Source organism: Rattus rattus, chromosome 3, assembly GCF_011064425.1.
Source record: "Rattus rattus isolate New Zealand chromosome 3, Rrattus_CSIRO_v1, whole genome shotgun sequence".
Lineage (NCBI taxonomy): Eukaryota > Metazoa > Chordata > Mammalia > Rodentia > Muridae > Rattus > Rattus rattus.
The window spans coordinates 128,008,307-129,042,421 of record NC_046156.1 but is presented as its reverse complement, the minus strand read 5'-3'; the positions used below and the strand labels follow the sequence as shown (position 1 = coordinate 129,042,421).

General features: G+C 37.6%; 1 protein-coding gene, 2 non-coding genes and 2 pseudogenes across 16 annotated transcripts; 4 read left to right on the top strand and 1 right to left on the bottom strand.

Moving 5' to 3' along the window:
* Positions 1-63,370: 63,370 nt before the first annotated feature.
* Positions 63,371-922,040, bottom strand: Nlgn1 (neuroligin 1). 14 transcript variants are annotated; one of them, XM_032898593.1, is made up of 8 exons: positions 921,248-922,040; positions 883,014-883,089; positions 719,968-720,771; positions 521,564-521,623; positions 514,271-514,423; positions 69,395-69,607; positions 65,765-66,554; positions 63,371-64,560 (listed from the first exon to the last, which is right to left on the bottom strand). In XM_032898593.1, exons 3-8 carry the CDS (start codon positions 720,458-720,460, stop codon positions 63,738-63,740), a joined length of 2,532 nt encoding a protein of 843 aa, XP_032754484.1. In that variant the 5' UTR covers positions 720,461-720,771; positions 883,014-883,089; positions 921,248-922,040; the 3' UTR covers positions 63,371-63,737. The 14 variants fall into 14 exon arrangements, with proteins under 14 accessions (XP_032754484.1, XP_032754481.1, XP_032754482.1 ...); XM_032898590.1 differs by lacking the exon at positions 921,248-922,040 and adding an exon at positions 919,529-920,378; XM_032898591.1 differs by lacking the exon at positions 883,014-883,089.
* On the top strand, positions 676,090-676,230 carry LOC116897509. The gene has a single exon (XR_004387529.1). It is a non-coding gene; the product is annotated as a small nucleolar RNA SNORA42/SNORA80 family (small nucleolar RNA).
* LOC116896995 lies at positions 815,714-816,696 on the top strand (annotated as a pseudogene).
* A 47,725-nt stretch (positions 922,041-969,765) lies between the features above and the next one.
* Positions 969,766-972,893, top strand: LOC116895936 (annotated as a pseudogene).
* Positions 972,894-1,030,198: 57,305 nt separating this feature from the next.
* Positions 1,030,199-1,030,342, top strand: LOC116897531. Its single transcript, XR_004387546.1, has one exon. It is a non-coding gene; the product is annotated as a small nucleolar RNA SNORA48 (small nucleolar RNA).
* Positions 1,030,343-1,034,115: the final 3,773 nt, after the last annotated feature.

Genomic DNA, 1,034,115 nt, shown 5'->3' with positions numbered 1-1,034,115 from the left:
CTAATAAGAGCACCAGTGGAAGGGGAAGCCCTGGGTCCTGCTAAGACTGAACCCCTAGTGAACTAGACTGTTGGGGAGAGGGCAGCAATGGGGGGAGGGTTGGGAGGGGAACACCCATAAGGAAGGGGAGGGGGGAGGGGGATGTTTGCCCGGAAACCGGGAAAGGGAATAACATTCGAAATGTATATAAGAATTACTCAAGTTAATAATAAAAAAAAAAAAAAAGAGGAACAGAGTAGAAAATCACAATGCGAGTGAAGGCTTGATTTCTGTGGCCAGCTTACAATGTGACTTTGGGAAGGCACCACCTTTCTTGATCTCTGTTCTATAATACATCGAATGAAACCTGAGAGGAGATGGGTAGGGATGGGGATTCTGAGAAGGGAGGGATGAAAGAGGGAAGGATCTACATAAGGGGGTACTGGGGAGAAGGGGGCTGATATCGCCTTGTAAAGTGAATAAATAAACACATATACTAAAAAAAAATATGGGTGTCTTGATCACTATAGAAGTAGGCAATTCTTGTTTACAAAACTGAGTCTGAGGAGCTGATGTCTGTATACGGTTATTCAATATGTCCAGCTAACACGCTCAGCAAGACATTTTAATAGGTTTTATGTCATAGAAATGGAGAATTGGATTAAAGAAACTCCAGATACCCCTTCAAATATAAATACATTTTATTTAGTTTAAAACTGTTTAATATGTAGTTCTAAGTTGGACTTGAACTTGCTATGTAACTGATAATAATCTTGAAACCTTTTAACTCCATGCCCTTGAGATCTAGGATTGGCATTTTTTATCATTATGTCTGGATACTCTTTTAACTTTGATAAAGGTAAATAAAACTATAATCTTCAGAACATATATCTACAAACATGTGTCTTGCTTTGACCATCTGGGTGCAAGAGACTTAAATATAACTTCAGATTTGGGGCAGAATTTTTATTTATTTACAAAAATATTTAAACATTCTTATTATGAGCGAAAAAGTTCTAGATGTTATATGAGGAAGAAAGATGCTTTGAATGGATTTGCATCCTTCAGGGAATGCACAAACTATTGAAAGACTGGATATCCGTCTTTGAAATGTTGGAACTATAAAAGCAAAGACACAGAAGACAATAAACATTCCAGGATGGAGTAGAGCAGCGTAGATAATCTTTGTTCCCAGGCTGTTTGTTAATTGCCTGAGACATTTGCTGTTAATTGGCCAGGACATTTTCCAGTTCAGTTCATGTGATATGCCTCTAGTTCCCTCTTGTCTACTAAATTGTTGCTGTGGTAGCCTGGAGAGATTCTAAAAGTAGTCTAGAAGACTGCAGAAATGGTACATTCCTGCAGAGGGAATTGGTTTGGGTATGAACCCGTGAGCAGTTTGATGCCATTTAGCTTATGTTGCATGTGATCCATGAGCTAACTAAACTCTTGCCATCAGAGCTGAGGCTGCTGTATAGGGTAAAGGAACTGAGGAATCAGAGAAAAATATTCTATTAGAATAAACATTAACTCATAATTAGCATCTCTTAAATCCAGTGGAATTCAAAAATCCTTCCGTCTCTCCTCTTTCCTCTGTTTTCCCCTGTGCTTCTCTTTATTTGCTCATCTCGTCTATAAATGTTATTCCAATTTTGTTGCATCCTGTGATGGATGATAATGATGTAAAGATAAATGTCTCACGAATTTTTCACAGAATTTGTCATCATGGGAAGGATATTTAAATAATCAGGAATAATAGATGATAGTAACTCTTTAGTTTTTACTCAATGAAGAGGCAAAAGAGTTTAGCATATGGAAGCATTAATTATATGTTTGGTTCATAAAAGGTAATGTATTAGCTCATATATTCTCTCTCTCTCTCTCTCTCTCTCTCTCTCTCTCTTTCCTTTTCTCTCTACATATGCATACATTTACTTGCTAGGGAGAAGTTTCTGCACATGTAGAGTTTTAAGGCAATAAAAGGACTACACATGATGAAACATGAAGATCTGAATATATCATCTCTACTCTACATGGTAAGGGGTATTGAGCCTTTGTCCTACCTCTGTTATTTACTTATTGAACATGAATTATTCCTCTTCTCTCATGTGCAGTCCTTTTGCTTTCTTCAAATAACAGTTTTATCAAGGAGAAAATGACTCCATAAATCCAGAGACGCTTCTCAGATTTTTGTCTTAATCTGCCTGAGTTATGAACAGGAAAAATAATTGAAATAATTGAAACTTTCTTCCATAGAAGGGTGTGTGTGTGTGTGTGTGTGTGTGTGTGTGTGTGTGTGTGTGTGTGTGTGTGGTGTGTGTGTGTGTGTGTGTGTGTGTGTGTGTCTGTGTGTGTGTGTACAATCTTTCACTTTACTAATCAGGCTGCTGCTGATGTCAGGAGGCGTCATTAGGGGAAGTGACAGTGGTTTTAAAGTAGTGGACAGTACAAAACAGAGTGAAAGCTATGATCTAGTCACAGTGCAGTCAGGAACAGTCTTGAGGTTCACAGTATGGTATTCTGAAAAGAACGAAAGCCAATTAGAGCATTTAAAGAAGAGAGAGGAACTTATTGATACCCATTATCTGCCTTATCATGATTTATTATATTTCATGATGTCAATAAAAATTTGATTCTATCTTTCATCAGATCTATTATCTATTTATTTATTTTTGTTTGTTTTTGTTTTTGTTTTTTTGCAAGGAAACAGTTCACTAGATCATAAAGGGAATTACTAGCCCATGTGAATAAGTTCAGGTATAGGTGACATTAGAGAATATGTTTTCTTAAACTATATATCAATCAATCGGTTTAATCAATGAAACTAAAATGTTTATCAAAATACCTATTCATGGAGCTAAAATCTAAAGGACATGCATGCTGAATGCTTGGGTTCCTATAGAAGGTATATTCCATGCACAATCTATCACTCATCAATGTCAGAAAAACCATGAATCCTGGATCTGGAAAAGACCATGAGAAATCATATTTGAAACTTTTGTAAAACTCTGCCCCAGTGTATATTCTCTCTGGCTGGTTTTAATTTGTAATCATTCTCTTTTCTAATCATGAGTAAAATTGATTCCAAAATACTCCATATAACTTTTCTGTGTGTGTGTGTGTGTGTGTGTGTGTGTGTTACTGAACCTAAACAAGTTTTGTGGTGCCTCTTCTCAATATATGGTTGGTGTAGTGAATACATTGGGGAATCTGTGTCTGCTAAGCTTCAGATTTGGAACTTTGTATATGTTTGAAAGCATGTCTGTGGGGTTGGGGATTTAGCTCAGTGGTAGAGCGCTTGCCTAGCAAGCAGAAGGCCCTGGGTTCGGTCCCCAGCTCCGAAAAAAAAAAAAAAGAAAGAAAGAAAGAAAGCATGTCTGTGATGGTTTGCACATACTTGGATCATGGAATGGCACTATTAGGGGCTGTTGCTTTACTAGGGTGGATATGTCACTGTGACTGTGGGCTTTAATGCATTCATCATAACTGGAGGCTAGTCTTTTGCTGCAATAGAGGAGTGTTCCTCTTTCTCCACATCCTTGCTAGCATCTGCTGTTGCCTGAGTTTTGATCTTAGCCATTCTGACTGTTGTGAGGTGGAACCTCAGGGTTGTTTTGATTTGCATTTCCCTGATGACTAAGAATGTTGAACATTTCTTTAGGTACTTCTCAGCCATTCGATAATCCTCAGCTGAGAATGTTTTTTTTTTTTTTCCGGATCTGGGGACCAAACCCAGGGCCTTGGCCCTTGCCCCAAACAGCCTACCACTAGGCCGTCCCCAACTTGTGAGGTGCTTTGTTTAGCTCTTGCCTCATTTTTTTAAAGTATGGTTTATTGGCTCTCTGGAGTCCCCTAACTTCTTATGTTCTTTTCATATTTTGGATATTATTCCCTCTGTCAGATGTGCGTTGGTGAAGATCTTTTTCCCAAACTGTTGATAGTTGTTTTGTCCTAATGACAGTGTCCTTTGCCATACAAGCTTTTCAGTTTATGAGGTCCCATTGTCCATTTTAATCTTAGATCATAAACCATTGTTGTTTTGTTCAGGAAATTTTCCCCAGGTCCCATATGCATGAAGCTCTTCTACTTTCTTCCTATTAGTTGGTGTGTCTGATTTGATGTGCAGGTCCTTGATCCGCGGACTTAAGCTTTGCTGTACAGTGTTGATAAGAATGTATACGATTTGCATTCTTCTACATACTGACCTCCAGTTTGAACCAGTGCCATGTATTGAAAATGCTATCTTTTTTTTCCACTGGATGGTTTTGCTCTTTGTCAAAGAATCAAATGACCATAGATGTGTACGGTTCATTTTATGGGTCTTCCATTCTATTCATTGATCTGCCTGTCTCCTCAATGAGCTGGGGCTTTTCCTACCTCATTCTCATTAACCAAAATCACAGCACTAACTACCTGAATTCCCAGGAATTCGATTTTCAAATGTTGATATATTAACCATCACAGGCCTCAAATGCATTATTACTGACATCTGTGTGGGAAAAGGAAAATGGAATATACACACAACCAAGTCACTGCTTAGGAAGAGATTTGAGGAATGATGACAACTATGAGAAGTTAGGAACAAGAAAAGAAAACTCTATCTAGAGTGCTCACAGACACCATGACTTTGTTGACATACTGACCTAGGGTTTATGTGGTAAGCTGCCCTTTTGTATGGTTTTGTTATGGTGGAATCAGGAAACTAACAAGGCTAAGTTCAAAAAACAAGAGAAGAGGAAGCGCTTAGGGTTTACTGTCTTGTGAGAGGAGAGTATATTATGGAAAGAAGATACTGTAAGGTGGTCAATACTCGCTCAGAGAGAGGCCCAGAGATTTGTTTCAATGGTGATTCTAAATCCCATCAAGTTGGCAATACAGACTGTCACAGGACTAAATGTCACTTTCTAGGCAGTGGTGAGAATAGAAATAAGGATAAAGGAATAAAATCCATAAGTGACAATAATGAATAATTCATTACTCTTCTCTAAGAAGTTTAGGAGGTTCATGGGGATAATTAGTATAATACTTTAAAAGAGGGAATGCTTATGCATATGTAAATTGATTGCTGAGTGGACTTACTAATTCACTCAACCTTCTTCTCTAGTTCTTCTTTCAAGTGGGTAATATGTATGAGCAATTTTGATGGACTTTCTTGACTCCTGGCTTCTGGTGTCAGCGGTAGAGTCCAGAAGATGAAGAATCATTGATAACTTAGGTAGAGAAAGTTACTTGCATCTTTTATGCTGGGGTAGTGAATCTTCCACAGTTGTAGGTTAGCTTTGCCTAAGTTCTTCTCCATAGGATTTACCTGGTAAATGTAAAGCAATAGCTGTCATTATGGGTTCTTATATTGACCCTTCATTATTTCCCTTTCAGACTTATGGGTAGATATAAGAAGTACCATCTACTTTTGTTTGTTTCTCTTTGCTTTGTTTATATTCCAATATATAATTTTTTATTAATTATTCTTGAGTTACTACATCTACATGTGCCACCAATTATAAAGACCTCAATATAAAAGGCAGCTTCTATAGTTGGTATGGGTAAATTGAACCTGTGTTGTTGATAGTACATTATTTCAAATACATTTTAATTTATAGGTAGACATATCACAAAATGGCCACAGTAATTTTCAAGAGCATCAGTCAGGATCCCATTTTTATTTCCCCAAATTCTCCAGAACTTACTGTTGCAGGAATCAGTTGGCCTCTCCGAAGGTATTCCTTGGGAGCTCTCTGTCCTCGGTTCCTGTGTATTCTCTATAGTCATGGAGGCAGACCTTGTCTTGGGCTTCTTAACTGTTTCCCCTGCTACATCTATGTTTAGATTTACTGGAAAACTCTTCTACAGATGTCATACTGAAATGCCTTCTCTTTCCTTACAGTCTCTGATCATTTACCATAGATCACTGTGATGACTACGTCTCTTTAAAGTAGCATATTTGCCCCACAATTATCTGTCTTCATGTCAACTTTATTCTTATGCATAGTCTAATGCTATAAAAATCTTATACTTGAATATAGTCTCTTTGACAGATACTCTTGATCTCTTTCATTTCCTGTTCCAACAGAATGCCAAGAGTAGAAAAGATCATGCAGTATGTCACCAGCAATACTTTTGAGTGAATAAACAGAACATTTATTTTGAATTAATTTTCTGTTGAAATAAGTTCTTGTAACATTGATAAAGCAATGTTTTAATCATGCATCAATTATTCCATCTATCATTGTCAATCTAGCTATTTATCATATATATCTATATATCATATATATATATACACATGCTTATACATATGTAACATGATTTACATGTATATGATATAATAGCATATATTCATATATATGTATGTACATCATATACACATGTATATACCATATATGTGTGTATGTGTGTATATATTTCTATCATAAACACACACACACACACACACATGCAGACTGTATAAACCAGGTAGAATTGATGGCTCCTGTTATTTGTGAAATGATGCTATTCATTTTATTCTAAAATGCCAATTTGGACACTTACATTTGACGTTTACATGAACATGCTTCAACCCGACACATAGCTTCAGCTGCTTTGCTCATGATGATGCAAACATGCTGTCTCAGCTGATAAAAAGAATAGCAGAAATACATGGCAGCACCATTTCTGAGGGATGCAAACCTTATCCAATGGGAAACAATTTGGGATTAAACTTTTCAAAGTACAGTCTAGCCTTTGACTTTCCTCTCTCTATATTTTCATCCTATGCCTTCATAACTGAAATTTGTCTTGGGAAATACCTTGGCTTTCCGCTCCAAAAGTCCACCCCACGTATGTTTAACTCCATCCAAACTTCTGGTTCCTCAAGGGAAGCCTTTTTCTTCCATAAATTCCAATATTAAAACTCCAGTTTCTAAATTAGTGCAGATTCAGAAAAGAATATCTTCCATTTTTCAATAACATATACACATTCACAGTAATGTATAAGATTGTTCATGCTATACATATTGATCTTTTCTCTTCATATAGTTGTTCCTTAGATGAAAGAAAACAAAATATCCATCATAAATAAAGAGATGAAAATATACCATCTCTTCATTTGGTATAATACACCAAACAACCACCAAGGTATTAGTAGAAGGTCTGCCTAAGACTCCATCCAAATCATCACTCAGTGTGTATGTGTGTGTTTGTGTGTGCAAGACGGTGAGAGTACAATGATGTGTTGCTATTCTGGGTTTAGTAACAATGCGTATTGCTTGTATTTGATGTGCATGCAGTGTCATGTTTTTAGTTAGGGTTTAATCTGCTAATGAACAGCATATGATTGTAGATCATTTCCAGTTTTGAATTGCTCCCCCCCCCCACTCTTCTGCATTTTGATTTGCTTTATCTTTTCTTCCTCAGAGTCTCATTTAAAAAAATTCTCTCTCTATTTTAGAAATTGCATCTACTCCTCTCTGAAGTGGAAATTTCTGGTTTCTGTGAAGACTCAGTTGTGTCAAGTGATGTTTTTCTGGAAACCGTCTTGGGCCAAGATGTTTATGCTGAAGCAGACACATGGAAGGATGTTTTGCTGAGAAGAGACATGTGGTGTTTCCCTCAAAGCAGCCTGGAAAAAAAGGCATGTGATGTTTTGCTAAAGCAAATACTTGAGAGAACACATGATATTTGGCACTGGTATAAATATAACCCAGCAGACAGTGGATGGTGCTCTGTGGTATTGGTATGCCTTACCATGCTTTGCTGATAATCATTTGTCATGACTTCATAAAGAAAATGTGCCAAAGAACTCCCAGTGGTATTCAACAGCTTCTTGCGCTTTCTGTAGACTCAGGTCTGTTGACAGTCTCATGGTTTTATTCTAGATTCAACTGCCTTTGCTGATTCATGAATGGTGTTTTGTGGATCAGTTGGGCTACTGATGATTTGTGTGAACTTAAGCTGATAATATCCTGACAATAAGATTGCATTAACTCAAAGAAACTATTTCTTTACAGTTCCATCTTCTTTTGCCTATTAACTTTCCTTTCCACTACCTCTGGTGTGTGGTGGACTAGAAGGGAGGTTAAAGCATTTAAGTACTCTAATTAAAAACAGGTTTTGAAAATCAAAGCCTACATCTCTCTTATGGATTTCATTATAAAACTTAATTTCTGATCAACTATATTCTATGTTAATAAGTAAACAAACAAAGATAAAAACATATATCTCTATGTGCATGAATTCAATTAATGTGAAAACAGATTGATACTATTACATACAACTAGGAATTTTGACTGTAGGATTTAAAATATACGATATTCTAGTGTTTTACTTGGCACTGAGTTGTGTAAAGAAACAACTAACAATGAGTGGATAAATAACTTGATAAATGGATAACTGAAGTGAGGTACAGCATACCTTCTGAAATACAATTTTTGTCTCAAAATTATATATAATAAAGATATGTCATATTAAATTTATCTTTTTGTTATTTATGGAGTTTATATTATATTGACATGATTCCTTCCTTTCTTTTTCTCCCTCTAAGTTCTCCCATAGACACTTATTTATTTATTCCCTTATCTTCTCCCAAGACTTTCCATATACCCTTCCTTGAACTCTTTCAAATGTATGACGTCTTTATATGGGATTGTTATTAGATATATGTATACATAAATAAATATATTTATATATAAATATCATGATTATACAGATATATGTCTAAAATCTGTATATTAGTACATGGAACAATATACACTTATATTCTGAAATACAAATATCTCAATCACCATGTATAATGTTATTACGTGTATGTTTTCCAGAACTGGTCATAATGTAATCAACAAGTTGGTATGTCCTTCCCTGGGGAAGGCCACCTCTCCTGGTCCCACCTTTACTCCTTTGTCTATAGTTCTTTGTTCAGGGTTGAAGCTTCATGGGCTTTTCCTACATTTGGACATTTTGATTGGTGCAGTCTTTTTTCGGCCTAGATTGGTCAGTCTAGTCATGTGGTTAAGACTTTGCTCATATAAGTTTTGACATTAGGGGATACAATCTCACAGAATTCTCACTGTATACAGATGAACTAATTTGAGTCCATGATCATTCTGCCTCTGTCTTTCTAATATCAAGAAATTACATGTATGTATAATGTCACTCTCTGACCTGTAGACATTGTTTGCTGAGTTTAATATGTGTGCATTACACACATAAGAGCATGACGCCTGACTTGGCATCTAAAGATTCCCTTTATATCGCTCTTTTAGTTAATATAAACTTAAATGCATCTAATTACATTTTATCAAACTCATTCTGTTCTTTTGCATATAAAGGTTTTACTAGGTCATTTTATGGCCATATCCTATCTATATTATTATATCATGTCTAAACATCGGATCTACTGTTGGTAGTACTGTTGGTGTTGTACTGGCTGGTTTTGTATGTCAACTTGACACAAGCCAGAATTATCACAGAGAAAGGAGCCTCTCTTGAACAAATGCCTCTACGAGATCCAACCATAAGGCATTTTCTCAATTAGTGATTAAAGATGGGAGATCTCATTGTGGGTGGTGATATCCCCCAGCTGGTAGTCCTAGGTTCTATAAGAAAGCAAGCTGAGCCCTTGCTCTCTTGCCTTCTTGTTCCTGCTCTGTCCTCTAGCCTCTCCCCTTCTCTCATTCTCCTCCCCCCCCTCTCTCTCTCCATGCCAGCCTCTCCCCCCCACACTGTTCTCTCTCTCTCTCTCTCTCTCTCTCTCTCTCTCTCTCTCTCTCTCTCTCCTCTGTCTCTCTCTGCCTCCAACTTCTCTCCCCATGCCTGGGTCAACTCTATTCTGTCACGAGGGGAGCAGGGGGTTGAGCTCAGCCACAGGGGAAGCAGTGGCTGGGTGGTGCCATCCCTGGGCTGGTGGTCCTTGCTGTAAAAAGGAAGCTGAGCAAGGCAGGGTAAATAAGCCAGTAAGCCTCCATGGCTGCTGTGTCAACTCCTGCCTCCAGGTTCCTGCCCTGTGTGAGTTCCTGTCCTAACTACCTTTGGTGATGAATAGCAATGTGGAAGTATAAGGTGAATAAACCCTTTCTTCCCCAACTTGCTTCTTGGTCATGGTGTTTCCTGCCGGAATACAAACCCTGACTAAGACAGGTGTTATCTTCACATTGTTTCGCCAGCTGGTGTACTTTAAAATATTTAAAACATGTTTTAATAGTAGAAACATCACAGAGTGATAGCTTCACTGATCATAACAGTAGAACTAGATCTCCTTGGCTGCAATGTATCACCAGGCATCTGTGTAGGTTTTCCTAGATTAGGTTAATTAAGCAATAAAGACACACCTTAGTGTGTGGAACCTCATCCCATGGGCTACGGTCTTAGATTCTGTAAAAAGCAAAGCAAGCTGAGCATTATCATTAAACTCTCTGCTTCCTGACTATGGGCACAACATGAGCAGCTATTTGATACTCCTTCTACCATGAATTTTGTGCCATGGTGGACTGCATTCTTCAAACTGTGAAAGGAAACAAACCATTTCTTTAAGTTTCTTTTGTCTTTAATCACTAATTGAGAAAATGCCTTATGGTTGGATCTCGTAGAGGCATTTGTTCAAGAGAGGCTCCTTTCTCTGTGATAATTCTGGCTTATGTCAAGTTGACATACAAAACCAGCCAGTACAACACCAACAGTACTACCAACAGTAGATCCGATGTTTAGACATGATATAATAATATAGATAGGATATGGCCATAAAATGACCTAGTAAAACCTTTATATGCAAAAGAACAGAATGAGTTTGATAAAATGTAATTAGATGCATTTAAGTTTATATTAACTAAAAGACGATATAAAGGAATCTTTAGATGCCAAGTCCCAGCGTCATGCTCTTATGTGTGTAATTGCCTACACATATTTAAACTTCAGTAAACAATGTCTCACAGGTCAGGAGTGACATTATACACATGTAATTTCTTGAGTATTAGAAAGACAGAGGCAGAATGATCATGGACTCAAATTAGTTCATCTGTATACAGTGAGAATTCTGTGAGATTGTATCCCCTAATGTCAAAACTTATATGAGCAAAGTCTTAACCACATGACTATATGGGCATGTCTGCTTGGGGAGGAGGAATGCAGGGAGTTTGACTAAGTTTATCCCATGCTGGCAACTGGGGCGGGTTCTGGGCTGTAGGGAAGTGCCTAGGCACTGCTCTGGGGGTGGGAAAGCTTAGTCTGAGATGTGAGAGAGCCAGAGATGGTTCAGCAGTCCCAAGGCCTGTAATGAGGCCAAGGTCATGGGGTTCTCAGACTCTTGGGCATCTGGGCACCACTGGGATCCATGGAAGAACAGAGAACAGAGTCAAGGGCTGAGGGCTAGGGACAGCTTTTAGCCCCGTGCAGAAGTGGTTGGGTGCAGCAGTAGGCGGGGAGGAGGTGGTATCACAGTTCTGGCTTTTCCCATCATGTATAATTGTCCTTGACTTGGCTAAGGCAGGCTTGGTGGCAGTTGTGGATGGGATTACAGAGAGGCCTTCTATTGGAGTTCTGTAAGTGAAGGCTTTCTTCATGGATCTCCACTGTGGATCTTGATGAAAAGGGACAGTCTATGGTTATAAAACAGTTTATTGTCATGGCATAAAATGGATGCATAAAACCTCAGAGTGGGTCTGAGATTAAATATCTTTTACAGAGTAATGTCTGCGAAGAAAAAAGTTTATTGGCTAAGCCCTCCAGGCCTCTAAGTCACTAGCATGGAGAACTCTGCTTTGAACCTATGTGACTATAGGGCACATTTCTCTTATGTGAGAAGCATGGCACATGCACACTCACACACACACTTACATACACATGCACACACACTTGTCCTTAGATTATCTTTAAGAGTGTTTCTGTGGGATCAAGGAATTGTTTTAAGGCTGTTTATTACATAGCTTGCAAACATTCCAAAAATAGAGGTATATGGATAGGAAGTAAAACATATTAAACCAAAGGGAAACTATTACAAGATACATAAAATCTAAAGAATTTCAGAAGGTAGAAAATATAAAAGGCAAACATAAACATTCAGAAAATTCCATATGAGGGGCATAAGAAACCTATCTTCAGCAATAGATTCTGAAGCATTTTTAATTTTATATCTCAGAGGGATGCTTCTGTGAGGAGCCACTAAATCATCAGAAGGAAATTTAATTACTAAAAGTGTATAAAATATTTTAGGAAAAAATTAGATTTAAATATTAAAATTGGATCTTAATGAGAAAAATATTGGCTTCTTATCTACTTTACCATCTTTTCTAAGCAATATAAATAAAAATATGATAGAGAAATATTTTGTTAGAACTTTATGTTATAAATAAATATTATTGAATTTTATTGCTATGTTTAAATTTTTAATTTTATGTAATTTAAAGATATATTTAACCAGAACTTAAAACTAGAAATAATGTAAAACATATTTAGGAATTATATTGGTAAGCTGTTTACACTACACATATTACAAGGTATGGACAGAGCTTCCATTGCATTGGCCTTTATTCCCGAGGACCCGGAGTCCATTTCTAGCATTCAAAGGTGACTCATAACCATTTATATCTCTAGTTTCAGGGGATCTCTTATTCTCTTCTGGCCATGTTAGGTACTGTATGCATGTGGTACAAAAGTATATACAGGCCAAGCACAGAAAAGAAAATAAAAATAGTTAAAATATTTGTACTATGTTGTAAATAGATATTTAGCACATATCAGACAGTATTATGCTAAGTGCATATCAGATACTATGTTTATTTTACATTCATCCACTTACATCTTCACAGGTGTTTTTAAGTTTCTTATTTTTAAGATGACAATTTGATTACAATATCTTTTTCTTTCATTTTCTCCCTCAATTCCTTTCTACTTTTCTTCATACTCAGGACCTTTTTTTTCCTTTTTAAATATTTTTTAGTGCATGCATATAACCACATACCTATAAATTCCTAATTATAATTCAATCCATAGAGTTCTACCTGTAAACATTTTTTTCCATGGCTGTCTCTTTGGTATTAGACAACAGTTGGTACATTCTTCCTTGGGGAAGGGCACCTCTGCCACTCCCAGCTCTCCTTGGTTATCTACAGTTCTTTGTCATCAGTGGTTTTTATTGGGTTCTTATTTCTCTAGTAAACACGGAGGTAAAGGTAGTCCGATGTATGTAATAATATCTTACCACACTGTTAGGGAGGAACTGTTTCTTTAGATAGGGGCTTACATAGGTCATGGAGTGCTTTGTTATTCGAACCTCACTGTAATGTGTCATGAACTGAATGAGAGAGAGCAGGAATATTGTATTATTAGATAAGGAGACCTGTCCCTTGGATACTTCAAAAGAACATTGTAAAAGTTAATGAGATTATATCATTGGAATACCTTTCTAAAAAAAAAACTAAAAGAAAAATTGAACTATGTAAATCACTGTAACATTAAAATGACCACCAAAGGTATACTTTGGGAATGTGATTGTATTCCACTAAAAAATTATTAACTCAGTAAATTAGCTTTATAATGCCACTTTTACTCAATTCAAAAAGTTGAGTTTCTAATTAATTTAATGTCTGTGAGAGAGATCATTTTTTAAAAAGGCAGAATTTTTTTAAGTTGCAAGTTAAAAAGATCTAGCCCAAAGGAGCTGTACCGTCTAAGGGAATTGACTGGTGTAAGGAATTGAAATAGTTAGCGTGGCTTACCACAGATAAACCCAGCCTGTTGGGCCTAACAAATGGTCTCATTCCTCCCTCATGCCGTTTGCTGCCATTGTCACATAAGTTTTCTTATGTAAGACAAAATTTAATAAATATCAGCCTCACAAATATTTCAGCCCATGGGGAAGACTAGAGGCAAAACATTATTTTTCCTGACAGAATTATGGAAGACCTAGGTTATGATCTATTTTCCGGTGACAGTGTACCCCACATTGTAAAATGAGATTCATCATCTACTCGCCGAGAGTGTGTACTGAAAAAAAAATGATTTTGTTTTCTGAAGCGTGTGAGTGTGTGTGAGTGTGTGTGTGTGTGTGTGTGTGTGTGTGTGTGTGTGTGTGTGTAGAGGAATGGTCTTTCAATACACTAAGTGGAAAAGGAAGAGCTTCCCAAAGAAAGATCAAGTTTTCTATCAGTGACCAAATCTAGCAGCAAAGTCAGCCTTGGGGCTGTCATGGCTAATTTTAAGAGATATCTTCAATTGACTGTGGGATTAAACCACACTTCTAGTTGTATCCTGAATTAAATCATGTGCTCTCTGATCTGTCAAATAATTAATTAATCCCTTGGTGGATTCATAATATAATGGCGATTGGGAGGTAGTAAAAGATAGGAGATGGAACCTTGTTGGAGGCTATACATCATGGGGTACACATACTTGGTGCTGTATCTTTTCCTCACTTTCCCCCCATATTCCTCGGCTTCTACCTGTGGCTTATCATGCAAGAAGGAAGGAGAAGCAGCCTCAGTTGCATTATTGAACCATGATGTTCTGCCCAAAGGCATGGATCCAACACTCAAGAGTTCATCACTCTGAAGCTTAAAGACAAGAACATCCTATATTTACCCATCAGGTTGATTCTACAAAGAATTTTGGTGACAGCAATGAAGAGTAACAAATACAGCAAATATAGGATTCTTTCTCTGTTTTTCTACCTTGGTATTCACAAGTCACTGAAGAAAAAGGGTGCACCAAAACCCAATTTTGTTTTTTAATAGATATGAATGGTTTAGAAGGTTGGGAGCCTTGTGGTGTAAATTCCCTCCCAGATCCAGCAAAACTAATTTTCATTGATTTTGCTGACTCCTTGGTTAGGCTCATTGGCACTTTTCTCAGTGAGAACATTAATGTATCGTTGTCCATCAGAATACCTTGGACCCATAATTGAGCACTTAATGAATATCCAAGCTAAGGGTACATGACCCTGTCATATGTTAATATGTTAATTAGGAGTGGGTGAGGTGTCAGAGTGACATTTAAGAGTTCCAATAGGCAATAAGTAATCCATCAACCTGTTTTAATCTCTAGAAAAATATATCTGACAAATGAATAATTTTTAGAAATTTAAAGATGAGAACAAATTAAACATCTTATTAGATGCTCAGAAAAAGTAGCAAGGACAAAGAAAGCCAAATTACCACAGATGTAGGTTTTGGTGGGCCATTTGGATTTTACTGGTGGATTAACCTCAGCAGGAGAGGGATTTTCACATCATTTAACAAAGGCAACTAGGAGCATGAGGATTTCTAATCACTGTATTACAATTCCAAAGCCATTAAGGGTGGCAGGGGCATGTGGAACTATTACTAGAAATATCCAAGAAAATGTACGTGTGCTCATAAGGAATAATGGAGTGTAGATGCTTATGAACACATTAAGAGAAAAAAATAGAAAGACTGGTCATTGAATAAATGCAATCATGAAACTCTCTTTGGAGAAAAAAAGAACAATTACCCTGAGAAAGTGTGCTTGTGCTGTCAGATTCAAGGCACCGTCCAGAAGCACTGACTGCAAGTATGTGCTTAGGTCTCTTTGGAATGGTGATTAAGACTTTAATCTACTTCATGCATGTAGCTTCTGACTTTAATGGAGATACAATGTTGCAGCAAACTTCTTGATCTTCTGTGTCTTCCACTTTTTCTGCCACCTCTTCCACAGTGTTTCCAGGGCCTTAGGTAGAGGAGTGTTTGGTAGATGTATAAATGGATACTAGTCCCCACAGCTCTGCATTTGGATTGGCTGTGGTTTGCTGTATCGGTCTCTGTTGCACAGTATAATTTCCTTGATGAGAGATAGACTACATAGAATATAATGGCATCATTTTCTCTACTCCCTCTCCTCCCTCTAACCCTTCCCATGCCTTACCTCCTGCTCCCTTTCAGATTAATTATTTCATATATATGAAGCAATATAGTATATATTCATATATCTATGTGAAATAATACATATAGGCTATGTTTATTTAGCATTGCACGTATGTGTGTGCAAATACATATATATTTATGATATTTTAAGGCTGATCAAATACTCCATAAAACTCAATTTTTTTCTCTCTCTTAACAAACTTAAATGCCTGTAATTCTTCATGTAGTCATGGGTCCCTATACACTTTCAACACTAACATTTCCATGTCAAATGGTATGACAATTTTCTAGGCCTGATATATGGATCTATATTTGAGATTTCAAGTGTACAGCAACTTCCATATCATATCTAGAATTCAGTCATTCGGCAAAGTTCTCCATCTTCTGGCTGTTCCGATATTTCCAAGCTACTCTTCGAGCATTAGCAGTAAAGGTTGTGATGTAGACATATCAATTGGCCATAGTGATATTGTGGTCAGTTGTTTGTATAATTTGACTACTATGGGTTTTTCTGTAATGCTCTGTAGTCTATTGTGTAAAGAAACTTCTTTGATAACGATATCTGTGGGTATGAGGGTAAGTATCCAGAATGCAGTTAGGAATTGTACTGTTCTAGAGAAGTGGCAGGATATGTTCTTCTTTGAGCTCTGTGACCTTCTGGGCACTTGTGGTTGATTAGATTCTGTTAACCAGCAATGTTTTTTATCTCTTAAGTGAATCTTGACTACAGTTAATTATATAGGTTTTGGTTAGTATCAAGATACAGTTGTCACTGTCACACCTTTAAGAAGACCTTGGCCTATGTTGGGATACACAGGAATTACTGCTGGGTTGAGTGCTTTCCTTACTTTCTAACTAATATGAAGGCGAATCCTCAGAAGCTTTTGGGTCATATCTAGCTTGACTCTTCTTCTTCCTGAGTATGGGAAGTCTTTCCTTTTTGGGTGTCTCTTCCTATGTTTTTCTGGGGGGGTGATACAAACTTTTCATGATAGAGTGCTTTTATGTTATTTTGGTTAGTTTTATTTCCAGATATTTTATTTTCCTCTTGCAAATGGGGTTGTGCCAATTATCTTTTTCTTCAGAATACTGTTGAAGAAACACAGTGGCTTCAGAATGTATCTACTGACTGAGTCAGCCTTGTGCAATGACAGAAGTTTCCTGGCCTTGCGATCATAGTGTTAATTTTTCAAATAGAGAAAGATAAGCCTGAAAATATATAAAAACTAAATTTGTGATATATATTTTATCTCATCTTTGAAAATAGCAAATTGTTTCAAAGTAAAGCAACTTAGGATATGAAACATAAGCCAGCAAAATAAAAGAGACAAACAGTGCAGATGAATTACTATTCTCAAAGAGTTTAAATGTGTTTCTTTTGAGTGCCATCATTAAAAACGACATCTTTTTTATCTCTGCTGTATTTTGTTAGATGTACATTTGGCATTCTTCACTGTGAGATGTGTTATTAATATTTACCACATTTTGCTTTTATTCCTACATAATGATGATCACACATATATACAGACACACAGAAAAAAGAACATGAAAGACTTCTGTAGACTTAGAACTCATGATGAAATGCATATTGTACCCTGGTATGTCATATGCAGTCAACACAGAACTAAAAAGTTAGGATCATGAAGAGAATTGAGAAAAAAGACTATTTTTTATTTAAGCAAACCATTAAGAGAGGATTTGGACTAAGAAAAGTAGAGTTCAATGGTTCAATGAGTTGTTTAAACATTATATTAAACCATTTTTACAAAAATTAATACTATATATATATATATATGATTTGTTCTAAACAATTAATTCTAGACGATTCTCTGGCTACTATTGTGGACCATTGTATTTCATGTTTATGTTTACAGTTTTCACATGTATTAATGTTCTACATTAACCTTCTTTCCTTTTATTTTTGAGTCAGAATCTTACTATGACTCATCCAGACTGGCTTCTCAACTTTGATTTTCTGGTCTTGGTCCCTGAAATGCTGGAAAATAGTAGCATGTCTCTATGCCTGGGTATATTGTCACCTTTTCGTAGGAGTTTTCCCAGAAAGTAAATTCCATCCTCACATTCAAGAATATATGAGCAGCATTAAATGTTCTTGAAGAGAAAAGGATAAAGAAATACCAAGTTGGCTATAAAGGGGAAGGTAAGGGTTGTTGGATTTTGAAAAAGTTAGGAGTGGAGAAATAAATATGATTTAAAATATTGTGTTTGAAATTCTGAAAGTACTAATAAAAACATTGTTGGAAATGTGTCCTCTAGCATGAGCTGAAAGATTTGCTTCTCCTCACATCTATTTTAAATCGTTCTATAATACTGTCTTTTAATGTCTGATATCCCCTTTCTTTGTTTTAAGTCTTCTAAGTCCTTACATTTTACTGAGTGTGCATAACCATGGGAACTGAAGTTTTTAATAACATTTTCTAGGTGCGATTGTCCCTCAGGATATATGCATGGAAACAATCTCTGTCATATTTCTGTTGAGAGATGGGGGTCTTTCCTGAAGTATCCATGAAAAGGGACCATGAACAGGAACAGACTAGGGCCTTGTAAGAGAGCTGGAGAGAACTGACTAGTTGAAATATTTTCCTTCGTCTCTCATATAGTTTCAACAGTGTGAGAACACAGTGCTTCTTGGCCCCTCTTTGCTTTTGTTCCATTTGCGATATGAGAACATCCAGATGGCACCATCTGCAAGGATTGGGTTTTCCCTACATCTTTTCTTGTGTGAATATTGGATTTTCAAGTGTCCAAATTTATAAGAAAATAATTTTTTTTTGGTTCTTTTTTTTTTTTCGGAGCTGGGGACCGAACCCAGGGCCTTGCGCTTCCTAGGCAAGCGCTCTACCACTGAGCTAAATCCCCAACCCCAAGAAAATAAGTTTTAATTCTTTAGAATCTACCAAGTCTACACTATTTCATTATAGATATACAGTTACAGACTATTTTTATATAAAATATATACCATACATTATTTACATCAATATATTATTAGTCTAAATATTTCATACTATGTATAATAGTAGTATAGTATATTATATTGCACATTATTATGTTTTGCACTTAATTTTTAAATTTTTTCTAATCTTTTTTCTTTTTTATTGTTTTTTTAAATTAACATTTCAAATGTTATCTCCTTTCCCGATTTCCCCTCCAGAAACTCCCTATCTTCATCACCTTCCTCATCAACTGAGACTTGACTTTGGGCTTCCTCCTAGTTTTACAAGGGAAATCCAAACACTCTTTTATAAATCCCCTCTGATACTCTCTCTGAAGTTCAAAGTATATTTGTATGAGTCTCAGAGTTCAACCATAAGCTCAGGTTCAGACACTGGACCCCAACTCTGGTCCTATTTTGATGACTATGGAGATGTCAGCAAATAGAGTCAAACCAATGCAAGTATATCAGGCTGGCTAAGCCTTTCAATGTTACGTCTCCTCCTGGATCCCACTATACTGTCTGCTGCCTTATAAGCATGGTATAAACACCCTACACCATGAGAAACTAAAATTGCTCCGCGATGCAAGTTGCAATGACCTTCTTCTCCGGTGGGTTAGATTTTACTCTATATTTTGGTCAGGCTAACACTACAGTAACTAATGCAACAATATACCCTGCTTTCTAAAAACAAGACTACTTGTTATCAATATATTAATCTTATTAATTAATTTGCTAATACTGGAATGGTCAATATCCCAGACTACCATGATTGTTCTGTAAGCATCCCATGGAACTTTCTCATAAATTAAACATATTAAGACATGAAGAAAGTCAGTAAAATCAGGAAAATTGAAATCACATATTCATTCTACCTGGGATGGAAAAAGTTCCACTTGTTCACAATGGAATAAAGTTGAATATCATACAATAGAAACTACAGAAAGTATACAACCTGACAATAAGTAAATAACACAATACTGAATGATAGTTATGTCAAGAAGAAATCAAGAAGGAAATTAAAAATTATTAGAAATGAACAAAAATAACAACATCAAATGTCAAAATCTATGGGACATGATGAAGGAAAGTTCTGTGACAGTGTATGTATACATCACAAGCTTGAGACATCTCAAATTAAAAACTCAATAACACATCTAATATCCTTAGAGAAACAAGAACAACCCAAAAATAGAAAGAGAAAGAAATCAAAATCAGGACAAAGTAAAGGAAATTAAAACAAACAAACAAACAAACAAACAAAGCACCAACAACAAAAATAATGAGTCAGAGGGATGGGTGCGGGGAGAAGAATCAATGAAACAAAGCATAAGTCCACTAAGTGAAAACAAAAACCCAGGGCCAAATGGATTCACTGTAAAATTCTATTTGGCTTTAAAGATTAACTAATTAACTAAGCAATATTGTTCAACTTATGATTTAAAGTAAAAAGTGAAAGGGGAAGCCCTGGGTCCTGCTAAGACTGAACCCCAGTGAACTAGACAGTTGGGGGAGGCGGCAGTGGGGGAGGGTGGGGAGGAACACCCATAAGGAAGGGAGGGGAGGGGATGTTTGCCCGAAACCGGAAAGGAATAACACTAAAAATGTATATAAAAATATTCAAGTTAATAAAAAAAAAAAAGTAAAAAGTGAAAGAATGCTTCCAAATTATTGTTTTTGTTTTTGTAATTAATTTTTCTCAGCTCATAAAGTTAATTTTCAATATTTTTAGAGAATTTTTATTGGATATTTCATATATTTATATTTCAAATATTACCCTATTTTCTAGCTCATATCCGGAATCCCCATCTCCCATTTTTCTTCCTCCTGCTTCTGTGAGGGTGCTGTTCCCCCTCCCACCTAACTACACCCACCTCACCTCCCTGGCATTCCCTTATACCAGGGAAATCAAGCTTTCACAGGACCAAGGGCTTCTTCTCCTACTGATATCACACAATACCATCCTCTGCCACATATGCGGCTGGAGCCATAGGTCTCTCCATGTGTACTCTTTGGTTGGTGGTTTAGTCCCTGGGAGAACTAGGGGTTCTGGTTAGTGGATGCTGTTCTTCAGATGGGATTGCAACCCCCTTCAGCTCCTTCAATCCTCTCCCCAACTCCTCAGATCAATGTTTGACTGTGAGCATCTGCATCTGTATTTGTAAGGCTCTGGCAGAGCCTGTCAGAAGACAACTATATCAGGCTCCTGTCAACAAGCAGTTCTTGACTCCAGCAATGGTGTCTGGGTTTAGAGTCTGTGTATGGGAAGATTCCCAGGTGGAGCAGCATCTGGATAACCTCTTCTTCAGTCTCTGCTCCATAATTTGTCCCCATATTTCCTTTAGACAGGAGCAATTCTGGGTTAAAAAATTTAGAGATGAATGTGTGTCCCATCCCTCAATTGGGAGACATGCCTAACCTCTTTATATTTTCTCTACAGGTTCTCCTTCCCCATTGTTGGGTATTTTAGCTAAACTCATCCTTGTTGGGTTCTGGAGCCTCTTCCTTTCCTGACATCTGGGACTTCCTGGTGGTTACCCAGAGTTCCCCATTTCCCATTGTTATACAATAGGAAAGCATCAATATTTTGTCTTCCTTAATCTTAGGCTTCATATGATCTGTGAATTTTTCTTAAGTATTCCAAGCTTTTAGTCTAATATCCACTTATTAGTGAGTACATACCATGTGTCTTCTTTTATGACTAGGTTACTTCACTCAGGATGATATTTTCTAGTTCCATCCATTTGTCTAAGAATTCCATGAAGTCATTGTTTTTAATATATGAGTAGTACGCCATAGTGTAAATAAATGTACCACATTTTCTGTACCCATTTCTCTGTTGAAGAGCATCTGGGTTCTTTCCAGCTTCTGGCTATTATAAATAAGGCTGCTATGAATACAGTGGAGTATGTGTCCTTGTTATATGTTGGAGCATCATTTGGATATATGCCCAGGAGTGGTATAGCTGGGTCCTCAGGTAGTACAATGTCTAATTTTCTGAGCAACCACCAGACTGATTTCCAGAGTGGTTGTACTACCTTTCAATCCTACCAGCAATGGAAGAGTGTTCCTCTTTCTCCACATCCTCGCCAGCATCTGTTGTCACCTGAGTTTTTGATCTTAGCAATTCTAACTGGTGCAAGGTAGAAGCTCAAGGTTGTTTTGATTTGCATCTCCCTGGTGACTAAGGATGTTGAACATTTCTTTAGGTGCATCTCAGACATTTGATATTACTCAGTTGCAAATTCTTTGTTTAGCTCTGTACCATATTTTTAAATAGGAATATTTGATTGTCTGGAGTCTAGCCTCTTGAATTCTTTGTATATATTGGATATAAGCCAGCTAGTGGATGTAGGATTGGTAAAGATATTTTTCCAATCTGGCTGCTGCTATTTCGTGCTATTGAAAGTGTTCTTTGCCTTACAGAAGATTTTCAGTTTTATGAGGTCCTAAAATTTGTCAAATTTTTATCTTCGAGAATAAGCCATTGGTGTTCTTTTCAGAAATTTTTTCCCTGTGCCCATGTGTTCCAGGCTCTACCTCACTTCCTTTTCTATTAGTTTAAGTGTATCTGGTTTGAAGAGGAGGTCCTTGGTCCACTTGGACTTGAGTTTTGCACAAGGAAATAAGTATGGATCCATGTGCTTTTCTCTACATGCTGACCTCGAGTTAAACCAGCACCATTTATTGAAAATGCTATTTTTTTTCCACTGGATGGTTTTAATTCCTTTCTCAAAGATCAAGTGACCATAGGCATGTGGGTACATTTCTGGGTCTTCCATTCTATTCTACTGATCTACCTGCCTGTCTCTGTACCAATACCATACAGTTTTTCTCATTATTGGTCTCTAGTACAGCTTGAGGTCAGAGATAGTGATTCCAGCAGAAGTTCTTTTATTGTTGATATTAGTTTTGCTATCCTGGGTTTTCTGCTATTCCAAATGAATCTGCAAATTTCTCTTTCTAACTCTATGAAGAATTGAGCAGAAATTTTGATGGGGATTGCATTAAATCTGTAGATTGCTTTTGGCAAGATGGCCATTTTTACTATATTCATTCTGCCAATCAATGAGCATGGGAGATGTTTCCATCTTCTGACATCTTCTTAGATTTCTTTCTTTAGAAACTTGAAGTTCTCGCCATACACATCTTTCTTGGTTAGTGTCACACCAACGTATTTTATATTATTTGTGACTATTCTGAAGGGTGATGTTTCCCTAATTTCTATCTCAGAATGTTTATTTTTTGAGTAGTGGAAGTCTATTGATTTGTTTGAGTTAATTTTATATCCTACCACTTTGCTGAAATTTTTTCTAAGATATATTTATGAGTTCTCTGGTGGAATTTTTGGGGACACTTAAGTATACTGTCATATCATCTGCAAATATTGCTATTTTGACTTCTTCCTTTCCAATTTGTATCCCTTTGACTTCCTTTTGTTATCTGATTTTTCTGACTAGAATTTTAAATTGTATATTGAATACAAGGGGAGAGAGTGGGCAGCCATGTTTAGTTCTTGATTTTAGTGGAATTGCTCAAAGTTTCTCTCCATTTAGTTTGATGTTGGCTACTGGTTTGTGGTACATTGCTTTTTAATATTTTTATGTGTGGACGTTGAATTCCTGATCTTTCCAAAACTTTTACCATGAAGGGTTGTTGAATTTTGTCAAATGCTTTCTCAGCATCTACACTTGATCTTAGCCAAAAGGCCGAGAAGCGATCTTTCTGAGCACCTAACGATGGTCATATGTGTTTTTTTTTCTTTGAGTTTGATTAAATAATGTAATGCCTTGATGGATTTCCATATATTGAGCCATCCTGAATCCCTGGGATGAAGCCTCCTTGGTCACGGTGAATGATTATTTTGGTATATTCTTGGGTTCTGTTTGTAAGAATTTCACTGAGTATTTTTACATCGATATTCACAAGGGAAATTGGTCTGAAGGTCTCTTTCTTTGTAGGACTTTTGTGTGGTTTAGGTAAAAGGAGATTTGTAGCTTCATAGAAAAAATTGGCTAGTGTTCCTTCTGTTTGTATTTTATGGAATAGTTTGAAGAGTATTGTTATTAGGTATTCTTTGAAGGTCTGATAGAATTCTGAACTAAACCATCTGGTCCTGGCCTTACTTTGTTTGGGAGACTTTTGATTACTATTTCTTTTCTTTTAGGGATTATGGGACTGTTTAGATGGTTTATCTGATCCTGATTTAACTTTGGAAAATTTCTGTCTAGAAAATTGTTTATTTCATCTATATTTTTCAGTATTGTTGAGTTTAGGCTTTTGTAGTAGGATTGATGATATTTTCAATTTCCTTGCTTCTGTTGTTATGTCTCCCTTTTCATTTCTGATTTCACTAATTTGAATACTGTCTCTGTGCCCTCTGGTTAGTCTTTCTAATGATTAATTGATTTTCTCAAACAACCAGCTCATGCTTTTGCTGATTCTTTGTATAGATCTTTTTGTTTCTACTTGGTTGATTTTAGCCCTCAGTTTGATTGTTTCCTGCAGTCTACTCCTCTTGGGTGTATTTGCATCTTTATGTTCTAGAGCCTTCAGAGATACTGTCAAGCTGTTAATTATGCTCTCTTTTTTGGAGGCACTCAGCTATGAGTTTTCCTCTTAGCTTTGCTTTCATTGTGTCCCATAGGTTTGTGTATGTTGTGCCTTCATTTTCATTAAATTCTAAAAAGTCTCTAATTTCTTCCTGGACCAAGTTATCACTGAGTAAAGCATTGTTCAGTTTCCATGTGTATGTGAACTTTCTGTTGTTTTTGTTGTTATTGAAGAGCAGCCTTGGGGTTGGGGATTTAGCTCAGTGGTAGAGCGCTTGCCTAGGTAGTGCAAGGCCCAGGGTTCGGTCCCCAGCTTCGAAAAAAAGAACCAAAAAAAAAAAAAAAAAAAGAGCAGCCTTAGTCTGTGGTGATCTGATAGGATGCATAGCATTATTTCAATCTTTTTGTATCTATTGAGTCCTGTTTTGTGACCAATTATATGGTCAATTTTCTGTGAAGGAACCATAATGTGCTGAAAAGAAGATATATTCTTTTGTTTTTGATGAAAAGCTTTCTAGATACCTGTTAAATCCATTTGTTTCATAACTTCCGTATGTTTCACTGTGTCTCTCTTTAGCTTCTGTTTCCAAGACCTGCCCATTGATGAGAATGGGGTGTTGAGACTCCCACTATTATTTTGTGAGGTGCAATATGTGCTTTGAGTTTCAGTAATGTTTCTTTAATGAATGTGGTGACCCTTGCATTTGGAACATAGATGTTCAGATTTGAGAATTTGTCTTGGTAGATTTTCCTTTGATGTGTATGAAGTGCCCTTCCCTTTTTTATTTGATAACTTTTGGTTGAAATTAAATTTTAATTGATATTACCATGGCCACTCCAGCCTTTGTCTTGGGACCATTTCCTTGGAAAATTTTCCAGACTTTCACTCTGAGGAAGTGTCTGTCTTTGTACTGAGGTGTGTTTCCTATATGCAGCAAAATGCTGGGTCTTTTAAGTATCAATTTGCTAGTCTATATCTTTTTATTGGGGACTTGGGTCCATTGATGTTAAGAGATAATAAGAAAACATGATTGTTGCTTCCTGTTATTTTTGTTGTTAGATTTGGAGGGTTTTTTTGTGGGTATCTTCTTTTGGGTTTCTTTAAAGAACATTACTTTCTTGCTTTTTCTAGTGTGTAGTTTCCCTCATTGTGTTGGAGTTTTTAAAGAACTAATGACACAGCTAGGATCCCAGGATCACAGGCCCAGTAGAAGGACAAACTCCAGTCAGAGACAGCAAGACCAAATAACAACTTGAGATAACCAGAGTGAAAGAGACAAGCAAAAGAATCTAAGCAACAGAAATCCTTAGTTGCTACTTGGCATCATCAGAACCCAGTTCTACCACCACAGAAAAACCTGGATACCCCAACACAGTGAAAACGCAAGATGTTTCTTATGTTTTTTATGGTATCTTCTGCACTTAGGATCCTCTCTTTTATGCCTTGTATTCTCTTGGTGATGCTTTCATCTCTGACCCCTAATCATAAATGTATTGTACTTTACATCAAACTCTATATCAAAACATATGTTAAGAGTAAGTAGATTTACAAGAAACTATAATTAATTTCAAAATATAACATCTACTAATAAAATTCTTTTTTTTGAAGTTATCAAAGAGGAAAATCATATAATCAACTCCTATAGATTCCAAAGCATGCATAACTGGTAAAATCCCAAGAATGTTTCCTCATTGTTTCCAGACATCACATGTTGATATAATTGCTGCTACCTATGCTTGAAATGAGATAATTTTAGCATCAAATTCTATTACTTTATCCTATATTAGTATAGTTTTGCTTTTAATTCAGTAAAATTTTCAACATGGAATCTTAATGTGACAAAAGCTTATTTCTTACTCGCTATCCACATTCAATGAGAGCCAAATGTAGTCTACTGCCCTACGGTTATTGCAGAAGCTACCACAATGGTGTCATCAACGTCTTGTACCTATATACCTGGTCTACATGGTTCCCTCTGATGACTTGGTTAGGGAAGAGAAAGAGTAGAGATTCACTTATCAATTTTATTGTTTCAGCCTAAAATAATTAATGTGAACTCAGTTATATTTCATTGAATAGAAACTGTTCCAACTTATTTCAACAGTGATGAAATATTTGTATAGCATTGCTGTCCATTACAAGCATAACTATATTGCAGAGGTGTATGGGTGTGTGCACGTGACAACACAAGTATGGAACTATTAAGACAACTTACAGCACTCAGTTCTTTTGTTCTATCATGTGTGTCTTGGAGATATTTCAACATTGCTGGACTGAAAAATAATTGAGTAAGCTATGATGATGAAATTTAGGAAAGAAGTGACTTAGTTCAGCAATATTCCTTTGAGATTTTGTACCATATCAAGTAGTACAATAAATTAATTGCAAAAGAAGTACGAAACAATATTAACTATGTTGACTTGACCAGCATCCTCTGCCATTGGAAATGTTTGTAAGACGCTCACTTCACCTGAGACAATCCTAGAGTAAGAGGCAGGAGGAATGAAGTGACAGGATTTTAATTGTAGCAATACTGACACTGTCGCAATCATAGCAGCTACTTATCTGTTTATTATTTTCTTCGAAGTTGTGCATATCACAACAATAAGTTTAAAAAGCACATATTTTTATTAATGGTCCCTATGGATGTCTACATGCAGGTTTTACTTACTCTGGTACTCTGCTCAGGGATTCATCAGAATGGTATTTTTGTGCTATTATCAGGGCTATCATCCTGTCTCTGATTTGAAGTCCTTTCCTAAAATGACTGATTCTTGGAAGGATTAATTTTACACAGCTGTGTGACATCCTTGTTGTCTTTCTGGATGTCATCTTTAAGTTCTTGCTTATGGACAGAAGCTCCACCTTACCTCAGCCTCCCCATCTCTCTCTGTATTGTATTATTAATTTATTAGTAAATCCCACCACGGATTGCTTCCTACCTCAGTGCTTTTGTTCCCAAATGAAAAATACGTACACTAAACCTCTATATTTAAATATGCCCTGAGCAGCACAGTAGCTGGGTGACTGTCTAACCTCCATGCTGTTAGACTCTACATTCCACTGATAAGTCTGAGTTACTATTTACTAATTTCTATGTCCCATGTTCGTTGCTCCTGACCCACTTGAGCAGCTTCTGAGCTCTGCTCCCCTGGACCCTTTACGTGGCAACTCTGCCTTTCTCTCTTTTCCACAGCTCAGGCATGGTTTCTCTCCTCTCCCTTCTCTGCTTCTCTCCTTCACACTCTCTAAAGGCATGGTGGCTCCCTTGTGGTGTCAAACCCAGGACCCCTAAATCCCATGTTTTTCCTCCACAGCTATTGGCCGATGGCATCTTTGTTTACCAATGAGAATTAACTGGGGGCAGGTTCCCAGAAGCTTTGAGCAGACCTTTTGTGAAAACTAAATTGGAGAACACAAATTAGCATTAGAATACAAGCAGCTACAGTGTGTGTGTGTGTGTGTGTCTGTGTGTGTGTGTGTGTGTGTGTCTGTGTGTATGTCTGTGTGTCTGGGTGTTTGTATTTTTGTAGAAAAATATGTAACTCTGAGATATAGGAGTGTTGCCTAATCACATTCACTGGTTCCTGACAAATTTAAAATACAGTGGTAATAGTGTACACATAGAAACAAACATCAAAGTTTATCTAGTGTCTAGTTTATATTAGACCTTATGAATAGGAATTTTTACATACTTGATTCTTTCATTTAATACAATTTTAATAAATGCTGAAAGACCTCTGTGAGTGTGTGTGTGTGTGTGTGTGTGTGTGTGTGTGTGTGTGTGTGTAGGGCAGAGGTTGTTATCAGGTCACTTTTCTATCTCTCTTTGCCGTAGCATCTGATACAAGTTTCTAACTCGATGTGGAGCTTGTCAATGGGCCAAACTGTCTGCCCAGTGAATATTAATGTTCTGCTTATCTCCGCATATTGACACTGTAATCATAGATAGAAGCCACTGTACTTGACCATGGATAGTAGATATTGAACTCAGAGCCTTATATTTTACACAGCAATAACTCATAACTAATGATTGAGCCATCTCTCCAGCTACTATAATTTTGGTTTTAGTAATAAATTTGAATATTTATGTGACTACCTTAGTGTGCTACATGTAATATTTGCAAAACTTAGTTTTAAAGTTAAGCTTGAAAGACCAAGAAACAATAGGTTTGGCCTATATACCGTATACTTTCCTTATAACGTCCCTTACTTGATAGTGAAACTGCAGCCTGGGTTATTATTACGAGTTTGGGAGTTTCTTACACTGATACTTAGTATTCTATGTATTAATTATGACCATATCTTCTTTAGACAATACATTACATAACTTTTAAAATTACCATCATGTGCTATGAGCCTTAAAGATATTTTGTTCTCTTAAGAGAGATTTTGATATTGCTGATTTGGACTATTGATTTTCAATGACAGAATATAACTTCTGAAAGTCATTTTTATATCATTATAATCCAAGTATCTCAGATATGTATGCTGTACATGGGGATAAAAAGGAAGAGGTAAATATTAAAGAATCCACATTAGAAATTTCACAATTTCTTCTTACATGAGAGAACTATTTTAGATATCATTATTTGATAGACAATATTGCCTTCTTGGAGAGTGTTTTTGTTTTTGTTGTAGTCTTGATCTAGTCCTAGGAAATATTAGTTTTACAATTTTATCTTCTTTGAACGTAAGTTTTCTGAGTGTTTTAAAATTTGTCTATAGTAATCTTTCAAAGATTGACAAGAAATGCCTGACAGCCTATGAAATTTTGACCTTCAAAGCCTTCCTATCTTTTTCTACTTATCTGTTTATTACCCTTTTCAAGTGAACATTAATTCTCAAAAGCAGTATTAAGAATGATATTTTCAGGGATATTTTAAACAGGGAAAAATTGTTTTTCAAAGTACAAATTCCTTTCATGATCACCCATCCTGACAAATTTCTTTTATTCCACTATCAGCTCTGATCTTCGTACCCTAACCTCTGATCTTCAAACGTTAGTTATAGAAACCAGTCTCCTGATGCAACAGCATTCTTCTTCTAGATATGTTGTTGAGTCTTGTTTAATAACCATTGGCCAACAAATTATGAATACATTGGGATTTGTGACAATATTTGACTAAAAAGAGCTATGCTGTACAGACAAATATCCCATTGAAATATTTCAGTTAATACTTGTCAATTAGTCTAAAAAATCAAAGTGGATGGCTATTAAATTGTCACTTTTTTAAATTTGATATGTTTTGGACATTTATAAAGATGGTGTCAGGGATTCTTAGAACTTTCACTTTGGAAATTTAGGATTGATAAATTCGTTGAAGGTGAATAAAATACAGTTTCAGAGCTCGGCACAGACATGCAAGCTACACAGGTAGAGTGAGACACACAGATTCCAACCTGGGGCTCCCTTAGTAATGCTACACAGACAATGAGAAAGTGGTAGAGTGGATTGCTTATGGATTTTATCCATTTGAATATATACATTAAGCTGTGCGAATGACTTGAATATTTCATGAGATTGTAAAGTTTACATTTATTATTCTTATGAAAGAAATATTGAACAAATTCTTATTGTAATATTTAGATTTACAGGATACTGCATTGGAACAAGGAAAAAGGAGAAAACACTTTCATTTGAAGGCAGAATCATGACTCCTGTTCCCACATTTGTTAGATAATTAAACTGAAACAAGCTACTTAACCTTTGTGTTTTCTAATCTATAAAATGAGAATGACAGCATCTACTTAATAGGCCTATGTAAGGATCAAATAGATTAATGTCCATCAAAATGTTCAATATAGTGCCTGGCATGCAGTAAATAATCATTGTTAACTATAAACATATAGCTATTTGGAGTAGAAGTAAAAAAGAGTTACTCACATTTGTGAATTAGGAATAGTTGGGGGTGGAGGGGATGGTGTTAGACTAGCCATATAAGCTTAGATAAGGTCATCTGAAATATTTCAAGGGACACCTTGTAATCATCAAACATCATTTTGAATTGGTATTGAAACCATAAGGAAATAAATTTGAAACTGTTTGTATTTAGTATAAGTTTCAAGGGTTATTTGTGATAGATAGATAGATAGATAGATAGATAGATAGATAGATAGCTACCTAGACAGACAGACAGACACATAAATAGATAATAGATACATAGACTGAAGAACAGAGGATGAAAAGAGAAGAGAAGAGAAGAGAAGAGAAGAGAAGAGAAGAGAAGAGAAGAGAAGAGAAGACAGAAGAATACAGAAAAGAAAGTGTACCCCAATATGCATTCGGTTCTCTCAAGGAGACAAGCCTGATTAGAACTGATTGGGAAAAGAATGGTTTCTACTGGCTAGCTGGCTTCCTTCCTAAAGCAGAGATTAGATAGGGTCCAAATATAAAATGGAGTTCTTAGTTATATCAATTAAACAACTGGCCATGGACTCAAGTAACAATCAGAACGATAAACACAATATTAGTAAAACTGAATCCACAGTGAAGATAGAAACATTGAGAAAGAAACTGAATTATGTATTAAATATAGAAAATTAAATTGGCTCACTTGATTTTCCTGATAGATGTTAAATCAATTCTCAAGCCTTCCTTTGCTCTTCTGCTACAGTGATTTCTTTCACTAGAATTTGTGATATTAGACTAGACCTGGGCAACCTGGGAAGTCTAGCCAAGAAGCAACAAGAGACAACTATCTGAGTTTCTCTAAGTTAAGCACAGAAAGCATAAATGTTATTGCCTAGTAAAGTGCTGTTTGTAGGAATGGATTTCATGGAGGAATGAAATCCTATTCACCAGCTTAAAACAAAGGAACTGTGTATACAAAACAAATGAAGTTTCTTAATAATTGGTGGGTTTAATTTTTTTATACATTCTCTAAAAGTTTCATAAAATCTGTTTTGATCATATTCACACACACTCTCAATTGTTCTGAGATCCATACTCCTAATATTCTATCCACTTTTTGGTTTGTTTTTAATACTTCGAGGTCAAATAGGCTGTTCAAAAATTCTTTGATGAACAATCTTGTACTAGAGCAGAATCAATTTGCTATGAACCAAACTCTTAGAGAAAACTGTCTTTTCTTCTTCCAATTGCCAGCCTTTTCTTTAAGGCTAAGGATAGTATGGCATGGACAATGGCCCTCTCCATGGGGGAATATGGTATAAGTGGATTACACCAAATTTTGGTCGTGCTGTCCCAACCACTACGAGTTAATATATACAGCTGCTCATATGTACCAGATGGCTTATATCTGTCTTTCCATAAGTTTTTAGCTCAATGATAACCCTAGGTATGGCTTTCATCTTGTGTGATGGGATGGATGTAAATATAATTAGAAAGAAGTTGATTACTTCCGTGTTGTTCTTGCCACCATTGTGCCAGTAGAGACATCTTGACAGGCTAATAATTACTGCACCTCACAGAGCTAACAGGTTGGTATATTTGATGGTTACTTTTCTCTTCCAGTAACTTTCACAGCACCTTCTAATATTATGTAGTCTTGTCAGTAATGATCAAGCTTCCAATATAATACTAGCTTGATTTCATCATGGTCTATTACTCAAATATGTAAAGTCTTAAGCAATAGAGCCTTACCATCAAATTCTGCAGGGTAGCCAAGAGCAATGGTATTTGTCTATGGTTTCTGAAGAAGGGTCTATGGGACCACTTTGACCAAGAAATCCAGAAGAAAGATGCCTTTCTGATACCAATATCTTTATATGTTAGCCTGATGTGTCTAGTAAGAAGATTGTTGGGTTTTAAGCCTTCTATGCCTTTCTTTCTTTCTGTTACATTATTCTACCCCTGCAATTGTAATTTTTGCAAAACTTTTCTAGGATATTACTTGTGTACTGATAATGGAAATTACTTCCTCAAACCCCATCTCTAGCCTCTTCTCTGCAAACAAAGGTCCTTGAAAGGTCTCTTTTTGTGTAACAAAGAATAATAATTTCCTGAAGAAATCTCATGAGTCCTCCTATTACGTAGTTTGTTCCTTGCTGGGAACATACCTATAATGCAACTATCACAGCACAATGTTGGGAGCTAAAGAACTAAAATTTATCTGACATACAGTTGGCAAAATTAAATAAGTTAACTCAGGGAGACATAGTATGTAGAGAGTAGGAGGAAGTTGTGAGAGACTCAGAGATAACTAGGGCATGGTGCCTATGTGAAAGGGGGCTTGGAAAAATATGTTAAGCCATTTAGAGTTTATACTGTCCCATGCAGTTTAGTACTATCCTGTGCTAATGCTCAGCACATATTTGCATTTCATTTTACTAATTTCCCATAACAGATAAAAATGCAGCAATATATATATATTTCTTTTCTCTATCCTGCTTCTTTCTTTGTATGACATTTTTGGGATAATCTTTGAGGTCAATTTAAAATATTAGCAAACTCTCAATAAATGTTTGCACTTCAATTTATGGCTATTGTTAATTAAATTGTTGCATTACCGAATTGTATGGACATTCACATTAGGTACTTTTTTATGATATAAGTATCACATTTGCTCATAGAAAACAAAATACAACCAAAAGAGGACAAAACAATGCATCTTAGACCTTTTGTAGACAAATATATGACACTTATTTTAATGTGGCTTTCTGTCACAGGTCACGTTAGGAAATTCATATTTCTTCACATTGGAGAAGAAAACACCACCTGGGCTAAGGAATTTACTTGAGGGATCTTATAGAAGACAGACTGGAAGACTTAGCTAGAAAACATGAAGGCATAGTATGAGAGTATCACTGGATTGTCTGCACTAACTATCTCCCAATAACACGGAGACCTTTTTCTTATTGATGAAGCTTAGGCCTTACAGTTTAGGCTGGTTCCCGAATTGCTCATATAACTTAATAACCCATTTATACTCATTCATCTTTTCTATGTGGCCCATTATCTCTAATTCAGTCCCCACATATCCATTGTGTCTGGATGGTGAATCTCCCGCACTGGACACTTTCCTAGCTTCCCTATCTCTCCTAGAAGTCTCACTTTCTCTTTCTACCCTAGCTCTAGGCCATCAAATTTTTTTTGTTTTTTATTTATTAATCTTTTTTAAAATCTATTTGTTATCCCCCATTCTCTGCCCAGTCTCTGACTCTTCCTCATCCCATTCCTTCTCCTCCTGTCTCCCAGAGGATGTCTGCCACCTCCACCCCACCAGACCCTTTTATTGAAGCCTATCAAAGAGCTCCAACTGAGAAAGGACAGAGACCCACTTTACACAGTCTACAAAAAGATCATTCCAACATGAGAGAATAAAGCTGAGAAAAAAGATTCAAAACATTTGGTCAGTTTTAACTTGGATAGAGTTGATAGGTTTTTTTCATCGTATCCAGATGTTCACAATGCTTCCTGAAGTATGCCGTACTCATTGGAGAGATGAAATGTGTATAAAAATGTGTGCATGACATTTATATGCAGCAGCATTTTCAGCAGTGGGAAGGCACATGTTGGAAATCTCAGTTGCCTTTTGCCTTATGAAAGTTTAAGACACAGTTTCTGAACCAGATGCAATCATAGTCTCTTCAACGCTTGCTCTATTTAAATTCAGAAAAGAACTAAGCTTAAAAATGATCTAAAATGCTTTTTTAGGGCAGTTTTAGGTTTATAAAAAATTGAAAGGAATATGGAAAGATTATACATTTTGGAATATTTAAAAATATACATCCCAATGTTATAAAACATAAAAATATAGCATAATGAGTCATATATATATATGTGTGTGTAACATATATATTTACATATATAATATATATTTATATATATATATATATATAAAACCACTTCTCAGTTTAACAAAGGTAGTTCCAGTCTGCCAGAGATAATGCCTTTGCTTTATTTCATGGATTTATTTAAACTTCGATCGTGTTTTACCCCAAAGGCCTTACTACCTGTCTACTCAACTTCATGTTTCTCTCTTTCCTCCCCTCTCCCCTCCCCTCCCTCCCTCCTTCCCCTCTCTCTCTCTCTCTCTCCCCTCTCTCTCTCTCTCTCTCTCTCTCTCTCTCTCTCTCTCTCTCTCTCTCTCTCTCTCTCTCCTGCCCTGCATCCATCCTTCTCCCCACCAGGAACCAAAACAAATAAACAAAAAGAAGATAAAATAAATGACTCACAAAAGCCTAAGCAATCGTAATGACAAAACGAAACAATATAATAAAGCAAGCAAACAAAAGCATCAACAGAACATGGAGTTCGTTCTGTGTTGGCCAAACTCCTGGGCATAGACACTGCATTAGAGAAAAGGGATTTTTTCCCTTTCTCAGCAGGTGTCAGTTATAAATAGATTTTTGATTAGGAGTAAGACTTTGTCTCTGTTCTCCTTACCTCTCCTTCAGTGCTGGGATTTTGCTTTGAACCTATACATATCTTGTGTTTGCTTTTAATCTCTATGAGTTCATATGTGATTCAGTTTATTATATATGAAAGATAGTGTTTCCCTGGAGTTGTCAACCACTTCTGCCTCTCAAAATTTTCAGGCATTTTTCATAGCCTTGAGGGGAGAATTTCATGATTGCATCCCATTTAGTACTCTGTGCTTCAATGTCACTCGTATTCTGTTCAATACGATCTGGATTAATTACCACCTACAGCAAAAGGACACTTTTCTAAAAAGGGTTGAACAATGCTCGATTCCATGGCTGTAATATTAAATCATTGGGAGTCATTTTATTGCTAAGTTCCTTTAGCAGAATAATAGTAGGTTTTCCCCAAGCCCCATAACCTATCTAGTCTCGAGTTCTTGGCCACTTATCAATATTATGTATGGGTTGCATATTATGGAGTGGGCTTTAAGTCTAATTTTTAAAAGGGGGTTAGTTATTTCCATATTTGTGCCACCATTGCACCAATATGTCATCGATCTTGCAGACATGTCTCTTTTGTAGGTCACAGGGTTTGTAGCTGGATTATATTAACCCTTGACTTTCCTCATCCTATAACATGCAGAATACTTTCTAACTCCATCAAAAATCAAAGAAAACATTTCCCAATGAATATAATTCAGTTTTTGCTGCTTATGGCAACAACCTGTATTTGTCAAGGAAAGAAGTGACACCTGGAAAAGCCCAGATTATTACCATTCAGTGTGGTTATTTCCAGACATGTATTTTCCCAAACAGCCTTCTTAACAAGAAGTTAATCAGTTTTAAAATACTATTTTTTTCTGTTTCAAGGTAATTACTTCTTGATTCCTATAGTTATTTTCCAGGCTCTTTATAAAGAAATCATTGAAAGTATTAGTGGTACAATAATAGTCCCTTTCCTTAAAGTCTTGAGATCTTTCTGTATCATCGTGGCTATATAATGTGGAAGCTATGACTTTGATTAAGCTAATTGCTGTCCTTATTTTCTGCTCAGAAGTGTGATTGGCAGAAGCTTGAAGGTATTGATTAATTTGGTCTGGCTGTTGTGTGTAAATGCAGTTGAGCTTTTGGAAGAAAGTTGTGGCTTGCATTCATTTAGAAGCTTTCTGCCATTTCCTGTGTAGACCAGTCTATTGATCTCATAAACCCTATAGATGTACTTCAAATTGTTTTACTTGTACAAACCAATCTAAGAAGAGTTTAGCCCTTTAAAAAGCAGCTGCCGGGCTTATAAAGGCTAGGAGTTCAATACCTAAGAGTATTTGGGGCTAGCACAAAAAATGAAGTTATTTTTCTTCAGATCAAAAAAGACTAAAGGGACAAAGACTCCAACACATTAATAAATGAGACATGACCCGTTCCACTGATCCCAGATATTAAAGTTGCTTTTCTAAAGTAAGAGTTTTATTTTTCAAGAGAGACAGGGTCATGTGAAAAAGAAAATGATCAGAAACTGAAAGGTGTTTTCACGTCACAATAGTTATAATTAATATGTGCTATTGAGAAGGCTGTGAGAAATGTCAAGAAGATAAAAATAACACTTTAAAAAGGATTGCATTTTGTAGCTATTTTATACTGTATTTTATTTTTAAAAGAAAGAAAAACACTTTCAAATAAATGTGTTTAACTTATAATTCCTAGTTTAGTCAAATTTAAATGAACTATTAGATATAAAGGATTTCAGAAATTAAATGATTAATATGTTCTGCTTTGGATCACATGAAAAACTTAAGCTACTTATATCCAATGTATTAGAAATGTTATGTAAGAACATGTTAAGATATATTTTGTTATTAGAATTGAAAACGAATAAAAATAGAATGATACAGTTATTCTATGTTTCTGTGACCTGGTTTCATTTATTTGTAATATTTAACATTAATCATTTATGATTATTCTTATCCTTCTTTCTCAGTCTGTGAGTGTGCGTTTATGTGCAGGGTGTGTGCATGTGTGTGTGTAGGGGGGGAGTGGGTGTGTGAATGAAGATGAGTTGTGGGTAACAATGGAGGACAGAAGGGGGAATCAGATTCTCCAGAGATGGAGTTATAGGCAGTTGTTAGCCACTCTAAGTTTGCTGGAAACTCAACTGTGGTCCTCTTCAAGACCATCATGTGCTATTAAGCATTGAGCCATCTACCGTGCCCACGATTATCTTCCTTAGTTGTGTCTTTAAAGCCTTGCTTTAATGTCACACTTTGATAAAATAAACATTGACTTGAAAATAAGAAAAAATAAATCCCAATAAGATATTTCAGAAAAGTGAAATTGGCAGATTTTTTATGGAATTAGAATATACATTGGTAACATGCTGAAGATTTATCAATATGTATAAAGATGTTCATGTTTAAATGAAGAGAAACCTTTAAGAGTGTGGCTACATTTCCCATAGCCTTCCAGTTTAATCTTTCTAATTTTTTTATATTAAAATATTTTTAAATATTTCATACATGAAATTATATCATTTCTATCATTCAACTTCTGGATTCTTTTTTGTTATTTATTTACACTTCAAATGTAATTTTTTGTAGTTTTCCCTCCATAAATTCCCCATCTTATCCCCCTCCCCTTTGCCTCTATGAGGGTGCTGCTCCACCCACCTTTCACATTCTGGCCTTATCACTTTAGAGTCCCTTTGATGCTGGGGTGTCAAGGTCCTCTGCCGCCATTGAAGGCATGGTTACCTCCATGTGTGAACTTTGGTTGGTGGTTTATTCCCTGGGAACTCTTGATGGTCAGGTTAATTGTACTTCCTATGGGTTTGTAATCCTCTTCAGTCTCTTCAGTCCTTCCCCTAACTCTTCCTTCGGGGTCCCCAGTCTCAGTCAGATGGTTGGCTGTATCTGTATCTTTGTTGGTCAGGTTCTGGCAGAGCCTCCCAGGGGACAGCTATACCAGTTTCCTGTCAGCAAGTACTCATTGGCATCAATAATGTTTTCAGGGTTTGGTATCTACAGGTGGGATGGATCCCTAGGAGGGGCAGTCTCTGGATGGCCTTTCCTTCAGTCTCTGCTCCATTTTTTGTCTCTGTATTTACTTTAGATAGAAATAATTCTGGGTTAAAATATTTGTGATGAGTGTGTGGCCCTATCCCTCAACTGGGGGGCTGTGCCTATCTACCGGAGATGGTCTCTACACTTTCTTTTTCCTCCTTGTTGGTTATTTTGGCTAAAGTCACTCCATTGCATCCTGGGAACCCTTGCTTCTCTGACATCTGGCACTTTCTAGTGGCTACCCCAAGTTTCCCATCCCCCAGTGCTGTACACCTCTGTTCAATGTACTTCTCTACTTTCTCTTCCCATATCAACTTCTGTGTTCTTACTTCTGTGTTCTTAAACCCCTCTCAAGTTCATGATCTCCTTTTACAATTACTATTTATATATACATCCTAACATGTAAATATGTACATATACTTGTACATACAAGTACATACATATCTATGTGTGCACATACACAACTGACAATGTAGAATTGGATAACCAATCAGGAAGCTTGTCTTTGGATAAAACTGACTCTTCCTCTCTCAATTGCCATTGTTTGACTGTAGTTCTTCATCTATGCATAGACTTAGTGAAATGTGCTCCATTCATGTTCACATATCAATTAGTGCCAACTGTGTACTTTTATGGCCTTTTTAAGCAGTCATATTGTTAATATTTAATATGTGCAACTTCCATGATATCTTTGTCCACAAGAAACTGTTTAGCAGCATGGCTCTCTGGCTCTTTATTTTCTTTATTTTAAATCATTATTTTCTCTCTGTCTCCTGTGATGTTTCCTGAGCCTTCAGTATAGAGGTTACGTTATGCAAGTATCAGTTCATACTGTAACTCTGGTTACTTTGCTCTTCATTTGACAGTCTGAGCACATCTAGAATACTTGCTATTTGTTGCAAAAAGAAGCTTCTGTGGTGATAGTGACACTTCACTGAGAATATAAGGATAAGTATTTACAAACATCAAATAATTATGTAGATATAAGAAGATAGTATTAGCAGATTTTCCTCTGGAATCTATGATTTTCCCAGGCACTTTAATAGCTTATATTATTTTGGGAGCTCCTGTGATTGCCTGGAACTGAGATTTTTATTAGTTAGTCTATGGCTCTTAAATGGAAAGTATTATTATCACCCCATATAATATATTTTGATTAAAATACACACACACACACACACACACACACACACACACAGAGAGTGAGACAGACAGAGAGAGAGAGAGACAGAGACAGAGACAGAGAGAAACAGAGAGAGACAGAGAGACAGAGAGACAGAAAGAGAGAGAATATGTTTATAAAAAATGTTTATAACATTTCTGTTTCTTCCTCTTCCTGAATCCATTCAGCCAATTTTTAAAAATTTCTTTCTCTGTTTGATCTATCTTTACAACCACCAGCTCTAGAATTTCCTGCCACTCATTTCCCCACAATCCATTTTTCTTATGATATAATCAAAATAATTTATCCTTCAAGAAATACATAATATTGGAATTAAAGGCTAAATGCCATCATTAAATGCTCTGACTAATTTGTCACACCTCTACAATCATTAAGTACTCCTAAGATTCTGGATAGCTTGTCAGGTCCTATAAATTTGATTTGCTCAATACTGATTTTAGAATATGAGTTCCTAAATCAACAGCATCAAAACCAAGAGATCATCATGAGCAGTGAATCAAACTTCACCATGTGATTTTGATGCTAGGTAGAGCAACATTCTGGTGCTTCCATTTTCATTTTGTCCTTGTAAAAATACTAGAGACTTTGAAAGTGTGTCCTCGTATTCTATGACAGGAGTCTGATATTTGTATTTAGAGATGCCGCAGCAGGATTAAGCTAGGAGGGCACATGTTGCACTCATCTACCTCAGATAAATCAGAGACTGTGACTCACACCAGACATCATGTAGTTGGGGCAAAAGCTAGACTGTGTTGGACTGTTGAACACTTGCTGAATTTTATGAAGCCATCCTCAGATAATCATTTAAACTACATTTAATTTTTTATCCCCCCCCCAAACTACATGTAATTTGAAGGAATTGAATGGTCTTCAACTCCACAGTGAATTAATAAAATACATTAGAGACTTTGAATACATTAACGAACTAAGGAATCTGAATTCTAAACTAAGTACATAGATTACCAATGAATGTAGAATGGTTTGGCCAACTGGGCAGTTGGCAGGAAAAAAGAAGTAGAGGAATCCAGAGGTTATAATTGTACTCTGCCTTTTATTCTTAGACCAGCGTGACAGGATAATGGCTATAGCATATTTTGCAACATCACATAATATTCAGTTTTCTACTGTCATCCTAGAAACCTGAATCATTACAGGGTTCTGCAACTCTGTGTTTTTACTGTGAACCTTAACTATAAGGAGAGTATTGAGAATCCATGATCCAGAGTTGGATGGGTAATGTGGGCCTCTAGAAGTAAAGGGGGAAAGATGAGAGATTGTGCCATTTGATTGATGAAGCTGTCTGGAGAAGACTCTTGGTAAAATGGAACCCTGTGGAAGGAAGCCATCTTTCGAGGAATGATGACATTTGAGCTATTAGGAGATGTATGTTCACATTTTCTACCACATAAACCATGTTTTTGCTTCTTGATTCTGAATAGGCATACTCAAGAAATGTCTCATGGACGCAAGTTTCCTCCTACTGGCTCACAGGAAGAGTGCGGGTATAGACTGTTCTTATAAAGAAATGTATTCACCTCCTCTTCAATATCTAGACCCGAGGCTTACTAACACAGGAAGCTTACTGGTAAAACACCTAGGGTACAGAAAAAGCTGTTTTCCTATGGTTAGCTCTCTTTTTCCATCAAGATGTTTTGCCATCCACAGAAGGTAAACCCCATGTGCTGATTCTGATCCATTTTCAGGTCAAGGAACTGTGCTGTGCAAAGAATTGGGACAGCTTCGATTTACCTTCTGAGATGCAATAGTTATGTTGGCACAGAAATTTCAGAGTAATTAATGTAATAGAACATTTCTATATTTTTTTCCTGAATCACAGTGACATGTGATTTAAAGGTAGATGCAATTAGAATTTCCTTACTAATAAATAACATTTTATTTATCAGCTTAACTCTTTACATTGTTCTTGTTTGTTGTTCTGGATCTGTTTGTTTTAAACTCATGGATTAGCACAGTCTGAGCATCTATTCTAACACTAATATTAGTCCTCAGACCTCCTTTTACATTTTATTTTGAGATGGTCTCAACAGTTTACAGATGCTGGCCAGGAACCTGTGGTCTTCATGGGTGATCTTCATGACCAGCTGAGATTACAAGTCAGCATCACCAGGCCTAGCGATAAAACTATTTGTCATCAGTACTAACAGACTTAATTAGTCCTCATTCACATGTTAGATTTCCAAACCAGTGTTTTCACAGAATTGTTAAGTAGATGCTCACCAGCTAATTTAAGTCATTTCATCATGTTTGATGCAGGTATTCTAGGGTGATTTAATCATATTTTGTCATGGATTTTGTATGCATATATGTTACCATGAACCAATGATGCTACAGTGATATCTTCTCAACATTTGAATGATGTAAGGGCCTGAATTTTCTACTCATAAGGAGTTCAGTAGGCATACTGCAATGTGAAAGAAAAAGCCAAATAGTAAAAACATAGGTAAAGTTAAATGGCCTGAACTTAAATTTGTTTGAAGCTTCAGGAGAGAAGATATAAATTGCCAGGGAGGAACTTTAAAGATCGGACTGAAAAGCCCTCTATTTCTTTACAGCAGGCTTCATTTCATGCATTTTTAGATTTAACCACAGTGTGTGTATTGGAGTGGCATCGTTGTTCCTGGGCTGTTTGTGCAATTCCACTCAGGCAAACTGGGTCAAGCAAGAAGACATGATTGAAATCACAAGTGTCTCTAGTCCTCTTTCAATTCTCACTCCACTCTCTAGCTTTGTCTCTACCCTATCATTTAAGGCAAAGGCAGATCTCACATTTTTCTGGCTCACCTTTCTGTGCTTGGAAACTAGCTGCCGTTTCTAACTTCTGGTTTTACTGTTGGCAGCCACAGTGGAAAGCAACTGGATATTTATTCAGCCTTTTGCCCCACTGTATATCCTATAATAATTTTTTCCTTCTCCTATCACTTTCTTTATGTTGGCAAAATCCAGGAGGGTAAAATATGCATGTTAGGGAAAAGAATGTCAATATGAAATACGATTTTAAAAATGGTGTGTGTGTGTGGTATTTATTCGTAAAGTAGATTGTGTACAGAAATCATAAAGTAGATTTCTCACAATCTATTCTATGACAATTTCCCACAGACTTTCAATATCAATATACATATAGGAGAGGTTGAGAAATTTTGTATTTGAAGTTCATTAAAAATGTTCATTAAATAATAGAGACAGACATATGTTTGTGGAGAGTAAGGTAGCCAAATGCAACCTAAAAATTTATGTGTCCTAATTTTACCCTTGTTGGGGTATGAAAAAAAATGAGACCTTTGCTGAAAGATCAGGTCATTTTATGGTCTGATGCCTTTATGTACAAGGGTGTGGCTTATGAAGGTCCCCTTCCACCTGGAGTTCTTAAAGTTCATCTCCTTTACTTGTCATCAACTCCTTCATTTAAGACTGGGACTAAGTGTCATGTATTCTAACCTTCCCTTGGCTTGCTGTGTGGTAGAGGATCATCTTGAATTCCTACTCATCCTGCCTCCAAGGTTGAGGTCAAAACTGTGTACCGTCACTCCTGGTTTGTAAGGTATAAGAAATTGAGCCCAAGGTTTTGTGCATGGTAGCCAAACACCCTACCAACTGAGCTGTTACAACAGCCCTCATTCTTCATTGCAGAACACCTAAATGTACTATCTATGAGGTCCTGTAGGCACTGGATCTAGTAGTAGTAGCTTAGGCTAGATTTCTAGTCTTCAGAGCTATAAGTAAAGACCTTCTTATTCTTTATAAATCACCTGACCCAAAGCACTGAATTATAGTAACACCAAGAAGACTCTGACAACTAATTTTGTTTTATTTAAATTATTTTATATAAACCCATTCCTACCAATTCCACAGGACCTAATACTAGGAGGATGCATTGCTTATTAGTTTAGTGGTTACAAAAATCTGTGGGCTTGGGAAGTACATAAACGTGTTTAATTTTTTCCCTCAACCTTCTGCTGAGTGTAAGATATCAGTAAACTTTAAGAATACCCCCCTCCGGTTTTAGAAGAAACTATCCCTCAGTAGATACTCTGGTCCTCTGACCTTTACATTTTCTCCCATTCCTCCATGATGTTGGTGTTCCCTGAACCTTAAGTGGAGGGACTGTGTTGTAAAGTCATTCATTGGGGGTGGACACTTTATGGCCAGTTGATCTTTGCATTTTGACCTCCTGTGGTTTTTTGTAATGAACTTTGTTTGCTTAAGAAAACCTTATGTGATGAAGGATGAGAGCTATACTTATCAGTTGACATAAAGATTAATGTTTAGACTGCAGTTGGAAAAGGAAAGTGGTAGTAGTCCATTCCATGGCCCTGTTAACCAAGGTAGTTGGCTAAATTTATAGTGTCGGGTGTAAGTTCAAAGAATTAATAAAGCTTATTAAATATAAAGAAGTGGCATCTTATGCAGCAATTGAACTGTGTTTCATGAGCAAATGCCTGGTGACAAGTTCCATTCAACTGAAATTGGTTAAAGGGATAGATTAAAATGATTGATTACCCATGAGATTGGAACCAAAAAGAAGAGACTAAGCTGTGAAATACAACACAGATTTCAACTCATCTTTCTTCCCTTTAACTTTATTATTGCTTTTTCCTTAGTAGGATTCATGTGCATTTAAATACAGTGAAATAAAGTTAGAAGAAAGGAACTGTGGGATCTTAAAGTCAAGCAAGATGCCCTGATCACTAATCACTTTGATGCAGTGTAAGTTGCCAGAGAACCATTATGCTTGGCCATTTATGTTGATGGGAACTGAGCAGAAGTGGAGGCAGATTAGAAAACTTGTAGGAAGGTGGAGCTTTGCTTATTTTAAAGAGTATCTGCCAAGATGACTTTGAGGAGGGACAATGAAAAGGAATCTATCAAATTCCTGAATTTCAGAACACAGGTTTCTACCTTGTAACAAGAGTACAATCTCTTAGGTCTCCCAAACTTTGAACATCCCCAAGTAACAGGAATATTTGCATTTTGAAAAAATACACTGCCAACAGTCAGAACACTCAAAATAATTATCAGGTACAATGAGAGCACATGTTCGAACACAAGGTACAAGACTCCTATATGTTCTCATTTGATAACAATATTATTTACTATCTCTGCACATCTCAGGATTTGCAGCTCATTGAGGAACAGAAGTATTTTGACCAGATAAATTCCATAAATTCTTTTATTTTCTCTTGATTTTCCTTTGATAAATGATCTCTCACAATCAGAGGACAGGGATTTGACTAAACAGCTTGTTATACTTCTTACTAAATGTCAATAACATTATAACCCTCTAGATGACACGATTGGTTTTATGATGATATAAAAATTAGCTTCTGATTATGCTTTGCCTTATCTGGTTCACATCTCTATGAGGAGGTGGGAAGAGGGTACAGCCATTAAGAGGGCTGGTTCCTGAAGAGGACTCATTTTCTGGCTTCCTAAGACATCTATGCGTGTTGTATGCACCCACGTAGTACACACACACAGACACAGACACACACACACACACACACACACACATTATACACATAAAAATAAATATTAGAAAAGATTTTTATTAGAACTAAATAAGATAGAATCTCTGAAAGAGATATGTGACATTTGAAAGTTTTTTTTTTACTGTCTTCTTTTTTGTCTTCTACCAATATACTGTACAAGAGCCACCAGATTAATGTTAAGTTTTCGCTGTGATGACACTATTTTACAGCTCAAATATCTTCAGTGCCCAATGCAGCCTCTTTCAGAGACTCAGGTTTGACTTCCATTGACATTTAGGAAGAATCTCACTGCCTTATTGGTCTTGTCTATCTTGATATTTTATTCACATTTTTTCAAAGTTATATTGTAGAAGTGCTAGGTATTTGAGACCAGTTTTTTATTGTTTCTTGTACACATTTCTCTGGTTTTTCCACACAGACTCTAACACCAAACATGCCCAACTTAGAAGCATAAGCTTTATTTACATATTTTTATTGCCCATCCCTATGACATTTTTTCCTTTGTCACAGCCTTACACTCAATTAGAGCATCAGTTTTTGTTACCTGCCTTTCTCACTTAGATACATTCTCAGTTGTGTCCTACATTCATTTATCCTGTCACATATTTCATATACCTCATATTCAGTGATTCTTATATTGAATGGATATTTTGGAGTACCTTCTCTTGCTATATACAGTACTGCTGTGACCTTGGGGTAGTTTAAAATACTATATTTCCTTCCTTACATTTCTGAATGTCAGAAGTGAAAAATGGATTTGACCAGACTGATTTGTCTGTATTGCAGAACCATGTTGGTTCTGAAGTGTACATTAGAATTTATTTACATACCTTTTCTATTTCCTAGGGACTGTGAGGTGGCAGAATGGCTCATAGGTTTGAATACCTAGGGAATAGAATAATCTGAAGTGATTTGGAGGTACGGCCTTGAGGGAATAAGTACGGCTTTGTTGGAGGATGTATGTCACTGGGGTGCAGTTTGCTGTTTTAAAAGCTCAAACCAGGTTCACTGTCTCTTTCTCCCTGCTGCCCGAATACCTGGATGTTGAACTCTCAAGCTCCTTCTCCAGTACCACGTCTGCCTGCCTGTCTCCTTGCTTCCTGACATGTTTATAATGGCAGGGAAAAGCTTCAAAACTGTAATAAATCCCCAATGAAATGTTTTTCTTTATAAGAGTTTCCTTAGACACGGTGTCTCCTCACAGCAGTAGAAGACTAGAAGAAAGGCTGTTCACATTCCTTGATGTAGGGTTGCCTTTCACTGTTCAAGGCTAACAATAGGATAATTTCAGCCTCTACTTCTGTTGTCATATTTCCTTTTTGACTCTGTTGCTTCTTTCTTTATTTCATTCATAAGGATCATTACTTTATACTTATGGTCCATTTGGATAATGCAGAACAGTAGCCCTATGTTGACATTTTAACTCAGTCACATCTGCTGTTACTTTTTCCATATTGGATAAAATATGTGTAACTGCTGACAACGAAAATGGGAACATCATTTGTGGGGAACATTCTTTTCCCCACCATACCTGCCATTTTTCATGGTGTAAGTAAAATATCATAAAATGGTTCTCCTAGTTATAGTTTCTATTGCTCGTGATAAAACACTACAGTCAAAAGCAACGTAGGGAGAAAATGGTTTATTTGACTTATACTTCCACATTACTGCTCATCATTGAAGGAAGTCAGAGCAGGAGTCTGGAGACAGGAGCTGGTGACAAGGCCATGGAGGTGTGTCGCTTACTGGCTTGTTCCCCATGGCTTGAGCATCCTGCTTTCTTATAAAACCCAGCACTACCAGCCCAAGAGTGGTCACATCTACATAGCTGGGCATTCCTACATCAGTAACTAAGAAACTGCCCCATTGGCTTGTTTACAGCTTGGTCTTTTCTCAATTGAGGCTCCTTCTCCTTAAACTAAATTGGCATAAAACTAGCAAATACAATGTTACAACTCCTACTCCTTTTTTCTTTCATTAATTAACCTCTTTATTTCCTTTACATCTCAGCCTCAGTTCCCCTCCCCCATCTCCTCCCAGTCCCTCCTTCTCACCTCCCCTCTTCCCATCACCATTCCTTTCTTCTCAGAGCACAGGAGGCCTCCCATGGCTATCACTCCACCTTGCCAAATCAAGTTGCAATAGGACTAGGTTCATCTTCTTCTATTCAGACTAGACAGGACAACCCAGTTAGGGGAAGGGGATTTCAAAGGCAAAAAACAGAGTTGGGACAACCACTGCTCCTACAGCTCCTACTCTTAAAAGGGATATGAATTTCTCAAAGCATTAGAATTTACCTCACCTGCAATTACTGCTGGATGCTATAAGAGACCTCTTTGGGTAAGAGAAGGCAGGAAAAGTGATATTTTAGGCAAGTGGTTAGGATTTTGTTTGAGAACATAAATTTACGAAGTGGTAGTATACTCAAATGGTATATGTGAGACTACAGGTCCAATCGTTAGCCTCATCATAAACATATTTGAAAAAAAAATGACACTCATCTGAATTGGTATATTGTTACCCATTCCAATGAACCAATAGATATGATTGCTCTTACAATGCTAGGCAGACTGGCTTAGTATAGTTACTAGTTTGACTCAAATGATAAGTTATGATTCTGTATTATCATATAAGTACACTATTTATGTATATATTAGACGACCACTCAGCAGGTACACAATTACAGAACCACAAAGTTATGTTGTGCTGACAGCATTCTATCATAAGAAGAAACAAGGCAATTAGGCATATAGCGATTTTTCTGGAAGATGGTATGATAAATTAGTCTTCAGAAATGCACAAGAATGAGTTTGAGTTTGCTAAGCAAAGAGGAAAACCAGGGAACCTGTAGTGAATCCAGAACACAGGAACCAAGGGCAAAATTAATGTGAAGAACTTGGGAAACTTTGCACTACAGTAGAAGATCAGGCTCCACTGGAAAAGGCTAAGTATGTACTCTGTTGATACATGAGCTGGGTCACCCAAAATTTGGAGAGCTAGATAAAGTAGATTTTGTTTGTTTGTTTGTTTGTTTGTTTGTTTCTTCTAACATCCAAATCAGATCACTTGAGGTTTGAAACTTTGACAAAATAGTGGTAACTAATAGAAGAATAGAACAATAAAAGGGAGACCCATGGGGAGAAACTCCCCCCACCAAATATGATCTCATTAGACAGGATTGTAGGTTAGTGCTAGGAGAAATTACTGCTAAAGCGAACAGTGATTAAAATATATCAGAAAGAAAAACCTGTTCCTTGCACTGGACTGGTTACTCATTAGCCTGTGGAGTCTAGTAAGGGCATGGTTGCCCCATTATAGGGTAAGGTCATGGAAGTTCTCTTTCTAGATGTATATACCGATGTATTTGGAAGTTTCAACAGTATATTTTAGAAAAGCTTCCATGTACTGCTGAGTATAATGTATACTCCTTGGCATATAGAATAGTCTACAGATATCTAGTAAGTCTATTTGAAGAATGATGTCATTAATTCTGATATTCCTCTGCTTATTTTGGTTTTGTCCAGTGACCTGTCTATTTGAGAACATGGGGTACTGAAATCACCTACTATTAACAGATTGATGTTAATTTGTGTCTTCAATTCCAGTAATAGACTTTTTTTTTATGAAATTGGGCACACAGGAGTTTGATGCATATTTGATTAGGATAGTCTTGACTTTTTCCTTAACTGTTTCTTTGGTTAGAATGAAGTGTCTTTTTTAATCTCTTCTGATGAGTTAGCTTGAGCCTATTTCATAAGATAATAAAATAAGGACACCCAGTCCCATTTGATTGGATATTTTGTCCATCATTTCTCTATAAAGAGGTGCTTATTTTTCAAGCTAAGATATTATTTTTGTAAACAACAATAGATAAGATAGATTTTACTTCCTAATCTATTCAGCTAGTTTCTATCTTTGGGCTAGAGAACTGAAGAAATTAATATTTAAATTTATTGAAAGGTATGCATTGATTGCAATCGTTGATTTGGTGAATTTCTGTGATTCAGTAATTAGAGCTTTTTTTTTTTTTTCCTGTCTAGTCTCTTGCCTTCAGTCATTCCTCTCTTCAGCCAGAAATACTGCATTTGAATTTTTCTTAGTGTTGGTCAGTTAGCTACACTTCTTTTCAGTTGTCGATATCATGGGAAAGTTGTTTTTCTCCTTCAAATGTTGCAGACAGTTTCCTTGTGTACATTAGTCCAGTTGGCTATTGTGCTCTTTAAAACTTGGAATACATTGCTTGGGGCTCTTCTGACTTTCTGATTTCTACTAAGAAATCATCTGTTACTTTGGTGTCTTTTCCTTCACTTTTTCTGTTTTCTCTTGAAGTTTCAATAGAGTCTTTGTTGTGTATACTTTATGTTTTAACTCTCATGTGCCAGGAGCAGTTCATTTTCTCTTCTGCCAATTTGGTGTTCTGGATGCTTCTCTTATCTGTATGATATGTCTTTCCTTAGTTTGTGGAAGCTTTCTTCTATGATCATATTAAAGATTTATTCTATGCTATTGGTCTGGGATTCTTCGTCTTTGTTGTTACTATAATTCAAATGCTAAGTCTTTTAATGGTACCCACATTTCCTGAATGTTTTTTCCAATCATTATTTCAATTTAAATTTTATATTCTTTATTGCCAGTTGTGCCATGGCCTTGGTGGGACAAAATGACATGGTTCCTCACCCCTGGGACAGGTCCAGCAGATGTGGGCCTCCATGAGTGTCAATGGCTGCCATCAACATAAGGCTTGTTTGTATAATAATGTACAGATTTTACACTATTCAAACTGTCTTCCTGTTAATGTTAATGACTCCATGATAATCAGAGACAGCACGAGTCCAGAAGGCAAAAGTGTGGCTAATATCTCAGCAGAATGGTAAACGCTGAGACCTTCAGGATAACCCTTAAGGCTGTGGAAAATAAATAAAAACATGGGTTTAAAAATATCTAATTTCTCAAAGAAAAATAAGGATCTAACATGAATTGTATGAGGGACTTCATGAATCTAAAGGAACAAAGGAAGCTAATACTGTGAGCCTACTTGTCAGAAGGACATTAAGGAAGGAGATACAGAGATTTAGAGAGTGGTAATCACAGGAGAACCCACCCAGCTACATTTTTCTGTTTGTGCTTACAAGAGCAGATAGATTCCTGAGTCAAGGTCAGCCTAGGACAGAACTCATTTATGTCCAGGTGTGGTAGAAATAGTAATTTCAGGATGGGTCCCACCCTGCTAACTTATTTTCTGTGCTTAACAGAGGGAGGCAGATCTCTGGATTCTTTTGCAATGTTAAAAGCAAACGTGTGCTTGCTGTCTCCTACCAATTAAGGGACTGGAATCATGGGATTCTGATTCATAGGCTAATCAAAATGAAACCTTGAAGTAAATGCCTAGATTGATACATAACATAAAAGACCATGCTTATAGTCTGCAGAAGAGGAGCTATCCAGAGAAATCTTTGGAATAACAAGAAAGAACTGCTTAGGGAACTATCTCGAGCCGGACATAGAGAAAGAGAGCTATCAGGAAAGCTATTTTGAGCAAAGGATAGGCCGCCATCTTCAAGCCTCGACAGACTTTGAGTTGTTTGTTTTCACTGCTCTCAGACACTCCTTCCTGTGAACCCTTGGCAAAGCTGATGCCAGCCCTTGGTACTTTGTTATGTCGAGACCGTCTAATTTCAAGTTCTGCTATCTTATCTTTTGCTTGATTCATTCACCTTGCAAGGTTTCCCCTTGAGTTTTATATTTGTGCTGTTGAGGCTTTCAATTTCGTCTTCATTTCAACTTGAGTTGATTTTAATGTTTCGATCTCCTGATTAAATTCTGTTTCCAAATCCTGTTACCAAATTCTGTTTCCTGGATTGTCTTCATTAATTCTTTATAATTGTATTTTCTTGGGCATCCCACAGATATTTGTTCTGTCTATGTTCTAAGTTTATTCTCTTTAAGTTCATTAAAACTGTTTCTTTGTGTCTTTAAACTTCTTGATATTTTTGGTGAAGTTTATGGCTTTTTTTTTCTAAATTCTTCAATACAGTTCATCTGGATAATTCACATTGGAGGACATTTTTATGGTCTTATGGGTTTGGGGTGGGGAGTTACTGGGTCTGTTAAGGGCACCGCAAGTTTAAGCTACATACAGAATATGTGGGCAGGTTGAGACTAAAAGTCAGATTTTGCTTAGACACAATGAAGTCAGGTAGACAGAAAGCTTGGCTGGTGTGGATGATGTGTTCCTCTTCAAGAACTGGAATTTCAGTGTAGATCTGGGGATTGGGAAGAATCTGTGGAGGGATGGTTTAGTCATAATCACTAAGCTAGACTCTAAAGAAAGTCTTGATGTGGCCTGGGGGTTCTTTTTGGTGCATTAATTTTCTTGTGATTACAGGACTCTCCATTCATTTCTTTGTGATTACAGAAAACCTTGGAAATAAGTGATAAGTAATATACTCATGAAAATAAAGGGCAAAATAATGGTTATCAGAGGCAGGGAGAAATACAATAGAGTAGTGTCAAATGCAGTGTACAGCTGAAAAGTTGCAAAGAAGGATAATGCTCTTTGGCAAAGTATCCTAATTGTAGTAGGTAACAATTTTATTGTCTGTTTCAAAATGGCTAATTGAGGGTTCTTATGTTCTTAGTATCAAGGAATTAAAAATATTTAAATGTATTAATTGTCCTTAGATTTAAGTGTTATATGCATGTATTGAAATGCCACACAATGTATAACTTGTATATATGTTAAATATTAAAAAAACCAAAATTTGTAAATATGAATATACCTCAGTGTCTAAAGCTACTTTAACTGTTAATACTGTCAAATTGCAGGATTAGGAATCACCTAGGAGACAAGCTTGAAGATACACCTTGGAGAGACTAATTTGGTTCTATTAGCAGCCTTTATGAGAGATTATGAAAATTAGATTTATTAAGATGTGAAGACCCTCCATTAAGGAGGGTGGTACCACTTGCTAGGTTTAGGGCCTGGACTAAATTATAAGGTGAACCTGAGTGGATCCCAAGCCTTCCTGACTTTCTTCAGGCATTTTTATGACCAGTTGGTGCAGAATCCTACCACTTGATTCCCTCACAGGGATGTGGTATAGCCTCAAACTAGGAATGAAATAATCTTGGCTCACACAATTCTTTGTAAGCAAGAAACAAAATCCAAGAAACATGAAAGACATACAAATACAGTTCAATCATAAAATGCAAGCAGTGCTCGCTATCAAAAAAGAAAAAAATCAACTATACAGAATGTAAAAAATGCTGGAATAAAATATGTACAATACGCATGACAAAAACCACTGACTTTATTTATCGACAGAGTGCGTCTAATTCCTAAGAAGAGAAGTATAAACAAATAGAAAACATATACAAAATAAAGAAGTACACTAAATGTAAAAAAATAAATGCAAGGGCTTATCACCACGAAGATGCAGGACTTTCATTTAAAAATGCAAATTAATACAATAACTAAGTTCTATTTTTATTATAATGAGAAAGATAGAAATTGATTATCACATTTTCAGCGAGAGAAAAGAGAAACAGGCTCCCTAAAATGTGGGAATGGAAACTGGAAGCACATTCTTGAAAGTTAACCAGAAAACAGTGTCCTAGTGAAAGCGTCTGGCTGTCACCCAGTGATGGACGTTAACCTGTAAGTGCTCTGTCCTTCACGTGCAGAAACAAGACTACACTCCATTTGTTAAAGTGTGTTTGTTTTATTCTCTTCATTGATAATTATCATTTGGTTATAGTGTTATAACCTCTTATAGGAAAAAAGCCTATGAATATGATATATTTTCACTTGTTGGAACATCAGCTAGCTCAGATAGGTTACTAGTTTAATGTCTTGGCTTGCCATCCCCACACCTGAGCTCTCCTAGCCCTTGAACTTTGGTCTTGTTTTTCGTTCGGTGTGTTTGTTTCAATAATCTTTCCTGTGTTCATCCTTCATGGTCTGATACCCTTCAAGCATGTTTTGATATATATGAAATTCTGAGTTAGTCATAATTTTCTTCTCAGATCCATGAATGCATTTCTGTGATGTCTTTCCTCTTGGACTTACCTGGGGAGCTAGCGATGTTGCTCCATTTATGTTGTCCTGATTGGATACTTTTTTCTCATAGTTGGTGCACTCCTCTTCATAAACTGGCTTTTAGTTAAAATATTTTCATGTGATATTTTTTACTCTAGTTGCAATACTTTATTGAAAAATATAATATAAGTATAGAAGAACTCTATGAAATAAGGGTTTTGGTGCAACGTAGCATTTTGAAAAGGAGGTACTTTGAGAGGTTAGAGGAGACGCAGATTAACAAGCATTGTTTTGCAATACCTGCTTCACTTCAGTCAAAACTCTTTTCCTTTTTGACGCATAGACACTTCTTTGGAGCTGACTAGCCATTTTGATTTTCTTTACAGTTTAATGAGTAAAAAGTAGTTTCTGCAAAGCTGATAATGCTGTATGGTTTTGTTGTTGTTGTTTTGGTAACTGAATTATAAGGAAATTACAGCAAGATATTTTTAGATTAAAAGACACAATAGTTGCCAATGAAAATATAATTATTGCAAGGAACTAAACCATTTGCTTTCTCTACTGTATTCTGTGTAAATTATGACTTCCATATTGTATTCGTATTTCTAATCTCTAGGCTGAATCTAAATATTTAACTTCTATAATCACAGACTATGTACACATGACATTCCAATGCTCATTTGGGCTTTGCTCTCTGATGGACATTTTCTGTCCAGTGTCTCAGGAAATGCACATGGAAATACCATTTCTAAATTCCTGACTCTTGACAGGGAACTGTTGAATGCTGTCCTACTTATGAAGCGAGTTTATGGCTCAATCTAAAAACCACCTTCTTACACTCACATTTCTTCTTGGAATTTGTTATTCAATTTCTCCTGGCTTAAAGTCTTTCTTCTGAAGTCTGATGCTTCAGTATCTAGTACTCTTAATCCAATGGTGTTTTTATTAGTGTAATTCCCTTCTACCACTACAGGATTCTGTCTGAGGATTTTTTTTCCATCTGTATTAAATTGGGTATTTCTTATTTACATTTCAAATGTTATTCCATTTCCCGGATTCCAATCCAACATCTCCCTAACCCCTACCCTTCCCCTTCTGTATGGGTGTTCCCCTCCCCATCCTCTTCCAATTACCACCCTCCCTGCAAGAATTCGTTCACTGGGTCCAGCCTTGGCAGGACCAAGAGCTTCCCCTTCCACTGGTGCCCTTATTAGGCTATTCATTGCTACCTATGCAGGTGGAGCCCAGGAGATTTTACTGCCATATGTTCATTCTTTTAAGGTTTTCCCACATGTTTCAATTTCCTTTCCTTCCTTCTCTTCTTCCTTCTCCTCCTTTCTCATTCTTCCATTATGTCCTTCCTTGTTCCCTGCCTCCCTTCCTTCGTTCCTTCCTATTTTTTGAAATTTCTTCCTTTAAATCTTGTGTTTTGATTACTCAGACAAATTCTACCACCATGAAACGATTCTTTCCTTTCTTGAAATTTAATCTGCATTGAAATAATTGTTTTTTTATTTGAATAATGTTGAACAGCTCCTAATTTTTCTGCTTTAAATTAAATAGTATTCTTAGTAATTTTGGTGTATTAAACTTCTGTCTATAAAAACCACTGACTTTTGCAATGTGCCATTTGACATTTTGTAACCATTACCTAATATATAGAGATTTTAATTTTGACTTATTTTTTATTGTGTCATCTATTTTGTGTACTGTTTACTAATTATGAGTCTTTTTTAATAACAGGACAATATTTTCATATGTATTGTAAAGCCTTTCACGTTAATTTTTCAAGTTTGGATTTTCAATTTATCTAGGACTAAATCTTTTTGTATCCAGTACAACAGTAGTAGATTTTTGCATGTGGATAAATCCAATTTAAAGGGTCTCTTTATTGGCAGAAAATCTAGGACACACATATAAAGTTCTCCAGTCTTCTGAGTGTGGCTTTGATGTCAATGCTAGTCTCCATTTGTCACTCCCTCTTTGGCACTATGCTGCTTTCAATGGCTTTAGAGCATTTTCTGTCATGGCAGATGAGATGCTGAACATTGTATTATGGAGCTTGGTGGTCTTGGCTGTCATTGCAGTGTAACTATGTCATATCTGTACAGAAGCAAGTTTTTGCCATTGCCATTAGAATGTCATGAAGAGTATTCATTTTCCTCTTCTAAAAACAGTGTGTTACTATGAAAATCATAACCTCTTCTTGAGTGATAGAATTAAAGATGTGAACAACTACATTTTGGTTAAGGATAAATTTAAGAGTCATTTTAGATACTGTCTTTCTTACAAACTTGTTTTATAGGTACCTTCTTAGAGAGGTATTTAACTCTCATGTTCTCTCTCTCTCTCTCTCTCTCTCTCTCTCTCTCTCTCTCTCTCTCTCTCTTGGTTTAGATTTGAACTCAAGGCTTCCTTGCCTACTATTTATGTTGTGCCACTTAGCTACACTCTCAGCCTCTTCATCATGTATTAAACGATCCTATTTCAACAATATGTTGCACTGGCATTCAGGGGGCCAAGGGAGAGACAGACGAGTTTCAGGCTAGGCAGGGCAGCAGATTGAGGTGCCTTCTAAGCATGAAACATACACTGAACTAGTTGAAGTCAATTCTTTAATTATTACTGGTGATTAGTGTTAAACTTCTATATTATGATCTATGATTTTAATGCTTGCAACATAGAAATCTCAAAGTGAAAAATCTAGAAAAAGTATCCCAAGTCTCTTTTCATGGACAACATTGATATAAAATAAGTATTTTAAATGAAAGTAAATAGTTCATGGAATGAATCTGATAATATCTCCTGGGCTATTTGTATAGACACAAAGACAATAAGTTGGGTGCTGGGCACATGAGAACAGGGCCTATGGTTGGCTCAATCACCCATCATGGACACATGCATTTGCTTGTAGATCAGGACCTCAGTAACTGTCTAAGGAATGGGTTAGTGGTAAACACATGAATAAAGAGATTCAGTACTGAGAGTGAACAACCCAATGTGATACTTCACAGCTTCCCCCGGAACGGCACTTCTAATGTATACAAGTTCCTTAAGTTGTAGTCTTTGGGTCTAGTTAATTTTGGTATATAATTTTCTTATTTGCAAGGCATTAGAGTAACATTTATCAAAAAATATAAGGACTGAGAAAATAAGCACATCATAAAATATTTTGAAGGAGCTGAGCACAACTTTGCTCCAAGTGTGACACAGAACTGGAAACTATTAACTGATTAATTAATGATGAGTCCTGAATATTGTATTATCATCACCATGGCTGCTCCCTTCCAGGTCTTTGTTTTCAGCATGCTTCTACATAATAGTTTTTGTATTTTGGTTTATTTTGTGTTAGTTTAGTTAGGTGTGTGTGTGTATGTGTGTGTGTGTGTGTGTGTGTGTGTGTGTGTGTGTGTGTGTGTGTGGATTTGTTGTTTTCTAATGTGTAGGTAAAAAACATTTATCACTATATTACTCTGAGATCTGAGTTCTAAATATCCTGAAAATTTCAAATGATCAAGTGTATTATTTTGACTATCAACATATGGTAGAATTTGATTAGCAGCACAAATGTAAAAATTTTAAGGAGCAAGTCTCCATCTCAATTACAGATGTTATAAGTTTATTCCAACAGGCACACTATCAACGATTACTAAATGGGCAGTTGAGAAAGTGGCAGTGGATACACTGAACTGAGATAAACTATACAAAAGCATGTTTATTTATGCACAACCCTATACTCTAGACTGCTTAACACACAAGGATTGAGAATGCATTTGAAGAACAGTGATTGAAGTGGTAAAATGATAAAGGATTTAGGTGTTTGGGTTTTTTTTGGTTTGTTTGTTTGGTTGGTTGGTTGGTTTTTTTTTGTTTTTGTTTTTTTGTTTTTGTTTTTAATGAATGAGGATTTTTATTCTGAAGAATGATTCATGGAAGATTAGACATCTGTTTTCTAATTTACAAACAAGTTGGGTCATGGTGTTTTTATAGCTGTGAGAAGAACAAATATCGTACATACATATAAGAGCAAAGTTGAAAAAAGTGGTCACTGGTTTAGAATTCTAAACTCATGGTATATGGCTAATGGCAAGAGTTCACAACTACAAGCTAGGACCAAGGCTGAGGAAAAGGTTCTGGCAGGAGTAAATGAGGTAAAGTTTAACCGGGACACGCCATTTTCCTCAGTCTTAGAGTATGGTTCCAGAATTGGCCTAAATAGTAAGATGGAAAAATTTACCATCATCCACCTTGATTGACAGACTTTTGCAGAAAAAATTAGTGGGTGATGTAGTGAAACCCGGAAGTACTACTCTACTATTTTGATACATACAAAATGGAGAAAACAGGCGATACTTTAATATACTGAATAGCACAAAAAAATGATCTCAATCAGTCCTAGTGCTTAAATTTATTCTAAGCTCAATAATAACGGTATGTTAGTAGACCCCAGAACTGGAGCCAGAATACAGAACCTCGCTGGTTGTCTAACATGGTAAACATGATTTGCTGAAGAAATAAGGGAAGATGGAGATTGTTTACTGAAGAAGTGAATGGTTTATACTTGTCATTGTTGAGTGGTATTCACTGGCTTCTAAGTGCGCTGAGAAAAGAGGAAGCTAATATCCATTAAATCTAATTTTAAGGCTTTCTTCCCCTAAATTCAACACCATTGGAGAAGGAGGTGTAAAGAGTAACTAGAGAAGTGACAGAAACAGAAGGTCTAATAGCTGTTAAGGAAACCTGTCATTGTGGAGAGGAAGGCTGCTCTTACAAGGAAATACAGTTTTTTTTCAGGACAGAAATGGTTTAGCCTGAAGATCATCAAGGCAGCTCTCCAGAACTAGGGCAGAAGGAAGCACTTAAAATAACACCATTTCACTGGAATATGCTGTTTCTACATGAAAATTTATGGAATGTATTTAGGACTTTATGAATCTCAGAAAAAAGCATTCAGTTAAGTATAAGAAAATGTAAAAATGTAGATTAAAATATAATCATATCCAATACATCAAACCCTGTAACCATCACTTTTGTTTAAAAAGTGACACTCTTAGATGTGTATTAGATAGCCCTAGAAACCTCCAGACAAGGTCAGTATTTTTGGATGACAATTTGGAAATATTGAAAGTTAAACCTCACCTTAGTGGGATTCTGTGATTTCTAGCTTGAGTTTTTACCCTTGTCTTGGTTCATACAGATGAAACACAATTGTCTCATGAATCTCCACTTCCAAAATCCAATCTGAGTAGATAATGAAAAATTACAAATATTTTATATCCTCATTTTTGCTTGGTGCTCAAAACATTTGAGGACATGTATCAAGGATTGAGCTTACTTGGTGCTGGAGAGATGGCTCCGTGCTTACAAGCACTGTCTGCTCTTCCAGAGGACCTGGGTTCAAATCCCAGTACACAAGTGGGATACTCATAATTGTTTGTATCTCTAGTTCCTGTGAATCGGACGCCCACACACTGATATGCATTCAGGCAGGCACATTAAATAAAAGATTATTTGGAAAAATCATTACTTTAAAATTTGAAGACTGTTCCTTCTTCTTACTTTCTGGTCTTTCTTGGAAATCTTTGCTTTTACTTGTCTATTTTCCTATCAGGCAAACTCTACTATTCAATCTCTTTCTCTGAACTCACCAAGTACTAAATAGACCATAAACATCCTTGTTTCCAAGAAGTTAAAATGTTTCTTGCATCCGTGAATAACAGGATGATGTTGCAAAGGTACATTTTTGAAAGCGTGTGCCAAACAAAGACAAAATATCCTGTTTTTTAAAACAGCCAATAACTTAGAATCCATGGACTTATTTATTCATAACTACAAATACATTTTTAATGAGAGATGTGGGTGTTCAAACACAGGTCAAGTGGTGTCAACCTGATGAAATGGCACATTCCCATTGATTTGCTGACCAATGTGACCTCAGGGAAGGAATGATTAAAAAACAAAACAAAACAAAACAAAACAAACCACTAATTTTTTTTAATTATACCACATAACAACCATAAGTTCTGGAAATGCCATTGAGAGAAGATTTCTTTGTTTGAAATTCAGCGGCTGATTTTTTTGTACTTGGAAACTTACAACTTTCTTTAAATCATCAATAGTTATCAATAGCTATCAATTTAAATTAGAAAACAAGAGCTTTGGCTTGCTGTTTTGCAGAGGACTAAGTCCTGCCTCATTGGTACATATTTAGAGGATAGGCATCTGAAAGGGCCATGCTATGTATATTATAAGACACATTATATAAAGAGTATGTATACCATATAGGATACAATTGATAACTAGATAAAAATTATGCTTTGTTTCAAATGTGTGTTCATTCATAGTAATTACCTCCTTCTATTATAATTGTGCTCAGCTGAAATGTTTTTGAGAGACAAGGTATTACCATGTAACACTAGCTGGCCATGTAGACTTGAGTTGGCCTTGTACTCATGGACATATGCCTACCTTTGCATCCAACTACTGGGATGAAAGGTACGCACCACCACCTCTGGTTCTGGAAAAAGATTAAAGTCTCTTAGAATTGTAAGGTTTCCATCTTAAGCACCATTAAAATCAGATGCCAAAATAATTAACATTTATTCAAAAAAAAACTCATACTTTTCTGGGGGAATCTTTGAACTTCTTTGAAAAATCACATTCAGGGTTGGGGATTTAGCTCAGTGGTAGAGCGCTTGCCTAGCAAGCGCAAGGCCCTGGGTTCGGTCCCCAGCTCCGGAAAAAAAAAATCAAATTCAACCCAGGACTTCCCAATAAACCTCCATTATTGACAATTAATACCTTAGCCACTCTATTTAATCTTCTAAATGACAATATCGGCAGCTATAAATTTTAAATCAAAATGATGCTTTCTAAACGAAATACCAAAAAGAGAAAGCACTTAAGAACTGCAGATGGATTTTTCAGTCTGTGTTTTCTGTAGCGCTAAACAAATTGAATTGATTTCTGGCCTAAGTGAAAATGCAACTAACTGCTAGAATAAACCCAATTCATAATTTATATGAATGAATCAAGTTAGCCCAATCTATCACATGAATAGTGAGCTTAGAATTTTGATGAAAATCTGAAGTTTGTGTTGTTGGCATGTCAGGTAATGGAGAAGTAGAAGGCTATTGGAGTCATTCCATTACTATATTGACTAAAAGACTATGACAACTGCTCCAACAGTAAGCTTGGCAAGATAATTATCTTAATAATAACAAATCTCACTAGGAAGTCCCCATTAATTAGATTTATTTTGAAGCAAGGATAACAAAATTATCAAATATTCACTCACATTAAAGAGTGATAGTGTATAACAACTAATTACTTGAAATAAAAGGCCAGAAGCTTGAACCAATCACTAAGAAGTAAACAAAATTACAAGAGGACTGCCATGGTTTTTGACAGCTTCCTAGGGATCCCATTCATTATTTGTTCTTGTGAAAATACTTCAAGGAGACCTGCCAAAGAAAAGACTGCATTGTTTCTGAAACTCTGATGCCTGTAAAGCCAAGAACACCTGCACCACTCTCTCTTTCCTGGAGGTTCATATGCATTTCCATCAACTGTACCAGAAGGTAAAACCACTGGTGTTATAAGTACAGATATAAAAATTGAGATCTGGCATTACACTTCTGTAACAGAGGTACTGCTGTGTACTGTGGATTTTGGCTACTTAATATCACATGTGTTTGGGAATTTTTCTTAATGTTTACATTGTATGCCTTTAATATGTACCTGAAGGTGTGCATTAAAGTATGTTCCAGATCAACTCTTAAACTTAAAATGAATGAAATAATTTCTGCTTTCAGCTAAAAATTTTCACCAAATGGGAAACTTGGGTAATTCAAAAATTATAGTTTATATTACACAAAAGTTAGTGATCAAATTTATTATTTTGTCTTTTTTTTTCCTTTTTTATTTTTTCAGAGCTGAGAATCGAACCCTGGTGCTTGATCACATTTATTAAACATCTATAGTAAATTAGATTTGATCCATATTCAACATTTCAATAGCATTTAAAAGCATTAAATCTGTCATTTCAATATTCCCAAGTTCATGTAGAAGTCATCATAAATCTTTGATAAATGTTGGCAGAATTATGTAAAATTAAAACAGCAAAATTTTATTTTAGCTTGACTCAGTATGAATTCTAAGAATCTTATCTTTGTTGCTGTTTAATTTCAATCAAGATATTCTTTACTAATAAATACTGTTACAATATTTATTAACTTTAGTATTACCCTTTTCCCCTAACAGGATATTATCTTCTAGATAAACACAATCCAAAAACATTAGATAAAACCAAATCAAAATGCCAAATTTTTGCTTTCATTTGAAAATTATATTTCAGTTTATAAACAGTTGTTAGTTCTGATTGTGCAAGACATGATTTCATGTTTAGGAAGGCAGAGTCCTTAAAGCAAACTAGACTAGCTACTCACATTGACTCAAACACCTATGCCATAACCCCAAGAGGGCAGCCCTAAAATCTGACTGCTTTGTCTTCCTTCTCTCTCAGAAAATAATCAGGTTAAACATTATTTTCTTAAATATTTCCCTAAATTAATATGAAGCAGGAATTGTACTGTCAAAAAGTAGATGTTAGAAAGGCATAGCAAGTTTTCATGCTTAGATAGAAACAGAGCAACCACTATAACCTAATAGAATGATTTTTCCAAGTGAAGTAATTGGTGAGTATGAAAGCATTCACTCACAGTGCATTTTGTTGTCACCTTTATTTCTTGTCTTGTTGTCTTCTTAATATAGTAAAAGACAGTTTGGCATAAAACAGTGTTTCAGAGGCTACATAGTTCTCTATGTTCATTGTCAGTTGTAGCACACTCTCTAAGGTATGAGCATCTCACTCATCAATGGCAAGTAGACTACTCTGGATTTTGAAAACTTTGCTTATGTATGTAAAAATGCAGAGAATTGTATTTTTAAATGGTGCAATACTTAAATTTATTGATGTTTAGTACTTTGGAGTAGAAGGTAAAATCAAATAAATTTCTTGAAGTAGTTTTCTTTTTGTCTTTTAATACTAACTCAGCATCTTTTTTAGCTCTTGAAGAATTTTTTTAATATATGTTAGGCTAACCACTCCTATATTTTGAACAGATTTTTTGATGAAATAATGTCCCTTCTTTTCTACATTTCCAATAGAGGTTTCCCCTGGTGAGCAACATCAGAACTTGTGTTTTTAAGTGAAAACAGTGATCGCCATGTTTGTAAGAAGTCTTGGGGGAAAGAGTACTTAAAATTACATAGGTACCATTTTCTATGAATTCCTGGTTCTAAGTTAGTACTAAAGTTCCAGGAGTCTCCATGCTCAGTTTTATTCTCTGAAGTTGCCTATATGCCTTCTGAAACCCAACTCTTCTAGAAAAATGACTGCAAGACAATCTTGTTTCTTTTATTTTAAATTTCTTTCTTTCTTTTCATTTCATTTCTTTGTTGTAAAAGCAAAATAAAAGACAAAACAGCAATAAACATTTTTAGCTCTTTAATGAGCAAAGATCAGGTCTCTTAGCATTTGACTAATTGCCATTATCCATATTATCTTTATTTCACCCAAAGACCACAGATGTGGTCGAGATACACAACGTCCTTCCCACCAAGTAGTATACAAGTGTTTTCTTTTGTATAATAAGCTTTCAATTCTTGAAAAAGGGTAGCTGGAAAGAAAGGTTTCAGTTACTGCAGTTAGTCAGAGAAAGTCCTTTGCGTTATCTTACAAACTATCAAAATTGCTAGTCATCTGAAAAAAGGTAAAAAAAAATCACATAACTTTAGTCTAATAGAAATATAGTACAGATAAGAGAGAAACCATTGATCAGGATGTGCTCTTTAAGTCCATCTCATTGATTTTTTAATATAAATGTACATCTGATTACATATACAAACATTTGGAAAGGTCTGTGATATACTGATGTTACTGGTAAACAACAGGGGATTCAGAGATTCCTGCGGTCTTTGAGAATTCATTTGAAACTGCACATATGTGAAAGACAAACCCTCCAGCTGTTGACTCTCCCAGGTTCTGCACCTACGTTATTCCTCTACTGAGATCTCATGAGTAAATTCAAGTGACCCTCAGCGAGAAAGAAGCAATGTGAAGAGGGACTGAGCTTTCTGTTGAATTCTTAGTAGTAAACATTTTGTCATGCAACATGAGTAAATCAATCGACTGAGAACTGTAATCAGAGTGGTACTATTGGGGCGTCCTTACACCTTGTAAGACTGTTACCGAAAGGAACAAACTTCAGAGTAACAAACCCACAGCAATTTATAACTCCGCAGCTAACACATGTCCAATTAGAGTTGTAGTTCTATAAACTACGTATAAGGGAATGAAAAGAATATTAAACTCATAGAAATTTTTTTTCTGGGATTCATATCAGCGAGTATTCACCACTATACCTCTAGTTTCTCCCAAGACTTTAATAACTATTCCCTCTATGATCGAAACTACTGCAAATTATTTTATTGTAATTACTTTTGCCCCTTATAAGATCTTCTTTAGTTTCTGCCAATTGATGGAGGAAGCTCCTATTAAAAACTCCAATGGGATGAGAAGAATTTTAATTACGGCTTAATCAGCAGCACAGCCACCAAGCATATAAATTATCATGCACATCGTGCTAAAAATATCCAGTCTCCTTGATCCCCACGACTTAGTACTGACAGCACTTATGTGATAATGTTGTACCTGCCAGTCTTTAAACTTCTGTGTTTTACTGGCAATTTTCAGCATGAGCTTCTGCTATGCCATTAACAGCATAGGTGTTCTGTGTACTTAAGCAAATATGGTCTACACAATTAAAGGGCTCCAAATGAAAACTGACGAAATTATCTGACATTCCATTGGTGTGTCCCTTGTGCATATTCATAGTAGATTTTATTTTTGTTTTCATTTGTTGTTATTGTTGTTGTTGTTGTTGTTGTTGTTTTTTAAAGTATTGAGACACAGTACTTTCCTGTTTGGTGTTCCACATGCCTAACTCCATTATGTAACTTAAATCTTCAACAAATTAATTCTTGAAAGTGAATGAAAAAGTATCATTCAGAACCATTGCTTCTAGCAATTGGAATTTGCTTTTTTTAAAGTTGATTTGTGTGTATATCTATATACAATTCATTTTTTTCAAAACCCCCAAAGTTCTTGATATGTATATTCACACAATATTCCTCCTTATTTAAATAGTGAGAGTCTTCCAAGTTGAAAGCCAAGGAATCTTCCAATAATCTTTTACTGCACTCCATCAAAAAAAAAAAATCAGTTTGTCTCTCTCATCTGGCTATACCCTGGTTGTTGAATGTGAATGGGGGTGAGGGTGGGGGTGGGGCAGTGTATTATTCTGTCCTCCAGTAAATGTGTTGAATGTATGTAAGGGCTGAATCCCTGGTATAGTGTTGGGAATCATTGTGATGGTGTTAGGTGTCATTAAAGGAACATCATCCGGTGACCTCCTCATAGCAAGAGTATAATCTGGGGGGCAGGCGGTCCGAAGAACCACCTCATGTGGATGAATGGACTCACACTCGTGATCCAAGTCAGTGTGCTTCATTTGGAGAGACATAATTTCCTCTTCTGGAGCATGGGTCAGGTCATTGGTCGTGGTGCGCTGAGGGCTGCACCTCCGGTGGACATCATGTCTCCTCTTGTCTTTCTTGTAGTACAGGGCTGCAAAAGCCAAGATGTTCAGAAACAGCAGAGAGGCTCCCACTGCGATTGTGACACTTAGCTCTGTGGAGTAGTCCCTCTGATCTACCGAGAAGGGACTTGGTTGTTGTTTGGGATCTTCCTGTTTGGCAGTGGGAAAGGCTGATGTGACTGGAGTGGAATTTTTCCTTGTAGGTCTGAGAGTGATGTCTGTTGATGGCACTTTAGTTGTGGTCGAGGTATACTGAGAAATGTCATTGAGATTATGCAGATGAGGTACCAGCTCCAACCAGAGATTTACCTTATTGGCTCTGTAATGCTCTTTAACTCTCGGTTTTAATCCAATATGGAGATAAAGTTGGTCTTTCTGGGAATATCGGGTCCATGCTACTTCTTCAAAGCGGTTGGGTTTGGTATGAATGAATTTTGTGTCTTGAGGAACTGGTTGATTTGGGTCACTAGGAAAAAGAGTAGAAAAACAAGAAAGAATCGATGAGGATACATTATATTTTATGCATTCTTTTTCTTAGTCAAAATACTGTGTTTAGTGCCTAATCAAAGAGTTGATGAAGGAAAACATTAAATTATGTTTTAACATTAACTTGACCCTACTTAGAAATTTAAGTTAAACAAAATCATCTCAGTGATAATATGAATCTGATTAGTTTCACTTTCTTGTTCCCTGATCATTTAGAGAAGAAGTAGCATTTACTCAAAGTGCTTTTAATTATTTTAGGTCCAGAAAAATGGCTCAGCAGTGGATGTGTTTGCTGGACAAGCCTGCCAGTATGAGTTTAATCTCTAGAATCAATATCAGTGTAAAAGGAAAGCACCAACTCTACCAAAGTTGTCCTCGAACTTCTGCAAGTACACATAGTTCATATTCCCATCAATGCATCATAAGTGCATAAGTGTGTACACATGCACACCTACACACACACACACACACACACACAAACAACAACATACACAAATACACTGATCATAGTGAAAAAAGTTTAAAAATTTAATATTTGCTTCATAAATTTGACTGATCTCAGTGGCAGTGCAAGAGAAATGGCATCAAAATATAAATTCATGACTTGGGATCAGCACCTGAAAAGGTACATCATCACAGTGCTTACCTACCCTACATAGAAGTGTTTGTATGAAGCTTCTGGAACCTCGGGTCCCTTCGGTGTACAGTAAGATTCATGGATTCCAAGAGGAATGTTAAAATGTGTATAGTATTATGAACTAGAAAGCTTTAGGACACGAAGTTTGTCATTGAAAACAACGATGCTATGGCCTATGCATCTCAGAAGCCAAAATAATAGTCATGGATCAGTGCAATAGGAATACTAGTCCATCTTAATAAACTTGGACAAGGTAGAACTTGTAATGTAATAACTGTCTAAAACAGTAAAATACAGAATGAATGTTTACTATAAGAGGTTAATATGCTACTGTGTTTTGATCTATTACTTTGGACTAGAAACGTAGCATAGTGATGGAGTATGTGTTCAAGAATGTTCAGCGCACTTGTTTCAATCCCCGGTATCACAAAACAAATAACAAACAATAATACATTCAACTATTTAAGAATATGTATATGCTATTCAAAAATACTTAAAGAAGTATTTTTATTACAATTAGGACATAGTACTTCCCTTAGGTACATACCCAGTTTTAGCAAAATTCGTCCAGTATGTCATTACTACAGCACTCAACATCACATCATTCTTGGAGAAATTGCAAGGAAATAACTCTGTAGGGCCAATCATGGGGATTCCCAACACATAGGGAACCTCATCCCCATGAGCTGCATCAGCCCAAGCTGGAACTTGGTCTGTTTGGCAATGATGATAAAAGGCATAGAAGTATGTAGGTGAGCCAAAGTTCGAGTGAAGGTCTGCTGTAGCCACAGCGGGTGCTACCCACTGATGGTCCGTAAACAAAGCCAACAATGTCTTCCTTCTAGTTTCAGGGTTATGGCGATCAGCCCAGTCAGTATACATGAATTTAATGGTTTCTCTCAAAACATCTTTGCCTTCAGGATATCCATATAAATTATCAACAAAATTAGAGACAGCAAAGTCAAAATCACTGGCTGATACACCATCATCACTATCTACTATATTTTCCACAAACTTCAACCCTTCCCCTTGGTTAACTCCTAACATGATATCATAATTGAGGAACTCTCCTTGTTCCATCAGTATCTGAGGGTCATCTGGTATTACATCACCATCGATCACAGGTCCAAAGGCTATGTGGTATCGGGCTGGTTGAACATCTTGATCAACAAGTTCTTTGTAAGGCTTCTTCTGCAGGCATTCTACTAACTCTACTGTATCTGACACATTGCAGCCAACCTTTGTGGCCAGAATTCTAGCGTATTTTGCAGGCTGGAAACTAACAGCCCAGCTGGAAAGGGCTGTTCCACTCTGAGCTATTGCTCGTTGAAAAAGTCCTATGGGAAAATCAACAGAGAGTTTCAGATGATCATTGAAAAGTGTTATTGTCCCAATTTAACATCCGATATTTTAGACATGTATATAAAATCCCAAGTACAATTGAAGAAATAGATACATATTGTCTAAGAGAAGGTACATAAAGTCATCCCCAGGGTATAAAATACCAGAGAAATCTGTGAAGGTCTTATAATTTAAGTGTAATTTGACTTAAAATTCTAAATTTTGTGGTCTGAAAGATGCAGTAAAGAGAAAAAGTAAAGTTAGAAAGCATACGTATTTAAAGGTCTCAAATATTTATTTAATGTGTATTATACTTGAAAATTAACATTATCAGAATGGAATTGATTCTCTCCTTTGCCTCTCAACAGATTCTGTATTGTCTATTTCCAATATTTCTTCAATTTGGCCAAATATCTGTCTTCAGTATAAATGAATGTGTAATGTTTGCTTTAACCTAATTTTATTTGAAAATATGCTTGTTTGGGCCTCATACAGATACCAGGACTGGGACTTGTCAATACCCTGGGGATGACCTTGACATCACACAAAACAGAATATAACTTAAGACATACTGCTTTCAGATTTCTATACCGAATATTATATGATGAATACTCTGAAGAAGACATAACCAAAAGAAGTGTCTTCATTAAGTTAGAGAGAAAACATCATCAGGAAGACTGTGCAGGATGTAATTACATCGTTTCTACTGTTGAATGTGTGCTGCTGTATTTTATCATAAAACATGACACATATGTGGGCCAGTGCCCTTGACTTGACTCTTTTAAGGGCTATTAATTATAGCTCCATATATATGTTCAGTTTGATAACAGATGCATGCTGTTCAAGTTTACAAATACAGTTGAATCACTAGAGTACTTTCTTACAACAGTGTTTTTAAAATATAGGTTATCAATATTATTTAAGAATTTGTTTTTAGTATCCACTTCCAGATTTGGGTAAGTGCTTCTTCATTTTAAAAACATGTTAAATCATTTATATGCTTTAAGGGCAAAGTAGTGCTTTACACAAATGTTCAGAAATCATGTATGAATTGGTTCCAGAGTTCTCTCCAAAATGCATATGTATTTATGTGTATTAATTATATGTTCTAGATAAGTATAGAAACACTCAAAGGTCAAATAATGTTGACATTTTCTGTTGTTTCCTGAATAGACTTGGCTTTGGTAAGACAATATATATATATATATATATATATATATATATATATATATTTCCTTAAAGTGTGTAATAGAATGTGACACTCTCGGCTGTTTGCTGAACCATTTGCCACTGCTTACTTACTGTCTTCTCAAGTGGTGAACATGTGACAAACTGATTGCTCCCTTTATTCTGTACTCTTACACTTCCGGTTGATGCTGGCATTGGGTCTATGCTTGTTCAAATGACTCCAAGAGTTCTGTAGAGTTTGCCAAAGCTAACTTCTTAACTAAACATTAGCACTTATCTTATACTAAGATTGGGAGAATCTCATCTGCTTAATTAAGAAACTTAATCACTTCAAAGTAGGCAATTTTATTGCAGACCAACATGTCTACTTAATTTAAAATGTTTCATTTCTGTCATGTTACTCAAAATAAGAATCTTTCTACCGTTAAGTGAGATGCTACATAAGCCATACCAATAAGTTGCATCTATATAAAATGTAATGTGCTGAAAAATGATTGAATGTTCTCTTGGAATCCCAAACATATTTTTGATAACTAAAAATGTGTTAAGAGCACAGAGTGTCCACTATTATAGAGGACAGAGCTCAGTTCCCAGCACCCTTGACAAAATGACTTTCAAACACCCGTATCTCTTATTTCCAGAGCCTATGCTGATGCTAACTTCTTCATACAGTGGCATTCACATACATAAGCCACCACTTCACTCATATACTTATAAATCCAAACTACAAAAATAAATATTTTATTTCTGGAAACTTAGATTCTCTATTAATTCCATTTAACAGTGAATAACTTGTGTTCCTCACACATACAATGACAATTAGGAGGCAGAAAATCGCAGATGATCTCTGTTGATGAATATTTTGTTTTCTTCTTTATTACATATAGATAATAGAAAATATTCGCTCTGAAGTTCTTCAAATAGCTCTCCAGTTAATAATGGAACTGCAATCCTGTTCGTAATGTAATTGTAATGAGTGACTGAATGTCTGGACACAAAGATGACAAGCACTTAAGGCAAAGTACTTAAAGCCAGAAAATGGGGAAAAAAGAAAAAATATTTTGTGTAGTAAAGCAGGCTAGTGCTCCATACTGCTTTGCCAAGCTTTAGGAGAAAACAAAGCAAACCAAAACGAACCAAAGCAAAACAACAAACTTGAGCTAAAAATAGAAAACCACAAAATCAAACATATTTTTCTGTGTAATCAAAGGCTCTGCCAGTGACCTCAACGCTTTGACAATTTTGGATCATGCATGCAAACTACTGAAAAGCTTCAAGTGTCTATGTTCCTACGTTTACACAACTTAATTTTGCCTACGGAATAAGCAGAAAGGACAGAGTGTTGAGAGTCTTTGTCTGATTTTTCCCTCAAATCAAACCTTTGAAAGTGAAAAAAAAAATGACTACAACGTTCAGCATTCTGAAGTGAACTTGAAAAAGCATCTTACCCAGCTCCAGGGAAAACAGAGAAAAGAGTCTGACAGAAACTTACACATGCACAGAAAGGCTAAAGAAACAGCTCTAAACAGTTATCAAGCCCAACCTAACACTCAGTTGGAACAGAGAAGAAGATACAGAGCATCACGTAGTACTGATGGTGGTGGCATGCAGACACCAAAATTGTCAAAATTTGCAACCTGCATAATACCTTTGGTTGAATTGCTCCAACGGTTACCTTCAGAATAATGGGATAAAGTCAGCAGATTGACACATGAACCCCCAGCGCCTGATCCAAACACGGTGATTCGTAAGGGGTCACCACCAAAGAACCCAATGTTCTCGCTGGTCCATCTGAGGGCCTGGATGAGGTCAAGGAGCCCGTAGTTTCCTTTGGCAGCCTGATCCCCTGTGCTCAAGAAGCCTGGAAGAAAAAGATAGGTTAATTGTTAAAGTTAATATGAATTAATCATACGTTACATTTAAGGTTGTATGAGGCTTGTCCTGCTCTTCATGACCACCAAGGGCTTTAGTGAAAGTTATTTCCATTCGGATAAAATCAGTAATCTCAGAAAGTATAGTGATAACTGAAACCGGAAAGAAGATGTTTATTCCCTAAATGCTTACCATTTATACAGAAAACAAGTCATATAGATGAGCAAAGGGAATGATAATGTCTGAAAGAACCCAAAACACCTATTCCAAGAGGCTACATTCCTTGGTGGTGACAGGAGACCATACAGAGAAACTTATGAGTGTATATTTTATACACAATGATACATTTGCATTCAAGTTGCTTATGGTCTAACTTGGTCGAATTCCTCTGTGGAACATTTTGTGCAATGAATGTAGACCTGGAGTAATGGTTCAGACTTTATGTGAGAAGAGTTTTAGCAGTTTCATGAAATTCTAATGCAATTTCTAGCAGTGTGTGTACCTACCCATGTTTAGTATGATTAACCACAGTTAAGGAATGACTGTGATAGAGGTGATATGGAAGCATGTTTTACAAACTTTGGCCAATATACAAAAACAAGGGCTTTGGCAAAGTTTAGACTCTGATCATTGTTAAAATGCACACAATTCTGCAAGACATCAGAACCGATATGTAGGGCAGACAGTGAATTTTGAAAATAGATATAATTGAAGTAGAAGAAAAATTTAAGGACCTTAACTGACATCATGTCAAAGGTTACTAGAATAGGCTATGCTTGAATTAAGTGTGGTGGACACAGCTATAATCTCAGAACTCATAGTTTCAAGGCCAGTTTAATCTACGTAAGAAATTCATGGAATGCTAGGAATTCCCATAGCAGTAAGATCTGCTCAGTTTTGTTGTTTTGTTTTCTTTTGCTTTGTTTTTTATTTTGAATCTCTAGAAAGTTTAAAGGGAATAGTCAAGGAACTATTTTAGAACTGTTAAGGCATATTTTCCCTCTTTGGCTAATATGGTAGGTTTTATAATGTGTTTATTATACACTATAAGACAGAAAGTAGAAAATACTTCATAAATGATATATCTTCTAACTTATTCATATACTTACAAATTATCACTGAAGCTGGAAACTATGGGACATATTTATGATTTTGTTATATTTAAATTAATTGGTAATACTCAAAGACTCAGCACGTTTATGGAAAAGAATTGTTTTCCTCCATCTTTATTAACTTGGGTATTCCTTATTTACATTTCAATTGTTATTCCCTTTCCCGGTTTCTGGGCCAACATCCCCCTAACCCCTCCCACTCCCCTTGTATATGGGTGTTCCCCCCCCCATCCTTCCCCCATTACCGCCCTCCCCCCAACACTCACATTCACTGGGGGTTCAGCCTTGGCAGGACCAAGGGCTTTATGGAAAAGAAATTTAAACTTCAGTTTTCTAAGTTAATGCAAGCAAAAAAGACTCAATCTGATGAGTCAGTATGTTAATCAAAACATTTGATTTGTTTTGAAATATACTTATATGCTTTAAAAGCAGCTAGGAATTCAGTTTTATTCATGAGAAACAAACTGTGAGATCACTACTTACCAAGGAGTAAATAAATATGTCATAAAAATTAAAATATGGGGCAAAAAACCTTTAAAAATTATATTGTATATATGTGTTAAGGCCAGCACATAGGTGGCATAGGATGGATGCGGACGTAAGGGTAACTTGTGGGGGTATTGGTACTTCTTGAGCTTTTGACAGAGGATGTCCTGTGTATCTGGTGTCATGCCCCATATGCTCAAAAGCATAGCCCATGAGATTGAAGCTGATTTTTCTGTCTCCACCATCCAGCCCTCTGTTTTGCCTCTCTTGTAATCCTGGCATTACAAATGCACATCACTGAACTTGATATTTTATATGAATTCATGGCATCACCCCACGCCCCTTGCACAAGCTTGCTCATTTTATTCGCTGTGCAATCCTCAGGCCCAACAAGAAATTCTTCCCTGTCATTATAAAAAGAAATAGGTGAAGTCAAACACATCTGAATGTCTTTGAAATGAAAGTTGGTTAAGCCTTTTAATACAATAATTTAAAAATTTTAGATATTCTAGTATAATCTCAAGTTGGGTGTAATTTAAGTGTGGAAGGTTTCTGCTGATCAGCTTGTACATAGGAAAACAAGGCAAGATAGTCATCAATGTGAAACCAGGGCAGGATATACAAAGAGCTATTGTGAAAACATGCAAGCTCTAGTTCTATGTGTCTGCAAGCGTGCATGCAGGGGCATGTGTGCATGCCTGTGGCATGTGCATTGTTTTTCACATATTACCTTCGAAATATAATCAATGAATTTCAGGTAAACTTTTAACAGACATACTTTTGAACAAATATCTTTCTGGTCATACCCAATAGTCTTTATTGATATCATAGAATAATTTGAGAAAATTTCTCACAGGCATTTTCATAGAAAAATTCAAATTCTCAATTAGAGAATAGTATATATAGAGAAAAAGTCCTTACAGTGAACTCTTCTAACTACATTTTCTTTCTGTGAGCTTTGACATAAGATAAAGTCATTAACTTAAATTTTTGAAAAATTTGTTAATCTATTAGTATAGACTGGACTGACAGCATGAAATTTGAAAACAACATCATCAAAAGATTTCCAGTAATTAGCTAGTAAGTTCTGGAAGGATAAAGAAATCATATGTGTATGCATATGGGCATGCACAACACTGTACGTTTGTGAGTAACAGAATGAATGAAAGAATAAGATTGTGGCAGTCTAAGGAGTTTATTACCTATAATTTTATATTACAATTCTACTCAAGTAGAAAAATGAATTTTGCATAAACCTTTAGCCACTCATACAAAACAAGGATTTCTATTGATTACCTTATGAATCAATATTGAAAAGCTTCAGTTACATTCAAATGAGTCTCGGTGTCCACACAGAGTTGATTTAAAAATAGCATTACTATTCAATGTGTATCATGTAATGAAAAACTGGCTTCACTTTAAGTAAATAGTGTCCCATCTCGAATCTGCTTTTAGTGATCATGTTTACCACATTGTTGATGGGTCAGTTCCCTATTGTTTTTACCACATAACACTGCAAAAGCATATTATATCTCTGAGTTGTCACTTCTTATTTTTTACACACAGTTAAATTGTTGAAACTAAATCACATGTAAAGTTTTACTAAACTCTAATGATGAAGGAGCCAGATGTAATGTAAAAGTCTAGCTCTATTCTCAAAATGTTCAGGATTACTCAAAACCTCCATTGTTACTCAGTTCTGTTTCATGTACTCTATAGTATATTTGAGGTCATCTCTCTAATTGTTTATCACTTACCCATTATTCCAGCTACATATTCTTATCTATACATTATTTATCTACCTATCATCTACCCATTGTATCATCACTAACTACATAAAATTTATATACTCATTGACTGTGTATATAACTATAATTTACTTATCATCGACCTATCATCGACCTACTTAGCCATCAACTATTTATTTATTGTTTGCGATTTATCTATGACTATAGATCAACTGATTGATATATTTTCCTTTCGTCCAACGATTTTTCTTTCATCTTCCATTTCATCATGATCATCATCTTTCATATCTATTAATCTGTTGACTGATTTATTTTATGATCACTTTAATATTTAATCTTTTAAAACCAAATAGTGTCAATGTATATTTGACAGTTGCACTTCATGCTTTATACTAGAAAAAAATTATGTTCCCTGCCATTATCAACTGCAACTAACCAATCACTTGTGTCTATTTGGACTCAGTCAAATGGCACATGATTGTATGTGTTCTTTAATTTCTGTTTCAATCTTCAAACACAACCTTAAGATTCACCCAAGAGCACAAAATAAGTAAAGTTAAAGCAACTGCTGCCTTGAACAAGGCATGGTTTGCTCATTACCTAGTGAAAAGCCTTGGTAGCATTTTGTTTATTTGTTTGGTTTTGATTTTGTTTTGTTTTGTATCCTGTTATCCATTGACACATTCATTTCAGTTTTTGATTTGGTTTGGTTTAGTTTAGTTTGAGTTCCTTTGGTTGTTTTTGCATTACTTGAACTGATACATTCTTACCACAGGCTAATTCTGACAACTCTGGCTAGCACTGCACATTGAACTATGAGAACGTTCAGGGGACTCCAGCTTGCAGCATTCAGAATTCTTGATTAGATTTTCTTATGGGGTCACTAAATAACTCTTAATCAATCATCACAAACCTTATCTGCCCTTTTCTAGTCTTCATTGTCAAGTTCAAGAACATGTGACTAATGTATGTCCTCATACAATGACATATTACTGTTTTGTGAGATAGAACAGGAAGGACAAAAACCAAAACGAAAACAAACACAGATGCCACCGAAAAGGGAGAGATGGAGAAAGCTAGGAATTCTGCACTTTAGAGGTATTTTTTCATTTCAGACATGGAAGCTATATTTGAATATCAGCGTTTGATTTCCTAGAAATATTAAATATAATGAGATCATTATGTATATACAGGTAGCAAAATTGGAGTAAGTATTTTGTAGTATTTATCATTTTATTTGTTTATATAAAGAAGTCCATGTTGTGTTCTTCTGATTGAGGAATACTTCACAATGGAGATACCAGAAATGAGAAATATAGTGTTTATGTGTGTACGTTGGAGAGATTTACTGGACAGCCATGTAGACAGGAGATTCCTCAAGATAGTGAGACATTCTTGTAGGAACATAGGAACATAGACCAGAAGAATAACTCATTGATGATTTTTAAATTTTATTTTAAAAAAAATAAAAAAGTTACAATTATTGGATTGAAATCCCAGGTCCTATTAGCAATTTGAATTTCCAGTCAGACCCAATCACTTCTTTCTCTGCACTGTCTCTGGATTCTACATCAATCATCACATGACTGACTTTTGGGACCTTTTTGATGAGAGACTGTTTTCTTGATCCTTCTACTGAATTTTAAAAACATCACAATAAAATAGCTATATTAGCAGGCTTAGTTTTGCAAAAGATCCCATATGCACACACACATACACTCACTCACACACACACACACACACATACAAACATTCACACACATGCAAACAAAATATATTAATACGTGATAACATAATTTACTTCCATTTTGCTTAATAAAATTCCAAATTTTTAGTTTACTTGGAAATATGCTGCTTTATACTTTATCAAGATGTATATGTAAATATTCCCCCAGAAGCTCTTGTGTTTAAATACTTGGTTGCTTGATTGTGGTGCTGTGTTGAAAGTTGTGGAACTTTTCGGAAGTATAACCTTGTTGGATGAAATGAATGGCAGCAGATCTGGAGGTTTCACAGCATTCTTGAACTTTTAGTCTGCCTTCAACTTCCCTACTGCTGATACATTTGGCCAGCACTCTTATGGTCCAGTTATCATTTCTTCTACATTATTATAAACTTTAATCTCAAAATGTAAGTGAAACTAAGCTTATTCAGTTCCTTAATTTTTTGTAAAAGAAATGAATATAGACATGTAAAAACAAATGGGGAAAATGGGATCAAAACTCCCCAAAATGAGGAGTTTTTAGCATGCAATGTTCAAAAAACTGGATGTACCCAGCAAATAACAATCTTTATTCTTACATTATACTACCATATGAAAAAAGAATGTGAATGTAAAATGTAAGGCTACTGAACTCTTGAAATAAGCCAAAAGAAAAAACATTTAGAACACTGAATTTGGCACTAGAAAGAGGATTCAAGGTTCAAGAACACTTACTTACTGCTCTTGTAAAGAACTGAGTTTGGTAATAAGCACCCACATGGTGGCTAACAACTGCTACTAAGCCTCTTCTTGGGGATCTGACATCCTCTGCTAACCTTTATTCAAACATGGACACATTTGGTTCACATATAGGTGTGCAGGCAAAACACTGGTGCACAAAAATATAAATATTTAAATCAGAAATGCAGGGTGATTTCAACATTTCTCTGTTATGTCAAAGTGCAAGGCACAAAATAGAATAGAGGTTCACAAATGGATTCAAAACAGACTTAAAATTCTGTACACCAAGAGAAAACAATTGTAAAAAATGTTATTCCTAAGGTATTAATATCCATCTTAGATAATAAAATTCTATTACTAAAAAAGGAAATAAAAACTATCAGATATTGTAATTTACCAAGAAAAGATAGGCAAAGTCCACCTGCTTCCCTAGTTTCATTCAGGTGCTGTGATAACACAGTCACCACAATCAACATCAGAGGAAAAAGTTTGTTTCTATTTCCAAATCCAGGTCATAGTCCATCGTTGTGGGAAGTAAAGGGAGGAATTTCCAACCGCTGGTCACCTTATATCCACAATCAAGAGTAGAAAGAAATGAATGCAGTTGTGGGTATTTCTCTCCTGCTATGCCTAGCTGTGTTTCTCCTCTTAAATTGTTCACAACTGTCTGCCCAAATAGTGTCATAAAGTGTTGCTGACTCTTGTTCCAACCATTTACTTAATAAAGATAATAATAAATATTAATAAATAATAAAGATAATAAAGATAATTCTTCCCAGATTTGCCCTAAGCCAACTGATACAATTCCCCATTGAGATATGCTTCCCGTGTGATTCTAGATTATGCCAAGTTGACAAAACTAACCATCGCACATACTTCCAAATAAGTTACAAAATCTAACATGTTATCATCGTTAATCATTAAATAAAGGAAAGACCACAGTGGGATGCTACTCTCTCTCTCTCTCTCTCTCTCTCTCTCTCTCTCTCTCTCTCTCTTTATATATATATATATATATATATATATATATATATGTGTGTGTGTGTGTGTGTGTGTGTGTGTGTGTGTGTGTGTGTGTGTGTACTGACTATGCTAAAAAGTACAGAAAATATTTTCTTTGGGTAAGGATGTCAATAATTTGAAGTCATTGTATTAGTGAGAATAGGTGATTCATTATAGAAAAGAGGGTAGATATGCCTCAAAATTTTATAAAACAAATACTACATGATTAACAATGTCTCCTCTGGTCATATGATACAAAATAGAATCCCAAAGATAGGGAAAGCCATTACTATCACAGAATTTACACAATAATCAATAGCTAATAGTGCCCACAATGATTTCATAATTACAAATAGATGTAGGAAATGTGGACAATACAAATCAATATAGCAAAACATTGTGCAGCCTTAAGAACACCCTTATAAAAGAAGGGGATGGAGATGGGATAGAGGGCCTATGTCTGGGAAACTAGAATAGGGAATAACATTTGAAATGTAAATAAAAAATATCCAATTTAAAAAAAGAAAGAGAAATCTTGGGTATTCTGAGCTTTTGGATACCCACTTATCAGTGAGTACATACTGTGTGTGTTCTTTTGTGACTGGATTACCACACTCAGGATGATATTTTCTAGCTCCATCCATTTGCCTAAGAATTTCATGTAGTCATTGTTTTTAATAGCTGAGTAGCACTCCATTGTGTAAATGTACCACATTTTCTGTATCCATTCCACTGTTGAAGGACATCTGGGTTCTTTCTATCATCTGGCTATTATAAATAAGGCTGCTATGAACACAGTGGATCATGTGTCCTTATTATATGTTGGAGCATCTTTTAGGTATATGCCCAGGAGTGGTATAGCTGGACCTTCAGGTAGTACTATGTCCAATTTTCTGAGGAACCACCAGATAGATTTCCAGAGTGGTTGTACTAGCTAGCTTGCGATCCAAGCAATAATGACGGAGTGTTCGTAACAACTCACAGGCCATATGAATCTCAAGACAAAGGAAAACCAAAATGTGGGTGCTTCAGTCCTTCTTAGAAGCAGGAATAAAATACTCATGGGAGGAAATACAAGGACAAAGACTGGAACAGGGACTGAAGGAAAGGTCATCCAGAGACTGCTCCACCTTGGGATCCATCTGATATGCAGCCACCAAACCTAGTCACTACTGCTGATGCCAAGAAGTGCTTGCTGACAGGAGCCTGATATGGATGTCTCCTGAGAGGCTCTGCCAGAGCCTTATAGATACAGATGAGGATGTTTGCAGATAACCATCAGACTGAGCATGAGGAACCCAAAGGAGGAGTTAGAGAAAGGATTGAAGGAACTGATGGGGTTTGCAACCCCATAAAAAGAACAACAATATCAATCAACCAGACCCCCAGAACTCCCTGAACTAAACCAGTAACCAAAGAGTACACATGGAGGAACCCATGGTTCTAGCTGCATATGTAGCAGAGAATGGCATTGACTAGCATCAATAGGAGGAAGGCCTTAGTCCTGTGAAGGCACATTTCCCAGGGAAATGCCAGGGTGTTGAGGTAGGAGTGGGTGGGTAGGACTGGGAGCATCTTCGTAGAAATAAGGGGAGAGGAAGCAAGATGGGAGATGGGGGTAAAGAGGATAACATTTGAAATGTAAATGCATAAAATATCCATAAAAATAGGAGAAATCCTGTCCTGTAACACTGATGGACTTCAAAAGTATTATTTTTAATGGTGAAAACCATAGAAAGTAGGAAGGAATTGACAAATGTCTAAGTGAAGAGAGGGAATTTAGTGTCAAATGGGTATAGAATTTCATGGGCATAAGATAAACTGGAAAAATTTAAATCCTAATCATCTCAATGTTGTGTGAACAAACATACCTTGAAGGGGTTATCATGATGGATTTTGATGCCTTTGAGACATAATAAAAATGACAGATCTTTGTAGAGAAGTACACACCCAGATGACACACAGAACATCATTTAGCTGCCCACCATGTATTAGTACCCACCATAGTCTAGGTAGACCATGTATACATAGTTTCCTTGCTGTTGCGTTCTCTTGTAAGTTATTTAAATTTTTCTAAGACTATAACAAATGGCAGAGTCACAGGACTGTAATTTCTGAGTCTTTGTTCTTGAAAAAACATCTTGTATGAAAATAGAGCTGAATAGCACTAACATTACTAAGCCTTGGATTTCCAATGGAAACATCTTTTACAAGTGACAATAAATGCATAGCTTTAATTTTAAATTACAAAATATTCCATGCCCTAAAACCACAATAACATATTCTTGTGAGATGGTAATCATTTGCTGAAAGCAGGCAATAGTTTGAATGTAACCTTAAAATAAAGAATCCATAAATGTTGGAATCAACATGTGGATTTTAACTGACAGCATCTGTTTGTGACTTTGAGAAGTGTTCTAAGTCAATTGAGGTCAGTAAAATAATGTTTTCCCTTGTAACAGTTCTGTTACTGGCTCTGTAAAAAAAATGTCCTTCATTTCTTCCCCACACCATGGTTTCTATGCTGTTCAGTAAATACAGAGAAATTATCATCCCATTGTTAGTGACAGGCACAGATTCAGACATATACTTAGGCACAAGTGACAGACACAGACACAAGACACAGGCAACAGTATACATCAGACATACACAAGAGAAAGATTACAGACAGTCCAATAACTACAGACTCCAGGCAGATGGGAGACACAGAGTAATTGAGTTCAATCTTCACCAAACTAAAATAGCTGAAGTTTCTGTCTTCATTCTGACTTATTTTGGTACTTTTTAAATTTAATATTTTTAGGACATTGAAACTTCCAGTTATACTATTATTATGTAACAAAATGGGGCTGATGTCATTGCAAATCCTCTTGGCTTATTGCTATATTCATAGATGAATACATCTCTTAGCCCTCATATGGGAAACTTCTATTTGCAATAGGTAGAAATAAAAAAATGATAATTGATCAAAGTTTTGACCAGAATAGATGCAGCCTTCAAAAGAACTATCCATACCACATACTATCTCTCAAGGATTATAGATAATTGCAAAAGAGGAGGAAGAAAATGCTATAACAGTCAGAAGTGATAGATGAGTAGAAGAAAGAATCTTCTGGATACAACAGGGAAGATGCATACATGAACTCACAGAGTTTGTAAGAGCAAGCACAAACCAGTGCATGTACAAATAAGAACAAAGGGAGAGGGGGGTTGAAGATACACTTCTTGAGCTATGGGCAATTGTTTGAGCTGAGTGAGATCGAGGCAGTTTCCTCTAACAGTATAGACCATGGTAAGTTGAGCACCCAAATTGAAGAATACACATTCAAGAATATTTGACAGGACAAATTACTCATGAGGAGAATTTGAGAACACAAAGTTGGGTGGCTAGAGATACTAAAAGAGAGTTGAGCCTGAAAGAGTTGGGGATTGGAGATTATTATAATCCAAAATGTTTGAAACCCTTAAAAAAATCTAATAGGCATTTTCTTAAGTTAAATATTTTTCATACAGATATGAGGACAGAATTGATCCCTGAAGTCACACGGGTTTTCAAATGATTTCCTTGCTCCTTGACAAATTGAGAATGATTTCATGTAGCCCAGGTCTTTCTTGCTTCCACAGCTGCTGTCGTCTACATCACACTTATTGGAGTAAAGAGTGTTTGTTCTCCTCCACCCATTTTAAGTGGTTGATTGAATATGACTGTGACATCTACAGTTTTCCCTTCCCACTCCTTCCCTCCCCTACCTCTACTTCTTTAACATCCAGGGTATGTTACAGTTGTTGAACTTGAACCGTTTGGTGGTCTTCATTGTTTCATTGAACTGGTATTTCTGAAGATGTTTCTGAGTACAGCTATGTTTCTTAATTTAGAGTTGAACAGAAATTTCTTTGCAATTATATTCTGTTTATAATTTTTGTCAAAATCCCAGATAAATAAGATGGTGTTGTCTTAATAGTTCTTTATGCGCCCATTGACTATTTGGTTATGGTGATAACTTTCCATGTGTTGCAATTTCACCATTGTAATTTTTTCCTATATGGGAAATACGAATGAAATAGGAGTTTCTAAAGTTTCTCTTTTCAGGACCTGGACATACTCTTATTCATAGCAGTCGATGGTTTTTATCTGAAATGAGTACTGACTATATATTTCATTTTGTTTGGAGCTGGAGTTGACTGCATGGTTGCTTCTTGGTTTCCTGTATGCATTTACTCAGCTGTTTGTTCATTCATTCATACCACGATGGATTCGTGGATTCATTTTTCATTTGGGTTTATTATAACTGTTCTTTGAATAGACTCTTCTGTGGGTATAAAAACGTGGTAGTGAGAGTCCGCCAGCCTTGGCAATGGGAACTTTGGTGAACCCTTTGCTTTAGCAGAATATTCATGAAATCTTCTCTACAGAAAACCTGGAGTCTTTGACTGGATCATGTGGTTACTTCAAGACATTTCAGGAGAATTTCAGACAGGTCACCTTCTTCTCAACATTGTTAATACTTGGTTTAAGGTTGACTTAGAGTTGTTTTTTATTCTTTTTATTTTCACCTCACCAACAGAGTGAGTTGACTTCTAAGTACTTTTGAGTATAGGAAAATTTAGTCATATGCATTATGTCAGTGAATTAGACATACACGTTTTTCATGCCTGGCTTACCTATAAATTTAACAGGACTGTCCTGTATTTATATATAAAAGGGAATCTGCCACCCTCCTTGACACTCTCAGATATATCTACAACTATAATTAAATATACCAAAGATAAACAGTCTGAAATTCATACGTTTATTTTCACCTAATACAGTTGTGGTAAAATTATGCTGTATTTCTCCTTGGCTCATACATTTGTCATTACTTTTTGTTTTTTGGATTGGACTTGGTCTTCAGGCAGGTTTTTGCTCCTATTTCTGATAGTTATAGACCCTCTCAGAGATGGAGTTTCACTGAAGGAAGTGGTTGATTGGGAACAGGACTGAAGTTTATAGCCTGGGTATATTTACTTCCTGTCTGTTATCTACAGATAACATAGAGTTGCAATATGACTAGCTGCCTCAAGGTCCTGTTATCCTGAGATTTCTGCTTTATAATCCTGTAAGTTGTGAGCCCAAACAAACTCTTCTTCTCTTAAGTAGCTTCTTTTCAGGAACTTAGTCTCAGAAAATACCCAGATATCTAGAATAATTATCCATCTTAATGGGCATATTAGACTCAAAGGTGAGAGACAAAAATGGTGTATATATTCCACAACAAACATCACAAACCGACATGGAAACAGGAAAATCCCTTCAGCTCCTTCAATCCTTTCTCTAATCCTATAAGGACAACAATATCAACCAACCAGAGCTTCCAGGGACTAAACCACCATCCAAAGAGTACACATGGGCAGACCCATGGCTCCAGCTGCATATGTAGCAGAGGATGGTCTTCTTGGGCACAGAAGGGAGGATAAGTCCTTATTCTTGCCAAGGCTGGAACCCCCAGTGTAGGGGAATGCCAGGGCGGGTAGGCGGGAAGGGGTGGGTGGTTGGGTGGGGGAAAGGGGATAGCATTTGAAATGTAAATAAAAAATCCAATAAAAAATAACCACAAAAAAAACCCCAGGAAAATCAATGTCAGATTACAAAAGCAATGCAATAATGCAAACAAAATCACCCAAGTCTTCAACAATCTGGTTACTGACAAGACTGTGCTAATTTAACTTTCTTATTTTCTAAATTTTGAATTACAAAGTTATTTTTTTAAAGAAAAAAAAGATTGTCAAATAGTTTCAGTTAGTAGTTCCTACAAGATAAGTGTGTAAACCGTGTAATAAGACCATATGTTCTGCATTCCAGTGCAGACATGAAGACACCAGAATGGGATTCTAACCTATCCTGAGGCCATCACTATATATCCAGTGTCAGTAGCTCCAGTCATCAGCTTTGGGAAATCTTTCTTACCAATGCCAAAAACATATCTATGATATCTCTGAATTCACTATGAACAATTAATCAATCTTTTACTAAAAGCTGGTATACATATTTGCTTTCTGATTGTACTTAAGCTCTGGTGCTGTTGGCCCATACGATGTGCTAGCAATATTTCCAAAAGCCTATCATCTCTTTTGCACTCAACAGGAAGAATCACCTGAGAAAAAGTCATCAACGTATTTTGCTATTATGCTAGGAGTAATTTTCAAAAGTTTTAGTGGCCCTACAATTCCCGTGGTATCTAATGTGAATCTTCAGTTCAATGGGCCACAGAATGTCATTCAGTGACAAAGGAAATATCGAAACAAGTAGAAGATCAATTTAGAATATCTGAATATCCCCCAGGACACCTCACGTTAAGCTCAGATTTATAATTGAAAATAAATCTTTCATGTCTGGGTGACAAGTCTGAGGTCCTGTCCTGGGTGTAGTTTTAGCTAAACATCATATTTTCTAGTTTGAAGTCACTGTCTTTTCGGCAAATTTAACCTGCATGCCATCAGTGGCTGTTTCTTGACAGTGATTAGCTATTCAAGAAAGAAGTGAAACTAATCTCTCTATTAATATACATGAGGTGAAATGAGGAGGAATCTGAGTCTCCAAGGCATGGAGACTGATGTTGCAAGCCATGCAGCAAGGCACACTCCCCCAGATTCATTCACGGAATCAAACCCTAGAGAGGAAGTATGACATTTGGCAAAGCTGGTACAAGAGACAGCTGCTGTGGGCTGAAATGACAATGTATCTCGCAGCATTTTAATGTACAGAGTTGGTGACTGTTTTTTTTTTTCAAAATAAAGGAAACATTCTGTTATTATGACAGTTATTAATGTGCATGAAATACATACTTTATGTTTATTTTGTTATGAGTGTTGAAGATGAACAACAATGAAGAGAAAGTATTGACTTTAACATGCATTGTACAACTTCTCAGTCACTTGATGCCTCACAGAAACATTGTCTGTCAACCTTCTTTGAAATGTATAGAAAACTGGGTAACAGATGCAAGTCGATAAATATAATGTGGTTGATATAATACATTTTCTCTGTGCCTCTGTGTGCGTCTCTGAGTATTTTTCTCTCTGTAATATGTGTGTGTGTGTGTGTGTGTGTGTGTTGCATACACATGGGTGTGAAGGTTCTGACAGCTACGCCTGCTATGCCTGCTATGCCTGCATATATGGAGGTCATAGGAGGATATTTAGTGTCTTTCTCTATGGCTTCTGCCTTATTGCCTGGATAGAGGGTTTTTCACAAGTCTGGCTAGACAAAGAGCTCTTGGGATCCTTCTGTCTCTCCCAATAAACTGAATGTCATGCACACAAAGCTCTGCTGGGCTTTTTACGTAGCTTTGGGGATTTGAATTCAAGTCTCACTTACTGAGTCCCATTTGTCAATTCTTGATTTTAGAGAATAAGCCATTGGTCTTTTGTTCAGGAAATTTTGCCCAGAGCCCATGTGTTCAAGGCTCTTCCTCACTTTCTCTTCTATTAATTTGAGTGTATCTGGTTTTTTGTGGAGGTCCTTGATCCACTCAGACTTAAGCTTCATAGGGGGTGATAAGAATGGATCAATTTGCATTCTTCTACATGCTAACTTCCTGTTGTACTGGCACCATTTGCTGAAAAGGCTATCCTTTTTACACTGGATGGTTTTAGCTCCTTTGTCAGAGGTGTGTGCGTTCATTTCTGGGTTCAATTCTATTCTTGATCTACCTGGCTGTCTCTGTACCAATACCATACAGTTTTTTATCACTATTGCTCTATAATACAACTTAAGGTCAGGGATGGTGATTTCCCAAGAAGTTTTTATTGTTGAGGATAGTTTTAGCTATCTCGGTTTTATTTTTTTATGTTGTTGTCCTAAATGAATTTGCAGATTGCTCTTTTTAACTCTATGAAGAACTGAGTTGGAATTTTGATGGGGATTGCACCGAATCTGTAGTTTGCTTTTGGCAAAATGGCCCTTTGTACTATATTAATCCTGTCAATATCCATGAGCATTGTAGGTCTTTCCATATTCTGAGATCTTTCAATTTCTTTCTTCAGAAATGTGAAGATTTTGTCATACAGATCTTTCATTTGCTTGGTTAGAGTCACATTGAAGTATTTTGTTATTTTTGAGAATTGTGAAGGGTGTTATTTTCCTAATTTCTTTCTTAGCCACTTTATCCTTTCAGTAAAGAATGGCTACTGATTTGTATGAATTAATTTTATATCCAGCCACTTTACTGAAGTTGTTTATCAGGCTTAGTAGTACCCTGGTGAAATTTTTGGGGTCATTTAAGTATACTATTATAGCATTTGCAAATAGTAATATTTTTACTTCTTCCTTTCCAATGTGCATCCCTTAGACCTCCTTTTGTTGTCTGATTGCTCTGGCTAGCACTTTGAGTACTATCCTGAATAACTAGGGAGAAAAAGATAAACCCTTAGCCAGACTAACCAGAGGGCACAGAGCATGTATTCAAATTAACAAAATCAGAAAAGAAAAGGGAGACATAACAGCAGAATCTGAGGAAATTAAAAAAAAATCATCAGATCCTACTATAAAAGCCTATATTCAGCAAAACTGTAAAATCTGGGTGACATGGACAATTTTCTAGATATATACCAGTTACCAAAGTTAATCCTGAATCAGATAAATCATCTAAACAGTCCCATTACTCCAAAAGAAATAGAAGCAGTTATTAAAAGTCTTCCAGAAAAAAAAAAGCCCAGGAACAAATGGGTTTAGTACAGAATTCTATCAGACCTTCATAGAAGACCTAATACCAATACTGTCCAAACTATCCCACAAAATAGAAACAGAAGGAACACTACCCAATTCCTTCTATGAAGGCACAATTATGCTTATACCAAAACCACACAAAGACTCGACAAAGAAAGAGAACTTCAGACCAATTTCCCTCATCAATATTGACCCAAAAATACCCAATAAAATTATCATAAGCTAATCCAAGAACATATCAACATTATCATGATCACGTAGGCTTCATCCTATGGATGCCAGGTTGGTTCAATATACAGAAATCCATCAACATAATCCACTATAAACAAACTCAAAGAAAAATGCATGATCATCTCATTAGATGCTGAGAAAGCATTTGACAAAATTCAACACCCCTTCATGATAAAAGTCTTGGAAAGTTCAGGAATTTCAGACCCATACCTAAACATAGTAAAAGCAATATACAGTATACGGCATACCAGTAACCAACAACAAAGTAAATGGAGAAAACTTTAAAACATGGCTCTGATTCTATTCTCAGATCTGTACAAGAACAAGCCAAGCTAAACCCTACCAGGCATGAGGAAGGGGCTTACGTGGTCCTATCTGTAGCTGAAGAACCACCAGCAATTATAGCTAGGGAAGGGAGATTCTATTTTCTTCAGGAATATGATTCCTGAAGATGCCTGGGCTCTAATGGATGGCACTACACCATACACATATATTCCTTCCTAACTAAATAGGCTAAGAGAGTTTTAAAAGAAGTATGTGAAGATGGAAGAGAAAATGGTGGGGGATATTGGAAAAGTTTAGGGGGAAAGGATAGTGGTGTATCATATAAAATTTTCAAGCAGTGAATTTAAACATTTTTTAAAGAAAAAGACACTAAGTTGTACATATGCAACCTCTCCCTTTTGGTTTCTGGACGAGCTGATTCTATGCTATGCTATTCTGTGTAACAGCATCAAGATGTCACTCAACCTGTCTTTCAATCAACATTAATTATTCTAGACCAGCTAAGATATTTTTCTGAGTAAAAATCACTACAAATCAGAAACATACACAGCCAATATTACATGGTTTTATTGACTTGAAGTGAATATGCTGGTTTTATCTACAAATTCTCTTTCTAGTTTTCAGGAAAGAAAATATTTGAAAATGTGGACCAATAAAATCCTTCATTTTACCTTTATGGTTCTTTCTACCTTGAAAAGAATCCTTTACAAATGAGCTTTATTATTCTTACTGCTAGGAAATTTTTTCCAGAACTAAAATATCTGTACAGTTTAAGGCTGTTTCCCATTTTCACTGTGCTCAGAGAAGATAGAAAACATCTGGCAGGCTCCCCTGGCAGGATACTTAAGGTGTATTCTTTCTTACTCTCAGGCAAAGTAATCTCATTCTTTTTGTCTGCACTATGTGGAACTCTTCGAAACCCTTATATAAGTGTATGTATAAATAATGGGAGTAGAATATTTGTTGATCAGAGCCAAATTACAGTAGGTTAATTTGCAATTTGTTCGAATGAAATTAATGTAACAAAGGCAAGGCTATCTATTCTATAGAAAATGCTCTGCTTCGAGGTTTATCCATGCCAAAAGAAATATTATGTAGCCTGTTAAACATTCTGACCAGGCAAAACAAACAAAGAAACAAATCACAGTAGAGCTGATGGAAGCACTACTGGATATTGATGACTACTGGGTCTATTGTGATTTATAAGCTTAAAATGGATGCTGTAGGGCAGACTATGGGACGTTGTGAAAGGAAGCATGTTTATTAGAGATGACATTAAAAAGTGTTGTACTCTTGATGATGGGTTAGGATATTTAACCAAGAATTCTACAGTAAGCGTTGGCCAAAGGCTAAGCATTAGTTGTGTGTGAACAGATTCACTTATGCCTGTAAGTACTAAAGGAATGTCATCTACCCTTTCTTACAAAGAAAATAAATATTACTAATGCTGCTTATAAGAATCCATACCCATCTATTATTGCAATGAGCATGATGTGAAAGATTTTCACTTCTGAGTATTTTTGTGAACAGCCATCATAAATACTGCACTTTTCTATTAGTATAGGATTCTATAAAAATTAGATTTGATTGGACTTTCCATGGTTGAAGTCAAAGTATTCCAAAGCAGGGTAAAATGGCCCATCCCAGGAACAAATTGACAATCAGAGCAAACCTGGGGTTCTTTACTAGGATGAGTTGGTACTGTAATCTGTCAATGTGTCAGCTACTACACAATCACCATCAAAATAAAGCCCTTTCTCTACTACAGACAGTATGTCTCAATCAGTTTTTTGATAACCTGTAAATACTAGGTCAGGGTTCTCCAGAGTTCTTCTGACATGGGCCATGGTTCTTCTTACATCGTTAATGATCAGAAGTAAAAATAAACCAAACAGGAAACTTCTTCAACTGTTCTGAGTCCCAGCATTGAGTAAGCTGCACTAATATAATCCCCGCCGTTGTCTTTTATCCTCTACCTCTTTGGTTTTGGCAGTGTAGACTTGGCAACTTATTATTCTTGTTCTTTTATTTTTTATCCAGAACTCAATGTCTATTTCTAGGTATTATGCTAGCATCCATTTTCTTCTGTAATCTTAATTTGTTTACCCAGCAAACAATAAAACCTCTTCAATTTAATAAAGAGTTAAGCAAGTCAATTTTCCAACACATTTTCCTAGGTGATCAGCTTCATCTGCACTTGGCCTATCAGAGTAGTTTACTGGTAACACTGTAAAGAATTTAATTCGTGGAAAATGTTATAATGCTCACGGCCTGACTGAATCACCAGTGATAGTTTTCTCAACATTTTTTCAACTTAAGCAACCTATGAATATATTTTACTGCTCATTCCTGAATAAAGCCTGCTTAACATGTCTTTTTTTTTCTTTTAGTGATATCTATTTCACGGTAATTAAAAAATTGGAGGGCTAGGGAAGAGGCTCAGTGGATGAAGCATCTGCTGTGTGACCAGGAGGATCACAATTCAGATCATCAGAACTTATAAAGCCAGTGCTGTATTCCATGTAACTCATATAAAGCACAGAACTCTAATCTCAGTGTCAGAAGAGAAGGGAGGCAGAAACAGGGGAAGCCCTATACGCTTGTGGGCCAGATCACTGGTATGTACAGTGTTGAACAAGACATACTGCTTCAAACAAGGGGAAGGTCAATAAAGACAAGTGATATAGACACACACACACACACACACACACACACAATGCATACATATGCACACTACACATATACACACTAATAGATACATGTATATACACTCATCACACACTTCCATATACAGTCAGCACAGCGCACACATACATACATATCCCACTGAACCCATACACACACATACACACAAATGCTACACAACATATACCATATACACAACACATGCAGACATATAAATCCATAATTAGAATGGTGAGCAGCCAGAAAAAATTGAAGCTAGAACATATTGAGAAGCTGACTGTATGCTAGGGACTGGCTAAGCATTTAGTGCATGTGTTTAATTCAGTCTAAATAACAGCTTTCATAAACAGATACGTATGTGGTATCACCTAGGAAGTTCATGACAAAGAGAATCTTAAAGCTTGGTTCTGACCCTCCCCCCCCAAAAAATAAATGATGCTTACCACTTTACTATGAAACATGGCTTTGCGCGCAGTATTTTTTTTTAACAAAACACTGTATTTCTGTAACAAGTTAGAGAATTTTTTCCCCTGTGCATCTAAGCATCTCTCTTCTGAACACTTAAAGTTTTTCTCTCTTAACAAATACCCAGCATGCATTGAGGATAATCTTCTCTTTTCTACAGGTCACACACTGGAGCAAATGTATGACCCAGCTGTGACAATGGATCACAGCTTCCTCATTCTTCTAACACAATGGAACAATCAGGGAAGAAGAAAAATAACTAAGCAGAAAAGGGAAAGAAATATTCCCTGGTTCTAAACATTATTCCACAGAAAATTTGTCTTTTTCCAAACTAATGATCCCTGGTTTCTTCAGACTTCCTTTAGGTAGAATAGGTCTCACTTTCCATAAAGTGGATAAGTGGTTAAAGGACTCATTCGATTCTTCAGTAATTTTAAAAGGACTATGATGTAGCTGCAGTTGACATGGGTTCGTATGGTAAAGAAGCCAACTGTCCATTAAAGCTCCTGGGGAGAGCACTGTCTAGTCTTGAGTGAGGAAAGAGACAATCCCTGAACATGCAGCCTACTGAGACTAGCGCTGGAACTTTTCTCTGACTGTACCATTCTCCATACACTATGTCTATTGTTATATAGCTGTGAGGGAGTATGGGGTGGAGAAGCACTGTCCCTTACATTCAGAACACATCTATCCTACTGTTCTCGTCAAAGAAAATTACACTGGTAACAAGAGTCAAGTGCTATTTATCTAAGGCCCTATGTTTAAAGGCATAGGAGATAAATAACACATGTAAGTTCAGTTTTTTCAAATGCCTATTTTTAATGATGGTTCTTAAATGCTTTACCCTCCCTTGTAGCCTACACCCATCAAAAGTACTGGAAAAGAAAGGATATGAGAGGAAGCAGACCTGTTTAGAAAGATTCTTTGGAACAACTCCCTTCTGTGTTGTCTGGAAATTGGCAGTTCAGTTCACAGGTTAGCAGTGGCAGCCCATTGATCCATTAGCAACAGCAGTGACATGACCTAGCAAAGGCAGCCAGGGCTCAAGAAGCAGGGCCAACAGAAAATCCAGGAGAAGTTCTCAACTTCTCTCAGAGAAATGAGGATCACTCAGACTAGAGACCCACAGCATTGCACAGCTAGTTCTATGATGAAGCCTCGCTCAGGCTCCATCACTGTCCTATCTATACCCTCCAAACATCACATGTCCTCCACAGGTCTTGTCACAGCACATACATCTGTCTTGGCTGACATCACTCTAAATCAACCCATGTTTGAGTGGCGAGAAGCTGAGGCACACCGCTAGAAGGTTTTGCTGTGTTTGTCTCTATGGAGTCCTGACAAATGCAGCTCAACTACTCAGTGTAAGATGGACCAATACATGTGTGACATTAGCGACAAATCCTTTATCACATGTGCTTTCATGTGTTTGTTATAGCACAACATCCTCTTTCCTGTATCTGCTTCAGCTAAACTTTTCTTCACGAGTCTGCCTTAGCCTTTCACCTGTGTCCACTTCAGGAAAACACTCCTTCAGGTGTTTGCCCCAATAAAACACCATCAAAACAACCTTCCAAAGAACCCTTAAGCTTCCACTTCAAATAGGTGCATTGAAGGAATTAAAAGGCAATGTGAAAACTGCAGTTCTGTTTACAGCTGATCATAGATGAACTAGTGATAGGATATAAAATGAGGGAAAGGCATAAAAATTACAAGTGTTCTCTCTCTCTTCTCTCTCTCTCTCTCTCTCTCTCTCTCTCTATATATATATATATATATATATATATATATGACTGGGGGTATACTTCATTTTATTTAGTTATACTACTAAAATAGAAATAGTTGTGGACTTATTTCCTAAATTCTCTTTAGGATAACGTTTAGTTCTTAAGTAAACATTCCCTACATATGTAGGGGCATGCTAAGTTTGCATATAAACAACATACAAAGTAGGGAGAAAAAAGCAGACATTGAAAGGATAACAGTGCAGAATTATTATAAGATTGTAGATTATATTATATCATATCATACCACATCATTCTGGCAACCCACACTGATAGACTTTCAGCTTTTCTTGTCACACAGAACATTCCTAGTATACTTTGTAAGGATAGTGTGTGCTCAAGAAATGCTTGTTGAATTGGCCACAAAGGGTGTATTTAGAATTTCTATAAACAGTTTTCACTTACTCTCTGACTCTATTGCTTATGACTCTTTATGGTGATTTGTGGAGAGAGAAAATAAATATATTTATATAGTCTAGAAGCCTCTAGCACTGAATATCTATTTCTGAAAATTCGAGGAAGTTGAAAACACATGAATTAACCTGGGTTTCTTTCTCATTAGCCAAGTAGAAGCTTGTCTTTGTTGTCTACCCACCACGGGTCCCTGTTTAGCTGATCTGGTTGACCTCCACTTGCAGGTCTGAAGATAGATCCCAAGTGGAGCATCTACTGCACTGAAGTTGAGCCAATGGTGTGGCTACTTATTCAGTTGCTTACAGAGGCCAAAGGAAAGTGATATTCATGCCAGTTCTGCTGACTTAAGAGCAGACACAGGTTAAAAACATACATCATGGGATTTTCATTCAATAACACATTTTTACAGTACTTCACACTTGTGAAAAACTTCAAGCCAGTTTACAGACACTATCATTCGGTGTTCGGATGATGGCAAATGCTGAGGTAAAGTGGAACATTAGCTGGCACTGATGAACCTGAGGATCTCTACTGGTTCACAGACAGTGGTTTCCAGCTGAGAAGGCTGTGGGTTATTTCCAGAGATAGCTGTGATGAGATGTGTTCTTGGTCTATCTAGCTCATCTCTGAGCCCAGTCTGCTAGATTAGTGACTGATGACTGCAGGGTGGCCTAGCTGACAGCTGACAGGCACTGAAGGTCTATAGATAACTCAGAGTCAAGTTAAAAGATGGTGGAGTTCTCAGCAGTACTGATAGTATCATTTAGATGAAAAGTGAGAGGAAGAGATAGTGTGGGAACAAGCAAGGCCTGTCACCATGTCCTCTGTTCGATCTGAGAGACCGAGTCTTACCTGAAAAAAAGCAAGGTTGGTTTTTTTCTCTAGGATGTTCAGAGAGACCTCCTACTAGACAGGCAGAGGAAATCTGTGCTCAACGGAAGTAAGCTCACTGAACACTGAGCCTACTGATATCAGGAACTTTTTGACTTTACTGGTGATATATATCACCAAGGAATAACACGTAGAGTCATTTATTACATAAGTGTTGTGATTTTAACTGAAAGTGGACACTTGTGTCCAGAGGCAGAGATCAATCTTTGAAGCTGGCTTCTTATACCTCCAAGCATAAAGACATTCAAAGTACTGTCTAATTTTCCCCAATTTTATGACTGTTTCACAGTGATTCCAATCATGGTAAAAATCCATCAGCATTCATATAAGCAGATGTTTTGCTTATGTAGTTTCCTGTGCTATTGATTTCTAGGAATTATTCTTTCATATGTTTATCCAGGCCTGAACATATGGAGGTGATGGATAGACAGACGTGCTTGTCAGTCATTTTCCTCAAGTAGGTTAGCTTGTTCCCTCCGTTCTTTCTGGGATGACCCTCAGTGAGGCCATCTGCTGATTCTTTGTGGCTGCTTTTAGTTGTGGTCTCTCACATACTAATACAATACACAGTCTTTATAGTTCTTGTACAGTATGTGCTAATTATACCTTCTGAGAATAATAATGGCTCAATAAATGTTTTCTGACTTTGTGACATTTCTTTCACACCCTTTAATTACAGAAAAAATTATCAAGAAGAAGGTATCTTAAGACTGCTATATTAGTTTGCAGCTGCTAATGTCTGTATGTCCCTTCAACAATTATTAGAACTGGATGAATGGCTTGCATAATATTGGGTTCACTCCTGTCTTGCTTTCTCTGGCCTGCACATGTCCAGGTTGTATGTAGCATATGAACAGCAGCAGATCTGTAGAGAAATTCCTTTCAGAAATCGCAGGGGTGGTTGCTTTTTGAATTAAAAATCACAAAGGCTCTAAATGGCACTTTGGGAAAAAAAAATGAGTGCCATTAATCTCCACTTCCCAAATGGAATCCAGGGAGATTAAGCCACTGCTGGCTACACATCTGTTACAAAAAAAACAGCTGCATAAAATTGGTCTAGATTAACATGGAAATAGATTTCGTAGCTGCTTGTTCAGCTCCAGAACATCCTTATGAAACACCTAGTCACACAGAGCCTCTCTAATTTTCTAGCAACAATTTAAATAAATACAAGATGTCAGACAATAGTCCCAGTTCAGGGAGAAAAGGGCTTCAATTTTACCCGAGTTAATTGAGGCTAGAATCATTCCTGCGACATCCATGGCAATTTCAGATTGGTTCACTTCAATTAAGGAATAATAAGAGTGCAAAGTAATTTATACTCATAGATTAGATGTCGTCCGTGAAAAATTACTGATTAACTCAAAGGCAGCCTCTGGAGTGCTCACCAAGCATTTTAATAGGGAATCCCTCTGTCACCTATCATCCTAATATCTGGTCTGAATCTAGCAACAATCTAAAATTGCCTTTTTCAAAAAAAATCCTCAATACTCTTATTTTACACATCCATTGCTTTCCTGTTTCAAAACTGCAACTGTTTTGCAGCAATAATAGATTTCAGTCATCTGTTATTTTTTAGTAATACTTTTATTAATGTGTACGGAATTTGTGTGTGTGTGTGTGTGTGTGTGTGTGTGTGTGTGCATGTCCATTTATGTGCATGGATTTATATGTCAGGGGATTTGTGTGCACATGTATGTTGATGCCAGATGTAGATATTGTTTTTTATTTGTTTTGTTTTTTTGTAATATATTTAATAAAATAATAAATACATTCAAGTTAATATATTCAGAGAGCATCCTATGGTTCTCTACACAGATTTAAGATGCTACTTTCAATATTTGCTCACATGCTTTTACTGTTATTGGATATTTTATTTATTTACATTTCAAATGTTATCCCTTTTCCCAATTCCCATTCTTCCTCCTCCTGCTGCTATGAGGGTGCTGTCCAAGCCATCCACCCGCTCCTGCCTCCCCACCTATGTATTTCCCTACACTGGGGCATTGAGCCTTCCAGGGACCAAAGGCCTCTCCTCCCATTGATGTCTGAGAAGACCATCCTCTATAGATATTGTTTTATTTCTGTTGTATTCCACATTGTTTTTTGAGACAGGGTCTCTCCTGAAACCTGAAGCTCAATAATTTGGCTACAGTGCTTAGCCAGTGAGTGGCTTCGTTACCTGGGATCCTCTTGTACTTGCACTGGGCTTATAAGCATTTCCTACAATACTTTGCTATTAGGTGGGTTCTGAGGATCCAAGCCAAATCCTTATGCATGCAGACTAAAATCATTACTAACTACACCATTCCCTTACCCCAATATTTAAACTTATTTACCAACTTTTTTCTTTTTATTTCTATTCTTTTACTCAGCACTAAAGTGTGTTTTCTTGATAAAGAAATAGCTTATTTTAGATAATATTGCTATCCAAATACTCTGCATTTTATTTATATACCAGTTAACATTTATCCATGAGAACAATAGGTCTTTTTGGTATACAGAGCCAAGATTTGTAATTACTGTTTTAACTAAATTAAATCATAATTCTTGGTAACTGGTAAACATCATGTGAAAACGAGGTGTGTGTAACTTTTCCCAGCTTTATACATGAGGCAGGTGGCTTGGCACTCACGTTGTATTCTCCAGTTAATACTGTCTTCGAGTATATAAAACATGGCTAGGAAACACTAGATTAAAAAACTGAAATAGTTTTATTGAAGCTATTAGTCTATGTCTTTTCGTTAGTTATTAGTTTCAGGAAAACAAAGTGGAGCATAAAGAATCCCATATTCTCTTATTGGAAGGAAACTTGGTCTATTTCCAGTGATTTTCATCCCTTAGGGACAGAAGACCAAGTATAACAAGTGAACTTGCTTCATCCTTTCACCTGTCTCTTTTGTAGCATCAGAGAGCTGGACCTACAAAAGTTGTAAGATCTAAGTAAAATGGTATGTTGTGCTTCTTAGTAGTGCTTTGAATTTTTTACAAACTCTGTTACTTCTATGGATCTGTGGTCTGGAAAAACATGGTCCTTAGTAGATGGTATGTGTTGACTGTATGTTTTGTGGAGCACTGTGCAAAGAGGATATCTGAGGACATCTAAATTATTTTCTCTCTCCTTTACCAATACTATTTGGCATTAAAGAATAAAGCATACAGCTTGCAATTACATCATGCATTCTGAGATAGGCACCATGAAACAGGTACTTCATCATGGTGACACACTAAGTGGACGTCCACACACTAAGAGGCAATCATGATAGTGAAAGGGTCTTGTGAGTACCTTTTTCATCTGTAAATATGATCAACTTTCTTGGGTTTGGCTCTCAAAGAATATAGAAGGAATCTTTAAAGAGAAGTTAGTATAGAAAAGGAATCATAGAAGAAGACTTTAAAAATTGTTTAAGAAAAAAAAAAGAAAGTAAAATCCTAGTGAGTTAAACGTCCCCATACATGCATAAGACACACCCATACATATACAACCAGCACACAGAACACTCAATAGACAGGACAAAAAAAATAAAATTTCTGTGGCATAGCATAGTTAAAACATTAAGTAAAAATAACAAAATTTATTGAAGCTGAAAGTGAGAAAAGGCAAGTAACATGTAGAGTCAGGGAATAATAGCTGGTTTTCCAAAGAAAACTTAGAGACCCTGAAGATTCTGGAACAATGTATTATCCCAAGGCATAAAAGACCATGATGGGGACTCTAGACTAATATCCCCAGCAAAACTATCTGTCTTAAGTGAATGAGGAAAAGAAAACTTTCCCTGACCACCAACAAACCAAACCTAACAAATGCATACAGTAATATTACTACTGAAGAGAGGAATGTGCATAGCGGGGAGACTATGACAATAAATACCAAGGCATAATTATTAATGTGCAAAGTGTCACTGAGAATTAATATAACATCAAAAATTTAAAAAAAACTATGATGAACACAATTAACACACACGTTTCAATCATGACTTTTTTTTTTCTTTTTTTTTTTTTTCGGAGCTGGGGCCTGAACCCAGGGCCTTGCGCTTGCTGGGCAAGCGCTCTTCCACTGAGCTAAATCCCAAACATGACTTTCAATATCAATGGATTCATTTCTCTAATCAAAAGACACAGGCTGACTGAATGGATCAGGAAACAAAATTCCTATATCTTAACTTCAAGAAGCACATCTTAGCTTTAAAGATACACATTTTCTTAGAGATGAGGGATAGAGAAAAGTATTTCACTCAAATGGGAGCAGGAGAAAGGTGGCAGAATTATCTTTGTATCTGTACAAATTGACTTCAAACTAAAACTAATTAGAAGAGATAAAGAGACACCTATTATCCCAATCATGGAAATGGGAGACCAAGAAGATATCACAGTTCTAATCATATATACACCAAATCTAGGGATCCAACTTCCTAAAAGTTGTAGTACTGGATTCAAAGGCAGAGGTTAACATCAACATTTTAATAGGAGGTAAATTTAATACCTTTATTCAATAGGTAAGCTATCTGTAAAATATTATCTAAATTAATTAATGCTATATATCAAATGGAACTAATAGTTTCATAAGTAATTTAGAAATGAATTTTCGTAGATAATTTTTAACTTCAGAACATGGGCTGTTCATGCTCTCCACCCATGTCTATGACAAAATTTAGAAATTCAGTCCAGACATTCCCTATGTCAGTTTGTTGTTGTACTGGTACTCAAACTATCTTAAAGTCATAGTGATAAAGATTCCCTTATTTTACAAAGCTTACAAGGTTGAGATTGAAAAACATGTCTACAGAGGAAATATTCTTCTTTCCTAAAGTTTACAAAAACGTCAATATAGAAGGCAGAAAAAGTAATGTTCTTATAGTGTACATTTTTATTGTACTTCTTTTAAATCTATATTATAAACTATACAATTTGGTTTTACATTACTTTGGAGCAAAAAGACAGAATAGAGTAAATAAATTGCATATTGCTTTATTCATACAGAACTTAAAGTAGGTTACTGAAAAGAACTATAGATAAAGTTGGAAACCCTACATAAAGAACTATAAATTTATGTGTCTTAGCCATAACCAAATGAGATAGAAATTAGCATATAGAGCATACTAAATTTACATTGTTATTCAATATTTAAATGGCCAGAATGGCACTACTGAGGGGTACTCTCCATAGATGCCATATCTTCTGAGTAAGTTAGGTGCCATCCTAAGTAAACCCTACCTACAGCAATTCCCATGTTGTCAAATCAATCCTTTGTCTTAAACAATGCTAATTTCAATGCCTGTTTCCCTCTCATGAAATTAATGGATACGCAACTTCAAAATTATGTCCTGTAGACTTAGAATAGGAAAAGCAATTCTTTCAAATCAATCTCCCAAAAAAGAAACACTCAGATTGAATGCACACCAGCACTGGTTATTCAAACCATGTCTGGGGCTAGGATTCTATTTTGACAGTATGGCCCAGAGCTGTGAAATTCAGGGATCATGAGCATAGAGATATGTGGGTTTGGAAGACAACTGCTATACAGAGGGATGAAAGATCTATTTAATTTGGAAAAATTTGGTGGGAGAGAAGGGCATGGAATAAACCATGTAATTATATTTTAATTTGAAAAGTCCTACCACTTCAATGCCCCCAAGTCATCACATACATATGCCTTGCACCGTTTCAAATTCAAAGCCTCTTTTCCTTTAACTGATACTATTAAATATAAATATATATGCATGAATGGGAAAACACATCAGGAGTCTGTATAATTTCAGTTGTTTTTATATGACTTTAGAGCTGACAACTTTGTGTTGGATAACTAATCAAAAGACTCTTAGCTGTGGAAGACTAATATTCTCTTTCAAAACATTCCCTAGTCACCTATAGTTCTGAGATAGTCATTTATATTTCAGATTCCTAATTCCTTCATTTTTACCCATTCTCCCTTGGAAACAATTTGATTATGATTAGCAACTGGAAAGATGAAAACACCATCCCAGCATCCATGCAAATTTATCTAAATTCACATTTTAAGTACTTGTGGTTTGTCTACCCTGTTCTTAGGGACTCACTGTGTGAAGAAGGGTCTTATGTGCCACATCAGAAAATTGTCCTCTGTACACACAACTTTACGTTTTCAAACTGGGCTTTCATATGCAGAAGATATCTGATGATGTCTGCCTATATCATCAATTTAGCCATTACATCAAAGATAATGTAGAAAGGTATATGACTATAATCAATGTTTTTACTACACTAGCCATCTAACTCCATAGCATTGTATGGACACAGAAAGCATCAGTTGAAGAATGTTTTCCTACCATAATGTCTGTGAAAGTTATAGAAAAGTGGACTGTTGCTAAAATGGCAGAGCGTGAAGGGACTCTCCTGAAATTTTGAGCAGTAGCAGAGTCAAATTGTTTTGAGTGCTGCTTTTGAACAGCAAGTGGGCATTCTAGTGAAAAGAGTATCAGAAGACAAGGTACAACAAGCAAGATACTTTCTCTCCTTTGAACCTAGAAAATGTCTACCTGTGTGGCTCACTAATAAGATTGATGCTCATAATCCAATCACATGCCAATAATTTAGAGAATTCCTCTGCTTCATAATGGCTTATATAGTTATATTTCCATGAGTTTAAAAGGCATTTGTACTATTATAATACCAACGCGTGCTATTGTGAACAATTACAATAAAATGTAACCATAAAGTTAAAATAATCACTACTTAAAATGTCTATAGTCAATTACACACTGTTAAGTGCTAAGTAAATTTCTTACATGGTGTTCACATGACGTAGAACAATCATTTGGGTTTTTACATCAAATTTCCTTAGTAACAGTTTCCCACATTTTTAAAATCATTTTAACAAACAATATGGAAGAGCAGGTTCATATTTTGTCTTAAAAATTACTATAATTTGCTGGTTATTTCTCTATTTTGAACATAAAATTGATAATATTTCACTAAAACAAACACATTTCTACATGAATAATCTGTATATCTGATTTTAGGATTCTTTAATAATGGTAACACTCAATAAAATACTATGTGACTTTAAGGTAGTATATAGTATACATTTTCATCCACAAAAGTCTGTTACGTTATATATTAAAGAAAGTGAATGTGGAATCTTTCATTGTGTTGCACTGAGCACTGTGCACTGAACATTTGTAATTTCTGATAATTTTGTACATGAGATTGATGTTTTGTTTGACCCTGATTTTTATTGCTCTGATTTCTTAGCGAACATGTTTATTTTCTCATGTTGGTTGTGAATATATTTAGACTTTATTAAAATTTCATCAAGAAAGTACAAATCTTCATTTATCTTTGAAATTTGAATGTTTTGCTTTCCAAATGTTGTACTTGATCATCAAGTGCAGGATCTCCCAAGGCACATGGTAAGAAGAGATTGACTAGGGAAGGGAGTGTCAGGTACATATTTGTAAGAGAACCTTCACTACACCGAACACATTACCTTGTATGGACTGTAAAGTCTCACTTGTCCATGTTTGCCAGAAAACAGAAATCTCTCCAAAACAGTAGTGAAATAACAAAAATATTTGTTGTGAAAGGTTAAGAATTTTCCTCATTATGGAATTAACCGAATTGAGCTAAGTATTTTGTGAAATTTTTAATCACTGAAAGATTTCAACATCAAGTGTATTCTGTTCACACAGAAACAGACAGAATCTTTTTCAGCCAATGAAAAGGACATTCCCCTCGAAATAAAAGAAATCCTTTCAGAGGAGCATCACTAGGCACCGATCTATTAAGAATGTTTTGTATTTGCTTAACTTCTGTTTATGGCAAATCTCCTTAATTAAATTAAAATAATTGTAATTATATTTTTAAATGATTAAAAATATTAATATTTGCCTTCCAGATATTAATTACTGTCTTTATTTCTGTTTAGGATTCATTGGCAGCAGACATTTTCCTAAACTCTGTATATGAAGAGTTTTTCTTTAAGCTCTCCAATCAAACCATTTTTAACTTTTCAAATCTAAAACAACCATATTCTAATAACGTATTAAGTTTTGGATTACATGGTTAGAGATTGATATAAATAGTAATGTTAGAAACTAGTTTGAGAGGATGATTGGAGGTTAGTCTAGATGCACCTTATGAGGTAGGTTTGAGGTGAGTCTCAGTCCTGTTTTCACCCGAGGAAGCAATATTTATTAACTTAAAATGAAAACTCAGCAAGTAGACTTTAAAATGAAATTTATTTCTACTACATCTCTCAGGGACTAAAATCCATGTTTTAGAATTTATTTTCTATATATTAGATTCTAATTTAAATGACTAAGAATGGTACCTAACTTAGCTCTAAGTCTGAGGTTGAGAGTATAATCATTACTTTTTTATAACAAAGATAGTAAAATATTGAGAGGCAATAACCTTGCTTGAAGTCAGACACAGAGCTAGGAAATGGCAGATCAGGAACAAAGTCCAGGGAACCTTGGGCTAATCCTTTTCATAAATGACAGCACCATGCTACCACTTATGTGTATTAAAAATGAAACAGATAGAATCATTTCTCAATTCTCTAGCACCAGACTGACACTATAACCTATTTCTATAAGTTAACAGTCTATAGTAAATTACCATCAAATGATTTAAAACCTATTTCAGTAGTCTAGTCACAAAAAAGAGTATTTGTATACTTTTTAGTTCCCACAGAAAGCTGATAAATACCATTTCATTGTCACTAGAGTTTTATAAAAATGTACATTTGAGGGCAGGACGTACTCTAAGAACTCTGAAAATTAAGGGCATATTTCATGTGGTTTGAAATGAAAATATTTTTCATCTGATATGAACAAAGGGAGAATGGAATTTTACTTGCAGGAATGTTTTAAGGAGAAGTTAAATTGTACCTAAAATTGTCACTCAGTGATGAACAGTGTCTATAACATTTTCCAAAACTACATTATGCTGTCTTCTCCTTATATTCACAGTAGAGAAGCACACAAATATCTTTAGTTTTGTTTCCTCAGCCCCTAACAGCCCGTGGCTGTCTTGAAAACCTGTGCCTCGAGGGATGAATTTATCTAAGCTAACAAAACAATGACTGAACTCAAAACCGAGCCAGAGTCCTTATATATAAAACAGTGTGCTCTGGTTAATAAAGCTGGGTCTCATGACTTTACAAGAAGACACACTTACACTCCATACCTGTGATCACTTTCATGGCCACTCCATAGAAACAAGTATCAATGACAATGTTGAACACAGGGGTGTTCCTCCAAAATTTATTATCTTAATACATTTCTATGTAATTAACTGAATTCTCCTTGGAAGAATCAATTACAGGATAATTTCAATACAAGGAAATAAAGAAAAAGAGACAGGAATCTTAAGCTAATAATTATTTCTTTTCATTAACTATACAATATTTTAAATATGTGTACAAATATAACCAGAATAAAAATATGTAAGAAGTTGTGTGTGGGGGGGTATGTGTAAAACATATTACACATGTTACTTATGCTTAGAGTAAATGCAGAAAAAAATGAAAGTTAATATGTGCTAAGGAAGGGTACACTAGAAAGTAGAGTAGCAGTGTACACTTGTCATTGAGGTAGGAATGGGGAAAAGAAGGGAGGCTTTAAGGAGGGGAGAGAGGTCGCCATAGGAGGAGGAGGAGGAGGAGGAAGAGGAGGAGGAGGAGGAGGAGGAGGAAGAGGAAGAAGAGGAGGAGGAGGAGGGAGAGGAGGAGGAGGAGGGAGAGGAGGAGGAGGAGGAGGGCTTTAAGGAGAGGAGGAAAGCAAAATAGGAGGAGGAGGACGAGAGCTTTAAGGAGGGGAGGGAGGGCAACATAGGAGAGAGAAAGAGGAGGAAACATATACCTAGGGATATTTTTTACACTTGATCTTAGCCAAAAGGCTGAGAAGCGATTAGGGATATTTTTTAAAGCCTTACAGAATCATATTGTTTTAATTTTGCTTGCCTAAAATTACATATAATATATAATGCAGATGTATAGATATGCACCCAACCATAAAGTTATTTTAGTTGCTACTGCATAGATGTAACTTTATATTGCTATGAACTACATTGTAAATACCTGATATCATTGTAAATATGCATGATATCTGACATGCAATCCTGTGAAAAGATCCTTCAGAACCCAGAGAGGACATGACCCACAGATTGAGAATCATTGCCATAGACTAAAAACAACACTACTGCTGGACATGGGAAACATCCTTTCAAGTTACTGGTCAGGGTGGTCCAACCCATTCCCACAAACAGTGTAATCTATTGCAATTGCTTTTCATGGCTGCACAGAGGTGAAAGTTAAGTCCTTATCGCTGAAGATCCCATGTACTCTAGACACAGGACTCAGAGGATCTGAGTAACTTCTTCCCTGACGATACCTTCATATAATTACTAAGCAAGTGAGGGCAGTAACCAATAGTCCCACTTAGCTGTGACAGGTAGGAACCAAAGTAATGACCAGCTTGGCAAATTAACCTGAAGGACGCAATGGTGGCATTCAAATGCTGGGGGCAAACAACTGCTTTTTAATTCATTTAAGGCTTGCTCAACAGGAGGAAAATTATGAGTAAAACTGGAAGCCTACCTAATTATCCAAATCCAGTGATGGTTATGTTTCGTGAAGGAGAGTTTTTACATTTATATTTACAAGTACATCTGTACAATAGCCAAATTCTGTATAGTTCAGAAAATTACTAATTTATTTCACTTGTTCTCCTCTTTAGAAATGTCCTTTTGGACCTTTTCACATTTTTCTCGTGTGACTTGCAAGAGATGAAATTCTGAATTCAGAGTTCTTTATAAAACCATGAACTTAGTTCATTATAAGAACTGTATTCTCCTATAACTACAATTGCCCTGATGAACTGTGAAATAGCAAAGAATGCAAACAAAACAATTCTAGCAAGTGGTGTAACCAGTATGTGATATCGAAAGCCCCAAGAAAACCTAAGGAATTGGAGAAACATTTGCTTGAACCTCTACTGTAATTCTAATGACCTCTCTGACCTTCATCTTTTATGCCGTGAGTTATTTACCTGTAAAATGGAGTTTGACAGAGGATTAGTTTATTAGCCCTCACTAAGTAACACCTGTGATAATTTGGCTGGAATTTGGATTAATATTGTAAACTAGTTGTACTTAAAACCACCTTAAATGTGCCCTCAGCCAACTGTGTAGGATCAAAACAAAGCAAAAACAACAGACGGCATTTTGACTTCCCTCACATAAATGTTTGGGAACCTGAGGAAAGTAAAATGTTGCTCCTTCCCACTGGTAAACTTAAGGAAAGTTTACACAATGGCTCATTGTAAAGGATATCTGATAAGCCTTGTCAGAAGAGGCTTACAGTTATTTTTAACATTATAAGCACAAAATCGGAGAGGCTACTTGCTTTCACTTTTGTATGCTAATAATAAATAACCAGGTTTTTAAACTCATCTGAAATAAGATACATATTCCTTGTAGGTGAGGCAATATGTTCCTTGAGGTAACCCAATATTACCTGCAGGATGCCGTAATTCCCTGAACTACCAATTTGGCTCGACTTGCCAAAATCAGGCATATCCAGAAAGGAAAATAATATCAACAGAGGAGCATTTTGGTGAGTTATTTTTTCCTTTTAGTATTGTTTTAAATTTAAGTGGATAGTTTATGGCTCTTTTCAAGTAAGTAACAGGTATATAGCACCTTGGTCTTGCACGACGGTTAAAAAAATACAGGAAACGATAAAATTCATTGTATCAAAGCTCTTATAAAAGCTGAGCTTGACAAGAAGAAACCCAGAGCCAACCTATATATTGTCTTTGAACAATATCCCAGGGTGGTAGTGACATGGAAATTCAGATATAATACACCATGTAAAGTATCACGTGCATTCTATTAAGGGAGAAAAATAATAAATAAAACCTTATTTAAAATCCCTCAAACAAGTCTGGAAAGGATGCCCCTTAGTTAGTAGCTATTTAGATTTACACACCAAGTTAGAGGAAGCACTTATATGTTCTGAAAGACAGGATGTCACGTGCATCCTTAGACAACCAAGATGGAGTCGCTCATGGTTAATTTAATCTCCTTAAGTCATAGAACGTGCTTTTAATAACAAGCCATGAACTTCACTGAAAAGAATAACTGCTTCATAGCTTCAGTGCTTTCTTTGCAAGTAAGTCTATCCGAGCCATCTGTCTCATAACTATTTCTTGAATAGATTTTGATAACCCAAAGCACCTTAGTGTCCATTAGCAGTGCAGATTTTAAGCCACACACAAACATAACATTCAGTTAAAAAAAGAAAACCCTGCAAGTATTCCATCTAAATGACTGCCAAAAAAGCAATATTTTCTGCTCTTTTACTTGGTGTCTTTTTGGTATTTCTGATTTGGCAGTCTTTTTCTGGGTTTAATACATTTTACTGTTGCCATTCAATTTTAAAGATGCAAGCTAAAGGAAAACTCCTCTATCCTCACCCACACCAATACTCAAGGACCCAAGGATGCTCACGTTCTTATTGTAGACCATGAGTTCTGCACCTTTCTCGTGGCAGGAAAGTTACGCAGTGGAGGCATGATATCTGCCTCTGCACATGCAGCCTGCGTGCTGGCCAAGCTGGCTACAGAATTTTCTCTTCTCTTTATTTACCATTAAATCAAAGGCTGTCAGGCCTAAGAATTCTTACATCAGACCCCTAACATGGTTTTGAGATCCGGGATAGCTTCAAGAACTCATTTCTTTGTTTGCTTGCTTGCTTGCTTGCCTTTGTTTGTTTTGTTTTGTGTTTGTTTTTACTGTCTGAAGAAAGTGGATCTTTTTCATTAAAATTTCAAACAAGATAAGACTTTCCACTTAGGATTTTTCTTTATTATTACACTGCAAGTAAACCCGCAGACTTCACAATGAAGCCGTTAGCAACTAAAGTCTACAGGTATTGAGACGCTTGAAAGAGCTGTCTATTTTCTCTGCTAGAGAAGGCCAAAGAGAAAAGCCTGCATGAAACTCCATAAAAAAGCATGGGTTATCCAGAGGGTTTAAAATTTCTGTTTGACATAATTATTAACAAACTTCTTAAGGTTGTACCACAAATTTCTCCTTCTCCATCCAACCAGTCCACATCCTTCTTTTGTAATTATATATATATTGGATTATTTAACCATTAAGACATTGCTAATTAAAATACCTGGAGAGTCCACGGATTATTTTGTTGATACTGCCAAAATGAAAGGAAAAAAAAGTCCTTGCAGATAGATGCAGTAAATGTCAGGGAAGTGAATATTAACTTCTCAAAGCAAGTTATATGTTATACAAGAGTGTTTTTTCTTTTTGGATTCATTTGCAAACCATTTATCAAGGTGTCAATTTTTTTTAATCTCCATGTTCTATATGTCTAGTCATATTGGTTTAGAGTTCTTCTACTTCTAAGAGATGGTAACTGAGGAGACATCTTATTTTTCAACAGTCTCTAAAATATCCAAAACTTTGCCTTTTAAGTAGGTGTAGGACTGGACACTTGTATTGATGCATGTAGGAAGTTAAGAGGACAACTCTTAATGGTCAGTTTTCTCTTTCCAGTATGCTGATCCCTTGGAATGAATTAAACTCTCTTGGGATTGGCAGGAAATGTTGCTACCTGTTAAGCCTTCATTCCACCCTACCACCACCTCTAGAATTTATAAAGCCCTGAAGAGGTTGGAAAGATAAATAAAGAAAGATGATAAAAAATATAAATGAGGAAACACTGGAGATAGAGAATACTTGAGATAAATTATCAACAAATGGAAGAATAAAGATTATTGTGTAATTATGAACTTAACTTTTGCAGTTTGATGAACAGCTGGAGTTACAATTGGAAGTTATGAGGAAATGAGATGCTTAAACCTTTGCGACTTCTCTCATAGAAATATGAGAGACTGTAGCCCAAATTAACATTGAAGCTTTTTGTACAAAAATGTTACAGAGGGAGCAATTTGGGAGTAACAGTTGTTTCAGGGGATATCAGGCATATCCGCTCTGGTGCTTCTGGGTAGACATGGCAATTAGAGATGCAAAAGTGCCTTTCGATCTGCAGCAGCAGCTAAAAATATTCAAGTACATTTGTTTCTTAAGGATGTTTATATAACATTACACAGACTGAAAAAGTTGCACATAGAAAAAATATACGTGAAAAAAGAGACCATGACTCTGAAGTGGATCAGAGAAAGTTGTATGAAGAGTTGGGAGGGAAAAAAAGAAAGGAAGGACTATTGTAATTATGATCTCAAAAACTTGAAAGATATCTATATACGACATGCAAATTCAGTTGCCAGCTGAACATGTTTCTGGGCCTAGGCTGTACATTCTTAAAGTCCAAAAAGTAAACTGTGCTGAATATGTTTGCTTGAGGGTGGCTGGCAGGCAGCTGTGCCGGGGAGTAAATTCAGGCAAGAGAAAGTGAGGAGGAAAGAAATTCCAGAGAATACAAACCTAGGCACCAGAGACAGCAAGCAAGGCTTCAAAAGCAGAGCACAAGCTCAGAATAGCAAAACAATGAAGAAAATGTATTTTGAAGGAAATACTTCAGAGTCTGACAATTCAGCTCTAAACACAGGGTGGTCAGATGATCACCTGAGAAGAAACAGGCCAGAGAAAGTCCTACTACTCAGAAGAACATACACGGATGTTTTCATGGAGTTAGTCAATGCAGTGGGTTACAAATGTCAAGAAGGAAAGATGACTGACCCTTGCTCCTATGTCCTGCCACACAGAATGCAGAGGGTTGGTGGAGGTCCCCAAACCGAACTTAGGACACTTGTTTTGCAAAAATGAACTATCCCACGAGCAAATACTGGCTGTGAAGGAGGATCTTAAAAATTTAACAAACATCATACGTCTCAAAATTCTCCTGATTCTTCAGGCAATTATTACATTTACAAACAACACTTAAAATGTGCTTCTTGTGGAAGTCATGTGTCATGGAGAGGGATCAAGTTTTAGATTCTTAAACTTTAATTACTTTTTAGACTTTATTTTATCTTAGGCTTATAGGTGGTTTTGCCTACATGTATGTATATATATTACATGTGTGCTTGGCAGCAGATCCCTTGGAACCAAAGCATGGTTGAGGCCAGTAACCATGTGTGTCATGGGAAGCAGCTCCTCCACAAGAGCTGTAAGTGTTGTCGACCTCTGAGTTATTTCTACAGCCTATGAATTGAGTTTTGTTCGTCTCTCCTTATCAACTGTAACAAGATGAACTTCACTTTAGAATTCTTTTGTTAGATTACATAGCTTAGAAAACAAACTGCAATGGATAATTACACAGTCTGTTTCTGATACAATTATGAAAGGGATTTGCTACATAATTTAACATGCTAAAAAATCAAACTGAGTGTATAATATGGATATATAATCACTAATGAATAGAATGAAAGACTTATAATTTAAATTGTTTTAATATTAAATTATCTCCAAACATTCAAAATTAGAACACAACTTAATTGAGTTTCTCACTGAAGCGTATTGTCTGCCGCTTCGCCATCCATGTTTATAGAGAACCTCATAATGACAGATTATTTAGAAATATGATCTTTCTGAAAACAATTAATATAGAAGAAAGTTGAACTTCATCAGAGTTGTTTCTATATGCACTGGTGTGTTATTAAAGTGAGCAAACTTCAGATTCAGAGGGAATCAACTCACAATTCCTGAGACCAAGATGCACAGGAGGCGTGTGTTAGCTCAAGGGCACCAAGGTTGCCTCCAGAAGCCAGGAAACCTCACAGTAGGCCAAGGAGATTGTCCCCTTGTATACCACAAGGATGTGACCCTACCAAAACCTGACCTAGATGTCAACCTCCAGAAGTTTAAAAGAAACACATGATTTTTTGTTTTAAGATAAATTTATGAGAATTTGTTGGCACTCCTGTCATACAAAATATGAGCACTGTTTTCATAAAAGGGAATGTTTAAATGTACTGTTATAGGGTGTAAGGTTTATCTATTGCACCAAGAAGGTACCTGACTCAAGGCCCCTTAGGAGGACTCTGTTTTCATCGATACTGGAACACAAGGCTTACAGTAGTTTATAGTCTTTTCCATAGACACTGTATCCCAATGCCACCTGAGCTTATGAGAATAACTCTATAGGGGAAGTGGTCCTACTAACTTCTGCTATCAGTCAAAAGGGACACATAAACTGTGCATAGATGGCTTCCTTGACTGGCAACCAGGATGGTCATCCTCCACCCCGCCAGGGAAAGCAAGCCTAAGTGCTAGCCCCTTCCTCTCATCATTCTAAAATGGTACTTACCTCAAAGCCACAAAAGCATCGTGGTGCCAAAGCCATAAAAACATTAAACAACCCTTCCTGGATCTTTTCAAGGTGGGCTGACAAAAAAAATGGACTTCAGACAGAAAAAAAAATGGAGTAATAAAGTTTAAGTAGTAGGTAATAATATTAATCTGCTGCACTGTGGAAGCGATTAAGAGATTGAACAACTCCCTGCAGTTCTAATTGGATTTCTCTGTGTTTTCTACAAACCCTGGGGCCCAGTCCTGATAAATCCTGTTTTTTTCTGGCCATTTATTCTCTATGAATGACTCTCTGTAATGGACTTATCTGTAGAAAGACACAAAAGCCTTGCGTTGCACAGAAGTGCTTCTGTGGTTCGCTTTGTAGCCTGTTGGTCTGTAGCTTTTGAAAGAAGTAGTTAACGGAGTGTGTCGCTGGGCTAATTTCTGTCTACGTATTTCACAAGCACAATAGTCATATACAAGATTATAATGCAGGTACTATGGAAGCACTACTCGGTGCAAAGTGGTGCATTGGACAACTGCACATGTTTTAGCTGAGACGATGGACCCATGCATTGTTATAGATGTTATCTGAGGTGATCAAATGTGAAATGAAAGAAGAATGCCACCTCATAGCAGCACATAGCTATGTCCATTTCTGACAGATACGGTTGTGATCGCACAGGCAGTTCACTTTGCAGAAAACACCGTCGTGTCCACTCTTTGACTTCAAGAGTGCTTTTGTCTGGGAATTCTATCTTGGGTATTCCGAGCTTTTGGGCTAATATCTACTTATCAGTGAGTAGGACAAAATACTCAAGGGTAGAAATACGGAGACAAAATATGGAGCAGAGACGAAGGAATGACCATCCAGAGACTGCCCCACCTGCAGATCCATCTCATATACAGACACCAATTCAGACATTATGGTGGATGCCAGGAAGTGCATGCTGTTAGGAGCCTGGTATAGCTGTCTCCTGAGAGGCTCTGCTAGAGTCTGACAAATACAGGTGGATACTCACAGCCAACCATTGAATTGAGAATGAGGTCCCAATGGAGGAGTTAGAAGAGAGGACTGAAGGAGCTGATAGGAAGATCAACAATATCAAACAACCAGATGCCCCAGAGCTCCCAGGGACTAAATCGCCAATCAAAGATTACACATTGTAGAGGATGGCATTGTCTGGTATCAACGGGAAGAGAGGCCCTTGGTCCTGTGAAGGCTTGATGCACCAGTGTAGGGGAATGCCAGGAAAGGGAGGTAGAGTGGGTAGGTGAGTGGGAGAATACCCTCATAGAAGGAAAGGGATGAAGGATGGGATTGGGGGTTCTGGAGGGGAAACTGGGAAAATGGATAACATTTTAAATGCAAATAAATAGCATATCCAATAAAAAATAGAGAGAAGAGGAACAGAAAAAAGCTTAACATCAACATAATAATTCCACTTTAAATCAATTTGTGTATATAATCTGTAATCTTTCATTTTTTAATTGTTATTTAGTAGAATTGGTTTCAAAGGGGAGAGATAATATAAAGGAATTAAAGATAGATTAACCTTTGTGTATCTTTTAAAATTCACATAGAATATTGATGACATCAAAATAAAATTGCTTATCTAAAAAAAGAAAGCTTTTGTCCGTATATGGTGCAGAGAATGATGTTATCACTTGTAATGATTCCAACTGAGGGCAGGAAGAAAGCGTATAATCTGGTCTTGTGGGTATATAAAGAAGCAGGAAAAACTGGGTTTCGTAGGTACAACTCATTGGATACCTTCCTTCTGATTTAGAACTGTCAGTCTGCCTTGTCCCTTCTGTTCAGTCTGAATGTATCACAGTCCAGGTGAAACTTGTATTTTCCCCTGCTATGATTGCCACAGAGTGGAGATTCTCATACCAAAATCTGCTCATTCAATCCCAGGCAGAGACAAGTGACCAATGTTCTATCTCAGGCTCTAAGAGTAAGGACTCTGGTCTACTTCTGATGTGCTTTCCCAACTCGGGTGATGCCGCTGTTCTCCTAGGCAATGAAGTTATGCTTCTTCAAGCTGTGCCCCATTCTCAGTAAAGCATTTGATGAGCTTTTCACTCCTTTACTCTTCTCCATCCACACTGCTTTCATGGCTCATACCTACTGCCTACCTTCTACGCTTATTGATATTTGGCAAACAAAACACTCAGCAAACATATTCATTGTTGATTTATTTTACTTCAGTTCCATGCCTCACCTAAACCAGATGTTATGATTCTCTGCTCTGGGTCAGGTCTGATAGGAAATTCCAATAATTCACATTAGAGAGAATTTAATGTCTCATTTGTGTTCAAGATACAAGAATAGCCATAAATGAGCTGAAGACATGGCTCTGCAGTTAACAGTGCTTACTACCCCTGTAGAGGACTCGAGTTCGATTCTCAGCACACACATTAGGACAGTTACAACGGCCTCTAACTCCAGTTCCACAAAATCCCATATCTCTATTGTCCACAACCACCCAGAATTATATGCACACACCCACACACAGGTATACATTGATTAAAACAAAATAAATCTTAAAATATTAAATAAAAATTATGGCCTGCACTATTCCTGTTTTCAAGGACATGATTTATTTTAGTGGTGGGTACGATTTATTTAACCCTCACAGTGGTGGTTCTCCGTGCTTGGCAGGCTCCATGGCCATGCAGGATTTCTGTTGAAGTGTTAGGGTTCCACAACCCATTCCAGATTTGCTGAACTTGCACCTTCACAGTTATGGTTGCCTCAACGAGCACCAGCTGTGATTGGGTGGCAGCTCTTAGTAGGACATTGCCTTGAAGAATAGCATTCTTGGCACTGTTTTGCTAATTGTCATTTACAGGTGGGGATGGTGAGGATAGGGAAAACGTGAAACTTTCCTAGCCATAATAGAGTAGAACAGGGAAGACCTAAGGTCACTTTATAAGGTTTTTGGTCTTTGTCAAATACTTTCAGACCTGTCACACAAATCCTATGTAGTCTCTCAGACCATCATATTTATTTAATCAATAGAACTGTCTGGTAATTTTGAACATATTAGAAAGCCAAATATATATATATAATATTATATATAAATAAATTATATATATGTATATATAATTTAAGGAAGGAATACTGCCAATTAGCAAATATGGTAGAGAGTTATCTGGGTCAGTATGAATCAGCATCTGATCCCAAACCAGGTTTTTTCTATTAGAGTGAGAGCACTCTCCCAGTCTCAATAAAACCCCAGAGGCAATCCTCCCACACTTCGGAAGAACCCACAGAATATAGCCAGAGAGTATGCAATAAGGCACTGTCAAATACATAATAAAAGAGAGTGGGAAACTTGGATGATGTCAGGAATGAAAAAGCACATTGTAGCTCAAAAGGAGGAAGCTTCCTAAGAAACACTGGCTAAATCTGGTATGAGACATTCAGGGCTATGCCTCAGTGATGTCTCCTTTTCAGAAAGGTCTCACTTGGTAATACTGGCTCTCATCCAACATTTCTTCAACACTGATAATGCTTCAGAGTAAAGGAGATTCCTAATGTGGATCTTGCTATGGCCATAAGAAGAACAGGATGCATGATATATGATATCGACCTAGGACAACACAACAGATCTTGGTTTTTTTGCATTGCTGAGTACTAAAATCTGATGTCCAGACAGACCAAAATATGAGACTGTTGGCAGAGAGACCAAAGCGACAGTTAATGTGGCTGATACTTGTTCTCCTACCTAGAGTTCTGGTTCCCAGATACTCTTCTCCATTTCAGGAAGAGGCAGCTCTGTCTACCATTAGGGTAAGCACTACTGGGAAAGGAAAAAACAACATGCACAACTTCAAAACCCTGTACTTCTCAGTACTTTGACAGAAATGGCTCACTGCATCTTTGCCACCAAACTCTTGACCTGGGGTTTGATCACCAGAACACAAACATGAAAAAAGGAGAGAATTAACTTATATAAGCTATTGTATGATTAAACACACAAACATACACACACACACACACACACACACACACACACACACCCACTAAATAAATTTAATAATAGATATAAAATGAAAAGAATGAATGACATGATCAATGTTCAGAGTCTGAACTGGCATTTGCTTATGAAAAGGTTTATGACCTATGACCTCGTGGGTACTCTGTCAGGAACTTGCTAGGCCCAAATATTGATCATTTTCCCTGAGTCTGTGAAAACTTCTTTTTTTTTTCATTGAAAATCCATTTGCTGATGACATGATGTGTAGAAGGATGTGTTTGGCAGTCAATGGAAGGAATCTAGATTCTGGCTGTAGCTTCACAAAATATCCCAACACCAAACCTGGGAAGAGCACACTTTAACAGGAATTATTAAAAGACACAGTAGTGCAATTGAAAGTGAATGAGAAATCCAGTAAAATTGGATTTCCAATCTTGGTGCTGCCAAAACCTTCCCCATTGGAGTTGTCATGAATTTCCTCTGGGCTACATTTTCCTCCTCTGAATATGATGGGGATTTGGCTGTTTAAGAAGGAGCGAGCAAAAAGACATTTGATTCTGTGAGGTGAGCAAGTTTAGGTAGAATAAATGGAAAGAAAAAGGTTGTGGGCTGCCAAGCTGCAGTGAAAACCCAGGGAAAGTATCCTCCCCACACCCCATAGAGCAAGGGATGGGTAGAGCAAGACATTGCTTCCACTGTCCTTAAGCATAGTGATGGGCACCAGAGCTGTGCTGTTAGATTTCTTTTTGTTTTCTGGGATGCTTTAATGAGTTTGTGTTAGTGACGTGTTAAATGTGTCACTAAAGCTTTTGAGCCATCTATCACAGTTACAGGCATATGAAAGAGGTAATAATCACTGAAAACCTGTCTCACTGCCTGAAAATAATTTCTCACTACAAAATGCTTTTCATCCTGGTAGATTGGGAAAGGATGTCCCCAAAAGTTCAGAGATAAAGAGAAAAATACAACCTCTTAAGTTCAATAAAAGACCGTTGATACCATTTTGGGTGGGTATTTCTGCTTCGATGTTTATCCATAACTTTCTGGAAGGTCACACTCTTAATACAGAGAGAGAGAGGGAGAGAGAGAGAGAGAGAGAGAGAGAGAGAGAGAGAGAGAGAGAGAGAGAGAGAGAGCCTCATCAAACATTCCTCCAAAAGGTTCTCAATTACTGTCCTACACACACCATAAACTTATATAAAAACAATTAAACCTAACATAGATTAAGAAGCAATGTTTCAAAATCACCTGAATATAAATTAGAGTATAAGGTCATTAACTTTATAAACTGGTAGAAAGTCAAGAGATAGTGACTATGAAATTAAACATTATGATATGAGGCTCAATGGAAATACAGCCAGGGGAAAAAATTTAGTCAATAACATGAGTGGTGGAATTCAGAAGTATTGACTTCAGTTTAAATCATCTGTCAATTAATTCCATGTCAGTTCTTAATTATTTAAATGCTTAATATGAGTATCCAATCTTCTGTTATAGTCTAAATTTTATTCTGAGTAGCAATAATGCATTAAACATACATTACATTTTCCATGTAAACTTTAGATATTTAAGAATCTAAGATGATCTTGAAGCTCTCAGTTCTCATCAAAGAAACTTTTCTACAACAAACACGACTATTACAGAAAACCACAACTAGGTTAAATGCAAATGAAAACTGACTGTAGGGTGCCCAGTTCCAGTTACTCCATCCGTAAAATGACCACCTCATCCAAAGCTCTGGGAAAATCACAGAAAAGTAGGATGAAACATTGTAAGAGCCAGGACCCAGAATGCCTAATATTGGATAGTATCTTCTAGAAAGAACAGGGAAATTGGACATACATAATAAACAATATAAAAGCCTGCTAAATGGCAACATTGGCATGCCATGGTGGGTGGGAGAAATTCCACAAGGCCTCTTTAATAGATGGTTACTGAGAGAGGGTACACCAGTGTTTTCCCAGAGATGAGTTCTTGATAGGTTATCCAATCCTAAGAGGTCATCTCTAAACAAATCTACATACGAGCCACACTGAATGGACTCAGTAGTATATGTGTTTGTCTGCATATGTGTAAAAGTGATGTTAAAGGAGAAATGTACCAAGGAGTGGGGAAATGGAAGCAGTTGGGAGTAGACAATGATGGAAAGATATTGAGTATTCTTATATGAAACTCTTCAAAAAGTGAAAGAACAAAAACAAAACAAAAAAAGAAAGAGAAAAACACCAAAAATCCCATGATGGTAGATGATTCCCTGTCTGTATCCTAGATGAACTAGAAGGACAATCACCAGGGCTCTGTCATCCCAAGGGATGTGGAGGAGGAGGCATCATGATGCCTGTTGACTCGAAGACATATTGCTGCTACTGAAGACGGAAGGAGGGATGGAAGTGAAGGACCATGGCTGCTCTTGTGAGACAGAATGCAAACGTGGGTGCTCTTCTCTACAGTCTCTAAACAGAGCTCTGCTGAATTCTTTAGCTCATTACGACCTGCTTAATCTCTAACAAACATAGTTATGAGACAATGGTGTTGCAGTAGAATAGTACACTGTATGTGTAGTAATCGATTGAAATTGATAAGCGTCACTATCAGAAAATGCTACTTATCACAATACTAGTAGGAGGGCACAGGTTAGAATCCTGGATCCTAAACTTGAAGTTGGGTAGTGGGAACGAAAGAAGCAGAATCAACCTGATTCTCCCAGTTACGAACAGATATTGGATGTTTTATTTCCTCAGGGTCTAAACTCTGTGCAGCTGCTAAATTCTGTGACCTTTCAAGATCTTAGTAAATCCAATTCTTAAAAATGTGCCAAGATTCTCTCTTTCTGTTCTCCCATACTCTTGCTTACACCAGTTGTGTATATGACAGCCTGAAGGGTACACAGATTATAACACCAATACTCACTACATACCTACTTAGGTAGTCATACTCAGAAAGCAGAGAATGGACAGCACAGATGCCAGGCTATGAAACCCCAAGATCCATGGCCAACACTGCATAAGCCAGGATCCACCTCCTAGAGGATCTGAGACCTTCTCAAATACCAGTACCAGCTGGGGCCCAGGCAAGGGAGCTAAAGGAGGGTGTTTCACATTAAAAACCACGGTTTATGTATAAACTAATAGGCTTCATCTCTAAGTTCACAACTTTAATGAGACTATCTGCATGAACTTTCTTGCTCATTCGTGATAGAGAAATCTCTTTGAAAATGCAAGATGAATATTTTTTAAGGTGAATGTATTGAAACACAAGTTTTGTGATGCTTGTCCATAAAGCACAAAACTGAATATTACAATAATGAAAAACATGTAGTCAGAGGAATCACAGTAGAAAACTAAAATAGTCATCAAGAAAATGAGTAGTAGATCCATACTAGTACGTGCTTTTGTTACATGCACTGATTTTTCCATATATGAATTAACACAAACATGCACACACGCACACACACACACATGCACACACTCACACACACACATACACACACACACACTCACATACACACCATACACACACACGCACACGCACACACACACATACGCTCTGTTTTAGGTCTACTGTTGATTTCCTTTAGGTCTTTGCTGATTAAATCAGGGCTCTCTGTATTGTGCTTAATTTCTGAGATCTCAGGGCTGACAGATTATCATTCTGCATTTTTCCTGCAATGACATTATCTTGCAGGGATGGTGCACCTTTGAAGGCAACGTATGAATAGGCTGCCAGCTTTATAAATGAAAGCTACTTAAGAACAGCTATTTGACAGTGATATGAGGAGCAAGGGTTAAGGGACTTAAAGTGAAAGCCTACACAGTATCTGATATCAGACCTAGCTCTCTAAGGCAAGGCTTGATCTGATTTGTTTGAGTGTTTGAAATAGGAGCCATGTCAGCTAAAGCTACTTGGTGAATCATTTACCCACGCCTATCTTTTGGATGCCAACTCTTGTACTCTTCTGTCTAAATAGACTCGCTGTTTAGCTGGGATAGCAAGTCAGCTCACTTTCCAACCTCTGCTTTTAACTTTACCAATTTGCTGCACAAATCATGCTCAAAGAGTGCTTTTGACCTGATCTAATTCAACCGTATCTCCTCTCCTTTCACAGACTTTATTTTGTTGTAAATGAGACTGCAAGTTCATGCTGTTCCTTTTCTTTGGGTAGTCATACCAAAAACATAGATTTAAAGAAATAAAGCTTTCGTGAACTGGATACTGGGGGAGGAAAAGATGCCCTCTGTATATCATTCATTCATGTCACCAAGGTTTTCTTAAGAGTTCTCTGTTCAAATAAAGTGATTTGCCATTCGCCAAAGCTTTGTTCTACAAGGTATCAAGGGGTTTGAAAGATATAGGCAGCGTTCAAAGAAAGCGAAGAATATATATGCAGTGTTTGTATTATTTACCAGTGGAAATTTGGCAAGCAGCTCTGGTTTGCATATATTTGAGTTACGGAAAATTCATTTGTACAAGAAATTCTCTAACAAGAATATTAATTCAGTTTTGCTGTTGGCCTGGAATGTGAAATTTTCTGTGCTTGGTGTCACGAGGGATTCCAAGAAGAGTAGGGAGTTTCATTAGGCTATATGGCATGTACAGAAATAAGGATGAATACATATGAAACAGTACAAGCAAGTGTCTTTGGAGACAATAGCTCTGGTTGAGTCACATAAAGAGTAGAATATGAAACCATCTCTGAAGAATAAAATATCATTGCAGAAGAACTCCCTTATCTGCTTTGAAATAGAGGGACCATATGTATTTAGACGCTCACATATCTGTTTTGTTTATACCTGTGTTTGGCAAGACAATAATGGTTTTGAATGGTTAACTATTATTGCTAGTCTGATTGGAATAACCAATGAAAGAAACCTCTTGGCATGCCCATGAGGATGATTCTAGAGTGAGTGAGAAGTTTCCCATGTTCTCTGTGGGTGACTCCATAGTCTGAGGACACAGATTAAATGACACAAAAGAAGTAAAGCAGAGCATGAGTAGCCATCTCTCTGCTTTCTGACTGTAGCTCTAATGTGACCTTCTCACCTCAGGCTCCAGTCACCATATATAGCCTTCTTCTTGCTGTTACATCTGCCCTAATATGGTAAATGGCACATCCAAATTAAGAGCAGAAATAAAACCTTCTAAAGTTGCTTTTGTAGGTATTGTGCCAATGCACCAAGTAACCAATACAACTCACATATTTAAAACTAAACAAGAACCAAATAAAGCACACACTTGTTTTCCTGTTGAGTATTACAGCTCTGCCGTCTGTGCAGATCCTAACAAAAGTGCATTCATTTCACAGACATATCATAGGTACCTGCTCTCTATATACCAATTATATGTCAGCCATGGTCCTAAGGCTGAAGGATCTGGTAGTTTCTTCTCCCCATGAAGAGTCTAGAAAGTTTAATTGGACATAGAAATAAATTATCCAAATATGTATTATTACATGTTATAGGAAAATGTTTCTTATCTTCATAGATGAGCTAAACTAAATGTTGCAAACTTTTCTTATCTTCATAGATGAGCTAAACTATATGTTGCAATGTCTTTATTTATTTTCTCAAATTCTTCTACTTGTGAAGTCCACACACTAGCCCATGAAGCTTGTGCATCCGTATATCTAGTGTTCATCCTCGGAATCCAACTAGGTTTTCAGGTATACTCAATGAGAAACCTAAACACATTGGGTTTCAAAGTCTCAAAACTGTGAAAAAAGAGAAAAGGACAAAAGAAAAAGGACTTCTAAATCTTTTTAATTCTTTTCACAAAACGTACCAACTACCAGTCTGGCTAGATGAGGTTGTTGTGCCCATTAGAGAGGTGTGACATATTTAGTCAGTGAACTAGATGCAGGGCAATTTGGGAAGAGAAAGGTGGAAGAGAGTAGGGGTATAAAACACCATAGTAAAAGCTCAAAATCAGCAACAGTTTAAGTAATCTAGGAGGCTCCTGTTGATCAAGAAAATACTGTGTGACAATCCTTGTCAAAGGAGTGATTGGCTAAAGGAACTCAAGCCCTGCCTTCCAGAGTTGTTCAACTTCACAGTGCCAGCTAGTGGTGGCTCTCCCATTCCACACATCTTCATAAGGTGGTCCAAAGGGACACATAGCAAGCTGCCATCAGCAAGGAACTTGACAGAGATTGTTTTTCTAAGAGTTGAAGAAAAGACTACAGAGACCCTCAGAAGCCCTGTGTGTGGAAGGCTGATGGTTCACACAGGGTTGAAAGGAAGATCAATGAGGGGGATGGGTAGGCACTCACTCCTCCTTCGTCTTGGAACGCATTCTTAGTGGGTTCTTCAAATATTTTGAAGGAGAAAAGTGGGTGATGAGACCAGGAGCTCTTTTAACCACAGTGGAAAGTGTTGTATAGCCAAGGGTTTTTCCAAGGGGGCCCAATGTTCTCTCCTTGATTTCACTGTCTGGAAGCTTAAAACGCCTTAATCCAGTATCTCACTTACCTCTTTCTATTGCAAGTTCAAGGAAAATTTAACCACCAAAGCAAAAACTCTCTACAGGACCCTCAATATACCTGTTTAAGAAATTATTTGTGAGCACTTTAACATCTTACCTTTTATTTTCTTGAGTTGAAATCAAATCTTGGATATGCATTTTTTTTAATTTGAAAGGCATGTTATTGTCACATTTGGAGAACTTAACCAAAAGCATTGAATTACTTCTTTGGATGCATGTATTTTGAATAAATATTTAACAAAAATCACCATGGCCTTTACCATTGGGTAGCACTGCCAGGCACTAAGCAGAGAAGCATTTTTCATGCAAATATTTCATCATCTCTCAAACTTTATTACTATTAATTTTTAAATGTCTGTTTGTATTCTAATGAGAGAAAAAGAAACGGCATGGATTTGCTTAGGGTAGGGAATGTGGGAAGAGTCAGGGAAGGGAAAACAATAATCAAAATACGTACCATGAAAAATATCAAATTTCAATTAAACAATCCCTAATAATAAGTTTTGTGGACTGCGTATTCTAGGACAACACAACAATTAAAAAACTGAAAATTCATTTTTATAAAGAAAAACAACAACAGAACAAAAATAAAAACAGATTGACTTGAGGATGTATGTGTCTTGTGTTTGTGTGTATAAACCTGTGCGTGTGCGTGTGCGTGTGTGTGTGTGTGTGTGTGTGTCTGCCTATCTGTCTGTCTGCCTGTTTGTGTGTATGTGTGGTGGGTGATAAATACATATGGTTGTGAAATGCACATATGCATGGAAGACAGAGAAAGATGGTGTGTTCTCCCATCCCTGTCTACCTTATTCCCTAAGGACCGTCTTTCCCTGAAACTGGAGCAAGTCTGGCCACTGGCAGCCACAAGCCATCATCCTGCCTGTCTTCAAAATTCAGGGTTAACTAGTACCCATGGCTGTTTACATGGATAGATTTTTTTCCTCAGGTCTTCATGATTTTGAGGGAAACATTCTTTCCTCCTAGGCAATTTCCATAGCACCTGGACACACTCTTGAGAGATTGTTTCTCTAGAACATGTTGGAAAGGCATATTTAAATTGAAATGTTAGGTATCCATGTTTTAGAATCAGAACTTACATGGCATTGTATCTCTGATATGATAATATGAAGATTCAACCATCTACCTCAGTGATTTCTTTAGGGTGGCAAAAAAATCAATAATTAGGAAGATAGTCTTATATAAATATTGTTAATTCATTGCTTTGCCATTGAAAAAAATTAATTTTTGCATGAACTAATAGGTATAAAAATAACTACAAAAGAACCACAGATGCACATGAATTTACTATGAACAGATAAACTCCAAAAGAGTTGAAGATGTTACAAAGAAGCACCATGAAATATTCAATTCAGTAATAAAATCACAGGTACTTGAATTTTTAAATGTTTAATGAAATTTAAATTTTCATTTTGTATTAAATTTAAAAGATGTGCGGATCTATGAAAGATGCACTGAGGTTCTAACAAGTAATGGGATTCTAAACATCTCTATTTCTTTAGAGATTGTACTGTTTTAATATTTAGCTTTAACCTCAGGCTAATTGTATTCTGAGAAGCGAATATGACAGAATCAATGTTAAATCTTCAAGGGCTTTGTTTTGAATATTTCAGTTTTCTTAAGAGGGAAATTCAGCGGGCTCCTAAGGGTAAAATTACCACAATTATGTTTTATGTCACTTGAGTTATTTGTTGAGCATATAATTTTTGTATTTTGAATCTTATCCAAATTGATTTTCAAAAAATACCACAATAGTTTGCTAACTGCTTTGTCTTAAGCACAATTGTGTAATTTCTGAATCTAGAGCCTTCATAATCCCACAGTCACATGACTCGCTTTCTGGTTCCATTTCTGCCAATTCACTGCGGCTATCATAGTTAAATCCTCCTTTAATAAACTCATGCAGACTAGGATCGGGTATCTGAAAATAAGTAATTCTGAAGGATTTGCAGGTGGCCCCTAATTTAAAAAAAAAAAAACCTGTTTGAAGTCTAAATGCTGTGCATTTTAATGTTTTACTTGCCTGGAATCTCAAAGGGATTGAAAGTTGTGGCAAGGGATACCCCAGTCCTTCTAGGAGATGAGAGACAAGCCATAGGAAAATGCAAAGGTTTTCATCCTTGAAGCTTTTCTGGGGTGTTAGTCATGGAAAAACCCAATCTTCTGAAGTTTACCATGCATATCTACAAATCGTGTTAATCAGATTACATTTTTGATTCTTCATGAGCTTATGCTGTCTCAGTGCTTTTACCAGAAACTTTATTATTAAGAAAATAGATAAATAAAAATTTAAAAAACGGAAACCTCTGTGATTAGTGAAGCAAAAGGCAGCACAATGAGCCGCACTCCAGTGCAAATGCACAGGACCACGGCGCCGTCCGTGGACGGGTTTATCTTCTGCACTACTCCAGTGACTGCTCAGCTAGTCCGCTCAATAAAGATTTTACATCAGTGGAACCGCAATTAATCCATGGGCTTGCTTAATTAAATTTTTAGTCTTTTTTAAATATGCAAAAAAAATCCTCTGGAAACAAGTCTAGAGGGTTGTAGCATATTAAAATATATTCTAATTCATCGTCCACAAAGGTTAACAAAACTGTTCTGCTTTAGAAATTATCATACAAAGACTTGGGATAATGTGAGCTTAATTCTATTTTTAAAAAATTCTCCACAACAATAAATTCTAATATCCTTTCAAAATGGAAACATTAAGAACATAGAGGAATAACTGGTATTTCGCTAATCATCATTCTCTATTTTGATTTTATCTGCCATAAATAGTAGCCTGCTAGCTTTTATATTTAATATATAGATATACACACTCAATGTGAGACATTAATCCTTTTGTAAATCTATTAATATTAATGCTTTGAGAAAATTATTTTCAACCATTTTAAAACAATGACTTGAAAAGAATTTCTATATTATCTGAATCAAATTATAATATGGGCTCAGAATATTGTTTTGTGGGTCTATGTTGCTATGGAAATCTTTTTTCCCATAAAAATGATAAGATGAAGTCTCTAATAACAAAATTACCATAGCTATATCATTCACATCTAGAAATTCAACAGACAATATCTTATGAAATGTCTGTGCATTCAAACAGATCCTGTTTCAAGATTGACACTACCTCTGCTCCTAGCCAATACCCACTTGTAACAGTGTTCTGGTAGGTAATGAAGAATTGGGATAGAAGGGTGTTCACTGACCTTTCTTCAATCACCTCATCCATTTGCGGAGTCTTGAGTAAACTATAGGTGTCTTTCTTCAACTGTAAAAGTAGCATGGCTGAAGATTGAGCAGCAGTGCTTCGGGCAATGGGAGAAAGTTCTGAGCTAGAATAACTCAGGATGGCATGGCTTCAATGGCTTCCCCTTCTCTTAGTGAAATACAACTCCTTACAGTTAGGAACAAATATCCAACCACCTAACCTGCCTTTACTACAAAGAAGCAATGGATATACCTTCTATTCTTTGCCACCTCAAAGCAAGCACTTCAACAAAAAAGTACTTAGTGTCTGAGAGTGAATTAACTTCTCAGTGACAAATGGAATAACAACCTTTCAAAAGTGCAGACATTGAAAATTTATCCTGTCTTTGTTATTACCCCTCAGGGGCTACATGCTATAGCATCTAGGATCTAAGATAATGGTGAAACATAACCAAAACTGTGGTTATCATAGGCGATATCTTAATTGAGTCCTCAGTAAACAGGAATGATACATGACATACTTGTTCTGCCTGGGTATAGCTCAGTGTCCAACGTGTTAGGTTTTTGTTGTTGACATTTGCCAAAGCAAGTGATTCTTTGGTATGGAAAAAGTACACAACATCTAAGAGAAAAATAAAAACAATTTGCAGAACAAATTTTTTCCCTCCCTAAGGGCCCCTAGCATGCTATGCCTGTGTCCAATTTTATTGTCTTCTGTTAGCAGAAGTATCCTGGCCTTCTGCATTCCTGCTGCAGATGTTTCTTCTCGAATAACAGATTTTTGTCTGAGTCACACACATCCTTCTCTTCTCCCTTACAGGGACACCAGAATCTTATCCTCCTCTCTGTTGCCATGGGGAAGTGAACATTTAGAAAATGCAGGCAGGATTGTGTGTTGAAGGTAAAAATGTGATAAGAGATTCAGAAACCCCAGGTTGTTAATATCCACACGCCATAGCTACCGTCACAAAAAAAATGTCAACTTAAAGAGAAAAATATAAGAGCCACTAAATCTTTGATCTTCCGGGTAAAATGTTCGGAGCTTCAAAACTGTTTTTCAGGGGTACCCTTGCTTGGTAAAATTAAATACACCTCATGCTTAGGGATAAAGTAGACAGGCTATTTTCACCACCTGGTATAGGGTTGGCAAACACAAATGCCATTGTGCACCAAACAGCAAACAGTTGGATCACTTATACGCTGGGAAATTTCAAGGTCATTAACAGACTTTTCATTTAGAAATAGAGACGGATTTAATAGACAGGGAACAAGAGTGAAAGACCAATCTTCCTGTACTTAGCCTAGTTGGCCAAGGGGTTGTCCTGTGATGACATTGACCTATTTGAATTGTAAGTTAGTACTTAAGCCTTAAACTTCGAGGAGTCAGCATGAGTCCCTAGTAGGTGCTACTAAGCACTCACTGTCTATTAAGTGCTATGAGCTTTGGAGCACCCCAATCCTTGCTCCAGTAACAACAGCCCCTGTGTGTGCCTGTTTCCCAGCTGAGGAACAAGAGACTGTTCAAAGTGAAAAAAAATGAAGAAACACATGAGCAAGGGGGTCAAGTTCAAACTTGTCATTAACTGTAAGCCTGTAGCTTCCTTGCTGTTCATAGCAAGATGTACAAAATGAGGCTCCGTGGGAAATTAGGCATGGATTCTTGACAGGTAGATGTCCAGAAAATGTCACTGGCAAGGAAAATTGACAGATGATGGACTACGATTAAATTCTTTCCTCAAATGCAGTTATTTCCCCTTGCAAATGCGACCATATGACTCAGAAATACCTCTTTACATTATACACACACACACACATATATACATATAGATAGATAGATACATACATACATACATACATACATACATACATACCATATACAGATACATAATATGAATGAAATAATGTGCTTAAGAATCTGTCAAATGATTCTTGTACACCAAGGGTGATTAATAAATGCCATTTAAACTTGAATTTATGTAGATGTAATATGTTAGAAATTGTGATTTCTTAATAAAAGCAGACAATACATTGGAAAGCATGTGCTTGAGGAGACCCCATCTCTAATTCCACCACCAAGGCACACATTATCCAATGGATGTATTTACTTATTAATTAAGAAATATGCCAAGAAAACCTATCATCTTGACAGAGATACTTGAACCTTTTTATGTCTTATGACATCTATTACACTATGCCCAGAATTCCTTCCTTAAGTTAGTCCATATCTTCAGGATTAGAAATAACAAAAGTTAATACTGCTTACAAACCCATTCACAATCTTATAACATTAGCAGCACTGATATCCGTGATCGATTTTTATCAAGTTCAATGAGTTAAACGTTATCATCAGTCCTTTAGGCTTTCTTAGATTCACTCTCAGACTAAACCTACAAAGCCTGTGCTACTGCTGTTCCTAGGGTTTTACAAACAAGGAAAACAAGTCTTCCTTCCTTTGTATTCTCTCACTGTGCCAAGATTAAATCAACTCCTGCAAAATTGCTACTTGAAGTGAGTTTGAGAAAATGTGGTTGGGAATGGGGACAAATCGATTGGACATGTGTTACCACTGCTATTAACCAAAACTCCTGGGAACAGAACTATGGACATATGGGAGAATTTTGGTGAATGACAAACATTGTGACGAAAAATGGTTAATAAAACCTCTGGAGTCTCATCAATTGAGAGGAGAAATAAAAATTAAAACCAATTTTTAAAAATTTTCAAACTTGAACATTTAAATAACAATATCCCAGGTTCAGAACAGTTAAAAGATAAATATTTCAAAATTCTGCTGCGAGTGTAAAACTCACATGTTTGTTAAGATAAAATGTAGCCAGGGCTTTGCAAATTTTCATGTACCTTGCTTCAACAATCCCCTACTGAGTTATTTATCTCAAGGAACTAAGCTGTGGAAAAATATTTGTGTGTAACGATGCTCTCTACATGTAATAATAATAATACGGAGTTACAGAGAGGAACTGAGCTCACATCTCAGAAGAGCATGTGGGCTCAGATCCAAGCCTTTGCTCATTAGCTCCTGGCCTTAGAAAAGTCCAACATTTTTCTTTTACCTCTTGGAAATAAAGTTTCAGGTACAGCACTCCATGGAGTGTCTGGTACACAATGTGTTCACAACAATTATTACCTATTTCATGTTATTCCCCAACTGCAGATATTCATGACTGACCTTAATGTAGAGCAGTGCGAATGATCACATTCTACATGACCACCTATTTCATAGACCAAAGGCTAAGTACTAATTGTGAATATAAATGATAAATAAACAAAAGCAAATATACAGTACACACAAGGATTATCTCAAATTTCATGGCTGAATGAGGAGTTCCATGATGAAATATAACTATTTATAGAAAGGAAAAAAATCAGAATCTAAAGCTAGGCATTTGAAGGATTATGAATTTTTATATTTCTTTCACAATTCCCACAATAAAATTACACAATTTCATAATTAGAAAACATTAAAATATTATTTTAAGCAGCTTTTGACTTTTTAAAATATTTTTATACTCTAGTGCAAAAATAACTTGAAAATAAATCAAAACTCGCACACCAAAATTAACCAGACCCAAAGTCTATCCAATGCAATGGACATCTACATAGTGAAATAGGCATTCAGAACAGAAGTTCTGCTGGCTAGGGCGGCAAGTGGGGGGGAGTATGGGGAGGGGAACACCCATAAAGAAGAGGAGGGGGGAGGGGGATGTTTACCCCGAAACCGGGAAAGGGAATAACACTCGAAAATGTATATAAGAAATACTCAAGTTAATAATAATAAAAAAGAAATACTCAAGTTAATAAAAAAATTAATTAAAAAATTTTAAAAATTAGTTTTAATCTGAGTCTGGCCTTTAGGGTTCTGAAGCAGGGTGATTACCATAAGTTCGAGCCTATCTACTCAAAACGAAAAAGATTCTATTTCAAAAAAATAAATAAATTACAAAACTCTAAAGTGTAAAAAAAAAAATTTGACACAAGCTAGAATTGTCGGAATGGAGGGGACCTCAACTGAAAACATGCTTCCATAAAATCTGACAGTTGGCAAAACTGAAGGTTCTGAGGGGGTGATCACCCCATAGTAGGACAAACAGGATGAACTAACCTGGACCTCTGGGAGCTCTAAGAGACTGATTCACCAATCAAAGAACGTATGCAGGCTGGGATGAGACCTCAGGCTCATATGTAGCAGAAGTGCAGTTCAGTCTCCATGTGGTCCCCCAACAACTGGAGCAAAGGCTCTCCCTAAAGCAATAGCTGACTGTAGTATCTGTTCCTCAACAGGCCCTTCTTGGCTGCTCTCAGTGGGAGAGGACAAAGAGGCCCTATCCTGCTAATCAGGCAGAAACTTCATTTACAAAGAGGGGATACCCAGGGATAGGCATACCCTCTCAGAGGAGAAGGGGAGGGAGGATGAGAGGAAAAAAATCTGTGAAGGGGAAGTAGGAGAGAGACAGCATTTGGATGTAAAAAAATAAATATAACTAGATAGATGAGTGCATACTTACAAAGAGAGTGAGGGAGGAGAAAGAGGGAGAGATGAGATGATGATGATGATAGATAGATAGATAGATAGATAGATAGATAGATAGATAGATAGATAGATAGATAGATAGATAGATAAAGAAAAAACTCCCTACAGACTTGCCTTGCCTACTTACAAAGCTAGAGAGGTGTCTCAGTGGTTTAAGGCTAGGCTTATAACCAAAAATTAAGCAGCTTTAGTAATCACTTATGAATGTATGCTTATAGTAATAGGAACTCTCCCTCATGGACATTTTGAGGGTTTTGACCATGTATTTCTTCATGCTTCTTAGTAGCAACTCTAGTTACATTTATGAAGAGTGTGTTATCCCCAGTAAGTAGAGGGTGGTGACACTGGATTCCAGAACCTTCCCCTTCTAGGCAAGGAAAGGTCTCTGTCAATAGATTCACCTTTAATTTATAATTCAAATCTCTTTGCTTGTTTGTTTCTCTTGAGAAAAGTGTCTTATTATGTAGTCCTGGCATTTGCTATATTAGATCAGACTGGCCTCGAACCAACAGATCTGCCTGCCCTCTGCATCTCAAATGATGAAATTAAAAGAGTGCACAACATTTCCACCTTTTAAGACCTGAACATTGATATAAACAGAGAGAGAAAAAAAAAAAACGAGCCTGTACCGTTCTGAGCTGTTCTACTTCACCATACTACTAGGTTTCAAACTTGGTTCTCTAAGCTGATTATATAATTCTGTGGCTTTGCATGATTATTTCAATATATTTCCTTTTGTTTAGTGGAATCAGCTCTCTTGTAACTTATCAATAGTTACTCAACATGCATTACTCACTAGAAGACAGCTAACACATGGAATGTTAATGTTTATCCTTGTATTTTTCAACCATATGTTCTAGTAGTTTAAAATGAAATAATTCATAGCTGAAAGAGGTATAAAATGTAAATTAAAATGATACTTGTGATGTTTAACCTTTCTGTCAACCACATTGAGTTGAGAATCAATCTGGATATTAGTGAGAAACACCTCTTAGTGTGAATTTGAGGACATTTCTAGATAGGGTTAAATAAAGACCTTTTCTGATAGCATCATTCTTGGGGACAGGGCACCAGAGAGAATAAAAGGTAAAAATGACATTTCCCTCTCAGCCATGATGTAAAGAATTGTCCTCTGTTATACACTTCTACTAATCACCATGACACTCTCTCTGTCCATAGACAGGGAATCAAATAGCGATGGACTGAAGTCTGAAAGCATGGGCCCAATTCATTCTCTCTCTTCTTGAATTATTTTTGCATGGCATTTTGATCATACAAACACTTTGCTCATAGAAACATGAAATCAAGTAATTCTGATGAGTTGTCTTTGCTACCCATGCATCCTCAGTAATAGTGTTGGAAAACGCCAAAATGAAACCTTCATTAAGGGGATGCTATTTCTACCTCTATCAATAGCTGGGTAGTTCTGGAAAGTTAGTACAACATAAACATCACACTGATGTTTAGGCAGATAATGTCAACACATATAGAGCATATAAGACTGAACCCATACATAGGAAGTTCTTGATCTGGTGCTATACAGCATGTGTTATCAATGGGTATTTGAAAATTTTACTGATGTATTTTTCATAGAGTCAAGTGTCCATGAGACTTTATAGACAATATAAAAATATTGTGGCATGATTTTGTGTTCAATAATTACGGAGAATGTTATTTCAGAAGACTTGTTCTAAAAGAGCTCTCCAAATTCTTAATCAGAGAGTATTTTGAGATGACAGTTAAGATGATTAGTGACAGTAGAAAGTTATAATAATTTTATGAACATATCCTTATTGTAATTGATGGTATTACATGCACAGTGTATACAAAATGAATAAAGTTAAACCCAGGGACTTTTTTAAAAGTGGATTTTCAGGAAAACAGAGATAGAATTCCAAATAAGCATAATTTCACATAAAATTTGGAATACTTGGAAATTTTGTCTATACCTTGAGAGCATTACAAAAGTGATTGAATGTGCATTGGAGCAAAATTTGATTCACAGTAATGTTTACTAATTTATTCATTTCTATAAAGTTGGGTTCTGTGGGTAAAGAAGACAAAATTCTAGATTATAGAAAATTAAAGCACATTTCCAGGTTTATGCATGGTTTATTGAGCTAAACAATTTTCTTTAACTGAATGTATCAGACCAAAGGGAATCATTTTAAAATTCAGTTTTAAGTTTGGAGTAGCCATTCCTTTTCTTAAGGAAAATACAGTCTATCTAGAGAGCAGCCAAATTCCACCTATGAAGTTATTTCTGAGTCCAGGACAAAAATGCTCTGACCCAGGCTGTAATAGAGGAGCCTGTTTAGCTCTCCACAGGCAGAGACCTGGTCAACCTACAATGAATCCACTCACTGCAACAGTGCACGTCTAATCCATGTTAGCGTCTATGTCTGTAAAGCTCAAACTTGGGCCAATGAAGACTAACCAGATACAAATATTCTTTGAAAGTATATCATCAGTAGAGCTCAATCATCTATGTGGAATTTTAGAACAGAAAGATAGTGTGAAAGAAATTACTTAAGGTATGGACTCAAATGACTCTGAAAAAAGGAAAGGTCTTTTTAATAAGAGAGAATTGGAAGCTACCACAGCCAGAATGATTCTGTCTGTGATTCTATCTATAAATTCTAAAATGTTCCCAAAACTTTTAACTACAAATTATCATGTTATTTGTCCCCTTATGCAAACTGTTGAATGTCACATGCATGTTCATTTGAGGAAGAATTTGATATTAAAACTGTGTCAAACAAGGAATCACCTAGTTGTCAACAGAAATCTCTTTTCCTATTTCATAGCTAATAATTTTAATATCCACATAACCTCAACTCTGTGGGTAAAAACCAAAGATCTTATATTTACACCTATTTATAAAAAAACTTGTAAACGAGGCAGCTTTGAGAAACATATGTGCAACCTTGGTACCTTTGAGTCTGAGGCAGAAGTATTGGTACATTCAAGTTGAGCCAGGACTACACTGTGAGACTCTGTCACAAAACCAAGCAATAAACAAGAATAGACAAATGTCAAAATTCATAATAGTAATGAAAAGAAAGAAGTCAAGATGTATACTCATTATGCTGCTCTAGATTGAGGTAAAATGTATATGGAAATATAACTTCTCAGATTCCCATCATAGCCACCTGCTACTATGCAACCTTCACAATTACGGTTGCTTCCTCTGGAGCTAAAAGACTGAATAGATTCTTCCTTCCATAAATTGTTTTTGTTCATGATGTTTTTGGTCTAAGAGTAAGGTTGTTGTTGAAAGAAACTTGTCTATGTTGCTTTTATTTTATGAAGAAATATGGAAAACTATGAAAGTTCAGAGCAGAATAGTCACTGAAGTTGTTAGCAGAGCTTAACACTCTGTTCTAGTAGTAGTCAAAAGACTGTACTACTGAGAGTGGTACAGAGTGTGCAGGATTGGTTTACTTGTTTTCAGAAAGAATCAAGTGGGCTTAAACCATTTGTATGACACTGTAGCAGAGACTAGATGCCTTCCACCCATGTCCTAAGGATTTACCTGAGGCAAATGCAAAAGTAATGGGCTAAGGTCTTTTGTGGAGGAAATTTCAAAGTACTATAAATTGAGTCTGTGGTATTATTATGATTTTTGACTCTTATATGGATCTACAAAATAACAAATTGGAGCAAAAAAAGAGAAAAACATGTATAGTTAGAAGGAAAAGCATTAGCAAATTCACTGTTATAAACAGAGCATGTACTGAAGAGGAGGTTGAAATTGTTATGATTAGAACCTCTAAAGCAACGGTTATTCTGCATTGTAAGGAAAAGGGAAAGACCCCACTTCTGGAACTAATTTCTGCCCTAAATTACTTCTCTGTTGCTGCAATAAAATACTGACTACAGGCAACTTCTGTGGGAAATTATTTATTTTATTTTACAGATTATTTCATTATCAAGGCAAGCCAAGGTAGAAACTCAAGTCAATAGTTTGAAGCAGTAACCATGGGAAAAGGTTGCTTACTGGTTTGTTCTCCTTAATAATGAATTGTAATCTTTGTAATTAAGAACCCCCCTTCGCCCACAAAATGCCTTGGGTATTTTATCTCAAAAACAAAGACGTAAAGAAGAATACCTTGTCTTCAAAATCTTATATATCACAGTTGATGCCAAACAGATATTCAACAAATGTTCTTTTTTAAATGTACTATCTGTGTTTGTATATTATGTGCATTTCATCAACAAGTTTGACCTGAACAAATGGTTGCTCAGTATCTCTCAGGTACTGTGCACTTTCAATTTTAAGCATACTGTGCCCTAGGTAGCATAATGAGAGGAATTACCACTTAAAAGAAAGTATTACCAGTACAACATTTAGCATATCACTACATTGACCTAGCCTAGATGAAACAGGTAAAATTCTGGACAAAATTACATGAGATACTTGTGTAACTAGGAGCTTTGTACTAACAAAGTCTCATAATATAAAACATTCTGTGGAATAAAGAATAATTCAATATGGGTAGAGTAGAAGGTTATGTGGGACAAATGATGGCCAGAAATAAATGAAACCTAGAGGTCATATCATATGTTTCCAGTTGACAAATAAGCAAAGTTTATGGATTGGCCCACCATGGGTAGTATTTGAGTACATGACATTAATTCAGATCTTGTAGACTTTAGAGAAGACATGATAAACCACACACAAGGTAGCTGACAGTAAATCAGGCAGAAACTCAATTGCTTATATTATTCTTGTTTCTCTGCAAGCCTTGTTCAGTGCCAAACCCAGAGCAGACACTGAATAAATGGATATTGGGTACATACATAAGTAACTGCATTTGCTCTTTTAACTTGTTAGAAGAAAAATACACACATTAAAATATTTGTACAGAATCTATGATTTCTACAAATTTATCTTCTCTGGAAATTTATTTTAGACAGAACACTGAGAGAATTAGTTGGACATATAATGTTTGTTCAAAACAGAGAATAAGAATCATGATTAGTAGATAAATTAATTCACCCCTCAGTTAGTTTAATGCCTAAGTATCCTAACATTTTTATTTTATTTATATTTACATGTGTTTATGTGAATGTGTGCACACATATGTGTGTGAGTGTCCATAGAGGCCAAAGAGGCCGAAGTGGGTTTTAGATGCCCTGGAGTTCGAGTAGTAGACATTGCTGTTACCTGCCCAGTCTGGGTACTGTGAATTAAACGCCTTTCTTCTGCAAGAGCAATACTCTTAAACATCAAGCCATTTTTCCAAGCCTTAGGTTATTCCTTTTTTCTTTATATTTTTCAAGATTTCATATCTCCATTTGTCAAAAAATATTCTATTACAAATAATCTCATGAACTTTCCACAAGTAATCAATAACTCTTACATTTCTATTGTTACGCAGACTAGAATATGCATCTACTCTGCACATTCTTCAGCTTACAGTGTGGCTTCAGGAATTCATAACTAATGACCTAGTTGCAGCCTCATCTTTATTAGTTTTGAGTAAGTCATAGTGTGCTGGCTACATTTATGTCAACTTGACACAAATTAAAGTTACATGAGAAGAGGGAACCTCAATTAAGAAAATGCTTCCAGTGTCAGGGAGATGGGAAAGTGGGGTGGGTAGTTATACGGAAGAGTTTGGAGGGAGGAAAGCAAAGGGAAAATGTTCTAACTATATTCTAATCGCCAAAATAAAAAATGGAAAAAGAAAAGAAAGTGCTTCCATAGGATAAGGGTGTATGTGAGCCTTTAGGGCATTTTCTCAATTAGTTTAAAGATGGGGAAGGGTCCAGCAAATTGTGGGCAGCACCATACCTGGCCTATTAGTCCTGAGTTCTATAAGATAGCAGGCTGAGCAAGCCATGAGGAGCAAGCCTGTGAGCAGCACCCCTCCATCGCCTCTGAGTCAGCTCCTATCTTCAGGTCCCTGCCCTGTTTAAGTTCCTGTCCTGACTTCCTTCAATGATGAAGAGGAATATAGAAGCATAATCTGAATAAAACCCTTCTGCCTCAGTGTGCCTAGTTAAGACATTTAGTAATATTTGTTCATTCAGTGTCCAGTCTTCTACTAAGCAGTATATACTAGAACTTCAACAGAACTCATTGGCAGGATGACAAAGGGCTTTACTAGGACAAAGGCTAAAAGAATGGCAAGCACTTAGAATATCTTATGTAGAGACAGTCCTTTGAAATAAAACAACAGCCCTCAACTCTGCATATCTTTAAATCCCAATGTCTAGGATGATCTGAGTATATTTAATGATCCAACCTCCTTTTTTTGGTACAATTGTAATTTTTCAGAGCAAACAACACCTGTCAAAACTTTCTTCATAGCTTGAACAACTTGGCCTGTTCAAACAAGTACGCGAGCACGATCAAACAAAGTGTGATTTGTAGTTTCATTTTAGCGAGACACATACTTTTCACAGAATGACAGGTCATAGATTTGCAAGCCAGCCTCACTCTTTGATCTCTGTCAAGTGCAAAACTAGGGAGCAAAAAATAGCTTTGCTCATTTGTCATTGGCTTATTAGCTGTATAATTTGACAAACAGCTTAAAGGGAAGCAGTTACACCACTGCACTGTGTGCACATAAACAACTAACCACTGTATTTTAATTACCTTTCGCAAGCATAAGTGAGCAGTGGGGGCAGGGGCTTGGCTTAGTTAATAAAGTGCTTGCGAATAAAGCATGAAGAGCTGAGTTCAAGCCATTGAACCCATGGAAAGAGCACAGTGTGCTGTTGTCATCACTTGTAAGACCAGTACTGGGAATTGAGAAAGAGATGGATAATTGGGATATACTGGTCAGTCAGTTGAGCCTATTTGGCAAGTTCTAAGCATGTGAAAAACACTATCTAAAGCAATCATAGTGGATGGCTCCAGAGAAAATACATATGAGCTTGTCACTGGCCTCCATAGACAGAGACGTGCACATGTACCTATACACACAAATGGGTACACGCACACACAAACGTATACCAATGCACACACACACACGAATACACATGCATACTCATATGCAGGAAATGTAAGGGTTATAACATTGACTACTGCTTCTTAGTAGCAAATGCTACTTTGAATGCATAAAAAAAATCTGTTATGGTGACCACAGAAGAGGTTTAATTGGAATGTTGGCAGCCTTGGCAGACACATGCCATTCATGCTGTGTGTGAAGGCTAATGGTAACCAAAATAAATATTGGTATAGTGTAGAAAATAAGAGTTACTTACACGTTTACATAAATATTACTATTAATTGAAAGAAGAGGAAACAGAACAACAATACAGATATTAAAGATCACTAACCAAACAAACTAATATTTGCCCACTGTAGGACAAGTGTTTGCTAAGTCAGCTGATATTTTGTCTCCATGCAGTTTCCAACATGACATTTTCTATACTTTGTGTATAAGAACAAAGGAAATAGATAAGAAAGAGTTAAAAAAAGTATAAAGAGCTACTATGAAAAATTATTTAGGATATATATTTATATATGATATATATTATACTAGATTAAAATATATAGATATATTCAAAACAGCAATTATTGGTAACTCTATAGGGTAATGTAAGAGCACTTGTCTAGCATGTGGGAGGTTCAGCCTCAGCCCCCAATATCACAAAACAAAAGAGAAGCAATGGACAAGCCTCAACCTTGGAAAACCTTCTCTCCTACTAGGTAAGTTTAAACTCCTATGGGTAACCCCAACATCATGTACTGGTTCGCCAAGTTGGAAAGAGCAAAACAAAGTCAGGACAAACAGTAATCCACCACCTGTCCAATAGGTGTATGAAGAAGCATTCAACATTCCTAAGCATCATGGAATGTAAACCCAAATCCATAGTGAGATGATCACCTCCCTGCTAGAACAGTGGTTGGGATCCAGAAGATGCAATGTTAGTGAAGGCATGGAGAGAAAGAACCCTATCATCTGTTGTTACAATTTTACATTAGCATAGCCATTATAGAAAATAGCATGGAGTGTAGAAATCAAACACACAAACCAAAACTACAGCTAGCATATGAGCTGGCACTTCTGCTATTGGACATGTAACCAGAAGAAATAACATTGGTTTATGAAGTGACATCTGTACCCCATGTGTATTACAGCCAAAAAATAGAAATAACTGACCTGCCACCAGCTGAGGAATGGATAAATAAAAATGTGGCATGTGTATATAATATTGTTCTATGTAATACCACTCAGACTTTAAAAGGGATGAAAAGCTGTTGTTTCTATGGAACCAGGCCATTGTGCTAAGTCGAATTAGTGAGGCACAGACAAATATTGTAGGCTCTCTGTAGCTCTTTAGTGTGAGTAATCTGAAGGCTTGGTCTCAGAGAAGTGAAAAGAGTTGGAGTGGTAAGCAAGGGCCATGGAGTAAGGGGAGGGAGAGATGGGGACTATTGCATGGCGGTATTTGCAGTTTTTTAAGAGTAAGAGATTCTGCTCCTCTATTACACATTGAGGTAGATTACAATTAAAGATGGTAACTTTTCAATGTTTTTTGCCATGGAGAAATTATAAATGATAACTTAGCTAAATTATAATAATGTTACGTTTTGCCCTTTATTTGAATCTTGAAGAACATATATGTGTGTCACAAAACATCCTGGTATTTTCAAATTATGTGTAATTCTTAAGTGCCAGATACAAATTTTTTTCATATTTTTATTGATTATTTGTGAATTTAACATTAGGAACCTGCCTCATGACCTCCCTCTGTTTAAAAAAAAAAGATGTTCAATTTTTATTGCCCATACACTCACTAGATCATGGTTAAATTCCCAATGGCCAGTGCCTTAGAGAAGACTGAGTCCTTCCCCACCCGCACTCTCTCCAGAAGCCATAGATTGTGGAGAACAGCACATCAGCATCCTTATAATTTGTAAGAGTCCTCTTTGATGGCTTTCTGCTGAGGTTGTTACTTTTCATGTTGGTGGGGTGGGAGCAGGGATAGAGATTATCACGGAAGTCTTCTTTGTCCCTCTTTCTCAATCGTGAGTCCGGAGACATCTATAACATGGCCAAATCCAAGTATCTTTATTTTCATTTTAAGCAAATTTTATAGATGTGCCTCAAAGGACAAACTTACTTTTGCTAGTAATTGGGATTCTGCGTGTTTTTATTTATTTCTCATAAAATGCTGAAAAATTTATGATGACATAGGTGTTAGCTGATTGGCAGATATATGCCCCTGTACTCTATAAATTATCTAAGACATAAGTAGGTGGTGTTTCTGCACTCAGAATATACCTTCCTTTAAAAAATATGGGTGAAATACTGTCTTTTAAACCACAAAGTGCATACAAGTCTTATTCACTGTATTGCTTAAATACAACTCAATAAAGTCAGAAGGATGCTTTCTAGGTTACAACTTACATTAAAAAAAATTGGACAGCAATGGGGGGAGGGGTGGGAGGGGAACACCCATAAGGAAGGGGAGGGGGGAGGGGGATGTTTGCCCGGAAACCGGGAAAGGGAATAACATTCGAAATGTATATAAGCAATACTCAAGTCAATAATAAAAAAAAAAAATTGGAGCACATTCCCACCCTCCTGTCCCAAGAAACCTCATGTTCTCAACTACTGAATGCCCCTGATATTCCAGTCACCTCGTTATAAATTGGTTTCCCTCCCAGCCGGAAAACTTGGACACTTTTTAAAAACAATCTTAATATTAAAATTCAGGCAAATGACCCAAAAAATGGCCCTAGAGGGCAGGCCTGCAATTCCCCGATTCATACTTTTCTTAGTCCCTCATTTGTTAAGTTTCACAACATCAATTTTTATATAGTTGCTGTTTTATCCTGGCCAAATGGTTCTTGAATTTTAATGAACTGTCTTCCTTTGACAAATGAGTTATTGTTTGATATATTACATTAGGGACATGAAGAATAAACTACTTATGGATACTAGATATTTGGATAAAAGACATTTACATAATACTAGGCTATTAGTGTAATGAGATTTATTAGTTATAAAAATATGATACACAGCAGATTTTAAAACATGCTGAAGACTGATGGGAATATACATAATTTAAGTCCTGGTACCTGAGATGAAATAGTATTTTCACATCAGATAATCCAACTGTTTTATCAGGTTAAAGTGCTAGGGAAATTTTCATTGTTATGAAAAGGGTAATGTTTCTGATTACAATCAATCAAATAAGACCATGTCGAAATGCAACAGGTATTCATTAGCAGCTGAAGATGCTGGAGACAGGGAAATTATGACACCCTCTCTACTCACACACCCCAACTCAGGAAATGTAGTTTTTTTTTCTCTTGAATGTAACAGGGTAGGACTAAGTGACTGTTTTGTTCTATTCATTCAAGTATGACTGCATATCAAAATAATTTACCTGGGCAGAGCTACAGTGAAGGAACCAACTTCTGGACACTCAGAAGATGAGTGGCTCAAATATTTAAATGCCCACACTGTTGAAATATTATCTTTGCATGCATGGCGATGAGATGAGGCACTCCACAGTCCTCAAGGGCCTTTCTAATCACTGTGAAAAGAAGACATTGTACTTCCTCTGGCTTTAATATTAAGTACATGTATACTCTTTTATTCTAACTGTAGTTAAAACTTACAAACTCAAAAATATAGTGATGTCCTCCTACCAGAATATTTAATTATATGTTATGTAATGTAGTGATTAAAAACCTCAGGTACATTTGAGCCATTCCCATCACATCACCTCACACTGGTAAGAATTAAAGATGGCTTAAGGCTCAGTGTTCTTACTGCCCAATTGGAAAACAGACCAGTATTTTTCTCCTATTGTTTGGGGGATAAATGCTATAGTCTGGAAAATCTCAGTTCTGCAGTACAGGAAGACTTTCTAAATAGTTTCAGTTGTGATTTTAGAGTGAGAAGGTAAAAGAATGGATTTCAGGGGACAGCCAGATCTGGGTTCCTGTTATGGACTAACTCTTCTCCTGAATTATGATTGATGACAGTGAGTTTTCTCTATTGCCGGGAATGTACAGTCAGTGGCAGAAATCAAGTAGCCAAGGATTTAGTAAGTTCATGCCTATGGAATGATCATGGTCAGTACTGGAACACAGCCAACAACTAATGAATGATACATCGTTGTGTTGATATTCCACTCTTACTAGGGATTATTTCATACCTTGTTTTTCAAACCTTCTGAGCAAAAAGGTCGTGGGCAGAAGCATGTTAAGGTGTGGATGTGTTTGCCTTCTCTTGGTTTCCACAAGGAGGTATGAACTTTTACAGATTATAGCTCAATACACATGTGCACACGCACACACACACACACACACACACACACACACACACACACACACACACGCACAGGCACGTTATGATTTGGAATGAAGAAAGTGAGTAGAGTTCAGATTAATATGACCCAGCTCTTAATACAGTATTTTCCTTTTCCCACTGCTGTGACCAAATGTCCAAACGGTGGCAGTGTAGAAGAGAAAGGGCTTTATTTTGACTCACAGTGTGAAGGTAGCAACATCACGGAGGCAGGGGCATGAGGCAGCTCCTCACAGTGAATCCGCAGTTAGAAAGCAGAGTGTTGAAGCAGACAGGGTTGTTCTTTCTTTGCTAGCCGTCTCCTTGTGTGTAGTTCAGGACCCTACTCCAGGAAATGGTGCCACCCAATTAAAGATCAGACAAAGTGCTCCATCACAGTCATGCACAGAGTCATGTCCCCATTGAAATTGTCCCGGCTTGTGTGCCTGTAAGCGTATTTAAGTTGTTCCGAATCTTGTCGACTTGACAATCCACACAATTCTTACCATGTACAGCAGGCAAGAAATATATTCTTGTGAGTTCTAAACCTTTGTGCTCTTTGTAGCAATTGGTGATTATGCCTATTTTTTTTTTTGCTTTGCTTATACTAACATGTATGTATCTTTCAGAATACACTGTCTCTCAGAGTACTTCAAATAGGGCCATGCTTGATTAATATTCAACAAATATCTTTTGGACAATTAATATAATTTAGATATCAGCAGGCTAATCAATATTTTTTCTTATCAATCCTGGAACTACTTGAGGAAAGGAGAAGAAAATGAATATGGTCTCTGGATCAGGTATCTCTTAGCAGAAAACTAAAACCTAGACTTTCGGGAGTTGCAGGGGATGGTAAATAGGACCCAGGCTTTGCGAACGATCAGAGATGATTAATTGGATATGCTAGTCAGCATGGGATATCTGAAGCAGAGGCATTAGACAAAACTCATTCAATTTGTTTTGATTAGTCTCTGGTGACATTTTTATACTTGCATACTGCTAACCACCTACCACAATGAAGTAAAGAAAACTCCATCCCACTGCTTTAAGATAATGAAATATTAAAGGGAAGGAATAAAACAGCCTGAGGCTAAAACAGTTTTGAGGAAAAGCACTGTAACTTTACAGCGTGGGCAGGGGTGCGGTGGGGTGGGGGAGTAGAGGTGAGGAAGAGAGACAATGAAGCCATTATTTTACCCTAAGAAAAATGTATTTGAAATAAAGGTTTCTCATGCACAAGTCTAAGGGCACACACACAAAGAAATAGATGCTGCTGAATGTGTCAAGGTTGACAGTCACCGAGACCTTTGTGAAATCTGTCTTCCTTTTTGAGAATGTCATTTGTTCAAGGAAAACCAAAGTACATTTTCCTGGTTTATTCTTTCTTTTCTCTGATCATCACTTATTGGTTGCTTCTATGTCCTGATCTTTTGGTCAGAGGAACTGGCAGTGCAGTGGAAATAAATGTCCCTGTCCTTAAGTAGAGCATGTCCTAGATCGTGAAGACGTAGATATAAAGAAGGTGGCCTACTATACAGGCCTGGGACAGATACAGGATGAATAGAGAGCAGTAACATTGGGAGTAGTTTTAGGGTAATTCCAGTCTAGGTAAGCACTAGTGACATGCTTTGAAAATGACATCCAGTATGCCATGTTATCTTCCTGTTATTTTTTCCAACATTTATGGTTTTGTCTTAGCTTTAGCTAAACTCATATTTCTGTTTCAGAAATTATATGCACAGTATGTTCTATTGTTTCCCTGTCGACTTTGCCCTGTTGCCCCAACATTTTCCCTCCAGCTTCATATACTTTTTAAAAATATATAATTAATTTTTCAAACCCATGGAATCCACTAATTGCTGCCACAGATTGGAGCATCTCTCAGGCCTCACCAGAGAAGTATCTTGTTGCAGTAGATGTCGATGAGAACAGAAATCACCAACCGCTCAATGTACATAAACTAAGAAACTGTGGAGGACTAGGGCCTAATAGAAAGTCTGCAGTACATCCTCCCCCATCCCCCCAAGGACAGTGTTCAGTGCAGAAGAGGAGGAGACAGAAAGAATTCAATAACCAGAGCTAGTACAGGCTCACAGCAGAACAGTGGTCCAGACATGGCAGAACAAGGAATTTTCAGTGACTGGGAGTATAAACATGAGATCAAGTCAGACAACCAGACAACATGCTAAGGAGAATGGAGGACAGGGTCATGAATGCCATACCCAGTGCAGGAGCTATTGAGAATTGATAACTAAGAGAGTGAGAGAGATCATCTCTTTCATCAGAGGTGGGACACCTCAGAAGCTTTCCCCTCTCTCACAGATGATCTTGTATATTAGTATTTAAGGTTCATTCTAGTGCTTTATTTTCAGCTGTTTAAGTCCTCAGTGTTATTCAAAAAATTTTGGAGCTCTCAGTCCTAAAAGGAATGTCTCCATCATACTCTCCTCAGGACTCATAGGCTGATGGAGAAGAGGCAGAAATGTTAGAAGAATCAGAGGTGATGGATTCCGAGGAAAATGTTCTCTAAACACAATGGAACCAGTACATATACGAACTCGAATAGCCTATGGAAGTTATGGACCGGACACACACAGAATCAGGCCAGATGGGGCCCCAGAGCTTACAGTAGAAGTAGAACCAGGCTGCCACCATTACCAAGAAGCTATCTGCAATTGCTACCTTCTGGCAAAGGAGAAATTAGTTTTCTCCAGAGGAGTTTAAATGCGTATTTGAGCCACATTTCAAAGTAGGCCCCATGCTCAAGAGTAGGTGACGTCACAGACACTCTGGGGATGTTTCTGGAGACTTTTGTCTCCTGCTGCTTAGCTTCCACGTTATTGGCCTTACTTTTATTTTATTCTTGTTTATTTAGGTTTCCATTTTTCTGGGTTTGTATGTATTTTAGAATTTTGAGTTTCCTGGTTTTTTTAAATTTTGTCTGTTATAGAGAGAGAGATAGAGAGAGAGAGGGACGGAAGGAGGAAGGGAGAGAGAGAGGGAAGGAGAGAGAGAAGGAGGAAGGAGGAAAAGAAAGGAGTAGAGAGGGATGGACTGAGGATCTAAGATGGTAGGGAAAATTGATGAGAATATATTGCATGACAATTTTTAAAGGCAAAATAACAATGGTATCATAAAAGCATATTCTAATTTTTGCAATCTAGAAACATATAAATAGAGAAATAAGTATTTGTTGGTTCAACATATCCTTAATGAATTCATCCAGTCATTCACTTTGTTCAAAAACATGAATGGCATTACACACTTTTATTCTCAATAATTTATTTATTCTCAATAAATTCAGTGTCTGTGCTGTTGCCTGAGGCCATGTCAATGACCATAGATCATGCTGCCCCAAGAGTATCATGGTGCCCTTGGCATGTGCTGCTGCACAAGCTATGATGGTGTACATAGCACATACTTTGGCAGAGAGCTATGTTGATGCCATGGCCCATGCTGCTGCCAGAAGACAGGTGGGGGTCCTTGTTGCCTGCTGATTCTGGATACCATGTGGATACTCATGGTCTGTGTTATTGCCAGAAACCATGTAGAAGACCAGCATCTGTGCTCCCTATGAGTGTCAAAAGCAAGGAATTTACATTTGTAATAATATCAATGACTGAAGACACACAGTTGATAAGGAGGGACATAGAACATTTCTGTGAGAATCCCTACACACACACCCTAAAAAGGTAGGCTAAAAAAAAAGAAGCCATCCAGAGAACTCTCATTTGTGATAAGAATCCTAAAGGGTAGCTCTCTACATGGCAGCTTCTGGCAGGGGCGTGGGTAGAGAAGAACTCAATTTTCTTCAGAGGGTTGGCCACTGAGAGTTTGACCATGCTCCAGTGAAAATATTGATAAATTAAAATGTTTCTCTTTTCTTCTGTTTTTATTTCTTCCTTTTTTGGGGGGTCGGGAGAGGTCAAACTTGGCTGTGCATGCAAGAGCTAGGGAGTATGATCAAGATACATGAAGAGAAATTTTCAATTAATCAATAAAACATTATGATAGGAATAAGGAGGAAGAGGAAGAGGAGGAAGGAAGAAGAAAAAGAAAAAGCCAGCAGCTGCTGCTCAGTGTCCAATTGTGTCACCCAACACAGTAGCCAATAGCCACATATCCTCTTGTAAATGTGCTACAATTAGATCTAATGAAAGTCTAGATAAAACATTATCCCCACTCCAAGGTAGTGAGAAAGTCTTGTATTTATAGAGCCCTGGCATCATACAACATTCCACTCCAGAATACAAACTTGGCATTCAAGTAGAGCAAGTGGCTGAAAATTGGTAGAATGAACAGCATAACTCTGAAGGTACATGGATGATAGTTCATAAATGCATTGTGAGATATGCAGGGAGGTTGGGAATAGAGAAACTTTCATGCTTGGATCTCAATGCAGGATGCAGAGTAAGTTTAAAATGTTTAAAACAGCACTTTGGGGATCAATAGATGGCTTGGTGGTTTTGAATGCTTTCTGCTCTTTTAACACCTGAGTTCAGTTCCTAGCATGAGTCTCATGGGGCTTATAACATCCTGTACCACCAGTTCCAAGGAACCCAATGCCTTTTACTGTTTTCTTCAGACACCTGCATTCACATGCACATATACAAACACACACACACATATACACAAAAAACTCACACACACATGCACATACACACATATATTTTTACACATGCACACACATGTATATATGCATATCCGTGTATACATAGATACACAGGTATATGAAAAGCAACTTTAAAACAAAGCTAGTACAGCTCGTTCAGAGCCGACTACCTCAGGGCTTTTGAATACATGCGTCAGGTTGCACATGCTAAAGTTCTGAAGGCTTTCATTCAGTCCTTATTTTCAAACAAGGCTTGCCTCTGGCTCTGCTGCCTTGTCCTTCTGAAGGGCCACATGCTTTGGGAAAACCTTTCACACTAGATTTCATGGCACATCTAGTTTGGCATATCTTTTGATTTCTCTCTTCCCAACCCTGGCACTGCATTACTTTGAATCCTTCTAGCAACTTTCCCAGGAATAACACACTACCTTGTGTAAATCTGCCCTTTTTTGACTACACATTATGGTTCATGATGGTGGGCAGGCCCTTTTCTGTGGAAGGAGCATTCAACAAATAAGCAGGGCTCCTCATCTCTGTTTAATATTACCTGTCATTTCATATGTGATCTCGCAATCACTCTGAAGTTGTGAAGACAAAATAAGAAACCCAAAGAAGAACATAAAAAGCATTGTAATTTTTCAGGAGTTTAAATTCTATATATTTAATTTCTATGGATTAATTATTTGAAGTAATCTTAGAGTTAATTCTATTTACTTTGACACTAGTATGGTATGGATAAATTTCAATCATATTTCTCTTTGAATTATTATTTAACGTTAGTCATTTTTACTTGGGGTTAGATACATTGAATAATTTTAATAACATATTCATTGCTAAATTATTTTTATATTAATTATGGGAAATTTCTGTGTAGCAGCAATTGTAATGATCTAATTTAGTCACTAAAGGACAGGTAACCTTCTAAGAATTTCATCTACTTGCTTATAATTTTGCTCAATATATTTGATCTCACTCCCAACTACTGATCCTGTTCATGTAATGTTCACATGACTTGTACGTATCGTGAACTTGAAGAAACACTTACTTTATTCCCATCACTGAAAGGCAAAGGCAGGAGGGTTTCTGTGAACTCAAGATCAGCTTGATCTATGTAGAAAGTTCCAGGATAACCAGAAATGCAAAGTGAGACCCCGTTTCACTAATCAACTAGCTATAAAGAAAAACCTTCCTTTATTATCACATCTTGGTACCTTGTTGCTATGGTGAGAGTCCCTGTGTATGGTTCCCCAGACTCCCCTGCAACATATAATAAAGTTAGGAGCATATAACCAGTCCACACTTGTACTTGATGGTTGATTTATTTTCAAAATAAATGGTGTTACTTCAAGCAACTTGACCATTTCAATTTAATAGGCATTTATTGCAACTGGGAGACCAGTTAAAAGATTATTGCAATGTTGTCCAGGTGAAAAATGAAGTCCTACATCAAGGCAATGACAATGCAGATTAAAAAGAGTTTGAAAAGGAATTGAAGAAAAGTTTAGAAGGCAAGATTGTTGGCTCCTTTATTTAAGGATATGAATGGCAAGAGGAAGAGATGGTCAGTCCAGGGTATGTAAGACACATAATGTCCCCCACACCAACTGCATGGTCAGTGAAAGATTGGCTGAAAATTCCAACTGTATCCAGAGACATTGTTCCAAATGCTATCTTCTCTTCTTAGCCAGGACCTTCTACAAAGCAGACTCTCTTACAGGATATTTTATATCTATTGTCTTTGTCCTTGGAGGATTATAGCCTAAAGGATGATACAGAAAATAAACCATGGATAGTCTTCAATAAAGAGAGTCATGGATAGTACAACTCTGAGGAACAGGATGTTAGCTGTATTGGAGATGGATAGCATTAGACAGGGCTTCTTGGAGCACCTTCAAGATGTAACAAGGCAGGATAATTAGTATGGAAGTTTGTATCTATGTATTAGCATGAGCAGTTCTGTGACTACAAGGGCACTATCGAAGTTGATCTGAGGCCACAATGGAGATTACAGATAGAAAGTCTGTTTGGTGATTAGAATTGCCACCTTACCAGTACTTACCGTCACCTAGGAAGCAAGACTTAGGTTATTATTTAGATTAGGAGAATGAAAGTGGAGAAATCTACTCTGAATGGGAGTGGGCTGCGGCCCTGAAATGCATACAAAGACAAAGGTTAGCAGAGCACCCCATTCATATTTTTCTGCTTCCAGGCTTCAGACACAAAGTGGTCAGCTGCCCCATGCATCTACTGTCATCACGTTCCCTTGAAGACAGACTGTGAGTCCAAACAAAGATGGCTTCCCTTATCACAGAAACTAGGCACAGGACTGATGCAGACTGAATGAATGGGATTCCATTGGTGAATTCCCTCTTGTTTCACAGGAAGCAAGCAATGTGCAGTGCCACAGGAAGTTTGGCATACTGGAAATGTTTGAAATATGGTTTCAATCACATGCAGGTTATTGGTCCATGTACATGAGAATTTCTTTAAGAAACAGGATGAGTTGGCCACACAAGAACACATCAATTCAGTGCGTCTCTAAAACCTCCCTGGATACTTAAGAATCAAATGAGGGCAATAACTGGTAGAAGCAAGATTTCTTATATTATTTTTTTCCTCACAATTATTAATCTTTTTACATGCAGGGGTGAGAAAGCATGCCGCAGCACACGTTTGGAAGCCAGGGGACAACTTGTGGGAGTTGGTTTTCTTCTTCTACCCTGTGGGTCCCGGGGATCAGACTCTGGTAATCAGCTTGGGTACAAATGTCTTTATTCGCTGAGCCATCTCACCAAACCTGAGAATTCTAACTTTTAAGAGTCAATTGAAAAAAAAACTGAGCTATTCGCTAGATTTGATCCATATGAATGAGGCAGTAGCAACTGGAAATGACCTGTAGAAAGAAAATGACAAGACAATTGTCTACTCATTAAAGCCCCCTGTAACCGGTAAAATACTTCTGGAGTCCACATTACTTTTTACAGTCATGATAAGACATTCCTCAATGAAAAGAAGTGCACTTGTCTCCACGCTCTTTATTAGCCAAATCACTCAGCAAGATTCTTCCCACAGTAAATTGGACAACACACTATCTTCCACACAACCGAGAAGGAAAGCCCTGAAGAACAGGCCTCATCTATATTCCACAGCCTAGCTTCCTTCTGCAAGGGAAGGTACAATTGCACAGGATGTCACTGGCCTCAGTGTTTTTTCTCATCCCTGTAACATATGCTGATGGGCATGTCTAGTTTTTCACTGTTTAAGGTTTTTGTTGTTGTCGTTGTTGTTGTTGCTGTTGTTATTGTTGTTTTGGTGTTGTTGGTATTTTTATGTGTTTGCTTTTGGTTATTTATTTATTTATTTATTTATTGTCTTTTGTAATGCTTCTGTGACTCCTCTGCTCTCTCACTAAACTGAAAAGAACAGACTGTTCTTTTTCTACAGAAGTGGCAGCAGTAAGCACAAACAACACCTGACTGCTCTTTTATTTTACTAAAGAAAAAGAAATGGCCTCACTGCATCAGTTTGGGATTGTGCCGCTATCATTCTGTCACTGTTTTAGAAAGACAGTTCATCTTAATCCAGAGTACCACTGAGCAGAGACCAACAATTACTACTGGATGTGGTTCTATAGGAAGATGTCCCAGGCAAAAGGAATTCACCAGGATATGGCCTTGTGGAAACCTGTAAAACCAGAGTCTAGAAAGAGACAGGAAGAATCCTGAGGTTTCCTGTCCAGCCATGCTGGCTGCACTGGTGAGCTCAAGGTTCAGGGAGAGACCCTGCCTCAATATGTAAGGCAGAGAGCAATTGAGGAAGTTATTAAGCACTGGCTTGTGGCTTCAAGATGCATGTAAAATACATCTTACACACACACACACGCACACACACACACACACACACACACACACACACACACACGTATACAGATGTGCCCCCACACAGGGGCATCCTCATCCCTATACACAAATACTCATCTGTCTCACAGAGCTTATTTCCATCTTGTTTTGCCACAGATTACACATTGCTGTTTTTCCCTAGGGAAAATAATAATTGTTAAATATCTGGAAAACAACGAAGTCAAGTTTACATATATTTATAACGTCATAAAAGTCCTTTTGCTAATATCTCAAGAACAATATTAATGGGTTAGCCATTTCAGCCTCAGAAACTAAAGAACTCTACCTCGTGACTGACTTCAGCAGAGCCGTGCCTGACCTGCCTGATCACAGAGGTTTTGCATTAGTCTACTGCAAAGCCACACTAGAGCATCTTCTCCCACTGTACCCCCACCACTTTCTCAAACTCACAGTGAATTACAAGTGTCTTCTCATGGTTTTTGGCTAATTTTTGTGTTCATAAATATTCTTCAAGGTACACAGGGACCTTGGAATTTTGTTATGCCTCCTACATAAGGAATACAACAAGTTACCTTGCAATGTAGCCAAGAACACGATTTAATCTTAACTCAGCTTTAACTTGCTAGTTCAAAATAGCAAACAACTCATTTTAAAGTGAAGGTGGTGTTTCTTATGTAATAATCCTGGCCCTACATTGATGGATATTTACGGAACCAAAGGACAACATTTGGTTTATAACTATGATTATCACGATCCCTGCTGGCAATAACCTTCTGCCTTAAAAAATAATCTGAGAAATGAGGACATGGTAGTTACATTGAGTTAAATTCCATATTTTTGGCCCCGTCCCCATGTCTACCACAGAATGCAGCCATGACCTTGGGAAAGCTACAGAGGTGTGTTTTCTCTCATCTCTTTAAAGATAATAACTTCTCCTTATTATCTCCTCCAGTGATAAGTGTGGAAATGAATAACCATGAAGAACTCATTGTACTTTCTGGAAACCAGACACAGCCTGAATGCAGAGTGTTTATGAAAGAAAGCACATTTTAAGCTTGTACAAAGACAAAGTCTTCATAAAGTGCTTTGGATAAAGAAAACACAGAAAACTCATAAATTATGTTTCAATAATCATTTTTCTATGGTCCTCTCATGTCCTCCATATCCCTATGCTATTCGTCTGAATAAAAGAGCTGAGCAAATGTGATGTTCCTGATCTTAGCATTCTGCTGTGGCTTCCCGTGAAATACTTATCTTCTACTTTAAGCACTGGATTTACTGCTCCTAATGGGGGATTTGCATTTGTTCTAAGATTACAAATAACAATTATGCCAAAGCAATTACTCTTAACCTCAATTTGTAGCTCTCTTGCAGCAGGACATTTCATCTGTTCCATTTATTTTCACTCTCATTTGGCCTGGAGGTATTTCTAAATAAATCAATCACAGTAGATGTTGGAACGGCTCTATTGAATAACACCTAGGCTGACTAACAGACTGTGTGGAGAAGAGAGAACATTATACTTATAATGCAAGAAAAAAAGAAGGCACACTTCTAGGGTCAGGTGTCTAAGTAAATCAAGAGAAAAACAGGTTTTTCCCTGGAGTACGTAGGTGGTGGTGGGGGCTCTGTCCTTCCACTCATTGTTATAAGTACAGAGATAGCATTTTAAACAGATAATACAAAGAAGGCATTGCTTATTCTATAAAGGGCATATACTGCCCTTGCAAAGAACCTAAGTAGAATTTTAGTAAAATGCATTGTGTATTCTATAAAGGTCACATATTGCCCTTGCAAAGAACCTAAGTTGTATTCCTAATATCAGTGCCAGGCATCTCACAACTCCAATTCTAGGATGATCTGATACCTTCTTCTAGCCACCATTGACATTGTATTTATGTTATGTGCTCAAACAGGAGTACACACACACATACACACACACGAGACGAGAGAGAGAGAGAGAGAGAGAGAGAGAGAGAGAGAGAGAACATTAAACAACCAAAAAGTTATAGCCTGAGACGGTTCATTGATTGGGAGGGCTTGCTGCTCTGCTCTTACAGAGGACTGGGGCTTGATTCCAGCACCCACATGGCAGCTTACATCTGCTGTTGCATGAGTTTCACAAGATCCAATGTTCCTTTCTAGCTTCTACTGGCACCAGGCATGCATATAGTCCACATGTGCACTCTCTGCCCAGCATAGTGACCCACACCTTTAAACCCAGAACTTATGATGCAGAGGCAGGCAGATCTCTAGACCAGCCTCGTCTATAAAGTGGTTCCAAGGCAGCCAGAGTAACATAGGTAAGCCTTGTTTCCCCCACAAATGGCAATAAAGAAATACTACACCCCACACTAAAAATTCCACCTTGCCTAAATCCACCAAACAAGTGAAGAACATCACTCTTGGCTTGCCTCTGGAATTGGTGATCATGTCCTCATCCTAACATCCCATCATGAGCTGAACACATCTCTACAGACGTATCAAGGCTATCTTCACATCCTAGCTAAAAAACAATTCTTCAAGAACAAATTAAATGTTCATTATGGCTCTGCTCGCAGTTCAGATTTCTGCCATTGTCAAGACAATTCCTGTTTTAAAGGAAACTCTAACAAAAAGACTATGAGGAAATGGTCATATTTTGGCCAAGTGAAATTTCCATTGAATATAAAAGTCTCACAATTTTCTGTGTATTGATACCTGTTTACCAAGAAGCAAGTACTTTTTTTATTTTTAGTTTAACATTAAATTATTATTCTCTCACTATAAAACAGAATTGAATCTATTGCGTATGGATTCTTAATATTGCATATAAAGATTTTTCCATGCTGAAGATATTGACACAATTATCTATTCATATTCATGACATGATATGTATTTAAGTGTAAACAGTAACGAAGGTTATGCACAAAGAACTCAGGCAGAAATCATTACCAATCAAAGCAATCACTATTCTGATAAGAATACTAATGTTTTTTTAAAGAAGTATAAAAATTGTGCATTCCATTTTCTTATTTTCTGAAGTTGATTTCATAGATTGATAAATTGTGTGCACAATATAAACATTTTGGAAAATAAAATGCAAGGAAAGAACATTTGGCCTCGTTGGAATTGGAAGCTTTCTTCAAATGCTTTTCAGCACTGTTTTATGATTTATTTATTTGTTATTGTGTGTGTGGCCCCAGTGGGAAAGAAAGTGCTTGGCCTTATGAAGGAATGATGCTGCAGAGAAAGAAGATTGCTAGAGGGGTCAGGTGGGGGTAGGTGGGTAGGACGGAGAGCACCCTCTTAGAGGAGAAGGGGAAGGGGATGGAGTTGGGGGGTTTGTGGAGTGGGGACTTGGAAGGGGGACAACATTCACAATGTAAATTAAACAAAAAACAATATAACAAGCAGAAAACCATATCTTTAGATATTTATATGGCAAGCCCAGGTAGGAAATAGTGACAGTATATTTAATCTCAATGATCTATCTAATAGAATTTGCTCATATAATAATAATATAAAAGACGGAAAATGATATGTTGAAGAAGCATGTGTACATGTCTAAAATCTCTGAAATATTTTTCCAAGTTTTGAACACAGAGCACAGACAGAAATGTAGGTTACATGTATGAGTGTATTTCCTTCTTATAAATGATTAATTGTGTTTTTCGGTAGATTAATTCATCATCAATGTTTAATTTACCATAATGTGAGCCGCCTGCTTTGAGCCTGCCCAAGGTACACATTGCTGTACTCAAGCCCCACCCACATACAAACTCAGGCAGCCCAATGCTCCATACTTCCTTTTGGGGCAAGGCATTCTCATTCCTAGAAACTATCTTGTTTGTCCACAAGTGATGTATAACAACCATATCTGAAACATGTGAACATTCATGTCTATACAGCTGCATGTACACACTTGAAAATGTGTGCTTTTTAGTTTTTAGGTCCAATATGAATGATTTGAATAGCCTGCTTTGCGATAACGGTCTCTAGGCAAGAGTTGCTATTGTGCCTTCAATGTTCTTCCCTGGAACAAACAGTACATTTGTAACCTTGCTGAGAGAAAAGGACAGAGGGAGCAGAAGGGTACCCTACTTCCCAGAAGGAAACAAATGCTGTGGAGAAGGGAAGATCCCACCTGTATGAATACTGCTCTCTAAAAGAACACAAATGCCCCAGTTTATTCCTACACATCCTAGAGTAGTGGTTTTAATGTCACTGCTAAGTTACTTTATTATACCTACATAAAAATGAAGTGAATCATTAGCAGCAGTAATGAGAAATCATTAGTAACGTAGAGTTTAAACACTGAAGATATTTATTTTAAAATTCCCAAGTGTTGGTATAAGCCACAGGATTAGGGAGACTTCTATGTGAACTGTTTTTTCTACAATTTGTATGATTGAATTGGATAAAGCCCCATCCACATGGGAAATTAGACTGAAAAAAATGATCTGATTATAGACTATAATATCTCTACATGTCTTGCAAATAGTTTAGAAAAACACTATATTAAAAATATTTGATTTTACTAACCAAAAACATGGTTGAAAATTAATATTAAGTACAGAATTCCTCTTTCCAAAGTGTCATAACCTGAGCAGGACAGTAGCTGACCACTCTGACATGGTTCTATCTAAAGACATCACAATGCATTTAAACCAACCCTGTCATGATTACTGGATTCATTATTTCAATTGATATTGTCCTGTGCTATTTCCCTCCTATGTTTGCGGCAAAAAATAGATAAACCCCATGTCCGACATTCTCTTCACTAAGCACATGACTTTTCCAGTAACTCCCTGTGTATGCTTATGGAGAGCTGAAGCAGTAGTGGTTTCTTATGGAGGTCTTTTATCTTGCTGTGAATCTGAGCTTATGTTGTTCTTGTTGTTCAGAAAAACGTCTTGTAGACTTTATAAAGTAATTTTATTTTAATAAGTTAGTACTGAATTTTTTATAAATTCCAAAATCAACTCTAAGAGTTAATAAGTGCCACTAGATTTTAGAAATAGAAATTTATTGATAATTTCCAGTGTTATATGCATGCCACTAAATTAGACAGTGGATAAAATGTCAGTAGAGAATTCCATGGAAGATATATTTTTCAGTGAATAATACAAAACCTGTATTATTCAAAGTTTCAGAGCTATAAATTTAAATTCTTTTTTAAGAATTATATCAGAACCTGTAACAGGTATATATACATAAGGATTATATATCAAAAAAGTGATTTTGTAAGACAGGAATAAAGTCACTGCATGGTCTGTACAGATATAACTGACAAGTCCAGGATATTCTTGGGCTGAGGTCAGAGACTGGAGTGAGCAAAGGGTTCTAGGCTATTGGAGAGGAGACATTTGAGGAAACAGGAATGGTCTGGTTTGGATGTGATGAAATATTGCAAGCCTGGATCCCCAAAATGGTATGATTTATACTGCTGGCATTTTGAGAGCTTGGAAACAAATGATTGCAAAATTCATTTTACCCAATTTTATTAGCAGTCTCAGAAGGGAATTAAAGGTTTTAATTTTTACATTTTCAGCCATGAGGACCTTTAACGGTACACCATTAGTTTTTAGACAATGTTAAACAAGTTTTCAGGCTCCCGTTCAAGACAGCCTTTCTCTTGGCCAGTACCATAAAGTGTGCAACTATTTTAATAAGCAGAGTCTGTCATGGAAAATTGATGCATAGGATGCAAAATTGGGACAGAAGACATAACAGGCATTCTCCTAAAACTCACTTTATTATGATTCCATTTAATTTCAAGATAAAGCAGATGGAATTTGGCAAATGAAAACATGTATCTAAATCTATCTAAGCCCACGTTTTTCATTCAATTCAATTAAACTATTAGCTTTAGCAATGTGGACAGGTGAGTGCATGCAAAAACGACCTGACTAATTCATTGCTCTCAGAACTGTGATACTGCTGTACAATTTAAACTAATTTTTAAAGAAGTGAGAACTTGAATTTAAAGATTCAGTCAATATTTTTATTCGACCTCTACTTTCATCGATGTACAAGAATTCTACTGGACATCAAAGTTAAGTGTGGCTGGCAAGATTCTTGTTTAGTTTCCCTTGATAGAGATGAAAAGTTTCATGTCATGTTTTACTTAGAAAAATATGTATACCTATATATTTTAGTTCAGTGATGATCCTGCTACCCAAACAGGATAACCAAACAGGTGGTTAATTAAGCATTTGGGCTAGGAAAACAATAGTCCACATTACAGGCAGCAAAAGCACATAAAAGCACATAATACAATGTGAACACTTTCCTTCACTTAGATTGCCCTGGATCACCACTGTGAACTATAGGGGTTGGAATCCCTGTGACACACAACACTTACATGATATTTTTACAAGGAAAGAATTTCTATGAGCAAGCACATTCAGGTGGCCTGCCCTCATGTGTATGTAATCCAAGAAAGAATCAAAGGGTATATGGACTTCCCTTTCTCATCTATTTTTTCTGAAACCATTTTTTTCCTTTTCACTGGGACTAAAACAATTTATGACCAAGGCCTGTTAGAAGTACTCTCTTTCCTGTCAGTCTATGGACTGGTGTTGTAATACAGCAATCCACCCTGGAGTCAGGGCGACCTGTGATGGATCTCAGCAGTGAATCATCCCTGTACTGCCATGCCCTGGAAGGAACTATCCCAGAGACATAAAACAAAACGGTGTGTATGAATTAAACAGTGCAGGAATAAGTCCGTCTGGAATATATCTTAGAGATCTGATCAAGCAGCACTGAGGGAAAAAATGTTAATGAACTCATTGACCAAAACCTAAAGATGTTAAGGAGGGGTACCAAGTAGACTAGGTTCTGATTCATGGGTAAATGTTTTTTTATGTCTTACAGATGCAGTCTGTGGATGGTGAGAAAGATTAGGTTTAGAAATGTCCATCAATGGTAAATGAAGCTTTTATAAGATTAGTTTTATTTCCTTATTTAGTCACAAGCAGGAGTCAAACTGATCAAGTACTGAGACACGTGATTAGAGAGTGTGTAAAATTCTAACCTTCACAAGGTTGATCCTCTCAACTTTTTCTGATAAATATCCTAGCCGAGTACACAGCACTCCCTTGTAGTTGGTAACAAGCTTAATGCTAGATGTTATTAAGTACTTACCAAGTACCCCTGCAGTTTATTCTCATCCAGTCCCTACTTACAGTGAGGACACATAGACTCTGTGAATGCCTTGCTAATAAATGGTGAATAAAGTAAGCCTTTGACCCGAACTTTAAATCTAGCCTGGTGACAGCAGATCTGTACCTATCTTTACCTTGAGGTTGAATGTCAATGAAATGTGATAATACACACACTCAAATCTGAGTCTGACAGAGAACAACTGTAGATCAATAAAATTGGCAATCAGCTGAATAAAGCGTATTTGCATTTCCTTTGTCTTCAGTTTCTTTGACCAGATGACTCTTCCTTGACTCAGTAATTTTCATAGATTGCCAAAGGTTAACCCACGGAAGGCTCACGTACTCACAAAGGTGAATCTGTCATAAAAATATTTAGAACTGTCTGATTTTCCAGTGTACACGCATGCTCAGAGTCTACAGACACTATCTGACAGCAATCCAATAACCTCTTCAGAAAATGCCAACATTGAATTTAGAAGAAGGAATAAAAAAAAAAATCCCTTGATTAAATTTAATCGCACAATACAGAATTGGACATGATTTAAGCTATAGCAGTTGGTATTCGAAAGCAGAACAAAGGATGATGGCTTTATTGATCATTCTCTTAATGAATGAAAAACTATGAAACAACTGTTGTTTGGATGAAACCGATTGAAATACTGTCTGACTGGTGAGAATTTCTACTGCTGAACTCACTCCATACTCGCAAAACTCTGTTTACTTTTGGATATACCACTCTGACAGATTCAGAAATGATACAGCCTGAGCAGCCTGCCATCCCAGGGGGACCTCCAGTCTCCCTCATCTCTCCTATGACCTTCATCAGACCTGTTGAGCCTGAACCATACAGACAGGAGTCTAGCATGGCTGTCCTCTGAGAGGCTTCATCCACCAGCTGAATCAGACCGATGCAGACACCAACAATAGTAGATGGGGACTCTTATAGAAAAATAGGAGGAATGATTGAGAGCCTGATTGGGATAGGAACTCTGCAGGAAGACCAACAGAAGCAATTAATCTGGACCTGTATGGCTCTCAGAGAATCACCAACCAAAACCACACACAGGTTGGACCTATGCATCCTCCCAACGTAGCAGATGTATAGCTGGGTCTTCATGTGGGTCCCCCCAAAAAATGGAGTAGAGGCTATCACAAAAGCTTGTTGCCTGTAAGTTGGATATTTCTTCTCTCTCAGCTGCCTTGTCTGGCTTCAGTGGGAGAGAAAGTGCCTAGCCTCAGAGAGACTTGAAATACCAAGGTGAGAGGATACCCATGGGTATCCCCACCCTCTCAGAAGAGAAGGGGAGTGAGGATGGGAAAAGTATTATGAGAGGAGCTGACCTGGGTGGGAGGGCAGTGAGAGAAATGTGAAGAGAATAAGTAAAAGGTAATAAAATAAATAAATAAATAAATAAATAAATAAATAAATAAATAAATAAATGATATTGTAGTTTTGTAAAGATCTAAGATTTATAAGGAATAAAGGATTAATTATAGCCTAGTGAAGAAGGGAAAATCATAAGAGGAACTTGAATATCTGTATTTTTACTTGTGGGGGAGGAATGACCATACTCCTATCTATAACTACTCAGAAACATAAGTCTGGGACATAAAGGCACATGCTTCTAAGGGGTCAAGCCATTGCTTGGTTTAGAATCTAAATTTCCCAAATTTATGCTTATCTTTACATATATATACCCATATCAAAGGCCAACTGTTACTATCTGCTGAACTAAATGGAGGAGAGTCCTGGTTTAAGAGATTTGGAGAAGCCATTGAAGCTCACTGGACTCAAGAATCCCTGCTTGTGTGGAAACAGATAGAATGGTGAGGTACATAAAGATGAAAACCATGATTTGTGTTGGATCACCTTTTTTATAACAGCACATATAAAGCCACACATTCATTGATCACATACCGGATACTTCGTTAGGTCTACACAGAGTCTGCATAAAATACTATTCCTTTGGAAAATTCTGCAATATGCATGGAGTCTTCCCCAGTGAGTTTGGCTTTGAGGTAAATAGTTTCTGTTGACATATTTCTAAACTTGTGAAGCTAAATATTAACTTCATAGTTATCTGTTACAGAGTTGGACTTAATATCATAGTGCTTTATTTAGAATTGAAAAGAGGAAAAACAATGGCTACTGGGGACAGATGTTATTTTCTCTAGTGGTATGGCTACAGGTAAGTTGCCTCTGCTCAGGTATGTAACTGCTTGCCCACGCTCACTCAAACGTAATTCAACTCAGTGGTACACTTGCATGAGCATCCACATACACATACATATGTGAAAACACACACACGCACACACACACACACACACACACACACACAGCAATACAGAAACAGAGAGGAAAGACAGAGACAGACACAGACACAGGCGATGTGTAAAGCATAGGAAGAATCTCTGGGAAGAAGTGTTTCAGTGGGAGAGAGTGGGTGATGAGAGATGATAACCAAGAGAAGAGGGAAAATTACCAAAATTCACTATAAATATGTAAAAAAACAAAGTCAATAATAATATGAAATGTGAAGTTGTTTAAGAGTTGCTCATATTTTCTTCACAAACAGATTGTGTTTGGGGTAGTGAAATGTTACAAAAACTGACACTGCGTTAAGTTTTGTTCTGAAAGACATCAATTTTAAATGCTGTCACACCGATTTGATAATAACACTATAGAGAACACTGATGAGAATCTTTCTCCTAATAACCGAATAACGTGAGTTAAATATAACCCAGAATGTACCTCATGAAAAGCCTTACATATTACAAAATATTGGTGTGAATATTCTCATCTGATGGATAGGCTCAGTAAAAGAGGGGGCATATGTATTAATGTGGAGGACTACTTCCTGCGCAGATGCTGAGCTAGGTAGGGTGCTGTTGTGTCAGTCGGTGTGAGGAGAAAGTGAGCTCCATTGTGGTCTGCTTAGGAAGATTAAATAATTCAAGAAAGCACAGCAGCTGGCTGGAGCTAAGTACAGAAATGGGGTGAAGCAGCTTGATCTCGGCGGTGGCAGAAACGCCAGGAACAGGCCCGATTAAAACACAATCAAGGTGCAAGAAGATGCTTCAGTTTTCAACCCGTCCTCTGCACAGGCATGACGAGCCAAATCCGAGGCCCAGAACCAACCTAAAATAATTCTAGACACAGCAGCATAGGACTAGAATCGGGGCACTAGATAGGCAACACTGGTGCCTGCTGGCCAGCTTGGGTAGCCTCACTGGTGAGCTGTGAAATCAGCAAGAGAGCTTGCCTCACAAAATAACGCAGGAAGCTATGAGGAAGAAGCCTCATCAAGCTCCACCCTTCATGTGCATCAGCACATGCACATATAGATAATCCCCATACATGTGCACATGCGCATACACTCCAATATAAATACGAAAGAAAAATTGAGGTGTGTCCGCTTATGGGTCAGGTAGCCAGGAACAAGTCAAGATGGTGGTCACTTTTGAGAATGGGATGTTACCGTGACGACTGGTGGAAAAGGACAGGAAGGAAAGATGATCACTGAGAACTGTTTTGTGTGAGTTTAATAATACCTGCTCCACTCATCTGAGGCTGCGCGCTGTTCCTCAAGGTGCTGTATATTTGTTAGTGCCATTGACCCTCACAAAGCCTTTTCGTAATAGATGCTCGTCAGAAGGTCTGGCTCAAATTTGAATGCTAACCTGTTCAGGAATTGGACACCTAGGGGACCAAATTAACCAACTTTGATGCTACTACTGTCTGTTGTATCGGTCGTGAGGAAGGAGATGGGGGTGAACATTTAGTAAGGAGACAGACTGCTCCCCCACAGAGGACCACATACCTCCAGAATATTTCTCAGAAAAAAATAAAAAGACAGATGAAGAATGAGACAGCAGAAATCCAGGAGAGTCTGGAGCAAGGATATTTAGCAAATGAAAAAAGTGTCCGTCAGGCTCTGGCTTTAACACAAGAAACTGTGTCAAAACAACAGAGTGGTCACTTCCATGAAATAAACACATGTTTTGTTGTTACTGCTATTCGTCTGTTTGGTTTCGGTGGGGTTTTGAGGAAGAGGAATACCGATGTACTTCAGAGACAGGGAGCCTCTAGGCTGACATGTGCACTTCTTCACATAAGGCTGATGGGGAAAAGGCAGAATACCAACATGAAATACTAACATTAGAAAAATCGCCAAGTTCTCTGCATAATTTATAACTCCTCTGCAAGTGTGAAAGTGTCCGAAACTACAAGAGACAAGTAAGGAGTTCTGTTCTGGAGCAGCAGGCAAGAATGTGAATTTTGGAGGCTGGTGCCAGGCAAAGAAAAAATTATCCATGCTAAAAACTCAACAAGCGTGCTGAATGTAGGCTCTTGGTGAAATAGAAAAACCCCACACAAAATTGATTTCATGTTGCCGACGACAATAACTCATGGAACCGTGCCCCTGTGGCTGTAATCTAAGAGAGTGTAACCAGTTTCCCTGGGGGATGTCAAGGTGCTTGTTAAATACCACCAAAGGTTAGCATCAGAAGAGCAGTTAGAGAGCAGCGGTTATTGGATCTTAGCTGCTGGAAACCGCACTGGAATTTCACAGCATGGGGTTGGGGGAAGGGCTGACTCACTTTGAGGACTCCCACAAATGAGCTGGGGGATCAGAGCCTCTGCCTAACCTGATGAACACATCGGCCCCATAGCCCGGGGGCTCCCCTCTTGCTGTCTCTCTGCATTTTTTTCTACCTAAGTTCCTCTTTATAGATCTTTCTTTCCCTCCTCACCCACTTAACAAACGAAAAAAAAAATCCTTTTTATTTCTTTTTCTGTCTCCTATATATGGACCTTTCATATAACTATTCTCCTATTCCTTGATTTTTATTAATCAGAAATGAAGTTGTTGTATTTAGTGACTGCACAGCCAACAACATGATATTATACTTAAGGCTACTGTGTGTGTGTGTGTGTGTGTGTGTGTGTGTGTGTGTGTGTGTGTGTGTCCCACTGAGTACACTCGTGAGTCAAAGAACAGTCTTCAGGGCATCCTCTCTTTCTACCTCATAGACCAGGTCTCTGTTGTTGTTTCTGTTGCTTGCCCTGCACTTTCCAACCTGTGGAAGGAACGCTGGGATCACAAATGCATGTTACTGCCCTTGGCTTTTTTGATGTAGACACTGGGTCACCAGGCTTATTGGGAGAGCACTGTAACCCACTGGCCCATATACCAAAACCTAGAGTTGAATGTCTAAACTGATCCCAGCAATTAAAAATGGACTTTGAATGTCAGTTTTCTGGTACTTGGCCATTTTAGAAAACTGTTTGCAATTGAGTGACTCATAGCAGTCTAAACCAGATCAAAATTTAACGGCAGGCACCTAAGTAATGGAAGACAGCAAAGTGAAGATTTTCATGAATATCTCTCTCCTGCCTGGTTTTTGGAGTGCCTGGAACTCAGACACCTATGCACAAAGAACAAGTTATTTCACTCAGATGGCAGTGGGCATTCTCCGGGGAGCAAGTGAGGAGATTTTACAGTAGGCGCTGTGCGATCCAGGGCATGAAGATGAAGAGCAGATGGGCTCTTTCTGCCTTGACCCAGTTGTTATTCAGGGAAAATCTCTTCTTTATTTTGCACAGAGGAAATTTTTATATCTCTTCACATGCTCTCTGAAGACTTCAGACATATAATTTTAGGCAAGAAACTAAAAATAAATGAGATTCCCTCCAATAGATATGAGGAGGCCTGAACTAACATAGAAAGTCTGGAGAGAGTTGAACTCTGAGATGGTGTGGCTTTGTGAGGTAACCACTTCAGTGTGTATATCCTGACCTGTCTGTCTTGGCCATAGGCACACAGCTTTGCTTATAACACACACACACACACACACACACACACACACACACACACAGAGAGAGAGAGAGAGAGAGACAGAGAGACAGAGAGACAGAGAGAGACAGAGATAAGACAGAGACAGAGAGACAGAGAGAAACAGAGATAGAGTTGGAGATAGACACAGAGAGCAAAACAGATACAAAAAATAGAAACACAGAGACACAAAGATATATTATAAATCTAATTATATATAGTATATATAATTTGGTTTGTCTAAAAACCAAATTCTACTCTATATTATTTTAGGTAATGTTTGAACATTTAAACAGGCACTTTCTTACTCAACATAGGAGAAAGTCATTTGCAAATTTTGCTGGTTTATACCTCAAAATAAAAGCAGAGAAAGATTATTTGTGGAGAGAAAACACACTTAGGAATGCAAGCACATGGCGAAGATAAGTTTGAGCTTCTGCCCTCTGGATGCCAGTTGGACATCATACTTCATCTGTAAAGATCATCTTCCCCATGTGGAACCCACCAGCACCCATAGAGGACATGGGACTGTTGGGATGAACAATGTGCTTTCTACTTCAAAGCAAAGAGCAGCTTTTGTAAGTTTTATAATATTTGATTATATATTCAAAGACCAGCGAAGAACTGTGACGCAACAAGAAGATGCTCTCAGAGGCAAGGAAAAGAAAGAAACAGTCTTGTAGATATTGCTTGAGGTTTCTTCTAGAACCTCATATGTTAGTTAGGGTTTTATTGCTATGATAAAAGCAACATGATTTAACCCCCTCCAAGGAGGGAAGGATTAATTTCAGTTTATACTTGGTGTTAGCAATCCATCACTGCAGAAATCAGAACAGACACTCAAAGCAGAGAACTGGAAGTCTAAACTGAATCAGAGGCCAATGAGGAGTGGTACTCACTGGCTTGCTCCTCCTAGATTCCGCAGCCTGCTTTACAACATGCCCAGGTCCACCAGCCCAGAGCTAGCACCATACTTAGTAGACTGGGCTGTACCACCATAATTTTAATTAAGAGAATGCCCCACAGGAATTCACAGAGGTCAGTCTACTGGTGACATTTCCCATTTGAGGTTTCCTCTCTCAAATGACTCTAGTTTGTGTCACATTAACAAGAGCCTCACGGGACACCTGGTGCAGCTGCACTGTTTCTATTCTGTGTTAGTTACCTTGCTTCTTTCCTATGCTTGGGAAACATTAGCTGGAAGTTATCACAAGGGCCAGATATTTATAGGCAGCAAAAGGGTTCAGGATGCAAATAAAAGTTTCTCGAAATATTCAAAATTTAGAGACATTCGTAACTATACTGCCAAAACCTTTCTAGCCCCAAATACACATACATCTACTGAGTGTACTAGTTATTTTATCTCATTATTTTAGCTTTCATGAGATGAGAATAAGGTTACAAGAACAGTAATTACCTGTGAGAAAGTTTCAAGCACACTTAAACATGGATATTCAAATATTCCTTTATATAATAGAGAAGGTAGGATTAATACCAATTAAAATGTTATATTAAGGGATCTGAATTGAAATATATATTAACTGAAGTATAAAATTTATTTTCATGATATATACTCTTTTTCCTTAGTGAATTTATTGTGCACACTGTAAAAGAAAAGAAGTACTTTAAAGATTCTAATTATACTGGCATTTATACCCTTTTTCTCGATTAGATAAGCAATTGTTATGAAACATCTGCGGATATAAATTCTCTCATAATCTTATTCACAGCACTTTGGTCGAATTGGTTTTTCAGTGAAATGCCCATGCTCTCTGCCACACATCATATATCCTCAGGCGAACCATTGACCAAGAGCTTTGGAAATTATTAAACTGATTCAATATGGAATAAATGTATAAATGTTCAGAGTTCTTAACTTGAAACGCCCATCCCAGTACATAGTATATGAAGGCAGAAGGACCAGGAGTTCAAGGTCAGCCTTCACCACTTAGCTAGTTTGAGGCCAGCCTGGGTGATACCTTGTCAAAACAGAGAGAGGGAGGGGGTATAGGGAAGAGAGGGAGAGAGAGAGAGAGAGAGAGAGAGAGAGAGAGAGAGAGAGAGAGAGAGAGAGAGGCAGAGAGACACAAAATACAGTATATTTTTATTTATATCAGAAATACATATAACTTAAACTGAATTTATGTGATATAAATCTCTATATATTCTTTCATTAAGTACAGCTGTATATTTAAGTTGGAGGATAGAAAGGTGGTTCAGGAGTAAAGAAGGCTTGCTACTCTTTCAAAGGACCTGACTACAGTTCCCAGCATCCTTAGCAGGTGGCTCCTACCAGCTTTCTACCAGTGCTGATCTACCAGTTCCCAGTTTCTGAAGGCTGGGGTTGTTCTTTTCACAGCCTGTGTACTATGGTACTTAAAATATCAAAGGCAGGCCTCAAATTTGGTCTCCTCCCAGTTCTTGTTCTTATGGAAAGGTGCCGCTTTTAAAATGCTGTAAGGAAGTTACAAATTAAGATAAAGAACTGGGCTGATGGACTCTGAGATGAAGAGAAGCCTAGTTTCCCTGCTGTGAGGCTTGGAAAGGGATTTCTCTTAAGGCCTACTTTGATCTCCGAAAACATCGCAGACTTTCTTTGCATTTAAAGAGTGAACACAAACGTCACCTTCCTTATTTCTTTATTCACTCAATGCTCCTTTAGTGACTTCGCAGACACTTTCTTATTTCCATGGCAATGTATGCTGCATACAACTTATAAGGCAACTCTAGTTAGGGAGAGGATTCTTTTGTATGAAAATGAGTGCTAAGCAGAAAAAAGAAAATCCATCGCACCCTTAGTAGCTGTGTGAGTTGACATGTCACTGAAACACTCCTCCCAAAAGAACCCACACCAGTGTGATTTCCCCTGTATTGTCTAATGAAAAGTTTGCTTGCATATCTTAACTCAGTATTGTTCACAAATGCTTCATCATCCCCTGACAAATGGTCTGTAGAAAATCTCTAAAATCTTCTCTCGCCGTACTACAGCTTAAAAGATTCATGCCATCAAATACTGCACCTCAAAGGCTAATGTCTGCTCTCCAAATTTCAAATACTGTAGCCTAATAAAAATTTAAAGAGCGAGAGCTCCTCCCCAGGGAGCAGCTGTCAAGACTTTCTTAAAAGACAGAAACATAAACAGCCTCTACCTAGTCATCTCTGAGAACAGACAAAGCGGGGGTAAGTATTTTTAACAGAGAAAAAAATATTCAAGTTGTGCTAGCTGAAGTTAAAATGGGAGACTTTTAATCTCATAATACCTGTATATCAAAAATATTCCAAAGGACTTAGGTGCATTTATGAAGGGAAACTTAAAATCTGTATACATGCAATGCATACATATAATATGCAAACATCTGCATGTATGTGTAAGCATGTAAGACAAAGCATGTGTGCACAAGCATATAACCTCTTCTAGGCATGGGGCAGTTTCTCTTTAACCACTGTCTCCATCAGTGTTCTCTGTGGACTCTTGATTTATGATGTTCGTGGCTGCACTACATTAAGTCATGCCCACCCTGGAGACAAAACATAGTTCGTTTTAGCTCTGCAGCATCAAGCATTCTCCTCTCCTTATATTTCACCAATGATCTTTCATTTGTACTTTCTGCTCCAGCAAAATCCCTCATAGTGATTTCCCTTCCAAGGCTGTGATCGGGGAAATCTTAGAGAGAAAAGACCGAGCCCCCTTATCTTATGTCGTCTTCGGACAAAGACTTTGGATTAAATAGCTGAGGTCACCACTTTCCTCCAAGGAAATGCAATCTCATTGTTGTTCATCACAGCTTCTTAAAGTATAATTATACTATCACTTCATAATATAAGTTATTTGAAATCAATTTAGTATTGATTTAATAAAAAAAAAAGCATCCTCTCTCCTTTGGAAAGCACCGCCCTGTTCAGGATACCTTTCGCTGACATGTGCTTTAAGAAGGGAAACATTCAAGAATGAATGTTCTGAACTCCCTTTTGTCTTCTAGAAATTATTTTAGAAGTGTAATCTAGTAATATGACTCTGTGAAGACATGTTTCTTTCAAAACTTTGTTTTGTTCTTTCATTGATCATGTGTGAAATGAACCACATGTGGCTATTCTATTGTGGCTCATTCTTGTGAATATCAAAACTATACAAATGAGAAAGCCACCATTGCAATGTCTAAGAAGAAAGGGTTCAATTAAATGGAATGGCCTCATTTGCCTTTATAAATCTATGTATTATTTTTTCCACATTATTTTGATGATTTAACTGCATTCAAAGACAATAAGCTATTTATACTATGTACATTTAAGGAATCTTCAGAGTTAATATTTGAAAATTCAAATGTGCTATAACACAATTTTTATTAAAAGTTTTAAAATTCTGGATTTCAAGTTGCAACTTAATAAAATCGAAAAAAATTATATAGGCCTGGTAAAAAGGTTTCATTGCTCAAACTCCATGCAAACAGGAGTTGTGAGGATCTTGAATTTCCAGAACCCACATAAATGTCAGGCAGTCATGGTGGGTGCTGCACCCACTTGGGAAGGCAACTACTGGGAATGGCTGGAGTGGTCACGTGAGTTACACTAGCTTTGCTTAGCTTGGTGTCTAATTGACAGACTATCTTGTTTTGTTTCCTTATTACTACAATAAAGCAATTTAAGGGGAAATTATTTTAGATGCCTCCTAATTTTAGGTTCTAGTCTGTCATGGTGGAGATCACAAAGTCTTGTGGCAGAAACTCAAAGCAGCTGAAAACAGAAAGAGAACCCATGCTATCCCAGACCTCCCCTCCATCTTCTTCAAGCCTTCCTAGGTCATAAATTGTGCTGCCAACAATCAGGATATGCCTTTTCACATCAGTAAACCCCAATTAGAAAATCTTCACATTTGTGTCCATCACATATATGTGCATCTTTGTCCATTACATGTATATCTTCAGGCCAATTGAAACTACTACTTAAGTGATTCAATATTGTGTCAAATTCACAGTCAAAACTAACAATTACAGATACCATGCTTCAAAAAATGTGGTAGAGAGTGATCAGGAAAATACCCTACTTCAGCTTTTACCTCCACACATGAGTACACAAGCATACATGGCCACCAAAAACACATACACAGAAAAACTCATGTAACATGTTTTAGTCTGTTGTTTTTACGACAGTTTTTAATTCAATTCAAACTTAGTGCAATTTTACAAATGTTTCCTATTAAAACTCTCTTAGAAAGTCAAGAGTAAATATGAAGGTCATCATTAGAGTTAATATTGAAGAGAAAATAATAAGACCTCAAGTAAGAGTCTACAATATTTCCAGTACTATTTACCCTCTGTGTCCTAAATTAAGTGATTTTATAAACTTAAGAAAAATCATACTAGCTTGGACTCAGACAATTACACTCAGAAGTGGATGGTTTTGTGTTATCCTATTAAAGGTTTTGTGTTCTTAATTGCAGATGACGTGAAAGATTCCTGAAATGCAACAAAACTCACTTGAAGCTTCATAAGTGTTATTTGTGGGCATACATGATAAGTCCCTTTTAAATCTAAAGCACTGGGGACTTCGGAAATGATTCACAGGTTAAAATGCTTGCTTTGTCAGGATAAAAATCTGATAAACGTCCAGCACTAGCATGAAAATATGAGTATGATCCCATGTCCCTAATGCAGAAAGGTTGGGACTGCCAAATCCCTACCCAGAGATGGTTCTGTAGACATTCTAGACAACCAGTAAGAAATCTTGTCTTAAACTAAAGGGTACTTCAAGAATGACTGAGGAAAATACCGAATATCAACATCTCTCTCCTACTTTCTATGTCTGTCTCTTTTACACACACACACACACACACACACACACACACACACACACACACACACACACACACAGTATTCACACCTGTGCATGTGCACCCCTACAAGGCATAGGAAAGTAAGAAACTTCAGTATTTAATAGGCCAACAAATATTCACCTGTACATACTTCATGGTCTATGGAACGCAAACACACTGTTATTCTCGTAAAGAATCTCACGTTCAGAAGTCAAAATATCACTATTTACAGATGATATGATAGTATAATTAGGTGATCCCAAAAGTGTCACCATAGAACTCCTAAACCAGATAAATAAGTTCAGCAAAGTGGGTGGATGTAAAATTAACTCAAACAAATCATTATCCTTCCTCTACCCAAAGGATAAACAGGGTGAGAAAAAAAATTAGGGAAATGACACCCTTCATGATAGTCAGAAATAATATAAAATACCTTGGAGTGACTCTAACCAAGCAAGTTAAAGATCTGTATAACAAGAACTTCAAGTCTCTAAAGAAAGAAATTGAAGAAGATCTCAGAAGATGGAAAGATCTCCCATGCTCATGGATTGTCAGGGTTCATATAGAAAAAAATGGGTATCCTGTAGAAAGAAATCTACAGATTCAATGCATCCCCATCAAAATTCCCCTCAATTCTTCATAGAGTTAAAAAGAACAGTTTGCAAATTCATTTGGAAAAACAAAAAACCCAGGATAGTGAAAATTATTCTCAACAATAAAAGAACTTTTGGGGTAATCACCATCCCTGACCTCAAGCTGTATTACAGAGCAACAGTGATAGAAATTGCATGGCATTGGTAAAGGGACAGGCAAGTAGATCAATGGAATAGAATTAAAGACCCAGAAATGAACCCACATAAAGATGGTCACTTGATCTTTGACAAAGGAGCCAAAACCATCCAATGAAAAAAAGACAGCAGTTTCAACAAATGGTGCTGGTTCAACTGAAGGTCAGCAGGTAGAAGAATGCAAACAACCCATTCTTATCTTCTTATACAAAGCTCAAGCCCAAGTGGATCAAGGACCTCCACATAGAATCAGATACACTGAAATTAATTAAAGAGAAAGTGGGGAAGAGCCTTGAACATATGGGCACAGGGGAAATTGGGTATCCTTCAGACTAAATGGACACATGTTGTTGAATACACAGATACAAGCCCAGCCATATCATATACTCTGCAAAGCTGTGGGAAAAGCTACACATAACAATTTTAGATGAGAAATTGTCTCCAAATTGTGTAAAGTTTAACTTAAGTAGTTTTACTTCTCTTCATTGTATTAATCAATTCAGAAAAGTTGAAAAGGAAAACTCTCAGTTGTTCACTTTTTCGGGTTGTCAGGAAAGCAAAATTTAAACAAGCTTTTGTTTCAGGTGTCCTTTCTCTAGCATTCATTTTCTGTCCTATTCACATTATAAAAGTCTAAAAAGTGAAATGAATGGTCATGATATGATTTTCTCACCTAAGCTTTAATACAGCTTTATGGCTTTGAAACCACCATCCTGTCCACATATACTGTGGAAGCTCTTTATGGAGAAGAGGACCTCTGACTGCTCTGAGAACTCTATGTCTCCAGTTCTCGACTGCAGTTTGGTCTAAATCAACCCTGCAGCTCTCAGGGTCAGATACCTTTGTAGTACAAAGCCTACATGAATGTCCATTAACATAACACAACGGTACAAACATGTCTGCATGACACAATGGATGTTACCTGAAGGCTCGTAATGGATGACAAAGAAGCATTATTTTAGAGTCATGGAATTTAGCTAGTCTGTGATAAGAGCATACATAATTCATCTGGAAATCTAATTGTACTCGAACTTAGACATAGGGCAAATCAATAGTCCAGAGAAACACAAACTGAGACTAGAGCAGACAGGTTAAGAAAAGTTTTTACAACTGTGAGCATGGTCAGGAGGTTTGACACAAAAATAGCCATGTCCAAATCCACAGAAGTAAGCAGGATGGGAAGAAGAAGAAGAAGGGACGATTTTTTTTAATTGAACAGAACCATGTAATATGTTTAGATCATGGTTCCTCCTTCCCTAACTTCTCCCAAATCTTATCTACTGACCAACCCCAAACCCTCTCCCTCTTTGTTAGAATAGAAACAACTCAGCTTGCTGTCTTCATCAAACTCTACTCCCAAGGGCTCCAGGGAGCCAAGCAGAAGAGAAGGTAGAATGAGTATGAGAGCCAGAGGTAGGGCTGGTAGCATGAAGAGTATCTCCTCAGACACTACAGCAGGATGCACCTATGAGTACCCAGAAACACACATGGCCTGCACAGCTTCCAGCCAGATTGGGCTGTTTCACAGAGAGGAAGAATGGGCATGAGCTCCCACTCCTACCAATAAGCAATCTCCAACTGACCTCACTGCAAAGGAAAAATTAGTGTTTTCAATGGACTCTCACTAGGTATATTAACTACCGTAATCATAGGCCCCATGGCTAACAGTAGGTGGCTAATGCAAAATAAACTCAGTTGTGATTTTGTAGAGGGTACAGTTTAAGAATAAAAAAAAAATACAAATCTACTGATGGTTTCAAGAAAGCCACCTCATTATTACTTTTCTTATTGTAGTAGGGAATCGATTTTAAAATGTTATCTTTTTTATATGTGTTTTATGTGTGCGTTTTATATATGTGTTTATATGTGTATGCATATGTATTTATGTGTGTGTACAGTCATATGTGTGGATATGAATGTGCCTTTACCATGGAATACATATAAAAGTCCAAGACCAACACTGGCTGCCAGTGTATACCTTTCACCTGGCTTGAGATTAGGTCCCCTTGGTGCTTGTCCTTTGCCTACTCCAGGGTCTACAAACTTCCAGGGATAATCCTGTCTCCATCCTCCTCTCATCTCATGGTAGAAGTGATGGATTGCAGATGCATATGGTACCATGCTTGTCTTTTTATTTTTGGGTTCTGAGCACCTGGATTCACATTTGTATGACTAGGACTTTTAATCACTGAGACGTCTCTCCCAGGCTAAAATCTAAAGATATAAAGGCCTGTGTAAATCAAAACAAATTACAACTCAACTTCTTTGGCAGAAGACAGTACTTCTTTTTAAATATGTATTTCATCTATCATTATTATTGGGGTGGGGTTGTGATGTCACAGCATGTGGTGGTCAGAGAACAACAGCTCTGGAAGGTCAGTCCTCTCCTTCGACTTTGTGTGGACTCTGGGAATGAGCACAGACTGTCAGGCTTCTTTGGACTGTGTGATAATGCCGCAGGGATTCTCTCTGAGAAGTTTCAAGTGTATAAAAGGCAGAGAGACATATATGTGAGCTGCTACTGGATGGGTGAGAAGTATCTAGGTTTCTAAGGCATTCTGTGCGTACAACAGGAAACCATGCTATTGAGCCTTTTGTACTTTACCCAAATCTTACTATTTGAGATAAGTAGTGTGGTAAACATTTCTGATCTCCCAGTGAACTCAGAAGTGGACTCAGCCTTGTGTAGGACTTAGATAAGAGAGTTTTATATCAAGTGCACAGAGTGTACTAGAGTTAGCTCTCTGCTTGAAAATTTGTGGTAGCAAGGATTTAATCACTAATTTGTACTTATGTCTCTACTTTTACCAACATTAGGACTTCTGATTCTTCCCTGTATTGTTAATATAAAGCTAATCATGTACTTCTGTCACTTATGTGAGTGATGTATAGATGTAAATATGTTTGTGTTTATCCACATGTATGGAGAGGAATCCACAGATGTGTGAGCCTCCACATATAGAAACCATAGGTCAGTGCTGAGTGTTTTCTTCGGTTACAAATCATCTTATTTTCTGAGGCAAGCTCTTTCTCTCACTGAACCTGGAGCTCACCAAGTTGGCAAGACAGAATGGCCAGCAAACCCCCGAGTGCCCCTGTCTGCTGCTATTATACATGTGAATACACTGCCAACTCTTTCTTTTCACATGATTACTGAGGATCCCGATACAGGTCCTAATATCACTTGGCAAGTACTTTACCAACGAAGCCATGCCTCCTACCTCTTGCCTCTTCTTTCTTGCACTTCTTGAATCACTGCTAGATTTTGGTCACCTCTTTCCTATTAATCCGCATCAGTGGTAAAGGACCTCATTATTAATATAGGGTCATAGACTGATGCTGTGTGGTTTACCCAGTGCTGGTTCACTTAGCAACTGTGCTCTCAACCAAGCAAGCCCCAGAAACAGAACTGATAGGTAAATACTGGTATTCAATGAGGGAAGTTTTATTTTGTAGGACACATTTGTCAATGTCCCAAGACACATTTGTTTATTGTATCACAAAAGTTGTGGAGGTCAGCAAAACTGTCAGACACTATCCAGTCCACAAGACAGCCCAGGAGAAACCATGGAATCTCCTAAGTACTGAGACAGAGCGTCCATAGATGACAGGCATTTGTTTCCAATCAACTTCTCTGGAACTCATTAACCTCAATGGAAAGCCTCAATATAAGAGGTCAGGATTCATTTTACAAGTGTCACTGCATAGTTATACTTAACAGAACAATGGTGTTTACTCTGAAATGTTGATTTCTCATGTTTTGAATAAATCACTTTTATTTTTTATGACTTTTCAAATGTCTGTATGATTCATTTGACTCAGTTGGTTCTTTCTACAGAAGTGATTCCATACTGACTATTTTGATAATTTTAAATATAGGGTATAAATATACCAGGACAATGCTTATAAGTGTTTTTTTCTGAAATAGAAGATAAAGAAATAGTAACTATACATCGAGTGTCTGAAAAGTAATCTCTTCAATGAAGAATCAGATCTTGAGAATGTGTAGAGTAAAAAAGATGAATTAGTAAGTCATCTCTAAAAACATGCAATCCTTTTGTAGTTAAGTATTAACTTCTTCCTGCCTATATATATGCAAAGGCTCTCAAATAAATGTAATATTACAATTTAATAATCAACCTCAGTCGTATAGTTATCTGTATTTCTTATGACAACCGATTTCCTTAGTTCTATTCTAATTATCTATTGTATGTTGTCTTAACTTTTTACTTCTAAGTCGCTTCAAATTTTCGTAGAGATGGCTGACTTATTTGAAATTGTTTTTAGTTTGTTAAGATTTGTTCAGGGACTATATCATTTTTTACATAGTGGCGAGAGGCTGAAAGACCATAAAGTATAAACTTAACTGACCTTGCATGTGAAGATAGCTGCTGCTCGACATGGAAATCGATAAAAGCATGCTAAGCAATGCTAAACAAAGCGGAGCAATTACAAAGGACGGGAACATAAAAAGAATCCAAGTATGGAGCCTCTTACTGCAGCAGAGACTCATGAAGGGTCTGGGGTACAGTTGGCTACTAGGTTCTTAATGACTAGGAAAATCAGAAGACGGAGATATCCCAGAGGATCAGAGTGAAGGAAGAGAAGAATTGGCCAGCAGTAGCTAAAATCAGGTTATACTTTGTGTTTGAGGTCAGCCATTACTGGCATCTTGTTTAACATTTCAGGCTAGGTCAAGAGCTGTGCGATTCAACTCTGATTAGTAAGATGCTGGGAATGTTGGAACTGCTTTACTACAACTCGGAAGGTTTTGTCTCCTTATTAAGTGGGAAAATGATAAGCAGATGAGATCACACCTGATAAATGACACTATAGTAACAATCTTACTTTCCTGCTAAGCATTTACTCCTTCATCGTATCCTTATACAAACAAACAAACAAACAGTAGAAAAGAAATGCATTTTACTGACAAGACAGTTAGGTCTAAATGTGGAGTTAATATGCACACAAGTATGGAATTGTGTTTAAAGGAGATAATTTTCTCTTGCAAGGGGTTCAACATGGCAATATTCTGTAGCTTTCCCTGTGTTTTATATTAGTATGATGTGATTGGACAAGGTTGCAGCTATATAGCATAAAAAATAATATTTCCTTTTGCTGTTGTGCCCTCCACCCGTACACTGCAGCAAGGTACATAGTAAGAGCTAGGTGAAGATTTCCTGAAAATATAGAGGAATGAAATGACCCATTGTTGTGAATGCCATACAGTTTATAACCCCCAACTCAACCATCCCTTAGCTTTATGGAAATTATAGGTCTTCTTTTTGCTGTTTCTGATTGTGTATGGTCCAAACACTTTTGTATATTTACATGGAAGTAAATTCAGCTATTGAAACGGTAGTTAATTCAGTGGTGACGCTCAGGTACTAATCATATGTCATGAAAAGTGGATTTAAAGGAAGCCAGACAAGAGAGCTAGAAGGAGAGAATGCTGTTAAGTACAGCTGTGGGATGGTGTTGATTGGTCACACATTGCCAAATGAGCAGATTAGACAATGTTGCAATTTATACTTATGGATGCGCCTGTAGTAACAGAGAAGCATCTACTGCTTAGATATGGGATGTGAACTCCACCTCATCCATATCTAAATTAGACTTCCGTAAGATTGCCCTGGACATACCGTGCGTGCTTCTGAACATAATCTAACATGCTAACACTGAACGGAAAACTAAGGCATCCAAAAGTGACACATTTTTCTAAGACTTTTCTTGAAACAGTGCGAAATCTGCAAATAGGCAAACATCTATACTTCCGATCAAATGGAAGGATGGCTAATGCTTGTCACTGACGGAATTTAAAGTTCCTTGTTCAGTTTAGTGACTGGAAGCCGTGTCCTGTCACGCACGTTCTTCATTGAATGGCACGCACGTTCTTTTTTGCACACACAGACTTTTGTCAAAGCATGTTTTTTGCTAACTGCACACCAGAATGTTGGTAATTGGGGCATGCAAATTTGTTCTGCAACTAAGAACAAGAGGAGGATTTAGAAGTTATTTTAGTGTGGCAGTACATTTATGTTTAAAGTACAATAATATACATGTCATTATCATGTATTATTCATACGCAGTGTTTGAAGTGGAGGCCTTTCCAAATATATTAAGAAACTCCGATTCACAATAACCCAATTAATTCTCACACCCTCCCTTCTCCGCTTAGAGCAACTGGGAAGCTTTGAGTGCATGAAACCTCGGGTTCTCAACAAGCATCTCTTGGACCAGTTCCAGCCAGTGATGCATTTTGTTTGGCCCACACAATGTTTAATTTAAAAAAGTATTTTTCAGAATTTGAAAATAGACAGCTAGTGCTAAAAAACAATCAAGATTTTCAGTCTTTTTTTTTCCCCAGAAGAGCTGGCAACTCTGAACCTGAGAGTACAGCTGATAACTGGCTTTAGCCAGCCTGACCTGCAGGGGGCGCAGGTGACCCCTGATTTCACCCAGTCCTCACCACAATGACGGTTCCACTGGTCTAAAGGAGAATTCTAGGTTCATCTGGGAATATTCACTGGCGCTACCCATGACATTCTGACACAAATCCCAGTGCGACTTGATAACGTCAGACTTAGTGTGTTTGGCATGACTAAAATGTACTAGCTGGATCAGGAACGATACTTTTTAAAGATGAACCGGAGGTTAACCTGAGCGACTAGGTAGGTGTACTAGGTATCCTGTACATGACCCATTGATGCACAAGGTCCCAATTCAGCTTTAACCCCACCCCTTACCCCGTTTAATGTTTTCCTCTCATAGACTTGCTTTACAAAAACATTTCAAAGGAAAAAATACTATATTAGGGATTATTTACAGTTGTAATTTGGGTTGAAATTAGCTATCCTATTTTATAAGCATGTGGATGAGTTTGATGTATTAAAAGTACCTGCTATTACTTTAAAACTACTGTTTTTCCTTTACAGGTTGTTATAACACACACACACACACACACACTATATGTGTATATATATATATATACATTATATTATATATATATTAATTATATACCTTACAAGAATCAATATACTAATAAGCAGTTTATATGCAGTTATTACTGAGTATAAAATTATGCTGACTGGTTTTTATAATAGTCCCTTCTGTTTTAATGAATTAATGACTAGTGAGAGCACAATATATTTTGTCTTCCTACACATTCACATAATATGGTCACTATGTTCTGATCTGCCAGCATCAGAACTAGTATAATTTGAGATAAATATAAAGTAAAATAAAGATTATTTGAATATAAGCAATATAGACCATTGATGTAAAAATGCTGACAGCTACTGTTAGGGTTTGTAAACTAGTTTTCTTGTTGCTGGGACAAAATGCCTGGCAGGGGCAGCTTCAGACAAGAAGGGTTTATTTTTGTCTCACACCATGGAGAAGGAACCGCAGCAGGAAGAGGCGGCTGGTAACTGGGTGCACAGTCATGGCGCTGGGAACCACGGGCACTCGCGCTCAGCTTGCTTTCCCTTTTATCTAGACCCTGTTGCCAGCCTATGAAATAGCACTGTCTGTGGTTAAAGGTAAGGCTCTCCCACCTTCACTAACTTAATCTAGACAATCACCCACACTCACATGCAGATGTTTGTGTCATTTATGGTTCTAGATTCTATCAAGGTGGCAGTCAGTGTCAGACACCATTGTTAAGTCTGTCCAAAGGTTATGTGTTATGTTGAAGGCATGGCATCCTGTGCTGTAGAGTTCCTTTGTGGGATCCTTGGGAGAAGCCTGCATTGGGATGGCTCATTTACATATTCATAACCGTAGCTGAGGAGGGGTTGAAACTTTTGGAGGTGGAGCCTAGCTGGAGGAAGTAGAGGTTGTTTATATTTAAAGCATATAATTTGTCCTCAGCTCATTCCGTCTCTCCCTTTGCTTCCTGGCTACCATGATATGGGCAGGTTTTATTTGCCATATGTCACTCAAAATGGATTCTGGATTATGCCTAGCCTAAATGCAATGACACAACCATAGACTGATATCTCTGATCCGGGAGACAAAGTAAATATTTCTTTCTCAATGTTATGTCACCCAGGGTCAGGTTCAACAACAAAGATATACCAGACAAGGGGATGAATCGCATCTCCTTCAGGAGAGAGAAGAATTGCAACCAAAAGAGGCCGCACTCGAAAACAATTTATTTTTCTGGAAATTTCTATATCAGGTAAAGCAATCAGTGGAAAGTAGCATGGCAGATAAAAGGAGATTACTATCTATTCTGTCTCCTCTAAGCTCGGAGACCATGTGAATTCTGCACTGCTGCTTTCCCAAGTCTATTTATAGAGATTAAATGTCATGATCATGCAGGTTGCTTTCTAAATGCTTTAAAGGTTTACTTGATGATAATTGCATATCTGTTAGCTATATAATGTGATTTATTCTGAGAAAGTACGCTTCAGAGTCATGATCCTTTATCACTTCAGCACTGTAGACAGAATAAAAGTGTGGGAGGGTGGTAGGTCAAAGGATAACAGGGCAGAATCTACTAACGGCAGATTATATTCAGTCACATTCATATGTTAATGGTAAATTTTGATTCTTTGCCCTTTTGAAAGGATTCATTTGGGTTTCTTTTTTTTTAATACTGTATGCGTGTATTGGTTAGCTTTTCTCAACTAATACAAATCTTAAAAAAAATAAGAACAAGATCTCAATTGAGGAATCACCTCTCAGAATATCAGAAGGCATATCTGTGCGGCATTTCCTTGATTGCAAACCCACTTGTAAGAGCTGAGATCACTGCACCATCCCTAGGCAAATGGGCCTGGGTTGCTTAAGTAAGGTGTATACACCACAGTGCTCAATAAGTCAGGAAGCAGCTACCCTCCCTGGCCACTGCTTCACGTTCTGTTTCCTTCTTGCTCTGCCTTAGGCTCCTGCACTGGCTTCATTTGATGAACAACTATAATCTGTAAATTGAAGTGCGTATTATCCACATCAGGTTGCTTTTGGTGAGAGTGGTTAATCACAGCAATAAAAACCAAACTAGGATACTATAGATGCGTCTGTGTGGAATGTGTGCACATCAATGCAGATACCCATGGATGCTACAAGAGGAAACTGGATAGCCTTGGGCTGTAGTTACAGGAAGTTATGATTCACCCAGACATGGTTGATGGGAATGAACTAGGGACATCTGGAATAGCAGTACATGGGCTTCACTACTGAGCCATCCACATGTGTAGATAAATACATGTGTGGGTATATATATATATATATGTGTGTGTGTGTGTGTGTGTGTGTGTGTGTGTAAGCATAAACAGGTGTGTTGTCTTTGTTTGTTTGTTTCTTTTCTCTCTCTCTCTCTCTCTCTCTCTCTCTTTCTTTCTTTCTAACTGTTCTCAAGACAGAGATTTTGTGTGTCCCCCTCTCTGTGCTGGAACTTACTTCGTGGACCAAGGTGGTCTCTAATTCAGAGATCTTCATGCCTCTGCTTCATGAGTGCTGAGATCCAAGGCATGCATCGTCATGCCTGGCTCAAAGTGGTTTTCTCATTAAATTTGCTCAGAGTTTAAGACACTTGTGCCATGTATGTTATGTTGTTTCTTTTTGCTAGAGTTTATAATACTTAATGAAATTCTATGAATATTTTAAGAAATGAATTTCAAATTTAACCATCCTTTTAAGTCCATCATTTTTGGGAGCCTTACAAGGCAAAAACATTTACAAAAAGGAATTACAACTTTTCAAATCAAGAGTAATGCCCCATCTTAGACATTTAGGACACTGTGAAGTTGTCTCGGAAAGATTCTTTTATTGGAATATTGTCAAATCTGGAGGAAAGTGGAGGAACCATGTCAGGGCCAAGACTGGTGACTTTCTTACAAAGTTGATATGCAGCATAGGTTCCTTTAATGTATTTGAACTCTTTCCTCAACTTTACCTTAGCACTTTATTTCTTTCAATGCATATGAAGTAGTAACCCTAAGGAATCCACTACCATCGCTTTACTGGGCTTTATACAAGATGTCTAGTCAGTAGTTAATTTCAGCCAGCAAGAATTTCTTAATACATTCTACACTTAGGTCTGATTTAGGGTGAACAAATGCATCAGCAGTTGGAATGAGTGGCTGCGGTTTCATAGTAAGATTGCATTTCAGTGTGTGTGATGACTGTGGTAGTCTGAGGGGCGGGCTTCATGCCTATCCAATCCAAAGGGCACCTCAGAAAGCCAGGCCTCAGCCTGAAGCGGTTGCGTTTCAGTGTAAAGAGGCCTTCAGCTGATGGAGGCTTGGCTTGCTGACATCCAAATTCCCCTTCACACAGAAATATTGTCTGAAGCACTAAAATAAATGAAGATTCATCGACACAGATGAACGTCAGAAACAAAGGCAAACAAGTCGCCCCTATGAAACCAGTTAAAGTTGTTAGTGGTTATATGGTTAAAAATCATTTAACTGAATTCGGTTTCTATAGAAAATAGAAAACAAAGTTGTATGTTTAGGAGCAAATGCATGCTGTAAGATCATTGGGGATACCAAGCAAAGGATGAACACATGATTAAAAATTATGGTAATGTCCAAAGAGGGGTAAGAAAGAAGGGCCCAGAGGACTCTGTATAGTTTTGCTTCTTAAACTAGTTTTGTAGAACCTGTGTGTTTCGGTTGGGTGTGTGTGTTCTTTTCACATGCTAAAAGCAACATAAATGATAGTAGTAAGTCCCACATTTTCGTGTGCTTCATGTTTAATTTATAAAACTAAAGCAAAGGACTGGTCCTTGTGTCTTGGTCTTTGGTTTACTTTTATGCAGCGTATGATCTAAAATCTCAATATTCCCTTTCAGCTGGACATTTACTGCTCATCTCCCCCTGCTCCCAACCAGTTTCATCAAGCTGGAAAGTAATCCCTTGGCTCTGTGCTCAGGACCAGTGTCTGCCTGCCTATCACAGAGTAGGTACCTAGTATATTTATTAGCTGGCTTAGTAAATCATATAAGATATGTCAACATAGTAGTATGAGGTGGTTGTACAGTATAAGCATATTTCTATTAAGGATCACAGTTTTGAGGTATATTTGCTTGGGTTGAAATTTTCAGAGAATTAATCAATTTTCTCATTAGCATTATCTGTATGTGAACCCGCAACTTCCTCTCATACAACCAACCACTGACTTCTGGAGTTCCATTTCTTCACGGGAGGCAATTTGAGTTTTAAGAGTTACTGAGTCTTCTTCACATGACAGGATAAAAGATTAGAAAACACGCAAGTTACTTCTCTCATCCACTCTTGTCACTGAATAGGAAAATTACTCACGCTTCCTGGATATAATCTTATCCCTGTTAACTGCCTGAAAAATAATTTGCTTGTATTAAAAGAATCACTTTTCCTTGTTAATTTCTTAATGAAAAACAGTGTAAAAACTATTACTTAAATGGCATGCAAAATCTGAAAGTACTTAATCTACAGGAAGGCTAGAAAAATGAAATGAACTGGAACAACAATTATAAAATGAGCTAAGACACTATTAAACAACACTTAACAGTCATATTTTAAAATTTTGTTTTTACTCAAGTTTATCTCATTTTAATTACTTTAAGAATAACAAACAACGAGGCTTGAGTGCAGATATATATATATATACATATATATATACATACATATATATACATATATATACATATATATATACAAAATCAATTAACAGTATTTAGCTTCTAAATGAACAACTAGGAAGAAGAGAAAAAGTTAATTCAAAGGTTATTCCTTTCTTCAATCTATTTCTCTAATGTATTTTTTGTAATGAAATTGCTCATTTTAAAAGCCAGGAATGGGGGTGGGGGGGTCTGAAGGACAAGTTGTCAAGAATAATTCAAGAGCATTGATATCTGAGAAAAGAGAGACATGGCTTTCAGTAATTTGCTGTCACAGGCAGCCCCCGACCCACCCTGTGGGAAATGACCTCCAGCCCATGGTGTAAATTTAATAACTTAATTTTCCTTTGTCTCATTTCTTCATCGTTAAAATGGGTAGAACAATTATATTCATAATCTGACATGAAACTAAAAAGCAACAAATCAGTATCTATAAAATGCTTAGACATGTACCCAGGTTATAACATATTACCTAATACAATTTCCTTTTATTTGCCTAAAATATGAAGTTTTCCATAGTAAATATTTTAGCTGTACTTGTGACAAGTGATGACTGAGCCAGGCAAGCATTGGATATGTTTGAATACCCTGAGACACTCTTGGGGCTTTACATAAGCTCACCGTGTAATCCATCGCTTACCACTACAGTTCATTCACCGGCATGAACTGTGTAGTCTGCACACATACATGCTTCCCTCCACGAAGCTGAACAACCTCAGAGCTCCTTAGAACCCAACATCTATCCAGCTGCATGCACTGCCATGTCTGAATACAAAAAAAAAAAAAGTTTTTCTTTTCCCACTAAAGTGAAATTTAAGTAGTTGCTAATCACGTCTACTCTCACTATTACCAGACATCAACAAGAGAAGACACATTTGGCCTGTACTAGTTCTAGGTGCATGTGCAGTAAGGCAAAATTGTATCCTCTACATTGTTAGGGAAACCCACTATTTACCGCCTTATACCTATGCATAATGGAGTTGGTATACATGTTTACAGTCAGTTGGATCATGGGAAGGAATGTATGAAGTAGGAAAAAATAAATACCTGAACTAATATGTCAGTCGAAATAGAGAACTAAATGCTTTAATAACCAAGTTTCTCTTCCTTTTAAATCTCATGAAAAAGAGTCTGTGAGCCATGAGCTCATGTATGGGTCGAGGCAGGGGGCTGGGTGAGTACATTTTCTGTTTTGTCCCTGGTCAATCTTGACATTCGTCTCCCTCTTTATAATTTATAATACTGCTTTGCTCTAAGCAAAGTTACCTTCCTACTTTTGGAAACCTGTGTTGCCATTTTTTTCAGAGGAGAAACCCCTGGGAATGCCTGGTGTAGGTCCTCATCACATCAGCAAGATGATACTAGAAATATGCATTAAAGCTTTTCTTTAAGCATTAGTATGTGTAGACAATTTAGAAATGCACTTGAAATAATAGCTCAAATGTGCATATGAAGGCACCTGTCAAAAGTTCTGGTACTAAGTACATCAACAAAGGTATGATAAAATTTCACCTGTCAAAAATCAAACAGGTCTTTAAACATGTTCAAAGTATATAACATACAATATGGTATCTTGTGGGTATCTCTAATTCTAACAGGAAAAATAGTATTTATGAGAAGGAAAAGCAAACCAGAGATGGGGAGAGAGTAATAGCAAATGCCTTATCTGAATGAGGAATGTTATCTCATTTGAAAGCAGAACTCAAGTTTCATCAATAAAGCAAATTGTTTATAAGCAGAAAAAAGAGCTGATAAGTTTGTATGAAAGGGAGACCTGTAGTGGGTTAGTAAGCATGTAAAGAGTCAGAAAGTAAGTTTGGGACACCATTAGGATGTTCAAAAATCCATCACAGTAACATCACTAAGTTTTGCCCAGCATAGGAAAAAACATTTCAGCGCTGGTGGGAATGTCAAATAGTTCAGCCGATTTCCAAGACATTTTGGTGGTTTATTATCAAACCAAAAGTACTCTTGCAGTATGACCTGCCAATCACATCCACGGTACATACCCGAGGAGATTGAGACTGGGGTTAGTTCAATGCCGAAATTCTGCACACGCCTATTTACTTTATTTTATTCATAACTGCCGATACTTGGAGGCAATCAAGATGTCCTTCAGTCAGTGAAAGGATGCGCCGGCACCTCCAGACAAGAGAGCGTTAGTTTGTTCACAATAAAAAAAGATCTCTGAAACCGTGAAAAACCACAGGGGAAGGTTAAGCACTTTTTGATAAGGGAAAGAGTCTGCCCTAAAAATGCTACACACTGTAGATTCCTGAAGAGTCAGACTAAAGACCAAAGTAAAACAGCCAAGGCGAGTCAGGGGCAAGGGGAAGGAACAGGCAAAAGCCATGAATGCTTAGGGCACTGATACTGTCATAGGTTGCACGACCTTGGCTACTGTATGATTATACATTTGTTGAAATTGATGAATTGGGTACCAAATGGAAACCCTAAGAATCCTTGACTTCGCAGACGATGATGAGTCCATGGCCACTCACTGTAAAAGTCCATGGCCAGTTTGTCAGGATGTAGGCTGAAGGGCTGTAAGAAACTCACTTACTTTATGCTCCTCTTTTACGAACAGAACTTCCCCGAAAACGGTTTATTTCATTTACTTTTTATTTTTATTTTTGAGATAGAGTCCCACTATGTGGCCCCAGCTGGCCCGGAACTGACTATATAGATGTGATTAGCCTCAAACACACACAGATCTCTCTGCTTCTTCTTCCCACATGCTCTGAGTAAAGGCCTGACTCACCGTGCCTGCCTCATTACTGGTTTTAAAAGGCTCTTGGAATGAAGCTATTGGCAGTCAATGACTGCTGAGAGTCAGGGACTAAGTTTTCTCCTGGGACAAATTGCCAATAATCAGCCCTAAAAATGTGTAGAATGTATAATTAAATAATAAAAAATTAATTTATTACTATAAATAATAATCACACAGAGTGAGGCGCACACACATACTCAAACACACAAACACACACATACACACACAGAGACACAGATATACATACATTTAAAACATTTTTAAAAGTAAATGGAAACCCTTAGGAGCCTCAACTGCATAAGGTAAATTCTAGATTGAAAGACTTGTACACTAAAGAATGATAGAGTAAATTGTGATTTGTCATTTACGTTTTCATTAATGTAAAATTATGATGGTAAGAGGAAATTATTTATGACATTTATATGGCTTTTTTGCTGGTATATTTCATATTCTATTAGATAAAACAGTATATAAAATAATCCCTGAAGTATTATTCGAGGGCAGAAACTATGGCAGAGCTTGACAAACTGTACGCCATACAAACATGATTTGTGAAAAATAAATGAATAAGTATTTTAGAACAACAACAAAGACTCCACAGTCAAATTTGTGTGGCAAAGTAGCCACTAGTCTGAACAACCTTTGCCAGAAATGAATTAAATGATAAAATAGTGGCTTTGTCTCACAGCTGTGGGGTCTCAGTCCATGATCCCTTGGCTTAAGAGTTTTGGAGACAACAGTAAGGTAGAACATTGTGGTAAGTAGGACATAGTAAAACAAAACAAAGCAAACAAAACAACAAAAACCCAACTACCTGATTTACCTCACATTGGAAATAAGGAGTGGATGATCAAGGCACCACAGACAGGACACAGCCGTCAAAGATAAGACCTCCCAAGTAGGAGTCACTTTGTAATGGCCCATTCAGTTCTGTACATGTAAATGGCTTTATTTTTCAATGAGTTTACCATATAAAACTGACATTGAAACACCAGTGACAGGGTTAGAGAGATAACTTGGAGCATAAGGGCTTTCATACACTGCTCTTGTCAGGGACAGAGTTCAGTTCTTGTTACCATATCAAGTGGGGCACAACCATCGGGGACTCCAACTCAGGAGGTACGATGCCCTCTTGTGGCCTCAGAGGATATCTGCACTCATGTGCATACATTCTAACACACCTACATGTGCTTTAAATTAAAATATGACATCCTGGAATACCAGATGCTTTTTGAAAATAACATTTGAACTTAAATTGAGAATTTTATATGAGTACTGTTTTTAGAGCATGGTTATCCCTCTCAGCTCCCCAACTACTTCCTTTTCTCCCACTCCTTTCCAATTCATGGATTCTTCCTTAGGAATTATTTATCATTTATTTAATTATACACCTTCTCCCTAATAAGTCCAATCACCACCCCATAGTGTTGCTGACTACAGAGCTTTCAATATTTGAGAATTTGGAGAGACTTTTTAATGCCTACCACACTATTTCCATTTTATAGCTTTGAATGGCCCTTTCCTAAGCCCTGCAGTGAGTCTCGTGCACTCTGCCACACAGTCCTCTCTCTTATCTGCTCTGTATCATGCAAAGAGTTTGTATATAATTAACCCTGGAATGGTTTGAATTACATTGAAAAAACTGCAGTAAGATTTAAATTACTATAGTTTAAGTGATATCGTTTTCATATAAAGTTCAACTTTTCTAATTTTGATAGCTATATTGTCATCATTTGCATACATGGAGGGCAGAGACTATGCTTTACCCATTCTTTTATCTCTTGATAACTAAGGATTGCTGGGCACTTAAAGCCAGTTTTAGATGCTCACAGCTACATTCCGTTGCCGTGAGGGAATCACTGTTTTTGTTGAGGATAAAAACAACGCATGACCAGTTTATGGCAATTTTCTTTGACCAAGTCAATAAATGGTGAAGCAAAAACATTAGAGCCCAGACTGTGAGTTCATTCTCTCAGAAGAGAAGGGAAATCCATCCTGCTCTTTGAGAGAATGGGAGGCACTGCTCCACAATCCCCAGTCACTTCCCTTTACCAGACACAGAGAAATTTTTTCCACCACATACACACACACACCTTCTCTAAGACTAAAACAATGCATAGGAACAGAGAACGATGCAAAGACCGAAGAACACTGTTGGGATACATTGTGCATGATCATTAAGCATTGGGACTAGTGGTCCAAGATCTTTAGTAGGATTTAAGGCTGGAGGAGAATGAATGCCTATGAAGTCAGAAACTGAAATTCCTACGCCAAACAGTGCCTAAAACTTGACCAACAACTGAATCTTGGAACATTTATAGAAAAATTGAAAGAATGGATGAATGAATGAATGAATGAATGAATGAATGAATGAATGTACAGCTGATCCTTCCCCTGTTGAGTGTGGTGCCATAGCATCATGGTCCAAGTATAGATGTTAAAGTTGGAAATACTGAGATGCATGAGTTTAGAAGAAGTGTTTATGAGGAAAAACTGGAGGATGTACTTGGAACTGACTCATTCCTGCAGTTTCTGGATGAGATGTAACAAAACTCACAAATATAGTATATATGTATCTTACTTTCTGCTTTGTGTAGCAATGTGGAAACCCCTAACATCCCAATGGCATATATGTTTGGAGCATGTAGACATCTGCAGTGTCCTCAGAGTGCAGACTGTTCAGTTACTGAGATGACTTCAATCTTGCAGTTTTAAAATGATTTCCTGAAGAAGCAAAGATCAAAGGCTTCCCCACATGTGCACATCTTTAGACACACCAGAATAGAAAGGCAGCCAGGTTTCAGAAAAAAATGGAGGGACAGAGTTTGAAAATGGAAAAAAATGGTTTTGCACATATCAGAAGCTTTCTGTGTTTCTGAATTGTGACTTGTGATGATACATTTATAATTTCCAACTCTGCATCTTCCCAGATCCAGGTCTGAATCTCAAAAATGGCTTTCCGATGAGCTACTCCACTAAAATAATTAGAAATTACTCAGTCAAAACATTTCTAATTTCTAAAGTTTATGCTCCATACTCAGTGTTGTGGCTTGAATAGGAGATCTTTTGGATTGAGGCTGATATTCCCCAGCTGATGGTGCTACTTTAGGAGGAGGAGGGAGGATGCTGCTTCCTTTGAAGGGTGTCAGGACACTGGTCCTCTGTCTCTCAGCTTCCTATCAAGTTAGGCATGGCTGCCTTGTTCTTCCACACACTTCCCCCCACCCCCACCCCCTCCACCTGCTAAAGGATCCAGCCTCATTTCCCCCTCTCAGAGATGGAGCCAGGTTACCTCAGAAAGTTTGAGCTAAAATAAATCTTTCCTCCCTGAAGCTGCTCCTTTGTGTTACTGATCCCAGCCATAAAAAGTTTTCCCCACACACAGCGATTGTTGTATGCAGAGCTATTGTTGTGCTGTATTAAGCACAGTGAGTATTACAACATCTAGCTCTGGACTCCACACAGACCATAGTCAACTCTTTGTCTGTTCTAGCAGCTGAGGGGGCAGCTGGTGGTAGCACTTTTCCCCAGGATGGGAAAGGCCTGGTTAGATCCTAACATTGAAAAGAATGTGACTAGATTACTATCTGCCCCACAAAGGTGTGTATACTCATCTCTCTCTCTCTCTCTCTCTCTCTCTCTCTCTCTCTCTCTCTCTCTCTCTCTCTCACACACACACACACACACACACATACACACACACACACACACACACACACACACAGAGAGAGAGAGAGAGATTTATACACATCCCATACTATACCACCCCACAATAACAACATATATCACAACACACACACACACACACATGTATGGACACCCACATCACATATTACACCACCCAATAACAACACATACACACAACACACATACACTCACACACATATAGACACTCACAGGCATTACATACTATACCACCCCACAATAACCACACATATCACAACACACACACAAACACACATCAATACCATCAATACACCATAATGTACACACACAAAACAACACAGATATCACCCACTATACACCACAGACACACCAAAGCCTATACCATGTAGCACACAAATATACACTCACACTACATCACACATTACACACACACCATATACCACACCACACCACTCACATATACATACCACACCATGCACATATACAAACTCACTCATCGAACATCATACCTCCTCACACATCACACAGACAAACCATACTACACACACATAACAATACCATTCCACAGTCAGCACACCACAATCACACACACAAACGCACACACATACTCACATTGACATACATCACATACATAAAGCATACTACAAATATACACCACATCACAATATCATATATATCATATATATCCCTCAAAAGACACACACACACACACACTCACACAAATACACACAAACACAACTCTTTAAAAACTTCAGGCAGTTGGAGAAATATTTGACTGAATGTGCATCTTTTTCTCTACATGGAAGGAGCCTCGTGTCCTCTGCCTGCCTGCCATTAGCATCTACTAAGCTGAATTCTGTCATAGGCTCCATTAACTCGTAATTTTATTTAAAAAATAGAAACAGTTTTACTTCTTGCAGTTTGCAGTGTTTTCAGACATTTACCTAATAAACTCTTTTAAAATAAACATTCAGAGAAACATTGCCTTTGTGAGGTCTCCTCAGGAACTTAGTTGGCTTAGGGAACCAAATGTCTGATTAAGATGTATTAGAGATCTTAAGAAACAATAATGCTACGTGTGGGATGATCAAAATGATAGCTATTATAATAAAGGCATTAGGGAAATGGTTTTAATAATCTCAAACTTTGGTAGAACATTAAATTGCCTTTTCTAGAACAGAAGTAGCTTCAATTATTTCTGCAAAGAAAGCTGAAGCATGGGAAGAGCCTCTCCCTCCGTGGGACATTCGGAGGGGCATGACCCTTGCTCTCATGACCCTTGCTCTCATTTACACGGTTTGACAAGTTGCTTTGCATGCCTGAAGACTGGAGGCCACATCACATGGGTCTTCAAGTTGACTCAGCCCCTCCCTGGAGTTGCCCTGATTATGATGCATTTCACTGCTTTTCACATGAGTCAGTGTCCTCATCATTTCTGGAGAATTGCCACCGTCCCCACCATCCAGCTTCATGCCATTTATTTTGAAGCTGCAGGGCTCTTTTTTCAGCTATGTGGGAATATTCAGAGGAATCAAACGTCCTTTACTACTTTACATACCTCTATCTCTTGTGTGTTATCATATTGGATGTCCATTAGAGGGATAGTTTCTCAGCCTTGAAATCAAATGAGGTCAGAGACTGGACTATATGTATTCATCAGGCTCATAAAGGAATACAGGCATCATTGTCAAGCCTTTAATTCCATTGTAACTATGTAGCTTGCCAGAATATGTTTTACTTTTTATTTCTTAGCTATCCTACTTCGGATACATAAAAATACTGACTGGATCCCATGGATAAAGCCATATTGCTTTTCCATTTTCTTCCCACTTCACCTGAGTATTTCATTAAATATGACTGAGTACTGCGCCACTAATTACAGATTACCTGTTCATTCGTTGTTTTCCACATTGACTTCCACTTTCACATTTTTCTAGAATTATCCTCTCAGTGCTTTTTGATATGGATTCTTAGCCAAAGCCCCTGTTTCTGACCATGTGTCATCACTGCCTTTTGTTCTTTTGGCTACAATAATGCATAATTCATTCTCATCCTTTATCTTCAAGATCAAAACTGTGGAGGAGGAAGTCCCTGCCTGAAAACTTAACAGCAGATGATCTTATTAGATGAGCTGCAGAGTTTGGTCTTGTAGTAGAGTTAATAATACAGTTAACTTTACTTCTTCAAGAAGTTCCTCTCAAAAATGTGTTTGGGAATTCTGGTGCGGAAAACCACATCGCTGGTTTCTGTCACAAGAGAAAATAAGTTTTTCTTTCAATTCCTGTGGAAGGTTTAGTAATAGACTCTCATGGATACAACATCTACCAATACCCAAGCCATTATGTGAAGTATCATCATACTTACATATAAACTATGCAAAGGGTTCTGCATACTTTTGAGCATTTCTATATTACCTATAATATAACTGCTATATGAGTCATTGACATATTGAATTATTTAGTGTACAATAACAACTTTAATTTTTAGGTGTATTTATTAAAGTATAATTTTTTGGAATATTTTCAGAATTCAGTCACATAAGCATATGGATGGAGGGCTTATGGAAAACTAGAATTAACTTCATACACTTTAATGTTAAGAAAACCTTCCTGCAAATTATGTAGGCTGTACAGAGATGTTTCCTCTTGTGCAATAGTGGACAGTCTATGCCCTACTACACATTCACACCATACTACACTTACACTGACAGTAGAGTGTCAGAGATCACAAAGTGATTTTATGTGGGAAGTGTGTGGGTTTGTTCTCACCATCAGAGAAAAAATTAAGATCTACCACTCACATCTGAAAGAAAACCTTGACACACACTAGATTATGTATCTTGTCTACTACTGGTGACTGTGCCTGTTTTGAGAATGAAAACCAATTCAGCCATTGTTCATCACTCGCAGATGGAAACACATTTCCAACTCTCTTTCTAAGATAAGCCAAGTCTGTGCCTGCTGAAATGCAAAGAACCTTAAATTACTGTTCAAATAGCCTGTGCATTAGTTAATACTAATTCTCATATACACAAGACTTACACTGTTAGGAAAGGGAGTTGGAGCCAGGCCTGGTGCTGCAGATCTGTAATCCAAGCTTGAATGGAGGTTGAAGCAGGATCGAAGGTATGGGGCCTGCCCAAGGAACAAAGTGAGTTCAGAGCACACCTGAGCAACCTGACTGAGATTTTATCTCAAATAAGTACAGAGAGAAAAGAAGACTGGGGACCTGGCTCAGTAGAAGAGGCCTTGCTCACAGTATGCAACACCCTAGACCTGGTTCTCAGTACCAACAAAAATAAACAGGAGAACAAAAACAGAAGCAAAACCAACAATAATGAAATAAAACAAAAGGGATGGACTCTGAAAGGGAGGTTAAATGGCTGAAAAGCCAACGCTTCCAAAGGAATGTTTTTCAAGAGAAGCTTAACTGGAGAGAAGAAAGCTTGGTAGAGTCCATAAATCAATAACCTGTGCAGATTTTAATTTTCCCATGGCTTTGGTTTTACATTTCTCTCCTTCATACATTTCTTACTGTTACTGGCCATAAGATCCCTTGAAAATAATGAACAGGCAAGCGTTCTCTGTCTTCATGTGAAGATCAAGGGAACAGACAAGCCTTACACAAACAAGTCAAGAACAAAGTCACCAGGTAGACACAGAGCCAATGCTGTTAATATATGGTTGCGTGAGAAGAGTATGAGGTGACAGTGAGAATCTATGACACCCAGAAACTGCAGCACAATGAAGGATGGTAATGGCATTCGCCCCATAGCATCAGGGACAGGAGTTGAGTCTGGTTAATCCATGGCTAAAGAGTAGAGTGATCCGATCAGGTCCTTTAGCAAGTACTCCCGTGGCACTCCCACCTCAGAGACTGACTGCAGCTCTCACTCCGTTTTAGCAGAACAGCCTTGTACCTGGGATGTATTCAATCACTCCTTGGATTGAATTTCCTTGTTGAGATCACATAAAATAATCTCATTACTGGATAAAGAACAGAATCACTTTGCTGACACCCCAGGCAGTAGCTGAGTCCTCCCCTGAACACTGTTAAGCCCACTGTGACTGCTGGAGCACCTTGAACTCTGGAAAGTGCTTAGTAAATGTTTATTGATGATTAATCCAAAAGGTTCCTGAAGCTTTACAGGAGGTTATAAACAGACTGAAAAAAAAATCCATAAATCCCTCAAGACAAGGGCCGACTTACAAGAGTAGTTAAACTGTTTGTCTGAAGCAGTTTTAAAAGAAAAGAGCCATGAAGAGGAAACTCTGGATACCCTGTCATTATGATGGGAGCTGACTGATGCAGTCAGAATGCTGAGCAGTCACAGAAAAACCTGCCTGTTTGGGATTTAACTTCACATTTCTTTCTTTTACTCAGAAACAATCTCAAGTAAGAAAAAAAGCTAGAAAATAGTAAAAACCAGAACTCAGAGTCATTCCTACTAAATTCAAGAATAACTCATGATTCCCCATCATAGTTTGATCTTCTAGTGCTATGATGGAACACCATGACCAAAGTAAGTGGAGGAGGAAAAGGTTTACCTGACTTACACTTTTATATTGCTGTTCATAATCAAAGGAAATCAGGACAGGAACTCAAGCAGTGCAGAATCATAGAGAACAGAAGTGATACAGAGGGACGCTGCATGAATGCTTGCTTGCTTGCTTGCTTGCTTGCTTGCTTGCTTGCTTGCTTGCTCGCTCGCTTGCTTGCTTTAAATGACTTGCTCAGCCTGCTTTCTTATAAAACCCAGGATCACCTGCCTAGGGATGGAACCACCCACAATGGGCTGGGGTATCCTTCATCAATCCCTAATTAAGAAAATTCCCTTCAAGCTTATCTGTAGCCTGCTCTTATGGTAGGATTTTATCACTTGAGATTTATTCATCTTGGATGGCTTTCACTTGTGTCAAGCTAACATTAAACGATCAAGCACACAATTCCATTCTGAATGGTGTATTTGAAAATAATTGATTGTTGACCTTGTTCGGTTCACGTTTATGCAGTCTTGTGGATGAGAGTCTATGGTCGTAGCTTCTAACTTTATTAGGATCACACTTTCTGATCTCTGGCTAGACATGCCAAAGAGAACAAGGAGAACATGAGGCCTTCATCTGATACAAGGAGCAACAGACAACTAAGAAAGGCAGAGAGTTGCAGGAACATACTGATTTGCTTTCTGATGCCAAATGGTCAATGTGGAAACATACATATAAAGTAATTTAGAAATATATATGTGTGTGTGTTATTGTAATTATAATTGATGTAAAAAGAGACCATTAATGTGAAAGAAACACAAGCAGATATATATGAGTTGGTTTGAAGGGAAAGATGGAAAGACATGTAATCACACTACAATCTCAAAAATTAAAAAATCAGAAAGAAGTAAGTTTTCATAATTTTACAAATAGTACTTTGATACTTATCTCCTAAGTATAAACACCATGTTCTGTGTTACAATATAATACTATTATCACACTAATAAACTAGCTAGCAGTTATCTGGACATGGGCAGATTGGAGGGTGTGGTACTGGGGGCTCGATATAGAAATCCTTCCAAAGCATAATTGTCTTAGTAGTTATAAAAAAAGATTATCTAAGAACAAGTATCTAATTCATGTTCAAATATTCTCAACTGTCCATAAAATATGTTTGTAGTTATTTTCTCATGCTAAAATGGAGTTTCCATGTGACTTTTTCTATTGGTTCAAAAGCCCTCACAGGTCACCCATATTACCTGGATCATCAGGGAAATGCAAATCAAAACAACCCTGAAATTCCACCTTGCACCAGTCAGAAAAGCTAAAATCAAAAACTCAGGTAAGAGCAGATGCGGACAAGGATCTGGAGAAAGAAGAACATTCCTCCATTGTTGTGGGATTGCATGCTGGTATAACGACTCTGAAAATCAGTCTAGTGGTTCCTCAGAAAATTGGACATTGAACTACCTGAGAACCCAGCTATACCCCTCCTATGCATATATCCAAAAGATGCTCCAAAATATAAGGACACATGCTCCACTATGTTCATAGCAGCCTTATTTATAATAGCCAAAAGCTGGAAAGAACCCAGATGTCCTTCAACAGAGGAATGGATACAGAAAATGTGAGACATTTACACAATGGAGTACTACTCATCTTTTAAAAACAGTGGCTTCATGAATTTCTTAGGCAAATGGATGGAACTAGAAAATATCATCTTGAGTGAGGTAACCAATCGCAAAGGAACACACATGGTATGCACTCACAGATAAGTGAATGTTAGCTCAAAAGCTCGGAATACCCAGGATATAATCTACAGACGATGTTAAGTCCAGGAAGAAGGAAAACCAAAGCATGGATGCTTCAGTTCTTCTTAGAAGGGGGAACAAAATACTCAAAGGAAGAAATATGTAGACAAAATGTGAAACAGATACTGAAGAAAAGGCCGTCCAGAGACTGCCCTACATGGAGAACCATCCTATATACAGCCACAAAACCCAAACACTATTGTGGATGCTTGCTGACAGGAGCCTAATATAGCTGTCTCATGTGAGGCTCTGCCAGAGTCTGACTTATACAGAGGCAGATGCTCACAGCCAACCAATGGCCCGAGCATGAGGTCCCCAATGCTCATGAGATCTCCCATGAGGAGTTAGAGAAAGGACTGAGGGGGCTGAAAAAGTTTGCAACCCATAGGAAGAACAACAATATCAACCAACCAGAACTCCCAGGGACTAAACCAACAAAGATTACACATGGAGGGACCCATGGCTCCAGGTGCATATGTAGCAGAGGATGGCTTGTAGGATATCCATGGGAAGAGAGGTCCTTGGTCCTGGGAAGGCTCAATGCCTCACTGTAGAGAAATGCCAGGGAGGGGAGGCAGGAGTGAGTGGTCGGTGAGGGAGCACCCTCATAGAACAGGGGAAGGAGAATAGGGTATGTGTTTTCCAGAAGGGAAACCAGGAAACATCTAAAATATGCATAAATAAAATATTCAATAAAAAAGACTTTCTAAGAGTCACATACATGAATAAATGGATTTCATAGTTCATTCGATGTTCTTCATTTATTGTTATCTATAGTACAAAGAATCTAGCACAATGTTTAAACAATTTATAATGTATCTCATATCTTTGAAAGGCCAAATCTTTTAAGTTCAGACTCCAATTTAGCGAACCTGACCTAAGTTTGAACCCAGGTTCCCTAACAGGCTGGTACCTACCATTAGTTTCCAAGTTAACCCCAACAAAAACCTGAGCCTAGCTAGGTCCAGTCTCTAGACTAATCCCCAACAAGACTGGTATCTCCATATTACACCCTCAACAAGACCAGCATCTCCAGGTGATTTCCCAACAAGCCTGGACTCCCAGGTAACAAGCCCATCCCTTGTCTAATGACCACCAATGCAGAAGGAAACAGAAATTAAGTTTATGATATGACTCACAGCATGGGCCAATCATGTTAAAAGCCACAGTAGCTTTTCAATTAGGTGCTTGCACACTAACCCCCCATCTCTTGCTGCTTACTATAAAGTCTTGCCCAGATAGATATTCGGAGCTCTCCCACCACCACCAAAACTGCCCTGCCTCATGGTGGTGCATTGGTGGGGACCAAGCTAGCTCAAATAGAATAAAGGCCCTGCTGTAAGTTATGTCAGATCCGTTCCGGTTGCTTTTTGGGATTGCTAACATTTCCCTAGCACTACGGCTTCACATTTGGTTTGGTAAATCATAGACTTCTGGCTGCTCTGGAGAGCCATATAATGTGGTCACACTTCTGCAGTCTGTCGTTCTCCCTTCAAAGCTCTCTCACAGGTGCCCAGAATCTGTCTCCTCCTTTCCCAGATGTGCTATTTTTCCAAACCAACATAAATGAAGAAGGGTTGTAGACAGTACCTCTCACTGTGTACTAACTAGTCCTCTTCCAGGGTCCCTTCAGCTAGAAATACCCTTGGTATCCCTTGAACACATGTATCATCCAGAAGTCCAAGAAACATTGTCCCTCATTCTAGTCTGGTGAGATCAGCAATCTTGTAGTGTCTTTCTCATGCATGGGTCTGGCCCCTTCCTTTAGCCGACTGCTTAGTCTGACTTCACAAAAAACCCATTGCCCGAAGATCAATTCATCTTTAACACTCTGACCTTTTCTCAAATCCAGTTCCTCCTGATAATATGAAAAAGATTAACCCATCAAAATACGTGGGATTAATATGAACAGTTAACTCCAGTGATTTTTGAGTAAGAATATCCTAGAAGTATCCCTTAAACATCATGTCAGTTAGAAAGAACAAAATTTGCCTCAAAAATTGGAAGGCGTGGCTTCATTTCTCTAGTGCGAGGCATTTCCACACTTCTTCCCACAGTGAGACACGGAAGCTAAGAAAATAAAAAGGAATTGCTTGGTCATTAAAGCACAACTCATTTGAAAATAGCGACATATGACTTGGTCTCTCAAGTGAGTTTTTCAGCTTGAGCATCTGAAAGCTTATTTTCCAGTTATATGATGTGAAGTAGAAATAGATTTTTGTCTCATTTTCCTGAGAGTTAAAGCTACGTAGGACATTAGCTAAAGCATGTAAAGTTTCATGGAAACCTAAGAACCTACTCAACATAATCCTCTAGAGATGATCTTTGAGAGTTTCCTATGTCTACATACGTTAACATAAACACAATCATATTCTACTGCTGCCTTTTTCATGTTAGATGACTGTTAATGTTTCCATGTGAAAAGGACAGGTCTGTAAAATTCTTCTCATGATGGGGAGGAACAGGGAGCTGGACTCCCCTTCAAGATGGCTTATTTAATTTTGCACAATTTAAACTTTAGAATATGTCCTCACTTACATTATTTGTTTAGCCTCCATGAAATGACCAACAAAGGCCTCTACATCCTCACAAACATACACTCATTATCCAATCTGCAGCATTGTATGTTACTCGGTCCTCTAAGGTTTTCTAGAGTTCCTGGGATCTAGGGAAGTAGAAATTGTTTCGGCAACTGGAAGAGGCATTAGAGTCATGCAAGAAAGTCTGCAAGGCAATGATCCCATCTAAGAATGACACTGATCACATTCTACTGTGACATTGTCTCTGCTCTTATGCAAATGGCACCAGCATTCTGCAGTTTGGAAGTAGACTAACTTCTGTGGAAGGCAGCGGTCCTAAGAGAGGTGTGAACCCAGGGAAGAACATTATCCAGACAGAAATTTACCTAAGGACATTACTTGAAACTTATACTTACTAATGTCTTCAACAGAGAGGGAAACCAAAGCGGTAGGTATTCACAATCGTTTTGTTTATGTTCTGCACCTTATCTCACAATACGCCCCAACAGCTTCCAGTTTGCCTGCCTTTACAAAGCTATTATGGTATACAATGGCATGGAATTAAATCCAAGTTCTGAGTTTAAATTAAAGCTATGTAATTTGTTAGCTGGGATATCCTACTCAGCAACCTAGCTGAAGCTGGCTCAATGAAATTCTGAATCAGTACTAAAGGTCTCACAAGCTTGACTCAAATGTCTTGTCGCCACAGATAGCTTTGGTATTGTCACAAAATTGTCAGATTTTCCTAAAAGTTCAATGCAGATGGAGGACACAGCATGTTCAGCCCTTCTTGGTACTACATTCAACAGAATAAATGAGTGAGTTTGTTCATGAGTATATGCATGGTGTGTTGTGTGTGTGTGTGTGTGTGTGTGTGTCTATCTGTATCTCTGGGTGTGCATAGTTGTGTTATATATTTGGTGAGGATTGAAACAGAGTTAATATGAAACACACTTATTCGTTGGTTCTAGTCAGGTACTTAGCATTCTAGTAATGGACACTCTGGAGCAAATGGTAGACAGTGAGAGCCACAGCACTTCCAAACCTTCACAGTAGAGGATAGAAAAACCCCACTGGATGGCAGAGGCTCCCAAAACCAGATTAAATTGCAGTCAAAACAGGCAATACATCCATGTTTGCATGACCCTTTCCTACTGGTCTAGGTCACTCATCTCCCCAACTGAACAGTAGTCTAAGCACATATATTCAGAAATACTCTAATAAGGCCCAGGTCATCTAGGAAATGGAGAGAAACAAGAGCACACTGTCAGCTGGAGTTTCTCTCCTGTTGTCGCCGACCCAATCTCCTAGCCATTTCTGTTTTGATTTTCAGGGCTGCTGTATTCGGCCTGCAGACACTCCTATGTAGTTCAGATGGAGGGATATGCTTTACGGTGTCTTTTCAGTATGCCTCAGACAGCACTCTATCGATAGAGCCGTTTTCAACAGTGTTCAGACAGGTGGCTCTTTTATGAAAGCCCCTGAAATAGCTTGTCCCAAAATGGACAAGTTACAAGCCACAAGCCGAGCAGGCAAAAGCACTGCACAGTGGGTTCTCTGAGGTCAGTTGGGTTGACTGAATGTACGAAGAAGAGAGTCGCATGTTTTAGAGCTGCCTTTTAAGGAGGTCAATAACTAAGAGACATTCAGTCAGACCTGCAGGGGAGGCTAGACTATCCCAGAAGCAGTGAGACAGGGTAAGAGCAGCCTTCCGTAAGAGTCTTTTAAGGACGAAGTGGGAGTATGAACTAACCATGTACTGTAATTCCTACCGGCCTTGAACTTTATGGCTCCTGGTATCGGTTTACCATTTCCCATATCTCTAACCAGAATGAATCTGAAAATAAGATTTATTGTCATTTGCAAATATTAGAAATTGAAGTTAATTGACTATTGGAAGAATGAACATAAAATGAATAGAAAGTGGAGGGCACCCAGGCCAGACGTCTTGCTGACGTGAATGAAATATCAAATTTAAAACTCATAGTACTTTTACCAACGTTTTTTTTCCTTATTAGACATAAGTATGCTTGGTAGTAATGGTGTCTCAGCTGGCATTAATTAATTAATTCAAAAATATAATGCAAGGAGTTTTATAAAGAATGTGAGAAGAAAATACAGAAAAAAAATTAGCTTTAAAAAATGGGCTGCTTCTTAACAGGGGTTGCAGTCTAGCTTATCAGAGTCCCCACCATTTCTACATCACATCTGACTGCATAGTCCACCCTTTTTTCTTTCCTTACTCACTTTCCTTTAGACGAGGTTAAAGCTATGTAGCTCAGGCTGCCCTTGAACTCATGATCTCTAATCCCTTGCCCCAGTCTCCCCACTGCTAGGATTGCATGCTTGAGCCACCATTCCCAGCTCTTACTCCTTCCACTTACCTGTCACGTACATATAAACAATGACGTCCTGGAAAATATTTCTAGCTTTCACATATTATCTCAGGGTCTAGATAGATATTTCAAACACAGTCAATTTGTTACAATACAGTATGTGAACCACGAAGTGGGCGCATAGAATCACGGCTTGCTCTCATAGTCGAATCTGCTGAGTATCTCACTCTGTGTCTTTTCTGGTGGTATGGTCCTGACCCTGACGAGTGAGATTTCCACAGAGTCATATATGGAGCATGTGACATATCAGAAAGGAAATAAAATTGCCATGTTTGAGAACGGTGAAAGTATTGGTTTATCAAGAACACAGGAAAGCACAGGAAAGGGGAATATATAATCATTTCTAATCCCTGTGCTTGACACAAAAGGAGGTCCCATGATATTCTGTCCAAATATTAGCTACTGAGGTAAAGTCATCCTCCAGAACAGAGGAATAGGGTTAAGTGCTTTTAAACTTACAGTGGTTCTATAATGTATAAATAAAATTAAAACAATTATACACTTAGACTGTACAATTGGCAAGCTTTGAAAATGGCAGGATGGACAGTTTGAAAGTTTTTAAATGTATTATTTGATTTCATCACATTTTCACATATTTGATATGGGCTAGACTATTTAGATAATTTGGACAGAATTTTTACATACTAAGTTTGGTGAGTCATGATGATAAAAATATTAAGGTTTAGTTTCCTTATTGGAACTATTTTTGCTTCTTGTGTCAAACATAATTTTTCCTATCATCTTGTTCCCAAAACATTTTTGGAAACGATGTTAAGGAATAGCTGTTTAGCATTGTACTGGTCGGTTTTATGTGTCAACTTGACACAAGCTACAGTCATCAGAGAGAAAGGATCCCTAATTGAGGAAATGCTCGTGAGATTCAGCTGAAGGGAATGTTCTCAGTTTGTTATTAATGGGGGAGGGCCCAGCCCATTGTGGGTGGTGCCATTTCTGGGATAGTGGTCCTGGGTTCTATAAGAAAGCAGACTGAGCAAGCGATGAGGAGCAAGCCAGTAAGCAGCACCCCTGCATGACCTCTGCATCAGCTCAAACCTCCAAGCTCCTGCCATGATTTTAGTTCCTGTCCTGTCTCCCATTGATGATGAAAAACAGTGGGGGAAGTGTAAGCCAAATAAACCATTTACTCCTCTAACTTGGCTTTTAGTCTTCTTTTCTCACAGCAATAGAAACCCTAACTAGAGCAAGCAGGCATGTAACTTCCTCTCACTAGATGAGGTACACATGCAGTTGAAAGTAGGAGTCACGAGGTTAGCATCCAGTGGGGGGTGCACATGACATTTTGTAGTTTTGGAAAGAAAACTTTTTAAGTCTTTGGAGACCAAGAAATCTCCTCCTCATCAACATCGAATTTATTTATTTTATTTTCATAAGCACTGTGTAAATACCAAGGCTGGTGCTAGATTAGGAACAATGCAAAACGCAGCTTAGAGAAATCCCAGCACTTCTCCTCCAGGGCTTCATGATTTTCAGGGGTCTTGCTTTTGAGTGTGGCATTTGCACAGGGTTAGAGCCTCTAATTTTCTCGTCACAGTCCCAAGGCAAAGTTAAGACTGTATTGTATGCTGTAGGGTGACTGCAAAACTATATTAGTAATTATCATAAGAACAATTGGCTCATGAAGAACATATCATCGCTTATAGTATCTAAAGAATTAAGGCCTATATTAGTTATTTGATATTATTTTCTGTACTGTAATGGACAGAAAGCGATGAACAGAAGAGTATAATCTCCATCCGCTAAACACTTGGTACACACATACATGCCACTCTGCTCAACACTTAGGGACTTACTGGTTTCCATCTATCATTTGTAGAGTCTGCTTTTTTTCACAATATTCTGATGCCTACCCTTGCTAAACTCACAAATATAACAGAGTGATGGGTTACATGACAACAAACAATATTTAGTTCTGTGGCCTTGATCTTTTTAACATGCAAACAAATGAAAGAGAAAAATAGAAGCATCTATAAGATCAATTCAAGGGAAGGAAAAATCATGTGGATATAAACAGCAAAGAATAAAATCCAGGGCTCTGTGCAGAGCATGGTACATGGGTGTGAACCCAGGATTATCTCGCCTCTTCATAAGGAGTGACTTTAACTCTTAAGCTCTCTTTGGAAACTGGTCCATGAGCTTCCAGGATTTTTCCTATGACTCTCTTCTATTTTTATCATAGGGGAACTGGGAATACAGACACCTGCTTTAGTATCCAGCTTTCCATGGTTTCTGGGGATTCAGACTTAAGGCATCAGGCTCTCATAACAAGTCCCTTATTCAGGAAGCCTCGCTCCATACCTCTGCTACACTATAATTGAAGTTTATGTTTCTTGCTAATTTCTTGTCAAGGATGATCTGTGGCATTGAGTATCACCAGCTAGTAGCCTGTTCCCATTTTAAAGCCTCCTGTCCTCTTTCCTGATTAGGTCCTGCTAGTGCTATATTGTCCAGTCCTAATCAAACTTCAGTTGGATTTAAATTCCCTCTGAGAATTTGTGTTTTTACAACTTAGCAGTTAGCACAATTATAGTTACGACTTAACAGACACGTGTGTGGACATGCACACATAGACACAGACACATACACACAGAGAGACAGAGAGATAGAGATTGTTTATTTTTCCTACTATTTATAAAGTGCTTAATATTTTTATAATATTATTTATCAGGTTTATTTATAAACAAGAATCTGTTGGATATAGCGCTCTCTTTGACTAACGTTATGTACCTCCTCATGATCCTGTTTCCAGGGATAGTAACTTAGAACTATAGTTTCCAATTAGACACCCTATTCTTTCCAAGTACACAGTGTTTGGAAACGGAGAGTTGATAGGAATGGAGCACAGGGCAAGGTGGGAGAGGTGCTGATGGACACAGGAGCTATTAGTTGAATGTTCTAGAAGATGAAGAGAAGCTTGGTTTGTTGCACTGAGAGACTTAGGAAGTCAATGCAGACTTTTGATTCGTGAGCCAGTCACTTCTCACAGGGAAGCTCTTGCAGCGGCTGTAGACAGATTGCGTCAGACAAGTCTCAGCCATATTTGCCTACATGTGAGGCACAGAAGCAAGAGATTCAGGATAGCAGTGTGAGCGCATAAGTCAGAGCCATTCTAGGAGAAATCTACAGCTAAAAACTAATGCGTGGTTAAGAATACATAAAGGAAGGAAAGGAGTACCTATGAGTTTATAGAGAAAATTGTAAAACATGGAAAGAACAAGAAAGCTATAGAGGTAACTGCATTTAAACTGCTAGAGAATTTCCAAGGCAAGACTGTAGACATATAAAAGGCAAAATGAAACAAACAAACAAACAAACAACAACAACAAAAAGCCCTAGACATTTGGGGAAAACCTTAGCTTTAATCAACTCTCAGGAAAAACCTTTGACTCCTCCACAGGTCATATTATCAATGGCAATGAGACAATCAAAGCAGGTCTTTAATATTTTGCCTACTCAAGTGACCATTTGCTTCTCTGTCATTAAACACTGGTTTTCGTCTCCTCTCTTGGCTTTGGAATTCACATCTTAACACCTTCCAAGTTGGAGTATATTTCAGAGCGCCTCCTCTTAGGAAAATTTACATTAAATTAAGCAATGAACATTTCATTTGCCTTTTACCTAAAAGCACAGCTGGTGGCATTTTGGTACTGCCATTCTGGATGGTTCCAAATCACGCCCAAATATCAGTGCATTTTTCATATATGCTCACCATCTGTGAGAGCTTTCATGGATTGGAAGTAAAGTGTAGGTGACTGACAAGAGTGCTCACCTAAAATATACTGGTGATCTGGCTTTGAAGGCACATTCTATTTTAAAAATGTAAACAAGTTAAAAATACACACACACACACACACACACACACACACACAATCACTCACATTAGCAAATTGAAACAAAGTGTATATACTGAGTTACTATAAAACATACTGAGTTATACAGGCAAGGAAAAAAACAAACAAGCATTTCTATTCCCTCTGATGTTTACAAGCTCTGCAAGTGACTGATTCCAGGAATAATTTTCCATGTTGGAGCACTTGGTGAAAATGGTCTTTGCTTTGGGAGGTCCACTATGAGTCCATGGCTTTGGCTTAAAGAACAATGTCATTGTCAAATCTGAAGGGCAAGTTTGCCTTCTGATGGTCATGGGGATGGCACAAATTGCATTCAGTCCCGCTCTCTGAAGAGCTTATTATGGAATGAGAATTATTTTGAAAATGTCATCAGAGAGGTGGGACAAAAGGCTCTCCCCCTCTGGGAAGAAGATAATAAAGGACTAACGGATTCTGGGAGGCTTTCAGCTCGCCCAGGGTATAACCTGCCTTTCAGTCAAAGCAAGAAAGGACATGGTAAGGTCCCCTTCTGTGTGCATGGCTCTATTATTTTTTATGCTGTGCTTAGAAAGCTTCTTGGAGAACATTCAGTCTTTAAAATGGGTTACAGCTTTAAGTGTGAAAATACTTTTCCCATAGGAAGGCTACCTCCTAAAAGGTAAAAAATAATTAGGTACAAGTAGCATTAAACAATCTGCAGTGTTCTTATAGACATTGAGTTTCTTGAGAAACTTGGTTAATTGAATTTTACCCTTTCCTATATTTCCTTAATTCTCCCATACATTTCAAGGCAGCACAAGGCAGTCCGAGGATTCCAAAGCAGAGGCAGAGAAGTCTTTACAATTGAAAGATGGGACACTTACCCCCACACACATATAAAGTAGGGTAAAAGAATAGATGTAGGAGCGTGTGGGTGAAAATTTGCAGCAGAGGTGTCTGCTGGATGTAAGGCAGACAATGACAGGTACAGGAAGAGTGAGTTCAGCTTCTCATTTTTATATGCTCATGTAGGCTCAGCCCTACGGAGTTAAAGAGACGAGGAACATATGTTCTGTAATGTTCTAGTTTGTAAGTTGGTCCCTATAAAATCCTTAAAGTTAACCCTAAATAATGATGCTTTAATACATGGAAAGATAGCTCGCACTGGGAGACACTGAGAGCTATAGGGATCTGAGGGTGAAAACAGTTGTTCATGTTTGATGAATTGATGAATATTCAGCGTTAAAGAACTGCATGTTTGCATATATAGGGTGAACATTTTCATAACTATACTTTATGTTTAGAAAGCAATATTTCTTTTTTCTTTTCTTGTGCTGGTTGTCCACCTGAGAAATACTTTCTCTGGCCATTTGAAGCTCAAGCCCCAAATCAGTGAATGCATTAGCTAATTTCACACCCTTGCCAACTTGTCTAGAATACAAATGTGGAGCGGTGGAGCAGAGCTGCCCTGTTCTCTACACACAGCCCTCTCACACAAAGCATAGGTCACCCCACTGGTTGGCAATGCGTCTTCTCGGTGATCTCAAAATAAAACAGAGCTGCCAACAATGGAACTCTCAGGCAAATCCATTTCATTTAGGACCTCTGGACAGAGTGCGGGTCAAGTAGAGTTGAAAGGGTCAAGTGGCTCTCAGTCAGAACTCACAGCTTTTGTTCTTTCCAATGCTGTCACTAGTCATTGTGCCAATGCAGCAGAAATAATGACCATGTGGGTTTGACTTGAACTCTTGATGTTTTACCAAATGTAGGTCACATGCAAGGCTACTCAGTTGACTTACAAGGTATCATTCAAGTTGAACTTGAAGTTCTCTAGCTCCAAGGTAATTCTCAGTGCATAAATTGGAGTGGATTGAAAGCTACAGACTAGACTGTTAGTTTACTGAAACCAGTAAAATAACAGGGCTTCTTACTGTGCAGATTCAGATATATTGAAACTCATATGGACTTTGGGACTTAAATTGCTAAAAGTCAAGAACAGATCCTACAAAGCTAGAGACTGAAGTGTCAGGGTCATGGTCAAATATTTTTGAACCTTGGATCTAATGGCTTCACTTACAATATTTTGGTCCCCAATGTTATCTATTCCAAATGTAACTCAACCTTTTGATGGTTAAATTTTCTTATATAATCCAACCTACACACTTCTTAAAGAGAGAAAAACATTTTATATAACAACCACTACCATGTCATTTACTGCTTTAAATTATGTGTTTTGTACAGTTATCCAGATAAAGTACAAACTCTTCAGAAAGGTGAGCATGTCACAGAGAAGTCGTTCTTTAAAAAGTGAAATGCAAACGTGTCCTAGAAATAATCAAGCCTGTGGAGGCAGAGAAGGGCAGTGTTTGCTGAGCACTTGTTATATTCTGTCTGTCATTACAACCTATTGTCGTCTCATAGACTCCATAAGATAATCTCTCACTTAGGCATGATATTATTGGCTCAGCTATTTCATAGTACCTGGCTTGAGTGGTCAGTATTATTTTAATAGTAATGGACAGTTCATTAAGTAAGCACTTACATTAGTGGTTTTCACACTATAAAAAGTGACAGTCCAGGCATAAATCTACTACTGTCATTACTGTTTGGTTTTTACCTTTACAGTACATAGCCAATTTTAAACAGTAAATAGTGGCATTCCAGGCAGAAAAGCTACTGTTTTCACAATTAAAATGTTTCATCACTATTGGGATTGACTTGATGGGACTAGGAATTACCACACAAACGAGTCTCTGCATATATTTTTAAAAGACTACCTAGATTAGGTTAATTAAGGTGGGAGACAAACCCAACCATAGGTGACCATTCTATAGGCTGGAATTTCAGACAGAAAGACAAAAGGAAAGTGAGCTGAATGGCCTCATTCATCTCTCTCTGCTTCCTGACAGAGGATGAAATGAGACCAGAGGCTTCACACTCCCACTACCATAATTTCTGCACCATGCAGGATGGTACCCTCAAGCTATTATCCAGAAAAAAATTCTCCTTCCTGAAGCTGTTTTTATCAAACCAATAAGAGAACTAACTAACTCCCCTCCTGGGTTGCTTAGGACGAGTAGTAGGAAATGCTATGAAACTGAAGGCTCATATACTTGTTTACTATAGAAACTCACTTTTACCCCAATGAACCATGAGTAGCCAAAAGGAAAATGAGGAAGATCTATACTATTTGATAAAGTAATTGCTTTGAGTCAAACACCTCCTGATGTTCATTAGTATTCCATACAACACAGACTGGGATCTCTGATCTAGAAAATTCTAGAGTGCATCCATATCAAATATTCCCAGAATACTCACTGGCAAAAAATATCTCACTACTATGATCCAGAGTAAATTATGAGTAAATTATCCCATAATTCTGCAATCATTCTGGGAATAAACCCAGGATCTGAAGCTGCTTCACTTTCTCTAAGGAACACTCAGGAGAGAACACAGCACCATCACCAGAGTCGTAGGAATCATTAGAAATGTTATAGAACTTTCAAAAGTTTATGTAAACCAAGAGCATTAAACCAATTTTAACAGGCTTCCATGATTTTTGTTTTACATTAGTGGGATTTGAAAATAAACCATAGGAACCCTAATACTCAGTGTACTCTTAAGTAGTTAAAGCAGGAGGAAAGCAAGTATGATGAAAGGGACATCGTCCATGACTTTATATTAAGGTTAAATAAAAACAGGATGCAGAAAATGCACTATATTCAGATTCATTTATCATGAAACCCTTTCTCTTAGAAATACATATAGAAAAGTACTGTAGGCAAAGTTGCAGAGAATAATAGTCGGGGGACTACTTAGCACTAAACTACACACATATACAACGATCTCTTTTTCCAAGGCCCAGGAACCTTTGTGGAAGAGGGGACAGAAAGATGAATACAACGAAAAGACGCAGTAAACATGAAATGCAAGAACCAGGCAAGGTGGTTCATCATACAGAAATAAGGCTTTCAAGAAACAGAGGACCAGTTACACTTACATATGAATCCAAAGCAGTTGGGAGAGCATGGGTAAATCCTGTGCAAACTCAAGCCAGTCAAAGTCCTAGTGTGCAGGGTGGAGATGGGCTTAACAGCCAACCCCCAGCTGAGGAGCTATTGGAACATAGTAGAGGGAGGGAGCATCAGCTTTCTTTAAAGATGCAATCCGTGATGAGTCGACCAATGCCAGCATGTAGTCACACATTAAAAAGTGTATGGACAGCGCAAACCATACTTCATGGCTTTAGAAGGGAGAACATAAAGTAGGGCAAAGAAAGGTCATTTGGTGGGCCTGATGACAGTAAGGAAAAGGTGAATTGGATCAAAGTACATTGTAGGAAGTTCTCAAAGCATTAAAAAAGAGAGACCAAACATCTTAATGTGTATTACTTCTCTATTCATAAAGTAGGTTTGGATTTAATCGACTATACCTACCACTTCCTGAGTCTTCAGCAACAGAACCCATTATTTTTATAATGCAATCATTAATGGCTGCTATGTGATAAGAGAATTGCATGGCCTGATGTCATCTTTGTGTGGTCATTAGAAAGTGTCCTAGTGTCTCAGCACACAGCTCGCTACTCACTATGTCCTTAGATGTGGTGGAAAGACACAGCAAACATGAGATGTGTGTGACTTCTGGAATCATCACAAAAATGTATTGTTTTATAATAAGCTTTCCTTTATAGAAGGAGTAGCTCTAAAATAATGGTAATATGATAAAGAAACGTGCCAATAAAACAGTAGATCACTATTATCAAACATCATGCATTGCACGTAAGGCTATATCTTTATATAATTTATACAGCAAAAAATGTGTTCACAACAGCAACACACAAATACATAACTAATAGATTTGATGGCTACAGAGTTAAGTAGGCAATAAGAATTTCTCACCATCTGGAAAAGTTTTAGAACTCATTAATGACAGGAATATTGCTGTGTGCTACTTGGGTATTTAAATGAGCCATAGATATGCTAGTATATGTTACAAAATAAAACAAACAAGAAAAAAAATCTACCCTTACAATTTTTCCCCTATTTCCTGTGGCCAGACTCTGGGTGCACTAGCAGATATTGTGTTTTAACACCATTACAATGGAGAATAAAGGGAGAATGTAGGACAATTTGCCACATCATGAGGGGAATGGCAGACAGTTCTTACATGAAATGTGTAATCTACATAAGTCAGGAGTGCAAAGAGAAAACCCATACCACTGCTTATCATGGGAGTAACAAAGCTCTCCAGCCTCTACTTCAAAACCTACTTGTAAGTAACACCTCTGTTTCAGAATGCCCACAAATGATCAGAATTTCTTAGACCTTTTAGATATTCAGGCAGACAAACAGGAGAATACTCCTTCTTGTCCCTCAACTCCGCCCAGATGTACATGCTGAGAAGTTAAGACACCTTGAAGAGAGACAAGCAAAGGAGAAAGGTTCCTTTCTGAAATGTCTTTTTTTCTCTACAAGTGAATAAATAGTGATTTAAAAAATTAAACCTGGGGTAATGGATATTTTGTGTGTGTGTGTGTGTGTGTGTGTGTGTGTGTGTCCTACACACACGTAAGAAGTTGTAAAATAATGAATTAAAAGCATTTAAAAATTAAAACTTAGTAATGAAATCAGACTACAGCATTAACCCCTATTGGAAAGTTATATACTTCTCAAAAATATCTATTTTAGGGCTAGAGAGAGATGGCTCAAAATTACAAATGCCTAATGTTCTTCTACAAGACTTAAGTTCAAATCCTAGTACTTGTACTGGGAAGCGTGCCCCCTGACTACACATAAAAGGAGATCAGATGCTTTTGGCCTCTGTTTATACCTGTAAACCTATGCATATCACCTCACTTTATAAACAAAACACAGTTAAGTTTCATCTATCTACCCATCATCTTTGTATGTGTGTGTGTGTGTGTGTGTATCTATCTATCTATCATCTATCTTCTATCCATTTATATATCATTTCTTTCTCTATTATTCATCCATGCATCTATCTATCTAATTTAAAATTTTAACAGAGTTTGAAGGTAACAGATTTCTTAGCTATAGAATAATTCAGTGTTTTGAAAATAGACAGTGCACTTTGGTCTAGGATGCTACAAGCAAAATTGTGAGTGCATCTAGAAACAAAGTAGGAGTGGCTATCTGAACTAGCAAAAAGGATAGACTGCATCAGACAAGTACTCTACCATACAGAAAGGTATTGGGTTTGTAAGAAGAATTCAGAGGAAATTCTTGCTCCCATCCTCTTTATAAAGATAAATTTGCTCTGGGGTAAATAACCACAGTTTTAATAAATCACATACCTGATTCCAAACTACAAATGGTAAAATAATGCTAGGAGTAGGTGGAGGCAAGGAGATGCTGCTCCAATAGTGAAGAGCACACCTATCATCTCCAGAGCTCCGAGACTCAAGCCAAGACCTGACTAAAACAAGACACATGCACAAACCGGAAATCACAGCACTCAGGAGGAGGAAGGATAAGAAGAAAGTTCAAGGTCATCACTGGCTTCATAGGGAGTCTCAGGCCAGTCTAGGAAATTTGAAACTTTCTCTCACAATCCAATGGATTAATTAAATAGAAGCTAAAGACGGATTAAAAATGAGCACAAATGAGTATTTGTGACATGACTTTTATTAATAGAGAAAAATAAAAACTCATTACAAAGCCAATTTATTACCAGCATATATGATTTTCTTCTCTTTGAAGACAGGTTAGCTCAAATCCTAAAGTAGAGAATTGGAGTTGAATGTCTGTTCAAATTTTATGTTAATTAAGGGAGAGAAATAATGGGCAATATAAAAATAAAACAATCTATGAAATGAAAGCCATAGAACTTCAATGTGATCTTGGCTTAAATCAATCAAATCTTTTCATGGGTTTCAGAGCCTCCTAGATGCTGGTCCAAATCAGGATGTGGTGTTGCTATAGTTACAGGTGTTGGATTGCTCACCCTATGACATCTGCCACGTCCGATCCACAGCAGCATTAAGTAGCTATGTGTGCGATGATATAAAAGATTGAGAAACCATGATAGATTATTGTTTGAAATTCCCATTCATTCCTGTGAATCAACTTCTAAAAAATGTGTAATGTGTTGAATGTATATGTGTGCATATGTATGTATAGACTGTCATGCATGTGCACATGAAGAACATAGGTCAGCACTGAGTGTCTTCTTCCATTGCTCTTCACCTTAGTTTTTGAGAAAGGGTCTCTCACTGAACTTGGAGCTCCCAGAGTGGTGACACTGGCTGGTCAGTGAGTCCTGAGATTTTTACCTCCTGCTCCCAAGCACTAGAATTACAAGTATGCACTGCCACATCCAGGTTTTTTTTTTTCTACAATGGTGCCATGTCACAAACTCATGTCATTCATTATGCTTGCCCAACCAGCAATTTACACCCCCTCTAGCCACTAGGATAGTTTTTGCCAAAGCTTATTACAGATAGTAGAACAATAGAAAGGAATGCCAAGACCAAATAGCATCCAAATCTACCAAAAGCCATTAAAAGTTCAAAAGGACCAATATCCTTGAAGAACAATTTAATTGTGCTTGTTCTTACATTGCTAGTCTATCAGAGAGACAAAGGAATATCCATCAAACCCACTTTCATGACTGTTATAAATATAAAATAAAATAATGCATGTGAAAAGGCTTTGAGACTTATATTATTAAATTATAAGATGTCAATGCCAGTGTATACTTTCCCTCCATAGAATAGAAATCATTTTACATACTTTACTTATTAATTCTTCTAAGAAGTGAAATGATAGGATAAATAGAAGTCATTTAGCGTTAAAATCAAATTTAACTGAAATATTACTCATGTGGCTTCTATATCAATTGCCATCAGCTAAGAATATTTGAATTCTACATTTGCATTGAGTTAATACTAAAGTCCAAAGTCAGTGCTGGCAGTGTAGCTCAGCAGGAGAACATTAGCTTGTGCAAGGCTCTCGTTTGAACTCTAGCATGGGAATTCCACAGCCTAAACTCATCAATTAAAAACAGAAAAGGGTCCCCATCATATATGGATCCTTACAATACAACTATGCTTCCACAGGCAGAGCTCATACACTCTCTCCCTCCCAGGCCCCACGCTCTCCTTAGGATATGTGCAGAGTACCTTGCTTATGTCAAAGGTAAAGACCATCATGCCCTTGCTCTCTGGTACTCTCATGTAACCACCTCTCATTAAGTGTAGAGCAAGCAACCTGTTTGCACAGGGAAATGCTGGAGAGTTATGTGCCCTGCCATGCCAGTGCTTAGAAAGCAGCAAGTGTACCCAAAGCAAGATAGCTCGCTAGAGTAGACATACATGTAACCTCTGGGTTCAATTGAGAGATTGTACCTCAATTAATATGGTAGCAATTAATATGAGCAAGCAAGGGAGACTCAACAATGGCCTTAGGTCTCTAAATGCACACATATACATGTGTATATGCACTCAAACACACATTTACATGCTCCCCCACATGTAACAATACAAACACATATGCCAAACACAGATGGGATAAAGACAAAATAATCACCGTGAAATCAACAAAATGGCAGTAATTACCACACATCTTTCGACAACATTGAATGTTAATGGTCTCAAATTTCTAATCAAAAAACTCATGTTATCACACATTGGATTTGAAAACATGTTCCAGATCTATGGTTGTGTTTTCTACAAAAAAAATTAAATAGCTTCCAGTGAAAAGGGGAAGCAATGTACTCCAAGCAAATGGAAGCAGAAATAAGCAAGTATCTCTGTTCTGATATCACAAAATTAATATTAAATTGATCATACTGATCAAGACAATAATCCATTAAGAGAACATTATTATTCTAGGCATAATATATGCCAAAAGTTGGATATATCTAATTTCATGACAAAAGTCCTCAAATCCTTGAAACATTTCCTTCCTTCCTTCCTTTCTTCCTTCCATCCTTCCCTCCCTCCTTCCTTCTTTCTTTCTCTCTCTTTCTCCCTCCCTCCCTCTCCCTCCCTCTGTCCTTCTCTCTTTCTCTCTTTCTTTCTTTCTTTTTTCCTATATTGTATGTAAGATGAATGTCCCTAAGTGCTTATTCAGAAGACAAGGAAAACAATATCTAGAGGCAAAATTGGGAAGGGGTCATGCTGCTGTGGTTCATATGGGGTACCCAGTCACATGAGTCACATAGTGCCTGAAAAACAATCTCATCTTTTTATTTAATTTTATATCAATTCAGACAAGTGAGGTCCATCACTGTACTTAAGCCATGCTGTTAGCCCATTCATTGCTCTCACTGATAAACTCTGAGTGACTGAATCTCCATCCAAGATCACAAAGCTATCAAACATCCATACAGAATTTGGCTATGACTAACTTCAAAATACCGCTGTGGTCACATTACTGTTTTTGACTTCCAATATACAATTTTCAAGTGTAACAATCAAAATTTAGTTAATTTTAGAAAAGAGAGGTGACAATGACAGGCACAGTGTACCTACAGTATATGTCCATGAAGTCAAAATTTATTTTTTAGCCAGCATGCAAAGCTATTCCTACACAGACTTAAAAGCCATCTTCATCAGATGTATAACCTTAAGTCAATCACTCTCAAATTCAGTGTGTGATAGGAAAAATGTGATGTGTACTTGTCTGTAGACCAGTTATGAGATGGGGGTGTTTGAAGAGTCAGAGATTCTTGAGTCTTGGAGATCCTAGACTTTTGAGAAGAGACCTTGCTAGGAACAAACAAGTTTAGGTAGAAACACACAATAAGAAGGAAGCTGTGTTACCTGAGGGTGGGTATATATCAGGAAGAAAATTTTTGAAAACATCTTGTGAAGTTCAACTGCATGCAAGTAATATAGCTTTAATAAGGCATGGCTGACCGTGGTGGTTTGAATGACAAGAGACCCCACAGGCTTCCAGTTTTGAAGGCCTGGTTGGTTACCAGGGAACAGTACTATTTGAAAGGATGAGGAAGTGTTGTAGAAAATAACATCATTGCTGTGGGCTTCGAGGTTTCTGAAGCCCATCCCAGAGTCTCTCTCTTCCTCCTCTCTGCAGATCTGGATGTAGAACTCTCACCTTCTCTAGCACTATGTCTACCATATGCTGATGTGCTTCGTATTATAATAACGGCTCTGAAACTGTAGGCAAGCACTAATGAAATATTTTCCTCTAAAAGAGTTGCTGTGGTCATGTCTTTTCACAGCAGTACAACACTAAGACACAGATGTAACTAGAATCTGTAGGTAAAATCTCAATGCCCAAAACTTGTTATCTAAGAGCAAAGAGACCTGAGAGGAAAGAAGACATTTTGTAGTTGCTGCTTTTGACAAACTATTTTGACTTTGTCTATTTTAAAGTCTCATTGAGTAAGAGATAGAAGATAAATTAATAAATTATTTACTTTATAATATAATATAAAATTGTTTATATGTTATTTGAAAACTGGGAATTACTCATATCATTTTTACAACTTCAATCAACTTAGTAGGGCCTTTAAGTTTATATCCATAGATTGATATTTTAATGAATTGCATAAACTCTTCCCTTTAACTTATATAATGCATTTGTTCCTGCAAGCTGTCTTTCTAAGTACTTTGAGAGGTGTACATTTCTAACTAATATTCCTTTGGTGTTTAGAACTGTGTCAAATCCTTACTAAAAATAGATTAAGAAATGAACACCGAAGTCCAACATCATAGCATACTGTTTTTGAGTATGTTCTTCACCCTTTCATCACTAATGCTTATTTATAACATTTTGAAATAAGAATATAGAAATGATACAGGGTACTTTGGATGTGTGAGAATAGGTGTTTATATACAGGTTTCTCTAACATTTCGGCACTTGCACAGTTGTTCCTGATTAGCCTAAAGTTTTGTGGTTTGAATCAATTTATAAAGATCAATTAGAGGCCAAATCGAAATACATAAATTCATTTGTCCCCTGACTTCTACATACTAAGTGCCTACTATGCACTACCCACTGCAATTAATTAATCCAAGATTAATGAATAACAGCCACATCAGAAAAATAAATCATATTTGCATTTTATTATTACAGGTCCTTTAAAAGGTGATTGGATTGGCTCATAAATCAGGATTTCTAAATCAATTCATTCTGTTCTACTGTTCAAATCCATTATTTTAAAGGAGACATGAAAGTAATGAGTGACATTTTCAAATGACTTTTCAATACAACCGAAGATAGAAAGTACATTCTGTGTCCAACCTGAGCAGTTAATCTGTGCCATGGATCTATTGAACACTGAGCAGAATAGAGTGATATCAGCAAATATCACTGAAATGGCACTGACTCAAAAATGAAGAGGCAAAAATTGAGCGATTTGCTCAGAGCAATAACAATAATAATGGTGAACTTTCTTATAATTATTTGAATGGTTATATTCATTATATTCTCTGAATTCTATGTTATGAATTAGTCCTTATGTCTACAATACTTTGAAAGAGACTGGTGTTTTATTTTTAATTTGTAGATATGGTGATAGGGAAATAGGACTGTATTTATTTCCTTCAATGTATATCTACCAGTGAACTTTTAATAATAATAAAATAAAATAGCAACCAGGCCCTCTATCTGCATGCAGGCAGAGACTTACTGATAAGCTATATTTAACAGCTCATTCCTTACAACCACCCATATAATTACTACACTGTATCTTTTGTGTTTGTTGATCCTTTGCCTTTAGGGGGTGGGTTATACGCATTTATCAAAAGTAAATTTTATGACTTTAACTTAACAAAAATAGCACACCGATAATGAGGCCTCTTATTTTTCTACTCAACACTTGTTCCTTTAGAAAATAAATTGCCGCTCTGCATCTGAGCTTAGCACAGTTTTGTACTCATTTGTTGAGTTCACAATGGACTTAAAAGCCTGTGAAATGATCACTAACATGTGAGAACAGAGAGAGCAGGGAACACACAGATTCAGCGGCCAATCTATCTTCATCAACTGTAAGATATGGAGCTAAAGCTATTGTCTGTCATCTTGTATGTGACAGGACTTAAGTAAAAGGGCCTCTGTTTGCCCTGGGATTTTAGTAGCATAAGGCTTCCTGTAGTCTACTCCCAGACAAATGAGCACCTTGTCACTGCATTACAGACTAGAAATTGAACTTTTTCCCTTGACCTGGATGGTGAGTTAGCAGAATGTAAAGTCTCATAGTGAAGGAAATTGCAGAATCTCAACTCCTGAAAAGCCTTTTTAAAAATAAATGTTAATTTGTTTATGGCTGTTTGCTGAGAACAGAGTTTAAGGTTGGGTGACAGATACTCAATCAAGCATGTGTGAGAAGGACTTAGTGCACAGAGGACTGACGATTGCTTCTGAAGGTGACATTTAAAAGTCACCACTCACTATACTCCAAAATACATAAAAGAATTCTCTCAGGGACAATTTCTTGTTCAGTATTTTAAATTTGTTCAAATGGTCTGCATTTTATCCTGAGTATTCCTGGATTTAAAAAAAAATTGTTCTAAGCTTTATGTTGTTAGTTAAAGTATACTGAAAACTTAAGGCATTTATCTAGATAATTTAGGCAAGCTCCAGTATGTTAGGAAAACAATACCTTGGACAGGATCATGTATCCTGATGATTTACATCAATTTTATTCTTTACTCTTACTTTTAATTACTGCTCATGTTCTAGAATGTTCACTGAGTAGTTACAATATCTGGTCCTCTGCTTCTTAAGTTCTTGCCTATAGAACCACTAATGCTCAAAAAACATATAATTTTTCTTAATTGTTTTTGCTGTTGTTTGTTTGATTTTCAGTTTTGTTTCTCTCTCTCTCTCTCTCTCTCTCTCTCTCTCTTTTGTAAAGGTTGATAGAAATGGAAAAACTTCAAGTTGGGTGGGAAGGGTTTCGGTGAAGTTGAGGAATATACATTTTTAATTTCATGATTTATATACAAAACATGCACAGGCTGTTTCTGTTTTGTTTCAGAAACAATCCAGTACACTAAATATCTACACTGTGTTTACAGTATATTAACTTCTTGTTGCATCAAAAGATAACCTCTATACTATTAAGCGGGATGCACTTTGGTTTTGGAGAACTTAACGTAAAGACAAAGGCAACTAAAGAGTAGGTAGCGTCGGGGTTCCTATAACAAATCCATATGGATAAAAAGGGGCTTGTCTACAATGCTGGAACAGTCTTTTTCATATCAATGTCATAATCGAAAAAAATTTAGATAATAGGCATTAATTCCTTACTATATATTTACAATATGGCATAGTTAATAAATAACACAACTATTTATTTCTTTTAATTGGCTCCAGGTTTTTTCAATACTGAAGTCTAGCAACAGCACTAACAATAACTAATCTTATCTGAAGAAATAAAGGTAGAAGTAAGTAACTGTCCATTTGAAACAACTAAATAAATTCTAGATATAGCAACAAAGCAAGCAAGCAAAGCGAGCATAGAGAATACTCTGATAGCTCGTGTGGAACGGGGAGCACAGGAAAGGCGAGTCCAAATCTACAGGGAAATGTTCTACAGCACCCAGTGGAATTGGGGATTAAATAACTACAAACGAGGGAATTGTTCGCTGAGAAGCCACAAAAGTGAGCATTTGTAGTCGCAAGCCATAACAAGTCAAAAGAAGTACACACCGGCAGAACGCTCACTTTGAAACATGACAGACCATGTTATACATTGGAGAAAACCAAACCCAGGAAGAGGACCAAAGGAAGGTAGGTAGGAAGGATGGATAGACAGACACACATAGAAATTCACACAGAAGTCAAGGAAGACAGCATTTAGGTTTCTGCAGTTTTAAAAAAAAAATGTCTTTCATTTACTGACAGAGTCAGACACAGCTTACGAATGTGTGTACTTTGCTTTACGTAAGTGTCCCACAGCCACAATGCCCAATGCCTCCAAATTTACATTTCAAAGGATTTGTTTTTATGGAGTAACATTAAAGGCTGGAAGGGATCCTCAGATGTTTGAAATATCCACAATTCTATGCTCACCATAAATCTTCCAGTAATGTATACTCCATTATAGCCAATACTTTTCCTTCCCTGGATACAAATTCAATTCAACCAAAATATAGAAAGTCGAGAGCACATTTTGATATGTTAATATCCTAATGGAGCCATAAGGTCAGATAGGAAAGAAACAAGTCATTATGGGAAAAGAGAGAGAATTTTGTAGTTGAAATAAAATGTTTATAAGCATTACATGAATAAATACAATAGTACACAAGATAAACAGGGGGGAAGGGTCCTGATAAATCAGACATAGAAAACATAAACTCCCCCAAAATTATAACAATCATATGGTTGTGTGTAATAGCGAATTTTCAAAAGTATTTCAGCTCAAGTCTGAAAGTGGAACACCCAGCCAGCCTCAAGTCATTAGTGAAGGAAAAACACATTTGGAAAATGTAGATGAGGGAGCTTATAATTTTTTAATTCCTTCTGAAAAAAATATCATCACTAAATGTAATAATGTTATTTTTTAAATTATCAGATTGCACTTATCTTTATAGATTGCACAATTAATTCGTCTTATTTCTTGCTTTTTAAATAAGCCAGATAATTCTACAGGCTAGATGAAAGAATAAGAAAAGCTACGAGAACAATTTAAAACATGTATATGAAATATTCAGCATGTGACAGGATGGGATTTGATACTGTTTGTGATTGCTTTTTAATTTAAAGGGCATTCTGCCAAAAATACTTCTAGTAAGTGTGTTTGCAAAAATCAAACAAAAGTGCTCAATATGAGAACTGCTGCTTACCTTGTGATACGTGAGAAATATGGAACATGGCAAGAAAACCATCAATCCAGGGAAAGGCCTCACAACTAAGACATGGACTGCAGTGAAAAACACTCCATCAGAGGGCCAACTCCACGGCTTCTCTGAACCCTACTCCCCTATGTCCTCATTCGGGCCATTTTAGTTAGAACTCCTTTTATCTTGATTATTACTACCTTGCTCATTACTAAGAGAGACAATTTCACAACATATTTCCTGAAGTTTTGGTTCTTAAAAACAAAACAAACAAACAATCCCCTCACACACACACATGCATGCTTGCACGCACGTACACACACACAAGAAAACACAAGCAGAAAAAAGGATACTGGTTCTCATCGTGTGTGTAATGACCCTTTCGGGGGTCAAATGACTTTTTTCACAGGGGTCATCTATCATATATCCCACATATCAGACATTTGTATTAGGATTTATAACAGTAACAAATTAGCTATGAAGTAGTCATGAAAATAATTTATGGTTGAGGGTCACTGCAAGATGAGGAACTGTACTAACAGGTCACAGCATTAGGAAGGTTGAGAGCCGCTGCTCTACAGTAAACTGCAGTCAATCAAAATGCAGTTTTGGAACACAGTGCCGTAGGATACATCTACAAAGTACACCTACACCTAAGGCAAAGGGAACATTGCAGACAGAGAGTAGAAATTTTCTCGTTTTTATCCAGAGCAACTGTCTTCTTCTGACTTTACACGTTGGAGTAGCTGCTTGTTAGGACAGCAGAAATGAACTGTATTACTCATGGCTCAGAAGGACCTCACGTTTCTAGATAATATGTTTTAGTCTGTTTTGGTCTCCATAATCAAACATGCTAATTCCCACAGCAACATATCATTATCTATTTCTCTATCTGTATCTCTCTCTCTCTCTCTCTCTATATATATATATATATATATATATATATATATATGTGTGTGTGTGTGTGTGTAACATATATGTATGTAATACATATGTGTATATATGTATACCTATATATGTATATATTTATTTGTATATGTGTATATACTATATATATATATATATATATATATCCATCTACCTTAGATCTAGATCTATCCATCCATCCTATCGGCTGTTTTCTTGCAGAACTTCAGGAAATATAGCATCTTTCTGTACCATATATTGCAACTTCATATATATCTATAATTACTCCAGAATGTTCCATTAAAATATGACATATAGAAGTTTCTAACTTTTATACCCTTTTCATAAAATGGAATAAAATAATTTCAAAGTCATGGAGACAAAGAGACTATTTGCTGGTGGAGCGTTAGAACAGATGGCTGGAAAACATTGGTTTATTTATTTCTAGACACAGAGACAAAGAGAAGATCAGATGGAAAACCCCAGATTGAGCTTTTATAATGCGAGTGAGACTGACCCTGACTTTAAGAGAGAATATTTTACACAAAGTATGATGTTAGCTTTGTAGATACTCAAGCATACAGCAAATGGTTCCCTAAACTCGAAAATTAATAACACGGTTCATAAACATCATACCAGATCTGGATTTCAACAGAAGTTCAATTATTTTCGTCATTAGCCTAATTGAGCATTTGAATAAATAATTTATCTTTTAAATTTTTATTTTACATATCAGTAAAAGAAATGTTACAGTTTCTACTACAGAATGAGAAATGTGTTTGGATAAAGACATTTTTATCGAATTGGGTAAAAACACAGGTTCTCCATAAACAGTTTTCACTGAATCACTTTCAGATACTCGGGCATGTCAGAAAAAAGCAAATTCCGCCACCTCCCTGAGTAGTGCAGCCATGAGAGCCTAAGTGAATTCAATGCTATAGGACACCGTTACTGTTCATTCAATGGCTTCAAAGGCAACACTGTATGTGCCAGATAGTGTCTGCGTTAACTTTACAGGAACTCGAGTCAGTCATCTGAGATGAGAGATCATCAGTTGAAAAATTGCCTCCATAATAGAGGGCTGTAGGCAAGCCTGTGGGGCATTTTCTTAATTTGTGATTGAGGTGTGCCTGTAGACAGGAGGTATCATTGTGGGTGGCACTACCCCTGTAGTATGGTACAGAACTCTTTAAGAAAGCAGACTGCACAATGTGTGAGGTACTAGCCAGTAAGCAGCACACATCCCTGGTATCTGCATCACTGTCTGTCTCAGGTTCCTGCCCAGCTTGAATTCCTGCCTTGGCTTCCCTAAACGGATTGTGACTTAGGATAAGTAAGGTAAATAAAGCCCTTCCTTTCCATGTTGTTTTGGTTATAATGTTTTATCACATGACGAAGACACTGCTGCTAACATATTCTGCTGTGGGTCCTTAAGCATTTTATTAGTATATGGTAATAGTGAATGTGATAAAATATATTAGGTGAAAATTTTTTTTATTTTTTATTTTTTTATTTTTATTTTTTTTTAACTTGAGTATTTCTTATTTACATTTCTAGTGTTATCTATGTATCCAAGGGAAGAGTAATCCTTCCATAGAGTGATGAGACTTGCCTAACTGAAAATGATCTGACATCATCAAGGTGAAGTAGAAAACTTTTGATCCAGCTCTTAAAGCTAGAAAATTAGTCCAATTCTTTCCCTTCTTATACTCTACGGTCACATTTTACCTCCTATCCCCTTTCCAACCTGCCTCTTGCACTCTTTTGCTTTAGCTCTTTCCAGCTAGCAGAAAAACAATAATTTTTTTAGCTATTTTTATGCAATAGCCTTTGTCCTAAACTCAGGGATGACTAGCTAGCATTTTTCCACTCTGCTGCCACACGAGAACACAATTTATGGTGCTTATTCCTTTCTGTTCTTAAGAACTCCAGTCATAACTACCTGACCAGAAGGAATCTACATGGGCTTCTCACTGATGACAGAATAGTTTCTTAACATTCCGCCTGGCACATTACTCCCTGGGGTTCTGCCAAAAGCGACTACTGACCCAACTCTGATGACTCACACACCTCAACGACCAGGAGCATCTATCTTTCTCTCTTCAACTTAAATAAAATTCTACTCATTTTCCAGGCTGTTCTCAAGCACTGAGTCCTTTCACCAGCCTCTTTTTATACATGACTTACAGCAAAAGCAACCCTCAGTTTCTGTAGTAAGAAGTTACCAACCAAAGGTTTATTATAATTCTCTTATTGCTTCAAAGATAGTCCAGTTTCACTTGTACTAAATCTGGTCTATATGTTAATTTTTATATAAATACAATATACTTATGGGGTAAATATATTCCAGAATGCTGCAGGCCACAAGTCACATACAGATCCCTTGAGTATTAACAACTTATAGATCCATTTTGAATAAGCAAATAGAAGAATTCACTTATCTGTATAAGGATATCCCATAGTAATGTATTAAACAATGTTTCCTACAGGGAATTTGAGCAAGATAAATTTAGGAGAAATATTACTATAACATTTATGAAGCTTTATAATGTAACCATACTATTTCCTAAACTTAAATAACCAAGGCATCCAAATCAGACAGAAGAAAAAATAACAAAATAACTCCAGAAGAAATGTGGAAATAACAAGGCCTTAAAGGAGAATGACTTTCAGTATAAAAGAAGAAATGAGAAACCACCAGGAAAAGTCTAGTGAATAGAGAATTGTATGAACTATGTAAGTGTAAAAATAATCAAATATCATTACCGTGTGTGATGAAAAAAATCTAAGTGTTTTATGTTTCTGTCTATACTCAAAGACCAACTAGTAAATATTATCAATGGTCAAAGAGAAACATTTAGAATCTGTTGCATGAACTATGTATTGTTAAGTATTACTAATAAACAAATACTAAGGATGTGCTTTATAAACGTAACAAAGAAACATACAGTATAAACTCTATTCAAGAGTAAATAGTAAGGGTCCTGGAAAGATAGCTCGGTGCTTCAGAATGCTTGTTGTTCAATTAATTGGGATTCAATTAAACCAGACCATCTAGCTCATGCCTATAACTCAGTTAGCATCAGGAGAAAGACAGGAAGGTCCTTGGACTGTAGGCTTAGATGTTTTCAAAACCTACTTTAATATGTATATTAAACACTCCAATTCCCCCTGTCCAATGATTTGGGATAAAGGGTGGTAAATAGAAAAAGGGGATGGACCAGTTTAAAAGTAGTCCTGTGTGTGTGTGTGTGTGTGTGTGTGTGTGTGTGTGTGTGTTTCCAGTTGTCAGGATACCAGCAGTCCAGTTCAGCTGTGTCAGGATACCAAGAGTCCAGTTCATTAAACATGAATGAGGACTAGGAGCAGAACCCATCAGAAAGAGCACAGCTCTACCAAATCCACGTGAGTCAGCAGGAACTACCAGAACCAGCAGGAACACTAGGAAAAGTTCTCTGCTGTACCGCTCTCAACTCAGTGAAGATCAGCAAAAGAGGAAGACCAACAAACGGTCGCACAGCCAGCACCGCAAGCACCTCCCCAACCCCATCCGCTGAGTCCCACTTATACTTTCTCCCAACATCACCTGTTCTTTCACAGGTTTTGCTTCAGAAAAAAAAACATCATATGAGTCTGCTCCAGGAAAATATGGTGAGTCCGCATCACGTGACAAAATCATACATTTCCACTTCACCCTGTCCAGCTGGCTTCTAACCTAAATGGAATTATATAAGCTCTACATTCAGAGAGTCATTCAGCTTATAAATAGGCAGGGAGAGAGTGGGGAAAAGCTGACTCTCTCTGCCTCTAAGTACAGTCACCTGGACCTTCACACTTATGTTTTTGTACACCAGCACAGACACACACATAAGTAAATAAATTCTCAATAAAAAGTATTTTGGTGGGGTTGGGGATTTAGCTCAGTGGTAGAGCGCTTGCCTAGCAAGCGCAAGGCCCTGGGTTCGATCCCCAGCTCTGAAAAAAAAAAAAAAAAGAAAAGAAAAAAGTATTTTGGTGGGGAGACATATGGCGTGATTCTTATAGGTAATTCCATATTCTGTATAGTGCACTAATCCAGTAGAACACTGCGTCAGGACCAAAGGTCTTTTACTCAAAGATATAATTTTTGATAAAATATAATTATGTTGCTTCCTTACAATATGATGGTATATCTAAGACATTTAATAATGTTCCACTCAGCAGTAGAGTCCATTGCCAATAGTCCAGTTCTCCCATTGGTGTGTTTAAAATAAATCCTATCCCATACAGGAAAAGTTCAGATGGGAGGCTTCCTGGCTCTGTCTTTTATGCTAGAGAAAAAGTTGACATTTGCAAAGGCAAGAATGAGCCTTTATCTATAAAATTAACTGCTTAAAGATTAAAGGGTTTTTTTTGAAATTCAAACAGCAATTATTACTCATTAGAATACCCCCTCTTTCCAGTCCAAAATTTTTGGGAGGAAATTGCTTTTTATCTTTAATCAGTTTTATGCTTAATCAAAAGCTTTCTTGAAACATTTCAGTGACTATGACACACCAGAAACTTCTCTGTGGAAAAATGAAACTGAAATGATCCTCGGGATGACTAATGTCTGATGCAAATAAACTCAAATGTCAAAACAATGCAGAAGTTATAAGCCCAACCGTGAGCTGAGGAAGCGATTTACAGTGCTTCCCAGGCCTGCATTTATTTTATAGCTGCCATATGAGATGTTATTTCTGGATGAAAGCTGCATTGATAAAGAGGTTTAATTGTCTGTCAGTATGCCTTATGGTGAAGTTGTTTCACTTACTCCAAGTCTGAATCTCATTACTGGCTCAATTCTCCAGGCTCTCTTTGTCTTAAGGCGGTGCTTAATTAGTGAAACCAAGTGATGAAGGCACACCAGTCATGGCTTTAGTCCCTCCTGCTTTCCTGATGGATCTAATAGACTATTGATTCCTCATCCTCAAACAGATCAGACACCACTCAATCATGATATTAGTTGTCCATGAACTCCAATTCCCCACTTTCAAGAGCTGTCAGCACAATCTAGGCCATTCAGTCTACCAACCAACAGCCAGGTAGCTGTTAGAAATGTCTTTGAAAATGATGGAATGCCTAATTCTTTGTGTTTTTTTCCTCCAAAAAAGATTCTATTCCTATCATCATTTTTTCTTATTTAGCATATGAATAAAGCTTTCATTTCCTAACAACTATACTTGGAAAGAGTTGCTTGCATTTGAAAGGTTGATTGTGTTATCTGCAGACAAGCCATAATTTTACTCAAAACTAATTCTACCCTTTTTCCACGTCTGTAATATTTTGAAAATAATCCGACACCATAAACAGTTAGAACTTGTCAAAGCAAATAGATCCTTCTAATTTTAGCCAAAAGATCTTTATTAATTTCAACTGCAGTCTCAAGAGATGATTATTATATTAAAAAGTAAAGCAGAAAAATGAACAACTTACACCTTTCTATTATATACATGCCTGTGCAGACACACACACACACACACACACACACACACACACACACACACACACGAGTCTTTTATGTGAGGAATATTTGGGGGGGTTATGGGAACTCTTAGATGCTATTTCTTTTACTTGCATTGCAATTCATGAGCCTGTGCCTCAATGATGCTTTTATCATGAAGAAGAATGGCAGCCACAAGGGCTTCTTCTCTTCAGAGAATGAAAAAATGAACTTTAACATGTAATTTTAGAAAATGAACATTCACTACACAACACACACGCAATATGTGTGTTTTCTGGCTGGAGTGTCTTCCTCTCTTCTCATGAACTTCTTCCTGTTGAGTATGTCTACAGACACATTTGCTCTCTTGTGAGTTCCTGATCTTCCCATAAGAAACCAGGGCAGTTTCTCCATGCCCCTCTCTTTTTTTATCAATAACAACACTTTTAATTCATAAAATGCCTACATACAATATTATCCTCCATTGAAGATAATCTGATACATTTTCATTCATTTCTCAGTCAGTAATTCTAGTCATACATGTGTTTGTTAATCGTACGTTATAGGTCTGTAATGTGAGAAATACCATACCAGGGACCAAAACATAAAGAAAGGCAAACACAAGCCTTCGCATTTAAGAAGTAAACTGGCCAATGAAGAGAGTAACTGATAATTATAACACAGGGCCTTCATTCAAGTAAAGAAGAGTCACTACATGACTGAGGGATGATCAGTTAGATGGCCATGAGTGCATCGGTGGGACATGATTCCAGCAATACATGTTTTGACATAAGAAAATCAAAACCTAGCTTAGTGCAGATGGTGAAATATAAGAAAGATAGCTAATCACTAACCAACTAACCTAAACAAGGACTGGAAGACTATGAGAACCAATTGAATGCTTTATTTGTCTTTTTTATTGGATATATTTTATTTATTTATTTATTTATTTATTTATTTATTTTTATACTCCAGATATTTTTCCCCTCTTGGTCCACACCCAACTGTTCCACATCCTATTACCCACCACCATCTCCACAAGGATGTTTCCACTCCACCAGACCTCTAAACTTCCTGTGGCCTCCAGTCTCTTGAGACATACGTGCATCTTCTCTGACTGAGCCCAGACCTGGGAGTCCTCTATGTTGAAGGCCTCATTTCATCTAGTGTATGCTGCCTGGTTGGTGATCCAGTATCTAAGAGATCTTATTCCCTTGAATGTCATATTAAACTTTTTCTTTGGCGTGCTTCAGTTGGAACCTCAAACACGTGGCTTTTCACTGTGCAACACATGTGGCACTGCCTGTTAAAACACTTTAAAATTTTACTGTGTCTAAAACTATTAACTGAATCTATGATGCCCTGATTTGCATACATGATTGGATTAAAGAATGCAAACTAAAAAGATATTGAAATCATCTCACAGTTCTACAGCTGAGTAAAATGTAGCCTACAGCATTCGTCAACATGTTCAGGTTCGCTAGCTCAGTCACATAAGTAGTTGTCAATCCTGACCACCTGCATAGTCAGGACCTGAATGTTCAAGAGAGAGAACAACTGCAGCAAGTCATCTTGTAAGCTCTACTGACATACGCTCATGGGTTATTTCTAAATAACTTAAAATGAAAGAAAGATTATCCGACTTAAAGTTCACTGGCATCTGTGTTTATATCACATAGTTGTTAGAAAGTATGGAAGGGTTTCTAAGAAGACCTGGCTGATGATGAAACAGACACACCCCTGCATTCTTGCTTGCTGCATGGATGGATGCTGCACAGAGCACTGAGAAATAATCTCTCTGTGAAAACAGAAATCAATGTGCTAGGTTGGCAGAACAAATTAATACCAACCAAATTGAATGCTGAGAAGTGGGCACGTTGGCATTGTCCTTGGGAAGTGAGGAAATGTGCCATTCTGTCTACAATGAGGAGTTCAGGTACCAAGTGATGACCTTTTATGTGATATCTAGGAAATAGAAAGAAAGAAGTTAACTGTTATTTTGACCCAATCACAACATAAAGATAGATTTGGACTAGGGGAGACAACAGCTCAATGCAGAGAACAACTCCTATAGTTTAATACAGTGAAAGCTAGGAGGGTAATATGCTGGGGAAGTGGAATAAACTATGGCATTGATTAAGTAGAAAGAACCAGGTCACAGGGAGTCTCGTGAGCCATGGTGAGGAAGTTCAATCTTATTCAGAAGACATAAGGAAGAGAGTGATTATAGAGGAGAATAATATCTGGAGTGTAAAAATAAATAAATAAATAAATAAATAAATAAATAAATAAATAAATAATATGTATCCATTAAAAAAAGACAAATAAAGCATTCAATTGGTTAGCGCAGTCTTCCAGTCCTTCTTTAGGTTAGTTAGTGATTAGTTATCCTTGCTATATTTCACCATCTGTACTGTTGGGTTTTGGTTTTCTTATGTCAAAACTCATATTTAGAAATATGAGATGAACCAGTCCTTTACTTTTCAAAGATGCTAAAAGAGATAGGCCAGTGCAATATGGACATCACAGACAAGGTTTGCTACCATCTTGAGGTGAGTCGGAGCCCACTTGCTTTTTGAAGCACATTTACAACAGCTTTGGTTTCTTATTGCCTCTTAGAAGTAGAACATTCCTATGCCTTGTCCTTTACACAAGTTGGAAGCTTTGCTGCGGCGTGAAGTGGTGCCCTGAGGTCACACCTCTTGATTATATTGCAGATCAAACGTGTTTTTAATGTCCTTGTCTCTTTCAAACATTGAGTCCAAGATTAAATTTCCTGGTGGTCTTTTCCCTTCAGACTGTTTGTGTTTATATATATATATAAACACACATATATATATTTATATATATATGTGTGTGTGTGTGTGTGTGTGTGTGTTTCCTTGTTTTTCTCCTTTTTATTATACTCCTACATAAGAATGTTTTATAACCAGCTGGCATAGCCACTATTAGGCTGTGTTGAAAGACCAGTCAATGAAATACATATATTATTTCTTTAATTTTATATTAAGTAGGTTGGTTCTTAAGTTTAGGTCAGAATACAGTCAAATTATTTGCCAAAATATTACAAGAACAGTCTCTAGCTCTTTGGTAATACTGTTCTTTTCAGAACCTTTTGGAGTTTGCATTTTCTAGTCTGCATAGCTCTCACTGTCTTCCAAGATCTTACTAGGATGGCCCATTAATATCTGATTCCACCATTCAAATGATTTTCTCGACTAAGGTATGTATGGATCCCCTTGCCTGTACCTAAGCTTTTCTCTACTTGGAACTTGCTCTGTACAAGGCTGGCTTTGAACTCAGGGATCTACTTGTCTCTGTCTCCTGAAAAGAAAGGTGTGTACTACCATGCCTAGAGCTGTGCTTTCCATGGTCACCATTGCCAAGATCCAGCCTCAAGATCAGAATCACGAGTGGGCCATCCATTTCTGGATTATAATTCATTGTAAACTAAAAATCCAAATGAAAACAATAACCAGGTTATAGTGACTAACATGATATAACTATTCCTTGTATTTAGTTAGGTAGGATCTTGTCCCAAAATCACCACTCTCTTAATCAATTTATCTCCTTAAACATATTCTACTTCCTGGTGCCCCTTTATACTTTGAACTATACATTTTGTACTTTTCCTTTTAAAGCTTGCTCCATTATATAAAAAGGTTCTCCATGAGAGTGAACTTTAGAAACCACACAACAGAATGTATACCAAGCTGTTTTGAGACTTCCTTTATCAAAGCAATTAATCTCAATCTCTTCACCTTAGCCTCAGGGAGGCTCTTTGGACAATAGCAAAAAGCAGCCATATTCTTCACCACAACATCATAAAAACACTCAGTCACAAATTAAAATTCTTCTCCTCTGAAACCTCTAGACTTGGGCTTCTCCTGTTTAAATCACTCTCAGTAACATAGTCGTCCATATTCCTACTAGGATAGCCCATTAAGCCCCACTTGTAGTATTCCACTGCTTTCCAAATCCAACATCCCAAAATCTGCATTCTTTGAAACAAAAGCACAGTCAGGCCTATCCCAGCAATACTCCACTCTTGTTAACAACTTCTTTCATAGTTAGTTTCCATTGCTGTGAAGAGACCAAGCTACCTCTTATAAAAATCAATCAATTAATTAATTAATTAATTAATTAATCAATTAATTGTTGCTCGGTTCCAGTCCATTTCAGTCCATTGTTGTCATGGCAGGAAGCTTGGCAGCATCCAGGTAGGCATGGCACGGGAGGAGCTGAGAGTTCTACATCTTGTTCCAAAGACAAACAGTAGAAGACAAGCATCCAGGTGGCCAGGAGAAGGGTCTCATAGTCCAGCCCCACAGTGACACACTTACCCAAAATGGCCATGCTTCTTAAAAGTGTCACTTCCTGGGCCAAGCATATTCAAACCACGGCAGTTACTTTAACTATTGCTGTGATAAAACACAATGACCAAGATAATGTGTAAAACATGTGTAGTTTATGGTTGGAGTCTATGATGTTGGAGCAAAGGCAAAGCAGCAAATGTCTGGAGTAGTTAAGAGCTCACATCTCTAAGCACAATTAACAAGCCAAGAATCCACTGGGGATGGCCAGACACTTGACACTTCAAAGTCAACTTCCATGGTGCTCATCCTCCAACAAGGCTATACCTCTTCAAACTTCCAAAACAATTCCACTAAAAAGGTACTAAGTAGTCACTACTCTGATCTATCAAACTGATATTTGCCACAAGAAATCCGTACTTAGCAAAAAGATGAGAATTTCAGGCCTTCCATGAGTCCTCAGTGCAAAAGAATTGACTTACTTCTGATCACTATGCTTTGAAATATGTGAATCTGAAAAAGGTGAAGAAATAGTCTTCTTTCCTCTATAGCATGTTTTGTTCCAGCAATTTTTCAAATTTTTACCTTTGAAAATGTCTTAGATTTGTAAATGTCTCAATCTATTTCTCAACTTATTTCCTTTTCTTTTTCTCTTCTCCTCTCTCTGTCTCTCTCTATTTCTCTGTCTCTCTCTGTCTCTGTCTCTGTCTCTGTCTCTCTCTCTCTCTGTCTCTCTCTCTGTCTCTCTCTCTGTCTCTCTCTGTCTCTGTCTCTGTCTCTCTCTCTCTCTCTCTCTCTCTCTCTCTGTCCTTCCTTTCAAAGGCTTTTGCTATATTTCTAAAGCCAAGAAGAACCTCTAGGATCATGGAATCCTCACATCCTCTCAGTTCAATTACCCGTGTTGCTAGCTAGATCTCTAGGTCAGCTGTACCTTAATACAGACCCATCTTAATTTCTTTACAGTGCTGTTTCAAGATAATTTCAGACATCTGTCCTTGACTTTTAGCCACTGTAACTCTGAAGTGTGGAATTGTAATCTTTACTTGAAAAATTGCAGAATCCACAGGACAACTTACAGTAAAAGACATTTAAATGGATTCAGTGCAGAGGAATCTCTACAGACACTTTTAAAAATCTACCAACTGAAAGCAACCTTCCTCTCATAGCATATTGTAAAGCTAAGCAGAGAAAACAAACCTAAGTATTGGGATTCAGCTCATGAACTTCAGTACGTGAACATCTCTGGTCTAGGTGTCTGTTGCTCTGATCTACTGATGACCCAAACCGGCTTGGAGAGAAACAGTTAACTTCAGCTTATAAGATAGTTATCGTTGACTTTTTGGCAGTGTTAGAACTGAGTCTTCCATAACTCCAACTCTTACGCACCAAACATCACTTTTTGATTTATACATTTAGTTTTAAAATCAGTTTTGGATTTTAATAGAAATGTCCAGTTTTAATAAAGTCATTTATCTTTGAAATGATTCACATCAGAATTTCACAGCAGGGAGACCTACTTACTAGATACCTTCATTCAGGGATACATTTTTTCATTTAATGAAATCTTATTTAAGTTAATAAAACTAAGTTTTTCCCAAAATACACAAGTTTCCTAATAAATTTGATTTTTAATGTAATGTGTATGTATAAGATATTACCCCATTCTTTGGCCTTCAGTTTAGTATACATACACTCAATTATTTAAATTAGATGCACTTCTGCTTCTGTACCGTTTTTATAGGCATGCTAACTAGTATGATTATTAGACAGGCCAGGAGTCTTTATGGGAAATGTTTGAAATTCAAAGACAACTTCTTTCTGGATTTATCCAAGGAGAACTTGAATTGAGAATATTCTAAGGTGATTGGGTATGGGTAAGTTTGGTAAGCAGCGCTCACCTTAGCCAACTCCAAGGTTAGAGGTATGAAACCCTACTTGAAATGAAAAAAAAAAATCTGTCATTAACTAGTTTTGAGGCAGTTAAGCCTCAAAATTTAGTTATAATCATTGCGAATGGAAATGCTTAATCAAACACAAATAGCAAATCAGTATAAGTTTTGTAAATGCTTGTTCCTAAATAGAGTGGAAGATACCTGAGAACCGTTAAAGAAAGTCAGTTGCTGCCCCCTACACAACTTACTGAAGAAAACAGGTGCTCAGCAGACAGAGTGCAGCACTCCCTTCCCCGCAGCTTCAGTTACAACTGACTTCACTGTGCTAGCTTCAGTCGAGACATCATTGCAGTGGCCCCTCATTCCCATAGCTAGTTTTATGTCATTGCACTCAATGTCACAGTTTCTTATGTGCTCATATTTTTCTCAACATGCTCATTGTTTGTTCCAAAACATTTTAATTTAAATATCTTTTCAATTTTTATTATTTGAGATTATAATATGATTGCAATGTTTCTTCTGTCACTTTCTTCCCCTCAAAACCTACCATAGACCTCTTCCCACCCACTCACTTTCAAATTCAGGACCTTGTTTCTCACTTATTGTTATTACATTCATTCCTAAATATAACCTGCTCCATCCATATAACGTTTCTTATATACGTATGCTTTTAGGAATGGCTATTTGGCATTGGTCACCAAATTGTTCTGTTGTTCCCTAGGCTATACCACCTCTGCCAACCTTAACTTTCCTTGGGTGCCCATCTTTCCTTGTGATCATGGGCTTTCCCTGTCTACTTTGCCTTGTTCCGTGGTGTCAACCTAGTTAAGCTCATGTTAGGCAGCCATGTCAGTAAAACTTTGTAGGTGTAGCATCTGACATTAGCAGAAGACATAGCCTCACATCAACCGCCCTATGCCTCTGGCTCTTATAATTTTCCTGTCCTCTCTCCTGCAATGTTCCCTAGGCCTTTCATGGCAGCAAATGATAAATTGTGTATATTTTATGCATTGGTGACATAATTTTCTCTTGTTTTGATATGTCCATGATACAAAGTCTTTCTACAAGTGCTCTTTTTTCCAAATCATTTCAATTTTTAAGAGGAAAAATTTAAACATCCTCACTTACACGAACCCTTGCAAGCCAAAGCTGTGTCATTCAAGGGCTGTCTGTATCATTCCACATTCTGCTTAGCAGATCCTTCCTCAGGAAGACTACAGAAAGATGGCACTAAGAGACATATGTGATTTATGTATTTTCTCACCACTCAAGAATTTTCTACACTTTCAAAAGCATTTGAACTGCCAGATTTCCTGAATTTTATAAGAAAATGTCTCTACTGGCCCTCTTTTTATTTTTATTAACCATGTATTAGATCTCTCTCTCTCTCTCTCTCTCTCTCTCTCTCTCTCTCTCTCAGACACACACACACATACACATGCACACATGTAAGCATGCACATACAAACATGCATATTACATAATACAGCAGTCAAACTTTTGATTGCATACATAAGTACTTCAAATTTCTGTTTCATTTTGGCCTACAACTTCACAAAGCTACAAAAACTATGAATTACAACATGCGAAATACAAATAATGAGTCTAATAAGTACACAGGCACAAATGAAGGAAAAATATTTGGGAAGGCAAATCAAACTCTCAGTGGAAACAGGGCTGATCTTGGCTAATCTTATTAAGAGCTTTACTGCAAGTCGCAGCAAATTAGCAACATTATGAAGGAGATTTGTATGCAAATTTCCCTTTTACTTTCTCTGGGAATGTGTTTGCCTTGGTCCAGCACTTATGGGGAAAGGCTTTGATTTTATCAGATGAATGCTAATGCCAGCTCAGTGATAGAAACAGAAAGGATAACCTGGGGGAATTGACTGAGGATTGCTTGGGGGAATAGCAAATCCAGATTTAATGTTTAGAGCCAGGCAGGACTCACTCACTGTAGGCAGTGACACTTGTAACTTACCAGGACTAACCCCTGACCAGCAATCCCCACTTATTAGAAAGCCAACTGGACCTGTGGTAATGGGTGTCCTCATCTCTTTTTAGAGTCTGCACCATACCCTTGGAGGTAGGATAGAAAAGCAGGGGAAATTATAGGAACATGGAAAGGGAAAGGGACACTCCACCATGATTCTGGTCGAAGGCTTTTGCCCCAGCCAATCAAAATTTCAACATTTGCTTAATTTCTATTTCCTTACCCAGCTGTAAATTGGTAGTTTGATAAGAGTCTAACCAGAAACCCACTTTACAGGGAAATGAATTGTCCTAGCATTTTGTGCAATCATAACGGCATTAGGATTTTCTTGAGGAGACTGATGTCCCATCTGAGGCCAGCCTAGGGGTGGCCTTTAACCCCATGTTTTGAGAAGAAAAAAAAAGGAGATGGGGCAGAGTTTGAGCTGTAGATAGATAGATAGATAGATAGATAGATAGATAGATAGATAGATAGATAGATAGATAGATAGATAGATAGATAGATGATAGGTAGATGGAACTTCAGTCATCCTTTGAAGTGAACGTGAAACCTAATGGTTACTGTTAAGACATTAAGTATAATTCCCACTTCTTGTGACACACTTGCCCATGCTCTCTGGCATAACCTCTCTTTTGCTTAGCATATAAATTGAACCTCTGCTTTATACTGTCTCAGCCTGAAATTCTCTTCTGCACTGAAGTGAAGGATCTAGTTTTAACAGAGTTGATCTCTCTGAAAGATTACAGGGTGTTGCCAGGCTGCTGCAGAAGGCAGAGCAGAACTGTACTTCTCTTCCTGCTTCTGTGCCACTCTGTTCATGTCTACCTAAGTGTATTCTTTCTCTATATTCCTATGGGTTGGTTCAGTAGCCCTTCATAATTACTCTCCCAGAAAACCATAGAGAGATGTTTCCACTGTCTCATATTTTCCTTTATAGCTGGATACATTGGCCCTAAACACTACATAATCTTACTCAATATTCATATCAGTTGAAATTGTTTTGAATTAAATGATTGTCTACTTAAAATTTGAATAACTACTAGAGTTACATTTTTATCACACACTTAATGGAAATGACTTGCATATATTAAACTAATACATAAAAAACATCAGTTCTTTTGTACATCTAAATTCAACTAACTTGAAAAGCTCCCTCTTTCAAGGGACATGAATACTCTAATGACAATCTCTACAGATCAGAGATACATTGAATAACTGCCAAAATTTTCAGTTTGCAATTTGATGTGTAGACAGTTCAAAGTTTTTCACATCCATTCATTAATTTTTATCTGAAAGAATAAATGTGAATGGTATCTAAAGATGATTTGAGTTGTAAGCTGAGCTATACTTAAAATTTTGAATAATGACAGAAATGAAGTGATTACGTATTTGAAATCCATTGACATGAATGAAAATTCCCCATCTGTGTATTAAGAAAACATTTATAAAATTGGATAATTACAGTCATTTACATGCAGCTAGCATCTCTCTACAGTGGCATTTATAACCAATGGCCATTATTCCAAAAGTGTTCCAAGTGTGGACAAATAGAAACCCTTCAACTATTCTGTTGTGCCAAAAGTTTTAGACCACAGATACACACACACACACACACACACACACACACACACACACACACACACACACACACGATCTCCCTTTTCCCAGTGCACTTGGCTTATTTAATGAATCTTCATTTTCAGGTGTTAATTCAAGAAGATTGAATTAGTCTCTTGCATTTGAGGCCATTTGTGAAAATCTAAGAGTTTTTAAAATGACTGCCCTACTGTCTACATATTCAATCACATTTAAAAGTAAATTCTGGTAGATATTCCTAAGAAAAATTTAAAAATGGGAATATCTATGCTGAGTGTCTGTTTTAAAGTGGGCCTCTTGGAAATTATTACACCTATAAAAAGCGTGAAGAACATAAAGTGAACAGGGACTTAGCCATCTAAACATTTATTTTACATTTCCATATTTAAAACACACTCAGTGTCAAGGAGATCTTCCACCTACTTTTGAATATATTGGTATTATTTTATTGTCACTGATGTAGGATTACCCTTAATCAAGCCAATGCTTGGAGAAATAAAGTCATTTAAAATGAAAATATTTCCTGCAAGAATGAAGAAGACAGAGAATGTAAACAACTCTTTTAATATCAAAGCCAATTTATTAATGATTGTGTCATTAGTTTACCAAATGATCTATAACTTAACATCTAATTTGTAAAAGAAAAATGAATGGGGTACGTGACAGTGATGGCAGAAGTTCCAAGAACTAAGTCACTCTACTCCCCGCCTACCCTCCCTCTGTTCCTTTCTCCTCTCCTTCTTCCTCATCCTTCTTTCCTCCGTCTTCCTTTCCTTCTCCTTTTTTTCTCTTTTCTTTCTCCTTTTTCTTTCTTTCTCTCTTCTTTCTTTTCTTTTTTTTTCTTTCTTTTCTTTCTTTTTTTTCTTTCTTTCTTTCTTTCTTTCTTTCTTCCTCCTTTTCTGTCTGTCTGTCTGTCTGTCTTTTTCTTTCTTTTTTTTTTTCCTTCCTTCTTTCTTCATTCCTTTCGTCCTTTGCTTTCCCCTCCCTCCTCTTCCTTCCTTCCCTCCTTCTCTTCCTTTCTTCCTGTCATTTTCATTTTCCCCCAACTCAGAGATTGAAACAAATGTGTTTGAAGCAAGTGCTCTACTATTCTTGAGCTATATCCAGATATCCATACTCTAAGAACTAGCTTTCTTAACAATAGTTATTGTGGAATTGTGGGATATCTCTTCACCCTGCTCTCCTAGCTTTTTGGTATAATTTAATTAAGACCACATATATAGAGACCTTGTTCCAACTTATTCCTTAAGGAGTATATTTGCGTTCTTAATTACAGGAATGTTGATTGTTGCCATAACCTGAATTTAACCATTCAAAAAATTAAAGTTTCTTTATAAAGTGAGAGAGCCCTTTGGGCCAAAGGCAGTATTAGATGCTGAGCAGACAATGGTAGTATGCATGGTCTCTGCATTTAAGTCGTCTGCAGTTACTTGGGGAGACTACAAACACTTACACTGGCTCTTTAATGTCTTAAACCATTTTTTGATCCTCATTTAAGTGCCAGCAACACAGACAAGAGAAGGGTGAGCACTTCATTCTAGAGACAAGCTGAGATCAGAAGTGTAATCATTCTGAGGAAAAGTCAAGATAGGGTGGGGCAATGAAAAGAAGAAAGAGAAAATATAATCCATTCAGGCCATTTTTAGAAGAGATTTGATTATACATTTTATTGTTTCATAAGAATTATTCTATGTAAGAAAGCCATTATAAATGCATGTATTTTTGAAACCTCTCATTTGTAATATTTGTTTAGGATGATCATTAATTATATTTTTAATTCATTGTAGGGTACTGAATAAGGCAGAAGTTAGTTTTATGGGCATTCATATATTTAAAATTATTTATTTTCAAAAATCTCTACAAAAGCCTGGATTCAGAGAGCAGTCTTCAGACAGTGACTCTCAAGAACGTGCTAAGCATAGTAACTAAGAAACAAATGAGGGCCAATCTCAGTCAACCTCCTCTTGTCTCCATGAGGCTTCCAAGCCATGTGCATCTCTGAGAGAAGAGATGTATCCACACTAGCCCATCTGCCTTGCTTACTCCATTTCCAAATACGTTCCACTATGAGGTCCCATGGTAATATTTGAATCCTCTCAATCTTTCAGGAGAAAGCTGGGGAGAACTGGAGATTGCACTTAGCCGGTGTAGAAGATTTTATCTGGATTATTGCATGGATTTCTAAGACAAATGGATAGGCAACTGGACATAGAAAAGATGTTGGTCAGTATGGGAACTGTGATAACAAGAATCAGTAATTCTCTCTTGAGTTCAGAGTATATGCACAGCTACAGAACTGAAATGTTTGAATGTCAATCCAAGCCAGTTTAGGAAGCACCCTTTTGTAGGTATGAATTACTTTAATATAGCTAATTATATCTAATAGCTTAAGATAAAAAGTGTTCCGGTTTAGACTTCTGCGGCCATGTTATTTTAGACTATTTGACCTGAGCTTTATCTAAACCTAGAATTCTTATGAGAATTCATACCAAATAGATGAAGACCTGGTCCAGAAAAATGAAAGCCAGTCATGACATCTGTAGAAGCTACTTGATTTTTACTCCCGATGCCCTAGAGAAACCTATACTAACAGTCAATCGCCATGACAGTCAGAAAAATTCGATGTATCTGAGTAAGTTATCTCATAAGTCTCAGCAAACCTTATCTTTTTGACTCACTGCTTGACGAAAAAACCCAAGGCTTGTTACTTTATATAGAGAAGTACTTCTGTACGAAATAATTTTCCTCTAACTATAGATCACTTAACTGTATTTCAACAATTTTACATTATTGCAGTGTATGCATTATATTTGAACTTAAAGAATTTAGTCCATGGCTTATGGACTAAATAACCTTATGGCTTATGGACTTAACAATCTCTTTGTTGTCCCTGTGTGATAAAGCTTAGAGGGAAATACATAGGTTTGTAGGGCTCCCACTCCTTTCTCCATTTTGACTACCACATCTATTCTCATACTAAATTTGTACAATGTGTGTGCACTGTACATATGTATGTATGCATATCACAATATTTTAATAATAATAAGGTCATTTAACTTAGTTTACTTATTGTAGTCATTAAAATGTATAAAAATCCTTCTGCTTTTAAAAATGTGTATTAAATCATTGTATAATCTTTAGTGACGAGTATTACATTTTAAAATAGGTATATAAATATATGCACATATAGAGATATATGTAAGTGTCTCCAAAAGAATACAGGAAAGCAAGTCCCTTACCAGCTCTGTGAAATCTGATTTAGCATGCTTCATTCCCATTGCTAGTGACTTTCTGGAAAAGTAATCTACAAGATGTGTGAGGAGTGCCCTTAATTTGATTTTTATTGGCTACCTATCTGTGACTAAAATTAGATTGTTTATTCTTCTTGAACTAAATCCAACTGCAGGCCAATGTAATTTATTTTCACAAAGAACCTTTATAACTTATGTTTTGAAACTTCAACATATTCCAAATCTATTTGTTTGTTTGTTGATTTCTTTATTTTGACTTTATTAAGCAATCTTTAAAATGATTTTATGTCAACTTGATGACTGTGAAGAAATACCATGGAAAGATATGAAAGAGTTCATCTAATCCTAAATATCTCATTTTTCCTCTACACATTCCTCCAAAGAAGGTACCTAGATCATCATATATGGTGTATGCAAGCTTGAGAAATTCACTCTGGCTCTTTGAAAGACAGGAAAGGAAGGCCGCATGTTGTATTGTCTCTGATCAGAGTGAACAGCAATCCTCCTTTTACTCTGACTATGTCTGCTTCAAAAGTGAGGACCCAAAGTCTTCCAGTGAAAATATTGATAAACTAGTAAAAAGAAGCGTTATTGCTGACTGTCTCTTTTCCATGGTTTTCTTTGAAAATCTGTGATTAAAAAATTAGCAATGCTGATCATGAAATAATTTATATTTCCTAGAAATGCAGAAAGAAAATGTGTATCAAGGTGTACTATAATATACCAAGATACCCCTGAAGAATACGAATAGATACTAGTGTTTCTACCCTTAGGGGAGAGCAGAGAAGAAAGGGAATGTAGGCTTTGTGTTTTTGTTATGACAATACTTGAATGATTTCCAAATGGGGCTAAGATGTAGCATGAGTGGGTGCATATATTTTTTCAAAGCAACACCATGAGTGTGCCATCATTTTTCCTATTATAACTTGCATCTCAATATACCTACAGAAATCCCAACTCATGTGATAAGTCAAGGAGTACTGGTCCTCAGAAGAAAGCATTTTACCAGTAGAAACTTGGAACATTAAACAGACCCCACCCTTACAAGTTTTGAAGTTTAATAGAGGACACAAGCATATGGATAAAAAATGGACAAAAACTCTGATTATATGGGGACCAGTAAGGAGTTAATATACATTTTTCAGGCAACAAATATATGCATATAAGGAACAAATTCATAGGATGCTTTTGGATGTGGAAATGTATTTGTATAAGCATAGTGAGGTTGATGAATAGCCTACATGTGACACCCAAGACAAATCCTACACTCAGAGGTAGAGGAAGTCTTTAGAACAGATGTGTAATATAAAATATGGAGCAGGCTTTGTGATGAGAACAGGGAGAAGAGGGATAACAGAAAATTAGCTAATGACATGTGGAACTTAGAACACGGCAGAACATAGAGGAGTGAATATCACACTACACAATTCTCTGAAATAGCTACTCTATGTTTACATAGAACCAAGGAATACCAAGCAGAAGACCACTTGGGTTTTCAAAAAAGCCTTTAAAATATATTTACCTATGTACACTACCTGTTGTTTCATTTACTTATCCAGGTTTTATTAATTCCCATCTCTGTACTAGACACTCTGGAAGGATATTAAAAATGCAGGCATGGCAGCCGGAGATCTCATAGAGCAGGATGTTCTGGAAGATTCAACATTCACCATTAGATAAGCAAACAAGAAGTTAAAATGTTAGATTAATGTAAAGAAAGGGTTGAAATAGGGAGATGTATTTTGTATTTGGAAGGGACATACTCCTTACTAAGGTGACACGTTACCTGAGTCTCAAAAGATGAAAAGATTAGACACAAGGAGGTCACTTTAGGCTAAAAGAGGAGCAGGCAGGAAGACAAGGGCACCCATAGGAACTTGTCACCTTTAGGAATATAAGAACAGAAAATGTATAATACATCTCACGATGTGGTATGCTGGAGAAAAGAAGTGAACAAAATCTTTAGTGTGAGATAATAAATATTAACTAAATTTACTTACTTGACTGAAAAGATTCTCTAAATGTCAGTTGCATATGAACTATCAGAAATAAATATATTAGAAGCATGAATAATTTAAACTGAAAAGCCAGATTAAGGCGAAAGGCAATCCTGCCGTCGAGTTCAGTCAAAGAATGGCTCTCCATGCTTTCCCTCCCCACGTCCTTAACCTCTAGCTAGACATTAGCTTTATTGACGGGACTGGGTAATTATTAATCAGTTTACTTCACAGAGACGAACTTTCCTTCTACCTTGTTTTTCTAAACATGACGAGATCTATCTGTTCTTTTGTTCTTCTTAGATAACCCGCCAGCTTTTGTACCACAGCTTTCTAGCTGGGGGCTGTATTCTTTCTAAAAACATGGTCCCTTCTAACAGGCTGTTTGATCTTATTATGAAAAGCATACTTCTGAGAGCATGCAGTGCTGTTGCTTATACTTATTTAGCCCTACTAGATTCTTGTGTTTGGATAAATATACTTCAGACGCATATCTCCCGCTTTCCTTACCCTTCTCTCCTACAACATTGTTTGCTGAAAGTCAGACACCATGTTGGCACGATGCCTTTCCAGCTAATGAAAATAAATGGGGGACTGTCTTTCTTTAGAGCATTGACGTGCCAGGCAAGGTTAAAGCTCTACTCTCTGATGGAAGCTAAGCATTTTCAAGAGCTTCTAGAGTTTGATTTATGCTGTGTGTTCACTGGTTTTAGGTCTGGCTCTCGGGAGTGTCTAGTCCCAGAGAATAGCAATGAGCTCAGAGGCTACTCTTCTCCACAGACCTGGTGGGAATCCAGTTCATCTTGATAATGGCTTAGAAAATGTAAAGGGTGAATGGACTGAAGACAGGTAGGAGGAGAACACAGAGGACACATTTGGAAGTTAGAGTCCATGGCCTGCATTAGAATTGCCAATCACCCACAACTTCTCCATGCCAATTAAACTGAAGATTCATGTTGTTTTTAGGGACAATAGAAAGGAATTAACTATATAGCCTCAGAAGGTTGCCCGTGGTGCATTGCGTGGAAATGCTCATGTGGCAACAGATGAAAGTTTTGAGACCTTCCTTCCCCTCTGAAGTAAAGAAAAATTAAGGCAATATTATGAAGATTACCCCTTTTTCATTGTCTTTAAAACGTGTTTTTACAGGTATGACTTTGATGTTTTCTTTCTAAATTACAAAATGTGAACTAATCGTGTCACAGTTCTGAATTGGAGGTCAAGCATAATGGGAGAAGAGAATCTACTGGTAAGCTCATGGATCCCCCACTGCTTCCTACACAATTTTATACACATGAGTAGTTTATATGATAGAAACTCCCTCCTTCCTGCCCCTCTCTCCTTTCTTTTCTATTCTATTGTTTGTCATGTCATATGGTGAGAGGAAAGCAAAGAGATAAATACCATGCTACAGAAGAGTCTCAGTAGAGTAGTCTTTAAGTGGAGTCAAAGCATCTACTTTCTCTTTACCTGGGGGCTTGCCTCTTCTGGGGGGGCTTACGTCAGCTGTGACATCATCCACATGTACTTGGCAGATAGAGGAGAGGAACTATGCATTATTAATTACTGAGATGCAAATTATCTTCTAAACGATGCAGAAATCTATATTTGATTTGATTATAATATTTTATAACATCTAAATTGACAAAACAAATTGCTTATTGTGCTTTGATGAAAATCAAAGTCAGTGGCTAACATATCATTCCCCAAGGGAGGGAAGTAAGGGGTTCAGCAAGCAACGTTAAGGGCTGATTTTCCAGATCAAACATTGGAGTTCTGCAGCAGCAGCATCTTTACCAGAAAGCACAGGAACACGCTCCATTCTATGCCGATTCTGTGGCTGTCCACAAATATACTTTCGTTGTTTTTCTTTTATCCTTTTTAATGGTCATTGTTGGCTTTCTGTTTGTTTGTTTCCTTGTTTATTCTTTTGTTTTGGGGGAAGTACTGTGAATTAGACCTAGGATTACCACATTCATTCTGATAAGTACTGTATTGCTAAACCACAGCCTTAGTTCTTAATGGTTTATTTTGAAAACATACGTAGTTTGCTATTTCTAACACTCTGCTGTGCATTTTCTATTGTTTGAACCTTGTGACTAAGCATGAACACAGAAAGGGCTTCTGAGACACTGGGGAATAGAGCACAATAGTTTCAGTTGCTAATTTTAACAGAATCTTTGTGGCCTCCCTTGACTTGGTTCACTGTCCAAACAATCTGAAACAAGATTTATACTTCATCATTACCCTTACCCAACTTCTAAAATGGAGGCGGTGGGACCAACTTCATAGTGTTGTCAGAATTAAATGAGATAGCTCACAGGTGATATGAGCACAAAATAAATGGTCATTATTTTTCCATGTTTCATCTTCAGAGGTGTTCTACAATTACTTGACCATGCTGACCCAATAGTGATGCTCAAGGTAATATTGGTAGAAAAGTATAAAGCTCAGTGAAATAAAAATATAAAATTAGAGTAAGAAAAACAGGAGAGACAAACAAGAATCAGCATTTACACACGCCTGGCCAATAGCGACGAACCTGAATCTCGTTGTCAATTCTAATGAAAGAGTGAGAATTTATCCTTCCCCGGATTTTCAGCTGTTACTTTTCTGATTAGTATTGATTAATTACATCAAAATTAAGTGTTATGTAATTGAGCACATAAAAAGCTTCCATGATCAACAAGCTCAGGTGTACTTTCTAGTAACTGGAATGATGCTACTCCGGGTGAATAACAGGCTAAACTTCTGATACACATATTTACCTCCAGAGTCACCTAAGAACGGAATCAACCGAAATTGAATCCTAGGTACCAGATATCACAAAAGTATGGGCAGCTTCGTTTTCCTCATGGGGTTCTCAGAAATTGAAACTAGGGCTATACTTCAGCTAAGATTCGGTGTATAGTGGTTATAGTTCCACCAACCCCAATACCATATTGAATATCCACAAGAAAAGTAGTGAGAGCACAAGGAAGACCTAACAATGGCCCCTCCAACTATTCAACTATTTTGGATCAAAATGGTTTAGAGGTTATCTTCTAAGATTGAATATATATATATATATATATATATATATTCATATAACAGGTGAAGTTTGAAGGCAAACTCATTAATTTGGCATTTCCCCTTTTAAACAAGAGAAAATTATATGTGAACATCAGGTGACAGCATAACCATTTAAATGATCTTAAAAATAATCTTCACTGGAGATTGTATTCTAAGACCATTGAATGTACAAAGAAGCCACATGCTGATCAAAACGGCCATTTTCAATGAGTGTAGTAGCAATGCTTAATATTCAAGTCAGATGGACTGGCAATCACTTATAATTTCATCTCACTAGTCCACCTCCACATTCAGTTCCACGAGATCAGTCACCAGCCCAACAAGTTAGCAGAACAGACAGGCAGAGAAACACAGTACCTCCTGACTTCAGCGGTACGTTTCTGTGGGTTGCAAGACAGGATCCTCCAGCTGTGTGTCAATGTCTCAGTGCTACTTAGAGTTGTGGAATGCCAGCAGGGGTGGGAGATACTGCTCAAGGCTAAACGTTATTTGTCTAACTTGAGATTCAATAAAGATCCAGCGGGATGTGCCAGGATGAAGATTGAGTTTGCGTTGCTGTCCAACTCCCTAGTGATTCCTATGGTAACTGTCTAAGGACCGGGATTTGAATAGGAAGGTTTCCATGTTTCTAGGAAAACTATTATAAGACCCTAGATAAAAACAAGAATAACAACAAAACATTTGTTCTTTTATATTTTACTATGTCTCCTATAAGAAATGTTGCCATTTCTTTTTACTTTTAATCCTTCTCGTTCTTAAGTTCTGCTGGTATGATCATAGAGAATTTTATTTCCTAATAACTTTTTTAAAATTATTTTAGTTAATTTAGTTTTTGATAGTGTCATAATGTATATGATACATTCTGGTAACACTCATTCCTTTACTGTTTTTTTTTTTTAATCTTATTCCAAGCTCAACTTTCCCTCCTCCTAAGGGAAAGATCCTGTTCCATTTTCATGTCTTTTTGTTCAGCAATTTTGTTTGTTTTGCTTTTGCTTTGTGACTCACTCAATTCAATCATGGACTTTCTCCTGTGAATGGATTGGCAGGCATCTATCTACTGGAGCATGAGTATCTTCCCAATGGCTACTAAATGGACATTAAAAAGAAAATGTCTCCTGCCATTGGCTCCCCTGAGATCAGCCCCGGGAATGAGGAAGAGAGTAAGGAGGTAGACAATGAGAACTGACTATTCAAAGATATCTTAAGGGTACAGCACAGTGACATGACACAAAAGCTTCAACTGCCTACATAGGTCTTAAAGAATACTGAGCTAACTCATTTCTCATTTTTACTAACTAGTAATCTTTTTCTCTGAAGTATTTTGTAGCTTTTCTAGAGAAAGAAACAAAATGGACAGTTCCTTCTTAATTTTCTCCTTCTTTCCTTTCCTCCCTCCCTCCCTCCCTCCCTCCCTCCCTTCCTTCCTTCTTTCTTCCTTTGCACTTGAAATTTGAACACATGTGTTTTGATTTACAGAAATAGAATGTTTTCTAGTTTACCTACACACAGCCAAGAGATTGCCTATATGATCATGTGATCATTTTTTTGAAGTAGTTACTCTCTACCATTGAAGTTCTGTCTGACACATGTGAAAAATTTCTCTATTCCTTGCCTGAAAATTTGATGTTATAAACTGAACCCTTGATTATGGACAAATAATATCGGATTATTTTATAGAAGGCCCATCCTTTCAGTGGGCTGCCCTTTGACTGGTAATTATATAATGAGTTAAAGAACATTGATAGTCTAGACAAATGAATGTATCAACACTAAACCTGGGGCATCTACATATCACTTTTTAGAAACAATCAATATAGGGCCGGAGAGATGGCTCCATGATTATGAGCACTGACTATTTTTCCAGAGGTCCTAAGTTCAATTCCCAGCAACCACATGGTGGCTCATAACCATCTGTAATGGGTTGCAGTGCCCTCTTCTGGTGTGTCTGAAGATAACAACAGTATATATATATATATATATATTTTTTTTTTAAAAGAGTCATTATTTTCAGAGTCCAAGGAAAATAATTGGAGCTTTTGAAGAACTGAGCTTGCTGTAGAAATTCTGAGTGTTTATTAGTGAATTACTATTTGAATTTAATTGAACTAAATGGATCTCATCTGACTCCATATAAATATTGAATACTCTTGAATCAATTATTGGTGATGATACCTTTCTTAAGGAGAAAAGGCTACTAAAAGAAGTTTGCATTCAAATATACTATTTACTTTATGATTTATCTTTATAAAATAAAGATCTATTTTACTACAAAAGTTTAAGAACACAAATGATAAAATAAAATGCATTCAGATACTTGGGAATGTCTGTGTGTGCATAAAATTTTGTGCTTTTAAACTTATGAAATTAGAATGTAGAATTTTAAAATGCTCTTATTTTCAAACAACACCACAATTTTCTGAACTCTAAAATACATGCTTTAAACTCAAGGAGCTGGTGGTTTTCTGATATTTGGTTCAGGTTCTAGCTGAGAGAAACAAAATAGTCATGAGCAAAAGACTCAAGGAGGAGCAACACAGACTACTGGAGAAGTATCTAGGGGAAATATTTTAAGCAAATGGTACCCAGGAAAGGGCACATGTTTATTTATAGGGAAAACCTCTGCATCTTCTGTTATGCTCTGGAACAAGTGACTCTGATTATGTCCCCATCCTTGGAACTATATGCATTTAAATTAAAAATATAGAAAGTACAGTATACACAGAGGTGCGAGCTATTGGCTGTGTCAGGAATAGCAGCATTTTCATTTTTCCTTTGTAATAGAAGTCATTGTGTGCACTCAGGATGGATTCTTGCTCTTTATTAATCTCAGCGGTGAGAGCATTTGGGATTGTAAAGGCTATTGATTTTTAAAAAGACATTGTAACCCTTTTGTATCGTATTCTTAACTTCTATTTTAAAGTTGTCACCAAATCAGAGCTTTGTGCAAATAACACTTGTATTTAAAGCATCTTCTTTAGATTTTTTGAGATGCATGAACACCTGGTTATAAGAAATTTTAAAGATTTTTTGATTAATGTTTGTAATGTTTTTCTTTCCTCTTTGTTGTGAAAATTTAATAATCAAAGTCCATTACAGTAGTAATAAATGTTGCAAGATAGGATCTTATACTGTGTCCTTCATCAATATATCACATCAAGGCCTTTCCCTCATCTGATTTCTCTTCTTAATCTTTTAATTCCTCCTGTCCAAGCATCATGTTACCTTCCCTTCTGAAGTATCAGGATCTTCCTGTCCCTGAAATGAACTGCCTACTCTTCTTCAATTAACCATTCACCTATGTTGTTTTTGTCAATATAAAATGAATCTTCAAACATTTGGTTGCTTTCCCATTGTGTGGATATTACTCAATATTATACCTTAGCATTTGTGATGAATGCAATATATATCACTGAGAAAATCTATTAAATATTTCTTTCATTCATAGTGTTTTAAATGTTTTTTCCCCAGCAGCAAAGTGTACCATACAGCAGGATTACAAAGAAAAAACTGACAGTAAAAATTTTTCATAAATGAGTAGTCACTTCTTAATGTCCTTTCATATGGATGTACGACTGTGTATAGCACACAATTCCCAGTCATACCTAAGTATCAAAATTGATTTCATAGGCTCTGTTCTAATCTAGTAGAAAAAAATGGACTCTTACAAATCCTTTAATGTTGATCTATTCAACTCTTTAAATTAGTATCACTTTTAGCATTTTAAGAATTTTAGAGTTCCTAGAAGAAAGACAGAAAGGTCATATATATGAACACTAATGTACAAATGTCATAAAAACACTTTCAGTTTCCTTTTTAGTCATCCCAGGTAAGTATGGTTTATTTAGTTATTTATGCAATTTAAATTATTTTTACAATCATTATCGTTATTGTGATTCACCTTTGCATATTTTTACCAAGATTTAATAGGATCATTTACAGTCTCTAATGACTATTTTTACACAGGTGATTTTTCCTGAGGGCTGTATCTTCATGCTATAAATAATTGAGGTAAATAAAATCCTTTAGTGATAACCAGATAACAGTAACAACACAGTCACGATGATAATAGGAGTTTAAAGATTGTTCTAATCCTTCCTTCCTTCCTTTCTACATGGTTTGAGCTCAAATAGCAGACAATAATTTGCGAATGATAAGCCTACCTTTATAGCTGAATTCATAGTCCCCATTCTCTACCATTACATGGAAGGAGTATTTCACTTCCAAAGTAGTTTAGTAGTAGTTATGATACTTATTTTTAGAACTTCAATCATAAAATTTACCTCTTCATATATGTTGTGATCTTTAGCTTGGGGTATTTCTGGGACTCATAAGAGTGGGACTTTTTTACATGTTTTTGGGACCCTGTTCCCCTACTGGGTTACCTTGATGTGAGGGTAAATGACTAGTCCTATTGCGTCTGTGTTATATCACGTTCTGTTAATGTCACTGCAAGGCCTGCTCTCTTCTGAAGGGAAATGGAGAAGCAGTGGATCTGGTGGATAATCGAGATGTGGTGAGACTTGGAGGAGTGGAGAGAGAGGAGGCTACAGTTGGTATGTATTGCATGAAAGATGAATAAATAAAAATAAAACATAAATGAACAACAAAAAGTATTTTCACTCATGGAACTAAGACACATTCTTTTTCTTCCCAAACAACTCTCTCTCACTCTACAAAAATTTGGCATCTTCGATAAAATGTGGCGGATCTTCTCACAGTGTACCTAGGAGTCAGAAACAGCACAGGCATAACGTGAAAGGGGACTTCCCGGGAAGAAGTTCACAGAGTGAAAATTGTAGTCACTCAGTGTGAGTACCAGGGTGCGAGGTAATTCGAGCAAGGCTGATAGGTAAGAGGGGAACCACTTAAAGGAAGGATGCTCGGTGGGAATTGATGAGAACTCTCATCTCTCCAGGTTCAATTTCAAGATAACACATTTATAAATAGTTGCTAACAGATAATTCATGGAAAAAAATGCAATGTTTAATAAATATAATTTGTCTTAATTTAAGTAAGGAAATTTTAATTGCTTTGCTATAGGAAACACATTTGTCTGGAAACTCTTCACATACACCTCAAAGTGAAGATCGTTCTTAAGTGTTCCTAAAGACAGCGTGTTCCTGAGCAGCTCCTTCTCACACTGCCAACTCTCTTTCCAGGCATGCGGCTACGCCTAGAAGCAAAATACAATAATTTTTATATATGTACTACTGCATTTTTGTGAAATTGAATCTTATTTTAAGCAAAATATGTTTAATAAGATCTTCATTTTTTGGTCAAAGACTGTGTCTAGTTTGTGGGCGAGCATTAAGATTAAATGTGGAATCTTCCTAGTTGAAGAAATTGTCTCAATTTGGATAGAATGATGAAGCAAGATTCAGTCTTACTCTAAATTTCACTTTTAAGTGGTTGATGTTGTTGCTGTTGTTGTTTTGGGTTTTTTAAACAGGGTTTCTGCCAACCTGGCTCTCCTGGAACTCACTTTGTAAACCAGGCTGGCTTCAAACTCACAGAGATCTGCCTGCCTCTGCCTACAGGACAGCATGAAAGGCACGCACCACCACCGCACAGCTCAAGGTTTCTAACGAGACTCTTCACATTGTTCAAATATTTAGAATTAACTCCGCCAAGTTCTTAGGACTGAAGTTCGCTGATGTTCATTGCAATAGTGTAAAACATGAATCATGATTGAATTATAGGAAAGTTGACTTTTACAACCTATAAAAAAAACTCTAGTAAAGATTACGGGGAGCACTTGGAACGCTCGTTTTAGAACAGCATATTCTCAAAAAAACTCTGAGCAAGTTGACATCTCTGTATCTTCAGGACAAAATAGTTTTCTCTTTGTCTACCTGTGATTTTTGAAAACCAAGGACTATAACTATATTATCACCCTTAATTTTCACTTCTGGGCTCATTGCATTTTGCAGTTTTGATAAACAAAGGAAATATACATGTTCAACATGTTCAATCTATGTTGGTGTTCCCTCCTTGGAATTTGTCATCTCTTCCCCAAGATTAGAAAGGTGTAGATAATGAAGAATTTCCTATGAAAAAATGTCAATTTCATTTCCATCTGCCCACCAATGAGTTTTTCTTATTTCTCAAAACTACTGCGAAGCTAATTGACCATAGCTGTACTTTGTCTGTACAGTAGCAGAAAAATGTATCAGAAACTCCAAAGGGAAGTTTGAAAAGAAAACCCAGGAAGTCCCACACCCTCGGATCCTGGCCCGCAGCAGCTCTCTGCTCCCAGAACCCGTGGGAGAGATACCTTACCGCCTGGTCAGGTGGGCACTCCTGAGGCTGCAGAGCAGAAGAGACCACCAACACTGCCCACCCCTGCCCACATCCCTGGCCCAAGAGGAAACTGTATAAGGCCTCTGGGCTCCCGTGGGAGAGGGCCCAGGTGAGGCAGGAGCCCTGCCTGAGACACCGCCGGAACCTGAAGGAAACAGACCAGATAAACAGTTCTCTGCACCCAAATCCCGTGGGAAGGAGAGCTAAACCTTCAGAGAGGCAGACACGCCTGCAAAACCAGAAGAGACTGCTCTCTACACACATTGTTGATTCAGGGAAAACACGAGGCCATCTGGAACCCCTGGTGCACGAGGCTCCCCGGAAGAGGCAGCGGGATCTTCCCGGTTGCTGCCACCTCAGAGAGCCGTGGGCAGCACCCCTGAAACGAACTTGAGCCTCGGGACCACAGGTAAGACCAACTTTTCTGCTGCAAGTGACCTGCCTGGTGAACTCAAGACACAGGCCCACAGGAACAGCTGAAGACCTGTAGAGGGGAAAAACTACACGCACGAAAGCAGAACACTCTGTCCCCAATACTGGCAGAAAGAAAACAGTAAAACAGGTCTACAGCACTCCTGACACACAGGCTTATAGGACAGTCTAGCCACTGTCAGAAATAGCAGAACAAAGTAACACTAGAGATAATCTGAAGGCGAGAGGCAAGCGCAGGAACACAAGCAACAGAAACCAAGACTACATGGCATCATCGGAGCCCAATTCTCCCACCAAAACAAACATGGAATATCCAAACACACCAGAAAAGCAAGATCTAGTTTCAAAATCAGATTTGATCATGATGCTGGAGGACTTCAAGAAAGACGTGAAGAACTCCCTTAGAGAACAAGTAGAAGCCTACAGAGAGGAATCGAAAAAATCCCTGAAAGAATTCCAGGAAAACACAAACAAACAGTTGAAGGAATTAAAAATGGAAATAGAAGCAATCAAGAAAGAACACATGGAAATAACCCTGGATATAGAAAACCAAAAGAAGAGACAAGGAGCTGTAGATACAAGCTTGACCAACAGAATACAAGAGATGGAAGAGAGAATCTCAGGAGCAGAAGATTCCATAGAAATCATTGACTCAACTGTCAAAGATAATGTAAAGCTGAAAAGCTACTGGTCCAAAAACATACAGGAAATCCAGGACTCAATGAGAAGATCAAACCTAAGGATAATAGGTATAGAAGAGAGTGAAGACTCCCAGCTCAAAGGACCAGTAAATATCTTCAACAAAAATCATAGAAGAAAACTTCCTAACCTAAAAAAGAGATACCCATAGGCATACAAGAAGCCTACAGAACTCCAGATAGATTGGACCAGAAAAGAAACACCTCCCGTCACATAATAGTCAAAACACTAAACGCTCAAAATAAAGAAAGAATATTAAAAACAGTAAGGGAAAAAGGTCAAGTAACATATAAAGGCAGACCTATCAGAATCACACCAGACTTCTCGCAGAAACTATGAAGGCCAGAAGATCCTGGACTGATGTCATACAGACCCTAAGAGAACACAAATGCCAGCCCAGGCTACTGTATCCTGCAAAACTCTCCAATTAACATAGATGGAGAAACCAAGATATTCCATGACAAAACCAAATTTACACAATATCTTTCTACAAATCCAGCACTACAAAAGGATAATAAATGGTAAGCCCAACACAAGGAGGCAAGCTATACCCAAGAAGAGGCAAGAAACTAATCGTCTTGGCAACAAAACAAAGAGAAGAAAAGCACACAAACACAACCTCACATCCAAATATGAATATAACAGGAAGCAATAATCACTATTCCTTAATATCTCTCAACATCAATGGCCTCAACTCCCCAATAAAAAGACATAGACTAACAAACTGGATGCATAGCAGGACCCATTCTGCTGCCTACAGGAAACACACCTCAGAGACAAAGACAGACACTACCTCAGAGTGAAAGGCTGAGGAAACAACTTTCAAGCAAATGGTCTGAAGAAACAAGCTGGAAAGCCATTCTAATATCAAATAAAATCAATTTCCAACTAAAAGTCATCAAAAAAGATAAGGAAGGACACTTTATATTCATCAAAGGAAAAATCCACCAAGATGAACTCTCAATCCTAAATATCTATGCCCCAAATACAAGGGCACCTACATACGTAAAAGAAACCTTACTAAAGCTCAAAACACACATTGCACCTCACACAATAATAGTAGGAGATTTCAACACCCCACTCTCATCAATGGACAGATCATGAAAACAGAAATTAAACAGAGACGTAGACAGACTAAGAGAAGTCATGAGCCAAATGGACTTAACGGATATTTATAGAACGTTCTACCCTAAAGCAAAAGGATATACCTTCTTCTCAGCTCCTCATGGTACTTTCTCCAAAATTGACCATATAATTGGTCAAAAAACAGGCCTCAACAGATACAGAAAGATAGAAATAATCCCATGCGTGCTATCGGACCACCACGGCCTAAAGCTGGTCTTCAATAACAATAAGGGAAGAATGCCCACATATACGTGGAAACTGAACAATGCTCTACTCAATGATAACCTGGTCAAGGAAGAAATAAAAAAAGAAATTAAAAAACTTTTAGAATTTAATGAAAATGAAGGTACAACATACCCAAACTTATGGGACACAATGAAAGCTGTGCTAAGAGGAAAACTCATAGCGCTGAGTGCCTGCAGAAAGAAACAGGAAAGAGCATATGTCAGCAGCTTGACAGCACACCTAAAAGCTCTAGAACAAAAAGAAGCAAATACACCCAGGAGGAGTAGAAGGCAGGAAATAATCAAACTCAGAGCTGAAATCAACCAAGTAGAAACAAAAAGGACCATAGAAAGAATCAACAGAACCAAAAGTTGGTTCTTTGAGAAAATCAACAAGATAGATAAACCCCTAGCCAGACTAACTAGAGGACACAGAGAGTGTGTCCAAATTAACAAAATCAGAAATGAAAAGGGAGACATAACTACAGATTCAGAGGAAATTCAAAAAATCATTAGATCTTACTATAAAAGCCTATATTCAACAAAACTTGAAAATCTACAGGAAATGGACAATTTCCTAGACAGATACCAGGTACCGAAGTTAAATCAGGAACAGATAAACCAGTTAAACAACCCCATAACTCCTAAGGAAATAGAAGCAGTCATTAAGGTCTCCCAACCAAAAAGAGCCCAGGTCCAGACGGGTTTAGTGCAGAATTCTATCAGACCTTCATAGAAGACCTCATACCAATATTATCCAAACTATTCCACAAAATTGAAACAGATGGAGCACTACTGAATTCCTTCTATGAAGCCACAATTACTCTTATACCTAAACCACACAAAGACCCAACAAAGAAAGAGAACTTCAGACCAATTTCCCTTATGAATATCGACGCAAAAATACTCAACAAAATTCTGGCAAACCGAATCCAAGAACACATCAAAACAATCATCCACCATGATCAAGTAGGCTTCATCCCAGGCATGCAGGGATGGTTTAATATACGGAAAAACATCAACGTGATCCATTATATAAACAAACTGAAAGAACAAAACCACATGATCATTTCATTAGATGCTGAGAAAGCATTTGACAAAATTCAACACCCCTTCATGATAAAAGTCCTGGAAAGAATAGGAATCCAAGGCCCATACCTAAACATAGTAAAAGCCATATACAGCAAACCAGTTGCTAACATTAAACTAAATGGAGAGAAACTTGAAGCAATCCCACTAAAATCAGGGACTAGACAAGGCTGCCCACTCTCTCCCTACTTATTCAATATAGTTCTTGAAGTTCTAGCCAGAGCAATCAGACAACAAAAGGAGGTCAAGGGGATACAGATCGGAAAAGAAGAAGTCAAAATATCACTATTTGCAGATGATATGATAGTATATTTAAGTGACGCCAAAAGTTCCACCAGAGAACTACTAAAGCTGATAAACAACTTCAGCAAAGTGGCTGGGTATAAAATGAACTCAAATAAATCAATAGCCTTCTTCTACACAAAAGAGAAACAAGCCGAGAAAGAAATTAGGGAAACGACACCCTTCATAATAGACCCAAATAATATAAAATACCTCGGTGTGACTTTAACCAAGCAAGTAAAAGATTTGTACAACAAGAACTTCAAGACTCTGAAGAAAGAAATTGAAGAAGACCTCAGAAGATGGAAAGATCTCCCATGCTCATGGATTGGCAGGATTAATATAGTAAAAATGGCCATTTTACCAAAAGCGATCTACAGATTCAATGCAATCCCCATCAAAATACCAATCCAATTCTTCAAAGAGTTAGACAGAACAATTTGCAAATTCATCTGGAATAACAAAAACCCAGGATAGCTAAAACTATCCTCAACAATAAAAAGGACTTCAGGGGAATCGCTATCCCTGAACTCAAGCAGTATTACAGAGCAATAGTGATAAAAACTGCATGGTATTGGTACAGAGACAGACAGATAGACCAATGGAACAGAATTGAAGACCCAGAAATGAATCCACACACCTATGGTCACTTGATTTTTGACAAAGGAGCCAAATCCATCCAATGGAAAAAAGATAGCATTTTCAGCAAATGGTGCTGGTTCAACTGGAGGTCAACATGTAGAAGAATGCAGATCGATCCATGCTTATCACCCTGTACAAAGCTTAAGTCCAAGTGGATCAAGGACCTCCACATCAAACCAGACACACTCAAACTAATAGAAGAAAAACTAGGGAAGCATCTGGAACACATGGGCACTGGAAAAAATTTCCTGAACAAAACACCAATGGCTTATGCTCTAAGATCAAGAATCGACAAATGGGATCTCATAAAACTGCAAAGCTTCTGTAAGGCAAAGGACACTGTGGTCAGGACAAAGCGGCAACCAACAGATTGGGAAAAGATCTTTACCAATCCTACAACAGATAGAGGCCTTATATCCAAAATATACAAAGAACTGAAGAAGTTAGACAGCAAGGAGACAAATAACCCTATTAAAAAATGGGGTTCAGAGCTAAACAGAGAATTCACAGCTGAGGAATGCCGAATGGCTGAGAAACACCTAAAGAAATGTTCAACATCGTTAGTCATAAGGGAAATGCAAATCAAAACAACCCTGAGATTTCACCTCACACCAGTGAGAATGGCTAAGATCAAAAAATCAGGTGACAGCAAATGCTGGCGAGGATGCGGAGAAAGAGGAACACTCCTCCATTGTTGGTGGGATTGCAGACTGGTACAACCATTCTGGAAATCAGTCTGGAGGTTCCTCAGAAAATTGGACATTGAACTGCCTGAGGATCCAGCTATACCTCTCCTGGGCATATACCCAAAAGATGCCCCAACATATAAAAAAAGACACGTGCTCCACACTATGTTCATCGCAGCCTTATTTATAATAGCCAGAAGCTGGAAAGAACCCAGATGCCCTTCAACAGAGGAATGGATACAGAAAATGTGGTACATCTACACAATGGAATATTACTCAGCTATCAAAAACAATGACTTTATGAAATTAAGAGGCAAATGGTTGGAACTGGAAAATATCATCCTGAGTGAGCTAACCCAATCACAGAAAGACATACATGGTATGTACTCATTGATAAGTGGCTATTAGCCCAAATGCTTGAGTTACCCTAGATGCCTAGAACAAATGAAACTCAAGACGGATGATCAAAATGTGAGTGCAGATCGCTCATGAGAGACACAGCCAGAATACAGCAAATACAGAGGCGTATGCCAGCAGGAAAACACTGAACTGAGAACGGGACCCCTGTTGAAGGAATCAGAGAAAGAACTGGAAGAGCTTGAAGGAGCTCGAGACCCCATATGTAAGCAATGCCAACCAACCAGAGCTTCCAGGGACTAAGCCACTACCCAAAAGACTATACATGACTGACCCTGGACTCTGACCTCATAGGTAGCAATGAATATCCTAGTAAGAGCACCAGTGGAAGGGAAGCCCTGGGTCCTGCTAAGACTGAACCCCTAGTGAACTAGACTGTTGGGAGAGGGCAGCAATGGGGGAGGGGTTGGGAGGGGAACCCATAAGGAAGGGGGGGGGGGGGGGGATGTTTGCCCGGAAACCGGGAAAGGGAATAACACTCGAAATGTATATAAGAAATACTCAAGTTAATAATAATAAAAAAAAAATAAAGAAAGAAAAAAAGGAAAAAAAAAAAAAAAGAAAAAAGAAAGCAAAAAGGACCACGAAGGCCGATGGGGATATAGAGAAACCTTGATTCACCCGTGGGATGTGAGCTGGTGCAGCCACTATGGAAACGGGACTGGAGGTTCTCAGAGACTAACAATAGGACCATCCTACGACCTAACTATTCTATTCCTGGTCATGTATTAGAATCTAGGTCAGCATATCACAGACATATTTAGGTATCACCTTTATTGTTGAACTGTTCATAGCTCAGTCACCCATTCACAAAAGAACAAAGAGAATGCGGTATATGTACACAAGAGAGTTTTATTCAGCCATAAAGAAGAATAAAATCACTGGTCCAGGGAGATGATTCAGTGGATAAAGGTCAACAAAGCTAACAAGCTGAATTCAATGCCCGGGACCCACACAGTGGAAAGAGAGAACCAACTGCATCATCATGACTTCCAAACATGCACTATAGTGTGTGTGTGTGTGTGTGTGTGTGTGTGTGTGTGTGTGTGTGTGTGTATATGTGTGTGTGTGTATGTATGTGCACATACAAAACACAAATAGTAAAAAATCATGGGTGGGAATAAGCAGTTGGCTTATCTGAAGGAGCTTTTGACCCCATATAGAACAACAATGCCAACCAACCAGAGCTTCAGGGACTAAACCACTACCCAAAGTCTATACATGGACTGACCCTGGGCTCCAACCGCATATATAGCAGTGAATAGCCTTGTTGGGCACCAGTGGAAGGGGAAGCCCTTGGTCCTGCCAAGGGTAGACCCCTAGCGTAGGGGATTTTGGGGAGCGATAATGGGGAGTGGATGGGGAGGGGAACACCCATAAAGAAGAGGAGGGAGAGGGATTAGGGGGCTGATGGACAGGAAACTGGCTAAGGGAATAACATTTGAAATGTAAATAAGAAATAACCAACTTAATAAAAATGGAAAAAAAAAAAAAGAAAAGAAAACCCAATGTGGAATTTTTGCATTGGCACTCAATTATCTGAGGTTGTTAAGGAAATCAGCGACTTCATGCAATTATATCTTCCCACCATCATCCTACACATAAGTACTAAATTAAAAAAAATCTAAAATGTGTGAAAAATGTTCTTTCTTTCTGAAATAGAGAGTTCTAATTATAATAATGTTAATAATTCTGCAGAGGCATCACCTTTTGTAACCACTGTGTTGAGAGCAATTAGTCTCTCTGCAAAATGAATGGTCCTTGGGCTTGTCTTGTTTCCTCATAATGCACAATTGGTCTGTGTCCTGACGAGTTGGACCCCAGCTTTTTGTCATTCCTCCCATCAGAGGCAGTGTCTAGTTGGTATTGTCTTTTCAACTGTTCCCCATTGTTGTCCTTAATGTATGAGAGCCCTTTTAACAGAAGGATAGCTTTGGGGAGATTAATAGGCTACTTGAGGGAGAACCTGAGACTTTATAAAAATGACCCATGTCAATCCATGTACTTTCTGAGAGTTTCTTTATAAATACTCAAATTTAAAATCTACATTCTTGACTGTAAGCAGTTGAGTGTTTTATGCAAATGTTCTCAGCACATGAAGTAATTGTGTATCACAAATTAAATTACATGCTTTGGGTCTGGCTTTATTTTATTTTGTAGTACTGTTTGGTGAGTTGTTCATTTATTTTTTTTTATTGAGACATGTCCCCTCCTGTAACTCAGAATGGCCTTGAAATAACTATTTTGAGTGGGCTGTCTTGTAAACTCTCTATCCCATGGGATTACAGACATGTATGCCATACTCTGCTAATCCGTTTCCTCAAATCACTGAATATTTGGGTATCTTCCCTGAAAAATACGGTATCGGTGATATACTTAATCAGTATAACATATATAGCCTACCTACTGGATATATTTTAATTGCTTTACATGACTATCTGTTCTTTACAACAAATTAAGACACTACTGTTTCCATCTGGTGCATAAAGAATTTCACTACAGAAATTTGAGACAACTCCGTGAGAGAAAGTGTCATTGACATTCAGTCTTAGTACAAAATCTATATTAGTTAGTAGTGTGCTATCTTATAAAACATTACAAAAACATAAAAACAACTAACAATATTGTAAATTATGATATGCTCTATGTGTATATATCATTGTTGCCAGTGTTAATATCTAAAATATATTTCTTTTATGTTTATGTTCAGTAAAGATTACAGACAGCAAATGCTACCAAAAGTGACCAGAAATCCTGACACATATTTTATTAATATTTTATTAAAAGCTAGTGCTTTTGAACATTTTTACAGATTACATATTTCCTGTGCAAACTTCATACATGTATTTTTGTTTCTGTTATAGTCCCTTTCATTTTATTCTCTTCCATCCATGGCCTCCCCACATAATTGCCACTTTCTGACTACTTTTTTCTTTTTCTATTATTTTTTAAGACCCACTGTTTAATTATTGTTGTTGATGATGTTTTGTTTTGTTTTAAGCTACATTATTTTCAAGCAAAGCTGTGGTCTTACTTGCTATATTATATATTCATTTATGCTGTTTACTATTTTATCTCCAACAACCAATTTAATATGTCCTGGTTAGACTATTATTTTTCAATGGATGGATAACACATTCAAACAGTTTATACTTAAGCTGCTCCCATTTACACCAAAAGTGACAACAGTGGAAGACAGTATAAAGAACTATACTAGATATCTGCCATTGTTTTCTAAATGACTTCTTTAGTCTCTCCGAGATCAGCTCTCATAAGTCACAGGCTTCCTGGAATCTGGAATTTAATGTGGTAACCAGGCTAAAACTCCTTGTCTCTTAGTGGTTGGATCCCAGGGTGTGTCACAACACCTGGCTTTGTTACTTGGTTTTGTACTTGTGCGTGTGCGTGTGCGTGTGCGTGTGTGCGTGTGTGCGTGTGTGCGTGTGTGTGTGTGTGTGTGTGTGTTTGTGGCTCATGCATGTGCCTACATGCCATGGCAGGCATGTGAGGATCAGACAATTTATGAGAGCATGTTTTCTTCTATATTGGCTCAACCAAAATCAGGTTTTGAACCTTGGCCAGAAGTACCTTTTATGTGTTGTGATTTCCCAGCCTGGTTACCTCTTTTAAAATGAACTGTTCCCCAGTCCAATGATCTAAGTAAGGTCTTAAATAAAATACCAGCATGTAGCCAAGCATCATGGTACATGCCTGCAGTTCTAGCCAGAGACAGCATTTCCATGAGTTCAAGGCTATACTACATAGTGAGTTGGAGGTCAGTCTGTACAGCATAAGACTTCCTTTCAACAAAGAGAACACAAACCCAGTTTGCAAGCATGCACTTCAAATGATCCGAAAGGATGGCTCAGCAGGGAAATGAACCACCACTGTACCTGAATGCTGGAATTTGACTTCCGGGACCCACATAGTGGGAGGAGAAAAATAACTTCAGTAAATTGTCTTCTGACATCCATACATGTACTGGGCAATAAGCACACATATATCTATATACAGTAAATAAATAAGTATATAAATAAATAACTTTATTACAAAAGAAAAAATCTTCTCTAAACTACTTATGGTAGGAAGGATTCCAACAATGTATTGGAATATACTCTCCCTGTAAAAATCTGCATCTTGTCATGTCAGATGTGTGGCTTCAAATGGAAAATTTTGTTACTAATTAAGCTCACTTTTTTCACATACAGAAGCATGAATAAAGGTGTAATTTTAACCACTACATTATTTCCTGTATTTTCAACTTCGAGTGCCACCTTGCCAGAAACATTTCTATTGTGGCCACTAAACAGTTTGTAGCCTAAGTGGTCTAAAAGCCTATCTTTCATCGCTAAATTGTGTGATGTAAATACTCTTAAATTTGATTAAATGTATTTTTGAATGTGTGACCCACTCCCTTCATATGTTTGAAATGTTCTGTGATACAGAATGTGGGCATTTAGAAGATGATCATTCATGAGTGGAGTATCCTTAGGAGGGGAATTTAAGAGCTGCCTTGGCTTTTGGACTCTGTGTTGCTCACCTAGCAAAGCAAATACTCAGAGAACTACAATGACCACTGATGTGTTTAGGCTGCTCTCGGTGTGATGACCCTCTCCCACTCACCGGCTATTATTTTGCAATGTTGTTATATATAAAGCAATTAGAAGAATGATCTGTCTTATGGATATTGATCTCCTCTTTAAAAACCATCCAATTTCACCTATTTTCTAAATATATAGTAGGTTATTATAAAATATGATTTTTAAATTATTTCAGTTATGTTTACTAATTTCTACTTTTTACATTTTTATTAAACTTATTTATTTTGTTCATATGTCTGTGTCCATGGCTAAACTTTGGTGTGTATGGGGATGTCAGAAACAACCAGATGGCATTGGCTCTCTTGTCCACTATATCCACATGGGGATTAAACTCAGGTCATCAAGCTTGGAAGAGGGTGATTTTATTGACTGACCATTCTCACCAGCCCATGAATGTTTGGTAACACTGATATTTTCACCTCCATGTTCAAAGACTAGATACTATATAGAGATAAATGTTAATTGCTTGGTTTTGTTTCTCCTACCTTAAACTCCCACGGATCAATTGAAAAGACTGGCATGTGCTCCTAGATGTTAATTGCACATGTAAGAGGTCCCCCCCCCTTTCTGGTTTTGAATCCCTCTAGGCATCCATTTTTTGTAGTTTTAACTCCACAAAGATGTGCCTTTCCTGTTTGTCTATTATTAATAGTCAAATTGAGCAATCGAGATAAGGTTTTAATACGTACTTTTTCCCCTTGTCTGAGGTTTTTATTTTTATTTTTGGCTGTGTTCATCCTTTCCTATTACAGATACAATTTTACCTCCTCTATTCTTGTAACCCTAGTGAGTAAAGTGCTTCCCTTCAGTAAGACAAGTTTAATTTAAAAATCAAGAATGTGGAGCTATTTCACAGATTTCAATGTTTTAGTGGTGCATTAAACTCCTGTAAAATTAGTCCAGCTATCTAGGCTGACACATTTGGATCCTAATGGAGCCTCCCATTCTAAGTGGGATAATGCTCCATTTCCTCCTACAACAGTCATGTGTCTCCTCACATTTAAAGGAGAAGTAGCCATATTTTTCTAGAAAAAGTTTCTCTAGAATTTGTGACTTCTGGAACAGAATATTGATTTAGATGCAAAATATACATGTACAAACCACAATACTTAGGTGTGAGGGGCCAGCAAAATGGTTCTGAAAGACTCTATCAAGAGTAAATCTGATCCCAGAGACTCCATTATGGCTAGGAAGAACTTTTTACCATAAGTTGTCCTCTGGTTTCCATGCATACATGTGTCATGCATGTGAGCTCCCACACAAATTCTTTGAAGAGGTCATGAGAAACAGTCTCTCTCATGAGTTCATCTTCCCTGGTATGTCCAGAGGGCATCATTCTGCTCTACCTGTCCACATCCCCTCACCTGTGTGTGGTGTGTGTGTGTGTGTGTGTGTGTGTGTGTGTGTGTGTGTGTGTGTGTGTGTGTGTGTGTGCTTTTTCTCTGTGATGTTCCTTGAACCTTGATGGTGGTCAAAGAGATTGTCATGTCATTTCTTTAGTGCCATAGCAATTGATCAGCTGTCTGAGCTCCAGTAAATAACCTCCCATACACATTTGTACAATCTAGTAAAAATCAGTGGTTCCCACACAAAACTAAATGACAGTACAATGGGCCTTGTAGGAAAGAAGTGTTTCAGAAGGAGAGAGAAAGGCTACGAGAAGCAAAGGAGTTAAAATGACTCAAATTCATTGTATGTTTGTAACTGTCAAAAATTTAAAAAATATCAAAAAATAGCCTATTACTTCCACTACTGAAACGAATAAGCAATTAGTAATAGTTGTGCCATATGTTGTATGTGAGTTGCTTCTTAACTTGAATTATTGTTTTAATGTAGTAAAGTACTCTCTGAGACTCTTGGTATTTATCTTTATTATAAGGACAGAATTAGACTGAGCATCATGTTTAGAAATGGAACTGGACAGATGACAGAATCAGATAATGTCATCAGAATGGAGACTGTAATATCACATGCTTCGTATTAAAAGAGATAAAGGAACATGCACACAAACACGCATACACCCATGTGTACATGCACAGACACACAAACACACACATACACTCTCCTGTGCTAGCCCAGTACTCTTCCACTAGAAGTCATCACCAGATGAAACATCCTAATCTTGGACCAATATCACATGGGAACATGAATTGCTTTTCTGAATATACAGTCTGATGTTGAATTATAAGAGACAGAAAATAGATTTACACAGCTATATCTACAGGAACAAAAGAAATTTGACTTACATAAAGAGCATTGTCAGTATTTGCTAAGGGTCCCAAAAATCTCAACTGCATGAAGTCATTGTGAAAGGCAACAGATAGCACAAATAAAATATATTATCTTTTGCCTCTAGCCCAACTGTGTGCTCACCTAAGAAACTTCAAAACTATGTGCACACTTGTGTCTGTGTTTGTGCATGTGAGCGCATGTGCCCGTAATATAATAATATAACAAAACAATTTGAAATATATCCAGCTCTGTCAGGTCGATATAATAGTTTTAATTGAACACATATGGTTTTCTCTACTTTGGATCAAAAAATAAAACATATATTTGAGGCTGAATTACAGTTTTAGAGGTTTATTCCATTATCATCATTATGGGAATCATGGCAGTATACAGGCAGGTATGTTGCTTGAGTAGCTGAGAGTTGTATGTCGATCTGGAGGAGACATTCTCCACACTGGGCAGAGCTTATGTATAGGACCTGAAGTCCAATCACACAATCACCCAATGACACATCTCATCCAAAAAGGTCACACCTCCTCCAACAAGGCCACACCTCCTAATTGTGCCACTTCCTGCGCCAAGCATATTGAAACTACCACACACACTTCTCCTACTTTATAGTCTCAGAAGTAAGTTCATATTTTTTATACCTGAAATTTATATACATTAGACTATCCTCTTCATGAAAATACAGACAAGGTTGTCCCAAAGCATTTTTTAGTGTAACAAAATAAAGCATGACAAATATTAAAATATCAGAGATTTAATAACCAGTCTTCTGAGATCTCCTTAGCCATTTTACCAGAGATACTTAAAAGGCAATGAGTGAGCCTGTAGCTTCCATAATCTGAGAACACCATACATCATCCAATAATTCAATAGCTTACAGCACTCACAGACATTAATGGAAACAAAGATGCTGTAGATTTCCTCTTAAGCATTACGTCCATTGCCTTTGAGTTTTGAATACTCATATATACCTCAGTAACATAATAACTTTTTTCTGGTAATGAACTGTAGGGCTGTCATTTTTAAAGCCACAACTACTACAGGTAGCTTTAGCAACACACTAACGCATGTGAAATTGAGTATACACACTGAGATTTTATTATTCCAGAGAAGAGTAACTCTGAAAAGCTGAGGAAAAGTTTCATACACAATATTAATGGAATGGGGTCATGAAAGATGTGTCGTTTGCTAGGAATGGAATATAAAAAAACATTTCCATTTGTGGCAAAAGCTTGAGAGCACTGACTGTGCACAGAGGATCACAGTTGGGGTCCTGTAAGAACAGAAGTCTCTAGAATCCTGTGCTCCTGGTGATGCCTACGAGCTGCATAAAAGGCTGAACAGAGTGACAAGCAGAAGATAACAGCTAAGACCTTTCTCCATATGTCTGCCCAATAGCTAAGCCAGCAAGAGAGATTTGTGTCTAATATTTAGAGATTATAGATGAGGAGCATATTTTTAAAATCTAGAATTGTGATTTTTTTAGATTATTCCTAGTAAGAACAATTTTCATTTGGAAATAAATCACTATTAAAATGGTAAAACATATTACTTTATAATCATTGGCATGATGTTATTCACAACATAAAAATAACTATGAAATATTATTTATAGATTAGCAATTCTATACTAACTGAATGAAGACACAGGGGCAGACACATGTAAAATCACATACTCATACTTAATTTCCTTGCAGATTAAATTATATCCACAATGATCCACTTCACCACAATGGAAGACTAGATGGTTGGCACTAAATTAGCTTCTTCTGTGCATGAGTTGATACCACACAATTTAATCAAGACAGTTATAGATATTTAAGTTCTACTGAAATTTATGTCTAGATAATATTATTATTCCTAAGAAATAATAGTCATATGTAGATTATTTTATGTCCTTTTTGTTTACCTTGTTATTTTTTGTGGTTAAGTTATATATGTGAAAGTGAATCTTACTGTCACCTAGCAGTCTACGATTGGAAACTGAAGGAGGGGCCATAATAATGTGCTGAAGTACTTACTGCGTGTGACTCTATTAGGGCCCTATTTCCAGTGTGTATGTTCCAGGGATGTCACCCTGTCAGCTCGAGTAGTAGAAGCAAAATTTGATTCATTTGATAACATTTTAAATCTTGTCCAGAATTTAGTTTAGCGATCATATAATCAGTAATATTTTCAGATCCACGGCTGTGATTACCATTTAAATTCATTTATTATGTATTGATTCAGGTTCACAATCAGCCGATAGTATGAGTTTTAGAGTTATTATCTTCAGCTGCTGGAAAGGTGGCTGGGTGGTTAAGAAGACAGCGTGCTTTAGCAGAAGACACAAGTTTGGTTCCCAGCCTCCACATTGAGTGGGTTAAGACTGCCTCTAATTCTAGCTCCAGGGAATTCACCACCATCTTCTTCCACGCAAAGGCATCTGCACACATGTGTCACATGTGAATTATAAATACCTCCCGCAACACACAAATTTAGTCCTAAATGGAATTACATCTTCATAATTTTGATTAAAGCAAATTCCGTAGAGATCTCTTAGAAAAATAAAATTGTCAGTCTATTAGCAGCCCAATACCTGCTCACACACTACAGCCTGTGTGCCTCCCAGGAACTCCAAAGTAACCAAAGACACAGGTGAGAATCTTGCCCCAATACCCATGCCAGCTGGGACACCCAAGCCTGCTGGGACATGCACAAATCTCCCTCTTTCCCTAGCTCTACTTTCCTTCCAGTCTGCTTCTCCACCTGTGGCCAGATCAGTGGACCAATAGCTTCCCAAACCCTATAGCATGTCTGCTTCCCAGGAGGTCTACAGTAACCAGGAGGCTTGCTCTCACCAGAGATGCATGAGGCCAACCCTAACCAGAGAAAGCACTGCCTGCCTCCAAGGAGATCAGCTCTAACAAATTTCACAGAGCTCGATCTACCTCCAAGACGGCCAGCTCCAGTCAGAGATACCCAGTCAGGCTCGTTAACACCAGAGATAACCAGATGCCAAAGGCAAGGGCAAGATCATAAGTAACAGAACCCAGTGCAATTTGATAATTCCAGAACCCAGTTCTCCTACCACAGCAATCCCTAGATACCCCAACATGCCTGAAAAGCAAGATAATGACTTAAAATCCCAGCTCATGAAGATAATAGAGGCCTTTAAGGAGGATATAAAGAATTCCCTTAAAGAAACACACGGAAACACAGGCAAACAGGTGGCAGCCCAGGATAACATACCCAGCAAAACTCTCAATCACAATAGATGGAGAAGCCAAGCTATTCCATGACAAATCCAACTGTAAGCAATATCTTTCTGCTAATCCAGTCCTACAGATGATACTGGAATGAAATCTCCAACACAAGGAGGGTAACTACACCAATTAATTAATTAAAATAAAGAAAGAAACAAAGAAATTAATCATCTTACAACTCCAAAAGAGAGAACCACCCACAAATAATTTCACCTCCAACAACAAATATAATAGGAAGTATCAATCATCTGTCTTTAGTATCTTTCAACATCAATGGTCTCAATTCTCCCATAAAAAGACACAGGCTAAAAAACTGGATAGGTTAACAGGATCCAGCATTTTGCTGCATACAAGAAATACACATCAGTGACAAAGACACATACTACCTCAGATTAAAAGGCTAGAAAACAGTTTTTCAAGCAAATGGTCCCAAGAAACAAGCTGGTGGCATCATTCTAGTATCCAATAAAATAGACTTTCAACCAAAAGTTTTCAAACGAAATTGGGGAGGGACACTTCATATTTAGCAAAGGAAAAATCCATCAAGAAAAAGTCTCAATTCTGCATATCTATGCCTCAAATGCAAGAACACCCACATTCATCAAAGGAACTTTACTAAAGGTCAAGATACACATTGAAACTTACACAATAATAGTGGGTGTCTTAAGGGTTTTACTGTGGTGAATGGACACAATGACCAGGCCAACTCTTAAAGGAATATTTAGTTGGGGCTGGCTTACAGGGTCAGAAGTTCAACCCATTGTCATCAAGTCAGGTAGATGGTGGCATCCAGGCTGGCATGGTGGGGAAGAAGCTGAGAGTTCTACATCTTCATCTGAAGGCTGTTAGCGGAATACTCATTTCCAGGCAGCTAGCATAAGGATCTTTTTTTTAAAAAAAAAAAAAAAATCTATTTTTCTTTATTTTATTGTATATTTTATGTATTTACAACTCAAATCTTATCCATTTTCCTGATTCCCCCCTGTACCATGCCCTCTCCCCATGCTTCTATGAGAATGCTCCCACTCCCACCCAGCCACTCCCACCTCACCGCCCTAGCATTACCCTACATTGGGAAAATGAGTCTTCACAGGACCAAGTGCTTTTCCTCCTATTGATGCTGGATCATGCCATTCTTTGTTACATATGTACTTATTTGTTGGTAGTTTAGGTCCTGGGAGCTCTGGTAGGGTCTGGTTGATAAATGTTGTTGTTTTTCCTATGGTTTACAAACCCCTTCAGATGCTTCAGTCTTATCTCTAACTCCTCTATTGGGGTCCCCTTGTTCAGTCCAATGGTTAGCTGGAACCATCCACATCTGCATCAGTAGGGCTCTGGCAGAGCCTCTCAGGAAACACCCATATTTGGCTCCTGTCAACAAGCACTTCTTGGCATTGGCAATAGTTACTGGGAATGATGACTGCATATGGGATGGATCTCCATGTAGAGCAGGCAGTCTTTGGATGGCCTTTCCTTCAGTTTCTGCTCCACTCTCCGTCCCTGTATTTCCTCCCATGGGAATTTTGTTCCCCCTTCTAAGAAGGACTGAAGCATCCACCTTTTGGTCTTCCCTCTTCTTGAACTTCATATGGTCAGTGAATTGTATCTTGTATAGTGACACACCTACTCTAAACAGGCCACACCTATTCGGAGGGGGGCACACCTTCTAATAGTGCTATCCCCTGCACCTAGCATATACAAACCATCATAATGGGAGACTTCAACATTCTACTCTCACCATTGGACTGGTCATTGAAACAGAAACTAAACAGAGACATAATGAAACAAACAGCAGTGATGAACCAAATGTGTTTAACAGATATTACAGACTATTTAACCCCAAAACAGGAGAAAATAACTTCTCAGCACCTCATGGAAACTTCTCCAAAATTGACCATATAATTGGACACAAAACAAGCCTCAACAGATAAAAAGATTAAAATATTCCCATGCATTCTATCAGATCATCATACAGACTAAGGCTAGACTTTAATTACAACAAAAACAACAGAAAGCTCATATATTCATGGAAATCAACTCTCTGCTCAATTGATAACTTGGTCAGGGAAGAAATAAAAAAAAAAGAAATCAAAGACTTGTATAAAATTCAATGAAAATGAAGACACATCACAGCCAAACTTATGGGGCACAATAAAAGCAGTGTTAAAAGGAAAATGCATAGCATTAAGTGCCTTCATAAATACGTTGGAAAGAGATGTCCTATACAGGCAACTTTAGAACATACCTGAAATCTCTACAACAGAAGGAAGCAAGCACACCCAAGAGGAGTAGAGGGCAGGAAATAATCAAACTAAGGCCTGAAAACAACCAGTTAGAAACAAAGAGAAAGAGTCAACAAAACCAAGAGCTGGTTTGAAGTGGGTTTGACCTAAAGCTGCTTGTGTTATAATGTTAATTTTGGTCCCCCAAACTGCTTACCAGAGTGTAGTGGTAAGACACTGAGGGTCCCTGTCCCCAGTTGGTTCTGATTGATAAATAAAGATTCCAGCAGCTAATGGCTGGGCAGGAGAGACAGAAGTAGGAATTTTAGAATTTTAGGAAGGAAGGAGAAAGGGAGAATCTCCATGACTCTGAAGGAGAACGGTGAGATGTAACAGCTGCAGGAAAGAAAGCAACCAGCCATTTAGGAATTTAGGAAAATGGCCCTAGTGGCCACTCCCCAATTGCACCCGGGGTAGCAGAAATGAAATGTTGATTTAGCAAGTTGACTCAGGACAGTTGGAGAGGAAAATGTATGCTAGCCTCTCGGGGAAAATTAGAAATGCCCAGCAATTGAGCTAATCAAAAAATATTAAAATTAGCTGGCATATGTGTGTCTTTCATTTGAGAATTTAGAGAGCACTTTCGAGAGTACTCTGTGCAACCTTCCAGGAGTTCAGAGCAGGTTAAATAATTCCTTCAACACTGGGTCTTTGAGAAAATCAACAAGATAGATAAACCCTTAGCCAAACTAACTAAAGAGACAACTTTCAAATTTAAAAAAAATCAGAAATGAAAAGAAGGACATAACAACAGAAACTGAGGAAATTAAAAAAAAAATCAGAACCTACAAAAGCCTATACTCTACAAAACTGGCAAATCTACGTGAAGTGGATGATTTTTATAGACAAATACCATGTACCAAAGTAAAATCAAAATTAGATAAGTTAAGTAGTCCCATAACCCCTATGGAAATAGAAATAGATACCATAAACCTCTGAACCAAAATAAAAAAAAAAAGGAAAGAAAGAAAAAACCAAGGGCCAGATGGTTTTAGTGTGAAATGCAACCAGACCTTCATTCAATAAAAGCTAATACCAGTACTCCTCAAACAATTCCATGGAATAAAAACAGAAGGAACACTACCCATTACTTCATTCATTCTATGAAGCCATAGTTACCCTGATTAAACCACACAAAGACCCAACAAAATAAGAGAACTTCAAAATAATATTGCAATGCAAAAATACTCAATAAAATTCTCACAAACCAAGTCCAAGAATACATCAAAACCATCATTCATCACAATCAAGTAGACTTCATTCCAGAAAAGACAGTTCAGTATATGAACATCCATCAACATAATACACTATAGAAACAAACTCAAGGAAAAAAGGTACATGATCATCTCATTAGATGTTCAAAAACCTTTGACAAATACAGCACCCTTCATGTTAAAAGTCTTGAATAGATCAAGAATTCAAGGCCCATACCTAAACTTAATAAAAGCAATATATACCAAACCAACAGCCAAACTCAAATTAAATGGAGAGAAACTAGAAGGAATCCCACTAAAATCCTGGACAAAACAAGGTTGTCCACTCTTTCCCTATCTATTCAATATAGTACTTGAAGTTCAAGCTAGAGCAATTAGCCAACAAAAGGAGCTCAAGGGGGAAAAATGGAAAGGATGTAGTCACAATATCATTATTTGCAAATGTTATGATAGTATACATAAGCAACCCCCAAAATTCCACCAGAGAACTCATAACTGATAAACAACTTCAGCACAGGAACATGATATAAAATTAATTCAAATAAATTAATAGCCTTCCTTTATACAAATGATAAACAGGCTCAGAAAGAAATTTGAGAAACAACATCCTTCATAATAGCCACAAATAGTATAAAATAGCTTGGTGTAACTATTGCCAAGAAAGTGAAAGACCTGTACAAGAAATTCAAATCCCTGAAAGAAAGAAATATAGAAGACCTCAGAAGATGAAAAGATCTCCCATTCTCATGGATTGGTAGTATTAGCATAGTGAAAATGTCTATTGTACCAGAAGCAATCTACAGATTCAATGCAATCCACATCAAAATGACAGCACAATTCTTCACAAACATGGAAAGAACAATTCTCAACTTCATATGGAAAGACAAAAAGCCCAGGATCACTAAAACAATTCTCAACCATAAGAGAACCTTCAATGGCTGAGAAACACTTAAAGAAATGTTCAAATTCCTTAGTCATCAAAGAAATGCAAATCAAAACAACCCTGAGATTCTATCTCACACTACACAGAATGGCTAAGATCAAAAACTTGATGCCAGCACATGCTGGCAAGGATGTGGAGAAAGAGAAACACTCCTCCATTGCTAGCAAACTGGTATAACCACTCTGGAAATGAATCTGGTGCTTCTTCAGAAAAGTAAAAACAGTTCTACCTGAAGAGCCAACTATGCCAACACCTCTTAGGCATATACCCAAAAGATGCCCTACCATACCACAAGAACACATGTTCACCCTGTTCATAGCCAGAAGCTGGAAACAACCCAGATATCCCTCAACTGAAGAACAGGTAAAGAAAATGTGGTACATTTACCCAATGGAACATGATTCAGCTATTAAAAACAAAGACATCATGAATTTTGCAGGCAAATGGATAGAACCAGAAAATATTCCAGTTACAAAAAGTTAGACCCAAAAGAACATGCATGTTATATAGTCACTGATAAGTGGATATTAGCCAGAAAGTGCAGAATACCTAGGATACAATCCACAGATCATAAGAAGTGTAACAAGCAGAAAAGCCCATGTGAAGTTGCTTCAATCCCACTTAGAAGGGGGAAGGAAATAATCAAGAGAGTCAGAGCAAGGAGGAACCAGGGTAGGAGAGGAGTAGGAGAAAGTAAAAGGGGAACAGGATCAGGTATGGGTGGGGGGCGGCAGGAGAGAAGGCCAGAGGGCCACCAATATGAATGGATAAGCAGCCTAATGTGTTGGGAGGTAGGGGGCTCTCTAAAAAGTGCCAGAGGCCTTGGAAGTCAAAGACTCTAAGGATTCAATGGGGATGACCTTAGCCAAAATTTCCAGCATTGAGGAGAGGGAACTCAGAGTCCACTTCCAGTAGATAGGGTCTCAAGTGGAAGGACAGAGTTACTAAACCACAGTCAAATTTCTAACCCAGAATTGTTCCCATCTAAAATAACTTCAGAGACACAAATGGAGAAAAGACTTAAGGGAAAGAGGTCCAATGACCAGTCTAACTTTGCATCTATCTCATGTGGGTGGTGGCACCAAGGAAGGCCTGACACTAATATTAATGCTATGATATGTTTACAGAGGGAGCCTGGCATGGCTGTTCTCTTAGAAGATCTACCAGTAGCTGCCTGAGACAGACACAGATACTTACACCCAACTATTGGACTGAATTCAGGACAATGAATACTTGAATTGAGGGAAGGACTGAAGAAACTGAAGAGGACAGACCCCATAGTAAGACAAGCAGTCTCAATTAACCCAGACCCTAGGGAGTTCTCAGAGACTGAGTCACCAACCAGGAGTATACATGGGCTGGGCCAAGGCCCTTGGTACTTACATAGTAGAGGTCTGCCTGCTCTGGCATCAGTGGGAGAAGATGTGCTTAATCCTTGAGAGACTTGAAGCCCCAGGGAAGGGGGTGGCCTGGTGAGGGGGAGCACCCTCTTGGAGACATGGGGAAGGAAGATGAGGATGAGGAACTGAGGGAAGGGAGACCAAGAAGGGAGGGCAAAGACTCTATTGTAAAATAAATAAAATAAAATACAAGTCATAAAAAAGAAAGTTATACAATTTACTATCACCCATTCCTGATCCTAATGTGTTATTATGATGTGTATTTTTTATGATATTTTTAGCATTTTTAAGAAAATTATACATTTTCTTCATCATTGAGCTATTTTTAAAGCTATGAAGAATCAGTTATTTATATTTATGCTTACTATCCCTTCAACTACTATAAAATATATTTACAAAGAATTAATAAACTATGGAAATTAATCTATAATATTGATTTACCATCATCTTTGCCAAAAGAAAATGAATAGCAGTTGTGACTTAGGTGATCTGTTTGATGAGTTTTCTTAGTAATCTATTGAGCCAGTTTACACAGAAGCATGAGGTAGTGGCCAATTAAAAGTTTCTGTTTGGAATGCCTTTCTAGTAGTATTTTTGACAAATCCACCATTTTCATTAGCTGACATTAACACTAGATTCATTGTCTCATTCTAAGTACTATGTATATGAAAGTGAAAACATATTACTTTACTTAAAATATTCTGTCTTTATTGAAAAGGACTGTGTTGTTTTTTAACCCTGCAGATTTTACGAATTGAACCAATTTGACTATTATGCTGTGTTTCTTACTTAAGTAGGCACTACAGTGACTAAGCAAGGAAAGCAGTTAGGTGTATCTGATCTACCAATCAAGTCTCAGGTAACTGAGTGATGTCATAACAGTAGTCTGAATTTATGGTTAAATGAAAATGAGAACCATCAAATGTGAAGAAGTAAATTAAGGTGTTTACTCGGATTTCCAAAGCAATCTTGTGGACTTCAGTGCTACCCAGGAACAGAAATAGAGCAGAGAATGGGGGCTTTAGTCCAAAGAAGTGATTTCAAGCTTTAGAAATTTTCTGTCATTGAAGGAAAGAGTTTTAGATTAACCTTGCCATCTGTATGCACAAAAAAAAATATGCTCTTAACTTTTCCTGTTGAAATTGTTTAGAGTTGAAAAGAAACTCTTACTCTAAGAATTCTAAAGCTCTATTTTTAAAATATGGAAAACATAGCATATATAGCAAATGAGGTTAATATTAAATACAATGCTAAAATATCCAACATTTATGTATATACCCAAAAGTAGAATAAGATCATGTGACATATTGAAGGAACATCTCTGCGCTCGTAATACAAAATGATTCTGTTTTCTATTTCCAGTCTCCAACCATAAAGTTAAATTAAAACATTCTATGTCCACCTTTGGCAATATATGGGATTATTAGAGGCATGAAATCTAAATAAATAAATAAATAAATAAATAAATAAATAAGTAAATAAACAAAATTTTGTTGATTTGCAATTAGATGGCTCCTAAAGAAGCATTCAGGCAATGATGCCAGTTTCCACCTTCAAGAAATCTTGTTCAGGATGGAGTATATTCCACTGTTATTACATCTTGCCTATTGCCTTCAACCCTTGGGGGGCACTTCTCTATCTTTCTGGACTGAATCCTCAGTGAGCTTTTGAAACATTCTGCAAAGTTATAGAATAACAAAAACCCAAAATGTGTCCCAACTACCCCTACTCGCCAAGGAGCTACCAAATAGATTTAATACTTTATTGTACACTTTTAATTGATTTAAAATTTATCCTTAACTTTTTAATGAGTTCAAATCCATAGTGATTTATTACTATGTATAAATTGCATACTGACAGTTTAATGAAATAGTTATAAAACTGAAGATCTGAGATTTAACATATGCATTTTATAGTAAATATCAGGAAATAAAAATCACATCCTACAAATTATCTGATAAGCATTAACCAAACTAATACACACAGTTATGCACCTACATCCTCAAAAGAAAAGAAAGATTTTTGGTAACAACTCTCAATCCAGGTTCACTTGAGTTTATCCTATTATTTCCTTAACTTTTCTTGAGAAATATAATAACAAAAATGTCAGACTAATAATATTGCTTCAGCCTACTTTATGACTCTATGCTGATCTTGTCCAGTTTATGACTCAACATCATGCTAACTGCAGTGACTACTGGCTTATTAGTCATCTCTCTCTGTCCCTGTCTCAGGTATTTACATGAGCTGAGTCATTTACTGCTTATCACGCCTTTACAGAGTAAGTTCTGCCATTTTCACCTTACTGATAAGGATGCTGAGATGCTAAATCCTTCAACGTGTGTTACAAAATTGACATGTTTCAGAGCTGGAAATCGAATCTCGATGTTTTCAACCCCAATACACAGCCTTTCTAGAACTCTCATCAAATTCAGGAATCAATTCTTTTCATGGTAGGAGGCTCCCATACTGAGATAGTTTTCAAGTCCTATGTTGACCTCTAGCCCATAAGCTGCCCAGACAGCTGAACAACCAATGACATCTACCTATGGCCATTGACTGCTCTAATGTCACATTCTCATGTTTAACTGTCCAAAGCTCAGTCTGCTTTGTTCCTATTCCTTCAACTTCATACTGACCACTTCTCTTGAAAAAAAAATAGTTATAGAACAAGGCTTCTTTTCAGAAGAAGATTTCACACACCACACCACACACACACACACACACACACACACACACACACACACACAGAATTCTCATGTATTGTATTTTCCCAAATTTGAAGCCTCATCAATCAAACTGTCTCCCAAACAACTCTTTTGCATCCCCCTAGATCATCTGTCTGTTCATGGCATGCCCTTTTCACCAGTGTTTCTCATATAACATGTATTCTGTGTTCATGGATTAGGTTCAGATAGCAGGGTAAGTTATTCCAAACAGTTGTTCACGTCATGCCCAAACTTTGGAATCCAAATCAGTTGAGTCCTTACTATGCATTTAACTATATAGCCACGACTTTTGGTTTAGGTTCTGTGTTTTCCTTCATTATTGATGGTGGAGTTATACACATGTATAGTGATACATGTGACATATGTACCTGTACATGCACATGTATATGCAAGTGCATACATGCCTGTAACACAGACTAATATCAAACATTTGTCTCTGTTTAGTTTTGAAGACAGGGTCTTTTCCTGAACCTGGAGTCCATTTATTCTACTAGGCTGCCTAACCAATGAGCTCCAAGGATCTTGCTGTCTCTGGTCCCCATGGTGTCCTTTGAAAGCTTGGGCTAAGATACATGATCTTGATGGTAGCATTCAAACTTAGGTCCTCTCCTCATTGTTTTGCAGCAGGCACTTCATCAACCGAGTAACCTCGCTAATCTCATTCATTAAGACTTTGCTCTAGAAAATATAATATGTATTCTTCATCTCGGGCAGTGCCATGCTTACTCCACACCTCATCTCCAGTCACACTAAAAAACAACGTTCCCTGGTCTCCATGGAGGTTCAAGGCCTCCTTTATAGTTTCGGGACTATTCTGCTCTAGAATGACTCATTTTCTTTGAAACCCTGATGCCCGTCTTGATTTCACCCCCCAGACTAGCAGAGAATCACTCTGCTGTGTGCTCAGTGACTCTTCCCTCTCACTGATCCTCTTCATCTGAGCATGAAATCGATGCTTAGAACACCCCTCCCCAATCACCCTACACACGTTAATGTGGAAGACATTTGCTATTCACATTTTCAGTTTAAAATTTGTATTAAAAATTTAAAAATCTATTCTCCTTGATCTATTGTTTCAGATAAATATCATGGTAAATGTGCAACAGTGAGACAGAATGTGAATAAGATTCACCGACGTACAATTATGCCTCAGACTATTTTTCTATTAAATTTAACTTCTTTTTCAGGCACATAGATAATTTTGAAATCCATAATATTTGAAGACAAATTCTCAAACCTTGAATATAAGGTCTTAAGGTAAACATTCATGTGAATAGAATAATGGTTTGCTAATTCTGAATGCAGAGGGTTCTTTCAGGTCCAGGTCAAATGAATATTTATGTGGCTTAGAAGGGACCTGAAAGAGTAACACCAGCCTGCTACTACAGGAGGGGAAAGAACAAGTTGGAAACTTAATCCTAAGTGACTCCGTGCTGTACACACTGTCCATATTTTATAAAGGACCATGAGTTCACTGCCTAACTCATCTTGAAGCTAGCTGGGCCCTCTTGTGTGACCCAACAGAGCTTGTGGCTTTTGAGACTCTTCTTTGTCATTCATGCTCTTGTTGTTTGAAATGCCCATCAGGAGTTAATGCACAAAGGCCCGGTTAAAATGCAAATGAGTTTTCATTGCTAAAAGGAATGGTTGCCTGGGGAGGAAGAAACCTCCTCAAACCTTAGCTGTGTGCATCCCAGTCTGCCTCAGGCCACAGTGCTAGGGGGAAATCCAATGCTTTTAAGTGAAAACCTTGGGTGTATTCATTGCAGAACAAACACTTCTATGCCCTATTCCCCCCGGATAATTCTCTGCTTAAGCACTTCTACTTTTATATCTGCGTTTATATCCTTTTGAAGTTCCCCAAACTGTTTTCTTCAAATAAATGCACTTGATTATCCCTTTTTTAAAGGGGTGTCTAAGTTTAGTGATCTGGAGGTCCCAGACATAACATATAACAGATGACTTAAGCTAGAAAATGGAGCTGATCTGCACAGATTCCTAACAACCCTGCCAAATGAAATTTCCTCTAGTAAAACACAGCCTGCCTGTCAAAGTAGAGCAGACCTGGGGATGGGGATGATTACTTCCACCAAGTCTGTTCGGAGCTGCCTACCTTAGCAGCAATTAAAACCTCATCTAATGCTGTCCAACCAATGGGGAAAAAGACACTGACTTCCTTTGTGGGATTTTCAGCCACATTTCAAAAGAAATGATGTCATAAATCTCTTCTTTAATTTAAAACACAAGAAAATCAATTCTGGACATTGAATTTGCAATTATTGATCTACTGTTTCTAAATGCAAAGGAAAAAACAGTTACCACAGCTCACAATGCCTCTACAATCGGTGTCACACCCCTCTAAAGTAGATTGTAGTTTTAAATTTTTGTCACATTGCCTTTATTGTTTTCTTTAAGGGAGAAGTGGGGAATTGGGAAGGCAGATCTATCAAGTTGATTTCAGTTTCATACAACTTGAAAAAATCAGGACCTGCCATTCCTGACAATTTCAAATATAACATTATTTGCTTATTTTCCTCTGTGAATTTCCTTAACTACAAGAATTATTTAAGGCAACTTCATGGTGAAAAACTTACAATGCTTATTAAGCAAGGAACTCAGCAATACAAGACAGTAGAGCTTAAGACACAGCTAGTCACAGATGTTCATTGTGACTCGATTTCATCACCAAAAACCTCAGACTGCAGAAAATACATTCTTTTAGGGAAAACATTTAATCTCTTGCTATAGAACCCTAGCATAAACATTTAATAGATTATTGGTTCTGATATTCTGTGGATAACTTATGATATCCAACAAGATCCAGTCATTTATATGAAGTTCTGTGGAACTCTTGCTTTCAACAGAACTCTACATGACAATGTAGAGAAGAGATATATCATAGACATGTGATGTCAGTCCAAACCTGTGTGATGTCAATAAGCCAAATATTCATTTTATTTAGAGGAACTGCCCATTTATTCTCAAAGTTAGACATACACATATACTCACTGCCCTCAAGAGTTCTAGAATCTACCCCCAAATTGCATTCAGATAGAATGAGTATATGAGTTGTACGTGAAAGGTATATAAGATTTAAAAATAAAATAAAATAAAACCATATAGGAAGCCTTGGAGTAGGATGACAGATTACTTATGAACATTTTAATTTACCTGAGCAAATGTCAGATTCTCATGATGTAACTTCAGTGTTTACTTTCTTCTAGACGATTATTTATTCCTTCTGAAAAACTATCAATTTTTAAATTATTTAACCTTACTGAATTGATCATTTGGTAAGCAAAAGGAGAAACATACAGAGAATTAATTTCTTCTGAGAATTTGCATTCATGAAAATATGGATATTAAGTTTGGCAATCACTTCTCAAGTAGGGCATTTGGCATTAGGTCTATTAAATTTGTTACGATGACTCTTTAATATCTAAAAGAAAAGGTATCTGAAAGTACAGCCTATTGGTAGAACAGTTCTATAGCATATATGAGGTCCTGGGTTCTATTCCTAACACCAGAATGAGAGAATCTCTAAAAGGGTTGTTTTTGTTTGAATTTAAACACTGTCACTCACCATTTGCAGCACTTGGGAGAACCATCCCTGCACCTTACCTGGATAGCACAGTAGAGCTGGCCCTGGTGGGAAAGATATGATTGAACCCACCAAGGACTTAAGAGCAGGAGAGCTGGCCTAGCTCCTTGCCAGTTGTGGCACTGGGAGAGGTTGACAGCCAGTTCTAGAGAGCTAGAACAGATAGTACTCATGCTAGAGAGCTAAAGAGCTGACCAACTTAGATACTCCCCAGGCCCAGTTCAAGTCTTAGAGTTGACCCACCCCAATAGGAACATGTGATGGACCAGTTCTGCAGATCCAAAGGTACAGGATACCGATGATATGGGGCAACAGTGGGATAGCCAAGAAGTCTCATCATAAGGATCCAGTATAGATAGTATAGCCAGGGGTCTTGAGCCAGACCATGAACATACAAGTTGAGTGGACAAAAGGGTATATACTTTGTGACACACTCTGACATACTACAGCTTCCATGACAAGATTCTTTATTCTATCTTATTTGGTGGGGAAGCTTGCAGGGGGAAAAGGGTGAAAATAGAGATGAGTGAGCAGGGTGGGTGACGTGAAATTCACAAAGAAACAATAAAACATTAGAAAATATTGTATAAAAAAAGCAACTGCATTAGATATACCATGTAGCCCATTTGCTAAAATTTCTTCCAATTAGTTTTGTTTCTAGCTTCATGAGAATTTACCATTTTGAACATATTCAGCTCCCACATTTTCTCCCATTTTTTTCTCTCTGCCCTGTTGCCTACCCACTCTATCCCATTTGTTTCTTCATAACGGACTTAGTTCAGTAATGATGCCCACTTGCTCTTGGATGTGTACCCTTGCAGAAGACTGTGGTCTATCTGCTAGCAGACACGTCTTTAATGATGAATGATTCTCGCCGTGCTGTTCATTCTTATCTATTGTCACTAACTTCTCAGCTAGCGATAGGCATACTGTCCTCTTCCCTTCCATGCTGGGGTTATGTGAAACCAGTCAAGATTTCAGGGCTTTGAACAGTATTTAGTCTCATGGTGATTTGGAGAAACAAAATTTTAGTCCATTTGTTTTAAACCTTGTTTATTATAGTTTTACTTTCCTCTGCTGAGATTTATTAATTCAAACATCTTTTAATTCTTTGAATATGTTGATAATAGCAGCCTGAATGTTCTCACATTGTAAAGTATGAATAGGAAAATCATGAACTCCCAGGAAGAGAGTTACTACAGTGGAAAAGCTTGTCATCTTAACGCCATCACAACTGTTAGGTATACGCATGCACACTATTTCTCTTCGTTGACATTTTACAGCACACAGCAATGTTCTAGGGGTCACACCCTGAAACACAAGTGATTCTCCATCTCCCATTTTTAGCAGTTTCATTCATTGACGTTTTTGTATCATGCAGGCACTGTTTCTTCTCAGGCATGGCATATTTTAAATTTTTCTGTTAAATTTAGAAATGATATGTTATTATTATTTTGTTTGACATTTTTATTTAAAAATATGTACTGATAGCTATTTCACATTTTGTATGATCATCCATTTTGTGGGTGAATAGTATTTCATTTTGTGAATGAATTATTATGCCGACATTATTTCCAAGAATGGTTTTCATGTGTCCAGTCATGTTACCATCTGCGGCCTCTTCGCAGGGATCTTGTAGAAGCAGCCTAACAACCTAATTCTTTCTGTCTGTAAATGCTTTATTGTACCTCACTTTAACTTTATTCTCTCTCCTGCTTTTCAACCTTTCATTATTGTATTTCATGATAGACAGTGGGTTAATTTATTATCAATTCCAACTCTCAATATACTAATTCATATCATTTTCTTTACTACCTTTCCCTTTTATTAGTATTGCATCCTAATTACCTTTATTTTCGTTTATTTCAGTTTATTTTCTAATTGGTAAATTTATTTCTGTTATTTTTCCTTATTTATATCTGATTTAATGAGAATTTCTTTGATTAGCTCTATATATCATGTAAATTTTGTTGTTGTGTTGACTTTTTTATGGAAATTATGAATGTAGGATTTGCATTTTTCATTTTCCTTAAGACACACTTCTAGAGTGGTACTACATAGCACACTGACTGTACTGACTATGTACATTGATAAAATGGCATTTATTTCAAAAGTTTGGAATATGATGTTCTCTACAAATAGTGATGAAGTTTTAAGAAAAGAAATACATTGACTCTGCTTTAAACTGTTCACGATGGGCTGGAAATGCAGGGTACGACTATGTTTAATATGTGTGTGTGTGTGTGTGTGTGTGTGTGTACATGTGTCTGAATCTCTGTGTGTATATTTGTGTATATCTGTATCTGAATATCTCTCTCTCTCTCTCTCTCTGTCTCTGTGTGTGTGTGTGTGTGTGTGTGTGTGTGTGTACATGTGTCTGAATCTCTGTGTGTATATTTGTGTATATCTGTATCTGGATCTCTCTCTCTCTCTCTCTCTCTCTCTCTCTCTCTCTCTCTCTCTCTCTGTTTTGTTGCTGTGGAAAGACACCCCATGGCAACTCATATGAAAGGAAATGTTTATTTGTGGACTTGTTTACAGTTTCAGATAGTTCTTTATCATCATGCTGCCAGGGAGTGTGGCAGCACAAAGGCAGACGTGGCACTGGAGCAGAATCAGAGAGCTTTACTTCCTGATCCACATTCATCAGGTAGAGAGGCAGAGAAAAATAATACTTAGCCTAGCATTTGAAACCTCAAATTTCACCCTTAGGGACTCACCTCCTCTAACAAGAACATACCTCCTAATCTTTCCAAGTTTTCACCAACTGGGGACTCAGGATGCAAATACGTTAGCCTGAGGAGGCCATTTTTATTTAAACCCCTGCACCCTACCACTGTAAGTCTGTAAAACATAGAACTGAAATGAAAAAGTTATATCTTTAAGAAGAGTTAGCATGTTAAAATTTGAAAAAAAATTGAGATAATCTAACCTTTCCCTGTCTTTCTTAACTCATCCTGGGACATCTTAGAGAATACATTTTTGTATTATTTTGAAAATATCTTTTAGTTTTGAATTTTTTCAGGCTAATTAAGTGTGGTGGTTTGACAAGGTATGACCCCATAGACTCAAGTGTTTGTATGCGTGACCTGTCCAGAGTGACACTATTCAGGGGTATGGCCTTGCTGGAGGAAGTGTGTCACTGTGGAGGTGGGCATTGGAGTGTTGCATTTACTCGCTATGCTCAGTTTTACACTCACTCTCCTACTGCATGTGGATCAAGATGTAGAACTCTCAGCTCATTCTACAGCACCACTCCTACCATGATGATAATGGACTAAACCTCTGTAACTGTAAGCCTGTCCCAATTGTGTGTGTGTGTGTGTGTGTGTGTGTGTGTGTGTGTGTGTGTGTGTGTGTAGCCAAAATCCTGATTTAATGTGACACATCTATTAGCTTTTTTGATCTTTTTGTATATGAATTTCACATCATGCACCCCAATCCCATACATCTCCTCCACCCACAACGAAAACAAAAAGTACACATGAATAAATAAATTATCTCACCGTGAAAGCTCGTATGTGTCACTCTGTGTCAAATAGTATACTCTTTATCTGTACACTCTGTACTATACAGTTTTGCTTGTAAATGTTTATTGCTATGAAACATTGGTCAAATTTGGCTTCTCCTAAGCTATCAATACTGGATCCTCACTGGAATTCTACTCAGATATCCTGTTGTTGCCCTGTTGTCATGGAGATCTTGCAGCTTTGGATCTGAAGGACCAGCTCCTTACCATACTCCAGCAGTTCATAGATGGGGTGCATGCAGGGCAGGCCAAATCAAAGCCTTGGACCTGAGCCTGGGTTGAAGCTAAGCTGGTCAGCTCACTGTCTCCTCTGTATCTGCACCACCAGGATTTGCTCCCCAGCACTGGACTGGCTAACCTCACCCATGCAGCAACCGGCACGGGGCAGAGTGAGCTGTCCAGTTCTCACACTCTTGGGACCTCTCTGGCATATCCACATCACAAGACCAAGTTCTATCATGCTGCCCAGGGGAAGGGTGGTGCCCACTCTCCTGAGTTCTGCAGCTGATGATGGGTGGAGTGGGCTTTGTTTCACCATTATGACATCAACATAGCCCCAGGCCAAAGACCAGATCAGGGACATCAGCAAGTCCTTTGGTGGTAAAATAGGCAAAGGACATTGACTTTTATATACTTTTGCCAGAGAAGGTCCTTGGCAACTGTAAGGCATGGGGGGGAGAGGTTCCGGGGGATGAGGGTGGGGGCTGGATAAACACAGGCATCTCACTCACATCAGGCTCTTTGTCACCTCCATCCACACCTCTAGTTCCTCTTCTTTTCGTTGTGTTCTTCTCTCTTTCCCATCTCTCCACCACTTCTTTCCTCATGTTATTAGTACCACAGTCTCTGAGTGTTATGACTCATCTTAATGATAGTTTATCCTTTTCTAGGACAAGTTCACTTCTTCTCTTAACATCCAGGGAACACGTCATGCTAGCCTAATGGAATAACTATGATTTCTATTTACTCTTAGGCAAATTTCAGAGACTTGACTTTTGTCAGCAGGTGTTTTGTGATTCATCTACAGGAGAGACCACAGCACTCTGTACGTAAGAGATGACGCAATGGCTGTTCTGGTGATCCAATTTCTAGGATCTCATTTTCTAGGAAATATTTTTGGTGATTCATCAAAATCTGAAATTTTATTTTTCTCTTGTAGAGCAATCATACCAGTGTTTGCTTAATGATTTTTTAATGTGAACTGGCTAGAAGATGCTAGTATTTTGAAGTTATTTCTATCTCAAATCCTATAATTTTGTCAGTAGCAACTTTAAGTATTTTAATTACTTGGACTTTTACCTATTGACCATTGAATTGAAGCTAATACCAGACTTTTATAACCTTTATAGATTCAAAGCAAGTACTTATGCAAAGTTATTCTGCGGTAATAATTTCATATTACATGACAATACTTCTCACACCGCACTGTGCTTTATCCTCTAGCTCTGTTCTTTTGGTGCCTAGACCATCCAGAGTGCATTTACCAATCTACTGGCTTTCCTCTGAGTGTAATGACTTTCCTTGTACTCTGTTAAAAATATATCCCCACAAATCAAGGAGGAGCAGATTCCAGCTAAGTGGCTGAGAAGATTTACATCTATTGCTAACCCAGTTATTACTCTGCTGAAAACCCCATAGCATCCATATAATGAATCCCTCAACTTCCGCAGCCAGCACAATTTTTCTTCCCAATCTCATTGGCTCCCAGCTTTCTGCTTGACCTTTTACAATCTGCGTGCAGCGGAACTTCATTACAACCTTTTAATGATGTACAAATGGCACACAACACCAAGGTCACTGAGGACCCCGAGTGAAAGCTTTTCAAACACTTCCCAAACAGAAGAGACCATGTTTACAAGGGACAATAAGCTGATGGAGGAATCAGACCTTAGGATTCCATACATCTCCCAAGAGCTGATAACACAAAACATTGACAATGTGGTAAGTTGAAGAACTATTCACAGTGAGCCTTTCCTTAGAGGAAAAGAACCTGATTTCCCAGACTATACATGGCTAAGGGATTCTAAATGGCTCTTTCTGTCTTCCATCAGTGCTAGAAGGATAATAGTATTTTTTTTTAGTTCAACACAGGCTTCATTATGTAACTCACAGTGCTGATGAAAACTCAAGGAGCCAACACTCATATATTTTTCTTTATCGGCTTGTGCTAGCAGAAAGCACCTCAGAGTCATTGTAACCCAAGTTACAATGTGAAAAGTACCAAATTACAGCCTGGGTCTTTCCATGATTGAGTGACTGGACGTTGAAGAAAGAATCCAAAGGCATAGGAATTAGGAAGCTGAGTTTTAGGGCAGCTGGGGAGAGAGAAAGAAGAAAGAAAGTAGGACTTGATTTTGATCAGCAATCTCCTTCACTATAATGAGTATTTACTTGGGAAAGAAGAGAGTAAAGATACATATTGGTTCCCTTTGCTCTAAATTCTATTCAAGGATAAAAAAAGAGGACCATAAGATCGTGTTTTTTTCTCTGCAGTACAAAGTCTTCAGATGTTTCCTATTTTCTCTCTTCCTGCCCCTGTTCTTCACATTAACTTGAAAGGTTGAAATTACGTAGCTTAAACAGTCAGTCACATTAGCTATGGGGAGGAACCAAATGACCAATGGCGTGTCCTTTGGTAAAATTAACCACTCCAGTTCACTCATCTCCTACCATCTCTAACCACTCTATCAAGTATTAAAATGTACGTTCACTACACAACTGCCGCAGCCTCAGCTAAATAAGGGTGGTGACAACAGATGTGTTAAAATGACAGTGGGAACTTCACAAGGCCTGAACAGTATACAAACAACTACAGAAACACTGAGAGGAGGGGAAATCATCTTCCCTGGGGAAGAACACAATTAGCTTTTCCATACCAAATCGTCAGCTCTGAAACTACATATAAGTGATATATACAGACTGAGCAGGTTGTATTAATGTACTTAGATGTGTGTGTGTATGTGTATACATATGTGTATGTATGTGTATGTATGTATATGTCTATGTATATGAACATATGTGTGTACACATATATGAATGAAATAATAATGAAAAGAGAGGCCATTAATGTAAAAGAGAGCAAAGAGAAGCATATAAGAGAATTTGGAGGAAGTAAATGACAGAAGCAAATGATATAATTATATTATAATCTTTAAAATTAAAAAAATTAAGGTTTACTACCACCATCATTTCTTATTGTGGTAATATATAGAGTATGTAAAATTTTATTGGGTTTAGTTGTGTGTGTGTGTGTGTGTGTGTGTGTGTGTGTGTATTTGTGTGTTATCATGTGTGTGTCCATATACCCGAGGTCAGAGTTTAAACAAAAGATGTTATGCTTTAGGAGCCACCAATTGTGGGTTTTGCTTTGATTTTGAGATCGTGTCTTTCTCTGGGATGTTGGATTTTTATGTTTCACTGGCCTATTCATCAATGAATCACGAGGATCCTCCTGTTTCTGCCTTCTTAAGCTTTGGAATCACAAGTTCCTGCCACCTTACACTCACCTCTTATCTGATTACTGCAGACCAAATTCGTGTCCCTCACTTGTGTGGGAAGCACTTTGTTGACTGAACTCTAGTTCCATAGCTTTGGTTGTGTATTTGCTTTAATGTCTAAGAATTGAAGATCTATACAGAGTATTGCCGATTCTATTTCAACTGCCTTTAGGTAAATGGTTTCTGTGATGTCCTTCCTCCAACTCATTTGTGCTTCTGTATTTGTGCAAATTCAGGAAATAGGGTGCTTTCTAAATTAGTTCCACATCTAGGATACCCTTGATCCCTGGGTACACATGGTGGAGTAAGGATGTTGGCCATGTTACCCATTTTCAATGATATCTTACAAACCTACCAGACATCAGAATTTAGTACACTTTTTTCTTCTTAAGGTTCTCAGTTCCTATCTGTTACTAATAGCTTTTAATATGTGATATAATTAGAAAAATTTGATATCATAATCTCTTGCTCCAAACGAGCCACTTCATAGATCTCAGTCCAATATAATTATGATCATCAAAAAGCTTCTGAATTGGTTGAGACATTAAGAAGGACAGATGTCCCTTTTGCCAAGGAAATTCCACATAACACTGGGAGATTTCTCTTAACTTAGAGAGTGTGTGGGTTTTTCCAAAGGCTTGGCAGAAAGGCCACTTGGTTGGACTATAATTTAGTAGAGTATAAAACTGAGACCAAAGACAAAACATTTAATATCCTATTCACAAATTTGATCAGTTACTGCATTACCCCCACAAGCCTTTCATTTATAGTGGCTTCACTCTTAAGCCATTCCATCCTATTGGCATTAATGCATTGTTAAATGGAGATCTGATGGCTATCTTTCTGGTGAAAAGTTGCCTTCGAGGCTGTGGCAACCATAGCTTTATGTTATGGTCTAAGCCAATACCAGGGATAGAGTGATCTGTTTACTAGATTAACTACCTGGGAAGAAATGCTAGATTGTACCATTTACAGTGTTGGGCTCTCTGCCATCAGCCTCAGGGCCCAAGCCATAGGAAGACTGGCAGCTCTGGTAGAGAGCACAGATGGAGAATAATTGAAGTGCCCAGTTAGTACCAGGCACACTATGAAGGCTCAACAACGTATTAAACACTGGCGGGATCAGTTCCTTTTCTGCCCCCATACAGCTGTTCTGCTCCCTCAGGAATGTATTTGTGGGATGGATTACTGACACTTCATCCTTGAGCCTGCAGGGTTGAATTTAAAAGAACTGGCATTTATTGTCAGAGTTCTCAGTATTTGCCCAAGGAGATGCTGAACTGGGGACAATAGAAATTAAATATAGACAGGGAGATACTGACAAATTTACTGCCTTATATATTTAACCATAGAAATTTGCCTCCAAAGCCAAATAAACAGCACTGGAATAGAGTACTCTAAAGAATATTTTGTGCAATTACATAAAAAATGAATCCAAATAAAGCTGTCTTTGCATACTAAGAAAAAATGCCATCTAATATTAATAATAGTACTATCAAGATCATTGTTTATTTAAATATATAGTCAAAGTTTATGGTAACCCCACCTAAGCGGTTTTGATAGGCACTGGAATATAACAAGGAGGAAAAGATGAAAGGCTCATTTCATGAATCACTCATTTATGTAACAATGGAGCACTCTCAATGTTCTCTTCCAAGCTCTCTGAAAGCTAGATTCTTCTCTGACAAAAAGGGAAGTGTGTCCAATTCTTGCAGCTCCATCTAACTCAACTGACGCAGGTATTCTCCGGGGTACACGCTTCACCTCGCCATAAAATCTCATTACACTATGTGTCACAACAACGGAAAAGCTAATGGAGCTAAACAAGTTAAGTTTTTTGTAATTCCAAAAAGTCAAGTGTGAAAACACACACCGGCTCTTGAGCTAATTCCACAGGCACAGAATGCTTATGTATGAGCAACGCTATAAGCGGCTCCACACTCATTCCCCTGACAGAGGAAGCGTAGAGAACAGCGGAGCACAGATTCTTACCTGTCTACTTAGCGTGTGCCATCTGTATCGTGACTGCATTTCCAGTCACTTCACAGCAGAGGCGAAATACCATCTGAGCTACAACTGTCTCGTCACTGGAAATCACAGAAGTGCCCTGGAATAGTGCCAGGTCTACACCTTATACCTCTTCTCACTATGTACCTCTAGGAGGACTTCTCCTTAGCCTCTAAAACTACTTCTTTGTCACAATAAAGAGTGCAGGGTTCAGAAAACGCAAGCATACATGTTTCGAGAGGAGCTAGCTTGATGAAATTATTCTCATGAAACTCACTAGTTTCAATCCCTTGACTATGTAACTTTCTTTTTCTGAAAGGTCATCTCTCCTCATGCAGTTTCGGGATAGGCTGGAGGGTAGAGAGAGAAAGGAACATTGTCAAATGAGTCAGATTTAACCCTAGGGAATCATGAACTGAGCGATCGAGTCATCAATGCCCACAACAAACCTTTTCCAGGCTCGTTTGCTTTGGTGCATAGCCGCATTTGCTATAGCAAAATCCAGGAGGAAGACTTGAAGGCTTCACGGAGGGGGTGCTCCTTGAAGGTTTGTGCATATGTGACAGCAGTCTTACCTGTCTGTCTGGCTACCAGAGACTTGGAGCTGCACAAGTGCTATAGCATTTCTCGACTGATCAGCTCAGACTCACAAGCATTTCCTACATGCTGCTTTCTTTATCTACTCAGTATGGCAGAAGTATTCGCACACATCTAATTACCCAGAAGTTTTCTCCTCCTCTAACAAAAACAGTATTCTGATGGATCCGCAACTCTAAATTCTGTTGTGATAAAAATACTCATGTTATGACTTACTTCTCTTCTCCTCTAATTACAATTTAAGGCCAATTTAAAACCAATTAAGTTCTGGAGATTCCTCACACCTTGGTCTGCCATTAATAGGTCCTAAATTACGAGACTATCAGAAGCCTCAGAACATTCATTTCCAGTCACAATACTTACGGTCTGAGTTGTCATGAAATTACAGAAGGATAACGAAATGATTGGATGTAATTAGGTAGGAGGAAAATACAACCTAACTCAAAATGTCAATCAGCAAGTAATTAATCATAATGTAGAAAATGAAAATATATAGATATATATTGCTTAAAGTTAGAATATGAAATTATTAAGCTGTGTCCCTAAGAGAATTGAAGTAGCAAAGATGAATTAAGCATTAGTATTCCTTTTAGTAATCTGATTGAGTTCCTGTTTACCACAGCAAGTGACAAGGTTTCTCAATTTATTAAAATTGCCTGAAAAGAAGCTGGTTTTTCTTAAGTTTGAAATACAGTACTTGAGCTATTTTCAAATACATCCAGAAATTTAATGTTTTTTTAAATAATTCATTGCAGAGAAAATAACAGAAATAGCCATTGATCTCTGAGAAGTCCTATAAAAGTCCCATTATATGAGTCAGAAGGAAAGATAACTCTATAGTCAGAATGTTGCATTAGCCATGTCCCCAATGAGAGAATCAAAGTTCCACTATTGTATAAGGACATTACGATCCTGAGCTAATACAAACTAATAAATAGGCATGTTTGCCAGAATGATAGGAGGACATAATAATTGTATTCTGTACAATTCCAGAAACAGAGATGTTATATTTAAATTTTGTTTACACAGAGACAATTAGCTGTACCCTAATCCTAAACCTAATAAACAAAACAGTATTTATCTTTATTGTATATACATACCTGACATTAAAATGTTGTTAATTTAAAGGCAGGGAAGATGGATGGGTTGTTTAGCAACCGTGAATACCTTCCTGGGTTCCAATTCCCGATACCCATGTAAAAGCCTTGAATGGTCACGTTTGCCTATAACTGCAGTGCTGTCATGTGGAGACAGACAGATCCCTAAAGGTCACTTCTTTGTCACCTCGGTGTAATAATAAGCCTTAGGTGCACTGGATCTCTATTGAGGAATTAGGTGGGAATTAGGGATGAGGTCCTATCTGCTCCAAGCATGAACACACACATGCCCACACTCACACACAGAATGAGTAAATATTTTAACAACACTGAGGAATAAGAAGTTAGTATGGTAGTGACTGTTGACAACAATGAATGAGCGCTTACACTGCGTCCATAATTGCCGGGTGTGTTAACTCGTTAGATGGGATAGTTTTGTAATCTTGTTCAGATTCTCATTTGGGAAAAAATCAACAAAAATTCAGAGAGTTACAATGAGTTAGGCTTTAATAATAGTAAAAAGAAGCCATGTTTTAAAAGGAGCCAATTGTATTTTCCTCTCTAATAAATAGACTTCCAATAATGAGCTGGAAAACTAAAATAAAGGAAGGATTGAAGATGAAAGTGGGGAGAACAATGAGGAGGTTAATGAATAGCAATAGAACTGTAGAGGGGCTGCTTATGGAGAAGTGAGTAGTTAAGAACAACAGAAAAGCAATCGTCACATCTTCGTCGCCAAATGTAGTCATTCATGGAATTCCTCTGACTTAATTCACAATGTTTTAAATTATCAGAAACAAAATGAGCAAAAATTAAAATGGTATCCGAATGATATAAATACAGCCATTACAAAAGGAATGGTGTCATTACAGTCACCTTTTGTGTGATATAGTCATAGTATATAAAACGCTATGCTCAAGACAATCATCCACAGCTATTTCAAAGACACAGAGAGGATCAGCTGTCCCTATTCACAATTTGGAGTCTGTTTGCCTTTTCCCATTCATGTCATTATCGTAACAGTCATGAGATGAGTAAAGCATAGCAGATTACTTCCGGTTTGTTAATGCACATCTGTTGACTCAATGGACTGACCTCAAGTCTTATGAAGATAATGAGACTTAAACGTCGCAGATTGTTGTTTCCTTTAGCTTCTAGAGTTTCTTCTTCCAGGTAGCACTATCATCCTAGAATAATATCATTGCTCTGACAAAGAATGATTTCCTAAACATGAATGAAAACTATCCATGTCTTGGACAAAGAGAAGCAAGTCGACAAATACTGCTATATGTGCTAGTCCTCACTCCATAACTTAGAAATTAGCTGTCAAACATTCTCTGCCACATCTACTTTGTTAGAAGGATTCTTGATAGAAAGATCACTGCTACCATTTGCAAGAAGTGGTTGGCATTGCTGATTAAGCCAAATTGAGCAGCCTCTTACAAGGCTATTGACTGTGAATTTTGCTGTCAAATTTCTAGTAATGAAAATTCACACACATCCCTGCCTTGACATTCCCTGGCAAAAAGTGCTGATGTGGCAAATTCTGAGAGAACTACCATGAGCCTCACCTTTGTATTAAAGATGAATGAGACGATAAGGTAAATAAATGCCACAGTAAAATATTTTCCACAGACTCCTATCACATAAATGTTGCTGGTTCCATTGATTTTATTGCCATACTTAAATACACCTTTATATCACCACCCCATTAGAAGCACTGAGATATATCCTACCCTAAGAAATGACTACTGACTGAAACATATTCCCATTATAAAATGAGCAGATTGGAGTCACCTTTGACTCAAGCATTTTTAAGTTGGTGTTTTCATTATCCCAAACTATTTGCTTGCAGCATATTTCCTGCGTAATTAAAATAATCTCATTAATTGTCTCAACAGATCTCAAATGATGTCTTCAGAGTAAACTATTGACAATTTTGTTTTACTTTGTTTTCTTAGAAAAAGAATATTGCATCCAAAAAACAAAGAAAAAAAACTACTACTACAAAAAAAAAAAAAAAAAACAAAAACCAGAAAATCACTGAGCATGTCCAGTCAGCATCTCAGAGTGACCCTCAAGCAACTGTCCCTACTAAACTCATGCCCTGGTGTGCTTCTCAAAGCAAGGGGACAGCCCCGTTTTCTTCTCTCTGCTTGTTTCAGTTAGATGACAGAAAGAAACAGTGACAGAGAGCTGCAAGTGAAGCAGGAAATCAACATTTGACTGAGGAGCTGCTTGGGAGTTTGTAAGCGGAGCGAAGTTGAAACTGATTAGGCCAGCAGAAAACTAAGTGCTCTGGGATGTTTCTGATAGCTGTTACTGCCACACATCCAGATCTGTTTCCCTTCTCACTTTTCTCTCATTGTGTCTGTGTTCAGACAAACAGAAATGAAAATGGAGCAAAAGCACAGAATCCTTCTGCCTGCCAGGTGTAGACTTTGCATTTCTGGGTGGATCAGCTTAAAAGTTTTAACAGCACAGAACTAATTTATCTTTTTGAGGCTTCTTTACAAGTTAACATTACCTGCTGCCAGGAAGCGTCTCCTTTAATCAGTTTGATCTAATTTGTTTCCTCTACAGCCCTGAGTATCATAATCATCCCCTTTGTTAACTTGCTGGCACTTTCTGTAGTGGGAGGATGAATTGGGGATTCTGTGGAAAGGAGATATCATTTGAGATGTGGATGAATGAGATGATTAATAAAAATAAGAAAAAAATAAAAAATAATCCCATTAACGTCCTTTAATCCTGGGATCATTCACACCATTCATGTACAGCTGACCAACATATAAGTGAGGTTACTAAAATCTGGGATGCCCCGGAAACCTGACTGGCAATATGTTTATACTACAGAAGAAGACACAAGACTAGGGGTAGATACTCAGCTAACCAAGACATACAACTAAGACAGGAACCGCATCATCAATGAATACCAGTAATTAACAATTCTCAGTTGAAATCAAATTCTTCACCTAACCTGTCTCTGGCTATGCGAATGGAACATCTTTGAGGGACTTTTCATGCATCAGCCTCATTCAATGGCAGGCTACACCCTGGAATAGGAAGGAGCAAGTGGATGTCAGTGAGTCCCTGTTTCTTACTGAATCCCAGTGACTTTATCTGAGAAGAGGCTTCATACATGTTGAATGAGGAGCCTGATGAATAACATCTAGGACATCACTGCGTTATGTACATGGGACGGTACATGTCTGTAATCCTGACATTCAAGAGGCTGAGACAGATCGTAGGTTTAAATGGAGATCAATGTGGGTTATATAGTGAGATCAATTTCAATAAACAAAGAAACAAATGAAAATAAAATTAAATAAACACTGGGCTAATGTGGTAGAATGACATTCGGGATGTCAGCCGGCCTGCTTGATCTCACTCAAGTAGAATGCAGGATGAAGGCATCCACTGTGATGCTTTGCAGCTTGTAGGATTCCAATGAGCTGAGCATAATTTTAATGTCTCACCTGTAAGCCTCGCTCTCTCCTACTTCTGTGTCTGGAGTTATCCCACTCATCTGATAGGACAAACACCACAGACACCATTAGCCTTCAACAGCTTGAAAAAATCTATTGCTCACCACTAGAGTTCCTTCCTATGATTCTAAGATGTCATAGAACATTAATGAATTTGCTTTAACTATATGTGTGTGTGTGTGTGTGTGTGTGTGTGTGTGTGTGTGTGTGTGTGTGTGTGTGTGTGTGTATTCCATAGGTAAAAATCTTGTAGGATATCTGGTAGGTCCTAAGTACAAAGGAAGTCACATTAATAGTCTGGCCAGGCTCTGATATAAGAAGAGGGAAGGTCTAAAAGTCCAACATAAGTAACTAACCTGACCCTAGCTGGGTGTAGCACTCCATGCTGTAATCCCAGGTCTATGGAAGTTGAGGCAGAGAGACTGCCCCTAAGTTTGAGTTTCAGCTTAGGTTACTTTCTCAGTTTAGAGCTACAGAATGGGACTGCCTTAAAAATGTATAATTAACAAGCAAAACCAACTCTTTTGTCTGCCCTAGGTCACGGCACCGGTTGTCAAATGGTGACAGAGCATATTTTGTACTCAGTGATTTCTCATCACAGTTTACAAGAGACTTCTCTTATGATAAATACCAGGTCAATTTAACCATTAATTCTGAACTCAAGGAAGCGAAAGGTATTGTCTGAAAACCAAGTCTCTCTGCTAGAATTTTTTCTTTACATGGTTTAAAATATGGATGCCAGACAAAAGCATGATGGTTATCTGACAATGACAATCTCATATCCTATAGCTGGCCCATTCTTCAATTAGAGGGAGAAGGAAGACCAAAATAATTAAATTATAATCCTAATCAAAAGTCAGTTCTTCTAGATAAATGTACTTCCCAGATAAAGTCACTAAATTTTAGTGATGTTAATTCCACAACTATAGGGGCCATATGGTGTATATATATCACAGGTGCTATTTCAATATAAAGTATTATGTAATGCTTAAATCTGGTAAAATATATATTACTCAAACTCTTATTTCTTTCTGTATGGAAAAAATGCACAGCACTGTTGATCTAACATTTTGAAGTATATAAGACTTTATCAATACCTACAGTCATCATGCTGTGATTGAATCGCAAATCTTCTATTTCTATCTAAGCAAATCTTGATTTGCATTGTTCAACCTTTGCCCACTATGTCCTCTCCCACGTTCTCCAGCCTTCGGACTTGCTTTCCAAAATGATGTGTTATTCTATAAAACTGTATATGTGTTGATTACTCATAATTTAAAACTCAGATTGTACACCTACATAATTAGCTGTTTTTATATCTCTTTTCAAAAATCTAACAAATGACCTTAAATTTTAATTTAAAGCATTTTCTTATTACTCCTTGATATTGAATAGTGAAGTTAAAGTACATTTTCTCTTGGAAATTTTTACATATAGAAACCACATATTTATCATTCATTGAACAGTCTTAACTCCTGAATAAATGTGTTCTTCTCTTTCATCTATTTCCCTTTGACTCAGCATCCATTTGTCTGCGGCTTTACTGGTCTACATGAAACACCCAGTGGATTGCCCAGCTTCTTCTCATCTAAATATCCTTGTTGGCCGAGCACATCCAACATTTCTTATATCTCTATTATACCTAATGAATAATTGTATTTGCATAGCATCCATCTCCGAAGAATTAAAGCAAGATGACTTTACTTGTAATCCATTCTAACAGCATGCCTGGGACAAGTAGAAGGAAAACACTATAAACTATTTTACTAAGCAAGTAAGATGGCACCAGGATAAGGAATTAGCCTGAGGGCACACTGCCATTTTTCTGCAAGTTATAAGCTAACAATTCATGGTTGTCCGGTCTTTGGCTTCTCCATCTTCTTTCCCTTTCCCTTCCCCACTCCTGGTCACCCACACTACTGATGTTCTCCCTACAAATAACTCTCAGCTTGCTCCGTCGACGCTGCAATCCTGCTTTCCTTGTCTTACATCAGTGCACGGTGTCTGAAGAACCTCTACCAGCTTTCAGACATCACTCATATTAAATAAATCCTTTCTCTGAATGAAACACTTGAACAGTGTGAATAGCCACTGCCTTACCTATAGTCTATTCAGCTCACACAGTTCCTAGCTGTTCCTGAAGACCCAGGACCAAACTCTTCTCATGTGCTTCACAGTTACCAGTTTCATCCTTGGGGAATAATTTTAAGTGTTGTTTCTTCTCTTAAATACCAGCCGATAAACATATTTAAAGCCATAGAATATTTTAAACCTTGTAATTATTCACCTTCATTAAACTCACTAAATAATTTAATATGCATTTAATGTAAATTTATTTTAATAACTCACAATTTAAAAATTCTCCAACTCATTATAAACGTGTCCTTTCTTATCAGTATGGGTCTCTGTAAGGAATGAATGATACAATGCTATATATAATTAGTAACATTCATTGGCAGAAACTACCCACGAATATTTGACAAGTATACATGCCTTTACATCACCACATGAATTCTTGACATTAAATAGAACTATGATGGGGCAGGTAGTTTCAATAGAGGCAGAATTATAGTGGAAAGTCTTTAGGAAACACAGATAACATATGCTGAGATTCTGCTTTCTCTCTGTTTTTATTAGTTCTTAGTACAGTGTATAAAACTCACTATATTTTGATCATATTCGTCTCCTCCCTCAACTCCTTCAAGATGTCCCACTTGATACCCAAACAACTTTGTGTTCTTTTGCTATGTCTTTTCAAAAGCATCAGCGTGAGGTTAGACTACTTTTCTGCATCCATCTTCCCTGACGACTGGGTATCCTGAGGCACGGCCAGCTGCCCTGAGACATCTACTATCCCTGGGGGAACTCCATCATCCTGCCACCTCTCCATCTACCTTCATCAGATCTGTGGACATGGAAGCATACAGTTTAGACTCCTTTCCTGCTCCCATCTTTTCTGCCCAGTGAGTCCTCTAGAGCACCCCCAGTTGCACTGAGCCGCAGCTATCCCTGTTGGATCTCCATTATCCCTGTGCCTACATTCATCAGATACGAGGATCTGGAAGCACACAGGCTAGCATCCCTTCACGCACCGGTTTCCTGACTGCTGAGTCCTCTTGGACACCCCAGCTGCCTTGAGGACATCCATTCTCCTACAACCTCTCAAGAGCACAATCAACAAAAGCCAAAGGCCCGACATACTAGGATCATTTCAGACACAGATACCCTACTACAGGAACATCCCTATCCAGGGTATCCTAACACAAAAAGCACAAGAAAATGTCCTTAAATCCAATCTTATAAAAATGATAGAGACCTAGAAAGAGGAAATGAATAAATCCCTTAAAGAAATACAGGAAAATACAATTAAACGGGTGAAGGAAATAAATAAACCTGAAGCAATAAAGAAAACACAAAGGGAGGGAATCCTGGAGATTGAAAACCTAGGGAAGAGAACAGGAAGGACAGATGCAAGCATCAGCAACAGAATATGGAGGTAGAAGGGAGAATCTCAGGCGTAGAAGGGCGAGGGGAAAAGGCCAGGTAACAGACAGAGACAGAGCTATCAGAATTACACCTGACTGCAGAGACTCTAAAGCTAGAAGAGCCTGGACCTGCAACCTCTAAAACCCACAGATGCCAGCCTAGACTACTATACCCAGCAAAACTCTGAACCATCATAGATACAGAAAGCAGGATATTTCAAGACAAACCCAAATTTAAACAATATCTAGCCACAAGTCCAGCCCTACAGAAATTACTAGCATGAAAATTCCAATCCAAGGAGGATAACTACATCCAAGCAAACACAGGAAATATGTAATTCCATACCAGCAAAAACAAAGGAAGTGCATACACGTGTGTGAGCACACACATACACATACACACACACACACACACCACCACCACCACCACCACCACCACCACCACCACCACCACCACCACCACCACCACCACCAAAATAACAGGAACTAACAATTACTGGTCATTAGTGTCTCTCAGCATCAATGGACTCAATTCCCCAAGGCTAACAGAATGCATGTGAAAGCAGGATCCATTCTGCTGCATGCAAGAAACACACCTCAGAAATGAAGATAGATGGTACCTCAGAGGAAAGCACTGTGAAAAAAGGTCCAAACAAACGGACCCAAGAAGCAAGTTGGAGTAGCCATTCTAATATCTAGTAAAATAGACTTCTGACCAAAATCAATCAAAAGAGACAAGCGAAGGACACTTCATGCTCATCAAAGGAAAATCCCACCAAGATGATATCTCAATTCTAAAGATCTATGCCCCAATCACAAAGGCACCAACATTTGTAAGAGAAACATTGCTCACTGCTGAAGTTTAAATCACACATTAATAGTGGGAGATTTCAAAACTCCACTCTCACCAATTGACAGGTTATCCAGACAAAAACTAAAAAGAGAAATAATGAAGCTAACAGACATTATGAATCAAATGGACCTAACAGACATCTACAGAACATTTCACCCAAACACACACACACACACACACACACACACACATACCCGCACACACACACACGCACACACACACACACAAAATACCTTCTTCTTAGCACCTCCTGGACCTTCCCCAAACTTGACCATCTAGTTGGTCACAAAGAAAGCCTCAACAGATACACGAAAACTGAAATCATGCCTTGTATCTTATCAGGTCAATATGGATTAAAGCTGGACTTCGAGAACAACAGAAACATCAGAAAGCCTACACACTCATAAAAATAAAACAGCTCTCTACTCAATGATCTCTGGGTTAGAAGAGAAATAAAAAAAAAAGAATTTTAAAACTTTCTAAATTGAAAATGAAAATGAAGGCACGACATACCCAAATTTATGGGACGCAATGAAAACAGTGCTAACAGGAAAGTTCATAGCACTGAGTGCCGCCATAAAGAAATTAGAAAGTTCTGACACCAGCAATTTAAAAGTGTACCCAAAAGTTCTAGAAGGAGAGGAGGAGGAGGAGGAGGAGGAGGAGGAGGAAGAGGAGGAGGAAAAAGAAAACAAGCAAGCATATTGAAGAGTAGTAGAAGGCAGAAAATAATCAAAATCAGGGCTGGGTTCTTTGAGAAAATCAGAAAGCTAGACAAACCCTTTGCCAAATTAACCAAAAGACATAGAAACAGTATCTAAACAAACAAAATCAGAAATGAAAAGGGAGACCTAACAACAGACACTGAGGAAATTCAAAGAATCGTGTTTTATCTGTACTCCACAAAATTGGAGAATCTTAACAAAATGAATGATTTTCTACAAGTGAAATCCACTGGGAAGAGTCATTTGCACTCTCCAGGGAAGGCCACGTATCCAAGAACAAGAAGGCCGCCAAGATCCTTCTCTTTATATACTATGGAAGTCCAGATGTATATTTCTGTGTGCAGTGTAGCCCCCTAGGATCATCATATTGAAGGAACTATGCTCAGGAAATTAACAGTGGTTCCCAGAATTCAGCACAGTGCCCTCTCCTAAGCACCAATGCAGAGCTGCAGACAGCAAAACAAAGTTTTTTTAAAATGTCCATTTGCTTGTATGGAGACAGCAGTGGTGCCTCCTTTTAATAAAAAGAGGGGAACTAAGTTGTTCTGTTCCTGCTCAGTTTTCTATTTTAATGTCTAGAACACATCCTTGCATACAAAGTCCATTTGAGAAAGCACTACTGTCACCTCTTTGTATATGGAAGCAATTTCAGGTTACTGCTAAATTACATTAAAGAAAATATAGCACGAAGCCTACATTTTTCATACGCCTTCGCCAAATATCAGGTGCCGTTCCGCTTACTGATATGGCTGCAGTAAATCTCGTACACATCAAGATAGCGCCTCTCTCTTTAGGTCATTGTGGAAATGCTAAGAGTATAATGACCAAATATTTCCAAACAACAGGCACGTAGTTCTCGCCCTAGCAGAACTAAAAGGTGCAAAGCCTTTCTCAGACTTCGTTAAACGGAGATAATCTGACTTGAAATCGGAACTCTGACTGAAATTATGCAGTGCTCTGAATGCCTGCCTTGTTTCCACTGATAAGGAGAGGGGAGTCTTAAAAGCTCAGTCTTCTACACTTACTCCCAGTCACATTTGCAAGCAGATTTATTCAAATGTTGTCAGTCAATTGTGAAAGATAAAAAAAAAAAGTCACTAAAGACATCGAGTTGCCACTTGAAAGAAGAATAACTTGAAATTCCAACGCTTTCAAGGTTGTTTGTAGGTCCCAATATTCCCATTCCGTACACGGTAAAAGCAATTTTAACTAAAACCTTTCGTCGCATTGATTTTCATTGTCGAGCAATAAAGTGCCCTGGTGGAGAGAGAGCAGTTTTCCAGATTCAGAGAGACCTAGGGTCAGGCTCTGTTTTAGTGACGCCTGAGCGAGGTAACCTTCACAGGCTTCCCCTCATCACTTTCCTCACAGCACTGTGGACATCTTAAAAATGTTTACAGAAGAGAATTGTTTTGTAAATAAAGGAAAGCATCTGTGCGAGGGCATTTAACACTGTGGCTTGTACCTTCATAACTTATTAGGGATCACATACAGAATTGTTCAATAAATTGCATAATAACACAAACTGGACTTTTTTGTCAAATGAGAATTTTACATTTTGTCCCTGTAGATACAAACAATGGAACCTTTAATAAATCTTTAAATTTTCTTCATTTCTTTCCTTTTATTTATGGGATGATATCCCACCGTAGAGCAGTGACTAGCCTTCAAGTTTTATCCCCCTGTCCCAGCCTCGATATGTGGTATTTTCTAGACATTTCCTTAATATATAGACACTTGAATATTTTTACTTTTGAAATTATACTATATTTAAATTATTTCTCCCCTCTCTATCCAAATCAGCCTATGTACCCCTCACTTCTTCAAATCAATGATTCCATTTTTCACATGCACACACATGAAAACCACACACACACACACAGCGTGCATGCACAAGGATATACATATACAGCAATACACATATACACACAGTTAAATATTCAGGGAAAATTGTTTGACACTGAAGACACAATTTTGGTTTGTTATTCCCTGGGGTAGATTGCCTCTCCCAAGCCTATCTCTCCTCAGGCACCATACCATTAGCCTTTGTGTAGGGTTGAGGCCTATTGGATTTTTCCCACATTGGCCCTTCCATTGGTAAATTAGTTCAGTTGATTTTGGGGCACCGCTGGAATTTTAAGACCATGCCACCATACCCAGTATTTCTTTTTTTTTTTTTTTTTTTTGAACAGTGCTAAGGGTTGAACCCTCTGAGAGGCCCAACGAACAGCTGAAGAACAGCTGAAAGAGTCAGATGCTGATATTTGCACCCAACCAATGGACAGAAGCCAGGGACTCCTGTGGTTGAACCAGGGAAAAGCTGGAAGAAGCTGAGGAGGAGGGAGGCCCCATGGGAAGACCAGCAGTCTCAACTAACCTGGACCCTCGGGATCTCTCAGACACTAAGCCACCAACCAGGCAGCATACACCAGTTGGTATGAGGGCTCCACATACATACAGCAAAGAACTGCAAAGAACTGCCGGGTCTGTCTGACATCAGTGAGAGAAGAAGCACTTAACACTAGAGAGACTTGAGGAACCAGGGAGTAGGGAGGCCTGGTGGGGTGAGGGGGGTGGGATGGGGTAATCCTCTTGGAGACAGCGGTGATTATGGGATGGGGAGTGGTCGAGGGAAGGGGGGAGCAGAAGGGGTATGAAATCTAACAAAGATTTAAATAATAAAAAATAAATTAATTAAAAAAAAAAAACCCAGATTCTTGTGCTTTGGAAGTGAACGTTTACACTTTAATGACTGAGCTAACACCACAGCCCCACCTTTGTTTTTAAATTTTAATGCATTTAAACCAGTGGTTTCTAAATATTCCTAATGCTGTGACCCTTAATACAGTCCCTCATGTTGTGTTGACCCTTAACAGTAAAATCATTTTATTTGTAATTTCGTTACTGTTTTGAATCATAGTGATAATATCTGACATGCCACCCCCGAAGGGGTTGTGACTCGCAGGTGATAACTGCTGATTTAAAGTGATTTCCTCAGTCTTTAAGACAACTTGTTTTGATTCCCAGAATCCATTTGGAAACTCACAACCATCTGCACCTCTAGTCTCAGAGGATCTACTGCTCTCTTCTGGCCCAAGTGGGCACTGCATGGACATGGTGCCCAGACATGCAAGCAAATTCCCATACACATAAAATAAAAACAAAGGTTAAAATTCTTTTTAAAAAATAAATTATACTGGGAGGGGAGCAACGGCTGGATTGCAAATAAAGAAAACAATAACGACAACAACAACAACAACAACAACAATAATAATAATAATAATAATAATAATAATAATAATAATAAATGTTACAAAACATGGACTGAGATAACTAACCAAACAAAAAAAGTAAACTATAATTTCCTTTCCTTTACCTATAAATGAAATGAGATGTTGAAGACAAAGTTTTTCTTTACTGTCAGCTGTTTTATCCCTTGCTTTACCCATAGAATTTCTCCCAGAATATTCTGAAATCATCCAGGTCTCTCATCTTTGAATACTTCCTCCTCCTGTATACGGTCACTTTGATTTCTCAGAAACAGACCTATCTCCTTTCCTCAGCTAACACACAAAACAACAAACCTGAAGTGGATTTCTAGCAAACATTTAGCTTTTCTTAGCCCCTACCCTGTCTCTGAGGAGAAACATGCAAAAGCTAAAGAGAAGAGAAGAAATTACCTCTCAAAATGTAAAATTAGAGCCAATCTTGAGTGGTGTCATAGAACTGTTGTAAAGCACTATGACAAGTCACAGAGTGATTGGACAAAGAAGAATGCCTGTGAATGGCAAGAACTCTCAGTATTGATCTCAGAAGGAAACTTTATGGAAAGTCGTCAGGACATCAGAGAATTGGCCTCGTTTCTATTCTGGACTTATCAGTAGCTCAACGCTCAACTTGACAAGCTCTTCGGCTCTTGTTGAAGTTGAAGGCCCTACTTATTTTACTTCAGTTTTCTCCCATTTGCAGGCGGAAAATTGTTACCTTTCCACATTTCTTATCTCCCTAAATGCAGGCAGTCTCGGGCCTACAAAGGCATGCTGGACAGAGATGATTGCAACAAGAAGCCACCGCAGCCTCTCTGCAGGAGCCAGCCAGGACTGTACCTGGAAGCCACTCTTTCCCTTTTCAAGTGTAGGTATTTTGTCCTCTGTGTGGAATGAGATCTGGTTGCTTTACAAACTCCCTAAGTCTTATCTTCCTTACCTGATGCCTTTAAATGTCTCATCCTCACAGTAGAGGGGACACCACTGAAAACTAAGGAAAAACCTTTGAAGATACAAAATTCAAGGAAGGAGTCTTGGGCAGACCTTCCCATTGATCCGTTTGCTTAGTGTAAGGAACTATTTTACAGAGATGAGAACAAAGCATCATGGGACCTGGATGGATGTTTCTTTATAAACGACTCCTAAGCAAATCTCTCACATTCTAATACATGAGGAGTCTCGGAATATGAGTATTTTACTTATTCTGTATGGGTATCTATGCATTTTGCACCTATGTCATCATGTGCATGCATGTCTGTATGTGTGGAATCAGTTCAACGCCAAGTTTCTATCCTACCACTCTCTGTCTTATTCTTTGAAAAGAGTCTCTCACAGAACGTGCATCTCAGAGATTAGCTAGGCTGTCTAGGCAGTTTAGTTAGTTTCATCGGATCCTCCTGTCTCTAACTCCATGGCACAGAGGTCACAGGCACAGCCTAGAGTATTTGGGTTTTTTATGTGTGAGTTACAAATCCAATATCAGTTCCTCACTGTGGCACACTAAGTACCTTACTAAGGGATCTATCTCCCAAGCACCCTAGGAAACACCAACTAAAATGAGAGGGAGCTGATATTTTTATATCCAATAAATTTTTGATGTTCAAATCTCTAGTGGGTCTTCAAAGGGATGCTCAGAGGGAAATGCCACAAGATCTTTTCCACAAGAATTATGCATATGACAAAATTAAGGAACAATTCAAGACACAAAAGAAGCAGGCGTTGCTGGTTCTTTTAAGAACAGAAGAATAAGAAGACTGAAAGATATTTCCTCAGGTCTTCAAACTTTCTTTTCTTTCTTTTTTATTCTTAAAGCTTTTGCTTTGAGACACCATGGAAAACTTAGAGGTACACATGGAGAAGACACGGTAACAGAAGGGAAACAGCACAGCAGCATCAATGCCTGCAGCTAGTGCTGGAGCTGGAGTTTCGAGTGTGACAATGATACAGGAGGAGTGAACTAGTACTCCTCTCCTTCTTCCTCACTCTCACCTTCAGCAGAATCCACACCAACTTTCTATGAAGGAGAACACAGACTGTTTCCAGGAATGCGTGTTGTCTCTTGAACATCCAGGAGGTAAAATATTTAAGACAGCTATAGGCCTATAACATGTTTTCTCCAAATTTAACTTTTTGTTGCCACTGCTCAGTATATTTTGGAAGAGGAGTTTCCATTGGTTAACCAATGACTAACTCAAGTTGTACCCACAATAGAAAACGTTCTGTAAGACTAGAAGATGCAGAAGCCCTCTGGATTGGAGTCTTTCTTTACACTAAAGATGTGGAGAAGCTTCTCACTATGTCTCTTCCTTCTTTAGGATAAACTGCATGCAGGGCTCACTCCTAAGAATCTTCGTTTTGATTTTGGCTCACGAAGATGTATAGTGTGTTTGTATGTGTCTCCCTGATTGCGGGGGTGAGTAGGCATGGACGTTTATAGCTTTTGCGTTAGGAAGCCAGAGGTTCACAACAGGTGTCATCAAACATTTTCTACCTCTTCTATCGAGACAAGGACTCTCAAATTAATCCAGAGCTGACCAGTATAGCTAGTGGAGAAAGACAGCTTGCTCCAGGGGCTCTGTCATCGCCTACATAACGGACTAAGATTACCATTGGGCTGCTACCCAGCATTGTCAAAGGTTTGGGGGATTCAAACTCTGGTTCTCAGACTTGGAGTGCAAGCCCTTTACTGACAGAAATACTTCTGGGAGCATCTATGTCCTAGTCACAAAAACAGCCAAGTATGAATGTGATCCGCTGTTGATGTGGTGGAAAGAGCTATATGAACAGAGCGAGATGGAATGGTAGACAGCTCAAATAGACTGCTGACATACTGAGTTAAAACACGCCTGCCCGCTGGCTGCATGCAGAGCCAAGAGATCTGACAGGAAAGTGCTTTAGTTTTGAACCAACAGTGGGCTTTCATGGCTTGATCACAGGAGCCAGCCGAGATTTACACTTTTCAAAGCCCAGCAGCTCCGCATTGTTACGATCCACACTGGTGTCCCGTTCTTGCTCTTTATTACCTTATTAGTTACTATTCTCCCGTCAGCTTCATGCCTCATAACACCCTTTGAGCAAAAAGTGAAAATTTTCCATATTTGTAAATGTGTTTATGTCCTAATATGCACTCGATGTATTTTTATCGTCACTAGAGCTATGAGGACTGCACACCAGCTCTACCCTTAGTGTTGTTACTCAACACTCTCTTCCTCAGCCCATTAGACTGCGGGACTCAGGACGCCCATCCTCAACATTCTGCCTTATCCCACTGCCCATTGTGTTTTATGGCTGAAAATTAGCATCCAACTTCAGTGCTCCGAACAACTTTGTTGGTCTTCATTCATGACTATTTCCTCTCCTATGGCTACTGCGTAGAAAGCAAAAGGAGCAAGCCAGGCAGATCTGTTAGAGATGTGTTTAGCCTCCGTTGATTTAGACATTGCACAACCAAGACTGTGCTTAGCTACAAACCTTTGTTAAGGTTGAAGTCGCTTTCCTTTTTCTTCAAAGAAATTACTAGTGGTAAGTTATATGATGCCACTTCCCCCAATGTTGGTGATCTGTGGAGCATACAATGTTACCAAGACTTCCAGATGCACTCTGGGCCGCAGAGAAGGTTCAATGGAGTACATGCTGCTCTCACAGAAAACTGGAGTCTGGTTCCCACATGAGCAGGATAAAAATTTCCTAACATTTCAGCTCTAGGGTATCTTATGCCAATCCCTGACCCCTCAGTGACATACAAGTACATATGAATTTGTACACACACACACACACACACACACACACACACACACACACACCACAAAATGAAATAAAATAAATATTAAAAAGCAATGACTTGCTCTGATGCACCATCATTAAAATGACTCCTAATGATACTCATACATCAGAGCATCCTTCAAGTATTACTTGTTGGTAATAAATGCAGAAACCCCTAACTGGTCCATGTGCAGACAACTGTAGAGTGCCCAGCCCTAAGTCGCACATTCGTATCTCACCAGAAGGCTCAAGAATACATTTAAAAGAGGCAACGCAGAGATTGTAAGAGGCAGAGAAGATGCACATATCAATTCACAGTGAGCGTAACAGCGTGCATAAGACTTGTGCAAGCAGAGCCAGTCAAAATCCTGGCGTTAGCGAAGGGAAGGTGAATGCTTAATCCAACCACTGGCTGAGGAGATATTAGGATTTAATAGCTGCTGGGAGAAAAAGAGGCACTTTTGTTTTAATTATGTGCTAACTGGCAGGCTGATCACAAACCAGAAAAAGACCTGATCCCAAGGTTAGTTGGGAACCAAACTCCAGCCCTCCACAAAAGCAGCAGGTACTGCATTTCTCTCTTGCTACTAAGTGTGAGTGTAAATGGATTAGATATAAGGTCTATGGTTCAGAGGTTCACCTAACTATGAGTGAGGTCGGTAGCCTTAAATGCTCATGTACAGAGCTGGGATAATGGATGTGTACTCACTAGCATATGGCATTCTTAGGCTGTTTCAGCACTAATATCATCAGCCCCTTTTATTGTTAAATGGAATTGCAGATCATTGGCAACAAGACCCTGGATTCTAGCCAGCCTAGCAACGCAGAAGCCGTGTTCCTTGCCAACTCTACTCTGCAGGATGTGATGTTTGTGGTTGATAAATGGTAGCAAGAAACCAAGACTGGAGTTGCAGTAAGAAGAACAAAGCTAAACTTGTCAGGTAAATCAAATGGACCAAACCAAGTATCAATTCGTGTAGCCAAGTTATCAAACACTGGCAAGCAGTAGAAATTATCAGAAGCATTAAGTGATGGACCCATGCCATCATTATCCCACCAAAGAACACAATTACAAGCCACACAGAATAAAAACCTGGTGTGCAGGAGTCTTCTAACCATATATGTTCCTGGATCTCCTGCCTACCTGGGCATGATCATAATGTCGGCTGTTTGGATAGGTCTCTTTATGACAATAACTAAGGTAATACAATATTAACCAGGAAAATGGTTTATGAAGAAAGTTAATTTTAAAGTTTTTAAATATAGATTTGTTTCATTGTTTTATTTTTAGTATAATTTCTATAACGGTGACCAATGTACAATGCCATTATCACAAATAATAATTGCCTTATTTTCATATTGAGAACAAATGCCACTCAGTGGTTGGTGGTTCATAAGGAATGAATAAGATATGACAATGAAAAAATGCTAGGTATTACACACGCAGCAGGTGCTTCATATAAAATATCCTTCTCCAATCCTGACAAATATTTCTTCTCAAGTTGTATTCCTCTGAAATTAAAATAGAACTCCATTTATTTTTTTTGTTATAATTAGCCCAGCAGATCTTTTCCTATCCCATAATTTACATCCACATTTTTTATATTTAAATTGAATTTAGTCCCCTTTAACAACTTACATAATATATCATATAACTGGTATATTAAGGCCATTCACAAGTTGGTCATTTATATAATCAAAAAATAGCTATCTATGTTCTAAATCTTTAACATTTGCATGTTGTCTGCCTGTCCTTATATGTAATACATTTTTCACATCTAGATTTAAATAAGTATTTTATGTGATTGTATTGTATCCTGTCGTGATTTATCAGTTATATTTCCTCAAATACATTTATTTGTCACACTAAAATTAATAAAATATACTTTATTATTTTTGTATGTTTGGTTGTTTAACACTTTTTTTGAGAATTTCATACATGAGTACAAAATGTACACCATTTCCTTCCAAGAACCACACACACTTTCCTCTTCCAATCTTCGTCTTTTTCCCTCTGAACACTCCGCAGAGTTCACGTAGCATTGTACATATGTATATTTTTATTAGTGACTGGGACCTGGGATTGCATAAACTATCATATATATATATATAATATATATATATAATATATATATAAAATATATATATAGCAGAAAATTAATCAACAAATATTGAATAATTTCAATACCCCAAGCACTGTTTTGCATTCTTTATTATTTTGCTGATGATCATAGCATGTATCCCTATGTTATAAAGGCATAATTGCCATTAGTGTTTTCAGCAGCACGTGTTCTGAAAATTCAGAATGGGAAAAATAGTGGTTTCTCTTATATTGTTATTTTCCTTGGCTTTAAATTATTTGCTTATTGTTTTGATTGGCAGAGCTTTCTAGTTATTAATTTCTAAAAGGCTATAGAAGTTATTTTAATGTTAGTTAAAGAACACATATGTTAAATGTGAATTCTGTTTAATCTTTCTGAGAATATCCCTAGTTATCTTTAATGCTACGACAAAAATTTATTTTGCAGATATAAAAGCCTTGATTGGTGGCATGCTCTGCCTTCCATTTTTCTTCTTTCAAACTTCAAGTGCTGTGATTCTGATAATTCTACTTTCTCAGGGATTTTAATGGCTATTTCTTTGTGTCCAGAGACTGCATTCTTTGAGCAATTCTAATAATTTCAGTGTGGTTTTAGGAACATCATATTTTTTCCTGGGTATGAATATAATATCAATAGATCTATTCAGTTTACTTTTTTAAAAATTTTCTACTGAAAATTTGATTTCAGTTTTCATCTTCTCTTTTTGTTACAGGTTTGATAGGAACATTTGCAAGACCTTAGCTTTACAACAGTGACAGAGTCTAAATGTTGATAGGAGACTCCAAAGATGTTAGCCAAGAATGGAATTCTCTTCTGCCTCTTGCGCTACAGTTGCTTACATACTTCCAATATGGATATTTTACCATTCTTTCTAGAGAGTCACAACTTGAATCACAGTATCAGGCAACACAAGCAAACGTAATGTCAATGGTGTCCCTGTCAAGGGTGTCACTGGTCTACAAGGGAGCCTTTCCTTAATCTTGATCAGCAAGCACCTTCATTCTGTCTTCAAAGGAGAAAAGTATCTAAGGAATTGAAATGTAGGGAACCTATTTTTTGTTTTGTTTTGCTTTTACCAAATTGCCCTTCTATAATCTAAGTTTCTGCCTCATTTCTTGATACTTCAAAGTTAATAATTTGCTAATTCTTTGGGGGTTCTGCAGTGTAACTTGAGTCTATTCTCCTTTCTTGCCCTGTGATTTAGGATCCTTGGTTCTGCTTTCCAGCTTCCATTATGTTAGAGTTACTGTGCCTCTACCATGTGTAAATTAAGAATTTTTATTGTCCTTTTAGAGAATGATGACAGATGATGAAGATAGACAGATACAGAGATTCAGAGGGGGGGGGAGAGAGAGAGAGAGAGAGAGAGAGAGAGAGAGAGAGAGAGAGAGAGAGAGAGAGAGAAACAGACAGACACAGGAATATTTAATCTGATACCTTTATCAGAGGCTAATTTCCTGAGGTATCAAGCAGCCACTGACTAATAGAAAAAGTGTAACAGACTGCCAGCATGCAAAAGTCCTGCACAGCTTCACATCAGACAAAAGCACGAAAACAGGAAGTGAACACAAAGCCCACTGTCGAGCTTTGGGATTGGTCCCCTATTTGAATGCTTTGTTCAGAGTTGGTAAAACTGTTTAGGAAGAACGAGGAGGGGTGGGCATGCTGGAGGTAGTGTGTCCTTGGGGTTCGACTTGGAGGTTTCTAAAACCCATATCAGTTCCACTTTTCTTTCTGTATTCTACTTGCAAAAATCATGTCATGGTATTTTGTCAGAGCAATTGAAAAGTATTCAAGATACCTATAGTTAACTAAAACGCTGTTTGCAACTGATACCTGCTGGAAAAAAAATCCATTTCCTCTAATGGATGTCACGGGTTTATCAATCAAACTCCAGGGTGAGCCCCTTGCTTAGAAGTAATTGGACAATGCAAAATGTATTCCACTTTTTCTTTGTTTGTTTGCATTTTATTTATTTATTTATTTATTATTTATTTATTTATTTATTTATTTATTTGTGGGGTGCTTTTGTTTTCTTTGTTTTACTTAGGTTTTTTTTATTTACTTGTTTTGTTTTAAACTTTATCCTTTTTGTTTGGACTTTTTTGAGAAAGTGATAGATGGTGTGTGTATGGGAGAGAGAGAGAGAGAGAGAGAGAGAGAGAGAGAGAGAGAGAGAGAGAGAGAGAGAGAGAGAGACTTTAGAAGACTTTGAAAGCAAGATGTGTTCAGGTTAAATTTTTGTATAGGGTATGTCTGAATTTGAACATTGTATTTTTAAATTTAAGTTTCTATCATTGAGTATATTGTAATCATATCTTTCCCATCCTCCAAATACTCTCACTCCAGTGTGGACTCTCTGGGAGTCTTTTGCATGATGTACCAATTCTCATGCCCTCCTCATAGAATATATAAAGATATGTAAAGATAATTGTTAAAAAGTCTGAATGAGATAATTCATGATTTAGCCAGTGCTGTGAGAGTATGTTATTGAAAATGATGGTATTTGTGTATTATTTCTCTCATGACTATTTACTAATGTATGAATGGGATGAAAGCCTAGGCATTCATATGATTCTTAAACTTTAACATACATAACATTCTGTTATTTTTATTTCCAGGATCGAAAGAGTTATAAAAACTTTAAAGATCCAATTTCCTAGAAAGACTTAGTTCAATCTGACCTTATTTGCAGAAAAAACTTAACCTGAAAATATGTTTCCATACCTAGTGTGTATATTAATTCCTGGTGTAGAAATAATGCTTTTTTTCTGCATTTAGGCTGCCTAGGTCTTTCAGATATGTGTTAAATAGCAAAATTTCTATAAACCTTGAAAGTTTGGAATTTTGCAATAAACTTGACCCAAAAACTGTGACCCTGTATATGTATTTATAATTTCTCTGCTAAGCAGTATTTACTAAGTTATCTCTTATTTTTTTCTTAAGATAAATGTAATGGAAAGAGGTCCAGAGCTCTAATTGAGAAATAGAGATAGTCATAGTAGAGTTAGTCCTATTACTTTACATATTCATGTCTAGAGGAATGAGTGTGAGGAAGAGACCATGAGCCTCTAGGTGAAGCAGACACGTGAGAATCCAAGCGAAGAACGCAAAGGGACAGCAGAGGAAGAGGAAATTTGTACAGAGGATTTGCCAGGATGACAAAACAAATCTAAATCAAGAACACAATTTACAATTTACAATTATTCTTTTTAATTCTTTTCAAAGTTTATTTATTTGGAGTGTGTGTGTGAGTGAGTGTGTGTGTGTGTGTGTGTGTGTGTGTGTGTTTCTGTATATATGTCTTTGTCCTTGTGTGTTAAGGCACCTATATGGAAGTCAGAGTACTGTTAGAGAGTTGTTTTGCCTTTCACCCTATAAATGTGGTGTCTCTCATTTTTGCTGCTGTGTGGAGTGATCCAGGTTGTATGCAGAGTATCTTCTGCACGGTTCTCCTTTGCCTCTCATCTCTCTGATGTATGACTACAGATTATAAGTTTGCACCTACTTCTGCCTTTTACTTGGATACTGGAGATTGAATGTGTATGCTCAGACTTACAACTTAAGTGATTTTACCCATTGAGCCTCCTCAGCCTTCCCGTCTGTCTGTTCCTGACTGACTCTTCCATCAGCTTCACCCACCATATGTCCTGAGTTTTACTTGTAAAATATGGAGCACAATTGACTGCTTATTTTTGTGTAGATAACTGTATGTGTACTATATACTTCGCTCAAACTGGAAATTTTATTCTCTCTCTCTCTCTCTCTCTCTCTCTCTTCTCTCTCTCTCTCTCTGTCTCTCTGTGTGTGTGTGTATGTATATTATATGATTATTTATTCCATTTTCATATATGAGTTTATATATTCTGATATGTATATTTATATAGTCACATATTCAATCAGTTTGGATACAGGGTTTCTAATAATATCCTTATTATTTTTTTATTCACTTATTTATCTCAAACAACTTTTTAGTATCATAGGCATTCAATAGAAAACAATGAGTCTTTGCCTTCTCAGATTAAAAACATAAGAAAGAGACTTTGTCCAGCCAATGACTGCCCTAAATTGAGATCCATCCCATAGGAATGAACCAATTCTTGGCACTATTAATGATATCTCTTTATTCTTGCAGACAGAAACTTAGCATAATTGTCCTCTGAGAGGCTCCACCCAGAAGCCAATGGAAAGAGATGCAGAGACTCACACTTAAAGATTAGATGGAGCTGGAGGTGTCTTAAGGAAGAGTTGGGAGAAAGATTGAGAAGCCTGAAGAGGACAGGAACTCCACTGGAAAACGAACAGAGTCAACTAACGAGGACTACTGGAGGCTCCCAGAGACTGAGTCACCAACCAGGGAGTAAGCACAGACTGTACCTAGTGCCCCTGCGTATATGTAGCATATGTGCAGCTTGGTCTTCATGCATATCCTCCAATAGCTGGAGCAGGGGTTGTCCCTGAGTCTGTGGCTTGTCCGCCTCTGTATCCAGCATCCCTAAATTGACAATGTTGTCTCAGTGGGAGAGGATGTCCCTATCTAGTCCCACAACTACTCAGTGTTCTGAAGGAGGGAAGTGACCCACAGAGGGGGCTTCTCCTTATCAAAAGAGAGGGGGAAACTGAAATGAGAGGGACCTGTGTGAGGGAATATTGGGAGGAAAGAAAGGGCTGACAATGGCTTATAAAGAGAAAAAATAAATATAATAAAATAGAAATAGAAAATCATGGAGGGAAATATCACTACTGTCAAATTATAATAAAAGATTCTGAAAGTATCAATTATGCAGATTGGTTTCACTTCTGGATTATCAATAATATTCCTAAAAAATATAAATGTTGTCTCTTGTGGTTGTTTGTTGGTGTTATTGTAGTTGTCATTGGTTTGTTTTTACTTTTTGAGGTAGGGTTCCATTACATGTCCTTTACTGACCTGGAAATTTCTATGCAGTCTATGTTGGCTTTGAACTCGCAGAGATCTTCCTATTTCTGTCTCCAATTCTCTAGAACTAAAATCATTAACAATCACATCTAACTTATGTTTTTATTTTTAATGTAAGGATTTACATAGCTATGTTGATGAGTAATGAGTTTGTCACTTTGCAAGCGTTCCTAAGCTACATACTGTGGCCCACAACTGTGATTACTACACAAAGAAAGCTGAAGGAGGAGGATTGTCGCAAGTGTAAGGCCAACCTAAGGTACATAGTGAGTTCCGATAGCCTGGGAAAGGGCAAGATCTTGTCTATAATTCTTAAGCATCTCTTCATTGACAAACTTTTCTCCAGAACAGCTAACCTGGACACACCCTTAACAATGAATGGCTCGTAAGTACTCAACAGTCCAGTGCAGACAAAATTTTCCAGTTCGTTCAATGCGTTGATACAGAGTGTCACAGCACTGTGATCCTGTTACTGTAAGCTCTAAACACACCTATGCTTGCGTGCTTTGACTTTCCAGTCATGCTTTTAACTTCAGTTTTCTTTTCGTGAGTTCGTGACATGACAGCTACAGATTTCAAACTCTCTCAGCTGGGATATGTTAACTCCAAATGGCAGGTATGACTTCCAATCAGTTTTCCTCCTCCTGTTAAGTTTGTGGGTATTTGTTCATTTTTGCTTGTGAGTTTTGATATACACCTAAGCCATTGTTTTGTAAACCTTCTCCATAAGGATCATGCTATATGATACTTACTTTCCATTCTCAGAGTTAGTAACTTCAATTGGGGAATGCAGGTTTGTTTTACAGTGCTTGTTGACCCCATGGTTAAAGCTGCATTTCTAACAAGGAGGGGGAAATGGGAAGGGGAAGAAGAATTGATGTGACTATAATATCACCTCAAAAATAAAAGAAAAATTAAGAAAAAGAGGTCATAAATTTAAGAGGGAGAAGAGGAAAAAGAAAGGAGTTGGGGGCTGAGAGAGTAGTGTGGCAATGATGTCAATATACTACTCATGCATGGCAGTCACACGCGAAAAATCCTCTTAAATTAATTTTTAGTTTCATTTTTAAATAATTCAGCATGGATATATACTTAATTAGAATGAAAAATATAACTACATGGAATGATCTGGGGAAAGCATTTCTAATTCCTGGTCCAGAGTATCACATGCTAAGTAATGAGTATTATTATTGCTAGCCTAGTTAGTGACACAGCTTAAAAAAGAATAGTATGGGCCTGTGGAGAAGGATAGACATGAATTAAAGTCGGAAACTGAGGTTTTATTTGTTTATCTCATACAATTAAATATTGATTTGACTGAATTTGTTTTTAAAAAATATTTTGAAGTATATGATGCCACAGAAAATAAATTCCGTCAGTGTAGAACCAACCGCCTACTGACAGTGTGTTGACAGTGCCCTGATGATTTGATATAATCAATATTCAGTAAAAAAAAGTTTCAGAGTCCTCAGGGTTTATGTAAGAGTGATGCTTCGTTTCACAATAAGACTTTTCCTCGGCCTGTGCAATGCTTCTAGTATATGACTCTGCAATCGTCAAGAACCATGAATCATGGCATATTAAAAATTTTTATTTTAGTTTTTCCAGAAGTGTTCTTGGGAAAGTTTGGGAGGAACACTTTCTCAGGAGGATATGTATAGTTTACTCTGAGTGGTTATAGACAAACTGGAAGCCTAAAACGTCCCCAGCTACATTTACATTTCCTGAAATAGACTCCTCTGCTGAGCAGAGGTCCTGCACTTCTATATTCTGTATGGCACATGTCTTTCCTTGGGCAGGGTAAATTTCACTGCATTCAATCCTTTATCATTTCTTGATTGTCATTTTCTCCTAAACAAATGGGCACACTTCTTATTGGCAGGAATCCTAAAATTCTTCTCGCTTTCTCTTCATCTCCAAACCCTATAAAACATTTTACTGACTTCTGCTTAAGCAATGGCATAGGCCATCCAGTTTGCTGATGGGCTCCCCCATGCTAAGCTCATAGGTGCCTTTGTAACTTCAGGAAGCCGTGAGATAAATGTTCTGGACATGGTTCTTGTGTTGGTTGGGATTCTTCCCATGCAATCCCTCTTTCTCTTCTCCAAACTAGCATCCACCTGTCTCTACTTATACCCTGTGATTTCACAAGTGTGCTTCATTTCCTCAGCTTTTGCCTGTGATGGGAGATATGCAAGAAATGGAAAGATGTGTTGAACAATGCCCCCCTGAAGTGTGGCTGGCAGTCAGCTCTTCCCATTTTCCAGATCAGCCCGCCCTTCCCATAAAACCCACAGCTGCTGACTGCAGGCTCTGCTACTGCTACCAGTTCTGCCTCTTCATCACGCAGTCAGCATGACTTTTTTTGCTCAATCAAACTTACCCCAACTCAGATTGTTCCATTGGAGTGGTCTAGCTGCTGCTGCTGTGATTTCGCAGCTATTAACACAGACATTACAGCTCTCTAACCACTCAAAGGCTGCAGCAACACAGCCGCCCTGGATGGCAGCCACTTCAGGGAGATCTCAGACAGATGGCTGTTTGCAGAGGGCAGAGGAATTAACAGCAGTGACTCTCCACGCAGTGATGATGGATTTCCACCTCCAAGGAAGGGATGGGCATTAATCCCTTTGAGAATTCCTGATACTCATTCTATGCCATGCTATACACATCCCGTGCAAATAGCAAGAGGTGCTTGCAGATATTTGGGTCTCTGAGAAGAAGGAAATCATAAAAACATGAAAAAAAATCATCATATATATCATGTAAGGAGAAGCCTGTCTCCACACAGAAACTATGTGAGAAAACTTCATAAACCTTGCTGAACTCTTAGATTTTTTTTTTGTCATAAGCAGAATGGAGAGGATACACTTTACCTTGTAGGTTTATGTGAGAGCTAAGGAGTGCTGTTTATATAGACTTTCCATATTCCTGGTGCTCAAGGGACGGTTGTGATAGTTAATATTTATTTCTAGCTTAACTCGAACAAAATTAATAATTTCTTAAAGCCTGCTAAAAGTATCTGCAATGATGTTTACACAGATGATTTGAACATGAGAGCCATGACTTAATGAATTAATTGATTGATCCCAAAATTACCTCCTGTGGGAAGCAGTTTAAGATGGAGATGGGGCTCAGTTAAAGGAAATGTGTCATTGTGAGCATGATCTCTGGGCTACATCTTGCTCAGACCCTATTTGTATTTCTCTCTTTTTGCTTCTTCACTCCCTTAAATGAGCTGCCCTGCTCTGCCACTCCCTCTTAACAACGATTGACTGACACCTTAGAAACTGTGAGCCAAGAAAATTCTTTCTTCCTTTATATGGTTTGGGTCACAGCTACAACAAAAGTGATTAGCACAGTGAATTATAATGTGCAGAGCAGACAACACACAGTGACAATCATAAGCTTCCTCTCCTGCCTCCATTTTCTTACTGTTTTCTTTGTCGCCCCAGAACACCCTCTTTCACTCATTTATAAACACTATTGAAGATATTTTTCTATATTATTGAGACCTTTCCATTAAATAAAATTGCATTTAAATATACTGACAGTAAAAGCATACAAATGTTAAGATTCTTTATTAACTGGCCAAATAACTCCTATGATTAGTGTTACTAACACTACATCAAAAAAAGACTCTTGCCAGCATGACCAACACTTCCCCTAATGTAACTTGCCACATTCTCAAAGATTTCAGAGGCAATTACTGTGGAAATTCAGATGAGAAGATGAAATTTTGTACTAAAGATGAAAGAAATACTTTATATCAAATGAATATTCTTGCAGAGACAAGATCTTGAAGCATTATTTTCATAGTTCCTGGCTTGCTCTTTTTTGTTGCTTATCAACAGCAATGCTGTAACTACTGATCCGAGGATAGCCCCTTCGGTGATTCCATCTCTCATTTCTCTAACTTAGTATTCTTACACACAGGCTGGACCATTAACATGAAAGAAGAATCACCACCATTGGCTAAAGAGTAGACATAAATTCTAATATGAGTGTTCTTAACAATTAAAAAGATCTCTGACCATAATAATTTATTTGTAAAATTCTTAAGATTTTTATGATGCATATCCTCGTATGAGCTGACACAACTCTCAGTGTTAGGGTTAATCTGAAGTACAATCAGTGACAGTAACTGAAACCTTTACATTTTAATGATCACTAAAGGACATACATGACTAGCAATTTATAGTCGAGTCGAGCTAGTTCAAAGGATGTTTTAATGTTCTAAAACTAATATACCAATTGTTTGTGTGGGTGTGCGGGTTAAGACACCTTAAAATTTTGTTTCCCCTTAATAATTATCTTGCAAGTTTTTTTAAAAAAATATGATTCCCCTTTATCAATTAACGTGTATGAATTTATAGTTAATTTTTACATGACTTACTACCAATTTTATAGGTCTTGAATGTGAACTAAGTAGGACTTATTCTTTAATTGATCTTAACATGATAAGTATATGAATAGTTATATCTTCAGAAGAAAGAAAGAAAATAGAAAATGAAAATAAATACTAGGTGCATTTTAATTAAGGAATTCCCAGGATATTATCCTATTCTGTCCAATATATGAAAGAATGTTAAAATTGTACACAGCTATCTTATTATTCTAAATACTGTTTTTTTTTCCTGAGGGTGTCTATTTATTTTTTACCTTGTAGTTTTGGCATCCTGAAGAATGTTTATGTTACAGCAACAAACATATGCTGAATTTCAGCTGCATTCCAGAGCAAACCACTCACATACACTCCATAAAGGAAAAGAGCTCCTTGATTCCTGCTGAGGAGACCCAGGGGCTGTCCACATGCTGGCGGGGAGTGTTGAACATTAAAAAGAGATTTATTCTAAGTGGAAATTGGCTACGCATACTTGAAGAAGCATAGAGAGATAATGGAGCATCAGAAATTTAGGAAGGTGGCAAAGAAATTCCCCATTAGAGGCCATCTGCAGAACCCCAGGCAACAGCATCTGAAAGGCACAGGAAAGCCAGAATCCAGCCCCTCTCAGCCATGTACTGCCTTCAACCTGGTTCCCATGCAGAAATGCCACTCTGTGTTTTCCTAGGAGATGGGCAATGTGAATGAATATCATCAAGGATCTTTCAGGGGGTATGGGAAGTGTCATTTCAAGAGACTTCTTGGCTGAAAGCAAGAAAATCCAATCAATAGACCTGTGTGAAGTTTGGAAAACACTTCTCTGCCGTGTCTTCTCTTTCATCTCATCCTTTCCTATTCGAGTTGCTCTCTATATCTCTCCCTTAGTCTCCCTCCCTATCATCCTCATTTCCATCCCCATCACTATCATGTTCTCCATCCCCAGCTCTGACCCCATTCCCATCTACCTCCATCTGCATCATCTCCATCCCAATCAATGCCAATCTGTATCATCTCCATCCCCATCCCATCCATCTCCACTTTCACATGTCCATCCTTGTCTCCTGAGTCTCCTTTCTCAGTTTTCTTCTCAGAAGTTTGCTCTATGGGCCACTTCCTGTGTCAGGACTACTGGCCAATCTGAACATAATGAGGAACTCTTTATCTTTTCTAGTTTCTAGTTTCTTTTCCAGGATTATTTCTTATAAGTAAATTAAAACAAAAAAGTATAGTTAGGAGCCCAGAGCAGAGTTTTTCTGATGCAGTCCCAAAAGTAATATTTCAAAATAAAAATAGACATAGAAAAAAACAGGTATCTTCTATCAACACCATGAGTTCATTACAATAATAAAATATTTTAAACTGGAAAGGGGGAAAATTCCTTAACACAAGCATGACATTTCTTTGACTTTAATTTAATAATATTTATGAAAAATTGATTATTTTATTATTTTTTTCTTAGTCCACACTGACCATACAGTCTTTCCTCTTACCATCCAGCTGCCTTTGATGATAAATATTGAGTATCAACCTGTTGGGATTTAGAATTGTAGAACCAAAATTCAGATACACATGAGAGGGAATTTCTGGATTAAATTGAGGTTGAAAGACACATCTTGGTTGATGGTAACACCATTCCCTAAGCTGAGGTCTTGAGGTAAATAAAGGAGAATATGAGCTAAGCTGTGGGGGTGGTAGACCTTGAGAGGAAGCCTGGGAAGGTAAACCTAAAGAATAGAAGCCCCGGAGACCCTGAAAGGATGGTAGGAGCTTCACCTGCTCCTGACACCGGGCCCCTGTTGTATAGCCACAGATCAGACTTTTGGTCATCAGCCCGAGAAGGGAAACTCCTGAAGACCTTCCCCATGTAGATAAGGTTCCCTAACATCTCAGACCATGACGTTAGGAAAAGAGGCATCACCACAGTCAAGCAGGCTCAAAACCGAGTTCTCCATGCTAATGAGGTACCTATAGGCACGGAGGGCATGCCAATAACTTCCCTTGCCAGACATTCCTCCCTGGAAAAGGGATTTAATCTCAGGCCCACCCTGAGAAGTGGAGTATGGTTTCATACACCCATTTTCCCCCATGACAACAAACTGTTTGGAACCAGAGACTGTTTTCTTTTCACCAACATCTGCCATGGAGAATCATGGAGAAGGCCTTTGTCTACAGAGGTGCAGCCTAATCTCCCAGCCAGAATCTACCAAGACTGGATCCACCAAGTTAAGGACAATCATCATACACACTGGGACAATCCAGGGCTCCCCTTTGCCGCACCCCAACCCCTACCCCCAACCAACAGGCCACCATCTAGATTCTTATCTATAGTCTCTGCTTTTCTTCCACTCCCAGTGGTGCCTGAACTCCAAGAGTCTGAGAACCCCATGGTTCTGGCTTCATCGATGGCCCAGAGACCCCAGTGGCTTTGGTGTAGGATAAACGCAGTCAAACTCCCCGTTCCGCTTCCTCAAGCGGCTGAGCCCAGTGGCAGAATGGACAAGGGCCTACAACCCCAGCCTCAATATTCATCCCTCTCTGCCTCCTCTTGGGATGCCTGGATGAAAAGTGACCAGCTATCTCACACTCCTACCATTATAACTTCCCAACATGATGGATGGCACTCTTAAATTATGAAGAGAAATAAACAATGGTTCCTCCTTAACTTAAATTCCTATTGTCAAGAATGTTTTTGTGGTAAGAAAATATGTAATTGATATTTTATCTTATTAGGTTACTAGCCTACCAGACAGCAAGTCCAAGATAGGTCTATCTAAGGGCAAAATGCAATAGACAAAATAAAGGGGGGAGCTATAATGTTGTAAAGGGATGTGCTCAGTACCAAAAGAACTCCAGCAAAGAAATGGTTCCTGCACTATGCATCTCTTCTCTGGACTATGTAAATCTAACTTTTCTCTTTCATTTGAACCTACTCTATAATATAATATAAAGCTTTAGATCAACTGGAGGACAGAAAGTTACGTTTAGATTCTAAATGTTCATTTAAAAATATACATATTAATTTCTGGGAATTGTTTCCTAATTGCTTTTTGCCTATTCTTCTCGTATATTCAAAAATACAATGAGCTCATTAAATTGAAAGCTTTTCTCAACCATTAGAGGGCATAATACAAACTGCCTCAATGAAGTATATTCAGTCACTCAACAACAAGCCAAGCTTTCAAATTAGCATTTGCATTAGTGAATGACTTGGATATAATATAAAATTAATTCGTTACGAATTTATAATGGCTTTCACAAAATGTTACTGTCATAGCTTCTCTCTCTCTTTTGAGAACACAATTACATCATTTAAGAAGAATGGAACATCAAGACCTAGACATCAGTCCCTTTAAAATTAGGTAAAAATTACATTTCTAATGAGAAAAAAATGAACTTTAAAATAATACCAAAATCATGTATATAATTTTCAATTTCACAGAAAGCTGACACCAATTTCCATCAATCACTTGGTAACATTTTTGGCAAGAGAAACATTTGTCCTTCCAAGGCAATGCAGTCTTGGCTCGTTCAAAGCTTGCTATAAAAATATTTGACCAAAAAAAAAAAGTCAGATATTATTCATTCCACTTTCTCAAGTGCCTACTACACACATAATCAATTAATGGCGAAGATAATTGCAAACTATAAAATGGCTAATTGAGACAAATTACTCATGATGACATGGTAATTAGGGTAAATGATAAGGTCAGATAGATATGTGGCCTAAAAACAAGTTATTTAAGATATTTATTTTTTAAGGGACATGTCAGAATTCAAGGAGAGAATAAAATGAACTACAATATATTGTAGTTCAAAACGGCAGCAAGAGGCAACACTTTATCTAGAGTCGTTACCAAGGCACATTGTCAAAGTGGGTCATGCCACACCCCTCATCTTCTCAATATCATCTCGGGTTACAGTGAGTTTCAAGTTCCATCATTCATACAGTGGCTTCTAGCATGCTTGTCATTTCCAAACACTATTATAGCTATAATCATTTGTCCCAGTACATATCTATACCAGCAATTTAAACAAAATCTTTAGAAATAAAGGTTTGCCTGGTATTTTCTCATTATAAAAATCATGTCTTCCGTCATCATTGTACAACAGCTGGTACTATGTATTCTCTTTGGAAAACCCAGAACTCAAGAACAAAAACAAAAGCACAGGTAACTATGCCATCTACTAATACTTAGGCCTTTTGAGTTTTGCTGCTGCACTGATGCTTCATACATGCATAAATTTATATAGTGCATTTTAGCCATTTTTCACACTATATCCCCTCCCTTGTCTTCCTCTCTTTCTCAACAAGTCCTCTACCTTTTGTCCTGTCCATTAGAGTGTGGTCCACTGACTTTTAACAAACTTACTTGCTTAAGCATGGGTGGGAGATTATTTAGTATATCAAGAGCAACATAGTTACAGCCACACCACTGAAGAAATGACACCACCTCCTTCAATACTCTATCCCTAGCTATACTCGAATATTAAAAAGTGTTTTACTTGCCACACATACAGCACATAAAATTTTATAATCTAATTATGTTACATATACTGTGAATATATTTCCTCATCTAAACAAAGTAATATATACTTTATTATACTTTATAATTTGTGGCTTTCAGTACATCATTAATTAGTGCTACACTTTTGGGCATGTTTGGAAATGTCTTTCCTTATAAAAAATATTGTCGTTATCCTATGAGCACATTCTTGATAACAGTAGGAGCCATTCTCATTTTTTCACTTATATTACTGACAACATATTAGGAGTTAGGGAGTAGGGACAAAAACATGGAGATTCTCCTTTCTTAGTTTGGTTCTGTTTATTAAGATAGGATTAAATTTAAAATATATACAGACCTCACGACATAACAATTTAACAGAAGTATTTGTCTGTTTTTCTCCAACTGTGCACTCTCTAGCCTGGAAATGAGACTGTAGTGCCAGCAGCATGTCTTAGCAGGGAAAGGTGCTTGCTGTCAATCCTAGGACCAGCACTTACACAGAAGAAGGAGAGAAAAACTCCACCAAGTTTTCCTCTCAGCTCCATTCTTGATACAGAAAATAAGCATGTGTACACATACACGCATTTGTACACACACATACACACACACACATACACACACACACACGTAATTAAGATGCAATTTTAAAATGAAAACAAAGTGAGGTTGCAGAGGACAGTGAAAACACAAGGAGACAAATGAGTATCACTGGGCTGCCTTATAGACTCTTACATGAAACAACTTGTGGACAGACCTTCAGAGGCAGTGCTCATTATGCTCGAAGAATGTTTCCGTGTGCACTGATGGACTATCACTGCTTAGACGGCAGACACGACCTCCTCAAGAAAGGCATTGTGTAAAAACCCAAGCTCTGTCAAAGCCTGTCATTCTGCTATAATATAAACCATATGAGAACCTCTGAATTCATTATGAAAAATAGCCAGACTGTTTGAGAAATCATTTATCAGACAAGCCTTAGCAATGAAGAAACACAGGCTTGCATATACCTAATTTTCAATAAAAGTACTCATAAGTAACAACAGATTCTTTTAATTGAAGTCCTCAAAATTTGTGAAGAATGAATAGCCAATAGATCAGCCTCGAGCAGTTCACTAGCATCATAAACTCATGATGTAACTCCCAGTGTTCCACAGTCCAGCAGGATGGTTGAGACATTACTCAGATCTTTTGAAAATGGCTAGGGAAAAGAGTTTGAAAGCACACAATGGGAAGAAATGATAAATGCTTAAAGAGAAGGAAATGTTAATTATCCCATTTTGATTATTGTCCATTGTGTACAGGTGTCTGATTGTCACATACATCTACAAACACAACTGTGTGCTAATTATAAAGAGAAATAATGGAAAAATGATCTGATCTTTTCATCTGCTCAACAGCATCGTCCTTGAAAATATGCGCAAGTATGTTTGCAAAATCTGTTAACAATGAGCTTTGTAGAAGTTAATTGCCTATTGATCAGATTTTGTCTAATGTTTATAGAGTTTCTCTGGTGTTAACATAGGATTATATATTTTTGTCAAGAGCTAAATCTTTTCTATTAGCATTCCCCTGCTCTTCACCCTAAAACCAACCATACAGTTTTAATATTCACCCATTCTACTTCCTCTTCCCACTCTTATTTGTCTGTCTTTCTGTCAGTAAGGGTCTTTAGTAACTCAGGAAGAGCTAAGTAGCCGTCTGCGGCTCCCTGCCCATCTTGTTGAAAGTGCCATCATATCTGGTGTATGCAGTGTTAAGAAGTAATCTGAGACCATGCATATGCTAGGGAAGCAGACCTGCTCCCCCTTGCTCTTCTTCTCTTCTGTGTTTTCCCTTTCCAATCAAACCCAATATGGAGAAAGAATAGCAGTAAGATGTGAGGCTTGCTACTTCCTGATGTGAGGAACTCATTTGGCTGCTAGATGGCTTCAGCTATTTTCTCCCCCTGTTGCCAAGGACTTTAATGAAGGTATTCTTTGTCGTTTTGAATGCCACAATTAATGGCTCAATTACAAGTCCCCGTGGAGTGCTTCTGATTCTTCTAGAAAGCTCCATCTTGCCAGGTTCTGGGTGTTCCTTTGTAAGCTAAGCAATCCACCTCCCCGTCATGGATGCTGACCGCAGCAATGCTGATGTTGCTCGATCTCGGTGTCTTATGGTCACTTGAATAGGACAGCTCTTTGGGGATTTAATTACTTTTACTGCAGTGAGACGCAGGCAGGCAAGACTCCGCAGGGAGCTGCTCGGAAGACAGTCTAAACAATGGTTGCTACACTGCCTTTGGCGTTCACCCATGGGATAGGATCTGTCTGGCTCATGCTCATCCAACTTCTTGTACTTCATCAAAAGTTACAATCCGAAAGTTTCTTTCAATAGCACTCTGCCCATGTCCTCTAGTAAATCAAAAACCGCAGGCTTCAAATTACTCTGAATTATCTCAGGGCAAAAAATGTTTAAACTCCAATTAGATCCTAATGGGGACATAGTATAACAACCCAAGGGTATCTATTCTAATTCCTAGGGTATTTGAGATGCAACTGCTTTTAACAGAATCCGGTGCCATCTGCTGCGTTTTTCAGACTGTTTTTGTCTTCCAGACACGATTCTCTTTTCAAGATGTCACTAACAGACTCATTTTCACCCATCTTTCTCTCTCTTCCAAACATTTCTGTTCTGTTTTTTTTTTTCTTTCCTTTTTAATCTTCTGTGAATGACTTCTCAGGGGTGTGTGCATGAGTGAGACTTTGCCTGATATTTACGCAGGGGAGAAAATGAAAGGAAATTATCAGAGAACTTTAATACTTCCCTAATATTTTTTTGATTTTTGTGATGATGATACTAGGAAAATCATATAAACCCTTCCATACTCAGCTTTCTTGCTCATAAAGTGAAAGTGAAAACCAAGTCTTCTTAAAAATCTACCATTACATTGTGTCTTGATTAAATATCTAATTCTTTTTATTCAAATTCTATATACTAAACTACACTATGTAAATTTATATATTGAAATACAGCCCTCTGAATATATCTGCAGATGGGGATGTTAGAAAATAATTATATTTAACTGCTGCCTTTATTACTTTCCTGTCTTTGTCATAATATACACCAACTAAAGTATCTTCTATAAGGAAAGGTTTCTTTTGTTCACAATTCTGGGTCCAGTCCATCATGGCAGAAGCCATGGTGGCAGCAATGTGAAACAGCTGGTTGCTTTATGCCACCATCAGGAGGTAGATAGAGACGCATGCTAGTATTCAGCTTTTCTCCCTTCATTCAGTCTGAAACCCAAAAATATGGAATGCGTACACGAACAATTAAGATGCACCATCTTACCTTAACTTAATCTAGACAACTTGTCATAGGTGCTCCTAACTCTGAAACTTTCAGTCAGTATTAACCACCACAGAGGAGTTCCTGAGGACAGGACTCCCATGGTAGGATTAGAATCTTTTTAACCAGAGATGACAGGAGACTGTTCTATCACTTTGAGAAAGTACAGTATGCTTACTGCATCTTGTAATGGGACCCTCACCAGAAACCAACTACACTACATTCTGATCTCTAATTTTATGCCTCAAGAATTGTAAGAAATACATTTCTACTATTGAAGTCCACCCCAGCAGTGGCATTCTGCTGTGATGGCTCAAGCTAAGAAATGTATCATGTAACTTACCAGCACACTCAACAAAATATAATGTAGGATTTATAAACCGATAGTCACAACAGGAAAGCAATGACATATATGTTATCATAAACATTGGAAAAATAAATACTTAAAATTTATAAAGATAAAAACCACAGGAGTTGATGTGACCTTGAGCGTATTCATTTTTTGAATGGATACACAGCTTTCTGTGCTTGGGAGAGGGTTGGACATCGATGTTTCCATTTATGAATGAATGTATAACTTTCTCTGATGGAGGGCATTTTTACATGAGTGTGTGTATTTTGAAAGAATGCAGAGCTTTCTGTGTTATGGAGTGTTGTACGTGGGTGTGTCCATTTATGAATGAATGCATGAATGCATAGATGTCTGGCTGGTGGCTTTTAAATGCATATGTTCGTTTATGAATGAATGCGTAGCTTTCTGTGCTAGGGGGGAGTTTCTGAATGGATAAGTCCATTTATAAATGCACACTTAAGAATCTATGCTCCAGGGGGAACAGGGGTACAGATGAATAGTTTATTTTTACCCCTGACCTTATTTTCTGTTTTTTCTTGCACGCTCACTCTGATGAACTGATGTGATGTGGCTTTCTCTACCTCTTCCTACAGAGTAATGCTCACTGTTTGAAACTCGTACTTGGAATAATATTTGGGCCAACTTGTTAAGTATTGTATGATGATTCTCACTAAATTTCCACAAAAAGAACCAAAGCTAGGCTACTGCCTTCCTTTTACAGATAAACAGAAGGAAGATCAAGGAGATGCCAGGAGATTTACTCTAGAATATAGTATTTCTGAGCTAAGATTAAAATCCTACCTTGTTTGGCTATAAAGCCTCCCTCTTTTGTATGTTCTTAAGGTTTGAAAAGCAAGTGAGATGGTGGTTTCTTTCTCTGGAAAATAATAATATCATGAATGACAAACATATAGAGTCCATTGTATTTAAGTGAAATGATAATGCATAATTAATACAGGTTCAGTGGAGGAACAGAGTGAGGACAATTGATCATTTCTTCTGAAAGTTATGAATTGAAATGAAGGCTTGAAGGTAGAATGTAAATTGATGATAGCAGAGATAAAATGATCGGCACAGTCTCAAGGGCAGGCAACTGCCCTATGTGGTTGAAGATCAAATAAAATCAGAATAATTTGAGACGGAGTTTGGGTGATAAGTATAAAAAATAAAGTGTTATTTTCAGTAGCCTGATGTTTACTATGTAAGGAACAAGAAAGGAGACAATTAGCATACAACAATGTAGTTTAGCTTTTCCTAAAATACTTGGAATATTTTGTTCTACATTTCTTCAATTGGACTTGGGTTGCTTCCAACATTGAAAATGTCTGCTAAATGTTTGTTCATTTTTCAGGACTTGCAACATCATGGATCAGGTCCAATTGACTTAAATCTTTAGGTGGTACCTCTTAGTACTCAGTGGCTTCTTTAGAAAATACCAAAGTTTTGTAGGTTTCCCATGTAGGTGGGGCTGTGATACACGTGAACATATAAAAGAATTAATTTGACTTTAGTGAGGATAGCAGAAGGAAAGAGGAGGAAGAGATAAGTTGGAAGAAAGCCATGTGGAGGTATAAACAGATAGTCAGGGAGATAGGTAGGGTAGATATTATCATATTTCCTTGTGCATGTGTATGAAATTCTTAAGAATACAGAAAAATATTTTGAAAACAAAATACTACCATATTCAAGCTACCAATAAATGAGATAGAGAGATGGCTCAGCAGTTAATAGCACTAACTGCTCTTCCAGAGGTCCTGGGTTCAATTCCCAGTATCCATATGATAGCTCACAATGCTCTGTGACTCTAAGATCTGACACCTTCACACAGACATGCATGCAGGAAAAACACCAATATACTTAAAATAAATTACTTTAAAAAAGATACCAATAAAATGTTGAAGATTTGTCTGATATTCTCCCTGGCTTAAAATATATATCGAGGTACTTTGTATGCTTGGATTTTATTCATCAGCTTGACATTTTAAGTTCTATTTCATCATGACAAATTTTGAATAATTGTTAGGTGACCTAACATTCATTTTTAAATAGATAGCACTGTAAAAATTTGATATTTATGAAGATACACTCTCACTTACTGACTAATATAATTGCCTATAAGTAACTAGAATACACTTTAGCAGAGAATATTATTTTATGGTTCATTTTTTAAAATTTCCACTAATTGCTTAAATATCAGTCTCAATAGCAACATTATTGTTTGGTTGAAAACATGAAGAGTTCTTTGCAAGCCATACGACATTAGCTTTATTCTAGCATTTTAGAATGAAACATTAGCAGGATGCAGACTGACAGAATAAAGTCTGTTCAAGAATACAGAACATTCAGAGAGGGTATTGTCTTGCAAATAAATATTGGTCTAAGAACTGGACCGTCTCAAAAGGTAAGAAATTTTGTGAAAGCTGAAGGAGCTACTAAAAGACCTCAGATGTCATAGGAGTCACATTTTAAAGTCTTGTTACTTGTGAAATTCTTATCCACTCAGAATTTTTGCAAGGGTTGCTCTTTGTGCTTGGAATGACAGTTTCGATACTGGTTTTGTTCATCTGTCAGTCAATACTTGAGTAGCTTTTCCCTACTCTAGTTTATCCATGTTAGCTGCTCTAAGCTTTATTCTCTTCTAGGCAACTTAACATCAGACCAAAAGTCTGCAAAGGAAGGAATAACTTGTGGCCAACTCACTGCTAAATCTCAAATCTCCAGTATGTCCCTTTAAACTAGTTTCTACAAGATTGATTCTACTCCAGAGAACATTGTCCAGCATGGTAATAGAGCAAAGGGATGTTCTTGACTAGATCAGTCTAAGCTTGTAGTCCAGTATTATCCAAACTCGTGACACTGGAACCTATCATGTCATATACAAAGGTGTTGATCCATATTCACACCTATTCTGGGATGCATGCAGCCTGATGGCTACAGGTTAGACATGCCTGGTACAGGTCATCTACCACTCAATTCAAGGCAGGCTAGGACCAAAACTGGAACCCAATTTTCTTAATACAGAAATCGTGAGGGTTAATTGCAAATATACAAGAACTTTGCCTGAAAAAGACTAAGGAATTGAGGTAAAGATGTCACAAAGGGTGTATATGACATCTCTCTTCCACTAGGAGGGGAAAAAGAGGGTGTGTATGAACAATAGGTCTTCCTTACACATTGTTACTAAAGTGCCCATGATACTGGACAGGCTGCTATGTGTTGCTGATGTTTCTGCCAGAATCTGTGAGGAAGGACATTTTTTCTGATAGGGAGATGGTGTTTCCTCTGAAGCTGAGGCCTCGTAGACAAGAGGAGGGCACAAATGGCAAAGGACAGCTGCAACTGCATCTGAGCAGCTGTGTCTTCTGTCCATCAGGGAGTTAAGAGTTTGTAAATGCAATGCCCTGGTGACACATTATCAGTGGACGAAAGACTCCACAGATGCACTGGAGCCTGTCCTTTGAGCTATTGCTTTCTTCACAGTTGCAAGGTGAAGGTGTTTAACAGGAATGCAAATATCTAGAAGCTGATGTCTTTAGTAAAGATACAGAAAATTTGCCTTCTCTACTTATCAGAGTGGATTTGTGTTTTCTTTTTCCCATAAAGTATGCACTGCAAATAGTATCTTGGTTAAAGGTGGGACATTGCACCCATTTACTCTTCTCTGTACTGGAATTTTGTCTGGTTCAACCCTTTGAAGGTCGTGTTCATGCTGCCACAGTCTCTATGACCTTGTGTGTTCATTAGTATTTATGAGTTGAGAAGATGCTGATACCTTGAAATCAAACACCAAGGTTCTGCTTCTCACCATCTCTTGCTTCTTCTTCCACAAAGATCCCTGAACTTTGAGGGAATTATCTTTGATAAAAATATCCATTTAGGGGATAGTTGTCAAGAGTATCTGTCTCTGTTTCTGTCTGTCTCTGTCTCTGCGTCTCTGTCTCTGTGTCTCTGTGCCTCTCTCTCTCTCTCTCTCTGTGTGTGTGTGTGTGTGTGTGTGTGTGTGTGTGTGTGTGTGTGTCTGCAGATTATCCAGTTCTTGGTCTCCCTTTGTCACCATATTGAGTGATACACTAATCTATAGGTATATAAATACGCCACTAAGTGACACTTTCCTGCTGTGTTCTGTAGGTGAATACTAGTAGCATGATTTGGCCTAGGTTGATGCCTGTCCAGTATAAAGTATCAGTGAGTACAGAACACACAGTCCAGGTCAGGCCCTGAGTCCAGGAAGAGTTGGTCAACCCAATATCACCTCCATGCTTCATGCCCTCTTTTTATTTTAGTTTGGTAATTTTGTCTTAGAGGGTTTAGCTTGTTTTCATTTTTGTTTTCTTATTTTTGCTGTTGAGGAAAGGGCATGAAGCTGGGTGAGAAGGGAGGATATGAGAACATATATAAGTCTTACAATCGTATATTATATACGTCAAGGAAAGTAGAAATATAATAATGACTCCCTTTTGAGGATGCAAATACCATGTCCACGAGGAAGAAAACTTCATGATTCCTTCCCCAAACACTTTAAAACAGCAGTGACTTGACCAAAAGAGTAGACAGATGAGAACTGAGTAGGAGTGGCAGGGCTCTGGGTCCATCAGGGCACAGCTCTTTCTTTCTGATAAAAGTGGATATTTGTACTGATTTCTTTTTTCCTTAATTTTTAATGTATTCTATTAGATGAGCTTTACTCAAAATAGTGGAACTTGTTATGTTTGTGTCCTCAATTAGCGATAAGATTTAGTGAACTGCCATGAAGATTGTAAGATAACTATTTAAGATTACTCTTTAGCTTTCTAATAATGAAGTTCTTACCACTGTCCTTCAGATAAAGAGTCAACTCAACTGGGCCTGTTCATCAACATGACCAGGACAGTCTTATGTACCTGGGAAAGCTGTATTTTATATGTTAGAAAATCTCTTAAGCCCACATAAGCAAATAGCTAAGCCCAATGCTTCCTTTGCCACTCCTACACCATGAAAATCTGTTTTCCACAACTGTCTCCCTGGCCATTGTTCACGCTGATCCTGTAAAAATGCCTTGAATTGTCACAATGGTCCCTTTCATTGTCCATTGTGATGCTGTGAGAAGGTTGTGTTCCTCAATAGCCTCTTTGGCCACTGCCTACTCTCATGCCATGGCAGTGGTTTCCTCTGCAAGGACCTTGGTTCGTATACACCTCATCTTTTGAGTGTATTTTATTTCACTCTGTAAGAAATTCTATCTTCCACACTACCTTGTATAAGTCTCATATACATTCTTCAGTGGAGATCACATGGACCAAAAAGCTGAGGACAAATTCATATTCCTGTTACTTTGCTTTAATCCTGAACTTTGGCTATGTATTGTAGTCAAATTCTTTCATTTAAGGAGACAAGAACTGATTATTCCAGCCCCATTTCAAATCTGTATAAATATTTGACACTAATTTAGTAAGCAAGATCGTCACATGCATACAGAAAGAATGAATCAAACTTAGACAGAGAAAATAAGAACGAGAGGCCTGGACCTTATCCAGTTCGACAGGAATTCCTTTTCTATTTTATCTACTGGTTTACGGGCATTTGGACTGGCATTTGCTTGGGCTGGGTCTAGCACAGCTGATGGGTGGTACATATCCTTTGAGTGTTACTGCAGGGCTGCTTAAGCAAAGTTCTAAAGTAAGGAGTCATGGCCACATGGCTTCCAGAAGACAAGAAAAGAAAGAACTTCGACAAGCTCACTCAGCTTACACTGGCCTGCCCTTTAGTCATCACAAGTACCGAAGGAGCTTTCCAGAAAAGCTGTAGATCAACCTCAACTAAAATTTGGGATTTAAAAAATGTCAGGGGATGGGGCGATGGTTCATTCTGTGAAGTGATTGCCATGCAAGTATGAGGACCTGAGTTAAGAGTCTTAGAAATAACATGAAAAGTCCATTGCCAAAGCATACCCCTGAAATCCCAGGACTGGGTGGTGGACGATGCAAACAGGAACAGGCTGTGGGTTCACTGGCCAGAGAATTTAGTTGATAAGCTCAAGGGCCAGTGACAGCCCTCGTCTTCAAAGGAATAAAAAGTAGAGAGGAATAAAGACAGGAAGTGGGCTTGCAGCCCCCACATCCATGTGTTCTCCTCCACATGCACACGAACTTCTCCATATAGCACATGCAGATGCAAAGAAGCATCACTTAAATGCATAGTCAGCCTGCAGATGGAGGGAACAGTGAACTCCTAGTCTATGCCACAGGGGTGTATTTTATGGTCTTTCATGAAATTAAAAACTCCTAGAAAGGGAATTTTTGTTGGTGTGATTTATTTCTTTCTCCCCAGATTTTGTTTGTTGATATAATATTTGCATCAGCCGGTACCTGGGGCTGCCTGCGTCTCAGTGAACGCTACTGAAGACTGAGATGCAACGTTACTGTAGTTCTAAGAGTCGTTAGTGACTAGTATTCTTTTATAAATAAAGAGATAAGACTTTGAGAAGGTAAAAGAGCTGACCAAACCCACAGAATCAGACCATAAATGATGAGTCTTCCAAAACACAAGTCTTGTTTTTTCATGTCTATACAGAGAGGAACACTACAGTACTCAAAGCTGATCTTTAACCGTAATTGGAATTTTGGTTATTTTGTTGTTTCTTATTCTGTTTTGTTTTGTTTTTCCAAAGCAAGTTTTAATTTTGTGTTTATAGTTACAGTTCTGAATTAAAACCTTGACTGTAATCATAGTTTTCTGGCTTTCCTTCATTAAGTTTACCTCTAGTCAGGCATACTAAACAGTATAGCAAAGCAGGATGACGAGAAGGAGGGAAAAGCAAGCAAACACGAAAGATGACTCATTACTCCAATAAATGTCAATGCAGTGATTCTGTGGGAGGTAAGTGAATATTGAAATGAATAGATGGGTGTCATTTTAAAAATATAAATATAAATGACTTTGACTATAGAGTTAATGGAGGTATGTTGTCACAGTGACTGGTAATTGATGGAAGTAGGTACCATTACTTTGTCTGCCATGGCCGAAACAAAGCACCCAAGCAGACTTATTCACACGTAAATTGTGTTTAATGGTTTCCTGTTAATGTGTTCTATTTCTAAAGAGAGAGTCCAGCCAAATTATCAGAGAAATGCTCTTAAGAAGTCCTATACTGCTAATTGAATCAGGCAAGAACTCCCTTTCTGACCTTGAAGGCTAAAACATAGATTTTAGCTTTCCTTCCCATACCAGACATGATAGAGACACAGTATTAATTTTTTAGCCCTTTGGTAGTCCATATAATAACCTCATGGCACAAAGTAAAATATTTCCACATGGAAAATAAAATAAACCATCAATACACTCACCAACTTTCCTTCAGTCAAAAGAGATTTTGATAAACTCCAAGCTGAATTCAACAATTCAACTTTTTCACTTGCTATGAAACATTTAGAAAAGAGCAAACCATATGCTATGTCAAATATATCATAACAAGAAGGGTGAGTACATATTAGGCAAATATATATATATGAGTATGTGTGTGCATGTTTGTGTATTCATACATATATACATATATAGTGTATGTATATATTACAATCAGAGAAGGTGCATTGTGAGAAACAAGAATTGTGAATTAATGCTAAGACAGAATGATTCCAAAAACATGTCGATAAGTGGTAACTTAGCTGAAAGAAGTTTTACAGTGACATGTTATGATGTGGTAAACTCTAAAAATCAAAACAAAGTATTTTGGCTAAGTGACATTAATACTAGTGACCAGCATTTTGGAGGGACTATCCATTTATGTAACTAGAATGGTCTTCAGGTGAATTTGACTTACATGCAATTGAAAAGTAGAAGGGACATTGGACAGAACCACTTTCATTTCAGGGAAGCAAATGACTAATTTCACTCATGTCCCTTTAAACCTCCGAGTGACTCAGGCTAAAGCATAATCAGATTTGTCTTCAGAGGAATTATGCTTTGAATAAAACATTACTTTTAAAGTACTGTTTCTAAGTCTCCTTTGGTCTTTCAATCAACACTTCCTAGAATGCACATAAAATCTGATCGGAATCAAAAGGGAATAAGTCTCCCTTGGTGCCAAATGTGCCTGATTCACTAGCAGTGACTAGGATCTTTGTAGTCTCAACTTTCTCTCTTAACCCAGACTTGCTTTCTTCTCCTAGGTAGGGCTATGTCAGCCTTACTTTGAGCAACTGTGAAAGCTTTTTAGCTCTTCACATGTACTGTTCACATGAGCTGTGGTCTTCTCAGTGAAAGCGTCCCAAGTCCCCTTTCTGTCCCCAGTGGAATCAGTCAGTCCTATGTTTCTCATTTCTATAACAGAACTGAGATTATGAATCTAGTGCTTTATATTTCACTTTTATTTAACCTTATACTCTGGAGCATTGCGACCCTTATATTCTGGAGCCTAAGGGTGTTGGGAGGTTATAACATTATCTATAGGACTCGATCCAAAATTCCCAAAAGCCCAGTCTGATGCCCCTTCACCATAGATTTCTGTCTCAGTCTGTGACAGTTATGTGGTTTCTCCAAGTCATATTTTTGCTACTGTAAAAAAATACTATTTACTTCCCAAAGGTTTGAAAGATGGAATAATGCATAGAAAAATGTATTAGTGTTAGTTCTTTATTAAGTACCATTACATAGATGCTGGGATTCCATGACCGGCTCTTTACATGTGCTGAAATCTGATGTCCTGACATGATGATATTAGGAAGGAAGGTGTTTGGGATGTGAGTAGAACACTTTGTGATTAGCAGTCTTATTTGGTCAGGAATCTGGAGGCAGCCATGCTTCCTGTCTCTACCAAACAATAACACTCTGCTCTAGGAATCAGCCCTGTTTCGACTTTGAATCACGAGAAAAAAAAACAGTGTCTTAGTCTTAGACCTTTAGAGTCTAGAATTGTCAGAAGTAAAAGTTTATTCTATAAATAATCAAACATAGTGTTTCTTGTTATAGCAACCTGAGCTGACTAAGAGAACCATTCCTCAGTGTCATTCATAGTCACAGAGGAGATGCTCAATCTTGTAAACCGAGGGATTTAATAATTTAATGAAATTGGACCAATACAAAAGTAAGACTGTAATGTTGAGGATTTTCATCTCGAACAAAAAAGGAGAAGATGGTTCATTAGGTAAAGTATTTGTTGTATAAACATGAGAATCAGTTTTTAGTCTCTATCTTTCACAGAAAAGTCTGAGGTGAATAGTTGTAACTTCAGCTCTGAGAGGTGGGGACAGGAGAATCTCAGGGCTCTGTGACTCAGCCGGCGAGCTCTAAGTTCAGTGAAAGACCCTATGAAAAGAAACAACAACAACAACAAAAAATATATAGAATCTGATTAAGAAGGATACTCAACATTGAGCTCTGAGCTAGGCATGGAGACAAATATATGCATATGCACACGGACATGCAAATAAACACACACACGCACACATATACACGTGCACACACACACACACACACACACACACACACACAAAACAGACATGCACGTATGTGGGCTAGTGGACCATGAGAGGAAGCCTGGTAAGATGAAGCTAGGGCTTGAGGTCCTGGAGACCAAAAGGAACAATAGGAGCTTCAACCAACCCCAACTCCAGGCCCCATGTCATGAAGTCACAACTTCCCATTGAAAGAACTGTGGCCATCAATCATGTAGGGGCATTGCCCATTAGTCCCTCCTCATGTAGATGAGGAATCTCAGGCCAAGCCAATGGGAAGCACATTTTGTCAAAGCAAATCCACTGCAAAACTGTAAGTTTCTATCCAGAAGGAATAAAGATGTGTGAGAAGTATTCTGTCCTCTGAGAGCACCTGTCACACCGCCTGGGAAGACAATGCTCTCTTGAAGCTTTCGCCACCAGATGCTTCCCTGCACTTTGTCTGCTGGCTAGCCTACCCTCTGGGACTCAACTCAGCGCAGCTTTGCTGAATCCAGCCAATGCACCCTCTCAGACCACATGACAGCAGCCGATGGAGGTACTTCTCCCTCCCCTCCCGACTCATGCCCTTTCCCCTTTGCTTGCACCTCCTACCAGGCCAGTCCAGAGATCTCCACAGATAGTCTCCAGTACACAGACCGACATACACACACGCACATGCACACGCACATCACTCAAATGCTCTCTCATACACACCACAAAACAGATTAAATTAAAAAAAAACCTGTTTAATAATTAGATTGAAGGTTGAAATGACTGTCAGCATTCTGAATCATTTGTTCTCTTCTCATTGAGGACTGTTTAGAAAACTGTCTCTTGGGTTTTGGTTTTCCCACAAGATATTATCCAATGTTTCTTCATAAGGGCATAGAGCAAGACCTGTAGCCCCAGTGAAGACCAGTATTTGCACACGTACACACACACACACACACACACACACACACACACACACACACACACACACACACACAGGTCATGCTTTGCTCTAGAAAGCTCCTTATAAAGGCAAGGAGTAACACTGGCCTGAAGAGCTCGGCATGAAGTGCTCGGGAGCAGGGTGGGGACAAGGGTCGTGGAGATGGGCAGGCATGGAGAAGATGTGGAGAGAAAGGAGGTGTGAGAACACACACTGAAACTCAGGAAATTTCACCTCTCAGTCGTCATTCACTTTCTTCACAGTAAGTCCCTGTTGGTGATCATTCCTAAGAGTGGGCAGAATGTCATTGTCATCTCTCTGACACCAGACTTTGAACCGTGATGATCTATGGCTAACCAAGAGTTTGGGAGTAGTGAAACATACCCCTCAGAGCAGAGTCATGTCTTTGTTTGTTTTTTGGTTTGTTTGTTTGTTTGTTTTTTGAGTCATGGCCTCACAAGTTAACTTGGAATTCACTTTTGAGTTGAAATTGGCCTCAAACTCATGACAACTCCCCACTCCATGGTCCCAAGTGCTTGAATTGCAGTTATGAGCCACTAAGCACATTTCTGGGGAGAGTTTGAAGAGCTACTATAAGCTCCCATCATTTTGTAGTCCTTCTTCCTGGCATTTGCCACACAGAGATGGAAGAGACAGAGTTAGCATACAGCTGACAGAAGCAGAGATGGGAACAAGTGCGGGTATTGATACAGAGAGCTCCTGTGTGCCAAATGAACACTCATTCAAAATCTGTAACACAACCCTGAGAATTCTTTCATCACAACACACACACACACACACACACACACACACCACATAAAATACATACATACATACCAGATACAAAAGTACAATCACACACAAAAACACACGGATATCCCATATACAACACACATCCCACAAACAATACACATACACACAGCCCCAGATACAAAATACCACACACCACATACAAAATACACACTTACCACATACATATCCCACACAAACACTCAAAAAATACACATAGATACTAAATACATAAAACACCATATATATGCCACATAAAATGCCACAGATATAAGCCCTCTACATATATCATACAACCCACATACAACACACAAACATACCACACACACATGCACATACATGACTAATCTGAGCTAGAAGATTAATGAACTCCCCACAAATCAATAATTATCAAACATGTAGCTGAGTTCATTTTGTGTGCACACAAATCCACAAGTTACAAATGCATATGTAACTATGTATTTTATATACATATGCACAGATATACAATAAAATATCATACATACTACATTTAGTATATCATACATATTTTAAATTTGTTATACTATTGTTACTTCAAGTCTGGGTGAGCACTATGAGACAACATGACTACCTTGCTCTAGAGTTTATGATATGGATGAAACTTCATACAGGAGACTAAGAACATGAAAATTGTTGCATGGTATTGAACACATACTTGTTCTCTATAGTCTGCCAATGACAGTGGATAGTACAGTCATATTTTGTTAGATGTGTTTCCTTTTGTAAAAGGCAGATATATTTTTCTTCTGTGAGAAAAAGTACTTCCATGAGGGAAGAGTCTGGCAGTGTCCCTAAAATGTTCTTATGAGAAGACCTCCAGTGAGGGAAGAGAATCACAGTATCCGAGGTAAGGAAATGGAAGAATCCCAATTTCAGTGTGGCAGACTGGCACCCTAGGAGTTCAGTGTTTGGATGGAAGGGACAGGTAGAGTATTAAAAGTTCAAATTCAGCTTGTTTTATATAGCAAATTTCATGCTAACTAGGACTACACAGAGATACTCTGTTTCAAACGCCCCAAACCAATAAGTAAAAAGTGAAGAATGTTAACTAGCTGCATTGATTTTTATTAAAACAAGCGACTATAAGGAACAAAGAGTTACAAAGCACTGTAGCACACACAGGATGGTTTAAGCAGACATTAATGTTTTTAAAGTTCTGGAAGCAGATCAAGGTCCCAGCAGGCTTGTTTCCCTCTGGTGTCTGGTTTTGGCTTGAGATTGCCATCTACTTGCTACGTAGAGGTATCACCCAGATTTACATGCATCACACATACAGAGAGCTGTGTCTAGTGACCTGGCCTCCTTTTCTCAAAGAATATATTCAGGATGAACTAAGACCCACTAGAGCAGCCTTATTTTAACTCAATTATTCTCTGAAAGGCCCTCACATTCTGTAGTGACCTTCTCATGTGCTGAAGGTTAGACTTTGCAGTGTGGCCCATAATAAGGCAAATAGATAGAACCAAATAGTAACTTTTCACTATTGAAAATCTGTGATAAAAGAGGAAGACAACTGTTCATGTTTAAGTGAGTATACGATTAGGAATGAGAACACACCCACCTTGTAGGCACTAATAACTGAGGAGTGTCCGTGTTCAGGGAAATGTGGGATAGAGGCAGAGACAATGTGAAAGATAGTGAAGGGCTCTTTCAGGGGTAAAGAATTAAGAAGAATTATTTTCTAATAAACGGATATATCCAGATGTATTCAAATTCTTCTTGAAAAACAGACAAACACAAAAGAAGCCCAGAAAAATATGAATAGAACTATAAATGTTGTCAGAAATTATAGGGGGCAGTTTTACATTAAAATGAAGAATGAGTCTCTTATAACTGTTGACGGATCAAAGATGAGCCTGGAAAGTGATCACTGGATGTGTGGAAAGTACTGTTACCCTTACCAAGTACTCAAAGAGGAGACAGGGGGAAGGTTTGTGTGAGCAGACCCAAGAGACAGCATGGCTGCTTATTGGCATAGCACAGAGAAGTATCTAAATGAGGCTTTAAATATATCAGAAGACATAATAATGAAGTCATCTATGAAGATTTATTTTGATAATCAATCAACTTAATCATTTAGTTTTAATGATAATCTGTGGGCTTACTTTTATCATAGTTTCTAAGTTTCAAACATACTACATAGTTTTTTGAGACAATGTCTCTAACTACCTTGAGGTGAGTTCAAACTTGCTATGCAATTGAGCATGACTGAAATTCTGATTTTTTTCCTGCAATTTCTATTCTCTGAGTTCTAGGATTACAGGTGTGTGTCAACACAGCTGATTTATGCAGAGCTAGGGACTGAACTCAGGGGTTTTGCATGCTGGGAAATCATTCTACCGCAAACAGGAACACTCCTTTTTTTCTGTTGTTATGTAACAGAGAAGTTTGACCTCATTCCATCATTTAGGAATCAGTATATTTAACTGTCATTCTTTTGTATCTCTACAAAATTTTAGTTGTGAAACAAAAAATAAAAATAAAAATTCCTTAAGATGGAACAAGAATCCTAAAAAAAAAATTGTGAAGGAGGACAGTGTATTTTGGTGTGCGAACAATTTGGGGCTATGTAGCCATAAAGAAACAGTATTGAAAACAGAAGATACATCACACTGAAACACTCGATTAGGTAAATAGGATTTAATTTTGGACATAGCAATCAGAAGTGTCTCCTAAGTGAGAGAGGGAAGCATGTTACTTTCTTTATACATTCAATAAGCTAGTAGGTTTTTATCATTTACTCAGTGCTAGAAATAACCCTGGAATTATGATACTGAAGAGAGAGAACACAGTTGTAGGCCCAGGACTTACAGACTTTCGACTCACTAATACATGGGAAGATATCGAACAATCTGATAATAATAGACATAATTATCCAACTTAACAATTAATGGGATCTGCAATGCCTGCACACACATTCATCAGATCCCAAATCTTTAATCAGGGAAATTAAATAAAGGGAACTTTAACTATTAAATTTGACAAAGGTAGACTTGTTATTTGAAATGCAGTGAATAATTCATAGGTGTCTGAAAGCAATGAAGACATAATTTGTAAAACAAGAAACTAATTAAATAAACTCAAAATAAAGTGATGTTTGAATTGAGATTTGACATCAATATACTTTCTAATATTGCTCTGACTTCGTTAACAACTGTACCTGTCTGGACATCCTCTTCTCTCACCAGACAACATTTTACTCTAATTAGAAAACAAAAGTGAATGTATTGACTGAGTTGATTTCAGACGGAACATATCAGTGTAATTCTGCATGTTTTAAGTCTTGGTAATTTGTATTCTAAAGGTTAAGAAGAACTACTATTTTCCTACTGTTTATTGAATTAAAAGTTTCACATTTACAAAAGAAGAATCCTAATAATGACCAAGATGGTATAAATTTAAACAAGATGCTTCCAACTATATCAAGTGTATTTTAATTTTAGCAGAAAATCTCTTGATTTGAAGATTTAGGTAATCATTTAAATAAACAGCAAAGACAAACTGGATGTAAAAATGTCTCAATGCATGGAAAAAGAGGTGACAGGAGAATCGAAAGGTGCAAGGCTTACGTTTGTCTTGATAAATGCTACCTAACTGGTCTCAAAATGCAACCAGTGGCACAAACCTCACGAAAAACTCATATAGAAGTATTTTGATAGTTTGACTAAGATAGGTCTACATAATCTTAGGAGCAACATATTAACTCCAAGGTTAATATGAATCTAGAGCATACAAATCAAAACACAAGTTCCACATAATGAGAAAAGATCAATCCTTGAGGATCTGAAAACATACTCATTTAAATAACTCGGGTTATTTAAGGGTGATATTAAAAAGTAGATCAACACGCAGCTCACATAGCTAAAATAATTGCAAATTTATGTGAATTATTTCACTTTGCCAAGAAAGGTTATTCCAGCATTAAGATTCTGACTCTATGCAAAATATGACCATCAGACTAGTATGCTTATAATAGACAAATCCCATTAACAACAACGATTGATCTCTGATCCTACACAATCTGTTCTTCTGACAGTACTCCTGACATCTGAATTTTGGATTGAAATTATTTTTATTTTGATATCTTCAATTGCAAACTAATATCAGTTCTGAGCATATAAACTCAGGAATCTAATCATTTTCATTACAAATGAGATAGAAAAACAGCCTCATTCATTCACCCAGTTTAAAAAACAAAATAATAATCTCACATATATAGGTTATAATCTAAAACCATTTTGAAAGAAGATATGTCTTCAGAAAAATGTTTATTTTTTACAGTCATTTAACTTGAAATAAAGGGTTTCACAAAACATTTTTTTTCCACAAAAATCTGGACCCTACAATTTAGAAAAGTGACTTTCAAATTCTGATGTATACATAACACATAGGCAGATCTGTAGTTGGTCACAAATTACTCAGTTCCAGAAAGTTCTGAGGTAACAATCATGTTATTGGGCATGGACCACTCAATGAGTAGCCAAGGTCTGAACAGGTCAACTTAAACTGTTGATGATAACAAAGCAACCTCATATAAATTATTATAGCAGTCTCCTGAGAGGCTCAGCTAGAGCATGAGAGATACAAAGGTGAATGCTGGCAGGAAACCATTGAACTGAGAACAGGGTCACCATTGGAGGAGTTAGAGAAAGGATTGAAGGAGCTGAAAGAGTTTGCAACCCTTAAGAATAACAATACCAACCAACCAGAGCTCCCAGGGACTGTTGCATATGTAGCAGAGGATGGCCTTGTTGGTGACCAATGGGAGGAGAAGCCCTTGGTCCTGCCAAGGCTGCCCCCCCACCCAGTTGTAGGGGAATGTCAGAGTGGATAGGTGGGAAGGAGTGGGTGGTTGAGGAGGGGAAACACCCTCATAGAAGAAGGGGGAGGGGAATGTGATAAGGAGTTTATGGACGAGAAACTGATAAAGGGAATAACATTTGAAATGTAAATTCAAAATATCTAATAAAAATGTAAAAAAAAACTAGGGAACATTTTAGAAGTTATTTTTAAAACAGAAAAATAACTTTGCCACATTTGTGGTCTTGCAGTTTCTTACTACCTTAGGCACTTATCAACTAAGTGATTAGCAATCTTTAGCAAAGGAGAGGTTACTCCTGCCACTGCTCATGGCAGCGTGTCTGGATACCCTCTCTGGATGAGAGCTAATGAGCTTTCATCTCATTGACTCGCTGCTCCTCAATCTCATCCCTTCTCAACTGTCCTCCTTCTGCTTTTATTATCTACTCATCTCTACAGGTCATCAAGGTCGTGAGGGTTAATCTTCCTCGCCAACTTGACTGGACCGAGAGTCACCTAGGAGACATATCGCTAAACATCTTCGAGGACATTTTAGAGGGGTTTACCCAAAGATGCAAGATCTCTCTAGATGTGTGTGCTGCCATTCCATGCTCTTGTCCTCCACTGAACACAAAGGAAATGGAAGGAAGCTGAGTACCAGCATAGCCTTACCACCACAGATCCAGTACTCCTCCCTCTGTTATTTCCCTTCACGATAGACCAAAGCACCTGAATCAGGAACCACAACAAACCAGTCTTCCCTTAGTTTTCTCATGTCAGGTATTTTGCCACAGCAATGAGGAAAGTAAACCAATACAAAATCTTTGATACAATTCTCTAATTTATTCTTACAAAAGACGCTAACCCTATACAATAATTTACACTTGATACAACAGACGGCAAGTGGAAGACACAAACAAATGAAAGACAGACTCCATTTCTTTCACAGCACCAACGGGTCCACACTTGATTACATCTGTCTATGTCTCCCCCAAGGTCCTTCCAGTGGGTGGTAAAAAATAACTTCTGTGTGCAAAGAATGTGACTGAAAATTCACTCTAGGCCTTAACAATTTGTTGTTTCCAGAGAATCAAATTTCAAAGGAAAGTTTCGCATGCTGTCTCATGGATCAGTTATTTCTTCTCTGCCAGGGGTTTTCAAAATGTGATAAAATTAGAATCACATGGAAAAAATTTTAAATTACTGATTCCTAAAAGCATTGAACACACACAACTGAGTAATTAGTGATCAGTTTTCATTATATATTAGTGACTCACTTTTCATTAATCAATATTGAGTCCAAGACACCCTTAAACCCACGGTCAAGATTCTTATTCTGCGAGATGTTGACTAAGCATTGACCTTAAAAAAAAAAAACACCAACACAAATATATTTTCTTTGTAATAACTTATTTTGACTCATGATTATCTTACCTTCACTTTTATAAGTACGTGTCACAGCATCTCTTCTACATAAATATTTCCCCGCAAGAAAAAAACAATGCAGCATGTAAATGGTTTGCAGTACAAGTCTAATGACCTGATTTCCGATGCTCAGAACACATACAAACACCTGAAATATGATACAGGGTGCTTACACTAGGAGAGGAGAGGCAGAGACTGGGGAATTGCCAGAAGCTCAGTTTCCCAAATGCCTGATGCAAGCAGCAGTGAATAGCACCAAGTGGCCCTGCCTGCTGCAAGGTGAAAGGTGAAAATCAACAAGGAAGGTAGTTCTCAGACCTCCACAAACATGAAAGTGCTGTGGCATGTGTGTCCCTACAGTCATACACATGAACACACAGACATACATGTACAACTCTAACAGCATCACCCAGAATATCTTCACTGCAGCTTCATGGACAGTAATGTTGGATAGTCAAGTTGTATTGGAGATGAATACAATAACCTCCTATGTAAACTCAATAGAACTGCATGTGTGGGTGGGTGGCTGATGCTTAAGCTGTAGTACAACACCTAGAGAGTCTGGACTTCTAGCATGTCTGGGGTACCAAAGAGGACAAGGGAAAACTAATCTTTAGTCATTCCCATACTCAGCATACTGCTGCCATCTTGCCCACACCTGATCAAACCTGGCCTGCCTATTTGTGGACTGCTGCTGCCATCTCAGGATCCCGAGGGCAAGGTTTCCACTCCTCCTCTGCACTGCATGCTTGCCCTTAAATCACTGAGCTCCTGGCTCCTATTCTGCAGAGTTCCTCACCTCATCCCCCATCTTTCTTTTGTCCTTGTGTCCTGTGAATGACATTCACACTAAGTAATTAGCATATTTTCTTACTAAATTTTATATTAATTTCTTATGTGAAATTATGGGAGTTTTCTTTGTTCGTGTGTGTGTGTGTGTGTGTCTGTCTGTCTGTCTATCCATATACTTCAGGACACTCATGCAAACACCACACACACACACACACACACACACACACACACACACACACACACACGAGTGCATGTGCATGTGTCTATGGGTTCCTGTAGAGGCCCAAGGTTAACATCCATATTTTTCCTCTATCTTTTCTAGTTTAGTCTACTACTTTATCATTAAGTCTCTTGATCAAACTCAGTGGCATATACAGGTAATCTCCTTAGTCAGCTTGCTCCACAGTTCCCTTGTCTTAGTCTTAGAAGCTGCAACCGCAGGCAGGCCACGTCCACACTCAGTTGTGTGAGTTAAGGATGTGAACTCTGTCCCATTTGCACAGCCAGTGCTTTAACCTCTGACTCATTTCCTCAGCCCCAGGGTTTTCTTAATTAACCTTGATTGAATAAGAGTAGATTAACTGAGGCTGTCAATCCTTTGCCAGCTTTCCAACATCTACAGTATTGAAGAAGAGTAGGAACTTGTTTTCTGGTTCCGTCTGTTCACTTTTGTTTTAACAAGTGCAGGTAACTACCTCCCAATATTGCTTGTGACACTGTCTGTACAGTTGAACTTGGGGATGTATGTCAGTTAATTATTATTCCTTAGGAAAATAAATAGGACTGAATAGAGTCTCTGGTCCGCAAGCCAAGTTGACTGTGGGGAAATACACACTGTTATGAACTAGATGGTTGTGGTACAGAAGTGGAAATAGTAACGAGTGGCCAGGGAACATGTATCTCTAAGATTATAATCTAGCTTAAAGAAACGAGCATGTGAGGCTTGTGGTGCAAGCACTAGAGATGAGAAGAGTTCCAAAGAGTTTCCTGGAAGAAGCCAAGCCATGGAAAGGTCATTGACCACTTCTAAATTTTGTACTAGAAAGGTGCAGTATAAAGGGACAATACACGTGGAAAGACACATTCAATTCCATTTAGATATTTCACCCTAGTGAACTCTCAAAGATCTAACCACAGCCAAAGAAGGAAAAAATGCTGTAGTCTTCAAATTAACAACTGTAAGAGTTGAGGGATTATTACTTTGTTTAAAATGCATTTTGGCTTCTCTTTTGGAAACTTTTTTGGTAGTTTGAAGTGCTTGTGAACAAAGTGTTTCCATCCTTCAGCATGGCTTCCCTTGTCTGGAATCAGTTAAATGTCAATGGAAGCTACTTCTCTGAATAGACTAGTGATAGAGCTGGGTAATCAGCTTTCAGCAAAAAGAAGTAACTAGAAAGAACATTGATCTCCTTCCTTGTCTTTTAAATTGACTCTGAAGGCAAACCAAGAGGTAACTTTCCCGCTATTATAAGGAATTCAGAAGTGGGAGGAGAATAAAGATAACCTTCAACTATAACTCATGCAAAGATTACATTCATTCTATTAATCACATTTATTTTTATTTTTTAGGTATATCCTATAAAACATCTATTTTGTGCCCTCTTTCTCTGTGCAGTTTTCCATTATTCTAAGATAGACAGCTGCAATTACATTTCTAGCTCTTTTTAAAATACTGACTCAGAGATTTCAAAGGTAAAATCATCTTGAACTCCTCTGATGTTATTTATGACAAAGTAATTCAAATAAAATTTGGTCCCAGCAGTTTAAAAACCTTGTTGGATGGATGTTAGGAGGGAGAAAACATTAATCTAAAAGCTTTCTTGAGAACTCCTTGAAAACCCCTTTTGGGGAAGATTGTTCTCATGTTCCAGGAAATCCACCAGTGAGTCCTACCATTAGGCAACGTCCCCTTTTCCAAAGCGGAACATGACCAGTAAATTTTAGCCTGAAGGAACTCAATTATTCTGTGAAGTCATGAAGAAGATATTTGTCAGGAGAAATTCAGAATTGCAAGGTATTTCTGGAGGCACGTGTTGGTAGGAAAGCCTGATGTGATCATGGAGACCATATTTGACACTTTGTTGTGACATGGATTACTAAGAATTTGGGTCCTAAAAGTCAGTAGCTGAAGAAACTGCTGGCACAGAACATTTGCCAGTCTGTGTAATGGGTAGTGATAAATGCCAGCTCACAGCACATACATGTGGAAGTGAACTACATTCCTTCTATCATCATTCAGAGTCCAGGGGAACGTAAACATCACAGAGGCTGATAAATTCCAATGATCTGGGATTGGTATTACCACTTAATGGGACCATAACAGAACAGTTGGGCAGGAACTCACTACCAAGAACAAAAAACAAACAAAAAACAAAAACAAAAAAACAGACTTAAATTTCAGACATGCCAATATTCTAGGGATTAATCAAATATCCAAACAATTCAACTATTTCTTGTCCTAATTTTCCACTCATGTCAGATTGTCTGCTGCATGTAATTTGCTCACCTCATAGCCATTTGAACACAGGGAGCAGAATGAATCTCTGTCCTTTGGACCTAGGGTCTGGAGAGATTCATTACATCTCCCTTAACGTGTTTATACATAAAACACCACTTGGCAGTAAATGAGTGGATGTTTCTTTCTTTTGCCAATGAAGTGAGAAAATAGTCTATAGTTAGAGAAAGACAGTGACAGAGACAGAGAGTGAGAAAGACAGAGAGATAGATGGCTAGTATTTATGTGAGCTTGACATTCTAGTTCTATCCATTTTTCCTCAGGAAAAAATTTTATTTGTTCTTTAGAGACCGAGACTTCTCATTATATTAATACAGGGTCCTCTTAGCTTGAGCCAGCTTTGTTTTTTTTTTTTCCTCCTATCTGATTAGACACTGCACAGAGTAGTTTGTTGCTCAATACTTTTTACAGAAGCCAGTAGTGGGAACCACATATTGTTTGGTTCAGAAAAATTCACAGAAGTGTGTGTAGAACAGGCATGAACAAATTCACAAAATTTGATTGAAGAAAGAAATCAGACCTTTCATTGAGAGATAATTCTTTTAACTTAATACCTTTTAAAGACTTGATGTCTCTTTCCCCTTAGGCTTCTTTGTGGGCTGTAGTTTCAGACACTTCTAGAAGCTGTCCGTGCTGTCCTAGCCTTATATTCTGCAATATTGTAATTATCTGACTGTTATTCTGCATTGGAGTTCCAGAATCTGCTCTGAATGTTAAAAACAAACATCCTCTTTTGACAAAACAAATGTACCCAGTTCTAACTTAAGATCAAGGAAACGCACGTTAGTAGAGAGGGATACAGGACAAACACTGTCATTAATTTTACCTAGAGATTTCGTAAGCAAAAATGTTTCAGCGTGAGAGGTGCGGACCACACAGGAGTCAAAAAGTGTTGGCATCAGGGATAAGATAAAGAGCTAAGTTTTAATGCAGTTTTAAACTAGAGCTAATATTTTACTAATGGGCCTTTTTGTTTTGTCATAGTTACAAATTTTAATTTTCACCAAAAGAAATCTCAGAGACTATATATATATATGTGTGTGTATTTATATTTATGGTATATGTATGTGTATATGTATAGTGATATCTCAACAATAAAGTTCATAATTATTCATAATTTACTATGCACATTCATGTATATATGTATACTGTATTTCACCAATAAATTTCATAATTACAAGTGAAAGATAAAACCCCAATTTTTCATTTCTATTATTCTTTTTCCATATAAACTTTATCTTTTCTGGGTCTTTCATGGAAATGCCCTGACTATGACTTTTGAAATATTCATCTATATTAGTTTGAGGCAAAATATGTTTTATCATGCTTATATATTTGACAATATATACTTATACCCAAGGGTGTATGTGTTCATGTGGATAAACACATTTGTATACCTACCTATGTACTTCCTGGTTAAATTACTGAATGGTGAAAAAGCTGAGTTACTTTGTTTGGGCCTCTGGACTAACTATATAGTCATCAGCTGTTTGCTGCCCTTCTGCTTTGAACATAAGCAAAATTAGTCAAAGGGTATTAACGCATTGGAAACTTGCAACCCCATCTCCTAATTACAGTTTCAACAGCATTCTTAACATCTGACATAACCATTGATGCTTTAATTATTTCATGCTCTGATCATCTATCTTGCCTCTAGAGTAAGACTTATCTGTCTAAAGTCAATCAGATATTCTGCACAAGGTCAGCTAGCATGGGACCGTTTAGTATATACATGCAGTGCCTCTTAAAAACTAGAAGTAGCAAAAAAATTAAATAAATGGGTGACTCACCTTGGCCAAATACAAATAAATGCTTGAAGGATTAATCTTCAGGATTATACATGCTCTTATGACATATTTAAAATATTTCTATAAAATTATATCCCTTAGTATGGAATTATAATTGCATATAGGTTGGCCATTATGAGGACATTAAACTATGTCTCTGAAACATCAAAAATAATGGAAATGCCTGTAAGATGTACCTCTTCTATTTATTTTCACATTTTAACAAGAATCATGAGAATAATAAATGATAATGGAGAAGTATTTATCCCCTGAGGACTAGAATGCCTCTTGTTCTGCTGTATCACACTACCATTAATTTTAATTGCATTTTTTTTGTAACCAACATGGATAAAATCATAGTCCATTGTAATAACAGTGAAAAGAAACCATACGATTTGAATAAACCAAAATCTCTCTCAGGCTATTTTTCAACAGATAAGCATAAACATTGCTGTATTACATGGCATAAATATCTATATTAAATATTTAGGTCCCTACAGTGAAAAAACTGGAGACTATGTGTATACTTTTAATGTTGTCTCATTTTTCCAGGCCCATAAAACCTGGAATACAATCAAAGCATAACATACCATACCATGAAAGTGTGTTAAAGCAACTCATTTACTGTTCAGCATAGAAAGTTACCATGCTTTCAATATTGGTACAAATTCAACACAGTGCTTAGGAGAGATAAGCCTATTTCACTGATAAAAATAATTCTTTCATGGGACATTTATGTTTGATTTTTATGGCAGTTAGACCATAAACATGCAGTTTATTCTTCAGTCACATAAAAGGAAAAATAAAAGATCCAATGCATTTGTTAAATTGGAAATTTCCAAGGTAGAGTCCACAAGATTTTGTCACACATTCTCTCTACTTCTGCCCCCTCGGAGCCACACGTGCAGTGGCTGGACCCGAAACAACATGTCACAACATTTATTCACTTGAGTCTTACTTTTTTTCAGTCAGGGGTCAATTTAGTGGATCACCACCAGATATTTAAAAAAAAATAGATCAGAGGATAGCTTGTAAGATCAGAGTTCACATAAAATATAGTTATATGTTTTAGTAGTTTACATATAAATATGTGTATGTGCATATGCATGAGTGATAGCAATAAATTTGCTTTATTTTGTGAAGGTGAACAGACCATGAATAGATGTGTGTCACTATTCTGGTGAAACACTACCATTTGCAACAGAAAATCAGCATATGATAGAAGATATTTCTCAAATGGCTCCTTTCACACAACTTCAGCCACAATAAACTGATCCTGGTATTTATCAAAAATAACTGACAGTTTAACTGCGGTTTAAGATTATCAGAGAAAGTTGGTTTTCCAGGTACCTTTGTTGTGTCCTAAAGTTGAGGACTATTGTACTTGAGGTTATCTCACACTCTGGGTGGGGGTGCCTAGGACCATCACTAAGCTTACAGAAGAAGAAATACTCTTTGTCTTAGTTTTTACTTATTTTCTGTGCATAGACCTGTGCATGTGTGGGGGTGGGCACACGAACTCGGATGAATGTGAGAATCAGAGGGTAACTTGTAGAAGTCAGCTCTCTCCTCCCACCACATGGCTCCTAGGGATTGAGCTAAGGTGCTCAGGCTTGGAAGCAGGTGCTTCTACTTGCTGACACTTCCCACTGGGCTTCCCTCCTCCTATTTTGAACATTTTTGTAAAACTATGATTTCCCACATGGTTGCATTTGCCAGATGTGGCTATTTAAATGTAAATTAATTAGTTTAATGAAAGTATTCCCCGTTTAAAATAACCACATACCAAGTACTTAAGAGACACATGTGCCAAGTATCATTATATTCAAGAGGTGAACATTTCTATCATCACAGAATGTGTTATTAGAAACCTCCGTTCTGGAGGCTTTCTGTGACTACAAAGCCACCAAAATGGAATGCGGGGTACTGGATAGCACATAGTATATATATATATATATAAGTAATATATACAATATGGAATGTATAATAAGTTATATCAATTATTAAGAGATGTAACATTTCGAAAACATCAATTTTTCCAAGGGAGATGGCTCAGATAATAATGTATTTGTTTGCAAGCATAAGAACTTGGTTGTCAGCCTAAGAACCTATGTCACAAAGGCCAGGCAAGATAACACAAATTCCCTCCAAATCCTAGTGTTAAGTTGATGGAGACAGACAAATTCTTGGAATTTCTGGTCACCCAGCCTAGCTTATTTGGCAAGCTTCCAGCTAGTGAGAGACCCTGTCTCAAAAACTAAGTTCGAAGGATGGGGAGGTGCCACAGTGGGCAGTAAAACTTTCTATACATCTGAGTATAAGTACCTGAGTTCATATCCTTAGAACTCACATGAAAAGGCAATCATTTATCTGCTTCCTGACACTCAGATAGAAGCCTCCCTGGCTGCAAGACTAACGCAGAATATTGCCACGTTCTCAGCTCAGTGTGAGACTTTGTCTCAGGAAAAAGTAAGAGGGATGATGCCTGAGAAATGACATGTGATATTTCCATCTGGCCTCTCCGTACATGCACATATATTTGCATGTACACGGGTAAGAGAGAAGGAAAGAGAGAAGGTGAAATTCTGCAGAATACCACAAGGCAGAATCCATGTTACTAAGTATGTGTCCCAGTCAAGATGAACAGTGATCTCTGGAGTAAATTGCTGACTTTCCATGATAACAATATGGCAGTATCTTGACCCTCAAATTGAGCAGCTCTAATAGGGAGTACTGATAAAAAATGAAGTCTCTCTGTGTATAAAGGAATTCTTAGGTGCAGACTGCTTTAAAATTCTCTTCATGGTTGAGTTTAGCACAAACAGATATGAGTATTCAGAATACAATTTAGTAACATATTTAGCAGAACATATGTAATTCTTCCTTATGGTCTATAAATTCTTCAGCAATGGTTCTCAACATAACCAGAAATGAGAAACTCATCTCATTGAACCACATACACAGAAGGAAATGAACATAGGAGAGGTCTTGTTCAGTTCCAGTGGGAAAAGGAGGAAGATGAGAGAGAGGAAATGGACATGAAAACAACTAAAATCCATTATAAAAAAACCTATGAAAAGTGCCAGTAAATTAATTTTAAAACCCTATTCAAATAAATATATGCAATATTTTAAAAAGCAATTAGAATACAGAATCAAAAGATCAAGTGTTTATATTTTAATACAACCAGCATTTTCAAAGTAAAATTAATATATTTCATGAATATAAAATATTTATGAATATTCATAACTACCAATGCACATTTCATACGAAACATCTGTGAGCTGTTTATGAATTCCCTGTCTAAAGTATGACATTATCTCAAAAATGCACACATTGCTTGATCTACCATTACAAAGTGGAATAACAAAGTTGCAAATAGAGTACCTCTGTTTTAGGAGACGAGCACCACCACACAGTACTTCAAACAGACTATAAGCTCGTGAACATGAAACGTTAAGGAGATAAAATTGAGGCAGTCATAAAAAATGTACCTATCTACCTATTTCTAAAAGTCTTATACTGGATACAGTTTCTGGATGTTTGGGTACAATAAAAGACATTCTTTTTGTAATGATGCTGTTGACATAGTCTGGTTTTAATTGACACTACCTATGTAATATAGAGTAATACAACAGTCAACAGAGCTACAGAAAGATAAATTGAATATATACCTCTGCTTTCTAGGAATGCATCTGCATAACCACATCAAGGGTGCAGGATGACTGTACTGCCGGTTACCTATAGAGAGGCTATTATGGTTTGTTAGCAGACACTTATCCTCTCCCTTTATTCAGGGTAGGTACCACGATGCCTCTTACTCACATATGTTTATCTTGTTTTTTTATACCCCTTATTTGTTCACAAATAAAATCGTAATCCAGATATATTCACAGGTAAATTAGTGGGGGTAGCAAGTTTCTCAGGGTAGGTTATGGGATTGGCTTTTAGTTAAGATTCCTTTCAAATTGTTCTTTTCTTCTTCACATTCCTTTCAAATCATGAGACTAAAGTATGAAAATCTTAGATCCAAACCAAAACGTTGAAGCAGAGGAACCGAGAAAGCTTTTGTGACATAATTGAGCTCTATGTACTAGGTCTGAGGTTACAATCTCTGGGGTCTCCTTTCAAATTTCCTTATCACTTGAGCCATTCTAAATGGAATTTTTGTTCAGTTTACCCAAAAACATTGAATGATTAAAATGCATGAGATCAGATATATGTAAAGTCATTTTACTGTTGAAGAAACATAAATAAGACTATATTTTAACTCAGTCTACCACTATAATTAAAATATGGTTGTTGAGACATGGAAGTATAAACAGAAGAAAAAATAGAAAATTGAAACCTGGTTTTTCCATTCAAATACTGTTCAGAATTTGGCACTAGGGCAGTGTATCTGAGGCCTTATGATCTTATTAAAATCACCTCAGAGGAAGAGACTTGGGTTGGCATGACTACTGGAAAGGTGATTGCTACTGGGCAAGAAGAACTGCTTTTATTCAGAGTATGTTTGACCACGCTCCAGTGGATGGCCCTCTGCCCATGCAGTCAATGGATTCTACAGAACCAAAACAGAGGGTATGAGGTTAGGAGGAGCGGCTGCAGGAGGAGCGGCTGCAGGATCCCAATTTTGTTGAAGGGTGTTAGGAGGCTGAAGAGGATCAAAATATATTAGATGCTCGCATGAACTTCTCAAAGGATACATTTTAAAATGTAAAAGTGTTGGTAGATTACAGCGAGATGCTCCCACCTCTCTACTCAGCCAACTTCGTGATCTTTTAATCTCTCGTAAACACATGTGCGCGCGCGCACACACACACACACACACACACCTGAAATAAAAGCAAACCAAAAACCAACCAACCAACCAAAAATATAATGAGATAATAAATACCAAAGCAAAAAAGGACACAAAGAGAAACGGTTTGCTTTATGCTGGCCAACTACTCCTGGCCAAGGATCTGGCGCTGGAGTGTGAGTGAACCCCTGTGACACTCCATTGGGAAAAGACGCCTTTTCATTTCCCAGTAGACAACAAGTGCAAATAGCCTCTTTGATGTGGTGCACGGAACTTTATGCCAATTTCTTTTCTGTGTGCATTATATTTTATGTAAAACAATCTCTTATATATTTAGGAATAATGCAAGAAATGTACTTCAGTAACTACAGCTACATTTAAACAGTGGACCCACCATTAGTTATCTTTATTTTGCAATACACAAAAATACATTTTCCGCTATGTCTTTTATGTTTAGGTCACATGACCAGAGTGGAAATTAAACTACTTTTTAAGATATAAAGAGTGACTGAGAAAGACCTTAGTTGCATTTGACTAGAAATAAAGCCATAATCATAGTTGACAGTTTTCCTAGTTCAAAATGCAAGTGAGAGTTTAGGAAGTAATGGCTTCTGATTTGGAAAGGAAAACAAAATAAGCAGTGAGATCTAAGTCACTTAGTAAGTCCCGCTGAATCATAGTAATAAGAAGGAGCTAGTAGGCAGCTCTGGATCTGCACATTTCCCGTTGCAGAGCCCCCAGAGGTCAAGACCTTGATGCCTGTCAGACTGTGGAAGTGAAGGTTGAGATAATGTGTGGTACATATGATAGTGTTTTCCTAGGCAAGCTGAGTTAACAGATACAGAAAGGAACTTTAAACTGAGGAAGCAAAAATAAGACAAAAAAAAAATGAACCTCATTTTCACAGTTGTGTTTCAAGCCCTCAAACTGGGCATGCCATAACTATCCTGTGCATTTGAGCTCTGCTTTGTGCTAAGCAGAAAGAGAATGTAGATTCTAAATTCCTTTTCCGGGGCACTATTTAAAGGGTGATCTAATTTTCCCGATTGGGAACATTCACACAGTTGATTCCCTCAGCTTTGAATTTCTTGATTCAATAAGGGCACCAAAGTCAATTTGAAGTAACATCTGAACTAATTATTGACAAGAGCAATTTGACTTCTCTTTCTGTCGCGAGTGCCATTTTAAAACTGCGACCTCTCATGAGGCTGAAGCAGTACAAATTGTGTTAGGCCTACCCTCAAAGAAGAGATGTAATGGTAGGAGTAATTTTAGGAAGATTCATTTCAATTTTCTATATTATCTGTTTTGAAAATCCACTTTAAAAATCTAGGCAGTTTTACTCAAAATGTTGTTTGGCCAATCTTACAGGATCTTAAAATTGTGCTTCAAAGTAATTTCCTTGACTTTTATCTTTCCAAATATTTGTAATTTCTTCCCATCTTTGCTTATTATGGTTGAAGTAAAATATACTGGAACAGTAACAGAAGGAGTGCCACAATGTTCTTCAAGGCTATGCTGCAAGACTCGAGCTAAATCTGCTTTCAGCAGTCACAAGAACCTGAGGAAGACATCTGAGGGACACTATACACTGACTCTCATACTCAACAATGCTCAGACATATGCAAATCTGAAAGAAAAACTTGTCTGAAAAATGGGGAGGGGCCTACAGAGCATCCAGAGGCCTCCTTCCACACTTAGACTTTAAAGAAGTTCACTGGAGTCATTTAAACCAAAGACCACAGACTGAGAGCTCCAAAACTTACTTTCTTGAATTGTGAGAATGGGCCACACAACATAGTTCAATGTATCTGCAGGACTGCTGTCCCTGGGAAGCTATAGTCCCCAGTTTCTCACCAGCCACATCTATCCTGGATTTCCTCACATCACCTTACACATGCATCTTTGGATTAACATCTAAACTTTGCCCTTCTAATAATGGCACCAATGTTATTGGATTGGGCAACCACTTGAATCTTATAAAACAGTATGCTAAGCCAGTTAGTTCCCGCTAGTGTGGCCTCATTTCCAGAGAAGATAACAGAGAAAAAGGCTTTTTAGCTTGTGAGTCTCAGGGAATAGTGGTCTGCTTACCTTAGACCCTGATGGTTTCTTTTTTAAATTCACGGCCTTGCACAATTCCTGACTTTAGGAGCTTCATTAATTTTTTGAGCATAATTATTTGAGTACTTTATTATATCGTTATATAATGGTAGTAAGGACAGACGGTTTTTAAACTTCTCATTCTGTTTTTCTAAGGCATATTATTTATAGACAAAAACAGAACGCTCTTTGTTAAACTTCTGCCTGGTACTAGAATAAGTCCCTGACACTAGCAATTTGCTCTTGAACCCCTACATCACTTCAGAGTTTCTAAGGATAAAGATTGTTCAAGGCACAGGTAATTGCTTTAACAGCATGGAGTCTGATCTTAGCTAAGGGAGTTCTCGGCCTTGTTGTTGTTAATAGGGAGAGATATTGGTGAGGAAAATGTTAAGGATGAAACAACCACTGTCCTTTATTTTCTAAATATTCCTCTGGGGCATTGTCCATTTCTAGAATGAATGTTATAACCAGAAAATATCATTAATTTTGTCTAGAACAGTATGTCTCATGCTCTACATCGTCTTTGTAGTTGTTTTCAATTTGTGTTTATAGTTGTTGTGGTTTGAATGGGAAATGACCTTCAGAGGTTCAGATTCAAATACTTGGTTCCCAGATGATGGCCCTTTCGGAGGAATTATGTCACTGGGGATAGGATGTAAGAATGTTCGACCTTGGTTATTTTCCAGCATGTTCACTCTTGCTCATGTTTATATTCGAAGATGCGCTCTCTCAGAGCATGCTCTGTAGCCTGATGCCACGCCTGGGTAAGACTAGGTAGTATACTGCTGATCTTAGTGTTTTACTGTTCTGAACAGATAGCATGACCAAGGCAAGTCTTAGAAAAGACAACATTTAATTGGGGCTGGCTTACAGGTTCAGAGGTTTAGTCCATTATCATCAAGACAGCAACATGGCAGCATCCAGGCAAGCATGGTGCAGTAGGAGCTGAGAGCTATAAGTCTTCATCTGAAGGCTGCTAATGGAAGACTGACTTCCAGGCAGCTACAAAGAGAAACTTATAGCTCACACACACAGTGACATACCTACTCCAACAGGGCCACACCTTCTAATCCTGCCACTCTCTGGGCAGAGCATATACAAACCATCACACTGCCCTTCAACTACAATAAAAAGTGGAAAGTTAACAGTTCTTGTGAGAAATATGCTAGTGAGCTTATTGAGAATAATAAAAATAGTAGAATTTGCTAATTTATTTTTCTAAGTGGAATAATTTTTCTTGAAAATATGATAAAGTGGAACAAGGCTTTAATGGAAAAAAATCATCACACTTCATGCTGTGATACTATTACATGAAACTGAAATAAATAAAAATATATAAAAAGGCTATATGCTATCACTATATTATATCTCCATGAACAGTTAATTTGATATTTGGGTTTCTATGACAAAAATATGCATCTTATATTCATTCTGTCTTGATGTATACCTAATAAATAGTTACATTATGAAAGTATATGTTAGCATGTGGCAGAATATAACGATGCTACTTTGTTTCCATTAAACAAACAATTTTGAGTAAACAAAAATAAACATTGTATGGTATATTCAATATACCAAAGATAGTGTAGAACTTCAATGGCCTTTTGCTTATCGTCATTCCTGCCATTATCTGCAGATGACTATCAATTCTCCTTTCCTTTGTTTTGATGATCAATCCTTTTATAAGATGGATGCCTCAGTACAAGGCTACATCACGTTGCCAAGCAACAACAAAAAATGTGTTTGGCAACAAGGAATGTAATGTATGACTCAAACTTTGGGTTCTGTTGATTTAAAGTAGAAGACAATAAAAATTATAACTACAGAAAAGGACTCTGATTATTGATAAGGTACTTAAATGCTCCTGTACATGTCAGCAATCCTCTCACGGAAACAGCAGCAATAGAAATGTAAAGTGGATCACGCCATTAGACCAACAGACAGCAGTCTGGCCCAGAAATTGATTCAAGTAGGTCTGTCTATGAATGTCAACTAGTTCCCACATTTTGTCATTATTCAGAAGGACTGCTAGTTCTGCACATGACTGTGTGAGCTGCCCTAGTTCCGCATTAGCCATGCCCAGGCATCCTTTCAGTCCTTGTGTGCATGTTCTTACCTGCTATGGTAGAGTCAGAATAGGATGGAGTACTGGAACTCCATACTTGCTCTTCCAAGGATAAAATTTTTATTGCATTATTTACTTATTTACTTATTGTGTAGAAATTACAGGACAGCTTTCAGGAGTCAGGCATCTCTTTGAACCATAAAGGTCCCAGGGATCAAATTCAGATTGTAAATCTCTGATGTGATGACTTACACACATCTCGCTGATCCACTATTAAAAACAACATTTGTTGTTTCCATCAAAAAGTCATTCTTTCTTTCCTTACTTAAAGAAAAAGAAAACTAGCAACAATAGAGTAATTGAATATTAAAAATATAAATCAGTTTACTACTTTATTTTTATAATTTGTTATTTTATTTGTTTACATTCCAAATGTTGTCTCTCTTCTCAATCTCTCCTCCACAAACCATGCATCCCATTCCCCCTCCCCTGTGCCTCTAAGAGGGTGCCCTCCCACTTACCTAGCCACTCCCATCTCACTCCTCTAGCATCCCCCTTTGCTGAGGCATCAAGACTCCTTGCTCTTCCTATGGGATTGAGGGAGGAAGGGGGCACAGGATCAGGTATGGTAAGAGACAGGACAGAAGTCCATGGGGTCAGGAAAATGAAATATCTAGCAGTGGGGGGAAGCGGGAGCAGGTGGAACCACCAGAAAGTCCAAGAGCTAAAGGAGAATGCAACCCCGTAGATATTTACTACTTCTATATCTATATTATTTTAAGTGTGTGTGTGTGTGTGTGTGTGTGTGTGTGTGTGTGTGTGCATCAGTGCATGTGCTCTAGGAGGTCTGACATATCTGATTCCCTGCGACTGAAGTTGAAGGTAGTTGGGAGCTGCCTGACACAAGCCATGGTAACTAAACTTGGATCATCTTGCAAGAGCAGTTGTGGCCTTAACTGTAGAGAGCCTTCTCTAGCCCCTATCTTTCACTGTTTCATATAAATGATCTTTGCATGTTTATTGGCAGAATTATTTGTTTTGTTTTGTTTTAATTTAATTTTAGAAACCAGTTCTCGCCTCTGTCTTGGCATGCATACAAACCCAATGTTTAGTAAGCTTGGGTGCTTAGACCAGAGCTGAGAGCTGGTCAAGAGGATTCTAGACTTAGATTTTTACCTTACATTGAGGTGGTCATATGGCATGGCATTAAAACCCTGAGATCTCAGGTTTCTGATTTGTAATTAACAATATTCATGTCTTTCCCCACGAGGAGTTTGAGTTGACTATCAAAAAAGGTTCTTTTTCAAAATGTGAGAGTGGAGACACCTAAAAAAGCATAGCTATGGTAAAAAGTGGCAGCTATTAAAATCACTTTATGCTGAGGATAAAGAAGGCAGCATGACAGTTGATCACTGTTATGACATCCCTACATGTACACGCAATGTTCATTAGCCAAAGAGAAATGAATGCTTGTTATGTTGCTTTTGAGAACCGTGAAGTGCTATGTGAATGGATGACAACATTGGAATATAATTATATGTAAGAAATATGCTTCGTACCATGACGAATCAAATAAAATGGATTTTTCTATATAGTAAGAAGTTGCTTTTGTACACACATATGTATATATTTAAGAGACTGCTCCAATAATATTCAAAAAGCAGAAGATTAAAACATGTCCATAGAGATCCAGGTAGGAAGCAGAGATCACAGTCACTAAATTCCAGTGGGAACCAGCTGAAGTGCCTGCATAAAGTAAACTATTTGTATTAAGATAATATAGAGGTATTTGGAGTTATGTGCAATCAGTGATATTTGTGAACAACAACCTTGGTCTTTACAATTTTGAGCTAAAACAAGTTTATGTATATTTGGTTAGTATTCTTATTGAAGACTTTACTATGCTACATTTTATTCTTACAATGAAACTACCCACATGCTAACAACCTCAAAACTTTATGAGTCTCTAAGTGAATAATATCAGAAAAATAGGTTATGTATCTCTGCTATACATTAAAAAGTAAATTAATTTACCCTGACTTGGTTGATTAATTAACTTAGCAAATAACTGGACTATGTTAGTCTTAGTGCTAATGTACTTTGTATTTAATGCTCAGGAAATTGTCACACAATTGTTCATTTCCCCAGATAATAAGACACAAAAGTTAAGGTTATCAACAGAACAAGTAGAGAGCAGTGTTGGCTTTTGCATGTGTTTTGTGACTGTAGTGTCCAAATTCATGGCCTTCAGTGTATTTTAAATTCAACAGGAAGTAAATCTTTGCTTTACATTCTACATAATAAAACATTTTATGTAGAGCATTGTATAATGAAACCCAAATTTCTTTAAAAATCGAGAATGTCTAGGCTAGAAAAAGATTAAAAGTAATACGCTGATTTCTTTACAAAAAATAGCTTAAGTTGGTAACATACAACTGATATCTTTGAAAATACAAATGAGCTAATCCAAGCATTGAAATCTTGGAATATTATTGTTATTAATTGAAAATTAATTTATTTAGGCAAATTTAAACACTTGCCAATTTCTATATATTTCCATATATCTTGTGTATGGAAAAATGTATGCCCAGTGATGGAAAAGATGAAACTATTCTGAAACACAGATATTATGATGTTTAACAACTTTATCTAAATAATATGAAGATGCCTGTAAGTATCTTTAGCTTTTGACCTAGGAATGATCATCATAGGTGTATATCTTAAGGGCAAATCCTACATAGATAACTGTATTCCCAAAGATGTTCTTTAACCATTTTAACCACTAAAATGAGGTTTAAAAAATGTTGAATTAAACTAAATGTCAAACAAAAGGTGAGTGGTGGAGAAAGTTATCATTTATCCATTTAATGATACTTTGCGAGAACACTAAAAGTGTTAAAGAATGTATTGTAACATGGAATCATTTTATGATATAATGAAATGATGTTAGGAACACTTTCTGTAATATAAAGTATGTGTGAATATTTGACATAACATGAAGTAAGCCAACAATGTATTTTATAAAAGTTACATATTTTCAATATATTCCTTTTATTCTCATTTAATAGATGACATTTTAAATAAAAGGCTTATATGTTACTTTTATAGGTCAATATTTCAAACCTGTTCCTCCTTGATTTGAATGTGTTCAAGATGTCTAACTAGTTGGTATTAAATGTTGGTATGGCCAGGAGGCAGCATCATACTACTTTATATCCTTTAGGTGCCATGCCACAAACCTCAAGACGGAATTATAGTAAATGTATATTATTGATCTGTTGAGAACCTGAAGATTATTAGCTCAGAGACTAATGGAGTAATCATTAGGTAAACAAATGAAAATTTTTAGCCCACTCCATTGGAAAAAGAAGAAAAGAGAAAAAAGAAAGCAAAGTGAAAAAAAAAGAAAAAAATATACTCCAAAACTGTTCTTTCCTTATATTATTTTCATAATGAATAAGCCCAATACAGAATCAGTTGCATGCATTTTAATCTGTAATCTAACTTCAATATTTGCTTACTATGAATTCACCAGAGATGAACAGAAGGTGGAATTTAAGGAAAGCAGAAGAGAAGACACATTGTCTTGGATCACAATGTAACTGTGACTTCATATGATGCAAATGCAAGTACTATTTATTGTTACTTGTTCCAATTCCCAGAACAAACAAATACTATTAATAGCTTTATAGAGCAATAGTCATGACCTGTTACATTTCACATTGTCATAAAGTTTGTCGTTGCCGATATTTTTCTCCCTTTGCCTTCATGAGAGTTTCCTCCTGATTTTCCTTTTCTGTCTCCCTCACCATGTAATTACCAACTTGCTCGTTTCCTTTCAAGTCTATGCTTGTCCTTCATTCTCTGTCCTTTCCTCACTTGATCCCATTTCTCCAGGTCATCTCCTCCAGACCCATCTGTTCAATCATGATAGCATGACAGTGGGTTCATAATCTGATATAGCTAGGCTATAACGTTCTTCAGAGTTCAATATTTGTATAAACAACTATCTACCTTACATCGCCTCCTGAGGATCTCAAATTTCTCAGATTCAGTCTCTCATTGTCCCAGAGTCTGCATTCAGTATATTGTTTCCTATCTCTCAGGAGGCTCAGCCAGGACTGCAACCCTGACAGTTGATCTCATTCATGACTTCTAAGTCATCTTCCTCTTTCCATACAAAATGTAAAGGTTTTATTTAAACATTCAGTCAGTTCTCTTTGAATTGCGAAATCCCTTAATATAAATGAATTTATCAGCTACCTTGTCAAACCAGAGAAGTTGTTTCATTCCTTTGCTGTGTTTACATTGTGACATGATTCTGCTGGATTTCACTTGAATGTGCCTTCCGTTATGAATTCCCTTCTTTTTTATTGATTTTTTTTATTTATTTACATTTCTAATGTCATCCTTCTTCCCAGTTTCCCCTCCACAAACACCCTATCCCCTCCCCCTCCCCCTTCTTCTAATGAGGGTGCTCACCCACCCACCCACTCTTGCCTCACCACCCCAGCATTCCCCTATGGTGTGGCATCAAGCCTTCACAGGACTATGGGCTTCCTCTCTCATTGATGCCAAATAAGGCCATCTTGGGCTATATATGCAGCTGGAGCCACAAGTCCCTCCATGTGTACTCTTCGGTTGGTGATTTAGTCCCTGGGAACTCTGGAGGGTCTGGTTGGTTGATATTCTTGTTCTTCCTATTGGGTTGCAAACTAACTCCTCCATTGGAGTCCCCGTGCTCAGTCTGATGGTTAACTGCAAGCATCCACATCTGCTATCAGTAAGACTATGTATGGCAGAACCTCTCAGGAGACAGCTATATCAGGCTCCTGTCAGCAAGCACTTCTGGCATCAGATACAGTGATTGGGTTTGGCGGCTGCATATAGTATGAATATGGGGCAGTCTCTGGATGGCTTTTTCTTCAATCTCTGCTCCACTCTTTGTCCCTGTATTTGCTTTAGACCGAAGCAATTCTAGGTTAAAATTTTTGAGAAGGGTTGCTGGCCCCATCCCTCATTAGGGGGTGGGGGAGGTTGTTCCTATCCTCTCCATATGGTCTCTACAGGTGCTCTCTCCCCTTTACTGGGCATTTGAGCTAATGTCACCCCTACAGGGTCCTAGAGCCTCTCACTTCCTTTCCTTTCAAATTCACTCTTACTCTATCCTCTCTTATGAAGTGACAATGGGAGATGAGAGAAGTAGTTAGGCAAATGAGGGTGGTCATTTGCCTAATTACTTCTCTGGTCTCAGAAACTATTTTCCCAAGCTGCTTTGCAAACTGAAGAATCTTAACCTAACAGAGGGTAAATACTTTTTCTACTATAGCCTTTATCAGCATTGGCTACAAACACACACACTCTCTCTCTATTTCTCTCTCTCTCTATTTCTCTCTCTCTCTATTTCTCTCTCTCTATTTCTCTCTCTATTTCTCTCTCATTCTCTCTCTCTCTCTCTCTCTCTCTCTCTCTTTCTCTCTATCTCTCACTCTGTATGTGTAGAGGTAGACACACGTGGACACATAGACTTTCATGTGTATTTCTTCTACTCCACTGGTCCAGAAACTTCATAAAGGAAGTTTTCTGATCACAACATGATATGTGCAGAACTAGGTATGTAGAAATCTTTCAAATATGGATTATTTAAATTAAATACTAATGAATGGGTATAATTTTATTTTTCTTAAAAGTGCTTGTGACACTGGATAAGACCATGGACATAAGCCAAGGAATTGGATGTGTATCAACTAAAATAAGAAATATTAAGAGATTGGCCCATACATACACAGCCACCAAACTAGACAAGATGGATGAAGCAAAGAAGTGCAGGCTGACAGGAACCGGATGTAGATGTCTCCTGAGAGACACAGCCAGAATACCGCAAATACATAGGCAAATGCCATCATTAAACCACTGAACTGAGAACGGGACCCCCATTGAAGGAATCAGAGAAAGGACTGAAAGAGCTTGAAGGGGCTTGAGACCCCATAGGAACAAAAATGCCAACCAACCAGAGCTTCTAGGGACTAAGCCACTACCTAAAGACTATACATGGACTGACCCTGGACTCTGACCTCATAGGTAGCAATGAATATCCTAGTAAGAGCACCAGTGGAAGAGGAAGCCCTTGGTCTAACAAGACTGAACCCCCAGTGAACATGAGGGGAGGGAGGTAATGGCGGGAGGATGGGGAGGGGAACACCCATATAGAAGAGGAGGGGGAGGGGTTAGGGGGATGTTGGCCTGGAAACCGGGAAAGGGAATAACAATTGAAATGTAAATAAGAAATACCCAATTTAATAAAGATGGAGGAAAAAAAAAGAGGTTGAAAACTATCAATTTGGAAAGATAAAAAGGTTCTTATGTGTATTGTTGAAATAAATTTGTAACTATTGAATTTTGATATTACAAAACTTAAGGAGAGCTTAAATAAATAGCTTATTGACGTGTGTCCAAGTTTTATTAAAATAAACCAAACTAATCTAAGACCAGTAAAGAGAAATAATGAATATACTTGAAAATAATAAAATAAAGACTGAACAGTCAATAAAAGAGATAACTGAAATAAAGAATTGTTTCTTTGAAAAGATTAAACAGATTGACAAAACCTTCATTAAATTAATCCAAAGAAGAGAAGATTCAAGTTTATTATTAGACCTATAAAAAGAATATTACAACAGATACAGCTGAAATATAGAATGACATTAATAGTATTTTAAAAATCTTACATCCAATAAAATGGAACATCTAGAATAAATGCGTAAATGTATAGATACATACATACTAAAGCTAACCCTCAAAAGAGGTAAACAATCTAGAGCCAGCAATAAGCAATGAAATTGATACAATAACGAGGTCTCTAAACAAAGCAATGCCTAACACTAGAACTTTTATTGCTAAAGTTTATCAGAGTTTAAAAAAAATCATCAAATAATTTTCACTATAATAATTCCATAAATTTGAAAGGTAAGAAATGTCTCCTAAATGTGTAAGAAACCAGTATCACCTTTAAACAAAAACAACGTGGAAGGACAACGTGGAAGAAAAAACAGTAGACAAATATCCTTGGTGCACAGTGATAAAAAAGTCCTCAAAAAATATTAGGAAGAAAAATTCAAAACACATAAAAATATTCACATATTGTGACAAAGTTGGTTTTATCACAGAGTTGCAAGGATAGCTTAAGATATGCAAATTAATAAATGTAATATTGAATATAAATTGTATTAAGGACAAAAATTATGACTGTTTCAATCAGTCCATCAATCTCTCATGTTTATGAGTACTAAAGAGCTAGAAGAACAAAATTCACATTCTAATATATTAAAGGCTATGGATAGGAAACCCATAGAAAACTTAATCTCTGTAAAGCAGCACATATTTTCTTTATAATCAAAACAACAAGGATACCAAACTGACTTTTGTGATGCACAATTTGAAAGATTATCCAAAATAATATGAAAAACAATAAAAGCAATACCAACTAAAGAGGAAGAAATCAACTGAACCCTATTTGCAGATAATATAATCCTCTGTTGAGGATACTGACACACTACCAAATATTGCTAAAATAAATTATTAATGTAGGAGGATATAACATCAACATGAAAATGAGTAAAAATTAATAACAAGCCTGCCGTGAAAGAAATAATGGAGAGAATACCCTTTGTAATTACCTCAAGAAGAATGAAGATACCAAGGGCTAAAACTGACAAGGATCTGTTCAACCTCTAAAAACTACAAAATATCACAGAAATTGAAGCCAGCACTAGAAGACCTAAAGACTCCCTAGCAATGGAACAGCATTATCAATATTAAGTAAATTCACATACTACCAAAAATGATATGTAGAATCAAATCCATATAAAATTCCAGTGTCATTTCTCACTGAATTTGACAAGAAAACAGAATTCATAAAGAAAAAAATAATCCAGATAGAAAGGTGCAATGCTGGAAGGATTTAAAGTACCCAACTTCAAGCTATGCTAAAGAGCCACAGTAACACACAGGTATAGCACTGACACACAATCACAGTAACACACAGGTATAGTACTGACACACAATCTGACAGGTAAATCAAGAGAAGGGAACACAGTACCCAGAAATAAATTCATGCAGTGATAGAAATCTGATTCCTTACCACATTATCAAAACACTCATTGGATAAATGACAGTTCTTCTTTAAAAGGGAACAAGAATACCCTTGGCAGGGAAGAGAGAGGCAAAGATTAAAACAGAGACTGAAGGAACACCCATTCAGAGCCTGCCCCACATGTGGCCCATACATATACAGCCACCCAATTAGACAAGATGGATGAAGCAAAGAAGTGCAGACCGACAGGAGCCGGATGTAGATCGCTCCTGAGAGACACAGCCAGAATACAGCAAATACATAGGCGAATGCCAGCAGCAAACCACTGAACAGAGACTAGGACCCCCGTTGAAGGAATCAGAGAAAGAACTGGAAGAGCTTGAATGGGCTCGAGACCCCATATGAACAACAATGCCAACCAACCAGAGCTTCCAGGGACTAAGCCACTACCTGAAGACTATATACATGGACTGACCCTGGACTCTGACCTCATAGGTAGCAGTGAATATCCTAGTAAGAGCACCAGTGGAAGGGGAAGCCCTGGGTCCTGCTAAGACTGAACCCCCAGTGAACTAGACTATTGGGGGGAGGGCGGCAATGGGGGGAGGGTTGGGAGGGGAACACCCATAAGGAAGGGGAGGGGGGAGGGGGATGTTTGCCCGGAAACCGGGAAAGGGAATAACACTCGAAATGTATATAAGAAATACTCAAGTTAATAATAATAATAATAATAATAATAATAATAATAATAATAATAATAATAATAATAAAAGAAAAAAAAAAAGAAATGGTGCTGGGAAGTCTTGTTATCCAGGTCTAGAAGACTGAAGTTAGACCTCTATATCTCACAGTACACAAAGACCAACTCAAAATGAATCAAACACTTAGTAATGTAAGATCTGAAAGTTAAAGTTCTAGAGGGAAATACAGGAAAACACCTCAAGGTATGGCTCTAGATAAGGATTTTCTGCATAGAATCCAAATAGGATTGATAAATGATATCACATAAAATGAAAAAGCTTTTGAACTGCAAAGAGAAGAACAATTACCAGAGTGAAGAAACAGCTAAATGGAAAAAAAAAAAAAAAAAAAAAAGCAAGCTTTTCCCTCTAAGCATCCTGAAGGATGTTAGGAAGAAATAATGTAATGGCTCAGTCATCATGTGGGTCCCCACAACTAGAGCTCTCCCTAAAGCTGTAGCCTGACTGTGGAATCCCTTCCCAAGCAGGACTGTCTTGTCTGGCCTCAGTGGGAAAGGATGCACTTAATTCTGCAGAGATTTAATGCTCCAGGGTTGGAGGATACCCAGGGGATGATACTCAGAGGAGAAGGGAAGTGGGACGGTGGGAGGGTCTCTGTGACTGGGGGAAGGCAGGGACTGGGAGAGCAGGCTGCATTGGCCTGTAAGTAAGTAAATAAGTAAGTAAGTAAGTAAGTAAGTAAGTAAGTAAGTAAGTAACTAACTAATTAACTAACTCAAACATTTAAACACCAGAGGCGTAAATAGTCCTATAAATATGTGAACAAATCAGCTAAAAACTTCAAAAGAAAAAACACAAATGTTTGACAAACAGATGCAAAATGTCAAAAAATCCTTAGAAAAACAAGAAGCAAAAATACATTGAGGTGGGAGGTAGACTTATATAGTCATTATAAAATGTATGGAATGTAGGAAAAAATAACAATATACTTTAAGCCAATAAGGCCAATAAATACATATATTATCTGTCTATCTGAGTTTCATATGCGTTACGGATAGGGTAGAAAATCAACTATTTGTGTATTATAGTTATATTTCTTTGAGTGTTAGAGTATTTACATTACCTCGATAACTTTTATTGCATCAGTGCATTTCAGCCAGTTAGATTTTTCTTTTTGATTATCAAAAACAGCAAGAAATAGAATTAATTTGATTTATTATCATTAAACATATTCATATATCAGTGCCAATTTCAGCTATCATCATAGAAGCTTCCCCTGAAGTAGATGGGATAAAATAGAGACTCACAGACACTAGGCAGAGAGAGACAGAGAGACCTTAATGTCTCCATCAGTTCTCTCCATTCAGAGCTCAGGGAACCTCACAGAAGAGGCAGCAAAAGTGTATAAGAACAGGAGGGGATTAAGGACACTAGCAAAAACAAGACCCCCGGAATCAAGTGGGCAAAGCACATATGAACTCAGAGACTGAAGCTGCATGCATGGAGACCTACACAGGAGTCTGCACCAGGCGTTCTGCATATGAACTGTAGCTTTCAGTTTAGTATTTGTTTATGTGACTCCTAGGTGAGTTTACAAGGGGTCTCTGATTCTTGTGTCGTCTTCTGAGCTCTATTCCTTCTGTTTGTTTGTTTCCTTCTGTTGGTTGCTATGTGACCAAGTTTAATGTGATCTTTTTGGTTTTTATCTTATTTTATTATGTTATTCTTTGTTATATCTTAGAAGTCCATCCTTTTCTCATAAGAGACAGAAAGGAGTGGATCTAGACAGGGGGGAAAGTGGAAAGGAACTGTGAAGAATGGAGTAAGGGACACTGTAACCAGAATGTATGAGAAAAGAATCCATTGTTAACCAAAGAGGGGAGGCACACTTCAAATAGTAAATGAATTGTGGGTTACTAAATGTCCATTTTGAAACTAGGACACTAGGTTATGCCATAGTAAACAGATGAGGAAGGTCAGCAAAACAGAACATGTTCCTGGCCTCCAACAGAGAGAACCAGTGAAGCAAAAAACCAGCAGGAGAGCATCTGCAGCCCAAGGAGCAGAACCTGAAACTACTACAACAGAGATGGTTCTTTAAAGAAGGGTAGGTGCCAAGAGTGGGAGGAGTTGGTGGAGTGGGCAAGAAAAGCTGGGCACGGGATTCAGAGAAACAGTGAAGTGCTACCTGAGGCTAGAGCTATGTCAAACTCATGAGGACTGCGCCATCTTGGGGAGACATTTTCTACATCTGAATCATCCATCACTCATCTGTTGACACAAAAAACCTACTCTTCACATTTCAGAGACTGTTTCAGCGTCAAGTTCTTTAACTTTCCTTGATAAGTTGGTGCTCTCATTGGTGCTCTCCAACCATTATTATCCTTTGGTGTGTGCACACCACCAGCACACTCTTCCACCTACTCTTACTGTGTTCTTTCTAGCATGGTCTATCTCTTTCATACATAGTCTGCTTCCATAGCCACTTACTGTTCACGGTGGCAGAAAGCAGTGGACAGAAAGTAAGGGAGAAGTTTCTGACAAATGCCCATTGATAAGCCCCCGTTACCAAATGTCTAGGTAAACACTACTTCTTATATTCCTTAACGCTTTAGATGGGTGAAACACAAACACACCCACTTTCAAGGTGTGACTATTATCCATTTTGTGGCGCTGAAACCATCTTGAATTCAGTCCTGAAAACAGATGAAGCCATTAGTCAAGCTGCATTGTATTCTAAAGAAGTGTATGAATGCATTAAATATAACAGTAAATGTTCTGTGTAAAAGTTGAGAATAGGATTATTGCCCTCTGGATCAAAATAAGAGTTCAAAAGTCAATGTGTATAGTTACAGCTCATGGTTTTACTTCCAACTTAATTATCTAGGAAAGGAGACAATGGGGCAAAAGAAACAAATACACACTTTCATTTATGAAGACTAGGGTTGAGCACCGGAAATGTCACAAAACAGAACACTTCCAGCTTTGAACACACCCAAGGAATTCTTCAAATTTATAAAATTTGGGGAGTAACAATATCTCTGAATGCTCAAAAAGTACTCCTTCCTTTAAATTTTGCTACTCTATTTTTAAATCATTTCTTTTATTTTAATATTAATATAGTTACATCATTTCAGTTTTCCTTTTCTCTCAATTTCTAGTCAAAGTTACATAATCTAATTTTCCACGGGAGAGCCATCTCAAAGACCAAATTCTGTGATTCATTGTCAGCAATATTTTATCAGTTTAAGTGAACATTGTAAAATAAAAATAACCAACAAGTCATGAAGATCCCTAAAATAAATATTGCTCAAGCAATGCCATAAAAGCAGACTTGAAATCATCTTCGTCCCAGAATGCAATCATTACTCCAGAAGGCCAAATAGAGTTTAGTGGAATGCAGTTTTTCATCAAATGTCTTTTTTAGACTTTACAATTTTATCTTTCAGCCTGTCTTAATCCTAATCGCACAATAAGACTTTTATTAAGTCTAATTGCTCTTTGATCAGACTTTTGATTATTTACCCTGAAGCTACGTTGTAGATTTCAAGTTGTTCTGCACAGCTGTAATTACCATATGTTTTCATTAATCTAATTCTGTTAGCTGGCTGTTTACCGAGTCGTCTTAGTGTCTATCAATTATCCTGCTAACTCATGCATCAAAGCAATTAGAATAGGGTTTAGTTCTCAAGGTGCAGTCATTAGGGTATTTTATTACACATTACAGACTATTAGAGAGAGTAGCCAGAAAAGAACAAATAGAGGATTTTAATTTTTTTTTTCAGTAGCACTAAACAGTGAGCTGCTGGGAACTCATCTATGTGGTTAATATCACTTTCAAAGTATCTGAGCCATAGAAAATATTATAAAACTACTTGACAGAATGAAGCTATGTAGAATTAACAAAATTCAACAAGAATAAATGTAAGTTGAATTTTCTTTTAGATGCACAGGAGACTACATTTTTTTAAAGGGGATGCAGAGAATGTCTTTACCTGACAATTAGATTTCCTTGTGCTTTTGAGTGATATTTAAGTTATTTTCTGAAATAAATAAGGATGAGGTATTCTTTCCTCAAAAATTAGTTAACACATATTTCCTCAAAATTGATATAGACTTTGTCCAGTTCTTTATGCCGTTTTGTGCAAATTCTTCTTCTCCTTCATCTGTTTCACTTTTTCATTTCTTCCAGCAGCACTGAGCATTTAACTCACACTGTTGTAAAGGAGGGAGGGTGTATAGGACTCCTGATTGTAGAGTCTCTCTGGTAAGGATCTAAAAGAAAGGTTCCTTGTCACCGAGGTTAATTATCATAAGGTCACAATGCACCACACATGAAGGTAATCAGAACTCCTGACTATTACGTACTGTTTTAAAATGTATTCCTCCTTCTCTCAACAACAATAGTAACAGCCTGTGAGCAAGTCTTGAGTCATACAGACTTTCTAAGGACAGAGAATACGAGCACTATTGTGTATCGTCACTTAGCAGATGCGGAAACAGACAGGGAAAGGATAAATTATCAGCGAAAGAACATTTGCAATTGTGTTCTGTAATGGATAAACCCACGGGGTGAGCCTTTAAGCGACTCAGCTCTTACTCTGGGCTCAGATTCCAGGGCACGTGCAAGCAAGAATCACCGGAAAGCTTTCTTCAAAGGCTGAGCTGACGGGCTCATTCTGAGTTTCTAGCTCCGTGAGATGAGTTGGGACATGGAGATGCATATGGCTAATGACTTGACCAGTCATTGTCAGCAGTGAGCTGACAGTGGCAGAGCAGGGTCCAGCCTTGCGAGTCATTTCCTTTGCTCTAAGCTGTACTGCCACTGTCCTCTCTTCTCCTCTAAATTCTGCCCGCTGCTCCCTGGAACTTTCTTGAGGGAAGTTCATCTGTTTCCTTAGACACAGCTCTCAGGAAATCATCATTCTCCTGTTCTATCTTTACTCTTCCTCCTGTCTTTCAACTAAATTCTGTCATCATTGTCATTTATTCTTAAACCTTCCTCTCCTCAGTTTGTCAGTCTCATTGCAAGACTGCTTCTGAAAAGTTGACTTTTTTTTAATACTGTTTTTTTACCCCCATGGCATTTTATAATAGACATGGACATGTGTCCTGAATCTGCACCCTTGTGGGATACTCTGAGAAACCAGTTTGCCTGCTGCCCTGACTTTCATGTGGTGTAGAGTCCCTCTCCACCAGAACAAAACTTAAACAGGACAGCTCTGCATTCTCATCTTGTATTTTCTTACTAGGACTGTGAAGACACACTTCGTTAGTTGATGTGTCTTAACATGCTTTATTCCTTACATTTGTGTTATATCCTTGAGTGACACCCTTAAGGACTTCTCATACTGTAGGGTGTGGCCAATGAATTGTTGCTTTTCCCTTGCTGCTGCCCCCAGAGCACTCTTGATTCTCTTGCTCTCTCGAGGAATATGTTTGAGCAAGAGTCAAAATGACTGGATGATGGTCCAAATGGAGTTTAGCAATATTTCCCAAGCATCCAGAGCCTGAACAATTCTGGGAAGTCACACTCTTTCCATGCCCAGAAGAAGGTGTGTGCCTACTCTGAGGACTGCCAGTGACTTCCTACTTGCTGATCCTTCTAGAGGCTTCACAGTCTCAGCAACACTGACTTCTCATTGGCAGCCGCAATTATAAATTACTGTCATTCTGACACACGTGCATGCACTGTGTGTGTGTGTGTGTGTGTGTGTGTGTGTGTGTGCGCGCGCGCACACGTGTGTGCATGTGTAGACCAGAAGACAACATTTTGAAACCCCTTTACTCCATTCAGGATTCAACTCAGATTGTCAGAGAGATTGTCAGAGTTCCATTGTCAGGTATCATATGTCTTCACTGGGTAAAACATCTCACTTCTCTTATCTTCTTAATTTTATTACTATATTTTCTCATGCTTTTGTATGGTTCCCTTTTCTCACTCAGTGGCTTCATGTTTTTTCAAAGCAATGCTTTCCCTCACACATTAGAGTGTGTAGCACATGGCTACCTTTGACTGGCTGCTGCGTATACCATTTCCCTTTTATTGGATATATTTATCCATTCAAGAAAACAGGATGGGTCTCACACCAAGTGATCTGGATATGCTTGGTCTCTCCTTGTCATGCAGAGCATACTGTGTCTAAAACACAGAACTCCCACACACCCTTCATGCTCTACCAAGACAGTCAATTTTCCATGTACAGTTCACCCTGCCATTTTCTATGACATCCAGGTTTCAATTCCACTGCTTAAGAGACCGAAGAAGCAGCCAAGCAGTATAAAAAAATCCATTTATTGCAGAGTAACATTGCGCCAGACAAGTATTTTGTAGATAAAGACACTCAGGTTTAGAGGTTAAATAACTCACCCAACCCATAACTCTTGGTTGGCAAGCCTAGGATTTAAACCGAGTCTAGGCAGGTCTTCTTAGCCACTGTGCTGTATATACTGTGTATTCTCATAGCTCTGGGGGTTACCCTTGCCATAAATCCTGCAGTGTTAGTTCACATCTTATCATTTTGGATAGAATCCAGCTTCCTACCCATTGATATCAAAGCCCTTCATTATCCAGTTCCTAAGTCCCTTCCTACTTAATCTCCTCCTTTACTCATAAACCATCTGGACACTCAGCACACTGAACGTCCTATCCTTGTTGCCACTGTTCTTAAAGGGCACCTCTTCTAGCCAGCCTGCCCTTCTCCTGACTGGCAACTAAGTGTCCTTCAGGACCCAAGTGGCAACACGGTCATCCTCCGTTGTCCCAAATGTCATAGAGCTTTTCTCTCTCATCATTCGCTGAAAGCTCCTTTTCTCTAAACTCAGATCACTTCACTGCATCCTCCACAAGAAAGAGTTCTTTGCAGTCTTTATCAGCAACACAACTGTGCATATTAGATCAGAGATGCTCTGTTTGCTACAATGCACTTACAGTTGGACTATATCAGAACAGTATCTATCTTGATTACTCTTATGATTTATATTTCTGTTATTATCCTGGAGGGACACCCATAAGGTTTATTGTGGGCTCCTTGGCTGGATAATTACAGCAGCAGAACTCTCAGAGTGTGGCTTATGTCATCTCCCGAGGTAGTTCCCTAACATTGTACACATTTGCTCACAAGAAGGCAAGCTGGGCCTCTCACCAACTGATCTGAATCAACTTGATCTCTACTTCTCATGTAAAGCATAGCATGCCTAAAACACAGAACTCCCACAACTTCCTCCAGCCCTAGTCAGTTTTCCATACACAGTTTATCCTGTCGCTTCCATGCACGACCAAGGTAGCAAACTTGGTATACACACTGATGTTTGAGAAAAAGTACAGTTCTCAAAAGAAGTGAAACCACTATGTGAGACAAGGGAATGTAGAATAACTATGAGAAGATGAAATCATAACACTGAAAAGACAAAGACAGTGAGATGCTTTAGCCAATGAAGGTGTTTGACTCCTGACAATGTATGTGTCTTTTACAAAAGAAATTGAACATAGAAACAGGAACTATCAGAAATATACTTATATACATCAATTAGATATTGTAAGAAGAGAGCACACATTTTCCTTACAATGTGATGCATAAGAAAACAAAATCAAAATAAAACATGCCTCAACAATACATACCAAAATGTTAAAATTAATAATTTGAAATCTTTTCCTTTTAAAACTTTCTTATACATTTTTGCTTAATCTAGCTAGTAATTGGAAATGTATGACATAATTTTAATTGATTTTGTAATGTTAGAAAAAGTCAACACATGTTAAAGTTTATTCTGTAATGTGTTTCCATAAACTCTGTTTAAAAAGTATTCATATATATTTTTCTGCTTTTTTTTTTTTTTTATTTTTTTTATTAACTTGTGTTTTCTTATGTACATTTGGCAAACATCCCTTCCTCCCCCCTTCCTTATGGTTTACCCCTCCCCCATTGCCGCCCTCCCCCAAGTCTAGTTCACTGGGGGTTCATTCAGTATATATTCATTTTACCTATGCTCCAGGGTCAGTCCATGTATAAGAAAATACAATTTTTGCAATTCCAGGAGTATTTCCTAAAGGAAGATTTGTCTTACCTGCTTCTCGAAATTTCTGAATTAAGTCTATGGAGGAAAATGCTTGGAAGATAGATAAAAAATAAATATAGTTACATCTCTTAATCATTTATTAAGAGAAATTATGTTTCATTGTATCTAATTACCCAGATGCTAATAAACATATAGCTTGTATGAAAAGTAAAATGGTAATTTAAAAGTTGGGTCACTGTTTAAACTATCCACTTCTATATAGGAAAATGTACTTCATTTCAATAACTAAGCTATACCAGATATTTGGATTTGAACATTGTAAATACAGTCTAAATTTCTCATTTGAAAACAAAACTAAAAATTTTTAAGATGTTTTTCAGACCTATATAATTTGAATTCTCAAATTTTAAATACATACTTTGCATGAATTAAGGAAAACCAAACCTACAATTTTAAAGAAACAAGGTAATAGTTAAAACCCCTGCAAGTTACAGTGTTATATTTTAATTGTTTATTCCTTGAGGCAGTTGTGTTCATATCAAAGGTGGAACATTATCTTGAATGTGCACTCATTCCTTTGGCTGGAACAGAGGGTAAGCCCCCCACCCCCAAACCCTCATCTTCTTCCTCCTCCTTTCTTTTGTTTTTCAAAACAGAGTTTCTCTGTGTAGCCTTGGCTGTCCTGTAACTTGCTCTGTAGACTAGGCTAGCCTTGAACTCAAGTAGATCAGTTTAACTCTGCCTCCTGGTGCTGGGACTAAAGCAAGTACCATGGCACCAGACAGATATCGAATTTCTGAGGAGGAAAAGAGAGCATTTTTATGAAGCAGCAATGGGATGAATTTCGATTTGCTAGACCTTGACTTTACTTCCTCGCTCCTGGGAGAAGTTTTCATGTTACTGACAAGTTCACAGAAGAAGAGAGAGGTGATGGGAGGAAATGCATTTCAGAACAATTGAGAATAACAAAAGACCTTAAAAGCAAGGAGTGCACATTTTAACTAACATGCTGAAGGACACAGAAAGTGTTTAAACATTTCTGAGTAGCTGAATCACGCAGTAACATGGAACCGTAAAAGAAAGTTTGAACTAGAGGGCAGCCCAGGATACCATGGGAGTGAACAAAGCACCCTGTAAGAACGCCACAAACATTCTAGCAAGAACTATTTTTAGTGCAGACATTATTTATGTTCAAATCAGTGCAATAAAGACCTTTGTGCATGTAATTCGACAGGAAGAATGCTGTTACGCATCTCTGAGACACTTTGCCACAGTTCAGGGAAGGATCCCAGGGTGTGTATCACGCAGCCACGGAAAGGAAAGATGCACAAATTCTGATTACCGTGCAGCAGCAGGGTCTGCTCATGCTATCAAGGTCCAGCAGGCAGAAGTTATGCCACATTGCTCAGAGGCCTTAGAGTACTTCTTTTGCCTACTGTGCTCACAATCACTCCATTTCGGCTGGTCTGTCAGCTCCTTCCCACCCTGCTGTTACCTATCTTCCACATTGGTCCAGCCCAGTGACTTTGAATTTCAGTGAGCTTGACTCCCATGCTGATGTCCTAGGATCCTGCTGTGGTTGACCTTGTCCTGCTCTGAAACTGTAAATATGACTTGTGGGCAAACTTGATGAAACAGGTCTAGACACACACAAGTGCCTTTTTGTTGTTTTGTTTTCAATTTCTTTTCTTTTCATCATTGTCTTCTGTCTCCAAGTGATTTACTAGAGAAATCTGAGCATCCCATCACTTTGTTCTAGACTTTTCACTTAATGAGCTTGGCTCATCTCTCATTGGTTCAACTACTTATCTTAAAAGTAGAAAAAATTAAAACCAACCAAACACTAATACCCTTTAAAATATTTTCCTTGATGTCAATATCAATAGAATTTATATTATAGGAAATACATGTTGATTTTTATTGTTCTTGTTTTGTTGTTTTGTTTTATTGTTTTTGTTGACCTTTGTACCGCTAGTTAGTATGTTTCCTTTAATAAAGTATAATTATCTCTTTTGTAGGAGGTAGACCAATACCTCTGAGCATTTCCAGAAACTATTTGGCACATTGAGAACGAACCAGTTCTTTTTAACCACTCATATTGTCTATGCTTTCTCCAGGAATGGCCTTGCTTATTGTGTAGAAGGACAACTATAGAATCCAACATCTCAAAATTTTGTTCCACCACAATTCCAGGTCTATTTTAGCTTTTTACATGGTAATGGGATTTATTGTTGTTGTTGTTGTTAGTTTTCCATTAATCTTTGTACACAATTACAAAAATATATGACAACCCTTTGAATACAAAAATCAGAAATGATGAGATTATCATACAAAATCAAACTGCCCTACATCTGCCCTACTGGCTTTTTATGGTCCTTCATGAACTAGAATCTCAAAGTTAAATTCATTCATCTTTCAGAAGTGTAATGAGTTAGGGATACATGTTTGAGGCTCCAGGCCACTCACAGGGAATCCAGTAGTGAGAGTATGGTCAGATGCCTTGGCATTCCATCATCTCAGCCTTTGTTATCATTTTAGATTGGAATAAGAAAGAGATCTTGGGCTTTTCTCTATCTCTATCTCACAGGTATCTAAACCTATATAAGTCTAATATCCTCCTTGCAGAAGGTAGGAAAGGACTATACATTTCTTTCATTTCAAAATTTGAAGATGGTAACAATTTGAATCAGATACTGTCTTTCAACATTTAGGAGATAGTAAACAGCGTGGGAACTTCATGCTAAAGTTTGGGCTGTTATTAGCAATTTTTGGAAGCTTGGGAAAAAACACCTGTTTGAAAAGATGAATTGCAAGCAGCGAACTTTCTAAAGAATTGAGATAGTAAAAACCTTCCCTTTGGAAGGACCAAACCCTTCTGAGCTGATCTGGTACAGCAAACGGCTCAGGTGAGGCTTGAACAATCCACATGTTGGAGAACCATCTCTTGACGCCATCCTTTGATGCCCCATTGTAATCTTATCAACAGAATTCCTGTGTCTAAGGAAAGACTAGTGTTGTCCTCATTTCTAATTAAAAGCGTTTCCCTTAGCAGCCAATAACGTAAAAATTCATGGCTGCTCAAGGAAGAGGGAGAAAGCGGCTGCTGAGTGCTCAGCATCTAATGAGACACTTGGGTCACTTCTCCATGGCTCAGCGAATGGTAGAATACGTGGCAGGGAAAATGTAACAGCCAAACAGTAGAGAGGAGGACAACAAATTGACTTACAGGTAGGAAATGACTATGCGCCCCCCAAAAAAATCCACAACTCTTTTGATACCTCCTGCTTAAAGCTTGAATAAGAATGACCCAGTAAAAGGTACTGACACAAGGGACCTTATTTCAAATGAGGACTGCAAGAGAACTCCCTGTCTTCAGTGATGTCCAATGGATAGTGTCACACTAATGGCTGTGATAATGGCCCCAGTCACCAAGCTAAAGCAGTGCAGGAATAATGATAGGGAAAAGACGAGTGTACAAAGGGGCTTGGGGAGGGTTTGGGAGAAAAGCAAGGGGCTGTTGAGAGAAGGAGGGAGGGTAAGAGAGGGTTGGGGAGAAGATGTGACAGGCAGGTATAATGGTCATTCATAAAATTGTCAAAGAATACTTTAACAATAAAGAAGAAACACATTGTCTGAAATTTTACTTTTGTAGAAGCATATAGTCAAATGCTTTCTCAGTGACTAACGAGATAATCATGTATGTTTTTTTTCTTTGAGTTTGTTTATAGAGTGGATTAGGTTGATGGTTTTACATATATTGAACCATCCCTTCATCCCTGAGATAAAGCCTACTTGATCATGATGGATGATCCTTTTGATGTGTTCTTGGATTTGGTTTGCGAGAATTTTGAGTATTTTGCATCGATATTCATAAGGGAAATTGGTCTGAAGTTCTCTTTCTTTGTTGGGTCTTTGTGTGATTTAGATATAAGTGTCATTGTGACTTCCTAGAACGAATTGGGTGATGTTCCCACTGTTTTTCCTTTGTGGAATAGTTTGAAGAGTATTAGGTCTTCTTTGAAGGTCTGATAGAATTCTACACTAAACCCATCTGGTCCTGGGATTTTATATATTCATTAATAAAATGGATTTGCCTTATAATGGGTCAGTAATGTTAGCTTCTAGAATGTTAGGAACAGCATTATTGCCCTATTAGAGAGCAGATCTCTCTTTGACCTCTTTATAAGTATGTTTAATACCTTCCCTAAAGAATACTCTTCCCTAAAGAGACATATATATGTCTCTCTCTCTCTCTCTCTCTCTCTCTATATATATATATATATATATATATATATATATATATATGTGTGTGTGTGTGTGTGTGTGTGTTTGTGTGTCTGTATACATGTATATAAGTGTATATCTGAATAAATGTATGTGTATGTATGTACATGTGTGTATTACTTTCATGTGTAAAACTGTCAAAGAATACATTAACAATAAGACATTTACTACCTTTCTATTACACCTTTCTATTCCTACATCAACTCTTTCCAGACCTACTATCCTTCCTCATCCACCTAACTTCATGTTTTTATTTTTTTCCTATCAGTACCAATCTGTGTTGGCCAAATGTTAGTGGTTATTTGGCCTTTCACAGGAGGTTGCCAGGGATTAACTCTTAGAAACACACACACAAACACATACACACACACACACACACACACATATATATATATATATATATTAGAGAGAGAGAGAGAGAGAGAGAGAGAGAGAGAGAGAGAGAGAGAGAGAGAGAGAGAGAGAGATAGCAAATTTTTCAAGCTACAGTAATGACTGACGTGGAAAGATATATCCAATGGTGCAATTGTAGCATGAACATCCTGGGAATGACAAGCCAATTTCTGATTAGATTTAACTCCTATTCCTCAATATGAAACCCATATCTATCACCATTATCAGGCTAAGAACCTTAGATTAAACAGGTCACAGGCCTTATGGGAGAAGATACTCTGTTAGTATTTTACTAAATAGACATAGTTTTAAACTTACTCCTAATGATTTATCATTGTACCCAAAGATTAATGCAGCTCCCAGTGTTTCTCAGAGGAACTCTATTGGCATTAAATGGTGATTAACACAGTGACCCACAGCAGACCAACCTATAAAATAAAAACAGGAGACTGAAGAATACAGCCTATATACTACACTGCCTCTTCCCAGGGCACTGGGAATATAATAGAAGAAAAGCCTAGAAGAATTTAAGAACCATAGACTATGGGTGACAATGAAAAAAAGTGTCTTCCAGTCACTATGGGGCAGTTGCACACATGAACTCATAGAAGTGTGTCAGCATGGCACAAGGCTTGTGCAAGCCTTAGCCAGAAAAAGATCAGCACTGAGCAGGGGTTGTATACAAAATCCCAACCATAGCCATGGAGCTCTCTCCAAGTATTAGCTGCTAGGAGAGGAAGACTCACTTTTTTCTAAGACTTTAGTTCCTGGAAATCTCCTGTGGAAGTACATACTTCCAATAATATTTGGGCAACACAGCTTGGTATTGACAGGAAGAAATGGAAGCATGCAGTTAGATGGACGAGGAGAGTAGATCTGGGAAGAGTTGATGTAGGAAAAGTAGTAAACATTGTTAAAACACACATGAACTTCTCAAGGAAAAATTATTTATTTTAATAAGGAAAAAAGCAACACAGGATTCCCTTGTCTTCTAGGTTCCCTAAGTCATAGAATTCTCTCTCTCCACAGACGATGTGTTTGCAACTCTAATAATTTTTCACTTGTGTTCTTGTACCAACCTACTCTCTTCCTCCTTGAGTTTTAAGTTCCCATGCATTTCTTTACTTACACATCTCCATTCACTCTTGGGTACAGGAAAACACGGCCTTTCAAACTTGACATCAGCACCTGGTCACCAGGAATATGTATATCCATTTCTATGGATTAGTAAACCAACTCGAATCCTTCCCACTCTAAGGTATGACTCTAAAGTTCATACTTTTTTAGAATTGTTTTTGAACAAATCTCCATTGAATTAGTTCTGGCAATAACATCCTCTTCTAATTCCCCATATCAACTATAATTATCATTGTTTGAAAATGCCAGTGTTCTCTAAGTTCTATCATTTCTACATCTATACACCTTGGTCTAAAGAAAACAGATTGCAACAAATTGTCACTCCTATTAAGCATAACCCCTATGATATGGAACTGGTCATTTTATTTTCTTCTGTGTTTTCATGTATATTTCCATATTTTCTAAGGCACATGTGTACTATGACATCAATGTAGAAAAACACCGTATTATTCCTAATATAATATTTCAAGATCTTTGATGCTCCTGTATTCTAACTGCTTATTTCACCCAAATGTCCAGCACTGTGACTTTTGGACTTTCCATAGCTAAATTATTTTTTCCTTAAGCTTCTTCAACTGCAGAATTGGAATGATAACTCTCTCACACAGTAGTAGCATGAGTGAGATTAGATAGTGCATTTAACTGGCCTAGAACACAGCAGGGGTATAATAAATGGTAGAATATTATTATTGTTGGAATTATTTTTATTACTGCTAAGATATGAGGTTCTATAAATTGCAACTGGACCATAACTACCACTAACTTTCTATGCTATGGTAATAATAGCTGAGTATTGAACTTGATCTGATTTGCTAAATTGGCATTTTTAACTGCAATGTAGCTGTAAAAGGAGAAGTTAATTCAACACAAGAGATCTAAGTTTAGCCTAGAATTGCATAGATAAGGTATACTGAATATCAACTTTAAAATATTTAATGAGAATGAACCCTTAGGTTTTTCCTATATCTTAAAGATGACTTTGTATTCACTGAATCAAATTCAGGAATACATCTGTTAGCTAATGGAACATAATACTACATTCTTTAATCTCTGATATTAACTTCTATTTAAAATAATAAATGCCTATTTAGAAAATATTTGAGACACTGTACCCTTGCTTTAAAATTCTTAACTGGATTCAAATAATAAAACATCCACATTGAAAGCTTGGGCTAAAATGTCAGGCCTTGGTAGTGTTTTCACCAAGCACACATTCTGTGTGGCTAAGCCCAGCTTGAAAAGGATGTTTGACCTAAGACATGGTGCTATAAAAGAGAGGGTAAAGTTCTGTCTTCATGTGGTTCCCAATTTAAGATGGTGCAGAGTTATGAAGCATCTTGCCTGACCTCTCTCCACAATGACTTCTGAAATGCTTTTGAAGACAGAAAATAATAAAACTCTCACCAATACCCAGACTAAGGCTAATACACAAATTGCCTGACTATGGGAGGGAATTCTGCCAACTTTTGATGGAAGCAGATCAGAAAAAAATCTGCTCTGAACTTCACCTTGTTGTAAACCCTCTGCCTTGTGTTTGATTTTCAAAGTCTAAATTCATTTTTACAGCTCTCTTCTGAGTAAAACCTGTTCATGAAGTGAGAATAAAGAGTCAAGACTTCTAAAAACAGTCCTTAGTGATTTTCTTTCTCGCTTTCCTTTTTTACTAAGAGACCAACAGAAAGTTAAGGATCAGGAGGCAAAAAGGATAGCATGAGAGATATGTGCAGGCCTAGCATGTGGTACTCCAATGAGTCAAGCAGCCATTAGGATCCTTGGTCACAGTGTAAGGCATACATGGTTAATGAAGCATTTCTGACTTAGAATAGCCTGTGTAGTGATGTACTCCTAATTCATTGGCTTCAAAGGACTGAAAGAATTATTAGAAGCTTGAATCACCACCCCATCCATTCACCCAGGACCAGCTTTCTCCATTTTCTACCTATATGTCCATAGGTACCATGACCAATTCTGAGAGCTTTACATCTTCTGCCTTGAGCATTTCATTTTCTCTCTAAGCTTCTAGAAAACTATAGCTACCATATACATATATGTGTGTATATGTGTTATTGGGTATAACTATTGATACAGGCTTTATGTATTTATAATGACTACATTCAATAGTTTTTCATCTTTATTATCAACAATCTTCAGTAGTTGCCAAAGCAAACTCCAAGATTATATATGAATATATTCCAATAAAATTTTTACACAATACTTTCAAAGTACTCATAAATCAACTCTGGGATGGAAGATGAATTCAATTATACATTGTAGTTAGCAAAATTGAGAAAACATTGGAAACCCAATGGTGCATGAGCATCCAGTAAATGTTCTAAATAGTAGTTTCCACTTCTTCAATTGTTTCTGCCACAGTGTCCTCTACACTTACTCAAAATCAGTATGTCTAAAGGGAAAAAAGCACCAAGTAAGTCAGTAGATAGAGAATCTGTGACACAAACAGTGATATAGCTACATGCAACTATATAGATGACAAAAGAAGAGCTTACATAAGAAATGGCAAAGATCATCAGGAAAGAAGTAGGTTAGCAGACTGGTTCACCCACATCAACAAAAATGCTATTCATAAGGTCAGATCTAAAACTGTTGTAAGAAGATCAAAAATAAAACAGAAATAAGTGAGAATGATGTCATCCAAGTTCAGTGGGGATCACAATGGTCTGTACACATGTACACCCAACTGTTCAGACCAGGTGTAATAATATGTTATAATTCCTACTACTCAGGAGGCTAAAGCAGAATAATAGATTGGAAGCTAATAAGGAGTACTCCTTTAAGACAAGGGGTCTTTTTTAATTCCTTCTGCCATAATATCTTCCTGCTTTCATACATAGAAAAAATAGATCCAAAATGAAAAAGACAAAAGCAATATGAAGTTTAGGCAATCAAGATTGGCGTGTGTCAATAATGTGTGTGTGTGTGTGTGTGTGTGTGTGTGTGTGTGTGTGTGTGTGTGTGTGTGTACATTTTATATCAAATGATAGATCTGAGAAAAGAGGTGGATATCTACCTCACTGGTAGACCACTTCACTGTCTAATGTGGAACTCTGTACAATTCTTAGCAATACATGAGAGAAAGTCCAATCAAAACTTAAAACTGAACTCATGTTTGAAAATATTTTTATGCTTAAGCAAGAAAAGCACAAATAAATGAAACAATCAATGAACTGGAGAAAAGAATGGAGACAACAGAAAGGAAAAAAGTAGAAGGATCACAGAAGTTGCCAATTAGCTCATCAATCAACCAGAAACCAGAAGAGCATTGTAGGTAAGGTGACAAGACAGACAAACAGACTTCAGGTTTTTGTAACAGCAGGAGAAAAAAAAGGAAAACACAAACAGAGCTTTATTATGTATTGAGTGTGAGAAAGAAGATCTAACTGCTAAGAAAATATTTTGTAATATACAAATATGTGTAATAAAGAAAAAACTCAGTGACAATTTTCTGAAATTATGTGGTTGAAAAAATTGGTGAGAATAGAATTAGGAAGACTTCAAATATCAAAAACTACAGACGAAATAAGAAATGTAGAAAAAATATTCAAATCAATGTGATTTTAATTCAGTTTTCTTTAAACTTTCAGTAATCAGTGTTTCCTTGACATACAGATTTTATAGGGAAGTGAAGGAAGGGCAAGTGTTTGATAACTATTATATGAATGCTATATAGATATGATGTCAACATGTTTAGTGCAAGTAACTTTTCTGTATTTACATAAACTACCTAAACAAAGTAGCAACATTTGTGTTTACTTTCAAGTTGACCTTATTTCAATAATTAAGGATGTTCTTTCATTAAATTGCAATGTTTAATATACATGTAGTTCTTCATATTGTGATATAAAGAATACCGTATATAAATATGAATAAATAGGAAAGTGTTTGAGTGAGGAAATAAAAACCAAGTATTTGTTTCTTACTTCTGTTCTAGCTTATCTGTTGAAAGTATGGGCTCCTGGTATTTTTGTTTTGGCTTTTGCTTTGGTTTATACTCTTGTTTGTTTCTGATCGGATGAGTGTGACTCAATTCCACAACAAAGGCTCATAGAAGGAAAGCAGAAATGATACTGTGGGCTCATCCCCTCTTTTAAGAGCCTAGTTAGTTAAGAGGGAAAGCCATACTACTATATATTGCAACAAAAAAGATCTGTGCATACACTGTATTTCAAGGATTGGTCACCTGTCTAAAGACAGTGATCTATTTCTAAAGAAACAAAAAATGTTATTCTCAGGTAAATAGCCAAGGATCACAAATTAAAGCAAGAAGTAACGACAGAATATAAACAGTAAGGGAACAATACATATTGAAAAGAAGCAATTTTAGGAAAAAATGTAGTTGATTTACATGTTGGTATTTAATTCTAACATGGAGCAACACAGCCAGAATCAAAGAAGAGAATCTCAGAAATGCGCAAGGAATATTGGTTTCTAAAATGTATTAAGCCTTCATATTTATTTTTGTGTGAAGACCTGCAGAGTTTGGGCATCTGTTTTGTGCACAGATATTGATAATATTGCCCATTTTTGCATTAATGTAGACCATACTAAATTACTGTTGATTTAACCTAACCAACTCACCCAAACAAATGAATGTCACATTTCTTTTGCTAAGAAATGTTAAATATGTGGTTCTTGTTAGATCATGTCACTTCTTCAACAGTTAATTTGTTCATAATTTTAGAGTATGTATGTTATTCATAGCTTCTTACTACAATGCCTGAAGCCACCATTTTATGATGCTCACCATCTTATTAACTCATTAACAACATGCAGTCTTGAAGGAAACTGTATTCTTTAAAGAAAAGAAAAGCTACCATGTGCTCCCATCAGTGTAAAAGACTGATTTTCCTGTCCTTATCAAAATCCATACAGTGTTTTCTATGTGGTATTTATTTTCTTTGAAAAACTCATGGGCAGAAGGATTAATTTTAATATATTTACCAATAGTTTTTTTTTGACCATGAATAACACATTTTTGCTCTTCTCAGAAGGTTTACAATGTCAACTTATTACATAGAATTTTCATATTCTGATATATAAATCATGACTTTGACTTTATAATGTAAGAAATATTCAAATATATCATCACGACTACCATGTGGTAGTTAGTATCTCATGAAATAAAATTTAAATGTGGTTATGCAAAGAAGTTTTCAAGCTAGTAATAACTACTAAAAGATACTCAAAGAAGCTTATGAGTGGCTTAATAAGGAGGAAGCAGAAGTATAGTGGATGAGAAATAGATGAAAGAAAAGATGAGAAAAATTACAATAACTTAAGACATTATGGCCCATGTAGAACTTTAGGATTGGTTTGCTTTCTATAGTTCTAAAATTCAAACCCTGTTTGCTTTTTATAGTTCTGTATATCAACCCAGACAATACCACTCTGAAATGCTACATGTCTGCAAACTGCTATTATATGCCTCCTTTAGTTAAACAATGGGTTTCTCTTGCTTCTTCTGGTTGTACCAATAGTGTAGTTTTGAAAAGTAAATTCTCATTTTAATTTACAACTTTGCCATGAAAGTATTCTCTCTATATATATTTCTACTTAATTTCACATCTTAAATGAAGGGGTTAGGCAGACTATGGGTTGCAGTAAAATTTTTCATTTCATTTGGGTAATTTTTTTCTTAATATTATTCAATATCTATGAAAGAACTTTAAAAACTTTTTACTTAGTCTTCTGTTTAAACATTTATTTAGGAAAGCTAAGGACACAAAATGGGACTAGATTTGATTCTAGTTAAGACGCACACATGTTAAAGGATTTATCAAAACTTACTGTGGTCTCAGTGTGGAAGCCTAGAATCCACAGTGCGAACCAAATCTTACTCATGACTATTCTGCTTCAGACTTGGTCAGACAGGTTTATTCTTGTCGTGGATGGTAGTCAAGGTCAATGTCACATAACTGGACAAGGGACTTTGAAAAGACTGAGTGCCTAGTTTCAAAGGGAACATCTTAATTAAACTCTACAAAATCAGGCAAAGCTTGGGGAACAGCACAGTAAAGGAAATGGAAAGAATGTAAAAGCCAGGGAAATAGGAAAAAGTATTGTGAAATGGTATCTTCTGAACAAGATTTGTTGTAGCCCTCGTGAACTAACACTGGTGGCAGTTACCAGCACAAGTCCTGCTTAAGGTCAAGCTTGCCCAAATTCTAGCATTGACAGGGAAGATGGTTTCTAGGTCCCACCTTTACTGAGGATATCCTGATAATTGACAGCTTCTGGGGGAGGAAGAACCATTCTTAAATGGTGTGGACACTGGTAATTTTCCTTACTCCACTAGGTGGCCCACAATAGACTATCCATCAAAGAGGAAAAGGAAGAATAAAAAATACAAAACTGGGAGAAGAAGTAGTAGAGGGATACAGACACAGTGGGGGGAGGGGACTGAGTGTGGGTGGGCATGATCTTGTCCATATATATATATATATATATATATATATATATATATATATTCAATTTTCAAAAGACCAAGATGCAAATTGTTTATTAAAGATGGGGTTAAATAAAAATTAAAACAAAAACAAAAATGAATTCATTTTATTAAAAAAATGGCATGAATTCTCTTTTGCTAATAGATGGAATAATTTTATGATTCACATTTTCATATGATAGAGCATATTTATTATTCAGTTCTCTCAAGGGTGTCCAATTATATTCTGTGTATAAATGATGTATTCAGAATGAACTATTCAGACAAAAATAAATTGAATGACATGAGACATTTCCGAGGTATTTTGTTTTAGGGCAGCTATAGAAGGGATAATTTTTAAAAAATCCTAGAATAATTCGTAATGCATCTATATTTTAGTTTTATTACTCTATGTCACCTACTTCGCTCCAAAATTTAAATGAGGAAATTATTCCCTGTTTTTCTGTTCATGTCCCATGCTCAAACCTATCTGTTAAGACCGAGACTACACCTTGATACCCTGTGATTTGGCAAGGAAGCTGGTTGGTTACATATGAAGCTGAAATCAGATCTCTTCATAATAAAGCATTTTCTGATAAGATGTTTGTCATGGATTTTATATATAAACATCAATTAGAAATGCTACAGATTTGACACAGTGCCATAATAATTTCACTTTTCTAACAGAATGAACACATTGCCTTTCCCCAGACCTATTACAGACTCACTTTGTAGTGAGCTTGGGTAAATTAGCGGAAATACAGACATACGCCTTAGTTATGGTTTCTTCCCGCCTGGGCATAGTACACTTCATGACAGGCTCAGCCAACTAAGGCCTGCAGGCTAACATGAGGCCAGTGCTTGTGTTTGGACAGTCTGTAAGCTATGGACGGTTTCTTTATTTTACATGACTAAAACAGTTCAAAGAGAGTTTTATTTCACAAGTTGTGATAATTAAATGAAAATTGAACTTTGATAATCACAATTAACCTTTCATAGAACATTAACACATGAACCCAAACCCATGGTACTTCTGCCCACATGCTAGCATGACAGAATTAAATAGGTGTGCAGCAGTTCAAACATTCACTGTTTCTGGAAAAGCTTTCTGGTACTTTCCTCTATGATCCATAGATAAGTAAAGGGGATTTCACTGATCTTATACGTGATACAAAAAGGATTACAGAATCAATGAAAACTGTCATATTTGTAGGTGAACCTATTAATCTTATACGTGTGCACACTACCTGATATTAGACAGGTAATCCAAGTGAAGTGACAAAATTATATAAAGAAGCCTGGACTTGGTCTTGCTTTTTTCCCTAGGGTCTGAACATTACTTCCATGACGCACACTACATCATCAGGCATCGTTTCTCTTATTGCCTCATAAGGAAATTCTTTACACTGAAAGAACGTGGAAGGCAGAGCAAGACAATACACAAATCTGGAAGTGACATTTGGAATGACTGTCAGATGTAGGCAAATGCCAACTCCATTTCTACTAGGAAGTTAAAAAGTAAAAAAATCAAATGCACCTTACAAGGCAAATTTCTCATATTGTCTAACTTAAGTTTCTCGTGACAATGGGTAAGCTTTTATGGATTTTAACAATAATCGTGACAACAATAACATGTTCCCTTTCTCTTAAAGCCAAGTGTAAAACAATGTTAGTATTAATTTAGATGGTTAGTAAACAATGCTTCAATTAACATGTTCTCTGCCACAGGAGCTAGTAAACATGAACAACGACCATTCCCAGGTCAGACTTGATTCCCATTGCAGAAGAAGAGGTTTAGGAATAGACAAATCTCATCAATGCATATATACATTTTTGTCATTTTCTACGACTTGTAGAAATGTACATTTTTTTGCATTTCACAATATGTTTTGCAAATCATTTCTATTCATACTTTTTATGATTATATTATGTTATTCAAGGAACCTCCAGTTAGAAAAGGATTAGTTGGTCATCCTTAAGCCCTCTTTCTTTACAACTTGGCTTTAGGATAGTGTGTCTAGACATAGCCATAGTTGTTCCTAATAACAACAGGGAAATTCACAGAAAATAAAAGGATATGAAGTAATTCATCACTTCTTTACTGTTTTACTCTGCTCATCCTAGAGTGTCTATTATGTAACAAATAACTCTAAACCTTAATTCTCTTATCATTTGAAAAAACAGCAGTATTTTCAAATGAGTTTTTACTTATTCATCTATTTTTGGGACAGGACCTTGGTGTGTAGGCTTAGTTGACCTAGTGCTCATGGTACAGGTTGGGCTGCTCTTGTGTTTATTACCCTGCCTCTGCCTCCTAAATGTTGGGATTACAGGTGTGTACCATAACACACATCTGCATTTCTCCTTCTAAATTAGTGAATTGTGAAACAAGTATTTTTAAGTAGTTTACATATAAATGAATAAAGCGAACATTGTTAATATGGTAGAGCATTTGCGTGGCTCGTCACAGGATTTGATTCCCAATGTTAAAAGAAAAGGAAAACAGAAAAGCAATAGATATTAATGCCTTGTTCCCGAGGTTAAAGAAATATATGGACTCTGAAATGATCAGTTAAACATGTAGGTTGGTGTTTCAAGGAAACACTATAGAATATCTTTTAATTCCAATCCCTTGGTTGTAGATGAAGTGACCACAGTGCAAATTATTTTATTAACCAAGTTTCTTTGGTTTCAAGGGGTATAATATCAATTCATGTTATCGTAAGTAAATAAAAAATAAGTGGGGAAAAAGGAAAAATCTAGACTACGATGAAATAAGGAACTTACTATTTCTCAGCATGTGAAGGCTATCTCAAACACACTCCCTTGTTCCATGTTTTATACTATTCTAAGACAGGATGTCTCCTCTCGGGGCCATGCAGCTACCAGTACCTCAGGGCTTACATTCCCCATCTTATCCATTCAGTGACACCACATTACTGCATGTCATTAACCTGAAGCTCCTCTGCCTGACTCTGGACTGTGCCCATCCTTTATGCTGTTTGACGGGATGAGCGTTTGGCAGGCAGTGCTATGCGCTTACATGTGGAGTCAGGAATGAAATCCGCCATGTCTGATTCATGCAAACTGTAGTTGTGAAGAAAGACCCCGTTCATACTCCACAGTAAAAACACTGTTATAACAAAAGCATATTGTATCAGGTTCAAGGGTAAATGTCAGCCTAATGTGTTGTTTCTCAAGAGTTCTCCACTTCAATTTCTCCAAGATCAGATCTCCCACAGCAACCTGAATTCCCTATCCTCCTAAGTGTCTCACAGTAAGCCCCAGGGATTCAACTGTGTGGACTCCCCTAATTTGGGGTTGTAAGTGCTTGTTACTGTGCCTGGCTTTTCACATGAGTCTAGGGTTGAAACTCCACATTGCACACACTGCAAAGACCAAGCCATCTCCCTAGGACTAACTGTATATTCACGTCAACAAACATGTGGTCTTAATAAAGACAAAAGAAAGTTGGATAAAATTTGTATAGAGAGAAGTGTTAACGTATTTAGAAAAGGTTCCATTTGCTCAGTAGTACCTAGAATTCACTAAGGCTGTACTTTTCTATTAATTGAATCACTTGTTGATAATAAAAAATAATAACTATGAATTTAGCCTATTTTCCCTGAGATACAAAGGGATGCTATCTCTTCTCTAAAGGGATCACGTCTCTAGCACAGAATTAAATAAGGTACAAAGCCCTACAATTTCTCTAACTTTCAAATGCTAACACTCCAAAAACATCCCTTGAAGCGTTTTCCAGATATAAACAGACATTTCTCCACAAGCAGATGGATGGTTACGCATCAAATCGAAAGACAGAACTCATCAGAAGCTACAAAAACAATTGATTTATAATTGCAGGCTAAATGGTTTCTGTCTCTGACATTCCTAACCAACCAATATGGTCAAACTCTTTGTAATAGATACTTACAGAAATTCAAATTCACTTCATTTTCATGGTGGAATTATTACAGCATCGTGCTTCATTTTTTAATGTAATTTCATGCAGATAATTTTGGGTATTTTCAGACTGAATGCTCATAGATGCCTTCATCTGTAAGCTCATGGGTATTAACTGAAGATTGTTTGAAATTCCATCATATTCAAAAACTGATGAAGTATCAAAAGTACAATGCAGGTGCCTCTTTTACCTCTATGTCTAAAATGACGTTTATAAAATTGGTTATTTGGGAACTATTTTGGAAAATATAAACAAAGGTTGATGACCTACAAATCCCTCAGGTCCCATGGGAAGCTTAATTCTTTCAATTACATTGATTTACTCTTTCTTTCTTTCCCTGTAGAATAAAAAGTTTTGTATTTCTTAAATACATTATTCCTGCATAGACAAACATGACTAATGGGTTTATTATGCATAAACCTATTTTTGTATTAATTTCCAATTAGTGGCATAATTAAAAATGCTCTTTTCATAAACCTTTATATCTGTTCTTTTTTGTAAAAAGCATATAATACTCTGCCCTTTCATAGAGGTCTTTGTGTCTTCTGAGAAACTGCCAGAAGATGCTTCTCCAAACACTTATTTAGATTGATTATTATTTGATTTCTTTTTTATAAATGGCTACATTTTCATAGATAAAATATGTTTAAAGTGGTGTGAATAAAGCTACTTATATTATGAAGGTACCTGTGAGGATATAAAAACAAAACTTCAAAAAATATTTAAAATATTACCTTCTTAAAAAAAAGTTCCAAAAACATCTTTTAAATGTACTGTTTTAAGATCTCCAGGAGAACCCCGTGGGCCAATAACTCAGAGAAATGCAACACAGTCCCTCTACTGATAGCCTGACATGACTGCAAAAAATAGCTAGCTTATACCCTGTATTCTCCGTGAGAAGTTCTCACTAGGGTCAGCCTCATAGATTCTAGGAAGTTTCCAGTGCTCTAGGGTCCCACAGCATTCCTCTAAATGACCCCAGTTCCAGTTTATTTCTGCATTCTCTCCCGCAGCGCCCCGCCCTGATCCCCTCTGCTCCCTTCCTCATCTGCCCCCAGTTCAACCACATAATTTATTCTATTTCCCCTTTCTAGGTGGATCTGTGCTGCTCTCCCCCCACAACCCATCTACTTTAGCCTTACTCTTTTCCTAACTTCTCTGGGTCTGTAGATTGTACCTTGTTCATCATTTAGGCTTCCTTTGGTGCAGACTGGAGTTGGTACAGAGACCCACAGCCAGACTCTGTGCAAAGACTCTCAAATGAAGAGGCTTCTCCCCTGGGAGCTGAGGGGTGCTCCTCAGAAGAGGTGGGTAGATTGTAGGAGTCAGAGGGATGGGAGATAACAGGAGAATGTGGCCCGCTGGATCAACCAACCAGCGCTTATATGGGCTCACAGAGACTGAAGTGGCAAACATGGGGCTGCCATGGGGCTGCACCAGTTCCTTATGCTATTGTCTTTGTTTGGTGGTTTTGCGGGCCTCTTACAGTGGAGTGGGTGTGTCTCTGCCTCTTTTTCTTGCTCTTGGGCTCCTTTTCTGCTACTGCATTTGTTCTCAACCTTCTTAACATTCTCAGCCTTTAATACAGTTCTCAAATTGTAGTAAGCCCCCAAGCATAAAATTATATTGTTGATGCTTCATATCTATAATTCTGCTACTGTTATGAATTATAGTGTAAGCATCTGATATTGCAGGATATCTGATATACAAGCCCCACAGATTAAGAGCTACTGTCCTAGTCGGTTGCCTTATCCAGCCTCTATATGAGGGCTATTGCCTGGGCCTATTGTACCTTGGTTCACCCTGTTTTCTTGTTGTCTCCAGAGCCCTGCTCTTTTATGAAAAGAAATGGAGGAATGAGTCTGTGGGAGAAGGGAGCTGGGGAAAGTAGGCAGGGGTGGAGGGAAGAGAAATTAGGCTTGGGATGTATTGCATGAGAAACATCTATTTTCAATATTTAAAAATGTATTGTTTCACAGTTCCCCAATTTCCTTTACTCCAGCTTAAGTCTTTCTGAAGGTCACTAAATTTGAGTTTATTGTAATTAACTAAAACTTCCAGTCATAGGACTATTTGGAAATAAAGTTGTAGAAGTAATGAGAGTGGAAGACATTCGTGTTAAACATTTGTAAGCACAGGTAGATGTTAGAGTTTCAGAGCAGCAGACAAATACTTTAGAAATATTCGTGCTTCTCTCAGAAGCCCTCTGTTTAATTCTTTTCTGTTGCCATGGCATTGATATTTTTTCTTTATAGGACACCCTCTTTCTGTATTATTCCCTATCACTTTCACTTTTATAGAGGTTCTGTCACCTATAATTTCCATTTCTGTATAGTTGCTTGTTCATAATAGAATATCAAATGAAACATTTCTCAAAATTTGGACTTTGTTTAGAGTTTTAGGTAAGCAATCTGTTTTCTGGTCATCTCTCTCTCTCTCTCTCTCTCTCTCTCTCTCTCTCTCTCTCTTTGTGTGTGTGTGTGTGTGTGTGTGTGTGTGTGTGTGTGTGTGTGTGTTTAATTGGAAGATGTTACAGAACAAAATCTCAACAAAAGGCAAATTGGATGATTGTGGTTGTCTATGATATGACTATAAAATCAGTAGCTAAAGCATTTCGACTTTTGTTGTTTCTTTGCTAGGTGACATATATTTCTCTCTCATTTGTTATCAATCTCTAGTTATACACTTTCCTTTTATAATTAAGAAATTATGCTTGAAAACTTTAGGTCCAAATCTCAGGATCATCCAACTCATTTGATCAGATCAGATGCTTGGAGAAAGGTTGCTTTGCCATTAGATGTTGTCATCAAACAACTCTTGGTTGTCTCACAGAGCCCTGTGTGTTGCTCCTGTCTTTAGACGGCAGCCACCCACTTCTACTCAAAGCCAAATACAATATCATATGGGGGAGATTGAACAGAATTAACTATTTCCATTTTCAGTTGTTCCATTTTCTGTATCAGGGAATATAATGATTGAGGAAAGTACAGAAGACATTGGTTCTTTACTACCAGATTGGTTTTTATCTCTATTGGTTCAGAAGTCTGCATGTTTGTATTATTCTGCATCTTGTTTAATTTATATATTTATTTATATTCTGACAGAATTAGTAGTATGAAGATTGATATCGATACAATATAACTCAGAATTTTGCCTTATATTAATACAAAAGTGTTTTAATTTTTTTCTTAAAAGATGAAATGTGTGTGCTAGATTTTTAAAGGAATTGTGCTGATTTTAAGATATTGTTAAAGTTTATTTGGCCCGGAATGTTAGTCACATGTGTAGAAGTAGAAGTATCTTCAGTTCACCTCATCTAAGTGTCCCTGGTGCTTACTGCCTCCATCCACTAATCTGGGCCTAGTCCTGGAAGCTTCTAGCCTCTTTATGATCGTAACTGGGCCTAAAATGTTTTCAGCCTCAGTGTATTGCTGAATAAGTTCATTCTTTCTGGTTCTTTCTGAAGTCTGGCTAGCTGTCTGGCTCAACTCCTCTCTAAGCTGACTGATTCAAACTGTCTTCTCACTCCCTGCCTCTGACTCTTTGTTCTGCTTGACTCATACTAATGTCAGCAATCTGCTCTGATCTCTGGCTCCTTCTCATTGTCTGCATCGTTATCTCTTCAGCCCTGTCATGTATGTTTTCTCTACAACTTGTCTCTCTGCAATTCCCTTGGCAACACTGTCTTCCACACCCTTCCATGCCCCTAAGTAGCCTCCCTTTCCCCTCTCTTATGATGGTTGGGCATGTCAAATCTGATTCATCACTTTGTCTGTCACAGAAATAGATATCACTTTCAAACATGGAGCCTTCCTCCTACAAACTAATTTTACCTTCATTGTTTGAGATTAAAGATGTATACCAAGGATGTGTCTATTTTCCAGACACAGGGTTTAAAGGTGGTGCTAAAGTGGAGTCACACTGCAACTAGAAATAAATTTTTCCAGTACACAGTACAATATCAGGATTCACAGTATAATAAAAAATCCTGCAACATACATGTTCTTTTAAAAACACATAATCCTTAATGTATAATAATATTATAAATGTTATTAATAAATATTATAGTAAGTTTATTGAAGGTTAATTACCAAAACGCTTATGTTTGCTTGAACTTTATACTAAGAACTTTATGGACATCTACATATATCAGGAAGAACACAACGTACTAAGAGAAGTGGCTGGTCCTATTTCAGTATCATGGAGACACTTACACTACTGGTATCATCATTATTACATGCTTCTTTTAAAAAAATTGTATGTCCACACATGTGTTTTCAAGTGCTAGTTTGTTGTATGTATTACAGTGTATGACTATGTGGGTACACATGTTCGTGCATAAATGCAAAGGCCAAATGGGTACCTTGGGTGTTTTATTCTATCAAATTTCCCTCATTAATTTGACACAGGATCTTTCACTGAACCTATAGAGAGGGTGGTGACCTCTAAGACCCAGGAAGCCTCCTTTCTGTACTCCTTCTCCACCACAAGTGCATGCAGCCACACCCAGTCTTTTACATGGGTTTTGAGGATTTGAGTGCTTATCTTAATGCTTGTTCACCAAGCATCCTTACTATATGAATCATGCCTGCAGCCTTCTTACCATTATTTTCTGAATGAAATACAGATATATGAATACTATCAATCATTACATGTATTCTAACAACTCTCAAACCATGGACAAAGTTTGTACTAGTGACTACATCCTGTAGCTAAGAACATTTCTAGCCCACACAACCTGGTTGAAACCTGGTAGGAGACCAGGTCCTCTGTCTCAGGGGAATCCCTCTTAAACGTGTGTTCAAGATGTTAAATCAGTTAAAATTTCCATTTTATGGGAAGGTGACTATTTAAGCATTTATTTCAAAGTAAGGGGATATACATTTTTTTCTGTAAAGAAAAAATAAATAACTCTGTGCAGATACACAACCATGCACCTTATACAAGACTTGTATAAAACTCAAAGGAAAATCAATGAAATATTATGCATTAACAGGTGATTCTGGTTTACCGGGCAACATTTTAATCACTTATATGAATTGAAGTATATGAATTAAATTATTACGAAAAGGAAGAAGTAAAAATACCTTTTAATTAATAGTGTCAAAGACAGAAAAATAAGTAGGGTCTCCCCTGTTGTATCAAGGGGGATCAGTATATAAATATAGAAAGGTCCAAAAGCCAACTGCATCTCTAATGAAAAGAGAGACAGATAAGAATGCAGAAATATAAGCTAAGCATGTGTGTGTGTGACACTAGGCAGAAACCATTTTGTGTTTGACTCAAAGTGGTAGTGCTAAGGGTCACCCTGACAGCCGGGAGATGCCTTCTTTAAGAAGCCCAGAATGCTGGCACAGGGTGACTGCAACCATCATGGCCCCTTCTTCACAAATGCAACACAGAGGGTAGGAGACTGACAGCTTGTTAAAAGCTAATTAGGAAGAGTAGGACAGAGGCAAGCCTTGTGCAGGCAAGTAGGCACATTTTTGTCCTCAATTATGCTGAAGAATAATCTGCTCCTAAAAGCAAGAGGGAGAAAGAGTGCTTTTTATATACTGAACATCTCCTGTTAATATTTGTTAAGAGTAGAAGATTTGCATTCAGGAAAAAATAATGTATGTGTAAAGTAAACAATGTTGCGCTGGCATTGAAAATATGTGCATATTTTTTAACAGGGGGAAAATGGCATTCCAGCTCATTAAATTATGTCAAGAATCATAGCTGAAACTCAACACAGACTGTCACCAAGCATCACACAAATAATATGGCATGGGTTGGCAGGTGAATACTACAGACTGTGCAAATAATCACAAGAAAAGCCTTTATTCCGAACCACTTAGTGCGGATTCCAGCCAGCTCTGCACGCTCTGGAGGCAGGAGCATTATGCACAGGGAAATTAGGTTTACACCCACATCAAAAAAAATGCATTTGTTAGTAGAAGATGTGGGAGGAAATGCCAGTCGCTGTACAGATGCAACCGAGGACACCAGGGAGCACAGTTTCTGGTTCCTGTCCCCCACCTGTCCTCCAAAGGGAGCCCTAGACATAATGGCAAATGCCCCCTTCTTTTCTGCATTTCCAAAGATTTGTGAAATCAAGCAGAAGAGGCATGGATTAGAGCCTTCTATCAGACTCTGTTATTGACTTTCAAATCAGGTCAAATGAAGCCCAGATTGGATGAAAGCAATCCAATCAAATTTCCATTTAAGACCAGGTAAAGGGGGCTTAAGGACCTAAATTATTCAGAAAGTGGCCTCGTCTCATTTTGCTCTACATCATCAAAGTTTGTCAGATATAAAGTTATCCAAAGTACTCTAGCCAGAAAGAACAACTAAAAATCTTTGATTAAAATAAAAACATTGATTAAAGTTCATCTTTTTATTATGAACCATTTATCCAAATAAATCATTTCGGGACACTAACTCAATATAATTCATATGAATTGGTACAAACACATCTAATGGTTGAGCAAGGGCAAAAAGAAATAAGATAAATAGTTCAAATACAGATTTAAAATGGACAGACCAGACATGCTTGAAGGGAGATGTTGCCCAATGCTAAGTAGTTCACTAAAAAGCGAGGAGGTTTCCACAGAGCCCTACCTTTCCCAGCAGAATCTAATGTGAGAGTTGAAAAGGACTCTGAGAGACATAATCAGGAGTTCCACTTTCCCACTTAGCCTGCTACACAGTCTCTACCCTTGATCATGAACCTACTCAACTTCAGAGGGTGAGGATTGCAAAGCTGTCCCCTCTCAGAGTCTTCCAGAATCCCCAACATAGAGCAATGGTTCTGTACCGCAGCGGAGGTTACTATTGACTTCCTGGCAACTGTATACAAAACAGTTTCAGACAGAAGTTAAATGGCTATTCTCTGTGACATTGTGTTCTCCTCCATATGTTCATTCATGATTCATTTGAAACTGACTCAATTTGGGAATATAATAAACTATGAAATGATATTTTAAATCTGCCCATTTCTAAAAAGGTAGTATAACGTTTACTTCCTGGATCCATTTTAACTCGCCTTGCATGGGGACAAAATTCCACTGGATATTGAAAATGAAGTTTCTAAAATAGTAAATAATGAAATGTTTTCTCTTTCTTTTTCTTTTGTGCTTTCTCTAATGCTAGCTGGCACAAGAGTATATGCCTGTCAAATATTCACTCATTATGTGCTTTCCCTGTCACCTCTCTTGGAAAACATAAGCAAACATATTTATTAGTAATGATGTGGGGAAGAGGCTGAGTCTCCTCTGTTTTACCACTTAGTGAATAATTCCTTAGCAGCTGCAAAACATTAAATGTTAAGTAGAAATACAACATTGCTTTCAGTGGCGGTTCCTGAATAACAAAATGTCACAGCTTCACACTTGAGATGCGTTGCTGGGCTCCCGAAATGCTGTTCTCACGGTTATAAGCAAGATCCCGGGAACTGTGGAAATCAGCGGGAAGGAGCTCTGTCTATTTTTACAGCGGCATATATCATCTTCCAAACCGAAGCACCTGAATTCTTCCGATGTTTCCTTCAGTCGCAGTCTCATAGTAAAGCCTCAAACCCTGACAGTGTGGGCAGAGTTACACAGTCACCGAAGGAGAGAAGTGCCATCACAACATGGAGCTGGAGAACAAAATCAAATCGTGTGTGTGTGTGTGTGTGTGTGTGTGTGTGTGTGTGTGTGTGTGTGTGTGTGAGCTCTGTGTCCTCAGTAAACTGGCCTAACTGCAGGCTTGAGCCTGTTCTGGAGATGGGAGACCTGCTTCAATCAGAAAGCCAAGTCCTTTCCTATAAAGCCCTTGTCACTACAAAGATTGTTTGGAGACAGCAAGCTTTGGAAACGTGCTCAGTATCCCTCATAAGACTGTGATAAGGAGGGTTTCCAATAGGGGAAAAGGCAAGAAGACTTAATAAGTTGTATTTTTCTTCTAGGACCACTATCATGCTACATTGTCATTTCAGAAAGACAATAAAGAAGAGTAACTGCATTATCACAGAATTAGAATAGGAAAATTGAGGTAGGTGTAAATTAAGTCCAACTGCAAGATGATATTTAAAGTGATAAATAAAACAAATGGAAAACAAGTTTGAGAATATTCTCCAATGTTCATAGGAAACTTGCACTTCAATTCCTTCTCACGGAATATAATGGTTTTCCCCTACAAATCAGAACACCAACTAAGCCATAATGTTCACACTATCCTTCAGGGAAGTTCTGGTGGTATGCTAAAACCAGAATATTATGGATCCAGCCAAACCAGAGCCATGCCACAGTGATCTGAACCAACCAATAGCAGTACATGTCCACAGCGTTATGGTTACTGGGCTCGTCTCCACAACTGCTCATTTAAGGTTCTGATCTTACACCAACCCAATACCACCAGAGGAGATCTATACTTCGGAAGCTATTTAATGAGATAATTAAGGAGATGTGATTCTAAAAGGGAGTGGTATAGCTACTGTCTGTGAAACAGTAGATGGTAGAATCAACTCTTACCATGTAGATATCTCTTCATTAATATTGTGTCTGCAAAGCCATGATCTTTTCTCATTAAAATGCTATAAATTTAAGGGTACACTAATCAGTTGATGGACAGGAAGAATCCAAATCCTGTATGGAAGGACAAAGTATGGAAGGACAAATGAACCTCTCTTTTCTTTTTTGAAGATTAGCCTTCTAATTGGGAACATCTAGCACCCCACAACATCTGTGCATGTCATGTATTCATAAATAGGAAGGTTTAGCAATGGGTAGTGTCCATGTATCCACGGGGTGCTGTTAAGTGGCCTAAATGGGGAGAGTCCATTATCACAGGTCCTTTTAAATATCAATCTGGTTTATCTTGAAAGAAAATAAAACTACAAAGGGCGGATACAGGAATAAAATTTCTCAAAAGTTTATTATTCATCATCTACTTATCTTTCACTTCTCTATTCATCCCCACAGTCATCTCCAAATACTTGCCTCAACAAATCCTGAGCTGCTTTTGGGCTCCTGGTTTATTAGAACACCCAGCCTAATAATATGTTTTGATAAACTTAAGGTAGTGCACAGAAGGGAAGTCATGTGCAGTCAACCTCTTAAGCCAGGTATTTTTGTTTGTTTATATTAAACTTCAAACCATTGAAGGATCCAATAGGATGATCTGAGCTGTCAGTCTAAAACATTTAGAGATGCCTAATTCTAATTAAGCATACCAGCTCTGATGGCTGACTTCAATGAGACAAGGGGTGCCATCAATTTGATAAGACTCTGCTAAACAGGGTTTAAAATTAATTCATAATTTCTTTTATGTTTGTCATGTGTTGTGAAAATGAACTGCCATTCAATTTTTCATAAGCCATGCACAAGCAGAAGATTTAATTTCAGGCAGTGTTCTGGAAGGCCTGAGTAGTTTAGGGAGCACATTATGATTCCATACTGTGATCTTTGGATAATTGGAGCGGCAAGCGCACTGTCTGGCATGCAGACACTGACATCCGCTGCCAGTCAGCCACACACACTTATAAAATTAGACAACTTCCACCTGTTTCTCCCTTATACTTAACTTCTGGGAGCTACCCCAAAGCTTATTTACTTCATTTAAAATGCAAAAGCTTCTAAATTCTTAAAAATGTGTAAGAATCACAAAGGTTTAGAATGAGTGAGAATAAATGTTGACTAGTTCCTAGTTACTACTCACATAATAGAATTAAGTTATTATTTATCATCATCTATAGCAAGAAACACATGACTGGGATTCATGAGATTCATGCCACTACCAAATGACTCCTGGGGAGAAATTATACTGTAACCTTATGAAATACAAAAATAATGATCAAATTAATGGGCAGGGCCCAGAGTCTTTGGAGAGCTATTCTGTCCCCCTGTTGAGGTGTTCTCTGATTGGTTAGGAGACTGAAAACTAACTTCATTCTGTTGTTTAGTTTGTTCAGACTTGTGAAGAGAGGTATCACATCGGCCCATTTATATAAAAACCAAAGTATTGGAGGCAAATTTGAAGAAAAATCATTTCATGTTCACTGATTGAATGAACTCTAGTTTCTCCAATAGAAAGCCGACTTACCATGGACTTTACGATAGGAAGCTACAAGATTAGCCAGTGTCAGACAATAACACTTATAGATGGGATTCAAATAGTGTACGTCTTTATAATCTATCCCTACATAAGGTTTGATGTATTTTTAACTTATTATAAGCAAAAGTGCTTTGTTTACCAAAAAAAATTTCTCTTAAAGTGAAGGTATCCTGAATCACCCTTGTAAAATCCTAAGTTAACTATCAGTCAGAGTAATTTTGTTTCGTTGTTTTAATGTCAGAAATGGACGGTTGGCAGGATGCCTCAAACAATAGAGAGGTAAATAACAAATAGTAGTAGTTTAAATACGACAAGAAAAAGATACTTCATGACGATTCGGGCAAAAATGAATTTTCTATTAAAAGAAATTTCGATTGGTTTTCATTTTTAATATCATTATGGCAATACAAGAAAGGTTAATATGAATCTCAAATATTTAAAATGTTTTCCTGTCAAATAGAAACCCTCATATCTGTTTGACCATCCCAGTACACATGTACAGACTGTCACAAAGGGAAAATCTTTTCGTTTCCTCTCAGGAAGATCGTTCTGAGACTTCTCAACGATTGCTTCCCGTGGCATGTATAATCTACCCCCCTGGTTTCCTGCTAACCAGGGAACTTGTTGTATGTAAACAACCACAGGTGATTGGCGATCAATAGATGATTTTAACCCGAGAGATCACGGCAATGAGACAGAGCCCTTCATAGACAGACTGTTTGACTTTCATTCCCTACAGATTTAAATGGACTTCTCCCTCCAATGGAAGGGCGAGCAACATGGAAAATCAATGGTGCTCTGTGAGACAGACACATCTAACTAAGCTCTGCTGTGTTGCTCTGGTAGGTGGGCATTTTCACTCGAAATCTCAGTCTATGCTGTAGTCATTTTATTCTGCTAATGCATCGTTTGTATTTTGGGGTATACTCATAATTAATCCCCATAAGCCCATTTGGTGTAACTATGCTTCTTGAGCTTAAGCAAAATAGAAGAAACATCATCGCTGTAGTTAATTATTTATCCAGATTAAGTATATGGTTGTCCTATAGAGAAATGTCAGTATCATTGTTTACTGAGCAACTTCTTAGAATCACAACCTTCTAGACTATTTAGTAACTTGCTACAGTAGTGTCCAATAAGACAATCATCGTAATTATCTGAACAACTTAGATACAAAACTTTCTGGGGCTTTCCTTTAATTATTCTTAGATTTATGAGAGTTATATAACACAGTTTTTAAAAAGACTGCATCATATTAAATTGAAAAAATATTATATATGCAACAATATCACAAATAGTTCCATTTTTACAAACAGAATACATAATAAATATAAGATATGTGAATAGATCAATAGATAGATAGATAGATAGATAGATAGATAGATAGATAGATAGATAGACAGACAGATAGATAGATAAATGAAGAGATAGTCAGATGCTAGGTAGATAGATATATAATAAAATCAAATGGTACCTAGCTACTTATTCATCCATATCCTTCTAAACCCCTAAAATACTAATTTATATTGCTTCTTTCTAGGTGTCAGTCTTTAGTTCATCGAAAAATGAAATATTACTTTTTTTCATGTTTAGGTGAGACTTGTGCTACATCTATTTAATATTTTATATTTATTATACTAGGAGAATTTTGCTGACCATGTAAGACTGAGAACTACTTACTGATAGACCAGCAGAAAATAGTTGTGCTGGAGTTATGAGGTAGAATGTTGTCTTGGGTGCTTCCTTTCGTGTAGAAGCTATTATTAATCCTTGTCAAATAGTAGGTCAGGGAAACCAAATGTATAGTGAATTTCTCATCTGATCATCGTTCCTAAGCTGTCACTGTGAGCCCCGAACATTCCCTATGAACTCCTAGACAACGTTTTCAACAGCAGTGATTAGCCGGTGCAGACTAGTTCTGCTACAGTAGAAAGATATCCCCAAATTTACGGCCTAGGACAAGTGGGCATCTCCGGGTCATTATGTATGCCCAGCACAGCTCACCACAGCCCACGCCACCACAATCCACCACAACGCTCCACAACCCACCGCAGCACTCCACAGCCCACCACAGTGCTCCACAGCCCACCGCAGCACTCCATAGCCCACCGCAGTGCTCCACAACCCCCACAGCCCACTACAGCCACCACAGTCCACCACAGTCTACCACAGCCCAAGGTTGTTATGTTCACTTAACCTCTGAGGCAGACTCACAGGACCACTAACCCTTACCACTTGGAAACTGGATAGTGTTATGTTGACTCATAAATTAGTTCTTAGATTTTTCTGCTCTAAGGTGACATGTTTGCTCACCTCGAAGCAGCTAAACAAGTCCAATGGCCACTTCTAACTTCAAGAGATGGGGATGTGATTCTACAAAGACTTGGAGAGCAGAGAACTAGACTTCTTTGAATAGTCCTGCGTACTACTTGACCACATGCAAAGGAGACTCCGTCTGTGGTTATTGATTTCTGTATTACAAAGAGTGTTTGGAGACAATCATCATCTTTGAAACATCTTTGTATTTAGTGTTTGATGACTACAAAATGCTCCCTGTCTGATAACTGAGCAACCTCGCATTATTTGTTAGGCTTATAAAAGTGTTATTATGGTGAGGATATATGTGTGTTTGTGTGTGTTCATACGCATGTATCTGTGAGCCAGAGGACAATTATCAGGGGTCAGATGTGTCTAGCGATAAAAATTGAGTCATCAAGCATGTATGGCAGGTGCTTTTAACTACTAAGCCATAGTGACTGTCCAAGTCTCAGGATTTGCACTCTTTTTCTATTTATCAAGGAAGTATTATCTTGAACAGTAGGAAGGCTATATTATTGGAACACATGCACAAATACTATAATTTTTCAATACAAACAGTTTAGTTTTTCTTCTGTTGATAATGGACTTTTTTCATTAAGTGTTTTCTGATTACGGTTTCTTCCCAATTCAAAAATTTTAAATGTTAACAGGGCATCCAATATTTCTAAAATGTAATCACTAACATGTATCTTCTTGCATAACTGACCAGAACAATTAATTTACTTTTCTTTTATATTTGCTTTTAAAATATTTATTTATGATTGTTGAATCGTATGTTTATATGCATGTTCACTCATGAGTTTAAGTATATTATGTTAATGCAGGAGCACAGAGAGGCCAGAAAAGTAGTTACATGAGGTTTTAAGACACCTCAAACGTGAGTCTTTTCTAAGAGCAGTAAGTGTTTTTAACAGCTAATCCATATCTCCGGCACATACTTTCCTTTGCTTGCTTGCCTGTCTTCCTGCCTTCTTTAGATCCTTCCCTCCTTCTCTTACTTTATTTCTCCCCCTTTCCCTCCCTCCCTCCTTCCTTCCTTTTTTTCTTTCATTCATTCTTTCTTCTCTTTTTTTGATAGTAGATATTTGTCATACTACCCAACCTTAGACTAACCCCATTTTGACAATACTGCAATATTTCACAGAAACCTAAACAAAGACTGAATGGATGACTCAATATCATTTGTCTGGTTATTATTGGCTATTAGAGTTTCACATCTAATAATTGTTTCCCAAGGAGAACAGGGCAAATAAGTCACATTTTATTTACTTTCTCCTGCTTACTATTCCTGTTTCTTTTTTTCCAGTTTAATTAATTTTTTTAAAAGATTAATAACGTAGGCATTTGTCTCACTGGTAATGAGTTGCTTGTAATATAAAGATTTGATCAAATTACACCTGCTATTCATAGTATCATTTTTTTCTAGACACAAAGATGAATCATGTCTCCTAAATACCACCATTACTGAAGTTAATAAAATGTATTGATTATATTCTTTGAGTCATATTATTTCTTTCAGTTTTATATCTTAACATCACTCACTGATGTTTGAGGAACCTTATAAACTCTGGAATCTGAGGGCCAGTTTATAATTAAAAAGCAAACAGAACATGTCTCTAAGCAACTGATGCAGCATCTAAGCCCATTAAAGAAACGCACCCAGAGACAATGGAGCCAGTATTTCCTACGTCTGCTCACAGTCCTCACAATTAGTTTTGTTTTGTTGCTCACCAAATGGCCTGAAAGCTGCAGGATGCAACATAGGAAACAGATGGGAATTAAGGAAAGTTATTTTTTTCCAGTATTAGAAAATTTGCATTGCATGTAATTTCAGAAGTTCTTCAGTGTATTCGTATGTACACGCATGTCCTTACATTCTCATGAGGTTCTTTCACATGACTTAAGATTTACTCCTACCTAGAAGAAAATACTATTTTATCTTATGTTTGTAAACAATAGACAGAATGTTAGTCTAAGATATAAAATTATCAGAGTGACTTGAAGTTCCTACAGTCTGACAATGTGCACAGCGTCTAACATGCTGACAAAGAAAGATGATCTGTGACGTTAGGATGAGAAGGGAAGGAGGGCCTCCTGTGTGGGCTACGGTGTTAGAACAGCATGCTAGAGCAAAATGAGGCACATCTTTGGAAGAGCAGAAAATAGAATCAATATAGTAATTGATGAAAGCTTACACAGTTATTTCATTTTTAAAGGTCTTTTCTTCAATCTTGCCTTAGCTTTTCAGCTGAGAGTTTCAATTTAGGAACTCGTGAAAATGTTGCAATAAAGTGCAAGAATCATGTCTGTGGGATCCTGCCTGCCACTGAAACCCTATCCACACAGATGCTCTGTGGTGTCACTTGCCCGGACACAACCCTTCTCATTCTAGACTGCGGTAGAAGATTCATATTGTATTAGTAAGGTAAAATTTTAAACTTAAAGTATAGCAAACAAGCTAATGCAAACCAGAGAGCAAATTTGAAATGTGTGATACTTAATAGAAGGAGGTGTAGACAATACAGGTATCTATATGGCCATGCTTACATTAAGCGAGGGCCCTTCAGGAGAAGGCAGATGTAGAGATTGGATTTATTAGCTGCAAATGCCATGTAAATGTTTCAAACTATATAAAATAATTACTAAAACAGCAAATGACTTTTGGGATATTTTATGAGAAGCGTTCCATGGAATTATACAATGCATGTGATTTTAGCCTTACAACATCTGTAACTCCAACCAGCTCTGGAGCATAAACAACAGAAGAATACAATGTATTGGCTATTAGGAGATAGAATAATATATGTATGACTTGACTCATTATTTCATTCATACTTCACAACACGACCACGTTCTGCATAATTATTTCCATTCAATATATAAAACCAATAGGACACAGGCATTAGAATAAAACTTCATATTCTTTTGAGGAAAATATTTTCCTTTAAAAAGTATATGTCAAAGATTTTTCTTTCCAACAGTGGCTTCTGATTAAAAACTATACTCAAGAAAATGACTCTTGTATTTATGTCTTTAAAATCCTTGATAGCTGAAGTCACCATCATTACTACTATCAGAGGATGCTCAGTCTTCAGTAAGATCTGGGAAAAATAAATCAAATGAAATTTGCATCCCGAAAAAGGTAGACACAAAACTAAGTTGAAAGTCATTCTGAATTAAAATTATTGTCCAAGACCCTTTTCTCCCACCAAACCCTCCCATGTACCCCTACTTGTTCTTTCAAATTCATGGCCTCAGTTTTATTCACTGTTGCTACACATATAGTTGTGTATGTGTGTACATACATAGTTCTAAATATATGATACAGCCTGCTCAGTCTGCATAATATTATTTCTATTATGGACTCACAGCTGACTGGTATTAGATAAGCAAGCGGTGCTTTCTTCCTTGGGGAAGACTATGCCCCTTGCTCTCGTCATTCCTTAGTTGGTTGTAGTTCTATGTGCAGGTATGAGGCATAAAGTGCTTCCCTCCACCACTTTGGTGTGTATGTGTTCTTTCATGCTTAGGCAGTCGTTTTAATGAGACAAAATCTAGGAGACAAAATCTCATAGCAGTATACATGATTTTCCGGCTATGATAAATTTTCTGTCCCCTTTTCCATAAACATTAGGTATGAGGATGAACATTTATCTTTCTCAGAACCACTCCTTTGTATATTTTATATTGCTCAAATTACTGATATTTTTAAAGTCTTTAAATCTGTAAGAGGACCTAATTTTATCTGGCTATCACCCAATATTTCCCGTTAGCTTAAAATTCTAATCATATTTATGCCTTACATATTTAAAATATTGATTATTTTATTATAATTCGATTAAATAAACTTAAGGTTATATACAAGATAAATGAAATAAACAGTTAATCAAAGCAGCTATTTTTTTCCAAAATTTGAATTCTCATTTCAATATATTTTTTCTAAATCATTTAAATCATAGATGTTTCTGTTGTATGTTTCTGTGCTGTGATATAATCTGGCAAAAACAGCTTATAAGGGACAAGTTTCCTTTGGACCTACGTCCATTTTAGCAGGGAAATCAAGGCAGCTGAACCTGAAGAAGCTTGTCACATTACACCCACAGGTAAGCAACAGAGACTGAAGAATGTTGGAACCTCTCAATTTTATACAGTCTCTTGGCAGCCATAGTTTCAATCACAGTTAACAAGGGTCTTCCCTTATTAATTAATATAATAAGATAATCCTCACATACATTCCCTAAAGCTAACATTTATCTAGATAATCTTTCCCAGGTGTGCCCAGAGACCTGTCTTCACGATGATTTTAGATTCTTTGAAGTTAGCAATTAACACAAACCATTACGACATGTATGAATGTGGCCATACAGGTATCCAGATGCTATGGGCATTTCATATTCTCCTAACACATGGAACCAGCTACTAAGAACTTCAAGGTACCACAACTGGCTAACTTGGTATAGAACAGTATTATTGAATTTTCTGTTTCTATTGGGTTCGAGGAAACCAGCATCTATTGACCTTAAATGAACTACATTTTTATATTGGACAAAAGAAAATTTGTAGATTAAGCTGTAACTATTGATTCGTGTTTGAAGATTTTTACCTAAAGATTACACCTTTTATTTCCCAAGTTATAGTTAAATCCGATTTGAATTTTTGAACCTTCCTCCCCCCAATTTTTGACAAGTTTCTGAAAGTCTATGACCCTCAGAAGATTTTACTACACTCTAGTTCAAACAGAACTAGTTACAATCATGACAGGCTGTGCTCACTGAAGAACTAATGTGACTATGACAGGAAGAAATGGGGATCTGAGATAAAGCAGTAGGAATAAAAGGGAACGATTGCAGGGATCTCAGGAGGAGAGTAATACGCACAGAGACCAGACTTATGGCTGGTCTGGAAGGCTTGATTTCCTCGTGCATTGTGTGGGAGGCTTAGGAAAGATGTAGCCTTCTGAGTTATGAAAGTAATGGAACTTACCTCCCAGAGTTATTAAGGGCATACAGTGTAAAGCTATAATATAATTTCTAGGAAAATTACATTTGCCTTGGGGAATCTACACAGACAAGCATATTATCTGTTGTCTTTAACAAGATATTAGAATATTTTTTCAATCAACCTTATCAGATACTAATGTAGTGTCCTGTTAGTGTCAGGGCCACTGCTTCATCCTACAGTTGTTCAGTCCTTAAGTAAAGGGTCATATTTTGATTGAGAAGATCTAAGGAGATTTCTGTGGAAATACTTAGAAAAAATGATCAAATGAAAGTGATAAAGAATTAAAAAGCAAGCTAATCTCAGTTCTACAATGTTCTATTTCAGTACATGAAAGACCAAGAAAAGGGCAGGGAAGATGACTCAGTAGGGTAAGTGCCTTCTGCACAATGATTAGGACCAAGTATAGGCCCTTAGCACCCATATAAAACATGTTGTTGTGGTACCCATCTCTAATGCCAGCAAAGGGGCAGGGGGTGTGGCAAAGAAGTGATTTCTGAAGCTCACTGAGCACCCAGGGTCTCTAAAAGGATGATGTCCAAGTTAAATGAGAAATCGTGTTTCAAAATAGAGGGTGGAGAGTGGTCAACGAAGATACCCAGAATCAACTTTTGGCCTCCATATGCATGCACATGCACAGTCAAATAAACACATACACAATCCCCATAAGAACATGTACATACATCTCTGTCTCTCTGCCTATCTGTCCCACCCACGCCTCTCTCTCTTGTCACACACAACACACACACACACACACACACAATCACACACACACACACAAATTACCAAAATCTTGTTATGAGAAATAGTTATATTATACAACATAATCTTAATATCAAGAAAATAATAGAAAGGTGTGAAATCCAAAAAGAATAGTTACCAAAAATAACTTTTATTGCCATTTAAAAAACACAATTTTAGTTTTCTTAAAATCACAGTAACACTGTGACTGTCAGGCAACCAAAGCATATATTTGCTTATAACTGAAATGAAAAATTTAAACTCTTCATTTCTCTGTCTCTTCATAGAACATCAAAGAAAGAGCAATTTAGGTGTCAGGATTTTGTTTGTTTGTTTAATCTATGTGACACACAGTATAACTGTTATAACTCTTGTTTAAAATTTCTCAGAAAATACATGAAATGTTTTTATCTTTGTTATGACAAAATACTGGAAGAGGAGTAATTTATAGTGGAAAGATGAGTTTGAGCTCATATCAGAAATACAAACTGCCTTAGTGGAAAGGTGTGGCAATGCAAATGCAAGTTTCTGATCTCACATCTGCAGTAAAGGAGAGAGGAGAGAGGGAGAGGGGAGAGAGGAGAGGAGAGAGAGAGAGAGAGAGAGAGAGAGAGAGAGAGAGAGAGAGAGAGAGAGAGAGACAGAGAGACAGAGAGAGACAGAGACAGAGAGACAGACAGACAGACAGAGAAGAATGTTGGTGTTCTATTTACTTTGTACTTTTTATTCAGTCCAAGAACCCAAGCAATGGTGCTCATATTTAAAGTGTGCCTTACTCCCCAGATACTTTATTTGGGAATATCCTCAATGAATTATCCTGAAAGACATCTCAGTGGTGATTCTAATTCCAATGTGGTTGACAAGGAAGATTAGTATCTTAGTTACTTTTCCTGTCTTGGTGACAAAATATTCTGAAAGCAACATATATGAGAGAGTTCACTCTGAGTCACAGTCAACATTCCATTTGACCTCATTGAGAAGTCAAGGTGGAAGTGTCTGGAGCATCTTCTTACACTACATTTACAGTCAACAAGAAGGGAAGAGGAATACAGCAAGCACTTAGCTGGCTTTCTCCATGTTATATAGCCCAGGATCCCTGCCCACCTTTAGAATGGGTTATCTCATATCAATTAGCCTTATCAAGACAGGTCCTTCCAGGCATGACTCAAGGCCAAGTAATCCTTCACAGGGATGCCTGAAGATGCAATTCCCAGTGATTCTAGAGCTCATCAACACATTTATAATTGAAACTAACCTTCAAGATTAGTGTCACGAATAGTTTTAATAATTAATCACAGTTACTTTGCTTGTATACAAGTTTCCTCTTGGTGCTCTCATGAAGCCAACATTATCTTTTTGGACCTTCTTCAGTACAGGACAGTGTGGGATACAATGTTCAGGACATTTATTTTCATTTCAATACATCAGGTATACTAAACAGATATGTTTTAAAACCTCAATAAAATGTTATTGTAGGAATCTATCAAACATAAATTGAACATCAGCTTTAAGAGGCAGGAGAGATTACAACTCAAGCATTGTGCTGGCAAGTGGGCTGATGCTACTCAGAATCAGGAAGAAAAGTTATTGTTCAATAGGACTCATCTCTAACTAGGGGGAAGTAAATAAACACCATTAAGAAGGCTCCATTGATTTCTCTCACAGTCGCTATCATCTTCACATATGTTTCTGAGAGAAAGCAGAACACGTCAGAAAGAATACTAAGTGCCTCCAATATGACCTCACCTATTGCTTCACTTCCTCTCAAACATTTCTCCCTCAGGGTCACTCAGGACTCTGCGACAAGGTAAACAAATCATTTGGTATCTATGTATCACTCAAGACAAGACACACCTTTGGTCTTTTACCTTTCTTGAATGCCCTTTGGTAATCAACAGACTTCCTCAGCCCTCTGGGTTTCTAGCTCATTGGTAAAATGGGGCCACTGTGAACAATGGCAAAGGTATATGATTACTGATGTTGGCTACATGTGCCCACAGGTACACCCTGATATGATCCTAGGAACCCCTAATAATGTTGGCTACATGTGCTCATAGGTATACCCTGACATAAACAAGAAAAGTAACAAATTCAGACAAAATCCAAGGAATAGAACCAGGTTTCCATGTGGCCTGTTGAAATACCAGGGGCCACCTGACTCTGACTCTTGTCCTTGCTGCCATGCTGTCCCTGCTGTCATCCGAGGGCTGAGAGGATACCTTTGGCTCAATTCATTCTGCAAGACAGCTTTGAATCTCACTATTCAGATGAGTTGGGCTCCTCCCACCAGACAACTTAGATGCTCAGAACTCCTTGTCACTTTCAGCTCTTAGACCCTTCCTAAACCCCTCCTCACTTGGATAATTACAATCATCTGAACAGGGGTCACATAACTTGTTCACACAGAAAACAGCATGAAGTTGCTAAAAAAAACATGTTAAATCTTGTAACATTTTTCTCTTCACAGTGTGTAGAGCTTCCCTTGTTTCTATTCATACAGTAGAAAATTGTAAAATTCTCCCACAATCTCTAACTCTCAGAAGTACCTGACCTCCTATTTTCTAAATCTATTTATACAATTTTTTTTCTTTTACTCCCTTTATCTGAGTCTCATTGATATTCTACAAACATCCAGGGATTATTCCTGTCATATGACTTTTACAATTGCTATTCCTCCACCTGGATGGAAACTTCTAGATATCCACAGGACTTGTTTCCTCACTGATTTCAAAGTCCATCTTCAAATGGTGTTTTCTTATCGAGATTCCCTTGTGCCCAATCTATCTTGAAAATATTGTATTCATGCCCTCACTCCTTCCTATGCTCTCATATCTTCCTTATTTCACACTTGGACTTTATTATTCTCCATGTATTAACCATTTCTTATTGTAACCTACTGTCACTTTAATTCTCATGTAATTATGTTAGTTTCTTGTTGACTTCCCTTTATGGGCACATGACTCCACAGAGGTGAGATAGTATGTTCTGTTTATCAATTTATCTTTAGAGCCCGTAACTATGATTGGAATGTCATGGATTCAGGAGAAGCCTGTCCCAGAGAAAATCCCCATAGAAGATGGAAGGTAATCACACTTCCAGAAAATGACCATTGGAGAAGTCAAGGTGATCTGCTCCTCTAAATTTGCAAAGCCTTCAGGAAATCACTTAAGTAAAAAGAAAAACAAAAAACAAACCCCTACCCTTTCCTCCCTTGTTTGAGCACATTAAGGAATGCATGTCTATTTGTATGTTCTCGCCCAGACCATTTGGAAAGTTCTCATTGAATATTCCTTAGTTGAAAAGGTGATGAATGTAAAAATTTCAGTTGGAAGTAAACAGTTGTAGAAACATCAGGCCTTCTAAGTATATTGAAATTAATAGTAGGACCTTGTAACAATAGATACTTTTGTGGTGTTTGTGATAGTTATTTTTAATTGTAAACCTGAAGAGATTTACAGTCACCCTAGAGAAAAGCATCTGGTCATGCTTGTGGGATTGTTTTAATTACATTAACCGAGGCAAGTGGATACACCTATGAAGGGTGTCATGGTAGCATGGAATGGGACCCAAGACTGTGTAAAATAGAGAAAACAAGCAGAGTAACAGCTCTCAGCACTCTCCAGCTTTGACTGTGGAGGTGGCCTCTACTGTTGTGAGTCCAGGATGGACTCACACCTCAAACTGAGTACCAACAGAAGTCCTTTCCTCCTTTAGTTGCTTTAGTCAGAGTGTTTTAGAAAAAGAAATTGTTCAGGAAATATTTCTACACACAGACATGCATTCCTGAACATGCCCAAACAAAGAAGGAAAGGCCGCTTTTTTAATTCAGCAATTTCCTGAAGGCCATGCAAAAGTATACTGACCAGGTCACCTTGACTTCTCTAATGGTCCTCCTCAGGAAGTGATATTCCCTTACATCTTCTATGGGAATTTTCTCTGTTACAGGTATTTCCTGAATTATAATATTTCTAAACATTATTTCCTCTTCTCATATGAAGATTAGGCTTGGGAAACACTGGTGTTTCATGACAGTTGGATTAACACTACACTTGATTAACTCTGATCTGGGGTATTGAAAGGCATTCTCCAGTCTATTCCTTTTTCTCAGATGACCTCATTCTCTCCTGCTTCCTTAGAGATGGTGAAATAGCTTCTTACCTCCTTGTGCTGCATTACCTTAAGTACTTAAATTTCATTTTCAATGAAACCCTGCTTAATGAATATTTATGAGCATGTCCCTGCAGTGTTCATTCAATGTGTAGCCGTCCCTTCACAGCAGGCTGCAGTGCTACATTTTGCTGTTTATTTCTAAAATGTTAGCCATACAAATCGATGCCACTTAGGAAATACAAAAATAACAGTCCCTAGTAGAACATAGACATTTTCACGAGGGTCACCACCACTGATAGTGATGAGATATAATAAATAATAATAATTAGAATAATGGGCCCCACCTGGAGCAATGTGAAATTTGCACTTTTTGATCGATGAAATTAAGTATACCTCTCAGTGGGAAGAGGGCAACTGAACCAAAACATTCATCATTCTCAAAGTGTCAAGGGCAGATGCTTCGGGACATGGTACACTCTTTTCACTAAAGGTGCTACCTGTCACTTCTTCAAGCATCATCTAGAGCAGCTCTAGGGAGAAACGCAATGGAGAAACTTACTGGCTAGGCATACATTATACCACAAAGATCTGTTTCTTTGTAAAAGAGGGATTTGGAGTTGCTCTTTTTTTTTTCTTTCTCTTTTCTTTCTAAATGACAGTGATCATCTGCAAAATGTTCCATTCCAACCGCGGAATCAAAAGTCAGATCCCACTTATCCACTCAACAAAAAGTAACTTCAATTAAATCTTTCAGTGGGTGGCCTGATTTATGATATTGTGTGGGCAATTCTGACAACCTGCCTTATTCTTTGAATTCCTTTAAGGTGAATATACAACTTAGCTGGCAATTTGCAGGAAAGAAAGAATGTGCAAGAATGCAAAGTAAATGACACGAGCCATATGGCGCCAATGGGAAAGCTCTGCTGACGAGCAGACAGTTGCTCATCCTGCAACTGCTACTCTCTCTTTCTGTCGTCTGATGCTCTCACGAGAAGGCACTGAACTACGCAAGTCACACGTTGCCGCTTTCCAGAGAGAACTTACGAAGATTTTGCACAGGAAACGCATTGAATGCGGTATTTCTAATTATCAGCTTGTTATAGGAATCCGGATTCAATTTATAAACGCATATCCATCTCCAGAAAACTTGGCAGCTTTTAAGAACGGAATTGTATAACAATAAAATTGTTCCTAATTGGACATTCCTTTTCTACATTCATTTCCTAAGAAGCTAGCTATGGACCGGTCTATTTTATGGTCACCTCCCAATTCTAATTCACTAATTGTAAGAGAAGAAAAACTAAGAGAGCTGTTTCACTTTCACCATATGAAAAAGAGCTGTAACAGTGAAAATGATCTCTGAGAAAGCTTTCTCCTCCTGGGTTCACTTGGCTGGACCAAGATCCTTCTAACGCACCTGTCTGCAGGACAAGCTTCAAGGTTTCTCCTTTCCTTCCCGCCAGGATAACAGTGCTGCTGGAATACCTAAAGGGCGGAAGCAGAGCCGGGAGGGCGCACAGGTTCTGTTTTTCAGGTTTGGTAGGAGTTGAGCAAGAAAACATCTTAACAACGTTATTTACAACTTTAATCCACTGCTGGCAAAGCCTGAGGTAACACAGGGCCACATTCGGGATGTTCTTGACAGGGCGTGAGCTGAAGCCAGCAGCATCCTTCTTAACGCTGTTTTTAAAAGTAGCTTTGACAAGCAGCCGTCTTTTTTTCTCCCCCAACACATGATTAAAAATCCTCTTACAGTCTTTCTAGGCATTTTTAAATTAATGAATCATCTCACTTTTTAGTATTTAGAAGCGTAGGATAGGAGTTTGGGCATTTACCAGCATCTGGGGCTCTTGCACAGGACCAGGGGGGGTTTGCTTCCTAGAACCCAAGGGTGGCTCAAAACTGCCTGGGGATACAGTTGAAGGAAATCTGATGCCCTCTTCTGGCCTCTGTGAGTACCTGTATATATGTTACACACACATACACATAAAATTAAATAAATAAATATTGTCTAAGATCTCATGCAGTTTACCAGCACAGTTGACAATAATTATCCGTCTAACTTCTCCGCTGTCCTAGCTCAGCCCTGGCGTAGACCCAGAGACTTGGGCTGGAACTCCTTGCACCTCTCCTGGTCCTCCTTGTGGCTGGTCCTTGTTTTCATCCACAGTGCTTCTGTGGCAGCTTTCCAAGTAGAGAGAAGTATAGAAGGGATGGGAAAAATAGGAGAATACTCCTGGTACTGTCGACATGTGAACATCATTTAAGAATGGGTCCATTTTAGGGCCAGGAGTGGGTTTGAGTAGTACATTGCCAAGCATGTCCACAGTCCTAGATAAACCATCCAGGACTATAAACCAATTTAAAGAAAAAGACTTGTCTAATCTTAGCATTGTGGAGCCGGTGTGATGACAGTTCTCTTCTTCGGAGTGGCCATATAAGCTATGAGAGCAGGTAGGAGAATATACATTATTGGCTGGGGCTGCTTTATGTGCAAGGTACTGGGAATGCTATATTTGCAAGAAGAGGGGTCCCAGGTGCTTAAACCTGAAACTTGGCCAAGAGAATATGGCTTCCTCAAGAAGGACAAGGTGAGTTTGGGCGGCTATATGCCCCAGGGCATGCCAGACTGTACAATCCTTACTCCTGCTGGTCTCAGGATGAGATTTGGGGCTAAAGACAGGATTTTCAGGGTTTGTACGTTTATCAACCTAACAGTTGTTTCAGGCTATTTTTTCCCAGTCATAGGTGCCCCATAAGAACCAAAAAATAATTCAGAATTTCTGATATGGATGTATTTCCCATGTTCCAAAAGAATGCAGAAACAGGCAAGAATATATATGTGTTACAGATAATATATTATATATAAAATAGATAATAGATAAGGATATTATATAATATACAATATATAATATATATAGATAGATACCTATACCCATTCCTATGTGGGAATATAAACGAGCATTTGAAGATGTATCATAGGTATGAGAAGTAAAAATCCTCTCATGATCCAGAAACCAACACTCACATTGTAGATATTGAGGTGCCATAAGGTTGACAGAGGGTAGAACAATGTGGAGAACAATAAATGTGCATGTGGCTACAGCAGGTGGGTTTGTCTAAAGCAGATTTCTTTCCGGATTAATGGGAACCATGAGTTGGGTCAGACTATTCAAATTCCAGTAAGTTATATTCATGTGAAATTAATATAGATTCAGTGTAGCGCGAGACACTTGCTCCTGCATTCAATAGCTGCCCAATTCAGAATGGGGAAGGAAGTTACAAATTATATTTTTACTGTTAGGTTTAGAAAGAGCAAATGGCTAAACAAAACACTACGATGTAGAGAACTAGCATTGAAGATGAATGGGAGCTGATGTGGGAGGTGGTTTAACTTAACAATATCCTGCAGTGACAATGAATACAATTAGATTGTGTGTCCCAGACAGCATAGAGAAAGCCTTTGTAGTTACGAGTAGCAGTGGTAACCCTATTTACGATACAGATGTTTTTGTTCATAAATAACATAAAAATAGACAGTTTTAATTAATATGATTCTATTCTTTTGCACTTTTAAATTTCTGGAATCACTTAGAAAGTTTTCAACTAAACTAGATAAGAGTAAGATCTTTGGATTTTTCAGCACACTCTGGGTGCAATGAAAATGACAGCAATAAAATTAAGCGAGTAACAGTTAAAGAAGTATTGAATAACACATAATTTCTAAGAAATCCATGCATTCTAACAAAAGTGAGAGAAATCAAAACAAGAGAATGAGCACCATTTTAAAAGAGAAACTTTTAAACATAGCACAATGTATCTTCTAATCTGTTGCTTTATAATTCAAGTTATGCACATGAATATATTTTAAAAGTTCTCATTCCACCTATGCTATATACTGAAGTAGTGTGAGGAGAGACACATTGTCAATTAACGTTGCCAGATTCATTTACAAACCAGATCATTTTATCAAGGAAAGTATGGTATCATTCCCTCCTTATCCTCTGATATGTGGCCTCGCCTAACCTCTGACAGGGAGTTCCTCCTACCTGTGATCTGTTCTACACCCCAAATGTCAGAAATGGCACAGTCCAGGGACTATCCAAGACACTGTTCACAGTAGATACCTAAGCAGGTAGAAGAAACACCTTGGCAATAAAATTTGTTGCTGTTCAATGTTGACTCCATGTGGCTGTCTTTAAATTAATAATGCAAACGAGTGAACTCTAAGCTGTTAGAGATTGCTTAATGGGTAGCTGCTTTCTATGAAAGCAGGAGGACAATATTAGACTCCCAGTATTCATGCATTAAAATCCAGACGTTCTCTGGGGCTTGCCAGCCAGACAACTCAAGAAGATGGCAAGCTCTAACCCCAGAGACAGAGGCTACCTAAAAATAAAATAAGGTGGAAAGCGACTGGGAAGGAACTGACAGAGTTTTGCCACTCATGAACTCCCACACCACCAAACAAACCACCAAACAAACAGAACAGAATATAGCCGCTCCAGTCATGAACTATCTCCATCACTCTCGCCATTTTAGGGGGCTGGTTTGCAAGAGACAAAATTTCTACGATCTGAAACTATTAATGAACTATTTTTATATAAAAGTATTTTAATGCGAAAGTTCATATCAAAATATGAACATCCTCAAAGAACATCAGTGACTTATGTTCATTATCCAAGTACAACTTCCTAAAATGTCACATTTTAATTAAGTACTTAAAATGGATTACACCATTAACATTTACAAAAGGGAATTTTCTAATGAAGTAAACAGTGTCTTTACTTGTGCGTTCCCTTTCCACTCTCTTTCCCATCAAAAGACAAAAATTTTATTCCATTCCAGATGCCTGTGTATTTCTGTTATAATTTTTTTAAAAAATTATATGGCCAAAGGAAAGAAACTGAATATCATATACTTAATATTTTAAAAATCAATTCTGCATACTAATTCAATAAAATATGATTGTAATGAACATGTATTATTCAATTACAGTAAAGTAACCAACTTTGATTCCATGGACGCTTACAGACGTCACTGGTTTTTAAACAGTTTGCCCGCACAGATTCTGAAAGAGTATTTCTTTAAAGTATGTAGTCCTATATTTTCATTATGTGAAAGGTTTTATTTCATATTTGAAACATTATTATTTACCACACACAATGCTTAGGCATAGTGAAGTAAGTTTTTTTTTAAAAGTCTCATTATTTGAGTTAACAGATTCTAACGATTTATATTAATTGAATACCCAGGTGCCTACAGTACAAAATTAAATGTATCTATAGGCTTGTGCCTCTAAAAGATTTATACATTGACCTTTAGTTAACTTTAATTTTTTATTTCTTTCATGGTATTTTATTTTAGGAAAATAAATAATTTTTTGTTTAAAATAGATCTACAAATTATCTCTTTATAATATTTATATTATATATATATATATCAATTAAGAGATTCCTAAGAACATGAGACTCTAAATGTTACTATACATACTACACCTGCTTTATTAAGGTTTCAGTTTAGTTATTATGGATAAATTCTTCCTCCAAAATTTGGTACATTTGTTAATTCTTAAACATAAAACAGTATTGAAAATAATGTATTGATGAGATGGATATTTTGCTTTTTTCTTCAGCATTTGTACTCATATTGAAACTTTAATTTTTATAATAAAATACTGTTAAGCATAAACTATAACAATAGTTTTTATTTTTATAGATATCAGGCTTCAGAAATGAATTCACCTAACCAAATGAGAAAATGCACTGTTATGTGGATATCACTTGATTCTTTTAGCTCCTTCCTCATGTGCCTAAGTCACTGGGGAGAGAGCACTCCTAAATCACACATACCTGTCCCTCAAGTTTGTCATCTGATACCTCAACTCATGTTGCCTTCTGTTTTGAGGAAAACTAAGAGCTAGAAGTTAACTGAATTCAGTGGGACTTATTTTTTCTCTTTCATTCTCTCTTCAACATGAAAACCATTATTTTAAGCTTCCTCACTATTAGTTTACTGATGATTGTTTATTTTAGTTTATTTGTCAGAATTATTTCAAAGAAGTCATGTGAACTGACACAGAGATTACTCAAATGCTTCTGAAAAAATGATGGGTAATCAGTTTCTGACTGAGGAGCCTGGGCTATTCTGCTGAGGTCGTCTGACCTGAGGGAAGGACTTATGCTAGCTGTTAAACCCAGTGCAGACTGCACAGGAGCTGAACCTCATACTTCCTATAGTACAACCATATCACTGAAGGCAGGACATCAAACTGAACCCTCTCAGCAATAAAACCAGAAGACACTGCCAGAACTCATCATTATTTTTTTTAAGTTTCTACCTTCAATTCATTTGCCAATCCATTAGCAGACCTATTAATGTGTTCTTGTGAATAGTAGGTCTGTTTGCCTCACAATTATGACGTCTGTATCACCAGGATCTGATACGAATTAATTTGCCAGTTTGATTACCAAAGTTTACTTATTATCTAGAAATATACATCAAAACACAATGGACCTTACACAGAAACAGGAAGTTTTAAAAGTCATGAGTGCAGAAGGGGAGCGATGGGGGAGTAAAGTGAGCAGCCGGTGTGGGAAGGAAGAGTGAGAGGAGAATGGGGAGGAGGGATAAGAAAGGCGAGTGGGAGGAAGGGTGAGAGAGGAGAGTGGGAGGAAGGGTGAGGGAGGAGACTTAGCTAGTAATATTACAAAGACTTGCTGTGTACAAGTGTAGAATTATAATGAAAACCATTAGACTGAAATTTTAATATATGCTAGTAAAAGTTTCATAAAGCTCTGTAATATTGCTGGAGTATTTTAAACTGCTTTATTATAACGATGACACTGTCTGAAATAGGATCTCTGGCACCATTGTAATTTTTCCACATTGAGCTTTTGTTAATATGCTGGAACATCTGAGTGCACTAATATTTTTAAAGTTGCTTTACATTGTTGACCTCTTCAGAGACAATTGTTGTGCATATTAACAATCTACAGTTTCATTGTTTCTTCTCTTCCATTATCCTCTTGCCTTTATGTTTGTGGTAAAAACTGCAGTGAAGCAGTGGGCTCACCTTTGAGCCATTGTTTTAATCTCTTCCCCAAATATCTGTCTCTTAAACTATCAATACATCCCTGAATTTCTAATTCCTAAAAACAATTTCTAAAATTATTACATACTTTTGTGACATAAGTCATGGATGCTTTTTCTTTGTGCCTTAAATTATTCATTTGGAGGCTTCCCCCCCAAATCCATTAGTATATAATTCACTTCAGTTGCCTTTTGAGTAAATGTACTTCTGGAAATTTGTTTTTCTGAATTATCTTCACAATGGTTTTCTCAATTATCAATGTAATATAATTTGTCTTTCTGTTTCTTTTTATTTGTTTGTCAATAGTTTACTAATGAAAACTGAAGAAATATATATCCAAATTTCTATATAGATATGATTGTAGGTGTGATTGGTTTCTCATGCCTACAGTGGGGAGGCTGGGTATCGAAGATTAGGAGAAACTATTAGGGCTACAAAGTGAGACACCATCTCAAGCAAACAAGTCATGATGATGATATTATATTTCTAATGCACTAGGCTGGATCAATGTATCTACTTTTTACAAAGAAGATCTGAAAGTGATAAAGTCAGTGACTGGAGAGTACCATTGAAACCATGCAGATCCATTGAAAGACACTAACCAATGGTCATCCTTAAAAAAGTGCATGCAAGTAATATGCAGGCTGAACATATTGGATGTATGCATTTACGAACATATATATGTGTACATAAATATCCACATACATAAATATGTAGATATATATGTACACAACAACAGTTAAGGAGAAAAGAGGCCATGACTTTGAAGAAGAGTGAGTAGGGTAAAGGTGAGGAGGGTTTGGAGGAAGAAAGGGAAGAGAGAAATGACATAATTATAATCTTAATAAATAAAAAAGTAAAAATAAAATATTAAAGAAACTCTGTAAGGCAGTTTGGCCCTGATGTAGCCAGTGAAATATTCAAAATGATATAGGAAAAAATTCTACTGTAGTAACTATTGTACTAGAAATTAATTTAATTCTAAGAGTGTACATTAAAGTAACAAAAATCCTCAAGCTCCCATACTGACACAATAGAAGGTGATTGGCCGCTACATTAGAGGGTCTGACAGGACTGTGGAAACCTGCAAACACTGCCATCTCCTCTACTCTGCTAACTGTTGTCTCAGGTGATTCGCCTTTGGTCCTGACCCTCACCAAGGGCAGCGTTTTCTCAGGCCATGAGGTCAGCTGAATTTACCGATAAATGAGAACACTCTTCTAAGTTCTAGTATGACCAAATTCAAATGCTCTAATGAGCACACACCCCATCTACTTTTTCCACACGTATTTGGGACAATCTTCACTAGCATATGCATTTTTAGATTTATGGTAAATACATTAACAATGAAAATCCCTTTCTTTGACAGGCAGTAAGGATTAACTGGGCATCACAGTGAATGCTTTCACAACCCTTCCTGTAATTATAACATTTTCTCCAAGGAAGTTTTACATGCATCCAAATGCTTTATCATAAATATTATTATAAGGCTCTATTGCAACTGTAAGCCATGACCACATGTCTCCTTAAATAAGACATTTATTTTTGTTCTATAATGCCAAGACAGCATTCAGGAGCTGAAGACACTAAGATCAGAAGTTTAACTTCATCTTTTCCAAAGTATCACATTATAGGTAGTCTTGTGTACATATGATCCTGTCTTGTGGTAGACAACTACCACAAGAATATAATAACCTGTGTTTTAATATTGACTCAAGTTGGAAAGCACATTAACCGCATCAACAGTGACTAAAGGTAAGCAGAGTCAAAAATTCCAGAATCCTATGGCAGTAGTAAAGGCCAGCAGCTGGTTTTCACTGTGTGCTACCCACGAACACTCCAGCATTTATGTGATGCACTCCTCTGATATTACTCTCATAAGAACTCTAAATGAAAATGCAAGTTACTACTCAAGCTTAGAGATAAAAATGCTGAGAAGAGGAAAGCCTATTTGGAATTGCTCCTTGATAAGGAAAATGGTCTGGATGGAACCTTCTGCCCAAGGCTATCTAGAATGGGGTGCCTTGCTCTCACAGTATTGACTCCCTAGATAGAGCGATTACAGTACACAAGAAGAAATCAGAGAAAAGCAGGAAAGTCTGGTATTCGCTTCAAATGTGAGCATTAACCTGACAGTAGACCTGCATAGCCCACACACTACACAGCCTATAAAGGGGTAGAATATGAGACCTTGGAGTCACAGATCGTGACAAAGCCTGTCAAGCTGGACCCTTTAACCTTGCAAGGTTTCTTATTGCCAGCAAGTTTACAATAGCTCACAGCACGTATTCACATGGTAAAATTAAGAATTCAGTGCTTTCTCTTAATTATAGTTAATAGTTAGTATCAACAGCCAGAAATGACTCCAGAGTTGCCTGATTAGTTAGAAGGAGGATACAATCTGCCTTCTTCCTAGAATGTTCCCAAAACAATGTTGAAAAGTTTGATTAGATTGTACTCAAGATCAGTACATTTCTTCTTGCTGATATAGACTTCACTCCTCTGACCTGTCAAGTGTAAACAATGTTTTTATTGTGGATTTGTTCTACTCTGACATTCCTGTAGACAGGTACATTGGAATATGAATGAATTGATTATGTCTTCCATATACAAAGGTGCTACTTACTCATGAAATGGAAGCTAGGAAATTTGAGTTTTTTTCTGATAGGAAATCTATTTCCATTGATTTATTCACAGGCTGTTACAATATACCTCTTGAGATCAAATGACAGCCTGAGGTTAAAAATGCAATCTGCTATTGTGCAATAGAATCCAATTAATGATATCCTGTGAAATTTGTATGCCCGATCTTAACTTTGTTGATATGGCATCCAAATCAGCTAATCTAGTGGGTGAAGGTCAAACTGAAAGGATGTGTTGTGTCTCTGTGTGTATGTGCGTGTGCGTGTGCGTGTGTGTGTGAGAGAGAGAGAGAGAGAGTCTTTTCAATTACACTAATAATTTTAGGTTACACAAGGACTGAAGAGAGGACTCAGCACTTCAGAGTACTTATTACTCTCCCAGGGAACAGGGCTTGCTTTCTATCACTCGCTAGACTGCTAAAACCATCGGTAACTCTACTTTCAGGGAATGCAATGCTTTCTTCTGCCCTCTGTGGGCACAATATGCAAGTGATGCAGACTTCCATGCAGGCAAAACAACCACATACATAAAATAAAATACACCTCAAGTAATTTAAAAGTCACGATGAATTTATGTCACTCATACCACGTTCTGAAGCTGGTTTATCATATGATCAATAACCTCACACAAAGTATGGTCCTCGTTGCTTCAAGACAAAACCAATGGAATAGTAGCAGTTATCGACTTAGTGAACAGTGATCGCTAGAACTGACCTAGCATTAGTGAGAGGAGCTGTTATGAGAGCATTAAAGTTATTACAGTAACACAGTAGTTTATGAATACTATCGTCAGTAGTTCCGTGGGTATTGACGCATGCTGCTGGAGTCTCTCACTGTTTGTCTTTGCAGCCCTGTGCTGTCCCTTTTACGTAGCACAGCCATCGTTTCCTTAGACAAACACAGATAGGTTCCTTGCAAATTCTCTATTTTATACCTTGTGGGATAAGAAGGTATTTGTGGAATCTGAAGTCTGTTTCAGCACCGCCTTAATTCTTTCCAGAAGAGGCAAAGGGAATCTAGAGGTTGTAGAGGAATGGAGGATTCTTTGAGATTCAAAAATTATTTCTTCAAGCATTTGTTAAAGGGTTTGTGTCTGTTGCTAAAACAGCCATCGTAATTAAGCCACACACTGCAGATCAACGAGACATCCAAGAAAATTGTCTTTTGAGTCGCCCAGAGAGGCAGAGCAAAAGTCCACAGCCCACAAAGTCCTAAATTCCATGTGGCCTTTTAAGTTTTTAGTGAGGGTGAATACAGGAGCCATGTTGGAGATTTGATACTATTTTTGTTGTTGTTGTTGTTGTTGTTGTTGTTGTTGCAAGTCTCTGACATAAGACCGAATTTCTACTACACTCTTAAAGGTACATCAGTTTGTATTTTCAGTCCTTCTCAGTGTATGTATATAAAGCAATGACAGAAATTTAACAGTCTTTCCAGTTACATTGAACATTGCCTCACGGTTAGAAGCAGATAGGCAGAGAGGATGCGGATAATAAGGAATCAGACGTTTCCCTTTGGCTCTTGAGATCATTTGCCTGACATAAATGTGATCATGAAGTGAAATGTGGCTACCCTTTGCCAATGTAGATAAGATCACCTGGACTCTCACCCACTGAGCTAGGATTTTGAGGGCAGAGTATGTCAGCCATCATGAGAGACCTGCCCTGCATCCTTCATATCTTTTTCAGTTCTTGAAAGTAGTTGGTTGCCACTGGTCTTTGCACTCAATGATATGTCACATAAAAGGACTCAGGAGGTGAATCACAGGTTTTCTAGTCGATGCGGTCATTAGGGCCCAGCTTACAGTGAGTTTCTGCCACATTAAAAATACTGTACCACAAATGTAGCTCCTCTCTGTATAGGTAAAGGCATGAAGCTCAGAAACCTGACATTCAAATGTGATTAATGCAAAGAGCTGATCGTATCTTTTGGTCACTGAAAATCATGTTCACTTTCACACTCTACTTACTCTCCTTGGTGCACAAACAGTATTTCTTCTATACATAGATCACATCCTTTTGAGTCCTCTTATGTGCCACATGCTCACAAGACATAAAAGGAATGCACAAAAATGCCAGCTAAGCTGTACTTCAACTTAACTTTGCCTCTGAAATCAATCCCCTTTGATAAATGTGTTTTCTTATTTATTTCTCTGCTTTTCCTTCTCCTTTCTCTCTCGTTCCTCCGCCATCCCTTTTTATGAAGTACTGTCTCACACATCTTAGACTGGAATGGAGTTCAGTAAGAGTTAAATGTGACCTTGACCTTCTGACCTTCTTGGTATTACAAGCGTGGCCTACACAACATGGTTTACATGGTCCTGGGAAAGGAACCAATGCCCGCCCAGGCACTTTTGTTCAACTGAGCTCTATCTCCTGACCCTGAATTTGTGCACTTAAGAAACACCAACCAACCAACCAACCAACCAACCAACCAAACAAACAAACAAACAAACAGCAGACTTTTAACAGCTTTACTCATTCTAGTAGCTGATTATAAGTGAAAATCACTCAAAGAAGAAGTCCTTCACAGTCAACCATCTCTTCTTTTATTACATTTTTAGTGGAAAAGATCATAGATCTTATTAGAGAGATATTGTATTTTAGCATAAAACTACGGGATTATATTATTTATTTTATCAAATTATAACATCCATGAACATCTTCTATAGTGGTTGTGTCATAATCTGTGGTGTGTGTATGCATATATATATATATATATATATATATATATATATACACATACACACATATAGTCATATTCTGAATCAGAAATTTAAATGGTTGCATCAGACTGAATTCTGTAGGAACATTTCATTTACAAGCACGAGTTTACAGCTCCTATGCTTGGTTTTAGTATGTACCTTCTTCCAAGGTAGATTATAGATGTGGTTCTGAGAAGTGCCATACTGAGCTCTCTGTTGGATGCATGGGTCCTATATGCCAGCATTCAGCACACATGATTTATCACAGTCCAATCCACTTGCAGCACAGATCATCTTGGGTCTCATTTACAACTGTGGAAACTAGAAATCCATAGATATATAAATACTTCCCTAAGGGCACTCAGCAAGCTAAGTGGCAGACACAAGATGTGAAATTCATACACCTGACTCCATAGCTCACGCTTTCCTGTATCACAGAACTGCTTCTTTCTTGAAAACTCTGTGAGATAGATCCCAAGTGGAGAACTGTTGAATCTGAGAGTGTGAGTTATCTCTGTGGCCCTTGTTACTTACCCATCAATGAAAACAACAACGAAAAGGAGACAACAGGAAGAAATATGGTGAAAGCAATTATCTAACTTCCCTAAAGATATCTCCATCTTTATTATCTGAGGGAGCACTGTCAGCCTCCGTCTGTTATGTTTGTAAAAAATTAGAGGCAAGAAAAATTAGTTACAGGCTCAAGTTTTATCCAGCTAGATCTCTTGTGCTCTCAGGAAAAATATTAAGAAAAATAAGCTGCACAAAATTTAGCAATTTGTACATAAATATTACGATGATAAAAGATTTAAATATTTGTTCACTATTCCATCAGCAAGGATAGAATCCTTAGTAAATAGAGGAGCACATATTTAATCTGTGAATAAATAAGGGGCCTTTGTGTAACAAAAAATTGGAGGGATCCCTTTAGCCAGAATAAAAATAAATGTCAAGGAGACAAAGGGCTGCTTTCATAGCTTGAGATAGACTATTATTATTATGCCTTTTCAACAAGTATCAATGCTCCTTCTTCCTTTTCACGGGAAACAGTGCAACCTTTGCTGAACTGACAGTCAGTTAGAGCCAGTCAACAGAAACTGCTTTGGGTCATGTGACATGCAGAGCCCTTGTTGCCATGGCAACTGCACTGTGATAAATTAGCCTGTCTACACTAAGTACTTGGTTTGCCTACATGCCCTATAAGGTGCCGTTTTGATAGTCTCCTTGACAGTTTTGAGCTAATCTCTCACTCAGCCTTTCATCAGGCTTGCTAACATTTACATATATTGAAGGCAAGGAAAAGAAAATTAATATTTTGATGCCTTAGCAATGTATGTCAGTCTTTCAGGATGATTATCATATGTAGCCTTACAATCTCATGAAGTTAGATCATTGTTTAGAGTACATTCTGTTTAAAATTAATCTGATTCATTTCTCATTTTGGCTACTTACATAATATCACTTAATAATTGAGACAAATTACTAGGTTTTCCAAACTGGAGGAAAATGTTAGCTATAAAAGCACTGGAGCTTGTAATAGCTTAAATAATTACTTCAAAATTATTATATTTTATTGTTAGGGAGTTTTTTCTTAAGTGAGATTATATCTGATGATTGTTACAAAGTGTTTCCTTTTAGAGGTATAGTTAACTTAAAATTCAGTTTTTCTAAGTATTTTCATATATTCACACTTAATGAGACACATATATTGGCACGTGGTATGGAGTAAAATGTTGTGGTTTCAGGCAATGTCTATAGATTGTTTATGGATAATTAATATTAACAATTTTTAAACATAGCGCCCAATTATAAAAAATGTGTTATGAATTATTCCTTGAATTCTTAATATCCCTCATTTCTTGTCATACCCATTTTACAAACAAAGAAGCTCATGTTGGATCAACAGCAAAAAACTGTCAAATTGGCAAGGGAACTAAAATGGCCTAAGTTAGAAACCTAATTGCTCACTATTCTAGATAGTTTCTTTATGGTTCATCATTGTCAATCTTATTTCCTTTTCCACAAAACAAGAACATAAGTATCTACATAATGTGCATGTTTGCTAGGAGAAACATATACTATTTATCAAAACTGAAGAATTCTGTTCTGTACAACATACATGCTGAAGTTGTTGGTGACTCTGCATAATCATAGAGAATCTTGAAAAGGTATGATTCTATGACTTGGTTCCTGAATGTAGCTTAGAAAGACCACGTGATCAGGCTCAACCGCCACTTTCTGGCACTATTGGGAGGGAAAGGGAGAAAGCATAGGAGTTAAAATGTTGTGGATGGACAAGTGTCATTGATGACACCTTCTCAAAATTGGTGTGAGGAGTAGTCTCTAATTCCACCATGAGGGAATGTTGTCATTTGCCAATGCTTTCATTAAAAGATTCCCACTTGCCACAGGAACAAGTGACAGAGCCAATGGATTTTCTGTTGAAATCTCAGAGTTCTTGAAAAAAGTAAAAACAAACAAACAAACACAAACACACACACACACCAAAAACAAAAAATGCAGAAAATGAAAATGAAACAAAAATAATCTTTCCCTGTATAAGTTGATTTTTGTCAGAGCAATGGAAAACAGACTTCTGTGGGCAATAAAACTAAAAGTTATAGTATAGAACTATACAATTTATTCTTTTATTTTAGCTTGTGTGGGAAGAAGTAAAAAGACATTCATTTTAGTACAGAGTAAAATGGCAGAAATATCAAAAATTGAAAATTCAGATTTGCAATAATACGGCTATTAGAGTGGGCAGCGAAGACTGTCAACTAGTTACTAAAGTGGGCAGTGGAGACTGTTAACTAGTTACTAAAGTGGGCAGTGGAGACTGTTAACTAGTTACTAAAGTGGGCAGTGGAGACTGTTAACTAGTTACTAAAGTGGGCAGTGGAGACTGTTAACTAGTTACTAAAGTGGGCAGTGGAGACTGTTAACTAATTACTAGAACAGACAATGAAGATTGTTACTTACTAGAACAGGCAATAAAGATTGTTAACTAGTTACTAGAATGGACAATAAAGATTGTTAACTAATTTATTCTTAGAACAGAGTGTCTGTTTCTTCCCTGTTCTAGGTTTAACAGTTTTCTAGTCCTTTCTACTCAAGCACTGTCCATTACTATGCAAAAAAACCAGCAGCACAGAGGGCATGGTGAAGTCTTGCCCTACCTGTGGTGAAACAAAAATTGCATGTGGGCAAGATCGCAGTCCAGGGGATAAGTTGCAGCAGGTGATAAGGTGTGACTGCTTTAGCCCCCAGCCCCTGGAGCTTCTGCCAACTGTTTCAGAAGCATCCAGAGAGCTACGTAGTCCAGCATATAAAAAGCCGGAAGGAAAGCAAGACACAGCTTAAGTGTTTTACACTGCAGGTCCAGTTCCATGAGTAACATCCATAAAGTGATTCTGAGACATGCAGGATGGAGAAGGTATTTGGAAGGTCTGCCTCAAATATCAATGTGGAAAAAAAATCACACAATGAAACAATGTCCAGCAACTGTTAGTGTTCTGGAGTACACTGATTGCTTAATTATAAAGACCACAAAAGACTTTGCGACAGGAAGTTGCAGGACACCAAAGCCTTTACTTGGAAATAGTTCTCTCCTTTTCTCTTTCTTCTGGGAAAGGTCCTCAGCGTGAGATACTTCTGTTTCAGATAAACCTCTGATTAGGGACAGGGTGCAAATGTCCCCAGGTACAACTTGTCACTGAAGAAGAAAGTCCAGAGCTCCTACTTTACTTGCCAAGTGCAGGCTTTTTTTTTTTTTTTTTTTTAAGATTCATTTATTTATACTATGCATACGCATACACTGTAGCTATCTTCAGGCAATCCAGAAGAGGGCATTGGATCTCATTACAGATAGTTGTGAGCCACCATGTCATTGCTGGGATTCAAAGTCAGGACCTCTGGAAGAGAAGTCAGTGCCCTTAACCGCTGAGCCATCTCCCCAGGCCCCAAGTGCAGGGTTAAATTGAACTTCTCTCAGCTGTTCTTTTCTGGATGACAAATGTCATTATCTTGGACTTTTTTCTTTCTTTATTTGTTTGTATTAACTATGCTGCCTCTCATGCCCAATCTAACCCTACTTTCCTTGTATCATTTCCTGAGACTTCCTGACCTTGTGACTAACTAAAATAACACAAAATACCTGCTAGTCATTTCCCAAAGGTGGGTAATACTAACCATGGGAGATGAGAAAGGAAGGCACATCTGACTATTTTACTGGTGGAAGAAAGTACTTTGTGAATATGGAGGCAAACACTGACTAATAAGGCTCTGAGTGTAGGCTACTTGGGGCTGGCCTGTCTTACTATTACATTTTTTTTCTTTAGATAAATTAATAAACCTAGAAACAACCATTCGGTTTGCCAAAGATTCTCACTAAAATGATTGTATGGACATTAAAAATGTGTTAGCAGAATGCAAAATGAAACATTTATTATTTCACAATCATACCTTGTTAACAAAGCAAATCATTTTCATTTCTTTCCTTTTCCTTCTGGTCACTTTCAAGCAGTTATTTCATTACAAATATAATTTCAATGATGACATCAATACTAATGACCCTTGGCTTTGCCAAGCCCACAAAGACTCAAAGATATCTCTGCTAATTGGCTTTTGCCTTGCTTATGGCCAACTCTGCATAGACAGCTATGAAACCAGCATAAACAGGTGGTGTTATATTAGTGGGTATAAAACAACGTGCAGAACTCACCACATTTTCTTTTAGGTATTTAGTCTGTTTAAAATATAAAATGTAGTAAATTGCCCAGAGCTCTTCTTATATGTCTTTTTCCTATTTTTAATTTTTCCCTAATATGATTTACTAAAAGTAAATTTATGAGGCTTAGAAAAGCAAAATTTTGTGTTGCTTTTTAAATCTATTAAACCAATTACTTTCAAGGCACATATCTTTTGCTCCATTATCAAGGGTTTGGGTGGATAAGAGGTACATTGCAAAAACATTTTGCATCCTGATATTCTAATGCATATTTCTGAATTTGTAATCAATAAATAAGCATAATATTCTCTCATTGTAATCAAACCAGCTTTAGCATGGGAATTTAAATAGTCTTCACTTATTACTACATATAATGATTCCCTTTCATACACTTTTCTATATAGCTTTGACTAAAATTCATTTGTCAATATTTACTATAGAAGTCCTCCATTGTTTTTGATCTCTAGTAGGCCATCATGCCAAAGCAAAACAACACATGACTGACGTACACATTCTCTACGACACTACCTCTTTTTGCTGTCACACTACCTCTCCAGGTGCATGAGGCCGAATACAAGTCCACTTGAAGACTGAAAATGAAGGAAAGGGAAAGCAGTGTTCTGTCTTTGACACTAAACTGTAACTCCTGGATGCTGTGGACACCATGAATAAACTAAAGGGGTTGCCAATATTTTAAGAGGTGTCTCAGAGCAGGGCAACTTCCATAGCATTTTTGTCTCCGTCACAAGGCCAGTGACTCTTACTCTAATACACACTCTCAGGGAGGAGTGGACCGAATGCTCTTGGTGGCATTTTGTTCTAATGAAGGAGAACCTCAGGACTCCTGAGTTTTGCAGCATTCCTGAATGCTAAGTTTGGCCAGAGGCAATAACACGTAGATATTTCATGGACCAATTCTACCTCTTCAGGTTTTAATGATGTCTATACTCAGAAGATGGTCAAGACCTTCAACTCTTCCTAGGGGAGAAATGCCAGGAGCTGTAGGAGAAGATGGTTTACAGTTTTCTTAGTATTTGAAGGTTTCAAAGACCTTTTCAAGAAGTTATTAATTAATCAAAGACATTCTTAGCGGGGTGGACATTCTTAATATTTAATAAAGAAGAGCAGGAAAGAAATACTGTGGTGTGAAAAAAGGAAAATTTGAAACGGCCTTAAAAACGAGCTGCTATTTGCCCTGTGGTAGAAATCATAAAACGGTTACAATACATCAAAATGTGTTTGTTAAAAATAGTATGTTAGTTAGCTGCATGGCAGCCATGCAATGGTTTGAATTTTAAGAATCATAGGTGATACCCCTTTGATATCTATATATCTACTTATGAAGTATGTACACAATAAGGATGGAAGCTTGTCAACTATTAATGTATCATAAAACACTTTATCAAATCCATATAGCATCTAAAGTAGCTGAGATGTGCTTGCCGTTTAATACCAAAGGAACAAACACCTGCTAATTGCCTATAGACACTGAAAATGCTCTATCCATTTTTTTTGGCTATAATTTAAACTCTTTGAATTTAAAGCTTCATCCTGATTAGACTGCAAGGCTGAGAGATGTTTTGGCAAGTCAAGGTTTTGGCCAACAAATCTGAAGATCTGAGGTCCAATCCTGGTATGAAGGCACACCAACTACATCCCTCACACACACACACACACACACACACACACACACACACAGACACACACACACACACACACACACACGTGAAAAAGAAATTAAATATTTTCTAAAGACTGTCAGAAAAAGGAACACCAACACCTTCACATTGATATTGTACCAGAGACCAAGCTTTAGTGGAATATGAAATTCAGTGGGTTAACTGGGTAGAGAAAGACACTTCAAAGTTAGTTTTAAAGAACAACACGATTTCGAACAAAGAACAGTGACGGATTCGAGTTGTGACTCTCTCCTAACCTCACTGAATGATTGTGATGTCAAACACATTACTTAACCTCTTTCCTTTTCAGTATCTTAGTCTGTTAAATGATTTCTACTAAGAACCAAACCACTAACCTTCATTTGCATTGGAAATGAATGGACTTGGCTGATTAAGGTGACTCACCTCACTTAGCTAGAAACCAACAGTATTGGAATTGATGGCCCAGTGCTTGCTTTTATGCCACGGAGGCTTTAATTCTATACTCTATTTATGGAGCAAAAGTTAATTTCCTGAGTAGACATCAGAGAAAGAGTCCCCATGATTAAACTGAGAAGACAACCCACCAGCTAATGGAGATTTTCATTTCACTGGGGATAAACGTTATCCAAATCCTAAGAGTCTATAACCCGAGCCCATGGTGCTGCCCTCAGTCCTGCTCCAAGGAAAGGTTACACCCGAGGTGCTCTTTGCTAATTGTAGGTTCTACCATAGGCAAACGTGATCAAGTGCGACTGTGCTCACATCTAGTGTTGTTCCCAAACATGTCTGTGTTTCCCTGAAATACCTCACATGATGTATTTCTTACCAGTTCCATCAACACAGGCCGAGCAGGTAATGTAACCCTGGAGTGCAAGCGGCCAATGCAAGACTAGGGTAGGGCCAAAAGGAGATCTTCTCACCTTCTGTCTTAAAGATTGAGCCTAATGTCAGAACAGGAGTGGGCAACATCGAAGTTCTGAGTGGGTCCTTCCCTCAGAAAGGCAATAGGACCAGCGGTATCAGGTTCACCATGGACATGAGAAAGCCAGGGCAGCATGGTCCTGCCCCTGTGAAGATCCACAGAGCATGTCCAGCTCCACATTCAAGCCACTGAGAGCCCCAGGGAGTGTGCCCCTGTCTTACCTTTCAGGGGCTCATGGTGGTGCTGTGTTGTCAGATACTCTCTGTCAAATTTCACCAATGTGTTGGCACACTCTGAGGCAGAGCCATAAAGCAAATGCCTCTTGGTAGCTCAAGAAGTGGAGCATCCCAGAGGAAGACATGAGAGTAGAAAGAGATTCCACATTATTTCAGCCACATGTCCCAGAAGAAAACATCAACGGGAGTGGATGTCATTTGTTTGTGCTTGTCTCTATGACACTAAATGGGGACAAATATTCCCACATTAACAGCAGAGCATTGTCCATTTGGGAAAGAAAGTGCCAATAAGAGTCAACCGAGCAGGAAGCCTGTGTTACAATGGGAAACAGGAGGGAAAAGGAATCTAATCTTGATGGCAGAGAGATTCTCTTCTTCATTTTCTCTGTTTTGAAATGGCTGTCCAATCACTATGAGTGGAACAGAACCCAGTGAGAAGAAAAGAGAGTTACATGAAAGGAGACATAAAAAAAACTGAGGGAGATTTTTACTCCTCTCTCTCTCTTTTATTTTTAAAAGGCCATGTGTTGGTGAAACGACACATGGTGTCTAAAGACATTCACAGGCCTTAGATTTCTGAAAAATAAAATTGACAGCCTGAAGTCACATAAGTTGAATATATTACAAAGTTCTTAAAAGTTTAAATTGTACTGTTAGATAGAATTCCTCCAAATTTCTCAAAAAAGTAAATCCCTACTTCCATACTTCAAAAATAATCTTTGTACCTGCTTAGGAATAAAAAAAAATGTTCTTAGTCTTCTGAGTTGGTGCTGTGGGAAAAAAGGCTACAAGCAGTTTAAAGCCAACTTCTAGAGAGCAGGTAGGATCTGAAAGGATGTAATGAAAGATCCCCTCGAAGCTCCCTGAAATATTTGACAGTATTTCAAGGAATTTGGCTGAGACTGACACAGAGTCTCATTTGAGACTTTAAAATAGAAGACAAACTGTCCCAGCCTTCAGCAGTCACTTCGCTGTTCTAAGAGACCCTCCGTCACTCCTGGCCCAGAGGCATGCCTCCCCACCTCCCTTCTGTATCCCACATCCTAGATGACAGCAGTGCCGGGAAGAAAGGCTCCCTCACTTTTTAAGCCTCCTAATCAGGCACTGCCACTGACCCCTCCAGCAAGCAAGCAGAAATCTCACAGGACATCTTCACTGGGTGAGGAAAGCAAGGAGCCTCTGCCTATGGACCATTATGAATATGTACTATATGTCAGGTAATACAGAGTATCAAAGAACAATGACCAAATCTTTACAGTCCCAAAGTTCCTTCCTGTGAGCACATGTGGGCTGAGGTCAGGCTTCTAGTGTCTTTACCACTGTAACATTGACTACTCTGTACTCATAACTGCATTCAGTCAGTAGCCAAGATCAGTGATCACTGTCTACACCCTTGCCTCTTGCTCATCCCAGCTTCTCTTTCTGAGATCCTATCAAAATTATACCAAATTACTGTAGAACTGGATTTTCTGACTGGTGCTTACTTCTGGAAGCCCAGTTGGAGTTTCTTGAGCCTAGTATGAACTACTAGTAGAATGTACAATACCATTCTTGTCTTGGTCAATTTGGACCTTTAAGTAATTTCTTTATACAAAACTTGTAGAGATCTTTGTACGTACAGTGTACACAAGCCATAATTTGCTAAGCAGCAGAGGAAAAGTGAGATTAGCAAAGGCTAAACTCAAAGCTCCCTACAGCTCTACCACACCATGGACCATTCCAAGTCTGTTCCTGCTGTCCCCTAAACATCTTTTTGAAGTACTGAACCTCATTCCACTTTCCCGCTCAACCATTTAGCACTGTCTGGCTTATAGTCAGAAAAAGATGCCTTTGCTAAACTGATGCTCTGATATAATCCTTTGACTTAATGATATAGACTCACAAAATGGTTATACTTTCATATAATTACAATTATGTCTTCTCTTGGCCCGGACACAAGCCAAAGTGCACTGTCCCTGGCCTGTTCTAAGGTTATGCCCAAGTAATATAAATGAGTAAGGTTAATTGTCTGTTGAAGGGATTTAAGGATCTAACATTAAAATATAATTGACAGAGGCTTGCCAACTTAAAAACTAGGTTAAGTTGTTCAAAATTCATCCGTAGTAACAAACATATTCTTAAATTATGCCATTGTGTGGAGAGCAAGTGTGCATTTAAGAACATTATGAGGTGTCACTACAAAATTAGACTGACCTGGAACCTTGACCTGTCACATTTTTCTTTAACCTCAAATACGTTCTCATGAACAATCTTTACAATCCCCAAGGCATCTGTTTTCACATCAATGCTTCAGTGTTCCAGACAAGTGAAGGCAATGCCCACCTATGCACGCATCTCTTCCTGTGGGAAAGGATCAACTGAGGAGGGGCTGAAGCAGTGACCTATGTGGACTTAGTCGTTCTTGGGTCTTATCCAAAAGGATCAGGTCAATGCTGAGATTTAGAAAGGCACGAAACTAATTTAAGTGAATGGGATTAGGGGAAAGCATGGAAATGAAAGATTTTTTGAAATAGTGTAGATGCTGTTTAATACCCCTGAGCCATATTCTCCCAAGGGCTTTGTGTGTAAGGAAGAATATTTTGTTGGCAGGCTGAGAACATATTTGTTAGAATATATCACATATCAGGAGATCTGATCATTACTTTTATACCAGATTGCCATTAAAATATTCTAAGTACAAAACGAATTGTAGACAAGCAAGACGTATCTGAAATCCCAATATAAACTGTGTAATGTTCTGAGACAAATGGCTTCGATTCTGGGGAAAGCAACCGCAGTGCGTCCTTTCAATTCAGATGTCTTGAAGGGCAGTGCAGTGATTCTCAGAGTAAATCAATAGAATTCCACAGCATTTCAGCACCAATTTACACGCAAAAAATTAAGCCCTCTGTGTAAATTCAGTTCATTTACCAATAAAGTTTCTAAAATAAAATGACCAAATCAGAATATGTAGAGAACTTGGGAGAGGGACACAAGTATTTCACAGTCCATTTGCACACAACAGAATGGTTTGTTACTTACACAATATCTGGAGATGAGGATAATAGGCATCTAAGTTTTACACACAGAATACAAATACCAAGCAAGCAAAATAAGAAGTGCTTTTTAGGAAACAGTGAATAGATAGGATAAAGTCCTAAACAAGACTACAAACAGATTGAGCAAGATTCTCCTATTATTCAAATCTAATTCAAAATAGACACACATGCCAAGCCACTGAGAGAAAAGATACTTTTAAAATTTCACAAAAAAATGACCAGAGAGAAGTATGTTCATCGAAACATTCTCTTTATATAGCTTTCTATGCTATTTAGGTATGGGTTTTTAGAAAAGTTCTATATGTTGACCACACGGACCACATGTGTGCACTAGTAAGAGCAAAGGTATGTGCTCTACTATATCTATATCTTTATATCTCTATATCTCCCTATATCTCTATATCTCCCTATATATCTATATCTCTATCTCTATCCATCTATCCATCTATATATCTATACTTCTATATATCTATGTATCTAAATATCTATATATCTATACCTCTACCTATACCTATCAATCTTTCAATCTCTCTCTCTCTCTCTCTCTCTCTCTCTCTCTCTACATATATATAATATGGAGATAGAAAAAGAGAAGGGGAAGGAGAGAGAGAGACAGGGAGTGTTGAATCAATTTGCATTGCATAAGCATTCTTTAAATTAGAGTTTAAATTCTTATAATTCCTAAGAAAATTGTATGTAATTTTTCTTGAGATTGGTGCTGTTTCTTGAAGATTTCTCTCTAGTAATCTGATTTCAGAGTCAACATCTGGCTGAGTTAGTTACTTGCTTAGTCCTTGAAAAAAAAATCATTTCTTATTCACCAAGGTTTCGCTGCAGCCACCACAGAAATGTTACCCACCCTCCACTAGACTCCTATATGGTTAAAATGTCAAAGGATTGTCAACTGTGCAGTTCCCTGATGTTCTAGAATTATCCTACTGGTAAGAGTGGATACAGCCCATCTGATCAGTGAGTATAGTCCCCTTTCCAAGTTTTTTTTAGGAAATCCCCCAAGATACTTAGGAAGTTATACACTATTCTATTAAATCTTGTGTTTGGGAACTGGGAAGTTAGATGCCCTCTTTCTGAGTCCTCATGGCTAAGAAATCTGCATAGAATACTCAAAGGCTCTGTGAGTATGCCTAATGCAATTGTCATTAGTGAGACTTCATCGAGAATCTGATAGAAACAGAAACAGAGAGTCACAGCCAAACACTGTGCATGCAGAGTTCAGAGAATCCTGATGATGGGGAGGAACGAATGTAGGAGCCAACGGGATCAAGGATACCACAAGAAAACCCAACACAATTAACAAACTGGGACTCATAGGGGTTCACTAAGAATGAAGAAACAGTCAGGGAGCATGTGTGGGTCTAACTTTGTCTCTGCATGCATATATATATATATATATATATATACACACACATATATATATGTGTGTGTGTGTGTAAATATGCATATATATATTTACACACACACATGCAGTTGTGTAGCTTGGTGTTTTTCTGGCACACCTAATGAGAGAGTGGGGGCTATTCTGACACCTTTCCCTGCTTTGGGGATCCTTGTAGATGACTAACTAGATTGATTCTTAAGGGAACAAAACGAAAGTACGTCAGGCATAGCAGACAGTGACATCCTCAGGGCCTCTTCTCAGGTCTTCACACAGCCTGAGAACTGGAACAGCTGACCTGTGGAAGAACCGGAAAAGCTCTGGTTCTACCAAGCTTCCTTCTGAAAACCTGAATTTGCCAACATTCTAAAAGACGCCAAAATACTCAACTTGCACAATCACTTAAAATATTTTTAAAAATTATGTAGGGACATACAAATCAGTGCTAGCTATATTTGTTCTGTGGGAAATAATTTTCTATCTTGGTTTGGCCTAGATAATCCAGTTTAAGTAGACAGATAGCTCCAAAACATAATCAAAGCTAAAAAGTACTTCAAATTGAATTGTTTTCAACCATAGAATTTTATAAAATAGAAAATGCTTTAAGATTTATTTCACTTCTTAATCACATTAATTTAATGTGCTTGCGTTAGTCATTCTATCATCTTTGAAAATAATGGGCTGAAAATATTAAATGTATGTATTTTAGTTGTGATCAGTAAAGATGGTGTTCAGACTCTATACTAAAGTTGCCAGGATTTCTAGTATCTGAAAACTTATGTATATTATTTAAAGGTGTGTATCCCAATCTGCTAAAGATGACTGTTTCATGATTGACAAACTGAATTTAAGTTTGAAAGAGGCAAGACAAAAGCTGCTGAGGAAATGCAGAAGAATGAAACAACTGTTAAACGTATAAAACATTCAGAGATGTGTATATAAAACCTTATAATGTCTTAATCTTCTTTGAAATAACCCCCGATATGCCTTTGATTAAACCTGATTTTATGATGACTGTTACTTTCAATGCTCTATTTAAACTCTACCTGAGTCCCATAGGACAATTTCTTTTTTCACTGAAAGTTTTATCTGTTTAAAGCCATAGGAGCAAGTTTGCTTTGGTGTGGTTTATTTTGCTCCTTGAGGCTGTTGATTCTGAATCAGATAGTTCACTTATTATAATGAATGCCTGTGGTTAGAGCTTTGTCAAAGCAGTCCTCAACCTACCACTAAAAAAGACCACACTTCACAGTGGCAGGTTTATTGCAGAATTTGTTAGACACTAATTAACTGTAAAGCATACACAAGTGTCTAACAGGAACAGCAGGAGTCAAAACAAGGCACCTCCTAGATTCCCCAAAGCTAGAACCAACTGCATTCTTCCAGAAGGAATTTGTGCAGGACCAACTAGAGTCTTCCAGGAAGAGTAAATTGAGTCATTACTGGGGAAACGATGACACACATTCCTAACACAAGATGCAGGGAAACGCACTGCAGTGATCTCGTGATTAGAGGGGCATAAGTTCTCTCCCTAGGACTCTTCGCAGTTACAAATGTGATGTCTCTAAATATAGACGAGTAAAGGAGAAGGCATATGTTCGGGATTCTCTTACGATGTATGAATTGGTTTCAGAATCCCATTGCCCTATACAAGATAGAGAAATTGTTGATTTTTCTGCTGATACCTAGAAGACAAAATAACAATCAAAATTCCTTCTGGTTTAATTTCTTCAACAGTTATATATTTCTGAAATAGGATAATCTAACCTAAGTAATAAAAACATTGCAAAGCACTAAACTTAAATCCATATTTAAGGATATCTATACCTGTGTATTGTGAATTCAGCAAAAAGTAGAAATGTTTCATGCAATGAAGGTAATGACTAGAAAAAAAAATCACTTCTCAGTGTCAGTGAAAACTGATTTTTAAGACACTGTCTTTTACTGGCTATTTTATTTTCCTGCTCAATCATAGCAATTCAAATTACATTTTGAAATTCATTTTCTTTATGTGTGGCTTTTAATTTTTTCTGACCATTAACTTTTACATTCTGCCATGGCTTTTATAAATGCAAATCCAATTGATTGCAATGATTCACATACCCCAAAGTGGGTAAGAACACCCTGCTATTCTATTAGCATTGATTTACTAAAGGAGCGTGGTGTGTTCATGGCCAGGAAATTAGAAATCCGTGTGCTCACTTGCAGAACTACATCCCTAAAGTTCATTTGACTTCAGTGAACATGGACTTATACTTATATCTATTTTTACTTCACTGCTTAGAAAAGAGAAACACTTTGTTTTATGTTCAAAATACCATGTCATCGAATCTTACCTGGCTATAGTAAAACCGGTATACACTTATCCAGTGAATTGGAGACACAGACTGTTAAAATAAAGTTTCTTAGTATGAACCCTGCCTGAATGGCTTATGTATGAAAGCTTAACAACTCAAACAATTAGAAGTAAGCTTATTTGTAGCTCTATTCTTGCAATTCCCGAATCTAGAAACTTCTAAAGGTCTCTTGAGTGTATGAGTGCAGGAACGCACCCGATTTTCAGGAGTAACAAAGGGCAGTGACAATATGGAAGTAATTAAGGAAGATATCAAGTTTCACTACCTCATATAAATGGGGTGGTCATCTAGGAAGGCAGTGGGTGTTCATGATATCATTGCAAAGGCATCAATCTAGGCAAAGATAATGACTAGAACTTCCCAGAAAGGAAAAACAAAAGTTAGAATTGATCTTGAAGAATTTGTAAATCATAGAGTAAAAGTAAAACAAAGAAGCAAAACTCACTGAATTGTTTAAAACTATGTAGAAAGCAGAGTGTCAAATTTCATGAGGTTTTAAGGAAATCACCAAATGTGAAAAGGAATTAAGATAATTCTGGATAAAGGTTAATTGTGTTTGACAAAAAAGATCTCTGGGAACCTTCAAGGTAGATTGAGTCGGAAATAAGGGTAGCTTATGGTAAGGAGTTGATGGGATGCATTATTAATACACTTGAGAAAATGTGTCACTTTGGAGTTACTAATGGACAGATGACAAGTTCAATGGCAGCAACCAGGAAGTTGGTCAAAGAAAGACCTTGCGCTGAATGAAATATAGGCAACAACAATGACCTCTAGTTGAATATGAAAGTTATGGGGTGAGGAAAAGGAAGGAAAGGGATGCTGCATAAGACAAAGGGTAAGGGCTTGGATTTCACGGCTTGATGATGTATCACTATGAAGCACATTAATGTCCATAGGATAGGTATGAGGCCAGGACAAGATGGAACAGAAATCAAAAGACTGAATGAAGTCAAGTCAGGGAACATATGCAAAAGAGGCATATTTCCAACTCTGCCTTAGATGTTTATGTTTAATAATAGATAGTGTTTACCTTTAAAGTAACAAAATGACAAACAGTACTGTAAGTATGATAGAGGTTAAAGTGTTATCTTACAACATGACACCTCACAGTATAAGCAAACAAACTTTAAGTAACTAGTTACATAGGGACTATTTCTAAACCCTTAAGGTATGTGACAGCAAGGTATTCAAGGACTGGATCTAAAAGTATCACTTCCAGAATCAGCAGATTCCTATCACATATCAGGAGCCTACCTATTCCAGTCACTCAGTAACAATTTGCTTTTTATGTTAGACAAGGTGATTCCTCCTTAAAGGAGCATGACATTATTTTGTACGTTTATGAATATGTGAGCTTATGTGGCTAGAGAGACTTTGCAAATGTGATGGGTACAGCCCATGCAACCAGTTGAGTTCTTAAAGGACTATGGTTAAAATGATGTATGAGAAAGGAGAACAGGATCCATTCAGAGGAAACAATCTAGATACTGGGAAGAGCCCATAGTCTAACACTGGGAAGGGACTGAATATGATAAACCTTTCTCCAAAATGGTGGAACAGATTCCCTTCAGAGCCTTTAAGTCAGTGCTACAGACTGCAATGATGTCTCAGTCATAACTTGGTAAGACCTGGGGTCAGGGTTTCATCACTTCACTTTATAAGGACAAGTATGTGCTATCTTAAGTTATACATTCAGCATTAAAATTCATGACAATAGAAAACTCACTCATTGTAAGATCGCTAAGCAGACATGGGAGAGTATATATATAACAAATATAAACGGCAAAATCCTGGTTTGTAATCTATTTTGTTCTTAGCGAGTTGAATGCCTGAAGATCGAATATACTTGGTGATTACTTAATGCACCTCCCTTTTAATTCTTGGCTCATTGATTCTTCTGAGGCTGCCACATTTAGTTATTCAGTAGGATTAAGCTAGATATATAATATTAATAAGGATGATGACGATTGTGATAGTAACAGCAATATTCTGGACTAAATACTTACCAAGTCTTTAACAAATCTAACAATGGATAATAGCAAAAGCAACCAGGTAACCCAAAAGGACAGAAGGAAATAGATGGCAGAAATGGATTTGGGGATTTGAAATGGTGACAAAGAATTTAACAATTGAAAAGGCTTTTCAGAAAGATGTGAGGACACAAAGGCATGAAGCTGTGAAAAGACTGGGATTTTCTCACATCTCCAAATGGCAGGTGATGCAGCAAGGGGTTCATGACATCCATGGGTAATAATTGGGGGTCTGCATCAAGCGAGTGTGATGCAGCATTAAAGGATTTGTAAACAATATGCATGGTGCTTTAGAATTTTTAGCAGAGGAAAAAACCTTCTTCAACACCATGAAGGACGAATGGAGGAAGGCTGAGCAGAGGTGAAGAAACAGGCTTCAAGCCCACACAGTAATAATTATGCAGAAATTAATTAAAGCCTTAGGCAACATGTTAGACATAAGGTAAAGATCCAAAGTAGTTAGAAAGAATGCATTGAATGGATGACCTTTTAGGTGAAGGATGGCGGAGGAAAAGGTCAGGGGTCATCATCAACAGTCTTGGTCATCTCCATCTTTGGTTTGTGCTGAACCTTAGTAATGAGGTAGAGCTGAGGAAAGCAAGATAACTGCTTTTGATTATACCCTGTGACCACACAATGAAACGATGAGGAAAATGAGATTGCTATAGTTATGACATTGGTGAAGTATGCTTGAACTGAAATTTCAAAAATCAAAGTAGTCTGTATGTCACTGAGTTGAACCTAAGCTCAAAATGACCATACAACCCACTTAATTCTAAAGATAGGGTCTTAGCACACTGTTCCTGTTCTCGCCAAGCTTAAACCAAGGTTTCTGACTCGGTTGCTTAAGTAAGTAAAGCAATTCTAATTAGAAAATTCTAAAAAGAGAGATGAATGGCCAGAGGGTGAAAAGCTTTAATGCGAGGAACTAAGGGACCTATGGGACATCTCAGTAGCCCAAAGCTCTGGGTTTGGGGTCTAATTTTGAATGGTAAGAGATGCTACCATTTTTCTCATGCTGAGCTAAAAGTTTCTGTAACTAGACAGCATACAAGAGACAGGGAGCAGGCAAATCATAGCTATTATACCGATTCATTTCTGAGACTCTAGAGGGAAAATTATCCCCCAGTCTTCAAGGTAATACAATATGGTCACCTACTGTGATTGTTGCCAAGAACAATCCATCTTCCAGGACATCTTAAAACCTAACTGGGGGACTGTGGTATATGTGTGTGTTCCTGTCTTCTCCTTTCTCTCTACCTGCTACAGAACATGACCTCTTTCCTCATGCTTTCCTTCTGAGCCATTGCTGGGATCCACAGCTGGGTAGAAACGTTACCTCTGTCTGTAAACGGGAAATTAGATATGTTAATCTTAGTTTCTTACCTGTGATTGCATCTTCCGGTTTGGTTTTCTCTGGTTCTGAATACAAGGTTGGTACTTACTGAACTATGAGAAGTAACAAGCTCTGGCTGGAGACTCAGATTTTCATGTATAAACCGGAGTGACTGATGTTTATATTATTATTCCACCATTCCATATATATAGATATAATGTGTATATATGTAGATATAAAGCTTATATAAGGGAATCTAAAATGTTTTCCTCATCACAGCTAACATCTAAGAAAGATATAGCATACCTGAATAAGAAGATATATAGCACGAAGCTGAAGATGTTTGGTTAGCTATCTTGAGTGGCATACATGAAAATCTGTGTTCGTTTTTAGCACTGCATACACAAGATGTGCTGCCTTAATTCTAGCTTTTGGATAGTGGAGGCATGAGAATCAGAAGTTCGAGATAATCATCAGCTACATAGTGAGTTTCAGACCACTTCTAGCTACATGTGAAGCTGCAGAAAATAAAACCATCAGAAAACAGAGCAGGCAAGATGGCACGGAGAACAACTGAGAGTTATAAAGGAACAGTTTCAGAGAACAGCCTTCCATCCTAGCCTCAGCCTGGGGTGTTTAGGGATCTCAAAGGGACTTCCTTAGGCAACAACTCAACCAAATGTAATTCAGTTTAACCACCAGAAGTCTTGCTGGCTACAAAAGACAGCCAGTTCAGACTCCTTATCCCCCATTAGCAGGTGTCCTCACCAGGGTTACCCACATGGATTCCAGGGAGTTTCTGTTGCACTAGGTTTCCACACTGTTCCCAAATGCCCCTCAATTTCAGCTGCCTCTACCTGTATTCTCTCCTTCTATCTCTCCCATCCCACTTGTTTCTGTCCACCACCTCCCCTAGGTCTCCTACGGGATCTATTTTATTTTTCCTTCCCAGGGAAATTTATACTCCCCATGCCTGCTAGTTGTGTGGGGCAGTAGTGACACAGACCTTGTAGACATGGTCAAGTCAATGTTTCGTTTAACTTGAGGCCCATGTCATGAGAAGGAGCCCATGCCTTATACTGCCTGGATGGATAAGAACCAGAGCCTGGCTAGCCCGGAGATCTATCGTACAATCAAACACCATTGGCAGAAAAAAAATTATCAAATTATTTTTAATGATATTCTGCTATACTCATGGATCTGTGCCTTGTCCCGTCATCATCAGAGAGGCTTCCTGTGATAGCAAACTGGAGCGGGTGCAGAGACTCACAGCCTGACATTATGCAGAGAGAGTCTAAACTGGAGAGCGCCATCAGGTTCCTCACCTTGAGTTCAAGAAACTTGATGGAAGTAGGGATGAAAGATTGTAAGAGTCAAAGGGAACGAAGCACATCATGAGAACATGGCCCACTGAGTCAACTAAGCAGGGTTCACTTGTGTTCATAGAGATGGGAACAGAAAGGCTGCAAGTCTGAACCAGGGATCTATGTTATAGCTAATAATTTGGTGGTTTTGTGGGACTCCTAGGAGTGGCAGTAGTTGTGTCTGACTCTTTTTCCTTCCCTTGAGACTCTTTTCCTCTTATGCTACTTTGTCCAGCCTTGATATGAGGGCTTTCACCTTGTCTTAGTGTATCCTGTTTTGTTCTGTTTGGTTGTTGTCTCTAGGAGGCCTGTTCTTTTCTGAACGGAAGTGGAAGGGGAATGGATCTGGGGGAGAGGGAAGGTGGGCAAGCCAGGAAGAGTGGAGGGAAGGGAAAATGTGGTTGAGATGAATTGTATGGGAGAAGAATATATTTTCAATAAAAAGGTAAAAGAAAATGAAAAGAAAATAATACAGAAATACCAAAAATAAGATAATAAAATATACTTGAACACATATAGCAAAGTTTCAAAGTTCTGACATTAAATATACCTTAGAGAAGTAAATGCTAGAAAGACAGGCACTTGCTTATCAATGTGAAGTTTCTCTCATAAACACCACTAAGGTAGCCAAGTCGAAGAAATAACTTAGAAACTTGGGCCTTCACTTGGCTACTCACACACCCTTCTTTGAATCATACCAGCAAAATGTTAGGAATGTGGGACACGCCCCACATACATACATTCAGATGCACAAATGCCCTTGACTATGAACAATGGATGGGGTATGTTTAGGTAGCAGAGTAGAAAATGCATTCCTGCCAAGACAAGTTTTAGATGCATTCCCAATAAATAAGGCAAAATTATGTTGCCGATTGACGTTTAAGGGAGAATCTCAGATTTACTACCCCGTGCCTATGTAAATGTTCAATGTCTGATGCATTATGGGAAGTGATAATCACTGCAGAAAATAAGGCTTTATAGTTTGATCTCTCAATCATGATAGAGAATGATGCACCTTAGTAAATAAACTCCTCTTTCTCTTGAATGCCATGAGAGGAAGCTGGGAAAGACCCTGGCCCTTGACTCACTGATGTGGGTGCTGCCAGTCTTAATACGGTATTTCTGACTGGAGCTTGGCTTTGCTTTGAATGAAGTCACATCTTACACTTGCAAACCTGTGTAGGCTTTTATATTTTAGCCCTTTGGATGAAAAGGACAAGGACCTAGGAATCGAACCCCAGATCACCAGTAATGCAAAGATCATATTCATTTATGGCATAAACAGAACAGTGAGGCAGGTGTTGGATCGTCTTTCAGAAGCATAATTACTGTGACCTTGTCTGCGCATGACCTTCCTGTCCTGTAGGGCACTTTGTGGGATATTCATTCATCAAGTATTTATTCCTCACAGCAAGGTGTGAGGAACTGTGCTAGAAGCAATTTTGTCTTTTCTGAATGACGGGCATTATTACGACTTGATGAGGCCGGAGCTGCAGGGTGTATTTACGGGTGGTATAATTAGATTTCCTTTGAGCCACATGGTGAACAAGACTCAGCCTTTCTAAATCTGATTAAACTTCGAGAAGAGGACCAAGGAGGTTCCCACACACCGAATGTCCTGGTTATTCTGAGACTAGAGTTGGCAAATGGCTCTAGTCATGGCAGCAATTGTATCTGTATGGTACAGCATTCATGGGCATCTATGGTAAGGAAATGGATTTAGGAATTACAGAAAGACACAGGTTGAATTCAGCAAAAGGGGAGAATAGTGTCCTGAAAACAGGCATTACATATGGGGAAAAGTAGAACTATTTTAGGATTGTAATTTAACTAAATTAAATTCTCTAGAGATTTGAAAGCCCTCAGCTTTAGGAATATCGAAATGAATTTTTTTAACTATGAAGATAACTTTAAATTTAACCCAAACACCATATCAAATTAAGGAGACTCTGAAGAGATACTATTACCAAAGCCACGATGCTTCCAACTGGGAAGACACAGTAATTTTTGATTATTCAGGCAACTTCACAGAAGTAAGAATTCGAATAATGATAGGACGCATTGCTGTTATGAGTGATGCTACAATTGTCTTAGCAGTTGGTACTGGAATCCTGCTATTCCCACCAACCTCCAGAGTGTCTCTCTACAGAGTGTGGAGGATGTAGCCTTGCATTTTTCTATTTCACCACAGGATTTATTCTGGACAGGGAATTGCCTTGACTGGAAGAGGGGTGCATTCCTGCAAAGAATAAACACAGCAAGGTCATGTCTCCTTGACTGCTGCTATTGCCTCCTCTAACCTATACATTATTCCTTTCAAGACAAGCACTCAGCGAAGGATCCACTATTTAATTTCCTTTGCGCTTTTTTCCCCAAGATCACTTCATTGAACTCTAATTACAGGTTCAAACAACTCTTTCTTAATTTGTAGTTGAAAATCGCCTCAGCACAGAGATTCCAACCATATTTTAATGAGGTATTTTATTAGAGCAATGGATTCTATTTCTTCGTGTGAGGGAGTGCTCAGGTTTTCCATTACAGGCCAGAGTTTGGATGGGTTTATAACGTGGAAGTAAACCTTTTCATCGGGTTGAAGTAGGGCAAAAAAAGGTTTTAGCTTTAAGAGTACTTTGTTATTTCATAATAATAAATCCATTTTCCCTCAAGATCAGAGTGCAATAACAATTTTCTTCCACTGCTATCTCCTTGTATTTCTCCAAGTTTATATAAATGACCACCTTTCACACATTTATATCTCAGAAAATCATTTGCTTGGGGTCAGGGGAAAAGGTTCAAGAGTAAGGCAGCTGAACATTTTGTGCACGATGCTAATGCAATATCTATATAGGACAGTTAGGCAAGGGGGAGAATCCGTGTGTCCAAGGCATGGGCCGGCTCCTAGTCAACCAGCCTTCTCACGTACTCCATTTGCCACAAGGGTACCGAACAGGTGTGAGGGATGACTCCTGCCAATCATCTCATGAGAAAATGAAAACCAATGATGGGCAGGTCAGAGAAATGACCATTAGTACAAAGGTCTGAGCAGAAGAGCAGTGGTCTCCTGAGAAGTGGAGAAGTGGGCATTTTAGAGAGGAAGTTCTCCATAAAGCTAGTGCACGGAGAAGCTTGGACGCCCTCCGGTTTCAGATTCCTACTCTACATCCCTCACACATACATGGGGTAACCGAAGTGATTACTAAGTCTTCAGAAAATCCTGGAAGGCCTAAATGAACACATGCATGCATTCATGAGGTCATGTGCACACACACGCCCACAGGCAGGCACGCATGCGTGCACGCATGCATACACCTTATTTTTGGTGAAATCCTACCTATACCTACAAGCTGTCACCTATAAACTTGAAGAATTTAAATGCCTTCTCTCTCTTTTGAGTGGATGATACTGATTTTTAAATTTATTTATTTGTGTGTCTGTGCCTATGCGGTCACAAGCATCTCAGTGAGTATGGCTATGGACGCCTCGCAGGAATAGGTCCTCCCATTACCTCACGGGTGGTGGCGATGGATGTCAACATCAGGCTTAGCAGCTGGCACTTGTGCTTGCTGAGCTACCTCACAGGTGATGGTGCTTTTTCAAGTAAGACTGCATGCACCGTATTTCCTTTGCAGGATGCATGTTTTATTGGATGAGTCGGAACTGAACAGCTTCTTACCCAGTACAAGTAGTTCTTACCGCTGCTGCTAGAAGCCAAACAGCACTGTGCCGCTGCCAGGACTTCTGTGTGCTTTGTTCCTTTCTACCTTCCGAGGACCACTGCCTTTCAGTCGCCTCCATTCTAAGTGGCTTCTTTAACATAAATTGGAGTCGTTTTTTCTTTTTTTTTTTTTTTTTCAAACATCACTTAACAGCCACAGTAGAAACCATTTTTACTTGTTGACAACCCAGAGAAATGAATTCTTCTCAAAGAAAACAGACTGCTTTAAAAACTGCACGTCAAGACAAAATAGGTTGCAGAGCTTCCTAAGGAAACGTATTAACCCCTTGGGATGCTGTTCCTGACCTCCGGTCTGCTCTCTTTGTCAAGGCTCCCAGTGTAGCAGTGGCAAGAACTAACTGGGCTGCTACTGTTAAGCAGGACAGGTCAGACAGGCAAGATGCCTGCAAAGAGCAGCTAATTCTGCTCCCCTTGCTGCGCTCCATCACTGACTCAGCAATGGTCTTGTGAGACTGCCGATAAGCAGGGCTCTGCCTGCGTATAAGAAGCTCGGGAAATTATGCTTATTACTGCTATGATCTCAAAAGGGAAAATTATTATTATTATTCCTTCCCATGGCCTACTTTCATACGGAACAATTATGACTTCAGATGAGAAATAACAGTTTCATGTCAAAATGCTCATACATTTATGGAAATACATAGCTGTCATTCAGCACAAAATTAGAAGCCTTCAATTTTCATCTCAAAATCATTCTTCATGCAAATACTGAATACAAACACCAAAATTGTATAGCTGGTTTGAAATGCAGCCTTCTATCCTGATAGCAGAGAGTTTCCAGGCAGAGCAGTTAATTACCAGCTACAGCATGACAGCCCTCCCTTTGCACATGTCTTATAAACTGTGAACTGCCAATAGTTCACAGTCAAGTGGCAAAGAGGTTAACAAAATGGAGACCTCTAAGCCTTGATTTTAATTGGGACATTGCATCCCTGAGATACTCCTAAAACAAAATCTATTCAGTAGTTAAAATCCACGTGGACACATAATTCAAGGGTGAACATTTTCCCCAATGTATTTCTCAGATAAAAGGTTTTCAGGTAAAGGTGCTGAGCAGTGCGAGTGTGAACCTTTGAACATACATGATGGGAGGAAAGAACCGACTCAAGCAGGCCATCCCAAGAATTCCACATGAGTACTAAGGCACATCCCCTTCTCTTGATGAACAGAAATGCACAAAGACATTATAGAAAAATGTAATTTTTAAAAGCTTACATAAGATTCAGTTATTCATATTAATAACGTAATTTGAAATCAAGGTTTTTTTGAATAAGATATTTGTATTTGTATTGTTTAAATGCAATAATATAATCAAAAGAGCACAAGATAAAAACATGATCACTGTTTTTAACTGATTGGGCTCTGGAAGCACACCAACACCTTATTGTGCTTTAGGTTATCTATTTTTAAATCACTTATTTTTATCTAGAAAATTCTGCTCTGCCTAAAATTAAGAGTCCTGGGAACCGGATAAAGAAGACTATTTCAATTGACAAAGAAGTTTCTATCTGTTCTCGAGAGTGGGTATCATGCCCTTCTGTCATAGGCAACGAGTCTTTCTTAATGATGAACCTGTATTATTTCAAGATTACATGTGATTAGAAAATCTGCTAACAGTGATTTAGACAATTCCAGCCAATATAAACGTGTTACTAGCCAATGATTTCTGTTTGAATTAGGCTAGAAGTGGTCAGAATGGTTTTCCTTAATGCTGTGTCTTTAGTTAACTCTTCTGACTGAAGTCTTCTAAGTAGAACAAGATTGTTTTTTTTTTTTTTTTTTTTTTTTGTTTTTTTTTGTTTGTTTTTAAGTAAAATAATAGAAAAACTTAGAGATATTCCCAGGAGTGGGCCACACTCAAAAGCAAAGATGTTTCACTAGTATCTATAAAGACCAATTGTATTTGAAACTAACCACAGAAAATTAGTGTTCAAAGTATTGTTCATTGTATAGCAAAACAATGCACTGATAAAACCTAGCAAATGGTCCACGGTACTGGAATGTTCTTTTAGAATTTTGCCTTGTAATTAGTGGAGGCTTCTTGTGTATCAGCGAAACACATCTTTAAGATGTAAATGAAACAAAAAGTAATAGTTCGTATTTTTAAACTGTTCCAATTGTAAACTTTAAAACATATTTGATATTTCTGGAAATAATTTACCAAATATTCTCTTTCCAATGATTGTTTAAAATAGTGAGTTCATATTTTAGTCAGATTTCATCTTTTCACTTCAACATCTAGCTATAATGATAAAAGAAATCAAAGAAACTAAGAAGACTGAGAAGAATGAGGAAGAAGAGGAGGAGGATAAGGAGGGGAAGAAGAAGAGGAAGGAGGAGAGGGAGGGGGAGGAGGAGGGGGAGGAGGAGGGGGAGGAAGAGGAGGAAGAGGAGGCTATGAGGGGAGGGGAGGAGAAGGAGGAGGGAGAGGAGGGTAGAGTTGTTCTGAATTTTTTAACGATTTGGACTTCTAGATCCAGTGTGACACAAATCAGGAGCTACAACCTAAAAAGAAATATTTTAAGGAGAGTAACTAATCAAGCCTTGAAATAGAGAGCGCTCATTCTACTCTCAAATAGTGTCTCTAAGGTTCCCAAAAGAATAGAAATTAAAGATATCGGAGGTCAAGCAAGACACACACTGTACCTCGAGAGAAATGAATGTGCTACAAAGTGAATTAATTCCTTAATGACTGCGGTAAACAGAATATCCAACTTTTACTTGCATACCACAAGGTAGACATCTCAACTGATAGTCACGGAACATAGGCACATTCTGCTGCTGACGATGCACTGTGAGATGCTGCCAATGAGAGGCATTTTTTTCATTTGAACTCCTTATGTAGCCTTATGTAGTACAAGACAAATCATTATGTAGAGTGACCATGGAGGCCAGTGGTGAACTATTTTTATTGCCTTTGGTAGTCTCTGGTCATGCACATTTTATATTCCTATTGAATCAGAAGACAACATGTTCAAAGCCTAGAATTGTCTGAGCAAGAACGCCAGAATGATAGTTATAAAACTGAAATATTTGTCAGAAATACCGATGTGTTCTTCTAAACTGTAGTTTAAATTTATTAAATTTAATTTATTACCAAGACGCATGTTCTAATTATTTTCCTCAAAATACTCAAATTTATATACAGCATTGATGCTGTTTATAACAAAAGAGCTATGGAAGTTCAATCAACCTTACTCTTGCTATCTGAATAACCTGCCTTTCTAGGAGACACAAACAAAATAAAATGGAACAAAAACCAATAACCAATTCCTAAACAAATATACAATGCGGAGTATTCTATGTTTTTTAAAACTTTATTTTTTTTTTTTTTTTTTTTTTCTTTTTTTTTTTTTTTTTTTTCGAGCTGGGGACCAAACTTGAGCAGGGCCTTGCACCTAGGCTGGTTTTTGATGGGTCAAGCTTTGTACACCACTGAGCATTTGCTGAAAATCCCCAACCCTACTCCTTTTTAATAATACATCAACGTCTGAAGGATTTAGAAGTAGAACCTGAAGTAGATTTGAGAAAAAAAATTAAAAAGAAATTATTGATCAAATTTCAGGATTCGAATCATCTTAAATTTTCCAAATATTAACTTTTCATTTTAATTTTGCACATTTTCTTAAACAGTGACAGAGAGTGTTTCTCATGTTTTAAGTTGGGATTTTTCATTTATTAGTGTATAGGGAATGACTTCCTGAGACGATTTGTGCAGAGTGCCATTACGTCATTCTATATGTATGAGAGTCTGCATATACGTAACATAATGATCTAAGTATCGAGGCTGTATAAATATGCCTGCTTTAAAAAGCTGACACAAATAACATATGATCTCTTTTTTTCATGTTTTGAATTTTTTATTAAAATGTAAAAGAAATAGACCTGGCATAATTTTATCAAGGGCTTGCTTTCTAATATGCATTTATAATTACTTTCAATTTTTACCAATCGAAAGGCATTTAATAATAATAAGTTATTATTACTTAGTATATATTTCAGGATTAGACACAGGTATTTAACATCACTTCAATTTATATTTTGTAATTCCAGAGCATTTAAATACTGCCCATTTTTGTTTGTTAAAAGTATTTTTCTCATTAAAATCACTTCATGTCATATCTGTTTCTGTTTGCTTTTTATTATTTAGTATTTACAAATTCCTTTTTAAAACTTTTATTTTTTTTTACATTCCAGATTTTATTTTCCTCCTGACCTATTCTCTGACTGTTCCCCATCCCATACCTCCTCCCCACACCGTGTCTCCGTGAGGATGTACCTATACCCCAATACCCTCTTCCCCACCAGACCTCTAAACTCTCAGGGGCCTCCAGTCTCTTGAGGGGTAGCTGCATCTTCTCTGAATGAACCCAGATCCTGGAGTCCTCTGCTGCATATGTGTTGGAGGCCTCATATCAGCTGGTGGATGCTGCCTGGTTGGTGGCCTAGTGTCTGAGAGATCTCAGGGGTCCAGGTTAATTGAGACTGCTGGTCCTCCTACAGGGTCGCCCTCCTCCTCAGCTTCTTCCAGTTTTTCCCTAATTTAATCACAGGTGTCAGCAGCCTCTGTCCATTGGTTGGGTGCACATATCTGCATCTGACTCTTTCAGCTGCTTGCTGGGTCTTTCGGGGGGACAGTCATGATAGGTTCCTCTTAGTGAATGCTCCATATTCTGTAGGCTATGCAATATCTTATTTTCAATTGCTTAATGTAATGACAAATAAAATTTTCTGTTACTTTCTATTGAGCTGTTTAGTACTCCAAAATATTCTTATGGTTAACTGAACACATAGCAAAAGTTAATGTTAACAACTAAATTTTGTTTCCTTTAGATACTTATTGTCTACCTATTGAATAACATTCTGTTTGTGAATGATTAATAATTTTGCTTTACCTTGTGCTTAATGTAATGTAAATCAATTTTATATCCCAATATTCATCTCTAGCCTATCTAGCTCACCCTTACTTTTTAAGTATTTTCATTTTACAACATCTCGATGCACTTTTCCTGCCTTTATGCAACACTTATGCCGGTAAATGACTCAAAAGCAGTTCTTTCTACTCTTCAGTCATCAATGCCATGAAGCACGTGCATCTGAAGTTTAAATGAAACAAAGTGCTTTGGCCGAGCTGCACGGATGCGATGTGTGAAAAAGCAACAGGGCACAGCATGTAGCTTGTGCTCTAAATTATGAACATCGTATTATAAAAATGTGAACGGCCACAGATGCAGGAATAGGGTTGCAGTACACAGTGTCTTTTCACACTTAGGCGGTCATATTGGATTGAAACCCCAGGAAATAACATATAGGTCTAGGGGAATCATGGTACTCAGTCTACTTCGTTTCTGCCTTAGAATATTTTCCTCCCTTATAAACATGACGGTCAAGCAAACCAGTGTGAGGAAATTAGTAGGGGCTGCTTTGGGTATGACTAAGTTACTCCTTTAAAAATGTCCTTTTATCCACCTCTCTTTTCTCCATTGAGGTCACAACTGTGTTCCTGCCAGAAGATGGCAGTTTTCGTTGAAGCCATTTTGGAATGGCCTCATCAGGTTACACATGTTTGACCTTTGAAGTTAAAGAAATACATTTCTAGTGTTCATTAGGCATCTAGTCTGTGGTATATTCCTGGAGTTGATATGGACTATGTTCATGGTGGTTATACATGTCAGTGTAAAAGTTTTACCTGCTCCCCAAGTCTATAGACCATTAGGAAGAATCAAAATCAACACGTTTCATCACTCGCTGTTGAAAGTGTATTATCGGACTACAGAAGAAATTATATTTATTCTTTTCTTAATGATCACTAAGAGCATGAGTATAGCACCTCATGAATCTGAAACCACCCAAATGTTTATGGTGACTTACTAGAAGTATCACCAATGAATAACGTTTAAGCACCAGGATAAGATGTATTTTCTTTTCTTTTCTTTTATTAAATTGGGTATTTCTTATTTACATTTCGATTGTTATTCCCTTTCCCGGTTTCCATGCCAACATCCCCTAACCCATTCCCCTCCCCTTCTATATGAGTGTTCCCCTCCCCATCATCCCCCCATTACCGCCCTCCCCCCTAACAATCACGTTCACTGGGGGGGTTCAATCTTGTCAGGACCAAGGGCTTCCCCTTCCACTGGTGCTCTTACTAGGCTATTCATTGCAACCTATGCAGTTGGAGCCCAGGGTCAGTCCATGTATAGTCTTTGGGTAGTAGCTTAGTCCCTGGAAGCTCTGGTTGCTTGGCATTGTTGTTCATATGGGGTCTCAAGCCCCTTCAGCTCTTTCAGTCCTTTCTCTGAATCCTTCAACGGGGGTCCTGTTCTCAGTTCAGTGTTTGCTGCTGGCTTTCGCCTCTGTATTTGCCATACTCTGGCTGTGTCTCTCAGGAGAGATCTACATCCAGTTCTGTCAGCCTGCACTTCTTTGCTTCATCCATCTTATCTAGTTTGGTGGCTGTATATGTCTGGGCCACATGTGGGGCAGGCTCTGAATGGGTGTTCCTTCTGCCTCTGTTCTAAACTTTGCCTCTCTTATCCCTCCCAAGTGTATTCTTGTTTCCCTTTTAAAGAAGGAGTGAAGTATCTACATTTTGGTCATCCTTCTTGAGTTTAGGATAAGATGTTTTTTAAAGTGGTCCCAAAACAGAAATGAGAGGCCAGGGAATACAGGGAGGAATTGTTAGTTATCCCTTCTGTCTGAAATTTCTGTCTTACTGTAAAATGTTTAAACATCCATTTGTAGCTTCAATTCCCCAAGAGAATTCCTGTCAATTAACAGCACAGAACTCTCTCCAAAAAGCCATAGGAGTTAGTGAGGCATCGCCAGTTGGGGTTAGGATTCTGAAGGGCCAGTGACACTGAGATGATTGAGTAGCTAATGATTCTACTGATTAAGAGAAAATGTTAATAAGAAATGCTAAGTTTTCTCCACCCTAAGTGCAAAGGGGAAATGGCTTACTTTATTGGATGTTGTCATCCAAAGAAAGAGGCTCCTTCAAACATTTTTCCTCATTATAAATTTTCAATGTGCTTGTGTGTACGTTACCTTTTCTCTAAGAAACGACTTTTCTTCTAAGTGTAATAGATTTCTATTTTAATTCCTTTTAGCCAAAATCAAGGAAAGACTTATTATGACAATATTATTATCTTTATTATAAATGTGAGCAATTTTAAGTCAATACACAAGGAGTAAAAATTGAATCCAGAATCAGGATGACAAATAGACATGTATTTTAAAAATACATCCTGCATACGAACATTATATACAATTTAAGCTTATCAAAGAAAATCTAAGGAATTGAAAATGATTGTGTTTACACTTGAGTTTTCAGACATTGAGGAGTCTGAGGGCCTGGCCCAGAGTTAGAGCACTTGCCTAGCATTAGAAGCAAGAGATGTCAAATTTACAGGATTGATTTAAAAAATTACAAAATCAGTGTATAATCTACGGATTTCTTCAGATATGTTCCTCTTAATTAGACATTTCTGTTATTCAGTTTGATATATATATATATATGTACATATATATATATATATATATATTAATTTTTGACTTTCACAAGGAAGACAATATTTGGGTTGTTATATGTACACTGATAGCTTTACAAATGAGAAAAATTTTCCTGTTCAAGGGGAGGCTCCAAGACTATTACTGATGCTATGGTGTGCTTACAGACAGGAGCCTAGGATGGCGGCCACAAGAGGCCCAACAAGCAGCTGGAAGAGTCAGATGCAGGTATTCACACCCAACCAATGGACAGAAGCTGCTGACACCAAAAGTTCATAATGCTGCTAGGGTTACATGGGAAGGGGAATGGGGGGGACTGAGGGAAGGGAGTCGTTTGTGGATTTTATCAAAGCGCAATATTTGCATCTATGAAATTCTTAAGCAATGAAAAGGGACCAAAGTTAGAGAGAGAACTTCTAATACATAAAGATGAGCATGTTCATATAAGAAAAGGACCGAGAAGGCAGGAGAGAGGACTCCTTCCATGATAACACCTTCAGTTTTTATTTCTAACTATGCACTGCCTTGATGTTGAATGTTTTTTAACAATGAAATTCTCAAAGGACTAACCTTTGATAACACTCGAGATAATAAAAGATACATACAGCCTGCTTACACGTAATTTCCCAAGGTATTTAAATAAAATGTATTAATGGCATCAATACAAAGACTGTATTTTCAGGGAGCCATTCAGTGATCCTGAGAAGTTTGAGTAGTGGATAAGAACACATATTCTACAGCAGAGAGTGAACCCCAGCCCTCAGGGATCAGGTAACTCTATAGATGAAGAAGGGAAACAGGGTAAGGGCTGGAGGAGATGGAGTTTGCCAAAGCAAACAAAACTAAACAAAACAAGGCCCTCTGAATCAACGTGACGGAAGCTCATCAGTTTCACAGAGATTGACACAGCATGCACAGGGCCTGCCTGGGTCTGGTGGGGCACCAGGTCCTCTGTGTACATAGTATGGCTTTCAGTTTAGTGTTCTTATAGGATTTCTGGGTTATAAGAAGAAGAAGGTCTCTGAGTCTTCTGTCTTATCTTGGGCCCCTTTCCTTCTATTTGTTTGTCCTGTCCAACCCAGGGTAATGGTTTTGTTTCATCTTGTTATATTTTATTTTCTATACTTTCTTATTATCCCTTAGAAGACTATCTCATGATCTTATGAGAAACAGAAAGGGAATGGACACAGATGGGGGGGGGAATGAGGAGGAACTGGGAGGGGTAGAGGGAGTGGAAACCAGATTTAAGGTATATTTCGTGAGAAAAATATCTGTTTTTAATAAATGGGAAAAAGAACACAATTATAGATTTAACATCATACAGTAATGCTCCAGCACCACAACTAACTGGCTGTGACCCCAGGGTAAACACACCTATCCTCCTACTAGGGTTTTAATCCACAAAATGGCAACACTATTTGGAACTACAAGAACTTTTAAGTACTAATTTGTAAAACTTTTATATTTAAGTAAATACAAAACATTTAAAAATACTAACCCAAAGCCTCCTGGCACACAATGCTATTTAAATGTCAGCCGCTATCTTGCAGATAAGTATATTTTATTATGAAAATTGTTAATTTTAACTTTTTTCTTCATTTCAGATTTAATGGATGAAATGTAAACTAATCATCCAGTGTTCCTTTGTGTGATCAGTTTCTAGAACCACTTATCAAAACAAAGAAATCCAATAGTCCAGTGTTAGTGGGCACAGGACAGAACTGGACAGGATTCTAGAAGCTTGTTTTTATCCGTGCACCAAGTTGCCTTTAATTTTCATTGTTCTTACCTTCTTCAATTTCTGACACTTTTTCAGTTTCCTCTGCTTACTATACCCTGGCCCATTGAGATTAGAGTTGGAGGAGTTACTACTTTGTTATTTCATAAAATTTCTTAATGCAATCAGCTGTAACGATATCTGTAAGGATACTCTCACTTTAGCCTCATATATATATATATATATATATATATATATATATATATATATCCATACACACACACGCGCGCGCGCACACAAACACACACACACACAGTCTTAGTTAGGGTTTTACTGCTGTGAACAGACACCATGACCAAGACAACTCTTATAAGGACAACATTTAATTGGGGCTAATTTACAGGTTCAGAGGTTCAGTGCATTATCATCAAAGCAAGAGCATGGCAGCATCCAGGCATGGCACAGGCAAAGCTGAGAGTTCTATGTCTTCACCTGAAGGCTACTAATGGAAGACTGGCTTCCAGGAAGCTAGGATGTGGATCTTATAACTCTCACTCACAGTGACACACCTACTCCAAAAAAGCCATACCTATTCCAACAGGGTCACACCTTCTAATAGTGCCACTCCCTAGGCCAAGCCAATATATATATTCTATACTTGTGTTAAGATGTATTCATAGACATATGTTTATAGACATAATTAAATATATTTTATGCTTATTTGTATATTCTTGACATTTTCTTTATACAGTTATTAAACATGTGGCCATTGAGAATCTTAAACCTTTTCAATATGCCCCACTCCTTAAATAGTCCTTCCTTTCCTAATAAAACATGAAGCTCCAGGCTCATCTTCCACTCTTCTGTCCCAGTCCTTGAATAATAAAACCAGTTTCCAAAATCATGCTGTTTTAAAAGTGTTCTGTTTTTCTCACAGCAACATAAATGAGCAACACCCATTTAAAAACATCTCATCACCGAAGAACTTCTCCTTCCCTAATGATTTGGATTGCAAGGGTTTGATTTAATTTAATGAAGGCAAGAAAACAAATCCCTGATCATTATTTTAATTAATTAGGATTAATGAATCCTAACTAAAATTTTAAGATTAAATAAGACATAACCAAATTTTGAAGCTATAGTTATATAAATATTCAGTGGTTAAATTCATCCAGAGGTGAAAGAACACGTTATTAAAGCTAAGTGACCTTTTTGGACTGATGGCCACAGCAAAATCACTGTCCAATTACCACGTCTCAGTATTTATAACCACCGCAAGAATTCTACGCCCTCCTTCTCCAGGAACTCCAAACAACTGTACATTTCATAGTATGTTCCTGCATTCCAGAGGAAATCAATTTGATATTTTCCTTGGTTATCAGCATGGCTATACTTAGAATTTTATCACCTTCATCAATCACTATCTTCAGTTTTAAATTTTTTTCAAGGATTTCTGTTGAGAAGCTTTTAATGTATATGTTAAGCTTTTAAAACTCTTATCTATCTCAGTTGGGCCTGCAAGGACAACTTTGTAGGTATTTCCTGCGTTCTTAACTGTGTACTTGGATTTTACTCCCTAACTCATTTTCAAGGCTTCACTTCCTAATCACAGAAAGATAGAAATATGTCACTAGATTAGATCTCATACTCATCTGAAGTACTAAATTCTTAGAACTTACATGAAGATGCCTCCCAGGGTCTTTATCCTCTGAATATGATTTAAAAAAGTGAAAAAAATAACTCTCTATAAAATTATGATAGTATTCAGAATGCTATAACTAAGGGTTTAAAATTGGGATACATTCTCATTACCAAAAAATAGGAGTTGCTTTTGTTTAAAACTTTTTTGAATAAATAGCATGACTTGGAAACATTAATTTCCATTGAAGGGTACAAGGCCCAGTGTTTAATTATACTATTGTACCACTAACATTATATTAAGTTTTAGTGCTTGAATTTAATAACTTTTGTACATTTGATGCTTGAGAAGGCTTTTTCAGTAAGCAAAACAGAACTGGGAAGATCACTTAGGATTTAAGCACGAGGACCTGAGTTTGAAAGGAATAAATTATTCCATATTCAGTAGCCTGCTCTGTAGACCCAGTGTTTCTAAAGCAAGATGGTAAGCAGAGAATTCTTGAAGGCCTTGGAGGCCAGTGTACAGTATGCAGAGGTGCCCTGTCTCAAACAATGTGGAAACCAAGGACTGACACCAGAAGTTGTCCTCTGGTTCTTATTCACACATAGAAGGATGAGTGAGAATAACACATACACATGCACTCTCACATGCACTCACACAATTACAATTACAGAAACTCTCACACAAACATTCACACACACACACACTCACACACACCCTCACACACACACACATTCACACACATTCACACACACTCTTACACTCTCACACATACACTCACACAATATTCTCATACGCACACATTCACACACATTCACACACAGTCTCACACACACACACTTTATCACACACCTCACACACACACTCACACACTATATTCTCACACAAACTCACACATACTCTCACATACACTCTCACCCACATTCACACACCATATTTTTTCACACACACTCACTCATATACATTCACACACACATACTCTCTCACACTCACACAATTACATACACTCTCACACACACTCTTATACAAACTATCACACACACCCACTCTCACATACTTATACGCCCTCTCACACACACTCTCTTACATACACACACTCACACACACATAGAATATTCTCATACTTACACACTCATACACACTCACACACAATATTCTCTCACACACACTCATATCCTCACACACACTTTTACACACATACTCTCTCATACCCACTCACACACACTCTTTCTCACACAATATTCTCACACACATACTCACTCACACACTCATACACACACTCACACACAATTTTAAAAGCAAAAGAGCTATTTCCATAATGTTCATTTAATAAATGAATAGAGTAAGACCGAAAGAAATTCACCATGAAACAGCAGTATCAAAAGAATTAAGGGTCCAGACACAGGTTTTGCTTGACCAGTGGGGCTGCAAGGGCAGGAAGAGGAAGCTGCCAAGTGACATCATGTGTAAAGCTAGCAAATGCCATGACTTCATCAATTTCTACACCGACTGAGCAAAGTACATCCTGTGAGAGCAGCACTTGGCACCCTTTTATGCTGCTCTTTGCAGTGGCCGTGCACTGGATGGCAAGATTTGTCAGGTCAGGAATCAAGAGAGTCATCTGGGGGTGAGGGAGGGAGAAAACAACCAAAGGAGTCTCAGTCTGCTACAGGAGGAACAGAGCACGTACTTCACAGTTCTGACGGCCACCTTGCTTCTTAAAATTATAAGACTTTTAAAAAGTCACTCTAACTAAGTATAGTTGAATACCCAAAGCATACATTCCTTACATGATATTTAGAAAACCAAACTTGTTCTAATGAGCAGTGGGGCTTCAGTTTAGGCTTCCTCTTTTTGACTGGTTATGAACTCCCCTGAGCACTGTACTGGCTGGTTTTATGTGTCAGCTTGACACAAGCTGGAGTCATCAGAGGGGAAGCAGCCTCAGTGAAGGAAATGCCACCATGAGAAAATACTACCAGCTGTAAGACATTTTCTTAATCAGTGATCAATGGTGAGGGCCTAGTACATTATAGGTGGTATCACCTTGGGCTGGTGGTCCTGGGTTCTAGAAGAAAGCAGGCTGAGCAAGCTATGCCAAGCCACTAAGTGGCACCCCTCCTTGGGCTCTGCATCAGCAGTCTCCAGAATCCGGTCCCTTCTTGAGATTCTGTCCTGATTTCTTCCAATAAAGGACTATGGTCTGAAAGTATAAGCTGAATAAACATTTTCCTACCCAACTTGCCATTTAGTCATGATGTTTTGTTGCAGAAAGATAGGAAGGAAGGAAGGAAGGAAGGAAGGAAGGAAGGAAGGAAGGAAGGAAGGAAGGAAGGAAGGAAGGAAGAAAATCTTAATTGAGGCTACTGCCATTCAAAAAATATTGTGTTCAGAAAAGGGAAGTGCTTGAGAGATAAGTCATTCTGTGTCCCCAATGGCACAGACAGGTCTTAAATCTTAGGCACCTTATACCATGGAAACCATTCACTATCATAATTTTACTTGAAGACTAGGATTCTGAATTTTTGGACTTAAGCTTGGATGAGGAAAACTTCTAAGTACCTTGTCTTGGGTAGTTTTATGTCAACTTGATACAAGCTAAAATCATCTGAAAGAATGGAATCTCAATTGAGGAAATGCCTCCATAAGATCCAGCTGTAAGGCATTTTCTTTAATTTTTTGTCCAAATAGGTTTTCTCTTTTTAATTAAAAACGTGCTCAGATAGCAAAGCCATTGGCTAAGATGAAGAGGAAGTTTATCAGGAGTGCAAGGTACATAAAATATTGGGAACTCATATCATTAAAACATACTCATTATATAAATATCATAGAACAAGCATAAAAGTAAAACTGTATTGTATATTTAATAACAAATAATTAATTTTTCTTACGTTCTTTTTGTAATTTTATTTTTCTTGAATATCTTACGCATTTACATTTCAAATGTTATTCCCTCCCTCCCATATCCTTCCCCACTCCCCATGCTTCTATGAGGATGCTCCCACTCCCACCCACCCACTCAAACCTCAGTGCCCTGGCATTCCCCTACATTGGGGAAACAAGCCTTCATAGGACCAAGGGCTTTTCCTGCTATTATGTTGGACAATGTCATCCTCTGCTACATGTGTGGCTGGAGTCACGGGTCTCTCTATGTGTACTCACTCATTGGTTGATGATTTAGTCCTTGGGAGCTCTGGTGGGGTCTGGTTGGATGATCTTTTTGTTTTTCCTATGGGGTTACAAACACCTTCAGCTCCTTCAGTCTTTAACTCCTCCACTGGGGTCCCCTTGTTCAGTCCAATGGTTGGCTGCAAGCATTCATCTGTATCATTAGGGTTCTGGCAGAGGCTCTCAGGAGATACCCATATCTGGCTCCTGTTAACAAACACTCCTTGGCAACAGCAATAGTGACTGGGTTTGGTGGCTGCATATGGGATGGATCCTCAGGTGGGGCAGTCTCTGGATGAGGTAAGGTCGTTTCTTTTATAGTTATTATGGGAGAGATCCAAACCCTTCATGGGTATTGCCATTCCTGAGCTGATGGTCATGAGTTTTACAAGAAAAGCAGACAAAGTAAGCTATGTGAACAAGCAAGTGTGAAGCATCCCACTATGGCCTATGCCTCCTGCCTCCAGGTTCCTGCCCTCTTTTACTTCCTGTCCTGCCTTCCTCTACAAATGAACTATGATGTGAAAGTATAAGCCAAATAAACCCTCGCCATGTTGTTTTTAGTCAAATGTCTCATAGTAGCAATAGCAATGCTAACTGAGATATTCATCAACATCAACCCTTATGGGAATTTTGTATTTTCCTTGAGATGTCATTCTTAAAAAGAGATGTGACGAGTTCATCAACAAGGATGAGGGTGTCTATCCACACAGTTCACTAAGAATTTCATTAAAAGAGAAGGTCTGCCAGTGGTGTCAAGCATGGGAAGAATGTAATTTTGATTATTTAATGACAAGATGCTCATTGTATTGGTTTACCAGGGCCCTGTCTACTGGCTTAGAGAGAACAGCAAATCCTCATAGAGTTTTGGGTATTACTGAGACTGAAACACAGTGTTCCCAGGACTGGTTGCATGTGACCCTTGCCCATGGTGTTTAACTGATACATTTACCTGAAGACAGGAGATGACAAGGAAGACACAAACTTTAGTACATGACAAAACCCTTCTTACTGGAATAAAATCCTCCTCTGAAAATTACTGCAAACTATCTTACCCATCACAAATAATACATTATACATATTAACAATTTCAATAAAATTCTTGTACTAAAATTGCAAAATTCTAGTTTCAAATAATCTATTAAATATCTATTATATGTATGCTCCATCAGATCGAGTTAGCTGTTTTTCTCTTTATAAAGTACTAAGCTATTTTATCTTCTCCTTTTTGTTCTCTCTCTCTCTCTCTCTCTCTCTCTCTCTCTCTCTCTCTGTGTGTGTGTGTGTGTGTGTGTGTGTGTGTGTGTGTGTGTGTAGGCACACATGTGTCAGGGATGTTGCAGGATGTTCAGGAGTGGGTTTTGTCCTTCTCCCTTGCTGTACTTATTGTAGCATGATTTCCCCTTGCTAGTCTTTGTCACTGGTCATTATGATGTGTAGTCCAAGCTAATCATAGAGAAGCTAATTCTCCCTGCCCCAATCCCCATGTTCCTTTAGGACCTTGGGATAAAGATATATGCTACTGTACTCACATTCAGCACTGTGTGTGTGTTTCAGAGTTTGTACTAAGGTTGTATTTCTTTCAACGTAAGAACTTTTAACAATTGATTCATCGCATTAATATCCAAACTATCTTTATTTTATTTAAATAGCATATTCAGAGTGTAAAAGTGAAATATCTTAAAATGCCCTTGCATTTAACAAGAAGTTCTTCAGTTGTTTTATATGCCAACTTGTGTAGGCTGAGATGTTGTGGACACTTTACACTAAAGGCAATATGCTTATACCAGGTTATCAAACACAAAGGTCTCTGGCTCTCTTTTACCCACTTTTTAAACATCCATTCAAAGTCTCCCATGTGATGGTCAGACAGCATAAATTAAAGGTAGCCAAGAAGAATGGGGCCAGGGCTGTGGACATTATTCAAATTCAAATAAAATGGGTTGGGGACTATGGGAATTAGGTCAAGAAATAAACTATAGAGTCTTAGTGAGATTAAAAGATTTAAAACTCATTTCAAACTTTACATTTTGCTAAACCAAAATGAAACTGACTTCAAATTGTTTGAGGCAAGCTTTAGGACCTCAGTGGCAAAAGACTTCCATTTTATTGCAATAGCTTTGGGGCTACTGTAGCACATCTTGCACTGAGGAATTCCAAGAAACGGAGCCTCTGGTTAGCCACTAGGCACAGCATGTGGAGGGAGGCATGCACAGGCAACATGCACTCTTTTCTCTACTACAGTTCCCCACTACACCCTTTACCTGCTTCTTAACTCCCAAAGTTTCTTCTTTCTCTTTCATCTCTCATATGATATTTTTCCACACTTATTCCAAATTTGCCATCTCTCTCTAACCATTTCTGATCTCCTTTCTGATTCTTAGGAAGATTTTTAAATGTAAAAACAACAGAAATGCAAATTTCCTTAAAACTAGAAAGATGTTGGAAGCCTTTTAATGAATCCCATGTGAAGTATTACCCTGACAGCTCGTGCTATCAAAAGGGTTGTCTGCGAAGCCGTGGGTGATTGTAGTCTTCTTCTGTTTTAGTTCAGAAAAGAATAGACTGCATTCTCTGTCTCAAAGCTCAATGGATTATAGCCCTAGAGGTACACTAGAAGCACCCCAAATGCCTACATACTCAATGTAGACTAAATACATATTCAGTTAGCAAGAGTGGGGTCAAATTGTCCTCTCTCCAGGACAGCCAAAGACCAAAGACCAAAGAGTAGGGCATGATATTGGTCACACAGCTCATTCTGTGAAAACTTCCTGTCATCTTACCCACCTACCTGGACCATATTGAGTAACAATGGATCCTCTAGCCTCCCACTGTCATTTATTTGAGTTATAAATCAAAATGCCATTCAATAATTTATTTCTCATGAATTCTTTGTTTGAAATGGGAGGACTATGGATAATACATATTTTATATTGTATTTGAATGTCACCCAAGTATTCACATGCTAGACAACTTTCTAAATGGTCCTGAAGTATGAGACCAATGGTCAGACAATTTCAATATTACCTAAAACAACAGTGCATCCTTGGTTCCTGAGGTCCTGCAAGATAACATAACAGAAACAGGGCTGCAGAACTATAGTCCCCAACAAGTGGGAGCTTATATCCATAGTTCTAGGCAACATTCGCTGTCTGTATTTCATGCTCCACTTCTGGCTTGGGGGATTATATTGACTTTTAGTCACCGAGAGAACGATCCTATCTTCGGAGAACTGTCTGCCACTCAAATTTTCATTTCTTTCATTTTATTGATTATTTGGGAATCTCACATCATGTAACCCAATTGTACTTATCTCCCTTACTGTCCTTCTGTCTTTCCCCTCCCCTTTGACCTCCCCCCCCCAAAAAAAAGAAAAGAAAGGAAAAAATCCATTTTGTGTTGCCCATATACTCGCTGGAGCATGGTCAAACTTCTATTGGTCAGCCCCTCAAGGAAAGATGAGTTTTCCTCCACCTACAACCTTCCAGAAGCAATTCATTATGGAGAACCTGGAGACAGCAGGAAAGGGGCAGGGCCATCTCAGCATGACCAAGAGATATCAACATAGCCACAGTTGGCAGCCTGGACCATGGACCTTATCATGGATGGCCTTTGTGGCGACATGGGCCAAAGACAGCAACACACTCCCTGGCTGCATCAGAATCCATTAGATCCATGTGAATTTCATAATTCTTTCCGGCCTGGGGCAGCAGCATGAGCCACAGACAACATGACCTCTGGTGGCATCATGAACTACTGTGGTCCCTGAGGAGGTCCAATCTGGAAAGTGAACCTTGGGCTGCCGTCATCACCCAGAGCCAGGACGATCCTGCAGCCTGGCGGTATATTGGGCAGCTGTGAGTGGGACCGGGGGCTTCCAAGGGACAATTCTGTGTCTGCACAAGCTCTAGGTTGCTGCTGGTCAGCCTGTTGCCGCTATGCCTTGTTTTGCTATTTTCCCCTTCTGTAGTGGTGCCTGTGTAGGTAGGGTGGCCTCTGCAATGTGTTTTTGAATTGAAATATCTTAGTTGAATTTCCATGGAACATTAGCTGAGCTGCCCTTGAATGCCAGATATTTTGTAGACTCTGGGAGAGCAAAGGTAAACTCTTTAGCTTCTTTGGGATTGTTAATGGAAAAATTCTCCTGGATGAACCTTTGGTTTCATACATTTTCTTACTGAAGGCTAACACAAGAAGAATGGGGATTGTTTATTTGACTTTTTTTTTAGAAATTCTCATGTTCTCAGATCTATTTCTATTTGATACATCCCTGAATACATACCACATTGATCTCTCATCTTCGGTTCTATTTTCTTGAGAGAAAATTATATGAAGCCAATATTTTCCATCTTGTTGGGATGTCAGAAAACTCCAAGCTAAAACCATTGCTGAAGCTTTTAGCTGAATCCAGATTTTAACTCATCTACAATGTACTACTTTCTTCTCCTTGTTAAGTCAATCTAGGAAGCTCCTCGTCTTCTTCTACCTTCTACAGATTCCATTTTGTTGTGTCTATAAAGATGTGTCCTTACATTCACATATTTTATAGTTTTAAATTTTTGGCAGTCTGTCTTGCAGTCTCAGGATGGTCCACACTTCTGGGTGTTCAGCTCTCTTCCCTACAGGATTTTTAGTTTTAAATTTTTGAAGTAGGAGTCAAATACACAAAGTGAATCAAATTAGATATAAAACTTAAAATAACGTAAAATTCTGGCAAAATATAATCATGTAACTTAATCAGTGTTTAAAGAGATAATTGTAATGTGACCTTTAATTACTAAGTACTGTTTATCAAAAATCAGAATCAGTGCTGAGACCAAAGACACATTCCCTGACTATTCCTTTTGATAACCTGTCCCATCCCACATACCAGGCTTTATTTATCCCAGTCATATTTTCTTCTCCAGATTCTAGCTTGACTAAGGACTATCACAGCTAGTAAGAAAATCAGCCATGTCTAGAATAAAGAATTTCTTTCAAATGTATGTGTAATTTACCTGAACTTGATGTTTCTTGTCGCTGGGCTTCTTGATGCTGCCTGAAATTGTAATGTGTCCTTTGTTAAACATAAAAATATAACAGAAAGACAAACCAATGAGATGAGTAATCAAAAGCCTTGCTTGGGTGCTCATTTCTGATATATTCATATTATATATTTAAGTATGTCAATACACACATATAACAATTCCAGTAAAAGTCAATAAGTCCTGAAACATTCTCTTGCTCTCATTCATTCTATGTTTCTCCTTTGAGAATTTCTTTACCCAAGTCCTAACTCCATCCTTAAATCTGTTGCATTAAACTGTACATGTGGCCTATAATAAATAGATGTTTTCATCTTTTCCTATTTAAAAATAGAAAAGTTACTTCTTATATGTTAATTCTAGGGTTCCCATTTCAAAAGAAAATTTATTCCAAGAAAAAATAATTTTCCTGGCACTGAGACTAAAAAGTTCCCTCCCATAGACCCTTAGACAGCCACATACATAACCCCATGTATTAATATATCACAATGCTAAAGAGAATTGTGTTCATTGTACTTATGGATTTTCTCATATTTTACCTGTAAGGCTTATCATAAAGGAATTGTTGATTTCTACATTGAGTAAATACTTAAATTGTTCATAAATATATCAACTACTAATTTGAAAGAATTACTTTTATTGTCCCTAAGTCTGATAGCTATCTCCATAGAAGAGAATGATTCTGTCATCTAAACTAAACAGTTCAGATTTAACACCATTCACCATTTATCTGCACTTTCGACCAATAACTCTGTAGCTGAATATGACCTGCTGCTATTAGAATTAACTTTCAACAACCTATTGCTGTGCTCCCCAAAAGTCTGAAAATATCACTTAGTAAAAATTTACTCAGATTATGGAAAGTGAAATTTAAGTTGAGAAGAGCGGTGCTTTGTGCTCCTTGTAATCTAGTGACAGTTCTTGACTTTCCACATAAGGATGCTTCAAGACTCTGTGTTTCCCGTGGTTTCTACCTGTTTTCCCTTCCCTTGCCCTTCTTCCTGTATGTCTTTCCTTTGTCCAACCACTCACTCGCTCCTCCTTTCCCTTCCACTTGGCCTTCCTCTTCTCTCTTTCTTTACCTCCACAATCCCAGGACTTCAGAAAGAGAGGAGCAGGCGAAAGAGAAATAAATAGAGGCAGAATAAATTAATAAAAGTAAAAAGAATAATAATAGAAAATAATTGAAGCTGCCAATATGTCTCAGTGGTAAATGACAAGGTGAAGCCTGAAACTTTAACCTTGATCCCTAGGACCCTTATGATAGAAGGAGACAAACTTCTACAAATTGTCCTCTGTCCTCCACATGCATGCTATAAGAAACATAAATGTGTATGCACATGAGCAGGTTCACAAAGAAATACATAAAATAAATAAACTTAATTAAAATTATAAATAAAAATAAAAGGATGTTTAATTAGCTAGAGAAATTAATCCCAATGTACTGCTGAGAATTTGGTAGCAATGGAAACTGGTTTTATTATGTCAATTGTAACATAAATATAGAAAAGCACATATACTATCTTTTGAAATTATCAGTTATGTGGAGGAGTCAATATGGCAGTGGGCACTGGTACCCCTAGGACTGCAGGTTAACCTGAGGAATCAGAGACTCACAGATATGTAGCTGAGCAGACAATATCTCTAGGACAACTAAAGAAGCAGGTCTTATGGGAAGTGATTTCAGGAAACTGGGAAGAAGAAGAAGAAGAAGAAGAAGAAGAAGAAGAAGAAGAAGAAGAAGAAGAAGAAGAAGAAGAAGAAGAAGAAGAAGAAGAAGAAAAGAAGCAGCAGCAGCAGTAGCAGCAGCAGAAGAAGAAGAAGAAGAAGAAGAAGAAGAAGAAGAAGAAGAAAAAAAAGAAAAAGAAGAAGAAGAAGAAGAAGAAGAAGAAGCAGAAGCAGCAGAGGAAGAGGAAGAGGAAGAGGAAGAGGAAGAAAAAAGAAAAAGAAGAAGAAATGATGGAACAGATTGAACAAAACTAGAAAAAGACCTGCCAGTTGCAACATGTGCTGGAGCAAGGACTTAGAGGACAAAGGACATGTTCTTGCTAAGTAGAGCCAGTCCTAGGAGGGTAGGTCATACTGCCCAGATGAACAATCACCAGCACTCTGAGTCACAGCAAGATATCTGAGACAAAAAATGATTTTGTTGTTGTTACTGGTTTGGTTTGGTTTTGGTTTTGGTTTGATTTTGACTAAGCTTTCTCAAAAGACTGCTGAGGTCCATGATGCTGTAGGAGGTCATGGTAATGTCCATGATCCCTGCTGCCTACAAAGTCCATGTTCGTGTCTATGATCCAGAGTTGCTGCTGCCAATGATGGCTGCTATGGGCAGGAAAGTTTCTCTTGCAATGGTACAGATTATTGTAGGCTCATGACAGAATGAGAGACATTGTATGCTTCTGGGACAGGCCCCTCTGTCCAATAAACAGTCCAGACAGGAAACTATTGAAGAAAGTTCTTAAAATTGTGAGGAAGTTGCTGAAGCTGTTTATAGTTGATGGCTTCTGGTGATGGGGTGGGGAAGGACTCATTTTTCTTCAAGGGGATGGCTTCTGGGCTGGACCTTGTTCCAATAAAATATGGGTATGAAATTAGACCTGGTGTTAATTTTTGCATTTCGACCAGGGATGGGGGCTGGGAGATGGAGGAGTATTAATTGCCTTCCCTGTTTTTATCATTTGTTCCTACAAATCCATGTGAAAGAGCCTTATTTGTGAACTAATTTAATATCACATATTAATGAACTAATATAAGCATAGAAATAAGACAGCAGCAATCCCCTAAAACTTTGGGATAAAATTATCACTTCAAGAAAATGTATAAATCAGAATGTTCAATCAGAAAACACAAATGTATTGAAAAACAGCCTCTCCAGCAGGTGTATGTTATAGATACTATATCTGCACGATCCTGTCTTCTCTAAAACCAAATAATCAATTATGTGCTATTGGTGTTCACGTTTGATATCGACTGAAACGTAGCTCAAAATATAAAATCAACTATATAAAATTCAGCTGTCAATAATTCAATTTTAAAGTAGTTTTATTCATAATAGATTACACTAAGATTACATAATAACTACATGGACAATTATTCATCAAGATGCTATTATTTTTTTTCTGCTTTCAGCATCCACATATTCACAGAGAAGTATACCACCCAATAAAGGAAAGCAGAAATAGCCACCTGCTCTTTAAGTACTTACATTATTGTTTTCAATACTTGCCTCCCACAATCAGGAAATTTCAAGGTAATATCTGCCTTGATCCCTTTTTGTATGGTCCTCTACAAAGATATTCTCAAAACTAGCTACTCTCAAACTACGAAAGTTATGATGAATAGCTTCTGTACCCAGAGGAATAAAAAAGCAGACATGGGCACACGTGTTTGGTTTGAGAAGTCCCTCAGCTTTGCACACATGTTCCTCTTGAATAAGATGCAGGTAGAGTGAATGCAAGCTACCCCCAAAGGTTCAGATTCCAGGACCACATGGCTAACAGACGAGACAGCTCTTGTGTATTTTTTTAAATGAAAATTACAATGCAAGACTCTTCTATACAATCAGGTCCCAAAGGCTTCAGCTGGAACTACTTATGTGCAAGACCTAAGCAAAAATCACAGAGCATGTTGGGAGTGAGGAAATTTTTTCTTAAAATCTAATGTTTGGTAATAGCTACATGATTACATAACGTAAGTCAATTTTAAAATAGAGAAAAATTAAAAGTAAAATTGAGTTCAAAATTAAGAAGCTGTTAAGCAAATGGGCTAAAGACAAGAACACAAGGAATAAAAGTGAAGAGACAGCCATGTAAGGTTAGTTCCGGCAATCCGAATCCTTGAAACCATTCTGAATCGTCACACAATAGAGGGTGACATTCCTTCCTGATGAGCATTGTTCCAAATTCATAATCTGGCCCTAAAATTAGTATATCTCACATTATGCTTCAGTTGAGTCTAGTCAGAAATAATTCACACAACTTCATCTGGTAGGCAGTGAGACTTTCACTGACCCCTCTGCTACTCCCTGTCTCAAAAATAAAATTTCCCAGAATTTCTTCTACAGATACTGCTGTTTTCTCAGAAGCATTTGCTTGAGCTCTGTCAAGAGAACTACATGCGTCTATAGGGAGGACTAAGAGAAAGACTTATCTCAACTCTGCACTCAGGGGCCAAGGGTATAAGAAAATAAATCCTTCCAAGCTTTACATGATGTGGCTATAGACTTCATGTCCAAATGATCTGATATTTAAGATAAAAGAAATTTAAGAGTGTTTGGGAAACTAAATGTGAAAATATCAGCCACTTAAATATATTTTTATTAATTTCCTACAGCATGTCAAGTATACTCAGAGTCGAGAAGTTAAATGAATCTAATTATGGTCTCCTCCTTCTTTAGACAACAGTTTTGATAAAAATTACTTTATTATAAATAAAGATTTTGTTTAAGGGTAAGAAATTTGTCATTCATGATTTAAACAGATTGAAAAAGTAGATGATCAAATTCTAATTAAAATAATGTCAGTAAATGATAATCTACTAAGCAAAGTGCCAATATCTACCATCTATTAACTGTCATATCCATGGACCGGGATAATTCAGAGCTGTTACTTGTATTTCATTTCTAAGTAGGGAAATAGGTCGATTTTTCTTGTCATATTATGCTGGTGAAACTAAGGGGTTTGTTGTCATATTTCATGAATTATGTACTTAATTCTTGCATTTAAAAATGCCACTTAACGATTCTTGAATTGGCTATTTTAATTACCATAATAGAACATATTATTTTTACTTTTATCATAAATATTCTATTAGAGCCTGGTTTACTTTTCCAATCTTGCTCTTCCCAACATCATTCGATATTGGTCACTACTGTATCAAGAGGCATGGTGGACCCTCCATTCTATGTTCCCATTATTGCATTTGTGTACAGTGTGCAGCAGTGTGGACATATATGACACAGCACATAGGTGAAACTCAGAAGGAAAACATTGAGGCATTGTTTCTCTTTATGTGGGTTCTAGGGAATCACATTCAGGACACAAGGCTTTAAGAATGAGCTTTCCCCGGCAAGTTATCAAGCTGATGCCATGCAATGGCTTTCTAAAGGTGAGTTGGCTGTGATGGTAGAAAAAAACTCCTTTGCAGGAATGGAAAATGAAAGACTACTGACTGCACACCAAGCTCTTTCCTCCTGCAATTCTTCTGAACCCATCTCAATGGATTCCAGCCACCATCACTGTGCATAAAGCTAGTCCTACCTACACCATCATTGATTGACAGAAGAGGGGAGGAACATTAGCATCTGTAATCTTCTTTTGGCTTCAGTATGTATTCACTGATAAGTGGTTATTAGCCCCAAAGCTCAGAATACACATGATACAGTTCACAGACCACATGAAGCTTAACAAGAAGGAAGGCCAAAGTGTGGCAGCTTTGATCCTTCTTAGAAGGGTGAACAAAATAACCGTGGGAGGCAGATGGAGGCAGGGACCTGGATGTAGGAGGGGTGGTAGAGTGGAAAGGGGGAGCAGGATCAGATATGGAAAAAGATAGAAGAGTGGTCCAGGGGTCCAGGAGAATGAAGAGAAAAAATGCAGCAGGGGTGAGGGAACAGGAGAACCACTAGAAATTCCCAGACACCAGCGATGCAAGAGGATTCCAGAACCCAATGGGGATGACATTAGCCGAAATACCCAACAGCGGGGAGATAGAACCTGAAGAGACCACCTCCAGCAGATAGATATAGTTCCAAATTGAGGGATGGGGCCATCTCAACATCTTTAACCTAGAATTGCTCCTGTCTAAAGGAAACTCAGAGATAAAAAAAAATGGAGCAGTGACTGAAGGAAAGGCCATTCAGAGACCATCCCACTTTGGGATACCTTTCATCCACACACACCAAAACCAAACATTATTGCTGATGCCATGAAGTGCTTGCAGAAAGAAGCATAGTATAGTTGTTCTGAGACTCTAGTCAAGCATCTAAGTAAGACAGATGTAGATATTCACCGCCAACCATTGGACTGAGCCTGGGTACACTAATGGAAGAGTTAGGGGAAGGACTGAAGAAGCTGAAGGGCATTGCAATCTCACAGGAAGAACAGCAAGATCAATTAACCAGATACCTCAGAAATTCCAGGTACTAAACCAACAACCAAAGAATATGCATGAGTTGGTCCACAGTTCCCGCTACATATGTAGCAGGGGACTCCCTTATCTGGCATTGATGGGAAGGAAGGTGCTTAGTCCTGTGGAGGTTTGCTACCCCAGGAAAGGGAGAAGCTAGAGGGGTTACGTGGGAGTGGGTGGATGGGTTGGGGAGGAGGAAACACCGTCTTAGAGGCAAGGGGAGGGAGGATGGAGTGGGGAACAACATTTGAAATGTAAATAAATAAAATAATCTTAAATAATCCTTAAGGGAAAATCAACATAATTGTATATGAACTTTGTTGATTAAAGATAGTTCACTAACACATTTGGTTGAATTAAGGAAGTAAATGCCATCATCCACTTGTGCATGATGAAGGACTGTGTTGTAGATGGACATACAGAAAGCATTGTCCTTGCTAATTAAAATTCTAAAATCCAAAACCAAGAACAGATTTCTCTGGTTGCTTTGCTAATATGAGCATTGATGATGGAGAAAACTCAGGGATTTGATTCCTCCTTTTGTTGAAATCCAGTGTAACTATAAAGAACAAAGAAAGGCAGGTTCATGCTTTGGGAGCGAGGGGGACACATGAAATGATCACCTGAGAGTGTTCTCATCTTGAGCCAAAAAAGTATCTAGAGTCAATTGGTTTTCTAGCCATTTACTTTGAAGAGTGGCATCTTCGAGCAAGTAAGGAACTAAGAAATGCTGAGAGCTGGAGAAATAGACTTCCCCGGAGAACACGACAATAGGCTATCCAATGCCAAATGGTCAGCCTTGAAAACATGCATCCAAATAACATTTTATAGACTGAGCATGGGATGTTTATAAAAATGTTTGTGTGTACATGTGTTTATAAATTTGTGTAATAACAACATATGAAAAAATAGGCCATGGATTTGAGCAAAAACAAGAAAGGTCATATGGAACGATTTGGAAGAAAAAAAGAGGAAGGAGGAAATAATGTAATCACATTATAATCACAAAAAATAAAATCAAATAATTGAAAAAATTGAAAATAAAAACATTACAACCAAGTTTTATAAGTCTCTCATATTCCTGTCTTCAAATGATCTTTAAATTTAGAATTGAAATCATTAATTCTTACATGTTTACAAGACTTTAATAAAATAAATTTCACTCATAAAACATGTACTATTTGCCACCTATCACACTGACCTGTTGGCTTCCAACTATTAATTAATTTCAGCAGTCCGTACAGAGATTTTGAGTGGGACTAGCAGTCACCTGGACTGCATATGAAACGGAGGTGGGAGAAGGAGCCCCTGCAGGTAAATAGTGTATCACTCAAACATCGCAAATTCAGGCTCCACTTTTTAGTTACCTGAACTCTCCGTACTTTTCTTTTTAACTACTAAAATATTAATATAGAACCATAACAGTAGCGATAGAATCTCTGAAAACAGTAAGAATAGAAAATGTTCAAAGAATTACTGTTATCCTCTTTAAGGCCAGTTTTAAGCACTGATTAACACAACAGCATGTGGGTATCCTCACTGTGTACTTATATGGATCTATAAGAGACATGGATGTATGGTTTATTCATTTGCTTTCTTATAAACTTCACTAGTCTTTCCCCATCACTACATGCATATAGATAGTGTGAATTGATGGTTTAAATAGCCTATCTCTGCCTGAATCTTAAGTCATGACTATACTAAATATTTTCAACAATGGGCAATGAATATAAACTTAAAAGTCCAGAAACAACTCTGTTTGTATCACATGGTTACTCTGCCAAACTTTCCTATTTTCAACTGTCATTGTAAATACATTCATTTTAGGTATTACTTGATAGATTATATTTCAGTAATTGCATATATATATGTATATATATATAATTGTAATTATACTATACATAATATATATAGTATTCACTACCAATAGAACAGTCAATAATCCAGAATAAATGCTATGTTTTCCTGACTCTCTATATCTAACTTGCTTTTTTATTTTGCTTTACTGCTTTACTTTTAAATTTAGTGTGGTTGACAAAAAAATCTTTGTTTCTTGTTTCATCCATTTTAATTGACTTCAATAATTTTTACCTTATAAGGATGACAGCAGAAAATTGAAAGCTCAGCCTACTTTTCTTTCCAGTTCTTATTCTTTCTTTACTACCCAGTGATGTTAACTGTGTGATTTTAGATATGGTTTACACATTAAAACTTTGACATGTGTGAAATATTCTCTGCCTCTCAATATTGATATTGCAGACTTAGAAAAGTATCAGTCATGTGACTGAGAAAAAGCATAAGACAATAAACTCATCTCACACTCCTTGCCTGAAAGTTTATATCCTATACCTGAATATAAGCACCATAAAAAGTCTGATGACCACCAAAGGTCATGTGACCTGGCCGCGACCATCCGTTAATCTGAAACCAAACTGGGGTATTCACAGCAATGCTACTCACATTGTGTGCACGACTGTTTCTGCAGCCTTAATCTCAGCATAAATGTATCTGCTACAACACATGGCATGTGCCTCGCACCACGGCATAGCCACAGTGTGCCTGGTGCTGCTCTGCTCACATTTGGGGCAGCCGTGTGATGACTTGTTCTGTTTCACTGGCAACACAAAGTTTTCATGTCTTGCAAAGCCTTAATGAGCTATTTATTAAAATCAAACTTCTAAAGCTAGCTTCCATGATCATTCCTCAGCATAGCTAGCCTCCATGATCATTCCTCAGCATGTAAGTTTAAAATTAGTTTATCTTTGGGTTGTATTTCGTTAGAATTTTTAATGAGAAACATGACCCTTGACCTGCTGACTAGATTACTATAAAATAATTCTTTAAATAAACTTTAACTTTAGATGAGGACAGGAATTTCAAAACTTTGGATATGGCCTTAAACACACTGTACCATTATATATTACGTATGTATGAAAACTGATACTGTTAGTGTTGACAACTCTAAAATCATTAATTTGCAGATTTTTTTATTGTTAGTAATGGAAAATTTTGTCTGATGATTTTAGATTGATATATTTATATATGCAAAAGGACTCTTTTAAAGTATGTCCTCTATAAGTTGCTAATAGCAAATGCTTGACCAGTTTACTTTTAAAAATTTATCTTTGCTCTGCATATTGCTTAAAATTTGTGGAGGGAAAAAGGAGTTGTAAATGAAAGAGATTTCAATAACGTTGTTATAGTCCACTGGTCTGGATTCTGCTGGAAGGTATCAATCAGTCTTACCTCAGAAGGTTATTCCTAAATGTCTCCCTTTGACAGATGTATGCTAAAAACAAGCCATGTCCACAGGCAGTGTCCCTATCAATTTGTTAATTCAAAGGGGACAGAGGCAGAAACTATACATAATCAATAAGGTCGTAGTGAATTAAAGTTATTGTACTTTACTGCTTAAGGGAGCTACCTCAGACATAGACTGGCGGGTCTATCTATAATGTCCTATCTCCTCAGTTCTCCACAGGAGTCAACGTGGACACATTGTTTACTAGGGCAATGCCATTACTCTTTTAAATACATTTTACCTGATCTTATCATGCTTCACAGTTTTTCTATTGTAATATTTTATCTAGATCTTGATTTACTAACTAAAATTCATTTTGACACGCTAGAATGAAATAAATAATCTTTTCTCAGTTCTAATTATACAATAAAAAAAACTAAATGAATATGTTGGTTGTCTAGACTATAATTTGAAAATGTCAATGTATTTAGAATTTATTTTTGTTTTATTTTTCAAGACAGGACTCTGTGTGTAGCCTTGGCTGTCCTGCAACTTACTAGGTAGACCAGGCTGGCCTTGATCTTAGTGATCTGCGATCTGCCTGCTTCTGCCCCTAAAGTACTTAACACCAGGTAATGGTGTGCACGCCTCTACCCAGCTTATAATTAGATTTTTTAAATACCCGAAAATTCCCCCAAACTTGAAAAATTTAGTTTTTAACATCAAGATACATTTTTAACAATATAAGTCACCAAATACTTGGTTGAAAAATGAGAAATGAGATGATAGGACCATACAGTAAATAAAGGAACTTGCTTGCCAAGGAGCTCCATGATCTAACTTTGTTGGCCAGGATCCGCGGAAAAGGAAAGACACAGCTCTTTTGAGGTATCCTTTGTCCTCCACACTGGAGCCACAGGATAAGTGTATATTTGTGCTTATGTACATTCTCATGTACAAATACACACACACGCACACACACACACACACACACACATACATGCCCACACACATACACACATGTGCATGCACACACACATGACAAATAAAGTCATTTTAAAATAGAGAATTTAAAATAACAACTTAAGGACTCTAATACAAATTGTACAAAACAACACACTGTATGAAAATAATAATCAGAAAAAGTAAGAAATACAGCAATAAAAAAGGGGGACAAAAATAAAATACAACTAATATAAATAAAACAGCTACTAAAACCAAACTTTAAAAAAATTAAAGAAAAAAAGGAGATATGGGTGAAATACTGGGCATATACCTAAAAGATGCTTCACCATATAACAACAACACATGCTCCACTATGTTCATAGCAGCCTAATTTATAATAGTCAGAAGCTGGAAAGAACCCAGATGCCCTTCAACAGAGGAATGGATACAGAAAATGTGGTACATTTACACAATGGAATATTACTCAGCTATTAAAAACAATGACTTCATGTAATTCTTAGGCAAATGGATGGAACTAGAAAATGTCATCCTGAGTGAGGTAACCCAGTCACAAAAGAACACAAATGGTATGCACTCACTAATAAGGGTATATTAGGCCAAAAGGTCAGAATACCCAAGATACAATTCACAGACCATATGAAGTTCAAGAAGAAGGAAGACCAAACTGTGGATGCTTCATGAGATGTAGAGGGTAGGAGGGACTTGGGAGGAAGAGAGCGGGGGTGGGGGGAGAAGATAAAAGGGGAAGGGGCAAGATCAGGTATGAGAGGATACAGAGGGTCAGGAATTTGAACAGAGGTGTGCAGCAATGGAGGATGGGGAACTGGGAGTAGCCACCAGCAAATCCCAGATGCCAGAAAAGCAGAGGCTCCCAGTACTAAACAGGAATAAGATTATCTGAAATGCCAAACAAAGGGGAGAGAGAACCTGTAGAGACCGTATCCAGAAGTAAGGCAAGGTCTCAGGTTGGGGGATGGGACCACACTCTGATCTCTAAATCTTAAAGGAAATGTGGAGACCAAGTGTTGGGCAGAGACTGAAGGAAAGGCCATCCAGAGACTGCCCAACCTGGGGATCCTTCCCTTACACAGACACCAAACCCAGACACTATTGCAGATGCCAAGAAGTGCTTGCTGACAGGAACCTGATATGGCTGTCTCCTGAGAAGCTCTGCTAGAGTCTGACAAAAACAGAGGCAGATGTCCACAGCCAACCATTGGACTGAGCACAGGGACCCCAATGGAGGAGTTAGAGAAAGGACAGAAGGAGCTGAAGGGGTTAGCATCTCCATAGGAAGAACAACAGTATCAACCAACTTCCTCCAGACTTCCCAGAATCTAAACCACCAAACAGAGTATACATAAAAGTACCCTTGGATCCAGCCATATATGTAGCAGAGGATGGCATTGTTTAGCATCAATAGGAAGAGAAGCCATTGGTCCTGTGAAGGTTCAATTCCCCCAATGTAGAAAAAATGCCAGGGGGGTGAGGTGGGAGTGGTTGGGTGGGAGGGGGAGCCTCCTTACAGAATTAAGGAGGGGAATGGGATAGGTAGTTCCAGAGGGAAAACCAGGAAAGTGGATAACATTTGAAAGGTAAATGCATAAAATATCCAATAAAACAAAAAGAAAATGAAAAATATTAAGGAAAAGAAATATGGGTAGAATAGAATCAAATAGAGTAAAGATTTGATAATCTGAGAAACTGAGCCAAAATTTTAAGAATAGTCACACTATTTCCGCCTAGTTGTATGTTGTATACATATTAAAGAAGACTTTCGTTGTGAAGATCAAGACGGTACGTGCCAACTGCACCCATTTCAAGTCTCTCAATATACATGTGAAAACCGAGACATAGATGGAAAAAATTCACTTTTCCAATGTGACTAAAAGCTACTTTATTTCACTGACTTTATTACAATATCAGTAAATTAAAAAACTATTGTCAAAATGTCTCTTTAATTGAAGGGAGGTAGGATAGGATGCTTGGAAGACCCTGTGTACTACCTGCTCATGGAAACCGCAGGGAATTAAACAAATTAACACACTTTGGTTGTATCTGTTCCAAAGACAAAACCAAAACAAAACAGAGTTCCACTGTAGAAAGGAAGAGAATAAACATTTTTTGTTCATTTTATTTATTTACATTTCAAATGTTATACTGTTTCCATGTTTCCCCTCCACAACCCCCCTGTCTTATCCCTCCTCCCCTGCTTCTATGAGGGTGCTCACCCACCCATCCACCCTTCCCACTTCTGCCTTACTGCCCAGCATCCCCCCCCCTACCCGGGGACATCAAGCCTTCACAGGACCAATGGCCTCCCCTGACATTGATGCCAGATAAGGCTGTTCTCTCCTACATTTGTGGCTAGAGCCATGAGTTGCTGCATGTGTATTCTTTGGATGGTGGTGTAGTCAAGCATAAGAAGATAATGAGGTCAGACACAGTTTGTAGATTGTTAGTTCTTCGGTCAATGCTTAAACCATATCTCTAACTCACTGCTGGACTGCATACAATTATTAAACCCCTCGATGAGGTTAATTTCTTTTCTTTCTTTCTGTTTTTATTTCCTTTAACACATATCAGGCTTTGTTGCTATAAAAGAATGATGATGAAGAGACAAGTTTAATCATGCTGCAATCGTATTCCATATCCATATGCTAGTGAGGAGATGCATAGCATTAATTTATGTAATGACCTGCACTGATCTAAAGCCATGGAAAGTTTGATTTTAGAGAAAAGCCATACAGACATTTCCAAACTAAGACATGATCCATGATTTCAATTAACCACTGACATTACTGGTGCCGTTTCCATGGTAGAGAAGACAAGAATAAATGACTTGAAGATCAATTTCTGAACAAAGTATTTTTTGCAGGAGAGTGGGGGTGATGATGAATGCACAGGTGCCTGTATGAACTACCCATGCAATTTAGTCCTAATAATGAATAACTTGTATAAAACTCTCATCTGCACATGGTACTTAGAGGTTTAAAATCTGACATTCCAAATGAAATGAAGGCAAGCAATCTATGAGTTAGGAATTATCAGGGGACCATCTGCACAGAAGCCCTCTGATATTAAGGTTGCGTGTTTACAGTGGGATAACCAATGATGGAATCGTGACCCATTTTAATCAAGGGCTGGGATGAGGAAGAGGGTTCAGAAATGGAGAACTTACCCAAATGGCACGGCAGCCAGAAATAAATCAAATCTCAGCATTTCACCCAAACCCTACAAAGTCTTCATTACTAGATCATAATTTTAAAACAAAAGGTAAGTGCATTTTTAGACCTCGGCAAAGGTGTCTGAAATTAAGCAGGGAATGAAAGACAAGTGTGCCCTTCTCTTTTGTCTGGTATGTAGATGGAAAAAATACATAACTAAGTCAAAGACAAAGAAGTCTAAGCGAGTTCATTTTTCTTCACTCGTGCATCTTTTACAACCTTGCAAAACACTGCACACTGAGAACTCAAAACAGGACAGAAGAGACTGGAAACCTCTTTCCAGACTCTCTGTGTATGTGACAATCACATCGCAGACGGAAGGGAAGAATCAGGACATTTACATGTCAGGTGAAAACATGCCCTTGGTAAAGATGTATTTTAACCTTGGCATATACTGAGATCTAAACAAAACTTCATCAGACTCTTCATTAATAGCTCTTGGTCATGTTGATGAGTATGTTCTTTTTAAAGAAATTTGGGCTTAAGTCAAAGAGTTATACTCGAGTTCATAGAAAATAAAATAATGTAATACTAACTTCATAAAGATATTAACTACAGTCCAAAGAGTGGACTTCGTCAGCAACCACCCCTTATTTTACTGTTTGTTTTTATGTGTGTGGAATTTCTGCCTCTAGATATGACTATGCCCCACATAGATTCAGTGCCTATGGAGGCCAGGAGAAGTCATTATATTTCTTTTTTAAGATATATTTTATTTAATTTATGTATATGAGTACACTGTTGCTGTCTTAGGACACACGAGAAGGGGACAACAGATCCCATTAGAGATGGTTGTGAGCTGCTATGCAGTTGCAGGGAATTGAACTCAGGTCCTCTGAAAGAGCAGTCATTGCTCTTAACCACTGAGCTACTTATATTTCTTAAAAGTGGAGTTACAAATGGTTGTGAGCCAACAAGTAGGTAAATTTGAATTAAAAACAGATCCTTAGGAAAAGCATTCAGTGCTCTTAACCACCGAGACATCTCTAAAGCTCCAAAAAACCACCATTTAAAGCAATATTCTTTTTTTTTTTTGGAGCTGAGGATCGAACCCAGGGTCTTGCACTTGTTAGGCAAGCGCTCTATCACTGAGCTAAATCCCCAACCCCTTAAAGCAATGTTCTATGCTACTGTCTTCTCACATGGTTGTAAAAGAACTTTGCATACATGAACCTATACTCACGAGTCAATTTTCAAAGCTTTTTTTAGCCAGTTTTCATTCTATGTCCAATGCATAGGATGGTGAGATGGCAGAAATAGCAGCAGTCAGAGTAGTTGAAGTGATTGGAAGTTAGTTTGAGTTTTGAAAGAAAGAGAAAAGCAAAAACAATAAAGTTTCAGGATTGTATAAGGGCAGGTTTTAGGTTAAAACAATTATACTAAGGGCAGATATTTAGGGCATAGAGAAAATACCACACAGTGTAGACTTTTCGGATGTAGATACTGAGTATAAGAGGCCCCACAAGTCAGGACTGAGCAGCACTGCCTTGGAAAATGCAAAGGTCCTGGAGAGAAGGCCTGGCAGTTGAGATCACTGGCTGCTCTTCCAGCGTTCCTGGGTACCATGGTCAGCACCCAAGGGCAGCTTGGAACTCTCAGCAACTCCATTTTCAGACGATCTGGTGCTCTTTTCTGGTCGCTATACCTCCCAGGCACACAGGGGTGAGTAGGCACAAGATTTATACAGGTTAACTAAATATTTGAAACTAAAAAGGAACAAGTACCATAAACAGTAACTTTGGGTCCACGTAACTTGTTCTTTGTTTCTCTCAGCTTGACTTAAGAACAGGTTCCTGGTTCCTCTTCAAGGGCTTTGTAACAATTTTTTTCATGATTTTAAATGAAACTCTTCTCATTCTGAAGAACATCACTTGAGGAAGAATTCAAGACCAGCGATGTTGTTTTTTCTTTGTTAAAACCAATTTTATTTCCAACTTGGATAAATATATTATACCCACAACAAATACTGCCATGTTGCTTTACCTGGCCTGTGTCTCCTGGTTATAGAGAAAGTTTTTGATGACAGATCATGTGCTCTTGTGGCTTCATCTATCCCTGACTAACACAGTTATTAACTTTGGAGTCTGTTAATCTGCAGTCAGATTTTACCCGACAGGTTTCTTCATTTCTATTTGACTATTTGTTTTTAACTTGAAATTTATAGAAAGACCTCAGACATTTTAAAGGTTTACATAGGCTGAGTTGAAAAAGGAATAATATATCAACCAAGCCACAGGTTGGGTAAAAGCTTAAATGAGATAAATCTACCTAAGTCCACAGCACAGGATTAACACACAGTTAAAGATCTGTGGTTATTTCTCTAGTAATGCTGTGCATAGGACTGCAATGACCTCAACATCTTCCAACATTAGGCCTTAAAGAGAGTCTCTGCAACATTCAGAAAGTGGCCTTTGAATTCTCTCCACAGGAAAAGAAGGTTCAGTGTACTTGACAAAGTACCCCAAGGGGGATGTGGCATAATCCTGATACACAGCACAGACATTTAGAATGCTGTTCTGCTGCCAGCGGCTTCAGAAATAGCTTCTTCATTTCTTGCTCTTAGGGCAAAAATAAGATCTGGTAAAGAAGAGCCAGGCACAGAGAAGATTCTGCAAAGCAACCTTATTTTATCACATACAATCTGAGCAGGAAACCTGAAATGATGTGTATGAACCACAGTGTACAACCCAGCCAAGATATGGTTTTAAATAACAAAAGGCTTGGCATATCTCTAGCAAGTTGAAATTGCCCTGCTATTTTTCTTCAATTGAGATGCAGGGTTATCTGTGAATCTGATGGGGGAAATTGGTTTAAAACTGCTTGATATTCAAATCATGCATATTGGTTAACAGGAAGTTTGAAAGAGGGCTGGTCCACAATCTTTGGACAGCCCTGGTCACCTTCTTTTGTTCTTGGTTTGTAACTTTTATGACAGAATCCAAAATGTGGCTCTTCCTGGAAGTCTAGGAGAATATATTATGTTTCCATAGAGGCATCTAAAAGTAATGTTTTATATTTGAGGAACTTGATGCAATGACACATTTCTAACCAGAGCGTCTTTGCAGAAATTAAAAATTAAAAGGTTAGTATTGATTTAATTTACCAAAATAGAATCTAGTTATTACAGATATGCAATATTTGAGTGGTTTTGAATATCTCTTTAGTTTAGGCATACACATTTTGGTCACAGCAAATGCACATGTAGAGGAAACTACACAAGCACAGGAACAACTCAGGCATCTCTTATAACATAGAAGCCTGGAAAAGATTCAACTTGAGTCAAAAATATATGAGTAAATCAGGAAGACTAAGAAATAAGTTGTTAACATCACCACCTTTATCAGCATCAAAGTGAATTCTCTTTTAAAAATTTTTATTAGATATATTTCTTTACTTACATTTCAATCGTTATTCCCCTTCCCAGTTTCAAAGAATTCATTTATATCCTGGTATGTATCCTAGATTTTTTTTTAAAGAATCCAAAGTCATCACGTGATACACCCACCACTCATTCTTTCTAATAGTAGAACTATGAAATTGTGAAAGAACGTATAAACTATATGTGAATAGACTTTTACCTTTCAAACATTTTTTAAAATTTTAAACAAGGCGTTTATCTTCTTTTGTTCTTTTATTGTCTTCAAATATGGCTGTCGGAACCTTAACTCTTTCTGTGTTCAGAAAGGAAAGCAACTCCATGCCGCTACACTGATTCTAAGTCATGTCTTGCTCTGTGTGTCCCTGTTTCAATGATCTTGGATTTTCTGTTGAGGTAGGAACTTCCTCTGGATGGCGCTCTTCTTACTATCTCATCAGTTCATAATTACCATGTCACTTTTGTTCTGCCCGTTATTCTGTACTTATATATGAATGACTGTAAGCATTAATCAAAAATAATACTTAAATACACACATCTAAAGATCTCAGGTCCACATGTCAGTGAGAATATTTGATGCTTGCAGAAACTCACAGCTGATTAAAGGAGCAGAAAATAAGTTCCCCTGACATAATCAGAACATCTATATCTCACCCCTCCCTACAAGGCACCGGGTCCCCTGAAAAAGAGAGAGGCAGAAAGGCACTAAGAGGCAGATGTTGAGTGTCAACCAGTGGGAAACTGTGTCTTCACAACATAAGAGGAGTGTAACACTCTTGAACCTAATACCAACCAACGTTACTTGCACAAGATTACCAGAATAGAAATATAGTCAACACTTCAGCATGAAGGGTTGGTTCTCGCAGGCCTACAGTTGGCTGAGAAGCTACCTACAACTGATGACTGTTAGGAAAAAGTAAGTTTCCTGTAAGTATGTGGCCACTTGTAGGTCAACCACACTGAAGTGGATACCCTTTCACCCATGATTATATGGGCAGCATAAAATAGACTTGATGGGTTACTAAAAAATTATGGTGTGTGCATGTGTTTGTGTGTGTGTGTCTGTGTGTGTGTGTGGTTGTGTGTGGTTAATGTGGATCTCAGACTGCTTAGAGGGAGCAATGGGAAGATAAATAGTGTTAAAATATACTGTATGTGTGTGTGTATGTATGTATGTATGTATGTATGAACATATGTATATATTTTATATGAGATTTTCAAAGTACTTATGAAATATTTTAAGTGATACTTTGGTTGTAGTGAGAAAAGTGTTATATGCTACAGCCAGAGAAAGCTGAGAGTAGATTCATATAGAATTTACACTTCTTTATCATTTTCATAGTGGTCTAGAAGGAAATTGCTTTCCCTGTAAAAGCCTAAAAGAATTAAAGCTTATAGCTGATATTCTGGCAGTTTACTTTTTTACTCAGAGAGAATCGTGGTTATAAGGCATTTAATTTAGGTAGCACATATCATGATTACTTTAATTAAAATGAGTTCCTAAGTAGCTATAATTTTATAAAATTACATTGAAGTACTTTGAAAGGAAAATAGGTATTTGAATTATAGACAAGATTTTTTCCATCAGTACACATTATTTTAAAAATGAACATAAAGTTCTATAGTAAAATTTTATAAAAATAAGCAAGCTACACTTTCATGTTTATAAATTTTGTTGATGTTTATAGATTTCTTAAATGAGTGTGTGTTTTATTATTAGGTTTCCCAGATGCTCTAAAGATGCAATGATAGCATCACTACGGGGACTATATTAATTGCATATAAGACAGATAATGAGCTTCCTCTCACTCCTAAGGGCAGTCAGAGTCTGAGCCTTCCAGTCCCTGCTCTGCACTCTCGGGTGCTTTGTATGTCACTTCCTGTTCCTGATTCATAAAGGAAGATCGGGGTCACAAGGGTCATTGCCATGGTAGCCCTCTTCCCACTGAGGGTATTCCCTGACCCACATCTTGTAGGTATCGGAAGAAATTAGGACACATGATCATGTGGATTTCCCAACTGACCTGACACTGACACTGGCCTAAAGAAGAACACCCCCACCCCACCTCTCCTAATGAGTAGCCTCCTGGAGGCTATGTTCTGTTTCGTATGCTTTTGTTTTAAAAAATAATAGGAAAAGAAAGGCGGTATGAAAGAGGAAAAGGAAAGGAAAGGAAAGAGAAAAGGAGAGAAAAAGGGAAAGGAGAGGAGGGAATATAATAGAGAGATGGCCATAAAATAGGTATATTTTTGTGGTGTTACAGCCTTGAAATATCAAGGCACAGGAGTTAAGAAGAAGGAAACATGAGTTCAAGATCATCCCTGAGTACACAGTGAGTTTGAGGCCAACTTGCATTACTTGAGATCCTGTAAAACACACACACACACACACACACACACACACACACACACACAGAGAGAGAGAGAGAGAGAGAGAGAGAGAGAGAGAGAGAGAGAGAGAGAAATTTAGCTCAGTAACTTTATTTAAAACTCAAAAAAGGCTGAACAAGATGGTGGATGGTGGACATCTATTCTTCCCACTTGTAGCAGTCAGTGTAGGAGGATCCCAATATCTGGGTCAGCCTGAGAAACAGAAGCAGTTCCTGCCTCAGAATATGACCCTCACAAATTAACCAAACGACAGACTCATCAACAGTAATACCTTCCAAAATGATGACCTCAACTTCCTGTCATTACTGAATTTACTATTTCTGTTTTAAATTTTAGCGTTCTGAGAAGCACAAGCAAAATCTTAAGAAAACATGACACATAGGAGAATGAAAATTCTCATGTTTATATTAGCTTGTTGAAAGGCACATGTTTGGATTAAAAGTCCAAATCAGTTTATAAAAAAGCTACCTCTGTAATCATAAACAAGAAATTCTGGACTCATTTATTCAAACCTTGTGTGAAGTTCACCACTCATCACTCCTTTGTACAGATAAGGTATTTTCACAATATTGCTGACATTTTGGAAACTTTAGTAGCTATATTTATTTTTATATTGTACCTAATGCTTGACATTGGTGCATACCATATCTCAGAAAAGGGTACGGGATTTGGAAGAGGAAAAAGAAATACACAATTCCACACAGTGATCAACACCGCATGAGTACAAGACCATAAAATGCCTGACTTTTCAGATGTACTGGACATTGGAACAAAGGCTGGGTTGAAGCTGCATGAAAAAGAATTTTCCCAGCAAGTGGGAGGCCTGCTCCTTAATTACCAGAAACATAAAAATGAATAGTTAAATCAAAAGAACTTTAAAAATTAAAAACTTCATACATACTAAAACTTGGTCTTGAAGAGGGGTGAAAACTACATCTCTCTGTGGGTATAGATGGATATTAGGAATTATTCTCATTTCGTAAGTTAGTGGTTGTGATTGTATCTCCTAGTAACATCAGAAGCTACACCCTTAAAATCTCACCAACATGAACAACCAGATGTGTGCTGAGCAAAGATGACACCAATAAAGGTGTCAAATGGAAATGGGAAATATCAGGAAGCCTCTACCCTACACAGAGAACTACGGGCAATGCAGACAATTGAGTAGAGCTGCGAGCAGGAGTGGTGGTCCTTCCCAGGAGGAGCATAGCAACTGGTTGTCTAGGATCAAACTGTCCATGCTGAAAACACACATACAAATCACATTATATAGAATCAGATTATATTTAGAACTATATATATGTATGTACAATTACATATATGCATGAACAATTAATGAAAAAAAGATACATGAATTTGAAGGAGAACATCACAGGATTATGGGACATTTAGAGGGAGGAAAGGGAAGGAAGACACATTGGAATTAAATTACACTCTCAAAGAAGCAAACCTGATTTTCTTTTTAAATCTTCAGATATACCAATAATAGAAACGTTGCCATACATGAGGGAGAGATTTCTCTACATTTTATTCCCAGTGTACCTCCTGTCATCTTAAAAGAGTATCACCTTTCTGTAGATACCATCATTCTGCACACTTCCTCCCAGATTGAGAAGTCTGGGTTGTGTAATGGGAAGAGGCAAAAGCATTGGGTATGTGGTATCAGTGTAGGAGACGAGAATAGCAATGGGTACTTATTTAGTGCCCTTCTTCTTAATCTGTGACCAATGCCCCTTGGTAGTAGCAAATTCTGAAGGTAGACTTCAAGATCACAAACAAAACTACGAGAAAGCATCGTTATGTTCTATTAGCACCATTAAAGAAATGCATAGCTGACTTCAAAGTAAGGTAATATCATCCCTATTTAAGAACATCCTTTAGTCTATCTTACTGTTGATAACTTCAAAAATGTGAAAGTTTCATACTTGTAAATAAAATAAGTCAGCACTGTTGGAATACAGAAAAGGGAGGAAAACAAGACCTGTTTTTATCAGATTTTGGATAGGTACTTTGGAAACTTGTTAGCTTGACAAAAACTGTAGACTCATTTTTAGTAAGTGAATTATGTGAGATTTAATAATTCATATGCCAAGACAATATAGAATCCTGGACTATTCAGTTATTAGGATGTTTCCTGCAAGGAGCCATGAAATGCACTGTTGTTGAGAAGGTGACAGTACTTTGAAGTGGGTATATTTTCATTCTGCTAAGCTCTTCGTTGGCAGCTCATATGTTTTATTTTAAATATATCCACTTCTAATCACAATTTATATTCATAATTTTATCAGAGAGGGCTGTTTTTCAAATTGTATAAGTTTAGGTCATTGGAAACTGTCTTATCTGTTATAATAATATGTGAATAGAAAAATCATTATAAAAATTGCATGTTATTAAGTTAAAAACTCTTTTTAGTAAGAATCTGAAAATGTAAGAAATGGAACAGCAGTTCTTTTACATTTCATTGGATGGTGTTAATGATTTTTACCAAACACTGACATTTATTAATAGTGAGACTCTTCAGGCATTTTGTCAGTAAGGTGACAGAAGTTTGCTCCTCCCTCATTGAAGCCACCAGTGAGATCACTAAACACAACTTGAATTCTTATCTCAGGTGTCTGCCGGGCAGCTTCAAGGTACCTGCATGTTCAGGTGAAGTGGATAATATTGTCCACTGAACACTCTTTACTTTGGACTTTACAAAGTGAACACTAGAGAGAAAAACAATAACATTTATAAGACATTCAATATCTTAGTTGTTCCCTAGGTTGTGTTTTGAGGTAGATTCGTACAGTCCTGGGTAGATTCCATGTATGCACTGAAACAGGTATAAGATGTGAAAACTCAAGAGGCATTCATTGTTCTTTAGGATGATGAATTAATATTGTTAAAGTTATCATCAGTAACACTACTACACAATTATGTATTACTGGCATGGTTTACATGAAGTTGAACTTGACTGAAGATTTTAAAATTTATCTCAATAATGAATTTTAAAATAGCTAGGAAAAGCATAATAACTACATGGGCAGTGTCATTGAGCCATTAGATATTTAACTCTATTGTAAAGTTGAATTGCTATAGCCAAGGCTTCTGTCAATCATTATATTGAAAGAAGGTGGGGTAGTTGATAGCCCTACCTCATTCTTGATTTTAATGTGATTGGTAAATGTTTTCTATTTAGGATAATGTTGGCTATGTGTTTGTCATATGTAGCATTAATCCTATTGAAGTCTATTCCATCCAGTTCTATATTCTATAGGGATTTTTTTTCATGAAGACCATATTGAATTTTATTAAGAATTTGTCATGACAAAATTGTTAAAATTTTGAAAGATTTTTCTACATTTATTTTATTGATGTGAATTTTGTATTTCAGTCCATTCATATGATTTTCTATATTTTTATTTATTCATTTTCTATATATTACTTTATTGACATGAATGAGTATTTTGCCTGAATGTTTCTGTTGACTTGGTGCCTATGGAGGCTAGAAGAAGGATTTGGCGCCCTCCAACAGGAAGCACATATTCTATAAACCAACTTTGCTAGAAGAGTAACCATTGCCTTGGTCAATGGGATATCTCTCCAACCCCACAACTAATGACTTTCTTACATTTGAATTTTGTCAATGGTTTTTCTGTACTTATTGTATTGATGGAATTTTGTACTTCAGTCCATTTATATGCATCCCTGAGATAAAACCAATTTGATCATGGTAAATGATCTTTCTATACATGTTTATATTTGACTTTCAAGTATTTTACTACATCTATGTTCATCCGGATATTGCCCTGCAGTTAATTATAATTAAACATTAACTTTGTCATATATCTCTGCTTACAAAGTCTACAGAGAAATTCCTAGAAATTTGTATTAGCATGTTCCTAATTACATGGTAAAGAAGACCTAATTATAGCCCAGAAGGGACATCACATATAATCTTACAAATGGTTAGGTCTTCTGCATCAGAGGTCTTTCATAGTTACCCTGTAGGTTTGTCTCATGACATAATAAATAAATCACTACTAAAGAGAGATGCCTTAATTCTCAACAAATATGTACACATGTATCCATAAAATGCAGTTTCATAAAAATCAACCTTATTATGCATTAATGCAAGATTTGCTGCATGGAAGACTATCCATAAAATTATTTACCGTGGCTACTCATGGGAGGTGAGAATACTTCATTGTACTCATTAACTTCATTTTGGGTAATGGTTAATATTTCTATCACAAGTTCATAGACCATATATATGTGCAAATAATTAGAGCTATTATTTTAAAAGAAAAAGTTTTTTCAGACAAATACATTATATGTTAGTGGCTATCACTAATACATTTAAACTCAAACACATTTCATGAAAATTAATGAATCATACCTCTGAATGAACTGATTAAATCTTTGGTATTTTTACAAACACAGTATTGGAGAATCACAATGTAGTAGAAGAACATGAGGTCATGGTTTTATATGTTAAGAGCGAGTCCTTGACAGTTTAAATGAAGTGCCAAGGTTCTAGTTAAGGCTAGATCAGGATAGGAAGCTTCAAACTGGTCTTTTATTGCATTACAATTTTCTTCTAAAGTTCTCACCACTGTTTCTTTGTCTTTGGATAAGGAAAAGTAATTAGCATTGGCTCAGTCAGTACTTACCATTGGCTCAAGCAGTAGTTACAATTGACTTAAACAATATTTTAGGACAAGAGGATAGCAACCTAAATTAAAGAGAGTTATTAGTGCTAAAAATAGCATTTTGCATACCACAGATTTTACAGAATAAGAAGGACTCTAGGAAATAAGAGAGTGATGGGGATGGCACTCTAGTAGACTGCACAAGTTGCCATGAGCAAACACAAAAAAAGGCGAGTTGAATTTTGGGACATGAATTGAGCAAACTCTCAGATTTTCTAGTTGCCTAGGAACATTCAGACACTGCAGCTCATGCTCTGCCTGTTTTGTAATCCTTAGGTTGGTTGTCACTTGCAGAGGATTAGTTTCTCAGAATGTTGACTCAGAACTGATTTCATCAAATCGTGTGTTCTTTGATATCTTGATGTTTGGTAGAGTCACACAAGTGCCTGAAGAACAAGAGTCAAAACCAAGTAAAACCTACCAGGCATCGTGCAGTGCCGAAGAATAATTCAGGTAAAATAATGACAACCAGCTTAAACCTAAAGCTACACTTTCTTCTTCAGAATATATCCTTATTCATTATATGCTTGCTATCTTACATTTAATATAACATAGGTTGAGATTCACTTACTGGAAATACATGAAGATGTTTAACAACTTGAGGTATCAGCAAATGTAAATTAAAGTTTCATTCTATCTCATCCTACTAATAATTGCTATCATCAAGAAAATTAGCAATATAACACACAGGGGTAGTGGGAAAAAAGATATTTTTACATTGCTGGTGGGCATGTATAGTGGTGAGTTCACTAAATTAATCTGTTCAGAGGATCCCCAAATAATGAAAGCAGAACTACCTTATATCTCTGATATGCTCCTTGGTATATGCCTAGAAAAGTCTATATCAGTATGTCATTAAGACACTTAATCATCTATATTTGTGGTACAAGTATTCATAACAGCCTGGAAATGGAACTGAAATTCCCATCATCAAATGACTGTGTAAATGTTATTTGGGATATATATACACAGCAGGGTTTTATATTCCACAATAAGGAACATGAAATAAAGAAAGAATGCCATTCATAGAAAAATTGATGGAATTAAAAAAGTCACCTAAGAAGCAAAATAAGGAAAATTCAAAAGACAAATATCACATGGTTGTTCTCATAAATTCATGTTTATAAACATATATTTATTATAGACTTTTCATGAAAGTAGATGGCTGATAGGGTCGAATGGGAAGGGTGAAAGGAACAAGAGAGAGAAATATGAAAAAGTCAAAAATCTCCTGCTTTTTCAATGAAGCCTAGATTTAACTCAATATCTTTGCATGTATAGGATATCTGTCTTTCTGCTTGCAGGTCTATCTGTCAATCACTTAATCTATCATCTGCCCTCTATTACTTGACATGGAAGCAGATAGAAGACTATTTAGGACAAAACAGAGGCCAGTAGCAAGTTACGAGAAGATGGGAAGATTGGAGGTCAGCGTGAGAAAGATACCACAGCGTATGTATTCTAAAATACCTCAATGCATGTAGATAACAACTAATAATAAATACTGTATAACACCATAGTAAATAAATGATTGTGACAAACATTTCAAAATGTAATTTTTGAGACCTACCACAATGTACTTGAATCTGCATAATGGAACATCTTAGACAAGTTGGATTTCATATATACCTTACATACTCAGCCTAAAGGTACCTTTTGTCATATTTCTAGTATATTTGATTTTAACTATAGCAATCTCATGAAGTTGGGCATATAATTTTTTCAACTGTAGCCTCATGTGAGTATTTAAAAAGCTTTGCATTCTGGAGACTTGGGATCTTCGTTCAGTTTCCTGCACCTACTCTGGTGATTCATAGCCATCTCTAAGGCTGGTTCTTGGGAATCTGTCACACTCCTCTTGTCTTAGTAGGCAACTGCAGGGATATGCTATACATACAAAGAAGCAGACACACGTACACATAAATATTTTAAAAAAATGTTTTGGATTCAAGCTTAGGTTGGGTTTAGGTATGTTTAAAATTAGTTTATTTAGACCAAGAAAAATTGATTATGAATAGCATATACTACCATTAATATATTCTCCATGTGTAATACACTTTAGAAAGGCTATGATGTTTTCAGTGCATTCCTCATTGTTCTCATGGAACATGTGTAATGCCTAGAAAATTGCTCTGCTATCCTTTGTAAGTTTTGTTTAAAAAATGGAATATGTTACAGGTAATTAAAGTTAATTATTAGTGTTGATAGATCCCATTTAATTTTATAACAGTGAAAAATAAAATAGTTCACATCTCATTAAAATCCAATAGAAGGTAAATCAGTCCACACAAAGATTAAATAAAAATAGTTGAAAAAAATCAACAAAGAGCTCAATTTGGCATACGGTTGTTCTCACTTCAGTAACCCAGACCAACACTAAAAAGGATGAAGATAAATTTCAAATGCTCTCTTTCTTCTTTTAGAAGGTTGACGGCAAGGGCACTAGGTTGATATATTTCAAAATGCTAGAATACCGTAGAGTTTTTGACATTCACAATGGAATTATGGCATTTATAGTGGAAAGGAAAAGTAAGCTAGTCTATATTGTTAATATCTTATGAGACAAATGGCATGAAACATTCTGAATGTTAACACTAACATGAAGATCTACTGCAAGCGGGTAGAATACAGAATATACAAGGTTTAGATTTGAACTGAAACAAGTCCAACTCATGTCCTCTATGGAATTTCCTCTTACTTGGCTTCCCAGGAGGCACATTGTCCTTAAGAGATTTCAAAACCTTTTTCATGGATTCACGACAGGCCTTTGAGTTATTAATAGTTTATATTGATTTCATGCTTAATGTGTGCCAAACCCTCTTTTAGGATCTTTACCCTTGCCAGTTAATTAAATTATCATACTATATTAGCTACTGTAATTAAAACAATTTAACAGAAAAAGAAATAGAGGTTAAGTAACATTCACAGTTAGTAATTGGGAAATGTGTAATTTGAACTCTGGTCATACATCTTTGGAAATCATTTATGGTCATTACCAAAAGATGTCCAGGAGGAAATGCCCATCAGTGAAACAACTAATCTGTAGGCAAACGGTTCTTAGATCTTTTCAGAGTTTAGGGGAATTTTAAAAGCCATATTTATTTATATATTTTATGATTGTTTTACCTGCATGTATGTCACGGTCAACATGTACATGCAGTGCCTGCGAAGACTAGAGAGAGTACCTGAAACTGAACTTGTAGCATCTGGAAGAGCAGCACCACCATTGAACAATTTCTCCAGATCCAAAACGTGGAAGATTCTGCCAAGAGCAACCCTTAATATTTTTCTTTTGAAAGACTTCCATTCATTGATTTGCTCTTGTATTCACTTACTTTCCTTCAAATTATCAATGGATTTTATTCAATTAAAAGGTAATTAGTATAGAATATAAGATTTTCTGCTTTCTTCTCATTAGTGTAAGAAAACTGGACTTAGGCTTAAGGGTAATGATTGCCAAAGTTAAATTTATTATTATCTTTTTATAAGAGGCTCATAAAGCCAACTCTATAATTTAAAGTCATTGATATGTTATAATACATTGAAAGCAGCTACATTTCATCATCTAATAAATTTCACAGTATATATTTCTGTCTATGGATGAGAGCAGAACCTTTAAGGAAAACAAGATAGTGGAGTAAGGAAGCTTTTCTAAGCTTCTCAGTTCAATAAACTACATCTTTAAAGCAAAAATTGTAATGTAGCAGTTATTGTTGTAAACATTTATTTGAAGATTTGTGGACTGTATTAACATGCTTATTTTTCTCCTTTTTAAATTTGCATTTGAGAAATAATATGTTTAAGAACCTATCATCTTTAAAATGTAAGAAGAATTATCTGGGACATGTAATAGATGACTAGTTCACACACACACATACAAACACACACACACACACACAAACACACACACAAACACACATTATTAGTGTTGATAGATCCCATTTAAGGGATGGAGGAGGAGGAGGAGAGAAGGAGATAGGAGGAGGGAGAGAGAGAGAGAGGGAGAGAGAGAGAGAGAGAGAGAGAGAGAGAGAGAGAGAGAGAGAGAAGAGGAGAAGAGGGAGGAGGGAGGGAAGGGGAGAGAGAGTGAGCAAGCAGGAGAGAGAACTCAAAATAAAGCTATCTATCAGTTGTCACTGTGAATGTAATTTCAATACCCTTTAAATAACCTTTTCATTGCACTATATTTTAAAATCAAGAACATATTCAACTGATTGGCTATTTTATTATACCAAGCAGTGGTCCTTTAAACATTTAATCAGATAAAAGAATACATGTAAATGATGCACCTTTATCCAACTTTTTATTACAAAGCACCATGGGCAATTTAATTTTATTTTCTATGGCATTTATAGACGCACTATAAACAGTAGGAAATAAGGCGAGTGTTGGCTGGAAGGATTTCAAAATTCAATTATTGATATTTCAAGGAAATAAATATTTAATACAGTGACTTCTGGTTTAACTTAGACCCAAGGACAATATTTATTCCCTATTTACCTAGCTTTTATAGGAAAGATTTCCATAAAGAGGGCAAAGTAATTCACTAATGTGAGTTCTGTGACACATGTAGAAGACTAGATATGCACTAGTATAAAAACTGCAATCACCCCCCTCCGAAGTGATTTAGTTTTGATGACAGGAGGCAGAGACAAGGAACTCAAGCAGCCCCATGTCTCTCTAAATGGTGTTTGGAGTTGATGGCCTCTGGAGGAGGAAGAGTCAGTTTTCTTCAGTGGTATGGATCATGCCCTATAGGATACCTGTGCTCTGGCTGATGGTGCCCTATAGCCATGAACATAGAAGCAACACTGACTGTAATCAGCACATTAAGAAGAACACACAAAATTGGAAAGGATGTGGAGTATGGTTCAGGAGGAGCTGTATGAGAAGATTTGGGGTAGCTATGATCTAAATATATTGTATCCACTCATGTACAGAATTACCAGAGAATAAATAAAATATTCTAAATGTATAAAACACTTGGACCTTATGAATATTGCACAACTGCATACAAAGATCTTTCACCCATTAAGAAAAATGGAACAAGTGAAATATTTTCCCCCAACTATGTTTCCCAAAATATCCACATTCTTCTACCAGCAAACTTCATCAGAAAACAAACTACAAGTCCATGCAAGCATTTTAACCTGAGTCTGGACCCCCAGATTCTATGTAGAAAGCTAGGTGCAGAGTTGGCCCGGAAGCACAGTGTGAGGAAGTAGAGATAGTGCGATCCCTGAGGCTTGCCCCACAAGTAATCTTGCTGAACTGGCAAGCTACAGTTTCAGAGAGCAAAACTAGCTCCAAAATACATATATAAATAAGTAAATAAATGAATACATGTGGAAAATTATTGGGGAATGTAAATGACACCAGCCTCTGGCCTTTAGATGCCTATCACATACAGTTGCAACCACTGCATCAAACACACACATACACACACACACACACACACACACACACACACAGAGAGAGAGAGAGAGAGAGAGAGAGAGAGAGAGAGAGAGAAAGACACACAAAAAGAAGTAGATTTCTTCTTTCTACCTTCCTTTTTTCCTTCTTTCCTTCTTTCTTCACTTGTTGAATGTCAAACCTAGGCTATCACGCGTTCTATACAAGCACTCTACCACAGAGACGTTATTTCACTACAAAAAAATCATGAAATATGGTTCTTCAGAATATAACTTGAAATTGAGACAAGGAAAACCTCTACTTAATAAAATAAAAACTCATTAATTTGAAGAATTCTTAGATGAGTACAGAGACATAAGGAATTTAGCTCAATAACATGAAGTCCTTTCACAGGAGCTGTCACTCAAATCTCCATTGCTTGCTCATCATATTTTTATTCTCCTTCTCTAAGAATCCAAACACCAAGACCACTTCACTTCCTGGAGGATAGACTGCATTACCTCAGTAATATAAACTTTTTAATTGCATAGTTCACATTTCACATGTTATTTGTTTTCCCGGTTTCCCCTCAAGAATGCCCCTATCCCATCCCCCTCCCCCTGCTTCTATAAGAATGCTCCTCCTCCCACCCATCCACTCCTACCTCTCTGCCCTGGCAGTCCCCTACACTGGGGAGCTGAGCCTTCACAGGACCAAGGGCCTTTTCTCCTATTGATGCCCAACAAGGCCATCCTCTGCTACATATGCGACTGGAGCCATGGGTCCCTCCATGTGTACTCTTTAGTTGGTGGTTTAGTCCCTGGGAGGTCTGAGGAGTCTGGTTAGTTAATATTTTTGTTCTTCCTAAGGAGTAACAAACCCCTTCAGCTCCTTCAGTCCTTTCTCTAACTGCTCCATTGGTGTTTCAGTGCTCAGTCCAATGGTTGGCTGTCAGCATTCACCTCTGTATTTGTCAGGCTCTGGTAGAGACTCTCAGGAGACAGCTATATCAGGTTCATGTCAGCAGCCACTTCTTGGCATTTGCAATAGTGTCTGGGTTTGGTGCTTATATATGGGATGCATTCCCAAGCAGGACAGTCTCTACTCCACACTTTGTCCCTGTATTTCTTTTAGACAGAAGCCCTTCTGGGTTAAAAATTTAGAGATGAGTGTGTGGCCCCATTCCCCAACCGGGGTTCTTGTCTAACCTCTGGATATGGTCTTTACAGGTTCTCCTCCCCTTTGTTGGGCATTTGAGCTAATCTCATCACTGTTGGGTCTTGGGAGTCTCTTGCTTTCCTGGTATCTGGGACTTTCTGGTGGCTACCTCCAGTTCCCCATCCGTCATTGCAGCACACCTCTATTCAAATTCCTGATCCTCTGTATATCATCCCTGTCTTCCCCCATACCTGATTCTGAGCCTCTTTTTTCTTAATAGCTTTCCCTTTCCCTCTCCCTCTCCTTGCCTTTTCCCTTTCCCTCTCCCTCTCCCTCTCTTTCTTCCTCTCTTAAATCAATTAAGTGCATGGAAATATTCTGAAACTGTACCAAAATGTATTACTCTTCTTTTTTAAAAAAATGAAATTTTCAGAAAATCAGCAATGATCCATTTATTCCCTCCAAAGGGTTTTAACGAGGCTCTCATGCAGCATAGAGGAAAGAAAGCAAACAGATGAACAATCCAGCAGAGGAGGCAACTTTAGTTATGACTATGATACTTAGTACAATAAGCAGACATTTTGCTCTAAAATAATTCACGTTTCTCTATACATTATTTCGGGTTTATAAATATGAAATGTACATTAGTCATTTGTTTGGTACAAAACATTTCACCAATACTACGTTTGTCAAAGTAAAAGGAATGTAAATTTGTATACATAAATTGCCTAGGATTTAAGATTAGTATTTTATGAGGCTTAGATGAGTTGAATGTTAAGAAAAAGGTAAAGAGGAAATGTTTTAATTAGTAATCATAAAATTAATTGATTTCTATGTTCCTGGTCAAAACAGAAGGTTGAACAGGTTGTACGGAGTTTAATTTTGCAGTAAGGTAAAATACCAAGGCTAACCAGCTACATAACATGAGACTCAAAAAAAAGTTTTCTAGGTTCAATTATGTAGTGAGACACTTGCATCAACCTATGAGATAGCTTCCTATATCACAAAATCAAAATTAAAATGTTAAATACTTTTTTAATCTGTAAATTTTCCTATTGTAAACTTTCAAAAATCCATGCTGATTTAATGGATTTGAAACCGAGTACACGTTTCCTATGAGGAGCACACACTGGCCTCTATTTTATCTTGATGTGGTCTCTCTGCCTTCCCACCCACCTCACCCTGCATTGATGCCTGTCAGTACACTGAAGATACACATTCCCTGGTTTGTATTTCTTACATTTTTAAGTTCACAGCAATTCAAAACAATTTATGCTGAAACGGGTAGAAAATACTGTGTGGTGCACAGTGCTAATTAGTAGCTCACTAATGAAGAAACTGGGATATAGAGTCTAATTTGCATGTTCTGTTAAAACTCAAACCCAGAGAGTCTACACACGCCCTGTGTTCCTTTTGCTCAGTCACTGAATATTAGTGAGTATCATTGGAAAACAAAAGGCTTTTCAGAGTCCTTTAACACCCTTATAAGAGATGTTCCTTTAATATCAGACTATCCCATCAAAGCAAAGACTTGCTTATGTTTACTATCCTAGACAAGCGTCTCCATTTTCTATAATTACTACAGTAACTAGATTTAGACAGAGATAAGCAAAATTTTAAAATAATAGTGGTGCTACTCTGATTTTGCTGTTTAATATATATGATGAAATTTAGAAGCATCCGTCTGACTTGGAGAATCATGTAACTATACGTGAGCCGATGCCATGACAAATTAAGAAGGAAAACAGTATATTTTTAATTTCCTCTCCTTCATCGCATTTATGTTCAGTTTGGGAGAAAAGAAGAAAATTGATTCTTCAACATACAATTTAAAATTATTCAGCCCATTCATTGTACAAATTCATAAGAGGGTTTCAGAACTTCCTAAAGAGATATTACCATCTATTTTGTAAATATATTTTAGATGATTTTCATAACACACTTTATATTGTTTTTCAGAAATGAATACTACGATACCCAGTAGATCAATATGAAGATTTTAGATCCATTTAGCAAGTAATTATATATTCAAGTTCCATTTTCCCATGTGTACACTATCATTTTCTTGATCGCCTTAGGAAAAAAAAGGAATTGTTCATTTTTACATGAAGTTGTATGAAATATGACTGTTCTAACTTTTGATTCTTCCAGGGAGATTGGGATCCATTGTCTGAATGTTGGGAATTTATGACATATGGATACTGATGGGCTTCTGAAAATGCTTCTCTCTGAACAGTAAAGAAGACGGAAATTGATTTCAAAAGGTCAGGAAGTTTTCAAGTAAATCGTAATACCCCTTTAATATGAAACAAACAACAATTTATGTATATGTTGTCTAAACAAGATGTCAAAGTTTTATGGAATTGCAGTTTATTTTTTTCTAACCATATTATTTAACCTGTGTACATATATTAACATTTTATATGTTTTTCTTTAAAAAGCATATTTATATGCTTCCTGGTTATAATTCACCACTTAACACTACAGCCCAGGTTTAAACCCTGACCATAGAAGCCTTTCCTGGGGCTCAGGAGAGGGCTCTGTGGTTAAAGATGTATGCTGCTGTCCCTGATGAGAAGCTCGATCCCCAGATCTCACTAATTGTCCTCTGGACTGCATATATGTGGCATGCTTTGTATACACAGATACAAACAGTAAAACACCATACAATTAAAAGTGCAATTTAAAATTCCCTTGATAGTTTGTGAGCCCCCTCCACTCCTTTAAGTTGTCCTCACCTCTCTTCTCCTGAGTATCCACTCTCCAAAATCCATTCCCCATACCATCTCTCCTCAGAGAAGAGCAGACCTCCCAGACTGGGCAAAGCAGCCCAGAAGGAGGAAAGGAGTCCCCAAAACAGGCAAAAATGTCAGAAACATGCCACTGCCGTGGTCATAAGCCGTCCCCCAAAACATCGAGCCAATAATCCTCACATGCATGCAGAGGACGTAGTGCAGACCCAAACGGAATCTGAGATTGCCGCTCCATCTCTGACTTCCCATGATCTCTTCTTAGTTGATTCAGTATCCTTGAACCTTCAGAGTCCCAAAATTTCTAGCCCCTGCTTCTGAGGGGTTCTCCTAGGTCCAAGGAGAAGGATCAGTGGAGACCTCCAATCACGGCCCAAATTCTTGTAATGTTTCTTTGTGGTTTTCTGTAGCCACTTCCATCAGCTGCTCAAGGCAGTCTCCGTGATGACCACTGGATAAGGTACCCATGTATGACTATGTGTGACAAATTGACTGAGAAAGAAATAGGGGAAGTAAAACACATCGTAATAACCAGAAGCAATATAAAGCATCTTGGGATAACTCTAACCAAGCAAGTGGAAGATTTTAATAAATCAATGAAATTTAGTAACTAAGACAATAGCTTGAGGGCTAGTGGCATACTTTTTATATCATGAAGAAATAGAACCTTTGAAGGGAGTGATGTATACAGGACAATCTGACTTTGAAACGTATGTAAACTCTGACAAATGGTAACCTGAATCCAGAAACTAAGTTTTACAGGATAAAATGAGAGGGCATGCCCAGCTAAAGAAAGGCATGATCTATTTGACAAATAACAATGTGATTAACAGTTTAATATTGTGAGATTATTTCTCAATAATATAAAATAGCTATAAAAACTGAGAATACATGAGAATTTCATGACCTTAAAATCAATTAAATGTTCCACAAAATAATACTTTTCTTTAATGGAACATGTAAACAGCACTGTGCACAAGTTACCAATTTTATATTGTATTCTTTCAAATTGAATCGAGACATTTTTATCTTTCAGAAGCTCATAGTATTGTTTGAATGCCAGTACTGGGTCTGAGCATCCAGCTCAGTACCTCAGGGTCTGTGTGCCCAACTCTGCAGCTGCAATGTTCATGTGGCCTGGGCGGCAGGGGTACTGTCTAACCACTTCATCATGTCTTCTAGTACTGACAAAAAGCTTGAACTTTCATTGTGTATTTCTTAAGTTACTTCCTGCCCATTGCTATATTAATCAACATTTATATGCATTTAATTTGTAATTAGTACGATTTTTGCATGTAAGCTACAATGTAAGACCAGAATGATTTGATTTCTAACAATTATTTCACTTAAAAAAAAACTTGAAAAATCTCAAAAAAATTCAACCATATTAAAAATAGTGTGATGTGTTTGTTCACCAGTCTGTACTTTAACAATATTTCCTACTTGTATAGTGTCACCATATTTTAAAAAATAAAGAAGCGACCACATGCTTTGAGTAAATGCAGAATGACAATTCATTTTGTTGAAAAGGACACAGAAATGGAGTCATATTTTCAAGAGCCCCATTTCGTAAATAACTTGCCTGCTGTGTGCTGCAGTGGATGGTGCAGGTTTATCAAGCCACTCAGCTATTGTTTAGTATAGATCCATTTTGTCATTTTGATGGAAGGGATTCAAGAATGGCAATCTTCCTTCCTCTCTCTGCCTCACTGGCTCTGTGACCTCCCTTGACTACGACGTTATCAAAACGTGAATGTCATTAACATACAACAGCTCAGGAGCTGAGTCGGAATCCTACTATCTATGAATTAGAGAATTACAAATCCTCCCTGAATACAACCTGGGCTGTGTGAATAGGTTACGGTGTAAGTATCTCTTCAACATACAGAAGTCAGTCCTGGTAAACATAATAAATGCCTGAAAATTATCGGTGAACTGAACTTAAAATTGTGCTTTAAGCACCTTTCAGAGTCCCAGTAATTCTATCACTTGCTGAAATTGAAAGTATAACAGCAATAAGTCATTCGGGCAAGCATTATGGGATCAATTAACTTCGTACCTTGAGAAAGATGAAACAACAACTGGTAAATTTTAAAAACATTTTAGACATGACTATATACTCAAGGTCAAAAACTAGATAATGTGGATGAATGTTAAGGCCCTCTGAAACCTCACAGGCATTGTCTTCACTGACTATATTCCTATCAGCACTTTGGCCTGGCAAACATCTGCCCGTCAAACTCTGCTTAGAACATTCTAGAACACATTTAGTCCCTGGCTCTGAACTCATCCATACTCCATCCAAGCATCAATTCAAACAACTGTGAATCACCTGATGAAGTTGATCTCAGTAACAAACCCCAGTGTTGGTACCAAATTCCTGTGCTAATAAAATTTCTTATCTCTGTGACCACATACCTGAGATAAACAACTGAAAGGGTTGCTGAAGCCACTGACATCCCATCATGGTGAGGTAGCTATGGGACAAGTAACTCCAGTGTGGCAAGGTCGGTAAGCAGCTTCCTCACATCCCAGCAGATAAGAAAGCAGAAGCCTTTGCAAAAGTTGGACATGGTATGACCTTTATTCTAGCAATCAGCACTTCTACTATCTCACTACTTCCAGCAAGCCTCTACTTCCAAAACGTTCCAGAATTTCCCATAAAATGTTGTACCATTTGGAAATCAAATATTCAACCTCATGAGACTATGAGAACATTCCATCCAAGTCACTACCGGCTGCTTTCATTGTTATTGTAAACTATACATTGTTATAAAAATATTGTTATAGAAACTTATATAGAAACTCAAAGGAAGCCTGGTCGTGGGGGCACTTTAAATATCAGCACTAGGGAGGCAGAGGTAGGCGTGTCTCTGAGTTCAAGGCCAGTCTAGACTACAGAGGGTGTTCCAAGGCAGCCAGGGATATACACAGAAACCTTGTCTCAAGAAACCAAAACAAGAAAAATGAAAAAGGAGGAGGAGGAGGAGGAGGAGGAGGAGGAGGAGGAGGAGGAGGAGGAGGAGGAGGAGGAGGAGGAGGAGGAGGAGGAGGAGGAGGAGAATAAGGAAGGGGAGGAGATGTAGAAAAAGAGGAAGGAGGAGGAAGAGAAAAAAGTAGAAGAGGAAGAAGAAGAGGAGGAGGGAGAAGGAGAATGAGGTCGAGGAGGAGGGGAGGGGAGGAGAAGAAGAAATTTGTGGTGAGAACCTTAAATGCATCAAAAGCTTCACTGTTCACTAATATTGTGGTCAAGGAGCTATAGAACACCAGTTCCACTTACAGTGGTCAGGAAGACATAACCAAAAGAAAGAAACAGAGCAAGGGAACAGGGGTAGGCACTCCACAGGTGTTTTGCTTTCTCCTCTTAGCCTCCACTAATAGCTTATTTAATCAGAAGGGAATTCATTGAAAAGTCATGGCCATCATATTCCAACCTCCCTGCAAATAACTTGCTATGGGTCATGCCTTTAATACATAAGCCCTTTGGATAAATACCATAACAACCAGCAACTAAGGACCATCAGAAGATAGTCCATGAATATTTTTATAACTGGTGAGGGACACTAAATAACTTGGACAGCTCTCAACAGTATCCATTAATCACTTAAAAAGGGATCGCCGAATCTGGAGATACACTTTCATTCTAGTGACTAAAAATTCCCCTACGTTTTTAAAAGTACCTGCAAATTTATTTACATCATGAAAAAGGTTGCAGGACTCACAATATGTAAAATAGCATGCAATTCCAAAATTAAGAGAAGTGTAAATAAACGTCTACACCATGTGATAGTCAGAATGTACTTGGTTCCTATTCTTCATAGTTATTTATCATATGTGTGCATCATGTAAAGAATAAAAATCAAGCCTATTATGATTAAAAACTCAGGATCAAATGCATACTTTAATTTTCCTTTTTAAAGCAAACTAAATATTCATTTGTTTTAGTGTGTTTTGCCTTCTAATGTAACTGGGTTAACTGATGCCAGGATGGATGATAAAATATGTCTGAGTTTCTGTCTTGCCTCCAAAGGAGATTTGAATGTGATTGGTAGAATGATGTGAAAGGTCTGCTTTCTGATCCCTGGACAGCATCCTCAAACATTTTTTTTCAGAAACATAAAGATATTTTTAAAAATTATAATTAAATAATTCCACCTTTCCCCCTTTTTCTTCCAATCCTTCCCATGGTACACGTTCCCTCTCAAATTCATGGCCTCTTATTTTTTCCTTCAATCGCTACCATTACAAACAAACACATTTATAATGCAATATAAAGCAGATTGATTTTTGTGGCTTCATTTATTAGTATGCATATGGTGTTGTCTCTGTCTGTTTAGAACCACATATAAGGCTACTTAGTATTAGATATTTTAAAAACTGGGGTAGAATAAATAGGCAAAAGAGCAGCTCCAGCTAGGTTGTCCCTCTTTTGAGTCCTGGGCATCAAATTTTTTGAGTCTTACTCTTGAGACTCAGACTGAACTATATCATCTGCGTCCCTGGTAATCTGCATCACAAATGGTATGAGGGAGATTTCTCAGCTTTAATAAACAGATTAATCATTTCTTATAGTATAATATATATCTCTCTCTTTCACACACACACACACACACACACAAGGAAGGAGAGAGAAAGGCAGATAGAGACAGAAATGGCACCATATACATACTAACAAATGAAGCTACAGAAGCACTCTGCTTTAGGCTATAAGTATGCACTATGTAGGTATTGGTCTTTTTTCTATGACACCAAAGGGGCTTCCTGAACTCGTAGCTTTGAAAGTTCAAATCTATGAAGCTAGCTCATTTGTGACAGAGAATGCATTTTAAGAATGCAGGCCAAAGGAAATAATACCAGCTAGACAGGAAGCCAGAGGGCAATTCAGCACTCAGGCTACAGGTCTAATCATATCACGTTCCTCAGACAACTAATTCAGGATTCATTAACAATTAAGTAGTATTTCTAGCAGGCCCTAAGGAAACCCCACTAGATCCCGACTCCTGGCACATACTAACACCACATTCCCAAACAATGAACGCAAAGTGGGAAGAGAGATACCATCAAGATATTAGCAACATTTTTATTCAGTCTTAAATAACATTAATTTGGTAGATTTTTAAATTAATGTGCCTCATGAGGGCCACATTCAGCAAACTAAGGTGTCTATAACCTTTCCAATCGATCCTGTTTATTCCATCCGTTCTGTGACTCCAGACAAGCTCTGTCTGGCTCTACATTAAGACATTTTTAAATACCAGAAATCATCTTCAAGATTAGACTCCTTACTATGCTAAAACATGGGAGCATTCACTTGAGAAGCCTAAGAATTCTAGGGCAAGATATGAAAGATAAAAATGCATGGCGTGGTAATTTTAATTTTCTGTCTCTTAGAACTAATCCTCCAAGATCCTCTTCTCATGAACACAGAAGAGCATGAGGAGCACCATGTGAACAAAGAGCGTGCTAGACACAGACCAGCGTCCAGCTAACTGGGCCAGGAACTCTGTGAGCTTTCTAGAACAGGGTGCAAACATCAATTATTTTTCAATAATGCAAAGACTTATGTGTTAGACAAATAAACAGGGAACTCCTCAGAACCCACTTGGCTTATGTTGTCCATTCTAAATATAACTAATATGAAGAATGCATTTAGCTATTGCCCCACTGGGATATGATAAAAGGCACATATTTAAGGGTTTTTTCCATCATGAAATGCGAAGGAAACAGATTTTCACTTGTTCACTATTTTCATAAAAGAAGTGCTGGGGGTTGGGATGGAATAGGGGCTGGTATATCTCTGCTCTTTGTATGTCTATGGTCCTGGGTTAAATCCTAAAATTTCAAAAGGTAAAGGAGGCTCAGCAAGATGGCCCCACTGGTGAAGACAAATGTTATAAGGCCTGGCACTTGAGTTTCATCCTGGAGACCACACTGAGAAACAATTCCAGCAAGTTGTCCTTTACAGACACCACACACACACACACACACACACACACACACAGAGAGAGAGAGAGAGAGAGAGAGAGAGAGAGAGAGAGACAGACAGACAGACAGACAGACACACAGATACACAGACACACACACAGACACACAGACAGACTGACTGACTGACTGACAGAGACACTACACACACAGATACACAGAAAGAGAGAGAGAGGACACACACAGACACACAGACACACAGACACAGAGAAAGACAGACAGACAGACAGTTAGACAGACACACACAGACACACACACACACAGAGACGCACACACACACACTACTACTACTACTACTACTACTACTACTACTACTACTACTACTACTAAGAATAATACACTTACAGAAAAAAACGCATAATAGATAATAAACAGATAAAATGAGATTCAAATAACAAAACACTATATTTGTTTATATACTTAAAAATAAAGACCTACCATGAAACCAGCACTTTAAAACACTTCTGAAGATGTTAAATTTTGCTTGACAAATTCTTTCAACTCCTTTCACTAGAGTCTCCTAGTTGAAGATCTGTGAAAATGCACCTTCATTTCTGTATGATGATAATGAAAACTGAAGGACATTTTTAAAGATGGGATCTTAGTCTCTACAGCATTGTATCTGTCCTGTAGAGGGCATACTTCTCTGTGTCCCCTCTTGTGAACACTTTCAAGATGCCTGAGGGGTCATTTGAGCCTACTCCGTGCCTGTCAAATGCCAGGTGTGCCTTTATGCTCACCAAACTGAAAGGTCCCATAAATCCAAGCCTGTGGTCAGAAAAATGAAATACATAGATTACAACTGTTACCCAGAGCTATTGAGACGGATTTCCTGACGCCACAGCATCAGAATCACCAGGTCACTATTTGGGTCAATTAATTAAAATCTCCGAATAAGGAACGATCACCCTTATATCAGTGTTGCTGGCAGTGTGGTGCCCAGGGTGGGATGAACATCATGATGTCTATCATTACATTTCATTAAGAATAACTTGTCTTTTAAAATATTAGTGGCACACTGACGCCTTGTCTGCATATCAAGCCTAGGCCATTATTTACTCTCCCCTGGACACCTTATCCTCACTTTACAATGCATCTGAAGGCAGAGGGAACCTCACAGAGTTGCCCATTAAGCTCTGGATCACTGTTTGTGGCAAGGCCTGTTGCAGAGGATGTGAACCTAGATAAGTGGGTTTACTGTCTATGTTGCCTAGTTTATTCAAACTAGTACTTACAAGGGAAAGGAAGCTTTAAAGGGTTTTTGCAAGTAAACCGCAGAATGCAGATTTCATGAGGACCAGAGTCACACAAAGATGGCAAAACTGACAGGTTTTTTTTTTTTCTTTTCCTTTCTGCTCTTGAGAATAAGCTTGGAGCCAACAATGTTACAAAGTAGAAACCATGACAACTTAATCCTGTTTGTCAAGCATTCAGCCCTCAGCCTCATCAAGAAGACTATTATGCAGCTTTAAATATTCTGTGATTAACAATACGCTGCTCCTTAAGTGTGTTACTGCACCTTCCTGTTCTGTGAATCCTCTTTTTCGGCTACAACAGGAATTAAAACCAGGCATTAAATTGGATTCTTAGGCCCCCAACCATAGATGGATAAATGGAATTTGAATGTTTAAGAAGCAGCAAGGGTTTTCTAACCCATATATGTTAAGACATTTGTTTGGAAAATTAGCAATAAAATAACAAATACTAATATGTCTTTAAATTTCTTTTTTATTTATTTATTTTTATTGGATTTTTTATTTATATTTCGAATGTTATCCCCCTTCCTGGTTTCCTGTCCATAACCCCCTTTTCCCCACCCACTCCTCCTTCTTCTATGAGGGTGTTCCCCCACCCAACTACCTACCCCTTCCTCTGTCCCCTCCCTGACATTCCTGTACACTGGGGGCGGGGGGTGTCCAGCCTTGGCAGGATCAAGGACTTGTCCTCCCATTGGTGCCCAACAAGACCATTCTTTGCCACATATGCAGCTGGAGCCATGGGTCAGTCCGTGTGCACTTTTTGGATGGTGGTTTAGTCCCTGGGAGCTCTGGTTGGGTGGTATTTTTGCTCTTATGAGGTTACAAACCCCTTCAACTCCTTCAATCCTTACTCTAACTCCTCCAGTGGGGACCCCATTTTCAGTTTAATGGTTAGCTGGGAGCATTTGCCTCTGTATTTGTTATGCTCTGGCAGAGCCTCTCAGGAAACAACTATATGAGGCTCCTACAGCATCCACTTCTTGGCATTAGCAATATTGTCTGGGTTTGGTGGCTGTATGTATATGGGATGGATCCCCAAGTGGGGCAGGCTCTGAATGACCTTTCCTTCAGTCTCTGCTCCAATCTTTGTCTCAGTATCTCCTGCTATGAATGTTTCTGTTCCCCCCTTCTAAGAAGGACTAAAGCATCCACACTTTGGTCCTCCTTCTTCCTGAGCTTCATGTAGTCTGTGGATTCTACTTTCTCTGTGTTAAGAACCAAGGGTTTGCTTGTCTAAGCTGAAGTCTCTCGAAGTACCTATGTCCCCTGACTCTGCTCCCCAAGCACTTGGATATAACAGTGTGCCCAATTTCTATTTTCTGTGCATAACTATACATGATATTATAGTACAATGAATATATAAATGAATAAAATAACAAATCTTCGAATTGAGAATTCTTGCTTTGACTGTTCTCCAAAAATATTATATGTTTGTTTCACTATATGTATAGAAAGCTATTCTCCACATGTTGGGAGTCACTGCCTTTGGGAGGTTATTGGGCACTTGGCATGTGGCTCATATGACTAATGTACTTACTTTTAATTCACTTAAATCTCTAAAGCCATTCAGCAAAATTAACGTTTTCTATTAAATATGCATTTATTGTTTCATAGAACTATACGTTACTATGAATTATTTTATCAGTTGTAAATTTGGCAAATGAATTGAAACACTGTAAGATTTAAAGAATAAAAAATATTGACAATTTGACGCTGATGCAACTTAGAAATATTTAGATTAGGATGGATGAAAAAAAGTATTACCTGCTTCTTTTTATGTGTTTCAGTGTGAGTACTGGGCAGTCTAAGATTGCATGTGTGAATTATGATTTGTTCCAGCCATACTATTTACAAGAGGATTTACAGAATTTTTAGGAGACTGTGTTAGAATATCAGTTTATAAATGATGAAATATGCACATGCGTGCAATTTAATACATTAGGAAGAGAATTTTAATTAAGTGTTGATCTTAAGGCATCCAGAATTTCTGCTAATGTGGAAATTGTATAAATTTAGCTCAAAGAAAATAACCAACGTGGGCACTGAACTTCATTATTAAATTTTAATAATAGTTTGAAAAACAAGAACTTTTAGTGCTATTAAGCAAGAACAAAAAAGTTTCTTATTTTTCCTCCTTCCAAGCTTTCCTGTACAACCCGCCTTACACTTGTTTCAGCTCATAGCCTCTTTCTTCATTAACTGTTGCTGCAAACATATGTGTATGACCTGATCAGTCTGTATGCTGTTACATATATGCGTTTTTAGGGCTTACCATTTAGTATTAGATAACCAAAATCGTTAACCTCCACTTTTGAGATTCTGGGCCATCACAATCTTGGGCAGCGCCCTCTGGAGGCAGTCTCTGGGAACCGGAAGTGGAAAGGAAAGGGCTTGGGTTGAGGGCAGCAACACAGAACTCACAGGAGAACATTCTGAGTACAGGTTTGAACTTTTCCTCTTTCAAAACCCTACAGGCATGACAAAGCATTTGCAAAGTTTATTTCGTTTTTTCATAATCGTTCTCCCACAAAAGAAATTCTTTGGATACTATGCTTAGAATATATTTGATTTCTCTGATGTCTGGTTAGGGTTCACATCACTTCGGATCATAAGGATTAAGTGCGAGTCAATAAGGTGGCTTACTGGGTAAAGGTGCCTGCTGTTAAACCTGAAGACAGTCTCAATGCCTGGGATCAGGTGTATTATTAAAGACCAATTCCTGACAATTGTCGGTCCTCTAGGTGTCATATGTGTACGCACACAAACATGAACACACACACACACACACACACACAGAGTCTACATGATAAATGAATGAATGGATGAATGAATGAATGAATGAATGAATGTCAAAACTGTAAAGAAAAGAAAGAATTGCTGGTAGAATTTAAAGTGAAAGTCATCAATTCCAGGAATTTTTTAAACATTTGCTTTCTGGAGGCTTTCATTTCTTGTCCAGTGTCATTATTCACGATACCTTGTCCTCTCGTTGCATGGACTTGCAGAAAACTATGGATAGTCATTGCTATGAAAAGAGATTTTGACATTATGAAAATGAAAGACTCGTTTAATAAATTAATTTCCAAAATTAAATAGGAACGAATTAGAGGCAAGCGTTACTAAGAAAATAATTGGGTTTTTGTCTCCGATTTCATGTAATTTAGTATAAAAATCTGAGCCTAGTCTGGGATCCTTCTAGATGTGTCCCTTCTGAAAAGGACTCCATTATGAGCTGTGCACAACCAACAAATTTAGTAAATATTAACGATTAGCTTCTAAGTAACAAAAAGGCCAAATTGTATTCTGAAAAGCAGAGTCCTTGACATTAGGAGATAACATCAAACCATATTTCATGGCAAAACGCTCTAATGAAACAGATATTCTTTTACTAAAAAGAAATAATACATCTTTCTTAAAGTTTTTTTTCATATGAAGTGAAAAAACTGAGGAATTCTCACATAATTAAATAATATAAAATCACTACATATCTTTTTCTGACAGAAATAATTGCTGCTGATTATGATAATGTTGCCGCAAAGAATCCCTTTAAATTGCTTATGCTTATTTGAGTGTGTTGCAAATTAACCAAGAAAGATGAATTTTCTATATAAGATGCCATTTCCCAGGCTCAAACACAATAATCCAGAAGCTATGATTCAAAAATTAATATGTCTTGGATATGTTTTATTGCAGGGCTTTCCTCTGTGCTATAGAAAGGCAGAATTCACTCTGGGGACGTTGTTTCATTTGGACTTTTGGTTTTTGTGGGTTTTTTTTTCCTTAGAGTAAATTTATGGTCCTCATGCCACTAGCTGCTCAGAGAGACATGTGGGCAGGAGCATATGGAGGAGAATCTGATCTGTGTAATCTGTAGCCTCAAACCCCTACAGCGAAGTTCAAAATCTCCCACTTCCGCTTCTCTTTGTGGCAGGAGCTGAACATCTGTAATTCAATTTAAAACCAACGGGAAATCAAAAGGCAAAAATGAATGGAAATGCCATTTTCTGTTTCTTTTACACACTTAAAAATATAACCTTACCTTGAATTTGAAAAAAAGAAAAGACTTAAACCCTGCAACTTAGTCTATCTGTAAATGCATGGGTTATGCTTCTGTGATATTGCACCTCTCTGATTTCAAGTATCAATATTTACCACAATCTTCAGGTTCCTTAATATCAACGTTTCCATCACTTCACACACTGAGCCAATATGTGAAAACACACACACACACACACACACACACACACACACACACACACACACACAGTTCATGGGGATGCATAAGTCACTAATGAGTATTAACTTGTTACATTGTTCATGTGTAAGAGATCTAGGATAGAAAACACTTGTATCTGGATATCCAGGTAGCTTTCTTGCTAATGGAACAAATTGTGTTTAATTTTCGAAAAGCTCTATTTTGTTTATGAGGAATGTAAGATGTGCTTTTTACAGGTGGCTGGTTCTCTTTCCTGCCGACCATTTCAGTGCGAGCGCCTGTTCTTTATTTCCTATGCACCTACCCGAGGAACAGCACAGTGAATTCAATTATAGGTTTATTGAAGTCTCTTTGTAATGCATGCAGAACACTCTTCCAGTTTTTGAGAGTTTATCTACCTGGTAAAAATCTGGGAATTCTACTTTAATTTGAGCAGTAGAATTTCTTCCCTCTGAAGCTATTAATACACACGACAATACCGGTATGAACAAGCGATGACCTGGGCTATGGGAACAGAAGCAAGCGGTCAAGTGCCAACTTGATCAGAAAGATGAATGGAAGAATAATAACTTGGCCTCAGAAACAGGGATTTGAGAACAGGCAACAAGAAAGCAACTGCATTAAGAAGCAGCCTGCCTTGAGTGGGTGAAACTCCTCACAATACCTGCAGAGGCTGTGATGGATCCATATGGTTGACCATAAGCTAAAAGGTTCCTCATCTGTCTGTGGCAGCACCTTCAAGTGGTGAGGCTTAATGGAAGAACGTTAATATATGTCTACCGTCCCGCATGGCAAAAGGAGAGAACAGATTCAGCTCCTACATCTTGTCCTCTCAGCTGACCTGGCAGGAACAGAGATGATCACACCCCTTCCCCTCACCTACACAAACAATACATATGGACAAATTAAAAATTTTAAAAAATGAAATACTACATCTTCCTTAAACCTTATTTTCACACAAAGTGAAAAGCTAAAAATGCTAGCATTATTGAAAGAAATGCTACAACTTCCTTTTCTGTTGTAAATAATTGCTTCTAATTGTGGTAATAGGGAAGTGGTGCTGAAGGTCATATCAGTATTCTGCCCTCTCCTTCCCTCTTTGATACTCAAGTTCTATGACATGATCTTCTTTGCTATTATCTGCACTCTCATCAACATAGCTCACCATAGGTGGTTTAAAGAAACCAAGAAATCATACACTGAAAGGGGCAAGATGATGTGTCAACATAAACCTTTTTACTTTTTCAGTTGATTTGTCCAGGTGATTTATCATAGTACCAGAATGATGATGGACATCGAAGGCAACCTCTAATAGGCTTGATATTTTCAGGAAAGTAGAGCCTTCCCCTTAGAGTGTAGGGAAGTTATAGGAAAGGGGAAGGAAGAGACGTAGGAATCAGAGGGACCAAGAATACCAGAGCAACTGAAGTGGCAATCACCAGTCCTGCATGGTCTGTGGTAGGTCTTCTGCATATGTTATCTTTCTTGGCTCTTTTGTGGGACTCCTAACAGTTGGAATGGTGTGTCTTTGACTCCTTCATCTGCTCTTGGGACCCTTTTCTCTTACTATCCAGCCTTGCACATGAGGGTTTGTCCCTAGTCTTACTGAATCTTGTTATTTGCTGCTTTCTGTTTATCTTTAGGAATCTTGCTCTTTTCTGAAGGAAAATGGAGAAGGAGTGGTTCTGGGGAAGAGAGAGTGAGTAGGGTAAAGGGCTGGAAGGAATGAAAGGAGGGGAAACTTCAGTCCAGATACATTGGAAATAAAAAATAAAAATAAATGTTAAAAAAGGAAAGAAAGGGGTTGGAGATTTAGCTCAGTGGTAGAGCACTTGCCTATCAAGCGCAAGACCCTGGGTTCGGTCCCCAGCTCCAAAACAAAAAGAAAAAAAAAGGAAAGAAAATAGCAGGGGAAAACAAAACAAAGGAAAGCCATGGAATGAAGGCCAGAATCTCTGTGAACCACTAAGAGGTTAGAAACTGAAAGGAACATTAAGGAAAACCGAACCCTGTTCTGGTTTTAAGGTACTCTGTGATGTGCAATAGAACTACATGTGAGTTTGGAGTTGGAGGATGTAGGGTCAGCTGGAAAACACAAGTCTAGGGAAGACATTCGCACAGCTCTGTCTTTTAAAAAAAATGAACTGGGACAATTCCAAATTAAAGCGACAGTGACAAAGGAGCAGGGCTGGAGTATTTACAGAGTAGGTAGTGCAGGGGAAGACTTGAGGGGCAGAAATGAAAGATCAGCGTGCGCCTGTAAATGAGGTGCAGTGGAAGGCAGCAGGAAGACTGCCAGGCACTTGGGCAGGAGTAGGCAGCGGTGCGGAGGGCAGAAACACAATTTAAAAGCCTAGAAAACTGCAGCACTGAGGAGCCACGCTCTTGTGCGCTTGTAACAAGAGCTGAAGCAGTCCTGGATAAAGACTAATACCTTTTTATTAAGCAACAGTAGTATCGTTTATTATACCACATTGCATAGGACAGGCAAGGAAGGGAATTTGCCATCATCTTTATGAAGTCTGAAGATCCGTGTCCCATGCTGTAGGTTTAACATTCAGCCTACAGCTGATCACTCCACCGAGAACCCATCCCTCAACATTTCATATTTCAAAATGTAATACTGCTCCGTCAGCCACAGGTACACTCTGGGGCTGGTCTAGGTAGCCTTTTCAGTGTACTTTGCATTTTACCTACTTTTTGAAAAAAAAATTCATTTTGCTTCCAATGCTTTAGCATCACTTAAAAATACTTTGGAATATTTTTCCGTCTCTAAATCTTTACCTTTTCAAAGACGTAAGAAAATCCCCAGCATCCCTTACTACAAGAGATAACATGCCCTTACTGCCCACAATGCTCTTTTGATTAAACTCATCATTGAAGCTTTGACAAATTAGATACAAAAAACACCACCACTACCACCACTATCACCACCACCACCACCACCAACCATTCTGTTGCCATGTACAAAAGAAAGACTGTAATCACAAGGAAACACGAAGGTTCAGAACTAGTAAACCTGACTGTGGTTATTATCACTGTTTCACTATTGCTGTAGTTACTACTATAAGCTAGATATCAGCATAAAATGAAGAAATGTGAAAATTCCACAAACGTCAGCCATGTTGAGTTGTAGAGATTCAATACACATCGACACAAAGAGAATGGGAGGTAGGAGCACATAGAAGTTTCTAGAATTTAAATATTGCTATTATAGAAGGGACTCAGATTATTGGCAAGCCAGTGGTGCATCCCAAGGGTCCCCTATCCACGGGACTCTTCAGATTCTGGTCTAGAATGCATTCCTCTTCATTTCACTTGCCATTTTTTCTAGAACCCATGGATAACTCAAAAGCTGAACCTGAACTAAGTGGCTACCTAGTGAATATCATTTGCTGACTTTTTGTTATTTTCATCCCTCTCATCCCATAAGGCAAACAATGTCTTGTTTACCCCCATGTAAATGTCATGCAATAGTATCAATAACTAACAGAAGCCTATACAGACCACTGTGTAGTTTGCAGTGAATAAATAAACAAACATAGTGGAAAATGTCTTATTAGAATTCTCTTAGTTTCTACATTATGTCCTTTCTAAATTATAGCATATATGGGTAGCTGACATTTTCCCTATGCTTCCTCACATATATTAAAGTTTGTTTGTAGAATAAAAATAACAGACATGTAATTTATTGTTCATAGTATCAGTTACCTAGGGTTTTTTGTTTTTGTTGTGTTTTAATTTTCCCCAGATAAACAATCTTTCTCCTCTATTGTACTCATCTGAGTAATCTATCAAAAATTGATTATCTCCTAACCTTTATTATAACCCAATTGAAACAACAGGTTTGTTACAGAAGAAATATATGGACCATCATAATTTTCTCTTGTTCTTAATTGCCTTCTAGGATTCTGCCTTTACATGTAAAATCACCAAAAGTTCTTAGCTCACTGCACTGGTTTGCACTCTATTGAATGACACTGTAGAAATCTGAGCATTTACTGCTATGCTTTTCATTTTATGGAAGTGATGAAAGAATTATACACTGAAGGTAGTTTTACATTTTCTAATAAGAGAATGTTCAGTCAATTCTGCTATTACTCCATCTTGCAAATAAAAATAGTGCAGCTCATATGATAAAGCATGTTTCTAGCATGAGGTGAGAAAAGATTCTGAGTGTATCATTTTCATTATTATGTATCTTACCTTTATATGAGATCGGTGACTCGGACATCTAATGCCTTATCCTTTTTAATGATCTTTGGCTGATAGGGCATGTAATTCTTTTCAACTGTGAATCCTTTCCAAATGTAAGCTATAACTTACTTGTGCTGTGTTTATTTGTCACAAACTATTTCAGTTTTTCAGGGTATGGATAAATAAAAAGTAAAGAAAGAATGGTATCTTGTCTTCCTCTTGTAAAACTCAGGGTCTGGTACAAAGAGTATGAATCCATGAAGAAAATCAGTTGAAGATCATTTACATGACCAAAGCACATACTTAGACATACAGTAGGAAATTATCAGTATATAAAATCACACCTGTAATTGTGCACTATGTTTACATATGTGGCCATTTTTCTTATTTTGGTTTTAGAGATAATTTGTAAGTTGAGGAAGATCTCTATGAAAAAAATAAAAAGTAAGTATTTACCCACAAAACCAAAAGCAAACAGAAAAACAAAACAGAGAGCAAGGAAAAAATTGTGAAGCTTGAAAGTTACGTGCACTTTTCTTTTTCTTTTTTTTTTTCTTTTATTTTTGAGATTAAAACCTAATTACAGCATAGGTACCCATCCTCTTGTTTCTTCCCTCTTTACCTCCAGACACTCCCAAAAGCCCTCTTTGCTCTTGTTCAAATTTTCAACCTTATTTTTACATTAACAGTTGTAACACAAATGTGTATAAGTATTTTATAAATATAGCACAGACTTAGTGAGTCGCTTTGAACTGTATCTCCTAGAATTCAAATACAAATCCTATCTGACATGTCCTCATCATCTCATCAGATATATATTGTTTTTATCCTTTTAAAGTTCAAGTATACACACACACACACACACACACACACACACACACACTAAGCTTCTGACATAGAAATTAATTTAGACACAACACAAAGTATGTAAATTACTCTTATCTACTGAATAACTTGCCTTTCCATTAATCAAACTTTTTTTTGAAGTAACAACTCTGCCTCTGCTTTTATGTCCTCATAAAAATGCATGTTGTTAAATTGAGTGGTATCAGTGGAGAATGATCACACTAAAGCAATAGTTATCTGTGACTTCTCGCTTGTAGTATTTTATCCTTACTATAGCATCAAAAATCTAGTTATTCAAATCATCAAATTTTGTTAACCAAACTGAACAGAATCAAAACATATAGTTTATTAAAATTGGTTTCCATTAAGTTAAGAAAAAATGTTTCAAACTGGCTAGCCTTTAGGCACATTATAAACTGATTTTAACTATTAATTTATTAAAAGTAGATAAAATAGTACTTCAATGTTTTCCCCACTGATGGATTACACTTCATATTTACTGCAAAGTAGAGTATTTAATTAGTTCTTTTCCCCAAATTTGTTGGTTTTCAGAAAGGTTTAAGACTCATGAACCATGGAAGCTTTACCCTTAATAGTTTAACAGGAGTCATCAATCAATCTGCCATTATCAAACTTACCGACTGCAAACTACAGGACTAATGGCTTGAGAACATGTACTCATTAGCAACAGTGGCGTGAATGTCACTAAAGTAACCAAACACTTTACCACTGAACTGAAGTCCTCCACAAGATGAAACCCACACCTGGCAGCATTATTTGTCCTAGTATCTATATCTAGATTGTCCATAAAAGAAAACATCCTAATATCATGCTGGTAAATAAACACACTAACCATCTCAATAACTTACCATTAAACACATAGATCAACATATCTTTCTACTTTAGTCTAAGAAATCCCTGTGTGTGATGGGTGGTGACTAACAACTGGCCAAAGTTCAGTGACCAGACTGTAGGCTACTTAGCCTATAAGAGAACATAGGTATCAAACAAAACCTCTCCCAAGTTGCAGAGGTCATCACAAAAGAGTGGGGCACAAAGAATGTAAGTTGGCAGGCTGGTGAATGAAGGACTCTAAGGGAACATTATCCTCTAGACGTGGTAGAATAGCTACAAATCCAAGCTCACGGAAGTCATGAGCATAAATCCTTTACAAGTTTAACCATACCAAATCCAGCATGGGAAGGAAGTTTAGCATACTATCTCACCCCACGGCATGCAGCTACTGACGACTGTTAGCTATTGGAAGATACAGTATTCCCTAATAGTGTAACCCTTGTTAGGTCAAGCACTCACCAGTGGAAAATCACACACCCAAAAATATTTCGACAACAGAAATTGGTCTTGAAGCATTAAAAACAAGAAAGAATGAGAAAGAGAGGGTAGTAAAAGGGTAGTAAGTGGGGCTGAGTTAAGAAAATTGGAGGGTGGATATGATCAAAAGTTCTTTGAATAAGTCTCAAAAATAAAAACAAATATCAAAAATTAAAAGTATTATTGGCTAGAGTCAAGAATTTCACAATTACCAGGTCCTTCTCAGACAAAGGTAACAAATCTTTTATTTACCTACGTTAAGCACGGTGGCTTTGAATTCTTCATTTCTCTTTTCACACAGAAAGTAAGACATTTATTCTAAATTTGGAGTGGTTAAAACACATTGTAATATTAAAGTCCTTTTTGTATTTTTTTCATTTTATGGGATTTAAAAATACATCATCATTTGGACAGTTACTATTTTCAAAAACAGGAATTCACTACATCTTCTAGAGCACATAATTTATTTCATCACAATTTAGAACTTATGCTCATTAAAGCACACATTTCTCCAGCTTACAAACCAAACACTTTGTATGGATTATTTTCTACTATAAAAATATAAATTAATTATTTCTCAAATAACCAAGTTAATTTTTAGTACCCATAAATTAAAATATTAAAATATAAGCAACTAATATTTACTATATCTTCATTACTAAGACCTATGAAACAGTGATTTAAGCAGTAGAAGAAACTGGATGAGGAGAAATATAGAAGCAGGGTGAAGTTAAAGCCTGGATGTATACAGTTCTATGCAGGGTCACCAGGGATGTTAAGGTGACACTGAGGCAGAGGATGGAGAGGCAGAGTCCTGCTTCCTCCATCCTGTCTGCTTTGTCAACCTCACTAGCATTTACTCTCAGCACACAGCTGTCTGTCTCAGAGGGAAAGGTCATAAGCAGTCCTGAGGGAGGGTATGTACTGCTCTGCCATGAGATGCCAGGTGAAGGTCTTAGCTAAGGAATTTATGCCAACCACTGGCCTCCTGAATATACTGATGAATTTTTCCACTCCATTCCTAACGTGTATTGGACAAAATGTTTTTCACAAAGCATGCTTTAAATCTAAAACCTTGGTCATTAAATAGTGGTATTAATTATATAACTGAAATATTACTTCAGTATTAATCAGTAAAAATCTAAAATAGATCAAGTATGGCAAAATCAAAGCAACAATTGTTTCACCTATTCCAAACTGGTTTTTCTGCCAGTCACCCCAGAGCAACATGTCTGCAATTAGCCAGTTACTCACTGACATCCCAAATTGATCCTCACATCAAAACACTGGAATCAAAAGACAGAGAAGAATCTTCTCTGATAAGAGATAAAATCTTAGTTTATACCTAATTTTTAGCATTTACCCCAAAGCCAACTTGACCAACATTCTTTTGAAACTCACACCTAAGAAAACTTGACTTACCTTGGTTTTAGATAAATATTCACCAAGGAGACTTCACATAGCTACAGTCTTCATTGCCATAGGTTATTGGACGACTGCTGTTCTGCTCTAGTGTAATACTTTTGTGAAGTTGCTGTAACAAATATGCTGGTATTTCTCTCTCTCTCTTTCATTCTCTCTCTCTCTCTTTCTCTCTCTCTTTCTCTCTCTCTCTGTGTGTGTGTGTGTGTGTGTGTGTGTGTGTGTGTGTGTGTGTCTGTCTCTCTCTGTATTATATCCTTTGAATTCATTCCCAACAGTTTTGTTTTGAAAAAAAACTGGCCCAACTCCAACTATTTTAGAAATAATATTTTAAAATGTGCATTAGACCAATGGTTCTCAACAGTCCATCTCTTATATTGTGGTGACTACCAACCATAAAATTACATTTGTTGCTGCATCTTTACTGTAATTTTCATAATGTAATGAATCATAATATAAATATTTATTTCCAATGGCCTTAGGCGACCCCTGTGAAGGGGTCAATCAACAGCCAAAGTAGAGGTCATGATCCACAGATTGAGAACTGCTTCTTTGGACCATTTCTCTAACAAAAGTAGGTTCCTTTTTATTTTAAGAGTTTAATGAAAGTGAAGGTCTGAAATATGTTATATACATATATGTAATTAGTAAATGATATATTTTTAAAGGAAAAAAAGAAAGTTTACTGAAAACCAACTTCTGGCTGAACGTGATTCCAAGGAGCAAACCAAGGACTGAACCGCAGGATTCAGAGACAAAACAGACCAAACTGAAGTAAAGTTCATCCTCCATGGCAATATGGCTGGTGGTTAAACAGTCCATGTGACTGAGTGAGTTCTTCCTTTATTTTAGCTGCTTAATTTGTGGTGCTGAAGCTCAACCATATTGTGGTTTTAAAAGACAAAGATATGACCACACATGTAGAATTTAAACCAGATCAACTTTGACATCCTTAGTAGTTCTAAAGACACCCATAAACTAGGAAATAACATTTATAAAATGAAATAGGGAGGAACAGGTAAATTTTCTATTAACTTAAACACGCAGCACATCATAGGAAATTGTGCTGGGACCACAACTTACACTCAGAAAAGGCAAATTATGGTGTGGCTACACACACCAGCTCCACCCATAACATTTCTTTTAAGTTCTCAGTGTACCAACATGTCACTGCACAGTCTACTCAATTGGAGAAATTTGGAAGTATATGACAATGATAGCCATTAAGATGGCTGAATTATTAAATACTATAAAAATATAACTACTATAAAACATTGAAGTACTGAAAGGCTTCAGATGAAAATGTTCTATAATAATAAAATGACTATGAAAATTAGGGAAAATTGCGAACTACTTTTTCTTTCTCTCTAATTAGCAGGGTTTTCAGTGGTGAGAAGTACTTCCTAACCACCTAAAATAATTCTACTTGAACAAGGCATAACCAGGCACTCTGGTCAGCAAGATGCCCCTAAACAGCAGGCTGCAGAAATATATCTGCTTTTATTGATTAAGGATATTCATGACATCATCCACCCAACTCTATTACACTGTCAAAATGTCTACTGAAGACAGAGAAAGTAACAAGCTCTTATTCTCCCCATGGCAAAAAATATATGTATGACGTTAAAAATGATATGAAATAGTATATAATTCAAGATTAAATCAAGAGTATAATATCCATTTATCTAAATACCCAGTGACTTTGAGACTTGAAACTGTGATAAAAGTTTTTGAACAATTAAATTAAAAAACACAATCTATAGGGAATATGCTGTATTTTTAAACAAGTTACATTAAAATACCACAGATAATTTTGACTATAACTACTATCTTTTATTTATCACTGTCAACAGTCTCACTGCACATTGATAGAACAGCAGGTTATCTTTAAAAAAAGCTGACTAGTAAATAAAACGGATGTTTTACTGAGTATATGTTTTCTATATTTCTTTTTAAAACTAAAGATCTCAATTTTGCCTCTATCTTCTTTCTGAAAACACTGTCTGTGACTGAGATAAACTGACTGTCACCTTAAAAAAATAGATGTATTCTTTCTAAAATAAATCACTCACTTAAAAATTGTACTCAGAGACACTATTCTTAATTATTTATGGGGCCACAGGAAAAGATAAAAGAGAGGAAACGCTTCCAAGACAACAGTAACATGACTTCCCTAAGTTAGTCCATCCAGGGTTCTAGACAGAAGTGTAAACTTGCATCTAAAAGAGCACAGCGCCATACGAAAGAAAAGCCGCAGTAAACATCTGTTCATGGACTTGGTTTCTGAAGGCCTTTGCCATTAGCTTCCATACTTAATGTGTTGTCATCCACAACGTACAAGGTACATCCCATCAGTCAAAGCTATCAACGATCAGTGCCTTCATTACCTTTTGGTTTCAAGATTAAAAATTTCCCAAGTTGCCTTTACTCAATGTGTGAACACTTAGAGAACTTATTGAAGCTTTCAAAAGCCAGGTTCAAAAATAAAAAGTATCAGGAAGCATAGAAGAAAGTAGCACATACTTTGCCATGAATGTGAAAGGAGTAGGAGATAGCTTACCAAGTACCCCAAGCCGATAGTTGACTGTGATGACGATCACATTACCGTAGCTTGCCAACACACTCCCATCATATAGATTTCCAGTACCTTCCATGTAAGAGCCACCATGGATGTACACCATCACTGGTTTGGGACCCCCACTGTCCCGAATATCTGCAAAACAAATGATTGGCAATTATTGTTATCCTCAACAACATGCATGATGAAACACAGTACAGTACTTTTTTTTTTTCATTTTAAGGACAGGAGGGCATGATTTTAATGTCTTTAAATTGCCGTTTTTCTTAAAGTGTTTCTTAAGCAATTCCTATTGAGAGCTATTTATGAAAAGAACAACAGGCACCCATTGTTTTCTGTATAAACTTTAGTTTTGAAGAGATGGACATGCGATTCACAAACTATTCGGTAAGGACAGTGATTCATTTCTATCTGGAGTCCAGTCATCAATCCCTCCTCTATTACTGTGAAGCTTTGTATCGAATACAACATGATTGCATTAAGTCATCTGTGCATAATCAGACCACTATTCTTTTCAGAGTTTAATCTTCCTGCTTCAGTTCTGTCAAATGACTGTTGAGACAGTAAAACATGTGCACCTAAGCACCTGTGGGAGACACACTTAGAGGATGTCATGGAATTGCTGAACCTAGAGAAGCACAGCATTCACCCATCCAACCCAAACTTAGTTTTTAGAAGAAAAAATAAAAACAAAGTTTATTTGCACTACTTCCTGTAGGTAATGGGCTCCTCTCAGTCCTTTGTGCCATGCTTTTTAATCATGTAGGTGTGCGATGATCAAGCTAAGGTCAAGTACCCAGTGGCAAAATCTAGAGACATCGCTGTGATTTTCTCCCAGCCTGACTTTCAGTATTTTGCTAACATTCACTGACCACGACTATGAGATTTTTCAACAAGAATGTAGAAATAACAAAAACAAACAGCAAAGCAACCAATGTGATTTCAATCAAGTTTAAAAACATAGTAATTTCTGCTGAAATGGCTAACCTGTATTTTGATTCAGTCACAAACGTTGACCGTATCAAAAGATGACTGTAAATAAAACAATGCTGTTTGATAGCAAGTTTTATACCTGTATGCTCATAAGCAGCTGTGTACCAAGTCTATTACATTTAACACTAGTTTGAAAGTGTTATTTGAAAATATAGTTTAATTTTTTACTTTAGAGTATTTTAATCAAACTAAACTGTCCCCCAGTTAAGACATCCGCTTCCACTGGAGACATAAGATACAGATCACAGGGAGAATTTGGGGTGATTTAGAGACTGTTTTGCCCTTTTCTTTTTAGAAGGAAATGACCAACTTAAATGTCCCATTTCTTTTTACCATAATAGAGTAATTTCTTTGAATGAGAACTCATTTTTAGATCAGAAAGAATAGTCTTTCTTGTTTATTCAGACCTGAAGTAGAGAAAAGTGGTTAATGGCACAGTATAGAGACTTTATGCTTGTTTGTTTGTTTGTTGGTTTGTTTGTTTTTAAGGTCATCGATTTTCAGGCAAGAGTTGTATTTATTTATTTATTTATTTTTAATTTCTTTAACTTTATAATTGATATTTAGTTTAGCATACAATTAATGGGGTTCATTATGATATCCACTAGGTTTGTTCTGAGCTGTCCCTTTAAGAAAGATCAGTTTGAAATGAGCCACTGCCTATGTGTATGTACACATTCTTGCCCCCCTCCTGGAGATATGAATGTGCTGGATCTGAGTAAGAACATTTCTACATTGTAATCACCTGCTAGGCATAGTCATCACATTTATCTTCTGAAATTGACTGGCAAAAGTACTGCCCCTCTTAAATGTTAATTATTTTATTTTATTTTATTTTATTTTATTTTATGTTTCTGGGTATTTTTCCTGCATGTATACCTGTATGCCTCGTACTGAGCTGCCAAAGACAGTTGTGAGTTGCCATGTGGGCTCCATGAGGCGAACCCACTGCTCTAGAACAGCCAGTGCTCTTCACCACCGAGCCAACACACCAGCCTGTGTGCTCTCTTATAAGAAGATTCAGGGGCTTGTGGAGTTGTCAGGTTAAAAAAGGAGGAACAATTCCTTTCTGGAATTGTTCAACTATACGCCCGTAATATCTGCTTGCTACAAAATTTTAGCTTCTATTCTTCTTGTATGGTTGGCATGGAAGAAGCAATAATAAATTATTAAACTGAAGTCATTAGCCAAACTGTTCGCAGCAGACACTGTACTCTGCTAATTGTATGCTTGGAGGTAGCACAGAGGGAGGCTGTTTCAGAATTCTCCTTTAATTAAAATTACATAGAATTACAAAGCACCCACTGTGAACAGTAATGAAGTCTTGGTACAGCCATTCTGTTCACCTGGAAGACAATGCAGGCACACATTGAGAAGACTCGCCCAGCCCCTTGCAGCGACCCACCTGAGCAGTGTCGCCAGTGCAAACGGAAGTTAGTCAGCAGAAGTTAGGGCTTGTACCCAAGCCAGTCTCTTTCTTTTTCCTTGAAATTTATACTTGAAGGAATCACAGGTATTAGGGGCAGTTCGAATTTCCAAATCAGTTTTTTCAAACGTTACAAAGTTTGGTCTTGCCTAAGAAGTTAGAATATTAAGCTCTTCCTTGCTGTAAATGTATTTCTTTTTCTTTCGAAATTACACTGAACTTGAATAATAAAATGTGTGTTGATTCCTAAGATAAAGTATAATTATGAAAATTAATTTAGTGTATGAAAACCTTTAGAATACATTGGAATCTTCTATTATAACCAGAATTCTTGATTAGTTGCATTTTTTTAACTGAATGGCATATTTTTACTTGTTTGTTCAATCCCTATGTCTTTTTGTTGTTAATGAAACATATAAATATCTATTTTGTTTTTAAAAACAAAACAAAATATTGATAAATGGAATTGACAAATCAGATATTGTAACATGCATTAATATCTGCTCGTGCTCTTTAATAATCACATTTTCTGTTTTTCTATTTTATGATCAGCTGGTGTATTAAATGATATTCACTACTTAATAATGAATATTTTAGAGCCACAGTGTTTTTGAAACCTTATTTTTTAATTCCCTATATATTAGTTAAAGTATATCAACTTTGTTCTTTACCTACAATATTTGGGGTTCATTAATAGCCATTTCAGTCTTTACTAAAGTGGACACTTCATGAGTTCTTAAAATACTAGTTTAGTTCCAGTCAAACAGAAAATTTTCACAAGCATATTTATAATTCTGTCATTTTCTTTAGTTCTTGTTAAACACAAGGAGCTTGAGAGGAAAGGAATGGTGAAGGAAACCTTTGTCAATGATTATTTTCCTCTAAAATATAAATAAGAACACTAAGGATTTTCCAGGCTAATTAAATATTAGATTTGGAAAATGAACCCTTACTCTTAGTAAGCCTCCTACTTACAACTAATATTTTAGACTAAAGTAGAAAGTCTCAAGGAGGTAGATCATTTTTTAGGAGAGTGTGTCTAGGTCCCAGCATCACAGCTCCTCTCAATGGTCCCACTGAATAATTGCACATAATTCCTTAAATATGTACATTGGTTTCTTTTTAAGGGGTCACAGACTGGTTAATTGCCCATATTTTAGAAGTTTTGGAGATTTAATAGCTTTTAACTTGTGAATCATTGCCTTAATTAAGTTTTTTGTCTGATACACATAAAGAGACGCTTGAAGATGTCCATGCCTTTCGCTCATGTTTATGGGTGCCGATTATCTTCCAGACCTGCTGGAGTGAAGTAGAAGGCTTGGCCTAATGCATTCTTGTAAACATGTAGTTTGGTTATAAAATATATGAGAATCTACAGAGCAACTTGTAGGAAACTTGAATCTGTATGGTGATAATTAATTACATCTAAATATTGAAATGCTAATATTGAGGGGTCTTTAGCAAAAAATTAAATATATCTTTGTAGTCTTCTCAGCTCCTTGACTAAATTGAGAGAAACCTTGGCTACTATTTTGAAGCATTTTAGGACTTCAGATTAGCCTAAAGAACAGAGTATTTTTGATTATTATAAATCATGTGACTTATTTGGCCTGGAGATTCCTGCAGATGAGGAATGAGAAGTAACCATTTCCACAGAGAAGTCTTTAATGCCGTAGTGAATAAAGGACAAGAGATGTTGAATGTCAAAGGGGACACAGAATGCAGTGCTTGAGACACAGCTCGTGAATGAGGGCACAGGGAAGGCGTGGAGAATTGCCAAGTAACCTGGATTTCAGTGATGGAAAGAAGGGCTGTAATTTACATTCTTTGCTCCGAGTCCAGTGATGCCAATTCAACATTTGCCACAAATTGACACTAGATATTAGATCATTTTAATTTGTATCACATCTACAAAATGATTCTAAGAGCACAGAAGAGGGGACATTCGTAGTTTACTGAATGCTTTCTACATGAGTTACCTGAATGTATCTTTCATGTTTCTGAAGTAATTATGAAACGAAACACAGAGGAATGGGCTGCATTGGAACTGAGTGCTAAGGCAGAAGACGGCCTTCACCATTTCAAAGCATTCCTTGACTTGGTAGCTCCGGCAGAGTGGCTTCCGTGTCTTGGTTGAGACCTGACGTTTAAGCAGCTGTTCAGGTTGTTTCTAATAATGAACTAAAAATGGTAGAAGTGATTCAAAGCTGCCCTGTGAAATAGATGTGGGGGCAACATGGATCAACTCACTATCAAGATTCAGAGGCCCCTACTCCAAAACTTTACAAATATCCCTCAAAAGCAATTCTCAATACTAACAGTGTGCAGGATATTGGAATGTCAGGAAATTTTACATATTTTACATTTCCTGATAGCACAAACTGGGAATATCACCCATGTTATCCCAGATAGCCTAGAAATATTCTGAATGTTCGACTCTATCAGACCTAGTATAAATTTATCCTTTAACTATTTAGAACCAGAAATTATGTGTCTGATTAAATATGTGACTTTTAATTATTTAACATTGACAGTAGTGATTAGCTTATGTGTAATAGTCATTCACTGACATCCATAGTAAATGAACATACAATCAAATAATCATAAATTATATTACAGCCACAATTCTTTTTAATGACTTATTTTATTTGTGCATGTATGTGCGCACGCGCACGCGTGCACGTGTGTGCGAGTGTGTGTGTGTGTGTTTGCTGTATATGTGTGCATTTACACGCCTAGGGAATCTGAAGGGGTGGGAGCCCAGGGATGGAATTACAGGTTTTTTGAGGTTCGTGGGGTGAGTACCATGTTCTGAATTCAGGACCTCTAATAGAACAGTGTGTTGATTTGAATAAGATTGGCCCATTAGGTCTGATATTTGGATGCTTCATTCCCAGTTAATGAGCTATCAGGAGCTCATTAATCAGGATTAGGGGTGTGGCCTCGCTGTAAGAAATGTGTAACACGGGGTGGGCATTAAAGTTTTAAAACCATTGACTAGGCCCATTGTCTATCTCTCTGCCCGCTGCCTGAGGATCTGGATGTAGAACAAAGACTTCTGTTGCACCATGCCTGCCTTGTGCTGCTGTACTTCCTTCACACCATGATGCTAATAGACTAAGCATCTGGAACTGTAAGGAAACCTCCAGTTAAATGCTTTCTTCTATAGATGTTACCTTGGTCATGGTGTCTTTTCACAGCAATAGAACATTAATATACACAATGTGTACTCTTAAGTGTTGGGACATCTTTCTAGCCTATTAATAATTCTTAAATGTTATAAAACGAAAATTTGAAAATATAACAGTTAAGCTTCCAATATTTTGCCTCTACCATTTGAGCTTCCATTATAGAAGAGTTTGTTGAATTTGTATCAACAAAATTTGAAAAATAAATGGACGCAAATTGTGTGTGAAAGCCATTTGGTCATAGATTCCTTCAATGACTTGAGAGAATACACCTGCTGGCCTGGGGACAGATTATTTTATTTTGAAAAACATTTCCTACTTTCTTATAAATATCTTCCTGAAATTTATTTCTGAGAAATAAATATTTTTCTGTTGAAGGGAAAACATAAGATCATAGATTGATTTAATCCCCTCTGCAAAATTATAGTTTAATTAACATAAAAAAATCAAAAGCAAAATAAAAAATAAGTATTAAACACAAAGTTTTGAATGAAAGGGAGATGGGCTGAATGAACCAGTTGTCTCTCTGGGAACTTAGTTATTTATCAGGTAGAAAGACAGGCTGAGAGAGTTAGTGAATACTCAGATTTTACAATTAATCACAACTGTATGATATAAGAATATAAGAGGGAGAAAATAAATCCCCGTATCCAGGAGCTAGAAAGTATTTTATTAAACACTGATGGTAATACTTTGACGTTTATAAAATTTTATTGCATATTATTGAATTATATAAAAACTATACATAGTTTTTAATCTTGTGTGTTTAAATACCTATTAAATTTACCGAAAAGTATTGTTTGAGATTTATTTATTTTATTTCTTAATAATATGTGTTTGCATGCCTTTGTTTTAGTATAAATGTATGCCAGTCTGGTACTCATGGTGGCCAGAAGAAAGCATGGGCACCTGGAGCTGAGTTATTCAGATACAGGTACCAGAACTGACTTACCGTCCTGTAACAGGACAGATAGTCCTCTTACCTCAGAACATGTCTCTAGCATCGTGAACCATCAGAATGCTAAGGGACAGGCCGCTTATGAGGTTACACTTTTTATTTTTACTTACCATAATAGCCAGGGTGCCTTTGTTCTCTACGTAATATCATTTAACTGATGTGATATTTAAGCATATCAACACAAAGCGGGATTGAAAAATGATCTAAGTCATATTGCTCAAGAAACACTTTGCATCAGCGTATATCTCCTTTGATAGAGCATGGAGTATCTTTTGGAAAGGGAAGTAAAATGTCATCTTGATACACAGTCAAATTGGGCTGAAGTATTTACACAGATTAGAGCACATGCAATGGGTACAGGACTACGAGGGGAGAGATTGTTAGTTCAAAGAATGTGGACGGATTCATCAAAACATGGGATGAAACATATCAAAAGTCAGTTCAAGAAAACCAAAAAATGAAAAAAAAAAGAAGCCCCTCTTTTTTTTTTAAACATCTTAATGGTTGGCATCAAAATGTAAAACGTAACATTCACTTTAAAAAAATTTTAAAATGCATATTTATGTGTAACAACAAGCAAGAAGACAAAACACATTCCAAAACAGGAATTTCAAAAGAACTCTTCAAAAAAAGACAAGAAGTAAAAAACGTAGAAAGGGGTGGAGAAGTGATCGCGGCCCTCGTCATGCAGAGATTTGTGGGTAAAATACCTTCGTCTTCGGCACGGTCATTGTCACCTAAATCATCTGTCTGTGTCTTTGTAAGGGGACCTAGGATTGAGAATGGAGAAATGGAGGGAAAAAAAAAGACAATTCAAGAATAAACAAGACTGAGGGGGAAAATCGTAAATACTAAAATTCTCAAGGGTATTTCAAAAAAAAAAAAAAAAAGATCAGGGAAGTGGTTATATTACAGTTGATTTTTTTTTTATTTTCAAGAAAAAAAATTCCCCTTCCCCAAAATATCTCATAGATTTGGTTTCTGAACATTTTCAGCATTAAAAATACACCATGGTTTCGGCTTTCCATCAGAGGTCAAGGCATGTTTTTTGTAAAAAATACCCACTTCACATTAAAAAAAAAAAAGGAACAGTTTAATTACTTAAATGTACTTAATTTATTCAGTGTCCTGTCTAATTAAATTTATGAAACTTATAAATATACAGCAGGTCAGACTATTCTATAACTTGGGACAAGATAACAACATTAAAAAAGAAAAAGTAGAATGTTTTTTAAGTTGTGCTTTTTCTGCTTTTAAAAATTCTGTCTTTGTATGATCATTACCACTTTTATTTTACACATTTTTAATTTATACACTTAAAAAACCTGTGACTTTTTAAAATTACTTGTCATGACACAAGTACTCCCCCGTGCGTTTTAATTTAAATGTTAGTTGTGGATTTAAGGCAATTGTCACATGCAGGAATATATCAACAGATAATTTTGTCACTTGGCAGAGAAAAGGTACCATCAATAGAAGGCATGTTTAGCTATCAAAGTAGTTAAACAGTCAGGGCTAATACTTCCAAATCAACTTTATAAAACACTAGGCCCATGCCATTGTGTAATGTCATGCCCTTTGTATTTATTTATAATAGGATCATGTTTTAAAGAAGGATTGCATTAAAATACCGAGGATGTTTAATTCCTTTTATTATTACTAACAGTGTTACTCTGCTAGCCTAAAAGAACACACCAAAGGGGAAGTTAAATGCCATATGAAAGTAATTTTAAGTGTCACAGAATTGACATACTCAGCACACAAAAGCAAGTCAAGCCCCACATTGCCTTACTGAATTTCTACAACCATATAATTTGTATGGCATTTCATAATCCTCATGCAAAAAGCAATCACTACAAACACAGGACACTCTATCGAAAAGGACAGCCAATCACATAGCAGTAACCAAAAGAATTTTGTCATGCATAATGTAAGAGTCTTAGAAAGCAGACTGTGAAGGAAGGGACAGTCAGGTCTTGATTCTAACCATGTGATTATTAACAGAGCAAGCATTGACTGGAAGCACACATCACAGGGAAGGACGGGCAAACATTTGAGGAAGATGCTCCATCTTTTCAGCAAAGATTTTTCATTATGTTTGCGATTTACTACTAAACCTATTGTAGTATATCTCAAAGAACAGGAAACACCATACCAAAAACAAACGGAAAAAATAGTAAAGTATAACATAAGGTGTTTCAGGACTGCTGCAAATATCAGTCACTGGTGAAGGTCAAAACATTGAAAACTAAAATTGGTAATATAAAGGGAAGTGCCTATTAGATAATGAAATTATGAGGTCATGGGAACAAGATTCTTCAAAACAAAGGAAAAGGACTGCAAGCCAAACTCAGTTATATGCTTTCATAAACACACCTGAAGCCATCATTCTGCTGAGAAATGCTAGAGGAGAGGAATAGTTTATGTTGTGTGTCAGTTCAGAGCTCACAGACATCCACACTTAAAAAGATCTCGTTCAAATGCAAAAAACAGAGGGGTTATCTGATGTTTACTAACTATACTTATATACCTGATAGCAGTTCCCCAAAGCATGAATGTCTAAATTATGTATTTTAAAATTGAAGAATTGGAATAGTGGAAACATTTCTAATTTCAAAACACCCTTTAAAATATTAAAATTATATTATTACTTAAAGATTGAGATATTTTTCCCATTTCTGTTTCCTAAGCAACACAAATTGAGAATAGTGTTACTTATTGCTTGCAAATCTCTACTTTCTGATTTTCAATAAATTACTTGATTTTCTTCATTCTCAGGCTTTTAATAAATCAGTAAAATCAGGTCGTTTTTTGCTGACTCATTAATTTGATAATTCTTAAAGGAGATGTAAATCTTGTCCCTCTTTCTCGTTATTATCTCTTTTGGGCAAATTGAATGGAAGCATGTTGGGGTATATAATGTAATTTTCATGGTCTGTATTTGAAATCCATTCGGTTTCCCTTCCTACTGAGTTGACATTTTGATATGCTTTACATGCAACAAAACTGTTCCCTCTTGAAACTGTGTGAGGTGCAAGGTTAAGAGAAGATTGTTAAACAGAATCTCCCACTACCTGATGTGGAGCATAGGTTGCCTTGGCTGCATTGCTAAGTAGGGAAGTCGTGGAAATCATTGCAAGTGGAGAGGGAAGAGGCATAAGGTGAGAATGCTGACCTGAACTTTTGGTGTAAGTTGCTGACCTATCCCTTTCCTCATCAAAAAGTTGTGTGCCTCTTAATAGAGGACACCGTTTACATACCTACCTACATATTGCAGACAATATGAAGTATTATAAACAGACATAAATACTTAGTATCATAAATAAATGAAGGCATCTAAGGAAGATGAGCTTGAGTTATCTCAACTACTCATTTATTGATACTTTAAGTAATATTTTACTGTAACATTAAACCTAAGTTACTATAGTACAAGCTGTAGCTGTATTTTAGTCATCTGAGCATAACGTTGCTTTCTTACCCTCAAGATTTTTTTATCTGATGTTCTTTTAAAGCTTTAGGCGGGTAACAATCAGGGAAAAAAATCAGAATAAAGACACTCGATTTCATTCAGGTCTATGCCTAAAGACACAGAGGGATCAGAGTTGCCAAAGTAGAAATCAACATTGATTTCTTTGATGTTTCTGTGGAGTGAACACAGCCTAGGGTTCACTGCAGGAGATCTCCACACGACTTCCACTATCCCTACATCACTACTCTTGCACTTGCTAACATACTATAAAATGTTATGACTGATATACTTGCTAATCTTTAAAATTTGTGAACACAAAGATTGTAAATAAATGCGTGATTAGTATTTGTGTTCTTGAGACAAGTGGATTTCCTCTTCAGAGACCATGTATTACTAAAAATCAAGCATCCTGATTTCCCAAGGGTAAAGCTTCAACCCTGTGGATAAGAGTCACTAACCACAGCTTACTTTTATTTTAAACAGCAAGTATGGCAACTTGAGTATCAGCGGTTTTAAATAGGCATCATAAAGCATCAACTACAAAGCAGTGAGACCACTCCACCCTGCGTGTAGAAGTGATTTATTTTACCTTGAAACTTGTGCATTCTCCTCTCCCAGAGGAATGCACACATAACTCTCATTAGAGTTAATAGGAAAGTGGACCTCATGTCATTTTGAAAGGGAGTAAGAGTAATTACTGTATTTTATATCTCCTATAGGCAATAAATAGATTCTGTGGGAAAGCAACAGTACTTAAGCAAGCTACAGTGAACACCCAACCATGAGCTTCAGACTCATTTAATTTCAAGAGTTCTTTCTGTGATTTTCATAAATATAACTGAAGTTTTGGCCCTTACAAAGGGAGTACAATACATTCTTACATGTTGGAATCTGACCATGATGCCTTTTATTTTTAAAAGAGGAATAAAATTATCAGCATTTCTATATAGTTAACTGGAGAATAATTATGAGCTCCGAAATAATTACCATCCACCAATATTAATGCTGCTTTTTATCATTCTCTTTGATGAAGGGCTAATATACTTTGGTTCTCAAATACATTAGAACTGATTATAAATTCCTTCATTATGGTTTCAATTCAGCACAAATTAGCCAACTTCTTGTCACGTGTATTGACAAAGGCAAGTAGGTTGAGAGTATTATTAGCTCCTGACTTAGAAGGTTGGCCATGAGAAATGTGCCCCCACAAAGGGAAGGGACCTCTGAAATTCTGAGGATTATTTAGAGTCCCATTCCCTGGTAGGTCATAGGATGATAAATGGAAGGCGAATGACCTTGCTGCCTTGCCTCACCCTCTTGACCTTGGAGCTTTTGATATAAACTGGCTATAAAAAATGTTTAAGGTCATGCACACAGAATGAAGGCATTGAGAGGCTTGCTAGTGCTCTTCAGTCATGAGACAACACTAAGAAAGAAAACCTGGGTGAAGTTTGTGAGAACACCATGTGTGTTCCAGACAATGGACAATGCCAGAATTTAATCTGCTGAGTATTGGAGGGAACTACATCAGTCAACCTTTTCTCATTTATCAGACTGATGAACACTAAAACTTAATATGTTTAACTATCATTCTAGTGGTTACCATTGCAAGTCCTACTAATCGATGCCTCTATACTTACTAAAAAATATTATCCTATGTCTCAAGTAGAAAGATATTATGGTTGAAAAGTAATTTTCTTCCTGAAAAAATTATAAAGACCATCACAAATTTGAAAATTTTCTTAAATATGAATTATACTTAAATATGAATACATCATAAATCAGTGTGATGAGTTATTAAAAGCAAACATTGAAATGATTTATACTTTCAAAGTAGTCCAAATGGAAGCAGTTTTGGAGGTGGGAACTGACAGACACATGACTAGTTTTTGGTGCATTTTGGTGAGCTGCCTGTTCTGGCTTCTAGCTCATATATGTATATTTGGAAAGGACCATACTCCACCTCCAAAAGGCAGCAGGCATGTTCTATGTTTATCTTTGTGTTGGAAGAAAACACCTACATTAGCAGAGAATATATTCCCCTCAACAGTTCTTCAGAGGTACAGAACAGCTTAAAATATAGCTTTTTGGGAAAGTGAATGTTCCAAATCAGAAAAGGAAAAATAATGGCCTAGTATATTGATATAAATTAATCTGTATTTGTTAGAAAACCAATTGTTTTTAAAAATGCCTCATTATAGTATTTTGAAGTTTAAACAGAAGGTTCTATCTGGAATTAATAGCTCAAGCAGACAATATATTTCCATGCGAGCAAGCAAAGAGATAAAATGCCCTAGCCCTTACCTTGAGAACCACCAAGTTTGCATAGTATTTTTCTTTAATACTGTATTTTCTTAGTATTTAAGTGGAGTGTATTTAATTATTTTAATTTCATAAAGAATATCAGAATAATATTTGCTTCTCCTCTAGTCTGCTTCTTTGTGCTGTATAAAATGCTAATATTTTGTGAAGGCCTAGTCACCATTTCCCCAGATTTCTAGATAGCATCTAGAGATCTGCCTGCAGCAGGAGTGTGTTAAGGACACAGCTGATGCAAGAGGTGTCAGATGCATGAGATAGCTCATTGATAATGTATTTATGATGGTAGCTATCATTTGGCTCTCCGGCAAGTCTCTGGCATTAACTAGACCATCCATTCAACAAACACATGTCATGCTATGTGCTCAGACAATGTGGTGAGCAAAACAGGCTATATGGTTTCTCTAGAGAAAATATAAACTTGAAGACAAAAGAATCATTAAATAAGTCATCACACACACACACACATACACATACACACACAAATCTTAGTGTCATGAGAAGGTCTTTCTTCAGTGTCACCTGGTAAGTAAGTCTGGAAGTTCATCACTAAATAAATGTGAAAGAGGAGAAGACATTGAAGTGGCAGAGCCTTGGGGATTAGGCAGGGGTTGGAAAGAAAAATTTGCCCATAAAAAAGCATGCAGAATGACCCTACAGTGACAGGTGTCTCCTCAGCCCTTGTGAGGTTGGGGTTGCGGGTGATGTTGGGAGATGAGGAAGGAGAGCTCCATGAATGTCCATGAGGCAAGCAGAACCTAAGCCTTAGTCTGAATCCTAAAAACAATAGGAAGGCATTTGCAGGCCTGAAACATATTCTGACAAGCCCTGACCTAGTTCAGTTTTTATGCAGAAACATCAAAAAGAAACAAAATCATTTTAAGAGACGCAGCAGGAGATATTTTACATCGAGTTCTCCATTAAATTCTTTTGAGGCAGAAATACCTTTCTTAGAATGAAACTGGATGACATTTCTGACTGCAAATGGAGAAAAAAAATCACCAAAACCCAAATCCCAGATGCTAGCAATTTTAGGAGTTCCTGAGACTCAATAGATCCAGTTAAACATGCATTTAAAGCTGTTCACTTTGCCTTAGAATTAACAATGCAAGAGTTCAAATGGCTGAGATCTTACATTCCTACGAAGGCAGACTATTCTAAGAGCTCCTTCGGCTGGGAAGCCTTGGCCTCTCTGGCAATACAGCACTGATATTTTTCATCTCTGCCATCAAAGCCAATTTGACCTCTCAACATATCTCTATTCTCAGAGCCTACTTATCATACAGAAGTATGCTCTCTTTGATATTATCAGACCATATCAAATTTCCAGGGGAAACCTAATTCCCGATCCTCTCGGTCTTTAAACCTCTTCTGTGCCCACCGTTCTGTACCTGCTTCTTGTTCTCACTGTCATTCAAACTCTAAACTGCCTCTTAATCCACCTTGTACATCATCAGTTTTGGAAGCTGTAAATAATAATCATGAAAAACTACAAATGGAAAAATGAATTAATAATTTTATATCAACATTAGCTAAACTTGCAAGTACTTTTAAGGGACAGAAATGGAAAAGGCATCGTCTTTGATGTGGAGAATCTTCTGTGTGTGTTAAAATAGCTGTTGCGTGACAGATGAATACTAAATATAGTAGAGCATCGGTTTTGATGCCTTAGAAATCCATGAGCAAAAACAAGGCATTCTATGTTCTGAATGAAAAAATTATTTAAAATAAGCTTAAACCCAGTGCAAATGAATAACCCTGAAAATGACAAGTGACTGTCATTGTTTCTCTACCTGGCTTAAATATTCAATAGTTATTTGCTCCTTTTGACCTACAGTGAACTCTCCAGTCTGGCTCATAGGGCTCTCCTTACTAATTCCAGATTTGATCTTTGTCACATTGCTCTCCAAGATATCCTTTTACTATTCTGATTATTGTTATTGCTGCTCAAAAAGTCACCTGATGCTCCCACCTTGTGTTTTATTCCATATGCTTCAGTCTTTGATTTTGTAATTATACTCAGCTCACCTCAGAGAGAATGCAATTTGTCAGAAAACTGGACACAGGGAGCCCCCTATAAAAAAAGACCCTGGGGAGAAAAGAGAGGATTGCATTTTTTACACCCAATTGTTATGTTGGGAATATAAAGGAAAGAGGCATTTCTGTACTACCCAGCAAGACCTATGTGAGGAAATGTCTTTAATCTGTAGCATTTCTAAATTTCATCTGTATTAATGAGGTGAACATAGTGAATCAGAACCACAATGACTCTATTTTCTGGGATGCCGGATTATCTTAAGAGACATAAGGAATAAAGACAAGTTCTTTGATAATAAATTCTAAGGACTGTGGGAGACAACAGGAGTGTGCTGGACATGCTCTCAACATGTCAACATGTGCCAGCCTGCCCTTGGGTTTTTTCTCAAACAGGGTAGTCTTGAGAAACCAAATTATTTGGGGTCAAACTCAATGTTAGAGAGCCTAACCTAAGGTTGAACTCAAGTAAACTAACAGTCTGTATCCTTGTACAAGTTTCCAGGCTACCTCAACAAAACCTGCATGTAGCACCAGTTTCCAGGTTATTCCCCAACAAATCTGCACCGCTAGGTTACAAGCTAACCCTTGGCACTTCACTTCCTAACAACCACTAATAAGGAGGAAAACAACAGTTAAATTTATAGTTTACCTCCCAGCACCACTCAATTATGTTAAAGCCCATAATGCACCACCCAAATCAGATGTATATCAAGCCACATACCCCCTTGTTGCCTCTGTAAATGCTTGCCTAAAACTAGGCTCAGGGCTTCACCTTCCTATTGTATCAGTTGGTGGAGAGATCAAGCTCACACTTTAATGAAGAGACCCTAATACAATCACATCTGACTCAACTCATTGGTGGTCTTTGTGAGGTTCATGAACATATTAATAGCACAACAGTTTCACTGGCTTCACTCTATGTTTTATTCTGCACAGGTTGATCAACTGGCCAAAGAGACTGCAACCTTCTGGAGACACAATTCTTCATGCCCTTCTTTCTCATGTGATTCAACAACCACATAGTAATACATAGAAATTATGGAAGCCCTTGTGAATCCAGGATTCACTTATTCACAGAAACCAGAATGCCCACATTCAGAAAGGTAGTAAGGATAAAAAAGAAACCCCACAGAGTGACTATTAAATTCCCTTCCACTCATAGTTAGGAAATACATAAAGGATATTTTCTGACTTCGTCTAGGACCCAAAGATATTGGACACATCATGGTAACTCCTTCTGAAGTCAAGTAGCAACCAAAGACAAACAGGAAGAGGACAGTGTGAAGAAATGGTGGACAGCTGAAGGAAGGAGGCATTCAGTGAACAATGCCACCAAATACATAACTATACAGTCTTCAAAAACTCCAAGACTATACTTGATTCAGGTGTGATTGAGGTTGATATTTAAATTAAAAGGAAAACATATCAGAGTAACTTTCAAAAGATTGAAATAAATGAAATTAAAATAAGACACTATGTAAAGATTCAAGAATTCAAAGCAAGTAACTAGTACCAGTTAAAACTGATAATTTTCTCAGTGATGTACATTATTTAACGTTGTATTAAAGCTTAGAAAAGTGAACAATTGACATCCTCAAGATGATAAGATTAACAAGGTTAATAAACAACTATAAGGGACAATAACATAGTTGCAGATTCTGTGGGTCAGTATGTTAGCACTACCCATGATCATCTGAGTTGTCCTCAGCACCCAAAGTATTTGGGCTCAGCTCATTTAGGGGCTGTACTACTAACATAATAAATGACTTAAAAAGTGAACATATTATATAGCAGGGTGTCACTGCAGTGTTCTTATTTGCCCATTAAAACCCTCTTGGTGAGGAAACCATACAGTTTTGTTACAGGACACAATGAAATCAAGATCAAACTACAATGGAAGCTCTTTTCCTGCTAGCTTCCACACATGATGCCTGAAGATGCTACACTGGCTTCCTGGACAGAAAAGTAACTGTGGGTTTTTGTGTACTAGAATACGTCTAGGTTGCTGCCAAGATATTCCTTCTAGAACAGTGGTTCCAATGTTCCTATGCTGCTAAAACAGATCCTCATTCTGTGGCCACTCCCAACACCAACAATAAAACTATTTTCATTGTTATCTCATAACTGCAATTTTGGTACTGTCATGAATTGTACTGTAGGTATATTTTGGAGCTAGATGTTTGCCAAAGAGACCATGACCCACAGATTGGAAAGCACTGTTCTATGGCAATAGTAGCATGAGAGTTTGGGGAATAACCTTTTGAATGGATTTGAGACCTGCCCCAGGGAAAATAATATTTTCTTAGTACAATAAAGCAGTAGAAACCCTATATCTATGGAGGTCACAGGCCCTAGGATGGGACCTACTATTATTGTTTGGCCTAACAGGCATGCTAAACTCCCTTCAAAATGATTGTTTAACCCATAGACTACTGTTGTTTTCTAGGCAGAGATGCTCCTTTCTGTAGCTGGGGAAGGGTAATGAAGAGCCTTATATCTGACTAATGTGCTGAGAACAAGTGATAGTTGCATGCTTAGCTGCAATCAGAGTAGGTATACCAAAGCCAAAGCCAGCCAGGGAAATATTACAGAAGAAAAAGCAGGGAAACTGTAAGACCTGGAGGATTGGGTAGAATGTTGTGAAAGTACCTGATAGCGCTTGATGTTAGTAATCATGAACAAAAATAGTTCTTGTACAAGTTTGCACAGATTGGATGGACTCTTCAACAGTCCATCATTGTCATGATCAAAACATAGTTATTCCTGACTGTACAAGCCTTCCATAAGGTTGGACACTTCAACGTCCCATCACTGTCAGGGTGGCACCTATGAGGCCTCAGTCCTTTCTGAGGAACTGAAGTGGAAATTTCTGCTTTCTTTGGAGACTCAGTTACGTCATGTGATGTTTTTCTGAAAACTGTCTTATGAGAGGACATTTTGCTAAAGCTGACATGTGAGAAGATGTTTTGCAAGAACACACACCATGTGGTGTTTTTCCTGAAGCGTCCTGGAACAAAGGGCATGTGATGTCTTGCTAGAGTGGACACTTGAGAGGGCACTTGATATTTGAAAAGAGTCTAAGGATAACCCAACACACAGTGGACAGTGCTCTGGCATTGCTTCTCCTTGTCTCGTTTTGCTAGTCTTTGGTGGGTTTTCCCGAGGACACTTCGTTGGGCTTCGTGGCATTGATTTGCCTTGCTTTCTTCACTGATCATCACTTACTGTGACAATGCCCCACAGAACTTCTCTTGAGATTCTGGAGAATATCAAGACACTTCACAGACGCAGCTGATTGGCAAAGCTTCATGGTTTCTTTTGGATCCTACTGGCATTACTGATTCATAAGTGGAGTCTTTGCCAGTAGATCAAGCAACTGCTGCTGATTCACAGGAACTGAGCATCCTCACAATGAAGACTGGAATCTCTCCCCAAAGTTGAGGTTTTGTCTTTTACTGTCTATTGTAATGCTAAGCGCCGGCTACTCAAGACACTGAGTCTGATTTAGCCCCTGTGACCCTGCCCCCAATTCTGATTGGTAAATAAAGATGCCAACAGCCAATAGCTGGGCAGAAGAGACAAAGGTGGGGTTTTGGTTTTGTGGACTTGGAGAGGAGAGGAGGACCGCAAGAAGAGAGAACAGAGGAGGAGAAAGGAGAGAGAGCATGGCTCTGAGGGCTGCCCAAAAGGAGCTAAGAGTAGCCCAGGTGAAACATAGTAAGTAATATGAAATTATTGGTAGGAAAATAAATTCTAACATCATGGAGAGTAGGTGGCTGCTTAGCTCTTGTATTAAGAATTATTGTAAATATAAATGCTGTGAATGTATCTTTCATCAAAAAGCAGAGTAGAAAACCTGGGCTGCGGTTTAATCTACTGTAACAACCAAGAACTATTTCTAAATAGGTCCACATTCCCCTTTGCCTTTCCACTGCCTCCGGTGGGCGATGGGCTAAAAGGAAGTTTAATTTGGTGCTTAAGAACCCGAATTAAGGAAGGTTTTGAAAACTCTAAGCCTACAGGAACCACTGGAAACTAATTATTGCTGTGGACATCCGGGGGAGGGGAAATCCTCATCAACAATGAAATCACTTGTGAATTCCCCAATGTCCATCTAGCTCCCTCCCTAACCAAAGTTCTGTAAGAAATCCTAATCAAAAAATCCCCTGAAAGTATTATGGGAATTACTTATAGAAAAGATTCAAAAAGTGAAGCAGGAGGATCTAAAAGGTACCAAATGTGTTATATGTAAAATTAAATACAAAAACCAAAGTAGCATTTTCAAAGAAATGTCTGTTAAGAAACTAAATTATATTAGCTAATATTAAAACAATTGAAAGGAAAAGCTATTTTCTAGGTTTTTTTTTTATAAAAGGAAAGACTTCAAATATATCCATTAGAGGGTTTTTTTTGTCATTTTACTATTTAAAATTTAGTCATTATGAATTTTAAAATGAAGATTTTTAAATTTAAATAGATGAAGATTAAAAGTAAGCAGTGTTGTGTTGGGTTTTTTTGAACCAAGTGTCAGATCTGTTTTTATATTCGATGAAATGTAAAAGCCAACTGTCATAGATATAGTTTATTTCCACTGCAATGATCCATATTAGAAAAAGATGACAGTGTGTGGGGTAAGGTAGCAGTTCTAATCGTTCAAGCAATTAAAATGTAAAAATGAAAATGTAGCAGAGGACTATAGTTCTAATAAAATCATAAGGAGATAGTTTTGCTAAATCTCTTCCTCAGTGAAAATATTTCTGGTGTAGCTATCTTTGTTCGATGCATGGCAGTTTTGAAAGTTCATGCTTGAAACCTCTGCAGAAGGAATTGAATGAAGATGGTACTACCCTTTGGGTAGTCAGCTCTCAAACATCCTCTGAAGTAAAAACAGCCACTGAGAACTAACCTTCCATTGTGCGTACAGTTGGTATTTTAGAAACCCAGGAGCAAAATTAAGGCATTTGATCTTCAAAATATAAACACACCATCTTAAAAGAGGCTTATCTCTCAAGTATTTAATGGCAGCTGGATTACAAGAATCAATATAGGATAAGAGGCTCATGCTTTATTGATTTCTTCTTCTTCTTCTTCACACTTTCATTCTTCCCTAGAAGCTACTAAAATGCCCCAAATCAAGCAGCTTTTGTAAGACAGTTCCGAATAATATGTATCAAAGATAACATATTTAATACTAATATTTGGCTACTGGCAGCCAAGATCACCTTTGAAGAAAAATGTCTCTATCATTTTTTTTATTCATTTGTCTGAATACATATATATGTGTGTGTGTGTGTGTGTGTGTGTGTAAAAACATCTTTGAGGGTTTGAGAGTTTTTTGCATATGAAAGAAACCTGAGTTTGTAATTACTTCACTTTTATGTAAAAATATATGCATTAAATATCATGGTGTTTGCATTTTATGCAGAAAGCTAGAAACAGTTAGGTTAAAATATTAAATATTCAATATAATCGAGCCAAAAAATTTTAGACATTTATACATGAGTCAATGTTCAGTAATTTTAAATAGCCTTTAAAAAAAGTAACAGTGATGAACAAGTTTTGGTGTGTTATTTAGATAAGCAAATCTCTCACAAGAGAGTAATACTGCAGTCTCCCAAGTAAGACTTCCAAATTCTCACCTCATAGGTACACTTACTAGGGACCAAAACAAAGCAGCCCTCTGTTTGTAACGGAGGCTAAAATACTATTATAATGGTTATAGCATCTACTGGGCTACAATTCTTTCATAGAATATTACACACGAGATTAGGGCTTATTTTATGAATATAAACACTATATTCATGTATGTCTGAAATACAGGTTTATATATGCATAATGTGTGGTATCACTTCTCCCTTGTGAGCCACATAAAGATAAATGTGCACAGAAAATGAGTAATTTCACTAATTATTTGGTTGCAATTTGTTTCTGTAAACCAATTAGCTATCTAGACAATTTTTGTAAGCAAAAACAATCAGTAGGAAGCATCAACAGCAACACAGAACTGAGTCTAAGGAAGATAAAACCATTTCAGCTTAAAATAAAAGGAAAAAATAAATTTATAAGACATTAAGTGAAACTTTTAATGTAGAAAAAAAATCAGAGTTGGCTTATTTTCCCCAATCTTTAACCCTTTTTATTGGAAGATATCCTTTGGAATTAATCGCAGTACAAAGTAAATAATAATAAATTGAATTTTATTATCGAGATAGTCGTTCCCCAGCATGAAGGAGACAGAAAACATCCTGGAGATTTTATTTAAAAAGGTATTCATAACTCTCTTTTCCCCAGAGATGGGTAGTATGCAGTCTATAATTCAAGGACACAATGACAAATGAGGTCTTTGTACTACACTTAAACTTGAGATACAGATTCTTCTGGTCATGAGTCTTGACCTTTTGCTACTTTAACTGTCACTGGAAAGTGAGATGAAAATTTGCCTATGTTTATGTGAAACTGATTCCATTGGACACTGCCATAGCTGATACACATCTTTACCAGCAATGATCTTGTAATCATTAAACTCAACACCACCTTCTCTTTAAGAGGAAATCCCCAAAAGAAAGTAGGTTCCTTTCTCAAAGCTTCTTAAGACAAGACTTTAAATTATAACTAGGTACCCAGACACATAAACATACATGTACACATATCTGTCACTTACATGGTCTAACAGGTGTACAGATATATATGTCACTTACATTAAATAACTCTATTATTCTGGTTTTATATTTCAAAATCCAGCCAAAGTTTAGAGTGATGGTTAATAGCACTGGCTGCTATTGAAAAGGTCCTAAGTTCAATTTCCAGCACTAACATAATGGTTTGTGGTCATCTATAACTCTAATATGAAGATGTATAATATCCTCTTCTAGTGTCCTGATTCCCTAGACATGCATGTGGTACACTTACAGAAGAAAAATAGACTGGTACATAAAAAATAATTCTTTAAAAAATTTAATCAAGAAGTAAATTCTACAGCAGATATTTTTCTCAGAATTATTTAAAATTATTTAATGCTAAAAGTATTCTAGAATCTTCTAAAAGCAAGAATATTCATGTTCTATAATAATAATTTGATAAAACAAAGGTTAAAATAAGGATGATAATGTTTATATGGATCAATTAATCCAACTCGAAGCAATTTTGAACATTTTAGGAAAATTAAGTATAACAAATTAAAGTATGAAAAGCATCAAAAAGCATCCAAAAGAAATGAGAGATAGATATAATTGACAGATGATGATGATAGATAGGCAGATAGATAGATAGATAGATAGATAGATAGATAGATAGATAGATAGATAGATAGATGATAAATGATTATAGATGATAGGTGATATATAACAGATAAATAGATGATAGATAGGTGGATGATAGATAAGTTGAGAGATGATAGGTAGATTTTAGATAGATAGATAGATAAACAGATAGATGATAGATGATGATAGGTAGATTTTAGATGGATAGAGAGGAAAATTGATTCCATAAATATTAAAAATAAAGGAAGGATGAAGACATAAAAATTAACACTTTGATCAATGGGTCAGGAACCTTAGAGATGACTTCATGCAAAAGTCTGGATTATAGTCTCTTCTAAACTATCACTGCAGGATGGACAAAGACCTTATTCTGTCTTCATGATTTTCTCAGCTACACTCACTCCTCATGTGCAGATATGTTTGCCTCTGTGCATGTGTATTTATTCCATTTACAAAAGAGTCATAGATTGAATATCACAGTGTTCCCAACTATGGGGTAGAAGGAAGAGGGAATATTTCCTATAAATTACATTGTTTTAGTCTGCAAGTGCAAATTACTACTAGAAATAACCTTATCCTTTAATAATGCAAGGCAGAGATGCAGTGGCTGCATATATGGTCAGATATTCATTCTTCTATATTCTAACACACTGTGTTGAGATTTAGTTTTATACTTAGAATGCCTAGTTTACATTTTAAAAGCCTTGTTTCCTCAAGTAAAACTGTCCTTATGGTAGGATTGGAGTAAAAACACAAATCTCATATTCCTAGTACATTATGATATGTAGCCAGTACTGTGGATACACTGTACGCATTCTGTGGTCAGTACTGGGGACATACTCTGAGCAAGCTGTGATCACTACTGTGGATATATATTATCTGGCCACAGCACACACATATTAGCAAAAATTTTGTTCCAGTTCAATTCCTCTAGAAGCCCTCAGTTATTTTAAACTATTTTTATTTATGCACACATATACCTTTCTGCATGATCTTCTATGCACCTATGCATGCAGGAACCTGCAGAGATGAGGAGAGAGTTCTAATCTCCTGGAGTTGGAATGATAAGTAGCTGTGAGTGGTCACGTGTGTGCAGCATTCTGAACCAGAGTCTCTCTCTGTAAGATCAGTAGGAACTCTTAATCATGGAGTCATCTCTATAGCCCTACACTAAGCATTTTTAAAGGAGTATATAATGTCTATACTTTACAAATATCAACTGAAGAAATATCACAGAGTGGACCTCCTCAAGGAAAGATTGCAGCAACAATGTTACAGCAACAGTTGGGATAATCATACATTAGTACACGTGTTTCCACGATTCTCGTGAGCTATTTTACTAATCTGATGACCCTAGGTTATGAGAAATCTTCAATTAAAAATGACACAGAATCTAGCTATGCAGAGAGTTGGGATGCCATGAAGATGCAAGTTTGAGGTCAGTCTATTAAAATCTCATAAATGATAGGCAAAATATGCTATACTTTATTGCCAATGTCACATCTGGAACACCTGAGGACGTTGAGGCCAAGTGATGGATTACTAAGAATGCCCAAGTTACAGTCAACAGTAGTAAATCTACATAAATCCTCCATGTTCAGCTTAAGGCATAGCTTGTTTCTAAGGCATATGATGGCCAGATTGTAACTTAAATTAGTAATTAAAATTACTTTAATGTGGTGCTCATTCGTAAAAATTGAAAGCTACAAACAATAACAATCTTGATACATTTAAAAATATACTCCAATCTCATTTATCCCAAGCTGCCTTGTTCCAGGTTGTTCTCTGTGCAAACTGAAGAAAAAGTTTATGTGGATATAAACACTGCTGTGCATTTCATTTCTTTTTATGTTTTACATGAAAGCTACATCCTTCTACTCATTTGTTTTCAAAACCTTTGCTTTTCTTAGTATTATACCTGAGGTATCTTTCTCATTATGGAAATGGCCACCTCTTATTCGTTGCTGCCTTATGATCCCAGGGTACTTTTTAAAGACATTAAATAGTTGTAGCATGTAGTTGAAAACTGGCGAAATGAAGCCTGTTAAGGATATCAGACTGTACTGCTCAACAGTGATGCTTATCATCACTGCAAATTTGTCAGGAACAAGAGTCTTCTTGGAGACAAGCCCAAAGGATTCCTGTGAGGGAGTTCCTAGGTTGGATTGAAGTCAGGTGAAACCCACCGTTAATGTGAAATTGGTATCTCCTGGGCTGGGTCCCTCTGAGGTACAAAAGAGAGACTGCACTGAGTATCTGTATGCGTCTCTGCTTTCTGACTGCAGTCACCTCAAGCTCCGGCTTTGACAATTCCCCAAACGATCTTCCATGTCAGGCTGGACTCTGAAATCTGAGCCAAGTTCAAGACTTTCTTTCTTAAATTGCTTTAATCAGGAGTTTCATCCCAACAGTGAAAGGGTACAAATACATGGAAAGCAGCTGAATTTACTCCAAATCAATTTTAAACCACAGTGGCCATAGTCAGGGAAGGGGAAAGCCTCAAGCTTCTGAACACTGACTAAAGCCTGCTCGCCTACTTCAGTCACCTCTGTGCACTCCCAGGGGCTGCCTAAACTATGAAGTGCGCAGATAAAACACTTATAGTTTTTCTGTTATTCACTCTGAGGAACAAAACTCCACGAAATACAAATGATATGTATAAATAGGAACTGTCATTGAGAAATTTAACTTTTTGAAAGTTGATAGTATATCAACTTACATACACATGCACAAATACATACACACAAAAACACACAGGTTTCATTTTTGGTTTTGGCTTTAGTAACAAAGTGATATGACTGTAGTATAAGACAAAAACATCCCAAAGTCTTATACTTTTGCTAAAATTCAATTACCAACAGCTTTTCCTACATGGCAGTTAATTTGCTCATCATGTTCCTCCCAGGAGTTAATGTTTTCATGCCCAGGAGCCTGTCAGGATTGTTTCCACAGCAAGTGGAAACATTTTTTTTTCTCTTCTGCGTTTTCAGCTGTCTCTCTTTCCCAAATTGCCCCAGAGCAGCAAAATTAGATTTCCTGTCTGATTTGTCTGATTCCTCTGTAAGCTACAATACACATTAGATAAAGATAAATGAAAACAAGGGAATCCTTCCTGACAGTAAGATTGGTTTGGGGGACCCACAAGGCCATTTGTAATGAAAGTAACTAGAGAAGTAAAGACAGATAAATTCATCTACCACACTTTGCCTCTTGCCCCCCGGGATCTCAACCTCTCCTAAATTTCAGACCAACTGAGACTTAATGAAATAAAATCACCTTCTGTTTCTTTCCCATGATTGAGTCATTGAATATTGCTTGGGTTTGAACTCACAGCTAATGATCTCACCAAATGCAGTTTAAGGACACTTAGTTCTCAACGTGTTTGAACATTGCTTCAGTAGGTGATCCAGCTACACTGTACATCAGATGTGCAATGCATCCTCATATACATGTCTGTCTCACAATTAGCATCACTCAGACTTACAGAGTTGACTGCTCCTGTCTCATCTTGTCACCACTGTTAGTAGTCTGCTCTTCCTGTCCTGATCCGCTCTTCTTCAGGGTACTCAATGAACTCTACCCTGAGGTACAATGTTCAACAACTAACTTTGATAACAAAGTGCTCTGCAACTCCATAAGGAGTGAGTATGGTACAGAAAATACCCATCAAGGTGAGTTCCTATCAGTAAACCAGCATCCGGTACAGCAGCAAACATCAGTTAAGTAGATATGTGTGCATCCTGATGTTATGTTATTTAACATCTTGAGAGAATAAAGTGAAATAGGGAACAGTTCTGTTTGTGTAGAATAAAGTTACTCATAAACTGTATTAGATACATATAGGTTTTTCCAAAAATATCTCACAGGGCATTTCGTGTCAAGACCAAGTGTCGAATACAATATGAAGAAAAAGCATGTTGAATGTAGACTCCTAATAAAAAGCATAATATGGTGTGTGTTTGTGTGCGTGTGCTCCTGTGTGTGGGCATGTGTGTGTGCATGTGTGTTGGGGGGGTGTGCTTGTGCATGTGTGTACATTAGGCCAGAGGACAACCTTGGGGATCATTCTTCTATTTGTTTTTCTGTTCAGGTCTTTTTTTTTTTCTTTTTTCTTTTTTTTGGAGCTGGGAACCAAACCCAGTGTTCAGGTCTTTTATCAGAAGACCAGTTACAGTAGATTGACTGGCAGCAAGCCAATTAATCCTCCTGCCTCTGTCCTGCAGGGCTCTGATTACAAGTACACAAAATCACTTCTAATATTTTTATGTGAATTCTGGGAATTGAACTCAGTTCCTTGTACTTGTGAAGCAAGCACCTTGCTGAATGATCCACTGTACCATTGACCTGAAACCATGAGGCCATATTGTTGAGATGGCTTAAAACACCTATTTTGAATATTTACATGCTGTTAAATACAGGGCAGAAGAACTGAATACATAGGGAAACCTTTAAATGTCTGCTTCTCTTTGTCAATTCTTGCCCTTTGTAACTTTGACTCTACTGTGCTTAAATCTCTATTGATGTTTATAGCCAATATTTAAATTCTCCAATTAAGCATAGTACTCTATTGAACCAAACAACATGGAGTTTGGTCTCATTAGTAAAATGACCCCTCATCTTCACCTTGTGATTGAGTTATAAAAACACATGTTCTTATCTTTATCGTTAGGGTGTATAACATTGAAGGTACCACTCAAAGTGTTTGTTTTCCTGATACAGCCTCTGAAACTTCAAATCCCCCATTCCTAGCACTATTTCAGTTGACAAACTGGTTTGATATTCACTACTTGGATGCAACGATTCAATTTCTGATCTATTTATAACCTCGCCAAACATGGGCATATGCAGCCAAAAGTCTCTTAATGGGTCCTATGGAGTAAACATCTATGAGTGGTCATTAAATATTTGAACAAACTGAGAGCAGCGTCCAGTTCAGGTTCATGCACTCTCTACCTGACATTTCTGCATGTGCCAGAGAGAGGCACTGCAGTGTGAACTTAAATAAGGACTTTTCAAACAGTAAACTATGTGTTCCATGGACAGCTCTCCAGAGGATGCACAGCATTTTAAAATCTGCGTATGTATTTTAATTCCCTGACTCACAAACCTTTTAGATATATGGATGACATTTCCCTAGGCCAAAAATAGATAGATAGGTAGATTGATAGATAGATCTGAAATAATGAGCATTGTGAAAGTTGTAAAACACACATTCAATTTATGATCATTTTTCAAAGTGTGTAAAATTGCAGTTGATGTGGGAAAATTAACAAAACCTTTCTCATCATTTCCTACACATTCTGGTACATTTAAGGTATAGTATGCCATGCATGGGTCCTACAAAAAAAGGTTGCTCTTCTGAAACATAATAAAGTGATCATCTGTGTGTATGTTTATGCTCATGTGCACACATGTATGTTTGTTCATGTATGTGTGGAGACCGAACAGGAGCTCTTGTAAGGTGTCTTCTACATCACCTTTCACATTTCTTTTGAGACATAAATATCTCATTGAATATAAAGCTAGCCAAGTTGGATAGTAGGTCCCAAGGATCCTCTGGTTCCACTCACAAGTGATGGACTTGTATTCGTGCAAACCATACCTGGCCTTTTGTATGTGTGCTGGGGATCTGAACTTAGGTCCTCACATTTGCATGGCAACCACTTTTCTAATGAGCCATATCACTAGCCCCAAATTGCCATGTTAGTTCAAACCATAACTCTGGGTCCCTGGGTGCTCTCTGAAGCTGGTTTATGGCCTGTCTATTTCTTCTAATATCTTCAGGCATCCCATGAAGAAACATCATGACAAATTCACCTCCCTACTTCAATCCCGATATACTGAAGGACTGAAAAAATAGTTGTCAAGCAAACATTGGGAGAGTAACAGCTGTCAAACCATCTGACTTGTATCAGAAGGGTATCTTCGGTATAAGTCTAGACCCTCTGTGGATGCAACCAAATACCTTTTCATGTAAAGCAGTAATTACCACTTGGTAAGATCATAACTGATACAGAGAAGGTAAGCTCGGATGTGTGCAGACAACTACCGTGTACTTATATATAATAAATAAATAAATCTTAAAAAAAAAAGAATTGTTTACTTGTATTGATCTAAGTGTCTTTTGGACAGTTTTGTTTTACTCTAAATTAAAGTTACCTGTGATGATTTGAATAAAAATAACCCTTATATGCCAATATGGAGTGATATTGTTAGTGATATTGCCAATATGGTCTGGCTTTGGTGGAGGAACTATATTACTAGGGAAGGTAGGCTTTGAGCTTTAAAAGCTCAAGGCAGGCCTAGTGGCATGCTGCCTCTTCTTGCTGCCTGCAGATCTGGATGAAGAACTCTTATTTGCCTATGTGCTACCATGGAGTAAACATTTCAACTGTAAGCCAGCCCCCACAAAATGCTTCCTTATAAAAGTTAACCTGGTCATGATGGCTCTTCACAACAATACAAACCCTAAGACAGATATCTAAAACCAGAAAAATTACATTAAACCTACCCAACAAAATACTCTGTAAACATTAGTATAAAGGCATGGGGAATAAAAGCAAAAAAACATGATTTGGGAAAAAAAGTATACTAAAGAAATGCAATATCATTTTAAGACACAATTTAACTCTAGCCCAAACATCAGAAATCACATTTAGATACAAAACATGATTTTGATCATTTTCACTTAAAATGTTCTTAATTTTTTCATACAGGATTACTTAAGAATATTTTGGAAAGGATATGGATCATATCTGATCACTAAACCATTGATTATCAAATACGAGATGCATATGTGCTAAACTTTTTTGAAAAGGTATTGAAACTTTGGAATAATGTTTGATAAAGAATCACTGAAGTGGGCTGGAGAGATGGCTCAGTGGTTAAGAACACTGACTGCTCTTCCAGAGGTCCTGAGTTCAATTCCCAGAAACCACATGGTGGCTCACCACCATCTGTAATGGAATCTGATGCCCTCTTCTGGTGTGTCTGAAGACAACTACCGTGTACTTATATATAATAAATAAATAAATCTTAAAAAAAAAAGAATCACTGAAGCAAGTCCCTCGGAAACCCTCATTTCTGAGTTCAGGGTATAATATGCCACTCATGTGAGCCATGGGCATGTACAGTACTGTTTTGTTATAATAAAAATGGTTTAGATTTACATAGATCGTTCAACAGGCAAAGAATGCACGTAAAGTCCATAGTTCAAGTCCCCAGAAACCATGTAAAGAATTAGCATCTGTAGTTCCGTCTCAGTTATGCTAAGGTGGGAGTTTGAAGCTGGAGACTCCCCAGACTCACAGAGCTGACAACATAGGAAACACAGTGATAAACAAAGAGTCTATCCCAAACAACGTAGACTGTTGGGACCAACCCTAGACCCTGTTCTCTTTTCATGCACTATAGCAAGGGTGGAGCCACACTCACATACATGAATAAGCAGATACACACAACAGCTGATGTTAACAACTGATTACACTCCAGACACACCAGGAAAAAAAATCACAGGAAGAACCTATTCTACTTTGCTTCTGTTCCTCTGTGAAGTAGGAAGCAGTTATTGTTTTCATATAATAAATGATGAGGAAATATGTGGAAAGAAGAAACAGTTGGCCAAAAACAATGAGTGAAACATAAGATATAAAGTAATTATTCTTTTAAAGATTTAAGTTTTATTTATGCATATGTGTATGTGGAGGTGTAGATATGGGTACATTCAGAGAGCAGAGGAGGACATCAGATCCCCTGGAGCTTGAGTTAGGGCAGTTTTGCTGCACTAAACCTGGGCTCTAGGAACCAATCTAAAGTTCTGTGCTAGAGAAGCGTGCACGCCTTACAGTTGAATGCCTCTGCAGACCTAATGTATTAGAGATCCTGAGCTTAATCACCATTGTGGCTTTACTAGCTATAGAGTTACTTTATAGAGAGATTTTTTTAGATTGACTTAGTCAATATCCATCAGTGTACTCTAGACTGAACACTTATATCATGTGTGCTAAGAAAATTACATTAAAGAAGTTAAGGTGTGATTCAAGTTTACGTCAATAGAAAATGAACTATGAGGGACTCTTCTGGTCCTATCCAAATTCATCTATGCAATCTCTTTATAATAGCTATTTTCAATCAATCATATGGGAAAACGAGATCTCTATCCTTTAGTTCAAAAATATCTGTCACACTGATAGAGAATTATTGTAACTTCATGCATTCTATTTTTATACATAAAATACACTAGCTGAGCCACTCAGGCTACTTCATTGGGACTCTAATTTACATCAGAAGGCAGGCAGGTGTGAGGAGCTTCTTTTTAATCAATTCAGGTTTTTCCCACTCCCTTGTGAAAGGTACTGACTGGGAAACCTGGAGCTGTTTTTGGGGCTGAGCTCGAGAGGCAAACAGACCTGTTAGCTAGTGGTCCACACAGCTACAGTTGGAAGCACCAGTGCACACTGATCACATCAATTAACAGAAAGAGGAAAAAATTATCTACAAATAAGGTTAAATATTAAAAGCAAGAAAGGAATAATCTTTCAATCATAATTTTAAAAAAGCCATGATTTTTAAATATATAATCCATATTAAAATGTGCAGTTTATTTTCTTGCTGTCTTTGATTTGAGAACTCCAGAAAAGCATCTGATAGAGGTTACAAAAAAGCAGGAAAAAACACAAAAGTGTTTTAGGTTAATAATTTTAAACTTATTTTAAAAAGATATGCCGATGTAACTGATAATTAAGGAAGTCCTTTAATGATAAAAGACACTCACAGCATAGTTCAGGAAGGTGAGAGAAAGATAATTTATAAAAACAATACAGAGTAACCAATTCTTGTTCTTTTAATTTACATGCCGTATTCACCTAATATTTTATTATTATTTTAATAATTCTATGTCTCTCCTTACTTTTAATTACTTAGAAATTCTAGATCTTGACAAAAGTAATTGAGATTACCCAATTGAAGCAAGGTATTGCCATAGAAAGGGAAGGGAAAGTGAGTTAGAAGAACACCAACTAGTGTTTCAAATGTTACTCGACAGAGCTGAGCAGTCTTACTGTCAGGCATAGTTGGGTACATTCTGAAGGGTGAAGGAAGGACGAGAGAAGCTTAAAGTGGGAATTTCTGGTGTCTTTGGAGAACCAGTTATGTCACGTGATGTTTTTCTGGAAACTGTCTTATGAAAGGATGTTTTTCTGAAGCAGGCAAATGAGAGGATATTTTGCTGAGGACAGACATGGAGTATTTTCTGGAAGCTGTCTGGTGAAAAGGCATGCAAGGTTTTGCTATGAGTGAAGCCTCACAGTTCTTCTCTGGATTGAGCCACTGTTGCTGCTTTGTGCTTGGCGGTTTGCTAGTGAAGTGGACTGCAGACAATGAAAATTGAAGTCACACCACAGAACTACTTCTAAACAGGTTCATGTCCCCTTGTTCTATTAGTCATCTTCCTCCCTTTCCTTTGGTTGATGGGTTATAAGGGAGGTTGTAGTATTTAAGATTCCTTATTAAAGTAGGTTTTGAAGTGTAGAAACCAAAAGAAGCAGATGTTTCAAGCAAGCAAAAGAACAAGGGTTCAAATCAGAGTCCATTTGTTTCCAAAGACCAAAATCAGAAGGCAGCACAGCAGGGGATTAACAGAGTTGACAGTTCAGAAGAGAAACACATGCATTTTCAAACTCATAAGATTAAGGAAGATTTTCAAGTCATGAAGTAACCTAAATAACACACAATACTGAATTGTATTTTAAAAAATTAAGTCCTTGAAATTTTGTCTGTTGTCATAAATGCAATGTAAACATGGTAAGCCCCAAATTTCTCATAAATCACAAGAAAATGCAAGAAGGTATAATAATATAAATTTAATAAAATCAGAGTAGTAATTTATGAAATAAGAAAAACTATCTTATTTACTGAAGTTGGACTGTATAATTTTACACACTAAAAAGTTTTAAAGTTTTAAACATTCTCTTTAGCCTCTGAAGATATAACTATGATTTATCAAATCCAAAATTGCTGATGTTTGCAATAGACCATGCAATAAAAATAGTTAATTATATGAATGGGTTTAAATATCATAGTACTCAGAAAGGGGAAACTGCATGATATTGATGGAAAATAAGTCTTAGTCATTGGAGTTTACATTAACAGGACTCTGGGTCAACTTTTAATTAAACTAAGTAGTTTCTCTCACTCTTCAGGTACCTAGAAATTTGATGAAAAAAATGAAAGAAATTACCAGGCCAACTCAGCCAAATTAAAAGACAGGGACAATTGACAGGAGCAATTAGGACTGAATAGAATACAGAGGATTAACAAAAATTCACAGGAAAACAAAATAAAAATGTGAAGGAAAATACACACACAAAAAAAATACCTGACCTTGAACGGAAGAAAGATTAGCCAGGACAAAGCCCATTCCCAGATGTAAAACTGAGTGCAGAGAATGCACAGCAGAACTATTTACAGGGAGACTAGACGAGTAGTTACAGAGCGATTTACAGGGAGACTAGAGGAGTAGTTACAGAGCTATCTACATGCACTCATGCCCTCCTCTGAGTTGGACCAGCAACAGAACCTACTACTATCTGCAAAAACAGAGTTTGTATTGAAACTACAAAACCAACCACACAAAAATACAATCCCAGGTGGCACACAATAGGAAGTTATACATGTTGTAAATAGAGACCTTGTATCTTTCTTTGCTTTGGAGTCTTTGTCCAAGTCACAGACAGATTTGGCTTATATCCCATGCTGACCTTATTAGGAGGGAAATTGCCTTATCAAGGTTTTGTCCATAATAAGTTCTGCTCACAACCATCAAGTCATGATTTGATTAAAGCGCTCCTTCCATTGTCTTTCAATAAAATAAAAATTAAAACTACAGATTGCTTATCAGGGTTTACATGCACGTCTATTTGATTCAACAGTTCATTCTCTGCTTGTTTTCAACGTGTAGTCTTTCTAGGCAAATCCATTTAGATGTAGGACTGTACTCGAGTGTTCTCCCCCCTTCATATATCCTGCAGACTTGAAAGCCTCTACCTCGCTTATCTAACTCTGTGTCCAGTCATCGACCCACCTTTGGTTTACTTCATAGCGCTTATCAGCTTGCTAATCCCTTTTCTGTGACTTTATGTGCTATTATCGTTGCATTTTTAAATTTGTTTTACATCTTTCCCCATTAGTGTGAAGCCAAAGACCTTTTACATTTACTACTCTATCCCCAGTCTTGAAATAGTGTCTGCTCCTTCATTTAATTATTTCCACAAGTGTTTATGAATTAAGTGATGAAGTAACTTGAAAAACTTTAACACACATCACCATCAATGGAAACAAATTACAAACATATAGGATCAAATTTGGGATGAAGCACGGAATTTTTCAAATAAGATATTAATATGAACAGTCTCTGACTTCAACAAGGCCAAGAGCAAAACAATAACTAAGTAAGCTGTTACACCTCTGTAAAACTTGCAAAGATGCTGCTATGATTTCAGCCCAATACTAAACAGTCAGGAAAGAACATGTGGAAGAGCTTATTTTGAGATGAATTTCTCTAGAGAAAGCTGTGTATTGAAGCATACCTGCCCAAGGGAAGAAGATGACAACCTCTCTTCATATCCAGATGTATTTGGGCTGCATGAAAAAGCAGACTAGGGGCTTGTTATGTGTGAGACTTGCTAAGGATTGTGGGAAGAATTCTAGGCAGATGGCACAAGGAAATAAAAGAAAGGAGAGGCAATACTAGTAGCTGTATTTCACTGGTAAAAGGGGGCTTAAACGAAAAGTTTTTATTATAGAGCTTGCCTTGGATCTCTGGAAAAGAATCTACTCAAATGGGTTTCTATCTGAATAGAGTTCTTTTCCATAAAACTGGCTGAGGTCCTTCAAAACAAAGACTAGGATGATCAGAACCTGGGAGCTCAAGTAAAGGAAACTGTATTTGAAGGGCTTAGCCATCATGTGACAGAACAAAGAGTGTATTTCCTTGATAGGTAGGAAGGATCAGGTTCAGAGAGCAGTGTACATTGGGAGAGAGGAGGTCATTCTGTCCTTTGGGTTGCAGGATTCGGGGGGACAGCAAGCCTGCAAGTATAGACCCCTAAATGTGAACAGTAATTATTCGTCATGACAGTAGCCTGTGTGTGTGTCTGTTAATGTTAAACTGTTGACAACAGTGTGACCTGCCAATGTTGTCACTCAATGAACATGAAAGCTTTCACCAAATGGGAATATAGGTACAAAAAGAACTGAGAATCAGGGTGAAGAGGAAAGGTAGTTCCCCACACAACAGGTAATTCCCACCACTGATTCTATTCAAAGTGAAGTAACTTTATCATACACCTCCCCCCACACACACCATAAAAATAAAGGAAGAAATAAATGTGCACATATTTTACAAAAGGAGACATATTTTCAATATGTTCAGTAAATGTGAAAATCTGCATGTAGTCCTCTATAGAAGAGTTTCAAATTGTATGAATGACTTGAACGGTTTGTATCATGAAGAGCAGAAATATTCACATTTAAGAGGTAGCAAGCCTTTGTGGAAAAAGACACAAAAAGCAACCAAAACAGCGACATATACGGTTCTACTATGAAGTGTAAATGTAATGGACATACAACTGTAAACTCATTAAATTGTACAAGCAGAAAAGTAAGAAGGGTGTTGGTATCAGGAACCACTTTCACCTCCAGCAGTGAGGTCACCTGGTCACCTGGGCTCCTGTTGCCATGACAACAGATGTACATTCCCAGCATACATTTGGTTTAGCTCCCACCTTTACCTGGGAGTAGTTATATCACAGTTCTAATAACTCTCTCTTTCTGCTCTCTTCCTCCTTCTTTCTCTCCCTTCTCTTTTTCTCTCTTCCTCTTTTCTCTCTTTCTCTCTCCTCATTATTTCCATCGTCCCAATAAACCACCTCCATGTGGGACTGTTATTGGCCTGGTATGGTTTGTCCAGACCCGAGCCATGATTTCTATCCCAACGAAGGGTTCTACATGTAAAATGCATTGTGTAATGTGTATAAAGTGTTATTCTAATTGCTCGGTGAGGCATTGAGATGTGGGAAATGGTGGCGACTACACTGATGACAGCATTGATTTCTAGGAACTCAGTGAAATTAAGTAGGAGTCACAAGGTTTTTAACTTTAAGTAATGTTTGTAGCTATGTATAATGACATCTCCCTATATTTAAAAATTTTCAACACTGACATAAATTAAATATTTTCCAATATAATAAATTGCTGGAAATGAAATCATTTAAATATATTAAAAAGTATAGATTTAAAAAGTATAGATTTTAAAAGAACGGTGATTAACTTTGCTTTATTAATTTTTCATATTTCATTTTAAATCTGAACACCTACTAAAATTTCACTATGAGATATAAAAAAATCTGGACACCTTTTACTTTATTACATCACTATAATGAAAAACTCCCCTTCAAATAAAGATGATAATGTTCTATTTCCCAGTGTTTAAAGGTGAGAGTAGAGTCAGAGATTTGATTAACATCCACATCAAGGGAAATGGGAATGAGTCAATCACCTTTTAAATCTTTCACTTCTCCCTTTAAATAATTAAAAAGCACATTTATGTAACTAATAAAAACGTGTCATGGATTTTGTTCTCTTTATGATCAATAGTAATGATCAGTATATCCATCACAAAGGGTTACGGCATTTTTTTCATTGAATTCAAGTTAATCAGTCTACAAGTTAATTACATTACGGAAAATCTCAAACACTTGGATTATATGGTGATTAATTTCCCCACATGTTCCAGAAATATTTCATAATTCAACTAAAAATATTGCCATTTAATATAATAACAAATAAGTTAGAGGTAGAAATATATCAATTAAGAAATATGATATTAAAACTGGTTATTTTTAAGATTAAAAAATTATGTATGGGATTGTGCGTATCTCTGTGTATATATGCATACTTAAGTACAGGGACCTGCAAAGGCCAGAAAGGAGCCTGGAACTTCCTGAAATTTTCTGGAATTATAGGTGGTTTGAACTATTTCATTCAGGTACTGTAGGTTAAATTCTGGTCTTCTGCAGGATCATCAAGTACTCTTAACTACTGAACCATCTCTCCACCACTAATATGGTGACTTAATGACAGTGAGTTCTTGATGGGTGATAATTAATATCCCCATCAAATTCTGTTGTGTGCTTCTTAGGGATTCCTACTGATGTGAGTACAGAAATTTAAAATAAAACAAAACAAAAACTTCCATTATCAGTGTTCACTGGTTCATTTAAAAATGTCTAATACCCCATGAAACCCGGTGCAACTGGTAGCACTCATTATTCTCTTAATGACTTTTTCACTGAAGGAGTATTCACTTAGCCCTGCCAGTTAAAATGAGTGAATTTATCATTGCTCTTTAGTCAAGAAAATTACTTCCCCTACAATTTCCTAAAATTATGCCATCCCTCCATGTGCTCAAATACCTTGGGCATCACATTTACACCTGTTTTCTAGATTGGACCTCAAATGAGAGCATACAGTTGCAAAATTGGCACGAGTCACGAAATCATGGCATTGTTCATGCTCTTTGCGCTTGGCTTGATTCCTCAGACTTTATTTTAAAGAACCTACTATGTTACCTATGAGAACTGTGTTCACAAGCTCATGATTTCATTGTGTCGTGAGCAGAAAGACATGGAACCTATTACAATCAGGCCAGTCGAATAAAATATTTCAAAGCAGAAAGACCATCCTACGGCCTTGGCTTGAAAGGCAGGTTTCTATGTGAGTAGGTAGGAAAAACTTCTTTGTGGAAATCTATTTGAGTTCAACCTTAAAGCCTCACAGGGATTTGAAGTGAAAAGCTGCTGAGAGAGCATTGGAGGCTGAGGAGGCATTGAGCAAGCAACTGCTGCTAGGTAGCTGAATGAACTCTGGGTTCAGCAGTGAAAGGAGATGTTCCTAACCATGTGCTTTTCATTCACAACTGTATGACAGAGGCTCAAGGGCTCCTCATTGCAAAATGATAAAGAGGCCAGCTTTTCATTTTTCAACTTTTTGACTATTTATTGTACATTAATTGAAACTGGCACATCACAGTGCCCTGAATTATGTATTTTATATATGCAAGTATCATATTATCTAGCACATTTTTTCTACGTAAATTGTGAAGTGCCTGAGAAGCAGCATGCTGACTTAACCCTGTGATAGCACTAGGCATCTCCTTGTATACTCAACTGTGGGACAGAACACAAGATATGCCTTTTGTCTAACGTTGTCCTGGATCCCTTTCTTCTGTAATGTTTAGCTTTAATTGTCGACTCACACAGTGTAGAATCTCTGGCAAGAGAGTCTCAGTGAGAGATTGTCTAGAGCTGGTTGTTCACTGGGTGTGTCTGTGGGAGACTACTATGTTTATATTAACTGACTTATAAAAAGACCCATCCTCTATAAGGGACACCATTACCTAGATGTGGGCTCCTGGACTGTATAAGAGCAGAAAAGGGCAAACGAGCATCAGCTTGCAAGCTGAATTCATTCTCGGTCCTTGATGTTGAGTAAGAAAATTTTCAAGTTCAGGCTGTCTTGATTTCCCCACAATGCTGGACTGCAACCTAGATGGATGAGGTAGATAAATCTTTTCTCCCCTAAGCAGTTTTCTCATAGCAACAGTTAAGTGAGACACTTCTGTCTCAATTCAGGAATCCTTTGTATGGTAATATTCTATTTTTCCAGTCTTCTAAAGGTAGGATCTAACTTCAAAAGCTGCTGTTTTTGAGTGGAAGCTGAGGAATTTTCATTAATTGTCATCAGCTTGGAAAGCTAGATTCCTTGTGCATAAAAAATATTAAAGACATTGGATATTTGACTTTCATTTTGGCAGGGGGATTCTAATGTTTAGGTGTTTCCAACAGTGTGAGTTTAGGGAAGAGAATAAAGAAGCTCTCGCTTTGATAGAAGGTCATGTAAATTATACTGACAGTACCATTCACTTTCACCTATACATTGACATATGAGTGAAGAAAGATATTAAATTGATGAATTTGAAACCTATACTCTTGTGTTTCCAGTCAGTGTCTCTGTCTCTAGCTTGAGGTCCTATCCAATTTGGCCCTCCATTAGTTTTTGAATCATGTCCTGAGTGAATGCCATAAATTCCTTAAACATTGATCAACCTCTCAAGGAGGTAAGCACATGAAGAGGCAAAGTGATATAGACATGTGTGTTGCACACATGTGTACACATGTGCGAACACATACACACACACAAGCATGCACATGTTTGATTTGTCAGAAGAATCCTATTGAGAAGTGTGAAAAGTTTGTGAGCTGACATAAACAGTTCGAAGGATTAGTTTGACTGCCTAGGGTCACATGACTCTTGTATTTGTCTGGAGACTGAGGTGTCAGAGAGGAGGTGTGCTTCTGAGCATCAAAGGAGAGTCATGGCACAGGTGGGAGGAAACAGAGACATGCCTGAGGAGGCCAGGGTATTAGCTTGGTCTTTCCTTGGAGGATACTGTGACTCAACGAAGAATTCCTGACATTTGTGCTTATGGTAAGGACAAAAAAGTCTTATGATTTGTGAACAGACTGTCCCAAGGGAATAAAAGCTCATGGTTAATGACCTTAAATTGTGTCTCCTAACTAGATCTTCTGGGTCTTAATATTTTTCAAATTACTAGAAACCCAATAAGATTAATGCACTGGTCAGTTATGGTTTAGGGTCTGTTTTGCTTTTGATAATAATTTAGTACTAACAATAAACACATCAAGCTTATTTTTTGGTGACTGACTCCATTATTTGTAAAATGAAAAGATAAAAATGAAATAGAACAAATCCATATTGATAGAAATATTACTGATTCAAATTTTCAGACACAATCTTTATGCTAATTCATGGAAAAACAATGTTGAGAAAATATTTTGCATATGCTATATGTAAAGTGTAAGGTAGTAATTCTAGTATTGGAGTATTTTGTGAAGGATTATGCTTGAGATGAAAATCTTACTAAAAGTGGAAAATCCACAGAGTGCGTTATTGAAATATTGATTTATATAATGATCTCCTTATGCATAAATTGTTTTGACTGTTTTTGCCTTGACTTCTATTGAACCATCTAAGAAACTGACAGCTAATGAATGAACCCATAATTCACTAGTGGAAAGCTTCATAGAGAAAGAGTCTTTAATGACATAGGAAATAGATCCTGTGTTTTCTAAAATTCAATTAATTACTTTTATATTAGTATTAATTTATTAAATTTTGAATTTTTTGGTCTAAGTCCAGTATTAGAAAATCAAAGTGCATACAATATGTCATGATATCTAAAATATATAGATATGATACTATAATATTAACTGTCAGGCTGAAGAGATGGCTTAGACATTCGAGTCTAGACTTGATATCAAAAAAGATATAATATAAATTGTCATATTCAGATAAATTATCTCAGCATAGTATGAGCATATATCTAAGATAGAGGAGAAAACTGAGGTAGAAAAAATTATGCTGCAGTATCCAGAGATTGTTCCTAATTGATAACTATGTAATTTTGAAATAACAGAGAAACAAAATAATTATCTTTGTAGGTGTAAAGGAAATCCTCAATAATTATAATCTAAATTACAACAAATGATGATCTATGATTAAAGCACTATGAAAACAAGTGCATTAAATTAAGAAATTGCATTAAAATTTAATTTTTAAAATGACATGTATAGGGTAATGTTCAAATATTAAAGTTATCCCTTACTATTTTAATTATAAAATTAAAACACTATATACTTCAAATAAAAATTACTATGTGTTTCACTAAGATTTTTACAACAAACTCAAGATTTTATAACAAACACAATTAGTTATGCTTGCTTATTATAAGTCTCCATTTATGTTTTAAGTAATAGGTTTCTCATGGAATCCCAGACCTTATACATACATTTACAATACAGTTCTTGCATTTACGGCTCAGGGAACATCATTGCTGGATCTGGGGAAGAGTTTAAGTGAGAATAGCAGGAAGTCTGCTGTGAAACAGTCTCTCCTATAATGGCTGAATCAATAAGACCAGAACAAAGACAACGTGAATGAGCAAATGAACTTGGAATGATTAAGTTTCCATGGGTGCCCACCACTAGAAAAAGAAGTATAGGCAACTAATGTCTTTCAGAAAAAGAGAAATAGTCTCCCTTCAAATGAGTTCCATTAGTGGCTGTCCAATGTAAAGTGGTCATCCATGTATACACGACCATAACAGAAATGGACTCAGCAGGTTGTCCTCATATGTTCGTGTGTGCATGCGCGTGCACATGTGCTCACGCATGCACGTGTACACACACACACGCGCGCACACACACACACACACAAAATCAATTGGCAGGTTGTATTTATATTTGTGCATACAGTCAATCAATCAATTAATTGAAGAAAAAGAAGTTGTCATTTGAGAGTTCAGGGAGATAAGGAAGGGCTGGAGAAATGGTAGTTAGGAGATGCTGAGGAGAGGAAGGGAGGGTAATATAACCCTGTTTCAACTAAAACTTATCATATTTAACCAACTAATGTTAAATAGATTTTAATTAAAACAGGAAAGTAACAAAAATCTTAATTTTCAAAGAAACATTATATAGAATATATTATATATATGTGTGTATATAAATATGTGAAAAATACATATGATCATAATAAATTAACAAAAGAGTCCATGAATTTGAAAGAGACCAGGAGTGTTAAGAATGAGGATAAAGAATGGGAAGAAGATATAACCATATTATAATCTCAAAAATAAAAAATAATCAAAAGCACATTTAAAATAAATAAATACAGTATAATGAATATAACATCAATCTAAAGCAACACTACATTTCTTATCGAAGAATCTGGAAGAGGCAGTGTGCTCCGCTGAATAATTTTCTTTCATTACTACTTGATTTCTCTCTAGTAAGCAATGCCTTTTACTCTAAAATATAGCTTTATATCTTTCAAGATTACATCCAAATTTCTCCACATAAGAAAAACCTAGGCAACTATCTATTTATGGCATCCATCATTCACATATTTACCACAAAATCTCAGGTCCTAGCTATAAGTAAGCTATGTCTCATTCTTTTCCCAATAACAGCAGCAGCAAACAATGTCCTTCAGTCTATGAAATCCCTACAGACATGAAACATCAGTTTAAGTAGGAGACCTACATTAATGATGCAGTGCTTAGTAGAACACAAATATCACCGAAAAAGTATGCCAGTTCCTTCTTTTGTTTTTCTGGGTTATTAATTTATTCCCGCATTGTAATTGCACAGTAAACATTTACCGCTACTTAGAGTTGATGTTTTAAAACACCCACTTAAAATAAACTGTAATTACTATTTATTTTATTGTTACTAATCTAAAACCTGGCATGTAAATGGAGAAGATATTGTAGTGGATACAGCAGAGATTATTCAAGCAAAATATTCAAATATATTATCCGTACACAAATTTTATAAAATAAAACCTTTCTATATCTGTTCATGAGTTAATAAATGATGTTATCTTTATAAATTAATATCCATTCTGCATCTTTTAATACAATTCTAGTCTTGAATATAGCTTTATGGAAGTCATTTAATGTTATGAAGTATATAAAATAAGCTGCAGTTAGAAATTTTGATATTTACTGAAGCTGGTTCTCAGAGATTTATGAATCTTGAAAATTTAACTTATTATAGTAAGGATCACTAGAAACAATCTGTGTGCATGTTCAGCTCTTCCAACTCCATGACTTAGCCCCTTTGGTTTGCATCCACATCCAATATGGAAAGAATAATATTGTAGAAGTTCTTTCCAGCATGAAATGTGATGAGTACTGGATGGAGTACTGGTCATTCCTAACACATAGTGTTTAATAGGCTGAAATATTTATTACTGAGTATTACAACTTCAATTAGGACAGCTAGCAACACTGCTGGGTTACTCCTGATCAAAAGTTCTATAATCGTTCAATGATTATAGAAAGCAGAGGGAAAGAGGAAATATAATAGAAATATCTTAAGTTCCTTGCTGTCTTATCTGTATAGCAAGCACCTAGAAATGGTAGGGATCTTCCTTCTATGGTGTCATCAAATGATGGTCATTCAAGATGGAAACAAAAAGGGGATGGAGTGGTAAGCAGCAGAAACTAAAAAATTGGCTCTTAAACCCAGTGAAGATGCCTCAGGATAAAATGATTGGCTAGTTACTAACGGCTGATACAACGTCACAGGTGCTGAAGGGAACTGTATGCACTTAAAGACACAGAAGAGGGCAATGGCATGTGTGACGTGAAGAGATTTGTGGAGTTGTTTAAGTAGATGCCAGTCTTTCCAAGGTACCAACTGAACCTGTTAGGGACTAAGCAAGAGTTGTAGTAGGAAAAGGTCTTAGTTTCCTTTCTGTTGTCATGGTAACTTACCTGTCAGAGGTAAACTTAAAGGATCCTAGGTGCATTTGACTTATAATTCCACATGGATTGGTTCTCTTATGATGGAAAAGTCATGGCAGAAAAACCACTACATAGGTCACCACACTGGAGAGAGTAAATAGGAATGGGGCCAGGCTACAAAATCTCAGTGCCAAAACCTAGTGACATAGTTCCTTCAGCAAGTTCCACCTCATATGATTCCCAGCTTGTTTAAACATGTGAACGTGTGGAGTGACATATGACATTCAAACCACAGCAGAAAGTATCCATCCTCACTAAAAGAAGAGAAGGGATCCAAGTTCATTTGGATCCTTCTATCGCCTTAGTAAATTTAATTACTGTATTTCTGTATAATTTAGCGCTCTCTCTCTCCATAAAATAAGAAATTCTCTTATCCGGTGAAGTAATCTTTCAATGATATGCACACCAGGTCCTTCACAAAGATTTCCAATTGTGACCGAAACTACTGTGCTTAAAATATGTGAAGCAACCAGATTTATTGTAAGTCATTTTTAATTGTGAAAGCACAGTCTTAATAGGAACTTGAATGTTCTCAGTCTCTGTGTTTGAATCCTGGGGTCACAGGATAAATTGTATGTCTTCCACCTAGAGGCTTTTTAAGTCAGCAAAGCCTGGTCATTCTAACCTACATAGTTCTAATCTCATCAATGGACAAGCTACCTAAAGCTGGTGGTCACACCACTTCTAACCTCATGATGGTCTGTAAACCTAAGACCAGAGATAGACATATCCAGCTAGGTTAGGATCACTGCTTTTCTCTGCCCTTATTTCTATAGTAGAAAAGATCATCTAAGGTTCCTCAGTAGACACATCAAAGTTTTGAAACATTTCAAATGCCACTGCCAATCTTTTACATATTAAGCTATGTAAATGCCTCTCTATCATGGGCTGTACATTTGCTTTCATATTCATATGAGAAAATGTGAAAATTCTACCAACTCATGCGAAAGCTGGCCATCTTAAGAAATTAAATGCAATATGAGAATTCCATCATGCAACTTATTTATTAAATACAGTGAGGATTTAATATAAATATTTGGGCATATGACTCTTACTGTATGAAGTAACGCATGAACATGTGAGATTGCTGGTTTCGTATCTGTCATGTTTTATCTATTTTAGCATTTTTAAAATTCCTTTTGATTTTGTTTTTCATATGTTAGTTCTTCCCTCTTTGTGTTCCGTGAGTCTTGTTTTCCTCAAATCAGTTTATCACTCATTATTGCAGCACCAAAACAAAAATTCCTAGTTCTATTAATTCTGCTGCATATGCAAATTAGAGAAGGACCCTCAGAACTACAAGAAAAGTTTGGGTGCTTAGAAATACTTCACAGCAGAGTAAATAAATTTACTAACGCCTTATCAAATTGTTTCTGACACAAAAGTTAAAGTTATGAATTTCCATTGGGTTGTCAAATTTTTCAAAAAATTCTCACTTTCTTTTGACTATATTTCATAATTCTGCTGGATGTTGTATCAATAAAAGATATCTGATGAGGAAATAGCTTCCATAGGTGAATATATATTGTCTCCTCCAAGCAGGGAAATGAAGAGAATGGAATCATCATGTGTTGGGATAACAATTGTCTTGGTTAGGTTTCTAATGCTATGTTCTATACATTATAACCAGAAAGCAACTTGGGAGGAAAGGGTTTATTTCTGCTTACAACTCCAAGGTCACACTCCATCACTGAAGGACATCAGGGTAGGGACCTGGAGGAAGTACCTGAAGCTGGGGCATGAGTATTCTTTATTGGCTTTCTCCCTGTGATTGACTCTGTTATATAATCAGTACCACATTTTCAAATGTGTCACCACATACAGTGGGTTGTACCCTCCCACATCATCATCAATAAAGCAAATGCAGACTTGTCTATAGCCCAATAGGAGGCATTTCCTCAATTGAGAGTCGTTCTTTGCAAATAAATCTAACTTGTGTCAAGTTGACAAACAGAAACCAAGACAACAGCCATGAAGCTGTCAGCTGTCAGACATTGATGTCCTTCCTAGTCTATAAAAAGCAGGAACGTTTTCTTACTCAGTGAGTGTTGTAGGAGGAATGGAAAATATTTACATAGGCTCCCCATTTTTTAAGTGACCCCCAGCTGATGGCATTATTTGGGAATAGTATGAAACCTTTAGGAGGTGGGTCATTGATGGTATAAATGGGCCACTGGGGAGTGGGTCAGTCTTGAAGGTTGACAGCCCATCACATTATCCATACACTCTACTTCCTAAGGACTAAGTCCAGACACCATGCCTCTCTCAACGATGGATTGCTTCTCCATCAACTGTGAGACAGATTAAGTCTGTCTGTCCATCCTTCCTTCCTTTTATCCCCCTTCTTTCCTTTGTTCCCTCCTTCCTTCTCTCCTTCCCTCCCCCTCTCCCTTTCTTATGCTGTTCTTCCATCAGATTCATTGATCAAATGCCAGAAGAATCATAAAAAGTATGTTTAACAGAAGAGAGAAATAAAACAAAATAAGCTGACCAAATTTTATTTAGTATGTATAACCATTTAATTATCTGTAGTTAAAGCTGGAGAATGGATTCTGTCTGGATAAATACAAAATCCATTCTCCTTGTTTCCAGAAAACATATGTGAAATAGATAAAAGATGACGAAGATAGAGATGATATATAATTGACAGATGATAGACTGACGATGAATTGATTATATAATAATACCTAGAAAAAACACACACACTGACACACACACCACACACACACACAAAACAGAGAGCAAAAGAGAGAGAGAGAGAGAGAGAGAGAGAGAGAGAGGAAAAGATAAATTTAATGGTACTTTTATTTAGAAAATTCTTCAATAATTATTGAAATGGATATTCTATCATATAATTAATGTCCAGAATTTCTTCTTGATAAATGTACCCTTTGCCCTGTTCATTCTTGTATGTTTCCTGACCAGCTTCAACCCCGTCACATAATTTATCTTAATACTGGCCGAATCGGCATTAACGAAGAAGCAGTCACTTTCAGTCTCTGAGTTCCTCTCTTGGAGTGAGCTAAGCACTTAAAGAGACACATTAACTTCCAGGCCACTTGGGTACTATTCAGAGTAATGGTTTATAACAGTTAATAATGTATAGCACAACTAGGGAATGCCTTAGGCAGGCTCATTGTGTAGTAAACACAATAAAACAGTTTCTTTTCAGTATCAAATGGAGGCACGTTATTCCCCCCCCACCATTAAGACCCCGTAAATGAAGAAAAACCTCACATCGTTTCCATGTTTCCCATAGCTACTGTGTATTTCGTCTCTTTGTGATTTTGAGTATTGAAGTACTAAGCTGTGCATTTCTCTTTTTGTTTGTTTCTGTGTGCTAAGAGAAAGAACATGGACTTGCTCTGTAACTTTAAGGAGGGGATAGCTATTTGTAAACCCCTGATAACAAGCTGTCATTCATTTTGCTTTTGCTTAACAACAAAATAGTACTACACTATCAGAGAGCACAAGTTTTCTGCAGAAAGCTCACTAGAAACAGGATTGTCAGGCACCTGACACTAACACTGCCCTTCAGTTATCCTTCTGCTCTTTCCCAGTCATCTCTCTGCCCTTCTCTGACTTAAAATCATCTAAGGCACCTGTGCCTTTTTCCTGAATGAAATGAAATAATCGGATTGAGCCATAGGAAGACCCCAATACTAGTAGTAGTAATAAAGCCACTACCAAGCTCTACGGCTGTCACCTCCGCTACCACTTCTGATTCTTAATTTGCTTTCTTTCCCACGAGCTCAGAATTCGTTGTCTCTGTCTGCTCATGAGTAGAGCTTAGGTGCTTAGCAAAGGACTCTGAAGCTAAGGGTGCAGAGTGTTTTCTATCTCAGTTGAAATAGTTAAATCAGAGCAGAAAATTTCTGGGAGTGAAAAACCAGCTAATGCATACATACAACAGCAGTCGGGGAATCTCTGCCTCGTTTCTTAACATCTGGAGTCACCCATTTCGAATTACTGCTGTAGGAAACCAGGATAAGGTTTATAACATGTCAATGGGAATCCAATGGACTCAGAATATTATGATCCTATTAGTAAAATACTTCCGCATGAACTGCGCCAACGAACTAGTGAAATGTAAATGGTGGTTTTCTTCCGTGGGCCATGCCAATGTACCTGCCTCATCTGAATCCTTGTTTTCTCTCCACCACAACCCTTGCACTGGCTCCTGAGAGTTGACACTGGCTCCCTTTGCCACAGACATAGCACATTTTGTATAGCCATTGTGTCCTTTATGTTTCCACTCTTTGTCTTCCTGGAAAACAGCTTCATTTTCTATTATTTGGAATACAAAATAAGGGGTCATTCCAGTGGGCTCTGAGCTCCGTCCTGGAATAAGCAAATTAGTACCCATCTCTGTCTCTGTCATTTCATGCTAATTTGAGGAAACATTATAGCACAAAAGATAGCATTGAGACAGCGCTCAGAATTTCTTATTGGATGACACAAAATAGCTGGGAATTAAGCAGGCTTTCTTCTTATTCTACGTACTGGCTATGACAATGGTTTCTGTATTGATTGTTACAGGCCCAAAGTTAGAACTCCATGATATTAGGTAACCCTAGGTAAACATATCAATAGCTCTTTCTTACTTACAAATCATCAACTGTGTGATTCTATCATCTATTAACAGACGTCTAAGTTCCTATGAGTGTCATCTGTGTTACAGTGATATGCCAAAATGTACACATAAAAAAACCAACAAATTAGGGACAAAATTTGAATAAATTGTCTTTTCTTTTTTGGCTAATGGTAAGCAAGCAAACAAACCCCCAACTATATCTTGGCCAGACTAAGCATCACCTTAGGTTTCTAAAATTACATGAAACTGATAAAGTTTCCACAACTGGGTACCCAGTATGTGCACAGTCATGTAAAGATTCCTTATCATGTACATACATTGAGGAACTTATTTCCCAAATAGGTTATGGAATTGTGGAGATTATAAAGTTAAATTGGATATGATTATTTTATCCTTCAAGAATGAAACACTGAAACTGAGAAACTATATATACATATGGTAGTATAATTCAGGGTAAGAGAGCATTATTTTAAGGATAAAACCCAATAACAGGCCCAGATTGAGTCTCATCACATAGGCCAGCACCAATCGCTGACACTCTTATGATGCTCTGTTATGTTTGCAGATATGATCCTAGCATAACTGTCCTCTGAGAGACTCCACACAGTAGTAAATGGAAGAAAAAGCAGAGACCCACAGCAAACATTAGACGTAGCCCAGGGAGTCCTGGAGAATAGTTGCCGAATGGATTGAGGGACCCGAAGAGGATAGGGTCTCCACAGGAAGACCAACAGAGTTAACGAAGGTGGACATGATTGGGGCTCCCAGAGACTGAACCACCAGCCAAAGAACAAGCATAAGTTGGACAGATGTAGCAGATGTGCAGCTTGGTCTTCATGTAGAATCTAGAGTGGACATTGTCCCTGACTCTGTTGCCTGCCTGTGGACCTCATTTCCCTAACTGGGTTGCCTTGTGTGGCCTCAGCGAGAGATGTGCCTAGTCCTGCAGTGACTTGATATGCCAGGGTGGGGCAATGCTCAGGGGAAAGGGAAGGGGAATGGAGGGGGGAGCTGTGTGAGGGGTCTTGGAGGGGAGGGGAGCTGACATTGGTGTGGAAAGTGAACAAATAAATAATTTGATTAAAAAAGAAGAAAACCCCAAATAGTAGAATGCTACAGCTCAAGGAGATTGGACTTTCAGCCTATAAGCAATTTTTACATGAATGCAAAGATTTAAAGCCAAGAGCAGAGAAGTGCACGTGGCTCCATGGTTGATAATAATATATTATAGAATGTGATGGATCACTAAAGAGGTATCTTAAATTCACTTGTGAAGGATGGTCTAATTTAGTAAATGGATGTTACAACTGACAATGCACTGAAAGAAAATACATTGCATCTTTGTCTCACCCAATTCCAATTGATTAAAGATGTAATTATAAAACAATAAAAACCTTAAAAGGCAATTTAGAGATTATATATATGACATAGATAATGAGAATGTGTCATGGACAATATAGGATTGTAGAAGCTATGAAGAAATTTACTATATAAACATTTAAAATGTGTAGAGGGAAAACATATATTAAACAGTCAATAAATAAATAATATCCTAGGCAACTGCTATTTGTAATATACTAAAAAGAAGCCTGATAGCAAAATGGGGGCTGGGAAAGGTCAAAAAATAAAAACAAACAGTAGTACAGGTCAAACAGCAATAGGTGCATGGAAGTATGAGGAAACACCCAAGGAGGGAGGAAAATAAAAGTGAAAATATTAATGAGATAAAACTCCTCCTGGCAGGCAGTCAAGAACATATCATGCCTACCATTGAGCTGTGTGCGGGGAATGCCATAGATACACCATACTTATGGCAAACTTATACAGGGTATAAATTTTTCAATGAAAAACAGAGTATATGTATTTTTCTATGAAGGTTTGTCAGATAGCCTGTAAGTTATCCAAACCAGAAAATATCAACTCATTTTAAAATGAGTTAAATCTCTATCAGGTGATGTGAACATATTTCTGGAATTAGGGGTTTGTTAGAAGCATGTTGTATAGGTGTGTAGGTGACAGAGTCCTTATGTGTGTAAAATTGAAAAAAGAACCCCTCCTTCAGACATTTGCGCCCAACCATGTACTACTGATTTGTATGCTATCTCAGCTATGAAAAAAATTTTCAAGCTTGTGAAAGTGTTTAAGATCACATGAATTTAATCAGGAAGGAAGAAGAATGCTAGAAAAATTGCTATCCTGGGTATATATGCAAACAAAGATAATAATAAATGTAAAAAATGCAAAAAGTTTAAAAATGTGGGGGCTGAACATTATGTAAGACCAGAATGCAAAACTAAGGTTTATTCCATAAATGTAGTGAAGCAAAGAGGTATTCCTACACCACCAGGGCTCCTGGAATGTGATACACAGGGAATATTTGTAGCTCTACCAGAAGTCACCCACTCCTTCCCTGCACACATTCAATGTTGCTGCCAGTTTAGTAGCCAGGGAAAGCCAAGAGGCTTGTGTTAGAAAAAAAATGTATTGCTTCATTAATTTGGTTGCAATTAGTTGAATACAGAAACTCTTTAGTCTCCTACTCTTAATACACATTAAGTATGGTATTAAAGAATTATTAGAATGTATACAGTTTGGGAACTTTTAGATAGTGCTGGTATTTCTTTTTGACTAACTGGAATATTTTACAAAGGGTAGAGAAAGGGAGGGGGTCTGTCTCAGTTACCCCTTCCTTCTGCTAAGTACTGTGGATGATATAGTCACGAGAAAGCTGTAAAAATGAACTAGGTTTCTGGAGCCAATAGTAGTCATTTTTTAAAAATTAAGATAACTTTATTTTTTATATAAAAGCTCTCAGAATAGTTATATTTGTTTTCCAAATAGATATGATTAGCCATTCTAAAACAATAAATTCTTATGAATACTCTTAGCTTTCTAGAACAGTCATAGCTAAATAACAGACTTGGGTGCTTAAAAGTCATATATCTGTGTATCAAAGTTGTAGATTACAGAAAATATATATATCAGGATGTATGCTGACTTTGGCTGCTTTTGATGGACTAACTTCCTTACTTGCAGACAGCCATGGTCTCAGTGGGTCTCCATTTCAACTTTGATAATTGCTTGAGTGGAGGGAGAGAGAGAGAGAGAGAGAGAGAGAGAGAGAGAGAGAGAGAGAGAGAGAGAGAGAGAGAGAGTCCATTTCCTTATTTTTATTCCACTCTTAGAAAGTAACCAATAGAAGCAGAAAAGAATTACATGCGATACTCTCATGAAGCCTAAAAACATACATTTCAAGATAGTTATCTTGGAGGTTAGTGCTCCCACATAAAATCAAAGCAAGGGAAATAGATGCCACCTTCAATCACCTTTGAAGTTTGGTGAATATTAGTATTTGGTACCTCTTACACACTGTACTCTAATTCTTCATTTGTTATAAAGTATCTTAAAAGCCAGTAACAAAACATAAGATATTATACATAAAGGAAACATACAATATGTAATCTTGAAACACTTGTTGGTTACATCAACAGTTGGCCATTTCTACACCTAATGAAGATGACAGTCTATTGGTATCATTAGTGATAACACTGAAATTTTAATGTTTGTTGTTACTGTTTTATTTTTTGAGCAAAGTCAGGGCCAATGGCCACATCCTGTCACTGATGGTTATTCTAAATTTTGTATAAATTATTTCCTACACTCCTTTCTTTGATCTTAATTAAGCTTAATTATGAAATGGAATCTATTTTTTGGAAAAGTTCTATGACTTAAATATATGATCTTTATTTATAATAGTGGACTTTTGTGTTTCAATGTTGTTTGTTTTCTTATGCAATCAAATAAGTCTAGGTATGTGTGAGATCTGCCAGGAAAAATTTCACTTTAAACAATCTATTTCTGGTGGCATGCTTCAGCTAATAAATGCATGCATTCCAAGGTTGTGAGTTCCATCCCTGGACTGCACACCATAGAAGAGAATCAACCTCCACAGCTGTTCTCTGCGTATGTCCTTATATGTACATGCACAAGAAAGCATTTCAGAAGTTATACTGTATATACATATCAAAATTATATGTCCTGTTATGTTGAGTGGCCCCTGTGATTCTATGTTTGATCAGTAGGTCCAGAAAGTGGCACCAGATTTCTATTGGCTTTTCTTTCATTGGTTTTATTTGTTAATGATTAGTGTCTTGATTGCACATTGAGAAACCATTTTTATTTGTTATATCACTTTCCATGGAATGTACGTGAAACTCATGATGAACTCCCTCAGTGGGTCTATATCTCTAATTCTCTTCCTCTGAGTGATGGGAATCAGATAAAGGAGTCATGTCCCACTTTTACCACTGATTGGGGATTTTTTTATTTTATTTTTATCTTTATATTCCTTTATCGGGACCATCATCAAAATATTTTGATTTTTACCCATTGGAAATGTTTGTAAACATTGGAAAAGCCAATTTTCCTTGTAAGAACCAAAAGTCAATGACCAGTTTCATAACATTTCTTATTTTGTTATAGCAATGTCCTCTGACATATATACACAGTAGTAAAAACTTCAACTTAGGACTGATTTCATTCTGTTCAATAGATTTTAGTTCTGGTCAAACCATATAACTACACTGAGAGAGAATGAAATTCAATCCTGCTCTCTTATGTTGTACAAAACTAAATTTTCTGAATGTATCAAGTACTTAAACACAGAACTCTGATAGAGAAAATACTAAGAAATATGCTTGAACTTGCAGGCACAAGAAAGGACTTTCTGAATAGCCCTATAGTATAGACATTTCAAGTAAACACTGACAAGTAAGACCTCATGAAACTAAAATATTTCTGTACGTTAAAGATGCCATCTCTAGAGTAAAGTGGTAGCCTACACAATAGGGAAACTTCTATCAGCTATACATTTGATGGGTGAATAATAGTATCTAGAGTACATTTTTTTTAGAAAAGGAAACAATGCAATTAAAATTGGAGGATAGAATAAAGCAGCAGAAATTTCTCAAACATGAAATGCAAATGGCCAAGAAACACTTTAAATGTTAAAAATGCACTATATCAGGAAATGGAATTTAACCCAAATGTTGTTTGAGACTTAACATCTTCTCAAGTAGAATGTCTAAGGTAAGAAAAACAAAAGATGATAAATTTTCTTGTTATTATAAGGGAAGAATCGAAGCACTTATTCACGGATGGTGGGAAGTCAAACTGGTTCAGGCTTTAGGGTAATCAGTGTAGAGTTTTCTCTAAAGCTGAAACTAGATCCACCATTTTCTATCACACTCTCTAGTATATACCTAATGGACTCCATATCCTTCTAGGGGGCAAACACTCACTCCAGGTCTTTTCTGCTTTATTCACAATAGCCAAAAATGGATCAGTAGAGTTACTCGTCATCTTACAGATGAATAATTGATATTGTGGTATAAATACACATTTAATTCAGAAATTAAAAAAATGGAATTATTAAATTAATGAATAAATTTAATCATTCTAAGTGAAGTAATATACACCTAAAAACCACAAACATCACAAGTTTTCCTTTATCTGTGGAAGTTAGTTTTGAATCTTCAAAAGTTGTGTTCAATATGGAATACTCCATATAAAATTACTAAGGGAACATAGGGAGAAAGTTTTATTGATGGGGAGTTGGAACACAGTGATATAAAGTATTAGAAGGGAATGGTGGAACATGAAGGCTCGAATTGTGTGGGGAGGAGTTGAGGATTGGGTAGACAGTAGAGTACGGAGCAGGATAAAAACACTAAAGGTATTTCAAAAAAAGATATAATGAAACATCCTACTGTAGAAACTTCATAATACACACACATGAAATGTATACTATATACATATGTATATGTATATATGAATATGAGAGAGAGAGAGAGAGAGAGAGAGAGAGAGAGAGAGAGAGAGAGAGAAGAGTGGAGTTATCCCGTGACAAAGAAACCATGCCCATATTAGATACCAGAGACTAAATTCCCAGTACTAGGAATGGGCTACTTCTCTGGAGTTGTTGGTCCATGAGGTTCCATAGAACCCAAAGTTATGTGAGGTACTGCCATTGTTCTTAGATCCCTACAGAACTTAATCATATGACTCTATTGCTGAAGATACCATATATTTGACTCTTAGAACATGATGAAAGTAATCTTTTACTTACTTTCATTCATAGTATTGATGGTGCAATGCAAGCTACTGCAGGAGAAAACTAGTTATTGATCATACCTGGCTATGAACATTGAAAGCTATAATAATATCTGGCATGGCAAGACATGTAGAGTGGTTCAACAGTGACACAACATCATGGAAGGAGCAACTACTTCCTAAGCTGATTTAAGTTCTGCTCCAGAAGATGTAGCCAATTCCTGGCAATATTATTGGGCTACAAACCTGTGGGTAGACAGTTAATAAGTCCTACTGTGCAAACTACTACTATTATGCTACTAAATGGGCATGGTATTAAAGTGACCCCTTTATGACTTTCATCTTATCCATAGATAATGGACTTCTCAACCCTCATCTGAGAAACTTCTACATGTACACAATGGTGATTAAAATAGTGATTCATAACCCCCAAAGCACAAAAAATAAGAACTTCAGAAAATTCTCAGACCTAAATGGAACTGAGGTACTTTACAACCCCATGTATACTCCCAGAGATTTGGAATCATTGTGAAAGAGGAAGCTGGAGAATATAGAAGCCAAAAATAGTGAATAGATCACTAACAAAACATTATCTCTATACCAAGGCAACTGCACCTATGATCTTCCAGTACTTGTGACAGATATACAATCCTGTGCAAGTTCAAGCCAGACTAAATCCCAACCTGGAAAGATAAGTTGGGTACAAAACTCTACACCTATCCATGGTGATGTTGAAGATTTTTAGCTTCTTGCAGAATGAGGAACATATTTTGTTGTTTGTTTTGCTTTTTCTAAAGTAGTTTTCAACTCTTCAGGGGATAAAAATGCATCTAATATTTGACCAACATAAGAGAGTCTTGAAGAATTAAAATAGTGCATAGAGTGTTTGGATAGGAAAAAGGCAAATAGATTTGGGCAGATTTTGGGGAATGTGGTGAATGGCATTACAATATGTATGAAATTGTTAAAGAACTAATATGGCTTAGAAAAAATTAAATTCTCTGGTTTTAGACTACAAAGTTCTCTACTTTCTAAATAGGAAATAACAGATATTAGAGAAAAATTTCAAAACTCTAATGTAGCACTGTTAACAATTAGACAATACATTTCAAGGTATGCATGTAACAACTTGTTTAGAACACTAAAGGAACATTATTAATATATTCCATTAGAAAGTACATTTTAAGGTATATAACGACTTGTGTAGAATACTTTTGAAAAAAAGAAGTCTAATTGTAAAAACACCAAGATTTCAGCCCTGTATTGCACTTCAAAGCTGTGTCCCTGGCATTTGTGAGACTGAGACAGGAATTTCAGCTTTAGTTCTGGGTCAGTCAGGGCAACACAATGAGATCCAAGGCAGCAAGCTCTATAGATCGTACATGCCTCTACCTCTGAAAATAAGTAAACAAATATAAAATAAATAAATAAATAAATAAATAAATAAATAACCTTTACAGTGTACCACAGATAGCAATGAAACCTTAATTTTTAATATAACAATTTTGCCAATTGAAGAATCTGAGTGATTTATCAATATGCAACATCCTTTCTTATGGAAGCAGTATTTTAATGTAGGAATATGTGAATAGAAATCTATAGAGAACACTGTTGATGTAGTTTTCTTTGCTCAGCACCCCATGCATGTTTGCTGGATACAGTTAACTCTGTATTTCATTACCAAGTGAGCACTAAGGAGACATACTATGTGAATTCTTGCACCTTATTCCTTCATCTCTTTGAAGTGGTTCTCCCATCCTTACTTAGTCTTTTACAATTGTTCCCTCAGACTAAGAGACTTGTTCATGTAATAGTGAACCTTGTACTCCCCCCTTAATGTTAGCTCCATCTGTATTGTTTTCATTTGTCAATGTGTTTGTGCATACTTGGTCCTGCATCCAAAATCAGCCATGGTATCTCTTTCTATTTTATTTGATAACTGTGATGGATTTCTTTTAAAAAATGATCTTAACACATCCTCCACATAATCTGTCTGAAGAAATATGAAATTCCTTTGAATTGTGCTTCTTGTCTTTATGTGAAAACAATAAACATTACTGTCTGAGTAGTGCAGGCATCAAAGGATTCATGGCTTGGCATCTTGCTTTATCTCTCCTTAAATTATGTGGGATCACATTGGACTACAATGAAGATGCCAGAGTAGTTTACTTTCTTAGCCTTAGATTTGGTATTACATAATGTAAATGCAGCATTAGTATTACATTAGTATGACACATATACTATAAATATGATACAGATAGTGTGACTTTGCTCTGATTTTTATAAAATGGAATAGATATATTATGCACATTAACAAGCCAGATCATGATATACTAGAGATATGTTTGATTTGCTGATTTTAAAAATTTTTTCTAAAGCAAATACCATCAAGGAACCTTTTCTCAGCTGACTTCTCTCTGACATTTCCCTTGTAGTGGTCCTCCAGCAGAGGAGTATCATCTTCCTTTCACAGCTGAGTCTTTGTAAAGAAAGAAGACTGCAAACCCTCATGCTAATATGGGATCTCAGAGAATGGGGAGCAGTGATTGGAGCAGACAGATGCGCAGATTCACGTATAAGGTTAGTGAAGTGAGTAAGACTTGAGTAGTACTGTAGCAAACATAAACATATTAATAGAATTTCGGCTTCTTCTAAATGGCCGTCATGTATGATAGAAAAGCAGAGTGAGGAGAAAGAGAAAGGTCAGTACAGGACATGGACTTTTAAGAAAGTTCAACATAATATTTCTCTAATCATAAGCAATCTTGTTGAAGACTTGTTCGATGGCACTGCTTGAACTTGTGACAGAATTATAATTCACTTCTACAAATATATTTGTTTATTTATAAAATATCCATTGGGTGATTTCATGGGTTAAATACTAGACTAAACCCAGACAAAGAAACATATGAATAAATCCTAAGTATAATACTAATGAAATAATCAAGGAAAAAACAAAAAGCTGAATTGTGTCATATCTTTGATGGTTATAATCTCATGTGTAAAAAAGCAAGAGAGAAAGGAGTTCAGGAGTGTCAGCAGTTAGGGAATAAGTTTTCTCACATCATACTTAGGAAGGTTTGAGTAAGAAAGAGATATTTTAAAAACCTGGAGGAAATTAAGAGAGTGAATCCCACAATTTGTAAGCAAAAAATAGGAAGAATAAAAGCATGACTATGCTGGAGTGTCATGGGGAACTTAGGAAGTTCATAGTCAAAGAAGGCTGACTCACAAGGAATGAGCTATGCCAGATTCCGGAAGCATGTGTTAACAAGAGCTTTGGTCTCATAGTTGCCACCTTTATAATTTATGTATTTATTTTAATTTTATGTGTATCTGTGAGCTCATGCATGTCTATACATTCTCTATGTGTTCACAAATAAATAAATACAGAGATGAGAGGTAGCTATTTTATACCCTAGAACAGGAGTAAAAGGGAGTTGTTAATAGTCATATGGGTACAGGAAATAGGAACCAGGTCAAATATGTTAGAATAGGAAATTTCTTAACTGCTGACCCATCTCTGCAGCCCTGGACTTTTTAATCAAAATTTTAAACTATTTTATGTATATGAGTATTGTGCCTGAACATATGACTGGGCATTACATACATCTGCCACTATGGAGGCCAGAAATGGACATTGAATACCTATACCTGAAGTTATATATAGGCTGTTATAAACCACTGTATTGGTGCTAACCGTCAAACCCAGGTCCTCTGGAAGAAAGCATCAATCAGTGTTCTTCATAGCTGAACCATCTCTCTTGCTCTCTCTTTGAATTAATTAAGTCTAACTATGTGTAATTAATATCTTGGTGGAAATGCAGAAGAGCAAGTGAAGCAATCAAATTGTAAGAGAGGCAAGAAATTTATATTTAACTATTAGAAGGACATGGCTCCTACAAAGGCTAGGGGTCTAGGTAAAATAAATGAAGAAGTATAGGTAAAATAAATAACACTTCAATGCATGAAATTTAAAGATTGAGATGTGTAATGGACTTGTATACAGTTTAGGTACATTTCTCATCGTGGTAACCAAATACCTGTAAAGAGGCAAGTTAGGAAAGATAAGTGTTCTGACTTATAGTTCAGGGAGATCACCTTGTCATGGTAGGAAGTCATGTGGTATATTACAAGGCATGACAGCAACAGTAGGACACTGGCTGAAACTATAGTAACATAGATATTCCAACAATCTAGAAAGCAGACAGAATGGAGATGAGATTGAAAGTTGATAGTATGGGTGAAATTTCTTTTTTCTGTGAAAGATTCCTCAGTTGGCAACTAGAGATGAAGATGAAAAAAGGTATCTCAAATAGAATCATTAATGAGTTGGATACTTAACATTTATTCATTTTTACACGTGGCATGGCTAACTCAGTATGATTTGCCTCGGCTACTCTGTCTAGCAGAATGAGAAACAACATAGACACTTAAAAGATAAGATGTGGGTTGGGGATTTAGCTCAGTGGTAGAGTGCTTGCCTAGCAAGCACAAGGCCCTGGGTTCGGTCCTCAGCTCCAGAAAAAAAGAACAACAACAACAAAAAAAAGATAAGATGTGGGGGGTGTGTACGTGTGTGTGTGTGTGTGTATGTGTGTGTGTGTGTGTGTAGAGAGAAAGAGAGAGAGATACAGAGAGAGAGGCAGAGAAAGACACACACACACACACACAGAGAGAGAGAGAGAGAGAGAGAGAGAGAGAGAGAGAGAGAGAGAGAGAGAGAGAGAATTCCTAAAAGATAGCAAAGGTAGATATACACTGTCTAAAGCAGATAAGAAAATTAATGGCAGGTATATAACAAAATATTAATTGGATCAGGAACTGTATTACATGGTAGGATTGAAGAAAATATTAGTTTGTTGGGCACTGAGTATAGGATGGAAAGGCTGACAGTGCTCAGACAAGTCGAAGGTTTAAAAACAAAATCTTGGAGAGATTTCTAGTCAGGAGAAATAATGTTATACCTGTAGAAATGGATGCTGCATGTGGTGGAGGATGAGGAAGAATGGGAAGAGCACAGATCTATAAACTACAGAGTATGTTTTCCATATTATAAGGATTCAAGTCAAGAATAGGAATGCATCCTCGTAAGAAGCCAGAAAACTTTTTGATTCATCCTCAGTAATCTGACTGAAGAGATATTTGATATTACAAGTCAGGAAGTAACTAACATTTGTGAAAGAAAATTTGAACATCAAAAGCTAGGGACTGGAAAGATGGCTTAGCAGTTAAGGGACATAAAGTCATGAGGACCAAATTCAGAACCCAGCCTCCACATAACAAGCCACATATTGCACAAACACACAGAATTTCAGTTCCATAGGGTTCAATGTTCTCTTCTGGTCTCTCCCCAAACACAGATGCTTAGACCGAAGTACACATACACACAAATATACCCACAAGCATGCATGTACACAAATACACACACACATACCCAACACACATACACACACATTCTAAACAAACAAACAAACAAACAATTCTTAACAAAAATTCTTAACAGGGCCTCTGGGTATTAGTTCTTAGAGTGCTTACCTCAAATGCATGTCTCCCTTGCTTTAATCATTAGAAATCCTTAAAGTTCATATGGTAGCCAACACATGAAGATCCAGAAAAGTAGATACAGACAGTTCAACAAAAACATCCAAAATAATCCTTGGATACATCACAACTAGTTTACATGAAACTACATACATGATCCAAAAAGTCACTATTAACTTGAAATGTTCACAATTCTGTGTCTTCCCACTCTTTCATACCACTCATGGTAAGACAGCGTTTTAATTAACATTGGCCTTCAAGTTATAATGAAGTTCAAAGTATAGTTCCATAAGTGAATGTCTTTGGAAGCTATTTGTGTATGTGAGAGACAGTTCATAAGCAAAGCTTTCAGCACATATTCTACAACTATACTCAGTAACCGTTACTGCAGTTCATTCTAAAATCTCCATAAACTATACCATTCCATGACATGTATTGTGTCATCTATATTTAAGATATGGGAATCATTTTTACTATATGAAAAAAATGTAGGCAGTTAGTCTAGGCTGGACATATCTATTCTTTTGAGTATCTTGCTCTAGGCTCAACACAGCCTCACTCAGAGAAGCCTGTTTAACTTAAATATGTGTTTGGATGCAGGAAACACACTTTGCAGTTGATATAATATCCAATATTATTATTATTATTATAGTAAGGAACAGAAAAACCATGTGTGTGTGTGTGTGTGTGTGTGTGTGTGTTAGGTTAATCCAGCACCTTAAGATCCTCATCTCTACATGTAAACTAGGAAATTAATAAAGATATCATATGGGCTCTTTCTTGTGATCATTGGTACAATAAAAATTGCAAACAAATATGTCATTAGAAGGTGAATCATGAAGTTGTACTATTGAGCTTTCAAAAGGCCTGATTCTCACACACAAGCATTATTATAACTAGTTTTATGCATGCCTCCTAGTCAAGAATTCTTATTGTCATGACTTGAAACAGTATTACTATATTTTGTGTCTAGAATTCAGTGCTTCAATGAAATGTACTGATACAAGACTAATAACTGTGTTCCATATGTCTTCAGTGAGTCCTAGAACCATTAGACTTAATGTACTTTTGCTTCAACTGTTCTTGATAGCTCTTCAAAAGCATTTATTTCACTTTCTCTATAGACATTTGAGGTCTGGTGAAATATCCCAGTGACCCCAAGGTTAAGATCATGTCAAAGGACTTTGTGGCTATGAAGTTTGTCCTACATATCATAGCTGCATTGGAATTTAAGTTGCTGAAAAATATATATTTGCATAAAAAGCTTATTCACCACTTAATGAAGTAAATACAGGAAGTTGATTTATCTGCCCTTCTACAGAAATACACTTCTTTTAACCACTATTTCTACAAAGTATGACAGTAATTAGTATGTATAATGACTCACTTAAACACACAAAATGCAATCCAAGTTCTTTATACATTAAAAATTGTTTTAGTATGTGTCTACTATTTGTATCAAACTGTGTGGCATTTCTTTAAAAGTATGAAAGCCCATTCTTCTCTAAAGTAATGTTTTATTAAGTTTTATTATGTACAGAATTTAATATGTGAATTTTATTTTAGAAATGGGGGCTCTATCTTAGCTTAGAACCCTCCAGTATGCAGAAGTAACATAAGGTGGTAATACACTCTTACCACAGACATCAAAAAGTAGAGGAAGCAACAGATTTTGTATAAGGGATAGAAAAATGGTATTTTCCTAATTGATTATGATTACAAATTAAGTAAAATAAATTCACATTGTCTTAACAGTTTCAAATACACTTCAAAAGATGTCTAAACCTCAGAGATATGAGTCTAGGGGAAGACTAAGTCTCCCTATTTAAAGAAAGCTCAAGGCAAAGAAAGACTATGTTGGCATACAACATATGTGGCAAGTTACACATTCTTAAAAACTCCTGCAATAAAATGGCAGAAAGTAGTCAGTTTAGATAATTGTATTATACATTTTGTATTATACATTTTAGCTGGACACTGAGACAAAAGCACATAGTTTGATTTAGTTTAGGAGCTGCTTTTGTTCATCTAAAGAAGAATAAATGAAGAGTGATACAAATTTTACCAGAAATTCACACACACACACACACACACACACACACACACACACACACACACACACACACACACACCAGAAAACTCAACTCTTGTTTGAAGATTTTGTTGTCATCTAGCCACTCTATTGCAATGGGAGTTAGTCCTGGGGGACTTAGTAAAGGGAAAACATTCTTTCTGCATCTGTTTAATACATGACACCAATAGCTCAAAAGTAGTTATAATGATTAGGAATAATATCGTTTAGAAATAAGACATCTTTACATACATGTAAATAGCATTTAATTTGTGTGTGGTGTGTGCTGTGTAGAAGTCTTAAATATAGAATCATCTCCTAAGTTTGAAATAAGGATTTCTATGATTGTCTCATTTTGAAAGCTGAAATCTGTTTGGAAGATCTTTCCAATAAATGTAATAGTTGCATTTTGATTGGCAATCAAATTTGTTACCTACTTGCTTAAGATTTGCAGCAAAGTGTCAAATTCTAAAGTTAGGTAGATTGCATATAAAGTGGAAAATATTCCAAATAGAAAATAAACATCTAATTCAGTCAAAATGATCTAATTTTACTGATAAGGCAAAAGCGACTGGCCCATGCAGAATCAAAAGCACTTATTCAAGTGATCAATGATCAAACTACTTGATCATAAAGAAAAGTGACTTTTTAACTCTGGCAGGATCCACATCATTTTGCCATTTTACAGAGACTTATATCAGGTTGCGAAAATATAGCAGAATGATACTTAAGTTAAAAAAAAAGAGGCAGTAAAAGAAATCTTTTTCAAAAGTAGGTTATATTTTTATTCAGTTATAGGATTCTGTACCTTACTTTTGCACCTTCACTCTTTAGTCTAGGAAAAACTAGAGTAAAGTAGATATATAGTAAAATACAGTTCAGATAAGGATTTACAACATTATTGGTCTACAGAAAAAAAGGCAACAGAAGAACACAGATGAAGAAAGACAAAAGAATGAAGTTAATACAACATATTCAGGAGCACGGCCAAGAAGAGGGCACCACCAGGCCAATGAGGTATTGAACAGAAAATAGAGCTCAAAGGGTCTGATTTATATACCAGAACCTTTGGGTATGTCCAAGGGTACATAGATATTTGCCTGTATATGGTAGTATCAATCATCCAGAAGTTTCCCATACAGGCAAATAGGCAAAGCACACAACATTTGTACATGTTTGCTTTTATTGCACACATGAATTCACTCATGCTGTAAGCATTTCATAAATTCCAATGTTTCACATGCATGAGTTCCATAGTGATATGAGTTCTCTATAAATTGAATCAAAGAGTGATAGGTGACTGTTCTGATATTGCTTGCATTCAAATGCTAAATTCTGTACCCTAACAACTGATTGCTCCAAGTTGAGGAGATCTTCACATGTATCAGCCTTTGGTGTATAAACCTTGCCTCTCATCTCAAGTTACCCCTGATTTGTTAATGAAGATCCCTACAGCCTGGCTGGGCAGAAAAGAGCAAAAGAAGCAAAAGTTCCAGGGCTTGGGGTCTCAGGCAGGGACCATGAGGCAAATGGAGGAGGAAGAAGGAAACCACAACGGGGCAGGTGGATCATGAATGCATGACAATGAGAGCTGGTTTGTTGGGAAGGAGCAGCCCAGAAAGTAAATGGCAAGTGATATCTAGAAGCTATTGACAGGGAAGTAGAAAAATAGCATAATGGATTTTATCTGCCCATTTCTAGTGTTGTAAGGCATAGTATAAATATAAATGTTTTTGTCTCTTTTATTTTGGAATTATATGGTCTAAGTGGAGGTAAATCCCCTCAAAAATAATACCAACCACAAGAGAAAATAGGAGGCTCATTAGCCTAATCATCTTTTCTTTGCTGCAACCAATATTCTTAAAGGATAAGTAACCATATCTTGATCTATATGAGTAGTTTCAGTTAGGTTACTTGGACGTATACCTTCTATATTTGCAGACAACTAGATGTCTACACAACAAATATTCCAGGCAGAATGAAAATACAAATGCATATTCAAGTAGTGTTCACCTGAGAAGACCAATGCTTTTATTATTGCATCAGGATAATATATTAATATATGTATATATGTGTATATATAAATATACAGGAGACAAAATATTACATTTATCCATTCTCATTTCTCTACTTATCTGAGGAAAAGGCAAACAACTGTGATCAGATTGAAATGAAAAAGCCCACCCATTTCTTCTGACTCACACCAGTAGACAACTCTAGGCAAATCTATACAGCTATTTCAGCCCCTTTTTCCTGGAATGTGTCGTGAGGCCTCATACTTTGCTCTGCAATGTATTTTCTCTTTGCAACTTTATCTGCTTTGTGAAGCCAAATGGAATATTCTCTACCAGAAGAAATCAGAAGTGAGTAGTTACAGTAACATCCAAGAGTTAAACTTGTTTCTTCTCTGCCCTTGAAATTTCCTACTAATTCTACCCTTGGAGATGGACTGTTTCTTGTATTTAACAGCAAAAGTAAACCAATGAAGTTTTATTCACATCTTAACCATCAAAAAGAAATAGTCATTTATGCTCTTAAACATATGCTTTCAAGAGAGAGATGAGTTTCCTTTATAGTCTTCATACATCCCTGATGTTTGCACCTCTCCCAAGAATATTCTTAAAATGAATGTGAGTTAAGATTGCTGTGGAACAAAAAGTTTATTATTTGGTTTTGTATATTCATTCTCAGTCAGCAGGTAACAAGAAAAGGTATGCCATTGACTGACTGAGCCTATAATGAAGATTCCTTCTAAAAGATTTAAAAGAGATTGTGAAAACTAAAAATATGTGTCTGTGTGTTTAGAACAGAATGGCTTCCGAATACATACTGCAAGGACAGGCTATGCTCATAGGGACTCATTCATGCATCCAGACCAATTAATTGCTATGTTCACCAGGCTTAAATATGCACTAGGCGCTATATTTTAGAGATAATCTATTGAGGAGCGACAACAATACAAAAATACAGTTTCTATTTCATGGATGTTCTTCATTACCTTCCAGTGATAAAGAGTGAGACTGAGTGAATAATTCTCTAATTAAGTACATGGATGCATCTCTGGCTATAATGACTAAGTCAGGGTATGTAAGAAGAGGAAATGACAAATTAGATTAGTCAAAATTAGAAGGGTGAGGAACCAGCACACAGAAGTCCTGGATACAAGATAGAAATGAGCAAGAATTTTGGTGCCTAGAACCCATAAGTGGAGGAGAGAATATTAGATGTTGAGTCACAGATGCTAGGGAACCAAGGCCAACTCTACTACTATTTGTAGTTTAAACTTATCTGAAGAGGGAAAAAAGAGTTTTCATGGGGGTTCCCATAGCCCAAATTTAATTTTTAATGAATACATATAAGCCTTTTCTTGGTTCTAACTTACAAAATCAAGCTATCAATTTTCACAGAGAAATTCTTACACTCCCCTTCATAATCTGCTGTCTATGTAGAGTCTACCATACAGAAAGCATTCATTGAACACCTAGCTAATTCTGAGTAAGCACAGCATCCCAAATGTAAATCACAAATGTGCTCTTGGATAAGGGACTACATTTCAAGCCATATTTAGTTTGCCCATCTATGAGGTAAACACATCTGGTTTGTAGTTTCATGGAAGTCTATTTGAACTAACAGTCCATGATTCTAATCAGTCTCTGTCAGAGATCAATAAATAAAGAGAAAACAAGCCCCTTTCAATTTGGACTATCTGTTGTCTGGAAGGAATGAGCTGAACCATCATTAGTCAGGGCACACTGAACTGAAACATCCAGCCTAAGAATTCCCCTAGACAATGGCCATGTGATCTGAGGCAAGACAGATCATCTTATCCAGAAGTGTGGACTTGATGGTCCCAGCTGTTCCCATCTTATTCAAGGAAGAAAAGGAAAGGAAACAAATATTATCCCAGCAGCAGCTCAAGCATGATTTTTTTTTTGTCTGAACTTAGGTCTGTTTAAAGTGAGAGTGTGCATATATATAAATCAGTCATCAAATCCATGATAAAATAAAATAATTTATGCTTATATTGAAAATGAGCCAATCAATTCATTTAGAAAATTGACACATAGATAATCCAATTAGGCATAAATTATGTATTGCTTACATTTAATATTTGATGTTTGACAGAGTTTTAGAATGAGTAGCTAGAGATAAGAAATGGACAAGAATGTTCCTTCAGCAGATGAGAAAGGCAATTGGCTTTCCTTTCCCCATTTTTTTATCCAAGCTGTAAGAAGACACCAGTGGCAAGTGAGGCACCCTGAAAACAGAAAGCATGGAAAAAGCTAACATGTCAAGTCGGTGCTCTATGGGCATTGCACCGTAGATGCTGATAACAGACACCACACTTGGATACTTGTTTGCCACATCCTGCCCATATGCAAGGCCCATATGCCCTAGTTAGGAACAAGCCATTAAGAAAATGTGCTAGTGATTCAACTGTAAATCCCAGCTTCAATTTAACACAAGGGAAGCCAGGTGGCCTGCTACCAATGTTGGGAACATCTGCAGCTGGTGATATGGACAAAGAGTGATTGATGTGAGTTTGCTGAAGGATAGAGAGAGTTTTAATTGGTACATTAGTAGTGGACGGAGATAGATCAGGCCCATCCCAACAGAGCAATGAAGAAGCTGAGAGATGAATCATAGTGTCTCCAGCACACTGCCTGTCCACTGCTTCCACAGTGGATGGCATTTGTAGAGAAAATTATATAAACCTGTAGAGGATATAATCAATGTAGGGCAAAATCCATACTGATTTCACTTTTCCTGTTGTTTTCTTCTTCTTTTTCTAAGCATAGATCATTTGCTTATTGTCTACCGAATCATTCTCTACATTAAGATAATGATACTAGAATAACAATGTTGATCCCCCATCAATTTTGACTCTTTCCCTGATAATATGACTTAGTGTTTAACAGTTTAAAGAGTCTTTTCAAAACTTTTTGAAATACTGCTCAGCTTCTAATGTATGCTTTAACCTGTGTCTCCTCATATTTATGGGACTGTTTCCTCTTTTCAATCACCTCACTAAATTAGTGCTCCCACTGTGCAGATACAGCACCTAGTTTTCATTGTTTCAATTGCCTAGGGTTAGGAAAGTGTCTGCTTCAAAGGAAGAAAGAAGTGGATAGAAGGCATGAATAAAAGGAGTGTTGTGTAGCAGTTTGCAGTGAGATTACAACCTTGCATCTTAGAGGGAACCTTCTAAAAACAGGAGGTTTACAGGAAATTGAAACAATGGGGTGTTCTAAGATGAGGTAAGAAAGTATTACAGGGAGACTTCTTAAGGAGAGATGGCTCAGTGGTTAAGAGCACTGGCTGCTCTTCCAGAGGTCTAAGTTCAAATCCCAGCAACCATGTGGTAGCTCACAACCATCTGAGATCTGATTCCCTCTTGTGGTATGTCCAAAGACAGCTACAGTGCACTTATTAAAAAAAAAAGACCAAAAGTAACTAACTCAAATTAGCTTAGGAATGTATCTGAAATTGACAAGATTCACTAGTCATTCCTATATCCTTTGAAGTATATAAATAATAAAAATTGCTGACTGTGGTTCTCAGAGCAGTCCAACTGCTTGGAAGAAGCAGAGATCAACTTGAAGAAACAAAGACCAGTTGAGCTGCCTGGAAAAGGCCCAGATCAACAGATCTACATGAAAAGAACCCTCTACAAGTAGCTGAGCTGCCTGCTGCCTATATTGTTCTCAGCTTGTCCACTTTTGTGAGTTGTCACAGTGATGGGGTGGGCATTGCTAATGCTATCCTTATTTGAGTCATTTCTGCCTCTGAAGAAAACCTGCAAACTCTTGCAATTCACCCCAATAAAACTCATTGATTCACTAAGTTCAACTCTGGTGGTATCTATACTTTAAGCTTCTTTGGTTCTCTATTAGGGACAAGTTAACACTTGTTGTTATCTCCCTCAAAAGAGTCTATCACACAAGAGGGAGGGAGAGGGATGAGAGAAACAGAAAGAAAAAAAAGAAAGAAAGAAAAGAAAGAAAAGAAAGAAAGAAAGAAAGGAAGGAAGGAAGGAAGGAAGGAAGGAAGGAAGGAAGGGGTAAAAGTTGAAAAGAACAGCATTTGGGAGGGAAGAAAAAAGGAGATTGAAAGCAAGGAGGGAGAATGAAGAAGAGAGAGGGGGATGAAGGGGAAGAAGAAGGAGGAGAAAGAGAAGAAGGAGGAGGAAGAGGAGAAGAAGAAGAGGAGGAGGAAGAAGAAGCAGAATCAGAAGAAGGAGGAGGAGGAAGGGAGGAAGAAAGAAGAATAAGAGGAAGAGGAGGATGAGGAAGAAAAGGAGGAGGAAAAAAGGAGGAGAAGGAGGAAGAGGAGGAAGAGGAAGAGGAGGGGGAAGAGGAAGAGGAGGAGGAAGAGGAGGAGGAAGAGGAGGAGGAGGAGGAAAGGAGACTAATCACACACTTCTCAAGAAAACCCACAAAGAAAAAATTTAAGGTCATTCTGAAGAATTCAAAGACAAAAGCTATAATGAGATTCATAAATTCCACGGGTGTGCACAAGTATAAACAATGATCAATCAGTTCTGCCCCAAATCAAAGCATGCTTACATGCCTTACTTTATCATGCTGTTTTTCCACACTATAGAAACTAGTCTAAATTCTTAATTCATTTGTAAATAAAAACTGTGTCTGTAAAGGGACGCCTTCCCTCACCAAACTGTTTTATTATGAAGTATTAAGTTTTTGATAAATGAAATCTAAATTTCTCTTTTAGAGCATTAAATCGTGTAAACAGGAGAACTATCCATTTATACAAGAGTTCACCATGAAGGAGAGCAGAGAACCTGAGGAGCAAAGCACCCTCTGTTCAACCAATAGACATCTTCCTCGGCTGACTCATCACATTGCCCACTGAAAGAGCAACTTACTGCTGTTTGTATTATTCTATTTCTTTATCCCAAGCAGAAGAAAACAAAACAAAAAATTTCTTAGACACAGAAAAGAAAAATATTGGCAATACAAAATCCAAGGTAGGAAAAAGAACTAATAAATTATAAAAGTTCCACAAAACCTACTTGTCTTATCAAACTATGAAAGAGAGAAATATGTGAATAAACAGTATGATATATCTGACAGCACAAAGCATGGCCACAGAAGAATAAGAATAACAAGTAGCAGCTGTACAAAGAAGAAAATATAATAGGGTAGAGTAAATGGTGTGTCTGTCTTCTTAGTTGGTGAGCCCGCAGCCACTCTGACACTGTCCTTGCAGAGAACATAATTTAAACGACAGTCTAGAACAAGCTTCTAAATATGACATGACAGGTTAGGATGAGTATATTTTTAAATATTAATATCTACTATCAAATATTAATAATAAAATGAATTAAATATAGAATGTAGAGCTTAACTCTTTCCCTGTGGGACTGGTCTGAGCTTCTTGTGCGTCATGAAATATCATCAGTATAAAGAACACTTGAACAGAAACTTCCAAGTCACTATTCTGTCCACATTGCTGTGGTCAGTTCATATGGGGGATCCAGTTCCTCATCATTACTGGAATGGTGTAGCTGGCCAGTTACTAGTCACGCAAAGACCTCTCCAGGCAATCAATGATTCCACACGAATGCATGTAAATTAAAAATACATATGACTAATTAAGTTAATTCTGTAGCCATAATAAACTTTTCAAATTCACAGGTTGTACTTATTCAAATCAAAATGAAATGAATTCATTTCATGATATTTTTATGTCAGGGATGACCACTGGAAGCATATTTCTAAACAAACAAATAAATGAATGAATTGAGGAAACCAAGTATTGCTTTTTGGGCTACAATATTGTAACTTCTGCTACCTTATTATAGCTAATCACAAATCAAAATTGTAGAAATAGATTCAGGAATTCCCAGAAGAATTTTTATACTGATATCACATGTAAAAGTTGAATTTTTATTTCTTAATTTTCATGAGCAGCCAAGGATGTGTTAAGAAGAAAAATGTAAGGGTTGCGAGTTTAGAATTTGCACTCTCCTTATATGGAGTTAAAGATATGTCTTCAGCTTTCTTACTGTTTAGACACCTGTGGAATTAGGTATATACCTTTAAGAAAACCATTCCAGAGTTGTAATAAGACATGCATACAGATTGCAAGGCATAAAATAGGTGCTTGAAAAGTATTTCTCCCAATGAGAAGAACAAGCTCTTTTCAAAGTGTTTATTACATTTAATCAATTGGGATACATAGATAAATTACATATTTATAACCTAATAGAATGGGGTTAGCCGTATGCATGAAAAGTAACCCGAGTTCTAGTCATTTCTGCTCTTCCTTCCCAGTGTCCTTGATGGTTGGATGAGTCTTTAGTTTCAAAATAAAACTGCCAGCCGAGCCTCATAAAAGGAAGACAGATACGCTGCACATTCCTAAGATTTAATATAGTTATCCTTGGAGAGAAGGAAGTAGAAAGGCGGTGGGAAATGGAGAGGGATGGATGAAACAAATCATATTCTGGAAAGGATGGAGAACAGGGCAGGATGAATTGCCATTTTTGTGAGTTAGCTGATATAAAAGCTGAACTATGTCTGGTCCTTCGTGATCAGCGGTGGACCCAGATGGAGTGGAAATGGCAAACACTAGGCACAGACTACAGATACATGCATAGTTTCCATCAAAAGAGCATGCTCTAGAGGCAGTACTCTGATAAATCTCTTGTCCCAAAAGAGAGTAGACACAGAGTGCAGTGCACGGATAGTGTACTAGGTTAATAGGAAATATTTCTGGGTGTAGATCAATAATTTCTTCTTGTAGAGGCTATGGGGTGGCTGATTGATATATTGACTCCAGAAATAACTATTGATTGTGTGTCATGTGTCAGCCATTGTGCAGGCTCCAGGACACTGCTGATGGTACTTAATGTAAGTCAAGCATCAAGTTAATGTAGTTTTGTCACATTCATTCTGAACATATTTAAGATGTAGTACGAGGTACTGACACTTCCTTTAATTAGAATCTGTTGGTTTATAAACTGCTGACCCAATCACATTGCTGTGGATTTAGTCATATTTGAGATTAATGGAGTGTCTTTGTTGAGCCCGTGTGATTCTGACAGGATGTTTTCTGGATGCCAATATGTGATTTGAATGTTCAACTTCAAAACTGGGTATTGTTTTGAAGGTATCAAAGTTTTTACAGAATATAGTTGCGTTCATTCTTGTTTCTTCATTCCATCTACTACAATTTGACTTGTCATTTATCTTAAGAATTAGTTCTTAGCTTCTTCACTTGGAAGCAATCTAGCCTTTCCTTTTTCCATTTAGTTCTAAAGATCAGCGATTTCCCAGGAATCGACCATGTAGGTCCATCCTCACCTCCAGGCCCACCTGTAAGTAGCCATCTTCTTCAGTATTTAGCTGTTGGGCTTGCCACAGGAACCTGGAATGTCTATGTCCAGTTCCAAGTGTCACTGGTTTTTGATCATTTATTTCTATTCTTGGTATTCTTTTCATTTTATGTCTATAATTAATTTTTTCCCAAATATTTATTAATGAGGAATTGTAATAGAAAGTACGTGGAAGTACCTTCGGACAGAATATGAGGTTTATATTACCACATCCCGAATTAGCAACTAAGATCTCCTGTGTATACCAGTGCCACAAAAGTTTCATGCTGAGAAGACAGTTCCTTCTTGAACATATTAGTTCATTTAAGAAAGTAATGCTTACAAGAATCTACTGTTAAAACGAACAAAGTCATAGCTCCTCAGCTCATCTTTATATGTGACTAAATTGAATACAGTAGAAAACTATAAAGGCTGGATGTCAAGTTCAGCATGTGTCCAGCATCTCCAGTTGCCTGACTTCTGTCTCAGCCTCCAGAGGCAAATGCTGCAGCTTGATTTACCTGATTTCACGGTTTGTGTTTATCCTAATTGGTGGGACTGATCTGGAATGAGTAATTGATCTTAAATATTAATAGTCTTTCTTGGACTAGAAGTCCTGATCATTCTTGTTCATATTCACTGTCCCTCTCTCTCTTCCTCACTCTCTTTCTATCTGAACAGAGCCAGAGAAACCTGGAGTTTACAATTGCTTCATCCCAGCTGCTGACTCTTAGCTCTCCGCAAGGGAACATGACATGGATGCATCAGCTTGTCAAGTTCTTATCATTCTACTTAGCCAAAATGAAAGAACATCACACAGGGTTCTGGGACTTCCAAAGTCATAGTTGCAGTATGCCAATTCATTTTTTTCATTCTCCACACAGTGTTTATTTACTAAGGCTAGCTGATTGGACACGAGAGCTAATAGGAAGTTGGACCATTTTTCCCCCATAAAGCATAAAACTGCTTTGACCATACCTTCATATTTTGTCATTTTTTCCAAGTGGAATCATTTTTTTTGTGCTGCCTAGGCCATGGTGTGACATTTAATTATAGTTCTCTCAGAAAGCTTTCCCTGAGGTCTTTTACATCAGAAGTACCCTTTCCAAGAGCACTCCAGTGGTGCTTTTCTTCATGACGGCAGCTCCCTATGATCTAGCTTGCTATTAAGTCCTGAGTTAACACAAGCAAGCATCTTCAGCGGACAAAGGCAAACAGAGTTTCATTCTGTTTTGTTGGAAAGGGTCTACAAGTCCAGGTGTCACAACCCAATCTTTATCAAGCAGCCTTTCTGGGAGGCTAAAATCATTTCTGATTTATGCATTCACCATATCATTGACCTGGCAGCTAATAGTAGCACATCTTCAATCAGAGCAGAGCATCTGCAGGACCTGCTGAGGTCAAGCTAACCCGTGTGCAGGGCCAAACAGAACTTTGCAGTAGCATAACTGAGACCTTCTTCCATATCCTGTTTAGGCAAGTTGGCTCAAAGACACTCCAGACGAAAGCCCTGTGCCAGCCCAAGCTGGACCATGCTCCCCTGATTCCTCTCTTTCAGCCTTTTTTTTTAAAAAAGTTTTTATGTTTTTAGATTTTCATCAGTATTTTTCTTTTCCAGTGTAGTCCGAAAAGATCATGTCTGACCTCAAGGTCTACATACACTTCTAGGATAGGTTGATTTGTACATCTTTCTATTGAAAGGAAATTATATAGATTTAAGGTTTAAAAAATATGAAGTTAAAAGAGTATGTTTCAAAATTCACAACCTCAGAACTAAACACTGTGAAAAGCAAGCCCAGGCAGCCCCGCCCTGCCGCTAGAACTAACAGACCATAAAAGGAAAGGAATGCAGAACAGACTAGGAGTACCGGATCTGACTCACAGGCCACCTGGCAGGAAGAGATAAGCCCCCAGCACCCCCCCCAACATCCAGGACGCCCCAAACCTGCCAATGTGTGTAGCTATACCTTATTACCTCATCATGTGAAATAGCCAATCATATGTGAACATGTCTATGTGCCTCGTTTGAATCCACCAATCCCTGTAACTATGCATCTGCTTCTGTACGCCCGCTTCTGCTTCCCCAATCCCTATAAAAGCCCCATGCTGGAGCTGCTGGGCGCGCAAGTCCTCCGAAGAGACTGTGTGCCAGCAGGTACCTGTGTTTTCCAATAAACCCTTTTGCTGATTGCATCCAAGTGGACTCGGCTCTCCTGAGGGAGAGGTCCTCTCCGGGGGTCTTTCACTATTTTCTTTCTCCATGAATAAAAGGTTTTTTCCCCTTTAAAACTGCAAAATATTCCCTTACATGCTTTTCATAACAGTTCAGTCAAGTCACCTTATTTTATAGGGTTTTTTTTTCCATCTTTATTAACTTGAGTACTTCTTATTTACATTTCAATTGTTATTCCCCTTCCTGGTTTCCAGGCCAACATACCCCCAACCCCTCCTCTTCTCTGTGGGTGTTCCCCTCCCCATCTTCCCCCATTACTGCCCTCCCCCCAACAATCATGTTCACTGGGGGTTCAGTCTTGGCAGGACCAAGGGCTTCCCCTTCCACTGGTGCCCTTACTAGGCTTTTGTTAATTGGATATTTTATTTATTTACATTTCAAGTGTTTTTCCCATTCTTGGTTTCCCCTCCAGAAACCCCCTATCTCATCTCCCCTTCCCCTGCTGCTATGAGGGTGCTCTCCTACTCATGCATGCACTCCTCCCCTCCTTCCAGGTATTTCCCATACACTGATGCATAAAGCCTTCACAGGACCAAGGGCCTGATATCCGACAAGGCCCTCCTCTGCTACATATGTGGCTGGAGCCATGGGTCCTTCCATGTGTACTGTTTGGTTGGTGGTTTAGTCCCTGGGAGCTCTGGGGGGTCTGGTTGTTTGATATTTCTTTTCATCCTATGAGGTTGCAAAAGCCTTCAACTATTTCAGTACTTTCTCTAACTCCTCTACTGGGGACCCCGTGCTCAGTCCAATGGTTGGCTATGAGCATCCGCCTCTGTATTTGTAAGACTCTGGCAGAGCCTCTCAGGAGACAGGTATATCAGACTTCTGTCAGCAAAAACTTGTCATCCACAATGATGTCTGGGTTTGGTGACTGTATATTGGATGGATCCTCAGGTGGGGCAGTCTCTGGATGGGCTTTCCTTCATTCTCTGCTCCACACTTTGTCTCCGTATATCCTCCCTTGAGTATTTTGTTCTCTACTCTAAGAAGAACTGAAGCATTCACACCTGATTTTTGAGCAAGACCTAGAAAATTATATCCCTTAAAAGGTTTATATTATTTACGTTGATAGATATGGAGACACCACTTTTATGCCTTGTTTTATATCTATGTCTGTTCTAATTTCATTAGAACTAAGGGTGAACTTCCAGATGGGGAAGCACAGATTAAAATTATTTTCTTCAGGCTTTAACTTGGTGCTTGCATAGACAAGATTTTCCTATTTTATGCTTTTAGCTGAGGCACTAACACCTAAGTATGTAGGTAATACCAAACGGTTCTCACTTTTATCTTTTCATGTTTTGTGGTCAATGCTAAATACATTGAATGAAAGTAAGCTAACAGTCGATGAGAAGTCTGTTCATGATCTGTCTTTAAACATGGTTTCTGTGTGTTTTGCATACCCTTGCTCACCAGGAAAATGCAATACTTTGAAATTTCATTGCATAGTTGTTAGAATAGTTAAAAACAAGGAAGCACGTGACAGCGCATGACAGCAAGGCAATGCAGTAAGGAGGACACTCATTTATTGTTGGTGGTAGTGCAAACTCATGAGCCACTATGATAATCAATGTGGAGGCTGCTAAAGAAGATAGGAATCAATCTACCTTAAGGTCTAGCTCTCCCACTCTTGGGCATATACTCAAAGGATGTTTCATCCTACCACAAAGACACTTTCTCATCCAAGTTCACTCCTGCTTTATCTATAATTGTAACAGCCTTGATGTCACTCAGTAACAAAATGGATACAGAAAATGTGGTGTAATATGGGAGCATTATGCAGCTGTTTTAAAAACAATGAAATAATGAAATTCACAGAATGGGACTGGAAAAAAATCATCCTAAGTCAGGTATCCCAGATCCACAAGGACAAATGTAATATGTATTTGCTTATGTGTAGGATATCTGTTGAGTCAATGAAAAATGAGCTACAATCTGTACAGCCATAGATGTTAGGTATAGAGTAGGAGACTGGTAGATATGTCTTCATAGGAAAGGGAAATAGGATAGATAGTTATGGATGGATAGGGATCTGGAACAGGAGGGTCAAGTGGGGAGAGGAAGGGGGAAGAGGACAGGGGAAGGGGAGGGGAGAAAGAAGAAGGGGAAAAGAAACACTGAGACAGCAAAGGGCCATTTGAGGGGTAGTATTAGAAACAGATTAATAAATGACTCTAGAATTAATGTTCCAAGGATAGCCAAAATGATGCTGAAAGGACCGGGTCTAAATACAGATAGATCATTGGAACAGAAATGAAGAGGAGGAAGTGAATTCATGTGTATAGAGGGACACATTATGGTAAAGGCTCAAAGATGCGACAGGGCAAAATAATGTTTTCAATAAATAGTATTGGCTCAACTATATACTTATAGATGAATAAAGTTGTATGTCTTCTTCATATAGGCATACAACTACCTAATAGACTCAAAAGGTAGATTATTAGAAATAGAATAAAAATATACATGATTCTATTTACTTTGAATGTCCAGATCTGCTGTATTGAGTAACGACAGAAATAAACTACTGGTTTCCTAGAGTTTTCACAGAGTGGGGTATTTAGAAGAAATACATAGTGACTATCAGTTGCCACAGAATCTTTTGGAAGTAACAAAATTGTTCAAAAATTATAATCTGAGAGCCAATGAGATGGCTGAGTAGTAAAAAGTGACTAAGATATACCTGGCAACCTTACTTCTTTCCTGGAAATAGACATGAAGGCACATGTGCAGGACCTGTGCATATATACATGCATGAACATGTGTGTGTGCGCACACACACTCACGTGCACACACACAAGGGCACACACACACATGTGTGTGCGCACACACACACACAGGGCACCCGATACAGGTATGCACACACACATTATCTGACACAGGAAATACACATGCGTACATAAACATACAGATACACATACATACATGAATATACACACTCATGCACAAGCATGCACTCACACAAACATGAATCTTTTTTAGTGTTGTGTTCTAACACAACTCTATAGTTCAAACAGGCATATTGCTCACCAAGTAGATTTTATCTTGACAAAAATGTCTTTTTAAATGCAAGGTCAATACTATAGAGCAGACAGTAGCATCTTGTTTGAAATAAAACTAATCTGGTATAGTATTTCTCCAGGTAATGAAACATTTGCAGCCAACTATGAATAGATTCATGACTTATACTTTTTTTACTTTTATATAGTCTATTAATTCAAATCCATTCTGTTTAGTAATATCACATAGCTGGAAGATTCTCTGTAATAATTAACAGTTATTCTACAGTAAATGAAATGACATAATAAATAGGTCATCCAATTTATTGCCAGACATTAACATTTCAGGCAACTTTTCAAATTAACTATCTATACCTTTACTTATACATATTCATTTCTGTAAGTCTCTAAGTAAATAAAGTGGCCCTTTCTTCATACTTTTCTCCTGTCTCAAAATAGAACAAGGGGGAAAGTGACAAAGGAAATATTTTTTTTATTCAGAAACTAAACCAAAAGTTAAAATTTTTCATCGTGTCTTATCAACTATATCTACATTCCTTTCTTTGTTGTTTTCTTTTTCTCTCCATTCCTTTGACAAGTGAATCAGCACATCTGCCTGTAAATTATCCCCCCTTGATGTAATGCTATGTATTTCTCTCTCTCTCTCTCTCTCTCTCTCTCTCTCTCTCTCTCTCTCTCTCACACACACACACACACACACACACACACACACAAACGCGGGTGGGGGGTGGAGAGCAAGAATGTGACAGAAAGAAAGACAGAGAGAGTAGATGAAGAGAGAGACTGGGAGAAACAGAGAGAGGCAAAGACAGAAGGGAGCATTAAACCCCTCCATATGCTGATCCAAGTTTAGTGATAATTTGAGGGACTGACAGACTGCTGGCAGAAGACAGGGGAAATTTTCTCTCAAAGCATAGAAATCAATGAGCCATTTCAACAGCATCAGAGAAGGAGGGAGAGAAAGGGAGGGCAGAGAGTATCTGGGGTAGGTAGAAAATGTTCTCACTTTCATATATTGCATTAAGTATCCCATAGAAAGCCTAAAAGGTATCAAAGTAAATCCATTTTGACTCTTTCTACACAATTCTGCTTTATTATATCTAACCTAGGGCATCGATTTCCTTCATTCTCTGCCTATCTCCTAAGCATAAACTCCTAAGCATAAACTTTTCTGTGCTTTTATCTGCTTGGTGTCTGCCTGAGAAAGAAGTTTCTAAGAGCTACTATTCCAAAAACCAAACTCACCTGGAAGGAGAGTTTGTGGATAAAAAGATTAAAAAAATATTTTTATAGCATGTTGAAATGACTCACAACACAGTAGCGCATTTCAAAATGCCACCTGTAATTGGAAAAAATAATATTTATGTAAAAAAATGGTATTTTTAAAAGTCATATGGACGTCACCATTCCCCTGTGCTACATGAGTCAACTTCAGCCCTGACAGTGACATGCCGAAGTGCATTGCCAATCTTTAATGTTATTTCAAGACCCTAGAGGAGAGAATTATTATACATCCTCCTGTGAAAACATGAATAACAAAAATAGCAAAGCAAATTTCATCCCCAAAGGGACTCTGTTCACTTTAGGAATTTAATCTCTGTGCAGAAGTATGACAGAAGACCTGGCCTGGTGAGCAAGGGACCATCCATCTGACAGGAAGCCTTCAAATAGCACATGAATAAAAACTTTAACTCATGCCATGAGCTGTTAAATTTTAGCTTTTCCTCCAGGCTACCAAAATGGATCTTTTCCATTGAATGTTGAGGTAAGAAAGTACCACGTCATTAGTATTTTATGTTACTGTGTTACTTCTACAGGAACTCAATTGGTCAGCATACTGACATCTCAAATTCTGAACCTTAGGAAGAGTATACGTGAAAATAAGTTTCCATAAAGCAACAGGAGTGAATGAAGCCACTATTTATTGTTGGCATGGTAAGTGCTGTCAACTTGACATAATCTAAAATTATCTGCGAGCTGAGTTTCTGTGCTACCTGTGGGAGAGTACTCTGGATTCCACTAGTTGAGCTGAGAAGACCCACAGATTTAGGTAGCCCTGGACAGGATGAGCAGTGAAAACAAGCTAAGAAGAAGTAAGCACTAGTCACTCTGATTCATGATGGTGGGTTTGATTTGATCATTTCCTTCAAATTCCTGATCTCTTGATGTGTCTGCCATGTTGGGCTCTCCTCAGGAACTCAGAACCCCTATAAGCCCTTTCTCCTTTAAATTTCATTTATACCTGTATTTTATCCAGAAAAGAAGTCAAGAGTCCAAAATCTCGTTAAGGCTAGGATTGGGGATATTTATTTTGTTCCTCTTGTTTGCAATAGCAGTAAGAGTCTGAAGAAACTGTCTTCGTTTCATGTGCCCACACAAAGCCAAGAACATGGCCACTGGAATAGCATTTTGGCATGCCAGCAATTGCAGCAACTTTGGATAGACAAACTTGTTCTCTTTGTCAGAACCTTAGTAAGTCTCTGAACATATAGTCTTTTTTATCTTCAAGTGCTGCATTAAGCTGGACAATTTTAAGGGAAAAGAAAAATCTCCATAGACAGAGATGTGATATCATGCTAATCATATATATAAACAGTAGGGCACAATCCTAGAGAGAACTGTTGTTGCAGTAATTCTCCACTGACAAAACCAGTTGGATTGAGGAGTTTGAGTAAGAGTTCTTCAAGAAGCCATTAGAATAACTGGATGAACGCATTAACTCTAGCAGAGAAATTCATGCTGAGGCAAAAAGAGAAGAGAAGGGGTTTTTCTTGGGCAGAAAATGCAATTTTCTCTTATTGCTTACTAAAGTGAATTAACTCTGCACCTAACTTGATGATCTGATGTAATTTACAGTGGATTTGAAACAATGCACCTATTACTTTAGGAATATAAAGTAGTTATCATCCTGACTAAAGTCAGAAATAAAATTGTTTGAATAAATCATAGTTTAGGACCTTAACAGTATTATAATTCTAGAGCTACCGATATTGTAAAACCAAATGTTATTTACTGAAACAACCAGTAAACAAATTCTCTAATGCAAAGAAATATAATTATTCACTTCTTCTTGGTAACTTCTGTTTGAATGTGAAATGCACAAAGTATTTTTAGATTTAAATGATTCAAACATATATTTGATACATTCATGGAAAGAAATAGCATTTGATGACCAGGATACATAGCATTGTCTGCTGCTGAAGTTAAATACTCATCCACTAATGTTATTTTATCTAAACAGAAAATGAATATTTTTCGGTTGAATTTGGCCAAATGTGCATCACTTTTGTTGGAATTCAACGCAGAAGTATCATCTACCTACAGAATCAACCTGTATTTGGAGGACTTAAGAAACAAGTCTCGGTTAAGAGACCTCTATTCTAAAGAGCATGAACAAGAAATAACCCAGGCACAGCATAGTGAGTTGTGGCCATGAATAAAAACAGAGGATTCAAGATGACATCAGGAATCTCCTTGAATCCTGCCCAGGTGAGTAAGTGGTTCAAACAACTCTTACTGCAGAACTGAATATAGAAATAGCTTGTTCCCACTCCCACCATGCAGGTGCTCACTTTAGAAGAACAGAAAAGTGAGCCTTCTGCCCATTATCACACTGGCTAAATCTGCTGCAGAGTGGCAAGCAATGTGAGAGAGAAGGCTCTGAAGAGAGCATTGGGAAAGAAGTTGAGTTGTCAAGCTCAGTGAGAATCCCAAAGTCCTTAATAATATTTTCTATTCCAAAATGTAATCAACTCTACAGGAGAAAAAAGTAAAAATATCATTTCTGAAGTGCTTGAAATTAAACACCAAAAAAACCCAAAATCTTCCATTCTAGATGCACTTAAAACTCAAGCACCACCTGCTGGTCCAAACTGGATCTTCCCACTCACTACACCATCCCAATTTTATTTGCATTCAAATCAGACAATTTATGCCTCACCCACCCCTTTTTAGGATTAAGTCAAGACTGCAACTGATTTTTGAAAGCAGATAGTTTAGTTTTGCTAAGCTGTATTCCCAGCTCCATAATTAAACAAAAACACACACTGGTAAAATATTAAAAATATTTTATCACTTAAGAATAACTTACTAATGTGAGATACACAATAACTCAGACATATACCTGTCAAACTTGTGTTTCTCCAGCAGCAACAAAGCACTCATTAATTACCACGGCAAACATTTTTGTTCATTTTATAATACTTCAGCGATAGTATTTGAAACTTGCAACATCTTAATAAAAATAAGCTGTGAAATGCTCTTACCACAGACTAAACAAACATCTACCAGCAAGAGACACTATTAGATGGTGTTTGTAAAAATGACTCACTGAAATTTAGCTAGTTAGCTTTCTGAGTACTGCAACAACCAATATTATATTCTTTGAGAATGTGCCTTAGAATTAGGTCACTGAATCAATTTTGCATTTGTTTTTAAAAAACAAGGCACTTTCTGTCAGTTTCGCAGAAAATGAATGTGAAACTATACGCAGCCATTTTCCATATTACTATCTAAGTATACGACAAATTATCGTATTAATCAAGATGCTCACCCTACTAAGGATCTATGTTAAATTTCTTCAATTTATTAAAGGCAACTGTGTGCTGCACTTACAGACATGGCCTCAAAGCTTAACTGGTACCAGCATCTTAGGGCTACATTAACAGTGTATCCTAGGCAACCAAGTCATGGCTAAAGCACCGCAGTGTTTGTTTAAAACGTGATGTGCAAAGCAATCAGAAGAGCTTCAATTCCAGGGAAATTCTTTTTCAATGTAAGCCTGAAATTAGAGTGCTGCTATTCGCACCATTATAATTAAGAATGCGTCACCATATTCATTATTTTCAAGGGTTTGTAACTGAGCTGTAAAAAAATTAGTCATAGTAATTAAAAGACAGAAAACATCAAGTTATGCTAAGATGCATTACTGGGGCATTTAAAATCCCAGAAAAGAGAAGTTTTAAACAAGTTAAATGATGTAATATATTTATTAGATGAAAGCAACATCATAATGTTACATTGATAAATTGGAAGCGCAATTTTAAGTATTTGGATTGTCTTCTTGCAAAACTATAGTATCAGATTTTATACAATCATGATTAACCTTCAATGACTTTATTTTGTCAGTACCTCACTGACTTTAATCTCTTGATTCATCTTTTAGCAATGTGTTAATCTGAAAATTATGTAGAAGTCCTTTAGGAGGCATTGTTTTTAGTGATGCAAGATTGGAGACCTGTGCTGTTTGTGTATCTCTTCTATATTTAAATATAGATTCTATAAATAAATATATACTCACTAAGTTGTAGACAGAGGACATTGATTCGATTCATTTTTTTTCATTTATATTTCTTCCAGCATGAAGAAAAGTTAAGTTTCTTCAGCCATTTTGCAAAATAGAAAAAAAATAAAAATAAAAAACTTTTTTGCACAGAAAAATAAGCATAATTTGGGTCAGGAGAGGAAGTCTTGACGAATGTTTCCTGGAGCATCCGTGGCATCAGCACACAGAGTGACACATCATAGCCTTGTCTTATTCATTGTTCCCAGCATCTCTTCAGGGCCCCATTGTTCCCATTTTACAATGACAAATGATGGTGCTTGTAGGTCCAGTGGGACCTGGGATCCCAAGGTCATAGACCATACTACTTGTTCATGTCCAAAGAGAAAATTCAAGCTGAACACTGTCCAACTCACATGTTGAAACAGAGACAGTGAAATTACAAAATGGTTCATCGCTGCTGACACTCTCTAAGTGTCACTATAATGTTTTCAAATATACAAACTTATTGAAGACTTCAATGAAGAAAAACATTTGAAGAAATTAATTTCCTTTTAAATCCAATAACAACCTAAATTATACATAAAGAAATACCTATATGTTTTAGATAAAAGAAGAAATTGTCATTGAGTTCCCAAATATCAGAATGGAAAATAAATGTAGTCACAGGCTTTGTGGAGACATTACCTTATATGAGAGCTCCAGCAATAATCTAACCTCAAGGTAACCGGCAGTCATGGATTGCTCAGGAAACATAATAACTTCTTTGATATCATTCCCAAATTTATGTGTGCTTTCCTTCATAGATACAAACTTGTAAACTATTATGCTTACTTGTTTTCAATTAGAATCCATATCTTATCCAAATGTGGCTTTTAACAGTCACTTGAGCAAATATTAATAGCAAATAGTAATATTTTGCTTCCTACGTGATTTAAAACTCAGTTGGATACAGCTCTTTATCCCTCTGCAGATAAGTACACATCTTTATTCTTTATCGCTTTTCTCCATTTTCATGGCTTTGACAAGTGTGTATTGGCTTCCACCCTGAAGGATGAAATGAATATTGAAAGGGATTGTCTAACAGAGACACCGTAGGTAGTTGTGGCCACTGCTGTCCAACAGAGACACCATAGGTAGTTGTGGCCACTGCACTCCTAGAGTTAATGTAAAATAACCACATTTTCAATATTTAGTGTGATAAATATAGATAGAACTAATACCTTCATACGGATTTCCTTTTGATATGTCAACCTTTTGAAAATATTGGATTAAATTAATATTGTTGTGGCTGTGGACTTACTTTACATACATCTTTGGACCATTGTTTCTAATATTTTCTAAAATTTAGAATTCATATTATCTTTTACTCTTCCAAATTTATCTTATTTCTGCGTCAGTCTGTCTGTTTATCTCACAGTCTGTCTGTGAAAGTGAGTACAGGGCCCATGGGGAGCAGGAAATGCTATCTCCTAGAGTTGGCGTCACAGGCAGCTGTGGGGTAGACACAGTGAGTTGGACTCAGGTTCTCTCTAGGAGCAGCGATTACCCTTAACCACTGAGCCTTCCTTTCTGGCACTTGCTCTTTCTTAAACCCAGAGTGCTAAATCTTCAAATTGTGAGTCATGGTAGTTTAGATCAGAAATCATTGACACTCTCTAGAAGAATTAGCCTATAAAAGTTTTATTCACTATTTCCTTTTCATCCTAGAATTTTACACATGATAAAATTATCTTTAGACTGCTACATGTGCTTAAGAATCTGCTCTTTTGACCCCATATGTACAACAATGCCAAGCAACCAGAGCTTTCAGGGACTAAGCCACTACCTAAAGACTATACATGGACTGACCCTGGACTCTGACCTCATAGGTAGCAATGAATATCCTAGTAAGAGCACCAGTGGAAGGGGAAGCCCTGGGTCCTGCTAAGACTGAACCCCAGTGAACTAGACTGTTGGGGGAGGGCGGCAATGGGGGAGGGTGGGGAGGAACACCCATAAGGAAGGGGAGGGGGAGGGGATGTTTGCCGAAACCGAAAGGAATAACACTCGAAATGTATATAAGAAATATTCAAGTTAATAAAAAAAAAAAAAAAAAAAAAAAAGAATCTGCTCTTTTAACTCTTGTTCAATGTTACAGGTTTTTTTCTCTTTCTTCCATTATTTCTTTCATTTTGTATTTATAAAACAAATAATAATAAATATATAAATAATATATTTACTTCATTTGGCTTTAATGTACATTTCGGTCACAATTCAGAGGCAGCATGGTAGGAGGCAGTTCGCCTTTGCTGTCTTATAGAAGATTTGTAGTTTCATCAATTAAATATGTAAAAAAAGGAATGATATAGAAATGCAAGATGCCATTGAAACATTCATAGAATAGAATATTATACGATAGAATATTGATAAGACATAAACATGTTCATCTTATTATAGATCATCCATGTATGGATTCAATAGCCTAGACATTTGTACAATAAATAATTTATACTTAGAATTGTTTTTCACCTTTAGTGTATACAAGAATACCTAGCAAAAGTATGTCTAAGGTGCTTTTTATTATTGCCTAAATTCTCTATTTAAAATAATATCTATCTATGTGCATAGATAGATGAGAGAGAGAGAGAGAGAGAGAGAGAGAGAGAGAGAGAGAGAGAGATGTTTTCACAACAATAAGTGAAAAAAGCTTGGTGATCAGAAAAATCTTAATCCATCAAACCCAAGAAAATTAGGGAAGGGGTCTATTAAATGAAGTTTTTGCAACCATCTAAAGGTTTGAGGGAATGTGGTTCACAGGTTTGGGACCTCCAAACTATTACTGTTTCTAAACACAACTGTATCTTTGAAAACTTCTGAAGTTTAAAAAAGCCATGTTTTCTGCAGTTCCTCATCAGCTCATGGAATGACGGGGCTCAGTACAGAAGACATCTATAATCTGACTGTCATATTCATTAACCCAATGATGCTTCTCTCTACAACTCACTTGGAAATCTTTTGTAATCCACATACATTTTAGTCCCTGCCACTGCTACCATTCACTACTTTTCCATTAACAAAACATGACAAAAATTCTTTCTTGAGAACATCACAAAATGATCATAGTAATTCTGCTTCTGTTAGGAAAGACATTTTCAACCAAGGTTCAGAGAAATAAAAGACTTTGAACATGGACTCTGAGAACTTCCTTGCATGGATGATGGAGAAGTTGATGCCTAGCATGTGGACTGGAGAATCCCTGGAGCAAACTGCTGCTTTCGTGGAGATGAGGATGTGAAATGGATTAGACCACAGAAAACAGAAAAAATTAGAAATTGGGCTTTGCCAAAATGAGATTCTATTGAAAGAAAATATTCATTTTCAACTGCCTGGTGGGTGGTGAAAGGTAATCTGGACTCTGTCAATATCAATTCTCAGAGATCAATTGGAGAGCTAGCATGGCAGGAATCACTCGTGATAGTTAGACCACGCAGTAACAGGTAAAATTAGAATGCTGGCTCCACAAAGACTTGTATTGGAAGATGTATGTGATAAATGTTTCCCTACTTTTTAATAACTGCAAACTATATATTGGTCTTCAAAGGAAAAAAATACGTTTCTCCCTAGGGAAGCCAGTGTCACATATAACAGATTTCTAGGGATGGTCAATTAAGCTTGCACTTACCAACTGCCTGGTTCCACGAAATGGTTGGGCAATTTGCTTCTCTGTGTGCGGGTAAGTCTGTCATGTCTGGTGCCTCAGTACTTTTCTCTGCTCGAAGCATGGCTATGGGACTTCTGCTGGCGAAGAAGCCATCCATGTAAGATGGATCCTCAATTCTCTTCTCAGCTAATAGCTGCTGCCGTATGCTGAGGAGACATGTTCTTTCTTTCTGCCTCCCCCTTTTAAAACTTCCTCTGGGGAAATAATTCCTGGTAAACTTTTAGATATATGTTTTGTTTTCCATCATTGTTTTAAATGAAGAAATGGAACGTGAGTTGCTTCCAAACAAGGAACATAACTTTAATTATCCCTATTCCCTCTTACTTGGTGTTGTTAATTTTTTACTTTTATTGTATTTTGCAGGTTATAAAAAGGCAATAACCCAGTCCTTTCATATATGCTGTGTCACACTTGTTACTTGTTTTTTTTTTTTTTAATCTAAGACTTTACAGTGGAAGGTAAACCTTTTTGGGTTTCCTAAGATGAAGAAAGCTACTTACAAAGCAGATGCAGAAACATTTGCTTTATTCTTTCACTAAGTATCTAAGAAATTCCTACAGACAAGATTAGAAGGAGACAGATGGTCATACAGTCAATCAGTTACAATGAATCTTCCCAGACAGCCAGTGAAAACTCAGAGAACCAGAGTGTCAACAAAATGGAGACTGGACACCTTGCTACTGTATGTCACTTTGGAGCTCAAATTCTGTCTCTACAGTTTATTTTCATAATATTAGGGGCCCCATAAGAAGGGGCATGAAAAGAGACTGCTATCATGAATTTAAAATTGTGAGAACTGAGACCTATTGCCAGCAAATTACTTGGTCTCATGAGAATAATGGTGTCCTGTCTTCTCACTTTTCATCTGTGCTCTCCTTTTTCACAATAGTAAAGAGCAAAACTTCCAGCCATTCTCATCGATTAAAGGCTATATCTGAATAAAAATACCCAAATAAGAGATTATGAATTTGAGAGAAGGTGGAATGTAAGGCATCATGGGCCAGGGAGCTGGAAATGATGTAAAGAGAGCATTCGTGTATAACATCAAAAGAAAATGTAAAGTAAATGTGAAATATGAAAAGTGTAAAACATAAAATATTTTTTAAAAATAAGAAATATTACTGAATATCCCAGAAGGTCACCCTAATAATCCAGAGTTTATATGATATAACGACCTGATGTTGAATATGGACAGGATTTGCTTTTAGCAAAGCACATGGAAAAGGTGATAATGCTCCCTTCATGCCATTATGTCATGTGGCTTAACTTAAATCTACTTTCCTATATTTTGTTTACTTAGTCTATTCTTCAGTTTGTTTTTTCTTTGGGTCTCTGTAAAATTCGGTAGGTAGCCTCATGGGTATAGTAAGAGCAGCTTCTGACACAGAGTAAGTGCTTCATATAGATTATTATTAGTATTCATTTTGTTATAAATTATTACATTTACGTTTTATTGTACATACCGTAGACATGCATGAATTTGAAAGCAAACTGGAAAGAATTGTTGTTTGGAGTTAAGCTTATATTATTACTTAAACGAAAGACTTCAAATGAGTTTCTTTTAAGATATGGAAAAACATTCACATAAGTTTTGCTGTATTTTAGGATTCTGGATACTAAATACTTCTTTACCTGCAGACTGATCCATTTTAGAAAATATTCAAAAGATTTTCACAACAAATAGGTTTGACCATGTTAACGGTCTCTGTGATGAAACATGTCAAGTGGGAAACATCTACAAACATTTGGGATGATGGTGCCAATGAGGGATTGTCTAGATTGTGTTACCCTGTGGTAAGTCTATGGGGGATTATCTTTCTTAATGTGGAAAGACCAAACCTAGAGTAGACAGCATCACTGAGTAGGCAACAGGTACTGAAGGATGTAGGAGTGGAGAATGCAAGCAGAGTTCAAACCAGAAAAGTTAGCATCCATGCATGCATTCACTGCTCTATGCCCTTGACTGTGGCTGTGATGTGGCTAGTTGTTTAAGGCTCCTACCTTGACTGCCTTACAATGATGCATGCACTATACCAGGAATTATATGTGGAAATACCATCACCCGATTTTATCCTCTAACTGGATTTTTTCAGGGTATCGTATCCCAACACTAAAAACAAAACTAGGACAGTCTGGTTTGGGAGTATTGTAGCTTTCCTCAATGGGAAAGAAATTCTAGATCTGAACATACAAAAGCAGCTTTATGAGAATGAAAGTCTATGAGATATCCCCTTTTAAGACACTCCTTGATGCCTGGTCTAGTCAACGACCTCTCTTTCACTTTGCAGACACTGGTCAGGTAAGTATTTCCAACTCAGCGTCTTCCCTGACACCTAGATTAAGTCAGGGGTCCTGTTCTGCCTCGTACGTACTTTTGACTTCTCATAATCATAAATCCACTTAAAAAATTAAAGTAAAATTTACGAATAACTATCTTCTTATAACTGTCAAAAAACTAGATAGGCAAAGATGACTAGTCAATGCCTTGCAATGTCTATGGATACTGACACTGTGCTCGCAAGATATAGTCAATGATTTTGATTGAAAATTACATTAAATTCTCAATATTCTTGCAGCTAGTGATACCCAAATAGAAAGTTGAAATGTCTGGCATATCTAATAGCCAAATACATACATTTGAAAATACAAATAAAATGTTTACTTTGGGTACATTTTTTTCCTTCATAGAATTTATCGAATAATGTGTTAATGAAAATGTAAAAGAAGTGAATCAAAATCAAAATATCATCCACTTCTTTCTTACTTTTTATAATTTGTCTTCCTGAAGAAGGGACTCTGTGATATATACGGGAAACAGGCTCTAATTGTCATATACACAGTTTTGATTAGGATTGACAGGTAATCTTGGATTCTTTGTAAGTTTCCCTTGATTAATGCTTGTTTTTACATCACATGATACCAATATTCATTTGAAATTGCAGAGAGAAATAATTGAATTGGGTCACTGATAAACAGAAAATTAAACAATGAACACATTCTCACATATATTTTTAATGTGAGAAAAAAATGTCTAAAATTTGGATCTCCTACTGCAACAGAAAGGAGGATCATGGGAGTAAGGTCATTTAAAGTAAAGTTCTTCATGGACTGATATACTGAGTTTCTACTATCAGCTACTTAGGAGGCTAAACCTGGAAAAGTTCAAGTGTAGGAAACTTTGTGAGACCCTGGTGTTTCAAAATGAAAGGTAGGCTAGGTTTAGGGTCAGGGTTGGGGTTGGGGTTAGAGTTAGGGTTAGGGTTGTGGTTGGGGTTGGTGTTATGCTTAGCTCAGTAGGAGATTTCTCTATTAGCCTCTGCCAAAACTTGGGTTGGATCCTTTATACTCCCACCCCTCTAAATGTTTAAAACTAAAGCTGTTTAGCAAAGTCGGGAAAAGTGCTTAGGCTGAACAGAGAACAGACTATGTCATTCACTGTTTTTTTCTGGTCCAATTGTTCAAATCACCCTCAGCAACCTTCTTTTCGTGAATTTATAGCCATAGAATCAGAAAAAATACATAATGAGCACAAAGGAATTGCTCGCGAATTAGGATTGGCTTTGAAGATGGAAAGTGTTCAACAGATCTGAGAGACATGAGTAATGTCTCTCCTAAGACATCTCCGCATCAACCTCCTTTACCATGCACATGAAAGAAGTGACAATATAAAAGGTATATTTCATTGCATGGGGCCATTCAGTGGGGTCCAATAATATATGACATTGTCCTATTTAGTGGTTTCTCTTTTCAACTTCGGGATCAAATACCATCCTACCTACATATCAGCCACTAGTAATATCAAATTTTCAGATATTTTCATAAAAATTTTTGATATTTTAAATTTTTTTTAATAATTCAACATGATAGTGTTTATTTAGTAACAATTATTTGGAGATAAGATTTTTATAATTTAAAATTAATAATTTAATGATTTATTAATAATTATTAACAAATAATTATTAATATTATTAATAAATTATTAATAAATAATTTATTCTCTTGTCCATCTTTTTTCAAAGCTGCATATACTCTTGGAGCATTATCTAATGATCACTGATTATGAGTTGTGGAGTGGCTTATTGGTTTGTGAGGACATTTTCTTTTTAATAGAAAATTACGCAGTGGATGGTAGAGTGAATTACCTCTCCCGGGGGCCTTGATTTGTAAATATTAACTGACTGTTTAGGCTACAAGTGTACATAAAATATGCTACTGACTGTGAGTCATAGCCTAACTACCTAAAACGCATTTGTCACGAGCTGTTCAAAGTAAGCTAGAATCAGCTCCTTTCATTCCATACACCTCGCTTGAACTCTCATTTTAAGTGGCTTGACACTCCTATTTTTAAATGACAATTACCACGTCTCTATGTTTCCCATAGAGGGATTTAAGGAACTTAATTTAAAAAAAATAACGTTATCCTTTTTATATACCTTCTCAATCATATTAAAGTCTGGCAAAAGAAAAACAGATTCCATCAAATTCTATCACCATCCATGTTTGCTATTAGAATCCAGCCAATCTAAGGATTGCTAACCAGCACGCCCCACTGCCGAGCTAAGTTCCTTTTATTAACTATTTCCTTAGCTGTCTTTTAAAAATGCAGCTCCATTCTGGGCTTCAAATAAAAGCTATTGACTTAGGCCAGAGTTTTTTTGTTTTTTTGTTTTTTTGTTTTTTTTTTTAACTACATGGCAGTGGGTACTGGAAGGAAAATCAGATACTAGAAATGAGTCCAGGTGCTTTGATCAACGCTGCAGCCCCATTGATTAATATGTCAGGATAAATGGTCTGGGGCTGACACCCACCCACCCCCCACACACACACAATGCTTTCATTGAATTTCAGTTGCTGTGCCATCTTCACAAAATGCATAACAATTAATTATTCACCTTGGAATACTAAGGCAGAAATGATTATAGGAAAACGGGAAACTGCCAATTAAAAGGCTAACTTATAAAAAAAAATCTAATCTGTATTATATTTCACCCTGATTGCAGCTTTTTCTCTCAGACATAAGGATACATTTGCCTCCCAGCAACACTGAAGCTCATTATAATCATCATTAAAATTACACTTTTCTCAAGCCAGCAGGAGCTGGGTGTCTTGCCCAAACTGTGCATTCAGCCTCTGGGAAAAAAAGAAGTACCGGGCCGTCCATCAACTGACCCCTTGGGATAAACCTGAATGGGCTTTGATGAGTTTCAAAGGGCGCAATCCAGAGGTCTTCTTGACACAAGACCCTGCTGTCTCTTGCTTCCTGTATAAAAGTAGCTCTTAAGCTTCTCTAAAGAGCAGACTGGTATTTAAATGCATCACAGTCTTCGAGAGCACATATATGTGTGAAATATATATGAGATATGTTCCAAGTTGAAATGGAACATGCTATGTAGAATATATGCATGTATATCATACATAAGACCTCAGATTCAAGTAAAATTTCTCATGTGAACTCACCTTTCCAGAAATCATAGTTAATTCAGAAGTTATAAATGACCCAAAACAATTAATTGTTTTAGTCCCTTCAAAAAATTAAAATAAAAAAGCGATCTTTGCTAGTTCTTTTATATAAGGCAGAAATCAGACCATGGAAGACTTGATCAATTTTGTTGTGGTAAATGTAATTGTATTTTTAATTGTTTTATAAATAATTTGGATATGTAAATGTTTTTATTCCTTGGGCATGTAGAAAATTGTCCAAAGGAATTGTTATATAACCTTCTGCTATCGCGAGTAGATGCTTTCTATTCAGCACAGCTGAAATGCATTCATCACAATCTAAATAAACATATTTTTAAAGTTTAAACTTTTTCCAGGCATCATAACATAAAAGCAGAATAAACAGAGCAAAGACTTGATTTTTCTTTTTCATTTCAATTATAAACTACAGCAGTTTGTAGACAGGTTTATATAGATTCAGAAGTATTTTTATCTGCAAAGCCAGATTTACTTAAGTCGTTCAATTTATCCTTGCAAGGTAATATGAGGAAGCATAATAAGAACTTGTACACAGTGTTAAATACAGAGAAAATAATGAGGAAAGCATAGTCAACTTTGCCTGTACTAAAAGGATTACAAAACCTTCCCCATAGCTCAAAAATAGCTGTGGATTTCCCCCTCTGAAAACTTTCTTTCTGTAATCATGGAAACTAAATACTTCCAAGCATCAACGCTCTTTTGTAAGTGAGATAACACATACAAATAAAATCATTTCTTGCCTGTGTAGCAACGGAAACAGAAAGAGAACAATTATTTTGCTTATTATTCTCTCAGTATCAGAGTCAGACATGACAATAAATTTTAAGAGGAAATATTCCACACTATAAATATGGTACCCAGCATAAAAAGATACTTACAAATGGGCCATCGAGTATGAGTATTTTAATTCTTATCATACAAAATCAAATCACTGTTTCCTGATTTGTAAGCAGGAATTCACTCAGAAATGGGTATGGAAAACAAAATCTAAGCAAATTCCTGCAATGCAGCATGAAAAAAGGAGAAAGGTCCAACCGCATAGGACCATCTGCTTCTCTATACCCAGGACCTCAAGCATCTTTCAAGAGCACAGCCAACACTTGATTGGACTTCAGAAAGCCCTACAGAGTGTTCACCACCAATGAACTTTGTCCCCTTCTTCAGCTCTCTAAAAAGGAAAGAGAGCAAATTTGGATCTCACCATGTTGATGTTCTGGGAATTTTCTGGTGCTTAGCTACTCTATTCTTCTTGGCTTACCTGGGAGTTCCCTGTGGCAGTTCTAAACCAATACTATTAACAATAGAAATTACCTTGAAGTACTATTATCTAACTCTACAGACTACTTGTTTAAGGTGCACCCAATGAACAAACTGTCACTGGTTAACAGAGAGTTTGACAGCTCTTGGTTGAGATGCTTACACCTATCACTTCTGAAGCGTTCTCAATTGGTCCAGAATCAGAACATAAAGAATGTGAGTGGTCTCAACAGACACTGCCATAACTAATCATTCTACTCAGTGTAAAGCTGTTATTTGAATCCAAGGATATTAAGATGCTCAAAAGACATGATTTTCTAATATTATAGACTCAAGGCTCATCTATTCATATTCATCTTTCAGTTCACAATTCATTTTTTCCTTTCCACAATTCACTGTTGCTTTTATCTTTCTTCTTTATGAGTGCATCATTAAGCCATCTCTCACTTTTTAAGAAAAAGTAGATGCTCTGAAGTACAAATTTTGAGAAATAGGTCACATATGGAATCAAGTATTGCTTTAGCAATTTATGCTATCAGTGGGTGGATATATAAAATGCTTCATTAAAAATGAACTAAGTCATTTAGGGAAAATGTGGAAACCTAATGCAGAGGAAAATTCCTGAAATTTGTGTGACCCTAGTGAGAACATCTAGTGCTAAAGACTAGGGAGCCCGAACCAGCAGTCTTCATTAATCTGGCAAGGTATCCAAGGCCTCCTGCCTGAAAGATGTGCTGGAGCAATGGTGACTGAGAACATATAAGTGACCAACCAAGGACTGGTCTAGCTTGAGGACCAGGCCACAAGAGGTAGCCCAGGTTTGACACTGCTTGGATGGCCAAGAATAGGAAACTGAATGACTGAGAGATTAGGGTAGAACCAACATGACTGACCAGGAAAAAAAATAGCCAACGAAGTGGTTCTTAGTACAATTCTGCTATCCTCACAGATCTATGCCTAGCCCAATCAATACCAAAGAGGCTTCCTTCCACATCTGATGGGTTCAGATACAGTGACCCATACTCAAACACTAAGTGGAGAGGAACCCTGAAGAAGAGAAGGAGAAGGATTGTAGGTGGTAATGGAGTCAAGAAGACAGCCCCCATTATCAGTTCTGGGGATCACAGAGTCTGAAGCAGCAGTCATAGGGCCTTTTTGTGTCTGTGCTAGGTCCTCTGCTACATGCTGTGATTATATACTTTGGGGTGTGTGGGTTGCCCTAATGCTGTTTGATGCTAATTATGCTTCCCCAAGAGAGGCTGCCTAGAACAAGGAGTGAATCACCTATTCAGGTGACTTCATCAGAACTTTCTCCCCATTTTAACTTGTAAAATAAAGGTGAGAGCTGGTGATTGGGCAGGGGAAGGGAATGTGGATTTGAAGAGTTGGGGAGAGAAGGAGAAGAGGACAGAAGAGAGGAACAAGAGGTGGAAGGAAGATGGAGCTAAGCACATGGCCTGGAGAAATTGCAAGTTAAAAGGGATCTCATAGCTGGGGATAGAGTAGTGTAGTGGTCGATCTGCCCAATCTAGATGTGCAGCTTGTATTCATATTAATTGAGTTGTGTTTTCTCTGAATTGGCTGATTTGGATTGGGTAATTTACTGCAACAGGGGTGTTCATGGAACTCTTAGTGGGAGAAGGGGCATCTAGGACTCTATTTCCTGCTTTGGATTCTTTTCCTCCTACTGAATTCCCTTGTCCAGCTTTGATATGAGGGTTTTGTGCCTTGTCTTACTGCAACTGATTATGCTGTATTGATATTACTGGGAAGCCTGATTTTTTGATGAAGGCAAAGGAACAAGGACTTGAGGGAGAGGGAATGGGTGGTGATGGGAGTAGAGGGGCAATTGGGAGAAGTAGAGGGAGGCAAGGCTGCAGTCAGGATGTATTGTATGAAAGAATAGATAGAAGATAGATAGATAGATAGATAGATAGATAGATAGATAGATAGATAGATAGATAGACAAAACCTAAATAATATAATTATGCACATAACAGCTACTGTTAACAGTTAACACTTATTAAGTATAGGTATAAGGTTGTATTGCAAATACTTTGCACCTATGAGCCTACTTGATCCGCACAAGAACCCTGTGTTAACCACAACTTCTCCAGGTCAAGTAATTGTCCAAAATCAATCAAAAAGTAAGCCAGGTAACTCTCCCTTCAGAGTACAGGATTATTGATCTGTGAAAGTGGAAATTACTAACAATTATTTTAAAATGGCAGTTGCTAGTAGCCTTAGCACAACATCTGAGAACATAAAGCTAATATTGCATATCTAGAGAGATGACTTTGTTGGAAAAACTGCCTACCATGAAAGTGTGAGAATCTCAACTGAGATCCATGGAACCTGTGTAAAATTCCTTGATGGTAGTATGGACGTCTATAATACCAGAGCTGTGCATGTGGAGACAGGTCCATTTCCTGGTGTTCATTGACCAGTCACTATAGTCTAGTTAATGAGTTCAGTCAGACTCTTCTCTCCAAAAGAAAGTTATACGTGAATAGATGAATGCACACATCAACCTCTGGCCTCAAAACACCAATGCACAAAAGTAAATATGAACCAGAAAGCATGAGTTCACTCATATGTAAATTCATATCTTCAAAACACAGAAAGGGATAGAGGGAGAAAGAGAGAGAGGGAGAGAGGGAGAGAGAGGGAGAGAGAGGGAGAGAGGGAGAGAAGGCTCACACTTGGTTCCATTCTTGCCTTCCCTTATCTCCTTTAAATAACATTTTGCTTCCCAATGGTAAAAAAGAAAAAAATAGAACTTCTATTTCTCTTTAACTTCTTTATGTCTACATCCTCAAAATATGATAATAAGGTTCTCTGCTGCTTATCACATGATTAGGAAAAGAAATACAAGGTAGAGAGCTTTATCATTATTAGCTTGTATTTTTCTAAATCCTTCACATCTTTGTCCATATTTCTACTTGGGAGACTGCCTGAAAAGCCAATGACATCCTGTTTATTTTTCTCCAAATGTACCTTATTCTTTGTTGTTAGCCATAAAACATCAAAAGCAAGACATCTGCAAAATAAGCTGAGTCATTTAATGCCAAGGCAATGGATGGGATAAAACCAACACCTCTACATTCCCATTACAAAATCAAACTAGCCTGAGAATTTTCTCTTTCTTCATTCCGGTTTTCTTTTAATTACAAAATTTCTTCTTATATAACATAATAATAATAATAATAATAAGCATATAACATAAGATTATTTGTTTCTAAGTCCTGCATTCAGAGCCAGAAACTCACTTCTTGCTTTGAAGTCACAGTAGTGAGCAAAGTCCATTTCCTATGTTTGACACAGTTTACTATGTCATATAATTAACTCATTCTTATTATGACATAAGTTTATAAAACATGAATTAGTTATCTACAAAGGTAGATACTACTTCCAAAATTAATGAGGTAAAAAGCAATTGTATTTTAAAATAATTTCAGTTAATAAAAATGTAACACTGCAATCAAATTTCTAATTATTTTATGATTTCATTAAATAACCAAACATATAGTATCACAGTACTGTAACTATGTTCTATGGAATAGCCACTACGGATTGCAAAACAGACTAAGTACTCAAGAACCACATTTCAGGAAACTAAGTATTAAGCAATTAAGAGTTCCTATTAGTAGGTAAGAAGTAAAAATAGTTCAAATACTTTGTAACAAACAAACAAATACACAAGCAAAAAAGAACTCTGTGCATTTATTTCTATATGGTATTTTTGTGTGAGAGACTGCACACATGTGGAGATCATAGTTTAATTTCTAAAAGTAATTCTCTTTCCATCATATGGTAACAAGTATTGAATTCAAGGTTCTGGTCTTCGCAGCAAAGGCCTTTAATCCCTGACCACATGAAACAAATTTAAAATACTATAATTTTTTAATTTGAAAAATTTTTACATTGCATTTTCACCAATTCATCCTCTTCTCTTCTCCAACCTCCCCTCCATCCTATCCATTCCCAGCCAACTTGAGATTATGGTTTTTTTTCCTCTTTTCCCCAATGGGTCCAGTTTGTATTGCAGTTAGTCTTGGGACTGGGGCCTGCTCTGTGGCGAGCCTCCATGGGGGTAGGAGAAGAGTAGCCTTATTCAAAATCACTTATCTCTGTTACACTTCAAGCTAAATGTTGGACACACACAGATTCACTCTGCCAATGGTCTTTCTACCCGGAATATATACCTAAAGATCAATAAAGCACCAGTTTGACAGGTCATTAAAAGTAAAATTAAGTTTGGGTAAATTTGGATATATTGGTATGAGTACTATAGTAGATAGTTTTACCTTTAAAATATCTAAAAAATATTGAATTAACAAACAGGTGCTTACAGCTTACATAGTATTTCCACTTCACTCTCTTTGTCTGGTACATACATTTCTTGACTTTTCCTTTTCTTTCCCAGATGCACATATAAAGACTATCAAATTAGTTATTAGTTTTGATTTATGAATATTCTTCCTCATTCTCTTCACAAAACCATTGTGACTATATCTTTCAATCATAACTAGGTAAAATCCCTGGCTGAGTACCAGTGCCTCCTCACCAAACTGTGGACTAAGCTGGACATTGCATTCATGATACCCAAGGCTGTAATTATGTATCTGTCCACATTATTACGTACACTTTGTGTCTGTTATGCACAGAACCCAGTGCTTTTGAGAGCTAAGAGTCCAACAGCATGTTAGACAAGAACAAGAAGGAGTGCAATCCAACATAAGCTATGCAATTGGGTGTCCCAGATAGAAAGCTCAACTGGTACAGCACGGTCTACCACGTCTACAGACAGAAGCCACATACATAGCCAGTACCCAAAGCGTGGGAGAATGAAGCGACTCAATTTGCTCATCACTTGATCACCATGGTGTGTGTATCACACACACACACACACACACACACACACACACACACACACACACACAGAGTAAATACTTAATTTTAAAATATGCTATTATTTCCCCTTCCAACACAGAAAATAAAACCACAAAGATTTTAGTTAAAAAAATAAGCCCCCAAATGTCTGAAATGCCTTAAATTTCCTGTAGGAGTCCATGCTTCCTGCACATCCTGCATTGCCAGGTTGATTGGTAGAATGGACAGAGCAAACGCCTATTCTGTCTCCTGGTTTCAACAAGCTCCAGAACTATCTTCAAACATCCCTAGAAAAGAACATATTTTAAACTGGCAAGGGCACTGCACTTGATCCTAGCTGAGTGGCCAAGAAGTCATGAATGCCATTTTTAAATAAAAGGAATGAACTGATACATCATTGCCAATAAATCATTCGATGTCTCTAAAATGTGTTTATGTACTTTCTGAATGACCACCTAAGCAATGTGGGCCCCTGAGCTCTCAGCTTCAGAAGACCATGGATGTCCTCCCTGTTGTTCCTCATTAGGGGATAAGGAGTTTGTAGTACCAGGCAGATGTGTCCTCCTGTACTTTACAAGATCTTAGTAGATTATTTTCCTGACACCCATGTCTATTCCATTCTTTCTTTCCTTTTTTTTCTTGGCCTAAGAACACTTTATCAAGGCTTTCAATGAATACGTGAAGGTGTATCTTAGCATTTGTACGTGTTTCATCCTTTCTTTTTAAGTGCTTTTCTGCTTGTTTATTCTGCCCTATTCAGATTTGGTTGTTTATTATTATTATTATTATTATTATTATTATTATTATTATTATTGATGCCTAATTTTGATGCATGATTGTTTTCTAATACGAAAAAAAAAAGAAAAGGCATAGAGTTAGGTGGGTGAGGCAGGGATAAGGATTGTATAGGAGTTGGGGGAAGGAAAACAATATTCAGAATATATTATATGAAAAAAATTTTCAGTTCCAAAAATGTTAATTTTATTTATTACTTAGTGTGTGTTTCTCTCTCTCTCTCTCTCTCTCTCTCTCTCTCTCTCTCTCTGTGTGTGTGTGTGTGTGTGTGTGTGTATATTTCAGTACGTTGTCAATATCAAAAGAAACCTTGCAAGAATTAGTTTTCTCCTTCTAATATGTTAATGCCAGTTATCAAGCTCAGGTTATTGGATTTGGTGGCATATGTTTTACTAGATGAGCTATATTGCTACCCCCTCACCTATAATTTGTTAAAGTCTAAATACAACCCAGAAGGGAGCAGACCTCACCCCTGATCAGTCTCCATACAGGTAGAATGCTCTAATAGCATAGACATTCCCTGAAGGGAAGCCTCTCCGTGCTCATCTTCATGGCATGGAGGACCATGCTGACAGAACTCACCAGTGGCATTTCCTGGAGGGGGCACAGGTTTTCCTGTCACTCGTGCCCAGAGATGAGGCAAAGTAGAAATCAGTCAGGCAACATGATCGTAAGTGGGAACCCGTCATCCCCAAATTCTTAAATGCAAGCCACACAGTGAGGTGGGATATTTATCAAGGCAGCAGGCCCTAACATATTTAACAGTTTGTAAGCATATTTCATGATTTTTAAATATTTGCCAATGCCCCACAAAGTGTTAGAGACAGACTACATATTATTAGTACTCTTGGCCTCAATGTGAAACTGTAATGATCAAAATATAATTTCTTATATAATTGCTATTATAAATCCACTCTGACTGTAAGGGGCTTTACCTGTCACTGTTAATTAAAGCTGTGCTTTGTCACCTGTGATGATCCATTGAGTACAGCAAAAGTCGTTAATTTTTGAACCAAAAACAAATTACAAAATGTAATTGCAAGGGCTGTTTTATTTCCAAGGATAGGTAGTGAAATCGCCTTAATATTCAACAAAGGTGAGGTAATTTTTGAATGTTACCATATTCCTGTCTCACAGCCCATTGGGTTTAGTATTGGCAGCAAGCACACTGTAATTTTTCAGTTTCTTAATTAGATTTAGCCATTAATTTAACTATTCTATCATAGAGGAACAGAGAGTGCCACCCTATTTGTTAGTTAATTTTTCTCTCTGCTTTTACTAAATAATTTTTGATGGACACATATGGCTACACATTTGCTCCTGGAAGTTTGTTCTTCTTCAGTTCCTTATGATGCATGCCATGGTAGACACACATTGCTTTGCCTTCTATTGGCATAAAAACTGAGAAATTTTACCTGTAATCCTAATTTATATCTGTACAAAATTTACAAAGTAATTAAGAAATATCTTTCCTACTCTTTTCAGCATATGCATTTCCTCATATGTTTTATTTATGTGTATAATGTATTTGCAAGTGCCCGCAGAGGACAAAATAGGGGAGGGGCATTAGATCCCGGGAGATAAAAGTATAGTATCAGAAATGCAGGCGATACAACAGAACCATGGCAGGCCTCTGAATGAGTGGCAAGCACTCTAACCACTGAGCCACCTTTCCAGATCCCAGTGTTTCTTACTCTTTCATGTCTGGCTGTGAAGTTCACTCCTCTTCTTTTCCTAGAACAGATGAACTAAACTGAAGTCCATCGATGATGATGAATATTCTCAGTCACACAATTATTATGTGGCAAATTCTTTGATTCTAAACTCATCAATCTTCTAAACTACTATTTCTCACATGACTTGGTTAGTGGGTAATAGGAGTAAATATTTTCAAATCTACACTACAGATTTTCTATCTACCCAAAATTAATAAAAAATATAGGTTAGGCACAGTTACAGTAATTAATCAAATTTCCTTTCGAATATTGAAACCAAAATATACCCTGAAAGAGTCAGTGGATATATTATCATGAATGCACACTACAGGAGCTCTAAGACAGATGTCCTCACAGGAAGAAATGCTCACAGTGAAGATTCAGTAGGATGAAGGGAACTGATAACTTCTTCCAGTACGAATGAGGGGAAATGCAAAAATTTTGGTTGGTGAAACCACATAGAAAAGGCAAACTGAAGGGCCAGTGAGATGGTTCACACCAAGGCCATAGACGTGAATTCACTGAGACACACATGGTGGAAAGAGAGCTTCAACTCCTCAAGTGTCTTCTCACATCAATATCCATGTTATGACCCAGGTATGCCTCCACGCACTGGCTTAGTACATAGTTAATTAACATGTGATGAGTAGACATAAAATCTTGTGTGTGTGTGTGTGTGTGTGTGTGTGTGTGTGTGTGTGTGTGTATGAATGGGTTTATCAATATCTGTCTTAACTCAGCTACTACAAATGTCAATAATTACAAAAACAACCCCGTGCCAACCTAAATCTGTCCTTATCTGACCTATATTTTCCAAACTGGAATCTGAAACTCCATGGTCATAGTTAGACTGACAAATTCAATGGGCACAGGTCAGATCACCCAAGAGCTATCAGAAAGGAGCAGATCTGAAGCCTAGGCGGGCAAATTAGAGTCCAGTGAAGGAACTAAAATATAGCTAGGAAAACAGAAAATGTGAATGTGGAACTGAAAAGATCCTTATACTAGGGCTGGAGAAATGGCTCAGTGGTTAAGAACACTAACTTTTCTTCCAGAGGTCTTGAGTTCAATTCCTGGCAGCCATATGGTTGCTCGCAACCATCCGTAATGGGATCCAATATTATCCTCTGGTATATGTAAAGAAAGCAACAGTGTACTCTCAAATAAATATTTTAAAAAAAATCCTTATACTTGTAGGGGGCAAGGTAAGGTAGAATTTTCTGCCCAGACACCTGGGAGCCTGCAGATCTATCTGAAAGAATCTGCATTAGCACGAAGATTAACAATATAAATGTACATGGAAAGGGATATAGGTTATGCACATGTAAAGAGGTAATTTCAAAAGAGTCCAAATCTTTATTATATAATTTTTTTTACATCACAGAACACATATTCCCATATGTGGCACATACACAACGATTAACAAGTTCTCCTCCTCCCTTTAAGTGAACAGAGAAATGACTAAGCAGTAAATTTAGCATATCTGCCTTGAAGGGGCCAAAATACTTGCTTATAAAGTATACAGGAGAGCCTACAGATCATAAACTTTATTTAGTATTTTGAGACAATATCTTTCTGTGTAGTCCACCTTGGTCTTGGATTTAAAATCTTCCCATCTTAGCATTCCAATTGCTGACACTACAGGCATGAACTTCCATAACTGTCTGCCATAGTCTATTTAACAAACATTGGCTGACATCATGAATCATGATAATCATTTTGTTTGTATATATTGTTTCATGATGTAAAAGTTGTCATTTGATCATAACTGACTTGCTTAAGTCCCACTAATTTTAGGATGTAATTATCTCAAATAATTGCAAATACATTTAAATTATTTCTCAGTTATATTTGACCTTCTAAAGATTACCAAGGTGGTATTAATATAACTGATTCTATGAATTCCATGTGCACCTTGGATACCAAATAAATGTTTTGTGGTAGAGGGTAATAGGTTCCCAGTATCTGAAAAGCATGAAGAAATTTGAAGAACCATGCCAGTTTCACTTAGGGACCAGTAGTTGAGACTTTCTTCTTTCTTCTTACATTCATTTACTTTTTATATGTATGAATGTTCTGTCTGAAAGTATGTATGTTCATCACGTGTGTACCAATTGCCCATGGAGGCCTGAAAATGCTGTTGAACCTATTTGAACTAAGCTCCAAATGATTCTGAACCACCATGTGGATGTTAGGAAATGAACCTGAGTCCTCCACAAGAGCATAAGTGCTCTTAAGTGATAAACTATCTACCCCTAAGTAAGACATTCCTAATGAATATAATTATCCTTTTATTTTTATGATAAAACTCCAACTTTTTATCATAAAATTTTCTGTTATTTCTTTCATATTTCATCCCTTCTTGTAAAATAATGTTTTCTCAGTTAATCCTTCAATAATATTTTGATTAGGTTACTTCTTACAAAAGCATAAGTCTATCCTAGAATTTTAAAGTAGCAACAAGCTTTTGGCTTATCTGGAAAGCATTGTCCTAAATGGGCTCTGCTCACTAAAGTAAACATACTTTCCAATGCTCTTCTTTCTTCAAAAAAATGTATTTGAGAAAAAAGACTGAGAATGAAAAGGAAACCCAGAAAATAAATGTTTTAGCAGGTTATGTGCTTTGAAAACACTTCACAATGGTCCGTTTCTTCACATCAGAAATGATACTCTCTCCAGCAATCCTGTAACTTCTTGCCACATTTTTCAAATGTGACTTCAAGCTTGCCGCTACATGTAGGTCACACATTCATACAGCTCCTACTATTTCAGCTGAAAATATGTTTTCAAAGGATCTTAACTAAAAGAGAAATAAATCTATATACTTGTACATGCATATGTCTAAGGTGACCAGTGCTTTTGAGGTGGCTAGTGCCTGGTATCATAGACTTGAGGATTAATGCATGAGTGATTGAAAAATAAAAATCCCAAGGTAGGCCTGGGAAGATGGTTACATGAGTAAAGTGCATGATGATCAAGAATAAGGACTTGAATTTTTTTAAAAAAAATGTCCAAGGGGAAGGAATATGTCTGTAGACCTGGAGATCCTCTAGCAGGAGATTAAAGACTTCCCATGTTCTCATAGTCTGGCTAGTTGGGCCTATACAAAATTGTATGCAGCTATGAACAAGAGAGGAACAACACTTGAGGCTATTGTCTGTCCTCCACCCATGTGCTGTGTGTCATGTATTGGTTCATAATCTCATAGAAGTATACAGGTGTTTGGAAGAGTAGGAAGGGAGGAGGAGAAAGAGATTATGGAAAGTTATTTCTCACCTATGAAAATTGACTAGATTGGAAAAACCCTCATGGCTAATGATTATCTGGTAGCAGGAGAAACAGAAACAGAGTTCCCTCATCTTTAGCCTCAACAGTGATGGACATGAAAATACAGAGTAAATGCGTAGGGTTCAAATACCTGTTGTGGTTTGAATAGGCTTGGTCATCGGAAGTGGCACTAGTAGGAGGTGTGCCTTGTTGGACTAGGTGTGGCCTTGTTGGAGGAAGTGTATCACTGTGTAGGTGGGCTCTGAGAACTCTTAGTGCTCAACCTCTATTCATTGTGGAAGACAGTCTCTTCCTACTTCCCTTCAGAAGACAGCGTCCTACTGGTTGCCTTTGAATCAAGTTGTTAGAATTCATCCAGCACCTTGTTTTCCTATACAGTGCCATGCTTCCTGCCATGATTATAATGAACAGAACCTTTGAAACTGTAAGCCAGCCCAAATTAAATGTTTTCCTTTACAAGAGTTGCCTTGGTCATGGCATCTTTTCCCATCAATAGAAATCCTAAAATAAGTGCTCTTAACTGGAAGGGACAATGTCACAGTGATGGGTACCAACCCATCAGAAAAGTTAGCAAAAGTGACTTCCATATTGTCCAAGTATTCTAATGTCAAAATGACACACATTCTACCAATCACTGAATGACTAACAGTGCTATGATTAAATCATCCTGTTTCATGGCAGAGGTAAGTAAACAAGAATTATTAGTCATCAGACAATTCTACCATAACAGATTTTTTTTTCAATGTTTCCAAATCTTCAATATTTTAGGCAAAACCTCTGCTAGATTTCTCCAGTCAAGTTTGTGACTCATCAGATAAACTATCTATTTCTGTTGATATTAGAATTTCTCAAAATTTTTCTTATTTACTTCAGTGAGCAACAAGTAGTTTACAGCCCACAATAAGAAACACACGTCATTCCATTTGAAGAGATCTGTACATGTAAGAACATGGCTAGCAACCACCACTGGCCATGTCTCTTACTTTGTTTTTTGTGACATTCAGGTACAAACTTCAGGTCAAACGCTACCACTGACCTACCTCCCTAGCTCCTGACCATATTTTTTTTAACAAGAAACCATAAAGCCACTTTATACTTAGGCAAAATGTCAGACATCAAGATGTTGCCATCTGCCAGTCTTATATAACATGCCCCAAACCCTAACTTGTCCTTATGTTTCTCAAACTAAGCAGAGCCTAATAATTACTATGTGTATTTGCAAATAGGTGAAGCTCCCCGGTCTACCACTGTGTATAAATATTAAAGGAGGTGACAACACAATATGTATGTGATTGAAGGGACAGTTCCACCCCAGTCTCTAATTGCTCTCAGGATCTGAATTGACAAAACCATAAGACATTCAACAAAAGACTCCATGTAGGTAGGCCTATAAAGCCTAATTATTTCTCACAAAGCAAACCATTCCATTTAAAATAAAAGAAAGCCATGAGCAATAAAGACCATGCCATTAACAATTAGTCTTCTGCACACATGATTAGACTCAGAGAGATAAAGCAGCCTCTAAATTTAATGACGAATCCTGTATTTCTGGCAGGGTTCAATATTCTGTGCTAATTATCCTAAAAGACCTTGTGCTACTTAAAAGTACTTACATTGCAAAGTATAACAGGATCTCCATGGCTTTGTGGGTAGCACTTAACATATAATTCTGAAATCAAAATATACTTGAATGTATGAATTCAAGAAGAATATATTGGGTATTTTGTTAGCTCTTAAATCTGATTTTAGAAGAAAATTTCTTGTTAATCATAATACTTACTGACACACTTAAATTTCAGCAATGACAATACTTAAAAGACAAGGAATACCTTACTAAGGCAAACAGCTTTAATTTTGAGGAGGAACTAACATAAATCTAAAGGTCCCAGAAAGAAAGAAATCTGATGTTACAAGAGAGGAGGGAAATTACTCTGTACATCTTCCCAACATTTTTAGAGACAGTTGTTAAAATTGCGATACAAAAGAGGGTAAAATGAACATATTAGAATTCAGACTAACCAATGCTTGGATAGAGTGTATGAAATTGAATCATCATACCTCTAAGTAGAAGAGACTTGCTTTCTCTCAGGGATTTATATGAATCTGACTCTAGCCAGGGTATAGATATAACTTCGGTGAATGTTAATGGAACTTATCCGTATATGCAACAGCTATACAAACAGTAAAAACTGTGTCATTGATAGTGCTAATATACAAGATATATAATATATATTATTTATATATTATATATAAATGTATATCTTATTTATGTATATTATATATAAATAATCTCTACAAACTGACATTTTTTACATTAAAAACTCCATAGAGGAATCCTCTCTTTGTCTTTGGAAAGGATTGTCAAAAGAGATATTTATTTCGTAAATGTCCACTGCCTTTGTGAAAGGCAAAAGCATCCTACTGGCACCCAAATGATGATGCTTCCAAAGAAAACCATTTTAATTTTATTTTTTATGTGCCGAATAGAGAGAGAAGTAAACACAGTCTCAAAACCACAGGGAAGCTGAAGAATCTTTTTTGCTCTTAACTGCACAATAGTTAGTGTCTCCATAGAAACTGATGGCATTGGGTGAAGTGTTATCAACAAACGAGGGCTTCTAAAATATACAGAAATGTTTCCCAAGACAGAAAAAGTCACACACATCCTCCTTAAAATGAAAAGGTGATGACTGAGCCTTTGCAAAGTAAGAGCCACAGCTCAAATTTATATGATCTTTTAATAAAACTAAGTCCTTTTTAGTCATTATTCTATTCAAAGGTCATATGGGAAAAAATAACTCCTGGCATCTGGCAATAGATGGCTTTGAAGGATTATGCCACTTGGCAATTTATAATCATGCTTATTTGTGTTTGTGTTCCAAACAGCTTACCAGGGAGTCCCGCCTTCCTCATGTGTTCACTGCTGATGGCCAAGCCTGGTAATTAGCAGATCATTCAGACTCTCGATTATAAGTGACTCTCCCCCAGCCTTGTACCCCTGGTCTCTCACTTGCTTCTACCCTATTCAGCCATCACACTATTGGAAATTTCTTCAACATTGACTTTTACCCACCAAAAGTCTTACCAAAATGCAGAGGTGGAATATTGGCAATTAAGGATGACTGATTGATCTAAGAGCCTTTCATCTCTCCAAACTTACCTTTACTTTTGACATAACTAGATATAGTCTCTTTAGCAAACTCATTACCTTGCTTTTCTTATTACTCAAAGGGAATATAGAACTTTATCATTAAAATACTCTCCAGCTCTATTGGAAGAAATTACGAAGAGGCTCAAGGCAGTGTCTAATTAAAACCATAGGATTCTGTTTGACTGATTAGACACGTTAGGGTAAGAATTTCCTAGTTCTTTCCAATTAACAATGGCTACATTAGTGCATTAGAACATCTGTGATGTATTGCCATGTGGTTCGGAAATCTTGAAATCTAAAATCCATCTCATGGGAATAAATAGAACTGTCAAGATCACATTTTCAAAAATCACCAGAGGAATCAATTGTTTCCTGTAAATATCTTCTAAAGGCTATTTTTCTAGTTTTAGCCCACTTAAAGGGTTTATAAGTCTTTAGCTAGCTTCTGGCAGCGCCTTGCACTCCTAGGTTTCTGGCACCACCTCCTTAGTTTCTATATCCATTAACACATAAGCTTCACTGAAGGTGACCCTCTTTACCTTGCTTTATCAGAATCCTTGTGATTATAGTGAGGCCATCAGTTTAATCCCCACACCAAGGGACACAACCTCATCTGCAATGTCTCTTTCACTATGCAGAATTAGGAGTCAGACATGCTTGTCTTGCCCACAGGTTTCATAAAGCTTTAAATAGATTTCCATAGAATTTCTCTGAAACTGTTGTGAATTCTGAACTTTGAGATGTCTAGCAGCAGGCTAGAGAAGCACCTTAAGCTACAGCCACATACTTCCATATACTTAGAAGATAGTATCTGTGTGAAACACAGCATGCTCTACAGTAAATGTATGGTGGCAAAAGAGATCCACTCCCAAATACAGCTTAACATTCAGCATCCTACTCTCCAGCTTCTACATAATTAGTTTGGCGTTTCAGTTGCCAGTTTCACCTTTTATACAAATTGCATTCAGATGTATAGAATGAATGTGATAGAAATTGGGCTGTTAGAATGGAAAATGTAGAGAGCTGTTTATTCCTAAAGAGGGTACATCTAAAAATGCTCTTACTTATGAATAAATGCTATGCAGAGTCTGAACAAAATGACAGGATTTCTGCATTCGGTACAAGAAACTCATTATGGGATCATAAAGCACCAAGGCTTCATAGCATCTTAATAATTGAGTTTGTTCATATCTTCCCGAAGACTATAAAGTACATGATGGTAACATTGGGTTCTGCAAACATCTTTTCTCACCTTTAGAAAGTTGATGACCCAAGTATACATAAATAACAAAACCGTCTTCTGTAAGACATAGGTGTAACTAAGACGAACTGATCTGGCTTTTTTGATTATTATCAAAATTATGTTTTCTAAGAAATTGAATGTAGTAAAATGTAAGGAAATATATCACCTCTGTAGTTATAATTAACATGAGAACATTCATAGGAATTTCAGAAAGTACACAATAAAATTTTATATGCTAGGTTGTCTCCCAGGAATATGTGGTTTGTGCACTTGAAAAATTTGATTTATTTCACTGGTCTATATTTACTCAGTTATTTCCCCAGAGAAGAATAAGTAACTGCATGGGGCCCTATCTTGCTGCTAGCAAGAGTGTGACTTTGTTGTGCTTGGTGGGTGAATAGGTCTGTTTCTTTACAAATTTCTATGTGACTTATCATTCACTGTGGCACTACATGCAATAATTTTATGTCACTAGCAAAATTATCTCTTCTGTTTCTTTTCATCTTCTTCACATCTCACAATAGCAGATATTCCTGCCCCATACCCATGCTTCATCACTGGTACAGAAGAACTCATGACCTGCCAGACAGTTCATAGTACTTACATCAGTCAATCCTCTAAGAAGTAACTATAGTTAATGTGTTTGTGCTTGCTTCTGCCTCCAAACTTAAGAGCATAATGCATTCTGCCATGTTATATGACCACTTTTCCACCAAAAGACACCAAATGTAGTGCCATGGAGAGTGCACTGTATATACTATGTATACACTAAAATAGTATGATATAGGGAGGAAGAATTCAGAAAAGCGAAGACTCAATGGAAAAAAGGGGTTCCTCATTACCTCTCTCTATAAATGCCAAGTGCATGTAACATCCTACCTATAATGCCAGCACTCACAGGGAAGTTAGAGGATCCCAAAGCTGGCATATTATTCAAAGTGGAAATCATTGCACTCAGGTGAAAGAGACCTTCATAAATATGTAGGTGGAGATAAATCCAGGAAGACACTCAATGTCAATCTCACATAAGCACACACACACACACACACACACACACACACACACACACACACACACACCACAGGGGCATTCAAACAAGACACTTAAAAACATTCATTCTGTGGCTTAGTTCACTGAGAGAGGAAACTTATTAATACTGTCAACTTGATAAAGTTTAGAATCACCAGAAAAAACAATCCTCTGAGAATATCTGAGAAAGATTTAGAGTAGGCTATCTGAGGTAGACAAATTACCTTAAATATGGGGAACACCATTCCATGAGCTAGGGTCCCAGAATGAATAAAATGAAATAAGATAGCTGAGTACCAGCATTAATTATTGTCTGCTTCCGGACCATGGTGCAGTATCTCCAGCTGCCTCAAGCTCGTCACCAGGACTTCCCCACATGATGGAGTATACTTCAAACTGTGAATGAAGATAAACCTTAGTTTCTTTAAGTGGAGGTTGCCAGTCATTTGCCATGCAACAAGATGGCAGCAAGCACACTGGTGTTTATATCCACCACAAGAACGTCATGTTCATAGAATCCCTAAGAATGCAGCAGAGCATTTCATTGCTGCCCTTGAAAAGGAATCAGACCATATGGCTGCCCTCATGACACATTTGGATAAGAATATCAGAGTGGAAATTAAGGTCAGAACAAACCAAGAGAGAAAATTTGACAAGAGTAGACTAACATATTTAATGTCAAGCGGATTTTAGATTTGGCCTAAAGTTTATAGAGGTCCTCTTTAAAGTATGTCAGTGACATTTAGTTTAGATTCCTTTATCCTATGTTCATGCTTTGTAAATGATCATGAAATTTCAGCTTGGAAATGAAAAACCCATAAGAATGATGGAATATAGAAAAACACTAAAGTGGAAGCAACATCTCTTAAAATCTTTTATATTAGAAAATTATGGAAAATGTTTCATATGTAGAAAATCAAAATCAATTTTAAAAATTACTAGACATAATTGTGTTATTAAAATACAATATATAATATATAAATATAATGATGCACACATCATGAATTTTAAAAGTAAATTATGCATTTGTTCATTTGAGCAAGTTCTGTATGTTTAGATTGTTTCTAATTGTATATGTGTGCATATCTGTATGTGTGTGTCTTTATAAGTTATGTATATGTATGAGTGTGTGTGTATATGTGTTTGTGTATGGATGTATATGTGAGTTTATGTCTATGTGCATGTGTGTGTCTGTGTATGCTGTATATGTGTATATATGTGTGTGAGTATGTGAGCATAAGACTGTGAGTGTAAGTGTCTCTGTGTGCATGTTTGCACTTGAGTGTATGTGTGCATACATGTATGAGTGCATATGTGTCAGAATATGTGTGTCAATGGATGTGTATATGTGTGTATTTGTGTGTGTATATGTTACACACATGAGTGCAAATGCCCTCAGAAGCCAAAAAGAAGATACTAGACCCTCTAGACCTGGGGTTACTGGATTTTTGTAGTTGTTCCATGTTCTATACTCAAATGTGAAGATTTCGACCTAGGCCCTGCAGACACTTAAGGTAGGTGACTATTGCTGAAGAACCCTGCATGTAGGACACAGGGCTGAAATGAATCTAGCCCGCAAGCCTCCTTCCTCCTGTCTTGCTTTCCTAATACCGCTGTACTATGCGAGCTGCCAAGGGACTGAGACAGCCAGGTGCTATCCAGCAGTGATGTCCGTGAGCCACACACTGAGATAGCCCTAAAGCTGTAATAGGGGCACTGCTGTCTCCGCAGTAACCACAATCTGACTGTGGCCCTCTTAATAGGAGAGAAACTATACTTGGTACAAGAAACAGCTGAACTCCCAGAACCAGTAAGGTCAACAGATCTTAGAAAGGATACTATTAATGTCATTTTCTAGGCCAACATAATTCTGAAACTTATCTTTATATATACAAGAAAATGTTCTCATACTTCATGAAACAGGAAACCAAGACTGAACACAATTCAGAGATCAATGAACCATGAGTAGCATGCTATGTCTTCAATACAGCCCTTGTACCTAAAACTCAAGGAACATTATGGGAGAAGACCAGGAAGACTGGAACTGGCATAGGATCAAGAATTCTTTGGAGAGGCCATGCCTCCTATAAAGAAACAAATGAAATCTGAACACTGACAATATCGATAAACATTTTGATGTGGAAATCTATCAAAATTGTTGCTTAAAGCTGGATAAGGTAGGTTTTGCCTTGACTTTCTTGATCATACCAAATGGAACAATGAAGATTTTTTTTTCCTGAGATTTCTTCGGCAAGGTTTAGAAGTTTTGTCTAGTAGATTTGTGATAGGAGAACTGGATTTGGATTATTGAAAGGAAACATGGAGTCCTTGTATTTTCTTTTAAAGAACTTAAAACAAGTCTGGTATATTGGCACATGCTATTGATCCCAACACTCAGGAGGCAGATGCAGGTGAATCTATGTTTAAAGCCAACACAATCTACACAGTGAGCTTCAGGCCAGTGAAGCCTACATCATGAAACCCTATCTCAAACAAAACTGAAAACACAATTATCAAAAAAATAAAATAAAATAAATTTTGTTTTCTGTTAATATGTCCAATGATTCTCTAAATATAAAAACTAATTTCCTCTCAATGCACAAGGAAAATAATACTTATACACTGAATACCAAGATATTTTACAAATCTTATTTGGGAAACATAATGAGTTTAAGTGTGGACAAAATAATCAGAATTTCAGATTTTCTTTCGAAAAGCAAAGGAACAAAACCTAGCAAAATGTTGCTCTTTCCTGTCAGATCTCTTCTATATGTTCTGCAGAGCATAATACAGAATGAGATGCGTGCTGTGAACTTGATATATGTGGATGCTGGTAAATTCCATTATTTTGAACCATTCTGATACAAGCAAGTGAGGCTTTATGCATCAAAAGAATGTCTGCTCTCCATGTCTTTGATGCTGCAGAAATCCATTAGGTGGTCACCGTTACTGAATAGAGTGATCAGAAAGGTCTCCTACTTCACATCAATGAAGGAGCAGAAATTTGAAAGAAGGTCTGCACCAGCACTGGTCGTGGTTGCACTTGGAAAGCAAAATAAACCTTGCATCTGACAATGCAGTTCTAAAATATGAAGCCATTCTTGTTTGCATTTCCATTTGTTGGAGGAAATACCAACACTATTATCATCACCTGACATTTACTGAATGCCTCAGAGTTGTGTAATAACCTACAGACTACCACAATGCAGCCATTTTTTGCAACAAAGCACTGACTCTCCAGAGGATATATGATCCCAACAAACGGAGTTATGGAAACAGTGTTTAAGTGAATTAAAAAAGCATACACCTTTTTCTCAATGTTTATGCCTTATTTTAATGATTTCAAATCAGTGGTAGCAATTCAGTTCACAAGGAAAGACATTAATATGACAATAACAACATAAAAATTAAATGTACTCTTTAAAGATGAGGGATTGTATAGACAAGTATAGAAAAGGGTCTTACTTAATAAGAGAGTAGGCATAAAAATATTACTTGTGTTCATCTCATGATGTCCCTCTCTCTATTAACAATAGGAATTTTAAGTTACCTTTTGGTTCTTATTAAAAACACTTTATAAAAGCAAACAAACAAAAAAAAATCCCTAATAGTTCATTTACAATTATCACCATCATCACCATGAACTTCTACTGAAATGTTGCTAATTTATGTTCAAGAATAAGGACCCAGCCAAGGAAGCACTATCATTCTACTCGTTAATAGACATAGATACTGATCATTGGATTGGAAAAATATTCACATATTTTTAAGGACAAATAGCCAAAAAATGAGTAAACAATATTTTTAAAAAGATGGAGCCTTACTCAGTGACGCTCCAAACCCTGTCCTTCTAGGACTGTGCCTTGTTCACTGTGCTATCATGTGGATTTGAAGAGGTTAAAACATGAATATGCATGATGAATAAGTGATCCATAAATATTAAACATGCTGAATCAAACACATGTGGCTTTGATCCATTCATATATTAAAATGACATGGGAATAAGCAGGGTACTAATGGCAGTGGAGCAGAATTACAGGAAAGCAGAACTATGTCCTCCTTAAAATCCTAGTCAGGTTACAAGCATACCTGGTCTTACTCTGACCAGATGTTTAGTACGTATGTGTCCACAAAATAAATTATAAGTAAGTTATTATATGTAAGTTATAATGTAATCATGGAGACTTGCTTGCCTTACAAAAATTCCACTTATATTTTCCACTCTATATAAGACAACATCTCCTCTTTAAAAATAGTTTATTACTTCTTTGAAAATTTCATGTGTTTTAATCATACTCACTCTACACTCTAACTCTTCCCAAAGCTATATTCCCTCTCCTTTCCCCTCAGATTTTTATTGTTTTTTTACTTTTTCCTTATTTTTATTGGATATTTTATGTATTGACATTTGAAATGTTATCCCCTTTCCTGATTTCCCCTCAGGAAACCGCCTATTACACTCCCTTCCCTTGCTTCTATGAGGGTGCTCCCACTCACACCCACCCACTCCTACCTCTCCACCCTGGCATTCCCTTACACCGTGGAATCAAGCCTTCACAAGACCAAGGGCCTCTCCTCCTATTGATGCCTGACAATACCATCCTCTGCTACATATGCAGTTGGAGCCATGGGTCCCTCTGTATGCACCCTTTGGTTGATGGTTTAGACCCTGGGAGCTCTGGGTGGTCTGGTTGATTGATATTGTTGTTCTTCCTATGGGGTTGCAAACCCCTTCAGCTCCTTCAGATTTTTCTCTAACTCCTCCATTGGGGTCCTTATGCTCAGTCAAAGGGATGTTTGTGAGCATCAGCATTTGTATTTGTCAGGCTCTAACAGAGCCTCTCAAGAGACAGTTAATAGGCTCCTGTCAGCAAGCACTTCTTGGCATCTCTAATAGTGACTGGGTTTGGTGGTTTCATATGAGATGAATCCCTAGGTGGGGCAGTATCTGGATGACCTTTTCTTCAGTCATTGTTCCACAATTTTTCCCTTCATTCCTTTAGACAGAAGCAACTCTGAGTTAAAATTTGGAGATTAGTGGGTTGCCCATCCTCAAACTGAGGAGTCCTCCCTGTCTGGATATGGTCTCTACAGTTTCTCCCTCCCCTTTGTTGGGCACTTCAATTAATATCATCCCTGTTGGGTCCTGGGAGCCTCTTGCTTTCCTGGCATCTGGAACTTGCTAGTGGCTATCTTCAGTTCCCCATTCCCCTGACCCTGTGTATTTCACCCTCATCTCCTCCCATACGTGATCCTGCCCCCCATTTTCCCTCCCCCAACTCTCTTCCTCCCAAGTCATTCCTATTTTCTATCTCCCATGAACATTTTGTTCCTCCTTCTAAGAAAGACTGAAGCATCCACATTTTGGTATTCCTTCTTCTTGAGTTTCATATGGTCTGTGAATTGTATCTTGGGTATTCCAAGCTTTTGGGTTAATATCCACTTATCAGTGAATGCATGCCATGCGTGTTGTTTTGTGACTAGGTTACCTCACGCAGGATAATATTTTCTAGTTCCATCCATTTGCCCAAGAATTTCATGTAGTCATAGTTTTTTAATAGCTGAGTAGTACTCCATTGTGTAAATGTACCGTATTTTCTCTATCCATAACTCTGTTGAAGGACATCTGCGTTTTCAAAAGATTCTGGCTATTATAAATAAGGCAGCTATGAACATAGTGCAGCATGTGTCCTTGTTATATGTTGGAGCATTTTTTGAGTATATTCCCAGGAGTGGTATGCAAAAGTACTCAATAAAATTCTCACAAACCGAATCCAAGAACACATTAAACCTTCATTCACCGTGATCAAGTAGGCTTCATCCCAGGGATGCAGGAATGGTTTAATATACAAAAGTTTATCAATGTAATCCACTATATTAACATACTCAATCATCTCACTAGATGCTAAGAAAGCATTTGACAAAATTCAACACCCCTTCATGATGAAAGTCTTGAAAAGATTAGATATGCAAGGTCCATATGTAAACATAGTAAAAGCAATATACAGCAAATCAGTAGCCAGCATCTAACTAAATGGAGAGAAACTTGAAGCAATCCCACTAAAATGAAGGAATACATAAGGCTGTCCACTCTCTCCCTAGCTATTCAATATAGTACTCAAAGTCCTAGCCTGAGCAATTAGACAATAAATTGAGATCCAAAGGCTATAAATTGGAAAGGAAGGAGTCAAAGTATTACTATTTGCAGATGATATGATAGTATACTTAAGTGACCCCAAAATTCCACCGAGAACATCTAGACCTGATAAACAACTTCAGCAAAGCTATAAAATTAAAATTAACTCAAACAAGTCAGTAGCCTTCCTCTACTCAAAGGATAAACAGGCTGAGAAAGATATTTGGGAAATGACACCCTTCACAATAGTAACATATAGCATAAAATACCTTGATGTGACTCTAAACAAGCAAGTGAAAGATCTGTATGACAAGAACTTCAAGACTCTGAAGAAAGAAATCAAATGAACCTCAGAAGATGGAAGTTTCCCATGCTCATGGATTGGCAGGATTAATATAATAAAAATGACCATCTTGCTGAAAGCAATCTACAGACTCAATGCAATCCCCATCAAATTCCACTCAATTCTTCATAGGACTAGAAAGAGAAATTTGCAAATTATTTTGGAATAACCAAAAGCCCAGGATAGCAAAACTATTCTCAACAAAAAAAGAATTTCGGGGGAAATCTAAATACGTGTGCTCAAGTTGTATTACAGAACATTAGTAATAAAAACCACATGGTATTTGTAAAGAGACAGGCCTGTAGATCAATGGAATAGAATTTAAGACCCAGAAATGATCCCACACACCTATGGTCACTTGACCTTTGACAAAGGAGCTAAAACCATCAAGTGGGAAAAAAACAGCATTTTCAACAAATGGTGCTTGTTTAACTGTAGGTCAGCATGTAGAAGAATGAAAATTGATCCATTCTTATCTCCTTTTACAAAGTTTAAGTCCAAGTGGATCAAAGACCTCTACATAAAAACAGATATACTGAAACTAATAGAAGAGAAAATAGGCAAAAGCCTCAAACACATGGGCACAGGGGAAATTTTCCTGAACAGAATATCAATGGCTTATGCTTTAAGATCAACAATTGACAAATGGAACCTCATAAAATTGCAAAATTTCTGTAATGGAAAGGACACTGTTATTTGGACAAAACAGCAACCAACAGATTAGGAAAAGATTTTTACCAATCCTACATCTGATGGAGGAATAATATCTAATATATACAAAGAACTCAAGAAGTTAGACACCAGAGAACCAAATAACCCTGTTTAAAATGGGTTACAGAGCTAAAAAAAGAATTCTAAACTGAGGACTATCAAATGACCCAGAAACATCTAAAAAAAATGTTCTGTACCCTTAGGGAAATGCAAATCAAAACAAACTTGAGATTCTACCTCACACCAGTCAGAATGGCTAAAATTAAAAACTCGCATGACAGCAGATGCTTGCAAGGATGTGGAGAAAGAGGAACACACCTCCATTGTTGATGTGATTGCAAGTTGGTACAATCACTCTGGAAATCAGTCTGGTGGTTCCTCGTAAAATTTGGCATAGTATTACCTGAGGACCCGAGCTTTATGTTTCTTTCTTTTTGTACATCACGCTCAACTTGTGCTGCCAAATATCTTTGTATGTGTGGTCTCCCACTCAAATTTTCTTGACTAATCAGGGCTACATACTTAGAGAAAATTTTCTTCCCCTTTCCAGTAACAAACAGTTTCTCAGTTAGTGGTGAGACTTCCCATTGACAGGTGAGACTGGAATTTTGTCTGTCTTGAACTTGCATAGATCTTATCCATGCTGTCATTTGTAATGTGTCACATGTGCCTTATGTGAGTTCATATGTACAACTTTCCTATTCCCAGAAGACGCTGATTCCTGTAGTTATCTACCACATCTGCATCTAATAATCTTCTTTCCTCAAAAATCTATGAAACTTGAAAAGACAGGTGCTGTCTGCATGCTCCTTTAAGGGATGAACATTTTGTGGTCTTTACTGTCAACACTTTAGTTTGTTGTGTTTCTTTATTTTAATCACCATCTACTGTAAATAGAACTTCCGTGATTAGAGCTGACAGGTACACTAGTCTACAGACTTAATGGTCAGTCATTAGGAATCAATACTAACTGATATTTAATACTATGAGCATTTAGTAGAATAATAATAGTAGTAATTTAATACTATGAGCATTTAGTAGAATAATAATAGTAGGTTCTACCCTAGGTCCTTCATCCATCTAGCCCCAGGTTCTTGGTCTGTAGCAGTTGTTAGGTACAGACTTCATTTTAGAGAGAAGTTCTTAAATCCAATCAGAAAGTGTGTTCCAAGGTGGCACCAGTGGGCATGTCTAGCCAAAGCAGCAATTATTATAGCTCACAAAGTTCATAGCAGAGTATTACTGATGATTATTTTACTTCTCTAGTAATGTGTAGAGTACTTTCCAGCACTATGAAGCCAGTAGAGATGAAGCTTCGAGGCCAGTGCCAATTTGATTTCTCCATGTTTTATGACTCAAGTGTGTAACATTTTCAGCAATGAAGTCTTACTATCAAGTTCAGGAGGATAACCAAGAACACTGGCAATGGCCTGTAAGATTTGGCCAGGGGTCTATGATACCTCACTGGCCAACAATGCAGAGATGCACTAACCTTATAAGATCAAGTCAAACTGATATTCTTTTCATTCTAGATGTACTAGATTCTTCAAAGATGGAGAGAACAAAGAGACACAAGATAAAGACAGAAAAGAGACGAGCAGTAATAAACAAGACTAATCCTTGCCATGTCCTCATTTCCAGATTGTTTGTTTTTGTTTTACTGTTGATACCTGGCTGACCCTTTCCATGGATGATGAGCACATTTAATTCCGGATGACTGTGTTCTGAGGTCCCAGAGGATGGATTCAGGAGGAGACAGACCACCTAAAAGTCTTCAGCAGTGATGAACAGGCAGTCAGAAAGATGAAATTGCACGAAGTTTCAACACAAGAAGTGGTGAGGACAAGGCTAAGTTTTACTTTCAGATGAGATTCATATAAAATTGGGAGAAATTCAGTAGACTACTAAAAGACTAAAGCTCAAAAGACAAAAATAAAATACAAAACAATGTGCCAAACTCCACAAAACCTTTTGCCTTTGTATGTTGGTATAAATAACATCTTGAAGTTTAAAAGGTTGGAATATGAAGCCCAGATCTACCAGTCAAACTTTATCAATGCTCCAGGATAATGAATGTCAGCTTACCAAGTATGGGAATAAAGGATCCCAGCAGGTATGCTGTTCTTAAAGATGATTTTTGTATCAACTGGGGAACTAAACACCATTTCCTGCATGAACATGTATTTTTCTATTTACAAGATATTGATTAGTAACTCCTTTGAAACTTGTGTACTGGCTGTATTGTAATTTTCAAGTATATAAAATATTTGAAATTATAAAATAACATCTTGAAAGTAATTTTGTGTCCCAATGGTAGGTAGTCTAAAAGTTTCTACATTCAGAGAAGATGTACCTAAACTTGAAAGACTTGAGGCCCTAGGAACTGTGGAGGCCTAGTGGGGTAGGAAGTAGGGATGGGGACATCCTCTTGGTGATGGGGGAGGAGGAATGGTATGAGGTCCAGTTAGAGGGCAGACCAGGAAGGGGATAATGACTGGACTGTAAAAAAATGATTAAAGAATAATAGTAATAAAAAACAAAATAAGGTAGGGTTTTATTTTTCCTTTTTTGCAATAAACTCTGTTGGGATCTTCATTTAGACTATAAAATATCTTATTTTAAAGCCGAATTAAATTTTTAACTTGATTATAAAGCCTAATATATATTATTAAAAGTTCAAAAACTTTTTGAGCATACATGAAAATAAACGTAGAATTGTGAATGAAATTTGATATGTCTGAGGTTTACAACTCCGTGTCCACTCTGCAGGGAGAGCTGCTGGTAGAATGAACTTACAGTCTCTCCGTTCCAAATTTGTTAATATTCATAATCTCTTCAGGGATGGCCCAATGCACACTGCCTGTCTGGGTTATGTAAAATCACTGAGATGATAATAATAGCAATGAGCTGCAGCTTTGTCATCCAACCTTTAAGTTGACCATTCTGCAATCTGTATTTTCAATGGCACCTAAGTTAAATATGATGTTTTCAGTCTGACTATGAGAAGCTGTGTACTAAAGCCTGTCTTCTGTACCCAACTGAGCACTCTGGCAGATAATCATAACCTTATCCAGCATCGTTTTTTCTGTACCACAAGTCAATATTATAACATGCATCCTATTGCACCTATAGATTACTGATTTATTGCAAACCTCTAAGCTGCTTCCGTCATTAATGCCTCCATGGCATGGTCACATTGTGTCAACCATACCATCCACAAGCTTTCAGCACCCATTTCACCCTACGGATTTGTGATAGTGTTCAAGGTCAACCTGTTAGAAGAGTCTCAGGTGTTATCTAGCTCAGGTTGGCTTGTGGCCATTTCCTTGGAGGGTTATCTTGATTGTTAATTGTTGTAGAAGTTCATGCAGGCATAATGTTTTTAGACATCGTGTAAAGGTTATCGTTACGTTACTAAAATACTGCTTTCTCTGCCTTCATACCTTGTTTCAATCCAGACATGGCATTGTAATGCTTATGTCAAGAAACTTCTGTCTCAAGCTTGTAAAAAATTCTACTGGATAAATACTGATTATCCAATAGCTGGGCAGAAAAATAATAAAGTGGAACATCCTCCAGCCAGGGGAAGGAGACAGAGAGCAAGAAAGATTCAGATCTGCCATTAGAAAAGGAGAAAGCGTTCTTGAGAATTCTTCAGAAGCATGGAAAGCACGAATTGCAAATATTATTGAATTGCAAATATTATTGAATTGCAAATATTATTGAATTGCAAATATTATTGGCATCATGGCTGGGAGGTAGTCAAGTAGTTGAGGTGATGAAGATAGACTGCCCAGGTATTGAAGTGAAACTTAAAATAAATCTTAGATTTTCTGTGTCATTGAATACTAACTAGGAAAAAGAAATACTGCCATATTGATGTAATATATATATTTAATATTTAAGTAACATTATATATTTATATATAAATGTAATATATATTTATATTTAATAACATCAATAAGTTCTCAGGCTACTGTGGCCAGTATCTTTTCATGGACTGGGTCCTTGACAGTACAAAGATAAAGAAAGTTTGCTGAAAGTGGGCAAGCAGGCACATGGATACTTCCATTTCAGTTTGTTCCTTTCTATGAAGATTATATAAACTGCTCAGAAGTTTCTGTTCCCCCTGTGACTTTCCTCCACTAGCAGACGGTAGCCTGGAATTGTTACCCAAACAAAGCTCTTCCTCCCTTTGTAGTTATTTGTCAGGAAGTTTTTATCACAATGGAAAGAAAACTAGAACAGGAGCTCAAATATTTTCAGACAATTCAGCACCCTATGCTAGATAGTGTTTTATTCACTGTATATTCTCTTTGTATCTTGTGCTTCAATACCCACAATGGCTCATGGACTAAAACATGAAGAAAAAAAATAATTGACAGCTCTTCTAATCAAATCTGGAGAACAGAGAAAAAAGCCCAAGCTTCAGTAGAAGTCCAACAACTTTTTGGTCATATAGGATCTCTAATGGCACTACCAAGTCACTGTCCACATTCCTTGAGTTATGTTTCTCTTCAGATTTCCAAGCATCACTTTCTTCCTATTACTTCTCTGGGTTATACTTTGATTTCCTGCTACTGTATTTTACAATATATTTCACATCAAACATTCTCTTTAAAAAGTGCCTGCTCTAGAGTAGGACTTGTTTGCATACACATTTTAATTCTATAATTTCCATGAGTTATAGGCCAGCCAGGGGTACGTATGAGACTCTGTTTAAAAATCCAGTGCTGAATGAACAAGTAGGTATCTCAAAGGACCAAAGTTAAAAGAAAAAATACCAAAAAAACAAAACCAAAAACTAAAAGTGATCTTGGTTGGATTTAATAAATCATCTGATATCATTTGTTCACAATACATTTCCTGGTTTTTGTGTTTTGCTTTTTTTCTCTCAATTTTCTCTCTCAAATATTATTTTCTTTAGACAATATGAGAATAATATCTATAAATATGCTACTAATTTTATGAGATACATGTTAAAATAAATTACATTTCTAAAAAGCAGTCACAATATTAGGCTGTTGATACAGTGTTTAGTAAAAAAAAAACCTCTAAATGAATTATGCTAATTTTTAAAACATATCAATTTCAAGTAACTCATTGTTTATAGTTTGGAGAAATTGGTAAATGAGCTTGCTCTCACAACATCCATTACTGTTAATTATTATTTTATTGAAGCTTCATATGTATGCTAACTACCAACCAATGAAGTAATAGGGACATTCATTTTTCAGGGATGGTAGGTAAAATTTACTTCAGTTCTTCTTTCAATTTGAGGCTTAAAATATTTCTACATTCCAGAAATATATTAAAGACTGACTTCACAGATGGTATATCAGTCATCCAAAATACTACCTCCAGTATCGTACGCTCCCAGCAATCCATCTCAGTCTGTTCTGAGATGTCAAAATCACATAGTTTGTCATTTTTCCACAAAATTACCATACAAGATTACTTAGTGAGATTTGCATAATTAATTCTTATTTCCACCCTCAGTGTACACTTGAAGCAATCATGTAGCAAATCTCTCTAGGGCATACATATGAACCATGGAAATGGCAATGAGCTTTGATTTGAATGGTTTCGGCACGGGAGAGGATCCTGTTAAGCACTTGCTTTTGACACAGTGTAGCACTTACTCATTTCCGTCAAGTTCTCCAAGCCATTTAACCCTGTACATAGAAACCATTTCCAGAGATGCATTCTGAGGATTAGAGCTAATACAGCTAAAATCTTCTAAGTATCGTGTGAAAAAAAGTTAGCTTTTAAGTATAAGGTATTATCATTTTAGTTGATATTAAATTCAAGGAGCTCATCTTTGCCTTCGGGGCTCTGTAGTTTCCTGTGCACTTTCAAATCTCAGCTATCAAACACATTTCCAAAATGCTCAATATAAATGAAAAAGTAGTATGTTTCCAAGGATGTTCAACACCCTCTGCAGATACTTGATAAATCCAATCATTCCTCTGAGTTGCAGAAAAATGTAGTTGAAAAGACACATTTTGCATTTATATAGAATTTGTACCTTCAAAGAAATAACTGATCAATTGTTTTATTTCGTAGTAACTATACAGTAATGGGGGGGCACGGAGATAATTGTCAGATAATTTTTATGCTGCAAACAGAGATCATTGATTGTTTTTTAATTGTGTAGAAATGGACTTTGCCATAAACAGAGGTGTTGTAACTACCAAATAAATATTTGCAGCTTAGTCCTTTAATAGAAAGAGCAAGGGCATCAGCGAGTTGTGGAATCACTTCCTTCTTTAAACACTAATGAGTTTAACAAAACACTGTTCTAAGTCAAAAGTCTCTATCTCTAATCGCTAATTATTAAATGAATCAAAACGATGCCATGCTTTAATATAAGTAGCAATACATTCAAATTTGCCCCCAAATTATTACATAAAATACCTAATTACGTAAAAATAGCTAATATAAATCTACTATATTTAATATGTGTACCTAACTGCAATTATTTTTTTTAATTCCATTCAAAAAAGTTTTGTTTCACTTGACATGCTTGGTTTTGACATAATGAAATATTATCTATAAATTTGAATATATATTACTTTTTAGTGACCACCCACAAATCAGTAATGTTCCTAGCCCAATTATGGTGGCTATCATCAAGAAATGTATGAAGCAAAAGTTGGCAATGACATTAAAAACAATAGTACCATTATTTACTGCAGTTTGGAGTGTAAACTGGTGTAGCTGCTATATGTAAGTCAATACGAAGTTATCCCAGAAAACACTAGAAAATAAAACTGTCATACAGTGGGCCTTAATTCTATGGTACACATATTTAAAAGGCTCTATAGCCTACTACAGAGATACTTGCCCATCTATGTTTATTGCTGTTATATTTAAAAGAATAATAAAGTGGAATTAGTCTAGGTGTCCAATAGTAAGTTAAGAAACAATGAAAACAATGCAGTATCTAGACACAGTGGGTTTTACTGTCATGAAGAAAAATCTATGAAATTTGCAGGAAAATAGACGAAACTGGAAATTACACTTAAGTGGAAACTCTTAAAATCGTTACTAGTGAATAAAATTTAGCTACAGTAAGCACTCTTTGTGATTTCCTGTTGCTCATTTGTCGTGCAGACCACGTATACTCCGAACAATTGTGCGAACATAGAGCAGGTCTATGTGAGACAACACCATGGAGGCTGTTGTGGGGAAAGGCACAAGTGTTGATTTCATAGATGACTGCAACAAGGGCCAGATGGAACACACAAAAACAAAACACACAAACTGCTTGCAAAGACTGTTTCTCACATGGTACCAACAAGGAGCTCTAGACCATATTTTTAAAAACACCTTTAAGGAGTTGGTGAGGAACTAAAGGAGAATTAAAAAGAAGCCCTGAATTTGTAGTGCAAACAATAAAAGCTGAAAGTGAGGGAAAGACAGAAAGAGGAGGTAAGCATAGTCATTGATTAGATGTATCCAAAAAGCTTCAGAGATGAGGAGACATAGATTTTGGCTTCAAGAAATGGGCTACAGAGAGATCGGGAGAAAAGGCAAAGAAGCTTCCAGATGGGAGAACAGCATGAGCAGAAGACGAGAGTAGGAGTCTATTCCCCAAATGTTATTTCAAGTCCCCCCTTCTTAGAAGCCAATAATGGCTCCCAATTATCCCTGAATATAATTAAGATTCTTAATCGCAGGCTTCAAACCTTCTACTCCTCCATCCCTAGACGCCCATTTAATACTTGAATCAGGCGTTTCAGCCTGATACACTCTCCACAGACCGTTTCATCAGCATTGCACAATATCCGCAGCTTCCACAGCTCCTCCTAAGATGTGTTTCCTAAGGCACCATACCTTGTTCAACCTGTACTTCAAAATATGGCTTAAACTGGATTCTTTCTTTTTAAAAAATCTTTTTAATATTTTTATTGGTTATTTTATTTATTTACATTTCAAATATTATTCCCCTTCCCAGTTTCTCCTCCACAAGCCCCCTATCCCCTCCTCCCTACCCCTGCTTCTATGAGGGTGCTCTCCCATCTGCCCACTCAGTCCTGCCTCAGCAGCCTAGTGTTCCCCTACCCTGTGTCATCAAGTCTCCACAGGAACAAGAGGCTCCTTCCCAGTGATGCCAGATAATACAATCGTCTACTACATATCCAGCTAGAGCCATTAGTATACCCTATATACTCTTCGGCTAGTGGTTTAGTCCCTGGGAACATTGGGGTATCTGGTTGGTTGATATTGTGGTTCTTCCTACGAGGTTGAAAAATCCCTTCAGCTCCTACAGTCCTTGCCCTATCTGCCACATTAGGATCCGCTCACTCAGTCCAACATTTGACTCTGTACATCTGCATCTGTATTGGTCATTCTCTGGCAAAGCCTCTCAGGGGACAGCTATAACGGTCTCCTGATAGTAAGCACTTCTTGGATCCTTTCTTTCTTAGGCTTCCTCCACTAACCTCTCTTTGCTCTGAGCCCTATAGACAAACAACAGTTAGTCACATATTTGTTTCCTGTGGTCTTAACACTCAAATCTACACTTGATTATGCTCAACGCTGCTCTCAAGAAAGGCATAAACTATGCCCTTTGTGGACTAGATCAGATGAAGAGGCCCTTGAACCTTCAGCACAATCCTGGAGGCTTGGCTCTCCTTATATACTTCATTATGTATTCACTAATTATTTGTTGGTTTCATTGATCAAAGTCTGCATTATTTTTATCCTAGAGAAAGTTTCCACTTTAGAGAAAAAGCAAACAGAGATTCATATAGTGTGTGAAAATTCAATGGAATGTTATTCCAAAGGCTAACACCATTTGGAACTAAACTATAATCCAATCAGATTTATGCATGTCTACGCATAGAAAATTTTAACAGGGACTCATGCTTAGAGGAGACAGGTTTGCAGAAGTACAAGGGATGAAGTATAATTCATGAAGGTGGTGGAGATTGGCTCAGCTTTGTTATATTGAAGATCTAATGGGTATGACATAGCGTATTACATGGGCAAAGTTTGTAGCTCATTGGTAGATTATTTGTGCAGCTTGCACAAGACTCTGTATTTGATCCTTAGACCAAACTAAGCTAAAAACTAAAATGCTGCACAGTATTGAACACAAGTCCCTCTGACATACATGCATCAGAGAACCGTTATTTCACTCATTTTTAAGTACCATCTGTAGCACTCATGAGAATTCTGGAGTCTTACCCTAGATTAACCATTCTGAGAATCTGTTTCTCGAGTTACAAAATGAAGATGGGAAATTCTCTCTCTCTCTCTCTCTCTCTCTCTCTCTCTCTCTCTCTCTCTCTCTCTCTCTCTCATCTCTCCATATATACATACATACATACTTTTTTTTTTTTTTGTTCTTTTTTTCGGAGCTGGGGACCGAACCCAGGGCCTTGCGCTTCCTAGGCAAGCGCTCTACCACTGAGCTAAATCCCCAACCCCCATACATACATACTTTTACACTGAGTTTACATTGAGTCTACTTTTTCATAACATCCTATTTTATATTATTTGTATTCATGGTTATCCATCCTCTACAAGTAGAATAGAGGCTCCACGGGATATGCTATGGTTTCCCTCAATACCTAGGTTGCTGAGAAATATTATTTTAAAATTACAAAGTTGTTTCTCATGTTCTGTACCAAAGCTACTTGATTTAAAGGAGCCAGGTAGAAAGGAAAACTTAGAGTAACTTTTTTTTTTAGATAGAAAATTCATACAAGAATATTGTGGTAAGATTCTGCACTTGATACAGAAAAGGTAATTTTGCCGTACATGAGAGAATTACAAAGTAGGCCATCATCTAAGAAATACTAAAAATTCCTTTTGTACTTTCCTGTGGATAATGATGACCAGACTTGGCAGTACAAGGAGTTGAGGTGCTGCAGTTAAATTCCACTCGTTATTTTTCTGGTCCCAGTAATTACAGGGGAATAGGGAGATTGAAAAACCATCTAGTAATATCAGTCCTGATGCTTTCCCAGATCCTTTCCAAGATATACAAACAGGTGTCTAGGGGGCTGAGGCAGCTTATCCTAAGTCGAATTACCATATAAACCATATTTATATAAACACAGTTCAATCTTATTCCTGTTTAACTGAAAACAATGAGAAGGATACTCTTCAGTTCTAACTCGTGTTAGAAGGGGATCCTGCACAGCCAATGTGTCGAATTGAGAATGTGTACACCTATCTGACTTCAGTCTACAAGCGTGATGGAGAGTTCATGGAAGGAGTTGAAAGTAACTCAGGGTAGAAAACAGAATCTGACTTTCATGTAACCGAAGCAGCCCAAGGAAGCCAGTCAGAGCTGCTCATTCCATCATTGTCAGAAATTCCTAGGTACAGAGACCAAAAGGACAGCAGGACAATAAAGCAGATAAAATCATTTTCACTACAATGTAATGGGAAGCCATTCTGAAATACTTTCTGACAAAACCTTCAAGACAGACAAGAACCTAGGAACATATGACACCTGGTAGATGAAAGTGCCCGGAGGATGTTGAGGGACACTCTTGAATGATGACTATAACAACTATTTACTTTGACCATTTCACTAATGTTTGGATTCTTCAATTTTTCTACAAATCCAATTAGAGTTTGACCATGTGGTTTGTCTCTCCCATATCTTTAATAACATTATGTCTGCCATATACTTAGTGTTCAATAAACATATTTTAATTTAATGACTGAAATAATTAAGGGCTCTCTAAGCAATTATGATTCTTCAATTGCAATTTGGTGCCCTGATTAAAAAGAAAATGTGCATGATCTTTTAGTCTCCACTGCCCAACCACACAGAAAAAGAAGAAAATAAAATCTTGAGAAAGCAGCATAGTTCCATGAGTTCACACCAAAAACTGAATTTATTCTTTACTTTGTCCAAGTCTACTCTTATTAAAAATAATCTCTGGACAGAAAGTAAAATGAAGTGATTTTAATCCTCCCAGAAGCCACTGACACATCCTGTGTCACTGTTTACAGGAATAGCATGGCGACATTCATCTTTAGCAAACAGTTTACAAAAACATACACCAGCTTTTTTTTTCCATTCATTGATTACAAAACTTTCTGAACCAGAGCATCTGAAGGAGAAAACGGTTTATTTCATCTTACATTCCCAATTTACATTCAGCACTGAGGGACGCCAAGCAGGGATGCAAGATAGGACCACATACTCTATGCAGGTAGCCTTAGGTTTCATGAAGGAACTCACTCTGCCAGGGAAATCAGCAGGAACCCGGAGGAAGACCATTTCCTGGCTCCTTGGCTTTCTCACAAGCTTATACATAGCTAGCTTTCTAGAACAAACCAGGAAGACCTAGCTAAGGACTCTAAGCCCACAACGGACTGGGCTCTCCACTGTTGATTAATATCGATTCATACTCAAGAAAATCCCCCAAGGCCTGTCCACAGAAATTCTATTTAGGCAATTACTTAACCGAGGCTCTGCTGTTAGATTACTGTGCCAAGTTGACAATTAAAGCTAACTAGGAAAACCATGTCACTGTCACAGGAATTACAAGCAGGAAGAATGTATAATAACATTTAATATTTTAAGGATGGCCTTGTAAATGCAAGGCATGTAGCCAGAAGCATTATGATGGTTCATTTTTTATTGTGAACTTGTCAGTATCTCACTTGAGAGTCTCAGTGAGGGATTGTGTGGATATTCTTGGCCTGTGGGCATGTCTGTGCAGAATTGTCTTAATGATTACATTACTTGGTGTAGAAAGACCTAGTTGACTTTGGGCAGCACAATTTCTCGGGTTTGGATATTGGACCGTCTATGACAGAAGAAAGGAGCTTGGTGGGCATTCATTTATTCTGTCTCTACTCTCGATTGTAGATGTCACACTCTGTCAAGCCGCTGCCATTGTGACTTCCCTGCTGCTGTGGAATGTAGTCAGCAACTGTGAGTCAAAGTAAACTTATTCTCACCTAAACTTTTGTCAGGTTGTTTTATCAAAGTAACAGAAGGAAACTGGGAAAATCAACTTCCTCAAACTTAGAATAATCTAGTTCTATAGTTAATCAAATACACATTTTCAGAGTGCCTATTATATCAGACATACTTAATGTTATAACATATTGGTATTCTAACAACTCTGTGATATAATTTTAGATTTGTGTTAGGGAATTTGTATTTACTAAAATTTAATAATAGTTTAAGGACCTGGTATAGTAGAACATTTACAATAATTAAGGCTTCTGACATTGTCTTTTCTTCTTTCTTTCTTTCTTTCTTTCTTTCTTTCTTTCTTTCTCCCTTTATACTTCACTGTTTTTACATTATAATTTTGAAAGAATTGCTTGCTGGCAATTGTGCATTCAAGCAGAAACCTTGTACTATAAACAATTATCCTATGTTGCTAAGAAGGTGGCTTTGTGTGTATGAGTGCTTTTTCTGCAACAAGAATCCTGTCGTCATTAAAAGCTAGACACAGACACATGTGCCCAGCTATAATCTCAGCCTTGATGAACAGAGACAGGAAAAATCCAGAAAGTCAATTATCAAACCAAGTGAGTTTTCAATTTAATGAGAGACCCTCCCTGAATATAGTAAGTAGATAGTGATAGAGGATAATACTTACGCCATGTTCTGGTGTCTACATGTGTGCACATGAGTAAGTACACACACACATACATGCACGCACACACACACATACACACACACATGCACACACATACACACATACACACAAACACACCACACATACACACACACACACACATACACACACAGAGAGAGAGAGAGAGAGAGAGAGAGAGAGAGAGAGAGAGAGAGAGAGATATGTATGTGGGTGCATCATACCTAGGTCATAGGCGCACACACAAGGTGGGACAAAAAGACAATAATTTTTCTAGATTTCATACTATTTCAAGCCATTATATATTAGGTGATGGCAGAAACTACAGAAATTTAAGATAATTGCTTAATATTTTTGCATTATTTTAATGTAAGTATGAATTATTTCAATACAAGTTTATAACTTCATTCAGTCAATCGCCACATATAATGTCAGATGACTAACTACAGACCTGCCTCTGATATTTGAGTGCCAAGTTCCATGCTTTTGTCCATGTTCATTGCATTTCAAGTATTCCGTCCCAGTAATTCTGGGAGGAAGCATATGCACAAGACTAGGCTATTTCTTCCATCTCCTAGGGAAGCCAAACCATGCATTTACATAACAAAGTAAATTACTTTTCAATATCGCATGTGTAGGTGGGTGGAGGAACCTTACTAACTTCACTTTTGTCAGAAGTAAACTGCAAAGTGTCTGAGTAAGAGAACTTGTTGGGAGTATTACATGGAGGACATGGTGAATAGGAACAAGGAAGGTTCTGCAAGCTCATGCCTGGGTTCAGAACCTGAGGCAGACCTGGAGCTTTTTGGCTCTGTCTGAAGAAGCCCGCATGCACACAGTCTATTCTGTTGTCACTGCTTCCTGGTTTGAAAATGCCAACACACACGATTCGCATTTCATATTGTGCTTTCCAGTGCTAGCTTACAGTATACAGAGCAGGAATTATGAATTTTCTGTATATAAACAGGAGAGACTGGGATGAGTTCTATAATTACATTAATTACAACTTGGAAAAATTTGTATCACAGGAAAAGCAAAGAAACCACTCTGAAAAACTCAATAGAAAGCGTACTTTGAGGAAATCACAAAGAAATAACTATTTTCTACATTTCTATCTATTAGACTGTCTCAGAATTTACAATTTTGATACCTTCACTCTAATTTTAAGAGAAGTGCAATACAATGAAGTTAAAGTTCCATTTGAAGAGAGAAGTAAAAAGGAAAGTTAAAGAGGTATTTGCCCATTAAACTCTATAGCAGTGCTTCTCAACTGTGGATCATAATCTCCTTTGGGGGTTGCCTATCACGTATTCTGCATAGCATACATTTACATTATGACTCCCAAGTATAACAAAATTATACTTATAAATTTGTAAAGAAATAGTTTTATGGTTGAGGGTCACCACAACATTAGGAACTGTATTAAAAGATCACAGCATTGGGAAGGCTAAAAGACACTCATTGCTCTAGGGGTTATTTAACTTAGGACTGACTTGTGTATGTGTGTGTGTGTGTGTGTGTGTGTGTGTGTGTGTGTCTGTGTCTGTGTGTCTGTGTGTGTCTGTGTGTCTGTGTGTCTCTGTGTGTGTCTATCTGTGTGTCTGTCCATGTCTGTGTGTATTTGTTTTTGTAGTCTTTGCTTCCTCACAATAAACAATTAAGAGAACTCTGAATCAATTCAAGGAGGCTGAACATTTTCATACTGCTACAGTTACCTCAACAGTCTCCCTTATGTTTTGAAAATCTATGTGTAGTCTGACAAAAGGAACAAGTTGTTGCTTTAGGATTTAGTTCAGTGTATTTGCTCATAACCTTGTTTGGAATTTGGCAACAACCTGATAGTTGCAGGTCCAAACCAGAAGTGAGAATATTCAAAGTTTGTGAACCTGCCCCTAGATAAATCCCTATGGATGTACCTCATTGGTCCTGGGTTCAGCCCTTTCCACCAAGCAAGAGAAGTTTTTATTAATTTGTTTGTTTGTTTGTTTGTTTGTTTATTCAGGTTTATGTATGTTTGTGGAAGACAAGCTTCCACCTCTGTGTCTGTATGACTCTCTTCCTCTCTCTCTCTTCCTCCCCCCTCTCTCTCTCTCCTCTCTCTCTCTCTCTGTGTGTGTGTGTGTGTGTGTGTCTATCACAAACTGAGCTTCATGACCCATGAATATCCTTGTTCTGTGCTACAGTTGAAGGACAATAGTGATTGAGTGTTAAGGCCTGTGCACCAGAAGACAGTCTCAGATGCTGTTCCTCACGGCCACCCACATTATTTAAAATGATTTTTAAAATTATGTATTTGTGTTTAAGTCTATGTGAGACCAAGTGTGTGCAGGAGCCCAAGGATGAGAAGAGGGCATGGGATCACCTGAGGTAGAGTTGTAAACTGAGGTCTGTGCTGCTCTGGAAACCAAACCCAGGATCTATGCAAAAGCTGTAGGTACTCCAAGTTGCTGAGTTACCTCTCCACTCCGCTCCAGTCAACTTCCTTCTTTCTGTGACACAGGCTTTCTCTCTGTACAAAATAAGGTACAAGCTAGGTCGCATGCTCAGCAAATCCCAATGATTCTTTTGTCTCTGCCTCTCCAGTTCTGGGTTTCTAAATGTGTGTCACCTGGTGAGCTATTTTATACTCAACTACTCATGCCTGCAACGCATGCCTATCACAGACTGAGCTATCCAGTAGTTTTCACTCTATTATAATCATATCAGTATGAGACATGGTAGAACAGTAAATGTTCTGCATGCTTATATTAACCCTTCCATCTGGTTTACTTTTATGACACGCCACATCCAGCCCCCAAATCTCTCAAGATAGTCAATTTGAATAAGTTTAGAACTGATTAACCAATTTTCCTGGATTTGTGGCATTACCTGAAGCAGCTGTATTCTAAGCCTATCGACTTACACCAACTCATCCCCTTGAATCATTCTCTCAGGGCCACTTATGGTCACTGGACCACAAGTTTTACTTTTCTAGAGGCTTCATGACTCCATGAATATCCTTGTTCTGTGCTACAGTTGAAGGACAACAGTGATTAAGTGTTAAGGCCTCAGAAACTACGTAATATTGTTTGTGTGAGAATCTTGGGAACATTTTTGTAATAGTGATCGGGATACTTAAAGTTATTGATGCACTTACAACATGCTTAACATTTAATTTTCATAAGATATTAGGAATCTCAATTCACACTGCTCATAAAACATGGCAATATGCCTTAGCCATACATTAAAAATTATTCAAATCTGTTCTCTCCATGTCCTCTGGGTTTTAAATGATTTTTGCCTCATAATTCGTAATTACTAATAAACTTCATTTGTATCCATTGTTATACAGGGAGCAACTTACTGAAATTTATTTTCAACTGAAGCCACTACTTGGTTTCTTGTCCCTCTCCTGAAAGTCACCCAAGCCATACATTATTCAATGATTTTCCATGATTAAAGAGGAAGGTTGTAGGGGGGTGAGTTAATAATGAGGGCTAGCATCATGGTCACAATCATCTAGTAGCATACTGAGAATACATAATTAAAATGGTTTTATTAATTAAATTATATCAGTATGGAACAATTCATTACGTAAAACCTAAAAGAACTGTATTAAAGAAAATAGCTTCCTAATTATCCCATGTAGGTCAAGGTTTATTTACATCTGAAAACTTCTAGAATTATATTCTTTTGAACACTTTATAAAGTATGCTTATGCTTTTAACTGCTATGGCCATATTAAAAATGAAACAAACAAACAAAAACAAATACACGAAAAAAGAACCCCACCAAACTAAGATATATGTCTAATTAAGATAATGTCAACTTTCACATTTTTTTTTTTTTTGGTTCTTTTTTTAGGAGCTGGGGACCGAACCCAGGGCCTTGCGCTTCCTAGGTAAGCGCTCTACCGCTGAGCTAAATCCCCAGCCCCAAACTTTCACATTTTTGAACCTAAAATATTTCATGCAATTTCTCAAGATACAATTTTAAAAGAAGCAGGAAAAGCAGACAATAAATCATGTTGGTAGCTGACACTTAGAGTAGGGTCTTATTTGAACATGACCTGAAGTCAAGATCTAGCTAGACCACTCCAGCGTATTTACAATTGACTACTTTAAGCATCGCAAAGATATCTTTCTTTGGTCTGGTTCTCCAATTCACAGAGATGTGGAGAGATAATGATTTGTAAGTAAACTGGAACAGTAAACATCATTGTATCTATTACCCACATATTCTTCAAACTTACACTATTATGGAAATATGAAAAACACCTCCATGTAAGTTCCGACTTTCACAGACATTTTTGTCAAATGTACTCTATTTACTTCCTGAGTTCAAAGTGAAAAGGCACGATAGGAATATAACTGAATTCTCAAAACATATTTCTCTGGAGAATTGTATGGAAACAAAGCATTTTTTAAAAAAGCATATTAATTGTACTAGAAAATATGCTATTCACATTTATGTGTTTAGTATTAAATTGTCATCTTAGATGATGTGGCTTCTACATTTTTATGTTATATTTATATATTATATACTACATCTGCCAAAGCATACATTTCTTATGAAGGTTACCAATTGGTCCAAATTATTTTCCATTTAGCAAGTTGAATTTTAATATATTGGCTAGAGTGAGCTGTAATTGTTACACCTATAACTAGTCGATCATATCTTGTATTTGCACAAGGTGATAAAATAAATATAGGCCATTTTCTTGGAATCAGTTTGATCTGGAATCAGCTTCTTTAATCCAGAGTATGTGAAGTTGAAATATTAGGTGCATTTGGAAACACACACAAAGCACAGAGTACAACAACTGAGATAAGCTCCCACCTTCACAGCCTAACTTGTACTTCTACATGTGTGCTTCTATCTGGCTTGTACCAGCCAGGTGAGAAGAATTACTTGTGTGATAATGGGCATGTGTGGAATGTGGGTCCTAAGGATGTATAACGGCAGACGAATTAACTGTTTAAGGGATTAACTTGAAATTAACAAAATCAATTTTTGATTACCATTATAATAAAGCACAAAGAAAAAAGACAGGTCATTCCTATTTCCAGCTGTTGTTTCTCTGATGTTAGATCTGGTCCTCAGTGTACTTTCCACATCTCAGAACAGTTGCTCTTCTGTCACTTGGGTATCCCTCAATTTGGAATCAATTCCATGCCCTCAAGAGTAGCGGGCTGTGGAGGGCTTAGTGGGATCTGAGGAAATTGAGACTAGTTCTCAGCAAAATAACAGCAGCAGCAGCAGGGATTGAAGTGTTTTCAACACTCAGTCCAGGAAGCAGCATTCAAGTATTATGGGATGGGGAAATATAGGAAAAGGAGGACTTGAGTATGGGAAATTAGTTCCTTCCAGTGAGTTCCAAGGATAATTCCTGAGAGAAAAGCAAATCAAATCAAACCTCCGTATTTTAAGTGGAACAAAACGTTGTTTATATGTCATTTATAAGTACATACCAGCTGCATATTAATACTATATGGAAGGAAGCAGCATGATATCTATTTCTGAAAAACAATGGGCATAAAATGTATGCTATTAACAGAAAGAACTAAAATGAAAAGTGCAGATTTAATCATGATCAGCTTTTTCAAGAGAAGTAGCATCATCTAGGATGACAATTTAATAAAAATATCTACATATTCTCTCATCCTTGCTTTGGTGTCTTTCTTCAACTAAGGCATTATTTCAGTTCAGTATAAACCTTAGGACTCTAAATCTTTGACCTTCTATTATGCAACACATTGATATTTTAGGAGCAAACTATTAGGCTTAAGTTCCTACAGAAGAAAAACCATACCTATAGATTCATAAGTTTGTTAATACAGGTAGGCAGAGATAACCGTATTTGGGAATTATCTTAGTAAGAAATGTCAACTGGGTTTGTTGGTTCATATCTGTCATTCTGGTCATTGAGAGGCTGAGGTAAGATGATTGCCATGAGATTGTCACAGTGAATACAGGTAAATCACTTGCCCAAGAAGAATCAGATCTCCAAATAGATTTCTAATAAAATATGTTGGGTACCATCAACTCTTTGAAATTTACACTTCTGTGTTTTTTCAGTTCTAGAACCTTTTTACAAATATAATATTCAAGTGTTTTGCAAACAAGGGAGCTGATCGGGGTTGTCAAATGAATTCCCAAAGTATCAAATTGAGAACAATTACCAGCATTTACTGAGCATTTATTAGCACCACACCAAGCCTTTCCCATGCATGCATCCTCAATTTGAGGATGTAAATGGGAGTCAAGGCACTGTCTGCCAAAATCCCTTCAAATTCTTGATATAGAAATCCACTGCAGAAAACTAGATAACTTAACTAGTCATTTACCTTGCTAGTAGCTACTGGCATCACAGTCTAAAAACAAACACTAACAGGCTCTTTTCCCAGACACATCTCCAGAAAAAAAGGAGGATGAGAAGGAAGACAAAGGCTTAGCTCTGAGAGACAGAAAAGACACAGAAGCAAACCTCTACCACACCAGCCAGGGAAGGTTCGAGAAGCCAAGAACATATTAGTCATCCAGGACTCCTGAGGCCCAACTGTCACAAAAACACCTACTTACAATTACTGATAACAGCTTGAGCCACAGAAATATATTATTTGGAGTGACAGCTGAGAAGCATTGGCGTCAATTCATCCTGTCCTTTGGAGAAGTGAGAAAGCTAAGACTCAATTATTATCCATCAAAACATCGATCTTCCTGTGTTGCCTCACCCTCATGTCCACACACTGACCATAAGCTATCCTTTTACCTCTTGATCCTATTTTCTTGTTAAAAAAAAATCATGTTCAGAACACAAAACATCATCTAGCTCATCTTGCAGGGAAGAAAATACTGTTTCATTTGAAGAAAGTCAACAAACACACAAATTAATGATAAATCTTGTCTGCACCCATTGGTAGTCTAACAGTTCTAAATAAAGCTGGACACTAAAATTCTTGCCACTAAACTATATATTCTTGAAAAGGACAGCGTTAATATAAAGCCTTAAAGATATAACATCTTTAAAGTTGTCTTTTTAAGGTAGCAAGAGGAAGAAGTAAAATCCAATTCCGTTTGTCATATAATAAATTGTAATTCCAAATGACCAGAATGCTAAAGTCAGAATGTGTCCGTTTGTCATATAATAAATTGTAATTCCAAATGACCAGAATGCTAAAGTCAGAATGCATGCATTTGTTTCCCTTTTTTGTAAAGAGTGTTATTTGACACAATTTCTATTCAAATATAAAATTGAATGTAGACATATTATTGGGTCAAATGATGTCCTGGACAAAGAATGGAAGCAGTGCTTTATTCAGTCCTCTAAACTACTTCACGTTCCATGCTTGTCCTCTGTGACAGTGGTCTCACTGAGCTGGCAGCAAATGTCCTCTCCTTCCACTTCCTGCCATTAGCTCATTTGAAATGTAAACTGGATTGTCATCCCCATGTTGAAATGCTGCTCCTAAGAAAACACTGAGACGAAGGTGCTTGATACCTGAAGAATTAGAAACGCAAGTAAACTGCTTTTTAATAATTTAAAAGAAATTGTCGCCTGTATAACAACATTGTTATATAACCAATGGCTGACTAAATTCAAAACTGACCCAACAGTTGCCTGTCTTCTTTTAATATCTGCTGCAACTTCAATACCCCTCCCCCTTGCTTTCTTCCCTTTCTTTTCCCATTCAATGTCCTTTCCTCTTCCACAAGCTCTTCTTACAAAGGCTCATCTCTCCTGTGCAAAGGTTACAGGTGTGGAGCTCCATGCCCAATTTACTTTGGGATTTTTGGAATGGTATTGATTTTTTAACACTAAAGGCATATTTCTGATAATCCCCCAAAATGATGTCTCCCATTTTAAATTAGTAGTTCGTTTGTATCCTGTTTCTGTGACAGCACGCTTTGATGGGAAACCTTGCAGGTAGAAGTGGGTTTTATTTCAGCTCACAGCTAGTGGTCTGTCGTTGGTGAAATCAGGACGAGACACTCTGTGTTCTTTCCCCAGCTTCCTCTGCTGATAGCAGCTTAGAAGACTATGCTTTTTCATTATACACAACCAGGATAATGGCACTACTGAACCGAAATTTATCCAAATCACTCCGGTTTTCGGTGTTCCTGTGTGCTTGAGAGTTGAGTGCTAGGTATTTTTACACAATGTCCAGATCATGTTTCCATCTGACCTGAAATGAGATACAAAGCCATCTACCTTTCCAGCACCACGCTAGCAACGTCTGGAGACATTCCATGCCCCTAATTTAGTTATTTCAAGAACGTTTTTAGTGGAATCACGGAGTGTAAACCTTTGAGGCAGAGTTTTCACAGGATGTGATTCTTCTGAAATTTTTCCCAGTTGTTGCTTGCATCCATAATTCATTCCTTTCTATTGCTAAGTAGTAAGCTGTGGCGCCATCTTCACAGATTCAAGAAACAGCTGACTTTTGCATTAGACGAGCTTCTCTCCAACCCTAAGCAATGTGAGCTTGGGAAGAGTGACTTAATCTTCTTTTCTAATGAAATAGTTTTTGGGAAGATATTTATATTTGATATTTATAAAAATACATAGAATGGGTCAAGGTGTCTACAGAGGATAATGTATGATTCTCAGACACCATGAGTGGATTGTTAAAATTCCTACCTGAAAGGACATTCTTTTACTGGTGAAGGCTTTCCTCAATCGTCTGTGGCACTACTTATGGAAATTCTGCAGTATAAGGACTGACTCTTGCTTTCTGCTTGTTCTAATAAACTGCTCAGTTTAGAAGGACTACATGAAGTTCCTAGATGTGTTTTAGTGATCAGTCACATAAATTAACTTGTTAGGACAACTGAAAGACACAAACCACCAAATGCATATAAATTCTGGCATTTTTCAAATCTAATTTGAATAAAAAGGAAAAGAAAATTGTTTTCCTAGCTCATGTAGGATATTAAGAGAACCACATAGACCATCAAGAATTAGTTTCCGAAGATCTAAACACAGATTCTTATCTATTTAATCTCTCTCCCATTATAGTAAAGACAGAATTTAATACTTATTTGTGTCTATGCAGATGTACATGTTCATAGAACAAAGGGTATTGACACTTATGAAAAGGCCAAAGAACAAATTTGAGCACGACCCTCCAGAAAGTTACTCATCTTCTTTGAACCATTTTTCTCTTTAGTTTAAAGATCACTAGTGAAGTTAGCCTGGCTGGCCACAGATGCCCATGGATTCTCCTACCTGCCTCAACGGCTTAGGATTACAACACTTCGTAATGTGTACTATCTCACCTTCATTTATAAATGGGGTCTGGAGACTGAATGAAATCCTTATTTTTCGAGGCAAATACCTTATCAATTAATCTATTTCCCCAGCTCCACAACTTCATATCGTTAAAGATTAAGAATATTGGTTGTGGGAGTTGGGAATTTAGCTCAGTGGTAGAGCACTTGCCTAGCAAGCTCAAGGCCCTGGGTTCGGTCCCCAGCTCCGGAAAAAAAAAGAATATTGGTTGTATTTTGGAAAATAAAAGTATAACACACACCCACAAATCTATACCACAAACACACAACATTGAAAGTATGTAGCTATCAGTAAAATTCCTAGTCAGTTTAGAAATAATAATTTTACAATGTTAGTTTATATACTTGAATAAAAACAAAATAGAAAACATTAGTTTTTCATGCCAAGAAGAGTAGATCTCAAGAAACTAGCCCTCAAGTTACAGATTCCTCAGGCTAGAAAGTCTAGCCTACACTGGATCATTTCCTCTCAGCTTATGAACCTGTATTCCAGCATTCTGAGACTTTTAATTTTCTTATGTCACTTAGAAAAATCAGTTTCTGTGAAGATCTTCGCACCAGAAATGTTAAAAGTGATCATAATGATTAGTAGGTTTCAGTCTCTTCTACACTATTAACCTAATTAACTCCTCAGTGATGGCTTCCTATTCAGAATCGAAAAGTAATATGTTCATTATTGAAAAGATGGCCCCTATTTCATTTCTAAAAATGTCCAAAAGTTTTGACTACAACGTTCAAAATATATCATGAAATGTTTTTTCTGTCTCCCGGTATGCAGCATAGCAATTCAGGACAAGTGCTGGCTTCTTTTGAGAAATGAGTTAACCTTCAGAGCCTTGGTCACCCCATCTACACTGCTAATAAAAGATCTAGAAAGCTGGATGCTAAGGATTCAGGTAGGATTTGATCAGTGTTGTTGGTCAATGACTAACCATGATCTACTGTCATAGCCAAATACCAGGAAATACCAGCAAAATACCCTTTGCTTTTCACAGTTCTTAGGTTTCTTTATCTTTCACAGATAGCTATGGGAAGAAGTAAGTAATTTTGCAGAATTTCTACTAAGAACAAAGCATATGGACTTCCGGACACTAATGATGATTAGTGGCCATGAGTAGTTAAAGCAAAATGAGTCAACAATGTGAAACAAGTGCTCTTAAGACGTACTTATATGGACAATCCATCCTAATGGCTACCGGTTTCTATGGCACTACTGAGAAGCTTAGCCTCCTCCATGTTCCAGCTTTTTCGTGTGTAAAGGAGGATATTCCCACTGAGTTCATCAGTTATTTTAAGAACTAAATGCAATAATGTAGGTAAGACTTCTGGCACCAGGCTTGATACTTTAATTCACTCCTGTGAGATTTATATTTTATTATTAGTGAGAAAATCATGATCAATGGTAGGAGCTCTTTTTATTTTTTTTAACAGATCAGACCAATTCTCAAAGAGTAAAGCACAATACATCTTAAAGCCTTCTTTCTTAAGGAAACCTGATGCTCTAACACCACTTTTTACTGCAGCAAATGGGAAGGCATTGCATCTTTGAGTGATAGAATATGAGGAATTTCAGCTGGGAATCAACCAGAACTAGAACCTAGTAGAGTGACAAAGAATGAATTATTTTCATAGTATGATTGTATTTTACTGTTTTTCCACCAAGAAAGTTCATCCAAATATCAATCTGGTCATACATAGGTATGTATAGGTATTGCAAATTATCTACTATGGAAAAAAGAATTCATAGTGATAAATTATATTTTGTAATATAACCATATAATTCATTGAAATTCTCCATTTCACACTTAAAAACACACAAACGTCATCATGACCTAATTATCATATCTTTAATGTTCTTAAAAATACACATCAGTCATGCCTAACCTCTCTATATTAAAAGAGTGATTGCTCATTGCCAGCTAGAGTAAATCTACAATAGCATTTTTCTAAGGGTTATTCTGCTAAAACTGTGACCTAAGTTAAGGTAATATTGACCTCCATTTTTTTCATCAACACAAAGTAATAGAAGAGCTGAAATAAGGATATTGCAATATATTCTTTAACTCCTGGATAAATACAGTAAACAGGACAAAGAAGTAAGAAATAAGCATGTTCGTTTAACACATTCTTCACTGAAGCCATAGAGAAGAACTTAATAGGTAAGAAGACAAGAGGAAGAGTATGCTTTCTTTTTTTTTCTTTTGGAGCTGGGGACCGAACCCAGGACCTTGCACTTGCTAGGCAAGCGCTCTACCACTGAGCTAAATCCCCAACACCGAGAGTATGCTTTCTTGAGTGTGTTGGGATTCCCCCCAAGCTATTTTGTCTCTTTAATTAATTATGTCCACTCCCCAAGTTACCAATAAGGCACAGAGGCTCACAAATATTTAAAAGCATGTCAAAAGCTTTTAAGAATCAGGAAGAGTATTTATCTTCAATTACCTAAGAATTTCAGCATGATTCAATATCAAAATAGACATAAATACTTATGTATGGCAGATTTTAGAACATTAAGAAGGATCTTCATCTGCCATGATAGTCACAATCTCTGAGGACATTTAGAAAAATCCTCACACCCTCTTTGAAAGGAAAGTACCAGTATCACATAAATGAAATACAATATTCTGCTAAACCCTTAAAAAAAACAGATGAAGAATTTATATTTTATTAGAGTTGTGATATGCTCAAAGTCCTTAAGTAACCGTAAGAATATTATTCTGGAGCTAGACAAATAACTCAGTCAGTAAATTTCTTTCTGTCAAGCTTAAAGATCTGAGTCCAAAACATGGCAGCAGGAGCCCATGTTGTTAGGAATGGGCAGGTAGAGGCAGGAGGATCCCTGGATTTCTCTGGCCCACCAGTCAGTAGGTTTCAAGTTGTATGAGAAACCCTGACTCAGAAGACAAAATGAAAAGAAAAGAGGATGATGTCTAAGGTTGACCTCTGGCCTCCACATATACTTTCACAATGTGTATTTGCATGCATGCACATGCATATATGTGCATACACACACACACAAACACACACACACACACACACACACACTCAATTACAAAGCAGTGTGGTGAAGCAATATCATCTTGGAGACTCAGTTCCACACTTGTTGAGCCTAAGTGTGTGCTCACTCTTGTATCACACCCTAGAGACCAGCCTCAGTTGTCTTCACCATCTCAAGTAGGAGAAAATCTGCAAGGAAGCATTGGAAATTTGAACAATGAAAAAAATGTAAAGAAGTAAGACATTCTTGCTTCTACTCCAGATGTAATGAGGCAAGGGGTTATTTCACATCTCTGTTCTTTCTGGTGTAGTTTCCAAAGTAAATGCAAAATAATCAAACATCTTTGCTACTTCACAATAATTCATTGCAGAAATATTAATGGCCCCACATGCAACAAGGAGTGAATTGCACACAATATATATATATATATATATGCTGATCTTCAACCTAGAGTCAGTAAAAGCCAACACAAATTATCTCATCAAAAGTAAAATGAGAAAATGCACCAGAATACTGTGTATTGTTGTCTAATAACTGCTCCATTAAGAGGTATTATTTTAAAACAATGTAATGCTTTCTTAGCACCATGCTTTCTTTTTGTACTCCTTTACTTACAATACAATAGTTCCTTAAATTTAGCCTTTAATTTATGGTTAGAACTTCTGACATTTTAAATATCAAAATTAGTGAATAGCATCTTTGTTTTATGCCAGAAGCTAAAAGCCGATAGGCTCCTTTCCCTATGACACCTTCAACAGTCCCACACTCCAGCAGTTACTAATTTTCCAACCCAGTACTTGAAGATGACATTTTGATAAATTTGTGAAAGGGTTTCTGGACTATTTATTAGTCTAATATATGAAAAGGAACACCTTAAGTAATGACATTTTCTTCCTAAAATATCTTCATACATTTTGTCCACTTTTTAAAAATAGAGGTACTTAACCGAAATTGTGCAAAATCACCAGTAATTCATAATTAGCCAATGGCTCAACTCAATTTCTAATTCCTTCACAATTAAAAACATTCCCTTTTCAGTGTGAATTCTAAATTGCTTCTCCAGCAATGCGTATGCTTCAATGCATTTGAATATATATCACCTGGTGCATTACAATCCTTCTCTGAAGGAATGAGGCACATGCATCACACTTCCACCTTTACTCAAAGTTTAACCATGCCCAAAGCAGATTAATATCCACTCCAAACAACCAGTAATGGACCGCTGATTGGAATAAAAATGGAATTAGCACAGTAGCATTCCTATGGGTCTGAGCTGTGATATCTGTCAAAACATCATGGCCCCATGCTCCTGTTCTGATATTTCTATGTATTCCAAATTATGATAAGTTTCTAAAGTGTACAGAAACCAAGATCTAAGATTCTGAATTTCAAGTTCTAGTAAATAGGGTGACCTTTTACATACATATATTCTTTTGTTTCAGGAAAAAAATAACTTAAGTCAGTTTTGAAAAGAATCATAATTATACCACCATAATAAAACTGATAGTTGTTTTCGGTATATTAACTTTTATGTCTACATCTATAGGATGACTATTAATGTTGTTTTAATCGTGTCATAAGCAAGATTTTCTATTTTGCTGTTAAATTTTGTTTCACTACATAGCTTTAAGCTGTATTTTCCCAAAGTGCACAAAGCAGGAAAGAGACGTTTGGTAAAGCAATTCACACTTGCGCAGTATTTGTGTGGGAGAATACCTGATTTATTAGCACCAAAAAGCAGAGGCTGCTAGTCCTAATATGAAACTTGTATCATTCCTGGAAATTAATTAAGAACTACTACAGTGCTGAGGAACGTCTACATAGGACCAGCGAACACTGGGGTCAGTAAAAACAAAGTTAACAGCTGAGTTGTGGCCTCTAAATCCATACAGCAAAATCCAAGAAGAATTTTGGAGATGAATTTATTAGGAAACAAGATTGTTGAAATGTAATTGGTTAACATAGGGTTTATTGGAGTTGGGTAAGGTCCTAGCTATATAGAATATGAATTCTTATCAAAGGGAAGCATCTCTCCCTCCCTCTCTCTTTCTCTCTCTCTGTCTCTCCCAATTCCACAGTAATACAGACAGAGAATGCTATATAAAGTGCTACAGAAATATTGAAGTTACACTGTTCAAAGTCAAGGATCTATCAGAAGTTGGAATAACGGCTCAGATTAACCCAGTTCTGGAACGCTCAGAGAGTACTCAGACCTGCATAACTTATTGAAGAGTCCTAGACCACCAGAACTGTGAACAATAAATCTGCATTGTTTTAGAAAACTTGTTCATGGTACTTTGTTACCCCAGGCCCTCAGATCAAGTACCAACAGTAGATAAGGAGATGGTGCCACTCTATAGCCCAGACACTGAACTATACCTGGGAAGCCTAACCACCCTTTCATTGTCTTCTGTTATCATTCCTATTGCCAGCATTGTGTTATTCCTTAAACTAAGAATGTAGCTTTGTGACTCTTGAGCTTAAAACCCTGCAGTGATTTTCCAGAACCTATGGGCAGTGAATTAGTCTTGCAACAGCAAAATTCCTATTTTTCCACCTCTTAAAATGCTTCTGCCCCTTCTATTCTAGTATGTAGTCCCAACAGCAATGGAGTCCTAAATAAAACCTGAAAAAGAACATCAACAATAGACACAGAGGTCAGAAATTCCATGAGGCTTAAAAAATAAATAAAAAATTAGTTTTATATGCTAATAGAGCAATTGCTTTTTTAATACCTACAATAACCTGCTATGGGCTATGTACACCACAGACTCACCCATTATAGCCTCATGTAATACTTAATATCATATTCTTTCTTAAGGATCAAATGAAAAGGGGAAAATGGCATTGTAAGTAATGGATGGGAGCAACCCTTAAGGGTGGCAGAGCTGGACTTCCCCTGAGGCTGTTTTACTTGGGAACACACATAACTGTCAGGTAATAATGACATATGTGCAAATGTGCAAATGCTTCCATCACTTGGGTCTTCTTCTGTGTCACAACTTCACTTTTGGATAGTGTCTGCTCTTCTCTCCTCTGCTCTTCTCTTTTCTGTTTTGCTCGGCTCCGCTCTGCCAAGTACACCCATTCTGAATGACAGGGTTTTAGATTCACTGCATTTTTCCTGCTCAGGAGTTACTAACATTTTTCCTCCTTTGAAAGTTCAAACTATAACCTTCATTTGAGATTTAACAACTATGTTTTGTCCTGTGAAATCTAGATACATTGACCCCATGGAAAATTGGATCATAGCCTTCCTTCTGAGTTCCTGATAATCCAATAGCAGCATTGAGACAATTACATTATCGACAAGTGTCTCTGCCCCTGGACCATATATCTGTTAAGCTTAAACTTAATCCTTAATGCCTACAATGAGTGGGCACTATGGCACCTAATATGAATGAACAGATGATATCAAACCCATAGCTGAGGTAAGTCTTCTATCATTCCAGGCACTCTAAACCATGCTGCAGTTAAGGTATAATTATTAACAAATAGGTCCTTATTTTCTCCAGTAGGGAAACTATAAAGTCATCAAGGAGTTAAGCATTTCCTATCTGTATAGGTGATCAATAAATATATTAGATAAAGGTTTAGGATTCATCATACTTTTGACTCTATGAAATATTGTTTAGCAGTTAAAATGAATAGATTAAATCAAACAATATTTGTAGATATAAAAGACATCAAGTTAATGTAGAAAAATTATACAGAAAAGTATGCAATATAATATAATTTATATTAAAATAGTGCTTATTTTATTTGCAAATGCATTCCTGTGTATAATGTGATTAAAAATTCATAAGATGGTAAATACAAACTTCCCAGAAAGAAAATTGATATGGGCAGGAGAACTTAAATCTGTTCTGCTCATTTTCCCTTATTTCTTTGAAAAGAAATAGTAAATTGTCAAATGTAAAACCCCAGGTTTAAAGTTACTATGAAAGAGGTTGCCTACTTTACTGAAATGGGTCATGCATAAGTAAGTGGCATTTTTCTTGTTTGTTCTCTAAACATTTCTACCATTAGAAAATACAAGTTAAAGCATTGCACTCTATGATTAAATTAGGAACAAATGCGTTGACAAAAACAGAATGAACACAGAAGCAAAGGAAATAGAGACATGGCAATGACTCATCTGTGAGTCTCCTGGCACTGACTACTGCAGCAAAGATCTATGTGAGCTAAGAAGAAAGGGAGCCAAGGGCGAGAGAAGCCCAACGTGCTACATTCCCTTCTTACACAGGGAAGAACAGCAGCTTCTGGAGAAGAAATGTGGCTGTTACCACCTTCCCTATCAACAGGGGAAACACAGGGGTGTCCCCAGCTCCCAACATTATGAGTGTGAACGTTGTGTCACGATTTCTCTCAATTCTAGACAAAAAAATGTAGCCACATTTGAGTCAGAAGGAACTACCAGGCATTCTTGAAATGAAAGAATTCAAAAGAAATGACTAGTATTCTTTTAAAACATCAAAGTTATTAATGACAAAGTAAGAATGAGGCATTCTTTGCCTCAACGAGGCTTAAGGAATAACTACCAAATAAAACATGACTAGCTACCTGGGTACATAGAATCCTAGTACAGAGAGCATATATATGATGTATGTATGATGTATGTATGTATGTATGTATGTATGTATGTATGTATGTATGTATTATGTGTGTGTGTGTGTGTTTGATGATGATGATGATGATGAAATTTGTTTAGGCTTTGCAGTAACCCTACCACAGTATAATCCTGATAACTAGAATAAGGCTCACTGTTATCATCATCAGAAGGGTGGTGGTCATTGCTGCAGGAATCTGTATTACATCTCTAAACAAGAACTTAGTTTTAAAATTGAAGAGTAAATGCTTACAAGTCCACTAATTTTCCTGTAGAAATATACCATTCGAGAAGAGAAAGGCAAATCTATAATTGCTTATCAAAGCATTTATCAGTCAAAGGTTTTAAAACTGAACTAGAGATAAACAAAATTTCCAACAAATAGATCGCTTTACATCTTCATAAAACCACCAACTTCTGAGCTCATTTCTGCCATTTAGACTTATTGACATTTGTGAATGTCTGCAGTCTGTCTTCCCATTGAGGAGGCAGAGTAAAATGCAAGTCTACTTATTATCACACATGCATGCATATTTTCACTTTGCACATTTTAAATTACAAGAGCCCCAGTTTCAAATGAATTGCTCTTAACCATTATATAGGAAAAAATGGTTTTTGATGTGAGTCAGTATACAAGTATTCTCCTTGTTGTCCTGTGTTTTCAATAGTTCTGGTAGTATAGGTAAAACTATGATTTCTTTTAGAATTGACTATGCTTTGATGTTGGGTTTCATAATGCTAAACTGTTTTAAAATAAAACGTCTCATCTGTATTGTTATTTTAGTTAATATTCACTCAAATTAATTTCTAAAATATTTGTCACTGTGGTGGTGTTTACCCTCAGGACAGGAGTGAATGTATGACACATGCCAAAAGAACTAAGTTTTTAGTTTGCAAGACTCAAAGCATCATCAGGAGAATTGGGTTGATTTATCTGTCTATAACATATCTGTGCAGAATTGTATATTCATAGCTCACATCCCTACCACTTAGCATAGAAGTGCAGTATTCCCAATGATATGATTGGCCTTGGAAAACAATAAACTTCCTGGGCATGTGTGGATCAAACACAGAGATTCCAACTCTTTGCATCGTTAGCCTTTCTGTCCTGTTAAGACAAATGCATAGTCTGACATAAACATGGGGCACAAAGTATGTGAGGTTATGCTTCAGTAAAAAAAACAAAACAAAATAAATGAATCGTATCTTTTAATATAAAAAATAGGTATTTTTAAAAATCTTTAGAACTCTAGTAACCAGTCTCAGAATGTCATTGTCAGAGATGGAAGCAGGATATACTTAGCTTTAGTTTGTGTGTACAGACAAGTGCACACACATAAACACATACATACATGTATTTTCACTACACTAAGATATTACTCATTGGGGTCTCATATGTGCACAGGTCTCTATGTGTACATAGCTGTATACATATAAATCTTTAACACTGTACCACTCACCAGAGTCTCTGAAGATGTAGGAATATACCAGAGTATATGAAGATGTAGGAATGCTTGCTCTTCAGGAGCTCAGAGAAGAGGACAGCATACCACAGTGCACATCATTTCATGTTAATACCAGTGGCAAGGAGAAGCTGATAACATGATTTCAAAGGCCTGGATAATTATACCAATTGTCATGTTATGTAAACAATTTGTTAAACGATTTTTTTTCTTTCTGCTGGTTCAGTCTTTCCGCGGTTTCTTTTTTCTCTCTTAACTTTAAGAAATGCACACCCCCACATGGGCAAAATAGAAATACTTTCATTGAGATATATGAATTCTTGATTTCTGAAGTTGCCATAGATAGATAAATCTTCTGACATATTCAACCAAAATTTTTTTTTTTTTTTTTTTTTTTTGGTACTGCCCGTCAAATAGACTGTTTACATGTACTGCTATCGTCAGTGTCAATGATGTAAACCTTGTCACTTCTACATCAATTTAACTCTGCATTTAAGAAATCTCAATCTTCAGAGCATCTAAATGCTGTGGCAGGTAAACTGTTTCTCCACTGTTGTTTGACAATAGAGGTAGACACATTTCTTGTATGATTAGTATTGGAATCATTTAAAACAAATATTTATAATAAGTCTCAACCATATGTCAGTCAATGCAAACAGAGAAGCAAGCAACTTATCACCCTGGAACTGAAGAGCTCATGTAGCAGTAGAGATGTACTTCTAAGTGTTTAAAGAGAAACTTACAGGGCTGGAAAGTTGGGTCAGTGGCTCAAAGGCACTTGGTGTCAAGCCTGAGGACCTGAGCTCAAGCCCTGAGCCCACATGAAAGAAGAGAAGCAAATCCAAATTGTCCTCTGTCCACTAGATGTGTATTTTGGCATGCTCTCACTTGTGCACGCGCACACACACACACACACACACACACACACACACACACACACACATATACATGTACAATGAATGAATGAATGAATGAATGAATGAACATCTTAAAACATTAAGAGATAAACAAAGTATCGGAATAATTCTTGTCATGTGATATAAAGGAAAGATCATTTATATTATAGCCTTCCCAATTGGATTTTCACTCAGAATTCTTAAAAAAAAAATATGGATCAGTGTCCTGAAACACACACACACACACACATACACACACACACACACACACACACACACACACACACACACACACACATTACTGAGTTCTATTCACCTGCTAGATGGTACTGCATATTTATTCTAAACATGAGCGAAAGAGTCACAATAATACATGTCATGATCATTGGGACACAGATGCTGTTCCCCTAGGACACATCTCTTTTCTTTTTGAGACAATAATACAGCCTAGGCTTAACTCAGCCTCAATATGTAGTCAAGGAAGGCATTGATCTCTTGATCCTTCCACCCTCAAAACCTAAGGACTGAGATTTCAGGTGTTTACCACTATTCTTAGCTTCATGTCCATTTCTTCTTAACACTTTCAATTTTCTCCTTGGTTCTTGGTTCTAAAGTCATTTGTCTATAGTTATTGCTAAAGAATTTTTGTGTACAAGGTGTTTTTATATTCCTAAAAATCAGACCCTTGTTTCATTTAGTTGTGCATTTCCAGAGGCTCCATCTCAGTAGAATACAAAGTGACTGAACAGAGTCTGCTTTGCATGAATGTGGGCTTTCAGGGAACCAGGGATGTTTGTCAAATGTTCATTTTAGGTATAACTGCTAGAATAGTCCTTAAAATGTATGGATAAAAATTTTAAAGTAGTATCTTGCTCTTAAAGGGGATATGAGTTTTTTTTACTATTCAGAAAATACCATTCTTTTAGTTAAGATATGTACATAATTCAGTGGGGACCCAGGCCAATTGTTTCATTTTGTGGAGGAGTGCATCTTTTAACAATTCATATTGTTTTGGCACAGAGATAAATTACAGTGCTGAAAGGCCCAGAACAAATATAATGTCAGTATGCCTCACTTGAACACTCCCCCATCTTCCCAATGGTTTACTGAAGGGGAAAATCACCCGAGAAATACTTCGACTCTTTCAAACATTACAGTCCCATTCATCAGACTAGATTGCTTTAAGAAAAGTATGTCCATGATGGAAAAAAATAGTGGACCAATGACTGTAAACTAATTATTTACACGGAGATTGGCTTTCAGGGCTCTCTGAATTCACCACTGTGTATGTGGTCATTTTCTGTAGTCATTGACACTATGGTGCATGAGAGGGCAGGAGAGATGGGTGACTTAGCAGCACAGCATATTGGAAACTGTTCCCAATTCAGCTATCAATATATTTCTAGTCTTCTTTCAACCAATGGAATCCATAAGTTTTTGTAGCTCCTTTCTGATTCACTTGTGGGTGGTTTTAATATCTTCTCTTGTTCAGCACAGTTCTTTACACTCTCTTTCCAATGCTATTTATTATTTTGGCACCAATTTCTTTATATGCAAGTACATTCTTTTTTTATAACATATGAGATTGGTTTTTTTCCATACATTTTTAAAACTAAAAAAAGTTCTATAAAAGTTGTTTGCCCTATTTTCTCATCTCAAGAGAACTGTATCTCAATGTTTTTTCTCTGTTTAAAAAAAAGTTAAAGAAGTTCAACAACTTTGGGTAAAGAAAAAATTGATCTGTATAATTTTTTAGTAAGTTACTTAACAAACTCATACTTTCATCATAATCGTCACTGATATAACTATCACCACAAGGGTTTTAAACAGCTTCTAGGTATAAGAACTCAATGTTCTATTTAAGTTCTTGTAAAAAGAATTATTATTAAGAAATATTAAGAAAAATGCATGCCTGAGTTCCTATGATTATCAAATGATAAAATTAGAATATAAACTCATTACCAACCAATACAGAGGTCATGCATGCTCTTAATATTTAGTTCCATGGTCTTATAAAACTATCCCATGGAAACTGAAAGTAACTATGTACAAATATTACTTGATTATAAAAGCATTCATCATGGTAATATAGTTTATATAGTCTTTATCTTAAATCATTTCAGCTGTCAGCATGATAGGGTCTAGAATCAGCTGAAGAGTCTCAATTGGGAAATTTCCCATATTTGATTGGCCTGTGGTCATAGTTTAGAGGAATTATCTTGATTATTTTTTTTCCGGAGCTGGGGACCGAACCCAGGGCCTTGCGCTTCCGAGGCAAGCGCTCTACCACTGAGCTAAAACCCCAACCCAATTATCTTGATTATTAATTGATATGAGAGAGCCCAGCCCATTATAGTGGTCCTGGATGATCTAACAAAGGTAACAGAATTCAGAAGTCAGTCATATTTTTCCATGTTCTATGCCTGAAACTCCTTCCCTGAGTTCTTGATATCCATCAAAAATAGATTATGACCTAGAAGTGTAAGTTCATTTCAGAATCCCCTTTCTCTTGTTTCTTTGGTCATGGTGTTTATCAAATCAACAGAAGGCAACTAGGACATTACTCCATATTTGGCAGAAAAATAAGCAACCTCCTCGCCCACTCCCTGTCCCTCTCTCTCTCTCACTTCCTTCACCCCCCCCCCTTTCCTCTCATTGACTCATGGAGCAAAGTAACTCACTGGTGAGAATTCAATTCTTTACATTGTGGTTTGTAAGTTAGCATTTCTCCCCAATATCCTCTGTTAGATACCAACAGCCTACCCCAATTTGTGCTAGTCAAATACATTTCTGCATATTGGCAAATTGCTTAAGTTGAGTTAGAGGATATTAGTTAAATTATAATCACCTAGTAATGGATAATTTCAATTTTCCATGGAAAATCAAATACATTAAATCATATGAAATAAATTAAGATGGAGTGGACCATAGAAATAGAAACTTCTAAGCAGTAAATTCTGAATCAACCCTGACCTGCACAGGTTACACCAGGGGTGTTAAGATATTTTACAATTAAGCATAGTAATTTAAGAAGACTTTAGCACTTCGTGGCTGAAGGACTCCTTAAGTTATTCTCTTCTTTTATGAAACTAAGGTTGAATTTTTTTTAAAAAAATCATAGAATAAAAGGACTGCACCTAAAGTAAAACTTCCATAGCCTCAGTCCATTCTGTTTTATGCATTGAGTTTCAATTTTTATAACTACCCCACAAGGATGGACTGGACACTTAAGAATGGAATAGACAGTTAATGTTTTTCTTCCTTGGGTACCATAATGTTCTTGGTCATGAATTGTGTGTGAGTTTAAAGTCTTTAGTCAGCAGGGCAAATGGGAATGAAAGCTTGTTGTCATCTCTGTGTGTGAAATCTACAGGATTATAAACATTGCAATGAAAGTAAAATAATTAAGGAATTTACTATGCAAAAGTACTCTTGTCATAGGAGTCCTTCAGGTCAGCAACTCAGCAATCAACCCAATTAATAAAAATTACTGCCATCTTATTAGCCAGAATCCTCAGTGCTACTGCTGGTACTGTTGCTTGTTCTGATATACTCTGATACCACATGCATGACATAAATAGAGTACTGTTTATGTTAAGTGTATTGGTAAACTTCTCTTTTAATCAATGAAATGGCGTTCTAATGACTTTCACTAAGTAGCCAAAAATGTCGGATGATGCTATTTATTTAATGACTTTAGATAATTTATAGTCACCAGTTGCCACTGAATTTAGAGATCCTTAAGAGAAAGAATAGACACTTCTCTAAACACACACTGAAAAATACTCAGAATTGAGGAAATGTAGTGTTAACAACATCAGTGCAAACAGTTTCATAAAAGAAATTTAGCTCTTCTATTGATGGAAACCGACCTCCCTATTCTGCTACAAACCTTCACTAAGCATTCTGCCATCTCAAAAGCATACTCTTAATTTTAATTTTAAAAGCAAGGTTGTCAACTTGGAATTTGAAGTAAAATAGTGTGATGGATATTATGGTTGTCAACTTCATTTCATCCTGGATTTGGTAAGAGACACAACTCTGAGCAGGTCTGCCCTGTTATTTCTTTAAGATTATTAATTAAGGTAGAAAAGACCCTTCCTCAGAGTGGGCATCACCTTATGACTGTAGCCTCACATAGTACAAGACTGAGGAGGAAAGGTCTGGCTTTCAGCCTTCCGGGTTTTGGCTCCTGGTGGTGTGCATTCATTCTGATGCTATATCTCTTGCCATCCATCCCTGACATCAAAACTCAGCTTTTCTATTGTGTATGGAAGCCCTGGCTGCAGGCAGGCAGTGGAGGAATCCTACCTAGTAGACTGAGCAGACACCAGGTCCTCAGTCCCTCTAGCAGGTAGACAACCTTTGTTTAACTACCGAACCTAATCTCTTAAGAAAATCAAACAAATCTCCTTTGTTAATTTACATTCATTCCACTGATTTTGTTTAAAGGAAGACAATAATAAGTAAGCCTTTATACAACTTAAAAATATTTAACTTTCAAGAATCCTCAACTACCCTTCCCCTATAGGAATGCCAGAACGGTGGTATTTTGTTTTTTGTTCTTTTCAATTCATTCGATAAATTTAGGTCCCCTGATTATATTTATCTAAATATTCCTTTAATAAACTCACATGCCAGCCACCCTATGGCCATTGCTACCCAAGTGAAAAATTCAAGACCTGTCAAATGCACTGTTGGGATTCCCTGGGAGAGCACCCATCACTTAATACCTTTCTATCATTTCCACATGATTGTCTCCTTGTTCATAAAAATCCCTCTTGCTTTACAGGTGAGGAGACTAGGGCATTTCATTAACTTCCAATTATCCAAAGGTTAGGTGATGGATTCTAAAATCAAAGAGAATGTCTCTGCAACATATCAGAGCATCTCCAAGTTTAATGTGATGAGGTGAGGTTGGGACACTCAGAGAAAATCTGAAAGACTCTTTTCTATTCAGAGTCTCAATTGTAGAGATCATGTATTTTGCTTCATGTTCCTCATCTTACATTAGCTGAGAGATTTGAACATTTTCTCAGTGTCTTATGGATGAAATAACACATCAAAGCAGACTTTGCCCTATGTAATTGTTTGGTTTTTACCTTTAGGTTACAAAGTTGAATTAGTATATAAAATATGTTTCAAGAGCACTAAAACTGCCACTCTCACATTAATTGACTATAATTCTTTTGCTCTTCAATCATCCAGAAAATTTAACAGTTTTAATAACATTTTAGAGGTTATAATGATGTAGATATGTTCAGAAATGTATAAAACAATATTGGAAAATTGAAGAACGGGAATTTCAATTCACCTATCCTGCAGATAGACTAAGTGCCCGCCAGAGTATATTTGGGGTGGTAGTCGAGTATTGGAGAGAAAATAAAGGAAGGATAGGTCCAGTGTGGAGTTCTGGTTTTCTTTGATAACCACTTCCCATTCCCAATAGTGATACTAATTAAAATAAGTGTTACGTGCTGTCAGGCAACATTAATGAGTCACTTCAAGGTGGGAGCATCTCTTCACCTTTTCTAGAGTATGGGAACATGATGTTTTCTATAGCTGGGTGGCTGATAATGAGGTACAATTCACGGGCATCCTCCACCTCTGCCATGGAAGTTTCTCTAAGGTGGTGGGAATAACTCTCACTTTGCTATGATTACAGCACAAGCTCTTAGACAAGGAGACCCACACAAACCCAGAGGAGCACAGGATGAAGAGACACTTCTTCATCTACCAAGATTGGATAGCAACTGGATAAATTTAGAACAAAACATGTATGAGTTCCAGGCATCAATCTTCGGCAAGATGGATATTAGTGTAGAAGCTGATAATAAGAAAGATTCTGACAAAATATGTAATGGTACATGTAACTCAAAAAATGAAAATCCAACAAGAGTGTAAATAATATGCAAAGCTGTGATTGGTTTCAGCCACACACAAAGAAGCCCAGATAATCGGAAGCTACTATAAGGCACACGACATCTAAAGCTAGTCATTCTCTAGCATTTGTGAATCAGGGTTTAAGGCATTGCAATGTTGCTTTCCTGTAATAAACCTGATGTGCTATCTGGCAAAGGAGACCCTGTGGCCCAAGACCATTTTTTTAAACTGCTGCCTTGGAACTTTCTAAGTGCTAAATGATTCTGGACATACTTACTTGCTTTTCAAATGGTTCCCAAATGGTCAATATTTCTGACATTGCCTATATACACTATCAGGTAGACTATTAGGTCATACAGTGATTGTCAAGTTCCTGGGTACATATCTCCATTGAAGAAGGAGAGTGACAATAACTGCCGGCTTGTTTTCACAGAAGCATCAAATAAAGCTATGTAACAGATTCTTCACTTTGATAGCTTTCATATAATATTGGATAGTTTTTCCAATGTCGTAAACCTGAATTTCTGTCCTGTTCATATATAAAACCCATATTGACACAGAAATATATGTGTAGACTGTAATACACATTAACAAGTATAAAATCCATATTTTTGTCATGGCTGATGACTTAGAGATTCTACTAAAGACTACTGTGCGTCATGTCTGTATACCCTCAAGAGATTGTTAAAGACAGGCAGAATTAATGCAAGAAAATAATTACCTTGTTTATTCTGTCCTGAAGCCCAAGCAGTGGGCTTGGATATCAGTGGTGACATGCTATCAATTAGCATACCAGCTCTGCCAGAGTCTGTACAGATAAGACTGGTCATACAATCATTAGAAAAAACAAGGAGCTCTTTCCTATCTCCAACTTAATGTCAGTGTAGACATAAGGTCTCAATGTGATAAGAAATAAAAGCTCCCTACTATGTAATAAATTGCAACTGTAGTTCTTAGATATCATTGCCCTGAATTTGATTTTGAACTGAGACTGCTCTTCTGATTCTCAAGAAAACTGTCTGCCTTTGAAATGGTTTTCTCTCCTATAAAACAATTAATGGCATTATGTTCAGTCATCAATAAAAGAGCAATTTTGGTTCTTAGAGCGTCTTAATTATATGCTTGTTAGTAGCAGACCCACAGAAAAGGAGAAGCATTCATGACTTGTGCCTGCAAAGGCTCAAGGCAATCCATATTATGAATGGTTATATTAGAAGGCATTTTGGATTTATGATTTTCAGGTAAATGGCCACAGCATTTACTGATAATATATATTGTTCTTGCAATGTGTCTGTCTTTAATGTGCAAGGCAGGCCATTTCCCTTCCCTTCTCTATATGTTGTATTGGCAGGAATGTTGAATCCTATTTCTTTTTCAAGCTACTTTAAAGATTTTAATGAGTTGCATCAAACTTAAAATCATACTTTATTATCCTCATGATACAAGCAGGTGCAGATCCATTGTCACATTTACTGATTCTATGTGAGTAAATACTAAACTCACATAAATCACTGGACAGATCCTTCCACAAAAGTTCTCCATTACTCATAATTCTCACTTTCAGGAGCTTCATTTGTCTTGTACGGTTAAGAAAAACAAAATACAAGTGTAGCTATGAAGATATTGGGGTGAGTTTTAGATATAATGGGGTGATTCTTATTTTGTAAGCTTATGTCAAGCTATATGTGTCATATTATAAAACACTTTACAACGAGAGTGTGAATTGAGTCTCCAATTGTTCTGTAATTTGTAACCATTTCGTGTTATAAAATAATAACTGTGGATTAGAACCTCATAGTTACTGCCCAGCAGCCTTAAAGTAACAGCAAAGAGATTTTAAATGAGGCAAGACTCTTGGAATAACAAAAGGAAGAGAAGCCACAGAATGGAGACAGCCAAGGACAAGGGGCTGAGCTGAGAAAGCCGGTTCCTTGACAGGCAGGAGAAAGAGCCAGGAGCCGTTCAGTTTCTATGTAACTGCAGATGTCACAGGCATAGAAAGCACAGGTGCTGGGAAGATAATGGGTGGAGGAATGAAGAAAGTTCAGTGCTTGAAGGTCTAGTTCAGCAAAAGGAATTGGAGATTCCATTAGTCCCAGAATGCAGAGTTCTTAACTTAGACATCCTGGAAAGCATAATTCAGGAGTCAACAGTACGAATGCCCAAGGCTTCTTCAAGGCTGGGCAATATTTTTATATGAGCTAGATTATGATCACTGATGATTTAATAATTACAAAAATTTCCATTTTGTAATTTTTCAAAGCATGTTTACGTATTTTGAGGAATGTAGTCTTACAATCCTTCTTTTTAGGGAATAAAACATTTTTAAGGAAGGAAGACTGAAAACGTGTGTGTGTGTCATATTTAAAACACCTAAACCATGAGTTTTATTTTAACAAGGAAACATATTTTAGAATATTCACTTCTGAAATTGCGGATTGCAAACTCCAATGATGGTGTTTGAAGTCATTGAACTCAAGTTTCTTGCAGGTTGGACTCTGATATGAGATAGAGATTTAATCTCAGGGATCACAGTGTGATCAAATACCCTGAAACATGAGACTGCTCTTTGCTCCTTACACATCACATTCTGTAGCATTCATAATAATTCTCCAAGGAGTTGCACTTAAGCAATCCTATCCCAAATATTCTTGGGGAAAAGAAAGGTAAAATTGTGAAACGTGCTGTAACATTCAGGTGAATCCCAGTGACCAGTGAGGGAAGTGTCCTGAAAAATACATCCTTAGAAGACAGTTTGACCACATCCATTTTTTAAAAAAAATCAACAGATGAGTTTCCCCAATACAGTTCTATGATTTCCTTGGTTCTCAACCCAGTTTGCAGTTTTGGAAATGAGTTCTTTGGTTTTCAGTCAGGAAGCAATTGGTTACGCCTATAACATTTTGTCAAGGTTGCACTGGCTTGTACATTTTACCTAGCAGGCCATTATTGTATTTTATAATGTTCATGGCTCCTCAGCCTCACTCTGTCTTATTGCAGTGGGTGGTAGTTAATGCAGACTAAGTACCGGCCAAAGTTGATAGAACATGTGACAGTGGAGAGCTCACAGTTCAATAACGCATTGATATCATGCTCTCCAAAGCTGAAGCAATAGGATTCACAATGAGGGGAAAATGTGAGCAGTGGATGGCAGAGAGGTGTGCTACATAAAGAAACAAAAAACAAAACAAACAAAAAAAACTACCAACAACAACACTTCTGGTCTTGACACAACCACTACACCATGAACTCATGGAAGCCATAATCATTTGCCTGGGATTGTGTCTCTCAACATTTCTCCAAGAAGGAGATTTTGAAGCCCCACCCTTCACTGAGGCCCTATCGATTATGAAATTCAGAGAGGGCGTATCACATTCTTTAGTGGTAGTTCATGGACAAGTTGCCCATCATCTTCTAGTAACCAACCTCCCTCCCATGCTCTTGCAAACCTTCCTAAGTAAACTCAAAGAAGGACAGGCAAAACAGTGAGGAAAGCAGAGGGAGGGGACCCTCTTAGGAGGCACAAAAGTTTCACTTGGAGGACAAGGGAATGAGTGAGGATTTTAGGGTTGTGTGTAAAGAACTACAATCATTATATATGGAGCCAGGGATGTACTAAAAACAAAATCATTCAGTATTCTAGTTGTCTCGTCTAATAGTCCAGAGCAGAATGTGATCTAGCTTGGACACATCGGCTGACACTCACCAGAAGCAGTGAGACAAAATAGCCTCAAACCGAAAGCCAAGATATATTTTTGCTGAGTGACCTTAGCAATGTTTGCCCTTTGTCTTTATCAACTCTAGTCTGGGAGATGAGGAACATCCTTGCCCTCCACAAAAGCTCCACAAGAAGACATTGTTCTTGAGTAGCTAGGAAATCGTGAACTAAATGTTTCCATGACGCAGGACAATGAAAAGAAGTTATCAATATCAATTAAGTTTGATCAATCCCTTTAATATGCACATACATTAACTTTGGTCACCCGGAATTTCCAAACTAAACTTCTTTTATGCCATGTTTCACAATAATGTGTTTCCACCATGAACTTCACTGACTACTCAGTCATATACCCGTGGGTTTGAGCTATTTTATTTTAATTGTCTTATTCTGCATGAGTGTTAGAAAGTGGTCTTAACATCACTTGTGAAACAGGCAGGGTATAAATTATAAATGTTTACCCTCTGAGAAATAGGAAGTAAACAATTTGATGCAAGAAAAGAAATTCAGCTTGAAAAAGGATAGGGAGCCAAAGGTTTGCCGTGTTAGTTTCTTTAAAAATCATAATTCTTCCAGGCACAGTTGGTAAGTACACCTGTCATATCTGCTTCCAAAAATATAGCTCAGAATGATAACATACTGAGAGAAAAACAAATCTCAAGAATGCGAAATTCATTTGTTATAAGCAGTTTCGCTTACACTTCTCAAAATACCCATCTGTACTGAAGTGTGTACATAACAGAACGGCTTGCTACCGCACAGGAGGATTCAGATATTTTTAGATTTTAGAACTTTCTACAGACCCAAACCCGTTCCAGACCCAGTCCCTTCCATATTTGCCACAGAAATCCTATTGGCAGGGAGCAGGAGTCACTCTGAAAGCATGCTGGTTGTGCTAATAAGACCTGCTACAGTAATCCAGGCCATGCACTGGAACTCTCAAACAGTAATATATCCCCCTTCCAATTTACTTTTACTTAATTTGATGAATTCTTGCATGCTGTTTACTGCATGCAGTGCCTTTTCTATATGCTTGGAGAATATTAGAGCATTTACTACTCTCAACAACCTACAATATGGGCAATTTTCCAACCCCTGGAAGAGTCAGGATATGTAGCTATAGAGTTGGACTAAACTGTTTGCGATCAGTGCAATTCTGTAGACGCCACAGTTTAAAAATGGAAAAGTTGGGTCTACAGCACAAACATGAGAATTGTGTTTGGATGCCCAGGATTCACGTGAAACATATTGCAACCAGCTCCTTTAAGGGACAGGTAAACAGTACTGCCTTGCATCTTGTCATCCATGAGGGTCTTGTCATGCAGTGAGTACCAGGTTCAGTAAGAGACTATTCCAAAAGAGAAGGGAGCCATTGAATCTGACACCAGCATGAATTTCTGTTTTCCACATGAACAGAATATATACTACAGCATGCACACACATACACGAGCACACACACACACACACACACACACACACACACACACACCACGAGCACACACCACCATAAATAAACAAACAAATACAAGTAGGAAAAGTCAACACCTTCTCAGATAACAATGAACAATGCCATCCACTCATTTCCTATCTTCGGTGTAAATCTATCTATCTTGGTGTCTATGTTAGCCATTTAAAAATGCCTAAAGAGTCTTCTAGCAGCATTTACATATCTATACATACTACTTTTCTCTAATAAAAAAGGTAAAATGCTTCAAGATATACAGTTTTTCTATGTTGAGATATTTCATTGATTTGATAATAGGTTTTGAGAGACTAAGAAAAGCAATTGAAAAATATTAAATGCTAAAGGGGATAAAACAGACCTAAAATGGTGTAATAATTTAGCTCTACATGTTTGAAGCATTTTTATATTATTGTGTGACAATAAGAACCAGGTGTATAGGTAGATTTTTATTTAAAGTAAATAGAATAAAGGTAATAAATTTTCTTAGGACATGGTTCAGGACATTTCCAGTAACATAATAGAATATATATGGTAAGATTTTAGATAATACTAAGATTATCATTCTATTTAAATAGGTAAGGTAAAAAGATAAAGTATAGAGAGTCCACAATGGCATATTAGTGCAATCATAGAAGTTAAATTAACTATCTGTTTGAACTCTTTATTCACTGTTATGATCACTGTTATGATACATCAAAGCAGCAATGTTATTGCAAACCTTTCTCGTGAGCTTCCACCTGATTCAGAATGTTGTGGGGATAAAAATAAACAAACAAACAAATAAATAAATAAATAAATAAGAATGTCATAGGGATGATTGAGCAGTTCAACCCATCAGTCTTGGGTACAACACTTGGGCCAGAGGAAACTACTGCTAAGTGTCCAAGGTCATTGGACTGACTAGTTGGTAATGGCTGATAACTCAGCCAGGGGCACTAAGTACAAAATTCTTGGTCCTCGTCCACATGTCTCATTGTGGAGCTGGTTGTGCCTCTGTGTAGAGAGTATCTGAATCTCGAGAGCTTTCAAATGTTCTGGAACTTGTTTGTGAGACTTTAGAAACAAGCTTTTTTTTCTTCTATGAGTAGCAGCAATGTTTATTGGGAAGGCTGTTTTTCTCCAAAATTGATTGTTGAAATTTTTGTAAAAGATCAGGAGGCTGCAACCTGTCCTGGCTGCTTGGTCACAGAATGTCATCACTCCTACATACCAAGAGAAATGAAAATCACTAGTTTCAGTACAGACTCAGAGGAAAGAAAATTAGATGCTGTCTCTCAAAGAAGAGGAAACGAAGAATTTGTGACTATCTCTTATCAGCTATGTCAATATGTAAACATGCTGTTTATAAAAATGTCATTTTCACTTTCTTCTGTTAAAAAAGGTGATGCTAAAGTTATATATGATAACAAACATAATCACTAGAAAAAACAACAATAGTGATACTCATCTTTCTACATATAAAAGTATTCTAGGCAAATGCAGGCATGACACTTTTCTGCAGAACAGCATCAATGAACAGAAGCAACCCCAAGAATATATGGAAATATTATTGCCTGGCAAAAGTGCTGTCATGAAAAAGAGCTCATGGGCTACTTCTATAAATAATATCTCACCACAATAAATCACACACACACACACACACACACACACACACACACACACACACACACTTAAGAAAATGATAGGCTATGTAAGCAGTGGGAAGACTGCTTTATAAACAAAAATGGGGAAATTTTTCTTAATTCTAACTAAATATCTAGAAGAAATGAAACATTAATAAGTTAAATTTCAAAAAAATATCTCCAGTGTTCTAAAATAAAGCACAGGGAAAGACAGAATGCAAATGCAAGTGAAGAACTAACACAACACTTGCAACCTATGTCACAAAAGATCAGCCTCTCTGTGAAACAAATGGTCCTTTAAAAATTCAACAAAGATAAACATGAATCATCAGAGAAATTGTATCAGTGGTCAAACGTATCAATTTAACCTCCCACATGCCAAATCTCCCAAAAGTTGCCAAATTTTATTCATTCTGACATTGTTTTCAAATGCAAAATAATAGAAACACTCATCAGAGAATATCAGTTGTAAATAACTGAATTGGAAAAATAATTACTGAAAAGAAATAATTTAAGCAAGACATGGTGGCACATGCCTTTAATCTTGGCACTCGGGAGAGAGAGGCAGACAAATCTCTGAGTTTGAGGTGAATCAGATATATAGAGCAAATTCAGCCAGAGCTACACATAGAAACCCAGATAGATAGATAGATAGATAGATAGATAGATAGATAGATAGATAGATAGATAGATAGATAGATAGATAGATAGATAGAGGATGGGTGGATGGATGGATGGATGGATGGATGGGCAGACAGATGCATAGATAGATAGAATACTCAAATGAGAAGATGATTCAGTGACTAAAGAGCTTGCTGCACAGGCATGGGAACCTGAGTTTTGAGTTCTCTGCATTTACATGAAAAGGTTCCCTTGGTGGGTGAGTTCTTTTGTAATCATGTGCTCAGAAGACGGAGACAGGTGATGCTAGGACAAATGGCTAACAAAGACTACATGAATCAGCATGTTCTAGGTTTAGCAAAGATTTTTCTCCAGTATGTACACTGAAAAGAGATCTAAGAAGACACAATATCAATCTCAGAACTCTACATGCATGGATACACACATGTTTGCACACTACACATGCGAACGCACATATACATATGTACACACAGAAAATTGTAGGCAACTACCTTTATGAACAGAATGCACCATCTCCAATTCTGAGCATTCTTTAGATTGCACCCTAGTCTTTGTTCCCTATATGTAGTCTATAAACCCTCCTAAGGTAATAACCAGGGGGAGTTTCTTTCACAGTGTTTGCTTTCATTAAAATAGAATAGCTCAAATTACCCAAGATAAAATCCACAGACCACATGAAGCTCAAGAAGAGCAAACAAAGAGCAGATGCTTCAGTCCTCCTTAAAAGGGAGACCAAAAAAACTCATAGGAGGGGATATGAAGACAAAGTTTGGAGCAGAGATTGAAGGAATGGCCATTCAGAGCCTGCTCTACCTGGGGATCCAACCCATCAAAACTAGATAATATTGATGAACTCAAGAAGTGAATGCTGATAAGAGCCTGATATAGCTGTCTCCTGAGAGGCTTAGCTAGAGTGTGACAAATACAGAAGCGAATGCTAGCAGCAAACCATTGAACTGAGAATGGGGTCCCTGTTGGAGGAATTAGAGAAAGGGTTTAAGGAGCTGAAGGGGCTTGCAACCCCATAAGAACAACAATGCCAACCAACCAGATCTCCCAGGGACTAAACCATTACCCAGAGTACACATGGACAGACCCATGGCTCCAGCTGCATATGTAGCAGAGGATGGCCTTGTTGGGCACCAATGGAAGGAGAAGCCCTTAGTCCTGCCCTTGCTGGATGCGCCACCCCCCTCCAGTTTAGGGGAATATCATGGTTGGTAGGTTAGGGGGGGTGGTTGGGGAGGTGGAACACCCTTATAGGATGATGGGATAGGGGGATTTAGGACAGGAAACTGGGAAAGGGAATACCATTTGAAATGTAAATAAAAAATATACAATTAAAAAAAAAGAATAGCTATTAGCATCCCGAAACTTATCTTTTCATGTGCTGGGTCTGACTAGTTTAGTCTAATTTTGTTCTTTGGATCTTTCAGGTCATTGATAGATCAGTCTCTGTTACTCCATTTGGTCAGGAAAACATGAACTTACAAATTAAATTAATATGTCAACAAAATTCAAGTAAAAGATATAACTAAGAAATTTGCAAGGTAGTCAAGATAAGTTTCATGAAGGGTCATGGCAAACAGTGTTGGCTTTGTAGGTCACACAGTCTCTACTGAAACAACTCACTGACATCATGGTAACAGCGAGAGACCAACAGCCAGCCAGAGACAGTTGAGTGTGTTATGAGACACGATACATACACCTCATCCTTACTTTAAGTTTGAGAAAGAAAAATACTAAGGAAGCCAGAAGTTATGGGCTATACCAGATATACTCAAAGATTAATGGAAACAGAAGAACACACCGGAGCTGAATGAAGGAACTTCCAGTAGTCATTTTTAGAATTTCTAACAAATAGAGTAATAATATTAATTTACTAAACCAGTGGCGAATGACTTAAAAAAGAAACTCAGGACAATAATATTCAATTTTCTATGTAATTATTTATTCACATAAGGATTATTAAGGATGCTGAAAAGAAGTATTCTACCATCCTAAAATATCTCTCACCCTATATATCACTTCCCTGTTTTATTGGTGGTGAGAAACTGAAAAAATATATTGTTTTGGTTGTGAGATGTGATGACTATGGTTCTAAGGAAGTGTTAAGCTATATATTATGAAGGTGCTATAACCGTAGTAAATAAGTCAGTATCAGGAAGCATTAGCTATTCCACATCCTAGGACGCATAAGCAATGCCTCATGGCAATGCTTTCAGTGTGTTTAACCTAATCAAACAATGAGAAAACACAACAATACAGAATTTGGATGTTTTGTACCACACTGGCTGTGAACCACTGGATATATAGCATCTTGTAAAACAAAAACCAGTAAAAATAAGAAGCTAAAACAAGAATCTGTTAAGTCATATTAAATACATTGTCCACTGACTATAATTAGTTTCTGGAAAACATGTGGAAACACTAAATTAAAAAAATTATTGGGGCAAACTGATATATATTTCAATAGAATATATAAGATTTTTTATTGAATTTACATATTTTTCTTAAATATAATAACTTTATGGTGTAAGTTATTATTTTTAACTGAAGTGAAATGGAGTCTCCCTTTTTTTTTTTGATATGTCCTCATTTCTACAATGTAAGCTTAACATGGTTCAAACTTATAAATAAAGCCTTATCTTGTCCCTGTGGGCCTCTCATAGTGTCCTGTGCTAGAGCAAACTGGCTCCTAACCATTGCCCAGCCTCGGTGCATGTAGGCTGCTGGCACTGAAGTGGGTCACACAGTGGAAAAAGAAAAAGAAAAAAAAAACCTTATAAATAATGAAATTTCTATCAAAGTTGAATTATCATTATTCATAAAAATAGTAAAAACAAGCTTAATGACTATAGAGAAGCACAAAAGATTGTGCTTGCTTAGCCAATCAGTTATAAGGGCAAAATGCTGGTGCTATCACCACTCCTGCCCTCGAATTACACTACAGAGCCATAGTGACAAAACGAGCACGGTACTAGCACAGAACAGACACTGCGATCAAGGAAACATGACTGAGGATTCATTCACAGAGCTACAACCACCTAAGTTTTAACAAAGATGCCAAAATTACCCACTGGAGGGAAGATAGCCTGTTCAACAATGGTGCTGAGGAACTGGGTAACCACATGTAGAAGAATGAAACTAGACCCTGACCCCTCACACTGCCCCAAATCAACTACAAATGGACCAAAGACATTACTGTAAGACGTGAGCATCTAAAAATGTTTAAGGAAAATACTTCAAGGTATAGGCACAGGCAAGAACTTTTTGAACAGGACTCCAGTTGAGCAGGAAATAATGCCAACAATTCATAACAATTCATAACTTTATGAAATTGAAAATGTTCTGTTTGACAACAACAACAGCAACAAAAACCAGTTCAATCCTTTGATGACCAACTGACATCCCTAAAAAACTAGCATTAAGAACACTGGTGCAACCTACAAAATTTCAGAAACAAAACAAAAGAAAACAACCTAATCAACAAACGAGTTAATGGAATTAAATGATAGTGCTCAATGTGCAGTAAGTGCAAACATCAAGGGACATTGGGCATCAGAGAGATTGAAATCCAAGTTACATGGGTAACATTTAAAATTCCGAGTCAGGATGGCAGTCGTTAAGAAAACAAATAGCTCTTTCAATCCTTCCTCTAATTCCCCCAAAGGGGGTCCTATATTCAGAGGGGATGAGGCCTTATGGACAGGAAACCGGGAAGAGGAGTAACATTTGAAATGTAAATAAAGGAATATATCTAGTAAAAAATAAAGATTAAAAAATAGGAAAACAAATAGCTCTCTTACTCTCAGCAACCCTTCCCTTGGTTGCCTGTAGCTTTTTGTCTGGCATTGGGGCCCCACAAATTTCCCCTTTCACATTAGCAAGTCTACTGGTGACGTCATTATCTAATATCAAGTAGTCAGCCCCAAATCATAAACATAAGAGTAGCTTTAACAGACTTAGTAGGTTACATTTATATACTTAGAGGGAGAGAAACAGACACAGACATTTACAGAGACAGAGACACAAGACAAAGAGAGACAAAGAGAGAGGCAAAGGCAGAAAGACAGAAAGACTGAGAGAGACACAGAGAGAGAAAATTAAAAATAGAGGTCATTACAATTTGAGAGAGTAATGCAAAAGGTGAAGGGTAGAAAGGAAGTAAAAATGCTATAATTATATTTTAATTCCAGAAAAATATTAATATGAAAGAAAACAAATAATAATAAATGTTGGCAAAGATGGAGACAAAATTAAGCCCTTATTTACTACTTGTGAGAATATAAACTAGTCAAGCCACTATCAGTATTGAGATTCTTAAATAGAAATAGATTCATCACCTAACCAAGAATAACACTTCTGAGAGTTTGCCCAAAGGACTTTAGGTCAATTTATGACAGAGACATTTGCATATCAAATAACACTATTCCCAATTGCTACACTGTAGATGTAAACTGGAAGTATGACAGCAGATAAATAGATAAGGGAAGGTATTTTATAAATAAAATATATACTTTTCAGCCATACAGAAGAATTCAGTCATGTTATCTGCAGGAAAGTGTGTTATCCGCAGGAAAGTGTGTTAAGTGGGAAATAATCAGAGAAAACATATAAAGTCTGTCTTGAAAAACAACACAATATTATAAGTTTTGTTTCTTACTTGTGGTTTTGAGATTTTATCCATGTACATGAAATTTTATGTGTGTGTGTATTATATTAGGTATTTTTGTCTAGGGACAAGAATAAATGGTGATATGAGAGAATGAGAACGAATATGCTCAACAAAAGTTAAATGGGTTCTAAACTTTTTCTTAGATAGGAGTTTCAATATATGTACAAGAATATATAATATATATATAATATGTATATATTATATATATATATATATAACAAGGCATCTGCTTGGTATGGTGGTACATGACTCTGTTAAACTAGATATATATATATATATATATATATATATATACATGTGTATGTGTACTTTTATAAGTATATAACTTTATATGTATAGTTTTTCATTTTGAAAATGCTGAAAGTTAAGTTTATGGAGAAATGTGAACCTTCCATATAAAGTATATAGTGTCTCTCTAAATAAATAAACAGATTAAAGCAGGCTTCTATCAATGGGCTATAAGCTCATTTTCTCAAAGGTTATTTCATTAAATAAATTGACTGAAAGGCAAATTTGGAGATAATTTGTAAATCATTTTATATGTATATTATGTGGTACACAGAACACAATTTTTGTGTCTTTTGGAAACAAGCGATAGAGCATTAACATTTTGATGATTATAGAATGTGTTGAATGTTTTCACGAATGAATGAGGATATTAGCATTTAGCTCACAACTAAAGGCCAAATATAAGACAATGAAGAGAAACAGAGAAGAGAAAGACCAGATGGTAAGGGGAACAATTTGAGAGGAGAGGGAGACTGAAAGAAATGGGAAGGAGGACAGATAGGAGGAAGAAAGAAAGAAGACAGTATGAGCAAGAGAAAGAATGAGGCAAGGGACACACTGAGGGCAGACATCACACCCTGTGCATAACTTCCCAAGGGCAAGCTCTTTCTATAGCCAGCCTCTTGATTCAGAGCTTGGCCTCTGGACTTTGGATCAATTTAGCTCCACTTCAGTCATCAGTCTCACCTTTCTCTTAGATACTCCCAAATCATCTAGTGGCTCAGGATACCACACTGTGAGGGGAAAAAATCTGCCCAAAGCAAAGTGAGACAAAATGTCTTCAAAAATAGTATTGAGTGAACTTTGTGTTGGTCAACAAGATCTGCGTTTATAGTCTTCATAACTAATTTAGTAAACTGGTTGTCCAGGACAACCCTCCATATCTAGCCATGTCTGGGGTGACCATACAGTCATTTCACAGACCCGAAAGCTAGCCTTCCTACCCTGGTGTTTGTTAACAAAACCAAGATCTATTCCTTTGACCCCACTTCTTCAATCTAAATTTCATTAATTTTCTGGAAATTTCATAAAATATATTTAATCACTTTTTCTCTAACTCCTTCGAGACCCACCTCCAATAACCCACTCCCACATCACATACTCTTTTCTATGTAATAACCTCTCAGCGCCAATGTGTGCTGTCCATCTACTTTCGGTTACAGGGACCATCAAATAGAGAGTGATCAGGTTACCAGAAGACACATTCTCAAAGATAACTGATTCTCCTTTCCTCAATGCTGTCAGTTGTTGGTGGTTGAGGCTCATGAATCCTTTCCCACTACTTACTAGAATGTCCCTAACTGGTGGTTGCTTCCATTCATATTTAGAGTGAGAAATCAAACGTGGCAAAATTCAATTCTAAGGGAGTAATTATCAGACGTCAAAGAGAATGTCAGCAATATTCTTCCCAACCCTTTACTTATCCTTTTTATATTCTCATTTAATACCGTCCCATCCTTTCCCTAAAACATACCAACACTCCTTGAAATTTTTCCATTATTATTTTACATGTTAATAAGCATCCCACTTTGATTCAATAAAATTCTGCAGTTAGTATTTAATATGAACAATATATCCTTGGTGATGTAAATGTGTATGTGATAGAATGTAAATGTTTGATTACATCAAACCTGGAGCTAATTTAGAATGTTTCTTTCACTTAATGAATTTATAATATTATCAATATACTTTTAGATTGCATGTAACAATACTGTCAGTGAAGCAGAAATTCCCTGTGCTACAGACTCTCATCTTGACCTTGGAACAATTAACACTTACAATGAGCACATGAAAATTCAATGTGAAAATGTGTCCTCCTCCAAAGCTATTCTGAATATTTCTCATGAGGATCTTACAGGAACAGAATAACATAGATCTCTGAGATGCTAAAACCATGTTTCAATGAAGTATATTTCCCTTTTGAGGATTGAAACTCTGATAAAAATAATCCATGATATGAAAAAAATCTTAAAGTTAACTTTTGCATTTCTTATCAAATTATCCATGAATTCTTTTGTAGAGATTATTATCTTCATTTCACAAAAGAGAAGTATAAATCACAGAGCAATTAAGAACTCTTATGTACTGTGTGGGTGATAGAAAGGACCTGTTGAAATACAGAAAATAATAATTTAAAGGGCTATTATCTTCACTTTTATTTTGAAATCTACCAGGTGAACTTCTTTTAAACAATTTTTACTCACTTCCAACTTCATTTCTGGATTGTGCAATGTGTTTGCGTAATGAAGCCTTTCCGATTAAAGGTTAAAACCAACATCTCTTGACTGAAGTTAAGAGAACCATTGACTCATTTTACACCTACTTCATCTCACAGCTGCAATTATATTTTCTCAGCCTGGAAAATCAAAATAGAGCCATGGGCAAACTTTGTCACCCTTTTGACTGTAAAAGTAATAATCAAAAAATACAGTCCCTTATCTATTCACTGGTTAAAATAAAAGAACTGTATTTGTCAAAAAGAAGTGGCAGAAGGCCAGAGATTTATTCTGTGTGAAAAAAAAAATCAGGTCACAAATTTTCATTTCAATGAGATGTTTAGAAGGCAGATGTACCTTCTATCACATGTACCTCACTTATAGTGAGTGACTTACCACAAGGTCACATATCTTTCTTCCCCCAAATGTAGAAGGATAAGAATTAAATACCTCTAGCAATTTTTATCTGGGTCTGAAAGTTCAAAATCATAATGAATACATAGAAAAACAAAAACACCCCTTTATATTTATCTCATAGGTGGTTTCTGGTGTGTCTGATGAACCATGAACAAAAGAAACCATCACTATATTTCTGCATAGTAATACAGGAAGCCCTATGTCTCCATTGTCATCGCAACCATAACTCAGTTTTATGTTAAAGATATCAGACAAGTTTTTATATTTTGAGAACAACTAAGGATATATGCATCATATCTTGGCTATTTTAGTGCCTTAAAAATATCCACTTATATGATGATTTTCTGATTCCTTTTGTTTTCCAATAGTAACTTAACAGAACTTTAAAAGCGTACCCATTGGAGAATAGTAGTAAAAATAATCTTTACAAGATGCGTGCTACGTGTGAGCTATTCTATTTGAACATTATTTAAACAAAGTCATGGAGCTTTTGACGCACCGTCTTCTTTATATATGCCAATGGCAGAACAATTTAAATAGAAAGTATGGCTGAGAGTATTCTCAGCATTTTATATTGTAGGTTCATCCAAAGAGAAAAAAACAATATTTAGGTAAAGTTGCCTAATCACTCTACTAATAAGAATTCGAAAAAATATAAAAAAGAATGTCATAACATTCCAAAAAAAATTCTCAAAGCATTCTTAATTATTTCCCTTGACCTTCAAATTTATAATCAAATGGATCCTTATATATCTAGGGTTTTTTATGAGAATGAAGAATGTCAGAGATCACCCACAACTTGCTTTTCGCCTAAAGCAACACTTTTCTAAAGACTTTGCTTAAAGGTCTTTAAAGGAATAGAAAGAGAGAAAATGTCTGAATATATTTCTGTTTTCACTTTGAACATTCAAGTCAACAAGGAAGACTGTATCAGTGCCCAGATTTGACAGCTCTCAGAAGATTCATAGTGTCACTCTTTTCACAACTTGATCTCTCCTAATCCTTTACAATGTATCTAAGACTTTGTTTGATATTACCTGTTACAATTTATGTTCAGCTTCTCCAATTATGTGAATTCCAGAAAACTGTAACCAACATTACAGTATTGATAAAGCAACTCTAATCTCCATGCTTAACCATGGGTCAAGTTGGTATTAAATCTAGATTTAAGAATCAAACCATTTTTCAGCTTTTTCCGGATTGTACAACAGTCTGGTGTTCTAATCCATGAACCTAATCCTGCTGATATTGTAACTTTTAGTTCTAGAACAACTCACAGATATATCACTCTGTAGGGCACAAGTATGGTCTAGTATAGTAAAGCTAAATCGGAGTGAAAGAAATGTCCCCAACAATCCCTGGGAGTATAGCTTGCTTCAGAACCTCTGTTCCTAAGCCTGTGTAATACTCATCAGCTTCCTTGAATGAACAGAACATTGTTGGATGCACAGGTGAGAAGTGGTTTACAGAGTACCCAATTTCCTGGTTCCATCCATTTCTCTATGGCTCTAGTAGAAATTCCCACAGGAAACGAACCAAGGGCAGAATTCTTGGCAAGAATGTGGTAGAGGAATCACAGGTGTAATTGGCATTATAGCATTTCCTCCTTAAACCACATTGCATCTTATTAAATAACAAATCAAGGCTGAACACTATAACACTGTTCTGTTTTTATTTTCTTTCTTTCAGTTTTTACTAGAAAGAAAAAAGAAGTTAGACCAAACAGTTAAAATCTTTTCAAAGCTGTAAAGAAAACTCCACCACTTTTGTAGGCGTGACCAATCCGTGCACCATGTACTGCCATTCCGTGCTGCAGTACTGCACGCCGAGAGTCTGCCCAGTGTTAAGGAACACACATTTCCTCCATAGCTGCTGATTAACTGCTCAGCTTTAAAAAGAATCAGTGGAAATTCATGTCTCACTTCTACTGAACATAGACTTGCACTTTCGAAAATATATTTTAAATTAAATCATCATAGACATATTCTCTAGTCAGTATGAAAAAGGACTTTTATTGATGTATACTCTGACATTTAATTAATAGTAATCTATGTAAAGTATTATATCAGAGATAAGTCCATTCTATGCACCAAAGGAAAAGAATTAAATTTTGGCTCCTTGAGTGACTTGGTGATCATTTATTTATTTATTTTAAAGGTTTATTTATTTTATATACATGACTTACTGTCACTGTCTTCAGACACGCCAGAAGAGGGCATCAGATCCCATTACAAATAGTTGTGAGCTACCATGTGGTTGCTGGGAATTGAACTCAGGACCTCTGGAAGAGCAGTCAGTGCTCTTAACCGCTGAGCCATCTCTCCAGGCCGATCATTTATTTTTATTCATTCTTTGGGAAATAGCCTCCCTCAAAAATATTGTATGTATTCCCATTACAAATACAGTTAATACTTGATAGAAATGTGTGATGGTTTTCCTCTTTAGATAAAGGGAAATGATGAGATTTTATTCAAAACACAATAAACAAATAATGGTTATTTAAGAACACCAGGCCCACTCCGCCTCTTCGACCATTATAGTTCATTTCATATTTATTTGAGAGCCAATGAGAATCAGGACAGTAAACGGGAGCATCTTTGTCCTTATCTACAGAAGCAGGCTAATTCCAGAGATAGCTTCATAGAATGAATTACTTAATAGCTCTGAGCTACATGAATAAACTAAGGCACAACTGTTAACATCTGCCTCACACAGCACTGGAGGGAGGGGATGGAGTTTGAATAAGAAACTGCGGAGAGTAGAAACATACAATAACCTGTACATGTTCTGGTTGTGTTCATGTCTTTGCATAGCTAATAGTGTCTTTAAGCAAAATAAATTCCCCAGTGCCTAGAAAAAGAAGATAGACTTTTGCTAACTGTTTTGTTTTTAAGGGTGTTGTATTTTTGGAAAGATCCTAAATTAACTTATTCTCATGACGAAGATAAACTCTTAGGTTATATAGATAGCAAAATGATCTGCTGTCATCTGTAAGTCTTCCTGGAAGTGCTAATTGCTACTCCTCATACTCTTCTTCTAGTGTGTGTTCTTAACTGTCAGAGTGAGGCACTTACCTCCTCTCTCGCACTCTGGCCCTCCTCACTCCATTTTATATCCACACCGTCAGAAGAATGAAATATTTGTTGTTCTTTTCAAATGAAAGTTTCATATATGTTGTACTATAGTCTCATGCTAATAGTATCAACTGGATCATGAATATTATCAAAAAGAAACATTTAGAAATTCCTTTCCAAGATGAGAGTGGTAAACTGGACAATAGTCCTGCTTTCTTAATACATGCGTTTGATAGGTCAGATTCCTAAGGTGTCGGTGAGTACCAGACTGTTCTGTGGAAGAAAACAAATTTCCAGAGCATATCTATTATGCCGCTTCATTTAAAAAATTGTGACGTATACAATTGTGTACATGTGTGTAAAAATTTTCTGAAATATATATCACAGCACTAGTACTATAGTGATATATGTCTACAGACATATATAATTATGAATATGTTATAGTGCTTATGATTTGGAATGAGGCTAAAGAAACATTATCATTTATTCTCTCTTTTATAAAGATACAATGGGCATTTTTAAAGGGTTTTTTATTTTGACTATATTTTTCATGTGTACCCTCAATAAATTACTGATTTTGAAGTCAACAGAGGCTTTTCAGTGTTCTCTCTTATTAAGAACTACAAATATGCATTTCCTTTGTATTTTGAAATTTTTAACAGTTTAGTTTGTGATTAAAAATTGGATTTAGGCAAGGTTACCTTTGTTGGCTCGAGTGGATTGTTTTAATTCTAATAGGAAATACCTACACAGGTTGTCAATTATCACATCATCTTGGGATTCTATTAAAATGGGTAACAGAACAATGCCTTGTGGTGTTGTAAATATAAGCTTATGTAAGTGGATTATCGGTAAGAGGTTTAACAAGCTGTGGGGATCAGCAGAGGAAATCCAGTCCAGTGTATTCTCTGCGGTTATAAATACTATACGAATTAGAATTAGAGAATTAGAAACTAAGAAAAACCAGGATGTTCAGGGTAGTGTTACAAGTCCAATCTTCCTGATTGTCTTCAATTGGCCTCGGTGGGAGAGGATGCACTTAGTCCTATGGTGACTTGATTTCGTAGGACAGGGTAGTAGTACCCAAGGGGACTTCCCCCTCTCTGAGGAAAAGGGAGGGGGTAATTGGAGGAAAGATTGTGGGGGAGACTGGGCTGAGATGGGCCAGGGTCACAAGCAGGATGTAAACTGAAAGGAGAGAGAGAGAGGGGGGGAGGGAGAGAGAGGAGGGAGAGGAGGAGAGAGAGAGAGAATGAATGAGAGAAGGAAATTGTCTTCTCACAGACACCATTTCTCCAAGTACCTCATACTTTATACAAGTGGAAAACATCCCCCTTGATGCAGGAGGCCTCCGTGTGGCCATTTTTTAACACTGTGGTAAAAAGTCTGAGTAAACACCTCTCAGGGCGTCTGTGCACCTGAGCCCAGCTATCAATTTCCTCTTTGTAAAAAGCCTCCCTTTTCCTTTCAGACAGAAACACTCATCTTGATAGTGAATGGCACTGGAAACACAGCTAGATATGCCCAAGAGCATGCAGTGGCACACACTGCCCACATGTGGGTTCATTTTTAAATGGTAGTGGTAACTTCAATAGATAATTAGAAGAATAGTGAGTCAAAGTCAAAATATTTCTAGGAACAAAATATGGAGGAGCTTTTGTGAAGGGCAAGTCGTGTTGCCACAGTAGAATGCTTAACTGACAAAGCTGAGAGATGGCAAAAGAACCAGACTCTTGACATCAGTTCTGACTACAGTGTTAGGAACAGACAAAGAGACCCCAACAAAGTCAACTCATGCAAGTTCTTGGCTTAGAATCATGCAAATACTAATCTCAAATAGAGTGAAAGCTGAAAATTCTCACATGCTTTATACAGCCCTGTCATCTGCTCTTTCTGAGTTCATCAGACTTCCATCATCCCACCCCAGTGTCTCTTCTACATAATGAAATTCTAATGGCTTCTAAAGCAAAACCTGTGGTGAGAGCAAATTACAAATATTTGGCCACTGAAATAGCTTTCCTGCTGAGAGTGTCCTGCTCTCAGAAATCTCTAAAGGATCCCATCCACCTCTTCTTTAGAAGATATTTACAAAGAGTTGTACGTAAAGTGGCCATCCCTGAAATCTTGTCTGTGTCTAGTGAATACATAATGGTAGAGAACGGTGAATGTATAAGTACTTTTTCCTAGCTATTTCTTTTATGAAGGAAAGAGTATACATTCTAGCCTGTTGGAATTCAAGCCTCTTTAAAGTCTGTCAACCTCACTGTAAACAACTATCTCATGATTGATTGATTGATTGATTGAATCCTCTAGACTTCCCCTCAACATAAAGGCAAGGACCGCAGAACTGATATCAACCCAGATCCATCCCATTGTGCTGGACTTAGCTCATTGCCATTCTTTGAGCATGTATGTATTGATCATGGACACTAGAATCCCTGCAGATAAAATAAATCTACAGTGATTTCAGACATCTTCCACGTGAAACTGGATGCACTAGTTTTTTATGATAAGAAATTCTCTCAGTTTTCCTGAAAATCTCATAACTACTCTCCCCAGATTCTAGGGAGAAGATTAAAACACAACCATTTGCACAGCCATCAGTTGGGTTGTAACACAGATCTCTAAGAACTACCAGAAAGACTGCGGCATTCACAGCACCCTTTAGCCCATTTCTACAGATGCTGCCTCTTTTCCCCCATACAGTAGGAAGGCACTTCATTCCCTACAATCTGGAACTCTCAAGATAGACACTGCAGATGTATCTGAAAACAGACTTCCATGTTGTCAGCAAATCACAAAGATTGAAGGCTGTCTCCCAACTCTGCTAGATTTAATGTCACGGCAGCATTTCTATTATAAACACTGCTTTCCAAGAGGCTATTACCCAGCTGTAAAAAGTCTGATTCAGGATCAAATTCTGGAAGTGTGAGAAAGAATCAAAATACAAAACTCCTTTGTGAATGAAATAAAGTACACTCGAAATCAAATCATAAGAAATAATTTTTGAAATTTTTGTGTCACAATTTTAGTTTTCATAAATAATACAAGAAAAACAATCTCAAGAATTCTTGGGATTGAAACTCATTTACACCTATGATGAATCTATTTTGGAAAATAACTTCAAGGCAACAACTATACTATGCCAGAATTATACAGCATCCAAATAAATGTTGTTCTTATAACTGTGATTATAGATTATTATAAATATCTAAATTTATCAAGTTGTTGATGGATATTTCACTTCAAAAATAAGTCTGGGAAAAATCTGCATGTACAAAGTACAAAGATAGAAGTGCAAATGATGATCTGAGCAACCTTCCTTCCTTCCTTCCTTCCTTTCTTCTGTCTTTCCTTTCTTGCTTCCTTCCCTCCTCCCTTCCATCCCTCCTTCCTTTCTCCCTCTCTTCCTTCCTTTCATCTTTCCTTTTTGCTTCCTTTTCTCCTTCCTTTCTTCCTCCATCCTTCCTTCTTACCTCACACATGTAAATGTTTCCACTCTCATGCTTGTCTTTCTCACCCACCACTCCAGTAATGCATACACATATACGAATACACACGGATGCATTTACTTTAGGTAAAAAAATGAATTTTTGTTGTTAAGGAATAAACGGAAAGTTAAAACTCAAAGAAAGAATGTGGGGAATTTGAGGTACTAGTGTTCTCTAACAGCTAACTAAAGACTGTAAATTGACAATACTTAGAAAAGAAAGGCAAAAGAGATGCGAACACTATTCTGAAGACAGTCTTCATCGGCCTCACTCACTCTGTGAAAAATCCTCCTTTGCTTGCCTTGCAAAACACTCCATACTTGAGGGTCATTAACAGGTCATAGATAATGGAAGTTCCTTAAATCAAAATCTTTAAAATAGCCACATCGAGATTACAACCATCTCTCCATCTCTTGATTCTAAAACTAGCTGTACAGCAACACACAACAACAAAAAAGAAATCACTGAGAAAGCTGGACGGACAGCACTTGCTGCTCTTCTGAAGGGTCCAAGTGTAGTTCCGCCTACCTACACTGGGTGGCTCACGACCACCTGCAACTAGAACCCCATGCAGTCTTCGAGCCTCTTCAGGCGCTTGCCTCCAGTCTTCACTCTTGAAAAGACCACATGCTTTAGAGTTCCCATTAGGACTCTCAACAACCCCATCTGCTACAACTTCCATCACGCATCTCTGAGACCCCAGTACCTTATGTCCACAGTTCTCAATGTTCCTCTCTCTTCCCTCCAAGAGGACTGTCCCAAAGAAGTGACTATCTAAAACATTTGTTCTAGGCATTAATGCTACTTGGGCTATCAGAAAAAACTGGAAGATCTTCTTGAGACCCCATAACAGAAAATTTAGCAACCAGTTCCAGGGAAATAAAACCAATAGAATTCTGACCTACATTGAAGAATATCCTATGTGAAGGAAATAACTGTTAGATAACCCCACAACTGCTGTCAAAGGGCGAAATGCCCTGGCAGAGGGATAATAAGTTGCAGAAAGGGAATAACACTTTTCGAAATGTACATAACATTTTTAAAAAAAATAAATAAAAAAAAAAAAAAAGAATGATGTTAAAATGAGTTATGGGGAGGATAATTATGTCCAAATTTTTAAATGTTCAGTAAGATTCCCAATCCCAGAAGAAAACAATTATCAGGCCCCATGAAAATTTAAGAAATAAAACCAATAGAATTCACATTGAAGAAGCATGTGAAGGAAATAACAATAACACAACTGGCCTTTTAAGAAATAAGTCAGACTTTTTTTGAGATTCCATTAAAAAGAATGATGTACTGTTTGTCATTTTTAAATGCTAGGATATGTTCAAGAACAATATCAGTGATTTGAAATGCCCTTTTGTTTCTGTATTTTGTCATTCCTGGGCTTATACTGTTTTGAAATGCCCTTTTGTTTCTGTATTCGTTAGGCTCCTATAGCAGACTTACTACAAAAGGAAAGAAAATCAGATAAGAATGAGACTGTTTTGGTCAGGTGGTTTAGGCAATCATGCTTATTATTTTATCAATAAATACCCAGAGGCTGTGTATGGAAGTGGCTTAGCCTACAAATTCTTGCCCTACAATGCTGACTTCTACTCCCAGGTCACACACTAAAATAAAGGCATGGTGATATGCACTTGCTATCCCATTGCTGGGGGAGCTGAGACAGAAAATCCAAAGGGCGCATTATGAAGTCAGCTTAGCTTACCTAATGAGGTCAATGCCAGTGAGAGACTCCTAACTGTCTCACTAAGAAAATAGATAATAGAGATAGATGATAGACACACAAGTAGATCGATAAATGAATGATAGATAGGTGAATAATAGGTGATAGATAGATAGATAGATAGATAGATAGATAGATAGATAGATAGATAAAGATAGATGACATCTGAAGGACAATAATCCTGTGCCAATCTCTCTCTCTCACATACACAAGTGGTCATAAACACCTATACCTGTGTATCTGTATCAAAAGTGCATTAACTATAAGTTCATTATATTTAATGTCTCACAATCCCTTTTTTGGTTGTGTGACAACATTATCTTCCTAACTAGCTTATCTTCGTACTTATATTAGATGGCTTTGCCTTTGTTCACCCTCCCCAGCATGCCATGTGAGTAACCAGAAAATAGGTTTTATTTTAGAGGTAAGTATGGTTCCTTTTCCTCTGACTATAAACTAGAAAATGTTTTACAACTCCTGGCTGCTGTGGTCTTCAGCATGTCTCAGGTGACTTGAATTTAGTATGCAAAGTTTAAAAAGTTTTGTATGAATGTTCAAAAATTATTTATTGCATTTGAATGGGTTTTTTTTCCATTAAAATTCTATAGCTCATACTGGCTGGAATGAATGTTCAGTTCTTCAGTGTTTTATCACAACTGAGTCTCCTTTTCTTAAAGCAATAAAAAAGCGATATTAAACAAGCTATCAAGAAGTGGGAGATAGGGGGTTGGGGATTTAGCTCAGTGGTAGAGCACTTGCCTAGCAAGCGCAAGGCCCTGGGTTTGGTCCTTAGCTCAAAAAAAAAAAAAAAAAAAAAAAAAAAAAAAAAAAAAAGTGGAGATAGGGGGCATAATTATGAAAATAGGATTCAAAGGAAATTCTCTAGGAGAAAGTTCAATGTATAAGTTTCTTAAAGCCTCTTTTCTAGAGGTTTCAAAATAGCAAATAGCTGTTCATGATTCACTTTTTATTTTATAATATTTTATTAAAGATGCTTTCTTAAGAACTAAATAAATATTTTATATTTAGAAATTTCTAAAGTCTCCAAGTAATATATTATTTTAACTGGAAAATTATTTGTTAATTGAATGATAACTGCTATGGATGGTTTTGCCATCTACTTATCTAATTAGTGTCAGGTTAATTTCTGTTTGGGAACAAGGGGCATGCACAAGAAGAAGAGACCCTCTTGCCTTTAAGTCTTTGTCAATAAAATAAATCAGCAGTACATTCTAGAATTTGGAGGTGTCCTGTCACCTTTGTTGTTAAACTAAGGTATATTGTTTCCTCATTGTCAATAAACTGAAAACTATTACAGTTAATTAACAGTATCTTAAAATAATGTGTACATTCAACAGGTATTTGTATAGCATAGAAAGGTCTTTGGCTTATTGAGATAAGGAATTAAAATATATTCAGCTTTTTAGCATAGCATTTCAAATTACAACAGACTACAAAAATTTACTTTATAAAAGGATTAAAAATCTACCTTCAACCATCTCTAATATCCTCCTAGTTTTGTGTCAACTAGCAGCTTCATATTATATCCCCCCATACACATGCACAAAATACACACAAAATTATTAATTTGTAGCATCCTCCAACTCACATTTATATGCAAATTTACATAAAAATCTTCATATTTATTCAATTACAGGGCCAGCGCACACAGCCCTGCCTACCACAAATATTTAATGGCCATGGTTAAATGGTGAGAACTGGAATCCTTTTACATGCATTAGAAGCAGAAAAATGTCAGTAGCAAAGAATAAAACAAGGTTCTTGTGGCCACTCTTCCTCTCCCTGCTAAGAGATCTCACCCTAAGGTTAATGGCAAATGACATTTTCATGCCTTCATACAGGGACAGAAAACAGCCTCTACCAAGGAAAACACAATAAAGTTAGGCTTGAAGTGAGGAACCTAAACCCTGTCCTAAGACATCAGGACCACCAAGGCTCACCAAGCCAGGCCCAATGCAGTACAGACCACTTTCTTTCTAAGGCCTAATTGCCAGTTATAAGAATGAGAGAAGAGCAGTCCTGTCCTGCCAGAAAGGGAAGAAAGCCACTACCACATCAGGGGCAAATCCAGGGGAAACACAATTGGATTAGCAACATGGCCCCTGAGTGAGGCATCATGGGAGACAACAGACAAGTTCGAATGATGTCTATGGATTCAAGGAATGGCTTCCTTTTTGGGAAAAGCAATAAATTAAAAGTAAAATTTTCTTGTACATGGCATATACAGTCGGGCACTTGAGTAACATAAAGCACATGTGCTAGGAGGTGTGGTATGAAAAATAAAGAGTAGGTTCCCTCCTAAAGATTAGGAAGAGCTAGAGATGCTACTTAGAAATTCAAGAGTTAAAGAGTTATGGCCTCAAATGTAATGTAGCTCATTGCAGGGTCTCAAAGGGGCATTTCTGCTATAAACAGACAAACAAAAAACCCAAGGACGACAAGAAAAAGCAGTAAACAAACAAAAAACATAACACGTGGATGAAAGTAAAAGAATTTGGCCTCTAAGGATTATAAGATTGAAAATTGCAAATTTAAATGTTGCTATATAACATGTTCAACTTAAAAAGCATGGCAGATTCTTCAAAAAATTAAAAATAGAAGGACCATATGATCCAGCAATTCCATATGTACACGTACATACTGAGTGAACGGAGTCACTACAGCACAGAGATAGCTGCACAGTCTCCTTCATCCCCCACCCACAGCCAAGATAGGAACCAATCTAATGTCCCAGGAATGGATGACTACATAGAGCAAAGAGAGAAAGAGAGAGAAAGAGGAAGGGAGGAGAGAGACAGATAGGACAGAGGAAAGGAAGGAGGGACAAAGGGAGGGAGGGACGGATAAACAGAGAGAGAGAAGAGAGAGAGAGAGAGAGAGAGAGAGAGAGAGAGAGAGAGAGAGACAGAGAGAGAGACAGAGACAGAGAGACAGAGATAGAGAGACAGAGAGAGACAGAGAGACAGAAACAGAGACAGGGAAGATAGAGAGACAGAGACAGAAAAAGAGAGAGAGACAGAGAGATTATGAAATTATAAAGCTTCATAAAAGTAGGAACCCCTTTCATCTACAGTAACTTGCATGAATACAGATGATGTGTGCTTTGTAAGAAAAGCCAAGCCTAGAAAGACAAATACTCTGAGACTTCACTTAGATGACAGGGCTTTGGAAGTCATTTTCCCAGAAGCAGCTAGTGGAATGTGGTTGCTAAGGTATGGGGGATGGATAAAATTGCTCTACAGTGACTGACACTTATACATTTTCAGTGATAATAGATGAACACATTCCCAATTTCTAGCGACTGGCTCTGTGGCTTCTGTTAACACTGTCCTGTGCAGTTGAGTTTTGGTGAGACAATGGTGCTGCAATGAGTTTTCTCTCTCTCTCGTGCATATACAAAGTTAACTAAAAGAGGTGATGGACAATAATCTGTTTACTGTGGTAGTCACTCTGCAATGCATATAGATATCAGAACATCACACTATTGAAGTCAGGAAGGGTGGCTCAGGCCTTTAATTCCAGTATTCAAGAGGATGGAGCAGAAGATTTGTTAGAAGTTGAATGCAAGCCAAGACAAGGCTACATAGTGAGTTTCAAGATGTCTTAAACTAAAGTATAAGACCCCTCCCCTCACACATATCTTTGAAATCATAGTGCTTATGTTAAGCATAGTGAATGTCCTTCTGTCAACCCAATCACTGACATTGAAAAAGAAAGAAAGAAAGAAAAAGAAAGAAAAAAAAAAAGAAAGAAAGAAAGAAAGAAAGAAAGAAAAGGAAGGAAGGAAGGAAGGAAGAAAGAAAATACAAGCAAATCAATGACAGCAGATCAGAATAAAGCAAAAAAAAAATAGCAAGGACATATGTTTACCCATGAGCAGCCTTATGAAGACATCTGTTTTCTGGTCAGTGACTTTGGAAAGATCCCAAGAGAAACCCACCTTTCCCTCTGTGTGAAGTGTGTTGACAAGAATTTTCAGAACAAAGCCTGGGGTATGAATCATCCACACAGTCCCAGGAAATTACTCATTATAATGATCATTTATAATGATCAATTTAAAATTTTACCAAGTAAAAGCTGTGACAAGCCCTTAAGCTTGAAAACAACTCACAGGGCTGAAGAAATGGGTCAGTGTTTGTAAAAGCACTTGTCTTCTATGAGTGAGAACCTGAGTTGGGATACCCATAAAGCCAGACTTAGCAGAATCTATAACATGAAAACTCTAGACAGAGGGGAGGCAGAGACAGGAAAGTCCCAGGAAGAAAAGGCCACTAAGTCTGCTTTAATACTGTCAAACTAGAGCCCTCTCTCATCAAAATTGGAAGGCATAAGCCAACACCAGGACTTGCCCTCTGATCTCTGTCCACTTGACATGACACTTGTCATAATTCCTTCTGCGCATTCACAAAAGTATGTTCAAGTGGTGAAATTATTTTCAAGGATGACTAGCATTGAAGTGGGTCATTTGTTTGGCTTGCTCTAATATTCATTTGTGGAAGAAATAAATCTCATAGTGCCCTATACAACAAATGATTAAAAACAGAATAAACCATTTATAGGTACTTTACAGGTACTTTATTTTAAATTACACACACACACACACACACACACACACACACACACACACACCAGAATGGAAAAGCTGAGTTTGTATTCACATTGAAAAGCCTTAGTTATCTTTGTCTCTTTTCTGGAACCATGGATATTAATTTTGGCTGTGTTTTCTAAATTATAGAAATTCATTTTGGGGATATATTTTGATTTTCATCCTAACATATATTAATAAAAATTAATTGACAGGTAGCTTAGCCAGAAAAAAAAGCCAATTTAGTTATAGGTTACTATATTAGTACTAGCTAAAACAAATAATTCCAGAACTACAAAATGTTATTGGATGTCACTGATCTGCAGGTTGTAAACAGAGATGGCAATGCATAGTTGAAAGCATTATGAATTTGTAATAGAAATTCAGTTAACAAAGCCATCTCTGGTGGGAAGAAATATCAATCATACTAACTTTCAAAGGTATTTCTCTTACCTTCATATTGCAGTAAAGTGCAAGGCCTAATAGCAAGTTTATTTCATTTGGTCCTGAACTCTGCAAACCAGCAAAACATGATAAAAAATAATTGATTTATTAAACGGTCTAACTTTTCCTGGCAGATTCTGGTAACTAGTGAATGACTAGTCTTCAGTGACTCCACTGCTTTATTTCTTACTTCCTCCTGCTTTGTCAGTAACTCTCAAATGAGCTAATCCAACCGTAGTTCATAAGGCATATTTCTAAGCAGTTCAAAGAACTGAAACTTGACAACACACATACTTTGCTTTCCTCACAAAAAAAGAGAAAGGAAAGATGGCGTTTTCCTCAGCTGTACAGAAAACTGAATGTGATTGTATCGATTCACAGTGTACTTCCCCCAAACTCATGGCACCCAGGAATTTGTTTTCACAGCACCACAGTTGAATAAACAAAGTTGGATTTTTTTTTAACCGATAATAGTAAATGTGGGTAGACAGAGGAACCCATGTACGTATATGCGCATCAGAATGCAGCACACATCTGCTGAATTCTAAAAGCCCTGTGTAGAAAACTTCCCAAGTCATAGCAAATCATTCCTTTACCATATATCTCCACTCTAGTTCCTCAGACCCTGTTGCTGGCAAAATGCAAGAGCAGCATAGGAAACAGGAAACCGGAAACAGGATATGGGACACACTGCTCTCTTCCTGCTTCTTGCAGACTACTATTTAAGCATGGTAGAATATACCCAGAAACAATGGCTTAAGTCTTCACAGAACCTGGGAAATGGCGAGCAGTAACAGGCAAGAGTGTGGCACAGGCTCCTTCCTAGTCTTTCTGACCTAGCTGGGGAGGGTTCAGTGGAATGTCTGTCAGTTGCGTGATGTTCAAGCTAACGCGCCCTTCTCACAAGCTGTTTATAGACTGTCTGGAGCCCTTAGAACCAATATAGATGTAAAGAGAATGAATAAAATATAAAAGTGGGTTATAAACCACATCATCCTGCTATTTAAAAAGAAGCAATAGGGAGGCAGAAACACGACTATGAGCTGTAAATTAGTCTAGCAAACACTAACATTGATTCCTAATGCACTCTACATTTTATTAGGATAAAGTCCATTAATTAAAAGAGCTTCTGCCATCCTCACCACATGCTGTAACTGTCTTGCATTCATGGTTTTAAAACCCTTCACGCTATGGCTAACTAGTTTAATTTTTTTCTCTGACAGAACAGACAAAGAAATCCCAATATTATGCCATGTCTAATTTATTTAACTGAGTATTCAAAGTCTAGCTAGTATGAATTTAAAAAGGTCTCCTTAGTTCACCATAGGAAGCATGTATCTGCAAAACTTTTGCTGTTTTAGAAAGGCAAAAAAGAGGAATAGAAGCATGACAGGAAAACATTGAAGATGGCCATTAAACTCTAGAAAACAATGAAGCAAACTCATGCTACATTAAATCTATGCATGACCTGCAGATTTAAAAAACCATCCCTCTTTTGGATTCTTGGCAGTTCATTGCACCCAGCAGAAAAAAACGAGACAGAAACTGACCCTGTAAGTCACTGCAACTCCTTTATTCTTCTTAGAACATGAAATGGTGAGGTCTGGAAAGTACCCTGGAATTCACATGGCTTGAGCTACCGTTTTGCACAATGGCGATCATGGTCCAGAGAGGTAAAATGACTGGCTCAAAGTCACTCAGCAATTGCCAATAGAGCCAGAGAAGGGAACCTGAGAGCCACAGATCTTCCTGTAGATAGTCTGTTGACAGAAGGCACAGGACCCTTTCCCTCAAGCAGACAATGTATTTATTAAACATCAGGTTCCCCAGGTGTACCAATCATTTCTTGAACTTAATAATGCTCTTATTATCAGCCCTTTGGTTCCCTTTGGATGATCAATGGGACAACAAGAAAATGTATCAGGCCAGTACATCCTAGGACATGGAGCATAGACTGAGAGGAATAACTACCACGTGATTTTCAGCAGGGATGAGGTGAGAAACAGGAAGCTGTTGAATTGGTGCTTTCTAGAACAATCAGAGCCTCCATCTTCATTCAGCTGAGGTTCCCTGGGACCCACACTCCCTGGGGTAGGAAATGCATTTAGAAGCTCTATTAACTCTTTCAGCATAATTAGTGCACTGAAGAAGTCAATTGTTCAACGATCTGGAAGGCAGTGTGCAGCTTCCCTAAGGCCTGCATCTGTTATTGGGCAAGAAATATGGTAACTTGTCGTGTTTGCTAATTGGGTCAGTTAGAAACTTTCATCTCTCTTTTTTCAGAAGTGAAGCAATAAATAATTATCCAAGTTAAATCATATTATGCAAATTGATGCCATCTTTTCGCCATTGATGCTGCCTGGATATTTCTCAATAATTCTGCTTTCCACAAATGCTATAGTGCACCTGTGAGACCATGCTATGCTAAGTCAACCAATTAAATTAACAGTTCTATGCCATCAACATGGTCACCTAACACATGTAAACATAAATTCTTCTTACAACCTTGAAGTGATTTTAAGTCTTTACTCTTCCCTTTACTGACTAGGAAATCTTCCTCTGCTTGCAAAAATTCCAGCAGCAAAGTGAACAACCTCTTGTTCTAACTTTTTCAGCTGTGCCCACCGGCACTTATGAGATCTCTCTGTTCCATTTACTATGTTCTTTATTTATCATTTTTCTTCCACAAATATACAGATTTTATGACCTCAAGGAGTCTTCCGAATCCCACTTGTACCTTTCCAGCAAGATGCACACTGTGATTGCTTTCAAACTCTTTGGGTCCATTCTACTTCCACACAAATAAACAGCACTGATGAAAACCGCTAAGTAACTGGAAAAACAGGCAGAGTTGTACAATTGGCTTTGCACATATTCCTCAATCTTGGCTTGTCACTGAGAATTATGCTCACAGAGCTTAAGGCAGAGGGTGGCCTTTGTAGAAAGTAGTATTATGCAGCCTGTTCATTTATCCTTAGGAAATCTAGAGATTTGCAGCTCTGCAATGACAGGAAAAGAGAAAGTCTAGTACAGAAGCTGCATCATCTAGTCTTAACCTTCCCTGGCAAAAGCAAACATGGGATTTCTCACAGACTCCTTTGCGTTGTGTAGATAAATACTTTATTCAAACACACAATAAAAAAATAAGTACCTTTCTTATATCATCACATTAGTTTAGCAAATTCACTTACATAATTAATTTTGATAAAAATTTTATAAACTCATCAGATCCTGGCCTAGACTGGGAAAGTGAACCAACTCAAGGCATCCCTTTCTTCCCAACCATTCTGGCTCCAACCTATTAGTGATGCTTCCAGTGCTCCTTGTCCAGCATCCACCCGTCTACCCAACCACTCTCCAGATCTTGTGCCTTCTGAAAAACACCTCTCACTTTTCATAGTTTCCTTTTCACTCTCTGAAATTTTACATGGACACCATGAGATCATCATGTCCTACCCAGTCTCCTTTCCTGCAGTCTACACTCCTCCCTCTCCATTGCCTGCTCTCTTCTACTGACAGACAGCCCTTGCATATCTTCTTTCACAAAAATGATCAATTCTTCCATAGCTGCACTGACAGCTCATCTTGGAACTCTACACATTTGCTATTTGACCACAACCTGTATTTCATCACAGCTCTGTGTTTCCCATCATTTTTGAACTTCAGAGCCTAGATCCACTGAACTGATTCCTCCATCATCTGTTTAAAGTCTCCCTTCTTTCAAACTTGATCCAAGTAGTATTCCTTTGAGAAAAATCCATGTTTACCCCAAGCTTTTAAGCCCTGAAATTGTTATGAAGCTATGTAATGACTGTTTCTCATCAGTGACCTCCCTAGTCTTACAATATACATAATTGATTACTTTTATAGTGACTTTATATTAGATTCTAAAGGACTGAAGGAAACCTTTGCATGTGCCTCAGTGCCACTCTTTTGATAAAGCTAGATCTGTAACTTAACTCCCAGCAAACAGCCTGCCAAAAACAGTCAATGTTTCCAAAAGATGCATGTTAAATTCAACCTACGTATTATCCTGTGAGTTGCTTATAGTCTGGAAAATATATTTTTTGCCTACTCATTAATAAAAATCTGAATGAATGATACACATATCAATTTCTTTAAATAATTTATATTTCAATGTTTGGTCTCAGTTTCTTTCAAATTCGCCACTGTGGTTTGCTGAGTATGTATACCTTACTCCTTTCAAATGTATCCAAGCAAGAGTACCTCACAGCAATGGCTCCCTCTGACTTCCTGTCTACCTCCTCTGTTATGATTCTATATGATACAAGTCTCCCTTGAACTCCAATTTTTATACTGTTGCTGGAGGGAACATCTTAAGCTATACATCCATTCCTGCAGAGTGTTGTCTGAAATCCTTCAGTGACTGACTCCAGGTATCTATAAGAGGAATGGCTGTATGCTGGCTAGATGTGCAAGGTCCCCCTTGCCCTTTCACTGATTATATGCTCTTACCAATGGAGCGGTGGGCTCCCCTTTAACCCTAGCTACTGGTCTCTTAAGATGGACCTCTTCTTCTTCCTTCATAGTCCATTTCCAGCACGGTTACTGGGACAATGTCTTTTCTCATCAGCTCCCATCCCAGGCACAGCTGGCACACCATCCCTGGGGCAGCATACAAGCACGTATAAACTTTACTTACTTCCTCTCTCAGCACTGTAACATTTGTTACACTTAGCAGCTGAGGGCAGTCAGTGAAGCTAGACTTCCTGGCTTTGAGCCCTAGCCACTTTGTTTTCCAGCTGTTATCTGTGCTTTGCATTTCTCCACTACAAGGAACAGGGAGAATCCTAACTATCGCATACTATCCTTGGGAGAAGGAGGTGAGCTCATATACAACCTATGAAACAATTTCTAACATGTGGCTGGTACAGTGCATAGAAGTCGTGGACATTATGTTTATCCAATTTGATTCTCACATAAGGGCAGATGCCTCCTCTTGCTGTGTCCAGTGTTTAGGAATACACACTCAATAACTGTTCAGAAAATGGGCAAATAGAATCGGAGGAAAATGGGAGCAAACTTTTTACTTTCCCCATTTCTGTAGCATCAGTAGTGTTTCCCTCTGCTGCATACTTGCGGATGCTGATATACTCCTTCTAGATAAGGGAACAGGCACTTCTCTGTGCGTGTAAAATGATAACATTAAAACTTTCAGCCACAACAGCGTAATCGCTTGTGTTTCTAGTCCTACGATTCCCTTCTCATTTCACAGGAACAATGAATGAAGTGCCAGCTGTCCAAATCAGGAAATGTACACCACTGTATAACTGCTAAGGATGGAGCAAAATAAACACAAAGAATCCCTTGTTAAAGCTAATATGAATTTCAAGACGATGGCTGTGGACTCTTAAGTGGCTATTCTGCACATAGGAACTACACTGATTGCACAGATTCTTGGCCCATGAAGCTAGCCTTATGGGGAATGTATCGCCTCATTCTCTAACAGCTTTACAATGCATTTCCAGACACACCTTTAGGCCATTACATGGTGAAATCTGTTTTGACTCCATATGGAGAATTCTAAGGTCAACAATGTCCCTACTATGCCCCTCAAGTGTCACAGGATTCATTTTTAAACATTAAAACCCCTTGTATGTTAAGAGAAAAGTCCCTCTATACATTAAGCTATACTTTGATCATCTGGAACAGCACTCAGCACCTGCCTGGGTGGCACCCTACGGTAAAATGGCAGCTAGACCTGTCATAGTGTTAGATGGCAGGAAAAGGAGAAAGAAAAAAATAATAATTAGGAATCAGATATGTTGGTCAGGTAATGAACATTGGAATTGGGTGAGAGGAATGAAAACTAAGATAGCAAGTCAGAAAAGACAGTGAAGTGTGTAGCCCAGTACAGGAAAATCAGTATGGCTGCACCTATTAAACAAACGTATTGTTGGCATCCTGTATTAAAATATAAATTCAGAACAGTGGCAATAGCCTGGCTCTCACACACAAGGCAGAGAGCCAAGAGCCTCTGCTGTTGGCAGCCACTAGGCCCCAAGGGCCTCCACAGAGGAGGCCAGGTTCTATCTGTCAGACACTGAGCCACTGAACACTGTTATTTCTTAGTTAAGGACCCTGGAGTTGGCTTTGAAATCTTCTTCATTTGGGAAGCACTGTACCATATACAAACATTGATTGCAAAGCAGAAAGCATCAAGATTCCTTGTATCCGGACAGGGATGATGGCAAATGTAGTATGGCTCAAATAAATGCAGATGCTGCAAAGTTCTAACAAAATACAGTGCTGGTTTTCAATGAACACTTGATAAATCCCTCCTGAGTGCAGGTGTAGGAGAGTGTGTGGGAGAAACGGTCTTCTGAGGTGAACAGAATAAACAGAGTAAATGTCACAAAGGTGATAAGCAAGGAGATAGAAAAGAAATGTGGACCAAGAAAACAAGGTTTTGTTCATGTCATGTGGTGAACAGCAAAAGCTGCTGTGACAAGGCATAACAGCTTGACAAGAATGAGGAAGACATAAATAAGAGGTAAAAATTATGCACTCTGGTGCAAAGGATGTTCAAAGGACCTGTGGTAGAAGCTAGTTTGGCTTTATCAAAGGATACAAGGTAAAATAAATAGAGAAGGGAAAATACATGATAACAGACGACAAAAATATACAAGAATCAGCCTACCAGATCTTAGAAGTGGCTCTGTTATTTTTTTTTCCCTTCGGAGCTGGGGACCGAACCCAGGGCCTTGCGCTTGCGAGGCAAGCGCTCTACCACTGAGCTAAATCCCCAACCCTGTTTTTTTATTATTATTTTTTATTATTATTATTTTCTTTGCATTCCACTCACTACAACCTCCTGGTCTCTCTCTCTCTCTCTCTCTCTCTCTCTCTCTCTCTCTCCTCTCTCTCTCTCTTTCACACACACACACACACACACACACACACATACACTCATTCCCCCATTTCCCCTCTTCTTTGAATGGGTGGGAACCTCTTGGATTCCCCCACCATGGTGTTTCAAGTTTCTGCAAAGCTAGGTGCTTCCTCTCCCACTGACATGGCAGGTAAGCTAAAAGAACATCCCCATGTACAGTGAACAGCTTTTGAGATAGTGCCTGCTACAGCTGTTCAGGACCCACCTGAAGACCCAAGCCACACATCGGCTACATCTAACCATACATCAGAGAGACCTAGGTCCAGCCTGTGTATGTTCTTTGGTTGGTGGTGGTCTAGTCTCTGAGACTAGACCCCCAAGTGTCAAGGTTAGTTGATTCTTGATCTTCCTGTGAAGTTCCTTTTCCTATCAGGGCATTCATTCTTGTGTCTCTGCTATTTTAAAAGCATCATGGAATCCTCAAAGGAATTCAGGCAAACAAATTTATTGATTTCATAGTTGAAATAAAGCTCTCACCGGATTCTCTATGGAGGAGTCTGCATGCACTACTGTTGTGTTCAAAATAGCAAGGAAATGGAGTAAGGCTGTGTGTCTGTCAACAATTAAATGGATAATTAAAACTTCGTGTGTTCGTACAATGGGAATTTATTCAGCTGTTTATCTTTAAGATGTGGATGGAACTGGGAAATATTATATCAAATGAGTTCACCTAGGAAAAAAAGTATATCACTCTTTTTATGTGGGGATCTTAGATTCTAATTTTTATATGTGTGCATTTAGGCGGGAGCAAATGTATGTAGAGACCAGGAAGGTAGAAAATGGCCCATGAGAGGGGGAAATAAAGAGGCTTAAATGGCCAAGGGTGCAAGCATAGAGCAAACCATGTGACATGAAAGTGGAAGAGAAACACTGGAGATAGAAGTGTTTCCATGGTGATGTGAAGCAGAGACGGGGAGAAAGTCAAGCGAAACTGAGTTTACAAAGGTGTTATAAGGAAACCTGTTTTAACCTAAAGAAATGTTCAACATCTTTAGTCACAAGGGAAATGCAAATCAAAACAACCCTGAGATTTCACCTCACACCAGTGAGAATGGCTAAGATCAAAAACTCAGGTGAGAGCAGACACTGTCGAGGATGTGGAGAAAGAAGAACACTCCTCCATTGTTGGTGGGATTGCAGACTGGTACAACCATTCTGGAAATCAATCTGGAGGTTCCTCAGAAAATTGGACATTGAACTGCCTGAGGACCCAGCTATACCTCTCTTGGGCATATACCCAAAAGATGCCCCAACATATAAAAAAGACACATGCTCCACTATGTTCATAGCAGCCTTATTATAATGCCAGAAGCTGGAAAGAACCCAGATGCCCTTCAGCAGAGGAATGGATACAGAAAATGTGGTACATCTACACAATGGAATATTACTCAGCTATCAAAAACAATGACTTTACGAAATTCATAGGCAAATGGATGGAACTGGAAAATATCATCCTGAGTGAAGTAACCAAATCACAGAAAAACACACATGGTATGCACTCATTGCTAAGTGGCTATTAGTCCAAATGCTCAAATTCCCCTAGATGTGCAGAACACATGAACCTCAAGAAGGATGACCAAAATGTGAATGCTTCACTCCTTCTTTAAAAGGGGAACAAGAATACCCTTGGCAGGGAATAGGGAGGCAAAGTGTAGAACAGAGGCAGAAGGAACACCCATTCAGAGCCTGCCCCACATGTGGCCCATACATATACAGCCACCAAACTAGATAAGATGGATGAAGCAAAGAAGTGCAGGCTGACAGGAACCGGATGTAGATCTCTCCTGAGAGACACAGCCAGAATACAGCAAATATATAGGCAAATGCCAGCAGCAAACCACTGAACTGAGAACCCTGTTGAAGGAATCTTAGAAAGGACTGAAAGAGCTTGAAGGGGCTTGAGACCCCATATCAACAACAATGCCAAGCAACCAGAGCTTCCAGGGACTAAGCCACTACCCAAAGACTATACATGGACTGACCCTGGGCTCCAACTGCATAGGTAGCAATGAATAGCCTAGTAAAAGCACCAGTGTAAGGGGAAGCCCTTGGATCTGCCAAGATTGAACCCCCAGTGAAAGTGATTGTTGGAGGGAGGGCTGTAATGGGGGGAGGATAGAGAGAGCAACACCCATTGAGAAGGAGAGGGGGAGGGTTTACGGGGGATATTGGCCAGGAAACCAGGAAAGGGAATAACAATCAAAATGTAAATAAGAAATACCCAAGTTAATAAAGATGGAGAAAAAAAAAAAAAGGAGACTTGTTTAATTTTAAAATATCTATTCATATTTAAGGAAAGAAAAATAATTTAAAAATAGATATGAGCAGTTGTGGGTTTGTGTTTGTCTTTAAGGGAAGAAAGTTAAGATAAAAAATCAGAGAAGAAAGGACAGGCAGTACGTGAGCATGAGTCATCATGTATCCAGAGGGTTAGAGTGTGCAAACACAGCCTGTATCCCCACCCACAGAGGCCCCTCATGAAGTGAGGTTTGGCCACTATAGCTTTAAAGTGTGTAAATACCACTCTTGTTTTGTTTTGGTTTTTTGGTTTTATTGTTGTTGTTTCATTTTTGTTTGTTTTTGTTCTGTTTTGTTTTGTTTGTTGGAAGACTATGTCCCCACCACTATCAATCATTCAAAACACAACATTAGAAAAGAGTAGCTGTAGGCAAAGTGTATGCAGTTACCATTCTGTGGTTGTTTGCAATAGCGTTTGCAAGTCTCAGACATTACAAAGTTATTATGTCAAGCATGTATCAGGTCTGTATTTCAGAAAGGGTAGATAGTCCTGCTGGAAACTGATCAAGAGAGAGCATTAAAAGGGAGAGGTGTATCTAGAGATAAAATGGAAGGAGGCTCCCTTACGTGTGTCCCATATACATGTACAGTGAAGGGAAGGGAGCCCGCTCACCTGTACCCCTAAACACATACACAATGAAATAGTTGTATCTAGTGAATGATCAAAATATTTTAATATGAAATCAGTAAACTGTTCCCACAGACACCTGTTAGCCTTTTCACTCACAGGGAAGACTGAGTTGTCAATCCTATAGCATTCTTGTCCTGAGTAAATTTGTCTTGAAATACCCAGTGGCTAGGAAAAACCTCAATGGTAGTATCTTGTAAATGTGAGAGTCTGAATTTGATCCCCAGAACACAGCCAACTGGGCAAGTTTCAGGTCAACAAGAGACAGCCTAAATATAAGTGGATGGTATCTAATAAAGGGTACCTGAGATTTAACTCTGGCCTCATCACACACACGAGCACACACACACACACACACACACACACACCCACACACACACACACATCACAAGATGTATACACACACACACACATGTCCATTGATGTGTACACACACACACACACACACACACACACACACACACACACACACATTGCTTTCTTCATGAGCCTATGATAGTGTCTTGCCTCCTTCCCCAGTCCTTACCTCATTTGCTCTCTCCCTGCTTCTCTCCTGAGGTAGACAACACTCTTGTGGGTAGCGGTTGAAAGCACTTTTAACTTGGTGTCTTTGAGGTCTGCCCCAGGCCTCCCCATATGCGAAAAGGAACTGGAGAGCAACAGCTGTTCATTAATGTCTGGAAACCACAGCCTACTGTCAGTAAAGCAGCAGCTTGCATCAGTAGCCAAAGTGCTTGGAGCTTTACAGAAATGGCCACAGGTATGGGAGAGGCTTTTCTAAAAATGGGAGGATTTAAAGTTTTAAACCTCTGCCTCCTGGCAGAGGAAGTAAGGCAGGCTCAGGCAGGCAGGCAGGGTTGATATAATTACAGTTTTGTTTCCGCCTGATGTGTTTTAGTCTGATGTGCATATTTTGTGTTCCGTACGCATTTAAAGATTTAATTAAATGTTTTGTTATAGAAAACACAGTGCCAAATATCAGCATCATTACTTTTTATTTTTTCAATCTTCAGAAAAGCTGCTTTCTCCTCCTTTGGTTATTTTAATACATATCAAGATAACTATACTTGGAAATACTGACATGGGAATCAACACATTCTCTAAGGTCCTTGCAATGCAAGCTGCAAGAGGACAAAAATATTCCCTGTCCTCTAGGTAATAAACCAAAGTTCTCTACTGACTTTCAAAATCTCCAGCAAAGAGCAACCCATGGCTTCAGTGCTTTGGTTCGTCGAGCACCTTGGCCACTAGAGAATCTGGTTGAGAGAGGGGATGGGGAGAGCGAAAGTTGAGAATTCAAGATCAACTTGTATTCTCTGATGACTGTCAAAATCTCCAATACATCTTACTACAGACACTTGCTCTTCCGTGTTCGTCATTGCTCTATTCAGAGTAGCCGGAATTGAAAGCAGGCCAGAGGTCCATCACCTGTGGAAATGGTTGATGAAGCTGTTGATACTTTTACACAATGGAATATTATTCAGCTCTTAAGAAATGTGAAATTTGCTGGTAAATGGATGGAGCTATATACAGTCATCCTCAGTGAGGTAACTCAGAGCGGAAAAGATAAATAGTAGCTGTTTTCTTTTATTTGTGGATGCTAATATGCTTTAAATATGTGTATCTCAATCCGAGTCACTACAGAAGTCAGGGAGGTAGCAAGGGGCCAGAGAGGAAGAGGATAATCTTTCAAAGAAGATGAGATAGAATATAGTGTTATAAAGAAATAAAGGAGAAAGTAAAAGGACTAATAGAAAGGATAAAAGAGGAGGGAATATGAGAAGTGACAGTTAACACTAAATGTTTTCTCAAAAACGATATGGGAACATCTTACTATAGATGCTTCTTTAAATATTTACACTCATGAAGGGTATATAAATGAAATCACCATATAATGGGTGAGGAACTGCCCTAACTGGAAGTCTTATGCCACCAAGTAAGACTACAATTGCCAGGAATGAGTTACCTCTTGGTGAGTCTTTGGCCAACAAGGTCCCATAGAACCTTTCACACACCAACCACAGGTTACATTGGCAAGGATCTCAGTTGCCCTACACAACTTGATGATAGGGCCCTATTGATGAAAACTCTACTATATCACAGGAGATAGAGAAATTGAGTCACTGTCCACCAAGAAGCTTAGTACTACTGACTTAGTTTCCATGGTTCTGGAAGAGGTTTTTTCCTTTACTACAGAGAGAAATCAATGTCACCCATCTACACACCCTGTAACCTTTAACAGCATGAGATATATTGGTACTGTAGTAGCACAAATATTATGGGAGTAACTGACCATTCTCTTATTGGACTTAGAGCCCACTCCATGAGTTGGAAGTCATACATAACATTGCTAAAGTGTTCACGAACCTGAGAATAGGAGAAAGCCTACTACTATTACTCTGGTTAAAGAAAAATGACTCCTGGGGGTGTGTCACTCTACCTGTAAATGATATCATAACTGAATCCTCATCAGAAAAACTTCTTCCTGCAGCATGTACTAATTAACACAGAGACCCACAAATTAACAAGGTGGATACAGTGAGAAACTTTCTAGCACTCAGACCTACACAGGGTATCTTTGTCAAATCCCTCTACTGAAGTCTTGTGGATCTATGAGGAAGAGGAGGTAGAACAAGCATAAGAGTCAGAAGTGATAAATGATTCCAAGAAAACAAGATCCAGACCCAACACATAGAGACACTGATAGCATGTACAAGACCTGCGCAAGTTTTAACCATACGAATTACCAGCAGTAAGAAGGGGAAATGGACACAAAATCATATCCCTTGCCAAGAAAGTATTTGCAATATACTTACTGAGAAAGGAAAACCAGTGTTTTCCAATGGATAGAGTCTAGGCAGATTTAGAGGAAGGGAAAGAACATGATCAAAATATATTGTGTCAAAAATATATTTAAAAGTAGAGTTAAAAAATCTTCAATGAATGATAACATAAGACCCCAGTAAATATTCTCTTTTTTCTTTTCCTTTTAAAATGCTGTTTATTAAAGTGAAGGATGGCCAGAAATCTGTGCAAAATAGATGCAAGTTAAAAGGAGCACCCCTATATTTCAGATCCAATTAATGATCAGTATTATACTAAAAAATCAGAATCCAAATTTATAGTTATTTTAGTTTTCCTCACACAAAGTCAATTTCCTAAATAAATGACCTGCAAACTTTTTAAGTCATAAAATCCGCTTTAGGGTCCTGTGAAAACAGAAGAAAGAAAAGATAGCGTGTCATTGTAGAAAGCATCTATTCATATTAAGGGATGCTTGCTGATATCCTGACACTTTCAAAATATGGTTGAATGTGGATATCTTTGATGGTAGGTACTCGGGTATATCAAGAAAGGAACAAGCTGGCACATGGCTGTCCCAAGTGGAACAGGTCAGAAGCCTCAGGCTCTACAGAGTTTGTAAGTTAAAGTGTCAGCCAATGCATGGATTCTTCTCAAGGAAAGATTAGAACTGCACCTGAGATCTGTAAACCTGACCTTCCTCTTTCCAAGACAGATAGTCATGGAAGTGCTGAGAGGAGTTTAGCTCTGAGGGAGAGTTTATAGCTTGCTTCTGGTGTGCCTCCTTGCAGACAAAGATGCTGTGGAAGAGCGCTGTATGAGAGTATCCCTAAAGACCTGAGAAAGTAGGATTAGGGCTCTGGCTTAAGGGAAGAGAGGAACCTGTCTTAATTGTCATCCTGAGTGTAGAACACCTAACAATTCCTTTTTTTGACACATCTATTAGAAGAGTTCTGTCTAAAAGGAAAGAAAGGTTCCTACTTCATTTACAGGTTGAGGTGCAGCAAATTATGGTCACTGTTGATTAATCCAAATTCTCCTTTGGAATGATTGTTGCAGTGACATTTCTGCTGCTATTTCAATTTATTGGTGTTTCAATCTGATTTTTTGTAACATTCTACATACTTTAATAAAAATTATTGCCTGTCATTAGTTTTCCCTAACACTATCAATACTCCACTCTCTAGATGAGTTACAGAGTAACCAAAAAACTAAATCTTAAAATTTCCTTTAAAAGAACATTTTTCAATTGCTCGATAGTGGTGAATGAAGCAGAATTCAAAATTAATATCACTACAGGTTTACATTGTAGAATTTAAATTTTGTTAAAATTATGCTAGCACCTGAGCTACTGAGTAAAATATTTACAGTTAAAGAAATATAAAGGAAACCAGAATCTTGTTGACTCACAAAGTCAAATAATTAATTATTTAAAAGCATGTGGAGTACTACACAGTACTCCACCATGATAAAACAATAGCTTAAAATTTTTAAGAACTTTAAGTTTTAATTTCCATAGGAGCTGTCTTTCCTATGCCTGATGTCATGTGACTTTACAGAAATCATTTAATATTGATCACATTTTTCTTTACCTATATAATATAGTGATAGTACAATTTTAAATCAATCCCTGGCAGGAAGTTATAAAAAGCATTGTCCTGGATGTTTCCATAGAACTCAAACCCTCTCGTACAGCAACTAAGAAGGCTCAGCAATAGGGGACCTGAGCAAGACTTGCATAATGACCAAGCCAGTTGACATGACAGCATGGATGAGGGGGATTTCCCAAGGCCCTACTTCTGGAAAAAGGGAAAAAGAACTAGTTTTCTTCAGAGACGAGTCCCCTTGGTAGGTTATCCAATTCTAAGTGGTAACATGGACATATGAACAACACTAAATGTACTCAGTAGATTATACATGTACGCATGCATGCCTATATAAATGTACATACATAATTATGAGCGAGGTCACAAATTCAAATGGGAGTGATGGGGGCACAGGAGAAGTTGGAATGGGGAGAAATAAGACTAAAAATGATATAAATATGTTACTCACATAAAATATGTTAACATATTTTAAAAAAACAGAACTTAGGTCATCTAGAACCTCAGACCACAACTTTTATGTGCTGGATTGTCAAAATCAACAGATTAAATTCTTAACATAGGTACTTCCAAAAATAATTCTGACTAATGTTCTGAAAACAGGGCAATGACAGATGTAATTTTTCAAGATGAGATCATAAGCATAATATCCAGTCCAGTGTGACCAATGTTATTATTAAGAAAGAACAATTTAAGCCTAAGAGATGGATCGGCCGTTAAGAGTACTTGCTGATCTTGCAAAGGAACCACATTGAGTTCTCAGCACCCATAGCAGCACACAATCATCGATAATTTTAGTTCCAGGGATCTCATGTTCTCTTCTGAGACAAATATGGTACCCACATCAACATGAAAGCATATACTCATGTAACACAAACATTAATAAAAAGAATGGGAACACAGACAGTTACAAAGATAACACTGCGAACAGATATGGGAAAAGGCCATCTACATTTCAAAGAGAGATCCCAAAAGATCTCAGAAAATACTAACTCTTCTGGCATAATAATCTTAGATTTGTAAATTCCAAAACTATGAACCAAAAATAAAAAATCCTTTTTTTAAAGCCGTGCAAGTTATGGTACTCATTTATTTCATTGAGGCAAAGCAATGCAGTGGTGGGCTATACAAATGTAAATGAGAGGATGCCATCTTTGATTCAGATGAACCCTAAACCTATTGCTTGAAAGCCTTGTATACAGGTCATGTGAAAAGACCTGAGGGTCTTAAGACAGCAGAGATAGAGACTGGACTAATGCCTCCACATGGGACAGGATGCTGAAGACCAGTGTTGGCCTCCAGAAATGCAAAGAAGCAGGAATATGCCTCTGTGACATCTGCTAAAAGCAACTTCGATGCTGACTCCCTGATCTTTGGTCTGTTGTCTTCAGAAGTGTGATTCAGGTTGTTGCAGTAGATATAAGCAGTAAGCTCAGGGAGTGCAACATAAAGAAGTGTGTTCACTGGTGCAGGGTCATGTGAAAATAATCACTGCAGAGAATGACCATCATGCATGGCCTAAAAAAGATGGTCTCAAAGAAGTTGGAAGTACAACAATGGGCCCTGCTATTGGGAGAAAGAAGGGAAAGAGAAAAGGTGAGAGATTAACAAAGGGAACTGAGTTACAAGAGGACAAGAAGGTCTGTGTGCTGCCCATTATGGTGACTACTGGCAATGATTATATGCTATCTATTTAAAAAAGATAAAGGAAAAGCACATGATTGTTTCCAACATAAGTGATTTCATCATACATATACACACATGTGTGTATACATATATAATGAATATACACATCATAATAAAATGAATCTTCCCTCTAATATCTATAAATTTTATGTTTTAAATATCAATTAAAAATAAATTAGGGATTGGGTATTTAGCTCAGTGGTAGAGCACTTGCCTAGCAAGCACAAGACCCTGGGTTCAGTCCTCAGCTCCAAAAGAAATAATTAATTAATTAATTAATTAATTAACCAAAGGTTTGCCAAGATGGCTCAGTTGGTACTGTGCTTGACATTTTAGAATGAATGCCTGAGTTTGATCCTCAGAAACCATGCAAAATAAACAGGTCTAGTAGCACTCACTTACAGTACTAGTGCTGAGGACATGAATGCAAGAGTATTCATGCAGCTCACTGGACAATCAGCACAGTGTACTCAGTAAACTCTAACCAATGAAAGAAGCTTTCTCAAAACATAAAAAAGATAGGAAAAAGAGAAACAGCATTGGAGGTCACGTCTCTCCTCAACACACATGCATACATATATGGGCACATGTGAACATGCACACATATAGACCTGAAAGTAAAAAGTGAATTTAAACCAAATGATCTAAAAACTCTATTTAGTGCTTTTGTGATCTTACGGCTGCTACAGGCTTTAATAGTTGCACTGGGGCCTCTCCAGACTGTGTCACAGCCGATTACTCTCTGAGATGTGTTAATGGAGCCCTATTCCTCGCTGCTGAACTTTTAGCTATTGCAGTGTTCTGAAGGACAAACAATCATTATTTTCAATTGTGTGTCAACTGTGAACCCAATAAATATCTTCAAACTTTGGTCACACATATGGTCCTGATTAAAATCAGAGTCAGAAAGGAAAGGACAGGACAGCACAAGACAGGACAGGACAGGACAGGACAGGACAGGACAGGAAAGGACAGGACAGGACAGGACAGGACAGGAAGGACAGGACAGGACAGGAAAGGAAGGGAAGGGAAAGGGAAGGAAGGAAAGGAAGGGAAAGGAAGGAAAAAAGAAGGAAAGGAAAAGAAAGGGATGACTATGAAAAGGAAAGGAAGGAAAGGATGGCAGGAGCAAGGGAATTAAGGAAGTCAAAACAAATGGTACATCTACACAATGGAATATTACTCAGCTATCAAAAAAATGACTTTTAGGAAAGGCAAATGGTTGGAACTGGAAAATATCATCCTGGAAAGGAATCACAGAAAGAAACATGGTATGTAATTGATAAGGAATTAGCCCAAATGCTCGAATTACCTAGATGCCTAGAACAAATGAAACTCAAGGGAGGATGATCAAAAAGTGAATGCATATCGCTCTGAAAGACACAGCCAGAATACAGCAAATAAGGCCAGCAGGAAACCACTGAACTGAGAACAGGACCCCGAAGGAATCAGAGAAAGAACTGGAAAGGGAAAGGGCTCGAACCCCATATCTACAGGCCAAAAGGACTAAGCCACTACCCAAAGAATACATGGACTGACCTGGACTCTGACCTCAGGTAAAATGAATATCCTAGTAAAAACCAGTGGAAGGGAAGCCCTGGGTCCTGCTAAGACTGAACCCCCAAAACTAGACTGTCGGGGGAGGGCGGCAATGGGGGGGGTGGGGAGGAACACCATAAGGAAGGGGGGGAGGATGGATGTTGAGGAAACCGGGAAAGGGGAATAACACCAAATGTATATAAGAAATAAAGTTAATAATAAAAAAAAAAATAAAAAAAAAAAAAGAGGTCAAAGCACACACACACACACACACACACAAATGGATTGTATACATGCACAAAATTGTCAAAATCAAATTCATCACTTCAAATTAAAAAGAAGGCAAGAAAGAAAGAAAGAAAGAAAGAAAGAGAGAAAGAAAGAAAGGAGGGAGGGAGGGAGGGAAGGGAGGAAGAAAGGAAGAAGAGAAAGAGAAAAAGAGACAGATAGACATGTGTTTTCTTTTGGGTTGTCTTCTTGGGTTTTTTTCTTTCTTTGTTTTGATTTTCGTTTTATCATTTTACTTTTATTTTTGTTTTGAGAGAAAGAACATGAAGTTGGATAGGTTCGGAGGGAAGGAAAATCTGGGAAAACTTAAGGAGGGGAAAATAAGATCAAATTATATAGCATGAAGAAATTAAGTTAAAAATAAAGGAAAGAAAAGAAGAAACTGTGCTTCTTTTGTTTAGAGTTTGTTTTGTTAAGGTTCTGAGTTTGAGGTGGGTGTGAGTGGTAAAAATCACCATTGCATTTGAAGCTAGTCTTGTCCTCTCTCCATTTGTTCCTCATTTACCACCTCAGGGAGAAAGAAAAGAAGAATAAATATAAGATCACTTAAGACAAAAGCACTAACCCCAACTATAGTGGTAGCCAGAACAGACATAGATGCCATGTATTCATAGTGGGAAGGCCCACTGAACAGCCTGAGAAAGTGACATGTCAGGAGTCACCCTGCTGAGGTGAGTAACATCTACAGTCAATTTATTTTTGAGCATAGCTCTTTTTGTTTGTGATATATATGACTTAAAAGTTTTGAATTTCAAGCCTAGTTTCTACTGAAAAAACACATTTTGTTTCTACAGAAAAAAGTGAAGTAGATACCAACAATGGCCTTTTCATCACCTGTTCCAGGAAGCCTGACAGGCCTGTCAGTAAACAATGCATAACTGATGTTCTCTGAAGACGTCATGTAAGAGTTCCAAGTACTGCCTTTCAGCTTTCAGAAAGATCACCCGCTATTGACCCAAATATGGAATCACACCTATGGCTCAAGGGCGATTTTCATTAAACTTGTAACAGTGAATGAATCAGAGGTTGTAATTAATTATTTTGACACAGAGTGTATTTGATGCATAATCCCCAAAGGAAAGGACTGTTGCTGCTGTCATAGGCCTGTTTCTGTTGTTTTGAGTCCCTTCATTCTGAAGGAATCACCTCAAAGAAAGCATGGCTAGTCGGCGGTGAAAACATTATGAATCTCTGGACAAGATATTTGGCCTCTGCTGTTCTCCATTGGGATAAAAAAAAATAGTCACAGCATTGTGGTAATGAATAAATGAGTAAGGCCAAAAGTCTATATGGTGGGACCATCTTGGCAATGTTAATTCTCTCTGCTTTTCCCATACCATCATATGTCAATTAGAATAGAGAAAAGCCAGAAGGAAATCAATCCCATCGTCACTGTTACCCATGCACTCGCACCATGTCTCTCTCCTCTACCATGTTACCTCAAATTATAAATGCATCTTTTTATTGCAATCTTCCCAATGACACTGCTAAATCTCCCTTTTCACTGATTCAGTGATATTATTCCAGAAATTCTACAATCTTCCCTGTACATTTGAATTATTTATCTACTATTTCCAAGCAATCCTTCATTTCATCGATCTTAATCCAGTTACAAACCTACCTCTGTTTTCAAAACTCTTTAAAACAACCATTTATGCTCAAGCCCTCATCCTCCTCCCACTCTCTTAATTTGGTGCTCACTGTAAAATAGCATCACTCCACAAAGACTCATTTGTGGACCTGATGTGCACACGTTGTGTGGATTTCCTTACATTTCTTAGCTTCAAGGCCAACAACAACAGAATCTAGATTTGCCTCTTCCTATGTTCTGTATGTTCAATGCTTCCCCTATGTCATGTGTTAAAGGCCTCTTGTTTATCAGCCTGCAGTACTGTTAGTAGACACTGAACACTTCAGGAGGTGGGGTGTGGTAGAAGGAGGGGCCTAGTCATGAAAGAAATGCTGGCACTGTTTCTGAGCCTCCTGAGGGGTGCAGGTCATCTCTGTCACACTCCTCAATGGTATACCACTTCACCACAGCCCAAATGCAGTGGGGCCAAGCAATCATGGATCAAAACCATTCAACCAAAATAAAATTTTCCCTAAAAGTGAATATGCGATCACTTGTTATAAGAATGGAAAGTTGACTAACACATCTGTCATCCAACATGGATTTTTGTCTCAGTCTTCAAAATGTTGGAATATTTCTGTAAATTAGACCTTAGAGGTTTTATTTCTCTATTTTATTGGCTTCCTTTATTGTGGCTAATATAATAATTTGAAAAATCTCAGCATATATCCCTTTTCTAAGTATGATCCATGCTGTTGGTTAAGAACACTGGTTCCTTGATGTTTACCTGTGGGTGAGTAATGATGAACTCTAATTTATTATGGCCAAAACCAAACAGCATCTTCCAACTATGCTAAGCCCCATACAATTCCATATTCTTCCATTTTCATCTTAATTGATGGAATATGCATCACTTTATGGTGTAAGATCAGGACTTTGTCACAACCTATAAGAAATTTACCAAAAAATATGATCTTCAAAACACAAAGAAACTACAATTTTCATTGTTCTCCTCCTGTTCTGAGTAGGTAACTCTCAGGTCTAGGTGCACTAGTAGTTTCTTTTGTTCTCTATGTGTCTCTATATTCTCTTACCACCTGCTCTCAATGCATCATCTATTCTGTCTTTTAAAATTAATTCCAAACTTCTAGAATCTCAATGCTTTTTTCCATTAACCCTCTCTCATATATGCACTCTGAACTCTTCAGGAACCATACAAGATAGATCCCTAGCTTTCGGTTAAATAGAGATGATCTTGATCCTTTTTAAAAATTGCCTTCATTCCCACATGTCTACAGAGCTTCTCCTCATTGCTCTGCTTCTTCTTTCCCCTCTTAACGTCTATTAAACTGAAGAAAAAAATTTCATTAGCTGATTCCAGGTAAGAAAACATTTTCCTGTCAACTAATGATATCTTTGAACTTAGGACAATAATTCCTATGCCTATACAGCTAGCAATCAATACATATTAGTTAAATGAATGAATGATTTAGAAATATTGATCCAGAAGGAAGATGATCCTGGAATATAATTCTTAGTAAAATCTTGAAAAACCAACAGTGATAGGAGTCAATTCAGTCCCTATGCTAAACAGCCAACCAAATAAACCCTAAAATTGCTAAATATGCTAGTTATGTTCTTGGTTGCATCGTAGATGACCTCAAGTAAACACTGTAAGCATTATAGATGGCAAATACTTTTGAAAATCAGAAACACGCTTGAGCTGTAAGGAATTACAACAGTCATCTAAAAGATGTCTACATAATGAAAAGGAGGAGAAACGATGTAGATTCACAAAACATCACAACTAGGAAAATAAAAATCTGTATTCATCTCCAGAGAGCTATAGAAATAGCAGTCAACTTCCAGAAGAATGCAGGGTAGCATAGCCACAGAATCAGGAGCCAATCAATTTGTTTGCATAGCCTAGTCTCCTGTTACTTCTTTATGTGTTTACTGCCTGTTATTTGACCACCTTGCTGTCTGTTAGCAAGTCTCACAAGGCAGGAACCTAGAATCACAGGGAAAACGAAGTAAGTTAAAACTACCTCTGTACAGCTTTCTAGGGGAATAGACTGGGGTGTTAGCCATAGCAGTAAAAAAAATCCTGCATAGGACTGAACAATATTAAACTCTCTGAGAAAGCAAACAAAACTCAAAGTATTAAATAGATGACAGAGTGTTATCAGATGAGAGGGAGATTGATGGGAATGGGAGAGAACTGGAAACAGGAAATGAGAGAGAGCGGAATATGTAGTGGTACAAGTGTGAAAAGGGTGAAAGAAAAAAGTTTTAAAAAATCTCTAGAAAAAACAGCAACAATACAAACAACAAAAGCATTATTAGAATGGACTTTGCGCATACTTTTGCTAATAAGTCCTTTATACTAGCTTGATCAAATTAATTGATATAAAGTCTGAATTTGTAAAAAGAAATTACTGTGAATGTATAGAATTTAAATTTTTGAATATGTTTGAATATGTAAGAAAAAACATATACGAGAAAGAATGGAAGGGAAAAAGGGGGACGTGAAGCAGATGACCAGCTCTGGAGATCAAGATCGACTAGGCTCGTGGGCCAGTGAGGTCAGGAGTGTCCTCTGTCTCACGAGGAAGGATGACAGCCACATGGCAGCATGCCTGGCTTTTCTAAGGTGCTTGAAGTCTGAATCTGCATCCTTGTGCTTGTGGGCTAAGCCGTGCTTCCTACAGAGTAATTTAACATAACCTAACTCTATCTAATAAATGCTATGGGCAAGAACTTTGGTATAATTTTCTCATAACATTGTTGTAATGATTAAATGGATAAACTCTAAAAACACCCAAGCCTCTCCACATGCAAAACTCCAGCTTCTATGTCACTAATGTGTCCAAGTGTTCTGCAGCAGCAACTAATTTTAATAATTGATTTTTTTCTTTTCAACTTTTAAATGGACAGAACTCTGAAGGCAATGTCTAGAATATCTAGCAGGCAATTAAGATATAGCTAAAACTATCATGGGGCATATAAAAAGTTACATTAAAATGTGCAATGGATACTTGTTTTAAAACAAAAGGCAGCCCTTTGATGTTATTTTTTTAAATATATTTCCAACTTCAAATGCAGAGGAGAGTGTTGTAAAAGGTACTTTTAAAAATATAACGTGACATCTCCTGGAGGGAGAAGTTTTTTTTTTTTCTTTTATATAGATCAAAGAAAAGAAAATGTGTTGTTCTTTGCAAAGTCATTTGAATGCAAGCTCTCTAAGAAGAGAATGCTTTGTCTGCCTCATTTATTACTAACTCACTTGATTACTACATCTTTATAATTGGCAATTAAGAAATAGTTCTGACCAAATGCAATATGCCCAGAGTCCAGGGGGACTGGCACAGGAGCCAGGCCTCTCTGCCTCTGCAATGACACTATACATTTAAAAGACAAGAGGTAAATAATGACAGAACATTTGGACCAAGTATAACAGAACTCTTACCCAGATTCGCAATCACTGATGAAGACCTTCAAGAACTCATAGCCCACATGTAAGGTATATTTAATGCATTCATAAATGGTTAAGAAATTACTAGTAATTTCTTAAAGCAGAATGATATTTTCTTCCTTTTCTCCCTTATCATTTCTTTTTTTTCTATAGTTTCTGGTGGCAGGGCACACAAGCACAGGATAGCCTCCGGTTTATTGTATGCCCACAGCTGTATTTGAAACCTATATCTTCCCGCTCTGCCTTTAACTCCCAGGTACTGGAAAGCTAGATGCTTGACAGCACATGTAGTTTTATAATTTTCTTAAATTGACTAGAACAAACCTTCCATTGTAGAAAGTAAATATAAAACTAAAAGTTTAGCGAAACTTTTCATTACTTCACTAAGAGTCAGATGTAAATGTTTTGTATTTCAGATGTAGAAATTTTGTATTTCTATAACATACTAGTTGTATAGAATATTACACTTAAATTATTAGTTATTCAGACTTAGGGTAATAAATAATCAATGAAAAAGGAGCAAGTCTTCTTTAATTATAAGATATGTTAAGTTCCTTAACAAAAGGATTGTTAAATAGTGCTTAATTAGCACTGCGGAATAGCAGCACACAGTCAGTGGGCATCTGTAGACATTGTCCCAATCTAATTATAAATTAGCTCAAAGGTTGCCAAAGTAAACAGGCCAGCCTACAGAACCCTTTGCCAACTCTCTGATAAGCACATAGAACCAACAAACCAAGGAGTAGAGAAAAAGAATTTACTACTGAGCTTGTTTTTCTCGATGTAGTCCTATGAGAAGAAAGGTCATTTTCTTGCTTACTATCTTACCTTTAGGAGCCCTTATCTTTTTCCTTAATCCCACTTATCTTTATGCATTATGCTCTATTTATGCATTCTTCAACAGCATCTTTATTTATGACTTTGTGAATCAACAGCGTTGTGATAGGAGGTGAAAGCCACTTAGCTAATTACACATGCTTGATATTCTGCATAATGATAACCTCTGCAGCATTATGCATTAGTTGAAGGGATGCAAATCACTGCTGCTATTCTCATTTGAAAATGAAGAGAAGACTTTTCTTTAGTTGTTTAAAAACACTCTGTTTCCTCCACATATCTTCTTAGGCATACTATGTGCTGAACCAAACTCTGGCCTTGAAGTTTTTAAAACTAAAGGCCAAGCTCTCTGCCACCCAAGCAACTTAAAGCAAAGACTTTTGATGGAACGTTGACAGTTTTGTTAAGCTAAGTGTCTTCCGTATAACGCAACCCCATAAAGCAGAGTCGTTTAGACACTCCCTTCCGCACAAAGATACCATAATGAAGTCTGACCCGCGCAGAGAGGAGATGGGATATACAACACTGGAATATTAATATGACTTCTGTAGGAAGATTGAAATTTCTATCAAGTTGTGAATAAGGTCAAAATAACACTTAGAAGATTTACTGCCATAGAAAATCATACACTCCTATGAGTGATTTACTGACTGTTAAATAAAAATGGAGTGTGGACATGCTGCATTTCAATGCGAGCTTGCAGCTGTCAGTGTCTACATTTGCTCAATCTGGCTGGAGGATGATTTGAAGGTTGATTTAATTGTAGCTTCTGAATCATGTTCTTCCCCATGTTTTAAATTGTTTAACATAAATATACAAATGCTAAAGACACTTGAAGACTGTAAATATTTTACATAAAGAACAAAATATCTAATTTTCTTCTAGAAGTGTAACTAAAAATAAAAACGACTATTGCAGGACGAAAATAAATCCCCATTACCTAGTAATAGTAACTGTCCTGTAGCTGTAGCCAATTTACCCTTATGTTTGGAAAGTTCAAAACGTGTGTGGGAGAATCTAAGAAGATCCCAACAGAAAATAAAGATTTTGACTGAACTGATTATTTTGAAGAAGGTCGCACATTTCTACAGGTTCAGGAACAGTACAGGGACCAAAACTGGCCAGCTGTGAAGGCAGTGCTGTTTGCTTCCTTAGGCCGCATAAGAGTGAGGTATCTTTTTCTTTATGAGCAAAGTCTCAGCAAAAAATCACATTCAGAGGGTCATCGCCCATAGAGAACACAAGTGCCAGCAAGGAGCTTCCCCGTATTGTCTGCTCAGCTTGTACTGGCTCTCCTGACCGGTCACCTAACACTCACTCCCCAGCATCAGCAAGGCATCCTTTGGGAGAGTATCCTTCTTCCTCTGTAAACTTATATATCGTTTTTATTTTCACTTTCATACATACCTCCTTTTCTACATATTTTCTTGCCGGGTTTTCTGGCACATTCCTTGGATATTCTTTTTACTGAAAAATGAATAGAAGACTAGAAAATAACATGGCGCTCTATCACAGACCGCCGGAACATGCAACACCACTATCTAACTCAGTACACTCCTGCTTTTACTGAGTGCCAAAGAGCCCCAATTCGTTGAGCCTGCACATGCAATGAGGAAACGTTGATGCATCTTCTCAGGAGTCATTTGGTAGGAAATGGAAATTAGGAGCCCATTTCTACCTAAGTATACGTGCTGTGGAGGAAAGAAAATGAGTAGGCACAGTGGAAAAATAAGAACAGATACACTGAGACACAAAAACAAAAAAAGAGCAGCATGCAAGCATGTAAAATATGTCTACATGCCAACAGGAAAAGCCATGCATACTACCAGTACACGTAAATTAATATTGTTAGAACTTAGAGTAGAAAATAAATACACAAATCTCCCTGTGTGTCCTGCAATGGACTCACCATCTTCAGTTGGGACATAGATGTTTAAGTATAGACAGTCTTCACTCTGGTCTTGCACATATGAGGAAACCACATCCAAGTTATTAGTGAACCACACAGGAAGCATAACTTCAGGCAATCTGCCATCAATGATATTCTGGGGACATACAGGAGCAAACTGAGTGGCATTCCGGACATCAGACCAGGGAGATGGTGGTTCTGGAGGCTGAAATCGATGTTCTCCTGTTGGTGGAGCAGCATATGGAACCCCAAGAAACTGAATGACAGGCCCCAAAATTTCGTTATTGAGTTCTTTCTTAATTCCCCTTATTTTGCCAAAGTTAGTAGTAACCAATGGGTCTACATCATCCAACTTTTGAGAGAGTACGTGGAAAGTCTGTAGCAAACATCCCAACAAGCAGAGAGTCAACGGGGCACCCGATCCCCTGTGGACCACACATGCCATCATGGCTCTCCAAACATAATTTGGCCACATGCATCTGGGAAGTGCCATGGTCCCACATTAGTTGTCTATCTGGTACAGTGAGGCAAATATATTTGTATCCGCTGGAGAAAGATGGAATGGTGGTAGAATGCAGCTCCAGTTTCTCAGATAGGAGCTTGTTAAGGAAAGCTGAAAACACTCTTCATGCAGCAAGTAGCTTCCATTGATTTCGCACAGACTGATGCCGCATCTTCAATCATCACTATTCATCAGAACATCTATTGACCATTCTGTTTCCCATAGCAGCAATGTGGTGAGAGTGGCCATTGATGTAGATTTCCCTCGTATAAATCAAATCCAGTTAGCTGTGGGTCTATATCCTAGAGAGAACAAAATGAAAATAGATCATTAGCAAGACCAAGTTAACAGACAAAGTGATAACTAGATGCTTTACAAAGGACAGAAGCATATTAAGGATGGTGAGAGTCGGGTAAGTTGAACGCCACCAACAGAAAGTCATGGCTTGCTGTAAAGCCACAGTGACTATTAGGTTATGGAGCCGGCTGACTTAGAAACAGGCTTTACCATATACACCGTTTTGAAGAGTTGTATGCTACAATGTCTTTTCAACACTGCCAGCTATATGTGAAAATTTCACCTTTATTGATAATTTAATAATATCAAGTAACAGAGAACCGATAACTAACCTATCCTGAATCAAGACCCCATAAGCAGACCCCACGGACTCCTGTTTTGAAAATTGTCAGTATGTGAACAGAAGATCAAGTTGTTAGAATGATTATACGTGTCGAAAAATAAATAAAAAGGAAGCATCCAATCGAATATTTATAAATAACGCAGAACAAATGTATTTAGATCCTACCTCCTTGTGAGTTCCGGTTCCTTGCCATTTTTCACGTTTTACAGGATATAGCATTTACAGAATGCTACTCTAAACTTATCGTCAGGAATTTAGTAGGGAATGTGCCGTGATAGAGCACATGCAAAAGAGAAAGAAACTGGCATCTTTTTTTTTTTATAAACCAAAGTTATATTCCCCCTGGTCTAACTATATGTTTCAGCTCACAATGAATTTACAATGTGTAAATAAATTTTTGAGTCAAAGTCAATATGTTTTAAATTACAAATTTTGTTCTCACTGACTGTGAGAGATCAAAGGAAGAATAAAAAAAAGAAGCAGGGTAATTTAAAAGAACAATCACACCTAATTGTGACATCTTGCATATTAACACTCATCAAACATCTCATGCTGTTTACTCAGTGCAATTGAAAATGCATCCACACAAGCAGTGATACTCAGAGAAATGCAATCCGCAGGCTCATCTTGCACCCACTGTCAGAGCATGCAGCTCAGCAAACTTGTCCTTTTTTGCTCAAGCCACCTTTGAAAGTGCTTACTTTGGAAATAATAGTGTTGATTTGTATTAGAGATGCTTCTATCCTGTCATAGTAGAGGAAGATTCCTGGGGAAGTGCTGGTCGGGCAGCCATACTGCCAGACTTTGTGTCATTTTAAAGGAGGCTGTAAAACTATTTAGGACAGTAGGAGATTTGTATGTCGGGCTGATGCTCCTTTGCTTCTGAAAATCCACCCCTGGAGAAAATAAGAAGATAAATGTCTTTCTTCAAGGGTATTCCAGTCTGTGTTAATTCTCGTACTTTGACTGTGAAAGCACATTAACAAACAAAAGGTTAGCTTAGACCCTTCCTCCACAAGCCCCAGAATTCCTGCATTGACAGAAGATTTAGCAACAGAAGCTCTTGCCTGCAAAGAGTGTATTACAGCAATGTGTGCACTGAATCATGTCCGTAAAGAGTTCATTTTGCCTTTGCCCATGTTTGCTTTGAATCATGGGGGCCACAGTGAGACTGAGTCCTATTTTCCTTGTGCGGTTAAGAGTTACGATTCTGACACATAAAGGAAAAAAAAAAACCACGGGAGGCCTGGAACTACTCTGAGTTAACCATTTTCCTCAGCGTCATTTTCAATTACAAGCGATTCCTAGACATTCTTCTTCATGAGATTGGTATCTCATTAATAGTCTAAGATGGTCGTTTGGTTATTAACAAAATAACACTCCCCTTTGGACTTACAAGTCTTTGCCTTCCATAATTGTGTTAAGATAAAACTGACTCTAGGTTTTCATTGATATGCTGTTTTAGTAGAATACTGGAAGATTCAGAAATCTGCATAGCATAGAGAATTTTATAATTTTCCTGAATTTTGTTCTGGTGGTTACCAAAATATCCCATGTTGTATGTGTGTAATTATGGAGAAATACAGTGTTTATCTAAAATTAGTTTGTAGACCTAAGTATTCTAATAATCTATTAGGTCAGTTAATGTTAAAAAAAAACAAAGCTTGTTTGTCTTAATGAAATCTTTGAAAGTAATATGCTTTTAAAAGATACACATTTTCAAGTTTTTTTCCATTATAAATGTTTCTTAAGTAGATATCAAGCTCTTAATCCTGTGAAAATGGGATCAACTCACAGACAATTGAGGTTCCAAAGGTTAAATATGTTGGCCACCATCTCTGAAGAGCCAGAATTCACGGCCATCTGACATAAAAGCTTTATCCCCCTGACCGTTTCTTCTGTACTAGTTTCAATTTATAATTATTTATGGAAAGTCATTGTGGGGCTATAAAGCTGGCACAGTAGGTAAAGTGCATGCCATGCAAATATTAGGAGCCAAGTTTGGAGACACAGTGCTCTCACCCCTTGCAGACTGGGGTAACTCTCAGGACAGAAGAGTAGAGACAAGAGAGTCCCCGGGGCTCACTGGCTAGCAAGGCTACCTGAGTGGATTACCTTATGTTCAGTGAGATACTCTGTCTCAAAAATAAAGTAGAGGGCATAGGAGGAAGATGCCAACATCGACTTCTAACCTCTGGCCTCCATATACTCACAGACACACTCAGACAGACAGACAGACAGACAGAAGGCAGACACACACACACACACACACACACACACACACACACACACACACCACAAATAAAATTCTACATGATCCCATAGTATTTGAGCTTCAATTATCAAAATGGTTCTGGTATTGCAGATTCCTTTAAAATATGAGGTCTAATGAATACTCTAACAACTTCACAGAAACTATTTTTATTTCGTTCAGCTTATCCTTACTGGAAGTCTAGTTTATTTTATGTGGCATTCTATTTTTAATCAATTTTACTTTACATTAAATACAGTGATACCCTTGATTATGCAAAGTTGTGGTGATCATTTTATGAAAATGCCTCTTTTATTCAGAGAGACTGGAACTTTATATGTACCTCACAGCCAAGTTACTGATGCACCTTGAGGACAGTTGGCCTGAGACCCTTCTGAGTATTCAGCCTAATGGTTTAGTCTGCCTTTGAGAACAGTGGAACAAACACGTTTCTGTGCCATAAATTTCCATGTAACCAACTTTTACTCTCTAAGCTAATGCATACCTTTAATCTCGAGTCATGCATTCATCTATGCTCCTGATCCAAGGAGAGAGAGAGAGAGAGAGAGAGAGAGAGAGAGAGAGAGAGAGAGAGAGAGAGAGAGAGTATTATAGTGATCCTTTGGTGAGAATAAAAAACCGGGTTGAAAAAGGTCTTATGCAACAAATATTTGCCACAAAAGTTGGAAACTGCCTATGATATTGCTTCATAAATGGTCAGTTTGCTGTAACTTCCTGTAAGCTGTTAATATCCTATAAAGTATTCCTTACTCCTTCCCCTCTGTGATGCTTTCTGTGCTGTTCATAATTCTAAACCAAAGCCCTTTGTTAGGGACAAGACAACCACAGGTAATAGAAACATGTCAGATATACACCACAAATAGGCTACAGACAAGCCAGAACCCACAAACTAAGACCGATGGAAGATTCAAACTTGTGCTTGTTTTTGGTGGACTTAAACCAAAGAGAATCTGGAATTTTCTTTCCTTAATGTAACACCAACACATCTGAGACTGTCTTCAGTATGTTTACTGCCACATACACAGTCATGTTGAAATAAAAATGTGTATGAGGACATGATTCTGTATTGTGGTGATCTATGCAAAGTGTCCCCATAGGCTCTTTTTTCAGACTCTTGGTTAGGGGACTTGCTGTCTCAGAGATGTGATCCAGATGCAGCCTTCTTTGCATAAGTGTGCGGCTGAGGGTGGACTTTGAGAGTTTATAGATTCACACAACTTCTAGTTCAGGCTCTCTGTTTTAGAAGATGCGATAGAGCAGCTTGTTGCCTGGTCTACCTGCTGCTGTGTCTCTTCTGCTATAATGGGTTCACCTCTAAATCTGTAAGCCTTAAGTAAACATTTTTTTATTACTTGCTTCTGGTCATAACATTTTATCACAGCAACAGAAAATAACTAATGTGCTTATCAACGACAATAAGAAACCATTCAAATTAATGAAAGACCAAATGTGCACAAAAGAATATAAATGAATCATAAAGAAGTCAGAAATCAAATTTCTATACAACCATGAAGATAAAAGATCTGAAGTATCAGTGTAGACAGATATTACAGTTTTTTAAATTGAATTTCAAATTAATAGGAAAAGTAGACCATTATCTGAAGAAGTTAAAAATTAAAAGCAATACTATTTCTTACTAATAAATTTCTCAATACATGGTCACAGGTGAGTTCTCAACACAAATAATAGGAAGAAATTCTAGTAATTAATTAATTGAAACCTAAAATGGAGAACCTATGGTGAGACTTCAAAAGGCCAACAATTAATTACAATAAATTTGACCAATTCTCTAATAGTGTTTTCTAATATATATATATATATGAGAAAATGTCCTGATGTAGCAAATTGGCAAACACAGTGAATGTACACAATGAGCATTTAAAACAAAATGACTCTTAGACCAGACAAGCGCCATATTATGAGGAGATTAGTCTCTCAGCCCAAGAGAGACTAAGTTTCTGCAATTCCCTGCTAGGTGGTCCTTGCTCATAACATTTTCTATTATTTCTCTCCCTAAGTTGAGGCATGGATGGCTTCAATAAGGTGATATAAAAATTATAAACAGTATTCAAGAAAGCATCCTAAATACAATAGAGCATGCAGCCTTCATTGTTTACTAAAACAGTTGCTTTCTCCACTGTATAATTTCTCGGTGGCCCATGTCAGACACAAACTAAAATTATTAAAGGCAGTGGAGAATAATGATACCCATACAATATTTCATCTACTAAACAAACACTTATTAAGAACTCACAATGCACAAGTTAATGTACTAAATGCTGCAGAAAATTTAAGAAGTATGCTAATTGGTTCCAAGTAGAATTTGATATTATAAAGAATTAAGTAACATTACAGTTCTGATACAGGTTCTTAAGTGATAGATGAGCAGAGAGATGGTTTCGTGGGTAAAGGATTTTACTGTTGATCTTAATAATCTACGTTTGATCCCAGGGACACACGCATTAGAAGAATTTAACTGACTTCTGTAAGTCATTCTGTAACTCCACATGCACACAATAAGTAAATGTAAATAAGACAGAGAAAGCAATCCAGCATCAACAAACTGCTATCATTACATAGACTCCTGTCTTTTCGAATAGCAGTATCATTTATAATTTACTTTGCCTTTTTAAAGTCTTTGTCTCTTTTTGTTTTATTATGTACCAAGTTTCCTCTATGGAATATATATATATATATATATATATATATATATATATATATATATATATATATATATATATATATATATATATGTGTGTGTGTGTGTGTGTGTGTGTGTATGTGTGCATATATACATATATATATTCCTCTGTATGTAGCTAAATATTGGTTGCCCTGGATTGTCTAGAGGCTTACTACTAGAGCCTGTCGAGTCTGATGGAGTGATGGAAACCTTTAGCAAAGACTATGTCATACATAGGAGATTCTGCAGTTTTTTGGGTGCCTATGTATACAAAGTCATAATTATCACTTACTTGATAAGCACAAACACATTGCTAGTATACATGTAGATAGATATGTGTAGATATGTGAACTCATATATATTCATATATTTCATAAATTTGTGATTATATTCTTGAACTGTTGAAATGGCCTATTCTAGTTGATTCTATTTCGGTCTACACAAAAATAAAACAAGGTTCATAAGTGTCAAATTCCTAAAGCCAGGCCAATAGGTATAAGAGTAACCATTTGAAATCTTTCCAACTGATCTCAAAACAGAATTGCTTGCTCTAAGGTTGTGTTCACTACCACCTCTACCCATCTATCAAGCTGGATAAAGAATTCACAGCCGAGTACTGTTTGACTCCTTGGAAACGTGCTTATTGACCCCCTCAAACTCTGTCTTCTTTTGCTGGTGTCTGTAGAATCATATTGTGACTTTTGATTTTAGTTTTCTGAAAAGTGTTATTGAAAAGCAAATATTCAAACATAGAGATCAGAAATAAGAGGATCAATTAAATTAACCAAATATAAATATTGATTATTATATATAAGTTGGACTGAAACAATCTGTCAAGCACACTTAGTAAGAATAAATGATAACCCAATTAATAATTTAATGAATTTAATAATAAATGTTTCAGACCAAATTAACCTACACGGCAGGCAGGCATCTGCATGACTAGCTCACTGTGAGTGAAGCACATTATCAGTAGACCCTGGCTTCATGTTTTCCATTGGTGCTTGCCAAAACACAGGGGTACCAAATATGAGCCAAAGGTGGAGGAACACAATAACTATAACCCTAGTATAAATATCTGCATAATTATATCTGCATAATTCATTTCATTTTCTTCCTTTGTGTGCTGTGTTCTTTACCTGGAATAAAGGTGTTCATTGAGCATAACCAAGTCCTTGTATTCACCAAATATTTTGAATTGGATATTTTATTTATTTATATTTCAAATGTTATATCCCCTTTCCTGGTATTCGCCAAATATTTAAAGAAAGTAGAGAGTAACTATTTCCCAGAGTAAATCCTTAAAAGCAGGATTAATGAGATGGTCTAACAGTTACTTGACATGAAGAGAAGAGACAGGTCTGCCTCTAGTTAGTGGCCTATGAGACCTCATGATCATAAGACATTGAGAAGAACCCATCAAGGATGGATATAAAAGGACCCACGGTGGAGAAGAGGTTCCAGTGAAATTAATAATAATGTTTCATGGCTACCACAGGGTGAATGCTCCTTGGTCAGTTCAGATTCTTAGGAAGGTGAACATGGAATGCTGAGAGTTCTTTCTCACACTCAAAGCTGCAATAGGAACTAATAGAAGAAGGAATTCATTGGTATTCCCTTCCTTCCTAGTGGGATTGTCCTAATGGATTGTCCCAACAAACTTTATGGAGATAATCTTCTCTCTCAAAACATTGATTGACCCCACCAACACAGAAAACCCAACATGGGACAAAAGTGGGCAAAATAGCCCTCCTGTCAAGAGGTGACACTTTACCTTGTCCAGAATTCAGGGGATGAACACTAGATATGGTAGCAAGGCAAGCTGGAGCTAAATTATGTAAGCTCTTTACTAGAACACTAAACTGTTTAGATTTTATTTAGATTTCATCAACAAGTGGTGAAAATCCATTGTATTATAATTTCTCCAAGGGGAGGAATATTATCAACTTTGCTGACAGAAGTCTAAATGAGCGGGCTTGTGGGAAGGGATGGCCAAAGTGAATTGTCCAGGTCCCACATCAAGACAATTATATGTGAAATGGAAAGCGAATGTTTTTGATATAGAAATCTGGGGATCCATCCCATATACAACCATCAAACCTAGACACTATTGCATATGCCAGGAAGTGCATGCTGACAGAAGCCTGATATAGCTGTCTCCTGAGAGACTCTGCTAAAGCCTGACAATTACAGAGGTGGATGCTTGCAGCCAACCATTGACTGAGAATGGGATTCTCAATTGAGGAGTTAGAGAAAGGACTGAAGGAGCTAAAGGGGTTTGCAACCCCAGAAGAAAAACAACAATATCAAAACCGGATCCCTCAATGCTTCTAGGGACTAAACCACCATCCAAAGAGTACACAGGGATGGACCTATGGCTCCAGTCACATATGTAGCAGAGGATGGCCTTGTTGTTCATCCATGAAAGGAGAGGCCCTTGGTCCTGTCAAGGCTTGATGCCTCAGTGTAGGGGAATGACATGGCAGGGAGGCATGAGGGAGTGGGTGAGAGGGTGGGGGAGCACCCTTATAGAAACAGGGGGTGGAGGGATGAGATAGGGAGTTTCTGGAAGAGAAACCGGGAAAGGGGATAACATTTGAAATGTAAATAAAAAATATTCAATTAAAAATAGCTTTGTAAATAAAAAAGAAAACTAGAAGAAAATTAAAGCAAGCTTTACTGCTATGCATATTTGATTTAAACTCAGCATCTCCACAAGGTCACTGAAACATAAACATTGAGTTGTCCTTTGGAAGGCACAGATGCTAGTGTCTTCCACGGAAGACACTTTGTGACTATTGTTCATTGTCAGTGTATGCTAATGCATCAGAACCTATAACATTGGCTAACATTATTTGTCTTTTATCAAGTTACAGTTAAAGCAGACTTTGCCTAAAGGACTTCTGGGCAAATCTATCACATAAGATAAATAGAGATGTAAAGAAATAATAGTAATCACATCATAATTAAAGAACAATCTCATCAAATAAAACTTTTCCTTTTACTACAAGATCATTTCTAGCTACACAAAAAGATCAAAATCAAGAAATCTCTAGTCACACATAATAACAAATGAGAAAAAGTTAAAGACATCAGTTATATAACCTCATCCATCTCATTCATCCCATTAGCTGTGCTGTCTGCCCTAAGAATCCATGTACCTTGAATATTGAAAAGTGCTGCCATCATCGATTTATAAGCCTTTAAAGCATACTGGGTTTGTCTTCCTTATGCAGGTATTTCCAGTAGTGTGTATTCCTGGTCTGGTGATATACACATTTATGGGAAGGCAGATGTATATGTTTATACATCTGAGAGTTTGCTTCTCCAAGTATAAATTGAATCATCACAAAGCTTTGACAACCACAACCTTGAATAGATGGGTTGGGGAGTGGGAAGGACCAAGTTTCCTTTCATATTAGGGGAGAACTCTCAGCCGGGTCCATTCAGAATTCTGTCAAACTGATTAATATAGTGCCAGATCAAGAAACAACTTCTGAACCTTGCTCAATACACACACACACACACACACACACACACACACACACACACACACACACACACATATATATATATATATATATATATATATATATATATATATATCTCCACACCAGTTAGTCCTCACACCAGACTTATAAGCTAAGTATCCTTATTTGAAATGACTGAAAAGGAGAAAAGAGGCTTTAATTAGCTAGATATCATGTAGAAGGCCCAAAATGCAAGGAAAGGTGGATCGAAGGTACAAGCACAGGACTGCCCAACTCCAACATATGTCTAAATGGGTTTGATACAGAGCGCTCAGCTGTGCACCCCAGTGAGACCAATTCAGTGCAGCCATATGCTCACTGCGGCTGAGTATTTGAGGAGTGTGGCGCACATGAGACACCAACAGGAAGGAAACAGAAAAAGCTGGGGACTGGCATGCTGGGGTTAATTAATAGGCATAATCATGAGCGGCTACAAACAGTGTGGTGTTGGAACCTTATCCAGAAACAATTTATAGCTGGTGGCAAAAGGAGATGGTGAAGTGAGGCCTGTGGCCATGGAACTAAGAATGCTAGCGTTGCAAGGAGCAACGATGACAAGGAAGGGTAATTCTAGTGTGATATTGCCTGTATCAGAGGGTGGAGGAAAACGATACCACAAGCCTTTAAGGGTGAAAATAAGTAGTACATTAGAATTCAGGGGTTAAAAATGGTATTTTCTGAGACGTGATTATGGAACCTCAAGACGCTCATCGCACACAAGTCTGAGGAATGCTGGGCCAATGCTGTGGCCATTTGAATGCCAGATGGGAATGGTGTTACACTCTTATAAGTCCAGCTTTGAGGGAAGGGAATAGGAGCTTTAAGAATTCAAAGTCACTCCTGAGTACATAGTGAGTCTTAGGAGAGTCTGTTCTACCTTAGACCTTGAGGATGGGTGTGACAATGACATTGGAACAAATGTGTTTTCCATGACTACCTTAAGTATGGATCCCAATTTATTACGTCATTTAATTTACCTGTGCACCATGAGGTAGAGATCATTACTATCTCTTTGTAACATATTGTTAAATACAAGTCAGAATCAAAGCCACTGGAACAGTCGCCAAGACAAGAGCAGAATGAACCTGAAGCCTAAGAAGGAGACATGGTGAGAAGGTTAATGGACTCATTTGCCCCATCTTAGTCTCACTCAGAGCTTCCTTCCAGGAGGAAGAACATGCTGGCAAGCTTCACTAAAGTCATGGAGTGATCTTCTTTCTCCTTTCTCTGCAGAGAAGCCTAAGTGGTTCTTTTTTGTGCCTTTTACCTTGGGCTATCTCTACAATCTCCCTCTCCAGAGATTTAAAAATGAAGAAAATCAGATGTTGAGAAGGACAAAGAAAAAGTTGACAATATCCTAAAAACCAACCAATAAGATATGTTAAGGTCTAACAACAAACTCTATCTAAGTACGCAATATAGTATATACCAAGCAGCAAGCCTTCTTTGAGAAGACAATGAGAGGGAAGCAGCTCAGAGCAGGAGGAATGGATGGTGGTTTGGGGTCAGCTACATCTTCCCTGGAGACGTCTCTCCCTGTCAGTGTTTGCTTAGAGGAGCCCTGGCTAGCAGCCCCAAAGACCTAGCTAGCAGGTCACTTCTCTCTTCCTTGTTATTTCTAGCCATAAAAAGAACTCCTTCTCTCCAACTGTCCAAATATTTATCATCCTTCTGGAACTGATCCTATGATACCCTTTATATCTCTTTCTCTCTCTCTCTCTCTCTCTCTCTCTCTCTCTCTCTCTCTCTCACACACACACACACACACACACACACACACACACACACACACACACACACACACAGAATCAGTTTCCTCAGTCTGTTTTCAGCTTGACATCCAGTAGACATCAAGTGCAGAAGCAAAGGAACACAGGAACGCTGTGCTCCTTGTGGAGGCTGGAGTATAATGGGAATTATAGTGAGAATTCTGGAATTTTGGTTTCTTTCAAAAACACAGAAATGTTATATGACTGTGTTTCCATTTTAATCTCAGGTGTGAGGATATGGAGCTGCTTCATAGCAGCTGATTATGATTTGCCTCATGCTCTAGCAGAGGCTTAGCTTTGCCAGCTGTAGATCTTTCCTATGACTGTCTGATGTTTGGAATTGTGGAAATTGTTTTAGAAGAAATATAAATGCCAGAGCCTCATAGGTATGGTTTTTGATTCTTTGTTATTTAGGACAGTTGATTGTATTTGCTAGTAGTCTTGCTGAAAGAAGAAAAATTAAATTTCTCCTTCTCTCCTTCTCCCTTTCCCTCTCCCTTTCCCTCTCCCTCTCCCTCTCTCTTATTTTTTTCTCCTATCTGGTAATAGGGAGGTGAGCCAGGGTGGGTAGGGGGTGGTAGAATAAAAGTTGGGAAAAAAGACCCTACAGAGTAGCAAAGACCAGCTACAGGAAAAGGCAAGCCACATGTACATCTGTTATTCAGACTACTCTAGTCATCAGTGATCATGAGATATTTGAGAGTCTGGAGAAAGATGCAGGATGTGAATTCTGAAAGATGACTAGAAAGTAGCAATTTAAGGTCAAGGCGTAGACTGTGTAAGATAATGCAAATGGACCTGCAAATGCCATTGGAGACCGAGGCTTCTCAGAGAGACCAGCAGAATAATGAAATGTGTGCTTCAGACTTCAAAAGAGAAAGGTTAAGAACTTAAGAATTTGTAGGCAAGCAACTATAATATAAGAGTTAAAGTATTATCTCAATATATATGTATCTGCATGTGTGTGTGTGTGTGTGTGTGTGTGTGTGTGTGTGTGTGTGTGTGTGTAAAATGAAAGTAATAAAATAGATCATGAATTTGGGAGGGAAAGGAAAGGGTCAATAGTGTAATTATATTCCAATCTCAAAACAAACAATTTAAAAATTCTTGTGTTGAGTAAAGTAAAAGTAATCAAATGATTAAAAACAGCATGGTGATAAGTCTAGCCTTACTCATTGAGAAGAGGTTATGCCTTTTGCATTTTAAGATTTTAATAACCAGACATGCATGGTTCTATAGGACTTCAGACAGTCCTTCCTAAGTGAAGAATCCTGACTCCTTCTATGGTGTTCCCCCCTCTCATACCATCCTCCTATTTTTTTGTGGGTTTGGAATGCCTGATCCCTCAAATGCCTTTAGCTTATAGAGATTCAAGCAAGAAGGGATAAAATAGACAGACCTATGTTAAAGTTCAGTGGGAATGGCTTTTTATTCAACAGAGGGGTGTACAGACTGCTAAAGAGATGATGATTACTCTTTACTAAGATGAGGATTTGAGGACGCCATGGCAGAGTTTCTGAGAACCTGAAGGGAAGGAGATGGAACCAACATCTTTTTTTCTTTATTATACAGTGGACACTTCTAGAACAAACACCTTTTCACCTGAAGTTTGGCTGCAGTTGGAGAACATTCTGCCCCTCCACTCATGCTTTTCTATGGGGATGGAAAGGCACTTACCATTAACTGTGCAAAAATGTTTCCTTTCTATTTATTTTCAACATACCACGAGGCCGCATCTCAAAACACTCATTTAAAAATCGAGAATCTATTTAGGGATCCTGACTTCAAAATGAACAGAAAGGTGCATGAGGCGAAGGAGCAAGCAGAGATGAGACAGAGAGTCTTTAAAAAGTCAGGGGCAACAGATTTGATGCATGTGTAAGATACTGCAGGACATGTTTTTCAAACCAATGGGTGACCCTGTGATCTCCCAGAAGAAAATGAATAACCACTCAGGAGCTCAGAGGAGACAGCCAGGTAGAGCTGATTGCTTCCTGTGATATTAAATTGATGCTCTTGTCTGATCGGGCCACCCATAGGTCACAAGTCATCGCTTGTAGAAGCAACTTAATTATGCTTTCCAGTATCTTATAGAGAAACTGGCACAGCCGAAGTAGTGTGGCATTTCCCATCCTCTATTTAAGCTTATTCTTGTTTCTAGTGAGTAGAGACAATGCCTGGGAAGAAGGGAAAATCACCCTCCCTTCCTGGTGTCCTGTTTAATTAATGTCCCTTTAAAGAAAATCCCTCACTGCTAGAGAAGGACCACCACTTTGGTCGTCCGAGGAGACGTGATGTTAAGCTGCTGGAGTGGCTCTGTGCCAAAGGTGTCAATCTTGGCCCCTCCGAGGATGATTAGCACAGAGAAGGTACTTAAGCTTCTGTGCCCCTTCCCTCCCGTCTTCTGCTGGAATTGGCAAACACTATTTTTTCCGGAGCAACCGTCCACAGAGTTAGAGTGAGACCATCAACTTCTTTTGTACGATACACTAAACACCAACAATGTCTGCCTGTACCTCCTGGTATTATGCAGAGTTTGAACAGTGACTCAGTTGATCAAAATACTACATGAGCAATCTTCTTCGTGTGCAGCCATGTTTTCTTCTATATTACAATGCCTTTTGAACATCTCACAAACACAAGATTTTAAAAAGCACTCTGTTTGTGGACCATTTGTATAGCCTATTAACAAATCAGACATCAATAATAAATATGCACATTGGCACAATGACTGATCATGTACCTTCAGTAAATTATAAGAATGGAAATAATGTTATTGTATTAGTAATTCTTAATCCCTAAAAGAAAACAAGCTAAATGTGATTATCGCTAAAACTTTTAGGACTTTCAAATTATTATTTTTAGAGGGTATGGTATATTAATTTAAAATTTCTGTAACTTCAAATAACAACTGATTTCATGGTTTAAAGATAAAAAACAAAAGTGAGAAGACTAAGTAGCAGTTAAGTAGGGCACACCCATCCATGCTGAAAATATCGGCTAACTGATCAATCCATGCGGAGGAAAACAATTGTCTCCAGTACTGTGCCCACCAATGAACCCACCCAACTCCAAGGGATGCTTCTTATTCAATGGTGAAACAGATGGCCCTGTTAAAACTTAATGGGTCATAAAACAAAAACAAAAGCCGTGAGCCTGGGAAAGTGATTGGTAGGCATGGGACTTATTGCTAGAGATGAAGAGGAGATAAGAGGGCAGGAGGGGAGAGAGGACTCCAAACACATTATGTTCACGTATGAAATCGTCAAAACGGCCAAGTTAATATGTGTTAAAAGACTCCCTTTTAATTACTCGTAATAGTTAGAAATAGTTTCTCACTAAAAAGTATTAACTAAATCAGTGTCATTGAAGAACTCCCTGGCTTGTTCAAAATGAAACTTAGAAAAAATGTGTTTTATAAACCACCAATAAAACTGCTCAAACATATAACAGAATGGGATGAGCGAGTGAGTGAAATGACTCATCCACGAAAATCTAGGGAGGCTAGAATAATGTCAACTATATATTGGACAAAATCCAGTCCTCTTAGTAGCCCATTCAAGGTGGTCTTCTTGGCCTCCAATGGAGAAAAGCGATGACAAACAACTTATAAAATAAGTTCATGAATAAAACCTCAATATATCATATGTATATATTCATGAAATTTTTTTAAAATAATCTATAGTTAGTTGATAGCTCTACATGCTGGGGAGAAGCCCAAATTTTTGCCATTGTGAAGGTTGTGGACACTGATGTTATGGGGTCACTTGAATATGTAAAGGGGTTTCATCCTGGGATGTTATTATTAAAGACTACAGCTCTAAATTGTAGAGAGCTTTGGCACCCTCAGAACATGTGCATTAGGACACTTGGCACAATTGAAGAAGTCAAGAAACTGGTGATGTTTTTACCCATAAGAAAAGGATAGATAACATTGTCACTTGTGTGTAAAGTTTTGGACAGCTACGTAATACAGATTTAAATCAAAAATGACAGATCCACTGACTCAAAACATAATGGCTGCTGAAGTGAACCTGTACGCCTTTCAGGTTAACTATTGAATGGCTTAAGTATTGCTTTCAGGTGCAGAGAGCGTGACAAGCTGTTGGTCAATGTTATAAGCAGGAAACAGTGTTTATTGCCCAGTACTCTCTGGGGATGGTTTGTTTTCCAAAAGGGAATTTTTAGGCGACTGACGATCACAACCTGACTTGTATTAAGTTGATAGTTCCTGAATGAATTTGCCAGCATAATGAATGTTCCATAAGCTAGAATAAAATAATTAACCATGATTTTGTCAAAGAAAATTTAATTTATCTTTAATTTGTGAATGAACAATGGAAAGAAGGAAAGAAAGAAAAGAAAAGAGAATATAAGTGCTTCCAGGTATGGGGGAGGAAGGTTCACTGTAGATATGTAGGAGAGCATAGTCAGAGTAAAGAACTGCTGGGAGAGTCCAGAGTGGACACGACTGACAGAGCTACACCATGGCAGGAGAGGGAAGAAGGGAAGAATGAGGGGAGAGAGGGGACCCAGGTACAGGAGTCAGGATGCTCAAAGATACAAAAAAAGCAGGGACAAGGAAAATGGTTAGATTATATATTGGGAAGTACAGCCCAGATTCATAGCCTGGGGAAATCAAGGTAGGGGTAAGGTATACCTGCCATGAAGGCCCTGTAACAGGTAGAGACTAAGGGATTGCAGGGAAAACCTGGTGGCCAGGTCCACTTTAACAGGTTAAACAGACACCTCAGCCATTTGTCTGAAGTTTGAAACCTAACAATTTATCTGTTTAATATTTCCCCTGAAAGCTTAAAAATACATTAAGTGTATCAAAAACAAAAATGAGATTGTTAGTGTTCCACACAATTGATGGTGCATATGAAAGAGAAATCACTGTAGCATTAGTGTTTTCACAAGTAGCCAATGAGACACACCCACTTCTTTGCTTTTAGACTATGTCTGTTCTTCAGATAAGAGAAAATATAAAAAAATATAAATATTTCATTTAGAGAAATAGTTGACCAATATTCTGTATACACTACAACTTTTAGTTCCTGGCTGAACATCTATTATCACCACCAAATATATCTAGATAAATAAATAATTGAGAGAGAGAGAGAGAGAGAGAGAGAGAGAGAGAGAGAGAGAGAGAGACTGACAGAGTTGCACCATGTCAGGAGAGGGAAGAGGGGAAGATATGTGTGTGAGTGTGTGTATATATATATATATATATATATATATATATATATATATGTGTGTGTGTGTGTGTGTGTGTGTGTGTATATATGTATATATGTATATGTATATATATGTGTGTATATGTATATGTATACCTATATATAGAGAGAAATAGATATATAGAGATAGAGATATATAGATAAAATATAAATAAGCAAACAAACGATGAGCCTATTTGTTTTCTAAACCATGCAAAACAAATAAACTATGGGAGCAGACAAACTAATAGATGTGCAGTTCAATTGTGAGCATGGCCCACAGCACCTCCAAAAGGAAGGCAGGAATCTGAATCTAGTGGTTGTCATCGGCATCATTAGAGAAGTTTGGTCTAGAGAAAAAAACAAAACAAAACAAACAACATTCTGTTGCCTTTCAGAAAGGAATTAGTACCAAAACAAAGCCAATAAAGAATAAAAGCACAAAGAAAATCATTGAGTCTATTTATGTGGGCCAACTCCTCAACATGGGACCTGCCCTGTGCTTGATTTGAGAGGAGTTTGGGAAGAGGAACAAATATGGTCGAAATATATAATAGAAAAAATTAAAAGCTCATTAACTTTTTAAAAAGCCATGAAAAAGAAGAATTAGTATTATATGCAAAAAAGTTTGGTTGATGCATAGTCAAAATACTAGCTAATATTGCCATACAAACCAAGAAAAAGTAAAATCATTTAAAAAAATATGTATTTCACAAGTCCCATAGAAGCTTCAGGACTCAAAGCTAAGTCCTACCATGACAACTGCATTTGGGTGGTCCAGTCTCAGCCTGAGACTTGATTTGCTGTGATGTATCACAGTGGTTGTTTATTTTACATCTCTAGCACTAACTTAACTTGTATTTATTCCAAACTGACTTTCATGTTTAACTTGTCTTTTTTTAATTAAACTTTATCAGTTCCTGCAATGTGTGTTATTAAACCTCATACACATTTGCACTTGACTGCCATGTTTTGCTCCACGTCCATACATTGAGACGCTTGATGGCTATATGTAGGAAGAAAATTAAATAATAAATACAGAGACTTGAACGTTTTATGAGTGTCAGGATGAGAGAGTGCCTGCAAGGCCCATAAGTTTTCACACAAAAGAGGCATTAAGGCTGAATCTCACATGCTGACACATCCCTCATCTATAAACTCTGCAGTAATGACAGCAGTAAAGTGCCCTTCCATTGAGTAGAATTTCTCTCTTACATGCAATGGGAATAGGCACAGAAGAGATTATATTGACTGCTATAAAAAGAATTCAAATAAAACTCCCCAAAGTTTAATGTCTAATAATTTCAAATGCCTGGAGTGATTTATTAGTTTCCTCTGACTTCAGTTAAACTAACACTTGCCAGTTTTTCCCCCAACAGATATGCTACCCAAAGGAAATATAAGTTTATTTTTCTTTACCTTTTTCCTTTTTCCTTTTTGGGGGAGGGGTCACAACACACTTTCATTGCCATTAGACTAAATAAACCTAAAACAATGTCTTGCTATTCAAGAACCGTTCCTGGACATAGCTGGAAACAGTCATAAGGTCAGGCTATCCCCAAGATATCACAAGTTATCTTTTAATAATAATAAATAATAAAAGTATGTTCTACATTTGTTGAGGATATTCATAAACATTCCATCTTTTTTTCTGGACATTGCAAGATTTGAATATTAAGCATTGAGATTTCAAATTCATGGAAAGGTAGACTTTTTACTTCAGGTCCCAATAAAGCAAAAGAGAGAGGTTTTATACTACAGATAATGTATGTTGAATTTCAATCATTTACATTCACGCAGAAAAGTAAACTCTCCCTTTCAGTGTACTCCCACTTAATAACAGGTAGAATTTCATCTTTTTGAAAAAAATGGGGAGTCACAGTGAATGTGGTGAATCATATCAGAACCACGGGATCTGCAGTCACTATGTTAGTCATGTCTGTATTTTAGGCCAGCTAGACCATATAGAAGATAGCAATACCCGGGGGAATGCAATACAAATACTGTGAACCAATAGCTTTGGGGAATCCAATGCCTCTATCTTTCACTTACATTAAGAATGATATTTGCAATTTTCAGCATTAATTGTGAACTTTTAACCTTCTCGTCCAAATTACACGTTTTGTGAAACTTTCATAAAAACTAACAGGAACCAATCAAGGACACTGTGTTCCTTTGAGAAATCATTACAACAGGCATGCTGGAGAAAACAGAACAAAATGTAGTTAATTTACCAAGTGCACCCTGTCGTGATTCACCAATCCTATAACTGGTCCTCTCTGTCAACCTGTGCTGAGCTTGCATCCATTAACTGGGCATAGCTATAAATTTGGAAGAGTTCTCCATAGGCTACATCCCTTGCTATTGGCTGTCAACGTGAACTTACTACCTATAAGGTTTCTCAGTTCTCACTACCTACAAGTTGTGTAGAGATTTACTATACAAGCATCATCAACCCTCCAAGCAGACTGTACAAAGCTGCCCCTTTTCCTTCTCACCACCCAAAAAGAGCATAATGAAGTCTTAGAAAATGTCAACTACTCTTGACAGAAAACTATTTCCCAGCTACAGTGGAGGGGTGTCAACTCACTCACCCTCCTCATTGGTCTGAGACTCCTGATTATCACTACTTTATTGATTTCAGAATATGCAAATTAATCTTTAGAAGGACCCCATCTTATATTTTGAATCTTTAATCACCTTGATGTCAATAATTATATTGTCAACTACCCTAAAGGGAGAAATATAACCCACCTGTCATTCAAATGCTGTATTGATTTTGTATTAACGGTTAACTCTATTTGTATTTTTATGCGGATGTTTGATATTCCTGGACTCTGTGGCCAGGAACAGTGGCTGGGATGTACGCACACACAGAACATCCATTCTTTGCCTTCCAAAGCACACAGACCACGTGACGCAGAAGCATGGAAAAGAGGCAGAGCCAGCTTCACAAATATGTGCAGAAAACAAATGAGCTTGCAGAAACGCTTCCTTGGAATCTACCGTTTTTACAAAGGGTTAACTCAATCCCACAGAAGCAAGAAACGGCCAAGTTTCCACTCTAAAATCCCTAGGACACAAAAGTTTTCAACTTGGCAATTGCATCTTTAAAATACAAATTTCATATACTAGCTTCAGAATTCCGTTTAAGAACACATGGGCAAATCTGGGGGCGAGGGGGGGAGGGGGAAGTTTGGTAAGACTCCTCTTGTCACAGCCAGAATGCTATTTGAAGTATTTGAAGTTTGTCTAAAGTAAGTATGGGAGGGGATGAGCTCAGATGACATTGAAGAGTTGTCTCTCTGGTGAGTCCAGACTTAATGGAGAGTCTTTAATGTTAAAACTGTAAAGGTGTCTGCACAAATTTCACAATGTATCAACACACATCCCGGGGAAAATGTCTAATGCTTGTCTTGGAATACTAAAATATACCAGATGCAGCAGTTCATATCATAACAATTGCCTCTCTCCATTTTATTTCAGTGTATTGGAGCAGTTGCTAGTTTTAAAGCAAATGTTTTTGGCCTTAAAGAGAAAAGGCTAACCTAAAGAGACTGAAAGGTGAAGGGATCTGAGGGAGTTTCCACAACGGAAGGCATCTGTAGACACTTCCATACGATTCATAAATACTTACATATTATATATTATTATGGAAATATAATTGGGCTGGAGCTGTGTGGATTTCAAACTTCAGTGATCATAATGTCCTTTTCGGATTCCAAAGCAACTTTTACTTCTCTAAGTCAATTAATATTCACGCATTTGCGAGATTAATTTTAATTACCGCTGGCACAATCGATTTCCTTCTGCCAGCACAGAGGAGTTTTTTCTGAGAGCTACAAGACGTCTTTAACTGAAAGAAAAAAATACATTTTAACCTAAATTCAGTTGCAAGAAAATCGCTAGAAACTCAAGCACCTCGCAACTCACTGGGAAAGAAAAGCGAGGAGTAAGGAGCAGAGAGCAAAGCAGGCTAAAACCCCAACGGTGGCTGGATGCCTGGTGCACTCAGCCTGGGCCCAGGGCTGAAATACTGCAAAGAGGCTCATCTAACTCAAGAAAGTTAAGTCGGACTGTATTATGCAAAGTCCTAAAAGGAAGTCACAAGATAACCTGTGTGGCAGAATCCTACTTCTTTTCTCCTAGATCAGATGCAGCGACTGTAACCCTTTAGTGCCCGACTGAAGGAAGGAGGTGGTGGGGAAGGGCAGAAAGAAACAGAGGGTGGGAACATGGGAGCTTATGAATAAGGCCATCCTCTTGCTGACTGTATCCCCAGCGAAATTCCCCCAAGAAGCTTAGACAGCCTGGGAAACTGGGCCGAGGCAGCACAATGAAGACCAGAGCTCTCCCCCAACCTCCAAGCAGGATTTTCTAAAGCACTGGCTGTCTCCTCTCCTTAAAGTATCTCTAGGAGAAAAATCGCCGGGTCCAAGAGGGATCTCCCTGCTGTGAGATTTCTTTTTTCAAGGCAAAGTTGAGAGGCGGAAGGCTGCTTGGTTTCCCCACTGACGCCACAAAACCTAGGTTTTAAAGCTCGGTGCGGGCGGAGAGGTCGCGATGCCTGGGAGATGCGCGAGGTGGGCTTCCAGCCTGCTCGCCCCATTTCTCCGGCGCCGCGTCCGCAACCCCTTCAGCACAGTGATACCCAAACCCGCAGCCCTCTCCCGAGGAAAGAGGCACAAACTTACCCTCAGGGAAGCACGTCCACGGAGGGAGCCCCCTCATCTTCCCCCAGTCCTCTTTAAATTATTCAAGGAGACAGTTTTAACAACACTTCCCCGTCAAATTCAAGCCGAAATGGTCAAAGTATTTACCAGTTTGCAGATGCTTTCTTTTCAACCTCTGGAACTGGGTAATTCTTGTTTCAGAATTCAAGATGCCTCCTTTATTTATTTATTTTTTCTTTAAGCAGCCGCAACCCCAGATCCACCTCCCCCTCCCTCGTTATTCACCCACGGACACTTCCTAAACGTGTGGATTGATGCTTTTTTTCTCTCCAGATGCTGCCACGATCCAGAATCCTGGAGAACCAAAGCCGCATCCGTGTAATTCCGACCATCAGGCAAGAAATACAAGCGATCAAACAACGTTACTTCTTTGAGCTGCGATCAGATAATCCTACTAATCCAATAGATTTATCTCGATTGGAAATTGACCTCAAAAATGAATTCCCAGTGCTGGTGTCCAGTAGAACGATTCCGTAGCCCTATCCGGGTTACCGAAGGGCTGTGGTTTCTTTCTTTCCTTTCCTTTCCTTTCTTCCTTCCTTTCTTTCGTTTTTTAAAAATCTTTTGGGGTTCTGGGTGCACTGCTCGCAAAGAAAAAAAAAGAAAGAAAAGAAAAAAAATGCCGAGGACCCTGGTTTTCCCCTAATACAGGTTTCTACTCCAAATCGGTGCAGAATGAAAAATGATACAAAGGTACCCCTAGTGGCTCGAGGCGATATTGCAGGGATTTCACTTTTCCTCCATCCCCTCTTCACCTTTCCACTCCTTCCCTGGTCCCCTGGCATCTGGGGATAACTTGCTGTTATAGTAACCAGGGGGCTGAACCGCAATTACTATTAGTAAAATGAAGCTGTCTAAACAGGTGGGTTGACTTTTGCCTTTTGCTGGAAAAAGGAAGGTCTGTGTTTCTGACTCTTAGGCATTTAAAGGTTTCCCCCAATAGCATTTAGTAGGTAAAATGGCAGTTTAGGGAAGCACTGTGATGTCAAATAAATGTATTTGTTTTGTAATCACCCCTAGTTAATAGTACACACACACACACACACACACACACACACACACACACACAAACACACACACACAGAGTCCTGTTCTTCCTGAAATGTATTGTTTTTAGAAAACCACTTAACCTTTTGTTTCCTTGGTAGAAACATAATAAAGGTTATGAATTATTTAGATAATATTTTATCATTTTGGATTTTTAAATATCTTCAATTAAATCCATTTTTTAAATCTGTGTGTATATGCATGCATAAACTTGCACCTCGCAAGCACATATGCCAGAGCCCGTGTATGGAAGACAGAGTACAATTTTCAGAAGTCAATTCAGCTCCCTCGATTTCGTGGACCCTAGGGATCTAAATCACATCTTCAGGTTGGATGCCATGCATTTTTACCCACTAAGCTATCCTGCCAGCTCTCATTTTGGAATGAGATTTATTTGTGTGTGTGTGTGTGTGTGTGTGTGTGTGTGTGTGTGTGTGTGTGTACTCTGTATGTGTGCAGATGCCTCTGGAGGGCAGGAGAAGTTGTAGGATACCACTAGAGCAGGAGAGAAAGGCTTTTGTGAGCCGTCCAGCAAGCGTACTAAAATTTGTGCTGTCTGTAAAAGCAGTAAGCACCCTCATAGTGAAGCCACTTCTCCAACCCATTATTTTGCATTTTTTATGTCTGTTCAGAAATGCAGGCACAATGTCTCTGAGTGCCGGGAAAGGACAATGCGTAACCATCATGACCCAGGTCTCCATGATGCTTCCTTGAAACCTCGAGAGTTCAGCGGCCTCTGCATCAGCACCAGGAGTTCTGAGAGGTTCCAAAGAGAGGGATCAATGCTGTGAATATCCGACTTCTCTTGCAAAGCAGTATTCCGCATAGTCTCACAAACAGTGTCTACCAATAAGCCAGCAATCTTTTTAAAATGAAGACTCTAGGTCTTTAGGACTGAAATTTTCCAATTTTAACAAGCCCTCTGAGAACACTTTGATTATCAAGGGCCTGGTAAAATACAGAAGTTGGATTCTCTTTCATGTTGATGGGTTCCATAGCTGCAAAAACTGGAAAATTTTTCTTAACTGACTAAATAATTAAGCCTTTAAGTATGTGAACTGTTAAAGAGTCAGGAGACATTTCTTCTACCACTAGCTTTGCTGTTAATTGGCTATGTGACTTTGAGCAATAACTTTTGCCTATGGTTAATTTATCTATTAAAATTCAAAATAAATCAACAAATACATGTGCTCCTAGATGGAAGATTCAATATCATAAATTAATCTATAAGACAAATAAAATTATTATTAAAATATAAGTACAGTTTATTTAGAGAACTTGAAAAGTTAGCTCTGAAATATGTATGCAAAAGCAAAGGGTAAAAAAAACTGCTTAAAAGAGTAAAAATGAAAGCCAAAGGAACAAAATTCATGGAGTTTCAATGTGAGCTATTAAGTTTTAATCCAGAATGGCTGCCATTAAGGTTTAGTCATAGAAACTAGTTCAGACAAATAGATAAGAAATCCCCAAAATCTTTGCATACATTTATGGAAACTGGATAAATACCAGGTGCCATTAGAAAACAATAAAAGTGTATGAATTATTCAGACACAGCATCATGCATATGAAAATATTAGATTTCTAACTTCTCAGCATACCTGACTTTCTATTTAAGATAGCATAAAGAATAAAAAAATAAATGAACCAGAAGGTACTTATATATTTCTCATTGGCATATTTTTAAAAGATGCAAGTCAAAATAGACCATGCAAAGATTCCCTTGACCCAGGAGAAGTCACTTGGTCCAATAAGCGTCTGAGAGAGCACTCAGTGACCTCTGGTCTTCAGAGAAATTCACAGCAGGATGCTAAGATCACAGCCACGAAATTGGTTAGAATCACAAAAGTAGTAGCAATGCATGCTGATGAAGACGTGAAGAAGCTATGGAGAATAGAATGGGTGAAGGTTCAGAGGGTTCAGAAAAGCATTTAAAAAAAAAATCACTGGATAAACTCACAGCCTACAAAATTATCTTCCCATTCTTAGAAAAAGTCATTGCACATTAACTTTAAAAACCCAAAAGGGACCAAACCACCAACCAAAGAGTACACATGGAGGGACCCATGGCTCCAGCCCTATATGTAGCAGAGGATGGCCTTGTCTGGCATCAATAGGAGGAGAGGCCCTTGGTCCTGTGAAGGTTCATTTCCCCAGTGGAGGGGAATGCCATGGTGGAGAGGTGGGAGTGGGTGAGCGAGGGGGAGCATCCTCATAGAAGTAGGGAGAGGGGGGTATGGGAGAGGGGCGAACCGGGAAAGGGGATAACATTTGAAATGTAAATAAATAAAATATCCAAAAAAAAGCAAAAAGCAAAACCTAAAAGCATAAAGTCTCACTATTTCTGAATCAATAGAATGTTAACATGCTATAATAGTAGAAGTATAACAGAGATAAATGAAAATCCCTTAGATACTTGAGTTGCCATGGATAAATATCAAAAAGATTACATAGACAACAATTTGGCTATTGCTTAAGATGTCTTGTGGATATTAATTATTAAATATATGTTAAACATAATAATACTAGAGAAATGACTTATTAGTTAACATCATTTGCTGCTCCTTTGAAGAAATGGGGTTCAAGTCTCAGGACTCCCATGGCCGTTCACGCTCATCAGTAATTTCAGAGATCTGGTGCCTTTTTCTGGACCCCATGGGCACTAGCCCCACATATGGTGTACATCCATGCATGCAGATAAACACTCACATAAGAAATAAATATAAGTGAATCTTGAAAGCTTGTGAAAATAGTGGGTCTATTAATGAGGGGAACATGAGTATGTAGCCTGAGAATATTATCTGAGTAAGAGAATAAGCAAAATTCAGTGCTACAATTTCCTCTGGGAAGGACTGAGTTAATGAATTTTCACCAGCATCCTGCATATCGCCACGTGAATCCATAGTACTTTATTTCCCATGCTGTATCTTGAGCTACTCTTACATATAAATTAAGTCTATACCTGAAATATTTCATTAATATGAAAATACTTAGACTAGATGATTTCTGTGAACCCTCATAGCATTATATATTTTTTAATTATAAGTTAAAACTTTCAGAGGGATATAGCTTAACGACTTTTGAGTGCAAGTTAAGAAAGTCATTTTCACTTAGTGAAAAAAAAACACAGTCATAAAACGTAAGTCAATGTATATAGTTTAAAATGTAAAAACTCAGAATTTTTTTTTACTGAAAATAGATTTTTCATACAATTCTTCTAAATGCCTTTTAACTACAGTTTCCCCTCCCTCCACTCCTCCGAGTCCCCCCCCCACCTGTCCCTCTACCCCAGACCCACACCCCCTACATTGTTTCCTCTTCAGAAAAGAGAAAAGCAAGGCCAAGACAGACAGCACCGGACAAGATGAGAGTCTTCGTATCGAGGCTTTACAAGGTGTCCAAATACAAGGCAAAAGAGTGAGAGATACGCACGCCCACAAAACCACCGTGCTAACAGCTACAGCACATACACAGAAGACCTGGTGCGAACCCAGCAGGTCCGTGCGTACTGCTTGAATCTCTGTAAGCCCCTATGAGAATGGCTTAGTTGACTCAATGGACCGTGTTCTGCTTATGGCTTCCATCCCCCTCACTCCTATAATCTTTCCTCCCCAACTTCCAGGATTTTCTGATCTCCCAGGGGAAGGATCTGATAGAGACTTCCAATTTGGACCTACCTACCTTCCCTCTTTCTTCTCCCAACCCCCAAATGTCTGGCTGTGGTTCTCATCTGCTCCAATCTACTGCCAGAGGAACCAGAGGAAGCCTGTCTGATGACGACAGAAAAGATATTGATCTATGACATAGAAGAATATCATTTGGAAGAGATCTATCTATCTATCTATCTATCTATCTATCTATCTATCTATCTATCAATTTAAATTAATTTATTTTTATTTTGTCAGTTCTGTTTGGTTCTATCCTCGGTCTTGGACAGAATGTAGAATTGTAGGAGTTTGTGGCTGGACTGGCGTTCAGGTTTCTCTTTCTGTAGTTTGCAGAGAACCTTCTTGTGCCAGGGAGACTAGAATGTATGAATAAAAGGCCCATGAAAGCCTACTCCATGCTCAATGAGCTGGGTGGATGTTGCCATTGACAATGGGGCCATGCTATTAGTTTTCAGAGAATGTTCTTCTGCCCTAGCATCAGCCTGGGTTGTTTAAGCATCTCCATAGAACCTCCTCACCCAACAACTCAACAGAATGTAACCCCACTCCCACTATTGGAAGCCTTGCTGGCTCTAAAAATATAGCCGCTTAAGACTCCATACCCTTTGTTACTAGGAGTAGTGACAAGGATCACCTTATCAGTTTCCCAAAATTGCACTGGGATTTCACATTGTGTCCCACCCTCAGAACCCCCAATCCCGCTGTCTTCCTGCACTCTCTCTCCCCATCCTCGCCACACGGATCCCTCCTGCTCCCATCCCCACCCACCCCCAGTCCAACTGAAGAATCCATTGTATTTCTCCTTCTTAGAGAGATCTATGCACCCCCTCCTCTGAGCCCTCATTTTCACCTAAACTCTCTAAGTCTGTGGATTGTAGCTTGATTATCATTTACTTAACAGCTAAATCCACTTATAATCAAATGCATGCTTTAGTTGTATTTCTTGGTCTGGGTTACCTCAAGAAGGATGACTTTCTAGTTGCATCCATTTACCTGCAAATTTCATGATGTCATATTTTTTAAACACCAAAGTAATAGTCCACTGGGTAAATGTGCTTCATTTTCTGGATCCATTCTTCAGTTGAGTGGAATCTAGTCTGTTCCCAGTTTCCGGTTACTATGAGTAAAGCCATAGTGAACATAGTTGAGCAAATGTCTTTGTGGAAGATGGAGCGTCCTTTGGTTACATGCCCAAGAGCGATATAGTGGGGTCTTGAGATAGATTGATTCCCAGGTTTTTGAGGGACCCCAATATTGACTTTTATAGTGGCTGTACAAGTTTGCACTCACACCAGCAATAAGAGGTCCCCTTGCTCAACTTCCTCGCCAGCATGAGGTGTCATTTATACTATTGACCTTAGCTATTCTGACAGGCGTAAGATAAAATCTTGAAGTAGTTTTTATGTGCATTTCCCTGATGGCTAAGGATGGTGAACATTTCTTTAAGTGTTTCTTGGCCATTTGATATTCCTTTGTTGAGAATTCTCTGTTTAGATCTGTACTGCATTTTTAAATTTGGATTATTTCATTTTTTATTATTTAGTTTCTCGAGATATTTATGTATTTTGGATATTAGACCTCTATCAGATGTGGAGTTGGTGAAAATCATCTCCCATTCTGTAGGCTGCCTCTTTGTCCTACTGACAGTGATCTTTGCCTTACAGAAGATTTTCAGTTGCACGAGGTCCCCTTTATTAATTGTTAATCTTAGTGTCTGTACTAGAGTTGTTCTGTTCAGGAAGTTGTCTCCTGTGCCAATGTGTTCAAGGCTATTCCCCACATTCTCTTCTATCGGGTTTAGTCTATCTGGTTTTATGTTGAGGTCTTTGACTCACTTTGAGTTTTGTAAGGGTAAAGATAAGGATTTATTTGTATTATTCTATGAGGATTCCAGTTTGATGCACTGTTTGTTAAAAATGTTTTCTTTCTTACAGTATGTATTTCTGGATTCTTTATCAAAATGAAGGCATCCATTGGAGTGTGAATTTATGCCTGGGTCTTCAGATCAACTCCACTGAACAAGGTATCTGTTTTTATGCTGCTACCATACATTTTTATTACTGTAGCTCTGTAGTATAACTGGAAACCAGGGATAGTGATAACTCCAACAGAGAACTCAGAATTTTATAAATGCTCTCTATGGAGAAATTTAAAAATCACACAGTTTTACATTTCTAGGAAGTAGAAATGGATTCAGAGTTATTTATTTCTACAATGAATAATAGAATTTTCAGATAGCAAGCAAAATTCACCATCAAAATTAGGGGAAACTGTGGCTGAAATGGAGAAGCAGGTCACAAACAGCTAGAACATTCTTTCATTTTTCTTTGATATCATAAACATGATTAGGGCCTCTGAAATAGTGGGAGGGATGATCAATGAATCATGCTGTGTCTCACCACTTAAGGAGAAACTACCAAAGCCAGAGAAACCACAAGCAAAACTACAACACACAATTTTCTACTGGAACATTTCAAATATATATGTGAATTCAAACCAAATATTTGTCCACACGACAAATAAGAGAAAACTTCCTTTCAAAGACATGGCATTATACTCATCCTCACAAAGAGAAGACACTAAATATTAGGCAACATTTATAAAGCTAGTTTTTCAGGTATGACAAGGAACATGAGATTCATACCCTCTACTGGGGCTGGGCTGGAGAAAGATGCTTTAGTTTATTGGGAAGCAGTCAACTTCCACCCTTCAGAAGCTCTTGGAAATAACTAAAGCATTTTGGGATGATTAAACAGTGAGATGACAATTTAGTATCAACAGAACAAGCAGGGAGCAGAAAGGACATGCGATGTTTATAAAGTCTGAAGAGGCTGACATATTTTTTGAGCAACAGCTTATCAAACCTCCTTGCATTTTGGAAGTAACCCTAATAACATCCCAAGAGCAGTCACTTCGAAAAGGCTGACACTACAAATCCTAAGTAGAACTTGACCATCGGATTCTTGGATGTAAATGGATAGTTGAACTATTTTTAGCAGTACTGTGTCATCCATGCCAAACAAGTGTTAGATACTGTTACTGAACTGAAGGCTTCGTCTGTGACAGAAAGTGAGAGACAGGAAAAGTGGGAGGAGGATGCTGAGCACAGAAAAGAAGGATCACAAAGGAAAGTACACATGACTGCAGGTCTCTAAGAAGCAGACAGAAACGCACTTGGTTTAGTAGCCACTATGAAACAAATGTTTAGTGAGTGAATGAGTTCATAGATCAAACATGGGTGCCAATTGCTATATAAAAATAATTAGCATCTGCGTTTGAATGGTTTGCTAATCTCTTCAGAAAGTGAAAGCAAAAGAGGAGAAAAGCAAAGGATTTGGTTGCTTTCTGGTGGGGAAGACAGGCCAAAATGATCCAACTGGAGTGCTGTGGCGACTCAAATTGGACTAAAATGTCAGCCATGGGAAAACCTGGGATAATAACACACCCAATTTTTATTTCTGCACCTAACAATAAAGTCATCGACTGATTAACGCCATATGGGTCATGTGGAGAAATGAATAACAAGGTGTTACTGAAAAGGAGATGACACCCTTCCGCTGTTGTTTTCAATATGAAAAAGGCTATGCCGAGGAGACTCATAATGGGTGGGTATTTTTTTTTCAAATTAGTGAAAATGACATTTATTATTGAAAATTTCCGTACAATATCTTTTCTTTCCCCCTCCCTCCATATCCCGTGAGATCCTCAATGGTTTATGATCATGTCAGATGGCTTAAGCTCTAAACACTACTAAACGTTTTAGGGTAATGGTCTCATCGTAAGAAAGGTAAATAGCATCTACACGGAAAAGGAAAACAGTTTAGAAGAGAAACACTCCACTACCTTCCTTCAAAAGTCGTCTGCTGTACACTACGACTACACGCTAAGACTTGAATCTAAAGGAGTGGCAGCCTAGAATTATAGAAGGTATAAAATAAAAATTACTGCAACATTACAACGTCAGCAGGCATGACTGCTCACAATCATCTCCTTCTCCTGGTAGCTGGGCACAGCACATGATCCTGCTTAATTAGGAAAGACTACTTTAAACACTTGACTGATGTGGAATATTTAAGGTAAGCACTAAGAACACACCTGCTTGGGTGCTAAATATACCAGATGCATCTTTAAGTTTCACCATTGAAGACAGCGCATGCAAACGAAGGCATAAGGACAAAGCCTAGACATTTTAGGATGAGATCACTACATCAAGGTTGTTTAAGAGGGCAGGATGTGTGTGTGTGTGTGTGTGTGTGTGTGTGTGTGTGTGTGTGTGTGTTGTTGTTGTTGTTGTTGTTGTTGTTGTTGTTGTGCTGCTGCTGCTGCTGCTGCTGCTGTAGCCTAGGTGCTTGACACAAGTGCACAGCAGTGATCCAGTGTGTTTGAACTTTCCCTTCTTGGATGAAACATATTTTTAAAGAACTCCGAAGTTGGGAAAAGCTGGAAATCTGAATCCTTCTAAACAAGTTTAGTAATCCTTTTGACCAATTTGAAAATGTTACAAATATTGGTCCATTGTGCTACAAACTAAGGATCTATTATGCTGCCCTTTGAGAGATTTATAATTTAAATATTTATGATTTGTACTAGTATTATGCACTAACCCTTATTTTTAAACATGTAGATATTCATCTTTAAAGATTTTTATCTGATAATAAATAATTTAATGTTACATATTTGTAGGAAAATTCATTGTTTTTAATGTATCTTGTTAATCATATTCATGAAATAGAATAATGTTTATACTGAATCATAGATCATGGCCTGTAATTATACGTGCATTCACATGTATGTGTGTTCACATGTGGATAAACATGCATGAGGATTTAAAACTGCAGTCCCAGGACTCAGTCGTCAGGAATGTCATCTACCTTATTTTGAGTAAGAGTTTCTCACAGACCTTGAATTTCCCAAGTAGGGTTTGCTGGATAGTGACTCTCACGCTGCAAAACCCAATCTCTCTCTCTCTCTCTCTCTCTCCTCCTCTGTTCTCTTAATGTGTGTTCTGAATTAATACAAATACCTTACTCACTGAGCTATCTCTTCAGCTTAATCTTGATATTGTAACTTCTTCATACCTCGAAAGACCTAGAGCATTGTTTCATAATCCAGAATAAGTTAAATTTTAGAAAATCTTCTTAAACATAACTTTGGAATAGCATCCTACCAAATATCAGAAAATATTAATAAAGTTATGTTTCCAATATTAGCAAAAAATCTGTGAATTTTGACCTATGAGCAAGTCCTCTGAGAATTAATTTCTGTATTAAGCTGGTAATAAGCATCAAGTTAATCCCAGTACGAATACTGCCTCTCACAGACAAGGAATGTGTAGTCTTCCTCTTCTGCATAGCATTCTATGCTAATTAAAAACAGTGCTACCCTAGATGCTCATTCTTATTCAATGTGTGAATTAATAAGCATCATCTACCTGTCTTGAAATATTTAGTTCTGCAATTTCCTAAAATATATGTAACAGAAGTCTATAAAGGGCAGTTAATGAGCAGATCTCCACTTCTTAATTCCGTTATCTTTGAATCTCTGCCTGTCTTCGAATACACAATTACCAGTTAAATGACATTTTTTTTAATTATTTGCAACAGATTGCAGAATATCAGACATTTTTCAAAGAAGTAGGTTTTTTGAAAACCTTTTCAATTTGAGCTTAATGTCAGCCTTTTGCCTATATATGAATAAAATCATATCTAACAACTTGGTAACAAACAATAAAAAATGTCATGAAATAGAATTGCAAAACCATATGACATTCAATGCAGACAAAGCTCTGTCTTTGAACTGTCCATCCTAAAGTTTATGCTCTTTAGACTGAATCGTCTGAGCGTCGTTGATTTTTTTCCATAAACATTTCCAAAGCCTCTTACAGGGCTCCTCAAGCTAAGAAACTGTGTTTTTATATCGAAGCTGTCATCCCAGCTCCTTATTTCTCAACTGTGCTTAAAGGAATGGACAAAGGGAAGAGGGAAGAAGTACATTTTCAATGACTTGCTTATGTGTATTATGCAAAAAAGTCATATCAACAGAGTTCGAAGATTTTTTTATATAAATTAGCAATGTTGGCAGAATACTAAAATAGATAATTACATATTACTAAGAAGTCTCTTTGCTACACGATGGTGCAAAAGAACCACTCCTGGCTTATTGCTCTTTCACAACCCATACCCTCATCACTCCCACATCTAGAGAGATCAGGAGAAGACAGCTCAGAGTAGCCACTCATTGCCCCAAAGCCCGCACAAGCCCTTAAACACTAGCAGTTTCAATGGCAGCTCAATGAGGGGTTCTGGGGTGCTTCTGTATACTCCACAGATTTCCATTCACCACAGAGGAAAAGGTAAGAATAGAGATGGCCTAAGACCAGCATGAGGTTGGTGGCCTTGATAAATGAAAAGTTTGTGTGCCACACAGCTGTGGACTTTTGCCTTTTTCTTTGTCTCTTGCTACTAACAGACCAGTTACGTTGCTTTTAACGTATTTGACATAACTAAACTTTAAATCATAAACAATAAATATAACTGTGTTAGCTATGAGTAAGATGGAACTTGTAACCACGCATGCACTGCTGGGAAGGCCTGGATTTGAACCTCTTGGTGGATGTCACTCTGCACCGCAAAGAACTGTGGGACAGGATCTAATGAGGAGTCTGAAGACTAGAAGAAACAACTCAATTTTCTGACTGAATCCAGTTTAATCAAAGATGTGTATTAGAGGAACATAAACAGATCAGAGCTAGAATGGATAACAGATTCAGCAGAAACGAGAACAATTTCCAGGTGCCTCCTGTTCTCTGAGATGATCCAGAAAGAGGACACAGCCTATGAAAGGAGCACTTTGTGAGGATCTGAGAATTCTTTGAAAGGACCATGTCTTGATCTGCTCCAGGCTTCTCTTTCCCAAACCATAAGAGAATACATCTGCGTTATTAACTAATGCACTTAATTAAAATGTTTATATTATTGTGGAAATACAGGGCTGGAAAATTGCAAGGTGGTTAAGAGTATTGATTGTTCTTCTAGAGGACCTGGGTAGCATTCGCAGAACCTCCCTGGAGACACACAACCATCTGTAACTCCAGTTTCATGAGATCTGAAACCCTCTACTGGTACCAGACACAGTAGTACTACAAGGACATGAATAGGCAAGATTCCCATCAACAAACACACCTTGTTGGTATAATCAATGTTTCGCACTAAAACGTCATATAAGCCTCAGGTTTAACTATAATTTTCCAGAACAATAGTTTTTGTGAAAACAAGACAAAACAAAGCAAAAAGTGTTAAGTCAAACAAAATGTACTGCCCTATTTCATTTTGCCAAATATATCTATTTTCAACATGTTATCAGAGTCAAACAATATTAACATTTTGAAGATATATCTAATATATAAAATGTATTATGCCTTAACTTGCACTAATTCCATTTTAAAAACTTAAATAGTCACATAGAAGGAGCAAGGACTGTACTGGATAGTCCACTTGAATGGTAAGAAGCAAGTTGAAGTATTTCATGCATTCATTATTGCATAGTTATGGGAATATAGATTAAAAATAATAAAGGACATCTAGAGAAATCAGAATGATTGCACAGGCAGTTCTCTGATAACTTGGTCTTTGAAATTATGCTCTTAAAGAAATATCCAGAGAAGTAAAACACAAAGAACCTTACTTAGAGACACTGAGTTATCTGACGTTTGAGAAAGATGCTGATGAACATAATATTTTCGCTGGTATTTTCTGAACAAAACGGTAGTCAAGTAGCCAAGGATAGAATAAGAATAATATTGCCTGGGGCCAACGAGAGAATATGAACAAATGACCAAGAGAAAAAGAAAACTATTAAACTCTACCTTGCAATTTCTCCAAGAGAAGAGTGATGTTGGAGCCAGAAATGAACAGGGCCGCAAGAAAATGATGATAAAGCCGGAAGGGGATTTAAATTACTTTCAAGATTCCAGGTCTAAGTCTGTTAACCTAATTTAGTCCACTAAAAAGACTTGGAGATGGGTTCTGGGAACGACAATCAATTATCTGTAAAGTACTGTGGGAAAAAGTCCTAGATATTCTAGCTGGCTCTGGCTTTCACACAGGATTCTAGAGTCTAAAGTTTACTCATCCTGACATTCACTGGGCTTCTCGAACTGCTTCTCACAGGTGTTCAGAGTAAATAGCAAGTCAGGAAAACACTGTGAGAATTCTGGGAGTGGGAGATCAAACATTGCATCTGGATGCTTTCCCGCACTGTACCAACCCTTTGTAAAAGTCACTCGTTCCCACTTCTGTGGACAGAGGATGGGGCGATGACAGCACAGCAGAGCCGGGCCACATCTCGTGAACACAAGTCTCCTGTTGGGTCCAGCGAAGACCTTTTGACATCCTCTCCTTCTTCCATTTTTGAGGGACTAACGTTTCTGAAGGAATTTAGTTTAAGAATTTGCACTTCAATTAAGCTAATAGCAAAAACAAGAGACATTGGAAAGAACCGTCCTAGATTCCAGGCGTCATGGAAGACTGTTTGGACTATCGTCTGTTTTAGGAAATGCCATTTTCTGTGATCCTTCTCAGTTGACTTAGAGTACTGCTTCTCTCAAGTTCTCTAAAGAGCTCCTTTATCACTGCTTTCAACTGCAGTAGAATGATCAGCATCTCCTTACACTTAGCTTAATCTGCGATACAAATTGATTTAATTAAGCAACCACATTTTGTTATAAAAATATTTCTTATGATAATCTTTAATCAAATTACAAGAATCTCGCATTCTAGAGCACATCTAATGAAAGCTTCAAATTAACAAAATTTAAAATAATTAAACCTCAATCTTAATTTCAGCTCATACATTTCAAATGAGTTCTTATGTTATTATATTGAGATTCTTTTGTCTTGTTTAACTCCTAATACTGGCACGTTAGAATATACCTGACCCTTCTCTTTCCAAATACTTCAGAAAACAAAGCAGGAACCAAATGGAATGGACTATTAAATACTTAATGAGTTTCAAGGATAATCTGCCCCACTTTTGTTCTTAATCGCTGTCCTTCTGTACTTCTATGCTTCACCATACACACACACACACACACACACACACACACACACACACACACACACACATTACGCAGGGAGTATGTTAAATTCAATAATCTGACACCACATTATCTACTGAAAGCCTAAAATATTTACATATACATTTGCTCAGTCAATTGACCTGAAAAGATGCAAACACTGACGAAAACAAAAATAATGTCAATTCTTTTTTTTGGATGCATACCCTATACTAATAGTATAACATATATTTAATTTATTGGTATTGCTTTTTATGCATATTTGTATAGTTAAGATATCCAAATAATTCTTATCTGTATCTGAGTAAACAACACAGAATTAGAAGAAGTAATTTAGACTCTGTTAGATATTAAAAGTGGTTCTTGATCATGGGCATGCCATCAGAGCGAAAGATAAAGAGATTTTTATCTCACTGGCTCAGGTGACAATCAGATTATGTCTTCTGAGTGATCAAATCTCAGAAGAAAGTATTCTTTTTTGGTCCAATATGGAAATGGTTATGATATCCGATAAATGTTTTATTCTTTCATTCCCTCTCCCCATATTTTGTTGATTTAAGAACTATCTCTTAACCTATTATGTGTCATTGAGAATGATCACCATTAGCAAAAGAAAGAGTGTTTTCATAAATCTTCTATTAAATACCAACATAGCCCAACCTGGTGATATGGCCCTATAATCCCAGCTATTCAAGAAATCCATCCAGGAAGATCTCACATTCAAGGCCAGACAGTGCAATTTTAGTAAGACCATGTCTCTAATTAAAAGATAAAGAACCGGCTAGGAATATTTCTCTGTGGTAGAGTACATGTTTAGCATGTGTAAGGTCCTTGGTTCAATCCATGTACTGAAAAATAAAAAGAATAAAATAACAATACTAACAATGAAACTAGTCTTCTAAACCAGTCCTCGAGTGTTCCGTTGGTAACATACTGTGAACAGAGGCAGAGTCTATCTTTCTGCAGACCAGTTAAAAACTCAAGGGAAATGCCTGTGTTCAGGCTGCCAGGAGGTCCAGAAAATGACCAATAATGTTCAATTTTAAATATGCTAGGCACATTTTGACAAACCTGGAGGAAATTGTTCATCATAGAGACTTTTGTCTCATTTGAGAGTTGGTAACTTTGAGTTAAGAAAGGGTTAGGCTTCCCCGTCCCCCTTCTCTCACTTGCCTCACCCTCTCTGCACCCATCTCTCTATGTGTTCTTGGCCAGCATCTTCACTTCTTTCTCTCCTCTCTTTCTGCTTTCTGTCCCTTCTCTTTTGCTGCCTCCAATTTCTTCTCACCCCCCCCACTTTTCATGCCCCCAAAAAACTTCATTTTATACTAAAAAGAAGAGGAAGAAGAGGAAGAAAGAAAGGAAGCAAGCAAGCAAGGAACGAAGGAAGGAAGGAAGGAAGGAGAAAGACAGATGCTAGGTAAGATGTTTGAAGTCCCTCCACTAAATAAGCAGATCCTTCATCACGATGACATTTTCGACTGTGCAGGCTTTGTGCATAGATTTGGAATTCGGTTCATGTACAGTATCTTCTTTAGAAACAACAATTAACTTGTAAAATCCTTCACAAAACTCATTGAGAACTTCACCACATTTAATTTTATTTCACTGCTTTTTTAACATTTAATTTTTTTACATTGTTTAATTATGTTAATTTAGTTTAGGAAAAAGAAACTTTTGAGGCGAGAAGGGCAAAAACCCCACTTGTCTCATTTTCATAATTGTAAAACTGACTAACATGATATATGCCTTCTTGTAATAATATAAGGATCTGTGACATACAGAAATGAGACCTCAGATGCCCTGGCCCTCTTTGTTAGACTAATTTGTTTTTCTTAAATTGGTATGAGATACAGGGAAACTCTAGGTGACTTAATTTTGCAACTTTTAAAGTATGTCTTAGGATGGTTATACTTTTTTTTATTAAGCAACCTCATGAAATTGTAGCAGACATTTGGATAATAGAAGAACTACTTAGTAAATATGGAGAAATCAGGACACAAGAATTTTGTCCACAATCGTGGCATCTCAGGACTCATTGGACTATTGTTTAAGAACCACTCACTCTTTATACAAAGAAAAAAAATCAATGATTCAATATATTTTAAGCAGTCCTAAGCTCTCAGATTTCTCCATTCTTTTTATCTACTCTTTCTACCACCTTTTGCTGTCACCTAGATCTTGTGGCTGTCATTGCCTGAGGTCCTGCCCTCTCGGTGGATCGTTTTGATGCCCTCTCTAAGGATCTGCCCTTTGCACTGTTGCCAATCTATCTAGAAAGCCTCCTTCTTGGGTATTTTCCTTCCCAGCTACAGAGCCTTCTATTGCCTTTAGCTTTATCATATCTTACCTTCCTCGGTAATGACTCTTATGGTGTCATATACTGTACTGCTACCCGCATTAGACCTCCCCTCCCAGCTAAGTCAGGGATGAGTTAATTAGCTTTATGCTATATCTGGTCACACACAGGTACTACTAATCACCCCTTGAAGGGGAGAGCCTCACCTATATTTTCTACCTTTTTTGAACCTGTGTAGGCATCTCAGTAAACACTGAAGAAATGCAAGAATGATTGCATGGTATTTGAAAGTATTGCTTTACTGTGTAAATGGAGCACAAGGTGGTGCACCTCCAGGGAAATGGGCCTCAGGAGGACCTCCTGCATCTAGTCCATCATATCACCAAATAGCAGGATGTCTGCCACATTCAGAAGCACCTAATGCTTGGTTCTACAGACATTTGTTGTCAAGAGGATAATGCCATTCAAGGCATCAACATTTAAGTGCCATATATAACACAATTTATTTTCACAAGTTTCAACAGAAAACAAGAATTAGTGAACATTTGAGGGAAAAACACTAACATCTTAAGATGAGTATATAAATAGAGGAAAATTTTACCATGCTTGGGAAGAAAAAAATGTAAAGAAAAAGGATGAAATCGAAATTCAATTTATTATATTTAAAGTGACTGACAAACTACTCTTTTAAAAAGTATACTGGGTTTCCTTAAAAACAGGTCCATAGGAGAATGGAGTTCACTATAGATTTTGAATACTGAGACAAAAATTAATCACAGAAACCTGAGTAACCAAATCCACACAGCCCATGAACACCAATCAGTCCACAAAATGAAGAACTAGCAAATAATAAACTGGAGAGACATTTATATGAGATAACAGTTCTAGGCTTTCCCTTAGCTTCTGTTGTTTTTAAGAAAAGCCTTGTAATACTTTAAAATATTATAATCAATAAACTTGTATAAATAGTACAATGAACCCATCGATAGGTTATCTAATCCCAAGTGATCTGCTGTAAACACATGTAGATAGGAGCAACATTAAATAAAGTCAGTAGGTTATACATATACACATAACATATACACACATACACACCGTATACACACATATACATATATATTATATAATTAAAGAAGTAAAAATTATGTAATGTGTTAAATATGCTTACTCACTTGACTTTTCCATTCTACAATGTATATTTATTTCAAATTCCCTATATATGCATACGATTTTATGTGAATTAAAAATACTGCAATAAGTCAAGTGTCATGATCATCCATGAGCTATCTCCAGTCATTTGTTTGCAGTTTAATTCAGCTGTAAATATTTGATGCTCCAGGGATGACTCAGCTCTTAATAATGAGTTGCCATTCTTCCTAAGTGTTTACTTTGCTAAGGCTCACTCAGCAACTTACGATTTCTCTACAATTTGATCTAAGGAAAATTTTAAAGAGGAAAATCCGTATGTATAATAAGATACACCTCTTAGTAATCTGTAGTGGTAAAGTTGAGAATAACCAAAATACTTAGTTTGTCTAAGACTATTTGAGTGAAACTTGAGAGTTGAAAACTAAGACAATTTTCTATACTCTACCCTTATCTAAATTTCATCTAAGTTAGTTACTTTTATCTGTTTCTTAATAATTGCAAAATGCATATGCGTTTCTGAAATCCAGTAAAGATTCCTGAGCTTGTGAATCTGCTGTCCACAGTTTACATCCTACACAAGGTGACCGTGATCAATGTCTCTCATAGACACACTACAGAACTTTCTGAACATGTACATCATTATTTAGATTTTAACAGCTGAAGTTAAAACAAAATGAAAAATAGATGCTGTAAGATGAATAGATGTTACTCATTTTAATTAACAAATTTAACAGGGTAAACAAAGTTCCCCAGGAAAATGGAATCGGATTCTTTTCCAATCCTTTGTTCTGTATTACTGTCATTCCATGACACTATGTCATATGAGAACCAGCCATTACACATAATAATGATAATAATAATAATAATAATAATGCATGTTTTCAAAATATAATAAAATTTTGATTACTTGCATTTAATTTGTTCTTCCCATCATTTCTCAATAAAAATGAAAATACTTTATGTATATGCCAGTCTACTCTGTACTAGCAGTAAAGAGATATTGAAGTACATTGCACATGTCATAGGACTCTTAAAGGATTTGCAACCTAGGAGGGGTAATACATATAAAAGTAATCAGGTCTGAGTCCATATAATAACTCCTGCCACAAAAATGTTGATGTCTTGCAGACAGGGATGCCATACTAACTCATATAATTAAACAATCTGCCTAACGCTGTTGAACTTAAGGTTTATAAAGTTCAAGAACAATGAGGAATAATTAAAGATTAACAGATAAGCAAGATGCAGCAGCTTGGTCTCCATCCCAAAGCCTTTCTCAATCAACACAAAGTTGCATCAAGTCTGTGGATCATTTAACCCATTTACTCAAATTTACTCAAATTATGGTTGATGGATACCTTCAAGCTCTTTTCAGAGTTACTTGAGATTCCAGAGTAGTAGTGTGAAATAACTATCTGATATCAGACTGTGAATTAATAACAGGCTTCCATCTTTCCACTATAGCTTACTCACTAAAGGACATTTTTTAATATAATCCCTCCAATTCTATTATAGTTCTCTAATAAGTTCTGTTTGCTATGAGTTTGAAAAGCAGGGAGATACTGAGGGTTTGAATCTGTATTCACAGTTAATGGGGAAATTGGTTTAATTCACTGAATTCTTATATGCTTAAAACAACTTTAATTAGTATTATTTTCTTTCATTCAAAGGGAATGCTCCTCAATACCTACATCCATGGTCTTAGCAGAATCCTTATTGTAGCATCTGCTTCATCACCATTCCAATTAATTCTGCTCAATTTGAAACTGTCAGGACTGTCAGAACATGTCAAGCACCTCGGTGGTAGTATAAATCAGTACATTTTTCAGTGGGAATGCCTCTCCCCAGGAGTTTGAAGACCATGGCCTGAATTTACTCTGTGATAAATGCATCTTAATTTTTTGGTAGCAAATAAGAAGCCTGTGTCCTTTGATGAACTGTGTACATTCATTTTGTCGTTTAATCTGTACCCGAAACTCATCATAATTACAAAGCAAACATCTAGAACCCACACTTTGGTTTGTTTGTCTTGTAGTGCTGCTGCTAAGAGTGGATCTCAGAGCCCTGGGCATGGGAGGTAAGTGCTGCTGCGCCAGCTCCCTGAATGTCCTGCAGCAATTTCTCATTTTTCATAAACGAGAATGAGTGAAACTGAAGCAGCTGTATCCTTCGGTGGGATTGTGTCCTTGTCGATTTCCTCTTTGGCTCCATTGCCCCAAGCTTCTGTTCTGTGTATACCCTCTCTTGTCTGTTTCCCGAGTGCACCATTGCCAAATATTTGTTTTTGCCTCCACATTAATTTCCTCACCATTTGCTTTGTTTGGTCAACTTGGTGGATCTGGAAATCACTACAGATTAATTCTTAAAAGGGCAGAGGACTCTGGATAAGATGTGCTTGCTTCCCAACCCCACAGTGCCTGTTAACAAGCCTGCTATCTTCTGTGACTTTACCCTATACCTAGGGTCTCTCATTCTTTTCCACAGACAGTTCTTTTTTGGTGCAGAATGTTAACCTCTAACCCCAATTCTTTCTGCTAAACACTTGACCGATCTTCTAGACTGAGTAGAGAGGAACATTTGCATACTAGTGTTTTCTCAGTGGCTGGCAAATTGAAGTAGGAAAGTTTATTTATGTAGCCCTAGCTATGTAAACTTGTTTGTAGAAATGGCTAACCTAGACATTACAGAAATTCCCCTGCCTTTACTCCCAGAGTACTGGGATTACAGGTGTGATGTCCTGCCTGTCAGTGAATAATTAGAATAGTCACTGTGTGAAGAACATGTATTCTTGTAAGTGTGAGCTCCTCAACCTTATCAGACTACATCATCACTCAGCAGAGGAAGAAGAAAAATAAAAAAATAAATAAAAACCAGTTTAATCTAAGTTATGTTTCTTTAAACTGTAACAGTGACTTTTAAATGTATGTCACTTAAAAAGGAAAGATTTTCTTCCATATCTATATTTAAAAGATATCTAACGTCATCAAGTGTCAATACTGGTTCCCACAGTCCATCAGGGTCTCAGAGAGATGGAAGTTGAACAAGGTTCTGAACGACCTGGTGAGTTCAGAAGAGATATGCAAGGAAAAGTGACATGACACAATCAGAATGTATGTTAACATTTTCTCATTCAGTGACATTCAAACCTTAAGATGACCGTGAGAGAGTAGCCTCTGATGATGCTAGATGTATAAGAGAGCCAGAAATATGGAGAAAAAAAACTGATTACATTGTTTAACAATTAGCAATAAATTCTTATATGTTTAAATAGTCTGACATATGTAAATTTTCTCATGTACATTTAATTATATTTAAATGATATTCTGATATATTTGCATTTTTTAGACAGATAAGCCTGGTTGTAGTAAATACCTCCCTACCTCAACAGAGCATGTGATTGGAAAGCATTGTTCTTTGTCACTGAACCTGTACTCCATGTTTCCTCTAATTATGCTTGGAAACAAAAGCGAGACATAGAGAGAAGTAGAGCTCAAAAGAGCTGGAAAGAAAAATGGTCTTCTAAGAGGGGGCCTCACTAAGCACAGCAGCCCTGTGACAGGCTCTGTATGGGATGATACAACAAAGACATTCACAGACCAAGAGCAGAGAGCGCGCATGATAAAGCAGGTTGGCAGCACGCATCAACTGTCTTTGCTCGCCATTGTAATGACCTCAACTCTCTTACAATGAAGAACTCTTTGCAGTATTTTAAGCATATAGAAGAATATATTTTATTGTGTTAAAACAGCTTAAGGACCAATATCTAAAGTATATAAAGAATTAAAAGAACCTGGGTATCATGAAAACAAATAACTCAAATAAAATTGGGGTACAGATCTAAGTAGAATTCTCAATAAAGGAATCTCGAATGATTGAGGAACACTTAAAGAAATGTCAACATCCTGGTCATCAGGGAAATAAACCTGCTTTGAGAGACTTCATCTTTTACCTGTCAGGAAAGCCAATATCAATAAAACAAATGACATCTCATGCTGGTGAGGATGTAGAATAAGGGAACACTCATTCACTGCTGATGAGTGTGCAAACTTATATTTCCACTATGGAAATAAATGTGCCAGTTCCTCTGGAAGATGAGAACCAATCCTCAAGACCCAGTTCTACTTCTCTTGGGCATATATCAAAGACACTCTATCTTACCAGAAACACCAGTGCTTAACTGTGTTCATTACTGCTCTATTCATAATAGCCAGAAATTGGAAACAATTTAGATGCCTCTTAATGGATGAATGGATAAAGAAAATGTATATTTACACAGTGGAGTATTAAAAATAACATCATAAAAATTGCAGGTAAATGAAAGGGACTAGAAGAAACAATTCTGATTAAGATATCCTAGATGGAGAAAAACAAATGCAGTACGTCACTTATATGTGAATATTAGCTTTTCAGTCAATGATAACCAGGCTACAATCCACAGAACCTCAAAGATTAGGCCTAGAGTAAGGTGAAGTGAGCAAGTAGAACTCCCTGGGAAAGGGAAATAGAATAGAGAGTTTGGACAGATGGTTGGAGGAAATAGTGAAAAATTAAGGGTCATTTGAGGGGTAGTATGAAAAATCTAATATAGTAGAATCTTCATAAAATATATGAACATATGAGGGGTATTTAAATAAAATTATCAAATAACTGGGAGACAGATCTCCAACCGAACCTCTCTTGCTACCAAATGAAGCTTTCAATATCAGAATTGGGTTATGTCTAATTGAGATGTGGCCTATGGGAACCCTCACACAACTCATACTGTTGACAAGACGATGCATATACATGTTGTTCTCTACAAACTGACAGCAGGGCCTCATTGCTGAAGACAATATCTATAGCACACACTGAACATGGAGAAGTTGAGCTAATGTCCACATAGAGCCTTCACCACATGTGCTAGCATCCTTGGTACAGGAAGGTTCTCTACATGCTACTAGAGGAGAAATGTAAACACCAACCATGCCATGATCATTAATCCTCAATGGTGTCCTGCCTGCAAGGTATATTAGTGCAACGGTGGCACAAAGCTTGTGGTAGCAACCAACCAATGTCTTATTTGATTTAAGGTCCACTCCACTAGATAAAACCCATACCTGGCACTGATAAGTTGACCAAGTGCCCAAGAATAGATAGCAAAGGGACCTAGAATAAAACTAAATGCTTGTTCTAAAATAAACAAAGAAAGAAAAAAAGAAAGAAAGAAACAAAGAAACAAAGAAAGAAAGAAAGGAAATGTCTCCTACTGATGTTCTGCTATCCTCAATAAATCTTGCTTTCCTCGACCATCCTCAGAGAAGCTTCTTCCTGAAACAGATGGTTTCAAAATCAGAGAACTACAAGAAGAGATTATGCAGAGAATTAACCTTAAAACACTGAGCTCTACACAGAATATCTAAATCATCTCTCTCTCCTCAGAAACCAGGAAACTCCTTCAAAGAGGAGGCAAAAAGAGTGGAAGTCTCAGAGGGGATGGAAGACACAAGGAAACAAAACTCTCTACTTGAACGGGATCAGTGCATGTATGAAATAATAGAGAATGGGCCAGCACACAACGGCTTTGCACCAGATAGGGTCTTAGAACTGAAATAAGTTGATGCGCAGTCCTGTTTCTAACCCAGAAGCTAATTTCAATTGATAATCAATTGCAACTGAAAATTTTGCTTTCTCTAAGGGAGTCTCACTAAAGAAACAAACTGTTTTTAAAAGATAGCCTCATGCCCAGCCTGGAGGATCAACAGAAATGAATTCAACTGTATCACTAAAGATTCCCTGTCTCATAATGTTGTGTCCAGACTTTATTTCTTTTCTTTCTTTAATTTTATTTTGTTGTATTTATTTTTATTTTATTCTTTCTTGCTTGCTCTCTTTTTCTCTCTTTCTTTCTCTCTGCCTCTCTCTCCTCTCTCTCTCTCTCTCTCTCTCTCTCTCTCTCTCTCTCTCTCTCTCTCCCTCTCTCTTCCTTATACACAGGGGTAGACAGTTCCTTTGCATATATATGCAAATATATAATGTATGTAAAAGCATATAATATATATCATGGCTTCCAGCTTATTGTTTTTATGGGACTCCTAAGTGTGCTAATAAAATGATCTCTGCATCTACATTTGTTTCATGTACCTTTTGGGGGGGTCTTTTTCTTTCTGTTTGTCTTGTTATGTTCTACATGTTAGCTGTTTTATCTTATTATATTATTGATTATGAGAAATAGTAAAATAGAAGCAAGATCAGTCAACAGAAGCCTATTGCAGAAGTCCAAATGAGGATTGCTCAAGCATGAGTACAAAAGTAATACACATGATAGGAAAGGACAGATTTGTATATGCTAGACAGGATTCAAGGAGTTTCTTGAATGAGGGCTCTAGAAAAGAAAAGACTGACAAGTCCCACCTGCCCCACCTGGGGATCCAGCCCATATACAGTCACTAAACCCATACAATATTGCTGATGCCAAGAAGTGCATGCTCACAGGAGCCTGATAAGGTTGTCTCCTGAGAGGATCTGCCAGAGTCTAAAAAATACGGAGGCAGATGCTTGCAGTCAACCATTGAACTGAGAATGGAGTCTCCAGTGAAGGAGTTAGAGAAAGGATTGAATGAGCTGAAGGGGCTTGCAACCCCATAAGAACAACAATGTCAACCAACCAGAGGTTCCAGGGACTAAACCATCATCCAAAGAGTACACATGGACAGACTCATGACTCCAGCTGCATATACAACAGAGGATGGCCTTGTAAAACATCAATGGGAGGAGAACTCTTTGGTCCAGCCAAGACTTAAAGAGCTGGTTTAAGGGAATGTCAGATGTCAGGGCAGGGAGGCAGGAAGGGTTGGGTGGATGGGCGTTGGAGCACCCTCGTAGAAGAAGAAGGAGAGGGATGGGATAGGGGAGTTATAGACGGGAAACCAGGAAAGGGGATAACATCTGAAGTGTAAATAAAATAAACCAATAAAAAAAAGAAATGTATATACATAAAATATCCAAAAAAAGGCAAAAGAAAAGAAAAGGCTTACTTCAAATTCTGTGATTTGTATAAAAACGTTCTCACACATCCTAAAATGTTGAAAAAATGTCAAGAGAAAACAGATAAAATCAGATTAATTGAATGTAGAGCCACAGAAATGCTGGAATTGTCCAGTGAGATAACATTTTTGACTTCCAATCTTTGAATCAACCAATCCATTTGCTATCTCCCTTTGTGGTGGATACATTTAATATTTTTCTTTGAGTTTTAGGCAGATTTGTTTATATTTAATCCTCTTAACTTTTCTAATATACATGTGTCAATTCCAAGTTTCTCATGGAGTGGTTTGTCAGGAGGATGAGATAGCTCTGACAAAGATCATTGATCTTTATCAACTAGAAAGTTTATTCACATAACAAAATTGAGGTTAATCAGTAAATGATGATTCTGCATTACCAAGCATTACCTCCTATAGCAGTGAACTCTATGAATTCTGTGAACTACAAGGTGCTGGGTAGAATATGTTATTGTTACCTTTAGAGGTTGAATTAAGTCCACATCCAGCATTCTCTCATGGCGGCACACACACACACACACACACACACACACACACACACACACACACCCCCACACACATATTTACACACACACACACACCACACACACACACATATGTACACACACACACACGCATACACACGCACAAGCACACATCCTATCTCCACACATTACCTGTGATTGAGTCAGATGTAACTGCCTTTCCTTACATGGATATCCCTATTAATAGCTCTTCTTTATTTTCCAGTCTTTCTTCTCTGCATGGACAATATGTTCAAGCATCTTCATTCTTTGAAGAAACCCACTTGGAAAAGAATTGTTGTTTTCATCAATGATAGAGCCATTAGTGAGTTCCTACCAAGGATTATGAAAGCAACTCTAAATAAACTTAGAGGGTAAAAAATGGAAAAAAAATCTAGAAACCCCCTTATTCTGTTTTGTTGTGGTCTAATTTCTCTAGCACTCTGTCATACACTTAAAAGCAAATAAAAATCCTCCCATTTTAACATTCTTTCTTCAATGTCCCATAACTTTGGTAGATATATTCTGTTCTCTGTTCATTAATATCAATGTTTTATCTATCCTACTAGATAGTAAATACTTTATAGTAAACATAGTATCCTTGGAAATTCTTGTATTCTTTATAATACCATATTTAATGCCATTTCCATAGGTCATTGTAAAATTTAAAACTCCACTTGATTAAGAGAGTAACAAACACATATTTATTTAGAAAAGTCCTACTTACTTTACACAGATAGATGTTCACCTAACTTTTATATTTACTAGTATACAATGTTTGGTACCAGAAGGAAACACTTGTCTTGTAGTACTTGAGTATTGTGACCTATATTGAGAATAGTTTAGACTTCTTTTTGATGTAAGATTTAAAAAGAAAGGAAAATCAAACTACTGACATGTGCCACCGCGTCTGGCAAATCTATTCTTCATCATCCTTTGAAGATAACATTGCTTTAAGAGACTATAATTAGTATTCTTTATTTTATTTCAATCTCGAAAGAGGATTTCTTAGAAGTGATTATAAGTATATTTAAGATTCTATAAATGCAATATAGTTATTCTTGAGGCCTTTCAGTATTTGCAATTTCTGTCCATTTTTACACACTGAGTGCACTCAAGTCACTAAAGCTTGCTGCAAATTTTACAAGTCTAACAGAAAACTGCCACTAACCTAAATTTAATGAACATTTTAAGGTAGAACAATTTTTTAAGGAAACCAAAATTTTGTTAATTACTTTGAATCTACATAAATAGTTAATCAATTATTGCTCCATTGTTTCCTTTGTGTTCTTCAGCAATTTATCCCTGGTTCCCTTTTGTCCCCCCCTTTTTTTCCTTCTCTCTCTTCACTTCCCCTTGCTCTCCCTGATTCCTTTTAGACTTATTGCTAAATTTTCTTATTATGAGTCTGCATTTCTATCCCTAGAAGTGTAATGATGCCCAGATTTACCTGGTTAACCCCAACGAAACAATATCTTCTATTTGTAACAGAGCTGCTGAACTCACAGAGACTGTGACCCCATGCAAAAGACATGCCTAATACAGGCATGCCCAGCACTGTGAAAGGGATGTAGCCACAAAGTTCCACCCAGAACCAGTAAGCTACCTGCTGGAGGAGGGAAGATCATTGTCATGGGACACTGGTTATAGCATCTACACTCTAGGCAGGACTTACACTTGGAGTGATTGACCAACACAACACAGATTCCACTTATGGTCTGCTTTGTTTGTTTTGTTGTTTTAGTTTTGTTTTGATTTACTGTTGAGAGAGAAAAAGAAGGTGAAGTTCGGTGTGTAACTTGAGGAGAGTATTGGGGAAAAATTGGGGACGGGAGAGAATGTGACCAAAATATATTGTATTACAAATTTTAAAAATTAAAACTTACAAAAGAAATAACCTAAACAAAGTGATGTCCTCAGTGAAATCAAATAGGAATTGATGTTGTTTACATTGATAACCATTCTGTTCATGAAGCCATATGAAATGTCATAGTATTCAGGGCAGTTAATGAAGCAAAGTAGAGAGTAAACAGCCTCAATGATCCAAATGTCAGCACTTAATTGTTGTGCCCTGAGTGTAGTACCTGTACAGGCTGAGTTCAGTGTTTGTACTGTGTATCGGCACAGAACATTGGATTTACTAGAGCCCAAGATACTTCATAGGGGCAAGAAGAAATAGTCAGAGACAGCACTGTACAGCAAGTAGTTCTTAGGTGGTTCTAAAAAAATCTACATATTTACTACTACTACTACTACTACTACTACTACTACTACTACTACTACTACTATTATTATTATTATTATTATTATTATTATTATTATTATTTACACTCCAGATTTTACTCCCTTCCTGGTCCATGCTCCGACTATTCTATATCCCATATGACTACCCTCCAAAAGACCCAACAAGCAGCTAAAAGAGTCAGATGCAGGAATTTGCACCCAATCAATGGACAGAAGATGCTGACCCCAGAGGATGAAATAGGGAAAAGCTGGAAGAAGCTAAGAAGGAGGGTGACCCTGTAGGAGGTCCAGCAATCTCAATTAACCCGGACCCCCAATATCTCTCAGACACTGGATCGTAAACACTCACATATTAACAAAGAAGATATGGTCAATTCTTTATTTTCTTTCCTTTCTTTTTCTTTCTTGTTCTTTCTTTTCCTTTCAGAAAGCAGCAGAGGAAAAGCAACTAGAGTTTGAAATCAATAACACAATGCATACATGGTACAAAAAATCATTTTAATTATATGAAAATGCAAAAAATGTGACCATATTCAAAGGAAATTCAGCCAGTAGAACAGATTCGCAAGAGATCCAGGTTATTCTCACCAACAATAGCTGTTGTAACCCTATAAAAATATAAGAGAAATAGGTAAAAGATTGTAGAGATGAAGTGTGTTGAATGAGAAATAGAAACAACAAAAAAAGAAAGATAAACTTAGTTCACCAGTTACACTATAAAGAATACCCTGTGAAGAAGTCAATAATTTAGAGAAAGATTAACAGATATTATCTGGAATGAAGCAAGGTAAATGATTGTGACTGATAGATGATACATAAGTAGAAAGGTAGGTATGTAGGTAGATGTACATATGTATGGTTAGATGGATGAATGGATGGATGGATTGACAGACAGAAGAACGATAGATTTTTGCATATATATGTGTTTATATATATATATATATTAGAGATATAGATAGCTTTATGAAGCTTAGCTCATAGCTATACATATAATATAAATAAATCATGGATAATTGATATTTAATAGTAGATAAATGTCATGTAATAGATAACAAAAGATGACTAGATAGTTGTTAGGTCAGTAAGTGAGGATAGTTGGCATATAATAGAAAAATGATAGGAGAGATAAATATGTATAATATATAGTTGATATATAAATATCAAATAAATGATATGTAGATATATAGATGATTTACTGATACATGATAGATAAATTGGTGGGAGGAAAGAGAAGAAGAGCCTGCCCTGTGGGATGCTCACATGCAAACAGCCTGAGGCAAGAGAGAGTTCTGGAAACAAGTGAGGAAATGAGCAAATGTTCTCCAATTTAATGGAATCCATTTACTTGAAGAGGCCAACAACACCCAAAGCACATCATTATTAAGCATTGAATGGTTGAAGTGTCAAAAAGCACTGATAAGCGAAGAGGAAGTGGCAATTTCATAAGGGAAATGACTAAAGCATCCCAGGCAATTCTCTAACACAAGTCAGGTAGCCAGGTGCCAGTACAACTGTATTTCTCAGTGTTAGGGAGGGATAAGGTGATATCTATGAGCCAAAGTCCTGTAATCTTGACCAAACTATTTTAATTTTTCATAAAATAAAGTCATGTTGATATAAATGAGTGTCAAAGTAATTTGATAGAAGCAAGCATAAACTGCAGAGTGACAAAATCCTTGAGGAAGTTCTAGTGACAGAAATTGAAAGTGACAGTTCCTGAATAGGCTAAACCACCATTGACTGAAACTATCATAGCAACATCTCAAGTGGTTCGTTACATAAGTGGGAATATGATGCAACATGATAATAAGGTGGTCTAAAACTATACATGACATGTATTAATCCACAATACAATAAGAAGAATTTAGAACACAACAAAATTGTTTTATTTGACAACAAATATTATTTGGCTATAGGTCTATGAAAACAAAGACAAGTTATTTATTACTCATTAAGAGATGCATTCCCAACAAAAATGAAATGCAATGTTTATTTATTAAAGTTTATAAGCCTTTAAAAAAGAGAACATATATTACAGGTTCAACAGCAAGCCCTGAGCACATAGATAAGTACCCCAAAGAGGATGACAGAAGATAGAAAGTGGACAACTAAGACATATGACATTTGTTCGAAGGCTACAGGGAAAGGATGAGCAGAATAACGAAATTCACGCAGGGAAAAGAGGAAACGTATCCAACACAATCTTATAACTATTCATATTAGACGGAAGTGGACTAAATAATCCAAAGACTAGATGACAAAATGATCTGAAAGGTCAGATGAAACATGTACTGTGTGCCACAGATTCCTTAAATAGAAATATGTAAGTATAAAAAAGAAAGATAGAAGCACATAAACAATGAAATAGTGACCAAAGGGGGGTGATGTAGGTCTCATAATGCCTGAAGGTTCAGGACAAAAATAGGTTCATGAATAACATACAAGTGAAAATGGATTATCCAATAAAATGAGCATCATCACTTGTATTGTCATGGCTGCAGAATTTACAACATTTTTAATCATTGATAGAATAGGTGTAAACTAAACAAATACAATGGCTATCAAAAATTAAATGGACCTATTAAATTTATGAATATTTATAAATATTCTAGTAAAACACTATAGGTATAGGAAATTGCCATTTTCCAGAAACCAAAATAATCTCTAACTGCATTCTAAGTATTGGTCCTTATACCCAAAATAATCTATAACTGGTAAGTAAATAAGTACAACCCTCATCAAAGAAGCTTCATACAGACAGAGGCAATGACAGCTTCACAATTGGTCAAAATGCAGAGAGCAAGTAACTGTGGGGTTCCCAGTCTGAATTAGTACATCTACAATACAGCCCTTCCCTAAGGCTCTGAGAACATCATGAAGGGGGTGAGGGGAAGAACAGTAAGAGCTAGAGAAGAAGGATGCTTACTGGGAGAGTGTCCTTAAAACCTGACAGGAAAATTCCATCTAGGAAACCTTGAAGATGTGGTTGCCTAAACAAAACCTGATCATTGACCAAAGCAGTTGGCATGCCACCTTGGAGGGCTCCACCCTAGATGAAGAACTATGGATAATCAGTGGTTCCTGAGAGAGAGAAACAATCACTTTTCTCCAAGGATGAGGCCTCTGGTAGGATATCCAATCCCAAGTGGTCAGCCTTAAACATATAACCATATGAGCAACACTAAATATGCCCAGTAGGGTTGTGTGGTTATGTGTGTGTGTGTGTGTGTGTGTGTGTGTGTGTGTGTGTGTGTGTGTGTGTGTGTGAAACAATATTAGTTAGATAATAATAGGTCATAAACTCATCAACTTAAAACCAAGTGGAGAGGCATATGAGAAGTTACAGGAGGAGAGGGAGAGGTAGAAATAATACAAAAAATTAAAACAATAGATAGAGGTGAAACATTGTGAAGTAACAAAACAAGTCTCAAAATATTAAATACTGAAGTCCTACAGATTTTTTCTGATTAAAAAGAATTAATTTGAAGTCAAGATGAAAAATATTAAACTCCATATATTAGAAAATTATTCTCCAAAAGCTTGCTGCTCAAATAAGAAATCATGCCATAATATCAAAAGTAGTTTTAATGCAGTAGTAATAAAAGAATAAAATATAAAAATTTATTAGATTATTTTAAAACTGGTCTTCAAGAGAAACTTATAGCTGATGATCAATGGCTTAGCAAATTAAGAGGAAATTAAGAAAAAATACATCACATTTAAAGAAGGAAATCAAAAGACACAGAGAAGCAAAAGTGAAAAACACAAGGGAAGAATAGGCAACACAATAGGCAATAATGAGTTAATTAAACCATGAGGAAAAGCAAGAACAATATACTACCAGGTAGTAAAAGGAAATACATGATCATTGTAAATAAACTTTAATACATATAAAGAAAAATCTGTTCACAAATATGTAAAATAATAATTATTCTGAAGACAGAAACAGCATCAGTTCTTGTAGCTAACAAATACCTCCAGCTGTACATGGGGAATATTTAATTAATAAAGATTATTGGATTAAAAATATGGAGCTTAACTTTTAGAAGCAAGTTATTATAAACAGAGGGATAACACAATCATAGAAATAGCTTAATTGATATAGAAGAATAGTTACAGAGCCATATGCATTTTGATATTTTTTAAAATATATCTCAGCAAATAAATGATAGCAAGTGATTTCATTAGTTTACAGTCAGGATATATTTAAATACATATATATGCATACACACACACATATATGTATGTATATATATATATATTTAAAGGGACAATTAACTGGAAAGGACATTCAATTAGTACACAGAATATATGCTCAACGTTTCCAGTCACTAATTAAACTTACACTGAGATCCCACTTCTCACCCTCTATGGGACCTAAGAGCAAAAGAACTAAAATTACCAAATATTGACAAGAATATACAGTAATGGCCCCTGTCATGCTCTGCTTGAGGATATATTGAAGTATTTGGTCATTTAAAAGCAAGCAAACTTTTATAATTCTACAGATACCGAAGAAGCAGAGAATTCCACTCCTTGGCACTGACAAAAACGTAAATTAAAATTTCTCTTAAGCTTTATTCCTAAAAACCAAAAATACTAAAAGTTCATCGGTCCACCATTAAGAAAACCGATACATTGTGAAATACTGCTTATCAGTGGAAAAGATTCATATGCTTATAAACAAAACTGGATAAACCTTCCAGACACAGAGACCAAGTGCACATCACTAGCATTGATGCTCCAGAACATTCAAGAGGCAGTTAAGTGCAATTTAAATCAGAATGGATTCTCAGCTTGTATAGTGACAGAAAGGTATGACCAAACTTCTCTTTAGATGAGTACTGGAAATGCCCCAACCTAAAAACGATGGATGTGTGAGATAGTGCATCACATGGCCCATGTGCTGGACCCTACACCGTTATTCCACATCCTGACAACAGACATTACACCTGTCTGTGATTCCGTATGGAAACACTGTATCATTATGCATACCAAGCAATCCCCACAACATTGCATGCACCTACAACCCCAGCACCCCTGAGTAGAGAAGGAGGATCAGGAAATGCAATGTCTCTCTTAACTGCTTGAGTTACTCTGAGCTACATGAGATTCTGTCTCACAAATGAACAGCACACACTTGTTCTTGTGTACACACATGTACACAAACACACACATACACACATACACATATCCACATGCACATACATACACACATGCACATGCAAATGGCCCAGAAACACTAAAAGACACTCAGGAGAGATTGAAACTACTCTTCGAACTGCCCTTCATTTTCAGCATACGGACCTAAGAGTAGTTCATTAAACTGTAGAGAGCCCTTATCAGACGGAGGCTTCAGCATAGTAATTGAGAACAAGTTGATAATGTTTTTTTATTTAGAAATAAAGTTATCTGCCATTGCTCATAAGGACAGCCATAAGGTAAATGGATGAAACTAGAAAATATCATCCTGAGGTAACCCAATACCCAGTCACAAAAGAAGACACATGATATCTACTCACTGATAAGTGGATATTAGGCAAAAAAACTCAGAATACCCATTATACAATTCACATACCATATGATGCTCAAGAAGAAGGAGGACAAAAGTGTGGATGCTTCAGTCCTTCTTAGAAGGGGGAACAAAAATATTAACAGGGGAAAATACGGAGACAAAGTTTGGAGCAGAGACTGAAGGGAAAGGCTATCCAGAGACTGTCCCACCTAAGGATCCAGCCCATATACATACAGCCACCAAACCCTGTCAATATTGCTGATGCCAAGAAGTGCATGCTGACAGGAGTCTGATATAGCTGTCTCCTGAGAGGCTCTGCCAGAGTCTGACAAATACAGGGGCAGATGCTCACAGCCAACCATTGAACTGAGAATGGGGTCCCCATTGGAGGAGTTAGAAAAAGGATTGAGGAGCTGAAGGGCTTTGCAACCCCATAAGAAAAACAGTACCAAACCACCAGAGCTCTCAGGGACTAAACCACCATCCAAAGAGTACACATGGACAGACCCATGGCTCCAGCTACATATGTAGCAGAGGATGACCTTGTTGGGCACCAATGGGAGGAGAAGCCTTTGGTTCTGCCAAATTGACTGGCCAATGTAAGGGAATGTAAGGGAGGGGAGGCAGGAAGGGGTGGGTGGATGGGTGGGGGAGGACCCTCATAGAAGCAGGGGGGGATGGGATAGGGAGTTTATGTGCAGGAAACGATGAAAGCAGATAACATTTGAAATGTAAATAAAAATACAAAAATAAAAAAACCCAAAGATAATACAAAGTGAGTTTTTAAAATCTAACAAATGATGGCTCTGGGACCATCTCAGTCTACTCACCCTGAAGGAGCTCAGTACCTTTCTCTCTTATGCATGAAGGAACCTCATTCCCAGGGCAACACAGTCTTTTCATCATTTCTGAGGAAAAAGTAAATGATAAAAATCAGTGCCTGATGGGTTATCAGCCAGCAGAGGGCTCAACAAAGATTTTTAAATCCTAAGGAAAGAACTCAGAACACTTCCTTGCACTGGTTTGGTTAAACATGTAATTTGTCTCTTAAATCCCCACAGGGTGTGGAGATAATAATTTTGGGGGCAGCCACAAGCTCTGCTTATGCCCATCAGTCAGTTCTGTCCCACTTGTCATATTCGCCCAACTAGTAACAGGCATGTGTTACTCAGAGTAGGCAGCCCTCGAGGTTCTTTCTGTAAGCAAGGTCAGTTCAAACACCTTCTTTCTAAAAAGCTTCCAAATTGGCCACGATATGGGGTAGCCTGTCTTGCGGAAGGGATCGAATTGGGTAAAGCTTGTGAGGAAATGCTGAACATTTACAACTGTCTTCCCTCAATTTTTTTCTTTCCATATCAACTTCACGTATCACAGTGACTCTAGTTCTACACGAGGCCAGCTTCTTTCCTCAAGTGTACAGTCTTCATGCATTTTAACTTATTTTGCCCATTGCTTAGGATCTATGATAACAATCTAAATTTCTTTCATGTATATCTTCCTTCACTCAGTTTCTTCTTCTCTAGAGTTATCTCAGTAGACGAGCTAAGCTAAGTGTGGGGGTCCTGTTCTTTTGGGATTTCTTTGTGCAAAGAAAATCTGTCAAGCATTGCAACCTTAGAGACCTAAGGATTCTCTGAAGCAGAAATAAATCTAGGATCTAATCGGATGCCTTCTAAATTTGATGTGCACTGGATTACCTGGAAATCTTTTTAAAAGGCAGTGCCTGACTCAATAGTTTCTGTGACTGAAAATCTGCATTTGGGATTGTCTTTGTGATTGACCTAAGGGTCACATTTCCATGAATACAGTGCCAGAGGAATACACAATATTTAAGTTTCAAACAGTAATATTTCTAGACACCATTGTTTTTATATAAACATATAAGGTAATACATTCACGTGCAAGTATAAAAAATGACACCATTAATGTCATTTGTAGAAAATCTTAGAGATGTTTACAGAAGCTCATTACTAATAGGCCTTATCAAACACATAGGTGCTTCACACTAGAAAAATTACTCTCTAGTTATTTTGATTTATTTAGAAACTGGTAATTTTTCGAAGCCTCTGCTATAATTAAAGCTACCATAACTTCTTTTGACCTCATACCTATTAATTAGAAATTGGATTTCCATAAGCTGACTTTCTCTCCTCCCTAGTGGCAAGCTTTCACTATTCCCATCAAAAAGACCTTTGCATATTTCTATGAGGGTGAAAATGAATTCCTTCTCAGGGGATTGGGCACATATACTGCAGAAAGGTTCTCCTGTTCACAGTTTCCGACATCTACAGTGAGTCCATTTTAACACACAAGAAGCAATTTTCTCTTTACCGAGGAAAGGGCCTACCATTTTTTAACAGTTGTCATCTCATCGCTGCCTCCCGAGAGTATTCTCCATCACTGTGGACATATACCATGCACTGTATTTAATTCTTTACTGCTTACTAATGGATGCCTTTGAAGAGTTGTTTAAGAACAACAAAGAATTAATAAGCAATGCTATTATATGCAAATTCTGCTATTGTTCACGTAGAATTCTAAAAACAATGACATAACCACTGTCATGATATAAGTGTTAGAATGGAAGTTCATAGATGTTTTGCAGGTAGGGGCTATGTGTAAGGCCATGTGGAGGTCTGCAGATTCCATAGTCAAGATCATAGTGTAAATGTACCCGTGCTTAAGAATAGATTCACAGAGTAAAATTGCCGTTAGTGGGTTCTAGAAATGACATGTATTAATAGGTTAAAGAGGGAAAACATGGAATTTGTCTAGAATCCCAATATACAATATGATAGGTATAGTAAATAATTTATATTTGCTAAGAATATTGTTTTGGGCATTGAATGTACATTAAGGAAATTTTAGGTGTTTCTATTGCATAATCTAAACAAAGTAAAGCAAAGACAAAGAGTTCCTGTTAACCTATAAAGGGTTCAAAAGAAAAGGTTTCCTTCACCCTATATGCAGAATACATGTAAGAGACAAAAGGATATTTTTAATGTGGTGTATATGCAGCCTTTTTCAGAGCAGAGATCATTGAAAGGAATTTCTTTCAGATGCAATATTTTTATAAACACAAAACAATCACAGCGGCTTTGAAGTTGTTTAAGGCTCACACACTAACCAGAGGGCAAAGAGTTTAGAAACGCGAATCCACCCTCCAGACCCCAGCAATGTGGAAAGCCTCCGAATCCAACATAAGCTAATGGTAATGGGGCCGAGCTTGGTTGGTTGGTTCCCTGATTTTTGTCTTTTCTTGGTTTTGTTTATTTGAAGAAGAGGGAGTTCTTACTTAAACTCTGAAAATTACATAATTTACCAACATCACCCCTCTGATTTCAGTAGGGAAACTCTCCCTTCTCATTTTTACATTTTTTTATTGCATCATCTGTGACTTAAAATCTGAGAATGCTTAAGTGAGGGTCAGATAGCAGGAGTGAGGGGAAGGGGAGAAAGTTTGCAGACAAGATAGAAACATGAGCCAGGGAGAAATCTGATTAGCGTTAGAGAATATTTAAGATGAGGAAACACAAAATGCCTTTCACTTAAGAAACTTTAAAATGACAATTTAAACAAAAACGATCCACTCTGTGACACTGCACAAGTGAGTAAACACTATGGCAAAATCTGTCAGTGTCGGAGATGATCTGGGTCATATCAAACTCGTTTTATCTTGAAGTCACTGGTCTATAGTAATGTCTCTGTCAGTAATGTCTCTGTCAGTAACGTTGATGCCACTAAGCAGATGGGCAATGGCCTCCAACAGACATCACATTTCACAGCATTCATTCCCCTTTCCAGCTCTTGGACTCCATGTGAACTCTATGTCTAGATGTTCCCGAGCCTTTCTGAGGGTGGAGTGGAAGTCCCAGTTAGGGCTGCGCACTCTGAGTCACTTGTTCTAAACTTTTACACATGGGTCACTGCATTTAACCACTGCGAAACGATAAAGTCTAAAATAAACAAAAACAAAATAAAAGTCTCTGACCAAGGCTGAAATCGGAAGGACTAAATAGAGCATGAATACAGTTGTAAAGCATTTTTCACGTATTAAACTATTGGAGAATAAACAACAATATGTTAAAAAGCCATTTCAGGTTACAAATCCAGCTCATAGGCCATGATAGTTTTCAGTTCTTAGTAAGTGTTGTGTTTCCGTTGTTTTAGGTCATAGGCTTAGAACCAAAATAGACACATGATGGGTCCTGGACCACTGGCACGTTTCATGGTATTTGGGTATATTAGAGGAAGTGTAATATAAACAACAAGTCTTACAAATGAAATCTTTCATTTCTCTCTGTGAAAAGCAATGGGAAATATAGTAGGACTGGACGATTCTTCCCTGATGTCATGAATGTCTTCTGAAAACTAAAACACTAAAACATGCCTTCCATGGCATCTCACAGGACAGGGTTTGTAGCTGATTTTTGTTCCAAATATCTGCATTGGTTTAAAACAATTTCACCATTTAAGCTATCAAAATACAGTTTGCTTCCACAATTCATGTGGAAAAATTCCACAAGATTACTAACGAAAAATTGCAACAGACTGCAGGACTGGCAGCTGAGAGAAGTTCAGTGAGACGTTCCAAGTCGTATCTTCTTGCCTGAATGAGCAATGGGGCTGGTGACACCGCCTCCATCTTTTACAGTCTAACTCAGTTGACGAAGACCTTCACGATCTCTCATCCCTTTCTGTATTTTGAAAACTACCATCGATCAGTGAGTTTTGGAACTCATCACTGAACTGGAAGATATAGGTCATGTCACCAGTAATGTCCCACTGGGAAAGGTGAGCTTTTAGGAGAGACTCAGTGACTCACGTCTATGAAAGACTGAGTAAGGCTGATGACTTGCAGGCGGCAGAAATTCACAATAGTGCACAGAAGACGGGATCGCCCTCTAAGTCCTAAGCAGTTGTGCCGTCTGCCAACTAAATTTGGTGTAGAAATACAGATGATTTCTTCCACTAGTAATTTATGTGTATAAAGAGTTGGTTAAAACCATTAGGCCACAGATTTTACATGATTTGACATCCTCTTTATAAATAAGGTAATAGGCCACAGATTTTACATGATTTACTATCCCTTTTATAAATAAGCTAATCTAATAAAAAGAGAGGAAGTATTGTTCTTGCTGAAAAAGGGATGAATTTTAGTGTAAAATGAGAGGTAACTTTATTTTATTGGCGCAGCAGTACTGGTCAATAAACAGGAAAAAAAATCTGTATGCTAGCAGTGGATGCAACTAAAGTCGATCTACAAGGTGAAATGTATGCAGTCATTTTGATAATCAATATCTGAACTGTTTTCTTCTGGTATTTTTTCCCGAAGAATACTTATAAGTCTTAAGTGTGTTGTGGTGATGCCCAGCAAACTGTCTTTCATTTACTTGGACATTAGATAAAAATGAGGGAAGGGGAAATTTCAATACTCCTTTTTAAAACATAGTTTCTCTGGATTTGCCCTCCAGTTCCACGAAAGGGGAACAGTTACAAATGATTTCAATCCATAATGATAGCAAATATATTTGCAGCCTCACTCATAAAGCACGCTGCCTTTCATGTCCAAAACAGTCAGAGTTAGTGGTTTAAAAATGTGCCCAGTGCAAAGGCATGCCTTATGATAAAGTCTTTGTAAGAACAGAAATGTAGCGGGAAGGACAGTAGGAAAGGATGCACGATGAATTTGTCAGTGAGTCACACAAATCGATGTCTTTCAAATTCTAGTGTATGTCCAGTTCTCTGCATGGGAAGCAAATGGGTTGTGAACAGTCATGTTTTTTTAAATACCATAATTATAAAAGAGGAGAAGTGACTTTATTGCAGGGCTCTGCACATGGTAAAACAATCTTTGAATAGTAACATCTCTGTGTCATATCATATGCAAAAGCACACATGTACATATGTATAAACCCCTAAACACACACACACACACACACACACACACACTTCCAAGTCTGAGTATTCAAGATCCTGATACAAAATTTATATAGATTTCTTCCATGAGTCTTGGTACAAAAAAATACAAAAATTTTTTTACTAATATCACAAACTAATCCTAATCTTTAGCATCAAACTAAAGTAAGATACCATGCGTTCCTGAGAAATTTGTCTTAAATTCATGAGTGGCCTTTCATCTTACTGGCAGGCTGCATCACTCCTACGAATGCCTAGAAGGAGAGGTCGAGGAGCTGGCTCCGTGCAGCATGCCTCGTTCCCAAGCAGCTTTCTCACATCTCTTTCACTTTGCGTGTGTACATGTGTGTATGTGTGTGTTAGTACAAGTTGTTGGCACACATATATAGTTGCAGAAGTGTAAGCACGTGCATTTGATGCTAATGCACATGCATATGTACATGGGGACGAGAGTCTTCAATCACTCTTAAATTTGTCCTTTGAGACAGGAACTGCAGCTGAAGATGGCCCTCACTGATGAGTTCCAAGGCTCACCCAATCTTGTCCTATTGCCCACTGTAAAGTTAGAGATGTTCATGGCTTTTAATGCAGGTGCTGGGAATCCAACCTCAAGTCTTCCTGATGGTGAAGCATGCTTTTCAGCAGTGGAGGCACTCTCCTGCCCCATACTTGTATTACATTAAGCCACGCACACCTCAAGTTTAGCTAATAGGTGAGATGCACTGCAGGGTCTTCTTACACATGTTTGCTATTAGTTCATTAGCTAGCTGTTTTCAAAGCGTCAGTTTCACAAAGCAGGAGAGAGTTACAATATTTACTTAAAATCAGTAAATTAAGGGACTGGAGAGATGACTCTACATTTGAAAGCAAATATTTTGCTTACAGAGAAATGGAGTTTGGATCCAACTCTATGTTCATCACCTCATAGCTGCCTTTAACACCAGTTCCAGAGGTACTGGATGCCTCTAGCTTTCATGGGCGCCTGCACTCACATGCACAAACAGGTAATTTGAGAAATAGTAACAAAACTACTACTACTACTACTACTATTACTACTACTACTACTACTACTACTAATAATAATAATAATAATAATAATAATAATAATAATATATTTGAAAAGCAATAGGTAGGCTAGTACAAAATGGTTGTATGTTAAATGTAGAGACAAAAGGAATTTGATTTTGATACACTTAGATTTGAGGAATGAGAAGACAGGAGCTCAGTGAGCTTCACAAGTCCTTCAGTGTTGGTAAAAGTGGAAAATGAACAAATAAACTGAAAGTCTTACTGTGAAAGAAAGTGATTGGAGAGAAGGAAGGGGGCAGCTAAACATTTCTGAGAAATAACGCTCCAATGAAAGTGCTCAGAGTTTGTGCAAAGGAGAAATCAGAGCGAGCCAGACTTTTACTTTGGCCTGTGCAATAGGAATCAAACTCCTGTCTGTTGGGCTGGAGCTGCAGGGAGACCACCTTGACTTTATATAGACCCCGCGAGAGTACTAGCAACTTGCGATTGCTTATGGTCTCAGAAAGTGTCAAACACAAATCCGTTGTCTGTAAGTGCTTTATCCTCATCCCAGCGTCATAAAGAATACAGTTCTCTAAAAGCTGACACATACATACTGCCTGCCAGGAGGGCTACTTATCTTTAGTGGCAACCTGAGGAAAAACAAGTGTGCAGAACCAATAAGGAAGAATCCGTGTGCTTCACTGGAGAGCGGGGAGTACAGAGCTTAATCTAACATGGAATAAGTTGATAATTTTGAGTCAATTGTGGATCAAAAGTTGTAACAGCATGTTTCACACCAGAGAGACTCTTTGGGGGAAACCCTGACTCAGAAGTGAGTCCATCTATTGAAGGACGAATGAGCCACAAACATTCTTCAGGAGACAGTCTAGAAACTATTTCTATTTTAAAAGACAGGCACCTGTGAAACTAATTAGGGTGAAGTACCTCTTTCACCGCTCGAGCCGTAATTCTGTTGAATCACAACTGCACAAAAGCGTGGGTCAGAGAGAAAGAGAACCCAAATGGCATGTAAAGGTGGGCTGGGCTATAAAAGTACAGGATCTATGGCGATTTGGGCTGAAATTCTAGAGGGTGAGCTTTAGAGAAAATAGGAATTATACCTCAGAACAATTTAAATAAAGGGACCCATTGTGGGCTGATGCTTATCAAGCAAGTGCCTCAAAGTAGTGAACGTCCTCTCAGTTTGTCTCAGAAATCTAGGGAACATTTCTAAACAGACACTTTCCTCTAGTGTATGAAGAAAAAGAGTTTATGGTAACATTTGTTTTTATTTTATGCTTTAAGTTCTACCCTTACTATACTGAGTTGGAGAGGGGTGGGCATGTACAGCATGAGGTCACAAAATATAACTTGCAGAAGTCAGTTCCCTTTTACTATGAGGATCCCAGAGGTAGAACGCAGATCATCATTTATACTTTTTAACTTAGTACTGTTTGCTGCCTTTGCAGGCATTATATTTTCTCATTTCAGAAAGCATTTACAAGGAAAGAATACTGCTCATTAATTACAGATGCAAGATCTTTGTTATTTTATTCCTCTTTCAGGCTGTAGAACATTTGTAGACACTGATCAACTTCAAGTGCAGAAGTTAAAGTTTGTACAGAGAAATGAGATTGGCCGTTTTCTTAACACTTAGCTGTCAGTTGAAAATAATGCATAGATTTAATGACACAATTCATTGCTCTAGCTTATCGTCTTTTCAGCAGAGAGAAAAGATATGGTGGATGCTACAACCACCACGCAAAGGAATTATGAATCTTAGAGATTTCATGGGACATAGCTTATCTGATTTCTCTTTTACTGTAATTCATGCCATAAAATCTTAACTTTTTTCAAAATTAATCTATTACTCCATCTATCTTGGTTTATGGTTTCCTCTGAAAAGGCTGGAGATAAAGTCAGTGCTCACATGCTTCTCTTCCAAAGGCATAATCTGTCTTCACAGTTTCATGGAGGACATAAACTTCTGATCCTTCCACCTCCAGTGTCTCCCCTCCTTTCAGTCTGAGTGCCTTCCCCTCCTCTCCATCTTCTTCTTTTTGTTCCTTGCCATCTCCCTTTGGTTCTACAGTTCCTTACTGAAAGATATCATAAGCTCTGTAGTTTCTTTTCCTACTCACATGCAAACACATTTCAAATCTATATATCTAGGACAAATATTTCTAAAAGTATTTTTCTTACAGCCTACTGAATATTTTCATTTGAATGATTTTTGAGTAAGGTTTCTCAAATGTAACCCTTTTGCCCCATGCAGTCCTCTTTTATTCAGTGACACAGACACATACAACTCCATTTAGAATTGTTTCCGGTGTAACTTTCTTTATCCATTATGTCAAATCAGTTGCTGAATAACACCACATTTTCTATGTCTTCACTGCCAATTTCTAATATCTCGCGGAGATAAGTGCATTCTTCTTAAAACCTGCCTCAGTAGAGTTTCTATAATCCATTTCCCATTTTCCATACAGCAGCCAAAGTTTGTTCTCTCTCTCTCCTCTTCTCTCTCTCTCTCTCTCTCTCTCTCTCTCTCTCTCTCTCTCTCTCTCACACACACACACACACACACACACACAAAACATACACACAAATACCACACTAAACTATAATCACACTAGTCTCCCAGTTGCATGAGGAATCCTGTTACTTAGAATGAAGAAAATCAGTTAATTATGAGTCAGTATATTATTATCTCTTACTAACTTATCTATTATCTCAAATTTAAAATTTTACCATTCAGACTGTCATTCTTACTTAGTTATGCTATGTTTCTATTTTTCAAAATGTTTCATGGATTTTCTGCATAAAACATATTTTGTTCAATTAAATGCCTGGATTATGTAGTCCCCTCCTCGGCTGTCTCTCCCTCCTCCCACCTCTCTCTTCTTCTCCTTCCTCCTCCTCCTCCTCTTCCATTTTGCTCCTTTAACTATAGCTACCCTCCCAGCCGTCTTTTATCAATTAGTGAAATACCAAGCCCCTGCATAGCCTATGTCTCATTCATATCTCAATTTAGATATTGTATTCTGAACTCTGCCCACTAATGGAGTTACAAGACTATGTTACTCATCTATGTTCATACGGAAACTACACTTAGTTCTGCTTACCTTATCCTATACTTAGACCATTACTTGTCTTTAATCCTCCATGAAATTCTCTAATTCTCCATGAATTTTTTCTCTCTAATGTAATTATATAAACTTAGAGTTCTATCAGTATTTAAATTTCATATACAAATGAGACTAATCAAGTGTTGCCCTCAAAAATCATTGACGATTCTGTTTCAAAAACTTAACTACCAACACTTGACTGTATCCAAGATCTTCTGGTCATGACTGAGAACATGACATAATTCTAGCAACTCTGCTCTTATCCTATAAGTCTTTCTGTTCAGAAGAACAAGAGAGACTGTAGCACAGTCATCAGGAATCTTTAGGACACTTACTCCAAGGTTGTTTCACTCGATAGGCATGCTCATCAGACACACCAGAGTTTTATATGCCACTCTGAAAAGGCAGAATAGTGCTGAGATGAGTCATTATCTTGAAAATGCTACAAGTTCTTAGTGGGTTGTGCCAGGGAAGCCCAGCTTCCAAATGACAGATTTCATTAACTGCACATCCGTTTTGCTATCTGTGTGGAAAAAATATTGAGTGCTGTGCTATTAGACAAAAGTAGAAAATCTGAACATATGTCACAAAATTAGCTGGGAGATATAAATGCAGGGCTTTTTTTAGGAGATCTGGGGTTCAAAGACTTTATTTTACATTTCTATACACAAGAACAGTCTAGTACATGACTGACATGGAGCAGATTCAGATAAACCAGGTGTTTATCTAGGCAGAGAGCAAAGGAGATAAAACCCTAGCAGGGAGCTGGGAACATTATTCAGTGAAGACTGCTAGACCACCTTGTGTGATCCAACAGGTGAAGGCATGTCATGTCATGTGGATACAACTGGTGGAAAATTTAGGGGATATATTCCAGATACACTAGTTACAACTACTTGGATGAAAGCATACATTTTATTGTCACTGAAAATGGAAGTTTTGGCTGGAATGGGGCCAGATCTGAATAGAGTAATAATATACACATACAGGAATACTACATTTAAAATTAGAAGATCATTGTTTGTGAATAGTATAGGTTAGGAAATGAGTAGGAAAGAGTAGACTAAAAGCAAGTCTCAAAAGAGAAATCCTTATCCAGCAACACTCACAACAACTGAACCATAATAAACAAGCCAAACAAAATGGTCCTCCTCAAATACGAAAGGGCAGCTCTCCCCATGACATTTATGGTCCTTGATAACAGATTTGTTGTCATAATAAAGAAATGGATGATTAATTCTGTCCAAAATTATAGAGTTTCCAGGGATTTTTATTGCCATTTTCTCTTTTGAAGATTTTGTTTTTAAATAAAATCACTGTTTCCTAATTAACTTACAAATAAAACCATCGCACAGGTAGTTTAAGAAAGTCATTCAAACATTTTCTGTGTGTGTGTGTGTGTTTATGTGTGTGTAGATAAGATAGTCAAAGTGTAAAACTAAGTGGAACTCTGTTGTTTCGGAACAATGGTGCTAAGTCTACAATAATCACTGAGACATGTAGTTTGGGCCAGGGAATTCCCTCACTTCTAATTATAAAAGTAATCAATAATTAATTAACATAGTATGATAACTATATATGGGAGATGAGGGAAAACATAAGCAAGTGGAAAAATTAAAAAATAAGTCCAATGTACTTTATAAGAAAATTAAAATTAATAATACTTTAAAATATTTTTGCCTACATAAAACAAGAGCATTTAATATTAAGGAACAATAAATAGCTATTAAAATAAAAATAAAATTTAAGAAAATGTCCCCAAAAGGGCAGAAATATTCTACAAAGATAAACTGAACAAGAAAAATATTTAATGCAGTGGTTCAACATGAAAATCTAACAACCAATTAACCACAATCAAAGAATGAGAGAAAAACTGAGGAAAATATACTGGAATTGGGGGAGGGGTATTATAAACCATTTATGGGTATAAGAGAGGTAACTCAGTGGTTAAAAGCAGCTAGGGTTTGGTTCCGAGCACACACATGGTAGCCCACAACCTTCTGTATCTCCAGTTCCAGGGGAAGTGTAGTCCTTTTCTGATATCTATGGGCACATATACAGTGCACGTACAGATGAGCAAGGATACACTCACATAAACAAGTGTGTGTGTGTGTGTGTGTGTGTGTGTGTGTGTGTGTGTGTGTTTGTAAAGGAAGTAGCCAATAAAAATGAAGTTACTTGAATGAGAATATTGTTTCTTTGTTTGCATGCTTCTTGTTTTGAAAGAACAGATAAAATATTTAAAATATAATGAAAAAATATTGCACAGTGAGATACACCCTTAGGAAAGTTGACAGTATCAGAAACAAGGATGAGATCACAAATTCTTAAAGGAATATAAACAGGTTAACAATGAAGCAACCATAATCACATTTACGTCCTAAACACAGCACACATGAAAAACAAATGGGACAAAACCCTTCCAAATTGACTGTATTGCATAAAATCTTTCTATATAAAATGAAGCAGACAGATAAGTGTGGGGGCAGTAAAAAGACAGGTTTAGAAGACAAAGCTTTGAAAGCAAACAGAGCTTCGTGCTTCTTCCAGTTTGTCCCCCCACTTACATGGTCTTAAACTACTACTCTCAGGCCCTCAGTAGGCATATCTACCCCTTCAAGCATTGTTGGCTAATTCTTCTCTTCAAATGTCTTGAAGAACAGACCATATAGATTGACTATCATCCTACAAAAATAAGATACATATTAATAACACTCCTTGCCCTCCTTTGCTATACTCAAACCTTTATGTATTAACATGTATATTTATCTAGGCTACATCTGTATGTTCAAATATAGGACACAATGATTTTTACAATGATGATGGAACTAGAGGATGTTAGAACATTCAATCAAACATAAGGAAAATATTTCATCCCTTTATAAATCTAATATCCCCTGTGCTTCTATAAGGGAAAAACACTTCAATGTCAATTTAGAAAGAACAGTGTGCTTTATCTATCTACCAACTATCTTTCCCACAGACTCAATTTTGTTTGCCTCCTAAAGCAGTCTTGGTATATTAGATCTCCAGTGCTTTAGTGTAGTCTTCCCTCCTGAGACCCTCTCTTCCTGCTCTCCATGGCTTACCACTGTGCTCCTAGGCTCACAATTCTTAGAACAGACCCTTTAATGAACACGAGTTCATCTTCCATTAGTTTTCTCTAAAAATAAGATAGTGTGGAAGAGGATTCAGTGCATGAAAGAAAGGAAAAGTTAATGGTAGGAATTCACTAACTTTGTATATTTCATACAAAGGAATCAATGCTTTGATTCAAACAACAGAGTTATCAACATATTTTAAGATATATTCCAAAAAGTCTAGACCTAAAAAACTATCCTTAGGAGGTTCTAAAGGCTGGTTCTGTTTAGTATAATATCAATCCTCAGTGTTGTTTGTCAGATATTCCCAGCTCTCTGACCCCTGGGTTAGAGGCAAGATTGTTCTCCCCAGTCCTCTTTGAAACTGCGTCCATCTGTGTAGCTAGTCACTGCGAAGAACATAGGATGGAAAGTGACCTGTGTTATATCCATGTGAGCCTTTTAAAAATTTGTGCTTTCTCTATTTACAACCGCACATGAGGTACAGTATCTCGTGGAGCAATTCATAATTAGGAGACTGAATACTCTTCATTTTCCCTCTGGGTTGCTTCCCACAAGTCCCCTAAGGTACCAGTTTTGAGAAGGATAGAGAAGAGCAAAAGGGCAGCCAGTTCAGGACATTGAGTGAGCTTCTTTGCCATTGAGCCATGTGATCTGGTAGGTTCAGGGGTATTTGAAGCAGCAGTGGCAGAGCAACATCCTCTTCGGAGATTTGAGTTGACCTGGTTGTATGTTACAGTGAAGCTTCGCGGGATTTAGGGTCAAAACCCCGCAACTCTATGAAGAAAGTCACTACCTCTTTGAAAAAAATCAATATTAATCCTTTATTGAGCCACAGAAAAATAAGTTTTAAGCAAGATCCTACAAAATTTGATGCAAGCAAGCTCTCTATTGATTCTGATTTTTGAGAGACACATCCAGAGCATGTCCAATACAGAGTTCAATGCTAGCAGCAAACCACTGAACTGAGAACAGGGCCCCTTGGGGAGAATTAGAGGAAGGACTGAAAGAGTTGAAGGAGCTTGCAAACCATACAAACAACAATGCCAACCAACCAGAGCTTCCAGGGACTAAAGCACTACCAAAAGACTGTACATGGACTAACCCAAGGCTCCAACTGCATATGTAGCAGAGAATAGCCTTGTTGGGGCACCAGTGGAAGGGGAAGGCCTTGGTCCTGCCAAGGTAGGACCCACAGTGCAGAGGAATATGGGGGGGCAATAAGGGGGGTGTATGGAGGGAATACCCATATGGGGGAGGAGAGGGGAGGGGATGGGGTTTATGGACAGGAATCCAGGAAGGGGAATAACATTTGAAATGTCAGTAAAGAAATATATCTAATGAAAATTTAAAAAAAGAGGGAACAAGAATACCCTTGGCAGGGAAGAGAGAGGCAAAGATTAAAACAGAGACTGAAGGACACCCATTCAGAGCCTGCCCCACATGTGGCCCATATATATACAGCCACCCAATTAGACAAGATGGATGAAGCAAAGAAGTGCAGAAGTGTAGATCGCTCCTGAGAGACACAGCCAGAATACAGCAAATACAGAGGCGAATGCCAGCAGCAAACCACTGAACTGAGAATAGGACCCCCATTGAAGGAATCAGAGAAAGAACTGGAAGAGCTTGAAGGGGCTCGAGACCCCATATGTACAACAATGCCAAGCAACCAGAGCTTCCAGGGACTAAGCCACTACCCAAAGACTATACATGGACTGACCCTGGACTCTGACCTCATAGGTAGCAATGAATATCCTAGTAAGAGCACCAGTGGAAGGGGAAGCCCTGGGTCCTGCTAAGACTGAACCCCCAGTGAACTAGACTGTCGGGGGAGGGCGGCAATGGGGGGAGGGTTGGGAGGGGAACACCCATAAGGAAGGGAAGGGGGAGGGGGATGTTTGCCCGGAAACCGGGAAAGGGAATAACACTCGAAATGTATATAAGAAATACTCAAGTTAATAAAAAAAAAAAAAAAGAAAATCATCTAGAAAAAAGAAAAAAGAGAAAGAAAGAAACTTTGAATGTTATAATATAGTAGCCATATATAAATGTTATTATATGTATGTAATGTCTGAACCACTCCCATGTAAATACAGTGATATTATGCCGTTACCTTTGTCTTACAGTAAAGCAATGCAGAACCGAAGAACAATTACTAGTAGCAAGCGATAAATGAGTTTATTAAAAAAAAAGAATAAGCCAGATATGAGCCTGTCATTCTCCAACATTGTTATACCAGAGCAAAGCATCTGACAGATTAAATAAGAATTACTATTATGCTTTGCTAGTTGATACATTGTACTTGTCCTCAACTCTGCAATAAGGGTCATAATTTTTATTTTAATATTTTTTGTATTATTGATTGTGTGTTGCACACATGCCTTGTCACATGTAGAGGTTGTGCCTTTACCACCTGCTTTTAAGGGTTCAAACTCGGGTTTGAGAAAGAGCCTCATTATCCACTCAACTCTCTCAGAAGTTCAAATTTGTATTTTAAAAGAAAATATACTCTGATGTTGGAAGTTCTCCGATGTAGACAATGCTGTAGTATCCTTACTGTTAATTTATTAAAGTTCAAGAAAGCATTGTTCTCAAATATTTACAAGTGTTATTTTTCACAGAATAAAGGAACTTATCATGGAAGCTGGGTTGAAATCAAATAAAATCAGAATTAAAACAATTAAAACTTGATTATTATGATTCTTAACCAACCATCTAAGAACCCATCTTTCCTTAAACTGTACTGTGAAAGTTATGTCTGGTCACCCCTCAGAAATCAGTAGATAGATAAATAGGCAGATACTTATCCCTCCAGGTCCCAGTAAGGGAGGACAGAAAAAAAACATGTTCTGTGCGAAATAGTTTTTTAAGCTTATGCAGAAGCTTACCTTATGTTTTCAACCCAATGAAGGACTTCTCCTGATGCTACTTGGCCACAAGGCTTTGCTACATTAAAGTTCTGAGACCAGGGCTAAGCTTTCATATGGCATTTAACTCTGCAAATTCATCAGTCATTCTCATAACAAATAAGATGATCTTAAGAACAGCACTCACTTCTGCCAAAATATGTTTGCGATTGTTTATATTATGTGTTCTATTCTAGAATATGACACTCCATAACCACTGGACTGTTTTCACTTATTTTTTAACAGAAAACCAAAGGTTTACCATAGTTACTGAATAAACAATATTGAAATGTAAGCATGTCTTAAAACCATATGCAAATATATTGAGAGTGATCTCCCTCATTCTCAGCAAGAGTGAGTGAGTCAATCTCTGGCTACTTTCACACTGTTTTCACTGTCTCATCTAAAGTTGGGTGTGATAAGGCTAGAACGCTAGTGACAAGTCAGCTTAACTGGGTTTTAGTTCTTTATTTTGCACATTGCTAGCATTCGAATTCGGCTTAACCAGCCAATGTCCAAATGTATGGGGCAAGGAGACGGGTGTTTGAATGAGAGACAGGTTACACACCGCTTAAGTGATTTCTATTGTGCTGCTGACTCACAATCAAAAACCTTACTATGTATTCTTAGTATATATGCAATTTGATGGATGGTGTGATTCACTACTGTAAGAAGCATCCAGGTGTGATAACAAATTTTCCTCATGCAAGTAGTCTTTTCTAATAGAGAATATTGTGTTTCAGAAAAAGTTTCATTTCTACTGTACTGTAATCTAAAGAAATTTCCATCAAATTTGAGGTCTTTTCCTTTTCTCTTCTAAGAAGATTTACTATGTCCTTGTAAGTAATCCTATTCTTATGCTCTCTGTTCTGTTTGTTTGTATCATTGTTTTTATTATGATTTTCCCATTAGCAACTTTGCACATTTTACCAAGCCACATCAAACATGGTTTAACTTTAAAGTACAATAATATAGATAACTGGGAAATATAATGTGAAAACCATATACAAAATATAAATAATTCAGATCTAACAAAGAAGCACAAGGTTGTGGTATAATAGGTTAGAGGTTACCTCAAGCCCACATTCAAAAGTCCATGACAGCCTACCCCATAACTGGGGAGAGATAAGTCACTCTGTACTTTAGTTCTTTTGTGAATAACATGAGTTATTCCTGAATGAAAGCATGTTTCTTAATATCATTTGAACTTATTTACATTTTAATCAAATATGTGACTATAGACATTGTGATGAGTGTCTCAAATAAAGAGTTGTGCACTAGATGAACAGAGTGTGGACAATAAATATATACAGTGATTCAGAACACAACTATTAGACACAGGCCAGCTTGTGCTTTAAGTCGTGGGTCTGTAACTTTCTGTCTGTAAGGCAAAGGATAATTAATTAAGGACTTAACTTCACATCTTCATCCATAAACAAGAAAAATCTGTACCTGTATTTTGTGTCTTTCAGAGATTTTAGCTGATAAAAATACATTAGTTTATTTTAGTATGGATCTTGTTTTTCATCCATTTTATTTGATTATGAGAATGGTTATTGCCCTAAAAAATACCTAAAATTTGGATAGTCATAGTCATGTGCCTATAAACATAATTCAATGACATATAGAGCAATGAAATATAATGATGAAAGCGTCATTGCCCAAATGTTAGGAAAGCAGAGAAACAGATGGAGAGATGACCAAATTCAATACTAAGCACAGGAAGAGGCAATCAAATCTTCTATCTATAAAGACTGGGAACTCATAGTAAAGTAAAGTGACATGGAGATTGAGTGAAAAGGGACTCACTGGAATAAGGAATACAGGCTCAAAGCCAAGTGAAATGTTAATAGGAAATAACTAATAACAAAAGCACTTTAACAAAGAAAAGGATAATGTTATCCGAACAGGAAGCTATATGACCCATGATTGCTCTTTCATAATAGCCAGCTTTGATATGCAAACAATATGTGTGAGATGTCAATTAGACACATGACAATCCTACATGCTAAGAATGACCCCACTTCTTAGGGCATAAGGCAAGCCTACACTACCTGACTACAATTGATGCAATCACATTTGACTTAATAATTACACCTTAAGGAGTCTTTCATGATGTTATGGTAAAAAACACAGGTTCAACACTGTCACTGTGAATTTCTGATTTCCTGACCATCCTTTCAGATAGACATAGGTGATTTTGAGCAAATATAATAACAGGCTTCACTTTGCAGAAGCAGGTGACCTTAACACCAGCAGTATCTCAGGAACAAGGTAGTTTCCAGGACACTCATAAGCACTGTGTTCTTCTGGTGATTACAGCTCCTAACAGTGCTAATTGCTATGCTAGTCTCTGCTAGATTGGAACTTCACCTCTGTAGTCAACAGAATAGTACAAAAAAGAAGAGAAATAAATTATCTGTAAGTAGAGAGGATGACTCACAACTCATCAACGTTTACTTTCCTAAGTTGTGGAACACACATCAACTGAACTGTAACAGTTATGTGTGGCTTGCTCAATCATAACTACAATTTACATGAATGAGAAAAATAATTTAAATTAGTTATATGGATAAAACCATATTATAAACTAATAATTGTATTACATTATAATATTATTGTATTGCAAAAATACTATAAAAGTAAAGCATCTAAAGAGTGAACTATAGATGAACAGTCAATAGAGATAATTTGTATTAAAGAGAACAATTGGGAAGAATTTTTTCTAGAAAATCCTCTAAGAGTCTAGCTGGCATTTGTAGTAGTCTTCTGTTTTCTTGTGTTCTTATCTTGTTTGTACATTGGTACCTTTGATACTGTTGCTGTGTTGGCCATGTGCTTTATTCTGTCCAGTAATTCAGGAACGGAAATGCTAAATAAGTTATTACCACACTTCAGGATCTCATAGTTAATACAAAATTACCTAAATGCCTACTTCCTGATAGACCCTAAGACAGTGCTTACTTCATCAACTGAAGTCATTGAATGAAAGGATGAAGGACAAAATATTCAACACTCATCAGTATGAAACACAAGGGAGACATAATCTCCTGTGACTATCAATCTTTAGGATTATGCTATGGCTAGAGCATAATTTATACAAACTATCATGGTCTATTAAAAATAGAGTGTTAACTACATATGTCATCTTAAAATGTCTAACACCATATTTGCAAACATAAAAGGAAGGGTTATGGATATATCTCAGTGAATAAAACACTTGTCAAGTAAGCGTGCAAAGCAGGGTTTAAATTCCACAGAACCCACATAAAGGTTGGACACATATGGTAGTTACCTTTAACTCCTAAGCTCTGAAGGTCAGGCAACCTAACTCATTAGAGTATACAAATTGGTGAGCTCTATCTAGGTTCAGTGAAAGTAAGACACCCTGCTTCAATTAATAAAGTAGGAGCCATCAAAAAAGACACAGAAAGTCAACTTCAGACCTACATATGCAGTTCCACACACTGTGCACATGCAATCCCACATACACATGCAAACATCATACATGAGTTTATTTCCCCAATACACATACACACACACACAAAGACACACACACACACACACACACACACACACACAAATGCAAGAAGAAGCACATAGAAATAAAATGTTTCAAGTACTTAATAGTCATAGCTGGCTAGCAATTTCTCCATCAGATTATATATGAAATCTATTTTGAAGAATGGATAATTCATAATATTCATTCAATCATATTACTTAGAAACACGTGTATATTCAGTAAGAAAAGTAGCTGAGAATGAAGAAAAAGTTGGCAATTCTGGCTTGCTTCCACATGTAAATGGGTTATGATAGTAATTATATGCTCCAGTCACTGAGAAAACATGAAACAAAAATAGCATGAATACATACAAATGTAGTTATACTTAATTCTCAACCGTCCCATCTCTAGAAACAGGCATGCAGAAGACTGAACTATACCTTGAAACATCCATAGCTTGGTCTCAAGAAACTAAACTGTACGATCATTTGTTTGTTTGTTTGTTTGTTTTAATATAACGGATACATCTAAAAAGCTAGTAACATGTGTCTACTCTCCTAGGCTAGGATGTGTGAGCTGGTTAAAATGTAATGGAAATGAAGACAGGGTTGTTAATATTTCTGCAGTCATCCAGAGTGGAGACAAGATCAGAATAAAGAGCTTTGGGATTTACTGAGAATGCTTAGCAGTGACATTTGAAAATGGAGCTTGGTAAGTTCATGAATTAAGGGACCAAATTAAAGGAAATTCAAAAGAAATCTAGTGAAGAGAAAATTGGACCAATGAGACAAGTGGAAGAGCATGGGAAAAGAAAAGAAAGCATTTCTGTAAGATAGGACTACCTTCCAGTGGAGGGGCTAGAAGAGTCAACAGAGGAAACATCCATTGTGGATCTGTGTAAAGCCAATGAGGAAAAGAAACTCAGAAGGAGGAGAAAGGCAGAATGAGGCTGAGGATTTAGGGATCCAATGGCCCCTCTGCAGGCTTAAATGAAGAATTCTGAATATTCAGCTGTGGCAAGGCTGCCAATCAAAAGTTAAAATCTTTGATCAGCTGAGAATCAGATGCTTAAATAATTGGTTACTTTGACTTTCATTGAATAAAAGTATGGAGTTTGTGGGTAGCTGGAGTTTAGATGAAATAATAACAGTAAGAAGTTGGCTGATTATTTTAATAGAAATGGATAATGAATAAATTTTAAAGAAAAAATGCATCAAAATCAAGTCTGGAGTATAAACTAAAAATGGTTGTCCCAAAAGAGGGAAAAAAGTATCAACTAAGAACACAGAGATTTGAAAATAATTATAATCTAAATAACTGATAAAGAAAAAGTGAAATAAACGTAAAGATAAGTCTGAAAGTAATACATATTCAGAGAGGGAAGAGATAAAAGACATATGGAATATGAATATATATTGGATATATTTTCTGACTTAAAAAACAAAACAAAGCAAAACAAAAACAAAAGACAAACAAAAACCCAAAGGATTGGCGTAGAATCAGCTGACTAATGCCTTGAGTAACAGCTCAGTAACGTGTTTTTCTGGTGACAAATGGACAGCGCTAGTGGTTCTCAAAGAAAGTATTAGTACAGATTATGTAAATTTGGTTAGTTAAATAGCTAAATTACTTTTTCCTCAAGAAATTACCCTCACAAATAACTCTTCTGTGAGAGTTCAAGACCTACTTATTTTTTATTTTCTTTTATTAAATATTTTATTTATATTTTAAATTTTATACCCCTTCTCACTCCCCCAAAACCTCCTATCCCATCCCTCCTCCCCCTGCTTTTGTGATGGTGCTCCCCACCCCACCCTCTCCCTACCTCCTGCCTCCCTGCCCTGACATTCTCCTGCACTGGGCACTGGGGGCATTGACCCTTGACAGGACCAAGGGCCTCTCCTCCCATTGATGCCTGTCAATGCAATCCTCTGCTTCATATTTTGCTGGAGCCATGGAATGCTCCATGCTGTACTCTGGTTGGTGGTTTAGTCCCTGAGAACCCTGGGAACTCTGGTTGGTTGATATTGTTGTTCCTCCTATGGGGTTACAAACCCCCTCAGCTCCTTCAGTCCTTTCTCTAACTCCTTCATTGGGGACCCCATTCTCAGTCCAGTGGTTGGTTGTAAGCACTCTGAGTGAGGTAACCCAATCACAAAAGAACACACATGGTATGCACTCACTGATAAGTGGATATTAAACCAAAAGCTCAGAATACCCAAGATAAAATTCACAGACCACATGGGGCTCAAGAAGAAGGAAGACCAAAGTGTGGTTGCTTCAGTCCTTCTTAGAAGGGGGAACAAAATACTCACAGGAGGAAATGTGGTGACAAGGTGTGGAGCAGAGACTGAAGGAAAGGCCATCCAAATACTACCCCACCTAGGGATCCATCCCACATACAGCCACCAAATCCAGAAACTATTGTGGAAGCCAGGAAGTACATGCTGACAGGAGCCTGATATAGCTGTCTACTTAGAGGCTCTGCCACAGCCTGATAAATACATTTTTAAATGTATTTTTCCATAAATGACTACCATCTTTTCTATTCATTCTCTGACTCACTTCTTTTAATGTGCAGAGTGATAGCACATTCAACTTAGCAGCGTCTTTTGTCTCTTCCCTCTCTGAATATGTAATACCAAACTGAGAGTGCTGGTGCTATCCTGTAATCCCACTACTCACTGACCAAGGCAAGAGCATACATAGTAAGTTCAAGGTCAGCCTCAATAACGAACTGTGACCATTTACCATAACATAAAGTAAAAAGTCAGCGAAGGAAGTATCTCAGTGGTTAGAGTGCTGGCCTAGCTCTCAGAAGTTCCTACATCAAACCCAGTTCTCCAAAATAAATGAATAAACAAATGATATCTAATGTGGATAGGTCAGTGGTTCAGAATGTGGGAGGCCCCCAGATAGTGATACAGAAAGGGCTTTGGAATCAGAGACACCTGGGCTTTCATTAGTCCAACACCAGGCTGTTTAACATCCATATGCTTTGTTAATTTATGAAATAACCATGACACTCCCCTGCTTCTGAGCCACAGTGAAAATCATAGATAAAAGGCTAGGAAGCACGTAGTACATTTTGGCACAGATGCAGCAGCTATGAATTCCATTAACATCTAAATCCGAATTCAACTCTAACTTAGAAGCTTTGCTACTCAGCACTGAAGCCAGGACGAGTTCATCAGCATACAGCTAAGGTCTACTGCTCCTTACAGTAGACCTTACAGTGCATACAGCACTCAGAAGAGTGGTAAGCAGTAAGTGCTGTAAAGGAATTGCCCTTGCTATTTTCAATAGTATCTAAGTTTGAGTCAATCTAGGAAGTTCTGGAAATATCAGCATTAAAGCAAAAGAACTCAAATAGTCTTTGCACTGGGGTCAGGCAAAGCTAAAAGGATTGAAAAGGGAGGCCATAATTCATGAAAAGCAAAGGGAACCAACCAGAGTTAACTTGAGACAGGAGTACCTAGTCTACCTTTGTCTTGTTTGCAATATTTGTCAGTACATATTGGTTTTAAGAACTGGTATCTTATCAATGCAACTCACTAGGATAGGAGATGAGTTCTTGAGACACTTCTCTACATAACTGTAGCTTCCTGAAGTCCCACACTAGCATGTCTGAATATGGATTGACTTCATGTGGCATTACTTAAATTTTTTCTGGTCTACTTGTTTCTTCTACTCTCAAATTGTACTCTAGCACTAAACAGACAAGACACTTTTTCTCATACAATGGTTGTTTTGTTTTGCTTTGTTTTTGATCTACTATACAAGCGGATGGATGCTAGATAACTCACTTCCCTTTATTCTATTCTTTTTATAGATTTGCCAAATGTATCATAATCAACACTTTTGTTCTCTTTCCAATGCATCCTTCCATCATTGAGTCCTCTTTCTTTTTCTTCTAATTTTTTATAAACCACTTAGTTCAATCAATGTTGGTCTCTATTCCAAACTTTATCATTTGTCAGCCTTGCGGCACCAGGTTGGGAAGGGCAGGAAGATTGCTGGGATTATTAGACAGCCTGTCTTTTCCAGTTAGTGAGCTGAAGTTTCAAGGAGAAGGGTTGACTCAAAGAATAAGGTGGAAGTAGTCGAACATAGCTCCTGCCTATCCATGACTTCACATGCACATGCCAGAACACATAAACTTAATACAATACATACAAATTGTCCTGATTAAGAAGTACATGGGAGAAGCCTAGACTAAAATATCTGTAAATTAATCAGAATATGGAAACCTACTACACAATCAGTAGCAACACAAGAATGTCATTTCAAGTCAATGAAAGGCATACATGTCAACAATGGATGATTCTGGATTATCGTGAAATACTTGAAAAAGTAAAAGTTCAATATGGTGACATGCTTTATGTCAAAATAAAGTTCCAAGACAAGGCTGGTCCTTCTTTCCATATCTAGTTATTCTAGTATTAGAAATTCTATCTAGAGCAATAAGACAACCAAAGGAAATCAAGAGGATTCAAATTGTAAAGGATGAAGTCAAAGTATAGCTATTCACAAAAAAATGATAGTATTATACAGTGATCTAAAAAATTCCATCAGAAAACATTTACAACTGAGAAACACCTGCATCAAAATAGCTGGATAAAAGATTAACAACAACAACAACAACAGCAACAACAACAACAACAACAACCACAACAACTCTGTAGCCCTCCTATATACAAACAATAAAGAGGCTGAGAAAGAAATCAGGGGAGCAAAACCCTTCACGATAGCCACATATGACATAACATATTTTAGGGTAAATCTAACTAAGCAGTGAAGACTAGTAAGACAAGAACTTCAAGTCTTTGAATAAGGATTTGAAGAAGATACCCAAAAATCAAAAGATTTTCCATGCTCATGGGTTGATTGTTAGGAATAGCATAGTAAAAATGGTCACCTAACTAAAAGCAATCTAAATATTCAATGCAATCCCCATCAAACTTCCAACACAATTCTCTACAGACCTTAAAAGAAAAGTACCCAACTTCATATGAAAAGACAAAAGCCCAGAAAAGCTAAAACAGTCCTGTACAATAAAAGAACTTCTGGATGTATCCACAATTTTAAGCTTTATGAAAAAAACATAGTAATTAAAAACACACATGACATCAGTATAAAATCAGACAGATTGATCAATGGAATTGAATCAAAGATCCAGATGTAAATGCACACACATGGACACCTCATCTTTGATTTAAAAAAAAAAGAGAAAGAATTATACATCTTCGAATGTCTAGTTGATTATCTGCATGTAGAAGAATGCAAATAGACCCTCATCTAGCTCAGGCAAGGTGCACAAAAATCAAGTCCTAGTGGATCAAAGACATAAACCAGATACACTGAGCCTGATAAAAGAGAAAGTGGGGAATAGCCTTGAATGCATTGGCACAAGAGACAACTTCCTGAACAGAACACTAGTGTCTCACCTCTAAAATCAACAATTGATAAATGAGACCACATAAAACTGAAAAGCTTCTGTAAGTCAACAGACACTGTTAATAGGACAAAAGACAGCTTACAGAATGGGAAAGATTTTCGCCAACTGCACATTTGATAGAGAGATAATAGCTAAACTATAGAAAGAACTCAAGAAACTAGATATCAATAAACCAAACAATCGTATTTAAAAAATAGGGCAGAGATCGAAACAGAATACTCAAAAGAGAAATCTTTAATGCTAGAGAAACACTTGAAGAAATGTTCAACATCCTTAGTCATCAGAGAACTGCAAATTAATATGACTATGAGATTCCATCTTAAATTTTCCAGAATGGCTAAGTTAAAACAAAACAAAACAAAACAAAACAAAACAAAACAAAACAAACACCATTAGTGACAGATCATGTTGTCAAGGATGTTGAGTTAGGGGAACATTCCTCCTTTGCTGGTAGAAATACAAATTTGTACAGACACTTTAGAAATCAGTATGGGGGTTCTCAGAAATTGAGACTCTTCATGACCTAGTTATGCTGCTACTGGACTTATATCCAAAGAATATATATACATATATATACTACATATACACTTGCTCAACTATGTTATAGCACTTTCATTCATAATATTCAGAAGCTGGAAACAACCTAGATGTCACTCTACAGAAGAATGGATTAAGAAATTGTGACACTTTCAGACAATGGAGTATCACCAGATGTTTAAAAAAATAACATAAAATTTGCAGGCAAATGTATGTGATTATAAAAAATTATTCTGAGTGAGGTAAAGATCCAGAAAGATAAAAATGGCATATACTTACTTATAAGTAGCTATTAGCTGTTAAGTAAAGAGTAATCCTGTTGCAATCCACTGACACAGAGAGGCCAAGTAACAAGGTGGGCTCAAGGGTGGATGCAAGGATCTTCCTGGGATGGGGAAATAGAATATAGTCAGTAGATGAGGAACTGGTATAAACTGAAACAGGGGAAATCAGGTGGGGGAAGATGGGATGGGGGAGGGAGAGAGAGAGAGAGAGAGAGAGAGAGAGAGAGAGAGAGAGAGAGAGAGAGAGAGAGAAGGCAGAGACAATTGGAATTATAAGGGCATCTTTCAGTGGAAGGTTTGAACCACCAATCCAGCCACAAAACCTTAGACTTAGAATTTCTCTTGCCCGCAAGATATACTGGAATAAAGGTGGTACAAAAATTGTGTGAGTAGCCAACCAACAACTGGTCCAGTTTAAGACCCATGCTCCTCACACCCCCCTCCACACACATACTGCCTGAAGGGCCAGAAAATGGGGGCTTGATTTCTTAAGAGACCCAGAATAGACTAAATCAATGCCGGTTTAAATAAAAAAAAAAAGGTCAATGAAATGACTCCTAACAATATTCTCCTATAGTCAGACTAGAGCCTAAACTAGCATAATTGTCATCAGAAAGGCTTCATCCAGCAATTAATGGAGACAAATACAAAGACCCACAGTCAAATATTTGGCAGAACTGGAGGAATCCTGCAGAAAAAGGTGAAGAAGGATTGGAGGAGCCAATGAAAGGACTCCACAATGAAACCCACAAAACAATCTTTGGTTCATAGGAGCTCACAGAGACTGAACTAACAATCAGGAAGCCTACATGGGTCTGACCCAAACCCTCTGCATGCATGTTATGGTTGCATAGTTTGATCTTCTTGTCAGATTCCTAACAGTGGGAGCAGAAGCTGTCCCTGTCTCTTTTGCCTACTTCTGTGACCTTTTCCCTCCTACTGGGTCACCTCATCTATAACATCAGAGGAGGTGCCTTGTCTTACTTCAACTTGACATGCTATGTTTGCTTGATGTCCCCAGGATGCCTGCCCCTCTCTGAAGGCAAAGGAGGAAGGGAGATAAAAGACTTGGTGGAGGGGAGACTGGGAGGGGAGAGCGAAAAGGAAACTATTGTTGGGGTGCTACATATGAGAAAAGAATAAAATTTAAAAAGTAATAACAAATAAAGTTCTACTAATTTAGCAATTTAAATTTAAAGTCAACAAAATTGCTCAGAGAGTAGAGACATGATACATTTGATGATGGAAACCATTCTAAACATTCTTCAATGGGAACACTGCAGACAATAGGAAGAAAAGAAGGTGAGAGCCAGAGGTTCAGGGACTTCAGTGGAAGACTGTATCTCCTAGTAACATCAGAAGATATAACCACAAAATCTCACCAGCATGACTAAATATATATAAGCTAAACAGAGACAACACCAGTGAATATGCCAAAGTATATGGGAACAAGTTCATGAACAAATATAGGAACAAGTTCATGAAGTTTCAACCTTACAGAAAGAACTACAAACAGGTGAGTAATTCTAGAAGTAGAAGGGTTAGCTCAGGGAAGGGCACGCTAATTAGTTATCAAGTGCCAAATGGTCATCCCTGAAAATATACAAATAAGTAATATTACACAGACTCGTGTACTTACAAATACATACATGTCTGTGATAACAATTGATGGATAAAAGCCCTGAATTTGAAGGAGAGTAGAGGGGAGTATATCAAAAGGTTTAGAGAGAGGAAAGGAGAAGAAAGGGAGCAGTATTGTAATTAAAATACAATTTCAAAATCAACCAACAAATTTCAGAGGCATCGAATTAACAAGTGTGAAATTTGTTTTCAAGGAACTAAAGGAAATTTCAAAGGGCAAATCAACTCCATGAAGAGTGTCAGAAAGGAGGAGGTAATGAGTATACTTATCATAGGTCTAACAGGTCCACACACAACCACTCACTCACACTTTCACATACTCGATTTTACAATCTATATGTACATATAAATGTAACTAGAGATTCATATGCACATATAGCAATAAATATATAATCTTACTTATTTGGAAATCTTACCAAGTCTTACAGCTCTCACCGAAAATCATGTGAACTGTTTGTCCAGAAACAACAGAGATATCCATAACACATAGCTCTTGAGTTTAGTAAGAGAAATTTACTTCTGTCATGAGGTACACAAATTAAAATAGTCTTGCATATTTAATTTGTATACACGAGGTATAAAAATTAAAAATAATGCTTAAAATGTTTAAGCATCAATTTGCTTTAATTAAGCTGTTGCAATAGTACCTTTCCTGGTGGTCTAGCATTGATATCATTGCCCAGGAAGGCAAATGATGACCCTCTGACACACTTTTAAGCAACAGAGCCTAAATACAATCAACTTGAGAGTACTTTTAAGATGGAAATTTTCCTTTCTCCCACCTAACACTTACAATTTTATGCATTTGTTTTTTAGGTGTAAAAGGATACTTATATAAGCGGTCCCTTATCATAGAAAATTAATCACAGTATTATTTTTTCTGGGTATAGTGGGTTAAATAAGTGGAGTGAAACAATATACTAGAATTAAACAATGGTATAAAGGCTCAAGCAGCAAATGAATGTGCTGCATTGATAGATGAGAGATATATAGAGTATAGACCTGTCAGTGATTGGTAGATTATAGAACTCTTTACATATATAGGCAATACATAAAGATGATATTGATTGATTGATAGATGATATAAGATAGATGTTTTATAGCTGTTACATATAGATGATATTGATAGACTGATAAAAGAACCATAGATGCTTGAGACATATAAATGCTTGATACAAGACAGAGAAATGATGTATCTACAGATGGTAGGTAGCTAAATAGTTACTAGATAGGTGATAAATAGATACATAGATGATACATTCATGAGAGATAAGTACATGGACTGTGGCTAGATAATAGAGAGGTAATAGATAGCTAATATAAAATCAAGGTAAACATCAGTAAGGCATGCACAATACTGCTAACTGCATAAAATACTTTAAACAGCTATAGAAAATGAACATGTTAATATCAGACTTACACATATGTATTTGGAAAGATAAATGCAGAAATGATTAATGGTGCTTGTGTCTAGCATGGAGACTAAAGGCCAGAGAGAAGAGGACACATGGTGACTCTTTCATTGTTCTACTGGTACACTTTAGAATTTTGTATTATGTATATATGTATACGTTAGCTAAAAATAAACTAAACATGTTTTAAATGCCAGAGTAGAAGAGTTTTTCTCTTCTTTCCAATCTTTCTATATGGCATCCTTCATTTTTCACCCTGATTCCTTCATCCCCACATCTCCTACAGCAGAGTCTCATCTTTCCATTGAAATACCAAAAGTCTTACAAGGGAGAACTGCCAACCGAATAAGGCCTTTTCAGTTATGTTGTTTTTAGTTGACTCAGTTCTTAATCTCCAATGAAGAAAAGGACTTAGTTACCAACTGCATGGGATTCCTTGTATGGGATACCAGGAATGTCTCAGTGAGGGAAGATGGAGGCCTATGCTCTCATGGATCATGAAGACTAATGAAGAAGACAAAGAGCCAGGCTACTGGAAAGTGTGTAAGTGTCACAATACAATGTACTGCAGGAGTGGGGGATGCTGTAAAAGAGGTATCTTTCCCAGTTTGTACTTATGAAATGGTATGTAAGTGGAATCAGATGGGCCACAAGAATAAATTCCATTAAAGGAAAACAGTACGACCATACACTTAAGGAAGGAAAATCCATTGCCTTTATCCACAGAAGGGTGGCTGTCATCCAACCCTGACCACAGTCAATCCCATCTGAAAGAAGTTCCATGTCACTCAAATATCAACACAGACTTCTCATAAACTTGATAACAGATGAATATTTGAAAACAGACTAGGGAAAGGAAGGTAAACTTGGAAGTGATGAAAGCAATCCACATATCTAAATGACAATAATAGAGACATTTAAAGGTGATAAAACTCAAAGAATTATGAGTTTAAAAGAGTTCAAGTGACTGATATTTTCTTCCTGACTGTATTCGGGATATGGGGAAGGTGAAGGTTGAGAATCATCACCGATGTCTCTGTTAGAGAGACACAGTGTGAAAATGTGTGTGGCGGAGGAACTGAGACAGAAGCACAGAAGAGCTAACCTTTGGATTTGGTATTCCAAATTTGGATTGGTATGTGTTGAGTCTGGATGTCTCAAAGCTACCCCTACAGAGCTGTCCAGTAAGTGCTCAGATAGGCTGCTGTGCAGTTCATAAAAGTATACAGAAGGTATGGACATGGGAGTCATAATAATAAAAGTTAAAATTTAAACCATGGAAGATGGAGTGATTGCTCTAGGAAAGTACATAGAGAAGAAGAAATTTAATGAAATGTCAGAAAGGCATCAGTGATTTATGAAGTGAGAGAGGAGAAAATATCAGAAACAGGAAAACATAGAAAGAGAAAATAGTGTATGTATCTCGATGCATTTGAAGGCTATATAAGATAAACACTGAAAATCAGTCCACTTTATTAGCACCAAGCAGCTTCAACAGAAAGCAGTGAGCAGAACTGATGCATATGTGGTTAGGAAGTAGAAATGGCCAAGATCAAAAACTCAGGTGACAGCAAATGCTGGCGAGGATGTGGAGAAAGGGGAACACTCCTCCATTGTTGGTGGGGTTGCAGACTGCTACAACCATTCTGGAAATCAGTCTGGAGGTTCCTCAGAAAATTGGACATTGAACTGCCTGAGGATCCAGCTATACCTCTCCTGGGCATATACCCAAAAGATGCACCAACATATAAAAAGACACGTGCTCCACTATGTTCATCGCAGCCTTATTTATAATAGCCAGAAGCTGGAAAGAACCCAGATGCCCTTCAACAGAGGAATGGATACAGAAAATGTGGTACATCTACACAATGGAATATTACTCAGCTATCAAAAACAATGACTTTATGAAATTGTAGGCAAATGGTTGGAACTGGAAAATATCATCCTGAGTGAGCTAACCAATCACAGAAAGACATACATGGTATGTACTCATTGATAAGTGGCTATTAGCCCAAATGCTCGAATTACCCTAGATGCCTAGAACAAATGAAACTCAAGACGGATGATCAAAAAGTGAATGCATATCGCTCCTGAGAGACACAGCCAGAATACAGCAAATACAGAGGCGTATGCCAGCAGGAAACCACTGAACTGAGAACAGGACCCCCGTTGAAGGAATCAGAGAAAGAACTGGAAGAGCTTGAAGGAGCTCGAGACCCCATATGTACAGCAATGCCAACCAAACAGAGCTTCCAGGGACTAAGCCACTACCCAAAGACTATACATGGACTGACCCTGGACTCTGACCTCATAGGTAGCAATGAATATCCTAGTAAGAGCACCAGTGGAAGGGGAAGCCCTGGGTCCTGCTAAGACTGAACCCCCAGTGAACTAGACTGTTGGGGAGAGGGAAGCAAGGGGGGGAGGGTTGGGAGGGGAACACCCATAAGGAAGGGGAGGGGGGAGGGGGATGTTTGCCCGGAAACTGGGAAAGGGAATAACACTCGAAATGTATATAAGAAATACTCAAGTTAATAATAATAATAAAAAAAAAAAAGAAATATAAATAAAAATGTCCAATAATAATAAAAAAGTTCTATGTTTAAAAAAAAAAGAAAGTAGAAATGATGGCAATCAGAGAACAAGGAGTGAGAGAAATCTTTTCAGGATGGGGGAGAAAGAGATGCCAACAGTCATGAATAAACTTCACTTTCCCTAAAGAAAAGGAGCTATAATTCTTCTTAATTTCTACCTTCTCTTCTCATTGCATTACATAAGGACCATCATAACCTCATAGTGGATGAGGTTAAGTCATTGAAACAACCAGGACAAACCAGTACATATAGACCCCCTCTTACATTAACATACTACATTCTATAATAGAAATAGCTAAAGCACATTACTAGTGCAGAAGAAAGTCAGTGTAAGGGACAGTTGCATCAATAAATTCATTGACTGCTGAGTCGTAGAATTGCTACTCAAAGGTATCTGAAGATAAATGAAGTAGACAGACAGTGAATATGTCCATAGAAAGCATCTTACACATAGCAAAATCACATGAGGTTACTCACTTTGTATGCCCCGTCATGGCAAAAATATTAGAATTAAGTTTCCAAATCAGTTCTTTGTGAATTTAAAAATGTTGAACAAAATTAAAAAGCCAATTATGAGAATACATAACAATAGTCATCTGATATTTAATAAATAAACCAAAAAGCATACACTGAAAAACAGAAATATCTTCAACAAATAGTTCTGGATGCTCGAACATACAAGAATTAAATTAGACCTGTATCTTTCACCTCATGTAAAAACAAATAAACAAAAACAAAAACTAATTTCAAATTGATCAAAGATCTAAATGTGACCTCTGAAATGGCTACAGTAAAATATAGGCTATACCATGAAGGACTTAGATATAGGAAAGAACATTCTGGATAGGATTCCTTTTTCCCATGAAATGAAACCAAAGATTGACATATGGAACCTCAAAATTTAAAAGCTTCTGCACAGCTAAAGAAAAAAGAAACAATTTAGACAAGAAGGCCAGAGAATGCAGAAGAATCTTTTCCAGCTATACATTTAAAGAGAATAGATAGCAGAATTGTGTCAGTAACTTAAAAATATTAGAGTTGAAAATACAAATGACCCATTCAAAAATTAGTTTAAGAACTGAACAGAAGAAAAGTAAGAGGGAACATAAGAGTGGGGGCAATAAAATAGGAAATAACAAGATACAGGTTATTTAAAGAAGGGAATGAGAAAATGGGGGGGCGGGGTTCACTTACAGAAGAAGACAGATAAATGTAGGAAACAGAGGGGGAAAGTAAAATAATGGTGAGAATATCTGAAAACATCATAAGGAATCATCATTTATTTGCTCAACTGCCACTTTAATAAACTATCATAACCCAAACCTACATTATAAATATTTATACTTAATACTATACTTTATACTACACAGGTAAGTGTAGTCCTCACCCTTGTCAAAGAAACCTTTGCAACAGACAGAAACCATTGTAGAAATCTACAATTGGCTAAATCTCCATGGAAAAAGAGATCATGTGGAGCCCAGTGCCATCTGATACATCAACAACCTAACTTTTTCACATAACCATCAGAGATCGTTGCTGAATCGGCAGTAAAACGAGGGTAGAGGCCTGAGAAACAAGAAGTTCTCTGTGTGGTTTTGTCTCCTACAGATATCTGAGAAGCTACACCCATGGATCTCATCGGTGCATCTGTCTAAAGAAGGCAAGAACAAGGAAATCACTGAGCATATTAATATTGAAAGGGGGAAATCTCATGGACCTCAACCCTATATAAAGAATTACAGACAACTAAGAAATACTGAGAGACGAAAAGACCTTCCCTGGAGAAGAGCCCTAAAATTGGTTATTCAAGACCAAGTGGTCACTGTCCAGATTGAGCAGGATACACTTACATTTGTGTGTGTGGGGCATGTAGAAAGAGAGACAGACAGATAAACTGACAAAGAGAAAGACAGAGACAGAGAGACAGAGAGAATCTATCACAAAAATTAAAGAAAAGAGATCATGTATTTGAGAGAGACCTTGGGGGTTATAAAGGAGGGTTTAGAAGGCAGAAAAGGAAATGAAGATCATTTAACAATAATTTAAAAAATATGAAACTATTATAGGAAAGAAAACAAAATAGTAAATTCCTAACACAAGTGAACTTGCTTTATTTGGGAATGACAAAGGAGAGGAAGCGCCACCAACACTTTAACTCGTGATAAAATATTCAAACATTCCTGCTAACATCAGGACCAAGTTACGGGAATTTCTTTCACACGTTTTGTCTACTGTGTTGTTCATCCTTGCTAATACAACAATGCAAGAAAAATCTACAAGTCAGCAAGATTATCTTATTGTTTGCAGATAATTTTAAATGTAGAAACTCAGAAAGAAGCAACAATACTCACAGGAGCCCATGCTGTACCATGCAGTAATAATTACAACCACAAGGTTACTGTAAAAGAATCAGTTTTGTTTTCATTTGACTCTGATTTTTCCATTTACCAAATAATTCACTTTGTTGGAAATCCCGAGTGTGTCTTTAGTATATTCTGATTATTCTCTTCTTCCACTTTCTCTTTTTCCTCTCCCATCCCTATCAAACTGCCTTCTTCCTACCAGTTCCCTTCCAAAATTCATACCTTTGGGGTTGGTTTTTGATCCATTTGGTTTAGCCAGACCTATCTCCATGACCAGACTGGGACTACAAATTGCAATTTCAGTGCAAAAATAAAATGCCCTTCATAGCCATCTTAATATTAAATGGAATAACAAAATTTGAGTGTTGATGTCACTGTACTTCAACATTTACTATGAAGCTACAGGGGGAAAGAGGTATGATGCTGGTGTAATACAGACAAATGTGCATTCATATGACAGAGCAGGAGCAGAGAGCCTGGAAATCATTCCCTATAGACATGCTTCACTGATGCTTTGATTGAGTAGCAAAAGCTGAACTAAGGTGCAAACATTCCTAGCAACCAGTGGTTCTGGAAACATTGGATCTCTGCATTCAAAACAGAAAAGATAAATCTTGAAAAAGAACATGTATTCTTCATAAAAATTATACAAAATGAACCATAGTATTTAGTGTGAAATGAAAAACAATAAAACTCATAAAAGACAACACCAGAGAGAGTGCAGACATTCCTCGTATGGGAAAGTATTACAAAAGATCTGACCCATGGAAAAGAGACTGCTAATATTGTCTTTATTAAAATTAACTTACACTAAGAAAGGCAATATCAAGAGTAAAAGATACAAACATAGCATGGAGAATGTAATTTGGAAAAGGCAGTTTGTAAAGTATTGTAATAAAAATATAAAAAGGGCTTCAAATTTAATAACCATAAAAGGGTCAAACCAATTAAAATTTAAGATAATAATAAGAAATAATGAGAGTAGGAGAAATTGTCTCTCCTGGGGACAAGCACACTAACTAGTTATCTAATGGTCAGCTATGAAAATGTACATTCAAGTAACATTATATGAACCCTGTTGGCTGTATTTAGGAATACTTTTGCATATGCATTACATACACTCGCATAACAACAGTCAATTACAAAAGGAGACATGAATATGAAATAGAGCAGGGAGGAGCATATGGGAATGTTTGCATGGGGAAAGAGAAGAAAAAAATGTCGTGATTGTATTTTAAACTTGAAAATTAATGAGCTATGTGTATGAAGAGACCTTACCCCAAAGCATATGCAGATAAGTGATACACACAAAAAACTTGTCTAGCAGCAACATCATATACCATTTTGAAAAGTTGCTACTCTACACCTAGGAGAATAGTCTATACTCAAAACCCCCAATGTAGATGAGGATATGAATGGGGGACAATAAAAATCTCATCCATTGCTGAGAAAAATGCAAAAGGTACTCATGGGAAAACTGTATTGCAGTTTGACACAAAATAAAGCATATTCATATGTTGGGATGTCCATATATCAACCATCTTTGTAAACACCCAAAGGGACAAAATTTGTATTTGCTTAAAATTCTGCTTCAGTAATGAAAGTATGGCATGCTCACAAAGCAAACCTATGGAAGCAGTGGAGAGGTCAGTGGTTGCTGATGCTTGGTTGGGAAATGTTCAATAGGTTGATGGTCTGAAGAAGTTCGAGACACTGAGACTATTTTGTCTGACAATTTAAGGCTGGAGGTACAACAGTGCGTACCTGTCCACACCCACAGAATGCAGACTACCATGGACAAGGATAATGGATTTTCATAGTGGTGAAGTGCTTCCATAGGATTATCACTTGGAACAAATACAACTCTGTAATTCAGAGTGCCTACTGAAAAGTGGGGTGATTACGGTGGTGAGGATGTATGGGAAGAAAGAACTTCCTGCATTTGAAACACTTTATAAGATAATCTGAAATTAGAATCACTTGACAAGATAAAATTAACTTAATTTAATAATAAAAAACTCAGCCAATATTGATTTGATACTTTTCCTTTTTTTTTCCTTTTATTTATGGGGGAGGGAATGAGTGCATATTTATGTGCATACAAACTCATGCATGCATGGGCACATAGACTCATGCATGCATGTGCACACAGACTCATGATTGCATATGTACTTCTGTGCCCCAGCAAGTGTGGAGATCAGAGGGCAAGGTCAGAAATCAGTTCTTCCCCTCTGCCTTGAGATTCAGGGACAGAAATCAGGTGGCAACACTTACTTTATAAGTCTTTTACCCCCTGAGCCATGTTATTGGACCCAAATTTCTTTTCTTTTCTTTTCTTCATTTTTAAATTTTTTTAGCCCAGTGCTGCAGCTGTTTTTCAGGGTGTTCTTCATGCTAAGTAGACAATGTACACCTGGGCCACACCCCTAGCTCTTTATTATTAGAAACAATAGTTTTAAGGGATAACCTGAGATTTTTCAAAATACAGTGGTAAGCTCTGAAGGCAAAGATTTCCACGAATCTCTTACAAACTAACACAATAACCATGAAAATGCTGATCCTATCTTACCTGAATTAGAATGTTAAGCTTCCCTTTCTTTTGAAAGAATGTAAAAAGAGTATATTTCTCCATGCTGGAATTGACTTCTAAATATAAAATAATTTAGTGTGGGTAAAAACAAAGTTCAATGCTGCAAATATGTGGTGATCCATCACATACCAAGAGGTAACAATGAAAATATTATGCCCAATCCTGGGTTCTTTCCACATTAATTTCAAGACAGGACCCACAGCACACATGCTACACATGATTTGTGAATGGAAAACTCCCTGTGCTCTCTCCACAGCCTTCTCATCTCCTGCCAGCCCAGGGAACAAGATGAGTTTCTTTTTATAACGACAGGGCATGGAGATAATTTATCAACTGGAGAGCACAAACAATCCTTTATTCAGCAGAATGACAAAAGGTCATTTAGCTTCTGGCGTCTACTATCACTCTTGCAAGAGCCAGGCCCAAGAGCCAATATGATAATTAATAAATTTCCAACATCTGGGCAATAAAACAATATTTTATGAATGTTAAACAATGCCAGTAGCAAATGAAAACCTCCCCTTCTTATATTTATCTATCTGAACCCTTCATTGCATAGACAAATTCCACCATGTTCTGGCTATAAAAATGGGGATAGCAATGACATCTCAGGAAGATACCACACAATTGTGGAAATCCATATCGCTAAGTGTCGTTTAATCATATGGACAGTGATGACATTACCCACCAAAGCTAATGGAGACTAACTGTTGCCAAGAATGGAATATTAATCTAAATGGCAGGTGTGTGACATCAATCATTCTAGTGAATAAGGGTTACCACCCTTATTCTGCTCTATAAAAAGAGCGGAAGTCTCAGTTTCTCCCATTGTCTACCATTATAATATTTTCATGAGAAAAATATATAGGTATTTGTGCAAATGATATGGTTTAAAGATTGAGATAAGTGATCACACTAATATATTATCATATATATAATGCATAAATATACTATAAATATATGTGTGTTACAATATATAGATATAAATACACCAAATTTATAGATTTATATTTTGAATTCTTGGTTCCCCAACATGAACTCATAGAAATCATTAGAGTATAATAATATTTTGTACATTGATGAGCTTATGACTGTAGAGCCCTCATGAGTAGGATAATGCTTTTGTAAAAGAAACACCAAAAAAAATTTTTGTCCCTAACCTTGTCTGAAACTACAGTAAGAGAGAATGTAATAAAGAACAGGAAGTCGGTCCCCATAAAACACCAAATCTGCTGATAATTTCCCCTCCTCTTTGAGAAACATTTCCTCTATGAGAATCTTCTGTCATTTTTAAACCACAAGTTTCAGGAAATTTTAATAACAACATGAAGTAAGATAGGAACATGAAAAGTCTTAAAGTATCAAATTTTAGAAACAAGTTCAGCACCCGTCTATTTGAAGTTTGAGTTGTAGTTCCTAACACAAAATAGTCTATGAAAATGCCTCTAGTTATGTGAGTTGGACCATACGTGCTCCTAGAATTGTTAAGGAGAAATAAATGCAGCCTGTGGTATTAAGAATATTTTATGAGACAGTGTAACCAGCACACATCATAAATCCTGCTTAGCATACACTGCAATTTATGAAGTAATCAATAGATGCAAATTGAAAACAACATATCTTGAAGTAAAAAGTGGTTGTATTTAATTGAATTAAAATAGATTAGCAAGAGAAAATGTGCTCACATGTGTGACGTCGTTCTTTGCTGTTTAATTAACGTGTCTGGTGGAAAGCAATAGCCCTTTATCCATTTTTATTGGCATCGCTATTAAATATTTACACACAAAAATACATTTTTATATATTTTCCTGAAATTATTAATTTTAAAGACTCATTATGATAAATTTGTATAAGGTGGGAGACATCAAATAATTCAACACAGTGGTATTTTCCATTATGATGCATGATTCATGAACACACTGAGAGATAAATTAGTTTTTTATGAGAGAATAAGAGAATTTTTTCTTTCTTTGCTGATATCCTACTTTTAAATCATTTAAGCTTTGTTTACATAATTGTAAATTCATTAACAAGATGCTCATAAATATATAGTCACCATTTATAACAATATATAAATACATACATATACTTAATTATATGCCCTTGATTGCAAAACACTGTCAATAAAATATAATTAAATAAGTCTATGAGCTGTATGTTGTGCTGTAAAAGTTCTGGGTTACACAATAAAAATCCTTAGATCACAAGAATGAATAATTATTTATTTGTTTGTTTTCCATTCAACATAATCAGATGAAATAATTTGAAACTAACAGTATTCAGTCATCCTTAACCCTACAAGAACATTGGTCTCTGGATTTCTAATATTAAATAGTCTAATATTTCCAAATGTATTCTACGATCAACTATCATGATAGTTGCTGCTAAAGACAGAAATAAGGAGGCAAAGGCCTAAGGTATACAAATGTTCCTAAGATGTGTGCTCTAACAAGATGCTAAACTCCCTGGTCTTGAAGAGAAGAGAAAATGCTGGAAGATGATTGGACTTCTATACTGTTCTGTTGCTTTCCTTTCTAAATTGAACCACAGGTGTTAGCATCTATGGTGCTAAAAATTAATATTTTGCTCAGATCATCAATCTGAGGTATAAAACAGGAAGAATATCCACAAGGTCCTATATTCACAAAATGATACCAGCTTTGGTATCCAAACTAATGGACAAATGTATGCTGTAGATAGAAATTGTGAAAGGTAGGTAAATCAAAATGTTTTCTCTGGTTGGTTTCTAAAGGTGTACTTGATCAAGTCTCTATATTAGACATTCACCAAAAGTATTATCTATAAACAAATAATCATTAAGTCATTCAATGTCTTCTGCACTTGTCTCCAAAACCAAACAAAAGCTTTCAGATTTTTATTAAGTCAGTTTTATTCAAAATGGCAGACACTGTGTCAAGAACAGGCAATTATCAGACAGTTATACCTCTAGATGTCTCACCAGTGTGTAGAAAGTTGAAATAAAACTTCTGTTAACAAGCTAGATTGTCTCAGAATCACACAGTCTCTGGACTGAAAGCTATATTTATTTTAAGAGATTAATTCTAACTCATAAATGTCAAAGAATTATACAAGAACTCTTCTACTTATAGCAACTCCTTCCCAGAAATGACTGTGTAATGGTTCCCAAAGTAGACAAATGTGATCCGAATGTTCCGTGTATATCTTTCAACTATCATTACCTTTACATTTGTTTTTTTATATATATCACACTCTAGCACAAAATGTCAATCTACAGTACAGTCTATATTTTTCACAGGTTAACTGAATGCCAGGTCTTGCAATGCCAATCTAACCACTGCCTTAAAGATCTACTCAAGAAATACAAACAGGATTTACGTCACATGTTTAACACTGCCCTCTACGCGGGTTCTGCTGCTGCTCAGTTTCCCCTTCTGCATGTGCTTTAGAGGTCCATGCCTCTTTCTTCTTAAGTAAAATACTACTAGGGTTCTGTTGTCCTTCGTTGTTACTTCTCCATAGACTTTAAAAAAACCTTTATATTATAGAATAAGTGTTTGTTGAGTGACATTTCTAAACATAAAGAAACAAATCTTTCAGACAAAAATACCAAGACTAAAAGCCCCATAACTTCATTTTTTGGAGGTTCACAGCTAAATCCTAAGGGAGCTATGATAATGAAGAAAAGATCTACTTTCCACACAGCTAACATCAAAGCTATGAAGTCTACTGATGTTCCCACCCTGGATGTCAGGAGCTTATCTTGCTAGATTGCTCCATGTGACAGATGTATCCTTAAGATAGAAGCTGTGCAAACTCCATGTATTTATCTGCTTTAATATCATGAGTCATTGGAAGACTGAAATTAGACATCTCCCATCATTAAAATCAAATCCATCCTCCTAAAATTAGCATTATGGGAAACATATCAATGTAATTGATTAATGAGTCTAGAGAAAAAGTATATTCTTACAATAATATTTGAAAGGTCACAATATATATTAAAGAAAATTCATATTATCAGATGTAATTTCTTATGCTTTCAGATATTCCTGAGAGTTCTGGTATTGTTATTATCTAGCTGTGATTTTTTTACCTATGTATCTAGATTTATTGTGAGATAAAAAATAGGCAATCTGTAACTGTAGCAATATAATTTATAAGTTAGTTACAAAATTTGAAATAAAAATTGACTGAAGTAGAAAAACATCAAATCTATAACAAAAATACCAACTGTATGCAACAGCATCAAATGTAATAAAAGTGTATCTTAAAGTCTCTCTTCAAATAGCTAAATGTTAAAAAAAATACCCAATTTGTTTTATTAAAATATATATATATATATATATCTTTTATGTAATATTGAAAAGTTTGTAACAGCATTTTTCTATCAGTCAGAGGTGAATAGGTTATACTAGGTGTCTGAATAGTAGCTCATTTAGTAGTAAAGGAGTAAATTTTATGAGAAAATAGTTGATGAATTTCCTGTCCATTTTCTTCAATACTATAGAAGAAATTTAGAGCATATTCTAGAAATGCCAGTTCTCTAATGCATTTATGATGATTCATAAAGCTGGAAGTTCATCAGCTTCCAAAGAACATCCATGTGTCTGTTAACAGAGACGACCTCTGGTGGGAGTGAGCTGGGTGGGTACCAGCAGTAGGTAGAGTGATGGGATGAACATGACGAGACATAGCCACTGATGAGGATGAGCAAGGAGTGCCAGGTCAGAGCCATGGATGAGGATGAACAGACAGTGCCAGGTCAGAGCCATGGATGACGATGAGCAAACAATCCCAGAACAGAGCCATAGATAAAGATGAGCAGACAGTGCCAGGACAGAGTCACGGATAATGATGAGCAAACAATCTCAGAACAGAGCCATGGATAAGGATGAGCAGGCAGTACCAGGTCAGAGCCATGGATGAGGATGAGCAGACAGTCCCAGGACAGACAGAGCCATGGATAAGCTTTACTCATCACTTCTCCCATCACCACTGGGTACCATCCTGATTCCTTCAAATGCATCTTACCACTATCAGCTTTCAGAGTATAATTGCGAGTTACTTGAGAACCATAGGCCTATAGAAACAAATGGAAGCCCTCTTCACTCCTGTCTTAATGAAAATGATAAGAATATGAAATATGGAATTCAAACAACAGACAAAAGTTCTTTAGTTATCAGTGGGAAGAGAAGCAGAGGCAGACCCAGAACAGAGATCTCGAAATTGAAAACAGAGCTAGACATAATTTCAGAAGTGATCATGTTTCTCCACTCATAGCCACTGTATCTGACTTTCCTCGGTACAGTTAGGTTCTCTCTTATATATAGCCGGTAAAGCATTGGTAAGATTGGAAAATTATGGCTATCTGCTCCCTCTTCTAGAGACAGCCACATCTTCTTGTGCAGTGCCAGCCTTGTCCCGTAGACAAGATGGTAAAGGTCAGTATGAATGGATTTGGCTATATTGGGTGCCTGGTTACCAGGGCTGCCTTCTGCTCTGCAGTTGGCAAAGTGGAGATTATTGCCATCAATGACCCCTTCACTGATCTCAGCTACATGATCTACATGTTACAGTATGATTCCGTCCATGGCAAACTCAGAGGCACAGTCAAGGCTAAGAATGGGAAGCTTGTCATCAATGGGAAGCCCATCACCGTCTTCCAGGAGAGAGATCCCGTTAACGTCAAATGGGATAATGCTGGTGCTAAGTAGATCATGGAATCTGCTGGCATCTTCACCACCATGGAGAAGGCCGGGGACCTCTTGAAGGGTGGGGCCAAAGAGTCATCATGTTTACCCCTTCGACTGATGCCCCCATGTGTGTGATGAGTATGAACCACGAGAAATATGACAACTCACTGAATGCATCCTGCACCACCAACTGCTTAGCCCCCATGGACAAGGTCATCCATGAAAACTTTGGCATCATAGATGGGTTCATGACCATAGTCCGTGCCATCACTGCCACTCAGAATACTGTGGATGGCCCCTCTGGAAATCTGTAGTGTGATGGTTGTGAGGCAGCCCAGAACACCATCCCTGCATCCACTGGTACTGCCAAGGCTGTGGGCAAGGTCATCCCAGAGCTGAACGAGAAACTCACTGGCATGGCCTTCCATGTTCCTACTCCTAATATATCCATTGTGGATCTGACATACCACCTGGAGAAATCTGCCAAGTATGATGACATCAAGAACATGGTGAAGCAGGCATCCGAGGGCCTATTAAAATGCATCCTGGGCTACACTGAGGACCAGGTTGTCTCCTGCGACTTCAACAGTGACTCCCACTCTTCCACCTTTGATGCTGGGGCTGGCATTGCTCTCAATGACAACTTTGTAAAGCTCATTTCCTGCTATGACTACAGAAACAGGGTGGTAGACCTCATGGCCTACATGACCTCCAAGGAGTAAGAAACACTGGGCCACCCACCCCAGCAAAGACACTGAGAGTAACAGAGAGATCCTCAGTTGCTGAAGAGTCCCTTTCCCAACTTGACCCCAACACTGAGCATCTCCCTCACAATTTCCATTGCAAACCCCATCATAACAGGAGAAGCCTAGGGAGCCTTCCCTACTCTCTTGAATACCATCAATAAAGTTTGTTGTATCTGCAAAAAAAGATTGAAACATTACATTTGAAAATAACCCTGGATTGAATTACCAAGTTATGATATTTTCTGACATCTAAAATAATAACAAGAAGAAAATAGAAAAAAAGTCCCTAAAGAAAATCACCCACAACACAAAAGAATTTGTAATAAACATTATATGTGCCATAATAATTCATAATATGACATGATTATGATACGAATATAATTCATTGATCATACAAGAAGTGCCAATCATAAAACTAAAACTTCAATCCAAAAGTACAAGAAGGGGAAAAAAGCCAAGGTAAAATAGAACTAAGGTTACAAATACTCTTTCAGCAGTGATGTGTGAGCCACTAAACGTAGACAAAAGGACACTAAAGTAGTTCTTCTGTATTGGAAAAAACACTAGCTCTCCAGTTGTCCTGGAGACAGAATTTTACAACACACTAACTCTATCACTACCATTTATTAGTTACCTGATATGTACCTCTCAATGTATATTCACTGTTTCATTTAATCAATGGGGCAGCATGAAGTACCAATGACACCCTCTTTTACACCTGAGTAAACTGACCTATGAAAGAATAAATTACCCCTATTCTCAAATGTTGTGTTAAACAAAAGGTCCAGAAATCAAGTCTGGATGTGCTGCTTCAATACCATTGTCCTCTCGATCCATTTACTATCCTTTATGTAATTTAACACATACCAGGGAAAGTGGGCCATAATTAAGAGAATACAGCTCTTAGGATCAGAATGAATTCATTGTAGAACATAGAGAGGAATACATAAGCAAATGTCTTTAGAAAAGCAAGAAAATATGCACTGCTTTTAGAAATATTTCCAATAACATAAATGAAAATATATTACAAATATTTTCTATGTAGTATTCATAGAATTTAAATTATCTATTTTTGGGATTACTTGTAGCCATAAGTAGTGAAAACTTCTGTATAAACAACAACTAAGGTCTGACTAAGATAATGCTGCATGAACGCTTGCATTGTACTTTATCTGGATGAATTCAAATAATAACGATGATTACCTTTCAGACAGGCACCAGTTAGAACCACTGTGAGACATCATGTTACCCTGTCAGAACAGCTACGGTTTGAAAATTCCTAAAATAACAAATGCTACCAAGGATCCAGAGAAATTGGAATTCTCGAACAATGTTAGTGAAAGTGAAACTTATTAAGTCATTAAAAAGAACAGCATGAAGATCCTTCAAAAGCCACATGATTCTGATATCTCTGTATTTCCAAAGGATATACAATCATCACATAAAAGAAAATCTTACTTTCTCATGCTTTTTAAAGCAGTAGTCACAGAAGCCAAAATAGAGAATTGACATATTTATTCAGTAATAGATGAAGGCCTTAAGGAGAAGGTGTCATGTACTCAAAATGGAATACTATATCCATGTAGAAAAGACTAACATCCTGATATTTAATCAGAATGGGATTAGAAAGATAAACTTTTACTTAAGCAAAATAAAGTAGAAATAAGAAGGAAAATCTAGTGCTTTCCCTTGTATACGGGAACTAGAAATGTTCTCACAAAACAGAAGATCCGAACACTCATCGTCAAAGAGCAGAGAGAGAAGAAGGGAGAGTTGATGGAAAGTGGGGATAAGTATAAAAAGAAGACATGAATTATTTTTAAGTGATATGCACATATTATATAAATACATTGAAAAGGTAAAAATAAATATATTAATAACTAACTAAAGATCACTAACAATTGAATAATTGTCCACAGGTTTGTAGCTAAATGCTGTGCTGGAAATGCGAAAACAGATCATGGGCATTTCTATGTAATAATTTTAGGATCCAAATTGTCAATTATTGAGGATTCTGTGTGGCCATAAGAAGTGGAAACTTCTTGTACAAACAACAACTAAGTTCTGGCTAAAAGAATGCTACATGCATGATTGCATTTTTATTTTATCTGGATGAATTCAATTGTCCCTTGTCAACCACACGGAGATACCCATACAACCTCCTGTGTCAGAGAATGCTAAAAAGAAAAGATACAATGCTTTCTGGAGACCACTTCCACTTAGAAGCATAGATTCATGTGGTCCAGAACAGAGTATGCCTGATGTTAACCTTTTTTTCTCCTCACCAGAATGTATGCATTTATTCTCTTAGTAAATAGTAAATATAAAATATAAAATACTTATAAATATAGTAAATCTAAAAGAATTGCTCTTCAGAACAATATGATGTTGCACATGCTATGGGGCCCAGTGCTGCATCAGCATCTCAGTTTCAGCTGCAGACAAGAACTTGATACAGGAGAAAACAAGGTGAAAGGAAATGTTTCACTGAGAGCACAAGAATACCTGGGAAGCAAAAGTTTGAGACTGGTTATACGGCCTTTTTCATTAAGACCCTTATTTTAGAAATTCAAATCTTCCTTTTGTAGTTAGGGTTTCTATTGTTGGGATGAAACACCATGACCAAAACCAACTTAGGGGGGAAAGGGTTAATTTTGCTCACATATTCACACCACATCTTAATTCCTCACTGAGGAAGTCAGGACAGGAACTCAAACAGGGCAGGAACCTGGAAGCAGGACCTGTTGCAGAGGCCATGGAGGGATAACACTTACTGGCTTGCTCCTCATGGATTATTCACCCTGCTTTTTTATAGAACTCAGAATCACCATCCCGATCTAGCACCATCCTGAATAGGCTGGTTCTTCTCCCATTAATCATTAACTAAGAAAATGACCTACAGGTTGCTAACAGCCTGATCTTATGGAGGTATTTTCTTAAGGAAGTATCCCTTCTCTCAGATGACTTTAATTAACCAAATTGACATAAAACTACCCAGTACACTTTCTTTAAAAATTTTTCCAGAAGGCTGGAGAGATGGCTCAGCGGTTAAGAACACTGACTGCTCTTCCAGAGGTCCTGAGTTCAAATCCCAGCAACCACATGGTGGCTCACAACCATCTGTAATGAGATCTGATGCCCTCTTCTGGTGTGTCTGAAGACAGCGACAGTGTATCACATATATGCAATAAATAAAAATCTTTATGAAAAAAAATTTTCCAGAGCACCAAACCCTGTGACTTAGTATTTGAAAAAGCTCAGGAAATTTTAGGATTTTTATGATTTTGTGATACAAATTCATTGCCAACCTGGTCAAGAAGAGTTTAAATTCATTAAAATGAATAAAAATATCTAAAATTCCAAAGAAACCAAACCTACTCGTCAATATTTTATGGCAGCTGAAGTCATGAGGTAATTTATGTGCCTGTTAGCACAATAGTAAGATAATGTATTATGGAGTAAAACACCTATTGGACAGGTAAAGTGGAGGTGACCTAAACCCAACATTTGGCAATATCAGTACTGTAAATTTATGTGAGATACCCATGATTTGTATAAGTAAAGACACACCCAGTGGAAGACCAGTATAACATGTTGCTAAAATCCAGGTTATAAAGAAATGCTACATTCAAGCAAAACCTGAAAAATATTTTTCATGAAATCTTTGAAGTTAAAAAAAGCTGAACAATACAAGGACAAAAAAATTCAACTCCAGTCAAAAATTTAATGGTTCATTCATATTCACTTTGTTGAAATATTAAATATGTAGAATCTGACAATGATTTTTTTTCTCTAGACCTACAATGGCAGCTATTGGTTTAGTATGCTGTCCTGTGAGCATTCTCATCTACGGTAAGCATATTCTCAAAAAGACAGAAATATCCATTTGTTAGGTAGAGTTGGGGAGATGCTTTAGCAGTGTAGAGAATGTGCTCTACACTGTGAGAGGAGCAAATGGATTCTTAGCATGCATGGGAGGGTAGGGACGCTACTGTTCAAAAGGATCTAACCTCTAGGGCACATGCACTCCTGTGTGAATACCCACAGGCACATATAAATACACTTAAAAAATCTTTAAAAATGAAAAATCAGTTTCTCAAAACCTGAGATTACAAACATTGCTTGGCAATAAAGGTATTGCTAATAAACGGATCAAGGTTCAAAACCTCAAGGGACTTTTATATAAGCCCAGGAATTATTTCTAGTATATTCACTTCTTTGTTGTTAAGACACCTACTATATGCTGATTGTTTTAGAAATATCATAAATTACCATTGAAAATACCTCTTATTAGATCAATCACTTAACACATATATATATAATATATTTCTCTTTCAAGCTATTTACATGTATATGGTAATGCATAACTTAAATACAGTTCTTTGTGAAGCATGGACTATAACAGATGAGAAAGATTTCAAATTGTCCTTTAAACTATTTCACGATTGTCTAAATTTCAAAAATAGAGAAGAGGTGGCCAACAAAACTTTATACAAGATGGTTCTGAATGATTACGAAAAGACTGTGAGGAAGCAAAACATCCATTGAGCATTGAATAGTATGCTGTTACTTCTTAAGTGAAGTGGGAGGAGATGGGATAAAATAGATACAAACAACATCAAGAGAGGGAATAAGAACATACACGATCCTAAGAAATTCCAGAAAGAATCTGGGTTAGTACACCCTAGAGATGGAAAGGTTACAGAGATTAGATTCTATACAGTATCCATGGTAACAAGAAGCTCTTCATCCATAGCATAAGAAATACCCACAAGACAAGGCAAGGTTTTAAGAACTATGCTGCAGGATGGAACTGTGATATTCAATGTTCACGCCGTCCACAATAGGAGGGCTATTGTTGGTTCAAGGAGCTCCCTTAGGACTAACACAAGAAAGATGTCAAAGCAACTTCAACTCAGATTGTGAAACTGGAAAGGAGGAAGAACATTTCAGGAGAATTCACAAATAAAATGTGACCATTGGGTAGAGAAGATGACAAGAGTTAGGCAATGAAGCTGTTTCTCTGTTTTGTAACAGCAGTAGTTGAAGAGAGCTGTCATTTACTGAGACATAGTAAAGAGCAGAAGGTTCTGACACAGTAGCATCAGTGTGTGAGTCCAAGAAGTATTAAGCTGGAGCCTCATACAGGACAACATCAAACAAACCTTAGGATTTCTGTAGCTGGTGTTCAGAATGGTGACTCTTGACTATAAACACTATAAAAGTTAGTCTTGAGGAATGCTGACAGTAAATCCCTGGAAGGCATTCTTTAATATTAAAGGGTCTCGGTGAAAGAAAGGTAAGAAAAAGAGAAGTAGGCAATAAAAATGAAATGGTGCTGAGAGCTATGACCAAGAGGACTATGTGTGACATCAACTCTTGGGGCAACTGGTTTGGGTGTAGAGTTCCTGTGCAGCCCTGCAGGGTGGGGTGGAGGATGAATGGAAATGAAGATGTGCAAATCCTGAGTCTAAAGGAAAGGTCTCTGTGAAAATTGCATGACACGTGGTCAGTGCAGGTATCAAGTGAAAGGCTAAGAGTTTCAAGAACCCTCAAACCACAGAGCAGGTACATCACGGGAAATCATCACTCGACTTTTGCTCTTTTAAGGTAGTATTTTTCAACTAGCAGTTGATGAAAAAGTAACTGGAGTAAGTTGATGCAAGATAAATAAAGATGTTAATGTTTTCTGGGGATGCCTGAGTGTACTTATGAACTACATCAGATTAAAGGACTCAGAAGTTATTCCACACATTTCCTTAGGCATCAAGCAAATGCTTCATGCACGTTGTGTATCATGGAAATACCAAGTGTGTTGATCACACTCAGTAACTAGGCACAGCATTCCTCACCATCTCCAGGAAACACCCTCCAGAGAAGGGAGAAGATGTGGCCAGGGGAAACATAAAAAGAAGCCAAGTGCAGAGATCATTGATGCTTGCCTAGATCTACTGAAGAAAGGAAGTAGTGGCGACTGAATTGATTGTGTCTTATCATCAAGATTAATTGGCAGTTTGTGACACGTAGGTGCCATTACAGACCTCCTAATTACCACATCTCTGATGGTGCCATTGTTCTGCTTTGTAGCCAATAATTCATGTGTGTTATTCCTTCTCTCCTGAACACAAAAGGAAGGAAGTGCTGTGAGTGGAGGATAATGAGAAAAGGAGAAAAGCATGTCAGTTGGGGTTCCCATCTAGATGCTGTCGCAGAGTTCCTCATAAAAGATGAGAATTACCAACAAGTATCAGATTTACAGTGCTACATCCTGTAGCACCTTGGGAACAGCATTAAGTCATTCAGGATAATTAGAAACTGGTAAACTAACAAATTAATAAGTTATCCCCAGGTGGTCTCAAGGAGATAATATGGTTCCTGCAAAGTGACAAGAGCTCCCAGGGAAATCTGCAGGCACTAGGGATGTCAGGTACCACGATTTCTTAGTGGTCTGAATCCATCAACAATCTTAAAATACAGGAAAACAAATGGTTTAATTCCCAAAGTAAAATATTTTACAAAAAAACATATTTATAGAAATCGTTCTCATGGACAACTTCATTTTTATAAATTATCAGATGACAAGAATAGGCCTCTGCACATTATCTCATGCTGTTTGGTGCTTGGCTAGAAGCCCAGAAGAGGGTCATGCCTTTATAATGATGAAAACGCAGCTATAAAACATCCAAGGCTTTCGAAAGTGCTGCTAAGCACCCGGAAAATGAGGTTCCTGCACTGTGCTGTACACAGTAGGCACTCAGCAAACATTTGCTAATGAATTTATTTGCTGCTGCGCTGCTTAATTCTTGTGCATTTACTTGATAGACCTTAGCAACGATCCTAAGTATTCAAGTCACTGGACATGAGGTTCAACACTCCTATGACACTGCAGACTAGTCCTCTGATGCCTTCTCAGTTTCTGATCTGTAAAATAAGGTTAAATATATATAAAATATAAGTATATATTACAATATATATTCACACATACAATAGTACACATACACATCACGTCAAGGGTGAGGAATAAAGTAATTGGTACCTCCATTAATTGTATAATATATAATGAGTATATATAATATATATATACACACATATATATTGTATACATAATATATAAATAGGTGTGTGTGTGTGTGTGCATGCACACGCATGTGTGTGGTTTTTCCAAGACAAGGTTGCTCTGTTTAGTCTTTGTTGTTTGGAATTCACTCTGTAGACCAGGCTGGCCTTAAACTCAGAGTTCTGCCTGCCTCCGCCTCTCAAGTGCTGGAATTAAAACATGTGCCATTACCACATGGCTATATATGTTTATATATAATATAAATTGTATTATAATTCATATGTAATTGAGTTTAACTTTTGTCACAATAAGCAAAAATTCAAACGTAATTAGGTACAAAGATTTAAAAGTATATTTAAGCTTCTGTAACAATCCTGAACATACTTCTGAATATTTAAACATGGAAACCTCCACCCCCATTGTGAAGGTGGAGCACAGAAGGCTGTAAGGCCTAGATTATATCTTGCCAACATTTACCTTAATATACATCCAGGATGAGTCAGCAAAACATGACTGACACCATACCTGGGGGCGTATGAGTCAGCACAATATGGCTTATACCAGATGTCCAGGGAACCCCAAAGTAAATAGTCAAGTAATCTGTTATATAATTATTTTTGGCAGAGTAACATTTTTGTGTGATTCACCATGCTTATGGCTTTAAGGTCAAAGACTTTACCCTGAGCCTGAGCTGGAACTTTGCCTACTGTGTTTGTCTGTAAGCCTGTGTGCCAGCTTATACTTGGGTGCCTGCCTCCAACTGTCTGCCTGGTGACTTGTGTGTTGGTGAAGAACTGATAACTTATCAGCTGGTGGCTCCTTACAGTTTCCAAGTTTCTAGCCTTCCACCACCCTCCTTCTTTCTGGCCATAGGGGTATGGACCTCCCAGAAGGCCAGATGGAAAGTGAGTATTGAAAGGTGATAATGTACTGGCTCTAATCAGTAAATGCCTTTTGATATTTCTTTTTCCTAGTTTTTTATTTGAAGTATTTATATATCAAAACGATTCTATTCTATACTTGATGAAGACAAGAAATAGTTTACATGAAGATGAACTCCATTTAATTGGCAAGTTTGAACAGTACATGTAATCATATATATACAAAGTTGAAGCATTGTATCTGCATAAAGGAACCATTAGCTAAGACTATGTACACTACTTGTGACAAAAATAACTATGACCAAAGAAGTAGTTCAGTTCCCCAGAAGCATTTATAGCTCCACGTACCTCCACATGGCACAAACATAAAGCCAACTTGTGTCACTTAATAGGTCACACAAGAGTGAAAGTATCATATTTCATTTAAATTATTCCTTTAAACTGAAACATTTATTTATATACTTTAAAGATTTGGGAATATAAGCTTCCTTCACCTTAAATCTCTAGGAAAATTGCCAGGAACAAGAATTTAATGTTCAAGGAAAAAATCATAGAAACTTCTGAAAATTAAAAAAACTAAATATCTACTCTTGATAATAGAGTTTAATTGATGTGAACAGGAATGAGTTCCCACAAGAAATGGCTACACATGCAAAAATGTTTGTGGGTTAATTTATTACAGTGTCATCTATTATAAGGAATTATGAGTGTCTAGTAACCTCAAATCGAGATCATGACCAGCATTATTAAATCAATCATGAGTAAGATGTCATCATGTGAAGGTCTGCCATGAGCTTAGGAGCAGTGCAGACCAGTGCATCTTCTTTACATTCACAGATCTTTGTGTGCCAAGATAAGGTGCCTTTCTGGATGGGTTTCCCAACTTTCCCTTCTTAGCTGATTCTTCAACTACCATTTAACGGATCGGATCCAAATACACATTTAAAACAACAGTATCCTATCTGTATTTATTATTTACCAGTTTTATGCATTGCAAAAATTATAAACACAGAATTACATGGTCTATAATTTATTTCTCCCACCCCTCAGAAACAATTCAAGTCACTAATAAGAATGATGAAATAGGTGGTAATTAATAATGAGGGAAATAGCTTTTAAAATAAGAATTTGAAAAGATAAGAATTAAAAATAAACAAGTAACCACCAATTGAGAAAAATTAAACCATCATATCCATATTAATGTAACTGCATTGAGCAAAAAAATAAAAGAATTAGAGTAAAACTAATATTGAAAAAGTTCGTAAAATTTTAGAATCTTTAGGTAAGGAAGTAGAATCTGTTTTGTATAGTACACATCCTTTGTTTAGCTATTTACCTATTTTTTTCCAACTGGTAATGTTTTATAACACTTCACATTATACAAGTTTTTATAGTCTTTGAAAAATCCCACTTTATATTCAAAATATTTAGAATGCTGTAATATATATTCACCTTATACTAAAAGATAGTTTTTCATATACAATATATTCTAAGTACAGATTCAATTCCCTCTACAATTCCCAGTTCTTCTCTAACTCCCCTCCACCAGGATCTACTCCCTTTCTGTGTCTCATTAAAATACATAAGTCTTCTAAGAGACAACAGAACAAAATAGAATGTAGCAAGATAAAACAAAAACCATCACATCAGAGTTGGACATGGTAAACTGACAGAAAACGAGAGAGATCTGAGAGAAGTCACAAGATTCAGAGTCCCAGTTTCCGCACAATGAGGAATACCAAAAAATTACTAATGGAAAACCATACTGTCCACCTGGGACAGACCTGTGGACACAAGTGCTTGCTGCTTCGGTCTCTGTGAGGGCCTGTGAGCTTTGCTTGGATGACTTCAAACGTCTTGTTCTTCTGGTATACTCCATCTGCTCTGGCTCTCACACTCTTTCTGCCTTCTCTTCCTCTAGGGTCCCTGAGCTCTGAGGGGAGAGATTTAGAGCCGGGCACTCCTAGGTTCCACTCTCTGTGACTGGTTTCTGTATTTGCTCTCTTCTTGTATTTGCGCGAGGAAGCTCTTACGATGTTTACTTGCCTTTTAAAATGTATTTCTGGTTCATTGTAAAGTAACTCTTGGTGGCCACTGTGGAAGTCTGAGAGATAAGTTTCCAGCAGTTATTCCTCTAATCATTTCTACATTTGAGACATATTATTCAAAAGAATCAAACGAGGGGAGTCTGTCATCCAAAAGGAACAGACGCCATCATGAGACGCCTATAAAACCTTACAGAGATTTTTCATTCCTGCCCTCTATGTACAACGCAATGGTAGAGTAGTGTAAACCAGAAATACCAGGCTCATACCACTTCTTCAGGACACTCCCAGAAAGCCAAGAGCAGAGACAGCTGACCTACTGGTACCATTTCATAACCCGGGCTCTTGGAAGGGGCAGGGGGAATAAGTACCCAAGTCAGAACAGTGCTTGGTAACAAGCAGACAAACCCACAAGGTATAATTAGGGTTGTATCTCTGAAATAAATCATGCAAGTGGATGAACCTACTTAATTTGACAAAGGATTTAGAGAAACTGTCAGCCATCATCCCATAAATAGGAATGAAAATGAACCTGACCTTGAGAAGAAACAAGTTGTTAGGACACCTAATAAACAGTGTGCCTATTTTCTAAACAAAGAAGACGTTTACATTGCATATCCAAATATATCCAAAAGATATGCAAGTATATTTATTTTATCGTTGCATATGCATGACATGTTTCTTTCTAGAAGGCCTAAGATAAAGACACATAGGTCTTAATCACTCTAGCAATAACTTTTCTTGACTTCCAAATCAGCTATGGCTGTTTAGTAATATTTGCTATTTTGTTTGTCCTTTGAATGTATGCTATGAAACACACATGTATGTAATTTTAGCCCTGAGATGGACACGGAAAAAGTGTATGGCAGCTTGAGAGTTGATCTGTATGTGTGTATCTATGTCTAAAGGAAGACTTAAGTAGGCTATTTGCAGTAATGACAATGAAAACAAAAATCCCTTGTGTAGCGAAATGAAGTGACAGTCGCATAAATACACGTGTTTCTTTTCTATTTTTATTTTTTACTTTTTACTTTACATCCTGCTCATTGCCCTGCCTCCCTATCAGTCTCTCCCACAATCCTTCCCCCATTGTCCTCTCCCCTTCTCCTCTGAGAAGGTGGGGGGCCTCGGGTATCCTCCCACCCTGGCAATTCAAGTCTCCGTGAGGTTCTTAGATGTTTTCTCTCCCACTGAGGCCAAACAAGGCAGCCCAACTAGAAGAACATATTCCACATACAGGCAAAAGGTTTTTGGATAGCCCTGGCTCCAATTGTCCAGGACCCATATGAAGACAAACTGCATATCTGAAACATATACGTGTTTCTAATAGGGAAATATTTAGTGAAGAAGTCTTTGCTTATGCCAGACATCCCAGACTATTCTAGAAGTTTGCTACCAAAAATGTGGATATTTAAAATGCAAAACTAACATGGGTGCAGAAGACTGAATCATTCACTCTCTTAGGCTGGTGTTTGGTGAACATTCCAAGTATTTATAGGTAAGTTAGCCAAGAACCTTGAAAGGCTCTCAACCCCTTTGGGGGTTGCATATCACATATTTACATTGTGATTCAGGACAGTATCAAATTACAGTCATAGAGTAGCAACAAAATAATGTTATGGTTGGGAATCACCACAACATGAGGAACTGTATTAAAGAGTTACAACATTAGGAAGAAGGTTGAGAGCCACAGCTATAGGAGAACAATAGCAAAGTGTTTACAACTGTATCACTTATCAGATCAAGAACACTATTACAGAAAGATACAATAAGCAAAAGTTGTAAGTTATTAACAATCAAAAGATACAAAGGTGAAGCTAGAACTATTTCAGATACAAGAATTTAGACTTTAATTTAATTTAAACTTTAAAAGATAACGAACTAGTAAAATCAGTAATATAAATTAGAAATGTTAAAATGGTTATGTCCATGTAAATACAATAGACAATGATAGAGAACAAAAATATCAAGCAAGTCACTATATATTCATTTTATCAAATACATATAGAAATATAAAAACTAAAAAATTGAAAGCAGAATATTTCAAGATACCTAGTACTACAAGTTATTGATGTACAACCTAAATCCCAAGAAGCATGGATAAGGAGATGACAGCAAAGCATCATGGGGGAAAATCCTGAATTTTAAGTTGCTGTCAACTCACAGCTGAAAGTGATTATCATTCATATGTACAACAGAAAGAAATTTCAGGAATAATCTTTTGATGATCAGAAGAAAATATGGAACTGAGAAAGTTGGAAAGTGGGAAGAGCCCAATGGAATGGTAAAGGCAGAGAAGAGCACCTGGATTTGCAGGGAGATCGGTAGAGTGTGAAGGTGGATCCGGCACATGCGGCTTAGCTTAGCAGACAGCTGTATGACCTGGGTGAGCATGGGTCCAGTTTTATCCCCCGGATAAACACTACTTTACCTCTACATTCTAACAAAAAAATAAGGTTTGTAATCTGAAGAAAGCCTTAAAACTGTGTGTATTACGTTATCATACACATGTTACATACACTTGTGGAGGTCAGAAGGCAGCTGTGAGAGGTAACTATTTCCTTCCACCTTGTGAGCTTTGAGAATGAATAATAGACCATCAGGGTTGACACCTCTACATGATGAGCCATTTCAACATCCCAGAGAACTCTTTTAATAACAAACTCTGAAAAGGCCTTAAGTACAATATTAAATGTATATCTTGCAAGGACAGAGTGGAGACAAAAGGGGAGTAGCATTTCAGTACTAGCCACCAAACACTTCCCAGTTTTGTGAAATATAAAGTTATATGTATACAAAACACTTAGTAAACTTCTCTCAATGTGTACAAATAAAACCATAGCTATACATGCACAAAGATAAAGTTGTAAATGAAAATAGAGGAAAAGAATGCATTAAGTGAGGGATAAAGCAGTTCAAATGACTACTGGGTGTTTCAGAAAGTGTGCATCAGATATGTGTAATCTTCATTAAAACGACAATAAATACAGTCAGGGAACTCAACCCCAGCACATACTGAAGAAAGAAAAAAAAAAAAAAACTCTCCCTGCCTAAAGCTCAAGGCAGAAGGGGAAGAGGTATAGGAAAGATTTTGGAAAGTAGGGTATCAGAGAGATTGTGTCTCCTAGTAATGTCAGGAGTTGCATTCATGAAGTCTAACCAACATGACTGCCTAAACATGAGCTAAACAAGGGCAATAACAATAGATAAGTCGACACAGATAGGATAAAACCCGTGGTCCCACCCTATACAAAGAGCTACAGGCAACTAATAAATAATGAGTGTGGGGGAAATAGTCTTCTCCTGGGAAGACTATACCAATTAGCTTTGCAGTGCCATATGGCTAGCCCTGACAACCTGGGCAGAGGGCTGAAGGGAGGAAAGAGAAAGAGGTACAAACATATTATAATCTCAAATAAATAAAAAGAAAAGAATTTTAAAAGCTTGGGTGGGTGCCTTAAAACAATGGGAAAAAACTCAAGTTCTAAAGAAGGAAGACAGTGTTACCCCAGAATTCTATATTAAATGAAATTGTCTTTTAAGAAGGATGATAAATTAATGAAACCATATGAGATAATCTATAGAGTTACTAAAAAATGCCAAATAAAACTTTTTCAAACTAAAGTGATTTTCACCAAATAAAAATATGAAAACCTATAGATTGTAACTAAAAATATCTAGGTGGCTTAAATAAAAGGCATTGATTACCCTTTGTGACTTATCTAAAATGCAAATGATTTAAATGAAACCATCATTTCATCAAAAGGTTCGTAACCTATGGAAATAGAATACATAAATGTATATTATGGTTATAGCTAAGTATACAGATGAGAAATGGGTCTAAATAAATTCAAGATGTCTATAAAGTTTTTATGATACACAAGTTGGAACCTATCACTGTTTCCCTATGTTTGATCAAGAAGGGTTCATGAGAGACTATATGATATTTATGAAAGGAAAATATCATCCTCTTCCTTGGTGTGGCCACTTATTAGTTTCCCAAGTTTCAGTAAATAATCCCCAAGTTATACAAGCAACCATAATTAAGCAAATATAGTTCACATACACACACAAGAGACATAGACATGGAGCTTGTTGGCAAGAAAGGTCTCAGTAAAAGAGAGCGGGAAATGAGAGGGGAGGTTGGGGATGAAATGATCAAATTCACCATGTTCACTTATGAAATTGGCAAGGAACAAAAAGTTAATAAAATCAAAGCCCTCGAATCTAAGGTCAATCTTAAGAAAATGGAGTGAAAGGGTTGAATCACAAGTATGAAAAAATAATAATAAATCTCAAAAGTAAAAGTGAAAATAAGTAAAAAGAGTAACATATTTAAAAATTAATAGGGAGAAAAGGATATATATTCTAAAATATCCATAAAATCACTGAGCATGTAGTGATTTTGGAGTGTGGAATGCACTTACAAATTAAGGTGTATCAGGAAGAAACAAACGTCATCATTAAAGTGCCCACCACACACAATGGAGAGTAAGAGACCCATATGCCATATGACAGTTTATGTGCCAAGACAGACAATACAATTTCATGCAAAGACACAGTCAAGCAGAGAACCCTTTAAAATAGGTGCTTTTAAATTAACAGGAAACATTCTAAATATAAAAGTCAAAAGTGACATATTTTTATGCATGATTTCCCTAAAAGAAATTATGGAAAATAAAGAAATAATTCCAGCAGCAACAAGTTCTAATAATAGAAAAGCTTTATCATTTGTGGGACAAGATTTACTGTACCACAAAAACAAACTAAGACCTAGTTATAATAGAAATCTCAGATTAATATCCCTTAATAATATTGGTAAAAAAAATCCTTGGTAAATATTACCTAATTGAAATCATGAATATCCAAAGTAAGAAAAGCTCACACAGGAAATGTAAGATTGATTTAATAGTTGAAGTTAATAAGTGGGCAACTCATCATATTAACAGTGATGACTAAAAGAGAAAGCCAGTATTCAACATATTATTTTCAAAAATATGAAATGGTTATAAAAATGAAAGCCATACATAAAACAATAAAAAGTAATTTATGCTTTTATTCCATCTTTTAAGTTTCCAGTATAATATGTGTGGAAACCAGTAGAAATTGATTATAACTCTGTCAAGCCAACCAAATAAACAAATGTTAGTCAATATCTTGCTTTGTAAAAAGACAATAAACCCATAAGTTAGTAAGTCATAATGAAACAAATGAGCAAGGTATAATGATTATATGCTTGTGATTCTAACTACATGGGGGACTATTAATCAACCTGACACCATCCAGTGAACATAATAGAACCTTGTCTCAAAAATCAAACACAATATGTAGTTTATAATCTACCAACTGCACAAATGAATCATGAATATATTCCCCTAGTCCTAGAAAGAAACAAAAATATCTGTTTTGATCCTATGTTATTTTATGCAGGAAGTCCTAGTTAATGTGATAAAGAAAACTAATATAATCACATGGAGAGAAACAGAAGACCTAGGGTTGTGTTATTTATGATGAAGCAAATCATGTGAATTAAGAAGCAGAGAAAGAATCTATGCAAAAGACAGTGTCAATAGCTCTAGACTTTAGAAAATAGGTACATAGTAATAATAAATACAAATTATATCTCCACAGACTCGTGACAAACTCAGCAATACAACAAATAAAATTCATAATGACAATTCACTATGTAAATTATGAAGAGGTAAACTTAATGGGAGATTTAAAAACAACATTGAAATCTACACAAAAAGTCTGGAAATAAACCAATAAGCTCAAAGTATCTAAGGCAAGACACCATGTCCATGAAGTGGAAGACATCAGCTTTCTCAAATCACTCCTTAGGGTGGGTACAACTCCAATAAAATCTCCTCATCTTTTGCTACAGAAATCAAGAGACTGTGAAATCTATTATCTGTATACAAAGGACTTTAAACAGCTGTGACAGTTGGAAAAAACCTTGAACGACTTGTAGAGACTGATTTTAAGACTTAAAGACGATCATCGAAAGCGTATCCAACCAGCACGAAGTTAGACCTACAGATCAATGGAATGCGAAAGAGACTTCAGTGATAGATTGACACCTTTTCAGGCAATTGATTTTTAACAAAAATGACAGGATAATTTGATAGGGAGACAGATGGCCACTGTAAACAATATTAGACTAATTGAATATTCAAGGAGAATGTCCTGTCTATAGAAAACATTGTATATGTGGCTCTAAGATCAATGCCTAAGATGAAACATAAACCCTACAAAATAAAAGAAGATAAACCCTTTTCACTTCACATAAAGTAAATCTTTCTAATATTGGACATCAAAAGTACAAAACTTCAAAAGAAAAACTGATAAAATTTACATACTGAAAACCAAAATCCTACCTATCATGCACCAATGATCAAATGACACCCTGGACTGAATCTCCAGAACAAGAATAAACAAATAAGTAAAAACTTTGGTCTTCAAAATCTGCTCTTTGAAATATACATTCGGGCTGACAAGATAGCTCAGAGCAAAATGCTTATCTTGAAAGCCTGAGGACCTGAGTTCTGGTCTCAGAGCCCTGCTTGGGTTTATAAACTTTAGTTATTTGGTGACACGTATAATCCAGAAGCCTGGGAAGCACAGAAAGGCAGACAGGCAGTTCCCTGAGACCTGTTGGTGAGCCCCAGTCTAGTGACAGACTGTCTCAGAGACAAGGCAAAAGGCACCGGAAGAGTGAGTGGCACCTTAGCCTTCACAGGCTAGACAGAACTACAGACAACCTTGGAATGCTGGGAGTGGCAAAATACTCTTCCCCAAGGAAGACCAAACCAATTGGTTATTTAATTTCAAATGGTCAGAATATTATGGAAACTGAGCAGATTGCACTTATGTATTTAGGGAGTGTGTGTGTGTGTGTGTGTGTGTGTGTGTGCGTGTGTGTTTGTACACACGTGTGCTTTGTGTGTAACATAGAACATGTGGCACACACATGCACATACACGCAAATAATCACAAGACAGGCCATGAAGTATGAAGATGATAGCAAGGAGAGAGGGGTGTACTGAGGTTTTAGAAAGAGGAGAGGGAAGATAGAATGATGTAATTATAAACCTCATAACATTTTAAATTTAAAAGAAGCATAATGAATAAAGATGCTACAGAAGAGAACAAACTTTATAATTCCAATGGAATGAAAGTTCATAGATCGTAGGAAACGAATTCAGGCAGAAGACCTAGTCATGATGTGATTTTCTGTATGAGTCACAAGGAAAATTAGGAGGTGAACTTGATAAATAGATGGTCTTGGATGTTTAGAAATCCTTGTTTTGTTGCTTGCGATATATGAATTAATAAATTCAGTGATTTAGGGAAAATATCCCAAACATTCTTGGAAAAGAAGAAAGCCTCCTGGTGTGGATAAGTGTGTTCCCAAATCCTACAGTTCATATAAAGCAGTGGTGAAATGATGAACAACTCCTCCCTAAAATCAATAGAAAATAATTGGTACATATGTAATCCAAGTTTCCAGAAGCCTGTGCATTGCAGTACAATCACAGAATATGAATAGACCGAAAAATAATGAAAATAAGCACATAACAAATGATAGAAACAGAAAAAAGGTAATAGCTAAATATAAACAATAGGTAATCAACAGGTTATGGAGATATAAACAGACAAACAGATAGATAATAAATGGATGACAGATTAAGTAATTGATGAATGATAGACATATAGATGAGGATAAAGGAAAGAAAGCAATGAATATTTACACAGCTTACAGGTAAGCAAAAGCCTCTTAGGCAGATCTTTCAAAACAAGCTAAAATGGAAAAATAGTAAGTCATACCTCTTTAAGTAAAGGATCCTACTTACTAAAGAAAACCATGACTGAAGTGAATAGAAGTTTGTAAGCCGTGGAGCTCACAGGGGGTGAAACACTGCAGTTGTTGAGTCTGGGAAGAGAGACGCAGGAGCTTTTCTCAGATTAGTTCCAACATTTACCAATACATGGGAGTTATCACGGAAAGGTTAAGAGTACACCTATAGCCTCCAAAGAAATGGCCCGGGGGCTTTTAATAACTCAGTTGCATTCCATGTGCTGAATATTTCTTATTTCTCTTATTCCAGTTGATTGGCCGTCTGTATTCTTCTATGCCCCTGATGTCGTTTTGATCTGAATTTTCCACTTTATGGTTATATTTAGGCTCTCCGTGCCTCAATCTTATCTTAGTATTTTGTATCATATGATTAATATGTATCAATGTACTATATGAGTAATAGAGTAGTGTTACATGTTTTGTTGTTTATGGTAATAAAAGAGCATATACAATTTAAATGTTTGGGAATTTGCCTAGCACATGCTAAACACTTTTTTAAAAGCCTTAGCAACATTTAAAAAAAAAACTTAGCTATTACAATATTATTGCATATGTACACTAGCAAACACATATCAGTCAGTCTAAATATATTTTCAACAGGCCAGCATGAATGGTAGTTTGGGGATAGCTGATCCACAATTACATTAGCACTCGCAAATGAGGAATGCGAAGTGTACTTTGTCATACAGCTTTTGCCTATTAGATATTGAAATGAAGTTCTTTTATATTCTTTGTATCAGAGAACATGTGCAAATGAATCTCTTCACTACTTGGGCCAAATATGGAGCGCGTCCAGAAGGTGAAGACTCTGGTTCGTATCTCATAAACGTGCCTGGACGGAATTCTCAGGCAAGTGACTGAGCAGCTGTGTGACCTGAGGCTGACAGTTAATGTTACTGAGCTTCAGTTCCTTCCTGTGGAGAATGAGGTTATAGCACCCCAATGGGTGTATTTAGGAATAAAAGAAATTTACTAGGTATAAAACTTCAGTACAAAGTACAGCATGTAATATAAATTCATAAGTGAAGTCTTATTTTTAACAGCTCAAGAAATATTAAATATTTACTGTTCTTTAAGATATCTCAAAAAACACCATTGAAACAGCTTCAGGATAGGCTCAAGAAAATGACTTGTTCTAGGGGAATATCTAGTTAGATTCTTGCCTGCTATGTCAGGCATGATACACATACCAAATACATTCCTTAAAAATATTGAAACAAGGATTCATCTATGTCAGGTAAGCTTTGACCTCACTTCATGACCAAGGATGGCCTTGGACTTCTAACATCCCTGCCTCCTCATTTGGAGCACTGAGAGTAGTTCTGCATTCCCACACCTAGTTTCATATTCCAAATTTTAAACCTAAATCAAAGACTCTGGAATTATCAAGAAAAGATTAAATAATCAAATATAATCATCAAAGAAATAATATAGATATTTTCAATGAACCTTTGTCCTACCCATGTTAAACATTTCTTATTTCTATGTTTCCAACTAACTGGTTGCCTATCACCACATCACATCCTGAATAACATGATTTATATCAAGTATTAATAAATCACCAAACACTGTTTGATGAATGGCTGTTAACTTCTTCCTTTTGTCGACTCCCAAAATTCTTCTTTTCTATTTTACTCTTTACTCAGTACTTGCCTTTGCAGAGTTCCTGATTTAGTATTTTATTCAAAATCTTCTCCTGCTACTTACATTTTTATGTAATTATGTTGCCTTATTATAGTCAAACCTCTTTCTGGTTTATTTAACTTTAGTATAGACATGAACAATACATATGCATGCTTATTTTACATTGCCTTAAAAGTACCCAAACACACAGGAAATCCTAAAGTATCAAATGCTTCCATTTAAACTTTCATCTTTACCTGCTTTCCAATTTTGCTTGATTGACTCATGAGAAGAGCATGTCTATCCACAATGCTGTGCATGGAAGAATTACCATGCCTAGCCCTCTAATCATAAGTGAATTATGCACCATATCTAAGCAAGTTAACATTAAATGCCTAGGCTCATTAAATGATTATGTGTGACAGCTCCACCTTACACAGAGATGCAGAGACACCCATTCCTAACAGTTATAGAAGTTAACATTGCTTGACAGCCACCATATGACAGACAGGGCATTAAACACTTCTCATGCATTTTGTCCTTAAATACTTCTATCAGCTTCATGATGTGAATATTATTATCTCTATCACTTTATGTGGCTGTGTATAATTTCATAAAGACAGAGATGTGAATTAAAGTCTTTGCTTCTACTCTCACCCTTGTCGTACTTCCCAGTGAAGAGAAACTTCAGAGACTGACTATTGTAAAGGGTTAAGGCAGCAAATGACTAAAGCCAATTCTAATGCTAAAGCCTGTTTAAGTAGAATAAACAGGGTCTGGTGACTGGTGCTGTCCACAGCAATTAGTGATACCTTTATTATGATTTTATATCTGGACTCTACAAGTGTTTCTACGGAGAGCACTCAACTGTGAGATTTTCCAGACTTACTGTATAAAAGTCTGAACTCAGGGATGGGAGTAGAGCAAAGCAAAGGAAAATGTGAGTGTATGCAGACACTGTGAGCAGTAATGAAGAACAGAAAAAAAAAGACTTGAGATGCTGGCAGAAAAAGGAGCCTGAGAAAGGATTCAAAGGGTTACAAAGAACACCCTATCCTTTAAAAAGTTCAGAGGGAGGAGTTGGCATATTACTGAAATGAAATGTCCAAAGCTTTTAGCAAGAATACAAAAGCATGAAGAAAAAAACCAATCATCATTTTTTATGTGTTCCAAAGGAGGAGCTCCAAAGAAAAGTAGGGAAATTATGAGAGGAAAATTTGAAAGGAGCAGAGATTAGTGATACCATGATAGATTAACAACAAACACTAAACAGAATAACTGAGAATAAGCCCTAGATATACGACAATAAAAGCGAGTTTACCTATGAGACACAAAGGACAAAAACAAGATTAATTTTGAACAATATTTACATGACAATAGATTTCTCACTAACAAAACTGACCACAATGAATTGACAAAATATATTAAATTGCTTCTCCAGGAGACAATGTGGTTACCCTGAAAGGCCACACTCAACTCAGCAGAATGTATATTTTCAGATATATGTAAGGCACAGTGTACTATATGCACTTTCATAGAAAACATAATGAAAATTGCACTTTAAGGAGAGAGAATTTAATTTACGACGAAGCCCTAGAAAATAAGAAATCATGAACAGCAAAGAAGTGGAAAAATATGTTGTACATAGCTGAAAGCTCTTGCATACTAAAACACAGAGACACACAGACACACAGAGACACAGAGAAAATCAGACACACACACACACACACATACACACACACACACACACACACTGAATCCACTAAGGTTTAGTTAGAACGATGTTGAAAAAATCCTAAAACAATGGTTCATAAAATACTGACGTGGATAGAAATCTAACTCAAACCATGCCCTTTGACTCACGTTGTCAGACCAGGAGATGTGACTATTGTTGACTGTTGGAATAGTTTTATCAAAAATAAAATTTTAATATCTACTCCAATAATAAAAATATACCAGAGGATCTATAATGTACAAAGCAATTTAAAAATAAAATGTCATCAGTCAAGTAGAAACTTAAAAATCAACAATGGAGAAGTAAACCAAAAAGCATTATCTGTAAAGTATATTTTAAGTTTACAAACAGATTCAAATGGATCAGTAGCCGTAAGAAATATATGCTAAAATCACAAATCCAAAAACAGAAAGAACATATTTAAAAGGGCGGATGCATGATGCTTAAGACATAACTAGGATTTAATGGCAATCCTCTAGGAATAAACCATAGAAACAAAAAAGAAAACCAGAGGCATGACTGCAGCTCTGCAAGCTTCAGATGAAGCATTTCATGGTGTAAGCAAATATTAGAAAGAGCTGAGGGAGGGGCACAGACATCAAGCATCTGTCTGGCATCCGTGATACACAGTGTTTTACTCCCAGCACCAAATAAAAACATAGAAATATTAGAATTAAATTGGGAAGTTTTGTTGGATATTAAAACCTATACTTCACAAAGTAGATTTTTATAATTTGCTTGTATGTTCCTAAAAGTATTGGTATAAGAAAACTTAGTTCATAAGGAAAATCCACAAGACGGAAAATGGAGTTTGAAATATTTAACCCAGGAATCTCAGCATTTGAGAGCGTAAGCATGTAACAGAAAGACAGGGATCTGCAAGACTTGGGAAAAGTAAAGATAGCTTATTGATAGATGCAAAATTCCATACAGAGCAATTGGTGGATTAATATTATTCCAAATACACATAGGTCTGTGATCTAAATACAAAGGATGTTTGGCAAATGCTTAAGATTAATGTTGTGCATTAATTTCACTTTTCAAGAAAAATAAATCTAAATAAAAAGTAATTCACAAATTTGAAAATGTGTAAGTATAACCTTAAATTATTCACAAGTTACACAAATTGTAATTGAATAGAATGTTGAGAGCAATGTTCATAAATTTAAATGTATTCACCAGAAAATAAGACAGATTACAGTTTGGAGGTAATTATTACAGTATTGAGGAAAGAAAGGGAGAAGGGAGAGACAGAGAGAGACAGACAGACAGAGACAGAGACAGAGGTGGAGACAGACAGAGACAGAGAAGGAGACAGAGACAGAGAGAATAGATTTAGCATAGGCCTATACGCAATCACTCCTGGGACTCCAAAGATAGCCAGTTCAACATGTCACAGGACAGTCGCAAATCGGTGGTTATTTGTAATCGTGAAGATATATAACCAACCTACATAGTCAAAACATAAGAATAGATGGAAAATGTGGTATATATATGCACAAGATTGTGTTTTAGCCATAAAGAAAAATGAAGTTATTCCACTTGCAGAAAAATAGATGCAATTAGAGATAATGATATCAAGTATATTTAGTCAGTCTCAGGAAGGCAAGTGCCATATGTCCTCACATTTGTGGTTTCTAGATTTTATACAAATGCATAAAATCATGTATGTACACATGACACGAGTGTCGGAGTGAGTTTTCAGGAGGATGTGAGAAGCCAATGGAAGCCGAGTGGAAGGAGAGAGAACAAGGCATGGAAGATACGCCCAACATGGTCTTCTATGAGCATTTTAAACTCAAAGGAAAATAAAACTGGTTAAAAATGATGAGTTCTATTTCTTGCATGCAATTTTTCTAAAACAATATTAACTTAAAGTTACTTATAGGAAGGGAGATTTGTTTGAACACACAGAAATGAAATAAGCATTTTGCTTCAGTGTACAGGATAAGTACGTCAACATTCGATTATTTGAAAAGGAAGTGAGAAAAACAAGTCGACAACTGAAGAAGAGTGCTTTATCCAGGAATAGGAGTGCGCCGGCCACAAGCGTGTGTGGGAAGATTGTAAAGAACAATTAGAAATATGTTCTCGCTTCCCTCCCACCCCTGCCTTGAGCTGAGTGATGCCCGCTCTGGAGCTGCAGTGGCTCAGAGCTTCGCTTCAGCCATCGACAGAAACAAATCCGTGTCAGAAAGAGTCCTGTACATGGAGAGCCACAAGGGAGCACAAAGGGGAGCAAGCTTTAGAAATTCGTTTCTCCAGTCTTCTTTTTCCTCCACATCCTTATACTGATAATTACACTCTAACGGCCTGGGCTCCTCTGTGTGCTTTCTAAGTTTAACCTATGTACACTTCAATCCTGAGCAATCTAACATAATGTAATGTACTAGGTGGCTTTATTCCTTCTTGGAATTGCATTTGTTTTTAAAAATTATTTCTTTTCTTTTTTGGGGGGCGGGCTTAATGTAATCACAGCATTCTCTCCTTCCCTTCCCTCCGTTCCTACCTTCCCATGGCTGCGGGTTGATGTCTATCAAGGTGAGGGCAGGCACAAGATGAGGCAAGGCCTGTGAGTGGGTGGTGAAAACGAAAGGCGGGCTGAGAACTTTAGAGACCGGACAGAGAGTACAGAGAGGGGAGAAGGAAGGAAGATGGAGGAAGAGACGGACGACCCAGATCCATGTGGCTTTAAATAGCCACAGGTAGCTATGATATTTTACAGGACAATTTGTCTTATGTAGGTGGGCAGTTTGTATCAATATCAATGGGCTCTGAGTTCATTGTGTGGGTGTTTTGTGGGGTGAGAATTTACTGATATAAATCTGATTGATAAAGCCTCTAGAGTTTTGATTTTGATGGGTTACAGGGATTTGTGACAACTGACTGTGAGATGGGTGGTCGCTGCATGGGGCTAGCCACAGAGGCAGTGAGACTGCTGGAGCCAGAGTAGCCGGTAATAGCATGGGATGCAACATCCTTTTTAAATATTTCCCGCTACACACAGCTCCTTGCTCTGAGTCCATGGCTTCCTATTTTCATTAGTTGTTGTTACGTTCATGAAAATTTTCTCTTGGAATCCAAATAGAAGCAAAGGAGAAAGTATACACAAATTTTAAAGGGCAAGAAGTAAGAATATATATATATATATATATATCTCCAACAGGTAACAGAGCATAAAAATCTAAGAGAAATTACTAGTGTTACCGAAAGACTAGACAATACAAAATAAAACAAGAACGTTCACAGGCTGCCTGTGTGTTCTGCGAGTGTGGGAAGCAGTGGGGTAGAGCTGCTTGTGAATGAAGATGTATTTACACTGCCACGTCACAAGAAGCAAGTACATTTTTGACTTCCAATAGCCAACACGAACACAGCCACTGAATTAAAGAGTTGTATGTAAAATTCAAACTGTGATATGTTTATCAAAAGTACTCGTTTGGTCTTGGGGAGAGATCAGGCAGGTATGGGATTTTTCAATTTCTTGTTGTTGTTGTTGTTGTTGTTGTTGTTGTTGTTGTTGTTATACAAAACATTAAGACAGCCAATCCATAAAGGAAATAGTGAAAATGGAGAATCTTAAAATACTGGAAACCAATTATGTATGTTTTAATACATTAACTGTAAATATATCCACAATGTATTTCCTTACATGCATATATTATGCAAAAATCATATCCCACTACCTACCTTCTTTCTTCCATCTCCCTGCTGGCAGTATTCTTCCAACTGCCTGGCTGTTTCTTTTCTACTCATTTGGAACTACACATAGACAGAACATGCAAATGCATAAGTTGACAGCATGATTTCCTTCAGCTCCAACCATCTTTCTGAGAATGATAGGATTCCTTCTTTTTTGGTTGTGGAATACTCAACTGTGACAATTGTTAGCTATGTGCTCAAACCCATGGCACCCAGCCTGACTCTCTGCAACAGCCTCAATAAGGAAATATGGGCATGCGTGTGTGTCTTCTGAATGCTGCTGCCACCTTCTGTGGATATGCATGCAGGAAGAGAAGACCTTATGATAAGCAGTTCTGTGTTCAACTTTGTGAAGGAATTTGCTCCATTTTTCCATGGGGGATAATGTGCTTACTGCCAGTATCTGAAACTGAATCTGAGCTGGCTCTGCTCTTGAAGCTTACCCTCACTCTTTACTCTTTTCGTGATAATCGCTCTAATTGGGGTTCCATGGAATTCCACTGCGGTTCTAAGGTCAACTTCCCCAATTGCTAATGAAATTGAAAACTTCCTTGTGCTTGCCAGTTGTTTTTCTTCTGTGAGAGTTCTCCATTAAGGACATTTGCCCATTTATATTTGGGTTCGATGGGTTTTTGCTGTTTCTTGTTTATCGCACATTTATGTTTTCAGTTCTTCACACGTTACTGACAGTAACCTTTCCTCAGAAAAACCGCTGGCACTCATCTCCCTATACTGCCAGGTAGCTCTTCGTTCTGCCAGTTGTTAACTTCGTGCCACTTTTTAATTTGTCATGGTGTCTTTAGATTTAAACAAAAATTTTACCAGCGAAACTATGAAATGCTCCCCAGAATGAATGAACATATGTTTAAGGCATATTACCCTTAAAAGTTAACCAAAATATTTATAGCTAGGCTCTCCTACAAATCAATAAGAAAGCGGATAAAGTGTGGGAAGGAAACAAAAGACACAATTGAGATGCTCAACCCCAGTAGGATCATACATGGTACAACAGGGCTTGCAAGACAGCCCGGGGGTAGAGGAGCCGGCTGCATTTCCCTGCAAGCTGAGTTCAGTTCCTGAGACCCGCAGTGGAAGGAGAGAACCGACTCTTACAAGTTGTCTTTTGACTTCCACACGTATGCTATGGTTTACACACATAACTTATTCACCAACCCATTACAGTTAAAAATGTAATTTTAAAAAGATTCCATGATAGGAAATTGAGGTTGGGGGAAGTGGAGAGAACTAACTAAAGTGAATTCATTATTCTAGTGTTAACTAGTCCCTGGTGAACACGAGCCAAGAAAACTGAAGACAGGCACGGTCGCTTATTCCAGTCCATGTATACAGCCTAAATGGAGTTAATAGGCTTTAAAAGGCTTCAGAAATAAACATGGGAGCCAGGTTGTAGCTAGGTTGGCAGAGTGCTTGTTTATCAGGGACTGAGAACCCTAAGTTCCATCACCAGCACCGCATAAGGCTAGCATGCAGATGCCAACACAGGACTCAGGAGGCAAGGAAACCAGAAATTCACAGTTATCCTTGGCTACATAGTGAATTCAAAGCCAGTCTGCGCTTCCGGGGGCCCTGTCTGAAAAGGCTAAATAATTGTTTTTTTAATATATTAAATACCCTTTCTCACATTTCAAACATAAAATCAAAGAAAAGTTTTAATTATCATTACCTTTGCCTTCAAATGTTTGTATAGTTTACATTTTCTCATTTAAGAATGATTTCTCATTTACAAGTTGGGTGAATTTGTACTTGTTTCTAGTTCCTTTTACCTGGGTAGCTGAAATAGGAAGATCACTGAAGTCCAGAAATTCAGTCTACATGGACAGTGTAGAGAGTTTTGAGTAAACATTTTAAGTTTTAAAAAATTAAATGTAGCCATTTAAGTATAACTATATTCGTTTTAAATGTAAGTTACCATTGTTTCATGTATTAATTACGTGTAAATTTTTGTGTTAGTGACAGTTGTGTTGAACTGTTTTGACTTTGTTGGAAGTTCTTTTTAGGTTAGAAAAGGTTGGAAAGGTAATTTTCCATTTCTGATGGAACAGATGGCATTGCCCTTATGAACTGATATGGAAACAAGAATCTCTTTAAAACATTTTATTACAAATTTTTATTAATTCTTTAATAATTTCTTACATATATACAATGTGTTTTAATCATAGTCACCTCCTCAACCAAACTTCATAAAATTACATTTTAAATGTGTAATGTGACTTTTCCTAGAAGAATATGACTTTTTGAAGATACCAGGGAAATAACATAGGAAGGATGAATGTTCATTAGCGCCTCGATTTTCAGAAATGCCTGTGTCATCGTAAGTGGTCTCAAACCCATGATCTTGACACAAATACTGGAAGGTGGGACTTTCAAAGATGCATGAACTAAAGCAAGAAATGACCTGCTTCTTCACTAAAGGCCACCACACAAACTGACTTATACAGATGTCAATTCTGAGGCATAACTCTACATTCAAAAGAAGGATACCAAATCAAGCTTCTCAAAAGCTTCCTCGCCTTATAATTTCTGGTAGTCTAAGATTGCATGCACATATTAGTAATTAGAAATAATTGGACAATGCCTGTTGTTTTAAAAAATAATCAAATTAATGATCTTCTCGTACTTCATGGTCTTCTTAACCTAACTCTGACTAGATTTCCTGTGTGGAGTTCAGATACTGTGCCTCAGTTTACCCAGCATATCCACCCAGCTGAAAACATATTCCTCCACCATTGCATCTAAAATAGCCTACAAAAGATATATATTCGGGAACCAATACGTCAGATTCACCAGAGGAAGGATTCAGCCCAGCTTAATTGGAATCGCCATGTGATATTTCTAAGTACTTGAGAAATGCTGCCATTATTCACCTCAACTGGAATCATTTGTGAATGTATTAGGGGCACAAGAAATGGGGAGGGCTGGCATAGGAATTGAGAGTACACAAATCAGAAGACATAGAACAATGTGGAAATAGTCAATATGTTTGCTGTTGCTTTTTAAGCCTCATAACTCCAAACATATTTTAGAAAGAAGTGTGGAAGTCTTTTCCAAATCTGATAGAAAGAAAAATTCAGAGGTGTTGAGTTGAATCCTTGATAAACAAGGAAGGCCCTGGAATCTACAGAGATGACTGGGACCAGACACTGAGAAATGTTTCCATACCTGTAATCATAATTTTAAAAGTAGTAGGCAAATGGCCATTTTAACTGATTATACTAGTGAAATGTAATCAAATATCCCAAACTGGGAGATCAATGGCAGTATAGAGAAAAGAGGAGAGGAACTGAGGAGCAAATTTCTTGCCAGGAAATTAATATAAAAGAGAGAAATAATAAAGAACTTCAGCAATTCATAAAAGAAAAACCCACAAAATGCTTCTTCTTGCTAATAGCAAAGAATTGAAACCATGCACCCAACAAACGTAACTTTTCATGTATTGAAGTGTCAAGACTGCTTAAATTAAAATATCCATTCTAATTAGTAAATGATGAGATGGGCATTTTCACACTCTGTAGCAAATACACTAGAACCATAATATTCCTGGAAAGTAATTTAGAAGTATCTTTAGAGAGTCTTAAAAACCCTTCATGTTTTAAGTGAACAATTCAACATGTAAGTGTGAAGTTAATTTTTTTCAAGATTTATAACAATGATCCACATGTCACTATTCACGATAATTACTGGGAGTCACAGAGTATCCAGCAACAACGTACTTTATTCAGATAAATCTGTTTGAAAATGTTGTACCAAAAATCAAATTTTATTTGAGACTATGTAGGGCCACATAATCTTAATTTAGTGTTATGTGGGAGAAGTCAAATATAAAAAGGAATTGAAACTTTAATTTAAATTTTATAATATAAAACGTTAATATAGTGTCATAAGAAGAAGGATGGAAGAAAGTAGAGCCAAAATATAATCATTTTTATCAATTCCAAAGTGTATTTTATGTGCAATATTTAGTATCTTTTCAGTCTTTTCCAAGACATGAATAATCAAAAAGGAGAGAATGCTGTTGTGAAGAAGTAGACCCACTACTATAGACCTTTCTTTAGTTATTACATGCCATCACTAAATCTTACCAACTGTGGAAACAAAGTACTGCATAAATAGCTTTCCTAAACCAGCACATGTACTATAATTAGTCTTGGAAGCATACTGTCATTGCGTGCATAAATTCTGGAATCATAATGAGTTGGTTTAAATGACAGATTTCCATGCTTTAATTTGTATGTCTGTGTGTATGTTAATTGTGTGAATGTGTGTGAGCATGTGTGTATGAGTATGTGTGTGCATGTCTGTGTAGGTGCACACAGGTGTATTGTCTAACTGTGCTTGTGCAGACACATCCTTAGAAACATTCAAAGACCTGTCGAAGACAATAGATTTTCTACTGTACCTTCTTCCTGATTCTCTTCAGAAAGCGTCTCTTATGGAATCTATTTGGATATATACGATAGTAAGCAGCAGTTTTTCCACAGTGCTAAAGTTATAGGCACACATGCCCATGCTTGGCCTTTTACACGGATATTCAGAGTATGAATAGGATTCCCCAGGCTTGTTCAGCAAGCTTTCTCATTCGCTAAGACATCTCCCCAGCCCCTCATTCATATCATCATCAAAAATACAAAAACACTGCAAGCCTAACCACAGTAGTATACATCTACTTTTTAAGGATTTAGGGAATTAATATATGTGAAAATATTAAGATTAAAATTTTGTTACATTTAACAGTAGGGGAAGGGGAGGGGGATGGGAGGAGGGACTTGTGAGGGGAGGACTCAGGAGGGGAGTGGGCAATGATCAGGATGTAAAATGAATAATAAAAAAAATAGTGGGAAAAAAGAAAAAGATTAAAAAAGATAAAACAAAAATCTTGTACACACACATACACCCCCCACCCCACCCACACACACACAGATAGTTTACTCATCAAACACTAATCATTTAATGGTAAACGATCTTATTTTATCTCTTAGGATAAAAAATCAACTAAAGTCAGTGTGGATTTGTTTTAGGGAATGGCTGAACTGAAGTAACATTTATCCCAGGAACATAGATACAAAGATAACTGATTAACTAGTTGAGAGAAATAATTAAAAAGCAAGAAATTTCACCTAGCCTAATTATCTAGCCATTACCCACTGATAAATTACAAATTATACTACGTTTACTACCCACTAAATCAGACTAAATCCTACTGCTCTGCTTCAGTGTGGGCAATGCAAGTGGCTGCTGCTGGAAACCTGTAGAGCATCAGTCCAGACCCCGTGATTGACAGCTTGGCCTCCTTCCTCTCTTTCTGACTGTTACTGGTTTAATCTAAATGGGCAAGTGTACTGAATACCACTAACACGTCAAGCTCATTGCTAATGCGCTTGGTCCTAAGAAAGGAAATTCAGCTTATTGAGATTCTCTATTCAGGAAAAGGCATCAATTTGAAATGAAAAAAAAAAAAAAACCATTCCTCATGTCCTTTCTATAATCCAAATCGTGTATTTATCTCCTACCTGATTTTGATATCATTTTTCCAATTCTGAGTCTAAAAATCATGCCCAGCAATCACACTCACATACAACCTGCAGCAGCCAACAGGCAGGCCTCAGTTCTTTTAAACCAAATCTGGCATTATTCAACTGTGACAAATGTTCTAAATTTCACACAACTGTTCACGTTCTTGGGTTCGCCTCTCCTCGAGCCCTCCTCAGTGATAGTTGAGGATATTCAGTCTGAAGTCCCTAGCTAAGCATCAATCACCCTCACTTCAACAAGTTAGACTTCTACTTCATTCATACATACCAAAATATCAAGAGAACGAAGATAAACGTGAAGATGTTCTCGCTTCATTCCTTCAGACTTAGATGATACCACTCGTGCTTCTTGTGTTATACCAGATCCTTCCTCCAGTACCCCAGCCCCACAGCCTGTGGTCCTTACTGGATTGTTGCTATGGGTTTCCATTCTTCTACCTGTGATGCTCCCTCTCCCTCTCCCCTTTCCCCCTCCCCCTCCCTCCCCTGCCCTCCTCCCTCCATCTCTCTCTCTCTCTCTCTCTCTCTCTCTCTCTCACACACACACACACACACACACACACAAACACACACAGCAGGAAAAAGCCATGCAGAAGGCTCCTTTGCACTGATACTGAAAGAGAAAAGTGGAATCTTGTCCCCTGACTGTGGTTCAGATGAAACATTTCTGTAGAGTTGTGTAGAATCGTGCGGACCCTCTTCTTCACAACTGAGATTTCTGTCATCTTTTGGGTCTGGTTCTAGAGATTTTACCTCCATGCTTAAGCCATTCAATTATCAAAGTTAAAAACAAAAAAAGAAAAAAAGAAAAAAAAACATTTTTTTCTGCTCCTGGGGCTTGGGTTTTACAGTCTATATTATACATGAGATTCATTATCTCCCCCCGACCCCACACCCAACCCTCACTGTTTTACATTCTGCTTTCCTTCTTCTTCACTATTGCTCAAGGCTGGACAGACATCCCCTGAATTCTGGATCTTACTAACTCCATGTCCATAGCAGCCAAATCATCCCATTCATTTGCCCTTCTAATCTATCTCCAAATAAGTCTTTCTGTGGAGCAGTTTACCGCCGCCTGCAGACATTTGAATTTGTAAGAAACAAAAACATCCAGTTTGCCCCATCCTTTTCTGATCTCTTCCTCTCTCTGCTCCTTCTACAAGAGTGTTAAACGAGATTCTGAACTCATTTCGTCCAGTTCCTCAGTTGTAGTCATACCATTGAAATGCCTCATGTGGTAGTCAAATGGATAATGCTGTCTTTTTAAATCAAACATCTGCTTTCCAGGTTTGCTTTGCTTGGCCTGTTTAGAGTTCCTCAAAACCTACTCATCCATTGGCTTGAGCTCTTTGCTCTCTTTGAGGTTTTTCTCTTGCCCTACTTGATTCAAAACATAGCAGAATCATGCTACTATGCCTGCCTCTTAAATGTTATCGCTACCTGGGGGATTCGTTAATAACCTAAACATGTTACATTGCCATGTTCACATTAGTTACACTGACTCTTATTCGTGCATTGCTTGTAGAGATGATGTCTACAACTGTAATCCTGACTTCTTTCCTGAGTTATATATGTAATATCAAGTTTTTGGTGAGTCTAATGCCATTAAGATATTGCAGATTATTCAACGTGAACAAAAGAAAGTATGAACTGATCATTCTCTCCCACATCCTGTACTTCCCTTTCCTTCCTTACCTTATACAATGCCATCACTATCTTTTCAAAAGTTCCCATAACTTGTAGATTTTTCTGCCTTTCTCTAGGTCCTAGTTAGGCCTGAGAATGTACCAGCTACATTCAAATAAATGTTTCAGGTTTTCTGATATATCAAAATAATATCTCTCAAGCTTTGGTAAAGACTCAGTCACCCACATTCCATGGAGATGGCAGAATGAGAATTCAGAATGGAACCTTTCACTTAACTGTAGCAATGGGTAGAGTGCACATCCCTTCTCTGGGAACCTAGATATTTCACTCCTGGGCATATGTCCTGTAGTCTCTTCTGTATTGCCAAAGAAACCACACATTACCCAGTTCTCAAATTGCTCTAGATCCTTTTATGCCTCCATGTTTCTGGTCTTCCCATTTGCCCTTTCTGAAAACTAGTCTCTTAATGGTAAGCAGGCTCACATACCATAAACAGAATTTTCAAGTACTGTTTTCAAATGAACATTGAGTGGACTTCTGAGTAGGCACATAGTTATCTGGCCTAATTGTTCATTTTGGAAAAGCTATTAATATGGAACCTACTCAAATCTGTCTTTCAGGTAAATGTTAGTGACAAGAAAATAGTTTTTATATACCATGCTACAATTTTCTTGGCTGTTGCTGGTACCTTCCTAGAAGCTTCTTCTATTTCCAGCGGTGGAGCCTTCTCCAGAAGACAGAATTCCTGATCAGTCCACGCTTTGCCAGTCACAGAGACCTGACACCTTGCTTCTGAGCTGAATTATGCCTTCTGGCCACCAGGGTGTTAGTTGTCTTCTTGGCATTCTCCCTAGCTAAGTCTGTAGCTTATCTCAGTATACTCTCAAGTAATCAATATTTATAAGACACTGGAGGCAGAGAACTACAGTCATAAAATACCATAATATCATGTCAACTCTACAAATTCCTTAGCGAAGAAAATGGCTCCCACCCTCCCTTTTACACCATTAGCATGACTGAACACATCTCTCCAAGTGTAGCACTTGTCTCACTAATAACTATACACAATTAACGGACTTCCAGCAGCATGTAGCACTTGTCTTCCAGAAATGGTCTCTGATGCGAGCATTAAAGTATTTATATCTATTGAGAAACATTCTATAAATCTTATTAAGAATACAATGCTTAATGAAATGATAAAGCACGTGGTTGAGGGTTGAGAGTAGTAATTGCTATGTGCTATGAAGATCTATCATTCAATAACTAGTGTCACAAATAATTATTGAGCGCCTACCATGTATCAGTTATCATTAAGATCTGAGGACTCAGAGGGGGACAAGATGAAGTACTTCCTCCCAGGAAGGTTTATTTTAATAAGTAGTCAGACATGTAAGCAAAAATTAACATATTATAAAAGATATGTTACCTTTGGCAAGCTGATTAGAAGTCCTACATTTAGTTGCTTATTTAGAAATAAAAGTAATAATGAGTAGCACTACACTTGGTCATAAAATATAAGTGAGCTGACCGGTTGGATGCTGAATAATTATAGAACAGTGTGCATACAATATATGAACACGCACTGCACATATATATATTGATAGAAACCTACTCCAGAGTAATCTTGAAACAAGGAAGTGGCCCACAGGTTTTTAAATTTTTTCTCACAGATAATTCTGAATGTTTATTTAAATGCTACATTTTTTCATTATGATATATACTTGCATGTGTGTGTGTGTGTGTGTGTGTGTATACACATATAAAGATATAAAACTTTAAGAATATGGTTGTTTGGGCTGGTGCCAAACTGCATGAAATAATTGGTAATTTCCAATGTGAAAATTACAGAGCCATTTGTGGATTTAATTTTACTGTTTTAAATATATTGAAGTCAGTTTGTGTGTCTGTGTGTCTATGTGTCTGTGTGTGTATCTCTCTCTCTCTCTCTCTCTCTCTGTGTGTGTGTGTGTACGTGTATGTTGTGTGTGTGTGTGTTTGTATACCTCACACCTCAGACTAATTAAGACTGCTAAATAATAACAGTCCAGAATTTTAAAAATAACAACTAAATAAAAGAGGATAAGAAAAATTACACATAATACTGTAAAGTTCACCTGAGACCTGAGCTGGACCATCAACATATTTTATGTCCAGTTGGCCCTGGGACTGAGGCTAACAATGACACTTTCTACTGCTACTAGAAGACATTTTATAAGAGAAAGGCAACCCTGTGCCAAATTACTGCAGAGAGAGCCATTCTTAATTTTCTGAGGTGGGAAATCTGCTGCCTCATTAAAGGGAGTGCTGTGTTATTACCCTTCTGGCATCTCAGCAGCTGGAGAGCACTCAGCAAGCTGGTCCTCCTGACCAGCAAAAAGATGCTGGGAAGCTGACTTTAGGATATTTCTTTCAAGAACATATTCTTAGAAAATGAGTACTAGAGAGATAGAAGAGGTGGATCCACATGGGAAGGGAGGTGGGAAGAATGGGGAGGAGGAGAGGGAGGGGAAATCACAACTAAGGTATATGAAAAGAAACTGAGTACGAATTATTTCCTAGTAGCCCCAAACATCTTCTTATTACTCAATACTTCTATCCACAAACTGACAGTAGGAGTTGGGGACAACCAAAGGTCCAACTGTGACCTCTCTCGAAGAGAGCCTGATCTATAGTCTGGAAGGCCTGGCATTCAAGGCTCACACACTGAAGTGCAATATTCAGACATTTTTCTCTGCTGTTTAAAGTTCAATTTGGAGATTAAAGTAGAACTCTTGCTTTCAACCCAGATATTTCTCTGCAAGTTGGCTGTTCAGAGCTCACATTACACTACAGGAACTCCATCCCCACATTTAACCCAATGCCCACGAATCCAGCTAAAGAGAAAATTGTCTCTTCTATAAAGTAACCGCTGCCTTGATGTTTTGGAAGAGACCAGTGGTAGTTCAAACATAAAACTCACAATGATTATCAAGACACTGTTACTCATGATATTTGCATTTATAGAGTATCATGAAGGTTTTTAAAAGCCAAAAAAAATCTTTTGAGCAGCTCCACTGTTAGTTTATGAACACTTGCCTGTCAATTAATTCTTCCATCATTTTCCCTCTTCAATATTCCTATCTGGGCTGCTTACAACCTATATCTAAAAATGGTTAGCAATCGGTTAGATTCATAACCAGTTATCTGCTGGGAAAAAGATATGAGATATGCAGCCCTAAGAGAGAGCATCTATCTTGATCACATTGGCACCAAGGCTCAGGGAAAGAAGAGGTAGAGAGAATATGGGAGCCAGAGGATTGGGAAGAAAGTTATGAAACCTGGTTTTCTGGATGTGACATGATTATCACTGTCATGAATTCACAGCAATGATGAATACCTGCATAAAGTCTATGTAATACCCAGCCAGCAAAATCCTAGCAGACATAGAGTAGATGATTTCTAGATCCCGCCCATTACTGACATGCTACTGGCAATGGATAGAAGCAAAATAAAAAAGAATTATGCATTTTTACGCATATTAACACTGGTACACACAAAAAAGAGAGGAAAATGGAGGTTGGCATGTTGAAGGAATATAGTGGAAGTTAAAGGGGAATGGGGTACAGATGTGATCCTAGATCACTGAATACAAATAGGCAAGAACACTTCAAGAATCAGGAAAGGGTTTTAAAGAATTTTGATGTTTCATTACATGGAAAAATTCTCATACTTGAAAATAGGTTTTATACATGACAGACAGATTTAGTCTATCTTTTGAGAATTGAGGGCTACTCTCTCAGATACTGCATTTCTTGTGAAATTTAGAAGCCAACACTCTTTAATTATTCATGATATACAATCCATCAAACCAAGAGACTCCTAAAACTGCAAATGAAAACAACACTCTTATCTCACTTGCATCAAACACCGATAATTGGAAAAAAAATGACTTAGACAGTAGACACAACAATGCTTTCAAGGTTGTGATTGAAATAAGGTGGAGGTGATAAGAAAGAGAGATGCTATGCCCATGGTAATTAAAATCTCCAAGTGTTAATGTCCTCATGACATCTTATGTATCACCAGACCCAGGATGAGAATATTCTGTTATCAGCAAAAGTAAAAGAGCAAAGTATAATTCAGTGAAAAAATTAAGTAAAGTATAGTCTTAATAAGTCCAAAGAGGATTGTGCTATCAGTTAATTACTGCTACTGAAGCCACAGTGCTGGATGGACCCAGAGTTCCTCAAAGTTACATAATGTGAGCTTCTTAATGGAAGTCCTAACTGCACATTTTGCTGTTCAACTATTTGCTCTCCCAAAAGAATGTGACCTCATATATGGCTCAAATGGGTCCACATGAAGGAAGATGGGAGGAAATAAAACAAATCATTCATGAAGACCACATCAATAAGGGGAACTAGAAAAGACAGAAAACTTTCTAAGTAAAGCAAACATCAAGAAAGAAAGAAGATTCAAAGAAGAAAGTAAGGCATATTCATGAACACAGTAAGAATCTGAGCATTTTCAAATTTCTTTTAGTTGAGTGTAACCAGCATTCTATCTCTGTGTTTAAAAATGAAGAATGGCTGTGTACTTCACATTGTGTATAACTACTCTTTCTTCCAGAAAAGACAGCATGTCCCCAAAACTCTTTAATTCTACAGTGTCTCTATTATCTCTCTAAGTGTTTAACTTCCAGTGAGTTGTGTATTAATCCCACTACTTCTGCTTAAGAATCTCATTTGAATGTGTGGAATTTATTCCTCTTTCTCAGAATGTCAATATTGCTAAATTTTGCAAACCTGCCTACTTCAGCAAAGTTTCAGTTCCTGATTGGAGAATAGTCATTTATTGTTTGGCTGGAAATTTCTCTAGTACACAAGACTGACAACCTAGCCACATAGGCTAGAAGCACTATGTATGTTTTCTCATGGTAATGAAAGAAAACGTCAAAAAGAATTCCACTGGAGTTGTAAGACTCACACAAAAGAGGAACCGAAGCATTCTGCCTCTAATTGCTTTTGAGGAAGTATTTCACTCTGTAGCCCAGGCTAGGCTGAAGCTCACATGTACTAAAGCTAAAGAAAATCCACTGTCTGAGCCTCTTAAGTGCTGGACTTACAAGTATGAGTCACGATGTCCTACCGACACTCTGCTTTAAATAAACACCAAACACACATAAAAGACTCTTATGACTCTTTTTATGTTGAAATTGGACACTGAGTAGTAATCATATTTGGATATAAAGTTGTGGTAGTTTTAATAGGCATGGTCCCCATAGACCCATGCATTTGAAGCTTGGCGCATAGGGAGAGACACTATTAGGAGGTTTACCCTTGTTGAAGTAGACATGTCTCTATTGACAGAACTGTGTCACTGTGGGGGTGGGCTTTGAGGTTTCCTGTGCTCAATATACTCCCAGGATAACATGGTTTCCTTTTGCTGCCTGTGGATTAAGACATAGAACTCTTGGATCCTCCAGCACCATGTTTGTCTCTACCATACTTCCCTCGATGACAACTGACTAAACATCTGAAACTATAAGCCATCCCCAAGTTAAAGGTTTTCTTTTATAACAGTTGCTGTCGTCATGCTGTCTCTTCACAACCATAAAGCTCTTAGGTAAAGGTATTTAGTGGTATAATTTGTTATGAGGATGTATTAACACAGAATGAATCTCTAATCCAACCCAAGGTTTCTTTAGAAGCAAAATTGAGTAAGCCATAGACACGCAGAGGTAGCACAGCCCTGAACATGAAGGCAGAGGTGAGGTTATCTCATTTAAGAGCAAAGAATTACAGGCACTGGGAGCTGGAGAAGCAAGTAGTGGATTCCTCCTCCCAGTTCTCAGAAGAAGGTGCCAACGTGGCACCATTGTCTCAGATTTCTGGCTCCATCATGAATTCCCCTGGTTTAAACTTCACATCTTGGGGAATCTTATTATAACAGTGCCATGAAACTCATACACCTAAGATTCTAAATTCTAAAGACCATAATTGTCTAATTCTGAGCTATTATTGCGATGAATATGAAAATTTAAACTAATTAATGTTTCTGTTTCTTTAAATGTCTGCCAGGTTCAAAATATAACAGACAATTCCTAGAAATTGTCTTCATTTAAATTTAGTTAATCCAATAGTGGTCTTTCAAAGTGTTCTGTCTTAGTTCAATCAAGTTCTGAAAAAAACACAAGTTTTTATATTTTTTGAATTGTATATTTTAAGAGGTCAACTTATTCTTTCAATTCACCTTTCTACCAGGAAAAGAAGAAGATTTATGTGCTTGTTACAGAGTATATAAGAGACTGTGAGAGAAGGATTTCTCAGTGTCAATTTCATTATCAGTTTTATCAGTTGGAGATCTGTTCTGTAAACCACTCTGGGGGAAAAGGCGGTTGTTTCCTATGTAATTACCAGCATCTCTCATGATGATTGACTGGAGATATGAAGATTAATGGGCGTGGGTTTTCATCATTAAGGACCTATAACTTAGGCTGGAAAGGTGGACGGCTTGTAGAAGCATTTGCTTCTCAGGTGTAAGGACTTAAGTTTGAAGATCCGGGTGGTCATATAAATGTCCAGATGTACCTTCATGTGACCTTGCAATCCAATACTGGGAGGCACATACAGTAAGATTGCCAGGGGGCATGTATACAACCCTGGATACACTTGACAATAATTATAATTATATTGATCTGCTATAGCAAAAACCATAGTTAACATTCTATCTTGTGCTTGCTATCTCCCACAGATCTTAGGCACTTTGGTTATCACATTTAATTCTATGACAGTTACTAGCAAGCAGTTACAATTAATATTTTTATTGAGCAAACACAACAGAAAATACACTGCTCAAAATCACCTAGCTGACCAGTAACCAGTTCAGGTTTAGACCAAGTTGTGTTCTTACATGGGCACTATACTACGTGTTCCACCTGTGATGAGATCAAGAAAGAGGGATCAAAAATGTGCATTTAAGACTCACCAGAGTGGATCAAAGGATAAAGACTTTGACATCAAGCTTGATAACTTGAATCACAGGGATCGACATGATGGAAGGGGAGAACCAACTAAGGGCTTTGAAAGTGCCACATGAAAACCTATTTCTCTAAAAAATTCTTTATATATCTATACACATATAAAAGGGGGTTAAATGTCGTTACTCTATAATGAGGGAGGCCATGCCTGCCAAATAAAGAGCTCAGTGCCAGGTATGAATTACCTCTTCTGAGTTGTTGATCACTGAGTTCCCACAAACCACTTTCAAACACAGTTATTAGTATTGCTCTCCAGAACATAATGGTAAAACCCTATTTCTGAAAACATCACATATGTAAATCATAGGAAATGAAGAAATCAAGTTGGTACCTACCAGAGAGCTTTATTGGTACTGGAATTTATGTTGCATGCTACCAGAGGAAAGAAAAGTTTTTAACTGTCTTACCCAGTTATGACCTCTGCATGCTATAATAATGGGGCCTTATAAGATATGCCCACTAGTTCAATTGTATAATGAGTATTAATGGGAATAACCAAACACTTCTGCTTGGATTTAAAATACATTTCACAATACAGAACTCATGCTTGGTATGAATAACTAGACCAAAACCCCCAATTGGCTAGGTCATAGGTCAGAGGGGAGGACCTATAATTCTGCTAAATGGGCATAGTAATGTGCTGTGCCCTTGCAGATTTTAACCCAGAGAGTAGTTTATACCTCAGCCCTCATCAGAGAAGTTTCCTTGTTCTGCAAATGACTATTACTCAGGCACATTACTGGCCAATGTGCAGAAAGAGAATAAGGGGTTTCATGTAGTACATCACACCCCTTTCCACAAGGCTCAAATCTTTATGAATGAGACCATGGAAAGATCATAAGAACCAGAGGTAGTAGATGTCTGCAGGGAAATGGTATTTGTCAGGCATAAACATGCACTACACACATGAACTCTGTGCCTGGGACTGCATGCATAAACCTATTCAAGATTAAGCCATACAAAATCTCATCATGCATTATTGAAAGGTTCATGGAGATTCATTCCTATCTGAGAAGCTATTGCAATTGATGACTTAATGGAGAGGGAGAGTCATTTCTCTTCAAAAATGTAACCTTTCAGGCTACTTGTGATCTAATAGATGATCCTCCAGGCATTCACACACTGTCAGCACTAGGTAGACTCTGAAGGCTTTAATAGTAATAATAATAATAATAATAATAATAATAATAATAATAATGTTATAATTGTATTTATTCTTTTGGAATTTGACATCATTCAGCCTGGTTATACTCCCTTTCTAGCCCTTCCACTTCCTGGCCTCATGACTCTTACAACAAAACAAAACAAACAAAAACTAAGTCCAATTTTTGCTCTCTGTATACTCACTGGAAAGTGGTCAATCTCTCAGTGGCCTGCTCCTTAAATAGAACTGAGTCCCCTTCCGGAAGCCATCAGTTGTAGAAAGCTATACTTCAGCACATTCTTAATGAGTTCTCTTTGACAGCTTTCCTTTAGGCTGTTACTTCTTTGTGGGATGGGGTGCGGTAGGGGTTGTCACAGAAGCCTTCCATGTTTTTCTTTCTCAACTGTGCATCTGCAATCATCCATAGCACTGCCAAAGTAGCCTGCCCCCTCTTTATAGTCAGAGGGAGCAAGGTTCATGGATTCTAGCAACAGTACAGATCATGATCACAGCTCCCAACTACAGTAGGATCATGGACACAGACAGTGTCCTCAGAGGCATCCCAGACCACAGACAACAAAATGTCCTCAGGTAGCAGTGCAGGCCACTCACATCAATATGCCCCCCAGTGGCAGCAGCCTTTGGATATCAAAATGGCTTTACATTTCGGCATAGTCCACAGACGTCTACTTGGCTTTCAGTGGTAATGCAGGCCACAGTCATCAAAACAGATCCTAGTGCAGTAGGACCATGGAACCAGACATGGTTCTTAATGCAGGTCAGAATTGCACCCAGCTGCAGCCACATGACCCACAGACATCATATTGTTATGTGTAGATATCCACCTGGCCTTCAGTGGCCACATGGGCCCTGGACACCAAAACAAACCCCAGCTGCACCAGGACCTTGGACTCTGAGCAGCCCTTGGTGGCAGCAAGAACCATACATCACCATAACCTCAGATGGCATCATTAGCCACTAATATCCATATGACAGAACAGTAGCATGGCCCATGGATACCAACTAGGCTTCTGGCTTCAACACAGACAACAGAAATTCACATGGTCAGAAGATTAATTTAAGAGTCTTAAAGCATATACAAGTTATATTATAATGACTAAACAGGTTTTATTTATATATTTAGGTGTGTGTGTGTGTGTGTGTGTATGTGTGTGTAAAACAGTAATTAAAGAAAAAGGGCATGTGTTTGAAAGACAGTAAGAGATTACATGGGATATTTGGAGGGATAAAGGGGAAAGAAAAAATAATTCTGTTAAAATTTAAAAATTAGGGGTTGGGGATTTAGCTCAGTGGTAGAGCGCTTGCCTAGCAAGCGCAAGGCCCTGGGTTCGGTCCCCAGCTCTGAAAAAAAGAAAAAGAAAAAAAAATTAAACAGAAGTAAAAAGAGCACATGAATTTGTTGTGTTTGAAAGGAGGGGATAAGGGATGAAATTAGATGAGAGGGAATGGGGCTAGATTCAATAAAAAGACTATAAGTAAGAATGAACTTCTCAATAAAACGGAGATTATAAAAGAGAAAGAAAAATAAAACTGTATTTCTTGACAGAAAATGATTTGGAAAATTTATATGAACAATGAAATTATGCTGGACTCAGAAAGACAAGAATTATGTGTTCTCTTTTATATGAAGACCCCATATGTACAGAGGAAGTATGAGTGGTCCTAGGCAGTGGAACCGGGGTAGCCGACTGTACAGAGGATAAAGAGGTACTGAGAAAGGGTCAGGGTGAGAGGTCAAACACAGCGCAGAAGGAGAAAGGAGGATATTGAAATAAAGTTATAAGACAAGGAAAGGGTCTGGAAAAGAAGAGGTAGAGTTAACAAAATCATAGCTTGTTTGAATAAATATAATATCAAAATATAATATTGTATATGCTAGTGATAAAATTCTTTTGTGAAAAAGTTACAGGAGGAGAGGGGGGGAAAAGTTACAGGAGTTATCATTGGATTCTAAGGATGTGAGATGCCCTATTTTTTTGGAAGAGAGCAAGTCAGTCTTAAAATTCTTTCCAGAAAACATTTAAATTATGCCTTTTAAATATAAATTTATAGTTAAGAACTATACCTATGTATTGCACAGAATACAACAATCTCATGCTGCAATACCATTGTGCAATTCAAATAAAGAAACAGTAAACATTAATGAGTCTAGATGGCATATAAGTCAGTGTTCTTTGTACTATTTCTACTTTGAAACTACCATAAGTCAGAAACTATTTCCAAATTAGAATGCTTAGAATGTACAGTATGTGGTTTGTAGTTGTTGAGGTCTACAAGATGGGTAATGGTTGAGAACTCTCTGATGATTGGACAACTGGACTTTCTGATGATAAAATGCTTTGAAATGAAAAAGAGTGGTGGATATACCTTTTTAGTTATAAATACCTTCAATGTATGCATACCACACTTAGGAGGGCTTAAGTTAATTGTGTAGCCATTAACCCAAATGCCAATCATTTAGCTTCCCTAAGAATATGCTCTGCAACGTTAAAGTTTGCTAGTAAAAACAAGGTGTGCAAGCACTTTGAAATAGCAAAGATATTAATAGACCCATATTGTGGCTGTTGTATTAGTCAGGGTTCTCTACAGTAGCAGAATTAAATTAATTAATTAATTAAAAATAATGTCATTGCAGTAGATTACAGGCTGTGGTCCAGATAGTCCAACAATGGCTGCCTACCAATGGAAGATCCAAGAATCCAGTAGTTGTTCAGTCTTCTTCAGTTGGTCTTCGGAATATGTCAGAATTGAAGGAGTAGGCGTCAGTGCAAGGGAAGAAATGGAGGACTTCCGGCAAGCACAGAGAGCAAACCTCTTTTCACTTTGTCTCTTACATAGCCTAGTGGAAGAAGCTCTGGCCCAAATTGTTGATGGCCCTTCCCACTTCAAAAGACATGTATGAAAGTTACCTCTTCCTAAGCCAAAAGATGCACATTAAAGCTGGGTCTTCCTATTTTAAATAATTTAACCATGAAAAGAAATCATTCACAGAGTGCCCAGTCATTTGGGTTCATTTAATTCCTGATGTAGTCAAGTTGAAAACTAAGAATAGGCATCGCAGCCGACTTTCCCTTAAAGGAAGGAGTTGAAGCTTACTCAAGAAAAGGAAGAACAGGCTATATACTTGAAATATAGCTAATTCTTAAGTGTTCACAAAGTCGTGGTTATTAGACAAGAACCTACAGCCGCCACATTACTAAACTACCATAATTCCTAACAACCATCTATAAACATTAATCCTTGTGCACACAGAGGAGTGTAGTCCTATCTCATCATCAAGAAAGCTTCTCTTTGCAACAAACATGAACAACTGCACAAAACCACAACCAATCAAAGCGCACAGTTGTGAAGTCCAGTCTCAGTGGACACATCTGCAAAATACTCCTGGACTTAAGGCTTAGGGAACTGCAGAAGATGTGGGAAGAAAGATTGTCAAAGCAAGAAGATCAAAGGGTTTAACTTGAGATGGGGTTTCCAAGGATGACAGAGGCTATACCCATAAGTCTCACCCATATGACTCCTTAAACATGAACTGAACAAGGAGAGCACTAATGGACTGCTAAAGTGGGTTGGGAAAAGCCCATAAAACTTCAACACTACAAAGAACTATAGAGAACTGGGGAAAGCGGAGAGCAGGAACAGGTAGCTCTCTGCAGGAGAGAACACACCAATTCCTTGTTGAGTACCAAATGGTTAGCCAAGAAAACATGCAAGTAACATAATATGGGCTGAGTGGGTTATAATTAGAAAATGCATGTATACACATATACATAGATGTATAACATGCAATAACAACCAATTTTAAAATGCTATTGTGCTGGTTTCAAAGAAAATAGCCCCATAGGGAGTGGCACTATTAGGAGGTATGGCCTTGTTGGAGTAGGTGGGGCTTTGTTGGAGGAAGTGTATCACTGGGGAGAGGCTTTGAGGTCTCATATTCTCAAGCTATGCCTAGTGTAACACAGTCTCCTGCTACTTGCCAATCTAGGTGTAAAACTCTCAGCGCCTTCTCCAGTACCATTTCTGCCTGCATGCCAACATGCTTCCTGCCATAATAGTGAACTAAACCTCTGAAACTATAAGCCAGCCCCAATTAAATGGTTTTCTTTATGACAGTTGCCATAGTCATGATATCTCTTCACAACAATAAACCCCCTAGGATAGCCATAAATTTGAAGCAGAGTGGACAGGAATAGGGTTTGTATGGGAGGTTCTAGAGAGAGGAAAGGGAATAGAGAACTGTAATTATATTATAATCTCAAAAAAATTTTAAAAGCAACGGTAAAAGAAGGAAGAAAGAGAATGAGATGATCATTAAGTGAGTATTAAAGCCTTAAGAGCCTGTTGTAGTACCACTTAGAGTTCCTGTTCATAAATGCAGTCTGGCTGAAAGTTCACAACATTGCACCCTTTAAAGAGACTCCATGAAGGGAATAGGGAGGCAAAGTTTAGAACAGAGGCTGAAGGAACAGGCATTTAGAGCCTGCCCCACATGTGACCCAAACATATACAGCCACCAAACTAGATAAAATGGATGAAGCAAAGAAGTGCAGGCCGACAGGAACCGGATGTAGATCTCTCCTGAGAGACAGCCAGAATACAGCAAATACATAGGCAAATGCCAGCAGCAAACCACTGAACTGAGAACGGACCCCCATTGAAGGAATCAGAGAAAGGACTGAAAGAGCTGAAGGGGCTCGAGACCCCATATGAACAACAATGCCAACCAACCAGAGCTTCCAGAGACTAAGCCACTACTCAAAGACTATACATGGACTGACCCTGGGCTCCAACTGCATAGGTAGCAATGAATAACCTAGTAAGAGCACCAGTGGAAGGGGAAGCCCTTGGTCCTGCCAAGGCTGGACCCCCAGTGAACGTAGATTGTTGGGGGGAGGGCGGTAATGGGGGGAGGATTGGGAGGGAACACCCATATAGAAGGGGAGGGGGAGGGGCTAGGGGGATGTTGGCATGGAAACTGGGAAAGGGAATAACAATTGAAATGTAAATAAGAAATACCCAAGTTAATAAAGATGGAGAAAAAAAAGAGACTCCATGAAAGTATGTTTTGCCTAGTGTAATCCTTAGTAAGACATTTGAGAATAAATTATTTTTCTTTAGGAAAACATACTTAAAAAATAACGAGAAAGGATTTATTTGGAATGAATATAATATACTATTTTAAGTCAACTTCTGTAAGCTTTGCTGGCCTTTTTATTTTTTCTGAACACTTGCTTTCACCTAATCAGAAATCCTTAAAACAATGTCAAATGAGATGATAAAGTTAACAATTCAGCTGAGGACACTCTGTCTAGACGAGGTAGACCCAGAAGGAACGACCCCTTCGCTTTGAATCCTAGTCACAGTCCAGTCCCCCAACTACACAAAACAAACTGTGTTTTCCAACTGTTCGCTGGATTCTATTACATTGGACTGGATCACATTCAGAGCAGACTTTCATTCCCAGGTTTCTCAGACATAATATGAATTGAATTAAATGAACTCAATTCATTATAGCTGTACTCTACATTTTTTAATGAAATGGGCAAAGTCCTGATATCGTAAATAAAGAATTCTTTGTCTGTTTTTATTTCAAAGATGCTGACGAAAGAACATGAAGTATGAAACAGCACTGACTATGAATATGCAGTACACTACTGCTGAGGGAAAGATTAGTCAACACAGGAGGACAATGCACGCTTGGTATTTTGGGCCTCAGACAATCAGCCACATTAATTTATAAATACTCATCATTCATTAAGATTGATGTATTTAATGGCCTCAGCTTCACAGAAAAAAAGCAGTGGCTTGGGAAGTGAGCAATTATATATAAAAGCAATGTTATTAGCATTTCTAAGCTTAACTTTTAAAAGAACTTTTTGTTGTTGTTGATTTTGCTTTTTGGTTTTTCAGACCTCAAGCAATTAATGTTCCTTTTTAGGTCAACCATTTCAGAAGATTCCAAGAGATTCAAAGATCATGCTAAGTTACAGGAAAAAAGAAACGTTGTAAGAACGTATTACCACATTAGTAAAGCTACAAAAAGGAAGTCAAAACCAAAAAGTCATTTATTTATGCTATTTTCCAATTGACATGGCCAACATTTGTTGGACTGCTAGGAGCCAGACATTAACTTAGTTACTGAAAGTCATTGATGAGTGAAACCCAAGTTCTCATCTCAAGGAACTTCTAAGCTACCTCCTAGTTAGTAGGAAGCTAGGAACATGAAGTAAACTGCTTCTCAAGCAATAAAAGATGATATGATTAATACAAAGGAGAGCATTTTCATCAGAATAGTGGTAGGTAACAGCTTTCCTTTAACATGGAACTTATACTCCTTTGTATTAGAATGAACCCCAATTGTCCTTGGTCTGCTCATGCCGAGGCTCACTTAACTACCCAAAGCCCCAGGTTCAAACTCCAGCACTGACGTAAGTTACTTTGGCGTCACCCATCTCTAATCCAGAACATCAGAGCAAAAGCAGAAAGCAAAAAAATTGAAGGTCCCTGTTAGCTCTATGGTAAGTTGCAGGCCAAGCTGTGAAATATAAGACTTTGTCTCATAGATAATTAATAATAATAATAACAATAATAATAGACAGAAGCTATGCCCATAATGAATTATTGAACATATAATGAGGAGAGCCCATGAGGCCTCACATTACACAAAGATTTACAAGCAAGGATAGGAATATTAAAGGTAGGAGAAATATTCTTCCTCAGGGAAAACCACATCAATCTGTTATCCAATACCAAATGATCAGCACTGAAAAAATATATATGTAAGTAACAATTAATGTAAAGCAGGCCATAAATATAAAAGATAGGAAGCCAGGATATATGGAATGGTTTGGATGGAGAAAAGAAGAGGGAGAAATGAAGTAATTGTAATCTCAGAAAATAAAATGATTTTAAAATATTATTTTTTATTTAATAGTTATGGTTGTCCGTGGTCTCTACTAAGTAAAAGTAAGAGCTGAATAAATGATATTGTAGGATTTAATAATGTGACCAAGTGGCAGAAAGATTGAAGATCTGGGTCAAAGGAGATAAATCAATGGATAAAGCATGTGTCAGTCAAGCATGAAATCCAGAGTTCAGATTCTAAGCATCCATCACACACACACACACACACACACACACACACACACACACACACCAAAACAGGAGGAAGAGCAGCAGCAGGTTCAGTATTTAAAAGCATACACTAAGCAGAATCTTTGCCTACATGGAAACGGGAAAGAAGTAAACCTTTATATGTCATCATGATTGTGACCTGTATAGAGACATTTGCCAAGTCCTGATTCCATGCCTCAAGAGTGTTCTACATGATTTGGTGCAGTCATCTCCTTTATCTCACTTAAATAGTTGAATCATTACAACACTCGCTGTTGATTGACAGGGGAGGCAGCAGTGTCAGCAATGCCCAAACAGGACGGACACTCCTGACACACTTGACAATAGACATATGCGCTCTCAAAGCATTTCTGAAACCTAGGTTTGAACAATATGCATCAACCTTTCATTCATGGTGCTGATGGTTGCTTTGAAGTACAGGGAGACACGTGAGGTTGTTCTCTGCAGCACACTACAGTTATAAAGAGAAAACTGAACCTAATTCACTAATTATGTCTATACCTTTCAATAATTCCATTGTATACCTCTGATCAAGTATTATGTAGCCATTAAAATTAAGATGCATTAGTATATTTAAGGGTATGAGGAAATGCTAAGGTCATGTCACTTGGAATATGAAAAATTATTTCAAGGAAATATACAGGCAGAAAAGGAACAGAGGAGAGAAACAGAAGGGAGGGACAGACGTGGGGAGAAAGAAAAAAGACAAAAGAGAGAAGGGAGATGTGGAGGGGCGAGGAAAGAGAAAAGCAGCCAGGGTAATAACTCTGTATCTCTAGAAGACAGATTAGAGATGGATTTTAACATTTTTATATGTGCCTATTTTCAAAATGTTAAACGATATTAACACAATATTTTTAAACTCAAAAATATGCTATAAGAAAAAGGAGGCAGTAAATATTCAAATTCAGTTTTGAAAGTCTATCATATAACTTGTTAGACTTTGTAAATGCCAGTGCTTAAATCTGTAAGTTTTGCTTATTAGAAAGCGAGTTGCATGACGTGGCTTATCTCGCAGTGTTATTTAGATAAGTGGGCTGTTGTGGCAGCGTTTTTAAGAGTTGTCTACTCTCTACAGGCTGTTGTTTCCAAGAGTTGCCTACCATCTGCGAGTTTATTTTTTAATTGTCTACAGTTCCTCCAATCTAAATTTGATATTATTTTCATTTGCCATAGTCTAAGTATGAATCACAGTGATTAATTTGATAGGTTAAATCTTTAGCGTTTTGTCTAATCAAAACCATTAAAACAATAAATACTGTCATCATAAAAAAATGAGAAAAAATATTCTCCCACTTTGAGGTTAAGAAAACAAAAGGCAGAGGTGTGTTAATAAAATAGAATTATGAAGACAACACTGCTCTGTGGTTTGGCTCGCCCTGCCCCCCAGGAGCTGCTTCTGTGCATCTTTCCCAGCAGAGCGTCAGAAGTTTGTTACATTACAACCGTTCCAAAAGAATGTCTCAAACTTGAGATCAGCCAGGTCCTTTCCTACTCATTCCCAGGGTATTTGTTAGCTTTCTTATTGCTCTGGAAAAATGCCTGACAAGGAAGTTTAAGCAAGGGATGGTTTATTGCGGCTTCCAATCAGTCCCAGGACTGTAGGCTCAGTCAACAGTAAAGGTGTGTCCTGGGACAGTGGAGCGAATCCTCAGCTGCCTCACAATCAGGAAGCAGAAAGAGATGAATCCTTTTCCTGTTTTTATGCAGTCTCAGGCACTGACGTTCTGGATGGGTCTTACCTCTTCAGCTTAATTCTCCGGGAACCTTCGAACAGATTCTAAAATTAGTCAGAAGTCAATCAAATAACATTTTTTAAATAACAGGAATTGCAGGGTAGAGGTCTATATTTGAATCATTAATCAGCATATTATAACTCCTAAAACAGTGCCTGTATACATTGTTTCTCCACACATTTGGAGACATAGTCTAATAAATAGTCTGGAAACAAAACTGTTCTCAAGTTTCCCAGGCATGATCATACCTTCCCCTTTCAGTCTTCTCTGGATGGTTTAACCTTTCCTTCCTCAAAACGTCCATTACCTCGCTGCATTCGCTATCAGACCCTGCCTTCTCAAGTCACTCTTGTCCTCATCTCTCATTCTAATCACAGGATTCACATGAACTTTAGCAGTCACATCTTAGGGCTTATTTCTTTGTGGTTTTTCTTCTGAAAATGTATAGCTTCATCGCTCATATCTGACCTAAAATATTCACTTCTATTAATCCAGGCTTGTTCTTTCCCTATGCTCAGAGATTCCTAACTGCCTACTTGACATTTTCATTTTTTTTTAAAAAGGAAGCCTTTAGATCAAATTTAGCTAATATTTATGATCTCAGTTACAAATTCCCTCCCTCTGAGTTCCTGTGCTTTTGTATACTGGATGGAAGAGTCTCCAAGCCAGCTGCCTGGCTGGTCATCTACTGCATGTGTCCTAGCTTGAGATTTACAGGCTGCTACTGGATGAGTCAGTTGTCCTGCAAAGCTCCTTGCTCTGTGTTCTAAGGAACAAGTGAAATGAATTATTCATTTCAGGTTTTCCCCCCTCCGCTTTTGTCTTCAACACTGGCTCTATCTACAAAAGCCAGCCACCTCTGTAACTCCTCATGGGTCACACTAGTTGCAAAATCCAGCACCCTAGCAAGCATGACAGCAGGCTAGTCAAGTGAACAAAGCTTAATTATGCCCTGATAACTTTGAAAGTCCTCGCTCTCTGTTAAGAAATGACTAAGCACATTATCTGCCAGGGAATGGAGTAATGAACCATTTCCACATCGAGATAAGCATCTACAGGTGGATTAGCAGAGGATTAGGTTTAGAAAGCTTACTTTAAGGGCAGTTGAATTAATTGTGTTTATTCCTTGAAATCTATTGATTTTTCCAATCCAATATTATTCCTCTGTCTACAGTAGGTGATCCAGAAAGGAAAATGATTTGGGAACATAAAAAATAGAGAGAGATAAATTGTTCTAAATGGGCCAACTTAAAACAAGTCATCACCTTTAAAAAGCTTATAGAATTAAGGGCTCACCATATCTATTCAATGACCATTTTATGAATTAACTCTTTGCTCAGATTATTGTAATAAATGTCATGAGAGATGGTTCAATGAAAATTTTGAATTTATGAAACATGATTATCAGTGTTAGGAACTAGCACAAGTTTGGCACTAAGTGGTAAATGACTCCATCACTCGGCTTCTGGGAAAGTTTGAGAGATTCCTACATATCTTCATTAATATCGGATCCCTGCTCTGTAAATTTGAGAGTGAGAAAGCTGATTTGTAGTTTACCAACACAATAGAGATGAAATACAGAGCATGCTTATCTACAGTGCATGCTTAATAAATGGAATATATTGTGATTATTTGTTAAGTTAAATAATGAGACAAGAGATAGAAAGGAACAACATGTCCAACAGATGGCATTGCTTAATTCATTGGATCTTAATTTTATTTCTTCACCTATATTTCAGAAATTACTGAGGACTCTAGGTTTATCCTACATTTGAATAAAGCTAGGCACAGTTAACCATAATAAAAATGAACTATTAAAGTGATACTATTTTATATTAATTCATCTTTCTATAACAATGAAAAGCTTTGGCATAATAATTTAAATGATGTTTATGTAAAATATTATATTTTCAAGAACAAATTATTTGAGATGTGTTATTTTATACTTCTACAAGTGTCCTTATGCCAAAATCAATACGAGACAGTTCGATTGTCATATTCTGCTTCTCTCTTCAATCCATTAACATATATTCTTCACTTCAAAGTATTAGAAGAAAATCTATCCACACTGAGATATATTGTCAGGAGCCCTAAGTGATCTTAAAATCACACTTTGAAACCTCTTGCATTAAATTAGCAAAGAAACCTTCTTGGAATAAGTCCAAGTCCATATATAGATTTAATAAAGATAGTGAAGATATAATGAATATTACTTATCAGATAAGCCACAACCAAATCTTCTAAGTACTAGTAACTTTATCTGTAGTTTAGGTTAGAATGTCAAATTTAATATACCAAATGCAAAATATGAGAAAGTGACAAAAATAACAAATCTGTCTATACAAAGGAAGTTGAAATCAGAGTGAATGACAGACCCTAAGTAGGGGATGGATTATTCAGAAAAAAATCTGCATGTTTTGATTTATATTTTGTATTAATTTGTCTTTGACTTGTTTAGAATGAATAATGTTCTACTGAGAGTTTGGAAAAGCTGCTCCCTTTTAGTGAACTTAGAGATTTATTACAGTTAGAGCTACTGATGCCTAAGTTTGTCAGGAGGCTTAGTTGCAAAGAGAGGATCTAAAATATGGAAGAAGCCAGTTGGCAGAGAAACACTGGAAACCTTACCTACCTGGGCTGTATGTAAACACCAAGATGCACTAGAAAAGTCTATGATTTTAGGTGGGGGTGGGAATGGAGATGAGTAGTGGTGGTAATCGATACTAAACAAACGATCTATAAAAATCACAACTCTCATGGCAGAAGGCATTTGAACTTTGGAGCTGGCCCAATGTTCTGTATCACTTCCATTTTGGGAAATGGCATACCTTTGTCCTTTTAAATGTAGTTTTTAAATAAAATTTTATATATGAGTACTGTATTTACATAATGTCAGTCTTCCCTTCCAACTTGTATATTCTCTCTCAATTTCTTGATGTTGTCTTCTATTAGTACTTTTACATATATGAGTGTGTTCTCATGTAATATCTACATATCACATGAATATACATATGCTAATATTATTGCATATGTACATGTATATTTATCATATTTTGTATGCATTGCATTTTTCTCTATAGATGAGCAGATTTCACTGTGTACATATATCACATTTTTGTTATCTATTTGTCATTTGAAGGATATGTCTTGGCCATTGTGACTAGAGCAGCATCGACCATGGCTGAACAAGTGTTTCTATAGTAGGATATCAAGTGCTTTGGGCATATGCCAGGAAGTAGCCTAGCTAAAAGCTTTTCTATAGCAAAGGATACAATCAGTCCACTGAACAAGGAGCCCACAGAGAAAGAAACAATCTTTTGCAGATGTATATTTAATGGAGGATTCATGTCCAGAATATATAGTATTAGATATCAATTCTTTGTTCCACAATGTAAAACACGGAAATTGCTGTGGTGCCTTTGTGCCTTCAGGTATCTTTAGCATCCATCCTACAACTCTTAAGAGCCACCTTTAGCACATGATTTCTTTAAATATCCCATTCCTCTACAGAAAAACAAAAGGACATATCCCTTAAAGATGAAGACAAGATAGACAGCCTGCCTGTCATATGTAACATATGAAAGAATTCAACATGACCAGACTAAAATGAATCCTCACTGAAGACTTGAAAGGATAAAAAACAGATGGCTAGGCAAAAGTAAGAAGAAAAAAAACTTTGAATCCTGAGAGGAGTAGCTTTGAACAAGATGGCTGAGATAAAAATCTCAGAAGAAAATAAATCTATTTTAATGAATTTTGTTGGTAATGTTATTACCACTTCTAGTAAAATAAATCTAAGGAACACAAATTGGTAGCAATCATTTGAACCAAGAAGAGTTATTTATAACAGAGTGAGTTAACAATGTTCAAGGTTAGTGTCATGTTGGTGGCAAATCATGTGAATTGGAGAAACACAGCCGATAAGATGGTAGAGACGGAGAAGAGGAAAAAATGAAGATGAAATGAAGAACTTAAGAAGGTGAAAAAGAATACCTTCAATCCTAAAAGTTAAATTTTAATGAATATTCAAAATAAGTTAGCGAGAGCAATAAAGACATCAAAGAAGAGAGAAAATGTTCAAAGCTAATTATGATCTAAAGGACAACTAGGAAAACCCATGAAGAAGAAGAAGCAAGAAGAATAGGGAAACAGAATGATTCTTCACACACTATTGCAGCCATTTTCAGGGAGGGTAGAAAGAACGCAAGAACTGGGCACAGAACCTTCCAAGTGGGCTTGGTGTGTGCTTGGATATTTGCAAGGTAATACATAACAGACACCATCAAACAAGTTAGAGGATAGACTTTGAGTTACTATTCTAATCCCTTTAGTATGTTGAAGACATACTGCATGTATTAGCAGAGAGTGCTGGATAAGATGGTGTTTAAATTGGATGAAATTAAATAAGTTAATAACCTAAGCTACCACAGTTTCCACAACACGTGTAGTTCAGACAGAATTCATAATGATGACTGATTACCACACATACTGCAAAAATGAAAATGCAAGAAAGAGGAAGTGGGAACTAGTGCACCAGATGTCTTCCTTTCCCCATGAGCTGGTAACCAGACTAGCTGGGTTCGAAATGCCCCCTAGTGCTTACCAAGACATTCACCAAACGTGACACTGAGCCATCCATCACTTTAACTCAGAGTTAAGGATTTCAGCCACAAAACAGTTGGACTGATGCTGCTGAATTGGATAGAAGACATATCTGCCTGGCATATACTGAACTTTCTGGTGCTCAGGAATGTCTATTGTAGCCGGTCTTTGTTTCTCACTTATGCTTGTGTGAAGCACTCACTGTGTGATGTCAGACACATTGAAATCAATTCTTTCAGGATTGTTGAAGTGTAGACAGCACTGTGACTTAGGCCTGACTTGGAACGAATTCCCTACAGAGCTGCTCACAGTGTAGGTACATCACAGTGCAGCACTGGGATCCATGCCTCTGTTCCATATTCGTAAAAACTCTTGTATTCACCTAAAAGTCATGTGTAGCAAATAGATTATAAGCAAATTAAAACTTCTTCACCCCTTTTTAGGCCCAAATTTTATCTGAGCAGAAGAAATAGAAATTTGGGAATGTGGAGAGCATAGCTAACTTCTAAATAAAAACAGAATTGCAAGAATTCAAGTGACCAATGACTGGATTCTATTGATAGATTCTATTTTTACTACAGGAGAGAGAATGAGGAGGTGGGAAGGGAAGAGGGAGAGAGGGGAATAGAGGAATAGAGGAAGTGAAGAAGGGATAGAGTAAGAAAAGGAGAGAGGACAAAGGAAATGGAGGAAAGGGGGAGAAAGAGGAAGGAACATGGAAGAAAACAAAATGTACACTCAGCTCTAGAAGTCTCAGGTAGTATTTGTATTAGAAAATAAAACATTTTAATAGTTCCATTGCAAGAGGTTTAGTTACAATTTGGGGAAAATGATGCTGGCATTGAAAAAGGAAAAGAATTTTCAATATTCCAGAATTTCTTTTAAGTGATTTTAAAAATCAGTTTTAGTGTGTGTGTGTCTGTGTGTGTGTGTGTGTGTATGTGTGTATGTATGTGTGTATGTGTGTGTGTATATGTGTGTGTATGTGTATGTGTGTTGGTGTATATGTGTGTGTGTATATGTGTGTGTGTGTGTATGTGTGTTGGTGTATATGTCTATGTGTCTATGTGTCTATGTGTGTGTGTGTGTGTGTGTTTCTGTATCTATGTGTCTGTGTGTGTGTATGCATGAAGGGGTGCCTATGTGTATCAGTTTGCATGTATCTGTGGGTCATGTGGAAGTCAGATGACAACTTTTGGCATTTGGTTCACACCTGCCATTAACTTGGCTTCTGAGGGTCCAACTTAGGTCATATGGCTTGACAGCAAGGGCCTTTCACTCTTGAGTCATCTCCAACCAGATCATTCATTCCAGAGATTTTGAAGAAGTGATTTTATGTCTGCTCTTCTTGGAAAGATGTGAGTTCTCTTAAGGCTCAGAGTTTTCTGTATGCCTTGCTGTCTGTGTTAGTTGCAAAGAATCTTCTTTAACAATATTTATTTACTTAATTTAATATTTCTTTTTTATACCTGCCTCTATTTGAGGAGTACTTTTACCAACAACCTATGGTACCTACAATACATGTTATGGATCCAGGAGGTAGTTGTATCTCATGAAAATTCCTAAGTGGTTTACAAAAATGTATTTCACAATTTTTTATCAATTATCATTACCTCATGGCTTATCCTACATTAATAGGTTTCTGAGCATATGTTAAATAATAAACATTGATTTTAAAAAGTTAGTGTTAGGACATATATTTAATAATTCTAATATAAAAAATCTACATTGCCAGCTTCATCTACATAAGATGTAAAAGTAAGTGCTTCTCATAATATTTTTATTTTAAATAAAAGCTCAAAATATTCTAGGAACTCTGGATAAGTTTAAAAATCATCTCTGATTTTAATTCCTTTTTCAAAATAAACATATGTAAGCACATTAAAAAGTATTATTACAGTATTGAATGGTGTAGGATTACTGTCTCACAAAAAATCTGTTAAAAGTGCTCTCTTGAAATGGTTCTTGTATAACCTATCATCATAGTAAAAATTTATCATTTATATTTATGGATTAGACAAATCATTGTACTTTGCTTCCCTAAGTGCAACCAGACGTTCATTTCCTGCAGGTTGTTTCAGATTTGATAAAGCAATATGAACATGAATATGTTCCTTAATTTCCAATTTCAACAAGAAATTAAGATGTCTCATCGATCTGAAATTCAACCATTTGTTAATCTCTGCTTATAAAAACAAACTCAGAAACTAGAAAATTACCAAGGATGATTAATCAAACAGACCTCCCAGAATTTATGTGATTGTGTGTGTGTGTGTGTGTGTGTGTGAGAGAGAGAGAGAGAGAAAGAGAGAGAGAGAGAGAGAGACAGAGACAGAGATCCTTTCAGAGCCTGAGAGAACTTGAAGATTTAACTCTTAGCTAAGTAGGAACAGAGAATCAGAATTTTCAATGTAGCTAAGAACAGCAAAACACACACACACACACACACACACACACACACACACACACACACACACTAAAATGAACTCCTCAATTGATATATGTTAGCCATTAGGCTGAGTGATGAGCGGAACAGCCCTAGTATAAGAATAGACAAAACATACCTGAAAGCACAGGTAAGACCACCATTTCTGCTTCAAGGGACCCATCTAGACCCTTCAAGACACAGGAACCCAGGAACAGTCTGGGACAGGATCCTTCTTGTCTCTGCCTGTGCCCAGAGCTGACCCAGTCCCACAGTTCTCTGTACTAAGATGCTCTGGGGAAGAGCTGAACTCTCAGAAGTGGGGACAATCCTGAGAGCACACGGGAGACCACCACTTCTGCTCATATTCCTAGCTCAAGAAGAACACGCCTGGAGCCCTCTGGAAACAGGAACCTACGAGCAGCCTGGGACAGGATCCTTACGATTTCCACCTGTGTGCAGAGCTGACCCTGAGACACAGCTCTCTGTATCCAAATCCCACTGGGAGAAAACTGGTCTCCAGGAGTGCTGACACACAGGCATACAGGAGGGTCAAGACATTGTCAGAGACAGCAAGACCAGCTAACACCAGAGATAACCAGATGACAAGAGGCAAGCACAGGAACCTAAGCAACAGAAACTAAAACTACTTGGCATTATCAAAGCCCAGTTCTCTCCCGAAAGCAAATACTGGATACCCCAACACACCAAAAAAGCAAGATGTGGATTTAAAACCACAATTCATGCTGATGATAGGAGACTTTAAGAAGGACATAAATAACTCACTTAAAGAAATAGAGGACAACACAGGTGAACAACTAAAAGCCCTTAGAGAGGAAATACAAAAATCCCTTAAAGATTTACAGGAAAACACCACTAAACAGGTGAAGGAATTGAACAAAACCATCAAGGATTTAAAAATGGAAATAGAAACAATAAAGAACTCACAAAAGGAGACAACTCTGGAGATAGAAAACCTAGGAAAAAGAGCAGCAATCATAGACACAAGCATCACAAACAGAATACAAGAGATAGAAGAGAGAATCTCAGGGGCAGAAGATACCATAGAAAGCATTGAAACAATGGTCAAAGAAAATGGAAAAAGGCAAAAAGATCCTAACCAAAAACATCCAGGAAACCCAGGACACAATGAGAAGATCAAACCTAAGGATAATAGGTATAGAAGAGAGCAAAGATTCCCAACTTAAAGGGCCAGTAAATTTCTTCAACAAAAGTATAGAAGAAAACTTTCCTGCCCTTAAGAAAAGATGCCTATAAACATGGAAGAAGCCTACAGAATGCCAAATAGATTGGAACAGAAAATAAATTCCTCCCATCACATAATAGTCAAAACACCAAATGGAAAAAACAAAGATTAATAAAAGTAGTAAGGGAAAAAGTCAAGTAACATATAATGGCAGAACTATCAGAATTACACTAGACTTCTCGTCAGAGACTAGGAAAGCCAGAAGATCCCAGGCAGATGTCATAGAGAACACAAATGCCAGTCCAGGTTACTACATCCAACAAAATTTGCAATTAATATAGATGAAGAAACCAAGATATTCCATGATAAAATCAAATTTATACAATATATTTCCACAAGTCCCACCCTACAAAAGATAACAGATGGAAAACCCCAAGACAAGAGGGAAACTACACTCTTGGAAAAAACAAGAAAGTAATCTTCTTTCAAATAACCAAAAAGAAGTTAGACACACAAACATAATTCCACCTCTAACAATATAAGTAATAGGAAAGAACGATCATTGGTCCCCAGTATCTCCCAACATCAATAGAATCAATTCACCAATAAAAAAGACATAGACTAACAGACTGGATATGTAAAGAGGACCCAACATTTTCCTTCATACAGAACACACCTCACTGACAAAGACAGACACTACCTCAGAGTAAAAGGCTGGAAAACAAACAAAAGAAAAAAAAAACAAAAAAAACAAAAAAAAAACCACGCTGGAGTAGCCATTCTAATATCAAATAAACTCTAATGTCAATCAAAAGTTATCAAAAAAGATAAGAAAGAACACTTCATATTCATCAAAGAAAAAGTCCTCAATATCTATACTCCAAATGCAAGGGTAAGCACATTCATAAACGAAACCTTACTAAAGCTCAAATCACACATTGCACCTCACACAATAATGGTGGGAGACTTCAATAACCTACTATCATCAAAGGACACATCATAGAAACAGAAACTAAACAGAGACACAGAAACTAACAGAAGTTATGAACCAAATAGATTTAACAGATATCTGTAGAAGAATTCATCCCAAAACAAAAGAATATAAGTTCTTCTAAGCACCTAATGGTACCTTCTCTAAAATTGATCATGTAACAGGTCACTGAACAGGTCCTAACAGACACAAGAAGATAGAAATAATCCCATGAATGGTGGGTTGTTGAAGTCTCCCACCATTAGATCACCATGGACTAAGACTGGCCTTCAAACAACAAAAAAGACAGAAAGCCCACATACACATGGAAGCTGAACAATGCTCTCTACTCAATGATAACTTGGTCAAGGAAGAAATAAAAAAGGAAATTAAAGACTTCTTAGAATTTAATGACAATGAAGGCTCAACATACCCAAACTAATGGGACACAATGAAAACAGTGCTAAGAGGAAAACTCATAGCTCTGAATGCCTCCAAAAAGAAATTGGAGAGATCACACACTAGCAGCTTGACAGCACACCTAAAAGCTCTAGAACAAAAGGAAGCAAATACACTCAAGAGGAATATAAGGCAGGAAATAATCAAACTCAGGGCTGAAATCAACCAAGTAGAAAAAAACAAACAAACAAGCAAAAAACTACACAAAGAATCAACAAAACCAGGAGCTGGTTCTTTGGGAAATCAACAAGATAGATAAGCCCTTAGCCAGACTAGACAGAGGGCACAGAGAGAGTATCCAAATTAACAAAATCAAAAATGAAAAGAGAGACATAACAACAGAATCTGAGGAAATTAAAAAATATCATCAGATCCTACTACAAAAAGCTACATTCAACAAAACTGGAAAATCTGGATGAAATGAACAATTTTCTAGACAGATTCCAGGTACAAAAATTTAATCAGGATCAGATAAACCATCTAAACAATCCCATAACTCCTAAAGAAATAGAAGCAGTTATTAAAAGTCTCATAACCAAAAATAACTCAAGACCAGATGGGTTTAGTGCATAATTCTATCAGACCTTCATAAAGGACCTCATGATAATACTGTCCAAACTATTCCACAAAATAGAAACAAAAGGATTACTACCCAATTCATTCTATGAATGCACACTTAAGCTTATACCTTAAACCACACAGAGACCCAATAAAGAAAGACTACCTCAGACTAATTTCCCTTATGAATATTGACTCAAAAATACTTAATAAAATTCCTACAAACCGAATCTAAGAACACATAAAAATGATGATCCATCATGATCAAGTATGCTTCATCCCAGGGATGCAGGTATGGTTTAATATATAGAAATCCATCAATGTAATCCACTATGCAAACAAACTCAAAGACAAAAACTACATGATCATCTCATTACATCCTGAGAAAACATTTGATAAAATTCAACACCCCTTTAAAAAGTTAAAAAGTTAAAAGTCTTGGAAAGATCAGGAATTTAAGTTGCACACCTAAACATAGTAATGGCAATATACAGCAAACCAGTAGCCAACATCAAACTAAGCGGAGAGAAACTTGAAACAATGCCACTAAAATCAGGGACTAAACAGGCTGCTCACTCTCTCTCTCTACTTATTCACTATAGTATTCAAAGTCCTAGCCAGAGCAATCAGACAACAAAAGGAAGTCTAAGGGATACAAATTGGAATGGAAGAAGTCAAAATATCACTATTTGCAGATGATAGGATAGTATATTTGAGTGACCCCAAAAGTTTCACCAGAGAACTACTAAGACCAATAAACAACTTCAGCAAAGTGGCTGGATATAAAATTAACTCAAACAAATGAGTAGCTTTCCTCTACTCAAAGGATAAACAGGCTGAAGAAAGTAGGAAACAATACCCTTCACAGTAGTCACAAATAACATATAATACCTCGGTGTGACTGTAACTAAGCGAGTGAAAGGTCTGTAGGACATGAACTTCAAGTCTTTGAAGAAAGAAATTGCTAGATTTGGAGTTTTGGGAGATATGTGTTGCTGACTTTTTAAATATTGATTGATTGATTGATTGATTGATTGATTTGTGTGTGTGTGTGTGTGTGTGAGAGAGAGAGAGAGAGAGAGAGAGAGAGAGAGAGAGAGAGAGAGATATTATACAAGAAAATAATCAGGTTCTTGCAGAATCAGAGGCATTAGATCCTTCTGAAACTAGAGTTACAGACAGCTGTCAGATACTTGAAAATATCTCTGATAACTGAACTTGAGTCCTCTGCAACAGCAGTTCTTACTCTTAACCCCTAATCTCTCTCTCCTGTTCCATGCTACAGCTTTTAAAAACAGAACAAAAAACCACATTAAAGTGATGGTTAGAAGGATCTAACACAGAGAATCATGCAAATGATACATGGTAGATAGTGACTATTCAGAATAAGATTCCTAAAATTATATATCCATCCACACAGAGGTCACACAGATGCTCACTCTTCTTCCGTTAAACACACTTGACACTCACAATAATAAATCTTCCAGTTTCCATTCTGTCCTACTCCCTGCTGCTTTCTCACTTTTATTGTAATTCCCAACCTTCTGGAAGACTCGGAGTGGGGGACAGTGACAAGGGTCATTTCTTAAACTTTTTCCATTATTCTATACTATTTAAACTGTGGAAAGTAGATGCCCTGATGTGTACTTCAGACTTCAATTCACAGCTGAATTCCAACTCTCTCGAGACTTGAAACACCTCACAGGCATCTCTGGATTGACTATTGCTTTTTCACTTAGACACTTATTACCTCTCTCTACCCACGCAGATGCAAGTTTCTTCACTGTGGGTGAATGGGAAAGTAAAGTCAAACCGCGGACTAGAATTACCCTTGCTCTACTACTCCTCCACAAGTCCACCATAGCACACCACCAGCATGTCTTCAAAGGACCATGGTAACTCCTTTGCACCTGCTCTCTTTTAACTAGATCCTTCAATTTACTTATTCATTATATTCAAATCACATTCTTCTCTTTCGTGTTTTGTGAACATATTCTTTATAAGTTCTAATTCTAAGAGCATCATATCTCAACCTGTGGATCATGAACCCTTCGGAGTCAAATAACCTTTTCCTGGGGATCACATATCAAGTATCCAGAGTATCAGATATTTACATTAAGATTCATAACAATAACAAAATTACAGTTATGATGTATAAATGAAATAATTTTATGGTTTGGGGTCACCACAACATGAGGAACTGTATTACATGGACACAGCACTGACCTAGATTTATATCTACAAAACTAGCCTTACTGTATGCATCAACATTGCTTCAGTCATTTATCCATGTTGTATACTCTTCCTAGTACAATACCCCAATCTCAGAATACCTTGATCTCATATATAAGCTCACATATAAGCTCAAAACATATTGATGATGACCATGAGGATGAGGACTGACTGCACCTTGCCCTCCTTTGTTCATTTCCTAACCTGTCTATCTTGACCAGTGTACTGGGAGGATAACTCCTCCCATCTCCCTTTCCCTAAGCATAGTTGAACATGGCAGTATGCAACCTTGTGGGATTAAATACAACTAGCATAGTCAAGAGAAGAACAACTAGTCTCCACCAGCTGATTCTCCACAAAGCCACTCTCCTGAAAACGGCCGAGTTTCTTTATAGCCACAGAACTTGTCAGAAAATACAATACAGAATGGCAAAAATGTGACATAGAAAATAATATAGTCATCAACATGAAATTCTGATCAGATCCAAAGACCTTCTAGGTCTCTGTGATCTGACTAGAATACAGATACACCTGAGTACACACCTTTAATTCCTAACATGAAGGTAAGGTTAGCTCATAGAAGGAAGCAGCCATGTTTGAAAATGATATTTAATTGAGAGGCAAACAAAGTGTTGAATCAGAGAAAGATTTGACAGAATAAGCAAGAGGTAGGATACAGCAAACTACCAGAAGAACAGACAGGAAAGAAAGTCTATTTACAGGGAAAGGGAAAGGGAGGGGGGACAGAAAGAGAGGGAAATTTTAACAAGACCATTTTACAAAGACATCTGGCAGAGAGAAAAAGCTAGACACAGGTAAAAAGAGAACAAGACAGAGAGTAAAAAGGAGCCAGAAGATGACAGTAGAACACATTGCTAAGGTTAATATGAGGCCAAACAGAGCAATTTAGTCAAAAGCCTGAGAGAAGTCAGATTTAATCAGTGGGCTTAGAGAAAATTTTAAGACAGACAACTGTCAAAATGTGAGAACACTCCTTCTTTAAAAGGGAACAAAGAATACCCTTGGCAGGGAAGAGAGGCAAAGATTAAAACAGAGACTGAAGGAACACCCCATTCAGAGCCTGCCCACATGAGACAAGATGGATGAAGCAAGAAGTGCAGACCGACAGGAATGTGGGTCCCGACCTGAGAGACACAGCCAGAATAGAGCAACAAACCACTGAACTGAGGCGGGACCCCCGTTGAAGGAATCAGAGAATGAACTGGAAGTGCTTGAAGGGCTTGAGACTCCATATGTACAACAATGCCAAGCAACCAGAGCTTCCAGGGACTAAGCCACTACCTAAAGACTATACATGGACTGACCCTGGACTCTGACCTCATAGTTCTAAAAGTAAGAGCACCAGTGGAAGGACTGACTGAACCCCCCAGTGAACTAGACTGTGGGGGAGGCGGCAATGGGGGAGGAGTGGGGAGGAACACCCATAAGGAAGGGGGAGGGAAGGGATGTTTGCCAAATGTACATAAGAAATACTCAAGTTAATAAAAAAAAAATACAAAAAAAAAAAAAAAAAGACAACTGAATTGAACCAGCCAGGTGAAGTTCAAAAAGAGCTAGAAAGGGTGAGATTATTCAGCGTTGAGTCTCTGAGGAATCAATTACATCTGGTGAATAAAAATTACTTTTATAATTCATTCTGACCAAGTTTGGATATTGATTTCAGAATTTGAAGCATAGACACATAGGTAGGTAGAGAGCAGTAGATATAGATGGAAATACAGATACAGATATACAACTTCTTAAAAGATATTTCAAACCTGGTCATTAAAATTTAATAAGTAGAAGGTATCCATTAAGATGATTCAGTGGCTAAAAATATCTGTTTCCAAGCCCGAGTCTGATTATTGAACTGAGGGGCAGAAGAAACTCCTGCAGATTGTTCTCTGACTTCCATGCAAACACTGTGGCACACACATACATATAAAATATACAAAACAGAATTAAAAATTAGTTGTTATATTAGAAATATATTGTTCAATTATAATTAGAATCAAAGCCACTGATGGGCAGGAAATATGATGGTTCTTTACCCAATAATTCAAAAATATTTTCTTTAGCATTATATTTCTTAAGCATATAATCATAACACCAAAGAAAATACTTTATGTAATAGTGAAGAGCTACATAATATGACTTATATGAAACAGCATAAATTATCAATTATAAAGTAATATAATTTCATAGTGTAAATAAATCAACTATTCAAAAGTTGCCTTGTCAAAATAGGAAGAAGGATCTAGAGTAAGGGCAGAATGAACAGATACCATAGTGGCATCAAATTACCTGACTGGCTCATTTAATTTAAGCAGAAGTCTGAGTTTTATCTTCCATTTTATGGGTATTAGTGCTGGTCCACATTGACGAGCCCTATTGCTGGCTCTTTGGCTGTTATACAGACAGGTGGTCACACACCTCTGCAAACTACTTATCTAAGCATACGGAGTAATAGCAAATAGAGGATCAATTATCACAACCTTAAAAAATCAGACATTAATCTATCAAAAAGGTGTTCAAAAGAAAATTTGAGGAATAAGAGTTTTAAAATTTCTATTATTAACATTGTATTCCTGCAAAATTACAATGTTTTTGGGGAAGATTCTTGTTCAATGTTTGTGGTAGTTTTAAAACTAGTTTTGGCAGATTTTTCCAATTTAGAATTACATATGTGTAAAGATTAAGAGGAAATTAAAGTGTTAATGCAATCACAAATAGATTATCATTTGCCAAAGTGTGTCAAGTGGCCAGTTAAATCATTTACAGAATTATATGCTGTCAATGAATAAGCATGAGTAGAAGAAATTATGTACTTCAAAATTTCATTACCTCAGAGGAATTTACCTTTTGTTTTTACAGCATTAGAAATTTTAGTATGAAATGGCTCCAAGTTTGCTTGCATAGCAATTTTTTTCTATTAAGAAAGTACAGTGAAATTAATTTCCAGAAATTTAATTCTAACTTAATAGTAATCCCTATAGCTCTTTTAGTTTCTATGGGAACAAAATTTGTAAATTCCCATGGAATAAGATATTGTTAAAAATTAAAATTAATATCAAAAGTCCAAATGTAAAGATAATTATAAGAGATCTACTATGGGCACTCAAAGATGTACTGGCTCTCTTGATATGTTTGGCCCAGGGAGTGGTACTATTAGGAGATGTGGTCTTGTAATAAATGTGTCACTGTTGGGATGGGCTTTGAGACTCTTCTAGCTTCCTCAAGGCAGTCTTCTCCTAGTGCCCTTCAGATGAAGATGTAGAACTCTCAGCTCCTTCTGCACCATGCCTGCCTGGATGCTGCCATGTTCCTGCCTTGATGATAGTGGGCTGAACCTTAACCCTGCAAGCCAACCCCAATTAAAGAAAAAAGGCATTTATATGAGTTCCCTTGGTCATAGTGTCTCTTCACCAAAATGGAAACCATCACTAAGACAGCTCTCCATAAGCAAACTATAAAAACTGTGGAAGAAATGTGACTTTTAACGTAAAAATTCTCATTATTTACTTCTTTTTCATTCATTGTTAAGTAATTTGAAAATGAGGAAACCAAGTTTCAGAATAATACAAAGGCAATGGAAACCATAATAATAAATTTATACAAAATAATATTGGTGGTTCTCTTAAAAGAGTGGTACTCAAAAGAAGCTTTAATTTATTCTTTTGTTAACATATCAAACAAATTTGACATCAATTTAAATTCTTATATTTTATTTTAAAACATTTAACCTGGGATGGCAAGAGAGCTCAGTAAGTAAAGGTGTCTGCTGCCAAATCAAACAAGCTAGTTTCGATTTCAGGGGGACTACAAAGAGAAGAGAGTCAATTCCAACAAGCTGCCCTCTGACCTCTGTGTCATACACTTACAGTACCCCACACGTAAAATAAATTAATAAACAAAATGCAATAAAATATATTGTGAAGTGCTTCTTCTATAAAGTCTGGTCATGCAAATTTTTATTAAAGATCACATACATGCATGTATATGTATATGCATATGTATATCTATATCTATATGATATATATATGTATGTGCATGTGTATGTTTGTGTTTGTGTATGTGTATGCATATATGTATATACAAGCATGTAATATAAAATAACAATTGGGGGAAAGAAGCTATGAATTTGAAGGAGACTGGACAGGGATATAAGAGAGCATTTGTAGAAAGAAAAGAGAAAAAAGAAATGTTTTAATCATAATCTCAAAAATGTAAAAGGGCTATTAGCTCTCTTCAAGATATCTTGGTTTGAAATAAACTATTTTTAATGGTGTTAGATTTAGTCAATAGTGGCATTTTCCAATACACACATATCCAAGCATGCATATACACATATACACACAAATATATACACATATATACCTAAAACATAATTTTACTAAGCTTACAATTATCTACCAACCAAACAATTCAAACTTGCAAAATTTGATTGCTTCTCCAAACAGTAGGAGTTATTAGTATTATAAATTCAGGCATTTTAGATGTTATTTGTTTCTCTTAAGACTCTCACAAAATCCTGACAAACTTTGATTAACAACATTAATCAGATAAATTTTAAAATAATTTGTCATGGTATGTTCTTAAAAATAAGGTTTATGTTTACAGTACATCTAAAGTTAAAACTTAATTCCTGAAAATTGCAAGAAAAGGGAAATGAAAATGAAATGTAAACCTTGACACAGGATGCCCTGGGGACATTGGTACTGACAGTGTGAAGTTACAAATATGAGTTAGTCACTTCCTCATTTCTGAAAGAAAACAAATACAGAAGCCTGCTTGAGCACAGAATGAATGTGACCCTCTGTATTAGTTAGAGCCTAAACCAAGCCAACGCTTTAAAGAAAGAATTGGTGGTTATTTTATTAATTTACATTTCAAGTAAATTACTTTCCCAGTGTTCCCTCTGCAAACCCTCTATCCCATCCTCCTCCCCTTCTTCTATGAGGATGCTTCCCCACCCACCCACCACCCACCCACTCCAGTCTCCCTGCCCTGGCATTTCCCTACACAGGACCAAGGGCCTCCCCTCCCAGAAACTGGGAAGGGGGATAACATTTGAAATGTAAATAAATAAAATAACCAATAAATTTTTTTTCTTTTAGAAAAGAAAGAATTGATGAGTCCACTTACAAGAAAAGTCACTGTTCAACACCTTTGCAAAGCACTCATAAATGCAATGGTTTCCATACATCTGAAATCTCTTGTTTATAGCATTAAAATTGTCAATAAATAATAACTTTAAAATAAAAAATAATATGAATGGTGCAATCATCATAAATCATTACACGGGGAAACTGAATAAGAGACCTAGCTTCTTAACTATTGCCAGTGATTTTTCTTCTACCTACAGGGATACTTCCATTTCTCCAAATCGAAAGCAAGTGGTGTTTCTACATATTTTTGCATATTTTGAGTGCAGATGTTTTGGTCTTGACATTAAAGAGCCTAATACACATTTATGCTTTCTATTTTAAAGGTTTATTATTATTACAGAATATTAAAATTGGATTAATGAAGGATGGTTCTAGAACTTGTTATAGCCTGGTGGGTTATGTATCTACTTCATACCCATTATGTTGCAGGTGAATAAATAGTGTTTTTAAGATTGCAAGGTAAACCTAGGCTTTTCCATGTATATGGAACAAGTGTATATGCTCTTTGGGGGTCATCATCCAGCAGCATGTAGTTCCCTAGCTGGAGCATAAAGCACTCTCTCCATCGTAAGTCATGACTCTGTACAGTTTCCTGTCTACTTCATGCCTCATTCCCATTTATACCATGAATTATCTTTCATGAGTTCAAAGAACAATTGCTTGTTTCCCTCCCTCCTCTCCTCCCATCTGAACCTGCATAACAAATGTTAATATAGTCTCGAAACCCAACAATGAACTTTGGCATGTTTGGCGGTTAATTCATCAGGCTTTGAGCAAAGGCTTTCTAAACAGGAGTCAAGACAGAACTAAAACATGTCACATGTTCTGTGGAAGAAAGACTCCTCCTTGTGCCCGTGGAATTGGCTGCCTGGCCATTAAGCAGATTTCCACAAAGACATTTATTTACAAAAACTTCACAACTGTTCACTATTCTCATGCAAAAACTTAATATCCAAGGGGAGAATTTAACATGAGCCATTATCCAATCATCACTGAGCAGAGAGACCTTAGAAAACTGAGTCTCTTTTTGAAAAACGGACTTCAACTCCTGAAGAGACTTGATGCCTGGGTAGGGAACCCTCTCAGAGGCAAAGGGGGATGGCGAGAAAAACCTCCGTGAGGGGACAGGGAGAGTGATTATATTTGGAAAGTAAATAAATAAAATAATTAATTTTAAAAAGAAACAAATTAATAGAAAATTGGGCTTTTGACAGTGCAACTTGCAAAGGTTCCAGATACTTACTATCCAAAAAGAAAAAATTCTAAAAATGTTCACATAGACACTGTAATTTGGAGTTGTTTCTAGTGTATTCCACTGTTCCTATCCTGACATTGGAGGAAGAAAGAGAATGCCCTACACCCCGAAGGCACTTATCCCTTCGTAATTCCTCTCTACTGAGAAGTTATAACACGTTCAAACTGCCTTCCAAAGTCCCATCTTGAAAATACTAGTCATTTTTAATTCTTTACATTTTATCTACACTTCATCTGTGACTTTAATATTGCAACTCTAAGTTTAAAAATAAGACTGCCAAGACAAGTGAGTGCTTTTCAAAGTGACTCACCGTCCCGGAAGGACATTGAGAGCATGGTACTTGTTAAAATAAGAGCACATTACAAGGTTCTCAGGGAAGGCTGTGTATAGATCCGTGATACAGAACGAGCAATGTAGCCCAGAATCTAGAGGAGAACTCAGAAGTAAGTCTCTGCTGATGTGTTCACTCCTTCATTTCCGAGCCCCCTTTCTTCTTGGATATTTTTAGTGGGAAAGACTAAAAGGACCCAATTTTTCATCACCTTATTTAAACACCATTCCATTCTTATCCAGGAAATTGACTCCATTCTATAGGAACATCAGTGCACAAAATATTTATGAATTCGAGATATAATATTTTCTCCATTGTCAAATAAAAGGGGTTTTGATTTGAAAATACAGTGCGGAGGAAGAAAAGAAACACCATTAAGATGAAATTTATTTCGAAATAACCATATGATCAAAGGCTTATTTTTGTTTCATATATTCATATATATGTATGTGTATATATATACATATACATGTATATATATTCATACACACCTGCTCTAAACCCAAAACAAATGAATCCCTTCGGACTCATTTTCCTTTATGTTAAATCCACATGTTAAAAACAAAGCCAAAATACTGAACTTCATATTCATTGGGGACTCAGACATTCAGAGACTCAGTTTAAAGGGTGAAGTAAAGACTAAAAGAGACTTAAATTTATACCTGATAAAAAGGCAGCATTGGAGATAGTGAGATTGCGATGCAAGTTAAAAGGGCAGCTATAGGTAAAGAAGGCAATCGAGGGAGGGCAAAGATAACAAGCAGACACCCAGCAGCACAGGACCACTAAGTTTTAGGAGATACAGGTAAATAAGGTCACAGCAGAGGACGGCAGGCAAGGAGTGTAGTCAAACAGGCATGGAGAATGGAGACAGCAGCAATCATACTTTCTACAGGATATGTGCATATTTGTAGTCTAGAGATAAGATTAAAGAAAATCAAGCTGCCTAGTCAAATGATAAGAAAATAAATCCTCCATATTAAACTAAGACTTAGGAGGAGATATGGAGAACATTCCCAAGCCTAGTGTCTAGGAGCACACCTGGAGTGGACTCATGTACCAGGAGTCCACTGTCCACTGCAGGAGGAGCAAGGCTGGCAACAGAGGAGTACTGTGGTCCCATATGTACTCACGGCACACTGGAACACCTGAGAGGGCCCAGCCTTCCCGAGGCCCACATTAACAGACTGCTGATCACACCTCAGAGGGCCCTGCCTTCCCACGGCCCACATCTATAGGCTTCTGATCACTATTGGGTGTAGGTGAACGAATCAGTGTTCTCCACAGTAGCGTTTAACTGTTTCCTAGGCTGGTGTGCCAGGAACAGAGTGGTTGGCTGTAGTGATGGGGAGGACAGAGGCAGGGTAGTATAGGGAATTCATATTCAGTGAAGATACAATCACAGTCCAGACTGAGAAAGAATGGTAGAAAAGCCACACACTATGTCCTGCGCTATGTCCTTCTGCCATGCATTTTCATCCATTAGTCGGCCGTGGAAAAGATCCATGGGGACATAGCTAACACATGCCCATCTTCCAGGTCACCGAAGATAACAGAATGAATAACAGGTTCAGAAAGTGGAAGACAAGTGTCAGCTGACCTAGTGGACACGTACACAAACTGTGCCTAAAAGGACATGTCTCTGGCCACAAGTATATCAACTCTTCCCATCTAGTTTTCGCATAGGATGCAGTCTCCAAATTGTGAGAAATAGGACATAAGTGGTAGAAAAGGCAGTCATTAAAATATACACAGGACTCACCGATGCTGTGCTGTATTTCCCAGAGCCAAACAAAATGGGTGCCATTAGTCAGAGCAAACAGAAAGCAAGAGCTGCCTAGCTTCTTTCTCCTTGCTTCTAAATAGTCTGAAATTTTAATGTTGATATTGGAAAGTTTACTCTAGACACAGCACCTGTTCACATTCAGAACTTACCTTGTCTAGAAAAAAGCTACTTAACCAATAAAAATTGGATAAATAACTGCAAAATAGAGTGGCTTTGTAATTCATTTTGGATCGTGTGCTATGGTATTATTTTGTAAGAAAAAAAATCTTCAGAAGACAAAGGGGGCTACGATAGATTCCCTATTGCTCAGCGTGTTTTCTTGGTTATCATGTTCAAATGGCGACCATGAAAACAATTGTTCTGCCTTATATCTTAAACCATAGTCATATTTTTTCTTTTGTCTCAGCAAGTGCTGGTTCAGTTGGGAGTCCATAAGTTGATTTTAGCATAGAGGTTCACACATGTTCTCCTAAGACAGATTGTGTGTTGCTTTTATTGTTACTTTCACAGCTGAGTTCGTTTGCTTCTCGGTGGACTTGGAAGAAGTAGGGATCCAGTTTGGCGTGGGTGGTTCTCTTTGACCCGAAAGCCATCATTTCCTTCCTGTAATACCCGTCTCTCATTAAAAATGCTGTGGTTCTTTCTTCTTGATTAACCGCATTGTATAGACTTTTACTACATTTTTCTCTGAAAATGACTTTCTTTTATTGAGTTGATGATAAAATATCACCGAGTAACGCTTCAGTGAACACGAGACTTATCTGTACTATTAAGAGAGGATCAAATTTTATAACATAAAAACATTGTGTGTTTAAAGTGAAAAATCACAGTCTGAAAGCATAGAAGTTTCAAAAGTGAGATCCAGGTTTCTGTTGCAGGTGAGAGGGCTGAGAAGAATGTTGAACGGGATGCTGCAAATGCAGCCGAGGAGTCATGCAGGTGGGGAAACCATACTCCGCATTCCATGGAGAAATGAATTAAAATTCGTCCACAAAATAAAATCAATGGAACAAAAGAGGCAAGCCTTGACTAGGGTGGACAGTCAGAAAACAGAACTGCTGTTTTCCACAGGAGCCTTTGTTAGCACTTCTCTAACACTTCAGTGGTTGAAAGGAAATCAAACTGCGAGGACTTACTGCCACTCCAGTGAGCCCTGGGGGACTTGTCACAAATTTGGAACCTGAGTGGCCTCAAGCCTCACAGCGCTGGTCGTCAGAAGTGACAGAAATCAAAGGGACCAACGGGGGAAAAGTAGAACATTAGTTACACGGAACTGAACACCAACAAATTTTCAACTGTAGGGTGAACTTCAAGCCGGCTTTTCAGTTTTGCATTACACCAAATGACGAAGTAATTTCTTCCAAGGGTGTGCGGCACTTTGGATTTTTTTTTTCAACAACTACAAGTATTTTGTAGCTATTCAGACAATTCTGAACTTACTCTTCTTACCTGGAAGAAAAGTTCTTAAACACTTAAAATTGGATAAGTGGGTTCAAAATAGAGTGCTGTTCAAAGTCCTTTTAGACAATTTTATATGGTATCATTTTACTAAAAATCCCCTAAAAAGAATAAGGACATTCAAGGACTTCAGTTCCTGGTCCCTGAATACTGCAGAAAATAGTAGCCTATTTTGAAAGTAGAATATACACAGGAGAGGTGTCTCCAACTGTACAATGTCCTTTCTGCTCTGAATTTTGGTATTTTCCTAAAAATATTCTCGTACACTCTGTCTGAACTTTTTTTTTTCATCTTTATTAATTTGGGTATATCTTATTTACATTTTGATTGTTATTCCCTTTCCCAGTTTCTGGGCCAATATCCCCCTAACCCCTCCCCATCCCCTTCTCTATGGGTGTTCTTTTAATGTAGAAACATTTCTTTAAGTATGCATTGTCTTTCTCTAAATCAGCGTTTCTTATTTGAGACACATGGATTGCTGTCAGCCAGAGTGTTTGATTGAAACGTCCATGTCTAGCTTGCATGCTATGGCAATTCCCACACACATTATTGCTCCAACACACTGCTGTGACATGCTCTAGTATTCGCCATAGAAAGACTGTGACCCCAAAGATGTCTCCTGCGGATATCAAGGGCGGACATTAAAAACAAAATGAAGCTTTGGGAGGACTACTTTGAATAATTCAGCTATATCAAAAGACTGTCTCATATGAATCAGCCATAATAAATAATTTTAAATTAATAATTCACTACCATCTCCAACCTCCACAGAAAGAGGGAGCCTAAGCTACTGAAGAAAGGTTCTCATGGGAAGGTGACTATATGAGAAGTTAGGGAACTGAGGTTGAAAAGATATTCACACAGGCAAGTACGGACATGGGACACAGACTAAAGCTCCTCTAAGATCAAAGCCCAGTAGAGCCTTGAGCTCAGGCAGGGTTAGGACATCTATACCAAGCAAGGGAAGTAAAAGCCATGAAGGTCAGTTCCCCCAGAGCAGCAAACTAAATAGAGAAATTTCTGAAAAAATAAAATGATGCTTCACTCATAAGCTAAGAACTTTCAGATCTGAAGAGAGAAACACCTAGAATGAATTATGTTCTACTTAGTTTAAACTCAAGATATTACGACATGTTCTTGGTTTTAATGGAGAAACATAGAAAGGCAGAGATGTTCGAATATGCATTCTCCCAATCTCTCCACTAAAATAGCCTAGAAAAATATATTCCCCAATTGTAAGTAAAACCCACTGACTCCATGATCTTGCCTGTCCATTTCACTACCCTGTCAAAGTAGAAACCTACTATTAGAAAGAACATGGAGAAAAGACAGATGATGACCTTAGGTATGGATGACCTTTGAGACACAACACTAGAAGCAAAATCTATGGAAGACATCATTGATAAGATGGGTTTAAAAAGCCCAGCAGAGAAGCAGGAAGTAAGTATGAAGTCCACCCTCAGATGAGGAGCTGTTGACAATTGAGGGAGGAAAGCACATTTTTTAAAGGGTACATATATAGTCTTTGACAGATTGAGAAGGCTCTAGTGAAAGGATATATACTCAAGAGTACATGATCAGCACAAAATGATTCTATTGGCACGAAGAAAGAAAGGAAGGAAGGAAGGGATAAAGGAAGGAACAAAGGAAGGAAGGAAGGAAGAAGGAAGTTGGGAGTGTGGGGAAAGAATATGAATTGGGAAGAGTTGGGAGAGGGATGGTAAATATGATCAAATACATGGTATGAAATTACAAAAATATTTTTCATTAAAATAAGTCATAAATAGGAAAAGAAACTTTTGCTCTAAATGTACTCTCAGAAAAATTAAAATACATAGACTGGGAGAAAAAATTATGACACATGTCTGACCAAGACCTTTTATCCAAAATACACAAAACTTACTCAATAATAAAACAACCTAAAGTCCCCTTTTAAACATGGCCAGAAGATTATATATGTGCAAATATACAGGAAATATGCTATAAACAATGCATCACTAAGAAAATGCACTTGAAATTAATAATATGTCAATTTAGCCTATTAGAACATCCAATCTTCAGAATAGTAACAGCACCAAATGTTGGAGAGGAGGGAGAACAGAAGGAATTTTCAATCTTTACAAGCTGGCACAACCTCCCGGAAAGATGGTCTGGAAGGAAGTTTCTTAAAAGTGTAGCCATATTCTTATTACAGGGCAAAGTAGTCACAGCCTTGGGGTCATGCAAATGGTCTGAAAATGCATTATGACATAGAAACCTGCCCATAGCTGACTACACCAGCTTCATTCATAACCGTTTGAGTTTGGAATCATCTAAGGTCTCTCAGTAGTCAAGTGGATAACTATACCGTGTAGATATTAATTGACTATTACTCAATATTGAACATAAATGAACATGTGAAGCAAGAGACAGACATGACTATATACATATTTTCAATGAATATTTTAATGAAAACCACAAATATATGACAAAGTGAAGAAGGTAGATGTGAAATGGCTATGTTCTGTGTGAATCCAAATTTTATGATAGTTTATAGTAGGTAAAACCATAGAGATGTCCAGAAGTCACAGAGCAGGAGAAATGAAAAAGTGAACCACAAAGATTCTAAGGTGCGGGGACACTATTAGGAGTGTTACCATAAATGTCAACACATATAAGTGTCATTCTAGTGTTGAAATCAATGACCCAAATGTTACCTGTGACCTTTGGGTAATAAGAGGGGAATACATTAATCTTTGGAACTGAAGTGTCACCATACTGCAGGGTGTTGAAAAAGAGGAGGTTGTATATGTGGATGGGCAGGGCATACATAAAAAATCTTTGCCATCTGCTCAATTTGGCAGTGACTTCTGAATGGCTCTAAACATTAAATTATATTTATATATCAAAAATAAGAGTTATAGGTATTGCTTTAATAAGATTTCCACTATTCCTTACAAGATATATATATGTATGTATATATATAACTATATATATATTAATTTATATATTAAAGTTGGTAATAAAACTCTTAACTAAAACCAGAAAATGCACTTCATATTTGAAGTTAAGTATTCTTTGTTTAAGGCAGAACTTCATTTTGATTTGATGTTTGTTTCATTACCAAGGGTATGTGTGATGTTTCCACATGAACTTCTCCATAACATACATCTTTTATGAGATGCTTGAAGGGATGCAGGGATGCTGTGCTGAACTTGTTGCATCTTTTGGTGGCTCTGATGAAGTTGCTATGTCCCAGTCTTCTCTCCTATAAGATCTTCTTTCTCCTGGTAATGAATTGCTGCACTATTTTGGAGGACATATGCATAGATCACGCCACCATGTTTAATTTTTTGGTCATTTTTCTCATTATATATTCATTATATTCTATTTGATAGAGGGACGTTTGTTGTGCACAATCATTTTACTTTTCTGTGTTCCAGTTTGACCTTATTTGGCTGACAAGGATAGAGTATGTAGCCTTTTAACATGGCTGTGACATACTTGAGTATCCCTGTGCTTTATGACACCGTGGGTTGTCCAGGTTCATCTTGTGACTTGCTTATTTTAACCCTTGAACTAGCCATTTCTTCAAAGGGTCTTGTAATTTATATTTTTGACCTATCGTTTTGTGATCTCTTGGAAACCTTTTCTTAAAAAAAACAGAACATACTTTGGCCATTGTCATCAGAAAATTAAGTCTAAAATATGTTTTAAAAATCAAGCACTAAGACTTTAAACTAGAACGTAAATACTGATTATACTTTCTAATACTTAATATGTAAAACACATCTGTGACAGCACATTAAAAAGATAGTTGTATTGTATACACACTATGTAAAATGTATATTTTACCCAAACACACATTTGTATATGTACATAAAATTCTATGGGGAGTTAGACAATAAGGAGTATATGGATTATATGAATAAGCAGAGATATTTGGGGGTGATGATATTTATTCTTACTTTTTTCTACTTTTGTCTATGCTCAACAGTATATTTCAGGCTAGTATTAAATGTATACATTTTTATGTAATGACAACAGAATTACAAAAATTTTGAGATAAATTTAGTCTGAAAATAATAAAGAGAAAGAAACTTTACACGAACCTTTAAAGCAGGAGAAGAACTCTTTAGAGTACTTGACAACGTGTTTTAAAGTCACAGAATCCTTGCATTTGAACTGCAGCAACACCCATCTGTATTTTTCGAGTACAGGCATTATTTTCTCCCATCCCTTTTCCTATCCCTCATTTCATCCATTTTTGATGCCCACATGCTCTAGAAAGATATCCAGGTAAATAATAAGCACACTTTTTGTATGTAAACTTTACATGGCTTTTACTAACCAAAGCCTTGGCATTTGAAATGGTAGAAACCAGCATTGGCATTGATGGCACTGCTACTGAATCAACCAAAAGAAGGATTTGCTTTAAAAAACAAGTATGCAAAAGTGTGTGTGTTAAGGGAAAAAAATAGATAATTAAATACATAAAGAAGCAACCACTCCAGTCTTTTCAATGAGCTATCATAGATTTCTTTCACATATTAGAGGAAGTATTGAAAGAGTTGAAGGAGCTTGCAACCCCATAAAAACAACAATGCCAACCAACCAGAGCTTCCAGGGACTAAACCACTACCTAAAGACTATACATGGACTGACCCAGGGCTCCAACTGTATATGTAGCAGTGAATAGCCTTGTTGAACCACCAGTGGAAGGGAATGCCCTTGGTCTTGTCAGGTTGAACCCACCAGTGCAGGGGAATATGGGGGAGGGCAATAAGGGGGATGTATAGGGAGAATACCCTTATGGGGGAGGGGATAGGGGCTTATGGACAGGAAACCGGGAAGGGGAATAACCTTTGAAATATAAGTAAAGAAATATATAATAAAAATGAAAAAAAAGAAAGCATAATATTATTTGCATGATCTAGTTTAAGACATTTTTTCAGTCAGGTCTTCAATACCATCTCTGAAGTTTGGGTTCTCACTTATGAACACTAGAATAAAACTAACTTAAAGCAGGCCTACGCAATCTACAGACACTATGTAATCTCTTCCTATGAGAGTGCATTTATTCCCAGATGCATAAGGAAGAGTAGCGGTCCATAGGAGCCTTCACAAAGTTTGATACTTCCTAAATTTGGGAGATAAAATGTATACCTTTTTATTATTGGTCATTTTCTTTATTTACATTTCAAATGTTATGCCCTTTCCTGGTTTCCCCTCTGGAAACCCCATATCCCATCTCCCTCACCCTGCTTCTCTGAGGGTGTTCTCCCTCCCACCCAGCTTCCCGCTCTGGCATTCCCCTACACTGGGACATTGAGCCTTCACAGAACCAAGGGGCCCTCTTCCCATTGAGGCTCAACAAGGCCATCCTCTGCTACATATGCGACTGGAGCCATGGGTTGCTTCATGTGTACTTTTTACTTGTTGGTTTAGTCCTGGGAGTTCTGGGGTGTCTGGTTGGTTGATATTGTTGTTCTTCCTATGGGATTGGAAACCCCTTCAACTCCTTCAGTCCTTTCTCTAACTCTTTCATTGCGGACCCTGTTCTTTGTTGAATGGTTGGCTGCAGGTATCCACCTCTGTATTTGTCAGGTTCTGGCAGAGCCTCTCAGGAGACAGCTATATCACGTTCCTGTCAGCAAGCACTTGTTGGCATCTGCAATAGTATCTGGGTTTGGTGTCTGTACATTGGATGGATCCCCAGGTGGGCCAATCTGTTTCCTTTAGTCTCTGCTCCAAACGTTGTCTCTGTATTTCCTCCCTTGAGTATTTTGTTTTCCCTTCTAAGAAGGACTGAAGCATCTGCACTTTTACCTTCCTTCTTGAGCTTCATGTGGTTTGTAAATTGTATCTTGGCTATTCCGAGCTTTTAGACTAATATCTACTTATCAGTGGGTACATAGCATGTGAGTTCTTTTGTGATTGAGTTACCTCACTCAGGATGATATTTTCTAGTTCCATCCATTTGCCTAAGAATTTCATGATATTGTTTTCATAGTTGAGTGGTATTCCATTGTGTAAATGTACCACATTTTCTGTATCCATTCCTCTGTTGACGTACATCTGGGTTCTTTCTAGCTTCTGACTATTATATACAAGGCTGCTATGAACATAGTGGAGCACGTGTCCTTGTTATGTGTTGGAGCATCTTTTGAGTATATGCTCAGGAGAGGTATAGCTGAGTCTTCATGTATTACTATGTCCAACTTTCTGAGGAACCCCCAGACTGATTTCCAGAGTGGTTGTAACAGTTTGCAATCCCACCAACAATGGAGGAGTTCCTCTTTCTCCACATCCTAGCCAGCATCTGCTATCGCTGGAGTTTTTTATCTTAGCCATCCTGAGTGGTGTGAGGTGGAATCTCAGGGTTGTTTTGATTTGCATTTCCCTTATGACTAAAGATGTTGAACATTTCTTTAGGTGCTTCTCAGCCATTCAGCATTCCTCAGCTGTGAATTCTTTGTTTAGCTCTGTAGGAATGTGTATATCTTGAGCACCCATCCATGTTTGTACTCCAACAGAGACGTAGCCCAGTCCTCTGGCTTCAATATTCCTTTGTGCCACTCTCCCCCAAGTGCATATATCTAACTTGGACTTCTGTGGATTCTAAATTCCTTTGTCCAGCTGCTTAGCACAGATCTCTGACTACGTTTCTAAAAGATCTGCACAAAGCTTATATATCTAAATCTGAACTTCCAATATCCACCTAAGCCCTGGTAAGTCCTCAGCCTTCTCCTCAGATTTGATAGTTGCTTAGTCCTTCATTTTCTTAGGCCAAAAGCCTCAGCATCACCATGGAATCAAATATTTGTTCAGAATCCACTTTCAATCCATGAGCAAATCCTACGGGCTCTATTCTTAGCCTATTTCCAGGATCTGGTCACACGTTACTGTCTCTGCACCAGCATCCCAATAAGAGACAGGTGATCTTTTCCTTTAGTAACGGCAACACAATGGTAACTGGCCTACTTGCCCAAAAACTTACTTAGCTGCATTTTATCACCAACACAACAGCTAGAATTGTTCTTTCTTAAGTATTTCAGTTTGTTTAAATGCGAATATAAGCCAGATGGAAACCTTTGCAAGGGCCTAAGAGTGGGCCCTGCCTTCATTTGCCTCTTAGTGATGTTGTTGCTCCCAACCACACCAGCCCTTGTTCACGGAGGGCTTTAGCACTGGCTGTTCCCCATGATGAGCTCTTCCCTGACACAGGAAACTCACTCCTTGATGTAGTCAGGGGCCCTCGCTAGTCACTAACTTCTTCCTGAGGCTGCATTGAGAATGTCTTCTCCTCTCAACACTCTCCATGTCTCCTCTTTGCTTTGTTGTTTTCTATGTGACATCTATATATTTCAAAGATATTTTTCAATTAAATCTGTCCTTTGACAATTTCAGACATCTCTAAATGCATTCCCATCATACTTACCTCTTCCATTTTCTTTTACCCCTCTGCTACCCCTATAGCCCTCTCCTCACATGTATGGAATGTGTCTGAATGTATGATGTGTGTACAGTGTGTACATATTAATTATGTGTATGGTGTGTGCATGTGCACTATGCATGTATAATGCGTACATATATTAGGTGTGTATGATGTTTGTATATGTAGTATGTGTATGCAATGTGTGTGTTTATGCCCTATGTGTGGCTGTAAATAATGCATGTATAGAGGTCAAAGGACAACTATGAATGCCAAACTTTGCCTTCCACCTTGTTTGAGATGAGGCTTCCTATGTATACTAGCTTAGCTACCCTGCAAATTTTCCAAGATTTTCCTGTGTCTGTCTCCAATTTCATCATAGGAACACAAGGATTACAGATATGCATTACCAAATTTGGCCTTATACGTGTTTTGGGTATCCAAACTCAGGTTCCTATATTTGCACAGCAACTGATTTCCATACTGAGCAACCCAGAACTTATAATATTTAAAGACACTATACAAATAATTTATTTGCTTGTTCGCAATTCATCTTTCATAGAGTAGAATGCAAATGTCATGAGCAGAGGGATTTGCATATTCTACTCATCATTGTGAGTAAAGCATACTGCTCAGTCTAACAGAATAAATACTTCTAATGAGATTAATGAATTAATCTCACTTTAAAAAATATATAATTTCTCCCAGTCACCTTATCCCCCATGCCTCTGCTTTTATAATGGACAACTTCTCCCTTGATTCACATACCTCTAGACTGACGGTTATAAATTCTAAAATATTGTGTCTTTTGACCTGCAATTCAGTCTTAATACAAACATTCCCATGACTCAAACAGCATTATTCATAACAAAAATACATTCACTCCTTACTGTATGTTTAAAGACATATTTTATATGTGTATCTATATAACACATGGGTGCAGGAGTGACCAGAAACTAGACAAAGGCAAAAGATCCCATGGACTATAGTTAAAGGCAATAGTGAATCACCTGATGTGGGTACCAGGAATCAAACCTAGATCCTCTGGAAAAGTATTTCCTTTTGCTGTTTATTGTGATAAAGGCTATTGTGATAAAGAGAATTTGGATAAGACAGGGTTTATTTCAGCTTAGAACTCTACCCTAGAATTCTCTCTATCTCTCATATGTCCCACCTTCTATTCCACCCTTTCCTACAGGCCATAGGATTTTTAAGTGACAGACAATGTTTCCATATAACACTAAAGATATTCCCTCTACATCTGCTATTGCACAGAAATTAATGTTGTGAGATCTGGTGACAAAGAGTAAGGTACAATAGAAAAAGCAAAGGTTTAGCCACTTCAAAACATTCACATATCAGGACTGCTGGGACATTAACACTGATTTTGTGAAAAGCCAAGTCAATATCTATCTGGGGAAAAGTTGAAAGAACGACAACAAAAATTTTTTTTTCTCAACTTCATTCTATCTCAACAAACTGAGAACCCATTAATGTAAGTGCTAGAAGCAAAAACTGATGTCCAAATTAGTTAATACATTATCTAAGATGATGCAGTGTCTCCAACCAATTGCATTCAAGCTCTACCTGATTCTAAAATGCATACACACAACACAGAAAGCACCTCTTCCTAGCTGCTCTGGGTCAACTGGACGGTTTTCAGAGCTGGGTCATTCGATTTTGGTTTGGGGTTTGGATTTGGGGTTTTTTTGTCTAAATAACTTATTTGAGCAAGAGAAGGCATCCAAGTAAGGCCCAACATTTGATTCACTTGATACTGGAAACAGCTGGGTAAATGCCACAAACCCTCTCTCTCTTATAAATTTCAGACGATGTTGGAGTTGGGTTGTAATAGCTTAGAGTGCTATTAGAAGGGGAAGCCTTCTTATAGGGCAAGGCAGGAAACATGTTGGGAGCAGGAAAGCACCCAGTGTTAGTGAAGACATTGGGAGAGAGAGACAGGATATTTGCAGCATCATAGAGATGACTGGGAGGGTGGAAACAGGAGGAGAACAAGCAGCAATACCACATTCTTCTATCAATAGATCTCAAAACTTTAATGTCTGTACAATAGCAGACATCTTTGTTGATATCATTTTGAGAATTCCAGGAACGAGCCTGTTGTACCAAAGCTCCAGGACTATTTAGGTACTTCTGCTATGTCACTGCACTTCAAGGAAGCAAAGGGGAAACAGCAGGCTATCGCCATTGCTCCAGACATTCACTTCAGGAAGCAGTGGCAGCGGTCGTGGCTCAGGAGGGCCAGTATAGGTGAAGGAACTAACTATCATATTCATTATGCTTTGAAGAATTTGTTTGCAAGCCTACCAATATGTAAAAAAGATATACGAAAAAAACTGAACAAGAGGTAATAGATATAAATAATAAAATAATGATTCTTGAGAAACATTATCTTCCTTAGTGATAAACTAAAAGAAGAAATGGGAGTAATATAATATGTTTTAATAGAGAGAAAAAACAACAGGCAATAGGAGAAAGAAGAAAAAGAAAAACTCAAACATATAAGCAATAAACATACAAAACACTACTATTGCCCTCTTTTGTCACCATCTGTGACTTATGGGTGCTGTTGTACCTATGTCAAAGATGGTGGATGACAAGGAATGGAGGAAAGGTCTTATCAGGATTCTCTCATTGTATTCAGGCAGACCTGCTGGGATCCTCCTGGCAACTATGTGCCTGTCATTAAAAAGATGATTATGAAAGGCCAGAAACATTCACAAAACTAAATGAAAAGATGAAAGATGATAAATAATAGATAGATAAATGATAGATAGATAGATAGATAGATAGATAGATAGATAGATAGATAGATAGATGATGGATGGATGGAAGATAGGTAGATGATAGATGATAGAGAGACTGATAGATTATACATAACTGATAAATAGATCATAGATTGGTGATGGATGGCAGATAATATATGAATATAACAGATAAATACATTTATCCCAATATATGTCCAAATTACATCATTAAATTTTCTCAAGTGAAAAGCAGAATAAACATTGGTAAACCACCCAGATTTAGACCTTTGAAGTTTCAAAAATCAAACTTAGATGAACTGACATGATATGCAGAAACATGTGCTGGGCTTTGAGGTACCTGTATGAGCAGTTCGTGGGTTAGAAAGAAACTCAGTGATGTTAACTCAATAATCACACCTGACAATAGTTCCTATTTATTTTATCGTCATACCCCATTTCATGCTGGGCTCTGCACCTAGGTCAGTGAATGCGCTTTACGTCATTGCCTGAGATACTCAAGCTAGAACTGTTCTTACCTCCACCTTTAAATAAGGAAACTGAGGCCTCAGCAGGCGAATAGATGTCATAGAAGGTTGGAAGTCACACACTAGATGCACAGACCATGTGGCCCCTCCACTTTCAGGCTGTTGTTCTACCATACTCAGCAGTGGCCTGTATTCCTACAAGATTTGGTAAGATAGGAGCTTCCGGGCAACTCCGCTAGTAGGACACTTGCATAGCATGCATATAAATATATCATGGAATGAAATATATTCAGACTTTGATTGATTTGATCCTATCAACCACCTTATAAAACTTTTTTCCTATTTTATAGGTAAAAAGTACTGAGACCCTGGCAGTTTAAGTGTCTCCGGTAGTCACTGACACATGGCAAAGTTGAAATTTATCTTTATCAACCCACAGCAATGTCACGAGCTCACGTCCAGCACACTATTCCTTGCCTCCTGCTCTTTCCCGTCCCATTTTTTCTCAAAAACATCAATACTTGTCTTCATACTGCTAAACTACTTGTTGAGGAATTAAAAATTGATGACAAGAGAAGAACACAATGCCTGTCAGTTACCTTAGATAATCCTTCCCTCTTTCCCCCTGACAGCTCATTAGATTTAAATTATTTGAAAAAGGAGACTTTTGCTGAAAGCATTGCTTGAAGGCCCAGAATTAAGCCACATACCACTGGTTACTCTAATTATTTGGGGGAATCTTAAATCCAAGCATTTGAAATCACCCTTTAGCTACAACTAGTTTGCAAAAAACCAACGTGGTTTTTAGTTCTTCATGAATTCTTTGTTTGACATGCATGAAACCAAACCCCAAGATTTCTGCTTTCCTCCAGAGACATCTTTTTTCTTGCCTTGGTTTTATTGGGAATTCTGGTTTGGATGGATTGGAGTCAGTTTTCAGGTAGCCTTCTAGGGCACAGCTATTTGGATGAGGACATCTCGGAACCTCCAACCACTCTGTGTGATGTAACATTCATCTACATAATTACACTAACTCAGCGGCATATGCTTTCAGCAAAACTCTCTTTTGTCAAGGGCAAAATAGGGAAATTTATACTTCCCTGTTAGATGGGAGCTGCTGTTTGGATCTAATGAGATGGCAGGGGGTAACTGATGCTTCTCAAGTCAGACCAGCATTCTGCTGTCATTTGTCTTTTTAGATGGGATACCCCATGGAGCCTTCTAGCGCATTCTCTTCAATTTTGAGGTACTGTTCCTCCAAAGCTGACTTCAAGGTGAGATTTCTCTCCCAAATTAAATCAGTGTGTAGTTCCTCTTATTTACAAGACATTTAGCTTTAAACATGAGGGGGAAACAGAGAGAGAAGATCAATATAATCAGAGGTGCAAAGCCTTCAGAGGAGTTCTCGGTTTCCCTTTTTGTTTTCTGTATTTTCTGTTTATTTATTATCTAAGGTATGAGAATAAGTGTAACGTGAAGCCTCCATTTCTGTCTGCTAAACAAATGCAGAGACAATTTTGGAAGGATTATGAAGAAAGTATCCCTGAGCCCTGCAGTTCTTTGGTGTCGCTGGTCCCCGGGGGACTGTCCCCTTTCTAGGACAGCTCAAATACTGCTGTCTAGTCACTCTAGCACAGAGGCCTGGCTTCTCTCCTGCCACTTTTCAGATTCTAGAAGAAATGCAAATATGTAATATGCACTTTCTCTCCCACAGTGACCTCTTTCGGAGAAGCAACCAAAAGGCTGTAGACAGGACTGCAAAGCATGTTAAGGATGGTCAATGCATGTCTCTTCCATGCCATCTTCCTCTCCAAGTTCCCATTGTGCACTTGTCTGCTGCTCATTTCAAAAGGAAGGGAGGGCAGGGTCACTCCTTTCAGAATGATCGCCTCTAGCTCCTTGTATCTTCTCCTGCATTACATTTTCTAGAAGTTGAGTGCTATCCCGTTGTGCATATGTGTCACATTTTTATTATCCGTTTATCCACCGATGGCATGGGTTGCTTTCATATCCTGGCCTTTGTGACTAAAACACCAATGAACATAGGTGATGAAGTGTCTCTGTACTAAGCCGCAGAGCCCTTTACGTACATCATTTAAAATGGCAAGTCTATTTCTAGATTTTTGATGGAACTCTACATTGATTTCCACAGTAGCTACACCAGTTTGTACTCACATCGGTGGGGAATGAGTTATTCTTTCCTCACAGTACACCAGCATTGCTCATTATTTATTTGGGGATTTAGATAGTCTGACTAAGGTAATCTCAAAGTCATTTTTATTTTCATTTTCCTGATTGTTAAGGATGTTGAGTGTTTAAAAAATATTTCTCAATGATTTGCATTACATCTTCTGAGACATCCATTCCCCATTTTTAATGAAGTTATTTGTTTGTTGATGTTTAGAGTTTTTGTTTTGTTTTTTGTGTGTGTGTGTGTTATATGTGTGTGTGTTTGTGTGTGTGTGTTTGTGTGTGTGTATGTGTGTGAGTTTGAGTGTGTGTGTGTGAGTTTAAGTGTGTCTGTGTCTGCATGTGAGTTTAAGTGTGTGTGTGTGTTTGTGTGTGTGTGTGTGTGTGTGTGTGTGTGTGTGTGTATAGCTGGTAAAGCTTTTTCCTATTCTGAACACTGCCTTTTCAATTGTAGTGTTCTTGCAGTGTGAATGAGTCTTGCTTGTGAGGTCCTATATGTCAATTGGTGACTTTAATGCCTGCTGCAAGGCTCCTGTTCAGAAAAATCCTTTCCTGTGCCTCGAGTTCAGGAATATTCCTTATGTTCTCTTCTATCAGATTCTAAATGAGGAAACCCACAACTAGAAATTCAAATGCTGCATGTTTTCTCATATGTGGACATAAGCTTAGAATCTTTAGATGTGTTTTTTATGTATCACACACACACCCACCTCAGAAATCAAGAAAACAGTAAGGACCTACACTTGCACTTCTTTCAACGAAGGGAACAAAGTTTAGAATGATATAAAGTGAGGGAAGATAAATAATGGAACATGATGTGTTAAATAGGGGATGGAGTTGAAGGGAAAAGAGCAGAAATACAAGGAGTGGTAAAAATAAAGGCCTTTGGAAAAGTCACATTGAAAACTACTACTGCAGTAACTGCTTAAGACATAAGCATAACATTTATAAAATGAATTTAAATGTAGTTACTTTATAACAGGGTAACAATGGCCATACTAGACAGCATACGCTAGCAAAAAGCGCAACAAGAAGAAAGGGTTGTGTTTTGGAGTTCATGACCAGCAGGATTCCCATGGACCCTTAAGTATTGCAGGTTTGTTTTGCTTGTTTGTTTGTTTTATTGTTTTTAGTTACCTTCTAGAATTTCAACACCACACACTTGACTCATAGAACACAGAGATTAAGCTGGTACTGACCTGAAACTCCCAGCCCTACTGTTAGTTTCCATAGAGCTGAAAGGTGCCCTGCACAGAACTAGAGGAGAAAATTCATCGTCAGACTCACTCAGCTACAGCACTCATCTGTCTGGTAACCCATGTACACAGATGCAGTGGTGGCAAGGAGACCATGGGAGTCAGTAACCAACCACTTTCTGATTCTATTTAAGGTTCAATACACAAGATAAAATCCATACCTGGAACTGTTGTTAGGGACAGAAGTGTGTGTTTCAAAGAGCCAGAGGCCCTAAGAGACAATATACTGAATTTACTTTGTTACAGGATATAGCATTAAACTGACTCCTAATGACATCATCATACCTATAAATTAGCGCATCTCTCAAAGATCACCTGAGATGTCTCTTTCTTCAGTGATGGTGATTTACACAGAGATCCACAATTGCTCAAGGTCCAAAGAATGAGAGACTGTGGAATACTTAACCCAAACGAGAACCTCTCTGACAACTTTCTGGTTCTAAAGTTCAGGGTTCATTTCAGAAGAAGAGGAAAAATATTGTAAAACAAGAGGTTGTTGATTGCTACAGTAAAACTGTTTTCTAGACACAAAAGTTTCACACATGAACTCACAGCAGTTGTAATAGCATGTACAAGACTCGTGTCAAGTCAAGCTAGATTAAATTTCAGCATGGGATAGGTCATGAGGCTCTATCCATTGCTAAAGCATTACTAAAGTGGAAGTTGATGGCTTCCAGGAGCAGGAGAGTTTTCAGTAAGAATGTCAGGGCGGGTAAGCGGGAAGGGGTGCGTGGTTGAGGAGGGGAAACACCCTCATAGAAGAATGGGGAAGGGGAAGGGACAGGGCGTTTATAGATGGGAAACTGAGAAAGAGGATAACATTTGAAATGTAAATAGAAAAATATCCCCCCAAAAAAGAATGTGGTCCCCCATAGTAAGAACACACTTCAATGAATGCCCACACATTCACGAATCATGAATATACATCCAGTACTAATTAGACTAGATGAGCCACTTACAAAATAAGGACACCAAGTTGGGCGGGATTGGGATAGGAGGTAGATCTGGGAAGAGTTGTGAGAGAAGTAAATATCATCAAAATACATTGTATGGACGCTCAAATAATGAAAAAGAACTATGTATTAAAAATAAATAAAATAAGACGTACCTTTAAAGAATCTACAAAATAAATAATAAATAAATAAATAAATAAATAAATAAATAAAAAATAAATAAAACCAAAAAACATAACCAGAGAGTATGGAAACAGCATCATTCGAAGATACCTTTTTCTGTGCTTCATTACTACTATGTAGTATCCATTCACCCATTCATTTCCCAGGAACAAGGGGCTGTGGAAATTTTCTGCTTATGAAGAAGGAAGCTTATCCGATTTCACTGTTGTCAGGATTCCCTACTCAACCATCTACCCCCAAAACTTTCCAAGACATCTAGGGACCAATGTTTTTAGAGGATGTGATAAATGCCCCCTAGGTTCCTAAAAAGTCGAAAATTCCCCTGGGTCCATTCCTTGGTTACTTACCCTTGTGCAGATTAAGTATTATTTTTGTAATTGGGATAAAATTGACAACGGATGGACCAATGGTTGGAAATAGATGCATCCATGAATGTAAGGGTAAAGATGGACAGGGGTGGATGAATATACACATAAGCTGAAACAAAACACAGTGACCTGAACTTTCTTAGAGATTAAACATCTCAAGGACAGCAAGGCATTGGCACAAAATTACATTTTACTCAACAGTTAGTTTTCCATCCACTTCCTCAAATGTGATTACATGTGAGCATTGGGTGAGGGGTAAATTTGCAGGAAGGAGATTGAAAAACAAGTCTTGTTTGCTCATTTCCTTCTTCACCACAAGCCACAAACAGCCCCATACTCTCCTGAAAAGAAAGACCATAGCACATAAAGAGACATATGAAAGCTGCCGGTGTCTTATACTACAAACATGACATAAGTCAACAGGTGCCATGCCAAGAAACAGCAGAAATCTTGTGCCCTGGAATTGTGTGTTGAGCTGATGTTGTTAAAAGTGGGGAATTGAGGAGTGTTAGGAATATGTTTGTTTTGCTCAAAGAAAACCCATGGTAATTCTGCTTACTTTAGGATTTGGCATTCTGGGTGTGAAATGGTCAGAAAAGATAAAGACTTCTATCCTCAGAAAGAAAAACATTTGGAATCACAAGAGTGATCCTGTAAACATTTCGTTGTTACTGTGCGCTAGTTAAGATGTGTGCCCTCTTCTTCTGTTTGCTTGTTTGTTTTTGAGACAGTTTCCATATGGAGCTCAGGGTATCCCCTAACTTGCAAATCTCCAGTCAAAGCATCCCAATTGCTGGAATTACAAGCATTAATCATAATGCCCAGATGATTTTTCTATTTTATCCCCCATGGTCCCTGAACTGATTTTTTTCTTCCCTATGGTAGAATTTAAAGACAAGCTAATCTGTTGTCTTTACAGTGATATTGGTTCTATTAGTGTATAATCAAATCACTGGTGGAAACCTGTGCACATATATGTACGGATGACAAATGTATTTTTGTGTCCTTATGCGTATGTGTATCTGTAGGACATTCGAGTCCTGACATACACAGCTAAAGAATTTTACTCTCCATTTTTATTTTTAGTGCCATCATTTACATTACAAAAAAATCAAAATCAGCACAGGTTTCAAAAATACAAAGTTGCTGAAAATCTACAAGGGGACAATACCTCTTGCTCCAACTGCAACCTTACCCTTTGAAGTATCATTTACCTTCTGGATTACAGCCAGGCAATTACCATTCACAAATATTTCAACTGGGCAACGTGAAGGGATGGCCATTGGTCCAGAATTTAGAGCTGCAGCAATTAGATTTTACGTAGCTATTTTTATGCCCTTCGTTCTCAGAAACAACAATCATTTCAGCGTTTTGATCCTTGTTGTCAACTTTGCAGAAGCTTGAGACATAGATATGTAAGTGGCTCCCTCTGGTGCTGCCTCTACGATTAGTATTTTTATCCACAATCATCCAAAAACAGAGTATCAGGAGTAAGGAGATTCTCTCTAAGCCTATATCACTAGGGACATCTCTGGAGATACAGCTCCACATGGAATGAAATGAAGATTGAAGTCTATTCAGTTTTTTTTTTTTAACTTGGAGGGCAGATGACATCTCCTCTGAGCTGTGTTTTAGTTCATATAAACCAAATAACTTTTAAGTTTTAAAGGCACTCATCTTTACTAAACTGTGCCAAGCTGCATCTCCTTGTTACAGTGATCACTAATGCCCCCACAAAGGTACTTAAGTTTTACTAATGGACCTCAATGCAGCCATCAGTCACTGGCCCAGTTGACCTGTGTACCACATAGCAACAGTTCAGAGCAAATGTGGGGTTCATAAAACGTCTGTTCCACAAAACAGATTGCTCTGGAGTGGGCACTACAAATGTCAGTGGTGGAAGGTGCTGACCATGTCTTCTCCCATGGCTGGAATAAACAGCCTCTCTGGCAACTACTCCTTCTAGGTAAGCCCTACTCAAAGAAGCCAGTGTTGGAAGCTTAAGGGACATAAAGGAATCATCAGACGCCTTGGTCAGTTGTCACCACAGTAATTAGGCTAAAGTAGCCTTTGGACTCTCCAGTGCTGATCTTGTTTCCAACCAAGAGACAGCCCATCTTCTCTAGCTACCTCTCTAAAGCCCAGCACTGCCTCCGCACCAGCCAGAATGTTAATGCATTATCACTCAGTACACTGAGAAAACAAGTGACCATATGTGGCCTTTGCCAGTGGAGCTGTAACTGTGAAGAACAATGGCTGTGAGTCAACAGCAGAATTAAACTACTCCCTCTTGTGAAGCTCTTCTGAATATTTTAAGTGTTGCCTTGAAAGTGTGGGATTATGTGCAAGCATAAACATTAGCTTAATGCAATTTTTTTTGGTACAGAGAATGCCAGTTTGAAAATCAGAATTGAAATGAAAAAAAAAACAGACAGAATAAACTTAATTTTTTCAATGCATGATTAAACATTGAAGGGACATGCTTTATTTATAATAAAAGTTGATTTATAATTAAGAGGTTTGTGCATGTATAGAAAATGATGTGGCTTAGTTTAAAGATCTTTACAAAGGCGCCTATTAAACACTCACTCCCTAGCAAGTCTATGACTCAAATATTTTCACATTTTAATGCTCACAGAGTTCTCAAATTTTTTTTAAAGCTGCCAATTTCATCATTTCTAAATGCTTCATTTCTCTTTCTAGGCGTAAGTGAAATAACAACAGCCCTATCTTCCCAGGCATTAGGCAAAACAGGGTAGGGAAAGCACTACATTTCCGAGAGTTCTGAGCAGAAGGAAGAGGACAGGCGGATGAAGGGGAGGAAAGGGAGGAGGAAAAAGAAGAGAGAGAGAGAGAAGGAGGAGGCAGAGGGGGAAGAGGAAAAGAGGAAGGAGACAGAGAAGGAGGAAGAAGAAGTGAAGAAGCACCATTCAGACATTGCACTCTTCTCTTATGTTTGCAGTCTCCACTACCTCGCATCATATCTGACCTTGTACATAGACAATTGATAACAAACTAGAAAAAGAGACTCTCTTGAATCCACGAGTTCAAGGCCAGCCTGAGCAACATAGTAAGGATCTATTTGAAAATACATAGATAAATGGCTATGAACACATGAGCAGAATGTGATGCAGGAACACATGAAGAGGCTAATGATGCCAATGTGAACACTTGTGAATAAATGTTACATGCTAAGAGAGGTGCTACAATTCACAATCCCACTAAGTTCCATAACAGCCCAGTAGGGTTGACATAATTTCTATTTCACAGATAGAAAATGCAGAGCCAAGAAGGTTGGATGCGACATAGACTCCTGCATTTTACGACCCACCTGACAAAGGTGCCGCCTACAGAGTTACGCAGAGCAGCAGAGCGAACTTGTTTTCTTTTAGCCCTGCTCATTTTTTCAGTCTTATTTCTCATGCCCTGATTCCTTCATCACCAGTCCTCCCCCTGGGATTCTGCTTTGGACCCTGTCTAGGTTTGTAAAGCAATTCTTCTAGAAACCACAGGAATAGAACCTAGGCTTGATATCCCCAGAAATGGCCTCTCTTGAAAGTGACCTTCCCAATCAGACATCTACCTGTTCTATGCTTCTTAAATTATCTATAGCCTGGAAGAAGGAAATTTTTGAGCCAACTTTCTTGTACTGTGCTCTCAGCTGCTGACGCTGTGCTGAGGCTTTCCCAATAGTCCAAGGATACAATGAAGTATTTTGAATTAGGATTCTTTTGTTTTAGGTAGAGAGTAGTGGCTTTTGTCAGAGGTCCTTTACCAACTACAGGGATTGGGCAGCAAAGAAATTATGTCCATGACAAAACAAAGTGTAGACCAAAAGATAAATAAGTCTTTGTTTCCCATGTGACCTGCGCATTTCCGAGCATCTTGCTCCTTTCTCGTCTATGAGGATAGGAATAATTTTCCTAAGTGCTTGTTGCCCCTTTCACATGTGAGTGGTCACCTGGAACTTTCAATTAAATCAGGTAAATAGCTGTATGGATTTATGCTTATGAAGATACATGTGTGTTACTGTTTAGAAGCTTTGGAGCAGCAGGAGAAAGCAGTGATGTGTTGCCATCAAAGACTCCCTCTCTCCCTCCTCCTCCCCTACATTTACAGAGGTTGTGCTACTTACTCTCAAGAGCAGGACCTCACTCTCTTCCCTTTCTCTGATGTGAATGGCAGAGAGCATGCTTATAGGTCACACTGCTCTATGAGGCCCCCACAGTTCTTGGAAGTTTGAGAGAAGACAAGACCAGGCAAGAATATTTTGAAAATGAATACTTGGACTATTTCCAGAAGTTTCTCTGCACCGGAAGTATCGTAACACACCTGCTCATGACAAACTATGCTCATGCTCACGTCTTCCCACTGATTCCCTTCCTGATCCCAAGGCAGGATCTGACTACCTTATTCTGACTACCTGCCTCAGAATGAGCCACTGTCTTCACTGAGTGGATTGATACAGAATCGAGAGGGACGTGGCGATTCTGTGTGCCCTTTAGTAGGAACAGAAGTATAAATCTCACTTGACATTGTGCTTTATAGATCTTCACAGGGGTTACATTTTCTAAGGAAATGTCAAATATCATCATTGGGCATTAAAAGGCAAGTTTTCACCAAACAAAACCTCTCCCTTTTAAGCAAATAGAGCAGAGAACACTTTGCTTATGAACATCTTGCAATCAGAAGATAGGAGAGTATTAACTGAAGCATGTCGGTGTTGCAGAGTACTTGGGTGCAGGATTGCTCTCATAATGGCTAAGAGCAGGAGGAAATACCAAGCAAAATTGTAGAGTAAGGAATTGTGTGTAAAATAGTTCACTTTCTGTTGCTGCGAGAAAACACTGTCAAAATCTAACTTATGGAAGACAGAGTTTATTTAGCCTACGGTTTTCTGTGCCTCATCAAGGGAAGCTAAGGGAGGAACTCAAAGCAAGTACCTAGAAGCAAGAAATTAAGCGGAGACGGGAGGAAGACTGCTTTCTGACCTGCTTCCCCAGTTCTCGTTTGGCTACGTTTCTTATATTGCCCCGGTCCAGGCCACCTGCCTAGGGCAAGTACCACCACAGGATGGGCTCTCCCACAGACACTGACACAGACTAATGCAGCCAATACTGAGATCCCTTCTTCCCAGGATTCCAAGTGGACTCTGAAGTTGTCTCTGACACCTCCCGTTACCCCACTCTCTCTCACTATTTTTGTATATCCAATCTCCTTTAAATAACATCTTTCCTAGACCTTCCTAAAAGCGTAACTCCTAACTCCCCTCTTTTTCAGTTCTGAAAATTATTGCCAACACAACTAATTGTATGCATTATAGCAATTAAGATGTAAAATATTTGGTGCTGGTGTCTCTTGCCTGCAAAATTAGGGCGTATAATAATTATACACAGATCAGTATCATTAAGTCCAACTCTGCTGCCATGCAAAATAACCAGGTTATTTTTCTCTGGGCTTCACTTTTGCAACTTGTAAACTAAGAAAGTTCCCTTTAAATTTGACACTTTGTTGGCTACCTCCTGTAGCCAGGCAGGACCCCCACTGGAGTGATAGGGACACCAACTCACCCACAAAATTTTTGAGTCAAAATTTATCCTGTCTACAGCAAATGCAGAGACAGGGGATAGTGTAGAGACTGACGGAATGGCCAACCAATAACCTGCCTAACTTGAGACCCATATCACATGCTCTATCCCGGATAGTATTAGTGACATTCTGTTATGCTTGCAGATAGGAGCCTAGCATAACTATCCTCTGAGAGTCCTCATCCAGCAGCTGGCTGAAACAGATGCCAAGACCCATAGCCAAGCATTGCATGGAGCTTGAGGAGTCTTATGGAAAAGTTGGTGGAAGAATTGAGGGCCCTAAAGGGAACGGGACTCCACAGGAAGACCAACAGAGTCAACTTCTCTGGACCCTTGGGGGCTCTGACCCTGGGGGGCTCTCAGAGACTGAACCACCAACCCAAGAGCATACACAGGCTGGACCTACCCTCCTCCTGCCACTGCACATATGCAGCAGAAGTACAGTTTGGTTTTCATGTGCCTCCCCCCCCTCAACAACTAGAGTGGGAGCTATCCCTAAAGCTATTGCCTATCTATGAAATAAGTTCCCCAGACTGGCTGCTTTGTGAGAAAGAAGGAGAAGGGGAGGAGAGATGGAGGGAGGGACCGGGTGAGGATAGGTCGGGAAGGGTGCAGCACTCTGGATGAAAAGTGAATAAATTTTTAAAAATCGACTCTTTAAGCCTTTTAGCTAGAAAAAAAAACCGTGGGAAATCTAAATTTTTAAAAAATAATTATTTATTATTACAATGACTTACAGATTCCATGAATCAAAAATGGCAACTTGTCTTCTCAGTTATGAAAATAGTTATTTGCAATACGAATATAATCTTAACCCCCTATTCAGTGTCTGAGATTATAAACTATTGAATAAAACTGTTCATCTTAAAACCTATTATCTTCAATAACTTCCATATGGGGAAAATGGCAAAGTAGAGCTTTAAGAGTGTATAATTAATAATTCAGTGAAATCTTATTTTCAGCAATATTAAATCTATTCCTTAAGCTCCCCAGTATTTTGATTGTACTAAGGGGTGCTATAGGAATATATCTAGTCCAGGGCAAAAAGGAAAAAGAATCTTCTTCATGTTCTGTAAATGAACTCACTTTTTCCTCAGGACAAATAACAGGTCAGAGCTTCCTCTGCTGTAACTAAGGCCCCAGAGAAGGAGAGTGGCTCCCGCCAGAGAGCTTGTTACTCATCAGAAAGCAAGTGCCCAGCTTTTGGGCCTCTTAAGAGCAGTGGCAATTTTCAAATATAATACAAAGAAGCAACACGGTTGTCTGTGGGACTGCACAGTAAGAACTGTCAAGATATATCCACAAATAGGAGCCTCTGACTGATCCAACCAAAGACTCCTCTCTTTTTTCACTCACTTTTAAAAAGAGCATTGCAATGTGGTTGAGTAATGATAAAATTTTAAAAAGGGAAATTTCATTTTTCACCTGCCAATTTTCCCCTGCTCCCTTTTACTGATTACTCCCTTTAAAGCAGAACATTTATATATAGTGATAGTTAATTTCTTTGTAACTTTTCTTTGTTCTTGATGGAAAATGAATTTTCTTCTTGCCTCTGCCCACCTTTGCATCCTAGATTTGGCTTCAAATTATTCACTGATCTTTCTAATTTGGTATGTCTGGGGAGAGGTGTATCTAAATTCTAACTCTGCTCCATGGAACCTTCTGCATTACCTTAGAGTTGTTCTAAAAAACAAAGCAATACTGATGCTGTAGCTCAGTGGCAGAGCACCTGCCTAGCAGGCACAAGGCCCCAGGTTCAATCCCCACTACTGGGAGAAAGGAAAGGGAGAGAAAGAAGATGAAATATGTATGTGTAAACCTAAAAGGCTTGTAAAATTTTAAAGGTATAATAGGCAATAAACACTAAAGTTATATAGTACGTATATATTTTAATCTTATCAATTTAAAGCAACATCTCTCTACTATTAAACCTATATAAAGTACAAGTTTTAAATATAATATATTTTTTATTTTAAACAGATTTTGATAATCTCACTCTCCCAGAGAAATGTTTAGAGCCAGAAAAAGTATTTATTTTAATTAATTACATTATTTATATATTTATTTATATTTTAGTGTGCAAAGAGGCAAGATTACTTAAGGTTGGCGATTTTATACATATTTGATTTGGGTTAACCCTCCTCTTCTTTCTCTCCCCATTTCCCCTCCCTCATCACCACATACATGCTTGCAGCCCCAGCGTTCCCTCTTTTGTTACATACCACATGCACTCTATGAACCACCTCACTTCTATTTGCTCCCTCTCATGGTCCCTTTCTGGATTCTTGGGAACGACACCTACTCCCATACAAATACACATATAAAATATAGAAACTAACACCCAAACGTGAGCATTTAAAGCATTGCCAGTGAGGTACAGGCGTACTAAGGGAATATCATATAACAGTTATCAGAGTCTGCTTTTCACATATGACTCTCCCATCTCTCCGTCTAGCCTCTTGTTTATTTACTTTCCTTTCTGTGCACTAGCAGAAAACTTGCTCTATTTTCAGTATCACACAATGAGGGTTGAGTATGATAAGAGATGAGTTACATTCTAGTCATACTTCCTATGGGATATGTTATAATCTCTTAACTAAATGTTTGGAGATTAATAGAATAACTTGTTGAGTTATCAGACTTGCATTGCCGTGTTTCCGAAATGAAGCTGTGTGAAGCAGTAAAGGTTCTCTGACAGGAGTCTGACAGGCTCCTTCACGGTCTTCAGTGTGTCTGAAACCAGGATGCGCCAGTTACTTAGTTATGTCCAGAGTAAGTTATATAGCAGAGCAGTTCTAACTGTCTTGTGTGAAAACTGTGGACAACTCTTCTCAGATCACCAGATCACCATCAATCCCAACATTATAGGTCAATTCAGCCACGATATGGGTCCGAGTTGCATTCTGAAAATCACCCACAGACCTATTTTTAATAAGGTCAACAAATCGTCAGCATCTGCTCTTTTAGAATTTATCGAGTGATTGGAATGAAATCCTGGGAGAGTTAGGCAGCCTTCTTTAAGAAATAATAGTTTACCTTCACATATACAAGATTGGTATACAAAATATTTAAATATATTTGAGCATATATATATATATGAGTTTAAATTTCTCTTTAGAGAAATGCAACTTTACAATTTTAGAGAAATACAATATTAAAATTTTAACTGAGAGAAAAGCATTATAGAATTATTAAATTAGGTAATTTCCCCTTTCTATGTTATTTAGAAAAAAAACATATAATGGACTTTTTAGTTTTAGTGAAATTTGCTCTATTAAATAGCACTAAACATTGTTTGACCTAGAAGAAACTGAAGAAGCTGGCCATACCTTGAGCTCATGCGACTGATCATAATTATCCTCCTGTGGGGTTGCTGATGTGGGAGCGACTACACAGGTTGAGATGAGGAAAGGCCAGGTAGATACTTAGAAACATATTCCAATCCTCTGACATGGTATACAAGAGTGTCCACTAACATGTGGGTTTGTTTAGAACTCTATTTCACAATGCTGCTACTTTCAAACACACTTTCCATTAAAGCAAAGGGGGAAAGCATCTGTTCCCAATCCTAAACACAGATGGACTGACTAATTATCATCTTACATTTGATTCATAACCAGCTCCCTTGGAGGCAGGGGGGCTCAGTTCAGAGGTGATGGCTCTGGTGGAAACTGCTTTAGGCATGGAGCCCAGAAAGAGAACATTCGCACCAGAATGATGGCATGCTCTGAAAAATGTTGTAACACACTGAAGGTAAACTGAGGAGACAGCCAACATCCATTTAAAAAAATCCACTTTAGAACTTAGAGAGTGATATCAGCCCCAGCCTTTTCCCAATTCATGGTTCTTGCACATTGTCGATTTGGTGAAAATTACTGGGTAGGAATGAGGCTATTGATGTTCCAAATCTAGAAGACAAAATGTTAATGTGTGTGTGTGTGTGTGTGTGTGTGTGTGTGTTGTGTGTGTGTGTGTGTGTGTGTGTGTGTGTGTGAGAGAGAGAGAGAGAGAGAGAGGGAGAGAGAGAGAGAGAGAAAGGTATAAATTCAGTGTAGTTATTTGTACTTCCCATCTTAGTTTCCCATCTGTCTACAAACTATAACATATACTCCTCTCAAAATAACTCAAACACGATTAGTATCTCTTTCCTTCTCTTACCTCTCATATGCTAAACATAGCAGATATTGTGCATAACCTTAAATAATTTCCAAACCCATATACATTCAGGGGAAAATTAATAAGTGATACACGGTAACAAGTCTATGTACTTATATTTACTACATTCTTTCTCCTTTTCCAAACAATCGAAAACAGCCAATTAAACAACAAACATTAAAGTCTTGAAACTTAAATTAAAGCTTAAACTTTCAGTTTTAATAATAAAGCAGAGTGAAGTAGAGTGGCCAAGAACACCTATTCCAATGAGATACAGGCTTTCTCTGAGTTTTCTTGAAATTAAATTAGAAGGAAAAATACAATTTTTCCATGTTTTAAAGGGGAAAGATGATGTTTGAGAGAAGCCCAGGGGCACATGGAATAAAAGTTCCATAGTTGCCTGGAGAGTATAAGGTATTTCCTTTAAAAGTGGAACCTCAGCTGGAGAGATGGCTCAGTGGTTGAGAGCACTGACTGCTCTTCCAGAGGTCCTGAGTTCAATTCCCAGCAACCACATGGTGGCTCACAACCATCCGGAATTGGGATCCGATGCCCTCTTCTGGTGTGTCTGAAGACAGCTACAGTGTACTTATATACATTAAATAAACCTTAAAAAACAAAATAAAGTGAACAAGGGTGGAACCTCTGGTAACTCACCCCTGGTCCAGCACACAGTGCACTCATGCTTGTAAAGACAGCTCTGGTAGAACCCACTCACTCAGTATAAAGAAGGCGTAGAAATGAGACGGTAATGATTGTGCAAAAGAGATACCAGAGGATAATGGAGTGCCAGTGAGCATGACACACTGTAATCTCCATGAAATTATCCAGACATTATGGGCTTTGGGAAAATTATTTCCTAAATTTTTCAATATACAAAATAATCTCCTAAACTAGTTTTGAATATGTTCAGTAAATGTGAAATAATTAAACCCAAGGATCTTCTGCATAAATATCACAAAACCTATTTTTTTTTTAATTTGGAGAAAACTAAAATCAAGTCATTCTTTAAAAGGGTAATGGGCAGGGGGAGGGGGAAGAGGGATGGGAGAGGGGGGAAAAGGGATAACATTTGAAATGTACGTACATAAAATATCCAATAAAAATAAAAACAAAAACAAACAAAAAAGCAACATAAAAAGAGTAATGGGCCAAAGAATCTCATCTCTCGAACTGGTCCTAAATCAGGATGGTAAGAAACACGGATGAGGACACATGACCTATTTGGCGAGGAAGACATGCTTTGATTTCATGACCTGATATAGTTATGCCAGAGAAGTAAAATATCTGGTGTACATGTGCAATGTTCCATAATTTAGTGTTCATCATTCTCCCATCCAAAATACATTTTTCAATTCTCCAAGTTGTATTAAAAACAAACAAACATGAAAACCTGTGCGACATCCCAGGAAAATTGCATGCACTCTATTTTAGAAGCTTGAACTCTGACATGAACTTAACTTATGGCCATGGATCCAGAGATCGGTTTGATTACATTTTGTGTATTTGGTTTTAATGTAAGCATTCTGATTCATGAGAGGCTGCAGAAGGTGAGCATGAGAACTGCAGGAAGCCCTCTTAGTTAACCTGATTGCCAGCTCCTCCCTCCCTCCTCTCAGTTAACATTGCTTCAGTGTAAGGGTGAGTCCATCACTTCTACAGAAAAATCAGACCCTCCTGCAGCCAGCCCCCAAGTGGGCAAGACTGAGTCTGTATGGGAATGCAAAGTCCCACCTTCTATAAGTTATTAGGTAGAGTAGGAGTGGACTGTGGTTTAGTTTTTCTACATTGGCCTTATGGGAACTCAGCTGACAGTGCCTGGGAGAACTTTCGTAATAACATTAGGAAGTTTCATGAGAGAAAGACTGCTCCCTGCTTTTAATGTCTAGATGTGTAAAGAGGTTTGACTGCTTCTGCAATAGCCACATTGGTCCCAGGATAGGCAGTCGACTGACATATGATTAAGCTCCTATCATTAAATTGCTAAATTAACCAACCTTTGCTCATCACACCTCCAGCATCATTGACTGAGACTGAGTGACAGTCTTATTTGTAAAGGTCTTCACTGGGCACTTCCTGTTATTTTATGCCTTTGTTTTCCTGAGCACTTGTAGTTGAACTTAAAGACGCGTCATGCAACTCTACCATTGTACTACATCCCTAGTTCTTTACTGGGATCATTGGAAACTCACAACCTCAAACTACCTAACAATCACCATATTTTATATCTCTACATTGAACAAAGCTGAACACAAATTAACTTCCAATAAACTTATAGAGAATAATTTTAAATGAATAGAAAAAATACTAGACAAGTGGATTGGCCACCCATAGCAATTCTGATACGTCTTTGTACTGCAGGTTTCTTACTTCTAAGTGTATCCTTTATTGCCATAATTAGATAAGCAGTTAAGAAGCATAACTGTTAAGTTTTGTTTTTGTTCATGCTGACAAGTCTGTCCAGAAAACTATTAATTTACCCAGTGTCATCAACAGCATGTGATCCCTTATAAATCATTTGAAAGCAATATTAAACCCAATATTTACATTTTATTTCCTCTGGCCTTCTTCACATAATTGACCACTTCCTCATTTGTAAATATAAACAGTAAACTTGACTGCTTTGCTTTATGGACTAGAGGGTGTGGCAATGTTTGAGGAGGAAAGTGTTAAGAAGACAACGCTTCTCTGTTCTGTCCCCTTATTGTCTAAGAATTGTCATGATTAGTTCACCAACGTTTATCATGCGAAAACAATATGCCCTTGTCTTTCTTACCTTCCTGAACTATTTAGATGACTTATATGTATTTATTTCATTCTATGATTGTAGCAAGCAATACTAGTTTTCAACCTCAAGTCTGTTACCTCCTCAAAGATTCTGGTATTGTTCAGGATATCAAAAACATACCAATATATGTTTATACTGACATCAGATATGTAAGAGTTGTCACTGGACAAGGGTCTAATGCAATATGAAATGGAAGTTCATGGGAAAATGATCACACTGCACAAGAGGCTCACTGCCCAAAGAGCCTGTGTGGTTCCTTCAGTCTCTTGGGCTTCTTCTCTCCGTCTTCCTTCTTTATACCAGCTCATAAAGTCCCATTTCTTACTTTAGAACAGGCCCTCCCTAACACTTACACACAAAGTAAAAGAGTGGGGAAGGACAGATTCTCTCTTCCTACTCCAGAGCGATGCTCTTACCCATGGCCACTTTTTTCACACAGGGATGCTTGGCAATGTCTGGAAATATTGTTAGGGTAGAGTAAACGCCTTGTATATTGTTAAACATCCTCAATGTGCAGAATCTTTGCCACAACAAATAATAAAAAACTAAGCAGTCCCAAATAACAGTAGGGTCAAGCTTGGGGAGTTCTGAGATTAAGTGTTCTCTTTGTCACCCTGTCCTTTTGGTGAACCAGAAATCAGATGTGAGGTGATGGGCATGGAAGCAAGCTTCTGATCATGACAACAAAAAACAAAGATGATGGGAGAATCTTAACTGCTTGAATTCAATGCTTTTTCAGTTGTCTGTTTTTGACTTCTCTTTATATGATATTAAATAAACCTTATTTTCCTAATCCACTGCTAGACTATTAATTATTTCATGGTGAAATCCGGTTGTGAAGAATATGTGTTATTCATGTGTGTTCTTCTCTATGTTCTGGCATGGGGATAAGAATTCTAAATGCAATGATAGATTCTGATCTGACCTGTAGATATTCACCATCCAGTAAAGACAACAGATATTGGAACATGAAAAAGTGGATGCTCATGAGATCACTAGCATGTCAGAGGAAGGATGCTGGACAGTGGGTGTGTAGGGGGCTGGATCTACTAGGATGATGTAATACAAGCAAAAAATAAGAGTCACGTGACTGGGCCAAAGGATAGACTTTGGAATAGCAGCAGATAAAGGAAGTTTCCATCCATGTAAAGTTTGTGAAGAGTTGATTCTCATGATATTTGGATGTTGGCAGGTAGGCTACCCAAACCATTGGGCAATGTTGATACCTTCAAGACTGGTCTTAAGTCTTAGAAGAACAAGTGTGGTAAATGCCCTTATAAATGACTGAAATACAGCTAAGAGTTTATTATCTAACAATCTGAAAATGGTCATCAAATGTCACATAAGAAAGACAGAGCATGACAAAGTCCATCAGATTCTACTGTTAATCTGTTGACATCTCTGGTCTTTCTGTGCTTTTCAGCTGTGCTTTGCATTACAAAAATTACCTTTGCATAGGTAATTTATGAAGTAACTCTTCAGTGGGGTTAGGGCCTTCTAGAGACATCCATGACTAGGCTTTGCTAAAAATGTTAAAAATTGTTTTAACACTTGGAAACGCAGAGAAAACTATGTCAATTATATGAGATACATAGAGATAGATAGATAGATAGATAGATAGATAATACCATTGACTCATAAAATGTAAATAACATCAAAGATAAAAATGCAAATATCTGGTCTTAGATTTGAACCTGTGTTCTATAGCTACTTAATAGCTTTCAGTTTTAATTTTATTTGTGAACCTAAAGTAGTAATTTAAGGCAAGTTGACATAAGAGCAGGACTTATCCCGGAATAACTGTTTGAAAATGCTGAAAGTGGAATAAAACCTCAGAAACTAGGGTTGGAAGAGAAGGCAGTGTGTCTTTCAGGGTAGTCATCTGACCCTGCACAGAGTCAGCTAGACTTTAGGCAACCCTTCCCCCGCCAGAAACAAGCAGAGAAGATTCTAGGCCTACCTTCCTGTGTAGCCCTGTTTCAACTGCAAACAATCCAAGCATTTCTATGTGGCAATAGGCTATCACTAAAGAAAAATGGGAATTTTCACAAAACAGAACCATAGAAAAAATTAAACTTGACAGACAGCAATACTGGAGGGAGGGGGCATCCCCAAAGAGGCTATTCTCACTCCAAAACCCCAGGATCTCTTGCTTCTGAAAGATCACCATTTCTCCTTTAGTTAGAAGGATTGTATGGACTAAATGTAGACGAGCAGGCTTACAAAAAACTCCTTTTAATCACTCCGTGTTATCAGAAGGCCTGAGCAATGATTAACTTGCACATTCTCTGTGAATCACTCCATCACTAGGCACTGCAAGGAGACCGAGATTCATTCCCTGCCAAGGGCACAGTAAACTTAATGGGTTTTTGCATTTTGCATTAGATATTCTAAATACACACATGGTCTTCGCTGCTCAACTCATTTCAAAAGAAAACTGCCACTCGCTGTAGGTTGTAATAGCTGACAACGCTGAGAAATTTTATAGATTTTGCATTCAAGCGCACACACACATGCACACACACACACGCACACACACACACACACACACGCACACACACACACACGCACACACACACACCTCCTCTATATGCCATATTTTTTTAAAAATTACAATCCTATTAATAGTCAAGTATAATTAATTTTGAGAAATGTACCAAGACACTGTAATTTCAAATATAGCATGAAACTTCCAGTTACTTAAGTAAAATAGTCTACAGTAGTTTCAGTATAAAAAGAGGGAAATTGGAGTGTCAACATTCTATTAAAACGCACAGTGAAAGAGAGAGGGTTAACTATCTAAATTCACATATCCCCAGCCCTACATCTACTATTAAGGCCCTAGAAATGAGAACAAAAAGAAAAGAAAGAGAAAACAGTGGTATAGGCCGGAGCTTATTAGAATAATCACAAATGAATCAAATATGGGACATATTTCCCTCATTCCTATAACAGCTTAACTGCTTCCTCTGGAATAAATTATTTCTCATTCAAAAAATCTCATCCTAAATATTATAAATTTTACTGCGGGTGGCTGTATTATTATTTCTACTCACAAGGCATTGTGCTGAGGCAGGCAGGAGTCGGTGGCAACCCTTTTAAACCTTTGGGTGGACTACCCTCTCTTCCCGGGAGAGTTTATTGCCCAACAATGCATAATCTATTAGTCGCTCCTCGCGGGGGATCCAGAAAGTGACATCTTGACTTGAACCAGCACGCAGATAGGAAAGCCACTTCGAAGGCAACCTTGCAGAGAAGAAGAGCAACTTTCTAATTCCTGTCAAACTAAGAGGCGGAACCAAGCCCAGAAGTAGCCTCAAGGCCTGGAAAGAGCAGATCAGAGAGCAGACTCCACACTCCAGCCAAGGCTCAAGGAAGGCTTTGCTTCTGGAGGCGGCATTGTTCCTCCATCCCCTCAGCCTCCGCGTCTCTCCTCCGCGGACTCTCAGAATCAGTGCCTTTCTCGGGTACCTCTCCGCCGACCTCCGGGCTCTGGGTGTCCGGGTCTCAGGGCGCACCCAGGCAGGCTCACTGCAGAGGCTGGGGCGCCGCTCAGAAGACTCGGAGCCTCCGCTCGAGTCCGCCCCGACCGGGGCAGCGCGCAGCGCACACTCACTGTCTCGCTCCTCTCGGCTTCCCTGGCTCCCACGGACTCGGCTGGCCTCTCACCACCCACTCGGGTTCGCCTTTCCTGCCTTGGCTTCCCACACCAGCTCGGCACCGCCGCCACAGCCGCGTCCTGACACTCCGAACCCGCGCAGGCCAGGAGGAAGGGATGCCAGGGTCAGGGATGCACCGGGAAGAGCAGAAGAGCGGCCAAGGCGAGCCGGGGCAGGTGGGGAGTCGCGGGGTGCGGGCGAGGGCGTGCGCGAGCGAGCCCCCGAGAAAGATGCATGTGCTCGGCCACCGCGCTGGAAGAAGGACCGAGGGGGCAGGATGCAACGTGGAGAACGCCCACCGCGAGGGTGCGCAAAACCGGCGATTTGCAAAGTGCCAGGGCCAGACAGGCAGAGGGGGAGGAAGGAGGCTGGCTGAAGACCAGGAACAGAGAGAAGAGCCCACTTCTCCATCAAAAGGTCGGTTCGGTTAACGCATCCCCAGAGCAGGAGTTAATCGGGGACTGGAGACGGAGTAAAAGGTGGGTTTTAAAGGACTTGCCGGCCGCGAAGGTCTTACGCTACACTTAGCTCCCTCTCTCTCAACTCTGGGGATTTGCCCTCCCAGTGACACAACTGGCATCATTCAGGAGCTGAAGCCCACTCTCCTCCTTTGATGTTTATCTGCAATTTGGATATTCTATGAACCCCGGGATTGAAGAAACCACCCAGTTCATTAAAGTTCATTATTTTTTATTTGTATTCTCATCAGAAGATAATAGTGAAGAGTTGGCACCAAGACGTGTTTAAAACATTGATCGACGTGGCATTTTGTTGTTGTTGTCATTGTTGTTACTGTTGTTGCATAAAGGGCAAAATGTATTTAAGATCGCTAAAAGACAGAGGGGTGTACTGGGAAACTCAATCAAGTGGGGGGGGGATAAAAGGCACATTTAAACTGTAACCGACTATCACACCTTTAATACAGTCACCCTCCCCAGGGTCAAGCCCTCCTCCTGGGCCCAGGGGAACTGAAAAAGGTGGAGCGAGGCGGAGAACAGGGTTGGGGTAGGGTTGGTGGAAAGGGTGAGGGCAGGGAGAGGATGGAGCAGGAAGTTATCAGCGGTTCCCAGGACCAAGGTAAACACCGGGCCTGGTGGACTCAAGAGGCCCCCTTACCTTCTCTCTAAGCCCCGGTTGTACCTGCTTTGCAACCAGAAACACTTCTTGGTGCCTAGCGTGCAGCCTAATGATGGCCGAATGTTAAACAGTTCTTCACTCTCCCTCCCCTTGTTCAAAACCAGGATCAAAAGAATGTGAATAATGGTCTCTGAGTTCATCAGCTCCGGAACATTTCGCCGTGTCGGGAAGATGAAAACCAGGCTTTGGGGCGCGCGTATATGTATCATAAGCTATCCGACCGATTTACAAACATATATACGTTCTTCGCATGTAAATCCAAAAGAAAAACACCCCAGAAGCCTCTGGAGGAGGGAGGGGGCTGGAGCAGCAAAACTTGGCAGAGCAAATGTATCCAAGGATTTCGAGCCAGAAGGCACCTGCTTCGATATGCAGAATTCCTGAGAAGCTTTGGAGGAAGAAGAAGAAAAGATAAAAAATGAAATTATCCCCAAACACACACTTGAAACTGGAGACGCCTAAAAGAGAGTAGAAACGGAGAAGATGAGATCTCCTGGGGACCACGGATCCGTCAGCCAAATGAGCAATCGCCTCGGAAAACCCTAGGCGGAGAGGTAGCTGCAGATGGGTCCCCTGCTCGCGTCCCCGCCGCTGCCGCTGCTACCTGTAGACACGCACACACACGCACACTCACGCGCGCACACACATTGGCTTCTGCTGCGCGCTCTCACTCCCTCTCTCTCCGCCCGTACGCTGGGAGCAGGAGTCTCAATACAACTAGATCTACCCTCCTGCCGCGCAGTCCTGCACACCCTCTCCCGCCCACTCCTCTCGCTGGCTTTAGAGCACAGCGTCGCTTTCCCTGGATCTCGTGGAAGCCGCCACAGTGGCTGTCTAGGTGTTGGTGGTGGTTCCCTCCCTCTACTAAGTTCCACCCTCTCTGTTCCCTCCACCCCACGGTAGCCGAACCTCCTAGGTCCGCAACGCCCCGCAGCGCCCACAGCACCTGCAAACGCCAGGGGTTTCAGGAAGGGTGAAGGGCCCAGGTCGTCACGTGTGACGTCTTCTAAGCCACTTGGAGCGGCGACTGGATGTGCGTTGGCGCCGTGGCGGTGGCGGGCCAGAGGCCTCCTACAATCTGAGTTTCTTGGTTCTTGGTGCCTTTGTGCTGTGTTTCCAGGAGGCGGCATCCGGTGAGAGGGGAGATTGGACTTGGAGGCCTTCCACCAAGTCTCACAGGATTTGCCCACCAAACTCCCCTCAAATTCCCTTCAACTGGGAGCAGACTGATCCCTGAGCTGGTGGGGTCATTGAAAATGTCTAGTACTATTAGTCTCTCCTCTCCAACTGTGCCCACATTCTTAGCTGCTGGAGAGACGATTTTTAAAAAGCCACCACCGAAATCATCATTGGCTTTGATGACTTGTGAAGTACAACAGTGCACTCTTATACCTACTCACAGCCTACTAGCCTCTGTGATTTTTTTTTTGAACGTTATGTGAGAAACTGGGACCTTCCAAGAGACCCACTGAAATACTCGATGGCCACCTGTAGCAATCTTAACCCAAGGAGAAAGCCCAAGAGTCACTATGAGAAATCAGTGACACACACGCTAGTGCTTTCTTTTCTGCCTCGGGGGTTCTGCTCATTCCTCTCAGTCTTAACTCTAAAATTCAGAAGGGGTACCCCAAATGGCAACCCAATGAAGGTGATCATCCTAATAGATTTAAAGTAATGGTTGTTGTTTTTTTAATTAATACTAATAGGAAAGGTGAGGCCCTGTCAGGGTTGAACTGGTTTTCAGAACAACATTGAACATGACATATTTTCCCCACTTTGTAGGAACCCTAAGCCACTTTTCCATAGTTTTTCAGTTTAGTATATCTCTGTTGTTTGTTTGTTTGCTTGTTTGTTTTCCTTTCAAGGAAGTAACCTATAGGCACGCCTCAGACAATGAGGTTCCACTGTAAACTATTCCTGTGATACTTGGCTACTGGTCTCCTTTTGCCAAGTCTTTCTAATTGAACCTGAAACCTTCGAAATTTCTATGCAGCTTTCCAGAAGGTTGAAAACAAGTAAGTGTTCCCATATCAGTAGAAATATTTCATTGAATCGTCAACTCACAGGAGGTTACACACTTAAAATATTAGAATGTGTGGGGTATATGGTGCACACCTCTAATTTAATTTAATTGGTCCTGTCCTAGCATTCAAGAGGCAGAGGTAAGAGGGTCTCTCTGAATTCAAGACCAGCCTGGCTAAGACTAATGAGACCCCATTTCAAAAGAAACAAACAAAGATAACATTATGCAAGACGCTGTCACAGTAATTGCAACGTTCAGCTCAAAAAAGAAAATAAAGATAATTTCAAAAAGATGCCCCTTGTCACTTACATAAAGTTCTGCACAATCTGTTGCCTGCTAATCCTGTGGCCACCCTTTGTCTGCACTGCTACACTCTAAATGTAAGAACTGAACATTGTTTATTTCCAACACTTGATATCAATGAGATGAGATAACTTTTAAATAATTCCTATTGTATTTTTACATCATTCTTTGCAAGACTGCAATCTATATGCTAAATGTTACAAACTCATTTTCATGAGTAACTTAAAAGAAAAGCTCAGGGAGGTTAACAAAACAGAACTGCCAGACAGGCAGCATTTGTCACTGTCTGTCCGTGCCGCGAGCCTGTGACGGATAGTGCTGTCTGGTTGGGAGGCTCTATAATCATCTCGGAAGATAGGCTTCTGGGCATGCTGGTCAAGGATTTATCCTTTTTAATTTTTTCTTTTATTTTTACTGTGACTTTCTCTCTCTCTCCCCTCTCTCTCCTGTGTGTGTTGGGGGGTAATGGGGGTGAAGCAGGTGAGGGAACAGGGTGCGGAGGGTACCCATGGAGGTCAGAAGAAAGCATTGGATATCCTGGAGCTGGAGTTACAAGTAGTTGTGAACTTTCTAAACAAATGTGCTGGGAACCACACTGAGGTTCTCTGGATGGGCAGCAAGTGCTCTTAATAGTTAACTATGTCTTGGCCCAGCTTGGTGTTTTTGGGAGAATTCATCTTGGTTAGGGGTCGTGGGAGGCACTATTCCCTAGTTGGGGATTCCAGAAATAAATAAGCAAGCTGTCATGCATGCATTTCCCTCTCTGCTTCCTAGCTGGAGATGCAATAGGACTAGTTCCCTCAAACTACAGCCTTTCTACAGTGACTTTCTACCCCTGTAAACTGTAGTCAGGGACTGTAAGTGTAAAAGTAAACTTTCTCCCTCAGGTTGCTTCTGTGAGGGCATTTTGTCATAGCAACAAGAAAGAAACTAAGACACATTCACATGAGCCAAACTTTTTTTTTTTTATCTTTATTAACTTGAGTATTTCTTATTTACATTTCGATTGTCATTCTCTTTCCTGGTTTCTGGGCCAACATCTCCCTAAACCCTCCCCCTCCCCTTCTCAATGGGTGTTCCCCTCCCCATCCTCCCCCCATTACCGCCCTCCCCCCAAAAATCATGTTCACTGGGGGTTCAGTCTTGGCAGGACCAAGGGCTTCCCCTTCCACTGGTGCTCTTACTAGGCTATTCATTGCTACCTATGAGGTTGGAGCCCAGGGTCAGTCCATGTATAGTCTTTGGTTAGTGGCTTAGTTCTGGAAGCTCTGGTTGCTTGGCATTGTTTTTCATATGGGGTCTCAAGCCCCTTCAAGCTCTTTCAGTCCTTTCTAAGATTCCTTCAACTGGGGTCCCATTCTGAGTTCAGTGGTTTAATGATGGCATTCGCCTATGTATTTGCTGTAATCTGGCTGTGTCTCTCAGGAGAGATCTACATCAGGTTCCTGTCGGCCTGCACTTCTTTTCTTCATCCATCTTGTCTAATTTGGTGGCTGTATATGTATGGGCCACATGTGGGGCAGGATGAGCCAAACTTCTATTGAGCAGTTTTCTCCACATTGCCTACTACACCTCTCAATGAAATAAACCTACCCATAACATTTGATGCCAAAGCCACTGACCACATTCCACTTCTACTAAATGGGGAAACTACTAGTATTTGCCTGATGGTATTGCTGTATTTATCTACAATGCACAGATCCTTAGAACACTAGCGATGTATTTCTTTCAGGGTTTCTAATTTAGCATATTTATGATATGCTTTCTCTTCTTATTCAAATACCAATACATGAAACATTTGGGTTTTTTGTTGACAATCAATCATATTACCTAAGTCCAGTACCATTTAGTGTACAAGTCTGGCACCAGATCATTAGTGATTTGAGCATGATTTTTAGACCCACCTTCTTTCTTTCTTTTTCTTCTTTTTTTTTTTCTCTTTCTTACATAAGGGCTTAAGATCACAGGCTGGCCACCAACTCACTCCATAACCAAGAATGGTCTGGAATTTCTCACCCTTCATCCTCCTACTGCCCAGAGGTTACAGGTGTTAGCGCAGCCATTACAGTTCTTTTACCACTTAAGTGTAGCATGGAGAGACATGATACACATGATTACAATAGAGAAAGAACTGGCTTCTATTGTCACTAGAGGTCATACAGCCTACTGGTTTGTGAAGCTAATGGTGCTCAAATACATTTTCATTAAGTTAAAGGCTGCCTGCAATTCTCAATAAAGTAAAAACCACACAAATTCTCTGTAAAATTTGCACAAGCACATCTGCTCACTTGTAGATTTGGAAAGAGGTCTCAGTATAAAATACATAAGAACACTGGTAGTTTTTTAAATCATTCTTCACTAAGAGCTCGGGTTTGAAATAAATCTATCTATCTATCTATCTATCTATCTATCTATCTATCTATTTATTTATTTTTACACTCCAGATTTTATTCTCCTCTTGGTCCAACCCCCCAGCCCCTAGAGTTCCACATCCCATACCTCCTCCCTGCCCCTCACACTCCCAGCACCCCTCATGTCCAAAAAGTTGTCCCCATCCCACCCACCCCACCAGACCTCTGAACTTCGTGATGCCTCCGGTCTCTTGAGTGTTAGGTGCATCTTATTTGACTGAACCAGACCCAAGAGTCCTCTGCTGTATATGTGTTGGAGGCCTCATCTCAGCTGGTGTCTGCTGCCTGGTTGGTGATCCAGTGATTCAGAGATCTCAGGGGTCCAAGTTAATCGAGACTGCTGGTTCATCTACAGCTCCTTCTCAGCTTCCTCCAGCTTTCCCCCAACTCAACCAGAGGGGCCAGCAGCTTCTGTTCATTGGTTGGGTGCACATATGTGCATCTGATTTTTTCAGCTTCTTGTTGGGTTTTATGGAGAGAGGTCATGGTGGGTCCCTTTTTGTGAGTGCCCCACAGCTTTAGTAATGGTGTCAGGTCTTGGGGCTTCCCCTTGAGCTGGATACCACTTTGAGCCTGTTGCTGGATCTTCTTTTCTTCAGGCTCTTCTCCATTTCCATCCCTGCATTTCTTTCACACAGGAAGAATTATGCGTCAGAGCTTTGGATGTGGGATAGCAACCCCATCCCTCATTTGATGCTCTATCTTTCAATAAGTGGACTCAATAAGTTCCCTCTCCCCACTGTAGAGCCTTTCATCTAGGGTCCCCCATTTGAGTCCTAAGAGTCTCTCACTTTCCCAGGTCTCTGGTACTTTCTAGAAGGTCCCCCTAATGTCCTTCCTCCCAAGGTTGCCTGTTTCCATTCTTTCTGCTGGCCCTCAGGACTTCAGTCCTTTTCCCCCCAGCCAATACCAGATCATGTTCTCCTCTTCCTCCAACCCCATCCCCTTTCCTTCTCCTGTCCCTCCCTCTCTCCCCCCTTGTGGTTGTTTTCTTCTCCCTCACAAAAGGAACTGAAGGGTCCTCATTTGGGCCCTTCAGCTGGTTGAACTTTTTGAATTCTGTGGACTATACCTTGGGTACTTTTCTTTTTCTTTTTTCTTTCTTTATTTCTTCCTTTCTTTCTTTCTTTTGCTAATATTCACTTATTAGTGAGAACATACTATGCATGTCCTTTTGGGTCTGAGTTACCTCACTCAGGATGAGATTTTCTAGTTCCATCCATTTGCTGTGTTTTAAAACTAAGGATGTTCTCAATCTTAATAGCTGAGTAGTATTCTATTGCGTAAATAAACCACATTTTCTGTATCCATTCTTCTGTTGTGGGACAACTGGGTTGTTTCCAGCTTTCTGGCTACCACAAATAAGGCTGCTATGAACATATTGGAACATGTGCCCCTGTGGCATGGTGGGGAATCTTTGGGGTATATTCCCTAGAGTGACATTTCTGGGTCTTTAGATAGGTCTATTTCCAATTATCCCAAGAACCTCTAAATTGATTCCCAGAGTGGTTGTACCAGTTTGTAATCCCACCAGCAATGGAGAAGTGTTCTTCTTTCTTCACAACCTCGCCAAAATGTGTTTTCACCTGAGGTGTTGACCTTAGTCATGCTGACTGGTGTAAGGTGGAATCTCAGGGTCGTTTTGATTTGCATTTCCCTGATCACTAAGGACATCGAACATTTCTTTAGGTGCTTCTCAGCCACTCGAGATTTCTCTATTGTGAGTTCTTAGTTTAGTTCTATACCCCATTTTCTGATTGGATTGTTTGGTTTTTTGCTGGTAAGCTTCTTCAGTTCTTTATATCTGTGATAACCTCTCTATCACATGTGGGGTTAGTGAAGATTTTTCCCCCAATCTGCAGAATGCCAATTTGTCTTATTGACTATGTGCTTTGCCTTATAGAAGTTTTCCAGTTTCTGAGTTCCCATTTATCAACTCTTGATCTTAGAGTATGAGACATTGGAGTTCTGTTTAGGAAATTTCTGCCTGGGCCAATGGGTTCAAGGGTCTTTCCCACTTTCTCTTCTATTAGATTCAGTGTATCTGGTTTTATGTTGAGGTCCTTGATCCACTTGAACTTGAGCTTTGTGCAAGGTGACAAATATGGATCTATTTTCATTTTTCTACATACAGACAGCCAGTTAGACCTGCACCATTTATTGAAGATGCTTTCTTTTTCTTATTTTGTATTTTTGGCTTCTTTGTCAAAGATCAAGTGAGTGTAAGAGTGTGGTTTTATTTCTGTCTCTTCAATTCTATTCCATTGATCAACCTGTCTGTCTCTGTACCAGTGCAATGCAGTTTTTATCACTATTGCTCTGTAGTAGAGCTTGAGGTCAGGGATGGTGATTCCCCCAGCCGTTCTTTTATTGTTAAGAATTGTTTTTGCTATTCTGGGTTTTTTGCCTTTCCAGATGGATTTGCTTTTTCCATGTCTTTGAAGAACTGTGTTGGGATTTTGATGGGAATTGCATTGAATCTGTAGATTGCCTTTGGTGGGGTGGTCATTTTTACTATGTTAATTCTGCCAATCCATGAGCATGAGAGATCTCTCCATTTTCTGAGATCTTCTTCAATTTATTTCTTGAAAGACTCGAAGTTCTTATCATAAGGATCTTTCATTTATTTGGTGAGAGTTACCCCAAGTTATTTTATATTGTCTGTGGCTATTGTGAAGGAACTTGTTTCCCTTATTTCTTTCTCAGACTGTTTATCGTTTGTATAAAGGAAGGCTACTGATTTATTTGAGTTAATTCTATATCCAGCCACTTTGCTGAAGTTGTTTATCAGCTGCAGAAGTTCTCTGGTAGAATTTTTGGGGTCACTTATGTATACTATCATATCATCTACAAATAGTGATACCTTTAATTCTTCTTTGCCAATTTGTATCCCCTTGATCTCTTTCTGTTGTCTTATTGTTCTATCTAGCACTTCGAGTACTATATTGAATAGATATGGGGAGAGTGGGCATTCTTGTCTTTCTCTAGATTTTAGTGGAATTGCTTTAAGTATCTCTCCATTTAATTTGATATTGGCTGTTGGTGCAGTAAATTGCTTTTATTATATTTAGGTATGGGCCTTGAATTCTTGATCTCTCCAATACTTTTAACATGAAGGTGTGTTGTATTTTGTCAAATGCTTTTTCTGCATCTAACGAGATGATCATGTAATTTTTTTATTTGCTTTTGCTGATATGGTGGATTATGTTAATGGATTTTCATATATTGAACCAATCTTGCATCCCTGGGATGAAACCTACTTGATCATGGTGAATGATAGTTTTGATGTGTTCTTGAATTTGGTTTGCAAGAATTTTATTGAGTTATTTTTGCATGATATTCATTAGCCAGATTGGTCTGAAGTTCTCCTTTTTGCTAGGGTCCTTGCGTGATTTAGGTATCAGAGTAATTGTGGCTTCATGAGTGAATTAGGTAGTGTTCCTTCTGTTTCTATTTTATGAAATAGTTTGAGGAATATTGGTATCAGGTCTTCTTAGAAGGTCTGGTAGAATTATGAACTGACCTAAATCCATCTGCCCCTGGGCTTTTTTTGATTGGGAGGTTTTTAATGACTTCTATTTCCTTATGGGATATGGGCCTTTTTAGAAAGTTTATCTGGGGGTTGGAGATCTAGCTCAGTGGTAGGCGCTTGCCTAGAAAGTTTATCTGTTCTTGATTTAACTTTGGTATGTGGTGCCTGTCTAGAAAACCATCTATTTCATCTAGATTTTTCAGTTTTGTTGAATATAGACTTTTGTAATAGGATCTGATGATTTTTTAAATTTCCCCCATTTCTGTTGTTATGTCTCTCTTTTAATTTCTGATGTTGTTAATTTGGATACTGCCTCTGAGACCTTTAGTTAGTTTGGGTAGGGGTTTCTTTTGTTGATTCTGTCAAGAACCAGCTTTTGGTTTTGCTGATTCTTTATATTGTTCCCTTTGTTTCTATTTGGTTGATTTCAGCCCTGAGTTTGACTATTTCCTGCTTTTACTCCTCTTGGATGAGTTTGCTTCTTTTTGTTCTAGAGTTCTCAGGTTTGCTGTTAAGTTGCTAGTGTAAGATCTCTCCAGTTTCCTTACCAGTGCACTCAGGGCTATGAATTTTCCTCTTAGCACTGCTTTCATAGTGTCCCATAAGTTTTGGGTATGATGTATTTACTTACATACTTACTTATTTGTGGTGGAGTGAAGGTGGATGTCTCTAAAGTTAACATATCATCTTTATAGGTGTGTGTGTGTGTGTGTGTGTGTGTGTGTGTGTCATATTGTCAGATATCCGTGATAACATCTTTCCCAGAAATGAATTGTTAAAATATGGAGAAAAGAAAGGCTTAAGTGTAAATATGAGATGCCTCAATTTACTAATCTGTGGACAAGGTGTGTTTTCAATCTAGAATGTCATGAAGTGGGAAGATTTCAAGCCTTCCCTAATAATTACATATACAAAGAAAGTTAAATAACATGTTCTCCTACAGTAAAGCAAAAGCAATAGGTCTTACTCATTCTTGAAGACTCACAGCAAGAAATTAGTATTTTTCCCCTTTTCAAAGAGCTTATGAAGAAAGAGTATTAATAAAGTGTTACCCTGAGATGAAATTTTATTGATGTGTTCATCATAAATTATATGCATTTTACTTAAAATGGGTTAAATATAAATAATATAATGAGAAAGAGTTTATAGGGCAATGACAGCTCATATTTCTACTTGAAAGAAGTAAAAGATAGAGGTGAGTAATCTGTTAAATTGTGACATTAAAAAGAGAACCACCTGACCAGCTTCCTGGCAGCGTCTTGCTAGGTGGCAAAGGGTACAGATATTAGGAATGCTAGTAAGGCAGAGGAAAATTTCTAGAATTACCAGCTCAGTAGTGTATAGTATCCATTTGGCCATAGTCCAGGTGGTTGGCACACAAACATCATTCTTCTGCCCATGTAATCTCTATATACAGCATATCTAAATCCATCCACCCTGTATCTGGCCCTAACCAAGTCAAATCATCCTCCAACTTACATTTCCTAGGATCCAAAACCCAATGTGTTTTCAACCCAGCACATCTTTATTTAGCTTTCTTTCCACCATAGCTATTCCAAATTCTACTTGTTCTAAGCTCATCGGTTCCTTAGAATAATCCTAATTATTTCTTGCATTACCCCAGCTCCTCTCCTCACCCACCTATGTTACCTACAAAAATACCACAACAGAAATATTCCTCTGGCACAGAGGATTTGTGTTTTCTCTTAGATCCGTGATGTACTTCCAGTCAATCTTATGCATGATCATTAAATCTGTAATGATTTCCCAGTGCTGTTGCTTCAACTAGGGTCTCATGCATACCAAGTGAACATTCTCCCACTTGGCATGCCTCCAGCCCAACTTCTAGAGCTTCTGTTTCTCTAAATATAGTTTTAATATACCAGATATTGTCTGGCCATTAACTTTATTCTTTCCATACTTCTTATATGTAGGCATGTGTTCTTCCCATAATAACTGTAAGACATGCCCTCACTCCTCTGGTTCTCTGTTCAGCTATCATATTTAAACCTGTTGACTTCACTACCACAAATGGGCTATCTTGTCACTTTGTCTCTGGAGGTTTGTGTTTTAACTTAGACCCACTTACTACTATGACCTGCTTTTGTTTGTTTGTTCCTTTCTGGCATCAGAAGCCAAATTCAGTTAAATCATCAGATTACTCTTACGCTGATGTGTTAGCTTCTAAGTGCTAACAGCTATGTCTTACAGTGGTCTTCTGTACAGTGTGATTGAGGGGAGGAGGGAAGGAGGGAGGGAGAGGACTACAGGTAAATGAGATGAATATCAATTTTAGGGACACAGTACTGCAGATTGTCTCTATCTATCTTAGGTAACAATTGAGCATAAAAACATATGCATCTGTTCAAATATTCTTGAAACATCATTCTTAAATGCATATCTCACTTTAAATGCATTAAAACTGTAATTACAGGACATGTGCCTCACTTTTCTGAGATAATGTTTAGAATGAGCATATATTAGCTCTAAATGTACTTAGAAAAAATGAGATGATATTCTCAAAGATACTTTGCCACTTAAAAAGCCAATGATACTTTATTATACAAGACTTAAATTCCACATTTTCTTCCCATTTCCCAGAGTTTTGCTATTTTAAATCACATACCTAAGTGATGCTTTTTTCATTCCATTCTAAAATTCTCTTCTTGGTAATTATGTAAAATGTGAGGCTTATAGAAGCATTTATAAAACCCAAAATTGTGTTTATATAATTATATATATATACACACAGAGAGAGAGAGAGAGAGAGAGAGAGAGAGAGAGAGAGAGAGAGAGAGAGAGAGAGAGATTGTGTTTGGCTAAATGTTTGTGGTGGGGCACTGGCAAATACTTAGATCCTGTTTGATCATGTCACTCATATCTAAGTCCTAAAAGTGTGTATTTATTCTATCATATCAGTTGCATCTAAATTCTACATACAGGACCCAGTAGGTTTCTGGGAAAATGTGATTTAGTAAGTGAGTTCTTCTTTTTTTTTTTTTCTTTTTTTTTTTTCCGGAGCTGGGGGCCAAACCCAGGACCTTGCGCTTGCTAGGCAAGCGCTCTACCACTGAGCTAAATCCCCAACCCTAGTAAGTAAGTTCTTAATCACCAACCTTTTGAGTTCCTCTATGGAGTTAGTATTGCAGCTACTGCAAGATTACAAGACCTGTAGTACATGTCCCCTTCCCACTTCAAGGCTGGCAGACTTTGAAGGAGGATCATACCTGGACTACATGATGGGCAGTGAAAATATCTTCCCAGAGAAGGGCATTCTGTGCAGAAGAGTGATACACATGAAGACATTGCCTCACCAAAGAGTTAGATGTATTCTTAATGACAAGCAGTTTAGCTGAAGCATGAGGAGGTGTGGAGAGAAATGTCAAAAAAAAAAAATGAACATGTAAAAAGAGCCAGGTAATGAGGAGACTTGCACATTAAACAATGACATTCAGACCTAATCCTTCAGAAACTCAAGTTGTATGATTACATTTGTACAGTGGATAGCAAACAATAAGAGAGGAAAAACCAAATCAAAGAAGCTAATTATGAAATTACTGCAATAATAAACAAAAGAACTGTGGGGACGTGTGAATTCTGTACTGATGATAGCCATAAAAAGAAATTAATGCCTTTCTCAAAATGTCCAGTAATTTTATTTCCCTTTCACAACAACATGCAGACTGCTCAAATAGCACCCATCTCCTTCTCGTGCAGTTGACAGAATCTCAAGTCTCAACTACAATGAAGTAAAAGGAGCACACCTCCAAAGCAAGTCATCTTCTCAGGTGATTGACCTGGGAGGTTCAAGGTTCACATAACTCTTGCTATGACTGTACCCAGAGGCATCACTACAGTCATCTCTGTGCTCCTTACCTTGTCTCAGCTGACGTTTCCTATTGTGGATGTGGACACTGGTCAGCAACTCCACAGCACCCTTCAGCACATATTCCCAGGGAAGATTGCCTCAATCCCTGTAGGAAAAAAGTTCTAAATGCTCTTGCTTTCCTTACTCGCTCCTTTCTGTGTCTAAGAATGTGGTTAATTCCATGTGTCAAGGCCAGATCATATAATATGCGTTTATATCAGGCAAATGGACCCTCCAGTTTGTCCTACAACTTAGAACCAACATAGGCAATTCCCATGTGTGTCAGTGTGGTCAGTGAAAGAAGAGAGAAGTGATTTTCTAGGCTGCATGAGAGTTATGTGGTGGCCGCACCCCATTTTTCTCCCAGTCCATTTGATCTAGGGGAAAAAGATATTAAGGGATGCTGAAAATACACAAATTATGGTGTCCTTTCCGTGAGTCTCTTGATTTGTACATTCTTGCCAATATTATCTGGTGAAAAGAAACTCTAAAAATAAATGTTCTGCACATATCAGGTGAGTGTTCATTAAGGAGAATTCCTAAGCTGTTCAATAGATATCCAGGAGAGTCAAGGCTGAGTCATGCTATCAAAGAGGCTTGAATCGGAAGGTTGAAAAAATACAATAACCCAATGCAACTGATCGAGTCATTTCCCCGAAGAGCAGTCATAAAATAAAAGGAGGAGTCATTGGAAAAAGGAAGAAGCAGCAGGAGTTGGGGGGGGGGGCGGCGAAAGACAGCAAGAGAAAGTCGAGGGCACTGAATAGGACCAAATACATTACACATGTGCATGGAAATGTCAGAGGGAATCCATTATTGTGGTCAATTAATATACACTAATAAAAATATTTAAACAAGATGACATCATCACATGTAACCATGTATGACATAGACAGTGTAAAGGAATGCAAGGATGAGAGGGGGATGACGGAAGACAAGCCTTCCTGTTGAGAGGCTTCAGCTGGTTGAAACCTGGTGACCATTGGCTTTCAGAGCATGGGTTAATGGATGACGTAGCAGATAAAGCTGGGGTCAAAGACTAAATGAAGCTTGGCTACACCTGTAGATCATTGGTCCAAAACAAAGACAGACTGGGCTTTTTACTAAGGTGGTAGCACAAAGTAGGGTTTTTAATGTAGAGCTGAACTGAGAGTGTTGAAGGAAGTACACAGTAGGATATATTCAAATCAGTGAGAAAGCAGCAAGGAAATCTAAGACGTGGGTCCAGAAGGGAGAAGGACAAGGAGACTCACACAATGAGGGGGAATTTAACCTTAATTCTCTTAGGAAAAAAATTAAGGAGAGTTAGAAACCAAAGGGCAAGAAGGTACGGTAGGAAACTGCTTTCCATTACATGACAGGCTTAAATTTACAAGGGTGAAGGCTAAGTTCAGGGTGGATTTCCTTGTTTTTAATGAGTAACTGTATTTTAAGTATTCTCAATTATAATTTATGGAATACATTAAAGTAACAAACTACTTCCTCATACAATATCAAGTGCCTATTCCTTAATAATCTACTTCAGTTGAAAGTATAAAAGTGTTCTTCCAGTCGTTTATATATAAATAGAGGTGTTAAGTGTCCCTTACAGTATTAAGAGATCAATATAAATATTTAATGCAAAGGAAACAAGAGATGATTTAAGCATCTCAGGATTCAAGTTGGAGATAATTGCTCTAGCTCTTCCCTCTAGTTTTCTCTGTTTCAGAGAAATAAGAATTCTATTTGATAGGTAAAATAATAAATATACTTGTTAAATGCCCAAACCAAGTTGTCAGCATAAAGTAACAGTTCATGTTTACCCCAGAACCGTCACAATGTGCCAGAATAACTTGATGTTTGGGATATAATTATGAAAAGGAGCCTTTTAGACCTCACCCCAAGCCCATGCTCTTGTGGACAACATCCCTAGTTAAGAGCCCTTAGATCATTAGGCCAGCTTAGATCACTGACATTTTTGTTCACTGTGAGATTTTAAGTATTTATTCTTGTGGTACAGGAATACCCCAAGAAATGTGTATGGGCAGAAACATTTGCTCCATAGAGACTGACAGTAACATGACAGTAACTCTGATAAGTAATGCATACCCAGAGTTGCTTCATTATTTGGGAGTCACGTGTCATTGTCAGAGAGGACTAAGCAATCGCTTTTTTCCTGTAATGTATTGAAAAATTCAAGAAATGGTCCTGGAGAGAAGGCTCAGCAGGCACGAGCACTGCCTGTTCTTTCAGAGGTCCAGTGTTTTATTCCCAGCACCCGGATGGTGGCTGACAACTGTCTGTAACTCCAGTTCTTAGGGATCCAGAATCGACTTCTGGTCTCTGCTGATACCAGGAACAGATGTGGTATATAGATATATGTTCAGGAAAAACAACACACACACACACACACACACACACACACACACACGACATATGTGCGGGAAAATAACATACACAAAATTAAATGAAATTCAAAAATGGCCCTTTCTATCTGGATATACTCCCAATTAGATGCGGCATGCAAGAGTGTAGTTCAGACTAAAGGATACTCATTTCTACTGGACTTCGAGCCAGAACGAAAGATCCTTTTACCCCACTAACCTTGTCTTCTTATTGTAGCCATGCTCCTGTGTTTCTTCCTGCAGCATTCTGTTTCTGAACATGTCTTCTACTCTCCACGAAGCAGCATCCATTCTTCGGTAAGATCAGAGCTGTGCTCTGACCTTGGATTTCTTTTTTTTTTTTTTAATTTTCATATTTTTTCCATCTTTATTAACTTGAGTATTTCTTATTTACATTTCGATTGCTATTCCCCTTCCCGGTTTCCGGGCCAACATCCCCCTAACCCCCCCCCTCCCTTCTATATGGCTGTTCCCCTCCCCATCCTCCCCCCATTACCGCCCTCCCCCCAACAATCACGTTCACTGGGGGTTCAGTCTTGGCAGGACCAAGGGCTTCCCCTTCCACTGGTGCTCTTACCAGGCTATTCATTGCTACCTATGAGGTTGGAGCCCAGGATCAGTCCATGTATATAGTCTTTGGGTAGTGGCTTAGTCCCTGGAAGCTCTGGTTGCTTGGCATTGTTGTTCATATGGGGTCTCGAGCCCCTTCAAGCTCTTTCAGTCCTTTCTAAGATTCCTTCAACGGGGGTCCCGTTCTCAGTTCAGTGGTTTGCTGCTGGCATTCGCCTATGTATTTGTTGTATTCTGGCTGTTCTCTCAGGAGAGATCTACATCCGGTTCCTGTCAGCCTGCACTTCTTTGCTTTATCCATCTTATCTAATTGGGTGGCTGTGTATGTATGGGCCACATGTGGGGCAGGCTCTGAATGGGTGTTCCTTCTGCCTCTGTTCTAAATGACCTCGGATTTCTTCTGGTACTTTTACCATTATCTTGCTGCAGGCCTGAGTATCTCAGTCAGGATAATCTTATGTGTGAATTTCTCATCTACCACATGTGAAAATTGTTTGTTGTTTTGCAGTGACTTCATTAGCTCACATGGCACCTGGGTTATTTAACAGAGGTGAATGTTTCAGAATATGTTTTAAATGAATGAGCAGAAGGAGAACAAGTGAAAATTGAGTATATCTGGAAGTGAATCAGCTACAGGAGCCATGTTCATGTGTACACATACTGTGCAATTCACACTGAAGATGTCAAGGGTGATTGATCAATGCTGAACAAAGAAATTATATATGAATTTGCGTGTGTGCCTGAGTGCTTATCAGTTATTAAATCTGCAGCAAAATATACCCTGGTGGATAAGCACTGTATTGAATAATCTTCATTGTCAACTTGCTGGGATTTCAAACCATCATGGTAACAATCTTCTGAGAATGTCTGTGAGGAAGCTTCTAGATTATATCAGTGGAAGTGAAAAAACCCACCAAAAACATCACTACTGGTGGGCAGGGTCCCTGGGCTGAGCACAGAGGAGAAAGCCAGCTGAGCACCAACGATCATCTCTTCCTCACTGTGATGCAGTGGGACCAGCTCTTCAGTCACCAGCAGCCATGACCTCAATGCCAGGATGGACCGTACCCCCTGTGCAATACTTTAAGATAAACCTTCCCTTCGTTAGGTATTTTTTCTGAAACAGAAAGTAAAGCAACTAAGATAGCACATTTAAATTTCTTAAAGTTCTCTCTCTCTGTCTCTGTCTCTCTGTCTCTGTCTGTCTCTCTGTCTCTGTCTTTCTCTCTGTCTCTCTCTGTCTCTCTCTCTCTTTGAGTGTGTGTGTGTGTGTGTATGGTGTGTGTGTATGTGTGTGGTGTGGAGTGAGTGAGTGAGTGAGTGTTGTATGTGTGTGTGGTGTGTGTGTGTGTGTGTGTGTGTGTGTGTGTGTGTGTGTGTGTAGTTTATCATATCATGACTTTGGGTGTCCAAGACTAGTGATAAAGACCCTAAGTGTAAAATGATGGTGACCAGAAGAGTTGGTGAAACGGGCCAAACTACATAAAAAGGATGGTTCCTTCGGCCTAAGTATAATCTTTTTTTCCAGAATTAAAAAATAAGCGCAAACACAAGTATCTATTCCATTTATTTTTCCATTTATTATTTATCGAAACACATAGCAATAACAAAATACCAACAATAAATAATATTCATTAAGAGCTTTCAGAGTAGTAAGGCATTTTATTTATTAGGCCTCCAATGATGAAATAGATACAGTAAGGGTACTATGTACTATGCCCCCTTACAAATAAGGAAGCTAAGTTTTCACGGGTTACATTAATGGTGAATAATTTGAAAAAACTATGAGGGATAGCTACTACTCTGAATATATAGGCTATATAATTACAAATAATGCATCCACTAATGAATTTTCTGTAAAATTCTATATATTAATAACTATTTGTTATGAGTAGTGATCTATATTGTATCCCTAAATGAAACTTTGAAAAGATAGTTGGTCTGGATCTCAGGCACAGTAGCAACACATTTTCTCCATACCAGTGATGATAGGTGAAAACTCTTTTCTTTTCAAGTGAGATGAAGCAGCCCAAGGGTTATTATTAATTGTATGTGTCAATTCAGCTGAGTAAGAAAGTGCTCTGATATTTGATTGAACATCATTCAGGATTTGTCTGTGATAGTGTTTAAGTTTGAGGTCAGGTTTTGAATCTGCAGACTAAGTACAGAAGTTTGACACACACTCCCTCAACCCCCGCAGTGTGAACAAGCATTGTCTGGTCCAGTTTTCTGGTGGTATTAACTTCACAAACACGTGGAGCATCAGAACTCTGACCATCTTTGTGATGGGACACTGGCCTCTTGCTTTCAGATCTAGGCTTGACCTGGAACTCAGACCATTGTTTCTCCTGCTTTTTCAGCACCTCCATCTAAGTTCTGAAATGTAACTGTGCTAGATAAGATAATGGCAAATCTTGGGAACTTTGGCTTCATAATTGTATGGTTCAGTTTTTCAATATACTATTAACATGAATGTGCATATTCTACTGGATTAACATCTTTGGAAGACTCTTCGCAATAGAACAGAAACATACTGTACCAAGAAAAGTTAACTTCCAAGAAGAGGATGAGGGGCTTTGAGCATGAAAGTACTCCACACATATCCAAGGACCAGAATGAGACCCCAATGCAACATAATCTAGGACATCTAAAATGGTGTAGACATCGATCTTCTATGAGATAGTAAGATGCTGCAAGGCACTCTGAACATGTCCATGTCCCTTACTGTTTCTGAAATAAAAGACATGGAATATCACCACCCATAGCAGAGAGATGATGATGTGATGTGATGACAGACAGATGCCAGGGGTGGGGGTGGGGGCAGGGACAGAGGGAGAGAAAGAGGGAGAATATAAAATAATCAGAAAAGGCCGTAAAATTATTTCCAAAGCATACATTCAAATTCTGATTGAGAAAATCAATTGATGAAACTTCTTTTCCCTGAAATGAATTAATTTCCAATGAACTGAAAACAGGAAAGAAATCTAAAATCCATTGTAACACAAGTATGGTTACCACCGCAAAAGAGTTGGAATTAAAAAATGGCGCCCATAACATATGAAAAATTAGAGGGAAGCTCAGCCAACATTAAACCAAGAATAGAAAAAGTGGAAAGTAACGAAATCTGAACATTATAATTACTGAAAAATAAGCAAAACATAAAATTTATTTTAAAAATAAAGAGTAGTGACAAAGGTGAGTGTACATACTTAAGATGTGGATATAGTGGAAGAGTAATGTTTTTACAATTAAAACAGACAATATAAAGTAACTCGGTGTGACTTTAACCAAGCAAGTAAAAGATCTGTACAATAAGAACTTCAAGACTCTGAAGAAAGAAATTGAAGAAGTCCTCAGAAGATGGAAAGATCTCCCATGCTCATGGATTGGCAGGATTAATATAGTAAAAATGGCCATTTTACCAAAAGCGATCTACAGATTCAATGCAATCCCCATCAAAATACCAATCCAATTCTTCAAAGAGTTAGACAGAACAATTTGCAAATTCATCTGGAATAACAAAAAACCCAGGATAGCTAAAACTATCCTCAACAATAAAAGGACTTCAGGGGGAATCACTATCCCTGAACTCAAGCAGTATTACAGAGCAATAGTGAAAAAAACTGCATGGTATTGGTACAGAAACAGACAGATAGACCAATGGAACAGAATTGAAGACCCAGAAATGAACCCACACACCTATGGGCACTTGATTTTTGACAAAGGAGCCAAAACCATCAAATGGAAAAAAGATAGCATTTTCAGCAAATGGTGCTGGTTCAACTGGAGGTCAACATGTAGAAGAATGCAGATCGATCCATGCTTATCACCCTGTACAAAGCTTAAGTCCAAGTGGATCAAGGACCTCCACATCAAACCAGATACACTCAAAGTAATAGAAGAAAAACTAGGGCAGCATCTGGAACACATGGGCACTGGAAAAAATTTCCTGAACAAAACACCAATGGCTTATGCTCTAAGATCAAGAATCGACAAATGGGATCTCATAAAACTGCAAAGCTTCTGTAAGGCAAGGACACTGTGGTTTAGGACAAAGCGGCAACCAACAGATTGGGAAAAGATCTTTACCAATCCTACAACAGATAGAGGCCTTATATCCAAAATATACAAAGAACTCAAGAAGTTAGACCGAAGGGAGACAAATAACCCTATTAAAAATGGGGTTCAGAGCTAAACAAACAATTCACAGCTGAGGAATGCCGAATGGCTGAGAAACACCTAAAGAAATGTTCAACATCTTTAGTCATAAGGGAAATGCAAATCAAAACAACCCTGATATTTCACCTCACACCAGTGAGAATGTCTAAGATCAAAAACTCAGGTGACAGCAGATGCTGGCGAGGATGCGGAGAAAGAGGAACACTCCTCCATTGTTGGTGTGATTGCAGACTGGTACAACCATTCTGGAAATAAGTCTGGAGGTTCCTCAGAAAATTGGACATTGAACTGCCTGAGGATCCAGCTATACCTCTCTTGGGCATATACCCAAAACATGCCCCAACATATAAAAAAGACACGTGCTCCACTATGTTCATCGCAGCCTTATTTATAATAGCCAGAAGCTGGAAAGAACCCAGATGCCCTTCAACAGAGGAATGGATACAGAAAATGTGGTACATCTACACAGTGGAATATTACTCAGCTATCAAAAACAACGAGTTCATGAAATTCATAGGCAAATGGTTGGAACTGGAAAATATCATCCTGGTGAGCTAACCCAATCACAGAAAGACATACATGGTATGCACTCATTGATAAGTGGCTATTAGCCCAAATGCTTGAATTACCCTAGATGCCTAGAACAAATGAAACTCAAGACGGATGATCAAAATGTAATGTTTCACTCCTTCTTTAAAAGGGAACAAGAATACCCTTGGCAGGGAAGAGAGGGCAAAAATTAAAACAGAGACTGAAGGACACCCATTCAGAGCCTGCCCCACATGTGGCCCATGCATATACAGCCATCCAATTAGACAAGATGGATGAAGCAAAGAAGTGCAGGCCGACAGGAGCCGGATGTAGATCGCTCCTGAGAGACATAGCCAGAGTACAGCAAACTCAGAGGCGAATGCCAGCAGCAAACCACTGAACTGAGAATAGGACCCCCGTTGAAGGAATCAGAGAAAGAACTGGAAGAGCTTGAAGGGGCTCGAGACCCCATATGAACAACAATGCCAAGCAACCAGAGCTTCCAGTGACTAAGCCACTGCCTAAAGACTATACATGGACTGACCCTGGACTCTGACCTCATAGGTAGCAATGAATATCCTAGTAAGAGCACCAGTGTAAGGGGAAGCCCTGGGTCCTGCTAAGACTGAACCCCCAGTGAACTAGATTGTTGGGGGGAGGGCGGCAAGGGGGGGAGGATGGGGAGGGGAACACCCATAAAGAAGGGGAGGAGGAGGGGATGTTTGCCCGGAAACCGGAAAGGGAATAACACTTTCGAAATGTATATAAGAAATACTCAAGTTAATAAAAAAAAAAAACAGACAAAAAAAGATAAACCACTAGTTGTGACTTCTCTTGAATACCCTGAGCAAGCCTGATATATAACAGGGTAATCTGAATGCCAAAATTAGGTATGACCATCCAAGCAACAGTGTGGCATGAGCATTCTTTACTTGTGACCAAATGGGTACAAAAGAGCTGTGGTAAAGTAAATGCAAGCACGTACAACCTCAGCCAAAATGCTTTTTAAAAAGTGCTAACTGCCTAATGCAAGCTTGAGAAAGTGAAGAGAAATATTCAGAATCAAAGAAATACGAAGAATTCATTATCTTCCCTCCAAATCTACCGGGGACTTCAATGACAAAATTGATCAGCAACGTCAGGGACAGGGGTTCTTCTCCCACCACTGATACAGGCCTGAAGTATGGCAATCACTCCTCAATAAAACATAGCTCTCCATCTAGACCCTCAGTCTTTTATTTTATTTTATTTTTCTTGGATATTTTATGTATTTACATTTCAAATATTATTCCCTTTTCCACCTATCCCATACTCCTTCCCCCTGCTTCTATGAGGATTCTCTCATTCCCACCCACCCACTCCCACCTCAGCACCTTGGCATTATACATTAGGGAAATGAGCCTTCACAGGACCAAAGGCATTTCCTCCTATTGATGTTGCACAATGCCATCCTCTGCTACATATATGACTGGAGCCATGGGTTCCTCCATGTATATTTATTGGTTGGTGGTTTAGTCCCCAGGAACTCTGAGGGGGTCTGTTTGATTGATATTGTTGTTCTTCCTATGGGGTTGCAAACCCCTTCAGCTCCTGCAGTCTTTTCTCTAACTCCTCAATTGGGGTCCCCTTGTTCAAACTCTCAGTCTTATGGAATGAAAATTGTTATCTGCCAGAAGGGTGTTCTACCCTCCCCCAGTGCAGCTGAAAATGAATCTGCAACATGGGTAGAGCAACTCCTCCCCTATACTTAAGAAATTCCCAGGTCTAAGCCTAAAGGAACCCTTAGATGTCTCTCTGTGTTATCAGATTCTATGGACCCCTTTTTATTAAGACTTCTTAATGTATAAAATGGCTTCTTCCATTACATAACTTAAATTCAATATCAAACAAAAATATTACTATTTTCCACATGACATTGACTTATAGTTTGGAAAATTCTCTACTTCCCTTTTGCCCTACTTTCATTGATGTTCCTTTTGAATTATTAATAATTTTATTGTCAATGATTTAATGTCCATAGAGCTCATCGACCACTGTACTTTATAAGTATATATGCTCTTTCATGAGTAGAAAAACAAAATATTCTTAATTATTTAAAATGCTAGCATCAGAATGTTTGAAGTAACTCTGAACTATCACAGCCCTGATCATTCTCCAAAGATGTGGCATCCTATCATTGGTATAACAACAGACATATTTTTCTCCAAACTCACCCCAGATTTCACTCTGGGCATCCCTCCAACATAATGGCCACCTCACAGTAGTGTTTCAACACATGAGAAATAAATTAAAACATCTGGGGCCTTCTCTTGCTGAAACTGATAGTTTCGTGTCATTATTAAATGGGCGACAATGTGTGAACTGATAGATTATTTAACGGCTATGCGAAACACTAGGTAAGAGTTTGATGTTGAAACCTACTGCAAAGATCTTTAAGTGAAGGTTGTTTTAGCTCAATAGCTTGCCCAGTGTTAAGCAGTTAAGATTACATGCTAAAGGGTGCTGCTTTGAAAATACATCCAAACACAAGCTAATCAAGAACATAATTAAAAAATATGCTACATGCATCTTCTACCCTGAGTAAGACAGCAATCTCACAGACTCGGCGTAACTGTCCTCACCTCTTTCCTTCTGAGTCACCAGATAAGAAAGTTATCTTATACATACACATGAGATACATGGATGTATGTCTATCATACACAATGTTTTAATGCCTTCACTTGGCCAGTTTCCTTCTTTTTCATATTATTATTTCTGTCATCCCATGTCCTACCAATTACTAGTCTTTGATAATGCTTGCCACAGATGATCTAAACATTTCCTGTTCCATGTCTTCTTTGATTTTTATATCAACCAAAATAAAGTTATGGCTCGGCAGCCCTGAAGGACTTTCCACTCCAGTCAGGGGTATTTGTCACTGAAGTTCTTTACTATGCAGACAGAAGGAGCTATCTGAGCTCCCTGTTGCTGCTTCCAGAGAAATCCACCTTGTTACTTGAATGAAGTCCCCCTACCCCCAACTCACTCCCTGAAACCCTGTCTCCATGATCCTTCTGGTCACTTTCCCTTTATTTGAACATTTTGATAAAATGGTCCTCCTCTATATTATAACCCATAAGAGGAAAACACTCATTGTGGTGAATAAACCATCAAAATTCTTAATAGTATTTACCATAATTTAAAGTGCTAGGATGATAATATTTTCTTAAAACTACTGACAAACTTATATTTTTTATAGCATTTTTAATCCAAAGATATTCAAGTTCTACTTTTTCTTTTCAAATAAAGAAACATCTATAGTGAGCCCTGTAAAATGGCTCAGTACCTGCACAAACCACAGGACGTGCAGTAAGGAAGGAGCTGGGTAAAGGGAATCATCTGTAGAGAAGCATATGGACTGGAGAGAAAGCTCAGAGCGGACGGGCAGCTGCCAACAAGCCTGAAGACCTGAACTTGATTCCCATAATCCCCAGAGCAAGACAAGAAACGTAATTGCCTTGAATTGTCCTCCAACCTCTAGGAATACAATCTAGCATACCACCTAATAAGTGAAATTTTTGAAAGAAAGACATGAAGAAACAAAGGCTTCTTATAGAACAACAATGTCTAGGTTATTGAAAACATAGGACATGTTCAGAGTTTTCAATCTAGGGATGTATATGAAAATAAGCAAGTAATTTGGGGGAGGCGAGCAAATTAGAATAAAGTCTAATGACACATCTATATGAAAACACCAAAATAAAGCCATGACTTTGTATCCTACTGTAAAACCTAATAAAACCCCAAGCTACCTAATGTGTGACAACACCTGTCATTCCCTGTAAGAGGCTGTGGTTGGCAGATCTCTATGATGCAACCCAAACCATGCTGCACAGTAAGTTCCAGCGGAGTGTGTTACAGCTCAGCTGACTGAGTGCTTGCTTCCTAGGCACAGAGGTCTGTATACTCAGCTGATCAGGAAACGGTGTGGAGTGGAACTTGCCTCTAATTCCCGCCCTGGAAAACTGTCAAGAGGACCGCAAGTTCAAGTTCATGCTTGGGTGCATAGTGAGCCCTAGCTTAACCAGAGTTACATTAGACTGTTATCTCAAAAAAAAATTAACAATAACACTTTTGTGTATACATTCCTCTGGGAAGCCTTCACCAAGAAGCTGAGAGAAAACAGGCTCTCTGGTCCTTTGGCTTCTCATCCTCTCTGCATCATCCAGTGCTGCCATCTGCTGACCCTTCCACATTTCACATTGCTCCTACCAAAGGAGCTGAGATCGGCTTACTCTTTAGGTGTTTATTTACTTTTAAATCTGAGGAATTCATCCATGATGACTATACACTATTCACATCACTAAAGAGATTTCTCAGAGTTCCTGAGTAGAGCTCCCTTAGGTTCACATCCCTTGGGGGCTTATCAGAGGCATTTCTGCTATGTGTAGCCGAACCAGGTCTGTACTCGGGGATTTTAGGTTCTCACTCCTTCTAAAAGCTCTAAAACATGCGAGGCTCAGCCACTTACTGGCTGTGAGTGACCTTTCTGCTCTGCATTTGCTTTAGTCACTGACTTCTGACTCTTTCTACGCCCCAGTAACTCTTCCTCACTGGAAGAAGGCAGCTTGTTAAACTTTCTGGCTGTAACACAGCAGTTTGGACCATTTCTAACCAATAAAAGTTTAATGGAGCTTCTAAGCTAAGTCCAGTCTCACAAAGGCTCAAAGTACACTGTCTGCACGTGCGTGCGTGTGTGTGGATGTGTATACACAAACATATAGGCACACACATACACACATACACACATACACAAACACATAGGCACACACATACACACATACACACATACACAAACACATAACATACACACATACACACACACATACACAAACACATACACACACACACACACACACACACACACACACACACACACACGCACACCACTCCATATTATATAACTGTAACATCTCTATTTCTAACCTCGGTTGATCGAAGCTTTGCTATTTCCATACGCTTTTGGCATAATATAGGCCAAAATGACTATGCAAAGAAAAGGCAAATGCCATGAATTAGAGTCATGAGTTCTAGAGATTTTAGGACAGCAAAGCTATGCTTTCTGAGTTGTTTAAATACCTAAAGAATATTTTCAAAAGCTCATATGCTGTGAACAACATTTTCTCATAGAAAATTTTTGCCTTCTCAGTGAGTTCAGGATAGACCTTTAAATGTTCTCCCAGAAAACAGTTATTATAAGATAAATTTAGTCTTGACAAAATTATGATCTTGGCCTCAATAGCTGTACCCAGAAAGGCTATCACAACTGCCTTGATTGGTCACCAGCATTACCTGTAAAGCTTTGGAGGAAGAAATGCATGTATCCACCTGATCCTACACTGACTCAAATTCTCTTAAACTGAAACTTCCAAATGATTCCTCAGAAGAAAGGATATCTGTATTGGCAATATAAATATTATCTTGATTATTAATAATAGCTAGTATGAATTAAGTTATTTGTGAAGCAAATATTCCAGGGTAGTATGCTATTTGATCCTTCAATGACTCCATGAGATTGATCTGATTGTTAACCAATTATGGTTGATGTTATTTTTCAACAGATAGCTTATAGAATCTAAGGAACCTGTGAGGGTTGGAATAGAACCAGTTCTATCAGCTGAGGGGCTACTTTACACTTCTGTGACATATCTGATGAGGGTCTCCTTGTCAACATCTTTTTACAGATACTGTTTTAAATGTTTATACAAGTTTTCTACTTGTCTTTGTTTTGCATGTGTTTCAAGAATACAACAATAGCATGTTAGCTCTTTAGTTTTCTACGGAATTGAGGTTACATGTGTTTTTGCATAGAGTATTTGGTAAGAGTGTAAGCATACTATTATGTCATGGCTAAGCTTGACACCAGAGACATGGTCCTCACTTACGTGAAGTCCTTTGATGATTATTCTTGGCCTCTGTGTGAGTTAGGATTTTCCTCATTGCCCGTCTTAGCACAGCTTGGTAAAACTATATCTTACCAAGACTACCATGCTGTTCTGACAGTATTGTCAGACCTCACTCAGTAACTACATAAAAGATTTGAGGAGTCATCAGAGTCAGATTTAAGCAGAAGTCAGTTTTGTCAGGAACTTACAGTAATGAAAGAGGATAAGAGTCAAGAATTTACACAAGGTTGTAGTATAAAGATTAAGCAAGGACTCAATATCAATAATTAGAGGTCAAGTAGAGTCAAATGGACGATGACAAATTAGGACAAGCCTGCAGCCCTTCACAGCTAACAGAGCAGTGGCCTGAAGCAGAAGTTACTGATCATGTGATCGTCTCCTGCATTGGGTCAACAATTCTTGGGTTTGCTATTGGTCTCTGATCACTTTAACATTGGGAACCATGGATTGCTTTCTTAAACAATTCATTCATCTCCATTATTTAAGATCTTTTTCTATTACAGATATTCTTCAATAGCTGGCCTTATTACAGTATCTTTAATTAAGACTCCCTGATCCATATCTACCCTTCGTTTTCCTTCATTCCTCTAACACAGGTAGAGAAATAAAAGGCCTTAGCTTTCTGTTTCCTCTTTCTGGTTTTCTTCATTTTGGTTCTTGGTTTGCTGTTATTGAATTCTTGCTACCTTTCCTCATGCTCCCACAAAAATCTCATTTCATCTAGAGTTTATCCTTTCTACCTGTGAGAGAACCTGTCACATAAACACCTCCACCTGTAACCTGTAAATGCCTGGAGCCCTTCACCTAGCCATCTTGCTTTGTTTATTATACCAAAGGGCTACAGGAAACAAGCCTGTGTGGTGAGAGGGACGCAGGGATGATTAGGTTGTGTGGGCTTACTTTGTCTGCTTGTCTTCAGATCTGGATCGAAGCCTGTGTTTTGTGGAGGCCTGGTCTCCAGACAGCCAAGCTTTATTGCCATAAGCAAATTGTACACAGAGATTAACGCTAATAGCTACGACGGGAAATAACATTTAACTTTGCAATTAAGACAAAAGTTTGCATAAACAAAGACATGGAAGGCTTCTTCTTGGAATGAGAATCATTTTCAGAGATGTATAGCACTGCCATTGTTGGGACAAATGCTGAGATGAAAAGTAATTCAGGCTACTTTTGTCATCATGTTCTATTCCCCATCATATAGGGGGTATGCTGCCATCCTCTAAGTTAGAATAATAAGAATGAGATATATACTAACATACAGCAACATTTTGTATTGTTTCCACTTAATTTCCGTTTAATTCACACCATTATATTTCTGCTTTTTTCCCCAATGCCAATCTACACAGGTAAGAAACAAGGTCTGTAGGAGTAAAGTCTGTTGCTGAATATTTACTATGTTTAAGTGTCTCCCTAAGACAGCAGCTGGTACTTCTGTCAGTAATAATAACATATATTTGAAAAAAAACAATGTTTTTCTTTTATCAGCTTCCTCTGACATTTCTTTAAGCACACACCAAAGAAGTTACATGTGTCAGCTGCAGACTCGGCTGACACGAATTCTGGCTTTTTAATTTTCTGGCCACTGTACTAACAGCAGAAGCCTCCTTTGGGTCCTAGTAAGCCAAGAGTAATATTTCCCATGTCTGAGTAAGTACAAGACCACAATGCATTCTATATGTAGCTATGAAATAATTTTTGACCCTGAGAAAGAAAAACAACAGGAAAAAGGAATGTGGGCCTCTATGATTTGTCCATGTGTGCCCAGAACTTAGCTGTCGTTTCTGACTGAGGATTGATCATCAGCTGCTGCTGCTTTGAGCTTTGTCACTTTCTAGACTTACATGATTGGCAGATACTCTCTAGACTGAGCACTGGACCATGCCATTCAATCACACAGTGCTACCTGCCTGCTCACTCACCTCCAACTGATTCTCTCCTATTCCCTACACATGTACACAGCATCGCATGTCTTTGTTTAGCTGACCTCCATATTAGAGTCTGAGCTTCTTGGGGACAGGAGCCAAACTTACATGTGGTAGTGTCACTGATGGTCAGAACCACTACGCATGCATTGGAATAACACTTGAATGTTTTACTGGAGCATAAGCTCCTTGCAGGGAAGTTTTGTGTCAATGTATCTGTAGTGCGAGTGCTAGTGTAGGGTAATGTCTAATTCACACTATGCTAATTAAACATGATTAGATGAATCTTGAGGTTGTTGTGCTGAATCTAGACAGTTTCAAGATTTGCAGATTTATAGTATTCAGAGAATGAAGAGCTCATTAGCACAATAGACCACAAACGCTCCATGAGACTGTTTTATCTTAATTTTTAAAGTAGGAACAGATGTCTATCATTTCATTTTCATAATTAGAAAGACATAAATAAAAATATACTTCTTGCAGCCTCTTTTTAAAAAAAACTCATTATTTTACTTGTTTCTATAATAACGAAAATGGTTTTTCTATGTCACTGATTTTCTACTATAATTTATTGAAAATAGAGATTAATGAAAGGACATTTTATAAGATTTACCTGAAGCAAATGTTATAAGATTAAGAACTGATATGTACTATTTTCTTACGTTGTTCATTCAGATAAAGGCCTTTCCTCAAGGCAGGAGAGAATTCATAACTTAACTTGCATGCTGTTCCTCACCACAGTTTTTAGGATTCTGGTAACTTGTACTTTCAAAATCTTCTGGTTTTCCTCCTCTTGCAGAATTCGGGAGCATTATCACTGCAGAAAGTGAGCCCATTAATCTTCCTTTGCACACCATCTGGTCAAGAACTGAAGCCACCTATGGTCAAGAACTGAGTAGATCCAAAAATGTCAGAGAGGCAGCATCCATCCAAGAGCCTGGACAGGGAGGAACAAATGACTGTTGAGTTATCATGTTTAAAAATAGGTGAGGTTTCTATTCAAGTCCCTTCTGAGTTCATTTTGTACTACTATACCAGAATACCTGACACTAACTAATTAGAAAGAACTGGCCTTCAGTTCACCATTTGGAGCCAGAGAAATCTAAGAGTGTCTGCTGTGGTTCGTCATGCTATGCTCTCACAAGGAAACAAGAGAGAAAGAATGGGAAGAAGCTAAACCCCATTTTTAGAAAACCCATGCTTGCAATAATAAATCCACCCTTGTGATGACTGCAATAATCTATCCTTGCGAGAGCTCTCATGACCTAACCAGCTCACATCTCTCTGTTCTGTTGCACTGAAAATCAAGTTTCCATTACATGAACTCTGATGAGCTAATAATAGAAAGCTATGCCTAAGTTGTGAAAGCAAGACCAGATGCCTTGATCCAGATGTTATGTGATTTTCATTTCCCATCATCCCTGGAACTGTCAAAGCACCTATAATAGAGATATAAGATGAAGAAAAGAGCCACAGGGCCTCAGTGTACTCTAAAGTGGTTGTCATTGGTGAATAAAAAAAAAAAAAACATTGAGATAGAAATGGCATTACCACAGAATTAAATTGATTTTTATATTTAATTAATTTATTTCAAACATTGAAACAAGGAAATAAGATCTTGAATGAGTAAGGCCAAGCTAGTCTGTGGTCTGGTGTGCTCAACTGATAGTAGTAGTGCTATATAATTTCAAAGCCTTTCCCTATGCTAGGCTTCAAATGTTGTACATGGTTTTGGAGATACATGATATCATCCAGTCTATGCCCACACTCTCATCCCCAGAACCTGTGTCTATATTACTTTACATGTATACAAAGCATTTTAGATGCAATTCAGCTAATAACTTCATGAAGGAGAAATTATTCTGTGTTCTCCAGGTGGTTCCAATGGAAGAGTCTTTTTATGAAAAAGAGGGTGTTTGGAGAATCATTCCACAGAGAGGCAGATAGAAGTAAAATGTGGAATTGGTTGGCCTTGGACCAAGAAATATTAGTGGGCTCCAGAAGCAGGTAAAGACAGCACACTCTTCCCTAGACTGATAAGTCTTCCAGAACTTCTATTTTAGCAACTCATCATAGATATCTTATTTCTGAAAGTACAAGATAATAGATTTGTGCTATTTAAAGCAACTATCATTGTGGCAATATGTTATAGAACTCATAAGAAACTAATTTAGGTATGATAGTCAAATTTCAGTCTCAGATGAAAATGTAGAAATAGGTGTTGAGGTGCTGGAAGAGCCTAGGAGAAATGCAAATGCAAAAGTGATCACACTGATGTCAGGCCTAAAACCCAAGGCTACAAGTGACTACAGGCCAAGAAGATGCATGAGATGTCTGAGAAATGTCTAAGAAACTGCATGGGAGGCAAGCATGAGAAGAGTAAAGGGAGCATAAACTTTGCAATACATTCAAGTTTATTACTCTAAAACAACATCATACAAATATTTCTGAGATAAACAGAAATTACTGGTTATTGCTAAGCATATTTATATAAAATACAATCTAATCTAACCACCAACCAAATATTTGATGCCCACCACTTAACTATTGTTGCCAATCTTCTTTGTCTCCAGCAATATATTTCTATTCTATTTCATCTTCTCTGACACAGACCCCAAAAGAATTTTTAGACAAAGAAATATTGCACATTTTGAATTCCACAAGACAAAAAAAATCTCAGGCAAAAGATCTCAAAAGATCTATAATTTTAAGCAAATGTGTAAATGTTTGTATACAAATTATCAACAGGTGAGTCTGGGCTTACTCACTGTTAACTGTTAATTGTAAGCACAGTAAGCTTTACTGTTTCTGCCTTTATTAAATTCAGTGATTAAAAGTGTATCTTCCAATCTATGTCACCAATGCCCCAAGTTCAGGAGACTTTCTGCAAAAAGATGTAGAAACATGATCAAAGCCATAGGTTGGAGAGGAAAGCTGTAAAATGGTGTCCTCTGGATATGACATGGTCATTGAGCCCAGAACCTCTTCGCAACTGTGTTTACATACACAAGTCAACACCAGTATCACTTCAGCTTGAGTAGGGGAGGAGCCATGATGTCTCATCCCTCAGTGATGGACTTAGGACAATGGCTAGATGCTTCTGTGGGATGGGCTGTCAGTTTCCCCAGTGGTGTAGCCACTGAAAAGTTCTCCATGTTCCTGTGAATAACCACCCACTCATGTTCATGACAGGAAACATAACCAAACTCAGTGAGACAGAAAACCAGACTTCACTGGAAGAGGGAGTTTTCAGGGACGAGGAAGGGCTTTGGTGGAAAGTAAAATGAGAGACAGTAATGGGGGTTGAAAATGAGCAAAACTCGGTATGCCCATGTATGCAATTGTTAAAAAACAAAAAGTCCCAAAGTCCATCTACAAGTCAGCTAATCATGGATTTCTACTTCCATACCTACATTCACCAATGCCTTACAGTGCATATGGGGTTATATTAGCAAAATACACTGTTGAGGTTTTGTTTTGTTTTATATCTATGAAACACTGATAATCATATTCAACTCATTACATTATCTTTAGAAGCATTGAATATAGAGTCAAAGTTAAAGCTTTGAGCAGTGTTTAATATGAAACTCAAAAAAAGATAATATTAACATTATTCGTTATGCCACTGATGAGACCAAGTTACTAACAACTGTTAACTGAATTCTTGGAGTAAATGGCTGAATAAGGACTTCCATGATACATGTATAAAGAGATCTCTGCTTTTACACTCCATTTTGTAAAACTGGATGCTGCCAACCTTTTATTTCCCTTAATCTAATGAGCTGGCCAGGTGTTGAGCAGCAGCAACAGACAAGAGTGGAGTAACCTCAATCTTCATGAAGTGCTTGTAAGACTCAATGATGTTTTCCTTCTTGTCTGTTTACCACATTCACTTGGTAACTTACCAATATGAGGCTCATCAGGAATCCACCAACCAATCTTACTTCCTGTCTACTCTCGTTTTGAAGTCAGGTTTCTGAAGATTATAGGTTGGTACTCCCCTACAAGACTGTGTGTGCTTCCAATGCAGACTCTGGTCTAGTTTCTCATGAAATGTCTTACCAAAAAATCAATATGATTAGAGAAGTAAATGGAGGTTACGAAATATTGATTGGTATAATCTAAGCCAATCACACCAGTCAGGGTTCCTTAGAGAAACAGAAACAAAAGAGTGTGTATATATTATTTATATTCCCTCTTACCTACACATTCTCAGTCCTTGACACTAAGTGCCTCATTAACAATCTGCATCACAATAGTGATGCCAAGAACATGGTAGGCACATAGTCCATTCAGGCAGTGTACCTCAGCAATCCAAATCTGTCACAAAAACCTAAGGGTTTCCTGAAAAGCCTGTGGTGCTCAGTCAACAATGGAAGCCTGGAAATTCTGGATCTGCTATCAGTGAATAGATCCACTATCAGCAATGGGGTAAGAAGGGAAGGTCAGGCTAACAACCTAAAGATAATCTTGTGCCATGTCTGTTCTACTGAGCTGCTTCGAGAAGGTGGTGCCTTGCTTACATGTGAGGTGGGTCTTTCCACATTAATTAAGGCAATCATGACAATGCTTCTTTCTGTTGAGGTTTCCTCCTCAGATGCCTGTAATTTGTGGCACAGTGACATTAAAATTAACCATCATATAAACATAGCTTCCGAATAATGGAACGATATCTTTTCCTTCTTGACTAAACCAGTAATTGATCCCACCTTTTCTGTAACTCTCTATAAAAAACCTGCTCCAGCTGTATTACAGAGCAATAGTGATAAAAACTGTATGGTATTGGTACAGAGACAGACAGGGAGATCAACGGACTAAAATTGAAGACCAAGAAGTGGACCCATACACCTATGGTTACTTGATCTTTGACAAAGGAGCTAAAACAATCCAGTGGATAAAAGACAGCATTTTCAACAAATGGTGCTGGTTCAATTAGTGGTCGGCATGTAGAAAAATGCAAATTGATTCATTCTCTTTTTTTAAACAGATGTAACATTCAATATATGTTCTTGATTTGTAATTGGCTGAATCCACATATGTGGAACCCACAGACTTTAAGGGTCAATTGTGCACACACTAGAATTACTTTAAATCATGTATATACCATCAAAGCTTCTTGTACCTCTAGTGCATCATTGCTCACTTTCTATGAATAGAATGTCTTCTATCATCACAAATACCAAAGTCAGAAATTTAACATTTTTCTAAGTTATTGCCCATATTCCAATTTTTTAAACATTTTTATTGGATTTTTTAAATTTACATTTCAAATGTTATTCCCTTTCCCGGTTTTCTGTCCATAAACCCCCTATCCCATCCCCTCCCCCTTTTTTCTATGAGGGTGTTCCCCCACCCATCCACCTACTCCTTCTAGCCTCCCCACTCTGACATTCCCCTGCACTGGGAGTTCCAGCATTGGCAGAACCAAGGGCCTTCTCCTCCCACCGGTGCTCAACATGGTGATCCTCTGCTAAATATGCTGCTAGAGCCCTGGTAGAGTCAGGTGAATGGTGGTTTATTCTCTGGGATCTCTGATCGGTTGGTATTGTTATTCTTATAGGATTGCAAATCCCTTCATCCTTCCTTATCTCCTTGTTCAAAGCTCAAGTCCACGTGGACCAAAGACCTCCACATAAAACCAGATACACTGAAACTAACAGAAGAGAGAGTGGGTAAGAGCCTCAAACACATGGGCATAGGGGAAATTTTCCTGAACAGAACACCAATGGCTTATGCTCTAAGATAAAGAATCGGCAAATGGGACCTTAGAAAATTGCAAAGCTTCTGTAAGGCGTAGGACACTGTCAATAGGGCAAAACCAACAGGTTGGGAAAAGATCTTTACTACTCCTACATCTGATAGAGGGCTAATATCCAATATATACAAAGAACTCAAGAAGTTAGACTCAGAGAATCAAATAATGTTATTAAAAATGGGCTATTGAGCTAAATAAAGAATTCTCAGCTGAGGAATACCAAACGGCCAAGAAGTACCTAAACAAATATTCAACATCCTTAACAATCGGGGAAATGCAAATCATAACAACTCAGAAATTTCACCTGGCACTAGTCAGAATGGCTAAGATCAAATACTCAGGTGATAGCAGATGCTGGCCATAATGTGGAAAAAGAGGAACACTCCTCCATTGTTGGTAGGACTGCAAGCTGTTACAACTACTCTGGAAATCAGTCTGGAGGTTCCTTAGAAAAGTGGACATAGTACTACCTGAGGACCCAGCTATACCATTGCTGGGCATATACACAAAAGATGCTCCAACATATAGCAAGGACACATGCTCCACTATGTTCATAGCAGCCTTATTTATAATAGTCAGAAGCTGGAAAGAACCCAGATGCCCTTCAACAGAGAAATGGATACAGAAATTGTGTACATTTACACAATGGAATACTACTCAGCTATTAAAAACAATGACTTCAGGAAATTCTTAGACCATTGCATGGAACTAGAAAATATCATCCTGAGTGAGGTAACCCAATCACAAAAGAACACACATGGTATGCACTCACTGATAAGTAGATATTAGCCCAAAAGTTCAGAATACCAAAGATATAATCCACAGACCACATGAAGCTCAAAAAGAAGGAAGATCAAAGTGCAGATGCTTCAGTCTGTCTTAGAAGGGAAAACAAGCTGTCTGCCAGAAGAACTCTCCCTCCTAAGCCCACAGGCAGGACCCCACTTTCTCTCCGATGACTATCCAAGGAGAGACCCACTGGGAGCTCACAGGGTGCAGGAGCCCTAGGACAGGACCCTTCCTGCTTCCATCTGCACCCAGAGCTGGGACTGTCCCACAGCTCTAGGACCAAACACCTGCCCACAGAGAGCTGGTAGCTAGGAATGCTCTCACTCCTAAGATCACAGGCTCAGAGGCTCACAGGCCCACAGGCAGAACAAGCTCCAGTCAGAGAGAACAAGACCAACTAACATGAGAGATAATCAGATGGTGAGGCAAGAACAAGAACCTAAGCAACAGAAACCAAGACTACTTGACATCATCAGAGCCCAGTTCTCCCACAGCAAATACTGGATATCCCAAAACAACCACAGTGGAAAAGCAAGATTTGGATTTAAAATCACATCTCATGATGATAAAAAAGGACTTTAAGAATGACATAAATAACTCCCTTAAAGAAATACAGGACAACACAGGTAAACAAGTGGGAGCCCTTAAACAGGAAACACAAAAATCCCCTTAAGAGTTACAGGAAAACACAACCAAACAGGTGAAGGAATTGAAAAAAATCATCCAGGATCTAAAAATGGAAATAGAAAGAATAAAGAAATCACACAGAGAGACAACCCTGGAGATAGAAAACCTTGGAAACAGATGAGGAGTCATAAACACAAGAATCACCAACAAAATACAAAAGATAGAAGAGAGAATCTCCAGGGCAGAAGATACCATAGAAAACATTGACACAACAGTCAAAGAAAATGCAAAAAGCTCCTAACCTAAAACATCCAGGAAATCCAAGACACAATGAGAAGATCAAACCTAAGGATAATAGGTATAGAAGAGAGTGAAGACTCCTAACTTAAAGGACCAATAAATTTCTTCAACAAAATTGTAGAAGAAAACTTCTCTAACCTAAAGAAAGAAATGCCCATAAACATACAGAAATGTCCAGAAACCTACAGAATTCCAAATAGATTGGACCAGAAAAGAATTTCTTCCTGTCACATATTAGTCAAAACACCAAATGAACAAAACAAAGAAAGAATATTAAAAGCAGTAAGGGAAAAAGGTCAAGTGACATATAAAGGCAGACCTATCATAATTACACCAGACTCCTCACCAGAGATTATGAAAGCCAGAAGATCCTAGACAGATGTCATACAGATCCTAAGAGAATACAAATGCCAGCCCAGGTACTATATCCACCAAAACTCTCAATTAACATAGATAGGAATCAATGGGAAGAGAGGCCCTTGGTACTCTCAAGGCTGGATGCCCCAGTGTAGAGAGAGGAATGTCAGGGCAGGGAGGTTGGAGGGAGTGGGTGGGTAGGTAAGGGAGCACCCTCATAGAAGCATTGGGAGGGGGATGGGATTGAGGGTTTCTAGAGGTGAACCTGGAAAAGGGGGTAACATTTAAAATATAAATAGACAAAGCCAATAAAAGAAAAAAATGTTTAAAAAAAAGTCAGAAGAACCGACAATAGCCTGAGTCTATACAGATCATTTGTTTTGAGTAATGCATGAAAATCTCAACAAACATTGAACTCACATATTCTAACTTTTTTTTTGTTGATTATATGCGATAAGACTATGGGCAACTAACATTTTATTTATGTACACAATAACCAACATATTAACATGATTCTCATGAAAGTCCATTCTGTTTCATTTGCAAACATTCCCTCCACCTAGCTTTACAGTTACTACTTCCTTGTGTTGATATCTATGGTTTGAATGCTTATCAGAAGAAATATAAAATCAAAAGTCAGGCACATTGGCTTTCCATAAGCAGCCAGTAAACAAAAGCATGCACTTTTCAGTAATCGCATTATAAAACCCTTGAGTTATTGTTCTCCCCTGACATCACTCATGTAAGTAAATTTATAACCATCATAAAGAAAATTAACAAAAAGTACCTTCATAATTTATGGTCTAATAGCTATTAAAACATGTCATAAAGGGGTTATGTACATGAGAATGTTGATGCACAATTTTTCAAAAAGCATCGAGGCCAATGCATTTTCAGAATGGAGTTATCAATTACCAATAAGGATATATTTCATTTCATCACCCTACCTGCAAGTAGATGGTTTAGACAACAGCTAAACATGCAGAAATTTGCCATGTCGGAAGAAAAACTGGAAAAGTGGCAACCTTTGCATAAATGTCTCTATTTGACTTCAGCCGGGAAAGAAGCTATAGTTGTTAAGGGAAAATACACGAGACAGCACGTGGTTGGCTGTGTAACAAACCTAGACAATGCCAGCTATTCAAATAACAGCTTTGAAAACATATTAAAAAGCAACAAAAAAAATGTTTTCCTCCTTTGAAAACCACCTAGACTACACTTTCCTCCTAACAGCGGTAGATGTGCTGCCAACAGAAAGGGAAGCTTTGTCTATTCTCCTCTGCGTTCAGGCTCTCAGTTGATGTATAAAATATTTTGGGATACAAAAGAGAAGAGACTCCAAATTACCAGGGTGCCTTCTCTCCAAGTTATGGTTTCCTTCTACTTTGTTTTGTAGTCTGCCAAAGTTATCATTCCCTTGGCAGAGACAAGGCAACCTTTTTTTGAAATTGTCTCAGAGGGATGATTAATACTTCTAGAAGCCTCTGTTACCTGGCAATATAGATCAAGTGGTTTTCTTATTACTCTTAATCAATGAGAGGAACTGACATTTGGAATGTGTGTGTGTGTGTGTGTGTGTGTGTGTGTGTGTGTGTGTGTGTGTACAAACAGGCAAAAAACTTTCCCCCTATAATAGAAAAGTAAAGATATTTCGAATATGTTGGAAGCGAATCCTGGTTTGCTGGAAGGGGCCAAGTTTTATAATCCACACATTGTCACTGTTCCATTTGTTTGGCTCAGAGTCTTGAATGCATTTCTTTTTTGAAAATAGTTTATTTTAATTTTTAATTATGTACATACGTTGAGAAGGGGCTCATGCACATGAATGCCATGCCCAGAGAGGCAAGAAGAGGGCATTGGGTCCCCCTGGAGCTAGAGCTAAAATCAGTCTGCCGTGGGGTGCAGGGGAAATAGAACTACAATCCTCAACAAGAGCTGTATCGTCTCTTATCCACTGAACCATCTCTCCAGATCCTCAAATGCATTTCTGGAATGGGGACCGTAGTAAATTACTTTGTGTCTTTGAAGACCACGCACGTTCTATATCACTAAGGCATTCCTCCTTTCTCTCCACATCTTAATCCTTGTGCTTAACATGTTCTCTCTGTACCACACCCTCACTATGGGATGGACAAGAACAGCAATAAACTAGAGCTTGCCTGCTAGTGTCACTTGCTACTGAGTCAGCTCCATCAAATGTTTAAGCATTGCCATCACCAAACTCTAGGTCTGCTTGGAAGCAGTGAGTGAAAAGGGAGCCATACACTGGTACGTCCTGTGTAGTATAGCTTCTCATGGTAGGGACGCCTGACCCATGCTTCCAAAGAAAGGGGTTTACAATACAATGATTAATAGAGGGCAATCAACCAACTTCATATTGGCATAGGGGAAAAGGACAGGTGAACTATTTCTAGGAGACCTGTGAAATGGGCCAGAAAAACAAAGAGAAGGATTGTGTAACTGTGGAGTCATTTTGAACGGCTTGAGCACTTAGAAGTGTGGAGAGAGCAAGAGGAAGAGAGTATCAGAGTCATAGTGAACAAGGCTCTACAAGTCCCAAGAAACAGTTTGACATCACACTAACAGGCCATGAGAAGGCACCGAGATGCATTAATACAGGTGAACAAATGTGAGTGGCTTAAAGATCTCTTTGGTTTCAGCAAGGAAACTGATTTAGGATAATTCAGTATGTGATGAAAGTCACCATGGAGGCACCAGAGGCGGTGATAGATGGAAAATAACGAACTTTAAAGAGCTAAATGCAAAAGAACTGAGAGTGAATTTCCATCTCTGAAATGAACGGCCCCCTGGGTATCTACAAAGCCGAAAGAGTGCTACCTCCATCCCTACCCGCCCAAAGGAGCTTAGACTCTTGAGATGTGAGAAGAACTTCAACAACACTTTCCTTAAGTAAAGTCCTACTATCCTTACTATTAATGAAGATTCCAAAGTACAAGAAGTCCAACAAAACTGTAACTTGAATGACGCCCAGGGAAGCAAACGGAGACTTGCGAACTCTCCTTTTTCTTGCCCCCTTGATTTTGAGTCACAGAATCTCCTCCAGAATTGCATCTCCGTGGTTTCAGTCTTTTCTGGGGTAATACTTGGGCCTTCTGTGTCCTCCTCGGATTTACTTGAAAAGTAAAGATGTGGCAAACAGTTTAATAACTTTAAATACACTCCAGAATTTATAGAAATTATCTTCTTTGGTTGGCTCAGTAAGATGCCATTGCTAGCACTAACTTAAGGTCTCAAGGAAATCTGAAAAGCTTCAGGTAAAAGATGATGCTTCTTTGTTTGGAGTAAGATAAAAATGGATTTATCTGAGAGGTTAAAAGTGAAGAAATATGGACGAATTATGAAAAGTACTGAGGATAGATACAGGAGTAACTACTGTGTGGTGGAAGGACAAAAACAGCCCACAGATATACAGAAAAAATGAGGTGTACTTTCCTCTAAAAGGGTTTACTGTGGGCTAATCAGAAGCACAAGCTTTCCTTTTCCTGGTCCACAGGGAACTTCAGGAAGTTGCACACAGACATGCTAAGGATGGCAGTTGATCTTGGTTGTGGAAATTATCCAGGTGTTCGGTTGTGTTAAGAAGCAGCTTTACAAGCTGGAGATATGGTGATGATGATCATGTGTCTCTGAAGTTTCCGGATGGGTTTTCATGTGTGTAGACTGCAGAGTGCAGCTCTCTTAAAGGGAGAGGCCTGAGGTGATGGCTCAGACCTCAAGGGTTTGCCATGCAGCTGTGAGGACCTGACTTTGAATTCTCCGCACCTACGTGATAAACTTGACATGACATCACAATCTATAATACCAGTGCTGAGGGTACTGAGGTAGACAGATCCCTGGAGTTTGCCAGACAGCCTATTGAGATAAGTGTGTAAACTCCAGGTCCAATGAGAGACACTGACTCAGAAAATAAGGTGGGAAGTGATTAAGGAAAGGAAGATACTCAATGTAAAAATACCTGGCCTCCACAAATTAGAGCACATATAAATGTGGATCCACAGGTAGATGTGTATGCACACGTGCACACACACACACACACACACACACACACACACACACACACACACACACATACGGGGGGGGAGGTTAGATGAATAAAAGGCCTCTTAGCCACCATGCATCATCATGCTTTGTCAACAAGTCTTATTTTGGTTAACCAAGTCTGTAAGGCAATGAGCTCTGAAATCTCTTGTTGATGTTACTTAGTGATCACCGGTTAGATCAACTGAAATATGAGAGCGTTTATCCTCCAACTTTGCATATTATTCATAATGCATGCTATTACATTTCCAGGCTAACTAATAATTTCCTGTCAGCCAGTCCTTTTTCATGAAACTTATATTTCATTTCTTTTTTAAAACAAAAATGCAAAACGTCAGAAATATAGAGCACACGGCCCATATGACCGCCTCAAAATTGCAAGTATAAAGCAATATTGATATGGTTTCTTGGAAGAACATGTTAGTTTATCTACAATATTGATGAAGCAGTGGAACACATAAAATATTAAAAGCTGATCTAACATACTGTTATAAAAAGCAGTAAGTTTCACAGCCCTTTCCTGCACACTGGACCAACAGGTTATCTTTGAGTATTAAGATGAGGACATGGGAATAAACCCATACTGCTGACAATATGCTCAGCACTAAGCAGCTCGGAGAACTTTAAATATCTCTAAGTCTGTTTCCTTATGGAAAAATTATGAATTAAATGTAACTATCTTTAAATACCTTCACTTATAATGTAGGTGTTATGCACTTTTATTTATCGTTTGATAATTTTATGCATGAACACAATGTATTTTGAATTATAGCAACCATGTACCCCTTCTAGCTACTCCCAGACCTTCACCCTCTACCACCTTCCATCATTCCAAATTTATTCCAAATTCTTGTCATCTCCTTATTCATCTTAGTATAATTCTTCGTGTAGTGGTAACTCCCAACCATAAAATCATTTTTTGTTGCTACTTCATAGCTGTAATTTAACTATGGTTATATAAATATCTGATATGCAGATGATCTTAGACAACCCCTGTGAAAGGGTCACTCAACTCCAAGAGATTGAGAGCCACTGCTCTAGGCCATCTCAGGAGATACAGAATCTGTTGGGATCATTATGGGACCTTTGTAAGGCTGTTTGTTGGCATGGAGATCTGCAAAATCTAAGTTATTTGTTTTGACATTATCTGCAGACAATGATAATGGAAAGTACTATAAACACAATTAAAATGCTTTCTCCTTCTCCCTCATCACAGATTATGAAAAGTGTCTCTTTCTTCTTTTGTACTGAAATTCATCTTCTACCCTGTCAGTCAAACCGATCCTTGATGCCTACACACATACCACAAATTCCTCCCAGTAGATAAATAAAAAGTATTTTGGAACAATAAGCAGATAATGAAGATGTGCCTGATATTCATACGATAGGGGATGGCTTCATTCCCTCTCTACATAACAAGGTCAGTCAGAGCTGAATTCATACTTTTTTTATTGTCCTTTTTAATGTAATCCATTGTAAGAAAACAGGTATAAGCCCTACAGCTGAAAAATACAAAAGAGTCCTTGAGACATATCCGTTCTCCTTAAGGAAGATCTGAGTAGCACACAATCTTACTCTGCATACATGGTACATTTTGAAATGTCAAGCTACCTTTTTTAAAAATACACATTTTTTAGATCTTATGCATAAAAATATATCAGTGACTGTAACTAAATGAAAGGTTTAGAGTCAATGCTTTCTTTCATCCTCTACCCCTGTCAGAGAAGGTCTAGAAGTAGATGTAACATTCAGAGGAAGAGGCATGTCAAGGGAAAGAAGCAAGCGTTGCTGAGGAAGAGTTTGCGCAGCTGCTGAAAGGAACATGAGAACTACCCCTCACACTGAACCTTTCAGTTCTTTAGAGAATGATTTCCTCTTCAGTTTCTCCTTCCTCCTTCCTTCTTCCTCCTTCCTCCTCTTCCTCCTCCTCCTTTTTTTTCCTGGATTCCAAAAGTGAAAACAGTCGGGGCCATTGTTACTGCAGTTTTCCCTCTACAAAACAGCAATCAGTGCCCACTGGTCAGTAAAAGGTGCTGTGACTGGTTAACACATTGCTTCATATTGAATGGCAAGCACTCATTCCACTAGGGTCTCCATGCAGAAGAAGCACAATAAAAGACACATAGAGAATTCAGGCTAGTCTGCAGGCCAGCTACTGGCTACCTATGCTACTCCAGCATTCAGTGTCCTGACTACAGGAGTACAGTGTTCCAAACTTATTTAAAAGTGCAGTGTATTAGCTAGCCAACAGATCATGCCTACACCACCATTCTTTTACTCACAATTACAAAATTGCAAAATGGTTGGCTTTGTCAGTCATTAACATCTGACAAAAGGAGTTCAAATTATTCATATCCTGATAAGAAGTTAAGATAGGAACCAGATTAGTTATTTTCTGTATAGTTTATTAACTTCTTTAAATCCGTTCTCTGCCTTTTGTCATACTACATCCCCAAAATTTGACCACCTATGCTGGCATTAACCATTTTCTTTGTCCAATAACTTTAGTTTAAATTCATACAAAAAGAGGAAATTGTAATTTTGGTTAAGATGAAGATATATAATGAGTCTAATTCTTCTTGAAGAAAATACAATGCATTAGAAAATTATATAATGGGATTCAGCATAAGGAAAGTGATAATTTGTGTGAAAACAAACAAAAACCTTAACTTTTCAGCCTTTAGTAGTTTCTAACACAGAGAACAGGGTTCTGGGATGCGCTGAGGTGAAGATGGTGGGAGGAACTTGTAAGCAAATGACCTTGGTTTGTGGAGTGGCTGTGGGGGGGCTTAGAGAAAAGGGAAGTCATCGAGGCTAATGGATGTGAGTACCAGACTGCGATCCCATACAGAGCGATGCCTCATTACTCATGATTCCCTTAATAAAGCATTCACAGTGCTATGTTTTACAAGAGTTAAATAAAACAAATATTAAATAAGGGGTCTTCTGGTCTTACCAACAGTGCTTAAAAACAAGGGCAGAATTATATCCTAATTATTTACTATCCTTCTTATGTTGCATGTAACAATTATGAATACAATCCGTGCTATTGCCAGGTACTCTCTGGCCACAGGTCTCCCCGCCACCATGGCTATCCCCTTGTGATGTTCCACATAACTGCTCAAGGGTTGCTTGCCACTGACTGCTGTTTTCTTGGTCATCCATCCCCTGTGGCTAGATGCTGCCAAATAGCCCAGCACTCCCAAAGTCAGCAGCTAGAGGCTAGCTGGGGCGCACTCTAGCCAACACACTTTCTGTCTCAGTTACCTATCCCTTGGAGCTCAGTTGAGTTGCCCGAAATGGAAAACACCAATCTTAGTTTAGAATCAACAGGTAACACAATCTCTGAATGCGGGATCTATCCTCCTAAACTCATTAACTATTCTGTTAGAAATCTTCTGGTGGTGCATTCTGGTGAATTTCACCATTAGATCTAGCAGTCCCTGGCCTACATTTTGCCTGCATTTGCTTCCCCTAGTTGTCCAAAAAGGAAGTGCCTCCTTCACCTCCTCCTTTCTCTCTCTTCTCTCTTCTCTCTCTCTCCTCTCTCTCTCTCTCTCTCTCTCTCTCTCTCTCTCTTCTCTAGGTCGCCTAGTGATTGGCCTCTTATGATCTTTATTATTCAGTTAATTAGTAGAGAATTCTACTACATTCCTATAGAGTCTGAAAGTAAAAACTTGGGAATATATATGTGTAAATCCAAGAATATTGACCCAGCATGATGCCTCGTGCCTGTTATAACAATATTTGGGAGGCTAAGGTAGGTTAGTAAAGTCAAAGGGAGTCTTGATTAGAAAGGGTAATCCTGACCACAGAGCAAAACGAAACATACAACAATGTGTTTTGTGTTTTAAATGTGTTAAAAATACTCTAAGATTATGCAGTATGCAGCAAAGTATTCTTCACATTAGTCAAGCATTCAAAAGCAGAAAAATACATGAGAAGGGGAGAATAATTATACAATAGAAACAGACTTTTCAAAAAAAGGTGATACTGTAATTTATGAACAAAAACTAAAATAAAATCTATTATGATTATAGTTTATATTTTTCAGAATGTTGAAAACTTTTCAGAAGGCTGAACAGATTGCAGCAGATAAGGAATAGACACTCATACACATGTACACACATACAGACACATACACATTCCAAACATATATGCACACACATTCATAACCCTTTAGAACCTGTTAAGTGTTTAGTTTCAGACACCAGGACAAGGAGCTAAGGTGCATATTTACATACCAACACAGATCTGGTCTCCAGGTTCTCCAGCATCCCCTCAGTCCTTACCTGGCATACCCTGCCTGCAACCCTGAACTTTTTCTTGTCCTCTCTCTATCTATCTTTACTTCTCTCTTCTCTCGCTCTCTCTGGATATATAGTCCTTTTCTCTCTCCCTCTTTCTCCCTTTCCATGGCAACTTCCCTGGCCCCTGTTCTGGATTGGTTCTAATGCTTTGAATTATTCTAGCCCCCAAAATTAGGAACCTGCATGTTTAAACGCTGCAAATCCGTGTGCCCTATTGGTTTTTGATCGATCAATAAAGAGCCAATGGCCAATGGCTGAGCAGGCAGACTGAGGCAGGCCCTTTGGATTTGGGTGGGCTAGAAACTGGAAGAAAGGAAGGAAAATTGCCATAATTTGGAGGGAGACTGATCAGATTTAGAGCTGCAGAAGGAAAATCATCCAAAATGTAGGTGAGAAGGAATATAGCCCCTTGGGCAGCAAAGATCAGGGAGCCACCCAGAAGGATCCAGAGCAACAAAGATAAAATATAGAATTAGAGGGCGTTAAGCCAGGATTGCAGGAGGAAAATGCAGGAGGATTAGAACTGCCCAGCCTTTGAGCTAGCCAAGGCATTTTAAAAAATGAACTGGGGCGTGTGTGTGTGTGTGTGTGTGTGTGTGTGTGTGTGTGTGTGTGTGTGTGTAACCAGTCAGGAGCCAAACTACAGGACTCCTTCCTTGTGGTCAGTAAATTGACCCACCTGAGAGCAGCTTCCCAATACACACACACACACACACACACACATGCACACACACACACACACACACACACACACACACACACACACACACACACACTTCTTGAATTGGCTCATTTCACTGGTCAAGAAATAACTGATCAGATGGTGCCAAACCTAAGAGAAGTTGAGTTCTCAGCCAGTGACCCTGATCTTTCCTGGTCATGTGGGAACTGCTTCTTTCTTTCCACCTATCCTTCTTTACTGAAAATATCATTTCTTTGAAAAACATGAGTCTCATGACTGTACCCATGTGTCTTGTGATGAATCATTAGGTAAGGAAAAATATAAAATTTAAAGTTGATGTAAGGTCTGAGCATATGAAAACTTCTAAGTGCTTGAGAGTCTAGGAAGGTGTTTTGAGGTTGGTAAATGTTGATAGAAAAGTGAGTTAAGATACATGGGAGGAAAGAAAATGTTTCACATTTCTTCCCCTCAATATGCTATTGCAGTATGCTTTAAAAGATTCTTGTAAGCTTCAGGGAATCCACTCAAATCTGCCTCCCACAGGAAAAATAATGGACTCCAGAGAAGTACTGTCAATCAACAGGTTTTTTCCCCACCCTACCTTCCTTGTCCTGAGGGTGGAATTTATTCCTCCTTCCCTGGTCCTGGGACCCCCCATCCCTCCAGCAACTACCAAGACCATGGGTCTAAAAGTTTTAAATATATACCCAAAGGAAAAAAAGCATCTCCCTAAATTCCTTAACTTTATCTTCTGCCTTTAATACACACACACACACACACACACACACACACACACACATGTTCTAGCATCCTGCCAAGTCCAGATATTTCTGTAGAACATGCATACAGGACAGTTCCAAAGCAGTGTTCTGGTCCAGCCTCACTGACTGCTTCAACTGGCCCTGTACATTCCTACCCCCAGATGTTCTCATGACCTGGACATCAGAGAAACAGCCAGCTCTCCCCAGGCTTGGCCCACATTTCGGCTTTTTGCCCAACCCCCATAATGATGCCCCAGTGCCAACAGGGAGCACTGACAGATGATCACATTGCTCCTTATTCATTTATTATCAACAGAAAGGGTTTCTTTGAAGAATAGTATAAACACTGGCAATACAGACCAGCTGTATCTTGGCCTTCCCTGTTATAAATTCGAATGAAACCATGGATTTACAGAGGTGTTTCCAAGGTATTTTCTACTTGTGGCTCTTTTACTCCTGAGGAAAATTTTAAGTGGCCCCAGTGATATGATTGGGCAAAGAAAACATTCCTGATAATAAATCAGTAAATGAAATTTAAAGAAAAAAGGAATTTATAAGAAAATAATGCTTTGATATGTGGGTATTTATAGATTTACCATGTATTGAGGATAAAAGCAAGGAGAGATGTGCTGATTTTTACTTTAAAAATTAAATCTTTTCAAAATCGTATCATACTTAAAATCTCCATACATTGTCAACATTGTGTTTTCAGTAAGTGCCACCATCTTTGTTCCTCTGTGCTCTGTTTTATCACCCCTGCAACTCCCACTTCCTGCTTTGTTCTAGGCAATTTCAGTTCTATCTCCATTTAATACATAGAAGCATGATTATGCATGTTTACAAACTCTAGGAACAAATAAGAGAAAAGATGCCAATTTGTAATTCTTCTGGGGACTGCCTTTGAATGTTCAATATGGGGAATAGGAAGCAGAGGAAAAGGTCTTTCTCTCTGACCTCTGGATGTGCTGTTGTTTTAAAAAGATAACACATTCTTCCCTTTTCTTGCCAGTTCCTCACTTCACTAAGTCATTTGCGCATTTATTTATGCCAGGAGGAATATGTTCATTGATCCATTTGCATCATTTATGACATTCTTCCCAGAATGAGCAAAACATCTTTATGTTAGATTAAACACACGTTGCATGGCTTAAGAGTAACCTTCAAGCACCCAGTTGTATTACATTCTAGCTGTACTGCTGACCCTGACCTCTGGCATGCAAAGAATGAAGAAAGAGAAGCCCTACACATGCTGAACAGTTTCAAAATTTTTGTTTGACTCACCTGACAAATATTTTAATAGTTCACTTGAAAGGAAAGGCTTTTTCTGCATTTAAGTCTGTTCGTTGCTGTGATGTGTTTTCCCCCTTTGTCACTGAGGCTTCATCTTTCTCTCATGACATCACTGTAAGGATTTGTCCTGAGACAGCAAAACATAGTTATAACATGTACATGTGCATGCATTTTGAACTGCTTTAACTACTTAGATTAGCAATTATTTTTGTGCTGTTTTGTAACACTTACCTTACACCTTAAAAAAAAAACACCTTAAATTCCAGTATTTATCTTTTCATGCTTTTTCATGCTTTTGAGAAACTACTTCCTGGTATGAATGTAATAAGAAATATCAGCCTTCATGCTGTCATATTCTCCTTGTCTCCTTTCTCTTTCTTACTATGTGTGCATATGTGTGCATATGAGAGGCTATAATGGGCTAAATAGCCCATTAACGAATCTACAGCTGAGAGAGGAAGTAGTACAATAGGCACTATCTTTGCAGAAAAAAAAATATGCACAGCTGAGATAGCAGAGCTCATTGAAACAAAGAAGCAAAATGGAGACCATTGGTATCAGGAATACTGCCAGGAACTACTGTGGTTCCCAGAAGCAGTGGCTTCTTTGAGGACTAAGGCTACCAATGCCCACATGTACTAGAGAATCCCAGTGAAAGAGGCATGACCCCACATCCCTTACTACCTGAGTAGTGGCTGTTGTTGAGCTTCTTCAACAAAGAGGCTAAATTTCAAATACAAGCCTGTCCCAAGAATTCTTCCTCACCCCACTGTACCCTGGCTTTGCCAGACCCACCTATGTCTCAAGAACTAGGGTCATTCCTATAGCAAGTTATATATTCCCATCTCTGACATCAAGTCATCACTGGTCACATCTACTCTGTCATCAGTTCAGCCATATCAATAGCAAGAACCTGCCCAGGCCCAGATACCTTTCATCCCGTAAACATCTGCGTGTTTGTTCGCTCATCCATGGCTGCTTATGAATAGCCAGGGCTTGCATATTGTTAAAAGTTTGGTGGCAGAGATGCCTGTGCTTCAGGCAGGAATGCTATCGCTTATTAGATCCCAAATCATAGTTCTTCCATTGATGCCCATGTGTCAGCCTCTGTTTTATAACCACAGCAGCCCCACCAGGTAGGCTTGATTTCTAAAGGATTCTCCACAGCACAACTACTGGAGGGGAGGAAGAAACAGCAGCAAAATCATAATAGCCACCTCCACAAAAGACTGTAGGAAACCTATAAGAGTCACAAGGTATATTAAAGTATCCCATCAATCTATTAACATTAATATTTGCTGTAAGATATACAATCACTATAAACGAGATCCTTATTGACTCCAGAACTTCTGCACCTCATTGATGCTAGAAACTTTCCACATATTGCTCATATGGAAAGGTGTTTCTACAGAGAATGTAACCAATGAAGTCTGAAAGAAGAGACTTTTATAAAGACTGTGTAAGTATTGGTGTAAACCAGTGAGAAACACAAAAGCCAAGGGATACATACACCACCCAAAGAATAAGATAGTTCTTTTCATTTAACCTCAAAAAAAAATGGAAAAACTACCTAACAAAGAACTGAAAATACTGTCCTCAGGGAAATTCACAAACTTGGAGAAAACACAATCCTATTTCCAAAGTATTTGCAATCATATATATGGATTACAGTTTGTCACAGCTCTATCGTGCTGTTTCAAATGAAAATGGACCACATATACAATGGAGCTCCTGTAAAATCATCACAGGGAGTGCTGTGAGCTGGAAGGAGAGATGGCAGCCACTGGGCACCCTCTGAGCTGGTGGCTTTGTCCTTTGCTCATGTGGGTTGCCTCCATCTGCAGACCCCTGCCTTCACCATGCTTCTGCAGAAGGTTTAAACACTAAGCTTGCATGATGTCTTTAAAACAAAAAGTGGTGGATTTTGATGAGACATGGAGCAAGCTCCTAACTACAATCAAAGCTGTGGTTATGTTGGAATATGTAGAGAGAGCAGCATGGAAAGACCATGTCTCTGATATCTATGATGTACGTGTGACTTACGCAGAGCCACTTAGAGAAAAACTTTATGTAGTAACAAACTTTTTGGAAAATCACATTCAGAATGTACAAGAGTTCTGGATTCTGAATAACAAGTGTTTGTTAAGTATCATAGGTATTGGGAAGAAGACAGCAAGGGCACCAACTCTGTGTACTGCTCATACATACACACACACACACACACACACACACACACACACACACACACACACACACACCAATACCCAGTTTATTTAAAATAATGAATTGAAGGAAGCTGATTTCTACGGCTATAGTAGAATAGATATGAATGAACGCCTTATGAAACCAGGAGAGCTAGCATTGGTAATATGGAGAAAGTAAATCATTGAATCCCTTCAAAGCATCCTCATCCTCATCTTGTCTGCACCAAGAAATTAAAAATGATCCTGTGGAGAAGACCCAAACCAAAAAGTAATCTGTGCAATTTTTAACTCCTTTGTTCATGTTGAACAGTATAAGAAAAATTTCTCTTAAGCTTTTTTCATTTTTTATTGAATATTTTTTATCTATGTTTCAAATATTATCCCCCTTCCCAGTTTCCACTCCTGAAATCCCCTATACCATCCCCCAACCCCTGCCTCCATGAGATTGCTCCCCACCCACCCACCTACTCCCTCCTGCCTTCCTGCCCTTTCATTCCCCTACACTGGGGCATCAAGCCTTCACAGGACCAAGGGCCTCTTCTCCCATTGATGCATGACAAGGCCATTCTCTGCTACATATGTGACTGGAGCCATGGGTCACTCCATGTGTACTCTTCGGTTTAGTCCCTGGGAGCTCTGGGGTGTCTGGTTGGTTGATATTGTCGTTCTTCCTATGGGGTTGCAAACTCCCTCAACTACCTCGGCCCTTTCTCTAATTCCTCCATTGGGGATCCTGTTCTCAGTTCAATGGTTGGCTGTGAACATCCACCTCCTGAATTTGTCAGGAGACAGCTATACAGGCTTATGTCAGCATGCACCTCTTGACATCCCCAATAGTGACTGGGTTTGGTGACTGCATGTGTGATGGTTCCCCTGTGTGGCAGTCTCTGGATGGCCTTTCCTTCAGTCTTTGCTCCACAGTCTGTCTCCATATTTCCTCTTGTGATTATTTTGTTCCCCCTTCTAAGAAGTACTGAAGTATCCACACTTTGGTCTTTTTCCTTGAGCTTCATGTGGTCTGTAATTTGTATCTTGGCTATTCTGAGCTTTTGGGCTAATATCCACTTATCAGTGATTACATACCACATGTGTTCTTTTGCAACTGGGTTACCTCACTGTGGATGATATTTTCTAGTTCCATCTATTTGACTAAGAATTTCATGAAGTCATTGTTTTTAATAGCTGAGTAGTGCTCCATTAACGTTTACCAGGAAATCTTTGTGTCTCCCTTTCAGACTGGAACAGGAGAATATTACCAGCAAAAAGCTGCAGATTTACTATAAGTGTCAAATTACTCATATTGTGTGGAAATGGTTCTAGGTAGATAAATAAATGAAAAAATAGGACATTGAAAATATTCGCATCCACAGTCATATATTAAATGAGCCACAAGTGTCAGCAATGGATGGTAGCAGACCTCTGACAATTCTCCCACTCAGACTGCCACATGGATGTTAGCAGACCACTGATAATTCTCACAGTCAGAGGACCACACGTCATTTGGCTAGAGAGGTGTAGCATGTCAAATGTGTATGCCTTACTCTGTGCTGTATCAACTGGTTTACCTCATATGAATCAGAAACCACAGAATCACATCCAGGATGAGGGCCTTAGAGACACCATTAACCATACTCAGAAACATATGCAAACATAACTGTTTGTGGAATCGGTTTTGACAGTACATGGTAAATTTCTTCGACTTATCAACACTGTTCTGAATGGTGATCAGCATTTTCTGAGTGCTTTTGATAAGGCCCTTACATCTGTTGTAAATCACAGAGAGCCCAAGTTTGTTTGCAAAGCATCTGAATTGCTTGCTAAGTATAATGATAGCATGCCCAAGAGGTCAGCAAAGGGGAGGACCAAAGAATGATGTGGAGGACAATCTCAGCAGCTTTGTGGCTGTTCTCAAATACACCAATGACAAAGACAGTTTCTGAAGAAGCCATGATCAATAGATTAAGCAAAGCCCGTGGTTTTGAATCTACCAGCCAGCTACATCAGATATGCACAGGCATGAGAGTCAGTGCTGATCTCAACAATAAGTTCAATCGTTTCATCAGAAACCAAGACACAGTGATAGATTTGAGGATTCATTTCTCGATATACATCCCTCTGGCTGGTGCACAGCTTCTCACTCAGGCACCTTCATTCACATTTGCAATCCCCCAAGAGTTGGGAAAAGGTGTACAGATGTTTGATTTGTTTTCCAGCCAGCATTTCAGGCGAAGGAAACTGACATAGTTACGTTATCTCCTGGCAGGTGAAGTTAAAATGAAGTATTTGGGAAAACTGTATGTAGCTATGGTTACGACCTACCAAATGCAGTTCTTCTTGCCTTCAGCAACAGTAAACCTGTCAGCTATAAAGAACTTCGAGGCAGCTCCCAGATGAATGAAAAGACTGACCAAAACAATCAAATCATTACTTGATGTGGAAGTGATTAACCATGATTCAGACAAGGAAGATACTGATGCAGAGCCTTCCCTACCATTAAATGTAAGCTTCAGCAGTAAGAGAACATAATTTAAAATTACTACATCAACACAGAAGGATACACCACAGAACTGGAACAGACTAGATGTGCTGTAGATGAGGACCAGGAACTATATTTTTAAACTGCTATTCTTTGCATTGTGAAAGCACTCAAGGTGCTTCTTCCGAATGCCCTCATTCAATAATACAGGAAAGAGCCGAGTTCAATCCCAGTAACAGCATGATTAAGAACTGCAAGAAGTACTGAGAGACGAGCAGTACACTGAGCACAGCCAAGCATCTACAGATGAATACAGAAATGTGTGTACAGTTTACATCACTTAACACCTTCTCCCTGTGCAGGTTCACACCACACACAGGTCATTGCCATCCCCATTTGGTGAGCTCCTGTGGGAGAAAGCAGGCCCATGTCTCCATACTTCAGTAGTCCAGCAGCCCCTACTTTTCCGTTGTTTACCACATCACCAGTGCCATATCATGAGCATCAGAGAAAATCCCTATGGATATTTCAAGCTCATGCCATTACAACGTTTCTTAAAACTGTATTTAAAAAATGACAGAAGAATTGCTGAAATGTGGAATTTGTTTCAGTGCCATGATTCCCCACCCCCCATGCATTTACAGTTTGTGTGTGTGTGTGTGTGTGTACACTCGCGCACACGTGCGTGTGTGCCCATGCATTGTATCTTAAAGAACATAAAATAAAACTTAAATATTGTATTGTGGCAGATAACCTAATAATTATATCTATGTGAAAATAAAAAGCATGATGTTGCTGCTTGTCAAACGAAACAAAAAGATTGTCATAGGGACAAAAGTTCTCATAGTTTAAGAAGTAGAAAAAAGAGAAAAAGAACAAGAAAATGTACAGTGAAAGGTTTGGTTGAGATTTGTGGACACTATTAAACTTCAAAAATGTGAAACTATCACCTTTAACACAGAACGGTTTTCAACACCACGCTGGAAGGTTTACAATGCATCATCTGCTTAAGAGGAACCACACATGGAGCAATGTGATACAAACCAAGTAGCATACCATAGACGTATTTAGTAAAGTCACAAAAAGCACTGGATCTAGAGATGAAGAAGAGCAGCTGCTGGACTCCGGCATCACTAAATCAATATTTACACTTCAGACAAATTTCAGAGAACCATGGTGTTGACTGCTTTGAGAAGCATGTGTCATAGGTATTTTTAGATTAGACTCCATGGCTCCTGGGTCACAACGTGTCTTGCAATTCTCTCAGGCAGTGAAGCATCCTTGCTACTTTGTGTTTCTCTTATGATCCCTGGTTAATCAAGAAAGCATGGAAGCTCGACAGGACAATTGTTCTTAGACCTTAACCTTGTGTACCCTGTAAAGTTGGCAAACATCATTGTATCATGTCAACTACGAATGTATCGCTCCTGAAAATTGCCACTATATTCTGTTTCTGATAAGATATATAAAAAAAAAAGTCTAATTGCTCTCAATAAAATTGCCACAGCTTAAGTTTTGATATGGAACCCCCAACTAGCCTAGGTTCATTTCTAGAGGCCTTATTAGGTGAGCTTGGTACCCAGTAAGTACTTACCAGCAAATAGCTTAAACACACACACACACACACACACACACACACACACACACACACACACACACACACACAAAAGGGATTTTCAGATTGAATGTATGTAATTTCCTCAATATATGTTGCCTATATGATACTGACCTTCAATACAATAAAAGTAAGTTCAAATGAAAAAGATGAGAAAACGTGTCCCAGCTAACACTCACTAAAAATGTCTGAAGTGGCTACAGTAACATCAAGCTGCATCTTAAAGCAAACTAGCAGGAGACCATAGCCTCATTCACAGCAATAAAGAATGGCATTTATCAAGAAGGCTTTACCATCCAGAGCGTAAATGTGCTTCATCAGAGCCTCAGATTCAGAAGACATTGACTAAGAACATTTTCAGAGAGAAGTAGAAAAAGAAAAATAATAAACAGATGATGCTCATACTGTAAGTTACAAGATTAATTAATATAATATTAAAATCAATAAGATAGAAAAAATAAAGCTGGACAACTCTATCAACCATCTTGATCACACAGCATATGAACATAGCATAGTAAACATTCTTTTCAGGTAGAGACCAATAGAGGAAATCACTTCCTCAGGAGCTGGCTTTATAGGAAGCTGCCCCAATGTACACATGTGCTGAGAACTAACTTGCCCTCCATAAGAACAGCATGTTCTCTCAAATGCTGAGCCATCTCTTCAGATCCCTTGCTCATCACTTTTTCCCTTCGATATTCTGCATTTCTGGGACTAGAACACAAGGCTTTGTACACAGTAAGCGTTCACTCCACTTTTAAGGCATCTCCTCAATTCCAATCTTCATTTTATCTTTTGTAAGATTGAACTCATATTTTATAAACAAGTTACCTCTGTGAGATGATTCACAACTGCTTGCTTAATAAAAATGGCAGCAAGTCTGTACTGACTATTCAACACTACAGACACAATGCTATTTGTATAACTAGTTAGATTTATATTATTCCGTGGAACTAGTTCAGTATTTAATACAGAATCTCCCAACTGTTTATACAATGATATGATTTTAATTATCTTTGGCTTTAACACTGTTACACAATGCCAACATATTTAGTATTGCCTAAATATTACTATTTTGTTATATGGCTACATCAGTATCTGTTCTGACCACATATAGGAAGGACTGGGCAGGAGGAACCACAATATTTTCTGATAGGATAATTTTGCATTTTGCTTTGTACACCTACATGTGCATTTAATTAGAAGAGCCTTAAATGCTGGAGCTGGAAACATATTAACAATAGGATTTTTACAAAACCCTTCATTAGCTCCAGATGAAGACATTGTCAAAAACATGATAAAGATATTTGAGAAGGATATTTTGTAAACTTGACAGGGTGAAGAAGGGTAGGAAGCCAACGGGAGATTGGTACAAAAATGGCTGTCTGGTTAATGGTTGTTATAGAAGAATTTGTTTGCTAAGAATAAAGAAATACACAGGCTAAGTTATTTTAAGATGTACCCATGTATAGGTTAAAAGATCAGGGAACCATGTTGGTGGCTGGAAAGCAATAGGAATCTAGTTGCTGACTGTCTCTTATAGGGACAGCCAAATTGCAAGTAGACATCTCTTGGAGTTGACTAAATCAAGGGCACTGGACTTTGGCACGTCCCAGGTTTTGACCTTCTAAGAATAACACGTTTATTGATATCCTGAAAGGTTTAGGTCAACTGAATGTACTGACCAGCGACCACAGGAGGCTGTGTTTAGTGTTGAACTTACACGTATAGCCAACGTAGTAAAAAGTACACTGTTTTCTATTCTAAATAAAAAGAGAATCTTAGTCTACAAATTAAAACACTCTCAAAATATAACTAACAGCTTTTCCATCTTTCTTTCTAAATACTTTTCAAATTTGAAATCATAACTTAAGCATGCTAGCTTTGCTATGCTTGAAACTGATTTGCTATTTTGACTATATTAATTTCTTTTATAAAACCAAACATATTATGTTAACTTAGATCAAATACCAGTTAATAAATTCTGGCCCATTTAATTAAGTAAATTTTAAAAATAATCCTACATGATGATTGTACAAGGAGCATATGAACATGTGTGTTTAGAAAAATAAATAAAGGATTGTAGAACCTTAGTAAGAATTAAAACGGAAATAATTTAAGTGAAGTAAAACAGAAATACTTTATTTAAACCTAGTTCTCTTTTAATAATGTATATACTGCTGATTTCAGTACATAGTTTGAAAAGTTTAATCCAGTTAAGAATTCAGTCAGTCTTGCATTCCAGTACCAAATATTTAGTATTTGATGAATATATGACAGACATTGGTAAACAAAAACTCCCCATACAACATCCTAGTTTTCTTGCAGGATGGTATATGAGATTCTTCTGAAAAACAGTAGACTGAAGCTATTTTAGTGTAGACAAAATTAACTCCAATTATATTCATTTGTTTCTATAATAAGGAGAAACATTATTATTAGCAACAAGGAGGAATGTTGAAGAGCTAATTTCAACTTTAGTTAGAATTCTAAAAGAAGGACTTAGATAAAAAAAAAGTTATTTGAAAATTTGTAGGCCAGTTATAGATGAGTTACAAGTAGATAGAGTGGTTAAATCAAATAAACACAAGTCATTACATATATAAACAAGATGGTTGTATAGTGCTGATACCATTTTAAGCATATTCTGTTAAACACAGTTAAGAAGACAGGAAACTTAGCATTGGTTCAGGCTGAAATCACAGAGTTCAAAATCACAACCTTGACAAGTCCACTTTTCTTCATACTCGTTGGGTAAATAAACACATGGTGTTACAAAGAAATTGGGGGAAAGGGACATTAATTTCCAAAGATTTATACCTTTCCTTCTATTTTTAACTTAACATGATATATAAGTATACATTATATATGTACATATGTACATATGTATATGTACATATATACATATAATCTTAGTATTCTATTACTGTTAAGAGATACTATGCAACACTTAGCTCAGGCCCTCCTGGTTGCCGCCCTCACCAAGAGTTCCAAAGCAGTCCCCCACAAGCAAACTTGAGCTGCGGGACCACAGATAAGACCAACTTTTCTGCTCCAAGCCACCTGCCTGGTCGACTCAGGACACAGACCCACAGGAACAGCTGAAGACTAGTAGACAGGAAAGACTACACGCCCAAAAGCAGAACACTCTGTTCCCATAACTGGCTGAAAGAAAACAGGAAAACAGGTTTAAAGCACTCCTGAAATACAGGCCTATAGGACAGTATAGCCACTGTCAGAAATAGCAGAACAAAGTCACACCAGAGACAATCTGATGGTGAGAGGCAAGCACAGGAACCCAAGCAACAGAAACCAAGACTACATGGCATCATCAGGGCCCAATTCTCCAACCAAACCAAACACTGAATATCCAAACACACCAGAAAAGCAAGATCTAGATTTAAAATCATATTTGATCATGATGATGGGTGACTTCAAGAAAGACATGAAGAACTCCCTTAGACAAATGCAGGAAAACATAAATAAACAAGTAGAAACCTATAGAGAGGAATCACAAAAATCCCTGAAAGAATTCCAGGAAAACACAATCAAAGAGTTGAAGGAATTAAAAATGGAAATAGAAGCAATGAAGAAAGAACACAGGGAAACAACCCTGGATATGGAAAACCAAAGGAAGAGACAAGGAGTCGTAGATACAAGCATCACCAACAGAATGCAAGAGATAGAAGAGAGAATCTCAGGAGCAGAAGATTCCATAGAAATCATCGACACAACTGTCAAAGATAATGTAAAGCAGAAAAAGCTACTGGTCCAAAACATACAGAGAATGCAGGACTCAATGAGAAGATCAAACCTAAGGATAATAGGTATAGAAGAGAGTGAAGACTCCCAGCTCAAAGGACCAGTGAATATCTTCAACAAAATCATAGAAGAAAACTTCCCTAACCTAAAGAAAGAGATGCCCATAAACATACAAGAAGCATACAGAACTACAAATAGATTGGACCAGAAAAGAAACTCCTCCCGTCACATAATAGTCAAAACACCATATGCACAAAATAAAGAAAGAATATTAAAAGCAGTAAGGGAAAAAGGTCAAGTAACATATAAAGGCAGACCTATCAGAATCACACCAGACTTCTCGCCAGGGACTATGAAAGCCAGAAGATCCTGGACAGATGTCATACAGACCCTAAGAGAACACAAATGCTAGCCCAGGTTACGGTATCCTGCAAAACTCTCAATTAACATAGATGGAGAAACCAAAATATTCCATGACAAAACCAAATTTATAGAATATCTTTCTACAAATCCAGCTGTACAAAGGATAATAAATGGTAAGGTCCAACATAAGGAGGCAAGCTACACCCTAGAAAAAGCAAGAAACTAATCATCTTGGCAACAAAACAAAGAGAAGAAAAGCACACAAACAAACCTTACATCCAAATATAATATAACAGGAAGCAATAATCACTATTCCTTAATATCTCTCAACATCAGTGGTCTCAACTCCCCAATAAAAAGACATAGATTAACAAACTGGATACGCAATGAGGACCCTGCATTCTGCTGCCTACAGGAAACACACCTCAGAGACAAAGACAGACACTACCTCAGAGTAAAGACTGGAAAACAACTTTCCAAGCAAATGGTCGGAAGAAGCAAGCTGGACTAGCCATTCTAACATCGGATAAAATCGATTTTCAACAAAAAGTCATAAAAAAAGATAAGGAAAGACACTTCATATTCATCAAAGGAAAAATCCACCAAGATGAACACTCAGTCCTAAATATCTATGCTCCAAATACAAGGCCATCTACATACATAAAAGAAACCTTACTAAAGCTCAAAACACACATTGTACCTCACACAATAATAGTAGGAGATATCAACACCCCACTCTCATCAATGGACAGGTCATAGAAACAGATATTAAACTGAGACATAAACAGACAAAGAGAAGTCATGAACCAAATGGACTTAACAGATATTTATAGAACATTCTATCCTAAAGCAAATGAATATACATTCTTTTCTCTACCTCATGGTACTTTCTCCAAAATTGACCATATAATTGGTCATAAAACAGGCCTCAACAGAAACAGAAAGTTAGAAATAATTTCATGCTTCCTATCAGACCACCACGGGCTAAAGCTGGTCTTCAATAACAATAAGGGAAGAACGCCCACATATACATGGAACTTGAACAATGCTCTACTCAATGATAACCTGGTCAAGAAAGAAACTAAAGACTTCTTAGAATTCAATGAAAATGAAGGTACAACATATCCAAACTTATGGGACACAATGAAAGCTGTGCTAAGAGGAAAACTCATAGCTCTGAGTGCCTGCAGAAACAGGAGAAAGCATATGTCACCAGCTTGACAGCACACCTAAAAAAAAGAAGCAAATACACCCAGGAGGAGTAGAAGGCAGGAAATAATCAAACTCATAGCTGAAATCAACCAAGTAGAAACAAAAAGGACCATAGAAAGAATCAACAGAACCAAAAATTGGTTCTTTGAGAAAATCAACAAGATAGATTAACCCTTAGCCAGACTAACGAGAGGACACACAGAGTGTGTCCAAATTAACAAAATCAGAAATGAAAAGGGAGACATAACTACAGAATCAAAGGAAATTAAAAAAATCATCAGATTTTACTATAAAAGCCTATATTCAACAAAACTTGAAAATCTGCAGGAAATGGACAATTTCCTAGACAGATACCAGGTACTGAAGTTAAATCAGGAACAGATAAACCATTTAAACAACCCCATAACTCCTAAGGAAATAGAAGCAGTCATTAAAGGTCTCCCAACCAAAAAGAGCCCAGGTCCAGATGGTTTTAATGCAGAATACTATCAGACCTTCATAGAAGACCTCATACCAATACTATCCAAACTATTCCACAAAATTGAACCAAATGGAGCACTACCGAATTCCTTCTATGAAGCCACAACTACTCTTATACCTAAACCACACAAAGACCCAACAAAGAAAGAAAACGTCAGACAAATTTCCCTTATGAATATCTATGCAAAAATACTCAATAAAATTCTAGCAAACTGAATCCAAGAGCACATCAAAACAATCATTCACCATGATAAAGTAGACTTCATCCCAGGCATGCAGGGATGGTTAAATATATGGAAAACCATCAACGTAATCCATTATATTAACAAATTGAAAGATCAAAACCACATGATCATTTCATTAGATGCTGAGAAAGCATTTGACAAAATTCAACACCCCTTCATGATAAAAGTCCTGGAAAGAATAGGAATCTACGGCCCATACCTAAATGTAATAAAAGCCATATACAACAAACCAGTCACTAACATTAAACTAAATGGAGAGAAACTTGAAGCAATCCCACTAAAATCAGGGACTAGGCAAGGCTGCCCACTCTCTCCCTACTTATTAAATATAGTTCTTAAAGTTCAAGCCAGAGCAATCAGACAACAAAAGGAGATCAAGGGGATACAGATTGGAAAAGAAAAAGTCAAAATATCTCTATTTGCAGTTGATATCATAGTATATTTACGTGATCCCAAAAGTTCCACCAGAGAACTACTAAAGCTGATAAACAACTTCAGGAAAGTGGATGGGGATAAAATTAACTCAAATAAATCAGTAGCCTTGCTCTACACAAAAGAGAACAAGCTGAGAAAGAAATTAGGGAAATGACACCCTTCATAATATTCCCAAATAATATACAATACTTTAGTGTGACTTTAACCAAGCAAGTAAAAGATCTGTACAATAAGAACTTCAAGCCTTTGAAGAAAGAAATTGAAGAAGTCCTCAGAACCTGGAAAGAACTTCCATGCTCATGGATGGCAGGATTAATATAGTAAAAATGGCCATTTTACCAAGAGCTATCTACAGGTTCAATGCAATCCCCATCAAAATACCAATCCAATTCTTCAAAGAGTTAGACAGAATAATTTGCAAATTCATCTGGAATAACAAAAAACCCAGGATAGCTAAAACTATCCTCAACTATAAACGGACTTCTGGGGAATCACTATCCCTGAACTCAAGCAGTATTACAGAGTAATAGTGATAAAAAACTGCATGGTATTGGTACAGAGACAAACAGATAGACCAGTGCAATAGAATTGAAGACCCAGAAATGAACCCACACACCTATGGGCACTTGATTTTTGACAAAGGAGCCAAAACCATCCAATGGAAAAAAGATAGCATTTTCAGCAAATGGTGCTGGTTCAACTGGAGGTCAACATGTAGAAGAATGCAGATTGATCCATGCTTATCACCCTGTACAAAGCTTAAGTCCAAGTGGATCAAGGACCTCCACATCAAACCAGATACACTCAAACTAATAGAAGAAAAACTAGGGAAGCATCTGGAACACATGGGCACTGGAGAAAATTTCCTGAACAAAACAACAATGGCTTATGCTCTAAAATCAGTAATTGACAAATGGGATCTCCTAAAACTGCAAAGCTTCTGTAAGACAAAGGACACTGTGATTAGGACAAAACAGCAACCAACAGATTGGGAAAAGTTCTTTACCAATCCTACAACAGATAGAGGGCTTATATCCAAAATATACTAAGAACTCAAGAAGTTAGACCGCAGGGAGACAAATAACCCTATTTAAAAATGGGGTTCAGAGCTAAACAAAGAATTCACAGCTGAGGAATGCTGAATGGCTGAGAAACACCTAAAGAAATGTTCAACATCTTTAGTCATAAGGGAAATGCAAATCAAAACAACCCTGAGATTTCACCTCACACCAGTGAGAATGTCTAAGATCAAAAACTCAGGTGATAGCAAATGCTGATGAGGATGTGGAGAAAGGGGAACACTCCTCCATTGTTGGTGGGATTGCAGACTGGTACAACCATTCTGGAAATCAGTCTAGAGGTTCCTCAGAAAATTGGACATTGAACTACCTGAGGACCCAGCTATACCTCTCTTGGGCATATACCCAAAAGATGCCCCAACATATAACAAAGATACATGCTCCATTATGCTCCAGCCTTATTTATAATAGCCAGAGGCTGGAAAGAACCCAGATGCCTTTCAACAGAGGAATGGATACAGAAAATGTGGTACATCTACACAATGGAATATTACTCAGCTATGAAAAACAGTGACTTATGAAATTCATGGGCAAATGGATGGAACTGGAAAATATCATCCTGAGTGAGGTAACCCAATCACAGAAAAACACACATGGTATGCACTCACTGATAAGTGGTTATTAGCCCAAATGCTTGAATTGCCCTAGATGCAAAGAACACATGAAACTCAAGAGGGATGACCAAAATGCGAATACTTCACTCCTTCTTTAAAAGGGGAACAAGAATACCCTTGGCAGGGAATAGGGATGCAAAGTTTAGAACAGAGGCAGAAGGAACACCCATTCAGACCTTGCCCCACATATGGCCCATACATATACAGCCACCAAACTAGATAAGATGGATGAAGTAAAGAAGTACAAGCTGACAGGTACTGGATGTAGATCTCTCCTGAGAGACACAGCCAGAATACAGCAAATACATAGGCGAATGCCAGCAGCAAACCACTGAACTGAGAATGGGACCCCCGTTGAAGGAATCTTAGAAAGAACTGGAAGAGCTTGAAGGGGCTTGAGACCCCATATGAACAACAATACCAACCAACCAGAGCTTTCAGGGACTAAGCCACTATCCAAAGACTGGACATGGATTGACCCTGGACTCCAACCTCATAGGTAGCAATGAATAGCCTAGTAAGAGCACCAGTGGAAGGGGAAGCCCTTGGTCCTGCCAAGACTGAATCCCCAGTGAACGTGATTGTTGGAGGGAGGGTGGCAATGGGGGGAGGATGGGGAGGGGAAGCCCGTATAGAAGGGGACGGGGTTGGGGTTAGGGGGATGTTGGCCCAGAAACTAGGAAGGGGAATAATAATCGAAATGTAAATATGAAATACTCAAGTTAATAAAGATAAATAAATATAAATTTAAAAAAGAGAGATACTATGCAACTCTTATTGAAAGAAGGCATTTAATCGGGGCTTGCTTATAGTGTCAGAAACATAGTCTCTTGTCCTGATGGAGGGCAGGATAGCACATAGACAGACATGATACTGGAAAAGTTGCTGAGATTTCTACTTCCAGATTCAAATGCAGCAGGAGAAGAGAGGGCTGCTTGTCTTGGTTTGGGCTCCTGAAAACTTCAAAGCCCGCCTCCAGTGACACACTTCCTCCAGTAAGCTCAACACTTTCTAATCCTTTCAAATAGCGCTACTTCCTGGTGACCAAGGATTCAAATTTATGACCTTATTGGGGAGGCATTCTCACTCAAACAACCACATTTCACTCCCTGGCCCCCATAAGCTTGTAGCCATATCGTAACACAAATGCATTTAGTCCAACTTCAAAAGTTCTCATGAGTCTATCAGACTCAGCATGGTTTAGAAGTCCAAAGTTCCAAGTCTCCTCTGAGAGTCAAGACAATCTCTTACCTGTAACACCAATGTAAAATCAAAATTAACAAGTAGATCAAATACTTCCAACATAAAATGGCACAAAATATACATTATTATTTGGAAAAGGTAGAAAAAGGAGCATAGTGAGGAAATATGGGACCAAAGCAAGACTGAGAACCAGCTGGACAAACTCCAAATTCTCTATCTCTGTCTGATGCCAAAGCTCTCTTTAGATCTCCAATTCTTTTCAGCTTTGTTGACTGCAACATACTTCTTTCTCTTGGTCTGGTTCCACTCCCTGTTAGCAGTTCTCCTTGATGTGTATCCCAGAATTCTGGTATCTCTAGCGTCTTGGAGTCTCCAACAAGATTCAGGCTTAACTTCTACAGCTTCCTGCAATGGCCTCTCTGGGCCTCCATGCAGGAACACTCCTGACACATGCCAAGCCTCAGCAGCTTTCCTTAGCTACAGAGAGAAATTCTCCAACCTCTTTTTTGTATCCCTGAGTGTAAAGCCAGAGCCATGTGACCAAAGCTACCAAGTTCTTCTGCTTGCTGAGGCTGTTCATGTTCATGGCCCCTTGTTCACGTACATTTCATCAGCTTTCTGTCTTCTATGGCTTCCTCTACTGCTTAAGCTTCTTTTTAATTCCCCTTCATGAGTTGCAAGCTCACCTGGACAGGATCTTACCCTGAGGTTACAACTTTCTTTATCCCATTTAGGATAACCCTTTTCTTTAAACTTTTTATCTCCTTGAGCACTCAACTTAGCTCCATTACAATTCCCAGTGTGCCTTTTCTGCTCACACTGTACATTTAATATTTTAATTTACTCAGCTTGCTTCTTTTCTTTATAGATATGCCTAAAAATATCCAGTAATAAGTAACCATACAACAGCAACAAATCTTGAAATCTTCTTTGTCAACTTCATTAATCCAAAACTAATCTATTTCATCTCTGAAAGATGTTTTTGGACAAGAGCCAGAAGCAAAATATTTCCAAAATATCCCAAGAGCAGTCTCTAGGCCTCTTATTAATACTCTTCTACTCTGAAACAACTTGAGCCAAACTATCATAATCTGCATTGTCCTCAGCACCACTGTCTTCAAAGCCTCTACTAGTATGGTTGGTCCATCCCTACTTAAAGTGTTCAACTGCTTTTCTAATTCAATGTCCACATCCTTCCAAAATCAGCATGGTCAAGCCACTGATAGCAATGCCCTGCTCAGTAGTACCCAATTCTTCCTGAGTTAGTGTTCTATTGATGTAAAGAAACATTTTGACCAAGGCAACCCTTATAATGGAAAACCTTTAATGGGGCTTGATTACATTTTCAGAGGCATAGTCCATTGTCATGGCAGGAAGCATGGTAGTACACATGTACACATGGTGCTGGAAAAGTTTCTAAGAGTTCCATATCTGGACTCATATGCAGCAGGAGAGAGTGCCTTTTTGACCTATGCTGCTGAAAAACTCAAGGCCACACTTACTAATTCTTTCAAGTAGTGTTACCCAACATTCAAATCCATGAGCAAGAATGATGTGTGTGTGTGTGTGTGTGTGTGTGTGTGTGTGTGAGAGAGAGAGAGAGAGAGAGACAGACAGACAGAGAGAGAGATATGTGTGTACATACATATTCCACAAAGTTCTGAGCATTTAAAATTTTTTAATTTTACTTTTAATTATGTATATTTTTGCGTGCATGCATGCAGAAGAGGCTGTCAGATCCCCTGAATTATAGTCAGTCATGGGCTGCCCAATATGGGTGCTAAGAATCCAACTATGGTCAACTTCAAAAGGAGAATGAGCTCTTAAATGTTTATCCATCTCTCCAGCACGATTTTCAACCATTTTATAAGAAGGCAAACTAATCTAGGTTTCCTTGATTTAAAGTTGCTTAGCTATAGGGGATTGTTGGGTGGGGGAGCAGTAATGGGGGGTGGATGGGTAGGGGAAGACCCATATAGAAGGGGAGTGGGAGGGGCTAGGGTGATGATGGACAGGAAATCGGGAAAGGGAATAACATTTGAAATGTAAATAAGAAATACCCAATTTAATAAAAATGGAAGAAAAACATAAAGTTGCTTAGCTAATAATCTCAGAATTAGAACAGGATTCTGAAACTCCTGAGGAAGTTTTCAGGGAGGCACATGAGGAGAATCTCCTCATGTGGGAGAAAACATGTTCTGCAGGGCCTTTGAAGCAGGGGTGTTGTGAAATGTGCCTCTCTCTTGGATCTCAAATTACTAAGACCATGAATAGTGACCAACAGTGATTTGTGTGTGTCTGCTCAGAAAACCGATGAGAACCACTGCAAATTTACAAGTTTCCTATTATAATTAATGGATGGTCATCATGGTAAGCTATGTGATAAACAGAGCATCCTATCAATCACACTCATAAATTTGGCAGGGAGCGTCTCTTGAAGAAAGGTATCTCCTTAACACAGATATTTCTCATTGCTCCAGCCATCAAGGCAAGCTTAACAAACTCCAACAGTATGCCATGTTCTATTCAATCCCCTCTAGTAACTTCAAGACTTCATTTTTTCCTTTCAGAATCCTACTACATGAAACAGAATAAAATGACGTTGTTCATGCTGAAGGATAAGAAGAGTGCCTTAGGCCACTTCCATTCATCTTCCCTCTATTTCTTGTGCCATGCTTGCAGACATCCTACAACCCTGAAATTTTCATGAATCATCCCCAAGCCAAAGTACTATGTCTAAGCAGATTCCAAGCACACTCGTGATTTCTCATGCTTTATAAACATGTAACTGTAGCTAACACGTTTCATAACCTCAGCTTTTGAGAAGGGATGACATTGTGGATACACCATCTTAGGCATCAATGTAACATATCCTAAAAGTTCTCTTGGTTTTTTTCTATGTAATCTTTATTTTTATGATTCCTGTATCATAGAATTAATATATAGCCCACAAAAATCATAAATTGAACTACACAAAGAAATATGCATGAATAACAGCTGATATTCTAAGAAGCCTTTATTGATACTGTCAGACTTTATTATCAATATTTTACTTGGAATATCTTACTTTATTAGCATATATTGGTTATCCAAAGTAATGAGATTCATTGTGGCATGAATGGAAATTCATGTCTATAACAAACTTTTCCCCCTTGTGTTGCCCCTCTGTTAGCACTCTTTCTCCCTTCCCCGCTCCCCTTCCATATCATTAACAATTTTATTTCTATATAGTTTCCCCCTAAATCAAAACTATGAGAAGACCTATGATATTTGTCTTTGAAGCTCCTATATTTCACCAGATGTAGTGGTCTCTCTTTCTTCTCAAGTGGTACACTTTATATTCTTTTTAACCAAAAATAAATTCATTATTTGAATGTACCAAAATTTATTTACCCATTTCTCCACTGAGAGTCACATAGGCTGATTATAAATCTTTGTTCTTCTGGACAGTGCAGCAATAAGAAATGCAAATATCTATGTGATAAGGTGACATGGATTTTTTTTTTGAGTGTGCACTCAGAAGTTGTAGGTGGAATTGTAGAGCTCTTTTTCTTTTCCATTTTCTTTTTCTTTTCTTTACCTTTCTTTTCTTTTTGAGGAAGCTCCACCCTGTTTCCAGTAGCAGAGCTAATTTATATTCTCACCAACAAAATATAGGATTCCTTTTCTCTCTCCCCAACACCTGTGTCAATTGATTGTTATCTAGATGGTGGCCTATTGCATTGATATTGACAAATCTTGACATAGTTTTGATTTACATCTCAATTATATCTAATATTGAATGCTGTTTCATTTCTTCATTTAAAGCTCTCTGCACACTTCATTTGCCCATTTATTAATTATAATTTTGTTATTTTGTTGCTTATGTCTTTAGTTATTCATGTCTTCAGGTTATCAACCACTGTCAGATGGACAGTTGACAGTTCTGCTCCCCTTCTGTAGGAGTCTATTGGAACATCACTCTTAGTTGATTCCTTTACTGTGAGGGAGAGATTTACTTTATGCAACTTCAATTTTCAATTTTTTATTATTTCTTGAGGTACTGGAAGCCTAGAAAAAAGTTGTTACCAATGCCTGTGTCTTGAAATATTTTCCTCAAAGACTCCCAGCTTTCTTGTCTTATATTGAAGTTTCTTTCATTGAATAGAATTATTTCCATTACTTTTTTTTTACACTGGTTAAGATATATTGATCTAGTTTAATTATTCTTCATGTATCTACCCAGTTTTCCCAGCATGATCATTAAAGAGGCTTTTCTCTTTAATAATATGTGTTTCAGCATCATTTCAAACCTGAGGAATGTGTAGGTGTATACACTTCTCTCTAGTTTCGGTACTCTGCTCATTGTCTATATGTCTGACTTTGTTCCCTTGTCATAGCTCTGCATCCCACTTTGACATTTTGATGCCGATGTTTCCAGAATTGCTTTCTGTTTTACACAGGATTATTTTATCTGTTTAGTGACTTTGTGTTTCCATAGAATTTTAGAATTGCCTTTTTTATTTAGGAGAGTAATGCCATTGGTGTTTTGATGGAGATTACACTGAATATGCAGATCTCTTGTTTAAAAAGGAGGTGCGTTTTGTCAATTCTGTGAGTAAAGAAACAGGGGACATTCTTCCATCTTCTAGTGTCTTTAAATTCGGCCCCTACTCTTTCACAGTTTTTATTGCAGTCTTTAACATCTTTGGTTCAGTTCATGGGAAGTTTTAAAACCTATTATAAATGAAATTGTTTTCCTGACTTTTTTGCAATTATATTATAAAAACTCCTTTCTATCTCTTAGTGGCTGTATACAGTTTAGTATTTTTATTCCTGTATCATACATTGAGGGTCAAGGGAGAAAGGAGAAAACCAAGTTGTTCATGTTGTCCTGCTAAAATAATTAATGACATCCGAATTTCTTTGTATGTGTGCAGATAGCCTCAAACCACATTGTTCATCTTATTTAACATGTTTCCATGGTAACAAATATGCTGGTAAATGATGTTTGGATATACGCAGAGAGAAGTGCCATGGACATTACAGTTATTCAAAGAGGAATCAGTATACATCTCTCTCTTTCCCTTTCCCTCGCCATTTCTCTCACTATCTTATCTCTACTTTCTCTCTTCTTTCTTCTTTTATCTCTTCTCTTTCTTTTTAGAGTTAAGACACTAGAACGAATACAGAAAATGTGGTTAATTTACACAATAGAATATTATTCAGCTATTAAAAACGAAGACATCATGAGTTTTGCAGGCAAATGGATAGAACTAGAAAATATCATCCTGAGTAAAGTAACTCAGACCCAAAAGGACATGCATAGTATATATTCACTAATAAGTGGATATTAGACAAAATAAAGTTAGAAATACCTAGGATACAATCCACAGATCTCAAGAAGGTTAAGACACAGAAGGGCCCCAGTGAGGATGCTTCCGTCCCACTTGGGAGGGAGAAGAAAGCAATAACAGGAGGCAAAGGGAGGGAGGAACCTGGGTAAGAAATGGGAGGGGGAAAGGGAAACTAATCAAGTACGGGGGGGGGAGAGAAGCCTGGAGGGCCAGCAGAATGAATGGAAATATGCAAGGGGTGGGAGATGAGGGGTGGGAGAGACCTGGGAGGTGACCTTAGATGAAATGCTCCACAGTGGGGAGAGGGAACTCATAAAGTCTAACTCCAATAGAAAGACAGGGCATCAAGTGGAGGGATAGGGTTGCTATCCCACAGTCAAAAACTCTAACCCAGAATTGTTCCTGTCTAAAAGAACTGTAGGGACAAAAATGGAGAAGAGACTGAGGGAAAGGAAGTCCAGTGACTGGCCCAACTTGGGACCCAGCTTAAGGGAAGGTTCCAAAGCCTGACACTATTACTAATGCTATGGTGTGTTTACAGACAGGAGCCTAGCATGGCTGTCCTCTGAGAGGCCCAACAAGCAGCTGACTGAGACAAATGCTGATACTTATACCCAACCAATGGACTGAAATCAGGGACCCCTGTGGTTGAATTAGGGAAAGCCTGGAAGAAGCTGAAGAGAAAGGCGACCCCACTGGAAGACTAGAGGTTTCCACTAACCTGGACCCTGAGTTCTCTCACACACTGAGCCACCAACCAGGCAGCATACACCAGCTGGTCTGAAGCCCCCTCACATGTACTGCCTAGTCTGGCCTCAATGGGAGAAGAGACAGACACCTAACCCTTGAGAGACTTGAAGCCCCAGGGAGTGGGGAGGCCTGGTGGGAGGAATGGGATAAGGAACTGTAGGAAGGTGGATTGGGAGGGGGTTAATGACCAAACTGTAAAGAAAATAAAGTAATAAGAATAATTTAAAAAAAAACATAAAGAGGAGCAATTTCTATTTCAGGCACCAGTTTTAAACTTTTCTTATTTTAATAGGAGGGGTCAATGTGGATTTTGTTACATGTAACTAATTTTATACATCAATTTCCTGTTTCAGTCATTCAGTCACCACCCTTTAAACTTTTCTTTCTTTAATATAAGGATTCCATCTGAATTTTGTTAGATGTAACTAATTTTATACATTAAAAATGTGGAAGGCTTTAATTTTACTTAATAGAGAAAATGAGCAGCTTATCAAATTGCTTCCCAGCATTAACTAATGAATAAAAATGTATAACTACATCATGTCAGATGACAAAAGCGTCTGATCCCAGCAACAAGCCTTATAGCCAATAAAAATGCACTTAACAAAAATATGGCACTGGGTTGTGAGGTTATGAGATCCTGTACAATGAAGAGCATCATTAATTTAAGCTATCGTCAAGAGAGATGATAGTTTTTAAAAGACCACTGATGGGAGAAGCTGGTGAGAGACAGTAAGAGGAAAAGCCAAGGGAGCTGGAATCCGGGCTTTATGGAGAACACTGGGAAAACAATTCCATTTTAAATACTGAAGACTGAGCCAACCATTAGATCTCAGAATATAATTCTTATGTAAAGACATTGGGAAGAGATCAAAATGTGACTATAAATGCTTAATTAGAACAGAACAAAAATATAGCTTGATTTTATAAGCCAAACAGTCAAATTAATAAGTGAACTAAAACATATAAAAGCCCAATATAGAACATGGCTATGCTAAAATCCAGCTCAAATAAATGCATCAATTCCATTTCTAGAATCCTTTTCAATATAGGTGTCAGTGTAGAGGAGCTCAGTGGTGAAGAACGCCTGCTACTCTCCCCAAGGACTGGAGTTCAGTTCCTTGCATCTAGGTCAAACAGGTCATATCTACTTCTGGTACAAGGGTTTTGACCCACTCTTCTGACCTCCTTGGTCTCCTACACACACACACTCACACACACACCATATACATGCATACACACACATGCACATACCCACACATACAGGACACAAATACATATGAATATATACTTAGCACATACATACCCATGACACACATACACATACAGGCACATACTATCCCTCCCCATACAAAATACACACACATAGGAATATATACACCACACATACAAACATACACTGAAAATTAAAAAATAAACAAGTAAAAGTTTAAAGTAACAAATAAAAATGGAAACAAAAAAGGATCTAGTGTCTAACAAGTAAGATATAGGGCTTAGCAAGAATTTGAAGCAGTGTCGGCTCAAACCCCACCTCTGTTGGTAGCTGTGTGACCTGATTTAAGCTGGGCACAACCTATCAAACCAACATATGTGAACCTACTAACCTGAACAATCATTATATTTTAATACCTAATATTGAATTTAGTCTGTTGTAGTACTATATACTTGTAATGTTAGTATGTTCAAGACACAGGCAGGAAAGATCACGAGTTCAAGGCTATCCTTTGCAATATGAGGAATTAGGGATAGCCTTGGCGACATTCAATCCTAATTGCAAAAGGGAAAAAGCAAACAAACAAAACGGGTTTATCTTTTTTAAGTTAATTTTTAAAAAACTGTAGTAAAAATGTTCCCTTATTAAAAACTTTTTCCTGAGTAAAACTATTTTCTTTTTCAATACCTAAAATGAACAATATTTAATTAATATATGTTTAGGAAATGCGAAGACAATAAGAAAAGAACAAAAAGCACCCACAAAATTCTGACCATTAAGATGTATGAAGCTTAGTGATTTAATCTGTTAAAATTCACGCATTTACCTCAAGGAACTATATCTCGGTGTTTTCATCACATGAAAATGATTACTAAATTGTGATTTGCAGATGTCAGTCAGTTTACTTTCTGCTAAAGGGCAAATTATGAAATGCTTTGCTCTGCCAAGCAACCAGAGCTTCCAGGGACTAAGCCACTACCTAAAGACTATACATGGACTGACCCTGGACTCTGACCTCATAGGTAGCAATGAATATCCTAGTAAGAGCACCAGTGGAAGGGGAAGCCCTGGGTCCTGCTAAGAATGAACCCCCAGTGAACTAGACTGTTGGGGGGGGGCGGCAATGGGGGGAGGTGGGGAGGGGAACAACCACAAGGAGGGGGGGGGGGGGGGTGGATGTTTGGCCGGAAACCGGGAAAGGGAATAACACTCGAAATGTACATAAGAAATACTCAAGTTAATAAAAAAAAAAAAAAGAAAAGAAAAAAAGAAATGCTTTGCTCTCTCCAATGCTAATATGGCACTACCCATTCATTTCAATTTGCACTATGTCATTTACTATCAATTTTATTCATTCAATTTGTTTGCTATTGGAAGTCACCCAAAACATATCAAATAAATTATTAGTGATCTTATAGTTTTTGTCCTGAAACATTTAGATACATAAAGCAAAGAAAAGATAAAAACAATGGCTATACTTTGTTAAGTATTTGGTAAGCAGTGAATTAGAATCACTGAAATCTATCATTATGAAAAACAAAGTTCCAAATGTATGCTGTACTTACTAAACGAGATGGTCTAGTGATCTGATGTGCACACTGTGTAAACATAACAATTAGCAATGCAGAGTGAGAGTGCGAGCGTGGCTTAGAAAAGCTCCATTCAGAAATACAAATTAAATCTTCACTAAAAATTAAATTGCTTCCCAAGCTTTTCATTGGGAGAAATACGGTTTCATTCTTTTTTTAAGATTATTTTACTTATTTATATACCAAATGTTGCCCCCTCCTTGTCCCCACTCACAGAGTTCTACCTCCATTCCTTCTTTCCTTCACCTCTGAGAGGGAGGCCCCACATGGGGTATCCCCTGACCCTGGGCCATCACATCGTCACATGATTAGTCACATCCTCTCACACGGATGCCAGACAAGGCAGCCCTCTACTACGCATGTGCCTGGTGCCTTGAACCAGCTCACGTATGCTCTTTGGTCTATGGTTCAGTCTCTGGGAGCCCCCAGGGGTCCAGGTTAGTGGTATTGTTGGTCTTCCTATGGGGTTGCCATCACCTTCAGCTCCTTCAATCCTTCCCCTACCTCCCAACCACAGTCCAATGCTTAGCTTTAAATGCCTGCCTCTGTCTCAGTCAGCTGCTGGTAGACTCTCTCATAGGACAGCCATGCTAGCCTCCTGTCTACCAGCGAAACATAGCATCATGAATAGTGTCAGAGATTGGTGCCTGCACATGGTAAGGACCCAAAGTTGAGCCAGTCACTTGTGAGCCATTCGTTCAGTCTCTGCTCTGTTTTTTGTCTCTGTATTATTTTTTAGGCAGGAGCAATGTTGGGTCAAAAGTTGTGTAGTTGGGTTGATGTGCCCACCCCTCTACTGGGGACCTGTCTTAGCACTGGAAGTGGTCTCTTCAGTTTCTGTAGCCCCGCTGTTGGGCATTTTAGCTAAGGTCACTCACATTGAGTCCTGGGAGCCTCCCCTATCTGTGTTGTCTGGGACTTTCTGTAAGTCTCTCCCAACAGCCCTGCATGCCAGCTGCATATTTCCATTCATTCCTCTGGCCCTCTGGGCCGCTTTCCTGTGTGCCTCCACACCTGATCCTGTCCCTTTTTTCCCTTCACTCTCCCCTCTCCTACCCAGATAGCTCCCTCCTTCTGTCTCCCACGATTATTTGGTTCCCCTTCTAAGTAGGATTTAAGCATCTTCACTTGGGCCTTTCCTATTGTTTTACTTCTTAGGATGTGTGGGTTGTATCATGGGCATTCTGTACTCTTTGGCTAATATCCACTTATCAGATTGTACATACCATAAATGTCCTTTGGGCCTGGGTTACCACTCTCAGGATGATATTTCTAGTTCCATTCATTTGCTGGCAAAATTCATGATGTCCTAGTTTTTAATAGCTGAATACTTGTGTAAATGAACCCAATTTTCCATATCCATTCTTCGGTTGAGGAATCTGGGTTGCTTCCAGTTTCTGGATAGTATGAGTAATGCTGCTATGAACATAGTGGAGCATGTGTCCTGGTTATATGTTGGACCACCTTTTGGGTATATGTCAAGGAGCAATATAGCTGTTCAGGTAGAACTATTTCCAATTTTCTGAGGAACAGTCAGATTGATTTCCAGAGTGGCTGTACAAGGTTACAGTCTCACCAGCAATGGAGGACAGTTCCCCTGTCTCTGCATCCTCACCAGCATGTGCTCTCACTTGAGTTTTTATCTTAGCCATTCTGATTGATGTAAGGTGGAATCTCATGGTCCTTTTGATTTACATTTCCCGATGGTTAAGAATGTTGAACATTTCTTTAAGTGCTTTTTGGCCATTCAAGAATCCCCTGTTGAGAATTTTCTATTTAGCTTTGTATCCCCCCTTTAATTTGGTTATTTGCTTTTTTGGAGTCTATCATCTAAAGTCCTTTATGTATTTTGGGTATTAGCCCTCTCTCAGATGTAGGGTTAGTGAAGATCTTTTCCCAATATAGGCTGCTATTTTGTCCTATTGACAATATCCTTTGCCTTAAAGACACTTTTAGTTCCAAGAAGTATGTTAGTAATTGTTGATTCTGTTCAAGAATTTGTCTCCTTTGCCTATGTGTTCAAGACGACTTCCCACTTATTCCTTATTCTTCTGTTAGATTCGGTGTATCTGGCTTGTTTTGTTTAATCCATTATGTTTACTTAGAGTTTGCATCTCAAAATGCAATAAAGGGTGATAGAAAATATCTCATGCCAATCTCTGATCTCTACATGCGGACTCAGTGCACACGTACATATAACACGGACACATATGCATCTACCCAAACCTGACAAGTAAATGGTAGTTTATTTGTATAATGTACTTTTACATAATGAAGAATCAAAATTAATAATATGGAACACATGAATCACACTATAGTAACAAAGAATTTCACAGATATTATAGTGAATAAAAAAAGGCCAAATTCTAGGCCTGTCTGTAGCATTTGTAACAGAACCATGAAGCCCTAGGTTAAAGCCCCAGTATCCAAGAAATTAAAAAGAAAGCAACAAGGCATATTTCAAAATCAGCACATTGCATGACTGCATCCTATATGGATTTAAAAATAATCAACTAATTACTAATATTAGAATGGTAGTTTCTTTGGATATATATATATATATATATATATATATATATATATATCCAAATACATACATACATATCAAATCTTACAGAATGGTACAAATATTTTTAAACTTAATGTGATACTATTACATGGCTATATACAATTTTGAGGTTTATTTTATTTTTATGTGTACGAGTGTTTGCCTAAAGGTATATATGTGCACGGTGCTCACGAATATCAGAAGAGGGAATCAGATTCCATTGAATTTCAGTTACTGATAATTGTGAACCAGTATGAGGGTACTGGAAAACAAACCTTGATGTTCTGCAATAGCAAGATTTGCTCTTTTTTTAATTTTTTATTATATATTTCTTTACTTACATTTCAAAGGTTATTCCCCTTCCCGGTTTTCTGTCCATAAGCTCCCATTCCCTCCCCTCCCCTTCCCCCATACGGGTATTTCCCCTATACATCCCCCTTATTGCCCCCCATATTCCCTGCACTGGGGGTCCAATCTAGGCAAGACCAAGGGTTTCCTCTTCCAATGGTGCCCCCAACAAGGCTATTCTCTGATACATATGCAGTTGGAGCCCTGGGTCTTATATAAAAATCTCTTGATTGTTTCTCATGTTGACCAAGTAATACCTGGGATGGGGGCTGCCTTAACATATGGTTAATACATCCAGTAAAATTTCCATTGGAGAGAATGGATTTTATTATATTTAATATAAGACTTATATTCTCTCTCTCTCTCTCTCTCTCTCTCTCTCTCTCTCTCTCTCTCTCTCTCTCTCTCTCTCTGAAAAAATACAGGAAACATAATCCCTCCAAAAATACATAAAAATTGAAATCAAGATGAAGAAACAAAAAAGCAATAAGAAAATCATGTCCAAACAAAGCAAAATGAAACAGAAGTTTATATAAAAATCTCTTGAGTGTTTCTCATGTTGACCAAGTAATACCTGGGATGGGGGCTGCCTTAACATATGGTTAATACACCCAGTAAAATTTCCATTGGAGAGAATGGAATTTTCTTTTTGCAAAGTTTTATTGGATATTTTTTATTTACATTTCAAATGTTATCTCCTTTTCCAGTTTCCTTTCCATTAACTCCCTATCCCATTCCCCCTTCCCCTACTTCTATGAGGGTGTTCTCCCAACCAACAACCCACCCCTTCCTACCTCCCTTCCATGTCATTCCCCTACACGGGGGGATCAAGCATTAGCAGGACCCATTGAAGCCCAACAAGGCCATCCTCTGCTACATAAACAACTGGAGCCATGGGTCCATCCATGTGTACTCTTTGGATGGTGGTTTAGTCCCTGGAAGTTCTGGGGGATCTGGATGATTGGTGCTGTTGTTCTTAAGCAGTCACAAACCCCTTGAGCTCTATCAATCTGCTCTCTAACTCCTCCAATGGGGACCCTGTTCTTAGTTCAATGATTGGCTGCAAGCCTCTGCCTCTGTATTTGTCATGCTTTGGCTGATCCTCTCAGGAGACAGCTATATCAGGCTCCTGTCAGCATGCATTTCTTGGCATCAGCATTATTGTCTGGGATTGGTGGTTGTATGTATATGGGCTGGAGGGGTTGGGGATTTAGCTCAGCGGTAGAGCGCTTGCCTAGCGAGCGCAAGGCCCTGGGTTCGGTCCCCAGCTCCGGGAAAAAAAAAAAAAAAAAAAAAAAAAAGAGTATATGGGCTGGATTCCCAGGTGGAACAGTCTTTGGGTGGTCTTTCCTTCAGTTTCTGCTCCAAACTTTGTCTCTGTATTTCCTCCTATGAATATTTTTGTTCTGCCTTCTAAGAAGGACTGAAACATCCACACTTTGGTCGACCTTCTTCTTGAGCATCATGTAGTCTGTGTATTGTATCTTGGGTAATCCAGGCTTTTGGATTTTAACACTTCTCAGTGAGTACATACCATGTGTACTTTTTGTAATTGGGTTACCTCACTCGGGATATTTTCCAACCATTTGCCTGTGAATTTCATGAAGTCATTGTTTTTAATGGCTGAATAGTATTACATTATGTAAATGTGCCACAATTTCTGTACCCATTACTCTGTTGAGGGACATCTGGATTATTTCCAGCTTCTGGCTATTATAAATAAGGCTGCTATGAACATAGTGGAGCATGTGTTATTGTTGTATGTTGGAGCATGTTTTGTATATATGCCCAGGAGTGGTATAGCTGGGTCCTCAGGTACTACTATGTCTGAATTTTTTGAGGAAGCAGCAGACTGATTTCCAGAGTAGTTGAACCAGCATCCAATCCCACCAACATTGGAGGAGTGTTCCACTTTTTCCACATCTTCACCAGCATCTCTTGTCACCTGAGTTTTTGATCTTAGCCATTCTGACTGGTGTGAGGTGGGTTCTCAGGGTTGTTTTGATTTGCATTTCCCTGATGACTAAGGATGTTGAAAATTTCTTTATGTGCTTCTCAGCCATTCAATATTCCTTAGTTGAGAATTCTTTGTTTAGCTCTGTACCCCATTTGTTATTTGATTCTCTGGAGTCTAACTTCCTGATTTCTTTGTATATATTGAATATTAGCCCTCTATCAGATATAGGATTAGTAAAGATCTTTTTCCAATCTATTGATTGCCATTCTGTCCTAATGAAAGTGTTCTTTGCCTTACAGAAGCTTGGCAATTTTATAAAGTCCCATTTGTTGATTCTTGACCTTAGAGCATAAGCCATTGGTGCTCTCTACAGAAAAATTTCCCCAGTGCCCATGTATTTGAGGGTCTTCCCCATTTTTCCTCTTTTACTTTCAGGGTATCTGTGTTCATGGGGAGGTCCTTGATTCACTTGGACTTGAGTTTTGTATGGGTGATAAGAATAGGTCAATTGGCATTCTTCTACATGCTGACCTCCAGTTACACCAGCACCATTTATTGAAAATACTATCTTTTTTCCACTGGATGGTTTCAGCTCCTTTGTCAAAGATCAAGTGACCATAGGTGTTTGGGTTCATTTCTTGGTCTTCAATTCTAATCTTTTGATCTACCTGATTGTCTCAATACCAATACCATATAGTTTTTTTTTTTAATATAACTATTGTTCTGTAGTACAGCTTGAGGTTATGGATTGTGTTTCCCCCAGAAGTTCTTTTATTGTTGAGGATATTTTTAGCTATCCTGGATTTTTTGTTATTCCAAATAAATTTGAAAATCACTCTTTCAAACTCTATGAAGGATTGAGTGGTAATTTTGATGGAGATTGCATTGAATCTGTAGATCGCTTTTGCAAGATGGCCATTTTTACAATATTAATCCTGCCAATCTATGAGTATGGGAGATCTTTCCATCTTCTGAGATCTTCTTCAATTTCTTTCTTCAGAGACTTGATGTTCTTGTCATACAGATCTTTAACTTGCTTGGTTAGAGTCACCTGAAGGTATTATATATTATTTGTGACTATTGTGAAGGGTGTAATTTCCCTAATTTATTTTGTAGCCTGTTTATCCTTTGAGTAGAGGGGTGCTACTGATTTGTTTGAGTTAATTTTATATGCAGCAACTTTCCTGTAGTAGTTTATGATGTTTAAAAGTTCTCTGTTGGACTTTGGGGGTCACTTAATTATACTTTCATATCACTTGCAAATAGTGATATTTTGACTTCTTCCTTTCCAATTGGTATGCCTTTAACCTCCTTTCATTGTCTCATTGTGCCGGCAAGGAATTTGAGTACTATATTGAATAAGTAGGGAGAGAGTGGGCAGCCTTGTCTAGTCCCTGATTTTAGTGGGATTACTTCATGTTTCTCTCCATTTATTTTGATGTTGGCCACTGGTTTGTTGTATATTGCTTTTACTGTGTTTAGATATGGGCCTTGAGTTCCTGATCTTTCCAAGACTTTTAATATGAAGGCTGTTGACTTTTGTCAAATGCTTTCTCAGCATCTAATGAGATGATCATGTGGTTTTTATATTTGAGTTTGTTTATATAGTGTGTTATGTTGATGGATTTTTCATATATTGAACCATACCTGCATCACTGAGATAAAGTCTACTTGATCATGATGGATGATCATTTTGATGTGTTCTTAGATTCAGTTTGCAAGAATTTTATTGAGTATTTTTGCATTGATATTCATAAGAGAAATTGGTCTGAATTCTCTTACTTTGTTGGGTCTTTGTGTAGTTTAGGTATAAGCATAATTGTGGACTTCACAGAATGAATTGGGTAGTGTTCCTTCTGATTCTATTTTGTAGAATAGTTTGGACAATATTGGTATTAGGTTTTCTATGAAGGTCTGATAGAATTCTCCACTAAACCCTTTTGGTCCTGGGCTTTTTTTTTTTTTTTGGTTGGTTGGAGAATTTTAATAACTGCTTATAGACTTCCTGTAGGAGTCTGGGAGTGTTTAGATGGTTTATCTGATCCTGATTAAACGTTGTTACCTGTTATCTGTCTATTAAATTGTCCATTTCCTCCAGAGTTTCAAGTTTTGTTGAATATAGGTTTTTATTGTAGGGTCTGATGATTTTTTTGAATTTCCCCAGTTTCTGTTGTTATGTCTCCCTTTTCATTTCTGATTTTGTTAATTTGAATACTCTCTGTGTGCCCTCTGATTAGTCTGGCTAAGGGTTTATCTATCATGTTGATTTTCTCAAAGAACCAGCTCTTGGTTTTGTTGATTCTTTGTATAGTTCTTTTTGTTTCTACTTGGTTGATTTCAGTCATGAGTTTGATTATTTCCTGCTGTCTACTCCTCTTGGGTGTATTTGCTTCTTTTTGTTCTAGAATTTTCAGATGTGCTGTCAAGCTGCTTGTGTATGCCCTCTCCAGCTTCTTTTTGGAGGCTCTGACAGCTATGAGTTTTCCTCTTAGCACTCTTTTTATTGTGTCCCATAAGTTTGGGTATGTTGTGGCTTCATTTTCATTAGATTCTAAAAAGTCTTTAATTTCTTTCTTTATTTCTTTTTTGACCAAGTTGTCATTGAGTAGAGCATTGTTCAGCTTCCATGTGTATGTGGACTTTTTGTCGTTTTTGTTGTTATTGAAGACCAATCTTATTCTGTGGTGATCTGATATGATGCCTGGGATATTTAAATCTTCTTGTATCTCTTGAGTCTGTTTTGTGACTGATTATATTGTCAATATCCCATTGTGTTTGGAGGTCCAGTATTTGCTCTGATGGGAGAACTGGGTACCAATGATGCCAATTGGCCTTGGTTTCTGTTGCTGAGATTCTTGCCCTTGCCTCTTGCCATATATTTATCTCTGATGTTAGCTGGTCTGGCTGTCTCTGACAGTGGCTTTACCCTCCTATAAGCCTGTTTGTCAGCACTCCTGGAGACTTGCTTTCTCCCTGCTTGATCTGAATACAGAGAGCTGTGGCACAGGGTCAGCTTTGGGAGCAAGCAGAAACCAAAAGGATCCTGTTCCAGACTGCTCTTTAGCACCTGGGTGCAAAGAGCTGTGTTCTCAGGTGTGTCAGCACTCCTGGAGACCCATTCTTCCTGGCAGGATCTCTCATAGTTTCTTATTAAAGCTTGGATCTCATATACACAAACATACCCACTAAGTGTTGAAGCCTCAGCACAAACTTCAACCTGTGCAGGCACTGTGCCTCCTGCCATAGTCTCTGGGAATCCAAGTTCATATGTGCATCAGTCCTGTTGTTTCAAGAAACCCTATTTCCTTGCCATAAACTCTCCCGTCTGACTTTTACAAGCTTTCTTGCTCTTCGTCTACATAGTTCCCTGAGCCTTGAGGTAGGGCATCAATGAAAACCTCCAATTCAGTATTTAGTACTCCAAAGTCTCTAATTTTCTGTATGTTGTTAATTAGTTCAAACAAAATTCATATAAATTTCTCTTATGACATGGACACAGAAGCAGATATTGTGGCACCACCTGGTAACAGAGAGATACTCCTTACAATAAAATGAGCAACTCAAAAAAGATTTGTCTGTTGAGGAAAGGGGAAATCCTGAATCCTTTAGAAAAGTCTGTCATTGATGGACAGGCAGTCACCACTGAACTTCCAGGAACACAGTATCTATCCAAAACTAAGGCAGAACTGGAACAATGAAATCCCATTCATCATTCACAAGCCTTTGGAGAGCAACTAATGTCAATAGTCCTCTGAAAGATAGATGAGAGTGGAGACATGTGAGGAGTAGATGTGAAGGAAAGGATCCAGCCTGAGGTAGAGTCTCACATTGAGAAAAAAATCATCTAACAAAGCAGGAGCACACTGCACATCTGGGAATTCTAGACCCCCAGACTGCAGTGCAATGAGAGCTAGCAGAGAAAATGCAAGTTTAAAGCTGGTCAAGTCAGAAGAGCCTGAAGAAAACTAGGAGGAGAAGAGGGAAGGAGGAACAGACGAGAGTGGAAAAAGAGGAAGGAAAAGAGGAAAGGAGGGAAGACGAGAGAGTTATTTTCTCTTCCTACTGTATGACTTTTGTTTTGAATAAGTGTCTGGGCAGTTCTCTTGCCTTAGTACAGCCTCACAAGTACTAAGATTATAGGTAAGAACTACCCTACCTGACTACTATTTATTGTAACACATATATGTACACACATACACACACATAATGCTGCATTAAATACTACACTAATATATACTATTATACACTATAATTTGTAGTATTTTTGAGTTAACTTATTCTCTCATATATTACATTCTAATCACTATTTCTGCTCCCTCCTCCTATCCCAGTCCTTTCTCCTTTCCCTTTAAAAAGGAGTAGGCCTCAAAGGAATATAAACCAAACATAGCATATAAAGTTGCAAGAAAACTAGGCACTCCCTCCTATTAAGACTGGACTAGGCAACCCTGTAGGGGGTAAAAGGTCCCAAAACTTGGCAATAGAGTCAGGGACAGCTTCTGTATCTCTGTTAGGAGTCCCACACAAAAGTTATACAACTGTAACATATATGCATAGGCCAGACTTACGCAGGCTCAATTGTTGGTTCAGTCTCTGTGAGTCCCAATGGACTCAGGTTAGTTGATACTGTGGTTTTACTTGTGGAGTCCTTGACCCCTCTGGCTACTACAATCCTTCCTTCCCACCTTTAGCAGGATTTCCTGAGCTCCACCTAATGTTGGTCTGTGGGTCTCTGTGTCTCTTTCCATAAATTTCTGGATGATGCCTCTCTGATGGCCATTATTCTAGGCCTCTATCTACAAGTATAGAAGAATATCATTAGGAATCATGTCACTGACTCTTTGTTTATTTCTAGTCATGTTTTATTCTTTCACAGGTCTCTGGGTTATCCAATCTCTGGTCCCTGAACCTCCAGGCAGTGTAAGTGCTGAGCTCTCTCTTTTGGCATGGATCTCAAGCTGGACAAGTCATTGTTGGGCAATTCCCACAGTATCAGTGCAGCATTTACTCCAGTACATTTTGCAGGCAGAACAAATCATAGATAGAATGGCTCATGGCTGCATTTGAGTCCCAAAACTCTCCCTAGAAGTCTTGCCTGATTAAAAAGTAGGCCTTTTCAGGCTCTTTGTCTTTCACTGATAGGGGTCTTACATAGGGTCACCTTAGATTCCTGAGAGTTTTCATTGCACTAGGTTTCCAGCTTGTCACAGAGATGTCCCCCACCAATTCCAGATGTATCTTGTATTCTTTCTCTCCATCCCAACACACTTGATCCCTAACATTGCCATCCAGACTTACCCCCTATCTACCTGTCATATCTGTACTATTTGCACTTTTCAGGGGAACCTATGAGTCCTCCACTGAGCCCTCCAAGTTTCTTTGCCTCTCTGGGTCTCTGGATTACAGCATGGTTATTCTTAATGTGACAAGTAGTATCTACTTATAAGTAAATACAAACCATATTTGTCTTTCTGGATCTTTATTACCACATTCAACATTAGGTTTCCAATTTTTGGCTTCTGCTAATAAAGCTCCTATGAATGTTCTTGAGCAAGTGAACTCAGGGCAGGATGGAAAGTACCTTTGGGTGTATGCCCAGGAGTTGTATAGCTGGGTCTTGAGGTAGGTCAATTCCAAGGTTTCTGAAAAATGACCATATTTATTTCCAAAGTGGTTATACAATTTCCACTCCCATTTTCAATGGAGAATTGTTCCCCTTGTGCCATATCCTTGCCAGGATGAGATGCCACTTTTATTTTCTGTCTTAACCATTCTGACAAGTGTAAGGCGGAGTTTCAGAGTCATTTGATTTGCATTTCCCTGATGCTTAAGGATGTTGAACATTTCTTTAAGTGCTTCTCAGCCATTTGAAATTCCTCTGTTGAAAATTCTCTCTTTAACTCTGTACTCCATTTATGAACTGGATACTTTGCTGTCTGCCTCCTAGGAAGTCAACAATAACTAGGAATACAGCCTGCCTGCCTGCCTCCCAGTGGGTCTGAAGTAAGCAGGAACACAATAGGCCTACTCTAACCAGGGTCACAGGAAGTCCAACCTAACCAGAGACAACACTGCCTGCCTCTCAGATGGCCAGCTCTAACCTAGGTCACAGGCCTGCCTCCAAGGAGACTGGCCCCAACCAGTGACAGGTAGGCTAGTTAACACCAGAGATAATGAGATGGCAAAAGGCAAGCACAAGATCATAAGTGACAGAACCCAATGCAATTTGGCACCATCACAGTAAACCCTGGATACCCCAACATACATGAAAAGCAAGATAATGACCTGAAATCCCATCTCATGAAAACAATAGAGGCCTTTAATGAATATGTAAATAACTCCCTCCAAAGAATACAGGAAAACACAGGCATACAGACAGAAGCCCTTAAAGAGGAAGCACATAAATCCCTTAAAGAAATATAGGAAAATAAAATCAAGCAAGTGAAGGAACTGAAAATAAAAATGTTCTAAGAACTAAAAATTGAAATAGAAACAATATAAAACAAATGGAGGCAACTCTGGAGATGGACAACTTAGGAAGGAGGTGAGAAGTTAAAGATGCAAGCTTCACCAACAGAATATGAGAGAGAAGAGAGAATCTCAGGCATAGAAGGTATCATAGAATAGATTAATACAACGGTCAAAGAAAATGCCAAGTGTAAAAAGTTCTTAAGTCAAAAATCCAGGAAATTTGAAACACAATGAAAAAGGCAAAACCTAAAAAAAAAACAAGAATAGAAGAGGGTGAAGATTCCCAGTTCCAGAGGCCAGAAAAAATCTTCAATAATATGATAGAAGAAAACTTTCCTAATTTAAGGAAGAAATGGCTACAAATGTACAAGAAGCCTACAGAACTCCAAATAGATTGGACCACTAAAGAAAATCCTCTTGTCAAATACTAATCAAAACACTAAATGCACAAAACAAAGAAAGAATATTAAAAGCTGTAAGGGAAAAAGGCCAAGTAACATATAAAGGCAGACCTATCAGAATTATACCAGACTTTTCTCCAGAGACAATGAAAGCCAGAAAATCCTGGGCAGATGTCATACAGACTTAAAAGAACACAAATGCCCAGGATATATACCTAGGAAAATTCTCAACCACCATAGATGGAGAACCCAAGATATTCCATGACTAAACCAAATTTAAACACTATCTTTCTCTGAATCTAGCCCTATAAACAATACTGGAAGAAAAACCTCAATACAAGGAGAGTAACTACACCCAATAAAACACAAGAAGTTAAACATTTCACAACGAACCCAAGAGAGTCACTTATTTATAATACAATATCCAGCAACAAAAGTAACAGGAACAAACAATCATTTGTCTTTAACATCTTCCAACATCAATAGCCTCAATTCTGCAAATAAAAAGACCCAGGATAATACACAGCATGTTGCTGTGTACAAAAACTACACCTCACTGTCAAAGAGAGACACCACCTCAGAGTAAAAGGCTGTGAAAAAATTTTACAAGTGAATGGTCCTAAGAAGCAAGCTATAGTTGCCATTCTAATATCCAATAAAATAGACTTCCAATCAAAAATAATCAAGACTTGGAGAATGACACTTCATATCACCGAAGGAAAAATCCACCAAGAAAAAGTCTCAATTCTGAAAATCTATGAATCAAACATATAGGTACCCAAATTAGTTAAAGGATACTTTACTAAATTTCAAAAACACATTCAACTTCACACATTAATTGTGGGAAACTTCAAGCCTTCACTTAACCAATTGTCAGGTCATTGAAACATAAACTAAACAGAAACACAGTGAAACTAATAGAAGTTACAAATCAAATGTACTTAATGGATAGATATCTACAGAATATTTCACCCCCAAACAAGAGAATATAACTTAGTGTCACAAGCAGAAAGGCCCAAGAAAGATAGTAAGCTTTAAATCCCACTTACAAGTGAGAAGAAAATAATCACAGAAGACAGACGGAGGGATGGATCCGGGTGGGAGAGGGGAGCGGGTGGAAGAAAAACAGAGTCAGGTATGAGGTGCATACAGGAGAGAAGCCCAGAGGGCTACAAGAATGAATGAAAATATGCAGCCTCAGAGTCTAGGAGGTGGGCGGTCTCTAGAAAGTACCAGAGACCTGTGAAGTGAGAGACTCTCAGGAATCATTAGGGGTAACTTTAGCCAAAATGTCCAACAGTGGGAGGTGAACTCAAAGAATCCACCTTCAGTACATAGACGGAGTCTCCAGTGGATAGGGTTATAACCCACAGTCAAAATTTCTGACCCAGAATTGTTCCTGTCTTAAAGAACTGCAAGGACAAAAATGGAGAAAAGACTGAAGACAGGAGCCTAGCATGGCTGTCCTCTGAGAGGCTCTACTAGCAGGTGACTGAGACAGAGGCAGATACTTATACACAACAATTGGACTGAAGTCAGAGACCCTTATGGTTGAATTAGAGGAAGGCCCCAGGGAAACAAGAGGACTGTTGGGGTAGGGGGTGCACCCTCTCAGAGGCAAGGAGGAGGAAGAGTAGGATGAGAAACTGGGATAGGGATCAGATCGGGGTGGTGGCTGGAGCATAAATAAATAAAATAATTTTTAAAAGAGCAAGACCTGGGTGGACTCTTTGGTAATTTATACAGAATACTTAAGGAAGGGGCTAAGTATTCTAACAACCTCTTTCAGAATATCAAACACGAAAGACTCCCTATCCCCCCTGCCCCCGCCCCCCATCTCTCTCTCCTTAACCAGAGTCACAGGAAAATAAAAGCCACAGAAACAATCAAAAAAAACACACCTATAGCATCAAGCTTTAAGGTCATGTGTAAAGGGTCACGCGACAGGATAAATGAAAAGGACATTTCAACTTCAGCACTGCCCTCCAACATATACTAGAAGTCCAAACTAAAGCAATTAAGCAAGAAATAAAAACTGAAACAAAATGCAAAAAAAAAAACCACTAAAACAAAATCTTTATCAAGACCTGATATAGTCAATGTCTAAAATGTTAAGAATTCCACAAAATTTTTAATGAGTTTGAAAAGCATGAGATAACAAAAAAAAGCAGAAAAGTGTATTGTATTTTATATACTAACAGTAAATATTTTATACACTAATAGCATAAAAAATTAAGAACCATGTACAATAGTACTAAAAGTAAAACAATCTGCCAGGAATTGTGGTGGCTACAAGCAATCTATTTGAGAAAGCAGAAGGATCACAGTCATCTTTGGCTACATAGCAAGTTCAAGATTATCTTAGTCAGTTTAAGATCCTGTCACAGAAAACAAAAATTATAATAATTAATTAATTCATAAAAATATTAGTCAAGAGCAAAGAAGAAAGATTGTACATTTGTGGCAAGTATACAAAGAACTTGCTGCCAAGAGATGGAAATAGTACAAATCCATGCAGACATACTCTGTGTGTAAGGCAACTGGGGCCAGTGAGGTGGCTGTTGGGTAAAGGCATCTGCCGCTAAGCCTGGCTACCTGACTTCCATCCCTCGACACCCATATCGGAAGAAGAGAACTGACTCCTACATGGTTTCCCTTTGCATTACATAAATAACTAAATGTGATACATTTTAAATATAAGATGAAAGAATATTAAGTATAAATACTACCCAACATGATCTCTATGCTTAACAGAATCCCTATCAAAATATCAAAAACATGTATTTCAGAACCATGAGAACCTGTCTCAAAGTTGACACAGAATTTCAAAAGTCTGAAACAACGTTGAAAAACAAGGCTGGTGAAAGTGGAATTTCTAACATCCAGACTCACAGCAGTATCACGTAACCAAGACAACACAACCTGTGAATAAACTAAACAATGTTGAGAATGACGAACAACTCTGGAGAAGAATGAGTTCGTGACGTCAAGACTTTCTACAGCGTTGCATGAACAGACCAGCAAGGAACCCCACTGCAGTAAACAAAAGGAAACCTTTTATACACGCTAAACTTATTTTTGGAAAGAATAGCAATATCCTTTAGTGAGAAAATATGAACCAATATTATTTATTGGAAAATATGATATATAAATAGTGGTGGGTAAAATGACCAGCCATATACACAAAGAGAAATGAATCCTCACCTAGCACCATTGACAAAATGCAACTGAAAACTGACCTTTGACCATATATAAGGCCTAAAATAATGACATTCATGGAAGAAAATGGGAACAAAATCTTGGTGCTATTGGATTTGGCAGCAATTATCTCTGAGACTTGATATCAGGGTCAGAAACAATAGAGAAAAATAGCTGGACTTCATGGAAAATTTTAAATTTTTTATACTGAAAATACTAGCAACAAAATAAATAGCCTGCAGAATGAAAAGTAACATTTGCAAAATGTATATCTAACTCAAGATGACAATTATATAATATTATTATACATTATTAATATGTATACAAACTCTTACCATTCAACAACTGATGCAAAATGAGCAATGAAGTTGGACATTGATTTTTCAAAGTGATACTGAAAGGCCCAAAAGCACATAAAAGATACTACTATCAGTAGTTATTAAGAAAATGCAAATCAAAAGTACAGCGGACAAACCCCTTACACTTCATAGGATGACTACTATAAAAAAAAATAAGAAAAAAGACAATAAAAAGTGCAGGAAAAACCAGGAAAACAACTGGAACCCCTGTGCACTGTTGGGAGGACTATGAAAATAAAGCCGTTGCCATGGAAACGGCATGGCTTTTCATCAGAAAGTTGGGGAAAGCATTACTATATCATCGGCTGCTCCATTTATCAGTAGAATGCAAATGAACTGGAAACCCAGACTGAGATATTTATAGACCCATGTCCAGAGCTGCATATTTACCACACTAGAAAGTCCACTCAACCTAAGCATACAGAAATTGTTTTAAGGACACACACAAAAAAATTTTCTCCCTGGGTGTGAACTAGACAAGGATGGCCTCCATCATGTCTCACATACATCACTGAAGGTACCAGGAGCCATGTGTGCCAAGCAACCAACCATTTCATGATGGCGCTGCACCTCTGGCGCCACTGATTGTTTATGAAAAAAAGTTTTTTCATACAATCCAAATTATTCATTCTTTCCTCCTTTCCCAAATGCTTCTAGATCTTTCCCTTCTCCCTACTTACACAATTTTTTCTCCTCCTCCTCCTCCTCCTCCTCCTCTTTCTCCTCCTCTTCCTCCTCCTCTTTCTCCTCTTCTTCCTCCTCCTCCTCTTCTTCCTCTTCTTTTTTCTCCTCCCCCTTCCCTTCTCAAAGAAACAAGCAAAAATCAGGACAGAAAATTGTTTTGTGTTGCTAACTAATCCTGGAATAGGGGTTGTCCCAAATCCAAGTAGTGCAGTGATTTAGACCAGATAGAGCACATTCAGGTTAGCTGGGAGATTTAGTGAAATAGAAGGTATTCCATATCTAATAATATTTGTACATTATAAACATATATTTATATAATGGTAGTAATAACTAGGAAAAATTAGAAAAGTAAAATATGTAGCTATCCTTTCTGAGACTCAAGCCATGCGCATAAAAGGGAAATACAGAATGCTGGGTATGGTACTTGCCCACTTGAGCTCAGATGTCATGGTATTATGCATTTATATAACACCTTTGTTAGGCTGTACAATTAACCCTGGGAAAAGGAAATTATCTGTCATCTGGAGTCTCTGAATTGTGCTCATCAGTAGCTGTCTTGGAAAAGACAAAAGTGAAGCTCTGAATCTTTCTCTCCTAGTATTGGTTGAGGGGTTCTCTCCTCTCCTCTCCCTCTCCCTCTCCCTCTCCCTCTCCCTCTCTCTCTCTCTCTGTGTGTGTGTGTGTGTGTGTGTATGTATGCTTCTGTTTCTCTCCCTCTCTGCCCCCTCTCTCTGTCATATACACACACACACACACACACACACACACACACACACACACACACACACACACACACACACAGATGAATATCCGTAAGGGAAAGGGTTGTTTGAAACACTTTTTTTCCATTTTTTCTTCATTAACTTGAGTATTTCTTATTTACATTTTAATGTCATTCCTTTCCGGTTTCGGGCCAAGATCCCCTAACCCCCCCTCCCTTCTATAAGTGTGTTCCCCCCCATCCTCCCCCATTACCGGCCTTCCCCAACAATCACATTCACTGGGGTTCATTCTTAGCAGGACAAAGGGCTTCCCCTTCCACTGGTGCTCTTACTAGGCTATTCATTGCTACCTATGAGGTTAGAGTCCAGGGTCAGTCCATGTATAGTCTTTGGGTAGTGGCTTAGTCCCTGGAAGCTCTGTTTGGTTGGCATTGTTGTTCATATGGGGTCTCGAGCTCCTTCAAGCTCTTCCAGTTCTTTCTCTGATTCCTTCAACAGGAGTCCAGTTCTCAGTTCAGTGCTTTGCTGCTGACATTCGCATATGTATTTGCTGTATTCTAGCTGTGTCTCTCAGGAGAGATCTACATCCGGTTCCTATCGGCCTGCACTTCTTTGCTTCATCCATCTTGTCTAATTGGTGGCTGTATATGTATGGGCCACATGTGGGACAGGCTCTGAATGGGTGTTCCTTCTGCCTCTGTTTTAATCTTTGCCTCCCTATTCCCTGCCCAGGGTATTCTTGTTACCCTTTTAAAGAAGGAGTAAAGCATTCGCATTTTTATCATCCGTCTTGAGTTTCATGTGTTCTGTGCATCTAGGGTAATTCAAGCATTTGGGCTAATAGCCACTTATCAATGAGTGCATACCATGTGTGTTTTTCTGTGATTGTGTTACCATCACTCAGGATGATATTTTCCAGTTCCCTCCATTTGCCTATGAATTTCATAAAGTCATTGTTTTTGATAGCTGAGTATATTCCATTGTGTAAATGTACCACATTTTCTGTATCCATTCCTCTGTTGAAGGGCATCTGGGTTCTTTCCAGCTTCTGGCTATTATAAATAAGGCTGCTATGAACATAATGGAGCACGTGTCTTTTTTTATATGTTGTGGCATCTTTTGAGTATATGCCCAAGAGAGGTATAGCTGGGTCCTCAGGTAGTTCAATGTCCAATTTTCTGAGGAACCTCCAGACTGATTTCCAGAATGGTTGTACCAGTCTGCAATCCCACCAACAATGGGGGAGTGCTCCTCTTTCTCCACATCCTCACCAGCATTTGCTGTCACCTGAGTTTTTGATCTTAGCCATTCTCACTGGTGTGAGGTGAAATCTCAGGGTTGTTTTGATTTGCATTTCTCTTATGACTAAAGATGTTGAACATTTCTATAGGTGTTTCTCAGCCATTCGGCATTCCTCAGCTGTGAAATCTTTGTTTAGCTCTGAACCCCATTTTTAATAGGGTTATTTGTCTCCCTGTAGTCTAACTTCTTGAGTTCTTTGTATATTTTGGATATAAGCCCTCTATCTGTTGTAGGATTTGTAAAGATCTTTTCCCAACCTGTTGGTTGCTGTTTTGTCCTAACCACAGTGTCCTTTACCTTACAGAAGCTTTGCAGTTTTATGAGATCCCATTTGTAGATTCTTGATCTTAGAGCATAAGCCATTGGTGTTTTGTTCAGGAAATTTTCTCCAGTGCCCATGTGTTCGAGATGCTTCCCCAGTATTAATTCTATTAGTTTGAGTGTATCTGGTTTGATGTGGAGGTTTGAAATACTTACAATGCAATTTGCTAATGGTAAAGTTGAGAAATTGTAGCACCAGATTTTACCACATGTGGTGTGTATGTATGTATGTATGCATACATGTATGTATAATCCACTCATGTCACTTAAGCTGATGATGTTCCCCACAAGAATCATAAGCTTAATTATAAAAGCTCCAAGCAATAACAGTCAAAAAATCAACTTTTGAATTGTCAGGGTGTCCAAGAGAGTTCAAACCAATGCAGGTTATTGCAATTTCACTTTGTCGCCTCCCCAAGGTTGAAGGTAGTCCCTATTGCTAAAAGAAACATGGATTCAGGACACATAAATTGGAAAATTCAAACTGGATTTGACCTGAAAGTCTATTCCCAGAGGGCTAGTTTTATACTACTAGAATACACTATGAAAACCTCCAAGGGAGAAAAGCACCCAGCAGTCCTATCCAGATGTGATACTTATGAAACACAATAATGATCAGAATGGCAAAATATTCCCTGAGATGGAATAGTGGCATGTGTATCTTCATAGTACCTAACAGTTACCTAAAAGTGGAAAATATGTTTGCTACTATAAATTAGCCAATGACTCGGGATTAGTGAAGTCATAGATCTTAGAAAAGAATCTACTACTACTGCTTTATTGGATGATGATTCCAATTGCATTCTAAGAAGTATCCTTATACTCATAGACAATTCTTACCCATCACCAGAGAAACTTCTCTTTGCATCAGACAGACACTATTACAGGAATGTACTAGTCAAAATTCAGACAACTGATTTGGGCTGACCAGCCCCAGAAAGTACATCTACAAAACAACTGTACACCTAAGGCTCCAGAAACATCTTAGAAGAGGAGGAAGAAAGACTATAAGAGCCAGAGCACCAAGAAGTCTCTGTAAGACTGCGTCTTCTAGAAATGACAATGAATCTACATCTGGGATACCTCAACAATGTGGCTGTCTAAAGAAGACCTGAACAATAGCAACATCAATAGGCATGCTAAGGTGGAAAGCAAAAATCTCATGAGACCACTTCGTTACAAAACATGACATGCAACTAATGACTACTAAGAATTGGTCTTTACCAGGGATGAACCACCTAATCCATACCAGTGTGTGTGTGTGTGTGTGTGTGTGTGTGTGTGTGTGTGTGTGTGTGTGCATGTATGTATGTGGTTTCTGCATTTTGCTTCACTGCTGGGGTGTCAGAATGCCACGGCAGAAGCAGATGTATACAACTTACTCAGGGTGAACCAGAGATTAAATATGTTTTGCAGGAAGGGAAGCTTGTTGGATAAACCCCTGGGGCCTAACCAGATACCTCATTAGCATAGAGAACTCTAGGCTCTATGTTATGTGACCAAATGTCATGGTTCTCTTAGTGGGGTGTCATGGCCATGTGCTACAGGACAGGGTTCTTGTTGGCAATAGATTCAAATGCATTCCTTTCTAAATTATGAGAATTTGCCAGGGTTCCATTTGCCCTGTGTGTGTGTGTGTGTGTGTGTGTGTGTGTGTGTGTGTGTGTGTGTAACACTAATAATAGAAGAAAAAGTGGCTGTCCATGTATTTGTAAAGGATTGATCAGGGAGACATGGAGGGGGTTGGAGAGAAGGAAGAAGGAACTGATTGGTGAGATGAAAGGCAAGGGGAAATGGTGTAAATGCATTTTAAATAACATTTTTAAATGTTTTCAAGATAAAACAATTGGAAAAATAGGGAAGGGTTAATTCTCTTCCACTTACTAGTCAAACTACCTTGGACTACATACTGAGACTTCCTGAAACTCCATTATCTTCATCCACAAGAGGGAAGGATATTTAACATATTGATTTTGATGACACTATATTAAAAATCAAATGCAGAGAATGCAGGATGGAGATAATGTATTCAAATAATTTATGCAGTTATGACTTAGATAAACTTTGCTGACAAGGAAAGTTAACAAAATCTAAAGCCCCCAATATATTTTCATATGTTGTAAAAAAATTATGTAGTCTAAAAGTGACCAGAAAAATAAACATAATTCTCTAAGTGAAAATCCACCAAATACAACCATGGGAAGTAAGACATTCATTCATTCTGCTCCTTATCTGTGCAGCGCACATATATTTAACACTTGCTGTGTGCTCGGACATTAGTGAGGGTTGTCAATTACTAGTCTCTAAAACACTTAAACCTTTTCTTCTTTTGAATTGGCACTGTATTTAAGTCCAGTTAACTTTTGGAATTTCATATACTGAGATCAAGTAACCGACTCTATGTCTACTCTCCACATGGTGGAGGACCTACCTTAGTTAATTCCCAATTGCTTTTCTGTATGGCATAGTTTCTTGTCTTAGGAAATCTGACATTTGACTGATATCTCTGTAAACTAAGCCCTTCATCCTGACTCTCCATGTCCTCCACTCCATAGCGGGCAGATGACAAATGAGTCCTACTCCAGGTTGATCACAGATAGCAAAATATCTGAGACATCTCAGCCCCGTTGTCCAAAGAAATGCCTGTACTAAGTTATGACTCTGTGCTACAAACTGGGCTGTTATCAAAGGTTGAAACAAGAAATGGACATCTAAAAAATGTTACCATATTTTCTGTAAAGTGTGAATTGAAGACATCATCGATCACTTTTATTAAACATCTACACAATAAATTCTCCACAGAATAGGGACAGGAAAGCATTCTTCTTCTCACTAGATAAACTTTTATATTTCCAATAATCTGAGACAGTGTTGGAACATAGAAGTAAAGATGGTGACTTTGAACCCCAAACACATTAGCACTGGAGGCCTAGCCCTAGAGTTCTGAAAATCAAATGTATTTTAACATTTTCACGTTTTATTTTGGTCCCTTGTAAAAACAAAAGGTAAGTTACTTTAAATAGTGTTGTTACTGTCTATTGTTTCCTTTTGAATATTTCAGTAGTATAAAAATGTAATGAACCTTATCATGTCATGTACAGCAAATATTTAATATTGCCTCTCTCTAGATTCACTTTTCTATGCTGCAATAAACTTCTCTGACAAAAGACAACCATGGAAGCCTACTACTGTAGAGCTTCCTAAAATATATATATTGAAGTAACTTAAATGAAGTCATCATATAATGGAACAATGTCCCAAGCAGACATGACAAGTAAAATCTCCAGATCCAGGAATGGGCTACATGCTATTTAATATTTTTTTATTATTATTATTAACTTGAGTATTTCTTATATACATTTCGAGTGTTATTCCCTTTCCCGGTTTCTGGGCAAACATCCCCCTCCCCCCTCCCCTTCCTTATGGGTGTTCCCCTCCCAACCCTCCCCCCCTTGCTTCCCTCTCCCCAACAGTCTAGTTCACTGGGGGTTCAGTCTTAGCAGGACCCAGGGCTTCCCCTTCCACTGGTGCTCTTACTAGGATATTCATTGCTACCTATGAGGTCAGAGTCCAGGGTCAGTCCATGTATAGTCTTTGGGTAGTGGCTTAGTCCCTGGAAGCTCTGTTTGGTTGGCATTGCTGTACATATGGGGTCTCGAGCTCCTTCAAGCTCTTCCAGTTCTTTCTCTGATTCCTTCAACGGGGGTCCTGTTCTCAGTTCAGTGGTTTCCTGCTGGCATACGCCTCTGTATTTGCTGTATTCTGGCTGTGTCTCTCAGGAGCGATATGCATTCACTTTTTGATCATCCGTCTTGAGTTTCATTTGTTCTAGGCATCTAGGGTAATTCCAGCATTTGGGCTAATAGCCACTTATCAATGAGTACATACCATGTATGTCTTTCTGTGATTAGGTTAGCTCACTCAGGATGATATTTTCCAGTTCCAACCATTTGCCTACAATTTCATAAAGTCATTGTTTTGATAGCTGAGTAATATTCCATTGTGTAGATGTACCACATTTTCTGTATCCATTCCTCTGTTGAAGGGCATCTGGGTTCTTTCCAGCTTCTGGCTATTATAAATAAGGCTCTCGATGAACATAGTGGAGCACGTGTCTTTTTTATATGTTGGGGCATCTTTTGGGTATATGCCCAGGAGAGGTATAGCTGGATCCTCAGGCAGTTCAATGTCCAATTTTCTGAGGAACCTCCAGACTGATTTCCAGAATGGTTGTAGCAGTCTGCAACCCCACCAACAATGGAGGAGTGTTCCCCTTTCTCCACATCCTCGCCAGCATTTGCTGTCACCTGAGTTTTTGATCTTAGCCATTCTCACTGGTGTGAGGTGAAATCTCAGGGTTGTTTTGATTTGCATTTCCCTTATGACTAACGATGTTGAACATTTCTTTAGGTGTTTCTCAGCCATTCGGTATTCCTCACCTGTGAATTCTTTGTTTAGCTCTGAACCCCATTTTTAATAGGTTATTTGTCTCCCTCGGTCTAACTTCTTGAGTTCTTTGTATATTTTGGATATAAGCCCTCTATCTGTTGTAGGATTGGTAAAGATCTTTTCCCAATCTGTTGGTTGTCGTTTTGTCCTAACCACAGTGTCCTTTGCCTTACAGAAGCTTTGCAGTTTTATGAGATCCCATTTGTCGATTCTTGATCTTAAAGCATAAGCCATTGGTGTTTTGTTCAGGAAATTTTTTCCAGTGCCCATGTGTTCCAAATGCTTCCCTAGTTTTTCTTCTATTAGTTTGAGTGTATCTGGTTTGATGTGGAGGTCCTTGATCCACTTGGACTTAAGCTTTGTACAGGGTGATAAGCATGGATCGATCTGCATTCTTCTACATGTTGACCTCCAGTTGAACCAGCACCATTTGCTGAAAATGCTATCTTTTTTTCCATTGGATGGTTTTGGCTCCTTTGTCAAAAATCAAGTGCCCATAGGTGTGTGGGTTCATTTCTGGGTCTTCAATTCTGTTCCATTGGTCTATCTGTCTGTCTCTGTACCAATACCATGCAGTTTTTTATCACTATTGCTCTATAATACTGCTTGAGTTCTGGGATAGTGATTCCCCCTGAAGTCCTTTTATTGTTGAGGATAGTTTTAGCTATCCTGGGTTTTTGTTATTCCAGATGAATTTGCAAATTGTTCTGTCTAACTCTTTGAAGAATTGGATTGGTATTTTGATGGGGATTGCATTGAATCTGTAGATCGCTTTTGGTAGAATGGCCATTTTTACTATATTAATCCTGCCAATCCATGAGCATGGGAGATCTTTCCATCTTCTGAGATCTTCTTCAATTTCTTTCTTCAGAGTCTTGAAGTTCTTATTGTACAGATCTTTCCCTTGCTTGGTTAAAGTCACACCGAGGTACTTTATATTATTTGGGTCTATTATGAAGGGTGTCATTTCCCTAATTTCTTTCTCAGCTGTTTCTCTTTTGTGTAGAGGAAGGCTACTGATTTATTTGAGTTAATTTTATACCCAGCCACTTTGCTGAAGTTGTTTATCAGCTTTAGTAGTTCTCTGGTGGAACTTTTGGCATCACTTAAATATACTATCATATCATCTGCAAATAGTGATATTTTGACTTCTTCTTTTCTGATCTGTATCCCCTTGATCTCCTTTTGTTGTCTGATTGCTCTGGCTAGAACTTCAAGAACTATATTGAATAAGTAGGGAGAGAGTGGGCAGCCTTGTCTAGTCCCTGATTTTAGTGGGATTGCTTCAAGTTTCTCTCCATTTAGTTTAATGTTAGCAACTGGTTTGCTGTATATGGCTTTTATTATGTTTAGGTATGGGCCTTGTATTCCTATTCTTTCCAGGACTTTTATCATGAAGGGGTGTTGAATTTTGTCAAATGCTTTCTCAGCATCTAATGAAATGATCATGTGGTTTTGTTCTTTCAGTTTGTTTATATAATGGATCACGTTGATGGTTTTCCGTATATTAAACCATCCCTGCATGCTTGGGATGAAGCCTACTTGATCATGGTGGATGATTGTTTTGATGTGCTCTTGGATTTGGTTTGCCAGAATTTTGTTGAGTATTTTTGCGTCAATGTTCATAAGGGAAATTGGTCTGAAGTTCTCTTTCTTTGTTGGGTCTTTGTGTGGTTTAGGTATAAGAGTAATTGTGGCTTCATAGAAGGAGTTCGGTAGTGCTCCATCTGTTTCAATTTTGTGGAATAGTTTGGATAATATTGGTATGAGGTCTTCTATGAAGGTCTGATAGAATTCTGCACTAAACCCGTCTGGACCTTGGCTCTTTTTGGTTGGGAGACCTTTAATGACTGCTTCTATTTCCTTAGGAGTTATGGGGTTGTTTAACTGGTTTATCTGTTCCTGATTTAACTTCGGTACCTGGTATCTGTCTAGGAAATTGTCCATTTCCTGCAGATTTTCAAGTTTTGTTGAGTATAGGCTTTTATAGTAAGATCTGATGATTTTTTGAATTTCCTCTGAATCTGTAGTTATGTCTCCCTTGTCATTTTTGATTTTGTTAATTTGGACACACTCTCTGTGTCCTCTCGTTAGTCTGGCTAAGGGTTTATCTATCTTGTTGATTTTCTCAAAGAACCAACTTTTGGTTCTGTTGATTCTTTCTATGGTCCTTTTTGTTTCTACTTGGTTGATTTCAGCTCTGAGTTTGATTATTTCCTGCCTTCTACTCCTCCTAGGTGTATTTGCTTCTTTTTGTTCTAGAGCTTTTAGGTGTGCTGTCAAGCTGCTGACATATGCTCTTTCCTGTTTCTTTCTGCAGGCACTCAGCGCTATGAGTTTTCCTCTTAGCACAGCTTTCATCGTGTCCCATAAGTTTGGGTATGTTGTACCTTCATTTTCATTAAATTCTAAAAAGTTTTTAATTTCTTTCTTTATTTCTTCCTTGACCAGGTTATCATTGAGTAGAGCATTGTTCAGTTTCCACGTATATGTGGGCATTCTTCCCTTATTGTTATTGAAGACCAGCTTTAGGCCGTGGTGGTCTGATAGCACGCATGGGATTATTTCTATCCTTCTGTACCTGTTGAGGCCCGTTTTTTGACCAATTATATGGTCAATTTTGGAGAAAGTACCTTGAGGAGCTGAGAATAAGGTATATCCTTTTGCTTTAGGAAAGAATGTTCTATAAATATCCGTTAAGTCCATTTGGCTCATGACTTCTCTTAGTCTGTCTACATCTCTGTTTAATTTCTGTTTCCATGATCTGTCCATTGATGAGAGTGGGTGTTGAAATCTCCACTATTATTGTGTGAGGTGCAATGTGTGTTTTGAGCTTTAGTAAGGTTTCTTTTTACGTATGTAGGTTCCTTGTATTTGGGGCATAGATATTTAGGATTGAGAGTTCATCTTGGTGGATTTTTCCTTTGATGAATATGAAGTGTCCTTCCTTATCTTTTTTTGATGACTTTTAGTTGAAAATTGATTTTATCTGATATTAGAATGGCTACTCCAGCTTGCTTCTTCTGACCATTTGCTTGGAAAGTTGTTTTCCAGCCTTTCACTCTGAGGTAGTGTCTGTCTTTGTCTCTGAGGTGTGTTTCCTGTAGGCAGCAGAATGCAGGGTCCTCGTTGCGTATCCAGTTTGTTAATCTATGTCTTTTTATTGGAGAGTTGAGGCCATTGATGTTGAGAGATATTAAGGAATAGTGATTATTGCTTCCGGTTGTATTCATATTTGGATGTGAGGTTATGTTTGTGTGCTTTTCTTCTCTTTGTTTTGTTGCCAAGACGATTAGTTTCTTGCTTCTTCTAGGGTATAGCTTGCCTCCTTATGTTGGGCTTTACCATTTATTATCCTTTGTAGTGCTGGATTTGTAGAAAGATATTGTGTAAATTTGGTTTTGTCATGGAATATCTTGGTTTCTCCATCTATGTTGATTGAGAGTTTTGCAGGATACAGTAACCTGGGCTGGCATTTGTGTTCTCTTAGGGTCTGTATGACATCAGTCCAGGATCTTCTGGCCTTCATAGTTTCTGGCGAAAAGTCTGGTGTGATTCTGATAGGTCTGCCTTTTTATATGTTACTTGGCCTTTTTTTCCCTTACTGCTTTTAATATTCTTTCTTTATTTTGTGCGTTTGGTGTTTTGACTATTATGTGACGGGAGGTGTTTCTTTTCTGGTCCAATCTATTTGGAGTTCTGTAGGCTTCTTGTATGCCTATGGGTATCTCTTTTTTTAGGTTAGGAAGTTTTCTTCTATGATTTTGTTGAAGATATTTACTGGTCCTTTGAGCTGGGAGTCTTCACTCTCTTCTATACCTATTATCCTTAGGTTTGATCTTCTCATTGAGTCCTGGATTTCCTGTATGTTTTGGACCAGTAGCTTTTTCCGCTTTACATTATCTTTGACAGTTGAGTCAATGATTTCTATGGAATCTTCTGCTCCTGAGATTCTCTCTTCCATCTCTTGTATTCTGTTGGTGAAGCTTGTATCTACAGCTCCTTGTCTCTTCTTTTGGTTTTCTATATCCAGGGTTGTTTCCATGTGTTCTTTCTTGATTGCTTCTATTTCCATTTTTAATTCCTTCAACTGTTTGATTGTGTTTTCCTGGAATTCTTTCAGGGATTTTTGTGTCTCCTCCCTATGGGCTTCTACTTGTTTATTTATGTTTTCCTGGAATTCTTTCAGGGATTTTTGTGTCTCCTCTCTATGGGCTTCTACTTGTTTATTTATATTTTCCTGGAATTCTTTCAGGCATTTTTGCGATTCCTCTCTGTAGGCTTCTACTTGTTCTCTAAGGGAGTTCTTCACGTCTTTCTTGAAGTCCTCCAGCATCATGGTCAAATATGATTTTGAATCTAGATCTTGCTTTTCTGGTGTGTTTGGATATTCCATGTTTGTTTTGATGGGAGAATTGGGCTCCGATGGTGCCAGGTAGTCTTGGTTTCTGTTGCTTGGGTTCCTGCGCTTGCCTCTCGCCATCAGATTATCTCTAGTGTTACTTTGTTCTGCTATTTCTGACAGTGGCTAAACTGTCCTATAAGCCTGTGTGTCAGGAGTGCTGTAGACCTGTTTTCCTGTTTTCTTTCTGCCAGTTATCGGGACAGAGTGTTCTGCTTTCGGGCCTGTAGTTTTTCCTCTCTACAGGTCTTCAGCTGTTCCTGTGGACCTGTGTCTTGAGTTTACCAGGCAAGTCACTTGCAGCAGAAAAGTTGGTCTTACCTGTGGACCCGAGGCTCAAGTTCGCTTGCGGGGTGCTGCCCACTGGCTCTCCGCTGGGGCAGCAACCAGGAAGATCTGCGCTGCCCCTTCCGGGAGGTTCCGTGCACCAGGGTTCCAGATATCTTTTGGTGTTTTCCTCTGGGATCAGTACTGTGTGCAGCGTGCAGTCTCTTCTGGTTTCCCAGGCGTGTCCGCCTCTCTGAAGGTTTAGCTCTCCCTCCCACGGGATTTGGGTGCAGAGAACTGTTTATCCGGTCGGTCCCTTCAGGTGCGGTGTCTCAGACGCGGTGGACCTGCTGCTCCTGGGCCCTCCTCTACGGGTACCCAGAGGCCGTTAACAGTTTCCTCCTGGGCCAGGGATGTGGGCAGGGGTGGGCAGCGTTGGTGGTCTCCTCCGCTCTGCTGCCTCAGGAGTGCCCGCCCAACCAGGCGGCGAGAACTCCCCTCCAGGGGGCCTGGGAGCAGAGAGCTGCTGAGGGCAGGGATCCGCCGGCCCCGGAGTCTGGCCAAACCCATGCTATTTAATATTGTTAGTCCAAGGATCCCTTAAAGTCCCCAACAATGTCACAGTATTGCCAAGGATATTTTTTACCCTCCAGAACTGCATGGTAAGGCCATATTGCTGAAAACATCACTAGTTTATAACACTAAACATGGAGAAAGTCAGCTGGTTCCAAATCTAAAGTTTTACCCCTACTGACTAGTATTCATGGTACTGGAAGATGCTTTGTATGATAGCAGAGGAGAAAAGTCATTATTGATATCACCCAGCTATAAACCATGCAATCTACAGCAGCCAACATGCCTGCAAGATATACCAGTGCAACAGTGGCACGGATGTTGTAGGAGTAACCTACCATTGTTTTGCCATTTTTGACTGGATTAAATGCTGAGTCCATGAGATAGAACTTATATCTGACACTGCTAAAAAGAATTTGCAACTATAGAGGTCTCAGGCCACAGAAGAAAACATAATACTATCATTCTGCTAAAGGAACAAAACAACAAAATGATTCCTAACGACATGGTGCTGGACACACAGATTAGTGTGCCACTCCACCTCACCATGGATGCTTCTTCTTGCAGCAGAACACAACGCAGATCTACAACTGGACGGTGTGCAGAGAATAAAAGAATTTGGAGCATTCAGAACTCGATGGAACATTCTTATCAAATCTCTCCCCTCAAGGTTCACAAATCTCTCTATAAAAAAGGCAGAAAGAGCGTAAGATCCAAAGGTGGTGAGTGACTCCAGAGACACAACAGGGTCAAAGCACACGTGAACAGAGAGACTGTGACAGCATGCAGAAGACCTGTGCAAGGTCAAATCAGACAAAAATCCATGTGCTGTGAGAGAGCAGTGAGCACAAATCCCCACCCATGACAAAGAAGCTCTTTGTTACTGATCCCTGCAAGGAAAGGGAAACCATGTTTTTTCCAATACAGTGTTCCTGGATAAATCACCCACGTGCCAGGATAGGTCCTGAGAACAATATGGGCTGGTTTTTGTTATTTTGTTTGTGAGGGGGTGGTATTTTTCCTCTTATTTTGTTTTGTTTATTTGGACTTTCATTCTTTGTTTTTTCCATTTTTGTTATTTCAGGAAGAGTATTAAGGTGGGTGGAAAAAGAGGTAGGGAGGACATGGGAAGAGTTAGGGTTGGGAACATATATGATTAAATATGTTACATGAAAAAGAAATTTATAGAAAAGATGAAAAAAGCATTGTATAACTATATATGACCACTTTGAACGTAGAAATAAATAATTTAAAAAGACTGCATTTGTCCAACTTCCTGTACTATACATTTCTATTTGTAGTTGAAAACTAAAATATTAAATAATGGAGTAGAACAATAACAACAAGAATATAAAAGGAGATAAGCTGTAATCCAGCTTACAATTCTGGGTTACATGTTCATCACTACAGGGAATCATAAAAGCAAGACAGCTGGTGACATTGTATCCATCCCAAGGATCGAAAGATGTGTGCAGGTCCACCTGCTTGCTTGCACCCATCTCAATTTCTCTGGTCTCCCTCAATTCAGGACCCCTCCCTACAGTAAATTGGCCTTTCCACTTCTACAAATTAAGGCACCTACACAGACAAAACAGATGTAGAGCACCCCTTCAAGAAGACTCTTCCCAGGGGAGTCTACATTGTGTCAAGTTGACAATGAAAATTAACCATCACATTTTTCAGTCTATTATGAAAACAACCAAGCTTTTCTCTTGCTCTGTTCTTCACACACAGCTTTTTTGCCACAGCCGTAACCTTGTACAAGGATTTGGTACAATATTTTTATGCTTTCTTCTAAATATGTTATATTATTTCTTATTTAAATAGTTTTTTCTGAATGCACTCAACATTTAAGATTAGATAATTTTTATCGTTATGGTCATAAAATATCTGAGGAACAAAAAAAAACTCTCAAAGAAATTCTATTTTGTATTTAAAATGTATGTAAAAGGGGTAGCATGGGTAAAGGAACAGTTCTCACATCCCAAAACCTCCTGCACTTTCCTAAACCAGTGTTTAGAAAACTTCTTACTTCATTCTAAACACTTGTCACTGCACCAAAAGGTAAGCTGTAGCCCTCGTGTCTCAGCAAAGAAGCTTCGTTTTACCATAGATTGATATCAGTATAGAAAATCACAAATGTCAAAGTGCAGCGATCAATTGACCATGGTGTGCCCTCCCCTACTTAAAAAATTTACAACTCTACACTCAAGTCTCAGGGAACATTGTGAAGAAGAGAATATAAAGATTGAGTGAGCCAGAGACCATCACAGCTGATCTGAGATAGTCTCTAAAGACACACACACACGCGCGCACACACACACACACACACACACACACACACACACACACACAAAAGACATAAATGAAGACTGTGGATCTTGGAGGAGTTGGAGAGCCGAACAAGTAATATATATATGATAAAGATATGATGTATGAAAATCTCTAAGAGTTGATTTAAAATGTTATATATATACATGTAACCAAAATAGAAAAATGGATTCCTTCCTGAACCTGTGTGTGCCTGTGTGCCTGCCTGCCTGCCTGTCTGTCTGTCTGTGGGTGTGAGAGACAGAGCACACATGTGCACAGGGAACAGGTACACAGACTGGGATGAGAGGAGGACACTAGATGTCTTCCTCTATCACCTTTTGTCTTATTCTCCTAACACACAAGCTCTCACTGAAAAGGAAATCCTTAGCTAGACGATATGGAACATGAAACTGTCACCTCCTGTGACCTGGCAAGACTTCCAATGGAGGGGTGAGGATAACAATCCAGCCACAAAACCTGCAACCCACAGTTTTTCCTGCCTAAAAGAGGTGCAGGGATAAAAAGGGCACAGAAAGTGAGGGAATGGACACCAATGACTGACTCAACTTGAGTATCATGTCATGAGACAGAACACACCCATGACACTATTGATAGAATTCTACTATACTTGGAGACAGACTCTAGCATAACAGTCATCTGAGAACAGCTGATAGAAACAGATAGAAACAGATGCAGAGACCTACAGCTAAACATTAGAGAGCTCGAGGAATCATGTGGAAGAAGGGGAGGAAGGATTGAAAGAGCCAGTGATCAAGGACACCACAAGAAAACCTACAGAAACAACTGTCCTGGGCCTATAAGGTTCAAAGAGACTGACCCACCAACCAGAGAGTCACAGATATAACAGAGGTACAACTTGGTCCTCATGTGGGGCCTCTAACTGCAGGAGAAAGGGCTGTCTCTGTTTCTGATACCTGCGTTTGGATCCTTTTCCCCTAATGGAGCTGCCTTGCCTAGGCTCAAGAGAAGATGTGCCCAGTTCTGCCAGAACTTGATATGCTAAGGCAGGTTGATATCTGTGTGAGTCTCCCCTTCTTTGAGGAGAAAGGGAGTGGGACAGAGGGAGAAGTGAGGGGAGATAAGGACTGAGAGAGGGGAGGGAGAAAAACTGGATCAGGATGTTAAGTAAATAAATGAAATACTTAATGAAAATAAAAGAAAATGAAATTCACCAGTTTATCCAGGCTGATGGGTAGAGAGCCACTAGGGTCTGGCTGCCCCTTCCCATACTGCTGGGTCACAGGCATGTGCTACTGTACCTGGATTTTATACACAGCTTCTAAGGATCTGAACACTGTGAGTTATCCTTGCATAGCAAGTGTTCGTACACATTAAACCATCTCAAAGCTCCCTGCCCTGAATCCTTTGTGTACATGTGTCTTTACGTGAATATCATTTTTAATTCCCACCAAAATGTAGACTACACTGTGTCTTAGTTGAGTATTTAAAAACCCCAAGAGAAAAAGAATTATTCACAAAAGAACAATAAAGAAAAGATCAATGCCACACAGGTTAAAAGTCTACAATTGTTCAGGCACCATGCCTAAAAGCAAATATTAAAAGAAAAAAAGACTTGCAATAAATGAGCAAATCATAGACTTGTAACATTTCCCAAATGCTTGAAAAATATATAAGGGATTGTGTCAGTCCATATGAACACAACGATCTCCAGTGTGAAAGGCTTCAAAAGACTCAACAATTCATAAAAGGACTGAAACAAATAGACAAAACCACACGTCGCTTCAATTGCAATAAAAGATGCAAACCAACCAGACACAGCCTTCAGCTCCGAAGCTAGGAGTGTGGGGTGTGCACCTGCTCTGTGGACTGAAATAGATATTCTCATATGTTGTTGCTTCATATTGAAGTTCCTTCTATGAAAGGCGTCAAGGTGCTAAGGAATGAAACTTAAAAAGTCTTCTAATTTTACCTTGTTGCTGTTAATTTAATTTCAATCTGATAATTTAACACTTAAAATTCTATCCTGGGAATTTGGTTATATTATTATGGGAAGGATGTTAATGCAATATTGCTAGATGCATTGAAAACTAATTGGTAATCACATTATTTATTAATAAATAGAAAGTGGCAAAACAGCATTGTGTTGCTCAGCCTGAATGTTAATCAACTGAATAATATATTTACTCACTAGAAATTAGATGTTTATTTAACAACAGAAAATATTTGTGATAGATTAAACTTAAATTAACATCAAATCTGTTTCATGACTTCTTATATATAATAATTTCTGCATATATATAAATATGCATTTATCTTAAATTAAACTTTATCAATTAAATTTCTATAGGTGTCATGGATCAATATTTATAGCATATTAATATTATATATCAAGGGTACTGAAAATATATAGAATTTCTTTTTAAAATTTTTAATTAAAAAATTTATTTCTTTTATGTGTATGTGGAAGTGCATATATGCTATCATGTGCATATACATGTCAGAGAATAATTTACAGAGGTTTATTCTCTCCTCCCACCATATAAACTCCAGAAATTGCTGTCAGGTCTTCAGGCTCATTGGCAAGTGTCCTTACCCACTGAACAATCTCACTAATCCAAAAATTATACAAATGTACAATGTTTTAAATACGTAAAATAACATAGTTTACGGCAGACATATAAATTAATGTGTCATGTATATTTAAAGGGCTTCTGATTCTATTTCAGTATGACTAAGCTAAGACTGTATCTAAGTTCTTATTTCGCTGGCAGGTATAAGGCCCCGAGTTAAACTCCCAGCACTGCAAAGAGAAGTGATAAACAAAGAGCAAATGTGATCAAGACTTCTTAGTGATCAATATGTTAACTCAGATACCAATTTGTAGAGAAGCAGACTGAAACTGCTTCTTGCCTACTCAGAAAATCCATACTGGATGCTGGCCTCCTCTTTAACCCTCGCTAATAAACCTGAGTGAGTATGAGGGCAATTAGTACAGAAGATTTACACTAACTCAGGAGATATCTAGGTTACCACAACACACATGGGATTTCTCTGACTAGCATTTTAAAATATGGTGCATGTTGGAGATGTAACTCTGTAGCAGGGTGTTTGCTTGCCTGGCATGACTAAGACTTTAGGTTTAATCCCCAGCACAAAAACAACAACAACAACAACACAATAACAATATTTGAAAAAGGAATGAAACCCAATAGCTAAACTATTTTCCAGAATCTCCACAAAGAACCGTGCTGTCACCCAGCAGCTGACTACACATCTTTCCAGCCATAGCTTTGCCATCTCACACCATAACCACTGCTCTTTTAGGTAGGAATCATATGCTTCCAAAGAGATTCAACTCCATGCCTTCCAAAGCCCTCACAATTAAGTACTGGACACACTATCAAACAATGATTCGTTTTGGTCTGTTTCATGTCAAGGGGCTGTGTTCAATCATACATGTCCAGAAATGGCTTTGCTTTGGATATTTTGTTTGTATCAGTGGTCATTAATTCTGGTCTTGCATTTACTTCCTGCAGGCTTACAACCATAGTCCAAAGACTCTAAGTGCGAAATTACAGAAATAAAAAATGAACAAGTTCTAATCTGTGCTCTATTCTTAGCAGCATGATAGAGTATTTGCTATCTGCATCCACTCAGGGGTAAATTATCCCTATGTGTCATACGTACACATCCAGCATGCATTTACCCATCTATTGGTCATTGGCTAGCCACCTTGGTCATCTGCCTGAGGGACAGGATTTCAATACTTGAGTTCTGCAAAACACTCAATAGCCTGGTGCTCCAAACCTCCCATGCTCACCATGCCTACAGTTCTATCACAAAGGCACTGTAGCATCCACTGCACAAACATTTGTGCATTTCCACATTGTCACAAAAAACACAGAGTGTAAGAAGATGTTGTAAGGCAATAAAGAGGCCACATTCATATAAGGTCAATAGTGTATATGTTATATTCCTCTAGTAGTGGTATTTATAACCTATCACTGCATCTATTTGATAAATGACACTTCACCATTCATATATACTCAATAGGGTTATGTTCAATCTGTGATGTCAAGATTTCAAGTGTTCAATTTGGTGAACACTCCTCAGTAGGTGGGAGGAACTTCCACAGAGTTGATCCATAGTAAGCTTTGCTCAATTATTCCCTTCTGTATTTCTGCTGACATTTTTTTTAGGTAGGGTCTGTGCATGGAGTGGAATTCATTATGTAGACATGACTAGTTTCAAGCTCATGGAGATTCACCTGCCGCTGCCTAAGTCCTAGAATGAAATACATGCACCACCATGCCCAGAGGAATCTCTCATGACTGTAGATGGCCTGATTTGGAATTTAAGAACTCAGTTGATCTGTCTCTGAAATGATAGAGAGATACGTGCCCTACAATGTTACCAGTGGCAAGGTATAAATGTCCATGTGGCATTTGTTCCAGACTTGCCCAGATGTCTTTTGGTTTTTTGGTTTTGTTTGTTTTGTTCCTTTCCCCTTTTCTTTCCTTTGACATTTATAGTGATGCAGATAAACTGCAGTAGGCTCCGTGTATTGTTTTCCTGTAAAAAGGATTTTTGTCCTCTTTTGTGTTTGAAATAAGTTGTCTCTCAGTAAAATTACAGGTGTTTTCTTCCACCACTACCAATTAAAGACACCATCCCTTTATTTCTAGATAGGTGTAACACCCAAAAGTCCTCTCTACAGCACTTACATCTTTCTTCCAAAGAATGCAAAACAGCCTGTTTTCATCTGACTGCCCTCGGGTAATTTTTTTTTTTTCCTTTTTGCAAGTAGTCGTTAGTTCGCTTTGATGTTCTGTTGTGATTTGGAATTTGTGAGTAGAGATTTATGGATGTATTTTCTTTTCATGCTTTTTCAGATCTAGCCTACTCGGATCCTTTGACCTTCCTCCAACTCTCTCTTCTGCTTGAGGATTCCAGTTACATGTGTTAATACCGCTTTGAAAATTCTCTTCCAGATTGATGTGCTTTTACTTTCTTCCTCAATTTACTATGATTTTATTGCATCTTTGGGGTCACAGAAATATTCTATCAAATATAACTTACTGTTATGATTCTTCTTACTCGTGATCACCACACACCACACACACACACACACACACACACACACACACTCATACACTCACACTCACACACTCACACACCACAGTCCACAGTTTCATTAGTCAGCTTTTTCAGGTTTCAGGTTACAGAATTTAGATTGATCTAGTTTCATTCTGTTGCTGTGATAAAAGGGCTCTGACTAAAAGCAACTGAGAATAAACACAGAATTTATTTAGCATGTGCCTCCAAGTCATACTCAGTCAATGAAGGAAGTCAGACAGCAACTCAAGACAGACTCTTGAAACAACCCATTGGAGAAGGGATGCTTGCAACTTTGCTTCCTAGATCTCTCTCTCTCTCTCTCTCTCTCTCTCTCTCTCTCTCTCTCTCTCTCTCTCTCTCTCTCTTCCTCTCTCAAAATAACTTTTATACAGTCCAGGATCCACTGGCCAAGAATGGCAACACCCACAGTGAATTTGGTACTCCCATATCAATTTTTGGCACTCCCATATCAATTGAGACAATCAGGAAAACCACTCACAGACATATTCAACCAATTTGATAAGACACTCTCCTTGGTTGATTCTAGGCCTTGCAATGATGACAGTCTATGCTAATTAGGACATAGGTGTTATAAGCATTTAACTACAAGAGTGGTTTTCAACTCGTGGATTTCAATCCCTTTGAAAGTTGAACCACCTTTTCATTGGGGTTGCCTAAGACTATCTCTATATCATATATTTCTGTTATGACTCATAACAGTAGGAAAATTACAGTTATAAAGCAGGACCAAAATTAATTTTATGATTGGGGGGCTCACCAAAACATAAGAAACTGTATAAATGTGTCACTGGATAGGAAGGTTGAGAACCACTGAACTATACATTCACTTGAATGTGTCCTTTTAGGGAAACTATAATACAGTATTTTTAAGATGTATTTCTTATTACTCATTGCTAGCAAAAAGAAAATTGAATTGATTTTTATGTATTGACCTTGTGCCTTCTGAGACTGGGAATTCACTTAGAGCTAGAATAAGGGGTTTTGCTTATTTGTATTTTTAGGATACATAAGATTGCATATTTAGGCACTAAATCTATGTGGGAATATGGTTATTTAGTCCTTCTTTCCAAGGCAATCTTCAATTTATTTCATTTTCTTCTTTCTTCTACTGGGTAGAACTTCTTTGATGAAGCCAAATTGTAGTGGTCAGAACAGTTCATCTCTTCATAATCTTCTATAGGGGCACGGGACTAAGGGATTTCAAGAGAAATGATTCGATGGCTCCTTTATAATTGTGCTATAAGCCATGGTCCTAATACCTATGACACCTGCACAGCAGCTTTTGATCCCTGGTTTCTAAGCATATGACTAGGAAGAGACCTTGGATCTCACCTCAGGCATGTGCAATATTGACCTTTAGTTACCATTATCTAAGTTCCTATCAGTTACACTCCAAGGCAAGCTAGAGAAGTTTTCTTTTCTTCTCACATTATTAGCTGGTTAAGTTTTACTGCCCTGCACTTTTAATGAGGGTGAAACAATCATCTATTTCACTGTTTACAGAACTAAGTTCAAATTACTACAGTACTAAAGATCAAAAACTTGTTTCCTTTTACTACACAGTTAATAGTATGCAAACTTACTACTTTGGAGTTAAAAATACTCCCAGGAACTTTGCATTCCCAGATCAACTTGGTCCTATGTGTTAGCATTTTGTCTAAGCTCCCCCTCATGGTTACCTGGCAACAGCCAGGTGTGCCTGACTCACTATACAAAGGGATGCTCACCCCCTCTGCTCTCTCTTGCTCTCTTGCCTTCTTGCATTCACTGTGTTCTCCTGACCCTTTCTCCCCTGCTCATGGCCAGCCTCTACTCCTCTACTACTACTACAACTTCTCTCTCTCTCTCTCTCTCTCTCTCTCTCTCTCTCTCTCTCTGTGTGTGTGTGTGTGTGTGTGTGTTTCTACTATCCTCTCAACTTTCCTCCCCATGCAATGAATAAACTGTTCTATACTCTACCTTCATATGGCTGGTCCCTCGGGGAAGAGATGTCTTAGCATGAGCCCTTGGAGGCAACCCCTTCCCCCATCTCTTACTACACATCCAACAATTATTTTCTCTCCTCTTTTTATAAACAACATTATGGATTTCAGCTACTTAAATTAAGGAAGTTTTATGAAATTTCACATACATGTATACACACACAAGGATATATACAGACCACACACATGGATACACACATACACATATATGCACATATATACACAACACAGACAGACACGTTTGAGCATTCTCATGCACACACACACACACACACACACACACACACACACACACACAAATGAAAAAGGAAACAAATCTTAAAAAAGGAAAAAGTATTCCCTGAAAAGGGTTGAAGGGACACCTTGTTGGTGGTGCTGTTCCTACATCAGTCAGGAGCCAAGCAGTTGACAGTCCTTTGTTAATCCCAGCTTGATGCCTGGCTTGGTGGCCAAAGCTGTTTTATGCTTAGGACACAAAAATCAAAATAAATCAAGTCAAATCCAGGCAGCATGGGAGGAGAAAGACAGACAGAGACCTGCAGACCACCATGTCACCCACAGAACTGCCTTCCAGCACTTGTCACAGGTGGGCTATAGATTCCTGCTTGCCAGAGAATGTCACCCAGAGGCCCACCAGCAGGTCCAGACTGCAGCGGGAACCACCACAATGCGCTAGTATGTGGTGGACAGATGGGAGAGAAATAGAAGAGGAACAGATTGAGCATAATGAAGAGAAATGGGACTGGAGATTTGAGGGTAGAAAGGAATATCTGGCCAACCTCACCATCTAGGTTCACAGTGATGTCCCAGACTGAGAGTCATGTCTGGGTCTGTGGATATTCAGCGGCAGGGATCTTTGTACATGGCTCATATTATAACTAGAGACCATGTGGATGTCCAGGGGCTGTGCAGAAAGGGCCCCGCCCCTCACTGGCTGTGACCGGTCCCACCTCTCACCATCTATAGCAGTCTAGAGAGCAAGCCCTGTACCTCATCTGGACAGCAGAGCAAAACTGATCCTGGTGTTAAGAACTCAGGTGAGCCACCCCCAAGGGTGAGAGCATGGGAGAGCTGCCAGGAGGTGGCTTGGGTGTGGGGGTCATGCCGTCCCCCCTACTTCACCTATTAGTACCTGTAGCAGTTGAGAGAGCTGGTCCTGGGTCATGTAAATGGGGAAGCTGGCCCTGTCCCCAATTGGCTGAAATATTCGGGAGAACGGGCTCTGCACCTGGCCCCAGCAGCACAGTAGATCCAAGCCTGGTCGTAGAGGGATGGGTGAGGTACTACCAGTGAATGAGTGTAAAAGGAAGGAGAGGGAGAGGGAGAGGAGGAGGGAGAGGGAGAGAGGGAGAGGGAGAGGGAGAGGAGGAGGGAGAGGGAGAGGAGGAGGGAGAAATAGAGGAGGAGGGAGAGAGGAGAGAGGAGGAGGGAGAGGGAGAGGAGAGGGAGGGGAGAGGGAGAGGGAGGGGGAGAGAGAGCTGGCCTTGCCACTGTCTGTTGTAAGGTGGGGTGTTGCAGGAGAATGTCCTTCCCTCCTCACCCCTCACCACCCATCGTAGTTGGGAGAGTTGGCCCCAGATCATGAGGCTCACTGGCTGTAGCACTTGGTGGAGGGTGCCCTGCACCTTGATTGAGCAACACAGTGAAGCTGGCCTCGGTGATGAAGGCACAAGTAAGCTGCCGGGAGGAAGAGAGAGGAAGACCTTTCCCAGATACATGCTGCCTACAGCACTTGGGAAAGTAGGCTTAGCACACTGATTGGGCAGACAAGTGTGTGCAAGTAAGCCAGCCCTGAGGACATGAAAATAGGAGAGCTGACCCTGCCTCCTGCCAATGGGAGCACTGGGCGGCCTAGCTGGAGCAGTGCTGGTGAGCTTGCTGTGGTGGTGTGGATAAGGGAGAGCTAAGTCAGCAGCCTGACCAGCTCAGCTACCACACAGACCCAGATCCAAGGTTCTGAGATTGCCCAGCCCCAAAATCCGTGTCTGTGAACGGTTGGGACCAGTGTAAGGCTCAGTTTTGCTGATCTGAAACTACAGGGTCTCCATGACACAGGACAACACAGGACAACTGGGATAAGTTCCGGTGAGGATCCAATATTGATGGCGTAACAGACGCCAGAGAACTCAAACCAGACCAATGACTCATTTCAATGAACATTTGCAAGTGAAGATGCATAGACAGAGGGGTATGCTATGGGGGCACACTGGGACATAGTACAGTTTCGACCATGAGATCTTTTTTCATCTTTTAGTGTGTGTGTGTGTGTGTGTGTGTGTGTGTGTGTGTTTATTTTGTATGTTTTTTCATTTGGGAGGGAGGTTTTAAGAGCAATATGGGCAGATATGAGAAGGCGAAGTGGAGAGATGAATGGGACTGGGGTGCACGAGGTGAAACGGACAAAGAATCAGTAAAAAGTTAAAAACAAAACAAAGAAAAAAGAAATGTATATCATAAGCAAAAATAAAGTCCACATCACTTTTGTATTCATTGTAGAAACATAGATTGGATTTATTATTTATGTTTGTGGATACATGAAGCACTGCTGCACTGCCACCATGGCTGGTAGTTTTTTATCTTATAAAAAATTAGCCCATGGAAATTTGAAAAAATGTGCAGACAAAGCTAGAAGCCAGGCCAGGATAAAATGACAAATTGAGATCATTCTGGCCAAAACTTGAGGTAATGGTCATAATTGGGGTATGACGGCTTTTGTTTTCACTAGTTATTAACACACACAAAGGAAGCAAATAAACAAAATGGCCAATTAAAACATGATGAAGAGATTATGCAAAGCTAGAACAAATTCTGAATCTATTAAAAAAACAAACAAACAAAAAAAAATACATCACCCCCGGGGCCCAGTAACTCTTCCAAATGCCACTTTTCTGTAGCTTTTTCTTGTTTTCTGTTTTGTGTCATTTTCTTGGAACCCTGATATGGGTAAATATAAGATGGGAAAAATGCATGCTGCTGTGTTTAGGTAACAACTGATTGACCCAGGAAATACAGTGCATTAACTTAAATAACATGCAAGTCTATACCATGTCCAGAGGCAACAGGGGTAACAGGGGTAACAGAATCAGCCTTGTGGGGATCCATTTTTTCATCAGGAATGAATATGGCATTCTTGAAATTTGTTACCCCTGAGTAGGAGGTCAAGTTATGTTTTGACTTTACAGCTTGACCACATAATCAATTGACAACATTATTGGAAAAGGGAGGAAATGTATTACATACCATAACACTTGAGAGACATTTAATTTGATAACATACTGAAAATGCTATGGGCTGACTGAAGGGAAGAAAAAGGACAAGAAACAAAGTTGAGTCTTTATTGATATTTCATTGAATATTTATATTGTATTAAAACCAACTACATTAAAAGAGTCCTTAAGACTCATCTATACCTTTCCTGGGTGTACACCCAAAAGATGATTCAACATATAACAAAGACACGTGCTCCACTATGTTCATAGCAGCCTTATTTATAATAGCCAGAAGCTGGAAAGAACCCAGATGCCCTTCAACAGAGGAATGGATACAGAAAACATGGTACATCTACACAATGGAGTACTACTCAGCTATCAAAAACAATGACTTCATGAAATTCTTAGGCAAATGGATGGATCTAGAAAATATCATCCTGAGTGAGGTAACCAAATCACTGAAAAACACACATGGTATGATAAGTGATATTATTGATAAGTGGATAAGTAGATATTATCCCAAAAGCTCCAATTGCCCAAGATATAATCCACAGACCACATGAAACTCAAGGATGACCAAAATGCAGATGCTTCACTCCTTCTTTAAAAGGGGAACAAAAATATCCATAGGACAGGATAGGGAGGCAAAGTTTAGAGCTGCAACTGAAGGAACAGCCATTCAGCGCCTGCCCACATGTGGCACATACATATACAGCCACCAAACTAGATAAGATGGATGAAGCAAAGAAGTGCAGGCCGACAGGAACTGGATGTAGATCTCTCCTGAGAGACACAGCCAGAATATGGCAAATACATAGGCAAATGCCAGCAGCAAACCACTGAACTGAGAACGGGACCCCCATTGAAGGAATCAGAGAAAGAACTGAAAGAGCTTGAAGGGGCTTGAGACCCCATATGAACAACAATGCCAACCAACCGAGCTTCCAGGGACTAAGCCACTACCCAAAGACTATACATGGACTGACCCAGGTCTCCAACTGCATATGTAGTAGTGAATAGCCTTGTTGGGGCACCAGTGGAAG

Coding starts and splice junctions, on each gene's coding strand:
- Nlgn1 (XM_032898593.1), bottom strand. CDS start 720,460: ATGGCACTTCCCAGATGCATGTGGCCAAATTATGTTTGGAGAGCCATG. Junction 521,624..719,967: donor CTATGTCCCAACTGAAGATG/GTGAGTCCATTG, acceptor TCTCAATCCTAG/GTCCCCTTACAAAGACACAG. Junction 66,555..69,394: donor TTGGAGCAATTCAACCAAAG/GTATTATGCAGG, acceptor ATTTTCCCATAG/GACTTTTTCAACGAGCAATA.